The 942,703-nt window shown below is 41.4% G+C and overlaps 2 protein-coding genes and 2 long non-coding RNA genes across 16 annotated transcripts; 2 read left to right on the forward strand and 2 right to left on the reverse strand.

Moving 5' to 3' along the window:
- Positions 1-17,358: 17,358 nt before the first annotated feature.
- IMMP2L (inner mitochondrial membrane peptidase subunit 2) lies at positions 17,359-852,593 on the reverse strand. Of its 13 annotated transcripts, XR_007354631.2 has the most exons (8): positions 823,140-823,218; positions 818,144-818,281; positions 804,909-805,012; positions 481,273-481,385; positions 480,384-480,481; positions 479,546-479,663; positions 273,046-273,111; positions 162,607-162,663 (listed from the first exon to the last, which is right to left on the reverse strand). XR_007354631.2 is itself a non-coding variant. In XM_075124423.1 (7 exons), exons 1-6 carry the CDS (start codon positions 823,170-823,172, stop codon positions 22,976-22,978), a joined length of 576 nt encoding a protein of 191 aa, XP_074980524.1. In that variant the 5' UTR covers positions 823,173-823,224; the 3' UTR covers positions 17,979-18,028; positions 22,973-22,975. The 13 variants fall into 13 exon arrangements, 10 of the variants coding, with proteins under 10 accessions (XP_048692029.1, XP_074980524.1, XP_048692028.1 ...); XM_075124423.1 differs by lacking the exons at positions 479,546-479,663; positions 480,384-480,481; positions 481,273-481,385 and adding exons at positions 17,979-18,028; positions 22,973-23,107 and having other exon boundaries at positions 162,561-162,663; positions 823,140-823,224; XM_048836072.2 differs by lacking the exons at positions 479,546-479,663; positions 480,384-480,481; positions 481,273-481,385 and adding an exon at positions 17,359-18,028 and having other exon boundaries at positions 162,561-162,663; positions 823,140-823,209.
- LRRN3 (leucine rich repeat neuronal 3) lies at positions 390,100-439,822 on the forward strand. The gene is made up of 2 exons (XM_048836068.2): positions 390,100-390,470; positions 434,889-439,822. The coding sequence occupies exon 2, from the start codon at positions 435,250-435,252 to the stop codon at positions 437,374-437,376; it is 2,127 nt and encodes a 708-aa protein (XP_048692025.2). The 5' UTR covers positions 390,100-390,470; positions 434,889-435,249; the 3' UTR covers positions 437,377-439,822.
- Positions 806,674-823,131, forward strand: LOC142070614 (uncharacterized). Its single transcript, XR_012666513.1, has 3 exons — positions 806,674-806,772; positions 811,521-811,633; positions 822,973-823,131. It is a non-coding gene; the product is annotated as an uncharacterized LOC142070614 (long non-coding RNA).
- An 8,546-nt stretch (positions 852,594-861,139) lies between the features above and the next one.
- LOC142070916 (uncharacterized) lies at positions 861,140-863,624 on the reverse strand. The gene is made up of 3 exons (XR_012666836.1): positions 863,584-863,624; positions 862,066-862,155; positions 861,140-861,189 (listed from the first exon to the last, which is right to left on the reverse strand). It is a non-coding gene; the product is annotated as an uncharacterized LOC142070916 (long non-coding RNA).
- Between the last annotated feature and the right edge of the window lie 79,079 nt (positions 863,625-942,703).

Below are 942,703 nucleotides of genomic sequence, written 5' to 3' on the forward strand. Positions count from 1 at the left end.
ACCTGGGAATGAGAAAGAGTCGATCTAAGGGAGGACTTTTTAAAACGAAGTTGGGAAGGAAAAACAAGAGAAGATGCCATGTTTGAAACCCTGGGGGAAAGACAGAGGGGAAAATATTCAGGATCCATTTTAAAAGTGCAGAGATTACGAAAGCTCTCCGCAAAGAGAGATTTTAACTAAAGGACACCACAGAGGACCAGATGTGATGCTGGGATAAAAAGTATGCTACAAAGACTAGAGAATCAAAGGACAATAGTATCAGGATCCACCACCATGACTAAAAGCCACAAAGGCCAAAAGCCAGGAGCAGCTATTTACTGTGTGCCTGTTAAAATGCAAGTCCAAGGTGGTTATTTCATTATAGCCATTATATCTGTCTGTGACTGGAGAGTTAACTTCAGGACAGCCAGAGGAACTCAGTTATCCTGAGAGATGATACATGGTCTTTCCTGTATTAATGGGAGCTTATTCTATACAAAAACAAGTTTTAGAAATATTATATTTTGTGGATGTTTTCTGTGATAGTTAAGCGTTGAATGATAGCAAAATAATGCAATTGTTTTACCTGTGTCGTGTATGGGAGTTGACTGCAGTGTAATTTTGAGTACACTTTACCTCAAAGTGCAATAGCTTCATTCAGCCTCATCCCAGCCTCTAAAGCTACAGGCGTACATTGAATGTAAGGCATTCAAATTATAGATCCTGATCCTGCAACCAGATCCATGCAGAAGTCTGAGGCAGCCCCTGGGTACCTCCACTGATGTCAATAGGGTTGTGCAGATGAACCTGGGGCTGCCTGTATCAAATTGATGTATTATCAGGATCAAAGGTAGCACAACCTCTACCTTGTGTTTTGTGGGTTTTTTTAAAATAGGGCCTTAACTCAGCCAGCTGGTTAAGCTCACATCGAACTTCAAGCACATCAGTAGCCCTTTTGATTCAATGGGATTATTCGCATGCTTAGGGTTGGCCGTGTGACTAAGTACCATTTTTGAATCAGGACGTACATTAGCTTTGTCTAGCCAACCGGTAGGCCATCTATCATCTGTCAGACATAGTTTGGCTGTGTAAATTGCTATGTAAGGAAAGCTCAAATTAAACAGACAAAAATGAGCACTGCACCTCTGATCCACACTCGCTAGCAATTCTCAAAGAAGAACAATGCCTCTGTGAAACACAGTATTTGGGTGCTGCTTCTTGTAATGTTGTCCATAGAAATTCCAGACAAATACAGGTGTGGACATCAAAAGGGCAACATTTACGACTTTGTGATTTCTAAAAGATACAGCATTAGTGACACAGTATTTTGCTAGACTAAGGAGAAAATTAAAATGTTAAAATTACAATGTATAAAATAAAGCAGCAATAACACGAGATCAAAAGAACCCTAATTAACGCAAGAGGATGTTATTGTGTGTGAATCTCATCCCTATCTTATTCCCATCCTTTGGCAGTTCTTCTCTCACCCTGTGTCACCTCTTCTGGAGAAATACAAGGGTGGGGGAAGATTGGGGATGTAAAATTAAGCCCTAACGCAGATCCTAGATAGGGGATGCAGTGCAGCCGGGCCTTTCCACCCCCCAGACACTATGGCATACCAGACACTATGGTATTCACAGCCCATGTTCATCTTATACAGTTTATTATGGTAACTGAAGTTTATAAAAATGGCTCCTGTTGCCTTTCTTCACCACTGCCCCTATGTGGGATAATGCCTGGACCCCATCTGCAATGCACAAAGGGCACAGGCGCCTCCTTGTAGCCCCCTTGCATAAGGCCCTCTACAACAAGGTGAATTCACCCTTTTACTGTAAACTCTTCCTTGCGTACCTGTAGTAATGGATTAGCTGTGATCAGGAGAATTGTAGGTTTAATATTTATAAGGAACACGTTTGAGAGGAACAAGTTCAAAAATATTATAGTTGCATATCACATAACTATTTGGTGCAGCATCTCATCCAAGACGTGGGATTATTTGCTATAAAGGAAAGACTCTTTTCCCTCAAGCCCACTCAGCACAGGCAGGTAAGCCTCCTGTGACTTGAAAGTTTTTAATAGCTTTATCTCTGCCCCTCGGACCAAGACACCACTGCCCTCATGCATAAAGCAAGCTGGGAAACATTAACCTCTGCTCTGATGTCTCAAGCAACAATAGATAAACACAGAACGCAAAATAAGCAGAGAGAAGCCTTGCTCAGTACAGTGAGGTGAAAACTGATGAATATGTGCTGGGGGAGGGGACCATCATTCAGGCTCACAAACAATAATTCTTCCACACATTATCCCACTTTTCCTTACTTCGTGTTACCTCAGCATCACCATGCCTAAATTTTAGGTGCCTAGAAAAATCACTGGAATTCCCAAAGCCTGAGTTAGGCGTCCACACTTCATATACAATGAATGGGGCACCAGACAATGGGAATCACGAAAACCAGCATGCTAGGCAGTTCCCCGCTTAAGCGAGCCAATGGGAGGGGTGTGCCCTAAGCCCCATTCATCTCAGGGAGTTCAGCGACAAAGCCTGGGCTGCAGGGAGGCTCCTCTCTGTGTGGGATTTTCAGTTGCAAACCCTCTCTTGGAAATAGGCACCTATGCTGTTTTAGTGAGGACAACAACCTCCCTCATAAGTTTAGCCTAGTTGTTAGGGTAACATCCTGGGATGCGGGGAAAAAACAGTTCTGGTCCCCCATCGGCCTGAGGGGGAGAAGAGATTTGAACTGGGCTCTGGCACCTCTCAGGTAAGTGCCCCTGAGGCTAGAGTGTTCACTTGAGAGGTGGCAGATCCCTATTCAAATCCCTTCTTCCTCTTAGGCAGAGGACTAGGGGTCTGCTACATCCCAGGTGAGTACCTTAAACACTGAGTTAAAAGTTATGAGGCGGGAGCTCCGCATGCCCGCTGTTTTGTGTGGGTTTGCCTATGGGAGCCAGATCCATTAGGTGAGCTCTGAGCTCGCCTAGTGATCGGGCCCTGCAGGAGATAGGCAGAAGAATACCTCTCTTTCCCTGGATCATGCATCAGTCTGGGTTTAGCATCTGGATGCCTAGAGTGAGGCAGCAGTCTGCATGCACGGAAACGGAGCCCTAGGCACCTACGGAACTTTTCCTGAAAAAATTTAGACACCTATAGGGTTCAGCAGCAGCTGAGTGGGGGTTTTGTGAATCCCAGCAAGGGCCTGATTCTAGGATTTACATACCTAAAGTGGCACTTAGGGACCTTAGTTTTTTTTATGAATCTAGTTCTGTGTGATCCTTTGAACTCTTGCTCTTGAACTCTTGCTCTTTCCTATATAGTACGTTCCTAAGATGCATTTCTCATCTCCACAATGTGATGTAATCTATCCAACAAACACATATGGTCCAGGGAAGAATTTAAACATTTATGTGAAAAGGAGAGATTAGTTTGTGGAGAAAAGAAAAACCTGATTTTAAAATCAGTGTCTCCTTGGATACTCTCAGGAAGGGAAAAAACCTGTCACTTAAGTATGTAATTAATTCTTGCAGGAAAAACCTGTGAGAGCAAAAACTAGTTTTCAAGACAGACACCTTAATTTGCCTGCTCTGATGGGTTCAAATGGAAGCTCAATGATTCCTCTGAGTAATATGAAAAGGTCCCAAGAATGAGCTGGCAGATGGTTGTGGGGGGGAGGTTACATTTTTAATTCCTTAGACAGATCTCTGAGTTATTTTGTGGTAACTTGCCTTGTAAAATTCCAGTCATATGAAAAGCTAGGATAGTCTCCAAGTATACTGTGGTGGGTTCTGTATATCTTGATGAGAGTGATCTGACACTTCTAATTACAAAGTGGGGTTTTATAATAGGTTTTTAAGTCTCCTTTGTCTTACAAGGCAGCAGCAATTTAAATTACTATTATTTAAAGGACCAAATATCGTTAGTTTTCTTTCTTTCTTTCTAGCTGAAAACATTCAAGGAGCATTTACATTCAAGTAGTGCTAATCAAGTGTTCGCTTTTCTCTTGGGGAGTCAGTTCACATCCAATAAGGTTGATTTAAAAAAGAAGAGATTTGAACTCTAGCCCAATTAGTCCTTCAAAGCCTCAGGTGTGAATGGATTTTAAAAGTTATAACAGAATGGGAATGCAATTCCCCTTGCTTAAAAGTTTTTCAGAAGAAGATCACTGCATGGCATTTAATGCACCTAGTGACCCTTTAGAGTTCTGGCAGCAGGAGGAAATCTTGATAATTGTTGAAATAAAGTTCAAGAACGTCTAAAGGTTTAAAAGCAGAGCTTTCTATCATAGTCATAATGCTGTCAGTCTTTGTGAATTCCTTTATTTTAAGTTTTCCCTTTTTCTATTTTTATTTTTGATGGTTCTTTCCCTTTGGAGACTTAACAACCTTCTTTGTACTGAGAATGAAACCCTAGTAAGAGCCATCCTAACTCCTGGGCCTCAGCATCTCTGACGTTAGCATAGGCCCTGCTGGACATTTCCAGGGAATAATTTGCCATTCTAAAATCATGCTTGGAGTCTTGTCAATGGTACCATGGTGACACATTAAAATAATGTCTTGTTAATTGGTATATGACAAGAGATTTCATTTTCCACAAAAATGTATACTCTGAAAAATGTGCCTTTGCCTGGGCATCAGTACTAGGTATACTGCACCCAAGTGGCTCCGCACTTCAGGTGCAATGCCTGACTTTGCAGAAGCAACTTTTCTAACCATTACAAGTTCTACTCAACTGGCAAGCAAGTTTTGTGTCAAAGCTTTATTTTCCAAAGAATCCTTACAGCAGTTGATAATTGCTTAATGAAAGATACTGTAGCTAGCGATTCCAGGATTGTCCACAAATGGCTGCTGAAAGACTAAGACACTGGGATAACAAAAGGCTAGGAATCTGACACGTGACCACACTCTGCCCCAATCCCTTTGATCTCCATCAGCTGTATTCTTATGGTATAAGCTATCATGATTATAGCTATATTAATAGTTTGCATTTATATAGTATTTTTCATCTACATATCTCAAAGCATTTTACAATACTTTCTTACCTTTGGTTGTGATTAAAATGTATTCATGATTGTGAGGTGCACAGATACAATGGATATGAGGGCCAGGTACATCTATCTAGCTCCATTTTACAAGTGGTTGAGACTAAAATTTTCAAACTCTAGTGAGCCAACCACCACTTGAAACATATCTGCTGACAGATTTTTCCTATACTGTGGTTGAAAGTAAGGATTAGACAAGTATCTAGATAATGAGAACATCCACATTTACATTAGAAAGGATCAAAAATAAATAAGGAAGTTAAACGTTCATGCCTGAAGGCATATGACTAACATTACCAGAGGTTGGAAAGAAACTTCCCCTATGGGCGAGTTAATACATAGTTGTTCATGATAGGGAAAATCAGGTACTGACCACAATCTGAACCAGTGAGTTAATTCATTCCTATGTCCCTTTCAGGACCTAAATTCATACTGAAGGGCTCAATGAGAGAAAAAAGAAAATACATTTCTTTAATTATAGCCGTGTGAAAAGCAGGTTCAAGTAGTATATGCAGCTCTTAGATCTTTAGGCATCAAAGCACTCAGAATGATTTGGTAATAATTTGTATGATGAGCCCCTGTAATAATCAACTGTGTAAGGCTATGGGGAATGTTAAAAACAAATTTCTGTCAATTGCTTCATTTATTAATTGAAGTATATTTAAGAAAGATCCTGCAGGTGATCTATAGCAGCCCCCGAAGGATGTACAATTCAATTTTAAAGTCAATTAGAAAAATATGGGGCAAAGTTAGATGTTAAATAAAATGCAGAGCCATCTGTGACTGGGTTAAAGATGAGAATGCATAATGTGCAGTTTCAGCATGACTTCAACTAGTTAGCCAAAATGAAAATATTTTCTCAGCCCTCAGGTTTTTTTCAACTGTATTATTAAAACAGCCTGATATTTGGAAGAGGAGGTTACTTACTGTATCTGGAGGTTCTTTGAAATGTGTGGGCCCTATCTGGATTCCAAATGTGGGTGCGCATGCGCTCCCTTCACTGGAGCTGGAACTGTTCATGGTAGTATCCGTTGACCCACACTTGCATCATGTGTTGATTGCATGGTGCATCCAAAGCTTTAAGAGACTGTGCGTGTCGACGCTGCTCCAGTTCTATCATATCAGGAAGCAAAAGAGTCCAGAGCAGAGGGGCAGGAGGGTGGGATTAGAATCCAGATTGGGACCACATATCTCAGAGAACCTTCAGCTACAGTAAATAACCTCCTCTTCTTTGAGTGATGGTCCCTATGTGGATACCAAACATGGGAGAGTAGCGAGCAGTGTTCAGTGCAGAGGTGGGTGTGAGGGCTCTTGAGAAGACACAGTTTGAAGGACCACCTGACCGACTGCCACATCTATCGCTGTGGCAGGGGTGATGACATAGTGGGTGGAAAAGATGGACAGAGGGCCAAGTGGCTGCCCTAAAAATGTCTTGCCATGGAATAGCCACAAGGAAGGCTGACATTGCAATATATGCTCAAGTACAGTAGGCTGCGACTCCCAGAGGGGGGAACACAGGAGAGTGTATAGCAGTCCACGATACAACGAGCGATCCACTTAGAGAGTCGCTGGAAAGTTGAGGCCCCGGTAGCTCTCCACAATGAAGACTCAGTGGAGGTAAAGGGCTAATACGCGGCATACACTGAGGGTGTGAAATGTGTGCTCTTGGAAGGAGGTGTACAGTTTTGGGTAGAAGATTGGGAGGTGTTCACACTGGTTGAGGGAAAACGGGGAGGCCACCTTGGGGAGAAATTTGGGATGAAGACACAGGGAGATCTTGTCTAATGGTGGGTCCTGCCATCATGGCTGCCAACTTGTCATGATGAGGTGACACTAAAAAGATCACTTTAATGGAAAGGTGAATGAGGGAGCAGGTTTCAAGTGGTTCAAATGGTGGTTTAGTGAGGGTAGAGAGGACAAGATTCAGGTCCCAAGAGGGAATAGCTTTCCTCACAGCAGGGAAGACATTGAGAAGCCTGCAAAGGAAGCGGGAGGTAGTCAGGTGTGTGAAGATGGAAAAGCCATCCACAGGGGGAAGGAAGGCACTGAGAGCCACCAGATGGATTTGGACAGAGGAATGGGTGAGGCCCAACTGGCAGAGGTGGAGGAGATAGTCCAGAAGGACGGGAATGGAGACAGAGTCCACAGGTTGTTGGTGATGGAGTGCCCAAGTAATGAAGAGGTGCCATTTAGCTTAGTAACATGCCCGAGTGGACAGACCTCTGCTATGGGTAAGGTTGTCGTGGACGGGGGCAGAGCATGCTCTGTCTACACATGATCCCCATCCAAATATCAAGCTATGAGATGGAGAGGGCTCAGGTTGGGGTGCTGCAGCCAACCATGCGCCTGTGTGAGGAGATCCAAATGGCCTGGGAGGTGGATCGGAGGGCAAGTGGAGAGGTGAAGGAGATCTCTGTACCAGTACTGGTGAGGCCAAGAGGGGGCTATGAGAATAACCATCACCCAGTCGCACCACACTTTGCACAGAACTTGGGGAAGCAGAGGACTGGACAGAAAGGCATAGAGGAGTTTGGTGGTCCAGGGAAGGCTGTTGTCTTGGGAACCTGGGCTGAGGGCCCCCGGAAAAAAAAGAGGAAGTTTGTGGTTCTCTGGCATCGCAAAGAGATCCTAACGCGGCATACCTCATAGGCGAAAGATGGACCAGAGAGTGGGGTCATGGCGCTCCCACTTATGGTAGGCATGGAAGGAGTGGCTGAGCATGTCCAGTCCGTTAGTTGCTGGTACTCGGAAGCTGGACGGTGTGTAAAGTGGCCCCATGCCAGAGGCACCAATTACAAAGGAGGATGCTTGTCGATATATACAATCGCCCTGCTTGTAGATATATACAACCACTGTCATGTTGTCCGACACCAGTTAAATATGGCAGGATTAGGTGAAAGGCAGGAAGGCCCAGCAGGAAAGGTGGACCGCCCATAGCTCCAAGATGTTGATGTGTATCCGTACTTCCCTGGGTGACTAGAGGCCCTAAGCTGTGTGGCAATCCAAATGACTGCCCCATCTGATAAGTAAGGCAACTGGGGTGATGGTGGTATAAGGTATGGGGGGAGATAAGGCAATGAGGACAGAGGGGGATATCAGGACCGGTTTGTCTAGGTGGTTGGACTGGAGATCATAGACAGAGCGGAGACACAGCTGGAGACAATGCATATGAAGATGGGCATACGGTGTGACAGAGATGCAGGCTGCCATATGACCCAGGAGGGAAAGGCACCAATGGACGCACGTATGTGGATGACAGCAGAGCTGCGCAATGAGAGTGGTGAGGTCGACGGAAGGTGTCAGAGGGAAGAAAGGCATGGGCCACAACAGAGTCCAGGTGAGCCCCTGTCAAGGTTCCTTCCCCACTCTGAACTCTAGGGTACAGATGTGGGGCCCTGCATGAAAGACCCCCTAAGCTTATTCTTACCAACTTAGATTAAAAACTTCCCCAAGGTACAAACTTTGCCTTGTCCTTGAACCGTATGCTGCCACCACCAAGCATTTTAAACAAAGAACAGGGAAAGAGCCCACTTGGAGACGTCTTCCTCCCAAATATCCCCCCAAGTCCTACACCCCCTTTCCAGGGGAAGGCTTGATAATAATACCCTCACCAATTGGTACAGGTGAACACAGACCCAAACCCTTCATTGATCTTAAGGACAATGAAAAAATTAATCAGGTTCTTAAAAGAAGATTTTTTTATTAAAGAAAAGGTAAAAGAATCACCTCTGTAAAATCAGGATGGTAAATACTTTACAGGGTAATCAGATTCAAAACATAGAGAATCCCTCTAGGCAAACCTTAAGCTACAAAAAGACACGAAAACAGGAATATACATTCCCTCCAGCACAGCTTATTTTACAAGCCATTAAACAAAAGAAAATCTAACACATTTTCTAGCTAGATTACTTACTAACTTTACAGAAGTTGTAAAGCTTACATTCCTGATCTGTTCCTGGCAAAAGCATCACACAGACAAACCAAACCCTTTGCCCCCCCCTCCAGATTTGAAAGAATGTTGTTCCCTCAGTGGCCATTTTAGGTCAGGTGCCAGCGGGGTTAATTTAGCTTCTTAACCCTTTACAGGTGAAAGAATTTTGCCTCTGGTCAGGAGGAATTTTATAGCACTGTATACAGAAAGGTGGTTACCCTTCCCTTTATATTTATGACAGCCCTTAGGAAAGTTACTGTGCGGATAGGAACAAGGACTGATTTCTCCGCATTAATGCAAATTCCTAAACTGTTGAGGAGGGTGCGGAGGGTCTGTAAAGTGGTAAGGAGGCAGGCATGGGATGGGGCCACAGGGAACCAATCGTCCAGATAAGGAATGACAAAGTGACCCAGGTGCTGCATGTAGGATACCACAATGGCAAAAACCTTCATGAAGACATGGGGAGTGATGGCAATTACACAGATAAGGACCCGGAATTGATAGTGGAAATGTCCCACCGTGAAACAGAGGAACGTGATGAGCGGGGTGGATGACTATATGGAAATACGCATCCTTCATATCAAGAGCCACAAACCAAGCTCCATGGAGAAGAGATGGAATAATAAGTGGGAGGGGCAGCATACAGAAATGGCTTGTGGGTGAATTTGTTCAATGATAAGAGCTCCAGAATGGGGCAATGGCCACCCATGAGGAAATAAGGGAAGTAGAAATCTCGGCCCTGGTAACATCACTGGACATGGTCTATGACGCTCTTTTGGAGGAGGGCAGCCAATTCCTCCCAGAGGAGGTGGCACTGGGAAGGATCTGGAGGGCGTGCAGTGGGAGGGCTGCAAGGATGGAAGGAGAGGAATACAATGAGGTGCCCATGGTGAACAATGTTGAGCACCCAGCTATTGGTGGTGATCTTGCCCCAATGGTGGGCAAAGAGGGAGGGCAAGATGACTCCCAAAGATAATCTGCAGTGTGACTGGAGAGATGGAAGAAGGTTCGAAGGTCTCGAGCAAAGAGTCAAAAGGACTGCTTAGACAGACATAGTGGAAAGGTGGAGTCAATGGAGGTAGTAGTACAGGCGTAATGAGGACACTAAAAGTATAGTTGGTGGCAGGACAATTCAGGCGTCTGTTGAGGGTAGGGCTAGTAGGCAGCATGATGACAGGGTCGGAAAATTGACCATTGCTGTCTGAGAGCAGGAGCTGGGATATAGATGCCTAGCAACCGGAAGGTGTCCTTGAAGGAGTGGAAGGATTTATCAGTCTCACCACTGAACAACTGATGATTGTCAAGAGTACATCCTTCAGAAGCCTGCTGGACTGAAGAGTGGTGGCAGAGCACTACCCTGGATGCTAGAAGGTGGGGATGCAGTGTCAGCAGCATCAACCACAGCACAGAGAGCCATCTTGGCAACCAACTTGCCTTCATCTAGGAGATCTTGAAAGTTCTGTTGATTCTGCAGAGGAAGGAAGGCTTGGAAGTCTGCTACCTTAGAGTACGAAAGGAAGTCATAGTTGGCCAAGATGGCCTGATAGCTAGCATGTGGAACTGCAGCCTTGCAGATAAATAGACTTTATGTCCTAGAAGATCCAGCTTCTTCGCAGCCCAGTCAGGAGGTGTGGACCACAAATGTTGCTGGCCAGCACACTCAGTGGCCACATTTACCACAAGGGAGTTAGGCAGCGGATGGGTAAATAAAAAGTCCATACCCTTGGATGGCATGAAGTAGCAGCATTCTGCCTGCTTCAGGGTAAAGGTGTAGGAGGCTGGGGTGTGCCAGATAGTCTGAGCCAGGTGTAAGATGGCTTTGTGGATTGACAGTGTGGTACAGGATGATCCCAGGGGTTGTAGAGTGTCCAAGAATTGGTTCTGGGGGCCCTGGATGTCCTCCACGGGATGATTGAGAGCTGCACCCATGCAGCTAAGTAATCCATGGCACTGGGCATGGCAGTTGAGTGGGGAAAGGATGGGAATAGAAGCAAACCATCCAGTGATGAGGAAGTGCCAGTGGGGTCTGGGGGTGCCACTGGTGCAAATGGTGCCAACAGAAATGGAAGCAGCAGTGGCATGGGTCATAGTTGACTGGTGATGTGGGCATGGTTGCACTCCATGGTCATGGTAGGGGTCCCAAGCAGGCCAGTAGGACCAGGTCTAGGGATCACTAGGCATCGGCAGCACACACAGGTAGCAGAACCATGGGGCAACTGACAGGTAGGGACAATGCAGAAAGTCCAGGCTGTAGGATTGGGCAGGTGAGAAGGCTAGTCTGGCTCAGAGGACCACTCCAAGGCCAAAGACAGGGCTGGCAGAGGAGGGGCCATTGGTGCCATTGGCAGAGCAGGACGGTACATGAGGAGAAGGGGTTCATCCATTGGGGGTGCTGGCAGAGAAGGTCAGAGAGAATGCTGGAGGAGTAGGAGGGGCTCATCTGCCGGAGACAGAAGTTTTGAAGCGGGCAGAGGACTGGTGCATGGAGGAGAGCCAGCGTAAGCTCAACTGTTGGCATAAAAGGGGACAAGCACCCCGGTGTACGTGGGTCTGGGCATGAAAGACCGGATGGTCCCAGAAGTGTCGACAGTGCCAGAGGAGAGGCTGGTGGTGCAGCCCCCAGAGCTGAGGATGGCATCTGTGGAGCGGCTTGTGCTTCGTATGAAACTTCTTTGCAGCAGGGGTATCTGCATCGATGCATGAATTCTCACCCGACTTGGCAGGGCTCAGGGAGACGAGGCTGCATTTGGACATGCTCCCCAATGGGGATCCACCCTTATGCCCATGGCCATGCTTCTTATAGATGCATGGAGAGGCTTTGACGGATGTGCCGGTACTGTTGGTACTACATGGGAAAGGCCCAGGGAGACACGCACTGATGGTGACACATGCCACTCCGGCGGAGCCGGTGGTGCTGGATTTGACTGTGCACGTGGGCGCATAGCCTCCTCCACAACATACTTGAGGAAGAGAAGTTCTCAGGCTGCTCGAATTCTGGATGGGAATGAGTGGCAGATGGAGCAACAGGTGACAGTGTGGGCTTTGCCAAGGCAGTAAAGACAATGGTGGTGTTCGTCGCTCACAGAGACGGTGCACGGACATGAAGAACAGTTTTTAAAACTGTCCCATTGGGGCATAGTTCAGGGAAATGCCCCACAGAGGGGAAAGTCCAAGAAAAGACCTAACATTCTACAAATGGACAACTAAATACAACTAAAAACAAAAACTATATACAAAGAGCAGTTCTCTTAGCAAGCTAAGAGCATTGAGGGTTCATACTCTGGCCATGTGACAATAAGAGGGAACTGGAGCAGTGTCGACCCGCACAGCCTGTTAAAGCCTCGAATGTGCCACACGGGTGATGCATGACGCACATGCGGGTCAACAGTCTCTACTATGAACATTGCTGGCTCCGGTGCATGATGGATGTGCGCACCCACTTTTGGAATCTACTTAGGGACCATTGCTCAATGAAGAAATAGCTGCTGTTTTTTTAAAAAATAATTAAAGTCCAGGTTTTGAGCTGTTAAAAGATAGTAAAGCAGCCCACAAAAAAGTCCCAGCAAAAAACAACTTTGGACAGAAAAATTACTTGCTTAATGGCAATATTTGCCATGAAAATCTCTATCGTACAAGGTGAATCTTGAGTGACAGTGGTGATGATTTACCTTGTAAGCTAGTATATTTGCAAGCAAAACAAAATATAAAAACCTTCACTGCCCAGCTGGTAAGGCTGAGCACCACTGTTCCAGGCAACACGACTTTTTTTTTAATTAAAAAAATTGACACTCAGCAGGAAAGGTTAAATTTAAAAAATTGACACCAAATTTACTGCAACATTCAGTAACACATGACCAAAGGCTGCAAATGCCTGTATGTATGCCAATCTCAACTCTCCCCACTAGCATCTAGCCTCTTCTCTTACCTTAAAACTCAAGCCTTAAAGCACTTAAAGGTTTCGACCCAGACTTCTTAGAGATGGTTGGATAAGCCTCCATATAGTAGGGGTGGGCAAACCTTTTGGCCTAAGGGCCACATCTGGGTGGTGAAATTGCATGCAGGGCCATGAATGTAGGGCTGGGGCAGGGGGTTGGGGGTGCAGGAGGGAGTGCAGAGTGTGGGAGGGGTGTGGTGTGTAGGAAGGGGCTCAGGGCAAAGGATTGGGGCACAGGAGGGGTGCGGGGTGTATGCAGGGGCTCAGGGGAGGGGCTTGGGGTACAGCAGGGATGTGGCAGGGGGCTCAGGGCAAGGGGTTGGGGTGCAGGAGGGGTGCGGCAGGGGGCTCAGGGTAGGATGCTGGGGTGTGGGCTCCAGCCTGGCGCCGCTCACCTTGGGAAGCTCTGGGGTGGCAGCGATGCACAATGGGATTAAGGCAGGCGCCCTACCTGTCCTGGCGCTGCGCCACTCCCGTAAACAGCTGGCACCACATCCCTGTGGCCCCCGGGAGTGGGGGCAGAGGGCTCCACACACAGCTCTCGCCTGTGGGTACCTCCCCTGTAGTTCCCATTGGCTGCAGTTCCCTGTTCCCAGCCAATGGAAGCTGTGGGGGGCAGTGCCTGAAGGTGAGTGCAGTGCATGGAGCCCTCTGCCCCTCCCTACCTCTCCCAGAGGCCGCAAGGACTTGGTGCCGTCTGCTTCCGGGAGTGGCGTGGGGCCAGGGCAGGCAGGAAGCCTGCCTTAGCCCTGCAGCACCCAGGGGGTGGTAATCCCATGGGCCAGATGTGGCCCACAGGCCATAGTTTGCCCACCCTTGCCATATAGTAAACGTTCGGTTATGAAGGACTTTTCCCAAGTCTTTTACTCTGACAGCAACTGCATTACAGTAGTATATTGTCATGGACTTTAAGGTCAGAAAGAACCATTGTGATCATCTAGTCTGACCTCCTGCACTTTGCGGGCCACCCACCTACTCCTGTAATAGACCCTGACCCTCTGGTTGAGTTACTGAAGTCCTGGCTTAAAGAGATCAAGTTACAGAGACTTCACCATTTAGTTTAAACTAGTTTAAACCAGCAAGTGACCCATGCTGTAGAGGAAGGTGAAAAACCCCCAGGGTGTCTGCCAATAGAAACCATACCACTGAAAAGCATCATCTCATTCCTTCAGCAACCTGGCATAAGGAGCTTGAGCAATCTGCAATAGTTACCTGCTCAGCGGGCTGGATAGTTTTTCAATTAAGACAGTGGTCTGAAATCCAGGAAATCTTGGTTTAATTCCTAGCGCTGTCACAGACATTCTCTGTGACCTTGTGCAAGTAATTTAATAGGCCACACAAGGTGGAACACTGGCTAGTGACAGGATGGATTAGTAATTTTTCTGTGTCTGAAATATTGGTTAAATATGCCAAACAGTATCATTGATACACTAGGTAAGGAGACACTCATGGATATAGCACAGGCTCAAAGGCTTGTGCCAGCAGTCTAGCCGGGAGTGGCTAGATTCTGACTCCATGCACTTACAGTAAATTTGGGACCTCCATGCGTTACTCCTGCTGTAGTTTGCTTCTGAAAAACACAGCAAGCGAGAATGCTGTTTGCACACAGCTTACACTCTTTATGAATTTTTCTGGGGGGAAAAATCTGAAAAAAAAACCTTGTGAAAGAAAAATCAAAGACAAATATTCAGCAGGACAGCAACTGATTTTCCTGTTTTGCGCTCGCGTAGTTTGTATGTCGGTGCAGTGGTCTCTGATGCCTAACAGGGGAGTGGTATTCCATTCGTGTTCGTGCTTCAGGAACTATGTAACTGTGGAGTAAGCCATTATTTATTAAAGTACTGTGTGTTGTAACTGGGCCCTATGTTGCCCCTTCTAGTGCTGCACTGACCTCTTACCACTGTGTGAATTCTTCGTGTAGCAAGCACAGGCTTCACCACCGAACACATGGTGCTTTGTGAAATGCTATGCTAAACTTTCTTGCTACATTTCTAAGTATGTTACAGGAAGAATGACTGTAAGAGGGAGCTTGCTCTGTCTGCTCTGACAATTAATGTCTCTCTGTTGCAGGGAAATCCTGAAAGACAAATTTAGAGCACCAATGCAATCCATTGCACCTGCTCTCCAGTTTCTTTATTGCTTCCTTTTAGTGTATTGATGCATTGCAGCTGTATGTAATTTCATTCTGTCAGCCTCAGCTGTTGCTGCTCATGTTTGCCAGTAGTACCAATAGCTTGGCTGGTATACCCTGCCTTTCACTGTGGCTGAAATCTAGAACTCAGCACCAGGCCAGAATAGCAATGCTGCATAATAGGAAGGTGCACACGGGAGAAGGAATGCATGGCTGAAGTAACCTCTTCAGGGCACTTATGCAGCTCCCTGCACAGAAAGAAACTAAGATCTACATATGTATTTTTCTTCTACTGTTGTAATATTGTGGGTGTTGCCCCAGTAATTGAGGGTCTAGTCCTAATCTCATTGAAGTCAATGGCAAAACTCTTATGGACTTCATGGTGGCTTGACTGGGCCCGTAAGGCCAACCCCAGCCAGCCCCCTCCTCTGTGCAGTGGAACCAGTGCAACACGAGAGAAGGTTGAGGCATGGCCAGGGTGAAGGAACCTACCATTTTTTGTGTCTCTGTGCGGTTGCGGCTGCTTCTGTGTGTTCCTTTGTCGAACCTTCACATTCAGTGATGTGAATTTAGTGATTTTTAGGTGGCCTTAGTTGCAGTTTTGTGTCATGCTGTGAATAATCTCTGGTCATCATTTGCATTAGGACATAGGGGAATATGTCACCCACGTTTATCTGGTGCCAAGATTATAGCAGAGCACTTTTCTGTTGCAAGAACTAGTTTTGCAGACCTAGCAAGGTCAATATACTGAAGACCAAATATTTTCAGCTCTTTCATCTGAATGTAATGTTTCTTGTGTTGGTCCAGGCAGACGGTATTTGAGGCCCCAAACCCACAGTTGGGTCCATGCATGCTGAGTTTTATACCTGTGATGAGTCCCACTGAAGTGAATGCAACAGGTGCAAGTGTCTGCCTGCACAAACTCAGTTGTATAAATTGGGGCTTAAGTTAACTAAATACCAGGAGGTTTTGAAGACTCATATCACATCTGAGTCTATGGGACAGAATTTACTTTACCCTTTGCTCAATCCCTTAAAATCTCTCCCATCTCCATGCTCTGCCTTTCTGCCACTCTCTGCTACATGAAGAATAGGCTTGCGAACCTAAGGAATCTTATCAAATGTTCTTGTTGCTGTGCAACTGACTTGAATTGAAATATTATAATTAAGATAATCATGGTGCTTTTCATGAACTAAAAGGACTTTAGTGCTGTTGACAACTGCCTGGCATTGCTGAAGAATGGATGTCAGTGAACCAAAAGGGCAAAGAGGACTCTGCCAGCCTGTCAACATATGTGAGAGCTACTGCCTAGCTGATACCCAAGAGGCAAACAAGGATGAAAGGACTGAACTAGAGAATCAGAAAGAATGACAGACCTAGAATAACACCAGAGATGGCATTCATGTAACATGTTCTACTTTTGTTTGTTTTTGTTTGCCCCGCCTCCGTCTTTTTCTTTAATGTAGGTTTGTATGTCCTTGTCTCCCAAACTAATTATAGCTGTGGCAAATTCTTTGAATCCATTCTAGCGTTCTTGATTAATTTGTGAAAGAATTACAAATCAATGTTTTCAGTCTCCCTAAATAAATCCAAGTAATCAAAGACTGACTGTAATTAACAACGAAGCAAACCACATTAGTTTTAATAAAGGGGGGGTGTCACACTGGGGAGAGGCTTTGGTGGAAGGAAGGGGAGCCTGGTCTAGGTTTATGATGTTCAAGGATACCAAAGTGCTGGGAGTCATAATAAGTAGATGGGGTAGATAGATAGATTTAGCAGTGGCTGGAGTTATTGAGCAACCTGTATAGAATAGAATAGCTAACTTCAGTCTTCTCAGAAGTTCAGTTTAGCACTGAAACCCAACACCAGGCCTAGTTTCACCTTGTTTTGGAGTCTGATGAGAAAGGTTGCATAACTCTAGCGCAGGTGTGCCAGCTGTTGAATCCTTCTGAATATTATCCCCTCTGAAGTAAAATTCAGTAAATAGGAAATGAAATGTCACTCGTCAATGGAAATCAGTCAAAGCCCCTTCACTGATAATGCGGCCTCTGGAAACTTGTGCATTAGTAGAGGAATGTGTTTATAATATTAAAGGAGCTTTTTACAAATTTCCAAATAAATGTGGCAATCTATATTAACACCAAGCGATTGTACTTAAGAAACCAACAGAGTGTATTTTGTGTAGATGCTGTGGTGTAATGAGTATTATATTTTGTTTGGAACTCTGTCTCAACAAATGGATATAAAAGGAATGTTTATATTAAACATCAATGAAAAACAAATTTAAAATATTATGTATTCAATTTATTAATAAAAACAACAAGCTGCATTAAATGAAAAAGAAAATAACTGGATTAAAGATGCATTTTTATTCTTTTTTGGACAATTGTACAATTAGCTTTTCATCTATAGAAACGCTGCTTTTTCAATTTTAACAATTATAGTGCAATTCAAAATGATATATTATGAGTAAATGCTTCTACATATTCAGACAACTGAAATGATGAAGTACTGGATTGACTTCACATTTTTAACAAAATATTAAGTTTCAAGGATCTGTCAAGCTGTTAAAGAAACAAATCAAAACCAAAAGATTAAAACATTTTATAGACTGTTATAATGTCTTATCAACAGGAGCACTGGAACAGACAATGGCTCATATATTTTACTGCTTCTGGAAAATTGAACATTGGAATACTCCACAATCAGAGAATAATTACTCCAAGACAAAATAATGCACCATGTGATTTTAAAGTGACACCTTAACATAAGGGAATTTCTGCTGCAGCAGTACCTGTTATAGTACAATTGGTGGTCTTATTTGTTGTGTTACACCATCAACCCCTCTTGATGGTTAATCCTAGTATCAATATTTCATTTCTCCATCATGTACATGTAGGTCATTCTTGATCACTGCGAAGTGGTATACGTTCTGGGGGCAGCATAGGTTGTAACTTCTGCCAGCGCCTTGGAGGCCACAGGATATGGGTAGCACGAGCATGTAAAAGCCCAAGAGAAACCTGCACCAACAACAGACGTTAATAAAATGTAACAATTATTTTTTGAAATAATATATAGTGAATGATTTTATAAGAGAAATAAGGGCAAACAAAGCAAAGAATTTAGAACTGTATTGACTTGTGCTACAGACATAATGGAAGAGAAATGTAAATGCTATTTGCAAAATACCTAAAAAGACTTATGTTAAGTTCTAATGATTTTGCAGACCCTGGAGTTCAACAGAGTTTTCCCACATTCTGTTTAACAGTCATTCACTCAGTCATTTTTATTTTACGTCTGCAAACCAAAAGAGAAGCCATTATTATTGTTCTACTTAGAAAGTACCAAAAATTATAAACAACACTATATTTGGACAGCAAATATGGGAATTTTGGTTGACTCTGTGCTGATTTAAGGGCTAAAATGAAAAATTTGGGCACCTAACTTAACCCACGTTTGATAATTGGACACAGTCTGTATCCTTTAAGCTCTGAGTCTTGACAGTTACTCACAAATTTTAGTTCTCTTATAATGCAAAAGCAGTTTTCCCAGACAAGATTTATATTTAATCAGAAAACACTTTGGGTACCTTCCTAGCCTCTTTATTATTAACCCAATACAACTACAGACACGTATCTTCAATTCTATCGTCACTTCCCACCACAAAAAGATTTCTTTGAATAAGTAGGTATTTTGACATTTTATGCAAATAGACACCAAACAGACCCCTACGAATATCTTCAGCTAGTTTTCCTGATTTAATTTCATAGGATTATATGTATATACACCAATCTCTCTCTTCTACATAATCAAATCACTGAAGTTGAAGTGGCCGATATCTAATTCCATATTTTGTAGCTTGATTAAGCAGGTGCTGAATTACTTGCATATAATTTGGTGAGTTAACAAGCCACAGTATCTAACAGAAATTACTGTGTGATATCTTATTTCACTTGCTGATTGCCTTGGAACACTGCAGTTTTCCTTTTACGTTAAGGGGGAGGCCAACTAAGTCCATGCTTCTGAGTGATCGTTGTTTGGTAGCTTCTTTTTGATAGACTTGTTACATTTTGATTTCAGTATTGCTGTTGTTCTGGATAGCTGGTTGAGTGTTTTGGGCATAAGAATACTCTCTATTTTAATTATCTCACTAACTGGAGTTCAGATGCCATGGCAGCACACTATCATCACAGGGATTTGTACTCTTAGTTAATCACATTATATGATATCTTTTACAGTGTTGGCTACAAATAATAAAATGGATGCAATCACCAGTGCAGCATATAAGAAGCAAAGATGTATTACTGATGTGGAGGACTAAGTTCTCTTCTCACATCTAGCCTGTATTCTCTCAGTACATGGTCACCTGTTGATTTCAATTGAATTTCTCCATATACAGAGAGAATATAAATAATGGAGTCAAAATATATTTGAATCTGACTGTGAACACTGCTTCTGGCTGCATGTCCCCTAGTGTTCAGGCAATGGGGAGCCGTGCCTTAGTTTCTCCTCAGCCAGGTACAGACAAGTCAAACAGACCTTCTGGGTATTAAAGAGTACCCTCTTCTGAGGGGCTCATTTATTGACAACAGAAATTAATATAAACATAAGCAAGGACTTATTCTGGTACTCCCCAAGGCATTCACCATCCCAGCCTCAGTACTGTTGGAGACCCCAGGGCATGGCCACTATTTAAGTCGAGGGGATGGAAGGCCATAAGGGTCGAGGAAGTCTCCCTGCTGAAGGCCTAAGGGCTTCTTCTCAACCCCCCTTAATAGAATTCAGGCCTGGCTGGTTTAAGTAAGCTCTTTTGCTCTTAAAACAATGTTGCAGCCACAGATAATGCCTTATAGTGTAAGGTTTGCTGACGCCAAGTTAAAGATAATAGGAGAGAGCTACAAGGCCAGACAGAATGTGCTGGTTGTTCAAGTTGCTAGGAATGCTTGTTAGAGGTTGCAGGAAATAAACATTGTTGTAACCCATATAAGGAAGGCAGAGTATTTGTGCAAAGTTTTAATTGGCTGATGTGTAGTGCAGTAGCATTAAGGAATATAAAAGTGTGTGTAATGACCTGCTCTGGTGTGCAGGATTTGAGATTCTATTCTCCCTGTACCTTGTTTGCAGCTGCAAATAAACTTTTCTGCTTCTCCACCCCATTTTGATTATTGAGTGAAGCATACCAGGTAACGAACCCCTGCTTTTGTTTTGCCTCTCGGCACTGAGTGCCGGCAACAGCACAACTCTCTTTGGAGAGCAAACTTTTGGTTCCTACCTTCAGAACCACTATTCCTTCCCCTGGAAAGTCTCTAGATCCTTCTCTAAGGATATTCCTACTCCCTTCACCTGGGGAACAGTCTCTCTCTCTCTCTGGGTCCTTCCCAGTTTCTCCCTTTAAGCTACTCCTGTTCTCTCTTGGGGTTGCATTCCCCTTATAAGCCTTTTCTCCTCAGAGCACCTTCCTCCTGAGCACACTCACTGACTGAGCTCAGGCAGCCTGTTTTCTAGGGTGCAGATGCTCCTCTACTAATTGAACATTAAACACTTACCTAGGGCAACCAATTACTCCCAGGTGGTTTTTAGAGGGCCGCCATGGGTAAGCTAGGCCCTGACTCTCCTTAAAAGGCCAATGGCCCCATGACACTGACAGAATGTCATGCCCTGAAAATTGCTTCTACTGACCATCTTCTGATTTGTTTCAAGAAACAAAACCTCTTCCTAACAAAGCTGATTTACAGAGGAACATGACTAGTGGTATCCTGTGTTAAATGGGCATTTCTGGAAAAATGCTGGATTGGAAGACTAAAGTCAGCTCCTACTCCCCATTCTGCTGCTCCAGCTTCCACCCCACACTCTGTATCTCATGCCTCCATTTTCCTTCTCCTGTGCATGCTCCCCCCTGACTTCCTTTGCCATCTTCTGCTGCTTTACTCCCTCAATCCCTGGATGCTGCCACTGGGTCTTTAATGGCAGAGACTAGGTTGAGACCCGGATTTCTGCACCAAAACACAAGGTGAGAAAGAACAGCACTGGGGAACACAGCTTAACTGAGACACTCCAATGAGGAACCAAGAGCATGGTCCTCACAGCAGTTTCTTTATTGCTAATACACATGGGCAGTTGATTTGCTCACATGAAGCAATACAGAGGTAGAGACGCGCAATCAGAGGAAAGGGCAGAATTACCTATGTATCTCTACAGCATACCATCCCTTTTTGGCCTCTGACTACTTAAGTCTTAGGACCCTATTATAATTATACTAAAGATTCCAACAGAATGTAAGGGGAATCTTGGATTGTCCACTTTCTGTCAGAAGGTAGCAAACCACAAGCACAAAATCTAAAGCATAACACGAATTCCTCAGCATTAGTTTAGCACATTGTTCCCTTATTGAGCTGTATTTGAAGAAGAAAAGTCTAATGAGAACGTACTTCTTCTTGAGAAACACTAATTAAAAACATTAACTCTGACTGATCTTGTTTTATCACTTTCAAGCCTGTAAAAAGTTTAGTCTTTTTCATTTGTGTTTTGTCTTTTAGTCTTGTTAATGTGTATTTAAACTGTGTGAAGCCTATAGAATGCCATTGGCAGAGAGGAACTCTAAACTCTTTAAAAACAAAATCAGAAAGAAATAATACTAATGCCACAGGTTATATGGTATGTGAGAAATTCCATCAACTCTTAGAAAACAACATTGTAAAAGCATATGCCAACCTATGACTCTGACGTGTCTCTCGTGTTTTCACCCCTCAATTTGAGTTATAATCTATCTATATGCCACAGGCATTCCAAGTGCTTCAAAACAATGATAAACAAAGCACAAAGAGTAAAATTCACCCAAGCTTGGAACAAAAAAACAATAAGATCAATAAAAGTTGTTGTTTCTAATTAGGGTTTCTTTCCCCTGAAGTAGTATATTCATTAAACACTTTTTTTCTGCAAATAAGTTTAATAAAGGAGCAATGTGCAGGTCCAACTCTGTGGAATTCTTGTTACATTTTAGATTTTCTGCTCGCAGTTTGTTACCTTGTGACAGACAGTGGACAATTTTGGATACTTTTTGTTCTTTTAGATTAGTTTAACTATTTGGGGGTCCTATTCAGGCTAAACATTGTTGGCTGAATCCTGCATCCCACAAATTTCACTGCACAAAGTGGCCTTAAAACAGCCCTAAAAGGGCAAGGGAAAATTCCTCCAATATGGAGAAATCCTGGGCTGGTGTAAAGTTGGCATATCTGGGCCCCTTTCTCTAATGGCATTTTGGGGGCATTTGGGCCACAGAGAAGGTGTTTCAGAGTGGGGCTAAAGTGTTATGCATTTTGTTGACCTCCAGCCAGCACGAAGGTCCATAAGAAACTATTCTAGCCATCATAAATTAGTTTTATCCAGTGTTGTTGTAGGTGTGTTGGTCCCATTAGAGAGACAAGGTGGGTGAGGTAATATCTTTTATTGGACCTTAACACACTCAAAACCACCTTCACTGAACAAGGACAGTCCACTAGAGAAGTAGATTGCATCATAGAACAGGCCACCCAAATGCCCTAAGAGAACCTGACCCAATACAGCTGTCACCTACCTCCCCACACTGCAACCCATATGAGGTATCATCAGACAACTACAACCCCTACATGTATGCCACATGAAGTGGACACTGATATGCAAAGGGACAAAAACACTGGAAAAATTTCAGCCCCAAAGGTGAATGCTTTGGAAAGTTATGGAGCAACTGAAAACAGGATCTTAGAATGGAAACACTTCCGCAACTAGCTAGTGTGCCAGGTATAATACTAACCAAAATGTATTGTGCGGGATAGCTATGTGTCAGATTAGATCGTTTGTCTTTAAGAAAGACTATTACACAGGGTTTTGATATTAGATCGTAGATGTAAAACTGTCTCCGAGTATTTTCTCAGTAAATTAGCCTCTTAAAAAAATCCATAGTTTAATGGAAAGTAAACTGCTATTACATTTCATTTTTTGTACATTGCTGAACTTTGAATCAACCTCTCCCAAGTATAGAAGCAGGAGAAAAGCTCAATACACATAAAATCCTGTGGATTAAAGTAGTACCCCAGAGAAACCACTTCCTCCAGCTGAAGTACCTGTGGTAATGAACAAGAGTAGAAGAAGCAAATGTTGATATTCTTTCATGCATGTAAGAAACACACCAAGGTGAGAACTAAGGAATTATTTTATTTAAAAAGCACATGGCACCTCAAATTGTTCATCTTAAATGATCCTGCTGGCTGTTACTGCTGCAAGATGCTACCTTGTTTATCACAATAAAAATGCAGTAAGCGTGTGTCAACTACAGTAAGAAAAGCAACATACTGACAACTTCACTCATTCTCCCCAGCCTTACCCCACTCCTACAAGTCAAACCTAATAGAGCCATCAACTGATGAAGAAAAGCTCGCAGGACACTACTGTTGTTACAGGTTGAATCTCTCTAGTCTGGCTTTCTCTGGTCCAGCAACATCCATGGTCTGGCATGATTTTATTTTCTGTTTTTGTTTTTTTTTGCTTTATCTACTTATTTCCTTGTGCCAATACAGTAAAATTGTGAAACAACACTAACACTTTGTTATGAAGAGAGCCGGTAAGCCTTGGCTAGGTGGCATTGCAAGTGTTCCGATTATTTGCCTCGGCGAGATAAAAATAAAAAGAGACCCACTCACTACATGTTGACCTCCCATGGTTCAGCAAATTCTCTGGTTTGGCACCGGTCAGGTCCTGAGGGTGCTGGACTAGAGAGGTTCAACCTGTACTAAGTGATTTGTTAGTAATATAGCTGGAGCAGTAGTTCCAACATAGATAAAGCATAACATAAGTGTTTCCATTCAAAGGCCCTACTGTAGACTCAAACAAGGATTCAGCTGGAGTTCCCAATATTCTAATGAGATCATTTTAATTTCAAACACACACACACACACACAGGGATGGTGTAGTCATAATCATTATTATATGAATTTCAGACAGGTATTCTGTGACAAAATATAAAGAGTATTCATTCTGAAAACCAGTTTTAACATTTTGCATATTCAATAGCGGTGGATAGATACACACACAAAATGCTGTATACATACTGTATGAGTTTGTGTGTACGTGCATGCATCTATATCTATATAGATTTTAGAGATCTCAAAATCTAAATGCTAAGACCAATTCTCAGAATGAATAAAATTCAGTGTGGCATAGAATAGCTATTTGAAATTTGTAGAAGAATTGTACCTACCCCATTCCAATGTGTCTTTGCAAATTAAGATGTTCATATCAGAGTAGATGGGCACTAACTGAATTCTTAATAAGGTTCATATTCTTGACTGAATCAAAATAGGGTAGTGAATTAAGTAACAAAATAAGTGAACTGTGTTCTCTTAGTCAGTCAGAACTGAGTGGCTAGATTAGGCCTGAGTTCTAAAAGGGGCAAAACAAAGAATTTTTTTAGTTATCAAATGATAAATTTCACACATAGATGAAGATATTACAGAGGCAAGAGAGAGCTTGGTTAACCTTTTATCATCACTTACATTCATAACAGTATCAAAGTACTGGGGATTTAAGGACATTAAGAAATATGCAGGATTTTTCCCTGCACTTTCATAAGGAAGCAGCTACAAATGCCAATGACTGACTTAGATAAACTAACAAAAAGGCCTGGTACATACATTCCTCTGACTGAATGCACTGAATTCTTGGAATTGTCAAAGATATGTTATTGAGATGACAGCAATAACTAGTAATGTTCTTTTTCCATTTCTTCCTGTCTTTTCAAAAGTCCTTTTTTTAAACTGAGGTTAATTTACAATATTTTACTGTTAGTCTTTTATCTCCAATAAGTATAACTATTAGAAATTATTTGTGAGATTCTTCCTTGCTTATGGTTTACAGAACTATTATTCTAGATAGGCCTACAGAAAGATTTATAAACCATTCTACTATTTTAAAGATTTTTAGCCCAAAGAGTTGCAGAAATTAAGACAGACTTTGCTTTAGTGCACAGCATGATATGCTTGCTTGCTGCATATATCAAAAAAATGATCATTTAATAGTTTAGAGCTGTTTAATATTTCACTGACTGATGCACCAAAACTCTAAGCCTAAATAAGGCCGTCACTATGTCATGTTACTCAACAGAAGACCCGAACGTATTAATAGTCTTTATGAAACAGCCCCAGATTAAAAAGCACTAGTCTATATGCATTTCAAAAATGTAAAGAACTGGTAATTTAAGTGGCAGGAAATTGTCATTACAATACATTTATTATCTTCAAATAGAATGTAGCAGATACATCCCAAGTCTATATATATTAATTATTCAGAAATGCATACAAATTTTGAAACTTCTGTGTGAATTCCAGTCAAGCATACTTTGCACCAGTACCTTCTGAGAGTGTCAGTATTAGTTACAAGAAAAGGAGTACTTGTGGCACCTTAGAGACTAACCAATTTATTTGAGCATGAGCTTTCGTGAGCTACAGCTCACTTCATCGGATGTATACCGTGGAAACTGCAGCAGACTTTATATACACACAGAGAATATGAAACAATACCTCCTCCCACCACACTGTCCTGCTGGTAATAGCTTATCTAAAGTGATCAACAGGTGGGCCATTTCCAGCACAAATCCAGGTTTTCTCACCCTCCACCCCCCCACACAAATTCACTCTCCTGCTGGTGCTAGCCCATCCAAAGTGACAACTCTTTACATAATCAAGTCGGGCTATTTCCTGCATAGATCCTGCATAGAGCTGTAGCTCACGAAAGCTCATGCTCAAATAAATTGGTTAGTCTCTAAGGTGCCACAAGTACTCCTTTTCTTTTTGCGATGGATCTGTGCAGGAAATAGCCCGACTTGATTATGTAAAGAGTTGTCACTTTGGATGGGCTAGCACCAGCAGGAGAGTGAATTTGTGTGGGGGGGTGGAGGGTGAGAAAACCTGGATTTGTGCTGGAAATGGCCCACCTGTTGATCACTTTAGATAAGCTATTACCAGCAGGACAGTGGGGTGGGAGGAGGTATTGTTTCATATTCTCTGTGTGTATATAAAGTCTGCTGCAGTTTCCATGGTATACATCTGATGAAGTGAGCTGTAGCTCACGAAAGCTCATGCTCAAATAAATTGGTTAGTCTCTAAGGTGCCACAAGTACTCCTTTTCTTTTTGCGAATACAGACTAACACGGCTGTTCCTCTGAAACCTGTCAGTATTAGTTACATTTTTCACCTGATTATACTGCCTCTGATTGTGTAACATTGTCTGCTTTGACTGAACACCCCATTTAGAAATGCTGTACATTACACATGAAGTTGATTAACATATTTGTTCTGCTGCATGTCAGTAATATAAGGCTTAATTGTGCCATTTAGGCATGACATAGTTAGGGCCAGTGTGGAATCCTGCTTTCCCCAGGAAACACTGGAAAAACTGCTTTTGGAGCTCCTGAACACCCAAAAGCTGCACATGCACCCATTACATCACTCCTTTATAGGAAGGGCCTCTTCCCCCTTGCTGGCCGGTGCTTGGCACAGGAGGCAGGCAGGATATAGGACCATGGCTTCCCCTCCATTTGTGATGTTGGGTGCTCCCCAGGGAATATAAATAGAGTTGTTCCCATATTCCTTAGAGTCCACAAACTCTCATTCTGACTGGCCCATATGCAAGAGTACACAATGTGGGAGCGGCTCCTTATACCCTCTGCTTCCACTATGAACTCACACAAGTGTCAGGCAGAGTTTGGCTCTTAGAAAACCAGTCTTTAGTGTGAGTGTTACTAGCATTGCTGAGCTGAGTAAACTGGTTAAAATACAAATCAGGTTTTCATTGGGTTTTTAAGAAGTAGAAGGGGAGTTATATTTCAGGGTCAATGTTCACTATTGAGAAAAGGGTTCTTTTCCTGTCCAGGAACACTCTGACAGAAAACTGAGATCTGGACCTTATACACCCAGACCTTATGCCCTATGAATAATATTCTGCCCTCCCCCCACACACACTATGTTATACATTAGTTAGTATGAATATTTTCCAGTTCCTGAGTGGCTAACAGGAGATGTCCTACAGCACAATTCCAGGAAGTTATTTTTAATATTGATGTCTTTATTCTTTTTTTATTTAAATGCAGAAGAGAAAAGATTAAAGCAGGGATGGCCAACCTGTGGCTCCGGAGCCACATGCGGCTCTTCAGAAGTTAATATGCGGCTCCTTGTACAGGCACCGACTCTGGGGCTGGAGCTACAGGCCCCAACTTTCCAATGTACCAGGGGGTGCTCACTGCTCAACCCCTGGCTCTGCCACAGGCCCTGCCCCCACTCCACCCCTTCCAGCCCCCTCCCCTGAGCCTGCTGTGCCTTCGCTCCTTCCCTCTGCCCCTGGACCTCCTGCACGCCATGAAACAGCTGATCAGGAGGTGCGGGGTGGGAGGGGCAGTCGCTGATCGGCAGAGCTGCTGGCGGGTGGGAGGTGTTGGGAGTGGGGGTGGGGGAGCTGACTGGGGGCTGCTGACATACTACTAAAAAGAAAAGGAGTACTTGTGGCACCTTAGAGACTAACAAATCTATTTGAGTGTAAGCTTTCGTGAGCTACAGCTCACTTCATCGGTAGCTCACGAAAGCTTATGCTGTAGCTCACAAAAGCTTATGCTCAAATAGATTTGTTAGTCTCTAAGGTGCCACAAATCCTCCTTTTCTTTTTGCGAATACAGACTAACATGGCTGCTCTGAAACCTGACGTATTACTGTGGCTCTTTGGCAATGTACATTGGTAAATTCTGGCTCCTTCTCAGGCTCAGGTTGGCCACCCCTAGATTAAAGGGTGCTCATACTTGTCTTATCAATATTTAAACACACTAGTCTTATGTTTTACAAGTCCAACACCTTCACCCACACCAAACAATGAGCAAGCAAAACAAAACAAGAACAATTTATCCACCACTCATCACACTCATAATTCCCTAACCTGCTCAAAAGTTGAGGAGAATAAAAATGTTTTGCTACATACCTCTTGACCTTGAGGGCACTGGCTAGTTCATACCAAAGTGGGGAAGCTCCAAAGAAAACAGATTCTCACAGAGAATGCCCCTCACTAATTTAACTGAGGGTGATACTGCTCAAGTGCCTTTGGTGATCAACATCCCTAACACAAGAAGACAGACAGGCAATCTTTTAGTTAGGCAGGTCTCAAGCCATTTATGGCTTTACTGGGCAAAATTTACACCTTAAACTCCAACCAAAAGCAACCAGCAGACAGTGCAGATCATAGCGCACCTCTGTTAAAATGCTTCTACCAAGATACAAACTGTAGAATTGCGCACTAGCTTTGCTTTCTGGGTGAATTCAAAATCTAGCCCTCCTTATAGAGTGTACTTATTTATTTTTATTTTTAAAACAAGATGGGACTTATCAAAAGCTCCATTTAAATTGATCCGTTTAAAATTACATACAAAATTAAATAATAAAATAAAGCATTCCAGTAAGCATTATCCCTTAATCTTCACCCATAATTAAAAAAAATCAGCAGCCCATTCCCCCTGTTCCCACTATCTGCCCCCCAAGCCCAGGAAAATAGCTGGTCCTTACAACATACCCTGAATTGCAACAAATTATGACTATTTAGGACCAAGGAGAGGAGTGGATTTCAATGTTAAGGAACCCTTAGTGGACAGCATCCTGCGTGTATCTTCCTCTGTTTTATACGAGGAGGCTCCAACTTGAATGTTTCCACTGATGATAACTGTGGTAGTATCTGGCATTGGGAGAGAGAACGTCTCTAAGTAGATAGGTCCCATGCCATTTAGCTTGTTTCACTACTTTACATTCTGCCTGGAAGTTAACTGACAACCACTGTAAATCATACTGTTCAGCAGTCTAACCCTGAGGTGACAAAGACACAGATGATGCTAGCTAGGTTCACATCTGAAGAAACTGTTACAACCTCCTAGATATATTTAAATGGAAAAATCTGTTCTGAGAATTACTATTCCCTGATCAGGCCCTCTGATCCTGACTGGGATTTCTAGGCACTAGTGCAATAGAATAGCGTTACCAACTATACATATGAAATCATGACCTATGACCATAATTTGTTTCCTCTGGTATGACAGTACTAAGCAGTAGCTAGAGTACCTAGTTCAAGAAGACGTATGTTAATAAAAAATGGATGTGATAATAGACATTTTATCCTTGTTAAGACAAATTGGAAAAGCATGTTTATGATTCTACAGTTTTGCCTGGTAAGAAGGAGATTTTTAAAAGGTAGATGAATTGTTTTAAAATTTTCAAAAGAACACATTTGTAGGTTGCAGCAAACAGATCTGTAATCACACTCATAGTTTTCCCAGTTCTTACGTACTATGCAAGTTCATGTTTTTTGATTGACATGAATCATGCTCTCTGGATATTTTTATCAGAATCATTTTGATTTTCTCTTACTCGGCAGAAAAAAAAAACACTCAGCAGACCATTCCACTTAATTAAATCTTTCAAAAAGCCCTACTGTGAGGCTTGTTTATATTTTCTTATATAATGACATACAAAAGCAGTCTGGCTTACAGAAAACATGCTGTTGAAAACCAATAGGGAGCAGATATTTGATGGGTAGCAAGGATATCAAAGTGTCATTAGATAGCTGCATGGTATGTTATTAACATTGTAAAAGACTTTCTGATATAGGTCTCTGTGTGAAGATACCCACAGCTCATTGAAAATGGTACATTCTATCAAAACCATTTGCAGTCTATATATACTCACACTGAGCTGAAAGATTTACAGGGAGAAACATATAAATATGCTTAATAGATATTTGATTCCCCTCCAAAACACACACACCATAGCTAAAATAGACAGCTCAAAAGAGTGTTTAAATACCTTGAAGGATGATTAGGTGCAGGGAAGGGTGCAGAAGAAATTAACCTTCTTGCATCCTTTCCAGCTGTCCTTCAGCAAGAAAGACCCTCCTCTCACACAGGGATCTAGTGGGAGGTAGCAAAGGAACTGGTGAAGAGGCAATCTCCTCTCTCAGGATTTGAGCCCCACTGTATCATGTTACAATATGTTAGGATTGGTTAGTTAAATTTCAGGAAAATGATTGGTTAAGGTATAGCTAAGCAGAACTCAAGTTTTACTATATGATCTGTAGTCAATGAGGAAGTGAGTGGGTGTGGGGGGGAGTGGGGGTGGGTGTGGGAGATGGGAACAGGGATTGGGGGTAAGGAAATTGGAATCATGTTTGGCTTAGGGCAGGAATGGGAACAGGGACACAGGTGTAAGGCTCTGTGGTATCAGAGCTGGGAAGGGGGATACTAAGGAAGGAAACTGAAAAGTCTTTTACAATGTTAAAGTAGAGTCCAGCCAGATTGAGGTGCTAAGGCAGTTTTTTATGCTCATTGAGCATATCAATAGTTCAAGTATGTTCAAGTATGTTCTTGACTAGAAATACAGGAGGCCAAATTTATCCCTGGCTCAACTCCAGTGTTCAGGTACTACATTATCTGGAGAGCTAGTATCACCTGATGGTGCCCTAACTTTTACATATCTACATATTCTAACAGTGAAGGCTGAGAAGGAAGGATATTGCATTCTCTTGATATTTTACTGTGTAGTGTTTAAAAGCATAGACTATCATATTTATTCATTTCATATCCATATAAAAACTTAAACTTTATATAACTATCTTTTCTATTTCATTAGTCATGGCAGTAATAAAATATTTCCTATTATATATATTGTCAGAGTTACAATGGGAGTCTTAGACCCCATTTCAGACCCTCTCAAGTGCCCCCCTGAGATGAGATGCTCAGCTTCCTTCACCTCTCAAGTGTGGTACACCATGGTCCAGCCACTCTTGGACTGGATCGCTTGGTTACAGCCCCCTGTTTCTGAATCATGTAAACATGATAGGCCCAACTGTGTTTGGCACCTGCAAGGAAATGTCTCTCAGGAGCCTGTGGCCATTGGCTGATTAAAGTGACTCAAAACAGTTTTATCAGAACAAACCTCAGGTTTATTCACTCAAAGGTAAATAATAGACAGTGAAGATGGATAAAACAACAAAAGCCTATATGCCTGTGTCTGGTCTAAACCTTATCCTTTGCTTGAAAGTTTTTGGTACATCCCACTGAGTTCAGAGACCTTACTTCTGGGCTGGGAAAAAACCTGTGCTGTTGTATTCTGGCAGTGTCTCTGTCAGTCTCACCTCCAACAGCTGATGGTCTCTTCTGAAATAGGTGGAAGGGCTTAATAGTTTAGTGTCCCTTTGATCCTAAAGCTCTGACCTTGGGAAAATAAATGTGTTAACCTGGCTAGAGCTAGGTAAGCATTTCCTGATTAACAGTCCCCCATTGTTCTCTAAAAGACTCTTGGAGGTATCTTATCTCTGTCTGTTTCATTTCCTGCTTGTTCTCCCTAACTACCTTCTTTTCTTAACACTGTGGAGTCAGACGGAATCACATCAGGCAGGTAAACTGAGAGCCATGCTCTACATAAAATACATAATATGGATATCTCCCTCCTTCTCCATACATTATAATTGCATTTAAGCTACCACCGTGTCCTAAAAAGCTATAAAAAAAGGAGTACTTGTGGCACCTTAGAGACTAACCAATTTATTTGAGCATAAGCTTTCGTGAGCTACAGCTCACTTCATCGGATGCATACCAATGAAGTGAGCTGTAGCTTACAAAAGCTTATGCTCAAATAAGTTGGTTAGTCTCTAAGGTGCCACAAGTACTCCTTTTCTTTTTGCGAATACAGACTAACACGGCTGTTACTCTGAAACCTAAAAAGCTATGTTTTTCTCACTGAGATATTAGGTTCTACTTTTAATACACACACAGAGAGCTGTTCACCTTTTTGCAGTGGAAGATTAATGAATTCAGTTATTTGCGTAGTTAATAAATATTTTATTGTAATCATTCTTGAGCAATTAAGCCCAACTTCAGCATGTGCTTAACCTGAAGCATAAGGTTCATCTCTATTCAGCAAAGCACTTAAGCACATTCTTACAGTTAAGTAAGATAAAATAAATCAATTTTACATTCTGGTTCTGAGCTAACTGGTCTTAATTTGTTAACCTCTTAAACCACTGAATTTCTCAGTATTTACACAAATATCAGTACTTCCTGATGCAGTTGCACTGTAAATCATCACGTGGAGCTCTTTCACTTCTTGTCAAAATATCAACTAAATCCAACTGAATTTTAAATGTTTGACTTATTAAGTAACACAAATCTATTCAATATGCACTTGCCTCTGGCAGCTGTAAAACTCAGGAGTTATTTTGTATCTTAATATTTTGGGGCTTGAAATCACATTTTAGATCAACAACAGACTGCTTATCTATCACTATTTCTGCAATGCCTGGAGATCTAGTAGCATCTGAGAAATTAGCTGAGGAGACAGCAGTAATGAGATGCATAGATCACATGATCAGACAAATTTTCATTATTCTACTCTAGCGGAAGAAAAATCTAGGGCTCCTGTACATTCACTCTGAAGTTTCATTATGTTTCAGGGATCTTGAGAGTCTTACAAATAAAGTAGATGATCCACATATCAAAATCAAGATGTTTCTGAGACCATCACTAATAGAACACAGATTTCCCAGTTTGCTCTTAAGAGTCATAGAATCACATCAGCGATTCTTAAGGTAAAGGGGGAAAGACTACAGCTGAAACTGCTACTTTACTAATGGAGGTGTGCAGAACTATTTGTAAGGGGGCTCCTGTTCCTCAGCTACTAAATGACTTTGCTTAGGACATTTGGTCCTTGGTAAAAACTATACTGTCTTCTTTTCACAGTGATGTTTTGTGCTTTTTCTGTTGGGTTATTGTAGGAAGATCCCTGAAAAGGCAAACTAGCCACCAAAGCTTCTGTATAGCAAATAGCAGTAAGTGCCCTGTGCTTCAGTATAACAGCATTCTCCCGCTGTATTTTCAGTCTCCAATCTGAAAGGAGTCACAGTCAGCCAGAGGTGAATGAGAAGTAGCCTTCTCTTCAGAAGCCTCAAACCAGATGATCTTATACACCATTAATACAGTTGAAGAAAGAAGAACTGGAGGTATATGCACCCTATGTTTCCAGACTTGAGGATATAAGTTTTAACCTTTGAGAAGGAACTACATACTGTGAGTCAAAATCATGCCATTTTAAATAAAGAATTTGAAAAGGTTAAGCATGTATCTTTTGATAGAAGAAAATGTGTTTCTTACAAGAACTGAAGGAAAACCAGGCCAAGGCAAGAATCTGAAGGGAGCTGGAATTAAGTAAGACATAGATAGAATCAAAATTTTGGATGGGATTACAGAGTTGCTTGAACTTTTATTTTAACTTTGATAACTTTCTGAAGATGGAGAAAATCTGTTGTCCCTGTTGCAGCTCCCAGTACAGAATGGAAATTTGGCAGGTGCCAGCTGCATTTGGACACGCCTTTCACCAGTCCCAGGATTTCAAGTAGGGGGATCAAGCTCTGAAGAGGACAGCACAGCACAAGGGGATCAAACTGAGCAATAACAATCCCTAAATTCTCCAATAACACTCTTTAAAAGTCCACTGCAACAACTGCCAAATTCTGCACCAACATTAATTTATTCCACCACTATCAAATAGTTTCATTCCCATCCCTTCCAATTCCCACACAACTACTGCTCAGTGACATATAGTTTATCAAGAATTATTTTTGACACTGATTATTTCTGAGCATGTTTTTGTCACTATACTTTCCAGTCACCATGGCTCCACTCCCTGAGCCACTGATCCTGTGATGTTGTCCTAGGAGCCCAGCTTAGAACCTCCTTCCCACAAGTGTGCCAGGAAAGAAGGTGACAGGTAGCTGTTGACGAGGACAAGCAGGCAAATTAATGGCAAACACATGGGATTGGCTTAAATGGCAAACAGCAACTTTATTAATTAAACCTTGGGGAGGTGCACCACACTGCCCTCAGCCTGCTCTCAAGTATCAGGCTTTTAATTTGTTCCACTGAGAGTTATAGGGCTTTAACCACAAACCAAACAACAACTCAGGGTAGAATCTCCTTACAGACTCAGCACTGTTGTGAAAACTTTTTGGAGTGATAGGAACCTCAGTCTGCAAAGACTTCAGGCTACTCTCCTTCTCTGAGTACAAAATCTAACTATACTATCTCAAGTCTCATTTACCTCCGAGAGCTGGCCCTTTTAGCCTTTGCCCACACAGCACATGGGCCCCAAGTTGCAACAAGTCAGTAATTTCAACTGCATTATATGAACTTTGAATCGTACCATTTCTACCCAACTGTGCCTCCAAGAGGTTGCAAGGAAGGTTAAAAAAGACCAGACCACATACTAAGTTAGCCCCAGGGGAAAAATTCCTTCCCTTTCCCTAAAAACAGGAGATTGTTCAGAAACATACCATCATAAGCAGTAGAGCTTCTAATCTACTTTTAAGGGAAGGGAGAGCAGTGCAGCTAAGCAGAGAGAAAGAGGCTTTTTGAAAAGCCATGGCTAGCTTAAATAGGCAAGGGGACACCCAGCAGCTAATCAGCTGGCTCCACCCCACCCCTTTGTTCAGCCAGTGGCAAAATGGAAGGAAGGAGGGAATGGGAATGGGCAGCCCCTCTTTCCTGTTACACATGCGTTTTGGATTTTTCTCATTCCCTGCTGTCCAGGTCCTCCTCTGCTAAAAGCAGTAAAAGGGTAGCCTCAGTGGCTCATTTTCCAGGCTTCCTGGGCCTTGGCTACTACATTGTTCCCAAGGCAGCACAGCTCACCAGCGTACACTTCTAGCTTCCCCCACTCCCTGGTAGAGCTGGACTCCAGCTCTGGCTCCCTGATCCTTGGCTGGCTGGCTCTATGGAACAGTGCATCCACTGTAAACCAATTAACTCCCCTTGTGGGGAAAGCTGGAGAACAAGATGCCACAGCAGGCGGGTCCAGACAGAGCAGTGAGTCAGAAAACAAAATGCCCAGTATCTGGTTGCAGCCAAATGGTAATTCTATAGCATCCTGGAAAAATACTAAATTCTATGTCCACAGAATTATAGCATATACAGGGCCTTGACTGAGATTAATGGGGCAGGGCACATCTTCAAAGTTACTGTTTCAAACTTTCTGTAGACCCAGGCAGGTACCTCACGCATCTGTTTATCCTCAGATCATATTTTCAAGGTCGCCACCTCAGCTGTAAAGGATACTTTTTCTTAAGCTGAGATTCAGAAGCACAAGCTGGTGCCAAGGGATGAATTCTGCAGCCACAGAATCAGGGAATATTGGGGCCCTTATTATAGCAACAAGTATACAGAGCAGAAAATTACACATTTTACGCACAAGGAATATAGTTAACATATGTTGATCATTCTCACCACACAAAACAAAACAAAACCTAACTCATTTTTTAAAAAGCTGACATTATAAAACCTATTCAATTTCTGTTAAAAAATCAATTTATCCTAGCTAGCTCCTTATGATAAAATACACGTAACTGAGAAGCTCCATGCAGCCTAAACTGCAGAATTACAACCAACACCTTCATCATCAGAAACTACTTATTAATTAAAAGCCTAAAGTAACTTGTTGAAACACATGAACCTATTAGACATAAGCAGAGCCCTTCTCTAAAAAAATTAAGGTTTACCTCAAAAGTAGGATAAAAGTAAAAATCAAACAAACAACTGGTTACAGGCCTAATCCCCAATACTTTGTATTTCGTGCAGTCATTTACATTAGTGCAATGTGTGTGTAAAATGCTACCTGATTTGCTGTAAGGATCTATCCAAGGTACAGAGCAACGGAGAATCAGACCCTATATCTGAAACCTACAGTACATCAAGCCTTGCCTTAGTTGTTCTGCTGAATTTATGGGTGCTACACAATAAAAGTTCATTCAGTATGATGAATATCATTTGTGATTTGTTACTTAGAGTCAAGGCAAAATTAACCCCCCATATTTAGCAGCAACTCTTTAGGAGGCTTAAAAATATCAAAACAAGAAGTCACACTCAGAACTTTTTGTAAATAATCTAAAATGATATCTTATAAATAATTTATGACTGGATCCTAAAGCCATGTCAGAAATAGTTTTCAGACAACAACATGTCACATTATTTTATACTTGATATGTTGCTCCAGTTAGAAACCAAAAAGTGACTTGTATTACTTATTCACTTACAAAAAATATTTTGTAAAGACGGAGTTACGGTTGCTGCCATTACAAATGCTCCCTTTAGTCTTCCAGAATATGAAACATAGACACCATAAACTCAAATGTTAGTCAACCAGGAAATGTTCATTTTAGATCCCATAGCATATCCCTTGTTGGGTGTTAAAATATAAGAAAACCAGGAAGTGCATAGTTAAGGTAGCACTTGCCCCACAACACATTATTCATACACCCTTAATTCTGCCCCTTATTAGGATGCCAGCATCTGGAGACACAGTACAATGATGAACTGGGTGTCACACCGCATCAATCAGGTGAACTGGGTGTCACACCGCATCAATCAGGACTTTGCAAGTTTCTCATGACATTGGGACATTAAAGGATGTCAAGAGTTTGGATTCTGAAAATCCCTTCAGCCTTCAAAGTTTGGGGAAATTTTGGTTAAGCCCATCTCTACAATATTTTCATTCATAAATATAATGCACTTTATTCTTCATAACCAAGCTGCTTAGAATGAGAAAAACTATAATATATAAATGCTAATAAGAAGCATTAGAGTTACTTCTGTAATAATGTCTTTGAATTTTGTTTAGTTTACAGAAAATATACTTCATGCTTGTTAAAAGTCTGTGAATATACTGCAATAAGAATAAATAAGTCAAATACTAAAATAAAAACGATGTTCTGATTGTTTAATCATACTAGCAGGAAAGAAAGTAAAATTTAAAGATGGAATTAAACACACATATCCCATTAGGGTTTTTACTCTTTTGTTGATTGTCATTATAATCCATAATGGCGACTGTTGTCTTCAGTTCACAAAAAATGGCAATTCAATAGAATGTCTCCTGTGACTGCTGATCTAAACTCTAACCTCCTCCTGATGAAAAAAACAAAACTATTTATAGCCAAAAATATATTCCTGTGTTCCTTTAGAATAATGGTATAACTTTAAAGATGAACTGTCACCTCGAACTGAATTTCTTAATCAATTAGTTTAGAACATAACTTTAACATTAAGGGCCTGAGCGTGCAAACCTCATACGGAGTACTTACTTGGCAAAGAGTCCCATTGAACTAATAGAATTAAGGTGCTATTCACCCTGAGTAAGGACATCAAAATCAGACCCCCAAAATATATTATTTTTGGATTTAATTTTCTTTAGAGAAAGAAAGAAAGAAGAATCTGTCCAACCCAACCTCATGAATCCTACTGGTTTCAACAGATAATATGTGGAATACTAGTAGTTGCAAGACTTGTCAGTACCATTACCCCAAGGTAAGTGGACAACAGTACATTATTGTGCTGCATTTTGCTTTTGACCAAGGATATTATTTCCAATGGGTATGATATCTAGCAGTGCCACACCATGTCATGACATCTCATGGAAACATGCACTTTTCTAATGAGTACAGAAGGAGATTTATGGAAATTACTAGTAGATAGTGACTTTTAAAATAATCTTGCTGAAGTATTGTGAACTTAGCTTTAGAAATAAATATATGGGAAGGGCAAGTTTCAGTAGAATTCTAGGTTTTGCCAACTTTATCAACATTTTTTCCAGAACACTTTAGGTTTGGCAGTAAAAATTTGAATGCCATGAAATCTTTTTGTCAGCATACTAAACCCATGTTTCTGATCATGGAGACTCACTCAAAAAACATGCTTTTCTACCATAAAAAAGTCTTTATTCTTCAAACAGTGGGAAGGAAAAAAACATGGAAGACATCAGCGTCACTTGTCCAGTAATATAAGACCCAAATGGTGGCCAATTGCATCAGAGACATTTGACTGGGACAGCTACTGGTGTGTAATGCAGATTACTGTCACACTTGTAGATTGCACTAAAAATAAAATGTACCATAAGCCAGATTTAGTGATCACTGGATTCAATGGGAATCTTTTCGTTTACTTCAATGGGCACTGAATCCCTAGAATGATCAAAGCAAATAGAAAGACTCCCACTGACGTCAATGGGAGTTGGGTCAGGCCCTTGTATTAAGTATTCAAGGCTACACATCCATAAGTGGAGGGGGAGGGGAGAAGAGGAATGTTTGGCAACAGGACTATTTATTATTGCTACCCAAGGTTTATGCATTCTTTTGGCATTTTTTCTGATTCAGTTTTGTGTGGTTCAAATTTGTCTGAACTTAGGGTGTGTAGTGTTAACATGCCTTCTTTAAAGCAGCTGACTAAATCAACTGGTTACATCCATGAATTACCCTATCTGACACAAAAATCTGAGTGTTACTGAGCTTTTTGAAGGATAATAAATTATGTACAGTAAGATTCCCGATTGTCCAAACATATGTAATTCCAGCCATCTAGGGTGGTGGGCAGGGCCGGCTCTAGGTTTTTTGCTGCTCCAAGCTCTGAGAAAGCAACTGCACAAGCGGAAAAAAAAAAAGGATGGCTGGAACACCACCTCTGGAATTGTGCCGCCCTAAGCACGTACTTGCTTTGCTGGTGCCTAGAGCCGGTCCTGATGGTAGGGAAAAAAGTAGAAGTAGTGGGTGGAAAAATGAAAACTTTGGTCTGGAATTTAAGTATGCTTTGATTCCTAATATATAAACTGGGAAGTGCAGTGATCATTGGATAAAGGCATTATGATTATTTGGATAAAGCCTGAATACTTGGATCTGAATTAGGTTTAGGCTAGAGCTCAGGCTTCAGATTTGAGGCTAAATGAAGGCTAGTATGTGAGTTCTGATATTAGCACCATTCCTGGATGGTAGAAATCCTGAGTTCTGCTCTTCTAATGAGATTTCTAGTAAATTGGGAACTTAATCCTAGGTTAACAGAAATTTAATTTTCCCCATTATAAAAGCTATTTGGACAGACGATATGAAATAGAGAAAAGACATCAGGTAGCATAAAAAAAAATGGACAAGTTGGCATCACTTCCCAAAAGACTTGATCCCAAACTTATTGAAGTCAATGGCAAAACTCCATTGGACTTCATTGCTGCAGGATCCGTGCACAGTCTCTAAGAATATGTCCAAACCGCAAAGAAAACATGCAGCACCAAGTCTCAGTGCCTAGTCAATTGACTTGGATTGTGAGGCTAAAAATAGGAGTGTAGGTGTTCCTACTTGGGCTGGAGCTCAGGCTTTGAAACCTCATGGCGTGTGTGTGTGTCTGTCTCTTAGAGCCTGAGTTCGAGCCCAAGGGGGAACATTTACACTGCTACTCCAACTCAATTGATTTGGGCTCTGAAACTTAGTGCTGGAGGATTTTCTTTGCAGTGTAGACATACACTAATACTACATTTCTCAGTCTCATTAATAATTGGTTATTCCTCAGAAAAAAGTATAACAAAAGTCCTCCTTTTTATTGTGCAAAGTTAAAAGCGAATGACTGCCCTGCACCTTTAAGCAGGGGGGCTGAGGGTATATTTGGCTGGCTGGTCAAATGAAGGGAACAGTGCTTTATGGCTGGGTGGGGAGATGAAAATTGCTGTAAAATGGTCAGTGTGGTCACTGACTCATCCCCTAGGAATGCAGGGTTTAAAAGGGGTGGCTCTGCATCTGAAGCCTCTCTTTTACATGGAGCAGGCTGAAGCAGCATCCACCTTCCTTCCCCTTTAGGTGGTGAAATACCAGGTTTGGTCAAGACCTGCTGTGGGCATTGCACTGGCCGCCCCCTTTTTAGGGGGTCTGGGAAGGAATTTTTCCATTACCACCATATTGGCTGGGTGCAGTCAGGGTTTTTTCATCTTCCCCGCAGCAGGCTCAGGAAGGGCTCTGTTCATCCCTGGCATTAAGGGCAGTAGGTTGTATGTCACAACTCATTATTTGCGGGTAGGGTGGGGGTCCAATGCAGGTACTCCATAGGAAAGGTATAAAGTGACTGGATAAATGGCTTGGAATGTTCATTAAAGGAACAAACTGGGGGCAGTTGAGGACTCCTATGATTGGTACGGCATGGAGCCAATTCCCCCCTTTCTTACAGCCCACCTTAAAATTCCTACGATGGGGGTGGGGTGTATGGTGAGGTCCCGGTAATGAATTTGCTGAAGGGACCTGGATGGAAAAAGAGGGGAAGGTGACAAAAGCCCCCCGGGGGAATTATGGAATAAACATGGGGTTACCTGCTCTGTACACTCTTATCTGCCGGGTAGTCCCAGACAGATAATAAAGTTACGGCCTGATTAAACCCATGTCAAATGTCTCCTGTCCTTCTTTCGGTATAGCCGGACAATAACAACACCTGCCGATAGATCATCAAGGCAAGGTTGTGTGTGTGTGGTGGTGGTGGTGGGGGGGGGGGGTGAGTGTTGAAATCTGAGTGCCTTTGACTAGAGAAAAAAGATTCCCAAATACAATTCATTAAATACCATTATACCAGATAACAGTTCTGGGAGTGAGGAAGTATGAGAATATTAAAGCCAAAGCCTTGGGTTAGACACATAAAATGACTCAGAACCCGTCTAAATAACATATTTGTTATATCTAGTTGTGTGGCTTTAAAATTTTCACTCAAGAAACAACACAGCTCAGTGGTAGAGATACCCTCATCACAGCCATCACAAACACATTGCTGTATGCTGGTCAGAATTGTCTGTCTGTGTTCTGTGTCATGGTAACATACTTCCATTAAAAATAAAGCCGGCTGGTAGAAGGCTTGAATTAAAGATATTCATTTCTACTGACAAGACAACTCTGTTTAAAGAACAAAGGAATTATTGCCCATAATTAAATTCTAAAATATCTCTTTAAAATTATTGGTTTAATTTTAATGTCTAGTGTTTCTTTTTTTTACATTTCATTGCCTGTGTAATAGATAGTCCACATTTTGTCTAAGGCCCGGATCCTGAACTCTCACTCAGTCACGCATACTACTAGCAAAATTGCCAGTTGACCAAGTTTTACCTAAATACTTCAAGACTGAGGCCTAAAAATGACACCAAGCAGTCCACAGACACTGAAAGGCAAAAACATTAGAACCCCCTGGCTGTACTGCTGGGGATGGTAGCTAGAGAGGCAATTTCAAGGCAATGCCATAGATTGGTGTGCCCAGGGTGCTCCAACTCAACAAGAGCACAGGTGCCCAGCCTTAGGTGTCCATCCAGCTCCCACATGAAAAGTCTAGATAAATGGTATTAAAATAGCAAATATGAAATTCCATCAAGACCTGCCCAAGGGAAGAAATGATTGACGTGGAATGAGCATAAGATGGCCAATATAAATAGTTTGCTGTTTCATTATTAAATACTTGACAGAGTTACTGTCAAAAGTCTGGAAGCTTGAGTCCAATGTGACTATCTCTCCATCACAACATCGCACTGCAGAATAGTTTTGCTTTGGGTTAATGAAAATGTAACCTTTTGTAATGGTTTATGGTTATTATTTTTATAACATTTTATATAGTTATGTTAATCCTAATAGGGTTTGAATTTTAGCTCTCTTTCACACGACTTGTATAATTTAACTAGAGAGCATTTTCTGGAGTTACAAACTGAGAAAAAGTTGAAGAGGTGGATATATTTAAAATTTTATGTTGCAACTCTGCATTTATTGTTAGTGTACGAATATTTTATTCTGACCTATGTAGGTCCCCACTATAATCTTTTCGTAATTTCTACAGGTCTATAAGAATCCACACAGACTGTTTACGCTAGTAAACTACAAGTAGAGAAAGACAGGTTTCAGAGTAACAGCCGTGTTAGTCTGTATTCGCAAAAAGAAAAGGAGTACTTGTAGCACCTTAGAGACTAACCAATTTATTTGAGCATAAGCTTTCGTGAGCTACAGCTCACTTCATCGGATGCATACTGTGGAAACTGCAGAAGACATTATATACACAGAGACCATGAAACAATACCTCCTCCCACCCCACTCTCCTGCTGGTAATAGCTTATCTAAAGTGATCACTCTCCTTACAATGTGTATGAAAATCAAGGTGGGCCATTTCCCATTATTTTTTTTTATAATAAACTAATAAAGGACTAACACCAACTAAATCAACCCAGCCAGGGCTTTCTCAAGCCGGACCTTAAAGACCTCTAGGAATAGAGATTCCACCACCTCCCTAGGTAACCCATTCCAGTGCTTCACCACCCTTCTAGTGAAATAGTGTTTCCTAATATCCAACCTAGACCTCCTGCACTGCAATGTGAGACCATTGCTCCTTGTTCTGTCGTCAGCCACCACCAAGAACAGCCGAGCTCCATCCTCTTTGGAACCCCCCTTCAGGTAGTTGAAGGCTGCTATCAAACCCCCCCCCCCTTCTCTTCTGTAGACTAAACAAACCCAGTTCCCTCAGCCTCTCCTCATAAGTCATGTGCCCCAGCCCCCTGAGCATTTTTGTTGCCCTCCACTGGACTCTCTCCAATTTGTCCACATCCTTTCTGTAATGGAGGGCCCAAAATTAGACATAATACTCCAGATGTGGCGTCACCAGTGCCAAATAGAGGGGAATAATCACTTCCCTCAATCTGCTGACAATGTTCCTACTAATGCAGCCCAATATGCTGTTAGTCTTTGTCAAGGTTCCTTCCCCACTCTGAACTCTAGGGTACAGATGTGGGGACCTGCATGAAAACCCCCCAAGCTTATTTTTACCAGCTTAGGTTAAACGCTGTCACCACCAAAGTGTTACACAAAGAACAGGGGAAGTGCCCACTTGGAAACGTCTCTCCCCCAAAATATCCCCCCAAGCACTACACCCCCTTTCCTGGGGAAGGCTTGATAAAAATCCTCACCAATTTGCATAGGTGAACACAGACCCAAACCCTTGGATCTTAAGAACAATGAAAAAGCAATCAGGTTCTTAAAAGAAGAATTTTAATTAAAGAAAAAGTAAAAGAATCACCTCTGTAAAATCAGGATGGTAAATACCTTACAGGGTAATCAGATTCAAAACATAGAGAATCCCTCTAGGCAAAACCTTAAGACACAAAAATAGGAATATACATTCCATTCAGCACAACTTATTTTATCAGCCATTTAAACAAAACAGAATCTAATGCATATCTAACTAGATTGCTTATTAACTCTTTACAGGAGTTCTGACCTGCATTCCTGCTCTGGTCCCGGCAAAAGCATCACACAGACAGAGAGAACCCTTTGTTTCCCCCCCCCCCCATTCCCCCCCTCTAGCTTTGGTATCTTGTCTCCTCATTGGTCATTTTGGTCAGGTGCCAGCGAGGTTATCTTAGCTTCTTAACCCTTTACAGGTGAAAGGGTTTTTCCTATGGCCAGGAGGGATTTAAAGGTGTTTACCCTTCCCTTTATTTATGGCAGCCTTCTTGGCAACACAGGCACACTGCTGACTCATATCCAGCTTCTCACCCCCTGTAATCCCCAGGTCCTTTTCTGCAGAACTGCCGCTTAGCCAGTCGGTTCCCAGTCTGTAGCGGTGCATGGGATTATTCTGTCCTAAGTGAAAGACTCTGCACTTGTCCTTGTTGAGCCTCATCACATTTCTTTTGGCCCAATCCTCCAATTTGTCTAGGTCATTCTGGACCCTCTCCCTCCCCCCAGCTTAGTGTCATCTGCAAACTTGCTGAGGGTGCACTCCATCCCATCTTCCAGACCATTAATAAAGATGTTGAACAAAACTGGCCCCAGGACCAACCCGAGGTACTCCACTTCATACTGGACACTGAGACATTGAGCCGTTGATCATTATCCATTGAGCCCAACAATCTAGCCAGCTTTCTACCCACCTTATAGTCCATTCATTCAATCCATACTTTTTTAACTTGCTGGCAAGAATACTGTGGGAGACCATATCAAAAGCTTTGCTAAAGTCATGATACATCACATCCACTGCTTTCCCCATATCCACAGAGCCAAACTCTATATGGAAATCACCAAGAAGTCAAAGCAAATCATTTAGCAATGGCATGATGTGCTTCAGACTTATTCAGTGATAGAAGATGATATAAATTTTGCAAACCTGGCAGACCCTGATCAGTAGCTGGCAGGGGAGCCTCCACACAGATCCTTCCCATCCTGCATAGAATGGGGTTAATACACCACTACCGCAGTCTGTCTCCCTATACTGGACTGTTCAGGGCCCTCCATAGGCACAGAACATCTTCATCAAAGAGAGCACAAACTGAAGGTCAAGGGTATGCACATCTTCCTCCCCCAGGATCCCATATGGAATCTGGTGAAAAGTTAAGGTGTAGTATCAGACTTCTCTGCAGCCCCACCCCCTACTGGGGAAAGCTTCTGGAGGACAGTCCCAAGACAGTAGGAGTCAGGGGAAATCCTGACAGAGTGGCCAGAGGAAGAAGGAGGAATAGGGAGTGATTGAGCTCTGTGGTGTTTGTCATATGAGTGTGTGATCTGTCCCAAACTGATTATTCAGCATTTTAGGAAAGGGTCTCTTCCCCCTATTCATATCAGGTAGTACATTACTACACCAATAATCCCATTGAAACACACAGGTTGGCTCACATAATAAGGTATTACTCTGTGTGCATAAGGACAGTAAAATTAGTCCCTTATTAAATATCCAGGCCTGATCCTCAGCTGGCATAAATCAGCTGATATTAATCAATACCAGTGGGGCTGTGCCATTTACACCAGGCTGAGTAACTCCCCACATCGGTAACTCCCAGAGGATTCTATACAATGCCCACTTCTGTGCTTGGAACACGGAAAGCAGCAAAGCACAGCAGCAAACAAGGAGACTAATGTAAAGTGAATACAGCAATATACCAAATGTAATTAATAACTCCTCAAGTAAAAGTACAAAAAGCTCTTGCCCTTGACATCTCCAAATCATTTTAGCAGCATGTAACTTATGGCCTTGAGATGGCAAACTTTTTTCTTTATTCATTTGTTTCATCCCCTGCAGGATGCAGAAAATAAAGTTTCCTACAAAAAGGCATGTTCCAGAAATATTGTTATAGCTGACACCCCTTGACAAAAACATCTTAGAATCCTTCTATTTAGAAAAAAATCCTACTTACATGCCCTATATTCTTCTCTTTTCTCATTCTTCATCACTAACTGGTTACTGTTGAAATAACTATGTCAGAATTTTATGGTTGCTGGGGAATATTAAAAAATAAATGCCAGGAATGAAAAAGGTAGAACACATAACATTTATATAAATGCTGAATTGTTTAAAAACAATTTGCTGTGACACATTATCCATTTTTAATGACTCTGCTTAATCCCTTAAACATTCGGATGTTTAGAATGAAGGATGATAAATTGCCCTTATGAGACCTGGATGAGAACAATTTTTCCTGTTCTGTGAAAATTAGAGATTTAAAAAAAAAAATACCATTCCAAATTGGGACAAAAAGTCGATCACAAAAATGTTTATGAATTGAAAATCTGGGGGAAAAAAAAAGATTTGGGTTAATTGAAATATTTCATTTCAATTTTGACCATTTACTATAATTAGCTTAAATTTCAAAACAAAAAAATAATTTTAAAGTGAAAAACGAATTTTTATCAATTTGAAATCTTTAAACCACGATTTGAGGACTTCAATAGCTCATACATAGGTGAGAGGTTTTTCGCAGGAGTGGGTGGGTGAGATTCTGTGGCCTGCATTGTGCAGGAGGTCAGACTAGATGATCATAATGGTCCCTTCTGACCTTAATATCTAATTAAATATCTATGAAAAAGTCAAAACAAAACATATAGAAACTTTCAAAAAATTTCAATTTGAGAAATTTATCAAAACATACCCTTTCCTGCAAAAGGGTTCAGTTTTGGTTAATGGCATTTTCCAGCAAAAAAAAATTCAGTTTAAAAATTCCTGAGCAGCTCTAGAGCTTACCCTGCTACCTGTGCAAAGGGATTTCAACAGATGAAATCAAGTAGCTAATTCCAGGAAGGTGCTACAGCGTTAACTTTGAATTTTCCCGTTTTTTTGCTTTAAAGCTAGACCATGAACATTACATTAACATTGTATTAGGGAGCAGACCTATATGGGAGAGGGGTTCCCATATATAATTAGTATCGGAACAAATTCGGTATAGAAGTCCTGGTTGTCAACTCCCCTTCTTGTCACAGATGTATAGTATACAGAAGAAAACATGAGCTCCAGCTGTTATGGCTTATTATGTATTTAGGTGCTTGTAAATATATAGTTTTGTATTTATTTGCTACACTAGATTAGTTTCCCCATAGTTGATTAAGACTATCCATATTTACATAATTTTAAAAACATGTATCAGGTACTCAACAGATCACACAACACAGAATACATCAAGTAAATCAACAGATCCCAATCCAGACAGACAGATAGATAGAGAGATATAAAATTGAATATCTTGTATTGTAATTTGGGTGCCTCAAATGAAAACCCAGCAATGCTAACTGCCATATTTCTCTAAATCTTCAGTAAAGCATTCAAAAGCACAGATTTAGATTCCAGTAGAAATATGTTTAGGAGAGAATTTCACATTAAACCGGGTTTTATTCTTAACAGATAATATAATAATCATAATAAATAATTCATATGACATTCCAACCAGAAGTCATTTGAGTGCCTAACAAAAATATAACTAAAAGCATTACTTTCAGATGGTTGACTGTGATGAGAAGGAACTGAATGTCTCAGCAGTTGGATATGGAGACTTTCACCTCTGACCTACAGATTCAGAACTGAATGAAAGGCATTACAGTCTGATTGCTGTTCACTGGTATATGGAAAATGAGTCTTGGTCTTTGTTTACTTTTAAGCAGGTTAGCCAAGATACCCCCAAAAGCCCACCTACACTGGGTCCTGTTAGATCTAGTACTGCTCATGGATTCACACGTGACTTAGAATCATAGAATACCAGGGTTGAAAGGGACCTCAGGAGGTCATCTAGTCCAACCCCCTGCTCAGGGCCAATCCCCAATTTTTGCCCCAGATCCCTAAATGGCCCCCTCAAGGACTGAACTCACAACCCTGGGTTTAGCAAGCCAATGCTAAAACCACTGAGCTATCCCTCCCCCGGACTTTTCCCGGAGCAGACCATTCCATAGTTATCCATGCCTCTGACGCATCTGCCTGGACTACTGTGATATGCTCTGCATATGCTCACTCTTGAAGCTGCTCAGAAGCTACAGTTTGTGCGGAATACATAGTTCTGTATTATAAGCAGGTTAGTATAATATGAGTATATACCACTTACAGTCTGCGCTCTGCTTTGGCTCCTGTTTGGGCTTGTAAGTGCAGTTCACAATGCGAGTTACCATTTATTCAGCCACAAATGGGCTTGGGACACAGCAATTTTAGCAACCACCTCTCCCCATACTCCTCCACAACAGTTACAATCCACTGATGCTTTTACCATCTGTCACCAGGGTTGAAATAGTTTCTTTACACATATCGAAGCCATAGAGGCTACTTCATATCATGAATGCAGACGCTCCCTATGGTCTTGTAAACATGGACTTCCTAAAATTCCCACCACCAGTGGACTTCCACCAGTAAAAAGCAACAGTAGGGGATCTAGAGTAGTAATGTACCTGGAGAGTTTTTATGACCTTATCAGCTAGACTTGATCTTTGCAGAACTAGATGACATAGAAATGGCACCTTATCTACATTAAATCTCCCTCCAGTGGAACTGTACCACTGATATATACTACCGACAAATTTTAAAGTAAAAGCTCAGCAAAGACACTGCATATGAGGCAGCAGTGTACACAACCATCCAATTCTTCTGCCTTTCCAGGGGTGAAGTCTATGACTACTATATCCCATTGCCGACGTGACAAATAGGCTTTGGGGAATGAGATCAGGAGAGACTATGCTTTTGCAGTCCCTTTTCTGATATACCAGCAGGGTTCTTCCTTCTGACAGAGCTAGGAAGGACTGAAAAAAAAAGCTAAATCCCTATAATCATTTCCCCCCGTAAATAAAGGGGAAAAGCTGGAGTGGACAGGTCAAAATCTGATTGCCAGCTTAACACCAAATCTTGGCTGCTTGGAAATAGATTGCCTTCAGTTGTCTATCCCTTCCTGGAATAGGTCTGATGTTAATAGCTCCTTGTACTTCACTGTGCATTCTATTATTGGAATATCTAGTTCCTATTATATGTATTTACTTATTTTGTATAAAATGTGATAAAAATTCAAATGCCTTTGTTAAATGTAGATAGATAGAAAAAAAAAAAACCCAAGACATGTATTAGATTTAGCACAAGACTAATACTATTCTAGGACATTTATTTTAATGATGATTTTTTTAAAGGTTGTCAGTCTACCCTGTAGCATATATGCCTCCTACATGTCACCTTATAGCAATCACGGAACATATAATTTGCCGCTGTGACATGGTACACTTCAAAACTGGATGGATAAAATTGTGTATGAGAAAACTCAGAGCTCTTTTTGAGTTCTCTTAGTGTAGGAATAGAGAAAGCAATCTAAAGCCACCAACTGGTACATCTAAAGCTTGGCAAAAAATATTAAATGTTTGTTGTAAAATAAATTGTTGACAGGATACGATTAGCTGCCACTTTTTTAGCTCAGATACATGTAGAAGTTCCATCACTTCACAAATAAAGAGTTTTGAGTAAGTTTGGCTGGCTTTTAATTACAGTGGCAGAAATATTCCACTGAAATAAAAGTTTCCAGTATCCAAATGTTGCAGGGATTGCTTTATTGAGGATTCTGAGGGTGAGGCCAAATCTGAAGTGACAGTCATGATTTCTTTTGGCATATTTCCTTCTCTAGTATACACTTTTCACGCTTTCTGAAAAATGAAAGCACAGTTACAACTCGTGTATACTGATATGCCTTGAGCAGCACATCGACACATTCCGCCTATTGGAAACAGTTGCAAGAGCATATTTGTCAATGTAAAGCTACTTCACAGCAGTAGAGGACTGACTTGCTAGTCAGTTTAGTTCACTTTCGTAATAGCATAGGAGTTTTAAACAGGACTGTGCAAACAAAAAACAAACTTATCACAGCCAGTGAAACAACAAACCTGAAAACTTTGGGGGCAAAATTCTGGCTTGAACTGCACCTCTTCATGCAAATGAAAACAAGGTATTGTCTGTAAGGTGACAGCAGGGTAGAAATTATACGCTGAGATATTGGCTCACCTCCAAACTACAGGACTTCTATCTCTAAAACTACAAACAAACGGCATTCCAGGGCAGTATTTATAATAAAATAACAGTAATAATACCTAGCTCATATAGCAAAAAGTATTATGATCCCAATTTTACAATTGGGGAAACAGGCACAGAGCAGAAAATGACTCACCCATGGTCTTCCAACTGGTCATTGTCAGAGCCTGGAAAATAACCCAGGTCTCCTGAGACCCAGTCCAGTGCTTTATCCTGTAGATAACATTTACTCTCATTTAGGCATCAAGGTTTACTCATCTTTCACCCCAACTTAGTCCCACACAAAACTCCACTTTAGCTGATGACTTCCAGCACCAGGTCTTCCATAGGATTAAGACCTGCCAGAAATCGGCTCATGCTAATGATATGCCCCTTTTGTGGAAATTATGAAGCTTTCATGTCTGAACACAAATTCCAGTAGGGGAAAAATCAATAAACCAGTAGTTTCACAAAGTTTTAGAATGCAATGTTAAAATAACGTACACAATATCTGGAGCCTACATAAGGAGAGTAACAAAGATTTATGGGAAAGATGCCTTACCTTACATGCTCTTTCAAAAATATATTTTCAGCCTTCTGTTAATTCTGCTTTGTTTTTCTTTAGTCTAGACATTCCAACTCCTTTCTTCAAGCCTTTTACAGACAAATTTTAAAAAAAATTCAGCAGCCAAGCACAATTAAGAAGCTTCAAGGAAATGAGATGAAACATCCAGAAGAAACAAAAATAGGAGTATTGAAGAAAAGAAACTAGGATAACACCAATATTATTCATAGCTCAATGCTCAAAGAAATTCTTTTTTGTACACCAAGAGAACACACATAATATATTACAACAGGTTAACAAATAGATCCAGATTGGCACCCAGAAGCAAGTTAATGACAGAAACCTTCTGATGTAAGATTGTTTTAATAAAGTGTGAAGGACCAAATACTAGTTCTTCTGATGTCAATTGCAGAAATCTCATTAGTTTCTATGGGGCCAGAAGAATCACTGATAGTTCAAGGGGACGCTAATCATTTAGAGCTGGTTTAGGACATGTGACTTACAGGCAGAGCAGCAGCACACCACGGAGAGCCAGTTGCATGGGGTGTACAGAAATCCATAACACCCTTTTAAGTGGTGCAGTGTATCATGATCAATGGAACCGAAGTCAGAGGACCCATGTTCCCTGAAGGGATTGTTATTGGGTGGACGCAATGAAAACAGGAAATGTGGGGAGTTGGGCTAGAAGCAGTGCAGCCATATGGACAGAGCAGTGCACAGGATTGAATAAAGTTCCGCGTGATCAGCTTAACCTGTATTCAGCTTCACGCTTTGCTAATGAAACATGGTGACAGTATCTGAGCTGTGAGTTCTCTGCAGTGCAGCAGCTGGCAGCATGAGCTATGGAACTTGGTCTGAAGTCCCCCTGGATTTTGCAGATACAAACCTAGCCCAGAGATGGACCCGGTGGAAGGAGGAATTTGAGCTGTACACAGAGCTGGCCATGCAAGAGGATGGCAATAGCAGAAAAGTCAAACTGTTATTTTACCTTGTTGGGGAAAAGGGAAGAGAGGTCTGCACCACTCTGAAGCTCACCTAGGAGCTTTGCGGAACTATTTGTCTCTGTAATGGGGCACCTGCCCCACACTGGCCTCTCAAGGGTTAACAGAGCCCTAGGGAGGCTGTGCGGGAGACAGCAAATCAGAAAAGGGCTGTGAGGAGCAGCCAATCAGGGCCAGGCTAGCCCATATAAGAAGGGCTGCAGAGCAGCTTCCGTCACTCCCTGGAGCTTGAGGAGGGAGATGGAAGGGCTGCCTTGCAAGCTGAAGGCAGCAGGCACCCCGGACAGAGCAGTGCTGCGGCAGAGACCCGGGGAGCTAAAGGCAGCTTCTGGTGGTCTGCAAGGATCTGCAGGCTCAGGCCCTAAGGCAAGGGCAAAGAGGGTCCTGGGGCTGCAGGGAAGTGGCCCAGGGAGATCTACAGAGGAGTCCGAGGGGACACAGCAAGTGGTGGCCATCTACAGGGTCCATCACCACGAAGGATGTGACCAAACATTGGGCAGCAGTTGCCATTGAGGGAAGTGGCTGGATCATCAGACTGCAGTACACCCCCCCCTGGAAGTGAGGAGCACAGAGTGCGGCACTGCGGCTGTGTCCTGAAGAGTGATATGGGTCCTAGAGCAGAAGTGATGGCGGCGAGACACCACCAAAAGAGGGCGCACTGGTGAACAGAGCTGATCCCCAAGACATCCAGCAGGGGGTGACGCAGTGGCGAGTGAACCCCATCACAGTCTCCAAAGCAGAACAAAACTGCGGAGTGACACAGGTTTTTCAGTAAAGACCAATCCGAAGGGGAAGGGTGTAGATCCCTTTCTTATTGTCTTACTGGCTGCTACAGGAGAGGGAGTGGGGGACTTGACAGACTCCCTAATTCAAAACAGGGATAGTCTGTGGCACTTGGGATCATAACCTCTGGGACCAGCTGCTCCAGGAAGGTGATCTCATATTAGACAGATGCTTAGAAATGGGGCATGCAGCGGAGGCCTCAAGAGAAAGGATGAAAGCCCTATGAGGCACAGTACCCCCAGAAGTACATGTCATGAGACAACAGCAAAGGCGAGCAGGTGGCAAGGGTTCCATACCATGGTGAGATGCATTACGGTGTGAGACAGCATGAACAGGTAAAGAAGTGCCCTGCACTAGAACAGCATTACAAGGAAGTGGCAAGTTGAGCCATTTTAGCTGTGTGTGCAAGAGCAGAAGCAGTTCTCAGAAAGAAAGATTCAGTCAGTCATGTACATGAGAGGAATTGCACATAAGACAGTGGTCATGATACCATGACTCTATCCTTGAGTCTGAGCATATCGAGTTCAGGCTGTCAGGATAGGAAAGCAAAATTCTGTGGACAGTGCAAAATTCTGTGCATGTGACAACGGCAACAGGGAAATGCCCTGTGTGATTTCAGCTGGATAGTGAAGCCTCCTGCAATGTGATTCCTTGGAGTAAATTGGACTTGAACAAATGCATTACAAAGAGAAGGCACAGTCTAATGTACAACAAGAGCATAATGCAGCCCACCGGAAAACTGTGACCTCATAGTAACTAACCCAAAAAATAAGAGATAGCACCACTGCAGTTTGCAGTGGTGGATGGTAAGCACCCCAGATCCCTCTTGGGGAATACAGCCATACAGGCCATAGACAATGGAAACAATTTTAAAAGCATATAGGAAGTTCTCGAAGGCGATGGGCACCTCGAAAGAAAGCTGCAACGGGAAGTAGACCCCACAGTGGAAGTTGTGTGTTTACCACAAAGGAAAATTCCAGTGGCACTGTGTAATCCAGTACATAAGGAGCTTGAAAGTGTGCAGAGCAGGGTTACAATATTGCCTGCAGAGGCCAGTATATGCTGGGTAAGCAGCATGATGGTAAAGAAGCCATCAGGGAAATTATACATCTGCATATTTGTCCAAAGTCACTGGACTTAAGATGGACATGAGATGCCACTATCTACTGCCCACAATGGATGACATCTTGCCAGAATTCTCCAAAGTCAGAATCTTTATAGTCTGTGATGTCAGGAACAGCTTTTGTCACATAAACCTGGATAAAGAGTCCAGAATACTGACAGCCTTTGCAACACTATTTGGTCACTACAGATATCTATGCATGCCAATAAGCATAAATCCAGCTCCAGAGATGTTCCAAAGAAGACTCACCCAAGCACTGACAGGACTCCTTGGTGTGAAAATAATTGCAGATAATATTCTCATGATATTAATATCCTCATGATATTATCCTTAATAATTGCAGATAATATCCTCATGATAGGTGAGGTGATATCCTCATTGTATCATGACCACTGGAACTAGAGTCAGAGGGCCCTTGTTCCCAGGAGGGGCCATTATTGAGGAGACACCAGGAAAACAGGAAATGTGAGGAGATGGGCTGGAAGCAATGCAACCACATGGACAGCGCACAGGATTTACTAACGTTCCACTTGTTCAACTTAACTTGCATTTAACTTCACTCTTTGCTAATGAAACTCTGTGGGGGGTCGGGGGGGAGTTATGGTGCCTGTCAAGGTTCCTCCCCAGCTCTGAACTCTAGGGTACAGATGTGGGGACTTGCATGAAAACCTCCTAAGCTTACTTTTACCAGCTTAGGTTAAAACTTCCCCAAGGTACAAATTAATTTTATCCTTTGTCCTTGAAATATCCACTGCCACTACCAAACTCTAACTGGGTTTACTGGGAAACGTAGTTTGGACACGTCTTTCCCCCCAAAATCCTCCCAAACCTTGCACCCCACTTCCTGGGAAAGGTTTGGTAAAAATCCTCACCAATTTGCATAGGTGACCTCAGACCCAAACCCTTGGATCTGAGAACAATGAAAAAGCATTCAGTTTTCTTACAAGAAGACTTTTAATAGAAGTAAATAGAAGTAAAGGAATCACCTCTGTAAAAATCAGGATGGTAGATACCTTACAGGGTAATTAGATTCAAAACACAGAGAATCCCTCTAGGCAAAACCTTAAGTTACAAAAAAGACACACAGACAGAAATAGTCATTCTATTCAGCATAGTTCTTTTCTCAGCCATTTAAAGAAATCATAATCTAAAACATATCTAGCTAGATTACTTACTAAAAGTTCTAAAACTCCATTCCTGTTCTATCCCCGGCAAAAGCATCACACAGACAGACACACAGACCCTTTGTTTCTCTCCCTCCTCCCAGCTTTTGAAAGTATCTTGTCTCCTCATTGGTCATTTTGGTCAGGTGCCAGCGAGGTTACCTTTAGCTTCTTAACCCTTTACAGGTGAGAGGATTTTTCCTCTGGCCAGGAGGGATTTTAAAGGGGTTTACCCTTCCCTTTATATTTATGACAGTGCCACATACTTGGCCTTTGCCCCCAGTTAGGGTTGCTATCTTTCAAATACAAAAAAAACTGGCACCCCCCCCACAAGGCAAGCCCGCCGAAACCCCAGCCTCCAATCACCAGGCAACCCTGCAACTGCCCCTACAACAGCCACTTATAGTATCTAGAGAGATTACATGTATAGATAAGATTGATAACACAGCACATCTCCTCACTCTCGCGTGACTCACAGCTGCTCTCACACACGCATGGTGCTTTTGCATGTTGGTGGGCAGACAGCTGCTGTATTTTCAATTGTTTAGATCTGTTATCATTTAAACTGTGGAAGTGGGAACATTGCAGCATCTTTAGCTGGATACAGAAACTTTTAATATTAGATATCCCAGTGTATTATGATAATAATGCAAATCTTTAGACCCACATAAAAAATACTCGCAGATTAAATTATTTTTTCTGGCAACTGGCAAATCCATAAAAAAACCTGCCTGGCCAGTCAAATACCAGCTATGTGGTAACCCTATCCCCTATGAACCTAATTGTTCCTTGTGGAGAAGCATATCACTAAAAGCAGCTCAGTACTCCGTTGAGAACATGATCTGCAGTTCTGGTAGGCCTTTACATGAGCTACGTAAGGGGCTGGGAGAAAAGGCTCCTTACTCCATCCCATCACAGCTTGGCCATGAAAGGGCTGGCCAAAACCTTGCACTTCGCAAGAAATGGGAGAGATCTGCGGTAGAATGGAAAGCAGTGATTTGATGCTTTGTTAACAATCTTGCACTCTTTGCACATGCTAAACTCCCACTGAATAGCTGAAAAATCAGTGCAAGTTTGAGGTATGCAAGGAATGCAGAATCAGGCCTTCTGGCATTGTATTTATCCTACAATATGCATGCATAATTTGCAGTAACATCAATGGGAAGTTATGCCTTTGTACTAAGAGAACAAAGCAATGAAAATTTCATAGTGAATAAAACATTTTCCTGTGTATTTACTACTTTCATATAGTATACTATTTAATTGCATTTATTCAATTTTCAGCTTGACAAACCAAACTAAATTAATAATGTATCATTTTTTACAAAAGACTATGAGACAACAGTGTGATTTTGAAGGTTTCTGCAACACATTTCGAATAGCACTTGTTTAATGTATCATCTAATTTTCTTGCATGAAGGTTTCCTGTTACGGGAACAGCCAACTTGAATTTTGTAAAATGGACTATTTTTTTTTTAAAAATCCAGTTTTTGATAAAGCACCTTTAAAATAGCATGTACTGGATTTCCTTTGTTGTTTTAATTCCTTTTAAAAAGAACAAACCAAAAATGTTTTCTGCTCTCATACTCAGGTGCAAAAAGGGATATTTTCAGCACAGGGGAAACTCATAAAGGCCTTGATCCTGAAATTTACTGTATGGGGGTGAACAGCTGCATCTGCACAGATCCTCTTTGACTTTATTGGAGCACCATGTGGGCACAACAGTCTGCCTGTATGCAACATAATGCAGGATCAGGGCCTAAATATATAGCTTTACTGAATATATATAAAGTGCTATGAGATACACAAAGTAAACACTCTAAAAACATGGAGAAAATTCACCAAGTCCTGGTAATCTTAGGTCTTATTTATAGCGAGAATGAGACTAGCACATTCAGACAGAAGTGTGATTTTCAGGTTGAAAGTATCCTTTAACAATTGACACCACTTTTCCATGGTGATTTAAGGCAGCTTTTGTCCTATAGATCTTATAGTGCAATATGGACAGCAAATGTCTGGTAGCAACAGATGAGTCTACAAGTTCTGTGCCAAGCTAAGGCTGCCCTCATAATTAGGAATTACACATTCCTTAGAAGTACAAAACTCTCAGTGACTGAGCAGCTGTGGGGGGCCTCTGTGGTTGCTACACCCTGCTTCTCCCAGAAGAGGTCCCCATGGTGTGGAAATGATTTCCAAGAGTGTTACAGAAAGGACTGCAAAACAGATTTAAATATATATATTTCTAGTCTTAATTCCAAACCAATACATTTATTAAGAGTGCAATTAAAAACTGATTCCACTATCCCAAAAACTCCAATCCCTTTCTAATGCTTAGAAGCATTATGTGCAGCCTAAACTTAAGAACAAATAGTTGAAAAACTTAAAATACTTCACAAAAAGCATAAAATAATTGCCAGATTTACGATGGAAAAACATGTGCTGTAGAGTTTTAAGGATATATATTGTGCAAAGATACCTCTGAGCATAGCAATAGTATTATAGCTAAGTGAAGGATTTCAGCCAATCACAGCCACATCCCCTTCACCCCACCAACATACTATGACAAAATCAAACAGTGACTCACTCGCAAACCAAAGTTCTTTTGGGTGCCAAACATATGAAATTTCTGGCTCCCTGAAGTCCAGAGAGACAAGCATGGCTTTTGGTAAAAAGCTCGTCCTTCTATACTCAACGATATTTACACCTCCCTGTCACCTTACCTACTCCCACTCAGCCAAACCTGGTGACAAATGCTCAACGTTGAGACAATCTGGAGATTTTCTCTTGCTTGTCACAAAGTTTGTATCATTTAAAGTGCAAAGCATTCTTCCTGAACATTCAGGAAACTCATCTGCCCTCTGCCCACTAGGGTCTATCTCCTTATACACAAATTTCTATTTCTAGCATTGAAATGTAAGTACATTTGCAAGATAACAAGTGAATCATGCAGAGAGTCTTCCACTACATTGCCTTCTTCACAATCCTGCCAGCTTGGATTTTACATCAAGATGGTGATGCTGTGAATATGATCCACAGTATCATTTCAGGTCCCTTCTGATGGATATTTTGAGGCTAGCACACTTTGGGACACTGTACAAATAAACTAATAAATAATAAGAAAACAAACAAGTAGTTTAAAGCTAGTAATGTGATTATTTTAGTAATCTCCAATTTATACATCAACTCATTATCTCTATTACAGGTAGTTTAGTCTTACATTGAACTTACAACTGTAGGATTTACCTCTAAGCACCAGGCAATCAGTTAAAAACTGGTACAAAGGAAGAATTCTAAGCCATTGTGTCCTCAGTAAATATCTCAAAAATCTCAGTCTTTTTCCAGTGAGAGTGTCAAGGACACCAAGACACCCAGGTTATCATCTGCTTTCTGAAACTTGTGGCAATATTAACTCCAGTGGGGCTGCCACCAGTGACTGCCAGAAGCAAGTTTCCTGCACAAGATGTACAAACTTCAAATATGTTCTTTGAAGGATCTATTAGATAAGCCACTCTCATGATTCTTGCTGTGAACATCTCCAGTGGAATTATAATGGTAGAGTATGAAAACCAACTGGAAAGATTAAATTAAAAGATTAAATTACACTTTAACTAAGCAAATGTTTATAATGAATTATTTTGTCAAACTACCCACCAGTCACTAATAAAATTTTCAGCTAACCTATGCCAGCCCCCAGTTTTGCAGACTCAAATGGGTGAGTTCCCATGTTCAGTGCAGTCAACTGCATTTCAGAAGTGGGCTTGCAAAACTCCAGGAATCAAAATTAAGACCCCCTTATTGAACTATTGAAATAGCTGCAGGAAATAAAATGGTATTTTCAATGCTGCTTGTTTCAATGAAACAAGATACTGTCAGAAAGCACCAGATCTCAATTGTATTTTAAAGATACATTGCCACCTATCACATTATTTTACTAATTTTTGCTTTATCCAGAATTAAAGTCTGAAGGGCCTTCTGTAACATTATAATGGACCTCAAGAGTCAGAGTTAGAGAAGCATGAGAATTCTGGGCTCCCTTTTGTACTTATTGGTATTCTTGCCAGCATATTAGTTTTTATACACCCACATGCTTGTGCACACGTGTGTGCGCACACACACACAGTACTGATATGATACACTGGCAGATTTGGATTCTCTGTACTGCTCGCAGTGGTGGTGGCTCCAGTTTGCAGAATGTATGCCTTCACAAACTAGGTTACCTCTGAGGAATAACTAAAGGACATTCTGTTTATCTACTGCCATCATTTATCTTCTGTACTCCCATGTCTCATGAAAGTCACCAAAACCCCAATATTCATCACAACAAAGTAAAAGTTGGAGAAGTTCTGAGAAAATGAAATACAATAAAATGTTTCTGTTGGACAAATGAAAGATCCAAGTATAACACATTTGCTTTAAAATTCAATATTCTATTACAGATTCACTTTTTAATGAAGGAAAAGACACATATTCATCATCATTCTAGTAGCTTTATTGTATTTAATTTTGGTTTTGTTATCGCACTAGAAAAGGAATCAAAATTAAAACATGCTGAACATCCATTAGGCCATATGGTGAGGCCCATTATTGTATCACTCTGTTCCAGCAAAAGGGGCACCACAATTCTATCCAATGTTATGTAGGCAATAACCTGAAAGATCTTGTGTTAGAAGTTAGAGGAAACCCTGCAGTTTTCTGTCACAGCACATCCAAAGTTATCTGGCTGTCAACCAATTTTGACACTATACTGATTAAATAATTTTTTGCTATAATTTCCACAATATTTGCCTAATCTAGGCCCAAGATGGTTCAAAATGATTTTGAAATATATTAAAAAATGTATTGAAATGATTAGTGAAAGCATCATACAGTTAAAACATGATACACAGGTGAAAACATGTTTAAAATGCTCAATAAACCTTTATTTTATCTTTGAATTATGTATGAAATTGTTTATAAAGCCCAGAATTCTGTTCCATCTAGTGTCTATTATACACTAATTTTTTTCTCATTGATCATGCAAAACAGAAAATGTGCAATAACAAGCCATATCTCTCTATTTTGGTACAATTTCTGGGGCAAAACATTACCCCTCACCGCCAATTTTTCTATCATCAGTAATACTCATGGTTCAGTATAGATATTAATGTGTTCCATTTTAACTCTAGGCAAAGTAGTTGCATGATAAATGACCGATACTTTAAATTAATTTCTTCCTAAAGATTCATAGGTGCATGTATTTTCCTGACAAACTGCAGATTTGCCTTAGTGTCAGCATTGTAGAAAAATAGCACAGAAGGTCTTTATAACTTACAGGGAGGTTTTGATGTCTCAGAAGATGATAAATTTAATTTCTAACAAAAAAAGATAGAGTGGGAACACAGTAAAAGCTGCTTGCACCACCACATTTTCCTCACAATAATTAATATTTATGTGATATTGCAAGCACAACCATGTACATTGTCAACCATGTAGATTTTCAGGAAGCGACTTCACTGTTGTCTCCTAGACTTTCTTTGTTTGCTTTTTGCTGTTTGGCATTGAGTGTGAAAATGTTGGAAAATTGGCCCAAAGGTCTGTACTGGGTTTAGAGCTGAGATGATTTTCTCCAAATCAATAATGTGGCTTTGATTGCCAACACCAGAGAAGAAAGGCAGTTAACCCAGTACTGACCTTGCGACGCGGGGGGGGGGGGGGGATTTAGGGTCCTGTGCCCCCCGAGATTTCCCACTTTGCTTGTACTGAGCAGGCTGAGATGGACTGAGCATCTGCTGAAGCTGCTGCCCTCACTGCCCCTCCTCCACTATGGGCAGATACGGGTAGCCTCTGGGGGGTGGGAAATTCATGTTTCTTTTATTAAAAACTGGGGGGACCATGGCTGTAGCCCCCCCCCAGTTCCAGACCCAGTGGTGGAGGGTCTGGAGTTTCCCTTAAAGGCACTAACTCCTCTTGCACCTTTATCTAGTTCCCAGTCTCGCTTTTTCAGCCTCAGCAGTGGCTCACACACACATATCGGGTGTCATGCTCTAGGGAGGGGCTCTAGAGTGCTTTGGAGAGGGGTGCACATCCCATTAATAATGACCAAGGAGACTGAACAGGAGAAAGGAACCTGGACAGCATCCCATTAGAGAACAGCCCTCAGATCAGAGTTAACCTTTTGTGGGGAAACAATCTCTTATCGCTGCAGATTCTCACAACACCCTTTGTGTGACAGACACATTTTTATACAAAATATAACAGCAGGAACAAGGAAAGAGCACCGAGCTATGCAGCTAATGCCAGTAATGACTGGCTTAATAAAAACTAATTAAAGTAGTGATTCTCATCGGCAGGTACAATAGAGCTGCTTGAAGGGAGCTAGAGAATTAGTAACTTTTCAAAGCACCTTAGAAAGTAGATATGGGGAGACAGTGATTGATTGATGTCTGGAGAAAGAGATACTGATCCCTTTCTCAGGCAAAGCTCTACGTGCTAAGGACCTCGGCATTTGAGGCATAAGCTTTTATAAAGTACGCCCCCAAAAAATGCACAGGAAAACACAGGCCAATATGCCTCAATGGTGCAGAGAAGCCAAAGCCATAAGATGCAGGAGCGCTAACAATAACCAGTTCCAGCAGCTTGGAGCACTCCAGCTGCTGCAGCAGGTCATCCTTGAGGTGGCCATGGCACAGTGGTGTGAACAAGGGGCAAGCACACAGGACTCAAGCTCCAGGCTCTTCTAGCAGCTGCGGTCAATCATTTGCAGGAGAGCTTTGCCTACCCACTCCTGAGTCCAAAGCACTCAGACTCTTACCCATGGCTGCAAGCCGGCTCTGAGGCCCCTTCTCCTGGCACTCGTGCCTTGCTGGGGCCAGTGGCCGCCAGCTTCCAGTGCTGTCTTCTTCCACTCAATCCCAAGAAGCCAAGGCTTTGTCCAGCCCAGCTCATGGCTAGGTGAATAACTCAGGCACCCCATGCCCAATTAGCAGGGACACCCAATAAGCAACCAGCCCCTGTTCTGATGTGGCTTTTGTCTTGGTCCCCAGCACCTCAGAGTTTCTATTCTTCCTGGGAATGATTGTGCCACAGCAACGGCTTGGGCTCTGCTGCTATGGCTGGAGCACTTACCTGCAGCCCAGGGCTCACAGCTGGCCAAGGCATTAACGAGGGAGCTGTGACCCAGGAATTGCCAGATGAACAGGGCATGGGAAATCAGGCACCTTTGGGGGGGCCAAACTCGTATGTTTATTTTGTTAAAAAGTGGGAGAGACATGGCCCCCTGCCCACCCACCACCCCTCCCAAGTTAGGGTGCTGTTGGGTTACACTCAAGGATTGTGACAAAGACCAGGAAATCCTTTCTTAATCATCTAAGATTCACAAGAAATCCAGTTTTATAACTGTTTTGTATTGTTAGATGCATGGAGCCTCAGTCAGAGTCTGCTGTAACTATTTACACACCAGGTGGGATAAATACCATGAATGTGCTCAAGCATTGGTTGGACTTGCATGAGGATAATTGATACATTGCTGAATCATTTTAACAGCACCTGTCAAAAGAATTTGATTACATCACCAGTGACACAGGGCTCTACCCCACCTGCTGTAGCCATTTTATAGGCAAAACGTTCATAGAGAGTGCAAGAAAATGCTGTGCTCAGCTGTCAATATTACAGGGAAACAGGCTGATAGACAGTCTACCTCTTCCAGCACCAGTTTCACACCTTTGCCCAGCGCCAGGATGACATTTTGGTCAAGATCTAGCCTCCCTGTTCATGCATCTGGACAAGTCCTTCCTGCCATCTACATCATAAACAGGCAAAGAGAGTGATACACCACTGGGGCCCATAAACACAGGAAGGATCATCTAATCTAGGCAGGTTCAGAAAAGGTAAAAAGAGCTGCAGAGTTGAAAGAGGATCAGAGCATTGCCGTTCACATACAAGGATAAGATTGTGTGGCAACTGAAGTCTGGTACTATAAAATATGTTACAGAGACTAGCCAAGATTTTTGACAAGGCAGTAGATCAGGATAAGACTAATTGTGCTGAGCACATGTACAGTGAAGCCTACAAGATTTCCGGTGCCACTATCATCCACCAAAGGTTCAATGTAGACCGGGAGGTGTTGCGGTTGACAAGACATACACACAGTTTCATGTTAATAAATCATAAAGGTCTTGATTCTTCACATTACAAGTAAGTCATTGTATAGACAGACTGTTTCATAATCATTTAGGCAAAAATCATGGTAAAGACAAATGGAAATTTAAACATCACATCATTTTTCTAACCTTTAAGTTGGCAGTAAACTTTGAAAACAATAATAAAATATACATTTAAAACACAGTAGCAAGACCCATGTCTCAAAACTACAATCAGTGTTCCTGTGCTCCAGAATCCTGTTTTTTAGAAATCATGCAAGTTTTCATGTTAGAGCTGACAGATTGAAATGTTGTCTGAAACACGACTTTCCTCACCTCACCTTTCATTAACCATGCCATAAGAATGTTAGTAAGATGGTGTCCATTGACACACTATCAGCAACTATGCCTACTAATAGACTTCCTTATCAATCTGAGGCAGGAGCAGCTACAAAGATAATTCTGAGTGAAAAGCACCAAATTCATTCTCAACCACAAGCTGAGTTACCATCACATAGATCAACAACGAGTGCGCTAGTTCTGATATGCAGTCAGCTAGGACTGCGTACAATCCAGCACTGATCATAAAGAGAATACTGGATGAAAGTTCTAGAATGAGTTGTCCCTGGCCACCAACATCAATCAATTTAAGTGTTGATGCTGCAAAGTCTGTCATGCCAGTTGAATTTTACAATTTGATTGCCTGGATTTCTGGAGCAGCACAGGCACCAACTCTGGCTGGTTATGTTGATCTTCCAGATGATCTGGATCTTAAACTCATATCACTTTGCCAAGATATTATTTACCTTGCATCTAAGGATCAAAACCAGACACCTAAATCACTTTGCCTTGTAATTGACAATTAGACACTTGATGGGATCATCTCAAGTGGTTTCCATTCTAAACAAACTGTGACATAATACTTCTTGGAATACAATAATTAGCCATGACACAAGCCTCGCTCACCTCTGGCCCTTGGCATTTGGCCTGTACCGCACGAACACCCCACTCCTCCCCTGCATGATCTCAAGCCGGCTGTATAATCTCCAAACCGCATTTAGGAAACAGCTATACGTGCTCATGCTCCACACCTCTCATTTCCTCACCCTTGTGTCCTGCCCTGACACCGAGTAGTGGGACCTCCTACCACCTGTGGAGGATGAATAACTCCAGTGGGCAGTTCTGTCAACCGCCAGGAACATTAGTTGGCGGCTCCGTCACAGAGCCATGAGCATGGCTGTGTACTTGGTACAGTTCACCCCCACCCTAACATCTGTACCGTTTGTGGCATGAGGGGGATTTTTGCACACCCTATCCATGTATCCACAAAGTCATGAAACCTCCTTGTCAACCTCCTCCAGGTGCTGGCCATGGTGGCCATCTATCATACCAGGAGGAGGAGGCGGATGCTGAACATGAGAGAGCTGCTATAATGAGACAGTGTGAAGTGATGGCAGGCATGACTGTAGAGGTACACAAACGGAAAAATCCATTTTAGCGTACATGATTAAACTTGCAAGAAAGTACAAGTATATTCATTTGTATTTTGTCATAGATCAGTATCCCGATGTGAGCACCAAAAATATGGAACTGTCATACCGAGCAGCTTGTGGCTCCCAAACCCTACAAATTTATGGAAGGGACCAGAAAACCCCAGTCAGTAAAAGAAGTTTCTTCCTGATGGCAACAATAAGGAAACAATTCAGAAATTCTTGTACTCCATGTGGAAGGATGCAGATTTGCAATCTGTAGGCAAGGACTCATAGCCCATGGAGAGGATGGTCACTGCCTGGTTGTACAGAATCGTTCAGTGACAGTCATAGCTGTTGAGGAACTAAGTTGTGACCGTAAAGAATGTGACATGTAAATTTCTTCATTTGAAACATACTGCCAAGGACGATCAGAATGTGATAATTAGGAGCCCAGATACAAATATTGCTGTCATAAGCATCAGTCTTAAGTCACAACTGCCAGTCAATTTGCATTTCTTCTCTGGTGTTGGCAATCAAAGCCACATTATTGATTTGGAGAAAATCATCTCAGCTCTAGGCCCAAAGGTCTGTACCTCCCTTATTGGACTCCACACATTCACAAGTGCCCTCTGTGGGAAGGGAAAGAGAAAGCATTTGCGGTGGCCTCAGAGTGAAGAGTTCCCTGATGTTTTCACAGACCTTAGGGAAAACTTCACAATTCAAGTGCAACGTTCCTTATGCTTGAGAAATGTGTGCGCCAGTTGTATGGCCAAACTTCACCATAGGAGTCAATGATGCCATATACAAGGTGTTCTGTCTAGCATCACCTTCACTGACTTCACACAGCATGCCACCAGCATGTGATGCTCTACATCAACATAGCAAACAAGCAAATTACCAGCCTGCTATAAAGAAGCCCTCTCTTGTTAACAGGATGAATGTTCCTTCATCTGCTGGCCATGGATGGCATTTAGAAAACAAAGAGCTTGCCATCACTGGGATGACAAGTCATCCAACACCAGCTAGAATGTTGCAGGCAGTCCACTGTGCCTGCTAACATGTGAAATGTCAAACAGGGAGGTGTTTCTGTCTTGCTGTTAGGCTTTCCTGCACAGACTTGTATAAGTGTCAGAAGTGCGAGAACATTGTCAAAAAAGCTGCTGATCCTGTCATCCACAACGATGAGGTGTCTGACGAGAGTGACTTTGATGAGTAGGATGCCTTGATTGTCAGACTGTGAAATAAAAATGTATTTTACTCTGGGAATAAGCACTACAGTGCCAACAGCAAGGTACATAATTCAAAATGAACACTGCATTTGAATAAGAAAATAAAATTTTGATTTATATCAATTACGCCAATTCATACCAGTCCAAATAAATTGTTGTTTATAAATATTTGAAAAATAAATGTCATATAACAAGGAGATACCAGCAAAAAGGTCTGTGTTTTACTTTTTTCAGTGCTGTTGCTGAGGAAAATATGCTGGTTGTCAAAGAAAATAGCAATATACCATCAATAGCATCAAATGTATTAAATTTATCATTTCACGTAGTTACAAGTGTAGTGGTATACAAGCACTTCTCCTGAAGGTAAATGGTAATAGAGTCCAGCCTACAGTGAAAAGTGAGTATTGCTAAGCTAAACAAATTATGAGGATGGGGTGCTGTGTTGATCTATACTTACTGCCAAAAGGTAGACATGGTAATTTATTGCACTTTACCTGTTAGACTGATGACTGAAGAAAATATGGATGCATAAAACACCACAGAAGGCCAAGAATTTTTAGTTATTTTACATAAGAACATAAGAATGGCCACACTGGGTCAGACCAAAGGTCCATCTAGCCAACTATCCTGTCTTCCAACAGTGGCCAATGCAAGATCCCCCAGAGGGAATGAACAGTACAGGTAATCATCAAGTGATCCATTCCATGTCGTCCATTCCCAACTTCTGGCAAACAAAGGCTTAGGACACCATCCCTGCCCATCCTGGCTAATAGCCATTGATGGATGTATCCTCCAGGAACTTATCTAGTTCTTTTTTGAACCTGTTGGCCTTCACAACATCCTCTGGCTAGGAGTTGCACAGGTTGACTGTGCATTGTGTGAAAAAATACTTCCTTTTATTTTAAACCTGCTACCTATTAATTTCATTTGGTGACCCCTAGTTCTTGTGTTATGAGAAGAAGTAAATAACACTTCCTTATTTACTTTCTCCACACCAGTCATGATTCTATAGACCTCTATCATATCCCCCCTTAAGTCGTTTCTTTTCCAAGCTGAAAACTCCCAGTCTTATTAATCTGTCCTCATATGGAAGCTGTTCCATACCCCTAATCATTTTTGTTGCCCTTTTCTGAACCTTTTTCAGTTCCAATATATCTTTTTTGAGATGGGGCGACCACATCTGCATGCAGTATTCAAGATGTGGGCATACCATGGATTTATATAGAGACAATATGATATTTTCTGTTTTATTATCTATCTTTATTATTTCTTAATGATTCCCAACATTCTGTTCGCTTTTTTGATTGCTGCTGCACATTGAGTGGATGTTTTCAGAGAACTATCTACAATGATTCAAAGGTCTCTTTTTTGAATGGTAACAGCTAATTTAGACCCCATCATTTTATATGTATAGTTGGGATTATGCTTTCCAAAGTGCACTACTTTGCATTTATCAACATTGAATTTCATCTGTCATTTTGTTTCCCAGTCACTGAATTTTGTGAGATCCTTTTGTAGCTCTTTGCAGTCCACTTGGAACTTAAGTATCTTGAGTAGTTTTGTATCATCTGCAAATTTTGCCACCTCACTGTTTACCCCTGTTTCCAGATCATTAATGAATATGCTGAATAGGACTGGTCCCAGTACAGACCCCGGGGGACACCACTGTTTACCTCTTTCCATTCTGAAAACAGACCATTTATTCCTACCTTTTGTTTCCTATCTTTTAACTAGTTACCAATCCATAAGAGGACCTTCCCTCTTATCCCATGGCAGCTTACTTTGCTTAAAAATCTATGGTGAAGGACGTTGTCAAAGGCTTCCTGAAAATCTAAGTACACTATATCCACTGGATCGTCCTTGTCTACATGCTTGTTGACCCTCTCAAAGAATTCTAATATATTGGTGAGGCATGATTTCCCTTTACAAAACCATAATGACTATTTCCCAACAAATTATGTTCATCTATGTGTCTGACATTTTTGTTTACTATAGTTTCAACCAGTTTGCCTGATACTGAAGTCAGGCTTACCGGCCTGTAATTGCTGGGAATCACCTCTGGAGCCTTTTTTTAAAATTGGCGTCACATGAGCTATCCTCCAGTCGTTTGGTACAGAAGCTGATGTAAATGATAGGTTACAAACTCTAGTTAGTAGTTCTACAATTTCACATTTGAGTTCCTTCAGAACTCTTGGGTGAATACTAAAAAATAAAAGGATTTTCATCCAGGTTGGCTATTTGCAATGTATTTTCTTTTGTCTGACTTTTAAGTTCCACATTCCATTCAGTCTTGCCTTCAATATATTTCCATATACTTTTCAATCATTTTCAGCCAATCTGGGTCTTACAAGGGAAATAAGAATGAAGTTATGAACAAGAACTCTTTGTTGGCATAGTATCAAAATAGGTAACTTTGGATGTGCTATGACAGAAAACGGCAGGGTTTCTTGCAGAGAACTGTTAACACAAGGTTTCTCAAGTTACTGGCTATATAAGCCTGCAGAGATTAAATAGTGCCCGTGTTCCCAAACAAAACTCATTTTCTAAGCACACTAATAGAGCCTACATGGGGAAAGTGTCAAACATTATCACCAAGTATTTCACTTAAGGCTTCACAAGTCAGACACTACATAGCCAAAGTAGGAAATGCTACATATTAATAGCTTTGTAAATTAAGTCTCCCAGGCATTAATTTCTGAAGTGCAGCAGAACAGCTGGTTCATCCCAGTAATAAATTTCTATTCCAGATTTACACCTACAATATAACAAAGCCAAAATATCTAAATTAATTGAATGTGCAAGTTCTAATCTACACCCATGAAAGTCATGAGAATCAGAGATAAGGTTTACATGGCAGCCCTACCTTTGCCCTTTTGCGTAAATTCATTATGATGTATATACATTTAAATCTCATGTACTACTTTGCATCTTTTATTTCATAAACGATGACAGCTCCATTGTCCTCTTTCTTCTTCTCCCATGGACACTTTTGTACCTTCCTTCACACTGCCCAACTGACAGGGAACCACCTCTCAATTTTAGTGTTCCAAGTACCCTTCAGACTAACAGCCCACTAATGCCTCATAATTCAAATGCCTTCTGCATCCCAACATTATATAAGAGACAAAACAAGGAAGAGTAAAATAATAATAAAAATATTCAGTACTAACATCTCCTCCAAATCTCCTAACTTGTCTGGTCTGAGTCTTTGTTTTGTCCTATCGCTAATGTGTGCAAAGAGAGAGAGGCCTCCAGGGGCCTGGAAGGCAGTGTTTGTGTGGCTAGAGGCTGGTGTTTTCAGGGATCTGATCCACAGCAAGCATGCACAAGACTTCCTCATGCTAAGTGCAGGTGCCTCACAATGCTGGGCACTCCAGGGAAGCATCACATATACACCACGCTGGGAAGAGGTGTATATTATATGAGAAATATAGATTTTGGAAAATGGGTTAATGTAGCAGCAAAGAAATATTCCATCTTGTCCAGGACAGTCATCATACAGGTAAACTGACACATTGTAAAACCCACACTCCTTTTGAGTTGCCAATGTTAAATTCTGAAATGCTTTTGATCAAAAATTTATAAATGTCCAAAATATATTTTTGTTTTACATTTTCATAATTAAAACTGGGCTGAATTGGGGAGGGGAGACAGTGGGAAGTGTTCTCTCTCAGATTTGGTGAAAAAAATTCACTTTCAGATCCAATTTAAGGCCATAGGGAATATTTATCATGGAGTTCTATAATGGAAATACTAACACAATTTAATTATAGCATAGCTGTCAGGCTGCCATTCCTTGTCCTAATACTGTTTAGTTAGCCACCTAAATTAAGAATTTTTAAAACAAAAGAAACACCACATATAATATACTTAATGCAAACACAAGGAAATCTAGAGCAGAAAATATAAACAATTATGTGATCAAGATAATCACTAAAAATTGTAAACCAAATCAAGTTCATTTTTTCCATTATTTATTTTTTTATTATGGCTTATGAGATCTGTGCACCCATTTTAATCAACATTATTTTCCTGTTTGATTGTATGCAATGAAAGTATCATCCTGTGTGTGTGGTAATATCTCCATGGTAACAGATTATAAAACATAAGTACAGGGTTGTAATTTCAATGCATGATCCCTGTTTAGAAAGGAAGATGGTTGAAAGTGAAGGAAGTTGCACATCCAATGCCTTTCATTTTCTTGGGATATCAGGAGAGATATAATATGCATTGTCAATCCCAAGAATATAAATAAAATACAAAAACAGCCAATCAAATTGAAAACAAACAGATGTCTTGATTTTTTTTGTGCTGTCTTCTGATTTTTAGAGGTAAGAATACCCGCCCTCTCATGTCACTGTGACCCCAATCCTGCAAAAATTCATTCATGAGTGTAGTTTTAAGCATTCAAATATTCCCTTTGAAGTCAACTGACTCATAGCACTGATGCGCTTAAAGCTAAGCACATACATTTGTCTTCACAGGATTGGGGTCCTTGGGAGCATTACCTATTGAATTTTCAACCTAAATTCAAGCACACATAAAAAAGTCAAACATCTCTCATTCCTATCCCATTAGGCTGCTTGGAGGTGGGGGGCAGAGGGGGAGGCAGCATATTTTTCTTTTTATCTCAAATGCATAGGAAACATCTCCACTTATCTCCTCCTACAGGAGAAGGAGCTGCCAGCAAACTCTGGATCAGGAGGAATCTCCATGGGTTGGATTAGCATTGCCCATTCTACTTCAATGTGTAGGGTGAGGAACACACCAAGGAGGGAGTGGAATTATTCCGGCATGTCCGGAAGTTATAACTAAGATTTTTATATAGGAGGAACCTAAACAAAATCCATTTTTAGCTAATTATTTAGAAAAGTAACACTATGTAGACGTACTAGACTATGAGATAGCCTCTAAATGACAACCCTATTGTTTGAGCTATTTGAAAGGAGATTAGATAAATCTGAAAAGCCTGCCCTAGGGAACAAACCTGCTTTGCTAGTGCATGGACGAAATGCGGTCTGTGGCTTTTCCAGCCTCACCAATATTACACTTTTCTTCCATGAGCATGCATGAACTGTGAACAGTATGAAAGTTGCCCAAGTTCATGTGGTAGTTTACTTGCATTACTCATGGTAGTCCTCCAGCTAAATTCCTTCTCAGTGAGCTGAAAATGCCCACATGACTGTGTCTGTGGCACTTAAGTTTACTGAGATGAATAGTTATAGTAATACAGTGAGAGTCTCCTTTTCTTGATATGACCAGACCATCATCTTAACTTCTTCTGAGCTCTTGTACTTCTGGTCATTTGGCAGTGTCAAAGTATTAAGCCTCCTATTACCATGTTTCACATAGTGAAGTGTCACCTTTCCACTGCCTTTCAAATGTTTAGTTTATTTTTTTAAAAATTACAGTGTTCTAATGATATTTCTTAAAAAGTTTTACATATATGTCCTTAGCCCTAGCATAAGGAATGTTTATGCCTGGGAATATATGCATGGTGGGCATATACACAGCAAACACTCCTCCAGCAAAAGCAATGTCCCAGATTGATGTGGCACCTGTCATAATCTACTGCGTACAGTCATCACACAGTTAATCTTTCCTTTTTCTAACCTGATAGTTGTGATTTTTGAGATGACTGGTTATGGATTTCAAGAAGAAAGCTCAATGCAAGAGCCAGTGGGTGAAAAAATCTAGGGCCTGTGTCATACAAGAGGCCAATCTAGAAGATCTAAAGGTTCCTTCTGGCCTTAAAAATCTATGAATCTACGAAAAAATGCTATGTCCATGTGGCGATGAGTGTCGGTGTGCTTATACAGTGTTTTTCATAGATTTTTAAAGCCAGAAGGGACCATTATCATCATCATCCAGTCTGACCTCCTCCATAACATAGGCCGTAGATTTTCACCAAGTGATTTCTGCATAAAGCCATAACTTCTGTTTGAGCTATAGCATATCATTTAGAAAGATCTTGATTTAAAGACTTCAAGTGACATAGAATTCATCCCAGTCCAAGACAGTGGTGCAAGTATGGTGGTACAGTATGGTACACCGGACCAGTAAGATATTTATAGCCAGTATGGTGTACTGGAAAGACACAGGAGAAGCCCGCCCCCAGCCCTTCCAAGCAGCTGTGTCGTCTGAGTCCTCCTGCCTTAGGTCTGTACAGCAGCCTCGCCAGAGGACAAGGCTGCGGGGGCCTGAGGGCGGTACAGCTGCTGCGCTAGAGGAGATGCTGGCATGAGGCCGCCCGGCCACCCCATGTTCTGCTCCTTCCGCGGCTGTTCCTGGGAGATCAGGGCTCCCATGAGTGCAGCGTACCGACAAGAAATGATTTCTGTTAGTGCCACTGGTCCTAGATAAATTGTTCCTATAATTAAACATATTCATTTAAAAAAAATTGCACCTTTATCCTGAATTTGTCTAGCTTCAGTTTCCAACCTTTGGATCTTGTTATGCCTTTGTCTGCCAGATAAAATAACTTCTTACTATCAAAAATTTTCTTCCCATGTAGTCACTTACACAATATGATCAAGTCACCTGTTAACTTGCTATGGAATACACTGAATAGATTGCGCTTCTTTATTCTCTCACTGTAAGGCAGGTTTCCATACCTCAAATCATTCTTGAAGCTCTTTTCTAAACCCCATCCAATTTATCAGCATTCTTCTTTTACAGTGTGGTTACCAGAACTGGAGACTGTACTCCAATAAAGATCTCACTAATGTCAGTGTAATATATAACAGTAATACCAACCCCCTTATTTCTACTCAAATTACCCCTGCTTACACATCCAAAGTTCACATTTGTTCTCTTAGCCACTATATCACTCTCAGAGGTTCAGCTTAGTTGCTTCTCCACCATGATGCCTAAGCTCCTTTCAGAGTCATTGCTTTTCAAGACATAATCCCCCATCCTATTATTAAGTATAACATACATTCTTTTCTCCTAGCTGTATGACCTTACATTTTAGCTGTATTAAAATATGTTGTTCCAGCGAACTTACTTTACCATGCAATCCAGATTGCTCTGTAGAATTGATTGTAGATTATAAAATTTTTGCATCATGATTACTTACTAAACAGTCCTCCAAATTGATGCTTAACTTCTTTACCTCCTTTCGTCCTATTGTGCTGCCTTATCCTATGTGCACCACTTCTTGTCAACGTAATACTACACAACTTTATAACCCAGCAGGATTACATAAGGGCTCATAGTTTTGAATTTGAGTAGTTACTATCCTTGTGTGCTCAGTGGCATATATAATTTTCTTTTCCATTGGGATCTTATGCTGTAGAATACCGCAGTGAGATAATTTCCAATATGATTTCCAACCTTCAGAAGCAGAGATGGTCAAAACTGGTTAATCTTTTCTCATGACTCACACCTTGAATCAGTTTAATTGTCCTGTTCTGTTCTGACAGATTTTGAATTCACAAAGGCCCTTTTATTCGATAAAGAACCCAAGGTTGATCTGTTAAAATTGGAGTTTTGCCATTCTGTTCACCAAATAACTCCTTCAGGTTCAATGTTCATAATTGTTCCTTTACTCTGGGTTGGTGAGGACTCTTTGTTTTATCAGCATAAACAAACATAATACAATTTGAAAAAAGCAATGGAAAAATTTAAATCTGAAATATTCTGTAACATTGAGCTCTAGCCAGGGATGGTATAGGACTATGAATCTCAAACAAAAAGGAAGAGTGGGATGGGAAGCTACATATGGAGATATCAGAGATGTCATGAGAAGTCTTGTCTTATTTTAAACATACTGTATTATCCCCTTCAGTACTGCACATAATATACTTTCAAGGACCATGTGGGTTCAACAAGACCCCATTCATTTGAACAGAATGCATTGGGATATGTTAAACAAGTGGTCATAGTGATTCCATTTTGCAGTGTAATGCCTCCAGCCTAGTGAACTACATAATCCTTTCCACAGTTAGACTAAAACTATCCAGCAGATTGTAAGTGTGTAGATAGAACCTCTATTTTTGTCCTTTATCACCCAAACCTGCCAGATATCCTATTTGTTTGACATATGTCAATAAGCACCCAAGTGGTGGGTTATGGCTCAGAAGTGGAATGAACGTTACAAATGTGCAACTGGAAACGTCACCAAATCACTGTTAAGGTAGAACCCAAATCAACTGTCTCTTTAACAAGTTTTCCAAACCAAAATTGACATGCAGGACCAAGACATGTCACATTTTCTAACAGAGAAACTGCTTTTTACTTCACATCTTCTTCTCTTTTTTCACATGTCTTTCCAACAACTACTTCCCACTTTGCACATTGCAGCCCAGAGTTGCACATTCTCAGGGAAGCTAATGTCAGTCCAGTTCCTCTTCCTTCAAGATTACAAAGTTTCAGGGTTGTTCATTTGTTTGGGTTTTTTTCCAAATAGCAGATACGTTGAAGTTGAGGATTTCAAAGTTTTGTGATATACTATGCTTTGTAAAATACATTTTACAATCTACTTTTGAAGAGTCCACTGCATTCTGCAAGCTCCTTGTATGTTGTGGATGATATCACTAATAAGTCTCATTGAACTGTGACCATCTGCTGGCATGCAGGAACTAGATTCATGCATCTGGACTGCCACAGAAAACTGAAGAGGGAAACATATTGTATAGAAAATGTTTTGATAAAAGATGGACTTCTTACTTTCAGGGAAGTGGGAATCTTTTCTAGATGTACTTATTTTTAAAGGTGGGAATACCTTAAGTGGGGATAGGGGCATCACTGCAAACTAACTCTAGCAATACGAAGTTCATTTTATCTTTTTCAACTTAAAGAATAAAAGCTAGCCCTATTGCCTCTGTCCCAGTGTAAGCAGGTGTGGCTGTCCTTTCACGTTGGATTCTGAGAAAGGCCATGCCTCCTCACAGTCCAAGTGGCAGGGATAGCCTCAAAAGAAAAAGTGGGTTTAGTGGTAGGCTATAATCCCAGCCCTTAAGCAGTGTGTGGCAGCGAAGAGTTAGGGCTCCAGCCAGCAACCATGGCAGAGCTGTAACAGGCTATAAGTCCAGGCAGGGGTAAGCATCAAAGCAGGACAGAGGTTCAGGCAATGGTGAGCACCAAAGCAGTCTGTTGTCATGGCTCCGGTGAGCGACAGACAAACGCAGGCCTCTTGGAAGAGGAGGAGTGCTGCCACTCCAGGGTTGGGGTGACAGGGTTAGTAGTGTTACACCCCAATGACCCCCTTCCTCCGGTTTTTTGGGGAAGCACAGTAGTAGTATACGTTGCTAACGCTGTTGCAAAATCAGCAGAGAAAGCGAGAAAGCAGATTACTAACCAGGCAGCAACCCAGGCCTATGTTCAGGACAAGTTGCAAGCCCTGAGACAGGACTTCCAGGCAGAAAAGGCAGAACGCACCCACCTGGAAGCACTGGCTAAGCAAGTACCAGTCTTTCAGGGACTCGTCAAAGAATTAACCCTTTGTACTCAGAATACACCACAGCGGCAGTGTGTTCGTAATAAAAGGAAGATTGAACAATCAAAACATCAATCGGCCGTGCATTCAGGTGGCGAGCCTCATGGGGGATGATTCGGGTGACCCTTGTGAGGGCTTTAATTTCTCCCTTGGTGAGAATCCCCAAGTGTGGGTGGAACCTTGCTGTGTCCCCATAGCAGCCCTCATTAAGACCGAGAAGAGGTTCACTGAACAACTTCAGGAGGGGAACTGGATCCAGACTCAGCATGTTACAGCCAGAATTCAGAGTCCGCTGGGCCCGGCGGACATCTCCATGCTGGCTCGCAAGCTTGGTCCCTTTAAAATGGCTCTTTTCCCTCTTAAACATTATACACGTAAATAATCTGTCCCAGCAAAAAACTGAGCAAGTGCTCACCGCTGCCAGCCTGGAGCTAGCTTCCACCATAAGAACCATGGTGGCCAACTTACACGGATAGGGGTTGCTTATTGTTCAAATGGTGGCAAACGTCCTTCTCTCCACCAGGAAGAAATTAAAATATTTATCCAATCTAGATCAGGCCCCGGGGCAAACAGGGTTAGATTATTTTTATCAACAAAGTTTAATTGCAGCGGTCCTGGAGCAAAGCTGACCGATCAACGAGGCACAGCACCACTTGTCCCAGCTCTTGTGGGCTGTGGCTCAGTTATGGGAACTTACAGAAGGGATGAATACTTGGTGGAAGGATAAATTGTGGCTTTGCCGAGGGTGAACCGGTCATATGGGAGGCCCTAAAAAAAAAATTATGCAAATTACTAAGCATTTCGGGGAACCAGTGAAAAAGGCAAAAGTAGTGACCCTCCAGGCCAGTCCGGGGGAGGGAGGTGCCCCCACATATGCCAACTGGGTGCCGGCAGCAGGGGGAAAGGGATCAACGGAGAGCCGGTCAAATCGGCGCTCCAGGTAGAGCCAGCCCTCGCCAGTAACTGAAGTGGAGAGGGAAAGAACAGCAATGCGGGTATGTACACAAACTTGGTGCACCCTCGGGCTCTGGGGGAGGATATAAGCCAGTGGGATAAAAAACCCACCATCCTGCTGGTGGAAAGGCTATTGGCCTTCTTGGCCAGAAGGGAGAAACGGGTCACTAGCATCCACAAGACTCGGGCTCATATGGCAGGTGATCAGCCGCCACCACGCTGTCCCGTGGCAGCAGCCTCCCTGTCTGCCCCTCTGGTGGAAGATTATAGCCAGCTCTGTGACCAACTTCTATGGGCTGGGAATCCTGGGGAGGGCTCCAATTAGGGCAGCCCCATTGTCTGCCAGGGGTCCTGCTGGCAGTAACGGGGTAAAGTAAACTGGGACTCAAACCGCCGCCCCAGAATCGCTGTTGTGGTTGCTAAACATCCCTGCATGACCCTCTTGGACACCGGAGCTGGTATTAATGTGTTAAATTTTACCCCTGTTGAGGGGAATCTGGGACCCCCTACTTAGGTATCTGCCTTTAACTCAGGACCCCAGCAGAGACAGACCTGGGAGGGGGGTTCCCAATTACCATTGTGGGAACTGTTTTTCATGCCTCGTTCACCATTGATCCTTCTTCCATGGAAACGGCAATTCTGGGGATGCCATGGCTGCTGGAACAGGGGCTTTGGTTTAATCCTTATGACCAAGGGGGCACATTATAGCAGGAGAGGTGTGTACCTCTGCCCTGAGATGAGAGGGGGAGGTTTGCAACCACTGCTGTAGCAGCGCTGACCGCAGAGGAGGAAGCATAGTGGAGACGGGCCATACCAGGGGTGTGGCAAAGGTATCCATCCGAGCGTGGAAGGCATAAGATGGCACTGGTCGAGGTGGTAGGGTCCCCCGTTCCCCCACAATGTCAGTATCCTTACTCCAAAGCCGCAAAGGAGGGTATAGTGGGAGTAACTGCTGACCTGGAAAAACAGGGGGTGCTCCGGACTACCCACAGCCCCTTTAACAGCCCAGTTTTCTAAGTTCTGAAAGCGGGGGGCCAGACCTGGCGCCTCACCGTAAACTACCGTGAAATAAACCAAAATACCCCCATGATGGCACTGGTGGTCGCTTCAATGCCTGAGGTTTTGCTGCATGTCAGCCACAAAACAAATGGTTTTCGGTAATCAATCTAGCTAACTGCTTTTTTGCTTTACCCCTTACCCCTCCCTCCCAGTACTACTTTGCATTTCAGTTCAGGGGGAGACAATTTACCTTTACCCGAGTCCCCATGGAATTCCATAACGCCCCCTCCATTGCACACCAACATGTGGTGGCTATGCTAGATAAACTACCTTCTGAAGTCCGTAGCCAGGTCATTTCATATGTAAATAGTTTGTTAGGGAACAGGGAAACGAAGCCCCGGTGCGAAACATTACTAAAACTGTGCTACATAAAGTGGAGGAGACTGGGTTTAAGGTATCACTAAAAAAGGCACAACGGGTTCAGCGGTCAGTCATCTACCAGGGCATTACCCTGGGGGAAAACGGGAGGCTAGTAGAGGTAGCCAAAGTCTGTGCATTGTGTGAGTTGAAGAAACCCACCAATTTAAAACAACTGCGCACCATTTTGGGGGGGTTTAATTTTATTCGGAATCACAGTCCTGATTTTGCCACTCTCACCCGTCCCCTGCAGGCATTACTCAAAAAAAAAAAAAAAAAAAAGCACAATGGCAGTGGGAGGAACCGCACAAAATTGCTTTTGATGCCCTAAAGCGAGCTGCCTTGCAAGCACCAGCCCTCGCTTTCCCGGATACAACCAAACCTTTTTACCTCCGGCTGTCCTGAGGTCCAGAGGCACTGGGGGCCGTCCTCCTCCAGAAAAACGTGGTGGGTCGGCTAATCCCAGTAGCATACAATTCCCAGGCACTGCAGCAGCCAGAGGTAAAATATAGACCCTGTAAAAAGAAGTGCTTGGCAGCGGTATGGGCAATACAGACCTTCCAAGCATACACGGGGGCGGGGGGGTGACACCAATCAGATTGCAAACCCCACACACCCCCCTAAAATATATTTTAACTGGGTCCAAAATGAGCTCAGTCTCAAACACCTGCTTGGCACAGTGGACCCTGCTTCTCACCCAAAGTGGGGTGGCGTCGGAGAACAGGGTGCTAAAGCCAAAGTCCTGACTAAAAGATCGCATTGCATTTTTTGCAAGGCTTTGACTATTACTGTCCTATTACTGTACTATTTTACTGTCCTGAGCAGACTATAACTTGTGTAATCATCTTTACTTAATCTATCATTTCCATCAATAGTTTCAGGTTGAAAATTATTCTCTGCATCCCCTCAAACAAACAAAACAGTTTTCCAGTGTTGCTGGTGCAGAATGGCTGCATGTCTGTTGGTAGGAGAGATGGAGTCATCCTATTTGAAATTAACAGAGAATGCCCTTGCTATAAGTGGGAGGGAGTTCCTGACAGTTTGTTCTTCATGAACAATGCAACTGACTATGCAATCTGTTTGCTCTAGTCCAGATTTATTAACCTTTTGGATATGCTACTTCAACCATGTTTTCTAGGAGGCATTTGAGTGGGAGATTGACTGAGAGGATGAGAAGTTATCATGAGAGTTGTTGGAGGTTATGAATTTATGATGTAATTAACAGATTGTTTGTCAGTTTTTATATTAGTAAAAGAACATAAATTGTAACTGCTGTAAAAGGTGCCCAAAGCAAGGAATGGGTGCTTATTAAGTGATTAACATCTTCATAAATCAAAACTGGGATCCTTCTGAATTGTCAACACAACTAGGTATTCTTACAGTGGATCTTTCTATCACAGGATACCTACATCGTTTGGATAATTAAGACTTTGCTGAATGGGGCATCACAGATTTGCAGACTTAAGGTCTTTAGTAGATAATACATTTGTGATTACCCAGGGAACTGGGACACCTTGCCCATCACCAGTCAATTAAAGAAAAGAAAGAACTAGAGAGAAGGCAGGAAGGGAGAAGGCAGGGTGGGGAAATCAGCTAGTTGAGTCCTTTTGCTCCCCTTTCTGCCCAACATTCATTAGACAAAGTTTTACACACTGAAGCCTATAAGGATACAGTGTCTTCAATACATACAGGTCCCCACTGCAACCTTCTGTCCTGCCCCCACTAAGCTTCTCACCAGTTTTGCTGGCCACCTTTGCACGATTGCCAGTATCTAGGAATCACTTTCTGAAACCCCAGTATCTAAAACAGAGGACCCATTTAGGGTGATAGGGAGTTCCAGGACAATGAGGATCCTATGAGATAGCACTGAACTGTTATCTAGAACTATTCCAAAATATGTTCTCCCTCACTGTAAACCTTCTATTTTTACTTATGCTCACCACTCCTCCAACTACCTTTTATGCCACCAAATATTTCAAAAGAAATTAGGGTGCATGCAGTTACTTACACTTCTCCTGGTACTGGAATAAACTCCGTAGGGTGCACTTCTATAACTATGTTATTGAACTTTGTCAATGTTTTTAATCTCAGGGGATGAGAAAACTTTTTCTTTTTTGTTTACATTGGTAACTTAGGTGGAATTCTATGCTATTTGTGACTGTCTGAAGAAAATGAAAAAATGTTGAAAACCACTGGCTTAGAGAGATACAATACTTTAGAGTATGAGTAATGTTGCTGCTGAACTGACATGTCTTACATGACATTAGCTATACCCTTTGAATTGTTTTGACAGTAGTGTAACGATACATTTTTGCTACCTTTATGTGGACTACATAATATAGTGGAAACCAAAATACTTAAAAACCCATACTGACATTTTACCTTAGAAAGTTCACTCTCTCTCTTTGTCCACCTCCTCCAACGTATGTCCGAAATATGATTACATTTGATACTCTTGTGCTCAGCTATCTAAAACTGATTTATCCTTGTTTTGAATCTGGGAAATAAGATGTGTTTTTCTCCCCTAGTTTCAGATGACTTTTGGATACTTTTGATTTTTACTTGAAGGTAATCAGTATTTGTTTTATTATCCCTTTGGGTATGTATAAGCAATTTAAAGTATTACATTGAGCACCAAAGAATGAGGCCTACTGAGTTAGGCAGAGGGTACTTTCAGGAAGCATGTGAAAAATTATTAATAAAATACAAAACTATTCAGCATTTAAAGTTTCTCTGATTTATCTGTTTTGGACCCCAAATGTGGCAATCTCAGAATATCTTGTTATTTTGCTCATGCAGCATGATCCAGGCGATAGGACACTGGACTAGTTTTAGGAGATCTGGGTTCCAGTCCCAACTGTGTCTCTGACCTGCTACATGAGTTTGGGCAAGTCACTTTACCTCTGTGTAGTTCAGTTTCCCCATTTGAAGCATAGAAATAACAACATTCACTTCCTTTGCAAAGCACTTGAGATCCATGGATGAAAGCACTATGTGAAAATAAAATATTCAGTTTCATAGACTTTAAGACCAGAAATGGTGATTTAATCTGATCTCCAGCATAACACAGGCCATAAGGCTTCTGTGAATTAATTCCTGCTTCAATTCCAATATCTACGTTTGAAATATAGTACAGCCAATCTTGATTTAAAAATGTATAGTGATAAACCAACATAATCCTGGGTAAATTGTTCTAGTGGCTAATTATCCTCACTAAAAATTTGTGCCTTATTTCGTCTGCAGTTGTCTAGCTACCGCATACAGTGATTCAATCTTGTGATGCCATTGTCTGCTAGACTGCAGAGCCCTCTATTATCAAATCTATATTCCCTATGTAAGTATTTGTAGTATTGTGACAGAGTGTGGCCCTCTGCTCCTGTCTTCTCACACAAATGGTTCTAACACTTCTGGTGTGTAAACCCCAACATGTAGTTTATTTGTCTCATCGCAGCCACCAGCAATTTACATCCCAGGCACGCAATCTAGGATGGCTGTTTTAGCCATACACATAGCACTTCCCCTGCCAAACAGCGTGCTAACTGTAGGGCCCAAGTTCCCTTGTCCCAACCTGCACCCATAGCTACTCTTTCAAAAGTGACCAAGAATATGTCAGAGTCAACCACAGAGTCCATCTTATACAAATGCCCACCACCTGTGCCTGGTTGCCATTACCATACCTTGGATTAGCCGACACTGCACAGGAGCTTGCTCTCAAATACAGTGTTGTAGGTTTTTCTGTTGCTCAGCCTGCCAGGCAAGCAAGGACTATCTCTCCAGGGAGTAGGTCTGCTGGAAGGCCTGCAGGGTCTTCTGCATCTTCTGCTGTTCTTCAAGCCATTGCAATGTCTCCTCCATTGCCGAGCCTGCCAAACCTTTGCACTGACTCCCTTATCAGGTCCTCCATTAGCATGGATAAAGGAAAGATTCCAGACAACCCACCCCACCCTCACCCCATTGTGACAGGGCACAGCCCTCCACTCCAGTCTTCTTGCACAGATGGCTTTAACACCTACAGTTTGTAAGCAGCAATCCCTTTTATAGTGACACACAAACAACACCCTATTTTGCCAGAGAGAAGAGAGGGAAGAGCTCTCGCCACACAGAGATCTTCCTTTACGCTGGCCCTGCTAACCTCTCCCTCTTTCTCTCTCTCATTCCCTCTTTTGCTATTTCAGTTAATAGGTTAACTAGCTCATTAGCTCTTCCAGCTCAGACTGATCTAGTAATTAGCCCCAGCTTTTCTCAATCAGGCCTTTCTCTGGGGAAACTAATTGGATTGACAGCGACCAGAGTGCTGAATCAAACCTTCTCTTTGATAAATAAAAATGATTGAGCTGCTTGATTCTCTTGCTATAAGGCATGTTTTCCAGTTCTTTAACCATTCTTGTGGCTTTTCTATGAATCCTTTCCAATTTTTCAATTTTCTTCTTGATGTGTGGACACTGGAACTGGACACAGTAGTCCAAAAGCGGCCACACCAGTGCCACATACAAGGTAACATAAACCTCCCTTCTCTTACTCGAGATTCCCGTGTTTACACATTCAAGGATTGCGTTAGCTCTTTAGCCACAGCATCACACTATGAGCTTATGAACTATGACCGCTAAGTCTTTTTAAGACTCAGTGGTTCCCAATATAGCATTCCCTCATTGTGGTAGTACAACTTATACTCTTTGTTCCCAGATATACAACTTTAATTTTGGCCATAATGAAATGCATATTGTTTGACTGCACCCCGCTTAACAAGTGATACAGATGGCTTTCTATCAGTGACCAGCCCATTTCACTATTTACCACTCCGCCAATCTTTGTGTCATCTGCAAACTATCAGAAATAATTTTACATTTTCTTCCAGGTCATTGATAAAAATATTAAATGGCATAGAGTCATAAGCCAAATTCTGAGACCCCATTAGATGCACTCCTTCTCAATGACAATTCCCCATTTACAATTACGTTTTGAGATCTATCAATTAGCCAGTAATCAATTTAATATGGCCATGTTCATTTTGTATTTTTTTAGTTTCTTAATCAACAGGTTGTGTGATACCAAGTCAAATGCTTTTCTGTAGTCTAAATATATTACCTTTATCAACCAAACTTGTAAACTCATCAAAACAAAACTTGTTTGACAAGATCTATTTTCCATAAATCCATGTTAATTGGCATTAATTATATTACTCTGTTTTAATTTTTGATTAATCATGTCTCATATCAGTCATTCCATTATTTTGCCCAGGATCAAAGTCAGGCTGACAGGCCTATTACTCATGATATTACCTTTTTGAGCAAAACCAAGTCCATTTTCCACTGAGCACGAAAACGAATAGTTTCGAGGTAAAAATAATCATCTCCATGAAATTGCAGTTAAAGTAAAATTCAGAGGCTGGAAAAGCACATGAAACAAAATCACAAACTTTTTGTGCAAAATTTTGTCAAACAACAATTGTGACTTTGGAAACTCTCCAATATCTAACCTGTAGACTTTAGCAAACCCAATGCAAAACTCTGATTTGGATTTAAGAGTTGCACTGAAGATTCAACCAACTCTTATTTTCACCAAACTTGTATAACCATCCCTGTTCATAATTGCCTATTCGTAGTGACAAAAGTGAGGAAATTCAGAGTAAAATGTGACACTCAACCTATTGTATTTAGCTATTATGACAATATAAGGAAAGGCATGATATTACACATAGTGCCATCTATGCCAATAATGTTGTTCACACTGCAGCATCTGAATGCAATTCTCTATTGTTCTCAGCTTTGCATGATCTCCTTATGGACCACTAAAACCATTTTTACTTACATATACTATGTGTGTGACATTAATAAGAAGCCACCTGAAAAGGCTGTGATTTTTCAAGATAAATTTATTCCCTATTATATTCCTAAGGCATCCAAGGAATAAAGTTATTAATTTGACAGATGAAGAAAGAACAGCGCATCTTCTTTTTTAAAAGCATAGAACATCTATATTCATTTGGTGTATTACTCTGGGTAAAAAAGTCTCAGCACATATCTATAAACATATATTCCTTCAATGTTTAAATATTATTAAATTGTGAATGTAAAATATGTACATTATTAGGTTTTTCAAATAATATAAAAGCCTATTAAGTCGTTGCCTAGTCTCTCTGCAGAATTCTGAATATCCTTTTCCTGCATTCCACCTTTGAAATTTTTTCAAAAATAGTGTGACATGAAAAGCAAAATAAATGTAGCTGCTACTAGTGTTTGGGGGTAGTCATCAGTAATGTGACAGTTCCCAAGACAAATCTTTGTAAAAAATATATTTCTATGGTGTAATATTTTGTCTTTCCAATCCAAAACTGAAAAATACCACTGGCAGAGTAGATTATGTAATTGATTTCTTATCTCTTGAAATCTGGTTCAAATACCACTTAGGCTATATATACCGTTATTTTTTTCTTAATAGCCTGAGTTTAAAATAAACACTTTGCAAAGTCAAAGGCAGGAGATGAAGAAGTTACTCACCTGGAGCAGAAACGATGGTTATGTGAGATGTGTTTCCCTATGGGTGCTCCACTGTAAGCATGCTAGGGTCCCTGCGCTGCTATCGGAGAACTTTGGTCTGTTAGGCACATGCAGTGTCTCTCCTTGTGCCCCACCAGTATGCCCTGGCTAGCCCCACTCAGTTTCTTTTCTATCGCAGAGTCATTGACAGGAACTCTGAAGTAGAGGGGAGGAAGGTGAGTTGTGGAGCACCCACAGGGACACGCATCTTGAAGAACCATCATTACTGCACAAAGTGAGTAACTTCTTCCTCCCCCTAAAATGCTGGCCTGTGCAGGTAAGCTAGTGCATGCAGTGCCATAATTTGCTGTGGGTATAGACCTGATAATTTGCTGCTGACATGGCGTCAAATTACTATTACATCCTGGAGAAAGAGGGGAAAAGGAAGGGGAACTGTGCTTCAGAGGGGTGTCATAGACACAATGCCTTCTGGAGTAATCCTGGAGTGGTGCAGCTTACACACCTGCCCTCATCCAGGGAAGTTCATAAAGGCACAATCTAGCCCTAAATCTAAAAACATATACTCTAAAAGTTTACTGCCCTGGTATCTCACATTAGTCTGTTAAACCCCACAGCAATCTGATCAAGTGTATAATAAACAAACGGGCATAAATTTTGTTGGTTTCCATCAAGAAAGAGGGACCTTTGCTTATAGTGACATCTCCAGAATTAAACTATCATCAAAATTGTTCATATCATGCCAGCCATATCAGCCTCAGCTGAAAAGAATTATTCATTACATTTTAAGTTACAGGAAATGTGTTCTGTCTATATAATGAAATGTTTTCTAGCACAGTCACTTTGTGAGATACTGTAGAATAACATCACAATGGCAGATGTAAAGTACTGCAGCTTCATATATTAATTTCTAAGACTTATACTCCCTTTTTAAAAGGTTTAATTATCATTTGCAGTCATTATGGCCTGATCTTGGATAGAGTTAGAGACAGCATCTTTAAACTACAGCATAACAAATACGAAAGTTTATTGTGTTAGTTGGAAAAGTAAATGCTTCCTCTCCTTTAAAAAATGAAATTATTTTATGGTACAGATGATGTAGAAGGGCTACCACATCCCATCGTAGAGACAGGTGCATTTTACTGGTGAGTGAGTGATTTCTGCATATTCAGGGTTCAATTCACTCTTCCATTTCTGCCAGCAGAACCTGCCATACAGGCACTTCATGATGGAAACAGAAGTGCAACCAACGGTCCGATATGGGGGGTAAGGCACAAGTGTGAGAATGTATCAGTCCTACAATGCCATTGCTAGGGGGCACTGCAACAGATCAAGGCATCTGCCATCATTTCTCTGTTGGAAGGCCTCGAGCTAGGCAGTGTAATCCCCCCAAAATACAAGGTCTTGGCCAGGGAGAGTTTATAACAAGGGCACCTCCCAAACAAGCTTGGTCACTGTGCTTGCCAATCAATTGCTCCCAATGTGATAGGTAGATTCCAAGGTTACTGGACAGGGGTTCAAGCCAGAGTTATTAAAATTTCAGAAAAAAATTGTGAGTAAGGACCTGGCCATTAATCACTGGCAGAAGAGTTACATCAGCAATAGCCCTTAACTTGCTGAGAACCCATTGTGTGGCACTGAGACTGAAGATGTGTGGTGAAGGCCTAAATAAAAGACAAAACACCAAACAATGGGAGAGGAAACTTTAAATGACATGGGATTTATTTGTAAGTTCTGTCTGAATCTCTTTTTCAAGATTTGGTATTTTCATGTCATTAATTTACCAAAAAATAAAAAAATAAAGAGCAGGTTTGTGTTGAGACACAGGTAAATTTGGGTTTAAAAATGAGTGGCCCTATAGTGAGATGTGGCAATATGATATATCTCATTGAGGTCCGCTCCAAAGTTCTCTGAAATCAGTGGAATTTTTTTATTGACTGCAATAGGCTTTGGATCAGACTCCTATACCATGCCTATTTATCAGAAGTGTCAAATTATACCTTCGTGCTACTATCAAATGAGTTCCACTGTGGGTCTTGAAATGAATTAGTAAAGAGGGAAATTGGCACCAGAGGCTGCTCTCTCCAGATTTTCCATAATCACTTTGAACAGAAATTTACTAGGAGAGAATTAGTATTCTCCAACTATAAAAAACAGGCAGGTGCTTACATATAGGTAAGTAGAAACTAAACTCTACAACCTAAATTAGCAATGAACTGCAAAGTGCCAGCATTGATTACAGGATATTAATATTCCTAGATAGTGGAAACACTACCAGTGTAGTGTTTCTGCATTATAGAACAGCAGAAGTTTGCTTCAGAAAATACAATGAAGCCAGTATTGCCAACTCCTATGATTTTTTCACAAGTCACAGGATTTTATCTGGGGTTGGGAGCCTGTCCGGCCTGCCCTCATGAAGATTTCAGGTCTGCCTGGGAGAAAAAGCCCTCTGACTGTCTGGCTTCCCCAATTTCCTAGCGCCTGGTAAAGAGCAGCCAATCAGGGTTACTGCAGGAGGCAAGCAACGCTCTCTTCTCCTTCACCTCAGGAGCTAACACCATTCTTCCAGCAGGGGAGCAGCGAGCAGAAACAGCCTAGCACCTCAGGGTTGCCCGCTCCTTGTTTCCCACTCCCTTCCTGTGAGCAACTGGACAGCTGTTCTCTGCTACTTATCACTGTCCCCCTGCCACACCCGTCATGCAAGAGGTAGGAGGATTGGATGAAGAATCTGTGGAGTTGCCCACCCCCTTGCAGTATCCCCCAGGTCTAGGAGAGGGGGATGAAGTTCCCCAGGAGATGCAGGAGGAGTACAGGTGAGGCTGGGGGGACAGAACTGATGTGGGGGCTGGGGTGAAAGGATTGATTTGTGGGTCAAGGGGATGGGCCGATGTAGGGGGGCCTGCAGCAGGGGCCAGAATCTCCTTCCTCTATGCATTTAGGAGATTGGGCAGCACTAATTGTCACACACATGGGGGGGCGGGGAGGAATTTAAGAAACAAAGACAAACCAATACTTTGTTTAAAAATCTCATAAATCATGATTTCGGGAGTCTGACTCTTGATTTTTGAAAAGTTGGGGTTTGCAATATGATGAACCTTAATCAACTGCAACCCAAAATTCCTCCATACCCATCTTGGGGCAGGGGAGATGTTTGACTGTTCCAGCAGGAGAAAACAACTGCTAGAGCCCTGCAAGGAGTGGGGAAGGGAGAGACAAGCTTCTGTCCAAAATACATGTGGAGACCATCCCTGGACAGGGAGGAGGGCTGTGTAGAAGGAGAGAATTCTCTGCCTCTCGCTGCTGCCATTGGCTAGGCTGTGGCAGAGGGAGGAAGAGTTGATTGTCTCTCATGCTCCTCCCCTTCCCAGATGTGAAACCCTCAGGCCATGCAGTAGCAGCCTGGCCTTATGATAGCAGTATAATCTGAACTGCACTTCCCAGAGGCTTTGGCTCTGATCGGTCAACAGGTTTTGGAATCCATATGCAATTTTTCCATTCGGATAAGACTGACAGGGTGTCCAGTGGCTTTTAATTTTCCTTGAAGCATTCTGGAGGCCCATTTTCAGATTAATAAGAAGTAAAGACAGGGATTTTAAAAGCTGTGTGCGAGTTTGTCATTTCATGATGACTTGCTCCCAGTGTCCAATGCAGGTGAAAGGCTCAAAGGAGCCATGTCAGAGGTAAACATGAGACCTGGGAGATGACTGGTGGACCATATTAACCTGGAAGAAGAAAGGGAGACCTTAAGTGTGCACACCCCTGCATGTGTACACTCATTTCCCCTTGCAGTGAAAGGGCGAGAGGATTCAGAGATGGGCTGAATCCCAGGGCTTAGGCTAAAGAGTGTCAACCCTGAATATTACTATTTGGCATGGTAATTATGACAGACATATCCCCACACTGGGGAGCAGTGTGAAGATGGACCACCCTGGAGGAAGCTCTGGAAGGCACTGGACTGGAAGAAGACACAATGACTTGTGCAATTTTGGGAAGCACAACAAAAACACAATAATAAAATCACAGAAAAATAGGACTTGAAGGGATCTCGAGTGGTCATCTAGTCCAGTCCCCTGCCCAGAGGCAGGATTACGTATTATTTTGACCATCCTTGGCAGATGTCTGTTTAACCCGTTCATAAAAATCTCCAGTGACAGATTCCACAAACCCCCTTAGGTAATTTGTTCCAGTGCTTAACTACTTTACAGTTAGGCAGCTTTTTCCTTGTGCCTAACCTAAATCTCCCTTACTGCAATTTAAACCCATTATTTCTTGTCCTATCTTCAGTGGATAAGAAGAACAATTTATCACACTGCTCTTTTTAAGTACTTAAAGTCTGTTATCATATCCCCCCCGTCCCCATCTTCTCTTCTTCAGACTAACCAAACACAATTTTTTTCAATCTTTTCTCATAAGTCATGTTTTCTAGACTTTTAATCATTTCTGTTGCTCTCCTCTGGACTTTTTCCAGCTTGTCCACATCTTTCCCAAAGTGTGGTGCCCAGGACTGGACCCAATACTCCAGCTGACGCCTTAGTACTGAGTAGAGTGGAAGAATTACTTCTTGTGTCCTGCTCATTTGACTCATGCTAATATATTCCAGAATGCTGTTTGCATTTTTTGTAACAGTATTACATTGTTGATTCATATTTAGTTTGTGATCCACTAAAGGCCCCAGATTGTTTTCTGCAGTAAAACTTCCTAGGCAGTCTTTTCCCATTTTGTATTTGTGCAATTGATTATTCCTTTCTAAGTGTAGTACTTTGCATTTGTCCTTCTTGAATTTCATCCTATTTATTTCAGACCTTTTCTCCAGTTTGTCAAATAATTTTGAATTCTAATCCTGCCCTCTAAAATGCTTCAACTCCTCCCATCTTGGTATCATCCACAAACTGTATGTGCACTCTATGCCATTATCCAAATCATCTATGAAGTTATTGAACAGAACTGGACCCAGGACGGATCCCTGCAAGACCCTACTGGATATGCCCTTCTAGCTTAACTATGAACTCTATCATCTTCCAACCAGTTGTTCACTACCTTATAGGAGGTTTGTCTATATTTCCCTAGTTTGCTTATGAAAGGGTCATAAAAGAGGGTATCAAAAGCCATACTAAGTCAAGATATATCACATCTACTGCTTCTACCTATCCACAAGGCTTGTTACCCTGTCAAAAAAGAACATTTGGTTGGTTTGACAGGATTTTATCTTCTAGGTGCTTACAAATTGATTGTTTGATTATTTGCTCCATTATCTTTCTCGGTATCAAAGTTAAGCCGATGGTCTATAATTCCCTGGGTTGTCCTAATTCCCCTTTTTATAGATCATCATCATGTTCACATTACACCTCTGGTGTTTAGGGCAGCAACGAAGCTCCTCCACTCGTGTCTGTTTCTGGCAAGACGTTCAATAGTTCCCCAGCTGGGCCTCAGATTTTTCAGCTCAGCTTCCACAGCTCTTCGCCATGTTGTTTTCAGACAGCCTCATTTTCACTTGCCTTCAGGTGTCTATCTTACTGCTACTCTGGTGATGGAATCAGTTTTCATACGACGTACATGGCCAATCCATCTCCAACACCTCCTGGCAATGTGATGCCAATATTGTAGTGCCAATATCCTGCCATCTCCCCCTTCAAAGAAAAATAAAGGACCTTGATTTTCTCCTCCTTCCCTCCAAATCAGGGGAGCAGGCTGAGGATGTAGGGAGGGAAGTGAGAGCAGGCCTCTGGGTGCAGCTAAAAGACTGAGTAAACCAGCTGAGAAGAGAAGAGAGGACTAGTCCAGACTCAGCTGAGAAGAGCTGAGCTGGCTGGAAAGGAGGATGAGAGGAGTAACCAGATCAAAGTGAAGGCCAAGGGATTAGCTTTGATTAATGGGTTGTAGAACTCCATGACTACTATAACTTTATGTTTTCACTAATGGAGGGGATGCCAGTCAACACTGGCCATCTTTGCTTCCCTTGTACATAAAAGGTGTAAACACCGAGGACAGAGAAGAAATATTTATAGTAAATATTATAGTATGGTAAAAGGAGTTGCAAGTAAGAGGGAAACATATAGGCAAGATATTTAGAAAACCTTCATGGCAGAGTGATCAGTTTGAATCTGAAACAGTGTTCCAAGGGCAGATCAGGCAAGGTAATTCCAGTAGAAACAGAGATGTATTAATATCATTGTACAAGGTACTGATAAGATCTGATAGCACCCTTCAACTACCTGAATGGGGTTCCAAAGAGGATGGAGCTAGGCTGTTCTCAGTGGTGGTAGATGACAGAACAAGGAGCAGTGGGCTCAAGGTTGGATATTAGGAAAAACTATTTCACTAGGAGGGTGGTGAAGCACTGGAATGGGTTACCTAAGGAGGTGGTGGAATCACCATCCTTAGAGTTTTTAAGACCCGGCTTGACAAAGCCCTGGCTGGGATGATTTAGTTGGGATTGGCCCTGCTTTGAACAGGGGGTTGGACTAGATGACCTCCTGAGGTCTCTTCTAATCCTAATTTTCTATGATTCTATGATCTCATCTGGAATACTGTGTACAACTCTGATCACCCATATTCAAGAAAGATGAAATCAAACTGGAACAGGTACACAGAAGGGCTACGAGGAAGGTCAGGGGGAAGGGAGAACCTTTCTTATGAGAGAAGACTAAAAGATCTTGGCTTGTTTAGCCTAAGAAAATGAAGGCTGAAGAGAAGATACAATTGCTCTCTATAAATATAATGGCGGGGAGGGGACACGACACCAGGGAGGAAGAAGAGCTAATTAAACTAAAGGACAATGTTGGCATAAGAACAAATGGGTACAAACTGACCAGAGTAAATTTTGGCCGGAAATTAGGAGGTTTCTAGCCATCAGAGGAGTGAGGTTCTGGAACAGCCTCCCAATAGTAGTGGTAGCAGGAAACCTAAATACTTTTGAGATGGAGATTGATAAATTTATGAATGAAATTATATGGTGGGGTTGCTGGCAACAGCAGGGAACTGGACTTCAAGACCCAGGAGGTCCCTTCCAGTTCTGTGTTATGTTATGTTGGCTGACTTTGAAACCAACACATTTCACCAATTCTCTGTTTATAAATAAATTAGCCAATCCCTATTTAAAGGATTTAGCCTCAAACCCCACAAAAAGTGAGTGGGAAGTTGTGGCCTCCATTTTCACATGTAACTAGTGATTTTAGGTGCTTCAGTGTTGGGGTGCCCAATTTGAGACCCTTTAAAGGGGTTGAATCTGAGAAAGTGCTGAGCACCAAACCCTGAAAAATCAAGTCCCATTAAGGTGTCTCATCTTGGGGGCACAATAACTGAAGCACCCAAAATTCCTAGTAATTTTTGGAAATGTAGGTTTGAGGCGACTAATATCTGTGCAACTTTGAAAATTGAGGGTTAAATGTCTTACTTTTGATGCACAGACTTTTGCTTGTTAAAATGTTTTGCATTTTTGTAGTGTATATTAATGTAACTATTCTAAGTGAGATGTTTGAATAAAACACGTCATAAAAGTTTTAAAAACTTTGTTGGGTTCTTCGTTGTACTTAACACTAAACACAGTGAGTTATAATGAAGCTAGTAGGCTGTTTATGAGTCCAACATTAATTGTCTAGTATGTAACTCATAAGTTAAATTAGATTCTGGCATTGGATGATAATGGAAAAAATGGATCATAATAATAACAGCAAAGTCATTATGATAACATTAATTATTACAGTCATTGTGTGTAACAGCATTAAAATCATGCCAGTATATTAAAGTGCCACTTTATAAAGGTCAGCTATTTTCTGCTGGTATTGAGTCTTTTTAACATGAAATTTAGACAGATGGAAACAAGATTCTAGTAAAAGAGCAGGATTCAAGCACAATAGATGATTTTCAGGCAACAGTTATGTGGAGATGAGCAAGTGAGACAAATATTTCCTGAGCATTTTGATGTTTACTTAATTATTCCCTAAAAGAAAATGTAAAAGAGATATTGTCTACAAGCTATCATTGTTCTGTCCGGTGTCTGAACTTCTCAGACCAAGTTCACTGTACAACATATTTGGAGAAAAATAAGTGTGAGGGTGCTCTTTAAAAGAATTGCTTTCATAAAACATGGAAAGTTGCTCTGAATAGCATTGTTATGCTTTGAGGGGAATCAGACTGAGGCATCAAAAGAGCAAGGAAGATTCTAGCTAAATGAGACAACTAGGGCAGAGATGGAAAAGAACTGGTCTGAGTGGCAAAGATGTTGTAATACTATCATGGTAGAACCTAAAGGTGCATGTGTTAGTGATGCATTCCTTAGTCTAACACCAGGGTAGCAGATCAGGCTAATTAAGTTAGTAAGAGATAAACTAAATCAGAAAGTGAGACCTCATCAAGGGGAATTGTTACTTTAGTTCTAACACCACACTTCTAACTGTGGCTCATTGGGTGGTAGTCTCACTTTTACTTGCTGTCACTAATACAATATAGAACTAGGCTTATTATTTAGTAGCTTATCCTCTTTATTATTAGTAATGTTCAGTTCACTGTCTTCTCCACCTGAATCCATCTTTTCCTGTCATGAAGATGTAATAATATTGACTTGCAGGTGTGTTGTTTGGCCACTGGATGTCTCTGCGCTATGGGGAAGGAGTGTGGTCTCAGGGACAAGCCAGTATGGAAGAAGGCTTGTTTTTGTGGCGCTTGTACTACTCCTGTGCAGTTTTTGGTGGTCTTAAATGAGTCCTAAATCCTGTAGACCTACCTCAAGCACAACTCTACCGAACACAATGAGAAATTACAGACCAACCTGGAATCAAATAATAGGTGCAAATATGGATTCAAGCATCTAAATTCTCTCCTCTCCCCTTTAGAAACAGGGAGAGGTTTGGATGTAAGGCTCAATTGAGTTTTGGCTCAATTCATTTTTAAAATGAGTGCCATAACTGCTTTAACCAATAGTTAAAGTGGATGATGCTAAAAACCTTCCCCGTCTTGGGCCATTTGTAGCAGACAGGCACAATAGTAGTCCATTCATTCCCCAAGTTACTGACAGCTATCCCCTCCTACTTCCCCTGGTGCTCAAGGAGGATAGGGAAACAGCAGTGGCATGGTCCCAGGGGTGAAAGTAACTTAAAGGACTTACCGGTACTCCGGAGTCCTGAGCGGGGGCGTGGCCTCAACCGGAAGAGGCGTGGCCTTGACCAGAAGAGGCGGGGCCTTTAAATACACGGGCCCTTTAAATCAAGATTTTAAGGCCGCAGGACTCTGGCTGGGAGCCCTGGGGCCTTTAAATCACCCGCAGAGCTACCAGCTACAGAGGCAGCTGGGAGCCCCGGGGCTCAGGGGCAATTTAAAGGGCCCCAGCCGCCACTACTGCAGTGGAGATCCGGGCCCTTTAAATCACCCCCAGAGCCCTAGCCGCCATTACCCCAGGGCTCCAGCAGCAGGGCTCGGGGGGTGATTTAAAGGGCCCGGGGGCTCTGGCCGCTGCGGGGAGCCCCGGGGCCCTTTAAAGCGGCAGCCTAGGGAAGTCGGTCTGGTCCGACATGGCACACTGGCTCTTGCCAGTACACTGTACCGGACTGGATCAGCTTACTTTCACCTCTGCATGGTCCCCTCTTCCCTCTGCCCTGGTCAGCACAGCTGGGGGTGCAGGGAGGTGAGTGTGAGCTACTAAGGGACCCTATGGCAGAATCCCAAAGCAGGACTATAGCGATAAGGCATCACTGAGCCCATTCTAGGTATATTTAGGGTAATCCCATTGTGATTTGTCCACAAAAATCACATTGGAGGAGAGAAACAAAAAACAGCAAAAAAATACTTTTTTGATTTTCCACAACATAACAGCATTAGCCCAGTCCTACAGCCCTTAAACATACATAGCTCCCACTAAAGTCAGGGGCAGTTTTGCATGCAAATATAAGGATTTGTAATAATGCAATACCATGGAAAACAGCTAGATAGTATAGGAATGGGAATTTACATTTTTATGTTGCACAGATGCTAATATAGCATGCTCAGAATGGGTTATTCAACAATATCAAGAATCAGCAGTCTGAAGCTGTCTCCTTTGCATGGCAACTTTAAGAAATGTAATATGTTGCTTCCTTATTTTAATAAATAGATGTAGGGAATAGATTAATACTCAAAGCACTACTAAAGAACTTGTTTTTCTTCAGTGGTTCCAGTCTTTTGCTTTAAGCTAAATTCAACAATAAATACAATTCAAACACATGACACCTCATTGTACTTGCATTACAGCATGCACATATAAATAAAATTATCACAAATTGGTGAACAATTAATGAGATTCATTGCTGAGACATTTCATCACTGAATGGTGTTTTCCTGCCAACTTAGATATGATGTACTTAATTCTAAATGACACCACCTGCTCCCACCTCTAAGTGAAATGAAAAAGCTGCCAAGGGGCATGTTGGGAATTAACTTGCAGGCTTTCTTTTAATCAGGCATTCCTCCATGATGCTGAAAGCCAACAATATTACTGAGGGGAAAATATAATTGTTGTATACATCTGCAGTTCGATTTAGAGCTCTCATTGTAATGGTTAACTGAAGCCTAATGCATTTTTTCTTGCCAGGTGATGTTGGTCACCAGCTACTTGAAGCCAAACCACGAAATGAATGTCAAAGCTAACATCTGACCAGGACAGGATAGTATAAAAAAACATTTTAAAGTGAAATGCAATTTTTTTCTTTTTTTGATCAGCTGCACAGACTTCTAATTTATATATAGGTGCTTACACTTCCCCTTTTTGCAACATCAAACTAAGGTATCAAGGCCCTCTGGGGAAAGGAAAGACAAAAGCCTTGAAGAGTTAAAAATTCACACACTTTGAAAGAGTGTGGCAAATAAAAATGACTATTCTCTTCTATATAGCCATGCAGCTTCTGAGGACATCCTAATTAGGGGTGGGGAGAGGTTGATAACTTTGTGCTCAGATGCTCCCCTGCCCTCCAAGACTTCTAATAAAGAGGCAAAATGCAGTATCTTGTCAAATATAAAGTGAACTCTCACCTAATACAGGTGCATGTTGAATGCTACCTCTTGAATGTCACATGTGCTGTTTAGTAACAAGGACCAAGCTACACCACCACCACATGGGTTACTCTTTGAAAAAGATGTAATTATCCGAGTATTTTGTATGGTAGAAAAAAAGCAAGTAAACAACCTCTCCAACTTATAACTACTGGCAAGGAAGGCAATGCTGAGGTTTTGCAATGAGTCTTCAGAAACAGTACCTTGCAGAAATAGCTGTGAATACTTTCATTTTTATGAGCTACAACAAGATCATTTCATCCATGTGACCCCCAAACGACAGGTGTGCTTCACATGTTAAATGCATTCCATTTAAGTAGCACACGTTTCAGGCTTTTTCCCCAGCATTTGCTCATGTTGACAGCATGTTGGTGGTTGTTGTTTTTTATAAACTCACACACTCATGTAGTGACCATCACACTTTTCTGCACTGAAAGCAGAAAGGGGAGGAGGGACAGAGGAAATACAAGAATTTAGAAGACTGGGAGCACAGGCTTTCTCTGGCCCTGAAATACAGTAGTGTCCTTGGAGAGAGTTGGTTCCTTTCTCCACATCTGGGTTTCCTTTTCCCTTCTCCTCCTCCTGCTTTCAGAGGTCTGATCTGCAAGCTCAGCCTGGACCTGAACCAAAGCCCATCAAAGTCAATAGGAATCTTTCCACTGATTTCAAATGAGCATTAGGCTTGGGCTCTATCAGAGGGCCTAAGGGATGGCTAGCTAACACCAAAGCCAGCTCACCCTCACTTGCCTCTGGACTCACATACATATCTACAATATATTTTTATTAAGAGGAATGCCTAGAAAATAACTTCAGGGAAGACTTCATAGACATCATCATAGTATGCAAGCTATAAGTATCTCTATGAAAGGCAAGCTACTGTAGTATTCAGATTGTCAAGGGGATCTAGAACTGTGAATGCTGCAATACACAACTGACTTACATGGCTTGGACTCTAACATAAGCACTGAAGTATTCAAAGACTAACTTGTAGGACATTTGGGGTCAGGAGTGAATCAAGGATTTGTGGCAGTAAAGACGGTTATTATCATTATATGGGGGTTACATGGTGTCTTGAAGGAACAAGTTAACTGGCCATACTTCTCACTTAACCGCTGACAGCCAGCTCAAGCACTGGCATATCAGCCATAGATCAATTGCTGTAGCAATACCCACAAACAAAAGCAGACATGTTAGGTACTGAAAGGAGGGAACAACAGCACTAAGTCTGTAGAGGTGGAAGAGTCGTCATTGATAACCACAACTCAGGGTCAGACACTTCTGATTTTTAAACCAAGACCTGAGACTCTACTTTATGTCAAGTAAAAGATGGATAGTCTCTTTCAGGGGTCCCGAAAAATGTTTACTGTTCTCATCATTTTGCCACAGTTAATACTCACACTGCACATAAATATATTACCTACCAGTCTAGATTTATTGCTTTGCAGCAATTTAGTAGTGCTTACTTCAAAGGAAAACATGACCCATGCCATACAATGGATGAGTGATGATAATGACAAATAAAAAGATATATTAGAAACTTTGTGAATAAAATACATGCTTATTCTGTAACAGCAAACTGTGTTCTACTTTTTTGGTCCCACACTGTTCAGGGATATGTTTCCAAGTTCTCTATAATAAGCGGCATCCTTACACAAGAGAAAGTCAATCCATTATCAGATAAAGAATAGGTCATTAAATAGCACAGTCCTGCTAATCAACAGGTCTGATCACTGTTGCCACTTTTCTATTTCTTTCTTTCTGTGTCTGTCTCACTTTCTTTCTTACTTTTTATCATGCAATATTTTATACATGCAATTTACCCTTTCCTTAAAGCATTTTTAAAAGAAACAATTATGTCAAACAACCGTAGCCAACTCAATGACTTTACTGATGCAAACACTGAAATCACTCTTTCAGTGGCCTCACATTCCATATATCAATTGGTGCCTGTAATATTAAAAACTAATTCAGTTTAAAAAAGCCAAACTACTTTAAATATAGCAAAAAAACATCCAACTGCAGCGTCGCACATAATCTGAATCTTCATCAACATCATATGGCTTGCCTTGTGCAAAACAACAGAACTTGGAAAGAAATTCACGTTGATGTTAAGAGAAGAAAGGCAATTAATCATCCCCTGTATTAAATGTTCTGTAGTAACTGTCATATACAATTTTATCAACTGCACTGAAGCCACAGCACAGTCTAAATTTTACACTTCAGGGCAGGACACAGAGATGCAACATGGCTGTCTGGGTTAAGCTGTGCTGTTTTGGTTAAGCTGTTTTGATTCCCTGGCTTCCATTAAGGGTGTTTGAGGTAATACATTTCAGATAATCGGAGGAAGAACTGATTACAACTTCTGCAAGTTTTCTTCAGTTTCAACCACAGGCACGTTGTCAAAATGTTGGAGAACCCACACAGGAGGCACTTGCCTTGTAGTCATTGCACCAATGCTGGTGGTTTAGTTTGTCTTTATGCTGAATGAGGTTTAGACATTTAAAATGATTAACACCTTGTCTAAACTTAACAGCACTGCAGAGCTATACCAGGGCAGCTGTGCTCCTGTAGCGCTTAGTGAAGACATTACCTATGCTGGCAGGAGAGTTTCTTCTGTCAGCATGGGTGCTTCCCCTCCCCAAGAGGGGGTCGATATGTTGACAGGAGAAGCCCTCCCATCGACATAGCGCTGTCTACACTGGGGGTTATGTCGGGATAGCTACATCGCTCAGAGGTGTGGATTTTCCACATTCCTGAGTGACGTAGTTATACGGACATAAGTTTGTAGTGTACACCAGGATTAAGATATAATAAGCTGCATCCTTACACAAGAGAGTCATTCCATTATCAGATAAAGAATAGGTCATGGAATAGCACAGTCCTGCTAATCAACAGGTCTGGTCACTGTTGCCACTTATCTGCTCTATTGTATCTGTTATACAGTAGGCCCAAATAACGTCTGAGCAAGCAAAAAGCATGGTTATTAGTGTACCTGAAATGGATTATTATGATTAACTTACATGCAACAGGCATAAAACAGACATAAACCAGGCACGCTACAGCACTGAATAGGGTTTCTCTGTTCCTTCTCTCATGTGTTTTTTTAAATAAAATATGTAGTTTCAAACTATAAACTCTCTTCTTTTCTGGAAACATACATACAGAACTAAGAACTACAGTCTATCTAAGTATTTAAATGGCACCCCATCACTACAGTTAGTGCCTACGTCTCTAGAGGATGCACTGAACTCAAGTAGTGAATTCATCACAGAGAAAACCAGAGTAGAAAGGTTGTACTTGAAATCTGTCTTTTGGAAATACAGTAACAAAGATGGATATGCGTGTTTATCTGTTTTCTCAGAGCTAAAGGACTTAGCACCCAGCCAAACATGGGGTTAGATCCTTACCTCTGTTCCAACACCTTTCTGCCAAGTAAAAGGGCCAGAATGGTGTAAAAGGGAACTCAGAGCCCCATATCCAGCCAGGGAAGGGATCCCCTGACACAGGATCTGGAGAAGACAGCCATATGGCTGCATCCTGATTACCCATTTTACAAGCTCCACTGTGGAGGTTAGGCTGTGATTGGGGCTGAAAGTGAAGGAGCATGATAGGACTAAGGCAGCTCACTGCGCAGTTGTGATTTTGGCTAGTGCTGAAGCCTATAGGGCAACCATGGGAGGCTGATGCAATGGAGATAGGCCCCCAGGACTGTTTAAGTTACACAGGGGGTCCCAAAGCTACCCAGCATTGGCAGAGCACAAAGATGGCTTAAAATCATCTCAGCTACCCCTTTCCCTGGGAGTTCTGTGTTGTGTCTTTTAGTTTCTGTGCTGCGTCTGTGATGCACCTTTTAAATCTCATCTTTGCTGTTCTGCACAGGGCATCTTCTTGGATTTGAGCAAAGAAATCCTGCCCCATCAGGCCATGCACTGAGGGTGATGGGCAAGGAAACAAACCAGTTGTGGACCCTCAGGCTATGTCTACACTGCAGCTGGGAGTGAGCCTCCCAGCCTGGGTAAACAGGGTTGTGTTAATGAGGCTTGAACTAGCTCACTAAAAATAGCAATGTTGATGTTCTGGCTTGGGCTCAGAAGCTTAAGGGATTCTGTGTATGTGACAGTCCAAGCTTCCATCTGAGCCAGACATCCCCATTGCTACTGCTATTTTTAGTGCTCTAGCTCGAGCCCCACTAGCGTGAGTCTGTCTACCCAGGCTGAGAGACTCACTCCCACCTGCTGTGTTGACATACCATCAGAGCCCAGGATGAGTCTGCAGTACTGTTAGCTAGAAATGTACTGTAAACTGAGCATATTTGATCTGGAATTCATTTACAGGCAATTAACATGGAGCCACACAATTCTATTTTTACAGAACCACATTTCAGAGTAGAGCTGCACTTTGAAGCAAATCAACTTTTCCCCGCAATAAAAACTGGTTTCATTCCATTATAAACTACTCAATGTCCAGGTGTCAGGCCTTGCTAGCCTAAGAAAACACTGGGGATGGAAATAACCATGCTACCAATGGTTCATTCCTACCTTGTGCCAGAGGTTCTCATATCCCTGCTGGGCTACTGACCTTTGGCACAGAATCCTTCTGCCTTCTTACATGTTTTGCTTAGAACAGAAACAACACTACAGCCACCATTTTCAATTATTAAGACCACATAGGAAATTGCATTTTGAAAGATCTGGAAAGTGCTGCTGACTTCCAGAAAGTAGTCAGTGATAGGCAAGGATTACATCTCCTAGAATAAGCTTTCTAGGCCTGCAGGTTCATTTTGTAGTGCCAGTTAAACTGAAGAATATCATTCAGTGGTAAACCTTCCATATTTATTATGTCAAAGCTGCTGAGGATGAAAAATCGCTCATAGCATTAGTAAAACCACAAGCCAGTTGTGTGAAATAGGGTTTGTCAGAAAAAATTTCAGTAAAACAGTAATGTGTCACCTTCATAATGCCTTCAAAAACTTTTACTCATTCTTGCTTCCCATATGACTTGCTACAGTGCTGTTTTTATTTTGAAGCTTCGTATGCGCTAAACAAATTACTAATTGTATTATAGATGTGGTGAATATATATTTTATGGCTTTTGAATCATTTTTATCAGATCTTTATCATGGATAGTATGTGCAAGAATTGTCACAAAGGAGCATCGTTTTCTTGGAGTAGCTTACTTCTTCGTATTGAAGCATTCTGTATGGGGTCATCTCTTTTTATTTGTGTCTCGGGAAAAATAATTGGTAAAATCCACAGTATGTGGCCTAATATTCAAATCTGCTATGTATTGAGATCCACACTGAATGTTCACAGCTTCTGTGTGTCGTATGTAGTGTGTAGTATGACAAGTGATGCTTTCAGCTTAATAGGACTGGTTTAAAAAACATGCTAAAGGTTTAAAAAAACAGAAGGTAAATACCCTATATAGTTATTTATTTAAATATCATTATATTTAAGCCAATGTCATTATTTTCTAGGGTCTGACTCACGATTTTTGAACATTTAGGATTGACAATGACTGTCATATCCATACTATGCTGGGTGCTATCTGTTTTCCACTTTCACAGGTGGTTTTCATAGTCTCATAAAAAATTGCTTTTTGCATTAAATGCAAGTTGGGAAATACCAAACTAGAAAGAAAATTTATTTTTAGTCTTTCTACAAAATTCACAAAAATATCTATATAAGCAGTTTCACTACATGAAAATGATCTGCAGACTGTAGTGGAAATCTAATGTGATTTGACAGATACGATGTAACCCACAAGCTGTGAATTTTATTTAGGTAAGTGCAAACCAGTTTGGAGACAATAAGAACCGATTTGAAACTTTGCCCATAAATCAAAATAAGACTGACACAAACCTTTAGTGTGGTTTAGACAAGTTCAGATAATTTTATTCTTTATCTTTCATTTTTGCTTCCTGGGAAGTTCTTGGTTTTAGCTAGAAGCAAAAGTGCCAAATCCTACATGAGAGGCTTTTTTTTTTTTTTTGCAGCCTTTATGGCTGTACTGCAAGCAGGGAGCTCAAGTAATCTCATAAAACAATTTATTCTCATAAGATTTCCAACCCAGTTTTGCAGATTCCAGAGATTCAGATAAGCACTGAACTTTTGATTACACTTGAGCCACATCAGGTCTCTGAACTTGGAAGTTTGACCATCTCTAATTGTGGTAACATTTGCAAGCTATTACTAAGTAACTGGAGTCCATATTCTTGTTCTCAGTTACATATGCACAATCCCTCTGAACACAATGGGGCAGATTGTCTGCTATCACCAGCTTCTACTGAACAAAGCACACAGGCAGGGCTGGACAAAGGTCGTCGTGGTTCCCTGATTCTCTGTCCCAGCCTCAACACTAGCACTAATCCTTACAGACTACAGTATAGCCAGCTGTGAATTGCCAAAGCCCACTGTGCTCTAATCACTCTCTCTCTCTCCTGCTGCAGACCTGCTCCTCCAGTCACCCAATGGGAGAGAAATTTAGGAGAAAATTCAATTGGCTGTACACATGTTGGGACTCCCTTACACCAGGGGAATCCCAGACAGGAATTTGGAATTGATTTCGGTTTCCTTTGCACCACCTGAATGATGGAGGAGGAGCAGATCAGGGCAAAGAAACTGCCCCATTGTGTCTGCATGCATGTACATGAGAGTAGAATCTGGCCCCAAAATGATATAGAATTTAACGTATCACTGCTTTTGTTTCTGACAATGCATTCTGCATGGTAAAGCCTTACAGGTATATTCTTATATATATATACACAGGTATATATGGGGTTTGTACCTTTTATGTTCATGTAATTTGTGGTGTTTCAGAAATAGTCCTTGTAAAAGATAAATGGAAAAGCCAGTTTTAAATATGTACAAGCTGGTTACATAGAACAGTGTGAAGCACTCAAATGCCTTCCTAATAGGTTTGTCTTCACAGAGCATCTGTGAAAAAAAGAAATTAAATTTTGAAAAATTGATTTACAATGGCACTAGCTGAAAAGCGTATCAAAACTTGAGAAAACTGCAGGCTTCACAGTGCGCGCCACACGGTATCTTTGTAGTTCTACAGAAACCCTGCACATCTCCACCAAATCCTACATTGGTTCACATCTAGCAGTAGTGAGACAGTTGTTGATCATGAGACTGGGTACACTGGAAACTATGTTGCAATATGGCAAATAATGAGGTAATTTTTGATCATGAAGTTAGGTACATTAGAAACAATGTTGCAACATGGTACGCACTCTGCAGAGCTCTGACAGAAAAATATAAGCAAAAGTAAACAAAACAACTGTCAATCAAATCTGTCAGCAGAGTGTGTAAAGAGTGTCAGAGATAGACAGATTTTGGAATGTGGTCACTCTCGGAGACACAGAAGAAGAAGCAGGAGAGAAGCAGCAGAGGAAGAAGAGAAGCAGAAACCTGAGAGGAAACCAGAGAGAGATGAGACTTAACCTAAAGAACAGCTAAGAACTATTGCCAGCAGCTGTCAGCAACCTGTGGAAGATTGGCCATCTGAAGTTGGGCGCAGCCACTTAGGATCATCTTAACTGTATGTTGTGGTTCAGGTGCTTTTTAGCTTGTGTTTAGAGGTTTGTGTTTGGACCACTAACGGGTGCTTTGTTTTGCAAAAGATACTACTTGTGTCAATCCTTTATCAGAATCCTGTATCTGTACCCTCTGGGGGTAATAGGTGAGCTGTTCTGGGGACTTTCTGAAACAGGGAACCCCTGGCAAGCCCAAGATTCTTTGACCACCCTGGAGATGCATCACTGATGAGAACAGATTGGTTATAACAGGTGAGCTGTTTTACAGGGGAAACTCTTGGGGAATATTTGAATTCTGTTTTTGAGGTAACAACTGATGTGCTCTATGCTCCCTCTTTAATATCATTAATGAAGATGAGGATAAGGCCAGTGCTAAAATCTATCCCTATAGTAACCCACTTGTCAAGTACCACAACCTAATATATTGCTATTTAGCATTACTCTTTGAAAATTGGCTAAATAGCCATAAACAGAGGATATGAGGGTATTCCTATCCCAGTCAATTTGAATTAATGTTTTTAATTACTATTTAGTGGGACACAGTTTCAAATGCTTTACAAAAAGTCAAATATATTGCATCTACTACATTCCCTTTGTTTACTAATTTTGCAATTCTATCAAAAAAGCAGTGAAGTTTGTCTGACAATTATTTTTCATAATCCCACTCTGCCTAATTGCTCAGAATTATTTTATACTTTAGGAGTCCAACCCTGCTCCCATATAAATCAGCAAGAACTTTACCACTGTCTCCAGTGAAAACAAGATCAAACCCTAGATGTTCAGTGATTTTTTTCCCTCATAAAAATTCCATTATTTTGTTTAGAAGAGAAGGCAGATATATGGAATAGTAATTGCCAGGATCACTAATATTTCTTTATTGAAAATAGCCTCTGTATTTGCTTGATTTCACTATATCAATACGTAATCTTTTGTCCATGATTTTTCATAAATAACTTTTGGTGGTTCAGTAGGTTTGAACACCAATTTCCTTAATATCCTGACTATTCTGAATGGCTGCTTTGTATGTTTGCAAATTTTCCTTTGCCTCTTTGTTACTTTATAAGATTTCCATTATTTTCTGATCATCAATATTTTCATTTTTGTTAGAGATTTTTAAAAGTTCAGTATCTCAGCCATTTTAATCATTAATTTTATCCTGTTCATGTATTAATTGACCAACTATTTCTACATAGTCAAGTCAATAGATGTCTTTCTCCACAGTGAAAATCAATAGTTACATACATGGGCACAAAATTGAAGTTACACAGCGGTGAATCAGACCCCTCCATATCGATATCCATACACCTGTATGTTCTATATTATGTGCAGGTAAGGAATTTTCACAAAACTTCGTTTTAACTTTTAATTTTCCAAGTCATTCTTCAAGTTCCACTGAGTGTTTCTATGTGGGCTATGCACAGTACGCTGGCTGCCTAATAAGCAGCATTTGAATGAGTCCTTTTAATACAGCCTATAACTATGGGCTATTTTCAGTTTGAAATTGCAACACTTTCTCAGGATGTGGCTATTATTATATCCAAATATCATCAGGGAACATTTCAAAGGTCAACCCCTCCTATCCATGGAAACAAGCTTAACAAAAATGTTTAATTAATTAATGGGGTATGAGCTTGCTGTTAAAACCAGCAGTTACCTTATGCATTCTTTTTGACAGCACCTAAATGTGAACATTGTTTCATTAAAACTTTATGCTGATCTTCCTTTCTCTCCTCATGCCTCTCTATTCCATGTGGGGCACAGGGTCTCCACCACTGCCTTCCATCTTTGCTGGTCTCCTGCTGCAGTCTTATTGTGCATTTCCATGTGCAATTCTTCTGCCAGGTGGAGTCAGCATCAACAAGGACTAGGTTCAATATCCAGTGGTCCCTCTTAACAATACAACACAGAAACAGTTCAAATCCCCACCTAGTAATCTGGGAAAATTAAACACCACCCCGGGCGCCTCTAGGGGGGCAATAATCTAGGGTGCAATACTTCCCCACTTGCCAGCAGTGAATCTGTGTACAGCAGAGAAAACTTTTATTAAAAGGGAAAAGGAACTGGGCATTAATTTGGGAAAACATCACAACCATGATTTGAACACATCTGACCATGAGCAAAACTTCCACCCCAGAATACATTGGGTGGTGTCCTTTGCCTCTGTTTCTCACCTTGTGTCCAACAAATGTCCTTTTAACATGCCATTCCCCTCTCCCTTCACCACACTCCACTCACAGCTGCTCTCCTTGGCCAGCGAAGACCCAGAGTTCAGAGTTGCATTCATGAGAGTTCACTTCCCACCCAGGGCGGAGGAGGGGAAGAAACATCAACTAATGCTTCCGCTGTTGCCGCTGCCACAACAACTGCCTCACTGTTGCCGCCATCCACTCTGTGCCGCTGCCTGCTGCCACCACACCATCATTCACTCCGCTGCTGTTGTTCGTCGTGCCATCATTCACTCCACCACATCATCATCTGCTCCGCTGCCAATGGCCCTGTGTCATCACCTTCTGCTGCCACCTGCCTCTTTACTGTGACCTCTGTGAGTCAGTCTCCTGAGGTTCCACCTCTGGCATCCAAACCCCCTGCTTAGCAAGTTCAATTTAGTTGAGAGTGAACCCCTCAAACAGGACAGACTGCAGACACCCAGCTCTCAGTGATTTCAGCAGCCAGGGGGGGAACCTCACTACTAGCACACGTCTTCTGTAGAAATGCTGTCCCACAGCAGGTAATTAGATTGTCAGTGATTTCAGCTTTAGTGATCACTTAACAAAACAAAAGACTCCCAATGGAGCCTAATCAGCTCTGTCTTTAAACAGTAGAGAGGGGCAGGTCAAATGGTGCCTATGACTCTTAGGCAGAGCCCGCACCACCAGGCAGAAACACCTGTCCCTACTCACTCTCTCTCTCTCTCCCCCCTCCACTGGTATCTAGCATCCAAACCCCCTGCTTAGCAAGTTCAGTTTAGTTGAGGTGAGCCCCCCAATCAGGAAACACTACATACAGTCCTGCTGCCCTTTACTCATACAATAAGAAAAACAACATTTCATTACCTACGCATTCAATACTAAGGTGATTTGTAACGCAACACCTATCAATACTGATCACTTTGGCAACACAGCTGTCTACTGGATACCTAGGCAGAGTAGGTGTGTTCATGTAAATACAACCTGGCCCTGAAGTCCTTCCCCCCAACCTGCTCATCTCTAGATATCAGGGGAGAGCTCATTCAGATCTTGCTTACACTTGTCATTCTTGGCCTTTTGCCCTGCAGGTTCCATTGCAATTTCTGTCTTGTTAGGTTATTAGGATCTTTCCTCCATATATGTCTTAGCCCTCTCCTCAATTTTGTTCCATAATTTCCAATCTTATTGGTTTCTGTTTTGTCCTCCCCCTATTTCTCTCTTTTGATTTTGTCTGTCCATCTGATATTGAGGATTTGTCTAAGGCAGCTGTTTATGATAACCTGGAGTTTAGATAGTAAGGTCTGAAGTCTCCAAGTTTCAGTACCATATAGTAAGTCTGATTTTACAATGGGGTTAAAAATTCAAAGTTTGGTGTGGAGCACAGATATCTTTTTCTCAAGTCTGGCTTTGCTATTCTGCCTTTTTCCACCGGTTGTATTTACAATGTTGCCAAGATATGGAAACAGGTAAAGAAAACTTTTACTAAAACTTATGCAGTAGTGCTGGGATTCATGAATAATCATCACAACAAATGTTTATCTGAGGATATATGATGGAAATAGAAGAACTAAACTGAAACTAAATCAAACAAGAACAAGAGCACAGACACTGAATCCAGGAGGAATAGGCCATAAAGAATAAAGTGTCCAAAAAGAGTGCTAGGAAGACTTTATAGACAAAATGGCAACAGATGCACAGACTGCTGCAGCACAAAGTGACATGGAGACTCTGTACCAAATCAGAGGACAGTTAGATTTAGAAAAAACAAATACCAACAGACCAGGTCAAGACAATGAGGGCAACATAAAAATGAAGATATCAGAACAATTAAATATATAAAGGCAATACTTTTGTCAACTACTGAATGGTTAGCCAGTGGCCAATCCCTCCCTACAGAGGGGGAAGAAGAGCTGGATGTCAGCCTAGGACCTATCAGTGTTGATCTTTGCTATTTTTTTAACCTTTATTCATTTAATTCAGCATCTTCTCTCATCTAAGTTCTTGTCTACATGGTGAGTTAGTGCACAGAAAGCCAGGTGAAAATCTACAATGCATCTGTAATAAATATAAAGGGAAGGGTAACTACCTTTTTGTATACAGTGCTATAAAATCCCTCCTGGCCAGAGGCAACATCCTGTTACCTGTAAAGGGTTAAGAAGCTCAGCTAACCTGGCTGGCACCTGACCCAAAGTACCAATAAGAAGACAAGATACTTTCAAATCTTGGGTGGGGGGACTGAGAGAGGCCAGACAGAAATCCATCTTCTCTAACCCATCCTAATCCAAGTCTCCAATATTGCAACCAGTTTAGGTAAAACAGGCAAGGCGGATTAGTTTATCTTTTGTTTTATGTGAATTTTCCCTGTGTTAAGAGGGAGGTTTATTCCTGTTTTTCTGTAACTTTAAGGTTTTGCCCAGAGGGGGTTCCTCTGTGTTTTGAATCTGAATACCCTGTAAAGTATTTTCCATCCTGATTTTACAGAGATTATTTTTACTTTTTTTTTTTAATAAAATCCTTCTTTGAAGAACCTGACTGATTTTTCCATTGTTCCAAGACCCAGGGGTTTGGATCTTTGATGATTTTGTAACCAATTGGTTAGGATATTATTCTCAAGCCTCCACAGGAAAGGGAGTGTGTAGGGCTTGGGGGGATATTTTGGGGGAAGACGTCTCCAAGTGGTCTCTTTCCCTGTTCTTTGTTTAAAAAGTTTGGTGGTGGCAGCATACTGTTCAAGGACAAGGCAAAGTTTGTACCTTGGGGAAGTTTTTAACCTAAGCTGGTAAGAATAAGCTTAGGGGGTCTTTCATGTGGGTCCCCACATCTGTACCCTAGGGTTCAGAGTGGGGAAGGAACCCTGACAGCATCGTATGCTAAGCTTCATTCCAGGACTTTCACTGCACTCTAGCAGGGTCCACGCAGTGAGTTGGTGCTCAGCAAGTTAGTGAGCTGTAGAGTCACAACTGGCTTGTCACACACTGTTCAAAGCCCATGTTGTTAAGGCAGAGCCATCCCTTGGGTATGGTAAATCGGGGTGACTGCCCCGAGCCCTGCGCTTTGGGGGCCTCCATGGGCCAGTGTGATTGGTGGGTGCGGCTGGTCCTGGAAGTGACGGATTCATCACTTCCGCTCCAGGCCCCAAACCCCCCTAGGGACGGCCCTGTGCTGAGGACTCTGAAAAAGTGGGATAGAGGGTGGCTTGCAGTATTCACACAGCTAACATCTGAAAGAACCACAGGTACTGTAGAATAACTAGTCATTCTTTCTTCTTCTAGCATGTGCCAGTGTGAATCCCACTGTAGGTGAGGGGCAAACTGCATCATCCCTAGATGGTGGTAGTGAGGAGTTTCATCTGTACTAGTGAAACAAAAAGCATAATGTTTAACAAAATTCAGTAGGTTGCTCCACATTGCAGATCTCAGAAATTTCCAAGTTCATAAATCAGGCCGAAGATGCTGCCTCTGCCCTGGTGGAATGCACTTTTATGTTCAAAGGGAGAGGTTTAATCTGTCAATCTGTAAGCAGGTGGAAATGCACTGAGTGGTCCACTTAGATTATGTGTAATGAAATGGCTTGGCCTTTTGAGGGGCCAGTTATAACAACAAAGTGGCAGGGAGACTGCTTGAAAGGCTTGGTTCTTTCAAAATAATAAAGGAAAGCTCTGAACATGTCCAAAGTATGCAATTTCTTTTCCCCTGGCATCAAGGTAATTGATTGGTTCTGGTGGAATTCTCAGACCACCTTAGTGATGAACTTGAGTTGTCATTTCAGCACCACCTTGTCAACATAGAAGGATGTACATGAGGTCTTGGAGCTCACTGATTCACCATCTTTAGGTGATGACCATGAGAAAGACAGTCTTGTTGGTAAGGTGGTATACTGAGCACTCTGACAGTAGTTCAAAAGGAGGCTGCATGAGTTTCAGGACAACATTGAAGTCTCACCTGAGAGTCATATCTTTAACCAGAGGGCAAGTATGAAAGAGGATTTATTTGAATTTTGATATTCTTGATGGGAGATGATTGAATCCAACTGTACTGGCATGTGACACACCAATACTGGTGCCAGAAGAACTGTGAGAGAATTAAATGGTAGCCCTGTATCCTTCACAAGCAGCACATAATCTAGGATCTTCAGTGTGAATCTTAGGCACTTCTTGCAGCTGGAGGGATAGCTCTAAAAAGGTATGCACCCTGCAAGTTGAGAGCAATCACAAAACAATCTTGAGCTCAGAAAGATGGAATGATCTGTAGAAATTTAGCTTGAGCTAAGAACTAGCAAGTCAGACACCTCCCAAGAGGTAACTGAGGGAGAGTCACAGTTGCCCCTCCCTTTGTGCTCTTGTACAGGAGCACAAGGAGGCACAGGCCACACATGAGGCCCCTATGGACATTGCTATTATAAAAATTCCTCTCACAACAGTGAGGTGCATGCATACCTATTGTGAGATCCACCCTGACACATCCTCGAAGTAGTAGTAAAATGTCTGTGATTGCAGTGATACAGGGACTAAGTTTATATAAGACCAGACTCTGCCACCTTTGCTCAAGTAATCATAATGATTTCAATGGGACTTCTTGTGGGGTAAAGTGCTACTCAGCAAGTGTTTGGGTTGCAGAATCTGGCCACAGTAATTATAATACAATAAGCCTTGGAAAACAGACATTTTAGATTTGAGAACAGAAGACAGAGAAACATAACTGTTTGTTTATATCACTGTTAATCCTTTTATAAGGAACATCCACCCACTGTGCTTATCCCACAATCCTAAACTGCCTCCCAAATCTTGCCAGCTGCTAAACATGCCCATTGTCCTCTACCCACTACCAAAACCTGAGGCTCTCTCCCTTAAAATTTACACAAATCAGCTTTGCATTTGTAGTATAAAGATCCAAAGTGCCTTGAAGATTAAAAATGTAGGGCATTGTAACAAACTAAATTTAAGGTTGAACTGAATAACACAAGGAATACTGTAGTGATTGACAGGTTTCAGAGTAGCAGCCGTGTTAGTCTGTATCCGCTACAAACCCTACTCCCACCCCCCGCTCTCCTGCTGGTAATAGTTCACCTTACCTGATCACTCTTGTTACAGTGTGTACGGTAACACCCATTGTTTCATGTTCTGTTTGTATATAAATCTTCCCACTGTATTTTCCACTACATGCATCCAATGAAGTGAGCTGTAGCTCACGAAAGCTTATCTCAAATAAATTTGTTAGTCTCTAAGGTGCCACAAGTACTCCTTTTCTTTTTGATTGAATTACTTCTATATTATTCAACAGAGCACTTAAATTTATCTCAATCTGCTATCCACTGCAGCACAGTGCTGCAGAATCCAAGGGACTTTTAGAATTTAGGTCAAGAAGTACACACAGGGTCTTGAGCATGGGGGGAATCTTGCACTATATATGGACCCTTCTAAGAAAGTTAATTAGTTGCAATGTTTACTACACAATTCAGGAGTCAGATTTCTCATGAGAGAAGGTAGAGAACTTTTATTAACTTAATGAGTATGCAGATCAGACTGAACCTGTTCAGGCATCTGGAAACAACTTGTTCGCACTGGGCATGCTCAGAGGTTTAAGGACTATTAGCATAGTTACTCCCATTCTAGTGACATGTTCTCTATTCTCACTATAGTCTCTGATTTCCTTGAGCAATAAATACACACAATGTTGTGTTAGAAAAAGGTGTATAGTCTGGTAACAACCTCTTTCAAAACCACCTGGTTAGAATAATTATAAAGAGAAATAAATGTAGATGCTGGGACAAATTAAGCCCTGGGAGTTAAGTCTGCTTATTCCAAAACTGAATTGGCCTTTACTGTAAAGGTCACAGTCACCTGTTTTCTTGATGTTCATATGGATACTTCCAAAACAGTCATTCATGTAATGCTGAAAATTCAATCAATGAGAATTTTGACCTTTTGTGCCCCTTAAACATGAGGCAAATCGTATCAAGTATTCAATAAACTCTATCAAATAGGCACCTAAGTTCTACCCGCAAAGGGGAATTTAAGAGCTAATATACCAGATCTCTATCTCATAGTTCAAAATACAATCCCAAGAACAGAGAACTGTGCAGAAGTTCCTGGTGAGATTTTATTTAATGTGTGCACAGTGAGACACACTGAGGACCATAAATGGAAAATACAGATATGAGGGGAATAACAGTTGAAAAATGGCAACAAAACACAAAATGCAACAAATACAACTATGCTTTCAGTGTAAGTTTATAACGTACATGCATCATCAACCTCAGCAACCTTAACCCATCCTGGCTGTAGAAGCAGAGGAAGCCTGTATAACCCCTTTGGCTTGTTCATCTCCTCCTCTGTGAGAATGATTGACTCCGTTGATTTTTACCGCTTTCGCACAAACGAATCAAGTAACACCAGTCTTTCTTTGGACAGCAGCAAGATCTTGTTTACTTTCTGGTCCAAATGCATTGACAGGAACAAACTCTAGAGCGTGTGCAAGGAATCCATTAAAACATCTTCAAGGTTCCCATCAAAGTCAATCTTTGATCCCCATCAATTTCAGTGGGACTCTCAAAATAAAACAATACTGCTATTATTGGCTATGATTGCTTTTCTGCAATTTGCTGTGCATACATTGTCCAGACCCTTCAGTAAAGTTCAGGGTATTGCAGGGAAAAATAATTTCAGTTTTCACATATTTGTAATATATTAACACAACTTCATCTTCTTATTCCCCCCCACTTCAGTCCTCTTCTGCTAAATTTTGCCTCCTGGCTTTCTGGGGGGTGTCCCACTATTCGACATTGGTGAGGCCTCATCTGGAGTACTGTGTCCAGTTTTGGGCCCCACACTTCAAGAAGGATGTGGATAAATTGGAGAGAGTCCAGCGAAGGGCAACAAAAATGATTAGGGGTCTGGAACACATGAGTTATGAGGAGAGGCTGAGGGAGCTGGGATTGTTTAGCCTGCAGAAGAGAAGAATGAGGGGGGATTTGATAGCTGCTTTCAACTACCTGAAAGGGGGTTCCAAAGAGGATGGCTCTAGACTGTTCTCAATGGTAGCAGATGACAGAACGAGGAGTAATGGTCTCAAGTTGCAGTGGGGGAGGTTTAGATTGGATATTAGGAAAAACTTTTTCACTCAGAGGGTGGTGAAACACTGGAATGCGTTACCTAGGGAGGTGGTAGAATCTCCTTCCTTAGAGGTTTTTAAGGTCAGGCTTGACAAAGCCCTGGCTGGGATGATTTAACTGGGAATTGGTCCTGCTTCGAGCAGGGGGTTGGACTAGATGACCTTCTGGGGTCCCTTCCAACCCTTATATTCTATGATTCTATGATCTTGGGCTAACAAGCACTTTTCTGATATTTAAGAGCCCCTTCAAATCATTAGCTAGGATGCATACAAGAAAGCAGAAAATGAAGACTCTACAGGTCATCTCTTTGAAGAGCTTCACATTAAGTAAAGTGCTAGTTCTACCACTTCTCGTCTCTTAAAACTCATGAAACCCTTATCTTTATCATGAACCAATGGAGAAAAACAGAGCAAATGTCCAGAGATATGTCCAGGTTACATTTGGTTTCCTACTGAAAAGCAAAAGTGAAGGTAATCCCTCTGTAGCTGCAGTGCAGATAATTTTCTTTATACTATTTCACTGAATACTAAACAGAAATTGGAAAAGTCTGAAAACATAATAAACAAACAGATGAGCATGAGCTTAAAAGCTCTTTGCATTTATCAAATAGATACATTCAGAATCTCTGGATGTTTACCAAACAGTTAAAGGGGGAGAGGGGGAAGCCATTATAAGTATATATCTACATTCTCCTCTATCTTAATCTAAAAAAAAAGATGAAAATTATTGAGGAAGAAAAATTGAGGTACCCAAGCTATTGGTGTCACATATAAGTCTCAACAACAGCAGAAATGGATCGCTAGGCAATGCTGAACAAAAATAAGCAGATATCTTATCTTTAAAAAATGTGCAAACTCACATTTTATTTCTTAAGTAGATCAAATCAAAACTGCTCACATGGGAATGAACAGATTTAACATCTGTGAATACTAAAGATGAGGCAGGACTGAAATATCTGACTCATTAAGTCACTGTGTACTGCCAAAATAGTAGGTAATTAGGTAACTTAAATGATCTGTCACCCAGAGAACTGTAGGGCAGATTGCTATTCAATTCTATACATTTAATATATATATTGATTACCTTGCATAAACCAGTCTTGGCATCCTTTTCATTGCACATCCATCTGACCACTCAGGACAATGCCATCAAGGCTCATGTCTACACAAAAGCTTGATCCAAAACCCACTGAAGTCACACAATGGGCTTTGAATAGGGCTTTGGATACGGCCCTAAGTGGACAGGTGAAAATGTTATCATTAAATCATGGGTTATTCACTGATAGCGTGTTGATTTGAATTCAACACAGGTGGAAGTGATAGAAAGTAATCAATTGATGGCTTTTCAGGAGGCCTGTGTAATGAGATGCAGTCTCAATTTCATTCCTGCCATGCATGCATCTATAACACAAAAATCACCACGATTTGTTATTCTTGAATAAAAGGAAGGCCTGAATGGGATTAAAGACTAAAATAATCTCACAACCCTAGATATACAGTAGCAGAGCAGTATGGTGATACTTGTGTTGCTATTGTTTATGCTACACATATTGTGAGAATAAGCTCAACACTGAAGCTCTACTGACCACTACAGTCACCACAAAATGTTATAGAAGAAAAAAATTCATTGCAAATGATGCAATGAGAGCTCTGTCCCCGTAATACCTGCACCTTGAGACTGAAATTGGAGTTTTCTCATAGAGAAGCAGACACCCATTCCTTTTTTAGCTTGATTCAGAATCGACATGAGTGCTTGCCACTCCTACTGAACTTAATGCAAACTTCAGTATTCAGCTCCTCTCCTGGTTAAATCCAACATTTGTGCTGCTCTGGATACCTGGAGGCAGCTAGGGAATCAAAATTTCAGGGCCAATTGTGGAAATTAAAGTGACTTGAACTTGATCCCACTGTATCCTTTTTAGAGCCCCTCAGAACAGTGGAAGAAGAGGGAAGGCAAACAACTATAGAGCAGAACAATTAAGGAATAAGTCATCCACCTCCCAGCTGCAAGGCTTCCGGTACTATGTGCAGACCAAAAGTAGTTGGTGGTTGAGATGGGAAGCAGTAAGATTCATATAGTGCAGGCCACATTTGGAATGGCTTGTTAGCTATTTCTGTGCTAGTCACAGGAAGGATGAAAGGATAGGGACAATCCTATTAAGATCTGCACAATCTACTGTGAGTATTACCTCATTTTGATGACTCCCTTTTGCATGTCAGGTGACTGGAGTTAGATTTGGGGATGCACCTTCTTACACCAGTTACCAACCCACATTTCAGTCATTAGCGTAATGAAAACCCAATCCGTTACACTCTGATTTTGGGTTCAACCCTTGCTCAGGGGAAGGATGATGTAAATCGTAAGGGGTCCATATACCTGGGGCAGGTTATTTCTACAGCTGGTCAAAACTCAGAAGTTCCATTCTGCAGATAATTTTAATATTTTGACATTTGTTTTTGTTCACATTTGGAACAAAAACATACTTTCTAAATGTCCTGGGAAACAGTAATTTTGAAAAAAACCATTTTGCAAAATTTAGTTTAAAAAAATTTAAAATTTCCTCTCAGAAATTTTTTTGTTTCAGATTTCATTTTATGGGATTTTATTTTTATATTATGTTTACATTAATTCATGACATGTGTCAAGGTTCCTCCCCCACTCTGAACTCTAGGGTACAGATGTGGGGACCTGCATGAAAAACCTCCTAAGCTTATCTTTACCAGCTTAGGTCAAAACTTCCCCAAGGTACAAAATATTACACCCGTTATCCTTGGAATGGCCGCTACCACCACCAAACAATTACTGGTTACTGGGGAAGAGCTGTTTGGACGCGTCTGTCCCCCCAAAATACTTCCCAAAACCTTGCACCCCACTTCCTGGACAAGGTTTGGTAAAAAGCCTCACCAAGTTGCCTAGGTGACTACAGACCCAGACCCTTGGATCTTAAGAACAATGAACAATCCTCCCAACACTTGCACCCCCCCTTTCCTGGGAAATGTTGGATAGAAAGCCTCACCAATTTGCATAGGTGACCACAGACCCAAACCCTTGGATCTGAGAACAATGAAAAAGCATTCAGTTTTTACAAGAAGACTTTTAATAAAAAATAGAAGTAAATAGAAATAAAGAAATCCCCCCTGTAAAATCAGGATGGTAGATATCTTACAGGGTAATTAGATTCAAAACATAGAGAACCCCTCTAGGCAAAACCTTAAGTTACAAAAAAGACACACAGACAGAAATAGTTATTCTATTCAGCACAATGCTTTTCTCAGCCATTTAAAGGAATCATAATCTAACACATACCTAGCTAGATTACTTACTAAAAGTTCTAAGACTCCATTCCTGTTCTGTCTCTGGCAAGAGCAGCATACAGACAGACCCAAACCCTTTATATTTATGACACGCCCCCCAAATCTCAGCTAGGGTGAAACACTGGCTGGGATTTCTTCCTGGAGCTCTAGGAAAAACAGAGTTAATAAGACACATGCATCTCTAAATATACTACCAAGTACATAAAGACTAACAATATTTTCCACATCTCAAGGACGATTTTAACCAGTTGATTCTGGGAAACTTTCACGGGAGAGTGCATCAGCCACTTTGTTAGAAGCTCCTGAGATGTGTTGGACGTCGAAATCAAAATCTTGGAGAGCTAAACTCCACCGAAGAAGTTTTTTGTTAGTTTCCTTGACGGTGTGAAGCCACTTCAGTGCAACATGGTCGGTTTGCAGGTGGAAACGCCGTCCCCAAACATATGGGCGTAGCTTTTCCAGAGCGTAGACAATGGCATAACATTCTTTTTCAGTGACTGACCAGTTGCTTTCCCTCTCAGACAGTTTTTTGCTGAGAAACACTACAGGGTGGAATTCTTGATCAGGTCCTTTCTGCATTAAAACTGCTCCCACACCACGCTCGGACGCATCTGTGGTTACTAGGAACGGTTTGTCAAAGTCTGGGGCCCTTAGTACAGGGTCAGACATGAGTGTCGCTTTAAGCTTGTTAAAGGCCTTCTGACACTTTCCGGTCCACTGAACAGCATTTGGCTGTTTCTTTTTGGTTAGGTCTGTCAGTGGGGCAGCGATTTGGCTGTAGTGCGGTACAAATCGTCTGTAATAACCGGCCAAGCCTAAGAAGGATTGAACCTGTTTCTTTGACTTTGGGACAGGCCACTTTTGGATAGCATCCACTTTGGCCTGTAGGGGGCTGATAGTTCCTTGACCCACCTGGTGTCCAAGGTAAGTCACTCTGTTTAGGCCTATTTGACACTTCTTAGCCTTAACAGTTAGTCCTGCCTCCCTTATGCGCTCAAGGACTTTTTGTAGATGTTCCAGGTGGTCTGCCCAGGAATCCGAAAATATGGCCACATCGTCAAGGTAGGCGACTGCATATTCTCCTAATCCCGCTAGGAGACCATCTACAAGTCTTTGGAAAGTGGCGGGTGCATTTCGCAGCCCGAAAGGGAGTACATTAAATTCATACAGCCCGAGATGTGTGATGAAGGCTGACCTTTCCTTGGCAGATTCGTCTAGCGGTACCTGCCAGTACCCCTTGGTTAAGTCCAAGGTAGAGATGAACTGGGCCCGTCCCAGTTTCTCTAATAGTTCATCTGTGCGTGGCATTGGATAGTTGTCTGGGCGAGTTACAGCATTTAGCTTACGGTAGTCCACGCAAAAACGTATTTCCCCATCTGGTTTGGGAACTAGAACCACTGGAGATGCCCATGCACTTTCAGAGGGGCGGATTACCCCCATCTGTAACATATCCTGGATCTCCCGTTCTATAGCAGTTTTAGCTTGAGGAGACACCCGGTAAGGTTGGACCCTAATTGGGTGAGCATTACCTGTGTCAATGGAGTGGTATGCCCGTTCAGTCAGTCCTGGGGTGGCTGAGAACGTTGGCGCGTAGCTAGTGCACAGCTCCTGGATCTGCTGTCGCTGCATACGCCCAAGGGTCATGGAGAGGTTCACCTCTTCCACACCACCAGCACATTTCCCTTCGTAGTAAACACCTTCAGGCCACTCAGCGTCGTCTTCTCCCAGGGCTGTAAACTGACAAACCTTTAATTCTCTGGAATAAAAGGGCTTTAGAGAATTAATATGGTACACCTTAGGCTTTCGGTTGGAGGTGGGGAATGCTATGAGATAATTAACAGCTCCCAGGCGCTCCTGGACCGTGAATGGCCCTTCCCACGATGCTTCCATTTTATGGGCCTGGAGCGCCTTTAAGACCATGACCTGGTCTCCTACTTTGAAGGAACGCTCTCTGGCATGTTTATCATACCAGGCTTTTTGCTCTTTTTGAGCATCCTGTAAGTTTTCTCTAGCAAGGGCTAAAGAGGTTCGGAGGGTGTTTTGTAGGTTGGTTACAAAGTCCAGAATGTTAGTTCCTGGAGAAGGTGTAAATCCCTCCCATTGCTGCTTCACCAACTGCAATGGCCCCTTAACCTCACGGCCATATACAAGTTCAAATGGGGAAAACCCTAAACTGGGATGTGGTACAGCTCTGTAGGCAAAGAGCAACTGCTGCAACACTAGGTCCCAATCATTGGAGTGCTCATTTACAAATTTACGTATCATGGCCCCCAAAGTTCCATTAAACTTCTCCACCATGCCATTTGTTTGATGGTGGTAAGGAGTGGCAACCAAGTGATTTACCCCATGAGCTTCCCAAAGGTTTTTCATAGTTCCTGCCAGGAAATTAGTCCCTGCATCTGTGAGGATGTCGGAGGGCCAACCTACCCTGGCAAAAATGTCTGCTAGTGCCTGGCACACACTTATAGCCCTGGTGTTGCTCAGAGCTACTGCTTCCGGCCATCGGGTGGCAAAATCCATGAAAGTCAGTATGTACTGCTTTCCTCTGGGTGTCTTTTTCGGAAAAGGACCCAGAATATCCACAGCTACTCGCTGAAATGGAACTTCAATGATGGGGAGTGGCTGGAGAGGGGCTTTGACCTGGTCTTGGGGTTTTCCCACTCTTTGGCACACCTCACAAGACTGGACATAGGTAGAAACATCCTTGCCCATTCCCTCCCAGTGGAATGACCCCCCCAAACGGTCTTTGGTCCTGTTCACCCCAGCATGGCCACTAGGGTGATCATGGGCTAAGCTCAAGAGCTTGGCCCGGTATTTAGTTGGAACTACCAACTGTCTCTGAGGATGCCAGTCTTCCTGGTGTCCACCAGAAAGAGTTTCCTTGTATAAAAGTCCTCTTTCTACAACAAACCTGGATCGATTAGAAGAGCTGAGAGGCGGTGGGTTGCTCCGTGCCACCGTCCAAGCTCTCTGGAGGCTTTCATCTGCTTCCTGTTCGGTCTGGAACTGTTCCCTTGATGCTGGAGACATCAGTTCCTCATGGGATTGTGGACCTAGGCTTGGTCCCTCTGGAAGCGATATAGGGGATGGAGCTGTTTCTGTTGACTGTGAACCGCTCTCCGCTGGTGCACTATGTTGGGATTCAGGCTCCGGCTGAGCCTCTTGTGTAGGGTTATCGGCTGCTGCCAGTTCAGGTTCGGTGGGGCCCTCTGGTGTTGAGGTTGCAAGTACTGGATTCAGTGCTGACACGGGGTCTGGTGTTGGTTGTTCGGCTGGTTCCGGTTCTAGGACTGGTTCCGTCTGGGTCTCTGGGACTGGATCCACTACTGCTGTTGCAGACATTGGCCTGGGGTCCGGGTCCATCACCTCTGACTGGGTCCTGATAGAAGTTTCCGGAACAGAGCTAGGCCTCACGGCTTGTTTAGCCTGGCTGCGGGTGACCATTCCCACCCTCTTGGCCTGCTTCACATGATTGGCCAAGTCCTCCCCCAACAGCATGGGGATGGGATAATCATCATAGACTGCAAAAGTCCACATTCCTGACCAGCCCTTGTACTGGACAGGCAACTTGGCTGTAGGCAAATTGAAAGAGTTGGACTTGAAGGGTTGAATCGTCACTTGGATCTCTGGGTTGATTAAATTGGGGTCCACTAAGGAAGCATGGATAGCTGACACTTGTGCTCCGGTGTCCCTCCACGCGGTGACCTTCTTCCCGCCCACACTCACAGTTTCCCTCCGCTCCAAGGGTATCTGGGAGGTATCTGGGCCTGTGGACCTCTGGTGTGATTCCGGTGCAATGAACTGTAATCTGTTGGGGTTCTTGGGGCAGTTGGCCTTTACATGCCCCAGCTCGTTACACTTAAAACATCGTCCAGCTGACGGGTCACTGGGGCGAGGAGGGTTGCTGGAGAATGGGGTGGTGGGACGATAAGGGGTCTGGAGGGTTCTTTGGGAGGTAGGTGGGGCTTTGGGCGGCCCCCGGTAATAGGGTGTGGTCTGGGGTGGTCCCTTCTGGTCTCCGCTCCAACTGCGACCAGTTTTCTTCTTCTCTGCCACCTCCACCCATCTGGCTCCAATCTCTCCTGCCTCAATTACAGTTTTGGGTTTCCCATCTAGGATGTATCTTTCTATTTCCTCAGGAACACCCTCTAAGAATTGTTCCATTTGCATTAGGAAGGGCAAATTTACTGGAGATTCAACACTTGCTCCCGATATCCAGGCATCCCAATGTTTTACAATGTGGTAGGCATGTCGGGTAAATGACACGTCTGGTTTCCACCTTAGGGCTCTGAACCTCCGACGAGACTGCTCGGGTGTTATCCCCATTCTGACTCTCGCCTTGGATTTAAACAGTTCATACTTGTTCATGTGTTCTTTAGGCATTTCAGCTGCCACCTCAGCTAAGGGTCCACTGAGCTGCGGCCTCAGCTCTACCATGTATTGGTCAGTAGAGATGTTGTACCCAAGGCAGGCCCTTTCGAAGTTTTCTAAGAAGGCCTCAGTATCATCACCTGCCTTGTAGGTGGGGAACTTTCTGGGATGGGAAGTGGTACCTGGAGAAGGATTGCTAGGGTTTGTTGGTATATTCTGCTGGGCCTTTATCTTCTCCATCTCCTCCACATACTTCCTCTCTTTTTCCTTCTCCTCCAGTTCTTTGTCCCTCGCTTCCATAGCTCTCCTGTGAGCAGCTGCTTGGTGTTGTTCTGCTTCTCTCGCTGCCTCCCTTTCTTGTTCCTTCTTCAGCTGCATGAGTTCTATCTGTCTTTCATGTTCCCTTTGTCTTTCCTCAGCCTGAAATTTGGCTAATTCCAGCTGTAGTCGAGCTGAGGATTTTGCCATTCTAACCTCTCTGTTTTTAACTAACTTTACACCCGAGGTTTAGAAATAAACAAACAAAACTTGGCTGTAAAATTTTGCTGTGCTGCAATAGAATACCTATTCTCTGATAGTGATTGTCAGCCTACAGAAAAAGACAATTCCCTTGTCTCTGCTCTGGGCCCAAATTAAAGCAAAAAACCTCCAACTGCTTGGAAACCTGCTTACCCAGCCCAAAGAAAAAGCAAATGGGTAGAACACACACCCCCTATTTACTTTTAGGAAGAAAAGAAAAGAAAAAAAAAAACAATGGGTTGGAAGACTGTGAATTTCCCTGCAGGAGTTAAGTACCCTGCCTCCAGGCAAAAAAACCTGCAATTCACAAGATAATCCCCTTTTGTCTCTGCTTGGCCAAAGTTTCAAAGCTGCTTTCTGGACTTTCTTTCCAAAGAAAAAAAAATTTCCTTTTTAAAATCTGTATTTCTAGTTCAAAAAATCTCAACTGGATCTCAGATGATTTCAGGTTAATCCCACCACTGTGCCACCATGTCAAGGTTCCTCCCCCACTCTGAACTCTAGGGTACAGATGTGGGGACCTGCATGAAAAACCTCCTAAGCTTATCTTTACCAGCTTAGGTCAAAACTTCCCCAAGGTACAAAATATTACACCCGTTATCCTTGGAATGGCCGCTACCACCACCAAACAATTACTGGTTACTGGGGAAGAGCTGTTTGGACGCGTCTGTCCCCCCAAAATACTTCCCAAAACCTTGCACCCCACTTCCTGGACAAGGTTTGGTAAAAAGCCTCACCAAGTTGCCTAGGTGACTACAGACCCAGACCCTTGGATCTTAAGAACAATGAACAATCCTCCCAACACTTGCACCCCCCCTTTCCTGGGAAATGTTGGATAGAAAGCCTCACCAATTTGCATAGGTGACCACAGACCCAAACCCTTGGATCTGAGAACAATGAAAAAGCATTCAGTTTTTACAAGAAGACTTTTAATAAAAAATAGAAGTAAATAGAAATAAAGAAATCCCCCCTGTAAAATCAGGATGGTAGATATCTTACAGGGTAATTAGATTCAAAACATAGAGAACCCCTCTAGGCAAAACCTTAAGTTACAAAAAAGACACACAGACAGAAATAGTTATTCTATTCAGCACAATGCTTTTCTCAGCCATTTAAAGGAATCATAATCTAACACATACCTAGCTAGATTACTTACTAAAAGTTCTAAGACTCCATTCCTGTTCTGTCTCTGGCAAGAGCAGCATACAGACAGACCCAAACCCTTTATATTTATGACAACATGTCTGTAGTAGTGGTGTATAATATGACATCATGACCTCACATGACATGTCCTAATACAAGCTACTACTACTGACATATCATGAAGTAATGCAAAAACAATATAAAAATAAAACCCTATAAAATATATAAATAATCAATGGTTAAAGAGTCTGAAAGAGACAATTATTTTCATATTTTGTATTATTTTCAGTTAGACTGGACCTGATTCTGGGAAATATGCTGTAGAGAACAATCCTCTACTCTACTGGAAAGCAAATGGACTAGATACTCTTAAGTGTCTTTTCTGTCTCTAAATTATTCTGACCTGTCATCAAGACCTGTAAGCTGCTTTTTGTTACCAGTAATTCTATACATTTCCTTTTCACAGTATCATTCAGAAACCGCTTTTCTTCTCATGAATATAGAGCATTCTAACATATCTCAATTCTAGGAAGAAAGGTAAGCAGCAGGATACGGACCCTGGACTTCAGGAAAGCAGACTTCGACTCCCTCAGGGAACGGATGGCCAGGATCCCCTGGGGGACTAACTTGAAGGGGAAAGGAGTCCAGGAGAGCTGGCTGTATTTCAAAGAATCCCTGTTGAGGTTACAGGGACAAACCATCCCGATGAGTCGAAAGAATAGTAAATATGGCAGGCGACCAGCTTGGCTTAATGGTGAAATCTTAGCGGATCTTAAACATAAAAAAGAAGCTTACAAGAAGTGGAAGGTTGGACATATGACCAGGGAAGAGTATAAAAATATTGCTCGGGCATGTAGGAATGTTATCAGGAGGGCCAAATCGCACCTGGAGCTGCAGCTAGCCAGAGATGTCAAGAGTAACAAGAAGGGTTTCTTCAGGTATGTTGGCAACAAGAAGAAAGCCTTACTGAATGAGGGAGGCAAACTAGTGACAGAGGATGTGGAAAAAGCTAATGTACTCAATGCTTTTTTTGCCTCTGTTTTCACGAACAAGGTCAGCTCCCAGACTGCTACGCTGGGCATCACAAAATGGGGAAGAGATGGACAGCCCTCTGTGGAGATAGAGGTGGTTAGGGACTATTTAGAAAAGCTGGACGTGCACAAGTCCATGGGGCCGGACGAGTTGCATCCGAGAGTGCTGAAGGAATTGGCGGCTGTGATTGCAGAGCCATTGGCCATTATCTTTGAAAACTCGTGGCGAACCGGGGAAGTCCCGGATGACTGGAAAAAGGCTAATGTAGTGCCAATCTTTAAAAAAGGGAAGAAGGAGGATCCTGGGAACTACAGGCCAGTCAGCCTCACTTCAGTCCCTGGAAAAATCATGGAGCAGGTCCTCAAAGAATCAATCCTGAAGCACTTGCATGAGAGGAAAGTGATCAGGAACAGCCAGCATGGATTCACCAAGGGAAGGTCATGCCTGACTAATCTAATCGCCTTTTATGATGAGATTACTGGTTCTGTGGATGAAGGGAAAGCAGTGGATGTATTGTTTCTTGACTTTAGCAAAGCTTTTGACACGGTCTCCCACAGTATTCTTGTCAGCAAGTTAAGGAAGTATGGGCTGGATGAATGCACTACAAGGTGGGTAGAAAGCTGGCTAGATTGTCGGGCTCAACGGGTAGTGATCAATGGCTCCATGTCTATTTGGCAGCCGGTGTCAAGTGGAGTGCCCCAGGGGTCGGTCCTGGGGCCGGTTTTGTTCAATATCTTCATAAATGATCTGGAGGATGGTGTGGATTGCACTCTCAGCAAATTTGCGGATGATACTAAACTGGGAGGAGTGGTAGATACGGTGGAGGGGAGGGATAGGATACAGAAAAACCTGGACAAATTGGAGGATTGGGCCAAAAGAAATCTGATGAGGTTCAATAAGGATAAGTGCAGGGTCCTGCACTTAGGACGGAAGAACCCAATGCACAGCTACAGACTAGGGACCGAATGGCTAGGCAGCAGTTCTGCGGAAAAGGACCTAGGGGTGACAGTGGACGAGAAGCTGGATATGAGTCAGCAGTGTGCCCTTGTTGCCAAGAAGGTCAATGGCATTTTGGGATGTATAAGTAGGGGCATAGCGAGCAGATCGAGGGACGTGATCGTTCCCCTCTATTCGACATTGGTGAGGCCTCATCTGGAGTACTGTGTCCAGTTTTGGGCCCCACACTTCAAGAAGGATGTGGATAAATTGGAGAGAGTCCAGCGAAGGGCAACAAAAATGATTAGGGGACTGGAACACATGAGTTATGAGGAGAGGCTGAGGGAGCTGGGATTGTTTAGCCTGCAGAAGAGAAGAATGAGGGGGGATTTGATAGCTGCTTTCAACTACCTGAAAGGGGGTTCCAAAGAGGATGGCTCTAGACTGTTCTCAATGGTAGCAGATGACAGAACGAGGAGTAATGGTCTCAAGTTGCAGTGGGGGAGGTTTAGATTGGATATTAGGAAAAACTTTTTCACTAAGAGGGTGGTGAAACACTGGAATGCGTTACCTAGGGAGGTGGTAGAATCTCCTTCCTTAGAGGTTTTTAAGGTCAGGCTTGACAAAGCCCTGGCTGGGATGATTTAACTGGGAATTGGTCCTGCTTTGAGCAGGGGGTTGGACTAGATGACCTTCTGGGGTCCCTTCCAACCCTGATATTCTATGATTCTATGATCTGCAAGTAGCAATCCAGAAAAATATGCTCCTTGTTATGAGATAACAAAAATCATTCACAGCAGAAATAGAAATTACAGAGTATTTCTAAAAGACACAGAAAAATACCAAAATGTTGTTTTGTGTTTTTTTTACAGAATGTAATGAGTACAATAAGGTTTTGTAAACACCAACTGTTGTTTTGTCACCAGTAGCATGGTCTTTCTGACTAATAAAGAAGGTGTCACAGAAAAGTCTAGAAATTGAATCTACTCACCATTAATCCAAAGAATTATTCTTGTGAGAAATGTGATAAAGGGTAATATATTCATAAACTAAACAAAGATATAAGAATTTATAATAAACAGCTATTATGATTTTTCATCACAGCTCAGACAAGTGTGAAGCGCTTTAGATGAATACCTCTTTTGCTATATGCTAGCGCTACTTAGATTTTGTTGTTGCTCATTTTTGTTTTTTACACATATGTACAACGGGAAGTAACTGTGAGACGTATATAAATCTATTGGCCAATGTTGAATATTTAAGATGGATCACTGTACTTGTGCATCCATGCATATGTTTACATTTCTTGTAGAAGCAAGTGACTCCGGAATTTTGAAAATTTGGGCCTATAGGATGTGCAGTTATATAAGGAGATGAACAAGATGAAAAATATCTAACCGCTAAAAATATTAATCACAATATTATGTATTTTATACTGATTTTATAAATAGAAACCACTGAAACTTCACCTAAAGAGTTTGTTTTTTAGGATGCTCTAAGACCTTATGCAAAAGCTTTCAAATAAATTAATTATAAATCTTCACAAGGACCCATATAAAAGTCAGTATGTTTCTAGATATTAAGGGCTGCATTGTAACATAAGAAAATCAGCATATTGTGTATAACAAAAACATACTGGAGTTGAATAGCTGCTAACCAGGATTATTATTTTCTTCCTTTCTGTGCCTCAAAACACAAGTAAATGCAACCTTCTATACTGTAAGTATCCTTCAAGTTTTTCAAAGTACACACACACAAATATCACTTCAAAGGACTGCTGAATTTTTCTCTATCTAATTAGCTTAATAAATCCCTTTCCAGCCTTAGGCAGAGCAAGGAAAAACTTTGTAGAAGATTTTGAGAAATAAATTATTTCAGTGTTTCTTCCTATATTTCAGACCATCTCTTGTATCTCCAGTGACAACTGCACTGTAAGAGAACTGTCATAAAATCAAAGACTATTTGGACTGAGACAGGATCATGAAGAAAGCTAACCAGCTTATATAAACTTGAGCCCTTGATAATTACCATTCACTTTTAATTTACATCTACATCAATAACTAATTAAAATTCGGAAGAATGTTCTTTGTTGTGGACTTCTTCTAAGTGACAATGAAAGGTCTGGTTAGAGTACAGGACTAGATGTCATAATACTGGAGTTGTATCCTTGACTCTGTCAAAGACTTCCTGTATCACCTGAGGCAAGGTACAATGCCTCTGAGCCACAATGTCATAATCTGTAAAATGAGGATAACTTTTGCCTACTTCAAAGCAACATTGTGGGGCTAAATTAGTGTTTGGAAAGTAATTTGAAATCTTTGAATTGAAGGTGCTATCTTAATGATTAATAAAGTATTAAAGTGATACCAAATTACTTTTTACTGGTTGTTACTTAGGAAAACACAGTAGAACTATCTAAAAAATGCTAGTTTTCCTTGACATTTGACATGACTACTATAATTCTACTCTGCTGAAAATTTGTATTGTACTCTGTAACAAAAAGATTGTTAAGAGATATCCACTTCAAAATGTCCTTGAAAATGGCTGGCTTCTCTAACTCTTGTATTATCTTTGGGAAATCTCTCACATTTTGTAGTTGAAAAAGGCAAGCTAATGGAAGAAAGCTAAGGGCTTTATTTTCATTCATAAAAAAATAACAACTGATCTAATGATACTGGGGGGGGGGGAAATCAACCCTGATAATCCTGTCACCTTGGACTAATCTGACATTAATTTAAATATTTTAAACACTTACAGGAACATTAACATAACAAACATTATTTGTATCTCACCTTGTTAAAAAAAATTATGGTTTTCCCCATTTTTTCCCTAGAATAAACAGTAAAGCGATCATTATATAATAAGGCCATAATATTTCGGTAAAAAGCAAGAAACCAAAAATAGGCTTTTTCTGTTCGTTTTAGGTTTTACTGACAAAAGGTAAGCATGCTAGCTGTACTGTATTTCATACTAGTGTTTTTAAATAAACTAACGCACATTGGTTCAAATAAACTTGCCCTAACCTAGCTCACAGACCTTCTCTTTCCCTCCTGCAAATTCTTTGCTGTTGTAGGACAAGATTATGCATACATTTACGTGGGTATGCAAGGATTACAGTACTGTGTGAAGAGACGTGTGGAGCAGAACAAAAACACCATGTGTGCTACTGAGAGGGCTACAAAAAGCCCCTGAGTCAGTGTCAGTCCGCCACCACTACACTCCAGGAGTCCATATCCTTTCAACAACTGATTGAATCTGTGTTGCCACTTGTTTTAATGCCATTAATTAACTATACTTGCCCATCCTGCCTTCACCCTTCCATTCTTCTGTTCCTTGCCTATACCTGTTCTCCTCTCTTTCCATTCCTTTTCCTTGTTCCAGTCTTTTCTCCACTGTTCCTCTCCATCTCTGTGTTTTTCCTTCTAACATCTCCCATTTCTCCTCTTTCATACACCTTAGCTCCACACTGACCCTGTCCCTCTATTGACCATGTTAATTTATAAACAAGCAAAATATTTTAAAACAGGCTAGTGAGGTATATTTTATATTAAAAATATCTATATGTGAACCATCAAAATGTACACCTAGCCAATCTACTATTAAGAACATAAGAATGGCCAGTTCCTGTCAGTTTAGGGACATCCAGAGCATGGAGTTACATCCCTGCCCTTCTTGGCTAATAGCCATTGATAGACCTATCCTTCATGAACTTATCTAATTCGTTTTTGAACCCACTTATACTTTTGGCCTTCACAGCATCCCATGACAACAAGTTCCACAGATTGACTGTGTATTGTGTGAAGAAGTACTTCTTAAGTTTGCTTTAAAACTCCTGCCTATTCATTTGTCGGGTGACCCCCACCTCTGATATTATGTGAAGGGGATAAATAACATTTTCTTATTCATTTTCTCCACACCATTCATGATTTCACAGACTGCTATCATATCCCCCATTAGTCTTCTCTTTTCCAAGGTGAACATTCCCAGTCTTTTTAATGTGCACTCATATGGTAGCTATTACATACCCCTCCCTAATTATTCTTGTTGCCCTTCTCTGTACCTTTTCCAACTCTAATATATCTTTCTTTCGATGAGGCAACTAGAACTGCACGCAGTGTTCAAGGTGTGGACGAACCATGGATGGATATAGAGGCATTATTATATTTTCTGTTTCATTATCTATCCCTTTGCTAATGGTTCCTAACACTGTTAGGTTTTTTGACTGCTGCTGCACATTGACCAGATGTTTTCAGGGAACTATCCATGATGACTCCAAGGTCGCTTTCTTGGTAACAGGTAATTTAGATCCCATCATTTTGTACATAGAGTTGGGATTTAATTTTCCAATGTGCATTACTTTGCATTTATCGATATTAAATTTCATCTGTCATTTTGTCACCCAGTCCATCCAGTTTAGTGAGATCCCTTTGTAACTCTTCACAGTCATCTCTGGACTTAACTATCTTGAGTAATTTGAGTATTCTGTGCAAATTTTGTCACCTCACTGTTCACCCCTTTTCAAAGATCACTCGTTTGTTACAACTTTCATCCTCTTATTCCCCCATTGTTTGTTGCACTTGCCAATGGTGTTTTGTCTAAGATCAGACCATCGCTGTATAAATGATGATACTTTTTGTGTGGCAGTTTACAAAGATTTAAAAGACATGGTCCCTGCCTTTAAGAGCTTACAGACTAAATCAGAGAGAAACAGAAAGTGAAGATAAGATGAAGGTGAAGTCATGGGAGGGAAGAGGATTAAACAAAAAGGATATTATGAGTTATGTTACTGTGCAAAGGAAGATTATAAATGGTGGTATTTTGACACTGAGACCGAAGGGATGAGTAGATAACACAGATTTGGTGTTCTGCAGTGGAAAGCAGTGGGCTTTGAAGGTGAAAAGTGAGGACTCTTAGCTGATAGTTTATGAATAGGGCTTCTAAAGTTGAAAGGGGATTTTCCACATTAACAAACGCCCACTGGACAAGTTTTCTGTTTCTATCAGTTTGATTGGCCTTGGTCTGGATAAAAGCTCTATTCATTAAAACAAACAAACAAACAAACAAAAAAACCTACCACCACACTGCACAAAAACCAACAAAAACAAATTATGAATAATTCAAAGTACTAAATGTCATGGATAGATTAATATTTTAATGTATGTTATGTTTGTCTTTTAACAAGATGCAACTTGGAACATAATAAATTCTGTTTAAAGAACTGAAGATATCCATATCCTCTATTTTCCATCTTTATTTAACTATTTATTTTAACCTCTTTTTAAAGACTGGAATGTTTATGATCATATGCCCGTAGCATGACAAAATGCAGAGAAATACACTGAGATTGTCCCCAGCATTCTCTGCTCACAATCTGAAATCTAACCAAAGGTATCTGCTTTTTGTTAGCTTGTAAACATTTGCGCCACAACTTTCTATAATTCTATTCATAGAGCCATAAAAAGAGCACTCTACAGTACTTAGCAGAAACAAATGTGAAGAAATATTTTCTGAGTCTGGGCTGCAGACTACTGAAATATTGCAATCCAGCTAGTGGAATGCTTCTGGGAATGTTCAAGAGGCTAGAATTCAGCAGGAAGGAGTGATTCACTCACCTGTTTTTGTGACATGATTAAATTTATTTTGAGGAACTCATTGCTAATAAAGTGCAGACATTCCGTATCTCATAGTATAAAAACAAAAATTGAAAATGCTACCGGCCAACAAAAATACTGCGCTTTGAATCAAGTTGGACACACAACTAGAATCTCAAACAAACATGACACGGACATGGAGTTGTAATTTCCAAATTTCCCTATGTTGAGGGGCTCCAGAAGGACTGGATATTGTTCACTCTGGAGCCTTTCAACACTGATCCTTGCAACAGCCAGAGGCGATTTCTAAACAGCAATAGGAAGCAATACCTGCTCATTCTGACACTACACTATACTGTAGGTTTATCAGCATGGAGGCTTGTGACTGAACTTGGACACCTGCGATCACACTATCACTAGATCATGAAGCAAGCCTAGAATTCTGCTTTCCTCATCCACTGCTTTGTTTTGTGAATTCTGTGCTACAGAAATTAATTTCTGTTTCATTAAAATATATATTCCCAAACTATTGCAAGTAGAAGCATCTTGAATTAAAGATCATTGGTGAAGAATTCATTTCTAATTTTATCTAAAAGTTATTATTAGTTGTTCTTGCAACAAAAGCCTTTTTAAGTTCCCAAAATTTATAATTTATCTTAACATAGGAACGGTAGGCTGGAAACTGTAGGGAAAGGAGAAAAACCTTAGAACACACAAATTCTGGGTTGGTTTGTTGTGGTTCTTTTGCTGTACAGTGTTCAAATATTGCTTTAAGGTAACCCCTGAAGGTTGACAGTCTGATAAACTAGAATGTTGGAACATGACAAAGCATGTGCCAAGGTGTAAGGGGAGCCAATTTGGTTTCAGTATTACACTTATTTGTGTTAGTTCTGTCATATGGATTTTTTCTGATCCACCCATGCTTTCAACTGTTACTCCAGAGATATGGCATAAATGGTGGGAAGACAAAGGTAAGTGGGGTAAAGCTCCATTCAAGCTTCATGCCAGTGATCTGGATGCCTGTTTGGTCTCCAGGTATACAACCTTGGGTAGCTTCAGGAGCTGTAGCAGCATCTGCTACAGGAATTCAACTGGCTCCATTTCTCTAGAAGATTCTAGGATTTGCCCTCTAGAGCCAGAGCTTTCTCCTGCTAGGTTTCTCTCAGACTGGCTTCCTTTGTCTCTATTTCTTCAGCAGTTCATGTCAAAGCTGATATCTGGTCTTCAACTTCTTCTATTGGAGCAGTAAGACCTTGCTGTATTGACTGGACTATGCCCATGGTGGAGTTAATGCTGGCTATGTCCTCTGACATAGCTTTTAACGGCAAGTATGTTTGTTCTTGGCCCTCCTGTTTCATGGTCAGACCACATGAATGAGATTCCATTTTTGGGGCTGGATTCTTTAGTCTGCTGTGGCTGCTTTGTACCACTGAGAGTTTTGCTCTGCCTACCCTCCACCGTAAGGTCATTTAGAGACAGTGGCTTAAATTAGAGCAGTTACTGAGCTGTTGTAACTTACATCAAAGGTGGACAGTGCAGGATCAGGCAGCTGCAACAAGCTCATACAACCCTCCTTTCCCCCTACATCAAGTGAAGCCCAGCCACATGGGAGAATCAATCTCTCAGGGTATATTTGGTGTATGAGTGTCAGACACCTTGTTGAGGGCTATAGAGGCTTTGAGGTGAGAATCAATTTGGTAAAAATCTATTTTGGAGGAAGCCTGATCATAAGAGTTCAGAATCAGCCAGTCATCATCCTTCTCCAGTGTCTGAGGGCCAGTCTACACTAGAAGTGCTACATCGACTCAACTGTATCAATGCAGCTGCGTCACTGTAGTGCATCTGGAGAACATGCTCGATGCCAAAGGGAGAGCGCTCTCCTGTCGGCCTAATTACTCCATCTCTGTGAGAGGTGGAAGCTATATTGGCGGGAGAATGTCTCTTGCCAACATAGCGCCGGTGTGGACAGTGCTTAGGTCACTGTAACTTGTATCGCTCAAGAGGGTGCTTTTTTCACCACCCGGAGCTACATAATTTAGGTCGACTTAAGTGGTAGTGTAGCTCTGCCCTGACTCCCAATTAGTTTTGTTATACTAATTTATCAGGGTCTTTTTCAAATAATTTTCAATAGCTATTTAATCATAGTTGTTTTAGTACTCATCTCAAAAAGTTTCTGAACACATTTAAAATATAAATACAACCTGCAGTTGCCATGCACAGCTTTTCCCCACAAGTATATGCAAATGAAGGGACTTATTTAGGTAAAGAATTGTGAGGAGGAAGAGGATTTACAGTGCGTTATGTTAAATTGTTACATTTAGGATGTGTGTTTAAATGACCTCGTCAGCACTAGAGCATATGGATAGCCTTACCCTTTTGGGCATTTTTGTAAATTGAAATAAATAAAAATAAAATGACTAACAACAACATATTTGACATGCATATCTAGCGTTCACAGTTACATTTCAGTCACAGCTCACAAGAATAGGAAGAGCCAAATCCTTCACTCTGACCCATACTGTATATCTTGTACCCACATTTATCAGAGATCTCTCTTTCACATGCTGCATTCTAGCTATGAATAAGGCTTCTGTGGATGTCATGGGATCTTTGCATGAAAACTATGTGTAGAATATCAAGAGATAACTATATCATGAATTCAAAGGCAGAAAACTGCCCCAAGGGTAATAATGAATTCTTGGGCTTTTAAATCAGAGTTTACCTATTATCAACAATCAGGAACTTGTCAAAGACAAGATGTTTAAATGTAAATTTAAAAAATTACCACAAACCGAAATTTTGCTTACAAAACTTTCTTCAAATATATTTTCTCACAGAGCATTTCATCCTGCTGCAGTTCAGTTTGGGAAGGAGGCAAAGTGAACATTTATAGAACAAATGAGCATTCTTTGCAAAAATAACAAGCACATAATGTTGCCTGGGAGCGCTGAAATTCACAGCCAAGAGTGAAATGTTATCACTGAACAACCTGCATTAAAGCACTTAGTGTGAAAGTGACTGGCCTCTGTAAATGAAGCATACATAAGATATTATGTGCGCTTGTCTGTCTACAATTCCAAAAAGGATTGTAATTCAGAACATATGAAGGAATCAGTTATGCAAAATGTGCTAACTAGACTTTCAAATATATAGAACAAAATAGACAATATGCATAAAAAGCAGTTTGAGAAATACTGAAACCAGCTGAATAGGGACTTTCTGGAGAAAACATTTCTGCAATTAATTTCTTGTTTGTTTGGCTATTATAACATGTCATGAAACACTCACTGAACATAATTAGCTCTTCAGACTCCTAATTCAAACCTCTTTGGATGCAGACACTGGCTGGCCAGATGGTGAGTAGCAGCATGATGTCTCACCAACTGGGAAATATGAGTTCAGGTTCACAAGCCACAGGACAGCAGAGGCTGTATGTGTGATGGAGGTGATATATGAAAACCATAGGGGCAGGAAGGGTCTGCCAGTTATATGGCTTTTGCCAGACAAGACACAAAGTGCTGCTCTCTCACAATAAGGAGTGTAATAACACATGGCACACCGTTGGGGGAACGGATGTGAAAGCAGGGAGTAAAAAGGGAAGGCACAACTTTTCAAAGGACAAATTAAAAATCACCACATGCAGAAACTGCATCTAAATTTATGAAACCACCTAGAGGGCCAAATTCCCTGCTAGATTCCCTGGCATAGCTCCATGGAAGTCACAGAATTTGTTCCACAGTTGTTGTTGGCCCCTCCTCCCAAACCATGCACGACTCTTGTGGGGTTTTTTAAGTTTTTTTTTCCTTTTCTTTTTTGGCCCCCTAATTAGAATGGCTGGTAGTCATGCAGCCTCATGCTTGAGCCCGACAGTGCTTAATGGAAAACCACTTTAACTGCAAAAAAGCTTGGGCTGAAAGTCATTAGATTTTTCTTGAAAACGAAAACTTATGGGCAAAGCAGGACACTGAACTCAAAATAGCACAGTTGAAGATGCCTTAAATTAGAATCAGAAACCAGAGATTACAATAGCCAAATTAGCTGAATTGGGTCAGATCAAAAATTTTCTCTGGGAAAAAAATACACACCAATATTTTTAGTTCTCTTTTCTTAAGTAGCTCATTATTTCTAAAGTAGAGATAAGAACCATATATATTGTCTTATTTACACATAACTTTGATTTCAAATGAAACAGGAAATAGCATGGTCACAAACAGACTTTGAGAGTCCCCTATGACATCCCCAGAAAGAGCTCTCAAGAAACTTTCTCAAGAAAGTTTCTTTTCTCCAATATTTTCCTTAAAAAGTCAGGCAAACACACACACTGTGCAATCAGCACCCAAACCTGCAGAACTAAAAGGCAACTTGGCCCAGGCTCTAGGCTGACTTAAGAGCAATTAGAACTCGATCCTCACATGTGCTCCATATGGGAAGACCAATGCATCAGCCCATAGCCCCACTGATTTCAATGGGGGGTTCATGAAATTTCTTGTAGGATTGGGGCATTAGCTTGTAAACTCATTTACACAAAGAGAGTCCTGTGCCATCTGTGAAATGTCTAGCACTCCCCTGGGTGACATAAAATAATAAGTAATAATAAATGTTCTGCACACTGCTAGCCTGACTCTAATCTACCATAAACCCCAAAATTCTTTAAATTGCTAGGCATTTTGCCAATAGACCATAGAATTTCTTCTATTTAAAAATATCAACTTGACAATTAGTCTACTATTATGTTCAACCCTTTATCTTTTTCCAGTGTTTTACTTTATATAGTAAAGGACCTGTGTACTCCATGGTAACATGGCCCTTCTATAGCAGGGTTCTCTGCACCAGGGTCTGGAAATTCTGCAGCAGCAACAGACAAATTAAAACATGGAGAGTTTTATGAACTAAATATGAAAATGCTTAATACAATCCATGTAGTACCTGTGTGTTATTAATTCTGGTGTTAAAATCATTGATTCCACTCCTCTCGTTTGTTTTCAGTGCACTGTGGATTTTTGTACTGGCAACATGGAAGCACGCTGTAGTAGCTGTTTGGGGGCGGAGGAGGCAGCTCGATGTTTGGTTAGCTGTGTATAGGGCACTTTGTCAGGTGCCAAAAGCCCACTCAAAGTCCAGACACTCGAAGGGGAAAACAGGAGGTATGAACCACAAAAGAATAAGCAGTTGAATGAACTGATTATGCACAATGTTACTGTACTATAAAAGTATACGCAGTAAGCTTGTAGTGTCTGAATTCGATGATTATGATACGATATGTATACAGAGAATGTATTTGTGTATATATACAACTGTGCTCAATTTGTGCTACAACATTCAGCTCCAACCCACAGCAGGCTGGTGGGCAGTCAGGTCGGGAGGGACTGCATCCGTGATGAGACAGGACTAGTTCCAAGCACCTAGCATGGTACGAACTAGGAAAAGACAAAAATGATGGGCCACTGTGGTTTTGGGATGTCACTGGCTTCCCAGCTAGAATTTCCTCAATCTGAATAACCATTGAGTGACCATACTCAGAGAGAAGAAAAAAGGAGAAACCTTTAATAAAGGAAGAGGTTTGAACTGATGACTGAGGGACAGGTACTTGTTGGGTGTTCTCCATGAAAACACTGGATCCTCTCTATGGCAGGGGCAGGCTGGGAAAATATTCAAAGGCAATAGGTAACTTGTATTCGAAAACTGATTTTATCTAATTTGAAAGTGTAAAGTCTGAGTGTCTATTGTGTCTATTTTCTGAGTAACTTGGATAGATTTGCTTTCTTGCTATTTCCTCTTTTTTCAGCTGTTGATTTTTATATTGAATAAACTTTTTGTTTATTTTTATCCTAAATAGGTCTCTGGTGTGCAAACTGTGTGGAGTGGTGTGCCAAAAGCAAGCTCATATCTGGGGGTCTGGATTCACATGGGGGAACTGACAAACCATAGGGGAAAAGTCAGAGTGTTTGGTAATCAAGAACTCTGAGGGGATGGATTTGGGGAAACTTGGGACTGAAAGGGCTATTGGTGTCACCTTGCTATGTTATTTATTATTATGAAGGCATATTTCTTCCTACCTTTCAAAAGGAAAAAAAAGCAAAAATGACTAGAAAGTCCAGAAGTCACTACAATAGTCAGCATTTTACTGGAATCTTAATCCTTCTACATTTCACTAGATGATAGTATCTTTGTAGAGCCCGTAATATTTCTATCAAGCTACATTGTGTCTTACATTTTGATTCTGCTAAGAAACCTTGCTTTCTATTTACAGCAATGAGCTGACTGTCAATAGGAAACAGTTTTGTGTGTACGCAAATATGACTACCTCATTTTGCTTTGCTAAATTCCACTGTAGAAGATTGTATGGAAACTGAAGCCGTGGCAACATAAACCTTTTCTATGGAACAATGCTAACAAACAAACCCATAGAGGAGGACTGTGTGGTCTTCCCTTCTGTAAAAGACTGGAGAGTGTTACGTTTCTGCATTAAGATTCAAATTTGTCAAGATGCTAAGTGCACACTCTTCAGTCTCAACCAAGATAAAGGTTTAACATGAATCACACACAGTTCAAACATTACTGAGAACATATATTACTGAGCACTAAGCGCTGTCATGACAAATAACATTTATCTGACAAAAAGTAACTGAAGTGACAAGGGTGTTATACATTAATGGCACAGTAATTTTGAAAAATTATTAATAATTATGGAGTGTCAAAGGTGTATACAGGTTTTAGCAGACACATGAAACACATGGTCCCTGCCCTGAGAATATTACAGTCATTTCAGACAGAAAAATACAGTACTTGGGAAGTCAATTCAGACAGCAGTTGGCAAAAGAAAAATCACTAGTGCAAAGGTCAGCATTGGAAGGCAAAACAAAAGTTGTGAGTTTTCTTGAGGTATTGGGTGGAAGCAGAGGTGAAAGTAAGCCGGTACATCCTGGTACGGTGTACCAGCAAGAGCCGGTGTGCCGTACCGGGACCGGCTTTCCCAGATGGCAATTTAAAGCCCTGGGGTAGCGGTGGCAGGGCTCCAGCAGAAATTTAAAGGGCCCCGGAGCTCCAGCCACCGCTACCACCCCGGCACTTTAAATCCCCACCGGAGCTCTGGAGCAGAAGCCCTACGGTAGTGGCGGTGGGGCTCCGGAGGGGATTTAAAGGGCCAGGGAGGTAGCGGCGGCTGGAGTCCCGGGGCCCTTTAAATTCCTGACGGAGCCCGGCCGCCGCTACCCCAGGGCTCAGGCAGCAGGGCTCAGACGGGGATTTAAAGGGCTCGGGTCCCTGGCAGCCGCTACCACAGTCGAGCCCCAGGCCCTTTAAAGCTCTGCCAGAGCCCAGAGCCCCGGGGTAGCGGTGGCAGCCGGGAGCCCCCAGCGCTCCTCAGTGATTTAAAGGGCCCGGGGACTTGACAGTGATTTGAGGCCCCGCCTCTTCCGGTTGAGGCCCTGCCCCCTGCTCAGGACTCCAGCATACCGGTAAGTCCTTTAATTTACTTTCACCCCTGGGTGGAAGAAAGGGAGGTAATTCAGGGAACTACAAACAATATCTGAAGGTCAGTCTCAGTAGCATTTTATAAAAACCTCTACCTGCCAAAAATAAGATTAAAGGGATTATATTAATATATTGGTAAAAGAGACCTGGCAAAAGAAAATGCCTTTGGATTTTGTTAGTGATGCCATTAACGGAGTGCCTAATACTGCAGTTGTTCCAGCAGAAGGCAGCAGGATGAGACCCAGAAATATTAAGATTTGGTGGTAATCTCTATTCTTTCTGCTGTGCACGTGCTTTCTCTAACAGTTTATTAATAATTATTATTTGTATTACAGTAGCATCTAGAGGGCCCAACAGTCTGAGGCCCCACTGAGAAAATATACAAGCTTACAACCTAAGAGCTTACAACCTGAAAGAGCTTACAATCTTAACAGATAAGACAGCCAAAAGGTGGAGACAAGGAAATATCATTATGCCCATTTTATAGATGGAGAATGGAGGCACAGAGGGATTACTGAGCTTGCCCAAGGTCATGCAAGGACTCTGTGGAGGAATCAGAATATGAACCCAAAATCTCCTAAATCTCATCTACAGTCTTAACACCCCAACTCTAAGAGGAATAATCACTGATATCTAAACCTGTTCCACTACACAAACATCATAGTAGTTTTCTTCATCACCAATGGAATTTCTGATCATTCTCTCCACGTCTTGAACTTACTATCATTCAAAATTATCGATAAATTATATTCCTTCAAAATAAGAAGAGTCTCTTTAAGAGTTGTTACTAATTTAAACACAGCTAATGTCTACATACAGCAACTGATGGTAGTGTGGGGCAATGTACTACAAATTAGCAATCAGTAAATCTCAAGAGTGTAGATGTTTGGTTTCGTTGAGATAAGTATTCCAATGTGTGAAATCTAATCCAAACCACAATGATCCAGAAATCAGGTGGAAATCCTTATGAGGTCTGAGATAGTACATCTTCTTAATTTCAACTGTCCTAGAAGTAATGTGAGAAAATACATTAAAATATTTATCTGCTTCAGCTTCCGGAGGTGGAGGGTGGAGGGGGAGGAAGCCAGATGCTCAGAAAACTTCAAATAAAAAAGGTTAAAGCCTGGAATTTCATAAATGAGAGCCTAAGGAAGCCAGACGCTCAGAAAACTTCAAATTAAAAAAAGTTAAAGCCTGGATTTTCATAAATGAGAGCCTGAGGTTGGACTTTTAAGTTCATAGTAAGGTACCTTATTAAGATGCCTAATTTTCTTAGAGTGCTGACCACTCAGCATCTCTTAATGAAGTCAATAGAAAGAGCTAGGTGCTCAGCAGTTTTGAAAATCAGGCCACTTTTTAGGTCCGTAACTATGGATTTAAGAACCTAGCTTTAGACCACTCAGATAGTGAAAATCCTGGTCTATATATTTTCTTTGAAGAGTCAGGTTTAGCTTGACTGCAACTTTGGGTAAACATTTCTGTCAGTCCTGACATTATCAAACTCCTCTGTCTATCCGTCCTACAAAAAAATAGTACAAATTCATTTCAGATGGAGCATTGGCTGGGACATTGTCACAGTTCTCGGCTTCCCTGATGAGACTGCAAAGAGTGCCAATTAGTGCCAGTTTAGTAGTGGTTTTTGTGATCTTGCCATGTACTCCAGAAACCAGGTTGAGAGCGGAGAGGTATTTTACAGAAGAGAATGTCTCTGGCATGAAGTATATGAGTTTTATACAGTCTCTGGCCCTGTGGTGTTTTCTGCCTGTGAAAGACAGAAATGGAAAAAAGTGCTGAAAAATATGCCATCCATTTCAAATATTAATGTTTTTCCCAGATGGTGTACTTCCCCTGATGTTCTTATTGTCTTAGCTGTGGTCATTTTCAATATACTTTCTCTCAGTTAAACTATTCCTAATTTGTAAATCTGCTTATGTGCTATTACTGAGAACACTGTCTCATGGCAGATGCAACTGCCTACTCATACACACTACAACTACAACTGAACTCAACTGGGATTTTTAAAAGCATTTTAACTACCTTGAAGTATAGAAGACACCATATAAAAGCAAATTTTCTGTTCCATCTATATAAACAGAAATCTATAGTCCCTTTTCCTGTGAACTAACAATGGCTGCTGTGTCTGAGAGATGAAATGCCTTTCCAAAGGCTTATCACGTGAGACAGCCCTTTCAAATGCATCTAGACTTTCTCAGATGCTGAAAGAAAAGGAACCATGAATATCCACAGTTTACTTTAAAGAAAGAGATTTGGGGTAAATCAGACTCCAAATAAGATTAGGTTGAATGAAGGATAAATTTGTAATTTATACCAGCCTTTACCATAATGTCTGAATCAGTCTATGAACCTGCTAATGTATAGGATAAGGTTTGGGTTTGAATATTTACAGATAAAAATTCAGTACCAAGTTTCACCTAATTTATATTCAATTATTTAATGACAGACAAGTTTTGGAACTAAAAAACACTCTCAAATCTGAAAGATTGTCTGACAGTATTATAATCTTGGCACAGGCATTATGGAAGAGAGCCATAAGGATGTCTTCTGAAAGCTGCCCTTACAAGGTCAGTCAGAGGGGACAGGTTGGGGCCAGAGCTAAGAATGGGAGGTGTGTGTCAGGAAAAGGGACACAGCACATAGCACAGAGGAGATTTTGAGCAGCATTGCATCCTATAAGGCAACCTTAGGAGGCTGCTGTAACAAACAGGCTCCCCAAGACTGTCTAAATCACACAGAGGCCTTTCCAACTGCCATAGCAGCCCAGATTGCAAAGGTCCAAAAGTGCCGTAAAGTCACTTCTCCCCATGATATGCAACTTCTCTGCTGTATCTCCTGGAGTCTCAGCCAAGTCTTTGAGAAAAGATTGGGGTGAAATCCTGGCCTCCCTCAGTTAATGGTGAAACTCCTATTGACTGCAATAGGGACAGCTAATGAAACTACTTCAAATACTTCAGACGACCAGAAGTCTCCATTCCCTCCACCCTGTTTGACACCCTGATGCCACACTACCCTGAAAAAGTTAATTTTGAACTTTGTTTACACTTTTAATATTTGACCTATTTCAAAAGTTTTCTAGAGCAATAGAAATGAACCTTTGTAGCAAATAAACAGATTCCTCTTACTCCTTTATGGAGTCTGGTAGCTCCCAAAGAGTTTGTTCAATGTCACTAGTACATTACAGACATCATCATCACCACCACTCCCATAACTGCATTCGTTGTTGGGGCACCATCACTGATGACCAATCAAGCAATTGTCTCTACTCTTGACGATTGTGTGTCAGTGCTTGAGTCTCTGCAAAGTCCATTCCTGTCCACTCTTTTAAATTGACAATCCTTTGTGTTGTCAATCTCTTCTTCTGTCTACCTCTTCTTCTCTTCCCCGTACTGTCCCCTGGAGGATGATCTTGGATAGGCCAGATGATCGTGTTACATGGCCATACCAGTTCAGTTTGTGTTTCTTCACGGTTGTCAGGAGGTCTTCATATGACCCAGCGCATTGGATGACGATGTTGCAGACCTCTTCATTGGTGATGTGGTCTAAGTAGGAGATGCCTTGGATTTTACGGAACGTCTCATCTCTACTACCTGTATTTTCTGTTCAGGTTCTGCCATAAGGGTCCATGTCTCGCACGCATACAGAAAAATGGAGATGACCAATGCGGGCAGCAGTTTCAGGGAGATTCCAGGGAGATGTTCTTATTCCTCCAAATTGGCTTTAGCTTTGCACTTGCTGATGTCTGCACAGTTCTTGCCTAAATTTCTGCCTTGGATCCTTCATCAGTGATGATTGCCCCAAAATACTTGAACGGTTTCACTGTCTCCAGCTCTTGTCCACTGACTGTGATATGTGAGCTGATCCCATCACGTTTGTTTGTCATCAGCTTGGTTTTCTCTGCACTGATTTCCATGCCATATTTTTCAAAGGTTTCATCCAATCGTTTCACAAGGTTGGCAAGTTCATCTCCGCTGCCTGCCAGGCCATCAGTGTAATCAGCAAACCGAAGATTTGAGATTGTTCGCCCCCCCCGCAACGCTGACTGTGCATATGTGATTTTCTAGGGCATCAGTCATTATGTGCTCCAAGTAGATGTTGAACAGTGTGGGAAAAAGAAGGCAGCCTTGCCGGACTCCAACAGTCGGACTTTGCACCAATTTGGAGTCCGGCAAGTACATTACAGTACTTATTTGTAACTCCTTGTGACAGGGGCAGGACTTGGTACCCCTGCGGCACCTCCTGCTGGTTTCTGGGAATTAGCTCTGTTTCCAGCTCTGGAGCATCCTCTGCAGGCCAGTGTCCTGCATCCATGGCCCCCGTGCTCCTCCAGGACACCAGTGCCCCTTTCTCTTGGGGTGCTGCCCCCTGGCAGTAACCTCCACACTCTGGATCTCCCCTCCCAGGGGAACCCCCACCCTCTATCCCCACCTTGCCTCAGTCTTTGGCCACTGCCAGTCATCAACTAGCCCCCGTTCTCTGGGGCAGACTGCAGTACATAAGCCACTCAACACAGGTAAGGGGGGTTTGGACCTCCTGCCTTCCCTTGGGCTGCCCTCTGCAACCCCAGTACCTTTCTTTGGCCTTACACTAGGCCTGCAGCATGGGGGGTTTCCAGGCCAGAGCTCCCCAGCTCCTCTGGCCTTCCCCCAGCCCTGCTCCACCTTAGGTACCCAGATACGCTCCCCAGCAGCCAGGCCCTTCTCCCACTAAAGGCCAAGAGAGAGTGTCCTCCTCCTTCTGACCCACTGCCCTCTTATAAGGGCCAGCTGGGCCCTGATTGCACTGGCTACAGCTGTGGCTGCTTGACCAATCAGCTTTTCTCCAGCAGGAGCCCTCTCCTGGGCTGCTTTTAACCCCTTCAAGGCAGGAGCAGGGTGACCACCCCACTACACTCCCCTTAACAGCAAAGCTGATGGTACTCTAATTAGCAAACATTTCTGAAATTTTAAAATGATGAGCACATAATTGCTTGAAAAATATGAGTCTTCTCTCTTCTGTTCCAAACTTAATGCCAAAAGATTTCATGGAAATGAAGACTCATGGTAAGACATGAAAAGTAAAACTGTCATTAATGCTATGTAATATTGTTATTCTGTGAATCATTTAAATTAGTCCCCAGAAAGCTGGCACTGTTCCATTTCAAAGGCATAATGCAAGTTTTTATTTCAGGAACTATAAGAAGCAACTCTGTATTTTTTTCAATGAAAATTTAATCGTTTTAGTTCCCTGTGTCTCATTTTAAAATACATACATTCAAATGTAGATTGAGACCTTCTCTAGACAGCTAAGTAGAAAGTCTTGTAAAGTGAAATTCTGGCAGAAGAGTAAACTGTTTGATATTATTCCCAAGAATTAATTTATCTTTCCTGGTTATCTTTGGATCTTCAATTACCTCAACTTGCAGACAATACTAATTTCTCTTGGATTAAATTGTTTTCTTTCAAAAAAAGAGATTGCCCATTCTGACACATAAAACCATGGATAATATTGAATATTCATATATTAATATTAATATTTCATATTATCCATGGATAATAATGAAAAACTTTTTTGTCAAGTGAATTTGATATCTTTGAACACAATTTCACCCTAAGTAGAGTCATGTTATGGTTAATTTTGCATGACTGCTATTTCTCACTGAGGCAAGAGATTTTCTAGAACACAAGATGGCACTAAGCAAAGAAGAAACCATCACATACTATAGGAGACTAGTGTACAGTAGTTGTATTAGCATTTAAATGCTACAAAACAGTTGGTAGACAAAATTCAGCGCAATTACATACAAATTTAACCTACGGTGCTGATGTCTACTCAGAGGGATGACTTAATTTGGCATTCAGATATCAGCCACTGATGTGGAAGGATTTGTTTAAAAACTTTTCATTTGATGGGTTGTTTTTACTAGCTCTTTGTTATACACAATAGACTCATAGCATAATTAGTTTCAGGAGAGGAATCATCTACTGTAAATGGTTTTGGGGGCCACACATGTGCTGTGGAAATGAGATGTGATCATTTGTCTTCTGTGATCTTACATGCCTTTGAAAATAGGAATGGGAAAATCCAGAAAAGTTGCATTTTGCAGAAGCTAAGGCATAGAGATTTTTATTTTTCCTCTCATTTTCCCTTTCTAAGCTGTAAGCTGCCATCAGATTCTCAACTTTCTCTGCAAACCGACAAGATACTTTATTAGAATTTGACATATTCAGACCTCGTAATACTCAGTATCTCAGTTTAACAGATGCAGGTTCTTTACTCTTTATCATCTGTACAACATAACTTGATTATTTTCTCAGTTTATCAAACAGTAGAGAAGAAAGGGAAACACTGGGTGTCAGGATAGATTTTTCTATTATTTTCAGAAACTTTCATCTTGTTTGTATGTTCTTAATTCTTTTGAGTTTTCAGAACTTTCAAAACTAGGTGAACAAAGTGGTTCTGTGCTGCTGTTTTATAAACATGGGCCTCCATTAAATTTCTCAGGAGAATTAGGAAGGTGAGCCCTCAATAGATGTGGGGTGATGCAGCTAGGAGAAGAGCTTGTAACAGTGGGCAAAAATTGTGTGGTATTGAATGTGTGTGTCAGGCTGGAAGGAATAATGCACTGTTTTTCAGAGCAATTGTTTTGAAGAACAAAACCCTAATAAGTTGATACATAGCAACAAGAGTAAAACTGATATCAGCATGCCCATGTAATTCAGATGGTGTTAATGTTCACAAAGAATTTGCAGAGCCTGTGAGAATGGGAACTATGTTTGGGTTATAGACTTCACTTGACTCTATTTTTTTCCTTTTTTGTTATGTGAAGTGTGATATTTCTGTGACTTCTAAAACTTTGTTCATATCTAGTAACCCACAGCAATGGGCTGAGGAGCGGAGATTTCACACACACAGACAGCCAATGAGTGACAAATTGAAATGACATGCTCCATTGCTACTTTGTTGTTGAGGTAACCCAAGTGGCTTTTCAGTTTGTGATCCTGTCAAACAAATTTTTGTATGATGTACCAGGACAAAACTCTCAAAACCCTCCAACAAAAATAGAATTTCTGTTACATTGTATTTTTTAAGATGCAAGTCTTCTTTTATGTAGGTGCACCTTGTAACAGTGTAGTGAAATAAGGATCGCCATGACTGCCCAACTATATTAAATGATCAAGTAATTTGTTTATCTTTCTTATTTATTTGAAGAGGCAGCTTAAAGATGAAGCAATCTATTCTGCATTTCTTTATCACTTGAGAAATAAGAATTCCATCTAGTTTACTAATGCAAATGTAATACATTATTGCAGTAGAATGGTTGCCTCAGTTATTTAATATATTGGTATAGTACATCTTTAACTGAAAGTTATTTTGTTGAATGTACTTCATGCTAATGTACCTTATTATGATACCAGATAGTTCTGTATCTCATAGATATTGTGACAGTGGTTTAAGAGGAAAGTGCAAGAAAGCCCGTAATGGATCACTTCAAGGAATCCCTGTTGAGGTTACAGGGACAAACCATCCCGATGAGTCGAAAGAATAGTAAATATGGCAGGCGACCAGCTTGGCTTAATGGTGAAATCTTAGCAGATCTTAAACATAAAAAAGAAGCTTACAAGAAGTGGAAGGTTGGACATATGACCAGGGAAGAGTATAAAAATATTGCTCGGGCATGTAGGAATGTTATCAGGAGGGCCAAATCGCACCTGGAGCTGCAGCTAGCCAGAGATGTCAAGAGTAACAAGAAGGGTTTCTTCAGGTATGTTGGCAACAAGAAGAAAGCCAAGGAATGTGTGGGCCCCTTACTGAATGAGGGAGGCAAACTAGTGACAGAGGATGTGGAAAAAGCTAATGTACTCAATGCTTTTTTTGCCTCTGTTTTCACGAACAAGGTCAGCTCCCAGACTGCTACGCTGGGCATCACAAAATGGGGAAGAGATGGACAGCCCTCTGTGGAGATAGAGGTGGTTAGGGACTATTTAGAAAAGCTGGACGTGCACAAGTCCATGGGGCCGGACGAGTTGCATCCGAGAGTGCTGAAGGAATTGGCGGCTGTGATTGCAGAGCCATTGGCCATTATCTTTGAAAACTCGTGGCGAACCGGGGAAGTCCCGGATGACTGGAAAAAGGCTAATGTAGTGCCAATCTTTAAAAAAGGGAAGAAGGACAATCCTGGGAACTACAGGCCAGTCAGCCTCACTTCTGTCCCTGGAAAAATCATGGAGCAGGTCCTCAAAGAATCAATCCTGAAGTACTTGCATGAGAGGAAAGTGATCAGGAACAGCCAGCATGGATTCACCAAGGGAAGGTCATGCCTGACTAATCTAATCGCCTTTTATGATGAGATTACTGGTTCTGTGGATGAAGGGAAAGCAGTGGATGTATTGTTTCTTGACTTTAGCAAAGCTTTTGACACGGTCTCCCACAGTATTCTTGTCAGCAAGTTAAGGAAGTATGGGCTGGATGAATGCACTACAAGGTGGGTAGAAAGCTGGCTAGATTGTCGGGCTCAACGGGTAGTGATCAATGGCTCCATGTCTATTTGGCAGCCGGTGTCAAGTGGAGTGCCCCAGGGGTCGGTCCTGGGGCCGGTTTTGTTCAATATCTTCATAAATGATCTGGAGGATGGTGTGGATTGCACTCTCAGCAAATTTGCGGATGATACTAAACTGGGAGGAGTGGTAGATACGGTGGAGGGGAGGGATAGGATACAGAAAAACCTGGACAAATTGGAGGATTGGGCCAAAAGAAATCTGATGAGGTTCAATAAGGATAAGTGCAGGGTCCTGCACTTAGGACGGAAGAACCCAATGCACAGCTACAGACTAGGGACCGAATGGCTAGGCAGCAGTTCTGCGGAAAAGGACCTAGGGGTGACAGTGGACGAGAAGCTGGATATGAGTCAGCAGTGTGCCCTTGTTGCCAAGAAGGTCAATGGCATTTTGGGATGTATAGGTAGGGGCATAGCGAGCAGATCGAGGGACGTGATCGTTCCCCTCTATTCGACATTGGTGAGGCCTCATCTGGAGTACTGTGTCCAGTTTTGGGCCCCACACTTCAAGAAGGATGTGGATAAATTGGAGAGAGTCCAGCGAAGGGCAACAAAAATGATTAGGGGACTGGAACACATGAGTTATGAGGAGAGGCTGAGGGAGCTGGGATTGTTTAGCCTGCAGAAGAGAAGAATGAGGGGGGATTTGATAGCTGCTTTCAACTACCTGAAAGGGGGTTCCAAAGAGGATGGCTCTAGACTGTTCTCAATGGTAGCAGATGACAGAACGAGGAGTAATGGTCTCAAGTTGCAGTGGGGGCGGTTTAGATTGGATATTAGGAAAAACTTTTTCACTAAGAGGGTGGTGAAACACTGGAATGCGTTACCTAGGGAGGTGGTAGAATCTCCTTCCTTAGAGGTTTTTAAGGTCAGGCTTGACAAAGCCCTGGCTGGGATGATTTAACTGGGAATTGGTCCTGCTTTGAGCAGGGGGTTGGACTAGATGACCTTCTGGGGTCCCTTCCAACCCTGATATTCTATGATTTTATGATTCTATGACTATGCAATATCCTGTAAATAAGGGGAATTTCTTCCTAACCTATACAGGTCAGTGATTAGCTTACATTATGAATCATGATGATTTTGTTCCTCCTAAAAATTGTTTTATCCTTTATAATGTAATTGTGGATGTTCTCATTATCCATCTAAAATATCTACTCTGTTTTTGAATCTTACTAAGCTCCTGGCCTCAATCTCTAAATACAATGGATATTTTGAAAGCCAATGTAAAACTGAAAAATGGCAATCACAGAACATACACATCTTCGCAAAAAATCTCTACAGCAATAAATGACTTTAGGGAAAACAGACATCTTCTCAACAATTACTCCACCAATTAAGTATAATTTAATTTTTCTGCACTTGTTTGACTAATTAACCTTTACGGATCTACTGAGATAATACAAGTAGAATGGATAGTAGTCAGCAAAGAAAAGCTGGACATGCACAAGTCCATCGGTCCAGATCTAATGTATCCCAGGGTGCTGAGGGAGTTGGCTGATGTGATTACAGAGCCATTGGCCATTATCTTTGAAAATTCATGGTGATTGGGGGGAGGTCCTGCATGACTGGAAAAAGGCAAATATAGTGCCCACATTTAAAAAAGGGAAGAAAGAGAACCCAGGGAACTACAGACCGGTCAGACTCACTTCAGTCCCTGGCAAAATCATGAAGCAGATCCTCAAGGAATCCATTCTGAAGCACTTGGAGGAGAGGAAGGTGATCAGGAACAGTCAACATGGATTCACCAAGGGCAAGTCATGCCTGACCAAGCTGATTGCCTTCTATGATGAGATAACTGGCCCTGTGGATATGGGGAAAGGATGGATGTGATTATATCTTGATTTTAGCAAAACTTTTGATACGGTCTCCCACAGTATTCTTGTCAGCAAGTTAAAGAAGTATGGATTGGATGAATGGACTATAAGGTGGATAGAAAGCTGGCTAGATTGTCGGGCTCAATGGGTGGTGATCAACAGCTCGATGGCTAATTGGCAGCTGGTATCAAGCGGAGTGCCCCAGGGGTCGGTCCTGGGGCCGGTTTTGTTCTACATCATTATTAATGATTTGGATGATGGGATTAATTGCACCCTCAGCAAGTTCACAGATGACACTAAGCTGGGGGGAGAGGTGGATTTGCTGGAGGTAGGGATAGGGTCCAGAGTGACCTAAACAAATTGGGGGATTGGTCCAAAAGAAATCTGGTGAGGTTCAGCAAGGACAAGAGCAGAGTCCTGCACTTAGGAAGGAAGAATCCCCTACAGGCTGGGGACCGACTGGCTAAGCAGCAGTTCTGCAGAAAAGGACTTGGGGATTACAGTGGATGAGAAGCTGGATATGAGTCAGTAGTGTGCCCTTGTTCCCAAGAAGGCCAACGGCATATTGGGCTGTATTAGTAAGAGCATTGCCAGAACATCAAGGGAAGTGATTATTCCCCTCTATTCAGCACTGGTGAGGCCACACCTGGAGTATTCTGTCCAGTTTTGGTCCCCCCACTACAGAAGGGATGTGGACAAATTGGAAAGAGTCCAGTGGAGGGTAACAAAAATTATTAGGGAGCTGGCGCATATGACTTATGAGGAGAGGCTGAGGGAACTGGGGTTATTTAGTCTGCAGAAGAGAAGAGTGAGGGGGGAATTTGGTAGCAGCCTTCAACTACCTGAAGAGGGGTTCCAAAGAGGATGGAGCTAGGCTGTTCTGAGTGATGGCAGATGATAGAACAAGAAGCAATGGTCTCAAGTTGCAGTGGGGAAGGTCTAGGTTGGATATTAGGAAACACTATTCCACTAGGAGGGTGGTGAAGCACTGGAATGGGTTACCTAGGGAGGTGGTGGAATCTCCATCCTTAGAGGTTTTTAAGGCGTGACTTGACCAAGCCTTGGCTGGGATGGTTTAGTTGGGATTGGTCCTGCTTTGAGCAGGGGGTTGGACTAGATGACATCCTGAGGTCTCTTCCAAACCTAACCTTCTGTGATTCTAAGAACAATGAAACCATGTAACAGTTCACCACTGCCTACATATAGAGCCCTGCAAATCCATGGATATCTGTTTTATATCCGCGGATATTCGCAAACTATTTTTGTGGATCGGATGTGGTTACAAATTTTGTATCCACACAGGGCTCTACCTACAGATTTTGAATATGGGAAAGGAACTTCCATTTCGAGCTTTTATTCTATCTAAGAGCAAAGTACAGCTAAATAGAAACAGTATAATGTATTTAGCAACAGGGAGCTTTTATCCGTCACTGTGCAGTATGAACATACTAATCCTCACAATATAATTGATCTCCATCTAGAAGCTGATGTTGACATTTGGTCCTATATTCCAAATGTGCATGGCAATTCTGGTGCATTTCAGTTTGAAAGTGGCACCTCTGCAAGGATATAGATTTTGGCTTTAAGCTGTATGTGGAGATCTAGGTTTGGAGTTGAATGAGTATTGGGGAACACGGCTGTATCAGAGTAAGTACATGGATGAGTGTGAAAGGAATGAGAGCAGTGCTATGAGAGAGAGGAAAGAGGAGTTGGAAATCTACATGAACTAAAGGAGGTATTGGGTCAAGGACAAACCTGGACGAAAAATCATTAGTGGATAGAAAGGTGAGTTAGTGGCAGTGAGAGAAGCACGACTCTACTACATTTATTTTTTTAAGGAACAGGGCTCTGATTTCTTATCTCTGCATTATTTCCTTCAACAAAGAGGTTGTATTGTTTTCAGGTCAACTGAAAGTGTCCTCGTACCTTCAGGTCCAAGAATCCTTTGTACAAGTTACCAGGTTGCCTTGTATTAGCCATCACAAAACACCTTAGAGTATCATGGAACAAAAAAGACCAGGCTTCACATTACTTAGATGTAAAGAGCAAACATCCCTTTAGAAGACACTTTTAACGGATATGAATGTAAGCAACAAAGTTCCTAATACAATATACACAGACTAAAAAAAAAAAATTATGTGAAATTGAAAGATACAGGGAAAGAAAGCAAGAAAAGTTTTATTCATTGGCACTAAAAATATGTCTACATTGCATCAATGTTACAAATGTGTAGAGTTTGGGGAGGAGAATCACACACACATGCTTATCTTAAAGTACTAAAGTATACTTTCATGCTCCCCTTCAGTTTGAGTACTCTTCTCACTTCCTTCCTATCCCCAACAAGCGGGAACCCTGGCTTCCAGTCAGCTGTTATTCCCTCATTTCTCCTTCCAACAGGCTCTCTCTCACCTCCCTAGCCTGTCACCCAGTTCCCTCAGCCAAGCATCAGAACATTTTACCTCCTCCTCCAGTGGCTTGATAGATTTGAAATTATCCAGTTGACAACCAACCAGGGACTAGCTAGTTTCCAAAGGGTTGTATTTGGAGTTCAAAACTTCCAGTAATTTATCTTCTTCCTTTGGCATCTATTTTCCTCCTCCTCCCGCTTTTCCATTCATTGTGAGCTATTGTGTCAATGTCTTACCACCAGAGCTGTTTGTGAGGGCTTTATGGACCACCACAGACCCATATAGCGTGCAATTTGGCCCTATCCAGGAATTAGTTTTTAAAATTTTCATTTCAATGGGTTAACCTAGACCAGCTGCATTTCAAAAATCATCAATACATCACTGGCATGAAGTTCTTGGAATCAGGTTGTTTTCTCTTATTACAATTTCTCTTATTTATTACTGCCTAAATCCATCCTGCTCATATTGGTGCTCCTCCTAATGAATTCCCAAAGACCTAAATCCTGCTGCATTCATAGCCTCTGCAGCTATCATTTCTTTGGTGAGAGCAAGGGGCATGCTCTGCATTTTCACATGCCAAGAAAAGAAAAATCTGTTTTGTTGGCCAAAAGGGCTACACTAAACACTATTTTTTGTCAATTAAAATCCAAAGGGAGATAAAATCAACATGAGAGTTTGGAACAAGATCAACCTAGCAAATTGTGAAAAACAGCTCTTCCTCATGTAAAAACTGATTCACAAAGATGCCCAAGTCAGTGAGATTTGAAGTTAGCTATCACAGAAAGGCAAGCCATACAGGTAAAACTTTCCAAGCAACAGTTTTAGGGAATTTTGGAGGCAGTTACTTTTTCTGATTCCACTCTTCTTCCAGTGTACTACACCTTGTTTTGATCTTATGCGTCTCGTCTTATATTAGATATAGCATGTACATGGCCAAAAATCAGTGTTAGATACTAGTTTCAAATCTACTATAGAGCAGACCGACAGTCTATCACTTTGGCACCTAAATTATACAAATCCCAATCTCAGAAAAATGAAGTTATCTGAAGTTTCAAGCTATATAACCAACCCTTGGTATTAAAACAAAATATATCAATCGTCCCTGGCACAACACAAAACTGAATGCTCTAAACTGCTAACGTTGTATTTGGTGAGCTTTCAGTCCTTCTTCAAAATTTTCAACTAGCTTAACTACAGTGGAACCTGAGTGTGCTAGCAACATTGAGGAAACCCGTAGCTCTTCAACCTTTTGACTTGGCTACATGCCAATCAAAAAGCTATATTCTACAAACAACATTTCTGAAATCCATACACGAAAGTGTTTAATAAATTCCAAAAAGGTGCAATATGGCAGAAGTACCACTTAGCATACTCTACTCCAAAGGGGGGAAAGCAATGATTACAGGGATCTTTTACTCTACTATTAAGAAATGCAATCGAGTGTCTCCTTAAGAAAATACTAGATAAATCACTTTAACATTATATGAATTCTAAGGATCTCTTTTTTTTTTGTTTTAATTGCAATGAACAAAACAGATTTTCACTATTAATATAACTGGGTATGCAACTTCCACCAGTTTATATTATCTGTCATGACAGGTGATAGCAAAACATCTTTCTTTCCTTTCCAATTACTAGTCCAGCACCCGCACTGGCACTGGTGTATTTGTGGTAGCCTGCCCAAGGATTCTAGCCCCGTAGGCTAAGAAATATTAAATCTTAAAAATCACCTGATTTTTATACAATCTTGCTTCCCCTCCTCCCCCCATTTCAATCTGATAGGCATTCAGCAGCTGATATCTCACAAACCCACAAGGATAACCAGATCCTGCTTCAGACCATGTGTAAAGTGGATCTCCTGCTTCCAGATGGTATAAAGCTACAGCTCTTGTATACAGTTCTCCTACTAGTTTTCAAGACAGTGCCCACGAAAATCACATTGGAACTGAAGTGGATGAAGGAAGAAAGAAAGTTAGTAATTAGAGCAGTGCAATTTTATATTTCAAAATCTTGCAATGTGACAAGCTCAGAAATAAATGCTATATACCTATGGCAGGTTTCAGAGTAACAGCCGTGTTAGTCTGTATTCGCAAAAAGAAAAGGAGGACTTGTGGCACCTTCGAGACTAACCAATTTATTTCAGCATAAGCTTTCGTGAGCTACATCCGATGAAGTGAGCTGTAGCTCACGAAAGCTTATACTCAAATAAATTGGTTAGTCTCTAAGGTGCCACAAGTACTCCTTTTCTATATATCTATGGTTATCAAACAGTTGTAGAGAGTACATGCTAGTGATCTGTAGAGAGCTGCTGGTTCTCTTTTATGAGTCCAAATGCTAAACTGCATTAAAAGGCAGCTAAACATACGTTAAATACTTCCATGTAAGGAAGTGCTGTTGTCACAGAGTGGTATGTCACCATAAATGGGAGAGGAAGAGTACGTTTCTAAAATGTGGTCCACAATATGAACAAGTTTAATCCCACAAGAACCTCGATAAGATTCCCAGTTTTATGACTGAACACAGCATTCGCTGGTAGCCCTCAAGGGTCACAATATGTCAGAGTTTAAAACCTCTTGCTGTTCCCCTGATCGGACAGTGAGAATTTTTGGTACTGGTCCATGACTGAATGAGATGATTCCCTCACTGAAAATTACATTTATTTGAAATCTCTGACAAAGGTTAATTTTTAAGCACTGAAAGCCCTGAGACCAAGTGAACAAAAATAACTATAAACAATGTTAGCAACACAAGGTGGGTCTTTTATTGGACCAAACTCGGTTGGTGAAAGAAACAAGCTTTCAAGCATACACAGAGCTCTTCTTCAGGACTGGGAAAAATATTCAGAGTGTCACAGCTAAATACAAGGTGGAACAGATTGTTTAGCATAAAGAGTTAGCACATGTTGCAACAGACCATTCAAGGTGAAGTGGACAGCTAACACCTCTACAGCTGTAGGACAAAGGAAGGTGAATAGGTTACAGATTGTTATGATGAGCCATAAAACCAGTGTCTTTATTAAGTCCACGATGTTTAGTGCCTAGCAAAGTTATGACTAATTCCCAGACTCGTCTTTTGAAGGTATTGTGCAGGTTTCCTTTGAAAATGAGGATTAAGAGGTCAGATATGGAGTGATCTCTTTGTGAAAAATGTTCACCCACAGGATATAGGGGGCTTTTGTCTTTTTTCATTTTCCTCTGCGAATTCATTCCAGAGCATAGTGATTCTCTCATTTCAAACATTAGGAAAGAGCTGCGTGGCCAGAGAACGGGGGCTGCTGGCCAGGAGCCCAGCAGCACAGAAGTAAGGGTGGCATGGTATGGTAACGGTATCCCTGGGATCCCAGTCCCACTGCAGGGCTCTACCCCCTACCTTTTTTTCCCCCCACCCACCCCATTTTTCTGCACATCCTCTTCCCACCAGCTTTGTACCCTAGGCAGCTGCCCCGCTCGCCCCACCCTGGTTATAGCCCTGGTAAAATATGTGGTTGTAAACATCTAAGCCACTCTTTCAAATAAACTTGTTATGACTGAATGTGTTGTTAATGACAATAACTGCCATATATTCAAAGTCATAACAAGTTTAAAATTTAAAATGAAATCATTGCTTGAGCCCTGGCACCTCTTTCATTACCAATTAAGCACCGGCTGTGAAATTTTTGCCTTGGAGTCCCCTGGGCAACAAATTATTTCAACAGAATGATCAGTTTAATAACCTTTTCCAACACAAAAGCTGTTTTTTCACAACACATAAAATAAGTATCTTTGTATGTCAGAGGAATGTTTATTATTTATTGTTACTTATCTGTACTGCATCATAGTTGCATGTGATACTTTATAAACAAGAAAGAACTTGAGGTACCTCTTTCAAGGATCTTATAAAGTAATTAACAGTTAACTAAAACAGGCCAGTGAAACCTCAGGACTGAGTAATATGGGCATAAAGCATCAATACACTGAATACAACACATCTGGTATGTTTGGATATACATGAACACAGTAATGTCAACAGCACTTCGGATGGATTTTACAAGAAGCAACATGGTTTACAAATTCTTTCAGTTTCTCAAACGTAAACCTGTTCCTGCTGTTTCCTAGAAAATACTATACATGTAAAACCTTAAACCTTTTATCAGGAGTGAATGAATTCATCTCTGAACTCCTGTTGTTTATGGAGTTTCCAAATGGTTTGGTCATGGCTCCTCAAACTGGAAATTCTGTCAGCAAGCATGAAGGATCAGTCAAATTCTTCCTTCCCTCTTTTCTGCCAGACTTGCTCACACTTAAGAGCAAATTTTTTTTATTATCAAGTACCATGGTCAAACATATTAAGTTTCTTCTGTCTATTTTCAGGAATGTTACCCGCTCTATCTTATATGGCTCCTACAATCCTAGTGTGAGAGTGCCTCACAACAAAGATTAATGCATTTATCCTCACAACATCCGTGTAATGTAGAGAAGAGGTTCCAGCAATTTTCTCCCAATAGAACCTTTCAGAATGGAAGAAACATTGAGGTCAACTACTATATATCATAATTTTGAATCACACAAACCATTACAGAAAGAACTTTGCAAGACTGTTTGAATCAATATTCTTGCTCAGAAAAAAAAGTTGAAAGGACTGAACTTACATGGCCATTTTTAATCAATGAAAGTATTGTATTATTACCAACTCTCCCTACATTGAACCAATTTATTTATATTTGGGAACATTTTTATCTTATTCCTTTAAAAGGAACAAAATGTATATAACTATTAACATTGCTAATTCTATATTAACAGTGGACCACATATTTCACTAATGTTTTGCTTTTACCCACTGCCATTAAATATACATTTCTGACAACATGACATAGGGTGACCACCCATCCCTTACTTCAAGGAACAGTCCCATTTTATTGATTTGTCTCTTAGGGTGACCACTTGTCCCTTATTTTAAGGGATATCCCTAGACTCCCTTATTTCATAAGTAAGAGAAGGCTGAATCAAATCTTTGCAGACCAGCATTAAGCAATGTTTCAGTGTATAATTCAGACTGAAGAATTCAGACTGAAGAAACCAATCTTAACAAAAACTAGCCACAAAGCTTTAAAAAAGGATTTTCCTTTTGCATTGTCCTAAGACTGCATTGAATTGCACACCTGCAATAAAAATCATGTATCTGGCTTCTTGTTTGAGACTTTGTTAAAACATGACATTACATATTCAGAAATTTCTCCACTCCAATCCTCAGTTTTTGTACTTGTAACGTAAGTAAGGAAGTGCTAAGAAGAAATCAGAAAACTTCTGGAAAGGGAATGGTTCTTTAGTGGCGAAATAAAGAGCACATGCTTGCCACATAAGGGCACTAGTATGTTTTATCCCAAAGAAGGCTCAGTGAATACTGTGTGCAGGAGAAGGGGTAGGCTTTGAAACATGGTAGCCAGCTCCTTCTCCTAATTTCTTAAAACTTGAGGAATTTATGCTCAAATGCAGCAGAGGAAACAATATTTTTCTTGTGTAAACATACCTGGACAGATTGCAGAAACCTGCTAAATATTGACAGGTTTCAGAGTAACAGCCGTGTTAGTCTGTATTCGCAAAAAGAAAAGGAGTACTCGTGGCACCTTAGAGACTAACCAATTTATTTGAGCATAAGCTTTCGTGAGCTAAAGCTCACTTCATCGGATGCATACTGTGGCTACAGTACGCATCCGATGAAGTGAGCTGTAGCTTACGAAAGCTTATGCTCAAATAAATTGGTTAGTCTCTAAGGTGCCACAAGTACTCCTTTTCTTTCTGCTAAATATTGATTCTTTTAAGGCTGAGCTTGAAATTAAAGTTAATTTCAAATTGTACATGTAAGGAGTTTAATGAATGGATTTAAAAAAAAGTCAAAGATATTATGAGTTTTAATACATTTCACTATAAGTACTATTTTAAACATTAAATTGATGCTTATGATGATGGCAGTGTATACTTGAGGGTAGTATAAAAGCACACACGAGAAAAAAATATACATGGTATGCTATGAGAAATGGTGTTTCCTTCAAGTGTCCCTTAAAATAAAGTGTCATCCCTTATTTTTCATGTGATTTTTTCCTTATTTCTGTCCAACAAAGATGGTCACTTTATATGACTATCTTTGTTGGACAGAAATAAGGAAAAAATCACATGAAAAATACCTTACTACTGAGAAACCCACAACATGGTAACATTTCTCCTATCTGAAAATAAAATCTGGTCAAAAATAATTCTTTATAGTGCTGCAGTCACCAAAACTGAAAACTGCATTTGAGTTAGTAGTGATGGAGCTATAGATACTCTTCATGCCCAGAAAACAAAAATAATCCCCAAAATGTATGTTCAATGAGTTTCTAAATTAAGTACAAGTATATCTTGCTAGGAACACCAGCATAGGTCAAAAAATCATAGTGTGAAGCCATAGAAAAGTTCTATTTCTACTCAAACAGGATCACTTTAGGACCCATGTAGAAGAGGATATAATGCTGCAGATTCTGGAGAATGATTTATCAAATTAAAGAGCATTTCAAACTATATCCTGAGTACTGATAAAGTCAATAGAAAGTCAATAAAAGTCAATAGAAAGTCTCCCATTGGGCTTTTGTACAGAATCATAGGATTGGAAGGGACCTCGAGAGACCATCTAGTCCAGTCCCCTGCACTCATGGCAGGACTAAGAATTATCTAGACCATTCCTGACAGGTGTTTGTCTAACCTGCTCTTAAAAATCTCCAATGATGAAGATTCCACAACCTCACCTTATTCCAGTGTTTAACCACCCTGACAGTTAGGAAGTTTTTCCTAATGTCCAACCTAAACCTCCTTTGTTGCAATTTAAGTCCATTGCTTCTTGTCCTATCCTCAGAGGTTAAGAAGAACAAATTTTTCTCCCTCCTCCATGTAACAACCTTTTATGTACCTGAAAACTGTTATGTCCCCTCTCAGCCTTCTCTTCTCCAGACTAAACAAACCCAATTTTTTCAATCTTCCCTCATAGGTCATGTTTTCTAGACCTTTAATCATTTTTGTTGCTCTTCTCTGGATTTTCTCCAATTTGTCCACATCTTTCCTGAAATGTGGCACCCAGAACTGGATACAGTACTCCAGATGAGGCCTAAATAGCACAGAGTAGACAGAAGAATTACTTCTCATGCCTTGCTTACACAATCCTGCTAATACATCCCAGAAGGATGTTCACTTTTTTTGCAGCAGTGTTACACTGTTGACTCATATTTATCTTATGGTCCACTATGACCCCCAAATCACTTTCCACAGTACTCCTTCCTAGGCAGTCATTTCCAATTTTGTATGTGTGCAATTGATTGTTCCTTCCTAAGTGGAGTACATTGCATCTGTCTGTATTGAATTTCATCCTATTTACTTCACACCATTTCTCCAGTTTGTCCAGAACATTTTGAATTTTAATCCTATCCTCAAAAGCACCTGCAACCCCCCCCACACAGGTTGGTATCATCCGCAACTTTTATAAGTGTACTCTCTATACCATTATCTAAATGATTGATGACGATATTGAAAAGAACTGGACCCAGAACTGATCTCTGTGTGACCCCACTCATTATGCTCTTCCAGCATGACTGTGAACCACTGATAACTACTCTCTGGGAACAGTTTTCCAACCAGTTTTGCACTATTCTTATAGTAGCTCCATCTAGGTTGTATTTCCCTGGTTTGTTTATGAGAAGGTCATGTGAGACACTATCAAAAGCTTTACTAAAATCAAGGTATACCACATCTACTGCTTCCTCCCTATCCACAAGGCTTGTTACCCTGTCAAAGAAAGCTATTGGTTTGGCATGATTTGTTCTTGACAAATCCATGCTGACTATTACTTCTCATCTTATTATCTTCTAGATGTTTGCAATCTGATTGCTTAATTATTTGCCCCATTATTTTTCCTGGCACAGAACTTAAGCTGACTGGTCTGTAATTCCCCATGTTGTCCTTATTTCCCTTTTTATAGTTTGGCACTATATTTGCTCTTTTCCAGTCTTCTGGAATCTCTCTCTTCATGGGGTCTTCCATGACTTTTCAAAGATAATCTCTAATGGCTCAGATATCTCCCCAGACAGCTCCTTGAGTATTCTAGGAAGCATTTCATCAGGCCCTGGTGACTTGAAGACATTTAACTTGTCTAATTTTTAACTTGTTCTTTTTCCTATTTTAGCCTCCGATCCTACCTCATTTTTCCTGACATTCACTATGTTAGACATCCAATCACCACCAACCTTCTTGGTGAAAACTGAAACAAAGAAGTCACCTCTGCCATTTCCACATTTTTTGTTATTATCCCCCCACCCTTATTGAGTAACGGGCCTACCCTATTCTTGGTTTTCCTCTTGCTTCTAATGTATGTAGAATGTTTTCTTCTTACCCTTTATGTCTCTAGCTAGTTTGATCTCGTTTTGTGCCTTGGCCTTTCTGATTTTATCCCTACATCCTGGGGTTATTTGTTTATATTCATCCTTTGTAATTTGACCTAGTTTTCACTTTTTATAGGACTCTTTTGATTTTTAGATCATTGAAGATCTCCTGGCTAAGCTAGCGTGGTCTTTTGCCATACTTCCTCTCTTTCCTACGCAGTGGGATAGTTTGCCCTTGTGCCCTTAACGTCTCTTTGAAAAACTACCATCTTCAATTGTTTTTCCCCGTAGACTTGCTTCCCATGGGATCTTCTCTACCAATGCCCTGAGTTTGCTAAAGTCTGCCTTCTTGAAATCCACTGTCTTTATTTTGCTGTTCTCCCTCCTACCATTCCTTAGAATCATGAACTCGATCATTTCATGATCACTTTCACCCAAGCAGCCTTCCACTTTCGAATTCTCAACCAGTTCCTCCCTATTTGTCAAAATAAAATCTAAAACAGCCTCTCCCCTAGTAGCTTCCTCCACCTTCCAAAATATTTTTTTCTCCAATATATTCCAAGAACTTGTTGGACAATCTGTGCAGTGCTATTTTCCCAACAGATGTCTGAGTAGGTTGAAGTCCTCCATCACCACCAAGTCCTGTGCTTTGGATTATTTTGTTAGTTGTTTAAAAAAAAGCCTCATCCACCTCTTCTTTCCTTGTTACGTGGTCTGTAATACACCCCTACCATGACAATCACCCATGTGTTTTTACGCCATTTATCCTTTCCCAGAGACTTTCAACAGTCTGTCTCCTATTTCCATCTCAACCTCAGTCTAAGCGTATACATTTTTAATATACAAGGCAACACTTCCTTCCTTTTTTCCCTGCCTGTCCTTCCTGAGCAAGCTGTACCATTCTATACCAATATTCAAGTCATGTGTATCATCCCACCAAGTCTCTGTGATGCCAGCTATGTGCAGGCTCATTATGAAAGTCAATTGAACAAGTACCATTTGACTTCAATGGGCATTCTATCAGGCATTAATTGTGTAAAGCACTTTCAAATCCTAAACTGGGAAACATTCTGAAAAGTAAAGTAGTAGCTATAGAAGTAGTACATTTACAAAATGAATCCTGGTATTTAATTTGAAAGAATTTGTTATTACTACTGTGTAGTACTACTGCCACAATTCTTTCCCAAGAAACATTTCTTAGATGAACTCACAACTGAATAATAGCTTTACTGGAATTAAAAACATAAAGCAGTCTCTTAAAAGCAAAACCATATATCATCCAACACTGCATTCTTAGGTCTCTGTAATATTCCAATTAAACCAGAATAAGGTGATATAATAAATGTTTGGCTTTACCCTCATAAAAGCTTGAAAACAGAACTGGTTCACTGAAGAGATATCACTAACCCAGTCCAGCTAACTGAACTAAAATCATTCTAGATGTAATTTTTTCATCCCTTAAATTAAAAAACAAAACAAAGGCGGCAAGGATCACCGAGTTCTTTTCGTGGTTATTGCCTGGCATTTAAAATAGCTTATTTCAGCCAATATAAATGGCAGACATGACTTGCAAAACTTATGCTATGTTGCTATGTCTATACTGCCCCACAGTTCAGACTGTGGAGTTGTGAATAGCAGTGCATACCAAAGAGCTGTGCTGGAATTCCCCTGTGTGGATTGCAGGCACAAACTTAAAGGTTCCTAGGTTGCTTTATTATAATGCTCCACAAACAAGAAACTTTAGTTCACACCTTCAGAGTCCTATGTGGAGTGTTACAGCTCAGCACTTTGGTGTGCACTGCTATTCATTCTCCTAAAGTCCAAACTGTGGGGCAGTGTAGAGAAGACCTCAGACTGAACCAGGCAATATCAAAGTAACAACAATGCAGTACCTTTTTGTCTGTGCTGCACAAAGCAGTTTTTTAAAGGACAAAATTCAACAACTGCATTACTTAAATAACTTCCTTGCATGCTGGATTACATTAACATTTAAATCAGTAGTCGGCCAGCTATACTATACAGTTATCTGTGTTACTAATTCAGCACAGTTTATAGATGTAGTGGTGTTTGAATTAAATTAATGCTTAAATTGAAGTCAGAAAAAAAACAAAAACTACTAGACAGAGAGGAACTATAAAGCCATTTTGAGGGTCCCTTGACTTTTTCTGCAATATATTTTCACTATAGTTAAAAAAAAAGTATTTTAATGTATAAACTTGAGAAAAAAAGAAAAGGAGGACTTGTGGCACCTTAGAGACTAACAAATTTATTTGAGCATAAGCTTTCGTGAGCTACAGCTCACTCTTATGCTCAAATAAATTTGTTAGTCTCTAAGGTGCCACAAGTACTCCTTTTCTTTTTGCGGATACAGACTAACACGGCTGCTACTCTGAAACTTGAGAAAATTGTCTATACATGCCTTGAAATTCTCATCTTGGTCCTACTAAAATCAGATAGATACAAAAAGGCTAAAGGATACAATGGATAAAATGTTTTAGGAACTATATAATGATTATCATCATCTGTCAAAGGTCGTTCACATTTTAGGATTCATAACCCCCAAAGATGACATATAAATTAGCCCTTGAATGATCCCAGTATGTTTGTCTTATCACCTAGTCCATTAAGCCATTACACATTATTCTACAAGTGAAAAAATGATTTCTATCTGTTCTCAATTCCATAATTTACATATATGCCCATGTAATTAATTATGCTTATCCACAAAACATAACTATGTCTGACTTTATCTATAGTATATAAGCTTTTTTTTTATTGTAATTAAAGGAATACCATCAAAGTTAATAGCCCTAAAATGTAATCTACATTAAAGATAATTTTTTGTACTGGGCCCTTTTAACCCAGGAAAATGCATTGGTTCCTCCAAATTGGAGTTGTGGCACAGATAACATTCAAACTACTCTCTGGAGTGACCTCTATTACAACAAAGCAAGGACATTGGGTTCCTTTCTTGCCATTGTGCAGTCTTTTCATTCTGACTGACTGTTCTATTCTTATGAAAGAAAAGATATTAAAAAGAAGAAGAATATGCCTCTGAATGCCTTGAGAGTACAATCCTAATATATTCAGTATCCCACAAGAATTGGTCAGGCAGAGGAATGGACATTGTGATATGCCAATCTGTTCATAACATGTGTAAGTCTGCCTCCACAAACCAAAACACGTGTAGGCGAAACATTAGTCAATAGGAGCTAAAGAATCCCTAAGTCTGCATTTTATCTTTTTCTGCAGATGTACATATTTATGATTTTTAGTCAATCCTCATAGCTAGTTTCTTCCCACAAGAGCGCGCTTGTCACCTTTTCCTTTATATTTTCAACTGCTGCTATAATTTAAATCTGAAGAAAAATATCTATTTACATTTGATACTTACTCAAAATTTAACTCAACCAATACAAACCTTTTAAATGGTTCTATACATATTTCCCAAAGTCATCTGTGTGGAATGCTAGAAAGCTTGCATTGTCAAAAGTTATCACAATAGTTCTCTGACAGTGCCTATTCACTCAGAAAAGAGGTGGGAACTTATCTCATGGTAACAAACATGAGGTAAATCGCAGAGAAAAGGTAGTTTATAGTTTTCACATGCATTAGCACAATGGGGGAGACTAGGATGTACCTTGACCTACCAACTCCTGTGAAAACTATTAACTGCCTTGTCTTCACTAGGATTTTATCACATGTTGTTTAACATGTGTTAGCTAATGCAAGTTAAAAACACACTTTTTTTCCAAGTGAACACAAGGCCTAAATATTTCAGAGTAGTTTTACACTGGTGAGGTTACCATGACAAAATACAAGAAGTAACAGGAAAATGGTGAGGATGGGATTGTGGGTATTGATGGGATTGTGAGAGAGACTGTGGATAAAAAGACAACCAGTAACAATACAGAGAGGGAGAGATATGCATGGGTCAAGTGGGGAAAAAAAAAAGTCTAGTGGCCAGAAGAAGAAAAAAAAGAAAAAAAAAGGGAACTCTAAAATTTACTGTCAAAAAACTGACAGAGCAGAAAGGGAGAATAAAAAAAAAAAAATCATTAGTGATGTGGCCTGTTAGGATATAGATATTCAGGCCTGTCTGTAAAGGCCTATACTCTAAGAATTTAGGTGTATTCTTATCACTTGGCTAGTGATAGAGGTATAAAAGAAAGAAATCACTGTCTGCCGGTGTAAGGGCCTTCTCTTACTGTGACAGTTTGTGGCCCTGTGCTTAGGCTCAGGCCTTTGGCTAAGCAGCAGAGGCAGCCATAAGCTGGGAAGCGAACGGTCACATCCTCACATTCCAAACTAGTCACATTGAAATAAGGTGCTATTGGGCTGTTAGGCACTATCAGGACAGGATTGTATTCCTATCACCTCCAGAGAAAGGGAAGTGCCTAGAAAATGTAAAAGGAAACTTAGTTTGATAGCATCCTGTCTGGCAAGAACTCACTTATCAATAGCTGGGATGTGAAATCCTCACTTCTGTATTGTTTTGTCATTATAGTTCCCACTTTGCTGTTGTTTGTCTGTATAATCTCTGTCTGGTTCTGTGATTGTTCCTGTCTGCTGTATAATTAATTTTGCTGGGTGTAAACTAATTAAGGTGGTGGGATATAATTGGTTACATAATCATGTTACAATATGTTAGGATTGGTTAGTTAAATTTCAGGAAAATGATTGGTTAAGGTATAGCTAAGCAGAACTCAAGTTTTACTATATAATCTGTAGTCAATGAGGAAGTGACTGGGGGTGGGTGGGGGTGGGCATGTGGGTGTGTGAGATGGGAACAGGGAATGGGGGTAAGAAAATTGGAATCATGTTTTGCTAAAGGGGGAGATGGGAACAGGGAATGGGGGTAAGAAAATTGGAATCATGTTTTGCTAAAGGGGGAAATGGGAACAGGGAATGGGAGTAAGGAAGTTGGAATCATGTTTGGCTAAGGGTAGGAATGGGAACAGGGACACAGGTGTAAGGCTCTGTGGTGTCAGAGCTGGGAAGGAGGATACTAAGGAAGGAAACTGGAATCATGCTTGCTGGAAGTTCACCCCAATAAACATCGAATTGTTTGCACTTTTGGACTTCGGGTATTGTTGCTCTCTGTTCATGCGAGAAGGACCAGGGAAGTAAGTGGGTGAAGGAATAAGCCCCCTAACATGGCCCTTGAAGCAGATAGTGAGACAAACTACAAGGGAGGTGAAAGAGATTAGGGCAATAGCATCCCACTGGTCCAGCCAGGTAGGAGGTCTTTGAATCTTAGATATTCTCATGCTTTCCTCTTCATGTCACGTTATTGGAGGTAGATTATCAGAGGCCAAACTCTGCCACCCTCACTTAAATTGAGCAATATCTACTCCATGATAGTCTAATTAAATTAAATGGCCCTACTTCAGATGTAAAGTGCTAACAGAATTTGAGTAAGGGTCACAGAATCTGGCATGAATTTCCCATGACAACCAGTCGTTTTATCATTTTAGAATAGAATCGTCTCCAAGTAAAGAGGTAAACAAAACTGCATGTATAACATGAGAAAAATGATTAATATCTCCAGGGCAGAATGCAGAGAAGATGAGCCTAAATTTCTGTATGTCAGACAAAGTGAGCAATTAAAAAAAAAAAGCCAGAAAACTGAAACCCTGAAAAGGACATCCCGTCTTTCCATAGAGACCAAGTGTATCCAGGTCATGTCATTTTAGCACTCTAAATCTGAGTTTTTAGCTTTTGTTTTGTAAATACTTGTATGCAACTGGAGACACTCGCCATTTAGGGTGAGTTTTTTCCCTCTTACATTGAGAATTGATTAGACAGACAAAGTGCCCATTACTTCATACTTTCTTCAACATATTGATTTATCAGTTAACATTTGCTGAGTATCGTTATAGCCCACTGGCTCCAAATCAGGAGAAAACTACTGGGAGGGAAAAACTTGAAGTTGCATCAGCTGGCAACAGATCCTAAGGGACCATCTGTCAGCTGCCCCCATCCCTCAAAACTGCTCCCTCGCCCCCCAGTTCTTCCCTCTGCTTCTTGCAGGGGAGTTAAAGACAATCTCTGTTATTTGTGCCACTTAGGTAGTGCAAAGAGAATGGAGCAAGATCTGTCCCTCCATCTTGATTAGAAGAAACATTTCAAGGCACATGGATTCTCTCTAAAATCATGACTGCTAATACTGGAAATGAATACTTATCTGAGTAACGCATCAGATATGATTTGCTCTCCAACTGCAAACATAAAATGATACATAGTGAATGTGACTTACCGGGCCAAAAGCATTACTGTCAAAGCTGTGCCCGTGGTGATCACCTTCCACCCATATATGGCCATGAGGAATTTTCACATACTTGTTTTTGTACCCGATGGTTCTAAAAGACAGATGCAACAACAATTAGCAGTGTACAGATATATATACACACAGGTCAAAACAAATAAATAAACATAAAACATTTTTGTTAAGAAATTCCTGTTATTTATTACCTTGTGGCCTGATCCTTCAAACGGAGCTAAATGCATGCAGAATTTTACTGCTTGTGAGTAGTACCATTGACTTCAGTATGCCTACCACATGAGAACACATGTGCTAGTGTTTCCAGAATTAGGTCCTTCTTTAATAAACACCTTTTCTTTTTGCAAATACTTAACACAGCAAGAAACAAAAGACATGTACGTTACTGAACGACGAAGCAGGTAATCGACCTTTTCCATAATCATTAGTATGAACTCTTTGAAGCATCACATTTTCACTCCAGTAAAATTCAGGTGATCATATGTTGTACTTAAATATGAAGATATTTTAAGACAAATTTCCTATGTGCAGTGCAATGTTTGCACCATCTTATTTAGCAAAAATAACCAGACAGCTCTGCGCTGGCTGCAGATTTAGCATTTAGACTCCTGCAGTCATGTGATCTTGGGTTATGATCTCCTCAAATTTCATAAGCTAAACAGGATTGAGTTGGGCAGTCCTTCAGGGGAAGCCCAAGTGCTGCAGAAAGTGATACATGGGGTTCAAGAAGGGTCACTCTTTGCTGCAAGTCAGTACTGAACCAGTGCCCCAGAATGAGACTAGGAAGCACCATGTTACTAGATGTGTCAATTTTGGAGAAGAACACAAACCCAAGATCCTGAATACAAAAAACTGTTACATTTCATTCATGGAATTTAACATCAATTTTCAACATCTTTCACAATTCCAACCTGCCCAGTACCACACATAAGCTTGCCAACTTTCTAATTGCACAAAACCAAACACCCTAGCCCCACCCCTTCCCTGAGGCCCTGCCCCCACCCACTATATTCCCCTTCCCTTGCTGGCTCGCTCTCCCCCACCCTCACTCACTTTCACTGGGCTGTGGTAGGAGGATAGGGGGTGGGGGTGGGGGGTAAGGGTTCCAGCTGGGGGTGCGGGCTCTGGGTTAGGGCTGCGGACGAGGGGTTTGAGGTGAAGGAGGGAGCAGCCATTCAGCATCAAGACAGGGGTCTGTCCTGTCTCCTTTTTTGTTTATGCTAGTCATCAACTATGGATTAAAACAATGTGACAGTGATACATATGGCCTAAAATGGAACAGTTCCTGGCTAACGGATCTAGACTTTGCTGACGTCATCACTCTTATCAATGAAGAAGCCAACGGACTACAAAAATGTACAAACCAAGTAAAAGAAGTAATGGAGAAGATAGGTTTGACATACCATGGAAAAAAATGTGAAGTCATGTTAATAGGGACTATAGGGACAGAATCAAAACTGAAGAGGAGGTAGTTGTTCAGTTGTAGTGCTCAGGTCTCACACTATTTGGCACTGGTGAGACCTGAGCAGGAGAAGTGTGTCCAGTTTTGGGCATCAGACTTTGCTAAAAAAAATACTGCAAAGAGTCTAGAGAAGAGCAATCAAAACGATAAAAAGTTTTGAAAACCTGACTGATGAGGACAGATTTAAAAAACTAAGCATGTTTAGTACTGAGAAAAGAAAATGGATTGTGGGGGAGGAAGGGGCAAACAGTTTTCAAATACGTTACAGACTGTTACAAAGAGGATTGTGATCAATTGTTGTCCATGTGCACTGGAAGTAGGACAAGCAATAATTGGCTTAATCTGCAATAAGGGAGATTTAGGTTATATATTAGGAAAAACTTTCTAACTACAGTACAACCCAGTTTATCTGAGCCTCCATATTAAATGAACTGGCCATGTGGGGCTTGAGCTGTCAGCCCCAGATGGCCTGAGCCCTGCCGCCCAGGGCTGACAGCTGGAGATGGGAAAGATCTTTCCCCAGTCTCCTGAATATCTGAATTTTCCATTATCTGATCTGGCCCTAGTCCCAATTAGATTAGATAAACGGAGTTCCACTGTATAAGGGCAGTTCACCACAGGAACAGGCTTTGAAGGGAGGTTGTGGAATCCCGGATACTGGAGGTTTTTAAATATAGGTTGGACAAACACCTGTCAGGGATGGTCTAGGTAGCTTTAAATTGCCTCAGCCCTGGAAGCTGGACTAGATGACCTCTCAAGGTCTCTTCCAGCCCTATATCTCTATGATTCTATGAAATTATCTGCAGTCCTTAGGCTTCTGGCAAGTTGTCCTGTGTGCAAAAGTTGGGCACAAATGACCTAGAATGTCATTTTTCAGGTTTACATGTAGCTGGTATAAAACTAACCTAAAATGTTCAGACCCTATCAGACATGTATGCTATACATTTCAATACAATGTTAACTCTACTAGAGGTGTAATAGAGCATGATGGTAAAGACTGTATTCATGCTTACTTCTGGTCTTAGATCAATAATTTTATTTTGGGGAGAAAGGTTGTTTATTCTAGTCAATGCACTGGATCTGGTTAAGGCTAAGGAGATCTGAAGATTATTCCTGGCTTTTACACAGACTTTCCTCTGCGACCTTGGACAAGTAACTTAATTTCTTTTGTGACCTCAGTTTCCAATAGGTAAAGTGGGGACAATCATACATCTCTATTTTGCAGGGATGTTATGAGGATAATTACTGTTTGTGACGTTCTGAGATACTACAGTGTCCTGGAAAATAGTCTATAAATATATAAATTAAAGGTTCTTTTATGCTCAGATTCTATCTCTTGACCAAAAAAGTGAATTGGGCAATTAACTTCAATTTGTATTTCAATAACTATTGATTCATCAAGCCACAATGCATTTTTCATCTAATTTTAATCCACATTTCCAGCTACCTACGATGTGACAAGAGATACACTGAAAATGGATACATAACTCTAGGCAGGTTTTAGCTCGGAAGCAAGTAGGAAGTAATGATCAGCACTAATTATTTATTTTATAAATTGCAAACCCCAAACAATCCCACTTTAAAATAGCTTTGTGGGCAACTAAAAGAATGACGCCAGGAGAACTATTTTTTCAGTGGAAGTTCCTTCTGCAGTTCAGCTGACAAGGTAAGAACCCACTTCTTTGAAAATGGACTCAGAGACACACATAATCAGAAACTGGCCTGATTAAAGATTAGTTTCCAAAATTCAGTTAATGAATCAGATAATTTAACAGATCCAAAAAATGTCTTGGGTTGGTAAATATATATACCTTTTAAGGAATACAGCCCCAAATTCTGCAAGATGTAAACACTGTGGCATTTTGCAATTCTACCCATGACTTATAATGTTTTATAAATGTGACACAGCTAAACTTCCTTGAAGCTATAAGGTTGTACTTATCAAAACATATTTGAGATAACAACAGAGATGTTTTCATGCTATTAAGAATTCTCTTAGGAAATAAGTTAAATGCTTTGAGCAGCTCCCCTGCTCTGTTTCAATAATACTTTTATAGAATACTATACAAGAACACGTTTTAATGAAGTATTTCAAAATGAAAGCCCAGAGAAGTGGTCTACTTGTCAAAATTATTTAATACCTACTTTCTATTCCACTACTGTTATGGACATAGCTAGACATCACTTAAGTCCCACTTAAATTCTGTTTTGAAGGTAAGAGACTAAAGTATTCTACAGATTTTGGGCTGGTCCTCTGCACATGGGTGAATTTTACCTGGAGAGCTTAGGGACTTGATAAAGCCTGTGGTAATATTTAACTCTACCCTCTTGTCTGTATGCAGTGCAATATGGTCATTAATTATATAATCACATATTATGATTGCCACAGACTCTCTGCTTCATTCAGTACATAGGCTGGTGAGTATGTAGTGAATGACGTAACGGAAATAACGAACAAGACAAAGGTACTACTATTCTTGACGTCATTGTAGCCCAAATTCTTGGCCCGATCATACTAACTCCCATATGAAAATTTTTGCTAATAAAATTTGATTGTTCATACGTTCATAGAAAGAACACAAAAGAGCATAAAGCAACAAACCAAACTATTCAATATTTTCCCAACTCCAGTCAAAGCAACATCCTCTACTCAAGGACATCTTCCAGCGCAGCTCACTTTTACAGAAGTGCTCCTCTTTATTTCCTTCCCATTCTTCCTCCTACATTTCCCCAAATTATTTTCATGAGAGAGAGTGTGTCACCAGAATGGAAGGAAAACTTCACACAAATACTCGGGGGGATGGGGGCGGTGGGTGGGTTGTGGCACTCAAAGACTTCATTTGTAGTTCATAGATTCCAGGTCAGAAGGGGCCGTTGTGGATACGCGCTCAGTTAAAAATTTACACTGTATTGCCAGGCTCAATTTGTCTAGCTTCAACTTCCAGCTGTTGGATCATAGTATACTTTTTTCTGCTACACTGAAGAGCCCATTATTAAATATTTGTTCCCCATGTAGTTACTTAAAGATGATAATCAAGTCAGCCCTTAACCTCTTTGTTAAACTAAACAGGTTGAGCTCCTTCAGTTTATTGCTATAAGGAATGTTTTATAATTCTTTAATCACCCTCGTGGCTCTTCTCTTCCTGAATTGTGCGCACCAGAACTGGACACTGTTTCAGCAGAGGTCACACCAGACCCAAATACAAAAGGTAAAATAATCTCTCTACTCCTCCTCAAGATTCCCATTTATGCATCCAAGGATCACATTAGGACTTTTGGCTGCTGCATCACACTGGAAGCTCATGTTCTGCTGATTATCCACCACAACCCCCAAATCTTTTTCAAATTTGCTGCTTTCCAGGATAGAGTCTTCCATCCTTAGGTATAACCTACATTCTTTGTTCCTAAGATTATACATTTACATTATGCTATATTAAAACACATATTGTTTGCTTTTGCCCAGTTTACCAAGTGATCCAGATTTCTCTGAATCAGAGACCTGCCCTCTTCATTATTTACCACTCCCTCAATTTGGGTGTCATCTGCAAACTTTATGTTTTTTATGATTGTATGTTGTTTTCCTGATCACTGATACAAGTGTTAAATAGCATAAGACCAAGATGCAATCCCTGCGAATGCCCACTGGAAATTCACCTGCTCAATGAAGTTTCCCAATTACAGTTACATTTTGAGACCTATCAGTTAGCCAGCTTTTAATCCACTTAATGTGTGCCATTTTATATCATTCTAGTTTTTTTTAATCAAAATGCCTTCAAGAAGCCACCACAAAACCCCCAAGAATATCCTCTTTTATTATGACTAGCACACCTTGAGTGGGAGGAGAAACAGCTTTTCCAAATGTATTAACACAGAAATGCAATCTGATCTGTATGGGTGGATCTTACACCTGCACAGAGCTCCACCTACCTCAGTGGGGCTTCTATAGGTACAGGAGTGCAATCAGAGACTGCAGGGGCCTAGTGCAAAAGGAAAGTTGTCACAGGCACCGACTTTTCATTGTGCCAGTGGGTGCTCGACCCCCAGCTCTGCCCCAGGCCCCACCCCCATGCCACCCCTTCCCTCAATTCAACACTCCCGCCCCACCTCTTTCCGCCCCCGCTCCACCCCCACCACTTCCTGCCCCCTCCCCCGAGCGTGCCATGTCCTTGCTCCTCGCCCCGCTCCCAGCCTCCTGCACGTGAAACAGCTGACTGCGGTGGACAGGAGGCATGGGGAGGGAGTGGGAGGTGCCGATCAGTGGGGCCTGCTGGCAGGCAGGAGGCACTCGGGGGAGGGGGAGGTGCTGACGGGGGGCTGTCAGTGGGTGCTCTGCACCCACCTTTTTTTCCCCATGGGTGCTCCAGCCCCAGAGCACCCACGGAGTCTGCACCTACGGAAGCTGTTACAGATGATAGGAGTTATAGTTGGTCTTTCTTTTTACTTTTAACAATATTCAGTGCATAAGTATTTCTGCCCCTAAAATAAGACAGAAAAAATCTTTGTTACTGTATGTAAGAGGATTATGGACATTGTAGTCATTAAAAGGAAATAATCTGCAAAATTCTCATATTGAGAAGCAAAAAATAAATAAATTAAATGAGGATAATGATGTCATGGTTCTTGGGTACCTAGGACTGAGGTCCCCTTGTTACTCCCAGCCTCCAGCATGAGGGAATCTTGCCTTTTGCTGACTGGGTGTCAACTCCCTATCACCACCAGCCTTTCAGCCACTTAAGCACTCTCCTCTAGACTATTCCAGACTATACTGTGCCTGGAAGGTTCACAGTAGGTACAACCCAGTCTTAAATCATTCCTCTGTAATATCCAGTTCCTGACATTGGCTACTCACAGAACTCCCAAATCCTCTGCCGCCAAAGGAGCAGTGTACCTCAGTTTACTAGTTTTACCTTAAACCAACACTCCTGTATAAAACACAGCACTTGTGAGCATTTATCATAGAACAAAAAGTTGGTTTAAGAAAGAATACAGACTCAACTAGAAACAAGAGTGTCATGGAAGCAAATGTTTACAATACCAAATAAAATAATAAAATGTGAACCCGAGTCTACTCGTAACAGTTAGTTTCCTATCTAATATGGTAGGTTGCCTCTCACCCCGCTGCCAAAGTTTCAGTCTGCTGCCAAGCTAGCTGACTTCACAGGAAACAGGATCCAATTTTTCATGGATCGCCTCGCTCCTGAAGATGCTGCCACAGTGAAAGGATTCAAAAGGACTTCTCCCTCCCCGGTGTTTACTCAAACAGTCTTCTGTTTCTATTCATAGACAGGGCAAACCTCAGTCTTGTTGTAATGTTCCTTTTTTAACCTCCCAAGTGGTTTTGACTGTTTGCAAACCCAAAGTCTGTAATAAAGGTTATTTGTAGCTTTCATTATGTGCATTAATAGCAAGTTATAACAGTAAACTCATGCTAGTGTAAACTGGATCCATTACTTAATGCTGTTTTTAATTTTCAAGATAATTTCATTGTTGAATTACTGTGCAACAAATCAATAAATCATTCCTGCAAGCAAGCTGGGCTACAGAGTTCAGAAACCCACATTTAGTTAATGACAGCTGTTAGTTTTTAATGACTTTTGTGAAGAAGTGTTTCAGATTTCTTAAGAAGAGCAAAAACGATTTGTAGGCTTATTTCTCCCCTGTCCCCTGCATCGCCACCACCGCCACCACCTCCTTAAGTCTAGCACATTTCCCATAATTAAAATTAGTCAATTCATTGTTGACTCTGCTGCTTTCTCACAAGAACTTCATGGAAATTTAATACCCCTTTGGTAATAAGTAACAGTGAGGAGACCGCTTGCATTAGATGGTTGATGAGGCTCTCTCTCCAAGTACATCAAAACACCATTCATACATTTCACTAGCTAAGTGTTTTGGGCAGATATAGTGAAAGAAAACAATTCCCCATTTGTCTTTTCATATAATCACCCTGGGCAGAGTCACTAACTTACAACAGCATTTCCAAGCAGAAAAAGAAGGTGCAGAGTCAAGCACATTTTTCCAGCAAACTTCTGCAGGAAAGTGCAATGCAGCTTCTAGATTCAATAGCATACAAATAAAAAGTGGATAATTATGACAGAAACTGACTCTAAAAAATGGAAGACTGTAAGCAATAGCTCTGTCTCTCAAAAACAAACAAACAAAGAAAAGCCCTCAAGTAATTAAGATATAAAGCACTTGAGGCACTATTATATTTAGTAGTAATTTTTTTTTTGTCCTCTGTCCTTGACTTGTATTACAAAAAGTCCATTGAATGAGCTTTCATTCTGACTTTTGCAAATGATGCAAGTGGCTGGTCCTCTTCCTTAGTTAAGAATTAATATTGCTACAATTAACAACATTTCCCTGAAATCTTCCGCGCTTTGTGAGCTCTCGGATACAAAGCATTTAATGGAAAGTTTATATTATGTCTCAATGAATTCTTAGGAATACAACTTGCTTAAATAATTGCTAATTCAGTATTTTTTAATTTAGTAATCTTTTACTAACTTTCATGGGGTTACAATTAGACTTATTTTGGATGGAAGAACATCACTCTTTACAAACAATACTCTTAATTTCTGAAGCCTTACATCTTGAAACAGAAGTAAAGAAAAATTATTTTTCTAACATCTCAGTCCCTTGAGCATCTCAGAGACACAACATGGGAATAACATAGAATGCAGATACTACTGTGCTCAGATGGAGGTACTTAGAGATGTGATGGGAGTCATATAAAGTCTATACCTCAAATGCTATCGCAGCAGAGCTGCCGCTGCATCACCACAGTGCAATGGTTCTCAACCTATTTACCATCGTGGGCCACATATGCGGCTTTCTCTATGTGATGTGGGCTGCATCTACACAATATATATATATACTAGCTGTATGGCCCTGAGGATGTCACATGGGCCACAGTTGTGTGCTGATTGGGCCGCAAGTGTCCCGTGGGTTGAGAACCACTGCTACAGTGCTTCAGCGTAGACACTCACTGTAGCAACAGGAGGGGTTCTCCCGTTGCTGTAGTTAATCCACATCTCTGTGGCATGGTAGCTAGGTCAGTGAAAGAATTTCTTCCATTGTAGTGCTGTCTACAGCGGGAGTTAGGTTAGTATAGGTATGTCTCAAGGGTGTGGATTTTTTACACCCCTGAGAGACGTAGGTATGCTGATGTAAGTTCTTAGTGCAGGAATAGACGAGATAAGGGAGAGATTCAGATCGCTGGCAGATCTATAGTGGAAACATATGCTACTACTGCCCACATATTATCAAACCTCTCACTATTACAGTTTTCAAGATTTTAGCCTCACCTTTCCTAAAACATGTAAATACCAAAAAAAAAAAAAAAAAAGTAACTTGTTATGTTGAGGACACTAATTCTATTTAGGATCAGTGGATCTACAGAAGTTTTGGTATTTTTTAGCATCACAGAATATTTTTGAAATTAATTTGCTTAAGAAATTATTATGGAATCACTGCAAATCAAGGATACATTTCTAATCCAGCATAATGTTTTTACCTCTCTCAGATGATTTAATAGTTAACAGATGCTCTTATACCTATCCCTTGGCTGAGAAGTAATTTCAATCTTGACAGTCAAAAATGAGCTCTGTATGGTATTCTAACCACCTGCCCACAAAGCAAGAGGAATCTGCTTTTTTAGGGCTAGCTGTGAGTGCCAGAGAGAGAGACTTGGCTGAGATAAATTAGATGAGGAATGATTACCTTCAGTTTCATGTGACCTTGAGAAATCAGAAAGCCTTCACAGTCTCTGTGCCTTTGGGTGTCACCAGGGGACAGACACTGCATGAATAAGTCCCTCTTTATACACAGTAGGTAAGTGGTTCTCAACCAGGGGTACGTGTACCCCTAGGAATACACAGAGGTCTTCCAAGGGGTGCATCAACTCATCTAGTATTTGCCTAGTTTTACAACAGGCTACATCAAAAGCACTCTAGCAAAGTCAGTACAAATTAAAATTTCTTACAGACAATGACTTGTTTATAATGCTCTATATACTATACGCTGAAATGTAAGTACAATATTTATATTCCAATGGATTTAGTTTATAATTATATGGTAAAAATAAGTAATAATTTTTCCAGAAATAGCGAGCTGTGACACTTTTGTATTTTTATGTCTGATTTTGTAAGCAAGTAGTTTAAGTGAGGTGAAACTTGGGGTGTGCAAGACAAATCAGACTCCTGAAAGGGGTACAGTAGTCTGGAAAGGTTGAGAGCCCCTGCAGTAGATAATGAACAAATGCAAACCCCTCTGTAACAAAGGTAATCTATAATGTATTTGTAGGGCAAATCCTCCTGTGGTCAGGTAAGGGACGTACTTGGGTGGCGCAGAGCTGCTATGGTCAGTCATACATCTTCTTCCCTACATTAGTAGCGGAGCATAGCTACAGAAAAGCAAGCACGGTCAGAGTGCCCCAGTAATCTCTGGTCACTGTAACAGCTTGTTTGGGGGGGAGGGTGGAGGGGGCGCACAGGCTGCTGGTGTAAATCAAACCAGCCTCACTGTATTCTCCAATCAATATCTACCCCCATTGTTTCCCCAAGAACCCTTGACATTCTCTGTGATAGTTCATTTTTCTTTGCCATTGTTTCATTTCCTGCTGATTCACCCCTGAGGCCTTGTCTACATTACAAAGTTTTGTAGCGTAGACAAGGCCTGACAGCCTCCTTTGATTTAACTCTATGCAGCCATACAGGTAAACTAAAGTACACCTAATAGTTATATACATTATAATAGATATTTCCATCTCTCTAGATAGTGGGTTTGGGGCAATTGGAGTTGGGGGTGAAAAAAGAAGGGGGAGTGAAATGTTTGGAAGATTATATATGGCACTCTGGATGTTTTTATTATTAGAATACATTCTACTGAGAATAAAGTTGCATAGTAAAGACAAATTTTAAATAACTTCACGTTTATGCTAACTTAATTAAGCACTTGAGAATTAAGCACAAGAGAAAACATGCAATCTTTGAGGATGAGGTAGGCTTGAAAGATCAAACATCTGTCTTTGGGCTCTGGAGTGTTGTTGCCAGTGCCCTTACAGCATTACCTAAACTATTCCTGAGTCAATAATATGTACCTATTCTACTGCCAGAATGCAACTGAGATTTTGGGGGTTTGATTCCCAAGACTGAAAAGCCCCTCTGCTAAGCTCTTGTAACAGAGATCTAGCAAATCTCTGCAAACTTGATCATGGTTTTAGTCACCACCAATGAAATAAAAAAGAAAATTAGTTCACAGGAAACACTGATGGAGCGAGGTGTTGTATTAAATCTCCCACATCTATAGCCTGATGGCTAAAGCACTGGTTTTGGATGTGAGAGACCTATAATCACATCCCTGCTCCACCTGACTCAGAGTAACCTAGGATGAAAAAACCTGTGCTCTGAATCAGGCAGGGCAAGGACTTGAACCTGGATGTCCCATATCCCAGGCTAGTCCCACATGCACATACCTCCCTTTCCAAACAGAAAAGCTCAGGTTTTGATCCAAAAAATGGACATTCTAGCATCGGACATTCTAGCATTGGAATGTTTTTGTTTCACATTGGAATGAAATAAAACCAAAGTCTGAAACTTCAAAAGTTGCTGCAAGTTTGGAATTGTCACCTCTGGTCAGCTCTATAAATAATCAAGAATAGCTCTGGGTAAAGCAGTTGCCTGGAACATGATTTTACCTTTCACAGCGGATGGATCAACCCACCAGCTTACCATGCTAAATACTGTAACCTAAGCAAAATCTCATTTTAGAAACAGTGGATGAAATCCTGGCCATAGCAATCAAAACGAATGGGTGTTTTGTCATTATGGGGCCAGGATTTAATCCAACATACGTTTAACAATTTATAGGAAAGCATAACTTACGTAAGCTGTTCATCGTTAAACGGTTAAAAAAAAACTGGAGGACATAAGCACATATAAACACAAAATGAAAACAGGCCTATTAAATCATTTCACATTAGTTTCTGATGTTGTAGCTGTGTATGGTGGTGACTAAAGCACAACCCTGTCACTTTTAGACATTTGTCTTAACATCCTGAAGATACTCAAATGAAAACAAGTCAGGTGATCTCATCTGCTTCCTAGTATATAGTTATCTATGTCACTGAACCACCATAGAGTTACTCCAGAACAAACAGAATAAATTTATTATTTTCCGGAAGACAAGTTAGCTGGAAAAAATATTCAACTTAAAGCTGAACTAGAAGTCAAACAGAGCAATAGATTGTAACATGCATTATATTTTATTGTTTATTATGTCAATTTTACTAATAAAGCCCAGTCTCCACAGTTAAAAGTCCATAGTCTCATGGAATACAACTAATATGTTTTGTTTTAATTCCAGTTATATTGTACTGTTGTCATAACATTAAGATGAATGCATTGCCTCTAGAGTAAGTGGGCATACAGGATTTACAGCCAACTCCCATTCTCCATAAAAACATTTTGGCAACAAAATGATTTCTGAGAGGTTTTCTTCTTCCAAAAATATCATTTTTTCCTTCTAAAATATCAAGTGGACTAATGTACTCAGGAATGTTAAACACCTTTCTACGAAAGCTCTTTTGCATATGCTATTGATCTAATGCGTTAAGTCTAATGAAACTATTTGCCACTTTCATTAAGAATGGCAAAATTATATAAAAAGTGAAGAATGTCAGGTATCCTGCCTAAAGAGATTGCACATAGCTCAGATTCACAGTTGCTCACTGCTCCTGTATTCACTTCTTTATGTTATAACAGAGAAGGAGATGGCAAAGAAAGAAAAGTCAGAAGGACCAAGGGGAGGACAATATGGTCTACAATTAAAGACAATGAGAGAAAAAGTGATCGCTGCTATGGGGAGGGACCACAATTGATCTGGGCTTCCTCATCACCTCAGTGTCTCAAACAAACTATGCTGTCCACCATCTGAATTGAGAAGCATCTGAGCCAGCCTTACCATAAGAAAGGAAGCACTGTCTCTTGACTCTTATTCAGCCTTAATAACATTTTACACTGAAATTTGCCCAAGTTCCTATTCAAGGCTAATTCCAGAACAGAACTGATTTAAACTCAATTAGTAGTGCCAGGTTTGGAGAGAGTCAAGACTGAAATAAACGGAATGTTGTGGATTAGGTATGAGGTGTCATCAGGAGAGTAATGGGGGAAGTTTCCATGATACTGGGAAAACTAGACCCTATACATTACTGAGCAAAATTCAGACAAACATTTTAACATTTCACAAAAACATTAAACTGAGGAGCTGGGGGCAATAAGCCTTTGCTGTCTGTCTCTGTGCAAATCCCATCCAATGACTAAAATAAGGTATACCTCATGTTAAAAGAATAATTCATATTCTGCCAATATGCAGCGAGAGGGATCTCCTTCAGAAACAGCTATCCTCTTATAGATAAAATTAGGTAAATTTAGTATCCTCAACCTTTCTCCCATGCTTACAATGAAGCTCTATAGCTGCCCTTATCAATTACTAAAAAGTTTCAACAATCCTTCCTGTAACAGTTGACTAATGTTAATGGATTATTTAAACTTTCCTAGAATCAATTGAACCAATGTATTTTTGGCCTAAGCAGTTGCAAGTCCATTGACTTACTGGAATTTCTTCATCTTATGCCAATATAATATTGACCCAACATGATATTTTCCCATAAAAACTGTGTCACCATTTTGATTGCTCTTTTGCCTCTCTCTACACAATTTCAGATTTTCCTGCATCTTTTCTCTTCTGGTATTGTGAGTCTTGTGTCAAGAGCAATCAAACTCTGAATAGTCTATTAGGCATAAGACAATATTTTGGTGCTTTGGGACAGAATGCAGTTCCAATTAAAGTCAAAGGAAAGACTAACATTTAAATGTTTGTTGAACATGAACAATTTCACTTTTCATGTAAGAGCGTACCTAAAATTACACCTTACCATTTGTTTTTGAAATCTGAAGAAATGTATTTTGTGTTTCGTTAACTCATTTTCATAGGGTAACCTCAGTGACTAACAAGTTGTTTTATTGCTGACATTGTATTAATACTAAAAGGACTTCAGTGCTATTGGATTTACATTACAAAACATTTTTTGGGGTGGGGGATAACTGAAAAAGCAGATTTCGGGGGGTTAGGAGGTCTAGTGTTTTACTAGAGATCCATTATCACCACTACTACTTTTCATGTACAACTGCACACGTATCGTGTAATTATATTACTCAATATTCAAAATGATAAGCTAAGTTTAATTTTTTTCCTATTTTATTTTTTATTCTAATAAGGATATAAAATCTTTTCTGTCTCATGTTTCTTTCTACATTCAAAGATCAGTCACTATCTTCAGATCACTCTCAGACTGCTACTATCAGTCATGTGAACATTTGTTGGTAATGCCCATAAATGTATCTTTTGTCCAAAGATTCCAACTTTAGTATCTTCAAGCCAGTTCAGGCTTCCTTTTGGTAGCTCGATGTTCATTTTGCCTAAAAAATAGTTTTAGGAATAACTTTCTCTACTCTAAATTATCTTTTCTTCTATCCTAAGATCTCAGTCTCTCTGACATCTCCTCATAGATGTCTAGCCATCAGAGCAAGCTCAACAGGGCTCTGAATCTTCCTCCCAATCTCACTCCACTACCTTCTCTCTCAGTCAGAGTAGACATCACCACTATATTGCCTGTCATTCAGGCCCATAACCTGGGTATCATCTTCAACTCCAACCTGTCTCTAGGTCCTCATATCCAGGCTAAGTCTAAGTCTTTTATAAGACCTCTAAGATATGGCCTTTCCTATCCATCCATATAGCTAGACTTCTTGTCCAAACTCTTATCATTTCAAGTCTTACAAATGCAATCTTGCTCTGCTCAGATCCATTCAGAATGCTGTTTCAAAGATCATTCTCCTAGCCCATTACTTTGACCATGTCACTCCTTCTCTTTGCATCCCTCTACTGGCTCATCTTGTCTATTGTATCAAACATGCCGTCCCTTGCCTTCCCTTTCAAGGCTTTTCATGGTCCATCCCCGTCCTACCTATCACCTCTTATTCATTATTGAATGGTCAACTCCCACCTCTGATTGGCCCCACAAAGCCTGCTTGTTAAATTTTCAAACAAGGACTTACGAGCTTTCTCCCATGTTGTCCCTCATGCTTTGGGGGGACTCAGCAAAAACATCTGCAGGATGAACTCATTATCCTCCTCTGACGCCCGCAAAACTTGACAACAAATTAGGCTGTTGGTGTGCTGAGACCACAGCCTTAGAACTAGAGGTTGGATGGCCTGACCTAAGTAGAACAGACCAATCTCGTTGGGCACAAGAGGGCTAGAGTAGAGACTCAAACAGAAATCTATGGCCAGCAGAGTTAAGGACAATAAGGAGTTTTTAAAGTATATTAGGAACAAAAAGAATCCTAAAAATGGTATTGGTCCCTTACTACATGGAAATGGTAGAACAATTTACAGGAACAATGCAGAAAAGACACAAGTGTTCAATAAATATTTCTGTTTGGTATTGGGGGGAAGAGAAGAGATGATGTAGTCATACCATACGATATCTCTTACCATGCCACTAGTATATCAGGAAGATGTTAAACAGCAGCTATTAATTAAGTCAGACATTTTAAAATCAGCAGGTCTGGATAACTTGTGTCCAAAAGTTTAAAAGACCTGGCTGAGGAGCTCGGTGGATCATTAAAGTTGATTTTCAATAAGTCTTCCAACACTGGGGAAGTTTCAGAAGACTGGAAGAAAGCCAAATGTTTTGGCAATATTTAAAAATTAGCTAATAGGCCTGTCAGTCTGACACTGATCCCAGGAATGATAGCAAAGTGGCTGATACAGAACTGGATTAATAAGAGTTAACCCGGGAAATACAATTGATGCAAATCAACATGGGTTTATGGAAAATAGATCCTGTCAAACTAATTTAAGAGATTACAAATTTGGTTGATAAAGGTAATAGTGTTGATATAATATACTTAGGTTTCTGTAAGGCATTTGAGTTGGTATCACATGACATCTTGATTAAAAAACTAGAAAGTAGAGCTGTCAATCAATCACAGTTAACTCACATGATTAACAAAAAAATTAATCGCAATTAATCGCGTTGTTAAACAATAGAATACCAACTGAAATTAAATATTTTTGAATGTTTTTCTATTTTCAAATATATTGATTACAATTACAACGCAGAATACAAAGTGTACAGTGCTCACTTTAAATTAGTTATTACAAACTTTTGTGCTGTAAAAATGGTAAACAAAAGAAACAGTATTTCTCTATTCACCTCATACAAGTATTGTAGCACAATCTCTTTATCATGAAAGTACTACTTACAAATGTAGGGTTTAACTGCACTCAAAAACAAAACAATGTAAAACTTCAGAGCCTACAAGTCCACTCAGTCCTACTTCTTGTTCAGCCAATCGCTCAGACAAACAAGTTTGTTTACATTTGCAAAAGTTAATGCTGCCTGATTCTCGTTTACACTGTCACCTGAAAGTGAGAACAGGTGTTTGAATTGCACTCTTGTAGCCTATGTTGCAAGATATTTACATGCCAGATGCAGTAAAGATTCATATGTTCCTTGACGCTTCAACCACCATTCTAGAGGACATACATCCATGCTGATGCCGGGTTCTGCTTGATAACAATCCAAAGCAGTGCAGATCGACACATGTTCATTTTCATAATCTGAAGCAGATGCCATCTGCAGAAAGTTGATTTTCTTTTTTGGTGGTTCAGGATCTGTAGTTTCTGCATCAGAGTGTTGCTCTTTTAAGACTTCTGAAAGCATGCTCCACACCTCATCCCTCTCAGATTTTGGAAGGCACTTCAGATTCTTAAACCTTGGGTTGACTGCTGTAGCTATCTTTAGAAATCTCACATTGGTACCTTCTTTGCATTTTGTCAAATTTGCACGAACGTGTGCTGGGCCACCATCCGAGACTTCTAACATGAAATATATGGCAGAATGCAGGTAAAACAGAGCAGGAAACATACAATTCTCCCCCAAGGAGTTCAGCCACAAATTTAATTAACACATTTTTTTTTAATGAGCCTCATCAGCAAATAAGCATGTGTTCTAAAACAATGGCCAAAGCATAAAGAGACATATGAATCTTTAGCGCATCTGGAACATAAATATCTTGCAACACCAACTAAAACAGTGCGATGTGAACACCTGTTCTCACTTTCAGGTGACACTGTAATTAAGGTTTCAGAGTAACAGCCGTGTTAGTCTGTATTCGCAAAAAGAAAAGGAGTACTTGTGGCACCTTAGAGACTAACCAATTTATTTGAGCATGCATCCGATGAAGTGAGCTGTAGCTCACGAAAGCTCATGCTCAAATAAATTGGTTAGTCTCTAAGGTGCCACAAGTACTCCTTTTCTTTTTACTGTAATTAAGATGGGCAGCATTATCTCCCATTAATTTAAACAAAATTGTTTCTCTTTGCAATTGGCTGAACAAGAAGTAGGACTGAGCAAACTTGTAGGCTCTAAAGTTTTACATTGTTTTGTTTTGGAATGTGGGTTATTTTGGTACATAATTCTATATTTGTAAATTCAACTTTCATGATAAAGAGATTGCACTACAGTACTTAGATTAGATTAATTGAAAAATACTATTTCTTTTGTATTTTAGAGTACAATTATTTGTAATCAGAAATATAAAATGAGTACTGTACACTTTGTGTTCTGTGTTGTAATTGAAAATCAATAAATTTGCAAATGTAGAAAACATCCAAAAATATTAAACAATAGAATACCATTTATTTAAACAGCATGATTAATCACGTGATTAATCACGTTTAATTTTTTTAGTCACTTGACAGCCCCACTAGAAAGATATCAATTTAATATTGCACACATAAAATGGATTAAAAGCTGGCTAACTGATAAGTCTCTAAATGAAACTGTAAACATGAGAACCATCAAACTGGTATGTTTCTAGTGGGGTTCTTGGCCTGAAGCTATTTAACATTTTTATTAATGACCTGAAACAAAATATCAGTGATAAAGTCTGGAGACAACATAAAAATTGGGGCTAAATAATTAAGAGGACAGGTCACTATACAGAGCGATCTGGATCACTTGGTAAACTGGGCTCAAGCAAACAATATGCATCTTAATATTATTAAATGTAAATGTATACTTCTAGAAACAAAAAATGTTTGATGATGGGTAAATTATCCTGGGAAGCAGTGACTCTGAAAAAAAAAAAGGGGGTTATAGTGGATAATCAGCTGAACATGAGCTTCTAGTATGATGCTGTGGCCAAAAGGGCTAATGTGATCCTGGGATGCATAAATAGAGGTGTCTGGAGTATGACTAGAGAGATTATTTTTACACTTTTTTGGCACTGGGTGACCACTGCTGGAATACTGTGTCTAGTTCTGCTGTCTGCAATTTAGAAGGATGTTGATAAATTGGAGAGGGTGGAGAGAAGAGCATGAGAATGACTGAAAGGATTAGAAAAAATGCCTTACAGTGATAAGCTAAATAGATTGAGCTCCGTGAGTCTAACAAAAAGAAGGCTAAGGAGTGACTTGATTATGTCTATAAATGTTACCCATTTAGATATTGAAATTAAAGCTAGAAAAATTCAGACTGGAAATATTTTTAACAGAGAAAGTAATTAACCATTGGAGCAACTTACCAAGGGTCATGGTGGATTCTTCATCACTGACAGATTTTTAAATAAAAATTGAAGTTTTTGTAAACGATATGCTCTAGGAATTATTTTGGTGAAGTTCTATGCCCTTTATTATAAAGGAGGTCATATTAGGTGATCACAAATGGGCCCTTCTGGTCTTGGAATCTATGAATCATGCGGACAATATTGTCTCATTGTTTTCTTGTATTCCCCTAGTCTGTTTCCATCTAAGTGTAAGACAAGAGGCAACAGATTGTAAGCACTTTGGGGCAGGAATCATCTTTTTGTTCTGTGTTTTGCTCAGCAATTAGCACAAGAGGGTTTAGGTTCATGTCTGGGGTTTCTAGGTGCTACAATAACACTACTGCTAATAAAGAAAATAAAAGAAAATATCTTATTTCTTTATTTCTTGGGGTTCCAAAACATTATTCATAATGTTATTATACTGTTTAATGTATAGTCATATCCTGAGAATTTGTTTCATGGTCAAATTTTCCTACCTGGCAAACATGGATTGTATCCTTTAAAACACCCCTTTTCTCTGATTTATAGTTAATAGGTTTAATTTTATCAAACTGCTTTACTTTCCATGCCCAGTTTTTGTACCCTTTTATCACAGATCTTATATCACATGGTAGTCTTCTTTTGTGTATCTGGCTATTTTATTTTCTGGTGTTATTCCTCGTGGTCTCCTCCACATACCATTTACTTCCTGCTACAACCCAAAATTCATTTGATCTTGCAAGAGTGTTACATGAGGTGATTCCTTTTGTAGATAACTTTTTGCTTAGTCTTTCATCATTCTGCTACAAGTTTTAATGATGCAATGTACAGCTGGAGCACAGATTTTGCACATGCCTTGAAATGCTTTTCCTGTATACAAGAAACCACCATACATTTCCTTAACTGGCTGTGGAACTGTAAACTGGGTCCCCTAGTTATCAGCCACGCACTCTACAGTTTAACTTAAGACTAGGCAATAGAAGCTAAAGCCACTACAGGTAATTTTATAATTACTGGAATCAGATAAGTTACAGGATCAGGCACCAACCAACAGAGCCAGGAGGAGCTGTATTTTAAAGAATTGACTTCTCTCCGGGTCAGATCATCTTTATTCATCTTTCAGTTACTTTCCATGACATCTTCCTCCCTTCTCACAAAACATTTCTTTCTGACTCATTCAATTGCATTCCAGCTGAAACCGCTTTCAAGTCACTTGGCCTGTCATATACAGCACACTCAATGCACAGGGAATCTCACTTTTCCCCACAGCTCTGCTTGCATGAACAGGGGGAATCTAGCAAGCCTATGCTCTTAGCACTCTTCTTCCAGGAAGTAGAGATTCTTCTGCTCTTTTGGTCCAAGAGTTCAACCTCTAGCATTAGAAATTTGGTCACTGTTGAAGGCCCCAGAACCAGCCTGCCCCTTCCAACGCCACCACTCCTCCAACACTGTCATTCTTGCCTCTCCTGCACCATCCCTTTTACACTGTTTCCCCACCTCTTGGAACTACCTCCTTTTCACTGTCTTTCTATCCTTCCCAACACAGATATCCTTCTCACTATGAGTCTCCTCCACTCCAGTACTTCCTCAACCCTTTGTTTGAGAAAACCAGGAGGAGTTCTGCTGATTTGGATTTACAATGGCACAGCTGAAGGCAGAATTTGGCCCTTTATTTCCAGATTTGTTAGACTGATGCTATGAGACCAATACTAATGGGGTATTGTGGAATGTTTATGTCAGGCCCGTACTCCTTTCAATTAATTATCATTGTTACGTGTATCTGACACTACTGCATGCTTCCATTTTAAAGGGGTGTAAGAACATATTAAAGTTGCTGTTTATATATAATGTGCAATAGTTAACATTGAAAGATATGCACTATATTATGCAATCTAAAGATGTGAATGAAGTAAGTGAATACAAGTATTTCTACACATATTTATACATGAGTCTTCACTGTTATTTGACATACTGAAGTTATCTTAGTCTACTGATGTGCACATTCCTCTACTCAAAAGAACTATAATTCTCTTTAATTTAAAAATATCGTTTTTAAAGACAGTAATTTTCTGTAGAAAAATAGCAGCAATTCACCTTTAAAAATCAGCTAATTTAAATGGCTAATGTGCCTGCAGATTCAGCAAAAGAAAAATAGAACACAATAAAAGTCATCTCTCTACTACGCTTATTCTTTCACTTGCAAATCTTTATTACTTCATTGACAATACCATACCCATCTTCCAAGTTATGATTATGAAAATTATTCTGCTTGCTATTTATTGATAAAAAGTACCACTGATCATACCAGTTCAGTACCTATTCACATTAGGAATTAACATGCTAGATTGACTGTGTTCCGTTTAGCACTACAGTACAATATTGTGAATGGTTAGCTACCACAGTTGCCATCTGTTGAATACATTATCACAAGCCACATAATTTTACCAGCATAAAAATATTTACTAGATATTCAGGGGTAACTAAATAAAAATAGTAAATCCTAATGGTGTTACTCAATTGGAGATTTTGCAAGTGTACAACAAAAGGATAAATAGAAGCAAAAAACAAAACCCAACAATACTGCTAACTGTATAAGTCAAGAGTTCAAATATCCATATCCAGTTTTTACATTTGATCTACTCTTAAAATTAAAATACATTGGGCAAAATTCTACTCACGTACACTGGTATAAAGTCTGAAGGAACTCCACTGAAGTCAACTGAGCTGAAGTAAACAGTCCAGATATACTCCAGAATAAGTGAAAGCAGTATTTGACCCAACAACCTCCTGCAGAAATGCTTTCCAATAGTTGATTACAAAATCCTCCTATCCCTCTTTATTATAGTAATGGTTCAGATTCTGCTCTGTTACTTACACTCATGCAATCCAATTACCTAAAAGCAGAGTTGGCCCAGAATCTATTTAGTATCACAACTTTATGTATTTTAAATTCTCCCAACCATTCAAATTTATTCTGCAGAATGTGCAAGTCTTATATGATGCCCTAGGCTATTCCTCTTAGTACTAATCTTTTGTTTATATTCATCTAGGCTTTTTTTCTTGACAATGCTGCCTTGACACTTTTTTGCCCTCTCACCTAGCATGTTCAGAAATTATTGTAAAAGCTCTTGACCCTACTGTATTTTGACAGTACATTCAATAGTATAGAGGAGTTCTGGTTTTTATACTGAATGAATTTTGATATGACAAACAGGCTGAACTAACAGAAGAGAAAGCCCCATCATCTCCTATGCAGGAGAATCAAAACTCAATTTTCTTCTAATCCTTCCAGTTGGAGGATGGAGTTTCTTCCCCACCACATGCAGATGGTTCAGCCCCTCAACAAATATGGAGGAAAAGAAAGGTCATCCTCAGACAGCCACCTGGCCTTTGCATTGCTACTCAGCCCCCTTGCCAGAGCTGCTCTCTGCAGCCCACAATGTCTATATCCACAGAAGCCTACATGATTTAAGGGGGCCTAGAGAGAGAGAAAGAAGAGAATTGCGGGGGTGGGGGGGAGGTTGTAAGGGTAATGTCTAGCACTTTACTTTGTGAAAAGAGCCTTTAGTGTAACAGATAGAAACAGATTCTTTGAGTTCAAAGTTAGTCACAGATTTTTCATAAAGATCACATATTCATGATCCCCATTACGGTGCTCAGTGTTAGTGTTTGAAATCTGTGAAAATGATGACCACAGATCTTGATTTTTCAGAAGGAACCCAAGTCAATTCACAGCTTGGTGGGAAGCTCTACCTGGCTTCTGCTGATAGCACTTGGGCCACCACTAGGCACCACACAGATGAGTGCCAGAAATGGAGATGGCTACACTGTTGAGCAGACAATGTGACTTCTGGCTGCACATTTTGAGGGGAGGGACAAGACAGCTCAATAACAGAAGAGGCACTATGGGCAAGTGCACTAAACAAATGGCTGAAACTGTGAGACTTAGGCATACTAATTAAACTCTGACACCAACTTTCTCTGTGGCCTTGTCATGTCTGTCTGACTTCATATCTGTAATAAGGATACTTGTACTTACCTACCGCACAGGATGAGTGATGAGTAAGTGGTTAAAGTGCTATGGATGTACTAAAATTCACGAAAATGCAGACTGAATCTTATAATAGTTGAGATAATAGTAGTGCACAAACCCTCAGTTTATTTGGGTAAATTACCCTTACAAAAAGGTCACTATGCACAGACCCCAGAACAAACAGCTCTGCTACACTACTGTCGCAAGAGTAAGGTGAAGAAAACTACACCTGACTTATACTTTTTAGGTGAAAAATTGAGGAATTTTCTCAGATTGAGGTGTCAATAGAGGAAATTTTGGAACAAATTTATAAATTAAATAGTAGTAATTTCTGAGGACCAGATGGTATTCACCCAAGAGATCTGACAGAACTCAAATATGAAATTGTAGAATTGTGGTATGTAATCTATCGCTTACATCAGCTTCTGTATCAGATGACTGGAGGATAGCTAATCCTGCACCAATTATTTGAAAAGGCTCCATGGGCAATCCTGGCAACTATAGGCCAGTAATCTTAACTTCATTACCAAGCAAATTGGTTGAACTATAGCAAAATTATCAGATACACAGATTAACATAATTTGTTGAAGAGACAACATGCCTTTTATAAAAGGAAATCATGCCTCACCAATCTATTAGAATTCTTTGAGGGGGTGAACAAACATGTGGACAAGGGTGATCCAGTGGAGAGAGTGCACTTGGACTTTTAGCAAACCTTTGACAAGGTCCCTCACCAAAGGCTCATAAGCAAAGTACACAATTATACGATAAGAGGGAAGATCTTTTCATGGATCAGTAACTGGTTAAAAGTCAGGAAACAAAAAAGGTAAGAATAAATGGTAAATTTACACAGTGGAGAGAGGTAAATAACAGGATCCCCCAGGGGTCTGTACTGAGACCAATGCTGTTCAATATAGTCATAAATGGTGTGGAAAGAGGGGGAAAACAGTCAGGTGGCAATGTTTGCAGATGATTCAAAATGACTCAAGATAGTTAAGTCCAAAGCAGACCGATGAGTTACAAAGGGATCTCACTAAACTGGGTGACAGGGCAAAAAAAAAAAAAAAGGAGTAGATGAAATTAAATGTTGAAAGTGCAAAGTAATGCACATTGGAAAACATAATCCCAACTATACATACAAAATGATGGGGTCTAAATTAACTGTTACCACTCAAGGAAGATCTTGGAGTCACTGTGAATAGTTCTCTGAAAACATCCACTCAGTGTGTAGCAGCAGTCAAAAAAGGAAGCAGAATGTTAGGAACCATGAGGAAAGGGATAAATGATAAGACAGATAATATCATAATGACACTGTATAAATGCATGGTACCCCCACACTTTAAATACTGCATGCGGGTCTGGTCACCCAATCTCAAGAAAGGTATGAGAATTGGAAAAGATAGAGAGAAGGGCAACAAAAATGACTAGGGTTATGGAACAGCTTTCATATGAGGAGAGATTAGAAAGACTGGGGGTTTTGAGCTTGGAAAAAGATGACTAAGGGGTGGGAGATATGATAGAGGTTTATAAAATCATAATCATTTATGATGTGGAGAAAGTGAATTGGGAAGTGTTATTTACCCCTTCACATAACAAAAGAACAAGACATCACCCAATCAAATTAATAGCCAGCAGGTTTAAAAAACAAACAAAAGGAAGTACTTCTTCACACAATGCACAGTTCTACATTTTTCTATACATTGCCTAAAGCAAATTGAGTTTGATACTTTAAAAAATTAATGTTAAGTTATAAAGAAGGTATAACAATTAACTTCCATGTCAGGAGTGGTATCAAATAAGTGTGTATGTAGAGAATTATCTCTTGCATTTGGAACTATGCATAAATATTTTCATTTACTTACTTTTAACAGACACCTGATCCACTAGAACAGGGGTGGGCAAACTTTTTGGGCCGAGGGCCACATCTGAGAGGGGAAATTGTATGCAGGGCCGGGGCACTATAATCTGATTGTAAATGGAACTGCTATTCACCATTTTGAACTCTTACAAGGTTTTTTTTTAAAAGAGACATTGTGCTGTTTGATATGATAAGACTTCAAGTTAGCAGTTGTAAAATGCCATAATAAACTCTATAAATACTCTTTAATATTTGGTGAATCTAAGAAGCGTTCAGCTTTGGGAGGGGGGGTTTATTAGCATATAATAGTAATTAAATTAGTCATTCTGCACTTCCATTTCTGGTCCCAGGCCCAAGTGATGCCATGCTGTTCTGAGGAGAGTGAAAACAAACTGAAAAGAGTCAACTTGTTTTACTGAACTTGTTCACAAATATCTCAGGAAAACTTAATGCAAAGTTTCATATTGGTTCTCGTTTTGTTCACATCTGCCAGACTTTTATCAGTTTCACACTAATACCAAGATGTCCAAACCCTAAAATGCTCCCTTCTTTTTACTTTACACCAATTATTGAAAATCTTCTTTCTCAATTGAAAGTGTTAGTTGACTAGTCTAGTCATTGAGAATTAAATCATTGTTACAGTTCTCATGTAATTTGAGATAAAGAAATTCAGATATTTATGAGTTTTTTAAAAAACCCTCAGTTAAGTCCTATATCAGTAAAGAAGCATTTTAATTTGTGTAATTATGCAGAAAGTCATGCAAATATTTTTCATAACCGTTTCTAAATTACTTATTTTGAAAGTTCTGTCTCTTGAATATGAAAAGAGAGCTTTAAAGCAGAAGTAAGGCATCATTTGTCCTTTTTGTTTCTACAACTCAATTTGAGAGAAAAGAAAGAATATAAAATATGTTAGGGCTGCTAATGTAGAAAAGGTACCCACTTCTCCTCCCAAAAATAAATTATCTCTAGTACAGCTTAAATTTAACTCAATATCAATTTTACATGTCATCATTCTTTCAAAAGGAAATGCAAGGATGTATCCTAAATACTTTCACTTCCATGAATTAAAGATTGACACTTTACTGGCACTTGAGGCCTTTTGGCAGCATTTTCATGTGAAAGTATCAGGGAGGTTTTCAAAAGCGGCTAAAGGACTTCTGTGCACAAATCGTATTGTGAGGCAATGAGAGTTGTGCTCCTAAGTCCTTTTTTGGTGTTTTTTTTTTTAAAAATCTTCCTCAGAATTTCTTAGCCTTACATCTGCAGCCACATAATCAATAAACTATATTTACAAAAGTAACTTGGAAATTACTCACACAGTGCATTCAAATTAGCATACACTCAGCCACCATTTTTGCTGAAGAAAAAAGGCTGTAAGCTTCACTTATGTCAATGGAGCTTGGTGGCTAGAAAGCGGATATTGCATAGCAGCAGATGTACTCCCCTACTGCTCCTATTCACTGGAGATCTTTAAAGCATTATGAGAGAGATATGGCTGTTAGGTGTCAAATTCGCATTTATCCCTTAGAAAGTCTCCCTCTCCAATGAAGGGTAGCACCTACAGGTCACAAATCAGCCACTCGTAATGAATAATCACTCTATTATATTCTGGCAGAAGAGGTCATAGTCTAGTTTCAGAAGAAAGATATCTTTCTGTCTCAGGACAGAAGGACATTGGATAAATAGGTTCCAGTGGCATTCAGGAAAAAAAGGTTAATTGTTATGCTCATGTACAGTTTCCCCAAAACTCTGCAGACTTTAGATATCAGATAAAAACAATACGGTGGTATTTTATAATTATTGTGTATTATTGACTTGTACAAAGTGTGATGTGTTAAATTAAATCAACAGCAATTCATTGGCAGTTTAACTGGAATTGTAAAGCGATCACCGAGACTCGACCTTTGTCACAACAGCAACATACAGACAAACTCTGAGAAGAGGGTGGGGAGGAAGAGAATTACAATTTAAACAGAATCTAAGCCAAACTATTTTAGCTCCTGTCATAAATATAAGGGGAAGGGTAAACCCCTTTAAAATCCCTCCTGGCCAGAGGAAAAATCCTCTCACCTGTAAAGGGTTAAGAAGCTAAAGGTAACCTCGCTGGCACCTGACCAAAATGACCAATGAGGAGACAAAATACTTTCAAAAGCTGGGAGGAGGGAGAGAAACAAAGGGTCTGTGTCTGTCGGTATACTGCTTTTGCCAGGGATAGAACAGCAATGGAGTCTTAGAACTTTTAGTAAGTAATCTAGCTAGGTATGTGTTAGATTATGATTTCTTTAAATGGTTGAGAAAAGAATTGTGCTGAATAGAATGACTATTTCTGTCTGTGTGTCTTTTTTGTAACTTAAGGTTTTGCCTAGAGGGATTCTCTATGTTTTGAATCTAATTACCCTGTAAGGTATCTACCATCCTGATTTTACAGAGGTGATTCCTTTACCTCTATTTACTTCTATTTCTATTAAAAGTCTTCTTATAAGAAAACTGAATGCTTTTTCATTGTTCTCAGATCCAAGGGTTTGGGTCTGTGGTCACCTATGCAAATTGGTGAGGATTTTTACCAAACCTTTCCCAGGAAGTGGGGTGCAAGGTTTGGGAGGATTCTGGGGGGAAAGACGTGTCCAAACTACGTTTCCCAGTAAACCCAGTTAGAGTTTGGTGGTGGCAGTGGATATTCCAAGGACAAAGGATAAAATTAATTTGTACCTTGGGGAAGTTTTAACCTAAGCTGGTAAAAGTAAGCTTAGTAGGTTTTCATGCAGGTCCCCACATCTGTACCCTAGAGTTCAGAGTGGGGGAGGAACCTTGACAGCTCCTGAAGCAGTTAAGAGTAAATATGAGACAGGTCTAATAAAGGTTGGCTGTAGAATTAAGTGGGGGGAAGGATGGCTCAGTGGTTTGAGTGTTGGCCTGCTAAACCCAGGGTTGTGAGTTCAATCCTTGAGGGGGCCATTTAGGGATCTGGGGCAAAAATTTGGAATTTTTTTTATTTTTGGGGGTGTGGGGGTGGGATAGCTCAGTGGTTTGAGCATTGGCCTGCTAAACCCAGGATGGTAAGTTCAATCCTTGAGGGGGCTGTTAAGTTGATCTCGGGCAAAAAATGGGGATTGGTCGTGCTTTTAGCAGGGGGTTGGACTAGATGATTTCCTGAGGTCCCTTCCAACCCTGATATTCTGTGAAGTTTGCAAACTTTAAGGAATTGAGCCTCATAAAACCGTGTGAAGAAGGTACTGTTGATATGAGCAGAGATAAAGAGTGAGTTTGAATGGAAAAGAAGGCCAAAACAAAGCACAAGGCGCTGTGATTAAAGTTTGCCTCATGATCACTTGTGAAAGTAAAATATTTGGAAACAGAAGCTTATGATCTGGAGAAACACAAATGAGCAAGGTCTACTGAGACGGAATATTTAGAATATGGTGAAGGAAAGAAGTCCTAAAAAAACTGTGAATTGCTGTTACTATTAAGCATAATAGAACTGTGTAGTAGTTCAGTATTGAATCTCTGGTCTAAGGGTGGTGATGAGCTGTTCATTGATTGCCACTAGCATCAAAAATCATCCTTTAGGGGTAGAACTTTGGGAAATAACTTTTTTTTAAAAAACAGGGAATATTAAGGAACATACAAATATGCTTGAACAAACAAATAAGTGTTTACTGACTTGTTCCATCACCTTATGTGACTACAACACAAAGAAATTGAAGGGCATTTTTAAGAAAGCAATTCTTAATAAAAACTATAACAAAACACTTGAAACAGCAAAAGGAGTTCTCCTTTTTGCCAGAGATATAGGGAACTTCTGCCATGGCCATTGAATGAGTGTTGGATCATATTGAAAAGCTGAGCTAAATTTTAGATAATAATTATCGATGAAATTTGGCTAATTCTGATACTCACATTATTCAGTCTAGTTGTATTGTGTGTATTAATGGCTCCACTGAAGATAGATCATTCAAATCTATCAAAAATTTTGATATGCCTGAAGATCAAGCAAGTTAAATTTGGACAAAAGAAAAAGACGTGAAACTAAACATTTAGGCCTTCTCTACACTACATAGGTTTGACGACAAAAGTCAGGTTTCGTCAGCAAAACAGCGGAGATGTACACACTGAAAAACTCCTCCTGATGATGTAACTCCCCTACTATGCCGACAGGATGTGTAGGGCTTATGTCGGTGTAGTTAGGGTGATCTAGTGTCTGTGTAGACACTGATTTCCTTACATGACTGTTGGCTGTTATTTTTGTCAATTTCACAGCTCGTAGCAATTTTGTCTGAAGTGAGAATCTGCCACAGTGTACTGAAACAATTTTATAGGGGGGGTGCTAATGATGAAAACTATGTTTTTGGTGTTTGTTATTACTACTGCAAGCCAGAGGGTGCAGCAGTACCCCTAGTTCCAGCACCACTGGCATGCCACTTTGCTGAAGTCTAATATACACAGTGTTCCAAAGAGACCTCAGTAATGATTTCTAACAGAGGACACACAAAATTACTGAATGGAAAGACTAAAAAAATCCCAATAAAGTCATTTTTATATTTCAGGAAGAGGAGTCTAAACATGTTTGGACAACTGAAGTCACAGGTGTCTAATTCCATGATTTCTTTACAATTCTAATTAAACTCATTAATTAAATGATGTTGGTATCTTCATGCCTGACACTCAGTACAAGCAAAAAACAGAGAGAACATAGTACACAACAGCTGGTTTTAATTTCCAGCCAACTGTCTAAACATTTGGAGCAACAGTTTCAAATTCTTCTCTTCCCCGCCCTCCACCCATTCTATAATCCAGATTGAAATGAACAGGAAGAAAGCCTCTCTCTCTCTGTTTCTATATTTCAAAGTACAATAAACTTAAATTTGTGTGTCTTGGTTTATGTTATTTATTCCCCCATCAGGGAAGAAAGTAAAATTCAAGTCTCCCACTAGCATCTGTCTATAAAAGCAAACACAGGACAAGTAACGGTACTCAGGACAAGTGGTGATCTATGTCTCCTATAGCTCCTGTTTTTGTTTTTTTTTTAAAGTAAAATAGATTACAGTGAAAGGTGTATCTGAAGTGAGTTATCCTTTAATGACATGTATTTTAAATGATTGAATCTAGATTATTTTCCAGAAGGTTTCACTATTTAAATGTACTTTTATCATTTAAGGTAAATGTTATTAGTATCGAACAAACCCTTTCCCTGGAAGGATAACCTAAGATATCCCTTGGTGTTTCAGTTTAAGGGCAAATATGGGTACCTACAGAATGTTTGGTGGAAAATAACTCATCTGGAATCCCATTTGATTATTTTCCGTCAACCATGCCTATAGCAGCAGGAACTGCAGGTATTCAAGAGTATTTTATTTGAAATTTATCCTGTCAAAAACAGACCGATTTTTACTGTTTGCATGTTGTAGCAGCCATGTTGGTCATAGGATATTAGAGAGAAAAAGGGTGAGATAATATCTTTTATTGTACCAACTATTGTTGGTGAAATAGACATGCTTTTGAGCTACATGGAGCTACTTCAGACCCAAGGAAGAGCTCTGTGTAGCTCGAAAGCTTGTCACTTTCACCAACAGTAGTTGTCCCAATAAAAGATATTATGTCACCCTCCTTGTCTCTCTATATTTGCTGAACATTGTTATAGTTGTACAGTTTTGACCTTAGAACCTACAGCAATGTGGGGCACTTCATAAGTGGAAAAAATTTACCTAGGGCTATCCTGACACCTTCCACAGTAGAATACTGCTTGTCGTTTGATTCCATCTTTAAACATTTTCCCGAATGAGTTCACTTGCGGGCAATCCAGCATTGGACAATAATAAAGAGTGCTTTGTTGAGCCTAAAAACCCCTTTAAAAAGCAGATCCTGTATTCTTAGGGTCAGGCATTAATGGAGGTTTTCTTTTTTCCAAAACTCAATACTGGGATTCCATATTGCTTTGGTAACTGCAAAGCCCTGAAAAGTAGTGAAAACTTCAAACTGCAGATCCTCAAACAAGTCATCTAAAATCAACTATAAAAGGAAATGGCATTATCCTCAAAAATATTCTCTCTGCATCCAGTAACCTCACAGTGTTGAGTGAGCTGATCTCTCATTACGCTCGCCGATTTCCATCTCTCAGCGTGGTTTTTCTGCTTTAATGTTACTAAACCAAGCAAGTGTTCATTCAATATGGAATTTTCAGACTACTTTGAACATCTTTACTTTAATACCAACAGAATATCCCAATCCTGTGTCCATTGAGTTCAATGGCACAACTCCCATTGACTTGAATAGGAACAGGAGCATGCCCCCATTGAGCTTTTTATTTGGTGCTCTCTCTTCTGAGAAAATTCTGTAGAACAAAAGGAATGGAAGAATTCTTACATTTCCTCTTTTGGAACTATGAAGTGTTTCAATGGATGTATTTCTGATTTGGTTTGGTGTAATCTTGCCTAGAGTTTTGTACATTGATCCTGAACTCTTGCTATAATTATCAACAAAAGCAGAAAAGAATCAAGACAGAGCAGAGAAACATATCACAAAAATGATACAATCAGCTTAAAAATAGTTTCATATTGGATCCTTCTCCCCAGTATGAAATCACAGTAATAGGAAAATGAATCTTGTATTATTTTCACAAAGACACAGTTGCAGCTGTTCTAGTTTTATTAAAATAGAAAAGTAATTTGAGAGACCTTTATATATGACCTGAGGCACCCAGCATGTGGTCTTTCTGGAATGAAGTGGCTATACTGTTATTAGCATGATCAGATGATCCTAAAGAAGCAATACAACAAGATTCAATGATGACAGGCAAGCTAGAGTAAAGAAGAGTCTTAATTCTAATAGACAGAGAAACAGACATGTTTCGGGTTTATCAGCTGCAGGGGAGAAAAAAAATCTATTTCACCCAAAGTTGAAATCATAAGTCTAGCTAGGACTAATTTACGGGGAGGAAACTCCACTAAGTGGTTATGACCCTGAACTTATTGAAAACTATGGTCTTTAAACCACTTCTCTCCCCTCTTCTGTGGAGCGCAGTGGAGGGTGAAAGTTACTCATGCAAACCTGAGGCCGGGGAGCATGTAGAGCAAAAGATGGGAATGCAGCATAATCCCCGACACATAACTTCAGACATTTCATGACAACAGCGTATTTAAAAATACAGGTTATATGTATATGCCAGTCAGAAGAGAGTGAAATTAGGGATGAGTTACTCTCACGTGTAATAGAGTGTCTTTACTAGTCCTTTAAGGTTCAGCGGAAGAGCCAAGCTGTGCCAAAAGCATCCCATCCCAAGGTGGTCACTGAAAAGGAAACATATTAGCTATGTATCTACTGTAGGGTGATAGCTGGGACTAGTAGGGGTTAAATAATAGATATGCTGGGTATTCTGGAATATTTGTTTCTTTTTGGCTTTACTTGCTGTAAATTTAATGAATGAGAAACATACCTGGCTTGGACACTAGGTAGAGAAGGGCCCAGGGGTGCTTTCTGTATTCCCCTCCCCCTTTGTTAAGAGGCTAAAACAAACACAGCCCTGCAGTCAGTGGGGGGATGGGGATGACTTTATTACTCCAAGTAACCCGTGTCTTTTATGACAGAGAAGCCCAGGGTCACTACAGCAGCATGTTTTATAGCAATGTTCCATAAATTACACAGCAGCCTGCACTGTCAATTGATGCTGAACCTTTCATTAACTTCACCTCCATTGCTTCAGCCACACTGAAAAAGGAAATAATGAACAACCACAGCAAGGGAACCAAAAGAAGCATGGCACAAGGCAGCCACACTGCCAGTTCCGAAAGGATCAGAGGGCAATCGGATGACCTGAGACCCAAAGGATTGAAGACATCCTTTCCCCCAGATCCTTGTGCAGTAGTTGCCAGGAAAAAAAGTTTGCTGCAAGCATCAAGAAGAAAATTCCAACTTCCCCCACCCCTCATAGAGATCTTTGGCACAAGACCTGTATACTAGGCCTTTGCATACAGTGGGAAGATTTAGCCCTTAGTGATGTGCATACAGTAAGTTTTGTATTTGCATACCCACTTTCCCCTTGGTACTTTGATGCTGTATTTATGGTTTTGATGATGTCACGTCTTCAGCTCTGAAACATGTCTTCAACTCTGATCTTCTTGGTCACCACTTATTGCAATAAACACAATAGCAAATACTTTATTATTAATTGTTTTACAGAAGTACCTAGAGACCCTAACGAAAATCAGGGCTTCACTGTGTTAGATGTTCTATTCAGCATATACATACCAAGAGAAGGTCCCTGACCAGAAGAGTTTACAATCCAAACAGACAAAACACACAAGAAATGGGAATAAGGAACCACCATTATCCCCATTTTACAATCACATAGATAGATCTGGGAATTTAACTCTGATCTCCTAAGTGCTAATCCAGTACCTTAACCACAATACTATCCTTTCCCTATTTTAGTGCTTATGTGGCATCCTTTTATAGTGACAGCTTTAAACATGCATTTCCTCGGTTTTTATAGCAATAACGATTACCTTAATAGATCAAGAGAAACCAATTTTTATACCTTGTTCTAATAATCTACAACTGTATCACCAATCCCATCTGTTCACATTTGCATTTAGGAGTTCAAAAAAAGTGTTTCATCAGTTTTGCTGTGAAGAAAATAACTTTATTTCTATGGGCCCAATTTGGCACGTCCTTACTCATATGAGTAACACATGTAAGACTGGGTTTTCGGAGTAATATATGCATCACAGTGCAAGAAGAGGTGCAAATCAAGATTAAAATGCAGCTTTTTCCACCACATGTTCTGAATCTAAACTAGAGATGAGCCTAGTCCAAATCTCACCTTGGACTGCTTCCAAACTGGATGTTTAGACTCCCATCTGCACATAGTGGTGTGGACCCATTTGTAACCACAATGTTACTCACACAGGGTCTGTGGCATGTAGACATATTCCTGCACTGGGGAGAATGCAAAGTGGCCCTACTTCAGCCGGAGCAGTGAGAGCTCCCTAGTTGGGCTATAGGGGGGACCAATACAGGTGTGTAACACTGACAGACCCTGGTTGTTGCAGGATCAAACGTGGGACCTCTGAAGCTCAATGCATGAGCCTCTACTGCATGGCTGTAGCAGACACATTAATCTCTAAGTGGTCTCGGTACAACTAGAGGGGGACAGAGTACCACACTCAGGAGGTGTGTGGGTTACAGGTGCACAGAGTTTAAGGACAGAAGGGACCACTAGACCATCTAGTCTGCCATCCTGCATATTGCAGGCCATTAAGTTCCCCCAGCTAACCCTGTATTGAGCCTAATAACATGGAATAGAATAAAGCATTTCAGCCATCAAGAGATTAAGCTGTTGTGTGCTACAGGCAGAGAACAGCAGAGACAGAGGTGCTATTAATGCCCGAGGCCCCTGAATGGCAGGAAATTGATTAGGTAAGAGATGATCCATGCCCCATGCTGCAGAAGAAAGTGAAACAATCCCAAGAAATCTTGCCAGTCTAATTTAGGAGAAAATTCCTTCCTGATCCCAATCTGGTTATCAGTTTGACTCCTAGCATGTGAGCAAGACACACCAGCCAAGCAGCTAAGAAAGAGGATTCTCTGTACTGCCTCAGAACACTAAGAAACCCCATGTTCAGTTTTGACCAATCACTGCTCTTCAGAGAAAGGCATGCTCCCCCGCCCCCAGAATACATTTGAACATCTTACAACCCTTTTTTGGAGGTGCAGCATATTTCCCTACTCCCCTTGCACAGTTTACCAGTTCTGCTGACCAGCATGTGGCAGAGGGAGATATAGCTCCAACCCTCCTTTAAGCTGAGTTGCTCCAGGACAGAAGCATCTCAGTAGTAGTCCTTGCATTCCCCAAGCCTCACGACTGCAATCCTGCCCCTGCTGCTCAGCTACTTAAGGGAGGGAAAACAATCTAGTCCATAATCATTAGCACTCCCTGTCATAATGGAGAATCTTTAGAAATCATGTTGTGTGAGTGTCAGAAGAACATTGTTTAGTGATTTCTTGAGAAAGTTTGTTTGAGAAAATTGTGTAGGATCACTGAGTATGACAAATTAGATGTAAAAGTCATTCTGTTGTCTTATGGGAGAAAGCAGGTGGAAAACTGGAATGGGAAATAAAACTAGATAGCAGAAAAGAAAGAAAAAAAATCAACCCTCCCCCAAATTTGATGAATCAGTTATAGTGCATTTGAGGGAAAGGATACTCACACTATCATCTATCAGATTTTAAGAAACTAAAATCTGATAGCAGCAGTTTATAATCTCCTGCCCCAGTACACATTCATTTCACTCTGCTATGCTTCTTCTAGGCTGATGAGTCAGTACAAACTACTGTATTAAAGCAGAGGCAGATTACAGTTTTGTGGGGCCCTGGGCAAGCGGCAGGCCCCTTCCCATCCCTTCAGCCTCCAGTAGTCCCCCGCATCCTCCCAGGCGCTCCTGCCAGGGAGCTGGGTCGGGGCGTGGGGGTTTGCCCCGCTCCCCAGCAGGAGTGCTGGCTGGGCAGGAAGAGCAGGACAAGCCCCTATGCCCTGACCCCGCTCCCCTGCAGGAGCAGGTTGGGGTGTGGAGGTGCCCATTTTTCCAGGAGCCTCCAATTGGCCAGGGCCCCTGGGCATGGGCCCCATTGGCCTAGTGGCTAATCTCCCACTGCATTAAAGAAAGACAATGAAAGGCAATGGAGTGCTTAAAGTGAACAGAATGTCACCACTGAAAAGACAAATTAGCTAAAGAGCTATTTGCAGTAATGCTGTGGTTGTGACAGAAGAAGTGACAAGCATCAGTAAGAGCGGCTTATAGAGGAAGAGGAAGGAAGTGATGGCTCTGCCTATACCATTTGCTCTGCCAGCTCACAGTAACTTTTAAGTTAAACCAATACTAGCAGTGATGTGCTGCTAGCAACCTGAGAGCAAAACTTGAAGAATTCCACAATAACTGAGTGGCCATTCCCCTGTGAGGCATTTGTGAAGTGTTATGGCTCATTTTGCTCATGGTCCTGTCTGTTTCCTGTTTGTTACCCTTCACACACCTTCCCTTTCTCTTTCCCATGTTACCAGACCCTTTGTGCTTCCTCATCCACCAACTCACTGTCTATCTGCTCTATGCTAGCCTTTGTGTTTTGCAGCAGCAGAAGAGACTTTCTGGAGGGAGAAAGCACCTCTTTTGACATTGTGGTATCAACCCAATGTATTTCGACAGGACATGCCATTTTTGTGAAATATCAGGGACATTTTATATGTCAGCCCCTTGCATAGAACATCTCTTCTTAACAAGGTCCATAGCTGAGCCCTTCTCTCTCTTCACAGGCCTGTGTCTCATTCACCTTTAAACGTCCATTAAAAGACTCCTCCATTCTTCACAGCTACAGCTACTCCCATATACTGGCCAGCACAGATGCACCTTCTAAAATACATGTTCAGTAGTCAGCCACTCCTCAAAGTCCCATTGGCTACGTGGCTCTCTGTTGTATCTGCTAGTCTCCTGCCTGTCTATTCAAAATTGAAAACCTAGTAAATAATAAATAATAATAATAATAATCTGGCCCTGATTAGTGGCACCTCAGTATAGGTACCAGCAGCTGGAAGACAGAAGATTATCAGGTGGATCTGTAAGCCCCAACTCTCTGGGCATTTCTATGGCCACAGAACCCTAGGAAGCTATAGGGTCTCCTTGAGAGTTAAGGAAGGCTGATGAGTCAGTACAAACTACTGTATTAAAGCAGAGGCAGATTACAGTTTTGTGGGGTTTGTGAAGGTGTAAAAAAAACAGTGAGTACAAAAATGATGGAAACCGTGACAAAAATGCATAAAGAAAAGCAGTTCCAGTGGGGATGAGAAGGAAGGGAAATGTACACCATTGCTAAGCAGCTTGAAAAGAAAAAACAAAAAGATCATTGGTGTAGGGCAGACATGTAGGATTATTGCAATAACTGACCTGCTGAGGCCCAAATATACTCCCACACAATTGCTAAACTATGAGTCTAATGATGATACTCAAAACCGTTTCAGCTGGATGTTCCACACCAAAAATCTATTGTTACAGGAAAACTTTCATAGCATGATTTTGATCATTAGCATTCAGCAACAGTACTGTAGCACAAAAGAGTAAGTACAGAAACAGAAGGAAGACAGATAAAAGAGAGCAGCAAGGGGAAAAAATACTGCAATGTGGACTTTCGAGCTTTAGATTACCTATCACTCCTGTCCTACACCTCTTTAGTAGCAAGTGACTTTGTAGATGGAGCATCAATAAGAATAGAAAAGTGCCACAACATCCAGATGTTGATAATATCCAGATAACTTGAGAACAAATATAATCCTATATCCTACTTGCCTTTAGTTTTCTTATGGATTTCCAAATATCCGGAAGCATCTCAGTCTAAGAGTACAGTTTAAAGATTTAGTAGCAGTGATGGAACCCAGGAGGAAGCTTGTGAGTTTGTCTGCCACAGGAGTGGAAGGGCGGCACGGGGGGAGGATTGTGGACATACAAGTCACCCATCCCACTTAAGAAACAGACCAGACGGATTAGGGAAGCTGATTTCCCTAGGACCAACAGCTACCTTCAGAATAGCAAGTAAAGGTGACAGAGCTAGCTAGTATTTAGTCATGACTCTAAAAAAAGGAAGGCAAGTTCTCATGCCACACTCCAGGCATAAGTTTAAAAGGGGAGGGCTCCTGTGGAAGACAAGGCCAGCATGGGAGTTATTATATAGACCACTTTGTTGCTCCAGCTACTTCATACAATCAACACTTTTTGGATTCAGGGAGTCAGTGGAAATTTTTCCTCATATCCCAAGTGCCTGTCAGAGAGGAGTTTTTCTTTTCCATTCTCCTCATGGGCCAGAGAAGGGAGCCATTAGGCAGTCTCAGTCCCCTCACCCCCAGTTTCAGGCTAGAAGTGGGGAAAGTACTCAGGCAGCAGCTTGTCTGATCCAGGACGGCAGAGCTAGACCAGGATTTCTTTGATTACTCTCATGTCCTGCATGCCAACAGCAGCTCACAAAGGAATCAGCAGCAAACCATTTGGATACTAATCATGCTAACTCTTAGTACAACAGAAAATATGAAGACAGGACAAAATTTCAAACTTGGCTGCCTAATATTAGGCACCTGTGTCATGTACCCAAATTCTTCTATAATTTTAGTAGAGAAATTATGAAAGGAGATAAAAATGGAGAGACGCCAACAAGATCATGAGGTCAGAGACACACGTTCCAGTGGATATTATTATTGCTTATTTCCAGTAGTGCCCGAAGTGTGTTAAGCACTGTAGAAACATAAAATGAAGACAATGTCTATGTCCCAAAAAGCTTACATCTGGAAACAGTAAAATAACTTTTTTTAAGGGTGGGTGGCTCAGAGGGTAGCTAATGATACATGAAAGCATTCACCTCTAAATCACTGGTTCAGATCCACTCCAGATCAATGGGGACTGAAGTTTGTTACCATTTGACCACAGTTTGCTGAAAATAGTTGGTGGTCTGAGTCTAGTTGCTAGTGGACAGTTTGTCCACACCACAAAACAGGGTATTTCCCAAACACCAGATGGCCTTTGGGATGTGGATAAAAAGGTTAATGCAACATTAAAGTGAAGAATTTAAAAGTAGGGATGTCAAGAAATTCAAAATAATGGATCCCGTAGATACTACAGCTCCTTCCCCTGCACATTACACTACATGCTGCTAAAACCTGATGCCCTAATAGAAACGTGTAATGTGATACAGTTACGGTTGCTATGGGAACTATAACATTGAATGTCCTGATTTGTGTGCATTAATTCTCAGATATGATTCATTAATGTTATTCCCCTCTCCCCCGCAAGTAAATCTCTCTCATATGCCAATGTCCCATGGACCATCTCTACACAAGAGGTAGATTATTCTCCATGGGTGAAATCCCACCCTGGTTAAAGTCAATGGGAGTTTTGCCATTGACTTCAGTGGGACCAGGATTTCACCCCATGTTTCTGTGCCAAGTGCAGTCACTTAGATAAATCCACCAATTGCTGAGTCTGATCTCACTTATATCTGTTTTACACCAAGTAGCAAGCAGAAAAGAAAACCTTCTGTGGCATTTCAGATTTATTGAAAAGAGCTTTTTATTCTGAGGCAACAAAATTGCTGAAACCACCAATCTTTGGCCACTTTCCCTTCATTCAGTTTAACAATCTGTAATCCCCTAATAATACAAAACCAAACAAAATGTTATAATCAGGGCAGCTGTTGTGTCTCCAGAGCTTTTCAAATTGAGGGTGAATTTTCAAATGTTGGCATTTTTCCCAGCAAAAGTGTTTCATGATGGGGCTTGCATTGCCAACGCAAACTACAGGGAGACCTGGGCATGAAGAAAAGTAAAGGATCCTCAGCAGTTGTGGGGTAGCACTGTGCTATTCTTCCCCGAGTCCCATCTTGCCTTTCTGGATAAAGGCACTCACATTTTTTGTGGATTACATACACAATATTATTACAGCTGGTGGTTGATTTAGGAAACAATCAACTTCCAGAAGTTGAAGAATGGTCCTGTGGTTAGGACACTAGCCTGGGTTTGATTCCCTGCTCTTTCAAAGATTTCCTATACACCAATGCAGCTGTGCCACTGTAGCATGCCTGGTGAAGATGCGCTATGCTGACAGGAGAGTGCTCTCCCATCGACATAATTATTCCACCTCAATGAGAGGAAGAATCTATGTCCATGGGAGAGCATCTCCCACTGACATAGCATGGTGCAGATACCGCTTTAAGTCGATGTAACTTATGTCACTCAGGGATGGGTTTTTCACACCCCTGAACAATGCAACTTACATGACTTAAGCAGTAGTGTAGACAAGTCTTACTTACCTTGGGCAAGTGACTTACTTTTTCTGTGCCCATCTGTAAAACTAGGATATAGCCCTTCCCTACCTCTAAGGGTGTTATAAGGATAAATTCAGATTGTGAGGGACTCAGACATATACATCAATATGATTTTTTTTAAAATACTTAGTTACTGGGGTAGATTTTACATGCCTATGAATGAGATCTTTTTAAAAATTAAGTACTATGTACCTGATTTCCAGAAGAGTCAGCCACCAACAACTTTAATTTAATCAATGGGAGTTGCAGGTGCTCAGCACCTTTGCAAATTAAGGACAATAACAGTATGGCTACACTGAAGTTGGAAGTGATTCTCCCAGCCTGGGCTTCAGTTGGCATGCTACAAATAGCAATGTAGACATTCTGACTCACGGAGAAGCTCAGGCTCTCAAGCCCATCCAATCCCCTTCAGTTAAGGGCCCACCCGGAATGTCCATTTTGCTATTTTAGCATGCTAGCTTGAACCCCGCTAACAGAAGTCTGTCTACCCAGGCTGGGAGGCTTACTCCCAGCTGCAGTGTAGACAAACGGTATGGCTAAATCTACACTGCATACCTCTTGTGGTGGCATGTAGGGTATGTGTAGCTACATGTCATAGTGAAAAGCAGACTGAATCCACACTGTAGTGTGTAGCAACAATCAGTGAAAGAATCTGACAGGGGAGAGGCAGTGGGGAAAGGCTCAGCTGCAGAGAGTAACCAAACCTTCCCTCCCTGGCTGGAGCTTTTCCCTACTGCAGTAATCTGTCAGTGTGGCAGGGAAAGGGTCCAGTAGCTCTGTGCAGCACAAGTCTTTCCCTGCTGCTGAAGTCTTTCCCTGTGGCAGGGGAAATCTCCAGTAATGGGGAGGTAGAAGGACACTACACTGCTCGAAATAGTGTATGCAGGTAGCAGTGCTGGGGCGAGGAGAAAACCCTGTAGGGTACATACCCATAGGGTTCAAGAGTATCTTTACTCCACTTGCCCACCGCATACAGAGTTATTTATACCCATGATAGTGTGTGCAGTGCCTGTACTCTACACACCGCTGAAAGGAGTGTACAAGGTAGCTGTACTCTAAGTGTCATACTATATACTACCATAAATAGCATGGTCAGAGAAAATGGGTGTAAAGCTAGTGTATTTCTGGGCTTTTAAGAATTTGCAGAACGTATACAGCAAACAAGAAAGAACTGTGTTGGAATTAAGGTAATAGACTGGACTGTTTGAATGCTAGGTTCAATTCCTGGCTCTCCCACACCCTTCCTAGTCACGTCATCTTTCTGTGCCTCATTTTCCCATATGTAAACTAAGGATCATAAAAATTCTGTTCTCCTACCAGTCATCTGTCTTGTCTCTTTAGGTTCCAATGACCATGCAATGACCATCATGTAACTCAACTGCAATGACCACAAGCAACAAATTGAAGGACTGGGGGCTTGGAGTGCCGGGCAAGGGTTATCTTTTACAACACTAGTATAAGGCAATCGTAAATAAACCACAATAACTTTTAAAATACAGGTTTCAGAGTAACAGCCGTGTTAGTCTGTATTCGCAAAAAGAAAAGGAGTACTTGTGGCACCTTAGAGACTAACCAATTCATTTGAGCATGAGCTTTCGTGAGCTACAGAAGTGAGCTGTAGCTCACGAAAGCTCATGCTCAAATAAATTGGTTAGTCTCTAAGGTGCCACAAGTACTCCTTTTCTTTTTTTAAAATACAACCCCTAATGATTTTTCAGAAAAAAAAACACTAGCTTAACCAGGGACCGTCATGTTCATGTAGTACAATCTTTTTGGTATAATATATCAATCCTTTTGAAATAGTGAAAGGCTTGTAATTAATTGAGGCAGAAATTCCACACTAATAGCAATTTTTTTTTAAACTTTGTGCAAGCTGATAGTTAGAGTTGCCAACCCTCCTGGATTGGCTGGGCGTCTCCTGGAATCGGCCTCAATCTCCCAGTGGCTATTGAAAGCAATCCAGCAGATTTTAATAGGCTGCTAAAAGTCTGGTTGGCGGCACAGCACAGCTAAGGCAGGCTCTCTACCTGCCCTGACTCCGTGCGGCTCCCAGAAGCAACTGGCATGTCCCTCTGCCCCTTAGGCACAGGGGTGGCCAGGGGTCTCTGCACTCTGCCTCCACCCCAAGTGGGGACTCCACAGCTCCCATTGGCCAGGAATTGCGGCCAATGGGAGCTGGGGGGACAGTGCCTGCAGGCAGGGGCAGCATGCAGAGCCGCGTGGATGCCCCTGAGCCAAAGAGCCAGTCACTTCCGGGAGCCTCCTGAGGCAAGTGCCGCCCAGCCAGAGCCCATAGCCCAACCCCCTGCCCCAGCTCTGAGCCCCCTCCTGCACCCAAACTCCCTCCCAGAGCCTGTACCCCTCTCGCACCCCTGCCCCAGGCTCAGCCTGGAGCCCCCTCCCACACTCCAAATCCCCCAGCCCCACTCCCCAGCCCAGAGCCTGCACCCCTTCCAGCATCCCAACCCCTTGCCCCATCCTGGTGAAAGTGAGTGTGGGGGGGGGAGAGCGAACGATGGAGGGAGGGGGGGCAGGGCCTCAGAGAAGAGGCGGGGCAAGGGTGTTTGGGTTTGTGCATTGAGACTGTTGGCAGCCCTACTGACAGTAAGATCTTTCAACCCTTAAACATCTCTTCCTTTTTACACATAACTCTTCTTGGAGAAGTTTAAATGTGAGTTGATAGAGAAAACACAAAGATTTAAAAAGCTGACAAGAACAAATTACCTAATATTCTATTTCAGACTTACTTACCGCCACATTAAAATCTCAGACACTATACTTTTCTATTGTACTTTCAGTGTACCGGTCAGACATAGTTCTTAACAGAATTTCAATGGAATCTTTTGTGAGAGCTTACTGCTTTCCTTTTTTAGATAAATCCAACTGATTGTTGTTACTATTCTATGAATTTACTTAAAAATTTATTTTTAAAGTATCTCAAGTTCTATCTTTGGCTAATCACATACAAAGTGTTTATTTCCACACCGGGGGCAAAAGGCACCTTCAACTGCCTGAACGTTCGTGCATGTCACTTTTTATGACAACTGTCTGAAATGAAAGGTCCACATGACAGTAGTTTTTGATTATATGCAAGTGTTGTGTAAAACATTTCAAGGCCAGGGCACTAAGGAATAAATTAAGACTTACTCTATGATATTTGAATATTTAAACAAAATACAGCTTACCTTTACCAGGTGTCATAAATATAAAGGGAAGGGTAAACCCCTTTGAAATCCCTCCTGGCCAGGGGAAAGCTCCTCTCACCTGTAAAGGGTTAAGAAGCTAAAGGTAACCTCGCTGGCACCTGACCAAAATGACCAATGAGGAGACAAGATACTTTCAAAAGCTGGGAGGAGGGAGAGAAACAAAGGGTCTGCATCTCTCGGTATGCTGGTTTCTGCCAGGGATAGACCAGGAATGGAGTCTTAGAACTTTTAGTAAGTAATCTAGCTAGGTATGTGTTAGATTATGATTTCTTTAAATGGCTGAGAAAAGAATTGTGCTGAATAGAATAACTATTTCTGTCTGTGTATCTTTTTTGTAACTTAAGGGTTTGCCTAGAGGGGTTCTCTATGTTTTTGAATCTAATTACCCTGTAAGATATCGACCATCCTGATTTTACAGGGGGGATTTCTTTATTTCTATTTACTTCTATTTTTTATTAAAAGTCTTCTTGTAAAAAACTGAATGCTTTTTCATTGTTCTCAGATCCAAGGGTTTGGGTCTGTGGTCACCTATGCAAATTGGTGAGGCTTTTTATCCAACATTTCCCAGGGGGGGGGGGGTGCAAGTGTTGGGAGGATTGTTCATTGTTCTTAAGATCCAAGGGTCTGGGTCTGTAGTCACCTAGGCAAATTGGTGAGGCTTTTTACCAAACCTTGTCCAGGAAGTGGGGTGCAAGGTTTTGGGAAGTATTTTGGGGGGAAAGACGCATCCAAACAGCTCTTCCCCAGTAACCAGTATTAGTTTGGTGGTGGTAGCGGCCATTCCAAGGATAACGGGTGTAATATTTTGTACCTTGGGGAAGTTTTGACCTAAGCTGGTAAAGATAAGCTTAGGAGGTTTTTCATGCAGGTCCCCACATCTGTACCCTAGAGTTCAGAGTGGGGGAGGAACCTTGACATGGTGGCATAGTGGTGGGATTAACCTGAAATCATTTGAGATCCAGTTGAGATTTTTTGAACTAGAAATACAGATTTTAAAAAGGAAATTTTTTTTTCCTTTGGAAAGAAAGTCCAGAAAGCAGCTTTGAAACTGAAAGCAGCTTGGTTTCTCTCTGCTTTGTGGCCAAGCAAAGACAAAAGGGGATTATCTTGTGAATTGCAGGTTTTCTTTGCCTGGAGGCAGGGTACTTAACTCCTGCAGGGAAATTCACAGTCTTCCAACCCAGAGGTTTTTTTTTTCCTTTTCTTCCTAAAAGTAAATAGGGGGTGTGTGTTCTACCCATTTGCTTTTTCTTTGGGCTGGGTAAGCAGGTTTCCAAGTAGTTGGAGGTTTTTTGCTTTAATTTGGGCCCAGAGCAGAGACAAGGGAATTGTCTTTTTCTGTAGGCTGACAGTCACTATCAGAGAATAGGTATTCTATTCCAGCACAGCAAAATTTTACAGCCACGTTTTGTTTGTTTATTTCTAAACCTCGGGTGTAAAGTTAGTTAAAAACAGAGAGGTTAGAATGACCAAATCCTCAGCTCGACTACAGCTGGAATTAGCCAAATTTCAGGCTGAGGAAAGACAAAGGGAACATGAAAGACAGATAGAACTCATGCAGCTGAAGAAGGAACAAGAAAGGGAGGCAGAACTACACCAAGAGGCTGCCCACAAGAGGGAAATGGAGGCAAGGAAGCATGTGGAGGAGGAGAGGGAAAAAGAGAGGAAGCATGTGGAGGAGATGGAGAGGATAAAGGCCCAGCAGAATATACCAACAAACCCTAGCAATCCTTCTCCAGGTACCACTTCCCATCCCAGAAAGTTCCCCACCTACAAGGCAGGTGATGATACTGAGGCCTTCTTAGAAAACTTCGAAAGGGCCTGCCTTGGGTACAACATCTCTACTGACCAATACATGGTAGAGCTGAGGCCGCAGCTCAGTGGACCCTTAGCTGAGGTGGCAGCTGAAATGCCTAAAGAACACATGAACAAGTATGAACTGTTTAAATCCAAGGCGAGAGTCAGAATGGGGATAACACCCGAGCAGTCTCGTCGGAGGTTCAGAGCCCTAAGGTGGAAACCAGACATGTCATTTACCCGACATGCCTACCACATTGTAAAACATTGGGATGCCTGGATATCAGGAGCAAGTGTTGAATCTCCAGTAAATTTGCCCTTCCTAATGCAAATGGAACAATTCTTAGAGGGTGTTCCTGAGGAAATAGAAAGATACATCCTAGATGGGAAACCCAAAACTGTAATTGAGGCAGGAGAGATTGGAGCCAGATGGGTGGAGGTGGCAGAGAAGAAGAAAACTGGTCGCAGTTGAAGCGGAGACCAGAAGGGACCACCCCAGACCACACCCTATTACCGGGGGCCGCCCAAAGCCCCACCTACCTCCCAAAGAACCCTCCAGACCCCTTATCGTCCCACCACCCCGTTCTCCAGCAACCCTCCTCGCCCCAGTGACCCGTCAGCTGGACGATGTTTTAAGTGTAACGAGCTGGGGCATGTAAAGGCCAACTGCCCCAAGAACCCCAACAGATTACAGTTCATTGCACCGGAATCACACCAGAGGTCCACAGGCCCAGATACCTCCCAGATACCCTTGGAGCGGAGGGAAACTGTGAGTGTGGGCGGGAAGAAGGTCACCGCGTGGAGGGACACCGGAGCACAAGTGTCAGCTATCCATGCTTCCTTAGTGGACCCCAATTTAATCAACCCAGAGATCCAAGTGACGATTCAACCCTTCAAGTCCAACTCTTTCAATTTGCCTACAGCCAAGTTGCCTGTCCAGTACAAGGGCTGGTCAGGAATGTGGACTTTTGCAGTCTATGATGATTATCCCATCCCCATGCTGTTGGGGGAAGACTTGGCCAATCATGTGAAGCAGGCCAAGAGGGTGGGAATGGTCACCCGCAGCCAGGCTAAACAAGCCGTGAGGCCTAGCTCTGTTCCGGAAACTTCTATCAGGACCCAGTCAGAGGTGATGGACCTGGACCCCAGGCCAATGTCTGCAACAGCAGTAGTGGATCCAGTCCCAGAGACCCAGACGGAACCAGTCCCAGAACCGGAACCAGCCGAACAACCAACACCAGACCCCGTGTCAGCACTGAATCCAGTACTTGCAACCTCAACACCAGAGGGCCCCACCGAACCTGAACTGGCAGCAGCCGATAACCCGACCCAAGAGGCTCAGCCGGAGCCTGAATCCCAACATAGTGCACCAGCGGAGAGTGGTTCACAATCAACAGAAACAGCTCCATCCCCTATATCGCTTCCAGAGGGACCAAGCCTAGGTCCACAATCCCATGAGGAACTGATGTCTCCAGCATCAAGGGAACAGTTCCAGACCGAACAGGAAGCAGATGAAAGCCTCCAGAGAGCTTGGACGGCAGCACGGAGCAACCCACCGCCTCTCAGCTCTTCTAATCGATCCAGGTTTGTTATAGAAAGAGGACTTTTATACAAGGAAACTCTTTCTGGTGGACACCAGGAAGACTGGCATCCTCAGAGACAGTTGGTAGTTCCAACTAAATACCGGGCCAAGCTCTTGAGCTTAGCCCACGATCACCCTAGTGGCCATGCTGGGGTGAACAGGACCAAAGACCGTTTGGGGGGATCATTCCACTGGGAGGGAATGGGCAAGGATGTTTCTACCTATGTCCAGTCTTGTGAGGTGTGCCAAAGAGTGGGAAAACCCCAAGACCAGGTCAAAGCCCCTCTCCAGCCACTCCCCATCATTGAAGTTCCATTTCAGCGAGTAGCTGTGGATATTCTGGGTCCTTTTCCGAAAAAGACACCCAGAGGAAAGCAGTACATACTGACTTTCATGGATTTTGCCACCCGATGGCCGGAAGCAGTAGCTCTAAGCAACACCAGGGCTAAAAGTGTGTGTCAGGCACTAGCAGACATTTTTGCCAGGGTAGGTTGGCCCTCCGACATCCTCACAGATGCAGGGACTAATTTCCTGGCAGGAACTATGAAAAACCTTTGGGAAGCTCATGGGGTAAATCACTTGGTTGCCACTCCTTACCACCATCAAACAAATGGCATGGTGGAGAAGTTTAATGGAACTTTGGGGGCCATGATACGTAAATTTGTAAATGAGCACTCCAATGATTGGGACCTAGTGTTGCAGCAGTTGCTCTTTGCCTACAGAGCTGTACCACATCCCAGTTTAGGGTTTTCCCCATTTGAACTTGTATATGGCCGTGAGGTTAAGGGGCCATTGCAGTTGGTGAAGCAGCAATGGGAGGGATTTACACCTTCTCCAGGAACTAACATTCTGGACTTTGTAACCAACCTACAAAACACCCTCCGAACCTCTTTAGCCCTTGCTAGAGAAAACTTACAGGATGCTCAAAAAGAGCAAAAAGCCTGGTATGATAAACATGCCAGAGAGCGTTCCTTCAAAGTGGAGACCAGGTCATGGTCTTAAAGGCGCTCCAGGCCCATAAAATGGAAGCATCTTGGGAAGGGCCATTCATGGTCCAGGAGCGCCTGGGAGCTGTTAATTATCTCATAGCATTCCCCACCTCCAACCGGAAGCCTAAGGTGTACCATATTAATTCTCTAAAGCCCTTTTATTCCAGAGAATTAAAGGTTTGTCAGTTTACAGCCCAGGGAGGAGACGACGCTGAGTGGCCTGAAGGTGTTTACTACGAAGGGAAATGTGCTGGTGGTGTGGAAGAGGTGAACCTCTCCATGACCCTTGGGCGTATGCAGCGACAGCAGATCCAGGAGCTGTGCACTAGCTACGCGCCAACGTTCTCAGCCACCCCAGGACTGACTGAACGGGCATATCACTCCATTGACACAGGTAATGCTCACCCAATTAGGGGCCAACCTTACCGGGTGTCTCCTCAAGCTAAAACTGCTATAGAACAGGAGATCCAGGATATGTTACAGATGGGTGTAATCCGCCCCTCTGAAAGTGCATGGGCATCTCCAGTGGTTCTAGTTCCCAAACCAGATGGGGAAATACGTTTTTGCGTGGACTACCGTAAGCTAAATGCTGTAACTCGCCCAGACAACTATCCCATGCCACGCACAGATGAACTATTAGAGAAACTGGGACGGGCCCAGTTCATCTCTACCTTGGACTTAACCAAGGGGTACTGGCAGGTACCGCTAGATGAATCTGCCAAGGAAAGGTCAGCCTTCATCACACATCTCGGGCTGTATGAATTTAATGTACTCCCTTTCGGGCTGCGAAATGCACCCGCCACTTTCCAAAGACTTGTAGATGGTCTCCTAGCGGGATTAGGAGAATATGCAGTCGCCTACCTTGACGATGTGGCCATATTTTCGGATTCCTGGGCAGACCACCTGGAACATCTACAAAAAGTCCTTGAGTGCATAAGGGAGGCAGGACTAACTGTTAAGGCTAAGAAGTGTCAAATAGGCCTAAACAGAGTGACTTACCTTGGACACCAGGTGGGTCAAGGAACTATCAGCCCCCTACAGGCCAAAGTGGATGCTATCCAAAAGTGGCCTGTCCCAAAGTCAAAGAAACAGGTTCAATCCTTCTTAGGCTTGGCCGGTTATTACAGACGATTTGTACCGCACTACAGCCAAATCGCTGCCCCACTGACAGACCTAACCAAAAAGAAACAGCCAAATGCTGTTCAGTGGACCGGAAAGTGTCAGAAGGCCTTTAACAAGCTTAAAGCGACACTCATGTCTGACCCTGTACTAAGGGCCCCAGACTTTGACAAACCGTTCCTAGTAACCACAGATGCGTCCGAGCGTGGTGTGGGAGCAGTTTTAATGCAGAAAGGACCTGATCAAGAATTCCACCCTGTAGTGTTTCTCAGCAAAAAACTGTCTGAGAGGGAAAGCAACTGGTCAGTCACTGAAAAAGAATGTTATGCCATTGTCTACGCTCTGGAAAAGCTACGCCCATATGTTTTGGGGGGACGGCGTTTCCACCTGCAAACCGACCATGCTGCACTAAAGTGGCTTCACACCGTCAAAGAAACTAACAAAAAACTTCTTCGGTGGAGTTTAGCTCTCCAAGATTTTGATTTCGACATCCAACACATCTCAGGAGCTTCTAACAAAGTGGCTGATGCACTCTCCCGTGAAAGTTTCCCAGAATCAACTGGTTAAAATCGTCCTTGAGATGTGGAAAATATTGTTAGTCTTTATGTACTTGGTAGTATATTTAGAGATGCATGTGTCTTATTAACTCTGTTTTCCTAGAGCTCCAGGAAGAAATCCCAGCCAGTGTTTCACCCTAGCTGAGATTTGGGGGGCGTGTCATAAATATAAAGGGAAGGGTAAACCCCTTTGAAATCCCTCCTGGCCAGGGGAAAGGGTTAAAGGGTTAAGAAGCTAAAGGTAACCTCGCTGGCACCTGACCAAAATGACCAATGAGGAGACAAGATACTTTCAAAAGCTGGGAGGAGGGAGAGAAACAAAGGGTCTGTGTCTCTCGGTATGCTGGTTTCTGCCAGGGATAGACCAGGAATGGAGTCTTAGAACTTTTAGTAAGTAATCTAGCTAGGTATGTGTTAGATTATGATTTCTTTAAATGGCTGAGAAAAGAATTGTGCTGAATAGAATAACTATTTCTGTCTGTGTATCTTTTTTGTAACTTAAGGGTTTGCCTAGAGGGGTTCTCTATGTTTTTGAATCTAATTACCCTGTAAGATATCTACCATCCTGATTTTACAGGGGGGATTTCTTTATTTCTATTTACTTCTATTTTTTATTAAAAGTCTTCTTGTAAAAACTGAATGCTTTTTCATTGTTCTCAGATCCAAGGGTTTGGGTCTGTGGTCACCTATGCAAATTGGTGAGGCTTTTTATCCAACATTTCCCAGGAAAGGGGGGGTGCAAGTGTTGGGAGGATTGTTCATTGTTCTTAAGATCCAAGGGTCTGGGTCTGTAGTCACCTAGGCAAATTGGTGAGGCTTTTTACCAAACCTTGTCCAGGAAGTGGGGTGCAAGGTTTTGGGAAGTATTTTGGGGGGAAAGACGCGTCCAAACAGCTCTTCCCCAGTAACCAGTATTAGTTTGGTGGTGGTAGCGGCCATTCCAAGGATAACGGGTGTAATATTTTGTACCTTGGGGAAGTTTTGACCTAAGCTGGTAAAGATAAGCTTAGGAGGTTTTTCATGCAGGTCCCCACATCTGTACCCTAGAGTTCAGAGTGGGGGAGGAACCTTGACACCAGGTTTTACTATTCTGACACAGTAGAATGAATATAAAGGACTCCACATACAAAGGAGTGTCACAGTTCATCTGCACACACATGATTATTTTTAAGGGTCCAAGATATGGCATTCAGTAGATATATAATTATATGCATGCTCTGTCTGAAATAGGGAAACAGACTGGAAGGGAAAATGCAGGTCCTAATATCTGGATCTTCAGTTTCTAATGGGGCTATGCTTTTCTGTGGTCACCGCTGTAAATTATATCAGCAGAACACTGAGATTATTTTGTTAAGTAGCTGTCCAGCAATTATTGTACAGTTTTTCCAAGTCTATCATCATGATAGCACTCTGTTTTTTACTGTGACTGAAAGGACACTAAAGGGAAAGTTTAATGATGCCCTCTGTCATATGGACACAGAAGCTAGGAATATCAGTGTGATTCGGCATTTTACTATTTAAAAAAAAAATTGTATACTCAAAAGTACTATACTTTAAAAATAAGTACCAAAAGCATGTCCATTTAGTCATGTGTATGTATAGTATGGACTAAAGTCTAAAAATACAACTATTGCATAAGCATATGTACACTTGCCATGTTATGTTTTCCATTTATTTCATCCAGACATATGGCACACACTGATTAATTGTTCCTATTTCCAAACAGTGGCATCAGGTGAATTTGTCTTTTATAGCTAGTAGAAACACTGCAGCTACTTCAACTGGTACCTACTGCACATCACTAAAGGTTGCTGTAATATTGGAGACATCTGTCTCAGTCCAAGGTTTATCAAACTAATGACCTGTTCTAAATTTGTATTTTGTCTGAGAAAATTGGGAGATAACTAGTGCTGCTCAGCTGCAGATGAATCTTTCTGCTCATGAAATTTATGGCGTTTCACTCCACTTCATCTTGCCACATTACAGAAAGATCCCTGGTTTGTACAGTACATGACTAGCTCTTTCTCTGATATTATCACATTTGATCTGCCAGCAGGTTTTGTTACATCTGACGGAGAGGTTAATAACATATGTTTGAGAGGTCTGAATTATATGTTGGGATATTCACATTTTATTACAGTGTGGTCCTGGATTATTTAATCAAAATTTGAAATCAAAATTTTTTGGTGGATTAGGTCAGTATTTGCTGAGATTCATTTCCTTCTTTACCTTATTAATATGCCTAGTAGCACTAGTTAATGACTGGGAAGACTGATCCTGACTGAATCTTTTCCTGTCGCTGCACATTTGATTCAGACCATAGTTATCTAACTCAATTTTTTTAATCTTTGTAGAGCTTCATTTAAACAATCGCCACAAAATATTACATGGGATACTTTTATTACAGTTAAAGTTACTTAGTAATAACATCTTACTGGAAGAGACATCAGCCTCAGCCTGATTAGATTCCTTTGTGATTAATTTAACCTTTTTATACTATGAGAGAGCAGTCCTATCTCAAAGAGCTTACAATCCATAAAGAAGACAGACAAGGGACACAAGGGGAAAAACAGAGGCATAGAGAAGTGAAGTGCTTTGCTCACTCTCACATAGCAAGTCAGTGGCAAAACCGCGCACAGAAGCCTGACTCCTAATCCAATGGTACCCTATTTACCAGACCACATTGCCTTGATGCCACAGAACATCCATTACCAAGGGATTGGGGTGCCATAGCAGTAGGTAAAACAAAATAAAAGTCTCAATTAGTAACTTCATTCAGTTTAAATTAATAAACTGTAGGATCTGCCAAAATAATTATGTAAAGGCCTAATTACACAGACATTCCTTATATTATGCCCTGTCCTTATAAGAAAACTAGTCTATGCCAGACAGAACTGAAGATCATACAGATAAATGTTTTGACACTTTTTCTTGTTTAAAACTGTTAGGGTGTGTGCAAGAGAGAGAGACTGGAGTATTTAATAGGGATATACAACTGAGCCTCAGTGAATGTACATAAACATCACTTGTGAGGGAAAAGAAAAGAGCAAGGGACAGAGTGGTGGGGGCTATTGATTGCTACAAGCCTTCAAAGCAAAATCTGTTATGTTCAGTGGAGCTTAAGAGATAGTGAGCCTGTGCTACCTGTATAGCATCTGTTCTGTGGGTAAGTTTAGTACAACTTTACTCTCCAAGGCTGCCAGGCCAGCACCTTTCAGTAGTCAATAACTCCAGATAATATGAAACAGTGAAATGCAGCAGTACTTTCTATCATTAGTCACACCTGCACATTTAATGAGAAGAGAAATCAAAAAAATTTTCATTTTAATTTACTTCAGTTCAAGATGCTTAGTGTTAAAAAAAAGTATTTTATGCTGAAGTGAGACAAGAGGGAATGTGAGGATTGCCAAGTAGAGGGATCCTTCTCTTTTCTGAGTGGGAATGGATGGGCTTATAGGAGGAAGTTGCTATCATCTTATTGTTACCACAGAGCATGGAAGAGTGGTCCAAGAACTGCATCTCATTTTATCTTGCCTTCTCTAGAGGCAGTGAAAAGGGAGAACAGACTGGTGGCTTTCTCTGAAGACCTGCACTGTAGCACAGACTAGTGACATGACACCAGGCTTGTTAAGTCACTGCATTATTTTCCAAAATTAAACTGGGAGATTTTGCTTAAATAATAGAAGGCAAGAAAAATATATATATAATTGACTTCTACAGAGATTAATTAAGCTCCTTATTATCAATGACTCATTTTCAAAACTTCCAAATCAGTAACTTAGAAGTGGAAGTCAGAGAGAGTAAAAAAACACACACAAAGATAATTGAGCAGATGAGCTTGAACACCAGTAAAATCTAGGACAGGTTTAGAAACCTCCAAATAGTAGCTGTCATAATGAATACTAAGCTGGTCAACCATGAGAAATGCATTGATAAAGCCAAAACAAATGTGGGTCCTTTAGAGGACAACCCATGACAGTATAATGATTTTCCCGTCACAAAATGCATTTACCTTTTCTAGCAAAGATTGAAATGGATAATTGAAAAAATAGGTCTCAAGAAGAAAATTTTATGAATGAAAATACTAAAAATCACCTATCAACAGGGCCAACTTTAAGGATTTTATCTCATACAAGTAAGTGAGGGGAGAGGGAGGAGGCAAATGTTTGCTGCATGTAAAACTCCCCAAAGTTTCTAAAAACGTAAGAAAATGTAACTGGATGAAGTCTTAATTTAGGGGCAAGAGAGAATAAATAAAAGTACTACTGGATCGCCTTTCCCAAAGAATGTAACCACCACAAATATTAAAAAATACACTATAGTCTTCATCCAAACAGTTCAGGTAGTGCAGCAAAAGAGATTGAATGTGTTTTCTGTATTGGAATACAAAGTAAATAACAGCAGCATTTTGTAGTATAGAATTTACATATTTGTATATAATTTATAAGTGAGCAAAATTGGTCTTGATTTTTAAGATTGATTTTTCTCTTCCTAGCATCCATTAACATTTTAACTACTCTAGAGCATCTCCCTGACTAACAGAACATGGTTTTCAGTGCCTAATAAGGATATTGTGATATGCCATGTTCCAGCGGCGTCAATCAATTTTTGCAGACCACAATGGATGTAAGGAATTGGATTTAAGTGTCTTTTCCATACAAGGCAGCTATTTGGGGTTTCAGAAGTTTCACAATGTACAGCCAATGAAGAACTGGTTTATAGGGTGAAGTTTAAAAACATGGGAATACTTGGCTAAATATAGTTCTATAAAATAGAGAATTCCTTTTATTGTATCCTCTTTGGCGCCATTCCTGAAATAAGATGATTTATGTACTCAAATGTGTGCATGTTTCAAACCCATATCAACAAAAATGTGTTTTAAGAGAAAAAAATACACTGCTACAACAGTACCCACCCTGCTCTCTGAGGGAGGAAGAGGATTGATTCAGTTATGCCTCTGGTTGTTCTCTCTTCTCTCCTAACATTTTTTCAGGCTGACAATGTTTGCAGCTTTCACCAAACATTTACATCCACTTAGTAATGCGACTCTTACGTCTTGAAATAACAAACAGGCTTGACAACCCAAAGGAGGCCACAAGGAAAAAACTATTTTGACACATCTCAAAACTGAATGTTGAAATCATTCTAGCGCAAGAGAGACAATCTGTTGAAAGGTGACAATGAAGTGCTAAAACAAGAAAGGGTCATGCAGATTCTCTACTTTCGCTTCTACAGATGCACTTTTATTTAGGAATGCTAATCTACTGTATTTTCTAAGCACTGAAGCACACTTTGCAGGCTGATTTGTCATTGTGTAGACAGTAGCATATTGCCTAGTAAGTTAAGTAAGTCAAAGACATGCTGCTTCTCCAATGAGCTTCCTGGGATTCTCGGCATTGACCCCACCACTACTCCCAAATGCAGCGTGGATACCTCCCAGGAGTCTGAGTCCCAGGCTACCTCAGGCAACGAGGAGGACATCTTGGATGAGGAAGAGGAGGAGGAGGAGAAGAATGGGAGACAGGCAAGTGGTGGATACATTCTCCCAGAGAGCCAGGAACATGTGATGCTGGGGAAGGCACCTCTAGTGAGTATGAATTCCAGTTAAACTGTACGGGTTACATGCTATTCTATTTTGTTTAATCTGAAGGGGGGGGGGAGTGAGATGCAGTGGGTATCTGCTTCCCAGTGACCACTCTAGTTATACAGAGGGTGCCCCCAAGAAAAGACTGTTCATGTGCACAAGGATGGTATGGGAAACCTCTAGGGAGATCTCTAGGAAATTTTAATGGAGGTACTCTGCAGTCCTTTGCAGAAGGTTTCTGAGGAAGGCTGCCTTATTTCTTCCACCAGGCTAGGACACTTTCCCATGCCACTCCAGAATTAACTCTGCTGGCATCATTGCAGTACACAGCATAAATCGTACCCAGACAATTGCAGCATCTGCTCCCTTACCACCTCTGTTACCCTCAGGAAACTGATATCACACAGGGGAGACGGTGGAAGTTTTCATTACAAGTGCTCATACAACAAACAATAGAGCATGTGCTCCACTATCAATGGTGACTTCTGGGTCCTTCAGCCACACTTTCCCTAACATGCGTGTGGTTCGGTGGGCAGGGATTGGCATTGAACTCAGATTCTGCAAGTCCAAGGTGACTATTACCAGCAGTGTTAAGGGAAGGGCGGGGTGCTTCCTGTATTCTCTCATGGTCACAAACCTCCCAGGCCAGGCGCTGCCCCAACACTGATCCCTGGTCTCAAAGCAACGTCCATGTTGCTAGGTGGAGGGGGTATTGTCCACCTGCCCACCTGACATGGGTTTCCCACAAGGCTCATGTTTCTGGAACATACTCACCATTACTGGAAGCACAGAGCTCCTTGCTGGGCTTTTCTTATTGCCCTGGTATATGGCTGCTCAAAATTAGCTGCCAAGCTATCTGCCTCCACCCTACCCCTGCAGAAACTTCTCTCCCTTTGCCCCACAGATACTATGGAGCAGAGCATGCATTGATAACAATGGGGATATTGCTTTCACTGAGGTCTAACCTAGTAAGTAAACTGCACCAGCAACCCTTTAAACATCCAAAGGCCCATTCCACCATCATTCTGTGCTTCCTCAGCCTATTGTTGAACCGCTCCTTACTGCTGTCCACTGTGTGGCTTCATGAGCCACGGGAGCAAGGGGTAGGCTGGGTCTTCCAGGATCACTATTGGCATTTCAACATAATCAATGGTTATTTTGCGATCTGTGAAGAAAGTCTCCGATTGCAGCTTTCTGAACAGACCTGTGTTCCTAAAGATGCATGCATTATACACCTTTCCTGACCATCCCATGTTGATGTCAGTGAAACGCCCCTATGGCCCACTAGTGCTTGAAACACCATTAAAAATTATCCCTTATGGTTTATGTACTCTTTGGATAGGTGGTCTAGTGCCAAGATAGGGATATGCATGCCATTTAGTGCCCCACCACAGTTAGGGAACCCCATCATGGCAAAAACATCCACTATGTCCTGCACATTGCCCAGAGTCACTACCCTTCTTAGCAGAAATCAATTAATGGCCCTGCACACTTGGATCACAACAGCTCCCAAAGTGGATTTACCAACTTCGAATTGATTCCCTGGTGACTGCCACTCACTCTGACAGTAAAGAAGTAGGTCTCATTTTAGTGTTCCTGTGTTTCATTGCAGGGGAAAGCTCTGCACAAACTTCCTTGAAAGTGGCCTTTCACATTTGAAAGTTCTGCAGCCACTGCTCATCATCCCATAGCTGCATAACGATGAGCTCCCACCAGTCAGTGCTTGTTTCCCAGGACCAAAAAAACAGCACTCCACCATGTTCAGCTACTGCATGACTGCCAGCAGCAACCGAGAATTGTTTCGTTCTATAGCTTGCAGCAGGGCTGCTTGCAGGACATCACAATGTTCTGTATGGCAGCTCCTGTCTCTACTCTGGAAATGCTGCAGGATAAGGTGTGAGATGCTGGTAATGCTCACAACAAGAGTGCACAGCTGAGCAGAGTCTACGCTTCTCGGGCTATGGTGTATGCATGGACAAACCAGGCTCTCGAGAAAAGGCACGAGAAAGTATGGACTAGTAAAGAAAAGATACATGTTAGTTGCATTTTAATACAAACAACAAGACAGCCATTGGTTCTAACCAACATGTGTGCGTGCTGTGCTAGTCCTCTTTATTGCTTTCAAATTTTAATGTATTTTGATGTTATATTTTACGAATACATTTTTTTAAAAAAATTCAGAAAGCACCTGCAACTGGGTAACCTATTTAGTGAAATTTCTGGGACACATATATTGTACTATATGTCAGATCTAATAAAGTTTTAGCTATTCCAGGATTATACATGAGCAGATAAAGACAACATTCTATTTTAAAAATATCCATGTGTTTATTTATATAGAAGATATTAGTACCTCATGTTTCATAATCCAAATTTATAGTAAAAATACTGCCCTCAGATTCTTGTATACCAATCCTGTTAATGCCAATGAGGTTCACAAGGGAACTTACAGAAAGTCCACAATGTTCAGTGAAATCTCTCTGCTTTTTAAAATAAGCAAAGTATCTTCTATTCTGTAAAAATAATTGTAGGTGTATATTTATGCATTTTAATAAACATCCTTTCTCAAAATATCCACTAAAATTTTAAGTAATGGGTTGGCTCCCAGCAGCCCCCTTTTATGTGGAAGAAAGCAAGGTGATATTAATCTGTGTTTGGAAGCCGATCAAAGAATTAGCTATCTAATTAGTACTTATCATTTTGAATCAAATTTACCAGGACTTTAGTAAACAAGCATTCTACATCAAAATCTGCCTTCACAAGTTCTTCAATCTAGTACAGGTTTCAGCTCTTCCAACAACAGTGTGCAGTTTGCCACCAAGCTTCTACTCTACCACAACCAGAAGGTCAGTCCACCACTGGGGGACAAATCAGCAAATTACTTGCTGATGCCATCTAACCAGTGGGTGATATCATGATCGATATTCATGGAGAGATAGGTCTTCACTTATGGGAGAGAAATATAAAAGGGATTTTTAAAAATTGAACAAGTTTATGAAACAGTAGCTCAAAACTGAGGAGGGTAAGGAAGGATTGGGATTTGTAGAATGGAAGGGTAGGGCAGCAGCAGATCCTCTTTTACTGGAAAATGACATTTGCTGGATCTTAAAACTAGGGCTAGGGTTGAGAGTCTAAAGTTTCCAATAAGGAGAGGTACAAGGATTACTTTTGAGGGCATTCTGTGCCAAAAAATTAAAAAAATATGCTAAATACTGCAAACTGTATTTGTTAAATAAATGTGGAGGCTCCAGCGTGGCATTGGGGAGCACAGGCCACTTGCTGCATAGAGGTGGGAGATCACTGTGCAGCTCCCCCGCACCGGGACACGGACTCAGCGGTGAGGCTGCACGCAACTCTGACACAGCGCAAGGACCGGGCCTGCCCCAGAAACACCCCAGAGCCCTGCCCCTCCATGCCAGGTGCACCAGGTGTGGGCAGGCAGGCTCAGCAAGGCAGGATCTGTGTGTGGAGGGGCTTAGTGTGGGGGGATCCAGGTGTGGGTTGAAAGAATTCTGTTTGGGGGGGAGATCTGGATGCACAGGGGCTTGTTGGGAGGTTCTGGGTACAACAGTAATGGGAGTTTGCAGGGGGATCCAGGTAAAGGTGGTTGGTGCTCAGCGGGGAGGGGGGCTGAATGTGGGGGGGATAGAGCTCAGCAGGGGGGGTCTGGGTGTGGGGGGGCCGTGTGGGAGTCCAGATGCTGGGAGAGTGGGGTTCAGTGGGTTTGGGATCCAGGTGCAGCTGGTTGGGGCTCCATAGGGTGGGGATGCAGTTGCGGGTGGCTCGTCAGGGTGGTCCAGGTGCGGGGGGGCTTTGGGTGTGGGGGGGTGAGGGTCAGCGGGAGAGTCTGGGTCTGGATGCATGTGAGTTGGACAGATAGGGGAGCAGCTCCCTGTACAGTGATCCCTCCCCCTGCAGCTGAGGAGCGACCGGTGCAGGAAGCACTGAGGGCTGGGCAGGGGGAAGTTTGCCGAGCTTCCTACAGCTGGGGGAGAAATCTGGGGGTGGGTCTGACCTGGCCCCAGATGCCGTGAAGGGGAAGAGGAAGTCCCGTCCTCCCCAGCCCAGCCGGGACTAGCAGCTGAGCCTAGCAAAGGGTAGGAGCCACCAGCCGTGTCTTCCCCGTCCCACTCCGCCCCATGGTGATTTGCCTCTCGGCTGGCTGCCCTGGGCACCTGAAAGATTCTGCTGGGGAGGGTTGCACGATGGCTTTGTGGATTCCTTTTGCTTCCCCATCAAAAAGTCATTTTTCCGTGGGGAAACAAAGAAATCTGCGGGGAACATAAATTCTGCGCATGCGCAGTGGCATAGAATTCCCCCAGCAGTAAAGTCATTTTTAGAAGTGCTGTAGTAATACATTCATCCCCACTTCTGTGCTGTATTTGATGGGCTGCCTGAACAGGTGGCACCTAGTAGCAAAAAAATGATTGCACACTTACTCAACAGACTAGAAAGAACTGGATGGGCCAGAGGCACAGGCGTCTGTTTAAGCATGCAAGGCCATTTTCAACATAATCAGTTATCTAATTGCAAACCCAAACTTAGTCAATGTATTTGCACACGTAATTAATTACAATTTATTTAAAAGCACTCTGTTTGTAGTGCTTTGTTCTCCATTTCCCACACATCACATTACCAAAGGATAGACTGGATTTTTGAAAATCAACAGAGACAAATGAAAAACAAACAAACAAAACAAACCAGCAAAACAACACATTAAATAAAAAGTTACTGAAGGGTAAAGTGTCATTCTAATAATGATATTCTACCATGGTGATACCCATGGAATGAAAGATTAGTAAGACAGATGGGAAAAAAATTAAATGGAGAATTCATGCAACAAGTTATTTTTTCTCTTCATATGCTTCAGAGGCTAACATTACATAATTATTCTGTCTAAAGGAAAAAAATATATTTTATTTTAATTCATTTTCATTGTCCAGCGTTAGGAAAATAATTTTTTTAAAAATAGGTATTTTCCCTACTACTTGTTTTTTGTTTTTAAAGCTATTGTTTATGTGAAAGAAGGGGTGAGATTTGTGGGAAGCACAGAACTATCAGAAGCCATTAACATTGCATAAAAGAGAGGATGATACTGAACAAAGGGACAGGATGGAACTGCATGTTCAGTTAGGCATTCAGTTCAATGTGCAGAGTGTCTTTTTCCTATATACACTGCTAGGTATTATTGTGATTATTATCAAGCAGAGCTTTCCTGCCTCCCCTCTTCAACAGAGTCCAGGGCAATATGAGCAGATTTTTCTAGTGGCTCCATCTAAATGAAGCCCAGTGGTACAGCCTGAGCATGCAGCTCCTTTCAACCTATTCCCAGGAACTCTACCTTCTTCCCTCTAACATTCACTGTTTCATGTGTAAGTATTATTATTAGTATAACACAAAAAATGTACAGGCCTTGTACTGGTCCCCTGCATGGGGTGAAATACCTCTGAGCAGTCAGTATTTGGAATTTACTATTTCAACATGGCTTGGTTTCCACAATTAACCTGTGGAATTCATTGCCATAGAATGTTGTGATGGTCAAAAATATAACTGAGGTAAAAAAAGACTTTGGTAATTTCATGGAGGATAGGTCCATCAATGGCTATTAGCCACGTTGGTCAGGAATATAACCCTATGCTCTAGACAACCCTAAACTTGACTGCCAGAACCCAGGAAGGGAAGATGGGTGAATCTCTCCAAATTGCCCTGTTTTGTACATTTCCCTGTGAAGCTCTGGTACTGGCCACCATCAGAGACTGGGCTAGATGGACCACTGGTCTGAGCCAGTATGGCCATTCTTATGTTATGCTCCCTGATTGGATGACCTAATATTTATAAAATAGGGACAGGGCGGGACAAAATAACTGGTTTATTGCATTTCTAAGGAGGGAGGCAAAGCAAGAGATAAGCAGGCCTAGGAAATGTTCAAACACTTTAAATTTTGTCTTTTCTGCTCATGCACAAAGACGACATGCTTATGTGCATGGACTGAAGATTTTAGAACAGCTGGGATCCTTCTTCCTGAAGAAAGGGAGGCCAAATTTATTGGCCGTATAATAAATTTTATATTCCATTCTCTTTTGTGCCATCGACTCCAGTAACAGTTGTAGGTGTTGCTGAGCAGCCTCTCTGTGACTAGCAATACTGCTTGCTGGCATCTTCCCACCATTTTCACCTGGTGATGGTGGCAGAGTGGATACCTCTTCTCCCTATCAACAATCTCAGACTTGGTGCCAGAGGGTGACCACGGGATTGTCTACGTAACCTTCTCCTGTGTAGAGGATTGTGGTTGTTCCCAGGCACTGATTTCCATTCTGACCCAAATCTAAAGGTACAGCCACACTGCAGGCATTTTGGCTCTGTACTCTAAAGCTTGAACAAGTGCCTTAAGGCCAGAAACCTTTCTGATGCCGCTGCCCTACTTTCTCCTCCCTGCTCTTCTGACTGAGTGATCCCAAGATTGTTTGAGCATCACAGGCACACTGCTCTGCTCTAACACAAGGCAAAAATATACAGGATATCTGAGAAAGATCTTTGAGTGAGCACACCTGTTCACAAGAACATCAGGAACATGCTAATCTGTGCATGAATGATTTTATCCATAAAGCTCTGCCCCAAACATTCAAGAGAACAAACTATTCCAAAAAGTGTGATTATGGTTGGGTTGAATCATGATTCTACTGGGTGCAGATGAAAATAAGAATGGCCGTACTGGGTCAGATCAAAGGTCCATCTAGCCCAGTACAGGATCCTGTCATCCGACAGTGGCCAATGCTAGGTGCTAGGGCTTCTTACAGTAGCTGCATGCTGCCACACCGCGTGTGTATTGTGGGGGGGGGGGGGTTGGGGGGAGAGAGGGAGGGTGAGCTAAGTACTGTTGGAATAGATGAGAAGTTTGAATCAGCAAACTACAGCTGAGGTCTGTATGAGCGCTCACCCCATAGCAGCCAGCATCAGAATTGCCAACCCTAAGCATTCAAAAGTCATGAGATAATCATGAAATTAATTTATATTTAAATTAGAATTTTCCAACTAGGATCTGAGCCTTGAGTTCAAGTTTGGCTTGTAACCCTCAAATTTATGCCCTACAGTCTCTATTTTGTACATTTACAGAAAATCATGTATTGGCTTTTTCAGGACCAGAACCATTAGTCCATTAGACTAAGTCCATCACAGACTGCACGAAGACCCTTTTATAACCATTAAATCAAAGTCAGCTGAGCCTATTATACATCAAGATTGCATTTTTAATCTGATATTGCTTAATGCACCCAACTGCTCATTTTATGAAGCCTAAGAGAGCTCATAGCTTATTAAGCCTAGTAAAACCACTGATGGGGAGGAGTGGGACAAGCTTTTGAATTAATTTATCCTCAGGAGTAAGTCACATTCTCTGCTCTGTGTTTTTAAATGATAAAAAAGTGGAACAAAATGTGCCCTTTATAGAGAGGAACACAAAATGGCTGGATCACAAGTTTTTGCCTATTGCAAGCAATTTAAAATGTCACTGTAAGGATAGGCATCCATTTGCTAATATCATGCTACTAGTATAGGATACCAGAGGACAGATTTCTACAAGTGTTTAAGCACCTACTCTGCTTGAAAATTCACTAGACACCTACCTGCATCTTTAGGTGTCTAAATACCTTCAAACATCTAGCCCTCTATGAATGTGTTAAGCATCTGAGCATGCCCAATATGAAATAGATATTTCCAGGACATAGAGCAAACTCAGACTGAGCTGAACACTCAAGCAATTAAAGTTCTGTGTCCTTTCTTCAACCAGCATGCCCTCAAGTGCTTATTCACTACTGCAGACAACATTGACAACTTATTACCACAGGTTGATCAGAACTTTAGGGGGAATTGGTCATGGAACAGGAAAAGTAATTTTTTTCAGGGTCTAAAGCACATTGTCCTTGTTCATTCAATTTTTTCAGTTGTACAGGTCTATATTAGACATCTCAGTGCACCAAGTCACTTAGGCACTTTTGAAAATATTGTGCTTTACATGGCCTTTTCATGTTTCACGACAATGAAATGCACATAACTACTGCAGAGAGAAGTCCAGGGCTTTAATCCTCCTGTTGCTACACACTGTAGTTTGAATATTTATAAACCAGATGACTATACGCCAACCCAAAATGTTGGGATAAAACATTTGTCAGAACCTAACTACAAATGCCCAATTTTGCTTAAGTAAGTCTCATTCTCAACAGAAAATAATTCAAATTAATTCTTAATGTCATTATCATGTAACAGCTAAACAGAAAATGTTTCTAGTGGTCATACTCTTGACTATTCCTCCCAAACTTGAACCCTTCTGCCACATCCCCCGCAAACTGCTCCCCTTTACAATAGGGCTATTGACCCCTTTACAGTCCTATTTCTTCCCACCCCAACTTCTTGTCTCAGTTCCATTTTCCTTGCCTACTCCGTTCCAGTCTCCATTCCTCAAGCTTCCCATCCCAGTTCCAACCTCTTAGTTACGCAATTCAGACTCCCAGTCTCTCCTTCTCCCCTCGCAACTAGTCCCAGTCTCTTTACCCAATTCAAGTTTCCCCCCAGTAACAGCATGGCACCCACCTCTCACAAGCATCCCATTCTGTACTTCTCTCAGTTTATGGTGACTTCTTCTAGCAGTTTCTTGCTGTCCAATTGTGGGCCAATTCCCCAGTGCCTATCAGTGAAGGGGAGCACCCAGGCCTGCCCAGTACTCCGGTTCCCAAGCCAGGCACTCTAAGAATAGCAGCCTCATGATGCCATGTCCCTTTAACTAAACTCCTTTCAGTTCCACGGGCCACTTCCCCATGGCTCCAGCCTTCACCGGTGCTTCATCCTTACTTCAGGGATCTTCTATTTTCAGGCCCAGTAGCCAGCTAGGAGCCCTTTCTTGCTCCCCCAAGCCCTGCCAGCACTGATCTCTCCGTGGTGCTGCAGTTCCCTTTGGCCAGCCAGGAATACACACTCCTCTTGCTCCAGCAAGGAACGGACTCTGGTCTACACTGCAGCTCCGTTTATGCTAGCCTGGAACCCTCCGATTGACTAGCCTTTGCAGCCTCCCCCGATTGGCTGCTTTCCTGCACAGTCTCTCTAGGCCACTTGGAGGACTTGGCTCCACTGCCGCTTTCCTGGGATGGGTGTTGCAAGACCCTGAGGTCTCATGTAAGGAGCCTCTGAGCCTAGTCCACCCAATCACATTGTCCAGTGTCTCTCTCAGGGATGAGTGTGGCAAGAGGGAGGGAGGGATAGCTCAGTGGTTTGAGCCTTGGCCTGCTAAACCCAGGGTTGTGAGTTCAATCCTTGAGGGGGCCATTTAGAGATCCGGGGCAAAAATTGGGGATTGGTCCTGCTTTGAGCAGGGGGTTGGACTAGATGACCTCCTGAGGTCCCTTCCAACCTTGAGATTCTATGAAGACCCTGAGGCCTCTAGTAGGGGGCCTCTGGGCCAAGCCCACCCAATCACATTATCCAATGTCTCTCTCTCTCCCCCGATGCCACTGGCTCCTAGTCCCAGTCTCCCTCCTTGGGCTTCTCATCCAATCTCAGTCTTGCCAATTCTTGTCCCAGTCTCCTGCATCACTGGGGTCCTTGTCCCAGTCTCTTTGCCCAGACAGGCCTGGATCCCCAGTTCTTGCTCCATACTTCAGTTACATTTCAGATCACTCTCCCATCCCATCCCTTCCACACTCTAGCTCTCTTCAATTGTTCTTAGTGCCTGGTACAGCCAGTCCCAGTCTTCTTCCCTCCTCCCAGGTCCTAATCCAATCTCAGTGTTTCCCTTCCCCAGACAACTGACTGCCAGTCCCATACTGGACAATGGAAATCTTAAAAGAAAAAAAAAAGGTGACTTGAAAAATAACAATATCTACAGCACTCAGTAAACTCAACAATGTATGGGAATCAAAGACATGCAACACCACAATCGAATACAATTTTCAAGTCAAATGTAATTTCAGTGCTTACATATAGCTGGAGATCTATTAAAATATTAGAATCATGACTAGATGCTTTGAAAATAAGTGCCTGGGCATTTGTTGGAAAAACTATCACCAAGTACCAGATCAGAGAACTCACTAACCAGTCTCCTGTCTCCACTAGAATTAGAAGGAAGTGTTGGGGCATGTACTCTACATGCCAACAAACAGACTCCCACATAAAGCTGTCAAGTGGAAACCAACCAGTACGAAAAAAACAAGGATGCTCAAAAGAAACCTTATGAAGAACCCTTAGCAGGGAAGGCAGGACAGTCAAACTTAACACCACAGTGCAGATAGAAGCAGCCAGTGACAGAGAGGGATGGAAGAAATCAGTTTCTACCTGCATAAGAAGGATGTAATAATAAATAATAAAATGAAAATATGTACATTAGAAAAAAATAATATGACAAAATTTAGTGAAAATTTAGGCTGAATAGAATACATAGATTATAAAGCCAAATGGGACCACTGTGATCATCTAATCAGATCTTGAAAAAGCTTCCCAAGAGGAAGATTTATTAGATTATGCAAGTCTTCCTCGGGAAATGATGGAAGCCCCATCACTAAGGACTAGAAAACTCAACTAGACAAATCAATAGAAAATGTATGTCAGGTAACAATGCTGCATTGGCAGGTAGCTGGCCTAAACAACCTAATTTAATCTCTAACGCTGTGATTTCCAGTATCATCCATTGTTCTGCTTGTTTTAGGTGCAGACCTGCCTTGAAGTGGGATTTTCATAACCAGATAACAGGGTCAATATGGCAAACAGGGTCAATATTTTACTCATAATCATAGCACAACCAAGTATAGGTTTCCATGCATTTTGTTTTATTCACCAGAAGAGTCATACTATCTATTTAATCCAGAACCAACTCCTTAGCCATTTCTTTTCAGGGCACAGCATACAATAGACACGATTGATAAGTAACTGCTTTCATCTTTATTTGAAAATAGTAATTTTTTGCCAAAATTACAGAATTTTTTGCCAACATACACATGTCAAGAAAATAAGATCTATATAATCTCTGTCCTCATTTCCCATGTCTTATTTGTTGTAAGTACATGTATACCCCAAAAAACATATATTGCATATGACCAATATACAGTATATTACAATATTTTGCACTTAGGTTTGCAACATTTTATGACATATGTCCTGTTTCTCAATTAAATAAGCAGCACATCACAAACTGGCTTATTAGCTGTGATATGTCACCCAAGCTGCAGCATACATCAATAAAGTGAAAGACATGTCACGCTGGGTTTTTGGTTTTGTTTTGTTTTAAATGGAAAGGCTTGATGCATGCCATAATATGCTCTTACTTTTTTAATATTATCACTTTCCTTTGCACTGTATTCTCTCATACCTGTGTCCTAAATACATTCTTTTTAAAACCATGTATTAACTCTTTAGTGTTATGCTGCCCTTTGCTTACGTATTACATAAAAAGAGCATCCATTATCTAAATGCCATGGAAGGGAAAAAATGTCAGTGTAATCCATTTGTCAGTTTATTGACAAAAACTCTGCCAGCATGTGTGTCAAATCCATTTGATATTACTGAGTGCATGATTTTGTACCTTGACCTTTGATTTAGATAAACAATATGTAGAATAACAGGCAGGCAGGCGGCTCCCTGTTGATCCACATCTGAGAAAGCTCATTTACATTGATTATTCTGACACTATGTATGCAACATATCACACTCATCTAGTTAGATCTTGATAAGCTAGTTGTGGACAAGACATATGGATAACAGATGTATCGGAATAAAATCTTTCAGGTCAAATATTGCCCCACTCATTACCACAGACTGAGGCACTTTAGACATTCATATCCAACCTAACACTTCCAGGAAAACTATCATGTCCTGATGGAGCAGCAGTTTCAGGCAGAGGCTATTACTAGCCCCTGAAACACACAGAGTATTTCAACTTTCAGTGCAACACAGTATGGATCACAGCACAGAATAAAGTACTAAATGAGGATGATTAAACATAAATTAACTTACTCAATATAAACTTCCTCCAGGCTAAAACCTCTAAAGCCCTGCAGTGTAATTTATTATTGTGCCATTCCATAGTAATAAAATAAGGAAAAATGTAAAACCTACTGTACTTGATTATACCAATGATGAGCTGGTAATGCAGTCACAGATTTGCTCTAGGGTTTTCTAGGTTACTGCTCTGCACTTTCTTGAAGCAAGTGACCACAGCAAAGAGAAGCTGTGAAGACTAGCTAAGGATTATTTACAACTACATTAACTATGTCTTATATAGTGATGCATTCAGCACATAGATCAAAATCTTGAAAATACTATTTTGGAATATCTATATAAATCAAAGTATGCCATCAAGACTCAAGAAAAATATATTTCTTATTGCATCTGCTCCTGACATATTGCCCATCAGGTGTAATACTGTGGCTGTGGAGATGCCCCATACTGTGACAAATCTCCAGAGGCCCTTCCAAAATACAGCTCAGAAATGACATCTGCATCCTTTATTTGAGTAGGATGTAGAAATATATGTCAGGTTTTCCAATCATACACACAGATAGAATAGGGCCAGCAGATTAAGTTCCACGGATACTCAATAGTGTATACTTGTTCATTTATATAATATAAACTATTTTCAGTGGTACAAACCCCAAACCACAAAAGGTGAAATCCTGACTCCATTGAACTCAGTGGCAAAACTCCCATAGACATCAATAGGGGCAGGATTTCACCCTATGTTTTCTAAAATAACCTCTGAAGGGGAGTGGCCAGTCAGAGTGGAATGAGGAGAGCATGGGTGCCGACTCTGTGGGTGCTCCGGGGCTGGAGCCCCCACAGAAAAAAATAGGGGGTGCTCAGCACCCACTGGGATGACCAACGGTTGGCAGCCAGGGATCAACTGTTTTGCGGGTGCCTCCGCAGATGAGCTGTTTCCTAGGGGCAGCCTGCGGCAGCTGCAATCAACTGTTTGGCAGGCAGGCTCAGATCAGCTGTTTCCCACTTCCCTGCTCAGGCAGGGGCTGAGTGAGTCTCACAAAAAAAAAAAAAAAAAAAGCCTTAGGGTTAGGCATGGGCAGCAGTGCTGGGCTATCAGCAGCAGCACAGCCAGCCCCTGCTCACCAACTCCAGCCACAGCAGGCATCAGGTGACCCAAGGGAGCTCAGCCAGGCTAGGGCTGGGTGCAGTGGTGGATTAGGGGGAGGAAAAGCCCTGGACCCCGGCAGGAGCTGCGCTGGGGGTGAGGGGGAGGAGAAGCCCCGGACCCCAGCAGGAGCTGCACTGCAGAAGCGGAGAAGCCCTGGATTCTGGAAGGAGCCACGCTGTGTGGGGAAGGGGGGGGAGAAGCCCTGGACCCTGGCAGAAGATGTGGGGCTGATGTCCATGGCTCAGGAGCCCCAGCCATCCTACTGGCAGAAACTGCAGGGCTGAAGCCCCAACCCCACCCTGTGTGGAGCTGGCCTGTGCCCGTATCTCTCTCCCGTCCCCCCTGCGGAGCTGGCTCTCACTCTCAGGCTGTGGAGAAATTCTACTCACCTCTGTATCTCCATTTCCCCCATCATCACACAGCCATGAATGGATTTAGCCTAGGAGGCAGGGTCAGTATTGGCCCCATTTGGCAGGTGGAATCTAGGGCACGCAGAGGTGAAGTGACTTCCCCAAGGCTAAGCAGGGAGTCTGTAGCAGAGCAGAGAATCAAATCCTGAACACCTGAGCCTGAGGCCTGTGCCTTAACCACTCAGCAACCTTCCCACCCAAGGTGTGGGGAAATCTCCTCTGCCACTTTGAGTGTGTGTGTGGGGGGGGGGAGCTGGCACTAGACAGAGCCGCCAGGAGGTGGGGAGTAGAGAGAGATGGGAAAAGGGACATGGGTGGGAAGCAAAAGGGGGAAACATCAGGAAGGGGAGCAAGGACTTAGAGAAGAAACAAGAGAAGGGAAAGGGGCAGGGAGAGCGAAAGGAAGGGAAAGGAGAAAGAGTCTACTGCTTGTCCCGCCCAGCCACCTTCTTCCCACAGCCATCAGTGGCCTCAGCTCCCAAACAGGCTCTAAGCAGGTGTGAAGCCCAGAGTGAACGTAATGTCTTTCCACTGGGATGTTAGTGAAGACAGCTTGTAGCTGAGTGCAATGATTTTAATATACTGTAGTTCACGATAATGTAATGATATATTTCATTACTATTTTAATGATTACATTAAGATGCCAATGATACATTCAATAACAGAATATGAAAGAAGTATACAAATATGCTGAAAATTGCTAGTTTTGGGGGGAGGCTGAGGCCCCCCCAAACACACACACACCTCGCCTTCAAGGCAGGAGGAGGCAGAAAGGAGTGAGCAGTGGGCAGGAGATGCTCAGGGGAGAGGACTAAGGGCAGAGCAGGGACAGGAAGAGGTGGAGTGGGGCAGAGTGAGGCGGGGCCTTAGGGAAGGGGGCGGAGCTGGGATGGGGCACCCACCAGCAAAACCAAAAGTCAGCACCTACAGGGGAGAGAGCTGGACAACTGCCCTAGTAGATTGTGAGCATGACAAGGCAGGATAGCAAGCCACATTGTGTCGTAGGGGTCTTGGATCAGTCTTTACGTGAGAAGGATTCCACATACATGGATTGGATACAGGAAGGCTCCAATTAAAAGTTCCAGTGAGGAATAAGCAGCAGGAACAGACATTTTAAAAATGAAGATCTTTATCTTCTCTTTATCTGGTGTCCCTACCACTAAAATGAGAAGGAAAAAACCCTCAGACATATAATTTGTTTCGAAGTATCTTTCAATAGGCTTCAATGGAGCTATGCCAATGTACAATAGCTAAGGATCTAAGCCAATATCTTTTATTCTCTTTTTAAAAATGGATTGAAATGAAGCTAAGTTAGGAAAACGGCTTTGGAGAACTGCAGTTAGCACTGCCTCAGTTTCAATGCAACTAAACTGAAATTAACATGGCTTTCTGATCATTTAAAATAAAATGACTGCTCTCAATTTTTTTTAACAGAATCTGAATAAAGTACATTCTCCCCCTATGAAAGTAAACCTGATTTTTTTTAAGTATTCCAGAAGGAGAACTTCAAAATATAACAACCCCGAGGAGGAAATAAACACAAGTGTTGTACAATCAGACTAGCAGGAATAGAAGAAGCATATTCCAGAATTATATTCCCTAGTTGAGAGTATAACAGTAATCATGAGAAGAGACTGGCTTGAAGTTGGAGATATTTGCATTTTTGGTTCAAACAAATATTTTATTCACATTTCTCCTGCAATGGGGAGTGTAATCACAACTTTCACCTCCCGAGTCCCAGCTAGAGTCTGGGTGCAGTGTTACAGGGGTTCTCTCAGTCAAGAGACCCTTTTACATGTGCTGGTGCCACAAAAGTCTGTCATTATTCATGGGCTAGCCCTCTGGCCAGTCCCTATTCAGTTCATTCACCTTTCAGGAGGTAACAGAAGAGTCCAGAAAATAAGAAACTCAAAAGCTAATAGCCTTCAAAACCATCTCCCAGCCCCTCTTTTATTCTGAACACCATGTTTCCCCTCTTGGTCTGGGGGTGGTGGTAGGGGAACTCAGGTCCACCCTCTCCTCTGGGTTCCAGCCTGTGGACCCTGTTCAAGTGGATAAGTACCATTCCTTCAATCCCTTTGTCACTTTCCCTGGACCACTCCTGCCTTTACCTTGCTCACTGGCATCTTCACCACATCTGCAGATTTTGCTCCCCCACCTTGATGTTATGGCTTCTCATAGCTTCTGGGTCAGCTACAGAGGCATTTCCTAAAAGCCAGTCTCACAGCTGGATTGTATGGTTAGTAGTTTTCTCTGCCCCTTACCTTAAGACACTCAGTACCTCTCACTTTAAAAAAGAAGTTCCCCCTGAGCCTTCTCTCTAGGACAGGAGCTATACCTCAGACAGCTTCTCTGCCTTACAGTAGTCAATATTACCCTCCTTCCAATCTGGAAGATTCAGCAGGCCAGGCTTCTCCTTTCAGAGTTAGTCCTGCTATGAGGAGGAGGCAGCCTTTATGCTGTTCCCCTTCTCCCAATTCCTTCCCAATTGGTGGGTGAGAGGGAAGCCTTGCTCCAACTTCTCTCAAAGGCTCTTGGCCCTAGGTCCTTAAGATACAATAACAAGATTCCCTCTCCAAGCAGTCTTAGTTCCCTGGTCTGCTTGTTCCCTATCCCTATTCCGCTTAGATTTCTATATATCTTTCTACTGGACCTTTCAAACCTTTCAAAGGCCATGCCAGGTGGCAGAGTAGGCTGACCACTAGCACTAGTGCCTTTGACAGTAGACTACCCCATCACAGGGAGAAAACCCTTTCATTACAGCTATGAATGAAAAGTTACACTGCTTATAAGAAAATTTTGTAAAAATAGAATAAAATATTTCTTTAAAAACAAAACACAAATCCCTAAAATAATTTGTTTGTGTAAAAGTGCTCAGTTCTAATGTCTCAGTATAAATGAGACTCAGGCAGAAATGCATTAGAAAGAGTAAAAAAAGATGCCGATTTAATAAGGTATTTAATGCTTCTTGTCAGTTTTCATCAAGACACTAAAAAACACTTCCATCATCTCCCCCAAAGCACAAGCACACATTTTGTAGTAGTGGAAGTTTTTGAATCTGTTCCAACTTTTCAGTGGACCTTCAAAATCCAAAAGTGATGTGAGAAGAGGAGGAGCCATATGATAAATCAACAAAAGCTTTTATAATGCATTTAAAAGGAAGTAGCCCCTCCTAGCAAATCCTTTGAGCATACCAACAATCTACATTCTCAAACGGTCACTCCAACTATTTGATACTCAGTCCTGATTACTGAGAATAAATAATCCAAGCAACCACGAACAGCAGAAGCATCTTTTACATCCCATTTTGTGACACCAGTAATGTCGGGAGTTTTTTTTTATTCCAGTAATTGGATTTAAGCATCATTCAAATCTAGATTGCAAATATTGAGATTTCAACTGTCCTTTTCTGGTAGATTAAAATTGGCATATTACTCGCTATGAAAATATGACTGCTTTTTGGTACTCCACTGTCGCACAGAAACCCTGAAGCTAAAGGGTCCAACCATACAAGAGGATTCTCCCTGCCTAGGAGCATCTCTGTGTTGTCTTAGCACTTCCTATACTAACTTGCTTCTGATCCTTGCTGTCTGAGGCATGACCAAGAAAAAGGGACATGGCTGAGACTTCTTAATGGCCCTATGATCTGGGAGTGCTGGAATGGCCCTGTTGAGTTGCTTGCTCGATATGACCCCTAAATCCTTCTCAGAGTCACTGCTTTCCAGGATTCAGTCCCCCATTCTGCAGGTCTGGCCTACATTCCTTGTTCTTAGATATATAACTTTGCATTTGGTTATATTAAAACACAGTTTGTTTGAATAGATCAAGTGATCCAGACTGCTCTGTAGTCATTATTTACCTCTCCACCATTTGTGTCACCTGCAAATTTTATCAACAGTGATTTTATAATAATTTCCAGATCATTGATGAAAACGTTCAATAGTGCTGAGCCTAATACCGATCTCTGCAGAACCCCACTAGAAACACTCTCCGCCAATGATGATTCCTCACTGATGACTACTTTTTGAGATCTGTCAGTTAGTTAGCTCTTAATATATTTAACGAATGCTTTATTGATATTCATAGTGCTAATTTTTTAATCAGAATGTCATGAGGTACTGAGTCAAATACTTTCCAAAGTCTATTTTATCTATACTTTTACCAGCCACAATACCATGATGACTGGCATTAATTATATTCCTATCCTTAAATTGAATCCCATACCAACTTTTCAATATTTTGCCTGTGATTAATGTCAGGTTAACTGACCTATCATTACCTGGGTCATCCTGTTTGCTCTTTCTAAATATTGGCGCAACATTAGCACTCTTCCAGTATTCCATATTATTCCAAGATGTGTTTTGATTAGCAGGCCAGAGATCTCCTCACCCAGGTCTTTAAGGACTCTTAGGTGAAAGTTATCCAGCCTGCTGATTTTAAATATCTATCCTTAGTAGATGTTGTTTACCATCATCTTTGCTCACTAATGGACAAGAAGGTACATCCTCATCCTCATGTGACAGAATCATAGAATCATAGAATATCAGGATTGGAAGGGAGCTCAGGAGGTCATCTAGTTCAACCCCCTGCTCAAAGCAGGACCGATCCCCAATTAAATCATCCCAGCCAGGGCTTTGTCAAGCCTGACCTTAAAAACTTCTAAGTAAGGAGATTCCACCACTTCCCTAGGTAACGCATTCCAGTGTTTCACCACTCTCCTAATGAAAAAGTTTTTCCTAATATCCAACCTAAATCTCCCCCACTGCAACTTGAGACCACTAGTCCTTGTCCTGTCATCCGCTACCACTGAGAATAGTCTAGATCCATCCTTTTTGGAACCCCCTTTCAGGTAGTTGAAAGCAACTATCAAATCCCCCCTCATTCTTCTCTTCTGCAGACTAAACAATCCCAGTTCCCTCAGCCTCTCTTCATAAGTCATGTGTTCCAGTCCTCTAATCATTTTTGTTGCCCTCCACTGGACTCTCCAATTTTTCCACATCCTTCTTGTAGTGTGGGACCCAAAACTAGACACAGTACTCCAGACGAGGCCTCACCAATGTCGAATAGAGGGGGACGATCACGTCCCTCCATCTGCTGGCAATGCCCCTACTTATACATCCCAAAATGCCATTGGCCTTCTTGGCAACAAGGGCACACTGTTGACTCATATCCAGCTTCTCGTCCACTGTAACCCCCAGGTCCTTTTCTGTAGAACTGCTGCCGAGCCATTCGGTCCCTAGTCTGTAGCGGTGCATTGGATTCTTCCGTCCTAAGTGCAGGACTCTGCACTTGTCCTTGTTGAACCTCATCAGATTTCTTTTGGCCCAATCTGCCAATTTGTCTGGGTCCCTCTGTATCCTATCCCTACTCTCCAGCATATCTACCACTCCTTCCAGTTTAGTGTTGTCTGGAAACTTGCTGAGGGTGCAATCCACACCATCCTCCAGATCATTTATGAAGATATTGAACAAAACCGGCCCCAGGACCAACCCTTGGAGCACTGCGCTTGATACTGGCTGCCAACTAGACATGGAGCCATTGATCACTACCCGTTGAGCCCGACAATCTAGCCAACTTTCTACCCACCTTATAGTGCATTCATCCAGCCCATACTTCTTTAACTTGCTGACAAGAATACTGTGGGAGACCGTGTCAAAAGCTTTGCTAAAGTCGAGGAACAACACGTCCACTGCTTTCCCTTCACCCACAGAACCAGTTATCTCATCATAGAAGGCAGTTAGATTAGTCAGGCATGACTTGCCCTTGGTGAATCCATGCTGACTGTTCCTGATCACTTTCCTCTCATCTAAGTGCTTCAGAATTGATTCCTTGAGGACCTGCTCCATGATTTTTCCGGGGAGTGAGGTGGGGCTGACTGGCCTGTAGTTCCCAGGACCTCCTTCTTCCCTTTTTTAAAGATGGGCACTACATTAGCACATCATCTTGTTTCTTTCCAAATACAGAACAGAAAGGTGTATTGAACACTTGTGCCTTTTCCTGCATCATTATTAACAATTGTAACCACCTCCATCTAGTAATAGGCCTATACTGTTGCTAGGATGGCATAGACTCATAGACTTTAAGGTCAGAAGGAACCATCATGATCATCTAGTTTGACCTCCTGCACATTGCAGGCCACAGAACCTCACCCACCAATTTCTATATTAAACCCATAACCTCTGAGTTCTCAAATCATGATTTAAAGACTTCAAGTTATAGAGAATCTACCGTTTACACTGCAAGTGACCCATGCTGCAGAGTAAGGCAAAAAAAAAACCAAAAAGCCCCAGGGTCTCTGCCAATCTGACCTAGGGGAAAAGTCTTTCCCGATCCCAAATATGGCAATCAGTTAGACCTTGAGCATGTGGGCACCAGCCAGATACCTGGGAAATAATTATCTATAGTAACTGAGAGACCTCCCCATCTAGTGTTCCATCACCAACCATTGGAAATAATTGCTGCTAGCAGTCGCAGATCAGTAAGGTGACCAGATGTCCCGATATTACAGAGACCGTCCCGATATTCGGGGCTTTTTCTTATGTAGGTGCCTATTACCCCCCCGTCCCGATTTTTCCCACTTTCTATCTAGTCACCCTACAGATCAGCTACATGCCATTGTGGATAGTTTCATCATACCATCCCCTCCATAAACTTATCAAGCTCAGTCTTGAAGTTAGTTAAGTTTTTTTGCCCGCACTGCTCCCTTTGGTTGACTGTTCCAGAACTTCACTCTTCGAATGACTAGAAACCTTTGTCTAATTTCAAACCTAAACTGGTTGATGGCTAATTTATATCCATTTGTTCTTGTATCCACACTGGTGCTTAATTTAAATAACTCCTTAAATATCAAATAAGAAATCTAAACATAAAATGTCAAAAACATTAATGAAGTGGGTGAGGTAATATCTTTTATTGGACCAACTTTTGGTGTCAGAAACAAGCTTTCAAGCTTACATGGAGCTCCTCTCTAATATCCTGGGACTGACATGGTTGCAGCAACACTGCATACAAAAACATTGACATAATTTTTAATTGCAGCAGAAAATGTTTGGATATAGTTTATATGAATAATTTTGTATTGTGAAATTGACAACATATTATATTCTCATTGGCAAGTCATCATTTCAACACAGAAAGAAATTTTGCCCACTTGTTTCCCAATTACTTTCTACTTATGTAAATATGTATTGCATCACTATTAGTTTCCTTGGATTTGAAATAAATCATTTTAAAAATATGAAACAGTTGTACCACACTGAAGAAAATGGAAACTCCAGTAATTCAATCAACATAAGAACATAAGAACAGCCATAATTGGTCAGACCAAATATCCATCTTGCCTAGTATCCGGTTTTCTGACAATGGCCAATGCCGGGTGCCCCAGAAGGAATGAACAGAACAGGTAACCATCAAGTGATCCATGCCCTGTCGCCCATTCCCTGCTTCTGGCAAACAGAGGCTAGGGACACCATCCCTGCCCATCCTGGCTAATGGCCATTGCGTCAAATCCTAGACACTTTGAAACTTATTCTGACATTTAGGCTAAAGCTTCAAATAGAGGCAACTAAATTACACAGAAGATAAATTTAGCTAATGGTGCAAATTAGAAGGAAGAGTCTGTGTATGTCAGTGAGGAAAAAGGCAATCTGGAGACTAGAAAGGTATATTTGAATGTTCAGAAAATGAATGTAGAAGTGTAACATCTGTTTGGGAGCGTATTCATTTTGCACATGTAACTTAGTTACGGTGCCACATAAAGTGGAATCTAGGTCCAGTTGTGTTAGCCCTTAACTTCCTAAAATTCTTTCAGGGCTAAAATTGTCCATGCTTGGTGTAAGTCCTATTTGTACCCAAAAGGAGAATTGGTCAAGGACTTCCCCTAGTAGCAGTCTGTTTTACTACATATACGTCTCTCCATTTTTTAAATAGTTTGATCATTACTGGCAAAACTGATGTAAAATGTACATTTTGCTTGTTACCAGTCCATCATGAACTCTGATTTACTGGATTTTCAATTTCAAGGAAACTTTTATTTTAACAAAGCTTTGCCTGTAGGTTGTTGCTGTTTAATGAACAGTTTTGAAAGATTTAAGTTTCTTTGAAATGGGCTTTGGTAAAGGAATCTAGTCTGATCTGAGTAACTCTTAATGTAGATGACTTTTTATCTGCATGCAGTAATAATTCATATGATTGCCAGCATATGATGGCCTTATTTTGGTCATTAATAGTCAGATCATGGCCTTTATCTGTTGAGACACTGGAGAGCCCCTCTCAAATATTAACTTTCTTAGGGATTTAAACTGATTCTGGGATGGTGAATTTGGACTTTCTAGGGAAAAAGTGTTGAAACTGCAAAACTTTAGAGGTGAAAGCAAAGGTCACCCTGTGACACTGGCAATCACTCTTGAAACATCTTTGTTTTGTATGGAGGGTGGTGGCTCCTGTTAGGGCTCTTTGTTCTTAGTTGGTCTCTGTAATGGCAAGCATGTGATTCCTTCATCACTTCATCAAAGTGTCTCAAAGCAGTGCACGATGATTTACTGGGTTAGGAGACATTCCTAAATAAATAAGAGATTTTATTATGGAGCTCAGAGTGGGGTTCACACTTCACAGATATAGTGTGACACAGTTGGTGATTTGGTGTTGATATATTTTTACAAGGATCTGGACTTCTTGGATGGAAGCAGCCACAGTAAAAGACATTTTTTTCAAATCTTTAGTGCAATGGCTATATAGGGGTGGATGAGAGGGAATTAATGAACAGACACATTTCATTTTGGCCTGGAAATTTGTCTGTCTTCTATATAATACACAATCAATCATCTAAGTCTCCCTTGCTAATTAAATTATTAGGGAATTTGTTTTGCATTGTATCGGACTCAATATATTTTTCACTCTAAAGAACATTCCAGGTATTAACAATGGCATTGCTGCTGTGTCCTCCCATTTCCAGGATGACAAGATACAAGGACTGGCATGGGGCGTTGAGAAGGAAATGTCAGTGATAACTAAATTCCTGTATTTCTGAGATGACTGAGAGAGTTATAGCTAACTGGAATATAATTTTTTGTGCAGGAATGTCAGATTTCCAATGTTATGTTGAGGTATCTCGGCTTGATGCCACATGGAAGTTCAGGCCAGGACTATGGTGATCCACAATGATATGCATTAACCCATCTCTTAAAACCTCTTGAGCTTGCTGTTGTGTAAGGACCTGATCCGATGTTCACTGAAGTTAATGGAAAAATTCCCATTGGCTTTATTGGTTTGGAGGGTCCCTTGGTAATATTTGCATGAATGGGTGTGAGACCCTTTTTTTTTTTTAAAGAAATATCTTGTCATTGGCCTTCTTTGGTTCCCTGAATGTAAGCAAATTGATTCCTATTTCTGCAGGGGATTCTTTGCAGCACACTATCATGGCACAGGATTTAGACAGTTAAAAGAAGTTAGACATTAGCAAAGTAATCAGTTTTCAAAAACTGACCAAAAAGATACAGGATCAGTAATTTCTATGCCGAAGTGGGGAAACTCTGTCCTGCACAACACGAGGCAGCTTATTTACCTTCATAACCTTGCAGTTTAGAGGGTTTAAATTAAAAAAAAATAACATGTGAAAATCAGTATTGTTGCGTCAAAAACTGAAGTTGGGGTATTCTCACAAAACAGAGCTCTTGATCATTAAGTCTTATTGGTTCCTATAGGCTATTTGGTCTTTTATCAGGATTTCTCATGAACTGCATGGCAGATTAGATGGTGCAACACAGCTGTAGTTTACAGTAGTTGTGTTTACACTATTTGTGTTTTCTTTAATTTTCAGGTGCACAGTTCCCCTTCTTGAGCTTGAAAGCCTAAATATTTAGCACCATCTGGTCTACTGGGTACATAGATGGGCTGTGGTTGTAGGCTTGGTTCAGAGCTGGGCATTGGCAAAATGTTGGTCAATGTGTTTTGATATGGTGTGCTTGGATGTGTTGGAATTAACCTGAACTGACATTCAATTTGCTGTGACAAGTCACGAGGTACTAACACATTTTGATATTATCTCTTGAAGAGCATGATCTGACAACTCATCCGAGGTTGACTTAATTTTAAAGATAAAAAGGAAACTTTGTTGCATTAAAAAACCCCTCTCCAATAGGTCTGCTCAGAAACTGGGGTTGGCATTTTTATTATAGACATCCAGAACTAATCAGGCCATTTTTGGTATGCCAGCAGGTTGTGGCTGTGACAGATTGGAAACATGCCTGTGTCAGATTGTGAACTCCATCTGCTTTTGTGAATGCCATTTCTTTTCAGATGCTCCACTCTTGTGCTGTAACATTCATTTTGGAGTATGACCTTCATGGTGTATGCCAGTGGCTCTCAACCTTTCCAGATTACTGTACCCCTTTCAAGAGTCTGATTTGTCTTGTGTACACCCAAGTTTTCACTTCAGTTAAAAACTTACAAAATCAGACATAAACATACAAAAGAGTCACAGCACACTATTACCAAAAAATGGCTGACTTTCTAATTTTTACCATATAATTATAAAATAAATCAATTAGAATATAAATATTGTATTATTTCAGAGTATAGTATACAGAGCCGTAAAAACAAATCACTATCTATGAAATTTTAGTTTGTACTGACTTCACTAGTGCTTTTCATGTAGACTGTTGTAACACTATGCAAATATCTAGATGAGTTGATGTACCTACTGGAAGACCTCTGAGTACCCCCAGGGGTACATGTACCCCTGGTTGAGAATCACAGGTGTATGCAGCCTCCCCATTGTGGATAAGAGCATCCATTTTGTAATAGAAGCATAACATGTAATTGAATGGCTATGCAGACTGTAAGCTCTTCAAGTCAGGGTTCATCTTCTACTTTGTGTTTGTATAATATCTACCACGATGGGACCCCCACTTTTGACTGGTCCTTAAGCACTATCATAACAACATGTTAAATAAAGAAATACATATATCTGAGAAGCTGACATAGAGAAATCTAGTGCCATCAACTCTGATTGTCTCTCAGCTACTGGACCATCCACAAGAGCAGTGAACTCTCTACACAGAAGCCTGCCTGGAGGAAGGGACAGGAGTTTCTCACCCTGGACACCTGGAAGAGGTCAGAGACATTATTTAAAGGAGGGGTGCTCTTTGCAAAGGGAGACTATCCACTGCCACATAAGGAAACCTGGCCCAAGAGTGAGAAAATAAGAAGGGCTGCCTAGCCTATTGGTACTGACCTAACCCAGGGCTCACAGGAAGGTGAGATCAGACTATCGGGGGAGTGTTCAGGACTCTTATTTTTCAAAGATCTGTAACTCTCCAGTGCTGTTTAAGATTAAAGTGCTGTGGTTAAAAAAGTCCTTTGCTAAGCCTGTCTTCCTTGCTCGCCTGCCACATCATCCCTAAAGGCATTAACTGAAAAGCTAAGGACACCTCATGGTGAGGTGGAACTCTGAGGGAACCTGTCTAAGCAATTTGGAGCTCTGGAGGGATGGGGATTGGTTTGGGGTGGGGCACTAGGTGGCTGGACTGCAGGGTCCCACTGCCCAAGGAGGGTGTCAGACACAGGATCTGCACCAGTCAGTATGACTGACAGACCTAGAGCTAGCAACTCTGATCTGTCACTGCTAGAGCTATACAGACAATGGATTTGAGGGGGGGATTCGTCTGGCAATTCTGAAATCATTTCAGGTCAAACAAAGATTTTGTTTAAATTTTGAGTAATTAACTTATTTTAATTAAATAAAATTGTAGGAAATTTCAAAATAAAATATCAAAAAAATCAAAGCTTGTAATATTTTAACCCAGCTCTAGTCACTATCCAGACCCAGAGGTTTAGAAGCATGTGGGATCCATTGGTTGGATCCACTAACAAGAGACTGGTGTCCATCCAGAATGTAAGATTGGGCCAGGTTGTTACATATGGTAAGGAACATTCAGTCTGACTACTGAAGAGGTAGTCCATGTGTTTGAGTTATTAGTGAGGTCTCTAAACAAAGTCAATTTTGAAGTCTGCATGTAGTGCTGAGATTAATGATTTGTAAATATGAAGCTGTCATCCCGTAAATTGGGTGGGCCATAGGGCAAAGTATGACTGGGAGATTAGGGAAATGACTGCTTTGTACTCTCCGTGGAGAAGGGCAGAACTGTCACATTACATATGTGATCTTTCATGTATTGGAGCTGTGTAAATGTTCTCATTTGCAAGTATATTATATTCTGCAAAACTCTACTAAGCTATTTATTATTGCCTGCTAATTAGTATTGTGACAAAGTTCCTCCTCTACCTTGGTGGGTCTTGCACTTATTGGCGGATTTGCTCACCTCAGAGATTCACGGCATTCCTCAGTTTGGCCATTTTCGTGAACCCACAGTCCAGGTCAACTCCTCCTGTGTCAGAAGGTTTGGGGGAAACCCGGACCCACCCTCTACTCCAGGTTCCAGCCCAGGGCCCTGTGGAATGCAGCTATCTAGAGTGCCTCCTGGAACAGCTGTGCGACAGCTACAACTCCCTGGGCTACTTCCCCATGGCCTCCTCCTAACACCTTCTTTATCCTCACCATAGGACCTTCCTCCTGGTATCTGATAATGCTTGTACTCCTCAGTCCTCCAACCGTACATGTTCTCACTCTCAGCTCCTAGTGCCTCTTTCTCCCAGCTCCTCACACGCCCACCACAAACTGTAGTGAGCTCCTTTTTAAACCCAGGTGCCCTGATTAGCCTGCCTTAATTGATTCTAGCAGCTTCTTGATCGGCTGCAGGTGTTCTAATTAGCCTGTCTGCCTTAATTGTTTCCAGAAAGTTCCTGATTGTTCTGGAACCTTCCCTGTTACCTTACCCAGGGAAAAGGGACCTACTTAACCTGGGGCTAATATATCTGCCTTCTATCACTTTCCTGTAGCCATCTGGCCCAACCCCGTCACAGTAAGTTAATTCTGATTAAATTTTATTGGCTAGAAAATGTGTTCAGGCTTGTCAATTCTTGAGGACACAGCATAAACAGCTAGCCCAAACTGAAATCGATGGCTATATGTCAATTTGTACCTGCTGTTGATATGGCCCTTTATTTTAATAGTGTTATAAATGCAGTTAAAATGACAAAGATAACCTCAAAGATAAAGTCAAAAATATTTATCATAGTAACGAATCAAAAGCTACACCATTGCCAAGATTTATTCAGTATGGCAGAAGAAATAACTACCATAGTGGGTAACACTAATATTTATCAGTGATAATACTTTAAATTGAAGTCAAAACCAAAAGTAGAGTAACTATATTAAATTTATCTGACTTTCAGGGACAATTGCTGGAGGAGTCTCATCTTCACTATCAGTGAAAAACATTCTGTTCTTTCCAGGAACCTACTGGGACACAAATCCCATTTTCAACGATGTCCTGTTGATGATCATATTGTAGTAGCATAATAGAACAATTCAAGAACAACAAGACTGCACACAAAACAATTTAAGTTGTACAACGTAATTTGTTTTCAGATTTGCATTTATTGCTAGCCACTGTGACTGTCAGATGGGGAACAACAGGTACTTCAGAACATCTTAGCAATTTTCGGTTGTTTGGAAAGACATGAAGTCTGTTACTCCAATCTGTTTTGTTTAAACTAACCAGAATATCAGAATTTGTCTTCAATGAGCAACAGATGTTTTGAAGTCCTTGTAATTAGATGCAATGCATTTAAGCATATATTATATGCTTAATTTATGCTTTATAAATATACTTGGGCAAAAAGCTTCCATTCACGGTAAAGTGAGAAACAAGGTGGATTTTAAATAGTGAATAATTGAAATGAATCATGATTCTGTTATACATATCACTTTTGTTGCCAGCAGGTCTAACTTACACTTTCACTCTTTAAAACTTTTGTAAGTTTTTCTTGCATATATACATTTTCATACTGTTTGAATGATTCCATAATCTTTCATTGTTCCCCACTTCTCAGGACCAAATACAATGTATCTCAACATGGTGCAAAAGGAAAGAAATGTATAGGAAAACTGCAAGCATGACTTAGTAGACTTAATGCACCTTTGTATCTCCTATGCCATGTGACTGACAAGGAACAATTTATATAAATAAATAAATAGAACTAACAGAAATATGAGCCTTTTCTCCCGCTGTAGATGATTATAGATTACCACATCAGCAGTTCTATCCAATCTCTTCTCCAAAGCAGAGTGACTGTCCTCAGAGAGGAAACCATGCCTGCTGATAGCGGGGGTGCAGACTGAGCATGTTCAATCCATGTGAGCATGCTCAGTAGAAGCCAAGAAGCAAATGGCAGGGCGGGGGGGCATAGAGGTCATATGTCTCCCATGTGTAGCCTCTGACTGTCCTTATTCTGCCCAACTGCAACACATAGTAATCAAAGGTTTGGTGAAAATAGGATGAATGCCCTGAGAACAGCCCATAGCTGTTACTAGCATGACCATTCTTGATGCCCTAGCCATGGAGGATTCTCAGGATAAGTATGGTAGGCTTTCATCAGCTACAGTATGATTTCCACCCACTGCTGTAAAATAGCTCTAGGCATATCTTGACAAGACACTTTTACATGTTAATATTTTCCAGTATGCAACACTAGAACCCTAGAAGCAGTAGAAGCAAACGTATTAGCTATATGCATTAACCTTATGATGATGCCACAAATAGAGATGTCAGAACATCAAGTAAGATTTTTAAAGGGTTATTGATTCAAAAATGTAAGCACATAAGGATCTTTGATGTTTTTTTCTTTCTTTTCCCCTTCCAGTACTCTGGTAGGATAAAACAAAAACAAAACAAAACGGATGCTCTCCCATTCTCCATCAATAGTTACAAACCCAAGCTTGTAAGATTCACTGAAGTCATAAGGTTGTTACAAAGAAAATGTAAGAAAGCAAGAGCCTTCTACTTCATCAATCCACTTCTAAAGGCTGGTTACTTCTATTTGATGGTCTTCTTCATGCCAGCTGTATAAACTAGCTGAGCATGGAGGTTATGTTTTGTGGTTTACTGAGCCCTATGCAGTCTTCAAAAACACAGTAGCCGCAGATTTTGTATGGTTATTTATGTTGATAAATGTAGATCTACCTATACTGAGCACCATGTGCACATGTAATTTAATTATTTCATTCAGAAATATACACATGATCTTAGCCAGAAAGGCCGACTGTCAAAAGAAACCAAGATTTTCAAGTTTTCAAAACATTCCATGCAACACCATAAAGAGGCCTCTATAAAGTATCTCAGAATATGGGCACCCAAAATCTCCAGTCATTTTTGACCATCTTGGACAGAGTCCCCCCTAGATTCAGGAAAACAGAAAATTAGCCCTCTTTATCTCCCTCAGACCCCCTTCTCAGAAAAAAACAACAATAAAATAGATAGGCCTTTCAATGTGCTCTGAATTTCAACAGGCCCAGCTTCCATAGCATCAAGGAAGAAAACTGAATGCCAACTTTGATAACCCTCCAATAAGAACATTCTGCCTCAACACAAACATGTCCAGGGACTTTAAACTCAAGCTGATCTCAAACACAGGGATACAACATGAAAGAGTTGATAACTAAGATACAGAGGATCCAAACTTTAAAGGGCTTTATCGTCCAAAATATATCTTGAATTGCCCCTCCAAGTTACATAAAAGCCAATTCAGTCTTGTGAGAAGCCCTGCTGTTTAAATGATCCACTGCATTCTGCACCAGCTAATTTATCTGAATGGGCTTCACCTGTAGCCTCAGACAGAACACATTACAATAAGATGGAGGCAGTAAAAGTGAGGGTCACAGTGGTGAGGACCACGACTGACAGAAAAAGTTGCAAACTCCTGGCCACGTGATGATGAAGCACACACTCTGGCCACTGCTAACGCTGTGTCTGGACTATTGAAGCAGTTGAGGATCCAGTAAGACCCCTAAACTATGAACCTGAGAACCAAATGTAGGCAAACTTTGTGCATTAAAAAAGCAGATTTTATCTCTACCAGTTGTTTCTCCCAGTTTACAATTAGTACATCTGTCTTAACCAGGTTCTACTTTAATCAGGCAACTTTCAGAAAAGCTCCAACTTCACCTAAACTCTGGAAAGCCCTATCAATTTCACTATCCAGGTCTGATAAAACAGAGATGTAGTGCTGGGTGTAATGGTCATATAGCAGGAAATGCAGTCCTTCACTAACTCCCTTAACTGTCTTACATACAGGTTGAAAAGTGTAGCCCTATAGCACCCTACATGACACAGCTCTTAGGATAGAGCAGCAAATGCCCCATACTAACCTCTGGCTCCTCTCAAAGAGAAAATAATTAGTTTTAGCTGAATCCAGTTTACTGGAATGTAAAATATTCTGGTACCTAGATACATTTCCGTATCAATTTTTCTCTTTTCTTTTCATCAATATGGCTCAAAGAGTTAACTGTACTGAAATACATATTAGCATAGTGCCTAATAATATAATTTTCTTACCTGGCTAAGAAACCTTGGCAGCAAAGATGCTAAACTTAAACTGTAGGATAACTTCTTAGGAAATATGCAGCAGCTGTTGCAAGATTTACTACAAATATGCTAGAAGCGCTTTTAAAAATTAATACTATACTGCTATGCTTGGCTTAATTAGCTTTCTTCTTCATTTACAAAGCATATCTGTCTGGTTTATTAACTTAGTCTCTATTCCCCTTTCTTGCAAACCTGAATAATTAAACTTTTAACTGCATAAGCTTTAGAAACAGTAGAATGATTTTTATTGCTATAAATCCTAAATCCTCCTTTTAAACATGATCACACCCTATGTATATTATATTGGAAACATGACAAGAAATGGTTTGTAATACCATAGATTGCACACAGCATTGCTACTTCTAATTATAAGTTCCAGTCCATCTCCATCATGTTCTATGTAGGCAGTTTTATTTTTATTTTGCCCAGAAAGTTGCATTGGCACTGGAGCGCTGATTAATTTGTTCAATCCCCAAAGTTACCCCCTAAAGTCCAGTCAAGGTCACCTTTCTTTTTAGTACATACCTATTTCTAAATTGTTCATTGATTTCCTCATCCATTATTATATTCCATTCCCTTTATAGGCCCATCACTTGTTAGAGTTTTATCTCTAATAGTAAGTCACTAGGCTTTGGTTTTCAATTATAGAAAATCCTATTAAAATCTATTTCAGCATATATCACTTGCTTCTCTTCATGTTATAGGATTAAACAGGGTGTGTATGTGTGTATCACTTGCTTCTCTTCATGCTATAGGATTAAACAGTGTGTGTGTGTGTGTGTGTGTGTGTGTGTGTGTGTGTGTGTGTGTGTGTGTGTGTGTGTGTGTGTGTGTGTGTGTGTGTGTGTTGAAGCCTATTTCCTAGGAATGCTACCTTGGAGATACCTGAAGTTCCAGAAATATTGAACATAGAATTTATCATCATACGTTTCAGGTTGCATATTAAAAAGCTTTTAGCATAATGCTCAGTGAGCACAAATTATTTGTGCAATCAGTACCAACTGAGTATACCAAAGCAGAAAATATTTTTGGCTCCTTAATATACAGATGCTGAAGCCCCAACTTCACGGCTTGCTACCTGACATACCCCAAATATACTACAGTTTCATCACACAATTTACTTCACTGAAAGTGTCAACAATAGTCAGTTCCATAATAATGAAAAAAGATAATAGTCATTTTCACTCCTATTCTCATTTGAATCGCATGACCAGTAAGATGATCAATTTCAAAACCTTATTAGTTCTGCTAGTGTGAACCATTCAGACCCACATTTCAATATCACTTTGCAGTGCAAAACTATAGAGGCAGTCTTTGTAATGAACAATTTACAATTAATATTTCTCCCAACATATATTTGCCAGTTTTACATAATAAACAATAAACAATTGTGTTAACAATAAACACAATCACTTCAAAGTTTAAAAATTAAAACATGGGTAATTATTGTTTACGTCTGACAAACAATGCAGTAATGTATGCGCTTGTACTAAATAGACTTGACAAAGTGTAATTTTAATGAGACAAAAAAAACAACAAATAGGGAATTTCAGTACCTTTCCACTGTATTTTAAAACAAAGGGTAGCAAACCCACTATTAGTCTGTATATAATTCTATATTCCCCCTTTCCAGGTATTTACATAATGGAGAAATTTTAAAATATAATTGAATAAAATCTTTAAAGCACTTGACTTTTTGTGGTGTACTGTAGGCCACATCCTACTTTCCCAAGGAAAGTCTTGCAAGAGGGTAAACTCAGTATAACAGTACTTCAGTCAGTTGTGCAGCTGGAATAAATTGGCAAAACCCTGGTGACATAAACTATGTCGGTTTACACTAGCTGAGAATGTGACCCTTTGAGTTTGAACTTGTGGAATTTTCCCATCATAGAAAACAGAGGGACTCAGAGAGTCAAAAGAGTTGCAAAAGGGTTGTGGCTTGCAAATCCAAAGCAGAGGACAATGAGAAGGATGCTCACCCGGTGCAGTAACTGAGGTTCTTTGAGATGTTTGTCCCTGTAGGTGCTCCACTTTAGGTGACTGCATGCCCCTCGACTTGTAATCGGAGATTTGTAGTAACAGTGCCTGGTTGAGCTGCACTTGTGCTTTCCCCGTCTCAAACCACCTCAGGCAGTTACATAGTGCCATGCAACCAGCAACCCCCCCACAACCTCCTCCATGGTTCCTTCTCTGCTGCACAGTCTCCAGTGTGAAAACTCCGAAGTAGAGGGGAGGAGGGAGGATAGTGGAGCACTCACAGGGACAACCACCTCGAAGAACCTCAGTTACTGCACAGGGTGAAAAGAAAAGGAGTACTTGTGGCACCTTAGAGACTAACCAATTTATTTGAGCATGAGCTTTCGTGAGCTACAGAGTAACCTTCTCTTCTTCTTCAAGAAGTGTCCCTGTGGGTGCTCCACTTTAGGCGACTATAGAGCAGTACCTCTCAGTAGAAGGGAGGGGCTTTGGAGTTGCAGTCGTGGTGGATGATAGAACTGTAAGTCTGAATAAAGCATCTGATGATGAATACTGCTCTATGGCATAATGTTGTGTGAATGTATGGGCTGACGCCCAGTTTGCTGCTTTGCAGATGTACATAATGGGGACATTGTTAAGGAAGGCTATCAAAGCGGATAGTGCTATGGTGGGGTGTGTGCGGGTCCCTTGTGGGGATTGTAACTATTGCTGGTAATAACAAAAGTGAATGCAACCAGAGATCCATTTAAACAGCCTCTGTTTAGATATGGCATCTTCTTTGATTGTTCTGTGATAGAAAGGAATAATTTTGGTGACTTTCTGAAAGTCTTTGTTCTCTCGATGTAGAAGACTAGCGCCCTTTGGATATCTAGGGTGTGGAGTGCTGCTTCTCATTTATTCCCATGGGAATTTGGAAAGAACAATGGGAGATGAATGGGCTGATTCAGATGGAATAAGACGGCAACTTTAGGTAAGAACTTGGGACATGGTCTTAAGCTAACTTTGTTTTTGAAGAATGTTGTGTATGGGGAGTTGTGCAAGGAGGGCTCCCAGTTCCCACACCCGGTGGATGTGCTGGTGATGAGGAAGGCCACCTTCATTGAAAGGTGGAGTAGTGAACACACGGCTGGTGGTTCAGTGAGGGCCCAATAAGGCCTCATAACACCAGACTGAGGTCCCATGATGGAGTAGGGGCTCATATTTGGGGGTTAATGTTACGAAGGTCCCTGAGAAAATGCTTGGTGACTGTGTGAGCAAAGATTGAGAACTCATCCACCTTGTGATGGAATGCTTGTGACAGAAGCGAGGTATACTCTGACCGAAATTATGGAGAGGTCCGATTTCTTAAGTTCCAATATATAGTCCAGTAACAGTGGTAGAGGAGGGAAAACCACCATGACTTGTCTATTTTGGCACCATGTATTGAATCACCTCCATTTGTGCAGGTATGTATGTTGCATAGATGGTCTGCAACTGTTTAAAAGAATGCCCCTTCCTTCCTCTGAAAAGGTCATTTTGATTTCTTGGAGCCATGAAGTAGCCGCGCCTTGAGGTGGAGTCTTGTCAGGTTTGAGTGGTGGGCCTGGCCCACATCATGAGAGAGGAGATGAGGTAGAAGAGGAAGAGTGCTTTGTGGGCACGTGGGCCTCTTTAGGAGGTAAGGAAACCACATTTGCCAGGGCTACATGGTGACTATCAAGATGACTCTGTTGTTGTCTGTTGTCTGTCCTGATCTTGTGTATGACCCATGATAGAAGAGGGGTCGGAAGGAAGGCATACAGTAGGGGTGCATCCCATTAGATGAGAAAAGCATAACCCAGGGAACAGTGTCTTGATCTCGCTATGGAGCAGAAGTGTGGGCGCTGGTGTTTTGGGTCATTTCAAAAAGGTCTATAGTTGGGAATCCCCACTGTTTGAATATGCTCTATAGCAGTGCTACTCAAAGTGGTGGTCCGCGGACCGGTGCTGGTCTGCGAGCCATCAGCTGCCGGTCTGTGCGCACATTGGAAAAAAAATTGCTGGTCCCCACATCAGATAGCTTGAGAAGCACTGCTCTATAGTACTTCAGTGTTTATTTTCTATTAATGGTCCTGGGAAATTTTTCTGCTTAGTGCATCTGCAATGGTGTTTTGGCCTCCTGGTAGGTTGGAGGCTCAGATGTCGATGTTGTGACTGATGCACCAATTCAATAGTAGCATGGCTTCCATGCATAGGGAGTGTGACCGCGGCTTCCCCCCTTGCCAGTTGATATAAAACATGCAAGTGACGTTGTCTGAGCGGATCTTTATAGTTCTGTCCTTGATCATAGTTAGGAAATGGGAACATGCACTGTGAACCGCTCGTAGCTCCAGTAGGTTTATATGAAGAATGGATTCCGACAGGAACCAGCAGCCTTAGACAGTGTGATTGTACAAGTGTGCCCCTCAACCTAGTAGGGAAGCATCCATAGTGATTATCATCATTGGAGGGTTCTGTGCAAAGGGGACTCCTACGCAAACATCATTTGGTTGTGTCCACCATTGTAGAGAGTCTTTTACTTTGTTTGGCACTATGAGACATTTGTTTACGCTGTGTCTGTGTGGAACATACACTGTCCGGAGCCAGGCTTGCAGACATCACATGTGCAGTCTGGCATATTTGACGACTAACATCGTTGCAGACATGTGGCCCAACCGTTGGAAGCAGGTCCTGGCTGATGTCTAGGGACTGTCTAGTGTCATGGAGATTAGCTTTAGTAAAGTCGTAAATCGTTGTCGATCAGCAAGGGTGTAGCCTCCAGAGAGCTGAGGTAGGCCCCAAAAAACTCCAGTCTCTGCAAAGGTGTGACTGTTGATTTCTGGGTGTTTATTTGTAGGCCTTGACATGTATAAAGAGCTGCTGTGTTTTGAGTAGCTTCTAGTGCCCCTTGCTAAGTCGATGCTTTGTGTGAGTAAACAATCATCCAAAAAGGGAAATATAATGATCCCTTGTCTGCAGACATGAGCCACCACCACCCTGAGAATTTTTGAAAATACTCATGGGGCAGTGGACAGTCCAAAGGGCAGTACTTTGTACTGAAAGTTGTCAGCTCCTAACCTCAGGACCTCCTGTGGAAGGGACATATTATTATATGCATCCCAGCGTGATTAATTATGTGATTAATCGCAATTAATTTTTTTAATCACTTGACATCCCTATTAATTTCCGAATATTAGGGGGAAAAGGTTGGTTTTTTTATAAAGGAGAAAGAAAATAAACAGTGAAGGAGACGTAACTATAAAACTAACCAAAAACTAACTATTGACTAAATATCTAGACTAACTAGGTTAAAGTACAGAGGCTCTGCTAAGTGCTCCATCTCAAGCTAAAGGCGGTAGAAAAGGAACTGGGGTGGGGGGGTTGGTCATACGGTGTTCTGTAACCGTCTGAGGCAGCGTGACTCCAACCAGGCAGTACTACTGCAAATATCTGATTACAAGTGCAGCGAGACGCAGTTTCCTAAAGTATCAGGGGGTAGCCGTGTTAGTCTGTACCCACAAAAACAACGAGGAGTCCAGTGGCACCTTAAAGAGTAACAGATTTATTTGGGCGTAAGCTTTCGTGGGTAAAAAACCCACTTCTTCAGATGCATGGAGTGAAAATTACAGATGCAGGAATTATTATACTGACACATGAAAAGAGTGACATTACAAGTGGAGAACCAGTACTGACAGGGCCAACTCTATCAGGGTGGATGTAGTCCACTCCACTTATCAATAATTAATTGATAAAAAGGTGTTGTCAAGGTTCCTTCCCCACTCTGAACTCTAGGGTACAGATGTGGGAACCTGCATGAAAGACCCCCTAAGCTTATTCTTACCAGCTTAGGTTAAACGCTGCCACCACCAAAGTGTTACACAAAGAACAGGGGAAGTGCCCACTTGGAAACATCTCCCCCCAAAAATATCCCCCCAAGCACTACACCCCCTTTCCTGGGGAAGGCTTGATAAAAATCCTCACCAATTTGCATAGGTGAACACAGACCCAAACCCTTGGATCTTAAGAACAATGAAAAAGCAATCAGGTTCTTAAAAGAAGAATTTAAATAAAGAAAAAGTAAAAGAATCACCTCTGTAAAATCAGGATGGTAAATACCTTACAGGGTAATCAGATTCAAAACATAGAGAATCCCTCTAGGCAAAACCTTAAGTTACAAAAAGATACAAAAACAGGAATATACATTCCATTCAGTACAACTTATTTTATCAGCCATTTAAACAAAACAGAATCTAACACATATCTAACTAGATTACTTATTAACCCTTTACAGGAATTCTGACCTGCATTCCTGCTCTGGTCCTGGCAAAAGCATCACACACAGACAGAGAGAACTCTTTGTCCCCCCCACCCTCAGTTTTGAAAGTATCTTGTCTCCTCATTGGTCATTTTGGTCAGGTGTCAGCGAGGTTATCTTAGCTTCTTAACCCTTTACAGGTGAAAGGGTTTTTCCTCTGGCCAGGAGGGATTTAAAGGTGTTTACCCTTCCCTTTGTATTTATGACAGGTGTCAATACCAGGAGAGGGAAAGTTGGCTCACTGCAAAAGCAACTTTCCCTCTCCTGGTATTGACACCTGCAGTAACAAGCAGGAGAATTTACTTATGTACAGTGCTCATTTTGTTCCATATGTATCCCTTTGATTTGTAAAAATACCAAAGGCCTGAACCTGCACCATTAGAGTTAATGGGAGTTTTGTCTTGGATACATTGGGAGTAGGGGCAAGCCTGAAACACACCTAAATCCCACAATTTCAAGCTTGTCTACAATCTGCTACAGACAGTACCCTGAAACTTGCATTTATCAACTTTAAAGAGGATTAATGCACTGGGACAAGGAAGCAAGAGATATGGGTTCAACTAACAGCTGTGCCACAGGCTTTCTGTATGACCTCAGGCAAGTGACATAATCTCTCTGTACTTGAGCTCCCCATCAATCAAACTACTACTTCCTTTCTCCTATGCTTTGTCTTTCTTTTCTATTTAGATGCTGCAATGAAATTCAGACAGGTAAAGCTGCTATGCTCACACAGAGCCCCATTGACTTCAGTGGGACTGTTCATGTGCTTAAAGTTAAGCATATGCCTGAGTGTTCACAGGTTTGAGTCTTTACACTCTAAGCTTTTCAGGGCCGTGGCTGATTCTTACTTTGTACAGTGCACAGCACAATGGGGCCCTGATCTTGGCTGAGGGGTCTAAGCACTACTGTAATAATAATAAATGATGACAACTTTGACCATTAATACAGTCACTACAATATTTGTGATAATTCCCCCACCCCATTTCAATTGGCAATTCTTAGATAAAGGAAAGTGAGGGTACCCAGAACTTTTGAAAAAACAGGCCATCTTTTATTTAGGTGCCTAAATAAGGCTATTGAGGCTTAGGTTTTGGCACCTAGGCTTGAAAATTTTTGTCTGTTGCAGAGATTATAATAAATGAAATAATATAAGTTGTGAAATGAAAATAAATAGAGTAATATGGTTGTTATTATTATTAAATACCTAGTTCTCAAACTTTCATGCATTTTACTGACTTGCTACTTATCTTTAAAAAAAAAGACTTCATAAAGACAATCTTTTTGAGCCTCCCATTGAGATTATTAGTTTCGTGTGTTGTTTCCAATCCCTGACATCTTGGCACTACATCAACTTTCATTGAAAAATAGAGATTTTTTTGGAAAGCAAAAGCTCTACAAATGATTGCATGCCCAGGTTTTCCCAAAGAAATCATGACAAAACTTCTATACCTGTCTGACCCTCTAACAAAGAAAGCACTACACCAAAAATGGGTAATGTGTCTGAAAACCAACAACAGACCAGGTGCAACTGGTATTTCCCTCCCTCACAACCTCTCAATAAGGAATCAACTTTATGCTTTTTGGGACGCCATACCAGCAGCAAGTGAGTGCCATAAGTAGTATCAACAGACAAAGAGAAAAACTTCCTCCAGTGCAGGAGACACATAGGGCAGTCATACTCACCCTTATACTTCCCACCACTTTCTGTGCCCAGAATTGTGGGGTGCATCCAAGGGATTGGGCCAGAAGAAAAGAGAACCACAGTGCCCTGTGATATAGCTATTCTGTTCTGCATGGCAACCCATAGGTAGCTGTAGGGAAACTGCTGTAAGTTGTATGCCCCAGGGCTGCTGTAATTTACAGCAGGGATTGCACTAGCCCCTAGTACAGCCAGAATCTGGGTGGCCAAAGCCACTTTTTTGCCCCCTCGCCTCCTGAATCACACTTTGTGCTGTTCTTGGCATTAGGTAGTTTCTGACAAGAAAATATGAGCTTATGGATTTTTTTTTTTAAATTAACTGCAATATCTTTCTTCAGATTCCATGCAATATTTACTAACACATTGGCAATGTGGTACTATACACCATTATTGCTAACAATATTTTATTGAATATTTGAGAGAAATGTTTGAAGAGAAAGAATTATGTCATTACTGCATCCACATACTGGTGTATACTGTGCAAAGAACCGTGCAGTGCTTTAGCCATATGATTTCCATATAAAGTCAGCAGAAATGCTACGCCTAAAAGTCTACATATCTTTTAAAAAGTTTTCTCCCCCATCATCATTAATGACAACAGTAGATTAGAATTATTTTTGTAGACCACAGTTCATAATTTTGTAGTCTTAAAAGAGATGCTGTCATTGAGTTCAGCGAACTGCTTCTTTAAATGTAAGTCTCTCTCTCTCCCTGTTGCAGGATCAACTGTGAGGCAAATGCCATTTGTGTTTCAGTGCTGATACAAAATGCTATCAAGTCAGAACGCTACCGAGAACGTCACTTTGTGTTCTCTCTTCCACAGAAATTTTATATTTGTTCTTTGTTTGAGCTCCTAGTTCTACTTGGAATAGCAACTCTGTAAAAATAGTGTTGTTGGGGTACCATGTTTATTGTCTCTCAGTGGTTTCTCTCTCAAACATTCTCATTTCACAAACAAGAGGATGTTTTACTAGAAGCCAAGCCTACACATTCTATATGGGGAGAGGTTTACAAAAATCAAGTGCAAAGCAATCACATCTCTTCTAGATCCTTAACAATAGATCTGAGTAAATTAAAATTTTGGAAGGTCAAGCTTTGTTGACTGACTTTGGTCTCTGAGCCAACAGGCCAACTGATCCTTTGAAGCTAACTGTACACACAGGAAAACTAAACAAACTCTCAAAAGCATTGCCAGGATATTTCTCCAGCTTATCAATACTGTACCAATACATATTCATATCATTTTCATTTATAGAAATGGGGATGCAATCATGTAAGGCCTCCATGTATGGAAATCACATTGAAATCAATGGAAATTCCAAGCCAGGAAGCTTTCAGGATTGTTTCAGTGCTGAAGACTCATGATCAAGAATTATAACTTAAGTCTAACTGAAGTTTACAGACTTGACAGATCCCATCAGAATCTACAAATTAGTGTTGATAAGTGTATTGCATAAGCCTTAACTGGGATGTTTCCTAAAACTCCAAACTAAAACTATGGTGAACTACAGATAGAAGACAAAGTGGTTCCACCACAAACGTTTAATTTATGGTGAAATTTCATAATACATACATATTTCACACACAAAAATTCCTACATTAACAGAACATTATTAAGGTTGCAGTGTCAAAAGTTGCACTCAAAAGTTAGGAAGTTTCAGAATTAAGGTTGCCCGAGCTATCTTATTAATGTTCTTTAACATAATGTGTGTGAGACAGAGAGAAATTTCTAAAGTTTTTTTTTAAAGCAAACAAAATAAAAACATAAATTCCATCATGTGGCATTACACTGATACCTACATGAGTCATAAGCAGGCTTGGAACTTTTAGGTCCACCACAGAGACCTCTGCTACTTGAGCTAATGGAGTAACTGATAGCGATAGTAGGTTGTCATCCTCTCTGTGGACCAGAGCTAGAAGCCTGGGAAACAAGCAGGAAGAATTGGAAGTCCTGGCACAATCAAGGAATATGATGTGATTGGAATAATAGAAACTTGGTGGGGTAGTTCACATGACTGGAGCACTGTCATGGATGGGTATAAACTGTTAAGGAAGGACAGGTTCGGGAGGAAGGGTGAGGGAGTTGCACTGTATGTAAGAGAGCGGTATGATTGCTCAGCGCTCCGTATGAAACTGGAGGAAAGCCTGTTGAGAGTCTTTGGGTTGAGTTTAGAGGTGACAAGGGTGATGTCGTGGTGGACGTGTGCTATAGACCACCGGATCAGAGGGATGAGGTAGACGAGGCTTTCTTCAGACAACTAACTGAAATTTCCAGATCACAGGCCTTGGTTCTAATGAGGGACTTCAATCACCCTGACATCTGCTGAGAGAGCAATACAGCAATGCATAGAAAATCCAGGAAGTTTTTAGAAAGTGTTGGGGACAACTTCCTGGTACAAATGCTGGAGGAACCAACTACGGACCGTGCTCCTCTTGACCTGCTGCTTACAAACAGGGAAGAATTTGTAGGAGAAGTAGAAGTGGGTGGCAACCTAGGCAGCAGTGACCATGAGACCGTTGAGCTCAGGATCCTGACAAAAGGAAGAAAGGAGAGTAACAAAATATGGACCCTGGCCTTCAGAAAAGTAGACTTAGACTCCCTTAGGGAACTGATGGGCAGGATCCCTTGGGAGGCTAATATGAGGGGGAAAGGAGTCCAGGAGAGCTGGCTGTATTTTAAAGAAGCCTTATAGATGGTGCAGGAACAAACCATCCCAATGTGCAGAAAGAATAGCAAATATGGCAGGCAACCAGCTTGGCTTAACTGTGAAATCTTTGGTGAGCTTAAACTCAAAAAGGAAGCTTACAAAAAGTGGAAACTTGGACAGATGACTAGGGAGGAGTATAAAAATATTGCTAAAGTATGCAGGGGTGTAATCAGGAAGGCCAAGGCACAACTGGAGTTGCAACTAGCAAGGGATGTGAAGGGTAACAAGAAGGGTTTCTACAGGTATGTTAGCAACAAGAAGGTGGTCAGCGAAAGTGTGGGACCCTTACTGAATGGGGGAGGCAACCTAGTGACAGATGATGTTGGAAAAGCAGGGTACAGATGTGGGGACCTGCATGAAAAAACCCCCTAAGCTTATCTTTACCAGCTTAGGTCAAAACTTCCCCAAGGTACAAAATATTACACCCGTTATCCTTGGAATGGCCGCTACCACCACCAAACTAATACTGGTTACTGGGGAAGAGCTGTTTGGACGCGTCTTTCCCCCCAAAATACTTCCCAAAACCTTGCACCCCACTTCCTGGACAAGGTTTGGTAAAAAGCCTCACCAATTTGCCTAGGTGACTACAGACCCAGACCCTTGGATCTTAAGAACAATGAACAATCCTCCCAACACTTGCACCCCCCCTTTCCTGGGAAATGTTGGATAAAAAGCCTCACCAATTTGCATAGGTGACCACAGACCCAAACCCTTGGATCTAAGAACAATGAAAAAGCAGTCAGTTTTTTACAAGAAGACTTTTAATAAAAAATAGAAGTAAATAGAAATAAAGAAATCCCCCCTGTAAAATCAGGATGGTAGATATCTTACAGGGTAATTAGATTCAAAAACATAGAGAACCCCTCTAGGCAAAAGCTTAAGTTACAAAAAAGATACACAGACAGAAATAGTTATTCTATTCAGCACAATGCTTTTCTCAGCCATTTAAAGAAATCATAATCTAACACATACCTAGCTAGATTACTTACTAAAAGTTCTAAGACTCCATTCCTGGTCTGTCCCTGGCAAAGAGCAGCATACAGATAGACCCAGACCCTTTGTTCCTCTCCCTCCTCCCAGCTTTTGAAAGTATCTTGTCTCCTCATTGGTCATTTTGGTCAGGTGCCAGCAAGGTTACCTTTAGCTTCTTAACCCTTTACAGGTGAGAGGAGCTTTCCCCTGGCCAGGAGGGATTTCAAAGGGGTTTACCCTTCCCTTTATATTTATGACACGAGGCTTTCTTCAGACAACTAACTGAAATTTCCAGATCACAGGCCTTGGTTCTAATGAGGGACTTCAATCACCCTGACATCTGCTGAGAGAGCAATACAGCAATGCATAGAAAATCCAGGAAGTTTTTAGAAAGTGTTGGGGACAACTTCCTGGTACAAATGCTGGAGGAACCAACTACGGACCGTGCTCCTCTTGACCTGCTGCTTACAAACAGGGAAGAATTTGTAGGAGAAGTAGAAGTGGGTGGCAACCTAGGCAGCAGTGACCATGAGACCGTTGAGCTCAGGATCCTGACAAAAGGAAGAAAGGAGAGTAACAAAATATGGACCCTGGCCTTCAGAAAAGTAGACTTAGACTCCCTTAGGGAACTGATGGGCAGGATCCCTTGGGAGGCTAATATGAGGGGGAAAGGAGTCCAGGAGAGCTGGCTGTATTTTAAAGAAGCCTTATAGATGGTGCAGGAACAAACCATCCCAATGTGCAGAAAGAATAGCAAATATGGCAGGCAACCAGCTTGGCTTAACTGTGAAATCTTTGGTGAGCTTAAACTCAAAAAGGAAGCTTACAAAAAGTGGAAACTTGGACAGATGACTAGGGAGGAGTATAAAAATATTGCTAAAGTATGCAGGGGTGTAATCAGGAAGGCCAAGGCACAACTGGAGTTGCAACTAGCAAGGGATGTGAAGGGTAACAAGAAGGGTTTCTACAGGTATGTTAGCAACAAGAAGGTGGTCAGCGAAAGTGTGGGACCCTTACTGAATGGGGGAGGCAACCTAGTGACAGATGATGTTGGAAAAGCTGAAGTACTCAATGCTTTTTTTGCCTCGGTCTTCACAGACAAGGTCAGCTCCCAGCCTGCTGCACTGGGCAACACAGTATGGGGAGGAGATGAGCAGCCCTCAGTGGTGAAAGAACATAAGGACTATTTAGAAAAGCCGGACATGCACAAGTCCATGGGTCCAGATCTAATGCATCCAAGGGTGCTGAGGGAGTTGGCTGATTTATTTGCAGAGCCATTGGCCATTATCTTTGAAAATTCGTAGCTATCAGGGGAGGTCCTGGAGGATTGGAAAAAGGCAAATATAGTGCCCATCTTTAAAAAAGGGAAGAAAGAGAACCCGGGGAACTACAGACTGGTCAGCCTCATTTCAGTCCCCAGCAAAATCATAGAGCAGGTCCTCAAGGAATCCATTTTGAAGCACTTGGAGGAGAGGAAGGTGATCAGGAACAGTCAACATGGATTCACCAAGGGCAAGTCATGCCCAGCCAACCTGATTGCCTTCTATGATGAGATAACTGACTCTGTGGATATGGGGAAAGTGGTGGATGTGATGTATCTTGATTTTACCAAAGCTTTTGATACGGTCTCCCACAGCATTCTTGCCAGCAAGATGAATGGACTATAAGGTGGACAGAAAGCTGGCTAGATTGTCGGGCTCAACGGCTAGCGATCAACGGCTCCATGTCTAGTTGGCAGTCGGTATCAAGCAGAGTGCCACTGGGGTTGGTCCTAGGGCCAGTTTTGTTCAACATCTTTATTAATGATCTGGATGATGGGGTGAATTGCACTATCAGCAAGTTCGCAGATGACACTAAGCTGCGGGGAGAGGTAGATATGGTGGAGAGTAGGGATAGGGTCCAGAGTGACCTCGACAAATTGGAGGACTAGTCCAAAAGAAATCTGATGAGGTTCAACAAGGACAAGTGCAGAGTCCTGCACTTAGGAAGGAAGAATCCCATTCACCGCTACAGGTTGGGAACCAATTGGCTAAGCAGCAGTTCTGCAGAAAAGGACCTGGGGATTACAGTGGATGAGAAGCTGGATATGAGTCAGCAGTGTGCCCTCGTTGCCAAGAAGGCCAATGGCATATTGGGCTGTATTATTAAGAGCATTGCCAGCAGATCAAAGGAAGTGATTATTCCCCTCTATTCAGCACTGGTGAGGCCACACCTGGAGTATTGTGTCCAGTTTTGGTCCCCCCACTACAGAAGGGATGTGGAAAAATTGGAGAGAGTCCAGCGGAGGGCAACAAAAATGATTAGGGGGTTTGGGCACATGACTTAGAGTCATAGATACTAGATCCTAAGGTCAGAAGGAACCATTATGATCATCTAGTCTGACCTCCTGCACAACGCAGGCCACAAAATTTCACCCACCCACTCCTGCAAAAAACCGCTCACCTATGTCTGAGCTATTGAAGTCCTCAAATCATGGTTTAAAGACTTCAAGGAGCAAAGAATCTTCCAGCAAGTGATCCATGCCCCATGCTACAGAAGAAGGCAAAAACCTCCAGGGCCTCTTCCAATCTGCTCTGGAGGAAAATTCCTTCCCAACCCCAAATATGGCGATCAGCTAAACCCTGAGCATATGGGCAAGATTCACCAGCCAGATACTACAGAAAATTCTTTCCTGGGTAACTCAGATCCTACCCCATCTAACATCCCATCACAGGCCATTGGGCCTATTTACCATGAATATTTAAAGATCAATTACCAAAATCCCATCATACCATCTCCTCCATAAACTTAACCAGTTTAATCTTAAAGCCAGATAGGTCTTTTGCCCCCACTGCTTCCCTTGGAAGGCTATTCCAAAACTTCACTCCTCTGATGATTAGAAACTTTCGTCTAATTTCAAGTCTAAACTTTTTATATCCATTTGTTCTTGTGTCCACATTAGTACTGAGCTTAAATAATTCCTCTCCCTCTCTGGTATTTATCCCTCTGATATATTTATAGAGAGCAATCATATCTCCCCTCAACCTTCTTTTAGTTAGGCTAAACAAGCCAAGCTCCTTGAGTCTCCTTTCATAAGACAGGTTTTCCATTCCTTGGATCATCCAAGTAGCCCTTCTCTGTACCTGCTCCAGTTTGAATTCATCCTTCTTAAACATGGGAGACCAGAACTGCACACAGTATTCCAGGTGAGGTCTCACCAATGACTTGTATAACAGTACTAAAACCTCCTTATCTCTACTGGAAATACCTCTCCTTATGTATCCCAAGACCGCATTAGCTTTTTTCACTGTCATATCACTTTGGCGGCTCATAGTCATCCTATGATCAACCAATACTCCAAGGTCCTTTTCCTCCTCCGTTACTTCTAATTGATGCATCCCCAGCTTATAACTAAAATTCTTGTTATTAATCCCTAAATGCATAACCTTACACTTTTCATTATTAAATTTCATCCTATTACTATAACTCCAGTTTACAAGGTCATCCAAATCTTCCTGTATGATTCCCCTGTCCTTCTCTAAATTGGCAATACCTCCCAGCTTTGTACCATCTGCAAACTTTGTTAGCACACTCCCATTTTTTGTGCCGAGGTCAGTAATAAAAAGATTAAATAAGATTGGTCCCAAAACTGATCCCTGAGGAACTCCACTGGTAACCTCCCTCCAGCCTGACAGTTCCCCTTTCAGTAGGACCCGCTGTAGTCTCCCTGTTAACCAATTCCTTATCCACCTTTCAATTTTCATATTGATCCCCATCTTTTCCAATTTAACTAATAATTCTCCATGTGGCACGGTATCAAACACCTTACTGAAATCGAGGTAAATTAGATCCACTGCATTTCGTTTGTCTAAAAAAATCTGTTACTTTCTCAAAGAAGGAGATCAGGTTCGTTTGGCACGATCTACCTTTTGTAAAACCATGTTGTATTTTGTCCCATTTACCATTGACCTCAATGTCCTTAACTACTTTCTCCTTCAAAATTTTTTCCAAGACCTTGCATACTACAGATGTCAAACTAACAGGCCTGTAGTTACCCGGATCACTTTTTTTTCCTCCCTTCTTAAAAATAGGAACTATGTTAGCAATTCTCCAATCATACGGTACAACCCCTGAGTTTACAGATGCATTAAAAATTCTTGCTAATGGGCTTGCAATTTCATGTGCCAATTCCTTTAATATTCTTGGATGAAGATTATCTGGGCCCCCGATTTAGTCCCATTAAGGTGTTAGAGTTTCACTTCTACCTCAGATATGGTAATATCTGCCTCCATAACCTCATTCCCATTTGTCATGCTACCATTATCCCTAAGATCCTCTTTAGCCTGATTAAAGACTGAGGCAAAGTATTTGTTTAGATATTGGGCCATGCCTAGATTATCCTTGACCTCCACTCCATCCTCAGTGTTTAGCGGTCCCACTTCGTCTTTCTTTGTTTTCTTCTTATTTATATGGCTATAGAACCTTTTACTATTGGTTTTAATTCCCTTTGCAAGGTCCAACTCTACTTGACTTTTAGCCTGTCTCACTTTATCCCTACATGTTCTGACCTCCATAGGGTAGCTTTCCTTGCTGATCCCTCCCATCTTCCACTCCCTGTATGCTTTCTGCTTTTTCTTAATCACCTCTCTGAGATGCTTGCTCATCCAGCTTGGTCTACAACTCCTGCCTATGCATTTTTTCCCCTTTCTTGGGATGCAGGCTTCCGATAGCTTCTGCAGCTTTGATTTAAAATAATCCCAGGCCTCCTCTGCCTTTAGATCCATAAATTCTTCAGTCCAATCACTTCCCTAACTAATTTCCTTAATTTTTGAAAGTTAGCCCTTTTGAAATCAAAAACCCTAGTTGCAGATTTATTTTTGTTAATCCTTCCATTCAGTTTGAATGGAATTAGCTCATGATCACTTGAGCCAAGATTGTCCCCTACAACCATTTCTTCTATGAGGTCCTCACTACTCACCAAAACCAAATCTAAAATGGCATCCCCTCTAGTCGGTTCAGCAATTACTTGATGAAGGAATCCATCAGCTATCGCATCTAGGAAAATCTGAGCCCTATTATTATTACTAGCACTCGTCCTCCAGTCTATATCTGGGAAGTTAAAGTCTCCCATGATCACACAGTTTCCATTAGTATTATTTAATTAAACACATTAAAGAGGGCTCTATCCATATCCAAATTAGATCCCGGCGGTCTATAGCACACCCCAAGCACTATCCCAGGGGAGGCTCTAATAGTTTTCTTCCCCAGTGTAATTTTTGCCCAGACGGACTCTGTCTTATCCATTCCATCACTTCTTATTTCTCTACATTCTACCTCATCATTGATATACAATGCTACTCCATCACCTTTACCTTTATTTCGGTCTTTCTTAAACAGCACATACCCTTCAATAGCTGTAGTCCAGTCATGACTACTATTCCACCATGTTTCTGTTATCCCTATAATATCTGGTTTCACTTCCTGCACCAGTAGCTCTAGTTCCTCCACTTTGTTACCTAGGCTCCTCGCATTGGTGTACAAACATCTTAATTTTTGCTGTTGGCCTTGCTCACATTCTGTACCCTATTAGGCACGGTCATTCTACAGCCAGTATAACCTATTAGACTGGTCTCCACGCTGCCCTTCCTCCTTATATACATTCTCCTACCCACGGCTGTATCCTTTCTTACTTCGTTTTCTTCCCTCTCAATGCTAAAATCCGGCGTGGAGATTACCTGGACATCTCCCAACCATCTCCCCCAGATTCCTAGTTTAAAGCTCTCTTAATCAGTTGTGCCAGCCTCCATCCTAGAAGACTATGTCCTTCCCTCCTCAGATGAAGTCCATCCCGAGAGAACTGTCCTCTCTCCATGAATGCTCCCAGTTGCCATACACCCCAAAGCCCTCCTTATAGCACCACTGCCTAAGCCATCTGTTGATAGTCATAATCTTGTCACACCTTTGTTGCCCTTCTCTAGGAACAGGCAGAATCCCACTAAAGATCACCTGAGCCTCGATTAATACTTTCCAGCGAGAATCTAGCCATATCATTTGTTCCCATATGAAGGATAATTAGGGGATTCTTTCCTGCTCCCTTTAGGATCCTTTTCAACCTCAGGTCTACATCCCGTATCTTAGCACCTGGAAGACAGTACACCCTTCTATTCTCTGGATCAGCTGGAAAGTATTAAGGGAGACTATGCTAGGCTGGGGAAGTCGCTTAAGGAAATTGAGGCTCAGGTGATCTTTAGTGGGATTCTGCCTGTTCCTAGAGAAGGGCAACAAAGGTGTGTCCCACTCCCCCTTGCCCACCCAGTCCCAGTCTCCCCCCACTATAACCCCCAGCTCCCCTCTTTCCTCTACCAACCTCCAGTCCCCCTCTCACTGTCATTACAAGCTTTGTCCCAATCTACTTCCTCACCCGCTTGTGTAGATCCAGATCTTGTCACCTCTGAATTCAAATCAGGCAGCTTCCTCCTCCATGATGCCTGACACCAATAGGGAAGTCACTCAGAGCACAGGAGAGACAATCTTTGTACTCTCACTTCAGGTGCCTGAACCCAGCTCAGCCCATAGCAGTACAGTTCTGCAACTGAAGTGAAAATCCAGCCCTGAGCATGCAAATACCCAGTGTGTAAAATTTCAGCACATATGGCTATAATAGGAGGTGTCAAGCAACCTTAATAGGTGGTACTGCCATCTGCCTCCCACACCCCATAATTAGTACTAGAGATACAATCCCTAAGAGACGCAGTCACTTCTCACACAATTACCCAAAGCTTCTGTTATTTGCACTTAGTTTGAAGATAGGCAGACAGATAAAGGGAGAAGCAACAGCAAGAAACACTTGAAAAATTAATTGATCTCATGTTGAAATATTCAGGATTCTGAACATCGACCTCTAATAATCTAATGATACCCCTGGACACAAGCCTGTCTGTTGTTTTTAATACAGACTTCCTGGGGTGGGGGAAAAGGGTCAATCTATAGTGTAGAGCTGAATATCAAACTATGGTCTAAGTCAAGTAGACTCATAACATCAGATTATGGCAGTGGCCATAAAAAAGCAGTACAGTAGGTTATTAAATAGCCATCATTTTAAGTTTTACTAGTAAAAACCCAATTTTGGTACAGTTTTTCTTCTCATAAAACTTCATTATTTCTGGGACTGTACATAGCATGACTCAACTATCTGTGATAGATTACTATAGATTTTTGTATCTTCAACAGCACGTTTAAGATAAATTGGTTTTAAAATGTTTAATTTCTAGTGATTCAATATGTTTTCTAACACCAGCACTTATTTTTAATAAATTAGATGGTAATGACTTTTTGTAACATAGCCTCTCTCTTGAAAGAATTATCATTTAAATAGTCTCCAGTGATTTTTTTTTAACGATTTCCTTCCTACAAAGTGAATTCTGCTGTGAATTCATGGAAGACAAATAAAGTCTTGTCTATGGGATATGGACTGTGTGAGATTTGCACACTGTCCATCAGTGCTATTAGTGTTAACCTATAACATCTCTCTAGGGCTGAAAGGTGATTTTCTGCCTGTTCTTTGAAATCTCCCAATGAAGAATTGCTGCTACCTACTGAAAGTCAAATGGTCTGTGATGGGTTGGTGATGTGGACTGCACTATGCTGGGAATTTAAAAGACACCACATAACTCACTTCATTGGGACTGCCAGCTAGACTGGAACCAAGCTCTCAGAAGTGAAATGCCAGGATTTTTTATTCACTGAGTTCGCAGTATTTTCAGTCCCTAACAGCAGGTTTTAAAGGATGAAAAAATGTGTGGTCTATTATTTTCGACTACATGGAAAATCTACAAAACAAAGCCACACTGGTCCCAGGGCTGATCTTTCCTCTGTTGTGGTCTGCCAAAATTGCATCTGACCCCTGTATATTTTAAAGTGTATGAATTTATTATTTTATATTTAGTCTCTGCTTTTACACATGAAGAACGCAAAACTAGCCTTTTTATGCAGCAGGGGTCATAACAAATTAATATAAAAACAAACAACTGTAAAGAAACCTATTCTATAGAAGTAACGGCTTTGCCTAAATATTACTTTCATTGTCTACAGTACTCAAGACAAGACATAATAAAAAGCTAGCTATACTTGTTTTGGTTAATGGCATGAAATACACAGCATTTATGACAACTTATTCTGAAAGATAGGTCAACATGCTTTTGTATAGTCTATTCAGAACAAGCGAGATAAAGATATATTGCTGTTCCATGACAGTTATTTTAAAGGCAGATAGCTTTTTAGATAATATCAAATTTAAAAGAAGCAGGATGCTGTATTTCTTTACACTGGTAACATAATCCAGTTTTTATGTCAATTTGTATTATGTTGTGTTTGTTGTATCTGATAACAGTGTGATTTAAGACCTCAGCTAAGCATTTTTCTTCACTTCTGTTTGTGTGTGTAACATTTCTCACAGCATTGTTCTGAGTTTGCTATTTCCCTTTCCCAGGTTAACACTAAAACCACATTAAACCTTGCACTCCCCATTATTACAATATGCAGCAGTGATACCCTTCATTAAGGGTAGGCTGGGATTAGAGCTGTGCGTATAATTGATTTTTTCAATTTGCAGGCAATCAGGAAAAAATTGTACTGAATTTTTTTTTTTAATTTTCTGTGAATTTAAAAAAAAAACAATTTTGAGTTGAACAAAATATTTCAATTCACCAAAACTAAATGTTTTGTTTCAATTCTGAGCTTTTAAATCGTTTAAAAAGTTAAAACTAAAATTGAAGAAAACTTTAAATTTAACACAAAGTCATTTTGAATCAAAATCTTGAAATGTTTTGTTTTTAAAAAGTGTAAATAAAAGTGTAGATTTTTTTCAATAGGTATTTTTAAGGGTATTTCTCAGCTGAAACAATTCAGTGAATTCAACATGAATTCATAAAATGTTTTGGTTGACCCGAATCTACATTGTTCTCCAAAAAATGTTCTGGTAGAAAAATTTTGCTCACCTCTAATTGGGATCCCTATTTGTTCAATTCCACAGATTATTACTCTATGGGAAATTTAGGCAGGGGGTCTGATACTTATAAAAAGAGGGAAAAAGACGGGAGGGACTTAACAGTAGCTGTTCTTCCTTGAAAATCACTCTGCACCTTCACATTCGTGGGATATGGCAGCTCTGTTGTCAAGCTGCAGAACGGCTTTGAAAGTCATGTCTGCTGGGGAGTGCACAAGGGTGAAATAATTGCCTTGCTCTCTATGAGAAAGTGCACCTCCCAACCACCTGAGTTCCTTCTCTGAAATCACAGGGTCCTGATGTTCTATAGACCACCAACATAGAGGGGAAGGTGAGTGAATAGCGTCAATATACCCAGACAACTCTCAAAGAACAACAGTTACTGGTAAATAACCTCTTTCTTCTTACAGGGCCTCTGGGCATTCCTCCTTGTGAGAGATTGATCAAAGTGAACTTCCAATTGTGATTATGTCTGCTGGGAGGGTGCGTGAGCTTAGTACTTCAAGGTAACTCTATTTTGTCTGTGGTCTACAAGGACAAGTCACTATCTCAGCTTCACGTCTACTGTGGTCGTAGATTTCCACCTATCTCAATGCAGAATTCTCACTCTCACCAAAGGAAGCATGTCATCAGTACCCGAGATGCAAATAAAGTGTTCTGGTTTTGCATGGAAAAGACCAAGCCCTTTAGAAAATCTAACAGGTTATTCAGAGCATACAAGGAGAGATTCCTGGGAGAACCCATTACCAGACTTTCATACTGGATTAGGAGATGTATAGAACATTGTTACATCTTAGCTAGGAAACCAGTACTTCCTGGTTTAAAATCTACTCCATGAGAGCCTTAGGCATGTTCCCTTGGTGGAAGTGTCCAAAGTAGCAGCGTGGAATTCAGTGCACACTTTCACCAGGCATTACTCTTTGGACTTAGCATCATTCTCTGATGCTCAGTTTGGGAGAGCGTTGCTACAGTCCACATTTCGCTAAGAACTCCTTGCCCATCATCCACCCGGGGAAGCACTGCTTGCTAATCTCCCACTAGTTCCACTCCCTGGCAAAGCCCCTCTTATCACTGCCACAACTGAAATAACAAACCAATTGATTCAGTCACCCAACACCAATTTTTTCTGGCACTCCCCACAATACAAACCATTTCATTCTGTCTTCCAACGTTATTTCTGTTCTCACCAATCAGTGCTTGATACAGACAAGATCCCCACACAATGCAGATCCTCACTACAACTGATACTGGCCACCCCATGCAGAACAACACACACACTCACACATACCTGTTACAAAACTGCTCGTGTTTAACAGACTGCACACACACTACAGACCCTCCACATACCCAAAGCTCCACATAAATCCACACACACACCCTCACAAAGACCTCCAGCCACAATCAATACACACACACACACACACACACACACAAACCTCCTCAACTGATATCACCCCACCACACACAATTAATACAAACACAGCCTCCGCCCCCACATCCCACAATTGACTTACTGCCCAAAGACCCCCTCAACAATTGATACACCACACACAGGTATCTTCACAACTGATATGCACATGCACCCTAAGGCCTGGGGATATCCACCCCCCAGGCTGAGTGAGGAGTGGAGAAGGCAGGAGCTGCCATTACGCAGCCTACTCTTTGCTGGCACAACTCCAGTCCCATGATTTCCAGAAGAAAAGGAGAGGGAGCACTGGGTTGTTCCATGTGTTGAGGGAACAGCTGTCCTTCAGCACATGAAGCAGCTCTGATTAATCAGTGAAGTGACAGGTGTGGGAAACAATGAAAGTACCAGTGTGGCATCTGGGCACAAACCATCTGTATCCAAACCCTGGAATTAGGAGTGGAGCAGCTTGCACACTCGACCTCTAGGACAATAACAAGTTTTGTCCCTACCAAAAGAGTGTATGACCAATTAATTTTCAAAAGCAAGTTTTCTAAACAACTGTGGACAGTACCTCTACCATAACTCCTATAAACTGCTTTAAAACATAGTTCAAAGTACAGATAAACCTGAAGAGCAGCAAAATTCTTTCTAGGTACAGTAGGGTAATTTTTCTGCTACTGAAGTGCTCGAGACTTCCAAACATTTTCATTGCAATTATTCAATGAACTAAGCAGAGGATGAATTTAGTTCTCATGAATATATTTTGTGCATATTTCAATCTATGTTTAGTTTAACTCATAATATAATTTCATACTGGCCAGATAATTTGATACAACGTATTAATGAATACATAATCATAGTATATTGGGTTGATACAATACTAACTTCACGTTGCTTCTGAAAAATACTTGTCTTCAGATTCATCAACTGGAAAGGAAAATGTCTGATTGTGTTTTTGTCACCTATCTTAGGTTACCAAATTTACTGTGACTTCCTGTTGGTTTCCATGTTTTAGTCACATATCTCCTTTTAATACCATAACCGAAAATAATCAATAAAAGAACTCAAATTTTAGGGAAAAATTGTCACACTTATATAAACCTGTATTTATATTCTGTATGTATTTCTACTCTCAACAGTTAAAGGAGAAAAGTTGTAAATTTTTCAAAGATCTGTTCCAATGGTACAAAATGTGTATAGGTAAGTTATAAAATGTAAGTATTTTTCTGAGGATGGTTCTAACCAGAAATTAACCAAAATAGTTCAAGAAACATTCAATATTGGAAGGCATTTGAGGTTTGTGTATATTTATCATCATGGGTGGGATTTTTCAAAAGTATCTCTGAGAACTGGATGACTAATTACCTTAGATGTTTTTGAACCTCCCCCCCTCCCATCCATCTACTCAAGAACCCATTGTAAAATGTTAATATTATAAAATAAGAAGTAGGATAATTTGGGATTGATTTATTTTGCTATCCATTTTCAACAACATTCCTATGGAAATGAATGAGGAACCACTAAACTGGTTGTTAATCGTCCCCTTTTTAACTACAACATTTTGGCAAATATATTGCCAAATGGCACAGAAAGAAGCCATTGTGTGAAGACAGATTGCTATAGAAGGCGTCACTCAGTGCTGTTGTTTCACATAGCCTTCCAAGTATTATAGGGTTTTGGCATGTAAGCAAATGTTCAGACTTGGGAAGACATATTATGTTGTTGTTAATTTTGTTACTTTTTGTTATGCAAGCTTTGAGTGTAAGCAATGGTCCCTGGAGAGTCAGCTGTATGAGCAGCATCAGGGTTTGCGGTCCACATTGGTCTCAAAGTAGAATCAATTCTTGAAGCAAGTTGTTCCCTGGGAACTAGACAATGGTTTTGGGCTGGCAGTCTAGATTTCTCCTCCAATGACAAGCCAATCTGCAAGTCCTCATGCATCTGTGAATGCTTTGCAGAGGGGCAATGCTGGTGCCAGAAGGAGTAACCACATTATGCATGCTAATTGTAGTGGGATCTTATTAGAAAACACGGTGCTAATTGTAGTGGGGTGGTCACCCACTCCTGCCTTAAAAGGCTTAAAACAGCCCAGGGAGAGGGCTGTGGCAGAGAATGAAAGGTGGGGCTGATTAGGAGGAGCAGCCTCAGCTGGGGGCCATGCCCCAATTAGGCCACAGCTGGCTTAATCAGGGCCCAGCTGGCCCTTATAAGAGGGCAGTGGGCCAGGAGCACACAGAGTCTCCTCTAGCTGTGGAGGGAGATGGGCCTGGCTGCTGGGGAGTGTACCAGGGTACCTGAGGCAAAGCAGGGCTGGGAGGCTCCAGGTTGGAAAAACCCCAGGCTGCAAGCCTGGCAGATGGCCCAAGACAGGGTACTGGGGTTGCAACAGGGCAGCCCAAGGGTAGGCGGAGGCAGCAGGTCCAAACCCGCCTTGCCTCTGATGACTGGCTTATACAGACTGCAGTTGGCCCCAGTGAAAGGGGACTAGATGGTGACTGGCACTAGCCCATAGGCTAAGGCAAGGTGGGGATAGATGGTGGGGGGTTCCCCGGGGAGGGGAGACCCAGATCTGTGGGATATTGCCTGGAGGGGCAGCACCCCAGGTAAAACGGCACTGGGGTTTGGGAGGGACACGGGGGCCAGCAATGGCAAAACACCGGCATTGGGTGCTCTGGAGCTGGTAAAAAGAGCTAATTCCCAGACAGCCAGCAAGAAGCTGCCACGGGGTGAGTCTGCGCCCCGTTGCACTTCTCAAGAAGACAGAGGTTCAAATACTTAGATTTCTGTCAATAACTGTCTATACAAAGGAGTGTTGGGCTTCAACCCTTTGGAAATTTACCATTTATTATCTATTTAGAAGACCAGTACACTGAGCTAACTGTAGTAATAACAAAAATAACTATCAGTGTACTTAAGGGTCTCTCTGGAATTCTAAATATATTGAACAAAGTTCTCTGCTGGCATTAACTTCACTGAAGTTAATAGAATTAATGCCAGCACAGAATTTGTCCAGCTGCAAATGCATACAGTTACCATATCCATAGATCTGTTGTGAGTCATTGTGGCCCTTGTGGGTGTGTCAATGGCCAGGTGGGTTTAAGGTTCAAATAAATAAGAACATATGAACGGCCATATTGGGTCAAACCAAAGGTCCATCTAGCCCAGTATCTTGCCTTCTGACAGTGGCCAATGCCAAGTGCTTCAGCGGGAATGAACAGAACAGGCAATCATCAAGTGAGCCATCCCCTGTTGCCCATTTCCAGCTTCTAGCAAACAGAGGTTAGGGATACCACCTGTGTCCATCCTGGCCAATAGCCATTGATGGAACTATCCTCAAGAATTAATTTAATTCTTTTTCTGAACCGTGATATAGTCTTGGCTTGTACAACATCTCCTATCAAAGAGTTCCACAGGTTGACTGTGTGTTGTGTGAAGAAATACTTTTTTGTTTCTTTTAAACCTGCTGCCTATTAATTTCATTTGGTGACATCTAGTTCTTGTGTTAGGAGTGAAGGAGTAAATGACACTTCCCTATTTACTTTCTCCATTTAGGTCTATAAAATCATGACTGGTGTGAGGACAAACCTGTTCAGAGCCAGTCTCCCCCAGAGCCATATTAAACAATAGGCCCACCAGATTTAAGAATAAGTAACAGGATTTTGTGAGTCCCTTTTTTATTGTATTTTTTTATTTTTCCTCGGTTTCATTTTTGTTGTTGGGCAGGGTGGGAAGACAGGTGGGTGTGCTGAATAGGCAACAACAGCAGTAAGAGGCAGCAGTGAAGAGGGAACTGAAGAGTAGCTGATTAACCAGCTTAGTAGTCTCAGCTACGTTGGCCACTGTAGAGGTAGAACTCCAAGTGTCCAATTGCAGCACACAGCAGAAGAGTAACCTTTCGGCTGGGGCAGGGGGAGCAAACCAGAACAGTGAGAGGAGCCAAACAGCTAGGTAAGGGGAGCCAACTCTATGCAAAAGAAGTGGTTGTAACAGAGTGAGAACATGACAGCCTTTGATCTCTGAGCAAAGCAGGGACGATACTGACTTCCTCTGCAAAGCACTAGGAGAACTACTTATGAAAAGTGCTGCATAAGAGCAAAGCGTTATCATTACTGAGGGTTTAAAAATGTGTGGAAAATGCAAACACTTTTAGGCATCACATAAGCTTGAGCCTTAATTTCTCTTAGTCCTAGAAAAGCCTAGTTCCCAGGACATCCCAAAACCTAGAAACAGACTCTTCAGAGCTCAATTCGTCTATAAACCCTCCTGATACAGTGCTTTGCTGTAAGGATGCTGTATATTCCCCCAAAAACCTTGCAATGATGATGGATACCTGTGTGAACCACTGTACTCAGTATGTGAACTTTATACCTGCCAACCGCTCTATAAATATTATCAGTCCTACCAGAAAGACTGTGCTCATGTATAAAAATTCCTTTACAATTGCCTGGCATAAATTTGCAATGGGGGAATCAAATACTGTATACGGTGAGCAGGATTTGCACCTTCATAAGGTTACCTTTGTGTAACATTTCTTATCTCATTCAAAAAGATTGACATGTACAACACTGACATTCCTGTTAAGAATATATAGCAAGAAAATACAAAAAGTTGTCATTTAGGATACTCATTCAAAATTTACTGAAAAGCCAGTGTTCCTATAATAAGTCAGATTAAGGCTCAAAATACTTACTTGACAATGTCTCCTTCAAGAGCAATCACTCGTTTAATGATCTTCTGTTCAGGGTTTTTAGGAGACCTGGGAAAGGGATAAGGTTACACAGTCAGTAATGTGCCTGTTGTTTTAAGAAAATGAAAAGAAATTCAACAAAGAAATAGGCACTATTAAAGTCATTATGGGATTCCATGTTCTCCCTGATATGGCATCAATCATGATGTTCCAGCTCAAGTGAATCTATTGTTATCATTCTTATTTCAAACCATCATGAAAAAACTGGGGGTAAAATATCAGCTGAATACAAAGTCTAAGATAATCAACACTCTTTTTATAGCAGAAGAAATGGGGAAGACACTTGACACTGATGAAGTTAGAATGTCCCATTATTGATGATGTGGGGACCTTTGCAAATAAACCTGAATTTTCCATCAAACTTCAATAGTATAGTGTATTTAAATATTCATGTCATTCATTCACTTTGAAAAAACTCAAAATGAGATTAATATTTATCAAACTAATTGAGGCAAATCTTGCATAGGTGAGCAAAGAAGGACTTTAGAAAAAACAGGTAGAATTTTCTAAAACTTTCAGCTTTATACAAAGTGCCATAATGTATCAAGTGTTAGCTGAAAATTGTTTCTCATATAACACTATGTTGAGTGTGATACAGTTGCACACTTAAGCATGCAATTATCAGGAAGCAAAGATAACCCTGCTTATACAATCTGAATTCTACACCCTTCTGCATATACATTAAGATATACACTCATACTACTACTTAAATATGCAGTATAATATAAAAAAACATTTCTGTAATCTCACATTAGCATCATGTATCTTTTTGTGATATACTCAGACTTCCCCAGTTTTTGACTTGGAAATACTTAACTGTGCAAACAATATAATTTTTCCATGTTCTCTTAATATAGGTTTTCATTTGTTTACTTTTAAGAAAGGCCATCAGGTAGCCCATGTTTTGATTTTCTCCTGGCACTGACTGACGGTCTGTACTTTAGACTCCAAGCATGGCCAGCTTGTTAGAAATGTCACCACAGAGATTTGCATCACAGTTCCTGCTCCTGACATCCTGGGCCCTGTTAGTCTCACTCCAGAAATCCACCAGTGTCTTGGTGTCAGCCTCTGGCCAGCTGGCAGCATGTCTTCTTCTTAGGGCACATTCTTCAAAGGCTAAGATGACTTTGGATGGGAAACTCACCAGAGAGGAGTTCAGTCATGAATACTGGATGCCACATGAAACTAGGGGGACAGAACACCAAGAAGGCTTATTTGTAGTGGTAGATGACTTATGATTAAGGTTACATTTATGTCACGGAGGTCATGGAAGTCACAGATTCCGTCACTTCTGGAGACCTCTGTGACATTCTCTGCTTCAGCCCCAGGGGTGCAGGACTCTGGAGCTGTCAGCCAGCTGGGCCCTGGTAGGGTTCCAGTGACAGGCGATAGCAGCAACAAGCAACAGGGGACACCCTACAAGGTTCTAAGAACAGGTGACAGACTCCTCAGGGTTCCAGCAATGAGCAACAACCTCAGGAGGAGAGGTGGGGAGGGGGGCACCTCGGGTGAATGGCTGGGGGTGTCCCATTTTCTCTTTGGGAAATATGGTCACCCTGTAGCTCCCAGCTTCCGTGGGTGGAGGGGGTCCCCCTGCAGCTTCCAGCTGGCACAAGCAAAGGGGAAACCCCACAGCTCCCAGCCACCATGGTGGCGGGGGAAACCATGGAGTCACAGCAGCAAAAGTCACAGACAGGTCACGGCTTCCATGAATTTTTGTTTATTGCCTGTACATGTCCGTGACCTTTATTAAAAATAACCATAACAAAATCTTAGTCTTATGGTTAGGAAACGGGCAAGAAAGGGCCACGAAGGTCTTGGATGATTATGGGAGACACTGGAGAACTGGTGCCCCAAGACTGTTGTGTTACAGTACTTATCTTCAACCCTACAAACCCAACAGGTCAAATTAACAGCTATCAATAGAAATTCACTTGCGGTCTGTCCTATACCCCTGGTCATGCCAATTCATGTTACTACTACCTCCACACACATGATGGAATTTTGTTTGGAGGCATGGATCAAGTTAACAGGAACAATAATACAATACTTCATGTTATTCAATAGTGAAGACAAGCCCAAGGAAGGAAATGTCATCTTAGGGACTGATGCAGATTCAAATCCACAGTTCCAGTCTCCATAAGAGAGATCAAATTGCTGAGAGGTCCAGTCCAGAGTCTCAGAAAGGAAGGGATCAAAGCAGAGAGACATCTGCGCAGCACAGATAAGGAAATTATAATTCCTATGTGGGAAGGATTCCTATGATCAAAGGGTGTTTTCTCCGGAACAATATGTGGCCATGGCAGTTCGAACCTGGTGAGGCCATAATTTCAAATGTGATAATTCAGTCATTATTAGAATTAAGTCCTGATACTATTTACTGTCATTTAAAGTCATTTAATGTGACACTTCTTTGAAGTACCCTTCCTTCAAGCTAACTCATCTCATCTCTTCAATTTATCTCTACCAATCTGAGAATAGAGATGGATTTTGTGACCCCTTTGCATGTCATTCTTGGGAGGAACCCACCACATTTTAGATGCCCACGTAGTCGCATCTAGTAGTTGGTGCACCAACAGTACTTGTCACTGCTACCATCACTAGCATCTCTATGTGCCACGGCTCACTTGAGATCAGGCCTAAGAGAAGAGCTATTACTTTTTACCCACTAGAGTTAATGTAAATTAAACCATTTCAGTAAAATTTCACAGGTAATTTATTTCATCTCTTATTCATTTAGGCTAAGTATGAACTTGTACTTCTGTAAAATGTATTTTAACCAATGGGAAATAGTAATACATAATGTATGTGCTAAAGTGTGTGTTTGCTAAAGACTGAATAAAAACAGCCATCAAATTTTAAGTCTGCCCTTTCAAAATTCTATCTCACACATTACTTTTAAAGGTTCTTTTAAATTCCCCTCACAAGCATTTCTGTTTGATTAGCATGTACATTTTGTAATGTAATTACTGACCTCTGTGTTAATTTGCACCCACTCAGCAATAATTGTAATGACCTTGAATAAACATCATTCTAAATCAGAGGTAAGAACATTCATTCTCACTGTGGTCACTTTTCTGCCAGTAAGGACACATTAAAAAAACTGATTTATCAAAGAGACTTTCAAGAAACCCTTATACATCATTATTATAAATCACGAATGTTTTTTAACATCTGAAGCCAGAACAGATATAGTAATATAAAATACATATTATATTCATATTCTGATTAGAATTCATTTAAATGGCAAAAACAAATGTAAGACAAATAAGAATTGGACTTAACAGGACGCAAAAATATAGATACTGCTAAACAAGGTATTTTCAGTTGGCTAAAGATAAAAAATAATAGACCGTAGATGAGAGAGAATATTCTAAGGTCACAGTTTTCCACTGAGCTTAGTGTAATCACAAAGGTTCACCTGAAAGGTGCTCAACGAAGGATAGGAACCTTAACTGGCTATGGAAGACATATAAAGAGGAAATACGTAGGCAATTTCTGGCTTCAGAATCTTTCTTACTGAATGTTACTGAATATTTTAGCCACTCTCTGGCTTCAGATCTGGTCAAAAAGTGAGAAAAAACATTAGACTCATAGACTATCAGAGTTAGAAGGGACCTCAGGAGATCATCTTGTCCAACCCCCTGCTCAAAGCAGGCACAGTCCCCTATTTTTTTTTGCCCCAGATCCCTAAATGGACCCCTCAAGGATTGAACTCACAATCCTGGGTTTAGCAGGCCAATGCTCAAACCACTGAGCTATCCCTCCCCCCAATTGTTTACAAATTATTTACAATTATTTAGTGCAAATGTTGGCAAAGTTTGTAATTATTATTCACTCTTCTTTCTCTAGCTGTGAGATAGGCAACTCCTTCACACGTTTATTTACATACATTCTGTCAGGCATGCCTGTGACCAACACCCTCCATCAACTCCCGTCTCCTACTTGGTTCTTCAGTCTCTCCCTTTGTGTTCACCCGCCACACCCTAATGGCAACACCACTCTCTGGGACATCTTTGTACACACTCTGTACGGAGCCTGACGAAGGGGAACAGGTTCCAGAAACTCTTTGGCAACTGTCCTTACAAGTTATTAAGTTTTCTTCCCTTTACGAACATCTGTGTGAAGTTGTCCATACAACAGTAATCTTAAAATGGGATTTATTAAAAAATGGATAAATGGATTAACAACAAAAGAAACTGTTTGCTTAACATAGCTAGATTTGCACTTCTCCTAAGTTACGCTAAACAAAGCCTTTTCAACTTAATTACGGAGAAAAAGGAAAGATCTTACATGTCTAAAGAGCAACTCCCTGCTCTGACATTCTTGTGAGAGTCAGGCCCTGATACTGTGTTCAGAGAGAGAGATGAGCGAGTCCCTTGCTTACTCAGCTGGTCTCTCAAGCTCCCCTGATTCAGTGCCACAGCCTGCAACTCTCTCTCTCTCTCTCACACACACACACACACATTTCCCCTTGTTATGAAGTTGAGTATCTATCAAACTGTCCAGGAATATTACAAAAACTTTTAAAGCAGAAGCAATAGTAGGAAGCATATCAGTGACCCATTAGAAAAACAAACCTCCTGAAAACCATTTTAACATAGACCCAATTCCATTCCATCTCCCATTTTCTCTCCTGATGAAAACTGTGGGAGAATAGGTGAGCCGTGCAGTGGGCCCCTAAAGTTACCAAATCTGAGAATAACTTGCTGCTACCCAATTCCTCTTCAAATGAGGTACACTTGTCAGGACCCTACTTCAGGGGCACAGGTCAAGACCAGGGCTGGGTTGGAGGGGGACTCAAGAACATGGTCCAAGTCTAGAGGATCACAGTTAGAAGGAAAAGTTCATACCAGTGTCCCACTATAGGATGAGGTCAGAGTTGAAGTTGATCAGCCATATTGGGTCAGAGCCACATGAGCCAGCCAAAATAGGATTATTGAAACAGAAATGCAAAAAGTCAGGAATGGAGCGGGGACTAAGAACAGGAGAAGGACTGGGTCGGAAACCAGGTGCAAGATATCTTCCAAGGTTTCTGCTCCCATGAGCCTTCTGAGAGGTCTGCCTCCTTTTCTACTACCTACCCAAACCTTTCACTCACTAAAACACCCACAAAAAGAAAAGGAGTACTTGTGGCACCTTAGAGACTAACCAATTTATTTGAGCATTAGTCTCTAAGGTGCCACAAGTACTCCTTTTCTTTTTGCGAATACAGACTAACATGGCTGTTACTCTAAAACACCCACAGACATCCATAAATCCATTCACTAGATCAGTTTAGCAGCACTCTCACTCATTTCACCTTCACACATTGACACACCCACCATCTGTACCTCCATATACTTCCACCACACACCTACTATCTCCATCCCATATGACACACACCACCAATTGCCCACTACTGTTTCTCGATCAAGGCACTCTTATTACCCCTGCTTAGAAGTCCTTCACTTGCTGGGAAGCTCCTGCTTTCAGGGCCATTTCCCCTTGGTGTGGGGTGTCTCACTTCACCTTTTGGCTTGGGAGCACTTATCATCAGTGGCTTTGGAAGGAAAATGGGATATTTCTCCTCTTATCTCCTGGATGAGAGTGGATATTCTCAAAACAGGGGAAGAAAAAGAGTGCCTTCTCCCCTTTTTTCCTTAATGGTGATATATCTCAGTCAAGACACTCCAATGGAGTTCCTTATAAAAACATAAGAAGATACGAAAGGCCATACTGAGTCAGACCAAAGGTCCATCTAGCCCAGTATCCTGTCCTCTGACAGTGGCCAATGCCAGGTGCCCCAGAGGGAATGAACAAAACAGGCAATCATCAAGTGATCCATCCCCTGTCACCCATTCCCAGCTCCTGGCAAACAGAGGTTAGGGACATCATCCCTGACCATCCTGGCTAATAGCCATTGATGGGCCTATCCTCCATGAATTTATCTCATTTTTTTAACCCTGTTATAGTCTTGGCTTTCATAACATCCTCTGGCAAGGAGTTCCACAGGTTGACTGTGCGTTGTGTGAAAAAATACTTCCTTTTGTTTTAAATCTGTCACCTATTAATTTCAAACACTGTCCCCTACTTCTTGTGTTATGAGAAGGAGTAAATAACCCTTCCTTATTTACTTTCTCCACACCAGTCATGATTTTATAAACCTCTATCATATCCCTCTTTAGTCATCTCTTTTCCAAGCTGAAAAATCCCAGTCTTATTAATCTCTCCTCATATGGCAGCTGTTCCATACCCCAATCATGTTTGTTGCCCTTTTCTGAACCTTTTCCAATTCGAATATACCTTTTTTGAGATGGGGTGACCACATATGCATGCAGTATTCAAGATATGGGCGTACCATGGATTTATATAGAGACAATATGATATTTTCTGTCTTATTATCTATCCCTTTCTTAATGATTCCCAACATTCTGTTCACTTTTTTGACTGCTGCTGCACATTGAGTGGATGTTTTCAGAAAACTATCCACAATGACTCTAACATCTCTTTCTTGAGTGGTAACAGCTAATTTAGACCCCATCATTTTATATGTACAATTGGGGTTATGTTTTCCAACGTGCATTACTTTCCATTTATCAACATTGAATTTCATCTGCCATTTTGTTGCCCAGTCACCCAGTTTTGAGAGATCCTTTTGTAGCTCTTTGCAATCTGCCTAGGACTTGACTATCTTGAGTAGTTTTGTATCATCTGCAATTTTTGCCACTTCACTGTTTACCCCTTTTTCCAGATCATTTATGAATATGTTGAATAGGACTGGGCCTAGTACAGACCCTTGGGGGACACCACTATTCTGAAAACTGATCATTTATTCCTACCCTTTGTTTCCTATCTTTTACCAGTTACCAATCCATAAGAGGTCCTTCTCTCTTATCCCATGACAGCTTACTTTGCTTAAAAGACTTTAGTTCAATCTTGTCAAAGGCTTTCTGAAACTCTAAGTATACTATATTCACTGGATCCCCCTTGCCCACATGCTTGTTGACCCCCTCAAAGAATTCTAGTAGATTGGTGAGGCATGATTTCCCTTTAAAAAAAACATGTTTCCAGGACCTCTCTCCTATCCTTCCCTATGTCACTGGTACCTACATGTACCACGACCACTGGCTCCTTCCCAGGACTACACATAAGTCTATCTAGATCCGCAACCTTTGTGCCAGAAAGACAAGTTACCATGCGGTTCTCCTGGTCATCACAAACCCAGCTATCTATGTTTCTAATTTTCAAATAGCTCATTACTAATATCTGTCTCTTCCTAACAACTGGAGTTCCCTCTCCACGCGGAGAGGTATCCTCAGTGCGAGAGGATACTACATCATCATCTGGAAGGAGGGTCCCAACTATGGGATCTTTTCCCTCTGCTCCAGTTGGATGTTCTCCTTCTGTGAGACTTTCACCCTCCCCAACAGCACAGAGGCTGTCAGATTAGGGGTGGGACCATTTTACTGTGTCCAGGAAAGTCTCATCTATGTACCTGTCTCTCTTAGCTCCTCCAGTTCAGCCACTCTGTTCTTCAAAGCCCGTACACGGTCTCTGAGGGCCAGGAGCTCCTTGTATGGAATGCACACATAGGCCACCTGCCTATAGGGCAGGTAATCATACATGCTGCATTGGGTGCAATAAACTGGATAGCCCCCACTCTGTTGCTGGACTTCTGCCTGAATTATCTTTTAACTCCTAAAGCTCATTCTTCTGTTGTTCTTTGTTTTTTTGTTTTTTGTTTTAATCGGGGGGTGTTTGTGGCTTTAAGTTTAAAGAAGTTTAAGGACTGTTAAGTGTATCTAGCCCCCTCACATTCCCCCTGTAAACTCCCTTGCAAAACTCCCCTGTTAGCCGCTCCTGTTTGCTAGCTCTTATGTTCCCTTACACCCCATGCTGGGACTCTCTTGGAGAAAAGAGGAGGGAATTTCAGAGCAACAGATGCAGAAGAATCCTCCCCAACCTACTACACCCATTTCAGAGCATGAGGAGCAAGCGAAGGAGCAGTAGTGCTTTATGTTCCCAGGCAGATAACCTCATCCGGAAGGCAACAAGCTGAGAGGGGGTGAGTATGAGGAATGTGTTAGAGAAGCTATTTACAGGATGAGAATTGTAGAGGAGAAGGAAGAGACAGAAGAGGATCTGAGCAGCTGCAGAACCAGCTAGAATGTCTGCTCTCAGATTAAAGGGCTGCAGGGTACCTGAAGGCTCTAGGCCTTTGCTTATACTGCAGCAGGGGGTTGGGTGGGCAATTGCCTTATCCTCCCATTCAGACTATTTACACTGAGTGGAAATCAATTAGCACAATTTCAAACAATGATTCTCATAAATTCATTTACAATTATAATTAAACTTCCATTGCATTTTTGCTTATATTATTTCAGATTCTACTATTCCCTTCATTCTTTGATTCATCTTAGTAACTTCTTCCCAATAGTTGTCTACAGCAATTTATGTATAAGAACTTGGAACTGATGTTGCGACAAGCTTTTCCATAGACAGTGCTTATTACGGTCTGTCCCAAGGTCCCAGGAGGCTAAGTGAAAGAAGGCAGTTGCTTCATTTTTCACTCTCTAAAGGGACATAGGAACACATATCTCCAAATACCATGCAAGATCATAGCCTGCTGAGTGTGAGGCCTTTTATAAGAATAAAAAATAACCCACAGATCCTGGATAATGGTCATATACAATGTTTGATGCTCAGAGGCAGTGGATAAGCCAAAAGCAATTATGTTTTTCAACAGACATTAGTACTGTATCTGATACTAAAAGAATAAAGAAATTAGACTTGAATGCCAGCAGAGCCCATTTAAATTACTGCTGCATCATAAAATAAAGATCTACTTCAAAGAGCACCCAGGGTTTATAGGTGCATGTATGGAACAAAGAGAGGATAGTTTTACTATTAATCCACCATCAAGAATCATGTAATGCAATTTAAATAGAACTAGACTTCATTTGATGATAAGCAGTACTTGTTTAATATATTACATTTCCCTGGTAAGCTTTTATTTGCGGGGATTGTGCTCTCTTTTGATTTGTGATGTCAACTGATCATATATAGAATAGGTCCCAGAAGAGATATTTAAACTTCATTTTGAGAGGTGCCTGAAGATTACAGATCCTATGTGTCTGCATGTGGCTTTGCTCTTGTATACTTTGAGAATGTTTAAACAGCACGGTTTATTTTCAGATTATACCAGATGGGATTTATGCCAGCCAGTGACTTAACTGACTATTATTTACACAAAGAAAATCAAAACAGACAGAACACTTAAAGCATCTTTCATAGAGGACACTATGCTTTTAAGAATATTTTGAGCATGATTTACCCCACTGTTCCTCTCCCAAGAAGTTTCCACTGCATCTTTAAATTCTAGTGGTGATGCCACAGGAGAGTGACCATTCTAATAGCATCAGTGTACAGGTACTGTGTTTGGCCTGCCTGATAATAAATCTATTATGATATTTGCTATGAGCCATGTGGTGCATGGAACACCTATTTAAGAGCTCAAAGAACTGCTTCAGAATTGGACCCTATTTTTACTATGTATTTTCTAATATGTTCTTTTGAGAAATACCCCATTTAGTGTTGTCCTCTTTTTCTGGCCATCATTATAGGAAAACCATCTATTTTCTGAAGAAAATGTAACTTGTATCATGGTAAAAGCTTGGATGTGAAATGAATAATCATGTAACATGACGCAGATTTAAAAAAGTAGGGGAGCTAGGTGAAAGAATGATTAATGCAACACATTTTCTCACATATCTTGGGTACTTATACGGCCCCTGTTACCATAGTATTTGAGCATCTCACAGTTTCATGTATTTATCCCTACAACACCCCTGTGAAATAGGAAGTGCCAAGACAACCTAGTTCAAATCGTAGTGTCCTCATTAGTGGACACCACAAAAACAGTAAACAGTCGCTCCAGATCTGTTCATAGGAAGTTTGTGACCACATCACAAAGCCATCATCAGATCATCCTTAGTTCCCATCTTGTTGGCACTCTCAACAGAGGGGTCAAGAATTGAAAGATCATGCAAAATGCATTGCCTTCCCACCCTTAGAAGTGATTTCTCCAGCTCAGGACTGAGGGAGTGCCCATGCTGCACCTGGCCTCTAGCGTGACTAAAGTGAATGCATCCACTTCACATTAGCACTAAACTCACAGTTAGAAAATTAACCTTAAAAAAAAAACTAAAATACATCACACATCTTGCTATGATTGACAAACTTTGCTCAGGAGGGGTGCTACAGTTATACTAGTCAACAGCGGGGGTGTTGCAAATCAGAAATTAAGTGCATTGACAACGGTATGTAGGAAAGCCTTTATAGCACTTGATGGCATTGCAGGGCAAAAGAGGTCCTTCCCTGACCAACCCAAAGATTGCAGAGAGAATGAAGGTGGGGTGGAGGAAAATTCCCCTTGGTACACAGCAGCACTGCCAGCATTCCACTGCCACAACTACATTCTGCAGTTACAGCCAGATCCCTTTCACATTCCCTAGCAGGGGTTTCAGCTCTATGGATATGGGATATGGTTGATCCACTGACTACTCCCCTACCCTTTTCTCTTCCCTGCCCCTGCATTGCTGAAGAAAGAGGCACACCAGAGGTATATTCCTTGATACCCTGAACTGCATCATTACTGTTGCAATTTTGTAGTGTTTTATGCCATTCTTGCCTACAGAGCAGGGGTAACGGGGATGACAGCATTTGGCTCAATTTCTGGCTTAACCTGTGCACCTTTTCTCTCACCCTTTCATAAGCGTGACATATATGCAAATTTTCCTAATAAAAAGTCTGCCAAGTAACCATCCATAATATTGGCACTATGAACAGAAAGTAAGAGCAACTCAAAACATTCTTCAATTGGTCTTGGATTCCTTGTAGGCTAAACTTGAAGAAGCAGACTTCAATTGTAATGAAAGCTGATTAAATTAATCATATGCTGAATATCCACTATTTTTCATCCATCTTGGAAACTTAGTCTCATTACACTTTAAGGCTGGAGTTGTGCCAGTTGACTGAGTGTAAGCTTCAGCAATGCTTGATTAGCACTGTATCTCCAGTGGAAAATATGTTTGCAGTAATAAAATTAATACCAGAAAAACTATTTTTGTAATGGCATACAGTAATTCTTGATTTTAATTCCACGATTCAATGTTCTGAACTATGTTAGCATTTCATATTCAAGCCTCTCGCTTGAAAAGCAAAATCTTGCAATAATCCTAGATCACAAGCTAGCCTTATGGGACAGGTACTGGGTATTTTGTTTTGTTTTTTTACATTTGTACAGCAACTAGAACAATGGGTCCCTATGACTTGAGATTCTAAGTGCTACTGTAATACAAATCATAATAAATAATAACCATCCAAATTAATTGCCTGTACAAAACTCCACTGTAGGAGTCGTGTGCCTAGCCAAATAGCCATGAAATCTTTTAAAGCAGCAATTGGCAGTTAAGAGATGCATACAATTCCTCAAGCTCTACAGACTCCTGATGTACATGCACTCCACTCTCTAGCAATCCCTTAGTTCCCCTCTATTTCCAGAAGTCCTGTTTAGATTTGGGTATTGAAACAGAGTGGGAGGGAGAAGGTCAGTATCTCTCTTTGGACATAATTCATTGGGAAAACAAGAGTTGCTATTGATAAATAATCCCTTTTTCTCCTCCTTTGTGACAAATAGCACCCCTTTGGTAGGATACTAACTATAAGTGACTTTCTTTGTGAAATGGGATGAGGAATCAGCCCTGGTGTTTTTTAATATCTGCCAGGTGCAACGCAGAAAGGATCACACTGCTCCAAATACTGTGAAGCGTTGACTGCTGAAGCTTCCAAAGAACATGAACAATTAAAGATTCTAACTATGTTCCCTAACCTAGACTGTAGAATTTTTATTTGGAAAATTTGCATATACACCTCTGACCCAATATAACACAAATTCGGATATAACGTGGTAAAGCAGTGTTCCGGGGGGGCGGGGTTGCACGCTTCGGTGGATCAAAACAAGTTCGATATAACGCGGTTTCACCTATAATGTGGTAAGATTTTTTGGCTCCTGAGGACAGCATTATATCGGGGTAGAGGTGTATATGCCATGCTCATGAAAGTGTGAGCGATGAAGGGCACAGGTTAATGAAGAAATAGACATCCATGTCTACCCTTATCTGAGGAATGGGCTCAGAGAAAGGCATCCCCTTCAAGACATTTTCTGGCAGTGTCCTCCACCATAAAGAGTCTTTGTACCGCTGTGGGGAAATACTGGCACGTACAGTCTATATGCAGACTCACCCACATTAGCAAAGGTTGATCTATAATCTTGTAAAGCAGGCAACAAAGGTGCTGGACAACATTAGGCCTAATACTTGCAAATTAAATCTCATTGGGACTTCTAGTCTGAATTTTTCTAGGTCCAGTGCCTGGATGAGATCTCAGCACCCAATCTGGGTGCAAACTAGGGCCCTTGTTTAATCTGGGAGCAGGATCTTAAACTCAAATCATCACGAGGGCCACATGAGGCCTAGCACATTGGCCTGAGGGCCGCATCACTGAAACCTTTTCATACAATGATACAAAAGCCCCCCCTCTGCCCCAGACCCACACCCACTCCACCCCTTCCATGAGGCCCCGCTCCTGCCCACCTCTTCCCTCCCCTTCCCTGTCCCCATTCCAAAGTGCTGGGAGGTAGGCGGAGGAGCAAGGACGCAGTGCCCCGGGATGGGGGGTAGGGCAGGAGAGGGGATTGGCTGCCCGTGGGTTTGGCGCCTATGGCAGGCCACAGGAAATAACTCCGCGGGCCAGCCACATGTTTAAGACCCCTGATCTAGGAAGCCTCCACAAAGGTTAGAAAAACCTGAGAGTTGGATCAATGTGTATATTTTTGTTTATTCTCAGACCAAGCGATTTGAAGAGGGAATAAGTGTCCTGCCGGAGTGAGCTACTCCATTTTGAGAATGAATTCTTTTGAGCCAATCATCCAGATACAGATTATGGATTTTGATTTTACGACTGCCAAGTACTTGGTTAATACCCAGAAGACTGACAGGATACTGTCTTCCACTTGCCCATAATGAACCTGAAGTATTTCCTGTGCTTTTGCCTTAATGAGACATGGAAATAAGCTTTTCAAAAGAGGAAGGCCCAAAACCAGTCCTGAAGGTTGAGAATGCAGAATAAGCTCCACAGGGAAAACCCTGTGAAGTTTGATTTTCCTTCAGTATTTGTTAAATTAGTGGAGGTCCAGAATAGGGTGCAAGCAACTATTCATTTTGGGCATAAAAGACTTTCCCTGAGGTAAACTCTACCACTGCCTATATGACTCCCATTTTCAAAAGAGCCAAGACCTTTACTTGCAAAGAGGAAGGATGTTCCAGTAGTTAGGGTGTAATTCCCTGCTCCATTACACACTGCCTACATCAGTGGTTCTCAAAGCCGGTCCGCCGCTTGTTCAGGGAAAGCCCCTGGCATGCCGGACCGGTTTGTTTACGTGTCACGTCTGCAGGTTTGGCCAATCGCGGCTCCCACTGGCTGCGGTTCGCCGCTCCAGGCCAATGGGGGCTGTAGGGAGGGCAGCCAGCATGTCCCTTGGCCCGCGCCGCTTCCCGCAGCCCCCATTGGCCTGGAGCGGTGAACTGCAGCCAGTGGGAGCCGCGATCAGCCAAACCTGCAGACGCAGCAGGTAAACAAACCAGTCCGGCGTGCCAGGGGCTTTTCCTGAAAAAGCAGCGGACTGGCTTTGAGAACCACTGGCCTACATGATCTTGGGAAAGTCACTAATCTCTGTGCCTACGTTTTCCATCTGTAATATAAACTGTTGGAAGAATAAATACTCAAGATTGTGAGGAGCTCAAACACTGCGGTGATGGGGCCACCTAAGTACCTCAGACAGATAGATGTAGCAGTTTCCTGCGAGAGGGATTTCTGAAACTGAAGAGAGTGCCTCAGTATGATTATTCCTAAATCACAGCAGTCTGAAGGAATGGTTTGCCATGTGTTAACAAATCTGGGACAAATGGTTCCCAAAGTGTGGGATAGAAGAGGAAGAATGAGAGGCTTGGGGTACTCTACGACTGATTCAGAGATCTTTGGTATATCCTTGACTTGTACATAGCTGCAGTCTCACCAGTAGCTGAAATGGCCCAGATGGAAGATTTTTGTCACCTCTGACTGGTGGTGGAAGGTCTTTCCAGATTGGGTCTTTACCAGTAGCCAACTCCACAAAAGGAGTGCAGCAACTATCTTGTATGGAAACAAAATGGATATTTTTTATCATGAATCGAGCAAAGCCATCTTGGTATTTCCCCCCCCTTTTTGAAAAAAGTGGACCTAGCAATCAAAATTGTGTATCCTATATGTAGTTCTGAAAATCTGAAAGGCAAAGTCAAACGCAGGCTCAATTGAAGATGAGCTCTCATTTTCAGATTTCAGCCAACTGGCTCAAGTGCACTAGTAAGAAAAACAAAAAAGAAAATTGAAAAGCTCTAATTAAAACACTTCAGTGCAATAAAATTAATGGGTAGACTGCAAAACAATGTGACTAGTCAATCTGAAAACCTGGAAGTACTATATTAACTTGAAAATATAACTACTCTTCTGAATTAAAATCTCATTTTAATTAGTTCCCAGCCCTCCAGTCTAATCACTCTGAAATTAAATGACTCAGCTGTTTAGAATGCAAACTGTGTAACTGCGGTGGTTATGTGTACTTGACCTCCTCTCTGTTAACAAAGAGACTCAATTAATTATTTGCTGTTTTACCCTTGCCATTTCACCTCACTTCCACCTTTTCCTAAAGTGTTGAAAAATTTCATCACCTCAACCTTTGCTTTAGAGAGTGCACTTAGAATTACTTACCTGCTGAATTCTAAGCCAAACTAATATCAAGCAAGCTAATCGGAGACCAGGGCATCTGGACTTCTTATGCTTGTTATGCTAAAGTAAACTATTGACTGACTGTCATATTATCCTGTTGCTTAGGCTTTTATGTGTGAACTAAACTATTTTTAACATAACTCCCAAAACACTTTATGCTATAACAGAAACAGAATGACTTAGTTCTGTTACAAAAGGTTGCAGAGTACACAATCAAAGCCTCTGGAAAGGAACAATAATAAAATACTCATGGAAAATTTCTAAACTCTAATATGAGTTTTTTATGTAATAACTGTAAGCTAGCTATACTTATTTTTAAAGTATTTTATACACTGAAAATGTACATTTCTGTGTTTTCATGCCTCCAGAGCATGGACTTAGTTTCTGCTTGGATTCAAAGTGTCCAGCTTCCAACAGAGAGGTGTTATCCTAAGCCATCCATAGTGGTTTAGTACAACCACAATGAATAGTTTCCAAACATCCATTCTTTTCTACAAGGTTTCAAGAAGGTTCTTAGTGTAAACATCCCCACAAATTATTGAACAAATAATTGGTAGCAAATGTGTGTGTATGATAGATTTCTCAGAAGTGCCTCAGTGATTTAGGAACCTATGTCCAATTTTCAAAAAGAACTTGGGCACTAATGAGTCTACGCAGCCCAGCAGTCTGGACCATGGGGGTGTGAACTGCAGTGTGCACTAATATGTTGCGTTGTAATTCCCCTGTATAGTTCCCGTTAACTTAGCCCTGTTAAAGAGGACTACATTTAGGGAAACTACCTTTTAGTTTACACCCACAGCGTCCAGAGAGGGGACTTACTCCAGTTGTAACTATCCCTAGGGGAGAGAATCCAAGGAAGACAACAAAAAGCAAATAGAGTTCCAATCATGGAGTAAAGGAAAGACTAATACAAATGTGTGCTACTTGGTAAAATGAAGACTATAGGTCTGATCTTCTGAGGTGTTCAGCATTCTAATCTTACTTCCACAGAAGAAAGGGGTCCTGCACCGCAAACAGGGGATTGCACTGAGCAGAATGCAGGATCAGACCCTGAAAAGGGACATGAAAGCCTTCTTTAAGTATTTGAAAAGTATACGCACTAAGGAGCAAGACACATTTTACAATGGTGTAATTGGGTATCAAGTACAGTTTTGTAACCGCAAACTCCACTTGCTCATGGAATAGACTCCCATGAAAGTGGGAGCCCTATTGCCCAAGCCATATAAAATTAAACTGGACAAAATACCGAAGGCAAAATCCTGACCTCATGGAAGTCAATGACAAAACTTCTATTGACTTCCATGGGGCTAGGATTTTAGCCTGAAAGCATACTGTAGGGAATACTGCTACATTGGCTGGGAGATGGAAAAGATAACCAGCTGCTCCTTTGCAACTCTCATTACTAGAATTCCAGGATGTCACACAAAATAAGATGCTCAGACTGCCAGAAAAAATAAAAAATAAATTGTTTTAAGAGTAGTGCCATTATGTCAATGTAAATCCATTGAAGAACTCATTAAGAACAGCTCTTTTGAGGTCAATAGGAGTTTTACCCTTGTTATAATGATTCTTATAAAAAGAGTTTGGTGTACACAATAGATGCTTTTTCAGTGTTTATGTCTTAGGAAAATGAAAGCAAATTATTTTCCAGCTATCAAAAGGTAAAGACAAAAGTAATGGCAAATTGTATTTCTTAAAGTCAGCCTTTTTATTGCTAGAGAAGTACAATCATGTATGAAGACATCATAAAAAGCTATATATATGGTTTACATGCAAAACACACACAAAAACAAAACCGAAAACCTGGTATTTCTGAAGTTATATAATGTTCTATTCACTTAAACCTTGTATGCAATGCTAAGGAGTTATAACAGTTCTAAAAGGAGCTGGAGATAATGAGACCATATTTATAGCCTTGACAACATGATATTGTAATAATAGAATAGAAAATGTAAATCCCCTGCAAAGTGGCCAAACATTTTTAGAACAGTAATTGTGAATGTTATTATACATTTATATCAATAGGCAAACTACCATGTGCAAAGCTTTGGAATATTGTAATAAGCAATACACAGACAGGGGTGGAGATATTTGAACATGCCAGCATCTAAAAGCTGTTTCAATAAAAAGAAGTTAACCTAATTTTTTTTCCTGTAAATAACAGCTTTTAGTCTAACTAGCAGCATTTGGTAAAAAGTATAAAATGAGCTTTGGCTGCCCATTCTGCTGATCAAGTGAGTCTGAACTAACCACAGATGGGCTGCTGTGAATGACATGACTCTAATAGTATGGACTATGACCTGCATATGATTGCCCAGCAAAGAACACCAATGAGAAATACACTAAGAAGTACTTTTTGATATGGTATTTTTAGCCAGAAACTGACCTTCTGTGTCAGAAGGTCATGCAGCCTTTGGCTGTATTTGATACTAATTGCAATATTCTTCACTTGTTTTGTGTCCAGAACTCTCAGTGACATCAGTGGGAGCTCTACACAAAAACTGCCCTAAGAGACTTTGGTCATTTGAGCAGATCCAAACAGATCTTTGAAGATTCTACAGAAACATCAGGATATCTTCTGCTATTCTCTCTAGGAGGTTTATAGGTCTCATACGTAACCCACAAATATTTTAGCCTACCCTCTCACATTTAGATATCTAGATTATTTTTCCCCACAAAAAAAAAAAAAAACAAACAAAAAGGAAACTCAAGAAAACAGAAACACAGCAGCTAATGGTACTAACAAGAAAAATAGATAAAATAGATAAAATTACAGATAATTTTTCTTGGTTAATTAAATATAAATATTTGTGAGTGGATATTGCAGTCTGCCTGGTAGCACCCTCTGTTGCAGAGATGACTCAAGTGGTGATGGGATTCCTGTAGTTTGTAATGCACTTTGGGATCTTCTGGGAGAAGCTGTATAGTAAACATCTAAGATAACAATTACTATTTTTTAGAGCACTAGGTGCATGTACCCAGTAGGGGCATAATTTTCTATGTGCACAAAATAATACATATGTCAAAGATCTATCGCACAGATAGTTTAACTGAAAACTATATCATAAAATAATGCACCCAAAATGTTTCCAGCTACCATTTTTGAAAATCCTGTGCCCATTTATCACCCACTAGAAACTCCAAAAAAATCACCCATGTGGCATTTGTCCACATGCACCATGTTTTATTTCCATGTGGAGAACACTAAGAATGATCTCACTTATTTATTGTATACATGGAATACAGGAGCAGATGAAAGAATCATTTACAGCTGTAATGTAAAATGGAAACTCAAATCAAAGTTCCTCAAATTGTATATCCATCATCTTCATAGTCATATGGTTCTTCCCAGACTTAATGCCTGAACTTACAAGCCAACTTCTACAATTTCATAAAATGGTAAACAGTTTATGCTCCTCTTAACTGTCACTTTTAACTAAATGACCATAATAAAAAGTTTAATTCTTTTAGATTTTTTAAAAAGCTCTTTGAACAAAAAACAGGTAATCTTACAGACTATAGAAGACTGGCCAAGTGTTGGCAAAATAACCCCAAAACAACCTGAATGCTGGACCAAGTGAAACTTAGAAACTCACTCAGAAGAATGCAAATCTTTTTTTTTAAAAGCATGGGGAGAATACTTTCATAGTTGAGTATTAGAGTATTTTCTTTGCTTTAGCATTATAGTAAATTCTCAAAATCTCATGACCTCCTGATTGCCTTCCATAAACCTCCCTTGAGGGTCACAACCCACTAGCTAAGAAACACTGCCTTGAAAGGCATCTAGTACTGGATGCTTTCAGAGACCAGTCTACAGATATAGGATTGTAATTCCTGTGTTCTTACTAAGGTCAAATTGAACTATCATTTGTAAAATTTGTTTTAATTATAAGTTAAAGTGCCCCAATATTCTTGCATATGGTTGCCTGGAAATTAAAGTTATTATAAAAGAAAAACATTTTCACCATGGTGAAGACTGTATGGCCCACTTGAAGGAGACATAGGTTTGTCTATAGGCTGATGGCCTCCTTATAACTTGACGATTGGCAGCAGAATCAGTTGATAGCAGAATTAGACTTCACAGGCCTTGCTTTCATATAATTCTCGTGCCTTTTAAGTACACCTCACTTCCCTTCCTCTCTTTATTTAAACAGAATTAGCCTCATCCCTTCCTGAGCACTGACATCGCTTTCCCATTTTCCCCTCAGATGGTTCAGAAAAGAGACTCATTCAAACAAGGAAGGGTAGCAGAGCTTCATCTTTCTACTTGCTGGATGGAATGCTATTTTCTGCAACAAGAACCCATCCATCCTGTGATCAATTTATTTTTATTGTGCAGATGTCTCCATGCCACAATGAACTACTCTGAATGCAATGTGCTAGCAAACAAAAGAAACTCCATTGGTGACAACTGTTACTATCCGCATTATCGTGTTGTGAAATGATTGTATTGTACAAAGCCAATTACATAAAGTGTCTGTTTCAGTTGTCATTGGTTTGCTTTTTATTATTAGGGTTTGAAGTGACATGTCACACCAAAAGAACCCCACATGTGTGTTAGCAGTAAACCAGTAAGGCCAGGCGAAAGGTAAGAGTGCTCTGAGAGAACAAATTTGATATCCTAATGCAACACAGTTACCAGAAACATGCAACTGACTATTCATATCAAATCACTGCAGTATCTTAATAGGTTGGAGAATTTTGGGGTAAGAATAAAAAGTAGATATTTATAAAAAAGAGAAAGATTTCCCAGTGGCTTTACAGCTATTTTACTGGCTTAATCACAGAGTAAAATGAGACCATTTAAACAACTTCATAGGCATAAAAGAGGGTTCACCTTCCGAGCAGAGATGAGCCACAAAGAGTATGTCTACACTTTGAGCTGCAGATGTAACTTGCAGGTTGAGGAGACATACCCGCATTAGCTCTGATTGAGCTAGTATGCTACAGGTAAAGTGTAGCTGTAGTGGCAAGAGCAGTGGGAGAGTCTAGCTGCCCAGAGACATGCCTAGAATCTCAGACAAAATTGTACTTGGGGCAGCTAGTTCTTCACACCAATGTGGCTCTACTCCTTACAGCATGCTAGCTCAGTCACAGCTAGTGTAGGTAGGTTGCCTTGAGCTGGGAATTATACCTCCAGCTCCAAGTGTAGACATACCCCAAGACTGCATCTGGATTTTGTTAAAGTTTGAGTACTTAGATCTGGGGTTTTGCCTCAGGGCAAGCAGAAAACTTTGGATTCAGATCTGGATCTGAGCTTCCCCAAAGTTCAAGGGTGTTCAGACTCAAGATTTGGGTTCAGGCTTTTCTCACTTGTGACCTTTCTAACAGCTAGAAAGAAGCCTTGTTGCTCACTGACCCAGAATATAGGTTTGTGATTTTGATTCTGGTAGATCAGATGTCAGCTGTTGCCAAGTCGGTAGGCATCAGCTGAGCTCTGCTAAATTCATAGCTGGAAACCAGATCAGGTCACCTGGATTTTAGTATTGTTCAAGACAGATATTAGACTTGTAAGGATGTGTTTAGTCTCTATAAAATGTTGTAAGTTGCTGCGTGTATAAACTAGAGTTTACTTCACTGCCTCTCTCCAGTGCCTAAAAAACCCAGCTCCCACAGAAAAGCACCTGGAGACCCAGAATTCAGCCACCGCAGATTTCCAGCAAGGGTTGCACAGGGTCAGCTTCCCCACAATCAAATCCAAAGGAATAAAAGAAATTAACTTAATTCTTAAGTATCAACGTTATAAAATCTTATGATAAAGAAACATAAAAATCACTCAGTTAGCTAGTCAGCTAGCCAATTAACCAACCACTCTATTAATTATATATCTATATCTATATATGTCTATATCTATATCTATATATAAACTGTTACAAGAAAACACAAAGTTGAGGCTAGGAAAATAAATTACTCTTTCCCCATTATCACATTTCAGTAAAAAAAAGCTGGTGCATCACACTAGTTGAGACAATTTATAACAGTTTGGCTAACATCCAACAGCATCCAAAGTACAGAATTAAACTATAAAAAATATTTTTCAATTCCAGGTTCCCCTTTCTATAATTAACAGTCAGGGCTTCCTGCTTGGAGGGTTAACCATATCACTAACCGGCTGCCAAATGCTTCAGAATTAGAGAAAACAGCCTGGCTTTCTGCTCTTGGGGCTCAGCTTCTCCCAAGCCAGGCATGTCAGGAGGCCTTTGGCAAAGCAGCTGCCTTCATGGAGTCTGAGTCCACCAACAGGGAACCTGATGACCACGCCCAAAACTAGCACACCACCTTCCAGAAACTTCTGAGTGTGGACAGCTAACTGTGCATCTGCCTAGCAACAATGATCCCGACATCATTTATTCCTACCCACCCCCAATCGATCTCTTAAAGAGATATCTCCCTACTAGGCACATGGGTTACACATGCATTAATCTTACTGGTAATGTCTGTATCCCATGCTCTAAGGCAGTGGCCCCCAAAATGTTGAGGGTCATGCCCTCCCTTACCCTTGTCTGTGCCCCCCCCTTACCGCACCCCTCAGCCAGGGCTGGGAGCCGGGATGCGGCTCAGGGGGGGATGCGGACAGGGGTAAGGGGGCCGAGGCTCGGCCGAGGCTGGGGGTGGTTCTGGGGCCAGGAGCAGGGACAGAACCACAGTCAGGGGCTGAGGCGGGGCGCAGGACCGAAACTGCAGTTGAGCTGCAGTGGGGGCTGGCAGCCAGGCCTGCAGCCAGGGGCTGGAGCACCCACGGGGAAAATTTGGTGGGTGCAGAGCACCCACCGGCAGCTCCCCACCCCGCACCCAGCCCCAGCTCACCTCTACTCCACCTCCGCCCCTGAAAGCGCCGCCCCGCTCTGCTTCTCTGCCCCCTACTTCCCGTGAATCAGCTGTTCGCGCGGGAAGCCTGGGAGGGCTGAGAAGCAAGCGGCGGCTTCGCGCTCAGGCCCAGGGAGGCAGAGAGGAAATGAGCTGGGGCGGGTGGGGGGGAGCAGCATGAAGAGGGCCGCCCGCGCTGCAGCAGGTAACCCGGGGGGCACGCAGGGGAACCGCTCCCCGCCCCAGCTCACCTCCGCCTCCCTGGGCCTGAGCGCGAAGCCGCCGCCTGCTTCTCAGCCCTCCCCGGCTTCCCAGATGAACAGCTGATTCGCGGGAAGCCGGGGACGGGGAGAAGCAGAGCGGCACGGAGCATAACTCAGGGGTGGAGGCAGAGCGGAGGTGAGCTGGGGCCGGGGGCAGGGAGGGGAGCTGCCGGTGGGTGCTCTGCACCCACCAAATTTTCTCCGTGGGTGCTCCAGCCCCGGAGCACCCACGGAGTCAGCACCAAAGGAGTCACTTTTGATGTGATCGGGGGGGGAGTGGCCACTCCCCCTCATCCCTCCCTAGCTACGCTACCCTGCCCCTAGCAGCCAGAGGTAAGCACCGCCGGGACTCCCCACCTCACCCCCCGGCAGGTCCCTCTAGCTCTTAGGGGTGGGATGGGGTGGGCACCCACTACAGTGGCCCACAAGACCCTCCTGCCCGGTTCTAGGGGCAGTTAGGGGAAAGGGGTGGATGGGACAGGGGTCCCCGGGGGGCATCAAGGAACGTGGGGAGTTGGATGGAGAAGGAGTCCTGGGGGGCAGGGGGTCCACAAGGGGGTCCACAGGGGGTCCACAAGGAGTCCTCGTGGGGTGAGGAGGGAACTGGTTGTTAAGATTTTGGCAGCTCATCAGTGTATATATGTTGCCTGCTTCAACTAGTAAATAGCGCTCTCATTTCTTTTCCTAATTAGTAAATCCTTAGTTAGTTTACTGTAGGATTGGCTACAAGCATTGTTTTTGGTGTGAGATCTGAGGTACAAATTGACTTGGGGTAAGTGACTAGTCTCGTGGGACTGGAAACAACCTGAATCTTTTGTAATTGTTGGTGTATGGCAACCAACTATCTCTCAGTTATAAATCAATTTAATTAAACAAATGCAAATTCCTAATGTAGATACACTTAAACCAGTTTAATACTATTTTAGCATCCATAAATTGCCAAAGTAAGATAACTGATTTAAGCAGGGATGAAACCAGTTTAAGTAGATCACTTTAACATCAATGACAGGTTTCAGAGTAGCAGTCGTGTTAGTCTGTATTCACAGAAAGAAAAGGAGTACTTGTGGCACCTTAGAGACTAAAAAATTTATTTGAGCATAAGCTTCCGTGAGCTACGGAAGCTTATGCTCAAATAAATTTGTTAGTTTCTAAGTGCCACAAGTACTCCTTTTCTTTTAACATCAATGTTGCTAAAACAGGGCAAGTTTTTTAGTGTAGACAAGGGATAAGAAGGATCACATTATAGATCAAAGTTAGTATTCATATTATCATGTATTTATTTTGTAGTAGTAGGGCACAGTAACAATGATAAGTAATAACAAGGGAAACTAAATGGTCCTTGCTTCCCCCTAGCTCAATGCCTCTTTGCTCACCACAGTCAGTGTAGACCTTAAACCAAGTACCATCATCTGCCCCAGAACACCAACCCAACTACTTTTCAGCTACTTTGCTTCATTAACCTTAAAGGTAATCTCATTAGGGATTCTCTATAATACATATAAAGAAACTGTCATAAATATAAAGGGAAGGGTAAACACCTTTAAATCCCTCCTGGCCAGAGGAAAAACCCTTTCACCTGTAAAGGGTTAAGAAGCTAAGATAACCTCGCTGACACCTGACTAAAATGACCAATGAGGAGACAAGATACTTTCAAAGCTGGGGAGGGGGTGGGGGAAACAAAGGATTCTCTCTGTCTGTGTGATGCTTTTGTCGGGACCAGAGCAGGAATGCAGGTCAGAACTCCTATAAAGAGTTAATAAGCAATCTAGTTAGATATGCATTAGATTCTGTTTTGTTTAAATGGATGATAAAATAAGTTGTGCTGAATGGAATGTATATCCCTGTTTTTTGTGTCTTTTTGTAACTTAAGGTTTTGCCTAGAGGGATTCTCTATGTTTTGAATCTGATTACCCTGTAAGGTATTTACCATCCTGATTTTACAGAGGTGATTCTTTTACTTTTCTTTAATTAAAATTCTCTTTTAAGTACCTGATTGCTTTTTCATTGTTCTTAAGATCCAAGGGTTTGGGTCTGTGTTCACCTATGCAAATTGGTGAGGATTTTTATCAAGCCTTCCCCAGGAAAGGGGGTGTAGTGCTTGGGGGGATATTTTGGGGGGGAGACGTTTCCAAGTGGGCACTTCCCCTGTTCTTTGTGTAACACTTCAGTGGTAGCAGTGTTTAACCTAAGCTGGTAAGAATAAGCTTTGGGGGTCTTTCATGCAGGTCCCCATATCTGTACCCTAGAGTTCAGAGTGGGGAAGGAATCTTGACAGAAACCCTTAGAGAGTCTTACTTTTTCCCAATAAGAGTTTATTTCTGCTTGTCTTTTACTGCACAGATATCAGGAATGTCAAATCTTGTTTTCCTTAACTTGATAGAGATGTAGGCTCAGGGCTTTCTCTTCCCTTAATTGCAGAAGTGTGTAATCCTTAATAAAAAAACCTCATTTTTCACACTGTTTATTGTGGGTTTTGAGTTAGCCCTGGTCTACACTAGGACTTTAGATCGAATTTAGCAGCGTTAAATCGATTTAAACCTGCACCCGTCCACACAATGAAGCCCTTTATTTCGACTTAAAGGGCTCTTAAAATCGATTTCCTTACTCCACCCCTGACAAGTGGATTAGCGCTTAAATCGACCTTGCCGGCTCGAATTTGGGGTACTGTGGACACAATTCGATGGTATTGGCCTCCGGGAGCTATCCCAGAGTGCTCCATTCTGACCGCTCTGGACAGCGCTCTCAACTCAGATGCACTGGCCAGGTAGACAGGAAAAGAACCGCGAACTTTTGAATCTCATTTCCTGTTTGGCCAGCGTGGCAAGCTGCAGGTGACCATGCAGAGCTCATCAGCAGAGGTGACCATGATGGAGTCCCAGAATCGCAAAAGAGCTCCAGCATGGACTGAACGGGAGGTACGGGATCTGATCGCTGTTTGGGGAGAGGAATCCGTGCTATCAGAACTCCGTTCCAGTTTTCGAAATGCCAAAACCTTTCTGAAAATCTCCCAGGGCATGAAGGACAGAGGCCATAACAGGGACCCGAAGCAGTGCCGCGTGAAACTGAAGGAGCTGAGGCAAGCCTACCAGAAAACCAGAGAGGCGAACGGCCGCTCTGGGTCAGAGCCCCAAACATGCCGCTTCTATGATGAGCTGCATGCCATTTTAGGGGGTTCAGCCACCACTACCCCAGCCGTGTTGTTTGACTCCTTCAATGGAGATGGAGGCAATACAGAAGTAGGTTTTGGGGACGAAGAAGATGATGAGGAGGAGGTTGTAGATAGCTCACAGCAAGCAAGCGGAGAAACCGGTTTTCCCGACAGCCAGGAACTGTTTCTCACCCTAGACCTGGAGCCAGTACCCCCCGAACCCACCCAAGGCTGCCTCCTGGACTCAGCAGGCGGAGAAGGGACCTCTGGTGAGTGTACCTTTTAAAATGCTATACATGGTTTAAAAGCAAGCATGTGAAAGGATTACTTTGCCCTGGCATTTGCGGTTCTGCCTTTGCAAAAGGTTTCTGGGGAGGGCAGCCTTATTTCGTCCTTCATGGTAGGACACTTTACCACTCCAGGCCAGCAACACGTACTGGGGAATCACTGTAGAACAAAGCATTGCAGTGTATGTTTGCTGGCATTCAACCAAAATCCGTTCACGCGGTGGGAGGAGGCAAAATGCGACCTTGTAACGAAAGCACATGTGCTATGTATGTAATGTTAACTTTCAAGGTTTACCCTGAAAGAGTGTAGCCACTGTTTTATAAAATGTGTCTTTTTAAATACCGCTGTCCCTTTTTTTTTCTCCACCAGCTGCATGTGTTTCAATGATCACAGGATCTTCTCCTTCCCAGAGGCTAGTGAAGCTTAGAAAGAAAAAAAAACGCACTCGCGATGAAATGTTCTCCGAGCTCATGCTGTCCTCCCACACTGACAGAGCACAGACGAATGCGTGGAGGCAAATAATGTCAGAGTGCAGGAAAGCACAAAATGACCGGGAGGAGAGGTGGAGGGCTGAAGAGAGTAAGTGGCGGGCTGAAGAGAGTAAGTGGCGGGCTGAAGACAGGGCTGAAGCTCAAAGGTGGCGGCAGCGTGATGAGAGGAGGCAGGATTCAATGCTGAGGCTGCTGCAGGACCAAACCAGTATGCTCCAGTGTATGGTTGAGCTGCAGCAAAGGCAGCTGGAGCACAGACTGCCACTGCAGCCCCTCTGTAACCAACCGCCCTCCTCCCCAAGTTCCATAGCCTCCACACCCAGACGCCCAAGAACACGGTGGGGAGGCCTCCGGCCAACCAGCCACTCCCCCACAGAGGATTGCCCAAAAAAAAGAAGGCTGTCATTCAATAAATTTTAAAGTTGTAAACTTTTAAAGTGCTGTGCTTAAAGTGCTGTGTGGCATTTTCCTTCCCTCCTCCACCACCCCTCCTGGGATACCTTGGTAGTCATCCCCCTGTTTGTGTGATGAATGAATAACGAATGCATGACTGTGAAGCAGCAATGACTTTATTGGCTCTGCAAGCAATGATTAAAGGGAGGAGGGGAGGGTGGTTAGCTTACAGGGAAGTAGAGTGAACCAAGGGGCGGGGGGGTTCATCAAGGAGAAACAAACAGAACTTTTACACCGTAGCCTGGCCAGTCATGAAACTGTTTTTCAAAGCTTCTCTGATGCGTACCGCGCCCTCCTGTGCTCTTCTAACCGCCCTGGTGTCTGGCTGCGCGTAACCAGCAGCCAGGCGATTTGCCTCAACCTCCCACCCCGCCATAAACGTCTCCCCCTTACTCTCACAGATATTGTGGAGCACACAGCAAGCAGTAATAACAGTGGGAATATTGGTTTCGCTGAGGTCTAAGCGAGTCAATAAACTGCGCCAGCGCGCCTTTAAACGTCCAAATGCACATTCTACCACCATTCTGCACTTGCTCAGCCTGTAGTTGAACAGCTCCTGACCACTGTCCAGGCTGCCTGTGTACGGCTTCATGAGCCATGGCATTAAGGGGTAGGCTGGGTCCCCAAGGATACATATAGGCATTTCAACATCCCCAACAGTTATTTTCTGGTCTGGGAATAAAGTCCCTTCCTGCAGCTTTTGAAACAGACCAGAGTTCCTGAAGATGCGAGCATCATGCACCTTTCCCGGCCATCCCACGTTGATGTTGGTGAAACGTCCCTTGTGATCCACCAGAGCTTGCAGCACTATTGAAAAGTACCCCTTGCGGTTTATGTACTCGGCGGCTTGGTGCTCCGGTGCCAAGATAGGGATATGGGTTCCATCTATAGCCCCACCACAGTTAGGGAATCCCATTGCAGCAAAGCCATCCACTATGACCTGCACATTTCCCAGGGTCACTACCCTTGATATCAGCAGATCTTTGATTGCGTGGGCTACTTGCATCACAGCAGCCCCCACAGTAGATTTGCCCACTCCAAATTGATTCCCAACTGACCGGTAGCTGTCTGGCGTTGCAAGCTTCCACAGGGCTATCGCCACTCGCTTCTCAACTGTGAGGGCTGCTCTCATCTTGGTATTCATGCGCTTCAGGACAGGGGAAAGCAAGTCACAAAGTTCCATGAAAGTGCCCTTACGCATGCGAAAGTTTCGTAGCCACTGGGAATCGTCCCAGACCTGCAACACTATGCGGTCCCACCAGTCTGTGCTTGTTTCCCGAGCCCAGAATCGGCGTTCCACAGCATGAACCTGCCCCATTAGCACCATGATGCATGCATTGGCAGGGCCCATGCTTTCAGAGAAATCTGTGTCCATGTCCTGATCACTCACGGGACCGCGCTGACGTCGCCTCCTCGCCCGGTATCGCGTTGCCAGGTTCTGGTGCTGCATATACTGCTGAATAATGCGTGTGGTGGTTAATGTGCTCCTAATTGCCAAAGTGAGCTGAGCGGGCTCCATGCTTGCCGTGGTATGGCGTCCGCACAGAAAAAAGGCGCGGAACGATTGTCTGCCGTTGCTCTGACGGAGGGAGGGGCGACTGACGACACGGCTTACAGGGTTGGCTTCAGGGAGCTAAAATCAACAAAGGGGGTGCCTGTACATCAAGGAGTATTTCAGGCAGGACTGCACGGAGGGTTCCAATAAGAAATGGTGCACCTAAGTTATCGTTGTTATTGGAACAAGGAGGTTAGCCTGGCCTCTGATTGATACATGGCTAGATTTACCTCGCTGCACCTTCTCTGTGAGTGACTGCAGTGTGACCTAGAGGAATGAGTCCCCTAGACAGGGGAGGAGGCAAATGAGTACAAAACAAATCTGGTCTATTTCTTGTTTTGACCCACTCCATCTATCTTTTACATCTTTGGCTGGCAGCAGACGGTGCAGAAGGACTGCATGCCATCCACATCTCATGGCTGCTTGGCAGAAGATGGTACAGTACGCCTGCTAGCCATCCCCATCTCTTGCCTGCCTGGCAGAAGATGGTGCAATACGACTGCTAGCAATCCTCATCTCTTGCCTGCCTGGCAGAAGATGGTACAGTACGACTGCTAGCAGTCCGTATCGCCTGCCTGCTCACCATAAGATGGTTCAATAGGACTGACTGCAGGACTAAAGAGAATGACCTGGTCAAGTCACTCCAAATTTAGTCCCTGCGCCCATGTCTGCCCAGGCGCTCCCAGCCGACGCGGCCAGGAGCACCTCGGACACGATGAGGACGACTACCAGTCGTATTGCACCGTCTGCTGCCAGAAGGCAAGGGGTTGCTGCTACTGTGCAGCAAAGCCGTACCGCGTCTGCCAGCACCCAGGAGACATAGGGTGACGGTTACCTGAGCGGGCTCCATGCTTGCTGTGGTATGGCGTCTGCACAGGTAACTCAGGAAAAAAGGCGCGAAATGATTGTCTGCCCTTGCTTTCACGGAGGGAGGGAGGGAACGGGGGCCTGACGACACGTACCCAGAACCACCCGCGACAATGTTTTAGCCCCATCAGAGCGCTCCATTGTGACTGCTCTGGACAGCACTCTCAGATGCCCGATTGTTTGCCATTGCTCTGACGCTGGGAGGGGCGCTTACAGGGTTGGCTTCAGGGAGCTAAAATCAACAAAGGGGGTGGCTTTACATCAAGGAGTATTTCAGGCAGGACTTCACAGAGGGTTCCAATAAGAAATGGTGCACCTAAGTTATTGTCCTTATTGGAGCAAGAAGGTTAGCCTGGCCTCTGATTGATACATGGCTAGATTTACCTCGCTGCACCTTGACTGCAGTGTGATCTAGAAGAATGAGTCCCCTAGACAGGGGAGGGGGGGGAAGCAAATGAGTACAAAACAAATCTGGTCTATTTCTTGTTTTGACCCACTCCATCTATCTTTTACATCTTTGGCTGGCAGCAGACGGACTGCATGCCATCCACATCTCATGACTGCTCGGCAGAAGATGGTACAGCACGACTGCTAGCAGTCCGTATCGCCTGCCCGCTCACCATAAGACGGTTCAATAGGACTGACTGCAGGACTAAAGAGAATGACCTGGTCAAGTCACTCCAAATTTAGTCCCTGTGCCCATGTCTGCCCAGGCGCTCCTGATCGACCTCACAGAGGCGACCAGGAGCACCTCAGACATGACGATGACGGCTACCAGTCGTACTGTACCGTCTGCTGCCACAAGGCAAGGGGTTGCTGCTACTGTGTAGCAATGCCGTACCGCGTCTGCCAGCACCCAGGAGACATAGGGTGACGGTTACCTGAGCGGGCTCCATGCTTGCCATGGTATGGCGTCTGCACAGGTAACTCAGGAAAAAAGGCGCGAAATGATTGTCTGCCCTTGCTTTCACGGGGGGAGGGAGGGAACGGGAGGCTGACGATATGTACCCAGAACCACCCGCGACAATGTTTTAGCCCCATCAGGCATTGGGATCTCAACCCAGAATTCCAATGGGCAGCGGAGACTGCGGGAACTGTGGGATAGCTACCCACAGTGCAACGCTCCGGAAGTCGACGCTTGCCTCGGTACTGTGGAAGCGCTCCGCCGAGTTAATGCACTTAATGCACTTAGAGCATTTACTGTGGGGACACACACACTCGAATTTATAAAACCGATTTCTAAAAAACCGACTTCTATAAATTCGACCTTATTCCGTAGTGTAGACATACCCCTAAAAATATTCTAAACAAACCCGTTAGCCAAGTTTTTTGTTTGTTAAAATATTCTAAACAAACAATATTCTAAACGAACAAAAAAGAGAGTATTAGACAGTGTGGAGGGGTGGGTCTATTTGAATTCCAGTCTCTCTACTGGGACAGCAGGAAGCTCCACCCTAGTGGTGAAGGTTCATCATAAGAAGTACTGAATGCAGTATGAAGGACAGTGTACTTCATCTCATATTTTTTTCACTCCTCTCAAGTTACATGACCATTCACTTGGTCAACCCCATAAAGCTGACATATTTCACTACTGTATGAAAAGATGTTTATGCTTCAAAATTGTATAGTTCTTGTACAGATGGAGGCTTCCCTTACCTTTCTCACATGACTACAAAATACAAGGGAGCCCTTTTTCATGAACACTGAGGTAATACTTCTCACCTTGACTATTTAGAATGAGTATGCACAAGATGAAATTCAAACATGTTAAATTCAGTATGTTTGTTTTGAGGACATACAGGAAGAACTACATACATTTTTAATAGTCACTTTAATAAAAGTATTGGAAGAGGAGAAGTGTGCTATTATTATTACTAACCCTACTTGCCAGTAAAAATGAACGGACAAAGGATTTTCAAGCCCAATGACAACAGCAAAATGGGAAAACAATAAACTTCAAGATGTAGGTCAAGCCAATGAAGACTTATGACTCTGGCAATGTTCCTCTTTAATGTTCCTATGCTATTTTGGCCTCCAGAACAGTGAAATGACTAAACATCTCAAAAAGAGACAAAGTGAGTGCAAATTGCCATTGTGGCAACTTTACATGATTTAAATAATCTACAGAATACTGTCTGCAAGGCACCCAGACAGCACTAAGTGAATTTTCACAAGTAAAATTTTACTTGCTATTAGTCCATTCTTGTAAAAGAAAAGGATAAACAGATTTGACATGTATTCACAATGTACAATATTTTCCTGTACAAACCTATTTTTGAATGTACAAATACATTCTGCATTTTACAACAAGCAGTTGAAAGACCATACTGCTCTTGAGTTTCTATAAAATAAAGAATATTATTCTGTAGTTTCATAACAGAATCATTGAAGACCCAATGATCCTTGCAATTAAAAAAGTGAAATTAAATTTTAAAATTTAAAAAATACAAGTAATTAAGATAGAAGGTTTCATCCAAATGGGAAATTATTGAAACCTATTCAATTCCCCATTATTTGTATATTATGTTATTTACCTGTCACAATGATTATGTATGTACTAGTCACACAAATTTTATGATTTGTGCTCTAGCCTGCAAGGTGCTGTGAACTCCAGCTCTGACCCAGCAAAGCATTTAAGGATGTACTTTACTTTATACATGTTAGTAGGCTCACTGATCTGCAGGATGGAGGAGAGCTCTTTCTATATATATACAGGTCAGATTCTCTGCACTGCTCTACCTTCATTTCCTCTGCTAGGAATCTCCCTTGTGCTAGTGGGTCCTCAGGAGGCACAGAACTAGAGATTAGCCATAACTCCTATGTCATCCCCCCACAGCCCCAGTACAGGAGGCATGTCAACAAATGTTGGGGAGGGAGAGCAGAATGCTCCAAGTATCCTCAGCTGATAGGATACTTGGGGACTGTTGTCCCCTAGTGCAAGTTAGAACAACCCTGAGGATGAAGCTGGGCAGAAAATCAAGGAGGCATAAGCAGCTCCCTTACAGCCCCCTCTCTGCTGCATTGAGCAAAAACTCAGGGAGGCAGAGAATCTGGCGCATAATTTCTAATTAACATTCTTTGTAAAATAAATACATGCAAAGCAGGGGAAAAGTTTCTCTCTATTTTCATTAACTTCTGACAAAAATGTTATCCAAGGCGACTTGTGTCTATGCTGCTAGACCTACTAAACAATATTACCTCTCAACCATGTCATCCAGTCATGATTTCCCCCGGATGCCACTTTCTGCTACTATTTCTTGCACCATTTCTTTTGGGATCCCAAACTACAGTGTGATTAACTGTTTGGCTAAGAAGAGGTATCAACTGTCATGCAAGAGTTACCCAAAATTAATTGTAACTGGAGTTGGGCATAAGGGAACATTTCTTATTTAAATATAAATAGGTTACATTAAAAAGGCATTCATAATATAAAAATATTAAACTCCATAACAACAAATCATCTTAAAATTGAGAGTGTGGAATTTTATCTAAAGGAAAATGGTGGAACCCATGTTGCTTGAATCAGTCCATTTTTTCCTCCATCAGCTACATTGTTGAGGGATCTTGATCATGAACACAGAATGCCTAGCTTTCAAATTGTCATTTTAATATCCCTTTTCTTGGAAACTGCCTCTTACATATACTGATGTCAAAAATCAACCTTTTTCCAATTTTGAACTATAATGCGATTCTATAGGGTAGGCAGAGGACCACAAAGAGACATTAGACACTTGGCAAAATGTTCAAAATGGAGCCATTTTTAAGTATTGGATAGACTACAAAATGTATTTAAAATCTTCAGACAATGTTCTACTTACCAAGGACACAAAATTAAAAATATGAATGCATAAAGATTTATTTAATTACAGAGGGATCAAAATAAGCCTGACAGTGGGCATGTAGTAGCAACCTTAACTATGGAGAGACTATTACCTCTCTAATCAATGCATAGCTACATAAGCTAGGCTGGAACTGTGGCTCTTTGGCTCCAAACAAATAGGCTTCTACCATCTGAGCCAAAAAACAAGATCTTTGTTCACTGTCTTTTATAGAAAACCTCACCCAGTCAATAAAGACAACATGCTCCAACACAACACACACACACACACACACACTCCCCTGCTGAAATAAATGGTAGGAAAACTTCCACTAATACAACTGCAAAAAGATTGGGCCTATAATTCCCACTTGAAATACCTGGAACTGGGATAGAGCTTAAACTATCTACAACACAAAATTGTGAACAGCTTCACTTAACTATAAACCATTTTCTTAAATGTAGCTAGTGCATGTGTTTTTGTGGAGATTTAACCATCTGGGTAAGTTGGAAGTTTCAAGCCATTTTTCATGTTAGAACATTCGTCTTTGTCTTCAGAGATTTTAAAGCAATTTTCCAGACAAACCTAGTATAAAACAAAAGATATAAGAGTGCTGAAATAGAGCTCTTTAAAGAGAGCTGAAGACAACCTTAACTATGCAGAAACTGCTGCCTCTTCATAGAATATTAGGGTTGGAAAGGACCTCAGGCGGCCATCTAGTCCAACCCCCTGCTCAAAACAGGGCCAAACCCCAATTGTTGCCCTTATCCCTAAATGGCCCCTTCAAGGATTGAACTCACAACCCTGAATTTAGCAGGGCAGTGCTCACACCTCTGAGCTATCCCTCCCCCCAAATAGACAGGAAAGGTTTTTAAACTCTCAGGGATCTATTTTAACAATCCACAGGTGAGTGAGTATAGATTCCAAGGCAACAAAATGAGAATATACCTATATGCTATGGAATACCTGGTTTTAACATTTTACACCACAGAACTGTTATTAGTAATATGCATGAGAATTATTATTCATTCACTATCCCTTTTAAGAATGCCAAAGACCAGATATTTAATTATCATCTAACAAAATGTCACAACGAAACAGCAATGCCTTTAAGAATGTAATCTAAACATTATAATGTAATGTACAAATATTTTTTCTTCTATGAAAGTAACTTCCACTGTTACACCTTTATTTTAGTTAACTGCATTCCCAAATATCATGGCAAGAATTTCATAGTGTACAGCACTTTCATTAAGCAGCTTTAATAAGATCACTCAAGCATTTGTTCAGATGAATAGTTCATCCAAACGTAACCAAATTTTCAGCCAATATCAAGACAGTTATGATTAAGAATATATTCAGGCATAATACTACTTTTAATATTTATTCAGATTGCCAACTTCACAGTGACTATATTAGTGTTGTCCTTGTATGTCACTTGTATTCAGTCCCCAGAGTCAAAGTAATTTGGCTAACATCCAGCTACAAATCACTCAGTTAAAATTATCATTCCCTTGGTGAATATTCATTGCATCACAAAGGATATATAGTATGAAAGATGATTATAAGCAACTTGTAGCTACTTGAGCTTTAACCTAACCTTGTTGTTATCCACAAATGGATAGTTATTTTACATTCATGTAAAGGACTCTGTGCACTATTATTAATTAATTTACAAAATGCACTGCATCAAACCAAACAATACTATACTTGACAAACCACACCCCTTAATAGATAGTTTGTATACTGTGAATTTTCAAAACAAGTAAAAAAAATAATTTAACAACATATTGGATAGCAACTGCATAGTGAGGACAAAGAGTTATTTCCTTAAGTCACAAGGCAAAAACTGGCTCACTGTCTAAATAGTTATACGATTAAATTGATATGAGCAAAAAGCCACCACTGAAATAACATTAGTAAAGCACTTACTTTTGCTAACCTACTCTTGCCTTGAATAATTCAAATGTGCAGGTGTTTCAATAACTGTATTTGTTTAATCACATCCTAGGTTTTACTGAAAATCTCACCAGCTCTTAGTAAAATTACAGCAGGACATACACCCTTTGGATGCCCCCTGAGAAAGTACATGTTGTATAGGTGATGTGCAAGATCTCTGAACAGAAAAATGTAAAATACATTGTTTAATTTCCATTAGGACTGCACCTTTTGCCATCTATGGGGATGGAAGGAAAAGCATCACAATTGTCAGAGCCAGTCTTTCGCATTCTTTTATTTTATGTGACTCATTACGTTTGGAGATCCACTGAGCCAGGACTCAAACTTAAGCTTAAAAACAGTCACTAGAATTTCTTGTTTAAAAGTTAACTGCTTTTATTAAAACTTTGGTAATTCTACCAAAATTAGAGGGAGAAAAGCTCAGAAATGGTTTGTAATCTTGAACAAAATTGTTATATTTCTAAATGCCTGTAACAGCACCTATTATATTGATGGGCACCTATGGAATATATATAACAATAAATAAAATCATATTAAGCAATAACAAAAAATAAAATTAATAATGATAATTAGACACCCAGGTACAATCTTGCAAGCCCAGGAGGATCGGTGTTGTTCCTCTTTGGGGGTGTAAACTGGACTTCTAACTAATGGAACTAGGGTTTCTCCATGTTTCCTCTCAGCCACCAATGGCCTGTGTGCAACTGAGCATGCTCCTCCCCTGATTTGCCAGTGGAGCCTCTGGTCACAAGAGCAGGCCTCAGGAAATGACTGTATGAATGATTTACTTAGCTGTTAGCTACTGGCACATAATGGGACAGGGAAAGATTGCACCAGGTTCTCTCCTTCACGGCAGACCCAAGTGGAAAAGGTGGAAAAAAAGTAAAAAGAAAGTGGAGATGTGTTTCTACTGTGGGATAATTAAAGCTATCCCTCTATAAATTTCTTGCAGAGATGAGGCACTGTAGTTTTTATATAAAATAAACGAGGCAAGATCAACTCCAGGCAAAGGGACAGACTGCTGACCTCACCTCACTACCTCATGGTAAACACAACAGGCACCAAGACACCTGTAAAAGGATTTTGCAGAGAGATGATTACTGTGCATTTATTTTCTCTCTGTAAAAACCACCCTATTTAGCCCTGAAGAGAAACCTGAGGAGTGAACCCAAATAAGGGGAGAGAAAGGAGGCTGGACTTCAAAGGGGCAGAGGGAGAGGATGAACAATGGGTGTTCAACAGGAATTTAATGGGAACTGTGATAAATAGGAGAGAAGCAAAAAGAGATGGGTGGGATGATCGCTGAGAGACAATACAGGGGAAAACAAGGGTGAGAGCACACATTCCAGGTAGGTGCTAGCACCATCAGCTCTCATGACCATCATAAACCCATCACCTGATGTGAACACTAAACCATTTGAAGAATTAGACATAGATAAGGGCAGTATAAATACCCTGACAGACAAACAGGGAGGAAGAGAGAAGAGACAACATAATACAGGAGAAAATACAGAGTGGACAACAGAGAATGCAGGCAAATACCAAAAAGATAAAGAATGACATGAAATGAAACAGTGTTCATCAAAGTAAGACAGACCAGGAAAAAGAGGGAGAATAATAAAACCAGGGAATCCATTAGTCAAAAAACAAGCAAGAGAACTGCATGAGCCTGGACAGAATGAGTCCAAGATTGGAGAAGAGAAAAGGAAAGGAAAGCCATACGCACAACTTTTAGCTTGATATATTTTCCTGAATTTATTCCCACCGCTAACAATTGTTAATAAGTCAGTTACATGCAAGATACCCCCCAGTATTCTCCAAAATTCTAGCCCTGAGGTGTTGTCAGCAATAGGAAGAAGTCAGTAAAACATGGGACAAAGCAATTAGCATGAAAATGAAGACAGATCCTTAACCAGAGGGGGATGCTCTGTGGGATGCAGGTGGGCTAAGGAGAAACAGGAAGCCTGTATTTACAAAAGATGGAACTTTCTGGGCCTTGCAGTATCTGGTTAGTACATAGATTAAATCTCAAGGTTTTGAACTCTCCTGGCCTTTGTTGTGAGTCATTATTGGACACAGATATTGCAGAAAGCACATCCTTTAGTGAGCGATCAATAAATCTTTGTAAGTGGGGGATTTATATATATTGAAAAGCTTCTACCAAACATTAGCATTTGTCAGTTCAAAACCACAAAACTATTAAGTAGAAAAATCAGGCAATTCATCCCTGTAACATTGAGCTGTTCAAAGTAACAAGGACATTTTGTTTAACATAACAACATGTGCTTTGAAAGGGATATTTAACAATAGAATCAGTGGAAACAGGAGACCTTATTTTTTTTGTGATGGAAGGGTCACTGTTCTTTTTTTCAAAAAAAAATTGCTTTCCTACATGCCATTCATTTCTTCCAGTCATGTTTATTTGGTAAACTATTTTCATAGTTAATAAAGCTCTTAAATGTTAGTTACTATTGTCTGTTGTGTGAAATAGTCATCATCTTAAGCAGTAAATCACATTATTTCAGCAATACCCTATTTACCTATTTTGATTCTGATATGGGATTGGAGATTTAATGATTTTAGAATCATGGACCTGCTGGGAACCAGTTCTTGAAATACACACAGCTCGCAAATTACGGCTCTTGCTGCTGCAGCCACAGTACTGTTTGGAAGCATTCCTTTGATAAGGACAGTTTAAATGTGTAAAATATAATTATTTATAATGGCTTTTTGTTTCTAAACGTTACCGAATAACATTTTGACTGCCACATGGAGCAGATTCCAGGATTAAATAGATTTCTGTTAATTCAATTAATGGGTTTTGTGACTGTCGGCAATGGCTCCTTGGCATTTTACTTTCATGACTTTCCGTTACCGTGTCTTCAGTCTAACCATTTCTTTTGTCTTAATCATATTTAATCTCTATGTCCAAATTCACCTTATTTAAATTGGGTAGACCAGTTCATCTGCTCCACTTCAGGGGCCTCAGTTATGTCAGATCTACAGTGGAGTAAATAGGGCCAGAGAATGCTTTTCCCACCTTTTTGGCCCACTCCATTTAATCCCCTCTGCATCACTCTTACTTCAGCAGTTGCATTTCAGAGCTTGATAATTTTAGTATTATTTGCATCACTGTAAATGCAGGATTCCACATTATTTCACATTCACAGATATGTCAACCTTGCTCTGAGATTTTAGGGATGTTTATGAAAAAAATTAGGGATGTTGCTTAAACCTCTCTCTTCCCCTGGAGCTTCCCAGGGGCTTCTCCCCCCTCCACTCCCCTTCCTGTCTATCTCCAAGGGGACCTGGACCCCCTGGATTACTCCATTGCCCCCCCCCCCGACAGGGAGAAAGGAAGGATCAGCCCCAGCAAACCTGCCCTCCTATACCTCCTAGGGCCCTTAAATATCTTGGCCAGCCCCAGGCCTGGACCTTCTTCCCAGGATGATCCTCCTCTTCTTCTCCCTCTTCTGTCCAGATTCTCCTCCCACACAGGCTGTGTAGTGAGGTTCTGATAGGAGGCAAGCTGCAGCGATTGTCAGTGGTGCTTGGGGCACTGTTGGATTCACTGACCAAGCTGTAGGCTGTGTGTTGGGCTTGTGCTCTAAAGCCCTGGGTAGACCAGGCTGGTGCAGCTCTGTTAATGTAGCCCAGCAAAGTCCACACAAGGCAATAAAGCACAACATGTAGCTTATGGCTTGTGCGGTAAATCCAGCAGTGCCCCAACCTATTCAAAATTGCTGCAGCTTGCCTCCTATGAGACCTTGACTGAGCAGTCTGCAGGAGTGGCGGGGAGGAGAAGCCATAGCACATGTCTGCGCACATGCCATAGGGGTGGTGGAGAAGAGTGCCCCCAGCCCTGGCAAAGTTATTTGCTGTGTTCAACGGTCCCAAGTGGTGGTGATTCTCTCTCTCTCACACACACACACACACAAAATTAGTAGCTTTAAGCCTGAATTTTGTAATTACATGTAAAAATTGGGACGATTACAGAAAATTCAGGAGAGTGGGCATCTCTGAATTCATGAATGCTGTCAATGCTACAGTAAAGTTAATTTTACTAAACTGTAACTTTCAAGTTTTTAAAAGGTAGCCACTGAACGACCAAATTAAAGCTTTCCTCTTCTGGAATCTGAGGTTTCTTTCCAGGCTTTCAGAGTGGATGATCAATTGTCTGCCAAAGCAATTCCATTATGGAGGCTCAACAAGAGGGAGAAGGAAATATTGCAAAAAGCACAGAGCATTTATGTAGATGGCCTGGACTTTCAAGAGATCACAGGAGAGCCACAGGTTTTGAATCCTATTTACATTCCACTGTTGGGGGAAAGGCAATCCCTCTGCCCAGAGGGAACAATCCGACAGTATCCCTCAGTCAAAACCCACAGCCATTTCCAGCTCTCTACATAGGTAAAATCCAAGACAATCTGAGTCTTTTTAAAGTTATTGTTTCGTATCATTTATATAAAGCCATTGGTGTTCATAAGTCTTAGAATGTTATGACTTGCAAAACTTTGTTTTGTCTTACAATTTATGGAAGTAGCATCATTTCATACCTATGGCTGAATTCTGATGGTCTACATTGAGTTGAACAATTCTGTTTAGATTTCCAACAAAGATTATGGGGGAGGAGATATCTTCCCCACCATACACTGTTTACAACATATTTTTCATTATGTGCACTAAAAACAGATGAATGGGCCTCTTATATCAACTTACGATTATGGCATCATTCTCAAATATTTTGACATAGAAAGTTGTGAGTCTTCTACATCTAGGGCCTCATCCAGAGCCCACTTAAGTCAATACTCCCATGAATTCCAATGCGCTTTGGACCACGCCCTTATAAATGTATTGAGAAAGAGTATGAAAAAAGAAAACTGACCAATGGTACTTGAGCATCCAACCAGAAAAATAATTATTAGACTTGCCTTGTCTGCACTTAAAATGTTACAGCGGTACAGCTGCAGTGCTGCATCTATGCTGCTATAGCGCTTCAGTGTAGACACTACAGCAATGGAAGGGTTTGTCCTGTTGCTATAGTTATTCCACCTCCCTGAGAGGCGGTAGCTAGATTGCCTGAAGAATTCTTATGTCAGCCTAGCACTGTCTACACAGGAGGGGGTGGTGGTGGTTAGGTTGGCATAGCTACATCACAGAGGAGTATGGATTTTTTACACACCTGAGAGTCATAGTTATGTCAATGTTTTCAGTGTAGACCAGCCCTTAGATTAAGTAACCATTATCCACAAATTTAAATGCAGAACAGATCATCAAAAAGGATACAACTGTATAATGAATTTTCCCAGACATGGTAAGCATTTGATTCAAAATAACAAGTGATCTTTAGCAACACCATCTTATTTCCATGGCGCACAATAAAGCAAACGTTTAAATGCATTTCCAGAGTCTTTGTGGGGCATTGGAAAGGCTTGATATAATTAAAACCTATCAATGCATAACTCTCAATTTACATGTTTTTCATACCTCATGTTATTATGTTCAATCACGTACAGCAATATGAAATATCACTGCTTCCTGAAAACTACTAAACATCTGCAGTTTTCTTGGTAAATAACAGACAACTCACCCAGTCAAAAATGGCTCTTGCCATACCCCTTTTCTGGATCATAGCATCCATCCTTCCCCCTTCCTTTCCCCACTGGCTCCCTCTTCCCTAACCAGTTACATTCACACCTCTACAGTTCCCAGAACCTCTGCCTACTCCTGTTCCTCCTCTTCTCCACCAGCACAAATCGAGGTTCCATATACATCTCCTCCTCTTTGCCTCTGATGACATCTGCCCAAGCCCCGGCCCTCTCTACTCCAACATCTGCTCCTACCACTACTCTGCCCCTCATAAGCCTCCATTCCTAATCGCATGGCCACCTCCCTCCTTCCCCCTTCCATCCTCTCCTTCTCTTGCTGTCTCTGGGACACTCACTCCATCTCTAAAAAGATTACAGCCATCCATAGCCTCTTCATCTCTCTCCCTCTGCATCTCCTGGCTCTTACAGAGAGTGGATCCCTTCATCTGACACTGCCTTTACAGTTGCCTCTTCTGAGAGCCTCTTTCCTCACACTCAGACCATGTTACGGGGGGGCGGGAGGGATGTTGAGCTTCTGCTCTCACACTCCTGGTACTTCCAAACCACCCCTTCTCCCACTTCCCACTCTTTCCCCTCTTCTAAGCAGTTCTGCATCTGACTTCTAGCCTCTCCCACTCCACATTACTGTCATCTACCATCCACCCAACTCCCTCTCATCAACTTTCCTCTCTAATTTTGGTGCCTGGCTCTCTCTTTCTCTTCTCATAATCTCCCATTCTCATCATCAGTGACTTCAACTCCCATGTTGATGATCCATCCAACCCTCTTAACTGTTCCTTTCCTCATCTCTTCAGTCAACCTGCAGCAGTAGTTCAACTCTCCAATTCAGTGTCCATTCACTTGACTTGGTCTTCACAGGCACTGCTCTCTTTGATCTCTCTGTTGCTCAGTTCCCACTATTTGACCATCAATCACATGGTCTTTGATAGCACTCCCATCAGTCCCCTCTCTCATGCCCTGTCACTTGGCCCTTCTATGACATCCACTCCATAAGCGCTTTCCTTCCTGCCCTAACTTCCCTCTCCTCCTTTGAGAAGGTGGTTGATTTTCTTCACGCTTCATTCTCTTCCACCTTAACACTTTTGCTCCTATATCCATTGCCCCGTCCATCCTGCCAATTCCTATCCCTGACTCACACCCACCACGGCTTCCTCTGCTCCTGCTCTCATGCTGTGGAGCATCTTGGGAGGAAATCCAATGATCAGGCAGACTTTTTCCACTACAAATTCATTGTCTCCTCATTCAGTTCTACCATCTTCCTAACTAAACAACTCTACTTCTCCAGTTTAACTGAATCTCATGTCCCCACAATCCCAGCAGCCTTTTCACCACCTTTGATTCACTCTTCAAACCCTCTCATCTTCTTGCCTCCACTTACCGCTCACTGCAGAGGGTCTGAACAATTTCTTTCAATAGAAAATTGACAGACCATCACTGACATTCCCCTTTTCTTCAGCTTACTTTCCCGTCCCCTTTTCCCTCCCAACAACTCTTTCTTCTCCCCATCACAGATGCAGAAGTTTCTCACCTGCTCTCCTCCTCCACCCTCTTCATTTGCCACAGTGACTCCATCTCAGCTCATCTTCTGAGCTCCCTTTTGCCCACTGTCATTCTCTGCCTTACTCTGCTTCTTAAACTCTTGCTGTCCTCTGGCTCTTTCATCTCACAATACAAATGTGTTTGAGTCTCCCCCATCTTAAAAAATAACCCTGACTCTGCATGCCTCTCCAGCTACTACCCCATCTCCCTTCTCCCTTTCATCTCTAAAACTCATTGAACATGCTGTCTGCAATCAACGTCTAGAGCTCACCTCCTCCAATTCTATTTTAGACACCCCACTAATCCAGCTTCCTTCCCTTGCACTCCACTTAAACTGCTCTTGCCAAAGGGTCTGGCTAGGAAGAGATTATTAAAGCTCAGAACCAGCATTCCATCCTCATCCTGCTTGACCTGTCAGATGCCTTTCACATACTTGACCATGATCTTCTTGAAATTTTGATCTCCTTTGGCTTCCATGACTCTGTCCTCTCCTTGCTCTCCTACTTTTCTAATCTCTCCTTCAGCATGTCCTTCAATGGAGCCTTCTCACCCCCCCTCCAATTTTCTGTGGCGGTTCTAGAGGGCTCTGCCCTTGATCCTCTCCTCTTGTCCCTTCACGCCTTATCTCTGGGTAATCTCATCAGCAAGCAAAAATTCAACTCTCATCTCTATGTGGAAATCTAAAGTCTCAGCCTGTCTCTCTGAATCTCCTTTTAGATGTCTAGCCATCAACTCAAGCTTAACATGGAAAAAAACTGAACTCTTTGTCTTTCCTCCTAAGTCCTCCTCCAACCTCGTCTTTATCACTGTGTACAACATTACCATCCAGCCTGTCACATCCAGACCTGTAATCTGGATGTCATCTTCTACTTGGACCTCTCTCTAGATCCTCACAATCAGGCTATGTCTAAATCTTGCAGATTCTTTCTCCATAATATCTCTAAAATATAGCCTTTCCTATCCATCCACAAGTTAAAAATCTCCTCCAGACTCTCAGCATCTCACATCTCAGTTATAGCAATATCCTTTTCTCTGGCCTTGACAAATGCAACCTTGCCCCATGAATATCCAATCAGAATGCTTTTCCTAGCCCGTCGCATTTACCATGTCATCCCTCTCTTTGCATCTCTACTGGCTCCCCCGTCTCTTTCGCCTCAAACATAAGCTACATGTCTTCACTTTCAAGGCCCTTCATGGCCAATCCCCATGCTACCTATCATCACTTGTTTACCATCAAGATGTTGACTTTCGTTTTTGACCGGCCCATGATGCCAGCTTCCATCATCCAATTGTTAAATTTTCTAACAAGCAGTTTCATGCTTTATCCCAGGTTGTCTCTCAGATATGGGAGAATCTCTCCACAAACTGTTGTGCTACAAATTCCTCTCTTGCTGTGATGCCTACAAAACACTTGACAATGGCTAGGCTGCTGGTGTACTGAGACCACTGCCTATCAGGCTGGCCAATATTATCTCATTATTTCCTTGTCACTCCCCTGTCTGTCTGTCTGTCTCCATCTGCTGTCTTTTGTCTTATACTTAGATGCACGCTTTTGGGGATAGGGACCATCTTTCTGATTTATGTTTATACAGAGCCTAGCCCTGTCCATGATGCTCTGGTCCATGCATAGAGCTACCTAGGCACTATGGTAATACAAATAAATAATAAAAAAGCAGCAATTGCTTTAAAGGGCTAGAAAGTCAGATAACAAAAAGAACACCACAAACTCAAAGTATGTCCTCATGAATTCCATATGCATTCCAGGCAATTCCTTCTTATATGCTTTACATCTATAAGACTATGTAAACTATAATTAGGAACAATCTGCGTAACTAATGAGCAGCTGACAAGATTGGTAAAATAATATGATGCTTTGATCATTTATTTGTAAGTATTTATAAAGTAAAAATTTACGCACTGAGCACAAGAATTACTAGATGTCAAATTCAAATGGAAATGTTGGTCAAATAATTATTAATTATTTAAAGCTAAGAAGTTGCTAGGACTGAAGTCAAGGGTCTGTTCTTTGTCCCCCTTCCCACATTGTCCAAAAGCCCTCCCTCTTAGAATCATAGAATCATAGAATATCAGGGTTGGAAGGGACCTCAGGAGGTCATCTAGTCCAACCCCCTGCTCAAAAGCAGGACCCATCCCCAATTAAATCATCTCAGCCAGGGCTTTGTCAAGCCTGACCTTAAAAACTTCTAAGGAAGGAGATTCTACCACCTCCCTAGGTAACGCATTCCAGTGTTTCACCACCCTCCTAGTGAAAAAGTTTTTCCTAATATCCAACCTAAACCTCCCCCACTGCAACTTGAGACCATTAGTCCTTGTCCTGTCCTCTTCCACCACCGAGAATAGTCTAGAACCATCCTCTCTGGAATCACCTCTCAGGTAGTTGAAAGCAGCTATCAAATCCCCCCTCATTCTTCTCTTCCGCAGACTAAACAATCCCAGTTCCCTCAGCCTCTCCTCATAAGTCATGTGTTCCAGACCCCTAATCATTTTTGTTGCCCTTCACTGGACTCTTTCCAATTTATCCACATCCTTCTTGTAGTGTGGGGCCCAAAACTGGACACAGTACTCCAGATGAGGCCTCACCAATGTCGAATAGAGGGGGACGATCACGTCCCTCGATCTGCTCGCTATGCCCCTACTTATACATCCCAAAATGCCATTGGCCTTCTTGGCAACAAGGGCACACTGCTGACTCATATCCAGCTTCTCGTCCACTGTCACCCCTAGGTCCTTTTCCGCAGAACTGCTGCCTAGCCATTCGGTCCCTAGTCTGTAGCTGTGCATTAGGTTCTTCCGTCCTAAGTGCAGGACCCTGCACTTATCCTTATTGAACCTCATCAGATTTCTTTTGGCCCAATCCTCCAATTTGTCTAGGTCCCTCTGTATCCTATCCCTGCCCTCCAGTGTATCTACCACTCCTCCCAGTTTAGTATCATCCACAAATTTGCTGAGAGTGCAATCCACACCATCCTCCAGATCATTTATGAAGATATTGAACAAAACCGGCCCCAGGACCGACCCCTGGGGCACTCCACTTGACACCGGCTGCCAACTAGACATGGAGCCATTGATCACTACCCGTTGAGCCCGACAATCTAGCCAACTTTCTACCCACCTTATAGTGCATTCATCCAGCCCTACTGTGGGAGACCATGTCAAAAGCTTTGCTAAAGTCAAGAAACAATACATCCACTGCTTTCCCTTCATCCACAGAACCAGTAATCTCATCCTAGAAGGCGATTAGATTAGTCAGGCATGACCTTCCCTTGGTGAATCCATGCTGACTGTTCCTGATCACTTTCCTCTCATATAAGTGCTTCAGGATTGATTTTTTGAGGACCTGCTCCATGATTTTTCCGGGGACTGAAGTGAGGCTGACTGGCCTGTAGTTCCCAGGATCCTCCTTCTTCCCTTTTTTAAAGATTGGCACTACATTAGCCTTTTTCCAGTCATCCGGGACTTCCCCCGTTCGCCACGAGTTTTCAAAGATAATGGCCAATGGCTCTGCAATCACAGCCGCCAATTCCTTTAGCACTCTTGGATGCAACTCGTCCGGCCCCATGGACTTGTGCACGTCCAGCTTTTCTAAATAGTCCCTAACCACCTCTTTCTCCACAGAGGGCTGGCCATCTATTCCCCATGTTGTGATGCCCAGCGCAGCAGTCTGGAAGCAGCCTCTTCCTGTCTATTCAGCTGTTTTTCTACAACCATCAACACCACAGTATTTGAGTACCCTCTATGAGGCACAGCATTACAGAATGTGTTCATCCTCACTGGGGAATCACAGAGTGATACATCTGAGAGAGAGCACCAGCTGGCTCCGTTTCTTACACAGTCCTGCCTATTGTAGTGGCACTGCATTGAAAAGTCCTCCTTCCAGCCTTGACAGGGTGCCTGCTCCAAAGTCCAGTGAATTAAAAAATAATTTAAAATATACAAAAATAAAATATCTTTTTTGTTTGTTTGTTTCTTGAAAAGGGAAAACCCTTTTTTGTAAAAATGCAGGAAACATCTCTGGGAAAACTGAATTCCAGTGGAAGGAGGAGTTGATTGACACAAAGAATCATAGAATCATAGAACTGGAAGGGAACTCGAGAGGTCATTTAGTCCAGTCCCCTGCAGTCATGGCAGGACTAAGTATTATCTAGACCATCCCTGACAGGTGTTTGTCTAACCTGCTCTTAAAAATCTCCAATGATGGAGATTCTACAACCTCCCTAGGCAATTTATTCCAGTGCTTAACCACCCTGACAGTTAGGAAGTTTTTCCTAATGTCCAACCTAAACCTCCCTTGCTGCAATTTAAGCCCATTGCTTCTTGTCCTAGCCTCAGAGGTTAAGAAAAACAAATTTTCTCCCTCCTCCTTGTAACAACCTTTTACGTACTTGAAAACTATTATCATGTCCCCGTTCAGTCTTCTCTTTTCCAGACTAAACAAACAAATTTTTTTAAATCTTCCCTCATAGGTCATGTTTTCTAGACCTTTAATCATTTCTGTCGCTCTTCTCTGGACTCTTGCCAATTTGTCCACATCTTTCCAGAAATGTGGCACCCAGAACTGGACACAATACTCCAGCTGAGGCCTAATCAGCGTGGAGTAGAGCAGAAGAATTACTTCTTGTGTCTTGCTTACAACACTCCTGCTAATAAATCGCAGAATGATGTTCACTTTTTTTGCAACAGTGTTACGTTGTTGACTTATATTTAGCTTGTGGTCCACTATGACCCCCAGATCCCTTTCCACAGTACTCCTTCCTAGGCAGTCATTTCCCATGTTATATGTGTGCAACTGATTGTTCCTTCCTAAGTGGAGTACTTTGCATTTGTCCTTCTTAAATTTCATCCTATTTACTTCACACCATTTCTCCAGTTTGTCCAGATCATTTTGAATTTTAATCCAATTCTGCTCCCCCCTCCCCTCAACACCCATCCAGGCCGGCCATATGGCTCCTTCTTTGACCCCCCCAGACCCTTTGACCCGGGCTTATGCTGCCTCTCTGTCCCCCCATGATTGTCTCCAGTGTCCCCGGCAGTCCCCACTTCCTCTCTCCCCTGAGCCCTCCCATTTTTCCCCACCACTGCAAGAAAGAAGGTCCCCTTCTTTGCTCACTGGGCAGGTAGAAGCAGGCAGAGCGACTCCAGCGAGCTCAGGCAGGCTACTCTTGTCCAGGCACATACCTAAGCACAGCTGTAACTGGATGGGACAGACAGGACAGGGACAGCTTCCTCCCCTTCCCTCTGGAATGTGCCCCTTCCAGGAGTCTGGGGAAGGGCATTTGACCATTCATGCCCCTCCCTAGCATTGCCCCTGGTTGAAGGCTAGGGGGAACACTTTGCACTAGGTTTCACGGGGTTATAACAGATCAGAATGTGTTTAATAATATTGTTGTTGGGATCACGGAAGTAAAGGAGACACTTCAATTAAAGAGGCCCCCTGGGCACAATTATCCCCAAGGGAAATTTTGATCAGTTGGATGCAGAATGGAGCATGAGCGATCCAGTCTGATACATTAAGCAATCAATTTGCAAACATCTAGAAGATAATAAGGTGATATGTATGGATTTGTTAAGAACAGATCAACCTGATAGCTTTCTTTGACAGGGTAAGAAGCCTTGTGGATGGGGTGAAGTGGTAGATGTGCTATATCTCGACTTTAGTAAAGCTTTTGATACTGTCTCACATGACCTTCTCATAAACAAACTAGGGAAATGTAACCTAGATGGAGCTACTATAAGGTGGGTGCATAACTGGTTATAAAATGATTCCCAGAGCGTAGTTATAAGTGGTTCACAGTCATTCTGGAAGGGCATAACGAGTGGGGTCCCGCAGGGACGAGTTCTGGGTCCAGTTCTGTTCAATATCTTCATCAATGATTTAGATAATCATTGCACAGTGCACAGAGAGTGTTCACTCATAAAGTTTGCAGACAATACCAAGCTGGGAGGGGCTAGCAATGGGGAGGCGGTGTTTGGCAGAGGCAAAACCCATGGGGGATGGGGGCTTTCTGTGGGAGAGAGAGGTTTCTTGGCCTGGGTTCCTCTGGCCACACAATAAGCTGGATGGAAATTCCTAATGTGCTTTTAGCAATGCACAGGATTTCTTTAAAGCCATAAGGGTAGGAAACAGGTATTTTACTTTAAATAAGGCCCTGCCTGAGTTCCAAATATTGCATGAGTGCAGAATCAGTCTCATATTTCATGAAAGGAAATCAAACTTCTCATATGATCTGGGCCAGCCTACTAGTAGCTAGTGGGCTTCAGCCTCCTCTTGTAACTGTTCTCTGATCCAAAGCTGTACAAGGACACAAAAGTGAAATGATAGTAAATATTTGTTTTACTGACTCTGATCTTGGGTCTGCATCATGTGTCAGTATTATTCCATCTTTGACATAAAATAAATAAATAATAAATTTAGCTCTATCAAAATAAATAAATAAGATAATGATAGTATTATTCCACATTATTCACATTTTGAATGGGGAAACATTAATTTTATAGAAGTTTCTTGTTAGTCATTTCAAATACTCGGATTAGTGTGATTTTACCTGAATTGTACTTAGCATAAAGCTTATATGGGGGGGGGGGCAAGATTAGTCTTTTAGAGTACATTAAGGCTAGACAAAGACTAGGAGGTCTGTCATTTAAAAAATATTTGCTGTCTTCAAAGGGGCCTCTCACCATTAGCCTACCCAGAGGAATTGGAAGCAGGCAAATGAAAGCCTTTGCCTTCACCTTCACAATTTTAATGCTTTCAAAGGGGAAGGAAAGAACTGATTGTGAAATGGACTTCAACTCCCAATCCTACTGCTTCTGGAAACAGAGAAGTAGGACAATTACTGGGTTTTCTACATTATCCTAATATCATGCTATGGTGGGATTCCAGAACCCCAAAATCCTAGAATTCTATTATATGTCATTTAATTCTAATATTGGGCTTTATTTCTAGCGGCCATGTAATCTTCCATTCTTTAGGCTCCCAGCAGTGGAAGGTTTGCCCTGGGAGGTGGCTTTGGCTGAAATCTCCCTTGTACTAAAGGACATGCTGAAAGTAGTAGAGAGGGAACATGGCCAATGTAGCTATAAGATGCACATCCCTCAACAATATGTACTCAAGGGGCTTCTAAAAAACCCACAGTGCAGATGCCCAGCCTGGTGAAAACCCAAAGAGAATGTAGATGATCACCACACCATCTGCCCTTCATTTAGGTTAATTACCCACTTGTGTGAAGGAAGGCCATGCTACGGCACGGGGATGTAAATTATCCCCTCCCGTACCAGCCAGCTTCAATGACTCTGGCCCCCATTGTGTTTTAGGAGCCTTATACAGATGTGTCAAACTGCATGGAAAGAAAAATAATAATAATTAAACCAGTATTTAGTAAATTTAAGGTAACTTTATAGACAGTACATCAAGAAAAAATATGTCTCCATAAATAAATCTACAACAGAAAATATGCTCGGAGTAAATAAAGCATCTTGAGTGCAAGTTAAGAATCCTATGGTTATGATAGCAATATAACTGGCACTGAATAGACATTAAATAGAATCCCTGAACCTTGTTTGTGCTCTGTAACACTGCTTCAAGGCAATATTTTTATTTTTAAATATATTCCCTTATTTGCATAGTAAATTAAGACATGAAATCTCTGTGTCAGTATCCCTACTATTATACCAACCTACCCCTTGGCTTATTTGAAATTGGGTGGTAATTGGACAGCTATGGTTTTAACTGTATCAGCATGCCTACAGTTTCTTCAGATAAATATTCAGAAAATTTCCCAAATATGTCAGTGGCAAAAGAAAGAGTAAAGATATCCTTAAGGAAGGCTAGATTCACTATTGCACGAACATGCCATTATGTATGTCCTTTTTTTGATTGTGGTTTCAATAATTTTTTCATTTGTATTCTTTCACTTTTTTTTAGCAGTCTACAAACAAAGAGCAAATGCAGCAGGTCTGTTCTTTAATACAAAGATATTTCCTTAGAAAAACTAAAATGATAGTGAAAGTGTTCCTAGTAATAGTATGCAGATTACAAACATTACTTGTTTTGAAGTATAAGTTGTAATCATCAATTCAATTGCACTTTTTAAAATTGCATACGATCATTTTAAGGAGTACGTGTGAAGTACACATTTTCACTATCTTCTCCCAGAAGCTTTAGAATAGTACAAAGATCAAATCTCCAAAACTATATGGGATATATATTTGGAGAGATAATGTCATACCGCTGCCTGAGAGATACCCTAATATTGCTGATTAGCATGCTTTTTTGGTAGTGCCAGGATACACAAATTCTCATCACAGCTTTTGATGCTCAGATACCATACTGATAAGCACAATATAAATGCTTAGGTAAACAGACACATTTAGATTGGAGTCTGGAAAGAAAGACTTCAGATTGTTTTATCCCCCAGCAGTGGCGCATCTGCTAGATTCTCAGATCAGTAGGTTAAAATGTGATGATATGAACCCATGCTAAGAAATGGAAATATACTGCTGACACCATAATCTAGTACAAAATTAATGTATGATCAAGAAGTGACAGTTTCATATAATTTACCCCCTTTGATAGTACTGTAACAGGATACCCTTAGAATTCCATTGATTAAGCTACTGCATAAATGAATAATATTCTAGATAGCAGAGGGAGCTGTAGTATTTTATAATAATCTATTAGGATAATACAGTATGCAACACTTACTAATGTTGCTGAGTGCTTACTCACTTAAGTCAACCAGTAAAATCAGGGAGACTATTCATGAGACTAAGCATTTAACAACATGGTAAACCTTGCACAATTGACCCCAAAATTACTCATTATAATTTGTTTGTGGAGGAAACACTAATTTAATGTAACCATTTGTCTTGAGCTATTCATGTTATTTCTCTCTTGACTTTTTTTCATTAACATGGAATTAAGAATTATGAAAAACACAACACATCTGAGAGTAGCCATGATCTCCTGTGCTGCATTTTGAACTTTACTTGATAAAAATAATATCTAAAACCAAATAACTTGGGACCAGATTACAAACCCCTTATTTCCATTGCTGAGCTGTGACAAACTGACAATATTCTGTAATACCCTGAACAAACCTTATGAAATTAAGATAAAGCTTACATTAATTCAATAAAATTTATGAAATTAGGGTTAGTACATTTGTGGTCCGTTGTATTAAAAATGCATTTGTGTATGTGCAACTGAGGCATTGTAGATACCTTCTCTAAGCACGGAAGGGGGAGAATAATGTACTTCCTCCGTTATCAGCCCTTTGAAGCCACTAACCTGGAGAGGTTCACATAAACTAGTCCAAAGTGGTTTCTCCAGGGACCAACAGACAAAGAGAGGTATTTTTAGATAAATAGCCGGGTTTTAAACTGACTCAGGGCTTTCTTCCTCATCCAGGAAACAGACAGGGCCCCTGATCCATGGATGGCCCCAATCCCTATAGTAGGGTTGGAAGGACTGGAACTACTGAGGTCCCATAAGCCTGGTTACTTGTTCTGAGCTGAAGCTTTGATGAACTCTAACCACCAGGAATCCCCTTGGATGAGGGGGTGAAGGACTTAGCCTGCCAGAATCCCTGTTAGGGTTGAGGTAACTTTGGTAAGCTTATTAGCATTGTGTAGATTCTTTGATTGTTTTAATATATTTCTCTGCAATGCTTTTTACCTTCAGAATAAAGTAGGCTTGCATAGGAAGTGCTGTGTGGTCACATAACTGTGTCAATTACATCTGTTAACCGTCTCTGAAGGGAAAACAAGCAGACATCCTTGGGCAACCTGTCAAGCCCAGGATAACAGAGTAAGCAGGGAACTGTGCAACCTGGACATACCGCAGTCAGAAGGGAGGGAGACATATGTCTCCACCCAGAAAGGCAATGGCTGGGAAGATAGAAACTTGAGAGTGGGTGCCCTTGCTGGACCACTGAGGGGAAATACAGGCGCAGTGGCCCTGAACTGTGACAACTTTGAAGTCAATGGGAATTCTAGTGTAAGTAACCTGTCACCACAGGAATAAAGGTTTCACAATCTGCCTCTTGGTGAGTAAATGTTTGTGAATTATTTGTGACTTTATTGAAAATTAACTACCAAAATCACCAGAAATATGTGTTTATAGGAACCAAAAATGGCCATAATGTTAGCTGTCCATTGCTACCATTACAAGCATAACTTGTGTGAGTGCTGAAGTTGCAGTATAGTTTTTGCAGTGATTTTTTTGACTTACACATTTGATCATCTTGCCATGGTTTCAATATAAATGAAAATGTACATGAACTACACAGATGAAAGAGATTTGCCTCCATTCAGTGATATGCAGGGAAATCAATCTGGCAACTCAGGAATTTATTTTCAGTGACCCTATCTGATGTGAGGTGCCTCAGAGTCACTTGGCTTCCTTGTATTAAGCCAAAGACCCAAGCATACTATAACTTATCATTATCTCCTTGCCAGGTAGTCAGTATCCAAGATTCTCTGAAGTTCTCTCATAATTTTGTGAATTCTTGAATGGCTGATAAGGAAGCATGGTTTTTCTATGTGCAACAAAATTCTATTATACAGTGAGAAGTGAGTTCTCACCTTTAAAAAAATAGGGAAAATTAAAAACATACAGAGGGGCTGAGTATTCATTTTGGTAGAGAAACCAGAATAAGGAACAGAAAATTAAGATGAATACCATAGAGTTTTCAAATAACTGTCCTCTCAAGATGGGATGGGGAGAGGAGTAGAGAGACCAGGAAGTAGAGTAATCATGTGAACTACAGAAACAGCAAAAGAATTTGTGTACAATTTGGTAAAAGAAACGTTGCAAAGTTTAGACAGTTCTAGGTATAAAGGGTGAAATCCCAGCAGGCCCCACTGAAGTCAACAATAAAATTGCCATTGACTTTAGCAGGATCAGGATTTCACCCAGAGCCTCTAGATTAGAGATGCTAAGGGATCCCCAACAGAATTCAGCCTATATCATCACTGTGTCACATACGAAAGTGCCAGTAACTTCATTTCTTCACCACAATTACACAACACAAATCAGGGTTACAAAAGGTTATATCCCAATGGGGCCAGGTTCAGAATCCACTGACTCCAAGAGCTATTGTTACAAGTACAACAGTGTCCAATGGTTGTTACTATCTAAAGGTTGTTTGATAGCATATGTGAACTGAGTTGGTGGGCCTAATGCAGTCCTCACCGGAAAATGGCTGCATCATTAAAATCACCACTGTTGTTGGCACTTTTTGTTGTATCACAGATAGGCTAGCAGGTCAATGCTCATGGAAACTGAATTATCCTCCATACTTAAAGGTGAACCTCCAGGTCCAGGTTCGGGCAGAGTGGAAGGGCAGCATGTGCAATCCTGCACTGCTATTGCCCATGCACTAACTGTTGTGCGAATAGAGAACTTCAGTGTCAAGAGCTCTTAATCTTGTACCTTTCACAAGTACTAAATTCACACACAGAAAAGTTTTTAAAAGAAAATTATGTATTGATGTTTATGCTATGCACTCTTTGATGTTACCCATTCAGCTGAAGTAATTATAAAACAAATTGAAAGGATAAGGCAATCTCAGTATATTAAAGTGACAATTATTACAAGACCAGTTTTCATCAGGGTATGAATTAATGGACAACTGTTTCCAGTGAAGGATTTAATTTGTTTTTATGCTTGTCACATCTCTGTTTGATCAAACTATGCTGAAAACAGACTAGTAAGTGTCTGGTCCATTGAACAGTTATTGAAATGTCAACCTATTTCATTTGTTTAACTCTACAAATCATAGTCACAACAAAGTAATGATGAACACAGAGCTCTTCTCTTAGGGTAATTCTTCACATATTTTTTAAGTGTGTGACTCAGTAAGATTAAATAAATCACCTCAAAGCCACTTAAACGTATTTTCCAAAGTGATCAAGAGAGGACAACAGAATTAATTGAAAATGTAACACATGCACACATTTATAACCCTTCTCAAAGCTTCAGAAGAAGGGATAAAACTTGCTCATTCTGCTGCAGCATTGTGATAGCATTAATAAAGAATTTTTAAAGCCTGAAACACTTCAAAATCAATTAACATTGCACTCCAGAAGTGGCTGCATTTCAGTGGTGTCCAAGATGGTTTTCGCATTCCTATATATTTTGTAGAAAGAGTTGCTAGTTCTCAAGATGAAACACATTGGGCTCAATCCCTAGGAGTACTGAAAATGCTGGCTTCTAAACCACATTTCCTCCTCCCCCAAACATGGAGGAGCTATGGACCAAACCAGCCCCTAGTGTAACAGCAATCTACTCTGACTTTTAATGGGACTTCAGATCCCAGATGATTCAAGAGCAGTGTGCCCCCAGCTCCTGACTCACCCACTATGCTGGAAGAGGAGTGGGTGACAGAGAGCCAGACATGCAGGTTTGAGCCAGCCTACAATTCCTCTACACCAGAGAAATCTTGAATTGCCACTTCAGGGTAGCTTTCCAGTTGCTTTGTGCTGCCTTACAAAGGCAGAGCAAAGAAAAGTGAGGCCAAAGAGATGGACCCTTATTACTCATTTTATTTTTTCAGTAACAGCATATATCCCATTGTGACACTTCCCTGGGTTGTAAGGCACCCCGCTTTAGTGTTAGGTAGTCTTGTCTGTACTTATTGTGGATCAGCTCTCTGAAAATAACTCAGTCTCTGGCAAGACAAACACTGCCTTCCAGGCCTCCACAGACCTCACTCTCTCTGTACAGGGTAACTGTAGGCACACTCCAATCTCCGAGTCCTCTGTGTGTCCCTCGGGAGTGCTCAGACCCTGGTCCACTGAACTCCCACAGAACTCTTAGATCTGCTATTCCCAAAGGAATAGTACCCAGCCGTTCGTAATATTCAATTCTGTATCACCACTCTGCTTAACACACAGCACACACACATACACATATATGAGCATTCATTGAAAATGATACAATACTCAATTTACATATGACCAGCCAGTGAGATAAGTGACTCTTCTCCCTGCCTGCCAGGAGTATGTGGATTACCTTTTAGAGATCTCTTAACTCACACACCTAGAGAACATATTTTTTGGTATGTATACATAACTCTTCACATATTTTCTATACATACATCTTGCAATGATTATGCTGACCAGTATGATGCAGGCTTTCATTAGAGACTTTTCATGACATTCTGTTGGAGAATTCAGGGGACCCTTGTATCCTATGTGCCCTGGTTCCTTCTGGCAGTTGGCATCAAGAGGTCTTTAAGTCACATCCATATATTGTACATAGTTTTTAAAGATACATAAATAAACCCACTTTTTTGAATGAATATTGCTATAGTATATTATCTTTTTCTTTTTACAAATAAATCCCTTCCTAGTTCCTAGTAGCCCTAACCTCTTGTACAAAATAATAAAGTTATTTCATAGTGAGTTTCACAGAAGTTGAATAGAAGTTATGGAATACCGTGTTAGCATGTCCTGGACTATAATTGTATGACAAAATTTAGTATAAAGTAAGAAATCTCTGCAGCTGTATGACTAAAGAAAAATTGAAACCAACAACTGACATAACACTTTTGTAGGAATCCTGGGCTCTGACTTAAAGCCCAGCTGAATGCTTCCAAACCTGATCTGCATGAATTTTTATTTTTATCATTTAAACGTTGGTTGGCAAGTGACAGTACTTCACAATGATTCATTGTCTGAAAGGACATTTGAAAGAAGGTCATTTGATCTTGTGAATGTTCAGGAACTTCTCTGGTGGAAAAAACAACAACCCCACACAGCCTTCTAGGGTGTGAAAGCATTATAGGCCACATACATTGGCTGTGCAGCAAGCTGTTTTATCCAAATAAAAGACCTTTCAACTGCACAAGGCCAAAACAAAATAAAAATGAAAAGCAAATCCCTATTTTCTGAGAGTAATAGTTCTCAGACATCATTACTATACTATCAACCCTAAAGCTGAAATAACCCTGTTAGTTAGTTAAGGTTTGTACCATGCCTTGAAGAATTAAAGTTGTTATTAATTTCCTGACTACTGACAATGTGCTTGGCATCGTACAAGACACAAAATGGGGACTGTTCCTGACTCGAAGAGCTCACAATCTAAGGCAATGTCTACACTTAGCAGTGTCGTGTAGCGCACATACACTGCGTGACCCCCTAGCATAGGTATAAATAGCAGTATAGGTGGTAAGGCACTTCTTCGGCAAGAAAAGCCAGACCCACAGGGTATATATTCTACATAGCTCTCTACATGCCCACACAGTACCTCCCCTATCTACACTGCTATTTTTAGCAGCGTAGTGTCCTGCTGCCAGAGCCTTTCCCTCTTGCCTTTCACCCCCATGTGTTGATACACATACACACCTCAGTGAGCATGGACACAGCCTGCTTTTCACTGTGGCATGTAGCTACACATCCCCTACACATCACCACCAGTGTAGACAAGGTGTAAGAGGAAGATTTAATGTTAAGCCTTTTCCCACCCCACACTTTTTATTGGCACTGTGAAAGAAGTGAGTCTTAAAAGCCAAGTATCAGCCTTGAATGGCGCACTCCCAGCAGGAAGGATACACACTTTACAGATTTTTAATTATTGTGCATAAAGTTGTGCTTAAAATGTTAGTTCCTTTTCCCACCAATAAGTGGGGGCAGGCTGATGGGGTCTTTGGGCAGAAAGGTCTCTTCTTCTTGACATCAATAACATTTTGATCCTGGTCAAATGTTAGGCAGGCGGGCAGGCACTTGCTCCGTTTAAGATGTTTGGCATGCTCAGTATATACCCAGATTGTCAAGAAATAGGTAGGGTAGACTCTGTGACTCCAGGGCTGGTTCTAGGGTTTTTGCCACCCCAAGCGCCAAGAGCACAACTGCCCAAGCAAAAAAAGAAAAAAAAAGGGTGGCTGGAATGCTGCCCCTGGAATTGGGCCGCCCCAAGCACGTGCTTGCTTTGCTGGTCCCTAGAGCTGGTCCTGTGTGACTCTACCTCTGGGAATAGGGTGGGCCTGGGCAGCACATCACAGTGATCTGGAAAGGGTACTATCCCCTTGGAAAGCTGTGGGCATGGCTACACTCGAAACTCCCACAGCAGCGCTTTGAAGTGCGAGTGCGGTCGCGCGCCAGGGCTGGGAGAGAGCTCTCCCAGAGCTCCTGGTACTCCACCTCCACGAGGGGATTAGCTTAGAGCGCTGGGAGCGCGGCTCCCAGCGCTGGGGCACTGTTTACACTGGCGCTTTACAGCGCTGTACCTTGCTGCGCTCAGCGGGGTGTTTTTTCCCACCCGAGCGAGAAAGATGCAGCGCTGTAAAGTACCAGTGTAGCCATAGCCTGTGACTATGTAGGAAGGAGGCTGAGGAGTCTCCTTTAGATCAGCTCCATAGATGATTCGCTTCTTGACATGGGCCATGATTATAGCTTAAAATCTGAATTCTGACGTGAGACAGAAATGTTGACAGGTGAAGGAGACATCAATATTTCACTATGAAGCAGGGAAAGAAAATGTATGAATACAATGAAGTCCCTAAAGCTGCTTCTGTGTTTGTAATTGCAATGTAATCTTCAAAGCCATTGAATACATTTATTTCTGTGCAGTAAAAGAGCAATCTCATATTATTACTGTATTGTAGTAAAGATAAATGCATATCCTCCTCTTTTTGTAGCATTTCTGATAATATATAGAAGTATGTTCTCAATGCATGGAAAACAGTAATGAGGCAGCTAATCCAAATAAAACATATGTCAGTTCCACAGTCTGTTTACATGTAAATATGATTGCATTCCTTCTGCTATACTATTAGAAACTCCTCTCCCTGGCAATTACAGAAGGAGCTCAAGTGTTGCAATGGGTACATGTGCCATAAAAACTAAAAGAAAATTAAAGCAAAAGCAGGATGTACTTTTAACAAATACACATAAACCTTGTTCTCCCTATATAACTAATTAGATGCCTAATCATCAACAGTACGCTTCAAACTCCAGTGAAAGCACCTCAGAAGGCCCTGGAACAAAGACAAACGAGTATGAATAGTGAATTGAAGTTATTTCAGCTATTATGAGTAATCACAGATCTCTCCCGCCGACAAAGAGCGGCTACACTGCGCACCTTTTAGCGGCATGGCTGTAGCAGCACAGCTGTGTCACTAAAAGGTGCGTAGCGTATACACAGCCTAAAAGTCCTAGATGAGAGGTAAGGTCATATAAATTTAGAGTGACTCAACAAAAATACCTTTTCATCTCTGTGTAGGCTTCCAGCATCTGGGAACAGGGGTCTGAAGACCCCTGTATTCTTATGATGAGTCCTAAAAGTTTCTACTCTGTTATGCTGCCCTCTTCTCTGCCCACACAGTTAAAAGCATCATTCAGTTCAGGCCCTTATCACCCAATGTTTTTTAGCTGTAAGTAAGCCATTATGGCTCCAGATTTAGGCACATGTTTAAATATGGGTACATAAGGAGTCTTTAGGTATGTCCCATAATTTGTTAATTGACCACATTTTAAGCTAAATTGACGTAAACCAGTTGTTACTGAATTTTAAGTGTGTACACAGAGGGGTTTGCATTGGAATAACAAATCGATTTAAAAACTGATTTTAGTTAAATCAGTGCAACTTGTGTGTAGGCTCATAGATATCATATTTTTTATAGTCAGAGTAGGCTTACCTTTAATGTAAACATTTCTATCTGCAAAATAAGTACATGGAAATCTTCCATATGGACTGGACCCAAAGTCCATTGAAGACAGGGGAAAGTTTCCCATTGACTTCAGTGGGCATAGAATCAGGCCCTCAGTGAAAGATGTATTCTCTATCTGCCTGATGTAAGGTATGCTACATCTTGACTCTCAACTCAATTAAATCCCAGTTTTCCACCATTTCCTATTCCCCTCTCTCTGTCTGAAACAAACAATTCAAATCTTTTTTCTTAGCATTTAGAAGCTAATAGTACCTTTTTCTCCCTCTTCAGTTGTTGTGCCATATCTAACATTGTATGGTACTGAAAAATAGCTACATTTAATCCTTAAAACAAAGTTTCCTTCTTTTTCTATTATTACACAGAAAAGTATGTTGCCTGTTTGCCCTCCGATGCCATTATGAATGGATAACAAAGAAAAAATGTGCAACTTAGATTACATTACTGGGCTGCTAGCAGGCTATTCAAGTACCAATTACAGAAGACTTGCCTATTTACATATAAATAGCTAGGAAATTCCAGCTCTGAATGTACCTGAAAACACTGAATCAGTAGTTCAGTAAAACAAGAATTAAGCATAGTTCAATTTGAAGCTGATTACCACAACCATGCATCTAACAAACAACAGAAAGAAACAGAACCATTAGAAAGTCTTTATTAGAAGAAATAAAACAACGGATTTTATTAAATATACTCCCACACCAACAAGAAACTTAACGTTACCAGTTCCCATTTCCCTGTACTTTTATTTAGAGTTAAAAAAATAATTCAACCATTTTGGGGCAGATTTGGTTTTAATCTGTCAATAACTCATACTTAGAGAGACAAAGTGGGTGAGATAATATCTTTTATTGGACCCACTTCTGGTGGTGAGAGAGACAAGCTTTGGAGTCACACAGAGCTCTTCTTCTTGGGACCAACATGGCTACAATTACACTGCAATAACTCATACTTGACAGAGTAGAAACACAGGTAAGAGGAAACAACTAAAAACAGAAATACTGATGCTTTAAAGACAGTATTTTAACATCTCCAGCCAGAAATAATTCACCTGCAAACCAGGATTCAGTCAGCTTGATTCCTCTGGGCTAATTTAAGCCTGGTCACCACTTAAAAGTTTTGCTGGCATAGCTACATATCTCTATCCAACATGGCTATGCCAGCAAAAGCCCTAGTCTAGACAGAGTTATACGTGCAAAAGAGTCCTTTTTCTGATATAGTTTATTGTGTTTGATATAAGGAATATATGCAAAATAACTCCCTCCCAGTGGACGCCAAGCATATATCAGTAAAAGAGTTATTTATTATATAGCTATACTGGCAAACCCTTTCTATCCATAGACAAGGCCCAAACTGTATGCAAGATCAAATTGGTATTTCAAAGACTTATATGCAGGGGAAAAGAGGGGTTGTTAGATTGTATAGGAGAAAATAACCATTTTATGGAGAACAGTGAGTTAGACCTCACTCTTCCCTCTCCGCTGCCTCCCCCTCACACTGCATGGTACACTTAAAAAACATATTTTAAAGGCTGATTTGATAATGATCCTTTAACATCAGAAAAGATCACAGACTTTAAAGGACTGGAATGTGAGGGAGACAGGGGATACTTAAGACACCTGAAACCAGAGACTGCCCCTCTAAGACGCTTTTTGGCCATGACACTCAGAAGGGAGAAAAGACTTTCTATAAACTTAAAATGTTTAGACATTATAATTAAATCCAAAGGAGACCTATCTAGATGAGCTTGCTGAGTGTCAGACTAGATATGACATGCAGAACATTTATTTTCTTCTAATCTTGAACAGCTTCTCTGTTCTTAATACATTTTTATTTTAATTGGACCACTTGAGTCTTAGACTTCGGTATGGAGAATTTAATGCACTGTCCCAAGGAAATTAAACCTTCAATCTCTAAGAGGAAGTAATGAATGAATGGTTGTCTGGACTCTACCCCTTTGGGGATTCTCAGATTTTTTTTAAAAAGGACTATGGAGCCCTCCTCATATAAAAGTCCATCACTTGTTGGGCTGTGGTCATAAGATGCATGGGAAACTGACCACAGACCAAAGACAAGAACCAAGTTCAAAGAGAACAATGATGACATGCCTTTATAGTAAACTTGAAATAGTGTTCAATGTAGAATGTTCACTTCTTTTTTCTTTTCTCCTAATTTTAAATACACAGAGCAAAACAAGTAGTTCAATACAGATATTTAGAGTTAAGTAGCAAAGTCCCAAAATATGAAAACGTGATTGCAGAGACTAGAATTAAGTGCTGAAATTTTCTAAAGTGACTAGTGATTTTGATGGCCTCCATTTTTTTCTGTGTACAACTTGAGACACATTGAAGTGGCTTGATTTTCAGGAAGTGCTGAGCACTCACCTCTTGGTTTAGATTGATGATAGACCCAACGTCCTAATAATGGAGCCATGACAAACAGCATCCTTTGGAAGTTAAAATTAATACTGTCATCCTGTAAAGACAGTACAATGGGTAAGTGTCCACCCCTTCAATAAAGAAAGGACCTGTGTGTTTTAATAGCTAAAGAGCTTTAAAAATCTCTCTTTATTTAAATATGTGTCAAAAAATTATATGATAAAATATATAAGTAGCATTTTGCAGGAATTCTTGTGTACTGCCATGCAATCTTCTGTAATCTTCTTTCCTGCACAAGCATACAACGACACCACAAGGGAAAAGAATGAATCTTTATTAATGTTTGCAAATAAGTCATTGAATATGACTTTCCAAGTGTGGCACGTATAACATTAAAGAATACTTTGCCAGCTGTAATGAATTGTTATTTCTACTATGACAATAGTTACTTTCTAGTCACTCCCTGCTTTGCTAATTTTTCTGATACACCAGACACTGACAGCAAGTTATGTTACTGCAAACTAATTATTAATTTTTTCTTAGTGGAGACTTTGTCTGCAAATTATACAAATTTGATATTGCAATCACCATAGATGAGTTAGAGCTGCCATCACTATTGTATCTGCTTAATAATCATCTTCTTACAGAAACAAAATAAATATATAAACCAACACCAATGGCTAATCATAAAGTCTCTGTGAAAGTCTCTGTACTCCTTTCTGCATAGCTTCTTATATATTCACTACTGAATAAAGGTTCCTATGGGTCAACCCTCCCCACCCCAAAAAAACCTATCATCGTTATTCTCATTATCTCTGAGAGATCATCCCCCCCGGCCCTCCTCCATCTTTATCTATGTAAAGGAATTAGATGTCACTAATAAACTTCTATCTTTTTCTTTTAACCCTGTGAATTTTCCCTTCGTTCTTGTTGCCTTCTCTCCTCCCCTGATATCTAAGTATGTTGCTATAGAAAAGACATAAAAGTGAAAAGGAATAAAAGACATGTCTGTAATCTAAAGCAAGGCAGGGACTAAAATGGAAAAACTCTACAATAGCTCTGTGAAAAATGAGTTTGAGAGAAAAACAAAACAAAACAAAAAATCTCACAAATATTATTCTAACAACAATTACTCTACACGTATTTTTCTCCTGAGCTGAAAATGAGCAACTGAGATAGGCTTAGCGAACCCTACTGCAGCTAAGGAATACGCTCATAAAAGCCCAAAGCACAACTTGTAAGCAGCAATTTGTTCAAAAGAAGGGAGGGAAATTCCTCTTCTCTCCCACTTCACCCAACTGATGTGGTCCCTCACTCTTGTTCAGTAGCTTCTTAGAAAGGGAAGAATGTTCTCAATTCTCATATTTTTCTGTGGTCTGTTTCACCATTTCCTAAATATTTTATGATCTGCTCTGTACACCTCAGGTCCCAGCTATAGATCAAGAAATGACTAAGTATGAACTGAGCGCCATTATTGTGTCATTGATTTTTGAGCAAATTTCATCCTTGTGTCAATGGGGGATCCACTTTAAAAACAGACTTTAAAAAATCATGGTACGTTATTGTCCTAAGTTGGAGCTGCAGAATCTGGCCCAATAATTCTTCATTCAATGAATGCACAACAGTTATGTTTGATGAGCCTTAAGTGTATTCCATAAACAAGTGTTTACATGTTCTTACACATAATAATAAACTTCAATATTCAAACAATGCCACCAGTCATTTCCATTCAGGCAATGCACTTCTCTTTACACAGTGGTATTCAGACTTTTAGGAGCCACAAGCAGAGCTTTGAAACTCAGAGGTAATATGTCTAGTTTGAATTTATGCCATTGCAATAAATACGCAGTATCATTCCACATAAAACTGAAGAAAACTAAATTATCTTTATTTCTACCCCATGTTTGTTTTTGTTTTGGGGGCTTTTGGGTTGCTTGTGATATTGTTAATATTTGTCACATTTGTCTGACTTTTGATACCACAGAATTTAACAGAGTATTACCACACTAGACTTACGCTACAGTAACTGAGCTACTGAATGATCATTTTCTTTGTAGTCCAGAACCATTTAATGTTTCTATTTAAAAACTACTATACCTATCATTTTAAATGAATCTTAAATTGTTTTTATAATGTTGGTTATGATTGTTTCTCATTTGTTTTGGAAGCTATTTGTAAATAATAATAATGTTATTAAACTAGATAACACCAAAGGACGAGGGCAAGGAAGAGGAAACACAGAGCACCAAGGGGAAGAAGATTAGTCTCTCTCATGGAATATTGCAGCAAACAGAAAATTGCTTAATTTGCAGTGATGGGACTAATGTCTTAAAGTGCAATACTGAGTTGGACTGTATAGCTCAAGGCAGGGTAATGGGATACTAAGCACTTTACTTCTAGGTCACTACTTGGAATCCAGCCCAGGTTAGGGTTGCCAATTTTGGTTGGACATATTCCTGGAGGTTTCATTACATGACATAGTATTTAAGTAAAAAGAAAAGGAGTACTTGTGGCACCTTAGAGACTAACCAATTTATTTGAGCATGAGCTTTCGTGAGCTACAGCTCACTTCATCAGATGTTTACCGTGGAAACTGCAGCAGACTTTATATACACACAGAGAATATGAAACAATACCTCCTCCCACTCCACTGTCCTGCTGGTAATAGCTTATCTAAAGTGATCAACAGGTGGGCCATTTCCAGCACAAATCCAGGTTTTCTCACCCTCCACCCCCCACACAAATTCACTCTCCTGCTGGTGCTAGCCCATCCAAAGTGACAACTCTTTACATAATCAAGTAGGGCTATTTCCTGCATAGATCAAGGTTTTCTCACATCCCCCCCACCCCCATACACACACAAACTCACTCTCCTGCTGGTAATAGCTCATCTAAACTGACCACTCTCCAAGTTTAAATCCAAGTTAAGTAACGATTAATCTTTTAACTCCTGGAGACTCCAGGACAATCCTGGAGGATTGGCAACCTTAGCCCAGGTCATTAGTACAGTATGCAATGATTCTCTGCTGCATATGTATACAGACACCCTAGTCATCGGTTAAATACAGAAGTAGGACATGGGAAACAGAATCCAAAGCATCCTTCTCTTGGAGAATTGATAATAGCATTCAGTACAAGCAAAATGGCCTCTATCATTTTTGAAAGCCAACCACTATAGAATGAGACATATACAAACTATAAACATTCGAGCAGGTATGGTCCTATCCAGTAGAGAATAGTGATGTACATTCACCCAGGACGGTGTCAGAGAGTGATACATGTTCATCGGCTTATGTGAAGTGAATTATTGATGCTCTTAGTGTCAGTTCCCAGAGGAGAGCTATCCACATTACAAAGGGAAAAAAAAAATACTTGTGGAAACTGGAAGCTGTGTTGGCAGTTTCAGCAGAGAAGCCAAGGCCTGTGTGAGTATGGAGACTGAACTACCCTGTTGTGGTAGGTTGGGTTAAACCCCATTGAAGGTGATGGGTGTAATGCCTCTCTTCATTTAAGATAGTAGGAACAGTTAAAATCCTCTATGAAATAAAAACAGATTCCTCCCAAAACAAGGGCACACCCTTCTAGGCTACTCAGAAATTTGAACTATGTGTTCAGATGTCTTTACTGGGTATTGTTTGAATATGGGGAGTGGGGAGGTGGGAAGAGAGGGTGAAAGACAAGCAATGCAGCATGCAGAAGCCATCTCTCTTATCTCTCTAAGCAAAGAAACAGAAGCAAATGCCAGGCAGCCTGGACAAGCAAAGCCTGTGGATCTCAAAGAAGGCTTTTGAATCTGGTGCTGATTAAAAGATGTTTGATTTTGTGAAAAAGAAAACTGTCTCCTGTTTGGTTCCTCTTATGTTCAGTACATGATTTTGTACATTGTTTGTAAATAAACAGGATTGTATCAAAGGTACCTGATGCCATCATCAGTTTCTCCTCCTAATTGGAACAATCTGCAAGACCCTGAACTTTGGCTAGCCACACAGGTCACAAGGGTTAACATCATACCAATAGGATATGGAAGTGGAGACGTTGTGAAGTACATAAGAGACAAATGCACTGTCATTGCCTGTGCTAGACCACTTCAATAGACAAATGTGGGATTTCCAGAGCAGATCCTCAGCTGGTAGAAACTGCCATAGTCCCATTGAAGGCAATGGAGCTCTGACAATTTACTTCAGCTAAATATCTCCCCTCAGTCTTCAGTGCTGTCATTCTGGATTCTTTCAAAAGCTGCAGTCACTTTCAAACTAAAGAATAAAAATATAACCTTGATTGTAACCATAATTTAGGCACAGGTTTCAGAGTAGCAGCCGTGTTAGTCTGTATCCGCAAAAGAAAAGGAGGACTTGTGGCACCTTAGAGACTAACCAATTTATTTGAGTATAAGCTTTCGCGAGCTACAGTTCACTTCATCAGATGCCTCCGATAGAGTGAGCTGTAGCTCACAAAAGCTTATGCTCAAATAAATTTGTTAGTCTCTAAGGTGCCACAAGTACTCCTTTTCTTTTTAACTTTGGAACAGAGAATATTCATAAAAGTTCCCACTGATTTCAACACAGTCTGATCTTGAAAGGTACTAGAAATACAACAACAAATATCCTGATGACCACGGGGCACGGAGTGGCAGGGATGTTGCCAGATAGTGATGCCTCTTTCAGAACTTGGAGAAGGCAGACTAGACATTTGAAGGATGTCCTCCAGATTTTTCCCATCAGCATCATCTCTGGTGTTTTCAGGACTGAGCTTCAGAAAGCTATCTTTCATACAAGCACCAATTTTGGTCAGATATGGTAAAAAGTCACATTGTCTGGGTCAGCTGAAATGGATATACAGAGCTGAATAACATCAGACTATAAATGACATTACATCACTATCTACTCAGCAGTGTCACATGCCACAAATAATTAAGAGGAGTGATAGAATGGAACCTTGCAGCACTTCACATGACAGCAGCCACGGGCAAGCCTTTAATACTACGTTTGGGGGGTTTTCTGAATGGCCTGTGATGGGATATTAGATGGGGTGGGATCTGAGTTACCCAGGAAAAAATTTTCTGTAGTATCTGGCTGGTGAATCTTGCCCATATGCTTAGGGTTTAGCTGATCGCCATATTTGGGGTCGGGAAGGAATTATCCTCCAGGGCAGATTGGAAGACGCCCTGGAGGTTTTTCGCCTTCCTCTGTAGCACGGGGCACGGGTCGCCTGCTGGAGGATTCTCTGCTCCTTGAAGTCTTTAAACTACGATTTGAGGACTTCAATAGCTCAGACATAGGTGAGAGATTTTTCACAGGAGTGGGTGGGTGAAATTCTGTGGACTGCGTTGTGCAGGAGGTCAGACTAGATGAAAATGGTCCCTTCTGACCTTAGTATCTATGAATCTATGAAAATAATGAAGCCATTAACCCAAAATGACTTCTATCCCTGCCACATTCTTCAAATGTGTCAAAACCAACACTTGATCAATAGTATCAAAGGCAGCTGGGAGCATAAATCTAAAAGAATCAATATGGACATGTGATGTTTCAAGATCAACAAAAGGAGACTACTGACCATGAGACCAGATCAGTCTTTGTCCCCATACCCAAGTCTGAATCCAACTGACGGAGGTCAAGGTTCTCTGAGCATGGTGCCAGAGCTGTCTCAACAATCTTCTTAATAATTAAACTTTTGAAGAAAGAATGATTAGAGATAGGATGATAATCATTGAGATTGTCAGTGTCAAAAGATGGTTATTTGAGCATGTGGCTAATAATCACTCGTTTGGGAGAAGTTTACACCTTCTCCTCCAAAAGGAAGGCACTCACAATCTCTACCAAACAGATCCATGTGCTACCACAAGAGTTTACCAATGAAAAGAAGTATGGATCCAGTACACTGATCACAGCCAGAAGGTCCTGAGCTCCTCTAGAACCTCACTGAGAAGCATTTGTCCCCACCTTCCCATAACATCTGCTGTCACAGAGGTTGTCAATCGAAACTGAATCAGAGTGACTTAATCCATGAAACAGATTAAAACTTGATGCTGTATTGGAAGCAGAGACGATTCAGTTTCCATTTCTTTGGCTTTTAGCAGATGATATATAATGGAGAAAAAGAACCATTTCCTTGCCTTCATTACATCCACAGGCTAAGATAAGAAACAATCATTCAGATTCAGAATGCAGTTTCTACCATCAGTTCTCTAGCCTCTTTCCTTCTTGAATCCTCTGTTACAGGTCATCCATATACTACATGAGGGTCAAACAAAGGGAGAAGGTGTTTCATCATACTGATGTCAATGACAGCAGAAAACCATAATTTTAAATTAACCTTTGACCGAGAGGTCTACTGGCTGAGCCCTATTTCTTAACAGGGGTCTGAAATCCAAATGCTCCATTATTCTCCAAGAGCAGACTAATAAAACAGATCCTCCACCCTAACTGGAGAAAACCTAAGAAAGACAAATAAATTGCAGAGGTGAACCCACTGGACAATAACCAACCAGGTCGATGCCAGTGCTGAAATTACACAAGGCAATAAAGCTTGATGACCCTAACCTCAGAAGAAACTAGGCTCAGTCAGGAGACATGAATTGCAACCAGGCAACAGGAGAATTTCCATTATAATCCAAACCCAGACATACACATTAGGTGGACCCACTATAAGGAATTCAGTTTTGGAGTAGGAGATATATATTACATATAGTCATCATTTTTCATTAACTTTGCACACGATGCTAAATTAGAGGGCATCTCTGTTCATCAGGTTAACAACAGAAACATGTCTATATACCAGCACCATGGATAATTTGTAATGGAATGCACACACTAGAAAGTTTTAAGGAGATGCGTAAGACATTATTTAGTTGCCTTCAGAGGGTTCTCCTGCTCAAGAAGTATTTTGTAAGGCTATTTGACTGCAAACGAGAGTAGCTACGATGTTACCACAATCAGTCCCAGAATCATGATCAGATTCCTCACACTCTTTTTCCTGGCTAGGAAATTATCTAGATGTGGGTTAATGGAATGTTGCCATTAATATTGTAAAGCAGCCTCGTTTTTTAAAAAGGAACATTTTTAGCACACGCTTCCACAAGTTTGATAAGCTGTGCAATAAAAATAAAACAAGAAACTGGTGACTAATTTTGAATGCGAATAAATCCAAATGAGCACTTAGTTGTGTACATTACTTATATTACTCCACAACAAAATTCACCATGTGGTTATTGCAATTAAAAGGGAACACTTTAATTTATAAATATTCTTTAAGTGATACAGTGCTTTGCAACAAAATAAATGTTCTTGTAAACTAAATGTCAAGGATCAATAATGAGCAGATATCTAGGTTACAGCTCATAACACTCTGTTGTCTAGGCTCAGTCAGACTGAAAATGAAAATTTTTTACAAGAAAAAATTTAATTAACATTTTGCAGTCATTATGTTGCTCCGCTGTTACCTGATTTTCTTGATCAAGCTGTTAGCTACTTTAATATTTAAAAGGCTGAGCTGTCCTTTAACTACTTACAAATGGCAAAGAACATTAATTATAAGACTTATTTCTTCAAATGTGGGCAGGTGTGCTTTGTTTTGTAAATATACAATACCTCTCATGTATGTATTTCTCTTAGATTTGAAACAAGACCAATGGGATACATAAAATCAGAGGAGAAAGAAAAAGGGGAGAAAAGTCTACTATTGGGGAATTATAAGATGTAATTGAGGCCAAAAGCAAAAGTCATTAATTTCACGAGAGTGCCTTGGATGGTTTTAAAACCCACTTCAGATGCATTAGCTGGATATCATTTTCCGTTTCAGTCGGAGTAAGATCAAATCAAGGCGGCTTCATAGCAAATGAATCCTACAGTTATATTTCATGAAGAAGGGTCATTTTAATTTCAGGGTCTTTTATTACACAGCAAGGTAACTGATTGAACTGTGAAATAACATTTACAGCATAAATAAACTCTGGTGTCCTCTCTTCAATGCATTTAGAAACCATTCAAGTATTTTTCTTTTCTGATACTTAAGAATTATTATGATTCCTCAATTATTTTTGTCTATGTAATATTTATCTGAAAGAGTGAGTTGATAAATTATATACCATTGCTAAATGTTTAGAACCACACACTACTTGACCAATCTGGTTATTAAAAGGGAGATGACTGTTTAATGTTTAGACCTGACAGGGTATTTGGAGCTCTTGTACAAGCATGAAGCTGTTTGTTACAAACCCATTACCCCATTTCTTACCTTTTGGAAGTACTTTCTTAGTGCAGCAGATTTTTGTAAAAGATTAAGAGCAATACATTGCAAAATAATGGACATTTCTATTATAGTAAAATTGCTCAAAATATAAAATGATAATTTCCAAAACTTCAGGAGATCGACTGTCCACAGAAAGACTAGAAAGGAATCATAGCTATTTTAGCTACTATAGCTATTTTAATATCTATAAACAATGAGGAGTCCAGAAGAACTCCGAAGTAATAGACTGACCTGACTTTTTGAGGGCATACATCCTCAACTGCAGAAGGTGCTATGAATGAATGAAATATTTCACTCTTCCTGTCAGCATTAAGTTAGGCCAAAAATATGACGCTACTCAAAGTGATGAGTGGCGGGAGGAGAGGAGAACAACCAAGAAAGCTATTAAGTATATTATCTATTCATAGCAGCTATCAACAATTTGGACTTGTGTATTTCCACATGCTGGTCAGTCAGGTAATCCAAAGTCTACACTGAAGAACTTAAAAGAATGTTTCGCTTTTAGCATATCTGCCCCTCCATCATTTTCCTAAAGAAACTACCAGTTAAACTGTTCAAAGAAAAGAAGTGCTTTTGTGGCACCTTAGAGACTAACAAACTTATTTGAGCATAAGCTTTCATGAGCTACAGCTCACTTCATCAGATACATTCAGTGGAAAATACAAGTGGTGAGATTTATATACATAGAGAACATGAAACAGTGGGTGTAACCATACACACTGTAACGAGAGTAACTCTGAAACCTGTAACGAGAGTGATCACTTAAGGTGCGCTATTACCAGCAGGAGAGTGGTGGGGGGGGGGGGAGAACCTTTTGTAGTGATAATCTACCAATGTACATGGCAGAGGGGCATTGCTGGCACATGATGGCATATGTCACATTGGTAGATGTGCAGGTGAACGAGCTTCCGATAGTGTGGCTGATGTGATTAGGCCCTATGATGGTGTCCCCTGAATAGATATGTGGACACAGTTGGCAACGGGCTTTGTTGCAAGGATAGGTTCCTGAGTCAGTGGTTCTGTTGTGTGGTGTGTCGTTGCTGATGAGTATTTGCTTCAGGTTGGGGGGCTGTCTGTAAGCAAGGACTGTTCTGTCTCCCAAGATCTGTGAGAGTGATGGGTCGTCCTTCAGGATAGGTTGTAGATCCTTGATGATGCGTTGGAGAGGTTTTAGTTGGGGACAGAAGGTGATGGCTAGTGGTGTTCTGTTATTTTCTTTGTTGGGCCTGTCCTGTAGTAGGTGACTTCTGGGTACTGTTGACTTCTGGCTCTGTTAATCTGTTTCTTCACTTCAGCAGGTGGGTATTGTAGTTGCAAGAATGCTTGATAGAGATCTTGTAGGAGTTTGTCTCTTTCTGAGGGGTTGGAGCAAATGCAGTTGTATCGTAGAGCTTGGCTGTAGACAATGGATCGTGTGGTGTGGACCTAATCACATCAGCCACACTATCAGAGGCTCGTTCACCTGCACATCTACCAATGTGATATATGCCATCATGTGCCAGCAATGCCCCTTTGCCATGTACACTGGTCAAACTGGACAGTCTCTACGTAAAAGAATAAATGGACACAAATCAGACGTCAAGAATTATAACATTCAAAAACCAGTCAGAGAACACTTCAATCTCTTTTGTCACTTGATTACAGACCTAAAAGTTGCAATTCTTCAACAAAAAAACGTCAAAAACAGACTCCAATGAGAGACTGCTGAATTGGAATTAATTTGCAAACTGGATACAATTAACTTAGGCTTGAATAGAGACTGGGAGTGGATGGGTCATTACACAAAGTAAAACTATTTCCCCAGGTTTATCTCCCCCGCCCCCCACGTCCCACTGTTCCTCAGACGTTCTTGTCAACTGCTGGAAATGGCCCACCTTGATTATCACTACAAAAGGTTTCCCCGCCCCCCAACTCTCCTGCTGGTGATAACTCACCTTACGTGATCACTCTCCTTACAGTGTGTATAGTAACATCCATTGTTTCATGTTCTCTGTGTACATAAAATCTCCCCACTGAATTTTCCATCGAATGCATCCGATGAAGCGAGCTGTAGCTCATGAAAGCTTATGCTCAAATAAATTGGTTAGTCTCTAAGGTGCCACAAGTACTCCTTTTCTTTTTGCGAATAAAGACTAACACGGCTGCTACTCTGAAATCTGTCATTAAACTGTTCAGTGACTCAGTAGATAGGATTTGCTACTGTATTAGTGGTGAAACAGACAGCTTATTCCCAACTGCGAGATGGAGTTTGTGATCACTGAGACATTCTCCATCTCTCGTCTAAAGCAGAGTCACAACTATTTCCTGTTCTACTTCTGAACCATTCCTCCAGGCCAGCAGCTCTTCTCTTTAAAACTATGAATCCTAATAGTTTGAAGCACATTTTGTCAATTTCTGTTTGTAGCCTTCTTTACTTTTTTGTTTGTTTGAATATATGCATTTGTCATCAATATAAAGGGAAGGGTAAACACCTTTAAAATCCCTCCTGGCCAGAGGAAAAACGCTTTCACCTGTAAAGGGTTAAGAAGCTAGGATAACCTCCCTGGCACCTGACCAAAATGACCAATGAAGAGATAAGATACTTTCAAAAGCTGGGGGGAGGGAGAAACAAAGGCTCTCTCTGTCTGTGTGATGCTTTTGTCAGGAACAGAAAAGGAATGGAGTCTTAGAATTTAGTAAGTAATCTAGTTAGATATGTGTTAGATTATGATTCCTTTAAATGGCTGAGAAGATAAGCTGTGCTGAATGGAATGTATATTCCTGTTTTTGTGTCTTTTTGTAACTTAAGGTTTTTCCTAGAGGGATTCTCTATGTTTTGAATCTGATTACCCTGTAAGGTATTTACCATCCTGATTTTACAGAAGTGATTCTTTTACTTTTTCTTCAATTAAAATTCTTCTTTTAAGAACCTGATTGTTTTTTCATTGTTCTTAAGATCCAAGGGTTTGGGTCTGTGTTCACCTATGCAAATTGGGGAGGATTCTTATCAAGCTTTCCCCACGAAAGGGGGTGTAGGGTTTGGGAGGATTTTGGGGGGAAAGACGTTTCCAAGCGGGCTCTTTCCCTGTTCTATATTGGTGGTGGTGGCAGCAATAAAGTCCCAGGGCAAAAGGTAAAATAGTTTGTACCTTGGGGAAGTTTAACCTAAACTGGTAAAAATAAGCTTCGGAGGATTTTTCATGCAGGTCTCCACATCTGTACCCTGGAGTGCAGAGTGGGGAAGGAACCTTGACAGCATTATTTGCTGAGACTCCGTGACCAATCATTTTGATGAGCAGTAAGGCTGTTTATTACAGTAAGGGCTGCCATGCTCTTTGTCATGTTGTTTCTTTAAACAAACAAACAAACCCAAATAAACAAACAAAAAAAACCCATTACTGTTCCTACCTAATATGGTCTCACAGAAGTCTATTAATCCTTATGCTGTACAAACAACATGATTTATTTCCAGGAGGGACTGGGGCAAGAATATGAGGTTTACTTAGCAAGGCATTTTCAGATCTATTTTTGTTAATGATAAATAAATCACACCCAGGAGGCAACAGGATCAGATCTGGCTGATTATCCCTCATGTAAACGTTTCCGTTGAGTAAAATTAAAAGATATGACCACTGCAAACTCCTAATTACTTGCTGTTCCTAAAGGGGACTTGAGTTGTGACCAGCAATAACATGACAGTAAGGGCTAGGGTACAGTACAAATTTAGGTCAGCTTAACTACATTGCTCAGGGTTGCAGAGGGCTACATATGCCATAAGATGTAGTTTCTGCTCCTGCACTTACCGAAGACAATGGCAAAATCCCAGGGCCTTCAGTGAGAGGAATACTGGGCGTATGGGTATTAAAGTATCTTTCAACTGAACCAATACCTAGATTTTTAAAATAGTTTCTAGTTAGAAATGTGTGATTCTTCTAAAACCAATAGGCAAAATCCTCAGCTGATGCAGTTCCACTGATGGAGTTCCATTGGTGGAGCTATGCTGATTTACACCAGATGAAGATTTGCCCTATTTGTAATACAATTTTAAGTAGCTGTACAAAGTGTTAACAATATTGGTATAACTAAATTATCACACAGTGCCATTCTAAACCAACATTTGTGAAATGAAAATCTAAAGTGTGTGCCAATGATACTCTCATTCTGGCTGAATTGTGTATCACATCCTGTCTCTTTATATGAAATCTTCAGAAAGATGAGACTGCATAAGGATGTATTAGCAGCTAGGGCAGATATTTATAAACCCCCCCAAGGATAAGGAAATTGAATCATTGTTATCCTGGGGCTCATAAGTTCTTGCCTGTAAATATATCACTCATTTGTGGCCAACAGAAGAGTTTTGTTTGTAAAGAAACACTCCAAAGTTTGTCGAATAAAAAAATTAGTGTGAAAGGAAGATGTGATGATTCTGAATTATTTCGTTACTATACTGCGGTAAGATAGTGAGCCCAAACATTTGTAGTGTGTACCTTATTTCTTTGTTATAAAGACTTGTTAAGGCTTCCCTGAATGGAAAATACTCTATTGTGTTTATTTCACAGTTTTTAGCCAGCTATGTGGAATATAACCCGCAAAAGAGTCTGGGCTCAGGTATTATGCTGGGTGCCATCAGTTCAACATCAGTTCCAAAGTCACTTAGCAAGAAACATTGTGACAGCTTTATTTACATGCTACCAAAAATACCTAAACGTTAAATGAAATGCAAATTTGGCATCTGTTAACTCAAACCTACCCCCATTGCAATTGTGTGTCACACAAGCTGGCTGATCTGCAGATTTTGAATCTGACGAAAGTTTTCGTTAGCTGTAGATTCATTCACACCTTCATTCTTGCAGCCAAACCACCACCAGATAAGAGACAGATTTAGGCTACCAAAGGAAGAGCCTGTTGTGGAAATGAGATTTGATACTTTATGTAAGGTCATGAATACCTATACCAAAGGAACAAGCTGTACTAGTTGAAAGAGTAGAATAAATCACCATTTTTTGAAAAAGGAAAGTATCTGGATTGCAGCAGTCAGTTGGGAAAATGTTTTCTATTCAGATGAAATAATAATTCAAATGCATTGAATTAACCAGCTAACTGGAATTCCATTTTAAATTTTCTATGGTAGTACTTGGACCATTTTCAGTGGTTAAACGGTTTAAAGATAAAACAATGTTCTTTCCCTTCAGACATGAAGATTTTTGTGACACGGAGATAGCTTTATTGCATACCTGGTATCTTCATTTTGAGCATCTCTGATTAAGTTCCATGTTACTTTAGTTATCATTAACACTTTGAGGGTCAGATCCTCTGTTTACTGTGACCATTTTGGAACAAACCATGAATAAAATCTGGCGCTCAAACCTCAGATATTTATGAAAAATTGACAAACTTCAAATCCTGATTTTCATTACCTGTACTAACTACCAGACAACTCTCTTTCTTTCTCTCTTTATATACATGCAGTTATGCTCTTACTCTTCTTTGAAAACACTTAAATTCTATTTTAATGCCAGCCTAAAAGTCATTTAATTCAATCTTTTTAATTCTTAAGTCTCACAGTTATTTCACTGCCTCATGTGGACTAACAATACCTTTATGGTGGTTTAAGTGTTGATATTTTAAATGGATTCTTTTCTCTAGTCCATTTTAAATTTATAAGTAAACTTCCTTGCTTCATACACAAATCATTAATAATTGAACTAAAATAAAAGTGAATATGACCAGTTATCTGTCTGTAAGAATTCAGCTGTTATCTTAAAAAAATCCTGCTCTTAGAGATCACAGAGTTCTTCTGTTCTTTGTTATTTTGCCTTAAGGACTACCAATTAATGTTTGGATACTACCATGTGATCTGGTTTATTTTCCAAAATGCTGAAATTTATTTAATTGTGCTACAGTTACAGGAAGAAAAAGAAGTTTTGAATCATGACAAAGCTTTTTTTCCTCCTATCTCTTGTTTGAGCCCAGTATAATTCCAAGAAGAATTCCAGTGGTGGCAAGAGCAAGAGTAGTGAGCTACATTGAAGACGAAGTTGTTTCCAGTGTAGGAGCCATTCTCTACCATGGATTGTGAGTGAAGAAAACAAAATACAGCTACTAATTGTTGTAGGTATAATCTTCAACTTCCTAAGGCCCAAGTGTGTTACCCGAAGTCTGTGGCAGATTCATAAGGAGCACTTAGTTGAGTCCAGTAAGAGACATCTGACACTCTCATTCATGTTTGCAGTGTTGTTGCTGTGTTTGTCCCAGGAGATGAGTGAGTCCCACTTTGTCTCTCTCATTCTCCTTAATCACAGCGTTTCCCCTGCTGCTTTATTTATAGAACAGAAGAAAAGATAAGGCACAGTGACTATGCTTCAGGTCCCAGGTCAGGTGCTTTTTCTTTAATCATTAAACTCTAGTAAGGAAAGAAAAGGAAACAAAAAACCAAAATCACAGACATTTGTGTTTTGTAGGCTTTCTATGATCACTCAGCAGATCCTTCTTAGGACACATTATATGCTTCCGGCAGGATTAATTGACTGGATAACTCAGACCACCTGCCAAGCAAACTCAATTGTTTACCTCTTCCTACTCTAGGATGAAATCTGCAGTAGATACACATTCCTTTGTGGGGACCAGTTTTGGGTAGGGTGTCCTCAGCTCAGAAGGGTTCTCTCCTGAACCTTTAAGGGCTAGTATATAGAAAGCTACACCAAAAATAGAGAAGAATTAAGAGTGAATTAATGGAAGGGGAACACTTCTAGTATCCAGAGCTTCTAAAGCTTCAGTTTCAAGATTTAGTATTGCTGATGGCAATAATCTATGGTAATAAACAATAGTACAACAATAGATTTGTACAAGAGGGAAATTTAGATATATGAGTGATATAACTCTTAGAAAGATGGATGCCTTTGGGTAATGGCAAAGGCCACAACATTCAAGATTGATTGATTACATATAAGCTCCTGAATAAGAGTGGTCTGATAGTTCAGAGGTACTAATCACACACAGTTCCCAATGAAGTCACCAGAAGATGCGCTTGCTTGGAACCTCTGAAAATGAGGCTTTAGTTAACCTAAGTTTAGGCACCCAACTTCAAACATGTTGGTCTAAGTACTATATATGGTGAACCAGAAATATACAGTTTCATACAGAATGAACTGAAATTCCAGGAAGAGTAAAAGAAAAATAAAGAAAAGGACTCAGACTGCAATACATTAAAAGAGAGAAAATAAGGAAAATAGAGAAAAGGAGGTTTCACCATAGAACACGTTGAACTAAAGATTTTACCTCACATTGCATCCTTATGAAAGGGCTTTTTTCCAGTTTGCAGAACTGATTCTCTGTCTTCGGTTTTATAGGACAGTTAATCAAGGATTGTCCCTTGTAAAATACCTTGTGAGATCATTCTGTATGCATTGTAATATGCAATCAAATGACCAAACCACAGTAGCGTACTGTACTTGTGTTGGCCCTGCTGTCACTCCGATTTCAGACCTATTGAGCTCTTATACCTATAACATAAGAGATAGCAAAGTCAGGAACCTACCAAAGAAACAAATAAAGGTCAAGGTTGAATTGATTTATCTGGCCAAATGAACCAGAGCAGCCATCTATGAATGCTGTAGATAATTCAGAAATTGGTCTTCTGAAACAGAAAAATAGATGTAACGTGTAAACACATTTCTGCATCTTCTCCACAAGTAAAGAGGCAAAAATGCTGTAGAGTAATGTTGGACAAATGTTGTACTATAGCAGGGATTGGAAACCTTTGGCATGCGGCCCACCAGGGTAAGCCCCCTGGTGTGCCGGGCCAGTTTGTTTACCTGCCATGTCCTCAGGTTCAGCTGATCGCAGCTCCCACTGGCTGCGGTTCTCCACTCCAGGCCAATGGGGGCTGCGGGAAGTGGCGCGGGCCGAGGGCCAAAGGTTGCCGATCCCTGTACTATAGTTCTCCTGTGACCTTAGCCATGGCCAGTTTCCACGGTATTCAAGCACATGCCTAACTTCAAGTACGTGTGTAGTTCTATTGAAGTCAATGGACTCTTGGAGTCAACTACTCGTCCAGACCATCTTTTCAAAAAGGGGCATAAGGCTGGATGTAGGAACTATGGAAATATTGTACTCTTGTTAGTCTCAGGAAAGTCTTCACATCTCTGTTAATGTCTCAAATCAATGATACACTTCATGACAAAGGGAAGGCTTTAGACCTTTAGACCATATAGTCAGTGTGGCTTTAGACCTGTTTGTTCCACTGTCAACCAGATCTTTACCTTAAGACAGATTTTTGAGAAGATGACTGAATTTAATAAGTCATACAAAGCACTTTTTATAGACTTCTGTGCATCAAGCAAGTTTGTGGGATCTGATGAGGTGACTCGGCATCCCTGAGAGGAGTGTCATTATAGAGTTCTATAATGAAATCAAAAGCTGTGTTCAAGGTGGTGGCAGTTACACAGCTTGGTTTCCTATCTCTGTGGGAGTTCAGCAAGGCTTCATTCTGTTACCGTCATTGCTGAATATCAGCATTGATTCATAGATTGGTTGGTGGATAAGGATAAGCTTGAGGAGGCAGCTGTGGGTGGCATTGAGCTGAATACCATTCTGCTTCAAGAACTCAAATACTCAACGCCACTGCCTTATTGGCTCAGTTTGGTGATTCACTGCAGCTGATGGCCAATCTGATCAGACAAGAAGCAGAGCGCACTGGTTTGGTTATTAATCTGGATAAAACTAAGCCCCTGGCCATTACCATCAAGCAGCCTCTAGCCCCAGATTAAAAATAGCTCAGTATTAACCTGTCCTGACAGGACATCAAGCAGAAGGAACTGTTAATTACTTGTGCACTGTCATAGACAGTGCTGGAGGATGTTCAAAGGATATGGATGCTCATACAGCAGCAGTTTCTGCTGCCATGTTTCAAGCCTTTCAGCAATCTCTGTCAAGATGTCATGGCATCAGGCTTGCCATAAAATGGTTTAGTTACCTTCTCATAACTGTTGATCTTCGAACTGTGTTCCATATGTCCCTTACACTGTACATGTGTGCATGCCTCATGCATCAGCACCAGAGAGTTTTCCCTAATGGTACCTGTAGGAACAACCCTGCCCACTATTGAGTTTCTTACGCTGTGTGCAAGAGTAAAAAGGGCAGAGATGTCCCAGAGATGTCTGGTTACTTGGCAGTGGAAACTTACAGCAGACTCTGATGTGTCGGGAAGGACGATGGACTGTGTAACAGATATATGCAACACATCTAAAAGAACACCAGTGACAAGAAAGGTAAGTAACCATTTTTTTCTTCAAGTGCTTGCATATGTCCATTAAACAGTAGGTGACTCCCAAGCTGTTACCCTATTAGGTGGGGCTCAGACTTTCATCAGACCACCTTGACTACATTTGCATCTTACCTTGAGGAAGCAGACATTGTATAATGTCTGATGAAAGTATGGATCGAGGGCCACATCACTGCTCTACAAATAGGAACATGTACCAGAAATGCAACCAAGGATAAATGTCCTCTGGTCGAGTGTGCCAGGAGTATATCAGGAGGTGTTACTCCCTTAGTAGTATAAGCTATTACTATGCAGCCAGAGGAACAGCACATCATTACAGTTGTTTCCATAGCTCTGGCAACAGTCCGGTGCATCCAGGAAACTCTGCAGTGCTGAATGAGCAATAAGGCAACCCTCTGCCATGAGCAATTGGAACTGCTTGACTAAATCTTTAGGCAACTTGATGACAGAGTGTGATATGGCTTTCCCGTTGGAAAAGTCATATACATCAACAAGGTGTGATCGTTGGCTTGCTGTGGAATAAATTTTTCTGCCAAAAATGTCAAGCTTTTTTGTCTTTGTCCTTGAGGGTAGTACTGATGACTTCTCTCATTCACCATGGCCATGATTAATGAGCAAGGAATGGGATGTAGACAGACCTGTTCAAACCCTGGGACAGAATCTGGTATCTCTGTTCCATTTGTTTGGTCACCGGAGGAATGGAGGAAGGGGTCTGCCAGATCACTTTGGCTGTCTGAGTGATAATCTTGTTTATAGGCAGGCCACCTTCCCTGCCACAATGGGAAGGAGAATGTCAGTGAACTTGTGAGTGTGAGTGTATTCTCTGCTACAAATTCCATTTGAATGCACGGACAGGCTGCCATTCTCCTGAGTAACTCCTGGTATGCTTTAATGTCATCTGATACCAGGGATGATGCCACCAGTACTAGGGCCTCAGTCAGAGAAGAGGAAAAGACGATTGAACTGGAGGCAAAATGGATGGATCTCTGTGTTGGTCTTGCAATACCTGAACAGCCTATGGTACCGGGTGACTGTTCCCGAGCCAGCAATGTTAAGTCAAGTGTACGGGAATCAATTCAGTATTGACTGCCACTTAGAGCCTCCTGGGAGATCCCTCCTGGCACATCTACACTTACAGTACAATGTGATATTGCTCTGAATGCTTGAGGCATTCCCAAAGGCAACCAGTAGGGCCATTGGGGTCAGACAGTGGGGGCCTGCTACAGTACCTGGCCCCAGCCTTGCCCAGCCCAAGTGTCCCATTCCCTGGATGGACCCTTCTCCAAGCCCTGGCAATGAGAACAGTGACGAGAATGGACTCTAGACTTTTGGTTCCAGGAAACATGAGAGTCAATTTCAAAGTCAAAAGACAACTCAGAGTTCCTGGCAAACCAGGGTTGTGTGGTGCTATGAGGGGGTCTTCGGTTACCTTGATTGGGACCTATTCCTGGAGCATGGTTCTATGGGCAGAACAGACAGCATCCTAGCTGACAGTAATACTTAGCACAGGGGATCTTGAGTTGGCCCCATGGAAGGTGATAGTATAAGCCTGACGCAGGTGGTGCCATGGACAAGCAGCCCAGTGCCAACAATCTAGAAGGATGCGTCAGTGCCAAGCAAGAGTCTTCACCCTGAAGCAAAGGCAACAGTGGTACTGACAGGCATAATAAGCTTCTAGCCATGGCATTAACCGCTGTCATAGCTAGTACCGGGCTGTTGACCTACAGCGATCAGGAAAGACTGTTCTGTTGCCATTGGAAAGGTAGCCAGTCTTGAGAGTCCCTGAGAGGGCACTGGAATCAATGGCTCAGTCTTTCTGATTGAGACAGTACCAGGGCATGGCGGACCAAAGGGCATGCTCAACCTTCAGTACACAAAAGACACTCCATCGAAGATCCCGACACCAGGACCCAATTGCAGACTACTGCTTGTGTTTCTGAGACTGGGACTCCAATTCCCTGGGCCTCAAAGAGGATAGTTTCAGAGACCTTCTGCAGTCTCTTTCAGGTGACACAGCCAGGGGACCACTTCAGGAAGGAGTCTTCAAAGAGCTTCCCTTAACTAATTAAGGGGACTCTGCCACTAGTCTAGGGCCAGCCTCCATGAGGATATATTGAAGGCACTCCTCCCTATCTTCTTCATCTCAGTCTTGAAGCCACGACACATAGATCACCTTACAACTGATGTGGACCTCACCCAAACACTTTTGGCAGAGGGAGTGTGGGCCACTAGCAGGCATGGACTTCCTGCAACCTGCACAAGGTTTGAACCTCAGGGACCTTGGCATAGATTCCCTGGTACAGGTGGGATTCAGAGACCCACCAGACTGGAAAACCCCAAATGATGGACTAAATCAAATGAAATCAACTTAAAATTATTTTTTTAAAACTTTAAAAGAAAAGCAAAAGTCCATAGACTTTCTGAGTATCACTAGGTACATTGAGTAGTTAGTTGTTCTCAGGGAACACCAATGCTTCAACCACCGATAATCAGAAGGAACTGGAGGAGGGGCCAAGCTTCTACACCCTTCATATAATCGATCACAGCATGAGGAGGTCAGCGGTGGACGTACCTACTAGTTTCAACTGTTTTAAACTAGTTTTAAACTGTCTGGCACCAGTACACAAGGCGCACACACCTACAGTGTAATGAATGTATGCAAGCAGTCAACAAAGAAGCTGTGGATCTCCAGAACTACAGTTATACCAACTCTATTGTACACAACTGAAATGTGGGTGCTGAACAAGGCTAAGGACATGATGTTTTCAAGTCTCCTCGTCTTTGTCAGCTGCTCCATATTAAATGGCAAGACAAGATCAAAAATAAGGATATTCAAAGTAGAACCCAGCAACTACCTGCATCAGCACTGGTTTCATTTTGGTGGTTTTCTTAGTATGGACATATTATTAGAATGAAAGACCAATGAATTCTGAAGCATGTTTACCAAGGAATGCCACTTCACAGCCAGTGATCTTGTGGGATCCAAAAGTTTGATGGCACAATAAGATTGCCAGTGATGATCTGAATATCCAATGAGACTACCTTACGGACCTAGCCGATACCAGAGAAATTCCCCACACTCCATTTTGTATTCTTGATCTCCATTTTGAATAAGCAAGAGTCACTCCACCATGAGAAGCTGCAGATCACATACAATTGGAAGATGTAGGGAACATGATATTTCTAAGCAACCAGTAGATCATAACTTTGAAGTAAACAGTGAGTATGAATGAATGTGTAGTATAGCAGATTGTGAATGAATGTGTAAAGTAAGCTGAAAGTTCAGCAGATTGAAAGTTCAGCAAGTCAAAAGTTCAGCTGGAGAAAATATATATTGGCAGACAGCCAAACAGGTGCAGCACAACTCTGTGGTAAACAACTGAGTGATAAGAATGAGCAGTAAGGGGCTAATAGCTAACAGAACTGTATAAAAGTAGACAGTCAGAGCAGAGAAAGTCAGTCAGGAGACGAGTGGACAAGGAGGTGAGAAGCTGCCAAAGAAGGAAAAGACGATGAAGCAGAACCAGGCAGAGCAGAACCCGATAGCTGACTGAAGCTGACAGTGGCGGAGAAACCAGCAGCAGGCAGCAGCAGCCACAAGCAATGCAGCATAGTCCACAGATAGAAGAAGCTCGCTAGGTTTTTATTGTAGTTTAATATAGGATTAGAGTTAGAATGGGTGTGTTTGAAATGTATGTGTGTGTTAATTGTATTTTTCTATTTTTCCTATGTAAAAATTAAAGTACATTTTAAGAACTGCTGTCAGCGATCTGTAATGGACTGGCCATCCAGCATACAGAGTGCAATGCTTAGAATCATTTAAACTGTACACTATTGCAGTTTAAATGCTCTTTAACTTGCAATAAGGGATTTGTGTCTGGTTTTCAATTTAGGATAAATTGTAGTAGGAATTATTAGTTACATTAATAAAAAACATTATTTAAGGAAAATAATACTGCCTGTGTCAATCGTTTTATCAGAAGGTTACATTTGTGTCCTTTCAGTGTTTCCTTAACTACCCCAGAAACCTTTACCTTGGGAAGAACAGATGAAGGGGGTGATAGGCAGGTTATTCTAGGGATCAGAGTAACAGCCGTGTTAGTCTGTATTCGCAAAAAGAAAAGGAGTACTTGTGGCACCTTAGAGACTAACCAATTTATTTGAGCATGAGCTTTCGTGAGCTACAGCTCACTTCATCAGATGCACTTCACTGATGAAGTGAGCTGTAGCTCACGAAAGCTCATGCTCAAATAAATTGGTTAGTCTCTAAGGTGCCACAAGTACTCCTTTTCTTTATTCTAGGGATGCCGCCAAATCCATTTTTTGGGGTAACATAGCCAGAGATTTGATCCAGGTGGTGCTCAGTTTGCAAGGAGACTACTTCCCTTTGCAGTTTACCATAATGAGGATAAAATTAGGCCTGTCCATTTGCCTGTTAATGTAGGATTGTTCTCCATGGTATATTTTCTAGTATTTTGTCAGTGAAGTTTTGAATGTGATGTACAATGGGATCTTTTGCCAATTCTTTCAGGAGATCATTTCACTGGTTGATACATCTAATTCTGAGGAAGCTTTTCCCAGTACTCAGCCTAAATTTTCCCTGGCTTAACTTCAATCAATTACATCACTGGCGCCAGCTTTCTCCGGGCCCCAGAGGTGCTCAAATCCCCACTCCGTCCCAGGCCCCAACCCCTATTGGACCCCTTCTCTGAAGCCCCTTGCCCCACCTCGTTCTGCCCCCAACTACTTCTGCGTCCTGTCTATTCCTTCCCTGTTCTGTAGGCCTGGGACCTGCTCAATACCCTCCCCCCTCCATCCCATATTAAACCAGCCTTGGGTGAAACTCAGGGAGTTCATCACTAAAATTGAAAAAAGGAATGTTCTGCTGCTGATAAATGTCCCTAACGAAAGTTATAACCACCACGGTTGTAAAGACACTGGGAAATTAGGGAGGATACAGAAAGAGATTCATCAAATGGTAAAATAAGCTCTGACCAGCATTTTATGCTGACCAAATAGAGAAGGTCACAATTAAGTTACAATTTTGGCATGAAAGATAAAATGTAAAGAACTTGGGCAGAAAGGAGGACACCTAGATGCCAGTGTGTAATTGGTTAATTTTTTTGTTATTTAGGAGTGTGGGATGTGATAGGTTTAGTACATTTGAAGGAAGGAGCTAGTTTTACCTATATAATATAAATGAAAAACAATGCTCTTTGGGAACCACTTCCAGACTGCAGTTCAACATCAACCTGCTGGAACTTTGACCCCTATGCACAACTGTGACGTGCAGAGGCATCGCCGGGAACCCCCAGATGAATGAATCCTGACTGGCCATTGGGTGAAATTGGGAGTGGGGGAAACATAAGAGATTTGCTTGGTATGTCTGTGTTGCTAATAAATAAATGTTTAGAGCACAACTATGTAAGGCTCTTTCACTGGGAAAAGGTTCTGCAGACCCGTAAAGCCCTGAGCCCAGAGGGAAAGAGCAGGTACTTAAATTGACCAAGTTTCTTCCTAAGCCCCATGGGTAAGGATAGGTGCCTTACACACTGAGCCCTTGGAAGGGAAAGGGTAGGGGTGCCTAAATTGATTGGGTCATGCCTTGAGCCCTCGGTAAGAACATAAGAAAGGCCATATTGGGTCAGACCAAAGGTCCATGCAGCCCAGTATCCTGTCTACCGACAGTGGCCAATGCCAGGTTCCCCAGAGGGAGTGATCTAGTGATCTCTGTCCTGCCATCCAGCTCCACCCTCTGAAAAACAGAGGCTAGGGACACCATTCCTTACCCATCCTGGCTAATAGCCATTAATGGACTTAACCTCCATGAATTTATCCAGTTCTCTTTTAAACCCTGTTATAGTCCTAGCCTTCACAACCTCCTCAGGCAAGGAGTTCCACAGGTTGACTGTGTGCTGAGTGAAGAAGAACTTTCTTTTATTTGTTTTAAACCTGCTACTCATTAATTTCATTTGGTGGTCCCTAGTTCTTATATTATGGGAACAAGTAAATAACTTTTCCTTATTCACTTTCTCCACACCACTCATGATTTTATATATCTCTATCATATCCCCCCTTAGTCTCCTCTTTTCCACGCTGAAAATCCTAGCCTCTTTAATTTCTCCTCATATGGGACCCGTTCCAAACCCCTAATCATTTTAGTTGCCCTTTTTCTGAACCTTTTCTAATGCCAGTATATCTTTTTTGAGATGAGGGGACCACATCTGTACGCAGTATTCAAGATGTGGGTGTACCATGGATTTAGATAAGGGCAATAAGATATTCTCCGTCTTATTCTCAATCCCTTTTTTAATGATTCCTAACATCCCTTTTGCTTTTTTGACTACCACTGCACACTGGGTGGACGTCTTCAGAGAACTATCCACGATGACTCCAAAATCTTTCTCCTGATTAGTTGTAGCTAAATTAGCCCCCATCATATTGTATGTATAGTTGGGGTTATTTTTTCCAATGTGCAATACTTTACATTTATCCACAGGGTATAGATGGGGTGCCCTCAATTGAGTGGGTAACAGTTCCACCCCCTCCCCAAGCACGCCTCATTCCCCTCCCTTCCAGAGCCTCCTGCATGCCACAAAACAGCTGATTGTGGGAGCTAAGCTGCCAGTGGGAGGCACTGGAAGGGAGGGAGGGGGGAGCTAGCTGCCAGTGGGTGCTAAGCACTCATTGATTTTTTTCCATGGGTGCTCCAGGGCTGGAGCACCCATGGAGTTGGCACCTATGAATTACAACTAATTACTGCTGCCCTGTTAACATCTTAAATAATTCCTCTCCATCGTTGGTGTTTATATCCACCTACTATTTCTAGATTTATCTTCCTCAATCCTCTACCCAATTAGCAATCTTTTAGCCAAATTATAAACATATCTTTTCAGGAGCGCAGTGGCCAGACCTGAAAACAATAACCCAAGTGATGTCACACGAGAATGACATGGAGAGGAATTATTACCTTCCTGTTTAATAATGTAATGCCTTTACACATACAGCCTGTGACAGGGTGCTGGGCAAAGTGTTGCTGATTCAGCCCTCTGTCACGCCAGCTCCCATTTACAGGGATAAATTAGAGCCGGCTGGAGATAACCTGGCCCTAATTGCAGAAGCAGAGACAGCTGTCACCCAATTAGCTGGATGCTGTATAAAAGCCTCAGGGGAAGGAAGCCAGAGGGAGCAGAAAGAAAGGGGAAAGGCAGGGAGTGGAAGCAGAGAGATAGCTCTTCTCTCCTGCCTGCAGACAGTGAAGGGCCAACTGTACATGGTAAAATGGTGGCGGGAAAAGCCTGTGAATAAACTGTACCAGTGGTGACTAGCCCTAGGGTCTCAAAGTGACTTTGTGGACCTAGCAGAGGCAGGAGCTAGGGGGGGTCCTGCCGTGCTCTGCTACACAGCCAAAAATTACATTAACTAATTTTGCAGCCATGTAACATTGCAAACTTGCATCTAATATATCTGTATAATAATATATGTTAAAAAGAAAAGAGTTTAAGAGGCATCCAGAATATTAAAATATAAGAGTTCTTTACAGTACTAAGTACACTTTCAAGAGTCTGGACTCATAAGTGTTTACCATGTTTTGCCACCAGAGGCAACTTCTGTTACATTAATGGAAGAAATTTCATTCTTGCTGTGGAATACTAACAGCAGTATGGGAAAGTGTTATGACTTCTTTACACTTGATCAGCCAACTACAACTGTAGGAATTAGTCTGAAACCTTGAAAGAGTTGATGATTCAGTTTGGATAGATATCAAGATATGTATACTTATCTAAACTTCATCTAGTCTCCTGTGATATGGAAACAAGGATGATCATTTCACAAGAATAGATACTTGAGAGATTTCATGGCAACACTTGTTTTGGAAAATCATAAAAACAGTCTCTATTGTGTGGTTTCTTGGTAAATCCAATTCCCAGCTGGAATCTGAAAGTGCAGAAGCATACAAAATAAATAAATAATCTTAGAAAATTAAAAAAATTAACTTTTTTTTCTGACCTAAGAAAGAGTAATATCCAGTTCAGTTTGGCCAGAACTGAAATATTCTTATTTTTCCTTTTCTCCATCTTAGTCTAAATCTCAAAAAGTTGTCATTTCACAGTGCTGCTTTGGCCCAGATTTAGAAAGGGACTCAGACAGGTGCCTAAGCTCACTAGATGTCTTGCTTGTGGGTCCCAATCCAGTAGGCATATTCAGAGACTGCCTAATTCCACAAAAAATAGGAGGAACTCTCCCTTTAGGCCAGCGATTAAGGAACTCAACAAGGATGCAGGAGACTGGTTCAATTCCTTCTCCCCCAGGATGAGGAGAAGCCATTTAAACAGGATGTTTTCTCACCTCTGAGGTCAGTGCCCTAGTCACTGGACAATGGGATATTCTGATGTTGGTCTCTCAATCTCTTCTGTTGAAGCTGTTCCACTTTTCATAAATAATAAATATGCATTGGGCCACTGAGTGAGAATGACTCTATAGGCCGGGGTTGGGGCACAATCTGAGGGGTGGGAAACCCCTCTTCAAAACCCTTGTTCTCCTCTCAGCTTTGAAACACTGATCGACTGCACCCTTGTATTCATACCCTACATGCTAATGTAATAATCTTTGTATAAAATATGCCTTGTGATGTATCGTTTGAAAAAATGTATAACTCATTGGTAAATAATATGCTGAAATGGGTGTAGCAACATTACATGTAAAGTTCGAACATAAGTAGAAATCATGACTGAAGTGTGTTTACCGAACAAGTCTGGGGAATGAGTAAACCTGTTTCTCAAAGACAATGGACAAGCTGATGCCTCTGGAAGGTGTCATCAAAGTTGATGGGCCATCACCTATCAAATGGCCATTCTTTGGGAAGAAAGTGTGGGGCAGGAACAAAGAGATTTGCATCTTAGCAAACAACAGAATGCAACCTCTTTCACCACCAGACTCTTTGTCTCCATACTCACAGATGGAAGGAACTTTATCTCGGACTAACCCTCAAGAGAAAATGAAGAGCAAAAGCACTCCAGGTATTTCCTTATCAGTCTCTCTCCCTTTCACCCAAAAAGACAAAAGAAACAGCCTTTGGACTTGGGGAGCAGATCCTGGCCTGAGAATTTGGTCAGCAATGTTACTGGGAACATGTGGTAAGGGACTTTACCTTGAATTAAGTCTAGTTGATTAAGTTTTAGTACTAGTTTTAGTCTCTTGTAACCATTTCTGACTTTAATGCTGTGATGGAGTGCACTCACCTCTCATGAGCACCTCATTGGCTGGGTGAAATAATGCACTCTTTCCTTTCTCTGTTCCTGGAGCCCCACATTGGCTGTTGCCCTCATCAGGCGAGTTTTTAGTGGCTCAGCCCTTCCAGGGTAACAAAGGTCCAACAAGGCCTATCACTGTGTCCTTGTGATTATCTGCAGCCCTGTCTCTGGTCTCAGTTCTCACCCCCTTCTGGGCCAGCTTTTAAGTCTGTTGCTGCACTGTTTTAGAGCACTGTCCCCACAGCTTTGTCCCTGGAGACTTTTTGTCCTCAGTGGTTCTCTGATGTCCCTTTAGGTCCTCTCATTCACTTGGGGTTCTAAGCAAGCCTTATCCCCTCCTCAAGGCTCAGGCCACTTCCCCAGTGATGGGACCCCAACCTGCCCACTACTCTGGGTCCCAACACAGGGACCCTATAAACAGCAGCTACATACTGCTTCCCTTTAATAGTTGTTGCTGCCTTCCCCGGGCTGCTTCCCACTCAGTCCCATCACCTTTTGGGTTCTCTGTCTTTTTGCTGCTTGAACAAGGTATCTCCCAGGCCTCCTTGCCTGGAGAGTTTCTCTGTGATCCAGTCCTTCTTCCCGCTTCTGGTCCCAGCCAGCAACTGACCTGCTTAGTCCCTGTAGCTCCTCTTAACTGAGCCAGCTGCATTCTGATTGGCTACTTCCCTGCAGCCTTTCTAAGCAGGCCTGGAGGACCCACCTTCACTGCTCCTTTCCTGAGGCAGGTGGTGGTAGGACATCAAGGTCTCAGGCTGGAGGCCTCAAAGGGCCTGGTACACCCCATCATAAATGCCTTATAATTGTACTCACTTAAAACCTGTAGTTAAATAACCTTGTTTTATCCTCTAATCAAAACTAATTCAGTGTTGTGAACTATGTGGGTAAATCCATATAGGGTAGCACACTGTCGTATACTGAGCCCCTTAGAGGGGCAAAGGACCTAGTATATCTGAACTGTCCAGGGGATGGCAATGCAGAACACACAATTTTGAGGGGAAAATTTGGACTGGGAGTGGGCTGGGGTCATTCTGCATGTAGTAACCAAGGCTGCTGGAAGCCAGAGTGTGGCTGGTGTTTACTCAAGACTGCTGGGGTCTGAGTTGCTGGACCAGGGCTGTGGCTATACACAGACACTCCGAGTGTAACCTGAATGCTGTTTTGCTGTTTGTGAGGGGCCCAGGTTGGGAGCTACAGCAGCAGAGCATTTTGAGGCACCCCAGGGAAAGGGTGACATAGCCCTTCAGTGGTCTGGACTGCACCACAGAATGCCATAACACCTAAGTCCCTTTGTGGACTAGCTAAAAGTTACTATCACACATATTCCAATCCCAGAAGGAATCCTAGTGACTTGTCATTCCACGCAGGGGTAAGAATATGCACAATAACAACTATTTATAGAATCAGATCTGAGTAGTAACCCAGCAGATGATCATACAAATGAGAAGCTAAGAAGATAGGAACTTCAACACTACCTTTCAAAGACACAGAACAGCCGGTCAAGTAACCTCTGCGGGATTCTAGATTCTATGGATCACCATGTGATTGACATGAAATCTAGCATCAAAAAATCCTTGATAACTTCTGGGCTTTAGAAAAATAGGAAAAAAGAGCAAACCCATTATAAAAATCACTTATTGATGGAGTCTTGAAACCTTAAAAGTTAAACAAATTAACTTTACATTTAGCATCTTTTAAAAAAAAATAGTTAAGGTCTTTACAACTGCTGAGGAAAAGTGACCCAGAAAAGGCATCTCATTTTTAAAGTGAAATTAGATGGATCTATAGTATCAGGAACAATCGCTGAAGTGCTAATTTGCAGTAATAGGCAAAAGCTCAAATGGCACACCTGGGAAAGAAGCAGCTCTGTGGACTAAAATCTTTCAAGTCCTTTACACTCAGCACAGCCATCTTTATTCCAGCCAAGCACATACTAAGCCAAGCTCTCTCACTCTGTTAATGTTTCAACATGTAATAAAGTTAATGTTCCTACACATATTGATTTTTCACTTCATAAAAACATAAACTCTGTGGAAGAGAGATTCTTCCCATTATGTTTTATTATTTTATTTATTTATTTTCTTGGTTTTAGCCTACTTCGACTGGCAGCCGATGTTCCCCAATTCAAATGCTGTCTCCCGGTTGCACTGGCAGAATGATAGCTCCTTCTGTCCAGTTAAAGTAACACATTGCAAGTGTCGAGTTATTGGTATATGTAAAATCCCTAGGAAATATTTTGTTCTCAGTGACATGCAGTCAGTAGCAATGCACATGTCTAAGAGAATACAAAATATAGTTTAATTAGTGTACATGAAAGCAGTTTTAAATGCGGGATTCTCCACTTTCTGGGCTTGATCATACTCTCACACCAGGTTTACTTTGAAACACTATTCATTGAAATAGAATTGATCCTAATGTACACTGTATGAGAGGTAAATCACACCACCCTTTCTGTCCTTTGCCAAGAACTATTATTAATGTATATATACTTGAGAATTTTGGAATGACAAATGTTGCAAAAAAGTGACAAAACAGAGTATTTTGATCTGCACATCTGTAAATGCCTGCATGCAGTACCAAGGATATCAAACATCCACACCAATGATATTCAAGTAAAAAAATGCTGCCTTGAGATGAATGACAACATGGCATCAAGCTGAGAAAGGTTTCTACAACTACCATCTCAGTCTTAGAAGAGATGCATTATGGGGATGGTACTTCTGGGAACAACATAAAATATGTTGGCCGCAACAACTGTTTCTAAGAGACCTGGGAAACAATGTATTGATCCCATTCCAGGGCCTTCAAACACAGCCACATTCAGAGGAACTGAATGTCCTTTAACAGGTCTGATCTTTCTCAAGTTTATATTCACTGCATAAAGTACAGAGAGGATTTTATTAATACATTAGTTTAGTTCATCAGTGTCTATATTCTGTATCAATTGGTCCTGAACTTCATTGCCTCTTCAAGACTCATTTAAATTTCTTAGCTACTTACAGTGTAGTGACAGGTAAATCTCAGTGGATTTCATTTGGCTGAGCATCATGCTTTTTGAATCAGACATAAATGCCTCTATATCTAATCCTGTAAGTGACTCTAAGGATACCTTTGTGCGTCACTTTTCCTACATACTTTCAGATTCCACCCTCCCCCGGCCCCCTGCATTAGTTTGCATGTTTATCTCAATCTCTATTATATAGAACTCTTCACAATAAAAAAAAAATCACCATTTTAATGGTGTGGTACAAGTTAATTTATTGGTTGAACAAGAAATATTGGAAGCATTGCTAAAATAACAGGCCAACGTCCCCACTGAGGCAAACTCAATTACCTTAGTGAAGGGGTTCCCAAACTTGGTTCGCGGCTTGTTCAGGGTAAGTGCCTGGCGGGCCGCGAGATACTTTGTTTACTTGAGCATCTGCAGGTACAGCCGCTTGCAGCTCTCAGTGGCCACAGTTCACCATTCCTGGCCAATGGGAGCTGCGGGAAGCAGCGCGGGCCAGGCCACCGCTTCCCACAGCTCCCATTGGCCGGGAACGGTGAACCACGGCCACTGGGAGCTGTGAACGGCCGTACCTGCAGATGCTCAGGTAAACAAAGCATCTTACAGCCTGCCAGGGGCTTACCCTGAACAAGCCGCGAACCAAGTTTGGGAACCCTTGCCTTAGTGCAACTCAATGCGATTACAAAAAATGTAACTGCAAGAATAGAATTTGCTCAAACATACTGGGACTCCTCATAGTAAGAACTAGGGGTCACAAAATGAAATTAATAGGCAGAAGATTGAAAAAAAAAAAAACCAAAGTATTTTTTCACACAACGGCAGTCAACCTGTGGAACTCCTTGCCAGAGGATGTTGTGAAGGCCAAGACTATAACAGCATTCATAAAAGAACTAGATAAGTTCATGGAGGATAGGTCCATCAATGGCTATTAGCCAGGATGGACAGGGATGGTGTCCCCTAGCCTCTATTTGCCAGAAGCTGAAAATGGGCGACGGGGGATGGATCACTTGATGATTACCTGTTCTGTTAATTTCCTCTGGGGCACCTGGCATTGGCCACTGTCGGAAGACAGGATACTGGGCTAGATGGACCTTTGGTCTGACCCAGTACTGCTGTTCTTATGACACTTTCTAGGAGCACCCAGGATTGTGAATCACCTCATTACCCTCTTGCCTCAGCAAGCTGGTGATAAACTGATGTCAGGTCCCTGTCACGCCAATCTGCTAGCCACCCAAACGATCTACTCAGAAGCTCTACCAGTCTTTACTTCCCCTTGCAGGTTAATTTTAGGTGCACCCAAATCACCACCCACTTTGAAAAGCATTCCCCTGTAGTATCCAGCCCCAGACAGTCACAGAAATTACAAAGTTTTCTGTCTTCATAGAGACAGTGAGCATACCAGCCTGTTTGGTTCAGGGAAGAATTCACACTTCACTTTAATATTACAACACCGAGGTGACTATATAATAAGTTTATTAATAAAGAACAGAGATGCTAAGTGATGCTAAGGATAGTGAAAACAGAATTGGGTATAACACACTTCTAAGAGACGAAACATAACTTTAGCAGGCTACGATCCTTTGGCTAAAGCAGTTTTCTCACCCGTAAAGTCTGTTTATAGAGCTTGCTGGTTTTCAGTCAAAACCAGGATCCAAGAGTTTTCCTCAGTGCAATGGATAACAAAATGTCTTTTTGCTTCTGCTTATATGTCCCCCAAAATCATGGTTTTGACCCCAGAGATAAGACAAACCCATGTGGTTTTAGTCTCCAGTGTCTTCCCATGCTAATTTCACATCCCCCCATCAACCTGGCTTTTCCTGTTGATTTACATGCAAATGTCTCTCCCATTGGTGTTTTGGATTTATAACTGCTTGATTTACATCAGAGACCGAGGCAGACAGGTAAATCAAGTTTCCTTTGTCTAAGGGTATGTCTTCACTACCCGCCAGATCGGTGGGCAGCGATCGATCCAGCGGGAATAAATCGATCTCCGAGCACTCTCCCGTCGACTCCTGTACTCCAGCGCCGCGATAGGTGCAAGAGAGTTGACGGGGGAGCATCAGCAGTCAACTCACCGTGGTGAAGACACCACAGTAAGTCGATCTAAGTATGTCGACTTCAGCTACGTTATTCACGTAGCTGAAGTTGCATAACTTAGATCGATCCCCACCACTACCGCAGTGTAGACCAGGGCTAAGACAAATTTGTTTATCAACCCTGCCTTGTTACCTGGTTTAAACCCATTATTAGTACAAACATACATACAATTATCACCCTTACATACATCACACAACCCTTATGATGACTAGAATAATATAAGCTTTCATTAGATACCTTACACAAACTTCTTTACAGATACATACTATGGCAACAATGTGTTAGAAGTCGTGAGTTTGTCAGGTTTGCTGTTACAGGACAGTGAACCCTTTGTCAGTTGACACTGAGGAGCTTTGAGGGTCACAGTTTGTCAGTTTGTAACTCTGCAGATGCAAGGTTCTCAGTTTTCAATGAGAGACACAGAATTTTATGATGATTTCAGATGCTTCATTTCATCCTCCGTATTACCTTTTCAATAGGGTTTGTATGAACATTATTTCTGTAGAGATTCACAATATTTTCAGTGTCACTATTTTTGGTAGCCAAAATTTGGGTTGTTCAAAGTTGATTGAGGTTGTATGGGGTTTAATTTGGGATTTTTTTCATTTGAAGCTTAATAACAGACAAACTTTAGAATTAATTTAACATTTTGCATTTTATTGACCTACCCATTTAGAACTATGTTTATGATTTTTAAATTACCAAAACATTGATTTTGTATGTGCATGAGTATAATATACATTTACCATTGATGCTGATCTTTGAGAACATTCATGTTATTAACAAAAGCTAAACAGTTACAATAAAATTAGAAACATTTACAATTACACATGCTTTACTATGTATATTCTCACCTGTATTATATCCAATTATGCAAAAAAGCTACATTAATGTTATCCACAGAATTAATGTCAATATTTGACAGTACAGTAATTCAGTCAATTTGTTTTCTTTCTATGATCACCATTTAAACATTATCAGCCAATGACCAAACATAACAAAGTACTTCCCATCTAGAGAAAAGATAAAATAATTACAAGCCTGATGAACGCTTCACTAAATGTAATAAAATACAATTTTAGAAGAAAAAAAAGAAAGAAATTCAATGTATGAGCATGCCTGTTGTGCTACACATTATAAAGAAAAGTTAAGTAGCTTCCCTTCATTAGAACAAGCATAGTAACTTACACACACAGTATGTCTTCACTACCCATCGGATCAGCGGGCAGCGTTCGACCCAGCGGGGATCGATTTATCACGTCTAGGCTAGATGTGATAAAGCGACCCCCGAGCACTCTCCCATCGAGTCCTGTACTCCAGTGCTGCGAGAGGCGCAGGCAGAGTTAATGGGGGAGCGGCAGCAGCCGACTCACCGCGGTGGAGACACCACCTTAAGTCGATCTAAGTATGTCGACTTCAGTTACGTTATTCACGTAGCTGAAATTGCATAACTTAGATCAATCCCCCCACTCCAATGTAGACCAAGACACAAGGACAATCTGTCTTACTGCGACATCTTAGAAATTCAGCCTTGGTGGAAGCAGGCACAACTTCATTGACTTCAAGACAGTTGTGCCCTTTTACACTTGGGATCAAATGGCCCTGTATATTCAGAGTTCTGTATAGAATTACATTTCTCTTTGGTGATACAACTGAGGATTTCTAACCTCATAAATACATCATAGGATGTGCCTACACTAGCCATTTTTTCCTGAAAAACCTCCGACCGTTACTGACACGCTAATAGGTCCATCAGTGATAAAAACAACAGGCACACCAGTGCAGCTGGGGCACCAGGCACCGGCTGGTATTTTAGCAGAAAGTCATCTAAACCTGCTCAAAACAGGTCTGTACAATATGGTAGAAAAAAGACCAGTAGCTGCCGTGCCTTGTCTACAGCACTTCCACCATTTTACCACAGATGGAGGTCTATCCAAGGGTTAAAATAGGTTGAAACAGGAGGCGGAGCTCTCACTGCACCAACCAGGGAGAAGAGCTTCTCTTATTCTGTTAGCAGCTACACACAATGAGAAGGGGGAGCTTTTCCTCTGGGTCCAGGAAGGAAGTGGAAGCTATGCTTCTCACGAGTTCCTTTCTACTTGCCAGTTTTATCAACCATGAGAAATTTTTCAGAAAAGAACCTCGTGTAGACAAGGCTTTCATGTTTTATTGTCATGGTAATGCAGCACAGCATTTTGCAGTTCAATTACTCATCAGCACTTGAAGTAATATCCTTCATTCTACAGTCAGTGTGAAATCAGTTTGTCAGATGATTTTACTCCTCAGTGTTTTGTCTCATTGCTTTGTCTCTGAAATCCAGAGGGTTCGTATTTCTTGAAACTGTTTGTTTTGGTAGGCCCCAAATTATTACAACAGGCATGAACAAGACTACCATAATTTCCTTCCCTGGAAAAGCAGAACTGACTGTGGCTTAACACTGTCATCTGTAGAATTTACATAAACACATTAATTAGCTTTCCTTTGTTTCTCTCCAAAGCCATATTAAAATAATACACTGCTGTCTCAATGAGAAATTAAAGCCATGTCCTTTCTAATTCATGGTGTCACCCCAGTCAAAGGCAATTTCCAGTCATCTTGGTTTCAAAAGAAAGACAACTAATGAAAACATTACTATAAATTGTACACATACAAGTTTTACAGACATTCTACAACAACATTAATATCCATTTGAGAGTTTTTCTCATACTGCTGCGTAGAGATATGTCGGCCAGCGTGCCTGAAGCTAATTCAAACTTCAGTTCTAATAGAACAGGCTGCTAGTATGAAAGAGAAAGCTAAAAGCTTTGGCCATTTTTTCCCCCACTAGGACATTATATTCTTCCATTCATTTGGTACATAAACTTATTTGACATAGAACATGATTTAAAGATAAGACAAATCTACTATTTTTGGATTGTCCAGCTATACCGAAAGAAGGACAACAGACATTTGACATGGGCTTAATCAGGCCGCAATTTTATTTGTAGATGTCTGGGACTAACTGGCAGATAAATGTGTACAGTGCAGGTAACCCCGCTTATTCCATAATTACCCAGGGGGCTTCCACCAGCTCCCCTTCTTTTTCCATCCAGCCAATCTATTGCTCGGACCTTACCATCCACCCCGCCCCCTTGTAGAAGGATTAAGGTGAGCTATAAGAAAGAGGAGTTGGCTCCCTACCACACCAATCATAGAAGCCCTCCCATCCCCATTCCCTTCCTTTAACGAACACCGCCTTTTTAAGTCCGTTTCCAATCCATTTCTCCGGTCACTATATATCTTCCCTATGGAGTCCCTGCACTGTACATCTGCCACATACTTATAGAATGAGTTGTGACATACAGTCTACCACCCTTCCTGCCACTCATGAACAGAGCCCTTCCTGAATCTACTATGAGGAAGGCGAAAAAAACCAGACTTCACCTCAGCCAATCTGGTGGTAAGGGAAAAATTCCTTCCCAGACCCCACAGTAGGTCTTGACCAATGCCCACAGCAGGTTTTGACCAAACCTGGTATTTTTCCACCTAAAGGGGAGGGAGGGTGGGTCCTGCCTCAGCCTGCTCCATGAAAAAGGGAGGCTTCAGACATAGGGCTGCCCCTTTTAAACCCTTCATTCCAAGGGGATGGATCAGCGATCACGCGGACCCATTCTTCTTTTTTGCAGCAGTTTTCCTCTTCCCCCTCTCCCCCCGGCATAACGCACTGTTCCCTTCATTCGGCCAGGCAGACAAATCTCCCTCTTGCCCCCAAAGGTGTGGTGCAATCATTCTTCTGAATAGCAAATAATGACCACTGATATTGGCTGAACAGTTAACACAAATACAAACCTTCGTCATGGAAGGAGAAGGGGTAGCGGGAGGTAATAGGTCAGTCTGAGGAGAAGGGGATTACTGGTTCTGTTATGCTCATCATTCATAATTTACAAAGCACTCAAAAGTGTGCTAGCTGCCCTACAGATCAAAGGCAAAAGATTGGTCCTTGACCTAAAGAGTTTACACAATGACTTTAGATCTATCATCATGAATGAGACAAACAGGAAAGACTGATATGAGGACAGACAAGGATCACAGTAATAAGATCACATGATTTCTAATTATGATGTGCATGCCCTAGAGAAGAAGTGGAGTGAGAAAAAGGTCTGGGCAGTGAGAGGGTTGCTTCTCTGGAGCTGGGGACAGGATTAACAAAGGTGTGCTGGTGAGGAGGGGTACGCAGCAGCAAGTGGGAGCAGCAGACTAATCATAGCATGTCTAAAATGTGCTATGATAAGCACATGTGATGCCAGTCATCTTACCTAGTCAAGACTTGGGTTGTTGGTATTTGATAAATATAGCCTATCTAAATCAGTTCTCATTTGACTCTCATCAGCATAATATCTGAGCACCCATAATCATTAAAGCATGTATCCTTATGACAACGCTGTGAATTAGGGGCACACTATCTCAATTTTACAGATGGTGAACTGAGGTTCACGGTACATTTCTCAAGGTCACATAGGAAGCCTGTGAATGAGCCAGCGACTGAAGCCAAATCTCTTGCGTGCCAATTAACTGCCCTATCTACTAGCCCATCCTTCCTACTTTGAATGCGATTTATCCCTTCCCTAATGTAATTTAATCATAGTGACCATATAACTTCCTGTGAGAATTAAGTACTCCTGCGGGAATTCTGTTCCCCCAAAAAATAAACATTCTGCACACAATATTTTAAAATTCTGCAAGTTTTATTTGTCAATAAATGAATGTAGTGGCTCCAACATGGCAGCAGGGAGCACAGGCCACTGGCTGCACAGAGGTGGAAGATCACCCTGCAGCTCCCACTCCCGGGACATGCACTCAGAGGTGAGGCTGCACTTGACCCTGACAGTGCAAGGGCTTGGCCTGCCACAGAAACACCCCAGGGCCCTGCTCCTCTGTGTCAGGTGAGGGCAGGCAGGCTCAACAAGGCAAGATCCAAGTTTGGAGGGGGTCAGTGTGGGGGGATCCAGGTGTGGGGTGGGACAATTTGGGTGCAGGTAGCTCGGTGGAGGGTCCAGGCATGGGGGGGATATCTGGATGAAAATAGGCTTGTTGGGGCGTTCTCAGTGCAGGGGTAATGGGACTCTGCAAGGGGTTCCAGGTGAAGGGGGGTGGGGCTCAGCAGGAGGGGGTCTGGGTGTGGAGGACTCAGCGGGGGGGGGGTCTGGGTGCTGGGGGAGTGGGGCTTGATGTGGCTGGGTCTGGGAGCAGCTAGTTGGGTCTCAGTGGGGTAGTGGGGTGGAGATCTGGGTACGGGGGGGGATCATCATGGTGGTCAGATGCAGGAAGGTGGGCCTCATCAGGGTGGGGATTCGCATGCAGGGGGCTCAGTGGGGTGTGGTCTGGGTGTAGGGGTGGGGGTCTATAGGCAGGGGCCTGGGTACAGGGGGGCTCTTGATGCAGGGGTTGAGGTTCAGCAGGGTGGATTTTGGGTGGGAGGGCTGTGGGAGGGGGGTATGGGTGTACGGGGTGAGGCTTGAATTCTGTGAACATGCAGTGGTACAGAATTTGCCCAGGAGTAAATTAAGGTATAAGAACAGAAAGAGCTCAGAGACAATAGATTCCAGTTAGAGAATTTATGGAACAAACCCTCTAGTTTGGTGAGCCTTTCAGACCTCACCTGCTCCCCTCCCCAGCCTATGGGGGAAAAAACAATTTAAAGAGACACAAACATCAGGATACTCACAAGACAAAGACAATATAAAAGTAAGTTATAACTAAAAAATACTAATTACTTTGCAATTCTTTAATGCAATACATTTCTTGCCTTTCATCCAGCCATGTAAAACACTTTACGATCAATAATGAAGGGGCCAGATCCTGAAAGCACTTACTAAGGCATTTATATAAGCACTAAGCAATATTAACTCAGCCCATAATGAGTGTTTGTAAGATTGGGTCTTAAGTCCCTGTCCATAGAGAGTCATAGTTGCACTTTAAATCTTCAAAATGCATACCCCCAAAGGTATTATGCTGTACATAAAAATTCTAGTCAAGATTATCTCTCATTTTTACTATGGAATTCTGAATTAGTCCTCTCTTTCTGAATGTATCCTACCTCTCTCTCTAATCTCCAGAGACACAATATTGGCAGGCTTTGATGTTTAATTAAACAATCACCTCAGAGGGTTGGAATACTAATCATAAACTAGTGCTAAATAACTTTACCGTATAGCTCAAAATACATATTAAGTACAAAAAGGCAGTGTTAATGCACCATTAAGTTTAGAAATTTAAATGCAGCAAAGCCAGGGAATGAAAAAAATAAGATTCTCATGGTCACAAGAGTGCAGCGACACACACACTTCTGGGATATACCAACCATTTACAGATTTAATCATAAAGGAGAATTTTCAGAAAATTATGAAAATTGGAAAACTAAGGATTATAATGGAAGCATGAACACTAATCTCTCCACTGGCCAAAGCCATAGATACCAGTTTAAGCTTTATTTTCTATTCCTGTACCTTATTTTAGTTGAGATTCCAACTCCACACCATTTACTTTTTAAATAGCTTACTTCAGTAAATGCAGCATCACAACAGAGTTTTTGTATACGCAACTTACGGTACCTACACGCAGGCTAACACGTACTTGTGGTGAGGGATTATTCTTGCCAAAATCTAAATTCTGTACAAGTGGCCAACATCACCTCTTTATTTAAGCTATTGGAAAAGTTGCCAACATCTCTTTCACCAATGAAAAACCAAAGTCTATAACATATCACACTTGCTGATTTATTTTTTGTATACAGAGGAGTAATAAACTTCAACCAAGCCAACAAATCAAAGGTTGTTTAAGATAAATATGCACTTGTTTCCAAGATGAATATAACCCAAACTTATTACTGACAATTCAGAGTAAACAAATTGTTTAATTATCTGTCTCGTGTATGTAGGTGCTGCAAGCTACAGAACACACTCAATTTTTCAAGCTTATGTATATGTACTGATAAAATGTGATCTTTGCAAACAGCTGTAAGTATATATAGGTTTGAAAAACTGACCCCTATGTACACAGTGAGACAGATAAGCATGAGAGATTACCATGACTTCATGCAGCAGAAAGGTCAGACTAAAAGACTATATGTAGTATATCGTATAATATATATAAAAATATAACTTCCCTTCTCAATCAATTTCTTGATACCTGTGATGTCATAAACCTTGTTTATGTAGTTCTTTAGATGTCACTAGAAAGAGTAAATCAGTCCTGTATTTCTAATGATAAAAACAAGCAAATATTTGTTTGTTTGGGAAAAAAAATTTTTTACTCTCCTCACCCATGGCTGGAGCAACCGTCTGATCAGCCCTTCCTGATCAGCCCTAAAGCCATAAGCTAGAAAATAAACTCCCCCGCCCAGAAATAGTTCCAACCTGTTTTGTGCCAAAGAAAAGCAAAAACCAAGGCAGAACCCCTTTTCGTTTTCTTTTATAGGTCATCTTTAATATTATTATCCTTTGGTCTGAGTGGTTAGTCAATATTCAGGACCTTGCTGAGTTGTTTCCATTAGGAGGAGAAATTGCTGATAGTTGGGCGTTTCTTCAGTGCAATTCTGTTTATTTGCAAAGGATGTACACAAAGTCCTGTTTCCTTGAACAGAGTAGGAACAAGCAGCAGGAGGCAGCTTTTCTTATTCAGAAATCCAAGCCTGCTTTCCAGTCAGTACTCTGTCCATAAGGAGCTCTCTCTCTCTCTGCTTCCTCTGAGGGCCACATTCACACATCTTCTCTGAGTTCTGATCTTGTCTGATTCTGACACACAGCTACACGGGCAATGTGCTTTAGTGACGATGCTCCTACACTGAGGGGAGAGCTTCTCCCATTGGCATAGTTAATCCACCTCTCTGAGAGGCAGTTATGTCAGTATAACTACGCTGCTCAGGGATGTAGTGTAGACCTGGCCCTATTCTCTGTCAGTTAGTTCTTGCTCCCACCTTACCATGTGGTGCCTTGGGCAATGGCTTCTGTTGTTTCAGCTATCTCTACTCAAAAGGTCTTTAAATTGCTAGCACACCTATTAGCTTCAGCAAGGTGAAGCTGGTTGTCCATAGTAAAGACATGCTTGCTGGCAGCCATCAATACCCTCCCACATGACACTATTGTTGCTTACCTGATTTATCAATACCACTTTAAAAATACTGTAGTTTGAGCCTACACTATTTGAAAGGCAGAGTATGGTAAGATTCGTACACTGAAAAGTGCTAATTTAAGAATGATTTCCCCCTTCCCCCATTTTTGCTTCATTGTTATGACAAGTTATATACTGGGTTAAAGTTGCATGGTAAATAAAAATGTGTTCATTTCAACTCCGGTGATACTGGAACTACCTACATTGTATATTTTACTCCACTGCAATGCAGTTCTCTTTATTTTGTATTTCTTTTCCTTCCACACTTCCCTTTTTATCATTAAAGGTTTTAGCACTTGGTAATAGCAAAATAATTAGCAAAGTATTCAGTGATTGTATTTGAATTGCTGACTATAAACCAAATAAAATATTATGCAGTGTAAAATGCAGTATTGTGGTTTAGAATTTTAGTGTTTGAAATGCATTTACCAAGAAGGAAATTCACAAATTAAGCATTCAGGAAATTCAAAGCTTTACTTCACCCACATTGCATGATATGGATAGTGTGGCATTTTGGGTTAACTAGTTAAAGTACTTAAACATATGCCATAAAACATAGGAGCACAACCCCCAGGGAGCCTACGAACAGGTCATGAGGAGTCTTTATCACTCTCTCTTTCTTTATGACTAGATGGGAAGCGGGTTCCAGAACTAGGGGAGAAGAAATCTAGAACATTTTTCTATTGTAATATAGGATTAATGGTTGAGAATCACTGCCTTAAAGCATAACATGGACACCGTGCTGCTAACACAACTGCAGAGTTTTGCGCAGCATTATGTGGGATAGCTTATACAAATTATTTATGAGCTAATTTACATATTTGCATAGAGAAGAACTTCAGCTTAAAAAATTGTCCAACATTAGCAATGTTAAAAGGCATCAGAATGATAACCCTGGTAAATGACATCCTATGTTTATCTATAGCAGGGATTCTCAAACTTCATTGCACCTTGACAACAAAAATTACTTCAGCACCCCAGGACGGGGACTGAAGCCTGAGCCAACCCAAGCCCCAGCGCTCCAGGCAGGGGGCCAAAGCTAAAGGTCAAGGGCTTCACCCCCAGGCAGGGAGCCAATAACCTGAGCCCCGCTGCCCAGGGCTGAAGCCCTCAGGCTTTGGCTTCGGCCCTGGGCAGTCGGGCTCGGGCTTCAGCTCCGGGACCCAGCAAGTCTAAGCCAGCCCTGGCAACCCCGTTCAAATGGGGTTGCGACCCACTTTAGAGTCCCGACCCACAGTTTAAGAACCACTGATCTATAAGGTATCAGCAGGGAAAGCTTTTTCACACCTACTGCACAGCTATGAGGTGGAGAAAGTGGTTGACAACTCCACTCCACAGGCTCAAGGTAACTTTTCACCAGACAGGTAAAGCTCATCTGTGCAGGAGACAGAACGTTCTTGGCAGCTGGTCTGAGACTACAGAATGAACTCCCACAGGCACTGAGGACCTTCACAAGTCTCACCACCATCCGCTCAAAGTGTAAGGCACACTTCTTCAACCTTGCCATTTATAACATAAACACATAGCCATGGGTACTTTTTATTATGTTTTTTTTTAAAGAGACCCACAAAAACAAAACACGACCCTGCACACACTATTCTCCCCCTGGGGAGATGATGAGAGAAAGAACAAACCACAGATGCCAAATCTTAATGCTGACTGGAAGACACTCAGATATCATGGTGACGAGGGCCATATAACAACTTATTTATAATAAACAGAAAGATATACCCTGCCAGCATGGCTCAACCCTGATTTGACCATTCCTGTACAGAGACCCACCAAATTCCTCTTATATAAGGACCATCATATATCCCTTAGATGAGAACAGTATTTTTCTTACTGATTTAACACTACCATTCTATATTTGTGAAATATACAATAGAATGCATTGGCATAGATTATTGTGTAAGTTCAGTCAGTAAAGAAACTTGTGTTTTTCCTCAACAATTTAACAAATTGGTTATTGTGTCAATTTGAATTTACAAAATAAATGTTATTGCAACTCAGATGTAAGTTACATTACAAAGATGTTTTCACCTCATGCCCACCTCATTTAAAAACAGGGGAATCAACAAAACAAGAAAACTCATATTGGGGAGGAGGACAAAACAGGCAAAGTTTCAGATCAGATTTTGAGAAAGTAACAACTACCTGAAAACAGAACAGGAGTACTTGTGGCACCTTAGAGACTAACAAATTTATTTAGAGACTAACAAATAAATTTGTTATTCTCTAAGGTGCCACAAGTACTCCTGTTCTTTTTGCGCATACAGACTAACACGGCTGCTACTCTGATACCTAAACACAGTAGTTAATCATGAATCATCGCACCCAGCACCATCAACACATCTTAAAGTTCTGAGTTCATACTATTTTATGTGCTACTGAATGGCACATTCCAAACTTTTACTTTCCCTATCTCACCACCTGCTTTATTTATTCTCAGCAGTGTCATCCTTGTCACTAGATTACTTGCCTACATTTCAGTCATGAACCATTATCAGGCTCTGAAAAAAGAAAAATGTCCTACCCACTTTTTCTTGCTAGGAAAATCAGAATAAGTGTGTTATCTACTGTAAAGTTAGTTTCTTATAGATAATACAGCAAAAACAAAATCATTCTCTAGTACTGAGAATGTTCCTTGTTTTGACCCTGGGCACAGAAGATTTGTTTTGTATTAATATACTTCATTAGTTTTAGGGGTTTTAGCCACGCAGTTGTCATAATGCACTTCAATCTTCAACTTTGTTTTAATAGAGATTTTGCAGGTCACATGGTAAGAATGCTGACATGAACACTGGTAGAAAGTAATCTTGCTGGTATCCAAAATATTTTCCGAAGACTTTACTTTTTGTAGTTTTTGATTGGCTTTTCCATGTTTTTTGTAAATAATTAGGGGCCTATTTCATAACCCAATTCACATATGATCCTGTCACAATCCATTATTTAAATTTAAGTTAAACCATTCTATAAAGCCAATTATTAATGAAGCCTTGAAAAATGTAGCAGGAAAAGTAAGTTCATTTCAGTCCTCTACTCAGGGCCGGCTCTACCTTTTTTGCCGCCCCAAGAGGCAAAGCAAAAAAAAAAAAAAAGAAAGAAAGAAAGAAAAGCAGCCGCCAAAGAAGAAAAATAAACCAAAGTGCCACCGAGGAAGGAGTGGTGCCCCAAGAACGGCCGAAGTGCCGCCCCTTCTGATTTGCCGCCCCTTAGCTGGTGCCTAGAGCCGGCCCTGTCTCTACTGTAGCTCCTACGCTTTCACATTCCACTAATGCTTCCATCGTTGAAAACAAAGGAATTTCAGGATTTAAATACCTGGTATGTTCAACAAATAGTTCATAAAAAATAGTATGAAAGTGAAATAATAAAGTGATACGAATGACAAAACCAGAAATAGCAGAATAAAGTCTGTGACAAAGAATGTGCACTACCTTATAAAAATATTGTACCACAGTATTCTCCAGTTATGGTCCAAATCATTATAATTTACAAAAGTGCTATTGTAGTATTATAGAAAATATTACAAAATATTGCTTTTCTCATATATAAGAATCTATTTATCAATCTTATGTTTTGTATAGGACCCATTACAATAGGATCTAAGCTCTTCATAATGAGAATGAACTACATAAATTCCTTCACAATATCACTGGAAGCTAGAGTTATTCCTAAGTAAGTTTAGCAAAAAAATAATGATTTTATTTTCTGCACAAAGTTTTGTCATGGTTAGAAAAAATAAGGTTATTGTTATGTTTTATGTATAGAACTACAATAAAAATTCTCACTGGAAAAGAGCATCCACAGAGAAATAAAGAGCCTAAGATACAGGCCTGGGATAATATAGTATCAAATTTGATCAGAAAGAAGGTGAACCGTAAGAAGAAACATATAAGAACCGTTCCATATAAAATATTAGTGGCTCCATTAGTCAATGTAGATTCTTTGATTATACTAAAAACAATAGAGAGATCTAACTGCAAGACTGGCAAAGTATTTCCAGAAATCACTCACTCTGAATAGACCCTTCCACACTTGAAGAACAGCCTCATCACATCACTGAGTGGAGTATCTCATACTTTGTTTGACAGCGGAGAAAAGTTAGCAATGGAATGATAGCTAGAACATATAGCCACCAAAACTGAAAACTTTCTAAAGAATTGCTTTTTATTTTGAAAGAAAATTCATAAATGCAAAGGGGAAAGCCATAGTTGCTTGAAGAGATCTATAGTTCAAGCCATAGTTGCTTGAAGAATAACATGAAAGATTAAATAAACTGCATGTAAATGAAACAAGCTAAACTGACATTTTAAAAATATATATTTTCCAAAAGCAGATATAAAACTCATTTTATCATTGTTAGCTAACAATATAAGTGCATAGCAAGGGTGGCTTAATCCTCTAGTCCAATGTTACATATTTATGAGGCAACTTTTTAAAAAGTCAAAAAGTCAAAAGAATTAACTGTACATTATGAAAAATAATGCTGCTTCCCTTTTTTATCCTTTGCAAATGCCCTGACACAAGTACTTGTGCCCTTCTAGAGGCCTTGGGTATACCTATGCCTCTGAATTTTTGAACTACAGAGCTGGTGGATGGTCAGCAGAACTAAACATTTTGAAAACTAATCATTTTTTGGTTGTTGTATTCAAAGGGGAGGTAGGTCCATGCAACTTCAGTGCTTAAATTCCAAAGTGGCATGTGCCTTAGAAATATTTAAACTAATGGTATGACTAGATGTACTTAGATAGATAGGAGGATCTAAATACTTTGTTGAATGATAAAGTTCCAGAATAACTGGAGAAAGCATGATATAGAAACAAACTGTACAATTGGAGAGGCAGAGAAAAAGCAAAACTCTTGCTCACAGACTTAAAGAGCCAAATTTTCAAAGTGGGCTAAAACCAGAGAGTGAAATCCTGGTCCCACTCACGTCAATAACAAAATTACCACTGACTTCAATGAAGCCAGGACTTCAAAGGCTTTCAACTTGATTCATAGGTATTGCACATACAAAACTCACAACTGTGTATCTAGTAGGTGAAAAATTAGATGATCCCAACCAGCAAATATCTCTGTGTGCTCTGGCAAATTTATTGGAAATACAGTACAAAAAAAGAAAGAAAAAAAAAAAAAGCATGCCAGAGGCGAATGTAAACTGTGTGAAATCAAAATCTACCCAAGTACAGACAGAGCAAATAAACCCACGAGCTACATTTTTCAAAACCAATCTCTCTTCCTCTTTCAGGATCCCTCAGGAAATGGACTTCAAACTTCCTCAGATTGTCACAGTACTGCTTATGCCAAAATTACAGGTGAAATTCTGACCACATTAAAATCTATGGCTAAACTTCCATTGACTTCAATTGAGCTAGGATTTTACTCAGAGTTTACATTTACCTGTGTTTCTTACTATTATTTATTATATCACATAGTACGTTTGTTTTCCAAATGCATAAAAATAACAAGCACCCTGCCTCACAGAGTTTACAATCTGATTTGGGAATTGGCAGGATGACACAAGGAGAAACAACTTAAACACAAGCCACCATTTCTCACTTTTCATGATGTCATTGGACCTCATCCTTAAATCCTCACTCAGGCAAAAGCAGATTATTACTGATTATCTCCATGTATGAACGCTTTTATTCCAGAATGAGAGTGCTTTATTTCTTTGCATTTTTTCTGGGAGGGAGGAGAAACAGACGGGATTATGCTAATTTGGGATAGAGCACTTTTATTCTGGAATAAAAGCATCCACATATGGAGTTAATCAAGAACAGTTAATCAAGCATAGCTATTTCAGAATAACTTCCAATGTAGACAAGCCCTAAGGAATGCCATATTGCTGCTATTGCTAGCATCTTCCCATCAGGAAACTAAATGCTTAATTTCCATAAGACCACTCTTTAGCAGAGCCAAATGTACTCAAAGCCTAATTCCACTGAGCTCCCAGTGTGACACTGGCCAAAAGAACTAATGAGATCCTACGATACATTAGCAGGGGAACCTCAAATAGGAGTAGAGAGGTTATTTTACTGCTGTATTTGGCACTGGTGTGACTGCTGCGGGAATACTGTGTCCACTTCTGGTGCCCACAATTCAAGAAGGATGCTGATAAACTGGAGAGTTCAGAGAAAAGCCACGAGAATGATTAAAGGATTAGAAAACACGCCTTACAGTAGTAGATTCAAAGAGCTCAATCTATTGATCTTAACAAAGAGAAGGTTAGGGGGCATCTTGATTACAGTCTATAAATATCTACATGGGGAACAAAAAATTAATAATAGTCTTTTCAATCTAGCAGGCAATGGTATAACAATCCAATAGGCGGAAGTTGAAGCTAGACGAATTCAGGCTGGAAATCTGGTGTACTTTTTTAATGGTGAGAGTAATTAGCCATTAGAATAATTTACAAAGGGTTATGGTGGATTCTCTCTCACTGTCAATTTTTAAATCAAGTATAGATGTTTTTCTAAAAGATATCTTCTAGGCATTATTTTGGGGAAATTCTATCACCTGTCTCATACAGGAGACCAGAGTAGATCATGGAAGTCCTTTCTGGCCTTGGCATCTACGAATCAAGCCACTGAGCCTTGGTCTACATTACAGAGTTAGGTCAATGCAAGGCAACTTAGATCAATCTAACTATGTAAGTGTCTACACTAAAACTTCGCTCCTGCTGATTTAAATGCCTTGTTACGTCGACATAATAACTCCGCCTCCACAAGAGGCATAGAGTCAATGTTGATGTAGTTAGGCTGATGCATTGTCAGTGTAGACACTGCATTGCTTACTTTGACTGTTACTGGCTTTCAGAAGCCATACAACAATGCCCAACACTCACAGTACAATTGATACAAGTGCTCCTGGTGAGGACATGCTCCGCTGACACAAGGAGCAAAGTGTTGTAACAAAAAGTATTACTGAGCCTTCTTACCCTAGATCTCTTTTCAAAGGATCTATTAATCACATTGTTTTAATGATCATGACACTTTTACATTCAGCTAGCACAAGAAGAGTTAGTAATTCACAGTTACTAATAGGTGTAAGAAATTGCATACTTGATAGGATACTTGATTTTAATACCTTGACCTTTTTTGCACCCTGTCCAGTTGCTTTGTGTTGAGGCAGGTTGATTACTGCACTTAACTCTTTAGTGATTTGTGTTTGAGGACAAAGGTTTCATTTGTGTTTGAGTACTTTCAGTATTGAAAAAAAACATTTGTTACTTAGGATGGCTTGGGAAAGCAATAAAAACTATCTAGAATAACGGATAACACTTGTGCCTTGCCTTAGCCAAGATCATAAAATTTTGAACTCAGTTTAACAGAAGCCTTCTACAGAGCATTTTTTAAACACAAAAATAAGAATGGAAAGTAAGTAAGTAAATATACTGAGGTTCTCCATATAATTTATAAAGAAATGATGACAACGTTTTGGAGTACTTATTGAACACTTTGTAGTATCATAATTTATTCAAGGCACTGAGCAGTTCAAGACTTATACAGACATAGGGCATTTAGATTTAGATCATCAACTTCAGAATCATGAGACATAGACCCACTGGAACTGGTGAAGAAAAAAAAAATAACAATAGAAGACAGGTAGGGTGATAAGTAATAACCTCCTCCACCAGTAAAACTGGGACATCCCAAGAGTATAGTGTGAGCAGCAAGATTGGCCTTAGCATTAGTTTGCAATTCCTGAAAAACATTTTACCACCACTGAGGCACACCCCTGTCCCAGCCCCCCTTACACCTTCAAAAAATCCTTCACTGCAAACTTAGGTGGCCAGTCACAATTTAACCTGTCCATGTTTATCTGATCTCCAGACAGACTGTCTCTCTTTATAAGTTACCAGAAACCTTTCTCCCAAACTCACGGGCTCAGCAATCTACTGTTAACAGCGTCTCAAGTTCAACAGCACCTATCACCAAATAATACTGTGCTAGCTGTATCTGAAGTGGCTGTTAACCTTTTCTAAGGGTTTCCATCTCTCAGATATTTTAAGTTATTAGTTTAATCTCCTTTGCCACAATACTGATGGAAGTCGTGGGCTAAGTCCCTATGCATTGTCTTGGAAATGCAGGGATTAGCTTGTAATGGCAATTATCAGTGTTACCATAAACTCAGGCCTGGTCTACACTTAAAAAATCAGATTGACCTGTCTATGTCACTCATGAGTGTGAATAATTTTCCAACCCGAGCCCTGTAGGTAGGTAAATCTTAACTCTTGGTATAGACACTCCTAGATTGATAGAAGGATTCTTCCATCAACCTAGTTATCGCCTCTCAAAGTGGAGATAACCTCCTTTGGTGGAAAAATCCCCTCCATCAATGTAGGAAGTGTCCACACTACAGCATGACAGCAGCACAGCTGCAGCGCCATTGTTGTGCTGCGGTAGTGGCTATGGAACAGGAGTCTCCTGAGGAGTACCCTTAGAATAGGAGTGCCCTTATTTCTTGCTGCAAGCAGAAATATAATGATAATGAATATCGGTGTTTTTAGTGTCCCAGGAGACACGTTCTGAATCCACACTACAAGAAAACAGAAAACAAACATAACCAGGCTAGGAGTAAACCAACAAATATACCCTGGAATGTTAAAAATTGATATTTCTTAGAGGACACAATACAGCTCTGTGTCATTTAAAGTCGTCTACTTTATATCACCCAGAAATATTCAACTGAGTCAGCCCAGGGATATTTTATCTTCACCACAGCTGTCATTCTTCCTCTCTTCCACAAGTCAGGGAGTTAAAAGAAAATTTATATGAGACCATTTGCTTATTAATTGTGGGGAAAGAAAAGCCAGTTACTCTGTATATACTAGCTTCAGAACAATTCTCTTGTCAGCAACAATGTCACCTGAACTACTAAATATACACTTAGAGTAAACACTCTGTGGACACATCAGACGCCCCCAACAGCTGGCAGCTTTAGGCTTCTCATTTCAAAATAAATTAAACAGTCATCACCTCCACCAGAAAAAAAATTAGCATTAGTAGAGCATGTTTGTACTTTCAGAGGAAATCAGCTTCTGTAGACAAACCTAGCACCATCTTTGATGTTATATGATTCTATGAAGTCATGTAAAAGTCCGAGGACAATACTGAAGGATTTAAGTAATGTGATATCTTTTTCTGTCTGTGTCTTCAGTCTTATGTAATGTTTGCTAAGCTAATTCAGGCACTGACTTTGGAAAAGCTGAATAAGAACATTTATTTGTCAAGATGCACATGCTAAGATTTCTCCACTACTCACCTCATGTAGGGAAGGGGGAAAGAAGGAAGTAAACCCATTTGCACTATTCTTTGATTACAAGCTTCCTACTTTAGTTCATGAACACTCATTATCTTTGAGTGTACATAGGAGAATATGTCTTAAGAGTCAATGCCTTCAGATTCAAATGCCTACGTTTGAGCATATTAACTGAGCACTATGCAGTCAATAATAGGGGGACATTTTAATTGAATTTTAAAATGGGGTTTGATTCAGAGTCATTGGCCAACATTTCTGGGACCTGGATGAACACTTTGGGCATCTGGAAGCTTGGCTTACCCTGATGGAATGTCAATGTATTTATGTGTGTATTGGCAGTTACCCTTACCAGTGGATTGGGCACTGTTGCCAAAAACATACAGACACTCATCTCCAAGAGAATGTGTGATCAGCTGTGGAATCCACAGACAGCATGATAACCACAATTTTGCCCTTGTTATTACAGCAGCGCCTTCTTTTATTTCACAGTAGTATCACATTTAGTTTCAGAGAGTAAGGGTATGTCTACACGGCCGCTGGCAGCTTGCCTCCCAACCCAGAAGTCAGATATGCACTAGCTCTGCCCTAGCTAGATCATTACACATAGGCGTGTGGACTTTGCAGCACAGGTGGCAGCCCGGTTAACTACCTGAGTAAGGCTCCAGGGAGTCCGGCAGGCTTGTTCCTGGGGAGCTAGTCCATGCTGCCAGCTGTGCAGCAACCATCCACACTGCTGTTTTTTGCATGCAAGCTCACAGAATGTGTCTGTCCACTCAGGCCGGAAGACATGATACCAGCTGGAGTGCAGTCATACCCCAGATCATTCATGGTCCATATTTGGAGCCACACAAGTTGCATGCTGAATTTCTCAGCAGTGTCATAGCAAGGGAGAAAAGGAGTATAGGTCAAAAAGTCTGCTTTACCTATTTTGTTTACTAACACATGGTCAGGCAAAGCCTTCAATTTTTAAAGGATCTGTGAAATATTGTGTACTCACACATCCAGTCACACACACCCTACCTCTTGCACAATATTGTTAGATTGCATTCGTTAAAGTTGTGGTATTTAAGTTTCTTTTGTTTTCCCCATTTCTTTCTCAGTGCCATAATGCAATCCTCATGGTTTGAGCACCAGACTTCAAATGAGAGCTCTATTCAAAGCATGTACAGACAAAATAAGTGGTTTCCTTAGTAATGGGAACTGTGTGAAAGCCTTTGAAACAGCCCTCTCCCAGTAAGTCCCTCCCCTGCCCAGTTTATTAGTGCACAGATAGGCTCACAGAAAACATCATGCAGCTTGTGAGAATCCCTAAAGTCTGTGATGGCAAAATTATAGAGGGTGGGGGTATATGTATTGCTTTGCTAATTAAACATATGTCCTTCTTCAAAATACAAGTGTAATATATTTGTGTCCTTTTATAAAAAATCATTTGCTGGATCTGTGGATTGAAAACCCAAAATTATGTACCATAATTACTAGTCAATTCATTTCAACATTCATTACATTTATATATATTAAACTGTACTTGATCTAACCTAGTATTCTGAGCTAACCATACTCTCAACATGTGCTGCACTCATCCTGCCTGTTCCTTGTTTTGCCTTGTTCATGCCATAACAATTATCCATGAAGTAAGTTTGAGTTTATGCTATTGATAAGGGAAAAATCATTATTTTACTTTTTTTGAGCTCAGAAGTAAAAGTAAATACAATCATAAGGATATCATCTACAATATCTAGAATGTGGTCCTGTTTATACAGGTTTCCAAGGCAGCAATATAGCTCCCATAAAGACAGCTGCAAATTGTAAATAATCTAGAATTGCTATTATCTCCCTACATAACATTGCAGAGAGAATACTACGATAAAATAGCGTTAGTCTGATTTTAGCCAAAAAAGCTAGGAAAATCACATCTGAAATTCTGTCCTTAGGAGTGACAACCAACACAGACAGGTATACAACAAATAAGCTTAATATTGCAGAGGAAAATGTCCCATAAAAACTCAATCAATACTCCAGAGAAAAGACTAGGACCTGGGAGCATGTGACAATTTACGCCACCTGACAACCTGCCCCTAAGAATCTTGAACAGAACAACAAGGCCCTCTCTGGAGGAGAAACCTGGAAAATGGTCTCTACGTCTAGTACATTTCAGCTCTATAATCACTATTATATACTTTGTCAGACTGACAGGCAAACTGATGAAAAGTGAGTGAGTGTGTGTGTGTGTGTGTGTGTGTGTGCAAGAAAAGTCAATTTTGGAGAAGGAAGAGAACTTGCTGGCCTTGTTCTGTTGAATCTAATACAGTTTGACTGAGGCTGTTGAGAGAACCTTTACATTCTGGATGGGTCCTATTCCAAATCCAATAATTTTGTCCGAGGAAAAAGCATTCTTGTATTTCATTTTCAGCTGAACTGCCTTTGTCTCGAGAGAACTAAAATCCTTCAGTGTCCAGTGCTTATAAATTATACATTCATTAATATTATTAATATATTATGAGCCAAACATCTCAGTTATATCCCTGTGAAGTGGTTGAGAAGATCTTTCTGTCTTCAAAGATCTAATGTCAAACACAGCTGAGGCAAAATCAGTTTTAAAGTGTAATAAGGAGTACACTGTGCTTGAAAACATAAGAACCTGTGGTTCTTAAATTCCGATATGTTCTGGCTGCTTTGCACCACTGTAGCTCCTTCTGGATTCCCTTTGAATAAGGGAATTCCAAGGTGACACAGAGAAGCGGTGCAGTCTCTATTCCACTCCCTCTCAGCCCCAATAAAGGGACATGTTCTAAGGAAAGGGAATATGGACGGATCCCACACTTAGGGCTGGGGTATTTGGCCAGAAATTAAAGTAGTTCTGATATTTTTCCAAGCTGCACCAGGAACCAGACCAGTTCCAGTGCAGAACACATTCAGACAGATGCCTTCATGTCAACCTTGCAGACAACTTGCCCTGTCTGCGCTCTGTAGACTGCAGTTCTGGCATAACCCAGGAGTTTGCCCTAAGTCTTTATTTTGAATTCCAACATATGAAGCACAGTTGCCATTTGATTAAGAACTTGAGCACACCTGGAAACATGCAAAACTCCCATGGTTATCAAGTTAAGCAACAGATCATTAACTAAATCCATATTCAACCTCACTTAAGTCACCTTCAGATTTAAACATGTCTTATATGAAATTTAAACATATATGAAATTTGCCCTTATTGTGCTGCTCACTAAGGCCCAGATCTTACAAAGACATATATTTGGGTGGGCTCTTACACCCTCATAGAGTCCCGCTGAAGTTAATGAGTCCTTACATGGATGTAACGGTAAGTCCATAGGGGATCCCTTTTACAGGACTGTGGACTAAATTTCTTGCGTCCTTCTGCTTAATTGCCACCCTTTTAGGATCAGTAACCCTTAGTACTTGCCAAAGAAGGAGTTGGTGGCAACACCCATATTTAGGTTGCCTCTTTCCATATAAAAGATTCTAGCAAGCATTTTTAGAAGCTCTAATACCAGCAACACTTTGAAATTCAGAAAAAGCTGTGGGGCTAGAAACATGGCCTTTTTTTTTTTTCTTCACTCAAAAATCTGTTCATGTTTGGCTGAAATATAAACTATTAAAAATCGCTATTCCCCTTCCCTCACTTGTGTTCCTCAGGAAAATTTTGCCAAAGTGCCACAGTAATTTGTGAACATTAACATTCTAAGTCTGGGCCCATGCCACCACACAAACAGCAGCACACATGCTGTACTGGAAACTCCTGTGAGCTGCTGAATCAACTGTAGAGAAAGACTGAGGAGTGGGCCAGGCAAAGCTGTCATTATTCCTCACCACAACCCCCCCTGAATACAGTACTTGGCCCCAGTGGCCACCCTTCCATCTGGGACACCCCATATGACAGGAGCGCCTTCAACTCCTGGGGGAGGATGGAGACAGAAAGAGCTGGGCATAGTTTCCCCAACCAGACTCAGCACATAGCCCCAGTGGCCCATTTCCCTCTTCCCCACCAAAGATAACAGGCTTCTCCTGTAGTCAGCTACAGTTAGTTTTGTAGATCAAGCTATACTGAAGATTCAGGTTTCAAACCCTGCTGGTGATTCATACAGTTGTAAAAAGTAGAATTTATTTCTATCTTTTTCCTTTAAACAACTAAACACCTAGAAAATTACATACATAACCTACATTAAAAGAATGATGCTTAGATTGCAAAAGCACTCAAAAGTTATGAAATGTCAGATTCACAGTTGCCCATGCAACCTCAGTTCAACCCCCTTGTGTGTCTGCATTATTCTGCGTTACTTACACAATCACAAACTATGTTTTCCACAGAACCGCTGCCTCATGCAGTTCACAAGTTGGATGCAAAAGGAGGCAGAATCAAGGTTGCATGGAAACCTTAAATCTGGCATTTCCTAACTTTCAAGTGTTTGACTTTGCAACCTAAAAAACAGTCTTTTAACATATTTTTTTAGTATGTAATTTCCATTAAGCTTTCTAAGCACTTCTGCTTATCTCTTCAACACAGTTCTGTGTGCATTCAAAGAGCTAATTTCCAAATAATGGCAGTAATAAAAGTTCTGTCACCATCAACTCTCTTAACAACTGTAAACATACAACACATTAATAGTCTAGTAAAGTCGTTCTCAACCTTTTCCATACTATGACCATGTGTTACAACAACAAAAAATTTTCAACCTCCCTCCCTCGCTATAGAGAAGAGTGGTTACAACTCCCAGATTAATTACCCTTGGTCTACTGCATCAAACTAACTCTCCATTTCAACCAATAATTATTGGGTTTGTTCTGATGTTTCACTCATCTAGTATGCAAAAAACAGTGAAAACAAACTCCATTTTAGTGTTTGCACATCTTATTTTCTCCCTCACTCTGCCCCTCAACTCACAGTCTGACGAAAAAAAATTGCAGAGTGAAAGCTAATAAACTATATATAAATCTGGTGAAATAAATTACGTTGCTATTTTAAAACTACCAAACATGTTGGTGAAATCAGCAGGAAAAGAGCTTCTAATGAACCTTAATCATCATAATTGTATCAGTTATAAAAAGTAGTTTACGTTGCAAGCATTTTGAAAACATCTTTAAAAAAATCTTTGGTATTAGCTGAAATGAAAATTAAATTATTTCTCGTCTTTGATATAATTAAAAGTATATTCTTATATCAGTTAAATTGTAGTTTCACATACATGTCAATCAAGGAGCTATTTTAATTACATATCAAAATTTACTTTCCTTATGCAAGTGCACTCTAATTGATTTAATTATTTAGCCCTCCAATTATATAGCCCATATGAATCAACCAAAATGAAACACTTATGTAGTAAAAATATAATCTGAATTGCATATATCAAATCATTGCATCAGTTTTTGCATGATTCTTACACAATATATGTTACTTAGAAACTGAAGTGTACAGCTCCTTAGTATTCTTGAATGATTCATTGAAATTGTGTGCGCACGCACGTGCACGTATATAAAAGTAAGAAGAGACCTGCACATACCTTTAAACAACTTGTAAAAGATGTTTTCATCATTCAAAATAAATTCAGCATTGACATATTTTTGAAAAATCAAGATGTGTGTGTCCTTATATCTACTACTAATGTAAGTATCAGCAAGGAATGTGTGGGTTTTGCACCTATTTGCTCTTAACGTGTTATTCCAAAGTGACTTTTATTCCAAGTATTTAGCACTATTTTTAAATCACATGTTATAAAATAAGCAACTTTATAAAGCATAAAACCAATTCCTCAGGGAATTAATAAAGCCTATAATCTAAGATTCAATGTGATACTTAGTGCTCACAAAACAATAACTATTATTTTAATAGTACTGTGGCATTTTGTTGCTGTTTCATTTAGGAAACAAATATTGATCCCTCGTGCAATTAGACATGACTGTCAATCTTTCTTCAAACAAAGCTGAAGAAAATGAAATGAAAAACACATTTCATTTCATTCCACTAGAGGGTGGCCTGTCTCAGTCAGGGTTATAGTAGGAGATTTATGCAAGATTTATCCTTTCTAGTTTTGACCTGTTGATAAACAGATCTTTATATTACACTATTCTTTGTCCGCCGTTACAAAGTCATTTCTTTACATGATACAGTTTTCGTAATGAGGAGGTTTTTTTCTGAACAAGATCCACCTAATTGTTGTTGTTTGGGAAATAAAGTGGTAATAAATTTTCGGAAAACAAACATTTTCTGAACTGTTCTGTAACCTCAAAAGCCTGCACAGATGCATACTATAGTTTGCCTGCCTTTTGTTTACAGAGATAAGGACAAACACAGTGTCTGTGCCTCTGCAATAGTCCCCAAAGTACTAAAGAAAATATTATAAGGAGGAAAAAAAAGAAAATTCTGTGCAGTCAATTGCTTCACTTTACTAAATGGCCATACAATAACCAGTGAACTGGACAGGAGGGGGAAAAAAAACCCAATGATTTTTTAAAACAAATCTGTTCATTTTATTAATACTACATTTTACATGTGTAAAATTGATTTTTAGCCAACCAATGCACATAAAAAACTTTAATATTCTATCTTTTAAAAAGAGGGAAAGAGAGATTGGTAAATCATCTATACTGTCCAAAATTAAAACAGCAAAAGATACAGGAAAAAGAAAATGCTTTACCAAATGACTTCAATCTGTACGTGATGTCTTTTGAACTAAAGCAACCTGGGTAGAAGTTTAGTGATCTCTGATCTGTTGCTTTGAGCATAGATACCCTCCTTCTATCTCTTAAAGATTAAATTAAATATCCTACATTGTCCCACAAAAATATGAAAGCACTGCTCCATACCCTTCCCGAATCAGAAGAGATACCCAGAAACATATAAAGACTTGTTCCCTTTATTCGTACCCTAAGCAGCAATGTCATATAACAGACAGGATTTTTCAGCCAACCAGACTGGAGTAGCTGCGAGTGCTACATCTTGGCACTCTGAAGCTATTGGCTCCTCTCTGGGGAGTGGAGGATGTTCAGTTATTAATGACCGCTGAGCAGGCAGCACCATGTCAGTGTGACAACTGATCGGGTGAACGATGCAGCTCTAACCACCATGGAAACAAGGAGAAATAAGAAGAGCTAGCAGGCATCTTTCTCTTCACTGGATTGTGAGCCTCAGCCAGCCAGCAACAGAGCTCTGGCAAACATAAGGGATCTCAGCTGGCAGCACAGAGATTCTCTCTTTTTGTAGGATATCTATAGATAAATGTATCCTATGCTATATATACATGCAACTCTTCACACCCTGGCATTAACACAAGTATGTGGTTACCTGCACTAAGGAATCCAAATATACAGATGCAGAAGTCCTCCAGCACTGAAACGACTCTTGCAGGGTAAGTTTGTTTATATATATATATAATGTGATGCGTTCTACAGTTTATATTTTCATTTACACAATCACTGCTTTCTTGTTTTCTTCAACTTATTCTATTAGACTCTTTCCAAATTTTAGTTTACGTTCAGAATACAAATGCAACCACCTTTTGGCTCACAGATGATCTAAATGTGTTTGCAGGTCTCTGAGATGTGTGCATTTGCTAGCTTGAAAGAACATCAAAGGATTTAAAAAAACAAAACAAAACATTTTCCCCAGTCCTTGCAACGCAAAATCAAATTACACAATTGCCCTGTGTTTTGAAACCAATAAAACAAGATACAGGACAGCTATTCTTTCCTCTCTCTCTCCAATGGTTGGATTAAGGCAAATGCCGTTGTCTGTCAGGACCTAAAGCCACTGAGCAGCAAAGCTGAATGAGCATATCACAAACAGTTATTGAATTTCTGCCAGGTTACATTTTAGGGATTGTGGCAAATGACTTCCCCTAAAAAATATATTCCTTTTTAACAGTCAAAAGGGACAGTGTGAAGCTCTGATTGCTACGGTAGCTGGAACTGACACATACTAGGTAAAAAGAATAACATTAAGCAAAAGAGTTCTAATCTTCTTTGGTAATTAACAAGACCACAGCAGGCTGGCTCTAAAGTACATTTTTCATTTGAGAAGAGTGTTGTTCAAATCAATTGCTATATTTCCCCTAGCCTGTTTTTCTACAAGAAGGCTTTTCAGTTTATTTGTAAGAAAATGTCTTTGTTTTCATATGTCTAGTTTTTGCCCAGGATTGCTGATCAGAATGAGTAAGAGCCTCACACAGGGGATGTTTGGGGAGGGGGGAGGGAGACAAGGAGAGGAACAGACGGGGGGATAAGAGCTAAAAATTCTCTATATAATCAATATGAAATATCATGATTGCTTTGATGATGCTTAGTATGTGTACTTGTGTGTCATACCTTTTACCCAATATAAGCAAAGGCTTTAGTATAACTCCCTTAAGATGAAAACATGTTCAGTAAAGTCCATCAGCATACATGGATCAGTGACTTAGGCAGCTGCGAAAGCTAGGTTAAGAGATTTTACTTCATAGCCATGCAAAGGGGAGGTTAGCTGTCTAGTGTATGCTTCCAAAGCTTTCTACATAGCTTTTCTGTTTTATGGAATAACATGTAGGTATTAAAGCAGTTCACCCCGTTCACCCTACAAAAACACCAACAGGAATCTGCTCCTCTGTAGCAACGTAATTATATGCTTGTACAATTACAACTTCAGAGTTATTGTTTGTTTCTCAAATTACAGTAAAGACAAACATGAAAAGACAGTCAACTGCTGCATACCTGTCACCTTCTCATAAACATATCAGAAAAGGGGTAGTGTAACAATATATACGGGAAGATGTCAATTAATTCAGATGACCCTTGTAAATGATGACAGTAAAGCAGCTCTGACAATATGCCACAGCATTTTATTTTCCCTCTGGAAAATATGCGAGCTTAATAAAAGGTTTCTTTTCAGAGTGCAAAATGAAAGGTACTGAAGCATAGCTCCTGTTATGGGCAAACTTGCTTTATGAATGGAAGACTGTTTAGAACATATACAGGTTTATCATACAACATAACTTCTCCTTTTATTACTTAAATCTACCTTTTCAGCCATACTGCATGGGGTTTTTTAGTTGTTTAAAGGAGAACTGCAACCCTGTGTTTTATACTGGTACAATATGTGGCAGTGCAATGAGGAAATTGTTTCTTCTTGTTACATGGAGAGCACTATTGCATGAAAACTTTTTCTGAATTATATGTCACAGTCCAGAGTTCTGAATCTTTATTTTCATTCATATTTTACATAATCAATACCATTAAAAGTTAACCCTGATAACTTTAAACCTAAGACCCACTGTTCTTTTTTGCCACGTATACTATTTCACATACTGTTACACTATTTACAAAGATACTCCAGCTTTTGAAACATGCATTCATTGCACTCATGAGTACAGAGGAAACACAGATGTCCTGATAAACAGCTAAGACATTCTTACCCATTAACCCAGCCGAACTGTATTGTGACCCTATATTATGGTTAATACTCCCTAAAGCATAATATCACAGTGTCAGAGACAATGACTGGCTGATATTGTTATGGCAACCCTCGAAGTACCCCCTTTCAGAGATGGTCGATTTGGGAATTACATCACAATTCTTGTTTGGAGTACCCAGGAGCATGTGGGTATTTTTGGTTTGTACCATATTAGACCAGACCATCTGTAACATGCTGCCACCTGCAATGCATATAATAAAGTATCATGCATAATCCTTATTAATAGGTTTAGCATAAGAAGCTTTATAAAAATATTAATGTACTGCAACCACCTTGTGATTAACAGGGGACACAGGAGGACAAAACTCAGACCTTGTGTAAATCAGAATAATTCAAATTAATGCAGTTGCACCTACTTTCTCTGAATTTGACCCCTAATCTGAATAATTTTATATGGATTCCAGGAACAAACATAATTCTGTTTTATTGATCAAAAAGAACTACTATCACTTTAAATAGCTGGCAGTTAAAGAGCTCGTTCAATAGCTAAGTTTTTGTAGAAGCTAATGTAATAGAATAAGATAAGCAGTAAAAAACACACAGCCTGGTGTCAGATAAGCACTATCTTGCTTCAATAAGGAAAGCCTCCAGATAGAGACAATTAAACATAATTTGATTTCTTGCATTGTATTAAGACATTTTTAGCAGGGTATGGGGCATCAGAAATATAGTTCAATGACTCCAGTAACTCATGTATCCCTCTTCTACCCAATAACGTATTAAGGTAAAGAAAAGCATAAAAATCAGAAGGCATAGTTAATATCTCTAGATTATTATCAGAGACACTTGTAAACTCTTCTACCTTGTACTCTGAAAATACTACTAAAGACAAACTACAAAATGGGATAATGGAAAATTTATTTGACATAAATCACTCATAAAATTATTTTTTGTTTTTTGTATTTTTTGAAGTAAAAGATTTCTCAAAAGAAGGTCACCTTTTAAAATATACCTGTACAGTTCTTTTTGTATAATACACTCAAGCCAAACTGTTATTTAAAAAAAAAATGTAAATTTCCTTTTAATAAGAGGGCTGTGGTTACATACATAGATTTGGGAAGAAATTTCAGTAAGCAATTAAAATGTTTTACTTTACTGAGTGGAAATGCCATTGGAACATAAAGAAGAAAGTGCAGCAGATGTCATTAGGTGCATCAGTATGAGAAAGAAATCAATATTGTTCATTGTAAGTCTTTGTAAGTGGGAAAATGCAGTACATGCTATTTATTTATTCAACTGAGCAGTTTGTAAACAGCTGAATGCTATTATTGTAAGTCATCTATAGGTCACAATGAGCATTCCTCAATGTTTTTGGTACCAAAAACGCTTTTTAGACATCTACAGTCTAGATCAACAGTTCTCAACCCACGGCCCACAATTGGCCAAATTAGCACACAGTTGCGGCCTATCTGTGTGCTAAAAAAAATTCAAAATTTGTGCTTTGATTTGGCTGGGGGCAGGGCTGGTTGAGGGGAGACAGCATGTGGCAGCCTGTGGGAGCACTCCTGCCAGCAGGGGGCTGGTGAATGCCACAGTGGGGCAGGGTGCAGGAGAGTGAGGCTCTGGGCAGGTTGCGGGGAGGGGGAGGGCGCTCTGGGCAATGTGTGTGTGGGGTCTCTGGAAATGAGGGGCTTGCAGGGATGCTGCAACACCCCGAGGTTTTAGGTTGGGCTCTGCTCCTGGCCCTGGGCAGCTGGGACTCGGGTCCTGGCTGCCTGTCCTAGCACCCAGGGCCTGCCTGGCCCCGCTCTGTGGAGGTGTCTCTGGGCAGGGGGCACTGAGCATAGGGGGCTGGGTTTTTTTTGGGAGTGGTGCTGTGCTTCTCAACCTGCAGCCCACATAACAGGCATATGCAGCCCACAATGATAAATAGGTTGAGAACCACTGGTCTAGATGAACTGTAAGGTTACAAAGACACAATTTGAAAGTAATAGACATGCTAGATATCACTGATATCAACCTCCCTAATATAGGGCCCTTTCCTCCAGTGGGATAAACTGGCACACATTGAGCGAAGTGAATGGAGCAATTTCGATTTGTATCAGTTGAGGATCCCTCCTGGATCTCAACTGGATTATTCCCACTTTAGGCTTTAGGTAAAGTAGCTGGGGTCCTAACTGGTGAGGAAGAACAATATGGTGAGAATACACAATAACTACAATTTTCTCAAAAGGCTTGTTAACTTTAACCTCTCCAGATAGGACTCCAGTTTGTACTAGTTGAGAGCTATGTTGAAAGATTCAAAAAATGAAATAATAATAAAATTTTATTTATATACACATAAAATGTGGCACTATATAGTAAAACACCTAAAATCCAGTATAAAGTGAATGACAAAGAAAAACCATAGACTCCAGTTACTTGCTGTTGGAGGAGCAGTCCTTTTCCGTTATTCAAAGACATTTTCAAAGGCATCACTTGATAAACATGATTACATTTATCAGGCTGTTTTTCCTTCAACTATATGCTTAGTCTTAAATTATGAAACATTTGGAAACTGGCTTATTCTTGCATCTCTCTCATTCTTCCCACTCCCAGTTCTACTTATCAGTTTGCCTTGAAAGCAATTCACACTTATAAATACATTCAAATGACCCAATTTTGAATGGAAATATAAATAAAAGCACACAATTTTACATTAAAAAATTAAATTTTGGTATAGTGCAATATGGAGACATTTCTTCTTGATCTAACATTTTTATTCATTAACATATTTTCTTTTAGACAGCACATTTTCTGTAGCTGCTATGCCATGGGACATAAAGCTTTGATCTAATGTAAACTGGTCCAAAACCAAATGCTGTGGGCTTCACATTATTTTTGTTACTACTATTTATGGCATTAAATGCAATCTTTGGGCCAAATTCTCTGGTGGTGTAACTCCAATGACTTCAGAATTATGCCAGAAGAGAATCTGCCCCCTTCTACTTAAATCAAGCTGAGAAATAGCTTTCAACAACATTAGTACAAAATAAATACTTAATCTCCCTTACTGCTTAAGCTTCTGTCTTTGGAGGTAAAGTCCGCAAATCTGAGTAAAAAAGCTGACAAAAAAAAATCTTTCAAAATGCCTACGGTTTATTAGCATTATCCCAGGAGTCTTTTACTGGAGGCTTCTTCTCATGTGAATAACAACTACTCTGCCAGGAAATACATTAAAGTCTCTAAAGAAGTCTTCTAAGAAAAAAGTTGAAATATCAGCTTTAAGTTCAACTATATCAAGAATCCCCTGGACATCTAGCGACCTGCATTAAGAAAAAAAATAACTTTTTATACAATACTCTTATCTAGGAGGCTGCCAATTTCTGCAAAGGCTTGCTGAATAAATTAGAGACTAACAACAACATGCACCATAATAGATACATAGAGAGAGATAGAGAGACAAATATACACAAACACCAGCAAAATCATCTACTGGGACATACTTTACTGAGTCTCTTAGGACCGAAAATCACAAGAGGGTGGACAGTGTCACTGAAAAGAAAACAGAAATCTCCTTGTGGGAAATTCCTCATGCAGGGAATGTGGTGCTATTAACACCAAGTTCAGCAAATTAGTGGGCTGTTAGAATGATTTTATACAATTAGAGGAAATTGCAAATGACAATAAGGTTGGTTAGCTTCATCACTATGGTCATAGTACAGGAAAGCACCCAAGCATTCTCTTGAGTAAGGATAACTTAAGCATACACATGTGCTTTCCTGAATCAAGACCTATGGTTCAGTTTCACAGCAGTGACATAACTTTGCTGTGAATAGAACAAAACATTGCATTGTACATTAGGTCTGAGTTTCTCTTTCCTTCATATGCCATGTAAATTTGCATTGTGCTTAAAATCAGTGTGAAATTTGTCACCTGCGTAAGATTTTTTAAAATGTAAAGAGAAGTTTTCTCAATCCTTGAAAAATTATAAGGTTAGTTCTAAATTTAAAAGGATTTTATATATATTTTCCTCTCCCTTGTCCCATTCCTGTTCCCTTATTTCCTAATGAAGTGCTTCTCTACCTTCCCTGGCTCTCCCATCAACCCCTGAAAGGGGCTTCTTCCAGAGCAGGCATAGAATATCAGGGTTGGATGGGACCTCAGGAGGTCACCTAGTTCAACCCTCTGCCCAAAGCAGGACCAATCCCCAATTTTTGGCCCAGATCCCTAAATTACCCCTACAAGGATTGAACTCTCAACGTGGGGGTTAGCAGGCCAATGCTCAAACCACTGAGCTATCTCTCCCCCCATCATTATCCCTAGCCTTCCCTGTGCTGACACTCGCCTAATCACACACATTGCCAGCAGCGGTGTGCTGAATCCTCTTCACCATCAGCCTGATGGCCCAATGCAAACTCTCTCCTCCTTCATGGTTCTGTCCTGGTGGAGAGGTCAGGAGCAGGCAGTGCAGGGGAGTGGAACATTTAGAAAGGAAGAGGGACCAGTCAGGACCTGTTCTAGACAAGAATCCCAACATGGCCCAGACTCCCAGAAACCTTTCCTCTACCCAAAACAGCAAACTCTAGCTGCTCTCATAACCGTCACAAAACAGCAGTCTTCTAGGTGTTCATCATGGAAAATAGCCAGACTCCTAAAAGTTGTTCCCCCCACTCCCAATTTTAAAGCTTAGAAAACAATTAAATGGGTCAAATTTTCATTTATTTTTCTTGCAAAGCTCTAAACAAAAATCTATTAATATGAAAAATAAAATATTGCAGACAGGCAGAGTTCCATTTCCAGCGTTGTGGGAGTCAGATTAGATTCATAACTCCCATTAATGCCAGTTAACAATAAATAGGAGCGGTGTGACTAATTCTCTATGCCTGGTGCTGAGAGTTTATCCCAGATACTTTTACTGGACTAAGCCCTTTAGAGTATATTTTTTCCCACATGACCAGGTATTAAGTTGAAAAACAACTGCTGAGCTTGTACAATAGTTATTTTTATGACACGTGCGCAATAAGGTGATTTCATTATTCACTCTAATTCCCTTTAACAGAATTTGCTAGCATGGTTATTACTTGATAAAGTGTGGAGAGATCACGCTGCCTTAAGAAAGGCAAAATGATGAATGATAGTAATGCTACTTTATGGGGACAATGCTGAGATGTGAGGATAGACAAAAATGATGTACCTGCAAATATGGGGCTAAGCAGATTCACCTGGCACACACTGCTCAGATTATGCATCCTCCTGACTGTTCCTTTGGTGTAGTTTATTCAGACATTATTTTTTATATATGTTTTATATATATATCTGAAGTGTCAGAAGGATATGTACACACACACACACACACACACACACAGCTTCTGACACTTCAGTTGCTTGTCACGTGTATTACAATAAAGGAAACATTTTGTACTTACCATATAGCCCAATTAAAGGCTGTGCACTGCAGATATTCATGGGGAAAAGGATCCTGTCCCTAAGAGTATCAGCAAAGTCACAGTATCCCACATCCATGAAGGGCAGAGAGAACAGCTAGCAGATCCATGTAATTACAGATCCATTGGCCATACTTCCTCCCTTCCAGAGACCCAATAATTCTCTGAATGTTTGGACCCGGAGATCCCTACCAAATTCCCTAAGCCCAGCCCCTTCTGTGCAGCTATACTGTAACATTGGTCACTAACAGGATTTGATCCTAAGTGCATAAGCCAATTAAGGCACTGTGTGAACTCTTCAACTTTTCTATAAAATATTAATCTTCACACCTGACCATGCATTTTGTTTTAAGAGTTACATTTTCAGAATGTGTACTGTCTTTTCCAAGCAAAATGCGTGCCAACATTTTGTCACCCCTCACCATCCCTTCCAATTCAATAGCAAGTTCAAATCCAGTAGGAAGAGGAGCAAATAAGTCACATTTGTATCCGCTTTGTAGCTGGCACTAACATACAGACACAACATGCACCCACCAGTGAGGAAGCTGAGCTTCCACCCACTGGAAACACACCCGTAAATATGATTACCAGATTCTGTAACATGTACATTTTTCTTTCTACAATACAAATTACATTATATTACTAAATACAACTCACAAAATGGAAAGAAATGAAAAGGGAGTAATAAAACAGTGCTAGTAGGGGTATAAGCCAAGGAAATTTTGCTTAACAACTCATGTTGATGTTCGTAATTCTTCCTCATTAGCAACAGATACTACAGCACAAATGGCCCTCTATCATGTTGTCTCTAAAGTGGGCAATTTCATATACTCCGGGTGATTTTGGTTTATGTTCAAGTATCCCAGTACAACTGAGCTGGATAAAAAACATCGTGGGAAGCCTTAACTGAAATTGCTCTCTTTTATTCATACTTGTTTTTCACTAATTGTGTTGGTTTCTGTTTCCCCTTAGCAACATTTTAACTGAGTTCTGTGTAAAGCTAATTATAAGAGAATGTTATGCTAAAAAACCAACAAAATGAAACTATTAACATTAAAACGTCTATAACAAGCAGAGCAATTTAAAATCCTTTCACAGATGGTCCTAAGAATTGCCACCACTGGGCCCAATCCTACTTCCATTGTAATAAATGACAAAAGTCCGAATGATATCAACAGAAGCAAGAGTGGGGCATTAAGAGCCTTTTCTTTTCACCTGTTGGTGTTTTCATCATTTTTCCATCTAAGAAAGCAGAACTCATCATGCTGCTTCATTTGAACTCATACAGGAAGGTAGCAGACACAAAAGAATAACTCAAAGAGGTCTTTTTTTTCATTGTTTGGAAAAATCCTAGTCATTTCACATATTTTAGTGCAATCCTATTTCTTCGTAGGTCTAGAGGACATCCAAAGCCTTCAGATAAACAGGATTTCAGATGAAGGGAGGGGGGGTGTCAAGTCAGCCAGCTTTAAAAGGCCTGCCTTCGGGATCTCCATCTCCAGAATCCAGAGAAGAGTCCACCATCTGGTTTTTCAGATGCTGTGCTCTGAGAGATCCTGGGAGCATAACCAGCCTTCAGTTAATCAGTTTTTGGTTAATTGGAGTTTGATTAATTTGGGTTGCCTGTTGTGCATTTTACTTCACATGTGTGAGGGAAACAGTTGTGCAGGAAGCCAGCCAATAGAACATCTGACTGTTACGAAAGTATTACATTCTCAATGAGGAAGACCAAACCTCCTCAATATTTAATATGTGTCTAGCCTTGAAAAAATAATTCATGAGGAATGAAACACAAATTTCAAAAATGAGCATATATGAGTCCAGTACTGTAACATCACTATCAGTACAGCTTTCACACTTTAGCATTACACTAAAGGAGCACTTTTCGTTAATTTTATATTGCATATTTCAATGCACTGTAGTTAAACATATTTCAGTGAAGCACTTCATTATTTCCACAGCCAACAGAATATCTGGGTGAGGTGGGGAGGGGCACTCATGGATATTTCAGTTTTTGAAAGAAGAACCAACTTTTACGTCACATTTGTGTGGCCAGGTGCCTAATATGAGACAAAGTTTTCTGCTCCAGAAGTATTTTGAAATGTAGTTATAGAAAATATACAAAGGATTTACCCTTATACTTCCGTTCGTAGTAATGAGAGTTATAAACTTGATTCCCCTGCATACTGAAAGCAGGGTTATGCGAAAAGCCTGCAATGAAACTTTGCCTCTACTTACTCTACACTCAGGTTTACTCTGAATCTTTTGGCAAACCTGGCCTGAACCAAGCCCACTCATCTCCCCATCAGCCTGAATTCTCCTCTCTGGTAACGGTTAATGTCCTTTGGGAAGAGGAAGAGGGATCGCAGTAGCACTCAAACCCCTTCAGCTCTTCATGTATCAGATCACAAACCCCTTCTCCTTGGTCTTTCAAAAATGTTATTACAATACTGAAACAAATACTACACAAAGGACTTAATTCTGCATCATTCACTCTTGTGTAAGTCAGCCATAATTCCACTGGAGTTACACTGGTGTAAAACTGATTCTAGTAACCTGAGAATCAGGCCCAAACTCTATAAAGAAACAATTCTCATAAGACCTGATTCTGCTACTTTTACTTACATTGTGCCACAAGTAAGACACTACCTAGCATGAGTAAAGGTGACTGAAGTGAGCTCAGATGCTTAGTAAATGTGACAAGAACACTGTATAGTAGATTATATTGAAGATATACGCAAACTCTAGGGTATATTTTTACAGGATATTTGCAGGGGTGATCAGAGTAACATCAGATTGCTTATCCTTGATCTTTGTGCATTGCTGATATCATGTCTATTATTACTATTCCGAGACAGCATTAGGTTCTGTACTTCATGCTGATTTCATTGTTTAGTCTAAACTGGACACCTACATAAATCCATAGTGTACACATATGTAATAGCAGGTATCTTTTCTCAGCTGGATTCCTATTACTATTGCCTCCTAAAAGCAGTTGTAAGATTCTTTAAAAAGAATAGAAAGGCTTACATTATGCACCAGTAAAAACATGATTTTATTGCAGAACTTGACAGAAATAGAATAACTTTATTTTACAATAATTTCCTTAAAATTATGTATTTGCCACAAGCCAAAGTTTTCAGATGTGGGTGTCTAAATTTAGGCTCCCAATTTATATTTAGGCATCTAAATAAAAGAGATTTGCATCTGAAGTTTCAACTGATTTCAGTGGGATTTTTGGTGCTCACTCCTTCTGAAAATTACTTTTATTTGGACATATAACTATGGATTTAGGAGTATAATGACATCCAGTTTTGAAAATGTTAGCCTTAATGAGTAGCATTCAATAGTAAGCCATGTTATACAAAGCACTGTAATAAATGTGGGTGTACTTTTAAAAAATTATTGGTTGAACTATAAAATTATCCATATGTTTTCCAAACTTTCAAGTGCTTTTAGGGCTCTGGCCCAGATCCTCCATCGAATTCAATGAAGTTGTACCAATTTCCTCTAACCAGGGATCTGGCTCTCTGCTTCTGAATAAAAGTTCTTTTACTATTGCATTGATTGGAGAAATCACAATGTTACTGAGGGAGTGTTCTTTATATTTCAGTTTCTGGTTTTTAAGAGCTCTTCTGCATCATTACTCTGACACTCTCTGGGCCTGATCCATAGGCCAATGAAGTCAATGGGAATCTTTACACTGACTTCCATGGGATTTGGATCAGCCCCTAAGAATCTTATTTTTGGTATAATTTGCTTTTTATTGTTTTTTTCCAAATAACAAAATCGCAGTAATTATTTCACCCCAATAATATTAAATAAGGTATACGACATTACAGTTAAGAAAAAAAATCAACTGATATTATATATAAACAAAAAATATAAATATTCAACACAAATATGACAGGGAAATGTTTATAATTGGTCAGGATATAAGACTACTTGATAAGAGCTAGGATATCATAAGTGTACAAGCTGCAGAATAAGCCTTGGACACCATTTTTAACCTCTCTTGCAGAGGCTAATCATAAACTTTCAAAGGGCTGACCAAATTTCATAGATGACATCAACCCTGTCACTGCATTGAAATGTATTTCTTTCAGGAGCAGCAATATGCCACTGACCAATATTCATGACTGAGGAAAATGTTAACTCCTGTAAAATCAATCTTGTTCGCAGAAAGACTGCTCATAAAACAAAGTTTTTGATAGACAGATAATATACTTTATTGCACCCACATGACCCAAAACGAACAGGGGATTTTCTGAGAATCCCAGTATTAAGGATCAGATCAAGTCAGTTTAGTATTTCATAAGCAAAGGCCTTGGAATTATAGTAATTCTATAATGTATGTGCTTGTATGCCTCCGATCGAGTACATAAATCCTACACAGCAGAACCCCAAAGCTAAAGTTCTTTCCTTCCATGAGGTAAGTGAAGAGCATTTGTTTCATCCCGCAAATTTGATTCAGCTGTCAGGCAACAGAGACTGATTAGGTATCCCAGCACGGCAGAAATCCGATGGGAGCCATAATATACTTGGAACAGGTGAAAGCAATGTTTCTGATCCTTCTCCTTGGGGCTTGCTACATAATTCAGGTCTCAAATTCAAAGAGGCAGCACTGAATAATCTGAGAACAGAGACAATTTAGCCCAAACACACAAAGGGACTTAGGCTTTGCAAAAGGGTTCTCACCAGGGAGGAGAGAAACTCAAGTTCAAATTCCTTCTCTTCTGGCAGCAGGGGGAATTGAATCAGGTCCCCGACATCCCAGGTGAAGCCACTAATGAGAAGGCTAAAGGTTAAGAGTTTCACTTCTGCCTCTTCCTCCCCTCATCCCACTGGTCATTTTGTGTGGGTCTAAGCATGCTCTGAGCACGCCTACTGGCTCAGGCCTCACAGGCAAGATAGTCAGGAGTTCAACAAGTTACATCTGGCTTAAGGATCCCGTTGCAGCTTAAGTGTGAAATAGGGACTGGGCACCGAGACTGAGGCAACAGTGTGCATGCCCAGAGGCAGAAACTTGGGTGCCTCTGGGACTTTAACAATGGAACTTTAGTTGTCAAGGGGTTTTAGCCACCTCTAGGGTTTGGCAGCAGCCAAGTGGGGCTTTGAGGATCTCAGTGAAGTCTAAAGTTTAGATATAGGCACCTCAAGTGGGAGTTAGGTACCTGAGTCCTGTGGCTCTGGGTTTCTGCTCCTATGTTTGCGACGAAATTGACACCTGTTTATTCACAAGAAGAGAATTTTTTGTATTTCCCATTCTAGAGAGGGGTAACTTGTCACTGTAAGCTTCTTCTCCACCTCCCACAGTGGAGTGGTGGGGGTCAGTGCTAACGAGGCCAATTCTATTAAGGTGGAAGTGGCCTATTCTCAACAGTTGACAAGAAGGGGTGAATATCAAGAGAGAGAAAATTACTTTTGTTGTGCTAATGAGGCCAATACAATCAAGGTAGACATCGCCCACTTCCAACAGTTGACAAGAAGGTGTTAGTATCACCAGAGGGAAAATTACTTTTTTGCAGTGACCCATCCACTTCCAGTCTTTATTCAGGCCTAATTTGATGGTGTCCAGTTTGCAAATTAATTCCAGTTCTGCAGTTTCTCATTGAAGTCTGTTTTTGAAGTTTGCATTGGCCTCGTTAGTACTACAAAAGTAATTTTCCCTCTCTTGATATTCACCCCTTCTTGTCAACTGTTGAGAATAGGCCACTTCCAACTTAATTGCATTGGCCTCGTTAGCACTGACCCCCCACCCCTACTTGGAAAGGCAACTCCCATCTTTTAATGTGCTGTGATATATATACTGCTTCCTGTATTTTTCACTCCATGCATCTGAGGAAGAGGGTTTTAGCCCACGAAAGCTTATGCCCAAATAAATTTGTTAGTCTTTAAGGTACCACAAGGACTCCTTGTTGTTTTTGCTATGTTTTAGAGTATCCATATGTAGCCAATCAATATCTTTTTATTCCCAACATTAAAAAAAAAGGGACAAGATTTTAATTTACACAAAGGATTTCAAATTATGATCTGATTTATAGTACAGTACTTGTAACCCCACTGAAGCCGTATGGAGTGTAAATCAGGGGAGAAATTAGTCTCAAACATTAAATTCCAGAATTCTCAATAATGGTATCCATACTGTAAGACAAGTTTCATTTCCATTTCACTGTAATGAGTTGTACTTAGCACTAATTTTAGGGGGAACAGTCTTGAAGTATTCTTCTATTAGTGACTACTTTGGGAGTAGGGAATGGAGAGGGAGCTTTTCATGCTATTTTTTTAAATATTTTGAGACATTAATTATTTGCCCAATAATTTTATTTGATTATTTATATATTTCTACATTAAGCAAGTCTGTTGTCAGTATTACTAAAATAAGGGCACTGTGTGCACCATTAGTACCTGGAGACATGGCTCCTCCTACTCCACGCACCTCTCTGCTTTGCTCTCATAGAGGTGATAATAGAAGCACAACCTCCTGATCTCATCTCTGTATCCAGACCTACGATCTGGGTAGGTCCTGTGTAACTGCGCAGGGGACTTTTACTCCCCTTTACTGATCAGGACAAGGGCACAACCGAGCCCTTAATGTTTTGGTCCCTAATCACGAACAAATGAAATGTTCTACAGAATACTTTTCTGAAAAATTATTTCCTGAAAGAAATTATTCAACGAATAATCTTTACATGTGATTGGGGCTTAGATAGCAAGGTGAGAGAGGGCATAGAAATACCTGAAGATAAAATGATAAAATGAGCATAAAAAGATCTCCCCAATTATGCAACATAGGAATGGGTGGTGCAAAAAAAGGGCAGAATATGAGAAAGAGCAATCATTTGCATATTGAGATGTATATACTATATAGGTATCTTAATAGAAAACAAATTGACAAAACAAGAGTACATATATTACTGTTTTCCAGAACAGCAGTAGCTCATTGTCAATTTACATGTGTTTTACTCTTAGACTTACTCCGTGAATCACAAAAATTGGTTACCCTAGCAACTGCCACAGATTACTCAGCTTGTCTGTGAGACACAGAGCAGTGTCTGAAAAAAAAAAATATATTGCCATGTACTTTTATCAGAATCTCTCTATGCTGCAAAGATATGAGGATTAAGTGACACAACATGTACACATATTTCCCAAGAGTTTTAATGATAAGCATGTTCAAGAAAGGCTAGTTTTATATCAGTGTTTTATATTTCAAAACGTTTCAAAATTTCATTATGTCTAATAATGTATATGACGCTCAGAGAAAATAATAAAGAGTGTTGAATGGGGAGGGACAGTGTATTTGTCCAATCTCATAGTTTTTTGCATTCCCTTTTCGTTACTGCTCTCTTATAATGTTACATCGGTACCAGACATTGATGTGTTAAAATTTTCAAAAATACCTAAGTGGCTTCAGAGCTTTTGACAGCTTTCCCTATACACTCAAACCTATCGGAAATGAAAAGGGGATATTTACCAAAAATGGTCATATTGGTAAAACCATGATTCAGGAGCTTAAGGAGCAGATTTTCAAAGGCCCAAATTGCAGTTGGGTGCCTGCTATTGACTTTCAAGGAATTAGGTGCCGAACTGCTATTTAGGCCTTTGAAAATCTACCCCTACATTTCATTTTCAAAAGTGACATAGGCAGTTGTACTCCTAAATCCCACTGACTTGCAGTGAGACTCAAGCTCCTAAGAGACTACATTACTTTGAAAATGAGACTTGGGTGCTTTTGAAAATTTGACCCACCATGACCAATTACTGAAAGGCCAATGGTTTTATTAATTTCTCAAAGTCTTCATGCAGAGACCATGCACAGACATATTTTGTTGAACCTGGGTCTACATCATGCTGTGGAAGATATATTTTGGTTTTGTGAATTTCAGGCTCATGAAAGATGCCAGACTGCTAGTCATTTGAGAGTGAAGTCTTTTTAGCCAGAGGAGAGATACAAGAAAGGAAGCCTAACTGCCAACATGTAAACATTTCTCCATAATACTCCAAATAACCTTGGGGTCTAGGAACTGACAGGTCCCCAGACACCAGAAGGTTGTGTGTCCATTCAGGTGATTTTTAAGTAAATTTTAAATAACTTTATATATTATATTTTAAATATATACTTTAAACCTTTAGGACCAGGATGTAAAAGCTGTGGGTTTAGATAAACATCTAGAAGTAAAGGATACTTATCTGAACCTTTGAAATCTTTCATAAGATGTGTCTGCCCAAGGCCACCTCAGATTGGGGCGGGGCATGTGTTTGCTAGGGCAGAAGCGTATGCTCCCTCTTCCCCTACTTATGTACGTGGACTTCAGCATCTTTAAAAGGAGGACAGGAGTCATAGTCTCTCCTCCAGTATCTTCAGGAAGTATCTTCCTGTTTCTCTTTTTCTGGGAGATGGGGAGGCATGTGGCTTTCTCACACACTCCCTCTCTCTTTCAGCACAGGAAGCCTCAGGTCTTCTCTCCTCTTTTAAGGAGAGGGGCATTGCTTCTCCTCTAAGCTTCCCCATAGAGGAAGTAGTTTCAGGCTTCTTCATCTCTGCTTCCAAACTAGTACCTCACTGTATCCCTTTTCTATCCCCATCTTGTTCCCCCATCCATCTCCATATATGTTTACTGCCTGTCTTCCTATAATCCCTTTTGTCTGTGCCCCTTTCATGCTGAAATGAGAAGAGGGAAAAATAATCAGTCCTCCCTGAATCTTCCCCATTCCCCATTTTCTGCAGCATTAATGGGCAAGAAGATGAGCAAATACAGCTGTTCTGTCTACTTTCCTTGCCTCTGCTGATTTCTGCTATGTCCTCAGAGACTCTGGGCCAGAGGAATGAGTCTAGTGGCTGAGGCATGTAGATGGGGGAGCAAAGTTCAGAAACAGGTGTTCTGCATCTATCCATAGCAACCCCTAGGGGAGAAAGGACTTTTAAAAAACTTAACCAACTGCCGTTTATTTGGGCCAGGAAGTCAACATGCGCCACGTTCAGAAAGGCCAACTGTCACACAGAAAAAAAGCTGGATGGTGCGCATTCAATGACATCAAGGACATCTTCCAAGGAAAGATCAGCAAAACAACTTGTCCAAATCTTTTTAATTTGACCATGCTTCCAGTGATGTTATATGGCAGTGAAACATGGTCGCTGGCAAAGATTGAAGAACATCAACTGTCTGTCACACACGGCGATGGAACGAACATTTTTGGGCATTTCACTCCGCGATCACATCCCCAGTGAAATAATTAGGCAGCAGTCTGGAGTGCAAGACGTTGTTGTTGAAAGCAGGCTCAGCAAAATGCAGTGGGCGGGACACATGGCCCGACTCAGCGACAACAGATGGATGGCAGCTATATCCGAGTCGTGTCTGTGAGAACAGAAACGGCCATGTGGTCGGCCTCCAAAGAGGTGGGATGATTTCCTAAGAAGGAGATATGGACAAGCATGGTGAAGGATGGCCAGAGCGAGAGAAGATTGGAAGACGTGTTGTGATCGGCTCAGTCTCAACTGATGAAGGACCAACAGTCTACGCAGCCTGCACAGCCAACTGCCTGGAATTTGAATAAAATACAAACACCCAAGACTGAATTAAAAAAAACCACAACACATATGGCATTCCTGGCAAGAATACAAACATACTTCTTTATGCTGCTCTGCGAATGTGCCTCAACCATGTCCTGGTAGGCCCACCTCTCGGAGTGAGAGGATAGTCTTTTCCATGCCTGTTCCACACTTGGTCTCTCTCAAGACAATTTGCCAATTAGCACAAAACTGTAGTGATGGTTTATTTGATGTGGAAATCTGTCCAGGAACTGGACTAAGACCAAGTTCATTTCATAAGGACCACAAATAGCCATCTGATGATGGCAGAATTCAGCGGCTACCACACTTGCTGGATTCAAACTTGTAGTCTAAAGGTGAAAGGCGCATGCCTTTATTTCCACACAAGCAGAATATGTAAGTCCATGCTGCCGACAAATAAGCAATAAACATAATTAAGAAATGCAGATTCAATGTCTTAGAATGTGCCTGTCTAGAAAACAGAGAACCATAAAAAGTCATTAGACTCTTGAAAAACATACTAATTCACCTTCAGAAGTGTATAATAAAATGAATTTTTTCTGATGTTTAATTTAATCAAACTAAAGAAACAGAATAGTAAAATACATACAAATGGACTTTTTGCATTCCCTTAGGCCACAATATAGAGAAATCAATTGTAAAATAATTGGGGAAAATTTGTGTTTTGTTCAGAAGAGAGGTAAAGCATTCATTAATTCAGCAATTCCACGTAGAATCATTTGCTTAATGGCATTTCTAAAATGCTATGCATTTATTCAACCTACTTCTCTATATATTAAGATGCAAAACAATTACTGATGGTTATAAATCCTAGTAAAATATAATCAAAGTTTCCATTGAAAACAGTGAAACCAAAGTCAAACTACTATATCATTTGCAATTTCTACCAAATAGTACATACAGTACTTGTTAGAGCAAAACATTTCACTCATCAGCTAAATGAGGTTTTAAGGCCTAATTCAAAATTTAGTCACATATATAGAATAGACATATAAAGCCAAACATGCACCCATTTCAACTTTGTGTGTGTGTTAACACTACAAAAGTATGGTTAACGTAGATCCATGTTCAGGCCATCCTGTGAGTACCAAAAAAACCCTACACAACTTCTCACGGAGATCACATATAATCAGGTGCATGATTAATCTCAGTAGAAGAGTGGGGTTGGGGGTACTGAGTGAATTAGGACCTAACACTTTCCATGGTTCCCAGAGGACTTGCAGAGTGCAAACTATATGGATTTTGTGGGAGGGTATAAAGATTGCATCTTGTGGTTCCCCACATGCTTTTTAGGTACTTCTAAGCCTGAATCTGACCCATAGCCTAGAGCTATCTATATGTAATCATTCAAGAACAGTAACCCTATGCACAGCCAGTGCTAGGTCTATAGCACATTCCTTCTTCTAGTCCTTATATAATGCCACTTCAGTAGGACTATCTGCTCTCCTTAAATTTCAGTAGAAAGTTAATCTTATTTCCTTTTGAAACTGTGTAAAGTTATAGCTGTCCAGTCTCTAGCATTTGCTTCCTTTGTTACTCACACAAAATTTGAAAAATGCCTTGTACTTATGATAAAATATTGTTATATTGTATTTTACAAATAAAGTGACCAAATAAGTATATCCAAGAGAAATCACTAGCATATGAGGTGATGAGTGGGAAGTCTGTACAAAAACAACAAGCATTGTGCATTTTTCTGGCTTTCAAGAAAAAAAATTACATTAATTGGTAAGTTACTGAAATAATAATCCTGAATATGAGATTCAATAAATGCCATTCTTGCTCTGATTAAATGTCAAGGCCATAGACTTGTTATTTCAAAGCTAGTGAACAGTAATTTGGAGGTAAAATGAATCCTCTAAAGGATTTATCTCTGGAATCCTATTCCATCCATATCAAGGAGCCTTCATGGCCCACAGTTTTACACATTGTATTTTCTTTCTGCTGCTATGTTTGTGCTTAGTGTAATTAGGCTTTATTTCACAATGGTAGCAAGCAAAAACAAGTCTACAGTGATTTAAGGCCAGATTGTGCCTGGCCCTTATGTGTCTGCACATAAAGAAATCAAGGGTTGTAGTATTGGCTTCTGTGCCCATGTGGGCTCCAGAAGGCATTCTATATCCATATCCTCAACCTGGAGAAGTGAAGCTCAGCACCACCCTCACTGTGGGCTATACAAGATCACACACAATCGAGCCCTTTGGTATTAGTGTACTGTTTTGGACTGTGTGAAGAACATCTCTCAAGGAAGAAGAATCACTGTGCATTTGTCCATTCTGTTATGGTTTATTTCATGACAAAATTCTAGGAATAATTTCCAAATGTTTCTAGATTCACTGGTGTAGGGCAGGAGCTCAGAGCTGGGTGAATAGTTGGGACAAAGTATTTGCAAACATTTTTAAGATTCTCCTGAATCACAGTGAAATTCAGCAGCTTTTACCTTCTTATTTGCATTTCACAATTGTTTGTACGATCAAAGTTTTGTTCACACAAATGGTTAAATAAAGTGAATTTTGGGGCTGTAGCTGAAAGTGTTAAATCAAGAAAGAAAGTTATTTTGTTACTAAACAAAATTTGTTTTGTATGAGAAGTAGTTTATGAAGAATGGGTCCTTCATTTAGATAATAACTCAAATAGAAATTATTGTTACACAGCTTACATAGTAAATTATGAACATAAAAAAAATCAAATGAATAATTGCTATTAATCACTCACATAATCCAGAAAGAAATTAGTTCCTGTTTTTAGTTGCTGCTGCCTATAGTGTTTTGGAGCAACAAAGTTTAATTTACCAATATTTCATCTGTTTTATGCTGCAGTGCTCACAATTCTATAGTCAACAATAATGAAATACACTCATACTCATCTCTTATAACACTGCTGCTTTTCTAGAAAGCCAAGCAGCAACTGAGATGCGTGCATCATCCACTATCACAGCAGACCAAATTTTAAAACAAACAAAAAACTCACAGGAGTTGGGTTGGGGAGAAGAGTGACTAACTCTTCTTAACCCTGCAGCTGACAATGGACAAAGAATATGGACACCCCACCCAGGAACATGAAGTGCTGCTGGCGGGGCAGGGGGAGGACAGATCTTCTGTCTTGGCATCTGGCTAGTAAATTGTTCAGTAAAATTTCAAAAGTTGGAATAAAATTACATCACTCTTAACCTTGTCTGGAGTCAAGTGCCCTAAAGGACTCCATCTGAATCCTCTTTACATATTGCCTGAGCCATCCAGTCTCCCCAAATTTTATTTTTAATTTTGCTGACAAAGTTTATTTTACGAGACAGCTATGACATTACTATAAGAGTCAGTGTCCCTCTTAGCTCCATCACAGCAGATAGAAGTCACTGAAATCCAAAGGTAGTGATTTTGTGCACAACAACCCATATTTAATATAGACGTATTATAATAATTATTATTGTGAAAGGATGTTCTCAAGGTTGATAGAGCCAAATAATTACCTACTTTTTTTAATGTAGCTATTTGCAAAATCCATCTGATCCTGAAATACTCTTTCTCTGACAAAGGAGGCCAGAAGCCCAGCACTTATGAGCAACCTTACAAAAACAAACCAGTATGAGGTACCAGTGGAGTAAAAGGATTTTTTTTAATGAAACCATTTTCAGCTTCATGCTTCCAAGTTATTATTAAAAAGAGAGATAACACAATTAAAAGTAATTATGAAAAATACCTTGACAGTGAATTTTCTACTGAAAGTATGATTGGTGCAATGGTGGTAAGCTAGCAATGGGGCTGTTGCAAATCTATGTGCCTAAACTAATTACCAAACTAATTAATGTTAGTAATGTCAAACCTTAATAACAGTCTGAAAAAAGCAGTTAGTTTGTTGATTAAGCTGTGTTAGAGAAAGAGAGATTTTTCATTAGAATGTGCACACATTCTTACTGTAATTGGATTAAAAGGATTACGTTTATACATCATCAATGTTTATACATTGGATCCATCAAGGCCAAAAAACAACTGCAAGACTGATGGGTCAGTGAGGTTCTGGGGCTCTGTGTGTTCCCTAGCTGTATTCAGAGAGGAGAAACATCCCTGCTCCTCACATGCATAATGCCACACCTCTCCTTCACAATTCCGGAGTCTGATTATGCACTTGGTACTCAAGTTCTTGGGGCCAGCACTGGGAGACGCCAATGAGCATACTCACAGGCATGCCTGCTGCTTTGACACAGGATCAATGTCTTTCCTGCCTGGCTGACAACCAAGAGGAAAGCTTCAAGCAGTGCCTGAAGGAATTAAGTTCTCCCTGTCTAAGGTCTCTTTTCAAAGAATACATCCAGGAAGGTTAAGAAAGGGAATACAGGAGAAGCAAACCCACTGCCCCTCATCCAGAAGAAGCTACACCTCCACTACAAGCTAGGAGTGTGATTTCCCTGCTCGTGTACATATACTTGCTTTAGCTCTCATCAAGCTAGCATGAGATGATTTAACTGGGAATTGGTCCTGCTTTGAGCAGGGGGTTGGACTAGATGACCTTCTGGGGTCCCTTCCAACCCTTATATTCTATGATTCTATGAGTATAAACAGCAACACAGCCAAAGTGGGTATGTACTCAGCATAGCTAAGCCATGCCTTCACTAGTGCTACGGTGGCTACACTGCTATTTATACTTGTGCTAGCTCGATGAGAGCTAGCACAAGTATAAGTACATGGGGGGAGGGGGGAGAAATCACACCCCTAACTCATAGTGTAGCTGTAGCTTAAGTATTCCTAAATGAGGGAGACTGCCTAGCTGCACTTTGGCAAGGACAGCCAAACAACAAGCTAATCTGGGCACTTTTAGCTGAATCTAGTTCACAGAATGGACCTAGATGCCATTTATCCTTTTAACAGTGCCCATGAAGGGGAATGATATACAGTATCAAAAGAGTTCTTCGGTCCTGATAGTGTATTATCTAATCAGGTAATGCCACCACAGATGACAGTGTTGCGGGAGCTGAGTTGGGAGATCCCAGCACTCAAGTGCTAGAGGAACCTTTCACAAGCTCTGTTACTCCACAGCAGCTTCATAAGAAAGGGGTTTCTAGGGCAGACCAGCCTATCCTTTGAATAGCTCAGCCTGCTGTGAAGCCAGTGTTTGCAACCTTCCAGGGCTTGCACAGATCATAACGCTGCCAATATTTTCAGCTGGAGAGCCAGCCTTATTGCAACCTTATCAGTATGTAGAAATAATCTTCTGGTTTGATTTCTTACATGTAAGCATGGGATTTATGTAACTGAAAAAACTCAGTAATATATTTTGAGACCTTAGTTAAAAAACTTGTTTAACAACCATTAGTAATGACCTCTTGTGTGATGTAACAGGGAACTCTTAACTAGGGCAGAACATAAAAATGATCTTTTTTAAACACTGACCTTTATAAGAAGTATCAGAACTAACAAAGCAAGGATTCATCCTAAGATGGGCAATGAGAAGCTTTACAGTGCAAAGTGGATGGTACCACATTCTATCAGCTCATTCTCTGCTGAAACCCTTTTTTACTATGAATCCAGCATTCTGAACAGGCCACACAGACATTTATCTTCTTTTTCACAAAATGTTCCATGTTTGAGATCTGCAACACAAATGGACTGCAGCAGAAATATTAATAGAAAGGATATGATTTTTTTATTTAATTTGCACATGCTAGACAGTAGAAAATGTGGAAGAAAAATATTAATAAAATGAATGAATTCTGATACTGCATATGGCAAGTTATTTGTATAACTAGGGCCGCAAATAGAATTGCCAGTACTGGTTGGATGTATACCTGGAGATTTCATCACATGACCATCTTTAATTAAAGATTAATCTTTAATTCCTGGAGACTCCAGGCCAATTCTGGAGGGTTGGCAACATTAGCACAAACCGGTCCCCAGTCTGATCCAATGCACTTGATGGACTATGCAGAGAATCTTCTATGACTTTAGGGGATAAAATACACAAAAGTAGTGGGAGTTTGAAAATTTAAGTGCAGCTGGACCAAAATAGAAAACGAATTCATTTTAAAATTTCCACTGTAAGGACAAGGCCCATCTTGATATTTAAAATTCCCTTTTTTTTACCCCATCTCATTGTTTACTAATTCTCTCCCCTATCTTCCTAGGAACCAAGTGAAGCCCTGCCTCTTCACTGTGACACCACAGATAATCCTCAGGTTCTTTTCCCCATCAGCAGTAACTAAGTGTCTGCTTCTCACTAGTATGAAAAAGTAGTTCTGAGGGATCAGAAAGACCCTTCTGCCTCCAAGAATATTTTGCTCACCCGAGAGTAGATTGGGTCATGGGTAGGATAAAGAGAAGCAACACCGTAAGCAGACAGTTTAATTTCATGTCAAGGTAGTGTAGATGAGACTGGAAAGTTCCCAAATTTTCCATAGTCCTGCCAGCATTATATCAGCTCCACAGTCATTCACACACTGGGTGACTACAAGGAAATGACAGATTCCCTCCCACCACCAGACAACTTCCAGCACTACCAGCAGGGCAAGCTGCCATCTGTAACCCTATGCAAGGGTGAGAAAGAGCTGCTGCTGGCTTCCCAATTTCCCCATAAAGGACCTGCTGCTTGTTAGCTATCACACTTCAGGGAGATGGGAAAAAGGGAAGAGGGAACAAGCTGGCCTCCATCACAATTCTGCACCGGCAGAAGCACAGCTAATACTCTGAAAGCCCTATTGGGGGAGCAGTTCACCTGGATAAAAACACTACAAATGCAGATAGTTCATAATCCTTAACTACAACTGTTTGATTTCTGGAGTGTTTCTTTGATAATATTCAATTTTAGACTAACCTTTATCAATGATAGAGTAATTTTCATATTGTTAACATCACATTTATTAACCGTGATTTAATTGATCAAGTCAATAACCCTGAAAAGCTGTATCCTGGAATGCTGAAGGCCCAGATTCCAGGATATGTCATTATAGGCCTTACCCACATGGCTTTTTATCCCTGAGCACTATCTTCAGATTTATAATGTCTGAAAGGGTCAAGTAGATCATTTCTTGTTCTACTGACAGCTGAAATAACTTTCAAGCTCTACTTGATATTTCTTTCGCTCTTTCTTTATCTCATGTTGTCTCTCATGAAGGATGGGAGTTTGAAAAGCAGAAGATCCTATCACTTTTAAGAAATGAGTTAACATACTTTCCATGCTCCCAGTCACTCAGCTGTAGAATTTCACCCAATTGACTACTGCTGAATGGTCCAGGAATGCCATGTCAAACACACGGGCTGTGCTTCTGAGTGTACTGCATCAGCAACATTCTGCCATTTCATTGATTGCAATGGAATCTTGATGAGCAAGGCCAATACAGAAAGGGCAGTGAAGGAGGGTCAAAGAGGTTAATTGTCACTGCTTCCCATTACACAGAAAAAATTTCATCTGATTTGTCACAGCATGAAAACATACATGTTAGGAAGCTTAAGCAGCTCTGTACATTAAGTTATGTTCCACATTATCTCCTAGAAAAAGCAAGTTTTGAAAGTATCTCCAAAGTTAAAATTGATATAGTATACCAGGATAGGGAGGTCAGAAATATAATGGTAAGAGATTAACAACAGAAAAGCTAAATGTACCAGTTTACTTGCTTCAACTTCAGCTTTGAGAATTACTGTATATTTGCTGGCATTGCTGGGCTAGCTACTGTATTTAATACCTAGCTTTCCATCAAGTAATGCTATTTTTTAAACATTCATAATTCACTTAGGCCTACTATTTTAGGCGCTATTCCCCATTATTGCAAGAAACTGAACCCACTTAGGCTCCATGTGCAGAGGAATCATCTCTCCAAAAGGATCTCCTCTTCCTGGATGAAAGTGTGGGCGGGAGAAGGTGCGGGATCAGCCACCTCTGAGGCACCATTTTCCTGCTCCCCAAGACTGATGTGTAGGAAGAGGAAGGCCTAAGAGGGCTGAGCATTGTCACTCCCCAAATTTCACAGGTAGTGCACTAGAAAGTTATGATACTTCATTGGCTTGGCTCCTCGTTGTGGTGCAGAGACTCTTCCCTTATGTAAAGGGTGGAAAGTCCATGACAACATTGCTCATTGGGGCCAGGCTGCGTGAGAACAGAAGCTGGTGCACAAGACAGAGGGCCTCTACGTGGAGAGCCTTATGCCTTTAAAAGATCTTGGGAGTATGTGGGATTTGGGATCCATACCACTGCTTTTTCCACAGGGAATAATAGAGGCAAATGCCAACACCCCAAGGAAATTGTGGGACATCTCTGTGAAGGGAAGCTCGTGGAAATTTCCTGCTCCCAGAATCCCCTCCCAAAGGAGGGATTCATCTAGCTTATTATGTGTAACTAAAATGTTTCTTCCATTTTGGAGATACATTACATCTCTGAACACCTGTGCAGAAACTTCCTTATGGCCTTCAAAACAGCAATGATTTTTTATTCTGCAAAAGTGAGCAATTTAATCAGCAATACAAATTTGATGACAATCCCTTTACTGCTACCTTCAATATAGTATATACTTCCTCTATGTATGCCTCCCCCTTGAGGATGGTACAGCATATACTTGGGGCACCTGATAAAAGAACTGTAAGACTTTTCACTATATTTGCCAGTCAAGTTCTTCCTTACAACAGCCTTATACATTCTGGAGAAGATTGCTTGTGAATTCAAAGAGCAAGAACAACATGCCAAGATCTATTAAATATAGATATTTTTAAGAGAGAACTGGAATAGCATTTCTGTAATGAATTGTTTATGAGCCCTTTTTTAGTGTAGATCATTTCCATAATATTAGCATTTGGACACAGAGAGAGGAACAGTTCTTGAGTTTGTCAAAAGATGTGCCCTCTATTCACCTGCCTTTACAAATAATATATTAGGGCACACTATATTTTGTACCAACAATAATAAAACCTAGATCTCATATAGCACTTGTCACCCACAGATGGCAAAGTGGTTTACAAAAGAACATATTGCTATTCTCTGTAAGCTGAGGGAAGGGAAGAGTGGAAATTTCAAATATTTGCCGAGTTCAGTTCTGTCTGTGACCTTTTATTTTCACTTTTCACAAATATTAATGGTTTTCATTCTCAGGAATATTTGTGGAATGGCTGTTCTTAAAACTATCCAGGTAGTCAACATGCAAAACATCAGTATTCCTTATTCATTCTCCTCTTGTTAGTGAAGTTTTAGACAATCACTTAGGTAACAGAAACAATACCACATGGTTCTGGGGACTAAGTTTAGGGCTGCAGGATTGTCATGGTAGTAAAAATGTCATGGATATTGGGATTTTTCTGTCTGTATGGGATTTTTCTTCATGCCCAGGATTTCACAGGCTGCCTAGCCAGTAGGCCCACAGGGGACATGGCCCAACCACTTTTGCCACCACAGACCAGCTCAGGGCAGGCAATCCAGTGGTGCCAGGGCCAAGAAGGTGGGGGGATACGGTGAGGCATTGCCCAGGAGCAGGCCCCACCTGCACACTATGGCAAGAGGAATGGGCTGGAGCGCAGAACCTGACCAATCCTGAGTGACAGGAGTTGCTGCTGTGGAGTAAGTGTGGACCAGGCTCCACTCTGCAAATCCCAGTCCCTCAGGGCCTCCGACCGCCCTCCCCTCATGGGCTGGACTTGACATGCACCATGTAGCCCCTGCACTTTAAATGGTACCCCATGACTTTACACACTATTTTTGCTCTAAATTCCATGACTTTTACTAAATTTACCATAACTGGTCCGAAATTTTTGATAAAAAATGCTGAGACAAATCTGCAGCCCTACCAATAGTACATATCATGAAAAATGAATTGTAAATAAATAAATCACAGAGTTGAATCAGACAGCTTGGGAACAATATATTGGCTGAAGTATGTTTGCATAAACCATTTGCACAAATGCAAATATGAGTAAAAATCATAACATGGTTACAAATAGTTTGCAAACTGAAAAAGAGCTAATTTTGTTGAATAATTTCTTCCCAGTGAATTTACAGTAGCTAAATCTCTGAAAGACATAGTAACTTGAAACAAGAAGAAAGTCAGAGAAAATGGCTGAATAAGATCAATCATAAATAGCTGAACAAGATCACTCATACCTAACGTCAAACCTAGCTCAGTTTACTCAGACAAATTGTTCCACTGATGGGCAGGAGAATTTGACCAATTATGTGGAAACAAAAAATAAAAATGGAGAAATGAAGGCTCAATACAATGCTTTGAAATAATCCATCCTCCTTGACAGTTCTATAAGAAGTGGTCCTTTGACATGAATAAATAGTCATTACTGGTGTCCCAACATTCTATCTAGATCCACTATCTGGCTTCACCTTTACAAGCACAAACAGAAAGAATAATCTGAATGGCTAATCTCTCTCACTTCACCCACAACAAATAACAAGATTGTTCACTTTAACATCCCCACTCCCACTACTAAACATGTGAGGTATTTTCATATAACACCAAACTCAGAATTCTTAGTGTACTTCCTTCCTATTGATTTGTAATAAGGGCCATATTTTCAAAGTTAGGTACATGCACCTACACACATACGTTTGTGCACGCCTAATATATGCATGGGCATGCAATACCCAGCTGGCTATGCTCATGCACAAAAAGCTTATTTGTGTGCCTAGATATTTGCATCATATATTAAGATGACACCAATGTGTAAGTGCACTTATGTGCACAAATTTGGAGAACCTTCCCTAAATCTTGAACAGACAAACTGATAACACAACAGGTCACGGTAAACTTATTAACAGTAAAATACTGTACAAAACTATGCAAGAACATGCACATTAGACCCAACATTAGAATTTATACTACAGATCATGCTCAGACATTGTGTCCAAAATGCAGAAAGACTGAGTAAAAATGATAAATGCTGGAACAGGTGAGAATCAAATACAAATTTATGATATGGATATGTCCTCGGCCTTTCAGGGAACAAATTAAATTACAGTGATCCTGGCCAGTGACATTGCTAGTGAGCCAAATCATCTAATATTAAGGGATTTGAGTGATCCTGTCAATTTAAACAAAGCACAGAAAAAAATCCTTTTAAGAGCAAGTACTAAAAGGATTATACTAAAAAAAAAAGGAAATTGGCTGTAAGTCCGAACATCACAGAGAGGTAAAATGGGTTAAGTGAGTTAGCAAACTTGGACTCAAATTACCTTTAGTTTAAAAGGAAAGCAAGAAGACTTTAAGGAGATTCAGTCAATGTTTCTGGAAGTGTATGATTAATTCAAGTTCAATACCAAATCTAGAAATGTGATATTGGATTTAGTTATATGAGCGATATAGTATATTTATCCTTCCCTTTTGCTCTTTTTTTAAAAAAAATAGAAAGGATTTGCATTCTAATGTATCTGTTCCTGGGACAATACGAAAGGAACCATAATAATCCTACATTGTGGATTAGAGCTGATGAAGAGTTTGAATATATTCATATAGGCATGAAATGACAATAACTTCAGATTTGGAAACATCATTTGTTTTGCTAATCATGTACAAAATCAACTTGAACATGTATTATTATTAATTAAGTGCTCAGCTGAGCAAAAACTATAATTAAAAATAAATACAAATCAAAACTCTTTCTGGAATTAGAAATGACAGTATCTCTACCAGCTGGTAATTTATGAGCATGAATAAATCACTCCAACACTGTAAAACACAGTAAAACACAGTAAAACACTGCAGAGACCAGAACTTACTTTTCCCATTCTTAGCAAAGAATATTATAATGAGTAATTTCTGCTTTACAAATGGTCACTTGTCAATTTTAGCATCCCATAACTGTCTTTTCATCAATCCACTTCTTCACAATGCCTAAAGCAAAGTTAAAAATACCTATTTGTGTTTAACTGTCCATTGTAAACCTGTTTGCCCCTGTGGCTCAGGATAAAATTAATAACCCCAAATTATAAAGTAAAAGAAATTGAACCTAAATTACAGGGAAAAATACATGTCATATAAAACATTATTTTTCATCCACTATTTTTTAACACATCAAAATGAATTTAACAGTGCTATTTGGTGGACATTTCCACTTATCATTATGCCTAAAGATACAATTTACGAAGAACTTCAATTTACATTCCTTAAACTGTGTAGAATGTTGAGACAAAACATTAAGGGGTGTTGATTCTGTTGATACAAATTATAGTCACAATGCCTTTGTTGGTCTTTAAGGGTTTTCCGATTTAAAGCAATACAATATGCACTGGAGATGATTTCTCTCTTTAAAGAAAAAGATATTTAACATCATATGCCTCTCTCTAAAATTGACTCAAACTGGCACTACATCCATTATTGCAAGGGAAAATAACTAAACATTTGGGCCTGAAAGCCATTCCAGACATTAAAAACACTGACAATATAAAATAAATTAAATGAACATGACACAAACAGTCAAATAATAAATACATCTTTACCCATCTTTTAAACCTAAACCCTAGTCTTTGAAAAAATGTATAAGTGAAGCAATAACCAAAATAAAGTCAAATTTTGCTATGATGGCTACTTTGTTAGAGTGCCTAAGGATCTGTGTTTGGCTGAGTGATCAATCAAAATTCAGAAGTGAATATATTTAGGGGGAAATGTAATGTGATAAACACAAATCAAATAACCAAATTAAATGACTTTTTTTCCTCTATCTATAATGCAGCCACCTGAGGGCATCCAATTCTAGATGTTAGGTGCATGTTTATCATTCATGTTTTAGAAGCCATAAAAAGGAAAACATCAAATATACTTTTTGTCAGCCACTGTTTGAAACTGACTGGACTATTTTAACAGCCATAAGCACTTCATTTCTCCTGTATGGATTTGGTGCCTTTATATAATCATGCCCAAAGTGGCTCTCTTATCTTTAGGGCTGGCATCTGCTTGAAGAATCTGGTAACTGGCTACAATCACGCACACCGAGAACTTGACTGTTTCCCTGCCTATTACTTGCCTTGGTAACTGCCAGTAAATGCTTTCCAATACCGACATAATGACTGGCAAAGGAAGGTTGAGCCTCTATGGATGCACCTAAATTAAAATAAACTATAATTGTCTAAATCCACAGTTGTTTGCAGTGTAGTTGTAGCCATGGTAGTCCCAGACCTGAAGAAGAGCTCTGTGTAAGCTCAAAAGCTTGTTTCTTTCACCAACAGAAATTGGTCCAATAACAGATCCACACACTCCACAGTGGTACTATATTTGGCATAATTGTTCTGTAGCCTTTACTGGCTACATAGAGAAGTCAGTTAGGTGGTGAAATGTTCATACAGCACAGCATTGTTAACATAACATACTTAGAGAAGAAAACCAAAGTTATAAGTATTTGGAAAAATTCTCCTTCCAAAGTATTTTTTGAACATTCTGACTATTTTTCTTTGAACTTCTGAGAAAATACGTTTTTTTATACAACACTATACATGCCTCACTTTCTTGCTTAGATAAATGTATATATGACAAAATACTAACATTTTTATTGTAAGAAATGAAAATCCTTTGGGAATCAATATAGGTAATGCATTACTGACAAAAATTATACATAATAGTATCATGCATTCATCATATGATATTTAAATCAGGAATCACATAAGCTAATCACATTTCAGATTCATTCTAAAGTTTCCTTTATAATTAGTCCAAATAGATGCAATTCACTAAACAGAGTCTAATCACTACAGACTGCAAGTAAATGCGGAGAATGAGCATAAATGAGAAAATTGCATATCTTGTCCACAATTTATTTCTAATTTAATTAAAGCCTATACTTTTTAACATGTTCCTATCATTTTACATTTTATCTCCTCATTTAAATACCTCACCTGCCAGATTGTTTTGTACACTTTACACTGGGATTATTAAAGAAATGTAGCTGATCAAAATTCAGTAAAGGAGGTGGTTTTGTAGTGTTGAAATTAAGATTTCCCTCTAGAAAATATCCTTTAAGGAACTATTCCCCTTCCCCCCCTTATTTGCTAACCACTCAGACAAATTGTCAGAAATGCTCAATGGATAGAAAATGTCCAATTAAATCTAAAAAGCATATAAAACAGACATCTACATAGAGGAAATCTGAAATGTTGGAAAAACTAATCCAGGATCCTCCTGACAATGAACTCACATAGTAGCTTGCTACTGTAGTAGTTTGCTATGGTAAAATCAAATACTGTGCCTAGCAGAACACCTTACCCTACCTGCTTCCTACAGGCAAGTGTCCACATAGCTAACTGCCACTTATCTGGTCCAGCTTTTACCAGCCACTGGCAACCTACTTCAAAATAAGTGGGGTAGAGGTGCCATATTAAAGCTCCTCAACTACTTAAGAATGGTCCTTTATCAACTGCTATCCAAGTCTTTTGGAATGTTCTTCCAACAGAACACATGCAATCAATTCTCTGAGAATATAAACGTTCATGTACACTGCATCTCACTCTGCTGCATTCCTAATAGAGGATACCAATATATCATGTTATTTCTACTACTTGAGTTACTTTATTTTCCAATGCTATACATCTTATTTACTATAATACTTTTCAAAATACTACAAGAAGTCCTAAGTGAATAGTGATAATTTCTGATATAGGTTCCTGATATACCACTGCCTTATTCTAGTTCTATGCCTGTCCATAGATATAAATTGATTTACTCCAGCACAAAGTGAAGGTCAACGCATTCGTGAATCGGATCCAACTAACAGAAAAGAAACTGTAGGCCTCTTTAAAACTGTAAATTCCTTCACATCTGTTTTCCAGAAATTATCTTTATTTTTAGATTAAAGAAAATCTCAAGTGCATGAGATGCCCACAGGTATAAAGTATTTTTTATGATGCAAGAATTCCTCTGATTGTTTTAAAATGAGAGAGTTTATCCTGTCTTAGAGTAACAGCCGTGTTAGTCTGTATTCGCAAAAAGAAAATTAAACGATGGTCACATAAACACAACCCTATACCGGAAACCTACTGACCACTATTCCTACCTACATGCCTCCAGCTTTCACCCTGACCACACCACACGATCCATTGTCTACAGCCAAGCTCTGCGATACAACCGCATTTGCTCCAACCCCTCAGACAGAGACAAACACCTACAAGATCTCTATCAAGCATTCTTACAACTACAGTACCCACCTGCGGAAGTGAAGAAACAGATTGATAGAGCCAGAAGAGTTCCCAGAAGTACACCTACTACAAAGAAAATAACAGAACGCCACTAGCCGTCACCTTCAGCCCCCAACTAAAACCCCTCCAACGCATTATTAAGGATCTACAACCTATCCTGAAGGATGACCCAACACTCTCACAAATCTTGGGAGACAGGCCAGTCCTTGCCTACAGACAGCCCCCCAACCTGAAGCAAATACTCACCAGCAACCACATACCACACAACAGAACCACTAACCCAGGAACCTATCCTTGCAACAAAGCCCGTTGCCAACTGTGCCCACATATCTGTTCAGGGGACACCATCACAGGGCCTAATAACATCAGCCACACTATCAGAGGCTCGTTCACCTGCACATCCACCAATGTGATATATGCCATCATGTGCCAGCAATGCCCCTCTGCCATGTACATTGGTCAAACTGGACAGTCTCTACGTAAAAGAATAAATGGACACAAATCAGATGTCAAGAATTATAACATTCATAAACCAGTCGGAGAACACTTCAATCTCTCTGGTCACACGATTACAGACATGAAAGTTGCGATATTACAACAAAAAAACTTCAAAACCAGACTCCAGCGAGTGACTGTTGAATTGGAATTCATTTGCAAATTGGATACAATTAACTTAGGCTTGAATAAAGACTGGGAGTGGCTAAGTCATTATGCAAGGTAACCTATTTCCCCTTGTTTTTTCCTACCCCCCCCCAGACGTTCTTGTTAAACCCTGGATTTGTGCTGGAAATGGCCCACCTTGATTATCATACACATTGTAAGGAGAGTGATCACTTTAGATAAGCTATTACCAGCAGGAGAGTGGGGTTGGGGGAGAGAAAACCTTTTGTAGTGGTAAACACCCATTTTTTCATGCTTTGTGTGTATAAAAAGATCTTCTATACTTTCCACAGTATGCATCCGATGAAGTGAGCTGTAGCTCACGAAAGCTTATGCTCAAATAAATTGGTTAGTCTCTAAGGTGCCACAAGCACTCCTTTTCTTTATCCTGTCTTATTCGCATATAAAACATTTTAAGCCTTTGGCTTTCCCTTAGGCAAAATCTAGACCAGGGAAGGAAACAGAAAGAAAGAGGATGAAGTAAGAGGGTAACAAAGTAAGATTAAACATACATGCTGAAGTAACAATTTAGCCACTGTAAATTGCTTCTAGTATATATCAATCTGCTGAATACAAAGGGTTTTGCTGTCTTCTTTGCACCCCACAACGTAAGTAAATGCCAAGCACTGCAAATTCTAGTTTCACAAATGAACCATTTGAAGACAGAACCTGAAATTTACCAACTTTTTAAAAAAAAACAACAATAAACAATAACCAGAGCTAAAATTGTCAAACATGACTAATGATTTTGGGTGTCTCAATTTCGGGGTGTCCAACTAAGGATACCTGAAAGAAGCCTAATTTACAAAAAGTGTTGAGCACTCAGCCTCTGAAAAGCAGGCACCTCTAAGGAATTTCAAATTGGACATCTCAAAATTGAGATACCTAGAATTAATGGTCACTTCTGAAAATCTTGACCCATGGTTTTCAAGTGAGAACATATAACAGTCCCTTTCTGCTCAACTGTTAGGATCATGGCCATAAAAAGAAGCAGGATTCTAAATAAACTATTCCCATGTCCAACCTTGGAGAAGGAAAGAAAGCAAGCCAATGTAGTCAGGTTGAAATCCACTTCACCTTTTTCACAAAGCCAAAGTAACTGGACTTTAAGCAGCTGAAGCACAAGGGACTGAGCAGGTGAAATCCATCCCTTATCCCAGGACGAGGCCTATTATAAAATATCTGTTTGAATAAAATGTCTTTTGCTGGTTTACCCTGAAACTGCATCACTTACCTTAGCGCTGCTCATAGCTCATCACAAAAATCCCTGTTCCACTTTGTCTGTTAAAATCACAATCTCGCACCAAACATAATTCTTCAAATGCATCAAATAAATAGGGATTTTAGTTGTAAATAAAAAGGTTGCTTCCTGTTAACAATACTTCTCTAATCTTAATTTTTCTTATAATATTAACAACAAGAAATATACCTAAAGAAAGTGTGTATTGTGCGTTCAAAAGGAAAAATGAGGAAGAAGCACATATTCTCAGCAATTGAACATGTGCAAAATTCCATCTATCTCAACTCAGACATGCATAACTTTTCCACTTTTCATTAGAAAAATGAACCTTTACATAGTGCTATAATTATAATAAAGCAAGGTATAATATCTTCCCTTCCCTTGTTTCTGGTTTAGTGACATGTTCAGAATTGTTGTCCAGTGAAACAGCTGAAAATGTTTGTAATGGCAGGAATTGAGAAATGCCCCTCTCAGGACATATCTGAAAGGTAGCTGTGTATAAACAGCTGTGCTTTGAAAATGCTTGCCACCTCAAAATTGGTCCTTGTGAATTGAAATGTTTGCCTTATTGCCAGCAGGGCATATTACAGTGTAACTGCTGCATTTTTACTTTTTATCACTGTCTCTCTAACTGCTGAAGTGGAAAAGAAAGATTGCCAAAGCCTGACATGCTTCTTTTCCTTTCTGTCCACTCTGACTTGGTTCTTAGCTGTCTGTTGCTTCAGTGATGAGAAACGACTTTCAGTTTATCCATTCCCTGAACGTCTTTCCCAGCTCAAACAATGGTAACGCCCCCTTGTGAATCAATGACAGAAAGTGAAACAAAGCTAATTAAGGCATACCAATCATTGCTCACAGGACAGATAATTAGTCTGAAAAGGGTCACACACTTTCAAAGAGTACTGAACGTATTTGTTTAAAAAAACAACAGACATCAGTATAATGAAGGAGTCTGGGTGGATTTCAACCAGTGGTAAAGGACTTCCAAAAAGGATAACAAACCTGCCCATAAAGATTTGGAACAGATTCAAGTTAGATTCCTAAGTAAATAAAGATAGTATTAAAATTATAAACAATACTTAGAGGTTTAGGCAAATAGCAGCAGACATCATGGACGCCTCTGTTTTGGATTCTTATATGTCTGTACTGAATTAGATGAGAAAATATTGTATACACACTAAAGGAACAGTTACTGATTACTCTATTCACTTGCATTAAGCATTCTTTATAACATAAAAGATCTTCACTAGCTCATAAACGAAAAGCTATCACACGAAAATTCCTACTTAATAGAACTGTGTAATTTTTCATTTAAATTAAATGTTGATGAAGCAGCACTACTTGAATGAGTGTGTTCTTAAGAAATTTAGCAAATGCCATACACATTGTTCATGGGATCTGGATAAATTCTCCTAGCCCTTCGGTTTCTCTTTGTATTTCTTATTACTACTTTCAAAATTGCAAGTTTAAAATTTATCCATTTCTATTAGGGACAAATCCAAAAGATTTTGCTCAGTTTTTATTCAGACCTTATTCAGGACTGTTGAAATGGGAGTTTTGTGTGAATATGGATTGAATAAAACTAAGCAAGGCCTTGTGGATAATTCCCCCAAAAACTCCAGATTGGGCTGCACAAAGATCTAATTTACCAAAGTATTTCAGCTTCAAAAAATCAGAAGTAATTAATACCAAAAAATGATAATTTTCAGTAGGAAAATTTTGGTTTGGAATTTGTATTGGAATTGGAGGGGGTAGGGAGAGTACCCTTTGTTTACTATTATCGGCAATGTTTAATGGAGACAGGGAGTACCAGTCAAGGTGTTCAGGAGACTCTTACCTTAGAATAAAATCATCTACATATCTAATAAATTTGTATTAAGCAGGAAGCATCTAACTGCACTACAGCAAGAAAATGACAAACCTGATAATTCCTCAGTATATGAGTTTTAGTTGACAGGTAATAGTACTGGATAATCTCTTTGCCAGAGGCATATTAGCTTTCACAAGAAGTCTCCCAGTATACCTGGGTATCTATTTTCATAGTTCATCCAATACTGCCTTGAGTAGGTACGTGAAGGTAGGTACAATAATCTCTCTCTCTCACACACACACACACACAGAGTGGTATTTTGCATACAACATTAAAGAGGCTGCACATTTTATATCGTTTCAAAAGTGAAGCCTTACAGAGTATTTACTTTCCAATATAAACATTTAATGCAGTAAGGCTTCATTTTTTAAAGGAAAATGGAATTTTCACACTCTAATGTTGAATGCAAAATATCAATTTATATGCAGGTTAGTTTTTTAAACAGTAAATTGCAGGTGACTCCTGACTTTGAAGTCCCTTGTACACCTCTGTTCATGGTTAGAAAATAATCATACCCAACACCCCTCCCACCCAAAAATCAATACAACCAGTTGACATAAAGAAAGTTCACAGTGGCCGGAGTAAGAAACATTTAACCTTCTACATATCATTTTATACATAATGCATGAATGCTGCACAACTTGATTCTGTGGTTTGGTTTCATAGTGTAGCACCAGAAAATCTACATTAGGAATCCAGGGATTTGCTGCTCTCCCATTCATTATGGTACCTGAAGTCATACATAAAAATGTAATTATATTTTTTAAAAAACCCGCTAACCTGACATACACTTTACCACCCAAACGCCCCGATAGTCTTGTTCTGTACATTATCTATTTCCTTCCCCCACCCATGTTATTACCTGAGCATCTTCTCTTCTCATGATTAATCAAGGCTCAATCCTGCAAAAACGTATACACAGGCTTAACTTGACGCATGCAAGTAATCCTTCTAAAATCAAACCGACTACCCATGTATTAAAAGCAAAGCATGAATGTAAGTCGTTGCAGGAGCTAGATGTCAGACAGACTTTGGGACAGAGACCATGTCCTAGACATTATGATCCTGATTGTGCAAACCCAGAAGTTAATGGGGCTGCTCATGTGCATAAAAATAAATACGTGCATAAGGGTTTCCAGGATGGGCACTAAGTAAAGCACCCTGCACACGCATAGTACTAGATAAAATATTTAATATGATACTAGTAATAAATAATAACTCCATTTCAGATACAGAAATTGCCCAGGAACATTTTCAAAGCTGTCAAAATTGTAATATTATTATTCAAAACCAAAACCACATGCCTTTTAAAATGAAACATGGTATCTGCTAAGGATGAGTTTTGTGGTTAAGACTCAGGGCTGAGAGTCAAGTATTTTAGGTACTTTCCTTGACTCTGCCACAGGTGTCCTGTTGGACTTTGGTTATAGAACAATCTTTCCGTACCTCAATGTCCTGTACAAAAGGAATAACAACACTTATCCTAAGTGAGTCTGAACTGATGTCTGCAAAGAGTGTGGTGATCCTCAGGTGAAAGATTTTACCTAGTCTAAATGAAAATTATTTTTATAATAAAACAAAAAGAGAGGTTTTTGGTTCTCCCTTCCAGATATGGCTGGGATTTTCATAAAAGTCTAAGTGAGTTTGACCCCCAACTCCCAATGAATTCCAATGGGAGTTTGGCACCTAACTCACTTTGGCTGGGCGTTTCAAAGGAGTCTGAGTGATGCAGGTACCCAACTCATTAAATCTCAGTGAAAGATGGGTGATATACTCACTTAGGCTCCTTTGACATCCTCAGCCATGGTATTCATACCATTGCCGTTTTAACCCCGCTATAGAGCAATTAATTATCAAGTGTAAGAAGTTCAAATAAGCTATGAGCAAAAAGATTGTTTTACTGAGTGCTTGCTTGGCCTGAGTACAGGGATGAGTGACTGTATATTAAAAGTGACTGTAAGTGTTACTAAATGAGTCAAACATGTTTTAATACTTTCTCAGCTCAAGGGAAAGTGGTACTTGAATTTGTACTCTTCACTGAATCACAACAAAGAAACCAGTCCTTGGGTTACCTCTCACACAGGTTTTTAGAAATCAATCAATCGTGTCAGTCTCTAGTGGAACAATGTCAATTAGATTTCCTGCAATTCCTATCCAAGTGATAGAGCGGTTTGTAACAACATGTGGAAAAAACAAACAAATGCCAAAACACAATAATTGCTTTCAAATGACAAGTTAAAGAATTAGCCATACAAAAGCTTAGAGAAAAATCTAGTCCCCCTAGTTTGCATCTTGTTTTTTAATTTTAACCCCTACACTAACTGTAGGAGTATAATTGTCTTTGGGGAAAATGAATGGACGTGGCTTGACTCAATGATTATCAACAACACTGATTTGGCCCAGTTCTGAGGTCATTTAGGGCAGGTCTACACTTCTGCTTGTGTCAATATAACTTACATTGCTCAGGGGTGTGAAAAAGCCACCCCCACAAGTGACACAAGTTACACCAACCTAAGCGCTGGTGTGGACAGCACTATGTCATCAGGAGATGCTCTCCCACTGACATAACTACTACCTCTCGCAGAGGTGAAGTAATTACGCCGACAGAGAGCTCTCTCCCATCAGCATAAAGCGTCTTCACCAGATGTGCTGCAGTGGCGCAGCTGCATCAGTATAGCTGCACCGAGCTAGCACTGATAGTGTAGAGTAGCCCTTAAGGCTACATTCACAAAGGGGCTTAGGCATGTGGATTGCTCTGGGGCTCAGGCGGGAGCTAGGTATCCAACTGCTTAGAGTGAGGCAGCAGTGCACGCTCCCAGAGTGAGGAATATAGGCATCTAGGGAAGTTTTACTGAAAAATCTTGGGCACCAATTGAGTTTAGGCACCAATACACTTCAGCAGCAGTTAAGTGGGAGTTTTACGAATACTGGTGGCACCTAAATCTGGGACTTCCCTAAGGCCCTCTGTGAATCTGGCCTCAGTTAGGTAAAATTTCCAATGACTATTCAAATACTACTAGTTTAGTTTTGCATTTTTCATCCTTATAAAAAGGTTTGAATTCCACAGAAATTATTGTAATAAAAAACCCTAAGTAGAATACCAGAAATCAATAGGAAGTTTACCCAAGCGGGGATTTTGGACTGGGCCCATCTTTTTAGCCTTGCTTTTAACATAGGGAGTTGTGTCTGTGCATTTTGAAACATAGTTTGGTTATAAGGACGTGGCACTGCAAGCTGATCCCTGCAGATGGACCATTAGTAAATGGGGCAGTACACAGAAACAGGGGTTTGCATGCAAGCATCAGCTTGCAGGACTGGGACCTAACAGTCTGGTAGTAGGTTTAATTCCATGGGCAAGTTAATGAGAGAAAGGTAAGGGAGGTGTCATTTGATTTGTAAAAATCTAGAGAATTATAATTTCAATGATGTTACCCTCTGCAGCATGATGGGGGGAACTCCCTCTCTCCTCCACCCCCGCATCCAACTCCTCTGGCTGATAGAAATTTTGAAAATATAATGTCAATTGAAATGAGTCAAGTTGGGCTTCATTCAAAAGCTCTTTCCTTCCAAAAAATACAATAGTGCTAAACATGACAAATCTAGAACAATTATGTAAATATATCTTTGAGAAAATGTTTTAAATTATAATTTTTAAAAAGTTGATTTTTAATACAAACATGTCAAACCTTTGCAAAGTTAAATTGTGGCCCTCAACTGACAGTAGTGTGTTATCAGCTAATGCTTAGAATATGGTACTTTATTAATTTTTTTAATGCTACAGATTATAAATGGAAGGAGTGCTCCAAGTTGGTTTGCTATCACTGGCAAAAAAAAAAGAAGCAGTTCAGTGATACTGATTATCAGCTTTGTTTATTATAACAAAAGAGTTGTAATGAGGCACTGGTTAAGATGCCAGCATCCAGCCAGAAATTACTGGAATCCAACTGCAAATGGTATGCACAGAGTTACATTACATACATTACCAAACATAATGAATAACAATCCCAAAGTAATTTATTACAAAGTCCTTATTTTTACTTTGGTCTTAGTCATTTTTAGGCATCAATGGGGAGCCAAAGAGTATTCACTAGTAGTTGGATCTTTGGTGGATACTAAAGCGGAGAAGCTGGTTAAACACAATGCTTGGTGGCACTTTACCGAACGTTGGCAGATGTTTTCCAAGAAACAGACAAAAAGAGAAAAACTGCCATTGACAAGGGGAGCATTTACCAATGGCAATTTATCAATCTATGGGATCCAATCAAAAAGAACAAACTAAAGTTGTGCTCAAATGCAAAGAAAAATGTCAGAATGAAGGTAGCAGGGCAATTACAGAGCTAACCACAGACATGTCATAGTTTGTTCTTCTCCTGGTCAGGTTGAGATCCCAGCATGATGTTGATCTACATAACACTTTGGGAAAGTACAAGTTCTCCATGGAAACACAATTAATATTCCAATGCAGTGGAACAATGCATATGTGCCAGGCCAAAAGAAAACTAATGCACATTCATACTTTTGTTAATCCAGCACCTGATGACACCTGTGTGAGGGTAATTTATGCCAGCAGAGACCTTTCAGTGAAGCAATCATAAATGGTACACTTGCAGTATGAGCTCTCAACAAACCAGAAACTTTTAATACCTGCCAAGACTTGGCTGAACACTTCATTATGAAGCTACAGAGAAAATACTGGACCAATGACAAAATCCACTTTGTGTTTAACATGTATGCAGAGGAATCAATTAAAGTATTACCAAAAAGAAGAGATTCCATGGTATTGCACCTGTCCAGTACAAAATCATTGACTCCATGAACATCTCCAGTGTCACAATGAAGAAGTCACTGTCTGATACTCCAATGAAGGTCTAGTTAACTGCATACGTTGCAGGAAAAAGCTCCAACATGCGAAAAATTGCTCAAAGAATTTCATTGTTGCATGGCAAAATGAAGCTGCTACCTCACACTGGTAAGTGGAGTTTCTTCATAATTCCCATGAGAAACTGACACTAAAATTATCTTGCATGCGATCATTGCCACAGAGAAAGGTGCTACAAAACTCTAGATCTTTTCACAAGACATAGATGTTCCAGTACTAGACACTACCCAAGACTTCATTAATATTCTGTTTTAGTGTCTGTTGCTGTGGAACTGAATCATTTTAGATTCCTCAGAGATGTGTTCCTATCACTTGCACCATTCAAAGCACTACTAGGTTTCCATTCCTTTTCAGGATGTGACACTAATGGAAGGAAATTATCTTACTGGAAGGCCTTTGATTCAGCCTCCAAAGACTCTCTCCTTGTTCTGAAGGTGCTCGGAATAGCTGAGACAGACACTGATGAGGTAATAAATGCACAGGAGGCATTCATATGCCAAGTTTACCATTTGAAGACCAATATTATGACACATGTAGACCTACTTTGGTGGATGTTTTCCAAGAAGTATCTGGAGAAAAACTGCCACTCGTCAAGGGTACATTTATGTCTGCTATCAAGAGGGCAAATTATCAAGCAATATAGTGGCTCCACATGATCAAGCACATCCAAAACTACTCCCCTCCCACCATAGGGTATGGATGGGTCTTGCAGGATGGATTGATCACAGCAGTTATGCGTGAAATACCATGCACTCCTTAAACAATCCTTCAGTTAATAAAATGCTCCTGTGCAAAGACCAGATGCTCACCACTCTACAAATATTTGGCCAACAGCCTGCCTTGTATGAAGATGTACAAGTGTGGCATGGATGAGGCTCAGTGTGACAACATGTCTAGCAGTTGTGCCTAGCTGGAAACGACACCAATGATGACTTTGATGAATAAACGTTTTCAGCCCTACAAGGCTAGGTGTCTTCTCAAAGATTTCCAAAATCAATGTATTTTTTTTTTTGTGGGCAATGCATCCCTATGTTAAAGTATAATTAAAAGTGTTCATTTTAAAACATTTTCTCTAATTTATATCTACATACTTGTTCTAGATTTGTCATGTTTGATACCAGGGTGCTCATGAAAAAAGGGCTTTTGAATGACACCCAACTCAACACATTTCTGACCACATTGTATTATCAAAATTTCCACCAACCAGAAGAGCTGGAGCTGGGGGGGGGGTGTGTGTGACAGCGCCACCCCCTGCCATGCCTCAGAGGGTGACTTCATTGAAATTATGATTCTGTAGATTTTTTTGAATCAAATGATATCTCCTTACCTTTCTGTCACTAACTTGCCCACAGAATGAGATTTTATTCCATTATGCTTCCAGACTATAAATTAGTAATGTGAGGATTTACCTAGGCAGTTAGAACGCGGTAGTAGGGTCCACCTGGAGACTTAGTGTGCAGCATGCTAGTGCACTGTATATTTAACTACCCAGCTTTTCACACACTAACTCTCCATCTAGATAAGCCCATAGTTACAAGAATTAACTGACCAGGCATATGTTTATTTCTTTGTAAATCTAAAGTTTACCTCATTTCAAGAAATGAAGGAACAGATTATATTTTAATTATCTTATTTTGTACCAGGGTTTCTTTGCATTTCAGGATGATCTGGACCATTGCCGTAAAAATGTATTATAAAACTCCAAAGCAGCAGACTGTTTTCTGTATGTTTAGCTCACACATTTTCTGTTCATTTTATTAATATAGTTATATTGTAAAGTTAAGTGATGAAAAATCTTTACATGTATTCAAAGAGCAGACCTCAAAAACTTGCCAAATGTCTTAGATAATTATTAATTACTTGCAGTTATTTAACTATGGTATTTACAGTAATCAAGGTATTTGCTGGAGTAAGCATGAGGAAGTTGAAGAGAATGCTGAAGATACTAAAGCAACCTTATCTATTTTTCTTAAATAAAACTGACAACTTTTTAAGAGCCATCACTGTACCACAAAAAAAAAAAATCACATATATTTGTTAATGCAAGCAACTAAAATTATATACAGTATTGAATGGATAAGATGCAAATAAGAAACAGAAGGCAAATATTTTAAAAAAAGGAAAATATAGGCAGTAACGTAGATCTTAAATAAGTGGATTGGACACAAGATCAATCGGCATTCCTTCTAAAGCAGAAAAAGGAAAGGATGGAGAAATTGCAGTATGCCTCTCTTGCTTACTTCAGCAATTTTAATTTGAGATAGCTTTTATCACTAGCAGAACACATACTAGTTATCTGTAACATGAAAGTCAGTTTTATAGATAAGGACTTGGTGCCAACAAATGGCAGGAAAACAGCCAAATCAGATGCTATTTCAGATTTTATATGCTTTACATCTCTGAAGACAGGAACCTTTTGCCAAGTGTGGAGTGTTTCCGTCTGTCCATACCAGTGACATTTCAAAATGCATTTATCAATATCAATGAAGCACTGACCTTATCTTAGTGTTTGTAAACTATGCCATTGTGAATTTTAATACTAGAAGTAAAAGACAAAGTGAAAAATAAATGTATAAGGTATGGTTGATTCCAGAGACAGACACTGTATGGTGAGCTTTGGTACACAGTCTGCTGTTTTAAAATAAATGCAGTAGTATGTGTCCCATTTCATGCATAAAGACATCAGAACTTTCTCACACTATAGTTTTGAATGTGCTCAAAGCAGTTTCTTTAAGAGGGAAAGAGCTACCACACATCTGGAGACAGGCTATATTTTAAAGTATAATTCTACAAGATAAGCACAGCTCAGAAGGCAGTGAGAGCCCTCAATACCCACTGAAGTCAGTGAGGACTGCGGAGACTTGGCACCTTAATGGTGGAGCTCAGACTCTGAGTTGAAAGCATTATCAGCTAAGTGTGCTTTTTTTTCCCTGACTGCAATAAAGACACTTTCCCTTTGTTATCCTAATGCAATGTAAGATTTTTCAAGTAAAAATAAGACGGGCAGTAATTAGATTGAATTTCCAATATGACAAACAATTTATTACAAAGTACACTTTCCCCTCCAATTATATCTTTAAAAATCAAGCTTGCTCCCAGAATAGCAGCTATAAAACAATTAGGAAAAGATAAAACACAGGCATTATCAATTTTGTATGTTACTGTATAAATATCTCATGGGCATGTCTCAGGATGCACTCATTTTGGGTGTATATTAATGCAACTGTTCCTTTTTCCTTGATTACATATAAATTGTGTTCTTTATATTTATAAACTCTGTGTTCAAAGAGTAAACATTCATACTCTGCAAGATTTAGCTCAGTGGTTAAGTTTTCAAAGCCAATATAGCAGAGTCTGCTTTTAGTGATAACAGTAGGAAAGAAAAATATTTTAAAATAGCCTGAAATATGTGGAAAAATCTCAGTGATATATTTTGTTTTTTATTTTTTGGAACTTCAGCTTGCTGGAGAGCTAAGTACCCTAGTGACAAGCTGCAAGACATATTACTATATTAACTTTATTTATGCTGAATAGATGCCACTGCAATACTCTAGAAACCACAGCCATTTTATTTTCTTATGTGCAATAATTAATATTATAGAGAGATGGCTAATTATTTCCTCTTCTTATATTTTAGGTCATCCTGTCATTCCTGCCAACACTAATCAATCATGGGATCTGAAGTTAATACTAGTAAATAAATGAATTGCTTAATCTTCTATGACCATCTATACATGCTTCATCATCGCAAATCTTATCAGTTTTATGGCATCAAGGAGACAGTGACCTTCATTTCCACAGCATGCCTGTTATCATTGGACAAGGTGGTTACGAGGTTATCACTTATTTTCAGGAAGAAAGTCTTTGTGCTTCTTTGGCATTCATCATTTGACAAATGCAAGTATTTGTTTTATCAAATGACTAGCTCTTACTGAAGTTAAAAACAGCATCTGTGGTATCCTTAAGGGCCATTTACTTTTCTGAAGACTTGAGCTAAGATGAAGGACATGCCACTCAAAATTCATTTCCTACTTGGCCTAGCTATCACTGCATTTGTACAAGCTGTAGATAAAAAGGTAGACTGCCCTCAGTCATGTACATGTGAGATCAGACCTTGGTTTACCCCAAGATCCATATACATGGAAGCTCCAACAGTGGACTGTAATGATTTAGGCCTTGTTAATTTCCCAACGAGACTGCCTGCTAACACACAGGTTCTACTTCTACAGACAAACAACATTGCAAAAATTGAACACTCAGTAGATTTCCCAGTGAACCTTACTGGTCTTGATTTATCTCAAAACAATTTATCCTCAGTGATCAATATTAACCTTAGAAAGATGCCACAGCTTCTTTCGGTGTACCTTGAGGAAAACAAACTTACTGAGCTGCCTGAAGAATGTCTGTCTGGACTGAACAATTTACAAGAACTCTATATTAATCACAACTTGCTTTCCACAATTGCATCAGGAGCTTTTATAGGCCTTGATAATCTTCTCAGACTTCATCTCAATTCAAATAGCCTACAGATGATCAACAGTAAGTGGTTTGAAGCTATTCCTAACCTTGAGATTCTCATGATTGGGGAAAATCCAATCATCAGAATCGAAGAAATGAACTTTAAGCCTCTTATCAATCTGTGCAGCCTGGTTTTAGCAGGCATAAATCTCACTGAAATACCTGATAATGCTTTGGTTGGCCTTAACAATTTAGAAAGCATCTCATTTTATGACAATAGATTTGTTAAAGTGCCCCATGTTGCTCTTCAAAAGGTTACAAATCTCAAATTTTTGGATCTAAATAAGAATCCCATTAACAGAATACGAAGAGGAGATTTTAGCAATATGCTGCACCTAAAAGAATTGGGAATTAATAACATGCCTGAACTAATTTCTATAGATAGTCTTGCTGTTAACAATTTGCCAGATTTAAGAAAAATAGAAGCTACCAATAACCCCAGATTATCATACATCCATCCAAACGCTTTCTATAAACTTCCCAAGCTAGAATCACTCATGCTCAATAGTAATGCACTTAGTGCCCTATACCGCAATACAATAGACTCTTTGCCTAACCTCAAAGAAATCAGTATACACAGCAATCCAATCAGATGTGATTGTGTCATCCGCTGGATTAACATGAATAAAACCAACATTCGATTCATGGAGCCAGATTCATTATTTTGTGTGGATCCTCCAGAATTTCAAGGCCAGAATGTGAGGCAGGTACACTTTAGGGAAATGATGGAAATCTGCCTCCCACTGATAGCGCCTGAAAGTTTTCCCTCAACTCTGGATTTAGAAACTGGCAGCTATATTTCTTTACACTGCAGAGCAACAGCAGAACCAGAACCTGAAATATACTGGATAACACCATCAGGTCGCAAACTTTTGCCTAATATGGTTACTGATAAATACTATGTCCATTCTGAAGGAACATTAGACATAAGTGATGTTACACAAAAAGAAAGTGGACTATATACATGCATAGCAACTAATCTAGTTGGAGCAGATTTAAAATCAGTTATGATGAAAGTGGATGGTTCCTTCCCCCAAGACAGCAATGGATCTTTGAAGATTAAAATAAAAGAAGTGCAATCTAATTCTATTTTGGTGTCTTGGAAAGCAAGTTCTAAAATTCTGAAATCCAGCATTAGATGGACTGCATTTCAGAAGACCGAGAACTCTCCGGCTGCACACAGTGTTCGAATTCCATCTGATATAAAGGTGTATAATCTTACTCATCTAAATCCATCAACTGAATATGAAATTTGTATAGACATTCCCACCATCTACCAGCAGAATAAAAAACAATGTGTCAATGTCACCACAAAAGGATTGGACCTTGCAGTGAAAGATTATGAAAAGACAAACATAACAGGATTCCTTGCCTGCCTTGGAGTTCTTTTGGGAGTCATCTGTGTGGTATATCTCTACAGTTGCATCTCACAAGAAATTAACTGCGATGCAGGACACAGCTATTTAAGGAATTACCTGAAGAAACAATCCTTTTCACTCAATGAACTTTATCCTCCTCTAATCAGTCTTTGGGACACTGGCAAAGACAAAAGCACAGCCCTGGAAGTAAAAGCAACTGTGATAGGAGTACCAACGAATATGTCATGAAACATCAATGTAAACACCAATGTTGGAAAAGCACAAGACTGCAGTTGTGCTAAATAAAAAGACAAAAAAAGTATTACTCTTTAGAGATCAGAAGTCTGGGCATTGCTGCTGGTGTTGACAAATGGGAATATGTACTGATTCAGCATAAATAAGATTTTTAACTAACTGGCTTCTAAGGGTATTGTGCCAACCAAATACAATTACTCCATTTTTTTAGAACTTCCATGTGACTTTTCAGTCTGGAATACAGTGCAAGTAGCCAAGAACATTTTCTGTATTTTTTTTATTTAAGTAAGAGTAGTAGAACTGAGCAATACCTCTTCCTGTGCTGTATTACACACACTAGCAGCGTGTTTTTGCAGTGACCAGATAAATTAGAATTGACACATGGTGTAATGAAATGGACAAATTCTGTAGAGTAGACGCAGTGAGTATGTGAAACATTTTTTATGAGGAAAAATACATTTTTGATTAAAATCAAAAGAGTTTTTGGCTTGTTTGTTTCTTAAAAAAAGAAAATCCATCTGGGAGCTCCTCTCTGACAATAAACAAATTCATTTTCATGTCTTATAAAATCTCTCTCTATAAATCTCTTTATATATTTTCCAGTTGAAATGCAGGCTTGACCGCATAGGAAATTTTTGCTGTTTTTTTAGGCTGTATAACAGCAATAAACAACACAATAAATACGTGTATAAAGCAGTTATCCATATGGTTAAGAAGTAATAACTATATATTTTACCTGTTGGTCATTAAAACACACACACACACACACACACACACCTCTCTTCACCCAAAGGAGAAACATACAGGGACCTACTGCTGTCAGCGAATTAGATTTATTTTTTTTACTTGGTGCCTGAAGATTGGATTTAATTATTAGACTCAAATAATGTAAATCCAATACTTTGGCTGCAATAAAAAGGCCAATTTAATTATTAACAGTGTCTAAAGTTTACGTTTCTTGGTACACAGAAAACTCGCACAATTTTTAACAGAACTTAGCAATCTTGTTGACATTTAGGATCTCTATATGGGTCTGCACAATTCTGTTCTGATACAACAGCAACCACCACCAATTAAAGGTTCATTAAACTCTCCAGCTTTGAAGATGTGACATGCAAATAACTGAATGATGTACACTGAAATAAAATGAATGCTTGATCCCACTCACAATGGCCTTCATGGCAAAATTCCCCTTGTATTCATTAGGAGTAAGGCTGGGCCTTGAAACAGCAAATGGACACTGTTGCTGACTCTAAATTTAAATCCTAATTCTGTTATATGGATGGAGTAAATCTGACTATTCCTGGATTCAGTGGAAAAAAGTAGTCCAAAACTGAGATATGACATGCTAAAGGAGTGTTGACCTCCAGGTGGTAGAGACAGATGAAGAACCTAGCAGCAAAATTGATACCATATTCCAGTTAGTGGTTGTGTATACAAATACAGAGAACTAAGCCAGAAGGAAAAATGGAGTTTCCATTTAGGGAATGAAAACAGTACATTTAGGGAATTAAAAATTATTAAAATAACATGTAAGTCTCTTGCATGTGAAACAAAAAATAGGACAAAAGGCATTTTGGTTTTTACTATGCTTTAATATTTTTAAAGTATTGTAATCAAATAGATTTTATCTTTCTGAATTCACCTGAAAGAAACATTTCTCTGGAATTATTGGCAGCATTTGTGTAGGTCAGAACCCTAACTTTGAAATTCTCTAGTGCTTTCTTGTTCATTTTTGTGTGTGTCCACTAGCAAACAGACATTTAACATTTCCACTTATTCATGGCCTGCTGCATAATGCCATTGGTCTGTAAGCATTCCTAATACAGAAAATCATCTCATTTGATGTATTACAAATGAATAACTTACTTTCAAGTTAAAGTTGACACTTTCTGATTAAATCCTAGTTGTTTCTGAGCATGTGCAAGTTATTTTCAGAAAGATGTTTAAAACTAGAAAGGAGAACACGCCAGTACTAATTTTAAAATATCCCAAATTTGGATCTTTATAAATTCAATACGTTTTGCTGAACACAAATTTTACAAACCTGATGAATCACTATCACACACAGGCTGGCATCAGAATTTATCAGCTAGACATGCTCATATATCATAAGAGGTTTCAGAACCTTGGACAGAGCTTTTAGAGCCAAGCTATTTATCAAAAACACAGGAGTTGAAATATGACCTATTACAATGCAAGTACTGTATAGGTCAGCAAGAACTTGCTCATGTATCTTGTATGTTAATCTTTGGAATCTAGCTACACTTAGAACATGTTACTGATACAGCTCAGAGGTGAGAATCTCATTTGTTTCAAGCAACAGTAACTCAGCACAATGGTGTGAACTAGCACACTAAATGAACACCTAACGATAAGCACTGAAACGGAAAAAAAATATTTTTGTTTCAGCTGAATAAAAACATCTGTTCATACCAAATCATCATGCTCTTTATTTAAAAATCTAGTCTTGACTTTCTATTAGTGAAGCAAATATGTTTGTTTGGCTAGTTAGGAGGGCATTCATTCTCTCCTATAACCCTGATACCTGACATATGTAATACCTAAATGTTGGTCAAAATCACACCAATTTTGAAAATATACTTAAACATTTAAATTAGAGATTGATAACTCTATTTCTAGCTGTTCAGATGGAAAATCTCTTGTGAGAAGGAGAAATTCCTTACAATAAAGTGGCTCTGCCACTCACCTCCCGTGTGACCCTGAGCAAGTCACTTCACCACTCCACATCTCATTTTTCCCAGTTCTAATGAACTTTAACTTCCACTGAAAAGCACTTTGATGTATACCAACAAAAAATGCTATGTGTTATTTTTAAATAGGGCAAGGCACTCCTATCCTTAAATGAGCATATATCCATTCACTTCAATGGGAGTATTACCTGCATAAAGACTATGAGATTTATCCATTAGATCAGTGATTCTAAAAGTGGGATCTATGGACCACAAGAGACCTGCGGAATTCTTTGTGGTGGTCCGTAGAATTAAATGTTTTGAGAACCAAGCAATAGGTTGGTAGGGAGCAGGGGGGTTGGGAGCAGGGATGTCCCAGGAAAGATCTCTCTCTTGTGATTTGATCTAAGGAGTGGAAAGTTTAAAGAACCCTGGATTTTGATGGTAACTTTTAGGGTTTCCTAGTAGGAAACAAATGATACTGGTTGATTTAGACACTAAGGAAAATAACACTATCCCATTATACAGGTATCATAAATTTCAGTATCATTATAGTTTTGTAGGATTCCATCAGAGTGCAAATTTGCTTTAGTCTGAGATTTTCCTGAAACTACAGGAAAGTGAATAAGCAGAGTCACATTTTCTTTGATGAAATTCTGTTGACCATAAACATTAAATGGGAAAATCGTTTGGAGATGGGATCATTTAAAAACTTGTATCTGATCTTAATGTTTATATTTACTCACAGGAAGTTTGTTTCAGGGTTTTATTACAGAGGCTACATTTTTTCTCAGATCATATTTCTTTGAGTAGCTCTATGTTAAGATGGTGGCAGAGATCTATGTATTAACTACTCAACAGCAATTAAACAAAAAAAGGCCAGGGCTCAGAATGAGAATGTTACAACCCCATAACTAAGTATGTGCAAAAACCACATTGTCACTTTATTTAAACAATTACAGAATAAACTCAAACATTGCCATAAATTAGGCTCCCCACTTGTCAATTCTAGATTTTACAAAGTACGGGCACACAGTTGTGCCTATAAGGACAAGATGAAGCATGATGAGCACAACAGGGATCTAAGGAAATCCACACCTGCATTAAAGAGAGTACGGCTGCACAGCCATCAAGTTACTTCTACTCAGAAACAGAAGTAAGACCAAACATGTGGCACGTAGATACGTGCCTCATTTTGATGTGAAGGGTTGCACTTAAACCCATATCTCCTCAGATGCACCCATTCTCAGACCCCTTTCAACCTGTGCTTTTGAATCATAGAATATCATAGAATATCAGGGTTGGAAGGGACCTCAGGAGGTCATCTAGTCCAACCCCCTGCTCAAAGCAGGACCAATCCCCAACTAAATCATCCCAGCCAGGGCTTTGTCAAGCCTGACCTTAAAAATATCTAAGGAAGGAGATTCCACCACCTCCCTAGGTAACGCATTCCAGTGTTTCACCACCCTCCTAGTGAAAAAGTTTTTCCTAATATCCAACCTAAACCTCCCCCACTGCAACTTGAGACCATTACTCCTCGTTCTGTCATCTGCTGCCACTGAGAACAGTCTAGAGCCATCCTCTTTGGAACCCCCTTTCAGGTAGTTGAAAGCAGCTATCAAATCCCCCCTCATTCTTCTCTTCCACAGACTAAACATCCCCAGTTCCCTCAGCCTCTCCTCATAAGTCATGTGTTCCAGTCCCCTAATCATTTTTGTTTCCCTCCGCTGGACTCTTTCCAATTTTTCCACATCCTTCTTGTAGTGTGGGGCCCAAAACTGGACACAGTACTCCAGTTGAGGCCTCACCAATGTTGAATAGAGGGGAACGATCACGTCCCTCCATCTGCTGGCAATGCCCCTACGTATACATCCCAAAATGCCATTGGCCTTCTTGGCAACAAAGGCTCACTGTTGACTCATATCCAGCTTCTCGTCCACTGTAACCCCTAGGTCCTTTTCTGCAGAACTGCTGCCGAGCCATTCGGTCCCTAGTTTGTAGCAGTGCATGGGATTCTTCCTCCTAAGTCCAGGACTCTGCATTTGTCCTTGTTGAACCTCATCAGATGTCTTTTGGCCCAATCCTCTAATTTGTCTAGGGCCCTCTGTATCCTATCCCTACCTTCCAGCGTATCTACCTCTCCTCCCAGTTTAGTGTCATCTGCAAACTTGCTGAGGGTGCAATCCACACCATCCTCCAGATCATTTATGAAGATATTGAACAAAACTGGCCCCAGGACCGACCCTTGGGGCACTCCACTTGACACCGGCTGCCAACTAGACATGGAGCCATTGATCACTAAGCGTTGAGCCCGACAATCTAGCCAGCTTTCTATCCACCTTATTGTCCACTCATCCATCCCATACTTCTTTAACTTGCTGGCAAGAATACTGTGGGAGACTGTGTCAAAAGCTTTGCTAAAGTCAAGGAACAACACGTCCACCGCTTTCCCCTCATCCACAGAGCCAGTTATCTCGTCATAGAAGGCAATTAGATTAGTCAGGCATGACTTGCTCTTGGTGAATCCATGCTGACTGTTCCTGATCACTCTCCTCTCCTCTAAGTGCTTCAGAATTGATTCCTTGATGACCTGATCCATGATTTTCCAGGGACTGAGGTGAGGCTGACTGGCCTGTAGTTCCCAGGATCCTCCTTCTTCCCTTTTTTAAAGATTGGCACTACATTAGCCTTTTTCCAGTCATCTGGGACTTCCCCAGATCGCCATGACTTTTCAAAGATAATGGCCAATGGCTCTGCAATCACATCCGCCAACTCCTTTAGCACTCTCGGATGCAGCGCATCCGGCCCCATGGACTTGTGCTCCTCCAGCTTTTCTAAATAGTCCCGAACCACTTCTTTCTCCACAGAGGGCTGGTCACCTCCTGCCCATGCTGTGCTGCCCCGTGCAGCAGTCTGGGAGCTGACCTTGTTGGTGAAGACAGAGGCAAAAAAGCATTGAGTACATTAGCTTTTTCCACATCCTCTGTCACTAGGTTGCCTCCCTCATTCAGTAAGGGGCCCACACTTTCCTTGACTTTTTTCTTGTTGCCAACATACCTGAAGAAACCCTTTTTGTTACTCTTAACATCTCTTGCGAGCTGCAACTCCAGGTTGGGCGTAAGGGTGAGGCCATGCAAGGCTTTTAAGATTCATTTCAGCTCATTAAGATTTTAAACAAGTCTCTGACTACAAGTAGCTTCCACTCATGTTTGTAATAGAGCAAAACAAACCTTACCCTCCCTCCTGTCCACTAACTGCACAACAATGTGATGGATTAAGACCCACAGGTGAAAACCTGGTCCCAGAGAAGTCAAAATTGCCATTGATTTTAATAGATCAGGATTTCATTCCAGCAGATACACTCCCCATTTTTTAAAGAAGATTCCAGTTCAGTGCATAGGTATGTAGTACATAGGAGGTGCCCAGTGAGCCGGTAACCACATTACAAACAATAGTACATTCTCCACTCACAATTTTGACAATATGGTATTAAGGTATATATCTGTGATTTAAGTGTAAATTCATTAGCTTTAATGAATTTCTGAATTAAAAAAGAAAAATTAGAAAGAAAATTAAAAATTAAATTTACACTTCTCAAACAAGGTATGGACTCTCACCCAAAGAGCGACCACAACTTTACTCTATTCCAGCAGATACAACACAAGTGAGCTGAGCTGCAAAAGCTAACACAATACAATGCACAAGTTAACACCACTAAAGCAAAAAGGCATAATATTTGGAGGTCTCATTCATTCTTCCATCAATTTCCAAACCACGAGTGTGTGCATGCATGCTTGCTCACACTCACACACACACACACACATATAAATTAGCCAAGAAATGATGGCATTAATGCTTTTTACACCACACTTGCACTGAACTCCTTTAAGAACTAAATTAACAAAAAATCTTGAAAAGACATTCATTAAGGAGATTCCTATGGTACCATTATAAATCATATAGTCATTGGCCTCCATTCATTGCCTTGTTTCCTCAAACTTTCACTTACATATGGTTGCATTGGGCATATTTTTACAAGATTAACTTTAAAAACTCCTATATAATATTTTCCTCTTTAGGCTACTACTACGTTGCTCTAAGTCCAATGGTGCAGTTAAAGTTGTGGCTGGTTGAGTGAGAGTCAGCTTGTTTAAGTAGTGAAAGCTTTATTTTTAATTTCCTAATTTCTATCAGTATTAATAGGATTAATTATTTGTATTACCAGAGTGCCTAGAAATCCTAGTCATGAACCAGGACTCCATTGTGCTAGGAGCTGTACAAACACACAACTAATGGTTGTTTTTAACGCAATGCTCATGAGATAGTATATGCTTAAAATCACCTGAAACCTCAACTCAAAAGCAAAAGTTTTTGTCTGGGTGTTTTCTAATTTTTCAAAAATATTTCTAACCTAGGACTGAGGGGAACAGGAAATGTTATGCAGAGGTGGGAGCAGGCTATTTAACAAATGCCTCTTTCATAAGATCTACAGACACAAAGTTCTATTCTTCCATGATATGCAGGAGTGAAGCCTCTCTCCTGCAGACTTTCCATGGTTCACACTTTGTAGCAGCCTTATATGGCCTACTGAAAGGGGAGAGCAAGAGGATTATGGGAAACAGCCAATCAGAGGTGTTGCTCATGCCCCTCCTGTGACTCTCCTCTTTCTTCACATGCAGTCCCCTAATAGGATGTGCAGAGAATACAGCTCCATGTGAGTAAGTGTACAAGTCACAGACTATCCTGAAGGGGCTCATTGTGCTGCCCCGCATGGAAATTGATGGAGGTCTCTCCCCAGACACACATTCCTGAAAGCCTAGGATTTCCAGTGCTCAACCAAACCCTCTTGTCTCCCTGAAAGTCTTAAGGAAGATTCTAAGCTCCCAAAATAAAATGACATCACTGGCCTGCTGATGAACATAAGTAGAATAGGCTGTCTCCCAATGATCCTGTTTAGGCTTGTCAGGGATCTGACAATGCTATTTAAGTTTGTCAGGGTCTGCCATGCCTAATAAGGGTCTGAATCATTAAAGATGGTTGTTGTTTCTAAGCTTAATGAGGCTTGGTTCAATAATCACACTCAGGCTCACAGCAGGGCAGTGGGGTGCTGCTGAACTTTCCAAGATCATAGGCATTCACCAAAGGACCTGCAAAAGGGGAGCATTACCCCACTCTACCACCACCTTATGCCACCGCCATATGCTCTTCTTTTCCACTATCTCCATATGCTCCGATTCCCATTGCTCTCCCTCCTCCACCACTTTCCCCACCCAACTGGAATTACCTATAGTCACCTTCACCAATGTCCTTCCCCTCCAAGCTCCATGATTTGCCATTACACTAACCCACTTCCTACCGTCTACCTAAGTTCCATAGGAAGTGAGCACACTCGGAGGCCTTAGGTTCTTGGGGCTAGCGGGGGGACTCAAAAAGGGCATGAGGAATCTCAAATCAGAGAAAGGAGGCAGTGTAAAAGGCAATCACACTAGTACTTAAATTTCAGCTTTTCAAGGATAGAGAATGGAATTGTTTTACACACAACTTTGCTTCTAAAAAAAATTTAGAGTTTGGAATGCAATACCATAAAATCAGTCTTAACTGACTTTTCACTTAAGTGAAATGGTCCCTGTCAAATGGATGAATGCAATAAAATTAATTTTAAATGCCTTCTACTTTCTGTTCTGAAACTAAAATCTGCCAAAAAGTATTAGAAAAAACTTTCTATTAAATTAGTCTTTTTGAGTGTCTTAATTTTTAGAGAGATTAACTGATTAACTTCAATTTACATTTTAAGGATTTTTGCTATATGGCTAAAGGCTACATTTCCCCCCTCCTTTTATTAAATGAAAGCTTAGCTGTTCAGCGCTAATTTGTGCTATTTTGAACTCATCCAAAATTACAATCCAGTCTGATGTTACTATTTAAAATCTTACTAATAGATCCTTATCTGTATTGTGTAGCCCTTAAAGTTTAGTCCATTCTAATCTTTGGTCATATCTATTAGATCTTGATGAACTGAATCCAGTACATTAGATTTATCTACTTCCATCTATCTACGTTTTTGTCTGTCTCTGCCCACTTCCTCCCGCCTTCTTCTGTAAGGTGGCAAATAAAATTTGAGAATGTTTTGGACTCTGGTTTCAGAGTAGCAGCCATGTAGCCCACCTTGATTATCATTACAAAAGGTCCCCCCCCCCACTCTCCTGCTGGTAATAGCTCACCTTACCTGATCACTCTCCTCACAGTGTGTATGGTAACACCCATTGTTTCATGTTCTCTGTGTATATAAATCTCCCCACTGTATTTTCCACTGAATGCATCCGATGAAGTGAGCTGTAGCTCACGAAAGCTTATGCTCAAATAAATTTGTTAGTCTCTAAGGTGCCACAAGTCCTCTTTTCTTTTTTTGGACTCTGGTGTACACCTCTGTTTAAGGTGTCTTATTTCAGGGGCCCCTGGCTTAATTTAGCTTCAGATATAATCCAATTTTCAGGCTACTATTTCTTTGTTTGTGGATTTTAGGTGACCGGGAGGGTGGGGAGGAGAGGAGGGGGCTCAATCAGTTTTATTGTGGAAATTCAGTGACAATCTTAACTCTACAATGGTGGTTGTTACATCATGATGAATGCCTTACTTCATATTTATCCAAGGATTTTGTGTAATATGCTCTAAATGGTTCCAGTTGAGTTTCATAAAATTATATTCCTGAGTTTCTCAGTGCACAGTGAGTGACTTGGACAGTACTTGGGAATGCACAGCTTCCAAATTGCCACAGTAAAAGAAAAGGCAGAATAAATCACATGGATCAGCAAACTACTGACTAAATTTTTTTTCTGAAATTGTGTGTTTAGGATAGGTCTACATTATGTGACCAGAAACTGCATAGTTGACACAAATTCAGAACTTTCCCGAGAATTATCTATATTTTAATACCACATTATGATTTCAACCCTTCGAAGTTTTCTTGTCTTATTTTCTACCTAATCTTGCTCTAACTAGCATATTTATTCTGTACACTGTAAGCACAAACCACTACATAGTTATATTTCATTTTTTCAAGGATGGGAAATGGGATTATGTTACACAACTTTGCTTCTTTTTTTAAATAGTTATCTTTCAGGAATCCAATGCATTAAAGCCACTGTTATTGTAGTTTCAAACTATTAAATACAGAAGCTGAGCAGGATTTGAAATTTATTTTCCTTATCTTCATATTTGAATATCTGCAGTACCAGTAAAGTAAACCTCACTTTGGAATGTGGTACCAACTATAGAAGATGTTAAGGCAGTAGCTGGTTTTAAGATATCAGAAATGGCATTATCCAAGACAAGACTGAAAAGTCTTGTTGATGCAGTTTTTCAATACAACACATATAATACCCAAGTTCTTTCTGTTGGGCTGATATTACTACATCGATGAATACTGTGTTCTCTTGATATAAGGTTAAAACTTTACTTCCTAGTAGCTGCATTTCATATAAGAACTCTGGCATACATTTGGGCAAACACTGCTTAAATGCTAGTAAACAGCTCACATATATTTTAGTTTAGATAATTGTCACATGCAGCCAAAATATAACTCCAGTTATTACACAAAAGCCTTGGATTAGATAAAAAACACCCAACACACTGATTAAAAGGGCACCTAAATATATGTTTAAATTATTCTTAACATATTTTTCCATTACTCACAAATTGTAAATGATCTTTATCAATAAAAGAATGAGTCAGTGGATGGGAAAATACACCTCTGTTTCCCAAGACATGATTTTCTGATCTCTCAGATGACTCTGACTAAGAATAAAGTTTTTAACATTTTTACATTTTAAAAAGGGGGCGGAAGTGGGGGTGGAGCCAAAGCTCTGGTCATGATCTGCAAAGACCAGTGTCCTATCCCGTCGCTTTGACGATGTCATGTCTCTTGTTGTATCCCTCCACTGCTTCCCTCTTCTCTGCCATATTCTAAGATACTTGTCTTCATTGTCAAGGTCTCACCCCACCTAACATCTCTCATTCAGTATTGAAAGGTTGACTCCCACCTGCAATCGGCCCATGATGCCAGCCTGCATTGCCCACTTGTTAAGTTTTCATAGAATCATAGATTATCAAGGTTAGAAGGGACCTCAGGAGGTCATCTTGTCCAACCCCCTGCTCAAAGCAGGACCAATCCCCAATTTTTGCCCCCAAAACGAGCACCTTTGTTTTCTCCAATGCTGCCTCTTATGCATGGGAGGCTTTCCCCATAAACACCTGCAAAACTATCAGATTATCGTCCTTCAAATCCCTGCTTAAAACTTTCCTTTCCCATTATGCCAACAAAAAAAAACTTGACAATGGCTAGGCTAAAGATGTGCTGAGATCACAGCCTACCATGTTGACCAGTATAGTCTCATTGCTTCCTTGTAATTCCCTGTCATTTTATATCCATCTTTGTTTTATACTTAGATTATAATCTCTTTGGGGCAAGGGTTGTCATTTTGTTCTGTGTTTGTACAGCACCTAGCACAACGAGGTCCTGACCAAAACTAGGGCTCCAAAGCACTATGGTAATACAAATAATAAATAATAATAATAAATAGCATTCCCTGCTCCTTCCGCCCAGTTGCTTCCCCTCCCTTACCCCCACACTGCACAGCCTGCTTTCCCTTTAAGAAGGGGTTCTAAAAGTTCGGCTTTTTAATGTTGTTCAGTGCCCTGTTAAAGTATGACTGAAACTGTTCTAGTTAAAAGAAAATTGCTTTATAAAATAATACACTATATATGAATATATGCCCAATTTCAAAGCCCTAGTTCCCTTCCAGAAACTTATCCTTTACTCACCATGTGCAAATATTATTAGTATCATCAATGAAATATTTAAGTATATCCTCTAGTACGCAAAACATATTGCTCTGCTGCAAACGCTATAAAGAAAGCATCTTTGACAACCAGCCTGCATCCCGAGAGAGGATGAAACTGGGGGTAACACAAAAGATTGATAGTAGGGAAACCTATGTTTACCCATCAGTAAAATGGGTCATTATTATTCAACAATTACACTTTCCTACCACACAGGGAGGCTGTGAGCCTTAGTCTACTAATATTTGTGAGGCACTCCACTGCAATGGCAATGGTTTCAATAAAAAAATTAATAACAGCCACCGTCACTAAAGATTGAAATGTATTTTTTTTGGAAGCAATACAAAGAAATCTCTCTAAAACATAGTCACTTCTGTTTACTCAAGAGAAGTCTGAATGCATTGTTTGATGCTGTCATTAATAATTATTACTTATAGTGCTATAGCATTCATGGCAATTTATTGACAAACAAAATAAGGCTACTCCTGAAATGAGGAACATTAAGTCTAAATTAATCTAGTTTAATTATCAATATTTCTGTTGCTCTTATGCTTTCTGCAGAAGGATATAGGAAATGGATTTTGCCATATCAAATCCAGTGGTCTTCCTCTGGCATTGTTCAATGCCCAGAGGAAGACAAAAATCCCACAATGCATCTGACCAACTGATTCCTGCAACCAGAAGGTGCCCTGAAGCAATAAAATCGATTACTCTTATCTTAGCTTGCATGACTACAAAGTTATTTTTATTTTAAAATTACCCACTTGCAACATCTGACACTAAAACCTTGTGCATATTCCACAGACTGACTAAACGCTATGTGAAGAAGTGTTTTTATATGGTTGAAATTTTTCTGGCATTAACTTCATTCAGTGACTTCTTATTCTCTAACTCTATAAAACAGTGTGCAAAGAGTAAATAAAATGTATGTGATTAAATTCTATTCATGAATAAAAGTCTGCTAGAATTCTCAAGCTATCACCAATAAATACATAATGCAAAATATCATTATAACAAAGACAAAGCAAATTAAAAAATGCATATATATATATGTATATATGGCAAAAAGTAATAGTGGGACTTGCCAGTGATTAAAGGAAACTGACCTTACAGTGGCTGATTGAACGTATGATAGTACACAGACTACAAGAAGCCTCATTGCTATAAAACTATATTTCATTGCTAAAACCACAACATTTTCTGAAAACAAAAATAGGCTTCTACTTGGTTAAGGCAATGTCTTTCAAAAGCCACTTTTGACAAATTAAGAGAAAAAACTGCAAACAAAAGTAATGCAATTCCATGTAGTTGATTGCAACACTATCACAGAGGGATACAAAACTGCAATTGTTATAGAAAAAAGCTTTCCAATCTCCAGGAGAAAGAAAAGGATTGATCTGAAGAAAGGAAAACTACAGAGATGGCTCCCAAATGATCACAAATCTGGACTGTGTTTTATAATAATGGAAAGCACTGGCTAACTTCTGCTATGAAAAAGCGTGCAGTGGCACAGCCTTTGCCCACTGCCTCCCATGTAATTATTATCAGCATTTGTCAGAGCAATCAGAACCTGAGCAAAACCGAAAAATGGTGGCAATGGAATTTCCTTTTACTCCTAGTTACCGAAAAATATATTGAACAAGCTCAAAGTCTTGCTTCATGGAAAATATAAAATGAAAAAGCCTGTTTAACTAAAGAAAACCCAGCAAAGCACTTACACATGGTCATAATGCTAAGCACATGGATAGTCCCACTTACATCTGTGGGACTCCTCACATGCTTACGTACTTTGTTGGGCAGGGATCTACATGCTGTCTCTAATCTTCAATTTCATAGCTCTTGACAATGAGAGTTCAAGCATAGACTGAGACATCTACAGACCTACTATTGCAGGTGTATGTATAAAGCTACACAAGCCTTTATTCCACATCATATACTGTGGGGGGTGGGCCGGATTTGGTAATATAAGAGGATAAGTTTCTCCGTAAATCTTTAAAGCAATCATCCCGTAGTTTTTAGGCAGTCACAACACATAACTGTGTGTTTAATTTGCAGTAATAAAATCCTTGTGGAAATATTTTATTCTTTAGGGTAGGGTTAAAACACACCCTCTTCTACCAGTTCTTGTCATACAGTCTACCATATCGTTTTCCCTTGCTTGTGCTACAGAAAAAACTGTCTACAATAAGATACTATCACTACTATTTTCCACAGCCAATGAAAAAATACTTTATGCACATATATAGTCGCAGATTAGATTTTTTTCTCTCCAAATTTACTTTTTATGCCTTATTTCTTCCCAATCTCAGACAATGCAAATGCAATCATGCTTAATAGAGCCATGAAACCAAAAATAACAGGAAAATATTCTGGGATCTAGAATTAGAGAGAGATTAAATTACAATCTCATTTTTCTGAGTGATGAAGGTGCAGTGTCAAAAGCAGTTTTATTTCCATTCTCCTTGACCCTCACTAACTTTTCAACATCTCTAAATCTAACTTGAGTTGATTGGAAATGGGTGTAGAGTGTTTTGAGAGCTGCAATAATGTAGAGTCAAACAATTTAAGAAGCTGCTTCAAATTCCCAGAAGCTGGGAATGCACGACAGGGGATAGATCACTTGATGATTACCTGTTCTGTTCATTCCCTCTGGGGCACCTGACATTGGCCGCTGTTGAAAGACAGGATACTGGCCTAGATGGACTTTTGGTCTGACCCACTATGGCCGTTCTTATGTTCTTATGAGAATCAGCAAAGTTTAGCTTGAATCGTCACGCCTCCAAGATTTTTAAAAGCATTTTGGAGATATTTCTCTTGTGTTTGTTTACATGTGGTGATATCATAAACATATATTATAATCCGGTATACAACCATTAATTCTTCCTGAATGAACAGATTCCTTTCACTAAATGTTTCTCCCCTTTAGTCTATTGTGCACATGCATAAGAGGGTGACGGTTTAATAAACAAACACAAAACAGAAGCTCTGAATTTCTTTCAACATATTGCCTTCTGTCTAGTACACACCCTGCCTCTGCCTGCTGTAATTCATACAGAAGATAGTTTAGTACAAAGGCAGCCTGTCTTTATTACACAAAGGAAATACTACATCATTCATTCTTTCAATATCTAGAAATAAAGTGTGCTTTCATGTGTCATAAAATACTTCCAATTTTGTGACTGTCTCTCTCTATGTAAGAAAAAGCAAATTTAACCATCAAAAATAACCCTGAAGATATAATTTAATTTACCTATAATAAATGAATAATGCACTTAATCTACCAAAAACTTAAACTAACTTTAAAGGTCTGATTTAAACCTTCAGAACCAAGGATATTACTTAAGACTATATTCTCCCCTTCTGCAGAGAAATCCCTGGAAGAGAATATCCTTTAAAAAAATCAAGAGTTTAAACAGATCTCAGTTCTTCACTCAGCATGTATGAAGCCACACCAAGAAAGTAAGCCTGCTAATTACACTGGGCCTGAGGACCCATGGATAAACCCTGCTGACCATAAGTCCCTTATGCAATGTCCATGCATTCTCCATGATGCTGCCTGGCCTCCTCTTCCTTCCTTTCAACATGGATTCTCTAACAGCTGCACATTTTTAACAATATATTTGTAAGGTCTGATCCTGCAAACACTTACATACATACTTAACTATATGTGTGCCAGTAGTCACAATGAAGTCACTGTTATTATTCCTATGCATAAAGTGAAGCATGCATGTAACTTAAGCATGTGTTTCTGGAGCATCAGGGCTGTAGTGATTTGTTTACCTGAGATCTAACAGACAAACACTAACCCTTAAAATTAACTTGCCCAAATAAACAGAACTAACATCAAACTATGGTACCTTAGAATCACAGAATCATAGAAGATAAGCATTGGAAGAGACCTCAGGAGGTCATCTAGTCCAACCCCTTGCTCAAAGCAGGACCAACCCCAACTAAATCATCCCAGCCAGGGCTTTGTCAAGCTGGGCCTTAAAACCTCTAAGGATGGAGATTCCACCACCTCCCTAGATAACCCATTCCAGTGCTTCACCACCCTCCTAGTGAAATAGTGTTTCCCAATATCCAACCTAGAACTCCCGCACTGCAACTTGAGACCATTGCTTCTTGTTATGGCATCTATCACCACTGAGAACAGCCCAGCTCCATCCTCTTTGGAACTCCCCTTTCATTTGTCCTTGTTGAACCTCATCAGATTTCTTTTGGCCCAATCCTACAATTTGTCTAGGACACTCTGGACAATCCCTACTCTCCAGCATATCTACCTCTCCCCGCCAGCTTAGTGTCATCTGCAAACTTGCTGAGGGTGCAATCCATCCCATCATCCAGATCATTAATAAAGATGTTGAACAAAACCGGCCCCAGAACTGACAGAACTGATCCCTTGACTCCGCTTGATACTGGCTGCCAACTAGACATCAAGCCATTGACCACTACCTGTTGAGTCCAACAATCTAGCCAGCTTTCTATCCACCTTATAGCCCATTCATCTTGCTGGCAAAAATACTGTGGGAGACTATATCAAAAGCTTTGGTAAAATCAAGATACATCACATCCACCACTTTCCTCATATCCACAGAGCCTGTTATATCATCATAGAAGACAATCAGGTTCGTTGAGCATGACTTACCCTTGGTGAATCCATGTTGACTGTTACTGATCATCTTCCTCTCCTCCAAGTGCTTCAAAATGGTTTCCTTGAGGACCTGCTCCATCATTTTTCCAGGGACTGAGGTGAGGCTTACCAGTCTGTAGATCCCGAGTTCTCCTTCTTCCCTTATTTAAAGATGGGCACTATATTTGCCTTTTTCCAATTGCCCGGAACCTCCCCCGATCACCACGAGTTTTCAAAGATAATGGCCAATGGCTCTGCAATCACATCAGCTAATTCCCTCAGCACCCTCTGATGCATTAGATCTGGACCCACGGACGTGGGCACATCCAGCTTTTCTAAATAGTCCTTAACCTGTTCTTTCACCACTGAGGGCTGCTCACCTCCTCCCCATACTGTGTTGCCCAGGACAGCAGTGTGGGAGCTGAACTTGTCTGTGAAGACCGAGGCAAAAAAAGCATTGAGTACGTCAGCTTTTTCCACATCATCTGTCACTAGGTTGCCTCCCCCACTCATTAAGGGTCCCGCACTTTTCCTGACTTTTTTCTTCTAGCTAACATACCTGTAGAAACATACCCTTCTTGTTACCTTTCACATCCCTTGCTAGCTGCAACTCCAGTTGTGTTTTGGCCTTCCTGATTACACCCCTGCATGCTCAAGCAATATTTTTATACGCCTCCCTAGTCATCTGTCCAAGTTTCCACTTCCCGTACACTTTCTTTTTGTGTTTAAGCTCACCAAAGATTTTACTGTTAAGCCAAGCTGGTCTAATGTGGTCTAGGGAAACAACCCCATAGTTGGGACCCTCCTTCCAGATGACATCATGGTATCGTCTTGCACTGAGGAACCCCTCTGGAGAAGGGGACCTCAGTTATTAGGATACAAAACCTTAACAAGCTAAATAGAAATTGAAACCCCTCAAATTTTCTGGATTAGTTGTTGGATCCCTCCAAGATCCTCTTGAGTCTTGACTTGTAACTGAACAGTTCTCATTCCTTGCTAATAAGCACTTTTGCAAATCTCTTATTCTCACTTGTCCAGACCTTCTCTCTCCCAGTTCTTATTATTTCACAGTCCTCTACTTGCAGACAGTATTGCCTTGATGCAGCTGCTCAATTGCTCTACCTTCCAACATCCCTTCTGCTCCCTAGCTTATCTCCCAGTAGCATTATTGCCAGCAGTGTCACATCATCCCCCATGCTGCCAGTTAGGACAGATGCTAGTCTGACTCAGTAAATAAATTATCACTCAAATTCCATATTTCCCTTCCGCTCCACTCCCTCCCCCCACCAAAAAAATAAATAAAAAAAAAAGATGCTTTATTTGAATAGCAAAAGTGTAAACCTTTTAATAAGTTCTGCAATCACTTTTAATAAGTTCTGCAATCACTGAAACACTTGGGTGAAATGTTAAAATCAGTGACTGGGAAAAAGCACCATATAAGGTATGTTTACTGCCAGTTAGGAAGATGCTAGTCTGACTCAGTAAATAAATTATCACTCAAATTCAGTATTTCCCTTCTGCTCCACTCCCCCACTCCCCACCAAAAGAACAAAGACATTTTATTTGAATAGCAAAAGTGTAAACCTCTTAATGAGTTCTGCAATCCTTAAAAGAAACACTTGGTTGAAATGTTAAAATCAGTGACTGAGAAAAAGCACCATATAAGGAAGCAAAGCATAAACATACAATGCAATTCAGACAAAAATAGTGACAGTAATGTGGGAGTAAGGTAAAGCTGAAAACGCCAGGCAGTTTGGGTCAGATGGGCTTTACCAGGTCTTAAAATATCTGATTTCTTTCTAACGTTACGGTTTACGGGAGTGGAAAACAACTCCATCTGCCTTACCCTAAAGTAGCTATTGTTCCTCATTCATGTTGATAATTTCATGCTGTGCTCCAAACAGCCTTTACGCTTCTGGGAAAGTCACATACCCTACCTCAGCTGTGAAAGGAAGTTTGGCATTGATGTCCAAAAGATAGACATTACTTCCCATAACAATTGTAGCTCTTTGAGATGACTGTCCACAAGGATTCACACTATCAAGAAGTGTGCCTTGTTGGCATGCAAATTCAGAAGCTCTTAGCAAGCAGTGTCCACACACTCTCTCCCTTCATGTTGAGGTATAGATGGGAATATTACCCCAACTGCCATTTAGAACCTTCCATTAATTCAAAAATCCCTCAAAGAAGACACAAAAAAAGTAACAAAAAGGCTAACAGAGAACACCGATCCATATGGACAATTATCTTGAAGAACCATAGTTACTCTGATAAATAATTGTGTTTTCCCCTTCAAGAATTGCCCAGGTGTGAGATTAACAAGAGTCTTAATCTCTGCAAAGAATGGCACTAGTACTGACATTTAAAGAGTAGGAAGAAAAAGGAGGATCCTTGCCAGGATTGACCAAACCGGAAAGAATCCATGGAGGCATAACTGGAACAAGTTCCTCTCACCACCTAGAAAATGTTGTTGGGGTCTATACCAAAGCCTTCACAGTTTTCAGTAAAGGGGACAATAGCAAAGGAGCCAATGCCAAGGCATCATCTGTACCAATCTCCATTAATACTGAAGTGTTGGAGAAGGATTAGGTCTCAATGCAAATGTAAAAAAATCTCTTGTCTTCCTTGGCACTGTGTGGGAGCAGAGGAATCTGTCGGCATTATGCCTCCCTCTTTTCTTTCCAGATGGAAACAATTGTGTTCTGATGTTAAAATCCCAAAGAAGTGTTGAGTTGGATTCTTGAGCTCCTGCACAGAGCTTGATACAAAAGAACATCATGCTCCTACCTAATTCAATAAGGGAGAAGCCAGGCACCAAAACTCCACTTTTTCCAGTCCCAAAGTAGCCACTTGCAGAGACCAGAATTTTGGGGTGAAAGCATCTTTCAACATTAGTGGCACTGGATGCTCAATACCAGAACTGGTTGACTGGGCAACAAGAACCTTATTCATTAATAGAACATAGAGGCAATCCTCCCAAACTTTTAGATTCTAATGAAGAAGACAAAGCAGACAGAAAATCTGTCCAGGATATGGCCTTCTCCTAGGCATCAAAAACAATGAATATGGTTGCCAGTGATCACACAGCACAGGTTCATCGATTCCAAGGTCAGAAGGGACCACTGTGATCATCTAATCTGACATCCTTTAATAACACACGCCAGGCGGGGCCAAACTTACTGACCCTCCAAGTAACATACAATAATGTTCAGAAGTTTGAGAGCCAAGGTGCGCCTGCCAGGACTCGGGGCTTCAGTCCCGTGGGAGGTGCTTGTCGGGAATCAGGACTTCAGCCCTGATCCTACTGAAGCCCCAAACTCTGGCAGGTGCACCCCGCTGTACAGAAGTCCTGAGACCGCCCCCCATCACACCCTCCTGCTTGCATGAGCTTCCCACAGTCTGGTAGTCTGGGAAAGATGTGCAGGGCTCTGTGAGCCGCACTTTAGCAGTAAAATTGCTGCATGTGGCTCACGAGCCACAGTTTGACCACTCCTGACATAGGCCATCGAACTTCCCTAAAATAATTCTAAGAGCATATCATCTAGAAAAATCCTCAGTGATGGAGAACCCACCACGACCCTTGGTAAATTGTTCCAATGCTTAATTACTCTCATTGTTAACATTTTACACATTATTTCCAGTCTGAATTTGTCTAATTTCAATTTCCAGCCATTGGATCATGTTATACCTTTCTCTGATAGTGAAGAAATCATTATTAAATATTTGTTCTCCAAGTATGTACTTATTGACAGATATCAAGTCACCTCTTCCCCTTCTCTTTGTTAAGCTAAATAGACTGAGCTACTTGAGTCTACCAGAATAACACGTTTTCTAATCCTTTAGCCATTCTCATGGCTCTTCTCTGAACTTTCTCAAATTTGTCAGCATCCTTCTTAAATTGCAGACACCAGAAATGGACACACTATTCCACAGTCACACCAGTGCCAAATACAGAGGTAAAATAACTTCTCTACTCCTACTCAAGATTCCCCTATGCAAGCAAGGATTGCATTAGCCTTTTGGCCACAGTGTCACAATAGGAACTCATGGTCAACTGATTATTCACCACAATCTGCAATTGCTTCCCAGGATACAGTCCCTCATTGTATAAGTATGGCCTACATTCTTTGTTCTTAGGTGTATACATTTATTTAAGCTCAGTTTACCAAGCAATACAGATCACTCTGTATCAATGATCTATCCTCTTCATTATTAACCACATTTTTGTGTCATCTGCAAATTTTATCAGTGATGATTTTGTTTTATTGCAGGTCATGAGTATAAATATTATAAAGCATAGAGCCAAGAACCAATCCCTGAGAGAGCCTACTAGAAACACACCCATTCAGTGATAATTCACCATTTATAATTACATTTTTATACCTAGCAGTTAGCCAAATTTTAATCCATTTAATATGTGCCATGTTAATCTATTATCTTTCTCGTTTTTAATCAAAATGTCATGATACACCAAGTCAAATGCCTTAGAGAAGTCTAAGACATCAACACTATTTTCTTTATCAACCAAATTTGTAATCTTATCAAAAAAAGATATCAAATTTAATTTGACAGGATCTATTTTCCATAAACCCATGTTAATTGGCATTAATTATATTACCCTTGTTTAATTCTCATATCTCAGTTCCATATTAGCCACTCCATTATTTCGCCTGGGAGTGTAAGGTGGGAAACTGAGTAACAAGTCCACCCAATTTAGGCTTAAACAATTTTTGCCTTTATTTAAACAATTTCAAACAGAATTATTATCATTTACAGTATTTTGAACATACATTTATCACAGACAAATAACAGACAAGATGGGTAAATGGGCCCAAATTACCTCATTATGGGGCAACAAGAAGTTCTTGCACCTTTCATGATAATCGCCTCCTGGGCTGGTCCTTCAGTTTCTGGACCAGTGTTTGTCCAGTTCTAGGCCCCCATTCATTGGAAAATTACATATTTTCAAATTGGAGGAAAGCTGAGCAATAGCCAATCAGTATTTAACAAGTTACCCACATTAAATAACCTGTACATTATGTAGGTGCAAGCTTGAGTTCCCTAACTTCTACATTTTTACTACTGGATTTGCATTTTTCTGGGTTGAGTCATCCTGGTCACCCTGTTCCTGAGTGTTCTCACAAAAGGGATTTTTTATTTATCATTTCATGTTTGTATATCTCCTACTTACATCTTCCAACGTGACACATTAATTATTTTGCCATCAGTAACATCATCTTAAACAAATCAGCTGTTGATATGAAAGAAGAACTGGCAAAAACCACACTCATGCCAGGCCATGGTTTGTCTTAAGTGTTAACTTATCTATACTCATTCACTATCCATTATTAAAACTTATTAAAAATATTATCAAATTTCAATTTTAACATTAAACAATCCTTCAGATTTATTTCAATACATGTATGTTACCCAGCTCTACCCTTTAATCTATTAGAAAAAAGAGGGTTTTGAAGAGCACACTGTGATTCTTTAATGGTCAACATTTCTTTATCTTCTGCAAATATAGATTTGTCAGGGAATTTTATTATAACAAAATCCAAAAGCTTGTACTTGTATAATGACCAAATCTTGTCTGTTTTTTTCCTTTTGGATACAAATGTTGAGGTGATTTGGTTTTGGGGCTTTGGTATTTAGTTGCATGTAATTCTACCCCAACACTGAGATTGATGTCAGACTGAGAGGCCTATAATTACACAATTTAATTTACCCTTTCTACATTTTGGCACAACATTAGCTTTCTGTCAGTCTTCTGGAACTTTCCTAGTATTCAAAATCAACATTAACAGACCAGTGAGTTCCTCAGCCAACTCTTTTAAAATTCTTGGATGCAAGTTATCCAGGCCTGCTGATTTAAAAATATCTATCTTTAGTATCTGACGTTTAACATCCTCCTGTGATATTAGTGGTATGGAAAGAGTGTTGTTATATGATATGACTACATAACCTTTTTTCCCCAAATAAGGAACAGCTTCTAATTTATATTCATTACTATCAAATTCCCCTTTCTTCTATTTATTATATAGTACTTTTTTATTGATGTCTTCATTTCCCCTCTAATCCAGGCCAGTTTTTAACCAATATGGTCTTCTTTCTTCATTATAGCATTGTGGCTGTTGGGGTATCTAGTAAAGTGTTCTTAAAGACGTATTATCATTCACATCATTCTATCTCCCAGCGGGCTTTGGCTCATTATTGTTTTCAGCTTTGTGAAATTGACACTTTTAAAGCACCATGTATATATATACTACTGTTCTGGACTTCATTTAGTATGCACTGCAGGACCTGTGCTTGTCCTTTCCATCAATTCCTGCAATTAATGGAAAATCCACAAGTTTGAAAGTATTTTTATCAGTTTTATGTTTTAAATATTTATAATATAAAAGGTTTCAGAGTAACAGCCGTGTTAGTCTGTATTCACAAAAAGAAAAGGAGTACTTGTGGCACCTTAGAGACTAACCAAATAAATTGGTTAGTCTCTAAGGTGCCACAAGTACTCCTTTTCTTTTTATAATATAAAAGAAATTTCAAAACAAAAAGTAGTTTAGAAACAAAAATTAAAACATTCTATTCAGAAAATGTCAAAATGGAACCATTCAACATCAGAATGTTGTTTTTCTTTTTTCTTTTTTTCCCAAAATTGAAAATTCATAAAATTAAAAACACCCACAAAATGTTTTGCTCTCAATAAATAAATTCATCAGAAAATTCCTGATCAGATGTAATGGGTATGCATGTGACTCCAAAATAATATTGATGCCTGTAATCTGAGTTTCATGCTAGGGATGTATGATCCATGTGGGTAAACCGAGAAGGAAAACATTCGGTATGAAAGTCCATTTTTGAAACAGCAATGACATACAGTCATTGTTTGTCTGTACTCACCTCCCCCATTCTACTGTAGATTCCATATAGCAAGCATTATAGCATGGGATTATTTCATTTTGTAGATCAAGGGCCCAATTCTGTTCTTTTTGCATGCACATTTCAACAGGTATTGTGCTTATATATTTGAGTGCAGAATTTTGCCCTGTATTCTTATTACTAGGGCTGTTGATTAATCGCAGTTAACTCACGTAATTAACTCAAAAAATTAATTGTGATCAATCACACTTTTAATCACAATGTTAAACAATAGAATACCAACTTTTGGATGTTTTTTCTACATTTTCAAATATATTGATTTCATTTACAACATAGATACAAAGTGTACACTACACATTTTATATTATTTTTTTACAAATATTTGCACTGTAAAATGATAAAAGAAAAAGTATTTTTCAATTCACCTCATATAAGTATTATTATAGTGCAATCTCTTTATCATGAAAGAGAAACTTACAAATGTAGATTTTTTTTTTTGTTACATAACTGCACTCAAAAACAAAACAATGTAAAGCTTTAGAGCCTACAAGTCCACTCAATCCTACTTCTGGTTCAGCCAATTGCTCAGACAAACAAGTTTGTTTACATTTATGAGAGATTAAAAAAGTGATAACAGGCATTTGCATGGCATTTTTGTAGCTGCCTTTGCAAGGAATTTATGTGCCAGATATGCTAAACATTCAGATGCCCCTTCATGCTTCGGCCACCAATCCAGACGACATGCTTCCATGCTGATGACACTTGTTAAAATGCATCTGAAGAAGTTGGTTTTTTACCCACAAAATCTTACGCCCAAATAAACCTGTTAATCTTTAAGGTGCCACCGGACTCCTCGTTGTTTTTGTTAAAAAAAATGTGTTAATTAAATTTGTGACTGAACTCCTAGGGGGAGAATTGCATGTCTCCTGCTCAGTTTTACCCACATTCTGCCATACATTTCATGTTATAGCAGTCTCGATGATGACCCAGCACATGTTGTTCATTTTAAGAACACTTTGACTGCAGATTTGACAAAACACAAAAAAGGTACCAATGTGAGATTTCTAAAGATAGCTACAGCACTCGACCCAAGATTTAAGAATCTGAAGTGCCTTCCAAAATCTGAGAGGGAGGAGGTGTGGAACATGCTTTCAGAAGAGTTAAAAGAGCAACACTCCAATGTGGAAACTACAGAACCAAACCACCAAAAAAGAAAGTCAACCTTCTCCTGTTGGCATCAGACTCAGATAATGAAAATGAACATGCGTTGACCTGCACTGCTTTGGATTGTTATCAAGCAGAACCTATCAACATGGATGCATATCCTCTGGAATGGTGGTTGAAGCATGAAGGGACATATGAATCTTTAGTGCATCTGGCACGTAAATATCTTGCGATGCCAGCTATAACAGTTCTTCTTCTCCTGAGATGCCTGTTCTTACTTTCAGGTGACATTGTAAACAAGAAGCAGGTAGCATTATCTCCTGCAAATTGTAACCAACCTTGTGCTCACTGCAGATAGAGAGGAAGAGAATGGGCTAGAACCAGGGAGAAGGTAGGTACCTACTCTATGTGGGCAGGGCCGGGATCCCAGACTGGCAGCAGGCTGAGAGGGACCGGCAGTCAGGACGCTGCCTGGCAGGGGCCAGTGGATGAAACCCCAGACCGGCAGCAGGCTGAGTAGCAGCGGGTTGAGCCGCTCAGCCCACTGCCAGTCTGGGGTTCTGGCTGCCGACCCCTTGCCAGCTGGGGTCCGGGCCGCAGGCCTCGCTCAGCCCGCTGCTGGCCTAGGTGAATGGAACTCCAGGCTGGCGGTGGGCTGAGCGGGCCGGCGGCGTAAGATCAGCATTTTAATTTAATTTTAAATGAAGCTTCTTAAACATTTTAAAAACTTTGTTTACTTTACATACAACGATAGTTTAGTTATATAATATATAGACTTACAGAGAGAGACCTTCTAAAAAATGTTAAAATGTAGTGTTGACACGCGAAACCTTAAATTAAAGTGAATAAATGAAGACTCGGCACACCACTTCTGAAAGGTTGCCGACCCCTGCTCTAAAGTTTTACATTATTTTATTTTTGAATGCCGGTTTTCTTGTACATAATTCTACATTTGTAAATTAAACTTTTCTGATAAAGAGACTGCGCTACAGTACTTGTATGAGGTCAATTTTTTTGTTTTTTACAGTGCAAATATTTGTAATAAAAAATAAATATAAAATGAGCACTGTACACTTCGTATTCTGTGTTGTAACAGAAATCAACATCTTTGAAAAAGTAGAATATACCCAAAAATATTTAAATAAATGGTATTCTATTATTGTTTAACAGTGCGATTAATCGTGCGATTAATCATGATTAATTTTTTAAACGCTTGACAGCCTTATTTATTTCCTATTTTAAGTATGAAGTGATGTTCAAGATAATTAACATTTACTTAGTGTTTTTTTCTCTTTCTCTAGTTTGAATTTTAGCTAAACTTAAATATATTTAGCTTATATACTTCTATCAGCAAGGAAACTGAGCTATTGTTTGGGAGGTCACCAAAGACAGTAGGAAAGAAAATGCTTTGATGAAGTTATAGTAATGACAGAATGACTTCATATTTATACAGAACCACAAGAGAAAAATCATGTAGTCCTATCATACACCACATTTAAATACATTACATACAATACGCAGAGTTGGCTGAAATATCATTTTTAAAGTATATGCAAAGAATCCAATAAATTTGCAAAAATAAAAATACCCATTCAGAAGTTGCTTTCTGTAAAATAAGGAATCCATCCTCATTAAACTACTATTAGGGAAACATTATGTTCTAGTCTAGTTTATCTATTAAGTAATAAAGGGATTAAGTGAAATTAGACTGATTCACAGCAGCAGTCTGTTTTGTTAATTTAATTCTGCCCCAATATTTCTTGAAAAAAAAAGCAATAGATAAATATGTTGGTGGGGTGGCTATTTACCTTCTTGCCTTCTTAAATTATTTTACTAATAAAAATACTGTGACAGCTGGTGATAAAAATAAAATTCTAAACATTTATTATTGTTATTAATCTCTGCTTCATCAGACTAAAAATGGTTCTATAAGCTGTATCAGTTCTGTATTTTTTGTGTAGTTTGAAAATCAAAGTGCTTACCAACCTTAACATTTAAGATTCTACACATTTTAATTCCATAAATACCAAGAAGTTTTCAAACCAATAAATGTTAAGTATTAACAAATTATGTGCGTATACAATACGTTTGCACACATACAAGGGCACAAATTCAAACCCATTAACAATGGTGTTCAGGACAATGTAAAACTGAACATTTTCTCTCTTCCGATTTCCTAATTCCTGCAGATCTCCTATTACCACCTCTATAACATAGCACATTCACATCACTGCCTCAACTCAAGCTCTCCTATAATCCTCATCCACTTGCATGACTTTATCTCCCCATACCTTGATTAATGCAGCTATCTCCTCTATAGCTATGTCCCAAATCTGCAGAATGTTGCTGCCTATCCACTCACACATATACAGAAATATGATCACATTATCTCTGCCTTCAGTTTTTTCTGTTGGCTCCCCAGTCACTAAGGAATCCACTTCAAAATTGCCTCCTCCTTACTAAAATCTTCAAAACTGATCTCCATTACCCTTCTCACTCCCTCCATTTATTTAGCATTGCTCTCCTGTCTGCCCTTCCACACAATCTCACCACTGGTGGCATGACATTCTTCTCTACAGCTACATTCTGTCTCATTAACTCCTCTATTTTTAAAATTCTCTTTTGAAACATCTCTTTTCTTCCTTGACTACTCTCTCTATTAATTTATCTCTCCCTGTGCTATTTTTTATTATTTAATTCTGCACAATGGTATGAACAACATGAAACAAAAGGGTTGTATTGTGTTATGGATTCGAGTGCAGATTTCAGGTATAATCACAAGCAGACTCCTTCTTTGATAATATAAAAAAGATGATACACAATAGTAGACTTCGCAAGCTATTCCTCATTATGAACAGCCCTACCTGTTCAGAGCCAGCCAGAGCACTGTGAAGAGTTTTACGCTCCCTGGCCAAATTTGCAAACAATAACTCTGGCAGCACTGAAAAGTCTGCATTCCAGTTCCACAGTCCATAGCTTATTTAAGTAATTAGCCCCTGATAACCAAAGTTTCTTGTAAACCAAAGCTCACTTTATGTCCCTGAGCTTTCACAAGCTGGCTGCAACATAATACTTCCACCATGCTCAGAGTGATTTTATATACATTCAGCTTGTATGATGTCTGTATGAGGATGGTAGAGTTCTTATTATCCAGCCCACTTGGCTCACAATCATTGGTTAAATAAATAACTGATCAAAAGACAGAACCAGATTTTCAAAAGGTATTTAAGCACCTAAAAATGCAGACAGGTGGCCTACTGAGATTTTCAAAAACACCTAAGAAGTTTAGGCATCTAACTTTCATTGAAAGGGTTTAATAATTAAAGGTTCATAAAAACAGAGGATGGTTTGAGTTCCAAATGGCAGCACAGGAACAAATAGAATTGTGCTGCTCAAATAAATACTTATTTACTAGTCAATAAGGCTGGACTTTATTGTCACTATTTGATAACTAACATGTATCTCATCAACAGAGCTAGACTGGTCTGTCAGAAAGATAGTTGTAGATTCAAAACTGAAAAAGAGTCAGAAGTAACTTTGGAAATTTAAGCATAAGGATGGTAATCGAAGAGATGAGAACACAGGAAAACACCCAGGCCATTCCAACACTCATCTCTCTGATTAAAACTGTTTTTGCTCCTTGTTCTTAGTTTTATGTACCACTTATTCAGTGTTATTTGACAAATTCAGGGAGGTAGGCTGTATTGGTTCCTTCATTTTTTTTTTAAAAGGTCCTTCAGGCTGCCAAAATTTACCAGATTATTGTAGTGGAAGTTTTTTTGTTTAGCAATTCATTAAACCAATGGTCAGAGAACATCTGTTACATGTATTTGTTGGAAGACAATAAATTCCCTTCAGGTGTCTGGGGAGCCATACTTAGTTTCACATACTGGGTAGTTATGTTCTTCAGTGGTAGGAACCACACTGGGGGAGGAGATGTCATCCTGCTAGCACATATGAGGATTCATCAGGGCAGGCAGCTCATTTTCTTGAAAAGGAGCAATGTATGACCTTGTCTAGAAGGTGCTACAGACAGCATTGTTCCCTCTAGAAAATTTGTGACTCAAGGATCTAGTACCCCAACCAATCGAGCTATACTTGCAAAGAACCTAGTATAGGCAGTCAGAGTGGTATAGCTTATTATGTTTGGGGAAGTCGTATAAACTATACCAGCAAAAGGATTCTTTTGCCTGCATAATCTGTTTCCAATAGGAGGATGTGCCAGTCTAGCTATAACAATATAGCTATATCAGCAAACTCTGGGGAGACAAGGCCTCAGACTCAACATGTCAAAGGAAATCTCCTCTTTCCACTACACCATCAACTCTTAATAATTCCGCTAGCTTTTTAAAAAAGAATAGAAGTACATGTGGCGAAGACAGACTAACACGGCTGTTACTCTGAAAACTAGTTTTTTTTAGCATCCAAGTTCACAACTCTGGCATAATTCACCCACATTCACTCCTTCACGCCCATATCCAAACCAATGGTATCCTTTCTGCCAAAACAGTGGCCCAAGCCCTAATGTCTCTCACTTTGAGTACTGAATTCTCTTTCATTATGGACTATTCAGTTTTCTCACTGCATCCCTCAAGTCGAACCAAAATCATATTCCTCACCCGACATGCCACCTGTATAATCTCATCACCCCCATTTGAGAACTTCTACAGGCAGAAATAAAGTTTCTTGACCCCTTAAATAACTGCTTCTTGGAGCAGTCAGTCCTGGGACCCACAAGAGGAGAGGCAATTCTTGATTTAGTCCTAAGTGCAGCATAGGATCTGGTCTAAGAAGTGAATATTACTTGGTAATAGTGATCATAATACAATTAAATTTAACATTCCTGTGACGGGGAAAACACCACAGCGGCCCAACACTGTAGCATTTAATTTCAGAAAGGGGAACTACACAAAAATGAGGAGGTTAGTTAAACAGAAGTTAAAAGGTATAGCGCCAAAAGTGAAATCCCTGAAAGCTGAATGGAAGCTTTTTAAAGACACCATAGTAGAGGCTTGACTTAAATGTATACCCGAAATTAAAAAAAACACAGTATGGTAATGAAAAAAGTTCCACAGTGGCTAAACAACAAAGCAAAAGAAGCAGTGAGAGACAAAAATGCATCCTTTAAAAAGAGGAAGTTCAATCCTACTGAGGAAAAGAGAAAGGAACATAAACTCTGGCAAATAATTATAATTAGGAAGGCCAAAAAAGAATGTGAAGAACAGTTAGCCAAAAGCTCAAATAGTAATAGCATTTTTTTTAAAGTACATCAGGAGCAGGAAGCTTGCTACGCAACAAATGGGGCCACTGGACGATCAAGATGCTAAAGGAACTCAAGGACGAAAAGGCAATTGTACATAAACTAACGAATTCTCTGCATCTGTATTCATGGCTGAAGATGTGAAGGAAATTCCCAAACCTGAGCTATTCTTTTTAGGTGACAAATCTGAGGAACTGTTACAGATTGAGGTGTCATTAGAGGTGGTTTTGGAACAAACTGACAAACTAAACAGTAATAAGTCACCAGGGCCAGATGGTATTCACCGAAGAGTTCTGAAGGAACTCAAATGTGAAATTGCAGAGCTACTAACTATAGTCTCTAACCTATCATTTACATCAGCTTCTGTACCAAATGACTGGAAGAGAGCTAATGTGATGCCACTTTTTAAAAAGGGCTCCAGAGGTGATCCTGATACTTACAGGCTGGTAAGCATGTCTTCAGTACCAGGCAAACTGGTTGAAACTATAGTAAAGAACAAAATTGTCAGACACATAGATGAACATAATTTGTTAGAGAAGAATCAACATGGCTTTTGTAAAGGGAAATCATGCCTCAACAATCTACTAGAATTTTTTGAAGGGGTCTACAAGCTATGTGGACAAGGGGTATCCAATCGATGTAGTGTACTTAGATTTTCAGAAATCCTTTGATAAGGTTCCTCACCACTGGTTAAAAGATAGGAAACAAAGGGGAGGAATAAATGGTTAGTTTTCAGAATGGAGAGAGGTAAATAATGGTGTCCCCCAAGGGTCTGTACTGGGACCAGTTCTATTCAAGATATTCATAAGTGATCTGGAGAAAGGGGTAAACAGTGATGTGGCAAAATTTGCAGATGATACAAAACTGCTCAAGCTACTTAAGTCCCCATCAGACTTCAAAGAGCTACAAAAGGATCTCCCAAAACGGGGTGACTGGACAACAAAATGGCAGATGAAATTAAATGTTGACAAATGCAAAGTAATGCACATTGGAAAAATATAACACATATAAAATGATGCAGTCTAAATTAGCTGTTACCACTCAAGAAAGAGATCTTGGAATCATTGTGGATATTTCTCTGAAAACATCCACTCAGTGTGCAGTGGCAGTCAAAAAAGCAAACAGAATGTTGGGAATCATTAAGAAAGGCATTGATAATATAAGACAGAAAATATAATATTGCCTCTATATAAATCCATGGTATGCCCACATCTTCAAGTTTGTTCTACTTAGCATCCAGAGCATATTTATTCCACTTTTCAAGGATATAAGCAAAGGAGCAAAAAAGTCCCTGCTTTACCAGAGAGATTAAAAACATGTAAACAAAAAAGAAGCCTTTGTTAAAAAAAAAAGAAAAGACAAAAAAAAAAGGAGCAAGGCAAGGGATAAGTGAAGATTCCATTGCATGAGTATCTAAACATGTAGGGAAGTAATCTCTGAAGCAAAATTGCAAGAAGAAAGCACAGCAGCTGAAAACATTTGGAGGAAAAATAAATTATTTGTAAAAATCAAAAACACTGGGGTAAATACACCGTGGATCCACTGAAAACCTGAAAGCCAGGCAGACTGTACTAGAATAACAGTTTCTAGGAGCCTGCATACAAAAGCAGCACTGATGTGTTAAACTGTTAGAGGCTTGCATAGAACTGCAGAAGTATTTTTGGTTAGCTAGTCCAAGCTTAGATCAGGAGTGTCCAATTAATTCCTAGTAAGTAGTGGAAGATAGGATGAAGTGGCTCTCTGAAACAGTAGAGGTTTTGCAGGGAAGCCCTAGGAACAGCCAAGATTTAGGAAGAAAACAAAGTATAAACTTTGTGTTAAGTTATTTGAGTGACTTACCCATATTGCCAAACCCTAGTCACATTGAAGGTCTGGAAATTGTGTGCATCCTCTCTCTCCAATTTTAATAGCTTCCATTTCCTCTTAAGTGCTAATAAAACATAACTGACACCCACTCCTTCCAAGATGACAAAAACTATAGCTGTCCCCTAACAAAGCTATCAAAATCGCCAGCTGTCTTCCAAAAATTTCTAACATGCAACCATACATTTTTCACTATGAAATTTGTGGGACAGCATAACATAAATTGAATTTAAATTTAAATGATATTGTGCTAATTTTACTGGACTAGACTGGCTGGGGGAAATTAAGGGCAGATACAACAGTTGTTACTGATACAACAGTTCATAATGTAGGTACCTTTGTATAATTCAGATTTAATGAGCCTCATCAGCATGAGGCATGCCCATAAGGGCAGTTACCAACCCTCTTCAGTCAGAAGTTGCCTTGTGCCCTGAAGCATAAGATTTTATTTCCATTACAGATTTTTATTCTACACAATGTAACCATGGATGCATTTATTCTATTAGTTGTCTAATTTGTCTCTGAGCAGTTGTGGACTTCATTTCTTCAGGTCTTCCTCTTCTGAGCCCCTGTGTTTTAAAACTGTACTCATAAGGCAGAAATAAAACACCTTTCAAATATTCTTCCATATACAAGATAAATACTTTGAACTACTAATGTCTAATATTCAAGAGGACATTGAATATTACAATTTTTTCTGTTCTTTGTTTTCCAGTCATTCCATGAGCACAACTAGACCTTTCTATCCCTCATTGCTCTGGATGATAAAACACATATGGTAAAGCCATTGACATACAAGAAAACAAACAGGTTCAAATACTTGCTTCCTCCCAAATACAAGAATGAAACTTTGATAATCCAGTTTTACACTGTGAGGTGAAAATCTTTCATCCTGTACTAGCACTGGTCATTTTAAAATATAATTTATTAGTTTTGTTTGACACCTAAAGATTGTAACCATAATATGCTAAACATTTTCCTTTTCTTTCAGGCTTGCAGTTTCAGGCTGAATTCAGGTTTATTCTTGTGTGCAACTGAGGGGAGTCAACTACACAGGAAACATAAATCTACTGCTTTACCATGATGACAACAGAATCACTAAAATTTCAGAATTGGGGAAAGCACAGGAATATTGTGCAAAATAAATATGCTTTGAAAATGATCCAGAGGAAATCTCAAACCAGGACAAAGCCTGGAGTTTTGGCTGGCACTCTCGCAAAGGAATTTTCACCAAATAGTTAAAATATTCCCAGGATAGAAAGGGCAGCTACAAGAAGTAGATGGAGAAGGAAGGACAATAGAAAGAGAATCCACTTGTCACTTAAATGACACTGGAGGAGAAAGACCTGGGTGTCTCAGTTGATTACAGGATGACTATGAGCTACCAATGTGATGCGATCGTGAAAAAGGCTAATGCAATCCTAGGATGTATCAGGTGAGGTATTTCCAGCGGAGACAGAGAAATGTTAGCAACATTATACAAGGCACTCATCTGCAATACTGTGTGCAATTCTGGTCTCCCATGTTTAAGAAAGATTAATTCAAACAGGAACAGGTGCAGAGAAGGGCTACTAGAATGATCCGAGGAATGGAAAACTTACCCTTATAAGAGGATACTCAAAGAGTTTGGCTTGTTTAGCCTAACCAAAAGAAGGCTGACGGGAGACATGATTGCTCTCTATAAAAACAGCATAGGGATAAATATCAGGGAGGAAGAGGAGCTACTTAAGTGCGAATGTTGGCACAAGAACAAATAGATACAAATTTTAGGCTTAACCACCAGAGGAGTGACTTTTTGGAACAGCCTTCCAAGGGGAACATGGGGGGCAAAAAAATCTAACTGGCTTCAAGACTGAGCTTGACTAATTTATGGAGGGAACCGTATGATGAGACTGCCTACAATGGCATGTAGCCAATCTGTGACTGTTAGTAGCAAATATATCCAATGGCCATGATGGGATACTAGATGTGGAGGGCTCTGAGCTATTACAGAGAATTCTTTCCTAGATCTGGTTGGTGGCTCTTGCCCACATGCTCAAGGTCTAACTCATTGCCATATTTGGGATCAGGAAGAAATTTCCCCCTGGGTCGGATTGGCCCTATTACAGAAATGGGTGGGTGAGCTTATGTGGCCTGCAACATGCAGGAGGTCAGACTAGACAGATCATGATGGTCTTCTGACCTTAAAGTCTATGAGCTAGAAGGGAGAACAAATGGCCACGGCCAGCTGTTGGGAAGAATAAAATAGGGAGAGTGGCTAGGTAAGAATATGATCAGGTCTGAAGTAGTAGTATTAGCAGATGGTGAAAAGGGAAATTCTAGAAAAGAAAAATTAAGATGTCTCTGATAAATTTAGAAAAGTTTGTTTAAGGATGCCTTGGAGGGATTATCTAAACCAATACTTCTCAATTGGTGGGTCGTGACCGCAGAGGGATGACTAAAGAAAACGGGGTTGTGAGAAATTGAAAACTTTATAATAATTTAAAGCAAAACTTTAAAAAAAAATCTCACTTGCCCACTCCCCACTTCTCTTTCAAGGTCAAGTATTTTCTGTCAACCTCTCGAAACAAATACACAGACACACAAATAGATTATGTTGGCTCATCATTATCGCTGATATATATTTTACTCCTACTTTTGTGGTAAATGTAAGGAGGGGTATGCCATGAAACACTAATCTAAAACAGGCAGAATATCTCTATATTATGTATTTCTAATGAACAAATCATCATAGAATACAGGTGCCACAAACTCTTCTAAAATGACTCAATCAATAAAACTATCACAGGCAAAAGTACTTGAGATTAAGCATTAAACATGGTCTCTTACAGATTTAATTTCTGTCACTATATATAAAGTATAAATAACAAGAGACCTGTACATTCCAAGTTCCAAATATTTCAATCATTCATTTCACGATTTTTCCAAATTATTTTTTACTTTCTCTGTCATATGTATAACACATAGTGCACTCACACTGCAACATCACCATCACAGGCGACCAAGATTGATCAGTTTTAGGATCCTTGTTTCTGATGCCTGCTGACGAGTCACTTTGTCTATTTTCCTGTGAGACTTCAAAAACAGACTGCAGCTCCAATCATTTTTCTTTTCTCCACACGCAAATGAAGTCCCTGCCACCAAAGAGAACAACCTGTACTACTACCTTTGAGATCTTGTAACTAACCATTCAACTTGATAGCACAAACCAATTGTGTCCTGAGGAGCATGTTTAATGGAGCAATATATTAATTGTTTTTCCACCCTGCCACCTTTTTCAAAATTTAAAAAGGCATCCAACAAAAAGTATGCAGTATTCATTTTGTCTTCTGACATTACTCTAATTAATCATTTTAATCACATAATAAACTATACTAATTTAGAGTTTGCTACCTTGTGCCCACCAAAAAACCAGACACAGCCTTTGCTTGTTTGAACCTTGCGTCTTCCTGACCTCAGTGCTGCCACTGATCTTGACATTACCTCTTGGTCACCTGGCACATTTAAAGTCTTCAGGAATCTAGTTCTCCTCATCCCAAAGTCAACCACTCCTTTTTGAGACTGGCAATGAATATTCCTTTGCTATTGATCCTCTCCTTTATGGGGTCTTCAACAATTAAATCCATAATTAGCTCCATATTCTCTATTTATCTAATCTCTATAAATCCTTCTTATCTCATTTAACTTCCAGATGTTGGTAAACAAAAAACATTTCTACGGTTAAAGAAGGAACAAATTTCACGTTTAAATTCTCATCTAATAAAACAGACACTAATGTGAACTTCATATTTTCTTTATAGGTACACAGTATAATAAATGCACAAATTTCCAACAAGTTACCAAGTCTAAGATTCTGTAAAATCAATTGTTCCCTGAATGACTGCTCATATCCCTCTCAGCATGAATTCTTGCCTTATTAAGAACCAGGAATTTTCTTCCTAAATGCACACCACATTATACAGAATCTGGTTAGATGAAGCAGAAACAAATTCACATTTCCAAATCCTTATTCAAATTCTTTGGTCTAGAAATCACATTTTCTGATACTCTGGAGACATTCCATTGAGTAATTCTCCCAGTCAAATTCTTACTAACAAGTCTCTCACGTACCATTGCTTTTTTGCTTTTGTTTTAAAAAAGGATCCCCAGTAATTTCACAGTACAATGAGACAATCGTTACTTAATCTCTATTCTTCTCCATATTCCCTATTAAAAATTATAGAAGCATATGTTCTGTAGGGTTACATTACTGTTTTCAACCATTTACTTGTAATAAATAAACAGCAACTACTAAATAATGTTAATGTTCTGTCTTAAAACAACAAAAGCAATAGCATTCAGAGTTAAGATTTATACGCTATAATAAGTTCATCTCTTATAGGAATATATTCACGGTTCCTCAGAATAAAGCGTGGCCTTGATCATGCAACCACGGACTTGGGGGCTACTCACTTGAGTAAAATTTAGCATTTGCTCATGTGACTACAGGATCAAGACGTATGATCCTCACACACAACATATGCTGCAATATCAAGACAAAAACCAAGACATTGTGTCAATTTTAACCGTGAGGTGAAATCTTGGCCCCACTGCAGCCAATGGGAGTTTTGGCTTTCCTACCATTGGTTTAAATCAGCAGTTCTCAGACTGTGGGTTGGGACCCCAAAGTGGGACCCCATTTTAAAGGGGTTGCTAGGGCTGACTTAGACTTGCTGTGGCCCAGGGACAAAGCCAAAGCCCAAGGACTTCGACCCTGGGCAGCAGGGCTCAAGTAACAGGCCTCCTGCCTGGGCTGAAGCCCTTGGGCTTGGATTTTGTCCCCCAACCCTGCCCAGGGCAGTAGGGCTTTGGCTCCACCACCCCCTCCCGCATCTAGGGCAGCAGGGCTTGGGCAGGCCCAGGCTTCAGTCCCCCCTCCTGGGGTCATCTAGTAATTTTTGTTGTCAGAAGTGGGGGTCACAGTGGAATGAAGTTTGAAAACGCCTGGTTTAAACTGATCCTTATTAGTATTTAAAAATGTTCTTGCATTTTAGCCTTTTTATTAAATTAGTAAATAAACTGTGAAACACTTATGTATTGGTAGCTCTGAACATCACAAGTATCCATAGTTTTAATAAAGAATTTGGAAAAAAGAACTGCAGCACAGTAAAAAATGATTTATTGTACCATGAAATTACAGAGTATTTATTTTTTTAAAGAAAGGACAACCGATAGCCCCAAAAGACAGGGACTCTAAAAGTAAATAGCCATACTGTACATCTTTCTCACTCCTGAAAATCAAGAAAGAACAAATAAATGAACAAACAAATGTTTTGGTTAACTCAAGTTCACACATACTTATGAACTAGATGTGAACTGGAAGTGCATTCTGCGTATTCATATGCAAATACTCATCCCAAATGTATCACTTTGCTTCTAGCATTACCATTCTAAGAAATAATGGCTATTTTAATGGGAATCAGCTCAGCAGCCATGGAACACGTTTCTTTTGACATCTAATAGGAAGAAAAGTGTTTCATGGCTGCTGAGCTGACACCCATTAAACAAGCTATTATTTCTTAAAATGGTAGTGCTAGAAAGAGAAAGATACATAGCAAAGCAACTAATCTAGTACAAGTAGAGGACACAAAGTAGGGAGGGGGGAAAATTTTGATGTAAGAAACTTATTAAAATTTGACTCATGTACCATGCAGTGAAGTCTACACCAGGGGTAGGCAACCTATGGCACATGTGCCAAAGGCAGCACACAAGCTGATTTTCAGTTGCACTCACACTACCCGGTGCTGGGTCCTGGCCACCAGACTGGGGGGCTCTGCATTTTAGTTAAATTTTAAATGAAGTTTCTTAAACATTTTAAAAACCTTATTTACTTTATATACAACAATAGTTTAGTTATATATTATAGACTTATAGAAAGAGACCTTCTAAAACATTAAAATGTATTACTGGCACGTGAAAGCTTAAATTAGAGTGAATAAATGAAGACTCGGCACACCACTTCTGAAAGGTTGCCGACCCCTGCTCTACATAATCAAAATTACAAAAATGCAATTTCTAGATCAAAGAATTTGAAAATGTAACCAACTAGATCAGTAGTGGGCAACCCTGTGGCTCGTCAGGGTAATCCACTGGCAAGCCACAAGACAGTGTTTACATTGACCATCTGCAGGCACGGCCACCTGCAGCTTCCATTGGCCGCGGTTCACCATTCCTGGCCAATGGGAGCTGCATTTCATGCCCACCACTGAAACAGATCCTATGATAATAACTGCTAAATTGTCCAAAGTGGAACTCTTCAAAATGTCTTTTATTGTGATGGTGTAACGGGGTCGGCACCCAACTCTCGCAAGCGCCCCCTCTGGCTGGGTGTATCTGCGTTCTTTCCGTTCCAGTGACCCCTTTAGATGGTTTTCAGGCGGGTTTTTTTTAGCAACTCAGCCCTCCAGCTGAGTCACACACACTGTCTGCATATGAGCCAGAACAGATCCCTTCTGGGGCTATACAGTCCACCAAGACCTATCTCGGTGTCTTTCTGGTGGTGTCTCTCTAGCCCACCCTAGACTCAGTCTTTAACTAGTCCCAGCCCCGGTATGGGGCCATATCCCCAGGGCTTCTTCCCTGGAGACACTATCTTCCTGCAGCCCTTCCCTGGCTCCGTCCCTACTCAGTCCCCGCAACCAGCCTGGAGCTCATTCATTGCTCCCCCAGTCCCTGCTAGAACACTGTCTTTGGCTTAGTCCTAGCAGCCAGCCAGGAGCCCCTCTTTGGTTCTGCTGCTCTTCCAGCCAGCCAGGCATGCAGTCCTTTCTTCTCCAGCTCCAAACAACAATCAATTTGCGCTCTGTTTTGCAGCATCTTTTTATATGGCTCTCCTGGTCCCTGTTGGCCATCCAGCAGCCCCTCTGATTGGTTGCCTCCTCAAAACCATTCTAGGTCACTTGGAGGACCTCTCCACTGCTCCTTTCCTGGGATGGGTGTGGCAGAACCCTGACCCTCCAATAGGGGGCCTTTGGGCCTAGTCCACCCCATCACAGATGGCACCAAAGAAGATGTGACAAAAGGTGAGCATGCCTCTAGTTTCTTTCATTCTAATTATTACTATACAGCCATAAGAAGAAAAACAAAACCCAAAACGCTCACACACACAAAACCATTTGGTGTGACTGACTATCTCTTTTCAGGAAAGACTCAAAATCCATGCTTTGGCAAGTCAGTGTAAAGGCACAACTGTGGAAAACAACTTTCACAGTGTCCATCCCCAATGATTATCTCTGGCAAATGAATATGTCTTTGGTAGCCATCGTTAACCCACAAAATTGTTGTTTTAAAAAGTCCCCTAAAATGAAAACCAAACTATAGCAGTTTGGCTTTCTTGAATAACTGCTTAAATGTCAATTAAAAAATTCTTTGTGACTATTGCTTGCCAATAATTGTGAACTCCAGGGAAATTTCAGTAACTGTCTATTGCTTAATGGGATTGTTCACTTACATTTTTTTAAAAAAAAAATATAGACAGAGAAATATATATACAGTGAGAGAAGAGAAAAAATATAACAAAGGAAAAACAATTTTTCACTAAAAATTACTTAACAGTGGGATACATCTGGAAATACACCTCTACCCCGATGTAACGTGATCAGATATAACATGAAATCGGATATAACGCGGTAAAGCAGCGCTCCGGGGGCGGGGCTGCGCGCTCCAGTGGATCAAAGCAAGTTCGATATAACACAGTTTCACCTATAACGCGGTAAGATTTTTTGGCTCCTGAGGAAAGCATTATATCGGGGTAGAGGTGTATGTATTAGTAGTAATAGTGATGTCCAGGTATATAATACTCTGGGATGAAAGTGTCTTTTACTAATATTAAGTAAGTGTCAAAAGTTATTAAAATGATTCTACCTTTTCCTTGAATTTTCTACACTACTGTAGATAAGATACTGTAAGATTAACCCTAATATCACAAATACATTGGCTGGTTTCAATTATGAGTGAGTTGGTTACTTATTAATACCAAACACTTTTTTCGCAGCAGAAGAATCTGTTTACAGAGGAATAGACATTAGCAATAATATACACTAGCATGAATGCACAGTATCTGCCATTCACTAAATACTATAATGCAAAGGAATTGTGTTAGACAAAAGAAAAAAGGCATGCCTAAATGATAGATATATTTTATAGTTATAAATATTTGAAACCAATACTGCTACCAGTATGAGCCCAAGAAAAGATCAGTATATTTGTGAGTGAGTACCTTTACAAGACATTACTATAATCACTATTTGTTAGAATCCTTATAGTATGCAGGCTTTTTAATGCTTTCTTTCTTCTCTATTTAGAAAATGAATATTTTACTGCAGCTTTGCTATTCAGACACAGAAAGTGCTCCAGCATAGAATCAGAAAATTATGAAATAAGATTACTACTTTTTTGTATGACTAAGAGAAATAATGTGATTCTTTCCAACTGGTCAAATCAGTATATGTAGATTGCATTGTCTATAATTTAAAAACTGTAAAAAAAATATACAAAACAAATTTCAAGGATTATATATTAATATTGTATAATGCAATCTATTATGCTACAGCATTTTTGAAATACTGTCACAAAAATTTAACAACCAGCATAAATTCTATTCCCCTACCCTTTATCATGATGACAGATACTAATCATAAAACAAATATACTTTTACCTAGCATCAACAACAACAACAGAAGCTTCCACATGGTGAATGGACAAGTAGAATTTTGCAAGGCAGTGCTACAGTACTTCTAATTTAAAAAAAACCCTAACGGTTTCTTTATACCAGATCAGACCATCTTTCTAACCCAGTTTCTTCTCTGACAGTAGCCAGTACCAGATGTTTCAGAGGAAGGAGCAAGAAACCGTGTAGTGGACAATTCTGAAATAACCTGCCCAAGGGGATATTTCTTCTTATGTCCTGCCAATTAGTGGTTGGCTTATGACCTATATATTTTTTGTATCCCAACTACTTTAACAAGATGTCCTCATTATCCATAAAAATATCTCATTCTTTTTTGAACTCAACAATTTTTCGTGACCTTATGGCAATGCATTCCACAAGTTAATTATGCTTTGTGTAAAAAAAATACCATTTGAATCAATTTTAAATTTCTTGCTTTTCAGTTTTATTGGATGTACCTTTCTTCTTGGTAAAAGGTAAACAAGAATGCTCACTTTACTCTCATTATGCTGTTCATTATTTTGCATACCTCTTTCATAAATTGTATTACTCATCCACTCTCCAAATGAAACAGTTCCAATGTTTCTGATCTCCCTTCATAAAGAAGTCTCTCCATGCCTCTAATTACTTTCATTGCTCTTCTCTGGACTAAGTGGTTAAAGTTCATTTAATTTGGCAACATATACGGTCCCACTGCTCATCTGTAAACACTGAAATTGATCTGGCACCTCCTTCCCAAACAACAGAAGCCTTAGTAGGCAAATTGGGTCATCACCCCACTGTTAACATTTTGCTATGTTGAAAATTGACCATTTATTCCTATTATTTCAATTCCTTTCTACTTCTTTTTTTCTTTCTTTTTATCTGTTTTATGGCATTTCTCCCTTTACATGGTCAGAATTCTGCTTGAGGTAGGTTGTTGGGGGGGGGTTGTTGTTTTGGGGATTTTTTGGTTGGGAAGGGTTGAGAGGAGCTTAGGAATTAAAATTGTTCAAATTGTGAGTGTTACTTATGGTTTAAAAAAATCAAAACAAAACAAAAAACTCATCTGCTGTTCTTTGTGCATGATGATATGCAATTCAGAGTAAGACACAGTTGTGTTAAGTATCAGCATAATGACTAAAGTGATACGGTTTAGAACTGCAAATGATATACATATATCCTTAATCACATAAAACAAACAGATGAGAAATAGCATCAGATGAAGGAAATAAATCATGTAAGAAATTCTCGTGAGAAAACAATCCACTTGCTTCCATAATATCCATTATTACCAACAGCCTCACCAATTACAAGAACGAATTATGACCCCAGTTTACAGCTGCCATATTTTGATTAGTCCAAAATAGGAATACACATTTTCATTTATAATTGTTCTTAAACCTCATCTAGATGAGCTACTTTCAAGTTTGCTACTTTAGAAGTGCTTTTTGAAACAGCCACCTTTGTTACAGGCTTTTAAAATGGCCAAATTCATCTCCAGTGTAATGAATTTGGCCGTGGCGGATTTAGAGTTAGTTGGGCCTTCATTTTTGGGGCCCCCCACAGGACCCAGCCAAGAAAAAGAACATTCTCTCTTATCTCCTCTACCCCCATCCCCATTTTTCCTTCTTTTTTTCTTCATCCTCCTCCTATACTATAAGCAATAGGAAGTAAATGAAAATAAAGTGAGGTACCTTGATTGTTTTTGTAGTCTAACTTTTTTTTCACAGACCACTTGAAAAGTGCTGAGGGTCTCGGCAGATCACTTAATGATCTTTCCAAATATTGTTTGTATCGTTAGCTAACTATTGTAAAGTGCCTGGGATAAGAGTGCTTTATTAAAAAAAAAACATAATAACCTCTCCTCGGTCCACCTGAATGGAGTTCTGAGACCACAGTTTGAGAACTTCTGGTCTAGATGAAAGCTTGTATTTGCATTACGCTAACATGAAAAATGTGTAAAAATAAAAAGTATAAATGATGCATGAATGGAAAAATAAAAGTTAACTTCCTCTGAAGAAACTTATTCAATTTGAAAAAAAAATTTATTCAGATAGCTTTTTTCTATACTTTTTCTTTACAAAATCATCAATTAAGTCACGTACAAGTCTATACAAATCAACTAGTGATCTTGAAGCACAAACCTCATCATTTTCGATGAAATGTTTCACTTCATCTTCAAAAAGATTTATGTCTATGCCCATTCAGTAGAATTCACTTAATTTCTTACTGTAGTGTCTTTTAGCATTTTCGTCCATACTTCTGTCAAAAAACACGCAAAATAAATCAACAGTTTTCTTTAGAGATTCACCTCTACTCTGCAACTGCACTATTATTGTGTCACAAATAACATTAACTGTCTCAACCATGATCTTCTTTTTCCCTTTTAAATTGATTTCATTGTGTCTCGTTTCATCGAAAAATAACTTCCTGGTGTTTTTATGCTTCTCAACAGCTATATCAGAGGAACCTATAGTTTCTGTTCATGTTAGTGCCTCTGCTTTCACCGAGCTATAGTCATTTTGAACTTCTATGACAAAACTTGTAACCAAGGCTAACACTTGTGCAGCATTCAACAAGTTTGTATCAACCTTTTGCAGCGATTTGCTGATGGCATTAATTCTTTGAAGTAAATGGTTCCACAAAAAGGTAAAAACAGCAATATTGTACTGTTCAAACTTTTCTGCTAAGGATTTTGCTTCAGTTTTCACATGTGGTTTTTCAAAATTTGATGTGGCCCTGTGCTGGCTGACCCGGAGAAGCAGGCAGAGACCAGTGTGGGCTGAACACACACCGGAAGGTGAGGGGGGAGTATGGTTCCATCGGCAGCCACCTGGACGCCCTGCAACTTCTGCGTGCTCATCTCTGCTCGCCTATCCCGGCCAGCGCCCCTTCCTGTGGGCTCTGCACCAGCTCCTACGGCCAGCCCCATCCCCTGGATGCCCCCGCCACCCTCATGTTCTGAGCCCAGCGGCTGCTCACCAGGCAGCGGCGAGTGGTGCCAAGGCAGGCCAGAGGTCTCAGGAGGAGCAGGGGGCACACAGGCAGCTGGTGGCCGGAGAGAAGTGATTTGTGTCAAGCTGCATTTGGATGAAAATTGGAGCTCAATTAAAAATACATAAGACAACATTTAAAATTTGTTTTTTATTAGTTAAATAAAACTACTTTCAATATTCTGGATACAAAAGAAAAAAAAAGAAGTTTATCAAAACATGTTTTGTATTTAAAACTAATTGATTTATTAAATAAAAGATTTATTATCTATAATTAGCAACTATGACTGGTCACCACATCCTTCAAGATTTTAGAATTAGTAGATTTCATCCTATCACACCTAATTTTTATTCATAGATTGGAAGAAGAAAACAAGCTTTCGTGCTTTTTAGCTCCTAATTACTTTCTCAACTTTGAATGAGCTAGTCATTGAACAAAACTAGTTGGATAAATTGAAATGAGAAATATATTCTCTCTGCTCCTGCAGAAGAGATCACTACTGCCGAAAGCTGGGTTAGCACGTCAGCAAACTCTATTTCCATGTGCATAGCAAGCAACTTCAACCAGTTGAGTGGTCTGATTTTCTTTAAAACTTCAGCAGCAAACAGGTACTGTTTGGGTTTTATTTTATTTAAATTATTTTAATATTTTAGTAAGTTTAGGGCTTAATGTAGGTTGTCATAGTAATTTTTTTAAAAAAATTAAACATATTTATTTTAAATTTTATAAAAGCTACCAATTTTTATATATATATATATATATATTTTACTATTTTAAAAAAATCAATTTTTATCCACTCAGGAAAAAGCCATGTAGCTCCTACAAACACCAATAGGTGCTGCTGGGTCAGGAAGAAGGAAAAGGGGGAATCATGTACCTTTACTCACTTCCTCCCACAGGGATACCATCAAGGACCTGGGACTTGAAATGGGAAGAAAAGGGTGGAACAAACCCCATGTCCTTCTTCGTCCCTGAGTCCCCTCTTAGCCCCTAAACAGAAGAAGAGAAAGGGGTGAAGAGAATACTGGACTGAATTTCTATAGCAAGATGCCTTGATTTCTGTTACACACCAACAATTTATTATGCAATAAATTGGAAATTCTAGGGTAGCTAGAAATGGTTGGAGAAGCATTGAAATACAGTGATTGTTATTGAATTGAACACAGTATTACATGTAATCAAGGACTGCCATGCGATATTGGATATTATTAATATTTCTATTTAAGTCAATAGAATACTTCTGTATTTCAATGCTTTTCATCCTACTGTAGAATTGCTAGTTTGCTACAAAAATCAAAGTCCCAATGAGCTGTTACAATCGTGTAGTCTAATCTCCTGTGTATCACAGACCACAGTACTTCGTCCACTGAACCCAACTTGTGAGAGTGTCTCTTTTAGAAAGGTTTCAGAGTAACAGCCGTGTTAGTCTGTATTCGCAAAAAGAAAAGGAGTACTTGTGGCACCTTAGAGACTAACCAATTTATTTGAGCATAAGCTTTCGTGAGCTACAGCATCCGATGAAGTGAGCTGTAGCTCACGAAAGCTTATGCTCAAATAAATTGGTTAGTCTCTAAGGTGCCACAAGTACTCCTTTTCTTTTAGAAAGAAATCCAGTCATGGGCAGTGGGTATCATAGGCTAGGGAACGCAGAGACTCCCCAAACAGCCTGTAATGGCCCCGCCCACGCACAACCTACCCAATTCTCCGGGGCTCGGACTGGGGGCACTGCAGCCATGCTGCCCACCCGGCACTCAGGCTGGGAGTGCTGATGCCGCACTGCCCACACAACACTCCGGGGCTGGGGACGCTGGGGCTGCTCACCTGGCACTCCAGGGCTGGGGGTGCTCAGACAGCCGGGGCTGCGGTGGGAAAGCCGGAGGCCACAATGGGGGTGCTCTGGGCACTGGTGGGGGACATGGGGGAAAAGGGTAGGAGTAGGGGTGGGGTCTTGGGCAGAAAGGGAGAGGCTGGGGGCCTAGCTTCCCCCAAAGGCTGGCTCACCCGCTGCCCATGAATCCAGTCTTGATTTAAAGACTTCAATGATGGAAAATCTACCAAAGTTCAAGAACAACACATAATTTAGGTTCAAACTGCTGCTAAAAATGTAGGATTCATGTTGTAGGCTCAGTCTATTGGTACATTTTTTTATAATTCAATAAAAGCTGAAGGCAAACTAACCTCCAACCAATATCTCTGTTGTTATCTGAGACTTGAAACTTGGCAGAAGCTCTTTTGTTAAATACATTTGAAAAAGAAAGATAGCATCTTGTGAGGAGAACAACTTGAGATCTGTATATAGAAAGGGACACTTAGAGAAAAAGGAATGATCGAAAACTTAATCCAGATTTCAACAAGTTTGAATTATTATTTTTTTAAAGTATTACCTCCCCCAGGTATAAAGAACAGATTTTTTTATTTTTATAATGTGTTGATTCATGCCATAGACACTGATCTTTTCCTATGCTTTCTCTGTGCTTTGCAGACACTACTTAGTTTATTGAACAAGCTCATAGACTACCATTACTAAATAGAAATCTACTTGAAAAACTGGCTAACAGAATGAAGGACATTCATTATCACGAGAGATTCCTCTGTTGATTTCTACCAGACAAATTTTGCTGTCTGTTGACATTGCAGAAGCAACACATTAATTTTACTTTCAATGCTGTTTTTATCCAAGACAGCTTTGTTAAAAGAAAACTTGCACTTGGCAAAAAACATTTACACTTCTAAGGTAATAAAATAATCAGAACGTTATTTTGGTATGTACAACAAACCTATATTTTTTAGGGTGTCTGTCTCTCTTTTTTGTACCCTTCACCTGAATCCTTGCTCCTCCTGTTAAGCATTTTAAACTCATTTAGCTGGAAGTCCAAATTTACGATCATCCCATTAAGTATGTTACTAAGTAAAGAGTACAGCAGTAACTATAAACAGTAGACTTGGTTGGGAGCCAGTTTTGTAAGCTCAGAGTAGATCAGTACATTTTAAACCCTCACATCATTAGAAAAGAAAGTAGCCTTGCCAATTGCAGCAAAGCCAGCTTGGTTTTCTTTCATGTGTTCCTCTGCAAAGAGAGAGAGTTATTGATATCCACTAAATTTCTATCACTTGTATTTCTACATTAACAGATGAACTACAGTTAACTATGAATAAACTGTTTTTATTTATTTCATGTTTTAAACGCTTTTTAATCATTAAATCTAATCAGATTTCTCCATCTAATCAGATTTTTGAAAAATAGCCAGTAAATCCATTAGTGCCCTAAAACTGAACTTTATTTCATGAATACTGGTATTAACTTTACTATATTGGTGTTTTTGTTACCTCCCTTTCATTTTCTTGATATTATGTTGAAAGACTCTGCAGCCTGATCCTCATACTAATTCAAAGCCAGAACAATGTGTACCTGAGAATAGTGAACTACATTACATATTACATAAACTGAATGGCAGAACCATGATGACGTAGCCATGCCAGCATGTTGCACTGCCCTGTAGAAGAGACCCACCTTAGACAAATGAGCTCCGACGTAAAAAGAAAAACAGTCTCTGGTAATGTAGACCCATAAACCTTCATTATCCATAGTTTAGCACTGATCACATGGAGAGCTTATTATTTGCTCTGTTCCCTGGAGAACCAGAGTAGATGTTAGGGGGTAGGGTGCTATCGGCAAGAAAACTGAGATTTCCTGCAGTCACTGCCTTGAGGTATATCCCTATTACAACCAAGAGAAACAATGCCACAGCAGCAAATGAAAAAATAGTTCCTCTGAGAAGTTTACAAATTCAGCTGAAAAATTCAGCATCAAGGTATATTTGTTCCTGGAAACATGACAACTAACAAGTTTGTTACAGGAAACAAAACACTGACAGTACCAGCTGCTGTAAGTCAGCTGGTTTGATTGCTTGTTTGCTCATTGTCTGGCTATGCCGAAAGAATGACAGGAGACATTAGATATGCGTTTAATCAGGCCACAACTTTATTATTAGACAGATGTCTGGGACTAACCCGATGGATAAAATGTGTGCAGTGCAGGTGCAAAATTTATGTCCCTCCAGCAGATTCCCTGCCGGGACCTTACCAATTCCAGACAATTTGGGGTGGGAGGGCTTCCACAGCTCCCCCACTATTTATCCAGGTCCTGCCAGCAATTCTCTTGCTGGGATCTTACCAATTCCAGGGGGGTGGAGAGGCTTTCACCACTTTTCATTCAGGTCCCTCCAGCAATTCCCTTGCCGGGACCACACCACCTCGTAGGAGGGGTTAAGGTGGACTATAACGATGGGAGGGGGTTGGCTCCCTGCTGTACCAATCGTAGGAGTCCCCAGCTGCCCCCGGCTTGCTCGATTACCAAGCACCTCTCCTTAATTCCTTTTCCAAGCCATTTTTTCATTCTTTTGTGCCTTAATTTATGGAGTACCTGCACTGAACATCCGCTATACACTTAAATGAAGAGTTGCAACATATGGCCTACCGCCCATCATGCTATGCATGAACAGAGCCTACCTGAACCTGCTGTAAGGAAGGCGAAAAAACCCCCACTGTACCTGGCCAAAGAGGGGAGGGACCAGGCCCAGCTGACCTTTGCAAACCCCTCATTCTTAGGTGGTGAGTTATCCACCACGCTGACTGCTTTCTCAGCAGCCCTACATTTCCCCTTCTCCCCCAAGCCAGAAAGCATTGCCTTCTTCTCCCGGCCAGCCAGCCAAACTCCTCCCTGCTTAAGTGCAGGGTGGCGATTGCCAAAAACATTCTAACTTTTCACAATGATACAGTAGCACCAACATTCTGCAGCCTTTACGCTTACATATAAGAAAAAGGATTTTAAAAACAAGAAGTAGACCTGCAACAATCAGGAGATCACCAAAAAAAAAAAAAGGCTCAAATGATGATGATAATACTCGTGGTTTCTCTCGACTGTCAAGTGGCAACCAACTGATGGCCAATTCTATGGATACCATACCCTCTCTGTCATCGTGTCATTTTTCTATCATAACGAAGCACTGCTGATATGATATTTGTTTCTTCATATCTGCAAGAAGAGTCCAGTGAACAAAAACACAGACAGAGTCGCAACTGACTAGATAAAAAATTTTGAAACTATCAGCTCTTCCTGGAGGTGCCTTGAAAAATTATGCCCTCAGATAAAATGATCTATATTATCCAAAAACTCTGGTGAATGCATGGATGAGCCTGTACAGGGAAAATAATGTGACCCTCCTGGTATTATAAGTTATTTGGACTTTTCTTTAAAGTAAGGTTAGATAAAGCAACTCATGACCTATCACTGAAACTGAAGTTTAAAATCCACTCAGGCAGATTTTTTAATACATCTCATTTAAGTGCATTAACAGAGGTGTCAGAAGCACTTATTAAAGGAAAAGCCCTTTGTGAATAACTGTGTGCTCAAAGAACGACCTGCCGATAATGACATCCTGTTTTGCAGCTGCTCTTGTAAACTGTGGCATTAAAATTTGCATTTCATAGATTGAGGTTATGTACCAACCAGCACCAAACAAAAACATATTGTGTGTTGAAACAGACCTAAGCATTATTAGCACACTGTTAAACAAAGTGACAAAGTTTACCTACCTTACATTTGTCATAATTGTGATACCTTTTTGCAAAAAGGTTGCCCTGCATTTGTTGAGTTGCACACTCATGGGTGGAAGCAACATGGTTTTTGTCCTTCCACATACACACATAGCAACATAACAATCACAATAGAAATTTTTTCCATAATATTATATTGTATGACCCAGAGATATAGACTTACCACTAACTGAATCTCAAAGTGTCAGAACACTTTCATGAGAAATGTCTTTGGTCACTCTTGGGTATGTAATGACAAGATGAACAGCACTGAACTGAAGCATGTTGGTCTCAGTGCCATGTAGGCAACACTCATAAATATGAACATTGGTCCAGAACACTAAGTAAGATTTAGAAAGGTATTTAGACAGATAAGGACCTACTGGGATTTTCAAAAGTATCTAAGTTGGTTAGATGTCTAACTTCCATTGAGTTCAGTGGGTTGGGAGGTAGATGCCACAATTGCTTAGGCATTTTCATAAATCCTAATAGGTCTCTATCTGCACCTTTAGGGACCTAAGTAGCTTTGTAAATCTGGCCCATCTTTAATTTGTTCTCTAGTTGATTTTAAAACATGAGTTAAAAGTAGTTTCAGGTACTATATTTGCTTGAGTCCTACTGCCAGTAATCCTGTTTTGTTTTCTTTTTTAAATGCTTCCTCTACTGTTCCTGTGAAAAAGACCCAGAGATGGTGTAGTCCACCATAGAGGGTAGCAGCGTCTAGTGTTCAGCCCGCTCTGCCACCTGGCTTGGCCCTTTCTGGGTTTAGAAAAGTCCAAAACATACATGTAGAGAGCTAAGAGACCTGAGAATGAACGGTGCTCGGGGAAGGAATCAGGAAATTGGCCCGAAACATTGCAGAGAGGACAGGGCAAGGCTTCCCTCTCACCCAAACAATGAGAAGGGGCTAGGAGAAGGGGAGCAGCATAAAGACTGCCTCCTCCCTCGCAGCAGAGAGATGTTGATAGCAAAATACTGGCCTGCTGAACCCACCAGATTGGAAGATTATTAAGGAAGAGTGTTCAGTAAAGGGGAGCTGCCTTGCAATTGACTTAATGTAAGGCAGGGGGCCTGAGGCACACCCCTAGCTCCAGGGACAGGGGAATCTCCTGTTGGGAGGAGAGTAAGATAGATTACTCTAAGACAAAGAGGACAGAGACAACCCCAGTCCCAGAGAGGAAACCTCTGTGCAAAGGAGAGGAATACAGATTATTCTAAGGCAAAAAAGTCCCAGAGAAAGAGGGCTGAAGGGGAACCTGTATTCAAAGGAGAAAGCTAATGACTGTCTTAAGGCTAAGGGCAAAGAACTGCTAGTAATACAATGTGTGTAAATTCTAGTGGGTCTAGAACCTAAGCCGAGTAGGCAGTGCTGATAGGTAAAAGACACCTCCATGCTGCCACACAGCAACAGCTGTAACTACCTTGTGCTCCATTGCCCACAACCTTCTTTGGACACAGACCATGGGAAGTCCTGCATCAAGGGGTCTGACAGGCAATAGTCTCATGGTTCCTGATTGTCTTCCTGCCCTAAGGGGTGTCCTAGGAAGTATCCAGGTAACAGTATGGCTCTCCTGTAGCTGCCAGGAGCATTCCTGCTCCTGAACCCCTGGCTTTGACCTTGGTTTGTTTAGGACTTTGCCTCTTAATCTGGAACCTGAAACAAGACTCAGACTCTGACTCTTGGTATTGACCCTGGCCTGGAATCTGACTACAAATTCCTCTGCTACTACCAGCCTCAGGTTTGACTTTGCTCTGACCCTTGGTCCTATCTGTCTTTGTCAGGATCCTGATAGTCCACTAGAGAGGAACAGAGACTGGCTTGTAGGTGATGCGTCTGAGCTTGTCCCAGGAGAAGCTGTGAAAAATCACAGAGTCAAGGTGGGGGCAACAGAGCCTGCTGATCTTATGACGATGCTGATGAGTGAAGTAAAGGTAGGAGTAGCCCAGAGAAAATGGTGGAGAGATTGGAGGAACCTAAGTAGGGTTCCTGGGCTGGAACCCAGGGGAGAGGGTGGTCCTGGGTTCCCCTACCTCTTCTCTAGACCAAGATGGGAAGCATGAGTGACAAAGATAAAAGAAACCAAGAACAGCTAGAGGCCATGAGACAGGCTTTGAAGCCATTAGGCTTTGAGTTTCCTGTTTGGGGGATTTTTCTATTAACCCCGAAAAGGGAAAGAACTGAATAGTGACCTGGCTGGAGAGCTAGGTCATATACAATGACAGACTATTGTGGCCCCTAGAAAAACAAAAGGGGGTGCTAGGCTTAGACAATCCCTGCAATACCATACCTGGACACTAGGAGACTCTCTGGAAGTGAAAGACTGGATGACAGACCCACACAAACAAAAAGACAGGGAAACTCACTAACTGAAACAGTGAAAATGACTAGATAAAAAGTGCTGTCAGATGTACACTTGAAAAAGAGAAATATTTTCTCTAATCTTTTTCAATTAAAATAATTGTGTTACTTGTAATTATATGTAACAAATGTTCAGATAGTATGTGAATTTTATATTGACAGTGTCCCTTCTACTGAAGCTTTAAAAAAAAACAACCTATATTAAGGTTACAAAGTTAAGGCACTCAAAGTCAGAAAGTATAAGCATTTAGCTTGAAGCAAAATTTTTCAGAAGTGACCAGTGATTTTGCCCAAACTGATTTTTTCAGAAAGCGCTGAGCACCCAATCTCTGAAAGTCATGATTTTTAAGGCATCTCAAGTTGGGCACTCAAGAACTGAGGCATACAAAATCACTGGTCTCTCTTGAAAATCTTGGCCTGAATGTGCAAGTTTTATTCTGGCCCCATGACTATGTACATCTCACATAGTCTCTATGTGACCACAAAACTTCCTCTTAGATTATGCAATACAAAATTGTAAAGCATTTTTCCAACACCAGTCTGGTCTATCAGGGTCAAGGTTTTAGATATACATGTGAAATGGCCTGTAGGATTTCTGAAAACATGTGCAATGTTGTCTGGGTTGGTTCGGAGCTATTCATTGAGCTTGCTGGAATAATACCTAATGTTTTTTCATCTCTGCAAAAGCCTGGCTGTACAGTCTGAGTAGGACCTCATCTTTCCAAATCCACAAATACTTTTCAGTTTAAGCCACTGAAAATGTTACGCTTTTCACCAAGGGGTTCTGCAGGAGCTTGCAGGAAAATGAGGAGGCAAAACTAAACCTGCAGGCTCTCAGCTCCAGGGTCACTGCCTCGCAGCCCAGGGCTGCTTGTTCTGGTTCTATCCCTCTGCTGTAAGAAGGCTGAATGCCCACTGAATTACCCTTCTTGCATAGAAGAATCTATTTGAAATATGTATTTAAATACATACTCTTCCTCGACCATTCCACAACACCTCCAGGGCAATCAAATTCTCAGCACCTTTATCTCAACTAGAAAATCTGAATAATGATGATGCCTTTCATTTACCAGATGGTTTGTAATCTGTAGCTCTCTAAACACTTTAAAAACATGTGTAAATCTTATTTTTTAAAACATCTGTAAAATGGAGAGCATTCTTTGTGAAACTGCAAGAGGTAGCATTAGCAGCATAAGACCTCATCAATAGGAATTACAAAGTGCAAAGAATTATTTAAACCAGTCAGGAAAGAGGGGCAATAGAATGCAGGACCTCCTGTCACCCAGATCTGTGCAGAGTTCCATAAACCATTATTCTACTACTTGTAAGAGAAGGCTCTGTTTGCCAAAACTTGGGCTTCCCAAGATATACACAACATTTGTCTCGGTTGGGATCATTCTTATAAATTAGAAGTTAAGTACTTCACTTGTATGTGCTGTCCACCCTTTCTTGCATGCCTACTTAATATGCATGACCGAAAACTCTGTACCATATGTATGAGGTAGGTAATTTTCAAATGCTCATATCTCAGTCAAATCTAAACCCATTTCCTACAGAGTAAGGCTGATTTGACTCACTCTCGCAGTAGTGATAGCTTTTAGGCACTGACTATAGTGATCACTTATTAGTAATGGATAAGAAACGTTAAAAAAAAGCAACAGTGAAAGGGTACAAATGGACAATATTTTTAATAGGCATACTCAAAAACAACTACCCATATAGACTGACACAGAGCACTTTACAAGTACAGCTTCTGATCAAACCTTTCAACAATGAAGAAAATATGCTGGATTGATAATAAGAGTTGGCATGCTTGTGCAACACAACTTCTGATATGACTGCAATGGCAACCTCATTCAGTATACCCATCTTGGCCAGCAACAATAGCACACCTGCTCTAGCCATGGCAGAATGTGAAATCACAAAAGCTTACATTCTTAACTGGACTCACAAGTGATACAACCAACATTCTTTAATTGTGAAGTGGCAACTTCATTGTCTGAAAATGGAAAGACTACAATGTCATGATGCAATGTATAAAAGAAAGTGAACAGTTTATAGTTCATTTTTAACTTGGGTGATAAATACTATATATAAAAGTTGGCAATTAACATAAAGGACAAAAATTAAGAGTGAAATAATAAACCAGAATTGCTACATGAAAAAGAAACCTAGTTCAAATGGTTCTGGCGGAGATTAGGAAAAATGTCACTGAAGCTGGTGGGCATGACAGCTAGCTTTCAATCAGGATAAATGTTAGAAGCAGTTAAGCTCCTTTGTGGAGTAAGACAATATGCAATATGAAGCAATATGAGCCATAACCCAAAAAAACCAGGCCACATGCAAGGTTGGTCAGAAACTGACCTACGTGGGCAGAGTGATTCACTGGGGATTATTTGATGGAGCTGTATGTGTCGGTGAGCAGAAGCACCAAGAAGCAGGCAGAGAGAAGTAGCTAAAAGTCAAGCGGATAGCCAGAGAAGGACTAGTAAGGTGGCCCTGAGAGAAAGGGAAGAGAGGGAGCACTTTTGATTAAGTGCTGGCTGAAAGAAGCTTGGAGATGTGAGCAAAGAAACGGCTTACTGTTTGTTCCTACTGTGTTCTGGGAAACAGGACTTTGACTTCTTTGTAAAGAAACAAGATTGCATCAAAGAAATACCTTTATCATCAATTTTTCCTCCTAACAAACAACCCGCAAGACCCAGAATATTGGCTAACTGTTCGGGTCAGTGAGGGTAACAATATTAATACATTTTAAATAGGTATAGCACAGTGTAGAACAATTAAAAGTCAATTTGCACAAGGGGTGGCATGAACATGGAATGAAATATCTAAAGATCTAAAATTTCACTTTGGTTTGTTGAGAATAAGTACAGTTGTTGTTGTGGCAGAAAGGAAAATGTAACCTGCCAAGGCACTGTTATTACACCATGTGCCATACACAAAGGATGTCAGTGTACTCCACTGAAGAACAACAGTTAGGTGATAAAAAGTCTGTGGACACACTCATCTAAGTACAGTCTCTCCTTCAGCACTGATTCTGTTTATCCAAGGGCTATGATGCAATTAGACTGTGAATAAAAATTTATTTACAAAATTAAACTTCTAATTAAAATTGTACTCACAAATGACCTCATTTTTACTAGGTTCCAGGCAGCAAATACATATATTAAAAAATGCACCTTCTATTTTCATGTTTAACAAAACACTGACTCTAAGAAAATGATCAAAAGAAATGCATATGCTCTGAAATCATTTTCCACAGCAGTACTCAAATAGAGCAGTCCATGTAAATTGAAAATACATATAACGAGTCGAAAGGTTAATAAAAAGAACCATTATAACATATTGAAATAGTAGAAAATAAAAGCAAAATAAAGCACCTCATCCAGAGGCAATAAAAATGTGTAATGAAGAAAATGTGATCTCAGATTACTAACTTTGCTTCAGTTGTTTTTATGTCAGACTTTTCGAGGGTAGTTTAATTTTGTTTCGAAGGTGCTAATGGTGGTGAGATTGATGGTAATTACCAGAGTCAAGCATAGTGAAGGAAAACTGTACCACTTCTTCAAAATGTTCCAACTCTGGATCTTAGTTTTGGGCCCCAATCCTGTGAACACTTATGCCCATTATTAACTTTATTACCATGAATAGCCCCCTTGAAATCAAAGGGGTTGCTCATGGCAAGAAAGTGAAGCATCACACAAGTGTTTGCAGGCTCTGGGCCTTAGTGTGCAATACAACTGCTTATCCGTTCCCCGTTCTGAGCTTCTTCTGAAGAGAGACTTAAAATCATACCAACACATGTAGCAGCTTTTTGACAAGGATGAATGTTCACCTGAGACTAAACTGAGACCAAACTCATTTTACCTGTGACTTAATCCCCTTTGGAACCCAGGTCTCCAGAAGTATACTACCCGTACATTATATCTACGATGCCATCTCGCTCACTCATTAACTCTTTTTTCTTCCCTTTCATTTCCTTGCATCTCCCTGATCAAAAATATAAACTTTGTAACTGAAAACAAATTTCTTAGATCAAAGGCCCAGTGGAAATTATACTGTATTGACCAAGCTAAAACTATCATTTGTTCTCTGGACAGATGATAAGGCCTGTGTGAAGAGAAACCCTTCTTCAGACAGCATAACAGATGATTTTCACGTAGCCACTGAATGGCACAACAGTCAGTAAGATTCATTGCCACTGTCTAGCTCATGCCACTTGACTTGACAGAATTTAGGTGACACAGGAGCCTCCTAATAGCAAATAGTTAAACACACTCACCTAATCAATAACCTGAGTAATGACCTTCCTTAGAAACATGAGGTACGTGTTAAAGTGGAGTTTATGGTTATTTACAATCATTACAACTTTAAATGACAGTCCAGTATTCTCAATTTATTTTAGTTAATAAACAGAAAGATGTAAGATGCACTAAAAACACAAAATAACTATAATTCATTCAAGCAACTATGTTTGGTCACAAAGCAGATCAATTCAATACTATACAATAATTTAGACGGCCCTGGTCTTAAAAAGGTGGTACCATATGAAGCTCCTACATAATATTTGGGATTGTAAAGAAATTGAGCTAAAACAGAGACACTTTGTATTGAATATTTATATCTATATTCACATTTCCCTCCAGGTTCCAAAGACTAAAACAGGCTCTGTTTGTAAAGTGCATTGCACGTTTTGGGTGCTAATATCTAAAGATTCTCTGTAGCCTACATCATCATCATTTCCATGCTGAATGTACAAAAAAAACCAACAAGAATAAAGACCAATTTGCTCACTACTCCTGCTTGCCAAAAGGCAGTGCTCATTGCTATATACTGTTGATTGAGAAATCAGCCATGCAATTGAACATATTGGCACATATGCACAATAGCTGATTTTATCAAATACACAGCAATTGCTGATGCATTCTAGAGGGCATGTTTGAACCTCAAGAGGAGCTAATAGCACTTCTAGAAATATGCAGCAGATGGAGGGAAATCTGGTTTGAGGAAGAGAGGTGGGGTCTCAGAATGCAATTTTTTTCATCTGAAATAATGGGCTTTGAGGGGGGGACGCGATAGGGTGTACAAACCCCACACTGGAGAACAAGGGTAAAGAGCAGCTCTGGGTTCATGGTGCCCTTCCCAGCCACCCCAGCACAAGCTGAAGGTGGACCTTAAAAGGGAAGCAGAGCAGCTCAGAAGAAGGCAAGCTGTGGAAGGGAACAGACCTTTGCTCTGAGCTTTAGGAAATAACGGCCCAGGGTCCTACTTGCCTAAGACCTGACCACACTGACATGAGCACACCTGCAAAAGTGATTGGTGATTGTTTGCTTGGGAAGGTCAGAAGAAACTTTATTTTCAATTCAGTTCTTTAATTTATCGCATCAGAGGAAAAAAAGAGAGACGGCGGGGACCTCAGGTAAGAAGTGATCCAGGGAGGCATCTATTTAGCACTCCAATGTGCAGAACTTAGCTGTCCACAATTGGCCCTGGATCAGAGCCCAGTGGAGAGGGTGAGCCCAAGCTCTCCTATTAACTCCTGAAAGTAGGACAATAGGAGTCTACGTATCAGTGGGGAATCTAGCTGGAGATGACTCTGACTACACAAGGGTCCAGACCCCAGGTCCCAGAGTTAAGGAGAAAGTCCCGAAGCTCCTGCAGGCATGAAAAGACTTCTGTGTTATTGAACTTCTTCTATGTATATCATAAAAAAAGTGAACCACAGTGTTTCTCAAATGCGGCCACCAAGGCCGCACGCAGCCACCAGGGCTTTTCTTGCGGCCATAGCCTCTGGGGCTGTGAGTGTGGGAGGGACCTCAAAGCAGTGGCCCCTCTTCCAAGGCCGCCAGCAGTGGTTGGGCCCTGCCCCCCTCCAGAAACACAAACGCTGGAGGTGCAGGCAGCTGGTGAATTCCCCACTTTCCCTGGGGTAGGCGAGGCAGGCTTTGGCCACAGGGCTGTGGGCTCCATCCATGTGGTGGCAGGCTCTGGTTTCAGGCTCTGGCCCCAGGCTCATCAGCCCTGTCATTGTCCCTGGGCCACACTGCCTCCCTGCCCACCTCCCCATCCAGGGCTTAATTTGTCTCAGGGCTTGCCAGGGCTGTTAACAAACATACAAATATCACTTTACACAGCAGAAGACTTACCAGCTAGCAAGTCTTAGAAGAAAAAAAGCGCAATCAAAAAAGCAAACGAAGCAACAACAACAAAAAGATAAGAACATGCAAAGCACCTTATTTGTGTTTCTATTCTGTTTAGGTCCAGTGAAGAATAGCGACAACTGTAAATTATGATTATTACGGAGTCTGAAAAAACCCCTACATAAATAAATTATGATTCAGACATGTATATGTGCATATTTATTGTTTTTTCCTAAAGTTAATTAAGTATTTTAGGAAAACTTATCAGCGCGACCACCAGCATGTTGGTGGCCACACTCTGAGGCCACCAAAAATTTTGTTGTGAGAACCCCTGAACTAGAATGTGTGACCTGACTGAAGGGGTGAGCCGCAAAAGAAGAAACTGACGCCAATAGGTGGAATTGTAGACAATAGGGGGACCACCAGCCACACCCCTGCTTGACCACGGGCCAGCACTGCCAGTGAGGGTCACCTTTCACAGGGAAAAAACATTTTGCATGCAGAGGTTATTTAAATAAATAATTATTTGGAAAAAAATATTTCAAATTTTGAAAAATGTTTAAGGTGTTACAGACCAAAACCAAGATCAAAAATCTGCAAGTGACCTTTACAACAGTCCAAAATAAAACGCTAATCTTCCAAACACTTAGAGGAGCTTAACTTTAAGGAAAGTGAGTAGCCTCACTGAAGTGAGTAAAGAACTATTCAAATGCTTAATTTTATGCATGTGCATGAATATTTACAAGTTTTAGGCCTACAGCTCCAGCTCTGAAAACTGCCAAAAGTTGGAAGGGTTCAAAACCCAAGTCAGCATCCACATTTTGTAACTTGAGTCTTTACTAGGCATGTGATTTTAAAAAGACTTTCAATGCTACCCAAAGTGATGATTTAAGTAAAATTATTTTTAATTTGTGGAAATTTAGAAAAAATGCTTTTTACTTATAAATTACATATTCTGTCTATCCAAAATACAGCAAATGTACATTTATTTCTAAAGCTTTGGGGTTGGTCTGACTTTGCCAGTTGCAAGAGAAACTTTATCCAAGCAAAAGCTAAAGTGCTTTTAAATGTAAAATGTGCTTGCTTCCACATGAGTAAGCAGCCAGCAGCTAAAAATCCAAGCCATGGAATGGAAAGATAATTGTGGGATTTCAAACTCTCTCTTCAGAAGGTTCTATTCCTAACAAAACTTCTTACGCAGAAGTACACTAAAAGGCACACATGACCTGATAAGTTGCCATCTTATTTTCCTCTGCACACCTGTTTTTCTGTTTTTAAAAGGAGCCATTTGCTCTTGCAGCAGGTACTACAAGGGTGAATTGCAGATCCTATAATTAGAAAATGCATAAAAATAAGGATACTCCATCTCCTAATTCATTTTTTTAGCCCCAAAATACCACATCCTAAAGAAGGACCATTCTATCGTCCTTCTGAATGTGTCTGGCTGGGAATGAGAATTTCTAGGACTGAAAAATACTACCACACCAAATTTGAACGAACTCATATAAGACAATATTGTGAATGGAAGAGGGTCAATGAACATGGAGTTAAGAATTACAGTCTTCTGACCAAGATTACACAACTTTATTAAACCTTTAACTTAAACAAGATCTTCTAAAGGAAACCTGTCTTTGTAGCAGTGAAAGGAGGCAGGGGGGAGACCATAGCCACTGTGTGCAGTTACAAGAACTTCCCTGCTTTTGCTGCTCAAGTCCTGAGCATTGTCAAATATCTCATCTCCTATGTCAATCAAAGACTTATCAAGGCCTGTAGTCTTGTAAATGTAATTTATGCCCACTATAAGGCCCCTTTACACCACCAGAGCAGTGTAAAGGGGCCTCAGTATAAATGAGAAAAAGGGTCACAAGGATTTTTTTTTAAAAACTGCAATATTCCCTGATATACAAATCTATTAGCAACCATAACAAAAATATAATCTATGTGTTTTATAAGGCACTCACCACTGTTATATAAGCACTGTGACACTTTTTGTGTGTTAATACACATACTAACACACATACAGAGTTGGGCAAATAATACAGAAAGTGATTCATAAATATTTTTCCATATAAATAAATAAAGTTCAGTGTTCTGCTATTTTTGATGTCATGTTATTTCTTATTCATATATATTCAGACAGCCACCAGCTACTTGTGAAGATATAACCGAAGGGTCACACCCTCCTTTGCTCATGTACATTGAGCTGTGTACCCAGCTGCACCTCATATCCCCACTTCAACCAGCCCTCCCAACAGCCAGACCACTTCCCCCCATTCCAGCCAATCCGGTCTCTACCAACCAGGTCCCTAGCCAGGCTTCCATTTGCACTTAGAAATGTTAGATAACAGAGCTCAGCCTACATGAGCAACAAAGTGTGTATGTAATCTTCCAGTAAGCTCTAGCCTGATATGTGTAGACACTAACAGAGAATGCCAAAGAGCACAGTGTGGTCCTCACTTTAGCTTTTGAAGCTTTCTGTTTTTTGCCAATATCAATAGAGTTTTGCCCATCAGTACCTAGAACATACCCTGAAATTTTGGAGTGGATTGTATGCAATTTTTGAAACTTATCACACAACAGACAGACAGATAAATGCCACTGAGTTGAGCGTAGGACTTAGATTTGCTCAGTTATCTAGCTTTACCTGTGGTTACACTTAGCATAGGCATCCACCCCATTTGTTTTGTAATGAGTAATCAGATTCAGAAACTTGAAAGCAGATAAAAAATTCTCTCAAGACTTTGGACTGAAATTCACTTCCTGTTTAAAACCATGTACACCACATTTGGCTTTGATGATCAAAGATAGTGGTCACTGGGGAAATTTAGATATGGGTGTGGCTTCTGAACACCCAAACGTTTGGCTATGTTTAGGTCTCAAAAGAAACTTGAAAGATTTACTTGATTTGAGAGTTTCATTGCAAATGTTTCACAAACCTCTACAAACATTTCCTGCAATACATGATTTCTGGCAAAAGATGCCGAACAAACATTGTGGCATGCCCTCTCTATTTTGTTACAAAATAAGTTACAGTCAGAAATAACAGTAATAATACAATTTGTACACTTGGGACTATAATAAACCTAAAGAGAGAATATAGAGAATGGTAGAGAATATACAGTGGATAAGAATCAGCTTCCAAAAAACTCCCCTCTAAATAACATTAATATCGTGAAGAGGTGCAGCAACAGCAAAGAAGAATGAATCATAAGACTAGCAGAACATGTGAACAACCTCATACAAACAACTACTGTACAAGTTTCAAGATAATACAGAAAAATATCAAGCAATATGAAAATTGTTTTTGGATAATATAAAAATAAACAGATGAAACAAATAACACATGAAAATAGACAGAACAACTTCTCTTACGGTTTTCTACCCCTATTGTCTATCCTTCAAATATTTTCCTTTTATCTAATGATTAAACCAATGTATGTTCAAATAATAATTATAGGTTTGCAATGATAAAAAAAGGATTGGTGGGCAAGGAACTATGTAGCCGAAGCATGTTCACATTATTGATATATAAACATTGCCAATTTATAGTTAGTTATAGAATATATTTAAAATTATATTAAATTAGTGTCTAACAGCAAAAAAAAAAGAGTTTCCATTAAATATCTCCATTAAAATGGAAGTTTTATCTGTAAACATTTTAAAAATCTGGTTGATCTGATGACATCTGTCCTGTATCTACAATATTACTGTAAAAGCTGTGAGAACAAAAGTAACAACAACATCAATTTAATAAGAATTTATGATGGAGAAAAGTTTCTGTGCTAACTTAAACATCTGTCTAGTTTAGAAATCTGATTGTGTTTATACCAATAGTATTTTTTTAGTGTATAGCTAGTATATATTTATTTTATAAAGAGATTTTGAATCATATTGATCCTATGATCAGATGGATGTGTAGGAGAAGAAACAGTTTCCAGGTTGTTTAGCTATAGCCAGTGGCTATGGCTTTGATTAATAAAGAATTAAAGGAGGATAATATAATTAATGCCGATCAACATGGGTTTATGGAAAACAGATATCTTGTTTTAATAAGATTACAAATGTGATTGATAAAAGTTAATGCAATATACTTAGATTTCTGTAAGGCATTTGAGTTGGTAAAGTACAACTTTTTGATTAAGAACTAGAACGATAGAAAACCAACAGAGAACACATAAAAATTATTAAAAACTCTACATGGGGAACCATCAAGAAGGATGCTGATAAACTGGGGTTCAGAGAAGAGACACAAGAATGACTAAAGGATTAGAAAGCATGCCTTATGGTGATAGACTCAAGGGGCTCAATCTATTTAGCTTAACAAACAGACCATTAAGAGGTGATTTCATCACAGAGCCGAAGTGATATTCTTAAGAAATACGCTGGTCTGTCATAAGGTTAATATTAACGTCTCTTGATTAAAACATGCTAAAAACATATAACAGTCAGACTAAACTCACTTCCCATTAATCTACTGGCTGTGTGGACTAACAAGCAGTAGCAGGACTCCTTGAATCATTCTCACTGACCCAAATGGAAAGCCTCTGGGTCCTTGGAGGAGTGTTATTGCAGAACAGAAGCTGCAATGCCCTATAAAAGTGTGCAATATGCAATTCCCTGGCTATCAGGGGATGGGCACTAAAACTAAGGTCCCGTCCCTGTGCTACACCTCCCAATGCCTTTGAGGAGCCTAGCCCCAAGTCCATGAACTTTGGGCATACATGGATTGGGATTGTGCCTTGCCCCTCTGAATGGGGAGGAGGGGAGAAGAGAGTGTTCTTTCTTCCGCCCTGCCCAGTGCCAGCCACTTTCTATCCCAGGAGTATTTTCCAAAGAGACTTTTCATAGGTTGTTTTTAATTGCTTGCACAATTTCCATAGAGGAAATACGTTTATGAAATAGACTGAGCATTAATGCAGAGACAGTGAGAGGGTCAAATTTGGCCCCAAATTTAAGTTTTTAAAACAAGCTTTAGAAAAACCCAAGCGAGAAAAGCTATGGTACCATTATAGTTTCTCCTTATGTTTCAGTGGAGACCATTTTTAAAACAAATTACCATTCCCCTGCAGTGTTTGTCATCCAAGGATTGCATTGTTATGCTGTCATGTATCCACAATATTGGTGCTACAACCCCAACATGGAGTAGTCTCTTAGAGAAACCCCTTTTGATGTGACAGACCCCCAGGGGATCTCACTCCTCCTTCAGGGTAGACTACACAGACTCATTACCTCTTGACACTGAACCTTGGGGACTTCAGCACTCCTGCTTTACACCGTGAGCTCTGCTCAGTGAGCTCAACTGAGACAGACTCCTAATAGAGTCTATTTGTACTTGGGGTTTAATGCACCTCATCAAGTATTTACTGCAACACAAACCACATTTTCAAAACAGTAGGGGTTACTTGTAAACTGGAACACAGCACAGGAAGTCCTTAAATTAGCATAGAGAAATTAAGGTTAAAACATAGGCCATTTTGGTCATTCCAGAGCAGTCCACTAGCGAAGCTGCTGTGAACTGCATTTTCAGGCTGTCTGTCTCTCTCACTGACTTCCTTCCTTAGTCAGTTCCCAGGCCAGCGAGCCCCCAATGTCTTTCAGAAGCCAGCTCTTATTCTCACACTTCTCAGTCCTTTGTTTTCAGGCTAGGGCCTCTGCTCCATTTCCCTGCTAAAAGGTGGGGAAATTTTCCTCCATCTGGGTTGTTGGTTGCTAGATGTCAATTGGACTTTCCATTGATTGGACTTTCCATTGATATGGGTTGGCCGTGGCTAATGATCCATTCAGTCCACTTGGAGAGCTAGATGACACATACATCTCCTAGCCTGCACTGGGAGCAAACAATCCTTTTTTCCCCTACTGGGGAATACAAAATATAGGGGGAAACTGAGGCACACATAGGATTTTTAAAAATATTACAAAAAATCCCCACTTTCTCACATATGCTACCACGTGAGAGACAGAAAGTACCATGGAGTAGAAACTTAGTATAAATAAAAGTAAAACTGGTAGATTATTTTCATTTTTCCAAGCTGAAAAAAATCCACCCTGCGTAAATCATAACATGGAGATTTTATTTTAAATATGTTTTATTTCTAATATTTCCAAGTGTTCTTTTAAACTCAGGCACAATATAAAACACTATAAAAACACTGTGTGATGTACTGTGAACAGGGAGAATTTACTACATATGTAGTATGTCTATACATTTTAATTCTGGAGAGTGTATTGCATACCAATAATTATTTTTGACATTTTGCCTAAGAGCAAAACAGTCTGCCTATGAACACATTTTCCATCCTTATAATTATCTATGGCCAATGAAGGCAATCTCATGAAAGTATATTCTAGTCATAATATTAAGGACTCCTAGCCACTGTGTTGTTCTATACCAGAAAGTATTGCATGTGATTAAATAACAGCCTGTCTGAGCAGGGATAATTTATTCAGATGTCCGGTTTATAAATGAATACACAGAACACTGTTCATGATCCTCATCAAGAACAAACTCAAAAACACCTGAAATCCAGCCCAGCCTCTATTGCCACAGGAGCTACCTATGCAGCTGAAGTTGAGCAGTTCAGCTGCCCGGGGGTGGGGGAGGACCTTCAGTCTGCTTAGTGACCCCTGTTGTTGTTCAGTCCCAGCATGCAGTTTGCAAAGTCTCTATCCTTTCCAGATTTCTCCAAGGGGTGGGAGTGGGGGGTTGGAAGAACACGTTTTTGTGTCCTCCATAACAAGGTGGTTGGTAGGGGAGCCTAGGCCCTCCCTATCCACTGGTCTCCATTCCCGGGCCCTGTGAGAAGCAATGATGTCCAACACCCAGGAAAAAGAAAAGGAGTACTTGTGGCACCTTAGTGACTAACAAATTTATTTGAGCATAAGCTTTCGCGAGCTACAGCTCACTTCATTGGATGCATTCAGTGGAAAATACACTGGGGAGATTTATATACACAGAGAACATGAAACAATATACACTGTAAGGAGAGTGATCAGGTGAGGTGAGCTATTACCAGAAGGAGAGTGGGGGGGGGGCGGAGGGAGGACCTTTTGTAGTGATAATCAAGATGGGCCATTTCCAGCAGTTGACAAGAACTTCTGAGGAACAGCGGGAGGGGGGGACGGGGGGACTTATGGCTGCATCCCTGGGCCACTTTCTACCACTCAGTACCCCACCAGCCTAAAGGCTCAAAAACCAGGAGGCAAATAAAAATAACCCACATTTATTATTTTTAATTACAATTTTTAAGCTGATCTCACGGTCTTCAGGGATATTCCTCATGATTTCTGAATGTTTGCGGTTGGCAATACTGCTCTGAGCCTGCAGGAAGATAAAAGCTCAGCCAGACTTTGACCTGGGGCATGGATTTATGGCTGCTTGTCACTGTTTACAAGAAGTATCACAAACATTTTCACTTTATTACAGTAAAGATACTTAGTCTGCATATCTTTAAAGTAAGGTGGAAGAGATTAAATACAAAACTGTAGAAAAACTAGAAAAAACCACACACTACTTACAAATGTCATTTAGTGTAGAGTATGTCAAAAAGGAGAAAACAAAAAGCATGTTCTATTCACAAATATAATTTTACAAACTAACTTGAGAAGACAGCATTGAGGGTTTTTTATCATTGCCTCCATATTATTGATTACTTCTTACACTAGTCCAGCATCAGTAGAATTTCCGGCTGGAGTATGCACGATTCAGACTTGCTAATATAGCAACTGTTGAAGAGGAGACATCACCAAAGAGGTTTCAAGGACATATAAACTAGTAAGGCTGATATAAACATTTCATCTCACCAATCTCTCTTATTTATACTAAAAATATGCAAACTGTTTCATAAAAAGAATAAAAGGAAACAGTTGCAGCCTATGTTCAATTTCTTTTCCATATGACATCCTACTTGCCTTAAAGAGGCTGCAATAATGCCTTGTAAGTCACTAATACAAAACACAGAAGCATAAAAAATAAAGTCTGCACAGTACTCGTGTTTTCCAGAGCACAGTAGGATAGCTGAAGGAATTTTCCAAGCTGTGAGTGTTAATGAGACTCTCCATGGGCACCAATAATATATAAAAGTAATCATTTACAGTACTCACCTTTCTAAATCTGTCTTTCATGTAATTTAGTAACAGTAAACATTAATAAAGACTAGGGACTAAATACCACCTTCATTTACTTCTATGCAACTCCACTAAAGGCACAGACAAGAGATAAATAAAGGCAAGTTCTATCCTTTGAATATACAAACATTCCAGTAACATAAGCAATAAAGTCTGAGAGGATTTGGGATTTTTAAGACTCTAATACAACAGTCCTAAGGATTTTTTTTCCTGATACGGTCAAGTCCTTTTATTGGAATTACTGGTTAAATAAAATGTTTCGTCTGTTTGGATCCCAGCTCTCTTATTACTTTGGATTGTATGGGTATGTGGCAAGGCACAAGATTTTGACAGTGGAGATCAGCACAAGGAAGGCCATAAAGGAGAATTCAATTTCTCTCCAAAATGTGTTTATCTTTTGGCTTACTTTTTTCTTCATTTAAATAAATGTAGCCAAATTCATTGAAAGCCCAACAACATGCCTTGTTTCTACTTTCAGACTGCAGCGTCCCCAATATGGAGTCACATGCTAAAACTTGGCATGCTCACTTAGTAGTGCCCAAAAAATTTTTGGTCTTCCCTTCCTCCACATCCCATCAACCAATTACAAAAAAACAGATTTCACCACTGTTCTGGTTTCCATATAGCAGCCGCTGAATTACAGGTCTTAAAGGCAGAAGACTTTAAACACCATCCTTGTGCTGTGTTAAGCCACTACATCAATTACTACTACAAAAAGATTACACAGTCTCTTACATATAAGCTCCTTCTTTTTTAATGAAAAAGTGAAATGCTTCCTGGACTGGCCAGACAGAAATTTGCCCAACATTTATAAGTAAAACTGCACTATCGCTTAATAAATGGAGGAGAGAGAGATTTTCATAGAGCTTTTCTTAATGTTTTCATTATCTGCTGCATAGATACTTCAATACTTGCAACAAGACCACTGACAAAGAGTGCCAAAATGGCCTGATCCATAGTCCACTGAAGTCAATGGAAAATCTCCCAGAAAGTTTAGGTTTACATACAAGCATATAAGTAACCCAAATCAAAATGACTTTGAGATGTTGTTTATGGTGCTTGCTTGTCCAGATGCTCTTCCATGACTTGATTCATATAAGTCAGGGGTGTCAAACGTACAGCATTTCATACAGCTCACAGACTTCCCATGAATCTTTGGACTTGTCTGCATGACCCTGGAGACCACACAATGGGGGTGTGATTTGTAGACCACACAATATGTTGTGCTCTAACTCCCCTATGTAGATCTTGGTAGTGTGCATTGATGTAGTATTGTTTCAAACAAGTTGGGGGATTGTATGTTTATGAGCATCTTTTATTTTTATCTAGAAAAGTTCCAGTATACTAATACCCCAGATATTGTCATACCTAAGGTGCTGGTGTTCTTGAACTGTCCTAAAAGAAACCTGTTATGAAGACTTATTCTCTGAAATAAAAGGATGTCTTCCCCTATCCAAATGCTTGCACACACAAACTGCTACCATACACTAGCCTCAATATGTCAAGCTGCATACATGTATCATTAGGTTTTATTTATAGGACATTCCTAAATGTCAGCTTTTGGTGGTATGTCTACTGATGAGATAATTTTTTCTATTAGTAACAGTTGAAGTTACTTAAAGTGGTTGGTTGTCAGTGTGTCAAAACAAACAATGATACTGGATTTATGTTCTAAAGCACAGTTTCACACCATTTTTTACGCTACATTAAATGTCTGGCCAGCAGCTACGAACACTGAACACTGAGCTACTTGGTGTTAGCTATATCATTTCCTTATTTTTCAGGGTAGCTTGCTTGGAATTGTCTTTTTTCAGTGAGTTCTTCAAGTGTGTGATCTATTTTTCAGGCTCTAGTATGATGACAACAAAATACTTTTTCTCTGCCTCCCCTAACGAGAATGTATATGGCTTCCAACACTTCCTGTTATATCTTATTTCATTGTAAATTTGATCATTGTTATTTTTTATGTTTAGAAAGATTAGTCTTGTCTGAGGGAGGGGGGAAAAAAGTTTTCCCTTACTCATATGACACGACTTTTCCCTAGCTGTACCTGCCAGAGTGATTCTGCAATACAATGTCTTTCTATGCAGAAATCTCACTAGTATCAATTAAAAATAAACAAAAGTATACACATCCAAAATTTTATCCTATTAAAATGAGGGATTATAAACACCATAAAAATAAATTGTTTAAATAGAGAAATATCAATAACAGAAATAGAAAGTAACCCCCATTGTGTTGGACCTAAAAGCTAGGATCAAACTATACAGCATTCTGTATACTCTATCTGGAAAATGGGTAGCAGACATACATGCACCAAAAGAGACAGACTGTATACACTAAGCAGAATGAGCTAGATATTCAAAAGCTGTGTCCACTAAATGACTAAAAAAAAAAAAAAAACATTTAGGTGTGCAAATCAATTTTCCAGCTCCCAAGCAAGAATTTGGACGTGAACGGCATTTTCAAAGTGAGTACAAACCTACTCGGGCAACATCTTGGAAAATGGGCTGAGTGGGTAGTGTTATGTATCTAGGGGTGCTAATGAAATCTTCAAAGAAAATATATGTAAATTCCAGACTCAAACTCATGCCTGAGGGCATGTCTACACTTACAGGGGATCGACACTCAGCAAGCGATGCACTGGGGATTGATTTAGTGGGTCTAGTGAAAACCCGCTAAATCAACCGCAGATCGCTCTCCCGTCGACTCTGGTACTCCAGCGGAATGAGAAGCGAAAGGTAAGCCAACGGGAGAGTGTCTCCCATCGGCCCAGTGCGGTGTAGACACCGCAGTAAGTTGACCTAAGCCGGACAAAACACTAAAAAATAAACTCATTAGAAAATAATTTTGCACTGCCAGGAGGATGGACAAGATAATCTAATAGATCTTTTCCATCTATAATTTCTCTGAGTCTAAGATAAGAAGTTTCTAAAATTGGGAAAGTAATATTTATCTTCCACACAGGAGTCTGTTCACAAATGCTCACAAAGTGCTTTGAAGATGAAAACTGCTACATAAATGCTAATACAATTACTAATAAAATACCTCTAATTGTTTGAAAAGGCAAAAGGCTTTTGAAGGCCCAATTTCATAAGACAGTTCCAGGGTCTCATCAATTTTGTTGTGGGCTCTGATACAAGTTACTGTACAATCAGCCCATTTGCTATCTATCCTAACTCTAATCTCTGTGCTCCTCTCTCTTTCCCTTTCATCTCTTTACCCTGTCTCTGCCTCAGTAGTGTTTGCTCAATAACTCCCCAAACAAATGGTTTTTTTCCCAATGTGTCAAGAATCATATGCAGTTGTAGCTGAGATCATGTTAAGACATACTTATCTGGCTAGCATCTGTTGGGACCTCATTCCAGTTCTCCAACTGGGCTCCAGTAGAGCTAGTCAGGAAATCACATATCCATTCCACTGAAAATTCTGATATTTCAAAATTTGTTTTTGTTCCACAGTTGGAATGAAAAGTCAAAATTTCTCATGGAATGGAAATGCTAAAAAATGTTGATCCAGAAACATCAAAACATTTCATTTTGGTAACGATGAATCATTTTGTTTTGATAATATCACAATGTTTCATTTTGATAAGGTAATACAATAAAATATAATATTAAAATTAAATGTAATATTAAAATTATTATAATACAATAAAGTTGAAACTAAATGAAATGACATGTTATCTTATCAAAATGAAATGTGTCAACATCAAAACAAAACAGGAAATCAGAATGACCAGACATCAAAATGATTCTTTTTTGCACATCAGAAATGTTATTAAAGTTAACATGTTCTTGCAAAACATTTTGATTTCAGTGAAACTCCATTTTCTGATGGAAAATTGTTCTCTCAAAAAAATTTCAACCATCTCTAGGCTTTAATTAACTCATTTTTGTAAAGTACAATACGTGTTGCCTTCATTACATTCCTGGCAATTTGTGCCTCAAATGATTACTCAGTGAACAATAATCAGCTGAGAGTAGCAAGACTAGTGAGATCTGAAAGTGACAGACAAAACTAGAGAAAGAAGCTGGCTGAGGTAATATCTTTTATTGGACCAACTTCTGTTGGAGAGATGGACAAGTTTTTGAGTTAAGAAAGCTCTTCTTTGGGTCTTGGAAAGGTACTAACAATGTCACAACAAAATGCAAGGTGGAACAGATTGTTTAGCGTAAGTAGTTAGCACAATCCTAATGGACCATTGAAGGTAGGTCTGTTAACACCTCTGTAGTGATAGGACAAAAAAGAGGGGGTTAGTGGGTTAGATTAACGTGCCCTTGGGGAAGGCTAGCCCCGTGCCTCTCCCCCTGTGCCAGAAGCCCCACCTCCTCTGCTCTCCCACTGGAGCCTGGAGCACACCGCCCTCCTCAGCTGCTGCCCCCCATGCACCCCCAGCCCCAGCGCTGGGTGGGTGAGCAGCATGGCCAGAGCAGCCCCAGGCCCAGCGCCAGGCAGGTGGGCAGTGTGGCCAGAGCGGCAGAAGGGAGCAGCAGGCAGGAGAGGGCCTAGTGGAGCGTGGGTGGGGCCACGCCAGGCTGCTTGGAGAGGCACAGCCGCCCCCTGCCTATGATACCTGCTGCCCATGGTTAGATTGTTGTAAATGCAGTGTCTCTGGTAACTGTCTAACAGAGCAATGCAGGTAAGCTCCCAGGCTCATCTTTTGTGCAGGTTTCCTTGCATTTTGCTGTGATGCTGGGAGTACCTTTCCCAGACCTGAAGAAGAACTGTGTCTTTCTCACCAACAGAAGTTGGTCTAATAAAATATATTACTTCATCCACCTCGTCTCTCTAATATCCTGTGATCGACACTGTATACAGACAAAACTAACATGTAAAAACTCCTCTGAGTCCACTTTTAGCAACAGGCTTTATCTGTCTCAGAACAGGACAAGACTGGAACAGTTACATTCACTCCGGTTTACTCTCTGTGTGTACAGTTAGGACACAGCTTGGGCTAATATGCAGCGGTGGCGAACTGGCACCTCTCTGAAGCTGCCCTCTTGTTCTCCAGAATCTCAGTTCTATTTCTCCCTCTCTTTTTTTTTTTTTTTAAGAAAGTCTGTGGTTGTGAAGAAAACCTCAGGGATGGTGTACACTGAACACTTACATCAGGATAGCTACATCTATCTCAGGGATGTGAAAAATCCACCCCCCGTGAGAGACGTAGCTATGTCAACCTACTGTATAGACCGCACTAGGTTGATAGTAGAATTCTTCCATCAACCTAGCTACTGCCTCTCAGGGAAGTAATAGCAGCTGTGCTGCTGTAGCGCTGTAAGTGTAGCCGTAACCTCAGAAATGTGCGCCAAGTGTAAGGAATACAGAGACATCTATTTGAGTCTGCAGAGATCCTGGAACAATAGCTCCGAGAGATATAAACTGCCCCATTCAACTCAAGTGTTAACTTGGATGTCCAGTTGAGCTCTCTAGGGGAAGCCCATTGGAGCCCAAGGAACATGCATGATCATATTCTGAACATTCATATCAGGGATGGGCAACTTTAAGCTATTAGAGGGCCATAAAAACCACTAACTTCCTTTGTCAGGTCAGGGGGTCTAATTCTTGGAGCTGTATTGCCACCTTTTGTTTCCAATTCAGCCCTATGTATAAGGTATGTCTGCCACAACAGTTATCACCTTTGATTTTTGTTGCTGCTGTTAAATGGTATATCTGAGATAATGGTTTTGTTACCAGTGATGCTGTGGATTTGATTTAGACAATGTACAAAAGGGAAAGTAATCAGTAGCATCCTAGAGTAGGAACTTCAGCATCATTCTTTAATTCTTATTTCAACAATCTGATGGTGGAAAATCTGCAACAAGAATGTGATGTAGATAACTGGAAAGTCATTCTTTTAAAGGTCGTAACAGACATGCTTGAGCCAATAAAATACTTATACTCTATGTCTTCTAGCGATAGGGATAAAGTTGATTAATGGGAAATCATGGATCTGAAGCAATGCTAGAAGTGGTGCAAATAATACTAAAGGGTCTCTGAAGTCACTTCAGACTCTTGCGCGCAAAGTTGGCCTGGGGGTTTTTGGGAGGCTTAAACCCTCCCACTCACACTTTCAGGGACACTCCTCACTTAAATGACTCTGATAAAAATGAAAGAGGGAATTTTCAAGACCGCAGCAACCTCCTCTCAAATTATTTAACTACAGAATCAAGAATAGCCAGAAGTATTAGTATAAATGCAGAGAATAGCCATGCATTCTTTTCTCCCAAGCTTGTAGAGACAGAGTGTGTATGTCAGGGAACCACATTTAAAAAAGAAACGGTAATAAAGTAAGTAAAATTCATTAACCTGAGAGTTTATCTTTTCTTACTTTATTCCTGATTTCACATCTTTCTTCTCTCTTTCTTACTCTCACTCTCTCCATTTCCATACCATTTTCTCTATTTCTCACTTCTATCATCATTTCCTCTGTATTACTCTCTGTGGAGGAACAGTCCCACTGGAAAGGACTAGTATTTTCTCTAGTCCAATATCATATCTCTGATAGTGGCCCATACCTCATGCTTCAAAGTTATGGAATATTTCTGTCCGTAAATGAAATGTTCCCACCCACTTGCGCTATCTTGTGTCCAGTGCCTCCAACCCCTACCCTCCTCTGTGCCCTCTGCCTATAAGAACATTCCCTGACACCTCATGTAGACCCGCCAAAGCTAAAGGTTTTCCTTGTAGAGAAGTTTTTCCCACCTTCCTACAGGTACATAGGGAAAATCCCTAGTCTAACAGGAAGTCCCTTTTGCTTACTACTCTTTTCCATTTCCCCTGTCTTCTGGGCCATAGATTGGAGCCTTAGCACATGGAACAGATAATGCTCTCTCCCCTTCCCTTGTTTCAGGGCTAGGAATACTTCTGTATGCTACAACCAGCTAGGGACCTGCTGCTGCTTCTAATTGCACCTCGTGCTTTGACTTCCAGCAGTGACCCTCCCTCCAACCCCATGCCTGGGAGGCAGGAGGAGAGGCCCCATTGCTGCCCCTCTCCGAAGCCAGTGGGGAAGGGCAGAAAAAGAAGAGGTTTCCATTATTAACAGAGAATTGGGGGAGGGAGGAGATAGACTCCTGGAACTACCCCCCACAGACTTTTAATGTTGAGAAGAGGGATTCAAATGAAATGCCTGGAGGGGTGAGGTTTAAAATGAAATGGCCTAGGGAGAAGCTTAATGGTTAGCTTAATCAAATGCTGTGAGAAGGCATTAAATTGAAATTCTTGCGGAAGAGAGTCAGATGGGGAGTAAAATGAAATGCAGAGAGGGATACATTGAAAATCCTGGTAGATGTTTCATACCTTATTGAAGACTTCTTTTTTATGGGATTAGGAGCCTGAGAAGGACAAAGACAGATCTGAAGTGTCATTCATGTCTAAGATAGTGGTCTTATTCCCTGGGGCCTCAGGAGGAGGTTGCCTGGGCAGAAGAGCTGGAACTGGTAGGTTCTCAAGCACAAAACACAACTCTCCAAAGAAGCTGTCCAGTGACTGTTATATGACCACACCAACAGCATCACATTCTGGAAAATGGGGGGCTCCAGAGGGACTAGCTCCCCCAGAAAGGAGAGCCCTAACAGATCAGCAGTATGCATGGCAGGAACTGGGTTGGCCCATATTGAAGGAAAGGATGGAGGGTTTGATGGCCTATCCATCTCTCGGGTGCAGGACACATGCCCTTTGGCCAGAATTGTCTGCATGTCACACAGGCCCTACTTTTGTCCATATCTAGTGCTGACACTGGTTCTGCTGGACAGTGCTCTACTCTCTCCTGTAACCCACGTGGTTGCTCAGCCCCAATGACAGCAGCAGCACATTGTGAGGACCCAGCTTCAGCCTATCTGCTCAAGTATAATGAGGGGCCCTCTCTGACCAACAAGGCCCACTGAGGATGGGGCTAGCACACACACCCCCCCCACCGCGGACGCAACCCTTCTCCTCTGGGCACAAATATTAGCCACAAACTAACCTGAAGTCAAAATTTGGGGCCAGACTGCTGGTAGGAGTGGGAGAAGAGGAGAGCAGAGGAAAGGATGCCTGTTACCAAAACACAAAGGTCTGTGATCTAAATCTACCCACACAGAGCAGAGCTGCTTGCTGTGGCACAGAAGCAACAGAGTGGGAGGGTGATGCAGTTCCAGGGCTTACACAGGGAAACTAGTTTCAGAGTCTTTCTCCCTCCCTCCATCTGTGCCTCTCTCCTCAGGTCCAAGTAGTTTTATTTAAAATGCATACTTTTTTTCAAATGTATAAAAACCTACATTCTTCAGGTTTTAGCTGTGAGGATGGCTGCAGATATGTCAGTCTTGTCTGCAAGTGCCATGAATAATGTGCTTGGCAACAGGAAATGTTTTGGGATGCTAAAAGATGATGTAGGGTTGATACTTAACTGGTCCCTCCAACACCTAAAATCACAAGTCCTTTGAGAATCTTTCCCCAAATCCCTAGTTACATAAATTGAGTGTGTGTGTGTGTGAAGTATACCAAAGGGTATTCTGTTCATTAATTCAGTACACAGAGAATGCCAATTTGTACGGAAGCACAGAGCAACCAAAGAAAGGTAAGGAGCCATCAACCACTGCTGAAAGTCTTTAAACTGACAACACTACATGAAAAAGTTACCGTTCTCATTCTCTTCAATTTCCATTTTCTTTTCCCTATGATAATCATAAGTATGATAATGTATAAAGTCTTGTAACAAGATGTATGCTAATTATGAATATTAACATTGATATTTATGTTTGTTTTTAATATTTAATTGTTTTAATAGTGTCACATTCTGTCCAATTTGCTAAGCAAATTCAAGCAGGAATGAGAAAGCTGTGTGGTACAGAAAGAGGAATCTGGTTGAGTATCTTTTTTAAACTGAGTCTCAGCTAATCAAAAATAGTAGAGAACCGCCCATAATAAACTGGTCAATTTAAACATTGTTTTTATGTTGAAACATCATTTAGGCTCTAATAAACCAAGCTTGGTAAGGAAATCTCAGTGGACACTTTAGACTCAAATGTTTAGAAATCTAACATCCATAAATGCAGAATACATACAAAGCAAAAGGTCTACCGCCTTTTTTCCATAATGGATGATGAATTAAAAAACTCATGCATTGAAGTGGTATAAACATGTCTCCTTTTATTATAATGTGGTTATTTTTCCTGCATCCAGTTTGTTAAAAAAAAATGAAACAAAACAGAACAGTATTTAATACGTGTGAAATGTCAGAAATGGTTTAAATTTCCCTAGGGCAGTAACTCAAAGTTTTCATTTTTGCACTTATTCTGATGTACACTTAGAAGGCTCTCTTGAAATCTGTCTACTTGAGGTTATTCACCACCGTTTTCAGTGATAAAGATAGTGGAAACTGAAATTTCATTAATACCTATGGAATATCAGATGCACTGTTGGGAATGGATTTTGGAATGTTGTCTGTTCTATTTCACTTGATGGCTGCTACTGTACATCTGGTACAAATTGGACTGATAGAAAAATGGGTGACTCTAAACACTAATTTCCAAACAACATCAAGTTCCATTGAATGCACAGAGACATATTAGGATAGTTTTCCAAAGTTGCTATTCATGGAACAAGGGCAATATGCTCATTAATTATAAATGAGTCAACAATTTTTAGCTGCAGATTTTCAATCAAAATCTTTTTGCCAACTGCTACACAAGGGTAGATTTTTGCCTTGCAACCCAGTCTTTACATTATTTAATAGGTTACAATTTTGAACAATTCTAGTTACATGTTTTCTGTTTGCTTGACTTTTACATCATGCTGAGTTGTTTAAAAATAGTTTTAATCAGAAAAGATTAGATTCAGTAAAATATAACCCCTCAACTTCCCCACCAACTCTCAAAATTAGACATTTTGGGACTAACAGAGACTCAACAGTATGGAACTACGAGCAACATATTAATAGAGTTGATCCTAACAGTGTCAGACTTAAGCATCTAAAAGCAATTATCTTTTTGAATTACATAAATTCAAAGGTCACACTGCAATGTTTCAGTGAAAAATATATTTTAATAGACAGCATGCATTTTAGCCCCATCTCACACACAGAACTAACAAGAAAGTCAAAGTAAATGTAGGAGAGAGATAATTAAAAGCACAAAAGCAACCTTGGATAAGATCCTTGAGTCCTTTGTTGTACTAACAGTCAAATCTACAACAGTCCCTAAATTTAACACTATTAAACTCAGTCACCATTTGCATTCAATAAAACATTGGTCAGACAGGCAGCATACCAAAATTTAGGCAAAAAGTATTGAAAGACATTGCATGTGACAAAACAATTAATAAAGGTATTTAAAATTATTCCAAATTAGCAAGTAGTGTATTTACAGTTATTGATAAAGTTCATAATAAACAGCAAAAGAAAGTTACCATTTCACTTTATGTTAATGATTGTTCCATATTTCTAGTGTGGTTTGTCCCCATATTCTGGCATCTTAGACTCTCCTCCCTAATATACACTGGTTCTTCTCTATGCTGGTCTCTCAGACCACAAAGGACATAATTTAAAGAGTTCATTTAATACACTGACAATTTCTTCTAGCTTTACAAGAAAAGGAGGATCCACTGTATTGAACCTTTTGTGCCACAAAAAATTCACTCACTGAATAAAGTACCTTGGCATTTACTGTTCACATAAAGGAACCATGATGAACCAGTGGTTCCACAAAAATTTGGGAAGTTTCCTTATGTCCCCTTTTTCAATGTCATCATTTACACAGCAAAAACAAAAAAAAATTAAGCCGTCACAATTTTCAATGGCATTTCTTGGTTGCATTCAGAAGAGGATTATGGACTACTTTAAACAGTGGCTGTTCAATCAGTGTCATGGAAAACACGAATTCCTAGTTTTGGTCACGGTACACATGGGGTCAATTGTTCTATGTTATCATAGCAAGTGGGTGGTCATCCACTCACCAGTAAGAGTGAAAATGAGAAACTCATGTATTAAGCCTTTAAATAGGAGTCTTTTATGACCTAGCTGTAAGTCTGACCACATATGACACAGGTAATAAGGGCCACATAGTGTAAGTATCTGGAACCAAAAGGAACAGTAAAACCAACCATCTCTCATAGTGAAGGGTAAATAAAGGCCTTTACCTCCTCGGCCAGACAGCCTCCCCACTACAGAAAGGGAGAAGGAAAAAAGGAGTACATTACAGGATAAGAGGTGGGGGAAAGAAAACTATTCACATTTCTGAGTTTGTTCCCCTCTCACAAGTTTTTTCCAGTTCCAGGCCCCTTTACTGTATTTGCTATCTTATACCACACAATACCTGCTCCATTTCTGTGTTTATCTCTGTTCATAGTCCTACCTTATTCCTCATGCCTCCAGACTCGGCTGCCCACCATGATGGGATTTCTATTCTGAATATTCTGTGCATGAGAGGAAAGTGATCAGGAACAGCCAGCATGGATTCACCAAGGGAAGGTCATGCCTGACTAATCTAATCGCCTTTTATGATGAGATTACTGGTTCTGTGGATGAAGGGAAAGCAGTGGATGTATTGTTTCTTGACTTTAGCAAAGCTTTTGACACGGTCTCCCACAGTATTCTTGTCAGCAAGTTAAGGAAGTATGGGCTGGATGAATGCACTATAAGGTGGGTAGAAAGCTGGCTAGATTGTCGGGCTCAACGGGTAGTGATCAATGGCTCCATGTCTAGTTGGCAGCCGGTATCAAGTGGAGTGCCCCAAGGGTCGGTCCTGGGGCCGGTTTTGTTCAATATCTTCATAAATGATCTGGAGGATGGTGTGGATTGCACTCTCAGCAAATTTGCGGATGATACTAAACTGGGAGGAGTGGTAGATACGCTGGAGGGCAGGGATAGGATACAGAAGGACCTAGACAAATTGGAGGATTGGGCCAAAAGAAATCTGATGAGGTTCAATAAGGATAAGTGCAGGGTCCTGCACTTAGGACGGAAGAACCCAATGCACAGCTACAGACTAGGGACCGAATGGCTAGGCAGCAGTTCTGCGGAAAAGGACCTAGGGGTGACAGTGGACGAGAAGCTGGATATGAGTCAGCAGTGTGCCCTTGTTGCCAAGAAGGCCAATGGCATTTTGGGATGTATAAGTAGGGGCATAGCGAGCAGATCGAGGGACGTGATCGTTCCCCTCTATTCGACATTGGTGAGGCCTCATCTGGAGGACTGTGTCCAGTTTTGGGCCCCACACTACAAGAAGGATGTGGATAAATTGGAGAGAGTCCAGCGAAGGGCAACAAAAATGATTAGGGGTCTAGAACACATGACTTATGAGGAGAGGCTGAGGGAGCTGGGATTGTTTAGCCTGCAGAAGAGAAGAATGAGGGGGGATTTGATAGCTGCTTTCAACTACCTGAAAGGGGGTTCCAAAGAGGATGGCTCTAGACTGTTCTCAATGGTAGCAGATGACAACTCAAGTTGCAGTGGGGGAGGTTTAGATTGGATATTAGGAAAAACTTTTTCACTAAGAGGGTGGTGAAACACTGGAATGCGTTACCTAGGGAGGTGGTAGAATCTCCTTCCTTAGAGGTTTTTAAGGTCAGGCTTGACAAAGCCCTGGCTGGGATGATTTAACTGGGAATTGGTCCCGCTTCGAGCAGGGGGTTGGACTAGATGACCTTCAGGGGTCCCTTCCAACCCTGATATTCTATGATTCTATGTCTTTTGTTTCTTTTTCTTACTTTGTCCTCAGCACCTCACTCTTCTCTCTTTCCCACTTAGTGCTATATAGATGGGCTGGCTCTTCCTTCCTTTATCATCTCTCCTGAAAAAAATCACTCTCCTCTTCCTCCCCCCACCATTCTCTCTCTTCTCCTCTTTCTTCCATCCCCCAAATCCAAGGTACTTGGACAGGTGGAAAATTAGAGCTCTTTAGGCTGGTCCATGGGGCCAGTCTGATGATTAGGGACATTCCTATTGAACAGCACTATTTCTCAGTCATAGTGATGCCATCCTCCACTTCCACTTCCCACTTCCACTTCTCTCACCCTTTGTTGAACTTGGGCATGCTAATGTCTGAGCAGATTTCACTGATGCCAGATATGATTTGATTTCACACAATATTTCACATGCTTTGATCTGATGCCAGAATTGATTTGACTTGACATTTTCAGTTACACGAGTATGAAAATGGTCCCAATAAAAAGAAATTTGGAGAAGCAGTCCACATATAAAACTTCTGATAATTAAAATCTATGGAAATAGACACTTCAGGAAGGAAATTTAAAAAATGACCCTCCAGCATGAGATAGTCCATGTCATGTTAATTGTCAAGGGATCAATATGCTATAAACATCACATAGTCCACAAATCAACTGAAAGTGGTATTATTCTAGAGAGTCAAGCAATACTGCAACCTAGTATGGATTACACTATATATATGACCTATCACAAGTTCTAGGAATCTAGCAAACAATATTGCTAACATACCACTTATGAAAAGCATACACTTTCCCTGTCATAAATCAAGAAATGAAAAGTAATTCAGGGTCTGCAGACAGGAGCCTGTTATAATCAGAAACTGAGTATTCTACACTGGGAGTTGTAATCTTATGATGTAAAGGGCTGTCCATTAGGAGAGCATGTTAAAGCCACCAATCTCATTTCACTGGACATCATCTGAGACATAAACCACATTACTAGACACAAGATGTCACTGGTTTGTCTCTTAAGTAATTCAGATCCAGCAGGAATAGCGGTAGTAGTTTTAATAAAATGGGACTCGTAAGTTTTTATTACATTTATAATGAATGCTTTTCAGTTTTATTGGCTCTTGGAAGGAGCACTTTAGCATCTCTATTAAAACATTTCTTTATATCCTTCAGAACTTGTAGGCTTCAATTTTATGTTTCTAACATTATAAATATAAATGCAGATATTGAGATTTTAATAAAGGTATAACATTCTTTTCACTGATATATACAGTATGAGAGTTTAGAACATTACAGGAAAAGGAACAGAAGATTAAAATCTCTTCTCTAGTCTGATTCATTCAACATCGTTTTTGCAAAGCCCATATTCTCAAAATGGTTATCTGCAGTCATATCAAGTTATGTAATACATTTAGATATTAATAAACCTGACCTTATGCTGTTCAATTTTCACAGTAGAAAGCACAATGATATCTTTCAAATTCCTTAGTAATACCTTGGAGTAAAAGGTCCTTTTATTTAGGCACATGACCCTTTTCTTGGTTTGTTTAATCTACTTGGGCCAACCGTATAAAATCTTCAACCAGCTCATTTTTATTTGCACTGAAATATAGATTGAATCAGTGCCCCTGTGCAAGTGGTACCAAAAGAGAACACCCAAAGACATCTCCTTATATTAGTGTATGTAAATCTGCCTTTACACACACACATACTACTAAACCCTTACCACAGGTTTCATTTCTATTAAAACATATTTTGTACAATTACAATTAATAATTTCCGTGTTTCTTCTTTTGCCAAAGACAAAGCCTTCTTCATGTTAGACCTCCAAATCCTTTTATCTGAAGAGTAACTATATAAAGTACTCTTAAATAATTATTTCCTCTTCTGCAAAAAAACTATTTCAGAAGGAAGCCTTATTTTGTATCCACCTACTTCATATCCCACTACTACTATCTTTAAATCAAGTTCTTGCATAATCCCTTCAGTAAATTTGTTTAAAGTTCTAATGTTTACAGCATAATTTTTACAGACTTACATGTGGAACATAAATAATGCATTAAGAAAACAGAATAATGAGAATCAATGGAGAATTTCTGTTCTTTCTATTCACTGAGGTAAAAGTACAACTGATATAAAACACGTTCTAAAATATGCAAAACTGGCCCCAGTCCTAACTAAAGTGATGCTAGATGATGCAGAGAAGCATATACTGAAGGGAAAAGAAAGAGCCTGTCAGCCTTCTAAAGGGACTAATATGGATTGCTTACTTCTAAATTCAAGAACTGTTTTTGAGGATTTGATCAACATCTCAGGAAATAAGTTATCTAGGATGGAATATGGACAAGGACCACAACATGGTTTCACATGAGGAGAGCAGTGGCAGCCTGGAGCAAGAGGAGAACAGTGACTAGGAGATCAGTGGCAGGGAAAGTTTTAAACACCAAAATTAAAACTTGTAAGTTCCCTCTGCATTAGCATGTTAGAAAGAAAAATGGTTCTTTGCACCAGAAATATCAAATTTTAAACATGATAGTGCTGATGCTGAATATTTTCCAATACAGAAGGTTGAAGCTGAAAGTCAAGACTCTAGCACTGAAAACTTTCAGTCCTAGCCAAAAGATAGACATCAGTGACAATCAGGGTTCTTCTGATACTTTCCCCAACCTGATAAAAAATGTCCTTTCTGAACAAAAGACATTGAAAAAATCCAGGTAGAGACTTGAAAATACACCACAAAGATATTCTGAAAGGAAACAAAAAACCACACCCAATGTAGTTCATTCCATACACATATTTATTCCAAGAAAAAAATTGCAATTCTGTGAGCAAAACACAAGAATACAAATAATCATTTCCCCAGCCTACTAAATTAAACCTGCCACTTTTTGTGTATGTCTTTAGCTACACTTTCGCCAAATTATTTGACTTTCACCACAAAGGCTATTACTAGGGTTGCCAACTGTCTAATCACACAAGCCCAAACACCCTTGCCTTGCCCTCGGCCCCTTCCCTGAGGCCGCAACCCTACCCCACCCCTTCTGAGGCCCCCACCCCCACTAACTCCATTCCCCGTCCCTCTGTCACTCGCTCTCCTCCACCCTCATTCACTTTCACTGGGTTGGGGCAGGGGCTTGTGGTGTGGGAAGGAGTTCAGGCTCCGGGCTGGACGGTGGGGCCAAGGGGTTCGGAGTGTGGGAGGGGGCTCTGGGCTGGGGCACGGGTGCGGGACGGGCTGCAGCTCTGGGAGGGAGTTTGGGTGTGGGAGCAGGCTCAGCGCTGGGGCGGGGTTTGGGGTGTGTGTTCTGAGAGGGAGTTTGGGTGCAGGAAGGAGCTCAGGGCTGGGGCAGGGGGTTGGGGTATGGGAAGGGGTGCAGGGTGCAGGCTATAGGAGAAAGTTTGGGTGAAGGAGGGGGCTCCGGGCTGAAGCAGGGGGTTGGGGTGCGGGATAGGGTGAGAGGTGCAGGCTCTGGTTCGGCAGCACGTACCTCAGGCAGCTCCCAGAAGCAACCAGAACATCCAGCTCCTAGGCTCAAGGGCGGTCAGGTGGCTCTGCGCACTGCCCCTGCCTGCAGGCATGGCCCCCGCAGCTCCCATTGGGCATGGTTCCTGGCCAATGGGAGCTTGGGGCAGGGCAGTGTGCAGAGACCCCCTGGATGCCCCTGTGTGTAGGATGTGCCGGTTGCTTCCGGCAGCTGTGTGGAGCCAGGGCAGGTATGGCGCCTGCCTTAGCCCCGCTGCGCTGCCGACCGGACTTTTAGCAGCTCACTAAAATCTCCCATATTGGTTTCAGTAGCCACAAGGAGATTAATTCTGATTCCAGGAGATTCCTGGCCAATCCAAGAAGGTTGGCAACCCTAGCTATTACAAAAATTCACTTGAGGTAATCTGAATGTGGTAATAATAAGCTTGACTGACAAGGAGCAGGTTGGACAAAATCCTGACATCAATTGCGTTGTCTCTGGTGATTTTGCTTCCACCATTTCCTACCATTATAAGCAACAAAGTGTGACACAATCTCTTTCACAATTATAGATCTGGAGAAGAAACTTGGATCTTTAATTTTAAATGCTAGAAAAGGAAGGAAAGAAGAACCCAGGATCATGTCCCACTGTTCACATTTCAGGCTGTTCTTGGCTAAGTCTTCAGACCTTGCATTTGGTATCAGTCATGTTTGCTAAATAATGGAATAATGTGGTAGCTTCTCTAAATCATTTTTCAATTTTGTCTTTGTATTTTTCCAGGTTTTTTTTAAATTACTTCAAGCCATATTTCCACTGAAACTGCAACAGTAGTGTCATCAGCCTGTAATCTGTCAAATCCTTTTGAAGCCTCCTTCATTTTTTAAAAACATTTAGTACTTCTAAGTAGAGTATAAAGTAAGTGCTATATATTGAAACTCTCCTCATGCTCACTACAAATTCCAACATATTTATAGTAGATAGATGCAAATATAGAGATTCAAGGTGAAATCCTGGCTCCTATTGAAGTTAATGGGCGTTTTGCCATTGACTTCAATGTGGCCAGGATTTCACCCACCATCTTCCTCAGAGGTGCACTTTTTAACTTAGCCAACTATCAGACTGAGAGTGGCTACAGAAAAAAAACTGAGCTTCTATACTGTGCTTTAAGACTTTGTTAGAAATTGCTGCTTTTTCAAGAAGGTTCAAAATGTGTGCTAACTACCCATACATCAGAAGCTTAGAACGATTGCTCCTGAGAAGTTCTTTTCTCTGTTCCAGTTTTGTGGATATCACAAGACTTCATTTTAAAAATGTTACTTTTAAAGCGTTTACTTTGTCCTTTTCCATTTATCTTTATATTCGCAGAAGATTAACTTTCCAGCTGATTTGATACTTGTACAGTCTGATTTCAAGACGGTGACAGTTTCTTAGTGATTGGTAGTATTCTGACATCATGGATGACTGTTAAACAAACAGCTGTCATTAACTACATGTCATTAACTACATGTCTACTATGATTAAATTACGTAAGATGAAGAGATCACAGCTGTGAAGCATAACCTTATAATTACATTATATCCATGAAACCTGAGTTTTCTTGCTTTCTCCTTTATGTCCAATATGATTGTTCACACTGAAGCGATCAGGGAAGGGTGGAGAAACGTTTTGAAATGGCCTCAACTTTATCACTGGAAAAAATTAGAAAGCTTTAAACTAAAAACAAAACAAAAACCATGAACAGCTTATTTTTATGTTTTTGCTATAGCTGAGGAGCATATGGTGGAAGTTAATTTCCAGAGACATCATAAATTTCACCATTGTACTCCCACAGTCCTGGTTTGGTTATGTGCTGGTTGGTCCGCAGACATAAACTAGAGCAGTCTTCATAGATATACAAGCTGTTAATGGTCAAAATGGCAGCCACGAGTATAGTGTTGGTGCCTCAAGGCCTCACCACCTATACCAGCAAGCAGAGAGGGGTGGCATAGGAGCCTCTACACTAATTCTTGGTCACTGAAAACAATGCAGTGTAATGGGGTGCCATGAAATCATCTCCCAGGGCTGGATATGCTGGCTTTAGGACCAAAATTCTCTGGTGTTGGCATACCACATCAGAGAATCTGACCATAAAGGTACATGCGGCTACCAGGTGGATGTGCAGGATTATAGGGAGTAGAAGTACTTTAGAAACAGAAATATGGAAGAGTATTAAATGAAAGTGTAGTAAAGCTGCCCCCCTTTAGGATCTTATGGGGAAATCCTGATTACCATATTTGCTTATTTTAATTATTTTTTTAAACCATGGCTGGCAGTAACTGAAGTTTCACAGTTGCTAATATGTTATCATTACTCAAATAATTAGGCTTGGGAGCAATAGATTTTTTTTAATTAGCTATCTCAAAGCAAGTACCATTATAATAATCTAATTATCCTTTGAGGCAGCTTTATGCATAAATGCTTTAAACATTCATTGCCTTACGGCTGAGGCCCTGCCTCAGTGTGCATAGCTTAAAACAAAAACAAAGCTGGTGTTATGCATTGACACACATTTGTTAACAGAAAAATGTCAGAAACTGAAAGACTGATTTTAAAATTCTTAAATATTCAAAAAGTGACAATATAGAATTCTTTTTAGTGTTCACCAAAAAGCACCACTATGTAAACTAAAAATAAAATAGGTCAGATAAGGTTTTGCTGTCATTTAAACTCTCTGTACCTCAGTTTCCCCCTCTTCTAAAGCTAGGGTAATGCCACTTATCAAATGATTGTACTAATGAAATACTAAGTAATTTTAAATAAGCAAAGTTTTAGGTTTCCATGAACACTTATTAGTCACAGTTTATTACATTTAAATATCTTAAAACAATGATTATAAAATGTATACAGCAATATTTAAAAACTAAAAGGACAAATGTAAATCAGAGTTTTTGCATGGTATGAAGGGACAATATGTTTGGTCCATGGTGTTTAGTAGGCACCTATTTATTTCAAAATCCTTAATTCTGAATAAATATTACGGTAGTAATCAATTTGTACATATTTAATGTACAGATATAGGAATATCTGATTCAATCTCACAAGGTAAAGTCTCTTTTCTCATTCACATCTTGTCTGAGAGTCTTCTTTCACCACTCCTGTAACCTTGCCAGAACTCATTCGTACTACAACCATGCTCCAGCTGGAATCTATATTCTTGACTAAAATAATTTACTTTCTTAAATGAATTTATTATAATTTCCATGTCTTCTCTTTTAAGTTGACAATATGGCTTTAGAACCTAAAATGTTCTGGCCAAAATGTATTTAGGAAAAGGGACCAAATCACTCTTATCTTCCATCACTCTCCACTTGCTTGCTATAACTGAATCTACTTCAAAACTGGCTTCCTGGTTTTCATCTTAGCCTTCCGATCTGACATTATATGTTCATTCTCCTTTTCTTCCCTCTCCTGCTCTACTCACCATCTCAGCTCATTTTTAGCTGGAGGTTGTTCTTTCACTTGCAATTCCTTCCTCTCCTCCCAAGAGGGAGTATTACTTTTATTTTGAAATCTTGCCTTAAAACTTTCAGGCATAAGTTTAGGAGTGTCTTTCTTTAAGTGTCTATCCTTTTTTTGTAAGGCTCTGCATGACAGTGCTACATAGAAATAAACTGTATAGTACAGTTACAAAATGGCCAGTTGGAATCAAAGCCAGACAGCTCCTTGCCTTACTCCCAATTCACCATATTTAATAATAGATACCTTATGAAAAACATGTTAAAATGTCCCCATTCTCAGGTTTGGCAGATCACAAGTAGGAATGAATTTCAGAAATGGGGTCCCTTCATCTCTGCTGCAAGCCTCCTGTTGTTTAACTCTAGGGACAGAAAGATAATCTTGGCCTAATTAATTACTAAAAAGTGGTGCAAGTGATAGAAGGAAAGAGTCATTATTTGTGAACCAATAGCTCATAATGCAGCTGATAAGAAAATGCATTAAAATATAACTGTTCACTATAAATGCCCATCCTGCCTAGTGATTTCTGATTTCAATACATATTTTACATAAAAAAAGGTAAATAGTTTAGCTATTTTATTCTAGGAACAGTTCAAATCTCAATAGTAAGTATATCATCAGTAGAAAATCATTCAGAAAAGAGGCCCTTCGACTTCAAAATGCTTAGTTTTAATAGCTGATGTCCAGTCAATCAATAAGCATTTTGAAATTGACTCTTAAGATCACCAAGTAATGAGGGGCTTTTTGTATATAGAGAACAAAATAGTTCATTTAATGGAGTATGCTGCTTTGTACTATTGTTTATATCAAGGTTTGCTAGTATCTGTACACAGGTGTGCACTAATTGCATCCAAGAGGCAATTAAATCAATTGCAAATTCTTAGAGAAACTCGTTCAATGTGATTCTTGCAAGATAATTATGTAGTTTCCATGTTAATTTAGAGGAATGAAATAGAACTAAGGTGCTCAACATTTTCAGAATACTAGATCAGAGAGCATTTTCCATAAATCTACTGTATTATACCCAGAAAAACTAATCTGCACCTATTCTCAGGATATGCAAGTCTTCCCTTGGTTGTAATTCAGTATTGTAAATTATTAGTAACATGAATACAATGGCAAAATGATGCTGATGCTCTCTATCAGTATATTTCACACATAATATAATAACAGAATCAATAATCAGCTACACTGTACTCAGGGATTTGTATCTTTGATTATTATATATGACTAATCAAAATAGCTACTCTCTTCTTGTGAAAGGATATGTGCACTAGTCATCTCCGGCAGCAAACTACCAATTTCAGGATAATGTTGCTAGAAAAAAAGAAGAAATAGTTCTAGAGAAGTAATTTATATATTATAAACAAGAAGATTTGTTACAAACGAAAATGACTAGAAGCCTTCACTACTGTACAGAGCTCATTATTTTTGTATCTATAAATTACCTATTTTTTTCATATTTATATGGCATCTACTTCAGATATGTAAGAGTAACAGGTTTTTAATAATGGTTTTGTACTGTTCATTTTTTCCTCTTCTGAGGAAAAAACTATTCAAAAGCAACAATATTTTCTGTGTTCTCTTTTACTTCTCTATTTAATAAATAACAAAGAATACCATTGGGCTGCAGGCTGTGCCTTAATTATCTAGCAAAAAGATGGAAGTTGTACAGTCATACCCATTTAAACTTCACAATCCATACCAGTATCACAACTCTTTATGAAAATAAATGTCTTAGTCATGAGAGAACTGCAAAGCTATGGACGAGGTACCTGTAGGTTTTATGTACTCATTATTATATAATTAATAAAAGTTAAGAAATATTTGGGGGATATTTTCACTGAAATTTATGGGGATTTAGGCATGCGTCAGCAATATTCTTCTTGTTTATTTTGGTGTAACCTTGGATATTCCTAGAACGTGCATGTTTTACTCAGAGACAGATCGCATATAAGGATATGACAAATGTTTAAAAGTTCCTGTATCTTTAAAAGTAACTGTGAGTATAGATAATAAAAGGAAGCATTTCTGGAAGAGAGAATATTTTGAAGGCTAATCGTATAATATGTATGCAATGATTGGTAAGATGATAGCTTATTTTATTTGGTGAAAGTCAGTTACAGGTGCTTGAGTAACAATCAGTGACAGCTCAAAACTTTTATTTATCCTGGGTGTCCTTGAATTTAGGAGTTTCTTGTGACAAGGATCTGGGTCTTTTTATAGCTGAGGTGGTGTTCACTTGGACCCTAGACCTATAGGGCGAAATCCTGGCCCCATTAAAATCAATGGGAGTTTTGCCACTTCACAGACCTGTGAAATAAAATTTCTACAATTTATCCCAGATGGCTGAGGGGTACACCCCTTTGATTGGCTGCTTCCCCCACTTGCCCACCTCCTGGGGAAGAGCAGCCACTTATAATTGCTGCTGGAAGTAGACAGAGCTTTCTCCCGCTCCCTCAGGAGTTAAAGATTCTCAAAGGAGGAGGGAAGGGATCAGCTCAGGCCAGTTCTGGCTCCCTCTTCCCCCTCCCTTCCTCTGAACAAAAAAAACAGCTCCTCTGCTCCACCCTTCTCCTCCACCGAGCCTTGGAAGGAGGAGAGGGTACCTTGCTGCAGTCCCCCAGGCCTGGCGAGAAGAACCACAGGATCTGCAGAAGTAAGCTGGGGGGGGGGGAAGGGAGGGGGGTGAGAAAAACTGATATGGGGCAAAATAGATGGAGGACAGGAGCAGGACAGACATGGGGGCTAGGGAGGGGGAGCAGATGGGGACAGGCAGATGTAATAGCACTTTCATTTCTGTAGAAAATGATAGACTCCCACTTTTTTCAGACCACTTTAAACACTGCATTTAGCATGTGCATTGACTGCAGTGCAATGCCTCACATGCTTAAATTTACTCATGTGCTTAAATGGTGTGCTGGACTAGGGCCTTAACTGGCTTTAGGCAATGTTGGAGGTAGCACAAGAGTAAGACAGAACTCTAGTTTCAATAGTGAGCTTTAGACTACCAGCCTTCCCAAGAAATGATGTAATAGACAAGTTGCTAAACTACATACCAGTAGGTAAGATTCCTTTTGGTATTTGCATTTTATCAATTTTCTCCTTCTATTCTTTATAAACACTGAGGTATTTGTATATAAAGTTTTTTTTGTATATAAAGTTCTTCAATTATATGTTATATTTTCATTAAACCAATATGAGTTATCCAGTTATTCAAATCACTATTATTATACCAAAGTGGTGTCTTAACTAATTCATAGCTTTCTCTTCCAGACTGCAAAAACTTCTAAAAACTCCCATTGTTTATAACGTGGTAAATGTCCCCACCAATCTCACAGAGACTATCTGTGTGCTGTGGCTATTTGTGTCACCAGCACATGACATGTTAACAGTGACAACCATCATGCTTTCCTGATGGATTGTACTATCATTTGGGCCTCCCTTGAGGGGGCCAAGGGCAAGCTGACAGATAAAAATCAGCAGCAACTGATTCCCAGCAGAAATCTTGGAAATTAGAGACATACATCTTACTTGTCTCTTCAGATATAGAAATTACACTTTTCTTTCTAAGTATGTAATGCAACAGAAAATACCCATGAAGAACTGATGGATCCATTGAATACTTTTAAAGTACCATAAAACTGCTATATCTTGGAAAATGATAGCATGTTGTGTTATCGCCGTTTTCAAGCCAGCAACATGTACCCCAGAACTATGGTAGCTGCTCACTGAAAGTGAACTCTCAATTCAACCGTGGAAGTTGAAAATATAAAGATGAAAATGTAAAGACACCTAATGTTAGACAAGCAGCACAGTCATGTCTATTGTCAGGCCATTGTGTTCACTTAGAGAGACTCTATTTGGCTTTACATGGATGTACAGTGGGGATGGGGAAGCACAAAAAACCCACATAATGGCCAAGCAGAGTTGCACTCCCCTGTACATAGGAACTGCTACATCCATACCCTTCCTGTGCCTTAAAGGGAACAGGAGGAGGTAGAGCCATGGTTTTACCTCCCCATGCATAGACCAACAGCAAGGGCTGAGGATGTTAGCTGCACCTCATAAAGAAATGCAGAAGTAGGCATGCATCTCTATGAGATAGAATATCTCCTGGTGCTGCCTGTCACCACGTTGGGGCTTTGTTTAAATGGCACAATTGTGAGTTAAATAACTCATTAATATCAGACAACTGCTGAAGACAGAATAGGTTGCAGACATTGAAACTGAGAAATGTGCAGCCCTGCCTATGCATTTGTTCTCTCTCTAAATCCAATAATCCAAGCCATTTATTTAGCTTTTCCCACCTTAACTATAGTAATCTAACTGCAGCAGTTTAAAGCAATCAGTGTTTTTCTGGCATCAAATATCTCCCATAACTACTGTCCAGGCTGCTAAACTAAAAATGATGTCACCCACCTATGAGAGAAGACCGGCCCTGCTTGTGGATGAAATGTAAGAGTAAAAAGAAAAGAGTCACCTCCTATACTTCAAAAATAAAAAAGCTAAAAGCAATACTAATGTAGATGGGAAACTGTTCTCTTCTTTTTTTGTCTTGACAAAAATGTTCTAATTTCATGGCATGCAATGTACAAAAGGGAAAGAAATACATTTATCAAAGAAGAGAAACAAATGCCTACATATTCATAAGATAAGAATTTGGCTGGAAACTGAGACTTCATAAGATATTCATGTGAAAAAGCTTTCAACTCCCAAAATCACTAGTCACACAGAGAAATCATGCCCCCTCTTGTAGGTGCAGAGGGCCTTTTTATAGCACAACTCACCCAGATGTGCACAAAGAAAATGCAGCACTGGGGAGGAGCAATCAAATTTGAGGAGGTCTCATAGAACGTGCACCTCCCCTATATAGCATGATCCTTCAGTTCAGCGGCAAATCTCTGTATTGTGCAGGAGGGCTTGAGGATCTACTTCATCCAGCTTCTCTGGTGATTCCTCATCACCTACGAGAGTCAAGCAGGCTACCTAAACCATTAGACACATGCCATTCTCCCCTAAAGATCTCCACAGCCACAGCAAAATAATTCAGGGTGAGTGCTGGAGAGGAGCTTTTCACCAGAAAGAGATGAACCCTCAGGACCAAAACTATCTGTTGTAGAATTTTATTGATATTACTTACATTTCTCTAGGGATTAGTCTGGCTCATAATACTTCTTCCATGTGTATTGTACAGAATACTTGACTTTAAGAAAAGCTTTTAAATCTGAAGTGACCCTTAGGATACATCTCCCACACTAGTAGCTTACAGAGTGGTCCCTAAAAGAAACTATACACTGGTTGCCAGACTGGAACTTTAGACCAGAATAAGTATATTTGCAAGAGTTTCCACAGATATTTCAGAGTAAATCCATTGCTGGTGAAAGCAGGTACAATTCCACTGAAATCAAAGGAGTTGTACTCACTTATGCAAACAGAGACTTATGTCCTTTACACAACTATTAGCAAGAAGACAAAAATTGACTTTCAAAAGAATTAAAGCTTTACCTCACAAAACTAATATAGTTAGATCCATCCTGTAGAGTAGGAAACAGCCTTTTGCTTTTTCCTCTGACTAAAAAAAGAAAGAAGATACTTAATAAAAATAATGTTTAAAAGACTTCCCCAGAACATGGGAGTAGTACATGACTTGGTTCCATCTGTCTCCTGAGTTCAGCCACAGAAATCCTCTCAGCAGTCCACTGGAAATCAAATCACACAAAGAACAATAACATTAGGCTGTGATTTAAACTCACAAAGCCTGATAATTCAGAGTTAAGGCTGAAACTCCACCTTCTACAACCAAGTCCACTCACTGGTTGTTTCATTATTACCATCAAATCTTTTACTCCATATATTTCAACCAGTTTATAATTTTAGATTTATTAATAGTACATTTTATTGGCCATTTATGTTCAGTTACCTAGCAGACCTATTTTAAAAATCATGTAGAATGTTATTTGCTGATATTTCTACTGCTCTTTTAATTAGTTATCTAGTGAGCAAAATTTTACCACTGGATTTGAATCACTTGCATAAAATATATTAATACTCAGTTTCAACTATAACTAATGCTTGCTATGCAAATTCTTTCTCATGACACAGTGCCAGCAGCTACCCCAGACTCTTAAAGGGATGAGATCCTTAGGAATACTATGGCAGCCAAACGCCCCATACACTGGAGATTAGTTGAACCTGGTAACGTCTGGGTGCTCTGATTGTGACACCCAAGAGAAAGGGGGGCACAGTACTGGCAAAAGGAAATTCTATACAACCAGGAGCTGCGGTGAAGCCTTGCAGCCTAATTGTCCCCAGAGTTGTTAGCAGACTGCTAGCAGGAGCTGTACAGAAAGGACTGCCACAACAGGAGGGAGACAACTAGGGTGGCCAGCTGACCAGTTTTCAACCAGAAAGTCAGGTCCACTGACTGGACACCCAAAGTACAGTTACTGCGGGCAGGGAAGGTAGGAAGGCATCAGGTCATCACCCGTGCAGGACCCCTACTCAGCTGGCACCACCTCCTACCTGTGTTGGGCAGCTGCAACTCCCAGCCCCGGCTTTGCAGGTGAGTCCCTCCTGACCTGGATAGATTGGGACAGGGGAAAAGCAGTGAGTGATGTGGGGGGGGAGGGAAGAGGAGCAAATTGGGGAGGGGCCTTGGGAAAAGAGGCAGGGCAGGGAAGAGGTGGGGGCAGGGCCTTGGGGGAAGAGGCATGGTGGGGGGGGTCTGGTTTTTAAATATTACAAAGCTAGCAACCCTGTAGATAACCCAAAGGGGCCCTCAACAATATGACACAGACCATGGACTGATCCTGGACTCGAAACTCACAGATACCTAACTGCCTCTAATTAAGGAACAGACAGGAAAGGGCACCCTGTGGAGCTGTATCCCTCTATAGGACTACTCCCAGGGACCAAGCTAGGAACCATTATGTTTTATCTTGACGTGTAACTGGTTAACTCACTGTACCTATGGTATTTACAACCTCTGTCTTAACCTGGCATCCGTAGAAAAATATCCCTTCCCTTTCGTCAAGTGTCTGAGTGATTACTGGAACTCACCAGAGCTAGCGCCTACAAGGGCTAGCAGCTGAACTGCCTTGAGCACTTACCTGCAAATCATGGCTCAACCCATGTACTATTGAGTACCTTAAGGGTTCAGTATACCACAGCTCTGTACAGCCATAATAATTACAGCTTCTCAAAGAGTACAGTTGGGTTCTAAGCACTTTTGAAAGCCCAGTCACTACATTTAGGAAGCTAAATGGGAGCAGAGCTCTTTTGTAAATCTGGCCCCCATTATCGGTACTGAACAATGCTGAAAATCTGAGCCCATATTCGTACTGTATTATAGAACACAGGATCACTGCATGTAAGAAAATTACCTACACAACATAAAAGTGCCAGTATAATTGAGCATCACATTCATAGCACAAGAATGACTTTACAACACTAAATACATCTGTAAATACTGTTAATGTCAATTCAAGCTCATTCCCTTACAAATATTCATTTGAGATACCAACAAAATTATTGCTGCCAATCCTTCAATTTTTTAAAAATCAACTGCATTCAGACATAAAGATGTCTATTCTTACACTTCCTACAACATTATGTTGTTATAAAGTCACAGAGCTTTGCTCTCCAGTTTTTTAAAAAAACCCTTAGAATTTTATTGACTTTTCATAATAATTACATCCATACACACATTGAAGAAAATTGCATACTGAAAGATGACATTCATTACGTTTATCATCATATTAACACCTGATCTATTAGAGTCTATTAAAGAAGAAAGAAAATCAAGGGGGGAGAGAAGACAAAGGATTTTTTTAAAATCAATCAGTTTGTTGCTGTTCACCACTAATTCCCAACACAGACTGCATAAGCATGTATGCTAAGCAAGAGAAAAGGTGGCCATCCCAGATGACCTTTACTCACTATACAACATATTATTGTCACAAGTTGCAAAGCCTGTAATGATGATTCTATATACTATTGCATAAATTTATAACAGGATAATTTTTCATACAATTTGAAAATGAAATATATTCTCAGGAAACATATCTATTTAATTAATGTAAGTATAGGCATTTCTCTGATGCTCATCATCACAGTAGACTCTGATACACTGTATTTGCACACAGATGTGTTGTACATACAAAAGTCAAGAGGGAAGTAAGATATCTGGCAGTGGTAATGTTAAATAGCAACTGTAAAATTTGCGCTGAACAATCAGTTTTCACATCTGTTCATGTACCTCATTTAAACCCTAAAGATTGTAAAATTAAAATAAAAACAGTATTCTACAAGCAAGAGCTGCCTTTAGAAATAATTGTCAGAAATGTGTCTGGTTCTATATTTTGTAATAAAAGAAATCACAGTTAGCTTGTGATGAGGTGTCCATCCCACACAGGACTGGAAGGAGTTAAGATGGCCAGGTGGGCCAATTAACTCCACAAGTTGCATCCGGAGAGGAGCCAGGGAGTGGGGCATTGATTGGAAGCAGGCTCAACTGGGCAGGAACTGGTAGGACCTATATAAGCCAGGAAGCTGGCAACAGAGGAGGCTGCAGTCACTCCCTGGAAGAAGGGAGGTGCATTTGGGGCTAAAGGGTAGTCCACAGTTACTCCCTGAGAGGCGTGAGTTGGGAGGCTGTGAACACAGGAAGGCAGGAAAAGGTTCAGGGGGAATGCAGAAAGGTAGGACAGTGCAGGCCTTGACTGGAGGGCTCCTGAGCTGGAAACCTGGAGCAGAGGGTGGGCCTGGGTTCACCTACCAGCCACTGGGGGTGAGGCACAGGCCAGCAGAGCAAAGCAGACTGCCTGGGAAAATTTGTCCTGGAAAGACTTCATTACACCACCCCTAGAAGAGGAACACATATGGTGACCCGGCTGGAGGGCCAAGTCACAAAGAGGAGGCTACAGTTCCTGGAATGAGAGAGGTCCGCAGGACGAGAGGATGATGGGATAGACACTACCAGAGTAGGGCACAATGCCTGGCCAGATCTAATTCTCAGCATAGCCAGGAGGAGGCACCACTAGCGGTGAGTACATCCTGTTACATAGCTAAATAGCTGCATACTCTCTGTAAGATCCTACCTTTCCTGTCCATCCATACAGCTAAATCTCTTGTCCAGGCCTTATCATCTCACATCTTGACTACTAAAACATCCTTCTCTCTGACCTTTTTTACCTATTCAAAATACTGCATGCAAATACCATTTTCTAGCTCATTGCTTCACTATCTTGTATATATGCCATCCCTCCACTGGCTCCCTCTCTACCAGTGCATCGAACGCAAACTACTTTTCTTAACTTATAAAACGCCTTTACAACCTGTCCACAAACCACACAACTTCTTTTATACAGTACACTTTCACTCCACAAATGATGCCAGTCTCCATTGCCCATTTTAAATTTTTTCCAATAGCACTTTCTCCCATGCTGCACCTTAGGCATTGGAAGGAGCACCCCATACATATCCACAAAACCAGCTCATTGTCATCCTTCAAATCGGTACTTAAAACTCTTCTCTTTTGTGATGTCTATAAAAAACAAGAAATGATTAGTCAGCTGCTTTGCTTCAAATATAATGCTATAGTTATTTCAAATCTTTTTTAGTTTTGAAATTTAAGATGCTAATCGTCTGCTTTTATACAAATATTTGACAATTATGAAGAAATAAAGGTCACTCCAATGCTACTAACTATTGTGACGCTAGAAGTCCAGGTGCCACTTCATGCCAAGATCCCCATGTAACACTGGATACAGAGGTATATCATTGGAATTAATGTAGCTCACTTGTGCATTAATATCGATTAAAATAAGTAGCAGAATTATAAGCAAGTGTTTAGTATTTAGACTATTGAATGATTGTTAGTTGCTACATACATTAATCTCACTTGTACTATTTGTGTGCCACATTGTAATGTAATATTTGAGTGGCTGTTTTGTGAGCCTCTGAGACTGTATGAATCTCCATACAGGAGAAGGACATCAGCATGAAGAGCTGCTCTTCTACAGAAATTGTTACACACCTCCTTACTGAGGAGACCCATTGATACCAGATAGACTAGGGTTGAATCTTACAACTGGAAACTTCCTACATCTGGATTGAGAAACCATCAACAAAAAGGACTAAAGACTCTTATTATTGTTCTACGTTCCTCCTTGTGAAGATGAATCATTCAAGTGGACTCCTCCTATTAGCTCAGTTTGCAGCTCAGAGCACATGGCAGGAGGGGGATAAAACCCCAAACCAAAAGAACTAAGGATCTCTGTTGAGCTTGGATTATGGGAGGCAAGGAGTTTCTAGACATAAGCAAGAGATCTCCAGCTGCTTAGCCTGGGTTAGCTCTACAGGACAAATAGAGCTTGCTAATCATAGAAGCCTATATTAATTCTTGAAACCTAACACTGTAACTCGTTCATGTGTCTGTTTGCTTGCTTTAACCTTGCAAATAACTCTCTAATTTCCTTTTCCTATTTAATAAATCTTCATATAGTTTAGTATAATATTGGCTACACGTGCTATCTTTGGTGTGAGACCTACAGCACAATTGACCTGGTGTAAGTGACTGGTCCTTTGGGATTAGAAGTAACATGAATATTGCTGTGATTCTTAGTGTAAGGGGTCAGCTATCACAGAGATATGCTCACCTGAGTGGCAAGACAGACTGGAGTACCCATAGGGACTGTCTATGACTCCATGTTAAGGCTCTTAAAGTGCCTGAAGACTTTGCATTTGGTGAAGTTGGTTGGTAAAATCTAAGTTTAGAACTCACAACCAATTTGGGGTTTGTGGCCTTGTTTGTTTTTAACAGTCTGCCCTGGGGTTGGGACTCACGCTCTTGCATTGTCATTGGGAGCTTCATAACTATTACAACCTTCACTCTCTATGTGCCTCTAAGCTAAAAAAGTGAAGCACGATTACAAAAATTAAAGTATGTATTGCTTCTTCCCACAGGAAAGAGCAAAAGGAAAAGGAAATTTCCCACTAAGTTTTCCTCATAGATTTGTCTCCAATTGTTTCATCATGGCAGTGGGATTTGTTCCTTCCCCTCACAGAAAAGGATATGAATCCTGCCCCCAAAGCATCCAGGATATCTGGAGACCCCATGGCTGCATGCCAGCCTTAGCTCTTCAACAGTGCCATGTTTCCTGACAGTGCAGTTCCAATGGAGGCATGCTGCCAGAGCCTGCATTGCAAGCCACAGCCCTCAGGACCCTTATTAAAAACAAGGATCCCTAGTGCAGAGCGGGAATTGTAAGCTAGGGTCAGAAATCAGTGTTTCATCCAAATGGTATCATCTATTCGCATAGATGCTGGGAATAAGCATTTATACAAAAAGATATCAGGCTAAGGACCTAGTGGAAAACCAGGACATAGGTAAACTGTAAATCATACCTTTTAAATATTCCTGCGTTGTATCACTTTAGCTGCCATATACCATATGAGAGAGATCTTGCTATGTACTAGTATTATAATTGCTAGGAAAGGTAAGTTTATAAATATTCAGAGCAAAAGTGGTCCCAGTCCTACAAAGCCACACTGGGCAGTAAATCCTCTTATCCTCCCTATAACCACATGAGACCTGTGCACATTGAAGCAGATGAACTAGGGAAATTACCTGTAGCCAAAAATTTGTTTCCAGTGAAATTCAGACAAATGTTTTATGACCCCATCCAAAATAGTATAAAACCTGTACTTAAGGACTTAACAGTGCAAAAGCATTTTACACATTCGAAGCAGGTGTAAGAGCATCAGCTAATCCAAATATTTATTAAATCCAAACTTCTTTCAGTTAGGTTAAGTATTATCCACATTTTACTGGTGGGGAAAGTGAGGTAAAATATGACTTGCCCAAGAAGCCTGATAGTAGAATTTGACAGATAACAGATTGTTTGGTTCACTGGCAATTCCAAAAAAAAAAAGAAAAAAGAAAATATGTTTTGTTTCAGATCGAATCAAAAATGGGTAATTCCTAGCAAAGTAAAGTAAAAAAAATATTGAGTTGGATTGAAGCAATGTTTCCTTTCGACCCAATATTTTTTGTTTTAATTTCAGGCATTTTTACAAAAGCAAAAGACTAGACTCACAAAGCAGATGGGGAATGGGTGATTAGGATACTCTCCTGAGACATGGGAGATATGGGTTCAATTGCCCCCACTCTGCCTGATGTGGAGAAGGGATTTGAACTTGGATCTCCCATGTTGCAGGAAAGAAGGCCTGATGTGGAGAAGGGATTTGAACTTGGATCTCCCATGTTGCAGGAAAGAAGGCCTGATGTGGAGAAGGGATTTGAACTTGGATCTCCCATGTTGCAGGAAAGAAGGCTGTGGGATGTTTTAGATCTTTCTCAAGCCTCTCCTGTTGAAGCTGTTCCATTGTGTATAAAAATTAGTCATTGCAACTCAGACTTGAACTTGAGTCTCCTACATTTCAGGAGAGTTCTAGAACTATCAGGCTGTAGAGTGTTCATTCTCTCTCCTTGGACCCATGACTATTCACTGTTGTTCACAGTGGCACTTCACAGTCATTCATGATGACAATGGATAGTCATTGGGCCAGGGAAAGAGAGTGAGAATGACCGCTTCCTCCCTCAGCATTTTGTGAATTTATTCCTTTGCTTTTGTAAAAATGTCCAAAATCAAAACATCTAGGTCTGTGCTTATTCCCCCAGATCATTCTACCATACCAACACATAGAGAAGATGGACCAAAACCTCCCATTGTATACTCAAATACATCGATGGCTCATGCAGCTAACAAAATCCAGTAGTCTTCTGCCTTGTTCTAGATGCTTGCTACTGGGGTGCGGGGAGGAGTGTCATGACCATTAATGGGAGCTGTAAGCACCACAGATTAGGTGGAGAAAATATAAATGTCCAAATGTTTCTTATCAGTTTCTTTTTAATCCAGAGAATGAGTAATTCTTATTACACATAATATTTAAGATGAAGTAATGTCTACAGTGTGTAATTCTGATTGGAAAAAAATCTCCTCTCTTAAAGATATCTATCCTTTTTAAGGAATGACAGAGGTACACCAGTATTCTTTTAAGAGCTGTCTTGTAGACTTTTCATCATAACAAAATGTTCTCTATTTAATGCAAGGTATCTTTCTAAAGTACTTGTTAATATCCAGTTAAGTATTTGTGTAGGCTTACACACTAGATAATGCATTACAGAAGCTTGCCTTAAAACTGCATTCTGGCCGCTGTGTTTTCCGTACAAATACAATGTCATACTATGCCAGAATGAAAGGCTCTTTACTAGTTCTGCTTAAGCACCCTGACTGGAACCCATCATTACTTTAAAAGTCTATTCTTCTTGGAAGGGTAATTCAATAACTTGACATTTTATGTGGGTTTGCAAATTGAGTCAGACATGTAATCAAAAATGTTTTTAAAATAATTTTTCTTCTAATAGGAAAAGGCTGTTTTATTAAAGTTAGATGTTTTTGACATGACCACTGAAAAAACTGAAACATAGAAATTGCACTGAGGTAAGAAAAAAATTCACACCTTTTGCCTGTCATGCTTCAAACTGCTAGGCATGAACTTTAGTCAATCAAAAATGAGTGAAAAAAAATATTTTGTTCTGACATGATAATTACAAAGAAGGGCCTGGTCCTTGTACCCCTGCTCTTTTAACTTTGCACTCTGCCTCTGAACAAACTCCTTCATCAGATAGTTTCAACCACCATCTCTCTTTGCTGATAACTCACATATCTGTCTGTCTCTCCCACCTCCTGCCCTGCGACCTATCTACTATCCCATTCCGTATCACAACCTATGCCTCTAACACCACTTCTTGGATGTCTCCTTGTCATCTTAAACTGAATGCCCCAAAATGAACTTATTAAAATTATTAACCTTCCAAACCATCTCTGCTTCTCCATTTTCTGATACTATCTACACTAGCATCCATATGTTGGTGGTGTTTTTTTTTAAACTTCTTCCTCTTCTTTGCCCCACATTCACCTACATCCAAATCCTACTACCTCCTCCGCCACGGTATCTCTAGGATCTGTCCTGTTCTAAGCACTCTTATTCTCCTCATCATTTTCCAATCATTGGCACATCCTTCTCTTTTGCATCCCTGCCAGCTACAATGACCTACCCCCACCATTCCAGACATGTTGTTGCTGAAGTCACTTTCCTTACTACTTTTTTGATTGTAGCAGGTTTTGAATCTCTCCATTTACTCCTGCCTTTGTATTTCATCAATGTCAAGCTTATCGTCACAGCTTTCAAAGTCCTCCATAAGTCTGCCCTTGGTCTATTTTCCATTGCCCAATTTCCTGCTGATCGTCTGCCTATGCCAGTCTTCTCGGCTTCTTGCATATATATCTGAGCCTTCTTTCAGAGCTCCTGGTATGCATGGAACACACTTCCTGAGCTTCTCCACCAAACCACTACTTTCCTTCCAATTAAGTCTATCTCAAGACCCACTTTCTTCCACTCTGCCTACAGGGAATCTAGCTGATTTATACAGACAAGTAGATGTGTGTGTGTGTGTGTGTGTACACACACGCACACAAATACATATTTAATTATTTATACATTTATGTAGCTTGGAAGAGTTGGCTAGGTGGGTTGTAGTATGCATGGAACCAGGGGCTGCTGGTAGGGCAAAAGTACAGAGTAACACAGTGACAGTGCAACATGATGTTGTTCTTGCTCAGAGGAAATGCATTCACAAGGTAGTGTGAAAACATATGCACTGTTGCATCCATGTGTGTGCACACACAGGGCTTCACAGCCTTGCTAGAGAGTTTCAGTGGTATTGGTAATACCAAAATGTATGGTTACTTGACCTACAGTAACTAGGTATGAATTTGGGTAGACAACATCTCTTGTTTGAACAGCAGCATCTGTTAGGGCCACACCTGCACCCTGGGAGCCCTTGCAACCATCATAGCTGAAAATATAAGTGGGGGGTTGGCCTCAACTGCCTCTGAGTTTGCCAAGTGTCCTAAAAACTGCCAAGGCCCTAACAGCGAGGGCAGAGAGTGGGCCATGGAATATATGTGGTCAACACATCTTGAAAAACTATGATTACTGTATGGTAAGTAACAATACTTTCTTATTTGAGTGATAGCAAGCACTATCCTGTTCTTGGAGGTAGGTAAGAGACATCCTACTTGAATATCGACTGGAGGACCACTCTGCCAAAGCTTGCATCTGACCTAGAGGCAAGTGTACCAAGGCATAGAGAGTAGTAAACATGTGGACTGAACTCCACACTGATCTACAAATCTCAGTCGAAAGTATAGTTCAAAGAGGAGTCACATAAGCTTGAGTCAAACTGGATTTATTGTGTTCAGATGGCTCTATATTCAAAAGAAAATAGCAGGTACATATTCTGTCCAAAACACACTTAGTTAGTCTCCCTGAGGATATCCGCTGTCCTCTTATCCATTCGGCAAATGTCACAAATAGACTTGGTGAGGTTCTAATTTATCTGGTCCTATCCAAGTAAAAAGACAACAACTTAACCACATCTAAGGTGTGAAGTTTGGGTTCAGCCATTGAAGAATGACGTTTAGGAAAGAAGACCAGGAAATGAACAGATTGTTTCGGATTTTTATATTACTCAATGTTAGGCAAGAACTTAGGGTATAGTCTTAAAGTAACCTTGTCCTCGTAGAAAACGGTATAGGGAGGATCTGCCATAAGGGCCTGGATTTCCCCTATTCTCCTGGCTGATGTTATGGTCACTGATGTTTCGGTCTTCATTAAAAGTTGATTGACAATGGAGAAGTCTGGTCTGATGCATGACATAAGTACACTCCAACACGCGTCCCAGAAGCTTCAGAGCGGTTTTCACTTGCATTACTGGTTATGTGTGAAGCTGCCATACGATATCTGTCATTGTTGGGAATCTTTGTTGCCGTTAGGTATGCCTTTGCTAACCTAGCAACCCGACACTGCTCCTATTAATTTGATGCTTTGTGTCTCAGCCAGTGTGGATTTGTCTTTGTTGACCTTGAGGCTGGAGTGGATGTACCCTCCTGATTCAATGGCTGCCCTATACTAAACTCTAGTGTAAGTGTGATTTAAAAAACAAAACAAAACAAAAAATAAATACCAAGAGAGCATGGAACAATGAGTGCCTGGGAGGCAGACTGACGGGCCCAGGCCAGGGCACAATCTAAGTGCAGGACCTGCTATGCATGCTGGCCCCAGGGCTGGTCCTTGTTACTTACAGCAGTGAAAGAGACCATGCCCAGGATACAAAGTAGGAGGCAGCTCCACTCAGCATCGAGACCCGTCTGCTCAACATGGGGAGAGGTTTCACCATGATCCCAACACCCTGTCCGCACTTTCCTGCTGCCTGGAGATTGGGGTGGGTGGGACAGCCAAACCTGAATTAGTGGTGTTGGGATCTGGCCTGTGGAGTTGCAGCCTCTCTCAGTTTTGACCCAGCCACCCCTCCATCATGATTGAGGCTGTTGGTGGCAGTGGTGGTGTTACGCCTAAGAGCTGGGCCATCACTCACGTCTTTCACACCTTATCTGGTTCATGATTAAAGAAGTTGTCTCCCTGAAGTGGCAATTCCTCTATGGTCAGGGATGCCCAACATTTGCAGCCAGTAGAACCATCTCATTTTTCACCACTACTGCCATGGTCCTAGCTGCCATGTCTGACATGTCCAGTGCCTTCAGGAGCACAGTTCTAGCACTGAGCTGCCCTTTGGATCTTTGCTCCTCCTGACATCCATTAGGGAGTTTGTCTGCTAATGAGGAGAGTTGATCTCATAGCAGAAAGTTGTACTTTGCCAGGAGCACCTGATAGGTAGTGACTCTGAGTTAAAGATCCTGAGAAATACACTTTCCATCTGAAAAGGTCCAGTTTCTTAGGATTCTTTTCTCTGGAGATTGACCTAGTTTGTTATTTTGACCTCTCTTGTGCAGCTTGGGTGATCAAATATCCCAGGTGGGGCGCTGGAAAAAAGTACTCAAATCATTTTCCTGGCATCTGTTTCATCAGCACATTTTGAAGTGGCAGGATTCAATGCAGGAGTGTGCCAGATAGCTGGTTTTAGCAACCTCTCATCGATCAGTAGGGCCATTGTACCTAATTGAGAGGACTGGAGAGAATGTCCAACAAGTTGTGCTTTTTTTTCTTGTATGATCTTGAACAGAATGTCAAGAGTATCTACTAGACTTCTACTCAAGTCCTAAATGATTTTCAACTTGTCTAAAGAGGGTATGGATAGAGGGTTGGCTGCTTTGTGCCAGGACAAGAAGGATATGGGCACTGGCTGTTAGTGTTCAGGGAAAAGATCATTCACACTCATTTCTTGTTCTTCCTCTACTATGAGTTGTTGAGGAGTGGGCATCAAGGCCAGTTTCAGCAGGTGTTTGGGCAAAGATGTTCTTGGCTTGGAGTTCATTGAGGCAGCTGATGTATGGATTTACTCCCCAAGAGGCCCAATATGGCCAAGGTTAATATGGGTACTGGGCTGAGGGAGGGGCAAGGAGGGTACATAGGTGGAAACAAGCTCAGTGTTTGTTTAATGAAATCTGCTGATCTGTGAGTGCCTCTTGTGAATTCCTCCTTGGATTGTCTGTTCAACACCCACTGAGTCACAGTCTGATGAAGATGGTCTGCTGCAATTGTCTGAAGACACTGGGAAAGCAAAATCATCCTCCATTGGTGGGGAACAGTGCCTGATGAGTCCAGTCTCATTACATCGATGGCCAGTACCAGTAAGTCATAGGATGGATCTGGCCTGTTGATTGTCTCTGTGTCTGTCTATGATCAGGGAATCCAGCACCAGTCCCATTCCTAATTCTTCTCATGTCAAGAAACATTATGATGCTGATGAGGCCATCGATACCAGTAAAGATGCTCTAGGATGCAGATTCCTTTCGCTCCATGGTGTTTGGTGCCAATGAGCTCAGTGTTGGGTTCCTTGGTGTCAGTGTGGTTGGTACAGGGTCAGCCGGTTGGGCAGTACTAGGGGCAGCATGGTAATTACTCTAGGAATCAACGGTCAGTGCTGGTTTTGCTTTAGAGATTATACAAGGCTTTGTCTTAAGGCTCTGGTAAGTCAAAGCCTTAGGAGAGGCCTTCTGCCTCCTAGCTGGAGGGGGATGGCGGTGTGGCTCACAGGTCACCGGAGGAGTGGCTGGGAGGAAGGTCTCCCACCGGGCTTACCTGGATCTGAGGATGTTTGAATAGAGGTCTCCAGGATATCTAATGTCAGTCTTCTCTCACTGGCTTTCAGGGTGTGCTTTCAGAATGTCTTGCACACCAGGCAGCATTCAGGCACGTGCCCTTGCTTAAGCATAGACAACACCTTGCATGACCATCACTGATGGGCACTGATGTGTCACAGGAGGGGAAGATCTTGAATCCTGGAGATTTGCCTTTGGCCTGGGGCATGGCAATGGTCCACCCAATTAGCATGCAGGCCTACCTAAAGTTCATCGGCTCCTGCCCGATGCCTCCTGCCTGCTGCCCACCACCCTGTTCAATATTTCTGCTTCCAGAAAAAGGGGAGGAGGCAGCACGCCTGGTCCCTTTCCTCTCCACAGCCAGAGCTGTGCCACCAGGGCTCCTGACCCATCCCAGCACTAGACTCTTCTCTTAGCCAGGTTCAGTGTGACTCCAGAATACAGCTGGTGGTGAAGATTTGGAGCAAGGGAAGGAAAGAGTCTGTCCAAGTCCAAGGACCTGGACTGATCCTACACTCAGCTCGGAGGTGAGTCCTGCCCACAGGCATGCAGGAGAAGGTGCAGTATCCCTTATGAGCAAAGTTTGGAGCCCAGCCCAGCCAGGGTTTCAGTCACCAAACCCCTGGAGTTGTCCCAGTGACAAGGCAGGGATTCATTGTGGGGCAGATGCTTTTTTGCCACCTCCCAACACAGCAGTACAGCCCAGGAGCCTTCCCTTCCCCATCCCCTTCCTCCACGCCTTCCCAGGCCTACTTGTGGCTATGCCCCAAGATAAACACGAAGACCCACTTCCCCATGCAACTGTAGGTAAGTTCAGCCTCCAACCCCATGAATTGTCCCAGGAACAGGTCATTTCCTTCTCTTATAAATTGAGGCCCACCCATATTTCCACTTCTAGTTATGTCATTACTTCAGTCATCTTGGTCTCATATACAAGGCGGTCTAGCCCTGTACAGGAGGGTGGGGAAAGTGCACAGAAACCCTATCCACAGGGAACTTCTATCTAAACTTGTTTTCGCTTTTAAACTAATGGGTCTACTACCTACCTATCTAGCTAACTACTAGGAATTAGAATAACAAAGCCAAAAAATCTCTTGCTGGTTAAGAGGTTCCACTACAGAGTTCCATCTCTCAGCAAGGGGCGGTAAGAAGGAATTGAGAGGCCAGTGAGGCAGCCCTGCTCCTAATAACCTTGGCTACAGTGGTCACACGGCTATTAAAAAGAATCCAATCTCATATGCATCTGGTACATGCACACTGAGAATGGAATCTGTGTGGACAATCAATTGAAGAAGAACACCATATTTTAATGCAAACAAAGCTGATGTACTGTGTTTGTGACAGTCACATTGTTTTATGTTGGAAACAGTTCCACATCCTTTCAACAACTTCACACTGCCATCCTGCCTTTTATATTTGGCACCTACACGTAGCCTATCAATTTGATTCATATTAATGGTTTGTTCAATTATGTTTTCTTAAATTCTCCTCTGCAGTAAACACATCTGATATTGTCAAGACAATTAAAAACCCACACTGAAGTCTCTGCAGCAGTACACTGTACATTAACATCACATTATTTATCTGATCAGATTTACTGGTATGTCTCAGAGAGACAAACAGAGAAGCTGTGCTTTGTTAGTTTTCCATGTGCTGTCTATGAAATGCTTAAAGAGAGCACACACTATAAATCAGCTAACTCAGCAGTAAGAAAAGCCACTCTCCTACTGTTTTATTATTTTACATTTTAATTAGGCATTATCACTCCTCCACTTCCTTGTAAAAAAATTTTTTTGGAAGATGCCAAAAAGCAATAAAATGTAAACTAATTTGATCAACACATGCATCTAGCACATCCCAGATTTGCTACTCATATATACACAGTACAAACTTGCTTTTCTGTGGGAATTATTAGCTAAATGATTGCAAGTGTGCTCTTTTACCTTGTGATACTATTTTACGCTCAGCTAAATTAAATGTGTACTTTCCCCTATGAAAGGTTATATCAGCAAACCACAAAATATAATTTAACATTAATTAGCATGATTATCTCTTTGCAAATTAGATTAGATTAGCTCAGATTAGAAGTACTGTATTTTGGAAGGTAACTTGCCCAACCAACACAAGATTAGAGGTAGCTGGCTTAGAAGTGTAAGAATTTACATTGTCGCTCTCACTACCACACAACCTCAGGATGAAAATAAGATATTATTTAGCAGTCCTAAAGATCTCTGGGCATGGTGTGTGGGTGTGTTTTTTAACAAGCATTTTTTACACACCCAAATAAACAAGTGCAAACATTTAGAATGGAAAATGTAAAGGCAGCAGGATTTCCAGCAGCTCATAAAGACATGCTGTTAAATTTCAAAGTGGCCTAACACTGAATGTGAAATATAGTTACCAGCTGACCTGACTGTGGAAAATGCCCTTAACCAATCTATGAAATGGCTTTCCTTTCCAGATAATGAAGAATTATGCACTATCGGGGCTGTGAATCATGGAGCTGAATAAGAAAAAGTTGGGATAAACAATAAAAAAAATCCTAGAAAACAGAGATTCTTTTCCTATAACCTTTGCTGAATATGCTTTAGGGAAATAAAGATGATAACAACATGGCACAACAAGGACAAGTGTATGTTGTTCAGTGATCATTCAATTGAGCAATAACTCAGTCCCTTTTAGATGCTCTGAGTTTAATCTACAGCTGAAGAACATCAGCAAGGAGAGAAATCCAATCTCCTCCAAGATTATTTATAACAAAGTGCATCTAAATGAGGTCCAATTTGTTTGTGGAATTGCAGTAATTCCATTTCAACTAAACAATAACCGAATCTACCTTTCATAGGACTAGTTCAGAGTATAAAATAAGAGGGAGAACAGATACAATGCTTCATTTATACACCAGAGGCTCAGTTAGAGGAATGATTGGATAAAGCAATCCTTTGGAAGTACGGAAATATCTGATGTATTGGAAACAGAAATTCTTCAAACCACATCTACCATATTCCTTTTATATTAGTCATGCTTCATTTAGTGAGCATATCATATTACAAAATATCCCCTGTTATCTTAAAACCCTAATTTTGCTTCACTATATTATAGTTGTCAATTTTATTCTACAACACAGAGTTTTCTAGTTTAATCAGACAACCAAAATTAGTCCATAATTTACATAAATTGTAAGAGAAACATACCTCTATTCAATTAAAAGAAGAAAAGAAGGCTTTCCTGTTTTCTAAGAAGACAGAAAATTAAATTTTCAATTTTAAACCTGTATTTTTAAACTCCAAACCTGCATGGATTTATGCTTGTGAATAGTCCCACTATTCATATGCATAAAGTTAAGACAAAAGTCATTGCAGGATCCAGGTCAACATCTTTTACTTTCTATAGCTATCTGTTTTTCCCTCAAATACTCTGCTTAGCCTGTTATGTACATTCATTTTCTTCTAATTAACTATTCTGCCCTTAAGTTTACTTCATCTTAATTGCATTTTTATTTTTCAAAACTAGCAAAGTATAGTATTGGTTTATCTTATCATTAAAAAAAACAAACCCCATCCATTTTACCAGAATAGACCAGAGCACCATCCAGTTTGATAGCCTATCTTGGATAGTGGCAAGAACCAGATATTTTGGAGGACAGTACCAGTATAACTGCATCAGAACCACAGTTTTCATTGGCATACCTATGTCAGTAAAAAGAAATCATACCCCTGACCAACATCCCTATGCTGGCAAAACTTTTACCGATAGATCAGACCTAACTCTATTCCATCTTTTCAGGTACCTCTAGATGTGAATCAGGACCTGAATACGGAATTATATCGTTTGCTGATCGTTTCTGTTACATAGAAATAGTAGGGAATTAGGAAATCTCTCAGATATTCCTGTTGTGAATAAGAATTAAGCTATGTGGGCTAATTACAGAGATCAGGCTAATGAAGACTATCCAAGGTCACTTCTCCACTAATGATGTTAACTGGGCCACAAAAGGAGGCCCCAGGGGAGACTACCACAAAGAGAAGAATGTGTCAGGGTCACTTGCCCTTGCATTGGGAACTGGAGATCATATTAAGCAAATGCTGCCTCCCAACAGCTCTGGTCCAGCCTCAAATGGACTATTGCGGGGGCGAGGGGAGTGGGAAGCCAACTATGGCTGTTCCTACCGACAATGGGTAGAAGTGATTACCCAGTGGAGCCTCCATAACCACCAAAGCATGCAATGAAGGCTGCCCCATAGTTATTGTGAGTTAGGAGAAAAGAACACCCCTGAAGATTTGTTTCTTAACCCTGGCATGCTATTTGGTGGGTGGACAAAAGGGGGAGAACAGATTTTATTCTTTTTCTGCTACTTTGTCTAGTAAGCTGAATTACAATTAACTGAGCATTTATTTTATTGGTTAAGCTATGGCAATTTTTATTAAAGCTTAAATTTGTCATCTCAGTTTTGAATTTCTAAGTGGGAACAAACTTGGACACAGTTTGGGATCTTTTTGCCAATTCTAGATCAAAACATGATGGATATTTAAAAATAAAATTCTGCTGGCAGCATGTGCTTAAACTGTACTAGTTCCATTTGGCAATTTGGAAAATATAAACCATTAAGGCAATTGAGTTTGACAAACAGCTGGTGAGCATATGTCGCATTGCTTCATATTTTTTTTTAGTCATGATGCTATTGACAACATCAAAATTAAATTACAATGCCATTACAATGCAAGATTGCAATAGCAAAATAACTTCAAAATACAGTAACTCTGAAGAACCTATTACATTTTCACAGTGATAGCAAAATAATTCCAATGCCTGCCCACAGAAACCCAGTTTAAAACACAGTTGTGATCTGAGATTACAATAGTAAAGCAATTTCAGTGCCGGTCCATATAGATTCTATTATGATTATACCATTATAATGTTGGATTGCACTAGAAAAATGATTTCTATACAAGCCAGGGTAGTCCCCATTACAGTGATGCCTTTACAGTACAGTATGAGATTACTCTGGCAAAACAATTTCAGTATAAGTCTGAAAACTATCACAAAAGCCAAAAACAAGCTAAATGCTAAGTATACAACCATGGGGGGGGGGAGTAAATTTGGTACCAAAAATACCAAACAGGAAGACTCTTCTGCCATTCTTTTGCCCAGTTTACACTGCAGATCTAACATGTCAGAAGATCTGGTTACAGCACAATTCTCTTTTGTAGCATAGAAGGGTCTTAACAGTGTTTTATAACTTGCTATCATGAGCAAGACCTAAGCTTGGCTACAAGACACCATTAAGGTCCTGTCAACACTTCAACCATATATATATATATATATATATATATACACACAGAAAGGTTTCTAAGTCTACAGTATCCTAGCTCCCCACTCCTGTGATCCTTAAGAAGTCTGCAGGGCTGGATTTACACCTTACACGTCCCTAGGCACAGCATCTTGCCTACTGCTGACCTTCATGGTCTACACAGTTTTAGAGAAGTAAGGCACCCCTAGACATGTGCCTACTGCACCTAATTGGAAATCCAGCTCTGGAAGTCTAATGGAATTGCTCATCTGGTCTAGCATCGAGTATGGATGGTCTCAGTTTCCCTTCAGGGGTTAGGTAGTTAATGTTACTTAGCCCTCTAAACCATAAAATTCTCCCATTCAATCTGAGGTAATGAAAATTCCAAACAAGAAAACAGTTGTTTGATATTCCTCAAGCTAAACAGTCCAAGATGTGCCTAGGGATGTGTAAGGTGTTTTACAGGGGAGTGAAGGGGTTTCCTGCCATCCTCTCTTGGACCCCTGGACCTGCACTCCTCAATAAGAGAAGTTGCACATACTAGCCTAAAACCATATAACATCTCTCATTCCAATCCATTTTCTTCTTCTGCTTTCACCATACCCCTAAATCATAAATTATCCCTCAGTGCAGTGCTCGCAAGCAGGCTTTTACACCACTATTTACTCCAAGCCCAGGTTCCTTCTTTCCCTCCTAGGCCTTTTCCAAAAGGACAGTCACTCCAAATCTTGTCTTTTCTTTGATCTCCCATGACTGGGCAAAGAGCTTTCCTTCTATAATTCTATCCCAACCCCCAGCAAGCTTCATTTCCAGCCTGTAGTCACAGAGGCCTGTTCCTGCTCCAATTTAAGTTAATGGCAAAAACCTTGGGTTGCCAGTTTTGGTTGGATGTATCCTTGGAGATTTCATCACATGACATAATCTTAAAGTTTAATCTTTGATTCCTGTAGACTCCTGGACAATCCTGGAGGGTTGGCAGCCCTACAAAAACCCCTCTGGCTTTAACGGTGCATGATCATGCCTACAGGCCCTAGACTGCAAGTCGCAGAATTCTGTTAGTTCTTGAATAAACAAGGAACCCCATTAAAAGGGTAAGTACAACCTATTACAAAGTCGAAAGAAAATTCCCAGACATAAACATTAAGTAACAATTAGGACTGAAAGCACCTATCACAAACTGTAGCATTAAAACCTCACAAGAATGTAGAGCTTTGTTTAAAAAAAAAAAGGGGGTGGGGGGCAGCACCATTGTCTCAGATTTTCAGCTGTTCACAGTACAGTAATAATAGAGAATATTTAAAGTAATTTGCATGGCTGTTATTGTGAATATTCTTGCTTTTGAATTTTTATTTTTGAAGGTTAAATTTAAATTATAATCTCTTGTCTCTACTTTTTTTTAAACAAAAGAACAAGCCTCATTGTGCAGTTGGTAATATTCAAGTAAATGACAGGTATTTTCAACCTTAAATACAGTTAAACAAAGTTTTTTATCTTGGCATTTCAAAATATGTGATGGAGTCTCTTTATTCTGTTCTCTTTAGTTTCTTACACAATACCCATCATCATGAGACCCAAGTGCCTGCTCAGATGAAATGTACTGCAGCTAAATATTAGACAGAACACTGGTGAATAAGTCTGTCACTGGACCTTTGAGATAAGCTGTTTCTAATGTCTTTGCAGGTTACAAATGTTAGTTATGACATTTAACTATGTGCTATAAGGTTTATTCTATTAGGAAGGACACAACTTAAAACATAGCTAAGAATATCTTTAATTGTTTGATTTTCTTCTTAATGCACAGTAACGTTTATCTAATCTCATTGCTTGTCTCATCTGTGAAGTTGGGGGAAAAGGCTAGAAAAATACATGAAAAAGCTTTCACAGATGACAAAATCCTTTGAGGCAACAGTTAGAGAAACAACTTTTTGTATTCAAGGTAAAATAAATCTGTCTCAATGGCAGATTGTCAAAATACACAGTATCTTACTGATTAGATAATAGATGGGTCTAGTGTATTGGAATTCTGTAGCAGCAATTCAAATTGGTTACTAGTGCTCATATAGAAACCTAAAAGTTTTCATCTCTTCTTGTGTCTCCCAAAATTGTATATGGATTCTTCAAACAGGAAAATACATCAAATATAGAGGTAAAAATAATATAAGTGGCACCTTTTCAATACAGGTTTTTAGAACAGAAATAAGCTCCCACATACACACAAATACAAGTTTTCAGTGACAAAACATATCAGTCTATCTGCCTTCCATTACACATACATTTTGGAAAAATTACTCCTACCCTATCCATGTTGCAAAGGAGGTCTAACAAAAATAACAAATATTGTTTTATATCAGCTCTGGTACACTAAAACCAAATGGTTCTAGTAAGGCTGAGCTATATAAATTCAGGAATTCCATTCACGCTCTCCTTTTCAGCACTCCTGGTACAGGAGACAGCATAATGCTATTGTCCAGTGTTTCTCAAACTTTTTGTGCTGGTGATCCCATTTGGACTTAAAAAATCATGACAACCCTACTAGTAAAAATTGAGAACCCTCCGTCCTCTCCCCTTCAGCCCTGTGGTGCTTGGGGCTTCAGCCCCACTAGGCACAGAGATCAGCTTCAGCCCCCTGCCTACCGCAGAGCTCCCGGCTGCAGCTTTAGCCCCCTGCCACCTGTGGAGCTCCTGCCTGTGGCTTTCTGCGCTGGCAATCCCATCAAAGCAGAGTCGTGACCCACTCTGGGGTCATGACCCACAGTTTGAGAATCATTGCCAGGTATTGCCAATGCTCCAGGGATAGCATACAATTAACTCCCTGGCATACCCCAGGGGAAGCAGTTTCCTGGGCAAGGGGAAGTACAGATGGCCCCAAACCTAATAGCCACCAGCTGATCAGCACTGCCGCTTCTGTTGTACAAGCGTAAGAAGTGTCACTAGCCAGTGTACTCCAAACAGACATCCAGAAGACATTATGCTTTTACATAGGCATACTACTTCCCTTATTAGTGCTCAGATACTAAATGCACTCTGCATTCCCACACCCAATCTCATATGCTTCCTTTGCAGTCAAGGGGAAAATTTGGCTCACAGTGTTTAGCACCTAGCATATGATCTACAATTACAACAAAAGATGGTCACACACACTTACATTAAATGTCCATTCTGATAACTATTAACGCCATAACCTTCACATTTTTTAAAACTATCAAAATGTTATTGCCTTGGCATATGAAAACCAATGAGAACATCAAGCTGGCTGATAGACAATATCTAGGATCAGCCATTTGTTGAATAAGCATTAAGTATCATTATATTGGGATAAACAATAAAGAGTAAAATAAGAATGATCACATTCAGAACACAATGCCAAAACCCATCTCTTCAACTTAGCTTTCCCCCATTAACCCTCTCAAACACATCAGCATCCCCACACCTTAAATAGTTATAAAACAAATAAAATAAAATAAAACCCCCAAATAGCTTTAAGCACGTTCCTGCCAGCAAGGCTGGAGGAGAGCTATCCCTGTGTTTTCTTGTAGAAGGCACTCAGATATCATGTTGATGAGCAAACATGCAAACCCCTAGATAAACCAAAAACATTTAGTGGATTCTGGATAACGAAAACGTTAATGTTGATTTAAAAACCTACATAACAGAAATGTTAATGTAATATGGAGTATACAGCATACTTTCTCAAGTAAATATACACATGAAGCATTCTTGAAATAAAAAACAGACACAACAAATTTTTAAACTGAAAACCTCCCTAATACTTTGCAAAGGTTTCCTTGAAGGGGGGAGGGGGGGAATATAGAAAGGGAATATGAATATTCCTTTAGGAACTTCAAAGTTCAAATCCTCAATCAGAAAGAAAGAAAAACCTCCAAATCATAAAACATTTGCACTTTGGACATAGGTTTATTGGAAGTTAATACTGCCTCTTCCCCACTTGGATCTAGGATGCAGTTTATTTTTTGTAGTCAAAGATAAAGCGGCATATAAGTGTAAGATATTCTTATTAAAGAGCTCCCACCATAATCCTTCAGACATGGGAACTCCAGCATTCTGAGTCCAAGTATCAAGAGCATTGTATTGACCCCTAAGACTGTGTTTTCTCAGTATCATATCCAAATAATAAAGGGTCAAACCCAGGAAGGGATATATAGAGCTCAGTGAAAGCAGAAGCGTATCAAAGATGAGACAGAAAAAAGGGAGTCCATGAAACACTGAAATTTCAGAGATTTCCTAGTAGAGAGATCTATCCTCAGAAAGGCCTAGCAGAGTGTCAAGCACAGGTCACAAAAAGTAAGTGTTTGACAAAGTAGGAGCAAACAAGGAGAACAAGGTGACTGAGATACCAGAAAATTGTGTCATAAATCAAGAAGGATGTCATGACTGAGAGTGTCAAATGTAGTAGTGCGTTTATAAGTATGAAGAGAGGGAGCAAAGGTTAGAGAATAGGTTGAAAAAGGAGAGTTTCACTATTATGAAAGTGGTGGGAGCCAGATGGAGTGATCTAGATGGTTAGGTAGGTTACATTATTACTGTTTCCAATTCTAAATTAATATATGTACTTTACAGTTGACAAATGTATAGTTATAGATATGTCAGCATTCCTTATCTGTTTGAAATAAAAAGTTATTATAGTTATTAACAAGCACTATCCAAAGAGATAAAACTCATTTTTTTATTTTCTGTATATTTGCAGCCTTTCTAGGTCACTTTATATAATTTGTCTGGCCTCCCTAGTATTTGCAACTTGTCCCACTTTAGCATCATCTGAGAATTTAATTTACTAGCTATTTGGTCTCCTACCAGATAATTAATGAAGATATTTAATAAGACAGGATCTATCCCTTATCACTCCTAAACTTGCAGTGAAATTTCTCCTCTATACAAAGTTTTTTTTAAAAAATCTATTTCTGATAGCAGTACACCTACCTGGGATCCAACACAAGCTCTTTGAGATGTTCTGTTCTTTCATTAAGAATAAACACAGTAAAGTAATCCTATAATTTGTTTATAGTAGTGTTATTAAGTTATTTCTTTTAAAGTTAAAATTAATACAAAAACATATTATGCTGCAGGAAAGACTGATTCAGGTCACCCGTCACAAAATTACACATTTCCCACTTTCACCGCATCTCATTAAACATGCTAATAAAAGTTTAAATAACTCCATGAATTCATTTGAACACTCAACCATTTTGTTATTGTTTACAGCAACCTAATTTGGCACATAACAATTCAGGCACCATTGGTTTCAAATTACACTGAAGTATTAATTTTTAATATATTTGCATTCTTTTGTCCAACAAAGGCTTGTTCCACTGGGTTTTTATTCAAGTGATTCATAAGTTATTCCACAAGGCAAATTCTTCCAACTTTTACATCTTCTCTTTGCCCCACTGATTCCTTTCTCTCTAAATTAAAAACTCATTATGTGTTTATGTATACTAGCTTATTTACTTACACAATATACTGAATGATTGCAGTTGTGGGTACAAAATGCATCATCTTTTCATTTTAAAAAAAAATAATATCTTAATTGGTAACAAGAACAACAAAATCCTCCCACCCCCAGTCCCACATCCTTTTAGGAACTCAAAAAAAACCAAAAAACTGTATTCTGCTTCAAATACTGCAAGGAATTGTTTGCTTCCATCAACATTTTCAGAGAACACTAAATCATTTTACTTAGGCCTACAACCCTCAACGTACCGTTCCACAATTATGTAGCACATTGTCAGACATAGTTTACAGACTATTATTAATGTCATAGGAAGTGGCATATTGCAAATGCTTATATATTTGGGACTAGCCTGCACGGTTTCAGCAGGTACAAACTCAGCTCTTCTAATAATTCTTTTCAGAACCTATGAAAATGACACATCAGACTTTTAAAGCAATGTCGCACTAAATGGCTTGGTTTAACTGCAAACTGCCTTGAATCCAAACTTTACTTTAACTGAGCATATTGTGTCATTAAATAAACCCTCTGAATGACAGAAGCTACTATTTAACTGTTCTTCTCAATAATTTGTAGACAAGATACTGTATTTTTAACAACAAAATAATGGGAAAGGAGTACTACACTTGTTAACTTTTCATTGATCAAATGGTGAGGTTCTCCATGAAAAATAGTTTATAAGCTTGAAAAGAAAATGCAGATTGAAAACAGTTAAAACAAAAGAAATCCAATTATGTTTCCAATGAATTTTCAAGGGTACTGTTATTTTTTTTCCCAGACAGCAATTGGATTTGAAGGACTGTGGGGACCAAATCAAGCTAGATTTAGCCTAAATGCTGCTATGATCCACCAAAATGTGAGACCCAGCTCTAGAGGTGCTTTAACCTTGCTCAATCATTCCTAAATTCTCCAGACAGATTCTACCCCCTATATTCCTAGTAGGACCTTATCTTCTTTCTGAGTGACACAACCCATCCCATCCTAATAAGGTAGGCACTGTACTGCAACCTGCTACTCCACCCCTAGCTCACTGCCCCATTCACTCCCCCTATGACCACAGAGCCCTGGGAATCTCATTTCATGAGGCCACATTTGCCCACTTTAAGTTTCCATTTTTGTGTACTTGGGTAGCGACCTCACTAATAGGGAGATAAAAGTAGTCCGGAAAGATCTACAAATTCACTCTCCTGAATTTTCTTTTGTCAGTTACAAAATAAACTTGAGAAATGAGAGGATTTATTTGCTAAACCACACAGCAGGTATTACATGTTTTATCTTAGATTCAAATGGGTTTCTGAAATGGTTTCACTAGCCAGATCTGAATTAACTCAGAACAGTCTCCCAATTTCTATTTTTGGAAGGTTAAGGTGTAGTAGTTATTTTTCATGCATCTGACTGAAAAAAAGACACAGCACAAGAAAACTTGTAGTTCATCCCATGAGATGGATCCTTGTTCTTCCATTACTTTCCTGTCTTTCTTCATCATGTTCAGGCTTCCCCTCCCTCTCCTAACGCTCTGCACAGAACCACTCAGACTCGTACCAATATCTCAGCAACTGCCTCCTTCTACTCCCCTTCTGTGCTTACCTACTACCTAAGAAACACCAGAAAAAATGCATCAGGAGGGTGTCCTTTGCTCTACAGTGGCTCCCCTTTCAATTTCAGACCTTGTTAAAGATCCTGATACTAACCTCTTTGGCAATAGCCCCCGATGGCGGAACTCATTGCCCGGAAGTCAAGGTGACGCCTATTCTTTCCACCTTTGGAATCCAATACAAAACCTATCTTTGTCACAAGCCTGCCCACAACAATCACTGCAGAATGTTGGTAATATTTACCTTCTGGAGACAAACTAGTGACAACAGTCACTTAAAAATATTGAAAATGGAAGGATGAAGAGATTTGGGGTTTGGATGAAATTTTGATTCTCTTAATTGTGTATATAGCACTTAGATTGGATAGAAAACTAAATTAAGTTTGCTAGGTATTTGCAGCATGCACACTAGATATCTTCAACTTATTTTCAGATATGGTGTCTTTCCACAATAAGGTCTGAAAAATATTTGTGAAGTTAGTGTGCAGTCTTGTTAAGATTTTCAAAAATTGGTCCAAAACTACATCAAACATTAATGCAAATTTATGTAAGAGCACATTTATGTCTGAGGTTTCTATCTTATAGCATCATCATCATTTGTTTTACCATATCACATAGGAACCCAGTTATGGACCAGAACCACATTGTGCTATGTGCTGTATGAACACAGAACAAAAAGATGACCCCTGCAAGGAACAGCCTACAATCTAAGTATAAGACAACAGACAACACATGGATATAGACAGACAGTGGAGAACAAAGAAACAATAAGATAATATTGGTCAGCATGATACACTGTGGTATCAGCACACCAGCGCCTTAACCATTGTTATTTTTTCTTTAGGTATCATGGAAAAGGAAGTTTTAAGGAGGGATTTGAAGGAAGACAGTTAAGTAGCATTGCAGATGTTTACGTCCTCTCAAATATGAGGGGCAGCATGAGAGAAAGCATGAAGGTGCTTGTTTGAAAATTTAATGAATGGGTGATGGTAACACAGGCCAATCAGAAATGGGAGTCAACATCTCAACACTGAATGATAGGTAGGGTGGAGCCAGGCCGTGAAGGGCCTTGCAAGTGAAGACAAGTAGTTTAAGATGGTAGAGAAGGGGAAGTCAAAGGAAGGATTCTGCCTGAGGTCCTGTGGCCTGCAATGTGTAGGCGGTCAGACTAGATGATCATGAGAGTCCCTTCTGGCATATGAGTCAATGAGATGCAAAGAGAAGGCTGACATGGTCAATGTGATAGGGTAGGAAAATGATCTTTGCAGCAGCATTCTGAATGGAAATGAATGAGGCAATATTGCATTTGTCAAGGACAGAGAAAAGGATGTTGCAGTAACCAAGAAGTGAGATGATGATAGCCTAGATGAGAGTTTTAGCTGTGTGGGTGGATAGGAAAGCCCATATCTTGGAGATGTTATGCAGAGTCAAAGATCATGCCCAGGTTATGGGCCTTAGTGACAGGCAGGATGGTGGTAGTATTGTGATCAAGCAATGAGATTGGAGGAAGGCTTAGGGGGGAGATTCAGAGCTTTGTTTTAGCCATATTGAGCTTGAGCCTATGGCTAATCATCCATGAAGAGAGATCAGAGAGATAGGTTGAGATAGGTTGAGATTCAGACAGAAGGGGACAGAGGTTTGGAGTAGAGGTATTTGTATTAGTAATTTGCATGATAAGAAAATGACTATTAATTTTGAGGATATAAGGGTATAAAATTAATTATACTCATTTTTAGTTGAAGTAATGAACATCGGCAGATGTTTTGTAAGTATATTCAATTATTCTGTCTTGTTTATTGAAAAAACTGGTGAAGTAACAGTCATTATTTCTAAGATTCCACCAGGAATAACGTAAAATTACATTTTAGAAACCATTCAGGGTTTTCTCCCATTTCCTTATTAGAGGTACAAAAATTCAGTACAACTAAGAACACACGCAATGTCTCATGAGAGACTGTGTGCACATTATAGCTGTAGTACAAGCAACTGCTATCGTTAAAAGAACGAGGAGTACTTGCGGCACCTTAGAGACTAACAAATTTGTTTGCGCATAAGCTTTCGTGAGCTATTATCAGCAGGAGGAAAAAAAACTTTTGTAGTGATAATCAGGATGGCCCATTTCAAACAGTTGACAAGAAGGTGTGAGTAACATTAGGGGGAAAAATAGCATGGGGAAATAGCTTTTAGTTAGTATAATGACTCATCCACTTCGAGTCTTTATTCAAGCCTAATTTAATGGTGTCCAGTTTGCAAATTAATTCCAGTTCTGGAATTTCTCGTTGGAGTCTGTTTTTGAAGTTTTTTGTTGAATAATTGCGACTTCTAGGTCTGTAATTGAGTGTCCAGGGAGGTTGAAGTGTTCTCTGACTGGTTTTTGAATGTTATAATTCTTGAAGTCTGATTTGTGGAAGTGATTGGGGGTTAGTAACCGCACTGCTTATAGAACTGACTGCTGTCAGCAGAAGCAAAGGGGATTTTATCCATCTTGTGTTCCATTTGTATGTGGTAGCTATAACATTAGCTTGTACCAATGTATTGGATTTTGTGTTGCTCTGAAGAGCAAAAGCCTTTTGGTTTTTCAAAAAAACTCAACCTTTACTTCTTTCAGGTAGCTCGGGGGTGATTTAAAGGGCCTGGGGCGCCCTGCTGCCACTACCGCAGCTGGAGCCCCGGGCCCTTTAAATCAAGATTTAAAGGGCCCAGGGATTTAAGGCCCCGCCTCTTCTGGTTGAGGCCATGCCTCTTCCGGTTGAGACCACGCCCCTGCTCAGGACTCCGGCATACCGGTAAGTCCTTTAACTTACTTTCATCCCTGTGAGTATGTCTCAAAAATAACCATTGAAAGATTGCCAGGGAACACTACCAAAGCCACGATAAGAGAAAAAGTTAGACTTACACCCAAGACATTATTTCTTGCCTACCCAGTAGAGCAGGGGTGGGCAAACTTTTTGGCCCGACGGCCACATCTGGGTATGGAAATTGTATGGTGGGCCATGAATGTTCACAAACTTGGGGGTTGGGGTTTGGGAGGGGATGAGGCTGGAGGCCGGAGGCTGGAAGGCTGGGGGTGCAGGCTCTGGGGTGGGGCCAGAAATGAGGAGTTCAGGGTGCGGGAGGGGGCTCCAGGCCAGGGCAGAGGTGTGAGGGCTCTGGCTGGGGGTGCAGGCTCGGGGGTGCAGGAGGGTGGAACAGAGGGGTTTGGAGGGTGGGAGGGGGATCAGGGATGGGGCAAAGGGTTGGGGCACGGAGTTCAGGGGTGCAGGCTCTGAGCGGCCCTTACCTCAAGCAGCTCTCCGAAGCAGCAGCATGTCCCCCCCTCTGGCTCCTACGTGGAGGCACAGCCAGGAAGCTCTGCATGCTGCCCCATCTGCAGGTGTCACCCCTGCAGCTCCCACTGGCCCCACTTGTTGGCCAATGGGAGCTGCGGGGGCAGCGCTTGGGGTAGGGGCAGTGTGCGAAGCCCCCTGGCTGCATGTATGCGGAGGAGCCAGAGGGGGGACATGCCGCTACTTCCAGGAGCCACACAGAGCAAGCCCACAACCACGTGTCCCAGCAGGAGCTCAAAGGCCAGATTAAAATGTCTGAAGGGCCGGATGCAGCCTCCGGGCCGTAGGTTGCCCACCCCCGCAGTAGAGGATGGACACACCATAGGCTGTCAACATCTCTCATTCTCACCTCTGCTCTGGAGAAATTTTCAATAATAAATGTTGCACAATGCAAGTACACAATGCAAGTACAAATTTTCTGCTTACCAGGCAACAAATATATTACTACCTATACCCCTAATTTGTTCAGGTCTGAGCAATAATTTATTCTCCTTTAGACCAGTGTGGAAATCCGGTCTATGTCTAAATCAAAAACTGTATGCCACTGCTTAACAATTGTTCATAAAATTTTTTAAAGTGTTTATAAAAATAAACAGCTATATTTCAGTTTAACCAGGATATTCCTAGTGAACAAGTTCTATGTCTAAGGTGTATTTTAAAAATAGGTTCAGCTTCTACCTCAAACTCAACAGTAAGAAATTCCTACATGGTAAGTAAAAAAATATAACCCATCCATAGAACTAAGAAAAAATCATGGATATAAAGATGTTTTAAATAATTAGCACTTTACTTCATGAAGTATGAAAGGTTTTATTGCTGCTAATTTGGGTTGATGAGTGTAGTTAATAACCAAAAGCAGAATCTTTCTGCTTCTTTCCCAAATCCCTACCCTCTTTTGTTTTTTGGACAAGCTGCTGTTGGACTCATTTACGCTAAAATAATAATCAAGCTCCCAAAGTAGCATTCGCTAATCCCCAAGCAGGACAGAGAAGGTTATCTACTGTTGCTCAGAGGGCTGTTGGGCTGTTACTAACAAGCTTTCCAAATTAAAATAGCTGTTATATTCTAATTAACAAACAGAAATAAATCACCAATATAGTTAAATCCCAGAAACCAGAGAAGAGGATGTTTGAGTATACTGCTGCGCTTGTTTTCTGAACTACTGTTTTGCAACCTTCAATTCAATAACCAGTCTTTAAGCAAATAGACATCTCTCCAAAGAGAGAGGAACAAAGATAGAAAAAGCCTTTTTTGCCTGATTCCCCACAGAAAGCATAAAGGTATAATGATTTAAAGTATTAACACTGTGCAAACAATAAAGACACCAACATTTCCCCCTCAGTATGTAAAGCACTCACACGCTATCATTTACAGCTTTGTCTTCTTGACATCTCCCAGCCTCAGACTCCAAACCAGCAACACCAAGGCACAACACTGCCTTTCCATTTGCATTGACATTCTAATCTTGAGATGTGTCAGAATTAAATCTGGCTTTCTTCCACTCCATTTGAATCTGATCACATTTGGAGAAATGTGCTTGTTCTGTGACCATTCATACTAATCTAGAACAATCTACCCATGGGACTCCCTGCAGTAACCAAGGTCATTATGTAAGGTCAATAAAATATTGCTGACCACTTACAAAAATGTTCTGAGGAGACCTACAAACAAATACAGTATTTTAATGTTATATTAGTTCTGTTTAAACAAATATCAGAGAAGCAGCTTGTCAACCTTTAAGATTACACTATCTGTGCCCTAGGATTCCTCCCATCTCACCACACAATTTTTAACCTATATGTAAATTTTGTATTTGTAAAAATATAGGGAGAGTAAAAAGAACAGGAGTACTTGTGGCACCTTAGAGACTAACAAATTTATTAGAGCATAAGCTTTCGTGGGCTACAGCCCACTTCATCGGATACATAGAATGGAACATATAGTAAGAAGATATATATATACATACAGAGAAGGTGGAAGTTGCATAGAAACTGTAAGAGGCTAATTAATTAAGATGAGCTATTATCAACAGGAGAAAAAAAACTTTTGTAGTGATAATCAAGATGGCCCATTTAGACAGTTGACAAAGTGTGAGGATACTTAACATGGGGAAATAGATTCACTCTGTGTAATGACCCAGCCACTCCCAGTCTCTATTCAAACTCAAGTTAATGGTATCTAGTTTGCATATTAATTCAAGCTCAGCAGTTTCTCACTGGAGTCTGTTTTTAAAGCTTTTCTGTTGCAAAATTGCCATCCTTAAGGCTTTTACTGAGTAGCCAGAGAGGTTGAAGTGGTCTCCTACCGGTTTTTGAATGTTATGATTCCTGATGTCAGATTTGTGTCCATTTATTCTTCTGCATAGAGACTGTCTGGTTTGGCCAATGTACATGGCAGAGGGGCATTGCTGGCACATGATGGCATATATTGCATTGATAGATCTGCAGGTGAATTTAGCCCCTGATGGCATGGCTAATGTGATTAGGTCCTATGATGGTGTTACTTGAATAAATATGTGGATAGAATTGGCATCGGGCTTTGTTGCAAGGATAGGTTCCTGGGTTAGTGTTTTTGTTGTGTGGTGTGTGGTTGCTGGAGAGTATTTGCTTCAGGTTAGGGGGCTGTCTGTGAGTGAAGACTGATCAGTCTCCCAAGATCTGTGAGAGTGAGGGATCATTTTTCAGGATAGGATGTAAATCTTTGACGATGTTCTGGAGAGGTTTTAGTTGGGGGCTGAAGGTGACAGCTATGGAGTTCTGTTATTTTCTTTGTTGGGCCTGTCCTGTAGTAGGTAACTTCTGGGTACTCTTCTGGCTCTGTCAATCTGTTTCTTCACTTCAGCAGGTGGGTACTGTAGTTTTAAGAATGCTTGATAGAGATCTTGTAGGTGTTTGTCTCTGTCTGAGGGATTGGAGCAAATGTGGTTGTATCTTAGATCTTGGCTATAGACAACGGATCGTGTCGTGTGTCCTGGATGGAAGCTGGAGGCATGTAGGTAAGTATAGCAGTCAGTAGGTTTCCGGTATATGGTGGTGTTTATGTGACCATTACTTATTAGCACAGTAGTGTCTAGGAAATGGACCGCTTGTGTGGATTGGTCTAAGCTGAGGTTGATGGTGGGATGGAAATTGTTGAAATCATGGTGGAATTCCTCATGGGCTTCTTTTCCATGGGTCCAGATGATGAAGATGTCATAAATGTAGCACAAGTAGAGTAGGGGCATTACGGGACGAGAGCTAAGGAAGCATTGTTCTAAGTCAGTCATAAAAATGTTGGCATACTGTGGGGCCTGAAACAACTATGTTAATTCCACTCCTAGGCCTGTCTTGAGCATAGTGTTCCAAGAACAATAAGTAATGGTCTGATTAATAGAGCAGCAGAGAAAGTAGTGAAGTTCCCATCAAGGAGTTTTTATTCTCTGGAAGGGATGATAGTTGCAGACAGCAAATGTCACTGCAGTGAGACCCTCTCAACTTGCAAATACTGTGATCCCCAAGGAAAGAAACCTGGTCCACTCAAGCCAGAGTAAACTGTGATAACTGTGCCGACCTATCCCTGAAAGTATGGTTCAAGCAGCATTAGCTCCAACTATCATAGAATTATAAAACCATAGGGTTAGAAGGGACCACAAGCATCATCTAGTCTAATGCACTGCCAAGATGCAAGATTCGTTGTGTGTAAACCATCCAAGACAGATAGCTATCCAGCCTCTTTTTGAAAACCTCTAGTGAAGGAGATTCCATGACTTCCCTCGGCAGTTTGTTCCATTGTCCAACTGTTCTTATAGTTAGGATGTTTTTCCTCAAATTTAATCTAAATCTGCTATGGTGTAGTTTGAACCCATTGCCTCTTGTCCTGCCTCTGTGTCAAGAGAAAACAATTTTTCTCCATCTTTTTTATGGCAGCCTTTCAAGTATTCATGCCCCCCCTTAATCTACTTTTTTCCAAACTAAACATACCCAATTCCTTCAGACTTTGCTCATATGGCTTACATTCCATCCCTTTGATCATCTTTGTTGCTTGCCCTTCCAGTTTCTCTACATCCTTCCTATACAGCGGTGACCAAAATTGGACACAGTACTCCAGCTGAGGCCTAACCAGCACTGAGTAGAGCAGTACTGTCACCTCCCGTGACTTGCATACTACGCTTCTGTTAATACAATCCAAAATTAGATTTGCTTTTTTTGCAACAACATTGCATTGTTGACTCATGTTGAGGTTGTGATCCACCACAATCCCCAGATCCTTCTCAGCAGTGCTGCTGCCAAGCCAGTTATCCCCCATTCTGTATTTGTGCATTTGGTTTTCCTTCTCTAAGCGTTGCACCTTACATTTGTCCTTGTTGAATTTCATTTTGTTGTCTATAGCCGAGTTTTCCAATTTATCAAGTCCCTTTGAATTTTAGTTCTATCCTCCACAGTGTTTGCAACTCCCTTCCAGCTTTGTGTCATCTACAAATTTGACCAGTATGCTCTCTATTCCTACATCTAGGAACACAGATGTTAAATAAAGATGTTAAATAACACCAGACCCACAACAGATCCCAGTGGAACCCACTTGAGACCTCCTTCCAATCTGACATCATTCCATTAATAGTTACCCTTTGTTTGCAGTTGTTTAACCAATTATGTATCCACTTAATAATAGTTCTACTGAGCCCACATTTTTCCAGCTTATGAGAATGTCATGTGGGACTGTGTCAAAAAACTTGCTAAAGTCTACGTATATTATGTTCACTGCATTCCCCCTATCCACCAAACCAGTTATCTTGTCAAAGAAGGAAACCAAGCTGGTTTGGCATGATTTATTCTTAGTACATCCATGCTGGCTGCTAGCGATCACCGCTTCATCCTCCGGGTATTTGCAAATGGAATGTTTCCTACATTGCTCTAGTAGCTTCCCAGGTATCGAGGTCAGACTGACAGGTCTCTAGTTCCCTGGCTCCTCCTTTTTAAAGATGGGCACTATGTTAGCCTTTCTCCAGTTTTCCAGGACCTCTTCTGTCATCCATGACTTTGCAAATATTATTGTTATTGGCTCCGAGTTTTCTTAAGCTAATTCCTTTAGCCCTGTGGGGTGAATAGCATGTGGCTCTGCTGACTTGAATTCATTCGAATTAGTCAGAAGATCTCTGACATAGTCTTCACTTATCATGATCTGCATCCCTTCTCCTTTATTGTCTATAATTTTGGTAGTACGGTCACATTTCATTTTTTGTGTGGAGACTGATGTCATCCATCTCCATCCTGGCCCTGTACACAAAAATCCTTGGTGCTCTTTCCAAATGAAGAATGAGCAGAGGGGCATTTGTGGGGTCCCATCAAAACTGAGACAGTGTCACTAAGTTTACTTCCTCTTTCACATATTACTTTGAAACAAGAGAAGAAGGATGGTCTTGTGATTAGGGCACTGGGAATCAAGTTCCATATCTGCCACAGATTTCCTTGTGACCATGGGCAAGCCATCAAGTTTTTCAGTGAGTCAGCTACCCTTTGTAAAAGTGTATAATACTTCACTGCCTCAGAGAGATGTGTGAGAATAAATTCACTAATATTAGTAAGGAACTCAGATACTATGTTGATGTTGGCCATATACATTCTTAGAAGGTAGTTTGGGCTGGCAGCATCTAAAAAACTGTATGCCCAAGGAAAGGTGGCAGAGAATATGCTTAGATAGCTTTGACTGCCTTCAAAACAAACAGGATTTTTGGACATAACCATTTGCTGAAACATACAACATCAGCCAGAAACTTTATAACTACAAACTGCAAGGCAAAAGTAGGATTCTCACTGACCTCAGAAACTGCAGCTCTGCACCTGGACCTTGGCAAAGTCTTGAACCAATACCACATACTCAGCACTTCCCATGGTTACCTCATACCCTCGCACCATCAACTGGACTCTTCAGGGATCCTGCTCCCTCTCCAGAGCTGATGGAGACTTCAGGAGGACCAGTGCAATGCTAGCATCCCACTATATAATTACTGGAGAACTTCCAGACACCCATCAGCAGTCCACTGCCCAAATATGACTTACTTCTTCCCTCAGAGCTACTTGTCCCTCCAGAGCCATTGGTAGGTGTCTCATTGTACAGAGCTACTAAATATCTTCAGAAGATGGTCCAGCCATCTAGACTCTAGAAGAACAGAAGTGTTTTGGATAACAGCAAACATCACAGCTTGTTATACCAATAAAATAAAAACCAGCAGGATCTTATTAACAGGAATAAGGCAAAATGCCACATTTATTGTGAATACAGAAAGAATCATAGTAAGCAGTTAGTTATAGCTATAACATTCCATTCAATTTCATATTTATTCACACATTCATTCATACACACACACACACACACAGGTTTTGCAAGGTTGTTATCATAGTTACCAGCCTTAGAGTTGCTCGTGCCAACCCACTGGCCATGTGGCCTGGACACAAGGAGGGAGCAGGGCCTTGTCAGATGCACATCTGATGCTCCTGGAAGTTGGTTTGCAGAATCAGACCCCAAAGTTCTCAGTTTCTAGAGTCCATTTTTATAGGAATTTATTCCTATGGCAGTCTATGGGAATTGCTTCATCATGCTGTTGCTGAATCAATCAGCAGACGGCACATTCCTGGTGGCTCCGTGCTGCCAGATGTTATCTTGTTCTTCGGTTCTCCCATCCTTGAAGCAGTTAGGTAGATTCCAGTTTGCCCTCCAGGGGTCCTCTGGTTGTTTCCACTTGACGCCTTCTTCGGCGGATCGACACTGGATTCTTAGGCTGGCAGCTCCCTGATCATTCATTTATTATCTGCACCAAGCATCCATCACATACATCCTCTATCTCTATTTTAATCACAATTGTTAACAAAGCGAGATAAATACAACAAAAGGGCGGGGAGTCTCTGTGTGCTGTTTCTGTTGTTACAAAGTATTGCTTTGAGTCTCTCTCTGTGTGAGTAGTTGTTGTTACAAAGAATTGCTTTGAGAACAGACTCTGTCTTAGGATGTACTAACACAATTAGCAGCTTGCAAGTTTCACACAGAGAGGGAGAGTAAAAACAAGAAACCAAAAACTAAGAGACCTCTTAATTAGTAATACCCTGGAATTTAAACTATGGGGAATCAAACTCATTTGTGATTTTAATACAGAACTTCTTTAATATGATCCAACAAACTGACTTACATTTACGTGAAGAAACAGCTATTCAGTGAGAAAAATATTTATGCGACTGTTATATTTTGGCTGCCCAATAATATGTCTTCTTTTCCTTTTTAGTGGCATGAAACTACACAAAACAAAAGTTTTTAAAGTTATATTAACTTGGGGCCTATCAACCTTAACAGTGTCTGATGATCTATTATTCAGGCTGGTTATCATGTGTAAGATGTGCATCCCTGGCATGGCTCCTTTATTCATTCCTTTGAGGACATAAGTCATCCTTCACATGTGTCTTGCCATTCTTCTGCTGAATTTCTTCATATCAAGTGACAAAATTATCAAGCGATATACTGTGGAAAATTCCACAAGCTGGAAAAATGTCGCATTATTTCAGGGTTATAGTGTAATGCACCCTATATGATAATGAGATTTCCATTTCCTAAAAACTACTGTACTTAGTACTGGAAAGTTTTTGCAAATGTATAATTATGTCTGTGCTCTGCAAGAACATAGGTTTGCTTAATCAGAGTCATTAATCATGTTGGCAGAGTGCATTCTGTGTCAACAGAATCAAATATAAGAAAGCAAAATATGCTACCAGGTTTCTATCGATATTATATGTATAGTCAGTTTACAGACTACTCACAGCTATGACATTCCTGCATATTACTTGCTTTTGTTCAGCTAATAAACAGCTGAAGAGACTAATGAAGTGACTAGGATGTACTCGTATCTTTGTCTTCTACTGGATTGAATCAAAACCACTTAACTATCCTAAGAGGCTCACTGCTAAGAATGTTTCTCCTTTACTTCAAATGGTATCAGCAGTGGCCTTTGTTTTAGAGAAGGAGGATGTAAATTCTATCACTGTGAAGTTCTTAATAGCCAACGTATCAAACAAAGTGACAAGTGTGTAAGTGCAAGGTGGCCACAGACATGTTGCAAATTCCTTATCTTGGGTAATAAATCATGGTACTGTTTTCCAACAAATGTTTTCCAACATGGCTGTAGCTAGTATAGTTTTGGGGTTCAGTGTGCCTTTGGATTGTTTAACAGAACTATGCTAACAAGAATCATACTACCCACCTTACCAAGTCTATAATATATAGTGAAAATGATTGGAATAAGTAATTTTCACTAGCTGGCAGTAGTACCCAAGAAATTATTTGCCAGGGTACAGTTGAAGCCCCCAACATTCCCTCTTTACTTCCCATCATATACATCCCTGTGCCAATGGCTGCAGGAAGGTTGTCCTAGGAACTGGCAAGATAGTAATGGTGAGTCACCACACCTTTACAATGCCTGAGTGGCAAAAAAGGAGCAAAGCAGGGGCTGAGAATCTGCCCCAAACACTCTTTCCTATCAGAATATATTTCAAAGACCCTATTCCTGCTAGCATTTGAACTGCTTGCCACCATTTTCAAACACATTTATGGCAAAAAAAGGATTATTTTGTGCTTGGCATCCACAAATAACACTGTGACTGAATCTGCAAACATGCACATGCGGAACTTTACTGGTGCCAGAAATCAACAAGTTTCCCCTGAGATACTGCTGGATCAAAACTAATCCTTACTACATGGCAGAGCTAAAAAAGTTAAGGAACCTGTGATTTTATCACTGGATTACTTTTTAGTACTTTTAGGATTTTGTACTCTGTTGTATAGGTTTTTTGCTTTTCTGGGTTTGTTAGTTCTGAACTGAATGGTTTCTTTTTCTTTTTTTTTTGTATCTCCCTTTTGTAAGGGCAGCATGAAACTGTTATTTTGTTCACTTAATTCTCTTTGAATCAGACACTTAAACTCACATCTAAACTACTTACCAAAGTGTGCTATGTAGCAAATCAAATCAAATTCTCTTATTTATTGTATTCTTGACCTGTATCAGATAATACATAAACTTCCATAACTTCCACAATAATTCAATCAGTTGGGTATCTTTGTGGCCCTTTAATGAATCCCCTACAATTATCCAACAGGTGCAGATAGGATTACTAATTCAGATACAGTTTAACTGATGCACAACAGAGAAATACATATCCTCTTCCCAAGAATGTGCAGTGGTTTATGCCTACACTACAAGTGCTACAGAGATGGATGACATCAGTCTGTCACTGTAGTAAATCCATCTCTCCTAAAGGCGGTAGCTAGGTCAATGGAAGAATTATTTCAACCTAACTACATCACATAAGGCATTTTTCACAGCCCGTACCAATGTAGGTAGGTCAACCTACGTTTCAGGTGTAGACCATGCCTTAGGTACTTCTGAAGTGCCTATCACTGTGATATCTAAGTGCTGTTACTAGTTACATAACTTTCAAAAGCATAATTTTCAAAAGTAAACACCAAAAAGTATTATGTCTGTTAAGTGAGAGCACTGTTTCAAATCAATGGATCCTAGGAATAAATTTACTCTCCAAAAAATTCTGTTTCTGCTCAGTCACATTCCTGAATATTCGTTCTGATGCTCATGCATTTAGAATATGATCAAAATAACAAAATATATGTAAGATGTGATTTGTTTTCCAGGACAAATGTGATGTTTAATAAATCAAATATTGTTACATAGATTTTACTGAAGGGCAGTCCTACGAAAATAGTAAATGTAATTATTTTAAAATATTAATTTTGCTCTATAAGCCATATGATACTTAATACAAGATTTAGAAGGATGAAATGCATAGTTACGATTATTAGTTAAATAATTGAGCTGTAAAACACCAATCCTTCAAGTTGCTCTGTGTAGGTGAACCCCCTCCACTAGCATTGAACAAGTAGCAAGTTTAGGAATCCAATATGCTAGGTGCTTTTCAGACACATAGGGAGACAAGATCCCTTCACGAAGTTGCTTATGAGTCTGATTTAGATGCCATTGGGCTAATTTTGTCATTAGCTAATGAATATGATTTAGATGCTATTGCATTCTGCCCTTCATCAAACCTTTCTTAATTCAAGCTACATATTTTGGGGAATGTAAAAATGTGTTTCCAATTGGCTTTTGAGGGAGTATATTGCATAAAAGGGAAAAAAAGGAAAAAACTCTAAAAATTATTGGGGAAATTGTCTTGATTTTAAACAAAATAGTTTATCTGGAAGTTTGAAACATTTCAAAACACATTAATGCATTTTCTCAATGCCCTAATTGTTACTTCATAACTGATCAATGGAAGAAAACAGTCTCCAGAGGAATAATAATTTTGATAAAATTGGAAGCCCAGAAAGATTAGATGTGCATTGACAGACTTCCCAGAAAGTTTTATACCAATGATAAATTATTTGGTGTATTACCGGATTAATCCACCCTCACATACACAAATGATTACTTGAGAATTCATTGGAAAATAGTTAACAATCTCCACTTTACTTGTTGTAAGCATATTATTTTTTAAACGTAATGAGAAATTTAGGATTTTCCATGAAGAAAGAGAGTTGAGATCACTTAAAGACTGATTATGTTCTGAAATTCACGAGAGTGAATCCCTGTGCCAGTGTGGCCTTGATGAGACTCCTGAGCCAATGAACTCAATTGGACTGCACAAGAAGGACAGTGGTCCATGCTTAGGGGTCTACTTAAATTGTGGAGAAATCGCACATTTTTCGTGGGTTGTCCACGACATAAATTGGAAATTTTGCAGATTGGTTACATCCACGAAATTTCCCATTTATGTAGTGACCAACCCACGAAAAATGTGTGATTTCTCCACAGTGTTTCTCAAACTGGGGGCCCAGACCCAAAACGGGGTTGCAAGCCTATCGTACAGGGGGTCACAGCATTGCCACCTTTACTTCTGTGCTGCTGCTGGTGGCAGTGCTTCCTTCAGAGCTGGGTGCCCAGCCAGCAGCCGCTGCTCTCCACTCTGCCTTCAGAACTGGGTGGTCAGAGACCAGATTTCACAGCAGAGACCAGATTTTGTGATGCAATTTTCACGGCCGCGAATGTGTAGACCCCATCCATACTACTGATTCTCAATGCATAATCCAGGCCTTACACTACAAATTCTTCAGAACAATCCTCATTCAAGGAGACTGAGAGGACTAGTTCAGAGAATGCATTAATTTGGAATTGGGATTAGCATAAAATTACAAGAAGGATTTTTATTTTCTAACATTGTTTTTTGTAATCCTCAATTTACAAAGGAGACTACTTAATGTTCTCTTTAAAACAGCAAACACACTTACAACCAGAAGGATATGAATACTTCCAAAATTGATATGCAACTCATCCAACACCATAGATATATCAAATATAAATGTTTTACTTTCACTCTCAATTTGACTCAGTCTGTCTTTCTGTGCAAGGATTATGCCAGACATTTGTAAGAACTGCATAAATATGTTGCATTAATGAACAGACAATTCAATCAATGAGATGATAGCTAATATTTTAGCCTATGAAATCATTATGTAAATTAAGCTAGTTTCCACTGCAGTCATTTGACTTCAAACAGCTGTTCAAAACAAGATTTTTTTATTTTATTTATGAAGTTCCAAAATTTACATACCATTGCATTTTCTGTCAGTTATACAGCACTAGTTTTGTCCTTTTCCTGAATAAGACCTTCAAGCCACGGTTCATATTTTAGGTGCTGCTGTGATGTTCACCTTACCATCTGTTCACATAAATCTCAAGAACAAATCTGCTAAAAACTGTGCAATACACTGACAGTTTTACAATAAAATAATCTTCATAATTAGGAGTGGAAGCAAGTATTTGAAAATTAAAAGAGAAGCAGAGTTCTATATGTAAAATATATATCTAAATCAGTTACTTTTAAGCCCATATTAGCATAAACTGAGAGAGTCTTTGTTCTTTTGATACTAAAACGAAGGTCACAGAGAAATAAATGACTGGTGAAGTCATTAAATGGTAAATGCTTAGCTAGCCCATGTAGGAGTATAAAGTTCAATAGTCATTTTCTTCATTCATTTCTATAAGAACTCCTTCTAAAATTAATACTTAAAATGATTTTAAGAAGGAAGAGGAAAATACACTTTAAAAGATTTAGGCTCTGTTTTTTTTTAAATAAAGAAATGTACAATAAAAATATACTTAGATAGCTATTTATAAACTTAACTCGTTCTATTAATTTTAAAATAAGATTATAAGATTGCTGAAAACACATAGAAACACACCTATTTGAAAGTCAGGAAATCTGAAGTTAAGTTTGAAAAACAAACAAACCCTCCAACTAATTTTCACGTAAGTGGCACAGATCCCCACCATTTCAGAAAAATTCTGAACACTCTTATTAATTATAAGCTAGAGATCAGCCTTCCCCACTAGCCTCCACATATGGTCCACACTGGTACCTGACTCCTTGCTTTATCCCATTTCCTCTCCCAATATCCTCAAAACACAAACTTTATGTCAACTTTCTCCATGCTTCCTTTAAGATATGGATCACATAACCTATGCACCTTCGCAAGGGGGGCTTCAGATAAATTGGTAATCATACAGACTAGAATGGTAGGTGCAAGTTATATTATCATTCAACAAGAGATCATGCCATTATAATTTGTATGCACAAGAAGGAAAGCTTAAATTGAAATTTTAGAACCTAGTAAAGGGTCACACTTAGAGGCTAGATGATCTGCAGAATAATGACAGCAGTATCCACTCTCTTACAGAGTCTTTGTGGCTTGCCTCTGCCCTGTTGGTGGCTACTAACTTCCCTCCTCCTCTCTCCCCAACCCCAGTTCTCCCAGATGACATTGTCCACTGATTCATCACCCTTCCCCTGGAGGCTCCCCATCTCACTTAGTGGAACTGCTCAGCATCTTTTGCTCCTACCAGTTACTCTGCTCTGACTTTTTTTTTTCTTGGAGCGTTCTGCCTAACAGGACAATGTGCTTTCAAGGCTCTATGGGGAAACAGCAGCAGGCTCTTACTAGGTCCACCAGTGGCAAAAGCAGCAGCAGTACTATCAATTTACAAGGTAATACATAAACCTTTCCCTGTAGGTTCAAACACCAGCTTCTTTCACTCCACATCTTGGTCGAAAGGTTTCCCTGTCACTGTCAGCTTCTCTCCTGGTGTCACCTACCTCCAGCTGCTAGGGAGCCTTCCAGCACTCTCTCCTTTCCTTTGACTTTGCTACCTTACTAACAGTCCCTATTCTAAATTTCAACAGGTCCTATTTATGTGAAGTGCCCAATTCCTGTTTATCATATGATGCCATAGTATCCACTTAACTTCTTGTGGGACACCTGAAATGTCCTGGTTTTTCATTTCACGAATCATAACATCTATTTGTTTTTTAAAATTACAAAATGTTGTTTAAGGCATTTTGCTATAGAAAACACAATTTGCCCTGTTCAGGGGATCAAACAGTTCAGTGGAACAAGCATGTAATACAATGAAAAGTGTTTGCATGGAAGAGAAAACCCAAATGAATTTAGAGGATAACTAAACTGGTCATTTGCTCAAAGAGAAGGTTAATGACAATTAAAGATAGACTAATTCAGACCACTAACTTACTGGAAAAAATCTTGCACTCTGATAAATATACCTGTATTGGGTTGAATCAAAAGATGGTGGTAGTGACCCCAGCATATATGAGGGGTGAAACATACTTTTGTCTTTTGTAACTACCGTCAACTTATATTTACACAGAAAGTAGGATGAGGCAGACAAGATGCTCACACTCCATAGAAGATATTAGACAAAGTAGGTGAGCATAGCCTGCTTTCACTTCTCCAAGAAGACATGAGATGGGATCAGGCCTGTTGCCACCACGTGAAAGTTCAGAAGAGAGAAAGGGGGCAGCAGCCTTCTGTGGAAAGGTGTCTTCAACGGGAAGGTGAATTTCAGTCCACTGGGCCCCACCAGAATTTACAACACAGATAAGTGGGAAGATGGGATGTCCCACAACAGGCCCTAACATCTCTTAGTGAGAGATTTAACACAAACATATTTAAAAGGTTTGTTTTAGTAACAAAGCTGAGCTTTGCCTGATTTCAGGTTTTGTTATAAAAGTTTCTCAAAGCCTTATTTAGTAAACATGGGTAAAGATGAAACATGCATGACTTAAATATTTTCTTACTAAGAGCAATTCAATTAAACTGCCCACAAGTCTTCATGCAAATGGTTCCCCTAAATTGTGGGTTTAGTTTCTAGTTTAGGAGTGCAAATGCCAACCAGATCTACCTTCCTGGGCCTCTGCAAAGTGCAGCTCTCTCTGGTGCTGGTGCCTATGAATGTCATAGAGACATGCAGATAACCATCTATACTAGAGGGAGACAAGCTTGACAGCAACTGTAAGGGGCCACAGTGGGCCTTGCACAGAGGACAGAGTTCTTATTCCCTGCAAGGTGGAAGATCCAGGATGTGGTGAATGTACAAAAGAGACCACAAAAGGGGGCAGAAGTAAAAATAAATGGGGAGGGAAAGGGGTCTGGAGTTAACATATATGAACAGTTATTCTGAGAGAGAGAGATGTGGGAAAGAACAGAAGAAGCAAAATATCCCAGATATGGAACAACACAGAGAACATAACACTGTTTGTTGTACAGCCTCATGGTAGATAAGATAGCAAACACTGGTCCTCTTATGAGGACAGGTTTGTTTGTTTGTGCTTTTTCTATCTTCCTCACTCTCTATCACCAGGCTTTCTGGTTGCAAGCTGCATAAAGATTGAGAGACCACAAAAGAGTACTCATACAAATACGAGGCACATTTCCAATACTTCCTTTCACTAAGAAAAGTACCAAAAATATTGCAATCCCTTCAGTAAAATACTGCAATAAATAGTCAAGTGTGATACTTTGCTTACTTTTGGACTGTATGTATTTTGTGACTCTTAACAACTATGTTTAGGGTACAAGTAGGGTTGCCAGGAGTCTGGTTTTACACCGGAACGCCTGGTCGAAAAGGGACCCTGGCGGCTCCAGTCAGCACCGCAGACTGGGCCATTTAAAGTCTGATCGGGGTGCTGCAGGTCTAAGGCAGGCTAGTCCCGACCTCTCCTGGCACCGTGCTGCACCCCGGAAAGAGCCAGCAGGCTTGGCTTCTAGGTGGGGGGGGGCCACGGGGCTCCATGCACTGCCCCCACCCTGAACACTGGCTCCGCAATCGCATTGGCCAGGAACCATGGCCAACAGGAGGTGGGGGCGGGGGGCAGTGCCTGCGGGCGAGAGCAGCACATGAAGCCTCCTGCCCCCCGCCCACCTAGGAGCTGGACCTGCTAGCCGCTTCCACAGTGCTGCTAGTGTTCCACAGTGTGGAATCAGGACAGGCAGGGAACCTGCCTTAGCCCTACTGCGCCCCTGACTGGGAGCCACCTGAGGTAAGCCCATGCCCCAACCCCTGCCCCAGCTCTGAGCCCCCCCCCAAACTGGAGTGCCTTCCTGCACCCCAAGTCCCTCTTCCTGGCCCCACCCCAGAGCCTGCACCCCCAGCTGGAGCCCTCACTCCCCTGCACCCCAACTCCCTGCCCAAACCCAATGAAAGTGAGTGTGGGTGGGAAGAGCAAGCCGCCAAGGGATGGGGGGATGTAGCAAGGGCTGGGGTGTTCGGTTGTATGCAATTAGAAAGTTGGCAACCCTAGGTACAAAAACTGGGAACAACATATCAATTCTTACTCATACATAAATTGAATGATAAGTCAGAACCCACAGTTTCAGTGAAAGATGATTTAATCCTCATATATCACCAATCAAAGTCACTGTGTTGTGTTATGTTATGTGTGTAAAAGAAATGTAAAGAAATCCCATTTGGAACTGAAAGCCAGAGCAAGACATATGGTAGGCATAAGAATGACTAAGAAGAGCCCTATATCTGGGCATATGGGTAAACATTGACTATGTTTGGCAGAAGTGTAGATCTGGGAATCCCACCCACATCTAGATCTACAAACAGCAAATCAGTGAAAACTGAAGAGCAGATCGATTTGAGGCAGGTATCATACGCAGTAATCCTACAAATAGGCATGTTAGGCGCATGGACCTTCAGAAGAACAGAACATAATCCTAAATATCTGTACATTTCTATTATTCATGATATTTAAAAAGAGTAAACAGGATGACCCAGATATTTACAGGCCTGCCAGTCTGACATTGATCCCGGACAAGAGCGGCTGATATGGGACAAGAATTAAAGAAGGGTAATATAATTAATGCCAATCAACATGGATTTATGGAAAATAGATCCTGTCAAACTAACATGATATCTTTTTTTTTTAATGAGGTTACAAGCTTGGTTGATAAAGGTAATAGTGATGATATAATATTGTTACACTTCTGTAAGGCATTTGACTTGGTACCCAATTACATTTTGATTAAGAAAGTAGAATGATACAAGATTATATGGCACACATTAAAAGGACTAAAAGCTGTTGATAGCTCTCAAAATGTAATTGAAAACAGGGAATAATCATTGAACGGCTGTGTTTCCAGTGGGGTCCTGCAGAGATCAGTTCTTAGCCCTACACTATATGACATTTTTATTAATGACCTGGAAGAAAACATCATATAATCACTAATAAAGTTTGCAGATGTCACAAAAACTGGGGGAGTGGTAAATAATGAAGAGGACAGGTCACTGATGCAGAGCGATTTGGATTGCTTCATAAGCGAGGTTCAAGCAAAGATTAAGCGTTTTAAGATGGCTAAAGGTAAACGTATACATTTAGGAACAAAGACCTTAGGTCGTACTTATAGGATGGGGGACTCTATTCTGGGAAGTAGTGACTGCGAAAAGATTTAGGGGTCATGTGGATAATCAGCTAAGTATGAACTTCCAGTCCGATCCTGTGTCCAAAACAGGGGAATCTTGAGTAGTAGTAGAGAGGCTATTTTACTTCTGTATTTGGCACTGTGTGACTGCTGCTGGAATATGGTGTCCAGATCTGGTGCCCACAATTCAAGGATGATGTTGGTAAATTGGAGAAGGTTCAGAGAAGAACCACAAGAATGATTAAAGAGTTAGAAAACATGTCTTATAAACTCAAAGAGCTCCATCTATTTAGCTTAGCAAAGAGAAGGTTGGGGGGGGTGACTTGATTACAGTCTGTACGTACCTAAGCGTGGCGCAGCACATTTAATTAGGGTGTGCACCCAGGGAATTTTTTTTTCAAGGCGAACATTTATTGAATAGTCAATCATAAAGGACTTTATTTTTATTCATCAAACAAACTAAAGAAACTAAAACTTAACTCAACTTAATTTTTTTTAAATTAACAACTAAACTTTACTTAAAAAATACAAACTTAAAAAATAAGACACAAAATACCAAATTTTTGCTGTAATGATAACCAGGCGTATACAAAGATACAGTCAATTTTCATGATCTTTACCTTTAACCAGATAATGAGCTAACCCAAATTGACCAAAACAGATTAAGCTTTCTTCATCTTCCTGTCCTATAGAATGAGACGTCGCTCACCAGGTGTTACGGACTTAAATTCCTCAATCATGTCATTGTAATTAACTGACAGCCAATTCTTGTTCAATGTACAAAATCATGAGTGAGTCGAGGCGCTGTTGGGACATTGTACTTCTTAGTTTGTTTTTTACATGTGCTAGTTTTGAAAAGGCTCTTTCACATGAACAGCTTGTAACAGGTAAGACTGCAAAGCATTGAACAGATTTGTAAAAGGCCTAGAACATGGAAGACCGATCCGATTCCTTTAGCTAATCAAGCCACTCTCTGGTGGTGTTTGTAGTGCTACCTTTAGGAACAGATCCGTCATAACCCCGACGCAATCCGACTTCAGCTTCCAACTCATCCAAGGACACTTCAGATTTGTTGGCAATGATTCTCATATTGTCCCTGCCAATGTCTAAGTTCAGCAGTTTTCCCATTGCAGTCACAATTTTACAAGTCTCCTGTTCAAATCGCTGGTCCATGCCGGTAATCATTGAGTCTAGGAGTGGGTAAAATGAAGTTATTTTTTCCTGCTCCTCTTTTGTATCAAAGTGATACTGGGATTCAAACGCATCATCAATATGAGTGGACGTTTTTCTCTTAACTGGAGGAATCGATATATCATTCTCTACACACATTTTCACACTGTCATTGAAAATAGATTGAAAATATTCTGGGCCACTTCTCGTCGCAGCCAAAGAGTTACACAAGCTTTTCACCCCTGTCATTGCAGTAAGTAAGTTGAGATCTGGAGCTTGAAGAGACTTACTCACTTTTACCACCATCTGGAGAATAGCTTGCATCATGTGAAAGGGCAAAGATGAACGCGAATGAATTTAGTTCATGGATAAGGCCCCTGGCTTTTATCTTAGCGTCAGCAAGGTGAGTTGTTTCAATAATCTCTTGTAAAGCTTGTAAAATGATGGAGTAGTTTTGTTTTACAGCAGCCACTGCTTCTGCTCTGCATGCCCATCTTGTGTTTGACAGGGACTTTAAAGTCTTCGACTGGGATCCTACTTCTTGTGAAATCTTCTCCATTACTGCATGTCGCACAGGACTCCCCTCCATGAAGGCATAAAGAGTCTGAATAACACCAAAAAAATAAAAGACAGTTCTCTTTTGTTTACTTGAAGTGCATGCATCTACTAGGATGAGGTTCAAGCAATGCGCATAACAGTGTACATAGAGTATTTCATGGTTTCTTTCTTTACATTTCATTTGAACTCCCGCAGTACATCCAGACATAGTAGATGCGCCATCAAAACAGACAGATATCACTGATGACCAGTCAGTTTTAAGAATGCCAAGGACGTCATTTAACTGGTCAAAAACAGACTGAGCATCAACTGTTAATAGTCTCTGAACAGACACAAAATGTTCAACTGAACTATGTTTTTCATTGTCAAAATACCACGTCACAATGGACATCTGTTCATGGTGTTCACAGTCAGTAGTGTCGTCGGCAATTATTGAGACCATTTTTCCATTTAGTGGAGACACAATCTTTTGTTGCACAACGTTGTGCAAGGCTACAATTAAATCATTTTGGATGCGATTACTCAGATAGGTAGCGTTTCGAGGAGATTGTTGCACGTCCTTTGCCATTACGGGATCATATTTCTGGAGCATATTGACAAGTTTTAGAAATAAACCTCTCTCAAAACTGTCAGCTTTTTCATTGTGACCCCTGAATGGTCTCCCATCTTTCGCCAAACACAGAACAATGTCAGTCAGTCACTCCATTACACTTTGGTTATGGCACTGTTCTTCTTGTTTACACAGATAAGCCTGTTTGCCCTCATCCAACAATACATCAATAGGTTTTCCTTCATTAAAACTTGACCATGAAGAACAGCTCAACACAAGAGATTTTGACAGTTGGTGGTTTTTAAAACATTCGTTAGCCCTATGCCAGTTTCTGAATCCCTTATCAATAAATGCTGGATCAGTGTGACCTTTTTTGCTGCATCATTAGAGGAGAAGAAACCGCAGTAAATGCAAAATGCTGCATCCTTTGATGGGCTATATTCTAACCACCTATACTTTTCATACCAATCGGACTGAAAACTTCTTTGTTTATTGGCTATTTTACTTCTAGGAAACATGGTCAATCTAGGCTGATACGGACCTCTAGATAATTGAGACCGACATTCTAATCTATTTTTTGGAATATCAGAGACTGGGTCATCAGAAGGAATGTTTGATGGCTTTGAATAGGAACTACACTGACCTGAACTAAGAGACAAAGTCTGTTTCTGTTGGTCACTACTCAGTTTATTGCACTACTCAATTTATTGCAGTTTATGGAACTGGTGGCGGCACTATCTTCATGTAAATTCTTAACCGAGGAGTCCGAGGTATTTGCACTACTATCAGCACATTTATTATAATTCAGTTAGTCTGCTCCTTTTCTTATCTTGACAATGAACCGATCCATATTTTAAAATTAAAAGGGGGTATCATATGATTGAATTAAAAGTAAAGCCACGGGCTTGTTATGCTATTTCAGTAGAGTACACGCGACAAAGATTACAAACACTGTAGACACTGTGCTGGGCACGCCTGATGCGGCCGCTTATACAGGTCAAAGAATTTTCTAGTAGTCGGAGGGGGAAGGGAGGACCAGTGGTAATGCGGCGCTGCAGTAGTGGGACGCATGCTGTGAGTGAACACGGGCTTTCTATACATTTCTACAACATCTATATTATGCAATTAGGTGCTTATTCCATAAGACAACAATCGACACTTTAAAACTAAAAGAGCATATCATGCGATTAAATTAAAACACAAAGCTACTTTTTATTTTTTTGAGACATTAGGGCAGGGGTCGGCAACCTTTCAGAAGTTGTGTGCCAAGTCTTAATTTATTTACTTTAATGTAAGGTTTCACGTGCCAGTAATACGTTTTAAAGTTTTTTAGAAGGTCTCTTTCTATAAGTTTATATATTATATAACTAAACTATTGTCGTATGTAAAGTAAACAAGGTTTTCAAAATGTTTAAGAAGCTTCATTTAAAATTAAATTAAAATGCTGATCTTATGCCACTGGCCCGCTCAGCCCGCTGCCAGCCTGGGGTTCCGTTCACCTAGGCCGGCAGCAGGCTGAGCAGGGCCTGCAGCCAGAACCCCGGCTGGCAAGGGGTTGGCGGCCAGAACCCCAGACTGGCAGTGGGCTGAGCGGCTCAGCCCACTACCACTCAGCTCACTGCCGGTCTGGAGTTCTGTCCGCCGGGTCCTGCCAGCCATGGTCCCAGCTGCCGGCCCCACTCAGCCCACTGCCAGTCTGGGATCCCGGCCCAGCCCACATAGAGTGGGTACCTATCTTCTCCCTGGTTCTAGCTCATTATCTTCCGCTCTCTCTTTGCACTGAGCTGAGGGTGGGTGTGCACTGAGCACAGGGCTGGGGGTGAAGGAGCAGGCTGGGGTTTAGGGGTTAGCTCCTTTCTGGCCAGGAGCTAGAATGAGGGAGAGGGCTCAGGGTTGGGGCAGGAGGTTTGGGTGTGGAGTGCTTACCTGGGCAGCTCCCATTTGGTGCGAGGAGTGCCGGTGGGAATGTGGGGTGTGTGTACAGGAGCTCCCTTTGGTGCTCAGCATGGGGGTGGGAGTGTGAGGGGTGCAAGAGTCAGGGCATGGGGTGTGGGGGGGCTGGGTATGTGTAGGGGGTGCTGGAGTCAAGGCTGAGGTCATGGGGGGGTGCAGGGGTCAGGGCAGGAGCCTGTGGTGTGGGGAAGTGCAGGGGTCAGGGCAGAGGGCTGGGTGTGTGTGAGGGGAGTGCATGGGTCAGACACAGGGCTGGGAGTGTGGGCTAGGGTCATAGGGGTGCTCCCAGCCCCCTGCCCAGAGTGGCTCACGGCAAGGGGCTGGAGAGGATATGTCCTGATTCCATCCCCCTTCTCCAAAGTCCCGTCCCCACCTCTTCTCCACCTCCTCCCCGGAGCAGCGAGTGTGCTGCGGCTCCACTTTTCCCCCTCCCTCGCAAGGGCCATCAGCTGATCGGCAGAAGAGAGGGAAAGGAGGAGGGGCAGGAACCCAGCATGCTGGGGGAAGAGTGGGGGTGTGACACGGAGAAGAGCGGGCAGGATTTTTAATGGCATGCTGCTGCCTGCCGGGTCCCAGCCGCCGGCCCCACTCAGCCCGCTGCTGGCCTGAGTTTGGCAGCAGGCTGAGCGGGACCGGCGGCTGGGACCCGGCAGGCAGCAGCATGCCATTAAAAATTGGCTCGCGTGCCATCTTTGGCATGCATGCCATAGGTTGCTGACCCCTGCATTAGGGTGAGCCTGGGCACACTCGGCACACCCCGTACACACGCCTATGTATATGCACCTATGCGGTGAACAAATATTTAATAATAATGGACTCTTCAGTCTAGCAGACAAAGGTATAATATGAGCCAATGGCTGGAAGTTGAAGCTAGACAAAGTCAGATTGGAAAAAAGAGTGTAAATTTTTAACACAGAAATTAATCTTTGGAACAGCTTACCCAGAGTCATGATGGATTCTCCATCACTGACAATTTTCAAAGCAAGATTGGGTGTTTTTCTACAAGATATGCTGTAAGAATTACTTTGAGGCAGTTCTATGGCCTGTGTTATGCAGGATGTCAGATTAGATTATCACAATGGTCCCTTCTGGCCTTGGAATTTATGAATCAACGATATTTGGTCCTGCGCCAGATAATTTCTCAAAGTTTTCCAACAACTAATTTCTGACACTAAATGAAGATGATGACCTTACATGGGCATAATTAGAAAAATATAAAGCACATCTAAAAGGGAGATAAAGTATTTTTTGTTTTACATTATATATGTATGTGAACACAATATTACAAGCAGTACTTAATTGTTCCATCTATGCATACGTAAAGGTTAGTATCTCTTGCCTCAGAACTCGAGTGATCCAGCCCTGAATGAAAATGATAGATCTACATGGTAATTGTTCAAAATGTGTAATAGTAGTTAAGTACAGATATTCAAGGACTTGGACGTTCACTGTTCTCCACAAATGAAGTGAGTTTTTCTAAAAAGAGAAAATCAGCACCTTCAGCTGAAGTCTTGGGGGATTCCACAAAGGCTTTCTGCAGAGCTCAAAACATTTGCTGGGCAGCCAAGGGGGGAAAAAAAACCCACAACCAGATTTTGAAAATGCACATCCCTGAAAGAAAATCATAAATGTTATGGAGAACAAGATACATAAATTGGTCCTCTTGAATCTTACTGTTGGTTCTGGAGCAAAAAACCTGAATATGCTGGAAAAGTATAATGCAACATGACGACTAAGGATTCTGATATACTCTTAGAGCTTCACATACTTCAACAAATGACTCAGAAATTAAGATTGGCCTTTGGGAAACACTGTTACTAAAACTGATCTAATAGTCAGAGTCTGTCTGGATTATTATCATGAATTAAAGTAATCATATGATGCAGATTTTTTAACAGAATTAGAAGCTTTCTTTAAATGCTAAATAGTTGTCGTAGGGTAAGAAGTCAATGCTCAATGTTAAAATAACTTTCACTGAAATAAAAAGGGCAACTACAATTTTTCAAAATGGCAAATCCCCTGATATACATTATATTATTTTTAAAAAATCCAATATTAAACTTCTCCATTTTGAGTGCTTATCTTCAGTATTAGTTTCTGAAATTCTATTGCTGATATATCACATCACCATGATTGGTTTTATACGTAATGCAAGTACATTTCCGTATGGGCTTTTAAAATTGTATTTTATTGCTTATGTAAAGTGATAGATTGACAGCACTAAAAATCAAAACTGTTTATCTACAGAACAAGCACAGCATTGGCTGTAGAAATGAAAGTTCTTGCTCCCCCACTGCCATGCTGGTATGCTTCAACCCGGTCCTGAAGGGGCCACAGCCAGGTGCAAGAAGATAGTTCACGCTCCAGGCCGTTAATCACTGGCTTCTCTGCTGGTCTCCTCACAAGGTTGAGTATTTATACCAAAGGTGTTGATACTTTTTGTGACGTCAATATTTATCTCCTAGGAGCCGAACTGAGATAACCAACTCATCTCACAGACATCACTGACCAGCTATAATGTGTAATAGCTGTCCAATTCTGAACGACTGTCGAGGCCCCATGTACTACGCAGGTCATAAGATGCAAGTTATATGACCCTGAATTACTTGGCAGGAACCCTAGTGCAGTTGAGCCCTGCCCTCTCCCCATCACTCTTCACCCAGAATACAGTGCAATCCTCCTTCTGTTTATTTTCAGGTTACATTTAGTTTCCTTTACATTCCACCAAATTTTGGAAGTCCTGCAGATTATTCTATCAGCCCCAAACCAGTAGTGCATAGGAACCACAAACAGGTTGTATTTCACAAGCTGAAAATCGCCTAGCCTAGGAAAGTCCTCATCTGGTTTAACAAGCTTCTACATCATTACCAGTCCTGATGTTTGTATAGGAAACATACCAGGACAGATGGCAGGAGCGCTACTGTGTTCTCAGCTGACAGATTGCCTTTGAGGGGCCATTACCAGCTGGCATGGTTAAAACTGCATCAGGGCCAGAAGATGGCAGGTCTGAGAAATAGGTAAGCACCATCAGTTACTTCTTTGTCCATCCATTTCTCTTTCCACACTAAGCCCAGCAGACACTATGGGACTATCTGGATAATCATCAGGGCTAGAGACTTTATTTTTAAAAACAAATGAAAGCTTAGATTCCACAGCACATTAAACAGCAAAATCAAAAAGAACAAATATTATGCTGCAATCTTTGGAGCCACACAATCACATTATGCAGTGAGCCCTAATTACAGTCCCAGAGGTGAAAAGCTCCATACCCTATTACCATTCTGGACAAGCACCAATTTATGGGACCTCAAACAAATTAGAAAACAGGCCACAAGAAAACTGCTTCTGCATCGTTAATCTTTAGCCATTTCCCCCACAAATTTGAATACAACCTGACTATGACCCTAAATGTTTTACTTAGAAAAATACCCCTTCCACATAATTAGATAATGTAAGCTACATATGAAAATAAAGGGGAAATGCTAATGATTGTTACATCCAATTTCAAAAGTTATCATTTGATAAAAGGATTTAAAGCAGACCTGATTTATTTGTAATGGGATTTCTCATATCAGAATGAATTAACAGGAAAGGGATAATTAATTATAATTAGTAGTAGCAAGCTCCAGACAGGGACATTGTGCCAGGCATTGTACAAACATATAATGAAAAGACAGTCCTTGCTCAGAGGGTTTACAATGATAAATAGTATTGATTCTTTTTTAGTTTTTTTTTCCTAATAATGGTAGGAAATAATGGTAGGAAAAGGAGAAAGGGATTTTAGGGAAACTGCTGACAGGTGTATTTGGCTTAAGTTCCTTTAATATGATATGATAGTATCATGAAACATAGTATCATGAAGCATTAAGATCAAATTGACGCAATGTAGTTCCTGTCAGTGAACATATTTCACTCCTATGTGGAACTATAAAACAGACTCCAAGAATTCAGATGGATATTTGTTTGAATTGTGTCCAAAATTATGTCCACATGTAGATGTGGTTGACAGCCGTTAGCCTTCAGTTCCAGTAGGCAGCGTACAAACTATCGACCAAAGCTATTCATCTAGAGTTGTCACTGTATTCTTTAACTGTTATTTTCACACCAATAAGAGAAGTCATCTGAAACACCACTGCTGTAGTATTTGCTGCTGCACAGAAAGACTATAATTAGCTTGTAACTTCTCTATAAGTATAAAACACAGGGTAATTTTAAATATTTCTTCATTTCTTTCATAGCTAAAGTACTCTTTTCAATATTTTCCATTATGAGACCCTGTTTTCAGTTGCTTATAACTTTACCAAATTTAACCGTTTAGACTGAAATTTTCCATGATATGTCCCTACTTCGGGTTGATCTTATTTATTTATTTTTAAAGTTTCAGCTAAAATGGCTCAGCTGTTTCTGACAATGAGGTAAGGGAAAAAATACATTGTTTTGCCAATATTATAAGATTCTTACAACCATTTCACTGAGAATCTTGAAGGCCTCTGTGCTTTGGAGCAGGAACTTGAAATCTGGCAGGGGGTCCCCCTTCTGTCAGGTTATACCTTTTGATGTTCCTGCGAAAATCCACCCAAATCTGGACAAGTTATAAACCCCTGAAAATCACAGTTTGAACATGCTCAGTAGAGGCTTGATAGAGACTGCAGCAGGGGCACTGGATGGACTGCAAAAAAGTTTGGGGAGGTGGAAGTGGGAGCAATGCCATTCACTCAAATTTGGCTCATCCTCTGTCCTATCAGCAGGGAAGGGACTCCAGCCATTACACCACCCAGCTCTGTTCAGGGGCCAAGGGCCATCTCTGGCACGCATGGGCTGCAGATGACAAGACCATCTACACAGAGCATGCTCCATCCCCTGACAGCTCCTAGATGTTAACAGTACTGAGCACACATAATTGCTATCAACTAGATCAACACCTCAGACTGAACGAGGAATCTCCAGAGCTAAAAGCATGAGTCTCTACAACTTGAGCTAACGAACCAGGCTCTCTAGTTAAGAACTGTAAAAGACAACATCCTCTGTGGATCAAGCACAGAGGGAGACACATAACCAGGGATTCTAAAAACACAAAATTCTCCAATAAAAAAACCCAAAACTTAAAAATCCACATTTTTCTGCACTTAAAATGAAATGCTGAACATTAGTTTCCCTATCCACAATGTACAGTGGAACCACATTTATCCAATCGAATTGAGATTGGGGCCAGATCAGATAAGCAAAAATTCAGATAATCCAGAGAATGGGGATTCAGCCCCAGGTGGGGCTCCTGCTGTCACCCCTCAGCAACAGGGCTCCTGCCTGGGACTGACAGCCCGAGGTCTGCTGCCTGGGACTAAAGTGCCTTGCCCATTCTCCAGATTATCCAAATTTTTGCTCAACTGATCTGGTCCCGGTCCCAATTAGATCAGATAAATGGGTTCCATTGTAGTTAATATATGTTTTTATTTTTTTACAAAACATAAATACTAAAGATTCTCTGTAAAAATGTAAATTCTGCATTTTTCCATGGCAAACAGATTTCTAGGATCCCTACAGATAGCACATTGACTAGGGGGTTACACACACTCCATCTGAGCCACAGAGTATATAGGGGCTCAGCAGAACTTTTCTACCAATTACTCCTCTGCATGCCAGGGGTCCATTCTGGGCTGGGCCTGAGAACTATGTAGAGACTGTCTCTCCTGTAATCTCAAAGTCACCAGACTCCCCACTGCTGGCTGTACTTGGACTTGCTTGAATGGAAGTGAGAGAGAGGAGGACAGGGCAGGTTAGGACAGACAGAGGCAGACTAGGAGGTGCAGATGTGTGTGGGGTGGGGAAAGCAGACTGTGGGGTAAAAGGAACAGATGGAGACAAACTGGGAAAGGAGCAGCAAAAGGGTCTATGTACACTTGAGCAGTCACTCCCCTCCAGAACCTGAAATTGAATCCAGGATTCCAGAGTTTCAACATTACTCTACAGTATTTGCTGCATTTCCCAGCAAATATCTGGGAAATCCATTGTCAAAGTAGATGTCCATTCCCCTATACTGGCTGTTTGATACAGAGCCGAACAGAATCTGCTACTATTAATTACTTCATCAGATCAACCAAGAGAGAGGTCTGTGCTATGGATCTAAATGTTTCAACTTTCAACTTGACATTTCTTAACTTTTGAGTGTTTGACTTTGCAAACGTATTGTTCTTTTACTACAAGATTTTTTTTTTAAATACAGAGATTGGTGTTTGCTTTTATCTTCTAATTTCCCATGAGCCCTTAGTATGCAATATGCTGTTAGTAGGAAAAATAGTTTCATTTCAATGGTTGTTCTGCTATCCTCATTCTTCAGATGTGGTTGATAAAATAAAATATGTTTAAATGAAAAAGTATCACTAAATGTTCCATTATTACAAATAGATCCCAATATAGTTTGTTTAGCTATTAGATGATTATGCAATTAAAATAATTCAATAAACTGATTCAACTTTTAACTTTTTTTTCTTAATGAAGAAACATACTGTGAGCTTCTCCTTCTTACTTATACTCAGGCTCCTGTTGGGTCCAAAAGAGACTGATTTTGTGGCCTCTTCAACCACCAGGGGCATCTACTGCCTTGGACCAGCCTACAGATCACACTCCACCACCTGAGAAGTCCCAGCCTACTAGCATGTGTAATGCCTCTGCTCAGCCCTTTCACTCTTTCTTCATGTAGAAGTGTTTCCACACCTCATCATTTTTATTGCCTGTCTTTAAACCCCTTTTATTTCTGCATTTTGGAAATGTGTTGGGTAGAACTGAAAAGAGTGACAGATGCAATGCTATAAAACAACAGAATATTCAGAGACTACTGTATTAACTTCATAAATGTTATATATATCTTTATGGGCTTGTTAATGATTGTATTCCTAACTAAATGGTCAGATGCAGAAACTAAACAAAATGGCGTCACTTTCATAGAACATACAGAACTCACAGAGTCCACTGTGAGAACTGACAGGCATGAGACTGGGACCAACAGAAATAGGCCTGCCTATGGGAGGACCTGAAGTATAAACCTATCAGAGTCTCCATGTGGAAGATGGTTGACGACCTGGTAAACTAGGCATGCATGTAACTTATGAAACTTTTTGTATCATAGATTTCTCTGTTTCTACAGTCTATGGAATACTCATGAGATGTTCTTGAAATGAAGTCATACAGCATCAGTACCAGTGCTGACAGCACTTCATCAGGTGACCAAAATAACAGGTCCTGAGGTGGTGAAGTGGAACATTGTTGTTGGTCTTCCCCCAGGTCACATTCCATTGGGTATTCTTCCCTGTCTGGTGCTGCTGGTTTGGCCAGGGATGCCATCAGGGAATGAGATCTCCTTCTCTTCCTCGATGTGGTGCAGATCAGCTCCTAGAAGCATCTGAATACAGACCCCAGTAATATCAATAAGACTACAACAGCATGCAATACCGTTATTGGCCAGTCCAGTGTCTTTCCTGGTGTGATGGTGGCTGAGTCCTGTAGGTAGAGGCAGCTGATCTTTCTGCTCTGGATCTGTTTGGGGAAGGTGAGAACATGTGCACAGAGCAACAGGAATATGGGTCTCTTCTAAACAGAAGAGACATCTGCTGTGCCCATCTTTCAGCAGAATTAATTTGTCACAGGATGGGCAGGGCTTGAAGCCCACAGGTTTAGAATCCAACATGTTAAGATGGCCTGTACAAGGAGCATTGACCATCAATATTCAGTCCAGAGAGGTCAATTTCCCTCATGGTGGTTCTTTATCATTGGATCAAAAGACTCCTGTAGCTTTTGAAGAATTTTGAGATGTAGCCAGAGCTAACGAGTAGCAAGTCAGATACAGGTTCATCTCATGGACATGGATGGTAAAAGGGAACTTGAAGGAGGGTCACAGCTGCCCCACCCTTTATGGTCTCTCATGAGAGCACAAGCAGGCCTGATGGACACTGATATTTAAAGTACCCTGATCTCACATGCATGAGACACAAACCCACACACAGTGAGATTCACACTGACATATACTTGAAGAACAAAACATTTTTATAAGGTAGAAACAATTTTTTTTAAATATATTTCATTTCTCGACAACATTTTTATGTTTTGTCCCAATTCAGGACAAAATGGAATTTTAAAATCTTAGCATTTTCTACAGGACAGGAATTCTGTTTTTCCACTAGCTCTAATGAACAAGTGACCTTAGGGGATTCATTATGGATACCAGACCTAAGATATAGGTACCCATTTCAAGAACCTGTGTTTTCTGACTCCAAAGGTGTGAAGGAGTGACTTATCAGCAGTCTAATGGAGATAACCACACAACCTTATTGAGGTTTCATTTTCTTCACACTGTAGGTACTAACTACAGTTTTGTTAAATACTTTCTCACCTTTGTTACATCATGTCTTAAAAGTTCTTTGGGAAAGGGACTATGTCCTCTTACTTGCATTGTGAGGTACCTAGCACACTTTTGTACATTGCAAAATAATAAACAACAGCAATTATTACTTCCTGCCCCTTTCTTAATAGTACATTCAAATATGTTGTTTGGTTTTGCGACCATCACTAAATATTGTTCAGGTGGTTTCACTGAGTGAACCACAGTAGCAGCCAGATTTTTTTTCCTTGATTAGTTACAGTTAGAATGCATTAATGTTTAAAAATAGTTCAGATTATTCCTTAGGATGTTCATCAGATTATTTCTTATGATGGCATCTGTCAATCTTGAAGTTAAACTGGAAAAAAAAATATAATAGGCATCAGTTGTCTGGTAAGCTTTCCTGGCTCAGGTTCCAATTCATAAAGGATATTTGTAGTCTGCTACTATGAACAAGCTTTTTTCATGATTAAACTTCTTGCAGATGGCAGTGTAGTTATGTAGGGCGTTAGCCATTTAAAGGTAGCAATGCATTCTGGTATTGATTTGTTTGGAATAGCCATAAAAAGATCTTCATCATCCCCTTTCCTCACAAAACAAGGCTAACAACAAAAGTTCTAGTGTTCACTGTATTTTCTACAAACGTAAATATGGTTTCTCAGTTTGAAAATGGAAAAATGTAAACAGCTGAAGTCCTTGAGATTCAGAATAACTTAACAATGGTATGTACTTGCACATTTTTAACAATGCCAAACATGGCTGTACAAGAGTGAAAACAGGATGATGTTGTAAGTTAAGTTCCCCACTTAGAAAGTAGCATTCTTAAGGGGTACCGTACCTGCGTAATACCATTCATTATCCCAAGGAGCTCACAGTTTAAAGACAGACAAGTAGATAGCAGGATGGGGGAGGGGAAGAAGAAGTGCATGGTTATGTTCAGTATCAATAAATAGGGCATGTAACTTATGCTCATGAGTGACAATTTAGCAAGTTTCTTTTAGGCATCACAGGAAAGATGGGAGGAATTTGAATGTAAAGAGGGCAGCGGTCTTGCAAATGGGCTGAATAAAGTATTTTCATACTGGGGCAAAAGAAGACACAGAAGAGTAAGACCAATAAATTAAGGCCTAGAACTGAATGGAACTCTGGAAAACCGATGCCCCCTGCCTTATTAATGTGGCAAAGGATAAATAAAGGAATCAATGATGCCAGTTATAAAATTTACATAAAGTTACAACACTGAAGTATGTTCTCTAGGGTACAAGGCAAGATAAAACAGCTGAAAGCTACTGAAAGCCAATCTGACTGCTTTCAAACAAGTTGTTTAATTATATATTTTACCTTTAAATATAATTGAATCTTACAAGTGCTGCCACAGGCAAAGGTCATTCTCAACAACTTCTGTTTAATTAGTTTGCAATTTAACATATCAGCACTTGTTGTGCTTTTTCATTACTACAGGAAGTTTAAAAAAACTGTATAAAAGCATTGTATTATTAGCAGATATTTGTACTCTTTGAATAATTTAATTACAATTAGTAAAAAAATAAATTAAAGGGTTTTCTTACCTCAATCTCATTTGAAGTTGCAATAAACTAAGCATCTAGATTCTAAGCTAAAAACATAATCTTTAAGGTCAATTTTGAGTAGCTTCTTCCAATGTCAGGCTATGATCTTAGCTTGTCAAATCTCACAGGCTAAGCAAAGCTACTTAGAACTTGGAAGAGATCGCCCCATTGAAATCTCCAGGTTTTATTGGAACAGGAGGATTGGATTCAGTAGGTGGGGTTCTTCCCACAGACAGTACTGAAGTCCTAGTCCCAGTATTAGCAGCTGCTGTCCTGTTGGAGGCATCTTCTTATTTTATTTTTTTATGAGAAATAATAAATTATTTTTATTGGTATAACCACTGTGCCTAGGAGTCCTAGTCACAGATCGGGACCCTATTTTGCTCGGCACGGTACGAACGCAGAACAAAAAGCCGGTCCTACCCCGAAGAGCATCTTACAATTGGATGACAGGCAAAATTAAATTCCTCCAAATTCCTTGTAACCCACAGTTCAGATTGTACTACATGTCCATATCTGTGCCTAGTCCACAGAGGATATCTGTTACAGAGCCTGGCCGTTCAGCTCAAGCTGTGGAGACTCGTTCTTTCAGATCTGGAGGTCAGTCCTCACAGTTACTCAGAATGGTGGCTGTCACACCTTTGGCACTTTTTTCAAAAGTAGCAGTAGCAGCACGAGTGCCCTCAAAAGTACAAATCTTGTAATTACCTTCTGCCTACCTAGAAGTTCATTATGATTTCAATTAGATACATTCTTCTTCACTTCTTTGGCCTAAATTATTGTGAAATGTTGCAATGAGTAATAAAAGAACGATTGTTTTCAAATCTATAGTTGGCTAGATTTCAGTGTGGAGAGGAAAAGGGAAGTAAAAAAAAATATTTATTTTATGTCAACCTTGTAAAATTCTCTTGGAAATTTACCAGCCCAGGCACAACCCCTACTTCTCCACTCTTATGAAGTTGACAATGATAATAGAAAAAATCAATGATATTTTATTCACTTGTCAGAAATATTACTCCCCCCGGGAAAATGGATGAGTGAAGCTTAGCAAAGCTGTCTTACATTTTTGTTATTTATGTAGTGCTGTAGGTGGTCATGGCCCTTTACAATATGCACAGTAAGAATGGATTTAGAAGACATACAAAAACACAAACACACTGTAATGGGGAGGGACTCACCACCGCAGTGCCTCCTGCTGGCCGTCCTGGGAATTAGCTCTCGTTTGGCCGGAGCACCCTCATCTAGTGGCATCTCACCCGTCGTCACTCTCGCCTCCATCTCTAGGACCCATGTCACTCCCCAGACCACAGCATCCTTTTCTGCACACAGCCCTCCAGTTGTGCCCCACTAAGTTCTCTCCCCAATTCTGGGGGACCCAACAGTCCTCAGTCCAGCCACTTGCCTCAGGGGCAAACTGCAGTCCATGCACTGGCCACTCCCCTCGGTGGCAAGTGGGGAAGACTGAGGACTGTCCCACACACTACTGCAGGTCCCAGCCCAGGGACCCTATAGCCAGAGGCCACATACTGCCCCTCCTCCTACTCCGCCATCTATTTCCCTGGGCCACTTCCCAGCAGCCCTAGCAGCTTCTCCGCCCTTGTGTCAGGGCCTCAGTCTGGCAGCTGTCAGGCTGGAGCTCCCTCTTGCTTCCCCTAACCCTGCCCAATACTGCTCTTTACGTGGTGCTTTCTCTCTCAACCCTCCTACAGGACAGCCAGTCCTCCTCCTTGGCCTCCAGGAAGAGACTGCCTCTGTTCTGCTCAGTAGCTCTCCTTATATGGGCCAGCCTGGCCCTGATTGGCTGCTCCACTAAGCCGTCTTCCTATTGGCTGGCTCAATACGCCCTCTTTTAATTGGCTGGGTTCTGCGCAGCCTCCATTTAATCCTTCTACCTGTGTGTGGCAGCTGCCCCATCAAAGACACAAATTCTTATTTTGATTAGGCTGGTGTAATCCCATCATAATGCACTGATGTCAATACAGTTATCTAGACTTGTAAAGTGTTCTGGGATCTTTCTGTATTAAAGGGCATTATAGAAATGCAAGATTTAATTAAATTAACCTAAAAAGGTAGACTACAATGCACTTAGCATGATCAATATTTACAGACAGGTTATAAGATTAAAAAAGGAAAATCAATTCTTTGTCGCAGTCTTGCTCTCTTATATGAAAGCAAACATCTCTGTATGGCTTGTAAATTCAGCCACAACCACTGCAAGCTCAAGTACAGTGGCTATTTTTATAAGATACGAATCAAAAACATCCACCTGCCTGAGCACCATGGTTTTTTTATTGGAGTCACATTCTTCCACGTTGTCTTCAAAAGCTAAAATACAATTTTTTGATAAATAAAATTTTAATTACAAATTTTAACTAAGCAGTAATGAGATAAGTGGGAAGGTTCTCTCATGGACTGGTAACTGGTTAAAAGATAGGAAACAAAGGGTAGGAATAAATGGTCAGTTTTCAGAATGGAGTGAGATAAATAGTGGTGTCCCCCAGGGATTTGTACTGGGCCCAGTCCTATTCAACAGATTCATAAATGATCTGGAAAAGGGGGTAAACAGGTCACAAAATTTGCAGATGATACAAAACTACTCAAGATACTTAAGTCCTAGGCAGATTGCAAAGAGTTACAAAAGGATCTCTCAAAACTGGGTGACTGGGCAACAAAATGGCAGATGAAATTCAGTGTTGATAAATGCAAAGCAGTGCACATCGGAAAACATAATCCCAACTATACATATAAAATGATGAGGTCTAAGTTAACTGTTACCTCTCAAGAAAGAGATCTTGGAGTCATTTTGGATAGTTTTCTGAAAACATCCACTCGATGTGCAGCAGCAGTCAAAAAAGCGAACAGAATGCTGGGAAGCATTAAGAAAGGGATAGATAATAAGAAAGAAAATATCATATTGCCTCTATATAATATAGAATATATCTTGAATACTGCGTACAGAAGTGGTCGCCCCATCTTAAAGAATATATATATTGGAATTGGAAAAGGTTCTGAAAAGGGCAACAAAAATGATTAGGGGTATGGAACAGCTGCCGTATGAGGAGAGATTAATAAAACTGGGATTTTTCACCTTGGAAAAGCGATGACTAAGGGGGCGATATGATAGAGGTCTATAAAATCATGACTGGTGTGGAGAAAGTAAATAAGGAAGTGTTAGTCTCATAACACAAGAACTAGGGGCCACCAAATAAAATTAATAGGCAGCAGGTTTAAAACAAACAAAAGGAAGTATTTTTCACAGTTAACACACAGTCAACCTGTGGAACTCCTTGCCAGAGGATGTTGTGAGGCCAAGACTATAACAGTGTTCAAAAAAGAACTAGATAAATCAAGGAGGATAGGTTCATCAATGGCTATTAGCCATGTTAGGCAGGCATGGTCTCCCTTGCCTCCATTTGCCAGAAGCTTGGAATGGGCATGGATCACTTGATGATTACCTGTTCTGTTCATTCCTCCTGGGGCACATGGCATTGGCCACTGTTGGAAGTCAGGATACTGAGCTAGATGAACCTTTGGTCTGACACAGTATGGCCGTTCTTATGTTCTTAAATGCTATTTTATATCATCATGAAATATTACACATCAATTTTTACAGAATACATTATGTCCAGTCAGATACAGATTGTCACCATCATTTGAAAAAATACCCGACACCTACTAGCTTGAGGATTAAATCTGCGAACCCAGGTGGAACACCTGTGTAGCAATCCCAACCTCCCAGCCTCCCCTGAGAAATGACCGCAGTAACTTAATGTAATAAAATTGTGTAATGTCTGTCATACACTATACTTAGTTGTAACATACTGTCAATTATCTTTCAATTTAATAATTTTTTAAGGAATTATGTCTCCTCCTTTTGTTATGTAGTCTTTTCTCAGTGAAATTAGAGAGGATACAAAAAACAGAAGACCCAATAATAATGGGGGGTTTCAACTATCCCCATACTGACTGGGTACATGTCACCTCAGAGTGGGATGCAGAAGCAAAATTTCTAGACACCATTAATGACTGCTTGTTGGAGCAGTTAGTCCTGGAACGCAATTCTTGGAAGAGGCAATTCTTGATTAAGTCCTAACTGGCATACAGGATCTGGTCCAAGAGGTGAATAGAGCTGAACTGTTCAGTAATAGTGACAATAACATAATTAAATTTAACATCCCTGGAGGGGGAAAATACTAAGCAAACCCATCACAATAGCATTTAACTACAAAAAGGAGAACTATACAAAAATCAGGGAGAAGTTAAATGGAAATGAAATGAAACAGTCACAAGACTGAAATGCCTGCAAGCTTCATGGAAACTTTTAAAAAACAACATAATAGAGGCTCAAATCAAATGTATACCCCAAATTAAAAAAACACACACAACAAGAGGACCAAAAATATTCCAGCATGGCTAAACAGAACAAAAGAGGCAGTTAGAATAAAAAAGCCACACTTCAAAAAATGGAAGTCAAATCCAGTTGAGGAAAAAAGAAACAAACACATTCTGGCTACGTCTACCCTAGAAACTTCAAAGCGCTGCCGTGGGAGTGCTTTGAAGCATGAGTGTGGTCACACGCAAGTGCTGGGAGAGAGCTCTCCCAGTGCTCTTGTTAATCCACCTCGATGAGAGGAATGGCTCCCAGCGCTCGGAGCCTGTCCACACTAGTGCTTTAAAGCACTCAAACTTGCTGCGCTCAGGGGGGTGATTTTTCACACTCTGGAGCCAGCAAGTTGAGTGCTATAAAATGTAAGTGTAGACGAGCCTTCTGACAAGTCAAGTGTAAAGCAATAATTATGCAGGCCAAAAAAGAATCTGAAGAACAACTAGCAAAAGACACAACAACAGTACAAAAAATGTAAGTACATCAGAAGCAGAGAGGCTGCCAAACAATCAGTGGAGCCACTTGACGAACAAGATGCTAAAAGGTTCACTCACAAAAGACAAGGCAATTGCAGAGAAGCTAAACGAATTCTTTTCCTGGGTCTTCACTGCAGAGGAAATGAGGGAGATTCCCACACCTGAGCCATTCTTTTTAAGTGACAAATCTGAGATACTATCCTAGACTAAGGTGTCAAAAGAGAAGGTTTTGGAACAAATTGATAAATTAAAGAGTAAAAAGTCACCAGGACCAGATGATATTCACCTAAGAGTTCTGAAGCAACTCAATTATGAAATTGCAGAACTTCTGATTGCAGTATGTAACCTATTGCTTAAATCAACCTCTGTACCAGATGACTGGAGGACAGCTAATGTACACTTATTTTTAAAAAGGGCTCCAGATGTGATCCTGGCAATTACAGGCAGGTAAGCCTAACTTCAGCACCAGACAAATTGGTTGAAACTATACTAAAGAAAAGAAATATCGGACACGTAGATAAACACAATATGTTGGAGAAGAATCAACATGGCTTTTGTAAAGGAATATCATGCCTCTCCAATCTATTAGAATTCTTTCAGGGTAACAATAAGCACGTAGACAAGGATTATGCAGGGGATATAGTGGACTTAGACTTTCAGAAAGCCTTTTACAAGGCCCCAACCAACAGCTCTTAAGCAAACTAAGCAGTCACAGAATAAAAGGGAAGGTCCTCTCTTGGATCAGTAACTGGTTAAAAGATAGGAAACAAAGGGGAGCAATAAATAGTCAGTTTTCACAGTGGACAGAGGTCTTCCAAAGGTCTGTACCGAGAACAATGCTGTTCAACATATTCATAAATTATATGGAAAAAGGGATAAATGGTGAGGTGGCAAAGTTTGCAGATGATACAAAATTACTTAAAATAGATAAGTACAAAGTAGAGTGTGAAGAGTTCTAAAGGGATCTCACGAACCTTAGTGACTAGGCAAGAATATGGTAAATGAAATTCAATGTTGATAAATGCAAAGTAATGCACATTGGAAAAAATAATCCAACCTATGCATACAAAATGAGGGGGGCTAAATGGTTGCTAACATTCAAGAAAGAGATCTTGGAGTCATTGCGGATAGTTCTCTGAAAACATCTACTCAGTATGCAGCAGCAGTCAAAAAAGGCAACAGAATGTTAGGGCCCATTAGGATAGAAAATAAGACAGAAAATATCATAATGCCACAATATAAATCCTTAGGACGCCTACCCCTTGAATACAGCGTGCAATACTGGTCATCCCATCTCAAAATAGATATACTAGAATTGGAAAAAGTACAAAGAAGAGCAACACAAATGATTAGGGGTTTGCAACAGCTTTCGTATTAGGAGAGATTAAAAAGACTGGGACTGTTCAGTTTAGAAGAGAGACAACTGGCAGGGAATACGAGAGAGGTTATAAACATCATAAACGGTGTGGAGAAAGCAAATAGGGAAGTGTTATTTACACTTTCACATAACACAAGAATTAGGAGTCACCCAATGAAATCAGTAGGCAGCAGGTTTAAAACAAACATAAGGAAGTACCTCTTCATACAGTGCATAGTCAACCTGTGGAACTTGTCGCCAGGGACTGTGAAGGCCAAAAGTATAATTGGGTTCCAAAAAGAATTAGATAACTTCATGGAGGATAAGTCCATCCATGGCTATTAGCCAAGATGGTCAGGGATACAATCCCATGCTCTGGTTATCCCTAAGCCTCTGACTGCCAGATGCTGAGACAGGATTACAGATAATTACCCTATTCTGTTCATTCCGTCTGAAGCACCTGGCGCCCGCCACTGTTAGAAGACAGGTTTCAGAGTAGCCGTGTTAGTCTGTATTCGCAAAAAGAAAAGGAGTACTTGTGACACCTTAGAGACAAACAAATTTATTTGAGCATAAGCTTTCGTGAGCTACAGCTCACTTCAACGGATGCAATCAGTGGAATTTCCACTGAATGCATCCGATGAAGTGAGCTGTAGCTCACGAAAGCTTATGCTCAAATAAATTTGTTCATCTCTAAGGTGCCACAAGTACTCTTTTTCTTTTTGTTAGAAGACAGGCTATTGGACTGTTGGCCCAACAGTATAGCCATTCTTATGTTCTTACTACATACAATAGTTACGATTATTTCTAGATATGGACATGGAACATAAAAGCTGGGATTGGTCCAAAGTTCAATGATGTTCACATCCGAGGAGAAATCATGGCCCCGCTGAAGTCAAAACTCTCCTTGGCTTCAGTGTGGCCAAGATTTAACCCCTGGAGCTTTCTGTGGTCCTGTCTTTAGTTGCAGTACATTAGAATTTCATAAAAGAAAAGTTTAGGATACATTTGCATATCTCAGAGCTGGCTTTACTGTGGAGTACTTAAAATCTAAAAGAAGATCAAAAGGAGTAGAAATCTTTGTTGACTCTGGGGACTAGAAAGATTAGAGATCCTGGGGTCTGGGCAAGAGAAGCAAAAAAAGCAGATAACTTGCTGTGGATTCTTTATAATCATAGTAAATTTACTTTTATTGGGTAAAGAAATATGGCAAATGAAATATTTTCTAGTTAGGACCGCTGTTTTGACAAACAAAACAAAATGTCAAAAATACAGAACTCTGTACAGTAAGTACTTTATAGAAAGAATTTTGCTTTATTACAATATAAATAGGTATAGGGATTTTACATGTCCAACTATTTATTCGTATATTTCCTTAGTGGAAACGTCTATAGTCTTTATATTCTGAGTAAACATTTAAAGACATATTTTAATATGCATTTTCATGCATGTTTCACAATGGCTGAAAATGTATATTAATACTGTATAATTCCTGTAATGTGCAAGTCAATAATCTAGGAATCAGCATACAACATTTATGTACAGGTAGCGTTTTTTATAGAGCATTTTATAACTGAAATTATGTGCACAAAGTTGAACCCACTGTGGGATGGCCTCAGCAATGCTATGGCAGAATAATTTCCCTAATGCATGGAATGTAAGATACTCATATGTGCTGATTTGTTGATATAATTGATATGAGATCATTGTTCATAAAATGATATGAGGTCACTGTTAAGGTTTTACATTAGATTGCAAGGTTGAAGAAGTTGGGTATGTATTACTTCTGGTTATCTGCTGAAGATGGAAATGAAAGCCCTTTTTGGTACTGGAGTTTTTTATTGAGAGCGTTTCAGGCAATATGAAAGTGGAAAGGAATGCAAAAGTCTTTCCCCTCCACTTCCTATTTTTATTCTTTATCTTTTTGGGGAGGTGTCCTGCTACAACAGTTGTTTGCCAACTGTTTTAAGATTCTGTCCTTCTCTGTCATTGTGTTCATTTTTCCTCTTTCAGCATTGTGGACCCTCCCAATGACTTTTCTCCCCCATTTCTCCCCTCAGCAATCTCTTTGACCCATCCCATCCCTCATGCACATAGTTTTAAAAATGTACAAGGCACCTAGTAGTCAGTGGAACAAATTAGGACAAGAGTCCCCACTGCCTAGGGGCAATACCAAGGTGAAAATGTCCCTTCCCACTCTAGCTCCAGTGAAAGTGGAAGGTTCTGCAGTTCCTACCAGGATGGTATCCATTCTTTCCTCTCTACCTTCTTCATACTTGCCACCTTAGAGCTGCCTGGCTGCTGCAAGATAATGGTCTGAGGGTCTCTGATAATCCAGCTCTACCTCAACTTCCATTTTTGAATCTTCTTCCACAGTGTGTCTACCTCCTGTGTCTACCTCCACTGTTCTCATAGCTTCTCAAACTGCAGTATAGTGACACTGATCTGATTCTTATCTAGTTTCACTGATACCCACAGAGTTCTGCAGACACAGGATGATGACACTGCTCTGGTTTACATGTAGAAGTTTTTGTGTGCAAATATAAGAGGTAAAAACATATTTATTTTAAATAAAATCTTAAATTCTAAAATTGACGGCACATGCCCAGAAAAGATTCTTGCTCACCAACAAGTGGGCAAGTGGATTTTTCAATCCCCAATTACAAATAAAGCAACTTTGTTCTATCATTGTGTATCTGCTAATACTATGTAATTATTCATGATGTTATTTGCTGAAAAAAATGGGATCTTTTAGATGCAATTCCATTATTATAATTGTTAGTTCCCCCAAAAACAAGCAAATCAAAGAAGCAGCTTTGTCATGCTGTGCCAGAAATCCCACAGGCCATCTCTGAAAATGTGACTTTGCTCCATTTTAAGCATATGTGACTTTGCTCCATTCTCACTTCGTCTTCAAAAGTGAGAAAAATAATGAGCCACAAGACTAATACAGCATTTATCTTTTCATGACGTCGGACAAGAAAATACATTTGTAATGAACACAGCAGTTTCTGTAAATCAGCCTTAAATAAACAATAGTAAATATGAACAAAAAATGCAAATTGTGTCACAAGTGTCAAAAGTAGCCACCATTACATGTTTTAAAACATAAAAACAGTAGTAAAAGAAAAATAAACAGATAACTGTACCATTCTGTCCTTATTTTCAATTACCTGAAGATACAGAGCTAACAGACTGGGATGAAGCTAGTCTGGCTTCTTTACCTGTTACAGTAACTATAGTTTTTAAGCTTTCTTTGTAAAGTAGGTGATGTTTTAGAAACAGACAGTAGAATCAAAATGTCATGTTGTTGTCTAAATACATGGGGATTAAAAATGTAAACATGTGGAAAGAGACAGTTCAGCCTATTCAGTTTTGCTACTCTTACATGAAATAATTAAATCATATTCAGCATACAGTGAGAATGTGTATTACAGTTCACCAGACAGAGTGAAGAACAAAGGCTGCCCATCACCCTGAGACATTATCAAACCTGCATTGCTCTGTTCTGCTCTGCCAACTTCAATGAATTTGGGCTGCAGCTGCTGTATGTTACACACTTTTATATTCCTCTTACTCAAACCACTACAAAGAAACATGAGAAGTGAGGGCTTTCACTGCTTAAGATTGTTTCCTTTGCAGGGCATCTCTCACTTCGATAGTTATGTGATTAGGGTGATCATTTCTGTGTCTCACTATCTCTGTGAAACATATTGCTGCATACCCAAAAAAGAAACATTTTAAAATATTTGAGGATGATAATGTCTCATATTTTTAGCCTGAATTTCTTCTGATGAATATTTCTTAAGTAATGAACATCGCTTTAGAAATAGACACACAAAGCAGACACACTTTCTCAGAGCAACTAAATTAAACCTATATTTTACATAGGTCACTGAACAGACTGGGACTTGCCTACCTTTGAAGCCACCTTAACCCAAACCCCAAAATAACTATACTCCACAGGAAAACACAGCTGGAAAAACCCAGACTCAGCTCTCAGGCAGGATCCTAGATGCGAAAACTTTTGCTAGGGGAGATCAGACTGAGCTAAGTTTGACAGCATTCAGTTCAAGGCATAGGTCACAATTTTTCAATTAAAAGTGTTCCACAAGAATAAAAGCAAACATTCTGTGTTGGTTCACATTCCTTTTTAAATCTATTAAATAAAAATTGTTTAAAAAAAACTGTATACAATAAAGTCATGCTCCTCTGCCTGGAGGAGTAAAGAGAAACAAACACCTTTTATTTCCAGGCTTTTGTATACCTTAATTTTATATAGTGCTTAGATACCTTCATGACAGGCACCACGTAAAAACCTAAACCACACAGATTTCATTAATAGTTTCTACTCTAACAACACGTGTGATAGACAATACTACTCAATGATTGGAGATTTCTGAAATATCTTGGTACAGTGAAATGTGTCACTGACACATTACTATTTTAGTCTTAATTCTTAATTCCTTGTTTTAGTGTGGTTGAAGCTTTAAGCATGATGTTTTGTGTTCTAAATTTCATTTTTAGTGGTAAATGATAAAGCTAACCAGTAAACATTAAAAGATATATAGAGGAGTCTAAATTTTAATGTCTAACTGTGAGTTTTAGTCACTGCAAGGAATCATACAGTATTAATATACATTTGCAGCCATTGTAAAACATGCATGAAAATGCATATTAAAAATATTTCTTTAAATGTTTACTCAGAATATAAAGACTATAGACATTTCCACTAAGGAAATATATAATGAAATATTTGGACATCTGACCAGCTTGGCTTAACAGAGAAACCTTCGGTGAGCTTAAACACAAAAAGGAAGCTTACAAGAAGTGGAAACTTGGACAGATGACTAGGGAGGAGTATAAAGATATTGCTTGAGCATGCAGGAATGTAATCAGAAAGGCCAAAGCACAATTGGACTTGCAGCTACAAGGGATGCGAAGGGTAACAAGAAGGGTTTCTACAGGTATGTTAGCAACAAGGAGGTGGTCAGGGAAAGTGTGGGACCCTTATCTAATGGGGGAGGCAACCTAGCTACAGGTGAAGTGGAAAAAGCTGAAGTAGTGCATGCTTTTCTTGTCCAGCTTTTCTAAATAGTCCTTAACCTGCTCTTTCACCACTGAGGGCTGCTTACCTCCTCCCCATACTGTGCTGCCCAGTGCAGCAGTCTGGGAACTGACCTTGTCTGTGAAGACTGAGGCAAAAAAAGCATTGAGCAACTTTAAGAAAGCTCAGAAGAATAATGTTTAGTGTTAGATTTACCACTGATGGGTAAAAAACTAAAGCTGCTGCTTTGTGAGATAGAAACAGGAACTAAGCCAAGGCACCAAGTATGCAAAGTTAACCCAGGGTTTACAAGATGATGCACAATCTCAGTGTGTGGCTGGAAGTTGGTGCTTTCCGAGTGTGCTGCCAGCAATCAGTGCTATCCCAGCATGCTGCTAGAGGTATGTGACATCTTAGTGTTAACAAGGCGCAAAGAAGCAGCATGTTTTACATCTTGATTTGAAGCTATTACACCCAGGACAAATCTCTTGCTTCATTTGGAAAAATGAAATCAAGTGCAAGGCTTGCATGATGAAAATAAAAGCTTTAAAGTTAAGAGAGGAAGTGACAAATATCATTATTTGATGGCCCATTGAGACTTCCTTTCCGAGCATGAATTAATCATATAGTATATATGTAGTTGAAAAAAAAAAGAGAATTGTAAATGATTTTTGTTAGTTTATTTTACTTTCGATTTACCACATATGGATGAATGAAAAGGTAGGAGAAACTCTGATGTCCCATCAAACCATCCATAATTTAACCCCCCTTCAGCAAATATTTGCAACATTTTTCACTCTATTTGGAAAAGGGTGATCCGGAGAATACAGTGGACCTGGACTTTCAGAAAGTCCAAGTCCACAGAAAGGCTGGGCCGCCGCCCTGGGAAAGCCCAAGACCCTCAGACCCAGGAGGATCCGAGCCCTGCATGTGCAAACACCCTGCACAGCACTCGCACAGGGAAGCCTCTCCACCCCTCAGCTAAGCTCTGGAGTGACGGGGAGGGGAGAAGTGATATCCAGCCTGTTCCAACCCCGAACCTGCAGACTCCACAGAAGCCCCCCAAGTCAAAACTCTCCTTGGCTTCAGTGGGGCCAAGATTTAACCCCTGGAGCTTTCTATGGTCCTGTCTTTAGTTGCAGTACATTAGAATTTCATAAAAGAAAAGTTTAGGATACATTTCCATATCTCAGAACTTGCTTTACTGTGAAGTACTAAAAATCTAAAAGAAGACCAAAAGGAGTAGAAATCTTTGTTGACTCTGGGGACTAGAAAGATTAGAGATCCTGGGGTCTGGGCAAGAGAAGCAAAAAAAGCAGATAACTTGCTGTGGATCCTACATAATCGTAGTAAATTTACTTTTATTAGTTAAAGAAATATGGCAAATGAAACATTTTCTAGTTAGGATTGCTGTTTTGACAAACAAAACAAAATGTCCAAAATACAGAACTCTGTACAGTAAGTACTTTATAGAAATAAATTGGTGTATTACAATATAAATAGGCAATAGGGATTTTACATGTAATAAAATAATAGAATCATAAAGGATTAGGGTTGGACGAGACCTCAGGAGGTCATCTAGTCCAACCCCCTGCTCAAAGCAGGACCAAACCCAACTAAATCATCCCAGCCAAGGCTTTGTCAAGCCGGGCCTTAAAAACCTCTAAGGATGGAGATTCCACCACCTCCCTAGGTAACCCATTCCAGCGCCTCATCACCCTCCTACTGAAATAGTTTTTCCTAATATCCAACCTAGACCTCCCCCTCTGCAACTTGAGACCATTTCTCCTTGTTCTCTCATCTGCCACCACTGAGAACAGCCTAGCTCCATCCTCTTTGGAACTCCTCTTCAGGTAGTTGAAGGCTGCTATCAAATCCCCCCTCACTCTTCTCTTTTGCAGACTAAATAAGCCCAGTTCCCGCAGCCTCTCCTCGTAAATCATGTGCCCCAGCCCCTAATCATTTTTGTTTCCCTCCACTAGACTCTCTCCAATTTCTCCATATCCTTTCTGTAGTGGGGGACCCAAAACTGGGCACAATACTCCAGATGTGGCCTCACCAGTGCCGAGTAGAGGGGAATAATCACTTCCCTTAATCTGCTGGCAATGCTCCTACTAATGCAGCCTAATATGCTGTTAGCCTTCTTGGCAACAAGGGAACACTGCTGACTCATATCCAGCTTCTCATCCACTGTAACACTCAGAACTGCTGCTTAGTCAGTCGGTCCGCAGCCTGTAGCAGTGTATGGGATTCTTCCATCCTAAGTGCAGGACTCTGCACTTTTCCTTATAGAATCTTATCAGATTTCTTTTGGCCCAATCCTCCAATTTGTCTAGGTCACTCTGGATCCTATGCGTACCCTTCAGTTTATCTACCTTTCCTCCATTTTAGTATAACCTGTGAACTTGCTGAGGGTGCAATCCACCCAATCATAATGAAGATGTTGAACAAAACTGGCTCCAGGACCCGACACCTGGGGCACTCCGCTTGGTACTGGCTGCCAACTAGACACTGAGCTGTTGATCATTACCCACTGAGCCCAACAATCTAGCCAGCTTTCTATCTGCCTTATAGTCCATTCTTCCAATCCATCCTTCTTTAACTTGCTGGCAAGAATACTGTGGGAGACCATATCAAAAGCTTTGCGAAAGTCAAGGTATATCATGTCCACCACTTTCCACAGAGCCAGTTATCTTGTCATAGAAGGCAATCAGGTTGGTCAGGCATGACTTGCCCTTTGTGAATCCATGTTGACTGTTCCTAAACATCTACCTCCCTCCAAGGGCTTCAAAATGGATTCCTGAGGACCTGCTCCATGATTTTTCTGGGGGGACAGAGGTGAGGCTGACCAGTCTGTAGTTCCCCGGATTCTCTGTCTTCCCCTTTTCAAAGATGGGCACTATATCTGCCTTTTTCCAATCGTACAGGATCTCCCGCGATTGCCATGAGTTTTCAGAGATAATGGCCAATGGCTCTTCAATCACATCAGCCACGTTGTGTCATATAACAAACATTGGGCTTTAATAATATTATTTTTCTTTCTTCTTCTTCTATACTCTGTGAAAATGTGCCGTCTCCTCAGCAATAAGCAGAGGAAAGCATAAGAGACACATTTAATTGGAAGAGAGATGCAAAATGGCCACTTTAGACCTACCAGTCTTTGGCTTTGCAAAAAAGAAAGGGCCAAGCCAAGAAAGTTATGCTGGCTGTCCTGTTCTTCTGTACCAAATATGGACTGATCACAATGCCTGATTATACAAACCAGATGTGTCTGTAATAAGATCCTTTAATGTCAGATATGGATGAGGTTTATGTAAATGAGGTATTTTACACACAGCGCCACCTAGTGGCTGAATAGTACAATATAGTTTGCCATTCCATTACACTGGGAAAACCAATTCATTTCAAAAGGGTAACTCTATTCTGGGGAAGGTTATTTGGGTCTAGAAAGTCACCAGAGAAAGTGCTCCTCAAAAAAGGATTGCCATGATGCCGTGCCTACATTACTACAACCACATGCATACAGAAATAAGCCAAATTTATTCTATTGCTAAAATGTATCTTTGTCTTTAAATGGTCTACATAAACCCATGAGGCCAAATACAACAAAGATATTGTAAGAATGTTAATAATAGTTAAAAGAGTACAAGAGAGGAAGGGAAATACTGTAATTGTGTATAACAGTGAATGAAAGAATTGATAAAGGAGAAAATAATACTTCTCCAAACCAAATACACAGTTTAGAACATTCATTTAATACAATATGTCCATTTATTGAAGTCTTTGGATGTCTGCACAATATATAATTAAAGTACTTGTACTTTTAAACCAAAAAAGCTATACATAAACAAAATACTTTACCAGTCTCTCCCACAGTCACCGCTCACTTAGGTTAGTGCCTGTGAAATGAATTATTAATATATTAAATTATCTAAATCTGTAAATTGTTATAAGGTCAAATTCAGGCCTTGCACCAATTTTCCTGAGTGCAGGAGTACAATTAATACTGCAAAAGCAATGTCATTATGAGCCCATATCTCAGCTGCCCACGGCAGGAAAAATCTGTGTAAAATGTGAAGCAGCTACCGAGGTAGTTTCAGAATAGATAGTGTAAAAAATACAACATCACCACCCCCAGGACTCATGCAAACTACATCATCTGATACTGTGTCCATAGTACATTTCTAGAATACAAACTCTCTAGGTTTTAAGGAGCCAAGAGTGGGACTTAACATTTGGACACTACACTCCTAGTTGCCTCTTTTTACCTTTATATGTACCAGAATGGACTGTCTGAATTTGGCCAGTAAAATATGCAAATACTATACATGTCAAAATTCCTTGAAATCCATAGTGAGCCACTGTCTTTTATGCAACTTATCAGCAATTTTGTACTCTACATTTTATTTCTTGTTGCAATATGCAGTTTTCTGGAATCTCATGAAAACTTTGGTAAAAACATCCTCCAGAGCTTTACATTAAGCACTGAGATTCTAACATCAATAGTGCTGGCATAGTTGCTATAAAGGAGATGCAAGAAATAGTTTAGATGGGAAAGACAGGAAAGGAACCCAAAACAGCTCTCGATGTTCCTCTTTCACAGCCAATATTCTATTAGCTCATTAGGAATGGACAAAAGTGGGGACCTACTGGTTAAGCAGCAGTTCTGCAGAAAAGGACCTGGGGATTACAGTGGATGAGAAGCTGGATATGAGTCAGCAGTGTGCCCTTGTTGCCAAGAAGGCTAACGGCATATTAGGTTGTATTAATAAGAGCATTGCCAGCAGATCGAGGGAAGTGATTATTCAGCACTGGTGAGGCCACACCTGGAATACTGTGTCCAGTTTTGGTCCCCCCACTACAGAAGGGATGTGGACAAATTAGAAATAGCCCAGTGGAGGGCAAAGAAAATGATTAGGGGGCTGAGGCACATGACTTACGTGGAGAGGCTGAGGGAACTGGGCTTATTTAGTCTGCAAAAGAGAAGAGTGTGGGGGGATTTGATAGCAGCCTTCAACTACCTGAAGGGGGGTTCAAAAGAGGATGGAGCTTGGCTGTTCTCAGTGGTGGCAGATGACAGAACAAGAAGCAATGGTCTCAAGTTGCAGTGGGGGAGATCTAGGTTGGATATTAGGAAACCACCCTTTCACTAGGAGGGTCGTGAAGCACTGGAATGGGTTACCTAGGTAGGTGGTGGAATCTCTATCCTTAGAGGTTTTTAAGGCCTGGCTTGACAAAGCCATGGCTGGGATGATTTAGTAGGTGTTGGTCCTGCTTTGAGCAGGGGGTTGGACTAGATGACGTCCTGAGGTCTCTTCCAATCCTAATCTTCTATGCTTCTGAAAGTGAAAGGCCATATTAACCCAAATGAGAAGTGACCAAAAGTCTAATTTTATAGACAATGTTTTACGAAAACCATTGTTGAGGTGTCCACAGCTATTTCTTCTAATTATTCCTAACATTTTTCTCAGGAGGTTCCCAGTGTTTTTAAAAAACAAAAGAGCTATCATAAACTAAATTGGTTAGTTGGAGATAGTTTGTGGTATAAAATACTAAATGCCTGGGAAATAAAACACAAAGGAATTACAGATTTTACATCTTTAGAAATAACCTTCTCTCCGTAACAGCAGGGAAATTTAACAAGCATAATATAAAATCTATTAAATCCCAGAAGCAAGAAATCTGAAAACTAATGTTAAACTTCAAAAACTACTGTCAAGGATTTGTGAAGGAAATTAAGATATCACTTTCTCTACAATTTTCTCTCTCTTTCAATCTTTATAAGTGGAGACAAAGATTGAGAGAGAAAAAAATTGGCTGGACAGAAAAAGATATTATGAAATTAATGATATGGAGAATGAACTGCTGTGATTTTAATACACCAGATTTCTTCCAGCCAATCTTACTATACCAATATCATCATACAAAAGACAGAAAATTACTTGGAACTCATGAGAAAAAGTACATCTGTCATAAACTTTGAAACATTATATCATAAGGGAAGCTTCACAGAGGACTTTATGGAGCCAAAATAGATTCTCCAATAATCATTTATGTTAGTCTGAAATCTTAAAACATATAGACATAATTTCTATAAATTGCATCCCAGGTACTGCGAGCATCATTCCTTTGTGTAGTGCTGTGATAAGCAACCAGATTGTCTGAGGACTGCACAAGCTCAGATGAATAAAGAAGAATACCAAAGAAGTACCATACTTAAGTAGTTATTATCTAGGTGAAACTACCATTTGAAAAGCAAGGCAACATTCCACACCTGGAGTCGTTATGTTTAATTTTGCTGACTATAAACTGGTGCATAATTAATTTAAGTACTGATTAATCAAATAAAGCTTCGAATCTCACCTGCAAATAATCCAATAAAGATAATAATTTGTCATATCCTTGTAAGACTGTTGTCAATTTAACTTTGAAAGATTAAACAGAAAAAGCACTAATAATTTCCTAGTTATGACTGCTTTTAATAATCCGTTATGTATATAAATAGACACTAAGGCAAGGGCGGGCAAACTTTTTGGCCTGAGGACCACATAGAGTTTCCAAAATTGTATGGAGGGCCAGTTAGGGGAGGCTGTGTCTCCCCAGACAGCCAGGCATGGCCCGGCCCCCGCCTCCTATGCAACCCCCCAGCTTCTCACCCCCTGACGGCTCCCCCGGGACTCCTGCCCCATCCAACCCCTCTGTGCCCTGTCAGCCCCCCCAGGACTCCTAGCCCATCCACTACCCCTAGCTCCCTGTCCCTTGACCACCCCCAGACCCCGCACCCCTGATTGCCCCCCCTTCATTCCTGACTGCCCCCCTGGGACCCCTGCCCCTGACCCCTATCCACACCCCCGACTCCTGACCACACCCCCGAACTCCCCTACCCTCTATTTAACCCCTCCGTTCCCTTACCGCGCTGCCTGGAGCACCGGTGGCTGGTGGCGCTAGAGCAGTGCCGTCCAGAGCACCTGGTCAGGCCACAGCTCTGCAACTGCGCTGCCCAGCCACCCAGAGCGCAACGCGCTGAGGCTGTGGGGGAGGGGAACAGGAGGGGAGGGGCCGGGACTAGCCTCCTGGGCCAGGAGCTCAGGAGCCGGGCTGTAGTTTGCCCCCCTCTGCATTAAGGACATGATACATAATTTACAACTATTAAAATTTTAATGTAAAAGTATAATTAATAAACTAAGATGTAAAACCAGAACCTCAAAGGAAAAAACAGACTCACAATATATTTTCTTTGTGTCTGTTTAAGCTTTGTATTCTATAGCTGAAGGTAATATATATTATTTATGATTAAATAAAGTATTTTAAATGCAAAGGGACCCATATAAATTCCACACGTGGACTCATGCGGGGGACAGGGAAGAAGGTTCCACACATACACAGTGCTACCTTATGGGCCAGAGACATTATGCCTATTTATCAGATCCAGTGCTCATTAAAGCAAACACTCCAGTAGACTTCAGTGGGGCACAGGATCAGGCTCAAAATGCCTCCAGACATTCTGGTGAGACTATAAAAAGAAAAGGAGTACTTGTGGCACCTTAGAGACTAACCAATTTATTTGAGCATGAGCTTTCGTGAGCTACAGCTCACTTCAGCGGATGCATACCGTGGAAACTGCAGCAGACTTTATATACACACAGAGAATATGAAACAATACTAAAAGTCTTTGCTCTACTTTTAGGAGAGGCACAGAATGTGTGCCATTTGGCACAGCTCTGCAAGAAAACGAGACACCAGAAAATCTTTGGCCAACTTGGAACTTGCTAACAGAGATGAGCTGCAGCAAAAACTTAAGTAGCTTGAAAAAAAAATTTTTGAGAAGGAAATCAAAGGATCACAAACTGCCGCCTGTATGGGGAATTGGGCCAGTCAGAGAACTTGGCAAGACAGGACAATTACAATGCTTCTACCTCCTTTGTAACCCACCGAGACCTGAAGGGAGGAGGTCAGACTATCCCAGCCCAGGTAATATAAATATATTTCAGGGGAAAACTCCCTGGGAGGCTTATTTACTTGAGATCAACATCATAGCCCAAATGTATAGCTGGGTGATGAACAGAGTGAACAGTTACTAGCAGCCAACTTGAATTGCCCAGATCTGATGGTGCTGCAGAATTTACAGGCAGAAAAAAGACTGAATTAGCCAGATAAGGTACACTCTCTTGATATGAAGTTCGGATCAAGCAATCAATCTGAGCTCGCCAAGACACAGCTAAGAGCTAGAAGGAGAAGAAAAGAAACACCTGAACTGGAAGACCTGTGTTCCTGGCATATCCAGATATCCATGAGGACTTCCAGGATAATTAGCAATGAATCAATTTATAAATGCTTAACTGGACTTGGACTTACAGATCAAGATCAGTGAAAGGAGATCAAGTATACTCCAAAAGGGTGTGGAATTTGTCACAAAACCTGAATCTTTCCTTGCAGCAACCCAACAATAAAGGAAGTAGCTGCTAAAGAGAAATAGGGAAGTTGACTGCCATAAGCCCTGAAAGTACAGCTCTATATTTAATATGTGTGATTGAAGAGGGTATTCTATGTGGTTCATGACACATTCGAACAATTAGAAAAAATGATACGTTTGATTTGTAAATCAGGGGATAGTGGCAAAAATGCAATAATTAAGGAAAGTAGTTAAGTTAAATGCTGGTACTGCAAAAAAAAAAAATGTTCCAAAAAGAAGGAAATGTATAAATTATAGGCAGGCCAATCTCCACTATGGTTCTTTAGATTTAGCAATCCTCAGGGGCAATTCACCAGGTGGCTGGAAAAAAAGAAATGATATGATTTCCCAGTCACACACAGAGCTGGGCACAGGCATGGTAATACTGATGCCTTGTCCAGACACCCTTGTTAGAAGGAGAACTGAAACACTCCCCTAAGCAGGATAGCAAGGACTTGGTTGCTCTGGTGGAATGAGTGCGCTCAGGAAGAGATTGCTGTCTCCTCTTGGCCCATAATTTGCAGAACTACAAATGTTTCTGGTTCATCCGCTAGAACCGCAGATGTTGGACGGCAAGAGTGGACTGCAGAGTAGCCAAAAGTTTCCCAAACAACGGCCTGAAGTTTACCCAATAAGAAACCAAGGGGCTGTGATAGTAGTGAAGGTAATAGTGAATGAATGTTTCACCAGATCTGAGGTTCTGGGTGAGTTACATGCAAATCAAGAGAAAAATTTTGAATCTAATGTGTGAGATTCTAAGGATCCATAAAACTCTCACCATCCCAAAACACCCACGATTTGATCAGATAGTGGAAAGATTCAGTTTGACTCTGGAGGTTCAGCTGGCAACATTTGTAGAATACCACCAAAGGGACTGGGACCAGCTTATCCACATCCTTTTGATGGCTTATAGAACAGAAGTCACTGAGAGCAGAAAGTGAAACCCAGCACTCCTCATATTTGTGCATGAGTTAAGAACCCTAGAAAACCTCTTGTACGGAGTCCCTGAAGAGGAAGAAAGGAATTTGGACCATTTGGACTCTGTAGAAACCCGACAATCCAAAACTGAAAATGTTCACATCTTTGCTAGAGAAAAAAATGAGGATATCCTCTGATAAAATGAGAAGACTACAATGTAAAGTCATAACAGGAAACTTTTAAAAGGCACCTGGTCTGGGAGCCACAGTCCTAGGAGAAAGGGTAGGGACACTAAGATGGATAAACATCTGGAGGGACCAGATACTGTCTTAACATGAATAAATGAGGAGGATCTGGATGACCTTGTAAACTGGAGTAATAGCAATAGGATGAAATTTAATAGTGAGAAGTGTAAGGTCATGCATTTAGGAATTAATAACAAGAATTTTAGTTATAAACTAGGGACGCATCAATTAGAAGTAACGGAGGAGGAAAAGGACCTTGGAGTATTGGTTGATCATAGGATGACTATGAGCCGCCAATGTGATATGGCTGTGAAAAAAGCTAATGCGGTCTTGGGATGCATCAGGAGAGGTATTTCCAGTAGGGATAAGTAGGTTTTAGGACCGTTATACAAGGCACTGGTGAGACCTCACCTGGAATACTGTGTGCAGTTCTGGTCTCCCATGTTTAAGAAGGATGAATTCAAACTGGAACAGGTACAGAGAAGGGCTACTAGGATAATCCGAGGAATGGAAAACTTGTCTTATGAAAGGAGACTCAGGGAGCTTGGCTTGTTTAGCCTAACTAAAAGAAGGTTGAGGGGAGATATGATTGCTCTCTATAAATATATCAGAGGGATAAATACCAGAGAGGGAGAGGAATTATTTAAGCTCAGTATCAATGTGGACACAAGAACAAATGGATATAAACTGGCCACCAGGAAATTTAGACTAGAAATTAGACAAAGGTTTTTAACCATCAGAGGAGTGAAGCTTTGGAATAGCCTTCCAAGGGAAGCAGTAGGGGCAAAAGATCTGGCTTTAAGATTAAACTCGATAAGTTTATGGAGGAGATGGTATGATGGGATAACATGGTTTTGGTAATTAAATATTCATGGTAAATAGGCCCAATGGCCTGTGATGGGCTATTAGATGGGGTGAGATCCAAGTTACCCAGGAAAGAATTTTCTATAGTATCTGGCTGATGAATCTTGCCCATATGCTCAGGGTTTAGCTGATCGCCATATTTGGGGTCAGGAAGGAATTTTCTTCCAGGGCAGATTGGAAGAGGCCCTGGAGGTTTTTTGCCTTCCTCTGTAGCATGGGGCACGGGTCACTTGCTGGAGGATTCTCTGCTCCTTGAAGTCTTTAAACTACGATTTGAGGACTTCAATAGCACAGATATAGGTGTGAGTTTGGTTTTTTTTGGTAGGAGTGGTGGGTGAAATTCTGTGGCCTGCGTTGTGCAGGAGGTCAGACTAGATGATCATAATGGTCCCTTCTGACCTAAATATCTATGAATCTATGAAATGAAGTGGTGTACAGAATACAATTGGGTCCTGGGACTAAACTCACAAGAATGATCTGAAAAGGTATCAGGACACAATCTCAGCTTGGCTGCCCGCAGACAGTGAGAATGTAGGTGTGGATGCTGAGGATGGAAGAGTTGTGACAGAGATTTTTAAAGAATTGATATTTATTTCAGCAAGACCCCACAGAAACATAAATACTGATCAGGGGTCCACTGAAAGAGACATCTCTCAGTTGGCTGAAAGGAAACCAGGCAGGGAGAGAAAAGCTCCAAGGAAAGTTGGATGGGAGTAAAATTGGTACGGGTTAGTGATGTGAAAATATCTTGACAGAACAACTCTAGGTAAATCTATAAATAGCTACGAATCATAGAACTTTTAATTTGTTAAATGATTGGTAGTTATTTATAGATTTACCGAGTGTTGTTCTGTCGGGGTATTTTGACATCACTAACCCAAATTTTAATTTGTAAAATGATTTATTTTCTTCCTGTCTGGAATCGGTCATTAAGGGTATCACCATTTTAAACTTCATGCAGGGTGAGCTAAAATACTGGAAAATATTAATGGTTGCTAGCAAGCATGTCTTTGATCTATAGTCAATCACGGACCTCATTAAAGCTGATAAGCCTGCTAGCCAACCTTCATTCAAGCTAATCAGAAGAAGCAATTAAGCTCTTTTATGGATTACAATTCCTGAAACAAGAGAAATCACCACCCAAGGCTCTGGGCTGCCTGGGAAGGCCTGATCAAGAACTAAGTCAGAAACAAAAAGATGTGTTTCCCTGAGATTGATTACAAATACAGGGTCTGGGGAATTGAATTGTTGCATCTGTGTTTGTGCATCAGGCAAAGATTAACCAGAAAGCCAGGGAAAGGCAAACAGAAAACCAGAGAAGTAGACAGGACTTTGACTCCGAGAGAGAGCAGAGCCAGAGTTCCTTGGGGCACAATACTGGCTAGAAAGCGGACCTGGGTTTCTGAACAAGGTAACTGACTACTATAGTTTGTTCCTACTGTGTTCAAGAACACAGGACATTGTGTACACTCTTTATAAATAAAAGGATTACACCAAACAGATATCTGACTCTATCATCCATTTCTCCCCATAAGGGAATCATAGAATTAGAGTTGGAAAGGACCTCAGGAGGTCATCTAGTCCAACCCCCTGCTCAAAGCAGGACCAATCCCCAACTAAATGATCCCAGCCAAGGCTTTGTCAAGCCTGATGTTAAAAACTTCTCAGGAAGGATATTCTACCACCTCCCTAGGTAACCCATTCCAGTGCTTCACCACTCTCCTAGTGAAGAAGTTTTTCCTAATATCCTGGGAAATAACCTGGTAAGGTCCCAAATAATGTCTAACAGTTCGAGCCAAGGGGGCAATAATACATTTAAACCACTTAAAGACAAGAAAGATTGCAACACGTCCCATGAGCTTTTGAATAAGCTTTCAAAGCCACAAATACTTTTTTAATGAATGACCCTTCTGGTTGGATTTAGTTGGATAGCATTTATGGAAGCACTAATTATTGCCGCAATCCTCACATCTCCATCAGTTCTCATAAACTGTACATATGTTCTTTAATTAAAAAGTGCCAAATGACAAAGTAAAGTGCAAGTCAATTTATCATCCTTCCTTAACCTTTTGCAAAATAAGTCAGTTTTTACAAGGAAAAACAGTTGTAAATAAAATAAAAACACTTCAAATGGAATCCCACTACAATATGATGTCTTCTTGCATTTAATGATAATATATTAACTTCATCAAATGATATCAGTAACATATATATGCCTCTTTCACACACAGGTTCAGTTAGGTATGATTTAATTAAATAAATTAAATTAAATTAAATATTTTATTAAATAAAAAATTGTTATATTGTTTTAAAATAGCAGTATTCCCCTTCCTGTATAAGTATAGCTGCATCAGCATAAAGCATCTTTATGCCAATAGAACCACATCCACATTAACAGGTTTGTACCATTTTCACTTTACTGGTATAGTTAAAGTGGTACAACTTGTAAATGTAGGCAAGCCCTTAAAAACGTTTTTGATGACATTCCGAAACACGTATCCTAAAGCAGCTTAGTGATTAGTGAAAATAGGGCTAAGCCTATGCTTATACTTAAAGTTCAAATTCTGATATATGTTGCCCAAGTTTATTGGAGGAATTGGAATACAGGGAACCTCTTGGTTCAGACTAATTAAATTTGTAACAGTCGTAACAAAGTTAGACAAATTAAGAGGACACACTTGTCCAGTACTTAATTTTTACTGGACTGAGAATTGCTGAATTTCCACAGAATAAACCAGGAAGTGAAGTGAAACCATCTGGATTTTAATCCCTCATGGCATCAGTATGAAAGACAAACCATAAATAATGATGCTGTGTGGTGAACTAAGAGACACAGCTAATCACTAAAATCTACAAACAGTAAAGGTAAATATTATAGATGTGTCCCAAATGGGACACCTGATATGAAAAAGAAAAAACACCCCAAGCTTGCAGGTGACTTTGGCCCGTTTTAAAAACAAGCCCAATTTTTCCAAAGTCAATAGGACAGGCTCTGATTTTGTACACTACAGTACCTGATGCATATGCACACATTGATGTACACAAAAACACGTAGACATAACAGGGAGCACTCTTAGAAGTGAGTATCACTTCTGGAAAATTTGAGCTGTCTGGTAACAAAGCCTCTAAAGTGTAAAGAATTAAAGCAGGAAGAACATCAAATAAACAAAGTAAAGTAGCAAAAATCAGATTAAACATGCAGTAAATGTAATTCATAGAACTGAAGAATAGTAAGGAGGCTTCAAACGAACTGATTTTTGAGCTCTTGGTTCAGGATATACCCTGTAGTTGACTGTCTATATGTTTAGATTGCATAACTGTACTCATGCCTGCTTCTGTACTTCACCAAAAATATTACGAGTTCCAGGACACAGACTATAAGTACACAAGGCCAATTCCAAAGCAAATATGGATTCTTTTTTCAAAAGTCTATAGAGGCTCCTGTCTTTGCAGACCCTTAGCTCCTACCTGAGGGGTCAAGGGTGGTGTCTTATCTACTCATGAATGGAAAAGTAAGATTTTAATAGCTGCAACACAACAAATCCATTTATAGGAGGCAGCTAGTTTTGGTACATTATAGTCTGAACAACTATCTCGCAAGTATACCAATCGAAAGATTCTGTTGGATACTACTCTAGTCAACCAGGAAATCTAAAGTAGATAAGAAACTTGAAATGGTGGTGATGATCTGAGCTGAATTTAAAGAATAAAGGCAGATCTGATATCTGTTCTAATTTTCTTTTCTATTTTTTAAAAAAAGGCAAACTATCATTGTCCCTTTAAGAAGCGCAAGTATGTAGAATAGAGTGATTATAAGATGCACTATCAAAACCCTGGCAAAAGAATTTGATTGGCTTTTGAAAAAACTAAATCCCAACACTCTAAAGGAAAGAGAGCTGTAATGCAGATGTATGCATAGTTAAATAAAAATGTACAGGGAAAAATGTAGTGCACATGTGGACTGAATAAACCTGAGTGCCAAAGACAATAAATGTGCTCTCTCATACAAAGGACAGCAGGGAAAATTTTAAAACTTCAAAAAATCTCTAAACCAGCTTAATTCTTAATATCTCTCTCCCAAAAATGCTTCCTTCCCCAGTCCATTGAAAGAATGGGAACATGGTTTATATTCTTCAGGTACTCCCCCATTCTGAAAAGGTTAGAGCATTCAATAAGCAAACAGAAACAATTGCTTGTGACTTAGTTCAACCCCCAGGTAAAAAGAACAAATCACAAAGAACAAATGCTTGCATCAAAATTGTTAGCAGTCAGTCTCCAGTCAGAAAATTATTCACAGACAACTCACTAAACATTTATGAATAGTCAACAAATGTGTAAAAATTAATTACCTATTTATGGATAATTCATGAAGAGAACGAGGTAAATTCACAGAATAAATTATTCATTGTGAATTGTCTGCCAAACTTCTTAGCCACCTGTAATTGTTAAAAGTATGTTCTTCTTTGAGTGGTTGCAGATGTATATTCTACTCAGGTGTGCACACACACCTAGCGTACTGCAGCTGGGGCGCATGTGCTCTGCACCTCCTTGTGGCCTCCCCTGAAGCTACGTATCACCCTGACTTCCCTCTGTTCCTTCTCACTGCCATGGCTTTAGTTGGAGCTCCCCGGGAGGTTTACCGCACAGTTATTGCATCAACAAGTTTTCTCCTTGTCTTTCTTAAGAATAGTTAGTTAGTAGTTAGTATCCCGTAGTTAGCTTTAGTTAGTTTCATGCGAAGCCTGGTGGTAATCACTCACCAGGCTTTAACATGTCTGTCATATGGGGTAGCTATTAAAAATACTGACACCACCCCCTCCGCCCACACACACACACACACACACACACACATTGCCCTTTGTGTCTCAGCAAGGGACACCTTAAAAAGAGGTACAATATCTGCTGTTCTTTCAAGAAAAAAATGCTGATAAGAGTTCTGAATCTCAAACAGCACCTCATATAGCAGGTGATGAGGTCTGCTTCAGCCACATGAAGTCTGCTTCATCTGATTGCCCAGTCACTCAGACAGTTATAGAGGCTATGGTAGTTTCTGACAGGCCTCTGGACTCAGATTCTTCTCCTTGGATAAAGAGAGGCCAATCTTCCTCCATGCAGCCTCCATAATAGAGGACCCATAAAACAAACTGGAGCCATTCCTGATCCATGAGAAACTTCCTCCTCCTCCTCGAAGAAGGGTTCGCAACATCACTGGGAATCCTGAGGTACCCAGGTTACAGCCAGGACCTCAACCTATGTCTCCCTGGTAACATGACAGGAACATATCATTGACTCCAGTACCATATGCGGAATGGCTACTGAGCCTGAAATCAATGCACATGACTGCAGCACTCACTTCTGCTCTAAAAAAAAACTGATGAGACTTTACACTCATATAAGGACTCCTGTACTATGCTCTCTTAGTTAGTGTGACACTCAACACCCCAAGGGACACCTGTAACCCCCATATTCATCATTTGTATATAATTGTGATATTGCATATAAAACATGTCATGTGAGGTATCATGGGAAAGGTTATGATCCGCTGAAACCTACTGTTCTACATATTTTTATCATTAATGCAAATGAAGTTATGAGAATGTGTTGTATGGTTGTCCCTAAAATATGTTGTGAGTTGGGGAATAACCCAGATATTAGATCCCCAGAGACGAGGACAAGTGAGCTAACCAATGCCCAGGCGGGTGCCGAAAAAACATTACCAGCCACTGTCCAACAGAGGAGTTACAATTAAATGACTCACTCACAGGAGACACACCTGGGATATTGCTTCACCTTGTGACTCATCGATGCCCATCAGACATATGTTCTCCAAGCACATGGGCAAAGGGTATAAAAAGGAACAAGTGGCCTCGTGCTTCCCCTTTTCTCCTTCCCCCACCTATGCTGCAAGCAACAATGATGCTGAGAAGGCAAAAGATTTTAACAAGGGAGACTGGCCCAGGTTTAAGGGACAAACTGTATATTAAGGACTGTAAGATCCAGTGGGGTGAGAACATTGCTTGATCTAATACTGTCTAGTACGATAAGGGTTAAGATTTAGACTGAGTGCTTATATTTTATTTTATTTTGCCAACCACTCTGACATTTTTGCTGATATATAATCTTATACATTTATAATCACTTAAAATCTATCCTTTAATCAATCAACTTGTTTTACTGTTGATCTTTACCAGTGAGTTTGCCTGAAGTGCTTGATAAATCTGCTCAGGTTTACAAAGGCTGGTGTATATCCACCTTCCATCGATGAAGAGGTGAAACAATTAATAAACTTCAATTGCTCAAGAAAGGGTCTTGAGCAGTGCAAGACGATATATTCCTGAGATACAAGGCTGGGAGCTGGGGGGGGGATGTGGCTGGTGCCTTTCTCTGTGTGATTCATGAGTGGCTCTGGGCGCATTCATGTAATCTAGCTAGCTGTGGGCCTCCACTATGCTGAGTGATAACAGCACCTGAAGGGGTTTGCTGCTAGTCACTAGCAAAACATTGTGAGAGACAGCCTAAAGAGACAGCCTGGAAAGTTAAGGGGGCACAGCAGCCCCACAGTCCCAGGCTGCACCCTGTGGATCCCACCACAGTTAGAATCTATACTCCAGCCACAAAAAGATGGCAGTACAGAGCCTGGCAATCACAGCAGTATCAACAATGCTCCCAGAAGTATTACAGGCTACATACTTATACTTCTAGACAACATGATTTTTCCAAGAGGAGGCATAAACTGCAGAGGAAGAGACCCTTTGGCTCCAAATCCAGCCAGCCAACTAGTCCTCAATCATTTTTTTGAGAAGCAACCCTTTTGACTTCCACCTCAAGGATAGCAATCCATTTAGGAGTGATCTTCCTGTCATTTTGCTCCTGTTTGGGCCTTACTGTCCCACTTCCTCAACGTCTGGGAAGCCATAACCACAGTCAAGTGAGACTTAAAGTGCTGTTCAACTGGGACACTGTATCCAATTCCTCCCCATCCCCCTGCCCCACCTACCTACCCTGACCCCTCCCAACAAGGGTGAAAGTAACACAGAAGACTTACCAGTACAGGGGCCTGACTCCAGGCCCCTGGAAGGGGCAGGGCCTCTTGCTGAAGGGGCTGGGCTGGGGTCAGCGTCCCCCTGCCAGCCCATCACGCTGCCTGGCCTGCACCGCCCAGGGCTCCGGTGGCGATTTAAAAGGGGGCGGGGCTTCAGCTGCTGCTGTGGTAGTGGCGACAGCGGCTGGGAGCCCTGGGCCCTTTTAAATCACCAGGCCCTGGGGCAGCTGCCCCTTTTACCCACCCACCTTGTCAACAGCCTACTTTCACCCGTGCCTCTCACAGACATATCTCATGAGTCACCCCTTCTATAAATTCAGACTCTACTCATTTCAGGGGCCATAGAAGAAAGTTAGTTAGTTAGTAGTTAGTATCCCGTAGTTAGCTTGCTCGAGCAAGAGATTTTATTCATGGTATTTTCTGATCCCTGAGTCCAATGGGGGTTTGACAACCATACTCAACCTTGGAATCTCAGCAAATCCATAAAATATATGAGATTTTGCATGGTCACCATAGAAAAAAATCCTTCCCTCATTAAATCATGACTGGTTCACTACCCTCGGTCTTCACAATGCTTACTTCCATGTGGCAATACTCCCCTTCAGCCTGTCTTCCATTCTGTGTGTATTCACCAAATACATGGCAGTGGTGGCAGCTTATTTGAGGAGGGAGGGGATTCAAGTCTTCCCCTACTTCAACAATTGGATAGTGCAAGGCAGATCCGAAGGCCAGATTCTCTGCCACATCCAGTTCATACTATGTCTATTCTATCATCTGGATCTTGCACTGAACAAGGGAAAGTCCACATTAGTTCCAACACAGAAAATAGAGTTCATTGGGGTCCTACTCAATTCTACTAATTCAATGGCTTTTCTCCCACAAGATTGGTTTGAAGCAATTCACCAGTTTTTCCTGTCTCTCAAGTCTCACTCCATCACACAGTCTATGTTTAAGGCATCTGGGCCACGTGGCCTCATGTACTTATATAATTCACTACACAAAGCTGCATCTCTGCACTCTTCAGGGGTAGTTGATGTTAGTCTGTCACCCAAAATCACCATCCTCCAGACAAGTTGATCCAGGTTCATCCTGCAGTCCTAGAGTCCCTAGTGGGATAGACAGATCAGAGCAATGTATGTGGACGTACGCCTTTATTCTCATCCTTCTTTGGCCAAAGCAATAGTTACTGATACTTCAGTGATACGCTGGGATGCATTCTTAGCAACTTTGTGAACCCAAGCATTATGGACAGAACAAGAGGCACTGCTACATAACAAACTCTTTAAGCACTGAATGATTTGCCACACCTGCCAGGCTTTCCTCACTAACATCAGCGACTTGCTGCTTCAGATACTTAGGACAGGACAACTGCAATGTAATACATAAACAGACAAGGTGGGGCCTGATCCAATCAGTTCTGTCAGGAAGCAATGAAGTGCTAGCATTTTTGCATCAAAGATAACATTGTCCCCCTTGTCACTCATTTAGCTGGCTCCCAGAATCAGTTGGCTGACTATTTCAGCAGGAATTTTTCCTGGAATCATGAATGGTCCCTAAATAATAGTGTGCTGAGGACCATCTTCAGTACCTGGGGAATTCAGTCTGGGGACTTATTCACAACACAGGACAAGAAGAAATCTCAGTTCATTCTCAGGAATGTCACAATCCAGGTCCGCTTTTCTGCTGAGTCTGGGACAGAGGCTAAATATATGCTTTTCCCCCAATCCCTCAGATCATCCTCAAGTTGCGCCAAGGTAATCCTCATTACATCAGCATGGTCAAGACAGTGCTGGTTCTCTAATCTTCACAGTCTCTCAACACAATTTGCATGTCCTCTTCCACTTCTGTCACAAGACCATGGTCAAATATGGCATCCAGACTCGAGCAGCTTGTGCCTCACAGCATGGATGTTGAATGGTTAGATCAGTGGGTCTCAAACTTTTGTACTGGTGATCCCTTTCACACAGCAAGCCTCTGAGTGTGACCTCCCCCCCTTATAAATTAAAAACACTTTTTAATATATTTAATACCATTATAAATGCTGGAGGCAAAGGCGGGGTTTGGGGTGGAGGCTGACAGCTCGCAACCCCCCATGTAATAACCTCACGACCCCCTGAGGGGTCCCGACCCCCAGTTAGAGAGAACCCTTGGGTTAGATCAAGCAGAAAAGGGCTGTTCAGAGATGGTTCAACAGATCCTGCTTAATAGTAGAAAGTAGTCCACTAGGTCAGTTTACTTGGCTACATGGAAGTGTTTCTTGATCTGGTCTGCATTTCAGGGAGTTTAGCCATCTATACCAAGATTCAAGACATTTTAGACGGAGAATCTGTTACACCTTAAAACTTCTGGACTTTCTAACAGTTCCCTGAGGGTCCACTTTAGCAACAATCTCAACAAGCCATTCTCCAGTTGAAGGAAAGTCAGTGTTCTGTAACGCCATGGTTGTCAGATTCCTAAACGGTGTTGTTTGTCTCTCCCCTCTGGTAAAGGACACTTCTTTTCTGGGACCTTAACAAAGTATTAGCAGCCCCGTTGGATCCACCATTTGAGTCTTTAGCTACAGGGTCTCTCTCTCACCTCTGTCAGAAGATGGTTTTTCTCATAGCAATAACCATAGCAAGCAGAGTTGGCAAATTTCAGGCCTTGATAGCAAGACCTCTGTATACCCAATTTTTCAAAGACAAAGTGGCCTTAAGGTCACAGCCTGATTTTTTAACTACATTTGTATCCCTGTTTCATCTAAACCAGACTATATATTTATCCATAGTTTTTCCAAAGCCACACTCAAATAGACATCCCTTGGCCCCCGCCGCTTTCCGCAGCCCCCATTGGCCTGGAACAGTGAACCGCGGCCAGTGGGAGCTGTGATCAGCCGAACCTGCGGACGCTGCAGGTAAACAAACCGCCCCGGCCCGCCAGTGTATTTCCTTGATGGGCCGCGTGCCAAAGGTTGCCGATCCCTGATATATAATTTTATGGAAACATCTATAAGGAATACTTGCATGAGAAACTAGAGTAAGAACACAATGTATAAATCTCATTTGCTTATTTAAATCTTCAGCAGTTCTACACAGAATCTCCTTTCAATGTTCTAGGAGAAAATTCTATAATTCAAAAATGTGATTCATTTATTTATACTTAGATGTATTTATCAATCTGCCACTTATTGTTTCCTTATTGTTTCTGTACTCTGATTAGTTTGATGTTATCTTGTCATCAAGATTCCCCCAAACCACTTGAAATGTGCATCATTTTTTATGTATGTGCAAAATTTTATCAAACGTGATAAATTCAAACAAACTTTAGTGGACAAAGAAACTGTCTCACTTCTTTTATTCATAAATCTATTTGCACAGTGTTTTGTACATAAGTATGTCATTTAAGTTATAAGTATGAGCAAAAGCAAAACAAAACACAGCCCTAGACATACTTTATGGGATCTGCTTGTATGTTCAATCTATCCTCCAATACAGAAAATACAATTTTGGTGAAGTATGTGTCTCATTACTGACATGTACAATACAATTTTCATATCAAGAGTAAAACGGATTTCTGACTGGTAACAACCCAATTACTTCAATGACAGTGCAAAGTGCTATCATGTGAAGGATATGCATTTTGGAAAAAGAGTCACTCCATACGCTGGTTGAAGCCAGGATAATTACACAAACAACAATTACAGGTGAAGAAGTAGCTCCAAGTGCTTGCTGGAGTTCACATGCTGCTAAAGGAAAAAGTAGCAGGGTACAGATTAAATGAAGGAAATACCTAGAGTATGAAGTCAGAGGCCAAATTAGAAACACTAATTTTGGAGGTAGCTTGCGATGCAGACTAACAAGACTTCAAAATGAAGTAAGTGTAAGTGCAACATGCCTCTATGGAATGGAGCTTCCCACATTGCACCTCAAGCATGGGGGTAGAGGGGATGAATAGGGGCTATGCACCCAGTATTCCCTGCATCCTAAACTAGTGGGTAGGGAAAGGTAGAGGCTTGGCATCAAATAATTTTGTCCAATTAAATAAAAGTTGTAATGATCTCAAAATTCACATTTTAACTTCACCCAAAGATAATATTTGGTTAGAATAAATATCACTGAATTTTACAGATATTTAAGAATGAATTTCAGAAAAGTCTTTTGTAGTCTATGTTATTAATGATCACCATTCCCAAGTTCATTTTAAATATTCCTGTATGTGGTTGATTTCCTAGAGAAGTTACAAAACAATTCAATTTAGATAAAACCTACATTAATTCAAATGTGTTTCCAAATAACTTCCATCTTAAGAGCTTCAGGTCCCTCACCATATTATGAATCCAACTAATACTGAAAAAGAGCACCTTTGTGGGAAGAAAACATTTGTAAGCATGTTAGTTTTCTCTTTTTGTTTTTACTGTCACTGTTCTTGAGTGTTTTATCTTTCTGGAAATGTGGGCCTTTAAAACAAATCTGAAGGACACTCTGCTCTAGTAAAAATTGTATTTAGATATACTAAATGACTGTGAGTATAACAGGACATGATGAAATGTAATTAGCCTGATTTGTGACTCCCTACTGAAAAAAACCCAACCTACCCCTCCTGTTCAAACTTAAGGTGACCATTATGGAGACATAACCATTTGACTATTATGATTCTGTGCGGTACTGTATAGAAAGCAACAATATGAAACTTACATATAGATATGTATCATTCATATTATATTCACAGTAAAGGATATGTACCATTTTCCCCCACCAAATTAGAAATCTTTAGAAAATTGCACTGTCCTCATAGCCGTCATCAACAAAATAATCATCATAATTGGTAATTATTTGGCTTACTCTTTTCCTGAGCTCTACCTTGTATTCATACAAAAAGCATTCTTTAGTCTCTGCAATTTTATCCATTATCTGTGCAAAGACTAGACCTGATATCCATCTGCTCAGCCTAATGGCATTTGAAAGCTTACCACCTAATGAACTCTCAGAGATGATGTTTTATAGGCACATGGAAGCTGCTTATAAAACCTGGATATTTAACACTCAGCCATCTGGCTCTTTTACAGGATGTATCCAATAAACTCCACCTTTGGTTAGTGCAGGAAGCCATGCTATATGGAATAAATCAAAAAAGAAAAATACACAAATTAATATGCAAATTATGCTGACAAAGCCCTACAAGGAGATAAAGAAGCCAACTGACTTTTACATTCTGTCTACACAGGAAGAAAATAATGTTTAAATGCTAGAAATATTTAGTTTTCACATTAGTCTAATTTACATCTTTCTGTTCACATTGCACTGAACTGTGTTTTTATCTAGTAGAGAAACTGTTACTCACTAATCTCACAAACATCAAGAAGGATCAGCAATTACGAATAGTTAATGAAAGTTGCAAGGGTAAACTAATAACTGTATTACTCTGAAACAGTTTACCATTATAGGCAACTAAGTGAAATTGAGATTAAGCCTTCTGGATAACCAGGGATGCCTTTTATTTGTAAATAATTAGAATATGTGGGAGGTGGATTACACATAAGGTATTATTAGTTTCTAAAATTCACTCTGATGCACTGTGCCTAATAGCTCAGTAAAATATGGTTGTCAGTCTCTATACTGTGGAATTGTACAATGTTCAGCCAGAAGTTTGCCTAGTTCCCTAGTTTACCTAATATGTATTTCAAATGCAATTAAGCTTTTCTATTCTTTTTACAGCCGCCCAATATATAAAAAATAGAGCTGACAAGTGATTAAAAAATGTAATCGTGATTAATCGTGCTCTTAAACAATAATAGAATACTATTTATATAAATATTTTGGCTGTTTTCCACATTTTAAAAAATACTTTTATTTCAATTACAACACAGAATACAAAGTGTACAGTGATCACTTTATATTTTATTTTTTATTATAAATATTTGCACAGTAAAAATAAAATAAATAGTATTTTTCAATTCACTTAATAAAAGTACTGTAGTGCAATCTCTTTATCATGCAAGTTGAACTTACAAATGTAGAACTATGTACAAAAAATAACTGCATTCAAAAATAAAACAATGTAAAACTTTAGAGCCTACAAGTCCACTCAGTCCTACTTCTTGTACAGCCAATCGTTCAGACAAACAAGTTTGTTTACATTTTGCAGGAGATAATGCTGCCCGCTTCTTATTTACGTCATGTGAAAGTGAGAACAGACATTCACATGGCACTGTTGTAGCCGGTGTTGCAAGATATTTACGTCCCAGATGTGCTAAAGATTCATTTGTCCCTTCATGCTTCAACCACCATTCCAGAGGACATGTATCCATGCTGATGATGGGTTCTATTCGATAACAATCCAAAGCAGTTCAGACCAACACATGTTCATTGTCATCATCTGAGTCAGGTGCCACCAGCAGAAGGTTGATTTTCTTTTTTGGTGGTTCGGGTTCTGTAGTGTCCGCATTGGCATGTTGCTCTTTTAAGACTTCTGAAAGCATGCTCCACACCCTGTCCCAATCAGATTTTGGAAAGCACTTCAGATTCTTAAATCTTGGGTCGAGTGCTGTAGCTATGTTTAGAAATCTCACATTGGTACCTTCTTTGCGTTTTGTCAAATCTGCAGTGAAAGTGTTCTTAAAAGGAACAACATGCTGGGTTATCATCCGAGACTGCTATAACATAAAATATATGGCAGAATGCGGGTGTAAAACAGAGCAGGAGACATACAATTCTCTCCCAAGCAGTTCAGTCACAAATTTAATTAACACATCATTTTTTTAACGAGCGTCATCAGCATGGAAGCATGTCCTCTGGAATGGTAGCCGAAGCATGAAGGGGCATATGTATGTTTAGGAGATCTGCACGGAAATACCTTGGAATAACAGCTACGTAAGTGCCATGCAAACACCTGTTCTCACTTTCTGGTGACATTGTAAATAAGAAGTGGGCAGCATTATCTCCCGTAAATGTAAACAAACTTGTTGCTCTTCGTGATTGGCTGAACAAGAAGTAGGATTGAGTGGACTTGTAGGCTCTGACATAGTTTTGTTTTTGAGTGCAGTTATGTAACAAAAAAAACTGTAAATTTGTAAATTCCGCTTTCATGATAAAGAGATTGCATTATGGTATTTGTATGAGGTAAATTGAAAAATACTATTTCTTTTGTTTATCATTTTTACAGTGCAAATATTTTTAATAAAAATAATATAAAGTGTGCACTGTACACTTTGTATTTGGTGTTGTAACTGAAATAAATATATTTGAAAATGTAGAAAAACATCCAAAATATTTAATATATTTCAATTGGGATTCTATTGTTTAACATGCGTTTAAAGCTGCGATTAATCGTGATTAATTTTTTTAATCGCGATAATTTTTTTTTAGTTAATCGTGTGCATTAACTGCAATTCATTGACTGCCCTAAAACTTATTAAGTATTTTCTGTTTGAAATTCAAAAGTTAGTCTCATAATAAAAATGTGTTATAAAATGACAAATAGTAAAAAGAGATGAGATATAAAATCTTTTGAGCCAAAGGGGAAAAAAAATTCTATTAATGATTCTATTAATGATACCAGAAAAACAAAAGCCAACAGAACATTTCATGGACAAAATGGATTTAAAGACCCATGTAGTATCTTCTTCCCAATCTCTCAAAATACCTTTCACCAAGTGTTATATGAACAAATGCCAAACATCTGTTGATACCACCCCTACTTGCTCTTTTCAGTGTGGGACATTTTATGAAATGTCCTTCTCCTAAGAGGTTCACATCAGCAGAGGAGTAGGGTATTTCATTCCTGGGATCTTTTTCAGATTCCCAGTGTCTTTGTGTGACCCCCACCCCCCACCAAAGTGCAGATCTAAATAAGATATATATAGTGCTGCTCCTCTAGAGGATGGCTATTACATGTCAGTAAGTGCTTGAATGTTCATGTAATGCTGAGACATTCATTAAGTAAACAAAACAACACTGATCTTTACCTTACTTGACATTTAGCTGTCATTTAAGCTTACAGCATTTACTTTTATTTTTTCATCATAGATATTTTAAAGCTTTAGCAATTTCAGATTATCTAAAGATTTTGTATGGAGCCCGACCTATTGTTTCACAACAAGCACTTTTCCCATACAACTTAACCTATTCTATAAAGCCACTCAGTTGGAGAAATGCCTAGAAAACAAGTAGTACTGTACAAGAAAATTCATTTGACAAGAGACCTGACTTCTGTAGGAGGTTACTAGAAATGAGCTGAGGTAAGCTATCTTCTGAAGAAAATACCTTGCTAGCACATTTCACGCTGGCACCGCATCATTCTTTCCCCACATTTGTAGGGAAACTTTCGAAGTCAGGGGTAAAACAAACACAATGGTATTGAATGGAAGTATAGGATAACCAATGGAAATTACATTTCTATTCTGCATCCTAAAATAAGTACATCTTTTGCCCACTAACATATAACTGCTTAGCATTAGTGCCCATCTCTACATGTCTTGATTTATTTTCTATGTTATTATGTTTGTCATAATATGAAAAATAAATGTAATTTGTTACGAAAGCAGCCAATATGCAAAATAAAGAAATATTCTGCTTCAGGGCATAAAATATAAAACAATTGTCAGACATTAATAATGTAGATAAAGCATTTTCAGGGAAAAATAAGGATCTGATGAAACAGAAGATAAATCATACCCAACTGCTCACTGTTTGTTGTTTCACAATCTGTTGTATTTTATCGAATATGACTAGTACAAGTCTGTTACATCCCTAAAAAAACATCAGCGGAAATTAATATGTAAATTACTATGGTGCTTGTGTGGGAAGCCATTTCATTAATTTGAATTCACTGACTTAACTGTGTACTCTAAATTTATGAGTTTTTTCAAATGCCATTCCAGGGAGATTACAGCATTTATTGAATTTTGCTTTAGAAGCATTATATGCATCAAATAATTTTGGCACAGCAATACTGTACATGAATGATTTGGGATTTAATCCATATGATATAATAAATATTTTGTCTTTGAGTACATGTATATATCCTGAAATATTCTAGACGTCTTGTAGTTATTTCAATTTCAACTAAATTTAAACAGAAATGGATACCAAATTAGAAAAAATTCAGTTATTCTGCTTTCAGTAAACTAGATACTGTTCATTATTCAATTGCTGAAATAAATGCATTGCAAAATTTCTGTGGCTACACAATTGTCCGTCTGGAAAAACGACGTGGTAAGTGCCAAAGCAGTTCACTTACTATGCTGCAGCTTTCAAGTGGCTAGAAAGCCCAATTCCCAGTGACAGTTCTTGCCACAAACAGTGCAGCCATTAAATACGGGGCCAGAGGATGAAGCCATCGCACGACTAGTGCTTAAGGCTTAACGCACTTTCCTCTTTACTCTCTTTGCTTTCCTTTCTCTCAACCACCTCTCTTCAGCCTCAGACTCCCTGGTGCAGCATAGCCCTCCAGCATAGCCTGTTGCTAGCTACATCTTCCCAGCTTGCGGTGTCGATGTTAAAAGTTTTCAAGTACCTCTTGAAAACGTCCTTAAACCTGAGACAGAGTCATCTCAGTGGCCTTAAGGCATCTGAAAGTTCTGCTGCAGTTTCCACGGTATGCATCTGATGAAGTGAGCTGTAGCTCACGAAAGCTCATGCTCAAATAAATTGGTTAGTCTCTAAGGTGCCACAAGTACTCCTTTTTTTTTTTTTAAATAGAGTGGGTGTTACTTCAACACACTCTTCTGTCAGTAGCTTTTTCAAATTCCATCCATCTCTTATGCTACCTGGACATATTAGTTATGCTAGTTTAGATTATTTTAAATTCACATACACCTATGTACTGACTTGATATATCCTGACACAATCTTACATAGCATCTGTGAATTTCACATTTGGATTTTAGAAAGCTTCATTTTGCCCAGCAATCCCAATCCAATCAAGTCTGTGTGTCAGGAAGTATTTTAAATAGACTTAGAAAAAGGGTTTTTAATCATGGGCACAAATTGGCCTTCAAAGAAGGGACCTGAACCCTCAAACCCAGGTCTCCCAACACCTCCAAGAGTGCCCCAACCAGACATCTGTAGTACAGGTCTTACTCTCTCTGGCCCAGTGATTAACTATTTCATACAAAATGAAATGGCTTCAACAGGAGAGACTGAAAAAGACCCACTCCAGAATAAACAACAGACCAGTGCTCAGGGCATTCACTGGGGAGGTGGTAGAGCTGTATTCAAGTCCCTACTCTGAATCAGGCAGAGTGGGGATTTGAACCTGGGTTTTTTGTATCCTGGATTTGTATTCTACCCACTGGGATATGGGGGAAGCATATCCTCCATCTTTTGTGCAGGTTAGGCAGGTTCTGAGAATGCCTACTGGATTGGGTCCCACTGGCAAGACAGGCAAGGGGAATGCCTCATTTGTGAATCCCAGGTGTGATATAGGCCCCAGGTGGATTGGTGGTGGTCGTAGGCGGCTGTGTGCATGCCCACCAGCAGAAATTTATGCACCATTTAGACTTTACTAGTGGAAACTTTGGCACCTAGGGACTTTAGACTCCTACAAGGTGAGGTTACAGCTGAGCAGTGGTTTTGTGAATGGTGCCTAAAGGGGCAGTTAGGAGCCTAAGTCCTCTTTGTTAATTCCAGTGTATACTGTGTTGCCAAAAGTAATAGCAAACAATGCTTTTTTAGTCTAGGGTTACCAGGGCGGGTCTCCTATTTCTTTCTTTCTGCACATTGAGAAGCGGTCAGGAATGAGTAAGTGTGGACTGCATTGAGACTATCTTTTACAGAGCCTATGTGAAATCTTCATGTAACATACTTAAGCGTGGAAGTCTTTCTTTAAGAAACATTTAGGTGGCATTCAAACAGCATGCCTGGCCCAGTACAGTGAATATCTCAAGATTAGAGTTAGCTGATAGCTAAAGTCTTCCTCAAATGTCTCAGAGATTTAAAAGATTGACTCCTTGACCTTCAGAAGACACAGAAATCTTATGACGTCTACATGCTAATATTACAATTTCTATAACCATAAAGATATCAAGAACCTTTTTTGTGTGTTGTGTTCTTGTACATTTAAACCAATAAAATCTTTTTACAACGTTATTTTGGAAATTCTGTAATTTGATTTACTAATTGCAATCTACTAATAGTTAAAAAAATGTATTTTGCTGCTAGAGGATTTTGGAAGTTTCCTAGCTGGCTCCTGGCTCTGTTTCTGAAACCATACTGCATCTAGTGTCCTGAGTACTAGTGTCCTACAATTAAGTCTCCGGATAGTCAATGGTTCTTGATTTTATAAAGCATAGATTTGAGACAAATTTGGCCAGAGCAAATGACATAGGTGTGGGCTCAGCAGCTACTGCCCTTAAAAAGGAGAGGTAGTGGACAGAGATGCCTGGAAACTTCTTATCACCTGTCAAGGTTCCTTCCCCACTCTGAACTCTAGGGTACAGATGTGGGTACCTGCATGAAAGACCCCCTAAACTTATTCGTACCAGCTTAGGTTAAAACTTCCTCAAGGTCCAAACTTTGCCTTGTCCTTGAACCCGATGCTGCCACCACCAAGCGTGTTAAACAAAGAACAGGGAAAGAGCCCATATGGAGACGTCTTCCCCCCAAAATATTCCCCCCCACCCCCTTTCCTGGGGAAGGCTTGATAACAATGAAAAAGCAATCAGGTTCTTAAAAGAAGAATTTTAATTAAAGAAAAAGTAAAAGAATCACCTCTGTAAAATCAGGATGGTAAATACCTTACAGGGTAATCAGATTCAAAACATAGAGAAACCCTCTTGGCAAAACCTTAAGTTACAAAAAGACACAAAAACAGGAATATACATTCCATTCAGCACAGCTATTTTACCAGCCAATAAACAAAAGAAAATCTAACGCATTTCTAGCTAGATTGCTTACTAACTTTTTACAGGAGTTCTGAAGAGCATTCCTGATCTGTTCCCGGCAAAAGAATCACACAGACAGACAGACCCTTTGTTGTCCCCCCCAGCTTTGAAAGTAACTTGTCTCCTCATTGGTCATTTTGGTCAGGTGCCAGCGAGGTTATCTTAGCTTCATAACCCTTTACAGGTGAAAGGGTTTGGCCTCTGGCCAGGAGGGACTTAATAGTTCTGTATATAGAAAGGAGGTTACCCTTCCCTTTATATTTAGGACATCACCCATACACTGTAAGGAATTGTTGTTTACCTGTGTTTTCCTTCAGATCATACTGTCAAGCATTTTGTTTGATGTCTCCTGTCTCTACTTCTTATGAATTATTGTATATGACATTGTGTGGGTATCAAAGTATTATTTCTATCATCTGCAAGTTCATGACTCTAGCAGCAGGGATTAGAATTGCTTCCTTTCCCATTCTCTTGATTGGGAAAACAGCCCCACTCTAGAGAAACCCAACATGGATGGTGGAGTGATCATCCTCCCAACCACCTCTTTATGGAAGGGAGCTGAAGAGTGTGTGTGCTTTCCTTGGACTGTGAATCAGCTCACAATCTGGGGCTGATGGCACCTGGATCTATGGAAGTAAGTACAGAGTCCTTCTATACAACGTCTGGCAATATCTCAAAAGTAGTGCAGTGACCCACTGAAGATTGCATGCCTCTTCATGCCTTTGGATTAGGAAAATCTGTTTAGGCTTCCAGACCTTTCAATTGCTATCAGAGCTCCCTGAACTTGAGAATAATTAAATTAGTTTTTTTCATATTAACATGTGGAAGCCTTTTCAATCAGCCATTTTTTAACTTCGGTATTTGCCTGTCCTCACTGGTGCATGTCCTCATCAGTGAACACACTCAACACCTCGGAAGCAAATTTCCAAATTAGGAGGAAAAAAATCTATGTAATAATTGTCATAATTATTCATTCTGTTATAAACATGATTAACTTCAAAGCACGCCAATGATAAGTTTATAATAAAAACCTGACTCAAAAAGAGTGTTAAAATGTTCTACTTATTACATACAAATGAATTTACTTTTAGAACTTGAATAAACTCCTTTTAATAAAAAAGGATCATGACTCATGCCACGTCCATAATGACAAGCAGTTGTTTGCCACATTGTAGCAAAGTATTTGTAGCCCACTATTGATTTTATTTCTCTGACAAAACTATTACAGACACTCTTTCTAAAAAGAAAAAGTTACCAGGTCTTGGAGCATAATTTTAAAACAGTCCATTAAATGAATAACTATATGTTGTTTATCTTCAGCTTTATAATATGTGCCTTTGATATTATGTAGTGCTTCAGCTCCAGCACCAGCTAGTGATTGTGCACTTTTAGTAATGTATAAGACAGACCTATGCATTTTTCATTAGTGAAATGTTTTTAAAATAGCTTCACCTCTTCTAAAGCAAACTACTTGTCTGTTTGGCTCAACCCTTTCCCTAACACACCACCCCACCTACCACCAACTTACTGAAGTCTGTAGGAGATAAATCCCAACAGATCTATCAGGGCAGGGCTCTTCTTCTATGTGCAGTGTAATCTAATTAAAACCTTGATTACCCAGTCACAATCCGAGAAATCCATAAACAAGTCGTTTAAAAAAGTGTTATAGTTGAAAGTGTGTTTCAAAAAAATTACACCATTACAAATATTTCACGCTTTAAAATTAAGTGTGGAAATTAACTACTTGGGATGCTGTCAGTTCTCCACCACTACTCCATCCAGTTTACACCAACCTTAATTTTGTTCCTTAATATCTGCAAACCATATATGAAACTACCAAAATAAACTACGAGATTGTAAAATTCCACTTCATATTCAAGGTATCCATTTCCAATGTACTTCAGAATTAACATAGTGTAATTAGTTGCTACACAGTATAATTAGAAATTGACAAATATTAACTTAAAAAGGCTACAACACCATAGAGGATGTTTTTTATAGTATCCAAAAATGGATCAGTCCAATGTTATTCTTAAAAGTATTTTACCAATACATCAAACTATGAGTAAATGTATATCACTCTGAAATTACTTAATATACACCGTATACTTAATATACTATATTCCTTTTGAAACCCTTTCTTCATATTTAACAAACAATGCAGAAAATCAATGACACACAGCCAACAGGTATATTAATTACCATTAGTTCAACTGTACACGGCTTAAAGGGAGCCATAAAATCCTCTACAAATGTACTAAAATAAATTCTCTTTAAGTTTTGATTTTTAAGTCTTATGTCTCAAGATCTTTCATACCTAGGAGCAACTGCTGCATCCAGTTAGAAAGTGCAGTCGTTTCCTTTCCCGCTGGCATAAAGCTCTTATTTTTAACCCTGTAGGGCTATGAGATATTAGACCTTTAAACTGTGACACTTATGCACAGAACATGTCACTCATCCAGGACTGAATATTACCCATCCTAGCATTCTTCAAGCACGATGCATATTATTTACAATCCCTCAAGTACAGTAAGGCATAAAATTTATCTAAGTATTATGAAAGCATTTTTGGTGTTCTACAGTTAAGGTTGAGTTGAGTTTTGCACTTAACACAGGGATCCTACCACTTTGCTAGGTATAAAGAATAATCCCTATCCAAAATGGTAGCATTACAGTCTTTTAAATTATCATTTTTTCCTTTTTGTATTCATAAGTGAAAGTTTCTCCTTTAGTATGGGCTTAGATGTGTGTTCCACTACAGAGAAAGCCACCTTTCCTCTTTCAAAGTGGCTATTTCCTATTGTTCTCAATGGGACTGAGGTCACACTTGCTCTTAATAAAGATGATTGCTGATTTCACTCTCACTGGAAATAACAGAAGACAGTGGCCTTTTTGAATAAGAGCATCTTGTATGAGGGCACCAACCTCTGCTGACATAAACATTCAGTTATGAAAAATTACCAAAAATATATTTGATTCCAAATATTTCATTTATAAAGCTGTCTTACCAGACCTATTCAACAGCGGAGGTATGACGGAGGATACTGGTATATGCACAGGAGAATGTGGGGTAAAAAACAGATGGAGAATCTAAATGGTGTGTAGGATACAGAACATAGGTGCTGGGGAACAGGACAGAGGAGGAAACAACTGTGTGCAGAGGGGAATGTGGAGGCAGGAGATTGGAGGACAATGGGGAATGCATTCCAGCTGCTTTAGGCAGCACTAGTAATGAAAAAACCAGCCTGAAAACCAAGCTTAGCTGGCCAGTATGCTCTTGCTGCTCCACAGTAACATATAACATCCTGACCATACCAGTGAATACGGCCATAAAATTAAAAAATGTAAGATCACTGCTCCATATTCATATCATTAAAGATATCACATGGTAACAATCTCTTTGGATATTTTGTTTACTATTCATGTATGATGTTATTAAATAAAAAGCCAAGGAAATTCCCAGAGAAAAGCTACATTCAGATTGAGAGTGAATAAATTAGGGTGAAATACATTACTTGGATGCAGCAATTATCTCAGAATCACCTATAATAAAACCAGGAAATTTACACAAAGATAAATCTTAAAAAAATCTTTAAAAATTTATTTTTATAATGTATTGAAAATATTATGATTAGTTTCCATTCATTCCCAAGTTTATTTAATGTAATTTATCTTATGTAAAATTAAATTGGAAACAAAATGTAAAATAACAATCCATTAATCAATTCTATAGGTAGTAAATGCTAACACAATACAATTCTAAGATTCATTTTAATGCTAATCTAAGATCACTGCTACATAAATTTACAGCTAATTAATTTTAAATCATGGGATACTGTTATCCCCTTTGGACTTGGCTTGTACATGGAATCCTTTCTTCAAACCGAATTATTATTATTTAAACAACACTTACCACAGAGGTACTGCTAACAAAATCAGTACTCACCTCAGTACAAGATAATTCTATTCATTTCAGGAAATAAAGCAAACTGAATTAAGTGACATATTAGTTTAAGGATCAAAAGAAATCAACTATATGTCCTTTCACAGGGAGATTTGTGAAGCTTGACTCATTAAAAATCCAAACACCAAGAGTGCCAGTGCAGAGACTCCACAAACAGCTGTGATTCAGCATCAATCCATGCAGCCTAATCACGAAGCACAAATTCTACATTTAAGGCAGCTCCATTAGCACGGAGCTCAGTTGCTGGCCTCGGTCTGTCCACTTCTTTCTTCCACTTATGTAACATTTCTTTCCCCTACCCTTTGACCTTACTTGAAAGGACAGTTCCAATATCACTAGCTAGATGCCTCTGAAAAGGTTAAGGAAGCACACTATTGAAAGTTTATGATCCAAGACCTGGCCCTGGTTCACATGGCATGGAACATTTCTGAGCTCACCGATATAGGATATAATGTAGCTCCTGAGTTGGTGAATCATAGAAACAGAGGATTGGAAGAGACCTCAGGAGGTCATCTAGTCCGTTCTTCCTCTGCTGAGGCAGGACCAAATATACCTAGACCATCCCTGACGCATTCTTGTCTAACTAGTCCTTAAAAACCTCCAAGGATGGGAATTCCACAACATTCTTAGATAACATGTAGCAGTGCTTAACTATCTTTACAGTTAGAAAGTTTTTCCTAATCTCTAACAAATTTGCCTTGCTGAAAACTAAGCCAATTATTTCTCGTTGGGTATGGCAGCTTCTTGTCCACACTAGTGCACAGTCCACTGCCACTGAGTACACCAGGGTGATGTCCGTAGCACTGGAGCAACTGATCCCCAAATTGTTCCTACTAACTTATGAATAATGTTGACACAAAAGTCTTTGCTTTAGAAGCGACTTTCTTGAGATCGTCATGAAAGGTCAGTGTTCAATCAAGAACGACACCGAGATATGTTGGCTTTGGATCATAATGAACAGTTCCACCACAAGACTCGACAGACAATTTTGTGTGATTCTGTTGTAAGGTGGAAAGTAGAGACTACTCATTCGCCTGGATTTAGTCTCAGCTGCCACTTTTGGAAGTACTCCTCCATGGTCTTAAGGTCAGAGGCAAAGGTCACTTCAAGTTCTTTCAAGCTATGGGCCTGAGTTGTGATTGCCAAATCGTCAGCATTCGCACATTTCTACACTACTGTTTCAGACATATCAGTCATGTATACACTGAAGAGAATCAGAGCAAGTATAGAACCTTGTGGTAGCCCATTATTCAAAGTCTGTGGCTTGCTGGTTTGACCTCCAAGATATATGCGCATCCTTCGGCCACTAAGCATGGTGTTCAGCAGCCTTAGAATCCACACACACAGGATCACTTTGGCCAGTTTCAGCAACAGACCATTCTTCCAGTCTGTGTCATGTGTCAATGACAGATCAAGGAAAGCAGTACTGATCCTGAGTTTTTTTGGAATCCAGCTTCAATGTTTGTAGTGAGGGCCAGCACCTGATTGCAGCAATTTCTGTGCACTTGAATATCAGCTTGCTCCTTGGTAGGCTGGCATCCACAATTGGCCCAATTTGGTTCAGAATCATATGCTCATCACGTTGTGGGAGGGAGACTGGCCTATAACCAGAAGGGTGGTCTGCAGGTTCTCCAGGCTTTAAGAGTGCAATGACCTTGACCTCTCTCCACATGTGAGGGGTTTGACTGGTCTTTAAGATGTTAGTGAAAAGCTGCATCACCCATTTCCATGCCAGTGGACCCAGATTATATAGGAACTTGGGATAGATACCATCTTTTTCCACTGCATTTCCCAATTTCATGGCTGCAATGGTTGCACTGATCTACTTACTTGTGAAGAGTCCAGACCAGTGGGATGGTAGAGCACATTTGGGCATACAGGTGCTGACTTTCTGAAGTGACAGGGAGTGCTCGACCCCCGGATCTGCCGCAGCCACCCACCCCACTCCAACCATTCCCCCAAGGTCCTGCCTCTTACCTTCCAGTTCCGCCCTGTCCCCTGAGCACCGCGTCCTTGCTCCTCCCCCAGGCTCCTGCACACTGCAAAACAGCTGAGTGTGGTGGGTGAAAGGCAGGGGGGCACTGATTGGGAGGGCCTGCCGGCAGGCAGGAGATGCTAGGAGGAGGGGAGGTGCTGATAGGAGGCTGTTCGTGGGTGCTCAGCACCCACCATTTATTCCCCATGGGTGCTCAAGCCCCAGAGCACCCACAGAGCTGGTGCCTATGTTTAGACATCACCTGCGGGAGTTGATTCTGGACTTGTCTGAGATACTGCTTGTCCACTGGCTGTTTGGGTGTCCATAAAAGTTTAGCAGAGATGGGATTGACTGTCATCTGCAGCCTAGTGGCATATGTGGAATTTGCATCCCCGTGGTGTCTCAGTAAATTCCAGGCACATCTGCTCGAGTGTGAAGTTTAGATCTTCTACACATTCAAGCCACCATTTCTGCCTTGCTGCATCCAGTGATGCCAGAAGAGCTTTTCCAATTTCTGGGTCTCTTTACTTTTATTATTTGTGGAGGAGCTCTTGGCTCTCTGCAGTCCAACAAACAGTGTATAATGGCCTGTGTCCCTGGAGAATGTTCTTTTTTTCAGTGGATATTAGGAGCACAGTAAAATGGTCAAAAATCTTCACAATTGGGGGGATGCGGGAGATTATATTGCCTTCTCTTATATTCTCTTATATTGCCAGTAATAGTGAAAGTGGCCCAGTCTGCTCTTTTGAAGATCCAGTGTAGTGCCAGTTTTGAGTAGAGAACTGGAATTTGCATGCCAATATGGGTCAGTACTGGTCTGGCTGTTCGGGAAGTCATCAAGGATAACAGTTTAAAAGTATATAAAAGGTTGTTACAAGAAGGAAGGAAAAGAATTATTCGTCTTAACCTCTGAGGATAGGACAAGAAGCAATGAGCTTAAATTGCAGCAAAGGAGCTTTAGGTTGGACATTAGGAAAAACTTCTTAACTGTCAGGGTGGATAAGCACTGAAATAAATTGCCTAGGGAGGTTGTGGAATCTCCTTAGCCATGGTTCAGCTTCTAACCTACAATTAAAAGGATTTAAAATATGAAAATTGTTCTTTGAAATTACAGTTCATTTGATGGATTGGAAAAGGAAAAAGTAATCAGAAGGCTCTAGACCACTTACTGAAATTAACGTTATAGATGAGTTCACTTTTTATTATAAAGATTTCCTTCATAATCCCCTAAGTGTCTGATCAAACAAGCAGAAAACCCAAATCTCTCTACAACTATTTGTCTCTTCCCAATCTGAAATAACAAAGTGAAGGGGAAGGGGCATCTGTGACACAGACAATTTTAAGATGAACAGGTCATTAAGATGCAGAATTTGGATACGTAACTGTGACAGGGTGCTGCCCTTCATCATGCCTCTTTGTGGCCTTGCAGGTACACTGCACACAGCGGCCCCCTAGGTTCTTCTAATCAATTACTCACTTCCTTAATTGCTGAGTTCATGTCCACTCTACGTCCATATAAAGAGTCCTAGTTGGCTTCTTGCCCCTGTTCAAGAAGTTCCTTCCTGGAGCTGGGGTTCTATTTTAAAGAGTCATTCTCTGCCTCTCATTAAGCCAGGAGTCCAGCCCTCCTCCTGGAACTTGGGTTATTTGGTAATTTAGGTCAGCTGTAAGGCCTCTGCCAGATTCTCCTCCAGCTGGCCCTTTTCGCCTAAATAATTATTTTGCCTTCAGGCTAGGAGAGCTCAGCAGCCAAACACTGTCTTGCTGGTGTCTGTCCTGCTATAAGAGAGGAGGAAACATACATTCTATGCTTCTCCCAGCTGATCCCCGAGTGGTTGGATGAGAGGGGAGCCTTGTTCCTCCCACTCTGCAAGGCTCCTGGTCCTGGGCCCGGAAAGAAATAGTAACTGACTTTCTCCACAACACTACTTATTCCCAGGGACTTCTTCCTCTCTATCAATACTCCTTATTTCCTAGGTGTTTGCATATCAAAAACTCCTAAAACCTTTAAAGGCCATGCCAGGTGATAGGGGCTAAGCTGATATCTCGGTACCACTACCCTTAAGGGGGCAGATTACCACATCTCTCTCTCTCTCATACAGACACACACATACACACAGGCAACCTGTATCGAAAAGAGGGGCTCAACCAAAATTAACACCAGCCCATGATCTCCAGCAGGGGGGGACTGGGAGGGTACTTCCTGCCTGGTTGCTGCAAGAAAGTCCATTAAGTTCTTAGGAATGTTCTTAACTTCTTCACAAAAATATGAGGAAATTAAGCTTTTTTTCTTCTTCTCTTATTACAAGCACTCATCTGGTGAACTGTACTCCTTAGCGCATTATAATTCACAATATTCAGGGCCTTCAGACCATGTCCCTAGAGCCAGTTCTAATGTACCCAGCAAAATTGGGGCTTCATCCTGCTTAAACTTTGTAAAGGCTACCTCCTGATCTTTTGGAGACAAGCCCCCCCATTATGCACAAAGACTCTTACCCCTCTCAATTAAGGATGTTATCTATGTTCAAGCTCCTTTCAGAGTCCCAAACAGATTAAAAATTATGCTGTTTTAGCTACAGGCCTTAGAAGTTCACTCAGCAAAGCCATTGTTGTTCCTTTTGTATGCACAGTAGTCTGTGATATGTTTGGTACAAATGGGGACGCTCATCTTCCTTTTTCTTTGGGACAGATCCTTTCATTTCCATCATACTCTAATTGGGACTGACAATATCTTCCAACTCTCAGTAAGGGCTTTGTTGTTCTTCTCTCTTCCACATTCTAACTCTCAGTGATCCAGTTTTTTCTGCCCAGCTCACTCTGCCAGCCTTCTGGTCCCAGGCCCTTAAAGAAACAGGAAGTGACTGTCTCCAAAACATGTCTTATGCCCCAAAACATATCCTCTCCACCAATACCTCTTATTTCCTTTGCATATAAAACCTCTCAAACTTTTAAAGGGCCATGCCAAGTGACTGTGTGTGTTGGGGTGGGGGACCATTAGACCAAGTGGAGTGGAGAGGGAGCTGACCCTTATCCCATCACAGTAACTTACACACATTGAAAACAGTTCATGACTCTTTTACAATGAAGAGATCCATGAGATCTGATCCACTCATTTAAATGTATTTTAGGTAGCCATTGCAGGTACAAATAGGAACTGTAGTGATTTTGCAGCCTTGTAGGACTCATTTTTTATACAAAAGACAGAAATCTATCTGGAAACCTATGTCCCCGCGGTTCGAATCTATACTATCTTTCAGGTCATGGGAGTTTTTCCCTGGATGGATATATGTAGGAGTTAGTCTGCATACTGGAATTTAAAGACCAGGGGTCAGACATACTAGTGCAGTGTTGCTGCTTTGCATTGCACCCCTGATATATCTGGCCCAGGATGATCACTCCAATCTGGTGACATAAAGGTTCCTATGGAGGCCACCTCCCTGCTGCCAGTGTAGGAGGGAAGAATAAGACAGCTCTATGCTATGGTGATTCCCAGCTCTGGTTTCAGCACGTTGGGGCCATTACCAGACAGAGTAAGTTGGAGCGATCTTCAGAATGCTCTTACCTATATTGTGGGACCAGCCCTGCACATCCGTATCAGGAGAATGTAAAAGTGAGCTTTACGACATCATTGTACCTTTTTAATCATGCACTCAAGCCCAAAGATTTGGCCCATAATATTATAAGATATAAGGTAGTGTTGAAAAGTATTTGAAAACATTGTAACCCACCTCTGTGCTGAGGAAATTATGCTAAATATTGTTTTCCAAATGGTACTTTTTCCAGTTAACCTACTTGTATAACTTATACCCTAAAAAGCCAATGGCCCAAAAATATAGGCTTGGACCAAACAGTACCCTGACTGACCCAGCATTTGGCACATTACCCAAATTAATAATTGGGATATTTGCCACTAATTACAATGACATTCTCTAGTTTTCAGAATCTGGCTTACCGTACAGAAAGAAAAAAAGAAAATCAATTAAGGAAAGACCGTGATGCCTGGAACAGGAAATTTAAGGAATAAGTGTAAAAAGCAGAAGTAAGCAGGCACTATGAGAAAATAAGAATGAAATAATACAGACAAGACAATAAAGAGGAAACCATTCCACCCTACTCAAAGATCATGGGGCCAAATTCCACAGTGCTTGAAGCATCAAGTGCTAATCAATCAGAAAAGCATTGTTAACAAATATCAGTGACAGATTAGGGTAATTTGGGATTCAGTGGGCCAGATACATCCCTGTACCAGCATAGGTACAGAGGGGAGATGGTTCTGCCTCACCCATTCAGAGTCAGCTGGGAGCTTCCATAACTTGCATCCCTCTTAATAATGGCCCTTCTTCCCCTGCTGCAGAGGTGATCACTTGATCAGTTGGCAAGAGCAAGTGGGAGAAATGCCTACTTTTGTCAAAAAGTGGGGTGCAGAGAAAAATGCGGTGGGTGGGGTGAGTGGCAAAGCCAGCCCCACACGGGGGGGAGGAAGGACTTGGGTGGGGGGCAGGCAGGGCTCGGGCAAGCAGTGATGCCAGCCCTACATGGGGAAGGGGGCTCAGGTGAGCGGCTTGGGGCAACCCTGCACAGGTGTGGGGGGTGGGGGGGTTGAGGAGCTTAGGCACGCAGCTGGGGCCAGCCCTGCATTGGGGGGCGGGGGCACCTCAGGCTAGCCCCAAGCAATGTCCCATTTTCCCTTTTGGAAATATGGTCACCCTAAGGGTATAAGTACATCCTATCCTACTCTCCTCCCACCTAAAATCTGCTCCATTGCTACTCAGGCCCATTCCTACCACACTCTATTATTTCTCCTACATCCAAGGTGGCTGCAGAGGCAGCAGGAGATTTAACAAAACTGTCAACACCAGGAGATGGTTGCTTGAGTTTAATACTAACCTTCCCAAGAGACAAAAATAAAATTGTGGTAATCAATATTAGAGGCAACTGACATATCTAAAAGAATCAGCACAGACACTTCATCTTTGACCATTGCTAGGACCAATATATGCCAATACCACCAACATAATCTTTCTACCGCACCTGTGCCTGAGATTTGATTGATTTAGGTTAAGGAAATCTGAAATCTCCAGAAATTGCCAAAGCTGCATCACCAAAACTCTCAGTGGCCTTTCCCAAAAAAGGGAGGTTGGATACAAGTCAATATTTAGAAATATTGTCAGCTTCGAGATTAACACTGACCTCTTCTCAGAAATGCTGTCAGAATTAATCTTCATAAAGAATTTAAGATAAAAGTATTTGAAGTGCTAAGTATTTTTGTACAATACATTTTATGAAGACTTAAAATTGAAGACACTGTTGAATTAGATAATATTGTAAAACTGAAAATAAAATTTAAAAAGATGTATTATGTTTACATTTAAAAACTATACATACAGATAATATATTCTCAGTGTCAGGGCTGGCTCTAGGATTTTTGCCGGCCCACGCAAAAAAAATTTTGGCTGCCCCCGCTTTTTTTTCATGTGCCCTCTGCCCCCACCCCAACTCTGCCCCTTCCCAATCCCTTCCTCAAATCCCCGGCCCCACCTCCTCCCCCGGGGGGTGCTGCATATCCCCCACCCATTGCTTCCTGCGGCTCCGCCCGCAACCTCCCACCCTAGCTCACCTCCGCTCCGCCTGCTCCCCGGAACAAGCCGCCGCTCCGCTTCTCCCCTCCCCCTCAGGCGAGGGAGAGGCAGCGCGTTCAGGGGAGCAGGCGGAGCGGAGGTGAGCGAGGGTGTGGGGGGGAGCGCAGGAAGTAACTGGGGGGTGGAGGAACCTCTCCCTGCCCCAGCTCACCTCTGCTCCACCACCGCCGCTGCCACCTCCCCTGAGCGCGCCGCCGCTCAGCTTCTCCTCCCTCCCTCCCAGGCTTGCCGCAAGAAACAGCTGTTTGGCACGCAGCAAGCCTGGGAGGGAGGGGGGAGAAGCAGAGCAGCGGCGGCGCGCTCAGAGAAGCAGGCGGAGGGGAGCTGGAGCGGCAGAGGCATGTTTCTAGGGGCGGCATGGCCGGCGCCGGAACGCTGCCCCTAGAAATGTGCCGCCCCAAGCACCTGCTTGTTTTGCTGGTGCCTAGAGCAGGTCCTGCTCAGTGTACACAACATATTTAGGTGTATATTCTGCTATATCCCCTCAAAACCTAAACTGACAAATAATGTTACAGAAGCTTCAAATGACACTAATAGGTTAAAATATTCTCCCACTGCACCTGTCAATCGGAGTGATTGGCTGCTTTTGTATCTACTGTCACAAAATGCTCACCTTTATTTTTTCCACACCCTTTTCCCCTGATCTTTAAAAAGAAGCATGTAGTATGTGCAGTTATAAAGATCTCTCTGAATTTGAGGGATAGTTGATATAGAAACCGCATATATTTTAACTTGAAACAAAGCATTTTCGCTTAATTCTAGATGACTTGAACTGCTTAATATTATAGCATTGTACTAGTAAAAATAACTTCAAAAATAACCATTGTCTTATGTTTGATTAGCTGTATTATTGTTTTAAAAGAACTGCTGTTTGTATTGTAATGTTAGCTAAGGATGTGAGGAGGAGCAACTATTATCAGGAGCTATATTGAGGTCTGAGGATCAGATGGGACTAGGATTTGGTTTCGGCGTTTACTACTGCTGCATTTCCTGGGTGAGTTGTACTTTTGATTGACCACTGAGTCAGTTGCTCTGTCGGCACCCTTTCCTAGTGACAGACCTGTGCTTCTCTCAGGGTGATATCCCACAATTCACTCCACTGTTAGACTAGCACTCCTGTCCACCTACCACAAACCCTTAGCAGGTCCAAGTGGGTTTTGGCTCCCGCTGTGGACTTTCCTCCAGGAGATGTGAACAGTGTGAAAAGTAGTGACAGATACCAGCTTGTTCAAAATGAAGTATTGTTTATTTATCCTTAGGAACACAACAGGGAAGGAAGATTTAAAACAACAGGTTTACATGCCTATTATCTTACCTGAACTTCAGTCTTTCCTTGCAACTTTAGATAGCTTGCCATTGTTTCGACCACTCCCCCAGTATTAGTGTTGGAAAAGAGAAACTATACCCCTGTAGCCTCTGCTCCTCAGTTTTATCCTCAGCTTTTTCCACCCGGAAACAGGCAGTATTATATCCACTTCAAAGTCCCTGTATTTGTTCTGGGACACCTGAACCTAGTCAATCTGGTTTAATGCATCTCTCCAGGGAAGTCGGAGGAGGTAAACTGTCAGTAGTGGTTTTGCTGTATTGTCCATTTGAACTCTGGCAGTTGAATTAGTCCTTGCCTCATTCCTGGGTGTATGTGGAGAACTCCCTAGAACAATGATGTTCCATAGAGGAAACCATACAATAAATGGTTAAATACAGACGCACAAAACATTCATAAAAATAACACAGGTAACTCCCACTTTCTTCACAGAGGGACCAAAATCTTGTATATCATTCTAATTAATTTTACCCCAAAATGGTGGAAATGTCAGAAGATTTGCAGGATTTCATCTGCATCCAAACTGGAACCAGAAAATAAGTTCTTTACAGTTATGATAATACACTTAAACCAAAATTATAAACGGCAAGCAGTTCAGATTCAAAATTGAACTATTCTTTCATTCCACCCCTAAATTTGAACTACTTTAGCATTTTAGAATGGAGGTTGTGATTTTGGCTTCTTATAGCTTAACATATATATTTTCTTTTTATTCTGAAGGTGAATTATTTAAAGTTTTCAATAACTCTAATCATTTCCTCTATAGTTTACCAGTGTGTGCCAGCTTACTTTAAGATAAAACGACAGGAGTAATTTAGGAGTTGCTCACGGGTGGGTAAATCATGGTGAAAATGTACATAATTATGTTCTTTAAAAAAAGCAAAAAAGAAATCCTTCTCCTCCTCTAACCCCCTTAAAAATATGCAGCAGAAAAATATTTAATACAGCTGACATTTCCGACTTCCTGTAGTCATGGTTACTAAACAGAAATTGATGCTGGAGTTATAGATTAATGAAAGATCTTCGCAACTAGGATCACAATTAAAAGATGCTAGGAATACAAATAAAGTTAAACTACCATTACGTTTCATTGGGGAGTTCTTAAAACATTAAAAATAGCTGAAAATGTTAATAGTGATTTCTGTTTTCAGATATAATCTAATTCTACACAGAACAAACAGAATACAACTCTCCTTTCCTTGCAGTGATCTACAGGCTTCTGAGGAAGTAAAGCCTATAAAATGTTTGGTTTTCTCCAGCAAGAGAAATGTCTATGTTTCGCTTTGTTGTTTATGTGATTATGTCATAGGACTGTATCAACTCAATTAGGTGGCTAATTTAGTTTATGAAAGTTATATTTTTCCTTTACTAATTAGTTTGTGCAGTTGGGAAAAGGTCACAAAATTTGATTTGGAAGGTTGGATGTTTAATTTCTGAGGTTGCTTTCTCCTAGTTATGTTTCTAGTTTTTCTCAGAATGATACAGGTAAATAAATTTCAGCAATTGATTTTATTCATAGAGTCAGATATAAGTTATAGAAAGAAGGGACCTAACAGGTCCTGTTGTCTACCTGTGCAAAATCTTTCCTTACAGTGCATTTTTTAGATCTTTTTTCCACTGCAGTTTTTAAATAAAGCAAAGCAGAAGTGATACATACTCAACAGATTTATGGTACAAAAAAAGTTAATAAAATAATCAGATTAGCTCTTATACCACATTCTTCATCTGTAGATCTCAAAGCTCTTTACAAAGAAAGGCATTACAGCTGGTTAAATATTTTCCAACAGAACAGATTTCCATCAGAAAAAGCTGATTCAATAGAAGTCAGGAAGGCCACCCTGTTTGCTTCCTTCTTTGGTTTCCTGCCAGCTCGCCCACCAGGCAGTTCCCCAGCTACCAGGCTGCATTGGCTCTCAGTCCACCCACCTGGCTAGGAGAATCTCAGGCTTCCTAGTTTCCTGGGCTACTCAGCTCCCCAGCCAGCTTTTGATCCCCACTCAAAAAAATTTTTAAATTCTGTTTCTGTTCTCCTGAAATGGAAGTTTTTCTAAAATTTCACAGAAAATTTTGCATTCCCAGCTTTTTTTCCTATTCAGAATTTTAAAAAAAATCAGTAACTTGACCAAGACCACACAGCAGTTGAATGGTAGAGCTGTGAACAGAACCTAGATCTCTTGACTCCAAGTCCAAAAGACTTGTATAAGTTGTATAAGGAGGGAATATATGTAACAAGATCCAATTAGAAATTGGATACCACTATGCCCAGTCTACACTTTAAAATCATCCATGACCCTGTAAAATCACATTAGTCCCCCAACATGGTTAAAACTCTTTTATCTTACAGTGGAGTCAGAACAAAACCTTATTGTAACTATGTCACTGAACTGTATTAAAGCCTTAGACTATTTTCAAATAAACGAAAACAGAAGGGAAAAATCTTTTTTTCTAAAATTCCATACAGCCAATATTAAAGCAATAAAATAATATAATTTGGTATTTCAATATCCTAATGCCTCACCCACACTGCAGTTTATCATTGCTTCCAGAATTTGGAATATATCATTGGTTAAAATCAACCAAGGTGAAAATCCTGACAGTGGCAGAATAGATATTTCTTGAATATTTTCACAGCATTTGGTTGTTCGCTTTTCAGACTCTTTGTGTGTTCTCTGCGGCAATTCTTACATAATGCAAGATCCTTTTCATCTGCCAGTATCATGTGCTTTACTAAACATTAGCTTGTTCAAAAATTAACAATTATCAACTAAAGGCACAGAAATTGAGACAATTTCAATTTTCAATAGGTGATCACAACAAGAATGTGAATTAACAATCAAACTGGGATTTAATTATTTCCTTTGCTTGGCTGACACTATCACATCCATAAACTAATTAATTTCAGGCATATAAAAAAAGCGCTGATGAGACCCACCATTACAGCAAAATGTTTTGGTTGTGCTTCATTTAGAATCAAACATAGACTGAAGTGTATTTTCAACTTGCACAGGATCGTTTTATGTCTGGATACCAGAGGCATATTCTGTGGTCCACTGCTCTCCAATAAACAACTGTTTGAATATGCCTTGTGTTACAAATAACATTAGATTTGCCTTCTGGAATTTACAGGACATTAGTTCCTAATGATCAAATTTAACACTTTGGCAAAATATGGAATACACAAAGATGTTTTTTTATTTTTTTATATATATATAAATAAAATAATATGTGGAACTTTGTTTGTAAAGCTTTAACTTCGTTGAACACTTCTGAAGTGTCACAAAATGTGCCAAAAGAAGATAGATCTATGAGGGTTTCTTTGTTGTTTCAAATATTAATCTTTTGTAAATGAATTTCATTTTTCATCCAAGATACTGAAAAAATGGCTTTGGAGACACTCTGGCAGTGCAAGGAGACTTAAAATGGGCTTAAATTACATTTACACTCACTTTGAGGCCTTTTTGTGTAAATAAAGATCAGACCCAGAAGCCTCCTATTTAACCAAAACAACACAAGACAGACAAAGCTTACTTATGATACCTCACAAATGTGCTTTAACCCCAACTTGAAGGAATTCACTCCAAGATTCAGAAAGTAGTGCACTTTCCATGTCCATTCAAGTCAGAGTTGAGATCAAGACATTTTACACAGGTATGTTCCCACTACTACTGACCTGAGCTAAAGGCTCCATATACCCCGTTAATAGTCTCCTGAGCCATCTGGTTCCCCAAAACTGAGTTCTCACTTTATTATCTGTGCTACCAGATGCTATAGCTATGCAAAGTGGGATAGGTAAGAGTTAGCCTCAACTTTCAGTTTAATGAATCCTGGACTTTTAAGATGCACTATTTCAATATTAGATTTTGATAGTTAATGATACATAATATATAAAGAAAAACAGATTAAGGGTGAATCCTATATAAAAACACAAAAAAATGGATACTCTACTTTACCAAGAATAATTATTTTGAATTATTCATCCTGGGTGAAATTAAGTGCAGGAAGCATGATTTTTGGAGGTGAGAGCTGAGCCTCTAAATTGGGACAAAGATACGGAGCTGCAACACAGTACACTCTGAGACAATACTCCAGCCTATAGGCTGAACGGTGTTCACATCCCATCTGTGACACTTGCAGGGGATATTAGGGCTATTGGATCTGCATAAGCACAAATGGCCCACCCCATCAACATCCTATTAAGTACTCTGGCAAACCACTTCCCTTTTCTTTCTGCAGCATGCAGCACCTGTGCCATGGTGGCTCACCCTTGTTCCATGCACTCAAGTTGCATCAAGAGCCTTGTGTGGCTCATCCACACCAGTGTGAATGTCAGTTTTAAATTACCATTCTGTTGATCTAAAATAAAACTAAAAAAGTAATTAAGTCATTTAAATTAATTGATTAACCTTCTGAAAACATTTTTAAGACAAGTAATTAAACATACAATTTAAGAAAATGGTTGATATTATTCTAGACTGTATCCCATCAAGTAAATGTCAAGGAGGGAAATATATATTCCCCCCCTTCAATGTACTGCAGTATACTCCTGATACACACACACACATACACAAACACACACACAGAGCATCCACATTCATTGAGATAATGTTGTTCTCCACTTCTACCATGCTTCCAGGTAAAACTTACGCCATCATGACACTTGTACATTTTGAGTTTTTAAAAAGGTTCTTGAGCTCCACACCTTAAGGTGAATGACTGCTAGTCACCTAGGATAGATGTATACTAAAGCCTATTAAATAGGTGCATCAGCAATGTGTTATCTTTTGATAAATCTTTCAATATTGTGTTAAACTTTCAGCTACATATTTTAAGTGAATGAAGAGTGACAAGTCCATCTCAGTTTTATCAGTGTTGCATCACACATCCATTACACATCACTTCACACTTCAAAGGCCTATACATTGAAAGACAGCTATTACATTGCCCCTCAATATATCCCATTTGATTTATTAATATAAAACAGAATATGATTAGGCTGCCACATCTCAGTGAAATGATGTTCAGCTACTTTAACATCAGTTTTATTTCAATGACACCTGACATGACAGCTTTCCTAATACCCCCCCACCAAAAAGTATTTTATATCAGACCACATTGCAGTCTTATTCTCCAGCCCATTACATCTATACACTAACTATTCCACCTTAAACTGAGCTCAAATCTTTGCAAATATGATTTATTTGATGTATCCCATCCGCAAAAGTGATGGCATCTGTGAAATGGGGATAATGATACTGATCTCCTTTGTAAAGTGCTTTAAGATCTAATGATGAAATGTTCTTTATAAGAGTTAGGTATTATTATGTTGTAACATTGTCATAATGGCAGCACTGAACCAATATGATTATGTTGCGATGCCAGCTCAGAGTGTGTTTCAGGATTCCAAGAATCAAGTTCAAGTTCACCAAGTTTTGTCATTAGAACTCAACCTAGTAATACCTGGACACTTCAGGAGCACCATGAGAAATCTAAGACTACCATAAGATAATATCCTACAACCTGAGCATGTTTCTTTATAGGGGTGTTTTTAAGTGATATACGAGTCCATGTGGACTTCAATGGGAGCTACAATTGGTCAGCATCCCTGAAAATCAGGTCCCTTATTAATGTGCCTCTGTTTCACACAAGTTTGAATATCTGGGATCAAGTTGTGCTACCATACTTTTTTTTTTTTTAACATATTCAGACAAGTTTAATTAGCCAATCTTCTTCCAAGCCTGAGTTAATTCACTGTTCATTACTTCTTGAGAGTGAGAAACAAAATTTTAGAATCAGAGCACAGTCTGCTGGGTTTGTCTCTAGTCTATTTAGTTACACATTGCTCCTAGCATAGAGCCAAGTGAATATTGTCATCTGAAATCATTCCTTCTTACTGTCCAAAACAGAAGACGAAAGGTTTACAGCTATGTGATGCAGTGGTTAAAGCCAAAGGAGTATGTTCAAAGCCTTGTTGAATACTGAACTATATGAACTAGTCACTTGATTTGACAGAATTAATTCAACAGGAAAACTCATTATAAAACAGATTAGAGATACTTCATTTGCGATTACTAGAGTGAATATATTAAAAAATTCTCAAGTCTATTTGATCCCGACTGTACAATAAACAGAAAAGAGACTGAATATACAATGAAATAAAATTATCAAGTATTTTTTTAAATTTGCTGGTTTTGGCATGTTCACTATCTGTGGATGACAACGAACACTGAATCTCAGCTCTCTCCTGATTAAGTTGGTGCAGCTGAGCAACTTACCTAGGTACTGGTAGAGCTTGGAGTCTGGCTGAGAGCTCACTGGCTGAGACTCAGTCCAGATAAGCCTGAAGGAATGTGCATATACTGGGGGAAGCAAATGGAAGAAATGACAGAAGGAACAGCACAGAGGTGGCATGCCTGCCACTTGTTACTCCAGTTCTCATCCTATAGGTCATGATGAATTCCCATCTGCTCCTTGATGCCCAGACAGCAGCAGTGGCCAAGACTGCTTTTATCATTTTTATGTGACAAGAAGGTTTAGACCTTTTATGTTGGATTTGAACCTTCCCACAGTTATCTATGTCTTGGCCACCACAGGGCTGGATTATTCTACAATTTAAAACCATTGAGAAACTGCAAGTAACTCAGTAATAGGTTGCCCTTCATAGGCAGTATACATAATACCTGTGCTCTGGTGGAGTACACATTATACCTATGCTCTGATTTGCACAGGCTACCTGTTGATGAAGTCTACAATGTTGATTTTAAGCTCTACAGCTACCATCTTTGCCCCTTCAATCTAGTTTTTCTTAGTTTCTTATGCTTTCCATGTTTTGGTATGACCGCAGTCAGAGTGCCAAGATTGCCTTCCAGGTTGCGACTCTCTAATCCATGTTTTTGACCAAGAGTCAAAACTGAGTTAAGGCTCTGACTCTTTGCAACCTCTCCTCAGTTGTCAAAAAATGTTAACAGCTAGTAGCAATCATTGCAAAATGGTCAGTAGCTTCATTTAGCTTAAATAAAACAAAATTTGTTCCATCATGGAAAAAGAGAGACTCAATCAAGAAAGAAGTAAATTGCAAGTCTTTATACTGGTGTGTAAGGTTACTTCAGACATCTTTGGATTGGAAGAAGGAAACAATTTAAATAGAAAAAATGTTACTTTGGGTTCAACTGGTCCTTCCTTTTCCTTTTGGGTAACCTACTACTTTTGACTAGACCAGCTCTTAGACTTCCAATAGTTTCCCATTTCTCTGTGTGGAAAATATATTGCACAATATATTTCAAATACAATGTCAATTTATCTTTTGAGTAGGGTATAGCAAGCCCCTTAAATCCTTCCTCGTGGGTGACTCTTGTCACTCTCCTAACTCCCAACATATCTGGATCATGAGTCACATCTCCTTAACTTCTCTCTTCCTTGCAGCTGGCCTTTCCTCCCTTAATCTTAGTAACTAGGAATTAGTTCCCTTGACCTATTAGTTTATTCAGATCAAGAACCCAATACATGTCTATGGCCTGAGTTATGCAGAACATAAGACTAGATAATCACAATAGCCCCTTCTGGCTTTATAATATATCAATCTGTCACACAGCCAGGGTAGAACATAAGAAAAAAAGTACACCAGAAGCTCAGGTCTAAATACAAAATCACCCTCCTGCGGTAGGATTTTACTATCTGGGTTCTCGGTTGACTCAAATTTGACAAAGGTTTCTAGCTGCATTTTTTCTGCAAAATTTTACAAGCAGTAAATTCAAAAATACAAAAAGCCAAAGCCATACAAAGTAGCTTTTATGCTTCCCCAGAGCTCTCTACTCTTGGTCAGCACAACTCCTTGGTCTCTCTCCCCTCAGAGAAAAATCCCTTCTTTTAAATTTTACATAAACCCAGCTCCCCTTAATTAGCTCTCAAGTGGAAGGGCTTCCTAGAGTTGCCTCTAAGTATTAAAAAGCATTAGAAACAACAAACTTGTAACTCATCCCATTATGCTTTACTCTATCACAACAGGATTTTGTTTCTTTGTATGATGCCTCTCTTCATGGAACGTCCCCGGCCGGAACTGAGGCACTTGTTCTGTGACAATTATGGATCCAGGTCTAAATGGGAGGGGTCTTAAAGCATGGTGCTTTCTGTGAAGGATCTTCAGCTTTGGAAGTAACTTCTCCGTGGTCCTACACAGCCAAGATTTGATTACCTTCTGGGCACAGTGAGGATGAAGTATTTTCCTTGGCATTCTTTTGGTTGTCACAGAGGGTTGACTAGGGTTTTGGAATTAACAGAAAAGGAGAAAATTTATTCTGGTGGAGAGGAAGGTCTTTATGAACCGAGTTTTGGATGCATTAATGACTATACAGTACAGAGAATTCTGTATAGGCACCTTTTATGAATTTAAATATACAAATGCATCTAGCCACAAATATTTCTCCATTAAAATTATATGTAGTGTGAGATACCACACCTAGAAAATATTATGGATTGCAAAATTACAGAAGTATGACAAATGTAGATAATGTGAAATTAGAAAACTTATTTCACTGAACTCAAAGGCTTTGCACTCAGAAGGTTTTTTATTTAATATAATTTTTAAAAATATACTCTGCAATTTCTTTAAAAGATTAACACATTCTACCTACTCCTTAACACTGTACTATAAACACTCTTGTGCAGTTGGCAACATCTTTTGGGGAAACAAACACTCTATTTCGTCTATACTATGTTAAAAAAGAAAATCCAAAATCATTCATGTACCTATGGAAAAACTGACTCAGCATGAAGCCCCATTTCCTGGTAAGCAACAACAAGGCAAAATTAACTATCTGCAAATGCCTATGAAATTAAGTCATCCATATCAGATTAAGATGACCTTAAATGGTGTTAAAACATGCTAATTTGTGTAGCCTTTAACCATGTGTAATTGCCACATTAACAACCCTAAATGCATTCATGTCAGATATTAGTTTGTGCTTTTAGCACTCTGAACAATATCAACTGAATTAACCTATTTTATCTAGATGTTGTGTTCCTGCCCCATCCCTCCCTTATCTACAGACTACTAAAATTCTCTGGTGCCAGACATTTTATCTTTTTTTTATTACTCAAATTAAATCAATTAAGGTAATTAAGTGTATCAAAGTGCTGTCCACCAAGATGAACAATGCCATTTTCTTTTAAGTTTATCCCTAAGCTACAAATACCATTGTGATGAATCTACAGCAAACTAAACTAAGAAGTGATTGTTAAAATGGTACATTGCAGTGTGTTGTAGCTGCGTTGGTCCCGAGATATAAGAAAGATAAGGTGGATGAGGTAATATATTTTATTGGCTCAACTTATATTGATGTTAGAGACAAGCTTTCAAGCTTCACAGAGCTTTTCTTTAGGTCTGGGAAAGATACCTGAGTGTCACAGCTATATACCAGATTGCTAAGCATAACGGGGTAACACTTGTTGGAAGAAACTACTTAAAATGAAGTGAACAACTAACACCTCTGCAGTCATAGGACAAAGAAGGGCTAGTAAGTTACAAATTGTTGTAATGAGCCATAAACTGGTGCCACTGTTGAGACCATGACTTTTAGTGTCTAGCAGAGATATGAATTTAAGTTCCTAGGTTCATCTTTTGAAGGTGTTGTGATGGATTCCTTTGAGAATGCAGACTGAGAGGTCAGATGTAGAGTGATCTGTTCAGAAAAGTGTTCTTTTCTGAAAGAACCAAACACCCTATCACCAAAAGGTGATAGGGTGTTTTTGTCTTTTATCATTTTTCTGGTTGCGTTTATTCGAGTGCACTGGCTGTCTGTTTCCACGCACACAGTTGTTGTTGTGGCATTTGATGCACTGGAAGAGGTACACCACACATGTTGTGATAGGCATTTGTAGGACTCATGGAAGGTGTGTTGTTGAGGGTGTTGACCTCTGTAGCAAGGGAGATCTGTCTGCATGCTTTGCATCTGTTCTAGCAGGGCCTGGTGCTGCTTTGAATTGGGTATCCTGGTCTGTGGGAAGCTTGCTTCTGATGATGAGCTTCCTATGGTTGGGGTGAGGGTTGTCTGAGGGTCAGAAAAGGGGGTTCAGGAAAGATTTCTTTCAGGATAGGGTCCCCATCAAGTAGGGGTTGTGATTGTTTGATAATACCCCATATAGGTTCCAGTGTGGGTTGGTAGGTGATAAGTAGGGATGTGTGGTCAGTGTTTTTGTTTTCTGTGTTGAAGCAGGTTCTTTTGGGGTATGTTGGTGGACCATACCATGATGCAATAAACTTATCTGACAAAGTGTCCTCTTTTGGTGAAGATGGTTTTAAGTGTGTTAATGTGAGTATCTCAGACTTTCTACTTGGAAAATGTTCTGTGGAATATGAGTGCCTGGCTGTACATAACAGATTTCTTGAGTATCTGGGGTAGTTACTTGATCTGTGATAGTAAGTGTGGTGATCCATGGGTTTCTTGTATATAGTTGTCAGTGAGGTTTCATTGTTAAAGCTGATCATGGCTTCCAGGAAGATGGTACTGATGGGCAAGTGTTTAGAGATAATTCGATGGCTGAGGGGGAGGGGAGGGTTGTTGAAGTTGTGGTGGAAATCTATGAAGGTGTTAAGGTCATGAGTCCAAGGGATGATACTATCACTGATGTATCTCAAGTACACCTCCACCCCGATATAACGCGGTCCTCGGGAGACAAAAAAATCTCACCGTGTTATAGATGAGACTGCGTTATATCGAACTTGCTTTGGTCCCCCTGTTCCTTGTTCCCTGACCACCCCCTCCAGAGACCCCCATCACTAATCACCCCCAGGACCCCACCCCTACCCAACCCCCCCTGCTCCCTGTCCCCTGACTGCTCCGACCCTTATCCACACCCTTGCCCCCTGACAGGCACTCACTGGCAGCGGCGCAAAGCGGAGCAACCCAGCCCAGCCCACTCCACTACGCCACCTCCCAGCCACGGGTGCTCCGCTTCCCACCACCAGTGAGTGTGGGGAGGTTGGAGAAAGGACGCTGCCCCCGTACTCACCTGCGGCGGGGCCGGGCCGCTGGTGAATGCCGGGAGGTTAGGGAAAGGGCGCCCTCCACTTTCCTTGCCCTGGCCCCAGCCGTGTCGCTGGGGGTGCGGGGGGATTTGGGGAAAGGTTCCGCACTCACCTGCAGCAGGAAGCGGAGCGCCGCAGCTGGGAGCTGGCAGAGTGAAGTGGGCTGGGGCTGGGCTGCTCCGCTTCTGCTAGTGAGTGCAAGGGGGATCCCTTCCCCCAAGCCCTCTCCCCCAAGTGACATGGCTGGGGCCAGGGAAGCAGAGCAGACTGCTCCCAGCCCCCCGCTAATCCCCCGGGCCACTCTGGGACTGCAGGGCCCCCAAAACTGCACCCCCAACAGCTCCTGCCTCCCAGACCCTGGGGGGGGAGCCCCTGACCACCCCCAAGACCCTCTGCCCCTCATCCAACCCCTCGGCCCCAGCACCCTTAACACGCTGCTCAGAGCAGCATGTCAGAGCTTTACCACGTTGTATGCGAACCCGCCCTATATCGGGTCACATTATATTGGGATAGAGGTGTATATTATTATTAGTTTTGTAGTGCAGAAATTCTTCCCTGAGGTGGCATATTGGGGATCCATCCTAGTACCCATGGCTGTTGATATGGTTTGGACAAAGTGTTTATTGTTAAATGTGAAGTTGTTGTGGGTGAGAATGAAATTCTTTGGCCTATCACCTCAGTGGTGTTAATTGCCAGCTTCATTTTAAGTGGTTTCTTCCAACATGTTAACCCTTATGTTTAACAATCTTGTATTTAGCTGTGACACACTGGTACATTTTCCAGACCTGAAGAAAAGCTCTATGAAGCTTAAAAGCTTGCCTCTTCCACCAAGAGAACGTGGTCCAATAAAAGACATTACTTCATCCAACGGACATCTCTGATGAAAGTGAATGCCCACTTTAACTTAGGGTCTAGGTTGTCATTCTTACTATATACTTTTGATGCATGCAATTTTTTTATCAGGAACAGTTTTATCAGGAATAATGTGCCACTAACATACCAATGTGTTCCAATGACCCTGAGAGCTGTGCTGGTGGTCTTTTCAGGGTCACCCAAGCCAGACAGGTCAAAAGGTAGGAACCAGATGAAAAGCAGCGCACTACATCTTTAGGCTGCAGGATGGGCAATAGGCCAACAACCCATCCTCGTAAAAAAGTTAAGTTAAAAACATAAGGTAACCATTCTGGCCAACAGCATGACAGACAAGGATGGAGAAGACTTGTTCATTCCCTCAGTGATGTCTGAAAGTACAGGAAGAATTCAATTTCAGAAGGGAATTTTATGGGAACATAGGAATTGCCATTCCACATCAGACCAATGGATACACTTAGTCCTGTCTCCTATCATTGAAGTGACCAGTTGAAGATGTTTAGGAGAAAATGATAGAAATCTTGGGGTGGAAAATGTTTATCCTATTCACCTGTAATTATGGATATTCTTGTATTATATAAAATATCAGTGTCTCATCTACCTTCCCTAAACATTCACCAGATTGTATCTCTCCATCATATACCCTCAGACTTCTCTGTCCTCTCTATGTAAACAGTCCCAATCTTTACAATCTCTTCTCGTAAAGAAATCTCTGCATGCGTCCAGTCATTTTTTAGATCTTTTTCTAGATCCTTTCTTTTTCTGCTAAAACAGAGAGACAAAATCTGGACACATTAAAATCAATAGTACAACTCACTTGGAATAAATAGCCTCATAATATTTTCATTATAATTTTCCTTAATGCAAATCTTTATATCTCCTAACACACATTCTATCATAGTCTTTGTAATAAGAGGAGAGAAAGTCTGAGTTTTCTTTATGCACCTATTCATCAACAGCTTCACATCAATAGAGTCACTGTTTATAAGATGCTTCTAATGAAAATTTCTTTTTAAAGAGAGAGACTTTGGCTGTGGAATGTAATTGAGACTTACTGAACAAACAAAATCTTAAATTTTGGGTATCACACACAAAAACATCATGCTTTTTTTAATTTTTCCAGTTTTATTTCAGAACAGAATAGTCTTTTTAATTTCACTTTCCTGTTCTGTTAGCAATTAAACCATCTCTTAATTACTGGTATATAAAGGTCTGCCTCATCCATCTGAGACCATAACAGCCATATTTGAGATTTAAATTACCATGGCAAAGATACATTATGATATTCACAGATTTTATTATGAACTATATTAGAAATGTGTCAACTGAAAGGGTTAATATTCACTACAGGTAGTAAAAGTAAATTATGATAAAATACCCTTTCTTCCAAAAAGGAAACTGTTCTACCCACTCAAAAATTGTGCCAATTGGTATAAGTGGTAGGACACACTAGTATTACCTGGGAGAGAAATTTTGAGTTATTAGGGCTCTACGGGTCTTGCTTGAACAGAAATAGAGAATTTCACTTCCATGATGGAAAAAATTAAATCTGGAGAGGAGGCAATAAATGCTGGGCAGAAGAAAATCAAAGCAGCTTTAGCAACGTAGGAGATGAGCCGGCAACAGATGCAATATGATGCTAAGGCTGAAATCAAATCCAGTCAGTTGGATGCAAAAACTATATTGAGAGTATTTCAGAGTAGCAGCTGTGTTAGTCTGTATTCGCAAAAAGAAAAGGAGTACTTGTGGCACCTTAGAGACTAACAAATTTATTTATTTAGTCTCTAAGGTGCCACAAGTACTCCTTTTCTTTATATTGAGAATAGAGACCCAGAAAGTGCAGTTGGAGATATAAAGTTTTAAACAGCTCAAATTAGTCTTGTAAATTGGATCAAGAGAGTAACCAGTTTGAACAAAACAGACAAAAACATTCTCCAGGATATGGGAAAAAATCCAACATTTGATCAAACTAGAACTTTCTAAAAGTTTCAAACCTTGAGAAACATTTGTCAAAGAAGAGGATTCCTAATCACCCTAGGAATTAACAGTTTATGTAAGAAACTGCAAAAGAAGTTGTTGGAAGAAACCACTTAAAATGAAAGGTTTCAGAGTAACAGCCGTGTTAGTCTGTATTCGCAAAAAGAAAAGGAGTACTTGTGGCACCTTAGAGACTAACCAATTTATTTGAGCATGAGCTTTCGTGAGCTACAGCTCACTTCATCGGATGCATACCGTGGAAACTGCAGCAGACTTTATATATACACAGAGAATATGAAACAATACCTCCTCCCACCCCACTGTCCTGCTGGTAATAGCTTATCTAAAGTGATCATCAGGTGAGCCATTTCCAGCACAAATCCAGGTTTTCTCACCCTCCACCCCCCCACACAAATTCACTCTCCTGCTGGTGCTAGCCCATCCAAAGTGACAACTCTTTACATAATCAAGTCGGGCTATTTCCTGCATAAATCCAGGTTTTCTCACATCCCCCCCACCCCCATACACACACAAACTCACTCTCCTGCTGGTAATAGCTCATCTAAACTGACCACTCTCCAAGTTTAAATCCAAGTTAAACCAGAACATCTGGGGGGGGGGGTAGGAAAAAACAGGAGGAAACAGGCTACCTTGCATAATGACTTAGCCACTCCCAGTCTCTATTTAAGCCTAAATTAATAGTATCCAATTATAAAGTCTGCTGCAGTTTCCACGGTATGCATCCGATGAAGTGAGCTGTAGCTCACGAAAGCTCATGCTCAAATAAATTGGTTAGTCTCTAAGGTGCCACAAGTACTCCTTTTCTTTTTGCGAATACAGACTAACACGGCTGTCACTCTGAAACCTGTCATTATGCAAGACACTGCATTTAGCGGTATGGAGTGGAAATCTATCAACTGCATGAAAAAACTTGTACAGATACAGACAGACATCATCTTCCTTTCCAAATGCAAACAGATGGACATCGTACCAAAAGGACTGAAGGTAAAAAATCCATTACAATCTACATACCACACAGACTATGCTGACAGCTTGTGCCACACGCTCTCAAAGAAACTGCGGAATCACCTGATCAAGATCCTCTACAGCAAACAGGGAAAGATTAAGAATGAGCTCTCAAAAATGGATACTCTCATAAAAAACCAACCTTCCACACAAACTTCCTCGTGGCTGGATTTTACTAAAACTAGACAAGCCATTTACAACGCACACTTTGCTTCTCTACAAAAGAAAAAGGACACCAAACTTTCTAAACTACTACATGCTACAAGGGGCCACAGCAATGGTTCCCTCAACCCACCTAGCAATATTGTTAACCTATCCAACTATACTCTCAGCCCAGCAGAAGCAGCTGTTCTATCTCGGGGCCTCTCCTTCTGCCCCTCCACCCCCACGAACATGATACAGTTCTGTGGTGACCTAGAATCCTATTTTCGACGTCTCCGACTCAAGGAATATTTCCAAAATACCTCTGAACAACATACTAATCCACAGAGGTCTCCCTACCAACACTACAGAAAGAGGGATTCTAGATGGACTCCTCCTGAAGGTCGAAACAGCAGACTGGACTTCTACATAGAGTGCTTCCGCCGACGTGCACGGGCTGAAATTGTGGAAAAGCAGCATCACTTGCCCCATAACCTCAGCCATGCGGAACGCAATGCCATCCACAGCCTCAGAAACAACTCTGACATCACAATCAAAAAGGCTGACAAAGGAGGTGCTGTTGTCATCATGAATAGGTCGGAATATGAACAAGAGGCTGCTCGGCAGCTCTCCAACACGAGTTTCTACAAGCCATTACCCTATGATCCCACTGAGAGTTACCAAAAGCAACTACAGCATTTGCTCAAGAAACTTCCTGAAAAAGCACAAGATCAAATCCGCACAGACACACCCCTGGAACCCCGACCTGGGATATTCTATCTACTACCCAAGATCCATAAACCTGGAAATCCTGGGCGCCCCATCATCTCAGGCATTGGCACCCTGACAGCAGGATTGTCTGGCTATGTAGACTCCCTCCTCAGGCCCTACGCTACCAGCACTCCCAGCTACCTTCGAGACACCACTGACTTCCTGAGGAAACTTCAATCCATCGGTGATCTTCCTGATAACACCATCCTGGCTACTATGGATGTAGAAGCCCTCTACACCAACATTCCACACAAAGATGGACTACAAGCCGTTAAGAACACTATCCCCGATAATGTCACGGCTAACCTGGTGGCTGAACTTTGTGACTTTGTCCTTACCCATAACTATTTCACATTTGGGGACAATGTATACCTTCAGATCAGCGGCACTGCTATGGGTACCCGCATGGCCCCACAGTATGCCAACATTTTTACGGCTGATTTAGAACTAAGCTTCCTCAGCTCTCGTCCCCTAAAGCCCCTACTCTACTTGCGCTATATTGATGACATCTTCAACATCTGGACCCATGGAAAAGAAGCCCTTGAGGAATTCCACCATGATTTCAACAATTTCCATCCCACCACCAACCTCAGCCTGGTCCAGTCCACACAAGAGATCCACTTCCTGGACACTACAGTGCTAATAAACAATGGCCACATAAACACCACCCTATACCGGAAACCTACTGACCGCTATTCCTACCTGCACGCCTCCAGCTTTCACCCTGACCACACCACACGATCCATCGTCTACAGCCAAGCTCTGCGATACAACCGCATTTGCTCCAACCCCTCAGACAGAGACAAACACCTACAAGATCTCTGTCAAGCTTTCTTACAACTACAATACCCACCTGCAGAAGTAAAGAAACAGATTGATAGAGCCAGAAGAGTTCCCAGAAGTTACCTACTACAGGACAGGCCTAACAAAGAAAATAACAGAACGCCACTAGCGGTCACCTTCAGCCCCCAACTAAAACCCCTCCAACGCATTATTAAGGATCTACAACCTATCCTAAAGGATGACCCAACACTCTCACAAGTCTTGGGAGACAGGCCAGTCCTTGCCTACAGACAGCCCCGCAACCTGAAGCAAATACTCACCAACAACCACATACCACACAACAGAACCACTAACCCAGGAACTTATCCTTGCAACAAAGCCCGTTGCCAATTGTGCCCACATATCTATTCAGGGGACACCATCACAGGGCCTAATAACATCAGCCACACTATCAGAGGCTCGTTCACCTGCACATCCACCAATGTGATATATGCCATCATGTGCCAGCAATGCCCCTCTGCCATGTACATTGGTCAAACTGGACAGTCTCTACGTAAAAGAATAAATGGACACAAATCAGATGTCAAGAATTATAACATTCATAAACCAGTCGGAGAACACTTCAATCTCTCTGGTCACGCAATCACAGACATGAAGGTCGCTATCTTAAAACAAAAAAACTTCAAATCCAGACTCCAGCGAGAAACTGCTGAATTGGAATTCATTTGCAAATTGGATACTATTAATTTAGGCTTAAATAGAGACTGGGAGTGGCTAAGTCATTATGCAAGGTAGCCTGTTTCCTCTTGTTTTTTCCTACCCCCACCCCCCCAGATGTTCTGGTTTAACTTGGATTTAAACTTGGAGAGTGGTCAGTTTAGATGAGCTATTACCAGCAGGAGAGTGAGTTTGTGTGTGTATGGGGGTGGGGGGGATGTGAGAAAACCTGGATTTATGCAGGAAATAGCCCGACTTGATTATGTAAAGAGTTGTCACTTTGGATGGGCTAGCACCAGCAGGAGAGTGAATTTGTGTGGGGGGGTGGAGGGTGAGAAAACCTGGATTTGTGCTGGAAATGGCCCACCTGATGATCACTTTAGATAAGCTATTACCAGCAGGACAGTGGGGTGGGAGGAGGTATTGTTTCATATTCTCTGTGTATATATAAAGTCTGCTGCAGTTTCCATGGTATGCATCCGATGAAGTGAGCTGTAGCTCACGAAAGCTCATGCTCAAATAAATTGGTTAGTCTCTAAGGTGCCACAAGTACTCCTTTTCTTTTCACTTAAAATGAAGTGAGCAATTAACACTTCTGCAGTCATAGGACAAAGAAGGGCTAGTAGGTTACAAATTGTTGTAATGAGCCATAAAACTAGTGCATCTGCTGAGACCATGATTTTTGGTGTCTAGCAGAGTTATGAATTTAAGTTCATAAAATAACTTTTTAAAAAAATATGTTTCTGCCTCTCTTGTAATCTATCCACTAACTCCAAAAGATGCTGCAAGGCTCAGAAAGGAGAGATCAGTATTCGTGTTTGAGTAATATAGAAGCTTACTATCATAGAAGACAAAACTGCTTGGGAAACTATTGTAAAAATCAGGGTCCAGACACCACAAGGGGAGAAGAGATGGTTTACACCCCAGAAATAAGCAGTTAAACCAACTGATTGCATACTCTGTTACTGTACCATTAAAAATATTGACAGGTTTCAGAGTAACAGCCGTGTTAGTCTGTATTCGCAAAAAGAAAAGGAGTACTTGTGGCACCTTAGAGACTAACCAATTTATTTGAGCATAAGCTGCATCCGATGAAGTGAGCTGTAGCTGGAGGTGACAGATTGCCTTACTGGAATGGGGGGTCCCCAAAATGTCACAACAATTTACCCAAAGCTACAGCTCACTTCATCGGATGCATCGGATGCAGCTTATGCTCAAATAAATTGGTTAGTCTCTAAGGTGCCACAAGTACTCCTTTTCTTTCATTAAAAATATTAAATTCTTTATGAAAGTTTGTAATGTTCTGAACTTGATGGTCATCACAATATGTATACAGATGATGGTTATGAATTTAAGTATTCCTATGCTTTAAAAAAGGGCTCAAAATCTGTGGTGTGGTGCAACTTCAGCTCCATATCACAGCAGGATGGTGAGCAGTCAAGCAGGGAACTGCACCTCCCAAACCAGTTGTTTACCCAAAACCAGCTTCAAGTAACTATCCATTGTCCAGCCAGGAAAAGATAATGGTGGACCATTAGAGTTAATGGAAAGACATCCCAGCTCTCCAACATCAAGTCAGGAAGACTTTCCCCACTCTAACTAACCATGAGTAACCATACACAGAGAGAAGAAAAAGAAGGAAAAAGCCTTTAAAAAAGCAGGCTTGAGACTGAGGTTTTTAACCAAAACTTGAGGGACTGTCTCCAGGAGGGAGGCTGTCCAGGAATGCTGAACTCCTCCAACAGCTAAGGAGTGTGCTGGAAAACTGTTTTAAGGCAATAGGTAACTAATATTAGAAAAGGAATTTTATCTAATATGAGAGTGTAAAGCCTGAAGTTGCATCTTTTTATTTCCTGTGTAACTTGTACATGTTTGCTTTCCCTTACTATTTCATCTTTGAATCTCCGTTTTTTTCTATTAAATAAACTTTGTTTATTTTCATCCACAGCAGGTCTCTGGTGTGCAAACTGTGTGGAGTTTATATGCCAAATGAAGCTGGTATCTTGGGGGGGGGGGGGGCTGATTTCACATTTTCGAGGGTGATCAACCAAAGGGGAAAAGTCTGAATGTGTGATAGTTAAGAACTCAGGAACTGAGCTGGTGACAGCCAGAGTAAGACCTTATGCTTGTTGCCTGCCGACTGGTGTCATGGATCAAAACCATAGGTACACAGAACAGAGACCCGCAAGGATAAAGGGTAGGAGGTGACAGATTGCCTTACTGGAATGGGGGGTCCCCAAAATGTCACAACAATTTACCCAAGTTTAACACCACACCTCAAATGAATTATTAGAAATATAAACCAAGATGGAGACTTTCACTGGCTGACTTATGTGGACCATCTCTAAATAGTACAGAAGAATGTACTCTCTAGAAGAGAAACTGAAATATCAAGCTCTTGATTTCAATGCAAGTTATTCAGGTGAAGAAAAAATAAAGTGACACCAGCTATACAAGCAGAGGATCTGAGGAATTTGATTTATCTGGTATCACCAAATACCAGCAGACACACCCAGGATATACACGCAGTCCTCGACTTTATGACAAATGGCACTTACAACGTTTCTGAATTGACACCCTGATTTGACTAAGGACAATTGGTTTCGACTTTACGATGCTCGGTCCCGCAATGGAGTAAACTGTAATTCCGAGTTACAATGTTTCGACTTACAACGCAATTTTCAGGAACCAATTGTGTCATAAGTCCAAGGACTGCCTGTACTGCCCAACTGGACTGGGTCTTGAAAAGCAAGATCATGAATGGAAGTTAAGGGCACTTGATTGGGTTATTGAATTTACTAAAAAACTAAAATAATTTCACTACAGCAAGGAGGCAAAAAACTGCTTCTGGAGAAAGTAAAAACAATGCCCTCTGAATTTTTTAAGTATGAATCTATGTGTAATGGTCATTATGAAGACAAAGATTTTAATTGGATGAATAACATTTTAGAGAGGTTTGAAATAAGGCAAACAAGGAAACTAGTTCCAGCAGTACTATGAAAAATTGTCTATTTGTAAAAACACTTATAGTATGCAATCCAGTTCAAGTAATGAAAGCGAAACTATCAGAGTATTTGCATTCTAGACTTGTCTTCAGTACTCTGTTAAGCTAACAAAGTAAAATCCTTGTGAAAAAGGCAGCTTGTAGTTGCAGTTTTAATGAAATTTTGATTAAAAAACTAGAATGATATAAAATTAATATAGCACACATTGAATGGATTAAAAATTGGCTAACTGGCAGGTCTCAAAATTTACTTATAAACAGGGAATCAACATCAAGCAGGTGTGTTTCCAGTGGGGTCCCATAGGGATCAGTTCTTGGCCCCACCCTCTTAAACATTTTTATCAATATCCTGGAAAAAAACAAAATAATCACTGATAAAGTTTGCAGGTGATACAAAAATTGGGGGAGTGGTACATAATGAAGAGGACAGATCACTGATACACTCATAGACTTTAAGGCCAGAATGGACCATCATGATAAACTAGCCTGATCTCCTGCACGCTGCAGGTCACAGAACCTAATCCACCCACTGCTGTAATAGACCCATAATCTCTAGCTGAATTACTGAAGTCCTCAAATCATGATTTAAAGACTTCAAGTTACGGAGAATCCACCAGAACAATCTGGATCACTTGGTAAACTGACGGCAAGCACACCATATGTGTTTTAATATAATTAAATGTAAATGTATACATCTTAGGTACAAAGAATGCAGGCAGTACTCACAGAATGGGGGACTCTATCCTGGAAAATAGGGACTCTAAAAAAGATTTGGGGGTCGTAGTGGATAATCAGCTGAATGTAAGTGACACTGTGGCCAAAACAAGTTAGTGTGATCCTGGGATGCATAAACATGGGAATTTTAAGTAGGAGTAGAGAGGTTATTTTGCCTCTGTATTTGGCACTGGTGCGATTACAGCAGGAATACTGTGTCCAGTTCTGGCGCCCACAACTCAAGAAGGATGTGGAGAAATTGAAGAGGGTTCAGAAAAGAGCCACAAGAATAAACTCATGGAGCTCAATCTATTCAGCTTAACAAAGACAAGGTAACAATCTACAAATATCTACATGGGGAAAACAAATATTTAATAATGGGCTCGTCAATCTAACAGAGAAAGTTATAACACAATCCAATAGCCAGAGGTTGAAGCTAGCCAAATTCAGACTGGAAATAAGGCATACAATTTTGACAGGGTAATTAACCATTGGAAAAATTTATCTAGGGTTTTGTGGTGGATTCTCTATTATGGACAATTTTTAAATCGAGATTGGATGTCTTTCTACACTATACGCTCTAGAAATTAGTTTGGGGAAATTCTATGACCTGTGTTATACAGGACATCAGATTAGATCAGTGATTTTCAACCTTTTGTCATTTATGGACCCCTAAAAATTTTGAATGGAGATGCGGACCCTTTTGGAAATCTTAGACATAGTCTGCAGTAGTCTGCAGACCCACAAGACTCCATGGACCACCGGTTGAAAACCACTGTTTTATGGTAATGATAACCTTCGCCAACCCTTACATATAGAGATCTGCAGACACAGGTTGAAAAACACTGGACTAGATGATCACAATGGTCCCTTCTAGCCTTGGAATCTATGAAAATCTATTAACTTCACTTGCTATCTGATGTAAAACTACAAATTTACAAACTTCCCTAGTCTGTTCTGGGGAGTTTCTTGAAGGGCATACGGAGATCCTTTGTAAATCTTAGCAATTCTACTAGAGCAGGTCCCCTCCTTTCACTGAGCAGGAAGCGATTAATATAGGTCAACAACTTGGGAACCAGGAATAGGAGGGCTACTCTGGGATCTCTAGTCTGTTCTTGGGGGTAACAAGTTTTGTGAGAAATTTACTTAACTATCCATAATTTATCCATCTCTGAAATGGATAAGTGGTGCTCTGTGATCAGTTACAACTGGGTTGTTCCTCCACATATTCCAAGCATGTGGCTTCTTTTTTTAAAAACCTCTCTCTCTACCTGTTCTGCTTGCAAGTGCAGCTGTTCAGACAACGGACTGCCTCTCTAACTCATCAACCAACTGCACAAGTTGAGAAGACAAAAGATAAATTCTGATTAATAAACAGTACAAAAGATTAGCTTTCTCCAGGCAGGATACTTTATCTACTTATTCATTCAGTATACAAAAAATGGAAATGAAACTCACATCTGAATATGAGGGAATCCCAAGATTTCTCCATCTTTCTGTACGAACGCTCCATAAGGGAAAACGAATGATTGAGATAATTTCCCTCCAACTGGAATTTAATGCAAAATTTGGAGTCATTCTGGATGGAGTCTCAGAGAGCAACAAGTGCCCTTTTCAGAGAAAGAAAAATTATAAATGGGGTAAGTAAACTTTACCATTCTCCCTTGTGGGCACCTGGCACTCCATGATCCATTACAAATGTGAAGTAAGCAGCTGTAACATCAATCTCCACAAATTGGAGGGAAACATAAAACATCAAGAAAACTGAATCAAGAGGAAACATCAGCTCTTATTTGAGTTTTGTTTGGTTTTTCATTTTCTTCATTTTCCTTCCAACACCATATGAAGGGTTTTAATGAAGGAAAACCAAGAGAGATTGCAAAACTCTGTTCATAAGTCATATCAGACAAAGTCATATCTATGTTGAAGTGATGGATAAGAGAATACTCTGAAGACTAGGTAGCCGTACAGCAACATTACTTTAGTGGAGCACTGTGCTGTTCTGCACAGGAATGGTTACATGCCTGATTAATTGAGCCCCCACAGCAGGAGGGTGATCTTTTATGAACTGTGTGTAGGCCTGACAAATTACTGAACTTATCCATCTGAAATCAGTGGATATGGATGCTCTTCACCTTTTTTCTTAGGTTAACAAAATAATCCTGAAAGTGCATTTGATTTTCATCAAGGATTAGTTTTGCATATACAGAATTTGAATGACCTGACTACATTTAAAGTTTGCAACTGATTCTGCTAGTTGTGGAAGGGTTGGCACAAAAGGAACACAAATAAATAGTGTGGCTCATGTGAAAAACTTTGTGGGGACAGAAAATTCTGGTGCAGCCCTAAGAATCATCTCATGTGGGGAAAAGTTGCACATAAGGATTTCAGATAGATAAGCCCCCCAAACTTACTAACTCTCCAAATACAGGGAAGTTGAGTGGGGTTTTTTGGTTTGTTTTTGAAAACAGTGTTTCCTGCTGTCATAAATATAAAGGGAAGGGTAAACCCCTTTGAAATCCCTCCTGGCCAGGGGAAAGCTCCTCTCACCTGTAAAGGGTTAAGAAGCTAAAGGTAACCTCGCTGGCACCTGACCAAAATGACCAATGAGGAGACAAGATACTTTCAAAAGCTGGGAGGAGGGAGAGAAACAAAGGGTCTGTGTCTGTCTATATGCTGGTTTCTGCTGGGGATAGACCAGGAATGGAGTCTTAGAACTTTTAGTAAGTAATCTAGCTAGGTATGTGTTAGATTATGATTTCTTTAAATGGCTGAGAAAAGAATTGTGCTGAATAGAATAACTATTTCTGTCTGTGTATCTTTTTTGTAACTTAAGGTTTTGCCTAGAGGGGTTCTCTATGTTTTTGAATCTAATTACCCTGTAAGATATCTACCATCCTGATTTTATAGGGGGGATTTCTTCATTTCTATTTACTTCTATTTTTATTAAAAGTCTTCTTGTAAGAAACTGAATGCTTTTTCATTGTTCTCAGATCCAAGGGTTTGGGTCTGTGGTCACCTATGCAAATTGGTGAGGCTTTTTATCCAACATTTCCCAGGAAAGGGGGGGTGCAAGTGTTGGGAGGATTGTTCATTGTTCTTAAGATCCAAGGGTCTGGGTCTGTAGTCACCTAGGCAAATTGGTGAGGCTTTTTACCAAACCTTGTCCAGGAAGTGGGGTGCAAGGTTTTGGGAAGTATTTTGGGGGGAAGGACGCGTCCAAACAGCTCTTCCCCAGTAACCAGTATTAGTTTGGTGGTGGTAGCGGCCAGTCCAAGGACAACGGGTGGAATATTTTGTACCTTGGGGAAGTTTTGACCTAAGCTGGTAAAGATAAGCTTAGGAGGTTTTTCATGCAGGTCCCCACATCTGTACCCTAGAGTTCAGAGTGGGGGGAGGAACCTTGACACCTGCTTTATAGCCTGGGGGAATCAAAGCTACCCTCAGACAGAGGGAGGGCAGACATCAAGATACCAACCACACCCAGGACTGTCTTGAAACCCTGACAAACAGTTAGCACAAAATACCTGATTATTATGTCAGTTGGGGGTCCTGAATCACAGGTTTTTCATGCACCTATGCCTTATAAACTCCCTTGGAGACATTCCTGGACACCATATTTCACCTCTGCCAAAACAGCAAAAACAGTCATGGATCTCTGGATTTTTGTTTCCAAAATGCCATGCCTTACTGCTGAAAGCAGCTTAAGTTTGACTGCGACAGTGCTGCTTTTGGAGTCAGCCCTTGCTACCATCCTTCACCTTCGCCTGGAGCATTGAATAGCCATGGCCAGCTGGCTTGGAGGTACTGCAAAGCCAGCTCCTGCTGCTGATTTCTGCCCCACACAGTTTAGGGCTTGCCTCCCACATTTCTGGATGAGGGCATGCATTATCGTGCAGCGGCGCTGCATGCAAGATCACCTTTGATCTTAGCTGGGCCTTCTACAACTGCTGTGTATTCTTCTAAAATACTGGTTTCTTGCATACGCCTGTTCTCTAAAAATCCTCTCCCTGTTAGAAAGGCAGGGAGCATGTAAAGAGGATGTAAAAGAAAGGATGTAAAAACAAAAATCATAATGGAAAAAGCTCCTGCCTAGAAACAGAGAGAGGAGAGGCTTAGAGCAGTGGTTCTCAAACTTTTGTACTGCTGACCCCTTTCACATAGCAAGCTTCTGAATGTGACCCCCCATGTAATAACCTCATGACCCCCTGAGGGGTCGACCCCCCAGTTTGAGAACCCCTGGCCTAGAGTAACCTCCTGCTTTGAGTGGAGGGAAGACATGGGACTATGGCTACATCTACACTGTGAGCTAGGGGTGTGATTCCCCTGCTGTTTTACACATCCTTGCGCTAGCTCTCATCGAGCTAACACATATATAAATAGCAGTGTAGCCGCAGAAGCATGGATAGTGGCAGCAGAGACCCAGCTGAGCAGTGCCAAGTACATACCCACAGATGTCAAGTGGCTGCACTGCTATTTATACTCCCACTAGCTCAATGAGCATACAACCATCCAACCTCTCCAAGCCCATAATCAGAAGCAAACTCACCACAGTCCAGGACACACCAACTCAAAGTGGTACCAGACCCTGCGAGAAAAACAGATGCAAAACCTGCAAAGACATCTCTCCCCCGCTACAGTTATCAATACTCCAGCAATACCCCTTTCAAGATCTATGGATCTCACACATGCTTATTGCAACATGTGGTATAGTGTAACATCCAGTGCACTAAATAACCCAACAACAACTATGTGCGTGAAACCAGGCAATCACTATGCTTTCAAATGAATTCACACAGGAAAATGATAAAAGACAAAACACCCAGTCACCTGTGGGTGAACACTTTTCACAAAGTAATCACTCTGTATCTAACCTATCAGTCCTCATCCTCAAAGGAAAGCTACACAACACTTTCAAAAGATGAGCCTGAGAGATTAAATTCTTAACTTTGCAAAAAGAAAAGGAGTACTTGTGGCACCTTAGAAACTAACCAATTTATTTGAGCATGAGCTTTCGTGAGCTACAGCTCACTTCATCCAGGAGCTGTAGCTCACGAAAGCTCATGCTCAAATAAATTGGTTAGTCTCTAAGGTGCCACAAGTCCTCCTTTTCTTTTTGCAAAGACAGACTAACACGGCTGTTGCTCTGAAACCATTCTTAACTTTGTTAGACACTAAAAATCATGGACTGAATAGAGACAGTAAATTTATGGTTTATTACAATAATCTGTAACCCATTCCTTCCTTATGCCTGCGCCATTTCACCTTGAAATGTGTGTTAACTACTTATGCTGAACTTTTTATTTAGCTGTGACATTCTGAGTACCTTTCCCAAACCTGAAAAGAGCTCTGTGTAAGCTCAAAAGCTTGTCTTTCTCACCAAGAGAAGTTGGTCCTGTAAAAGATACTACCTCACCCACCTTGTCTCTCTAATATCCTAGTGCTGACAGTGCTGCTACAACAACACTGCATTCATCAACTGTACCTAGGAGTATATTATTTACAGTATTACTTTGAATATTATATTAAATCTTAAAATGACAACTTAAAACTTCATAACTGTCAAGGTTCCTCCCCCACTCTGAACTCTAGGGTACAGATGTGGGGACCTGCATGAAAAACCTCCTAAACTTACTTTTACCAGCTTAGGTTAAAACTTCCCCAAGGTACAAATTAATTTTATCCTTTGTCCTTGGAATATCCACTACCATCACCAAACTCTAACTGGGTTTACTGGGAAACGCAGTTTGGACACGTCTTTCCCCCCAAAATCCTCCCAACCCTTGCACCCCACTTCCTGGGGAAGGTTTGGTAAAAATCCTCACCAATTTGCATAGGTGACCACAGACCCAAACCCTTGGATCTGAGAACAATGAAAAAGCATTCAGTTTTCTTACAAGAAGACTTTTAATAGAAATAGAAGTAGATAGAAGTAAAGGAATCACCCCTGTAAAATCAGGATGGTAGATACCTTACAGGGTAATTAGATTCAAAACATAGAGAACCCCTCTAGGCAAAACCTTAAGTTACAAAAAAGACACACAGACAGAAACAGTCATTCTATTCAGCACAATTCTTTTCTCAGCCATTTAAAGAAATCATAATCTAACGCATACCTAGCTAGTTACTTACTAAAAGTTCTAAGGCTCCATTCCTGTTCTATCCCCGGCAAAAGCAGCATACCAACAGACACAGACCCTTTGTTTCTCTCCCTCCTCCCAGCTTTTGAAAGTATCTTGTCTCCTCATTGGTCATTTTGGTCAGGTGCCAGCGAGGTTACCTTTGGCTTCTTAACCCTTTACAGGTGAGAGGATTTTTCCTCTGGCCAGGAGGGATTTTAAAGGGGTTTACCCTTCCCTTTATTTTTATGACAATAACTTTTTTTAAAAATCTGTATTCGATGCATAAACAGAAGTTGTATTATCATAGGTGTAATACAAAAACATTCCAACCTAATAATTAACATTTAAATAACTGTAGGTTCTTCATCGTGTTAGAAAACAATGCACAATTAATTTGTTTTGAAATAATATAAAATCCCTTAACTAACAACATTGATTTGGAATGGTAAATTGTTCACCTTGCTGCAGCTAATCTTTTAAAATTAAATTCAGTATGGAACTAATAGAATGCAATGATCTATGAATAATTCTGAACTTCTGTAGTTTGTTCTACTTGAACAATGTACGGGAAAGAGGTGGTTATTTGAAACTATTTAAGTTCTAAACACTGTCTGCTTCATGAATATAATGAATATTTTATGTATTGAAAAGATTTTTATTTATGCTTATCATTTGCAGCAATCCCACATCATAATGCTTTATTTCACCTGTTTGTGAAAGATAGCATTACTTTTCCCATAAAAAGCTGCTCATTTCACACCACACTAAAGCTGCTGTTGCATTTCCTGCCACTTAACAGCCAATCCTACTATTCAAACAAGAAATACTACGAGGAGAATATAAAGGATTACAGATGCAAAAATCAACAGCACTGGATTAGCATGTCATAGTCTAAATTAAACCATTTGGTGTCCATACATCAATCTCCTTGGATAACCCTTGTAACCCCTGTTTACAGATAAGTGAGCAAATAGATAATAAAGCATCAAGCATCTGAAATCAATTTATTAACAATAATGCATAAAAGTCCTCTCTGTTCACTCACCTAGCATATAACTCAGATTTTTCCACTAAATATTAGTGATTTTAGTAGCTGGTATGTATCTGACATGGTGTCATAAATATAAAGGGAAGGGTAAACCCCTTTGAAATCCCTCCTGGCCAGGGGAAAGCTCCTCTCACCTGTAAAGGGTTAAGAAGCTAAAGGTAACCTCGCTGGCACCTGACCAAAATGACCAATGAGGAGACAAGATACTTTCAAAAGCTGGGAGGAGGGAGAGAAACAAAGGGTCTGTGTCTGTCTGTATGTTGGGTCTTTGCCGGGGATAGACCAGGAATGGAGTCTTAGAACTTTTAGTAAGTAATCTAGCTAGGTATGTGTTAGATTATGATTTCTTTAAATGGCTGAGAAAAGAATTGTGCTGAATAGAATAACTATTTCTGTCTGGGTATCTTTTTTGTAACTTAAGGTTTTGCCTAGAGGGGTTCTCTATGTTTTTGAATCTAATTACCCTGCAAGATATCTACCATCCTGATTTTATAGGGGGGATTTCTTTATTTCTATTTACCTCTATTTTTTATTAAAAGTTTTCTTGTAAAAAACTGAATGCTTTTTCATTGTTCTCAGATCCAAGGGTTTGGGTCTGTGGTCACCTATGCAAATTGGTGAGGCTTTTTATCCAACATTTCCCAGGAAAGGGGGGGTGCAAGTGTTGGAAGGATTGTTCATTTTTCTTAAGATCCAAGGGTCTGGGTCTGTAGTCACCTAGGCAAATTGGTGAGGCTTTTTACCAAACCTTGTCCAGGAAGTGGGGTGCAGGGTTTTGGGAAGTATTTTGGGGGGAAAGACGCGTCCAAACAGCTCTTCCCCAGTAACCAGTATTAGTTTGGTGGTGGTAGCGGCCAGTCCAAGGACAACGGGGGGGAATATTTTGTACCTTGGGGAAGTTTTGACCTAAGCTGGTAAAGATAAGCTTAGGAGGTTTTTTCATGCAGGTCCCCACATCTGTACCCTAGAGTTCAGAGTGGGGGAGGAACCTTGACACATGGAAAGTATAAGAAAACTGTATTTTGTCTTTTCAATAACTCATTGATATTATGATGGAAGCATTTTAAAAATCTAAAAATAAACAACCAAATAAAAGCCTCAGAGCTTGGCTGGCATTCAAAGGGAAGGCATATATTCCAGAAGGTACGGGAAATAGATGAAAACGAGGAACCTCAATGTATTCTCTCCTTAAAAAAACAAGCAGAGCTGTTTCATATTTATGGCAAGAAGTAATTGTAAATGTGCCAGTATTTCCATTATGAATCACTACTTTCAAAATTTCTCATTCGACAAAAGGCAAAACATGTTCCAGACTGAATGGCTTATTATGCTGAGACGTGGAAGGCACTGGAAGGATTTTCACCAAGTTCTACTTTCTTTTCCTCCTGAAAGGTAGCTATAGATGATCTTTTGTTCTGTTCAAGCAAAAGAAAATATGAGTTTTTGAAAAACTGGATTCTAATATGGAGAGGATGCCCTTAATATGGATTCTATTCCATTCACATTAGTTATTAAAACAATTACTGACCCAGCAGACTCTATCATAGCAGACTGACTTATATACTTCTACTGAGATAATATATTTACTGAGATTTTTATCTAAGGTTTATCTCCTTCCTCATACATTAGCAGAATTCTCTTCACAAATAAAAAACAGCAAGAGGACCAAAAAAAAAATGTCACCATGGCTAAGCAACAGCGTAAAAGCAGCAGTTAGATGCAAAAAGGCATCCTTTCAAAATTGGAAGTCAAATCCTACCCAGGAAAATAGAAAGAAGCATCAATTCTGGCAAGTCAAGTGTAAAAGTATAATTAGGCAGCCCAAAACAGACAGGGCTGGCCTGACCATGAGGCAAACTGAGGCGGCCGCCTCAAGTACCAGACTATGGGGAGGCACCAGTAGGACCCAGAGTGTAGAAAATTGTGTCTGCTCCTCGTGCATATGTATTCTCTCTGCTCTTGATGCATGGAGATGGTGGAGTGCTGTGCTGGAGGAAAGTGACATAACAGGCAGGCAGGAGAACAGGTGAGAGGGAATAACAGAAAGCAGCAGGAGCTGCAGGGAGAGAGAGGAGGAGGAGGAGACTCTTAGGTACCTCTCTAGCACCCCCACGAGCATGGACTGATTAACACCAGCTTCTCAGGGAGCTTCCTTTTCCTACTGCTTCCCTGAACCCACTTGAGGAGAATAGGCAGTCAACTGCCGTAGAAGGAGCCAGTTCGGCCCTTAGGACTTAAGATATTTTCCCTCACTCAGGCCCTGCTATCAACCTGCGTATTTGTCCCCTTCAACTGAGTGTTGAGAGCCACTATAGCTGGCACCGAACAGCAGTAATGAGTGAAAGAAGAAAACACCCCTCTGGGGCAGCATTCAGAAAAAGAAAGAAAGCAAAGGAAGCTTTTCTATCTAATCAGAAAGGATGTCTCCTGAGATACACAGACACAAATGTTCACGGTGAGCCTTCCAGCCCCAGTGAGGATGTGAGTGGTGAGGAGATGCCTGATATTCCAGTTAGTCAAGAGTGCAGGTGACGTGGCAGCTACTGCAGCATCCATATCTCCATCTCAAATGGATGTAACCATGCACATTCCTGAAGAAAAGTGGAGATCAGAGAAGAGTGTGGTGGGGACACAAGAAACAGCTGCTGCTGAGTTTAGTTCCTTAAGTCTAGGAAGTCTAGATGACCCAGGACTGTGGACCCACTTGAGCAGTAGCCTGATGGACTTCCTTGTACTGCATGGGCCACAGCAAGTGAAAAACTTCACATTCCCCAAAGACAATGAAAATAGAAGTTTCCATCCAACATATTACTGGTGTGAAATCCCCAACAGTGACAAAGTGGAGAAGCCACGACTTATGTACTCAAAAACCCAGAATGCTGCCTACTGTTTTTGTTGCAAACTCTTCCAGTCTAATGTTCCAGCCACACTGGGTTCTACAGGAAGAAAGGACTGGAAAAACCTGGCTAGAAATCTGGCATGCCATGAAAAGGCAGCAAATCACCAGAGAGCATTCCATAGGTGGAAAGAGCTTGAAATGAGACTAAGGTTAAAGGCCACCATAGATGATCAGCATCAAGAGAAGATTGTGCATCAGAGTCTCTTTACTGGCAAAATGTTCTGAAAAGGCACATTGCCATTGTGAGAATGTTTGCTTCCCAAAACGTAGCACCGCGTGGCACTTCAGATCAGCTGTATGTGCCAAACAATGGAAACTTCCTTAAAACTGTGGAGCTGATGGCTGAGTTTGATGCTGTACTCCAGGACCATCTAAGAAGAGTCACCACCCAAGAAATGTACACACACTACTACCTCAGAAGAACAATTCAAAATGAGATCATTCAGTTACTGGCAAACAGTCAAACAGAAGATTGTGGCAGATCTGAAGTCAGCAAGATATTACTCTGTTATTCTGGACTGCACACCTGACAAGAGCCATACGGAACAAATTACTTTAATGCGTTTTGTAACAACAGAACCTAGTCAAAATGTCCCTGCAATGGTGACTGTCAGAGAGCATTTTCTAGAATTTATTGACATTGATGATACTACAGGAGCTGGTATGACAAATGTGTTTCTTAAAAAGCTGGAAGATACGGGAATTGCGGTAGCTGACATGAGAGGTCAGGGCTACAATAATGGTGCCAACATGAGAGGAAAGAACAGAGAAGTGCAGACACGGATCCAAGAGTTAAACGTGCAGACACAGATCCCTCGAGCTTTTTTTGTCCCATGCAGTTCTCATTCATTGAACATGGTGGTCAGTGATGCAGCATCAGCTTCTAGTGAAGCTGCTGAATTTTTTTAATGTAATTCAAAGCATCTATGTATTTTTCTCTGCATCAACCCATTGATGGAAAATTTTGAAGCAACATCTGGAAACATCCTCTCTGACACTGAAACCACTGAGTGCCACATGCTGGGAAAGTCAAGTAGAAGTGATAAAGCTTAGCAAACACCAAACTGGGAAGATAGATGATGCCATAGTTGCCATTACAGAGTATAATGCTGTAATAGAAACTGTTCATGGGAGAACAGTGGCAGAAGGAAATGGAATCACCAGAAACATACATAACTACAAAATTTCTGTGTGGCTTAGTGCTGTGGCATGTGTCATAAATATAAAGGGAAGGGTAAACCCCTTTGAAATCCCTCCTGGCCAGGGGAAAGCTCCTCTCACCTGTAAAGGGTTAAGAAGCTAAAGGTAACCTCGCTGGCACCTGACCAAAATGACCAATGAGGAGACAAGATACTTTCAAAAGCTGGGAGGAGGGAGAGAAACAAAGGGTCTGTGTCTGTCTATATGCTGGTTTCTGCTGGGGATAGACCAGGAATGGAGTCTTAGAACTTTTAGTAAGTAATCTAGCTAGGTATGTGTTAGATTATGATTTCTTTAAAAGGCTGAGAAAAGAATTGTGCTGAATAGAATAACTATTTCTGTCTGTGTATCTTTTTTGTAACTTAAGGTTTTGCCTAGAGGGGTTCTCTATGTTTTTGAATCTAATTACCCTGTAAGATATCTACCATCCTGATTTTACAGGGGGGATTTCTTTATTTCTATTTACTTCTATTTTTATTAAAAGTCTTCTTGTAAGAAAACTGAATGCTTTTTCATTGTTCTCAGATCCAAGGGTTTGGGTCTGTGGTCACCTATGCAAATTGGTGAGGCTTTTTATCCAACATTTCCCAGAAAAGGGGGGGTGCAAGTGTTGGGAGGATTGTTCATTGTTCTTAAGATCCAAGGGTCTGGGTCTGTAGTCACCTAGGCAAATTGGTGAGGCTTTTTACCAAACCTTGTCCAGGAAGTGGGGTGCAAGGTTTTGGGAAGTATTTTAGGGGGAAAGACGCGTCCAAACAGCTCTTCCCCAGTAACCAGTATTAGTTTGGTGGTGGTAGCGGCCAATCCAAGGACAACGGGTGGAATCTTTTGCACCTTGGGGAAGTTTTGACCTAAGCTGGTAAAGATAAGCTTAGGAGGTTTTTCATGCAGGTCCCCACATCTGTACCCTAGAGTTCAGAGTGGGGGAGGAACCTTGACAGCATGACATACTGTTTGGAAAAAAATGGTGTAAGCAAGAGACTCCAAGATGCTGACCTTGATATATCTGGAGTAATGGAACAACTGGACAAAGCAAAGTCATACCTACAGTCTTACTGGTCAGATGAGGGATTTGAAAACGTTCCGAAGAGTGCACGGAAGTTGACAGAGGAACTTCACACTGAAGCTATTTTCCCACCCATTCAAGAATACAAAAGTCACCGAAGAATAGGACATTTTGATAACGAGGCACGGGATAATCCCATAAGAGACCCCAAACAACAATTCAAAGTTAAATTCTTTAACCAGGTGCTAGATTGAGCAATGCAGTCAGTTGAAGAACGTTTCATGCAGCTCAAGGAACACAGCAGTATATTTGGGATGTTGTATGACATTCCAAAACTACTCACTATACCTGAAGAAGACCTACACCAGCAATGCAGGGCACTAGAGACAGTGTTGACACATGATGACATGCACGATATTGATGCGAGTGATTTAGGTGATGAACTGAAAGCCCTTTCAAGATACATTTCAGCAGGATCAACTCCAAAGGCTGTTCTGGAATATATGTGCAGAAATAAGATTACCACCCTCTTTCCAAATGCTTTTGTTGCTTTGCACATACTTTTAACACTTCCTGTAACCGTTGCCAGTGCAGAACGCAGCTTCTCCAAGATGAAGTTAATAAAAACACATCTATGCTCCACAATGACACAGGAGAGGCTGGGCGGCCTTGCAACCATCTCAATAGAGCATGACCCAGACTGTGGACCTTCAGGAAGCAGTTCAAATCTTTGCAACCAAGAAGGCATGGAAAGCACCACTTTGATTATTCAAACAGATAAAAATGCCAGTGTTTACTATGCAGACAAGAAAAGTTACATTTGCTGATCAGGCGTTTAAAAGTTAAGTGTTACTTAAAATTTTTGAACAAGGCATTTTAAGTTGTTAGTTCTCCTTTATTTGGGTAGGTAGCAGAGCAGTACCATGAGAGGAGTAGAACAGGAAGAAGGCAGAATTGAAACCTTTCTAAGTTTTAGCCCAAGCAAGGGGGCATGGGGACGTCATTTGAGCTCCCCGCCTCAGGTGTCAAAATGTTGTGGGCCGGCCCTGAGGATATAAATCCTGTTTTCAGCCTCAACTATCAGGTGGAAGATCCTCATATACAATGTTACAGATCCGACCATAAAGTCAGTAAGTGACACTCTCTGGGAGAGCTGCATTGACAGCATAAGGTCAGTGAGGTACAAAGTGACTGAGGTTTACGATGCCCTGCTGGAACTGGCACAGTCAAGTAAAACCGAGGCCAGAATCTGACACAAGGAGCAAAGCCTGGCAAACCAGATCACTGACTTCAGATTTCTGGTCTCAATTGTGGTTTGACACAAGTCAATGTTCCAAGTAATTGTTGTAAGGAAGGCACTACAAACTTAGTCGGTGGACTTCACAACCACTACTACTTTGATGAAAAGCTGCCTTGATTTTGTTGTGGCCTACAGAGACAACGGATTTGAAGATGCCATCACTGCTGCCACAGAAAAGGCTTAAAACTTAGGAGTTGAACCTATCTTCAAGGAAACTCGTATTCATCGGAAGAAGAGAGAGTTTGGTTTTGAGGGCAGAGATGAGGTGATGGGAAGCTTGGAAGAAAAATTAAAGAGGGAGATTTTTTGCTCACTTATTGACACGGCTTGAGTGTCCATCGAAGAAAGGTATGGACAAATGAAGCACCACGAAAAGACCTGGGATGGTTTGTACGGACCTTAGGCAGATGCTGACACACAAGGAATGTTTGGACATCAACAATAAAAAACCTCTATGTCAAACTGGACAATATCCATCACATTCTGCAACACGGGAAGCACTCTCCACCCTAAGTTCTCCAATTCAATCATAACACAGAGCTGAAGGAAAATTTTCCTAATGTGTGAATAGCTTTGAGGACTCCGCTCACACTGCTGGGCATAGTAATGAGTGGTCAGCGCAGCTTTTCGAAGCTCAGGCCCATTAAAACATATCTTCGATCAACAATGGCCAAAGAGAGACTGATATCGCTTGCTTTTCTATCACTTCAAAATGCCATTGGCCAGTCTTTGGATCTCTCTGATGTTGTGCTTCAGTTCGTGAGGGCAAGAAAACCGACCTTTTGAACTAAAGGACTAGTATTAACATTCTGGCTGTCACCTACTGTAACACTACTTAATATTGGTCCTCCCCATATTGGTGCACTGTAAAATTTCTTGATATTAGTACATTTCAGTTATTCTTAAAATTAAAAAGTCTCTATAAGCTTAGAGGAAACTTTTTTTTATTTGGTTATATATATGGCATGAATAAATACAGATTTACAGATCCTAGAGTGCAAATTTATTGTTTCATATGACAGGGCTAAATTACATATGCAAATTGTGCATCAAAGTTGTCAAACTGCCTATGAATACAATAAAAAATAAGGTATTGAAAAGTTTAAAAAATGGAGGGGGAGCGCCAAAGATGCTCCTTGCCTGGGGTGCCATTTGGTCTAGGGCCAGCCCTGTATGTTCCAGTAACATCGCTGACCAAATTCTCAGCCTAGGATCTGCTCCCAAAGTTCAAATACTGTTTCTTTTGTTTTCTTAGGTGAAAGAGAGATGGACAGGGATAGAGAACTTGAGGTGTTTTGCCCTTTTATAGTTCAGTCATCCTTTGAAACATGGGCAGCTGGTGAACCAGCTGTTGGGGAAGGCTAGCCCCCGGCTCCTCCTCTTCTGACTGAGGCCCCTCCCTTCCCCTTCTCCCCCCCCACCCCCCGGCAGCCACCCGAGCGCCCCCAGCCCCAGAGTACCGGGCTGCGGGTGGCACAGTCCCAGGTGCCCCAATCAGCCTGGGCCATGGAAGAGTGGTAACTGCAGGAGGGAGCCTGGGGGCGGAGCATGGGCAGGGCCATGTCAGCCTCCCCCAGCCTATGATACCCTCCACCCAGGTTTTGAAATGCATTTTCCTGAGAGTTAGCCCTATTTAGTTAATTCCCACTGTGAGACAAGAACACACAAAGGTGGCACCATCGCCAACAAAAACACTTTGCTTCAATTGCTAACTACCCCAGCCTCTCTCTCAAATCACACAAATCTCACCTACCACCCAACCAGTAAGGACAGGAAAGTCCATTACACACACACACCATACTGCATCAGTCTCATGGTCCATCTAGTCCAATGTCCTGTCACCAACAGTAGCCAACACCAAATACTTCAGAGGAAAGTGCAAGAAACCCCACTGCAAGGCAGATGTGGGGCAAGCTGCTCCCCAGAACAGTCTCATCCTTATTCTTAGGAGTTAGAGGCTGGTTTAAAACATCCACATTTACCTTTTTTCTTTCAATACTTTCAATACTCCTTTGTTATCATTAAAGATTATAACCCTGGATAGTTATGTTATTCATATGAACATCCAGATCCTCTTTGAATCTTACTAAGTTTCTGTCCTCAGTGATATCTTAGAGCAATGAATCCCACAGTCTAATTATGTTGTACGTAAAAAAGTATTTCCTTTTATTCGTTTTGAATTTGCCACCTTTTAGTTTAGTTGCATGTACTCTTGTTCTGGTGTTTAAGTCAGGGAGAACAGGAGTTCCCAATCTACCTTTTCTATTTCCTCTCCTTTCTAAAGTAAACAATCCCAGTCATTTTAATCTCTCTTCATATGAGAGTTTTCATTGCCCCTAATTCTGCAATATCCATTTTTAAGACAGAGTAACCAGTACTGCACAGATTATTCCAGATAAGGCTGTGCCAATGATATATATATTGATATTATAATATTTTCCACATTATTCTTCATTCCATTTTTATGCAGTCTTAAATCTTTTTTACCATAGCTTCACACTGAGCAGATATCTTGACAGCTCCTTTTCTTGATTCAATACAGTTAATTTATAACCCTATAAGACGAACTCATTTTTTCCCTCTAATGTGCATTACTTTGTATTTATCAACAATTAACTTCAAATCCCTCTGAAGTTTCTCACAGACTTCTCTGGGCTTGACTAACCTAAATAATTTTGTGTCATCCTCAAATTTTGCTACCTCACTACAGGTGACCCCTTTTTTCAATTGGTTAATACAATATTTTATATAAAAACTTACTCATTACAACCACATTCATCCAAACTATTTTGACACTCAGATAAACAGGGGTTCAAATAACTGGATAAAAGACTTGGTGGCTCACCCTGGTGACATAACTGAGACTTGGATAAAACAAGGCAGAATGAACAGGCAACAGACATTAATTCCAATACTTAAAACTTACAATTCAGTATGGTTAATGAGGTATAATGTACCAACACTGATTATTGCTGCTTATTCTGTGCATCTGCTGTTTTTGTTTTGTTTCTCTTTTCCTTTAAAAAAAAAGGCAGCACAGTTATCAATAGACATGGAGATGCATTCACCAGAAAATTATACTAAAATAATACCAAGTGCTAGAGTTCAATAATTTTCAGAATTAAAATAGAAATAATTGCACATTGATCTAGATTGACAGCAAATGTGTGAGAACTTAAGACCTTGCTTTCTGAGGCCAGCCCTCTAATCATGCAGTTGAGACAAGAAAAGCAACTTTTAAAGATGGATTATTTTTTCTTACCATGCCATGTGCCAATTTTGTCTTTGATCAAATAGACCCAGAAAAAAGTATCATACAACTCTAACAAAAGCCACATTAAAGGACCTTTATGGTTGCAAGAGAAAATATCAGAAAGCAAAAATAGGACAATTTACAATTAAAGGTTCCTCCAGCCAGACACACACAGTGCACAAAAATAGCAGTGAAAGGATGCCCTGTTGTGCTTCAGAGGACTCAGTCAATTATTTTGCTTTTGTTGCCATCTCACAACTATTATGAATAGGGGAGTCCCTTGATAATCCCATTAAGACAAATATAAATTAGTATTGCAGAGCAGCATTAGCTGTTCCACAGTTCAGGTTACAACTAACTTTTCAACATCAAAAAAAGAAAGGAAGAAATGTTGGCCTCAAAACGGGCAAATGGATTTTAAAAAGTAAGGAACAAATTAAAATACATATGAAATAACAGTCTAGTTCTGAATAAAAACACAGCTAGGACTATTAAAATGTAGCCACAAACTAAAATACACAGATTAGCATGTTATACATTGAGATAGTATTGTATAGTAACAAATGTCAACAAACAGTGAATTTGTATTTTAGTGTTATGTTGCCCTTAAGGTTAAAACTGACCAGTTGACACCATGTAAAACATGCCAGTCCCTGTCTATGAGTGTTTAACACCATGCTAGATGCTACAATTCCTTCAGGTTATGTTGTAATCCAACATAATTTTCTGGTATAAATGTTTTTTAAAGAGTTGAAAGTACGACATGATTTGGAAGAGATTACCATATTAAACATTTATAGTGGTATTCTGAAACTTCAGTATGTCCTCCTCACCTTTTTTTTTTTTTTTTTGGCCACAGTAGATAATGCAACTCCTATAAAGTTCATGGTGTCATCTATAATTTGCAATGTCAGAATATAAAAAGTTTGTTCTTTTATTAGAAAAAGTGTAAGTTTAAGTTGCTTAGCTTGGCTAATTTCCCAACTTTTAATCAAATTCCTCTGCCATCCATAGGACAAGTACTCTCTTTAGATATCTCCAAAGGTTTCCAATATGCCTGTGATTTTCAGAATGGCAATATATCATAGAATCATAGAATATCAGGGTTGGAAGGGACCTCAGGAGGTCAAACCCTGCTCAAAGCAGGACCAATCCCCAACTAAATCATCCCAGCCAGGGCTTTGTCAAGCCTGACCTTAAAAACTTCTAAGAAAGGAGATTCTACCACCTCCCTAGGTAACGCATTCCAGTGTTTCACCACCCTCCTAGTGAAAAAGTTTTTCCTAATATCCAACCTAAACCTCCCCCCTGCAACTTGAGACCGTTACTCCTCGTTCTGTCATCTGCTACCACTGAGAACAGTCTAGAGCCATCCTCTTTGGAACCCCCTTTCAGGTAGTTGAAAGCAGCTATCAAATCCCCCCTCATTCTTCTCTTCTGCAGGCTAAACAATCCCAGTTCCCTCAGCCTCTCCTCATAAGTCATGTGTTCCAGTCCCCTAATCATTTTTGTTGCCCTCTGCTAGACTCTTTCCAGTTTTTCCATATCCTTCTTGTAGTGTGGGGCCCAAAACTGGACACAGTACTCCAGATGAGGCCTCACCAATGTCGAATAGAGGGGAACAATCACGTCCCTCCATCTGCTGGCAATGCCCCTACTTATACATCCCAAAATGCCATTGGCCTTCTTGGCAACAAGGGCTCACTGTTGACTCATATCCAGCTTCTCGTCCACTGTAACCCCTAGGTCCTTTTCTGCAGAACTGCTGCCGAGCCATTCGGTCCCTAGTCTGTAGCGGTGCATGGGATTCTTCCGTCCTAAGTGCAGGACTCTGCACTCCTCCTTGTTGAACCTCATCAGATGTCTTTTGGCCCAATCCTCTAATTTGTCTAGGTCCCTCTGTATCCTATCCCTACCCTCCAGTGTATCTACCTCTCCTCCCAGTTTAGTGTCATCTGCAAACTTGCTGAAGGTGCAATCCACACCATTCTCCAGATCATTTATGAAGATATTGAACAGAACCGGCCCCAGGACCGACCCTTGGGGCACTCTGCTTGATACCGGCTGCCAACTAGACATGGAGCCATTGATCACTACCCATTGAGCCCGACGATCTAGCCAGCTTTCTATCCACCTTATAGTCCATTCATCCAGCCCACACTTCTTTAACTTGCTGGCAAGAATACTGTGGGAGATCGTGTCAAAAGCTTTGCTAAACTCAAGGAACAACATGTCCACTGCTTTCCCCTCATCCACAGAGCCAGTTATCTCATCATAGAAGGAAATTAGATTAGTCAGGCATGACTTGCTCTTGGTGAATCCATGCTGACTGTTCCTATCACTTTCCTCTCATGCAAGTGCTTCAGAATTGATTCCTTGAGGACCTGGTCCATGATTTTTCCAGGGACTGAGGTGAGGCTGACTGGCCTGTAGTTCCCAGGATCCTCCTTCTTCCCTTTTTTAAGATGGGCACAACATTAGCCTTTTTCCAATCATCCGGGACCTCCCCCGATCGCCATGAGTTTTCAAAGATAATGGCCAATGGCTCTGCAATCACATCCGCGAACTCCTTTAGCACTCTCGGATGCAGTGCACCTGGCCCCATGGACTTGTGCTCCTCCAGCTTTTCTAAATAGTCCCAAACCACTTCTTTCATCACAGAGGGCTGGTCACCTCCTCCCCATGCTGTGCTGCCCAGCGCAGCAGTCTGGGAGCTGACCTTGTTGGTGAAGACAGAGGCAAAAAAAGCATTGAGTACATTAGCTTTTTCCACATCCTCTGTCACTAGGTTGCCTCCCTCATTCAATAAGGGGCCCACACTTTCCTTGATTTTCTTCTTGTTGCTAACATACCTGAAGAAACCCTTCTTGTTACTCTTAACATCTCTTGCTAGCTGCACCTCCAGGTGTGATTTGGCCTTCCTGATTTCACTCCTGCATACCCAAGCAATATTTTTATACTCTTCCCTGGTCATTTGTCCAGTCTTCCACTTCTTGTAAGCTTCTTTTTTGTGTTTAAGATCAGCAAGGATTTCACTGTTAAGCCAAGCTGGTCGCCTGCCATATTTACTATATACATATAGATGTTCTGTTAATTGCATGCCAGAACTGTTTTGCACACTACAACATGTAAATTATGCATGTATTTAAAATATGCAGGAAAATATTTTTAGAATGAATTAATAACCTGTTTAGATTTTTTTTAAGCCAGGCCTGAAGGGCACATCCTTTACAACTAAGAATTCCAATACTAAACACTTAGATTTAAAATTGTGTATGGAGAACTTCGATATTTCTAAGAAGTGAAAATGAAGACTTAGAGATTTATTGTTTCAATATATGGGGTATTATGCAGGTACAGTAACTCCTATTAGTACTAATGGAAGTTCTGAACATACATGCCCCACACATTAATGGGAGAACAAACCCTTAGGTCCTATTTATCAGCCACTCTAATAAACACTAGATTTACAAAACAATTTGGATCCAATGAATAAACCGTTAAAGTATGTGTTTCAAAATTAAGTGATACCAAAACTCCCTGATGAGTTCACAGTGGAATGTGTCAAGCTATGAAAAAAATTTAATGAGGGTGCTGTCAAGATATAAATATATTCTACATGTTCAATATTTTAAGCTAATTAAAAGTGGTATAGAACTGGCTAAGAGAAGCCCTTTTGCTTTTCTTTCTTTCTTTTTTTAATATAACATATTCAGTTTCTCTCCAGGATTGTTTTTTTATACCATAACACAAAATTGTGCATGTCCAACCACATATAACAGCAACCACGTATCCTACAGTAGTGTTTCTCAACAACCAAACCATGGACTGGAGCCAGTCCCTGAGATCTCTCTGACACGATTTAGGAAGGCAGTAAGCCAGTCCCTGGTATCAAAAAGGTTGAGAAACACAGTCTTACAGTATTGATTTGTTTGTTATTTTCTACCATTGCTTCAGGCAAATAGGTTTGTGTGAGCATCAAGCACTGGAAGAATACACAATTTAAAATTATTTTTAAAAACGAAGCAAGGCAAAGGATTTCAGACATCATTTGCCACACATTTGCTATATTTAAAATTAATTCTGACCGCTAAATTTGACAATGAAAACTAACCCTGACCCATTTAATATACTGTGCAAAAGTCGGAAGATATCAATCAGCAACCAGGTCTTATATATTTTAAATAATTTAGCATAATAGAACAGCATGGACTGTCTTTTCTGAGGGGATGACCAGTTTGGCTTCAGTCTTTTATCAAAGATGTAAATCACCTTTTAAGACCTGGGCTACACTGGGGGGGGTTTCTGAGCTAAGATACGCAACTTCAGCTACGCTATTCGCTTAGCTGAAGTCCAAGTATCTCAGTTCAACTTACCTGGCCGTCCTCACGGCGGCGAGTCAACCGTGGTGGCTCCCCTGTCAACTCCGCTTACTCGTCCTGCTGAGATGGCGTACAGGCGTCGATTCAGGGATCGATTTATCGCGTCTAAACGAGATGTGATAAATCGATCCCTGCTAGATCGATCACTACTCGCCGATCTGGCGGGTAGTGAAGACGTACCCTAAGACTTTTAGTTGTGACATATAAATTGTAAGCATGCTGAGTTTTTATTCATCCTCCATCCGCTTAACTACTTTAAATTCTCATGGTAGGCACCAATACATGCCAACTGTTCCAATAGTTCTATGACTATCCTGAGTTTTACATACCCATCACAGGCTCTATTTGCTGCTTCTACCTGCCATAAAAAGAGTAATACCATCTCCCAACATACCGAATGGTCAAGATATGGATGGACACTCCATTATTATCAGTTATTATCAACCCCAAGCGTTCAGTCATCATAAGTCAAACTGACAAAATCATGAGATGGACTTAAAAACCAGGATATTAAAAAAATAATACATTATGCTTTCCACCTATCTTCTGATTTTTTTTTCACCTTTAGGGAGATCTCCCCACCCCCAGTTTGCATGGGAGCATCTCAGGTTCCATATTCCATCTTAAATACACACACAAAAATGCAGGCCTACCAGTTTGCTACTTAGAGGGGACACCACAAACACACTCCTATCCCTAGGGTATGAGGAGCTGCCTTTCTAGCACTGTAGTGCTCTTCATACCTAGACAGGATACTTATATTTTCCTTCCATGCTCTCTCACATTATCCTGTCCCCTACGTAAATCTAATCATCACTTGCCTCCTGTATCTCCCTCACCGGGTATGTCTAAACTGCAAAGAAAACCCCTCAGTACTGAGTCTCAGAGGCCGGGTCAACTGACTCAGGCTCTTGGGGCTCAGGCTGTGGGGTTATAAATAGCAGTGTAGACATTCCCACTCCAGCTCGATTCCCAGCTCTGAATCCTGGCAGTGGAGGAGGATCTCAGATGCTTATTCCAAGCAGAAACATGTCCTGCTAGTTTTACCCCATAGCATGAGCCTTGCAAGCCAGTCAATTGGTCCAGGTTCTGAGAATCGCAGCCACTTTGTGTGTCACTGTGGTGGGGTGTCTGCCCCACACTGGGCTCTAAGGGGTTAATAGATCCCTAGGGAGGCTGCGCAGGAGGCAGCCAATCAGAGACAGGCTCAAGGGAGCAGCCAAGCAGGTCCATATTCACTCTGGCTGGTGCGTTGAGTGGCACAGTGCATAAGCACTTGTTTAAAACTTTTCAGGAACACGGGAAGGGAGTTCTGAATCTTAACTTTCACTTTCTGTTGTGACTATATTGCCAATGGTACCTATGTGCGTTTTAGCTACGCTGCTACCATAGAACTACGTCATAGAACTACGCTGCATCAGAGCAAGAGCAAAGGGTCTAGAGGGTGAACATGGCAGACAGCCTGGAGAAGGGAAGAGTGGACAGGAGAAAGGTCCTGGAGTCCCAGCAAGAAAAGGAGAGGGAGGTGTATTAGGATGTAATGGGACTTATCTGACAGCAAACACAGACGCTGCGGACTCTTGTGGACCTACATGTTCAACAATCACGGGCTTGCCTTCCTTTGTAATCCAGAGAGAACTCTAATTACAGCATCTCGCTACACACAACATTAGCATTCCACATGGCATAAGGGCCATATTCCTACGCCTACCACTCCTCCGGGGGACATTAAGGCCAACCAAGGTTCCCATACACTGATCTGTGAAAGTGGTTGTTGTATGTGAAGTTAAAAATGGACATGAATGTTCTTTCCCCTTGTTAAGTTTTGTGCCATTAATATATTAAGTTTTTAGTGTATTTGCTTTTAAATTACACAGAGTTTTCTTTGCACTGAATAAAACTCTATTATTTGGAAAGTAATTCCTCTCTACTAGTTCACATTATATACTGCAGAGTACCTAGCAGTTCTGAAAGCTTACTTGTTACTGTACAGTGTGATATAAGGTCATAACAAATACAGTGTAATAATCATAAATGTACAGCAGGCACTGAAAATTTAATAGGTGCACTGACCGTGTTGTATTTATAGATGTACACCAAGCACCACACAATTCCTAACAGGCCCCAAAACAGCAGGGTCAGGTAGAGCACAGTTCAGCACAACAAATTAGTGTGGCTCACTGCTCTTTCAAAGCCTCCCTGAGTCATATAGCTCCACCTAGAGCTCGTCTAATAGCTCTTGTGTATGGCTGTTCCCACTCAATAGATAGCCGCTCCATCTCCACTGTGGTGGCAACTTTTTCCCCTTTGCTTCACAAGTTATTATGCAGGAACAGCAGGCAACTATAACCACTGGGATGTTTTTTCACTGCGATCCAATCTTGTGAGTAAACACTACCAGTCTTTCAGTCTACCAAAAGCACATACAAATGTCATTCTGCACCTACTGACCCGGTAGTTCAATCTTTCCTTGGTGCCTTCGAGGTGGCTGGAGTATCACTTCATGAGCCAGGGGAGGAAGGTGTAGGCGGAGTCCCGCAGGATTACTACTGGCTTTTCAACATTGCCAATGGTAATCTGCTGGTCAGGAAAGAAAGTCCCTGCTTGTAGCTTTCTAAACAGTCCTGTGTTCTTAAAGATGGGAGCATCATGCACCTTCCCTCGCCAGCCAACATTTTGGTGAAGCATCCCTGGTGATCCACAAATGCTTGCATAACCATAGAAAAGTAGCCCTTTCTATTGATGTACTCTGTGGCAAGGTGATCAGGTGCCAAAATATGGACATGCATGTAATTTATTGTTCCACCGCAGCTTGGGAACCCCATTGCTACAATTCCATCCACTATGTCCTGCACATTGCAAGACTCCCCTCTCACTCAACCAATTGAGAATGAGCTGGAAGATGGAGATTAGCAATTTGTAGGCTTGGCTTAATTTGATTTTTATATATATAATTTCAATGGATAATATTACTGTTTCTTTTAAGCATTTAATTTTTTTATCTATTTAAATTTTCATAGTTGTGCAAAATTATGGGTTGTAAGCATTTTTTTCTATTTTTACTTATCTGAATTTTCACAGTGGTGGGAAATTAAGTAATTATTTAATGACAGTGGATGCTGACATTCCAAAATACCAAAAGTTAAAGCTTTATAACCATCAACAACATATGTCAAAATATATGGCGAAAACAGCCTTAAATCAAACTCTACTAAAGTTTTCATGCAATGTTTTTTTTACTTTGCTTATCTGTAAAAAATCATTCATTTATGCGTGGATGGTGAAATCAACATTTACCAATAAAAATCCAATCCTTCCAAGCCTACATATATGCTACCTACTCCCTCATAACAAAGCAGACACCAGCACAAGAAGGCTGCCAAACTCTCTGAGCCTGAGGACTAAGTGAGGCTAGATGAGGGAGAAGCTGGCTAAAGCTCTACACCAGGCTAAGGTACACCCTGTTCTAGGAGGAGAACTGGGGATACAGAGCTTAAGGAGAGAGACAACAGCTGCTTGAGTGACTCATGCTCAGGAGCCCAGTGTTCCATAAAGAGGCAGAGACTGGTGAGTTGAACCCAGGAATGGCAAAATACTTTTGTTTGTGTTAATGTGGAAGTATTGTTGAAAGGAGTATTTATTCTGGGACTTTCAGTAGGGGGACTGAACTTTTAAGTGACCTGACTGGAGGGCTAGGCCACAAAAGACCCAGAGAGAAGTAGCAAACAGGAGGCAGTGATCAAGGAGAAGGCTGAGCAACTCAGCCACAAGGCCATGCTGGCCAGTGAATTGTTTCTGGACACGTGGAGCTTGCTCTGTGGTGAGACCCATTTGGGTAAGGGTGTAATTTCATATTAAGAAATTAATGGGCACCATTAAAAAACAAGTATTGTGGTACTTGTGATAAAAATCACTAGAGTTAGCAATACTGGTTCACTGCTTTCCACTTCCCCTGCCTCATATGCTCCTCTGTATTCCTGCTGCAAAGTCTGATTTTGGAATAGAATGCAGAGTGGCACCAAGGCCATGAGAGGAATAGAAGAATTACTAACTATGCATCTGATGAAGTGCGCTGCAGCTCACGAAAGCTTATACTCAAATAAATTTGTTAGTCTCTAACAAGTACTCCTCGTTCTTTTTGCTAATACAGACTAACACGGCTACCACTCTGAAACTTGTAACCTAACACAGTAATAGCAAATCACCCCTTGTTTTGAAGCTGCACTACTCTTCCGCAGCACTCAGATCTTCTAGACCTGTGTGTATGTTGGGAGGGTGGGAAGAGAGAAAGAGAGTGCACATCAATTCCTGAAGGAGTCAAAGAGAGGCCATAACTTCTGATGAGATGGAGAGGCAGAGAAACTATAAAATCTGGAGTTGGGAGGAAAACCAAGACCATCAAAATCTGTTGCAGCTAGCAATATAAGTCGGGTAGGCACAGAAAAAATAGGAAAAGCAGATATGGAGGAATTTCAGAAAGAGGGTGGGTGGAAAGACTAGGATGGGCACAGAAAAGAGAGAGAGATAAGGACATATAGTAAGAGATTCCCGTGTTTCTATGTGCCACAGAGAGAAGGGAGGATGCCAGAGGAAGGAAATAGAACTATCTTCCTCCTGAACAACACACCAGATAATGGGAGTAGGCCACTAGGCCTTCTCATACAATTCTATTCTTACCTTGAGACAAGCATTGGTCAGGGATGATCCTGGTATACATAATCCTCCCTCCCTTATGCAGGGAATGGACTAGATGAACTCTTGAGGTCCCTTTCAGACCTATATTTATCTGATTCTCCTTAATTTCTCCCCGATGTCTCACGTAAACAACATTAATTTTTCATACCAGTTTCAAGGAACTTTAAATAAAGAATCAACATACATGGCTTCCTTGTTTACCTTCTTTCAAAATCCTTTTTCTGCAATGCATTATCAAGGACAGAATAAAGCTCTCCATCCTTACTCACCCCAAAGCTGCTTACTTAATTGCAGGATACTACAATCAACAAGACAGTCTGTGTATTATAAATCATTACAAACTCATTAGATAACTGGTCTTCAGAATTCATTCTGATGTTGCAATAAGTACTGTGACAAAGCTCTGTCCTTGTCTCCATGGGTCCTGCGTTTCCTGGCGGATTTTCCTAGCCTCAGAGGCTCACTGTGACCCTCCATGTAACCCTTCTCTCTCTAGAGACAAGGGTCACAGTCTACTGAGCCATTTTCATCATAAGCCAGCGAGGGAGGTGAGGAGAAGCTATCCTCCCTTGCACAGTCTCTGTTGTCTCCCAGTCTCAGTGATTAATCAGAGGGGGCCCGGGCCCGCCCTCTACTCCGGACTCCAGCCCAGGGACCCTAATAGTATCAGCTATGGTAGCTGACTTTTTAGAAATATGACACGTACAATTCCCTGGGCTACTTCCCCACAGCAGCCCCCACTTCCTCAGGCTCCACTTCACCCTTACCTCAGGGCCTCCTTCCTTGTGCCTGATATGGTGTATACTGCTCAGTCTCTCCAACAGCGCAACTTCCTCCCACAGCTCCTGACATCTGCCCCCACCTGACGAACTGGGAGGCTTTTAACTTTCAGCCAGTCCCCGATTGGCTTCAGGTGTCCCAATCAACCTAGCATTCTCCCTGCCTTCTGGAAAGTTCTTAATTGGCCCCAGGTGTCTTAACTGATCTGGAGCAGCTGCCATTTAACTTATCCTGGTACCAGCAATTTGTTTAGCCTGGAGCTAATATATCTATTTCCCACTACTTTTCTATGGCCATCTGGCCTTGCCCCATCATAGTACCCATTTGCGTAGCTCTCAGAGCATTGTGTATTTCTGATTATTTGTTAAATAGGCTAACTTTCCTCCTTAGAGACTGAGGCTACTAACTTCATTTTTAAAAACTTCATCAAACTTAAAAGACTATTGAAAATGAAAATAAAATACAGTATATAAGTAAGTTAAAATATGTTGTAAGGAGTACCATGGTATATGAGTGCCATTTAGTAAAGTATCAATTGTTCTAATGTATTAAGAGGTGCCTCAAATGCCATGTATTCATTTATGACATCTGCTCTGAAAACTAAATGGGATCCAAACAAACATAAAAAATGCAGTATGCAAGTAAGATCAAATGAATCTGACAATCTGTATTTGTATTCAGAGGTCCACAATAACAAAGAGGACCACTGATGCGGTCTCACAAGATGCCACATTAAATCAGGTACTTCACCATCGAGGGCACGTGGAGCATGCTGCCCTTGCCTCTTCACTATCAGTGAGTATCCACCTCTTACTCCCATTTGATGGTAAGACTCTTGACCCAGTGAGACCCCACCTCCTAATGGAGGCTCCTTCATGTGCACCTTCCCCTGACTATTCCGATATCTAGTTCAAAGCTCCACATTCTGCTATCTCCCAGTATCACCTGTCTTCTTTTGTTCTCTCTGGTTCCAGGCTGCCCTCCAACTCCATCCCTTCTCTACTTCTAATAGCAGCACCTTCTTTCCCCTCCCAACTTCCCCTCCAAGCCCTTTTCTGAATAATCCTCTAGTTACTCCTTTTCCTTCCTTCTCCAACTCCTCCATGTGGAAGAAAAACAAAGCTCAGCCCAATTTCCTCTCTTGCTCAGAAGCTTGACAGGAACAGTACCTGGGCAAGTAAAAGTGTCAGGTTTCCTGACCACTAGAAGAAACCAGCTGGAGCTGGAGATGGGCGCAAAGACATCAAGCTGTCTGTCACTAGGAAGGAAGGTACAGAGGGGTGAGTGCAAGCGGAGAAAAGAGAAAAAATTATTACTAACCTTCAGTAAGCGTTCTTCTTTGAGATGTACTGCACATGTCCATTCTACCCTAGGTATGTGTGCAGCCTGAACACGGTTGCTGGAAATTTTTCCCCTCAGTGGTCCCTGTTGGGGCAACTTGAGTGCCCTTTGCTGCTGTGCACCTATAGCACCGGTATAAAATTCCCAGCCACCCCACACTCTGTCATTTCCTTCTTTCCTGAAAACTCCGATGTAGAGGGCCAAGAGGACAGGTTGCGCAATGGATATGTGCAACACATATCAAAGAACAACAGTTACAGAAGATTAGTACGGTAATCATTTTTTCTTCTTCAGCTGGCTGCACATATGCATTCCACTCTAGGTGACTCCCAAGCAGTTGAATAGGTGGAGGGATAAGAGTTCATGGACACACTAGCTGAGATCAGCTCAACAAAATTTGGCATAATCTCTGGAATGCTGAGTGATGGCGTAATGGGAGGAGAATGTGTGTACCAGTGACCAGATGGCTGGTTTACAAATGTCCTGAATAGAGATCTGCACTAAGAATGCTGACGGTGATGCTCGTGACCTTGTGGAATGAGCAGTCAGGATAGCTGATAGTAAAACATCTGCCTGATTGTAACAAGCACAAATAGATGAAGTGATCCAGGATGAAATTGTCTGTGAAGATACTTGGAAACCCGTCCTCCTGTCAGCTACAGCTATGAAGAGTTTTGTGGACCTTCGGAATGGTTTAGTTCTTCCTATGTAGAAAGCAAGGGCTCGTCTAATATCCAGTGAGTGAATACATTGTTCATTCCTATTTACATGCGGCTTTGGGTAAAAGACAGATAGATAAGAGAGCCCAGTTGCGATGAAATTGTGAAACCACTTTCAGTAGGAAACTGGGGTGAGGACATAAATAAACCTTATCTTTAAAGAAGACTCTGCATGGAGGCTCTGATGTGAGGGCACAGAATTCCGAGACCCTTCTGGCTGAAGTGGTGGCCACTAAGAAAACCACTTTCCAGGAGAGGTATAATAAGGAGCAAGTTGCCAAAGGTTCAAAGAGTGGTCCCATAAGTTTGTATAAGACTAAGTTCAGGTGCCAGGGGTGAACGGGCTCTCTTACTTGAGGGACTAGCCCTTCTACACCTTTAAGGAATCGGACAGACATCATTTGAAAAAAAGAACAGTTATCCACCATCGGATGGAAAGCTGACACTGCTGCAAGGTGAACCTTGATAAAGGCAATTGCTAAGCCTCGTTGTTTCAGGTTCAATAGATATTCAAGAATGTCTTGTACTGATGAACGCATGGGCGAGACTCTGCGTTGGGATGCCCAGAGAACTGCTTCCACTTCTAGAGATAAGCAGCCCTGTTTGAGTGCTTTCTACTACCTAGTAGGATCTGACGAACTTGCTCTGAGCAAGCTTGCTCTCTGGGATTTCGCCATGGAGCTTCTAGGCCATTATATGAAAGGAGCTCAGGTTTGGGTGCAGCAGCTGACTGTGGTCCTGAGAGATCAGGTCTGGGTGTAAAATAGCAGAGTGGGGGCAGGGCTGGGGCGGAGCAGGGGTGGGAAGATGCGAGGCGGGGGGTAGCTTTCCTGGCCGGCTCAGCTGGCCAGGGGATTGGGCTGGCCAGGGCCCCTTCTGACTCTGGGCCCAGCACCATGGCAAACCCGGTATTGCCAACGCCAAGGCACTCAGTGCAGAGTCTGAGAGGCCTGGCTCAGATGGAGGTCTCAGTGCCATTTCCATGAACAAAAACTTCATCCTGGCCTCCTGGTCCTTCTTAGTACGAGGCCTGAAGTCTCTGCCAGTCTGCAGGTCTGCATTCCCCAGTGTGAGCGTCTCTCTGGCACTTCAGGCTTGAGTGTGGTCATCAGGGGCATAGCCTTGTTGCAGGAGGGGCAAGGCTTAAAGTCTGGTGACTGAGGCATATCTCAGGACTCGGGAATGGACAAAAACTCTGCTAAAACACAAAGTTACAGAACTTCACTAAAATTAGCTCAAACTGACAACTACTTACTACCACTAACTATGTACAGAAATAGGAAGACCATCACTGAGAGAGCTTGCAAAGCAAGGATCGCAGTACCAGCAACTGTCATGGGAGGTAAAAAGGGAACTGAGGGGCACAGGGTCAGCTGAGTGCTTTATACCAGAGCTATAGGTGCATGGCAGCAGAGGGCTTTTGAGCCACCCCAATGGGTACCACTGAGGGAAAACTTTCTGGAAACTGTGCTCAGGGTGCGTGCACACCTAGAGTGGAATACACATGTGCAATCACTCAAAGAAGAACTGAAAAGCCTTTTAAAGGGGAGAGTGGGAAGGAACTTATGGTCACAGCAGTCAAATCCCCACTACTCCTTACCAACATACAGAAGTCCACATAGCCCTGTATGGACCCTCTGAAAGAAGGGAATTTCAGCCTTAATTTCAAACGAAAAATACTAAGTTATGATTGTTATTACACTTATTTTGCACATAACATATCTGCTTTTAAAACTGAGGCACTGAAAAATCATGTGCAAAATGTTTAAACCCATACCCATGAACACTAATACTAGATTTGGTGAACACACATTGCAAAACAAAAGTGTGATAGAAGATAGACTATCCATGCTTTTTACAGGTCACATTATAAGCAACATGTTAAACAATTTATACTAAATTAAAGATATACATCAGCCAAAGGCAAAGATAATAAAATATTAGTAAATCTCTACTTACATGATCTACTGTAAAGAGATTAAAATTCTAATAATTGCACCTAATATGTATTTTGTAAGATCTTTTTTAAAAACTTTATCATATTAGCTACATCAAGCATTCATTTAAAATAAACAAATGTATAAGAAATACAGATCATTGATTCTATTTGATAGGCAGATGTGTACTGTAGATTCATATTCTTTAACTGTCCTCACTATTTCAATTAACTTTTAACATCTATCTATATTAAAAAAAAAAAACAACAACTCCATATACACAACAAATCAATTCTTTCTGAATCAGCACAACGATGTCCTGAATCTGATTTCTACACCGCTTGTTATATGTGGGACTGCAGTATTGATTTCTTCAGTACAATGGCAAAGGTGAATTCAAATGTATTCAGACTACCCAGATGATAGACTTGTGATCTTTGAAAACGCAACAACATAATGGAGTAGATGTCTAATACGATGGTTATGTAGTTTGAGAAACAGACTCATGGATCCTCCAGTATTGTAAAAAATAACATAGCTCACAATAGTGCAGGAGTACACTATATTCCAGTTCCAGGGATAATCAACTACTTTGAAAGGTGGGAAGTGAACCTATTTTAAAGAACTAAAAGCACACAACATACATTATTGATAATGAACAGGAAATGACCACAGAAAAAGTAAGGCAGACTCCCTGAAATCTTGATGTAGGCCCTGTTTATTAGAGGTTAGAAACAATGATACCATCCTTCTCCAGAAACATGTTTAAACACAAACTTTCAGGTTAGTATTGACTACAAAAATACAGTACTGCTTACAGATCTGTCTATGCTGGCCACGGAAACCACGTTACAGGGTGCTTGAACAATTTTTAGAGTGGGAGTGCTGATGCTGAAAACCATGTATTTGGTGTTTCTTATTTCTACTTCAAGCCAGAGTGTGCGGCACCACCCATAGTTCCAGCACTATTGACATGTTAGCACCCTTCAAGCAGAAACAGAAAGGTGCTAACATGGGATCAGACTGTTCCCATCAGATCCACACTTGGAAAGGTTTCCCTCTTCCCTCATACAGAACTGGCTCCTCTCTGGGATATCATAAAGGGGTGCCTGGGCCAAGCACACATTGATTCCCTGACACCCAGCAGCAATGCTAACACTTAGCACAGCCAGACTGCAGAACTCCTTCTGCTCATGAGTATCCAACAGAGCTGCATCGCCTGTCAAATTGGTGCAGAGGCCAGGAGGGCTCAGAATCAGTAGGAATCCCTGTACCGCAGGAAGAGCTCAAAAGATCCAAAGATTTGCAGGCTGTACCCTAATGAAACAATTCAGAAGGAACTGTACAGATGTTCCCCACCCCCACCTGGATATTTCTGTGTTGGGCACACTGACCAATGATTTCTTATCTCTACAGACAGGAACAAAGTATACAATGATAGCAAGATCTTTTAAAGATTAGACAACTGTACAAACCACTTTTAGTTGAAATGTGTCAGTGTTAATTCAGTGAAATACTATTTTAAAATATATTACCTATTAAATACAAATATACTTAAAATTCTAACATTTCAGTTGAACCCAATCACAATGCTGGTCAGTTAACACCTGCAAGTGATCTCATCAATACTTGCATTGTCAACATCTTCAGTTGTGTTAGATTCCAGAAAAACAACACACTATTGTTGCAAGAATCTTCTGCATAAGTCATCTTTACTGCTTGTAGCCTTTATTATAACACTGACTATATTTATTTGCTCCTACAAATTGTAATGGTTACCTTGTCCCACACTTTATTACTCTTCCACCAACAAATATAAAGCCACTAAATTTCACAACACAGTACAAAAATCGGTTTTTATCAGTTCACAACAGCCTAGTAAATTAAAGCCTTCCAAAAGAAAAAGCAAGAAAAATCTTTCCATTTGTATGATCAGGTACAGACTCTTTTGAGTAACTGCTGTCTAAGTTCCCAGCCAACTTTGGCTGCTGGTAGAATTTAAGAATTAGACACGGACACAAAACTCCACATTGAGGCAATGACTGCACTTAAATATATCTAATATATTTACAAAAATTCTATTTTCCCTTATCTGTATTCTTTGTGTGAAGGTGTGACATTGCCCTCTGGTGTTATTTGGACCGGTGATCTGCTAGGTCACTCCAATCCTCGACTCCGGGAGCCAACCTTACCCTGCTCTGCTGTGAGAACCCCCACTCCTGGGCTGTTCATACACAGCCTCTGGCATATAAACTTCTCCTTGGATTGTGCAGTCAAATGACACTAGCCAGTATCTCTGGTCCCAGACACAACCCTAGGAACCTTCATCTTGCAGTGTCCAGTTATGCCCGCCGGACATTGCAAGCTTATATGAGCCCATCAGTTTAACAAAGAAATTGATATGTTATCCCAAAGGAAGTCTCTGACACACTTTAAACCAAATGCACTGCTTCAGGTAGAATAAACAAACAGATTTATTAACTACAAAGATAGATTTTTAAGTGATTATAAGTCAAAGCATAACAAGTCAGATTTGGTCAAATGAAATTTTAAAAGGAAAATGCATTCTAAGCTGATCTTAACCCTTTCAAACTTAGATGATTCTCACCAAAGGCTGGCTGGTTGCTCTTCAGCCAGGCTCTCCCCTTTGATCAGCACTTCAGTCACTTGGTGTGGTGTCTGTTGATGTAGGTGAGAGAGAGAGAGGAAGAGCATGGCAAATGTCTCTTCCTTTTATCATGTTCTTCCTTCCCTCTTGGCTTTGTCCACCCGCCCCCCACTTCAGAGTCAGGTGAGCATTACCTCATCGCAGTCCCAAACTGACCAAAGGAAGGGGGGTGACTCATTTGAGAGTCCAACAGATCTTCTGTTTTTGCCTAGACCAGTGTCCTTTGTTCCTGTGAGACTGGGCTGGGTTTGTCCCATATATGCTCTGATGAGGTGTGAATTACCCTTCTGTTCTTGGAGAGTTTTTGCCTAGGCTTGCTTTAAGCCATGAGGACACATTTTCAGACTCATAACTATATACATGAAATTAAAACCTATTACATTACTATAACATTATTATAACAACAATGCTTGGTGCATCATGAGCCTTCTGAAGACACCCAACATGACAAGCTTTGCATTAGATACCACACAATCATATTATAAGGATGAACATGGGGGTGCTGGATGTTGCCCCAAGGTACAGAACATCACACCTCCCCACTTAGTTTACTGCAAGAGCGTTAGTCACTGACTACCTCAAAGGCAGTTTGTGTTATAGTTCTTTTGGAATCCAGCCATTAGGGCCATGAGGTGGTGTACCTCCGTTTCCCCATTCACACACAGCAAACCAGGTTTTTTTTATGGTTTCTCTGCTGTGCTAAGCTTTAAACCTATTTAGAGGTATTAATTGAAAAGTAGCATCATCATAAGTTTTAACATCCATGTCAAAATTCTTATCCCCAAAACTTAACATTAATACCCACATTTTTATCTTAGATGTGCATTTACAAGAACCTTTATAAATCCACACCCTCTGTTCAGATATTCTAGTTTGAGGTTAGCTTGTTCATTACCCATGGTGTCCTTTGACTCTCTCCCATGTAGTCAGTCACTGGCTTTTCCTTCCCTCCAGTGTTCCCCTTTGTGTGGGCTCTTAATTTAATTACGTTTCTAATTCCCTGAGGAATTTTGGTGCCTCAGGGTCTAGCACATTGGCTGACCATTTGGGGAGTGGTCTCCCAACCCCAGGACTGTACATATGCAAAAAATCCAGCTCCCCTTTTGGGGTTACCATGTGTTTCCTCGTCCCAGAACTGAGTCCTTCCCTGCCCCCTAGAGGGCTGTGATCTGTGCTCTCTGGGCTAGGTGCATTTACCCTTCAATCAGATTAACTTTTTCCCAGCAGCTTTCCCATAACCGCTCTCTATGTCTCACCAGCCTTGGGGAGAACAACCCCTTCTCTGTCAGTTGGGTTATTTGTATTCTAGCAAACTACCACCTGGCAGTTTCCTGGTCCCAACCCCTCTGTTATCACTGGCATTGGAGCTGCACCTTGATTAAAAGAGACACAGTTACTTTCCAAAAACATATCAGAAATAACATCCTGAAAAATTGGGCCCTAGATTAGGGTACACTCCGCCACCGCTTTCTCTGTCCCTGAAAAGTCAGCTGTGTGACTCCTCCTCTCCAGGAGGTCAATTATACAGTTCCTTCTCAAAACCTGGGTAACAGGTTGAGTGCCTTGGTGCATAGATGCTGACACAGCTGTCCTCCTAGTGTCCTGGGCATCCTGCCTCACGTGACTAGTGAGGTGACATTCCTGTACCCTCACTATTCCTTCCCCAGTTTCCTCCTCTGGGCCCCCTCCTCAGACACATTTCTCTGTGCTCCCTATGAAGGGTTCTGTCTCTTATTCACTGCAAAACTCTGCCAGCTAACAACTGGGACAGTTTCCTTAATCACTGACAACACCTCTCCTAGCCCTGTGCCTGAGGGCATGTTGCCTTCTGCTGGAAAGGAGCTAGTCTAAGCCCCTCCCATACTTGGAGTGGGAGTTCTGTTGGAGGAGAAGGTATTCTACTGGAGGAGAAGAGGCTTGTAGGGGCAGTGTGCTGGGAGAGAAGCTGAACCCTGATTAGGGGGTGGGGCCTCTCTGACTAGGGGTCCTATAAAGGTAGCCAGCGAGTCAGACAGCCGCACAGGAGCCAGCAAACAGAGCTGTAAACAGGTGAGTTTGAGTGGGAGTTTTCGGGGAAGAATAAGAGCCAGGCAAAGGAACAGACAGGCTCAAGAGAGTGTGTGGTGTTCTGGCAGTGTTTTCATGCTCGCTGGAGGTTTGTTTTGCTATGGGTGGGTGTTTTGGTTTCGTTTGTGTTTCCAAGTCTAACAGGACTTAGGTGAGAAGGTTATGACACACACAGAGGCAGCAGTGGTAGTGATCCAAGTAGTGGAAGACACAATGAAGATGACTGGATGTGGAAGGTGTAGCACGTACATGATCCTGGAGGGGGAACCTGAAAAAGAATTTTGTCTGCATGAAGTGCTGCCTGATCGAGCTGATGAAAGAGAAGATCCTAGGATTGGAGATGCAGGTGGAGACTCTGGTTGAGTTTACAAGGGGGTTTGAGCAGATGACGGAGCAAAGACATGAGGAGCCTGAAGGGAAAAGCTCAGACTTGCAGATGTAAGCAGGACCGAAGAACTCTGAGAGGATACTGCTGGGTGAGGAAAGTGGACAGTGGAAGCATGTGTCTAGGAGAACCAGGCAGAGGAAAAGACGGGGCAGTGAAGGAGAAATAGAGCTCAGGAACAGGTTTGCAGAGTTGGAAAATGAAGAAGGGGCACAGCAGGTGGTCACTGAAGGTGAGAGGGCAAGGAAAAAGAGAAGAGCAGATAGTCCTATTGGAAGAGGGCAAGAGTCAATAGAGATAACCACACCAAATATGAGCCCCAGGAGGATACAGGATGGGTTGCAGAGCATTGCAAGGGACAATAGGAATCGAGAGGACTTGCAGCCACATGGAACAGGGGATAGACTGCAGAATCACACCATCGCCAGGAAAAGGCAGGTCTACGTGATTGGGGACTCATTACTGAGAAGAATAGACAGGCCTGTAACAAGAGCTGATCCAGAGAACAAAAGGGTGTGCTGTCTGCTGGGTGCTAAGATACGGGATGTGGACCTGAGGCTGAAGAGGATCCTAACAGGAGAGGGAAAGAATCCATTGATTATCCTTCATGTGGGAACAAATGATACGGCTACATTCTCACTGGAACGTATGAAGGGAGACTATGCCAGGCTGGGGAAGACGCAAAAGGAAATCGATGATCAGATCAGATCAGATGATCTTCAGTGGGATTCTACCTGTTCCTAGAGAAGGGCAACAAAGATGTGACAAGATTATGATGCTCAAGAGATGGCTCAGGCAGTGGTGCTATAAGGAGGGCTTTGGGATGTATGGCCACTGAGAAGCATTCACGGACAGAGAACTGTTCTCTCAGGATGGACTTAACCTGAGAAAGGAGGGAAATGGACTTCTAGGATGGAGAATGGCACAACTGATCAAGAGAGTTTTAAATTAGGAATTTGGGGGAGATGGTTGGGAGATGTCCAGGTAATCTCCATGCCGGATTTTAACATTAAGAGGGAAAAAAAATGAAGGAAGAAAGGATACAGCCGTGGGTAGGAGAATGTATATAAGGAGGAAGGGCAGTGTGGAGACCAGTCTAATAAGTTATACTGGCTGTAGAATGACTGTGCCTAATAGGGTACAGAATGTGAGCGAGGCCAAACAGCAAAAATTAAGATGTTTGTACACCAATGCAAGGAGCCTAGGTAACAAAATGGAGGAACTAGAGCTACTGGTGCAGGAAGTGAAACCAGATATTATAGGGATAACAGAAACATGGTGGAATAGTAGTCATGACTGGAGTATGGGTATTAAGGTTATGTACTGTTTAGGAAAGCCAGAAATAAAGACAAAGGTGATGGAGCAGCATTGTATATCAATGATGAGGTAGACTGTAAGGAAATAAGTGATGGAATAGATAAGACAGAGTCTGTCTGGGCAAAAATCACATTGGAGAAGAAAGCTACCAGAGCCTGCTCTGGGTTAGTGCTTAGGGTGTGCTACAGAATCCGATGTGGATATGGATAGAGACCTCTTTAATGTTTTTAAAGAAGTAAATACTAATGGGAATTGTGTGATCATGGGAGACTTTAACTTCCCAGATATAGAGTGGAGGACAAGTGCTAGTATTAATAATAGGGCTCAGATTTTCCTGGATACGATAGCTGATCGATTCCTTCACCAAGCAGTTGCTGAATCAACAAGAGGGGATGCCATTTTAGATTTGGTTTTGGTGAGCAGTGAGGACCTCATAGAAGAAATGATTGTAGGGGACAACCTTGGTTCGAGAGATCATGAGCGAATTCAGTTCAAACTAAATCAAAGGATAAACAAAAACAGATCTGTGACTAGGGTTTTTTATTTCAAAAAGGCTAACTTTAAAAAATTAAGGAAATTAGTTAGGGAAGTGGATTGGATTGAAAAACCTGTGGATCTAAAGGCGGAGGAGACCTGGAATTACTTCAAGTCAAACTTGCAGAAACTATCAGACTGCATCCCAAGAAAGGGGAAAAAATTCATAGGCAGAAGTTGTAGACCAAGCTGGATGAGCAAGCATCTTAGAGAGGTGATTAAGAAAAAGCAGAAAGCCTACAGGGAGTGGAAGATGGGAGGGATTAGCAAGGAAAGCTACCTTATTGAGATCAGAACATGAAGGGATAAAGTGAGACGGGCTAAAAGTCAAGTAGAGTTGGACCTTGCAAAGGGAACTAAAAGCAATAGTAAAAGGTTCTATAGCCATATAAATAAGAAGAAAACAAAGAAAGAAGAAGTGGGACCGCTTAACACTGAGAATGGAGTGGAGGTTAAGGATAATCTAGGCATGGCCCAATATCTAAACAAACACTTTGCCTCAGTCTTCAACGAAGCTAAAGAGGAGCTTAAGGATAATGGTAGGACGACAAATGGGATGATGAAATGGAGGTAGATATTACCACATCTGAGGTAGAAGCCAAACTCAAACACCTTAATGGGACTAAATCGGGGGGCCTGGATAATGTTCATCCAAGAATATTAAAGGAACTAGCACATGAAATTGCAAACCCATTAGCAAGAATTTTTAATGAATCTGTAAACTCAGGGGTTGTACAGTATGACTGGAGAATTGCTAACATAGTTCCTATTTTTAAGAAAGGTAAAAAAAAATGATCCGGGTAACTACAGGTGTGTTAGTTTGACATCTGTAATATGCAAGGTCTTGGAAAAAATTTTGAAGGAGAAAGTAGTAAGGACATTGAGGTCAATGGTAATTGGGACAAAATACAACATGGCTTTACAAAAGGTAGATCATTCCAAACCAACCTGATCTCCTTCTTTTGAGAGGGTAACAGATTTTTTAGACAAAGGGAACACAGTAGATCTAATTTACCTCGATTTCAGTAAGGCATTTGATACGGTTCCACACAGAGAATTATTAGCTAAATTGGAAAAGATGAGGGTCAATATGAAAACTGAAAGGTAGATAAGGAACTGGTTAAAGGGGAGACTACAGCGGGTCACACTGAAAGGGGAACTGTCAGACTGGAAGGAGGTTACTCGTGGAGTTCCTCAGGGACCGGTTTTGGGACCAATCTTATTTAATCTTTTGATTACTGACCTTGGCATAAAAAGCGGGAATGTGCTAATAAAGTTTGTGGATGACACAAAACTGTGAGGTATTGCCAATCCAGAGGAGGACTGGGATATCTTACAGGAAGATCTGGATGACCTTGTAAACTGGAGTAATAGTAATAGGATGAAATTTAATAGTGAAAAGTGCAAGGTCATGCATTTAGGGATTAATAACAAGAATTTCTGTTCTAAACTGGGGATGCATTACTTGGAAGTAACAGAGGAGGAGAAGGACCTCGGATTATTGGTCAATCACAGAATGACTATGAGCCGCCAATGTAATATGGCCATCAAAAAAGCTAATGCGGTCTTGGGATGCGTCAGGCGAGGTATTTCCAGTAGAGATAAGGAGGTGTTTGTACTGTTATACAAGGCATTGGTGAGATCTCATCTGGAATATTGTGTGCAGTTCTGGTCTCCCACGTTTCAGAAAGATGAATTCAAACTGGAACAGGTACATGATCCGAGGAATGGAAAACCCGTCTTATGAAAGGAGACTCAAGGAGCTTGGCTTGTTTAGCCTAACTAAAAGAAGGCCAAGAGGAGATATGATTGCTATCTATAAATATATCAGAGGGATAAACAGCACGGAGGGAGAAGAATTATTTAAGCTCAGTACCAATGTGGACACAAGAACAAATGGACATAAACTGGCCATCAGAAAGTTCAGACTTGAAATTCGACGAAGGTTTCTAACCATCAGAGAAGTGAGGTTCTGGAACAGCCTTCCAAGGGAAGCAGTGGGGGCAAAAGACATATCTGGCTTCAAGACAAAGCTTGATAAGTTTATGGAGGAGATGATATGATGGGATAGCCTAATTATGGCAATTAATTGATCTTCAACTACTAGTGGTAGATATGCCTAATGGCCTGTGACGGGGTGTTAGATGGGGTGGGATCTGAGTTACTACAGAGAATTCTTTCCTGGGTGTCTGGCTGGTGAGTCTTGCCTACATGCTCAGGATTTAGCTGATTGCCATATTTGGGGTCAGGAAGGAATTTTCCCCCAGGGCAGATTGGCAGAGGCCCTTGGGTTTTTTTGCTTTCCCCTGCAGCTTGGGGGACAGGTCACTTGCTGGAGGATTCTCTGCACCTTGAAGTCTTTAATAGCTCAGACATAAGTTAGGGCTTTGTTACAGGAGTTGGTGGGTGAGATTTCATGGCCTGCATTGTGCAGGAGGTCAGACGAGATGATCATAATGGTCACTTCTAACCTTAAAGTCTATGATTCTGTGATTCTATACTTGGAAGCACCCTGCTTCCCTATGTTGGAGTGTCACAGGAATCCTCACCCACCTCAGTGGTTTCTGAGATCCCCTGCCCCTTCTCTGGGCTCTCCTCTGGGACACATTTCTCTATGCTCCCTAGAGCCGAGTTTATCTCTGGTTTATCTGTGACCTGTTGGCAGCTAAAAACCTGGACAGTTCTCTCCCTGCAAGGCATTACACCCTTCCTGATGTGGTGTTGCCTCCTGTTGCAGTGCAGGAGTTGGTCTCAACCACCCTCTAACCTGGAAGCATGTGGCTTCTCCCTGCTACAGAAGAAACAAGACAAAAGAAAAGGAGTACTCGAGGCACCTTAGAGACTCAGGTGCCACAAGTACTCCTTTTCTTTTTGCGAATACAGACTAACATGGCTGCTACTCTGAAACCTGTCAGAAGAATCAAGGAGACTCTTCCATTCTCTCAGCAGTTCCTGACACTTTACCCTTTCCCTCAGGGGTCCCAGCATAAAACTCCCTCCTGCTGCAGGCAAATACTTTAACCTGAGCTACACGGAAAAAATCAGTACCAAGAAGCAGGTCAACTAGGAGATGTTCTATCAAAACACTTTCCAAACCTTCCCAAACCACATGGATTTTAGCTTGTGGTACGAGGAATCTGCTTTCACCCACCCCCACAATCTCTGCCATAGCCTTTGGGACCATACTCTGCTTAACCAGAGAGATCTGGGCCCTTGTATCCCTCTGCCCCAAGTACTCCCTGCCATTAATTTGGACATTAATTTGGGGTGGAATGTGAGAAAAAAAATATTCCAAACCCTTAGACAGTACATAATACTTTTTGTCATTCCTCTTGCACTTGGGCAGGATGGTAGCAGTGTCTACCACGCTGTATAGGCTGGTGAGAGTAACGCTTCATTAAGGACAAAGCAGTCTTGCTCTGTGGGGGAGGTATGCAGAATATCCACCAAGGAATGTTGCAGTTCTTGTATTTCCTCCAAGGGGTTCTGTAGAGATTCTACTACTATTTTTTTAATCAGGTCTTAATCAGTTCATGCGCTTCTGGACAGGATCCTCCTGTACTGGTGGCTGTTGGTCTGTATTGGTCCTATTGTACCAGGGCACCCTATAATACTCATCACCATAAGGAGCCAAAAGCCCATTGTGATGGAGCACTGGAGAAGGGAATATTAGTGCCAGGGCTGACATGGGGGACGATAGTTCATTTCTGGGATCGCCTCCTCTGGAAACACCTGTAGGGAGGAGAGCTGGAATGGGTAGGTGATGGAGTCCTGGATGGAAATATCTGAATTGAAGACGATGTCATCTCCTGTATCCAATGGAGGACTTACTGAGATCGGTACTAGGGGCTGTGTCAGTACTAGTGTCCAACGTGTGACTGGAAACCGAGTTGGTACTGGAGGTCAAGTCTTTAGGGGGTGCACTGACAGATACTCCAGCTTCAGTTTTGGTGAGTATTCTCTCTTGGTATCCCTTAGAAAAGGAAACTGGGGTTCCTCCATGACTCAGAGTCCTCATGTGACATTAACTTGGTCAGTACCAATGAGCTAGGGCAGAAATCCACAGTGACTCTGAGCAGTACCAGAGATGGTATGGTTGAATGGTCTGTATGCTCTTTGTGACCACAGCAGGAGGAAGACAGTATCAGACCAAGTATCGAGGATGATTTCTTATAGTCCTTGTTTCTGCAGGAATAATGGGAGGGCTTTGATTCTGGTATCAACAATGGTGCCACATGGGGCTGCTAGTGGTGTCTCAATACTGGGTGTCTTGGAAGCATTGGCCGCATGTACATCGGGACATGAGGTCTACTTGCTCCCTGGCCTTGAAGATGACTTATCCCCCTTTTTTTCCCCCCCTTTTGGAGTCTCTCTCAAGATAATAGAGTCTTTTTCTTTTTGAATGCTTCTAATGCTTCCAAGTGTCCAAAGGTGTCCATGGGCTCTGCTTACTAAGGCCTCATAAGTCAGTGTGGCTGATGTACTGGGATGGGGATAATCGGATCCCACAGGTTTCAGTGAGCGCTCCATTGGGAGGTGCTTCAGTCTATCTTCCCTCAGACCTTGCTCTTCAATGGGACATGGGCTTCTCCAAGGCAGCTGGAATGCCCATCGCTGACGGGACAAGACGTGTGGAAGGTATGACAAGGTTTGAAACTAGGGGTCTTTGAAACCTAAACAGGGAAAGGCTGCAAACAAACTAAAGGTGAAAGAGACCCTGTTCACAAGTAATAAAATTAAATAAAAGAAATACTACAAAAGGAGAAAAATAGAATAAAGCTGTAGCGCTAACCAGCAGACACCCAATGCTCCATCTGGAGTTGAAGATGGCTGAGAAGGAACTGGAACAACAGCGGCACCTCCATATATCTTTGCACCAGAGCACAAGGATCTATAGGTTGCAGGCACAGACCCATAGACACTGCAGGCTAAAAATCTCAGATCAAGAGTGCATGGGTCCACACACATTCTCAGGTGGAGCACCCACAGAATAATAGCTCGAAGAGTGACATTTTATTGCACCACCTCTCATCAAGACAATATTGTTTTTCCTAGGCATGGTTGCTGCTGATCTTAACCAGTCATTTGCTCATATGGGAAGCCAGCTGTGGTGGCTTTACTACATTAGTACTTAACTACTACTGCACCAACAAGCTTTATAGTATTTTGTTTGTTAAATTATATCATTTACATCCAAGTTATAATAAGACTAATCATCTCACAGTGGCCTAAAGTTTTAGAGAGAAATCAGATTGTGAATCTCTTGACTTTTCATGCATGCTTGCAGTTAAATAATGATTATCTGTCAGATTGTGACACACATTTATTATGAACTCTTGCAGCATGACAAAATTACACATCAAAGAAATAGAATAAGAATTCCTATAACAGAATGAAAATACTCAACAGATCCATTGTTCAGGTAGGGTTTTCCTCCCTTTAAATTTGAGTACACTGAAATTTAACTTCCTGAATCACTACTCTGCTATACAGCTGACTTATATTATCAGCAGACTAGTAATCAATACATATACTAACAGCGGCTCTTAAAAATAAGCACCAAAGTTACGTGGAATGGAAAATACCCAATCAAGTTCTCCTGGCCAATTTAGTTTGTTGAACTGTTGAATATTTTGACAAACTCACTAGTAAATTTGTGACAGAAAAATTAGTCCTTTAATTAGCAGTAAACTAATCCCAAAATCAGGCATCTGGTTTGCCCCTCGAATATTATGAAATTGCATTATGTCATCAGAAATTAAAAATACTGGAAATAAAGTGCTGCCTGAGAGGGCAAAACTAACCTGCTAAACTAGTTTTACAAAAAAAAATCAGGTCTTCATGTCTTCTTCCCTAATAACAAAAAATAGCCTTATTTGCATAGATAGTTGAACCAGTTTCCTAATATAATGGAGTGGTGGCAGTGGTATTGCATTATGTACTGCCAAAGACTATTTGTGAGGTGCCAGAGGGAATAGAAGACATCAAAGTGTTAGGTAACAGCAGTCCTTGTAAAAGATTATGTATGCATAGTTATGGCTGAAATGCAAATTCCATCATACCGCATCTTTTTCAGTTGCTTATAACTTTCCCAAACAATTCCTTTTGGACTGAAATTTTCCAGGTTTGGTTTCTGCCTTAAGACAAGCTTATTTTTTTAAAGGATCAATGGAATCAGATTGGACATTTTTTTTTTTCATTCCATTGTTGGAACAGGAGGGAGAAAAAACAGAAAAACAACAACAGATAATTGAATAGCTGATCAGAGTTTGTCCACATTGCTTCATATATCTGAATGAGGTCCAACAAACAAGTCAAGTTTAAAGAAAACTCATTTAGTATTTTTGAAGATGTGAATGTTAAGATAAGGATGTTGAAATTTTTAATTTTGTTTACTAGAGCAGATTAAATCCAGGGTAGTTAAGAACACTGTGAGGGCTGTGATGTGCTTTAGTGAACTGGTCCTATTTGTAGATGCCACACATCAGAATTCAAGACACCTAAAATGTCAGAATCAAAGGAGAGGAAGGTTGGTCTTGTGGCTAAGGGAGACACACAGAGGAGACACACCTGGAGACACACACATTACTTTCTAACACACTGATAATCTGCGGTTTCTATTGAAATATCGAAGATGTAGGTGCTCAGCATTGTTGAAAAGCAGACCCATATAGTCTAATGTCTGCCACAGACTTCCAAGTGTCAAGATACTTAACAACTCTACGTCTCCAGTTTGCCATCTGTACGATGGTGTTCCACAGTGGTGTTGTGAGACTTCATTATTATTTGTAAAGCATTCACAGATGTTCAATCTCCAGCAACTAGAAACTAAATATATAATTTTAGACTGAGTCATAGCTAAAGTGGTTTAGAATGTTGGGTCATCTCAATATTGATATTCAAGGCTGTTTTAGGGCTATTTCATATGGGGGACCATTTTAAGTCAGAGATAACCTAAAAACTGAACATCGCAAACTGTTGTGGCCCTTTTAACTTTAAACTGTGCTGATTTTGTTCAACCTTGGCTTCTTCTCAAGACCTCAGTAAGAAAAAAAATCAGGATGCAGTCTGATAGGTGTTGGGATTTTGGGACCAAGGGCACGTAAAAATGTCCTTTCACATGATTTTATGTAAAATTATGTTGGGAGAGGGGCGTTGAATAAGAAAAACATTTACATGTTAGGTGCTACTGTCTTTTGCAAGCAGGTTAATGACATTGGAAGTGGAAGTGTGTGGGCTGGTAGAGGGTGAAATGTTACGTAGATTTCTCTGGTGCTTGGGAAGAGAGTTGCTGGAATATTGTTACCCAATTTTAAAGTGTTTTATTGGTGCCTTGTCCTTGGCACCATATCATCCAAAGTTCTTAATTTTCAAACAAACTGAGTCAAACGTACAAGAAATGTCAACCAATATTAATTGTATATTAAAACACTTTAGACAACTTTGTATCTCATCTTTGTTTTTCATAAATATTGATCGAACTGATCTAAACCAAACTTTAAAAAAGCAAATATAATTATCCATAGAAACCAAATTTTAAAATCTAATATGGTAGTATTCAGGCTAAAAAAGCTTATGTGCTCATCCAATCAGAAAAAAGGAAATGGTACCATATGATGTAACTGGCTGATCACAATTTAGCAAAACAATTTTGAATACTTTTGGTGTGCAATCCCAACATTATAAAATTCAAAAGATGTCAAATTTCAACAATGAATAAATTCAAGTAAGTCACAATCTGTTTGCAAATGTTGCACAAACAGAAAGAGGCTAAATTTGTCAAATAAATTATTCACTGTGACATATTAGCTCAGCTCGAATCCTCAGGGTGCATGTCGTGTTGAAGCAAAGACATGTATAATAAGGGCAGCTAGAATTATTAGGGTTGTCAACCTATGAATGGCTATCCATAGATGTTAATCATATGATTTCTATTAACCTGAGCTAAGCAGCAGCTGAAAAGGAGGGTGGGGAGGAGTCGGCAGGAAGTATAAGAGAAGAAAATATGGGTTAAAAGAGAATACAGCACAGAAAAAACTGAACGTAATTACTGAGTTTTAACAGAATTTATTTGGCCAGCTCTGATTTCCATGGCAATAACTGCAAAAAACTAGGACCTTGGTTGTAGCATGTTTTAATTTCCCAGATTTTGTCGATTTATGTTACAACAATTAAGTCATTTAAAAAGAATAAACAATTCAATACCAAAGGTTACTGTACATATAATACTGAAAGAAGAGAAGGGAATGCAGAATTTGGTATTTGGTCATTTGGAATGCAGTATTTTGTGGTTGTGAACTGTCAGAATAAAGTAATGCTTCCACATACAATGAGGTTCCTACAAATAACGTTTACCCACAGGATTTGAGAGTCTGTGTCCTAACATGGAAAGTACTTTGAGGATGGCTACAGATGCAATAGCATAGAAAAGGCTTTTAACTTTGGCTCGGTTCCTCTGACCATATCTACCTATGTCCTAAATTACAATCTCTCAAAGGGGCAACTGTCATAAATATAAAGGGAAGGGTAACCACCTTTCTGTATACAGTGCTATAAAATCCCTCCTGGCCTCAGGCCATATCCTTTTACCTGTAAAGGGTTAAGAAGCTAAGGCTATGTCTACACTACAAATTTAGGTTGAATTTATAGAAGTCGGTTTTGTAGAAAGTGTTTTTATACAGTCGATTATGTGTGTACCCCCACAAATGCTCTAAGTGCATTTAGTTAGCATTTAGCTGGTGAAGTGCGTCCACAGTACCGAGGCAACCGTCGACTTCCGGAGCACTGCACTGTGGGAAGCTATCCCACAATTCCCGCAGTCTCCGCCACCCATTTGAATTCTGGGTAGAAATCCCAATACCTGATGGGGCAAAAAAATTGTCACGGGTGGTTCTGAGTACATATCATCAGGCACCCCCTTCCCTCCCTCCCTCTGTGAAAGCAATGGCAGACAATCATTTCGCGCCTTTTTTCCTGGGTTACCCATGCAGACACCATACCACGGCAAGCATGGAGCCCGCTCAGCTCACCGTCACCGTATGTCTCCTGGGTGCTGGCAGACTCGGTACTGTATTGCCACACAGCAGCAGCTCATTGCCTTTTGGCAGCAGACAGTGCAGTATGACTGGTAGCCATTGTCGCCGTACTCCAGGGTGCTCTTTTAGCCGACCTCAGTGAGGTCGGTTGGGGAGCCTGGGCAAACATGGGAGTGACTCAGCCAGGTCATTTCCCTTTTAAGTTTCATCTCATGGCGATTCAGTCCTGCCGGCAGTCCCACTGCACCATCTTCTAATGAGCAGCCAGGAGACAATGATGGCCAGCAGTCATACTGCACCGTCTTCTGCTGAGCACCCCAGAGATGATGATGGCCAGCAGTTGTACTGCACCTTCTGCTGCCAGCAAGATGTATAAAGACAGATCAAGTGGATCAAAACAAGAAATACACTAGATTTGTTTGGAGTGGGCAAATCTACTGTGAGGGCTGCTGTGATGCAAGTAGCCAACGCTATCACTGAGCTGCTGATATCAAGGGAAGTGACTCTGGGAAATGTGCAGGTCATAGTGGATGGCTTTGCTGCAATGGGATTCCCTAACTGTGGTGGGGCGATAGACAGAACCCATATACCTATCTTGGCATCAGAGCACCAAGGCAGCAAGTACATAAACTGAAAGGAGTACTTTTCAATGGTGCTGCAAGCACTGGTGGATCACAAGGGACGTTTCACCAACGTCAACATGGGATGGCCGGGAAAGGCACATGACGCTCACATCTTCAGGAACTCTGGTCTGTTTCAAAAGCTGCAGGAAGGGACTTTATTCCCAGACCAGAAGATAACCGTTGAGGATGTTGAAATGCCTATAGTTATCCTTGGAGACCCAGCTTACCCCTTAATGCCATGCTCATAAAGCCATACACAGGCATCCTGGCCAGTAACCAGAAGCTGTTCAACTACAGGCTAAGCAAGTGCAGAATGGTAGTAGAATGTGCATTTGGACGTTTAAAAGCGTGCTGGCGCAGTTTACTGACTCAGTTAGACCTCAGCGAAACCAATATTCCTACTTGTTATTACTGCTTGCTGTGCGCTCCACAATATCTGTGAGAGTAAGGGGGAGACATTTATGGCGGGGTGGGAGGTTGAGGCAAATCGCCTGGCCGCTGATTACATGCAGCCAGACACCAGGGCAGTTAGAAAAGTACAGAAGGGTGTGGTGAGCATCAGAGAACCTTTGAAAACCAGGTTCAGGAATGGCCAGGCTACGGTGTGAAAGTTCTGTTTGATTCTCCTTGATGGAACCACCCCCCCACCCCGGTTCACTCTACTTTCCTGTAAGCTAAGCACCCTCCCCTCCCCACTTCGATCACCACTTGCACAGGCAATAAGGTCATTGTTGATTCACATTCATGCATTCTTTATTTATTCATCACACAAATAAGGGGATAACTGCCAAGGTAGCCTGGGAGGGGTGGGAGAGGAGGGAAGGACAAGGCCACACAGCACTTTAAAACTTATTGAATGCCAGCCTTCTGTTGCTTGGGCAATCCTCTGGGGTGTAGCAGCTGGGTGGCCGGAGGCCCCCACACCGCCTTCTTGGGCGTCTGGGTGAGGAGCCTATGGAACTTGGGGAGGAGGGCGGTTAGTTACACAGGGTCTGTAGCGACGGTTTGTGCTCCTGCTGCCTTTCCTGCAGCTCAACCATATGCTGGAGCATATGTGTTTAATCCTCCAGCAGCCTCAGCATTGAATCCTGCCTTCTTTCAGCAAGCTGACGCCACCTACCACCTTCAGCCCACCACCTCTCCTTGTGGTCATATTGTGTTTTCCTGCACTCTGAGATTGTCTGCCTCCATGTATTTTGCTATGCTCTGTCAGTGTGGGAGGACAGCATGAGGTCAGAGAACATTTCATCACGAGTGCATTTTTTTCACCTTCTAATCTTCACTAGCCTCTGGGAAGGAGAAACATATGCAGCTGGTTATGTATACCGGTTTTGTGTGAGAGATCACGCATGCAGGGCCGGGCAGCAGAATTCGGCTTGTAGGCAGCCACGGTAAGCCACAGTCTTTTGGCTTCTTTAACCTTCGTAACATGTGGGAATGGCTTCAAACAGCAGCACTCTCATTTCCCATACAAAGTAGCCGTTGGGTTGGCCATTTAAAATGGGTTGGCAATTTAAAAGGAGGGGCATACAGCAGAAACCCAACTAAACCCCCCCACACACACACACACACAATTCTCTGGGATGATGGCTTCACCCCTCCCCCCACCACATGGCTAACAGCGGGGAAGATTTCTGTTCCGCCACAGGCAAACAGCCCAGCAGGAATGGGCACCTCTAAATGTCAGCTTACTAAAACAACCGTATTTCAACCAGGTGACCAAGAATGATATCACTCTCCTGAGGGTAACACAGAGAGATAAAGAACGGATGTTGTTTGAATGCCAGCAAACATCTGGACCATACGCTGCAATGCTTTGTTCTGCAATGATTCCCAACTACATGCTACTGGCCTGGCGTGGTAAAGTGTCCTACCATGGAGGACGGAATAAGGCTGCCCTCCCCAGAAACCTTTTACAAAGGCTTTGGCAGTACGTCCAGGAGAGCTTTATGGAAATGTCCCTGGAGGATTTCTGCTCCATCCCCACGTTAACAGACTTTTCCAGTAGCTGTACTGGCCGTGAATGCCAGGGCAAATTAATCATTAAACACGCTTGCTTTTAAACCATGTATAATATTTACAAAGGTACACTCACCAGAGGTCCCTTTTCTGCCTTCAAGGTCTGCGAGCCCGCCTTGGGTGGGTTCGGGGGGTACTGGGTCCAGGTCCAGGGTAATAAACAGATCCTGGCTGTTGGGGAAACCGGTTTCTCTGCTTCCTTGCTGTGAGCTATCTACAACCTCCTCCTCATCATCACCTTCTTCGCCCCCAAAACTCGCTTCCGTGTTGCCTCTCACTCCTTGGACGGAGTCAAAGCACAGGGCTGGGGTAGTGGTGGCTGCACCCCCTAGAATGGCATGCAGCTCATCATAGCAGTGGGGGACAGCAGAGCAGCTCACAGCAGGAGTTTGCCTGGGACTGGTAAGTATCCGAGTGTGTGTTTGTTTGCTTGCTGAGGAAGTATCCGAGCGTGTGTTTGCTGGGAGGGCAGTGTGAGAGCCTGAGTGAGTGTCTGACTGGCTGCTAGCCTGCAGGGGGCGGGCATTAGGGTGTCTGTTTGTTTGTGTCAGGGAAGCCTGGCTGTTTAAAAATAGCCAGAGCTTCGCGAACCAGCTGAGCGGCTGCGAACCAGCTGAGCAGCGGGGGACAGCAGAGCAGCTCACAGCAGGAGTTTGCCTGGGAGTTCGCCTGGAGTGAGCCCAGTGAGGCTTACGTCTTGCAAACTGCTCTGAGGAAGCTCATAGTAGGAAAGTGATATGGAAGGGGGGGGTTCAGCTGTTGTGACCTGCACTGGATGTGCCATGTTTGTCTTTCTTCCACAGGACAGAAGCGACTGTCTGTACAAAGTGCAAGCTGGTCTCCATATTGGAAGAGAAGATTGAAGGTCTGGAGCAACAGATAACGACCCTGCGTTGCATACGAGAAACTGAGGATTTTCTGGACAAAACTCAGGATAGGCTTCTAGAGGCACAAAGCTCTAAAGACATAGAGCAGGTTGCACAGAGGAGCCAAGAGGCCAGTGAAGAAGCTTGGCAACATGTGACCTCCAGAGGAGGTAAGCGGAATGTCCGGGTTCCAGTAACACAGACACAGGTAACTAACCGCTTTCATGTTCTCTCCACAGGTACCATTGCGGAGAGTGGACCAGATGATATCTCTGGGGCGAGAAAGCAGAAGGAGACTCCGCTGGTTGGAAGGCATGAGATGCGATGTCCTGAGGTTGGGGGTTCCACGACCACCACTCCCAAGAGGAGAAGGCGGGTGGTGGTGGTCGGGGACTCTCTCCTCCGGGGGACTGAGTCATCTATCTGCCGCCCTGACCGGGAAAACCGAGAAGTCTGCTGCTTGCCAGGGGCTAAGATTCACGATGTGACGGAGAGACTGCCGAGACTCATCAAGCCCTCGGATCGCTACCCCTTCCTGCTTCTCCACGTGGGCACCAATGATACTGCCAAGAATGACCTTGAGCAGATCACTGCGGACTACGTGGCTCTGGGAAGAAGGATAAAGGAGTTGGAAGTGCAAGTGGTGTTCTCGTCCATCCTCCCCGTGGAAGGAAAAGGCCTGGGTAGGGACCGTCGAATCGTGGAAGTCAACGAATGGCTACGCAGGTGGTGTCGGAGAGAAGGCTTTGGATTCTTTGACCATAGGAGGGTGTTCCATGAAGGAGGAGTGCTGGGCAGAGACGGGCTCCATCTTACGAAGAGAGGGAAGAGCATCTTTGCCAGCAGTGAGGAGGGCTTTAAACTAGGTTCACCAGGGGAAGGAGACCAAAGCCCTGAGGTAAGTGGGAAAGCGGGATACCGGGAGGAAGCACAGGCAGGAATGTCTGTGAGGGGAGGGCTCCTGCCTCATACTGGGAACGAGGGGCGATCAACAGGTTATCTCAAGTGCTTATATACAAATGCACAAAGCCTTGGAAACAAGCAGGGAGAACTGGAGGTCCTGGTGATGTCAAGGAACTATGACGTGATTGGAATAACAGAGACTTGGTGGGATAACTCACATGACTGGAGTACTGTCATGGATGGTTATAAACTGTTCAGGAAGGACAGGCAGGGCAGAAAAGGTGGGGGAGTAGCACTGTATGTAAGGGAGCAGTATGACTGCTCAGAGCTCCGGTACGAAACTGTAGAAAAACCTGAGTGTCTCTGGATTAAGTTTAGAAGTGTGTGCAACAAGAGTGATGTAGTGGTGGGAGTCTGCTATAGACCACCGGACCAGGGGGATGAGGTAGATGAAGCTTTCTTCCGGCAGCTCACGGAAGCTACTTGATCACATGCTCTGATTCTCATGGGTGACTTTAATTTTCCTGATATCTGCTGGGAGAGCAATACAGCGGTGCATAGACAATCCAGGAAGTTTTTGGAAAGCGTAGGGGACAATTTCCTGGTGTAAGGGCTAGAGGAGCCAACTAGGGGGGGCGCTTTTCTTGACCTGCTGCTCACAAACTGGGTAGAATTAGTGGGGGAAGCAAAAGTGGATGGGAATCTGGGAGGCAGTGACCATGAGTTGGTTGAGTTCAGGATCCTGATGCAGGGAAGAAAGGTAAGCAGCAGGATACGGACCCTGGACTTCAGGAAAGCAGACTTCGACTCCCTCAGGGAACGGATGGCCAGGATCCCCTGGGGGATTAACTTGAAGGGGAAAGGAGTCCAGGAGAGCTGGCTGTATTTCAAGGAATCCCTGTTGAGGTTACAGGGACAAACCATCCCAATGAGTCGAAAGAATAGTAAATATGGCAGGCGACCAGCTTGGCTTAATGGTGAAATCCTAGCGGATCTTAAACATAAAAAAGAAGCTTACAAGAAGTGGAAGGTTGGACATATGACCAGGGAAGAGTATAAAAATATTGCTCGGGCATGTAGGAATCATATCAGGAGGGCCAAATCGCACCTGGAGATGCAGCTAGCAAGAGATGTCAAGAGTAACAAGAAGGGTTTCTTCAGGTATGTTGGCAACAAGAAGAAAGCCAAGGAAAGTGTGGGCCCCTTATTGAATGAGGGAGGAAACCTAGTGACAGAGGATGTGGAAAAAACTAATGTACTCAATGCTTTTTTTGCCTCTGTTTTCACTAACAAGGTCAGCTCCCAGACTGCTGCGCTGGGCATCACAAAATGGGGAAGAGATGGCCAGCCCTCTGTGGAGAAAGAGGTGGTTAGGGACTATTTAGAAAAGCTGGACGTGCACAAGTCCATGGGGCCGGACGAGTTGCATCCGAGAGTGCTGAAGGAATTGGCGGCTGTGATTGCAGAGCCATTGGCCATTATCTTTGAAAACTCGTGGCGAACCGGGGAAGTCCCGGATGACTGGAAAAAGGCTAATGTAGTGCCAATCTTTAAAAAAGGGAAGAAGGAGGATCCTGGGAACTACAGGCCAGTCAGCCTCACCTCAGTCCCTGGAAAAATCATGGACCAGGTCCTCAAAGAATCAATCCTGAAGCACTTGCATAAGAGGAAAGTGATCAGGAACAGTCAGCATGGATTCACCAAGGGAAGGTCATGCCTGACTAATCTAATCGCCTTTTATGATGAGATTACTGGTTCTGTGGATGAAGGGAAAGCAGTGGATGTATTGTTTCTTGACTTTAGCAAAGCTTTTGACACGGTCTCCCACAGTATTCTTGTCAGCAAGTTAAGGAAGTATGGGCTGGATGAATGCACTATAAGGTGGGTAGAAAGCTAGCTAGATTGTCGGGCTCAACGGGTAGTGATCAATGGCTCCATGTCTAGTTGGCAGCCGGTATCAAGTGGAGTGCCCCAAGGGTCGGTCCTGGGGCCGGTTTTGTTCAATATCTTCATAAATGATCTGGAGGATGGTGTGGATTGCACTCTCAGCAAATTTGCGGATGATACTAAACTGGGAGGAGTGGTAGATACGGTGGAGGGGAGGGATAGGATACACAAGGACCTAGACAAATTGGAGGATTGGGCCAAAAGACATCTGATGAGGTTCAGTAAGGATAAGTGCAGGGTCCTGCACTTAGGATGGAAGAATCCAATGCACCGCTACAGACTAAGGACCGAATGGCTAGGCAGCAGTTCTGCGGAAAAGGACCTAGGGGTGACAGTGGACGAGAAGCTGGATATGAGTCAACAGTGAGCCCTTGTTGCCAAGAAGGCCAATGGCATTTTGGGATGTATAAGTAGGGGCATAGTGAGCAGATCGAGGGACGTGATCGTCCCCCTCTATTCGACATTGGTGAGACCTCATCTGGAGTACTGTGTCCAGTTTTGGGCCCCACACTACAAGAAGGATGTGGATAAATTGGAGAGATTCCAGCGAAGGGCAACAAAAATGATTAGGGGTCTAGAACACATGACTTATGAGGAAAGGCTGAGGGAGCTGGGATTGTTTAGCCTGCAGAAGAGAAGAATGAGGGGGGATTTGATAGCTGCTTTCAACTACCTGAAAGGGGGTTCCAAAGAGGATGGCTCTAGACTGTTCTCAATGGTATCAGATGACAGAACGAGGAGTAATGGTCTCAAGTTGCAGTGGGGGAGGTTTAGATTGGATATTAGGAAAAACTTTTTCACTAAGAGGGTGGTGAAACACTGGAATGCGTTACCTAGGGAGGTGGTAGAATCTCCTTCCTTAGAGGTTTTTAAGGTCAGGCTTGACAAAGCCCTGGCTGGGATGATTTAACTGGGAATTGGTCCTGCTTCGAGCAGGGGGTTGGACTAGATGACCTTCTGGGGTCCCTTCCAACCCTGATATTCTATGATTCTATGATAGAAGCGGCATGTCTGGGGCTCTGAACCGGAGTGGCCATTCGCTTCTCTGGTTTTTTGGTAGGCTTGCCCGAGTTCCTTAATTTTCATGTGGCACTGCTGCAGGTCCCTGTTATAGCCTCTGCCTTCATACCATTGGAGATTTTTTCAAATATTTTGGCATTTTGTCTTTTCGAACGGAGTTCTGCCAGCACGGATTCTTCTCCCCATACAGCGATCAGATCCCGTACCTCCCGTTCGGTCCATGCTGGAGCTCTTCAGCGATTCTGGGACTGCATGGTCTCCTGTGACGATGAGCTCTGCATGGTGACCTGTGCAGGTGAGCTCGCCATGCTGGACAAACAGGAAATGAGATTCAAAAGTGTGAGGACCTTTTCCTGTATACCTGGCCAGTGCATCTGAATTGAGAGCACTGTCCAGAGCGGTCACAACTGAGCACTCTGGGATAGCTCCCGGAGGATAATACCGCCGAATTGCGTCCACAGTACCCCAAATTCAACCCGGCAAGGCCGATTTCAGCACTAATCCCCTCGTCGGGGGTGGAGTAAAGAAATTGATTTTAAGAGCCCTTTAAGTTGAAAAAAAGGGCTTTGTCATGTGGACAGTTGCAGAGTTAAATCGAGATAACGCTGCTAAATTCGACCTAAACTCGTAGCATAGACCAGGCCTAAGGTAACCCCATTGGCACCTGACCTAAAATGGCCAATAAGGGGACAAGATTCTTTCAAATCTGGAGGGAGGGAACAAAAGGTTTGGTCTGTCTGTGCAATGCTTTCGCCGGGAACAGATCAGGAATGTAAGCCTTCCAACTCCTGTAAAGTTAGTAAGTAATTTAGCTAGAAAATGCGTTAGACTTTCTTTTGTTTAATGGCCTGTAAAATAAGCTGTGCTGGAGGGAATGTATTTCCTGTTTTTGTGTCTTTTTGTAATTTAAGGTTTTGCCTAGAGGGATTCTCTATGTTTTAAATCTGATTACCCTGTAAGGTATTTTCCATCCTGATTTTACAGAGGTGATTCTTTTACCTTTTCTTTAGTTAAAATTCTTCTTTTAAGAACCTGATTGCTTTTTCTTTGTTCTTAAGATCCAAGGGTTTGGGTCTGTGTTCACCTACACCAATTGGTGAGGATTATTATCATGCCTTCCCCAGGAAAGGGGGTGAAGGGCTTGGGGGGGGATATTTTGGGGAAAGACGTCTCCAAGTGGTCTCTTTTCCTGTTCTTTGTTTAAAACGCTTGGTGGTGGCAACATACTGTTCAAGGACAAGGCAAAGTTTGTACTTTGGGGAAATTTTTAACCTAAGCTGGTAAGAATAAGTTAGGGGGTCTTTCATGCAGGTCCCCACATCTGTATCCTAGAGTTCAGAGTGGGGAAGGAACCCTGACAGCAAACTTTTCACATTTCTTCAAGGCATCTTCAAAATAAGTGCATCTTGTTTCTTCACAATAAAAGGACTAAGGGTATGTCTTCACTACCCGCCGGATCGGCAGGCAGCAATCGATCCAACAGGGATCGATTTATCGCGTCTAGTCTAGATGCGATAAATAGATCCCTGAGCGCTCTTCCATCAACTCCTGTACTCCAGCACTGCGAGAGGTGCAGGCAGAGTCAACGGGGGAGCCCCAGCAGTCGACTCACCGCGGTGAAGACACCACGATAAGTCGATCTAAGTACGTCAAACTTCAGCTACATTATTGATGTAGCTGAAGTTACATAACTTAGATTGACCCCCCCCGCCCCACCAGTGTAGACCAGGGCTAAATTATAGGACACTTTGTGGCTGATTGGCCACATTGCTACATGCTGATGAATATACCTCTTTAAAAAGCTGCTTTCACCTTACAACTGTGTTTTGTTTGGCTGGTCAAATTTTTATCAAAATATAAGTTATCAAATGTGTTTTAACAATGCTTATTTTTATCTGAAATTACTTTTCAGTTCAAATTAAAAAAAACACTATAACCTAATTTTTGCGCCTGAGTGTGAAAAAGCTATCACTACAGCTGAGTAAATTTGAGGTTCCTCAAAATTATCCCAGATTTTTAAAGACAGAAGAGCTGAATACAGTCTATTAGATTAACTACTCTACAGATCTGTTTTATATACATATATATATAATAAAAGCCTCTAAGTTTCCAAGATGGGTAACTACTGTATGTACAATATATTATCACATAATAGAAAATAGTGAGTATTTCTAAACTTGCATACACAATGCATGTTTTACACAATGGGGAAAAGATTTTTATAATATGGTTTTATTCTGAGGCCTTGGGATTTTGCCACACTAAATTAGTGTTGTAGCAACTAAGTCTTTACACTCTCTTCTTTTTGGGTAGGTCCACACTTAGAAAAGGTGAGATTTTACAATGTGATATTAACATGTAAAATCCTAGTGTAAACAGGGTAAACTGTCATTTTATCTTGATTTAGCTGGTTAAGGAAAACCCTAGGTGGAAGTTTAGGGTTCATCTCAATGAGCTAAATAGAGATTAAACTATAGTTTTTCCTGTGTACACTATGATTTTACAATATATTATGTTTTACAGCTTTTTCTTAGTATAGTGTTCAGGATTTCTTCCAGAAAGGTGGCAGGAAACAGAAGAGAAAACACAACTCATAATTCAGAGTATGCAACCTCCTGTGGTACACTGGACTCTTGCTAGAACGCGGGATTTGGGATCCATGCCAAGTACCACGTTACAGCGGGAACCATGTTAAAATGAAATTATTGTATACCGTAAATGTCACATCCATAAAGTATAGAAAACCTTAGAAAATAAACTCCTACTTGAAGGAAACAATAAATAAGAAAAAAAGGGTTGCTTTATTAGAGATTTAAAGTAGACATTACAATAAACTAGAATAGTTTTTCTTAAAAAAGCCGGTGAGTTGCTTTTGCTTCTTGCTCCTGTGCCACTTCCGCTCAGCAAACTGCAAAAGACTACGTAGCTGCATAATTTTTATAGGCTCAATATCTTGTATCTCAAACCATCTCAAAAGCAGTCTCTAAGCCGGCTATGGTTGCAGTTGACGTTGGAACGACGTCCACTTCATCTTCCTCTTCTTCTTTCATGGCAAAGGCCAATTCTTCAGCTTCTGGAATGTTGTTTGGTTGCACTGCCTGAAGAATTTGTTCATCCGTTAGACTTTCAGCAATGGGACAAAATTCTTCTGCTTCATCGTCGCCTCTTATCCAGGACTGAATATTTTGTGGCAGAACAGTTACCCCGAGCCCGGACAGTTGCTGACACACCTCCTGCATCCACTCCATGTCCGTTCTTCCAACTTCCTCCTCTGTAAATCCCTTAAAGTCTAAGTCCTCATCAGACTGTGATCTGCTTTCTTCATTTTCTTCCAGGAGCTGGTGGCCAAACAACCCTCTCAGTCTCACCATCCAATAGCGGTTTATCGTTTCAGCATGTATCGTTTCAAATTCCAGGAATCGTCGCCAATGTAAAAGAAGTCTTTTATAGTCAACTTCTTCAGAAAATCGGTGACAGACAACTCACTTTCTATCATTTGTCGTACCAAGTTCCGTCGATAGTACTGCTTTAAAATGGCGATAACACCTTGATCAAGCGTGAACAGCTGACACTCTCCCGTCGACTGCGCTCGCGCTCCTTCTTCCCGTGGAGTACTACAGTCGACAGGAGAGTGCTCAGCGGTCGATTTATCACATCTATACTCAAAAAAATTGTACTGTATAGTACTTAAATTTGGGATCCATAGCCCCAGCCACGTTATATCCAAATTCGCGTTATATAGACACACGTTCTAGTGAGGGTCCGGTGTAATTCCGTTCAAAGTCACGCTACCCCAAATATGCTTTCTAAAGTGAGTTTTTCATGTGACCGACAAAAATAGTTTAATAAACTTGCTCAAGGTTATATAGGGATTCAAGTGTTCCACATATATTAAAAAGAGCCAGGATCTTTCTGGCTCACAGAGCTTTGCTTTTAAGTACAGTATTAGACCATGCTTCTGCCTACAAATTACAGCAACTAATGAAACTATCTTAAACCAGACTGTCATACTGCACAAAGGTTAGCAGCCTTTGAAAAAGTCTCTAATCAATCACCATTTCTTTCTAAATAAACACATCTTCAATTCTGCAAAAGACACACCCCAGCTGTTGTTTTTATACAGTTGCATAATATACAATATTGCTTTTAAAATATTTTATGTAGGAAACATCCCATGAAAACAGGCAGAGAATTATGTTGAAAATATTACAACTAAAATGTTATGAAATATTCTCAAAACAAAACAATATAGTTATTCATTATCAGATCTTATTTACTTTAAATTACTGCTACATCACTTAACCATCTCTGCAGGAGAACTGTTTTAACTAAACAACGTTAGGACCACAAAATATATTCAATTATTGCACTACACCATTGAGCATTTACATTACAACGCTATCTGAAATAACTACAAATCTTTCTAAAGAAGAAAAAGATCATGCAACCCAGTAATGTACAGTTTGCCAGAGTTCTCATAAGCAGTAATATTTCTTTATTTTACAGCTAAATGCATTCAATTCTCTTTAATAGTAATTCAACTGTAATCTTCAGTGGAATTTCTTTTTTGTAGAGTTTATGAATACATGGAGTCTGTAATAATGAGCCTACTTCTTTAACATTTTCAAACAGCTACAATTTAGCCACTAGTTATAGGAATCCGGCTAGCAGCATGAAAAAGGTTACTATTCAGCTTTATTTGAAGATCATCTGCTTCTGCTATTTTATCAGCCTCTTGGAGGACAACGAAGCACATATGTCTATGAATTTCGTTTTATATTAAATGCTCCTAATGCGGAACTATTATCAGCCTTTTCTTTCCTTTTATGATGAAGAGATTCTGGACCATGCCTTTATAGTGTCCCAAACAGATTATCATAATTCTTTTTCTTGGCAATCCAACTAATTTGATTAGTAGGCAACAGTTACCACACACAGCAGCTAGAATTCTGACTACAGTTAAAAGGTTTAATCATGTAATCCCTGTCTTGGTCCAGCTGTACAGTTTGCTAGTGAAGTTTTCTATTAGTAAATCTATTAGGATTTACAAACCTTTTATAGAAACAAGGTCTAATCGCCTCTGAGTTAAGAGACATCTTACTTTACTGGTTATCAGCTAAAGTCAGGTTCTTAATGTCTTTTTACATCACCATTCACAAAATGTATCATTTTTAGATTTCTTATGTGTTGGCTGTACAGAATTCATTTTCCTATTGATCTCCACAACCAAGGGAAGAGGACTGTCAGGGAGCTGATTATTCTCTACCTGATTTTCTGCCACAACTCCATCTTCTGCACAAATTACAGCAGCTTTGCAGGAGGGGTGGGGGCAGCTGCTTTTAATTTTCGCCAGCTGAGTATGGTTCCCTAGAAACCATATGGCAGCTGAGGATTACTGGTCTGCATCACATGTTGGCCTCTCCTCCCCACTTAAGTTTACCCTTTGCCACCTCCTGTGCCAGGGCCCAAAAGGAGAAAAGAGAGTCAACATAGGAATCAGTTCTAACTCCAGCTCTGTATATGTTGGGGGCTCCTCCATGCTGGGGGTATCCTCAACAGGGAATTTAAGGAGGTTTCTATCACCATTGTGCTGCCTGAGCAGCACAAAGAGAGCAAATATTTCTTTCACTGACGTTAGGCCAATTTTAAATAATTATTAATTATACTGAATGAAACACCTGTTAAATGCTAACATAAAAATGGTCTGAAATGCCTTGGCATGCAAAGATGCTATAAAAGTTTAAGTAGCAGTAGCTGTTAAATGTGCTGCAATCAAAACCTAAAATAAAACTTTTTAAGTTGAGTAATCTCAGTTAAAAAGCAGACTATAAAATGAAAATGCAATGCCCATTATTAATATCGCCCTTCCTTTTTGCTGAATGTTCCAACAAGAATGTTAACTATTCAAGGACAGCATCTTACAAATTAGAGATGGGAACTGGAATTGGAGAAGACCTGCTACATCATCCATTCCTTCTCCCTGGCACTGTAGATCTGTTCTCTACTGTCCATTACCTAGTGTTTTAGTGTGGCTAGTTTTAAATAAGTGAAGAAATAGTTTTTTTGTAGTACTTCTTTTGGATAAGACAAGGGTTCTCAAACAGGTACCAGGGGCTTTTGACCACCCCACCCTTCCTATTTTGCTAAATGAGAGTGGTGACATGGCTAGAGAAGAGAGAATTCTCATAGGTACCTGATAGGAAAAAGAACTCCTGGTATGGGAAAGGTTGGGAACCACTCGGATAAAGTATACAATTTAAAGCAACATCATTTGTTTATTAAAGATCCCATAACATTTTTCACAAGATGAGATGTGTTAACCCTGGAGTCCTAGCCAAGTTCTAGTTTTCAACTGGACACAGTTTGCATTGTCCCTTTCTGTTCCAAATTGTTGTGCGGTGTTGAACAGCTGCCATAGTCCTCCCTCCCTCTCTCACACATGCACACAAGATTAACGTTACACCAGCAATACAGTGGATTAACAGTATGGTGAATCATGCCAATGACTCCTAATTTAAAAGCACAATATTTACTAAGGGGTTGGGTTTTTCTGATGAGGGATGATAGACTGAAGCAGGTAAGTACAGGCAAGAAGGGAAAGTGCATTTAGGCTGGCAAGTTAAACATCAATCCTGAAAATTTAACGATTAAAAACAGCCAATATTTAAGCTTCAGAAAATGGAGGTTTATAATAGAATTGCTGACAGACCTTTAACAGTTTATTGGGCACTGCTCTAATAAAGTCACAAGCAAATTTTATTAACTATCGTCTCTCATCTAGCAAGCACTATATTTGACTATCTGTCAGAAACTAAATGCATGCAAGATGTCAGCAGGATATAACGAATACCAGTAGTATCCCCAGCTTTTCCAGTCAAAAGCCACTCATTTACACAAATAGCTCTGGATAGCTTGTCTTTTGCTATTTTTCTCCATGTGTTTAGTTCCCCAGATTTCATTTTGAACTAAGCAGCTGAGGCCATTATGGATACTTCAGCTTCCATTTTTGTTTACGCAAAATACAAGAATCAACCACAGTAGTGAAGCTCTGTGCCAGAGGTAAGGAAAGTGATCCCAAATTTCTAATGAATGCTAGATAGGCAGTGACAGTGGAAAACTCCAGTAAGTCTGCTATTTCCATTTAGTAGTATTTAAAAGCTGGAAAGGCCTCACCTGATTCATGTTAAGCTGCTTCTGTAGTACAAATGAGATCCCTTCTAAAACAATGAATTTCCACATTTGTACTAGACAATAATATGAACTGCAACTTACAATTCCCTAAAGGAATTATGTCAATTGGCATTTTAAAAATGAATTCAGTGACCTACAATAATATGAGTTTCTTATGCACAGTATTTGTCAGTAGGCAACACGGAAAGTTCAGAATTCATTTAGAAAGCCTACGCTTTATAAAACCAAACAAAAGAATACTTAAACCACTTCCTCTAACTTGATAAGTATCTTACACTGAATGGCTGCCTGCAATATAAGAATGATGAAAAACTGATAACAGGAAACGGAGCTGCACTCAGCACAGTTAAAATTCAAGAACAAGAGGGGAAAATAACCCTCCAGATAATATATGCCCACTCAGCGGCCTTACTGACCTGATGAGACATTTATAGCTTGTGGAAATTTCACAACTTTTTGGCAACTATGGTTTAGTGGGTCTCATGTGTGCTTGCACAGCTTATTTTCAGTCACTAAGTAGAAAATTTGCAACTTTAAGTATTCTTTTATTCACTTTAAGTAGGCCTTCAGGGATAGAAATGCCCATCTTGAAAGGGCTTAACATTCAATTAACCCATGCTCCCTCCCTCTGGACTTACATTCCACCGAGTATAACTCTGCTCCTTGAAATGTCAGATATAGCACTTACTGGAATAGACTGTGTAAAGGGTACAGGCACTATGTCCAAACAAAGAGACAGCTAGCATTTCCAGGTTCTGCTGTAATAAAAAGCACAGTGGCTTTCAGAGGACTACATCACTGTTAATACTCTGAGTGACCCCTTCAGACTCCTACTAAAAAGAATTCTCACTATTTCATGAAGTATATTATTATACTGTGTACATTTTAAGGCAGGACTGATACGTACTGATATAGCTGAGGATTGGCTAGGTTGCCAGGACTAGAAAAGGGGATGTGGTGCTCCAAATCAGGATTTAGGTGCACTAGCCAAGCTGTAAGAAAGTCCCCAAAACTGAAACAAGAGGTGTTATAAATAACGATTAAATAGTAGTGTTACGTTTGGACCAAGCACTGGAATACTCAATGTATTCAACATATGCTGATGCCAAAAGTACACTACTTGTTTTAACAGCGAAGCGTGGGATTTTCAAAAGCACTAACCAGCATTGGTCTAAATGCTCCCATTTAAGGTAAAGGGAGTTTTACCATTGACTTCACTGGGGCCAATACTGAATGCTTTAAAAAAAACTCACCCTAAAACTTTAAAATCCTGATTATAATATGCTTCTCAAACTTTTCATCATATATACAAGCTGTAATATTACAAAAACAAGATATATTAAATATTTTAAAATTTTAATTGATATCTTGTTTTTGTAGTATTACAGCCTGGTATACTTCATGAATCAGGATTTTAAAGTTTTAGGGTCCTAAAACTAACCATATACTATACTAAACCATTGTTTCCTCTTAGAAGAAACCTTAGGATAATATCAAGAACTCTATGACAACACATTACAGGTAGAAATAGCTAGATATACAGGGGCCAGTAGATCTTCCCCCAGTGAAAACATGCCATTTGCAGACTTACTTTCCTCAAGTGGCTTAGGAGCATTAAGTATAACTTTATAATTCAACCTCAGGTTACAATTTAAATACCCTACATATAGTCATCTTCTACTGAATACCTTAGATGCTGAAGCACACTGAAAAATGGTCAAGTAATCATCACATTACACCAGAGACACAGCACTCTTTAAAGAAATTGTTCAAGATTTTGCTGAAATTTTGAATTTTTTTGTATAAACTATTGCCAACTCTTGCAATTTTTTCATGAGTCTCAGAATATCTGGTGCTTTTGTTAGAGTCTTAGCTGCTGAAATCAAGTTATTAGTTAAGAAGTTCAGTTTTCATTAAAAAAAAAAGTTGTTAGCCCTTATGGAAACAGAGAAAAGCTTGAAAACATGAACCCTAAATATTCCAGTACCAAAAAGCAACAAAATATAACCTACCACTTATTATTTGTTAAGTACTGTATCATGAATTTTAAGTCAATCTCACGATTTGACATGAGTCACGATTTTTGAATGCTTGGGGTTGGCAATACAGTGTATATATTCCTATATTTGTTTTTGACAACAGAGATATAAGTGGCACTCGCCAAATGCCTTAAACAGTAGGCCAGAAGCGTACAATTTTCTTCTCTTGACTTGAAGTCAAGGGGGAAATAAATCAGAATAATACAAGTAAGAGATAGAAAAGACCTATTTATCACCCAGTATGTCTTCCTAAATTCCAGTTCATCTCTCTATTTATAAATAATACAGACTTCACATTTTGGTGCATAATACATTCCATGCAAATTTTTTTAAAAAAAAAGCAGAAACTTGATCTTCATATTTTTTTCTTGTGATCAAAGCTATATTGCAGATGTTTTCCCGTCTTTTCCTTCAGATGTGTGTGAAAGGGCTGTGGGCAGCAATGCTGACTGGATATATAAATGATAAGAGTTTGGGCTGGGGGGAAGTCTCCTTCCAGAATGTCTATTTATTCAATTTCTAGTGAATAAAAATAAATGTATTACCTGTCTGGAGTTACTAACCCATATTCTACTTTACACAGCTACAAAATAATTAAAATAACTTAAAGAAAAATAGTTTGAACAGAGTAAACCAATGTATTTCTCAAGTTCCCTTCACAGAGGTGGGGTTCTCTCTTCCGAAAAGTAAACCGCTTATATAGTTAGCTTCAAGGATTGTTTTTAGATAACAAAGCCTACTGCTCTGACTAGCTGAGTACTGCAACCATATCTGCCTTTCCTCTATTTCAGATTAGGGTTGCCAGGTGTCTGGTTTTCGACTGGAATCCCTGGTTGAAAAGGACCCTGGCGGCTCCAGGTCAGCACTGAGGACCGGGCCGTTAAGAGTCCGGTCGACGGTGCAGCAAGACTAGCTAGGCTCCCTACCTACCATGGCTGCATGCAGCTCCCGGAAGTGGCCGCCATTTCCCTGCCTCTGCACGCTGCCCCCACCCTGGGAACCACAGCCAATGGGAGCTGCAGGGGCAGCGCCTGAAGGCAAAGGCAGTGCGCACCCCGCAGAGGCACTGGCCGTGCCTCCACCTAGGGATCGGACATGCTGGCTTCTTCTGGGAGCAGCACGGAGCCAGGGCAGGCAGGAAGCCTGCCTTAGCCCTGCTGCACCACTGACCGGAGCCCCTGAGGTAAGCACCACTTAGCCAGAGCCCGCACCCCAGACCTTCTGCCTCAGGTCGGAACACCCTCCCGCATCCTAACTCCCTCCCAGACCCTGCACCCTCCACCCACACCCCAACCCCCTGCCCCAGGTCAGAACCCCCTCCCGCACCCAAACTACCTCCCAGAGCCCATATCCCACACCCCCTTCTGCATCCCTGAGCCCCCTCCCACACCCAAAATCCCTCCTGGAACCCACACCCCTAACACTCTCCCACACCCCAATCCCCTCCCCCAGCCCTGAGCCCCCTCCCACATGCCAAACCCCTTGTCCCCAGACCAGAGCTCCCTCTTGCACCCAAACCCCTCATCCCCGGCCCCAGCCCAGAGCCCATACCCCCAGCCAGAGCCCACACCTCTTCCCGCACCCAACCCCCTGTCCCAGCCTGGAGCCCCCTCCTTCACTCTGAACCCCTCATTTCTGGCCGCACCCTGGAGCCCGCACCCCCAGCTGCAGCCCTCACCCTCACCCCAACCCCCTGCCCCAACCCAGTGAAAGTGAGTGAGGTGAGGGAGAGCAAATGATGGAGGGAGGGAGGCTGGAGTGAGGGAGGGGTGGGGCCTGAGAGAAGAGGCCAGACAAAATAATTTGTTAAAGGCAGATGAAACTTGTTTTATTATTCTTATTAATAATGAGACAGTTTATAATCAGGTAAAGTAAGCAATCTTAACTAAATTCTGTGAAATAAAAGGAAATAAATCAGTTACATAGAAGAAACCATATAAGGAGTTGTCTTGGAGACAGGCCAATTATGAATTTTAATAATCTTAAATTCAATTAAATCCCCTTATCTCTCTGTTTACTAATATTTAGCCCTTGTCTTATCTCCAGGAATACATGGTCGAACCATTTGGTGATTAACAGGAGAAACTGTTAATATTTTGAGTTATAACAGCATTTCCATACCCCAATAAAGTCATAGCAAAAGTTTTAAATCTAATACCTTGGCAGCATTTTAGGTAACTTTCTTTTACAAATCCATGTTTAAGGCTTGGGGAGGTTTTCCTTGGGCTGTTTTTTTCTTGAGTCTTCTCTATTTTTCTTAGCGGTTGTGGCAGCTTGCTTGTACTGGTGGGCAGGATAAGTTGATGAGTACTGTTTGAACAGAGTGTTGGGCCTGTATGAGGGGTGCTCACTTCAAATATATATATTTAATACTTCCTCTCTTTCCTGTTTCCATGAAAATTATAGGAAAACACACCTCTTTCAGGCTTGCTTAGATTCAGGTTGGCTGCTGTCACTTTTTCGTTGACTTCATGCTTTAGTGGTTTCCTTAGGTAACATATTCAGCTCCTCAATGTGCAGTCTGCCTAACGAGTATGAAACCCTCTTCTAATTGCCTTTATTCATTTTGTGGCAGGGAAGCATTAAAATCACTTTTAAAGTTTGTTTTATCTTCTTTTTCATTCGGCCCATTCTCTGAGATATTCCTTCAATTTTATTAGTTTGACAAAAATGAAATTCTGTTTTGAGAAAAGCCAAAATACTACAGTTCTTTATATAGACTTTTTTTGTTTATAAAACTATATTTTAAAATTAAATAATTCTTAAAGACAGTCTTTAGATTAAATAGTTATTAAATGAGTTGTTGATTCTACATGGAATATATTGGAAAGATGATTCTTCTTGTCTTCCTGAGTTGGGTGAAGGAGTTGCTTGAGCAATGCCAGTAATTAATTTTCTATTAACAAATTTTCAATAATTAAATGGCTATTAGTTTAGCAAGGTTATTAGATTCCAGGTGGATACCTAAAGTATTTTACCATTTACACAGCAATGGTATTAGGAAATTATATTTGAAGCTTTGCATTAACTGACATATTTGTAAGAATGAATTTCACAACAGTGTTTGCCATTTCAACATTTAAGAAATAAGCAAAAGCTTCAAAACGTTTCCAACTTCATGTTTTCCCTAGAGACTTTTCTGAATGAAGATTTTAGAGTAAATATACAATTAACTTCAACAACAACATTTCTATAATTTTTTGTAGGAGGTTACTTAGAAATTCTTCTTATGGAGGTGACAAAGCCCACTTTACACCTAGACATATTGTTCACATATAGAATGATCACTCTGTGAAAAGGGTTTGCCCATGTGTAATAGTGTATTTTTTAATTATTATTCTGTGGGAGTTCATTCAAGAGCATAGTGATTCTCACATAGTTTTTGGGGCATATGATGCACTGGATGAGGTACAGCACAAGTTGAATAGGTATATGTATAACCCATGGATCTTGAAAGGTTTTTTGTGAGGAGTATTGATCATCATACCTGTGTACATATGTCTGTAGGTTTTGAATCTGTTGTTCTAGCAGGATCTGGGTGCAACTTTGAGCTCGGGTGTCCTGGTCCATGGGGAGGTTCTTTCTGATGATGAACTTGGAGAGGTTGGGGGGTTAATTGAAGGCCAGAAGAGAGAGTACTAGAAAGATTTCTTTCAGGATGTTGTCCCCAGCAAGTCTTGGTTGTAATTTTTTGATGATGGGTTCTGGTGTAGGGTGGCAGGTGATAACTAGGGTTCTGCAGTTAGTGGGGTTTCCACCCGCTATATTGAAGCAGATTCTCCTGGGGTATTTGGGTGGCCCGTTCAATGATGCAATCTTCTTCTCTGGTAGGGCGTCTTTGTTTAGTGAAAGCAGTTTTAAGTGTTTTTAGGTATCCCAGACTTTCTCTTTGGAGTACATTTTGTGGTATCTGAGTGCCTAACTATAGATAACAGATTTCTTGGTATCTGGGGTTGGTGTCATCGAATCTGCATTTTTTTTTTTAACCAAAAAACAGTTTTGGTCAAAAAAATTTGCCCAACTCTTTTTTGTTTTAAATCTTAGCCCATGGCTTTTTTCCACTCTGAGGAAAGAGAGACTCCACCACATTCACAACAGAGGTCACTGTGAACATCCCCTGCCAGTTGTGCTTCCTCCAAAATTCCCTTAAATTTTCAAGACTATGTACAATAAACACCATTCTTCCAGCTAAGCATGGGAAAAAATACTTTTTCAGCTCTTAAATTGCACTCACTGATTAGCTAAAGTAATTGCCACTGGGTAAAGCATCACATTCTTTCTCTTCTAGGAGCTGAGCTTTCTGCCTCCTCAGACAAACATCAGTTTGTTTATTTTTTTTAAACATCATCCACTTAATCCACTTAAATGAAGGAGCCACGGTTGTTATAGGCCATGTCTCTGACTGACACTTGAGTTTTCAAATGGTCCATCAGTTAAAAATTAATTTTGACTGATATTTCATACAAAATCAAGAGAGTGTTCAAAAATATTTGAAATTAATACATTAGTTCAGAAAATTTCAACAATACAGCAAATAGACACTCACAAAGAATCTAGAAGGAACAAAACAGAAAAAAATGGTAGCAAGATATCCTTAGATAGTATCCTGAATACATGCTTTAAAGGGAACAGAGAGTTTCAAAGGGAATTGTCTGGTTATGCTGGAAAAAGACACTGGATGTGGTTTAATTAGGCCACAATTTTATTCTTAAATGTCTGGGAGTAACTGGCCGATAAAAGTGTACAGTGTAGGTAATTCCATAATCATTTCAATATATACCTGGGGGGCTTCCATTAGCTCCCCCCCCCCCCTTTACCCATCCTGGTTCTCCTTACCCACTGCTGGGACATCACCATCCCCCCACCTCAAATGAGGTTTAAGGGGGGAGGCAGGCTCCCTGCCATATCAGGCACAGGTGCCTCGAACGCCCCCATTTCTGCTCCTTTAAATAACAGTTCCTTTAAAACTTTTACCAATCCATTTTATCTGATCACTCTGTCCCTTCCCCACAGAGTACCTGCACTGGACATCCGCCCCACGTTTACATAATGAGTTGTGACATCACAGCCTAACTCCTATCTCATGTTTGCCCCGACTAAGCCCCCCAAACCTGCTGTGGGGAAGGCAAATAAAACCCCACTTCACCTTTGCTAATCTGACAGTGAGGGGAAAATTCCTTCACAGTCCTCCAAGAAAGGAGCAACTAGCACAATGCCCACAGCGGATCCTGACAAAACCTAGTATTTCACCACATCTATGGGTGGGAGGGTGGGTGCTGCTCTGCCTGGTCCAGGAAAAAGAGGCCTTTCCTGCATCAACATGAACCTATATAGTATCCTCCACTTTCCGGTCACCTGGCAAAGGATGGGTCAGCGTCCCCACTGCAGCTGCAACAGAAAGCCATTCCAGCTCTCTAGTGCTTAAAAGGGCACACACCTTTGAGCAAAAAGCCAGAAAATGGCCCCCACTGCTTAATGTGCTATGAGGTCATTATTACAGTTAACAGCAAGGAAAGCTCAGAATATTCATACCAACAATACCACTTTGAAAGGCATATAAATAAGGTTCGACTAGGGCTACACTGTCCAACAACAATCAAGCACGTTTCAGAGTAACAGCCGTGTTAGTCTGTCTTTGCAAAAAGAAAAGGAGTACTTGTGGCACCTTAGAGACTAACCAATTTATTTGAGCATGAGCTTTCGTGAGCTACAGCATCCAATGAAGTGAGCTGTAGCTCATGAAAGCTCATGCTCAAATAAATTCGTTAGTCTCTAAGGTGCCACAAGTACTCCTCTTCTTTTAACAATCAAGCAGAGTACTATCCGGGGTACAAGAAAGGATGCATCTAAAACTGACAGTGATTTTGGCCCCATATTCTCCTATGGAAGTTGGCCATCAATTCAAAAATATCATAAAGTAACAGAATATGCTTTACAATAAGAAATGTTAAACCAGGAATCTAGACTCTGACAACTATAAAGAGCACATTTTCTATCTACCTTAAATACTCCACTGTGGTTTCAGCTGAATTACATTTCACTTTCTGCCACACAGTCTTTTACAACGCAGCCATTGCCCAAGTATTTTGGAATCAAACGCAAATTTAAGAATTGTGTCGATTTGTCTGCAAAGGACTCAGGTCTCCATCCTTCCTTAGAATCATAGAATCATAGAATATCAGGGTTGGAAGGGACCTCAGGAGGTCATCTAGTCCAACCCCCTGCTCAAAGCAGGACCGATCCCCGACTAAATCATCCCAGCCAGGGCTTTGTCAAGCCTGACCTTAAAAACTTCTAGGGAAGGAGATTCCACCACCACCTCCCTAGGTAACGCATTCCAGTGTTTCACCACCCTCCTAGTGAAAAAGTTTTTCCCAATATCCAACCTAAACCTCCCCCACTGCAACTTGAGACCATTACTCCTTGTTCTGTCATCTGCTACCACTGAGAACAGTCTAGAGCCATCCTCTTTGGAACCCCCTTTCAGGTAGTTGAAAGCAGCTATCAAATCCCCCCTCATTCTTCTCTTCTGAAGACTAAACATCCCCAGTTCCCTCAGCCTCTCCTCATAAGTCATGTGTTCCAGTCCCCTAATCATTTTTGTTGCCCTCCGCTGGACGTTTTCCAATTTTTCCACATCCTTCTTGTAGTGTGCGGCCCAAAACTGGACACAGTACTGCAGATGAGGCCTCACCAATGTCGAATAGAGGGGAACGATCACATCCCTCGATCTGCTGGCAATGCCCCTACTTATACATTCCAAAATGCCATTGGCCTTCTTGGCAACAAGGGCACACTGCTGACTCATATCCAGCTTCTCGTCCACTGTAACCCCTAGGTCCTTTTCTGCAGAACTGCTGCCTAGCCATTCGGTCCCTAGTCTGTAGCGGTGTATTGGATTCTTCCGTCCTAAGTGCAGGACTCTGCACTTGTCCTTGTTGACCCTCATCAGATTGTTTCCTTGATTCAGCCAACTTAAGAAGGGAGTTTTTTCATTTTTCTTTCTTCTTTGCTATTCATATAAAATTATGCTGCATCATTCTTCAGTCACTGTTATTTAAAGAATTTATGGATAGTGCCAGATGAAAGCAATATATACATTTAAGTCATTATCGTTAAGCCATAAACTTAAGACAACTTTGGAACATAAATAAATCTCGTTACAAAATGTACCGTACAGGTTCCAAAGTACATAGCTTAAATACAGCATAAAGCACGTGCCCTGTAACTTTAAAGCTTACTCAGTTACCAACATATATATAGGTCATTCACAGATGAATCCAACCAAGATGAAACATTGTCAGTCAGCCAGTAAGTCAAAAGTGGGCACACTCTGTAGGCTTACAAGTCTAACTTTATTCTTTTCTTCTAAAATTACCTTGGACTCCTTTAGGGACTAAAAACTATACCGTTATCTCCAAATTCTAGACACAATCTAGTAGGGTATAGGTCTAAGAAACAGTAGTCCATTTCAGTTAATATGAATTTTTACTTCTATAAAGGTTTCTTTCTTTTCACTAGTCCAATCATATAGTTTCAATGACTTCAACCTCTTCTACTAAAAACTGGACTGGCTCAGTTTTCCAGGCCCCTTTGAGAATCAGGTTCGGCATACAGTCTCAACGTAGTTGCAGGCATTTATGATCCAGTATGCTTGATTCCAAACTACTACTTGAGGCCACTGAAGTAGTGACAAAAACGGAACTCCTTATGGCTTATAATAATCTTAGCATAAAAATGGAGTCCCAATCTGAACAATGTTTTTTTCTTTACCTTACTAAAGATCACCCAAAATGAACACCAAAAAAGACTGAAAAATAACAGATTCAAGGGACTTGAAACATAAAGGGAAAATTAATGAAGTGATTTTAATTTACATATAATTCCTTGATGGTTATGAAAAGTATCGTTTTCAGCCAAATGAAAAATTGCATCATCTTATTTTTCAAATAGTCTAAAATCCACAGAGGTGTTTCCAAAAAATGTAATTTGGATGCCCCAGTTTTAGTAAAAGGGAAAAGATAAATTTGATGATGATCCAGAATCTGACACGCTATTTTTGTATAATCCAGTAATTCTGATTCTGGATATTTTTAACTGAAGAAAGGAAAATAAATCATGAGTGAATAGAACTTCTATAGAGGGTGTTCGTTAACACAGACCCCTGTGCTTGCAACAGCCTCCCACCCCACCATAATTACATTTGATGATATAATTATCTTCCTATCTTGTCCTTCAAATCTGTCAGACCTCCTTATGGTGATCTTCCAACCCACAGATTCCCCATCTTTTCTTGCATTTGCACTGTTATCCAAAATGTTATAGTCACTAGAATAATGATCCAACCCTATGAGGAATTCTACCCAGACACACCACTAAACCAGTGTGGAGTTCCTTGAAGGACTGAGTCTTAGGTCATAAACTCTTTGGGGGAACAGGCCTGGTCGCTTATGTTCTGTAAATATTATGTATATTTACAGCATGCTACAAATAATACCACTTACATCTTTGGTATTTACTGTTCATCTTGAAAAACAATGCATACTGAACATATAAAATACTGTATTTTTTGAGATAGGACTTGTCTGTATGGTGAGTTAGTGCATGGCAAGCTGGGATGTAAATCTGCAGCACACTAATCTGCCACACACTAATGCTGGCCCTGCTATTGCTCACAAGAAGATGCATAGCGTGTTTTGATCTACTCTACTTTGAAATGGGAGTAGATCAAAGCACACAACAGAACTTCTAGTGTGCAGTAGCAGAGTCCCCATGGCCAGACTGTAGCAGGCTTGTGTGCTACAGATTTACATTTTAGCTTGCCACACATTCACTGACCATACAGACAAGTCCATAGAAATATCATTGTGTTTACTAAAATTGTGAAGTCACTGACGCTTTAATAATTTCAAAAGCTGCCATGTAGAGAGGGGGTTTTTTAAAACAGAATTAGACTAGTCAGAGAAACATTGCTGACATGCTCCATTACCTGGCTAGAAACTATTGTCACATAACAGTTTCTCCAGCCAATAAATATGATGTCACAAGAAGACAGTATGCTTCCTTTAGTTCATAGAAAGTACGGAATTTCAATTACAAAATTCACACAGTAGTGAACCAATATAAATGGAAAACTCATAAGAAAAATATATTAAGTTTTCCCTCTTTGTTTAAAGGGAATCTACACAGAATAGAAACAAATCTAAACCAAAAGTAATGATAGAGAAATACTGTCTATATAAATTTTTAAATGATATTCAGAAAAGGCAAATATATATTCATAGATTCACTGAGCATCTATATAATTAATATGGCAATCTTTTACAGGGCTTGAAAAAAAAAATCCACTTGGGAAGGACTCTTTCCCTGGGAAGAGAAGAGGTCTAAAGTTCATTATATTCTGCACACTTTAACCTTCCTTATAAAAAGCAAATTTCCAGCCATCATGTTTACACAGATACCATTCCATACGTGAACTGAATTTAAATTGATATAGCAAAGTCTTCCTGAATCTGCTGACTGATAACTACAGTTTCTCTGCTGCCACTTATAGCCTTATCAAGCAGTAGCAGAGTGGACATGGCAAAACCATATTAAATTTCACTGCTTTTCAGAGCACTATAGACAGAAGTGAAACTAAACAGAATTATGTCAATCTGACTGGTGTTGCTGATGTAAGCAGTCTGAATGAGCTCTCCCCCGACATCTAATGGTGAGCTGTGGACAAGGACTTCAGGAGCTGATCTCGTTTGCATGGACACACCCACCCTGCCTAGGTGCTCAGCATGATGGGATTGCTTACCCAAATGAACATTTGTGGCTGGTGTCGGATCCCCAGTCTCCTTGTTATTGGGGCAGGAGTACTAAAGGGTTGGTACCCTTGTTGTGTGAACTGAGGGCAGCAGAACTGCACCTGGCATACCCCAACAGAGGAACTCACCCTCAACTGAACGGCACTCATTAGGCAGGGGACATGGGTTCCAAAGCTCAATGATTGAGAGAGGGTAGGGACAGGTATTTGCACTTGGTGCTGTGGGCCCTGTTTAAGGGTTTTAGACACCTTTTGATCCTTCCATGGTATAATAAAAGAGCTAGACTCAATTGAGAGTCTTGTTACATGCTGTAAAGCTGAAATCACTGATACCTAGATCTAAATATTAGACCTACTTTGGAACAGAGTCTCTATTGCAAGAGACTACCCAGTGTGTACCAGCCAGTGAGACTCCTCCACTAACAACTGAAATCACTGAGAACTGTGTTAAGTGGGGTGGCCCTTAAGACATGGCCAACCGGGTGGCTGATGGAGAGGTGTGGCCAGCAGGGTGGTTGGTGGGGAGGGCCAGGGCCAGAGCAGTGCCCCACAGAGAGGTGTGTAAGCAGCCATTGGGGTGACAAGTGAGTGCCGGAGCAGTGGAACGTGTAAGGTGCCTCCTTGGCCCCCCACTTCCACTCAGGGTGGGAAGTGAACTCTGCGCCTGAACCTCTGAACTCTGGGGCTGCACTGGCCAAGGACAGCAACTGTGAGTGGGGTGCAGTGGTGAGTGGGGCATGTTAAAGGGACTTTTGGGTTGCTGGATTTAAGGACCAGAGGGGGAAAGGAAACTGCCCAACTTACTTGGGAGTGGGTCTTTTGCTCATGGCTTATTATTATGAACCCTAGTTGCAGTGTCTTCCCAAATTAATGCTGAGTTACTTCCCTCCTTTTATTAAAAGTTTTTGCTATAATCAGACTCTGTGCTTGTGAGAGGGGAAGTATTGCCTCTTAGAGGTGCCCAGAGGGTAGTGTGTCCCAGGTCACTGGGTGGGGGCTCGAGCCAGTTTTGTGTTGTATTGTTGAAAAGGAACCCCTAGATACTGAACGCGGCCCTTGCTGCTGCTGGCTCCACCTGGCAGAAGGGTTGCACTCAGGAAACAAAAAGAAAAGGAGTACTTGTGGCACCTTAGAGACTAACCAATTTATTTGAGCATGAGCTTTCGTGAGCTACAGCTCACTTCATCAGCTGTAGCTCACGAAAGCTCATGCTCAAATAAATTGGTTAGTCTCTAAGGTGCCACAAGTACTCCTTTTCTTTTTGCGAATACAGACTAACACGGCTGTTCCTCTGAAACTCAGGAAACAGCGATTGCCAAGACATTGAAGCTGTTGTGCCTCAGTCTCAGACGGCCCTCCCCCTTTCAATGCCCTTTCCTATGTGCTTTTGACTGGTATGTGTCTGATAAATTTTCAGGCCCTAATCTTTTTAACACTTATCTTTTTTCCTTCATAGTCAGGTTGTACAAAGAACTAAGGCAACATTCATCTTCAGCACTTTAGCTACAGACAAGCTAAAATAGCAGCCACAGCACATTCTGTCTATATGGTATAGTGACACAATACTGAAATAGCTGCTGTACTGAAATATGCCATTCATTACTGAGCAGAAATGTTAATAAACACTGACAACTTTCCATCATTTGAAATGTATCAGATGATGATATATACTATTTTTATTCAGAAAGCTTTCTCTGATGTTTCCATGTGTAAACTTTTAATCAACCAGTGATAGAAACCTCATGATGAAAAAGCCTTTTCTTTTGCATATATAATATTTATAACACATATCTGCTTGCATATACAGTATCTAGTAGCCATTTATTATGTTTTAAACTAAAATGAGTCTTATTCTAAAGCAGAAAATCAATTTCTTGACCCCATTTCTATCAGAATGAGAGTAGTCTGCCTAGAAGCAATATATCAACAGCAAATTTATGCCTCAATATGGCTATCAGCCACAGCTAAAAATTTGCAGATCTATATAACCAAGCACATTAAACTGTCCTCTTGGGTAACATATAAGCAAAAGTAACTCTCATAATACAGCACATACTATGGGTAGAGCTATTACAGCAGTGTCTGTTTGCCTTTTTTTGGTCCAATCCATTTTCAAGAGAATCTGTGCATATCGTCAACATAATGAATGAAATCACAAGTCTCCTCATAAATTTTAAATGGCTTAAAGGATTTCCTCACCTTCATGTGAAAATTTGAGTACTGTATGCTTAAACTGAAGAGGTTTTTGGAAAAATTAAAAATGATGCATTTTGATGAAACTGCCCTTTTATTGACTACATCAGCATTCTGTAAAATCCCTGGAACAGAAAATAATTCAGCAATGTTATAGCTTTGTTTTTGTAAGTTAGCTGGATTCAGTTTACTGTACATCTCCTACCATGAAAATATTTAATCATTCTAATGCAATTCTAATATGAGTGGTGGGAGCCCTCGAGTTCCGAGCCCCTGCAGGTGGTGCAGGCTCCAGAGCTCCGAGCCACCATGGGGGCCCCAGAGAAGTTTCCTCTTAGATCATCAACTCAGATCAGCAGTGACAAAGTTTTTACCTTCTATACCTGGGTAGATTACAGGCTTGTAATAACTATGGAAATTTGTACTGGTATAACTACATTGACACACATGCTGCAACCGGGGAAAACAGTATTTGCACTTACCGTGATACATTTATCTACCCTGGTAAGCACATCAGCACTGGCTATTTGCAGCAGCATAGCAACACCACAGCACAGCTAGGTTCTAAGAGAAAAAAGATGATTTCTCAATACAATTTCCAGCAAACAACTTCCATGTCACTGAAACAACAGTAAGAAAGGCCAAAGACAGAAAAGACATTGGGGCCATTCTTTTTCAGGTCAAAAGGGGACAGAGGGATGTTTCAATGCTGCAGCATACATTGTACATGATTTGTGGGTTTTCAGAAGGAATATTGTACCTATAAAAGTAAAGATCAGCTTCTAACTCTCTCTGTTAGAGACTTTATTTGCCACTCAGACTTCATTAGCCATAATACATTTTTATTGGTTTATCAATACCAAGGAAGTTATTTGAGTGATTTTCTTAGTGATAGAAGAACTGATACTCTAATGGACTATTAAGAAAGCATTGATGTGATGTTTTGGGGATCACACAGACCAGTAAGGGGTTTTGTCACTGCCTGCCCTACAAACTTGGGGGCCCTTAATGCTGTGCTGCAATGGCTCATAGCCCTCCCCCAGTGGCCTGCCCAAAAGCACAAAGTCTAACCCTGGCTTCCACCAGCCTAGTTACTCCTTGCAGGATGACACCAACAGCCCTTCCAGTCCTAAATCTCCCCAAATCCACCCTTCCCAAGTATTTAACTACCGCACATTCAGACTTTTCTCCTTTGGTTCATCACCCCAAAAAGCGTGCAACCTGTCCCCCTAGATACCAGCTTCCTTTGGCCCCCACACTCCACACAATTTGCACAACAGAGGCCTGCTTGGGGTAAAAATTAACAAAGGGTTTATTTAATAGAAAAACTACATATTCAAAGATGAAATAGTACGGAAGAGCAAACGTTACTCAGTAAATAAACATAAAGATGCAACCTCAGGGTTTACATTTCCATATTAGATAACTTGTATTAGAAAAATGATTTTATCTATTGTCTTTGAACTGGTTCCCAGCATTCCCCAAAGCTAGATGGGGGGATCCCAGGTTCCTGGAAGATTAGGGTTGGAAGAGACCTCAGGAATTCATCTAGTCCAAGCCCCTGCTCAAAGCAGGACCAACCACAACTAAATCATCCCAGCCAGGGCTTTGTCAAGCTAGGCCTTAAAATCCGCTAAGGATGGAGATTCCATAGGTAACCCATTCCAGTGCTTCACCACCCTCCTAGTGAAATAGTTTTTCATAATATCCAGCCTATACCTCCCCCACCGCAACTTGAGACCATTGCTCCTTGTTCTGTCATCTGCCACTACTGAGAACAGCCAAGCTCCATCCTCTTTGGAACCCTGCTTCAGGTAGTTGAAGGCTGCTATCAAATCCCCCCTCACTCTTCTCTTCTGCAGACTAAGTAACCCAGTTCCCTCAGCCTCTCCTCATAAGTGTATTTTTATAGCACAGTGACATTGTACATAGGCAATTGATTCAACTGCTTATTCTTTGGGATTCAGACCCCCCATTCTCCCCTTGGGATGTCTGGACCCTGATCGTCCCAACAGGATAATCAAGCAGTACGTGAGATTTTTCATACTTTTAACTCTGCTTGGCCTGATTTAATAAAAATGACTGGGGGTGCCCCAGCAGTTGTGAATTAATCGAGTTGTTAATTTAAACTGCAGTACATTACACTTGTTGGTTGAGCAACATGCAATGCCTATCTAGTATCTGTCAACAAATGACTATGCAAATAAAAATCAATAACTGTAAAGAGGGACTCAGTAACTATCCTACTACAATACATATTGAAACTTTATTCGGGCATACAATGAATGAAGTTTGCAAAGTATTGTGGAAAGAAAAAGATTAAAACAATGGTCTTTCATATTAGTAATTCATAAACAGACTATGTTAAATGGAGTTCATGTGTGCTTTATTTTCTGAATTAAATGTTTTGGTGTCTGTCAGATGCCAATGTCAAAGTGACACAGTGACTTGACTATAATTCTTAAAATATGGTAAAGACTAAAGACCCTTAAATTAGCAGACTACGGACTCATTAAATTTCAAGCACATTGTTCTAGCATTCAGTTTTTCCCTCATTCTTCTGCCGCACTTATTCTATTATCTGGGAAGAAACTGATATTTCTTTGGGCAAACAAGAAGTATTGTTTCTAAACACCAAAGTGGAATCACTTTGCTAATGAACAATTATTGATCTGTGAAATAAGCAACATTCTGTCAATAGAATTCAGTTCAGCCCCCCCATACCTTTCACATAAGCTTACAGCTCAGGGATGGTTAGACTAGGGGGGTTCTTCACCCCTCCCACCAATCACAGCATAGCTTTGTATGGGACCTTATCATAGGTCATTTCTTAGGCTTTAAGGAACCCTCTAATTGGCTGGGAGGGAGGGAACTGCATTCCCCTTCACATTTTGCTTGACAAGCTGTGAAGAACCATTCAAGCTCTCCTGCTTGCAGCACGGTTTTCATTCCCACCCACCCACACATGCGGTGCAAGGTTTGGGGCAAGCTCTTGATCCATGTCCCTAAGAAATGTTATGCATTTCCCTGCGGAATGCATGTTATGTTTCCTAACCATTGCATTTTCTTTTTATGTCAAGCCAGAATTACATTCAGATATATCCGGTTCATTGTGTTAAGTCTTTTCAACTTTGGGGGACTATACAGTCTTTGCAGTGGGTTAAATCTATTATTCCGTTTGGGCAGAGATGGTTGAAAGGGATATGTAGAATTCTGTGTCTTGTTGGGACAGAGACACTCCTCTTGGAGAGATGGTTGAAAGGGATATGTAGAATTCTGTGTCTTGTTGGGACAGAGACACTCCTCTTGGAGACTGCTTAAATTTAACACATCAGTGGCCCTCTCCCACCCTGACTTGTAGAGGGGGGAGAAGGGAGAAATGTGGGGCTGCGAGTCCAAGCCTTGTGTCCAACCTGAGTGGACCAGGCAACTTATCTGTTTGGGTAGCTATTTTGACCTTTGTGTTTGCCAGGTAGGACAAAGTGTGGCTTACAGATGGGGCAAGAAGCTACAGTCATCCTTTGCTTCACAAGCTATGGACTAGATTCACAAAGTTACTTAGGGTTTGTCAACACTTGAAACGTTACAGCAGCACAGCTGAGGCACTTCAGCGTAGACACTCACCACAGCAAAGGGAGGGGTTCTTCCCATCGGCATAGTTAAGCCAGTTCCCTAAGAACTGGTCAACAGAAGAATTCTTCCGTTGAACTAGCACAGTCTACACTACACTAAACCAGCGGTGAGGACAGCTTACCTGCGTCACTCAGGAGTGTGGATGTTTGGACATGCATCCATATTTGTGTCACCAGAATACCTAACAGCTCAGTGGTAATGGCACTCATCTGGGATGCAGTAGACCTGTGTGCAAGTCCCTACTCCAAAACATGCAAAGCAGGGATTTGAAACTGGGTCACCCGCCTCCCAAGAGAGTATCCTAACCACCAAGCTATTAGATATTGTGGACACAAATGCACACTTGCCCAAGCCCAAAAAATTCCCAACCTGCTCGCCTTGGCTGTCTTTTGTACAGAAGGAAAGAGAGACTGACGCAATAGCCTGCTGACTAGGGCACTCCTAGAGACCTAGGGACGTAAGGTCAGTTTCAAGTGTCTGCTTAGCTTGCGGGCTTCTGAAAATCCCTTTCTTAGGCACTTCACTTCTCCCATGCATTGTGGTGATGGGGGGGGTTGGGCATCTAACTTCTGGCTGAAAATTCCATTAGATAGCAGGGTGCATAGGAGTTAGGCACCTAAGTACCTTTGTGAATCTAGCCCTATGTTCATCCTCCTTGATACAAAAAGCAAGCACTGATGGCTTAGTACAGTTGATGCCTCTTATGCCATCAATTATTCATAATTTGTAAATTGTCTTTTTTGGGAGTCTCTGAGAAAAAAGGTAATCCTACCAGAATATTTACATTTATTAAACTTATTCAGATAGTAATTTCAAGCTTGACATTGTCATTTCTCATTGTTTTTGTTAATAAAATAGTTTTACATCTTGAAAGCAATGTACAAAACAACAAATTAATTGGCACAAAACCTCAGCAAGGTAGGTACGTTATTTTCCCCATTTTATCAATGAAGATTTCAGATTTTTTCATTGTTTTAGCATTGTTATGCAAATCACTCAAAAGATTTAATAAACTATGTTTGGCTTCTAGACCCTGTTAAATTGAAAATGACCTATATTCTTAAATGATTCCAAATATTGCTGTGGAGTATAACAATGCCACACCACTGCTCATGTTTTGCAGAAGTATTCTTACACAGTGCCTTTCTTTAAAAGGAAATTGAGACAAGCATTCAAAGAAGCTTCACATATGATAGTAGAAAGATTACTAACTCTAAAGTGTCAAGTATCAGAGGGGTAGCCGTGTTACTCTGGATCTGTAAAAGCGGCAAAGAGTCCTGTGGCACGTTATAGACTAACAGACGTATTGGAGCATAAGCTTTCGTGGGTGAATACCCACTTCATCGGATGCATGCAGGTCCTGCCTCTGGAAATTTCCACTACATGCATCTGACGAAGTGGGTATTCACCCACGAAAGCTTGTGCTCCAACACATCTGTTAGTCTATAAGGTGCCACAGGACTCTTTGCCACTATCTCTAAAGTAGTTTTTCATAAGGCTATTCAACTAGTCTCTGTGGTCAAAAGTAGTATATTAGTATAGTAGTATATACTATTAGTAGTATATAGTGGCCCAAAAGAAAGAAAATGTCTGGGGAAAACAAGTAATTCAAATGGGGCTAATTAAGGTTACCAGAGAGCGGTGTATCTGATCACAGGACTGTAAGTCAGTAGCTCCTGTACTCTAATTAGAGCTGGACAAATAACAGATTTTTCATTTGCCTGGTAATTCTTGGGGGTGGAGCGGGGGGGGGAGGGGGGGGTTGGTTTGATCTGAATTGAAACTGAATTTTTTCAGAATTTTCAGCAAATCAAAAAAGCCCACAAAAATTAATTTCAGTTTAACCCAAAATGAAACATTTAGTTTCCAGGCACTTTCGACTTCTTTTAAAAAAGCAAATGAAAGGAAGGACTAGATCGACAAAACAGCAGGTGGTGGTGCAATGCCCTGCATCCTACTTAATAGCCTAGTGGTTAGTGCACTCCGCTGGGATGCCCAATGACTATTGAGGTATTTTATACAAAGTAGAACAGCTTCCACAAGAAAGATTAAGAAATCCCCACCCCATAACAGCAAATAGCTCAGTGATTAAGGGACTCCCCTCGGATGGGGGGGAAACCTAGTTCCCTGCTACAGAACCAAATCCCATATGAATGCCATAAACACAAGTATATTGGGTATGGGGGTGCTACTACCAGCTTCTCCTATGGCATATGGGTGCCCTTGTGAATCTAGCTCAAATGTTTTTCTACAAAACTATTCAGTCAAATCAGCAAATAGCGTCAGGTGATCCACAACTACATTTCTTGGAAAATAAACTATTTGTCCAATAATTTTTTCTCAGCTCTAGTTATAATCCCACCTCCGCATCTGAGGTGAGAGTTCAGTGATTTTCAAAACACTAGTAGGTACCTAAATACCTTTAAAAATCTGGCCCTGACTCTTGTAATGGGACCTCTGACTCAGCTTCCCCAATGTAACATAGGAAAACACTGCTTACTTAGTTCCCAGAGGTATGAGCTGCATGAGTTTGCACTTACAGAACATCAAAATGAGAGGGACAAAAGGTTAATCTCTGTATTTCTATATAATTTTCCAGTGTTAGCTTTTATTTTAGTAATACTTTTGGAGTTTGACTAAAAATCACTGATAGAAAGGAATGTTACATTGCTTTCAGTATTCTACAGTGTATTAAGAGATCCCCACCCCATAACAGCCAATTGCCCAGTGATTAAGGGACTCACCTTATAAATCCATGGTACATCCACACCTTGAATATTGCGTGCAGTTCAGATCCCCACTCCCCCATCTCAAAAAAGATATATTAGAATTGGAAACGGGCAACAAAAATAACTAGGGGTACGGAACATACAAGGGGAGATTTAAAGGTTTGGGACTTCTCAGATTGAAAAAGAAATGACTAAGAGGGGATATGATAGAGATCTAATAAAATCGTGACTGATGGGGAGAATAAGCAAGTGCTATTTACTCCTTCACATAACCCAAGAACCAGGTGTCTCATGATGAAATTAATAGGCAGCAAGCAGGTTTAAAACAAACAAAAGGAAGTATATTTTCACACAACGCACAGTGAACTTGTTGAATTCGTTGCCAGGGAATGTTGTGAAGGCCAAAACTATAATGGGTTAAAAAAAGAACTAGATAAGTTCATGGAGGATAGGTCCACGAATGGCTATTAGCCAAGATGGTCAGGAATGCAACCCCATGCTCTGGGTGTCCCTACTCTCTGACTGCCAGAAGCTGAGAGTGGACAACAAGGGCTGAATCACTCAATGATTGCCTGTTCTGTTTATTCCCTCTGAAGCATCTGGCACTGGCCACTGTCAGAAGATAGCATACTGGGCTAGATGGACCATTTGTCTGACCCAGTATTGCAGTCGATAAGACAGCTTCAGGTACACGCCTTCAAAGCAGCTAAGAGAACAATAGAACCATTAGTGGGAGATGCTACTTCCAAACACCAGGAAAGTTAATAGGTTTTGTTTTGCCAAGCCGGGGGCATCAACTGGAAGTGGGGAGAGTAGGTGGCCGTGGATGTATCAGTGAAAAAGAATGTTTCTTTAAGAGACAAAGAGAGAAGACTGCAAGCAGCACAGAACAGTGGTTTTCAAACTGTGAGTTGGGACCCAGTACTGGGTCACGGAATGTAAGGCACCGGGTCGCGGCGGCTCTGGTCAGCACTGGCGACCAAGCAGTGCTGCCCGGCTAAGGCAAGCTAGTCCCTACCTGTTCCGACACCGTGCTGCACCCCAGAAATGGCAAGCAACCGGTCCAGCTCCTAGGTTGGGAGGCCACAGGGCTCCACACCCTGCCCCCACCCGAATTACCGGGTCCATACTCCCACTGGCCAGGAACCTGCCACTGGCTGTTTCTGGGACGCAGCACAGTCTGCAGTGCCAGGACAGATGGAAAGCCTGCATTTGCACCCCGGCTGTGCTGCTGACTGGGGACCGCCAGAGGTAAGCTGGTGCCGCAACCCTACGCCCCCAACCCCTACCCCAGCCTTGGGCCCCTCAAACCCACAGCCCCTTCCTGCACCCCAAAACCCTCATCCTTGGCCCCAGCCCAGAGCCCTGACCCCCTCCTGCACCCCAGCCCCCTGCCCCAGCCCAGAGCTCCCTCCCATATCCCAAACCCTAATCCCCAGCTCCATTGGGTCGTGGGCTTCAACAATTTTCTTCAACTGGATCGCCAGAAAAATAGTTTGAAAACCACTGGCATAGGCTGTGCTTTTTTTTTCTTTTTTTTAAAGCAAACACTTTCTGTCTCACTGCAAATGTGTTACACAAACATATGCTATCAAAGGCTTCCAGAGGAAAAACTCTTCCATGTGCGAAGCCCATTAGTCCTGCTAAATAACATAGCTGGTAACCACAGGAGTCTAACCAAGAAACCCAGTGGGAGAGTAGTTGGATCACGAGATCTCACCCTAAAGAGAACTGGGGGCACAGGCCTGCCACTTGGAAGAGTTCAATTTGGGGGACTGAAAGAGGGTCTAGGCGGGGGGCAGCCTACCCAAGGACCACAACGCATGAATCTGTTATATTCTCTAGTAGGTTTATATGTCAAGGGAACACAGTGCGGTCCAAAATGAGCAAGGTCTGTGCTGTTTCTATTTTCTTTGACTGCAGTTTAAAGACAATCTACCCAAAAATGTGTGAAAATTCCCTCCTGTGTACCAGTACGAAAATGTCAGTATCACTTCACATGCTTTACTGCACAAGCTAGTTTGTCACTTGAAACCCCAAGTATTTTTGGAGTAGGCAAAAGAGGCCGAATATTCAAGATATTTCAAACACATTTAAAAGTTATTGTTTCCCCATTCATATTTAAGTCATTTGGAAAGTTGTTCTCCCTGCTTCACATTTTTCCAACATATTGGGAAAAAAGTGTCCATTTCATTTTGTTTCTGGCTTAAAACTAAAATACATACGTTCTTTATCTAGGGAAGCTAAGCTGAAAATGTCATTCACAAAATAAGGATGAAAAAGAACAGCCAATACAGTTAGAATCCCTAGCAAGATAAAATGTAGTAAGACTTTAAATTTTGATTGATTATGTCACTTTTATTCATATCTTCTACTGTATGCATAGTGATACATGAACTCTGATTTCCAAGCACTATAGGAAAATGTGCAGGAATATATAGCACTATCTCACATAATATAATATCCCAGTGAAATTCCTTCAATTTCTTGAACAGAACTATGGAACAAAGAAGAGTCTGATCACAGTGATTTCTTTCCAGGTTTTACTCTGAGCTCTGTTTCAGGACATTGAGGCCTACATTTCCTAAGAGCACACACACTTTTGCATGCATTCAACCCCAACCTTACACATACATTCAGAGTGTGCAAAACTGAACAAATGTATTTTTACAAAATTACACTTAGGAGTCCAGTCAGTATTCTATAGATAATCAAGTACTGCAGATAAGTTCCATAGATCAGTTTAGTCTCAGGGCTCATGATACAGAATAAACACATTTATTTTGCGTACATTTCAGTTAGCACAAGATGGTTCTCTGCATCACAGACGTGAATACAGGAGACATTAGCTATGGGGTCTGGTTCTATACTCTACTGCTTGCATAACTCCCACTGACATCCATAAGAGTTGGGCACACAGATGGAAAGGGGATAGGGGCCACATTATGCTTCATTCTGATAATATAGGCACAGCTTTGTAAAGATTAACGCAGGAAAGCCCATGACTTACAAAGACAGCATTGTCAAAGCTGTTTTAAGTTACTTCACATTAAAGTGAACTTTTTTCTACTATACAATTGCCTTGGCTACGGTTTTTAAAAATAAATTGTTCATATACCCTTTGTACTACCTGATGATCAACTATAGCATAATAGTTGGGTAGAGTATTTTATCATTTTAATTGTTTTAACTTCATGTTCATCATTGTCTTTATAGTTACGTCTCCAGCCTGTTCCTTGCATTATACGAAAACAGAACTGCCTCAGGCAGAAGGCAAGAATGCCGAGCAGTTATTGACCCATAATTGTATACTAATTTCTCAATTATACAATTTCCTGCACTCTGACTGGCTGAAGAGAACTGATTTACTTAATGGCTGTATGGTTATTTCTCAGTGACCACACAGTGAAACCTTTCCACTTTGTCAGTAGTCCACAGAACTTCACATCTACATACAAAACATGGCCACATCAACTTCTAACACCTTCTCCCCCACTGTCAATGTTCTTTACTTGTTTAATAAAATTCGATTTAAAAGTTAATTATTGTTAGTGTGGAGATCACGTTTTGCAATAGGCAAAAAAGAAGTGAGGTTGGAAGGAAAAGAATGATCACATTTCAAAAAAATAATGACAAATCTACAAGCCTCTTTGTTGATCCAGCAAATAACCATATTCTGGTTTAATAAATGTGAAGGGTGAAATCCTGCCCCTTCAGTGAGGTCAAACTTCACCCTAAAAGGTCTAATTTTATTTACCAGAGAATAGGAAAAACTCTGACATCGTCATTTAAGTAAATCTTCATCTATGTAAACCACAGTAGATGTGACATGATTCAAAACATTTTCAAACACAGTACTTCACACTTTAAATAGTTTACAGACCTGTCTAGAAAACAAGCACAATAAAAACCAATTCCCAGCTCTCATTTTTCTCCACTACTTCCACCATGTTGGATGACTACTCAATTTAAACCTTCCAGGTTTACAAGCATCACATTATTCTGTTTAAAGGTATTACATATTTTGATTTTCTTCTGTAGTCTCAGTATAGCAGAATAAAATAAAGTGTACACTTTTCTCTACACAATGACTGGGATATTTCACTGACAATGCTGTTATGCCAAGCAAAATCTCTGTCAAGCCATTTTAAGTTTCATATAATTCAATGCCATTAAAAGCAATTTCCGACTTAATGGTACACTAGCCTTGTGTAACTCTGGCATCCCCTTAAATTTATTCTATTAGTCATTTCATGAAGTCTTTTTAACTTTCCTTCATCAGTTGACCTCTGGTTTTCAATTTATCAATTCTTCTGCTTACTTCACAAGACCATATTTTACTTTCCAATAACATTCTTCATTTAAATGTTCAAAAGTGTAAATCTGACTCTGTAAATCTGTAGTTGATTATTACTTCTTTGCCAGCCTTCTGTAGGTAGTACTTACTACACACAGAAAGGTTAGCACTAAATCCTTGCCCCAGTTTACACAGTAATGAGGTTCTTAGTAGCCCTACATGGAAACCAGCAGTGCACCAGACTGACTAATACTGATGACAGGTGGGCTGGGGCACAGTACATGGGAAATAGAAGGATCCTGATCCAATTGACAGAAGATTTACAGCCGACCAAAGATAATTCTGGTAAGTTCACTCACCTCTTAAAACAGCTCCAGGCCAATCCAAGTCTCATTTTTTCCCCACTCATGTAGAGTGTTGAGACATACTACAGTTCTAGAATAATGTCCAGGGACCAGTCCCTATGTGGAGGTTATTAGGCGATATCACATCTCAGATCATCAAACTGATTAATCGTCACCTTGACAGTCCTTATCTCCACCCCCTGGCTGAAAGCTCCATGGCAAAGCTGTAAACCAACAGTACCATTTTAGGCACAGTTACCCCACATTCCAATCTGTAGAGCCCTATGTGGATACAAAATTTGCATCTGCATCCGATCCACAAATATGGTCCGTGGATATCCACAGATTTGCAGGGTTCTCGACAAAATTTAGATCCACATCCATCCGGGAAATCAGCAGATTTGCAGGGCTCTATCAATCTGTGGCTGAGATGATGGGAGAATATTATAAAATCACCCCTATGGGAAATTATTCTAATTGACATCTATAGGAGCTTGTGCTGACCAGTCCCTTTCAGGAGACACTAATTTTTCTCACTGGTCCACATATATTATCATCACTTTAATACCTTCCTGAGCTCCAACAATATTTATTAAATTAATCTGCTTTACGAACAGCCAACTCAAAATATTCTGAACCAATTTTTTATTACAAATGTCAAACCTCTTGGGCCAGGTTCTGATCTCACCTATACTAACGTAAATCTAGAGCAAGTATATTGACTTCAGTGAGGTTACTGGGATGGAGGGCTTTTCCATGGGAGCTGGGAGCCTTAAAACAGAACTGGTATTTTGTGCAAAAAACAAAAAAAAACAAAAACAACTTTTCAATTTATTCTAGCATGAATAGAATGTAGATGAAAGACCAGATTCTGATCATGTACACCTGTGTTAATCAAGAGTAACCTAACTGAAGTCAATATAGTTGCTCTAGATTTACATTAGTGTAGGAGAGATCAGAACCTGGCCCACTTATATAATTAGAATGACAGTGATGCAAGGCAGCTTACATAACTCTGCAGTGTAGACCAGGTCTTAAGACTCCACCATCTGAACACAAAGGAGATACAAATTGAGGAGGGCACTAATTTCATCTACCAGTCACACACCTGATCAGTCTATAAAAGTTTTGCACTGAAGAGAAATGAGAGCAAGGTTGATAGTCAAGTATTGAGATCAAATCCTGAATCTGCCACTATATCACCCTTGGCTTGATTTCCTGGTATCCTGACCCAGTGTGACTCCGATCATCTGATTTGTGGTTCTCATCTCCAGTCCCCTTGAGGCTTTCCTGCTTTTTTTCCCCCTTAGGGCGAGGCTTCTTATTTTCCCAATAAGAAAATCTCTCTCTTAAGGTGTCCCCTGTGTCCACCAGCGAAACACTGCTTTGCTCAGGCTTCTGGCCTCCTGACCCTGGGGCCTCTTTTCTTGTCCCAGCCTCTCTGCCCCTGCTCATCTCCTGGAGAGTCTTGAGCAAATAATGCTGCTCTTCAGCTAACTGCTTCATATAGTTCTACGCCTCCCACTGTCGCTGCTGGTTCTTCCCCTTCTGTGGTTTCAAATTCTTTTTTCAGCCAACATAGGCAGTCTTCCCATTCACTGCCTAATTGCCACATCCTCAGTCTCAGGCAGTCTTCCCACTTACCACCTGATGGTACCATATCCTCAATGGTTGGCAGGGAACCCAGGCCTTTGCTCTACTCCAGGTTCCAGCTCAGGGACCATAAACTGTGGTTCTGCTTTCCCTCAGGCCCTGTTGCACCTTCCCTGGACTCCCTCTTCCCAGGAGTAACTACAGCCTACTGAACCCTGTACCCTCAAACACACTACTTCCCTGCAAGCTGCCACTGTTGCCAGCTTCCTGGTTTTATAAGCCTGGCCCTGCTCTTCCCCCAGCTGGACTCATCAGCCAATTAGGCATTAGCATTCCCTGGCTTTCCTGCAGGTGCAGCCTCTAGGTTAATTGGCTGCCCTAAAGGGGCTCCGGCAGGAGCAAGGCACAGTGGCCTCCTATGCAGCACACTTACGCTGCTTCACAATGGATACAAAGAACGAAGCAACACAGCTGTACCAGTTACGAGGGGGCTTGTGGGAACAAATCAAAGATGAACTGGCCTGTGTAGAGATGCCAATGGGGCTAGATGCCTTTGTGGATCTCACCATCTGCATAGATAATAGTCTCAGAGAACAAAAAGAGGAGAAAGGAGGTTGCCTGCAGCCTTCCTTACCACGTACCATGACTCCAGCTTCTGTATCACCCACCAAACCCATGCAAGCCAGTCTGACTCACCATCGACTCACACCTCAAGAAAATGAACAGCGCTGCCAGTGCCATCTGTGCGTCTACTGTGGTGAAACTGGCCATGTCATCTCAGCCTGCCTAGTATGAACGCTGAAGAGCATGGGGAAAGAAGCCTACCCAGACTTGGTCAGGGTAACCAGCCAGGATCTTGAGAGATGAGAATTTCCCCATACCTTACTCCTCACTGAGGCACACCCTGATCTCCATCCACAAGCTTCCCATTTGCAGGTGCACATTCCTGGGGGACCCCCACCCCTCAACAGATTCCCCTCCAACTGGCTCTCCGAGTCAGGAGTGACAGATAATTTCATGGATGCAGCTACAGCTCAGGCCCTACAGATCCCCAGCTACGCAAGACCAGTCCAGACAATCAAAACTACTGACAGCTCTCTGGTGTCCTCAGGTCCAGTTGTGGAGGAGACTGTAACCCTACCGGCCTTATTCAGGGAAACAGAGAAAAAAATACAATTCCATGTGATGCACTCCCTGCATTTTCCCCTGATCCCTGGCAACTCCTGGCTGACCCTTCATGACCCCCTCATTCCCTGGGGAGAATAAAAAAATCACTTTCCCATCAGAACTCTGCAGGGGGGCCTGGGTGCAGGGGAGGTGGGGCTCATCGGGATGGGGGTTTGATAGGCCTGCTTAATGGGGAGGCTGCAGCTGCTGCCAAAGGCATGCCAGGCTACCACTTCCCTCCCAACTCCCCTATCCCTTTCTCTTCCTCATCTCATCCCCCTTCCCCACTGTCCCCTGCCCTTTCCCGCTTCCTTCCCCACTGCCTCTTCCCTCCATCTTACCCCTTTCCCTACACCACCACAAGAACTCACTGTTGTACAGAAAACAGGATGACTCCCAGCACACAGAAGGGGAGCACAACCAGCACCAGGACCGAGGAGGCAGCGTCCAGTTGCAGAGTCAGCGACAGCCAGCTGAGCAGCACCTTCCTTCAGCCAGGCAGCAATGTGCTTGCAGAAATGGAGGGGGGGCAGTGGCACATGTCCCCATGTGCTCCTCCACATCTCACCTCTGTTTGGTGGGGCAATGGCCCCCAAACTATGCCCAGGGGCATCCCCAGCCCTTCCCCAGTGCGGTTTCCTTTTGCTTCCCCATCATTTTCTGCAAGGAAGCAAAGAAATTGGTGGGGGAACACATTTTCTGGATGCACACAGTGACGCTGAATTCCCCCAGGAGTAGATACCCATTTGGATAGATATAAGCAATGTTGGAGCCTGAACTGGCGGCACTGCAAGAATATCTCCAAGAGAACCTGGCCCAGAGGTTCATCTGCAAATCAACTTCACAAGCTGGCATCCCAGTCCTCTGCCACTGTCTCAATTACCCGAGCCCTCAATCAGATAACAATCTAAAACGGTTACCTGCTACTTCTGATCCCCAAGTTGCTGGACCACATGGTGGCTGTCTGCATATTCACAAAGCTGGATCTTCAGGGAGCTTACAATCTCATCCATATCCAAGAATGTGGGGACTGGAAGACCACCTTTTGGACCTGGTACGGCTACTTCGAATATTTAGTTATGCCATTTGGACTGACTAATGCTCCAGCAACGTTCCAGCATTTCATTTACAATGTGCTATGAGACCTACTGGACAATTCCTGTTAGTGTACTTAGATGATACATTTATATTCTCAGACGACCTGGACCAACACATCATTCACGTCTGCACCGTCCTGGAGAGACTACGACAACACAGTCTCTATCCTAAACTAGAAAACATGTATGATCAGACCTGGGGTTCATCCTGTCTCCACAAGGCACCAAGCTGGATTCGTGCAAGGTCCAGACTGACTGTGACTAGGGAGCCCCCCACAATGTGTGTGACCTACAACATTTTTTAGGCTTCACAAACTTCTGCTGGAGTTTCATTTAGAATATTTCCAAACAAAACAAGCCCCTCACTGCCATACTCCGAAAAAACACCAATTTCCATTAGTAGTCTGAGGCTCAGCATGCATATGAGCTATTGAAGCTTGCCTTTGCCACTCCAATGTTGTCCCTCCCTGACATGACACAAGCTTTCGTAGTGGAAGCCGACGATCCTAATGCAGCGATCAAAGCAGTCCTCTCCCACAGACATGGACCCAAGCATATACTGCTTCCTATCGCCTACTACTCAAGGGAGCTCAGATCTGCTGAGTGAAACTATGAGATCCTGAACAAGGAGCTCCTGGCAATTAAAATTGCCTTTGAAGAGTTGCAACATTATTTACAAGGGGCCCGCATCATGTTTACTGACCACAAGAATCTGGAGTACCCCTCTCTGCCTACCATCTGCCGTCAAATGGAAGTGAGGAGACACCTTGAAGAGGCAAAGAGGGACTACAAAAGGCATGTGGACAAACACAGACAACAGGGCCCCCACCTACTCCATGGGACAAAAGGTATGGCTTTCAACAGAACACCTCCACACAGACAGACCCTCCCAGAAACTAGACTATTGACATCTTGTTGACAAATCAACCTGGTCACCTTTGAGTTTCAGCTCCCTTCATCCCTTAGAGTCCACTTCTGATACCATTCACTGAGAGCACATTTCCCCATAGATCCCAAGCACCACCCCACACCAGTACAGGTACAAGGTCAAGAGAAATATATAGTACATGAAGTCCTCGACTCTAAGATCCAATGGCAAATTATGGTATTTGATAGGTTGGGAAGGTTATGGCCCACAGAAATGCACGTGGGAGCCAGAGGAAAATGCCTGCCCTTCTTTGAGCCTTCCATAGGAGCCACCCAGAGACACCTGGACCCACATTACCCAGAGGGCTCCCCTAGGAGTGGGGGTTGATGTCATGACCCACAAGGTCTCGAACCTGGGTCTGCCACGCTCCAACTCTCCATCTGGCAGCCTGCTGATGATTGCTTACCTGGGACCCATGAAGCCCAGCCCCAATTTGTGAGAGTCAGGTAGCAGCTGATTGTCCTGCTGGCCCTACTTAAGCCAGCAATAGGCACAGGAAGCTGTGTGAACAATTGGGCTCCACCTTATTCTGGACTGTGTCTTGTGCTACCTGCTCCTTCTCCCGCTCCCCCAGTTTGATTTCCTGGCATCCTGACCCGGCGTGACTCCTGGCATCTGATTTGTGATTCTGACCTCCAGTTTGTCTCCTGACTCTGTCCTCCTGGTATCCTGACCCAGCCTGACTCCAGTCTTGTACTGCAGACTCTGGCTCTAATACGTCTGGCCACCCATGACCTGGCTATGACAAGGGCCTGCTCAGCCCCCAGTGTAAATTAGCCTACACACTGCTTAAATATTAAGTAGCAAAGCATTTAACACGTACACTTTTAAATTAAATGTTTCTCTCTATTTATCTTGACACAAAAAGTTGAGTTTTCCTTTAAAGCACTCATACAAAAATACTGCTTCAAATCCTTCTTAGATCAGTTCAGTGAGAAACTAATTAAATCAAGTTACTGAACTGTATCAATAAACAGTGGCTTTAATTCTGTCAACTTAATACCATTAATGCCAACCATAAATTGTCATGTTTACAATGAAACCATGAAAAAGTCACAGCTTAGCTACATAATAAGTTATGCTCTCTTGTGTGACTTTAATGGGCTCAGTTAGCGTGATAACAGCAGCCTACCAATTTAAAATGTTCAGGTTTCATTTTGTCAGCATCTGTGATCCAAGGGATCATTCATGAAGTTATGACCTTTTTCCCCCATGTGGTTTATCAACTTAACAACCTAAAAAAACAAAAAATACAAACAAACAAGACAACCCATCTAAATCTGAGCATGGAAACAGTATGAAAGACAGCCAACACTACCCATTTAGTGTACTACTAGAACTAATTAAACAGATGATTTATCATGGCAGGAAGAAAAAACATATGGTACCGTTAAAGACTCCTGCTGGCATACTCTCTTTTTCATTTTATTTTTTATATCACTTTTTGAAACAGACTACACAGTGATTGTCACTTTAAGGAAAATCTTCTGACTATCACACTAGGAGGTCCCAGAATTGTGTAGGGAGAGGAAAAAAAGAGATATTTCACATACCATAGGATGGAGAGAGACATTACCTGTCAAATTTTATTAACAACAGTAGTGGGTAAATTATCGTGCCAGGAATACTTATTTGAACTTTTCCCACTAAATTCATTTTTAAATTTCAACAATAAAAGGCCCTATTATGGCATTCCCAAACATAACACTCATAGGACATTTCATTTTGGGAGACAATTTCACAGATAAATCTAAGTGACTCTTGAGTACCTAAGTTGGTGTTACTTACACCTTCTTCTGGCCCTTGAGGATATGGCCTGTGCCAGCTGACTTGGGCTCGCAGGGCTCAGGCTAAGAGGCTGTTTACTTGTGATGTAGATGTTTGGCCTTGGGCTGGAGCCCAGAGTCTAGGACCCTGCAAGGTGGGAGTGTCCCAGAACTTCGGCTGCAACTCAAACCCAAACGTCTACACCTCAGTTAAACAGCCCGTTAGCCCTACTCAGCTGGCACAGGCCAGCCATGAGTTTTTAACTCTAGTGCAGACATACCCTATGGTGGAAAATTTTCTAACAGTTTTCCATCAGAAAATACTATTCAATGGAATCAAAAGGTTTTGTGGGAATGTGTCAACTCCATCAAAAAAATTTATGAAAAACAGGCAGGTAGGCTCACCTAGCTCCCCAGGATCCCTGATTGCTTCACAATCCACTCATCTGTCTCGGGGGCCAGCCAGCTCCAGGAGCGTGGCAGGCGGACAAGCCCAGGCAGTAGTGGATTGTAGCCTGCATATTACATTTCAAAAACATCAAAATAAGAAAGTTTTGGAGTTTCTGAAATACCTCAGAATTTTCAGTTCCACAAAAAATTTGACTTTTGAAAAATTTTGGAAACTTGACATTTTTCACAGGATGGGAATGCCTTTTGTTGGCCAACTCTAGTAGTAACTGTCACAGTTCAGGGCAACTGCACCAGTATTCCCCCTTTGTAATTCCTTGAGAGCACCCACTCTAGGCCACTGGCTCCTCAGCAGTCACCTCTCTTCAAACTAGTCCCACATCTCTCTCCCTTCTGACTGGGGATTTTCAAGGCTGTTCCCTGCGTCTACTGTGATATTTCCAGCAAGCCAGACTGCCTAAACAGGCAAGTGTTTTCGCTTTGATTTCTCTCTGTCGGCTATGAACAGTGTAACTGCCAGTAGTTACAAAGTTACCTCACAGCTCTTTATAAGCAAGCACATTTATTCTTAAAGAGAAAGCATTACAGAGAAACCTATTAAAAATAATAAAGGATCCTACACACATGCTTAAAAGCTTACCAGAGATAACCCCAACCCCAGCCTCAGGATCTGGTATGTGTCAGTCCTTCAAAACTCACAAGTGGTTTTTCTCCACAGTTACAAGTTCATTACAGTCTCTTACTCAGAACCAGAACAACCATGAAAAGTTCCATCTTTCCTTTTCATGGTGTGGTCCTTTACATTCCTTTGATCTTGGCCTTACGTAACAGGTGATCAGCAGACAATGGCTCACTCCTCACACTGAAGCTTCAAAAGGTAGGGTTGTTGCATAACCTGAGGTGGGGAATTTGCTTTCACCTCCCACTAGAAATTCCCCAAGAAAACTACTTAACACTTTTTATTCCAAGACTCCATTCTTGTCTGACACATTGTTCAGTATAGTCCCTTGAACCCCAGGTCTCACATCTGTCACATCTCCCCCCTTAAGAGGTTACATACAATCCCTGGCCCACAAGAATACATGAACTTAATGCAGTAAGATCTCCCAAAGATATTGAAGGAAACTGCCATATCTGTCACATACTTAGGTCTTATGTAGGATATGACCATGTTAAAGTAGATTAGAGCAAGAATAAGATTTTCAAAGTGCCTATGTGACTTAAAAGTCTAAATTCTATTTTCCAAAGATGCAGGCAATTAAGCGCCTCAGTTTGTTGACTTTCAATGAGACATAGGTTCCTTTGTGCCTGCATCACTTTTGAAAATGGGATTTAGGAACTTGTGAAAAATTTACCCCTAAGCTCTAAGGGAAACCCCACATTTCTCAGACCATGCTCCCTTATGTTTTCCACTACTTCACCAGGCCATCAAGAGGACTACGCATGGGTGAAGACCCTATTTCCCCTGACTTCCTAATGGCCCATAAGCTTACTTTCAGAGCTCTGCAGCCTTAAGAGAATTCCCCATATAACTGGAATCCTACAAACAACTATACCAGTGCCCCTAGCAACATCTGTATCTGGGGCTATGCAGAGTTCAGAATTCTATGAGATCCCACAGATACTTAGAAACCACTTTTAATTACTAAATAATTCCTTCTATCTACCTCAAACTTCACAGGCATAACTGAAGGCACCAGCCCACAGAGAGACCAAAAGATTAAAACATATTTGGAGACAGTAACCCAAGCTGTTTTTGAGTTATAATTTACCAAAAACAAACATTTTGGGAAAATATTCATGATACTATCACATCTGTGCCTGTTTTGTTTCAGGGCTTGTCTATATGAACACTTAGTTTGGCGCAAGTTGGGGTATAAATCTACCCTGCACTGAGTGTCCATATGCACCATACTGTTGGATCATATTAAAGAAGTTCTGTATTAAAATCACAAATGAGTTTGATTCCCCACAGTTTAAATTCCAGGGTATTACTAATTAAGAGGTCTCTTGGTTTTCGGTACTGTTTCTCTCCCACTATGTGTGAAACTTGCAAGCTGCTAATTGCGTTAGTACATTCTAAGACAGAGTCTGTTCTCAAAGCAATTCACACAGAAAGAGACTCAAAGCAATACTCTGTAACAACAGAAACAGCACCCAGAGACTCCCTGCCCTTTTGTTGTATTAACAATTGTGATTAAAATAGAGATAGAGGATCTATGTGGATGGATGCTTGGTGTGGATAATAACTGAATGATCAGGGAGGTGCCAGCCTAAGAATCCAGTGTCCATCGGCTGAAGAAGGCGTCAAGTGGAAAAAACAAGAGGGCCCCTGGAGGGCGGACTGGAATCCACCCAACAGCCTCAAGAATGGGAGAACCAAAGAACAAGATAACATCTGGCAGCACGGAGCCGTCAGGAATGTGCTGTATGCTGATTGATTCAGCAACAGCATGATGAAGCAATTCCTATAAAAACGGACTCTAGAAAGTGAGAACTTTGGGGTCTGATTCTGCAAACCAACTTCCAGGAGCATCAGATGAGCATCTGACAAGGCCCTGCTCCCTCCTCATGGCCAGGCCACCTGGCCAGTGGCTTGGCATTAGCAACTCTAAGGCTGGTAACTATGATAACAACCTTGCAGAATGTGTGTGTGTGTGTGTGTTTGTATGAATGAACGTGTGAATAAATATGAGATTGAATGGAATGTTATAGCTATAACTAACTATGATTCTGTCAGTATTCACAATAAATGTGGTATTTTGCCTTTTCCCCTTTAATAAGATCCTGCTGGTTTTTATTTTATTGGTATAACAATACTGCTGCACACTAGAAGTTCAGTAATGAGTTTGGTCTATACCACTTTAAAATGGGAGTAGATTAACATGCACTAGGAAACTCAGTGCGTGGCAGTAGAGTCCACACAGACAATTAGTGCACAGCAGGCTAGTACAGTGTAGATTTATACTCCAGCTTGCCACAGATTAAGTGTTCATATAGACAAGGCCTTAGACTCTCCGGAAAAATCTAAGACCAGGCCAGTGAAATTTCAGATGGATCAGGTTAAATTTGGCAAATTTACATAAGAGTGTGTGTAGATCAGTTTAATAAAGGACCAAATAAAGGTATAGGGCCTAGTTTTCCTCTCACTCACACCGGAATAAGTCAGGAATATCCAGGAAATCAAATAAGTGGAACAGAATCAAATTCATAAAGTCTAGATATTTTAATAATCTAGTGTGAGGTGAAGGAAGAGGAAAAAAATACCAGAATACTTAGAATTTGACTGCCAAATTTGTTAGAAAATTTGCTTTAATCTCAAGTGTCCAGAATTCAACTATTAGACATTTGGCAAGTCAAGGACTGAAAACACTCAAAATTGCTATTCACGGCTACAGTGAGGTAAAAGTGAGAAGAATCTGCCTATTAAAATACAAACACTGAAAAAAGCAGAAGTCAAGGGAGATTTAAAGTGTCATACAGCTTTATCAATCTTTATGTCTACTTTTTTAAAAATTATCTATTCAGTGCTGAAGATGGACAAGACAATTTTTTAACTCTACCAGCACTAGCTATACAGTACTGCCTAAGCAGAAAGTTTAGATGCTTTCTAACTCTAATACAGAAATAAAATGCCATTGAAATAAATAAAGTCCTATGGCTGTGTGTGAAAGAGATTGAGTGAATTGATACAAAACTTAAAAGGAATTTTAAAACTCTACAATTCTCAGCGCTTTAATTTGTGGTGAATCCCTTTTATAGAGCCCTATCCAGCACAAATCTGCCATTGTTACAGTTTCACAGTACTGTTGGGACATGTTAGGGGTAACTAACAGACAAGGAAAACCGCTGGTGTGCTGGCATGGTATCAGGGAGTAGGCCCAAGCACACACTATTCCTTCGCTTAATAGATAAAGTGTTACCCCTTTCCCCTCCCTTCTCCTTGTTAAGAATTGGTAAGTGTTGCAGCTGCATAAAAAATGTGGGGATCTAAAGGATACCTTTGGGATAAAGAAGTGTTATCTCCTCCTCCCTTCCTTTCCTAGCTACATAAGCAAGCCCTGGGTCATAGCCCCTTCCTCCCTCCACTGAGAACTGCTCATGGCCCCTTCTTCCCTCCCCTGAGAACTGCAAATTGAGGGAAATTTATGGCAACGGATTGTTGCAAAGAAATGTATTTTCAAGGCAAAAATGCTTGTATGACATGTGTAATGCTGCAAACAATGGAGAGGGGTAGGTATACCAACAGTATGGGTGTTTCTATTACTTAATAAGGGTTTTTGGGGTGCAGTAACAGATGTACGTGTTTACATATTAACTTCAATAAAAAGAGTGTGATGTAATTAATCTAGTGCTTGTTGGACAATTGGATCCAGGGGAACAAGTATCGCAATAAAGGATTCCATCTACTCAATCCGCGTCTGGGTCAACCTGCTCTTTTTTCTTCTAACAAGTGCCAGGTAGGTCACAGATACTGGGCCTGCAGCAAACTAATCTACAAAGTGGAACAAAGTGAACTACCTTTACTGATCACATGGAAAAGTGGTGAGCAAGTGGTATGTCTATAGCTCAGAAATCATCTTTGCAGCTTAAGTGTTTTTTTTGTAATTATTTTCTGAGTAGGTGCTAATTTTGCAAATTTTTATAATATTCAGAGACTAAAAACAAAGATCAGCTATAGTGTGTGTGATCTTCCATTTTATGGTTTCTTGCCGCTACGAGTTATGTAATTTACTAGAGAAAGTTGTATGTGCACATAAATATAGCAAATGTGTACGGTTTGGTTCTAGCATAGTTACAGCTACCACTCAAATAAGCATAATCATGCTAATCACTGCCTCTGTTTTGCCAATAATGTCAGTTTGGATTGCCCATTTACATTTGCCCCTTTACACTTTATCCCATGCCTCTCTTTTATGCATAGGACGAAGACCCATAAAAATCCACAGGACATCAGATTGTTCCTGTCATTAAAATTCACCTCTGACATGATGCCTAAAAAAAGACTGACAAAAAGTTACACTACCAGTTATCATGTTGTTCTAACGTCTCACTGTTACCCAGTGCTCCCCACATCTATTTGTAGTATCCACCTGATGTCTATAATCATGTATTGTACTTAGACTGGGCTCTTGGGTCCAAGACAATCTTCCTGTTAAATGTTTGTAAGGTGACTAACACAAACGGGCCAGAACTTCTAGGCCAGGGGTGGGCAAACTTTTTGGCCCGAGGACCACATCTGGGTGGGGAAATTGCATGCAGGGCCATGAATGTAGGGCTCGGGCAGGAGGTTGGAAAGGAGTGTGGGGTATGGGAGGGGGTGTGGTGTGCAGAAGAGGTGCGGGGTGTATAAGGGGGCTCAGGGTGGGTGTGGGGTGCAGCAGGGGGCTCAGGGCAGAGGGCTGGGGTGCGTGCTCTGGCCCAGCACTGCTTACCTGGAGCGGCTCTGGGGTGGGAGTGACGCGCAGTGGGGCTAAGACAGGCAAACAGGCTCCCTGCCTGCCCTGACCCTGCGCCGCTCCCGGAAGCGGCCAGCACCACGTCCCTGCAGCCCCTGGGGGAGGGGGGGCAAAGGGCTCCGTGCACGTCCCTCACCTGCAGGTACCTCTCCCGAAACTCCCATTGGCCACAGTTCCCCGTTCCCGGCCCATGGGAGCTGCGGGGGGCAGTGCCTGCAGGCGAGAGCAGCACACAGGGCCTTAGTTTGCCCACCCCTGCTCTAGGCGCTACTGCAATACAAATAGGTAATAATAATAATAATAAACTCAGACCCCATACAAATATGGTAGCTTCTGCTTAGAGGACTGAATTTCTCAGGCCAATGTAGAAAAGATGACTTGAGGAATAAGTGAATAATATCACACATTTTTCCATTTTGTTTTTAACTAATCATTTCTGAAGCAGAACAAGGCCTCAGTTTAGGTCCTTGCTTTTTCAAAGTCTGCTCCTCATCCTATGAGTACCATGCCACATTTGGTCAGCTAAGGTACTGGGCTAAGAGCCCTCTGCTTTACACAGAAGGGATGATATTGCTGAAGAGGTCTCAGCTCTGAAATGCACTTCCTCCCCCACCAGAATACAGATTTAGTAAGCTTCACACTTCACACAGCTGCAAAGTTTATCTGTTCTCCCATGTTTTTTCTTGCAGGGTGGGATGAAGGGTTGACTGTTGGGTACAGTCTGGGGAAAGGTATTTAGATTTGTAGTCCATTTTGCACTTTGCATAGAGTAGTTTTACTAATATTTTATCCAAGAATCCATATGTTTAGATGGACACACCTTAGATAAATTGAAATGAAGTCTAACCAAATATATTTTTATTATTATACTATCAAGTTGTAGATGTCCACTACGCTGGTCTGCCAGTGATACCAGCCTTCATTACCCACTTGCAATGGACTGCCATGAAGGGGTCCAAAAACTGAAGCTCTGTAGAATTGCATACAGAAGAGGAGTCTATAAGTATGTTGCCCTAGTGACTAGAACTGGGTGAAATTTTCCAACTGAAATTTTTCAGTGAAAAATGCAGATTTGGAAACACAAAGATTTTGTGAATTAATGTCAACTTCACCAAATCATTTGGCAAAAAAAGACCAAAAAAATACCCCAATGAGAATTCCAAATAAACTGACACATTCTGTCAGATATTTTTTTCAATGAAACATTTTGATTTTTTTATTCAATATTACTTTTTTCAAAATGTCCTTAATTTTTTTTTAATTTAAAAACTTTAAATGTTTGACATCAACCCAAAACATTTTTTTAAAATTTATAATTCACTAAGAACTTATAAAAACTTCTTTTCTGGTTCGACACAAAACATTTTCCCTTCCCACCCCCCGTTTTTTTGGAACTGTCATCAAACTAAGAAATCTGCTATTTGCCCACCTCTACCAGTGACATCTTTTCCATGAGGTCTGGGCCCGACCTGGGCCAAGGTGTAGTTGGAACATTAAGAGCCAAGAGCTGGAGGCACTTAGTTCCTTTACACTCTCCTCTTAAGTCAGTCTCCTGATCACTTCTGTTGCTGTTCTGTGAGCTCACTTCAGATTCTTAATACCTATCTGAATGCAATACTCCAGGGACAGTCACTACTGAACTGAATAGAGAAACTCTCTTACCTTATATTATGCCTGTGAATGTACAGCCCAAAACTATATTAGCCTCTTTTACTGCCACCCTGCATTGCAAATTCATTGCTAATTTTCTGTTTATTATTAGGAAACTGAATAATTCCAAATTAGATTTACACCAAGAGGCAAATTCTCCAGTAGAGTACCTTTATTCTGCATTTAAAGTCAAGGAGGTCCAGCAAATTATCATTGCCTTTGATTATCATTTCACTAATATACCATTCTTTGTCATTAGCACAGTTATTCACAAAAAGGGTAATATATATTTATCTTTGAAATAATTAAAAAACCTTTCCCCCATGAATTTTACAACTCAAAGCCCTGATGATCAATATATAAGCCCCTTTTACTCTTGAGCTTACACATCAATGAGGTGAGCTCATTTTCAAGTGTTTTGGTTCAAAATAATGTATACACTGTATGTCTGGTCATTGAAGACCAGCTATTATTTTAGAACTGTGTTTAGATATTTTGTTTTTCAAATCTGACTGGCAGAAAAATTTTAAACATGCTTTTAAAATGGTTGTGTCTAGCTTACCCTGGTCAACTAAACAGCTTTTAAACTCTGTTAGCCTGAACCATTTTAAAACTGTTTAAAGCCAGGACAAACCTTTGTACTGTACAAATGGACACTGAGTTTGGAAAATAAAATATGACCTACACAGTCAAATGGCAATTATAAACTGATCTGAAAACTAAATTCTCTGGTTCATATTGTATCTTAGTATTTATACTGAATGAGAAACCTTACAGGTAGGACTCCAAAAATACAAAAGGCACACAACACTGAAAAATAACTGAGGGTGAGTTAATTCAATATTTTACAATCTTTGTTCATTTCAGGTTCAGTCCTAAAACAATCATGAATTCAAATGACACTCTTTATTTTTTCTGACTCAGTTTGTACTCCTTTAATAATTATGCTGAATATTATTGATAAAATTTAAAGTGTTTAGCTTCTGAAAAAGAATGTGTAGCCTTCATTTTAAATTGAATGTTTGATAGTTCTGTGACCACAGTTTTAAAATTGATAAGGTAGAAAAAAAATGTTACCTACCTTTTTGTAACTGTTGTTCTTCGAGACGTGCTGCTCATGTCCATTCCATTTTACGTGTGCACACGCCCATGTGCACAGTAGTCTGAGATTTCTGCCCTAACAACATCCGTAGGGCTGCTGTGGTGCCCTCTAGAGTGGCGCTCCCATGAGGTGGTATATCTTCTTGCCGGCAACTCTGACCGAGGGGAAGGAGGGTGGGAAATGGAATGGACATAAGCAACATATCTTAGAACAACAGCCACGAAAATGTGGGTAAATGTTTTTTCTTCTTTGAGTGCTTGCTCATGTCGATTCCATTTTAGGTGACTCACAAGCAGTATCCACGGAGGTGGGCTTGGAGTTCAAGCTTAGCGGCTTGCAGTACTACCCTACCGAAGCCAGCATCGTTCCAGGCCTGCTGGGTCAGTGCATAGTGGGATGTAAAGCTATGGACAGATGACCAGGTGGCCACTTTACAGATGTCCTGGACAGGCACATGGGCCAGAAAGGCTGCCAAAGAGGCCTGTGCCTTGGTAGAGTGAGCAGTGATGACCACAGAGGGTGGCCCCTTTGCTTGGTCATAGCAGAAGTGAATGCAGGCAGTGATCCAAGAAATTCTTTGAGAGGATACAGGGCAACCTTTCATCCTGTCAGCCACAGTGATGAATAATTGCGTCGACTTATGGAATAGCTTGGTCCTGTCAATGTAGAAGGCCAGAGCCCTCCGGACATCCAGGGCATGTAGCCTACGCTCCTCCTCCGACTTCTGTGCCTTTGGAAAGAAGACCGGTAAGTAAATGTCGTGGCTCGAATGAAACGGAGAGACTACCTTGGGAAGAAAACCCAGGTGCGGTCTTAGCTGGACCTTGTCCTTGTAGAAGACCATGTACGGCAGCTCTGAAGTGAGCACCTGAATCTCGGATACTCGGCGGGCCAACGTCACTGCAACCAGGAACACAACCTTCCAGGAAAGGAGAAAGAGAGAGCAGAAAGCCAGAGGCTCAAAGGGAGGACTCATGAGCTGTGATGTGAGCTGTGAGAGCACCAGATGCAAGTCCCACGGCGGGATGGGGTCCCTGACTTGCAGGAAGAGGCGCTCTAGGCCCTTATGAAATCTGACCGTGATATCCTGCGCAAAAACCGACCTGCCCTCAAACGGTGGATGGAAGGCTGAGATAGCTGCTAGATGGACCTTGATCAATGAGAGGGACAAACACTGGAGCCTGAGATGTAGGAGGTAATCCAGAATAAGATACAGTGAAGCCCGCTCAGGACAAACACCTTTGTCCGCAATCCAGCAGGGGAACCATTTCCACTTGGCCAGGTAGGTAGGTCGCTCTGGTGGAGGGCTTCCTACTTCCCAACAGGACGCGCTGAACCTCAGCCGAACACTGCTGCTCCTGCATGTTTAGCCAAGCAGCAGCCGGGCCGTCAGATGTCAGGTTGGGTTGCAAATGACTGCCGTGGTTCTGAGACAAGTGCTGGTCATCCGGAGTGCTGGGCGGATCCCTGGCCAGGCTGGAAGATCTGACTGCAGCGGTACCCCTGTGAAGCCCTGAAACTGGCACACAGCCTGACACAGGTCCTTTGCCTGTAACCCTCTGTCCTTCGGTGCTGAGGGACTCCGCTTTATCTGCTGCTTCCCTGGCACCAGTGATGGGGAGCAGTGCCAGGCAGAGTCCGGTGCTAGCATTGCAATGCACACCGAAGCCAATGTACACGGCATGAGATCCATGGTGGAGGGCTCCGACGTGGGGCGAAGAGCAACCTCCATTAGGAGGGCCCTCAAGCGGATAGCCCACTCCTTCTGGTTCCAAGGGTAAAAGTTCTTGCAAATATGACACTTGACCTTTCTGTGGCTTTCTCCCAGACACTTGAGATAACTGTCATGGTGATCGCTGATCGGCATCGGCCTGCTGAATGCTAAACACAACCGGGACTCTACTAACTAACTTAACGCTATGACTACTAAGAACTATATAAAACAACCAGAACAAAGGCTATGAAGAAAACCGCTACTGCTCTTTCAATGCAAGACAAGGCGCTCCAACCAACAGTCATGGGCAGTAAGAAGGAACTGAGAGGTCACAGGGCCAGCGGCACCTGATACACCGTCACATGGGAGCGCCACTCCAGAGGGGCACCACAGCCAGCCCTATGGATACAGCTAGGGCAGAAATTTCCAACTACTCTGCACGTGGAAAATAGATGGCATGTCACAGCCGAAGTTCTCAACATCAGGCTTAAGAGAAATGTTGAACACATGCTGAGTATCCTGAAGACTATTTCTGTAGTCCTGAACAAAATGCAGGGAAATAGCTGTTTTATTGCTGATGCTGTTGAAATTTGGAAGGAACTGAATGAGATCTTAAAAAGAGAAATATGCAATGACTGAGTTAAATTACAAGCATTAAAAAACTGAATGGGACAAGCACTATCTCCAGCTCATTTTCTTGCAAATATTCACAATACTCGGTACTTGGGTCAAACCTTAACTGCTGAAGAGGAGGAGCTGTCTATGACATGGACATCCAGCAATCATCCCTCCATAATGCTAACTATAATAAACTTCAGGGCTAAGGGTGAACCATTCAAGAAATATACGTTTGCTGATGATGTTTTAAAGAAAGTCACAACAGTGAACTGGTGGATGTCACTTAAGCACTTGGATTCACAAGACTGTGGAAGTGATAATCTTCACTTTTAACAGCAGTAGTTTCTTCTGCCAGTGTAGAAAGAATATTTTCTTCCTTTGAACTATTCCATTCCAAACTGAGAAATTGTTTGGGACCTGAAAAAGCAGGAAAGCTTGTTTTTCTTTTCCAGATTATGAACAAATAGGAAAATGAAGGTGACGACGACTGAGTTAGCTGCAGAAGCCAATATTTTACGTTTCTCATATTGACCTGGCTGACATAGTCTAGTTAATTTTTGTTATTTTTTAAAAAATATTTCATTTAACTATTTTAGTTAAAAACAAATTTTAACAAAAACAAACCTGATTTTAAAAAACTTGAATGTTTAACTAAATTCAAAAATGCATATGCTTGTTTTGTTAAAATATTATATGTTTGCATTGAAGAAAAAAATCTAGAATACATAATGTTCTTGTTTTAGTTAAATAAAACAATTTAAATGTCTGCCTGGTGATGTTCTCCTCCTAATACAGCATGCAAGAAAATCTTCCAAATATTAATGATTAACCCGTTGAATTGGAGATAGTTCACCCCCAATGACTTCATAAATATCTGCTTCAATTACCTTTGGTAAACGAAATAACCAAACAATCATTCATTTTCTGATATAGCTGTGTAGTGAGGCGGTGTGGTTCCCTGCCACCCTGGAGAGAGACAAGCTCCTCCAGTCACCAGAGTTGGCAGAGCCAGGGAGCCCCCGAGAGGGTCAGGCGTTGCACTGGAAGTATAAAGGCCCGACCTCAGGGCTCACTGAGGAAGCAGCTGCCAGGGAGGCCAGACACCTCTGGCCTAGCTTGCAAGTGGGAAAGCCCAGCGGCCTGCGGAAAACCTGAGGACTGACCCGACCTGCCCCGGCCTGGCTACCCGGAGGAGTCACCAAGCCTACCCCGCGCTAGCTACCAGAAGGAGTTGCCAAGTCTACCCCTGGCCAGCTATCCTGAGGAACCCCTGGTGCTGGACGCCCCCTGAGGACACCACTGTGACCCAGGTACCTCAAGATGGGTTGTCTGGAAGTAGCCTGAGGGCAGCCAACCCTAGTCTGGATGCAGCACTGCCAGAACCCATGTCAGTGTGTTGCGGCCAGGATCGCCACTGATTCAGCAGCAGGTCTTCTGCCACTGCTAGGGCCCCAGGCTGGGACGCAGTGGAGTGGGAGGGCCTGCATCCCCCTGCCACCCAACTCGCAGGTAGCAGTCTCCCCCTCTCCCAGGCCCTTTGGAACCTAGGGCCTGGGCCTACAGTTTCTATACTGTTATTGCTCAGCCCCTGCCTGAAGGCCTGAGCACCTGACCCACCAGTGCCCCGCCCTGACCTACGCCTGGGCTTACTATGGTATTTCCACCTTCACAAAGGCCACAGAGGATGACTCCTGTGGCCGGACTAATTCCCCGCAAGACCTATTCCACAATTTAGTGAGGCGGTGTGGTTCCCTGCCGCCCCGGAGAGAGACGAGCCCCAGCTAACCTCTCTACAATCTGTAAAACTAATCTGAATAGTTTTCAAAATAAATCACTTTAAAAATGTATAGTGTGTACCTTCTAAAAATGAAACCTACATATATCTCTGAGTTGTGAAGAATATGTATAAAGGTTATAACAACCAACAAGAATGCACTTTTATGTAGAAATCCATGATTAAATCGAGTCTTCCTGACTAGTGATTTAAATCATGATTTAAATCAAATCCTCCCTGGATTTTGATACAATATTTGATAAACTGCAAAACAAATACAAATAAATTTACTTAACATTTCAGCTTTAACTGTTTAAAATGTTTTGATTATAAACTATGCTAAAACTATACTCAATTTAGCCCTAAAAGAAAGGAATACTAAAAAGCTTCTCCTGGCTTGTGGGGAAAAAAAACAAATTATCTGTCTTGTCACAAAGCAAGATGACCTTTATAGACATCAATAAATATCAACCTTATAAAATGCAAAGCTTTTCACACCTGGGACTCCCACACTTTGATGATATGACTTATAGGCAAAGGAAGGTTACTCCTATGAAATACTGGAAATATGCAGTGAATGATTTTATAATGTGTACATATATAATGTGTACATATATGACATTTTGGAGCCATTCCGATACTGCATGACAAGTAAATGCTTCAGGATGTGAACTGTCTGTGTATAAAAATTGAATATTTACCTAATAAGCTATTTTATTGTTATATGTATATAACAAATTCAGTCTAGCCTTTCATTTTTAACCAGTAATACCCTGTTACTGGTCCAGAATGAAAGGCTAGGCTGCATTTACTATATTCATAAAATAAGCATTATCCAAATTAGAATGCAAAGGACCTTGTATTTGTTAGCAGATATCACAATCCTAACAATACTGGAATATAGCGCTTTGTATGATCATATTTCAAACCAACATCTACCAAGTTTTGGTTTATTATATTCTTAATCAATGAAAAGACTTTTGTGTTCATGTTTTATGTTGTAACAGAATATTGTTTGAGATTTAACGTGTTTTTATGAACAATGAAGCTACAGGGAGTTGACTGGAGGACTTAGGCATAGGAAGCAGAGGTTCAGGGGGTGCTGCAGCACCCCCAGGTTTTATGCGGGGCTCCGCTCCCGGCCCCATATGCAGGGACCTGGCCCCCAGTCCCGCACCCAGGGTCCCGGCTGCAACCTGGCACCCAAGGCTCTGCTGATGTCCCTGCACCAAGGGTCCAGATTGCCGCCCCGCGCCCGGGGCTCCACCTCTGGCCCCATACCCACCCCCAGCTATGTCCCCAGCCTCGGCCCCTTTACCCCTGTCTGGGTCCCTGCATCCCAGAGACACAGCCCTGCTTCCAGCCCCAGCTTGAGGGGAAAAAGAGGTGGACAAGGGTAAGGGGGCTGGCTTTCAGCAACCCCACTATTAAAAATGTTTCAGTGACCCTGGACTTAGGGACAGATAGTCAAGCTGGTGAAAATCAATATTTCTCCACTGATCTTAACAGAACCTCACCAATTTACACCAGCTGAGCATTTGAGTCGTAATATTGAAACATAAGTTCCCAACAAAGTTAATCAACGTAAGAATAATTTTGCATCGTTGTAGTGCTGATACCATAGAGATGCCAAATTTTTGCCCCCACTGGTTACAAGATCAAAATCTTGAAGCCACTTTCAAACTCAGGTGTCTCATGTGTTGACAAAGTAACTAGCTATCATGCCAGTTACAGAGTACATAACTTGTTCTCACAGCTTTTTAAAGGGGAGGGAAAGAGTTAAGCTATCCACATTAAAATATTCCATAAATAGACTACCCTAGTCTTATCTTCCTGAAGATACAGCTTACTACAAAAAATTAATGGCACATTATTCATTTGTATTTGTTTATTTTAATTCTGTTCTATCCTGTCAACTGCAGCCATGTGATTCTGCAAGTCTGTGGAAAACAAAGCTTAGTACTTTTACTAAACCTGTGACACAGTCACAGTTGCAATGGCATTAAGATATCACACAAAGCAGGACTAAAACTAATAGATTAAGGATACCCAGATGGCATGTTTCTAGCCTAAAGTAATACTTTGTACTAATCAGAAGCCTAAATGCTCACTGTATGTTTTATGATTGCCAATGGCTGTTACATATGATTGCTAACAGTGGCACAAGTACCTAGAGAATATATTTGTTGGTGCAACGTACTACCTCAAGGGCTCTAGCAAACAGTATACAGCTGAATATAGTAACACTCAAGCAATGCATTATGAGTAAATATGGTTACTGGCAGAAATTTCTGGAACAATATCCCAAGAGAGCTTTTACAAATCATGAGATGAAGAGTCCCTTCAACTTTAAATTTCCCTTGTCATTTAACTGTTGCTATATTAGCAAATTCTGTGAACTGAAAAACCCTGCTGAGTTGTCTTGCATATAGCTACAACCCCTGTGTAAATCCTTAGTACAACAACAAAAAAAAGAGCCTTTACAAGACACAAACATTTTCAAATACATCTAACTTCATTCATACATTTTACAGATTTTATTTTGTTTTGCACCTGATCTTCAACCACACTAGAAAACCAACTAGAAAAAGCCTATACGCATACCAATCAACAAATAATATTCACTTCTCAAACAGTAACAAAAGAACTGTGACTACTTTGAATCAGAACTTTCTGTATTGTCATGAGGGAAACCAGCTTTTGCGGGAGACAACTGAGAAAATCTCTATAGCTATATAGTGGGTGGGTGCTGCGGGAAAGAGGGATTTAACAGAAATAAGGGGCACTAGTTAGTGTGTTGAGAACAGACTGGGTGAAAGGGGGGAGTGTGGTACAGAAATGTAAAGTACTGTTTTTAAAGTCACTGTTACTAATCCTAAAGGGAACCTAGATGAGACTAGCAGAGATTCAGAATTCCTGTTATGTTAGCAGTTTCTTTTGTTTTTCTCTGACCTTCTCTTATATTTTTACTCATTCTTGTTTTAAACCACTTGAGTCTGTGGGCTTGTGCGCAATTCAGAATTACATCACATCAGAACTCAGTTTTGACACATGGTTGCTGACTCAAATTTAAACAAAACTTAGCACTCAGTATAGGTACAAATGGTCATGTTTAAATTCATTCATTAACGTGACTCATTATGGCTGCGTTCTAACATGACGTCATAGAGTTTAAGGCCAGAAGGGACCACCAGGTCATCTACATGGACCTACTGTCTATCACAGGCCACCATAACCTGCACACTAAACCCAACAACCAAAATTAGACCAAAGTATTACAGTCCAAAGGAGATCACACTATTATAATGGGTCACAGGGAGAGAACAAGGCACGCCAATGCCCAAGGCCCCTGTAATGGCAGGGCAATGATTGAGATATACCCAGATAATACTGGCAAGTGACCTGCCCCTCACATGCTTCTCCCCTCATCTCCTAGTTTAAAGCCCTTCTTATCAATCATTCCAATCACTTCAATGGAGTCCACCAGTCAAGAAGAGTCTTCTTTCTGTGAATGAATCCCAATGGTCAATCATCCCAAAACGAGCCCCACAGCACCAATTCTTGAGGTACCTGTGGATCTTTTTTCTTATGTAACACCTTCATCCTCCTTCTGTAGGGACAAGTAGTATTCACTTCTTTAAGCGTCTTACCCAGCCAAGTGTAGTCATCCTTGATCCATTCCAGTGGGAATATAGCGGTGTCAGTCATCCCAACATGCAGCACAGTTAATTTTTCCCCACTTCCATCAGGGTCCTTTTCAGCACCATGTCCACACCTCATAAACACTAAGGTCAGAAGAGACCATTCATAATTATCTAGACTAAGTTCCTGCACATTGCAAACCACAGACCCTTGGCCCACCCACTTCTGTAATAGACCCCAGAACTTCTAGCTGAGTTACTGAAGTCCTCAAATCATGATTTAAAGATGTCAAGTTACAGAGTCCACTATTTACACTAGTTTAAACCTGCAAGTGACCCGTGCCCCATGCTGCAAAGGAAGGCAAAAAACCACCGGGTTCCCTGCCAATCTGAGCTGGGGGGAAATTCCTTCCTGACCCCAGAGATGGAAATCAGTTGTACTCTGAGCACGTGGGCAAGACCCACCAACCCGATAGCTGGGAAAGGATTCTCTGTAGTAACTCAGAGCTCTCCCCACCTAGTGTCCCATCACCAGCCATTGAAGATATTTGCTGCTAGCAGCTACAGATTGGCTACATGCCATTTTAGGCAGTCCCATCATACCATCCCTGCCATAAATTTATCAAGTTCAGTCTTGAAGCCAGTTAGGTTTTTGTCCCCATTGCTCCCCTTGGAAGGCTGTTCCATAACTTCATTCCTCTGATGGTTAGAAACTTTCATCTAAGTTCAACCTTCATCTAAGCTTGTTGATGGCTAGTTTATATCCATTTGTTCTTGTGTCCATTGGTGCTTAACTTAAATAACGCCTCTCCCTCCCTGGTATTTATGCTTCTGATGTTTTCATAGAGAGCAATCATATCTCCCCTCAGCCATCTTTTGGTTAGGCTAAACAATCCAAGCTCTGTGAGTCTCCTCTCATGAAGTAGGTTTTCCACTCCTCGGATCATCCTAGTAGCCCTTCTTTGCTCCTGTTCTAGTTTGAATTCATCTTTCTTCAATATGGGAGACCAGAACTGCATACAGTGTTCCAGATGAGGTCACATCAGTGCCTTGTATAACAGTACAAATATTTCTCTGTCTCTACTGGAAATACCTTGCCTGAGGCATCATAGGAATGCATTAACCTTTTTTCATGGCCACATCACGTTGGCAGCTCGTAGTCATTCTATGATCAACGAATATACTCAGGTCTGTCTCTTCTTCTGTCACTTCCGACTGATAAATCCCCAGTTTATAGTAAACATTCTTGTTAGTTCCTAAGTGCATAACCTTGCACTTTGCACTATTAAATGTCATCCCATTTCTATTACTCCAGTTTTCAAGGTCATCCATATTTTCTTGTATGATATTCCAGTCCTCCTCTGTACTGGCAAGATCTCCCCATTTTGTGTCATCTGCAAATTTTATTAGCACCCTCCCACTTTTTATGCGAAGGTCATTAATAAAAACATCAAATAAGATTGGTCCCAAGACCAATCCCTGAGGAACCTCACTCCAGCCTGACAGTTCACCTTTCAGTATGACCCGTTGTAGTCTTCCCTTTAACCAGTTCCTTATCCACATTTCAATTCTCATATTAAGCTGTCTTCTCCAATTTAACTAATAATTTCCCATGTGGAACTTGTTTCAAACGCCTTACTGAAATCCAGTTAGATTAGATCTATTGCATTTCCTTTGTCTAAAAAATCAAGTATCTTCTCAAAGACACAGATCAGGGTGGTCTGGAATAATCAACCTTTTGTAAAATCATGTTGTATTTTATCCCAATTACCATTTAACTATTTTCTCTTTCAAAATTTGTTCCAAGACCTTGCATACAGTTGAGGTCAAACTAACCGGCCTGTCGCTTCCCGGATCACATTTTTCCCCTTTCTTAAAAATAGGTACTATATTAGCAATTCTCCAATCCTAGTGTATGACCCCTGAGTTCACAGACTCATTAAAAATCCTTGCTATTGGACTTGCAATTTCATATGCCAGTTCCTTTAATATTGTTGGATAGAGATTATCTGGACTCCCTGATTTAGTCCCATTCAGCTGTATGAGTTCGTCTTTCATTTCGGATGTGGTAATTTCTATTTCCATATCCTCATTACCATTAGCTACCCTACCATTACCCCTAAACTCTTCATTACCCTTATTAAAAACTGAGGCAAAGTATTTGTTTAAATGTTGGGCCATGCCTAGATTATCTCCATCCTCAGTACTTAGTGGTCCCACTTCTTTCCTTGTTTTCTCTTTATTTATACGGCTATAGAACCTTTCACTGTTGGTTTTAATTTCCTTTGCAAGGTCCAGCTCTGCTTGGGTTTTGGCAGTCCTCACTTTATCCCTACACTTTCTGATCTCCAAGAGGCAGCTTTCCCTGCTGATCCCTCCCATCTTCGATTCCTTGTAAGCTTTCTGCTTTCTCTTAATCACCTGTTTGGATTCTTGCTCATCCAGCTTGGTCTGCAACCCTTCCCTATGAATTTTTTCCCCTTGCTTGGGATGCAAGCTTCAGATAGTTTCTGAAACTTTTACTTAAAGTAATTCCAAGCCTCCTCCACATTCAGATCTTGAGTTCTTCAAGTCCAGTCCACTTCCCTAATTCCCTTAATTTTTTTAAATGTATCCTTTCGAAATCAATTACCCTAGTTGCAGATCTATTTTTTTTTATCATTCTATTTAGTTTAAGCTGAAAAAGCTCATGATCACTTGTACCAAGGTTGTCCCCTACAACCAGTTCCTCTATGAGGTCCTCAATACTCACCATTACCAAATCTAAAATGGTATAACCACTTATTGGTTCACCCCTGCATCTGGAAAACAGCTCACTCTTCTCTTCTCTGGATCTGGTCTGGTGACAGTCCTATCAATTCTTCTGAGCATGGAGTCCCCAACCACATAGATCTGTCTCTTCCTGGTGCTGGTATGAATCTGTGTTATGTTTTGTCTCTCAGTCCCCTGTTCAGTCCCCTCATTTTTCCTTAGCCTCTGGTCTCTGGCTACCTCCATCACCTCTTCTTCTCTTCTGTAGGGACTGGTGTGCCTATTTTTCTTCCTCACCACCTCACCTTCTGCCTGTATCACCTCCTCATTCCCCACTGCAGAAAACATGTAACTGAACTCGATTTCACCACCACTAGCTAGTCTCTTCTTCTGCCTTGTCCTTATGTTCACGCTCGTCCATGGAACACTCTCCTCTTCTGGCAGTCTGGTCCTTTTTCCCCTGGGAAGTGTCCACAAATTTTGAGTTGTCTGCAGCACCTCCTCTCTCCTCACCTGCATTATACCTACAAATCCCTGTCTGAATTCCATCATCATCTCCAGCTGTATTGCTAATCCTTGAATCTTCTCTGTCATGAGTGCTATCAAGTGACATTTCATGCATAGGTACCTTCTATCAGATACCCACTCAAGGGTGATGTGCCTCTAGGGTCACCAACTCTCCAGGATTGTCCTGGAGTCTCCAGGAATTAAAGATTAATCTTTAATTAAAGATGTCATATGATGAAATCGCCAGGAATTTGTCCAACCAAATTTGGCAACCCTGTACATCCCACAGCTACTGTAGCCTACCATATTATTTGTCTCCTCTCCTCCTTGGTTCACTTCTGGTGCTGCCTAAGTAGCCAGCATTGTTTACCTAGACCCTACTTCTGGAAGAAACAAGAGAGAAGGAAAAAAATTCCTCTACCGCCACTTCCCACAGCAAATCTCCCACTTACAAACTTCCAAAGAATCCCCACAGTTAGCTGCTAACTAATTAAATTCCAAAGAATCCCCACAGTTAGCTATTCACAGCTCTCATGTTTGCTAGTCGCTGGGTTTTAAACCAAGACAAACGAGATCAGTACTTCCCTCTTGTTAAGGGATACCAGCAAGCACTGAAGCAAGCCACACACCTGGAACAAATAACTGCACCATCAGAACACAAAATCACCACTCTCTTTGAAAACCAAATTCCCATAGAAACTCCGCTTTAGCTGCTAGCTGATTGTTGATGTAACTCCATGTAGACTCCATAGACTGTTATTTGTAGAATTTCATACAGACTGTTCCGGCTGTTTCACAAGCACTGTAATATCTAAAGCCTTATCTACACTGGTAAGTTACCATGTTAAAAATGTATTAACTAATATGTATTAAGTAATGGCAACGTTAAACACTGGTAATGTTAAATAGTACTGAACTAGACAAGGACAAGTTGTGGTCCACTAGGATTGACCACAACCAGTTAAGACTTTTTAAAACACGATTTCTCCTTGTCTACACTAAGTGCTGTGTCATATTTAACACTTTATTAGTTGAAACATGTTTGTTAACACATTTTCTAACATGATGTCTGACCATCAAACCATTAAAAAGATGAAACTACGATTTGAACTCTTTTCTCAAGGCTTCAACCAAAATATTACTTCATTAAGGATATGGAACATAATTTTTAATTAAAGTTTTCACATTTAATGTTAAGCAAAGAAGTCTTTGAACTCAGGAAAAGTGCACACTAATACAAATCTCCTGTTGAGGTGGGTGGGAGGGAAAACTTAGTTGTCAGCGTCCTATAGCACTGAAGAACACAGCATGCACAATCATGCATTTAAATATGTTCCAACAGCATTTCTTTACTAAGGTCATACCCAGCATCAATTTAAAAATAGACTGCTCTGAGGGTAAAGGGATCATAAGCAGACACAAATATCACAGCAGGCCTTCTGGGCATACAAGATGCTATTATCATTTGCTTGCTGACAATGTACTTTCTGATTGTATTCTGCAGTACCACACTTCTCTCATTACAGTTGCCCTAGTTCTTGCAACATCCAAATTATTGTTCTGTCTCAAAATGTCACTAATTTGTCCCTTAAAGCAAAACATATAAAACACTATGTGACACAAGAAATATGTTCACAAGGTGTCACTTTTATTTGCTTTAAGATATGCATTGTTAACCACTGAAGCCCCAAAGGGCACTAAGCTACATATCTCTGTGGTAACTGAGGTACTATTTAAGTATTTATTCTCTACCATCTTCAAATCCAGATTCTTTTTCACAGTAGCTCCCCAGACATTCAACAAATGTTAGATTTATACAACTAATGTGATCATGAAATAATGAGAAATGGCTATACAGATAAACAATGACATGCTAGAACTACAAGGTAAACTTTTTAGTTGCATGTGAAACAAATATAATACAATACTCATTAATATAAACTGCACAGGAGGGAACCCTTAATGAAAGGTGAAGTCTGGATTCTCTGTTACTTGAAATCTTTAACTCAACATTGGATAACTTTCTGAAAGATATGCTCTAACTCAGCAGTTCCCAAAGTCTCTTAGCTCTCCACCTACTACTCACATAAAGCCAATCCTTCAACCAGACCACTCTCTTAATGCTGTATCTAGAGACAACAATTATAGAATCTTAAGAAATGCAGGGCTGGAAGGGACCTCGAGAAGTCATCTAGTCCAGCCCCCTGAACCAAGTAAATCTAGACTATCCCTAACAGATGTGTCTAAAAAAACATATCCAATGACAGGAATTCCATAACCTCCCTTGGAAGTCTATTCCAGAGCTTCATGACCCTTACAGTTAGAAAGATTTTCCTGATATATAATCTAAATCTCCCTTGCTGCAGATTAAACAAATTATTTCTTGTCCTATCTTTAATGGATATGGCGAACAATTGATCATTCTTTTCTTTAAAAACAGCCCTTAACGTACTTGAAGACTTTTGTTACCAGGGTCCCCTCATCCCCCCCCCCACACACACAGTATTTTTTTCCTCAAGACTAAACATACCCAATTTTTTTAAAACCTTTTTTCATAGGTCAGATTTTCTAAATCTTGTATCATTTCTGTTGCTCTTCTCTGGACTCTCCCCAATTTATGCACATCTTCCTTAAAGTGTGGCGCCCGGAACTGGACACACACAGTACTCCAACTGAGACCTCACCAGTGGTGATTAAACGGGATAATTATCTCCAGTGGCTTACATACAACACTGTTAATACAGCCCAGAATGATATTAGCCTTTTTGCAACTGCATTACTTTGGTGACTTATATTCAATTTGTGATCCATTATAAGCCCCAGATCATTTTCAGCAGTATTACTGCATAGCCAGTTATTCCCCATTTTGTAGTTGTACATTTGATTTTTCTTTCCTAAGTTCAGTACTTTGCATTTTCTTTATTGAATCTCATCTTGTTGATTTCAGACCAGTTTCTCAATTTGTCCAGGTTGTTTTGAATTTTAATCCTATCTTTCAAAGTGCTTTCAACCCCCCACCCAACTTGGTGTCATCATCAGATTTTGTAAGCATTCTCTCCACTATTCACATTCTACTATCCAAGTCATTAATGAAAACGTTGACTCATACTGACCCCTCTACGACTCCTTTAGCATACCCTCCCAGTTTGACAGCAAACCACTGATATCTACTCTTTGAGTAAAAAGAAAAGGAGTACTTGTGGCACCTTAGAGACTAACAAATTTATTTGAGCATAAGCTTTCGTGAGCGACAGCTCACTTCATTGGATGCATCCAGTTAAATGAGCTATAGCTCATGAAAGCTTATGCTCAAATAAAGTTGTTAGTCTCTAAGGTGCCACAAGTACTCCTTTTCTTTTTGCGAATACAGACTAACATGGCTGCTACTCTGAAACCTGTCTTTGAGTATGGTCTGTCAACCAGTTATGCACCCACCTTACAGTAATTTCCTAGTTCCCTAGTTTGCTTATGAGAATGTCATATGGAACTGTGTCAAAAGCCTTATTAAAAATCAAGATATATCACATCTACAGATTCCCCTTTATCCACTATGCCAGTATCCCTGTTGAAGAGGCAACTTAGCTCGGTTTGCCATGATTTGTTCTTGTAAATCCATGCTGGCTACTCCCTATAACCCTATTATCCTCTAGGTGTTTACATCATGTCTTCATTGCCATATACAGTATATATTCTCACCATTTGCCATTTTCTCCTCATTCACCACCTCAAAACAGACCAGAGACTCCACTGTACCCTGTGCATTTTATATAGGCAACACACTATTCCGTGCCATTTTCATATTTTCCAATCTTATATTTGGAATGGAAGTTTCCCATACAGGCCACACATCTATGAAGTGAGCTGTGGCTCACGAAAGCTCATGCTCAAATAAATTGGTTAGTCTCTAAGGTGCCACAAGTACTCCTTTTCTTTTTACATCTATATAAAGCTCCCAAACCCTTGCCACAGAACAGTGTGTTAGAATCCAAGCTGTCATTTATAAACTTGAATGAAGCTTGTCATTTATGGTTGTGAGAAAAGTCTTCCAATGTTGTTTACTCAGTTGGAGTGAAGTGATTTCTGACAGCGTCTGCAGACAGCTTGAAATAATAGGGCCTCATCCACAGCCCACTGAAGTCAATAGGAGCCTTTCCATTGACATATGCAGCCTCTGGATCAGAGCCTAATGGTCCAGTCCTGTTCCCACTGAAATTCCCTAGAGGTGTGTCCTTGATTTCAGAGGGAGCAGAACTAGGATGTCAGGATGGTTTCACTTCAATGGGGTGCTAACTTTAAAGCTTAGTGATAATAATGCAAATATCAACATTCTTACATTATTTTATGGATGATCATTTCAAAAATGTCCAGATAATCTTATTTTATAATCCCAAGCAGACTCCTGCACCACCCCAGGTGTCAGAATGTCTCCAGTTTCCCAAGACAGTTCCTACAATGCAGTCATGTATTTTCAATACAAAATTCTGCAGCACTTACAAAATTTAGAGGCAGTGTAAAACTCCTTAAGTTGAATAGCAAAAATAAAGATACAAGAAGTACAGCATTGACTGAATAAGGTATCCTCATATTAAATTCAACAGAAACATTATGGTCTAATGGAGTTGGTGGGGTGCAGCATTCCCAGACTGCCACACCAGAATACTGCTAAATCCAGAACATAGATAATGCGTGCTGTGATGTACAAGAGTCCTTCCTTATATTCCATCCACCCTACAAACTGAACAAAGAGAGGCCTCACAACAGCTACAGTCGATACTAATTACCAAAATTAAAAGTGCTTTCAGTGAAGTACTGCACTCAAAAGAGTGCAGAGATACATTTCATGTGGCCAGAGTCTCAGGGCTCTTTCTCCAAAGCAGTAAGAACAATGGTGGGGGTAAGTCACGAATTTCTGTGACCTTTGGGTGGCACTGCAATATAAATCAATACTAAGGCCATGACTACACTACAGAGTTAAGTCAACTTAAGTTATGTCAATGACCATAACAAAATCGGTTGTGCACGTCCATACAATGCTCCTTGTGTCAGCGATTCACATCCACAGTCTTTGCTTTCACATCGACAGAGAGAGCGTTGCATAGTGGGTAGTTATCCCACTGTGCAACTTGCCACACTCTGTCATCCTCGGCTGCTGGGAGCTCTTGGAACGGATTGTGGTACTTCATGGGGTCATGCATGCCATCTCATAATGCAGGTCTTTCCGTCCCATCATTCAATGAGCTTCCTACTTCATTTCACATAATTTTTTAACTGCCCTTGTAAACTGTGAGCCTGCCACCTCTGCCTGACCGCATGGATTCTGCGCTGTGGACCAGTCTGGTGATGAGTGTTATGAACACAGTGCGCCTGCAGTATTTCATGAGCTGCAAAACAGAGAGTGAATCAGTGATGCCTGCCCTGCTGTTTGCCATGGAAACAAATAATTCAAGATTGCTGCTGGCATTACAGAGCAGCTTGCTATGGTGGACCATCACTATAGGCCTAGGAAACAAGCACTTAGTGGTGAGATTGCATCATGATGCATGTATGGGATGATGAGCAGTGACTGCAGAACTTCTGGATGCAAAAATCCACCTTCATGGAACTGTGTACAGAACTCACCCCAACACTGTGGCAGATGACACCAGAATGAGAGCTGCCCTCACTGTGGAAAAGCGAGTGGGGATCACTGTGCGGAAGATGGCAACTCCAGACTGCTACCAGTCAGTCACAAATCAGTTTGGGGTTGGAAAGTCCACTGTGGGGGTTGTAGTGATGCAAGTGTGCAGGGCCATTAATCACCTCCTGCTACGAAGAATGTGACTCTTGGTAACGTGTAAGAAATAATTGATGGCTTTGAGGCAATGGGTTTCCCTAACTGTGGCGGGGTGATAGATGGAACGCATATCTGTAGCCGGACGCGGCCCCATCCATGGCTTGGCCTTCCCCAGACAGCAACAGCTCCATGAGGAGGGGCAGCCCATTCCCCCCCCATCAACTCCCCCCTTTTGCTCTTTCAAATGCAGTCTGTGTAGGTTTCCTGTAATGTCGTTACCTTGCTCTTGAAGTGCAATTTGCACAGTTTCCTGGCAAAACCACAAGCAGTGAAAAATCCCCAGTAATGTTATATGCCTACTTAAAGCTATATTACCAATTGTATTCATACTTATGAATATACAACCAATTAGTGCAAGGAATGAGTGAGATAGTGTAAGAAACCAATCGCACGGCTTAAACCAAAATATTACCAAAGGGACTTCGGGGATTCTCGTCGCCTAGCGGGCCGATCTCTGGGCAGCTGTGGAACCTGGAAAGTCTCAGCCACCCAAAATTAAAACCAACATCTGCGTGCCTGCAGTCTGCCAGCAGTATGAATGGGATGTGTGTGAGAGTATAATTGCGCAAATAAGGGAAGCAAGTAATAAATCAATCCTCAGTACTGCTCTAGTTCAACCTTTGTTTGTAGTTATTTCTTGGCCAGATTCCCAGAGAACGGGCAACAATATCAAAATTTTGGCCCCCGACCATCTTGTGACGGAGTACATCAACCAAAAGGGCTACTTCTGCATGGTCTTGCAGGGCCATTTCACTGACATCAATGCAGGGTGGTCAGGGAAGGGGCATGATGCATGCATCTTTCAGAACACTGGACTGTATAGAAAGCTGCACGCTGAGACTTTCTTTCCAGACCAGCCAATTCCAATGGGGGATGTGCAAATGCCCATAGTGATCCTTGCATACCCTGCCTACTCCTTGCTCCTGTGGCTCATGAAGCCTTACACCGCAAACCTAGGCAGCAGCAATGAGCACTTCAACAACAGGTGCAGAATGACCGCTGAATGTTCCTTTGGCCGATTAAAAGGTCACTGGTGCTGTCGTTTTGGCTGGTTAGACCTCAAAGAGGAAAATATTCCAGTGATCCTTGCTGTGCTCTGCATAATATTTGCAAAGTGAAGGGGGAAAAGTTTCCCCAGTATGGACGGCTGGCTGCTGATTTTGAGCAGCCAGATACAAAGGCAACTAGAGGGGTGTGTGACGTTGCACTCTGTACGATTTTATGAAAGTATGCTGATGAGTGTGAATAGAATTAAAATATGCTTCATGCGAAAGGTCTCTTGTAAGGTATCATTACAAAGCTTATAATCTACTGAGTGTGATCATCCTATTTGTATAAATGTATCACTCTTGTATCTGAAACTTGAAATATAACTAAGAGATCCTATTGTAGATATGCGAAGTGTGGGCCATTAATCGTGGTTTGGAATCTTAATGGCTCCCATTAACCAGGACAACTGAATGCAGATGGCTCTGTTTTACTTGTAAGTCTTCCTGTGTGCTGGCAAGTGAGTAATGAAGTCTTACAGTGACATGTGATCATGTCACCTGAACTGGAATCCATCTTTAACTTGGTGCTTTTCCACTGAGAAGGAGAGGTGGGAACCCAGAGGGACAAAGGATTCCCTCCTCATGCAAAAGATATATAAGTGGGTGGAACAGAACAAAGGGGCAGCCCCCATGAGAAATCCCCTAGCTACCACCTAAGCTGGAACAAGGGCTGTACCAGGGAAAAGGATTGTACCCAGACTAGGAAGGCATCCAGTCTGTGATAGAAACTTACTGAAACATCTCTGAGGGTGAGATTTTATCTGTATTCAGTTTTATTACTGTACTAGGCTTAGACTTGCATGTTTTATTTTATTTTTCTTGGTCATTCACTTTGTTCTGTCTGTTACTACTTGGAACCACTTAAATCCTACTTTCTGCATTTAATAAAATCACTTTTTACTTAACCCAGAGTATGTATTAATACCGGGGGTGGAGGGACAGGGGTGCATATCCCTCTGCCAGTATTATAGAGGGCAAACAATTTATGAGTTTACCCTGTATAAGCTTTATACAGGTAAAAAGGATTTATTTAGGGTTTAGACCCCATTGGGAGTTGGGCAACTGAGTGTCAAGGACAGGAACACTTCCTAAGTTGCTTTCAATTAAGCCTACAGCTGTTAGGGGACGTGGTTCAGACCTGGGTCTGGGTTTGCAGCATGCTAGCGGGTCTGGCTCAAACCAGGCAGGGCACTGAAGTCCTAAGCTGACAGGGCAGGAAAGCAGGAGCAGAAGTAGTCTTGTCACATCAGGTGGCCGTCCTAAGGGGGTTTCTGTGATCCAACCCGTCACAGGGTGCAGCAGGAGGCTATTCGAAACATGGAGGCTTTAAAGGAGCATTTTGACAATGATTCCCTGTAATGTGTCTTTATGTCATGCATTCAGCCAGGCAATGATTATTTGTCATGTTGAATTAACCCTGTAGTGCTCGCTTCCTGAGCATTAATTGTAGTGAGCAAATATTCCTATTTACATCAGGCAGTGTTATCACTGAAACATAGTGGCTATATGCATGTCATAAAGAAACAGTCATTTTATTTTGAAGGCTCAAGTTTAACAACAGGACAAAACACTAATTTTTGGTGAAACAGGGGACATGACAATAAGGAACAGTCTCACAGTTAGGGCTCTCATAGCTGTGTGTAACTCCAGCTTTTGCTGGGAAACCAGTTCCTAACACTGAATGTACAGAGCACTGTGAGGGACAGGGAACACAAGAGGACTACAGTGGAGGAGTTTCGGGAGGGTATGGATAGGAGTTCTGTAGTGGCCACAGGGAAAATCATGCACGAATGTGCTTAGATTGCAGAGTAATGAGGAACTTCCTGGTCTCTGTCTGGCCTTCCAGAAGCTTTATCATCCACTCCTGCCCCCAAGTCCTTTCCAGGCTATCCAGCCTCAGCCTTCCATTAAATTGTCTCCCTCCATGCTCTTGTTTCGCTATGTGATGCATCTGATGAATGCAGCACTTTGCAAAACATATCCTCTTTACTCCTCCTGGTTCACCACCTTATCTGACAAAGGTGCTCTGCCAGTGTGAAGGAGTGGGTCCTCAAAGGCACATCTGCAGAAGCCAAAGAAATAATGAACAGAGACAGTATTGTGAGTGCGCTCACAGCCATGAATCACAAAAGTTACACACAGCTTTCTCGCTGACTCTGAGCTAGCACACAAGTTGGTGTGAGTCCCAAATATGGTGAGTTCATGGAGGGAAGTGGTGGCAAGAGGAATGGGCAAGAAGGGACAAAGGATGGCTTGTGAAGGGGGTTACTACAAGTGACTAGGGAGACAATTCTGAATATTGGTACCCTTTTCCACAGGCTAAGGTAATTGAACCAGATATCTCACTCCTAAGGGTAACTCAGGATGCAAGAGTGCATCTCCTGCCTGCGTATGGTTTCAGACCGGCTCTGTATGCTGCTTTCCTGTGTGCCGCTCTGATCCCTGCAGAAATAATTGCCAGGTGGCGCGGCAAAGTTTCCTACAGCAGGAGGAAAAACAAGGCAGCTCTGCCAAGGAATCTTCAGAAGAGGATTGCAGAAAACCTACAGGAAAGTTTCCTAGAGATCACAATGGAGGATTCCAGGGACATCCCCATGTACATTAACAAATTTTCCGCTGTGGACCCACAACATAGATGGACAGGCTCTGTTACTTTCTGTCCCTTATCCCTGCTCTACCATGCAACAAAGTACATGAGAGCTCAATCTCCTCTCGCCGTGCAGTATCAAAGCAAAATGAGCAAGTTACCAGAGCTCCCCTCTCCTGCATGCCAGAGCCAGAGCGCTGGGATTGGCTAGACCCCTCTGGAGTAGAAAAGAGATCCTGACGCACCGGACAACCAAAATACCCTGTCGTGTGCTCCACATCATCCTCCAGCTCCCACTTCCTCGTCCACCACTTCGTCCTTGGGGTTGAATGCACTGGCCGCTGCCTCCAGCCCCGCAAAGCATGCACAGGGCTCTTGGTGCTGGAGGTGGGGTGGCTACCGAGGATGGTATGTAGCTTGTTATAGAAACAGCATGTCTTTGCCACCACACCACATGTCTTTGCCACCTGTCTTGCCTTCTGGTATGTCTGCGTCAGCTCCTTGCTCTTAGCAGGACACTCCTGTGTATTCCTCTCATGCCCCTTCTCCAAGCAATAAGCCCATAAGTTTCAAAAGTTCCTACAGCTGGAGCAAAGCTGTGACTGCACAGCCTCCTCCCATAAAAAGAAAAGGAGTACTTGTGGCACCTTAGAGACTAACAAATTTATTTGAGCATAAGCTTTCGTGAGCTACAGCTTGATGAAGTGAGCTGTAGCTCACGAAAGCTTATGCTCAAATAAATTGGTTAGTCTCTAAGGTGCCACAAGTACTCCTTTTCTTTTTGCGAATACAGAGTAACATGGCTGCTACTCCTCCCATAGACTCAGCAGATCCAACAGTTCCGGTGTTCTCCATCCGGGAGAGCGTTTGCTGCAGAAAGCCAGCATGGTCAGCTGGGAAGATTCTGTCTGAACTGTTCATGCCAAGCAAACAGAAAGAGGAATTTCAAAAATTCCCAGGCCTTTAAATGGGGGAAAGGTGCACATCTGTGTACCTTCAGGGCAGCAGATTTCAAACTGCTGACCAGAACAATGAGGATGGGCATTGTGGGACACCTCCTGGCAGCCAGTCAGAGTGAGATAAGCAAGTGCAGTATCTACACTGATGCTGCATCACTCTAACTATACTGCAAAAAGCTCTATGACACTCATCCAAGTGATTTTATTCTGTCATTGTAGGAGAGTTACATCGGTGGGAGGAGCATCACAGTGTTTACATCACTGTTTTGTCGACAAAAGCTAACACTTTGTAGACAAAACTGCGTAGTGCAGACAAGGCCTAAGAAACAGCAGCAGGAGAGAGAGAGAGAGAGAGAGAGAATATCTATTCCACTTTATATGTGGAATCCTAATGGAATCTGAGGTAGATAGGCAAGGGTCAGACCACTGTAGAAAGAGTTAAGATGTAGTTTGAACCTTAGCTACAAATTTCCAAAAGTTAAATAATTTTAAGATAGATTTTTGCTTATGAAGTGTAATATATATTTTGTGATGGGGAAAGTGCACCAGAGAAGGAAGAAGTGGCTTGCCCAAGGTCATACAGCAAGTATGTGAACGCATTGTTTAAAATCATTGTCTGAAGATCCTGTCCTCCAATTCTATTCTAGGCCCTCTCCTACACAGCTTCTGCCCCTTGCACTCCACTGAAACTCCCAAAGTCTTTAATTACCTCCTCCTAGCCAAAACTCAGAACCAGTACTCCATCCTCATTTTCCTTAACCTGTTGGACACTTTCAACACTGTTGATCATGCTCTTATTGAAATCTTGTCATGTCTCAGTTTGCATTATGGTTTCCTCTCCTGGTTCTCCTCCTACTTCTCTAATCACTCCTTCCTAATCACTCATAGCGACCTTTGGAGGATCATCCTCATCTCTCCTCCAACTTTCTGGTGAAGTTCCACAAGGCTGGATCCTTGGTCCCCTTCTCTTCTCCTGCTACACATTATCTCTGGGTATTCTCATCCACAAACACAAATTCAACTTTGTGCTGACTCACAGATTAATACAATTTTGCTGGGGAAGAGTCAACACGACATCTGTAAAGGGAAATCATGCCTCACCAATCTATTAGAATTCTTTGAGGGGATCAACAAACGTGTACCAAGATGATCCAGTGGATATAGTGTACTTGGACTTTCAGAAAGCCTTTGACAAGGTCCCTCACCAAAGGCTCTTAAGCACATTAAGCAGTCATGGGATAAGAGGGAAGGTCCTTTCATGGATCAGTAACTGATTAAAAGACAGAAAACAAAGGGTAGGAATAAATTATCAGTTTTCAGAATGGAGAGAGATAAGTAGTGGTGTCCCCGACAGATCTGTATTGGGACCAATGCTGTTCAACATATTTATAAATGATCTGGAAAAAAGGGGTCAACAGTGAGGTGGCAACATTTGATTCAAAATTACTCAAGATATTTAAGTCTGAAGCAGACTGCAAAGAGTTACAAAGGGATCTCACAAAACTGAGTGACTGGGTAAGTAAATGGCAGATGCAATTCAATGTTGATAAATACAAAGTAATGGACATTAGAAAACATAATCCCATCTATACATATAAAATGATGGGGTTTAAATTAGCTGTTACCACTCAAGAAAGAGATCTTGGAGACATCATAGAATATTAGGAACCATTAGGAAAGAGATAGATAATAAGACAGTAAATACCATTATGCCACTATATAAATCCATGGTGCGCCCACACCTTGAATACTGTGTGCAGTTCTGGTTGCCCCATCTCAAAAAAGATACATTAGAAATGGAAAAAGTACAGAGAAAGGCAACAAAAATTATTAAGGGTATAGAACAGTTTCCATATGTGAAGAGATTAAAAAGTCTGGGACTTTTCTGCTTGAAAAAAAGAGGTGACAAGGGGGAACATGAGGTCTGTAAAATCATGAATGGCATGGATAACCTGAATAGGGAATGTTATTTACTCCTTTATACAACACATGAACCAGGGGTCACCCAATAAAATTAATAGGCAGCAGGTTTAAAACAAACAAAAGGAAGTACTCCTTCACACAACACAGTCAACCTGTGGAACTCATTTCCAGGGGATATTATGCAGGCCAAAAGTATAACTGTGTTCAAAAAATAATTAGATAAATTCATGGAAGATAGGTCCATCTATGGCTATTAGTCAACATGGTCAAGGATGCAATACGGGTGTCTCTAAACCTCTGACTACCATATGTTGGGACTGGACATAGGGGGAATGGATCACTTGATAATTGCCCTGTTCTTTTCATTCCCTTTGAAGCATCTGGCATTGGCCACTGTCCGAAGACAGAATACTGGGCTAGATGGACCATTGGTTTGACCCCCCATGACCATTCTTATATTCTTATGGCAGGTCACAAATCTACCTTTGTACTCCAGAGCAGTCTTCTGTCCAAACTAAAACCTCAGCCTGTTTCTTGGATGTCTCCTCATGGTTGTCTAGCCATCAGCTCAAGCTTAACATGGTTAAAACAGAGCTCCTAATCACTCTTCCTCTCAAGCCCCCTCCTTTCATGATCAACATCTCCACCCTGCATGTCACTCTGGCTCATAAGAAACCTCTCTCTTTGTCCTCACATCCAGGCTCTCTCTAAATACTGCCAATTCTTTCTGCATAATTTCTCTGAGATACAGCCTTTCTTATCCATCCACAAAGCTAAACTGTCATCCACATTATCATCTCACACTCAATTAGTGCAACATCCTTTTCTCTGGCCTTGGGAAATTCAAATTTTACAAATTCTTCCCCCACTCATATCCATTGAGAATGCTGCTGCTGCATACCTCCACTGGTTCCCCCTTTTCTATTGCATCAAACATAAGCTGGATGCCTTCACTTTCATGGCCTATACACGCCCAACCGATCATTTCATTCACTATTGAGATGTGAGCTCCTGCCTACAATGGGCCAATGATGCTAACCTTCACACTCCATTTGTTAAAATTTCAAAAAAGCTACTTGATGCTTTCTCCCACATACTTAGGAGGAGCTCCCCATAAACTTCCACAAAGCTACCTCATTATTCTTTTATAAACTCTCCTGAAATTTCTCCTTTGTCATGATGCCTACAAAAAAACTTTACAGTTACGCTGCTAGTGCACTGAGACCTCTGCCTATCATTCTGGTCAGTAATAGCTCATTATTTCCTTGTACTCTTCCATCTATGTCTCTATCCATCTGTTGTCTCTCATCTTAGATTGTAAACTCTCTGGGGCATGCACCATCTTTTTGTTCTGTATTTGTACAGCACCTACCGGGTCCTGATCCATTCCTAGGGCTTCTAGGCACCACAGTAATACAAATAAATGTGAGTAGAACAGAACCTAGAAGTCATCACTCCCATAATGAGAGATAATGCTTCCCCTAAAAGAACTAATTAAAGCAAGGGTTCTCAAACTGGGGGTTGTGACTCCTCAGGGAGTCACAAGGTTATTATGTAGAGGGTCGTGCACTGTCTGCCTCCACCCCAAAACCCCGCTTCACCTCCATCATTTATAATAGTGTTAAATATTTAAACAGTGGATTTTTAGTTTATAAGGGGGGGGGGTCGCACTCATAGGCTTGCTGTGTGAAAGGGGTCACCAACACAAAAGTTTGAAAACCACTGAATTAAAGTCAATATAAAGTATAAGTTATATCAGACACTGGTCACTAACGGATAATATTATAAAAAAGACAACACAGTTATGTCTCATTCATTTCTTAAAAATCTCCATTGCTAAAATATGTTTAATCTACAAACAATGCTATAAAAATATACAGCCTTTGCTGAGGTTTGCATCAGCTGATTTTTTCATTTGGTTTTTACCAGTTCCATTCATTACCAGTATTTCTTTATGTACAATGCATGTATTTCGGTAGAGTAGGTTTCCAGTACTAACTATTTGCATTAAAAACAATGACAAGATGAATTTTTCATTCATGTCTATTGGCTAATATCACTTGCCTAGAAAATATAGCAACGATCATAATTACCATTTTAAACTTGATTTTTGCCACTGTCTTGTGTTTGTTTTTTGAGAAGGGGACAGCATAATACAAAATAAGGACCAGGCTCACTTCTTACATGTAAAAATATTCAGACTGACCATATATTCACTACTGTTCCTGACCCAGGGTTTTCTTTTATCTTCAGTTAGATTTTAAATAAATGTTTTTGATATGTAAGCAGAATTCATTTTCCCAGCATATATACTTGTTGAATGGTTCCTAGAAGTAACATCCTGCAATTAATACTTATGATTGGTCATAATATGACTAAGATGGCCTAAGGGAAGTTTGTTTCTCATCTAAAAGATATGAGATCAGCTGCAACAGACTTTGAAGATATGTAAATTATTAAGTCATTTCTGGAATAATGTATTGTGTGAAGAAATATCACATATAGTGATATATCAGATCAGTATTTCTATGATTGTATGGAAAGAAAACCAACAAACCGTATAAACATGACTAAAACATTATTAGGATCAATTTTTTTTAAACCTACAAGCTGTAGAAGCAATTCCATTCTTACAGCAGCATTACCTCAAGGGAACTACTGTTTTCCTGTTAAAGTCACCTGAGTATTTTGTTTAAAAGTTCATGCTTCATTGCTTAAGTGAGATTACTCCATGTTAGCTTCCGAGTGTAATGAACCAAATTATAAACCCTCTACATGCATTTCTTCGTTAACCCTTTGGTGCCATTGGAGCCATCCTTTCCAGAACATTTTAATATATTTTGTGTAGCAATTTAGCAATGGAAAATGCAAACCCTGATATCAAGGGACTGACATGCTTCAGAGGAGAGTAAATTCACAGAAACTAGAACAAATGAGGTAATCTCAAAAGGGTTATCATCACTAGGAAAAGATGTTCCATTTTTTCCATCCTTTTTTCGGGGGACAATCTTCAGACTGGATTGTTGTAGTGGTACATACATATAGACAGATTTTTTTTATTTTGAATTTAATTCTTAAATTGTTTAAAATAAATGAAAAGGAGGAACAACTGGGCCACAATCCAGGAAGCTGCTCTTTGTGAGCAGATCTTTGCACTTGGAGATTCATTGGCACCACTGGGACTTAAATGCTTTGAGAAGGCAGCATCTCAGATTATGCTTAAGAGGAACATTAAGATCACAAGCACAGGTTATAGAACGTGAGATATACAACAGAGTTTTTCAATGATGAAACTGCATGGTAAGATAGAAGTTGAGTAGCTCAGAATCTAATTTTAGATACTTTTTTGGCAATTTCCATATATACACCTGTAAAGAGGTCTGCTCCCCACTGGTACCACCTAGTAGTTGGGCAAGGACATGACATTCTGGCTCTGTGGCCCCTGTTGATAGCTGCTCCCGTCCTGTGGTGATCTTTCTGCGACTCAGCCCTCCATCTGGCACACAAGTTGCTTCCCACCCTTTCCGAGGTATGTAAAGAGTCCAACAAAGGCTAGTTCCACTGCTCTGTAAAGAGCTTCAGTCTTCACCCAACCAAAGCCCCAGAGTCATGATTCTCTGGGATATGGGAACTTCTTAGTCCTGAGCCTCTAGTATGAGGGATAGGCTTTTTGCCTCCAGCCTCATCAGAGAGTGAGTAGGGGTTCCAATCCAGAGCCCAAAGGTAGGCAGTTGAGTCCTGCAACCTGTAGTGCTTTGTGACTGCCTCCCAAGATCACTTTCTACCAGCCTCCACATGCAAGAAGCCCCCCCGTGGCTGCCAGCCCCCCCTCCTGCCCACCCCAGGGCCTTCAGCCCTGGAGTGCCAGGCCCCATGGCCCCAGCACCCCCAGACTCCCCTGAGCACAAGGCAGACAGCCCCAGCACCTCCAGCCCCCAGAGCACTAGGTGCCATGGCCCAACCAGCCCAAGTGCCCAGGGGCCCCCAAGTGCTAAGCAGCCCAAGCCACCCTAACCCCATCCCTAGCACACTTCCCTGAAAGGAAGCAGCCTGCCTGGGCTGGAGCCAAGAGGGAAGCAGCAAGCAGGAGGGGGCCTTGGGGGCAGAGCGTGGTCGGGGCCAGGCGGGGCTGTTTGGCGAGGCTTAGCCTGCCCCAGCCTATGATACACGCTGCCCATGGTAATCATCAAGTGATCCATCACCCATTCCCAGCTTTTGGCAAACAGAAGCCTGGTCTCTTAATATCATGGGCCTCATACAGCTACAACTACATTGCACAGAAAAAACATGGCAGTTCATGTACATGCAGGACGGGATTAGCACCCTGGAACAATCAGTGAAGGACAAAGCCGAGCTCCTGACCCTTAGATACCTGCGCAAAGGAGACTCTCCAACCACATATTTCACCTCCTCTCCACGTGGAAGGGTGCTATGTCACTGAAGGCTGTATAATCTTTTCTGCAGAGGGCAGCTGGAGCTAGGGGTTGACCCCAGTCACATGGTTCACCACAATGCAGAGGGGTGGGGCTGTCAGAGGCACACAGAGCCAATCCTGGAGCACAGATCACTATTCAGGTAGCTGCGGGGCTCAGCATGGTTTAGGGGCCACAGAAAGGATAGACTTCCCTCCCTCTCGCCCAAATGTATACAGAGTTAGTTTCCTCCCATAAATCTAGTGAAGGAGGGAAGATCTTGGCCCATGCTCCTTCTGTAACAAGCTAAAAGGAATATTTATTATAATATTCCTGGAATTTTCTTATTTTAAAGAGGCAAATTTATAGCTTTTCTATATTTTAAGTAACCCCCTAGGACCAGATTCTCTGCCCCACTTCAGGCCCCTCTCCAGCACTTGCAGGAGCTCAGTGCAGGACTGAATCTGGCCCTTAACAAAGGTCTACAAAGGTGTAGAGAAAAAAGTCAATGTTCCCCTTATTATTCTAATATAAAAAGCTACTATTTATTGTGGGGTTTTTTATCTGGGCACCTAAACTGACCACCACATACTCCTATGGGCACTGAAATCCTCAATTTGTTGCTGAAGTACTCATTTTAGCTGCCAGTCTGAGTGCAGGATTGTGTGTGACACTCTGGCAGACCAGGTGCGAGCTCATGACAAGGTCCCTGGGACTCAACTGAGCACTGACAAACATATAGCTGGAACCAGTCTGGTTCACCTGTATGTTACCATTATTAAAACACACGCTAAATTTATAAAAATGTGTTTAGACTTTATGAAACACTTGTAGGATGCTGCATGTATGAATCTCACTTATAATACCTGTACGCCACAGTATAAGGTGATAAGTGCTTGCATTGTAATCCTCTGTAATTGTTTGAGTCATCAAACAGGAAAGAAGCTTTAATTAATGTAAAATGCTGGCTTCCTACAGAAGGGGCTAGGTCCTGCCCACCAAGAATGGCCACTGAAACCAAATGAGCCATTCTGAAACAAAGACTTTGTTAACTGCAATCTTCCCCACCCCTCCATGAAGAGGAGACATTAGCATGAACACATCCTATCAGTTTGAGCTCTGTGGGGAAGCAAATAAAAATCCCCCAACAAAAAGGAATTGTCTCTCTATACTGCTTGGATTTTGAGAGGGCAATTTTTCTAAGCATAAGAAAGGAACCCCCAGCTTTAGGTCAGCCCTAAAGGACATATACAGTTTGCATATTACAGCAGCTTCTAACACCTTTTTAAACATAAAACTAACTCCTTGTGTGTATGTTTATCTGCTTTAACCTTGTAAAAAACTCTCATTTCTTTTTCTTAATCTTTAATAAATCTTTAGTAAATTAATCTTAATCTTTAGTAAATCTTTAGTTAATCATAGGATTGGCTACAGGCATTTTCTTTGGTGTAAGATCTAAATTGCAGTTAATCTGGGGTAAGTGACTGGTCCTTTCTAATTGGGAATAATCTGAATAATTGTGATTTTTGGTGTGAGGGACCATCTGTCATAAAAGAAAGAGTGCCTGGGTGGCAAGATAGATCAGAACACCCAAGGCAACTGACTGTGACTCCATGGTTAGCCTATTACAGTGCCTGGGGAGTTTACACTTGATACTTGGTTGGCAAAATCTAAGTACAGAACTCCCAACCCGTTTGGAGTTTGTGTCCGGCTTCTTAACAGTCTGCCCTGAGTTTGGTACTCATGCTCTTGAGCCATTCCAGATGGCTTGGCAGCATGCTTTATCCATTATACTGAAGTAAACAACTTTTAACAGGGTACCTGCATACCAGTGCCCCTGTGTAAATAATCTGTACACACTTGGCTGCAGCAAAGCATTTTATTGGTTTATCTGATTTTAAAAATTCTGCTACCAAATTACCCACATTCTTTATATGGATAAAAAATGTCTAAGATGTGTACTCTGTTACCTTACTGTACATACAGCACAGCAGGCATTTATATAGCATTAGGCTCCTCTGAAATCAAAGCAAGTTCCTAGGATCTAAATTATAAATATTTCAAAAAGTAAAAATGACATCTTTCTAAATCAGGACAGCTTTTAAACTCCATTTGCACAACATGACTTCCAAAGAGTAGTCAACCATCATGCTGTAAGTCAGCCACAGCAACAGGATCACAGATGGCTTTCCAGCCAGTCAAGTCACAGGTGTAATCTCTGCAATATTTCAAACAGCTGGCTGCCCATTTAGACCCACTATCTTCAAAATACTATGACTGCTGGTCACCAAGAACAAGAGAGAAAACCCCATTCTATATTGCTTACTATTCCACTGAATAACAGAAAGAATAGTAAAAGTTACTTCATTTGTAGATTTCTTTGGATTTTTCCCCCCACATACTGACAAAAAATTAAAGGAGACCAAAAAGAATAAGAACCTGATTTCATTTCACAAGTTAGATTTAGAAAATTGCTGGTCTTCCCTATATATTTACATTGCTCCCACCACCATGGTACCTGGTCACCTTATAAAATTTATATGAGCTCATACAAATGGTCACATACAGACCTAATTTTTTTCTCTCCTCTGTCCCACTTCCTAGAATCAATTACATTTCTGGTGGGAACTTAATATAACCCTTATCCTTTTATTTTTCATTCACAACTGAATACTGCCATGGAAGACAACAGTATTTTTCATTCACAACTGAATACTGCCATGGAAGACAACAGCATAACTCCCATTTATTTCAGTGTGAGCACAGTCAGGTCAGAAGCAAAATCTTTGTAATGGCAAGTGCGCATTTGTACACATGAGGTTATAAAAACCTCAGGTAAAATCCTGACCCTGTCAGTCAATGGGAGTTTTTCCAGAGGTTTGACTGAATTAGTCTACAGGTGTCAGTCTGTGTAGAAATACACAAGTGAAATAATTGTATTATATCTAGTATACCTGTTCAAAACTTTATTTTTTACCCATTGCTACCTTTTAAGGAGAGAATAAAAACTGTACACACACACATGCAATAATAGCAATAACTAAACACACTGTGATAATAAATGATAGTTTTTTCAGCACACTTCAGCCACTGCATTAGCAGTACTTTAGTTGGATGAGGATTGCAGCCTGCGATCTCCCGGTAAAGAAGTTAGCCAGCCATAAACAAATATACACATGTTGGGGTGTAATTAGTATACACAGTCATATAATTTAACAGGAATTTTTGGCTATCAAACTCAGGTCCGTATACTTAGGGAAGGTCTACACTACGGGGTTAAGTCTACCTAAGTTACGCAACTCCAGTTATGTAAATAACATAGCTGGAGTCGATGTAATTTAGGTCAACTTATTGCAGTGTTTACACTCTCCCATCAATTTACCTTATGCGTCTCATTCTGGTGGAGTACCAGAGAAGGGAGAGCGATCTGCGGTCGATTTAGCAGGTCTTCACTATTGACCGCAGCATTCATCCACAATAAGTGTAGACATATCCCTTAAATAAGGGATATCATTGGAATAAGGCTAATAAAGGTAATCATTTCCTGTTGCTACAGTACCTCAACATTTATTTTTGAAGTAGAGGATATTGATCCTTTTACAAAGTTCTGTTCTCTGTTATATTACACCTATTATACCAAATGACTGATGTAATCATTTTATCTAATAGATGTTGCTGCAGTAGAAAGACAGTTGCTTCTTCTATCAATATTGATTGGTATGTTCTGGTCAGCTTCAACAGGCAAAGTGCTTGCTTCAGCCAACCAGATGAGCTTAACCATGGAAGTGACGGTTATTTATTTATCAACCCGTAATGTGTGCTAACAAATAAGATAACAAAAATTGCAACCAGTGATAATTTACTATTTAACTTTTCTCAGTAAGTGGCAAGCAGATACCTGGATGACCAGTCTAGTACAAGAACTGAAATAAAATAGAACACAATATGGTGGTCTCACTGGCTGGTATACTTTCCATTTGTCATGCTATGAAAGTGGATCTTTCCACAAATTATTCCATTACAGCCATTCCTTTCATCAGGTTTTCTAAATCTACAATTCATTTCCGCACCTAACAGGAACCTAACACAAAACAGACTACCTCCTTTCCAATTCTAAGGATTAATTGTGAACTTTAAAAAAATCTTTAAACACAGCATGTCCATACATATGGTACTTTTTGGCTCAAGGAATCCAGCCTTCCACTCATAAGGAAAGATTCTTGCAATCAAGTCAAGTGATATTCCTGGTAAAGCCTGCTCACTTCATTTGGCCAGAGGGGCAGGAGGAGGAAAGGAGGAAGAGGGAAGACTAATTGGGGCAGCTTTTCCCCTCTGTAACTTCAATTTCAACAGTACAACAAAAAATTGCCTGTCTAGAGCATGCCTGCTTCTAACATTTTTTTTAATGAAACCCAGGATTGTGTACAGTACTTGAAAACCTTATTTGGGAAACAGAATTTACCCACTTTACAAATACAAGGTACAATAGGTTTGTCTTTCCCCAACTCTATAAAACCTGTAATATATAGTATAATATCTAATCTCAGAAAAGACCATAAAGTACATAAAATAATAAAAGTAGAATTACACACATGATTTTTATCAAGAAAAAACAATGAAAATTCTGTCTCCAGCCAAAGAAAGAGAAGAAAAGAGGAGGATCTTTTAAGGTCACCAAGGCCCAAAAAGTAAAGTGATTATTTCACTTCTATGTCAGCACAGCTTCTTCATGCAGTGTCCAGCATCCGAGAAGACTATATATTGAGCCCTAAATACAAACAATAATAGAACAGAAATAGGCAGACTCCAGAAGGTCAAGCAGAGGTATTCTAGTTCAATATTTGAGACAGGAAAAAAGTTTCTGAAATCTTAAGAAATAAAGCATAAACTATGATCATCACACTGCATTCTAAATGCTAAGTTTATATTTATATAGGTTCTTTAGTCTCCCAGTCTTGGGAGTTGTGGTGACAGGACTCATGGTAGTACGCTAAAAATAAAATATGAATGACTGTTCAGAGTAGCAATGGTTGATCAAAATTCAGTGTACCTTTCAGTAAATACATTTGTATGGATTATCTTTTTACACTTCTTAGGCACAGACTCATTAATAAAATAACTGTAAAATATATAGGCTTTTATGAACATTATATAGGGGGTGGTGGAAACTGATGACAAGGAAGGAAACTTTTGTTAATTCATGATTTGAACACTCAAAATGTTGGTTTCCATGAAATTTATAAGGCCTAACATATTTCTCATTTTGTATCATAAATTTCAACTTTATTTCAAAATGTTTGGGATTTAATAATTGTGACCATTTTTCTGACCATAGCAACTACCTTTAGAAATTCTGACCTGTGGAAAGAAGTCAGAGAGCAACAGAGATTGTCACAAACACACCTGTAACAAATATACACAAACTGGTACAAGTATATCAGATATATGTATAACTGCATCCAGAAGTGAGCCTCCCAGCTCAGGTCCAGAGACTTGCATTAGCATGGGTTCACCTTAGCATGCTAAAAGCAGTAGTGTAGACTTTGCAGTTCGGGCTAGAGCTTGGACACTCAAGCCCACTCCACTCCCACCCCTAGACTTGAGAGCCTGAGCTACAATGTCTACATATTTTTTTAGCAGGCTAGCATGAGCCCTGTCACCACAACTCTGTGGAGCTGGACTGGGAGGCTCACTCCCAGATGCAGTGTAGACATACCTATAGAGACATGGCATCACACAGGGACAGAATGGCCAGGGTTCCATGCACTCTATCTCCAGAAGTATTTGACAAGCAAAATAACCATAAAAAACACACTCATCCAACTCTATATTATGATGATTTCACAAGAGACTCAGCATCTTTACATTTAGCATCTTTGTGCCTTCAAATGATTCCCAAATACTATATTTTTAAAATCACAAAATTAATGTTGAGTTGATTCTGGTGTATGGGAAAGACTCTCAAAAGCATGGAAGTCACAATCAAATTTTATCTAGGCCATGCTGAGGCAATTATCTATCTGAATTTACTGTATAAAGCTCCTAGATGAAACAGAATTTCATCATGTTGTATAATAGTCATATCTCAAAAAGAAAAACAAACAGACTTAATCTCATAGGTTTAGTTATATGTGAATTGACATTGTGTTTAGTGAACATATGACTCAGAAGGTTATAAATGAATTTTTTCTATTACAGGCAGTACAGCTCGTGTGTTTGCCTAGTAAAATATTCTTACTTTTATTAAAAATGGTCTTTTTCCATATTTTATCTTTTTCTCAGCAAGTCCAAACAAGGTAATAGTTGTTATTTTCTTAATTACGAATTTGCTCCCATGTAAGCAGTTAAGCTAAATTAGTCACAGGGCACTGGTTTGGCTTCTGCATACCTAAAATTCCATCTATAGTTTGAATTCTACAAGATTCTTCATTTCCTCACCTAATTAGTCATGCATATTTGATGTAAACTGTTTAAATAGTTGCTGCAATTTACTGCAATGATCTGATGGTTGTATTTAAACAGTGACTAAAGTTATTCTTTAAGTGTACATTTGAACAGGAGCCCAAAGTGCTTGATAAACTGATATACAAAATGGAATCACAGGCAGCAGAGTGGTGTAGTGGATTAAGCATGGGACTGGGAGTTTGTAGACTAGAAGACTTTGAAACTCATGCTACATGAGCCGCAAACAAGAAAAATCTCCCTGCCTCAGTTTCCCTGTCTGTAAAATGTATATAGTTTTATAATGCTCAATATTTCAAATATGCTATCTACATACTTTTATCACAGAGGTTTTGTTAGAATTTATTAGGAAATGTCTATAAACTGCTTTGACTACAGCCAGAGACAGTGTGGCCTAGTGGACAGTGCACTAGACTGGGACTTAGGAGGTCTGGTTTGAATTTCAAGCTCAGCCACTGGCCTGCTGAGTGACATTGAGCAAGTTGCTATGCCTCTCTGCCTCAGTTTCCCCATCTGTAAAGCAGAGATAATGATACTGCCCTCCTTTGTAAAGGATTTCAAGAGCTACAAAAAAAAGTTCAATATAAGAGGAAGGTATTGTTATAATTTATTTAATAATTATTACCCTCCTCAACACTTCACTGAGTATTGAAATGCAGCTACTAACAGTATGCGGGGAAACACAAGCTATGGAGTAGTGCACATCAATATTTCACAGTAGTTCAGGACATGAAGTACATAATGCTATTTGTGAAAGTTTCCAGATAAATGGCGTTATGTAAATATTTTCATTAACTTATTTCCTAAGCCTAGTAAAGGTTATATAATTATATAAATTACACATCAACAAGATCTTTTAGATCATTTATTTCAATATTTCCAGGGTTGTCCCTTATAATATATATTTTAGTGTTCTTTCCACTTCAATTTCAGTCTTTTAGAAGGTTTAATTTCAAACCTTTAGAAGGACCTTAGCAATCAATATGGATGACTTCATGCTGTAACTATAGGAAGTTTCATTTTTCACTTTAGATAGCGTTCCTGAAAATTGCTTAACTGGAATCCAAGTGTGCACACAATGTTTTTTTTTTAAGATTTCATTTGCATGCCTAGGTTTATAATCTGCTTCATTAGTCGTAAGTCACTGTAAAATGAGCAGTTTTTAAGTGTGTAAATTAAGCACAACATTTTGAATGTTAATTTAGTTTCTACATTCAGCATTTGGAATCAGAGCAATACTATTTCCACTACTAAACTGAGTCAAACTGTCCCAGCCATTAGTAAACTGAATGTAGTAGTACAAGAAGCTGTGACAGAGAGAGCTATATTAAAATATGTTATATGTCTGCTGTTTTTAAAGTTTGAATTAAAAAAGTATAATGTCAAGTTTACTATTCCCAAAATTTGACCTACCCTTTTTTTTCTTGCCATGCCCGTATAAAACTAATTCCAAGTGTGCGCACTGGAGAAGGCTCCAAAGCAAATGTTCCAACCATATTTTTCCACAATAAATTAAAAATACCAGTAACTCTGGAAGAGAGGAGTGGAAATTTCATTCCCAGTCACCACAGATTGTCAACAAACACATGTAAAGTAAATGTTAGTGTTATAAATCATTCCTTGGCAATGTCTTTTTAAATAAAAATATTACACAAGATATCCCCAAACCTACACTAGGCATCATGGCAAAATAGGCTCCAATTCTGCAGTACACTATGTGTGAGTGGAGCCTATTAATTTCAGTGGTGCTCCACACAGGTTCAGAGTTCTACCCGCACAGAGGTCACCATGATACCTATACCATTAATATGACCTCTTTTTTTTAATTGTGTACACATCAATGAAGTTCTTGGATTCTAACCACTGAAGGTAACCTAGACGCATTTAAAAAAAAAAAAAGAAAACAAAGCTTTATATTTTTAGATACAGGCTACCCAACATAAATATGCAAGGAAAGCAGCATGGCAGAAAGCCACATGTATCACACACACTCAATGAATTTACTTCATATTCGTACTTCAGATTCATTTAATTACCAGAAAAAAATCTGTCATTAGACCTTATTCATTTTAAATTACAGCCTAGTAATTCAGTAATGTCCAAGTTAAGGGACAAATTTTAGTGATGGTTGAATTCATTTTTCCTAAATTTGAACCGACTCAAACATGGTTTTGAAAATTTGGCTCACCTTATATAGGATTTATGCTCTGCTTAGATGAGATTGAGGGGGGAAAGGCATTTTTTATGTTTTAACATATGCACTGCAGAAAAAGATCTTTGCCTCTAGCAGTCTGAATTACCTCATAGACACCTTTAATAAAAACTTGCAGAAAAGCCTCAAAGGGTTTAAAAATCAGAAAAAGTTATAATTCTCTTAGCTGGACAATTATAGAGTGGTGATTGAATCAGGACCCTTTTGGAATGCTTAAAACAGTAATAAGTTTTTAAATTAAAGCTTTAATAAATAGGAATTAACAATAGTTTAAATTTAGAAAATCCAAAATGGCTGACCAAAATTTTAGATATGGGGATGATGTAGTGGAGGATTCCATTTCTAAGAGACACAGGGAGCCATTACCTATGATGTAATAATTTCACTTCCTGTGACACAATGGTAAATTCCACTTCCTGAGGGGAATGACTCTGCAAAATCCCATAGGAGTACATAGAAGCCCCAGAGGAATGCATAGGGATGATGCAATAGGGGAACAGTGTTGCATCATTTCCAGATGATGTAATAGAGATACAATAGTGCATCACTTCCGATGGGGAATATTTCAGCAAAATCCCATAGGAATGTATAGGAGCCCATAGGAATATATGAAACTTCCCATTACGTGTAGGTACATGTGACTGGGCAGGGCCAAATTCACATATGCTAATCTGTGAAAGCTGATTGGTCACTCAGGCTCAGCCAATCAGTATACAAGAGCGACAGCCAAAAGGCTAAATTTGTAGTGGGATTGGGACCTTCAGGAAGAACAAGAAGCTGTGAGATACCTGCAAGGAAGAAGCCACCTCAGAAGCAGCAGCAGTAGAACTCTGCAAAGAAGCAGCTGCTTGTAAAGGAGCAATAAAAGCAGCAGCAGCAGCAATCATGGAATTCCAAGGTTGTCCTGGACAACAGCTGTTCCAGCTACCCAGCCAGCAGGAGGCCACCGCAGCAGCAGCAGCCAAGCGGGCTTCATATCTGCCACCAGAAACCAGTGTTCACCTCAGTGGCAGCTCCTCACCTCAGAAATAGCCAGCAGCTTGCAGGGAGGAAGCCACTGGCTGGAGCAGACAGCACTCTGTTACTGACAGAACAGAAGGACCATTTAATAGATGAATAAGAGGGACACAAAGGGAAGGAGTGTAAGTCTAATCTTCCATTTTACCTTTTTATTCCTAGAATGTGTGGAGTTTGTCTGTAAATAAAGCTGGTTCTTTGTGGTCTGAGTGAGATCTTCCCCTACCCATCTAGTAACCGCCTGGCCAGTGCTTACTGGATGATTAGTGTTAAGTGCTTAACTGTTAAATTGTCTAATGTTTAATTATTAAAGGTTAAATATTGAATATATGGTTAATGATAAATGTTAAATAATTATTGTTATACGTTATAGAGTGTAAAGTATATGGTTATATCACGGGGGTCTCAAACTTCATTGCACTGTGACGCCCTTCTGACAAAAAATTGTCTATTGTAGTCTGTATTGCAATTGAAATATTTTTATTACAAGTATTTGCACTGTAAAAATGATAAACAAAATAAATAGTATTTTACAATTCACCTCATACAAGTACTGTAGTACAAACTTTTGTCATGAAAGTGCAACTTACAAATGTAATTTTTTTTTGTTACATAACTGCTCTCAAAAACAAATCAATGTAAAACTTCAGAGCCTACAAATCCACTCAGTCCTACTTCTTGTTCAGCCAAATCACTAAGACAAACAAGTTTGCTTACATTTATAGGAGATAATGCTGCCCTCTTCTTAATTACAATGTCACCAGAAAGTGAGAACAGGCATTTGCATGGCACTTTTGTAGCCAGCATTGCTAGGTACTTACGTGCCAAAAATGTTGAACATTCTTATGCCCCTTCATGCTTCGGCCACCATTCCATGTTGATGACACTTGTTAAAAAATAAGGCATTAAATTTGTGACTGAACTCCTTGGGGGAAAATAGTATGTCCCCTGCTCTGTTTTAGCCACAAATTCTGCCATGTATTTCATGTTATAGCAGTCTCGCATGATGACCCAGCACATGTTGTTCATTTTAAGAACACTTTCACTGAAGATCTGACAGAACACAAAGAAGGTACCAATGTGCGATTTCTAAAGATAGCAACAGCACTTGACCCAAGGTTTAAGAATCTGAAGTGTCTTCCAAAATCTGAGAGAGACAAGGTGTGGAGAATTTAAGACTTTAAGAAGTCTTAAAAGACCATCACTTCAATGCAGAAACTACAGAACCTGAACCACCAACAGAAAATCAACCTTCTGCTGGTGGCATCCAACTCAGATAATGAAAATGAACATGCATTGGGCCACACTGCTTTGGCTTGTTATCAAGCAGAACCCATCATCAGCATGGATGTATGTCCCCTGGGACGGTTGAAGCATGAAGGGACAAATGAATCTTTAGCACATCTGGCATGTTAATATCTTGCGACACCGGCTACAACAGTGCCATGAGAATGCCTGTTCTCACTTTCAGGTGACATTGTAAACTAGAAGTGGCCACCATTATCTCCTGCAAATGTAAACAAACCTGTTTGTCTGAGCAATTGGCTGACCAAGAAGTAGGACTGAGTGGACTTGCAGGGTCTAAATTTTACATTGTTTTATTTTTGAATGCAGGTTTTTTTGTATATAATTCTACATTTGAAAGTTCAGCTTTCATGATAAAGAGATTACACTACAGTACTTGTATTAGATTAATTGAAAAATACTGGTTTTTTTACAGTGCAAATACTTGCACTCAAAAATAAAGTGAGCACTGTACACTTTGTATTCTGTGTTGTAATTGAAATCAATATATTTGAAAATGTAGAAAATATCCAAAAATATTTAAATAAATGGTATTCTATTATTAACAGTTCGATTATTTTTTAATCGCTTGACAGCCCTAATATATATAACACAGGTTGCACATCCATCTATAAGCATGGATTAAAACTAAAAAGGAAACTATGAAATCACATTAGGTTTTACAAGCCTCCATACTACACAAACTTCATCTCTACTACCAAATTCTTCCATCAGTAACTCACAGTTACTCATCCACATTGAAGACAGGAGAGCAACACCCAGAGCCAGAATCTGGCCCTGTATGTCAATTTATATTTTTAAGGACTGATGCCACTGTATAATGCATCTCATCTACAACCAGTGACTATGTATCATGTGGGTGTACATGCAGTTGCTGATTCTGTAAACTGTGTAGCGACACATACCTGTAACCTCGGAATCCAAAGGAGTCCTCTAACAAGCAGTATAGCGATGCCCATATCAAACACTCAATGCAAGAATAAGCTAGTAAAATTACACACACAAAGCATATGTAGTGACCACTGAATCATATAACTGTAGGTGGGGAATCAAGGTGAGTAGGATAAAGAAATTAACCCATTTACTCAATAAAAGAGACTCATGTACCAGAAGTTAATTCTCTAGAATTAATAAACATGTGCCTGCACAATTTCGTTTCACCTGGATACTACATCATACATATTATTATATTATTATCACACATCATATTGTTATACTCAGACTTTAAAATGAATAATGATATATTGGCATAAGTCACAAAATTTGGATCTAAACTTCTCCAACGTTTGGAAGGAAGTAGGGAGAGGCCAGCGTCCTAGTTTAACTCAATTTCTAATGAACCCATATAATAAGATTCTCTAAATTAAGTAATGACATATGAAGCCTTTAATAGTTCTACATAAAAAAATATACTGAATCTTCTTAAATTTCACCTCTTTGTTTTCCTCATAGTGACTTTTGAACATACTATTCTGTGCCTTCTGTACACTTCCCAAGGAAAAAAAAAACTCAGTACAGCTGCATGGCTACTATGTGACCTCTTCCACATGGGTGGATATTCTTTCCACCACCAACTAACTGAGGGAACAACCCTGTCAAACAGAAGACAAAAGAGTAATGAGGACACAACTGTATAACCCAGCGTGTAAAAGGCTGGTAACAAGAAGGTTTCGAAAACAGAGCATCTGTGTGACAAAATGAAAGTAATCCATGCAGATGGATCAGACTTTAGAAGGGAACCTTTAAAAGCATAATGACTGCGTAACATTGTTATTCCACTTTGTGCCTGGTTAAACTCACTGACCTTCTATTCAGTCCAATAATTACTAACCAGATACACTACTGTATTTAAAGTAACCTCTAAGATCTGCTTCCACACAGTCAGTCAATAAACTGGCCTTAATTTGGAGGCCCTCCATAAAATGTAAGGTGTCTCAAATATGAATAATATACTACTTTAGTCAAAGCATTTAGAAAAATCTGTCAGAAAATGCAGCAGCCCATTCAAGAACCAGAAGAATAAATCCAAAATAATCCTACAAAAGAACAGCGTGCCTTAGAGTAGATTTTTTTATATTTGCTTAAACAATTGGTAGTAAAATTTAGATATTAATTGCCACCTCAGTAGACAGATAGCCATAACAATGTGGTCCATTAAAACAGATGTAAACCTAAGGAATCTAAGGAAATTAGCTTTAGAAGACAAGTTCAGTTGAAGTCTATATACTGTGCATTTTACTTATAAAACTAAACACCTTAAGCTTAAGCCATCCAAGCATATACTATGAGAATGTATTATATCATTGTGTCAGTGATACACACTTTGACATTCCATTTCTATATTACATTAAGACTGAAATGGAATTTTTGTCCTCTAATGGTCTTGAATATTTTCAACAGAGAAACAGTGCCACCTTTTGGCTTGATACATAAGCCTCCATGTTCTAATTCATAAGCCGTTTTTTATAAAGTTGTACTTTAAAGAGAAGTCTGGTTTTTGTGATCTTACTTAAACTTAAATGTGGTAGTTAGACTTTTCCAAAAAAAAGTTACTGTGATATGTGATAAACAGTAAGAAAACAGAAGGTTTTTCCTCCTGAATTAAATATCCATAAAGCAACATGACTTAAAAAAATACTCTCTTCATATGCTCCATTAATCCATGTATTTTTTTACCTACTGTATTCCAGATCTATAATCATCATTGAACTGATCACTCTACTTGATTAGAAATCTGAAATACCTTACCGCACGTCTTTTTCTTGGCAGTTCTTCTAAACATCTATATAATACCACACAGTACTTCACATTTTTCTCCTTTCAAGCAAATAATGAACCCTTTGAAGATTTCTTGTATGGTGAAAATTTACAATAATAATGCATTTGTTGCTCATATGATCAATCTTCTCTATAGCGTTATTGCCAACATGCAAAAATACAGCGTGGCATTACAGATAAAACCTATTACAATGCTGATGGTTCAAGATGTGCATAAATATGAATTGAATGTATTTGAAATTACTTACACTAATGACACAATGTCTCCACGTTGCACTTCATAATTCCTAATACTCCAATGGTTTAAAAGCACTACATCAGATACCTGTCTTTCCCCTGGATTCAAGGAAGGCTAAGGAAAGAGGAAAACAGTTTTAGGTTAAAAGTAAGAAATTCAACATTTCTCCTAAAACGCCTCCTCTCCAGCTTCCTTCCCATTTCCTGGGAGGTCCCAATCCTGATCCCATTAAAGCTAATGACATTTTTTGGGCCATTGGTTTTATGGGACCAGAATCTGAATCACTGGTGAGAAGAGTATGTTCAGTGGAACTTACTTATATTAGGTGCTGATATAGTTAAATGCCATATATTTATAGTAAAGTACAATGTACATCTTGCAATACAGCACAATATGCAAATTGTAATTCAACTGCAATTCCATACTCTTATTAGGATACAACAGGAATCAAAAAGAAAAGAAGTAATTTATTTGAGCATAAGCTTTCGTGAGCTACAGCTCACTTCATCGGATGCATCCGATGAAGTGAGCTGTAGCTCACGAAAGCTTTTGCTCAAATAAATTGGTTAGTCTCTAAGGTGCCACAAGTACTCCTTTTCTTTTTGCGAAACAGACTAACACGGCTGTTACTCTGAAACAGGAATTAAGAATGCTTTGCACTACAACTTCTCATGAAGAGTGACACCATTTTTAGAAGAGCCATTCCACCAGAGTGTGTATCAAGTATCACTCATGTTGTCCCTGAAATATGTAATGGAGGTCATCTGCTAGCATGCCTTTTTGCTTGACAGATTTAGAGTTCGTGAATGTACTCAGTCAGGTTGGCATCAGTCCAACCAAATACCTGCCTCTTGCGAGAGCTTTGAGACTGCTAACCTCTTCTTCAAGGACATAATAGACTGGTCGACAACAGAGCTGGTCAAAAAAATGGCATTTCCATCACGTGGAAAATTTTGAAAAAAATCTTTTGTCCTGAATCAGAAGTTAAAAAAAAAAAAAAAAAAAAAATTTAAAAGGCACAGGACAACCAAAATGGAATTTTTCAGCTTCGTCCCAGCTGCTCTGGGAAGCAGGGAGCACCCAGGCTGGCAGGAAACAAGGCTAGTCGGCCTACCTGGTTTCCACTGAAAGTTTTGACAATCATTATGCTACAGCAGAATGTCTTGATTCTACCAAATCAGCATTTTCCAATGGAAGTGTTCCATCAGAAAATATTCAATGAGCTCCAGGTGTCATGTTGTTGTTACAGTGCTAACTGACATGTATCTTGATTTGTGGCAGAAAAGACTTTAGACTTCACCTTACAGTTCTCTGTTCTTTGACATTTATGTGGAGCATTCCACCAACAATGAGCTATTAGCTTCTGGGGCTCTCCAGCTCACATTGGATATATCTATGATGATCACAACAAATGGGCACAATGCATTGAAATGAAGTCCTCACAACACATTGTCTTAGAGCTCTCATCAATCTGTCATCACTCAGTGTAGCCTCAGTTTACTTATATTCACAATAATTAATTTACAAATTATGTTGCTAAATCTAAAGACTACCTAGAATTTCTGACAAAGAATTCAGCTTCACTAAAGTAATTGTAATGATTCACTATTTTCTCACCCGCCTCTCCTTGACTCTGTTTTCTATTTATAAAGCTGCTTAAAATCAAATGCCATTTTTATTCATTATAAACAGAGTTTCCTCATTCCTCTTATTTCCTACCCAGACAGAGGCAGACAAAAATTTATTTCAAATAGGACTTGTGAGATATTAGCTTATGGACAAAAGACAAAAATGGATCCACCAAGGTTTTAAAGCAGCTATAAGTGACATTAACAAGAATGAAGATCATGCATAGACATCAGCATCAGAACAAGGTATAAAACATTTATTTATGATACATTATTTTAGTCGGGTACTAATTACTAAAGATAGTTTCCTTTTTATCTGCAGGTTTAAACTCACAGGGTCAAATTTCCACTGGTGTAAATTGGCAAAACTCCAATGCAGGTCAATGGAATTTGACCTATAATGTTTAGAAATGGCAGGTATAATCATAGTTATTTCACAAAAACTATATGTACAGTAAGCACCAGTTAAGGGAAATCAGCTTATTACAACTATATTTCAGTGGACATCAGAATTTTTTAAATGTTATTTCCTACTTATAATACTTTCCATTTATGCAGCATCTTTCATCAAAGGCTAATATCTACATTTGCATAGCACTTTACTTTGCAAATGATTCACAAACTATATTCAGGGCACTGAAATGCAACCACCTCTGGACAGAGGGTAGCAACCACCTCTGGACTGGACGGTAGCATCCTGCATGATAGTGAGAAGAAAGGATATTGGAGCAATGACAAAAGCACAAACCCCTAATCTAATTGAAAGTGCCATAGAATCTCTGAAGTCTATGTAGAATGCACAGACCCTATTTTTTATTTGTAGGGCCCTTTTATTAGAGGGGCCTCTGAACTTTATTGGGAGTGTTCCAGCTGGGAAGATCCTGTATGCTGCAATCTAGCCTTAGAGATTACAACTCCCATGATGCCTTAGGCAAAGGCTGAGAGACTTTCTCTTCCAGGGAGTGCGGGGAGAGGAGGCAGTGGGCTCCATTTTGGGGTGGGGGGGAAAGGAGCCAGACTGCTGGTGTGGCGCTCTGTCACAAATTCATAGATATTTAGGTCAGAAGGGACCATTATGATCATCCAGTCTGACCTCCTGCACAACGCAGGCCACAGAATTTCACCCACCACTCCTGCAAAAAACCTCACACCTATAGCTGTGCTACTGAAGTCCTTAAATCATAGTTTAAAGACTTCAAGGAGCAGAGAATCCTCCAGCAAGTGACCCGTGCCCCATGCTACAGAGGAAGGCGAAAAACCTCCAGGGCCTCTTCCAATCTGCCCTGGAGGAAAATTCCTTCCCGACCCCAAATATGGCGATCAGCTAAACCCTGAGCATATGGGCAAGATTCACCAGCCAGATACTACAGAAAATTCTTTCCTGGGTAACTCGGATCCAACCCCATCTAATATCCGATCACAGGCCATTGGGCCTATTTACCATGAATATTTAATTACCAAAACCATGTTCTCTCATCTACCATCTCCTCCATAAACTTATCGAGTTTAATCTTAAAGCCAGATAGATCTTTTGCCCCCACTACTTCCTTTGGAAGGTTATTCCAAAACTTCACTCCTCTGATGGTTAGAAACCTTTGTCTAATTTCTAGTCTAAATTTCCTGGTGGCCAGTTTATATCCATTTCTTCTTGTGTCCACATTGGTACTGAGCTTAAATAATTCCTCTCCCTCTCCGGTATTTATCCCTCTGATATATTTAGAGAGAGCAATCATATCTCCCCTCAACCTTCTTTTAGTTAGGCTAAACAAGCCAAGCTCCTTGAGTCTCCTTTCATAAGATAAGTTTTCCATTCCTCGGATCATCTTAGTAGCCCTTCTCTGTACCTGTTCCAGTTTGAATTCATCCTTCTTAAACATGGGAGACCAGAACTGCACACAGTATTCCAAGTGAGGTCTCACCAGTGCCTTCTACAACGGTACTAAAACCTCCTTATCCCTACTGGAAATACCTCTCCTGATGCACCCCAAGACCGCATTGGCTTTTTTCACGGCCATATCACATTGGCAGCTCATAGTCATCCTATGATCAACCAATACTCCAAGGTCCTTTTCCTCCTCCGTTACTTCTAATTGATGCGTCCCTAGCTTATAACTAAAATTCTTGTTATTAATCCCTAAATGCATAACCTTACACCTCTCACTATTAAATTTCATCCTATTACTATTACTCCAGTTTACAAGGTCATCCAGATCCTCCTGTAGGATACCCCTGTCCTTCTCTAAATTGGCAATACCTCCCAGCTTTGTATCATCCGCAAACTTTATTAGCAAAAAGAAATGGAGTACTTGTGGCACCTTAGAGACTAACCAATTTATTTGAGCATGAGCTTTCGTGAGCTACAGCTCACTTCATCGGATGCATACCGTGGAAACTGCAGCAGACTTTATATATACACAGAGAATATGAAACAATACCTCCTCCCACCCCACTGTCCTGCTGGTAATAGCTTATCTAAAGTGATCATCAGGTGAGCCATTTCCAGCACAAATCCAGGTTTTCTCACCCTCCACCCCCCCACACAAATTCACTCTCCTGCTGGTGCTAGCCCATCCAAAGTGACAACACCAGCAGGAGAGTGAAAAGTACTCCTTTTCTTTTTGCGAATACAGACTAACACGGCTGTTACTCTGAAACTTTATTAGCACACTCCCACTTTTTGTGCCAAGATTAAATAAGATTGGTCCCAAAACCGATCCTTGAGGAACTCCACTGGTAACCTCCCTCCAGCCTGACAGTTCACCTTTCAGTAGGACCCGTTGTAGTCTCCCCTTTAACCAATTCCTTATCCACCTTTCAATTTTCCTATTATCCAAGTTATCCATAGTTATCCAATTTAACTAATAATTGCCCATGTGGCACGGTATCAAATGCCTTACTAATATCTAGGTAAATTAGATATTTCCTTTGTCTAAAAAATCTGCTACTTTCTCAAAGAAGGAGATCAGGTTGGTTTGGCACGATCTACCTTTTGTAAAACCATGTTGTATTTTGTCCCATTTACCATTGACTTCAATGTCCTTAAATACCTTCTCCTTCAAAATTTTTTCCAAGACCTTGCATACTACAGATGTCAAACTAACAGGCCTATAATTACCCGGATCACGTTTTTTCCCTTTCTTAAAAATAGGAACTATGTTAGCAATTCTCCAATCATACGTTATAACCCCTGATTCATTAAAAATTCTTGCTAATGGGCTTGCAATTTCATGTGCCAATTCTTTTAATATTCTTGGATGAAGATTATCTGGGCCCCCCGATTTAGTCCCATTAAGCTGTTTCAGTTTCGCTTCTACCTCAGATCTTGTAATATCTACCTCCATATCCTCATTCCCATTTGTCATGCTACCATTATCCCTAAGATCCTCTTTAGTCTTACTAAAGACTGAGGCAAAGTATTTGTTTAGATATTGGGCCATGCCTAGTTTATCCTCGACCTCCACTCCATCATCAGTGTTTAGCAGTCCCACTTCTTCTTTCTTTGTTTTCTTCTTATTTCTATGACTGTAGAACCTTTTACTATTGGTTTTAATTCCCTTTGCAAGGTCCAACTCTACTTGACTTTTAGTCTGTCTCACTTTATCCCTACATGTTCCGACCTCAATAAGGTAGCTTTCCTTGCTGATCCCTCCCTTCTTCCACTCCCTGTATGCTTTCTGCTTTTTCTTAATCACCTCTCTGAGATGGCTTGCTCATCCAGCTTGGTCTACAACTCCTGCTTATGAATTTTTCCCCCTTTCTTGGGATGCAGGCTTCCGATAGCTTCTGCAGCTTTGATTTAAAATAATCCCAGGCCTCCTCTGCCTTTAGATCCACAAGTTCTTCAGTCCAATCACTTCCCTAACTAATTTCCTTAATTTTTGAAAGTTAGCCCTTTTGAAATCAAAAACCCTAGCTGCAGATTTATTTTTGTTAATCCTTCCATTCAGTTTGAATGGAATTAGCTCATGATCACTTGAGCCAAGATTATCCCCTACAACCATTTCTTCTATGAGGTCCTCACTACTCACCAAAACCAAATCTAAAATGGCATCCCCTCTAGTCGGTTCAGCAACTACTTGATGAAGGAATCCATCAGCTATCGCATCTAGGAAAAGCTGAGCCCTATTATTATTACTAGCACTCGTCCTCCAGTCTATATCTGGGAAGTTAAAGTCTCCCATGATCACACAGTTTCTATTAGTATTTACTTTATTAAAAACATTAAAAAGGGCTCTATCCATATCCAAATTAGATCCTGGCGGTCTATAGCACATCCAAGCACTATCCCAGGGGAGGCTCTAATAGTTTTCTTCCCCAATTTAATTTTTGCCCAGACGGACTCAGTCATATCCATTTCATCGCTTCTTATTTCTTTACATTCTACCTCATCATTGATATACAATGCTACTCCACCACCTTTACCTTTATTTCGGTCTTTTCTAAACAGCACATACCCTTCAATACCTGTAGTCCAGTGATGACTACTATTCCACCATGTTTCTGTTATCCCTATAATATCTGGTTTCACTTCCTGCACCAGTAGCTCTAGTTCCTCCACTTTGTTACCTAGGCTCCTCGCATTAGTGTACGAACATCTTAATTTTTGCTGTTTGGCCTCACTCACATTCTGTACCCTATTAGGCACGGTCATTTTACTGCCAGTATAACCTATTAGACTGGTATCTACACTGCCCTTCCTCCTACCAACGGCTGTAACCTCTCTTACTTCGTTTTCTTTCCTCTCACTGCTAAAATCCGGCGTGGAGATTAACCATCTCCCTCAAATTCCTAGTTTAAAGCTCTCTTAATCAGTTGTGCCAGCCTCCATCCGAGAAGTCTACTTCCTTCCCTACTCAGATGAAGTCCATCCCGAGAGAACTGTCCTCTGTCCATGAATGCCTCCCAGTGGCCATACATCCCAAAGCCCTCCTTATAGCACCACTGCCTAAGCCATCTGTTGATAGTCATAATCTTGTCGTATCTGTCCATACCAGGAGCTGCTGCAGAAATCCTGCTGGGGCTTTGATCGAGCAAGGAGCTTCAGAGATGGTTTGTGGCTTCACTGGAGCCAGGGGAAAGACTATTGCTGTGCCTGGAGCTGACTGAGGTGAGCCTGCCATGAAGGAGCTGTGAGTAACCCCTACTCATGTTTGGGAAAGTACTTGCAAGGGAAGGGGCACAGCAGAGAGACTGAGTCTGAAAAGAGGCAGAGTGATCTTCCTATCAGACCAGGACCAAGAGCTGCTGACAGTTGGAGGGGCCAACTCCAATCTTCAGAGGGGCTGTGCAGCTTGTTGCCTTGGCTGGGATGATACACAGAACCAACAGAGTGCTGTCTCCAGCTTCAGATCTTCAAGCATGTCCACGCAAGCGTCTAGGACTCTGAAATCCCAGGGAGCTCTACTCCGGGGTGGGGTAAATGGTGACAGTGTAAATGCCAGTTAGATAAGTTTCATTTATTACTCTACACTATATTATTTGATTTTATTCAACTGTCCCCTGTGGATTTAAATTAGTAGTGGCATTTAATCTCAGTCAGTTAAGAAACTCTGTTTCTTTAAGTAGTTAAGTAAAGGTATGTTAACTCTAATATTAGTATATTGGATGTATATTATTTGTAATTGGTATTTTTGACTTAGACCCATGCCACAGATTATTGTTATTAATATTACAAGAATAGGTTTATTCCTGAAGGTTCCCAAGGCACGCCATTGAGTGTGTACAGGGACCAGCCAGGTGGAGGCACTACCAATTTTAAATTCCTTTAGGAGTAAAGGGACTGCAGTAGAGGGGTGGACAGAGGATTCCCACCTATCCAACATCACCACTGGGATACTCAGGATCTCCTTTAATATCAACAACATCAGGTGCCCAGGCACACAGGTTAGCATTGCCTGTTCCCAAGTAACCCAGGGAGGAAAGTGGTGGGGAGGGCTACATAAAGTTTCATCTAAAAGACTCCCACAAGTGCACTGTCTGGTACTCAACTTATCTACCTAAGGGCTTGTCTATATGGAGACTTAGTGCACAGAAAGCCAGGTTGTAAATCTACAGCACACTAGCCTAAATGTGCACTAACTCACTGTGTGGACCCTGCTGCCATGCACTAAAAGTTCCATAGTGTGCTTTGACATACCGCTGTTTGAAACATTCATACCCTAGCTTGCTGCACACTAAGACTATGTCTAAACTAGAGAGCTTACAATTGCCAGAAGCTGGGAATGGGCAACAGGATGGATCACTTGATGAATACCTGTCCAGTTCATTCCTTCTGGGGCACTTGGCATTGGCCACTGTCAGAAGACAGGATACTGGGCTATACGGACCTTTGGTCTGACCCAGCACGGCCGTTCTTATGACACAGCTGTACCGATGCAGCTGCGCCGCTGTAAGATCTCTTGTGTAACTGCTCTATGCCGACGGGAGGGAGCTCTCCTGTCAACATAATTAAACCACCCCCAACGAGCAGCAGTATTTACGTCGGTGGGAGACGCGTCACTTATGTCACTCGGGGGGAAGGGGGAGTCACACCCCTGAGTGACATATACTTTGCCAACATAAATGGTCAGCATGTAGACATAGCCTAAATCTTTGTGTGAAGAAACCCAATAAGGGTGGAGGGTGGGTTCGATGCAGTTGGAATTTGAGCCTCTGGCTCCAAGAATAGATGCATTTCACACCTTATGCTTACACAGCTTTCAAAATACGAAGTCAGCATTCATCAAAACTCACAACCCCTGGTCCCTGTGAGATAAGTGAGTATTATCTTCATTTTAAAGATGGAGATTTTAAGGCATGGAAAAGTAAGCTGATCTACCCAAGGACAAACAGCAAGTCAGTGACACACAAGTTACAGCCTGGCAGTTGCCTCCCAGCCTTCTGTTCTAATGAGCAGTGACATTATACACACTCTTATATTTTAAATAGATGTTGCTATATTAATATCATTGTATTCCACAGCATTCTAAAACTTACACCAAGTTTGTGAAAATTATACTGTTTTTAAAAATGTACTGCTGACATGGTTTGTTTGGAGGCAGAGGCTTGGTACCCAATTCATTAATAGCTATGTTTTAACATTACATCCAAGGGACCCAATGAAATTTATAACAAGCTTTGCTACCCCACAACAGCATCTTGATATAATGAAATGACATCTTACTGAGGCATATAGAAACAGTTCTTTAGGAGAAGAAGGCATGAAGAAGGGAGGAGAACCTGAAGGAGAAGACCCTCATTTCACGTTAACCATTACAGTATCCCGCAAACAATAATAAATCTTCTAGCAAACAGTATAAATTGTGACATCTTTCATGAACACTAACACCATATATAAAATTGTGTTTTCAGGTAACTTACACTCCATGCTTTTTTATTAGCAGTAAAACTCCAAGTTCAAAAAAAAAAATCCACAAACACACCTAACGCTATTTCTGAAAGAGGGTTAACAAATGGACCCATAAATGCTGTTATTTTTAAGGAAACAAAATCCAAGAATGTTGCATACATATCTCTAGTCTGAAACCTCTCTAGTTTGTTCAAGCTCCTGGCTTAATAGCTCAGTACAAATGGAACACCTAGGTCTTAATTTAGGACAAGGGTGCAGAAGTCACACAGCACTTTGACTCTCCAATTACGAACCAATCTAATACTAAAAGCATGTAAATTGAGGTCCCAGTCATATGATGGGAGCCTTACAGGTCACAAGCTTCTGTAAGTAAGAGGGAAGCAATACATCCTTTAACAATAAATAATAATTAACTTGATATTTGTTATGCTGCTGGTGGACACCAGAAGGTCAAGGCTTATTTTCTTATAGCTTGAAGAAGAGGAGAAGTATTCAAAGCAGCATATAGTCACAGTAATCCTAATATTACAATAATGATGTAAGGAGAAATTGCCACAGAATAAGTAATTACAACAGGTACACTGCATAATGGATTATAATATTCAAAAATATTTGCTAGTGTAGAGTTTACAGTGGCAGGTGTACTTTGTCTGAGGTTATTGATCATCAGACTGAATTCCGAGTTTAGCACACTCAATTGTTTGTCGCTGAACTTGGAAATAAAATCACAATCTAACATTTCAAAGCAGCTAATTTGGATATATGAATTCTTACATTCATTAACCATCAGGGGGTTCCTTTTTCCACAGCATTAGGAAAAACATGATCAATCCACTGAAGTATAAAGAAACTTTAATGTATCAGACAAACAGAAAGCATTGTAACTCAACAGGAGAAGCCATGAACAGATATAGACTGAAAAGGAAGGTTCATTTATATAGGACAGTAACCCTATAAAACATCCGATGAAGTGAGCTGTAGCTCACGAAAGCTTATGCTCAAATAAATTGGTTAGTCTCTAAGGTGCCACAAATACTCTTTTCTTTTTGCAAATACAGACTAACATGGCTGTTGCTCTGAAACCTATAAAATAAGTGTATAGTCAACATTACACGAAAAACTGCAAGATCCGTAACAGTAAATTACTAAATTTTCACACCAGCTGTTTCTGTGTCACATCTATTCAATGCTGTAAATCAACACAAATCCATTTGAAGTTCAGTATTACTAACAAGATGTTAAATGAGCACATAACTCTGACCATCTAAGAAACAAGCCCTCAACTAGAGGTTTAAAGAAAAGGACATTTAAAAAGAAAAAAAAGTCAGATGATGAAGCAGTAAAGTGTGGTCAAAAAAAAAAAAAAACACTGAATGGTGCATTACTTTACAGATTAGTGATAAATACCCATAAAGAGGTGACTGAGCGGAAGAAAGGTTCCACCAGGTAGTTCTCAACATCATGAAAATGTGAAATCAACATGAAACAATGAAATTCGTGAAGTCTGCCGAAATGATTGAGAATATCTGTTTTCTTGAGGACCTCCACGCAGTCTATTTGCCAGAGTATCAAAAGAGTTACAATCTTTAGTGATTATGAAGCAACATTACACACATTCCGGGTTCAAAATAAAAACAAAAATCAGAAAATCTGAAGAGAGAAAGCCCTATTCCTTGCTTCTTGACATAACTTTTAATTTCAAACTCAGCAGGAACCAGAATGATGAGTGCAAAAAGCCAGGAGTCTAAGCGGTCTAGTACAAATCAAATCTTGGAAATCATACAGTGAGAGCTTTTGATTCTATTGGTAAATAAGGCTACACACTGACTAAATTTCACATTCCCTTCTATCTTATAGCTTTCAAATGCATTCAACATAAATCACTTTCTGGAGTGCAAGATAAAGAAATGGCATTCTAAAGCAGTGACTTGTAGTTTTCCTTTCTCAAGCTCTGCAGTATGAGAGAGAGATACATTTCTTTAAAATAACATACCTGCTAAAAGATTGGTCTTGTTTGGATCTAATAAACCTTCACATCAAAATAACTGAATGTTTTATTACAATGTTTAAAATTAGTTAAGGTTTGTAGTGTTCTGAAAAACGTCATGACATAAGAATGTGAGATATGTTATATAGCATAGAAGTATAACTTTGTTTTGAATTATGTTTTTTGTGTTATTCAAACTTATCTTATACAAAAGATCATGTGGACTCGCTTTTAACACTCATCCCTCCAAATTAGCAGTAAACCAGTATTCCAGCTTGGTGCTAGAATGTATTGTATTGTTGGAGATAATGCCTTTCAGGAGATGTAAATCTGAGGTCCTGACTCAATGGGCTAAAAAATTAACATACATTTTTCAGCTATTGGACAAAAGTAGAGCTGGCAAAACTTGAACTCGTTTAGTGGGAAATGTCAACATTTTGAAATTTGGTAAACCAAATATTTTTGAAGTTTCCTATAAAATGGAAATACCATGAAATTTTTGTTTCAGAAACATCAACACATGGTGTTTTAAAAGTAAAATCTGCTCTCCAAGACCTAGGTCTCTTCTCCTATGTTCCGGGGTCCCACAGTCCTGTTTCTGGAGTCTGTATTCAAGCACATTTCTTTTCCCTCATTCAGGAGTCCCACAGCCCTCCTTCTGGGACCTATGTGCTAATTTCAGGCCCCTTGCAGCCTTAGCCAGCTTCTCCCAGCTGGCCCATTTGTAACTCAGTCCTTTCCCTCCTGGGCTGGCCCAAGTCAGCAGGCTGTCCCCTGCTAGCATCTCTCGTTATGATAGAAGAGGAAGAATATATAATGCTCTCTTTCCCAGAGCTTATCCTGTTGGCTGGGAGAGAGGGAAGGCCTTGCCCCACACTACACTACAAGGCTCCTGGTCCCTAAAAGAAACAATAGCCTGAGTTTTCCCCAAGACCACTTCCTCTCTCCCAACACCTGTCTCTGCTCTTCCTGAGATCTTCATCTACTCCAGAAGTCCAGGAACTTTAATGGAACAGAAGTTGATTCATCCCTAGTCGCTATTATCCTTAAAGAAGAAAGAGAAGACAATCCCCTTGCTACACGAAGGTAATTTTCACTGCGGGACAGGCGATTGCACTGTCAGAAGAAGCTACACACATTGGAATATGGTCATCAGAATGCAATGAAGCAACGGACAAAGAGAGTCACTCTGACAGAATTGCAAAATTGAAACAGCATCCATTTGAAAAGTCCCAACAACACAGTAAGGGGAAGCAGCGGTGGTTTTCAGTAGCAACAATCTTTTCTTTCCTTTTAAATGTCCCTTTACACCGCAAAAAATATCAGAACATTCATGTGCTTTAGTTCACCAGTTTATATCACGAGCATACACTATAATCCCATTAGACTATCACTTTCCCAATAAATAAAATAAGTGTTAGCACGATTTCAAGCCATCTATTTTCCAGCTTAACAATATAAGAACAGCCATACAGGGTATTAAACCAATGGTCCATCTTGCCCAGTATTCTGTCTTCCGACAGTGGCCAATACCAGGCGCTTCAGAGGGAACGAACAGAACAATCGTCAAGTGTTCCATCCCCTGTTGTCCATTACCAGCTTCTGGTGGTCAGAGGTTAGGGACACCCAAGGCATGGTGTTGCATCACTGACCATGTTGGCAATGCTAACCATTGATGGACCTATCCTCCATGAATTTATCTAATTCTTTTTTGAACCCCATTGTAGTTTTGGCCTTAACAACATTCCCCGGCAACTAGTTCCACAGGTTCCTTATTGAAATGATACCTGTACACAGTCATGAGTAATAATAGGTCTGGTAATAGTTGTTTTTTCTTTTAAAATTAAAATGCATAGTGTTTTAAATAGAACATTTCATAAACAAACTCCTCCTCCACAGACCCCAAATTCTACACTGAAATTTTTACTACTGTAAAATGAGCATGTCTGGATTTGCCAAAATTTTAGCAAGATCTATTGTTGAAAAAATACCTTTTTGCTTTCCTTGGAATTATAGTATTCTGTGAAGTTTTACTCCCAAGAGCCTTTTCTTGCCATACTACAGAGTACCCGTGTGACATATTAGAAAGCAGACCACTCCATGACGTAAGGCCCTGTCCATACATTTCATTTTACTACACAATATCAGGAAGGCGGGGAGAGAGAGAATCCTTCTCACCTGCACCCTCCACCTTTACAACTGGGTTATCAGTTATTTAAAATTGAGACACAGGCCTTGCTAAAAACATGGATTTAATTTAACAGTAAATAAAGCTTTGTTACCTGCATTGATGCTCCTTCCACTCTTGCTACACAGGCCACTCTATCTAGAAAAGTCACTGTCACAGGAACAGCAACAAAGAAGCCTTTAAAAAAGGCTTTAATGTATCTCCTCCCCAAGCCTTGAGCCTGTGCCATAATCTGAAAAGATGAAGGAAGAAAACAGAAACGCTGTAAAAACAAGTCTGAAATAATAGCAGGGTTTTTCATCATAATCAAGCAATGAACTCTTATTGATCAATGAACTATAATTTGTCAGTGCTCCTCATCATCTGCTATGAAAAGATGAATGTATACAACAGAAGAAAAAGTCAGAAACGTGCAGTGATTAAAACAGAGGTTATGTATCTGCTGATATAGACAAATGGAGTTTGATTTATTATTAACTTATTATTAACTCTCATTAACTTTTTATCTATTTTAACCATTTTATGTGGATTTTACTTTTAGAAGTAAGTTTGATAATAATGAGTAATAGTCAAGCCATTTGCTTAATGTAACTGTTAGCAGTAAGAAAAGGAGTACTTGTGGCACCTTAGAGACTAACAAATTTATTTGAGCATAAGCTTTCGTGAGCTACACTGAATGTATCTGATGAAGTGAGCTGTAGCTCACGAAAGCTTATGCTCAAATAAATTTGTTAGTCTCTAAGGTGCCACAAGTACTCCTTTTCTTTTTGCGAATACAGACTAACACGGCTGCTACTCTGAAACTGGTTAACAGCAATATAGCCAGATAAAACCCAGTTATGTATCTGTAGCAAAAACTTATCGACTATAAGGAAACAATAAATTGGAGCATAATGAATCAGAGTATAATGTCAGTGTTTCCAAATATTTTTTCCCTGCCATTGGAGATTATGAAATCTATGGCTAAGAAGAGAAAGAGTTACATTATGCATATGAAAGATGTAATTCATTTTGTAACACAGGACATAAAAGTTCATCCCAACGTCGTACAGTAACACATACACAAAGTGTGTAGCAAACACCACTGCAATTGTTTCAGACACCAGCCCAATGTAATTAGTCATATAAGTCACGTGGACATACAGCACTGCTGTAACTCCTTGATTTATTGCCATAACATTAATAAGTTAAAAGCAGAGTGTAAGATTGGACAACTCAGTAGGCTGGTGATAAAATAGACTTTTCAATTCTAAAATCACCACTTCATATCCAAGTCTCCTGTCTTGATTCCTGAAACTTTATCCTCTTTCATCCTTGTAACATCCCATCACCTACCACTCCACACAAAACACAGATGCTAAGTGCATCTTCCTTGCCTGGTATTTTAACGACATCACCTCACTCTTTGAATCCATATACTGACTACACTTGTCCACCATATTAAATTCAGGCTTCCTGTCTTAAACTGTCACAGTGTGAAAGACCCTGCTTGTGCAAACTCCAAAAAAGTCAGAACTTGATTTTATAAACTTATTTTTCCAGAAAGCAAGCCTCATTCTCAAAGGTATGTCATTAGCCCTTAATGGGGACTGGCTACCTCAGGGCATTGCTATAAGCAACACAGATTTTCCCTTGTCAATCATCCAGTTTGAATTTCTGTTTCCATCTAATAGATAGTTGGTAGATTTTATATGAAAGGAATTTGGTGAGTCCCAGTTCCCACTCCCATATCACAAACTCATCACCATGCTTTGCAGTACCAGTAAGCGCTTCAGGAGAGGCACTCTCTCTTACTATGTGTTTGTATGGTGCCCAATCTCCGTTTGGTTCTGAAGTGAGAGATTCTGCACTTAAGGCCAAAATCATTTTATTTATTATAAATTTGCAAGAGTTGGCAACACTGTGTGTGTGTGAAAATTACACACACAGGTGGTGGATGGGGGAGTTCAAAAAATCAGGAAACAGACCAAAAACATAAATTTAATTTTTAAAAAATATCTAACTTTGAGTCACTTGTAATTTTGAGGATGCTTGATTCATGATTTTGTGCTTGGGATTAATACATTTGTGTCATGTACAAAACCAAGCAATATGTCAGCATTTACAGAAGAGCAATTCATATATTAAATACAACTGATGGCCTCAGTCCAGTTGCTAATTTACATGTGTCCATATCTCTCTCACACAGATCACCAGCACAATCAGCACTTTTTTTTGATGCTCTCACAGATGAGAAACAAATGACTGGATGAATACGACTGAAATACCCCTCCATCCCTAAAAGTGTTCCCCGAAACCCAGTGTTGAAGCACACTGGGGGAGCAAAGTGAAGATATTTATACCTGTGTTTTGCCCATTTCTCTGGTTAAATCAAGTTCTACCTTCAGCACTTTCAGTATACCATATTTCTAGAACAGTAGTTCCCAAACTTGTTCCACCACTTGTGCAAAGAAAGCCCCTGGCGGGCCGGGCCGGTTTGTTTACCTGCCGTGTCGGCAGGTTCGGCCGATCGTGGCTCCCAGTGGCCGCGGTTTGCTGCTCCAGGCCAATGGGAGCTGCTGGAAGCGGCGGCCAGTACATCCCTCGGCCCATGCCGCTTCCAGCAGCTCCCACTGGCCTGGAGCAGCGAACCGCAGCCACTGGGAGCCACAATCGGCCAAACCTGCGGATGCGGCAGGCAAACAAACCGGTCCGGCCCACCAGGGGCTTTCCCTGCACAAGCGGCGGAACAAGTTTGGAAACCACTGTTCTAGAGCACTAAAAGCTACTTTTTAAGAAGCATTTTCATAGAATCATAGAATATAAGGGTTGGAAGGGACCCCAGAAGGTCATCTAGTCCAACCCCCTGCTCGAAGCAGGACCAATTCCCAGTTAAATCATCCCAGCCAGGGCTTTGTCAAGCCTGACCTTAAAAACCTCTAAGGAAGGAGATTCTACCACCTCCCTAGGTAACGCATTCCAGTGTTTCACCACCCTCTTAGTGAAAAAGTTTTTCCTAATATCCAATCTAAACCTCCCCCACTGCAGCTTGAGACCATTACTCCTCGTTCTGTCATCTGATACCATTGAGAACAGTCTAGAGCCATCCTCTTTGGAACCCCCTTTCAGGTAGTTGAAAGCAGCTATCAAATCCCCCCTCATTCTTCTCTTCTGCAGGCTAAACAATCCCAGCTCCCTCAGCCTCTCCTCATAACTCATGTGTTCCAGTCCCCTAATCATTTTTGTTGCCCTTCGCTGGACTCTCTCCAATTTATCCACATCCTTCTTGAAGTGTGGGGCCCAAAACTGGACACAGTACTCCAGATGAGGCCTCACCAATGTCGAATAGAGGGGAACGATCACGTCCCTCGATCTGCTCGCTATGCCCCTACTTATACATCCCAAAATGCCATTGGCCTTCTTGGCAACAAGGGCACACTGCTGACTCATATCCAGCTTCTCGTCCACTGTCACCCCTAGGTCCTTTTCCGCAGAACTGCTGCCTAGCCATTCGGTCCCTAGTCTGTAGCTGTGCATTGGGTTCTTCCGTCCTAAGTGCAGGACCCTGCACTTATCCTTATTGAACCTCATCAGATTTCTTTTGGCCCAATCCTCCAATTTGTCTAGGTCCCCCAATCCTCCAATTTGTCTAAGTCAAAAGCCTCAGGTTTCTCCTCGCTCCGGTAGAGCATGCAACCCTCCTGGCTCCCTACTGAGCTTCCTTGAATCACCTGCCTCCTGCCCCCAGTATAAGATATGCTTCCCTTTTTTGCATTTGTTTTGTTTAACATTATCAGGAGCTGAAGTGGACCTAAATAGAGTATACATCAGATCCATGATTCCTGCTGACATAGTAAGGCTCACAATGCATTCACTGGCATTTAGAAGTTTTGCAGGGAGGCAAAGCTGGGAAAGGAAGCAGGAGTCAAGATTCAGAACTTAAGGAGCAAAGTGAGGCCAGAAAATTGGGTTACCTAATTCATGAAAGCAAAGGAGCCTGGGGAAACATGGAGATAGTCAAGACAAATTCCTAGTTTAGAATTTAAAGATGTATTGTTCGAAGGCTGTTACTAACCCGTTATCACATTTTAAAACTCTAATGTGGATAAGGCAGTGCAGACTTTAACACATATTAAAGTTGTTGAGTTGCAGACTATGCTGCCACTAGCATTTATCTTGTCCAACTAATACATTAAAATACAACTTACTAGTGTTTTAAAATGTGGATACATTTTTCATCCCAATTTAGACAAGCCCATTGTCTCTAGACATACCCCTAAACTCTATTGGGTTCCTTGTTCCCTAAATCACACCATAAAGCATAATTTCCCCACCACAATAGTGCCTTACAAGCTTAGGAGTCCTGCAGGGCACTCTGCTCACTTCCTCCCAGTACATGCCAAACATACTATGACTCAAGAACCTTAAAGCTAAGTAGAAAGAGGATGCAGAAGGGTTACAGTGGTGGGCAACCTGCAGCCCGCAGGCAGCCCGTCAGGGTAATCCACTGGCAGGCCGCAATTTGCCGTTCCTAGCCAATGGGAGCTGCAGGCAGCCATGACTGTGGACGGTCAATATAAACAAACCAACTTGTAGCCCGCCAGAGGATTACCCTGATGGGCTCCGTGCACCCCACGGGCCACAGGTTGCCCACCACTGGGTTACAGAAATGTCCTGAGTCTGGTAAGTACATTCTAGCTCACAAAAAGCATGTCATCTGATCTCTTAAATGAAAACTGGTGTCACACTGGTCATCAATATCATTGAGAAACACATATATTGATGCTGCATAAGGAGTTATGCATATACGCTGAAAATATGTTGTTAAAGTTTGTGTCTGGAGGTTGGTCATCAGTATAGGTGAAAAACAGATTTTCTGTCAGACAAGAGATGCGTATCCATCTATCTGTTTACATGTAAATTGAGTCACCTTGTTCACAACAGGTCTCTTATCACTTGTCTGAACTGAATGAAAACAAGAAGACTGTGAGAACTTCAGAAAGAAACTAACAAGAAAAATGGTGGAAGGAGAGAACCATATCTTGAGGTGCACATTAAAGGTCTGCTCTTCTATATTTGGAAGACAAAGACGACATCCCAGTATCCCTCACCCAGGAAGTAAATGGACAGCAAATTTTCTTCATGAAAGTGTGATCTCAACCAGGCTTCACTGGAAATGCTGATACTCCCGGAGGAATTCTGCACCAAAAAAATTTAAAGTTCTGCATCTTTTATTTGTCAAAACAACACTATATAACCATACCCGTTTCAATTATTTGGGTAATTTATTTCAAAATATCTGTGAGCAAGTCCATAACAATACAATACAAAAAAGATTCCCCTACGTGCACAGAAATAAAGAAACCCCTACGACAACCCAGTTCCTGTTTCTCTATTATGCTTTTGCTGGGCACCTCCGTCTTGGTGTATCATTTGTCAGCTGGGCACATCTTGGAGGAAAACTCTGCCGCTTCAAGCTCTGACCCCCACATCCCTCTTTAACCCCCTCCCCCCGAGCCCAGCCACAGGGCACCCTCACCAGCCCAAACACTCACACTCCCTGCTCTCAGAACCCCCCCAGTCCAAACACCCACACCTCTTATCCCCAGAGCGCCACTCCAGCCCAGACAACCACACTCCCCTACCCTTCAGAGCCCAGGGATCAAGAGAGAAAAAGTCTGATGCTGGGTCCCGGGCTTGTATGGAGTTTGCTGCATGCCTCCTCCTTCCTTCAGGATGTGCTGGGAACTGCAGCTGCCCAGAACCCTCCAGCTCCCCCTCTCACTCCCCTTTGGCAGTGTCCTGTATTTACGAACTGGAGAGTTGGTCTCTGCTGGGTCCAGTGGCCCCTATTGGCAGCCAGCAGTTCTGCAGCACCAATTCTGCAGGGGAAAATGAAATTCTATGTAGAACATTAATTCTGTGCAAATTCTGCATTGCGCAGTGGTGCAGAATTTCCCCAGGATTAATGCTGGAGAGAACTTTGGGTGAGATAAACTTCTTTAGACTGGAGGTTAACCTGTTAGTCAAGTTTAGTCTCTAAAAAGCATGCTATGATTTTGTTTTATATGTAAATGGAGGTTACTTACCTGTAATTGGAAGTTTTTCCAAGATGTTTGGTCCCTAGCTGTATTCCACACATGAGCACCATGCTCCTGAATCTGAAATTTTCTTGCAAGCAGCGTCTGTTGGTCCACATGTGCACCATAGCTCTCCTTGTGCTCCAGAGGGTAGAAAGGACAGTGTGTACTGATAACTTTCCAATTCCTACTCTTATTACAAATCCAGAGAAAGAGGATGGAGTGCAGGTAGTGCAGTACAGATACAGATCACCCATCTCAAAGAACCTCCAGTTACAAGTAAGTAACCTCCATTCCTTCTACAAGTGATGGTCTCTATGTGTATTCCACACATGGGAGATTAACAAGCAGTGGTCAAACAGGAGGTGGGTGCAATAATACAGAAGTGATAGCTGACTAAAGTACTGCTATTCCCACAGCTGTATCTGCAGTAGAAGACTTAACCAAAGCATAATGTCTCATGAAGGTGAGCAAGGAGCACCAGGTAGCTGCCTACATATCTCTAGTAGCAATTCGTCTCTCAGAAATGAAGTAGAGATTGTCTGTGCTCTGGTGGAATAATCACTCACCCCCTGCAAGGGAAAGATGTGAGCTGGTTGGTAGTAGAGGATAATACAGCCAGATATACATTTTGAAAGTCTCTGCACTTTATATATATCAAGATATATCCTGACCTCTTGAGCTCTCTGTTACAGAAACTAACAGTTTAGGTGCCTACTAATTCTTGTTCTTCATAGAGAAAAATCCAATGCCCTTCAGATGTCCAGAGAATGATGCATCCTCTCTTCATCAGAGGTATGCAGTTTAGGAAAAAATATTAGCAAGTGGATGGTTTGATTCATCATATTAAACTTAGAAACTACTTTATGGATAAACTTTGAGTGGTGCCATAGCAAGACCTTCTCTTTATGGAAGGTAGTATATGGCAGGTCCACAATGAGTGCCCCAACTCACTGACTTTTCTGGCTGATGTTATGGCAATGAGAAAGGCCACTTTCATAAACTGATTAGCCACATGCTCTGTGGCCTGAGCTTTGAAAGGAGATTTAGTGAGAAACAAAAGAATGAAAGCTCATGCCCCAATGGGACCTCAATTTACTAATGCTGGAAAGGTGCTACAAAGTGCTCATGCCCTTTAAAAATGTAGCTGTAGCAGGGTGAATGGAGATCATGCAGTTATCCACTGGAGAATGAAAAGCACTGATTGCTACTAAGTGAACCTGAAGAGAACTAAAGAGAAACTCAAACTTTGAGAGACTCAAAGACTTAAGGGTAAATAAATATTCCAGCACAGCAGGGACCCAGCAGGATTCTGAAGATGGGCTCAGCAACGCAAGTTAAGAGGAAACGCCTCCATCTTACTGAATAACATCTCCTAGTAGACTTTCCTCCTTTGATTGAGAATGGATTGCACCATTCTGGAACATTAGCACTCTATGTCCAATATTCATCCAAATACCAGGCTTTGAGCTGCAATTCCAGACTGGGATGCTCAAAAGTATCCTTGTTTTGTGTTAGAAGGTCTGGAAATGGGCAGATTTTTAATAAGTGGCCAAGCTGAGAGCTTCAGCAGATCCATAAACCAGAACTGTCTCAACTAGTTGGGAGCAATAAGGATGATTAGAGTTCTGTCCTGACAGATTTTCTGTAGGACCTGTAATATTAACGGAATGGGAGCAGCAGGGCATCTCACATCAAGCCCCTGCCCAGAACAACTAAGAGTATATGTTAGTTGCATATGGACAGCAACTAAGAGTATATGTGAGCAGATCGATAACTTTCACAGTAGGAGTACAAACAGTACAGAATTTTAGGTTTGGACTTGTGAATCAAGGTGAAAATGAATATGGAGTTTTAGGAGCAGGCACTATAAGAGAACTCTAGGGTGGATAAAAATCAATTTAAATAAAAAACAGGATTTTTTTAATTTAAAACAGATTTTTTTGATAAAATGCTTTTTAAGGAAAAATCTATCTAAAGATAGTTTTAGAGAAGATACATTATAGCTCAAAGATATCTCATCATCGAATAGGAATTCGAAATTCTAATTCTATAGTAGGAGGCAATATATTCATGTAATGTTTAAGAAAAATTTTGTAAATGAGTTCCAAGAGTTCATGGATTAGGGACCCCAATCTTATGGGGTTCCAGGGGCTTCTGAATCGATTTAGGTTAATCTACCCAATGGCACTTAGTGCTCAGTCTAGAAGATACCATCAGAGATGCTTAGTTTTGCAGTTCTCAAACTGTGGATTTGTCTCTCCAGAGATAACATGCTTGTTAACAGCAAAAATGTTTTAAAATAAATAACTAATATATAGAGGTGAGAAATAACAGACCACAACCCTACTGTCCTCTGCAAATTTGTGTACACAGAGTTAATCCCTTACCTCTCTCTAAAAGTGCAAAGTTTCAAAAAGTTCAATGAACAGAAGATTGTTGGGGGCAGAATACATCAGGACAAGGAAAAGAAGTCTGGAGATAAATGTGAGAAAGGAGGGATAGGCAGTAGAAACAAAAGTAAAACTGTTTGAGCAGCATATTCCAGAAGTCTTGAGGTCTTTCTGAGTGTAGCCTTCATTGATTTGAGATCTCTCACTAGAACGGAAAACCTATAATGGCAGCATGCCATAAAAGAGACACAGTTTGGGAATATTTTAATGAAGTTCCTCTACCTGTGGGTAAGAGGTATGCATGCAAAATGCAAACAGTGCAAAAAAGAAATGCAAGGCCTGCTTGCCTGTACGAAACAACATCATGAGAAGTGTTTCTTCTCAGGAGAAAGCTGTGTTGAATATGATGGAAGGAACATGTCTCAACTTGCAGGATCTTCAGATTGATTAACTTTTTTATTTCATACTTCTTTCTTAAGGACTGCCTGTCTTCCTTCTGGACTATTCTTCAATTCTCATGTTTGAGCAAAAAATATAGTTGTTACTCTATGGTACTATCATTTTAGAGGCAGTTGTGATGAAAAATAAATAGCTGAAATAGGCAGATCTTCCTTTTATGATTTCACCTTTAAAGTAGTACTGAATGTCAGTGCATGCAATGAGTAATACTAAATGAGCGGTATGGTAATAATAATTAAATAACTGCACTGACTTATTTTGTTTAGGAGAATCCATCCTCAACATACAGGATTCTGAACACTATCCACCTTCAAGATCACGATCATTTTCTATAGTTTCAGAGTTACCTGCCAATGTTAGTGTTTCAGTCACATCATATATAGCCACAGTATATCACCTGTAGCAAAAGAAAAAAAAAAAATCTCCATCATCCAGAAACAGCCATAGATAAATTTGTCATAAGAACCATCAGATTACAAAACGAGGTAATTGATGAAAATATTGCCCAGTTTGTTTATGCAACAAACTCTCCTTTCCGTATAATTGAGAACGCATACTTCATTAATATGGTTCAGTCATTAAGACTAGGATACAGTCCACCCAACAGAGCAGATGTCGCAGGCAAATTGCTGGATAAAGTGTATAAAAAGAGGAATTGAGCAGTGTGCAAGAGGTCTAGAGGGTAAAATTATTAACTTGAGTCTTGATGGGTGGAGCAATGTCCACAATGATCCTGTTGTACGTGCTTGTGTGACAACAGAAGAAGGGAATGTCTTCCTTACAGAAACAATTGATACATCAGGAAATGCACACACAGCAGAACACTTACAAGTAGCAGCAGTAAAAGCTATAACAAACTGGGGGGGAAATTCAAATGTCTAGTACGCAGCTTGGTCACAGACAATGCTGCTAATGTATCCAAGATGAGAAGAAATTATTTAGAAGAGAGTCCGAAGCTAACATACAGTTGCAGTACTCATTTGATGAACCTCCTAGCCAAAGACTTCAGTGTTCCAGAAATAAAGGCTAATGTTCTTGAAATTGCAAAATATTTCCGTAACAACCACTTTGAAGCAGCTGCTCTGAAAAAATGGGAGGAACCAAGCTAACTCTCCCACAAGACACGCGATGGAATTCATTAGTGGATTGTTTTGAGCACTATATCAAGAACTGGCCTAATCTGATGACAGTTTGTGAAAAAAAATCATGAAAAAATAGATGGCACTGTCACAGCCAAAGTTCTCAACATTGGGCTTAAGAGAAATGTTGAACAGATTCCGAGTACCCTGAAGCCTATTTCTGTAGCCTTGAAATAGCTGTTTTATTGAGGACGCTGTTGAAATTTGGAAGAAACTGAGTGAGATCTTAAAAAGAAAAATATGCAATGACAGAGTTAAATTACAAGCATTAAAAAAATAAAACCAATGGGACAAGCACTATTCCCAGCTCATTTTCTTGCAAATATTCTCAATACTCCGTACAGGATCAAACCTTAACTGCTGAAGAAAAGGAGCTGGCTATGACATGGACATGTACATCCAGCAACCAGACAGCAATCCTCCCTCCATAATGCCAACTATAATAAACTTCAGAGCTAAGGGTGAACCATTCAAGAAATATATGTTTGCTGATGATGTTTTAAAGAAAGTCACACCAGTGAACTGGTGGATATCACTTAAGCACTTGGATCCACAAGACTGTTGAAGTGGTAATCTCACTTTTAACAGTAGTAGCTTCTTCTGCCGGTGTAGAAAGAATATTTTGTTCCTTTGAACTAATTCATTCCAAATTGAAAAATCGTTTGGGACCTGAAAAAGCAGGAAAGCTTGTTTTTCTTTTCCAGATTATGAACACACAGGAAAATAAAGGTGAAGACGACTGAGTTAGCTGGAGAAGCCAATATTTTAAAAAGAAAAGGAGTACTTGTGGCACCTTAGAGACTAACCAATTTATTTGAGCATGAGCTTTCGTGAGCCACAGCTCACTTCATCAGATGTGTACTGTGGAAACTGCAGCAGACTTTATATACACACAGAGAATATGAAACAATACCTCCTCCCACCCCACTGTCCTGCTGGTAATAGCTTATCTAAAGTGATCATCAGGTGGGCCATTTCCAGCACAAATCCAGGTTTTCTCACCCTCCACCCCCCCACACAAATTCACTCTCCTGCTGGTGCTAGCCCATCCAAAGTGACAACTCTTTACATAATCAAGTCGGGCTATTTCCTGCATAGATCCAGGTTTTCTCACTTCCCCCCCACCCCCATACACACACAAACTCACTCTCCTGCTGGTAATAGCTCATCTAAACTGACCACTCTCCAAATTTAAATCCAAGTTAAACCAGAATATCTGGGGGGGGGGGGGGGGGGGTAGGAAAAAACAAGAGGAAACAGGCTACCTTGCATAATGACTTAGCCACTCCCAGTCTCTATTTAAGCCTAAATTAATAGTATCCAATTTGCAAATGAACTCCAATTCAGCAGTTTCTCGCTGGAGTCTGGATTTGAAGTTTTTTTGTTTTAAGATAGCGACCTTCATGTCTGTGATTGCGTGACCAGAGAGATTGAAGTGTTCTCCGACTGGTTTATGAATGTTATAATTCTTGACATCTGATTTGTGTCCATTTATTCTTTTACGTAGAGACTGTCCAGTTTGACCAATGTACATGGCAGAGGGGCATTGCTGGCACATGATGGCATATATCACATTGGTGGATGTGCAGGTGAACGAGCCTCTGATAGTGTGGCTGATGTTATTAGGCCCTGTGATGGTGTCCCCTGAATAGATATGTGGGCACAATTGGCAACGGGCTTTGTTGCAAGGATAAGTTCCTGGGTTAGTGGTTCTGTTGTGTGGTATGTGGTTGTTGGTGAGTATTTGCTTCAGGTTGCGGGGCTGTCTGTAGGCAAGGACTGGCCTGTCTCCCAAGACTTGTGAGAGTGTTGGGTCATCCTTTAGGATAGGTTGTAGATCCTTAATAATGCGTTGGAGGGGTTTTAGTTGGGGGCTGAAGGTGACCGCTAGTGGCGTTCTGTTATTTTCTTTGTTAGGCCTGTCCTGTAGTAGGTAACTTCTGGGAACTCTTCTGGCTCTATCAATCTGTTCTGGTTTAACTTGGATTTAAATTTGGAGAGTGGTCAGTTTAGATGAGCTATTACCAGCAGGAGAGTGAGTTTGTGTGTGTATGGGGGTGGGGGGGAAGTGAGAAAACCTGGATCTATGCAGGAAATAGCCCGACTTGATTATGTAAAGAGTTGTCACTTTGGATGGGCTAGCACCAGCAGGAGAGTGAATTTGTGTGGGGGGGTGGAGGGTGAGAAAACCTGGATTTGTGCTGGAAATGGCCCACCTGTTGATCACTTTAGATAAGCTATTACCAGCAGGACAGTGGGGTGGGAGGAGGTATTGTTTCATATTCTCTGTGTGTATATAAAGTCTGCTGCAGTTTCCACGGTACACATCTGATGAAGTGAGCTGTGGCTCACGAAAGCTCATGCTCAAATAAATTGGTTAGTCTCTAAGGTGCCACAAGTACTCCTTTTCTTTTTGCGAATACAGACTAACACGGCTGTTCCTCTGAAACCTGCCAATATTTTAAGTTTCTCATGATGACCTGGCTGACATAGTTGAGTTGAAATATTTTTTAGAAAAAAAAATGTATTTAACTCTTTTAATTAAAAACAATTTTAACAAAAACAAACCTGATTTTAAAAAAAACTTGGATGTTTAACTAAATTAAAAAATGCATATGCTTGTTTTGCTAAAATATTACATGTTTGCTGTTGAAGAAAAAAATCCAGAATACATAATGTTGTTTTAGTTAAATAAAACAATTTAGATGTCTGTCTGGTGATGTTCTCTTCCTAATACAGCATGGCAAGAAAATTCTCCAAATACTAATCATTAACCTGTTGAATTGGAGATAGTTCACCTCCCAATGACTTCATAAATATCTGCTTCAATTACCTTTAGTAAACGAAATAACCAAACCATCCTTCATTTTCTGGCATAGCTGCAAAACTAATCTGAAAAATTTTCAAAATAAATCAATTTAAAATTGTATAGTGTGTACCTTCTAAAAATGAAACCAACATCTATCTGAGTTGTGAAGAATATGTATTAAGGTTATAACAACCAACAAGAATGCATTTTTATGTAGAAATCCATGATTAAATCAAGTCTTCCTGACTAGTGATTTAAATCAAATCCACCCTGTATATGAATTTAAAACCATTACTCAAGACTAAATGTTTCATTGGTCCCAAACTGACAATTTTCAGAATTTTTATTATATATATATATATATATATATATATAGGAATTTCCCACAGAATGGAATTTCTGGTTCCCAACGAACTCTAATCATAACTATTTGGATACTATTTGCACAGCTTATAGAAATTTACTAGGCTTTTTACTCTAAGAGCAATGAAAGATAATTCAGTTTCCATATTAAACAGATATTTTGCAAGTCTGATGCACAAAACAACTTCTTAACATAAAAATTCAACAACAAAAGATAGCGTATCAAAATACTTATAGAAAGATTAGATTTATGATGTTTCACAACATTATCATTATCATTAAGTGATAATGGGTTTGAGCAGTTTGGGTTTTTATTAAATTTCACAGAAAAAAACTTCAGGACAATAAGAAAATACATTCTGGTAAAAAATCTCTCCATATAAATAGTCACAAGAAGTGATTATTAGTGAATAAAACAAAAGTTTTAGAAGAGTTTAAAATCTAATAGCCTTCTGTGATACTTGGATTTCAAAATTTCACACTGGAAAGTTCTTCTGCTTCCCAAAATACATAAAGAAGAGTTTATGTAGCTCCTGAAGCACACAAATAATTGTAGATTTTATGCCAGCAGGGAACAAGCCTAAATGTGGCTAGTGTGTCAATGGAACAGGCTAGGTATTTACCCTTCCAAAGAGTCATTCCTTGGGGCAGGGAGTAAATAAATTAGAGGACTTCAAACAATTCAACCAACACAGCACATATTCTGGATCGATAACCAGCCAGAAGCACCTTGTATATATTAACAAGTCATAGCACATGAAAATGCTGCTGCAGGAACAATTATTGAATAGCAAGGGTAGACAGAAATAACCTGGAAATGTGTGCCCTTTTCACAGTGTTTACAAATTAGTCTTTTTTTTTTAAATGTAAAAACAAGTAATAGACAACTGATCATCATAAAACAGCAACCTTGCTAACTCGAGATTTAGTACAGAAAACTTGTTTAAAATCACAACACTGCACAGAATAGCAAGGATCAAGTGTTGGTACATAACAGGTCAAAGTACAAAGAAGTTCACATTGTGCAACTCAGAGATTAGGGCAGATGGAGCACAGCATTATCTGGACTGAAGTGTTTGGTGCACAAAAGGTCCAAGATTATAATGAGCCTCTAGTGGGTACTACAACATATGGAACAGAGATGCTATTTAGATTGCTCTCTACATATAAATGTTATTTTGATTCCCTATGCTTGCCTGCACATTAGAAGACACTGTTTATCAAGCAGCCTGCAGAATCCCATCAAGTAATATGCAGAAAGCCCCAAGTTACAATATATTTGCAAATATAAGCACTTAAAAATTACTCTCAGAAGTGCAATGGGAAGTATAGCAGTAAAAACACAGTATTAGCAGTCATCCACAAAGAAAAGAAAATGACCCCTGATGTTCTTTTACAAGAAAACATCTGGGGGAGAAGAGGCAAGCAATCACAGCCTACACGTGAAACAACTACAAAACCAAAAATTATATCAGTTTATTTTAAACAATCTGTTTCTTCCTCTCTTCTCCACTTAAATAACTAGTTTAGGTCAAAAACAAGTGACTATATTTACATTACAAAATTCACTTTAAATAAAAGGCTACAAGGTAATGTGGTATTACACCACCACGGGTTCGGCTCTGGGAGTAACAGTTTCAAGCTTAACAGAGTGAAAGTTCATCTAAATCTAAAGCAAGTAGGAGAGTATGTCTACACTTGCCAGTTTTAGCACAAAAAGTCAGATTTTTATGCAAAAACTATGCTAGCATCTTCACTGGAAATCCATATTTTGCGCTGAAACTACTGAGTTTCAGCGCAAAAATAAAACCACCCCAACGAGAGTCTTTTTGCACTGATGCTTTTGCGCTGATGTGCCAGTGAAGGCTCTTGGTTGCTTTTACAGGTCTAATTGCCCTCTGGAGCTGTCCCACAATGCAGAGCGGGAGTGGCTACTCTTTAAAACTCAGCAGTCCTGCCTGCACGTATGCGCCCCCCCTCCCCTTTAGCTCCTTTCTGACAGCCGGTGCTGTCACTGCTCCAGGACACAAAACAAATCATTATTGTGGAATGCTCCGGCTGCCTCCCACAATACAAACAGAGGTAGGCAGACAGAATGCGCTGCGCAGAATTAGGGAGGGAGGCGGGGACTGAGGTCAGGGTCTCCCTCTCCTTCTGCCTCAGGACTGGTTGCTTCTGGCGGCTGTCACACACTTATATCCACCCCTGCCACAATAATGATTTGCTTTGTATCCTGAGCAGTGCATAATGGGATAGCTACCATAGTGCACTCCTCTCATCCGCTGTGCAAGTGCTGCATATGTAAACATGCTCTGATGCCTGCGAACACAAACCAGTATTTTTCTTTTAGCACTTTCCTGGCACCGACAAAACTGTCAGCGAAAAAACTCTGCAAGTGTAGACATAGACTTAGAGTCTCTAGGAACACAAGGACCAAGGGTAGTGACGACCACATATATTCACAAGTAGAAGGTTTAGTCTCCTTTACAAGTTTTATTAAAGTTATGAATACCCAAGCACATAGAAATTCTCTACATACCTATGCACAAGTTACAAATATAAATATACTCACATCCTTAACAGTAGTGTTAGGGTCTGATGGGTCTCTCATGGTTTGATCATCAGTAGACGGATGGTTCCTGCTGGAGTTTCCTATAGGGAGCTCAATATTCCCACTCTGGGTACCCTCTTTTATAATGTAATTCTGACTATACCCGATTAGCATTTCTGCACTTGGTGCACTTTGCAGTTAGGGTATGTGTTAGAAAAATGTGATTACCGGGTATCTTGTAATTACTTTTACTGTTAATTTTTCCGCAGTATCACCCATTGGTACATCTCTTCCCGTAATCTTAGGGCATCAGGTTATTCTTTGGTCACTTCCTTATGTCAAGCATTTCTTAGCTCCAAGGCCTAGTATGGCTAAGCTAAAATCTTTCTGCCTGTTGGCCTTGCATTTCATCCCCACATACTTAGAAGGAATAATCATGCATTAGATATCTAACTAATGATCAATTTCATACTTCTATAATCCTACAATTTAACTCTGTGTAACATACGATTATATATGACATTACATGTTCGTTAATTATAATCACACAATAAATGAATAATAAACTAAAATCATTGGCTACAACCTTATCTCCACAAACCAATTAAATGTCTGGTTTTTGGTCAGTTTATCAGAAGAAAAATAATTTTGTGCGCGTCAATGTCACTGTGGAAGCATCCACATCTATGTGATTTGCAAGGAAACCAGGGAAAGATTTCAAAATACAAAAGTACAACAGAAAAGAAAGTGAGCTTGGTTTTGCTACATGCTGTGAAATATAAAATCAAGTGGAAAACAGAAGTTTTCTGCTTTAAGTATGACTGGTCCAACTTGCAAAACTAGTTAATTGCTATTCTAGCAGCTGTAATGAATGAGATAAAGCTAATTGTTAACCAGTTACCTTAAAAGAAAAATTGTGTGGCCTCTTTACATCCTTGTGCCTTTTTTGTCATCTTTCATAGGCGCTTTAAGGCCACAAGGGACAACTATGATCATGTAGTCTGACCACAAGCATCTTCAATATTTTGCATTGTGCAGGTCAGTGGTGGGCAACCTGTGGCCTGTCATGGTAATCTGCTGGTGGGTTGCCAGACAGTTTGCTTACATTTGCCCCGCCACCCACAGCTCCCATTGGCTGGGAACGACAACCCGTGGCCGCTGGGAGCTGCGGGCAGCCAGGCAAATGGAAACAAACTGTCCGGCGGCTGACCAGGGGATTACCCTGATGGGCTACGTGACACCCACAGGCCACAGGCTGCCCACCACTGGTGTAGGTGCATGCATACAGATTTAACAATTATCGTCTCATTTATGAGAAGGTGCATATCTGAGGCACACAGAAGCTATATATATAGGCAGGCCGAGGGACTACTGGCCGCCGCTTCCAGTGGCTCCCATTGGCCTGGAGCAGCGAACCACGGCCACTGGGAGCTGCGATCGGCCAAACCTGTGGACATGGCAGGTAAACAAACCAGCTCGGCCCGCCGGGGGCTTTCCCCGCACAAGCGGCAGAACAAGTTTGGGAACCACTGCTCTACAGAGATCCCCTTGAGAGGGGAAGGAAGACTTGGTCCATTCAGGAGGCCGAACTGTGCCTACTGAGCTCTATGGAGCAACAAAAACTGTGGGGTATTTCCCCTTTCCATCTCCCATACTGGCCTGTGATGAAAGTAACTCAATAGGCTGTGACTCTTGCCACTACACTGTGAAAGGAAGGTCACATCGGGGCCTTAGTGAGTTTCTGAGGCTCCTGGATCCACCAGGAAGTGAGGGACCCACAATTAAAGGCTCGGAACTTTGTCACTATATATTAGTTCTACATAAGTTTTCATTTGGGAGTGTTTTCTAGTTCCAAAAGGAGGCCTATTAATCTTTTTCCTCCTATAGTTTTCCCCTTACTATTCTTCTACCATACCAATTTATCTAATGGCACGTGTGCGGGGCACGATGCTGATACAGAATAATTCAGGAATACTGCTCTGTATTAATGTATGAGTACTGTGTGTGACTGGCTTATGGGAATGTTTACTGTATAATAATACGGGGTTATTTTACTGCATGCGTTAGCTTAGTTTAACAACAGGGCTATCAGGAAACAAGCAGGAACACAACACGATGGGTTCAGATAAAACACCTCCTAGTAAATGGGTCAGAAGGTTAAGAAATAATACCTGGGCTTCCAGCTGTGAAAATACAACTTTTTGGTTCCAACCCAAAGTTACACAGCTGTTTTGCCAATGCTGGGAGTGGACTTGATACTGTCAAAAAGTAAGTTGATGGGGCAAAAGGGACAAGAGCAGCTGTCAATGAGCTACTCACAAGGGGCAGAGTAACACATGCAGGCCCTGCGGAGTGGGTCTGAAGCAGCTGGGCCTTCCTAAGCTTTCAGGGGATGGTAAACCTCAGGTAAAATAGTCATGAGCATACACTGTTTAATTGTTTTTAAATCCTTTTCTGTGTTCTTACTGCTAAGATTGAACAACACTTTTTTTAAAAGAAAGCTACCTGGTCACTGTATTAACTCCTGATCACAGCTCCCAGAGGGAGGTCTTGCAAGTACCAAGCCCAGCTGGTTCTGCTGGGAAAATCACAGTTGGTACACAGGACGCTATAGCAGGAGACCAAGTCTCTTCTAGATGGAATCCCATGATTCTCCCAAAGATAGGTTAAGGCTATAGGCCTAACACCTGACAGGAGGTGCATTTAGAAGCACCAGAGAGGGATTCAAGGTGCAGCTAGCCCTGAAATTGTTTCAGCAGAATTCTTAAAGTCCATCTATGGAACATTATAAACATTCACTGGTGCAGCAAACAGAAGTCACCAGCCACCTTAAGAACTCAATATGGTCTAATCCAGGGGTCGGCAACCTTTTAGAAGTGGTGTGCTGAGTCTTCATTTATTCACTTTAAGGTTTCACGTGCCAATACTACATTTTAACGTTTTTTAGAAGGTCTCTCTCTATAAGTCTATATATTATATAACTAAACTATTGTTGTATGTAAACAAGGTTTTCAAAATGTTTAAGAAGCTTCATTTAAAATTAAATTAAAATGCTGATCTTACACCGCCAGCCCGCTGCTGGCCTGGGGTTCCATTCACCCAGGCCAGCAGTGGGCTGAGCGGGGCCTGCAGCCAGGACCCCAGCTGGCAAGGGGCCAGCAGCTAGAACCCCAGACCGGCAGCCAGAACCCCAGACCGGCAACGGGCTGAGCAGGCCTGGTGGCCGAGACCCCAGACCAGCAGTGGGCTGAGCAGCTCAGCCCGCTACCGGTCTGGGGTTCCATCTGCTGGCTCCCGGCTGCTGGCCCCGCTCAGCCCGCTGCCAGTCTGGGGTCCCGGCCCTGTCCGCATAGAGTAGGTTCCTACTTTCTCCCTGGTTCTGGCTCATTCTCGTCCTCTCTCTGCACTGAGATGAGTGTGGGAGTGCACTGAGAACAAGGCTGGGGGTGAAGGAGCAGGTTGGGGTGCAAGGTCTGGCCAGGAGCTAGAACGGGGGAGGGGGCTCAGGGTTGGGGCAGGAGGTTTGGGTGTAGAGCGCTTACCTGGGCAGCTCCCATTTGGTGCAAGGGGTGCAGGTGAGAATGTCGGTGTGTGTGTGCAGGAGCTCCCATTTGGTACTCAGGGTGGGGGTGGGGATGTGGATGTGGGGGTGGAAGAGTCAGGGCACGGGGTGGGGGGGGGGGCTGGGTATGTGGGGGGGTGCCGGAGTCAGGGCCAGGGCGTGTGGGGGTCAGGGCAGAGGGCTGGGGTGTGTGTGTGCAGGAGCTCCCATTTGGTGCTCAGGGTGGGAATAAGGGGGGTGCAGGAGTCAGGGCAGGGGGCTCGGAGTGTGTGAGGAGGGTGCAGGAGACAGGCGGGGGGTGCCGGGTATGTGGGGGTGTGTGTGCCAGAGTCAGGGCTGGGGTTGTGGGGGGTGCAGGGATCAGGGCACAGGGCTAGGGTGTGAGGGGGGGTGCAGGGGTGAGGGCAGAGGGCTGTGGAGTATGGGGGGTTCAGGGTCAGGGCAGAGGGCTGTGGAGTATGGACTGGGGTCGTGGGGGTGTTCCCAGTCCCCTGCCCTGAGTGGCTCACGGCAGGGGGGCTGGAGGGGATATGCCGATTCCACCCCCTTCCCCAACATTGCCGGAGCAGAGAAAGCGAGCGCGCTGCGGCTCCACTTTTCCCTCTCCCCTCAGTAGCCGTCAGCTGATCAGCCGCAGGGAGGGAGAGGAGGAGGGGCAGGAACCCAGCACACTGGGGGAAGAGGCGGGGAGGGGGAAGCTTGCCTGCCCTGCAAGGAGAGAGCAGTGGGCGGGGGCGGAAAAGAGTGGGCCAGGCAGGATTTTTAATTGCACACTGCTGTCCCCAGCAGACTGCCATTAAAAATTGGCATGCGTGCCATAGGTTGCTGACCCCCGGTCTAATCTCACAAAGAAAAAACTTTTACCTTTTTTTACCTTGTGGTTCTGACTTCCCAATATCCTGACCCAGCCAATTCTTGACTCCTGTCTCATGAATGCAGACTCTGGCTCTAACCAGTAGGTCTCGCTGCCCACAAACTGGTTGTGGCAGTGTGCCTAAGTTGATGAAACTTAGGCGTTCCCTATAATGGTATGTCTACACTGCAATTCAAATCCCACAGCTGGCCCACACCAGCTAACTCTGGCTTGTAGGACTCAGGCTAAGGGGCTATTTAGTTGCCGTATAGATGTTCAGACTTCGGCTGGAGCCCGGGCCCTTTGAGGTGGGAGGGTCCCAGAGCTCAGGCTGCGGTCTCAGGCCCAACAACACCACTACATAAACAGCCCCATAAACAGCGAAAACCATAAACAGCCCTGTAATGATGCATGACTCACCCCTGGGGTGCCTCCTGATGGCTGTCTGCAAATTAGCTAGTTTTCCAGCTCCGGAGCACCCTCTGCAGGCCAATGTCGTCGCCGCTGCTGGCCCCCGTGTCCCTTCCGGACCCCGGTGCTGCTTTGTCTGGGGGTTCTGCCCCAGCAGTACCCCCCTCAGCCTCTGGGTCTCCCCTCCCCAGGGAACCGCCAACCCCCTAATCCCACCTTGCCTCAGTGCCTACTGCCAATCATTTAGCCCCCGCTCACTGGGGCCGACTGCAGCATGTAATGGCCACTCATCTTTGGCGGGGCGGGAAGGGGGAGGGTGTAGGACCTGCTGCCTCTGCCTAGCCCCGGGCTGCCCCAGAACCTGGTTTAGGCTCCACACAAGGCCCTGCAGCCTGGGGGGTTGTCAGGCTGGAGCTCCCCAGCCCCTCTTGCCTTTCTCCCAGGTCCCTGCTCAGCTCCCAGACAGTCAGGTCCTTCCCTCTCAAAAGCTAGAGAGAGTGTCTTAAGCTTCGCTCACTGGCCTTTTATAGGGCCAGCTACAACCTAATTGGGGAGTGGCCCCAGCTGTGGCTGCCTTTCCAATCAGCCTTTGCTTCTCATTCTCCAGGGGAAGCCCTTTCCCAGGCTGGTTTTAACCCTTTCTGGTCTGCAGCAAGCCCCTTAACCAGAGTCAGTTGCCATGGGCCAGCTGCAGATGTCTAACGGCAGTGTAGACATATCCATAGAGAACTGAGCTCTAAGCCTACTTCTGTTAGAAAGGATCTTGTGCAACCACTCAGTTATGCCTTCTGTAAAAAGAGATGAAGCTGATACTTGCCTTCCTCCTAGAGGAAGAGCATGAAGCCTTACTCAATAATAAGGGCTATAATAGTTCTGTGCACTTTAACACCAGTCAGCAGAAGAGGTTAATCTAAAACTCATGGGGTGAAATCTTGGTCCTATTACCAAAACTCCCACTGACTACACTCATAATTTGACTCCCAGAGAGTGCACTTTCTCCTGGGCCATTTTGATAAGAAGATGAGCAGAGAGCACAGCAGCCAACCAGCCACCATTTTGTCTCTGTCTAAAGGTTCTGTTTGGCTGCTTCAGAACAATGCAGAAGGCTCAGTGGACCATGATGGTATGTTCCATGCAATTGAAACGTTCACAAAATTAAGGCATAAGCCTTTGTATGTTCTACTGTGCACTTGCAAATAGTGATTTTTATAGTTTGTAACAACCAAATTTGGACATAGACTTTCCTGAGAACAAATTTAGGCAAATCCAAAACAAAACAAAAGCCAAATAGTGAATACTTCCCATTTACCTTTGCTTAAATAAAAATATGTAAATATTCGTGAAGCATCAATAATACTTGTTAAAAAGAAAATGAAAGACTGCCAACTCAAAACATGGAAATCTCTGAATCAGACTTTTCCAGCACATTTTGCAAGAAGGAACAAATCTTCACATAACGTGAGAGGGATAGGAAGTTTCTGAATTCTCCTGGGTTTATGGACAATTAATATTTGAGAATATTAAAGCAAGCCTCTCTCCTGTGCAAGTGGCCTACAGGGATCAATGTGTATGACAATTTAATGACTTAGTAAATGTTGTTACATTTATTTTAAAAATTGTACCAAAGGAAGAAAACAATGAATGACGCTTAAGTTAGATCATCACAGAATATCAGGGTTGGAAGGGACCTCAGGAGGTCATCTACTCCAACCCCCTGCTCAAAGCAGGACCAATCCCCAGCTAAATCATCCCAGCCAAGGCTTTGTCAAGCCTGACCTTAAAAACCTCAAAGGAAGGAGATTCCACCACCTCCCTAGGTAACGCATTCCAGTGCTTCACCACCTTCCGAGTGAAAAAGTTTTTCCGAATATCCAACCTAAACCTCCCCCACTGCAACTTGAGATCATTACTCCTCGTTCTGTCATCTGCTACCACTCAGAACAGTCTAGATCCATCCTCTTTGGTACCCCCTTTCACGTAGTTGAAAGCAGTTATCAAATCCCCCCCTCATTCTTCTCTTCTGCAGACTAAACAATCCCAGTTCCCTCAGCCTCTCCTCATAAGTCATGTGTTCCAGTCCCCGAATCATTTTTGTTGCCCTCCGCTGGACGCTTTCCAATTTTTCCACATCCTTCTTGCAGCATGGGGCCCAAAACTGGACACAGTACTCCAGATGAGGCCTTACCAATGTTAAATAGAGGGGAACAATCACGTCCCTCGATCTGCTCACTATGCCCCTACTTATACATCCCAAAATGCCGTTAGCCTTCTTGACAACAAGGGCACACTGTTGACTCATATCCAGCTTCTCGTCCACTGTAACCCTTAGGTCCTTTTCTGCAGAACTGCTGCCGAGCCATTCGGTCCCTAGTCTGTAGTGGTGCATGGGATTCTTCTGTCCTAAGTGCAGAACTCTGCACTTGTCCTTGTTAAACCTCATCAGATTTCTTTTGGCCCAATCCTCTAATTTGTCTAGGTCCTTCTGTATCCTATCCCTACCCTCCAGCGTATCTACCTCTCCTCCCAGTTTAGTGTCATCTGCAAACTTGCTGAGGGTGCAATCCACGCCATCCTCTATCATTAATGAAAATATTGAACAAAACCGGCCCCAGGGAACTCCACTTGATACCGACTGCCAACTAGGCATGGAGCCATTGATCACTATACATTGAGCCTGACGATCTAGCCAGTCCATTCATTCAGTCCATACTTCTTTAACAGGGTATGCCAAGTTAGATGGCACTTTCCATTTGCAGAGCATTTACAAAAATTAACTAGTCCTCCCAGAATCTCTGTAAAGAAGGAGTTTGGGCTTTTAAAATTTTTATCAACATTTCACAAGGGATAAACTTGAGGAATATACAAGACCAAAGACAGAATCAGAATAAAGTCACTAAAACATATTTTTCATGCACCTCGCAACAAGATATCAAGGTACAAATTATTACTGTACATTATTTGCTAATGATGCCAAATTGACTGTCATAATATGGAACTCAGTGTTTCTACAGATTAGTTTCTTAAGTCATACGATTGTATCAAATTTTGATTTTTTTTTTAAATATTTCCTTTACCGTGACTTATTAATTTTATCCTTGAACATTAGCGGGCACTATGAGATTGCAATAGCAACCGCAGTGCATTCTGCATAGCGGTATTTGCTGCCATATTGATTTTGAATCTGACATTCATGGCAAGACGCATGCTTTGCCAGTTGCCATATCCATTTCTTGACACTGAAGGATAAATGTACCTTGCTCAAGCCTAATAATTAGTAGTAAATATTCTTTGGGAAAGGTATGATACTAACTTTGGAGAAAAACACATAAGAGAATTAAAGTGTCCAGAAGTTATGTTCCTGACATTAGAAGGAAGGCAAGAGCAAAGCGCTGTTGTTATTTTTCATTTGTAAATATGTTAGATGGACGGCAAGCACTACTTTCACAAAGCAAAAGATACATTATCCTACTTCATAACATGGGAGACGCCATATTCTCCTTCATATTGAAGGATCAAAACAACAGATCAGTGAGATGCCAGTTAGAAGTATTTGATCTCTTTGGTTCAGATGGCAGAATATTGTGCATTTTTTTGTGGAAATATATATAACTGTTAGAACCACACAATTTTCCAAATATTTTAGATCCTCTAACGTGTATGCCAATCTATTCAAATTGACTATATTTTCCTCAACTGATGGCACAGTCTTTTTTTTTTTAAATAAACAAATTGTAAAACAAAGAAATACATGTCTGTACATCCAAGAATATTTACTCTGCAATGACTGAAATGAAGCTGTTTGATAACTAATTAACAGGAAGGTTTCATTGTTCAATTTATCTAATCATTATAATTCCTAGTACGTATCCCATGGAAATATATATTATCAATTAATTTAGTTCTTGTAGCTTTTAGAAAATTGACCTTCACATTTTGATAAATTTATCTTCAATACAAAGGAAGCAATTGCTTAGAAACTGAAGACTCATCAGTTCCTGCCAAGTTTTCAAAACTTGGGGGGTGGGGGAGGGGTAGAATCCAAACAGCCTCTATAAACATCAGTTAGTAGGGAAATGTAGTTTTCAGACATTAATTAGAATTGTCACTATGCTTAATAGGTCCTGAATGAACTCATAATGCAATGGTGTCTGACATACTTTTTAAGATGAAAACCCACTGCTGAACCAAAGGCAAATTAGGAGATATGGGTATTTCAGAAACCATTTGAAACCTCTTGCACATGAACCCCAGGGTCCTCACCAAACATCCCAAATCAAAATTCCAATTATGCTCAGAACAAAGGAATACTCTGTAGCTAGTTACTAGTTTTATCATTAAAAGACAATTTGACTATGAAGAGTTTATCTTTTTTCATAACTGTTCATATACTGCACAATGCTTAACAGAGCTGGATATTTCTCACTTCTGTATACACTATGTATACAGTATACAATAATTTCTCCAACAGAATATTGTAAATTTCTTTAAATAACCACATAAAATTATGCAAAATGACTGAACATTTAAAAATTGAGTAAAATAACTTAAAAGACTGAAAATCTGATCATAATGGTAGTAGTTATGTTGTTTAGTTTTAAAGAATTACAGATGTTGGATGCAGGCTGGAGCAGCAAAGATAATTCCAAAGCCTCTCATATCAATCATTCTGCTAATTTATTCTGAAAATCCCTGTGAGGTTTCTTCTCATCTTATTTTGCAAGTCTCTTTTATTCAAAGTCTAATTTAGGGGTCTCAAACTCAATTTACTTTAGGGCCAGTGCCAGTCCTCAAATCCTCCCAGGGGGCCAATAATGTCACTAAAGATGGTGTTCAGAAAAGAAACAGTTTATACTGTATTTTTTATTTGGAATTTCTTAGAAATACTAAAACTGTTATACAACTTTATACAATTATTCACCTGCCAGAGAGTTTTTAGTGTTTGCCAGACACCTGACAACACTTCAGTTCTGTCACTTTGTTGATGTTTGGCCTCAGTGACTGAACAGTTAAAGCTTCAGGATTGCTGCAAGGTGTGCATCAGACAGTTGTGTTCAATATTTTGACTTGTTTATATTCATTGTGGAAAAAAGTTTCTCACAAATGTAAGTACTGGCAAACAAGGACATGATTTTTCTGAAGGTTATGCAAAGATTTGGGAAAGATGGTGGTAGCTCTCTGAAGAACTTGGTGACATCCTTGGTTTCTCTGAACTTAATCTTTAAAGATCTGTTGCACTGCATATCAATGAGTTCCATTTGTAAATCACATGGTGCTGTTTTCACATCAACAGAAAATGGATTAGCAAACATAGCAAAGCTTTCTTCGTGCTTTCTGACATCTGCAAACTGCTGATCAAATTCTTGTAAAAGCAGGTCAAGCTTAGTAGTGTATTCAGAACCACTGAACTGTATTTCAGAGTCGAGCTCTTCCACAAGTGACTTGCATACTGGGAAATGAGTGAGAGTCCCCCGAGAAATCTGATTTTTCCACAATTTTAGTTTAGTTGTGAATGCTCTCACATCATCATACACTGCTGTCCCCAGCTGGCCCGGACCTTGCAGCTTCAGGTTTAGCATATTCATCTCTTGTTATGTCAACAAAGAAAGCAAGATCTGTCATCCATTTGTGATCTTCAAATTGTGGTACAGGCATTTTAATTTCTTCCATGAATCTTTTCACCTCTGTTTTTAATTCAAAGAATCTCTTTAAAGTAGAACCCCTGCTTAGCCAGCGCACCTCAGTGAAGCAGAGCAAATCACTGCATTTAGATTCAATTTCTTCCAAGAAAGCACAAAACTGTCTGTGCTGCAAGCAACTTGAGCAAATGTAATTCACACATTTCGCAACAACTGACATGACATTGTCAAACTTCAAAGATTTACTGCATAGTGCTTGTTGGTGAAGGATGCAGTGTAATGCTATTTGTTGCTCATCATTTTGCTCAGCCATCTTTCTTTGTACTAGTGCCACCAATCTGTCTTTTTGACCAATGATTGCTGGGGCCTCGTCAGGGGTCAAGCCTGCTAACAAGTGCCATGGCAGACCATATTGTGCCAGTGCTTCTGTGAGGCAGTGAAAAATTTTACTGGCCATTGTTCTACCACACATTGTTGGCAAGCTGAGCAATTCTTCAGTTACTGCAACGTTTTCATCAACGCCTCTCACAAATATGGCAAGCTGCACACTGTCAACAAAACCGGTACTCTCATTAATTGAGATTGAATATGCGTGGAAAGCTGTGCTTTTCTCGAGGAGCTGCCCATCAATATCTTTAGAGAGCTCAAGAATATGCTCTGCTACTTGTATTTGGAGATAGGAGAGATTTTTTTAGCAATATCAGCCTATTGGGATATACAATCTCACTGACTTTAAGAAAGAACTGTTTAATAAATTCACCATCAGTAAATGGCTTCCCACACTTAGCAATCATTTCACTCATGACCTAGCTTGCCAAAACTGCTGACTCTCTTTTCTCGCCTTCTGAAAAAGCCGCTGCTGCTTTGCTAATTCTTTTTTCAATTGTAAGACCATCTTCTCTCTCTCTTCTCCCTGATATTTATCATATTGCTCTGCATGTTTCGTTGTGTAATGTCGTTTGATACTGTAGTCTTTTAAAACAGCAACTTTGTTTTTGCAGATCAGGCATGAGGCAGTCTGTACTCAATGACAAAGTAATCAACAGTCCACTTATCTTGGAATTGGCCGTGTCCGTCGTCAATTTTCCTTTTTTTAGGTTGAGATATCTCTCTGTAAGGCTGTTTACAAGCAGAGTGTGTGTGTGTGAGAGAGAGACAGACACGGGGGGGGAGGGTATTATTATTCATGGGTCAGCAGGGGAACTGAGGCCTTGCCCAAGGTCACACAAGACATCACTGGCAAAGGCAACGCCAAGAATAGAAACCTGGTCTCTCAGTGACCACCAAGCACCATCCTACCATAAGGCAGCTCATGCTCCACTTTCCACACTACATGCTCTGCTGACAGAAGGACCTTGCTGGGCTGAGCCTCCTTGGGCACAAAAGCGGCTGAGGAGGAGGCACAGTCATGGTCTGCCCACTGGTCAGATGCAGGGGGCGAGAAGCATGGCTACTATCCTAATGAGATGGGGCAGTGGGTGGTTCTGACCCTCCCTGTGTGTTTGGGATTATGCTCCCATCAGGTTCAGTGCCCTCTGGTGCTCCTGGTAAGATGGCCCTCTCCTACACAACCTACCAACATTACATGGGACACTGGGTAAAAAAGTAAATAAAGGGCCCCATTTCATTACACAGACCTACAGCGCCAACAGCTAGAAAGAACCTAATTCCTCTCTTCTTATCTTCACCTTATCTTATCCCATTGGCCACGGAGTTAGTGCTCGGGGAGGGGGAACGGAGGCAGCATGCCCCCTTGAGCTATCATTGGAGCCTCACAAGTCACGCCACCTCCCAGCCTGTTTCCCACCCTTTCCCCTCGCTCCCTTGGCCTCATGCCACCACAGCTGACTCTGCCCAGCAACTAATGATGCTGCCTCCATGGTCGACTCCGCCCGGCAACTAGTGATGGTATCTCTGTCCCTCTCCCCCAGCCAATGAGAGCTGCAAGGGGCGGAGCCTGCAGCAGACAGAGCCAGCAGCATGGCTGCATGGGTCCCTCCTCTACGGCTGTGCCAGCAACAGCAGGGATAGGGAACCGCTTGCAGGGAGCTGAGCTGCCCGAGGTGAATGGCCCCCAGGGCACAGACCTCAAAAGTTTTATGAATGACACATTGACAAGTGCAACCCCTAGGAGGGTCCTAGGAGCAGCAGGATGGAGCAACATTGTCGGGAGGGGCATGTGAATCTCTCCTGCCCACTCCCGTCCCACCTCGGCTGGCAGCCATGAGGGTCGCATGAAAGAACTTTTTTAAAAAGTTTCTCCACACAGACTTTGCTGACAGCTTGTGCCACACACTCTCAAAGAAACTGCAGAACCACCTGATCAACATCCTATATAGCAAACACGGAAAGATTAAGAATAAGCTCTGGATACTCTCATAACAAAACAACCTTCCACACAAACTTCCTCCTGGCTGGATTTTACTAAAACTAGACAAGCCATTTACAACACACACTTTGATTCTCTACAAAAGAAAAAGGACACAAAACTATCTAAACTACTACATGCCACAAGGGGCCAAAACAGTGGTTCCCTTAACCCACCCAGCAATATTGTTAATCTATCCAACTATACTCTTAGCCCAGCAGAAGAATCTGTCCTATCTCGGGGCCTCTCCTTCTGCCCCTCCACCCCCACGAACATAATACAGTTCTATGGTGACCTAGAATCCTATCTTTGGCATCTCCATCTCAAGGAATATTTCCAACACCTCTGAACAACATACTAACCCACAGAGACCTACCTACCAAGACTACAAAAAGAAGGATTCTGGGTGGACTCCTCCTGAAGGTTGAAACAACAGAGTGGACTTCGACACAGAGTACTTCCACCAAAGTACACGGGCTGAAATTGCGGTAAAGCAGCATCACTTGCTCCATAACCTCAGCCATGCAGAACACAATGCCAGAAACAACTTTGACATCATAATCAAAAAGGCTAACAAAGGAGGTGCTGTTATTACAATGAATAGGTCGGAATATGAACAAGAGGCTGCTAGGCAGCTCTCCAACACCAAATTCTACAAGCCATTACCCTCTGATCCCACTGAGGGTTACCAAAAGAAACTACACCATCTGCTCAAGAAACTTCCTGAAAAAGCACCAAGAACAAATCCGCATAGACACACACCACTAGAACCCCGACCAGCGGTATTCTACCTGGAAATCCTGGTCGCCCCATCATCTCAGGCATTGGCACCCTGACAGCAGGATTGTCTGGCTATGTAGACTCCCTCCTCAGGCCCTACGCTACCAGCACTCCCAGCTATCTTCGAGACACCACTGACTTCCTGAGGAAACTACAATCCATCAATGATCTTCCTGAAAACACCATCCTCGCCACTATGGATGTAAAAGCCCTCTACACCAACATTCCACACAAAGATGGACTACAAGCCGTCAGGAACAGTATCCCCGATAACATCACGGCAAACCTGGTGGTTGAACTTTGTGACTTTGTCCTCACCCATAACTATTTCACATTTGGGGACAATGTATACCTTCAAATCAGCGGCACTGCTATGGGTACCCGCATGGCCCCACTGTATGCCAACATTTTTATGGCTGACTTAGAACAACGCTTCCTCAGCTCTCGTCCCCTAATGCCGCTACTCTACTTGCACTACATTGATGACATCTTCATCATCTGGACCCATGCAAAAGAAGCCCTTGAGGAATCCCACCATGATTTCAACAATTTCCATCCCACCATCAACCTCAGCCTGGACCAGTCCACACAAGAGATCCACTTCCTGGACACTACGGTGCTAATAAGCGATGGTCACATAAACACCACCCTATACCGGAAACCTACTGACCACTATTCCTACCTACATGCCTCCAGCTTTCATCCAGACCACACCACACAATCCATTGTCTATAGCCAAGCTCTACGATACAACCGCATTTGCTCCAACTCCTCAGACAAACACCTACAAGATCTCTGTCAAGCATTCTTACAACTACAATGCCCACCTGCTGAAGTGAAGAAACAGACTGACACAGCCAGAAGAGTATCCAGAAGTCACCTACTACAGGACAGGCCCAACAAAGAAAATAACAGAACGCCACTAGCCGTCACCTTCAGCCCCCAACTAAAACCTTTCCAACGCATCATCAAGGAGCTAAAACCTATTCTGAAGGACGACCCATCACTCTCACAGATCTTGGGAGACAGGCCAGTCCTTGCTTACAGACAGCCCCCCAAGCTGAAGCAAATACTCACCAGCAACCACACACCACACAACAAAAACAGTAACCCAGGAACCTATCCTTGCAACAAAGCCCGTTGCCAACTGTGTCCACATATCTATTCAGGGGACACCATCATAGGGCCTAATCACATCAGCCACACTATCAGAGGCTCGTTCACCTGCACATCTACCAATGTGATATATGCCATCATGTGCCAGCAATGCCCTGTACATTGGCCAAACTGGACAGTCTCTATGTAAAAGAATAAATGGACACAAATCAGACGTCAAGAATTATAACATTCAAAAACCAGCCGGAGAACACTTCAATCCTTTGGTCACTCGATTACAGACCTCAAAGTGGCAATTCTTCAACAAAAAGACTTCAAAAACAGGCTCCAACGAGAGACTGCTGAATTGCAATTAATTTGCAAACTGAACACTTTAACTTTGGCTTGAATAGAGACTGGGAGTGGATGGGTCATTTACACAAAGTAAAACTATTTCCCCATATTTATTCCCCCCTCCCCCACTGTTCCTCACACATTCTTGTCAACTGCTAGAAATGGCGCACCTTGATTATCACTACAAAATGTTATTTCCCTCCCCCGCTCTCCTGCTGGTAATAGCTCACCTTACCTGATCACTCTCATTACAGTGTGTATGGTAACACCCATTGTGTCATGTTCTCTGTGTATATAAAATCTCCCCACTGTATTTTCTACTGCATGCATCCTATGAAGTGAGCTGTAGCTCACAAAAGCTTATGCTCAAATAAATTTGTAAGTCTCTAAAATGCCGCAAGTACTCCTTTTCTTTTTGCGAATACAGACTAACACGGCTGCTACTCTGATTACCGATATATATTACCGATAGGAATATTACCAACCATCTGACCAGGATGGTGATAGTGACTGTGAAATCCTCAAAAAAAATTAGAGAGACTATTAAAATAAAATCAATAATAAGGGAGGATTTCAACTATCCCCATATTGACTGGGTACATGTCACCTCAGGACATGATGCAGAGATAAAGTTTCTTGACACCAGCTAGTCCTGGAACCCACAAGAGGAGAGACAATTCATGATTTAGTCCTAAGTGGAGCACAGGATCTGGTCCAAGAGGTGAATATAGCTGGACTGCTTGGTAACAGTGACCATCATATAATTAAATTTAACATCTGTGTGGTGGGGAAAATACCACAGCAGCCCAACTCTGTAGCACTTAATTTCAGAAAGGGGAACTACACAAAAAAGAGGAGGTTAGTTAAACAGAAATTAAAAGGTACAGCACAAAAGGTGAAATCCCTGCAAGCTGCATGAAAACTTTTTAAAGACTCCATAATAGAGGCTCAACTTAAATGTATATTCCAAATTAAAAAACACAGTAAGAGAACCAAAAAAGTGCCACCATGGCTAAACAACAAAATAAAAGAAGCAGTGAGAGGTAAAAAGGCATCCTTTAAAAAGTGGAAGTTAAATCCTATTGAGGAAAATAGAAAGGGGCATAAACTCAGGCAAATGAAGTGTAAAAATATAATTAGGAAGGCCAAAAAAGGATTTGAAGAACAGTTAGCCAAAGACTCAAAGAGTAATAGCAAAAAAAATTTTAAGTACATCAGAAGCAGGAAGCTTGTTAAAAAACCAGTGGGGCCACTGGATGATCGAGATGCTAAAGGAGCACTCAAGGGTGATAAGGCCATTGCAGAGAAACTAAATGAATTCTTTGCATCCATCTTCACAGCTGAGGATGTGAGAGAGATTCCCAAAACAGAGCCATTCTTTTTAAGTGACAAATCTGACAAACTGTCCCAGATTGAGGTGTCAGAAGAGGAGATTTTGGAACAAACTTATAAACTAAACAGTAATAAATCACTAGGACCAGATGGTATTCACTCAAGAGTTCTGAAGGAACTCAAATGTAAAACTGCATAACTACTAACTGTAGTCTGTAACCTATCATTTAAATCAGCTTTTGTACCAAATGACTGAAGGATAGCTAATTTGACATCAATTTTTAAAAATGGCTCCAAAGGTTATCCCAGCAATTGCAGGCCGGTAAGCCTGACTTTAGTACCAGGGAAACTGGTTGAAACTATAGTAAAAGCCCCTTGTTAAAACATCCCACCATGAAGGCCATTTTTCCAATTAAAATAATGCTATATCTGTATTGTTCCTCCAATAGTGGGTATTGTCACTGCTGCCTCCTCTATCAGTAGCAACTCTTTTGTCAGACGCCTCTGCTCTAATCAATGTGTCTCACTGAACCATAGCAAACAGGGAGCAGAAGGATACCTCAACATGATGACATCTGGTCTCTTACTCACTCTTTCTTCCTTTCCCCTCCAACTTTGGCTTTAAACACTTTCTTTCTCTCTCAAAAAAAATCGAGAGCGAGAGAGAGAGAGAGGAGGGATAGCTCAGTGGTTTGAGCATTGGCCTGCTAAACCCAGGGTTGTGAGTTCAATCCTTGAGGGGGCCATTTAGGGATCTGGGGCAAAAATTTGGGATTGGTCCTGCTTTGAGCAGGGGGTTGGACTAGATGACCTCCTGAGGTCCCTTCCAACCCTGATAGTCTATGATTCTATGATTCTAAGTCAAACACCAAGAAGGAATCTTAACAGGGTAAGTGGCAGAGAAACTCAAAGGATGGGAGGGGTCCTGCTGTGACATAACAGCTACTAGAGACTTGATCCTGTCAGCAATGAGGGGGAGTCAGATTAGTGGCAGAGTTGTTTTTAAATATATAGAACAATTCTGAAGGTCTTCCAGTGTTCTGTACCCTTTAGGATGTATTCTTAAAAATCCCACTTACAGAACTTCCTATGAATTGGCTGTATACTCCAGCAGGCTGAAGCAATACAACATAACTTGCTGGCAGGCAGCAAAGCAGGAGTCGGCCAGCACAAAAAAGACCTCTCAAACAAGAGCAGTGTACCTAAGATCACAGGCAGCACCCCACATGCCACTCTGACCCCTACTGTTTGATACACTGTAGCACCTGTGTTTCTGCCAGCGATAGGATGAGCTGAGTCTCACCCGCGGCAGTCTTATACTTTGCAAGACTCGCCTCCTCCTGAAGGGGTCGCCAGACCAGACAGGCCGCGCTCTCCCAGTGTTCGCGGCAGACTAAACTTTCTAATACGCTGTAGAGGAGAAAGGGACAGTTTTGCTCTGGTTGGGCTGGGTCCTTAAGAAAATGTTCCCGTGGCGTGTACGTGGGAAATCCCATAAAACCATTTGTCAAGACGATTTATTTTCGGGTCACCTTCTAAGCAGGGTTCTCGGGTCGTGACCCTTCCCCGCTGCCGGTGACGTGAACGCGTGACGCTGGAGTTGTTATTTCAAGGCGCCTGCTAGTGCCGAGCGGGTCGGTGGGGCCGTTTGGCTGCAGCCGCTCCCGGGTTTCCGCTGGGGGACAACTGGGAGCGAACGGAGCGAGCACCGCGCCTGGCCAGGGAGCAGCTTTCCTCGGGTTATTACTACAGCCGCAGCGCCACGCACGCCCCGGCCTCCTCCTCCTCCTCCTCTTCCTCTTCTCTTGGGTCCCCCGAATGCACCCAACTCCGCTCCCTCCCCGCCTAGCTAAAGGCCCCTCCCCCACACACAGCGTGCGCGCCGCTAGCGGCCCAGACTGTTCTGATCCCTCCCGGCTGCCGTTGCTTTCCTCCCCCACATCGCCGCGCGCCGCCACTTACCGCAAGTTTTCAGCGCTCCCAGTTTGAACGAGCTATTGACGCGAGCTGCGGGAACGCGCTCGTTACGTGCGCGTAACACGTGTCCTCCAGAGGGGGCTGGGGCCGCGGGGTTGGTGAACCGCCTCGTCTCGGTCACGTGACCAGCAGTGCGGCGCAGGCTCAGCCCCGCGGGGTTGTGGGGGAGGTGGTCGGGTCGCGCGGTCGCTGGAGATGTGCGAGCACGGGGCGAGGTGGAGCAGCCCCTCAGCACAGGGTGCGGCTCGAGGGCAGCCCCCACCTTCAGCCTGGGCAACGGGCCCCAGCTAACTCCGCAACCTGAGGCTTGCCCGCCCCACAGCTCCCCGCAACGGGAAACCTGCTGCAGCCAGCTGGCTCCCGGCCAGGGCCGCCAGCCAAATCATGGCAGCGTAAACGGAGGCTTGTTGATCCTGCCACACGCTTTGGCTCATGCTGCAGCAAACAGGACAGGCCCTAGCACTGCAGCATGCACCTGTGGGGAAAATATTTGTCTACAGTGGCTTTCTCTGACCTTGTCATTCAGTTCCCATAATAGAGTGTTCACGGCCAATGGTGTCCTCCGGTGCCTGTCCCCACACCTGACCGTGCCCTAGCGTGGCCAGCTCGTCAAACAATTCAGGCTTACTATGAAGCAGAATTCAGGGTGGGCGTGTGTGGCAGGGGACCCAGCACGCACAGCCAGAGCTCCCTCTGTTTGCAGGTTACTGAGCTATGAGTGGTGGAGTGAATCACCACTGGCACTGCTCCTTTTCACATTTCAAAAGTATTAACCTTTTTGCAGGTAGCTCACACCAAGCTAGAAGTCTTGGTCTCTTACCAGTAGTAGTATAGGACATCTTTGTTTCAAGTTGTCCCCAATTTTTGAAATATAATAAATAGTGCTTTTCTCCAAGCGCTTGGCAAAGGAATTAAGTATCATCCACGTTTTACCGTTGTGGAAAGGAAGGCACAGATAAGGGAAGTGGGTTGCTGGGAATAAAACCCAGGCAGCAGGGGCATGTGCAAAGGGGTACAAGCAGGGGCATAGCCCCTCCCCCCCATTAGTGGGGGCACAGAACTCTGCTGGAATGGGAGATGACAGCTCCTCCAGCCCTGGGGACATGGGGGAGCGGGAGGAGAGCCGGCTCCTCTGGCCGTGAGGGGGATGGGAACAGAAATTTTCCCTCCAAAAGCAGCCAGATTTTTATTCCTGTGCACACCCCTGCCAGGTAGTGGCAGTACTTGGAATAAAACCCAGGTTTCCAGAGTCCTCATCTAGGGTTCCAAGGGCAGGGGTACGCAAACTACGGCCCAGGGGCCGCATCCGGCCCTCCAGATGTTTTAATCCAGCCCTCAAGCGCCTGCTGGGGAGTGGAGTCCAGGACTTGCCCCGCTCTGGCACTCCAGCCAGGGAGCAGGGTCAGGGGCTTGCCCCACTCTGCATGGCTCCCAGAAGCAGCAACATGTCCCCCCTCTGGCTCCTACGTGCAGGGCTGTCCCTAGCTATTCTGGGGCCCTACGCAGCCACACACACACCTTACGGGGGGGAAGCCTGGCCCCAGACCTCCAATGGGGGGGGCAGGCTTGGAGGGCAAGGCAGAACTGCCCCCCAGCAGCGCTGCACTTCCTGCTGCCACTGAGTGCAGGCCCGGCCCTGCTGCAGTCCTCAGGGGAGTGGGGGTGGAGCTGGATCAGATCAGGTGTGGGAAGGAGTGGAGTGGAGACAGGGGTGGGGGCTTTGGAGAAGGGGTGGAGTGGGTGCGAGGGCGTTGGGGAAGGGCGGAGTGAGGGCAGAGGAGGAGTGGGGGCATTGGGGAAGGGCACAGTGGGGGCGAAGCAGGGGCAGGGGCTGGAGCAGCATACAGCTGCGCAGGGCACCAGGAAATTTGGTGCCCTCAATTTCCTGGTGCCCTACGCAGCTGTGTAATTTGCGTATGGGTAGGGATGGCCCTGCCTAGGGACGGCCCTGCCTACGTGTAGGGGCAGCAAGGGGGTTTCGCATGCTGCCCCCGCCCCAAGCGCCTGCGGATGGGGCAGCGTGCAGAGCTGCCTGGCTGCACCTCCACGTAGGAGCGGGAGTGGGGACATACCGCTGCTTCTGGGAGCTGCTTGAGGTAAGCGCTGCTCAGAGCCTGCACCCCTGACAACCCCCCCCGTGCCCCAACCCCCTGCCCCAGCCCTGATCCCCTCACACCTTCTGAACCCCTTGGTCCTAGTCCAGAGCACCCTACTGCACCCCCAACCCCAGCCCCACCCCAGGGCCCACACCCCCACTGGAGCCCTCACCCTCCCTGTACCCCAACCCCCTGCCCCGCCTGGAGCCCCCTCCCGCATCAAACTCCTCATTTCTGGCCCCACCCCAGAGCCTGCACCCCCAGCCAGAGCCCGCACCCCAACCCCCAATTTCGTGAGCATTCATGGCCCACCATACAATTTCCATACCCACCTGTGGCCCTCGAGCCAAAAAGTTTGCCCACCGCTGTCCTAGAGTTACCACCTGGCTAATATTTGACTGGCCTGTCTGGTTTTTTTTTACTGATTTGCCAGTTGCCTGAGTAATAATCTGCCAGGGTATTTTTATGTGGGTCTAAAGATTTGCATTACTATCACAATACACTGGGATATCTAATATTAAAAGTTTCTGTGTCCAGCTAAAGGTGCTGCAGTTTAAGCGATAACAGATCAAAACTGTTGAAAATACAGCAGCTGTTTGCCCACCACACGCAAGCGCACCACATGTGTGTGTGCGACAGGATTTTGAGTCACAGGAGAGTAGGGTGACCAGATGTCCCGATTTTATAGGTACAGTCCCAATTTTGGGGTCTTTTTCTTATATAGGCTCCTATTATCCTCCACCCGGTCCCAATTTTTCACACTTCCTGTCTGGTCACCCTACAGGAGAGTGAGGAGACTTGTTATGTTAATGATAGCAATCTTATCTATATGTGTTATCTCTCTAGATACTATAAGTGGTTGTTAAAGCTGTGGGAGGGGAGTCCAGAGTTGCCTTGTGGTTGGGGTTGCAGCAGGCTTGCCTTGGCGGGGCGGCTTTTTTTTTTTTTTTTTTTTGCATTTCAAAGGTGGTAACCCTAAACGTTACATCCAGTAGGTCAGCAGCTTTCAACTAGGGGTCAGTATCCCTCTGGGGTGCCATGAGTAGGTTTCAGGCAATCCGCCAAAATAAACCAGAGAACAGTGCTGGAGTTAGACACACTAGGGCCCAAGGCAGAAAGCCAAAGCCTGACCCCACCGCCTGGGTCTGGAACTGAAGCCAAAGCCTGAGCCCTACCTCGCAGGGCTGAAGCTAAAGCCCAAGTAACTCAGCTTTGCAGGGTCCCTTGTGGCATAGGGCCCCAGGCAATTGCCCTGCTTGCTACCCCCTAATGCCCTCCCTGGATTTTAACCTACTGGATATGCAGAAAAAGTTGTTGGGGCACAGGTGGGCCATGAAGTTTTTATAGCATGTTGGGTGAGGAGGGGGGCTCAGAACAAAAAAGGTTGAGAGAAGGCCCCTGCAGTAAGCCACACTTGTCTCCCCTATTTCAACATTGTTTCTATTAAATAGCTGATATCAGTACTGTGAACTGCCTGAATTTTTGGAGAATGAGGAAGACCTAAGCAACATACATAGATATAGATGCTAAAAATGAAGTGTGAGCACAGTTACTGCAAGAGGTACTGATCCTCCCCCACTTCCGCAGCAGGAGAGCTGTCCATGAAAGAACTGCTGGAAGCTTTAAAACATAAAATGCAAGCCTCTCTGGAAAGCAAGTTTTAAATTTTTGATAATAAAGTGAAACCTTTTGTTTCATATACCATCTGCTGGATAACAACATGTTTCTAAAACTAAACTGGTTCTTTATTAAGAGAACTAGTTATAGAGATGCTACAACTGCAGTTAGCATTCAAGCCAGGTGCACACAGACAAGCTCGCTGGTGCATCCTCCAAACTCTTCCCTCCTGCAGTCTGTGCTACTCCCTCCAACTTCCATGCTGGTTGCTATAGCTTTCCTTTCAACGATTATTGTGTTTTTTATGCAAACATTTGGTGACATGCCCACTGTAGGGACATGACTTTACTTCCAGCCCCTTGCTGTCTGCTAGGTCTCATAGTCTTTCAAATATGCTGGTCTTTGAAGCAGTCTCTTACTTCTTGTTTGTGTTACAGCTACTGGTGGGGAACTTGCTTCCACGCTATGGCTGTCTTCCTTCTGTTGGATGGCGTCCTGTTGGTTCTCTTTATTGCTCTTGAGCCACATTTTTTCTGATTACATCAGGCCAAAGGATGGCTGAGGCTTTTTCTAAGTCCTCCTGGCCCTGGTCTTGTCTGAGTATACTCGCTGTCTGCCAGAAGTACACCATTGTCCTCAGTTTCCTCTCTACCTGAGGCTGGAGACTGTAGCTTAGCTACCTCATATGACCTGTGTCCAACTTTAGTTTGGACTATTGCCTTTTGCCATTTCTTTGTGTGGCTATTTGATGGTTGAACCCAGACCTGCTCATCTGTGCACAGAAGCCTCAGGTCCTTGGCTTCTTTATTGTAACGGGCTGCCTGCCTAGCTTGGCATTCTCTTAATTGTTTCTGTATCCTGTCCATTGCTCCTCGACTGGATTGCAGCAGATGACCCCCATGGGAAGCAGAGTCCTTGTTCTGCAGCCTGTCACTCCCTATGCTGGGCTACTGTCTAATCCCTGAGAGAGAATATTGTGATGGTCCAGCATTGCCAGATAGGGATTCCTTCCTCTGTCCGTTTTCTGTTGTCATCAGTCTCTTGCCTGTCTTTACTGCTGACTCTGCCTTCTGATTGCTTTGGGGGTACCCAGGGGAAGATATCTTGTGTTCAAGTTTCCATTTAGTACTAAACCATTTTAATTCTGCTGTGATGTACTGTGGCCTATTGTCTGTACATAGCATGTCAGTTATGGCTAAGGCTACCTTTTAGTCACGGGTATTTTTAGTAAAAGTCATGGACAGGTCACGGGTAGTAAACAAAAATTCACAGCCCATACCCTGTCCATAACTTGTACTATATACCCCTAAGTAAATCTTGGGGGGGGAGGGGGCAGCCTGGGGGTGCCGCAGGTGCTCGGGGGGGAGGCCCAGGAGGTGCTGGGGGTGCTCGGGGGGCGGCCCAGAGGCGCCGTGAGTACTGGAGGGAGGCCTAGGGGGCACCGCAGGTTCGCGGGGGGGGCAGCGGCGCACAGCCCGGGACCCCTGCTGGTGCTGGGGGTGTGGGGGTTGGCAGGGCTGGTAGGCTCCCTACCTGGCTCTGTGCCTCCCCAGAAGTGGCAACATCCCCCTCCCTCAGCTTCTACGCAGAGCCATAGCCAGGCAGCTCTGCGCACTGCCTCTGCTTGCAGGCACCAGCCCTGCAGTTTCCATTGGCTGCTGTTCCCACCCAATGAGAGCTGCAGAGCCAGCACTCAGGGCGGAGGCAGTGCGCAGAGCTGCCTGGCCACGCTTCTGCCTAGGACAGAGGTTCTCAAACTTTTGTACTGGTGACCCCTTTCACATAGCAAGCCTCTGAGTATGACCCCCCTTATAAATTAAAAACATGTTTTTATATATTTAACACCATTATAAATGCTGGAGGCAAAGCGTGACATCACCTCCATATTGATGCACATAACAAAATTAATGGCGGGGGGGCGCTGACGGGTTTGGATTGTGGGAGGGGGCTCAGGGCTGGGGCAGAGGGTTGGAGTGTGGGAGGGTTAGGGTTCTGGCTGGGGGTGAAGACTTGGGGTGGGGCCGGGATGCAGGATGCTGCAGGACTACAGTGGAGAGAGAGGACTCCCCACAGTTCTCTCTCCCCGCAGCAGCACCCAAGCTCCCAAGATAAGTGCTGCCCAGAGCCTTCACCCCATCCCATGCCCCAGCCCCCTCCCACACCCAAACTCCTGCTGCTGCTGAGGGAGGGGGGCATGGTGGCCTGAGACTGCCCCAGCAGCAGCCTGTGTGACTGGCTCAGTAGCTGCCTGAGCTGCTCAGGTCGTCCCCTGGCTAGGCACAACGGCAGTTGCAGAAGTCATGGACCGTCACAGAATCTGTGACCTCCGTGACAAATGCGCAGCCTTAGTTATGCCGTAGCTTGCAAAATGTGCCTTCAGTTTTCTGATTATAGTTCTTGCCTGAATGTCTGGTAGATAGACTACTCCAGTCTGTGAGAGTGCTAATCTACTGTGACCAGGTAAAATGTGTGTGTCTTGGTAAAATATGCGTGGAAACATTGTATGTAAAGTTATAAGATTCCACTGCATGGTGTTACCAATACATGTTCCAACTCTGGGGAGTGGCCAAACCAGTTCCTCACAGACAAAGGGCAAGCTGACCCCTCAGCCAGGTGTAAACAAGGGCAATTGGCCATTACCTGCTAAGTGGCCATTCTTTGGCAGGATAAAGGGTCAGAGTGAAAAATCTACATCTTAGGAAAGAAATAGCATGGCATACCCTTCCACACAGACTGCCTGTCACCTTTACTCCCAGCTGGAAACGCTCCTCAAAGAGGGGACAGGACTATAAAAATAAGGGGCAGACACCCCAAGAAACCTCTTTCTATCTCTCTCTCTCTGTGTTCATTGATTCAGTGCACAAGAAGGGACAAACGAAGCATCCATAAAACAGAAGAAGGGGTCTTGACCTAAGAAGTTTGGTCACTAAGACTGTTGAGAAAAACTATGCTTTGAATTTGACATAGTTTGTTAAGGACTGTGTTAAGATCATGCTTGGTAAATAAAGAAATAAAATGTTGAATCAGAAATCAGTGAACCGAAATTGGTGTTGGAAACTAGGCCTCTGTGATCATCTGGTCTGACTTGCATACACACAGACTATAGAACTTCCCTGAATTCATTACTCTTTGAACAAAACATATATTTTAGAAAAACATACAAACTTAAATTAAAAACTGCCAGTGAGGGAGAGTCCACCACAACCCCTGGTAGTTGTTCTCAGGACCGGCCTTACATACGGGTGAACTGAGCAAAGGTCGGGGGGGCCGTTATAAACAGGGGTGCCCTTCCCCCGGGGTCTGCAGCCCTTCGGCTCCTGCCCCCTGCCTTGGAGCCGCCCCTGCAGCTGCTCCCAGGAGCTTCCTGTATGCTGGGGTGGGAGCGGAGGGGCACCACTGTCAGGCTGTCCCCTGCCCATGTACCCCATCGCCACAGAGCAGGGTGTGTGTGTGTGGGGGCCGGGGCACAGGGCTCACCAAGAGAGAGACGGAGCTGCTGGCGGCTGCTGCTGTGTCTGAAGGAGCTTTCCTTCAGACTAGTGAGTGCTGTTCTCTTAAAGGGGCAGCGGGCAGTCTCTCTCACACTCCCTGAGCTCACACACTGTCTCTTTCACCCTGGATTTGTGCTGGAAATGGCCCACCTTGATTATCATGCACATTGTAGGGAGAGTGGTCACTTTTGATAAGCTATTACCAGCAGGAGAGTGAGTTTGTGTGTGTGGTTTTTGGAGGGGGGTGAGGGAGTGAGAGAACCTGGATTTGTGCTGGAAATGACCCACCTTGATTATCATACACATTGTGAAGAGAGTGGTCACTTTGGATGGGCTATTACCAGCAGGAGAGTGAGTTGGGGGGGGGGGGGGCGGAGGGTGAGAAAACCTGGATTTGTGCTGGAAATGGCACAACTTGATGATCACTTTAGATAAGCTATTACCAGCAGGACAGTGAAGTGGGAGGGGGTATTGTTTCATGGTCTCTGTGTGTATATAATGTCTACTGCAGTTTCCACGGTATGCATCCGATCAAGTGAGCTGTAGCTCACGAAAGCTCATGCTCAAATAAATTGGTTAGTCTCTAAGGTGCCACAAGTACTCTTTTTCTTTTTGCAAAGACAGACTAACACGGCTGTTACTCTGAAATCTTTCACCCTCATCCCCCAACACATACTTATATTGTTGTTGTTACTTGTTGGTACTTCCTGCAATGCACAGATATTCTCTGTAATTTTATTCTTTCAAAGTGCTGTTATTTTAGTTTTTGACTTTTGTCTGCTAGATGGAAGAGCCCATTATCAAATTATGTTCCCTACGCACATACTTTTAAACTGTGATCAGATGCATTGAAATGCATATTGTTTGTTTGTGCCCAGCTTACTATCCAATCCAGGTCACTCTGAACCAGAGACCTATCCTCTTCACTATTTACCACTCCCCCAATGTTTGTGTCATCTGATAACATTAAAAGAAATAATTTTATGTTTTCTTCCAGGTCATTTATAAAAATGTTAAATAACGTAGGGCCAAGAACTAATCCCTGCGGGACACCTCTAGAGACACTCTCAGTCAATTCTCCATTTACATTTTGAGACCTGTCGGTTAGCGAGTTTTTAATCCATTTAATGTGTACCACATTGATTTTGTATCTTTCTAGGATGTTTTTAATCAGAATGTTTCATGGTACCAAGTCCTATACATTACAGGAATCCCACTATATTACATCAGCACTATCACCTTTATCAACCTAGCTTGTAATCTCATTTAAAAAAACCCCACAAAGTTAGTTGGACAATATTTATTTTTCCATAAATCCATGTTGATTGACATTAATTATATTACCTTCCTTTTAAAAAAAATTAATTCCACTGTTTCCATTCTTGTGCTGCAATATGTGGAAATCCAACATTCCTAGTAGTCTGAGCCTGTTTGCTCTGTATCTAGGCGTTGCTTGTTTTCCTGTTAATAACACACTCTTGCTGTGGGTCTCACTAGACTGACCATTACCACCATGTTTCATATGCCACATGCTGGGTAACAACACGAGAGGACTCCATATTTCTAAACTTAAACTGGCTCTTTATTAAGAAAGCCATTTACAGAGCTGCTGTGCACACAGATTGGCTTCCTGGTGCTTTCTCCAACTCTTCCCTTCTGCAATCTATGCTCTTCCTTCCAAGTTCCACACAGGTTGCGTTGCTACTGTTTTGTCACTTAAGATCTCCCCAAAGGGTGTTACATGGTGAAAAACTGGAGACTTGTTTACAGTGTCTGGGGGCATGGGGAGGAAGAACTACCAAGAGACAAGATGGTGATAGAATCAGTATTTTAAAGGCTTTTGTAAAACCAAAGCAGAGACCATGTCAGCAAATACAACTTCAAAATTAGGTGACACCTACAAATTTTGGACTCCTATGAATTCTAGAAGCATCTCTGTTTGTGTGTGTCCTAACCAAGTAAGGGTGTTTGGTCAGGCAGGTACATATAATTTGTAAAATAAGCTGCTCAACTTTTAATAATATTTAAAACACTTCAGTAAAGCACATTAAACTTTGAACATTTTTCAAATATGTAATAATCAGTCCTTACAACACCCTATTGAGGTCGGTAGGCATTAATATCCCAATTTACAGAGCGGGAAATGAAGGTAGAGAAGGTAAGTGAGTTACCTAAAGGCTCAGAGGAATCAAAGTGAAGTGTTTGGGATCAGAAGTCAGGGGTCTGATTATTCTGACAATTGCATGCAAGTCCCTTCGTTCTAAACATAGCTCTGACACTGACTCTGCTGTAGTCCTGAAACCCAGTCTTGTGCTCATTCCCCGAAGCCATACCCTCTTGCCTTCGAATTTAAAAAAAACTTGATACTTGTGTTTCACTTAAACCATTAAATATAAGTATCTGTGATTTTCTTCTGTTGTATTTCTCCACTTCTTCCCTTCCCTTTCCTCTCCATTCTTCATGTTCTTTTCCCCTGCTACACCTTGCTTTTCCTCCTCAACTATCTTCCTATTTTGTTCACTTCATCACTATTTAAATCTACCACATTTTCCTTTCTTCCAATCCCTGTCTACCAATTGGTATCTTTTTATCATTTATTTATCCAGATATTGACAAAACTCTGAAATAAAAACCAAGCGTATTTTTGAAGATTCTCTTTACAATTACTTACACACTTAAACGGGAAGAGGGAAGAATTGCAATCATGTTGACCGTCAAAATCTCCTCTTCCTTCTTCGAGAAACTGCTTTCTGAAGCCAGACTGGAAGAGGAAGACAGTTCAATACAGAGAGAGAGAGATTTACCTTAGGAAATGAAGGTAAACATCAGAGGAAGAAAAAGTGAGGATGGAGTAAAGAAAAGGAAAAACTCCAATAACTAAATAATTGATTGAGGAAAACATAATGAGTTTGTATATTTGGGATACAGTAGGTTTGGGGATAATGTTTTCCTTAGATATCAAATATCAGAGCATATAGGACTTGAGTAGTGCTTCTATATTTTCATTCTACAGAGCAATTGGTATGAGACATTCTCGTAGAGACGCAACTGTCCTCTCAACATCCTAATTCTCCATGCTTAGCTCTCAGATTTCATTCCACCAACCACTCAAACGCCACCAATACAGCAGAACTTCCAAGTTGCTGAGCTAGAGAATTAGCATAGCAGAAAATTTAAATGTCGTTTCTCTAATAGGTTGTGTAACAGGGCACACTTCATCCCCAACTGCCCCAGAAACCTCTCAGACTCTCTCCATTGGGTAGCAACTTCATATGATTTATTTACATTCCTATTACCAATACAGTCCCATGCAGCAGTATTATATATAGTGCTTTAACCATTTCCTGCCAGGCCAGGGAGGAACAGAGGGTTCCCATCCTTGAGATGTCTGAACACATTGGGCTCAGCTAGCCCTGGTTACTCCCTCTCTCCCCCTTGTACTTCTTTCCTATGTCCTCTTTAGGGTGACCAGATAGCAAGTGTGAAGAATCGGGGTAATAGGTGCCTGTATAAGAAAAAGTCCCAAATATCAGGACTGTCCCTATAAAATCGGGACATCTGGTCTCCCTAGTCCTCCTTATACCACTCAGTGCATGGACTAACTGGCTTACCCAGCTTTCCAGCCTGATCAGCCAATTAGCTTGCACATCCCCAATCATCCTTCTCCAGGAAGCTGATTGATGCCTCAGTGGCTCACCTGCTAGCTTCCAACACTCTATCACAGGTTAATTTAAACACATACATGCTTTCTATGAGTTATATCGGGCGCTATCCCACACACACTGTTTATGGTAAATGGACTGTGTTTAACAGCAAGCAAGACCCTAATTAGAATTGTATTAAATTTCCATTATGAATGCTCAAGCCATGAAAAACCTGTATGTTTTATTTGGGGGGGGCGGGGGCAGGGAGAGGAGGCATTGCTATGAAAATAATACTCAAAGATTTGGGAATGTCATTGACAACTGGACATCCTTCCTCCCAAATTCCCAATATGCCCTGTGTTTCTTCACACACTTTACCCTTACAGTAATTGTGACAGTGCTCTGCAAACTCCCTTCAAATGTCTCCAGACATTTTCAGGGCAGCAAGTCAGCACATTTCCCCCACCTGGCATCTTCAGAAGCTGATTTACTCCTTGCAATTTTAATTTTGGGAAAGAGCCAAACAAGCAAGCCTCAACACTTACCGTCAAGGGAGTGGGCCATCTATCTTCATTCAATAGGTGTAGGACAGGTCAACCCACCGTAGCCTTCTTCCTGTACATGTGTGGTACAGAGCTGGGTGAATAAAACATTTTTTTGTTCATTGGCTCACAACTAAATGTTTCATTTAAATTTCAACCATGTAAAGGGTTTTGATTTTTTAATAGTTAACAAATTTAAAACAAAAAGTAACTTCAAAACCAAAAATTCAAGATGTTTCATTTTGACATTTTCTTAAGAAACATTGTGAGTTTTTTGGAATTTTTGAGGGGGAGGGTTTTTGACATGAATAATTTGGTGAAGCTGATACAAATTCATGAAATGTTTTGGTGTTACCAAATCTGCATTTTTCACCATAAAACTTTCACCCCACTCCCCAAAAAATTCACCCAGCACTACTGTCAATAGCATTTAGTGTCTTCCTGCTGCTAAATGGAATGTGAGGGGGAAGCCACCCTCCCTAAATATGTTTGCAAAAGAGAATGGTCTTACCTTGCCCGTTCCCAAATTGGGGGAGGAGGAAAGACGAAACACACAAGGGCTAATCAGCTGCATCCCTATGGGCAACATTTTCAAAAGTGATGAGTGATTTTTGCATGCTTCAATTTTTGAGTGCCTGGCTTGAAACATCTCAAAAGGGCCTAATTTTCAGAAGGTATTAAGAACTCAGAAAATCAGCCCCCTTGATGGCACCTCAATTTGGATACCCCACATAACTAGCCATGTTTGAAAATCTTACCCTAGGTTGTAAGGTGGGGTGCAATTCACTGGTTCTGAAAAGGAACTAAGCAACATCACTACATTTACTTAGAAGTTTCAGTCTAATGCAGTTTGAAATAGCCCATCCATTAAGTTCCAATGCTTATGAGCCTCTATCTCATCAGTTGTGCACATAAAACTCTCATTGAAGTCAACGGGAGTGGTGTGTGTATAACTGCCAGGATAATAAGGTCCGAGGGTCTTACATGGAAATGTCAACTAACTAATTATTAGCAACACTTCTGATACCATGATAATCCAGTGTCAAAAACTTGCTTCCTAGAGAAGCAAAATCTGAGGTCTGATGTAGCTAGTTCTGACAGTTTGTCTTTTTTCAGTTTCCTGTCATCGAGAGACATCATATAAATGTAAAACTTAGTGAAATCATAAAAGCACTTACTCCAAAACCTTAGAATCTTTTATGGAAGTGGCATGATGAGAATTCAATGATATTTGAAATCATTGCTGAGGTCTGTGGGGCAATTTTGCTTTTGAAAAGAAAATGAGCTTAAGGCCTCAACAGGAGGCAACATACTGTATATTGCATGTTTTCTCTGCAGTGGTAACTAGACTGTCACTTAGGCCTATTGATGTGGATCACACCATAAATCAGAGAATCCTTTTAGCTTTTTTGCTTCACTGTGACAGAATGCAAGGAACTGTAAAAGCCTTTGACATTTCCTTGTACATTAGTAGGCAGGCTGTCTAAAACGTCAAGGATAACATTTATCAGGGTTGTAGAGGTTCTCTCTTTTTTAAAAATTAAAGTTGGTGTTCCCATGGTGTGTTTTGTTGAGTATTGGAAGAATGTACATATAAAATATGACATCAGTCATGCCCAAATATAGTGAAATACATCCAGCATTGCACTGCAGAATTGCAAAATGCGTGGGTATATAAATCCTGCCTAGAGGCAGACATCAGCCCTACATAGTATAGCCCTGCTTCACAACTGACCTCAGAATGAAACAAAATGTTTTTGTCTCATCTAAGAGCAGCACATTGTATTCATGCATTATTAGGACTAACACATAATGTACAACATACTCTCTATTATAGTTTTTGAAGACGTGATATTTATTCAAAAATCCAAGAGAGCTTGAACAAATTCTTGTGTGACACCCAAATCATAACTCCAACCAGGGATGCAATGGTGGAGAGGGAAGGAAACAATTTGGAAATTTGGCAAAGAAAGAAAGAACAATCAAATACCCTCATTCACTTCTGGTGGTGGGTGCAGACACAGCGGGAAGAGGAATAGCTCAGTGGTTTGAGCATTGGCCTGCTAAACCCAGGGTTGTGAGTTCAATCCTTGAGGGTGACATTTAGGGATCTGGGGCAAAAAAAATTGGGGATTGGTCCTGCTTTGAGCAGGGGGTTGGACTAGATGATCTTCTGAGGTCCCTTCCAACTCTGATATTCTATGATTCTAAGGCTGGGGGACTCAGCCTTCCCCCTGCCAGGTCTCTGGCTGGAGCTGAAAATTTGACTCAGTGTGACACACTGTACCCCATGTTCACCACTTTTATATGGCTATGATATATTTTGTACAAAGTATGCATTGTGAGGTAGCATTTCAAAGCTCATAATCTGCTGAATATCATTATCCTGTTAAATTGTGTGTAACAACACTGTGTGTAAATCTATGATATTTTACTATATGTGTTATTGAAATATGGTGCAATTCTGGGGAATGTCCACAACTAGCTCCTCAGAGACAACAAAGGACTGAGCACAGGTGTTAGAAAACTATTAACTGCTGAAACAACGATTCGCCAGCAGGAGAGACTGTAAACAAAAAATGTACATGTCATCTCTGAGACTGCTCAAATTTCAAATATGCAAAAGGTGTAAGCAAGAAATTTACAATTCACCTAAAAGACATTTTGCACATCATGTACACAGGACTGTTTTATCTATACCCCAGCTGGAAAAGAGGGGGGAAAAGGTATAAGAATGGATAACTCACAACACACAAATTACCTCCTCCCCTCACCCCCATCTCTGCTCATAGCAACTACAAATGTGAAAGAATAAAGGAAGCTTTTGGAACCAGAGGAAGGCTTTCCCAGCTAGCACGGACTGCTGTAAGCTTTGGGGTGAGGAAACCCACTCCCTCCTTTTTTATGTTTGTTTTCAAGATCACTTAGCTTGGTAAAGTTTAAGAATTAGCTTGCATGTTTATCTTTTTATTTCTTTTGTAACCAATTCTGACCTTTATGCATCACCACATATGATCACTTAAAATCTGTCTTTTTCTAATTAATAAACTCGTTTTATTGGTTTATCTAAACTATTGTGTTTGATTGAAGTGTTTGGGATACCTCCACTTGAGACAACAAGACTGGTGCATATTCATTACCTATTGTAGGAATGACAAGCTATTTATGGGTTTGTATGGTCCAGTGGGCTATTGAATGGTACAAGACACATTTCTTGGGGGGGCAAGGCTGGGACTGAGGGATATGTGGGTGTTGTCCTATATGTGATACATGGGTGGCTGGGCACAGCATTCATATACTCAGCTGGGAGTGACTCTGCCTGCTCGCAGCTGTGAGCAGAATGTGGAGGTGTCAAGGTTCCTTCCCCACTCTGAACTCTAGGGTACAGATGTGGGGACCTGCATGAAAGACCCCCTAAGCTTTTTCTTACCAGCTTAGGTTAAAAACTTCCCCAAGGTACAAACTTTGCCTTGTCCTTAGACCCTATGCTGCCACTACCAAACGTGTTAAACAAAGAACAGGGAAAGAGCCCACTTGGAGACATCTTTCCCCCCAAAATCCTCCCCAAACCCTACACACACCCCCTCTCCTGGGGAAGGCTTGATAAAAATCCTCACCAATTTGCATAGGTGAACACAGACCCAAACCCTTGGATCTTAAGAACAATGAAAAAGCAATCAGAATCTTAAAAGAATTTTAATTAAAGAAAAAGTAAACGAATCACCTCTGTAAAATCAGGATGGTAAATACCTTCCAGGGTAATCAGATTCAAAACATAGAGAATTCCTCTAGGCAAAACCTTAAATTACAAAAAGACACAAAAACAGGAATATACATTCCATTCAGCACAGCTTATTTATCAGCCATTTAAACAAAAGGAAATCTAACGCATTTCTATCTAGATTACTTACTAATTTAACAGAAGTTCTGAAGAGCATTCCTGACCTGGTCCCAGCAAAAGCATCACACAGACAGACAGACCCTTTGTTTCCCCCCCGCCCCCCTCCAGCTTTGAAAGTATCTTGTCTCCTCATTGGTCTTTTTGATCAGGTGCCAGCGAGGTTATCTTTTAGCTTCTTAACACTTTACAGGTGAAAGGGTTTGGCCTCTGGCCAGGAGGGATTTTATAGTTCTGTATACAGAAAGGTGGTTACCCTTCCCTTTATATTTATGACAGGAGGGGTTTGTTGTTCACTAGCAAAGCAGTATAAAACGCATCCCAGGCTGAAGTGTTCAGGTCGCACCTGGGAAATGTCACACTCGGTTTCACCTCTCTTAGGACATAGGAAAAACCAAACCAAATTTTCTTGGTGCTGCGACTCAGTGCACCTCGTTGCCTCCTCCCATGTTTACAGTCCTCCTGGCACACAGGGGAACCAGGCAGCCCCAGCCCTCAGGGAGAAGTGGAGTGGGCAGGGGTGGATGGGGAACAATCAGTCCCCAGGAGGGTGGGAAGATTGGATCCAGGCTTTTGTCATTTCCCGGGGAAGTAAAGACACAGAAGGAGGATGGGATCGGAGACTCCCAGAACTAGCCTCTCCCCTGGTGGGGATGCTTCTCTTCAGCCTGACTGCCTCTCTGGGTACGAGCTCAGGTCTGAGTGTGAGGCAGGGAGATCACAGGGCTAGGTGCAGGGCAATGTGAGTGGAAGAGCACAGGGCTTGGTGTGGACCAACAGGCAGGGAGTGTGCGTGGAGCAGGGGGGAAAGCAGGGGGCTAGGTATGGAGCAGCAAAGGGGGGAGAGAGAGTGAGTGTTTGCGCGCGCACACACACAGGAGGGAGAGTGTGGGGCTGGGTGCAAAGGCAGCATGAGAGCACTCAGAACTGGGTATGGGGAGTGGCACAGGGAAAAGAGCTGGATGCAGCACAGAAGAGGGAGAATTCTGGGCACTCCTACTTAGGAATTATTCTGGTTGCACCCTGGATCCATCAGTTATTAAGAGAGAGAATAAAATACATACTGACTCTGCCGATAATGTTTCTCACAAATGCAGTTACCATGGCAATTCTGATGAAACCAATTTAGTTCCTGGAAGTTTCTACTTTCATTTTTCAGTTCAAACGCTTTGTTTAAACTGTATAAATAGCATGCCATCTGGAAAAATAAAAAACAGTTTTGTTCAGCTTTTACCAGCTTTAATTCATTAATGCATATTTGTTTGCACCTAGAGTAGTGACTCCTAAGTGCTCTGAACATATTACACAGTACCTGTTGCATAAGGCTCCAATCCTGCATTTTCCTTGCATTAACAAGGAACACAGGACTGGGGCCTATGTCTAATACATATGCAAACACCAGGTTTTGTGCATTTCATTTAGATGCTTACTGGGTTTGGATATTTTTATAAGCTACCATAACAACCTTCCCCTTATTTTTAAATTATGTTTTCAGAATATTAGTTTGAGGATTTGCATGTTTTGTGTTTTAACTTCCTTTGTATGGATACTTTTGATTTGTTCTCCTGAGAAGTCAAGTTATCTTAGTTAATGAAGTAGCAAGTTTGAATTAATGAACAAAGACACTGAGATTTGCCATTAACCTTTCAAAATTTAGCCCTATATACCTAAACTGCCACTTTAGTAATCTAAGTCCTGGTTTTAGGCCCTATTGGCATTCACAAAACCCCTGCTGAGCTACTGCCTAACCCTGTAGGTGCCTAAACTCACTCAGTAAGTAAGTTTTGCAGTAAAAGTTCCCTCTCTGCTTGGACTCCTAAGCCCCAGTTGGTGATCCACAAACCAGGGGAGAACAGATGCTCTTTTGCCTATGTCACATTTGGGGTCCGATCTAGTAGATGTGCTCAGAGGCCATCTCGCTCCACAGAAAACAGCTAGAGAAGGAGGACGTCCCTCATAACTTTTAGTCTAGCAGACAGGGTACTCTGTAGGTGCCTAAACTCACTCAGTGAGTAAGTTTTGCGGTAAAAGTTCCCTCTCTGCTTGGACTCCTAAGCCCCAGTTGGTGATCCACAAACCAGGGGAGAATAGATGCTCTTTTGCCTATGTCACATTTCGGGCCCGATCTATTAGATGTGCTCAGAGGCCATCTCGCTCCACAGAAAACAGCTAGAGAAGGAGGACATCCCTCATAACTTTTAGCCTAGCAGACAGGGTACTCTGTCGGTGTCAGGCTCTGCTTCCAATAATCGGGCCTAGTGGTTGGAGTGTGGGTCACAGCTAGATGTAGGTTTGGGCCTGGGCCAAGGGTGGTCCTGGAATCGAGGTCTGGGACAGACCGGGGAAGGCATGGGTCAAAACGGAGATCATTGTCCACAGACAAATGCAAATCAGAACCATAGCCAGAGTCCAGTTGAAGGCCAGAGGTCTAAGGGAGGTGGTCAAAGTTCAAAGACAAGTCAAGTCAATACCAAAGCTGGAGTCCAGATAAGCGCTCTAACCACTGAGCTATGGACTATTTTGATGTGGGGCTCCCTCAATCTTTCCTGTTAAAGCTATTCCACTTTGTATAACTAATTAGAGCAGGGGGTCTGGACTCTGGGTTTCCTACATCCTGGGTGAGTACCCTGCCCAGAGTCAGTCTGATACTCTCTCTGGCCCAATGCCTGTTTAAGTATGTGTTCACAGCTCTGCAGCTTCAATGGCTAGAAGTTGAAAGCAGACAAATTCAAATTGAAAATAAATTGCAAAATTTTAAGAGTGGAGGCAATTGACAAAGAGATAAAATGATGGGGAATCCATTGTAATTCTTTAAATCAAGATTGGCTGTTGTGACAAACTGGGAAATATCTGTATTATTTTTAATGAATATGGTGCGTCTCTCTTTGTGTTTGTTTCTGAAGGGCTACTTGCTATCCAGGTACATCAAAAGAGATTCTTAAAGGAATCAATCAAGAAAAGTAAAACAATAACACATATAAAAGTCCTTGAGGATACAATGGGGAAATTATTTATTGGGAATATACCTACCTGGCACTAGTCAAATTGAGAGTGGTTTATTCTTCCCAAGGCTAAGTCTAGAATCAAAAGGAGGATATCTAATATTAGATAACCCCTGGCCTAGAAAATGGTGGAGGCTGAGTGAACAGCCAGAGACTGTCTAGGGAGACACTGGGTGGGGGGGGGATGGGGGAGAGAAATTACAGTGGGGTAGTTTGCATCTCTTAATCCAGAGATAAAGGTAACTGGGCTAGCTGAAATGTATGAAAGCTTACAAGGAAAGATTAAGGGTTAAGGAAAGGGGAATATGCATGTAGACCTTTATTTATTTTACCCCTCACTCTATGTGCTATGTACCTTTGAGTGAATACTTAATAATACTTAATACTTAATAAATAATATTAATTATTAAATATTAAAAATTAATAATACTTAATAAATAATACTTTCATTTGAAAGTGAAAGGGCTTACAAGTGCCAAATCAAGTTGGGCCTGTTGCGTTAATACTGTTGGAAAAAATGGACAGGCTGATGTTTGGAGACCAAATCCCAGAGTGGTTGAATCTTGTGGTTTCACCCAGATTGAAGTGCAAGAAGCCTGGCATGTCAGCTAGGGGATGCACTTGCAAAGAACTAAAGGGATTGAAAGTGTAGCTTATACTGTAACCATGACAGATGGGTTTCTAAAAGATGTGCTCTCACTCAACCAGAAATTATAGGCTTAATACAGGAATTCTTGGGTGAAATTATAATAGCCTGTGTTATGCAGGGGATCAGACTAGGTTATCTTGTCAAACTAACTTGATTTTTTTTTATGAGATTACAAATGTGATTGATAAATGTAAGATACTTAGACTTATGTAAGGCATTTGAATTGGTACCACATGATATTTTGATTAAAAAACTATTAAAAAGAATTAATTTTATATATATATATATATATATATAAAGAATTATATAAAATTAACATAGTGCATATTAAATTAATTAAAAACTGGCTAACTGATAAGTCTCAAAATGTAACTGTAAATAGAGAATTGTTATCAAGCAGGTCTGTTTCTAGTGAGGTCCTGCAGGAATCAGTTCTTGACTCTACACTATTTAACATTTTACTCCTGGAGGCATTCTATGCCAAAAAAATTAAAATTCTGCAATCCTACCTACCTACCTACCCAATCCTACCAGTTTCAATTATTTTGGTAATTTATTTCAAAATACCTGTCAGCAAGTATGTCTATAACAGACACACACAAAAAATACCCAAGGAGTAGAGTTAAAGAAACCCCTATGATAAACCAGTTCCTGTTTCTCTGCTCCCTTCCCCACTTCCCCACAGAGCCCAGCCATGGTGCCCCCCAGCCAATACACACAAACCCGCTCCCCACAGAGCCCAGTCATGCCCATCCCAGCCCAGATACCCGTACCCTCTCCCCCCTGAGCCTAGCTGCACCCCCCCTTGCCCAGATGCCTTCACCCTCTCCCCCCACAGCCCAGACATGACCCCCCCCTTGCCCAGATACCCACATTCCCTCCCCCCCAGAGCCCAGGATGCAGAGGGAGAAACAGCCCGATGCTTGGTCCCTGGCTTGCATGGAGTTTCTTGCGCACCACTGTCCCCTTCCCTCAGGGTATGCTGGGAACTGCAGCTGCCAGAGACCCTCTACCTCACTGGTTCCCAAACTGGGGGGCGTGAAGAAATTCCAAGGGGGACACAAGGCTGCCCGGCCTTTAAGCTCCCGGCCGGGGAAGCTAGCCCTCGGCCCCTCCCCTCCTGTTCACCCTCCGCTGTGGCTATGCCGCTGCGCGGGCAGCGCGGCTTGCACCCGGCCACCTCCCAGGTTTTCCAATAAGCCAGTCCTGCCATTCTGAGCAGCCTGGTAAGTGAGCTGGGGGAAGGGGGTTGGATAAGGGGCAGGAGGTCCGAGGGTGGGGGCAGTCAGGGGACAGGGAGCAGTTGGATGGGGCGGAAGTTCTGGGGGGCAATCAGGAGACAGGGAGCGGGGGGGGGGGTTGGATATGCGTGGGAGTCCCAGGGGGCCTGTCAGAGGATGGGGGGGTGGATATGGGTTGGGGCAGTCAGGAGACAGGGGGCAGGGGGGGTTGGATAAGGGGTGGAATCCCTGCGGGGTCCCGGGAGGGGGGCGGTCAGGGGACAAGGAGCGGGGGGGGGGGTTGGATGATGGTAAAGGAGAGGTGGGGGCGTGAGGGTTTCTCAAAAATTAAAAAGGGGGCGTGATGCCAAAAAGTTTGGGAACCACTTCTCTAGCTCCCTCTCCCTCCCCCTGTCAGTGTCTTTTAGGTGCGATCTGGGCTTTGCGGGGTCCAGCTGCCCCTAGTGGTGGCCAGCAGCACTGCAGTCCATTTCTGTGGGGGAAAGGAAATTCTGTGTGCAGGTTAATTTCTGCAAAATTCTGCATTGTGCAATGGCACAGAATTCCCCCAGGAGTAACATTATCAGTGACCAGGAAGAAAAGAGAAGTTTACTTACCCTGTGCAATAACTGAGATTATTCAACCTGGCTGTCCCTGTGGGTGCTCCACTTCAAGTAAATCTGTGCCTCTGCACTTGTAATCACAGATTTTTAGTAGCAGGACCTGGTTGGGCTGCACATGCGCTGTCCCCATCTCATGCTGCCTAGGGCAGTTCCATAGCAATGTGCGACCAACCCTCCCTCCATCCATCAGTTCCTTCTCTACTGCAGAGTCTCTAGCGTGAAAAGTCCAGAGGGGAGGAAGGAGGGTAGTGGAGCACCCACAGGGACAAGCATCTCAAAGAACCTCAGTTACTGCACAGGGTGAGTAACTTCTCTTCTTCAAGGACTGTCCCTGGGGGTGCTCCACTTTAGGTGACTGTAAAGCAGTGCCCCTCCGTGGAAGGGAGGGGCTTTGGAGTTGCAGTCATGGCAGATGATAAAACCGCAAATCCCAGTATACTGTTTGATGTCAAGTGCTGCTCTATGGCATAGTGCAGTGTGAATGTATGGGCAGAGACCCGGGTTGCTCCTCTGCAGATGTCCACAATGGGCACATTATTGAGGAAGGCTATCAATGTAGAAAAAGCTCTGGTGGAGTGTGTGTGGGTCCCTGGTGAGGTTTGTATCTGTTGATGACGACAGCAAAAGTCAGTGCAGCCAGAGATCCATTTTGACAGCCTTTGTTTGGATATGGCATCTCCCTTAGATCATTCCGTGATGGAAAGACTTTGACTTTCTGAAAGACTTTGTCCTTTCAGTGTAAAGGCTAGCAGCCTTCAGACATCCAGGGTATGAAGTATTGCTGCTTGTTTGTTCCCATGAAGTTTTGGGAAGAATGATGGCAGATGGATGGGTGGATTCAAATGGAATGACAAAATTATTTTTAGGTAGGAACTTGGGATGTGGTCATAGAGTAACTTTGTTTTTGAAAAATATTGTGTATGGGGAATGTGCCATGAGGTCCCTCAGTTCTCCCACTCATCAGACAGATAGCGAGAAGTGTAGAAGTGAGTACATTGCTAGTGGTTCAAAAGGGGGCCCTGTAAGGCATTGCAGCACCAGATTGAAGTCTCATGAGGGAGTGGGGGCTTGTATTTCAGGGTAGAGGTTGTGCAGATTCTTGAGAAAAGGTTTGGTGGTAGGGTAGGCAAAGATTGAGAACTTGTCCACTTTGTAGTGGAATGCAGTGATTGCCGCAAGGCGTACTCTAATCGAACTAATGGAGAGACCTGATTTCTTAAGTTCCAGTATGTAATCCAATACCATTGGCAGAGGAGAGGTAGTTGCCATTGTTTGCCTATTCTAACACCATGTATGAAATCTTTTCCAGTTGTGAAGGTAGGTATACTGCATAGTGGACCTTCTGGTGTTTAAAGGAATGTCCCTTACTTCCTCTGCACAGGTCGTTTCACTGTGTCAGAACCCTGGAGTAGCCATGCCTTCAGGTAGAGTGGTAGACCTGGCCAGCATCCTGAGACAGGAGAAGTGTGGAAGTGTGTGTGGTGGGCACATATCCATCTTCAGGAGGTAAGGAAACCATGTTTGTCTGGGCCATGTGAGAGCTATGAAGATGACTCTGGAGTTGTTGGTCCTTATCTTTTGTATGATCCTGGCTAGGAGAGGGGTGGGGGAAAGGTGTACAGCAGATGTGTATCATTTGTGGAGAAAGGCATTGCCGAGATAACGGAGTCCGAGTCCCACTCTGGAGCAGAAGTATGGGCACTTAGCATTCGGTTTGTTGCAAAGAGGTCTATAGTTGGAACCCCCAGCATCTGAATACATTCTGCAGTACCCTGGTTTCATTTCCCACTCGTGGTCTTGGGAAAAGGTTCTGCTCAGTGCATCTGCTGTGATGTTTTGGCATCCTGGTTGGTAGGAGGCTAAGATGTCAATGTTATGGCAGATGTACTATTTCCATAGTCACATTGCTTCTGTGTGACCATGCCCCTCCTCTCTCTCTCCTTATCTATCTATCTATCTATCTATCTATATATAGTGACAAAGTTCCTCCTCTACCTTGGTGGGTCCTGCGCTTATTGGCGGATTTGCTCGCCTCGGAGATTCACAGCAGCCCTCAGTTTGGCCCCTTTCATTGTTCAAATCTGCCATTCACTCAGATAACCTCATCACTGGCCAGCATGGAGAAAAGGAGAACAACCCACCCCCGCAGTGTCTGCTGATCCACCATGTGGGTAGGGGAACAGCCCAGAGACCTTCCTCTCTGGTGGAACCCACAGTCCAGGTCAACTCCTCCTGTGTCTGATCAGGAGTTGGGAGGTTTGGGGAGAAACCAGGCCCACCCTCTACTCTGGGTTCCAGCCCAGAGCCCTGTGGATTGCAGCTGTCTAGAGTGCCTCCTGTAACAGCTGGATGACAGCTACAACTCCCTGGGCTACTTCCCCATGGCCTCCTCCCAACACCTTCTTTATCCTCAACCATAGGACCTTACTCCTGGTGTCTGACAACTCTTGTACTCCTCAGTCCTCCAGCAGCACATCCTCTCACTCCCAGCTCCTTATGCACCTCTCCCTAACTGAAGTGAGGTCCTTTTTAAACCCAGGTGCCCTGATTAGCCAGCCTGTCCTAATTGATTCTAGCAGCTTCTTCTTAATTGGCTCCAGGTGTCCTAATTAGCCCGCCTGCCTTAACTGGTTCCAGCAAATTCCTGCTTGTTCTGGAACTGCCCCTGTTACCTTACCCAGCAAACAGGGATCTATTTAATCTGGGACTAATATATCTGCCTTCTATCACTCTTCTGTAGCCATCTTCTGTAGCCAAACATGCAAGCGACGTTGTCCGTCAACACCTTTATGGTTTTGTCCCTAATCATGGGTAGGAAGTGTGAGCATGCACTGCAGATTGTCCACATCTCCAGTAGGTTTATGTGTAATGTTGCTGCTAATGGGGACCAGCAACCTTGCGTACTGTGGTTGCACAGGTGTGCCCCCCAGCCTAGTAGAGAGGTGTCCATTGTGAGTATCATTGATGGGGAGGGGCCGTACAAAGGGAACTCCTGAACAGACATTGTGTGGTTCAGTCCACCAGTGTAGAGAGTTCTTTACTTTGGTTGGCATCATAAGATGCTTGTTTATATTTCGTGTGGAATATATACTGCCCTGAGCCAGCCTTGCAGGCATTACATATGTAGTCTGTTGTGCTTGATGACAAATGTCATTGCTGACCTAGGGCCTAATAGTTGGAGGCAGGGCCTGGCCGATGTCTGCAGGCTGGCTTGGATTTAATCAACTTAATTGCTCTGAGTGGTAAATCTGTGCTGAGGCAGAGAGGCTGCAGCCTTTGGAGAGTCGAGGTAGGCCCTGATGAACTCCAGTCTCTCCACAGGTGAGAACGTTGATTGTTGTTGGTTTCAGAGTAGCAGCCGTGTTAGTCTGTATTCGCAAAAAGAAAAGGAGTACTAGTGGCACCTTAGAGACTAACCAATTTATTTGGGCATAAGATTTCGTGAGCTACAGTGTGTAAAGAGAGCTACTATGCTTTGGGTAGATTCTAGGGCCTCTTCTTGAATCAAGGCTTTGAGGAGGCAGTTGTCCAAATAGGGGAATATTGACCCCTTGGCTGCAGAGGTGAGCTGCCACTACCGCAAGGACTTTCAAGAATAACTGTGGAACCGTTGACAAGCCGCCAAAAGGAAGTACTTTGTATGAGTGTTCCCTCTAATTTTTTTCATCAATGAATTTTGTTATGTGCACTATATCGAGGTAATATGCTGTGGTGGAAAATTAACCACATGTTGTGTTTGAAACCAGAAACACCTGAGGATCTTTATTCAAGTATATATATACAGGGAGAGTCAGCCATAGCTGCTCTGCGTAAGCAGAAAATACTGGAGTTTATATAGCTGAAAACCCAAAACACTCCGTGGAGATAGGGTACGGGGGACACCCATTCATCAGCACCTCTTTCCCCATGCCCCCACTCTGCATAGTAAGCAGGAGGCTCCTGGGAGCAGCTCCACGGCTTCAGTGCTAGGAAGTATGCATCCCTGCATATTGATGGCAGTAGAAGGGACTTGGTCCAGGCGACACTGTTTCAGATCCAGGGTGAACCCATTATCTTCCTCGAGGATGGGCAAGCATACCACCATCTCAGCATTCCCATGGGTTTCTGCATCCAGCAGACACCTGAGGATACCACCGCAGAGATCCTAGAGATGTGGCCAGGATCAACTCCTCCCTACTGGCACCATGGCAGAAGATCAATGCTTTGAACACCTTCCTGATCCCCCATATCTCATTCGTCCTGAGGGGATCTGCCGTGGTGAAGGTACTTCTTAACAAGGCAGACAACACCATCAGGCAGCTAGTGAAGAAGTGAATGTTTCTTCCTCAGAGAGCCAGCAGTGAACTGGTGTACATCTTGCACAGGCAGGGCGGCACCAGTGTCCCTCGTATGGATGATCTCTGTGACGTTGCAGTGATCACTCACACCTTCTGTCTTCTGATGTGCCCGGATTCCATGGTAAGAAACATCACAGAAAGTGCTAAGCAGAATGTCATCAAGAATAGAATCGCAAGGACCCCATCCAACCAAGATGTCGCCACCTACCTGAGCAGGCAAATTTGGAAGAGACAGGAGAGACTTTGCTTCGCTCTGGACTTGTGCCCACAACGCTATGCGACGACTGGAGAAGCGTATCAGCTGCCGCTGGACGTGGTGCAAGGAACGCCATGAGCTGGGAGTCCTGGTGCCACAGGTGAAGAACATGGACCACACAATTATCACTCCAAGAGCCAGAATCATGCTGGTGAGGACCCTGAAGGATGCCATCTTCTGCTAGTATGTGGAAAACCTGAAGTGGAAGACGGACCAGGGCAAGGCTTTTGAGGTAACGTGCAAGTGGGACACCAGCAACCACTTCCTCCCTGGGGACAGCTTCACCTGATTTGCCAACTGGAGGTTCATCCACAGGACCCGGCTCAACTGTGTTCCGCTGAACGGAGCTCTCCGTCATGGGAATTGGGACAAGCGATGCAGGAAGTACAGCTATGCCAACGAGACACGACTTCACGTCCTGTGTAGCTGCAAGCCCCATTCCAGAATCTGGCAGCTGCGACATAATGCCATCCAAGATCACCTAGTCAGAGCCATCCCGCCACCTGTAGGGAAGGTGGCAGTAAACTCTGCCATCCCTAGAACTGACAGCCAACAGCAACTGGACATTGTCATCACCAACGAGGACCAGAAGATCATGATGGTGGATGTCACAGTGCTCTTTGAGAACAGGACCCTGGCCTTCCACAATGCCCAAGTTCAAAAGGTGGAGAAATATGCCCCTCTGGCCGAAACCTTGAGAGCTAAGGGTTACCAGATTCAGAAACATGCGCTGATCATTGGAGCCCTGGGCTAATGGGACCCCAGTAATGAGCAAGTGTTGAAAGAATGCATAATCGGTCAGCGCTACGCTCGGCTGATGTGGCAACTCATGGTGTCGGATGCCATCAGATGGTCAAGGGACATCTACATAGATCACATCACCGGACATCAACAATATCAGGAGGGATGAGCTGGAGTTCTGATGAGAAGTGCAGCCGGGAAAGTAACTGAAATACTTTCCTCATGGATTGTATTTTCTAAATGGACAACCTACCCTAAATTCTCAATTACTGAGGGACAATCTTCACTCATTGCTATATTTGCTTTTCACAACCAACTTTCTGTATAACTTGTATTCAGGTTCATCACTCATGACTTGGATGCTAATATCTAAATTATATTCTTAAATTTATTCACCTAAATTTGGGTTATTGGTGATTATGCACTATACATATCTTATGACTTTAAAAACAAACATATTTGTGGATACTCTAAGCACTATACCGAGATGTACAGTCACTCTTTTCTTAATCTGTGTATTACATAATTTTTTAAATTAGCTTTAACAAAATTTTTAAACCTGTACTACTTTGTGCAATCCAGAGAGTTGGAGCCAGAAAGCTTGTTGCGTGACTACAAACATGACGATGGAACATGCCACCATGTCTGCTGAGTCCAGGTAGGCTTGTAAGGCTGTTGAAACAAGAAGGTGGCCCTCCGAGATGGTTGCTTTGAGTTCCTCTTTTTTGTCCTCAGGTGAAAAATCAATAAATTCAGACATTTTGAATAATTTGTGTATTTTTGGCCATCAATGCCTTGTAGTTGGCAATCCTAAATTGTAGGGTCGCTGACAAGTAGGCCTTATGTCCAAAAAGGTGTAACTGCTTCCAGTCCCTGTCATATGGAGTGGTTCTGGATTGATGTTGTCTGCCCCTTTCATTCACAGCCTCTACCACCAAAGAGTTTTGCGTGGGATGGGAGAACAAAAATCCCTCTAAGGAAATGGAAACCTAATATTTTTTATCGACCCTTTTACATGTGGGTAGAATTGTTGCCGGAGGGGCATGATGTCTTCATCCAAAGAGGAGGATGAAAAATTGGTAGCTGAGGTGACTTCTTGATCTGAAGTCTCCAATTCCTCAATTGCTTCTTCCAGAGGTTCAGAGGGTCCAGGTATAGAGGGTGATGGGGAATGCCCTGCTCTGTCTCTCTGTGTGAACTGGGAGGCTTAGCATAGTATTGGCGGTATGCCACCCATGGGTCCCAGTAAGGCCACTGTGGTGGGAATGGCAATGGTGGTGGTATCCATGGGTGTCTGTAGCACCCTTGAGTTTCAGGTCGGGGTGATATTCATGGTGTTCTGGTGGACCTGGTCTGGTAACTGTGGCTAGCAAGGAGTGATAGGAGGAGTAGATTTCATCATCATCCTCGTCACTGGATAAAGGAGGAGGTGATCTGGGTGGTGTAGTAACTTGGAATAGTACAAGTCTAGCCTAAGCCCGTCACAGTACCTCTAAGGAACAAATATTTAATAATGGATTCTTCAGTCTAGCAGACAAAGGTATAACATGATCCAATGGTTGGAAGTTGAATCTAGATAAATTCAGACTGGAGATAAGGTGAAAATTTTTAACTATGGGGGTAACTAACCATTTGAACAATTTACTATTTTTTTATTTTTAATGAAAGAGTAACTCAAGCAATTTTTTGTTTCCATACTGATGCAGCAAGCCCAAAGGTGTCAGGGCTATGAACCACCAAGCCTAGAGGTGCTAGGACTCATCCCTGGCAAGCCCTGAATTTACCAAGGGTTCTGGTGGATTCCCCATCACTGACAATTTTTAAATCAGATTGGACATTTTTTCTAAAAATATACACTAGGGCGGGTTAGTCAATTATTTTTTGTCACGGTCCAGACTCCAGAGAAACATTGGTCATACCACACGTGCCCCTGTTCAATGAACACATACAATGATGTGTAATATATCCAGGGCCTATTGCTTATTTTTAGTGCATTAAATGAAACCATTGTATAACCTAAAAATAACCTCAAAGAAAGATGTAATATATCTGAGACTTTGATGGAGATAAAATGTCCAATAGATGCAAATAATAGCATTAAAACACTTTCAGACAACTGTTTTAAGTTTTGAATTTGTTTTGAGTTTACAAAGGGTATTAACGTTGGTTTTGTCAAATAAAATTATTGTAGGCGTATAACCCCCCAACTGCCCCCCACCCAGCTTCCCTCCCCTAACCCTCACCACCACAACTCCTCAATCACCTGCCAGCTCCCTGCCCACCTCACCCAGAGGGACCATATTTCCCTAAACTGAAAATAGGACATGCAGGGCTGGGCCGAGTCACCTGGTATTGCTGCCCCACCCCCAAAAAATGTTCCTCTGTGCCCCCAGTGAGCCAAGTAGCAGAGATGGGGGCTGGCAGGAGAAGGAATGGGTATGGGCTGGGATCTGGGCAGCAAAGCAGGGTGTCTGTGTGAGTTCTTTGGAACTTGGAGCCAAGAGGTGAAGCTATTGGACCATGATCCAGCTAGCAGTGTGATGGACCCAGGAGACTCCAGATAGCAGCCCTGGGGAAGTCGGGGGAGGAGACTGGGATGTGGCAGAAGCAGGCAACTGGAGGCAGACTGGCTAGGGAAAGAGGTTGGTTGGGGGGGGGGGGGGGGGCTAGAGAAGGCTCTGGGTACTGGCCCCAAAGGATGGTGGTGGGGAGGGCACGAGGCTGGGATGGGGTCTGCAGTGGGTGGTGGGGACATGCCATGCTTGGTGCCCCAATTCAAGTGGATGCTGCAAGACCCGGTAGGGCACTTACTCGCTGGGTTGCCCGGAAGAGCCCAGAGCCCACTAGTCAAAACTCCCTGGCCCCTACAGCCACTGCCCTCTGAATGGGCTGCAGAGTGAGCACATGACACGCCATCACTCCCTGATTGGAGGGGCAGGGTGTAGTGGAGACAAATTAGGCTCCCCACTGGGTGTGTGTGGAGACATCCCCTCCCCCAATGCCACCGCTCCTGCCATCCCTGCGCTGCTGCCAGTGGGAATGTGGCTGCACAAGCAGCCGCCCAGGGACACAACTTCGCCCCGCAGCCCAACCGCCCGCCCCTGAGCAGTTCCCGGAGCCCCTGCTCACCCCGGTCTAGTGCCCTCAACCCTGATCGGTCCAGCTCCACAGCTTGGCTTCAGCCCCCACGGTCCACTGGAAAGTCTGGTGGTCTGGATTTGACCTGCAGTCTGCCTATTAACCACCCTTGAACTAGTAATTATTTGGGAGAAATTCTGTGGCCTGTTATATACAGAAGGTCAGACTACATTATCACAATGGTCCCTTCTGACCTTAGAATCTATCTATCTATTCTAGAATCTAGAATCTTAGCCAACATCATTTTGGTCATAGCTAGTTAGGAACAGGCACACTGTGTGAATCAATTTTTATTATTAATTATTAGTAGTAGTAGTAGAAGTAACTAACTGTTCTTCTCTTTATCCTATTAGCTTCCTTTCTTCCTCATCACTCACCAAATTGTGTCCTCTCAAAACTTTCCCTGTGCTTTCTTTTTTCTCTAAAATAATACATTATGAATGTTAATTACTGCAATCAAATATGAACACAAGCCACTTCCAGAACATGGTCTTAACCACTATATTTTACAGAATATATTCCTCAATATGCTAAATGTGTAGTGGGGCTGGTGTAAAAAATTTTCAATATGTAGATGTGTGGTGCCAATCAGCATAGCAACTGGGTGTTATGCTAGTTTTTAGTATAAGGTATGCACTGAAGAAACCACTTGACCCTTCATTTGGTGTGCATACAAAACAAACCAATGAGGCAAGGAAAAGAAAGGCTTAGTTCTAAACATTGGCTGACATCCAACATGTGAAGACATTGCTCCTCTAGAGTTGAATGTGGCTTAGGGAAGAACACTGGTAGATATTTAACTCGGTTCAAGTGAAACTTGGAAACCTCCTTTGATACAAACCCAGGGTGCATCTGCAGGGTTACTTTATCTTTGGAAAATTGCACGTAAGGAGTCTCTGCCATTAAAGCCTACAACTCTCACACTCTCCTGGCAGATGTTAGCACCACAGGGAAGGCAGTTTTCTGACACAGAAGCAAGAAAGAAGATGCCAGAGTCTAGAGCAGGGGTGGGCAAACTTTTTGGCCCAAAGGCCACATCAGGGTGCCAAGTAGGGAAGGCTGTGCCTCCCCAAACAGCCTGGCCTCCAACCCCTATCCGACCCCTCCCAGTTCCCGCCCCTGACCGCCCCCCCGGGACCCCGCCCCATCTAACCCCTCTTGTTCCCCATCCCCTGCCCCCCCCAGAACCTCTGCCCTATCCAACCGCCCGCTGTTTTTCCCCATCCCCTGACCGACCGCCCCCGAACCTCCACCCCATCCAACCGCTCCCTGTCCCTTGACTGCCCCTCAGGACCCCCGGCCCCCTTACCATGCCGCTGAGAGCGGCATGTCTGTCAGCCACGCTGCCCGGCTGGAGCCAGACATGCTGCCGCGCTGCCCTGCATGAGTGCTGGCGGTGCAGCAGCATTGCTGCGGGGGACGGGACGGGGGCAAGCCTCCCAGACCAGGAGCTCAGGGGCCCGCGGGCCGTAGTTTGCCCACCTCTGGTCTAGCGTCAACAGCAAGTAAGGTCTGGAGTGGAATCAAGCAGGCAGTCTGCATTGTTGCTCAGACAGCTCCCCATGATTGGCTGAATCTAGTATTTAAACCAGGAAGCAATCAGTGGGGTGTGAGGGGCAGCCACTCAGGCCCTGCGGGACAGTACTTCCTGCAGGTCCTAGCTTCACAGGGTCCTCCAGCAGAAACCCAGCCTAAGCTTCCAGTGGCAATGCTGAAATGGTTCTAGTCCCACAAGTTCTTACAGATTGCTTCCTGACAAAACATGCTGGAATGTGCTCCTCCCCATCTGTTTACATAATATATCACAGTGGTATTGCCAGTGAGTATGAGAACCCCTGATGTGATCCTGAAAGGTCTGACAGGCGTTGCAGATGGCACAAAGCTCCAGGACACTGATCTGCAGAAAAACTTCTCAGTCCGACCACAGGCCTTGAACTTCCAACAAATCCAGATGCGCTCTCCAACCTATTAAGGAGGCATCAGTGACTATCGTCCAGGTCAGTGGAGGGCAAGCAAACGGAATGTCTTGGCACACTTTGTCCTAAATTGTCCATCAGGATTGCAGGAGGCAGTTGGACTATCATATACGAGGGATAGTGATTTGGATGACTGACCAACTTTGGCCACATCTGAAGAGGATGCAGGCACAGCCTGGAATACTGGACTGGCCATATGGCCTATCATGCTCAGGATGTGGTTGAGGTTTGTGACTGCAACTCCAGATAGAGGTGGCAGATTGCCTGGAATTGCTTGGTTGGTAGAAACACTCTCAAGCTCAGTTTATTAGAGCCCAGTGAACTTGACTCTTTGAGTTAGAACCAACATTGACTTCCCACTGTTTAGGATGAGACCTAGATAATAAAGTAGATGTAATGTGAAGTGAACATAAGAGAGAACTTCCTCTCTGGACTTGCCCTTCAATAACCAGTCATCCAGATATGGGAAGATATGAATTCCACCTCTTCCAGAGTTATGCTGATACCACAGTCATACACATGGTAAAACCTTGGGGAGCGGAAGACCAGCCAAAAAGCAGCACAGTGTACTGGTAGTTTCAGCCACCTACAACAAACCTCAGGAATCTGTGGTTTGGCAGAATTGCTATGTGGAAATAAGCATCCTGCAGGTTCAGGGTAGCAAACCAGTCATGATTCAAGGCAGGGAGGATAATTGTTGGGTGACTGGATGGAATCTCACGTATTTGATGTATTTGTTGATATTGCGGAGGTAAAGGATAGATCTCATCCCTTCCTTGGGCTTAGGGACCAGGATATATGACTGCCTCTGATGCTGCAAGGGAACCTCCTCCGGGGCCCCCAGTGTAATTAGAGACTGAACCTGCTTGAGAAGCAGCATCTCATGAGAGCAGTCCCTAAAGAGGGAAGCATTGTGGGAGAGGCTGAGGAGGATAGATGGAGAGGAACTGTATGGCATAACCCAATCTGACGGTGCTTACGACCCAGTTGTCTGTTGTAATCGAGTGCCTAATAGTGTAAGAGCAGGTCAGCCTGTCCCTGAATAGGGAGGATGGAGAAGGGAGAGGTTACTACTGCATCGCTGTCCTGGACACATGAGTCAAAATGGGTGTTTACTAGACGCTGGTGGGGGTGGCTAGTTAAACCCAGAAACAGAGAAACTTCTCCATTGATATCTGTGACTCTTTTTAGTGTAGTCCCACTGCCACATAAGAAGAGAGGATTGTCTGGAAAAACAATGTGAGCAGCATTGCTGCTGACCACTATAGTTGATTCTTTTCACAGCCAGAGTACATGCTTCCAAAGCACGTAAAGTAGCTCAGGAGCCTTTAAAAGAGTGCAAGATTTTGGTGGTCTTTTCTGAAAACAAAACCTGACCTTCAATCAATTAGTCCTCAGTAGTCTGTTGCATGTTGGGTACAATGCCAGTGTTCTGCACCCATCAGGCCCTCCTCACGGTCACAGCCAATGCCATAATTCTGGCCACCACATCTGCCATGTCCAGAGCGGCTTGCAACAAAGTACTGGCCACCAAACAGCCTTCTGAAATGAACACTTTAAACTCTTTCCTAGAAGTTCTGCCAACTTGTCTGTAAACATAGATGTGACTGCCAAATTAACAAAGACATATTTAGAGAGTAACGCCTGCTGGCAATGACCATCTGCAGGAAGAGGAGGTATAAATCTTTCTCCCCATCAAGTTCATCCTCTTGGACTCACTGTCCTTTGGTGTGGATTTATACCTTCCCCGTCATGACCTGTCATTTGCTGCAGTGATCACCAGGGAGTTAGGAGTCTGGTGGGAGTAGAAACCCTCAAATCCTTGCATGGGAATGAAGTACCATTTCTCCAAATGCTTCACTGTAGGGGGAAATGAAGCTGGGGTATTCCAGAGGGCCTTTGCAGGCTCCAGGACAGTCTCATTTATCAGGAGGGCTACTCTCCATGGAGCTGATGATTGGATAATATCCAGCAGCTTATGCATATTTTCCTGCAGGAATTCTGCCTGGATATCCAAGGTAATGGCCATACACTTCAGGAGGTCTGATACACCTTAAAGTCAGCAGACACTGAGGGAGAGGAAGGTTCCAGCATGGTAGAATCATCCAGAGAAAACGAGGGGGCGGTTTGCTGCACCAATGACAGATCCTGTTCTTGTACCATAGGATCCAGTCAGAAGAGCCCCATACGTCCAGGGTTAACAGACTCAGCAGTCACTTGTAGCTGAGATTGTTTGGGAGCAGGAGTCACTGTCAGGACTTGTAACCTCTCTCTGGGGTGGGTTGAGGAGCGGGACCTCAGGGACTGAGGAATGTTCCTGGAATTCATGGAGGCTACTGGGTATACAGACAAAGCATTGGTGACCAGGCCAAGACCCCTGGTCCAGACTGTGGGTCAGATGCCAATCTTGGTACTGATAGTGATCTGAGGGCAATCTCTGGTGCCAATCTGATGAGGAGTGGGAGGATTACTCCGACCTGGATCTTGAGGAATCCTGGAAATTCTGTGGTGACAATGTGGGAGCCAGCCCTGATGGAGCAAACAGCCAGTCAGACTCATCTGAAACCCAATGAGGAAGCGCAATTAATGCTGAAGAGGAGTGGGGCATCAACACCAGTGGCACAGCCCTACCTGGTACTGGGAGAAGTGAACTGTTGCCAAGACAATGAGGGTGTCAAAGGATGCACCAGCATAGAGGGGACCTTTGGTGTCAGGCCATGCCTTGAGTCCATAGTCAATAGTTCAGGTAGTGAATGCTGCGTGCTATTGGACCTAGCAGCTCTGCAACATGCCCAGAAGGTGCCAGGGGCACAATGGAGGATGACCCAGTCAAAGCCGTACCACCAGAGAACTCCTGACCCAGCAGTTAGTCCAGGACTGAGAGGCAAAGTAGTCCTGGAATGGTGTTGGCACTGGTGTGATGTTGTCAGTACCATACTCAGATGCCCCATAGCCAGAACTAGAGTTGATGGTATGGGCCTTTGCTGCTCTTGGTGTGGTACCAGGCAGCAATTGGACAGACCTGTTAAATCCCACATGCCAGAGGAAGTAGGAAGATGGTCAGCCCTCCTCCAAGAAGAAGAGGAGAAGTGTCTCTGAGCCTTTGAATTTTCCTGATTCATTTTATGGAACCTCTTCTTTGCCATATCAGAGGAAGGTGAACAATGGGAGAAATGCCTGAGCCCAAGCATGGAGCAGCATCGCTTGCAGGATCCAAAGGTAACTGCTGATCAGATGAGACCTCAGTGCCAAAGTGGGCCTCAAGGCCTGCTCCAGAAGGTGCCGCTTCAACTGCAAGTCTCTCACCACCTGAGTCCTCTTTGTGAACAACTAAAAGATTGAGCACCTCTCTTTATTTTGTCCCCTGCCAAGACACAACAAGCACATTGTTGGGGGGTCACTGCTGGGGATGGCCCCCCTACATAACGAACAATGCTTGAACCCTGGTGAGGGCATCACACAGGGAAACCAACTACTCTACTAACACTAAACGAACACTTAAGATAAAACTAAGAGATTACTACTACTCTATACAAGAAAAGCTTCCAGAGAACTGAGAGTGAAAGTGTGACATGAAGACACCACACAGAGCTCCAGCTCTAGCCCTGGGTGATGAGAAGGAATTGAAGGGGTCAGGTGGCACCATCCTTATATGGCCAGGGGAATGGCTATGCCACATAGCATGAGTGCCACACCCTACAGGTACTGCTAGGCAAAGTTCTCTGGCTCTGGTGCATGGAGTGTACACACCCACACGGAATACACAACTGTATCTAGTCAAAGAAGAAATACTTATTTCCCTCAGGCTAGTGTGGAACATAAATCTAAAATTTGGTAACTTAAACCAAGTGATAAAATCTCTTATTGTCCAGAGTAAGGATTCCAATAACCTACAGTATTTCCTGTACCCACTCACTCTTTATAGACACTTCCCTGTCTTTCTACTGCCATACAACAGCTTGCTCTTTAAGCTTCCATGCACTGAAAACAAGACCTAGCTGCCTTAATTGGGATACTTAGGAATCAGCTGTCATGTTTTAAGCTTTGTCTACCCTACAATAGCTAATTATGGTTGTGACGGGTTCCCCCCGGGGGTGCCAACTGCAACTGGGGTACCACTGAGCTCTCTGACCCACCAGCCTGGGCTCCCGCTCACACTGTGCTGCTGTGACAAATTACAAAGCCCTCCAAGCTTGCACTTTCACCCGCATTCACACAGGTAGGGACACACCCAGCTGCAGTCACATGCAGGCTCTGTAACCATGAGCCTCCCAGCAGTACCATCCAGCCCTGGTCAAATCTGGCCAGTATATGGATTTAACAACTGGTCTGCCTCTCCCTCAATGTGAAGAGGATCATGCACTCTTGTGGTAACCATGCTGAGATTTTCCCCAGACACTTTAGTCAAATGCGTGCTGGTTTGGATTAAAACATAAAATAAATTTATTAACTACAAAAGGATAGATTTTAAGTGATTAGAAGTGATAAGAAACAGATCAAAGCAGATTACCTAGTAAATAAATGTAACCCCCAAGGAGATTACATAGATTCCTGGGACTCTGTCTGCTGGCAACTCAGGGAGAGGCACGCTGTCCCTAGTAGGGAGGGGGAGCCAAGGCGGACTCAGAGTCCGCCCCACAACCCGTAGGGAGTGAGAGGCCCTCCCAGGGAGAAGTCATTTTGTAGTCAGTCTGGAGCCAGCCAGAAAAAGGGCAGGACTGGCTGTGTAGGGAGCTGGTGAGTCCCAGGCCTGCATGCAGGGTTCCCCCTGAGAAGGCGGCCTCTAGGGACCTGACAGCCAATCCCTCAGCTGGGTTTTTCTTTCCCCATTGATGATTCCCAATTTGTAGTGTTTGCTGGGAAACTTCCCAGCCAGGCTGAGTTTACCCTCCAGCTCTCTAGGTGAGACCAGTCAACCACATGGTCAGCTCTGCTCTGTCTGCTAAGCCAGGGAAGCTGCCTGCTGAGTGTGTGACTGGAGGCTGGGCTAGGAGGCTATAGTTTGGATGTTAGTGTAGTTGTGTAACCTACACCTTGAGCCCTGCACCCCTTTGTGGTGAGGGGAAATCCTGGGACCGACTGCCTGATTCCTGCCTTGGGAGGATCCTTACCAGCAGAGAGCAGCCCCTCTGCAGTGACTGAGGAGTCCAGAGTCATCTTCAAACCTGAAGATCATTTATGGAGTTTGTGAGTGCACCATCTTTTAGTTAGTTAGTCAGGGAATTTGTTTTAGGGACCTGGTACTCAAGCCAGGGAGTAAGGGTTTGAGGATTTTATAACCTGATGCATATTACACCTGTGGAGAGATTTACCACCTTCTCCCACTTGTGAGTCCTTTGGGCTGTACTGAACCCAGTCAGCCACACTGCTAAACCACTGCAGAGAAGAATTTTGTGGTTATAGGTCATCAAGGGCCCCAGCAAAGTACGCGTACCAACAGGACACTAATTTTACATTTGCTACATCAAGTCATGGGTATTTGCAGTGTGGGCACCGGTGACCCTAAAAATGTGTTTTATCCTGTTATGTTGTATTTGACTCCTGTTTAATATAATTATTGTGTTGAATATATTTTTATGTGTTTGTGTTATTTCTTGGAAGTCTCCAACTATTTGGCAAGTAAAAGGGGATTACTCTGTAGTTAGAATTTTCCGCCCAAGCTGCCCTGGTGACCCTGCCAGGAAGGAGCGAGGGGGATGGAGGCACCGCCAAATAATTTCATAGGAAAAAAAGAGAAAGAAAATACACCCCGGTGAGTGGGTGGCGGGATCCAAAAGAACCCAGACCTGTCCATCAAAACCTGTAAGCGGATTGGCATTAAAGGAGGTAACCAGGTGGAGAGGGGGCGCTACATAAACAAAACTGCAAACTGAGTTTAACATACTAGATAGCTAGGATATGAATTAACAAATTCTCACCTCAAGTGATAAACAGGCTGGCAGATTCTTAAGGCACAAGCTGCCTTGGCTTTGCAGCTTGAGTTTCCCTGGTTTTCATACACAGTCTAGAAATCCCTTAGCCTGGGACTATCACTTCCCCCCTGTTCAGTCTTTATTCCTCAGGTGTTTCCAGGTTTGTAGTAGGGAGAGTGAGGTCCCATCATGATGTCATTTCCCCCTTTTATATCTTCTTTCCACTTGCTGGAAAGCTTTTTTGCTGTGACCTGGGTGGTCAAACAGTTCCCATTGTGTAGTGCTATCTCTGAGAGGTTTCCATTGTACACAGTTCTGGGGGTAACCCTTGTACTTGTGTGCATTTCTGCAACATGCCATTAACATTGTTTGGCCTTTTTACTGTTGTATGTGAAAGGCTGCTTGTGGGTGTTTTCAACCTCACATGTTTCAGTAACACATACATAGCCAAACTTCATAACTTCACATACGATGATAGCACATACAATCCAGCGAGATACTAATGTCTAGCAGATCAAGACTAGTTTCTAGTAGTTCTTAGCCCTAAGGAGGACCATATTTTTCTTCTTCATTTCCACGCAGTTTCTTCCCCCCATCCCGCAAAGTTTTTACAACTGCTAATCATGTTTTAATCTGCCAACTAGAACAAGTTTTAGAACAACTAGAACACTTAACAATGGCGTTAGTAATGTAGACACTACAGAGAAACCCCCGCCCCCGCACTTTTTAGGAAAGAAATATTGATAATGCTGTTGATGGCCCAAGAGCAAGTTATTTCCTTTTATAAAAAACTTGATGCATGGTATACTATTCTTCATGAATGTGGCTGTATATCTAACTCCTCATACTCAGCAAAATGCAACAAAATATACCCCAATAACCCTCCTCACTGACGGGGTCCCAGAGTCTAGGCTCCAGCCCAAGCCTGAATATCTACATTGCAATTTACACACCCTGTAGCCCAAGTCTTGTGAGCCCGAGTCAGCTGACATGGCCTAGCCATGCATGTTTAATTTCAGTGTAGACATACTCTTAGCCCTGGTCTACACTAGGACTTTAGGTTGAATTTAGCAGCGTTAAATCGATGTAAACCTGCACCCGTCCACACAATGAAGCCCTTTATTTCGACTTAAAGGGCTCTTAAAATCGATTTCCTTACTCCACCCCTGACAAGTGGATTAGCGCTTAAATCGACGTTGCCGGCTCGAATTTGGGGTACTGCGGACACAATTCGATGGTATTGGCCTCCGGGAACTATCCCAGAGTGCTCCATTCTGACCGCTCTGGACAGCACTCTCAACTCAGATGCACTGGCCAGGTAGACAGGAAAAGAACCGCGAACTTTTGAATCTCATTTCCTGTTTGGCCAGCGTGGCAAGCTGCAGGTGACCATGCAGAGCTCATCAGCACAGGTGACCATGATGGAGTCCCAGAATCGCAAAAGAGCTCCAGTATGGACCGAACGGGAGGTACGGGATCTGATCGCTGTTTGGGGAGAGGAATCCGTGCTATCAGAACTCCGTTCCAGTTTTCGAAATGCCAAAACCTTTGTCAAAATCTCCCAGGGCATGAAGGACAGAGGCCATAACAGGGACCCGAAGCAGTGCCGCGTGAAACTGAAGGAACTGAGGCAAGCCTACCAGAAAACCAGAGAGGCGAACGGCCGCTCCGGGTAAGAGCCCCAAACATGCCGCTTCTATGATGAGCTGCATGCCATTTTAGCGGGTTCACCCACCACTACCCCAGCCGTGTTGTTTGACTCCTTCAATGGAGATGGAGGCAATACGGAAGCAGGTTTTGGGGACGAAGAAGATGATGATGATGATGAGGTTGTAGATAGCTCACAGCAAGCAAGTGGAGAAACCGGTTTTCCCGACAGCCAGGAACTGTTTCTCACCCTGGACCTGGAGCCAGTACCCCCCGAACTCACCCAAGGCTGCCTCCTGGACCCAGCAGGCGGAGAAGGGACCTCTGGTGAGTGTACCTTTTAAAATACTATACATGGTTTAAAAGCAAGCATGTGAAAGGATTACTTTGCCCTGGCATTCACGGTTCTCCTAGATGTAGTCCTAAAGCCTTTGCAAAAGGTTTCTGGGGAGGGCAGCCTTATTGCGTCCTTCATGGTTAGGACACTTTACCACTCCAGGCCAGTAACACGTACTCGGGAATCATTGTAGAACAAAGCATTGCAGTGTATGTTTGCTGGCATTCAAACAACATCCGTTCTTTATCTCTCTGTGTTATCCTCAGGAGAGTGAGATATAATTCATGGTCACCTGGTTGAAATAGAGTGCTTTTCTTCAGGGGACACTCAGAGGAGCCCATTCCTGCTAGGCTGTTTGCCTGTGGCTAAACAGAAATGTTCCCTGCTGTTAGCCACAGGGAGGGGGGAAGGTTGAGGGGGTAGTCACGCGGGGGGGGGGAGGCAAAATGCGACCTGGTAACGAAAGCACATGTGCTATGTATGTAATGTTAACAGCAAGGTTTACCCTGAAAGAGTGTAGCCACTGTTTTATAAAATGTGTCTTTTTAAACACCGCTGTCCCTTTTTTTTTTCTCCACCAGCTGCATGTGTTTCAATGATCACAGGATCTTCTCCTTCCCAGAGGCTAGTGAAGCTTAGAAAGAAAAAAAAACGCACTCGCGATGAAATGTTCTCCGAGCTCATGCTGTCCTCCCACACTGACAGAGCACAGACGAATGCGTGGAGGCAAATAATGTCAGAGTGCAGGAAAGCACAAAATGACCGGGAGGAGAGGTGGCGGGCTGAAGAGAGTAAGTGGCGGGCTGAAGAGAGGGCTGAAGCTCAAATGTGGCGGCAGCGTGATGAGAGGAGGCAGGATTCAATGCTGAGGCTGCTGCAGGACCAAACCAGTATGCTCCAGTGTATGGTTGAGCTGCAGCAAAGGCAGCTGGAGCACAGACTGCCACTGCAGCCCCTCTGTAACCAACCGCCCTCCTCCCCAAGTTCCATAACCTCCACACCCAGACGCCCAAGAATGCAGTGGGGGGGCCTCCGGCCAACCAGCCACTGCACCACAGAGGATTGCCCAAAAAAAAGAAGGCTGTCATTCAATAAATTTTAAAGTTGTAAATTTTTAAAGTGCTGTGTGGCATTTTCCTTCCCTCCTCCACCACCCCTCCTGGGCTACCTTGGTAGTCATCCCCCTATTTGTGTGATGAATGAATAACGAATGCATGAATGTGAAGCAACAATGACTTTATTGCCTCTGCAAGCGGTGATTGAAGGGAGGAGGGGCGGGTGGTTAGCTTACAGGGAAGTAGAGTGAACCAAGGGGCAGGGGGTTTCATCAAGGAGAAACAAACAGAACTTTCACACCGTAGCCTGGCCAGTCATGAAACTGGTTTTCAAAGCTTCTCTGATGCGTACCGCGCCCTCCTGTGCTCTTCTAACCGCCCTGGTGTCTGGCTGCGCGTAACCAGCAGCCAGGCGATTTGCCTCAACCTCCCACCCCGCCATAAACGTCTCCCCCTTACTCTCACAGATATTGTGGAGCACACAGCAAGCAGTAATAACAGTGAGAATATTGGTTTCGCTGAGGTCTAAGCGAGTCAGTAAACTGCGCCAGTGCGCCTTTAAACGTCCAAATGCACATTCTACCACCATTCTGCACTTGCTCAGCCTGTAGTTGAACAGCTCCTGACTACTGTCCAGGCTGCCTGTGTACGGCTTCATGAGCCATGGCATTAAGGGGTAGGCTGGGTCCCCAAGGATACATATAGGCATTTCAACATCCCCAACAGTTATTTTCTGGTCTGGGAATAAAGTCCCTTCCTGCAGCTTTTGAAACAGACCAGAGTTCCTGAAGATGCGAGCGTCATGCACCTTTCCCGGCCATCCCACGTTGATGTTGGTGAAACGTCCCTTGTGATCCACCAGAGCTTGCAGCACTATCGAAAAGTACCCCTTGCGGTTTATGTACTCGCCGGCTTGGTGCTCCGGTGCCAAGATAGGGATATGGGTTCCGTCTATGGCCCCACCACAGTTAGGGAATCCCATTGCAGCAAAGCCATCTGCTATGACCTGCACATTTCCCAGGGTCACTACCCTTGATATCAGCAGATCTTTGATTGCGTGGGCTACTTGCATCACAGCAGCCCCCACAGTAGATTTGCCCACTCCAAATTGATTCCCAACTGACCGGTAGCTGTCTGGCGTTGGAAGCTTCCACAGGGCTATCGCCACTCGCTTCTCAACTGTGAGGGCTGCTCTCATCTTGGTATTCATGCGCCTCAGGGCAGGGGAAAGCAAGTCACAAAGTTCCATGAAAGTGCCCTTACGCATGCGAAAGTTTCGCAGCCACTGGGAATCATCCCAGACCTGCAACACTATGCGGTCCCACCAGTCTGTGCTTGTTTCCCGAGCCCAGAATCGGCGTTCCACAGCATGAACCTGCCCCATTAGCACCATGATGCATGCATTGGCAGGGCCCATGCTTTCAGAAAAATCTGTGTCCATGTCCTGATCACTCACGTGACCGCGCTGACATCGCCTCCTCGCCCGGTATCGCTTTGCCAGGTTCCGGTGCTGCATATACTGCTGGATAATGCGTGTGGTGTTTAATGTGCTCCTAATTGCCAAAGTGAGCTGAGCGGCCTCCATGCTTGCCTTGGTATGGCGTCCGCACAGAAAAAAGGCGCGGAACGATTGTCTGCCGTTGCTCTGACGGAGGGAGGGGCGACTGACGACACGGCTTACAGGGTTGGCTTCAGGGAGCTAAAATCAACAAAGGGGGTGTCTTTACATCAAGGAGTATTTCAGGCAGGACTTCACGGAGGGTTCCAATAAGAAATGGTGCACCTAAATTATCGTTCTTATTGGAACAAGGAGGTTAGCCTGGCCTCTGATTGATACATGGCTAGATTTACCTCGCTGCACCTTCTCTGTGAGTGACTGCAGTGTGACCTAGAAGAATGAGTCCCCTAGACAGGGGAGGAGGCAAATGAGTACAAAACAAATCTGGTCTATTTCTTGTTTTGACCCACTCCATCTATCTTTTACATCTTTGGCTGGCAGCAGACGGTGCAGAAGGACTGCATGCCATCCACATCTCATGGCTGCTCGGCAGAAGATGGTACAGTACGACTGCTAGCCATCCTCATCTCTTGCCTGCCCGGCAGAAGATGGTACAGTACAACTGCTAGCAGGCCGTATCGCCTGCCTGCTCACCATAAGACGGTTCAATAGGACTGACTGCAGGACTAAAGAGAATGACCTGGTCAAGTCACTCCAAATTTAGTCCCTGCGCCCATGTCTGCCCAGGCGCTCCCAGCCGACGTGGCCAGGAGCACCTCGGACATGACGAGGATGACTACCAGTCATACTGCACCATCTGCTGTCAGAAGGCAAGGGGTTGCTGCTACTGTGTAGCAAAGCCGTACCGCGTCTGCCAGCACCCAGGAGACATAGGGTGACGGTTACCTGAGCGGGCTCCATGCTTACTGTGGTATGGCGTCTGCACAGGTAACTCAGGAAAAAAGGCGCGAAACGATTGTCTGCCCTTGCTTTCACGGAGGGAAGGAGGGAACGGGGGCCTGACGATACGTACCCAGAACCACCCGCGACAATGTTTTAGCCCCATCAGAGTGCTCCATTATGACTGCTCTGGACAGCACTCTCAGATGCCCGATTGTTTGCTGTTGCTCTGATGCAGGGAGGGGCAACTGAGGACACGGCTTACAGGGTTGGCTTCAGGGAGCTAAAATCAACAAAGGGGGTGTCTTTACATCAAGGAGTATTTCAAGCAGGACTTCACGGAGGGTTCCAATAGGAAATGGTGCACCTAAGTTATCGTTCTTATTGGAACAGGAAGGTTAGCCTGGCCTCTGATTGATACATGGCTAGATTTATCTCGCTGCACCTTCTCTGTGAGTGACTGCAGTGTGACCTAGAAGAATGAGTCCCCTAGACGGGGGAGAGGGGGAAGCAAATGAATACAGAACAAATCTGGTCTATTTCTTGTTTTGATCCACTCCATCTATCTTTTACATCTTTGGCTGGCAGCAGACGGTGCAGAAGGACTGCATGCCATCCACATCTCATGGCTGCTCGGCAGAAGATGGTACAGAACGACTGCTAGCCATCCTCATCTCTTGCCTGCCTGGCAGAAGATGGTACAGAACGACTGCTAGCCATCCTCATCTCCTGCCTGCCTGGCAGAAGATGGTACAGTACGACTGCTAGCAGTCCGTATCGCCTGCCCGCTCACCATAAGACGGTTCAATAGGACTGACTGCAGGACTAAAGAGAATGACCTGGTCAAGTCACTCCAAATTTAGTCCCTGCGCCCATGTCTGTCCAGGCGCTCCCAGCCGACGTGGCCAGGAGCACCTCGGACATGACGATGACGGCTACCAGTCGTACTGTACCGTCTGCTGCCACAAGGCAAGGGGTTGCTGCTACTGTGTAGCAATGCCGTACCGCGTCTGCCAGCACCCAGGAGTCATAGGGTGACGGTTACCTGAGCGGGCTCCATGCTTACCGTGGTATGGCGTCTGCACAGGTAACTCAGGAAAAAAGGCGCGAAACGATTGTCTGCCCTTGCTTTCACGGAGGGAGGGAGGGAACGGGGGCCTGACGATATGTACCCAGAACCACCCGCGACAATGTTTTAGCCCCATCAGGCATTGGGATCTCAACCCAGAATTCCAATGGGCAGCGGAGACTGCGGGAACTGTGGGCTAGCTATCCACAGTGCAACGCTCCGGAAGTCGACTCTAGCCTCGGTACTGTGGAAGCGCTCCGCCGAGTTAATGCACTTAATGCACTTAGAGCATTTTCTGTGGGGACACACACACTCGAATATATAAAACCGATTTCTAAAAAAACGACTTTGATAAATTCGACCTTATTCCGTAGTGTAGACATACCCTGAGTGTAAATGAGAAGCAGGTTGTGAGTGTCATTAAAACCTGTGAGAAACACCACAGTTAGCATTCAGGGGAGCTAGGCCTGGGTTCCCCAACTTCTCGCTGGCTAATTCTATACACTTGTAGCCTTTTATGCAGGGCCACCAGCAGTCACACAGCCTGTCTGCAGGGCAAATTGTATCTGCAGGGCTCTCTGGGGTGCAGCTGAACGGCAGCCAGGACTGTTAGTAAGTGCTAGAGTAGATACAGGGCAGGACCTACGCCATTGGTATTTATACTGGTGCAATTACTATGGTTCAGTTTTTGAAAACAGATGCAGGCCAAAAGAACTCTAATTCCACCCCAATTTGGTGTAGGTTATAAATTCTGTGTGGAAGTACCAAAAATACAATTGGGAGAACCTTAGTACAGCTGTATTCCTCCGTTCTTGCTAAGCTATTGGCTATCACATTTACTGCTCTGGTGTATATTAGGCATTGTATGCACTGAAGAAAAAAAGTGGTAAGAATAAGACTAGGAAGTTGATTCTCAGGCAGAGGGGAATGAAAATGTGTAAGCAAACACCTCTTTATTGAGGGAAATGGGGAAGGTGTAAATGGCAGGAGCATGGATCTGAAAATCTTGACCCACAGTTATTCCACAGATCCACAAAATTCAAAGGGCAGACAAATATGTAAATACCACAGCCCTAAGGAGTAATGTGTGTGGACTTTCTGTAAAGAGTGGTAATATCCTAAATATTCAGGACTAGGAACATAACTCAGACATGACACTTAGCATATCTGCTTGTCTTATTTTACCAACATTAATTCACTAATCTTGAACATCCTCTTGAGCTGCATAAGCATTGTCATCCGTGTTTTACAGCTGGGGACATTAAGGAAGAGAGATGATGTGACTTCCTTAAAAGCGAAGGGCAAATGGGGGAGGAGACATTGTCAGAACTAAGATTAGAATACCAGTGGTCTGTACCCTTACTACAAGATAGTCAACATTAATTTGCTATGAGATTCCTTTCCTATGACATTCTTTCCTGCTAGGGACTACTTAAGGAGTTAAATCTCACCTGATTGGCATCAGTAATCACTATCCCCCCCTGCCCTCATTAGAGAAACTTAATTATGACTCATTTCTCTTGTATGGGCATTTTAAAGACGTGTAATTAGCTGGTTACAGGTTGTTAGGCAGTTGATGAAGCGTGAACCAGCCATTGACTTGTTCCTTTATTTACAATTTTCCTGAAACACTCAGAGATGACAGCAGGCCTGTTTTTCATTCCCTTCTTCATCAGATTAAAAAATGATTTGTGAAGCCATTTTTAATTCCTCAAATTCCATTAAAACCAAGTATCCAAGAGAGCCCTAATCAAAATATAATAGGTGCTAAAACCCAAACACCCAACAGCACTTTTGACACACTTCTAACTGAGATACAATGTTAAGAAGCTGCCTTCATTTATCTGACCTGTAGCAATAATACTGACCTCTTTCAGAATCAATGTTCTGCACAAGGCCTTTGTCCAACCACAGGCCACTAGCATAAATTTTCATGTTTTGGTTAGCATATAGTCCACAAAGCACATATTTTTAGGCATATATTTCACAGGCTGCACCCGCTGGTTCAGTGAGAATAGTGCACAAAACAAAGTCCACCCACTGTGGGGTTAGTAGAACAACAAAGGTTCTTCACTGTTTGCATCCAGATTTCCCCCCACTCTGTTAGCAACTTCCTTCATTTCCTCTTTTTTGCACATCCATTGGACCTTGGAGTGCAATGAGTTCCCACTGAATTTGTTCCCAACCATCTAACCTCGCTCAATTTAGTTACATAATCCTATTGACCCATCAAGAGGCGGTGTGGTGGAAAGGGTTGTAGGCCTTCCCTATATGTGAACAGGCCTGTAGACCCCTTCAGAGGGTATTTATTTTTCACTTAGGGTTATATTATTTTCAGAATGATCCCAGATTTCACACATAATATGAATTTGGGTGCCACCGAAATATTCTGCCATGTTTGTTTATTGCTCATGTATGTAAAAACAGCTGAGAGATGTGGAAACGGTTTATCTCAGCATGAGGATGTGCTAAGAGCTGCCTTCAGGAAGCCAACACCATTTCTTCTCCCTCTGTGCAAGTCTCCTGTGTCTTATAGATTTCAGAGTGGTAGCCGTGTTAGTCTGTATCAGCAAAAGGAACGAGGAGTACTTGTGGCACTTAGAGACTAACAAATTTATTTAGGCATAAACCTTCATGAGCTAAAACCCACTTCAGATGCATGCAGTGGAAAATATATATATACAGAGAACATGAAAAAATGGGGGTTGCCATACCAACTCTAACGAGACTAATCAATTAAGGTGGGCTATTATCAGCAGGAGAAAAAAATCTTTTGTAGTGATAATCAGGATAGCCCATTTCAAACAGTTGACAAGAAGGTGTGAGTAACAGTAGGGGAAAAATTAGCATGGGGAAATAGTTTTTAGTTTGTGTAATGACCCATCCACTCCCAGTCTTTATTCAAGCCTAATTTAAAGGAGTCCAGTTTACAAATTAATTTCAGTTCTGCAGTTTCTTGTTGGACTCTGTTATTGAAGTTCTTTTTGTTGAAGAATTGCAACTTTTAGGTTTGTAATTGAGTGTCCAGGGAGGTCGAAGTGTTCTCTGACTGGTTTTTGAATGTTATAATTCTTGACATCTGATTTGTGTCCATTAATTCTTTTGCGTAGACACTGTCCGGTTTGGCTGCAGAACTGGAATTTGCAAACTGGACACAGTTAAATTAAGCTTGAATAAAGACTGCGAGTGGATGGATCATTACACAAACTAAAAACTATTTCCCCATGCTAATTTTTCCCCTACTGTTACTCACACCTTCTTGTCAACTGTTTGAAATGGGCAATCCTGATCATCACTACAAAAGTTTTTTTCTCCTGCTGATAATAGCTCACCTTAATTGATTAGTCTCGTTAAAGTTGGTATGGCAAACCCCATTTTTTCATGTTCTCTGTGTGTATATATCTATATCTATATATCTTCCTGCTGTATTTTCCACTGCATGCATCAGATGAAGTGGGTTTTAGCCCATGAAAGCTTATGCCTAAATAAATTTGTTAGTCTCTAAGGTGCCACAAGTACTCCTCATTCTGTCTCACAGGTATTTTTACAGGCAAAGCTGAGATGAAGTTGTACTGGCCCAGAGGACGAAACCAAAAAAAGGCCTATAGGCCCCATTATGAGCCCCAACAAGCTAAAAAGTGAATGGAAATTAATTTCCTCTGCAGTTCATTAAAAATGTGTTTATGAAATGTAATGCTGCCCTGTAAGATTTGTGATTTTGCTCCATGAAAAGTGGGTTTTTTTCTGTGAAAAACAACACTTTTACTTCTACTATATTTCATAAAATCAGCATGAGAAGGCTTTTAAAGAGAGTGGGAGTAAAATGGGAGTAAGGGTAGCAAGGTGAAAATTACTGAGACAGAAAGATTGAACAGTGAAAGTATGAGTAAATTAAAAACTGAAACCTGAATGGCTAAATAATGGTAAATAGGAGTGGGAAAATTAGGAGGGTGCATGTGGGGGTTAGGCAACTGGAGCAATAACTGAGAGTGTGGGTGAGTCAAATGGCTGAAGCAGTCTTTCATAATATACAGGAACCATTAAGCTGTACAATTATGAAATCCTACTGTGCCTTGACTCCTGTGGAACTACTGAATCGACACTTATCCTGAGTGCTGCATACTAAGGAGGATGCCAACAGTTCTCTCTCTTTTACTCCAAACTCTCCCCTCTTCCACTTCACAAAGCAGTGACATGTCCAATATTGTTGTCTACAAATGTGAAACAAGTGCCTTTCACACATGCACAATAGTATATTAGTTAATCAAAGTGTTCTCCCAAGGAAACAGAGCTGAGGGGACAGATATAATAAATTCCTAGTCAACAATGTGACCCTGGCTAAGGCCATTATAAAAAGGTGCTTTAAAGATGGTTGTGCCTCACTTATTCCACATTGGGCTTTATTTATTTTGAATTGCCTATGTTTTGCTTAATTCAGGCCCTGTAATACATTCAATTCACTACATTTATAAATGACAGTCAATGTTACACTTTGGAATCCATGCTTAGAAAACTTGGCAGCTACATTTATTCTGTCATTTCCATAGGCTAGATTTTTCTAGGCCCTGATGCAAAGTGACAGAACATCCTGGCTCTAAGCACATCCTGCTTGCTGAACCAATTTAAATTCCTGTTGGAATCAAGTTAGCCAGAGCTGCTTAAAACTGTTTTAAATCAGATCAGCAAATACAGTTTGAACCCCAGTTCCTCTAATGGCTTTCAGCAACCATTTTTGAAATTGCAACTTTGATCTCCCATGTGAGACATCCTCCATAAATGCTCACTTCATAATGACATTGAAAGAAGCCCATACTGGAGACATCTATTTTGCACCAATAAATACAAAGAACAGTTATAGCTTTGGGGATGTATGGGATTTTTTGGGGTCTGTATTGAGCTTCCAAGTGTTCGGTCCTTTCCACAATGTACAGCACTTCTGAATGACATCATCACCAAAATAAATACAGAGTCAGAAATAGTTAATCATGAGACTCACCATAACCTTGGAGAGCAGGAGCCCAATTCTGCAACCTCTACCTATCTGACTTAAAGGGGACTTCAGGCTAAAGATTGCTGCAGTGTAAGCTGGTCTTTTGCTACAGAGGTTGAATGGAAACAAACATCCATATTTATTATTTTCATACTTTGCACAAAAAGCAAGTGTGTTTCTGTTCCCATAATATTCAGTATGAAACAAAGGCCAGCTCACCTAACCGAATTCCTTAGTAACAGCCAATTCGAGAAATATTTAATTCTCAGTTGGTATTTAAGATGTATAATCTACTGGAGTGGGCATCGAAGGAAATTTTCTATGTGGCCTTCTATTAGTGCAGAACACATCACATTCTTATCACACACTGGTAGAACAGTAAAATCTTTTGTTAAAATAGCATAAAAAAGCTCATGTCAAAGCACAGCAATCCTGTATGTTGAGCAATATTTTTCTAGCCTCTTTACCCAAATTTGTCGAATGTCTCTGCCTAACATTAGGCACTTAAACAACAGTAATGTGATTTTTCACAGGTGCTGAACACCTGCAGCTCTAGTGCAATTCATATGTTCTTTGGAAAGATGTTTTGGGCCCTCACTGGCAATTTCTGCAACATCAGTAGCCTCACGTGATCTAGATGTTGTTCCAGAATTGAGAAACAAAGTTCTTTTGAGTTTAGATGGGGATGCCTGTGATGGTGGATGTTGTGTGGAATGCCTTTTGTCACCTAAGGTGGTGCCAGTCTTCTCCCACTTTTTGTCTTCACTCTGGCGTCACCGCTCACCTCTCCTTCTGCAATGGTCCACTGAACCTCAACAGGACATAACATTTGCCTTTGAAGTGTCTGGCTGGCAGCCAGTGACTTTTGTGGTGGGGATAGGGGGAGCTTCTCGTGTTTAGATGTTTCTGGCTCATGGAACTAGAGAAAGGAAAAAAAATCACTATTAAGCTATTCAGTTACAAGCAGGAGGGATGCAGAGCTAACTGTCTGCTTTAACTTACACTCTGTTTCCAATCGGCCCTAGGAAGCAGAGAATAGCCATAGCGTACATCATTATGGCAATGCCCTGATCCATTCACTACACTGTGGGCTGGGAGAAGAACCAGTGTAGAGCCCTTTATGACAGTGCTAAACTGGCTGGGGAGGTCCCTTGCACAAGGATTATTTTATGTGGCCATTTCTACTGACTACAGCTCTCTTTATGCTGCCAGAGGAGACAAAGGGTACATAGGGCCAGATCTTCAAAGAAGATTTAGGATCAGAGTTGCACTGCCTAACTTTAGGGGCTCTGCTGCCTATTGGAATCCACAGCTCCAAGTTAGGGTCCCCATACACTGCATGGCAAGAGGCACATAAGAATGGAATCCACAAAAGCCAACATTCTAGGTGGGGAGCCATCTAAGCTAGTTAATAAATACTGGGGACAGGCGGTGTGACCTAAGCACCACCCCTCAAAAGAGCTTAGGAGCCTAAGGCCAGGTCTGCACTACAGATCTCTATCGGTACAACTATGTCACTGGAGTGTGATCCCTGAGCAACGTAGTTATACTGTCCTAACACCCTCCCTCTTGTTGACAGTGCTATGCTAATGGGAGAGCTTCTACCGCTGACATAGCTACAGCCTCTTGGGGAGGTGAATTAACTAAGTTCACGGGAGAAGCTCTCCTTGGCGTAGTAGTGTCTTCACTAAAGCACTAGAATGGTGCACTGCACCAGTAGACGAAACTAAGACAAACTAGCATACAGCCGCCATGCTAATTGTCCAGGCATGCATTTAAGAACATAAGAGCGGCCATACTGGGTCAGACAAAAGATCCATCTTGCCCAGGATCCTGTCTTCCAACAGTGGCCAATGCCAGGTTCAGTGGCCAATGCCAGAGGGAATGAACAAAGCAGGTAATCATCAAGTGATCCATCCCCTGTTGCTCATTCTCAGCTTCTGGCAAACAGAAGCTAGGGACACCATCCCTGGCTAACAGCAATTGATGGACCTATCCTCCATGAACATATCTACTTCTTTTTTGAACCCTGTTATAGTCTTGACCTTCACAACATCCTCTAGCAAAGAGTTCTACAGACTGACTGTGCGTTGTGTGAAAAAATACTTCTTTTTGTTTTAAATCTGCTGCCTATTAATTTCATTTGGTGATCCCTAGTTCTTGTGTTATGAGAAGGAGTAAATAACACTTCCTTATTTACTTTCTCCACACCAGTCATGATTTTATAGACCTCTATCATATTCCCCCCTTAGTCGTCTCTTTTCCAAAATGAAAAGTCCCAGTCTTATTAATCTCTCCTCATATGGAAGCCATTCCATACCCCTAATCATTTTTATTGCCCTTTTCTGAACCTTTTCCAATTCCAATATATCTTTTTTGAGATGGGGTGACCGGATCTGCACACAATATTCAAGATATGTGAGTACCAGGGATTTATATAGAGACAATATGATATTTTCTGTCTTATTATCTATCCCTTTCTTAATGATTCCCAACATTCTGTTTGCTTTTTTGACTGCCGCTGCACATTGAATGGATGTTTTCAGAGAACTATCCACAATGACTCCAAATTCTCTTTCTTGAGTGGTAACAGCTGATTTAGACCCCATCATTTTATATGTATAGTTGGAATTATGTTTTCCAATGTGTATTACTTTGCATTTATCAACATTGCCATTTTGTTCCCCAGTCACCCAATTTTGAGAGATCCTTTGGTAGCTCTTTGCAGTCTGCCTGGGAATGAACTATCTTGAGAAGTTTTGTATCATCTGTAAATGTTGCCACCTCATTGTTTGCCCCTTTTTCAAGATCATTTATGAATATGTTGAATAGCACTGACACCACTATTTACCTCTCTCCATTCTGAAAACTGACTGTTTATTCTTACACTGCGTTTCCTATCTTTTAACCAATCCATGAGAGGAACTTCCCTCTTGTCCCATTACAGCTTACTTTGTGAAGGAACCGTGTAGAGTCAAGCACAGGAGTTTATTACGCACAGCACTGGCAGAGTGTCACTTTGCTTATTAGGCTCAGAGACACTGCAGAACAACTGATACAAGAGATTATATAGGGTGCTCATTGGGTGGAGAGAAGCGATGGGGATGAGATTTTCCAAGCCCCTGGATAAGTTCTAGCAGCAAGACAAGATAAGCACAATAAGCTTATCTTTTATGGTCTAAAAGATTACATAATGGCTCCGCCCATGGCTCAAATTAACATATTGCTGAGACACAGGCAATTACCGTCAAACTATGTCTATTAAAGTATATAGGTTAAATGCTAATTTTGGGGTCCAAGGAAATGAGGTAGCAGCTCTCCCGGTTGACCAACAGGTACATTCCTGAAGATTTAAAGCGAAAAAGCAGTAATTAGTACTTAATAACAATAACAATTGTTTATAATTTTACTCTTGCATTTCTGTGGGCTAGGATTGGCATACATCTGTGAGGGGAGGGTGTCATAACTCATGTCAATCATATTAGGCCTCTCCCCGAACTCTGTCTGGAATCTGAGGGGTATTGTACCGCTATCTTCTCCCTGCATTAGGGAGTTAACTGTGAGGCCTTTCTCAGCACTTCATGTGTCTATAACTTGCGATAAGGATGCCCAATTACATTCAGAGTTATGTTGACTCCACTCACTGACTTGAAACACACAAGGTTATCTGTTTACCCCAGCTTTCTCTTAGCCATGTATTGTTCTTTATTAGCTACCCCTCATCTAGGCCTATATGAAAAGTTCTAAACCAGGGATCTCAAACTCAAATGACCACGAGGGCCACATGAAGACTAGTACATTGGCCCGAGGGCTGCACCACTGACCATCCCGCCCCCCCGCTCCTGCCCCGCCTCTTCCCACCCCTTCCCTGCCCCCATTCCAACCCCTTCCCTGAAATCCCCACCCCAACTCCGCCCCCTCCCTGCCCCCAGGGGGTGCAGGAGGGGTGCAGGGTGCATCAGAGGGCTCAGGGTAGGGGGTTGGGGTGAAGGGGGGCAGTGTTCAGGGTGCGGCAGGTGGCTCAGGTCAGGGGATCAGGATGCGGGGGGGCTCAAGGCAGGGGGTTGGGGTGCAGGAGGTTTGTGGGGTGCAGCAGGGGGCTTAGGACAGGGGGTCAGGGTGCAGTAGGGGTGTGGGGTTCAGTGGGGGGCTCAGGGCAGGGGGTTCAGCTGCAGGAAGGGTTCATGGGGCGGGTCCAGCCCAGCGCACACTGGGGGCATGGCAGGCTCCCTCCCTGCCTGTCTGCCTGCCTGTGCAGCCCCCGCGCCGCTCCGGGAGGGGGCTGGGACCTGGGGAAGCCGGGGGGCACAGGGGTCTGTGTGTTGCCCTGGCTGCTCCTCCAGGTACCGCCCCTGAAGCTTCCATTGGCCGGGAACGGAGAACCGCAGGGAGGGAGCCTGCTCTGCCCTTGGTGCACACCAGGCCGGAGCCGCTCTAGGTAAATGATGGGAGGGCGGGGGGGGGGGGGCGCGGGGAGCTGGTGGATAACCCACCTACTTATCCAAGTCAGATATGATGAGGATTAATGAAAATCTTACTTCATCATATAAAAAAGTTCTATCAATCCCAAAGGATCAGACACATTACCTCCCAGGTTAATGAATATTCCAGATCTTACCCAAATACACTCTTACAGCCAATTCTTATTAACTAAACTAAATTTTATTAAAAAAGAAAAGAGAGTATGGTTAAAAGATCAATATACATACAGACATGAGTTCAATTCTTGAGGTTCAGATTCATAGCAGAGATGGTGAGCTTTGTAGTTGCAAATAGTTCTTTAGGTTATGGTCCAATGTCCAATATTATATTCAGTGTGTACCAGCTTAACTGGGATCTCAATCTTGTGACTCAAACTGATGAAGTTTAAGCAGATCTGAGATGACAGGATCAGGACCCAGCTGCAGTGGCACAGGAGCTAGCAAACAGAGCTGTAAACAGGGGAGTTTCAGTGGGAGTTCTGTTGGAGGAGAAGGTATTTGTATTTGGTTTTGTATTTGTATGTGTAGAGGCTTGCAGGGGCTTTGTGCTGGGAGAGAAGCTGAGCCCTGATTAGGGGGCGGGGCTTCTCTGACTAGGGGTCCTATAAAGGTAGCAGCCAGTCAGGCAGTGACACAGACAGCTGCACAGGAGCCAGCAAACAGAGCTGTAAACAGGGGAGTTTGCCTGGTGGTTGTTTTTGCTGTAGGTGGTGGTGTTTTGGTGTGGTTAATCTGGGAAACACAAACAGGACCTACGTGAGAAGGCACTGACAGAGGCAGCAGTGGGAGTGACCCATGTAGCGGAAGACACAATGAAGATGACTGGATGTGGAAGCTGTGGTATTTACATGATCCTGGAGGGGGTACCTGGTAAGAGTTTTGTCTGCATGAAGTGCCGTCTGATAGAGCTGATGGAGGAAAAGATCCGAGGTTTGGAGGTGCAGGTGGAAAGTCTGGTAGAGTTTAGAAAGCAGATTATGGAGCAAAGACATGAGGTATCAAGCAGATTATGGAGCAAAGACATGAGGTATCTGAAGGGAAGAGCTCAGACTTGCAGATGGAAGCAGGACTGAGGAATTCTGAGGGGAGACTGGGTGAGGAAAGTGGTCAGAGGAAGCATGTGACTAAAAGAACCAGCAGGGGAAAAGATGGGCTAGTGAAGGAGAAATAGAGCTCAAGAACAAGTTTGCAGAGTTGGAAAATGAAGAAGGGGCTTAGCAGGTAGTCACTGAAGGTGCAAGGGCAAGGAAGAAGAGAAGAGCGGCTAGTCCTGTAAGAAAAGGGGAAGAGTCAATGGAGACTACACCAAATATGAGCCCCAGGAGGATACAGGATGGGTTGAAGAGGATTACAAGGGAGAATAGGAATGGAAAGAACTTGCAGACAGAGGGAACAGGGGATAGATTGGAGAATAGCACCGTCACCAGGAAAAGGCAGGTCTATGTGATCGGGGACTCTTTACTGAGAAGAATAGATAGGCCTGTAACCAGAGCCGATCCAGAGAGTAGAAGAGTGTGCTGTCTTCCAGGTGCTAAGTTACGGGATGTAGACCTGAGGTTGAACAGGATCCTAAAGGGAGCAGGAAAGAATCCCCTAATTATCCTTCATGTGGGAACAAATGATATGGCTAGATTCTCGCTGGAAAGTATTAAGGGAGACGATGCTAGGCCGGGGAAGACGCTTAAGGAAATCGAGGCTCAGGTGATTTTTAGTGGGATTCTGCCTGTTCCTAGAGAAGGGCAACAAAGGTGTGACAAGATTATGACGATCAACAGATGGCTTAGGCAGTGGTGCTATAAGGAGGGCTTTGGGATGTATGGCCACTGGGAGGCATTCGTGGACAGTTCTCTCAGGATGGACTTCAATGAATCTGAGTAGGGAAGGAAATAGACTTCTAGGATGGAGGCTGGCACAACTGATTAAGAGAGCTTTAAACTAGGAATCTGGGGGAGATGGTTGGGAGATGTCCAGGTACTCTCCACGCCGAATTTTAGCATTGAGAGGGAAGAAAATGAAGGAAGAAAGGATACAGCCGTGGGTAGGAGAATGTACATAAGGAGGAAGGGCAGTGTGGAGACCAGTCTAATAGGTTATACTGGCTGTAGAATGACCGTGCCTAATAGGGTACAGAATGTGAGCAAGGCCAACAGCAAAAATTAAGATGTTTGTACACCAATGCGAGGAGCCTAGGTAACAAAGTGGAGGAACTAGAGCTACTGATTCAGGAAGTGAAACCAGATATTATAGGGATAACAGAAACACGGTGGAATAGTAGTCATCACTGGACTACAGCTATTGAAGGGTATGTGCTGTTTAGGAAAGACCGAAATAAAGGCAAAGGTGGTGGAGTAGCATTGTATATCAATGATGAGGTAGAATGTAAAGAAATAAGAAGCGATGAAATGGATATGACTGAGTCCGTCTGGGCAAAAATTACATTGGGGAAGAAAACTATTAGAGCCTCCCCTGGGATAGTGCTTGGGGTGTGCTATAGACTGCCGGGATCTAATTTGGGTATGGATAGAGCCCTTTTTAATGTTTTTAATAAAGTAAATACTAATGGAAACTGTGTGATCATGGGAGACTTTAACTTCCCAGATATAGACTGGAGGACGAGTGCTAGTAATAATAATAGGGCTCAGATTTTCCTAGATGTGATAGCTGATGGATTCCTTCATCAAGTAGTTGCTGAACCGACTAGAGGGGATGCCATTTTAGATTTGGTTTTGGTGAGTAGTGAGGACCTCATAGAAGAAATGGTTGTAGGGGATAATCTTGGCTCAAGTGATCATGAGCTAATTCCATTCAAACTGAATGGAAGGATTAACAAAAATAAATCTGTAGCTAGGGATTTTGATTTCAAAAGGGCTGACTTTCAAAAATTAAGGAAATTAGTTAGGGAAGTGGATTGGACTGAAGAACTTGTGGATCTAAAGGCAGAGGAGGCCTGGGATTATTTTAAATCAAAGCAGCAAAAGCTATCGGAAGCTTGCATCCCAAGAAAGGGGAAAAAATTCATAGGCAGGAGTTGTAGACCAAGCTGGATGAGCAAGCATCTCAGAGAGGTGATGAAGAAAAAGCAGAAAGTGTACAGGGAGTGGAAGATGGGAGGGATCAGCAAGGAAAGCTGCCTTATTGAGGTCAGAACATGTAGGGATAAAGTGAGACGGACTAAAAGTCAAGTAGAGTTGGACCTTGCAAAGGGAATTAAAACCAATAGTAAAAGGTTCTATAGCCATATAAATAAGAAGAAAGCAAAGAAAGAAGGGGACTGCTAAACCCTGAGGATGGAGGGGAGGTCGAGGATAATCTAGGCATGGCCCAATATCTAAACAAATACTTTGCCTCAGTCTTTAATAAGACTAAAGAGGATCTTAGGGATAATGGTAGCATGACAAATGGGAATGAGGATATGGAGGTAGATATTACCATATCTGAGGTAGAAGCAAAACTCTAACACCTTAATGGGACTAAATCGGGGGCCCCAGATAATCTTCATCCAAGAATATTAAAGGAATTGGCACACGAAATTGCAAGCCCATTAGCAAGAATTTTTAATGAATCTGTAAACTCAGGGGTTTGCAGATCCGGGTAACTACAGGCCTGTCAGTTTGACATCTGTAGTATGCAAGGTCTTGGAAAAAATTTTGAAGAAGAAAGTAGTTAAGGACATTGAGGTCAATGGTAAATGGGACAAAATACAACATGGTTTTACAAAAGGTAGATTGTGCCAAACCAACCTGATCTCCTTCTTTGAGGAAGTAACAGATTTTTTAGGCAAAGGAAATGCAGTGGATCTAATTTACCTCTATTTCAGTAAGGCGTTTGATACCGTGCCACATGGGGAATTATTAGTTAAATTGGAAAAGATGGGGATCAATATGAAAATTGAAAGGTGGATAAATAATTGGTTAACAGGGAGACTACAGCAGGCTCTACTGAAAGGGGAACTGTCAGGCTGGAGGGAGGTTACCAGTGGAGTTCCTCAAGGATCAGTTTTGGGACCAATCTTATTTAATCTTTTTATTACTGACCTCGGCACAAAAGTGGGAGTGTGCTAATAAAGTTTGCGGATGATACAAAGCTGGAAGGTATTGCCAATTTAGAGAAGGACCGGGAAAATCATACAGGAAGACTTGGATGACCTTGTAAACTGGAGTAATAGGATGAAATTTAATAGTGAGAAGCGTTATTAATCCCTAAATGCATAACCTTACAAGAATTTTAGTTGTAAGATGGGGACGCACCAATTAGAAGTAACCGAGGAGGAGAAGGACCTTGGAGTATTGGTTGATCATAGGATGACTATGAGCTGCCAATGTGATATGGCGGTGAAAAAAACGAATGCGGTCTTGGGATGCATCAGGTGAGGTATTTCCAGTAGAGATAAGGAGGTTTTAGTACAGTTATACAAGGCACTGGTGAGACCTCACCTGGAATACTGTGTGCAGTTCTGGTCTCCCATGTTTAAGAAGGATGAATTCAAACTGGAACAGGTACAGAGAAGAGCTACTAGGATGATCCGAGGAATGGAAAACTTGTCTTATGAAAGGAGACTCAAGGAGCTTGGCTTGTTTAGCCTAACTAAAAGAAGGTTGAGAGGAGATATGATTGCTCTCTATAAATATATCAGAGGGATAAATACCGGAGAGGGAGAGGAATTATTTAAGCTCAGTATCAATGTGGACACAAGAACAAATGGATATAAACTGGCCACCAGGAAATTTAGACTAGAAGTTAGACAAAGGTTTCTAACCATCAGAGGAGTGAAGTTTTGGAATAGCCTTCCAAGGGAAGCAGTGGGGGCAAAAGGTCTATCTGGCCTTTAGATTAAACTCGATAAGTTTATGAAGGAGATGGTATGATGGGATAACATGATTTTGGTAATTAATTGATGTTTAAATATTCACGGTAAATAGGCCCAATGGCCTGTGATGGGATGTTAGATGGGGTGGGATCTGAGTTACCCAGGAAAGAATTTTCTGTAGTATCTGGCTGGTGAATCTTGCCCATATGCTCAGGGTTTAGCTGATCGCCATATTTGGGGTCGGGAAGGAATTTTCCTCCAGGGCAGATTGGAAGAGGCCCTGGAGATTTTTTGTCTTGCACTGTAGCATAGTGCACGGGTCACTTGCTGGAGGATTCTCTGCTCCTTTAAGTCTTTAAACCGTGATTTGAGGACTTCAGTAGCTCAGACATAGGTGAGAGGTTTTTCACACGAGTGGTGGGTGAGATTCTGTGGCCTGCGTTGTGCAGGTCAGACTAGATGATCAAAATGGTCCCTTCTGACCTTAGTGTCTATGAATCTTTTATACAATTTCAAGTCTTCTTTGACAGGTCGGAGTCCCTTGACTTACAATAGGTAATCGTGGCAACTTTGAAGTAGGTCAATCACCGGTACTTAGCTACACAAATCAACATAAGTCAGTTGCCTGTTTTTACACCATTTGCAGATGATTAGCTATACATTTTAAAGAGAGATGAATACAGCAATATTCCGTGTTTACAGTTCTTTTGATCTCTGAATTAACAGAATACAGCATAGATGGGGACTGTTGAATTACATTGTTGACCCCCTAACAATATATATGTAAATACACAAACATCATCTCCCCATATGTTTTTAGGGGTTGAATTTGAGTCATTTATACTGCAGGAGGATTAACCCTTTCTGGTCATGCATCACAGCTCCTCAAAGAATTCTAGTAGATTGGTGAGGCATGATTTCCCTTTACAAAAACTATGTTGACTCTTTGTCATAAATACAAAGGGAAAGGTAAACCCCTTTAAAGTCCCTCCTGGCCAGAGGAAAAATCCTCTCACCTGTAAAGGGTTAAGAAGCTAAAGGTAACCTCGCTGGCACCTGACCAAAATGACCAATGAGGAGACAAGATACTTTCAAAAGCTGGGAGGAGGGAGAGAAACAAAGGGTCTGTGGGTCTGTCTATATGCTGCTTTTGCTGGGGATAGACCAGGAATGGAGTCTTAGAACTTCTAGTAAGTAATCTAGCTAGGTATGCGTTAGATTATGATTTCTTTAAATGGCTGAGAAAAGAATTGTGCTGAATAGAATGACTATTTCTGTCTGTGTATCTTTTTTGTAACTTAAGGTTTTGCCTAGAGGGATTCTCTATGTTTTTAATCTAATTATCCTGTAAGGTATCTACCATCCTGATTTTACAGGGGTGATTCCTTTACTTCTATCTACTTCTATTTCTATTAAAAGTCTTCTTGTAAGAAAACTGAATGCTTTTTCATTGTTCTCAGTCCAAGGGTTTGGGTCTGTGGTCACCTATGCAAATTGGTGAGGATTTTTACCAAACCTTTCCCAGGAAGTGGGGTGCATGGGTTGGGAGGATTCTGGGGGGAAAGACGTGTCCAAACTGCATTTCCCAGTAAACCCAGTTAGAGTTGGGTGGTGGCAGTGGATATTCCAAGGACAAAGGATAAAATTAATTTGTACCTTGGGGAAGTTTTAACCTAAGCTGGTAAAAGTAAGCTTAGGAGGTTTTCATGCAGGTCCCCACATCTGTACCCTAGAGTTCAGAGTGGGGGAGGAACCTTGACACTCTTCCCCCAAGAAATTATATTAATCTATATGTCTGACAGTTTTGTTCTTTGCTATCATTGCAACCAGTTTGCCCGGTACTGAAGTCAGGCTTACTGGCCTCTAATTACTGGGATCACCTCTGGAACCCTGTTTACAAATTAGTGTCACATTAGCTATCCTCCAGTCATTTAGTACAGAAGCTGATTTGATAGGTTACAGACTGTAGTTAATAGTCCTGCAATTTCACATTTGAGTTCCTTCAGAAGTCTTGGGTGAATACCATCTGGTCCTAGTGATTTATTTCTGTTGATCAATTTGTTCCAAAACCTCCTCCACTGACACCTCAATCTGGGACAGTTCCTCAGATTTGTCACCTAAAAAGAATGGCTCAGGTTTGGGAATCTTCCTCATATCCTCAGCCGTGAAGACCGATGCAAATAATTCATTTAGTTGCTCCGCAATGGCCTTATCGTCCTTGAGTGCTCCTTTACCATCTTGATCGTCCAGTGACCCTACTGGTTGTTAAGCAGGCTTCCTGCTTCTGATGCACTTAAAACATTTTTTGCTATTACTTTTTGAGTCTTCAAATTCTTTTATGGCCTTCCTAATTATATTTTTTACACTTGATCTTTTGCCAGAATTTATGATCCTTTCTATTTTCCTCACTAGGATTTAACTTCCACTATTTAAAGGATGCCTTTTTGCCTCTCACTGCTTCTTTTCCTTTGTTTAGCCATGGTGGCACCTTTTTGGTTCTCCCTGTTTTTTAATTTGGGTTAGGCATTTAAATTGAGCCTCTGTAATGGTGTCTTTAAAAAGTTTCCATGCAGCTTTCAAGGATTTCACTTTTGGTGCTGGCCCTTTTAATTTCTGTTTAACTAACTTCCTCATTTTTGTATAGTTCCCCTTTCTGAAATTAAATACTACAGTGTTGGGCTGCTGTGGTGTTTTCCTAACCACAGGGATGTTAAATTTAATGATACTATGGTCACACCAAAGCAGTCCAGGACTCTCTTTCTTTGCCACACACTTTCACAAGCTTGGCAAAAACTCATGTTAAATATGGACAAATCAAATGAAATGAGGGCTATTTCCATGCCAAATTTAGTTTTTTTTTCAACCCTCAAAATGTTGCGGCTACAGAGCTGATTAAAAAAAAAAAAGAAATCCCTGAGTGTTTTTGAAGTTGTAAAAGTTTTTCCCCATTCACTTTGTGTAAAAAAACAAACCTGCACCCATACACTTTCCACAAGTATTCCGCTTCAGGCACAGCCTGTGGCCTCAAGCCTGCAATCAGCTCTAGGAAAGCAAAGCCTTGTGACCCTACAAAACCCCACTGAAGAAGTCAAGGCCTGGTCTACACTGGCAAGTTTTTGCACCAAAAGTCAGCTATTTGAATTAAAACAACAGAGGTGTCCACACTAACAAGCCACTTTTTGTGCCAAAACCCCTAGTTGCAGTGCTGTAATAAAACCATCCCGAAGAGAGTCCTAAAGGTTTTTGCACTGAGGCTTTAACACTGTAGTGCCAGTGTGAATGCCTTGATTGCTTTTATCACTGTAATTGGCCTCCTGAAGTGTTTCACAATACCTGGAGTGACCGCTCTGCTCATTGGTTTGAACTCAGCAGCCGTGCAGGCATGGGCCCCTCCCCTTTCAAAGCTCCCTTCTGGCAGTCAGGGCATGCTGTGCTGCTCTGCTCTGGGATACAAAGCAAATAATTAATGAGGAATGCTCCTGTCGTCTCCCACAATAGGAACAGAGGCAGGGGTGCATATGTGTGTATGTGACAGCGAGAGGCTGTGCTGTGCAGAGCTAGGGAGGGAGGTGGGGGACAGGGGGCTGACAGAGGTTGGGTCTCCCTCTCCCACATCTCAGAACTGGTTACTTCTGAATTTACGAGACAGCATGCAGACACTGTCCCCCAATACACACACTGTCTCTCCTCCCTCCCCCATACACATGCTCACTGTCACACAATCTCCCCCCCCCATCTCCCACTTCAGTTGAAAAGCAGCTGGCAATGAGATTGAGAAACCTGCATCATGTGAGGCTGTACCTGCCCCATGAGGCATTGCAAACCCTTCCCAAAGCACCCCGCAGCCAGTTGCACAGAGGGATAGCTGCCACAGTGCACTGCTCTGTGTGTCGTTGCAAGAGCTGCTAATGTGGATGTGCTCCAGTGACACGGAGCTAGTGTGGACATTCAACTGTGCTTGTAATTAAAGCGCTTTAATAAAAAACTTTGCCAGTGTAGTCATACCCCAAGTCACAGATCTCACAAGATCAGATAATAAGAATAGAATATATGTAAAATAGGGAAGCATCTGGAAGCTGTTCTGGAACCTTCAACTATAGAGGTATTACAAACACACAACCTCGTTATCAAAGCAATAAGGAAACATTGAGCTCAGGCTTTCAGATTTGTCATTAAGAATTCACCAAGATGGCAGTACCTGCAGGTCATTTTTACCAATCTGCTTGTATTTGTTAAGTTCCACAGGGATATTTTTCTTCTTGAAAGCTTTTAAAGCTCTCCCTAAAGCAGGCTTTGAGTAGAGTTCATTCAAAATAAAATCTTTAAGGCTTAGCAAAGAATATTTCGGAGCCTGAAGATCAAAGGCTCATCACCTGAGTATAGTATCTGCTGATAGTGTGTGAAATGGCTTTCAATTAGGACCAGGTGAAGAGTCCTTGTGGCACCTTAGAGACTTAGGGCATGGCTACACTTGCAGATATAGAGCACTTTGAGTTAAACCAGCCTTCACAGAGTGCAGTAGGGAAAGCACTGCAATCTGTCCACACTGACAACTGCAAGCGCACTGGCATGTCCTCATTTGAGGCACTTGCAGTGGCATTGGAAGCGGTACATTGTGGGCAGTTATCCCACAGAGCACCTCTTCCCATTCTGGCTTGTGGGAAGGGGGACAGGGCATTCTGGGTGCTGTCCCAACACCCCGTGATGCATCGGTTTGCATCCCGGCAATCCCTCTACTTCCACCCACAATTGGCACCATCTTTCAACATTTTTTGTACTGCGTACTCTGTCTTCCCTTTCGGTCTGCGGGAATGGAGCCTGAACTGCTGAGGAATATGCTGACGAGTCTCGTCAGCACATCATGTTTGGCAGTCAAGTTACTCCTTAAGATCCAAAGTGACAGTGAGGGCTCAGACGAGGATATTGATGCAAGTAATGCATACGACATGAGATTGCTTGTGGCATTCACGGACATGCTCACCACCGTGGAACGGTGCTTTTGGGCTCGGGAAACAAGCACTGAGTGGTGGGATCACATCATCATGCAAGTCTGGGATGACGAGCAGTGGCTGCAGAACTTTCGGATGAGAAAAGCCACTTTCATGGGACAGTGTGAGGAGCTTGCCCCCCACGCTGCAGCGCAAGGACATGAGATTGAGAGCTGCCCTGACAGTGGAGAAGTGGGTGGCTATTGCAATCTGGAAGCTGGCAACTCCAGACAGCTACTGATCGGGCACTAACCAGTTTGGAGTGGGGAAGTTGACCACTGGAGTTGTGTAGGTGCAAGTTTGCAGAGCCATTAATTGCATCCTGTTCAGAAGAACCATGATTCCGGGTAATGTGCATGACATTGTGGCTGGCTTTGCACAAACGGGTTTCCCTAACTGCGGAGGGGCGATAGATGGGGACGCATATTCCAATTCTGGCAGCAGCCCACCTAGCCTCCTCGTACGTTAATCGGAAGGGCTATTTCTCTGTGGTTCTCCAGGCGCTTGTGGATCACTGTGGGTGTTTCATAGACATTAACGCAGGCTGGCCTGGAAAGGTGCATGTTGCACACATCTTTCAGAACACTGGCCTGTTCAGGAAGCTGCAAGAATGGACACTTTTCCCAGACCAGAAGATCACCGTAGGGGAAGTTGACATGCCCACTGTGTTCCTTGGAGACCCCGCTTACCCTTTAATGCTGTGGCTCATGAAACCCTACACAGGGAACCTTGACAGCAGCAAGGAGCGGTTCAACAACAGCCTGAGGCGGTGCAGAATGACTGTGGAGTGTGCTTTTGGCTGTTTAAAGGGCCGCTGGCACTTTCTGTATGGGAAGCTGGACCTGGCCAATAACAGCATCCCCGCGGTTATATCTGCGTGCTGTACCCTCCATAACATTTGTGAAGGGAAGGGTGAAAGATTCACTCAGGCATGGAACTCGGAGGTTCAACACCTGGAAGCTGAATTTGAACAGCCAGAGAGCAGGACTATTAGAGAGGCCCAGCGTGGGGCTGCAAGGATTAGGGATGCATTGAGGAAGCAATTTGAGGCTGAAAGCCACCAGTAATGTGTGGTGCCCTGCACGGGAGTGAAGTGCAGTGGTTCAAATGATAGTAGGAATCTGTGTTTACTACGTATGATACACTGACTTGCAGTGCCTGTAGCTTTCCTTGGCTAAAGTATCTTTTACGTTATGCAATAAAAAAGAATGGTTTCAAAGCAAAAAAATCCATTTAATGAAAAAAGTTCATTTATTGAAAAGAAACACAACTGCTTGGGAAACACAAAGGTCACGGGGGTAGGGTGGGGAACGGTACAATCACAGGTTTGCGTATGTTCTGTTATCATACTCAGCCCTCCTGTCTGGAGTGCTGTGTAATGAGTGCTGCACTTCAGGATGGCTATACTGCATGGTGATGGGAGTTGAGTGCAGTGGGTAAGGGTCATAATTTTCAGGGCTGGGTGGTGAAGCTACAGGTGTTGGAGGCAGCTGGTGGGGATAAGAACCCGGATGTTGGGGAAAGTGGGTTGGAGGTAACATGGAGGAACAAGGGAAATAATTTTGGGACAAGGGCTGCAGGAAGAGCTCACTGAAGACAGTGTTAAGGACCTATGTTCTGTATGAAATGGAGGGGCATACATCTAATAAGTAATTCTCCTCATGCATTGTATAGAGATCTTGGGTGCCTATTTGGGTTTGTGAATTCCAGTAAATGGCAGGGCACCTCTAAAATAGAAGTGTCAGCACCTAAATCCCCCTTGTGAATCCCAGTTAGAGTATTTAACAAAGCGTCGGTTACCATGACTCCTCCAGGTTACATTCTAACACAACACAGTTTTTTACTACCCCCGCCACAAACGAATATGAAGATTCCACTACTTAACTTAGATGTCTTCAGGGTAGAATCCAGTGATTTATTCCCTCCGTTCAAGTGCCAGGTAGCTGTCTCCTTAGCTACCTTCTGCACTGTTCATGAATTTGTAGCTGTATGAACATCCTTATGCCATATTCATGAAGCATTTCCATCGTCCAACACCAGATATGTATGAGTAATGCAAATGTTTCACACCGTCTGCTTGATTCTATTGACTCCAAATTAACATTGATGGCTTATTTAATTGAGGATTTCTCTCTAAATGTCAATATCCTGCAGATCTCTTCAAATTATACCTTTATTCTACTCCAAGTTATAGCAGTGTAAATCCAGGGTAACTCTACTTAGTCCAATGAAGTTACTCCATATTTACATCGGCATCACTGAGGTGAGAATCTGGGTGACTGACTTCAATCCTGCAACTAAATCAGTGTGCGGATAACCTCTACTAAAAGACTAATGTTTTTTGTGTTAAGAATCAGAAATGTTAACTTTTGTTGTGGTCGAATGAGATTTGATCCCTAGGATTGTGTATCAACAGCAGAAAAAAACCCAATACTTTAAAGGTGAAACTGAAAGCATTTGAAATACAATTGAACCTCCTTTATTTGTGGTCATGAATGGGAGATCCACAGTGGAAAAACTTGCCAATTAAAAATGAACAATAAAAAAGCCAGGAAAAGGCAACACACAAACTTTTGATGCATAATGACAGGTTTCAGAGTAACAGCCGTGTTAGTCTGTATTCGCAAAAAGAAAAGGAGTACTTGTGGCACCTTAGAGACTAACCAATTTATTTGAGCATGAGCTTTCGTGAGCTACAGCTCACTTCATCAGATGCATACCGTGGAAACTGCAGCAGACTTTATATATACACAGAGAATATGAAACAATACCTCCTCCCACCCCACTGTCCACCAGCAGGACAGTGGGGTGGGAGGAGGTATTGTTTCATATTCTCTGTGTATATATAAAGTCTGCTGCAGTTTCCACGGTATGCATCTGATGAAGTGAGCTGTAGCTCTACGAAAGCTCATGCTCAAATAAATTGGTTAGTCTCTAAGGTGCCACAAGTACTCCTTTTCTTTTTGATGCATAGTATTTTGTCAGCTAAAGTTTAGATTTAATCATTCATAATAATACTTTGTAACATATTAGTGAATGTTCTGTGATATACTTCATACAAATAATGCAATGATAGTAATCTGAGACTTCATGACACATCTTTGTTGAGAGGTGAGGAGAGAGCCTGTTTGTGTGCTGATTATAAAGTGTGACATTTCATAAAGTAAAGGTTAGTGAGGTTCTTCTTCAAAATGATTTAAGATCACAGATCAGTAAGGGTAAAATTCACTACTTTTCAGGGAACTAGCAAAAGGCCTGTGCACCATGTAAGTGCCATTTACTTCCTATTTCAAGAATGTAAATAGCACTTACAAGGTGCATAGATGTTGGGTAGCACAAGAGTGAATTTCACCCTAACGGAATATACATGTAGACTAAAAATGTTGTGACAGGGTGGGGCCAGATGGCTACAGGACAGTAATAAAAGGCAGATGTATTAGCCCCAGGTTAAGCAGGTCCCTTTTCCCTGGGTAGGGTAACAGGGAAGGTTTTTTTTTTCTTTTTTTTTTCTTTGAAACAGAAAAGAAGTTTATTGGTAACACTTACAAAATTACCAAAGGAAACAAAACAACTATGCAACAAAACAACACAAACAGAAGGTATAACACAGCAGCTTTCAGGAGGGAGAAGTGTTCAGGCTAGCCTGGGCCCAGAGCGGGGGGGCTTCCTCGACACTCGTGGTCTTCCACCCCCTCGAGTTACCTAGTGCCGCACCCAGTGTCACCAATCCTCCCTCTCCTGAGAGTGCCCGGCAAGATGGGCACGGCTGCGGGGTGAGCGGTTTAGGGGGTGGGGGGGTAGACACCCATGTATTATAGGACCCCTCCTAGATGACAGTAATGATGGTATCCACAGCGGCAACGGCTGGGGCTGGCGTCTCTCGCTCTTCCCCTCAATCAAAGGGTCAGACGGAGGGAACAGGACGGGGTCACCGAGCAGAGAACCCCGGACAGCGCCCACCGCTCCTCGAAAGCGTCAAGGGAGTAGGTGGACGCCGCCCAGAGGAACTCCGCCCGGATACGTGAATATACTGAGGATCGGAAAAAGGCCCTACAATCACAGGACGTTTCATGGGCCAACCTACTCTCTCTGGTTTTATAAATGGCTGTTTTAGACAAGGCTAGGAGGAGGTTGACCAGGAGATCCCGCAACTTTGTGGGGCCACGGATGGGAAGTGTATAGATAAAAAGGTGAGGGGAGAAATGAAGCCAGAAGCGCAATAGAATATTTGTGAGGAGCCGGAAAAGGGGCTGCAATCTGGCACACTCTCAATATACGTGCGCCAGGGTTTCCCTCACATGACAAAAAGGGCAAGTATACGGGATGGGGGTAAACCGTGTCAGAAACACGCCCGTGCTCACAGCTCCGTGAAGGAGCCGCCAACTGATGTACCCGACTGGCCTCGGGACCAAGGTGGAATACAGGCTGGCCCATCAAGTTTGCTCACCCTCCAAAGGTGGCAGGAGGTCCCGCCACTTTGTATCGGGGCGGGACACCAGGGTGTGGACGTGAAGGGTGTGAAGCGTGAGTGTGTATAAATACTTCCGTGGTGCAATTTGAAAACTGACTGGCTGCAGTTCATGCAGCCGGCTTGCAGTGAAAGGGTGAGGGGTTTGTTGGGATCTACAGGGTAGGGGCCCAATGGAAAGGTCCGGCGGGCCTGGGATAGAGGATGGGCGGGTTGCGCCCTCGCACAAGGCTCGGTTGACATAAGCCCGAGCAGCGGGGGTCAAGGCGGCCTTCACCTCCTGAAGTACGTGCTGGGGGGTACGGGGGCTGGAAAGCCCAATGCGCCGAGCAAGCATCAGGGGATCCAGCCAGTCTCTCCGGTCGTAGTCCAGGAGGTCTCCGACCCTCGTGACTTCTGCCAGGACCAACCTCTGGCGCTCCGAGCAGGACTCCGCCACCTGCACACGGAGCTGGGGGTTGTGTAGCAGGGGCTCCGTGAGGAGATCTGCTCCCACGGTGGCCGCCACGGACCTGGCCGTTAGAAACAGTTTCCAGGTCCGGAGGAGGTCCTGGTAGAAGACCGGCAGCCCGGAGAGGTCTCGCGGAAAACCCCTTGGACAAAGATAAAAGAGCTGCCGGTCGTATCGGAGCCCGTGGAAGCGGCGCAGGAAGGCGTGCGCCAGTATGCTCCACGCCGAACTACTTGCACTATAGAAGAGCCTCTGCAGGGCCTGGAGGCGGAAAATGCGGATCTGAGTGTACAGACACTTCAGGCCCTGCCCTCCTTCCTTCAGGGGTAGATGAAGAACTCCAACAGGGGCCCAATGCATTCCTGACCAGAAGAACTCTAGAATCAATCTCCGGAGGTGGGTCAGGAAACCCAGGGCCGGGGCCAGGGTGTTGAGCCGGTACCAGAGAGTGGACAGGACTAGTTGGTTAAGCACCAGTGCTCTCCCTCGGAGGGAGAGACATCGGAGTAGCCTCGTCCATTTCCGGATCCGCTCTATCACCCCGCCCTCTAAATTTTGCCAGTTCTCCAGCGGGGAAGGGTGTGTGGCGGAAAGGTAAATGCCGAGATAGAGCAGTGGACCCGCACTCCACCGGATGGTCTGAAGCGCGGGTGGGAGGGAGCTCACCTGCCGCCAGTCCTTCACCGTCAAGTCAGAGCTCTTGACCCAGTTGACTTGGGCGGAGGAGGCTGCCGAATAGATGGCCTGGCATGCCTCCACTCGCGCCAAGTCGCCCGGGTCCTGGACCACGAGGAGTACATCATCGGCGTATGCCGACAGGACCAGCCACAGCCCTGGCTCCCGCAGCACCAACCCTGTCATCCTCCTGCGGAGGAGACAAAGGAAAGGCTTGATCGCCAGAGCGTACAACTGGCCCGAGAGGGGGCACCCCTGCCGCACTCCTCGCCCGAAGCTGACCGGTTCAGTCAGGGTCCAGTTGAGCCTAACCAAACACTCCGTGGAGGCATACAGCACCCGGAGAAAACTCACAAACTGAGGTCCGAATCCAAACACCTGCAGAGTGCTCAGGAGGTACCCATGGTCTACTCTATCGAACGCCTTCTCCTGATCAAGAGACAGGAGGGCGAACGACAGACCATCTCAACGCCCGAGTTCCAAAAGGTCTCGGACTAGAAATAGGTTGTCAAAAATGCTGCGACCCGGGACAGTATAGGTCTGGTCTGGGTGGATCACGTCCGCCATCACGGACCCTAGCTGCAGCGAGATTGCTTTCGCTACGATTTTGTGATCCGTGCTAAGGAGTGAGACGGGACGCCAGTTTCGTAAATCGCGGAGGTCCCCCTTCTTCGGCAGCAAGGTGAGCACCGCTCGCCTGCACGACAGAGGGAGGACCCCGCTCTGCAAGGACTCAGCCCAGACGGTGACTAGGTCTGGGCCGAGGATGTCCCAGAACGCATGGTAAAACTCCACGGTCAGCCCATCCATGCCCGGAGATTTATTGGTGGGCATGCGACGGAGGGCTTCCGAGAACTCAGCCAGGGTGAGAGGCAGCTCTAGTCGGTCTCGGTCGCCTACGCTGACCGTGGGGAGTTCCTCCCAGAGCACCCCGCAAGCGCCAGGATTGATTGGATCCGGGGAGAAAAGGCTTGTGTAGAAGTCATGGGCCCTCCCACACATCTCCTCCGGATCCATGAGGGGGGTGCCGTCTTCCGCAAGAAGGCAGGTGACGTGTTTCTTGGCCCCCCTCATTTTCTCCAGGGCATAGAAGAAGCGGGAGCCGCGGTCCATCTCCCAAAGGAGGCGGATGTGGGACTGAACGAAGGCACCTCGGGCCCGGTGGTCCTCGAGGGCCTGGAGCTCTTCCCGCTTCTCCCGGCACGCTCTGCAGAGGGACGGGTCCTCGGGGTTGGCGGCCAGGCGCCTCTCCACCTCTAAGACCTCCCGTTCCAACTGCTCTATCGCCGCATTTCTCCGTCGGCTGGTGCCCCGAGTGTAGTCACGGCAGAAGAGCTTGGCGCGCACCTTCCCGAGATCCCACCATCGCCGCACCGAGGGAAAGGCATGCCACTGCTCTCGCCAGGCCAGCCAAAACTCCCGGAAGGACGTCACGAAGCTCTCGTCCTCCAACAGGCTGTTGTTAAAGTGCCAGTAGGCCGGCCCCGGTCTCTCTGCACGGAGGGAGACCGTTATGGTGACTAAATGATGGTCAGAGAATGGGGCCGGCCGAATGGCGGAGGAGTGGGCCTGTGAAAGATGGAAACGGGATAAGTAAATACGGTCAAACCGAGAGTGGTGTGACCGATGGGCCTCCACCCGGACAAAGGTGAACGTGGAAGTGTCATCTGGGTGATGGTCATGGCAGACGTCCACTAGGGAGCGATGTTCAACTATCCCTCGGAGAATATTCGCGGCGGCCGGGCTTGGCTCGGCCCCTGAGCGGTCCCGTTCCTCGAGGGTGGTGTTAAAGTCCCTTCCCAGGACCAGGCACACGTGCGAATCTAGGGTGCCGAGAAAGTCGGACACCCGCTGATAGAATTGTGGCCGCCGTGAGCTCATTTGTGGGGCATAGATGTTAACAAGATTAACCACGAGCCCCTCCATACGGACTCGAAGGTGCAGCAGGTGGCCCAGCACGGCCTCAGTGTCCCCTAGCACCTCGGGCCGTAGGTTGGGGGAGAACAGGGTCGCCACTCCAGTTTGCCAAGTCGTGAAGTGGCTGAAGTATGCCCCGTCCCCCCACTCCAGCCGCCACCTGTCCTCAGCGGTCGGGTCTGTATGGGTCTCCTGCAGGAAAACTACAGAGTACCCCCCTTCCCGAAGGTAAGAGAGCACCTGGGACCTGCGGAGAGCCATCCTACAGCCCCTGTTATTCAGGGTCACAATAATAAGAGGCGTCATGCGGAGGGCTGGAGGGGTGGGGGTTTCTTGTTGGCGGGGGTGTTCAGGGCCCCTGGTGGGTTGCACAGCAACCCGTGACCCATCCCGTGGATGGGTAGATCGTGTCGGAAGCTGCAGGCTCGCTCGTAGGCCGCAGCACCGTGCCTTCCTTGCCCCCTGCCCTCCTGTATAAGGGCCCTTGTGGCCTGGAGGATTTGGTCAAAGTCCCCCCGTAGCTGAAGAGCGAGCTGTACCCTATTGCGGGTGCCACGGGTGTGTTCTAGGAACTTCCGTAGTGCATGCCGCAGCTCATGGGGGGGTGGGGTTACGATTTCTGGGGTATTCCCTGGTGGGGCTCTTAATACAGCCTCGTGGTCCGCTAAGGCGGGTAGACAGGGTGCGGACCACCGACGGAGCGTCTGACAGGGTGGGGTTATTAAATTCATTTCACACCTTGGGGTGGAAGGGGATGGCAGGGAAAAAATTGCAAAGCCTAATGGGTCGCGACTAGAAAGTGCAAAGACTGCTCCCTGGGGGGAATCTGCAAAAGACGGAAAGGAAATAACGCCAGGGGCGGCATTAGCATTGCAGGAGGAGGGGACTTGGGCAGGGACAGGGGTGAGGGCAGGGGCAGGGATAAGGCTCTGGGGTTCAGGCGGCAAGCAGCTAAAGGAAAGTGCCTCCTGAGCAGAGTCAAGGGTTAAGGGGTAAGGGAGGGGGCTCCCAATAATGCTAGGCACTGGCTCCATGGTGGTCTTAGCGGCCATGGCATCAGGTGGTGGACCACCTTCTGCAGGGTGCTCGCCCGGGAAGGCAATTAGGGGAAGGGAGCATGGGGAAAGGGAGGCTGGGGTAAGGTTGTCCAGCTCGAGGCCAGCTGGCAGCAGATCATCCCCTCCCTGGGTGACCGGGGTCAAATCTAGGGCCTCAAACTCCGCATACATGGGGGAGAGGCCAGCTCCTGCCACCCCGGGGGCCTCTCCTCTAGGGCCCACCTCAACGGTCGCCTCGGGGTCCGCGGGGGGTTCGGGTGGTATCCAGGCAGAAGGGGCATCCTCAGAAGTCTCGGAGGGGAGGGTCTCCCATGGAGGGGGGATTCTGCCCTCCAATGCCAGTCCGTCTTCCCCTCCCGACACCAGCGGATGGATCTCACTCGTGGTCATGGCGGGAGGCTCGATATCAGTGCCTCCTTTCCTGGTCTTCCGGGGGGCTTCCGCGTCGGATGGATGCAGCGGAGCTCGAGCCTTCCGCTTGCCTCGCTTCCCCTGGACTAGGGTCCAGCCCTCCATAGCATCATCTGGGGGTTGGTTAGCAGGGGTCGTGTCGGGGGGCGGAGGCGATGGTTCAGGTGTTCGGGGGGATAGCGGTGAGACAGCATGAGGAGCGGGGGTTTCTCCTTGGGGCGGGCCCTCTCCTATACCCGGTAATATCCTTGCCACACCCTCCTCCATAGGCTCTGCTGGATTGGTAATAGCAAGGGTGGAACTCCCTTGCTCGCCCAGGCGTTGTAGGGAAGGTAGCTCTTGGGCCCGGACGGAAGCAGCGATGGGTCGAGTAGGAGGAGGGTTGGTTTCAGGTGCCGGGCAGCTAGGGGCGTCGGCAGCGACAGGGCCGATGTCCTGCCGGGTCTCGGGGGTTTCGGGTGCTCCTCCCCCCCGGGCCAAAGGGCAGTCTCTGCAGACATGCCCCGCTGAGCGGCAGAGGTAGCAGTGGGCCTCTCCGGTGGAGTAAAAGACCTGATAGCGGGCTCCCTGGTAGGGGACTAGGAAAGACCCCTCGATCACCTCTCCGTCACGCGCCCCTGCCGGCAGTAGAAGCTGCACTTGCCGGCGGAACGAAAGGACGTGACTGAGGGGGGGGTCCTTGCAGCCCAACGGGAGAGGGCTGATGACAGAGACAAGTTTCCCCAGAGTGGAGAGAGCGGGTAACGGGGCAACATTGGGTAAGAAGGGAGGAATGGAGGTGAGGACAAGGCGAACGCCCAGGTCTTCTAGCGGCTCTAGGGAGACAAAAACCCCCCCACCGCCAGGCCTCTCTCCAGCGTCTCCTGGGCGGCAGCCTCCGAGGCTAAGAAAAAAACGACCTTCCCATACATCTTGGAGGCCGCCACAATAGCCGTGGGTCCTACCACCTTCGCCAACGCCTGCACGTATGTCTCCACGTGGGGCGAGGCGGGCACCAGGAGGCAATGGACACCATGCCTCTTGGTCAAGGCGGGGAAGGGGCCCCGGCCGCTGGTGATGGTAGTGGAGGTGGGGGGGGGGGGGCGAGATGACGAGGCGGCAGGCAGGTAAAGTCCGAGCTGCCAGCAAAACGGCTGGGTCTGGGGGTTTCCACTCCCCCCTCCGGACAGCAAAATTGGCAATCTTCCCCCCACTCCTCTGGGGGGCTCAGCTGAGGCAAATAGCTGTGCCCGAAAGCAGGCGTGGGGTGGGGGGGCGGGTGCTGGCGGCAAGCTGAGGGACGATTAGCACGTAGACGGAAAAAAATAACAAAGAATCAAAACAAAGCAAAAAAAGCGTCTGGCCCGGTCGGGGGGGGACTAAGGCAGGTTCAGAAAGTAAGAAAAATCCAGGCCAGGGGGCTTTAGAAAGGAATAGAAAGCAGATAGCTGAGGAGCAAGCAAAGGACGTTCTGTTTCCCAACAGGGAAGATTCCAGAACAATCAGGAACCTTCTGGAGACAATTAAGACAGGCTGATTAGAACACCTGAAGCCCATGAAGGAGCTGCTAGAATCAATTAAAGCAGGCTAATCAGGGCACCTGGGTTTAAAAAGGAGCTCACTTCAGTTTGTGGTGCATGTGTGAGGAGCTGAGAGTGAGAACGCGGACCGTTGGACTGAGGAGTACAAGCATTGTCAGACACCAGGAGGAAGGTCCTATGGTGAGGATAAAGAAGGTGTTGGGAGGAGGCCATGGGGAAGTAGCCCAGGGAGTTGTAGCTGTCGCACAGCTGTTCCAGGAGGCACTCTAGACAGCTGCATTCCACAGGGCCCTGGGCTAGAACCCGGAGTAGAGGGCAGGCCCAGGTTCCGCCCCAAACCTCCCAACTCCTGGTCAGACACAGGAGGAGTTGACCTGGACTGTGGGTTCACAAAAACGGCCAAGATGAGGGCTGCCGTGAAGCTCCAAGGTGAGCAAATCCACCAATAAGCGCAAGACGCATCAAGGTAGAGGAGGAACTTTGTCACAATGTACATTTAGCAAAATAATTACAAATCATATACTTCTCCACTTGTCTGATTGGTGCTGTCTGCCCAACCACCGATCAACATATACCTACCCACAATAGAGTTCCAATTTTTTACGTGGCTGTGACATCATCACATTTTTCTAAAAGATGTTCTGTAGTTCAGCACTCCCAAACTTCATTAATTTACATATCTTCTTAAAATTAATAACTATTTATCAATCCGTGTGCCACTTTCTTAAAAGATTGTTATGAAGTGACTTGACACATCAAACTCATGTTTCATCTGTGGTACAGGAATTAATTCAGGGAAGTCCTATGGCCTGTGTTAGAATCATAGAATCATAGAATATCAGGGTTGGAAGGGACCCCAGAAGGTCATCTAGTCCAACCCCCTGCTCAAAGCAGGACCAATTCCCAGTTAAATCATCCCAGCCAGGGCTTTGTCAAGCCTGACCTTAAAAACCTCTAAGGAAGGAGATTCTACCACCTCCCTAGGTAACGCATTCCAGTGTTTCACTACCCTCTTAGTGAAAAAGTTTTTCCTAATATCCAATCTAAACCTCCCACACTGCAACTTGAGACCATTACTCCTCGTTCTGTCATCTGCTACCATTGAGAACAGTCTAGAGCCATCCTCTTTGGAACCCCCTTTCAGATAGTTGAAAGCAGCTATCAAATCCCCCCTCATTCTTCTCTTCTGCAGGCTAAACAATCCCAGCTCCCTCAGCCTCTCCTCATAACTCATGTGTTCCAGTCCCCTAATCATTTTTGTTGCCCTTCGCTGGACTCTCTCCAATTTATCCACATCCTTCTTGAAGTGTGGGGCCCAAAACTGGACACAGTACTCCAGATGAGGCCTCACCAATGTCGAATAGAGGGGAACGATCACGTCCCTCGATCTGCTCGCTATGCCCCTACTTATACATCCCAAAATGCCATTGGCCTTCTTGGCAACAAGGGCACACTGCTGACTCATATCCAGCTTCTCGTCCACTGTCACCCCTAGGTCCTTTTCCGCAGAACTGCTGCCTAGCCATTCGGTCCCGAGTCTGTAGCTGTGCATTGGGTTCTTCCGTCCTAAGTGCAGGACCCTGCACTTATCCTTATTGAACCTCATCAGATTTCTTTTGGCCCAATCCTCCAATTTGTCTAGGTCCTTCTGTATCCTATCCCTCCCCTCCAGCGTATCTACCACTCCTCCCAGTTTAGTATCATCCGCAAATTTGCTGAGAGTGCAATCCACACCATCCTCCAGATCATTTATGAAGATATTGAACAAAACCGGCCCCAGGACCGACCCTTGGGGTACTCCACTTGATACCGGCTGCCAACTAGAACTTGTGTTATACTTGCCAACTTGTGTTATACAGAAGGTCATGATCACTATGGCCTTTCCTGGCTTTGCAATCTGTGAATCATGCCAAGGGAAAGAGAAAACTAAACTCAGGACTTAGAAGGTAAATGAAGAGGAAATTGTTTAAAAAAATATCAGCTCATAGTCTGCCCCAGTGCAAATCAGGAATAACTCCTTTGAAGTCAATAGACCCTCACCAGTATAACTACACTAACATAACACAACTCAGGTGCTTCGGTTTCAAACGGTTATTTGGCTAATCATTAAACTTAAAAGATTTCTTTTTCTGAAGCTTTTACAGTTCACATTTCAATTGGAATTCCGTATTGATGAGATGTAGCTATTCAGTGTTATAGAGTTTTATGCTCAAAGCGTTAACAATATTTTTAGAGTTCCTGCAATACTTCAGAAGAATACTAGCCATTCTGGGGGAAAAAAGCCATTGCAGATTGTGGCATGCTATAAGGGTTTGAATTCTTTTACTCCCTGGAAAATATGTTTGTAAATGGCACCAAAATGACTTTGGACTGTCTGGCCCATGTATACCTAAGAGCATTTTAGAAGTTCTAGTTTGTTATATCCATTTGTTTCTGAATTTTTTCATATACCTTCCAAGACTTATGTGCTAACTGCAATTTGATAGCTTCACTTCTCAACCTCATATGGAGCATTTCAAGAGTAATCTGTGGAAGATGATTGCCTTTGAACTACCTGGTTATGAATGGTACAGGTTCGTTATAAACAGCTTGCAATTTCACTCTGAGTGACTACCAGGCCTTATATAAATTTTTCATATAGCCATTAGATTGGATGATTTTTAGAACTTAAAGAAAGTAATATACAGTAGATTGTTTTGGCTTTAGGCTAATTTCATTCTCGTGACACAAACTAGAGGTTCCTGTTGTATATTATGTAAGGAAATGATCATTTATTCCCAGTTGCATTCTGAAAACTCTTCAGAATAAAACACCAAACATAAAACAATACTGGCCCTCAGAGACAAATGAACGTAGGAAGGTGAAATATAAACACAAGGATAGAAAAGTGGTTTTGCCTGAATAAATTTGAGACAATTAAAATATTCAATAATACATATCATCTGACCTTATTTATAATCTACCATTGACCTCTGGTGTTTTTTCCAAATGGAAGCCTCTTTTCCCCTGGGAGAGCAAGGTAGGTATCAGGGTTATTTATCTCATGGTTTTCAGAGACAGTCTGGGCTAATCCAACCTTAGTATTTACTGCTTTATGAAAAATCAATATATCATCTGAAGAGGCCACAGATTCCCCTAGCACTAGACAAAGAGGAGGTCCTGACTCCTCTGTGTCAAGTATTATACCCACAATACATGCAGAATCACAGGACCTCTGTCAAAGATTGAAACTATAACCACAGCCAAAAGATTAGTCCTGATGGTCCAGTCCAAGAAACCATTCTAATGTTACAAGTAGGGCTGTCAAGTAATTAAAAAAATTAATCCCGATGAATCGCACTGTTAAAAAATAATAGAATACCATTTATTGAAATAGTTTTGGGTATTTTCTACATTTTCAAATATTTTGTTTTCAATCACAACACAGAATACAAAGTGTACAATGCTCACTTTATATTATTATTTTTATTACAAATATTTGCACTGTAAAAACCAAAAGAAATAGTTTTTTCAATTCACCTAACACAAGTACCGTAATGCAATCTCTTTACCATGAAAATGCAACTTACAAATGTAGAATTATGTACAAAAAAATAACTGCACTCAAAAATAAAACAATGTAAAACTTTAGAACCTACAAGTCCACTCAGTCCTACTTCATGGTCAGCCAGTCGCTCAAACAAGTTTGTTTACATTTGCAGGAGATAATGCTGCCCGCTTCTTATTTACACTGTCACCTGAAAGTGAGAACAGGTGTTCGCATGGCACTTTTGTTGCCGGTGTCACAAGATATTTATGTGCCAGGTGCACTAAAGATTCATATGTCCCTTCATGCTTCAACCATGATTCCAGAGGACCTGTGTCCATGCTGATGACAGGTTCTGCTCAATAACGATCCAAAGTGGTGAGGACCGATGCATGTTCATTTTCATTATCTGAGTCAGATGCCACTAGCAGAAGGTTGAATTTCTTTTTTGGTGGTTTGGGTTCTGTAGTTTCTGCATCGGAGTGTTGCTCTATTAACTCTTCTGAAAGCATGTTCCAGACCTCCTCCCTCTCAGATTTTAGAAAGCACTTCAGATTATTAAATCTTGGGTCGAGTGCTGTAGCTATCTTTACAAATCTCACATTGGTACCTTCTTTGCGTTTTGTCAAATCTGCAGTGAAAGTGTTCTTAAAATGAACAACATGTGCTGGCTCATCATCCAAGACTGCTATAACCTGAAATATATGGCAGAATGCTGGTAAAACAGAGTAGGAGACATGCAATTCTCCCCCAAGGAGTTTGGTCACAAATTTAATTAATGCATTTTTTTTAACGAGCATCTTCAGCATGGAAGAATGGTGGTCAAAGCATGAAGGGGCATATGAATGTTTAGCATATCTGGCACATAAATACCTTGCAATGCCAGCTACAAAAGTGCCATGCAAATACCTGGTATCACTTTCAGGTGACATTGTAAATAAGAAGCGGGCAGCATTATCTCCTGTAAATGTAAACAAACTTGTTTGTCTGAGTGATTGGCTGAACAAGAGGTAAGGCTGAGTGGACTTGCAGGCTCTAAAGTTTTACATTGTTCATTGTTATATAACTGCACTCAAAAAACAAAACAAAGTCTGCATTTGTAAGTTGCACTTTGATGATAAAGAGATTGCAATACAGTACTTGTATGAGATGAATTGAAAAATACTATTTCTTTTATCATTTTTACAGTGCAAATATTTGTAATAAAAATAATATATAGTGAGCACTGCACACTTTGTATTCTGTGTTGTAATTAAAATCAATATATTTTAAAATGTAGAAAGACACACATATTTAATAAATTTCAATTGGTATTCTATTGTTTAACAGTGCAATTAAAAGTGTGATTATTCACAATTAATTTTTCTGAGTTAATCGTGTGAGTTAACTGCGATTAATTGACAGCTCTAGTTACAAGATAGTTCTGCATCTCTCCCTGCAGGCAGGAATTATTTCTATTCTAGTTGTGTAAGGTAGAGAGTCCAGTCATGGACAGCTATTCTAACCAGTTTACTCATTAATTGAGATTACATGATCATAGTTGATTTTGGAAGTCTGGTTTGGAACAGATTTATTAATGTGATCAATTATGATCAGATGAAATTTCTGACAGCTAATTTTTACCTTACACTATGTGTAAAGTTTTTAATTAGAGAAACATAGCTAACAAGCTGACCCTGCCATGTGCTGTCATTTCTGTTGCTTCAGAAAGCATATTATTGCCTGCTCAGAGTATTCCTGGTCAGTCAGATACTTGTAGCTAGTTCTGTGTGGAATAAAAATGTCACTAATGAGCAAAATAGCCAAAGGGTTTTCTGCAGAGACATCATTGTAGCTGCCTCAGGATCTCAGAATGACTCCTCAAGACTCACCTGGAAAGAATGGCTGATGAGTTCTTAAAAAATAACCAAACCAAACCAAACGAACCATAACAAAATCCAAGGAGCTGCCGAGTTCACAAACCCAAATAAATGCAGGACTCCAAATGCATTTTTCAAAGAAAAGGAGCAGTAATTTCCTAAGTAAAAGGAGCATAATAATTTTACACTGTATTTTTGACAGCTTGTGATGCGATCTGCACAGATTCACCTACCATACTGTATTATTGTTTATTATTATTATTACAGTAACCCAAAAGCATCTTGGCACTTTAAAGAACAAGTAAAAACCCCACAATTTACAGCCCCAAATAGTTTGCAATCTAATTCTGGGTATGATATGAGGAGTGAGGCTAGCAAAAAAGAGGGAAGAGGTGTGTGAGGAAAGGGTTAGGGTTACAGTAATACGATTATCATGAACGATATGACAAATAATTGTGCCAACAATCTGTTAATGGCATTTATAAAATGCTTTCATCAATAGCTGTTACAATAAAAACAACTAAAATAAACTAGATAAGACTGATGATTAACAGTTGTAGTTTTATATACACTAGTCTGGATTCCACCTACCCCTCTGCCCCCAGATCCAAGCATGGTACAATTGCCCCATGCACAGGCCCTGTGAATGGGAGTGCACATAGGGGAGTAAAATAGAGACTGGACAGGCTAGAGAGTTTCCCTGGAGGGCCGCCCAGACATTGCCCTGAAAAGGTAAATCACCCCAAGGCCGTATGTCTTTTTCTGCATAACCCCCATGGTGGTCCTGGGACTGCTGTAGCCAGAGGGAATCTCTGCCATATGGCTTGAATAGAGCTGTGCTTCCAGGGTGCCAGGCAGAGTTCCCGCAGGGGTCAGAGTCAGCATTTATGGCTCTGAGCTCCCAAGAATCAGCCAAGTTTTAGGGACAGATTCAGCCACCTTGTCCCAAGGGGATTGGAGGACAAATCTTGCCCCTGGAAGGACTGATGTGGGGAACAACCAGTGGGACCACTGGATGATTGAGATGCTAAAGGAGCAGTCAAAGATGATAAGGCCATTGTGGAGAAACTAAATTAATTCTTTGCATCGGTCTTCATAGCTGAGGATGTGAGGGAGATTCCCAAACCTGGGCCATTCTTTTCAGGTGACAAAACTGAGGAACGGTCCCAGATTGGTGTCATTAGAGGAGGTTTTGGAACATATTGATAAACTAAACAGTAATAAGTCACCACGACCAGATGGTATTCACCCAAGAGTTCTGAAGGAACTCAAATGTGAAATTGCAGAACTACTAACTATAGCCTGTAACCTATCATTTAAATCAGTCATCAAATGACTGGAGGATAGCTAATGTGACGCTAATTTTAAAAAGGGCTCCAGAGGTGATCCTGGTAATTACAGGCCGGTAAGCCTGACTTCAGTACTGGGCAAACTGGTTGAAACTATAGTAAAGAACAAAAATTGTCAGACAACATAGATGAACTTAACCATATATACTCGATCATAAGGTTCGTTTATAAGCTGACCCATCCAAGATGGTAAGTAAAAATGGAAAATTTTTATGACCCATTCATAAGCCATCCCTATAGTTCAGGGGTCAGCAAACTTTGGCTCCCGGATCATTAGGATAAGCCACCGGCGGGTCGAGATGGTTTGTTTACCTCGAGCATGAAGGTAAACCTAAGTAAACAAAGTGTCCCGGCGCACCAGCTGCTTACCCTGACGGGCCGGGACAGCAACCGGTGGGGAAATTTTTTGGGGGGAGAAGCTGGGATTCAGGGGGGTAACCCCTGTGACCACCCCCCACATGACCCCACCCCTAGCCCAGGACCCCCACACTCTCCCCAGCCCATCCCTTCTTACCTTATCTGGGGAGGGCCAGGGGAGGATGTCTCTGGCCTGGCTGGAGCTGCTCCGGCAGGCTGGACAGTGCGGCTGCAGCCTACTCCAGCGGGTCAGACTGGGTGGTGCAGCCGCAGCATGTTCCAGCAGGCTGGGTTGAGTCGCATAGCCGGTACAGCCAGAGCCTGCTCTGGGGGGGGCAAGGCCGATAGGTACGGCTGCAGCCTGCCAGCCCCGGAGCTGCAGCTGCTTCGGAGGCTCGGGGGAGAGCAGTGTAGCCAGAAACGGAGAGACTCTGGCCCCGCCTCTTCCCTTCCGTCTCTGCTGCCTCTCTTTGCTCCCTCTGTTGGGGGGAGGGGCTGTGTCCCACCTCTCCCTCTCTATACCCGTTCATAAGCTGACTCCCTTCTCTGGTGCTTCCCTTTTTCACTAAAAAAATTCGGCTTATGAACAAGTATATATGGTAGTTGGGGAAGAGTCAACATGGTTTCTGTAAAGGAAAATCATGCCTCACCAATCTACTAGAATACTTTGAGGGGGTCAGCATGCATGTGGACAAGGGGGAATCCAGTGGATATAGTGTACTTAGATTTTCAGAAAGCCTTTGAACAAGGTCCCTCACCAAAGGCTCTTATGGATTGGTAACTGGTTAAAAGATAGGAAAGAAATGGTAGGAATAAATTGTGGCAAAATTTGCAGATGATACAAAACTACTCAAGATATTAAGCCCCAGGCAGATGGCAAAGAGCTACAAAAGGATCTCTCAAAACTGGGTGACTGGGCAACAAAATGGAAGATGAAATTCAGTGTTGATAAATGCAAAGTAATGCACATTGGAAAACATAATCCCAACTACACATATAAAATGATGTGGTCTAAATTAGCTGTTACCACTCAAGAAAGAGATCTTGGAGTCATTGTGGATAGTTCTCTGAAAACATCCACTCAATGTGCAGTGGCAGTCAAAAAAGCAAACAGAATGTTGGGAAGCATAAAGAAAGGGATAGATAATAAGACAGAAAATATCATATTGCCTATATATAAATCCCTGGTACTCACACATCTTGAATATTGCGTGCAGATCCGGTCGCCGCATCTCAAAAAAGATATATTGGAATTGGAAAAGGCTCAGAAAAGGGCAACAAAAATGATTAAGGGTATTGAACAGCTGCCGTATGAGGAGAGATTAATAAAACTGGGACTTTTCATCTTGGAAAAGAGACAACTAAGGGCGGATATGATAGAGGTCTATACAATCATGACTGGTGTGGAGAAAGTAAATAAGTCTTATTTATTCCTTTTCATAACACAAGAACTAGGGGTCACCAAATGAAATTAATAGGCTGCAGATTTAAAACAAACGTAAGGAAATATTTTTTCACACAACACACAGTCAACCTGTGGAACTCCTTGCCAGAGGATGTTGTGAAGGCCAAGACTATAATAGGGTTCAAAAAAGAACTAGATAAATTCATGGAAGATAGGTCTGTCAATGGTTATTAGCCAGGATGGTTAGGGATGGTGTCCCTAGCTTCTCTTTGCCAGAAACTGGGAATGGGCAACAGGGGATGGATCACTTGATGATTACTTGGTCTGTTGATTCCCTTTGGGGCAGCTGGCATTGCCCACTGTTGGAAGACCGGGTACTGGGCTAGATGGACCTTTGGTCTGATCCAGTCTGGCTGTTCTTATGAAATCTCTGTGATACCCATCTCCTCCCACAGAGCCCTCTCTGGAGGCATTTAATGCAGGAGGGGATGAACTAGTTCACTAAAAGGCATTAAGGGGATAACCTGTCAGTTGCAAACACATTTCCCTGCCTTGCACTAGACACCAGCTACTTATTACTAGGGCTGGGCAGACACATTTTTCCTAAATTCAAATCTACTTTATGCATTAAGAATTTGTTACTGAACTCGAACCTTTCAAGACCCAGTTAGGTTTGGCAAAACAACTGTTCTGGACTGTGGTCTGCAGCAGCCCTGGGCTAGGCTCACATGCATTGCTGGCCTCGGGAGATAACCTTCCTCTTGTGCAAGTGGGGGCCAACAGAGAGAAGACCCTGTCTCAGTTCCCGATCTTCTGTGAGGAGAATTGTGAACAACCCTTTGCCCTGGATCTCTGGGGAGAAAAGACAACCAAATATCTAAGCCCACTTAGAGATGGGAGGAATCCTTCTCTTTTTCTCCTGTGGAGGTGGGAGAAAAATCTATCACATGAATTTTAACTGAAGTGGAAATGTATGAAATTGCAAACCCATGGATACAGAAATAACTTAAGATGTTAAATCAGGACAACAACATACATTCTTTGATATTATTCTACAAGGCGGCAAAAATTAACATGATGTTCATAATTTCTCAACTCTTTTGAAAGATCTAAAACTATTGGGAGAACACAGTCACGCCCCACTGCTTTGAAAGTATCAAACACTGTAGTCAGCCGGAAATAAACTATTACCGTGAAGAGATTGCAAAAAGACCCCTACACTGAGGATGACTCTGTTTATATGTGTGAAGTCCTGTTTTTGCCTTGCTTTGATTTTTGCTGGTTTATCATCATGCAGGTCAGGTTTTACTACTATAACAAACTCAGACTGGAATCCATTTGAAAATACGGCTTTAGGATTATTGACAGGACCTACTTCAGTTCTGCAGTACAGATCCAGGGAAGGAGGGGAGCGACAGCAAATGTGTGAAAGCTTTCTTTGGCAATATGAAAAGGCTTCTGTCCAACGTACACTATCTTCCTCTTCCATAATAGACTAAGAATAGCATGGCACGTTAAGTATTTGTTGCTTCTCCCAGTAATACATCAGCTAAAAAAGCTCATGAGTGTGTTGATTTTTTTAAACGTTAGTAACAAAGTGTATTGTATTCAGTATTAGCCTGTGCCTTTCCTTCAGTTGGGAGGCCTGTTCATTATGTAGCAGCTGATTCCTCCCAACTCACCATGGGTTCAATCCAGCTCCCACTGAAGTCAATAGGAATCTTTCCATTGACTTTAATGAGCATTGGATCAGACCCCTTTGCTCTATTGCAGCCACATTACAAATGCAGGTGAACTGGGTGTCTCAGAAAGAAGGGGTGTCTCATGATCAGGAGCATGCTGATCAGACCATCACTAGCAGTGGGCTTCAGTTACCATCTGGACTGAAGATAGTGCTCATGCAGTGAATCCTCCTCTCACAGCAGACAGCAAAGCTTCTCTGGATTACAGCAGGCAATGAGCTTCAAAGCACACGTGACAGTTTGTTCTATGAAACCCTTTTGTTCACCCCTGCTGGGCACTCCTGCAAAGTACTGCCTCTCTTGAAGGATGCACTGGCCGGAAGACCAGGAAGGAGGGCAAGGGTCAGGGGAGTGCAGAAAGCTTGCTCTGAGCTCAGCTCCTTCGTGTTCCCTCTGAAAACTGTTTCATCCCCACCCCACCCCACTCCTAGGTATTTTTGCCTGGGGAATAACAGGCTGTAAGAGCAAATATTTCCACTTTCAGGGCACACTTTGTACTGAGCTTCACTCTTTGTTTAAGCACTGTCTGTGCAGTGCCTTGACCACATTATCCTGCTTGACTAGGTTACTGACCTGATATATTTTAGAATCCCTGTCCCTTGAGCAGTCTCTCTCTCAACACACATTCTTAAATGCGTGCGCTCTACAGGCAACCATCCCCTGCCTCCCTTGGCTGATGTTTTAAAAGACCCTTGTCATCATCATCCTAGGAGACTGCACATGGCTGTGGAGAATCCAGTGCTTAATTTGTGCCAGGGCTAGCCAAGGTTGAGTCCTGGCATCTCCTGGCTTGGCAGTCCATAGCCCTGGCATCTCTGTCCGCTTGCTGCATCAGTTATGAAAGTAAAAATTGCTTGAGCCCCTGCACCTCTTTCATTATAAATTAAGCACTGGGAGCATCCCCCACAAAAATGATCCTCAGAAACACACTCTGTAGAGTTTAGTCTGGGTTGCTGTTAAATGAGAGTCTTCCCTTGAATAGACACTTCTAGGGAAGCCATGAACAGTGAGAAGAAATAACAGGGTTACTAACATTTCAGAAATATGCAGAGGTAGAATATGTCACCCTGCTATATCATTTTCAAACAAATGGAGCAAATTAAAGTACTCCAATGGATCCAGTAGTAATAGTAAATCAATGATATAAAACACGTATTTAAATCTGCCATAGAAATTTCAACAGTTTATGAGCTGTATCACAGCAGCCATTTCTTGCTATTGTATTTGGAAGCTGAATTGTTCTCTAAAATACCCTGAGAGGAGAATGTTATGGCAAAATGCATGCGAGTGAGAGAGCGAGCGAGCACATAGCTTATTCCTGGAATGAAGAACTCTAACAGTGACAGGCAACATCATAAAACTGGCTTGGACTCTTTTCTCCTGTAATTTGTGATGATCACCTCTCCATCCCCACTTCCCCTAACCCCCGGATAATTCAATGTAAAGAAAAACATGAAGCTAAAATTATTCATTAGGGCCATTACCTTACCCCCTCCCAGAAGCATTTAAGCTGGAATAAGGTAGGTGGCCTACTCTACTATAGTATAGACATTATACAGTTTTTACTATACTGGGTTCGTTTTTTTCATTAGAATTATTTATCCCCTCCCCACCCCAAAAAACCCCCCCAAATCCCCACAACTCTTTCCACAGCTTCATCCTCTGTTTCTGTGTTTTTGGGTTGACTGAAAAAATATTTTACTTCATTATCCACCTGTGAGTGGGTGAGCTCCCACCTAGCAGCTAGAGTCTGAGGTGGCAGCCTCATCTAGTGGTAGGGGAACCCGGGCTCTCCCACTCCACCAGGTTCTGACCCAGGGCCCCTCTTGGGCAACAGTACGAAGCTACCTGTGGTCCTGCTAACTCCCTCCCCCTGGTCTTTTCCTACTGTACTGTCCCTCCTTGGGGTGCCCCTGGGCCTCTGCAGGCTGGGGAGTCCTGGCTTCATGCAGCAGTCCTCCTCCTGGGGATACCCTTCTGACATAGTCCCTCCATGGCAGCGAGTGCAGGTTGAACTCTCTCCACCTGCCACCTTGCTGTGCTGAAGAGATTCCCTTGTAAGCCCTTCCCCCAGCTGAAGCATGTCCAGCTGGGGTGAGGCTTCCTGGATTCAAAGTTGTTCCTGCATCCTTATCTCTTCAGTGTGAGTTTATCTGCTCCTTATTTTGACCCTCCACCTCCAATTCTCCCTCCCTTCCTTTCCTTTCTTCCCATAATTTCTTTTATGAAAGGAAAACCATTAGAACTAGAAATTAGAACTGCATTATCAAACTCCTTTGGTCATTGTGGTTTCTAAATTAGGCACAGAAAGTTTACCCATTGCACCAGGCACCCTGGATGTACAGCAGTTTGCAGAGGTGGCAGCCTGTGCTATCAGATGCAAAGTGTTCCATATTAAAATAATCCACAACTGAGAATTTTTACTGTTTTCTTCACCACTAGCATGAGAGGAATGCCACTGCCAAGAAATAGTCACTCTATGTAGCTGACGATGATTGAACATATATTGAGGCACGCAGGTCTAAACCTTCAGTAGGTGATTCCCAGACCTCTCTCAAATGTTTGGTCCACCTAATGTCAAGGTTGTACATTAATGTTTACAAAAACCACCAATCAATGTAGTTTGCTGAACTAAATATCAGTAAACAACTGGGTTAAAAGCACAGGGACCTTATAAGGACACCTAATAAAAAATTATGGCTGTGGTTTATAACAGTGGCCCAGATTAGCCCGTCTCATACTATATCCTGTGTGGAGGATAGTGCTGGGAGGAACTGTCTTTGAGGGTCCATTTGCAGAATTCTATTCATATTCTCTTATTGGGCTTTAGTCCCTCCACTGTAGAAAAGCCATGAAGCCTACAACTAAAGCTGCCAAGTCTGCCTGGATCCACAGGGATCTGTGGGAAGCCACAGCCATCTATGCAGAGCTCCTTTATTTTGTAGATTCCAAGGGCAGAAAGAATGATTGCGATCATCTAGTCTGACCTCCTATATAACACAGGCTGTAGAAGAATTCGTAGAGCAGATCTTTTAGAAAACCTTCGAATCTTGATTTAAAAATTGTCAGAAATGGAGAATCCACTACAACCTTTGGTAAGTTGTTTCAATGGTTAATTACTCTCACTGTTAACAATATTTCCAGTATGAATTTGTCTACTTTCAACTTCTAGACATGGGATCGTGTTACACCTTTCTTGAAGAAGCAATTATTAAATATTTGTTTTCCATCTAGATATTTCTAGACTGTAATCAAGTCACTTCTTATCCTTCTCTTTGTTAAGCTAAATAGATTGAACTTCATTAGTATATAAGGCATCTTTTCTAATCTTTTAATCATTCTTGTGGCTCTTCTCTGAACCCTCTCCAGTTTAGCAACACCCTTCTTGAATTGTTGTCACCAGAACTGGACACAGTATTGCAGTAGTGGTTGCACCAGTGCCAAATACAGTGGTAAAATAACCTCTCTATTTCTAATCAACATTTCCCTGCTTATGCATACAAGGATTGCATTAGCCCTTATGGCCACAGTGTTGCAATGGGAGCTCATGTACAGCTGATTATCTACTATGTTCCCCAAATCCTTCTCAGAGTCACTGCTTCCCAGAGTCCCTGTCCTGTAAGTATGGCCTACATTTTGTTCCAATTGTATACATTTACACATTTAGACATATTGAAACACAAATTGTTTGCTTGTGCCCAGTTTATCAAGCTATCCAGATTGCTCTGCATCAGTGATCAGTCCTCTTCATTATTTACTACTCCTCTAATTTTTGAATCACCTGCAAACTGTATCAGTGATAATTTTATGTTTTCTTCCAGATAATTCATACGTATGTTAAAAAGCATAGAGCAAGACCCCTGGGGGACCCAACTAGAAACACATTCATTCGATGGCTGTTTATATTACATTGAGACCTATTAGTTAGCCAGCTTTTAATCCAATTAACGTGTGCTATGTTAATGTTAATCAGTCTAGTTTTTTAATCACTATGTCATGAGGTATTAAGCTTCCACATGAGCTCAGGCCTGCCAGTACCCTGGGTGTATTGGAGTGATGCTTCCAAATAGCCACCCTGGCCATGCCTGACCCTGCCACCTCTGGATCAGAGAGGCTGTGCAGAAAAGATAATAAAGTCCAGGCAGTAGTTTTTTTTTTTTTTTAAAGGAAAGTTCCTTAAGGCCTGAAGAGGTATGATGTGATGTGCTTCTCTCTCTCTCACTTGCCCCCCCCCCCCCAAATTCCTTCCTGGCCCACTCACTTACACGTACCTGTCCACCCATTCCTGCCTGGCCCCCTCAGTCTTTGCCTATTCTCTCAGCACCAGTCACTGGTACCATTTAAAGAGGCTTCTCTGAGGTCTGGGAATAAGGGGAATGAGTCCCTATTTCCATATGGTAGAGGGGAAAAATTCTATTTGCAGGAGGCCCCCTCTTTATGCAGATCTAGAGGGCAGGATCTGCATTAAATTTAAAGCTAAGGCTACATTTTTATGAGTGAAATTCACTCCTGTGCAGAGGGCCACCACAAGGCCCATCAACATCATTGGAAATTTCACTGGAAATTCAGGCAGGCCAATCCTCACTTACAGACAACCCTCAAACCTGAAGCAAATACTCACCAGCAACTACACACCACACCACAGAAATACTAGACCAGGAACCAATCCCTGTAACAAACCTCGTTGCCTTCTCTGTCCCCATATCAATTCACTTGTGTGTGACTATCAAAGGCGTTAAATATATTAGTATATATTCAGGCCAATTCACTTGTGTTTAAATAGAGATCAGAGGCAATGTTAATTGTATTGTTTTTGCCTATGTTTATCCTGTTGTTTACTATTACATTACATTTACATTATACATACCTAGTAATTAAATAACCCTAGATCAAACTGTGTATTAATGTAAGAGTGTATCAGGTGTTAGAACTTCATGAAAACTAACAGAATGTTACTTGTATTGTTTTCACTTATCTATTCCTATTATAATGTAATGACAAGCATTTCCATTATGTATATCCCTGTAACTAAATAACTCACTGAATGCAAATGAAGAGAGCTAAATTCAAAGAAACTGGCCATTGTTTGGGTACAGACACTTCTTAGATTGTTGCCTGTGAAAAGAAGCTATAACTACTGATTCAAAGAGAGATCCTTTATCTTTGGACTGTTTGGATTCTAACAGGGTGGAATAACTGAATGAGAAGACAGAGATCCCCAGTTATTCTGGGTATCCCTGAGAGACTTCTGGGAAACTGGCAGATTGCAACATCTGTACTATCATTTTGGACTTACAAACTTTGACTCACATGTTGTTATATTTTACCTGCTTTAACCATTCAGTAACTCTAATTCTTTTTTCTTAGCTAATAAACCTATAGTTCTTTTACTATAGAATAGACTGCCAGCGTTGTCTTTGGTGTAAGATCTGGAATACCAGTTGATCTGGGGTAAGTGACTAGTCTCTTGGGACTGGGAGCAACCTGAGGTGATGTGATTTTTGGTTTATGTGACCATTACCACTAAGTCCAATTTATCTGGATGGCAAGATAGGCTAGAGAGCCTAAGGCAGTGGTTCCCAAACTAGGGGCAACGCTTGTTCAGGGAAAGCCCCTGGCGGGCCGGGCTGGTTTGTTTACCTGCCGCGTCTGCAGGTTCGGCCAATCGCAGCTCCCAGTGACCGTGGTTCACGGCTCCAGGCCAATGGGGGCTGCGGGAAGGGCAGCCAGCATGTCTCTCGGCCCATGCCACTTCCCGCAGCCCCCACTGGCAGAGAACGGTGAACCGCGGCCACTGGGAGCTGCGATCGGCTGAACCTGCGGATGCGGCAGGTAAATAAACCGCCCTGACCTGCCAAGAGCTTTCCCTGAACAAGCGTCGCCCCTAGTTTGGGAACCACTGGCCTAAAGGGACTGTCTGTGGCTCCATGATAAGACTAGTATAATGATCCAGGCGTTCACATTTGTTACTGGTTTGGTGAAATCTAATTATAGAACATACCACCATTTTGGAAGGGTGACCATTTGTCCCGTCTTGGCCAGGACAGTCCCTTTTTTAAGCCCTGTCCCGGATGGCCTGATTTTTTTCCCAAAAGGAGGCATTTGTCCGTTTGCTCTTGCTGACTTGATCAGTTGGCAAGAGCAAACAGGACAAATACTCACTTTTGTCAAAAAGTGGAGTGTGGAGGGGGTGAGAAGAGATTCCAGACCCCCACAGTGGGGAGGCAGGGCTGTGGGGGCAGCAGTGTTCCAGCACATGTGGGGGATCCCCCATTGCACAGGGGGGGCCCTCAGGGTTCCAGCGACTGGGAAACAGCCTGGCACATGGCAGGGGGGAACGACGACACAGGATTACAGTGACGGGCAACAGCATGGCGGGGCCCTCCGGCGAGCAGCTGGGGGTGTCCCATTTTCTCTTTCGGAAATATGGTCCGCCTACATTTTGGGGTATCTGCCCTTGTTTTCTGACAGTCTGCCCTGAGACAGGCACTCACATTTGAGAGTCATTCCAGACAGCATGACAGGTACATTATTGGATAATGGGGGAGTGTTCTTATTCATCACTTGCATTATTTTCTAAATTGCTTAATGTCACTAATAAGTCAAAAAACTACATTTATTCATAATGCATAAAATTGAGATCAGAGCTTTATTTATAGTAGCCTTTCAAGCTCTGGCTGTTGTAGCATACGTAACAAATTTCAGACTACATTTCTGTAGAAGCCAAGACGAAAAGCTGATCTACAGAAACAATTTGTCAAACCTGGCAAAGCAGAAAATGTGTCAGCTCCTTTTTACAGCACTTCACTGTCATTTTTTTATGGTCTCCTATTGTTCAGAACGTTCCTGATGTCTTGGTTA

Source organism: Caretta caretta, chromosome 1 (assembly GCF_965140235.1).
Source record: "Caretta caretta isolate rCarCar2 chromosome 1, rCarCar1.hap1, whole genome shotgun sequence".
Taxonomy (NCBI): Eukaryota; Metazoa; Chordata; order Testudines; family Cheloniidae; genus Caretta; species Caretta caretta.

What these genes read in the sequence shown, in the direction of transcription:
- LRRN3 (XM_048836068.2), top strand. Translation starts at nt 435,250, where the DNA reads ATGAAGGACATGCCACTCAAAATTCATTTCCTACTTGGCCTAGCTATC.
- IMMP2L (XM_048836069.2), bottom strand. Translation starts at nt 823,172, where the DNA reads ATGAAGAAAATTTGCTGTCCATTTACTTCCTGG. An exon ending in GGAGACATTGTGTCATTAGT is followed by an intron (nt 273,112 to 804,908) that starts GTAAGTAATTTC and finishes TCCCTTTCCCAG; the next exon opens with GTCTCCTAAAAACCCTGAAC. An exon ending in CTTGAAGGAGACATTGTCAA is followed by an intron (nt 162,664 to 273,045) that starts GTAAGTATTTTG and finishes TCTGTCTTTTAG; the next exon opens with AACCATCGGGTACAAAAACA.